Below are 1153433 nucleotides of genomic sequence, written 5' to 3'. Positions count from 1 at the left end.
CACACTAACTATACATCTCAAACTTGGGCAGCTTACAACAGACACCTCAAAACACTCGAAGGTACCAATGTACCTTTATAAGAATGTTCAACTCCAGTGGCCAGAGAAGTGGTCCAATAGCAGCACCCTCTCTCAAGTCAATATGCCCAGCACTGAGATGCTAATTACTCCACAGGGCAGCACACATCACTCATACTTAAACCAGACTGTCAAAGTAACAACTCTACTCAGAACACAGCAGGAGACAACAAAAATGCATTTGACGTCTTCAAAAAAATTGAAGAAGAAACATCCCCGCTGACTCACGGGAGTCCCTAGCCTGTGACCAACTGGACTTGAGAAGGTTCAAGTGGAGACACCCGACAAAAAGACTATATTGGGAATTTGCAGATCTGATGTCTATGCATAGTAGAAAGCGCTCAAACCTTCAAATAATTCATTCATCTCAGTCCATCTGCCCCATGTGAGGCAGAGTCTGAAAATCACACATTAGAATTATCAGTCTTCTCAGAACCCATCAAACCAACATGACAAGTCATTTTCAGTCCCAAGTTTCTGCTGAAAATCATGATTCACACATGACAACATAAAAAAATGGAGGAGAAGGCCATTTGGCTTTCAGCCCACTTTGCTATTCATTATGGTCATGGTTATCATCCAAAAGCCTGTTCCAGCTTTCCCTTGCACATCCTTTGATCCCTTAACACCATGTGCATTTCTAATTCCTGCTTGAAACCACACAATGTTTTGGCCTTGACTGCTTTTGTGGTAGTGAATTCTACAGGCTTACCACTCTCGGGGTAAATACGTTTCTTTTTATCTCAGACTTAAATGATTTACCCCATATCCTTAGACTGTGACCTAACTTGGACTCTACAGACATTGGAAACATCATTCCTGCATCTACCCTGTTTAGATCTTTCAGAATTTTAAAAGTTTCTGAGTTCTGTCCTCATTCTTCTGAACTCCAGCAACATGATCTAAATTCTACCGCTCCCCAACATCAGTCTTGCCATCCCATGAATCAATCTGAAAAATCTCCACTGAACTCCCATGATAGCAAGTAAATCCTTCCTCATAAGGAAACAAGAAATGCACACAATATTCCAAGTGTGGTGTCTCACCAGGCTCTGTATAATTGCAGCAAGACATCCCTGCTTCTGCTCTGGAATGCTCTTGTATGAAGGCTAATATACAATTTGTCTTCTTTACTGCTTGCTGTACCTGCAGGCTTACCTTCAGAATCTGCTATTTGAGAATACCCAGGTCTCACTACATTCCCATTTCTTACACCCCTTTCACTTGAATGATATAAATCTAGTTCACAAGCTAGTTCACAAAATAACTCCAAAGACACCAAATCTTCAAATTTAAGCACTGGAAGCACAGAAGAGTTCTGCAAGAGACAAAGGTCTTACCTATGCTCCACTTTCCTTTTAAGCAGCCTGCTTCAGTCGAGATTTAGAGATGCCAGTGTTGGACTGGGGTGTACAAAAGTTAAAAATCACAACACCAGATTATAGTCCAACAGGTTTAATTGGAAGCACACTAGCTTTCAGAGTGTCGCTCCTTCATCAGGTGGTACTGACACTCTGAAAGCTAGTGTGCTTCCAATTAAACCTGTTGGACTATAACCTGGTGTTGTGTGATTTTTAACTTTGCTTCAGTCGAGACAGCAAAAGGAATTGCATTATTTCCAATCTTCCTTGTCACACTGAAACAGAGGCACTATTCAAAACTTACTGGAACGGACATCTAAAACTACCAAACTCTGAAGCTTATTCAATATGCTGAGTATTAGATTCCTATTCCTTTACTACACATTTGTGTTATGTAGGTAAGCTGGTTGCAAATAAATTTCAATTGTCAATTTTAGCCTGAACATTGCAGTCTGGCAGTTTAGTATCTTCCTCACACTTTCCTGCTAAAAGCTTCCATTTCAGTTTCTGTGAGAACACTAGGTCTTGACCATCAACAGGAAAAAAAAACTCTTTGACCTTTTGATCTCAATTATTTGACTTGCATTAGTCTCCCCCCAAAGATTTACTTCTTTACTGGACCTCCTATGCTGACAAAGGGTTCCTGCCCAAAATGTCGATTTTCCTGCTCCTTGGATGCCTGCTGCACATTTCCAGCAGCACTCTAATCTCCAGCATCTGTAGTCCCCACTTTCACCTCATAAATATGCTGCTCCATTCTACAGTCACCTAATTTCTCCTCTCATCCAAGTGTGAGATACACAGTAATAAGTCTCTTTGGACTCTCCCCATGACCTTGAGACTCTTAAAGGAAGGCACCAAATTTTGTCACAACATGAGTTAACTAATTATTCTGAGAGGTTTAGCACTACCTCTATTTTGGTATGCAGTGCTTCCAATTGTAAAAATGTTTTAAGACATTTTCCCTTTATGCTAATAATTGTTTTTATACAATTCCAAAACACATCTATTCTTTTCATAAAGATCAGCTTTCTACATATCATTAAATGAAGATAAGTGTTGCAGATACTTTCTAATCAATTCTCCAGAAGTATTATAAGACATTGTTGGAGCAGGTGGGACTTGAACCAGGCCTACTGATTTTGGTTTGAATAGCTCAAAATTATTCAAGATATTATTCAGAATTACAACCCATTTATATGGACTGTTGTCATTGGAAGCATATGGCAAGATAGAGGCATATTGATAAATGTCACTAGGCAAGTAACAGAGACAAAAGTAGAAATTGCCAGAAAAGCTCAGCAGTTCTGGCAGTATCTGTGGAGAGAAATTGGAGTTAACGTTTCAGAGCAAGCAACCCTTCCTCAGAACACAACAGCACCCAGTTTTTTCAGTTTTTATTAAATAATCAAGACTGAGCCAATGACCTGGGGAATAGATTAAATCCCATCACAGCAGCTGATGGCATGTAAATTCAATTAACAATTCTGTAGTCAAAAGCTAGTCTTATGAAAACTGATGATGATCATAACAGCCATTTATGTCCTATAAGGAAACACTCCATCCCCACCTGGTCTAGCCTAAATGCGAGCCAAGCCTTAGCAACATGGTCGACTCCAAACTGCCTTATGGTTAAATCACTCAGCTCAAGGACTCAGTCAGTCAGTCACATGACAGTGCCCACCCCCTACCCTGCAATGTTGAAACAGTTTTCAATGTTGGCAAACGACGGACTGGGCGACACATATGCAAATGACAGATGTAAGACAGATGACAGATTTAAAATGTAAAGTGGGGAGATAAAGTAAAAAGCACAGGTAGGCCTTTGCTGCAGTGAAACACGTGTCAGCAGCGAGGAAAAGGGCAGAAGCGTTTTACCCCCGGAGTCAGGCCCAATGGGTGGGCAGCAACGCCAAAGCCAGCTCAGCAGGTTATTTATAACGAGCGCTCGGGTCAACTTGACTACGCCAGTGTGAGAGGGAGGCGGGGGGAGGGTGGTGACGGGAAACCATCCGGTGACAAACACCTATCGGTGAGGCCCAGCCTGACGGAGAAACCTCCAGAAGGTTGACACGGGGAGGGAGGAGAGAAAGTCCAGGGGCTAGTCAAAGCGCCTACCCCAGGTCCTCCAGTGAATCGAGGATGTCGTTCTCCATGACGCAACCCTGGCTGAGGTGTGTGCCGGCCCGTCCAGCTCCACGGCCCACACCGAGCACGGTAACCTCCCCGCCACTGCTGCCGCTCCGCGGCTTCTGCCCGGTTGGCATGTCTGGGGCCTCACTCTATACTCGGGCAGCTCCGTGCCTGACGGCCGGCTCCACAAAAAAACCACACCTTGACATTACAAGCAATAATGGCAATAAAACAGTGCTTTCATCGATCGAAACCTATCCGTGCAATTAATGAGAACAAACAATGTTGAATAAAACGCCCAGTCTTCATTCAGGCGGATGATTGGACACGAAAGCCCCTGACAGTTACTGCTGTTGCCATGGCGATTATTCAAACTTTCTTTCTGAGGGTAGGTTCTAACGGTCTTATTTTACATTTACATTTACATCCCCGTTAGTCTTTTTAACATATTCATCTGGACTTGTTTTGTTCTTGAAAATGAACTCATTTATAATTCACACATAAAAAAGATGTCTCTTTCTCTGTTTTTGTGTTTTGTCCTTGTTGGCTGCTTTTTGTGCCACTTTGAAAACCAATCCCATGACCTTAGCAACAACATGGGTGCTGGTAGAGGATGCTAAGTTGCAGGTTTGATGGCATATAATTCCAACATCACAGCTTTCCACAGAAGTTACAGTCCAGAAATTGGCCATTTGGCCAACATAACTGTTAGAAACAAAATTCAGTAAAATTTAGACAAGACCACCAAAGCTGGAAACAAGACAATTTATTCTACGATCTTACAAGAAAGGACCCCAATTGCAGAGAGCAATTGAAGTAAATTAGAACTTAGGTTAGTGTACAGTTATACCCTTTGAGCTGAGTGAGGTAATCTCTCCAAACTCCTAATTACCCAATCTCTCTTACTGTGCCAGACCACTGCCCAGCTGTGCTCCACCTTATTACTTCCTCCTTCCCCAGGTTGGCAACCTTCCTTTCTGTAAGTGCTGACACATAAATTTATTTTGTCGACAGTACATCTAGATCTGGTTTAACATTTTGTATCAATTCTGCTGGTACATTCCATCCTCGGACATTTCATTAACTTGTATCTTTTTGTATAGCTCAAGCATTTCGGCTATCTCAGCTTTTTGCTGAAAGCATAATTTTACAAAAAGAACTTTTTGTTATAGTAATTACACACCAAAGTTAGTATTTAATTAACCACAATTATACACTGAAAAGTCCCTAAATACCTGCAGGGTTAATAGTTCTCTTGCTGTACCCCTTTTCTGTATGCTTTTTCTATATCTGCAAAAACAACACTTTACCCTATTTCTAACAATAACCATGTCAGTGTTGATGTTCCGAACCATGGGTCTCCTCCCAACCACCTTCATCTAACCCTATCAACTTACCGTTCCAAAAGCTGCAGATGCTGAAATCTAAAACAAGTACATAGGATGCTGGAGAAACTCAGCAGGTCCGACAGCATCTGAAGAAATTAATAATTTTAGATTACCAGACTAATACCTGGAATGAGTATTGCCTTATGAGGAAAAGTTGGGCTAGGCTTGTGAAGAGGATGCTTCTTATGAGAGATTGTCCATTTAAAACCGAGATCAGGTGTTTATTTTTGTGTCAGTGGGTTGTGGAAGCAGAATCCTTCAGGCAAGGAGGGTGTGAAAAATTATTGGGGTAGGTGGAAATGCAAATTTGAGGTTAAAATCAGATGATCCAAGATCTTATTAAATATTTGACCAGGCTTAAGATGTTGAATGCCCTACTCTTGCTCCTAATTCTGCAAAGACTGTGTCTTTTTATTTTCCTATATTGAAATGAGAAAAGAACTGTTTTAAAACCAAGGATTGTTGAAACATTCCTACACATTTTGGAAGTAGTAACTTGACATTTATTATAAACACTGTTTACATAGCTGTACAGTTTGTTCTGCTATAATGTGTGTTTCGTCAACACAAATTCACTATAATATGATTGATGAATTGGGTACACTGTTTTTAAAGTGTGTATTGGTTATAACACAATTCGAGTCCCATTTGTTTAAATGGTGCTGCTATTACACAATTTTCTTATAACATGGAATTGCACGAAATTGGAACTACCAAGTTATAGCGGAACAGAATGTAGTTCAAATGTAGTTTACTGATGAGTTGAAGTTAAATGGTGGTATACAAATAGAGCTTTGGTTGACGACAAGTAACTGATTGGCCTGTAGAGTTCTGACCAGTTATCGATATTGAAACATTTATGATTCTTAAGGGGCTTGACAGGTAAATGCTGATAGGATATTTCCCTTCATGGTGGAGTCTAGAACCAGAGGGCATCGTCTCAGAATAAAGGGGGACTAAGTTAAGACTGAGATCAGGAGGAATTTCTTCTCTCAGATGGTTATTAGTCTTTGGAACGCGTTTCCACAGGGAGATGTGGGAGCAGAATCCTTATGTATATTTAAGGTTGAAATAGCTTCTTGACTGGTAGAGGAATCAAGGGTTATAGGAAAAAGCAGAAAAGTGAACTTGAAGAATGTCGGATCAGCCATGATTATATTGAATGGCAAAGCAGAGCTTGAAAAGCCGAACAGCCTACTTATATTCCTATTCTGTGTGGTCTTATGAAGACAAAGGCCTTCAGCCTGCCAACAGCTATGTGATTAGTTCTCAGGTAGCTAAACAGTTTGAGGTTGTGAACAAGATACAGAGAAGTCGTCAGACATCCACCACCAGGAGCTGTCTCAGCAAAACCCACTTTAAGCCTGAAGTAAACCAGTTTACTTTTTCTTCACCATTTGCTGTAAGCAATGACTTTTAATGACTAAGTCAGAGACCTACTATGAGTGTGAACCAGTCACCCCATACTTCAGGCAAACCAGCAAAAGCATTTTCAAAGTTTGGGTGAAGATTTGTAGCTCGGGTGCTCGTTGTTGTGGTTCTGTTCGCCGAGCTGGAAATTTTTGTTGCAAACGTTTCGTCCCCTGTCTAGGTGACATCCTCAGTGCTTGGGAGCCTCCTGTGAAGCGCTTCTGTGGTGTTTCCTCCAGCATTTATAGTGGCCTGTCCCTCCCGCTTCCGGTTGTCTGTTTCAGCTGTCCGCTGTAGTGGCCAGTATATTGGGTCCAGGTCGATGTGTTTGTTGATGGAGTTTGTGCATGAGTGCCATGCTTCTAGGAATTCACTGGCTGTTCTTTGTTTGGCTTGTCCTATAATGGTAGTGTTGTCCCAGTCGAATTCATGTTGCTTGTCGTCTGCGTGTGTGACAACCGGAAGCGGCAGGGACAGGCCACTATAAATGCCGGAGGAAACACCACAGAAGCGCTTCACAGGAGGCTCCCAAGCACTGAGGATGTCACCTAGACAGGGGACGAAACATTTGCAACAAAAATTTCCAGCTCGGCGAATTGAACCACAACAGCAAAAGCATTTGGAGGATGAAGACTGAGACACAGCATTCTGATCACCACAAGAATCATCTCAGCAGCCTTGTGAACAGGAAGCTCTGAACTGCTTTCTCAGTCGTGTGTGTGTATATGTATTTTGTAAGGGGGATGAAAGTTTTAACTAGTAGTGTGTTATTGAATGTTTCAAAGTTGTTTCTCTGTAGCAAGAGTTTATTTACTTGTAATACACACTAATTCTTGTTGAGTAAAAAAAATCTGGTTTGTGCTTCCTGTTAAAAGATCTAAAAGACAGGTAAATTGGGCAATTCTGAGTACTTTTTAAATTTTTTAACCTTTATGATAACTCTAAGAATAGCAAGGCTTGATTTCCAGAGTGCTACCCCAGCATGGTATAACAATTTGTACATTTATATGTATGTTTACTACCGACTCTTATTTGTTTTTAGGATGTGGATGTAGTTGGGTGAGACAGCATTTATTGCTCATTGCTAATTGCCACATGAACTGACTGGCTTGATAGTGCCACTTCAGAGGGCAGTTATGAGTCAGCCATATTATTTGGAATCACGTGTAGGCCAGACCAGGTAATGATGACAGATTTCCTTCTGTAGAGTTCATTAGTCAACGAGATGGGTTTTTACTACAGTCGTTACCTTTTGGCCATTAGGCTAGCTTTAAATACCAGATTTTCATTGATTCATACTTCACCATCTGCTATGCTAATGCTTTAGGTCGCTGGATTATCAACTCAGTCACAATGTCACCACCTCCCCGTAAACATTATGAATTATATATCCATTACACCTGTAGATAGACGTTGGTACATACTGTGCATAACACCCCTATCCTTGATCGAAAAATACAATATGTCAGATTATGGTGATGGAATTTGTGACTAAGCCTTGTTATTTAAAGATTGTTAACATTATTGGTAAAACAGTATAATTGCTGATCCTTTGTCAAGAATGTAAACATTTTGGAATTGTCTTAGAGTTAATTCTTTGGAAAGATTAAACAGGAATGAGTGTAAATATGTCTTAATTTTAAAAAATATTTTTGTTTTGGATATATGTTTGCTCACTGAAATGGACTGTTGATTTTCAGACCTTTTGTCCCCATACTAGGTAAGATCATCAGTGAGCTCCAGTGAAGCGTTGGTGTTAGTGACCCACTTTCTATTTAAGTGTTTAGGTTTCCTTGGATTGGCGATGTCATTTCCTGTGATTGTCATTTCCGGTAATGATGTCATTTCCTGTTCTTTTCTCAGAGGGTGGTAAATGTGGTCCAAGTCAATATCTTTGTTGATAGAGTTCCGGATGGAATGCCATGCTGCCAGGAATTTTTGTGCATGTCCCTGTTTGGCTTGTCCTGGGATGGATGTGTTGTCTCAGTCGAAGTGGTGTCCTTCCTCATCTGTATGTAAGGATACTAGTGAGAATGGGTCATGTCTTTTCAGGGCTAGTTGATGTTCATGTATCCTGGTGGCTAGTTTTCTGCCTGTTTGTCCAATGTAGTGTTTGTTACAGTTTTGGCAAGGTATCTTGTAAGTTATGTTAGTTTGTTTGTTATCTGTCTCGGGTCTTTCAAGTTCATTAGCTGCAGTTTTAGTGTGTAAGTGGGTTTGTGGGCTACTATGATGCCAAGAGCTCTGAGTAGTCTGGCAGTCATTTCTGAGTTGTCTTTGATGCAGGGGAGAGTGGTAGGGTTTCTGGGTGCGTTTTGTCTGCTTGTTTGTTGCTGAGAAATCAGTGGACTGTGTTCATTGGGTATCTGTTTATTTTGAATACGCTATAGGTGGTTTTCCTCTGCTCTTCATAGTTCCTCTGTGCTGCAATGTGTGGTAGCTCATTGGAAATAAATCTTCTAATGCAGCTTTGTTTGTGGGTGTTGGGATGATTACTTCTGTAGTTCAGTATTTGGTCCGTATGTGTTATTTTCCTATAGTTTGAAGTTCCCCGTTGGCTGTTTGTTTTACTGTGACATCTTGGAATAGACAATAGACAATAGGTGCAGGGGTAGGCCATTCTGCCCTTCGAGCCTGCACCACTATTCATTATGATCATGGCTGATCATCCTCAATCAGTATCCTGTTCCTGCCTTATCTCCATAACCCTTGATTCCACTATCCTTGAGAGCTCTATCCAACTCTTTCTTAAATGAATCCAGAGACTGGGCCTCCACTGCCTTTTGGGGCAGAGCATTCCACACACCCACCACTCTCTGGGTGAAGAAGTTTCTTCTCATCTCTGTCCTAAATGGCCTACCCCTTGTTTTTAAGCTGTGTCCTCTGGTTCGGGACTCACCCATCAGCGGAAACATGTTTCCTGTCTCCAGAGTGTCCAATCCTTTAATAATCTTATACGTCTCAATCAGATCCCCTCTCAGTCTTCTAAACTCAAGGGTATACAAGCCCCGTCGCCCCAATCTTTCAACATAAGATAGTCCCGCCATTCTAGGAATTGACCTCGTGAACCTACGCTGCACTCCCTCAATAGCCAGAATGTCTTTCCTCAAATTTGGAGACCAGAACTGCACACAAATTCCAGGTGCGGTCTCACCAGAGCCCTGTGCAGCTGCAGAAGAACCTCTTTGCTTCTATACTCAATCCCTCTTGTTATGAAGGCTACATGCTATTAGCTTTCTTCACTACCTGCTGTACCTGCATGCTTGCCTTCATTGACTTGTGTACAAGAAAACCCAGATCTCTTTGTACTGCCCCTTTACCTAACTTGACTCCATTTAGGTAGTAATCTGTCTTCCTGTTCTTGCCACCAAAGTGGATAACCATACACTTATCCACATTAAACTGCATCTGCCATGCATCTGTCCACTCACCTAACCTGTCCCGGTCACCCTGTAATCTCCTAACATCCTCCTCACATTTCACCCTGCCACCCAGCTTTGTATCATCAGCAAATTTGCTAATGTTACTATTAATACCATCTTCTATATCATTAATATATATTGTAAAAAGCTGCGGTCCCAGCACTGTTCCCTGCGGTACCCCACTGGTCACCGCCTGCCATTCTGAAAGAGAGCCATTTATCACTACTCTTTGTTTCCTGTCAGCCAACCAATTTTCAATCCAAGTCAGTACTTTGCCCCCAACACCATGCGCCTTAATTTTGCTCACTAACCTCCTATGTGGGACTTTATCAAAGGCTTTCTGAAAGTCCAGGTACACTACATCCACTGGATCTCCCTTGTCCATCTTCAGTGTTACATCCTCAAAAAATTCCAGAAGATTAGTCAAACATGATTTCCCCTTCATAAATCCATGCTGACTCTGACCTATCATGTTACTGCAATCCAGGTGTGTCATAATTTCATCCTTTATAATTGGCTCCAGCATCTTTCCCACCACTGAGGTCAGACTAACTGGTCTATAATTTCCTGCTTTCTCTCTCGCTCCTTTCTTAAAAAGTGGTACAACATTAGCCACGCTCCAATCCGCAGGAACTGATATCGAACTCTGGAAAATAACCACTAATGCATCCATGATTTCTAGAGCCACCTCCTTCAGTACCCTGGGATGTGGACCATCAGGCCCCGGGGACTTATCAGCCTTCAGACCTAACAGTCTCTCCAACACCAGATCCTGGCAAATATAAATTCCCTTCAGTTCAGGTCGTTCAGCCACTGTTACCTCTGGGAAATTGCTTGTGTCTTCCCTAGTGAACATAGATCTGAAGTACCAATTCAACTCTTCTGCCATTTCTTTGTTCCCCGTAATATATTCCCCTGTTTCTGTCTTCAAGGGCCCAATTCTAGTCTTAACCATTTTTTTCCCTTTACATACCTAAAAAAGCTTTCACTATCCTCCTTTATATTTTTGGCCAGTTCACCTTCGTACCTCATTCTTTTCTCTGCGTATGGCAGTTTGTTGTTTTCTTCCTCGTTAGTGAATTTTATCCCAGTAAGGGTTTCCTCTAATTTGTTTTGTTTAGTGATGACAAAGGTGTCATCCATGTCGCGGAGCCAAAATTTGGGTTGGATGGTTGGAAGAACTGTTTGTTCGAGTCTCTGCATTACTACCTCTGCTAAGAACCCTGATATTGGAGATCCCATAGGTGTTGTTTTGGCTTGTTTGTAGGTTTTGCTGTTGAAAGTGAAGTGGGTGGTAAGGCATAGGTCCATTAGCTTGATGATGTTGTCCTTGCTGAGAAGTTGGTGGTGTTTGGAGTATGTGTATTTGGTTCTCCTAATCGCATAGTCAGTGTTTCCTTGGCTAGGTTGATGGATGTAAACAGGACTGTTACATCAATGGAGACCATTATTTCATCCAGTTCTACGTTGGTGTCTTTGATGGTCTTCAGGAATTCTTGGCTGGAGTGGTGTGAGTCTTCTACCAAGTGTTTGAGTCTTTGGTGTAGCTCCTTGGCTAATCTGTACGTTGGCGTTCCAGGTAGCAAGACTATGGGTCTGGGGGGGGCTCCTGTTTTGTGAACTTCAGGTAATCCGTAGAAGCATAGTGTGTTGGATCCATCTGGTTTCATTTTTTGGAAGTCAGTCTTATTTAATTCTCCAGATTTCTGAAGATTTTTTGAGTAGGGCTGTAAAGTGGGAGATGGCACGGGTCAGGGTGACACTAGGCACACGGACACACAAAATGGCCGCTGAGCTATCAGTTGGCCACATGATACATAAGATGGCTGCCAGACCACAATATGGAGAGAGATAGCTGAGCAAATACAGACACTGCCGGGGGCCACCAGAATGCCAGCACAATGCACTCACAACCTAGTTGATTAGTTTAAGGCAGGTGGAGAAGACAATACACATGAGTAATGTACACTGCACGCCGAAGTGTCTGGGTCCAGCTAACAGCTTTACAGAAATGCTAACAGCTTGATACAGACTCAATACAGAGTACTAATAGCTAGGCCTGCAGTAATTGTCCTTCTCAGGAAGAGCGACTAGAGCCCATTACTAGAGCAATGGACTTCCGTGCAGACATTGAAACTGACAATGTCTGCACTGAAACTAACAATAACTGCGCTGAACTTAACAAAGGCTGTGCTGGAACTGACAATGACCGTATCGAAACTTTCAAAGATTCTGCAATGATTACCATAAACAAACCATATTAAAAGATAACAATCTCATCACTGACCTATTGTATCAGAATATGTATAAAAGTGTCTTGACGTGCTCTGGGTTGAGAGAAGAATCGCAGCTGACCACTGTGCTGTTGATGTCTTTCTTTCCCCGGAGCTCCGGTATTTCCTTTTGCAATAAACTCTGTCATTGAACCCCGACTCTGACTCCGAGACGCTGCGAGCAAGGTTCATATTACTGGTGTCCTGTCAAAGGCCACGATTGGGGGGGCTGGGGTCAGGACCAATTTGTACCTGCAAGCGGGAAGAGTCAGACCGGTCCAAGGGCGCAGTTTAAAAGGTATACCGATTGTAATGTCTGATGTGCTACAGTACTGAGTTAAAGATTCTTTTTAGTGCATGTCTGTGGAGAATGAGTGCTAACTGTATTAACTGCTGTAAGAACCTGCTGCTTGTGCTGAAACAGCCAGAGTACAAGGTAGTGCCTGTCTCAAAAGTCCTGCCCTAAACTGGTTGTTAAGAGGGGTAGCCCCCATACACGAAGGTTGGGATTTGAAGTGGGAATTTATGTGCTGAGGACACAAGGAGTTGTGAAGCACAAGTGGCAAAGTCAGGTAACACTGGACCCTGGAGGGGCGAACAACTCAAGAGTCCAGTTAGAGTTTAAGTTAAAAGTTGGGTGCTGTTTGTACTTGTAATTTCCAATGTGGTCACATGCTGTTGCCCTCCAGCTGAGATAGAGGCCCAGTGGGCCCCCTTCACCGACTTTAAAGAAGAAATCCAGAGGGTGCTAGGGAATGCTCCCGTGAACTGGAGCAGAATCACAACCACTAAGCAACTTAAAGGGAAAGGAGCCTCTGAATATGGGAATGATTATTTAGGGTCGATCAGGAATGCTCAGGGCAAGCAAACCCAGCTCAGGGGGACCGAGTATTTTGATAGAGAGTGTAGGCTCCCATGAGCAGGGGATAGACCAGGGAACAATGCAAAATACTGCAGCCACTGCAAAAGACCAGGACACACAGAAGCAGTATGTGGGAAAAGCATGGGGCACCCCCAAACACCACTCGGAACACCGCAAAACCGCAGGAGTCCCGAGGTCAGCAGAGCTGACAACCAGCTGCCCCCATTCGTGAGGGTAAGGGAGAGGGGAGAATTTACATATCCACAGTAATGGGAGGGAGGAAATGTGAAATGTTAGTAGACACAGGAGTGGCCGTATCACAAAGTTACCCTTACCCCACACAAATAAAATGATTCACTCAACTGGGGTAGGAGGGGATAAAACACCAGCTTACCTAAGCGAAACTACCCTTGTAGAAATAAACAATATAAATATATATCCCCATGAAATTCTATGTATGCCAAAATAACGAGGGCACCATAATAGTGTCCTCCAATGATCTCATGAAAGAATATAATATTCTAATCGATTGTGCGATAGGGAAATTGATTTGGCCTAGACAGGACGGTCGAAAGACCGAGATTGGGGAACTTACAAGTCACCTTGAAACTATTAAAGTGGCTACAGTCACCAGTAGGGACTGCAACCTCGAAAAGGGGGGATTTGGAGCCGTCTGTGCCTTTGTCCCCAGAACATGGGCAGAAACAAAGTTAGATACAGGTCTAGCTAACATAGACCCGATAAGAGTTCCCATACCGGAGCATAAGCCCCACCGGCAATACCCAATAAAACTCCAAGCAGAAAAGCAGTTGTGGAGATAGTGAAAGGACTAGTGACACAGGGAATCCTGAAAGAAACCACAAGTACAACTAATTCCCCGAGGTGCCCAGTACTAAAACCTGATGGAAGCTACATGCTCACCATTGATTGTACAGGATTAAATATGGTCACACCCAAATTGCACCCCATTGTAGCAGACCCCTCCACTATTTCAAACGGCTTAGCACCTGAGTACAAGATTTTTACTATTTTAGACATGGCCAATGGTTCCTGGTCCATCCTGTTACACTCCGAGCCCCAGAACAAATTTGCTTTTACAGTAAGGAACAGGCAGTACACGTGGACTTGCCTGCCACAAGGGTTCCACAACAGCCCCACTATTTTTCGCAGGGTGATTAGTGACATTCTGAAGAGAGTAGATTTACCAGAGGGTAGCACTGCCCTCTAATATGTAGATGATATCCTAATTGCCTCAGAGTCAGGACACCAGGAAGCTTTATGTCTAGTATTGCAGGAATTGGCAACTGCAGGGTTAAAGTCAGCCCCACAAAGACACAGATTGGAAAAACACAAGTCTTATAGCTGGGACACCTTATATCCCAGGGACTCAAAGAAATGCCCAACAACCACAAGAAAGCAATTCAACAGATGGCGCAACCTGGCACTGTCAGGGGAGTCAAAAAGGTCATGGGGCTAGTCAACTACAGACGGAGCTTTATAGCCGAGTTTGCAAAATTAGTTGAACCGATCCAGAGATTAATTAAAGAAGGCAAGCCCACCTTAGAAGCTGTAACATAGGGCATAGAACATAGAAAGGTACAGCACAGAACAGGGCTTTAGGCCCACAATGTTCTACCGAGATTTAATCCTAATGTAAAATATAGTAACTTAACCTATGCACCCCTCAACTCACTGCTATCCATGTGCATGTCCAGCAGTTGCTTAAATGTCCCCAATGACTTCTCTTCCACCACCTCAACACTCTGCATAGAGAACCTACCTCTGATGTCTTCTTCATACCTTCCTCCTAATATCTTCAAACTATGACTTCTTGTACCAATCAATCCTGCCCTGGGGAAAAGTCTCTGGCTATTGACTCTATCTATTCATCTCATTATTTTGTACACCTCGATCAGGTCTCCTCTCTTCCTCTTTCTCTCCAGAGAGAAAAGTCCAAGCTTATTCAACCTTTCTTTATACGGCAAGCCCTCCAATCCAGGCAACATCCTGGTAAACCTTCTTTGCACCCTCTCCAAAGCCTCTGTATCTTTCCTACAGTAGGGCGACCCGAACTGGACACAATATTCCAATTGTGGTCTCATGTAGAGCTGCAGCCAAACCTTGCGGCTCTGAAACTCAATTCCCCTGTTAATGAAAGCCAAAACACCATATGCTTTCTTAACAACCCTATCCACTTGGGTGGCAACTTTGAGGGATCTATGTACTTGCACACCCAGATCTCTCTGTTCCTCCACTCTGCCAAGAATCCTGTCTTTAATCCTATATTCAGCGTTCGAGTTCGACCTTCCAAAATGCATCACTTTGCATTTATCCAGGTTGAACTCCATCTGCCATTTCTTAGCCCAGCTCTGCATCCTGTCTATGTCACGCTGCAGCCTGCAGTAGCCTCGATACTATCGACGACGCCACCAACCTTTTTGTCATCTGCAAATTTACTAACCCACCCCTCAACCTCCTCATCCAAGTCATTTATAAAAACTACAAAGAGCAGAGGCCCAAGAACAGAGCCCTGCGGGACCCCACTCAACACTGTCCTCCAGGCAGAGTATTTTTCATCTACAACCACTGTCTGCCTTCTGTCAGCCAGCCAATTCTGAATCCAGATAGCCAAATCTCCCTGTATCCCATACCTCCTGACTTTATGAATGAGCCTACCATGGGGAACCCTATCAAATGCCTTGCTGAATTCCATATACACCACATCCACTGCTGTACCATCGTCAACCTGTCTTGACACCTTCTCAAAGAACTGAATAAGTTTTTGTGAGGCATGACCTGCCCCTCACAAAGCCATGCTGACTGCCTTCAATCACACCATGCTTTGCTAAATAGTAATAAATCCTATCCCTCAGAATTCTTTCCACAACTTTGCTGATCACAGACGTATGACTGACTGGTCTGTAATTGCCAGGAATTTCCCTATTACCCTTCTTGAAAAGTGGAACAACATTGTCTCCTTCCAATCCTCCGATACGACTCCCATGGAGAGTGAGGAGACAAATATCCTCACCAGCGGCTTAGCAACCTCCTTTCTCGTTTCCCGGAGCAGCCTAGGATAAATCTGGTCTGGCCCTGGGGACTCATCAATCTTAGAGTAGAAATGTACAGCATGAAAACAGACCCTTCGGTCCAACCCGTCCATGCCGACCAGATATCCCAGCCCAATCTAGTCCCACCTGCCAGCATCCAGCCCATATCCCTCCAAACCCTTCCTATTCATATACCCATCCAAATGCCTCTTAAATGTTGCAATTGTACCAGCCTCCACCACTTCCTCTGGCAGCTCATTCCATACACGTACCACCCTCTGTGTGAAAAAGTTGCCCCTTAGGTCTCTTTTATATCTTTCCCCTCTCACCCTAAACCTATGCCCTCTAATTCTGGACTCCCCGAACCCAGGAAAAAGACTTTGTGTATCTATTCTATCCATGCTGATCATAATTTTGTAAACCTCTACAAGGTCACCCCTCAGCCTCCGACGCTCTAGGGAAAACAGCCCCAGCCTGTTCAGCCTCTCCCTGTAGCTCAGATCCTCCAACCCTGGCAAAATCCTTGTAAATCTTTTCTGAACCCTTTCAAGTTTCACAACATCTTTCCGATAGGAAGGAGACCAGAATTGCACGCAATATTCCAACAGTGGCTTAACCAATGTCCTGTACAGTCGCAACATGACTTCCCAACTCCTGTACTCAATACTCTGACCAATAAAGGAAAGCATACCAAACGCCTTCTTCACTATCCTATCTACCTGCTACTCCACTTTCAAGGAGCTATGAACCTGCACTCCAAGGTCTCTTTGTTCAGCAACACTCCCTAGGACCTTACCATTAAGTGTATAAGTCCTGCTAAGATTTACTTTCCCAAAATGCAGCACCTCGCATTTATCTGAATTTAACTCCATCTGCCACTTCTCGGCTCATTGGCCCATCTGGTCCAGATCCTGTTATAATCTGAGGTAACCCTCTTCGCTGTCCACGACACCTCTAATTGTGGTGTCATCTGCAAACTTACTAACTGTACCCCTTATGTTTACATCCAAATCATTTATGTAAATGACAAAAAGTAGAGGGCCCAGCACCGATCCTTGTGGCACTCCACTGGTCACAGGCCTCCAGTCTGAAAAACAACCCTCCAGCACCACCCTCTGCTACCTTTGAGCCAGTTCTGTATCCAAATGGCTAGTTCTCCCTGTATTCCATGAGATCTAACCTTGCTAATCAGTCTCCCATGGGGAACCTTGTTGAATGTCTTACTGAAGTCCATATCGATCACATCTATCGCTCTGCCCTCATCAATCTTCTTTGTTACTTCTTCAAAAAAACTCAATCAAGTTTGTGAGACATGATTTCCCATGCACAAAGCCATGTTGACTATCCCGAATCAGTCCTTGCCTTTCCAAATACATGTAAATCCTGTATCTCAGGATTCCCTCCAACAACTTGCCCACCACTGAGGTCAGGCTCACCGATCTATAGTTCCCTGGCTTGTCCTTACTGCCCTTCTTAAACAGTGGAACCATGTTTGCCAACCTCCAATCTTCCGGCACCTTACCTGTGACTATCAATGATTCAAATATCTCAGCAAGAGGCCCAGCAATCACTTCCCTAGCTTCCCACAGAGTTCTTGGGTACACCTAATCAGGTCCTGGGGATTTATCCACTTTTAACCGTTTCAAGGCATCCAGCACTTCCTCCTCTAATCTGGACATTTTGCAATTTGTCACCATCTATTTCCCTACAGTCTATATTTTCCATATCCTTTTCCACAGTAAATACTGATGCAAAATATTCATTTAGTATCTCCCCCATTTCCTGTGGCTCCACACAAAGGCCGCTTTGCTGATCTTTGAGGGGCCCTATTCTCTCCCTAGTTACCCTTTTGTCCTAAATATATTTGTAAAAATCCTTTGGATTCTCCTTAATTCTATTTGGCAAAGCTATCTCATGTCCCTGTTTTGCCCTCCTGATTTCCCTCTTAATTATACTCCTACTTTCTTTATACTTTTCTAAGGATTCACTTGATCTATCCTAATCTTAATGTTTTCCAAAATTTCCAGCACATCAACTTCATCAATCTTGATGTGGTCAAGACTGTGTGCAGCTCCTCTAAGTTTTCATTTACAACAAGCTCCCTTTTCTTAGCGAAAACCGAAGCAAAAAACTCATTTAGGGCTTCCCCTATCTGCTCAGACTCCACACACAAGTTCCCTCCGCTATCCCTCATCGGCCCTACCTTCTTCCTGAGCATTCTCTTATTCCTCACGTATGAGTAAAACGCCTTTGGGTTCTCCCTAATTCGTCTTGCCAAGTCTTTTTCGTGCCCCCTCCTGGCTCTTCTCAGTCCATTTCTGAGCTCCTTTCTCGCAAGCCTGTAATCCTCTAAAGCTGTGTTAGATCCTTGTTTCCTCCACCTTACGTAAGCTGCCTTCTTCCTTTTGACGAGAAGTTCCTCTGTTCTCGTCGTCCAAGGTTCCTTAATCTTACCCCTTCTTACCTATCTCAGAGGAACAAATTTATGCATCACTCGCAACAACTGCTCCTTAAATAGTTTCCACATGTCTGCTGTACCCTTTCTGTGGATAAATTGCTCCCAAGCAGTACTTCCCAACTCCTATCTGATAGCGTCATAATTTCCTTTTTCCTAATTAAATATTTTCCCTCGGCAACTGCTCCTTTCACTCTCCAAGGCTATGCTAAATGTAAGGCAGTTGTGATCACTTTCACCAAAGTGCTCTCCCACCATGAGAGCTGACACCCGTCCTGGCTCGTTGCCGAGCACCAAATCCAAAATGGCCTCTCCCCTCATTGGTCTGTCTACGTACTGAGTTAGGAAACCCTCCTGAACACAGCTGACAAAAACGGCTCTATCCAAACCATTTGCACTTAGGAGGTTCCAGTCAATATTGGGAAAGTTGAAATCACCCATAACAACAACCCTGCTAATTTTGCATTTTTCCAGAATCTGCCTGCCTATGCAATCTTCAATCTCTCTATTGCTATTAGGTGGTCTGTAGAAAATGTGTTGACTGTTCCGTTGCTTTTCCTAACTTCCACCCATACTGACTCTGTAGACAAACCTTCCTCAACAACCTTCGTTTCTGTAGCTGTGATGCACTCTGATTAGCCTAGGGGCCAGAACAGGAGAAGGCACACAGTCAGCTGAAAACTCGACTCATATCAGCCCCTGGGCTAGGGCTGCCAAATCCCAGCAAGGACTTTGACATCCACTGTAATAATGCGGGAGGATTTTACTCCACAGTGGTCACCCAAGACCATGGTAATAGGAAAAGGCCCATGGGTACTGCTCAACTACAGAAGGGCCAGTAGTCACCGGGGGAGAATAAAAAATACCCCCCCAGACACAGCCGAGGAGACCCTCTTCATGGACGGGTTGCGAAAATACATAGCAGGGTTGACCCAAACAGGGTGGGCTGTGGTAAATGATAAGTTAGAAACAATTATGTCCGGAAGGATTGATGGAAGTCAGTCTGCACAGGTAGCAGAACGGGTAGCAATCACCAAAGCACTGGAACTAGCAAAAGGAAAAGCCGTGAATATGTGTTTATATATATATATATATATATATATACACACACACAATGCCTTCGGTGTAGTCCATGATCACATGGTGGCATGTGGTAAAAGAAGGGTTCACCACTGCAGGGGGAAACACCTATCAGACACCAGTTAAGAATTCAGGCACTATTGCGTGTCATTGAACAGCCAAAAGAGGCTGCAGTAATAAAAATAAAAGCACATTAAAAGGAGCCAGAAAAAGAGAGCCCAAATTGGCTAAAATTCAAAGGAAACCAGGCAGCAGACCAAGCAGCTCAGAAAGCCCTAGAACAAGAAGCCATTAATGAGACTGCAATAGCCACTACTGAATTAGCGAAAGAGGCTATCCAAATTCAGCAGCTACAGGAAGAGAGGGAGCAATGGAAACTGCAGGGGGCATTCAAAGGGGAGGATGGTGTCTAAAGGCGAGCAGACAAGGCAAGGGAACTGGAAGTCTTCCCTGAGGTCCCAGCAGCAGGAACCCGCGTCCTAGTACGAGCATTGCCTGACAAGCCAGGCTTTGCCCCAAAATGGAATTAGCCAAGAGACACGGTAATAAGTGGGGACACTTGTGCCTGCATAGATATTAAAAGAAAAGGGACATGGAAGCGCTGGACCCAACTCAAACTGTTTAAAGACTCCTGTGACCAAACTAATGTTATTGAACATTGCCCAGATGCAAACAGGAACGGTGGACAGGACAGTCATCCCGGGGGGAGTACCAAAAACCCAACAGAACAAACCACACAGAAGCCAGACTGTACTTCCTGACGAGAACAAAGACTTTGACTGATAACTTTATTTTAACTGCAAAATGTATGTATTTCACTCTGTTTAAGTGTCACAACTGTTGGGAGCATGTCAGGATTTGAGGATAACCTCTTCTATAAAACCCACCTAAGCTTGCATGGGAACCGAATTGTCTGCTACCCACTGGCGTGATCAGTGGAATCCCTACTTGTCACCGTCCTGGTGTGGACCCCTTGTGACCTGTATACAGCGGACATCTCAGGAGCACTGAAAAAAGGGCAAATACAAGTGGGGACTCCAGGGTAGATGCGTGCAGCTGGACAGGATCATGGGGCTGGGCCCCCCAGCCTAGGGAAGGGAAGACCCATTTAAAACCCGGTAATTACCCACTCTGTTTCACGGGACAGGGATGGGAATGTGTTTATGCCCTGGTTCCCAAAAATGACTTATGTGTCCAGACTTATCAGCACTGTAAGATCACTAGGGGACAGTTTATCTGCACCTGCAGTGAGCAGGCATGTTTGAATGTGACCGTGGGCAGACAGTTCATATGTGGTTAGTGCAACAGCACCCATATTCGATATTTATTAGTAAGGGGGCTCAGGGGGCGACATGGATGGACAGACAAACAGAAGGACAGGACAATGTCTGTTACTGAGTAGCGAAGGGATTTGTTTTTCTATTTAAGGGGCCTTACTCAACAAATATCCCAGACCTCTCAAACTTGTTCGTAGCAGAGACAGTTGCACCCCTTACTGTACCATGCCCCACCCAATTCACTTTCAACAACAAAATGTACAGACAAACCAACGAACCACTCATGGGATCTCCGATATCAGGGTTCTTAGCAGAGGCAATAATGCAGAGACTCGAACAAACAGCTCTGCCAACCATCCAACCCAAACATTGGGTCTGCAACATGGATGACACCTTTGTCATGACTAAACGAAACAAATTAGGGAAACCTTCAAGACCATCATAATAGCCTTTCAGGTGTAAAATTCACTAATGAGGAGGAAAACAACAATAAACTGCTATTCCTAGATGTCATGGTAGAGCAAGCAGCCAATGGGTAACTTCTAGCGTCTGTAGGAAAACAACACATACGTACCAAATACTGAACTACAGAAGTAGTCATCCCAGCATCCACAAACGAAGCTACATAGAACAGTATTTCAATGAGCCACCAGACATTTGTAGCACAGAGGAACTATGAAGAGCAGAGGAAAACCACCTATACAGCATATTCAAAATGAACAGATACCCAATGAAGACAGTCCACTGATTTCTCAGCAAAAACCCAAACAAGCAGACAAAACGCACCCAGAAACCCTAGCCACTCTCCCCTACATCAAAGACATCTCAGAAATGACTGCCAGACAACTCAAAGCTCTTGGCATCATAGTAGCCCACAAACCCACTTACATACTAAAACTGCAGCTAATAAACTTTAAAGACCCTATACAGACAACAAGCAAAACTAATGTCTTTACAAAATACCTTGCCAGAACTGTAACAACACTACATTGGACAAACAGGCAGAAACTGGCCACCAGAATACATGAACATTAACTAGCCCTAAAAAGACATGACCCACTCTCACTAGTATGCTTACATACAGATGAGGAAGGACACCACTTCGACTGAGACACATCCATCCTAGAACAAGCCAAACAGAGACACACACGAGAATTCCTGGAAGCATAGCATTCCAACTGGAGCTCTATCACAAACACCTTGACTCGGACCACACTTACCACCCTCTGAGAAAAAGAACAGGAAATGACAAAACCAACCCAAGGACACCTAAGCACATAAATAGAAAATGGGTCACTAACAACAGTGCTTCACTGGAGGCTCACTGATGATGTTACCTAGTATGGGGACAAAACATCTGAAAATGAACCTTCCAGTTCAGCGAGCAAACTTACATCCAGAACCTCAACTTGAGCTACACATTTTCTCCAAACTTGCAAATATTATTGTTTAATTCGCACTTTGCAGTAAAATGCATTTTAAAACAGCAAGTTATTTTTCTAAGGGTGAGGGTGTTTAAGTGATCTTTTATATTTAATATTTCTTGGAGGGATTAGGTTTTGAAGGCAATATGCAAACAAAATTATTTCAAATTTTGTAGAAATACCTTGAATGATTTGTGAAAAGAGATTGTTGGAAGATCACTGTGAACATTGAAAATTTTTTTAACATTGCCTTCAGGAAATCATATGACTGGTGATTACTGCATGCTTTGCTGGACCTGGTTTGGACACTGACTGTACTTTGATATCTGGAATTAGTTGGGGACAAAAGAAATACCAGGAAGCACTGCACGGCTGATATCTTCCATTTCTGGAAAAGGCCTGTTGAATTTATGGTGAAATTGATTTGTTCTTCTGAAAATGTTTGGAGAAACTTGTCTGTAAATGTAGAGCAAGCTGTGAAAGAAAGACTCCAGAGACAACCATGCATAATTAATTATTTGAACACACATGCCAGAACATCAGGGCAACAGACTTTAGAACATTCTACACTCTATTATTTTGCCTTAAAGAAGAGCGCATTGACAAAAGTTTTTTTTCAGAAAACTAATCTCTAGAAAGAAATTAATGTTTTACTCCTTTTCCTGAAGTGTGTGTGTTTTTGGGCGATATTTAAAGGGGTATGTGTTTACACTTCAAAATTACTGACTGTTTATGTTGAACACTTATTTGCATCTTCATAGAATAAATTTTGTTTTCATAATAAACTAATTTTTTTTTCAAGAAACTTCATTTTGGTCATGCTTTTTAAAACCTGTTATAGATTTTGGCCATCTTGGTAACTGGAAAAGTATTTTTCTTTTATGTTGTGATCCACGGAGTAGTGGGACTAGAACGACAGCATACTTCTCAACCTCAATCATAACAATAGGCAAAGGTTACCTTTGTTGGATGAAATTGACGATTGCCTGATATTACCTCAGCAGTTTGACATGATGTTTGATGGAGACAACTAGCTTCAGAAAGCACACCAGCTACCGATGTCCTTTAGCCCATGCAGATAATGTGTTTGTTTTCATCTGAGGAGACAACTTTCACGTAAATGAACATGAGCAATCAACTAACCAATTTATAATAAATATGTCACATAAATTATAATTGATAAGTTTAGCCTAATCCCCATTACAAGATAAGTTAACATGTTTGAGCTGGCAGTGTAAATGTGGACCAGTACATCAACAAGCAAAATGGAATTTAATCTTGAACTGTCTATCTGGAAGCAACACAGCTTGCCCATTTGTCTGTTAAGCTTAGAATTTATGGGGTATGTGAAAAATTATTCAGATTTCATTTCATTTGCACATTATATCATTGTGACTCCCCCCCCAAAAAATATGGCATTTAAACTACTAATGGAGCTGGCAGAGGTCCAGGGTAGAAAATATTTATTACTGGTTAATGAACTGTTAAAGATGCACACTGTGGCTGTAATGCAATAGAAAGTATGAAATATTGAAGCAGAATGTGCAATGGAAGAAAGCCGGACAAATCAGAGGACCACCTGCATTCTCTATCACCCAATGTGATTTGAATGCTATAGGGGAATGGGTAAGCCTCCTGTATCACACAAAAGAGTACGTGGCAAAAGGCTACACCACCAGAGATGTCATTCACAGATTATATCATCTGCTGGACACAAACTTAATGCTAAGTTGTCATTGCTGATAGAAATGTAACTGACATTAGCTGGAAAAGGTGCATGTTCACAGTGACACTGGGGGAGTTAAATGTAGTGGTTTTGAAATAGCTCAGTTGGGAGACCATTAGACTGAAGATCTGAAGGTCCTTGGTTTGATCCCAGGTTTGGGGGGAGCCCTCTTGTGGCGCAATGGTACTGTCCCTAATCCTGGATCAAGAGACCCAGGTTCAAGTTACATGTGCTCCAGAGGTGTATAATAACATCTCTAAACAGATTGATTAGAAAATAGGTTAACAATCACATTGGGAGAGCTGTATGTTGATCACTACCCTGGTAGGTGCGGGTATTCATGGCCACACTGGGTGAGGTGGGTGTTGAGGGCAACTGTTACAAGATGAGGTAAAGCCTTCTGCTAATTTGAACCAGTCCCACAGAAAAGCTCACCTCACCTCATAATCTGTTAAAGTATAAGTGACCAAGAACTACAAAAATCTTTCGATGTAAAGAAAAAATTTTTAGCAATTTATTCTTTAACTCTGAGAAACACAAGAACATTAAACAACAACTGTATACATGGTAATCATGCTTTGTTTGATCAATTTATCTACCTCCCACTCTACAACAATATACTGATCCGATATAACCTCCCGATTAAGGTGAACAACAAAACAAAAATCAAATTTCAAAACCAACTAGTTGTTGCCATTCCTTTGGTATCTTCATCTGTACTTTCCTGGGTCTTTTCTTTAGTTTTCTGCTTCACAACTTTCATATGAAAAGATACCTTTTAGAGAGAGGCTTTGCAGGACGAATCTTCATTTATTGGTGCTCTTTGCCACTCTGGCTAACTGTTCAAAATACCCGATTTTACATACCCCAGAACATCAGACTGTCTGATTGGTTTGATGTCATCAAAACATTAACATTCAAATTTGATTGGATTTTGGTATCTTGGGGCATACTTTAAATTGATTGGCCAAATTTGAATCTGTTGTGTACCATGACAACGCAGCTCCAACTATTTGTTTCACAACCAAATGTTACACTTTTAAATTCATCAGCACACTCTGTGCCTCTCTAGGTCTGTGCCAGCTTCCACACTCTCTTACAGTACATACCTACACCTTCATAATACCACATAACTAGGATTCGAAAAGTGTGGTGCTGGAAAAAGCACAGCACGTTAGGCAGCATCACAGAAGCAGAAGAGTTGATGTTTCAGGCAGAGGCCTTGATCGGGACTAGGATTGTCAACAGTGATTAAATATATTCCAGGATGTTTCATTGCATGACTTGTCCACATGCTCCAGCCATTCGTTGGCAACACATCCATCCTTGTACATCAATTGGGAAGCAAAAAGATTCATTGCCCAACTAGATAATCCTTAACAGTGAACCAAGCAGCTTTCTATCCCCCAGTTTTCAATATTTTTATATTTGAAAAGAATTCAAAGATAATTAATAACCTTTGCAAGTTTTCTCCAGGGTTGCACACAGAAGTGTCTTGAGGATTAATCCTCAATTCCATGAGGCTCCAGGCCAATTTTCAGCTTTGAGACTGCCCACCAGCCCTAAGAATTTGGCAGTGTCACCAATTTAAGCATACGTGCCTAATTAATTGTTTATAATTCGTTACCCAGGCCAGTAACCAATGCTGCTTGGACTCTAGTTTCAGTAAGCTTCTATCAGAGCTAATCGTGTGTTGAGGGTTTGTCTTTATACTTGAGATTTTCTGATGTATCCATCCTCCTCATGACTGATAATATTCTGCCCAATATGTATGTGCTTGCAAATGGTTATGGAACATATTTTCCCTTGCCACCTCTCCACTGGCTGCAAAAACATGTATTTTTTAAAGAAGTGTTGTAACCCCTTAAGCTACTACTTATTTAAAAAAGCAAGATCAAAACATTAAACACCTGAAGTGTAAACCCAACACATTCCCATTCCTCAACTACAGATACACACAGACATTAGAAAAGATGTAACATACGCTTAGATTTATTAAATTCTACATTCACTGAAGTAAAAATGGAGGTTTCTGGCTTTTCCAGCTCTGTAGTGAAAGATGTCTATACCCATTTCTGTGGTCAAAATAAGTTAGTTCCACCTCTTCACCTGAATGATTTTTAGGCAGGATTCTTTCTCTTGTTGGCCTCTGGGTCTTCTTTGTCTCCCAGATTAACTCACTTTTGGCTCTTGAAAAAATGTTATTTCTTATTGGAAGTGTTTAATTTGGTCATAAGACCAGGATGTCAGGTTTCTCCATTGCCCACAAATTTATGTCATAAGTCATTATTACACATCAACTTTCTTGTAATGAATGGTCTCCATATCTTGAAGTTTTTCCACCTTTCTAATAAATCTTGTAGGCACAAGATGTGACTATAACAGTACTGTTAACCAAACATTAGAGGACAAGTGATGACAATCAGGACTTTGGGCTGATTTTCTTAGGACCCTGAACACATGGGCAATGGTGAGTTGTTGGGAAAGTTTTGCAAGGATGGAGGAGTGATGTTCTCTCTGGTGAGAAAAAAAATCTGTGGTGACTGGAACCAGGTTGACTTCGTTGAGTACAAGATCCTTGATTGGGGTTATTAACCTGGGCTAATCAGGAAAGCCCTGGCTGACTAATATTAACAGGAGATTTAGAATTTCCATAATCCTCAAGCCAGTGTGCTGTGCACAAGTAAATAAAGGGTGACTGGCCTCTGTGCAGGTATTTCAGTGGTGACGAGAGAAAACAGTACATGCTTGAAGAACATTTACTTGCAACAGTCATCTTGGAGTTGGGGTAATCGTTTCTGGCATCATGCCTATATTGGGAAACTTGACTTGTTTGATCTGCTATCAAAGACTCTGCCCATTATGTGGAAAGTATGTAATTTCTTTTCCAGCAAATGACATTGGGAAGATGAAAAGCAATGAGTAATCCTTCTGACATCTTGCAGACTTACAGCAGTTTTGGTTATAAGGGGCTTAACTTGCCCAGAGACACCGGACACTAAAACCTTTCAAGAGATAATGGAATTGTTTAAGGGATATTATGACCCCAAACCTCCTCTAATCCTGAGATGCTATTGGTTTTATTTGACTGTTAGAGAACCAGGGGAATCAGTATTGGAATTTTTGAGAGGGTTAAGCTGACTGGCAGAAGCACGTGATTTTGAGTTAACCCTGAATGAGATGCTGAGAAACCATTTGGTATGTGGGATTAATGATGTAACCATTCAGAAGCGTCTACTAAGTGAGGCCCAACTGGACTTTAAACATGCACTACAACTGGCTTTATCATTAGAAAATGTGGCAAGTGAAACATGGGAGCTACAGGGCATCCCAATGGAAGTGGATTCCCTCACCTGTTCAACTGAGCTTGGGGCACACCACTCGAGTGTAGGCAATCGCAGGGCATATCCTGAGCAGACGGACCCTAGGCCAACCCACAGCTGAACTCACAACAAAGCCGAGCCCTGACCAAGTGGCTAATCAGTTTTTCAGGATGTGGGCTGGCAAGCCATTCTAGTTGCTGCCAGTATGCAGATTCGATACAGCAAGGGAGTCCTACAAGGCCTGACTTGAGTAAGAAAACTCGTAGGCTGGTACCAGGAGACTGCACGCCCTGGAAAGTCCACCTGCATGTGGGTTGGAGTAATTAAATTGCTTAGTGACATCCACATCAGAACCAATTTAACATTTGGCTAAATGGTCACCCAGTTCCCATGGAGCTCGATACTGGCACAGCTGTATCTGTGGTTGCAGAATCTGCCTCTAACAAGATTTGCTTGGGACTCCAATCCTTAAGTTTGTGCCACATTGAGAACATACACTTAATCTGCAATGGTTCCTCAGTGTATGACTGGTTCTGGTCTCCCATGAGAAGCAGTCAATGCAATCACCACTGATGGTAATAAAAGGTTTAGGCCCAAGTCTATTGGGATGAATTGGTTGAGAAAGATTCACCTAGGTTGGCTCAACATTTTTTGATTAGAAAATGGCTGTCTCAGTGAAGTCCTAGTGAAATACTCAAGAAATTTTCAGGAAGGGCTTGGTACTATCAAAGGGGCCAAAGCCACCTTACATGTTGACCAGGAATCAATTCCAAGATTTTTCAAGGCCTGCCCAGTGCCATTTGCCTTGCAGGCAAAAGTAGAGGCAGAAATCAAGAAGCTGATGAGTGAAGGAATCATCAAACCAGTGCATTTTGCAGGATGAGGAGCACTGGTTGTACCAATTGTGAAACCAGATGGCTCAGTTCGCCTTTGTGGGGACTTCAAGCAAAATCTTGCAGCTGGATAAATATTCGATCCTTCACATAGAGGACATGCATGTAAAGTTGGTGGTAGGGCTGTCATTTACGAAGCTGGACGTAAGCCATGCCTTCCTGCAATTACGACTGGGTGAGGAGTCCCAAATGTATACTACAGTTAATATCCTTAAGGGTTTACATCAACATACAAGACATCAGCCCGTGCCCTTTTCCAGCGAACCTCGTAGAAAATTTTACAAGGACTATCCCGGGTTGCCATTTGTCTGAATGACATACTAGTAATGGGAAAGACCAAAAACTTGGACATCGTGGTTATACATTTCTCCCGGGTGGGTATATGCCTTAAAAGGGAAATATGTGTGTTTCAGGTACCCCAAATGACCTACTTGAGTTACAGTCTCGATAAAATTGGATTACACCCATTGAAACGATCAAAGGATTCCCTACTCCCACATCTGTACCAGAGCTTAGGTCTTTCCTTGGATTAGTGAATTATTACAAAATCGTCATATGTATCCTGGCCTCCATCTTGGCATCCTTATGTCTACTATTGATAAAGAATCAGCCTTGGAAATGGTTGCATAGCTAAGAAGTAGCCTTAAGGAAAGTGAAAAAGCAGTTATCGTCATCAAAGGTGTTGGCCCATTAAGATCCGAAGCGAGAGGCAGTGCTGACATACGATGCCTCCTCGTATAACATCAGATTAGTGTTGTCTCACCGGTGGCTCAACAAAGAGGAACACATGAAAGTGGACACTTCCTGGACTTTGGCTGATGCCTAATGCAAGTATACCCAGTTAGAGAAGGAAGGTTTGGCGATCATCTTTGGTGTGAGGAAGTTCCACCAGTACTATTACAGATCGGAATTTGTCATAGTCATTGATCACAAGCCCCCAATAGGGCTCCTGAAGGAAGACAAGGCAGTGCCGTCCATAGCTTCCGATAGAATTTAGTATTGGGCTCTTATTCTCAGTGCATACAAGTACAAGTTAGAATACAGACCTGGAAGCCAAGTGGCTAATACGGATGCCTTGAACTGCCTCCCACTGGCAGATACTCCACCAGTGGTGCCTGCCCTGGAAGAGTCTGTTTTGGTTTTAAACTTCCTGGACACCTTTCCGGTCACCGCTGACAATATCTGACTGTGGGCACAAGAAGATCCTGTCCTGGCAAAACTAAAACAGCTGGTGGTATTAGGTGGAAGAAAAGGGCCATCGTAATCCGGACTGAAAACCTTTCGGGACCAAGCAAGACCAGAATATCGTGGAGCGCAACATATTACTATGGGGAGCAAGAGTGATTAACCAGAGTAAAGGTTGCCACCCAGATACTGGCTGAACTCCACTAGGGTCATCCAGGGGTTTCCAAGATGAAGATGCTGGCAATAAGCTAAGACTGGTGATCAGGGTTGGATGCTGACATAGCTACATTGTTGGGCAGTGCCAGAGTGCCCACAGGGCCAAAAGAGACAAAAATTGCCACAAGCAGCAGCACCATATTCATAGGAATGGCTGGGTAAACCCTGGGCTCAGTTGCATGTTGATTATGCCTGAACTTTCATGGGTCCAATGTTCCTGGTCATTGTGGATGCCATGCATAAAGTTTGTTGGCAACTCGGGGATAATGATTGAGAGACTGCAAGCATCATTCGTGATCCTCGGACTCCCAGAAGTATTATCACAGACAATGGAACGTTATTTACCAGCTGGGAATTTAAATATTTCCTAAAGTCAAATGGCATTCGGCACATAAGGACAGCTCCATACCATCCATCGACCAATGGTCTAGTGGAAAGAACGGTTCAAATATTATAGGCAGGCTTAAAGAAGCAGCCTACACTGTCACTTGATACCAAACTGTCCAGGTTCTACCCTGATTATAGGATCACTCTGCATGCAACCATAGGCTGCATGCAACAACGTTTCAGCAGAGTTGCTGATGGGGAGAAAACTCCGCACCAGTTTAAAGCTGATAATTCAAGACCATGAGGGAGGGTGAAATGGCAGCAGGAATGCCAATGCCAGCCACATACCTCCTCAAAGTGAGAGAGACAGTTTAATTCAGGGGCTGAATTTTGATGTTGGAACAATGAAATGGCCCTAAGTTGGGTACGAGGTGAGGATGATGCGAGGTCAGTCCCGTGATTTACAAAGTTCAAGTAGTTGATACAGTTCCTGGATGACTTGAAACACATGGATCAAACTGAAAGCTGTTACCTCACAAATGGGGCAGGAGCAATACATACCTGGCCCCTTGGAACAGCCAGAAAGCCTGTTAGAAACTGTAGGTTCTCCCTCTCTGGTTAGTGTCAAGGAAACTTCAGAGTCCAAGATGGATGCAGCCTCGATACCGTTACCACCAGAAGAAGAGGAAAAAACTCTCCCGAGATGCTCTGGATCAAGAGACGGGCTACAGTTCAGTACATGCCATCCGTGTCAGAGTCTGACTCAGAGGAACTGGATCTGGGGCAAGAATGCTACAAGAAAAACTAAAGGAGAAAGACCAGGCCCACATCCCCGGATTTAGGGAGGGATGTAGAGACTGGAACCAGACTGACTTGGTTGACTATGGAGTTTTTTATCTTATGAGACAACCTAATCAAATGCCTCCTGAAGATTCAAATACATTCCATCCACCTTTCCCCTCTATCCAGCCTACGTTTTGCCTCCTCAAAGAATTCTAGTACACTTATGAGGCATGATTTTGCTTTTTGTGATCAGAAGGTACAGAGGAGTTTCAACAGGAAGTTGCCTGTGCTGAAGCAATGAAGAAAATAGTAGGTAGGAAGAAAGTTTTCCCCTTAGTGACAGTGTCAATAACCATAGGTATAAATTTAAGAAAGTTTAGAGGGGATTTAAAGAAAATGTTTTTTACCTAGAGGGTGCTGTGTATCTAGAATTCACTACCAGAAGGGTGGTAGAAGTAGAAAATATTACAACATTCAGGAAGTACCTCGATGAATACCAGAAATGCCAGTGTATGCAAGGCAATGGACCAATTGCTGGGAAATGAGATTGAGTCAGTAGATAAGTGCTTGATGTCTGCTGTGGAGACAATGGGCTGTAGAGCCTCTTTCTGTGCTGTAATACTCTATGCTTCTATCTCCAATTCACTTACAATATTGTTTACCATTTCAATATTGTACTTTGGAGCTCATTGACACCTTTCATTTCAAAGCTGTCGGTGGGCCACTTTGTGTGCTGGAACAGGTGCCCATCTTATACATTAGAATAGGGTGCACTGCAGGGCTCTTACCTTGCTTCTTTCATGCTGTCTTGCTTACTTGGATTATTTGGCCTTCCCTTGCCTTTTTGTGTATTGCAGCCTTAGTCAAAAGCACCTTTCTGATAATAAACTGAAAAAAATCAGATTGTTAATGTTAGCCTGAATGAGGAGTTCATTAAGAGCAGCACAGTCAGGAACCCATCAGAGAACAGTTTATAAAAATGTAAAGTTGCCATAGTCCCCAGGACCATAGGCCTGTTCTGTTATTAGAAAGAGATGGCCTACAGGTCACCACATCTCAGATGAGGGGAGAGGTGGAGAAGGAGGAACCTTCATGGCAACCTCAGCTGGCACAGTAATAGAACACATGCAGTTGGGTATCACTGTGCACTGCAAACTGGACGTCCTGCTTACCGACCTCTATACAATTTCATCTGAGACTTAGCGCATGTAACGTTGCATAATTAATTAATGAGCTCAGAGTAACAGCAGCCCCTAGGTAGCAGAGGCCTCAATATGATTTGAAATTTATATTCAGTTTAAAAGGTCTAAAAACTAAACTTAAGTAGAGCACCTACATGTTTATAGTTGAATTGATCTGGGATCTAGTCTAAGGGATACATTAACAGAGAAGTGCGTCAGATATTTAAGAGGATATTTCAGAATATTCAGAATAAGTATGTTCCTACAATAAAGAAAAAAATTAGGAGGGCCCACCACCTGTGGTTAATGAGAGAAGTTAAATCATCAAACTTAAGAAAAAAGTATATACTTTGTGCAAAGATGAGTGACATATCAGATGATTGGACAGAATATAAAAAAATGGCAGAGATAGCTAAAAGATTAATCTGGAGAAAACTATTAGAGTACAAGAGGAAGCTAGCTTGAAGTATGAAAAATGAATAGCGAAGTTTCTCAGGTATTCAAAAGGTAAGAGTGAGCATAGTATGTGTTGGTCCTCTAGAGAGTGAGAATGAGGAGTTAATAGTAATAATAAAGAAATGTTGGCAGAAATGAACAAATAGCTTGTTTCTATCTTCACTATCGAGAATATAAAGGACATTTCAATAATAGCGATAGATAAGATAGTGGAAGAGAGAAGGAAACCTGATGAATGTATTATCACCAGGGAAGTGGTACTGAGCAAACTGATGGAGGTGTGAGTTGACAAGATCCCAGGACTAGATGAATTTCATTCCAGAATCTTAAAAGATAGTTTAATTAGGTGGTGGATCCATTGTCATTAATTTTCTAAAATATGCTAGGTTCCAGAAAAGTTCCAACAAACTGTAAAAGTAGCAAATCTGATTCCACTATTCAAGATGGGAAGTGGGCAGTAAACTGGAAACTATATGCCAATTTGTTTGATGTTTGTTGTGGGAAAGGTATTAAAATTGAGCTTTCAGGAGGTTATATCTGGGAACTTAGGAAAAACTCAAGTTAATCAAAAATCGTTATCATGATTTTCTGAAAGGAAAATCATGTATAAACAATTTATTTGAGTTAGTTGAAGAAGTAACATTAGTTGTGGATAAAGGGGAGTCTATTGACCTTTTGTATTACAATTCCATTTGACAAGGTGCCATGTTATTGCACAAAGTAGGAACTCATGAAGGAGCAGGTAACATCTTAGCATGATTGAAGATTGGCCAGCTGGCAGAAAACAGAAAATGTGCATGAATTGTTTTTTTTCTGATTGGCAAAATGTGATTAGTAGAGTCTTGCATGGATCTGATATAGATGCTTTAGAGGGCAAAAGGCATGTAGCTAAATTTTTCAGCAGGCACTAGGAAAGGTAAGAAAATCTCTTGCGAAGAGGACATCAGAAGGTTGCAACTGAATATAGACAGATTGAGTGAATGGACTGAACTCTGGCAGATGCACTGTAATGTGGGACAATATTAATTTGCTCACTTTGGCAGGAAGAATGAAAAGTAGAGTATTACTTAAATGGTAAATGACGGTGGAATTCTGTGCATGTGTCTCAAAAACATAATATATTGCTGTAGAAAGTAATTGAGAAAGCTAATAGAATGCCATTCTTTATTATGATAGGAATTGAACATAAATGTAAGGATGTGATACAGGGCATTAGTGAGACTGCATATGAAATTCTGCAAGCAGTTTTGGTCTCTTTATTTAAGGGAGGATGTAAATGTGTTGGATGTGGTTTAGAGGAGGTTTACTGAATGGATAACTGGAGTGTGTAGATTAGCTTACGAGGAAAGGTTCCACCGAAGCTTAGAAGAGTGATTGAAGTATAGAAAATCCTAATGATGTTGACAAGGTGGTTTTGGGAAAGATGTTTGCTCTGTGGGTGGGGCTATAAGTAGGCACCACTGTTTAATAATTAGGGGTCACCATTTGAGGACAGAGATGAGTAGAAATGTTTTCTTTCAGAGAGTTGTGCAATTTTGGAGCTCTGCCTCAGCAGGCAATGAAGGTGTGTTCATTGAATATTTTTAAGGTTTAATGTAGTTAGATTCAAATTAGGTAAGGGAATCAAAGATTATCAGGGGTTTATATGGGAATGTGGAACATAAAACAACAGTACAGCCATCACCTTGTTGTATGGTGGAGAAGGCCCGTGGGTCATTTGGTTTACTTGTGCTCCTAATTTGTATGTTTTGTTCACTGCTTTCCACTTCCAGCAGACTGCTTGCCTCCCAACTGTCACACTAGTTACTTCCCTGGACCTTCAGTTCATCCCTCTGGACACTCCTGTCTACTACCTCCTTCCTTTGACCATCCCGCTGTCTGCTTTCTGCCATTGGACTTGCTCCTTCCATCCCACTTCCAGTCATAGTCTCCCACTCTCTTGTTCCCTCACTCACAGTAAAGAACTGGAAGGGAGTTATTGAGTGGAAAGTGTTGTGAGTTCAAGGAGAGCAGTAGCATGTGAGAAAGGTGGAAGGGTCGTGCGTGGAAGGGAGCTGAAAGGTTGGAAAAGGATGGCAAACAGGAGGGAGCAGGAGTGAAGAGGTGAGCAGGTGGCTGAGGAGAAGGTGGCAAGTAGGAGCGAAGCTTAAACAGAAGTGTTTGAAAAATAACACAGTAAGCTATTATTACACCACAGTCAGTTCTTATATAACGCGATGATTGCATTCATGCTTTAGAAACAGCGCATAAAGTGTTGGCAATGTAATTGCATTATAGCCAACACGTTTTAAAAGTTCACGCTATAGAAACAGCGTCAATAATGTTATAGCGAATTCGTGTTGATGAAATGTACATTATAACAGAAACACATGTATTGCAAGTAAATTACACAATGCAAAAGTAACCAAGGAAAATATTGAAGTTATTGGGTGTTAGGATGTACTGAAATAAAAAAGCAGCTTTCAAAGACTGAAGGATCATGTAATAACTGACTGGCAGCGAAATCTGAATTGCAGACAATGTCTTCAGCTTCTTGGGGGGAACCGAACATCCGACCTGCTTCACAAAATTCAATCCGTGTTTCCTAGCTCTTTGGCACTGCAGATGCACCATTCCCTTGCCCCTTCCTTCCACACCCCTGCACCCATCCACCCAAACTCTACTCCTTCTGGCCGCTTCCTTGAGCCTGAGTCCAGAATGCCAATATCACTTTATGCACAAAATCTCACACTTACATTGCTCCGTCCTTACAAAACCCAACTCAAACTATGGTGAGGCTGACATCAGAAGACACATTTTGGGCTTATTACCACATTCAGACCAAAAGCCTCCCCCTCCTCTCTAACACAGATTTCAGGTGATTACTTAATAATGGAGAGCTAAGCATTTTCTTCTTGTCAGTAGCCAAATGTTAACACAGCAAATGGAAAAAAATCATTATAGTTTTTAAAAGGGATTTTAAAAATTAATACCAGTCGTGGAAAGGACATGGCATGGGATTAAGTGACATTTTCAGATAAACACAGCCATCACAGCAGTTTGGCTTTTTTCATTCTATAAAATCAATATTTACAGGAAATCTATTCAATTGCACATCTGGAATGCTACGGAAATCTGCGACAATATTGTAACCGTTTGGGGGAAATAGCTCTTAATTTTTATTTATGGTTTCAATAAAGTTCCAGAGTGATTTGTGGCAACATTGTAAATAATTAAAATTGCTTTACTCTTTTTAAAGCTAAAGAAAATCACATATAGAATTAGGGATTGAGTTAATACTGTAGTTTTTAATTTCATTGAGAGGCTCAGAGGCCGTCATAAACTAGGAAAGTGATGCCTGACTGCTTTATGGGCATCTACTGAATTACAGCCTCAGTGTTGTCCTCCACTATCTCCTACTTTTCTCACATTGTGCATTAATAAAATGAAAATAGGACAAAGGATCATTAAATTTACATTCAGGCGGTGTGAGGCTACAGCAAGGTCTTCACTACAGACAAGTAGCATCAGCCTATTACTAGAAGGTTAGAAAACATAGAAAAACTGATAGATAAAAGTATAGCACAAGGTTGTAATACATTGGTCTGGTTTGGACTGTATTGTAAACTATAATAGCAAGGTTCAAACAATTTACCATGGCTAGAGCCTGAGAGCTGCAGTGTGGAATGCAGTTCAATAAATATTTATTTCTCATGTGTTGTTTCTTTTTCTTTTTGTTCTTCACCTTTTCCCATAGTTTTGCATTAATTTTTGATCTTGTAGCTCTAGTAATGTGATAAAAGGTGGTGGTTTAAACACAACAGTTCTGATTTTGCACGATGACTATACAAGATCCACTAATATTGGATAAAGAAGAAGTCAGTGTGAAATGTCTTAATGAGCTTAATATGCAACATCTAAAATCACTGTATGTGAGAAATGGAGTGATGGTGAATCATGCTACAGCAAGGATTCTCAACCAGAGAACTGCGACATACTAAAGGTCTGTGGGAAGGTTTTAAGGGGCCTGTTAGTGGGTAATACTTTGCTTTGCCCTCATGAAACTGGGCAAATTCTTAAATCAGGGCACTGCCTCAGCTCTTGTGTATTTGGTAAAGTGGGGTTCCTGGGAAGCATTGCAATAGGAAGTTATCAAGAACAGCGTGATATTTGATAGAGATGTTATAACGCATTATGAGGAGGTGAAAGGTGCACAAAGCAATAGACCTAACAACTCTGTAGGGAAGAGTTTTTTGAGGAAGTAACAAAGAGGATTGATGAGGGCAGAGCAGTAGATGTGATCTATATGGACTTCAGTAAGGCATTCGACAAGGTTCCCCATGGGAAACTGATTAGCAAGTTTAGATCTAATAGAATACAGGGAGAACTAGCCATTTGGATGCAGAAGTGGCGGAAAGGTAGAAGACAGAGGGTGGTGGTGGAGGTTTGTTTTTCAGACTGGAGGCCTGTGACCAGTGGAGTGCCACAAGGATCGGTGCTGGGCCCTCTACTTTTTGTCATTTACATAAATGATTTGGATGCGAGCATAAGAGGTACAGTTAGTAAGTTTGCAGATGACACCAAAATTGGAGGTATAGTGGACAACGAAGAGGGCTACCTTAGAATACAACAGGATCTTGCCCAAATGGGCCAATGGGCTGAGAAGTGGCAGATGGAGTTTAATTCAGAGAAATGCAAGGTGCTGCATTTTGGGAAAGCAACTCTTAGCAGGACTTATACACTTAATGGTAAGGTCCTAGGGAGTGTTGCTGAACAAAGAGACCTTGGAGTGCAGGTTCATAGCTCCTTGAAAGTGGAGTCGCAGGTAGATAGGATAGTGGAGAAGGCATTTGGTATGCTTTCGTTTATTGGTCAGAGTACTGAGTACAGGAGTTGGGAGGTCATGTTGCAGCTGTACAGGACATTGGTTAGGCCAATTTTGGAATGTTGCATGCAATTCTGGTCTCCTTCCTATCGGAAAGATGTTGTGAAACACGAAAAGGTTCAGAAACAATTTACAAGGATGTTGCCAGGGTTGGAGAATTTGAACTATAGAGAGACGCTGAACAGGCTGGGGCTATTTTCCCTGGAGCGCCAGAGGCTGAGGGGTGACCTTCTGGAGGTTTACAAAATTATGAGGGGCATGGATAGGGTAACTAGGCAAAGTCTTTTCCCTGGGGTCGGGGAGTCCAGAACTAGAGGGCATAGGTTTAGGGTGAGAGGGGAAAGACATAAAAGAGACCTAAGGGGCAACTGTTTCATGCAGAGGGTGATACGTGTATGGAATGAGCTGCCAGAGGAAGTGGTGGAGGCTGGTACAATTGCAACATTTAAGAGGCATTTGGATGGGTGTATGAATAGGAAGGGTTTGGAGGGATATGGGCTGAGTGCTGGCAAGTGGTACTAGATTGAGTTGGGATATCTGGTCGGCATGGACGAGTTAGACCGAAGTGTCTGTTTCCATGCTGTACATCTCTATGACTCTATCTATGACTCTATCTAACTCTAACTTATACAGAGAAAGGCCATGACTTTTAGGCAAGTTCCAATTTCCTGGCTTGTTGGACAACCTTCTAGTGATAGGCTAATACTATTTGTCTGTAGTGAAGACCTTGCTGTAGCTTCACACAGCCTTAATGTAATTTTAATGATCCTTTGTCCTATTTTCATTTTATTAATGCACAATGTGAGAAAAGTAGGAGATAGTGGAGGATAATACTGAGGCAGTATCTGCCACAAGCTATATCTTCACCTGTCTAACTTCAAATGTATTGGTATTGTTATTGAATCATTTGGAGGTGGCTACTCTAATAACTTTTGAGGCAGGAGCCCATCACAGAGCAACCCCCTCAGCTAGGAATTAATATGACATGGGTTCACAATTCAGCATTTCCAGACATCCACCTTTTTAGGGAGGTAAAAAAGCAAATTGTTGCAATAGCTCACAAACTGGAAAAGAACAGGTCAATCAGTATTTTCAGGAACACCGAAAATGTTACTTTAAAATTTTTTTCTTAGGGGTGAGGGCACTACTGGCATTGCTCAGCCCTAATTGGACTGGAGAAGGTGGTGATGAGGCAACTTATCAAATTGCTGTGGCTCATCTGGTGCAGATACTTCCATAGTGCTGTTAGGAAGAGATTCCAGGAATTTGACCCAGCCTCAGTGAAGGAAAGGTGATACAGTTCCATTTCAGGGTGACGTGTAGCTTGAAGAGGAGTGGTGTTGTTGCCATGCATCTGCAGAAAGACTATCTTCCTATCAGATCAATATTTTTTCTGTTTCAGTGTAATAGGGCTATTTCAACAAGAACAAGATACATTACAAAGAATAGGAAAGATAACTGTAAATGCAGCAGCAGGGGATATTTAAGTGACAAAAAAAATCAAAACAAATGCGCTTTCGAGTTCAAATCTAAGTGATGTACAAAAAAAGGATGCAAAAAAATGTAAATCAATTATTAATGTCATCGAAATAACAAAGTATGACGACAGCTATTTGAGTATTAGTTTTATTTGGACTGGAATACCTCTATCCAACAGGTATTCTCCAATGAAATCTGTGATGTCCTTTGAAATAGAGATATCATATAATACATAAGGACAAGCAATGGTTCAGTGGGCGGCACGGTGGCACAGTGGTTAGCACTGCTGCCTCGCAGCGCCAGAGACCCGGGTTCAATTCCCGACTCAGGCGACTGACTGTGTGGAGTTTGCACGTTCACCCCGTGTCTGCGTGGGTTTCCTCCGGGGGCTCCGGTTTCCTCCCACAGTCCAAAGATGTGCAAGTCAGGTGAATTGGCCATGCTAAATTGCCCGTAGTATTAGGTAAAGGGGTAAATGTAGGGGTATGGGTGGGTTACGCTTTGGCGGGTCGGTGTGGACTTGTTGGGCCGAAGGGCCTGTTTCCACACTGTAAGTAATCTAATCTAATTTTGAAAACATGGACCAGAATCGGCAGGGATGCTGCATGCATTGCTGCTAACCACAGAGATCATGGTATGCTAATCTTTTTGCACACTTTTCCAGCTGAGACATCCAATTCCAGCTGAAGCAATGGGTCTATTGGGACTGAGTAGTTGGTTCAGGGTGTTCTAAGGTTGACTATTCTAGTCTGGCTTAATGTTCAGTTCAGTATGGTTGGAGGATGGTACTGTAAGTAATTAGGTTGGAGGAGTCGGTGGTCAGGATGGACCCTCGTCAGGTTGGGCGATTCAGTGGGTAGTTGAGTGAGGGGCTGGATTATGAGTGGGTGGTCAGGTTAGGAGATTAGCTCAAGAGGTCTGGCAGTGGATAGTTTAATCGATGGGGTTGTCAGGTGGAGGGGGCGTATTGGTTTAGATCAATGGAATGGTTGGGGTTATGGGAAGTTATGGGAAGTGCGAGTGGTATTGGATTAATCTCTGGCGTAACTCAGTTATTAAACTGTGTTAATAATTTTAAGGTAAATATCTGGTAAGTGGTATGCTTTTAGCACAAGTCTCTGACAATTAGATCAGTGTAAGGGATACTTAAGAATGGTTCCAGGCAGTGTGAACCTTCCCATTGGAGGTTAAACTTCTAGGGCAATTATGGTGCATGTCCTTTAGGATTTAAGGTCAGGATTTCTTCTGGGTTTCAATGCATATCAGCAATGTTAGTTCAGTACAGTGTATCACCACTCCTGATACCAGAAGATCTGATCAATGTTACAGGGTCTCTGTAACTGTAAATACATGGAGTTTAAGCTTTATACTAGACACTCACTAAGTTTTCACCATTTTGATTCGGTGTATCATTCATTATTTGAATTGAGACAGAAGGTTGATCGAAGATACCTGTGATGCCCAGGGCACTCCTACTGTCTTCTACTTTCATGCCTGTGATTTAATGACCACCTGTAAATGCAATTAAGAGCTTGGAACAGATGATGAAAAAGAAAGTTCTTTTCAGTCTAGATTTCATAGTCTCGAAGCACTGATGAAATCTGTATAACCTATCATGTTCCTGAATTCCTTCTTAGTGTATCTGATCTGATCTGCCCAGTGTGTTATCGAGCAACAGGTTTTAATTGCTCCTATATTGTAAGTGCAATATATATAGTACATGCATATATAATTGAATTTCTATAGCTATTTTTAGACCAGTTTACATAAAGGCCAATGTTAAACAGTAGATTAGAGGAGAGGTCGGTAAAGGAACTTCCTGGGGAGAAGAATTCTAGGAAGCCTTGTAGAAACAGCATACAAGGTATTTGGGAAAAGCTCTATTCGCAGCAGGTTCCTAAGGATGGGAATATTTTGACTGAAGGAATTTGTACTAATGGTAGAGCTGAGTCAGAGGAGTGAAGATTATTTATGCAGACACCAGAGCTTTTTGCTTTATTCATTTAAAGGATGTGGGCATTGTTGCTGGGCATTTTAATGCCCATCCATAATAGCCCTTGAGAATTTTGGTGGTCTGCTTCTTGTATCGCTATGGGCCATGGAGTGGAGATACACAGCTCAACCTGTGAGGTTTGCTGGGAAATTGAAAATTCTGACTGGCAATTACGGTCTGCCTGGAACTTTCTGAAAAATGACCCTAAAGTCTTGGAGGGTTCCAACTCAAATTTAATCCCAGAAAATGTTATGGGGAATTAAAACCTACTCAAACTCCAGGTAACTGTTAAATTGAACTGCCTATTCATCACTGACTACTCCCCAATCCCTGTACACTTGAACTCATCAGTCTCACTTCTCTGATGTGATCACCGTCCACAACAACATGAGCTCACTGGAACCCCCTCTGACTGAGGGTCCCCCCACCGTTGGGCCTAAACATCTCCTTAACCCAACTGCCCCAACTCCTGATATGTTTAGGCCTAACACAAAAACATTGCCCCTGCTAGACAATGAACTGGAAAACTAACTCAAGTCATTGGAGAAGAAAATCTAGTTCACATGAAAAAGGCTGTAGAGGAGTTGAGGAGGACAACAGCAAGAATGCATCACCCGTGTAGTTACAGAAGACATTTCTCATTTTGACTGAGGCTTTTATAGTATAGTACAGGAACAGAATAATAACTTCTCTAATATGGAATGAAGCAACTTATACCACAAGATATGTTAATATATGCCAGCTCCAAACACGATAGATACAGTCTGTAATATGTAAGGTAGGATGTCACAATATAGTATATATTCTTAGACGTTCTGGTATTTGCAAGGCCAATCTCAATAAAGGATTGTTACACTCATAAAGATAGATTACAGTGCTATGACTAGGTATGGAGGAGTCATAGCTCCCCTCTGTTTTTAATCCCTACTTGATCAATCACAGCAATTTGATTTATTTTTCCTTTTTTAAGTTCGCAGTAAGCACACATCACATTGTTACCAGTCCATGTTCCTCTCTCTCCTGTTTTGCTCAAAGATAGCTGTTGATATACTGGTCCTTTGCAGATTCTGATGTCTGTGCCATTGGCAAGGTATCAACAATAATATTATAGAGAACTAAGTTGTTTTGTAGAACACCAGGACCAGGTAGCCAATGATAGCATTCGACCACATGAAATGAATATGGTCTTTCAGTGTAAAGCATAAACTGATCTGTAAGGCATCCCATCTGCATTTCAACCAGAATCCAGAACTGGAGCCCTAAAATTCAACTGATAGAATTTAGTTAAGTCAAGGTTCCAAGCATCCATGTGGCTGTCTGTGCAATAGAATTCCTGTAAGAATGACTTAAATAATCCAGATCTTTTTCAATATATAATTTCAGTTACATCACACTGTAAACTTTTGCTATATATTCTGCGTCCTACAATCTTATACTCCACAACCACCTGATGAAGGAGCAGCGCTCTGAAAGCTAGTGCTTCCAAATAAACCTGTAACACTATAACCTGGTGTTGTGCGATTTTTAACTTTGTAAGAATGAATCTGTTGATAGGGCACAAGCCTCTGAGAAAAGCTGTTGATTTTTTATGTTGTCCTGTCAGGAGGCCAATTGAACTCCTCAGAAGAGATCTAACAAATTTTCTTTCATTACTTGTTCGGAGTGCTTGGATCAAAAGCAATCCATTCAACTTTAGTTTTAAGAGTTGAGAGTTTAGTAAATTTTCAGAAATCGAAGTGAACTAAAATAGAATACAATCTGTCCCTGAGATATAGTTTATGGGACTTTTCTTTCATCCTGAGAACAAATGCTAGTCACCAATGCCCTTGACAGCATACCTAGAGTCAGAAGGTTCTGTTTCTCTACGTCTGGACCACAAGGTTCAGGTTCAAGTCCTATGTACTCCAGAGGGGGTGTAATTGCACCTCTGAACAGGTTGATCAGAAAATGGCTACAGTCAGAAAATTCAATATGCACTTGGGAAAAATAGTTTTTGACTACACTGTGATAACATATTTGAGTTTTGACACACCCCAACATCTTGGGGGGTGGGGGAGGGGGGTGGTGGGGTGAAATAAAGTGAGAAATAGGATACTGTGGATTCTGGAAATTCAAAACAAAAGGACAATGCTGGAATTAATCAGTAGGTTAGGTTAACATTAAAAGAGAAACACCAAACATGCAAAGAAAAGAAAATCAAGTGAGGGGACAAAACTTAGGGTCTGAAATTATTAAACCCGATGTTGAGACATGTAGACTAAAAAGTACCTAGATGAGAGTTGGCGTGTTATTCCTCAAGCTTATGTTGAGTTTCGCTGAATCAATATGGCAGCCCTAAAGTAGAGATATCAGTGTGAGAGCAAGGTGGAGGAGTAAGATGACAAGCCACCAGAAGCTCTGAGCCTTCCCAGGGTAGAGGAGATCACATTGTAAGCAGTATAAATTTTAGATTAAACAAAAATAAGTATATGTAAATCACAGCTTCACTGAGTACAAGAGTTTGGGACCATGGATGATGAGGAGAGATGAGGTAAAACAACAGGTGTCCCATCTCTTGCATTTGTCTGGAAAGGGTTTGTGGAGAATGGAATGTGTGTTAGAGGTCACCGAGGATCATACTAGAATATCCTGGAGGGAGCAGGCCCTTTGGAATGCTGAAAGGAGATAGCAGGAAGTTTTATGATGACATCAGGCTGGAGATGGAAGAAAATACAATGGGAAATAATCTGATGAATATGGAGGCTGGTATGATGAAAGGTGTGGACAAGGGGATCCCTATCAGGTTTTGGAAAGGAGGGGAAGGGATGAGAACAGAATTGCAGGAAATATAACAGCACAATCCAGAGATCTATTATCCAAAATTGAGGGAAATCCTTGGGGAAAAAAAAAGAGATCTCAGAAACACAGGTGGGGAAGATTCCATCATCAGGACAGATGTGATGAAAACAGAATTGCTTTGCAGCATCGGGAAATGGAGCTGACGTTGCTGTGAGAGTCACTGGGCTTATGGTGATTATTAGTAATCTATTGCCAGAAATGGTGACAGGGAAATGAAGGAATGCAAAAAAGAGACAGAAAGGAACAATGTGGAACAGAGCAAAGGATGGAAATTGGAAGCAAAGTTGATGAAGTTTTCCAATTCAGTATGAAAGCAGGACACAACACTCATACAGTCATTGATGTACCAGAAAATGAGTTGAGGAACAGAGGCTAAATAGAACTGAAACAAGAATCTTTCACAAACTCCATAAAAAAACACACTTAAGTAAGATCCAATCAGGTATCCCTAAAAACATCTTTTGAGAAAGCCAGAGGAACTAAAGAAATTGTTCAATAAGCGAACAAGATTGTCAAAGGGTGAGGATGGTGATAGAAGTTAACTGATTTGACCTTCTTTTAAGGAACAAGTGGAGACCCCTGAGACTGGTCATGTGGAGTGGAGGTACGGGAGATTGGATGCCTATAGTGAAGTGGACATGGATAGGGTCAGGAAATTGGAGTCTTTTAAAGTGAGTAGCGGCCATCATAGGACTCTCAGATGTAAATAGAGAGAGATTGGATAAGGGCAAAAAAGAATTAAGTCAAGGAAGGAAGAAATCAGCTTAAAGGGGTGGGAGAAAGCTGAAATGATGGGCCAAATCTTGTGCAGCTGATGGGGATCTTAGCTATTGTCTGGAATGCCAGCAAGAATCTCTCTGTTGCCTCCCACATCTTGTACAATGAGGCTCTAATGAAGCCTGCAATACGCTCCCCAGGATCAAAGACCCTGGAGGTCAAGTTCTATCCAATGAAAGCTGCTGGCCAGTCAGAAGCTGGAGAGGTCCTGTACTCAGCAGTGCTATTAGAGAAGGTTTGACTATTGCACAACCACACACACCAGTTGCCTTTGATAGAATAGGGACCCAGGCATTTGTGAGCAATGAGGGGAGGAATTCTATTGGTAGGGCTGGGGAGAGGAAAGGTGGAGGGAGGTCAGTGATGTTAATAAGGGCAGAGTATGGCACACAGTGGTTCCCATTTTCCTAATACTGGGGCCCTCAATCAGACTTTGAATGCCTTTAAATGATGGATCCTTCCCCCTAGAAGTCTGCAAGCAAATTTGCCAAGGTTTGCTTGTCATGATCCCTGCATTATGAGCCCCCTTCCTTTGGTGGGAAGACCATCTAGAGGCATTTCCACCAGAGATTTAATTGGAAGAGAGGAAGGATGTGTTTGGGTTACTATCTCCCATCATTCCACTGATTAAATGCCTCCATCCACAAAGACCTCACAGGTAAGGACACAAGATTTCATCCAACGGAATCTTGTTTAAAGAGTTTGTTAGAGGCAAACTATTATGATGTTGTGGATCTGTCTCCAAAGTTTCCAATGTCACTGCAAGAAATTAGGACAGTGACAGTTTTTTAGAAATAATAGCTTGATGTTCAGTATTGGGGTCATGGTCCAAGGGGAGGTTGAAGGAAGTGTTGGAATGTGGGTTTTCAGCTTGGAAAGGTTGAAGTCAATTTGTCAGTCAGCTACAATACATGCTTCCCTCCGGTATAATCCTGACATTGTTATCAAACCTGCTAGAATATGATATTTCTTTATTTTATTCACTTATGAGGCATGGGCGTCACTGGCTGGCCAGCATTTATTCCAACACTTCCTCCAACATCCTCTTGGGCCATGACCCCAACACTGAACATCAAGCTATTATTTCTAAAACAGTCACTGTCGTCATTTATTGCAGTGACATTGTCGCCTTGCACCCACACTTCCCACACTTCCCACCCTCACCTCCATCCAAGGCCGCAAAGGATTCTTCCACATCGGCAGAGATTTTCCTGCACATCCAAACACCTCATCTACTGTGTCCGTTGCTCTCGATGTGGTCTTCTCTACACTGGGGAGATGGGACGCCAACTCGCGGAACATTTCAGAGAATATCTCTGGTTCACATGCACCAAACAACCTCACCATCCTGTGGCCGATCACTTCAACTTCTCCTCCCACTCTGCCAAGGACATGGAAATTCTGGGTCTCCTCCACTAGAAAATCCAAGCCACCCGATACCTGGAAGAAAAGCAGCTCACCTTCCGCCTTGGAACTTCCTCCAACCACATGGCATTAATGTTGATTTTACCAGTTTCCTCATCTTCCTTCCCCCACCTCATCCCAGATCCTACTCACCAACTCTGTAGCACCCTCTTGAACTATCCTATCCGTCCATCTTTCTTCCCACCTATCTGCTCCGACCTATCACCATCACTCACCCCCACCTGCATCTACCTATCATTCTCACAGCTACCTTCTCCCCCCAGCTCCACGTCCTCCTATTTATCTCTCAGCTCCCTTTCCCCCCTCTCCCCTACATTCCTGATGAAGGGCTTATGCCCGATACATTGATTCTCCAACTCCTTGGATGCTGCCTGACCTGCTGTGCTTTTCCAGTGCCACACTTTCCTGACTTCAATGCGACCAGCACCTGCAGTCCTCACTTTCTCCTGGCCAGCATTTATTGCCTGTCCTTAGTTGCCCTTAAAGGTGGTGGTACCTTCTTGAACCAATGTGGATCAGTGGGATCAAGAAGGAAATGCAGTGGAGAGAAATCTAGAGGGGCATTAATACCTGTGATTTGTTGGAGTTTGCACTCTTAACACCTGAAAGAAAGAGTAAACATCTTTTGTTGAAGTGTTGGATGAGTCAAAGGATGAAACAAAACTGTGGAACAGGACAGCTTTGAGAAAGAGTGAGCTGGTGCTGCTGAAAAGAGGCCAAGATTGTATATGTGACGTTGCACAGCTTTCGCTGTGAATCTCAGGATGAGGCAAGAACAGCAGTCTAAAAAATATTGAATATCCAGGAGATACTTGCATCATGTGGGTCTGAACAGTGAAGGGCGGAATCATTTGGAATAAATTGGAGCTGCAGATGTTTGCAGAGGAAGGAAATTACCATACAAGTAGATTTTTTTAGGTACTTAATCATAAAAATCAAAATGTTAAATTTGGTCTCCTCTCCTTACCCCACCTCTTCCACGTGCAAATATATTATCCTGGTGTGCTAAGATATAACGGCCACTAAAGTTTTGCTTTCTGGTCTTCATTGAATAAGTTAATCTCTTTTGAGCTGACAGCAACAATGTACATTGACTTACTTTGCCCAAAGGCAGTTTCAAACTTCATTCAGTGTAAAGTCAATTCTGAGGCATGCTGTTTGTCCTCGGATCAATGAATAAATAAAACTTCTGGTTGTACGTATATGAAATTTCTGAAACCTTTACTCCAAGAGGCAAGATGCGCTGTCTTAATAAATAAATAGGGAGAGGAAGAGGAAATCAGGAATCACAGTTTTAAAAATGAATTCATTCATGGGATGTGGTTCTGTCAAACCTTTCAGGTTTGCAAATGCTGGACAAGGTTCAGGTCTTTTGACCTACATTGCCTGACACCATTCACCAAGAATAACTTGTTTGCTGAGGTACTAAAGAGTGTAGTTTAGCATTAAACATTATGTTCAGAAACACAACTGCACAAGACATACTCTCCAACTACTTGGATGAATGCAACTCCAACATCACAAAGGAAACTCATCACTACCCAGGACAAAGCAGGCCACTTGATCAAAAACCCAATCACCACCTCAACTATTCACTCTTTCTAGCAGTGATGCAGAATGGTAGCAGGATGTACTATTGACCAGATACAGTGCAGCGGCGCAACAAGGCTCCTTCGACAGCACTTTCAAAAACTGCAAGCTGTAACACCTGGAAGGATAAAGGCAGAAGATGCAAAGAACATTACCATCTGCAATATCACCTTCTTCAAACCATACAATATCCTGATTTACTATTCATTCACTGCTGCTGTTTCTAAATTGTAGAATTGTTTCCCAATAGTACTGTAGCTGAGCTAACGTGAGATGGACTGCGGTAGTTGAAGGACACCTCTCACCACTATCCTCTGAAGGGCAATTAAAAATTAGCAAAGCTGACCTTATTGCTCTCAATGATCACATGCCAGGAAAGAATTCAAAGGAAAAGGGAGAATGAAGAAAATGTTGATGTGAAATATTTTTAAAATCAGTCACATGGCATTTATAGGGATTACATTGTTTTACTCCTCACACAAGTACCTACTAATTAAAATCTATATGAATGAACTATATATGTGGAGATACCTTAAGGAGTATTCACTTTGCAGGATTCTCTGTTGTTGTCAGGAATCTCTCTGATATTTTGAGGCTGTTCCTGGCTGCAGGAGCAACTGGGTTTCTGTCCAGTCTTTGAAAATGACAGCAATAAAAATACAATCCAATATGAATGTTACAGGAGATCTGTAGTCTTTTCAAACTAACATAGTACCTGCTGTGATACATGTTCAGGTGGAATAAATCGTGCTTAAAGTGAAAAAATTGCAACTAATGCAAGGAATCACAGTATTATTTCCTATTACAATGGATAGTCCCTGAAGACAAAATTACAAAAATGTCTTAATAGCATTCCTAATGCTAATTCAATCACAATAACAATCTAACCTGATGGAAGAGAAAGCTAATATGCTGATCATTATGGGATGCAACTTTTTTTTGAAGCCATCAGGGCCTCTGACTGACAGAAGTGAAATTGATTGGAGTTAAAACATTATTTTATCATTATTTAATAAGTTTCCTTGTGACTATGTAAATTGGGTAACCTGTGTAGCTTGTAACTGCAAATAATAGTGATTTATTTTTCTATAAAAAGGGGATGTTTGGAGAAATGCAATTGTACTTAGTGTACAGTCTGATTTGTTGTTGTCCTGTGATTTCCACCTCAATTGTGAGTTATTTTATGGAAGCAATTAAACATATATCATTTATAACATATATAAAACAATCTGAATTTGTTGGGAATGAGGAAATTTTACCAGAGACATGGTGTGCAAGGATGCTCAAAACTGCTGTCTGGAGTCACTGCAAGGCCCCCCCGCCCCATTCAAGCTGAACATCAAACCTCATCTTTAACAGATCTATGGTCCATGTTATCATTGTTCTGATTGAAGAATGTACTATATTGTATCTATGAGAAAGTGAGGACTGCAGATGCTGGATAATCAGAATCGAAAAAGGTGGCTCTGGAAAAGCAAAGCCGGTCAGGCAGCATCCAAGGAGCAGGAAAGTTGACGTTTCGGGCGTAAGTCCTTTATCAGGAAAGCCCTTCTTAATGAAGGGCTTATGTCTGAAACATCGACTTTTCCAGAGCCACCATTTTCAACTCTATATTATGTCTACAGTCATTTCAGTCAGGTTGTTGTATGATGGAGTCATCAGCGATAGTCACAGAGGGTAGTCACTGGCTTTCAGTAACCTTGTCTCGACTGCCTCCAATGCCAGTATATCTTTTTTAGATGAGGCACCCAAAACTGTTTACACTATTCCAGCTGTGGTCTGACTTGAGCCTTATATAGTTTTAGCAAATCCTCCCTACTTTTCATACCCTTTGAAAAGAAGGCCAACACTCAATTTGTTTTCTTACTACCCACTTGACTTCAATGCTAGCTTTTTGTGTTCATGCATAAGGACCACAAATTCTTGTGTGCTGTAGCTTTCTGCAGTCTTTCTCTATTTAAATTATATTCAACTCCTTATTCGTCCTCCTAAAGTGCATAACCTCACATTTTGCCACATTATATTCTACCTGCAGTATTTTGCTCTTTCACTTAACCTGTCTCTATCGCTCTGCAGACTTTTCACGTCGCCCTTGCCACTTGCCTTTGCACATAGTTTTGTGTCATCCGCAAATTTGGTGACAAACATCCCTCATCCAAGTCATTAAATTTTATTGTAAGTAATTCTAGCACCAGCACTCATCCCTGGGCACTTCACTAGTTACAGGTTGCCATCCTGAAAATTTCCTCCTTATCCCAACTCGCTGTCTTCAATTAGTTCACCAATCCTCTATTCACACTAATGTATTACTACCAATACTTTGCATTTTTATCTTATTGAGTAGCCTTACATGTGGTACCTTCAACTTGATGCTGTCCTTAACTTCCTTGGTAGATGTATCCTCTTCCTAGAATATTTCTTTCTTACAGGGATGTATTTTAGTTGTGAGTCATGAGCTACTTTTAAAAATATCTGACATCGTTTATCAACTGTCTTTTTTGGTCGACTCCTTCTACAGTCCACTCGAGCTAACTCTGCCCTCATTCCTTAGTAATTACCCTTATTTAAGTTAGCATGCTTGTTTCTGATAAATCTCTCCACCCTGGAGGCTTCCTGCCTCTATTCCTGATGAAGGGCTTTTGCCCAAAACGTTGATTTTCCTGCTCCTCGGATGCTGCCTGACTTGCTGTGCTTTTCCAGCACCACTCTGATCTAAACTCAGGGTAGATAGGAATCCCGATATATGCCCCCTCACCCTTTTACGAGGAGAAGATCTTGAATCTAATCATTTCTGTGGCTGACTGACCATGTCCAAGCCCCTGGACCATTGTCAGAAGCTGCCCTTGATTTTCTGTGCCCCCAAAACTGAAGGCTATCTCCGTTGATGTGACTCTGAACTACAGACAGCCATGACAAGTTTCCTGGCTTTATGTCAGCAAGGCAAGACAGAAGAAGTGTGAGCACAGGCTGACCACTGCCCTCCTGATGAAGGGTCTATGCCTGAAATGTTCATTCTCCTGCTCCTTGAATACTGCCTGACCTGCTGTGTCTTTCCAGCACCACACTCGCAACTGAGATGGGCACAGTGCAAAACAAGAAAGACAAAGCAATGATGCTGTGAAAATCAAGGTAGGCTCAAAGTGAGCAAGTGAACATGCCTAAGAAGCAGCTGGTTGAATAGTTAGTTGCAAGTGCAGCGGGAGCTGCAGCATTGAACTACGGGTACATCCTGCAAGTGGATCATGAAGGTTCCACGAGGCTGGCAACTGTCAGAAATCAGAGTCTGTTGATGAGGGGTGCAATGGCTTGTGACCCTGAGATGTTATTACTGGGCTTTCAAGGTGGAGGCCTAAGTGGGGAATTAGTGTTGCCAGGTATCTGCTCAGATTTTCATGTTGGGAATTGTCAAAGTCTAGTTTCCTCAAATAGGTGATAGGCAAGGAAATGGCATGGTGGCACAGTGGTTAGCACTGCTCCCTCACAGCACCAGGGACTCAGGTTCAATTCCAGCCTCAGGCAACTGTCTGTGTGGAGTTTTCCCCATGTCTGTGTAGGTTTTCTCTGGGTGTTTCCCCCCCCCCCCCATCTCCGCCACACACACAAACAGTCCAAAGATGTGCATGTTAGGTGAATTGGCCATGCTGAATTGCCCACAGTGTTCAGGGATGCCTCGAATAGGTGAATTAGTCAGGGGTAAATATAGGATAGGGGAATGGGTCTGATGGGTTACACTTTCGAAGGTCGGTGTGGACTTGTTGGGCCAAAGAGCATGTTTCCATACTGTGGGGATTCTATGGAACTTTTACATAAGACTAGAAATACCTATCCTACTCAGCAAGCAGCTTCATTGTGGTTTGTGGTGTCACTACACTGCTGGTCTCACTGCAGGTTGGCATGTTGATCCATGCCTTTCATCATCATCCATTCACCTCTTGCTCAGGAGAGTTTACTTCCAGCCTTACTTAACTTACCCCTTTCCCGTTCTGTCCTGAAAGTCCGAGATATACTCACTTAGCCTAAATCTCAATCATTTTGTCTCACTTGTAATGTGAAAAGTACTGCGCTAAACTGAATTTTCACCTTGAAGGGCCTCACATCACTGAGGTAGAAACAAAACCTGACTCCGCCCACTCTGGGTTTGGTCACAGCCATTTTACATTTCCAATACGCATTTACAAATTTCCTAAGTATGGAAGGCGATACATGTAGCACTTGGCAATGTTAGTCTTCGACTTGACTTCCATTGAGCTGGGCCCTAGAATTGCTTGTGGCCCATCCCCTTGATTGACTTTGATGGACAGATTTAACCAATAACTGATCAGACTGTAGACTGATATCTGTGCAGCTTCCCAACTGAATTACTGTGATTCCTCTGACAATTTGCATTTGCATAGTCCTGACCCCCACCTCCCAAGTGGCTAATTGACTGGTCCAAGTACCTGGATTGATATCAGATGATACCTTTGACTTACTGCACTGGGGCTCCCTGATTGAAGGCTGTGTCCCTTGACTTCACTGAGGACTCCCCTTAGAATTTGAGACATGACCATTTAGTTGAAACACATGCAGTGAGTTTGTCTCATACACTACTGGCATATGATGCAGATGAGAGATTGATGTAGCACAGTGCTGTCCAGTAACATGTCCAGCTCTTGACTGATTACTGCTGACAATCCTGATAAGTTGACTGGTTTTGTGTCTTTGTTAAATGGAGATGCAAGAAAAGCGTCCTGTGAGGCTTTAAGCTCTGTTTGAGTGCAAAGTGAAAGAGACAAGACAAGGCAAGGTAGGGATGTTTTTAGCATCCAAGCAGGTACAAAGTGAGTGAGCACTAAACCAGCAAGCAAGCAACACTCTGATCCAATCCATGAGATGGGTGTCTATCTCTGTGTGCAAATTGTTCCGGCAGAAGCATTCCAATGAAAGTGCTGATACACTCTAGAGTGCAACATTGAATTGCAGAATCATACTGTAAGTGGATTGGAGATGTGCCCTGATAACATGATAAAGCTGGTACATGACAAATGCCAACATACGTAGATGGGGTTGTTAGCTATCACTGACCCTGGAATGTGCCTTGTGACACTGGATATTGTGGTCCAAGACTGAAGGCCAGAGGAACACGCAGAACTGGAATCACCAGATAAGATCTTTGACTTTTCTGTTGGGAATTGTTGTCATCTAATAGGTGGGAGAATGGGAAACTGCAGAAAAATGAGGTTGAGATTAGGTAACAATGAGACAGCACAGTAATGGATCTCTCAGCAGTCACTTGTGAGAATCTCGTCTCACTATTCAACAGCTGGTTAGACTCAAAAAGTCATAGAGTTCTACAGCACAGAAACAGACCTGTTTGTCCAACTTGTCCATGCCGACCAGATATCCTAATTAATCTAGTTCCATTTGCCAGTAATTGGTCCATATTCCTCCAAAGCCTTCCTATTCATGCACCCATCTGGATGCCTTTTAAATGTTGTGACTGTCTCAGTCTCCACCACTTCGTCTGGTAGCTCATTCCATAAATGCATCACCCTCTGGGAAAATGTTGCCCCTTAGCTCCCTTTCATATCTTTCACCTCTCACCTTAAACCTATGACCTCTAGTTTTGGGCTCCCCTACCCTGGGAGAAGATCTTGGCTATTCACTCTATCCATGCCCCTCATTATTTTATAAATCTTTATAAGGTCACCCCTCAGCATCTGACACTCCAGGGGAAATAGCCCCAGCCTATTCAACCTCTCCCAATAGCTCAAACCCTACAACCCTGGCAACATCCTTGTAAATCCATTCTGTACCTTTCCAGTTTAACAACATTTTTCCTATAGCAGGGAGACCAGAATTGAATGCAGTGTTTCAAAAGTGGCCTCACCAATGCCCTGTATACACACAATATGACATCCCAACTCCCATACTCAATGCAATGACTTTCCAAACTTTCTCAATAAGGACTAATGTTGTTCAGTGCCCAGAAAGATTCAATTTTGTGTAAGGATGGTTCAAACATGTCTCCACACCAGGTCCTGTTTTCTCAGTTCTCAAAAGAATAGTGTTCTAGGGAAGGACAAAAGAAAAATGCTCCAACAGTCTGAAGTTTTCCTTGAAGTTCAGCAAAATTGACATTAATTAATGGGAAGACTTGTTACCAATCAATCAAAATGGCCTTGACTTTGTCCATTAGACTCCGACATGCTTTGGCTCACGACATCTTAATGGTGGACCAGAGCAGCAGCAAAGAGAAGGAAGCAAATCCTGCACTCTAGACTTTGTTACCTTGTGAGACATTCTGCTCCATGTACAACCTGCAGGTCATGAATTGACCTGTTCAATCACATGAAGACTCATTACAGAAACCTGCAACCCTGAGATGTCATATCTCCCCAAAGGATAGTGGGTATCATTGAAAGTCAATTCGATCTCATTAATTACTTTCATATTTATACTTTTTGTTAAATGCTTTTGTTGAGAGGGATGATGTAACAAGTTGATTTTCAAGCCCCTCACAAAATTGTGTATAGAATGCAATTAGAAAAAGAAAAAGTATCAGCTATCTTTCATGAGGCAACAGAATTAATCATTTATATATTCTTTTGAGCAAAGCTTTTTCAAGGCTTTAATTTTTTTTTGATGAAAGATAAGGTTGGCAGTTATATGCTGATGGATCAAGAGCTATGCATAATTATTCTATGTCTACACGTATTATTCTTTACAATGCTAAAACTCCTACATGTGAAGGGCTCTCATTTCTTTCAGTCTTACAGAAATTCCTTGCAAGAGCTTTCACTGAGCATTCTGCAATTTATGTAATAGGTACTGAGGAAAGTTCTCCTTTTCTGCATTAAGCCTGTCACTATTTGAGTTTGCTTTAGGGCAATACTCTTAGTCTAAAGTATCTCCTTGTAAAAAATGTTGTAATTTTACCAACCTCCACCACTTCCTCTGGCATGAAAAACATTGCCCCTTAGGTCCCTTTTAAATTTTTCCCCTCTCACCCTAAACCTATGCTCTCTAGTTCTGCATTCCCCACCCCAGGGAAAACTCCTCATCTATTTAGCCTATCCATACCACTCATGATTTTATAAACCTCATCCTCCAATGCTAGGGAAAACAGCCCCAGCCTATTCAGCCTCTCCCTACAGCTCAAATGCTCCAACCCTGGCAAAATCCTTGTAAATCGTTTCTGAACCCTTTCACGTTTGACAACATCTTTCTGATAGGATGGAGACCAGAATTGCACACAATATTCCAACAGTGGCCTAACTAATGTCCTGTTCAGCTGTTGAGACAAAATTGATTTGGGATGTAAAATAGTCCAAAATATCTGCTAGTAAATTTTTCAGTCTTTAATTGAAGGCCACTTTCAAATTGGCCAGATTCACCCTAACCCTAATACCATTTAGATAAAATGGAGTGACATATGGGCAGCCTGATGATGCAAGAACCCATCATTCCTATTGCATAGGCATCTGCCACACTGCCAGCCACAGCATTGCAGCACCAATATAATGGAAAAACCCAGTAACATTCAAGACACTTTAGATGCGCGGTTTCTTACAGATTGCCATTTTTAATTCAAAAATTAGGAATCTTCTTATAAGGCAAAATAAATTATAGCCAAGCCCTTTTTAAAATGGCCTTTAAACTCTGGCTGCCTTTCCAGGTCGAATCTAAGTACAAAGTTTATTTTAGGAAAAAGAGAAAATCATTCTGAAAATATTTTCCCTGTTTTGCTGTTCTATTTTTTGGTTACAAATTATTTTCCATATGAAGCACTATTTAAAACTCACAACTGTTATAATGGCATTAACATTCCCTTTGTTGTAAGCAGATGGGCAAATTAACCAAGCATTTTGAGGAGATTTGTCATTGCAGTTATGGAACTGTCAGGCAGCTTATTGGACACTGCATCTGCTGCAATGATGACCAAAGGGCTTCCATTAGCTTAGTTTAAAATCTTTATGTAAATCATAAAGAGAGTAGGAAATATCTGACATTATCACTGCATCACCAATCTTCTGATAATCAGTCTCATGAGACAACTTACTAACTAATGTCATACCTTCAAGAGGTTAAGGAACATTTTTGAAAAAATAATCACTTCTTTATAAGTATGAAGCTGCAACAGTTCTTTTGACTTACAGGAGATGGAGCCAAAACACCAATCCTGGGAGTTCATTTTTGTTTGCAGGAGGGTGGGGAGTCTATTTGAGCTCTCCTGCCACATATTGACACCAGAAGGCCACCACCAGAGAGCAACCTGGAGCTGTGATTTAATATCTTCACAGCAAAAATCAGTCATCAACTCTAGCCTTGTGGGAGTGGCAGTGCATAAACATTTATTAAATTGTTATTTTTAGATGTCATGATGCAATGAGTCAACCCAAGCAATGTGAATAAAAGCAAAGGTTATCTGCTGCCTTTCGAAGATTTAATGCATCAGACAACAGATCTTATCCAAAATGCAAATCAAATGATGGTGGGGGGGTAATGCTAGTAAGAAGGTAACATAGAACTGTGACTAACTGTAAAGTGTTTAATCAGAAAATAATCTTATGTCAAGAAATTAACAAAATGAAGGCAGCTTTATGTGCAAAAGTCTTATAGCATTTTCATTCCACAAGATAAACAACTGATCCATGAAATTCCAGAGCAAACAGATTGTGAATGAATGATAAAAGGCAATTTCACAAATGCACATCAAAAATAAATGAAATTGTTGGACGCAAAAGAGTTGATGCTATGCTCTATGATAGAAACAACATTATTGAGTTAAATTGAAATTCTTCTGACCGATTGAAAACATTTACATCCGTAAACGGGCAAAATAACTTAAGAATATTGAAAATGTTTTGTTTCTTCAATACAGATCCACGATTTCTGAAGTTCTAAGGGACTAGAAACCAAACTACCAGGTCCCCTGTCAGGTTGCTCTGTCAAAAGATCAGAGCCTGTTATGCCTAATCCTAACTTTATGCCAAGGTCTAAAGTGTCATGCCATTCTTGGTCCCAAGACCAACAATGTAAATTAAAAACAGAAAACACTGAGGAAACACTCAGCAAGCAAAGCAACATTGGCAGAGAGAACGAGATAAAGCAAACATTCAATTTGATGGTCTTTGATTAAAAAAATTTGCTGTAATTTTCTTTTGACCAACCTGTCATTGCCTCCAAAAGAAAAGCAAAAGAACTCATTCAGCAAATTACTACTTCTCAAAGTCCTGGAATAATCTTTATTCCTTTTTCATAAATTTATGTATTTACCCACAAGATCAATTCAAGTTCTGGAATTTTAATTATACTGACAATAAAAGGACTTGACAGTGTAAACAGGATTTGACTTTTGAATTGAGGACTATTGTAATGTACACAGTATTGGGTTTGTTGTAAACATTATATCGTGATTAGATATTGAGGGTGAGGAGAGATCTTACAACAGCAGAGTAAATGAAGACACTTGTAATCACTAATCCTGTATCTACTATATAGATCTTTTTTATTGCATAATAAGCATCTTAAGATATTCCATAAGAATGTCAGAAAATATCTCACCACTGTCTGAAATCTGAAAACCCAACATGCTTTTCTAGGAAGTTAACAAGTTTAGAATAATTGTTAGGATTGTTGAAACTTCAATTATAACACATCTGAAATATACTATAATCCAAAATCAATATCATTAAACTTATTAATAATAGAATGCATACTGCTCCAGACTATGCAACAGTACCTCCATTGTTATTCCGGTTTATATTTTGAGTAATTTTTATTATCAAGGCCAAAATTCCTTAGAGGTTATGCCAGTCTCCTATACTGGCATATCTTTAATCAATAAAATGGTGGAAGTTACACCACATTGCCATCATTTGAGCTCCTGGAAGTCCATCTATTACTTACACATCCATTTAAGTTAATGGTAGGAATTTCCATGATTGGAATTTGGTGGTACTAAGAGACAAGAGAAATTGAGCCTGATGTCATTGATGATAAGAGAATGGGGTATCCTCATAGGGAATGAGTCTCCAAAGGTAAGAGCAGCCCCTTACAAAAGACCTTTTTGGAGGGGGTATCATACACCTATTGCCATGTCGACCACATATTGTATTATACAAAATCTCTTGGTAAGTACTGCCAAGATTGTCCAACCAAGTGCATGCTTTTCATGGTCCTCCCGATCCCTTAAATCTCAGCAGGCACAATGTTGGCAGCTGTAGGTTCACGCATCTTAGTATTTATATGCTCTTTTATGCAGCTTCAGACCTATTGAGTTTACCAACATGCATGATGGCAATGCCAAGGAAGAAGATCCATTTTTTGTAATGGCAGTTAGGTCAACATAGCATGCTCGCTCTGTAATTGTCTTTCCCAGCACACTCCATTAAGTATGTAACAGAAAGAACAGAAACTTGACCACATCCCCTTAAGACCAAGTTCTGATGTATTTGGTGTATAACACCCCAAATACATTTCTCACCACAGAAAGAAGAGATCTTCCACTCGAGAAAATTCCATGCTCCTCACCAGGGATACTGTGGGCAGCAAGTATGCTGGGTGAAAGTACACCCATCTCTGACATGACATATCTAAGGTCCATAGAGTCACAGAGTTATAGAGATGTACAGTATGGAAACAGACCCTTCGGTCCAACCCGTCCATACTGACCAGATATCCCAACCCAATCTAGTCCCACTTGCCAGTACCTGGCCCATATCTCTCCAAACCCTTCCTATTCATATACCCATCCAGATGCCTTTTAAATGTTGCAAGTGTGCTAGCCTCCATCACTTCTTCTAGCAGCACATTCCATACATGTACTACGTGAAAAAGTTGTCCCTTAGGTCTCTTTTATATCTTTCTCCTCTCAACCTAAACCTATGCCCTCTAGTTCTGAACTCACCCACCCCAGGGAAAAGACTTTGTCTATTTATCCTATCCACGCCCCTCTTGATTTTATAAACCTCCATAAGGTCACCTCTCAGTCTCTGATACTCCAGGGAAAACAGCCCCAGCCTATTCTACCTCTCCGTAGAGCTCAAATCCTCCAACCCTGGCAACATTCTTGTAAATCTTTTCTGAACCCTTTCACGTTTCACAACATCTTTCCGATAGGAAGGAGACCAGAATTGCACGCAATATTCCAAAAGTGGCCTAACCAATATTCTGTAAAGCCGCAGCATGACCTCCTAACTCCCGTATTCAATATTCTGACCAATAAAGGAAAGCATACTAAACGCCTTCTTCACTATCCTATCTACCTCTGTCTCAACTTTCAAGGAGCTATGAGCCTGCACCCCAAGGTCTCTTTGTTCAGCAACGCGCCCTAGGACCTTACCATCAGATGTATAAGTCCTGCTAATATTTGCTTTCCCAAAATGCAGCACCTAACATTTATCTAAATTAAACTCCATCTGCCATTTCTCAGCCCATTGGCCCATCTGATCAAAATCCCATTGTTACCTGAGGTAACCTTCTTCACTGTCCCCTACACCTCCAATTTTGGTGGCATCAGCAAACTTAATAACTATACCTTTTATGCTCACATCCAAATAATTTATCCAAATAATGAAAAGTAGTGGACCCAACACTGATCCTTGTGGCATTCCACTGGTCACAGGCACCCAGTCTGAAAAACAACCCTCCACCACCATCCTCTGTCTTCTACCTTTGAGCCAGTTCTGTATCAAATGGCTAGTTCTCCCTGTATTCCATGAGATCTAACCTTGCTAGCCAGTCTCCCATGGGGAATCTTGTCAAATGCCTTACTGAAGTCCATATAGATCACATCCACCACTCTGCCCTCATCAATCCTCCTTGTTACTTCTTCCAAAAATTCAATCAAGTTTGTGAGACATGATTTTCCACGCACAAAGCCATGTTGACTATCCCTAATCAGTCCTTGTCTTTCCAAATACATGTACATCCTGTCCCTCAGGATTCCCTCCAACAACTTGCCTACCACCGATGTCAGGCTCACTGGTCTATAATTCCCTTGATTGTCCTTACCACCTTTCGTAAACAGTGGCACCATGTTATCCAACCCCCAGTCTTCCGGCACCTTACCTGTGACTATCGATAATACAAATATCTCAGCAAGAGGCCCAACAATCGCTTTCCTAGCTTCCCACAGAGTTCTCGGATACACCTGATCAGGTCCTGGGGATTTATCCACTTTCAAGACATCCAGCACTTCCTCCTCTGTAATATGGACATTTTTCAAGATGTCATCATCTATTTCCGTACATTCTATATCTTCCATATCCTTTTCCACAGTAAATACTGATGCAAAATACTCGTTTATTATTTCCCCCATCTCCGGCAGCTCTACACAAAGGCCACCTTGCTGATCTTTGAGGTGCCCTATTCTCTCCCTAGTTATCCTTCTGTCCTTAATGTATTTGCAAAAACCCTTTGGATTCTCCTTAATTCTATTTGCCAAAGCTATCTCATGTCCCCTTTTTGCCCTCCTGATTTCTCTCTTAAGTATAATCCAACTGCTTTTATACACTTCTAAGGATTCTCTCGAAGTATCCTGTCTATATCTGGCATATGCTTCCTTCTTTTTCTTAACCAAACCCTCAATTTCTTTAGTCATCCAGCATTCCTTACACCTACCAGCCTTTCTTTTCACCCTAACAGGAATATTGTTGGACTCTTGTTATCTCATTTCTGAAAGCTTCCCATTTTCCAGCCGTCCCTTTACCTGCGAACATCTGCCCTCAATCAGCTTTTGAAAGGTCTTGCCTAATACCATCAAAATTGGCCTTTCTCCAATTTAGAACTTCAACATTTAGATCTGGTCTATCTTTTTCCATCACAATTTTAAAACTAATAGAATTTTGGTCGCTGCCCCCAAAGTGCTCCCCCACTGATGCCTCAGTTACCTGCTCTGACTTATTTCCCCAAGAGTAGGTCAAGTTTTGCACTTTCTCTCGTAGGTACATCCACATACTGAATCAGAACATTTTATTGTACACACTTAACAAATTCCTTTCCATCTAAACCCTTAACACATTGGCAGTCCCAGTCTATGCTTGGAAAGTTAAAATCCCCTACCATAACCACCCTATTATGCTTACAGATAACTGAGATCTCCTTACAAATTTGTTTCTCAATTTCCCTCTGACTATTAGGAGTCTATAGTACAATCCCAAATAAGGTGATCATCCCTTTCTTATTTCTCAGTTCCACCCAAATAACTTCCCTGGATGTATTTCCAGGAATATCCTCCCTCAGTACAGCTGTAATGCTATCCCTAATCAAAAATGCCACTCCCCCTCCTCTCTTGCCTTTCTGTCCTCCTGTAGCATTTGCATCCTGGAACATTCAGCTACCAGTCCTGTCCTTCCCTGAGCCATGTTTCTGTAATTGCTATAATATCCCAGTCCCATGTTTCTACCCATGCCCTGAGTTCATCTGCCTTCTCTAGGCATCTTGCATTGAAATAAATGTAGTTTAATAATCAGTCCTACCTTGTCCCCGCCTGCCCTGACTGTTTGACTTGCCTTTGTTCTCAACTGTCCCAGTCTCAGACTGATTGCTTTCCTCATTATCTCCCTGGGTCCCACACTCCCACCTTACTAGTTTAAATCCGACCGAGCACCTCTAGCAAATCTGCCAGTATATTAGTCCCCTTCCAATCTAAGTGCAATCTGTCCTCCTTGTACAAGTCACTTTTACCCCAAAACAGCTTCCAATGATACAAAAATGTGAATCCTTCTCCCATACACCAGCTCCTCAGCCATGCATTCATCTGCTCTGTCCTCCTATTCCTGCCCTCGCTAGGTTGTAGCACCAGGAGTAATCCAGATATTACTACTCTCGAGGGCCTCCTTTTTAAATGCCTGCCTAACTCTCTATAACCTCCCTTCAGAATCTCAACCTTTTCCCTTCCTATGTCATTGGTTCCAATTTTTCAATGACTTCCTATTGGCCCCTTTCCCCCTTGAGAACATTCTGCACCCTCTCTGAAACATCTTTGATCCTGGCACCAGAGATGCAACACAGCATTCTGATGTTTCACTGCTGGCCACAGAAACATCTGTCTGTGCCTCAGACTAGAGAGTCCCCTAACACAATCGATCTCTTGGAACCCGATGTACCTCTCATTGCATTAGAGCCAGTCTCAATATCAGAAACTTGGCTGTTCATGCTATATTCCCCTGTGAATCGATCACCCCCTACATTTTCCAAAACAGCATGCTTGTTTGAAATGGGGATAGCCACAGAAGACTCCTGCACTAAATGCCTATCTCTCTGCCTATCTCTGGAGTTAACCCATCTATGTGACTGTATCTGCAACTTTTGCCCCTTCCTATAACGACCATCCATCACACCCCCTTGCTCTTGTAAGTTCCTCATTGCCTCTAACTGTCTCTCAATCCATTCTATTTGATGGTATTCGCAACAAACAGCATTTATTGCAGATATAATCCTCAGTAACCCATAAACTGTCCCTGAACTCCCACATCCAACAAGAAGAGCATATCACGCTACCAAAGGCCATTTTTGCTTCTTTCAGTCTCCAGACCCAGAAAATAGTACTATCTTATTCCTCTGTAAAACACTGCTCCAGGTTAAATGAATACTTATGACTTCTATTTTAAGTTTAATCAGGAGACATATCTCAATAAAACGTGTAATCAAGAACAAACCCACTCCACTCATTACTGCAGACTTACTGTAAGGCCACGCTTAAAATATCCACTTATCTGTTTCTGTGCTGTGACCTCTACCAAACAGGTTCCTCCAAGATCAGTTGTGAATTTCATTGTTTGTTAATTTTCCCAGACTCTCTTCAATATCCAGAAATACATAAATTAAAACAGCAAAGGCAGTAACTGTGCAGATTCACTGCTGTGTCAGTTAGCAGTGTGGGTTTCTTTCTCTCTCTCTCTCCTGCACTGACCTCACCATGTGCTTCCTTTGTCTGTTCCTCTCCCTTTTAAAAGTGCTGTTGTTTTACTTATTTTTTTCTCTGAAGTTCCAAAACAATGCAACAGTATACAAAACATTACTTGCTGCTCCTGGAATTCGAGGAAATCACCTCCAACACCTGAAATACCTCAAAAAAGGAGCAGCTATTACATCCAGAAATTTTTCCTGTCTTCCATCTTGAATTACCCACCTCGAGGGACAGGGATAGTTTGGAACCCCAAGGAATTTTGCCTGCCTTTTCCCCAGGGATAATCAATCCTTTAAAATGGCATTCATGCTGGGCTTGGTGCGGAACCCATGTGCAATCTTTATACCACAATGCCCTTTCACAGGATACATCGGAGTATTTAGGGGCTTTTCTTCACCCGTCTTCATTAAGAAGGAAATTGAAGCTCTGTCTCATGATCCCAGCCACTTGATACACTACCTACAACAGTATTAGTTCAAGACATTTTGAAATTGGTGGCTTTCTCAGGCTGCTAGACTGTATAGATTATACATTATTTCATCAAAGATTTGAAGTCTGTAGAAAATTATGTGTGCTTTTCATGAGGTATGCATGATACTTCATTTATAAAAAATGTGGCTCAGTTCTTTGAAGAAGAGGGATGAGATAGAGACTGTGTGACAAATTTCAAGTAATTAGGATTTTAAGTGAAGAATTGCTCTCCACTCTTCACAGAATGGACATTGAGAGAAGCCAGGTTGCAAGAAAGGAACATTTCTTTTGATCAAGGATCAGGTAAGACAAAAATTGCTTTAATGGCAGTGCAGTATATTTAAAATTTTAATGGATGTAACTTTGACAGATTTTTTATTTTTACTTCTGTCCATATAGGAAAAGATACTATTGCAGGCTACTTTCTCATTGTATTTATATATTGCTTCATTGCTTCATATGACTCATCTTTACACCAAAATCTCCCAGTTCCAGTTGTTAAACTTACATCTGGCAAGGGCTCACCAAGGTCCTTGTTTAATGGAAGCTCGTGTGTTCCAATAACAATATCTCTTGCTGAAAGACAAAATTTGATACTATGAAGTGTGAGATGTGTACTAAGGAGTAGCAAGGTTCACCTGCAAGATATTGAATTTATTGTGTTCCAGAAAATCATGAAATCTTTAGTAAAAAAGTGAGTACTGCTTTGTGGACTAGTTCCAGTATTTCATATAAGTATTGTGTCTCATTCCCCACTCAATTCATCTGTTCTTGAATCAGCTAATTTGTCTGTATTAAGTGATCTAATCATGAAATGTTTTGTAAGGTCAATTTATATTGGTGGACATGTAAAATGGATGACAGCAATTCATTGGCTTATTTTACAGCACTAAATCTTATGTATTTTTGCTAAATGCCAATAGCAATTAATTTTGTTGAGTTTGTTTGGTATGTGGCCTACTGCGTTTTCTCACCTTGTCTTAACAAGCTCACCTCAGTAACCACCTACTCCTTCTGGACAGCATCCCTCTCATCTGAAGCAAGCCCATCTAACCATGTACCATGCAACAACTTACCACTACCTGAAGATCCCATGATAGACTGGCATTCTTGGTGCCAGATGCTATCTTTGTGCCCCTGGAAAAGCACTGTCAGTCTTGAACTGGTCTGTATGGTTCTTGACATTCATAGCAGATGTAGCAGACAAGGGAAATTTGGCACCCTGTTTTGTGGCAGAGATCTGAAGGTTTCTCCATTCCAGGACCATCAGAGGAGGACATGAAACCAGACCATGCCAGCCTCATCCAAGGTTGCCATCCAGATCATTGCAGTCTCACCCATCTGGAGGTATGCACGGCAATATAGGAAGGAGGGCAATGACATTCTCCACTCTGCTAAAATTAAGTGTGACCATCTTCTCTCCAATTTCTCACACTTGCTCTATCTCTTCCTACTGTAACATTTTATCTCACTGAACCTCACCCATCCAATGCCTTACACCACTACATGCCCTTAGTGGTGCCCACTGGTCACCTCCCCATCTGTACCATCAGGAGCAGTTGTGCTACCCACCATCCTCTCCCTTAATACCTGCTTCTCTGTCATTCTGGGAGGAAAAGAGTAGGACAGAAAGAGGCAAGATGGTGGTGTGCTGTCCAATGTTCACCTTCTCACCATTTATCTTGTCTCTGACTGCCCAAAGCAGCTAGTTGGCTATGCTCAAGCCCCTGGACCGATGGCAGAAGTTGCCTTTGACTGCACCAGGACCCCTGACTAAAGACTATCTCCATTGACTTGACTGATGACTGCTGACAAACATGACAAATTTCCTGGTTTGGTGTCGGTGCTAAACGGCAAGGGCCTGCAGCAGCACTGTGAACTTAGTATCTCTGGCTGAAGGGTTAACGCATAAGAAGACAAGGGAAGACAATGAAAGGTTGGGAAGCTATGAGTATCCAGGTAGGCCTGGAGTGAGGTGAACACTATAACAGCACGCAAACATGCATTGTGGCCACTCACTGCACAGTGCCAACGATAGTTGCCAGTGAAGCCTCAAGTGCAAAAGGAAAATCTTAAAATGGATCAAAGTGTGGCATGAAGGCTAGCTCATATTGATGCCAATATTCATGGATGTGGATTGGTATAGGGGTGCCCATGTATAATACCTTGAGATGTTACCCAACATGGACATACTTTCACACAAGCAGTGAACTGAAGTCATTAGGTACCCATTCCGACTTCAATGCTCATATCTAGCTTGTTTAGTGCATTTGGTAAGATAGGAAGTTGAATATTAATGAAGCTAGTTGTGACAATAAGATATTTAACAAGGTGTAATCCCCCTGAACTGGTAACTTGAAGAATCACTACAGCACTCGGCAGATCCATAAAAGATGTGAGCAGTTGCTGTCAATGTTGAGGTAGACCTCATCAGATTTCTCATGTGATTCCACACAAATATCACTGCAGACTATGTCATTCAGGCTGTTATAGGACTCCACCCACTCTGTGCCATTTTACAATACATTTAGGATGAATCTTAGTCTATTTGTACCAATTGGGTCAGCAGGAGATGGAGTGGATGTGGTGTGTATTATTCAATAAACAGTATGCTATGATGGGCATCAGTTGTTAAAACTAAGCTTTGCTAAACTCAATTATATAAGAACGTAGGAGCTGGGAGCAGAAGTAGGCATGTCAGCCTCTCGAGCCAGCTCTGCCATTCAATACAACTCAGCCTCATCTCCACTTTTCTGCCCACTGTCCAAAACCTTCAACCTATTACTAATTCATATCAGTCTATTTCCTCCTTAAAGTTACTCAATGTCCCAGCATCCACCACACTCTAGGGTAGTGAATTCTACTGATTTATGACCCTTTAAGAGAAGTAATTTGTCCTTATCTTTGTTTTAAATTTGCTACCCCTTAACCTAAATTTTGTTCTAGATTGACCCACAAGAGGAAACATTCTTTCTATGTCTACTTTGTCAATCTCCCATGTGATGATGCTGCTCCTTTAACAAGGTTATGTTGTCCTTGTTTTTTTTTTCAGAGAGGTCGTAAAGACAGAGGCTCCATTTTGTTTGCGTTTATCTACATGAAGAAACTTTTAAGTTTCAAAATGAACACTTGTCACAACAATGAAAGGGGAGCGGCCAATTCTCAGAGCTCAGCTTTTCTCTGATTTAGTTTGGTTTGGGTTTCAGCAGGCTGGCTGTTCAGAGCAAGCAGTCAGTTTTGAGGTTGCTGGTCAAAGGAACAGCTACATGGAAGAAAGTGTTCCATGCTGAATCTCTCTCTGACATCTCTCCTGTAAGACCTTGTGTTTGATTTTACATTTTTTGCCAAGAGGTGTTTATGTTGCAGGAATTTGGAGCAGCATCATTAAGTTGGGATTATCTGTAGGGTTTTTGGATAGGTTAAATAATTCCATATTCTGTTCTCTTTTGTTTGTATTTCATTCAGTTATCTTGCAAATAAATTCTCTTTTGTTTTAAACTAAGTGGTTGCACCAGCTGCATCAATCCTGGAATATTCACTTTCCATCTGCCTAAAACAACTACCAAAGTGAGGGTTCAGGCTACTTCCTTGAAATGTTTTGAGGGGGTCTGGCCTGGTCCATAACACCTTATATACTTCAGGTAGATTTCCTCTTATTCTTCTAAACTCAGGAGAGTATACGCTGAAACTGCTCAATCTTTCTTCATAAGACAAACCCCTTATCTCTGGAATCAATTTAGTGAACCCCTCTTAACTGCCTCCAATGCAATTATATCACTACTCAAGTAAGGGGACCAAAACTGTATGGAATACTCCAGATGCTGTCTCTCAAAACTTTGTATAGTTGCAGCAACACGTAACCACTTTACATTAATAATAAATTTGCAATAAAACAGGGGAATGAAGTCATTTGTTAAGTTCACTGGGTACCTCTGTTTACTTAATCAAGACTACTCAAGCCACTTGTAGGAAAAGGTGATGAGGAGGGAACAAGATCAATTGGGAATACTTTGGTTTCTCAGAGATAAAGGTTTCGCCATGACTGGTGACGCCTAAATATCCACACAACCCAACAGAAAACAGATACAACATGGCAGAAGGGAATTTTAAAGGAAGAAATATTTGGTGCTTGAGAGCATATAGCTAATAGGGTGAAATTAGTCTCATACTATTAGCAGTGCAGGGCATCTCAGTAAATTGATAATTGCATATCAATAATTTGCTGCTATGTGATTGCTCCATATTGAAGCTTGAAAGCGATAAAAGGTTTCAAAACATTCATCCGATATACTCAATATTATTATTTATTGTGACATTGTTCAATAGTTATAATAATCTCCCTTTATCACATTTGTTGATGCTGTTAGAATCCATCTCTTCCACAACTTTTTCTTATTTTGGAAGATTGCACTGAAGTGCTTATCTATTTCTTTGCAAGCTGCTCTCTGACCTGTGAGATTGGGTAGGTTCCGACCTGTCATAAATTTATCAGCACTATCTCAGCATTTGAAGCTGCTATCAGATGCATTTCTGGTTCAGTGAGCATTGAATTTCCTATCTGCTTCATTTACCAAATGACATCACCTGCAGTATTAGGACTGCGATCATTTTTTTGTTGTCAAGTGCTTCATTTTCAGCTGATGAACTGTTATGTACATTTTTTACTTCATTTTCTTCATTTAACAGCATAAGTCACCACAGATTTAACAAATCTAAGATGGACGTCACAGGCACTTGCTTGGTCCCTGATTAATTGCCCTCCGTAATGCTTGTTTTCTGAATAATTCCACTCTTTCTTTAATTGTTAGAGAAGGATGTCAAAACATTTCCACATTTACTCTGTTTTTGCTCATTTTGGTTTTCACTTCTCTTCAGCCTATGAAAGAAAAGAAAGGATTTGGAATTTAATGGCACTTCATCTTAGGGCATCTAAAGATATTTTTAGCAAAAACTTTTATGGTATATGTGATGATGCTGCCACTTTAAACATGTTATTTTTTCCTGGGTTTTTGTTAGAAGAGGGGTGGTAAAGGCAGAGGTGCCTAAGTGCTGGTGGAAAACTGTCCAAGACACCAATTTAGGAGGCCTTTAGGTTTTTTTAAAAGCAGTTATAACAGTGGAAGGTGGGTGGCCAGTTCTCTCAGACCAGACTTTCTAGGTTTTTTTTTTAAAATGTTGCAGTCAGAAGCTGTTTGGTTCCCAGAAAGGTTGGAACTTCAGTAAAGGATTCCTAGCTGCTACTTTCTCTGAAATCTCTCTTAATGTTGTTTCCTCCTGGATTGAAGAAGTGCATATAAGAATTTATGTCTAAAGTTACCTTTTTGCCAAGGGGTGTGCTTATGGGATGTTACTATATTGGAACAGTTAATTAAGAATTATTTGGTTAAGTTACTCTAAATTCCTCTTTCTTTTGTTTGTATTTTAACTGCAGTGTTTAAATAAATTGTGATTTGCTTCATGTCGAGTAGTTTGACCAGTCACATCACATCTGGAAAATGCATTTAACATCTATCCTTAAAATAAAAAAAAGTGGGGTCCAGGCTACCTTTTTAAAATATTTTCTGGGGGTCTGGTCTGGTCCATAACAAATTAGAGGCTCTTGTCAGGGTAAAATTCTATAATTCCAATTTGGATTTGGAATTGTTGGACTCAAAGGCAGCGAGTGGTAGGTGTTAGTATCTTTTGTTTTGGGTGTTGAATTTGGTTGGTTTAAACAGGGTGTGCCTTGTTTAGTAATGGCTGTATCAGTCACAAAGAGTTTCCTGGGGGTGGAAGAAGTGACTTTGGGAGTTATACAAAAAGTGAGCAAGGCAAAGCTGTTGGAATTGGCAGACAAGCTTGAGTTGGGGTTTCCTTTGTTTGTGAGTAAAGGGTAGGTAATTACAGCAACAGCTCGACATTTGAATTTGCTGGAAATGCCATCAGAATCTTTGGAAATAGTTAAAATTCAATTGCAGATGAAGAAGCTTGAACATGAAAAAGAACTGTACAGCTTGAATTACGATTAAACGCAGAGGAAAGAGAAAAGGAATGGATAGTCATTGCAGAAGAAAGGGAGAAAGAGAAGAAAAATAGAAAGAAGGAGAATTTGAATTTCAGAAAATGGCAATTAGATAGGAAAGTCCACTTAAAAAGGGCGGAGTTGAAAATAGAAGGTAGACTTAGTGAGCAAGATAGTAATGGCGAGCAATCCCGTCATCGTCAAAGACCTGCGGGGAGGGGACGTCTGTTGAAGTATGTCCAAGCATTGACTAAATTTGATAAGAATGATGTAGAATCCCTATTCATTTCATTTGAGAAAGTGGCTAAACAAAAGAAGTTGCCAGTGACTAGATGTGTTTTGTTGATCTAGACAAAGCTTGTAGGTAGAGCTAGTGAGGTATTTGCATCACTATCAGAGGAGGTATCTGAGGAGTATGAGGAGGTGAAGAAAGCCATCTGAAATACAAAAGAGCTAGCATCAGAAGCCCAAAGGCAATGTTTCAGGAACCTAAAAAGGGACTCTGGTCAAACGTACATTGAGTTTGAAAAGATCAAACAAAGTAATTTTGATCGGTGGATAAGGGCATTAAGAATAGATCTTAGAGAGACGATTATTTTTGAGGAGTTCAAACATTCATTGCCTGAAGAATGTGGAAGAGCAGAGAGTTAAAACTGCAAGATTAGCAGTTGAAATGGCTGATGATTGTGAGTTAGTTCATAAATCAAAGTTTAGCTTTTGACATCAATTTAAATCTGTGTAGGATAGAAATTGGAGAAAAGAGAAATCCCCAAGTGGTAAGGGAAAAGTAGATCTCATTGAAGATAGTTTACCACAGGGTAAAAAAGAAACCCATGAAGGGGAAAGAGAAGTAAAAAATCTCAGGTGTTTTCACTACAATAAAGTAGGCCACATGAAGTCAGTATTGGTAGTTTAGGAAAAGCTTTGGGAAGTCAGATGTAGGAAAACAGGATAAGCCAGTGAATTTTGTTGAAGTGGCAAAGGAAAGCACGGTGGAGGCTAAAAAGCTGCATCAGAATGTACAACCTGGTTGGAGATTACTTGACAAAGAAGTGTCAGATCTTCTTAAATCGAGTCATAGAGATGTACAGCATGGAAACAGACCCTTTGGTCCAACCCATCCATGCCGACCAGATATCCCAACCCAATCTAGTCCCACCTGCCAGCACCCAGCCCATGTCCCTCCAAACCTTTCCTATTCATATACCCATCCCAATGCCTCTTAAATGTTGCAATTGTACCAGCCTCCACCACTTCCTCTGGTAGCTCATTCCGTACCCATACCACCCTCTGTGTGAAACGTTGCCCCTTAGGTCTCTTTTATATCTTTCTCCTCTCACCCTAAATCTATGCCCTCTAGTTCTGGACTCCCCATTTACTTGTGAGGGTAAATTTTACTCACATATACCGGGGGAGCAGGTAAAGAAATTACAATTTTAAGAGATACAGGAGTATGTCAATCTTTGATATTGAGAGATGAGGTGATACATCATTCAGTAGGACTAGTGCCAGAAAGTGTTAGTATATGGAATTCATAGTGAGACGAGAAGTGCTCCATTATATAAAGTGAGGTTGGAGTGTCCGGTGAAAAGTAGAGGAGTACTGGAAGAATTCTCGGCTTCAGGAATACAATTTGTCCTTGGTAATGTTAAAGCTGGATCACAGGTAGGAGTGCTGCCTACTTGGTTGAAAAGCCATTGGAAAGTCAGGCAACTGAGGTATTACAGGAAGTATATTCGGGGGTTTTTCCTGACTGTGAGATAACAAAGTCACAGGTTGAACCAGGAGGAGAAATCAAAGAATAAAGATAAGGAAGTTGAAGTACAATTATCAGAGACTATTTAATTGAATGGTTGAGAGAAAAAAAACAAGAACTGGTGGAAGAAAAAGTGGATATGTTTAGATTAGAAAAATTAACTGAATTACAACAGAAAGATGAAAAACAGGAAGCAGACAACAAATCAAAAATTCATAATTTTACTAATCGAGATAATGTTACTTCCAGTGATAAGTAAACTTTTAAAAACAAGGTTTAGTGGACCTTATCAAATTGAAAGAAATTGAGGGAGGTGAATTATTTGATAAGAATTCCAGATAGAAATAAATCTCAGAGTATTATGAGAATTGGCTCAAAAGAGAAGAAGAAAAGGAGAATGTATTAATGGTTACATCACAGAGTGAAGAACCAAGTTCTGAGGATTCTGAATTGGACGTTCTTCAAATTAAATTGGACAATGAGGAAGTTGTCAAAAACTGGGATAAATTATTGAGTTACCTTCCAGAGGAAAATTGAAATGACCTGAAAGAATTATTACTATCGCTTGGGGAGACGTGGGAATAAGCTGGGAAATACTGATTCAATTATGCATGATATAGGTATAGGAAATGCTGTTCCAATTAAGCAACATCCTCATAGATTTAACCCTGTAAAGTTGGCACAGGTTCAAACAGAGATCGAATGCATGCACAAAGACAACATAATCAAAGTGAGTCACAGTGATTGAAACTCACCTATAGTAATGGCGCCAAAATCAGATGGTACCCAATAATTGTGTGTGGACTAATGCAAATCAATGCAGTTACAAAGCCTGATTTATACCATATTCCACAATTGGAAGGTGGAATTGAGAACATGGGACAAGCAACTTATATTTCTAAGTTGGACTTACTCAGAGGGTACTGGCTGGTACCTTCATCTGAAAAAGCGAAGACATTTTTGGCTTTCTTGACACCGAATGGACTATACCAATTTAAAATCATGCCATTTGATATGAAAGATGCGCCAGCCACATTTCAAAGACTAACCAATAAAGTCATTTCTGGATTGCCTAATTGTGTGGTGTACATCGACAATGTGGCTCAAGTCATATACTTGGGCCATGTTATTAGACAAGGACAGATGGCCCCCAAGGAATGTGAAAACAAAGATTTTCAATGAAGACAAAGGGTTTTATCCAAAGTTCGTACTAAATTTTAGCAGTATCATTGCTCTACTAACTGACTTATTGAATAAGTGCAGAAAATTTCAGTGGATGGAAAAATGTCTGAAGGCATTTGACAGTCTGAAAGCTGTGTTAACCACTCCCCCAGTATTAGCCACAACTAATTACGCAAAGCCTTCAAGGTGGCTATTGATGCAAGTGATGTAGCTGTCGGTGCTGTACTCTCGCAAGAAGATGACAAAAATATATAAAGACCTATCGCATATTTTTTTTAAAAATGGAATACTCATCTTCAGAAATATTCCATGTTTGAGAAGCAAGTTGACCTTGGTGTTGGCGTTACAAAATTTCAACATGTATATTGCCAGTAATGTGTTTGAGACAATTGTATACACTGATCATAATCCATTAACGTTTTTGGAGAAATTTAAGGGCAAACGTTCCTGCCTGTTTAGGTGGAACTTATTATTGCAGCCATTCAATTTGAAAATTATACACATGGCAGGACGCAAAAACATAATTGCCAACACATCGTTGCGACTTTGATTGAAGAAGGATGGAGGCTTTCGGTGCCAAGGATAAACTCAAATTGACTGTAGAAGTGAATACCTGCATGGTTAGAGTAAATGTAATGTATATATATTGTGGTGCGCGAATAGAGTAAGAGTTTTAAAATGAAGTCATCTTTTATGTTGATGGTTTTTTTTAAAGAGGGGAGGTGAGACAATGCTGTGACTTTAAAAAGGTTATTTTGTCCTGGGTTTTTTTGAAGATAGGTTTTAAAGGCAGAGATGCCAAAGTGGCAACTGGCGATGGCCCAAGATACCAATTTAGGAGGCCTTTAGGTTACTGTAAAAAAACTGTCATAACAATGGAAGGGGAATGGCCAGTTCATTCAGATCAGGCTTTCTAATGTTTTTAGCTGTAGCAGTCTGAAGCTGCTTGAGTCCCAGAAGGGTTGGAGCTTCAGTAGAGGATTCCTAGTTGTTACTTTCTCTGAAATCTCTCGGAATGTTGATTCCTCCTGGACCAGAGAACTGCATACCTCCCACGCATCATCCCTTATCTTTCCCCTTTATGCCAACTCGTCTATTATCTACCATGGACATTAATCAGATGGTATCATGATTTTGTCACTACTGAAAAAAACTCATTGATGGAAAAACAAGCATCTAATACTTTAAAATTGCCTCCAGTACTCCTTTGAGAAAACAACTATTTCGTTGAAGCGTTCAATAAGTTGTGTAAACAACTATTTCACTTAAGTACTTAATACCTTATACAAACAAATATTTCTATTGAATGAGCAGTAAGACCTGTCTACCAAAGACACTCCATTTTGAAAATGGTTGTTTCGGAAGTAGTCATGCAAAATATTCTTTAATGGTCTGAATTTACCTTTTTGCTAAGGGGTGTATTTATGGAATGTTACTATATTAGCACAACTAATTAGTAATAGGTACTGTACCTATTATTCGGTTAAGGTTTCCAATAGTTTAGTTATTCTAAATTCCTCTTTCTTTTGTTCCTACTTTAACTATAGTATTTAAATAAATTGTGATTTGCTTAACGTCAAGTAGTTTGATGAGTCACATCACATCTGGAACATGCATTTCACATCTACTTTAAAACCATCCAGCACCACCCTCTGTCTTCTACCTTTGAGCCAGTTCTATATCCAAATGGCTAATTCCCCCTGTATTCTATGAGATCTAACCTTGCTAATCAGTCTCCCATGGGGAATCTCATCGAATGCCTTACTGAAGTCCATATCGATCACATCTACCGCTCTACACTCATCAATTCTCTTTGCTACTTCTTCAAAAAACTCAATCAAGTTTGTGAGACATGATTTCCCACGCACAAAGCCATGTAGACTATCCCTAATCAATCCTTGCCTTTCCAAATACATGTACATCCTGTCCCTCAAGACTCCCTCCAACAACTTGCCCACCACCGAGGTCAGGCTCACTGGTCCATAGTTCCCTGGCTTGTCCTTACCACCTTCTTAAACAGTGGCACCACGTTAGCCAACCTCCAGTCTTCTGCCACCTCACCTGTGACTATCTATGATACAAATATCTCAGCAAGAGGCCCAACAATCACTTCTCTAGCTTCCCACAGAGTTCTTGGGTACACCGGATCAGGTTCTCGGGATTTATTCACCTTTACCCATTTCAAAATCAGAAAATACCCTTCCTTTCTCACCCGTTCACTTTCTATGCTCCATTCATGCCAACATATTCTGGTCTCCACATTACAGGAAAGATATGAAGACTTTGAAGAAGGTGCAGAATAGATTTACCAGGATGCTGCCTGGATTACATGGTATGAGCTGTAAGGAGAGGTGGGATAAACTCGGGTTGTTTTCTCTGGAGCAGTGGAGGCTGAGAGGAGAGTTGATAAAAGTTTATAAAATTATAAGACAGTCAGAATCTTTTTCCCAGAGTTGAAATGTCTAATACTAGGGGGCATGCATTTTTGGTAAAAGTGGCGAAGTTGAAACGTGATATGAGGGGCAAGTGTTTTACACAGAGAGCAGTAGGTGGCTAGAATGTGCTGCCAGGGGTAGTGGGGGAGGCTTTTAAGGGGCTTTTAGATAGGCACATAAATAACAAGGAATGGAGGGATATGGACCATGGCAGGCAGAAAGGATTAATTTATTTTGGCATCATGTTCAGCACAACATCATGGGCTGAAGGGCCAGTTCCTGTGCTGTAATGTTCTATTTTCTATATGCCCCTGCACCCATTTCAATCACCCCTCATACTCTCTGTACCATGCAATGTCTATCTCGCATGACTCCTCATATCCCAAATGCCCCCAATTATCCCTGTGATCTTTTACAGTCCCTATTTAAACTCAATGCCTATTGGTATCTCCCACTCATCATCCCTTATCTTTCCCCTTTATGCCAACTCGTCTATTATCTACCATGGACATTAATCAGATGGTATCATGACAAGTCTATTGATTTTGTCACTACTGAAAACACTCATTGATACAAAACAAGCATCTAATACTTTAAAATTGCCTCAAGGACTCTTTTGAGAAAACAAATATTTAGCTTAAGTGTTCAATAACTTGTGTAAACAACTATTTCACTTAAGTACTTAATACCTTATACAAACAAATATTTCTACTGAATAAGCAGTAAGACCTGTCTATCAAAGACACTCCATTTTGAAAATGATTGTTTCGGAAGTCAGTCATGCAAAATATCCTTTAATGGTTTTATATGGATAAGCAGTCTGAAATAACTAATACTGTTTCTTATTATTTAACTCCACATTTGTTTGGACAGTTTCTTGAAAATTTTGCCAAACCACATGAGTTGTGCACTTTGTATCATGAGCATTTTCATAAACTAGAAGGTGAATCATCTCTGCAAATGACATCCCAGGGCTAGATTCAAAGGGGTACCTTACCTTTCCAAAAGGACAGAATATAAAATGTTTGTCTGTTCCTCACTCCCCAAATCTTACTCACTTTATCTCACACTCACATCAAAGTTCTCTCTAGTTCTATGTATTTGGGTGGATTTCCAAGTTCTGCACATGGTATATTTAAATCGGAGTGGAGGTCATACGTGGAGTATGATGGATTGTGTACGAGGTATCTTAGCTGCAAGCACTCATCAGATAGGAACATTGTCCCACTTAGTTGCCATGTTACACCATGCCAATACATCCCTACAGCCTCTCATATCCTTATACCAACTTAGGGTCTACTTCAACCCACATCCCTATCTCCTTTCATCTACCATGCCAACTCATTGACTATCTTGCTCCAACATGAGCAAAGAAGCTCAACATTGTTGTGGATATGTTTGCCAAGCTGAGAAATTGGTTTGCAGATGTTTTGTCCCCTTTCTAGGTGACATCCTCAGTGATGTGGAGCCTCCTGTGAAACATTGCAGTACTGTGTCAGTTGGGGTTTATTTGATTGCATTCCTGCTGCTTCCGGTTGCCGGTTTTGGTTGTTCATTGCAGTGGTTGGTATATTGGGTCTATTGATGGAGTCTGTAGATGAGTGCCATGCTTCTAGAAATTCTCTGGCTATCCTCTGTTTGGCTTGTTCTATTATTGTTGTGCCATTCCAGTCAAATTTGTGGTCCTTATCATCAACACTGTCCTGGACAAAACAGTCTCTTTGATTGGCACCCAATCTGACAACCTCAACATTGACTCCCTCCAACACTGATGCATAGTTGCAGCTGTGATTACCATCTAAAGTATGCACTGCATCAGCACACCAAGTCTCCTTCGGCAGAAAACCATGACTTCTACACACATAGAGGGAAAAGGGTAGCAGGTACATAGAAACATCACCACCTACAAGGTCCCATCCAAGCCACTCACCATCCTGACTTGAACTCCCTCGAAACGTCGACTCTCCTGTTCCTTTGATGCTGCCTGACCTGCTGCGCTTTTCCAGCAACACATTTTTAAGCTCCCTCCCTACCAGCTCTGTGTGTGTTCCTACACCTCATGAATTTCATTGGTTCAAGAAGGTAGCTCATCACCATCTTTCTGGGGTAAGTGAGGATGGACAATAAATGTTAGCCTAGCCAAGTACAAATAAAAAAAATCACAAATACCTATACACATGTGAGAAAGATATTGTTCTGCAAGTTAAATTATAGACTGTAATCGTTGAGAACACTATTCATAAATGCACAGTTTTACACCTCTGGACACTTCTCAGCTGATCCTGAACCCCACCACAAAGTGTACCAGGCATCTCTTCCCCTCCAAAAATCCTTGACCCCAACGTTCAAGATGCCCTGAGACCATACCCACCAGAATACCTCAGCTCTCCAACAGGGTATCCTGGCCACACAAACAAAGGCACTGAGAATAGACCGGCTTTTACCTGATTTAATATCCGCGCTTTGGATTCCCCATTTGGGGGCACAAAGTCTGATTCTCTTGGAGGGAGCTGATCACTTAAATAACTAGCTGCCTCTGGGATCTGTGCAGACTGTCCCCAATCTTCACTTCATCAATATGAATGATACTGGGTTTGGGGTGAGACTTGTGCCATGGTGGACACCCTCTTTGACTGGTGAAAACTGGGGTCTTTATGTCTATTTGCAAGACAATGGGGTCTTAGTTTTATGTCTTATCTGAAAGATGGAACCTCTGAATGTGCTGTGCTCCTTCAGTTCTGCAGTGGAATATCAGCTTCATGAAAGAGAGATGGCAGCAGATCAAGCATTTTTCAGTTAAGAGTTTTATAAGCAGTACACTAGTAGGATCTTAATGAAATAAAGTTGTTCATGCTGCCACTGACACAACCTAAGACAAATGTTTTTTGTGCAATTTTCTGTGGATTTGACCTGTCACAAGTTGGTTTACTACAGTCAAGTTCTGATTTGGCAAGAAGTGTTATGTTTGGAGCGTGATTTCTGTGAGCAGCAGAAACAGGCAATTTCCAAATCTTTGTACTGCAGCCATTCAATCATTTAGCCAGCAATTTAATCCATGCCCAGACCACTGAAGACATTTATTAATACAAAATTTGATCCAAATGTGATCTGTTTGTTGAAATGTGTTACCATCATGAAGTGAAACTGAGTGGGAGGGATGGACATGCACAAGGAGTTGCCTGTATTTAGCATGCTGAACACTCAGAAACAGGTAATTGGATGGTATTTTTGCTTGCATTGGGAATTACTTTTGAAGCTTGTTATGCTTGGATCAGGGGTTCTATGGCATGGGAGTAAACGAAAAGTGGTTTGCTGCATTGGAATTCTATGCTAAGATCAGAGTTATACTTGGGTTAAGTACGTGTTTAGTGGAAGCAAATGGAACTACTAAAAAGCAGTGTTTGAAACTTTGTATTTACACTTTTCAACCCACATGGCCTGAAAATCAGCAGGACATTGTCCCGAATTGCTCGAAGGGAAAGCGTTAAATGAAGAGTGAGTACTTTCAATGTAAAGGGCCCACTCAGTTTCTGTTAAGTTTCTTTTGACCAAGCTTGCAGCCAGACAGTTGGCTCCCACTACTGAGTGAGCCTATGATGTGTAAGAGAACATTGTACTGGCACCTACCTTGATGGCCAGCTGTCGGGGTGACACCCTAAGCCTGTATCTTATCAATTCTTCATGCTAAGAATCAATCACCGCAGCTTTTGTTGCACTGGATCCAGATCTTTCAAACATAACATTTGTTTTTCAATAAGGATTTTCAGCAAGGAATGAAACTTGACTATCTTAGCAAATGATGTGCTGTTTTTGCTTTGCAAAGAGGGATTGTGTTTATAAAATCTAAAATATACTTTTCTATTTCATGGTTATTTTAACTGTTATCATTCAATATTGTGCCCAGTAATTTCAAGCAGAATACTGTAAAAGGAGATGATTGTAAATGTCTTACACATTTAATGCATAGGAACATGGGAACATATTAATGCAGTGGATGTTTATGAACTTGGCTGATTCTTCTTACCTTTCTTGACCTGGTAAGCTCTTTAGAATTCATCTTGCTTGCAAGGTAGTTTGTGCGAAACATTGAATTTGCATTTGCAGCCATGGGTATCTTGTGTGACTGACTCCGAGCTCATTTCTCACCCTCCATTCCAAATGGATCCTTCTTCATTATTGCTCATAGTTTCCTGAAGGAATATTTCTACATTTACTTGAGAAAACCTGGAGCTTTAAAAAACTCTACAGCTTACACCAGACTGAGACACTCTGTGCAATAGTTCCTAGATTCATTAGCAGCTTTTTAAAATGAGCACGAGGACCACTAATGTTTGCTGCAAAATAACAGCAGTGTTAATAATCAGGCAGCTATTATTGAGTATCTTATCCAGCAATTTGTAGAGAAGAAGTGATATACCTTTAATTGTGAATCATCACAAATTCATAGACAATTTGTGTTATTCTGCTGTCGGGGTTGTGAAAATGGGAAGTCTCCTTAAATTTCCAGAAACTGCTCTATTTATGCACAATTACCAATTGAACTCACTATAATATTAGTGTTGGCATTTAGAACAGTGTAAGTACACTTTTAATGATAATTTTTTTTTGTCATAGAACAGCTGCAAAATGTTGGTGTCACTGGCTACCAATATGTACAGTCATAGAGTCATACAGCATGGAAACAGACCCTTCAGTCCAACTAGTCTATGCCAACCAAGTTTCCCAAGCTAAACAAGTTCCACTTGTCTACTTTTAGCCTATATCCCTCTCAACCTTTCCTATTTATGTATCTGTCCAAATGTCTTTTAAATGTTATAACTGTTCCTGCATCTACCACTTCCTCTGGCAGTTCATTCCACACACAAACCACCCTCTGTATGCAAAGGTTGCCCCTCAGGTCCCTTTTAAATCTTTCTCCTCTTACTTTAAAAATAGTTTTGAACTGCCCCACCCTAGGGGAAAGACCTTTGCTATTCGCTTTATTTGTGCACCTCATGAATTAATTAACCTCTAAAAGGTCATTCTTAAATCTCCTTTGCTTCAGTGAAAAAGGTCCCAGCCTATCCAGCCTATTCTTTTAACTCAAACCATCCAGACCCGGCAACATTTGGTGAATCTTTTCTGAACCCCATTCAATTTAATAACATCCTACCTATGTGTGGCCAATCCCCAACCAGAACAGGAGAACAATTGAAATTGTGAATTCTTAGTTGTGCAGGATTAAATTGTAGGCTGAAATATGGGCCCAATGCCTCACATATCAGTAGTGCAGTCGATTAATCATCATGGAGACAGCCACCAGATTGGGGATTATTAGAATGACAGACAGTCTCCCACTGCTTTAATTCCATTGGTGAAGCTGCTGAGGAAAGTCGGAAATTGAAATGGCACCTGAATGTGAAGGCACCTGTTGAGAAGTACATTTAAATTGCAGGTTCTGAGGGGCAAAAACATTAGCACTGGATGAAGATTAGGGAACGCTACGAAATGAATGTTTGGGATGTTCATGTCGTCATTCCTACCAACATCATCTACTGAGGATATGGAGCTCTTGGATCTGCTGGGTGACCTCTCTCTATTTCAGGGAGTCCACTTCCATAGTGATGGTGAGCTCGGCTCATCACAGGGTCTCCATCCTCAGCAGCAAACTGCCTTTGTGCTTATAAATACAGACCATAATCAATTCAACTGTCTGCCCATTTAGTGCTGTAAAAACAAAGTGCTGAAGAAGGTCTGCAGGTCTGGCAACATCTATGGAAAGGGAAACAGAGTTAACATTTCAATTGTAGTATTAATCTTCTTTATAAATGGAGTCATAATGGACTCAACATGTAAACTGTTTCTTTTCAAATTTTCAGGATCCACAGCATTTTGATTACATTTCAAGGACAGCTTTCCTTTAGAAATGTCCCTTTCAATAGGACTGTGTCAAGGATTCACTTCAATACAGCTCCCCACTACTTTCTGCCCAGCTCCCCAACTCCATTTACAAGCTTATTATCACAGAGCTTGGAAACTTCAACCCTTTAGTTCTCCTTCTGTACTTGATTTCATTTTGCATCACCACATTTCTTTTTCAAGAGTTCTTTTGTTTCTTTCTCTGTCATTAAATCTCCTTAAATATGGAGTTAAACTGCCGATGTTATCATTCACCAGGACCCAAGATGCTCCTTTGTTTATGCCATGCCATTCCTAGCTCACAGTTCTAGAAATTTGCAATGCAAAAAATTTCAAATTGAAGGGCAAGGGAAAACTGGGATCTGGTGGTTTACGCTCCATTTAATTTTGGACCACTATGTTCCATCCTCAAATGGTCTAGCTAATAAACAGCAGCATTTCCCATGCCAGGAGTTTCTATAAATTATGCAGATAATACTGACTCAGAAACTATGGTGGGACCAGTGCTCATATTATTTGGCTGGCAAACATTTCTGGCTGAGATTGTACCCCCATGAGAAATCTCAAATGGTTTAGGCCCTTTTGATTCAGTAGGCCCACAGGATCTAACCCCTTCTATTAAAACCCAGAATTTGTAGCCTTCTTCCTCAAACATTGGGCCTCTCTCCTCATAAGAGTTCAGTGAAAATTCTCAAAAGTGATATCTTTAAAGATTGCCTGTGATCATACAGCGTTACCAGTCTTGGTTAGAAAAATGAATGAACCATATTTTTCTGTATCTCTTTCAATACAAAGAAACATCACTAGCAAGACCAGCATTTGTTGCTAAGTACCCTTGAGAATGTACTGGTCAATCAACATCTTGAACTGTTACAGTCTATGTGATATAGATACTTCACAGTACTGTTAGGAGGGGAATTCCAAGATTTTTATCTAACAACACTAAAAGGATGACAATACAAGACAGAATGTTGTCTGTCTCAGAAGATAATTCGTAAGTTGTGGTGTTCTCGTTCTTTGACATTTTAAAGGTCACAGGTTTGGAAGTGGCTGTTGAAAAGAATTAACCTTTTGTTTTTACATGGAACTGCCATGGTGTACTGGTGGTAGAGGGAGTGAATGGTTAAGGTGGTGATTAAGGGGGTGCTGACTAAGTGAGCTTTTTTGTTGTGGATGGTGTCAAGCTTCTTGAATGTTTTTGGACCTGCACTCATCCAGGCATGCAGAGAGTTTTCTGTCACTTGGTAATAATATTAGGAAAATGTTACTTCCTGAAGCAAATGAAATTAATTGAACAACGAAATGAAAATCTAATTCCAGTTGGATTGTTATTTTAAGGATGTTATTTCATTACTGCCAAAGGACTTCGACAAACTATTTCATGAACATTATTCACAATACTGGAGCATTACAGATATATGAGAGTGATAACAAGGCAATGAAATAATGGAGCGTTCAGTTAATGTTTTAAACATTGACAACACAAGATAAGATCACAGCACTGAAATCACTCCCATGGTATCTGTCAGTTTTGTGGCAGACATTAATTTAACTTAATAGGATGGTTTTATTCAGTTTGGGTATTGTTTGTGCCAACAGCAGCTGGCAGTGTACTTTGTGTCATTGGTGTATTCACACTGCAACAATAATGATTGCATAATCATTCATGCAAGTTTATAGAGAAATAACTTGCAGCTGTTTAATATGAAATATTATGACCAAAATAAATCATAAAGCATTATTTTTCAAATAGGCAGTCTAACTGGTCACCTTCAGCTATAGTGTTTATATGTATAAAACAGCATGTTTTAAATATTAAAATAATGGTATATATCCAGCATGGCAGGTATTCAATCATATTTTGAGAGATGAGGGGATAAATTATAAATTGACAAACAAAGAACCAATCAAATAGGAACACAACAACATAAGAGATAGCAGCAGGAGGAGACCACAGTAGCAAATTGAGCCTGCTCTGCCATTCAATAAAATCATGTTTGCTCCTGAGCTTAACTCCACTTTTCCACCAGATCACTGTGTCCCACAGTTCTCTTCAGATCCTTGGATGTTTTAATGGCATTGCTTCTCAGTCTTATAAATTCCAGAGAGAGATGTACTCGCTGGTCTTTATTGGGGAGCACTCCTACTCCTTGAAGACAATCTCGTAATTCTTCATTGTACTGCCTCCAATGCAAATAGATATTTAAATATGGAGACTGAGCATGTGTATTCCAGGTGTGGTCTTACCAAGCCCTGTACAACTGTGGAGAGACTTCTTTGTTCTTGTACTCGAATCTCTTTTCAATAAAGATCAACATGCCGTTTTCCTTTCTAATTTCTTGCTGTATCTACATGTACGAGCACAGCAAAGCCTTGCTGAATATCAACATTTATATATTTCACACCTTTTAAAAATATTTTGTCTTCTATTCTTAAAACCAAAATGAATAACCTCACATTTTCCAAAATTATACTCCCATCTGCCATTGTGTTACTCACTCACTCAACATCTATATCTCTTTGCAGCATCTTGGGTCCTTCTCGCATCTTAATTTTCCAACTCGACAAATGAGGGATTCAAATATATATTTCCAAATGATGGGTCCAATCATATATTGACACATGAGGGGTCTGTAGCAATATAAATGCTTCTATTTTTAAAACCTGAATTTTAATTCTAAAAGCAGCATCTAAAATTAAAGTGACCTGTTTGATAAAAAATGTAAGGGCACTGAGTCCACGAGGCATTTTAAGAAACAAACAATTTAATTGGGAAAACCTAAATGTATGAATAGACGCAATGATAACAATACAATGAAAGGAACAATGGCATTGTCATTCCTGATCTTGCAGTTTTACTTAATGCTACATTGCTTAGTAACACCAGCTGCTGGGATTCAGGTGAAGTAATATTCATGCTACCTGAAGTCTTATTAGACAATGATTTGAATGATTAAACAGAGAATGATTCCAGCACAGAAAAAAAATAAGTAAGCCCATTATTTAAGTGCCAGCTCTCTTCAAGAGTGGTTCATTTAGTCTCATTTCATGGCCTTTCTCATAACTCTGAAAATGTTCTCTCTCTTTTTGTCATAGCATTCAAAGCCATGCGCCTAGTGTGGGAAAGTGGGACTAACATAGGTAGTAGTATATTTTTAACGGTACAGACTTGATAACTGAAGGACCTCTTCTGTACTGCATGTTTTGATGATTTTGGCCTGGATTTTCTGAAGGCCAGGCAAACATTATTCCAGCATTCATTGGAATTATGCATGAGGATCCTATGGAATACCTATTGTAGCAGACAAAATTGAAGATTTTGCAGGCAATTCCTCTATCTGGATCCTCTGAAAGTCTCTTCAGAGGATTCTAATGAAACTAAGTAAACTAGTTACACCGGATAAGTTGGGCCTGTTAGTGCAGTACCTGTTTGAACACCTGGGAAACTATTAAACAGACTTATCTCAGTCCCCAACTGCACCCCACCGTAGACCTGACCCAGCACACTCCTGGGACCTTTCCCTCATCTCCAGGACTGACCTCCAAATCTACTGCCTGACTCACCCCACCTCTGCTGATGGACTAAACTCAATCCCATCCCCTCCCATCACTGCTGAACATCCCAGACCTGATATTTACCCTCCCTATCCCCTCACCAGACCAAATTTCTCCCACCCCAACCAACAGGAAATATTGCATCCTTGACAACCTGTACCCTGGCAGCCCAACTCCTTCACAGCTGACGTCTTACCCAGTTGGTTTCCTACTTTCCTGTGTGATGATGCTACTCTTTTAACAAGGTTATGTTGTCCTTGGTTTTTTTCAAAATGGGTCGTAAAAAGCAAAGGTTCTGATTTGTCTGGGGTTAGGCTACTTTGATCATGGCTAACAAATACTGCCTAGTTTTTTTAAAACATTTGCACAATGAAAGGGGAGTGGCCAGTTCTCCCAGTTCAAGGATTTTTCTAGTTTGGTTTAGTTTTAGGTGGGGGGAAAAAAAAGAGGTTCTGTGTTTCAGCCAATGGTCTCTGGCTGATCCTCTTTGCAACTTTTCTCTCCTGTAAGAAACTGTGCTTGAATTTACCCTTTTGCCAAGGTGTGAGTTATGGGGTGTTGCAGGAAATCGGAACAATTTTTGTTAAGTTGCGGGGAATATTGTGTTGGTCGAGCTTTCAAATAGCTGTTATTTTAAATTCTGTTTTCTTTTGCTTGTGTTTCATTCAGTAGTCTGTAAATAAATTTTGTTTTGTTTAAAACTGAGTGGTTTGACCGGTTGCATTACTCCTGGAATGTCCACCTTACGTCTGTTTAAAACAATTAGAAAAGTTAGAGTCTGGGCTACCTTTTTGAAATGTTTTGAGGGGGTCTGGCCTGATCCATAATACCTGGCACCCTGGTATCCTATCCACCTGGCAACCTACTTAGCTAGCAGCCTACATGCCTATCACCATATCCCTATCTATCCGGGAGCCTCCCCCCGACTCCTCGCTCTCGCCAGCTGGCACCCTATTTACTTGTAACGCTTAGCTCTCCCCAGCTGTTAGCCTGCCTTCCCAGCACCCTAGCATCACACCTCATACACTTACTGTTTGAGTGAATGTATTAATCAATAAGCACAGGAAGAAAGAGTAACATAACACATATGCATACAGATTAGAAACAAGAGGAGATTCTAAAAAGCCAAGTTTGAAAAATATGTATAGATCGGTCTCTGAATTGTTTATAAAGTGTGGATAGTTGAATGTTATGGTCAATTCAGTGAATGTCACCAATGGGGTTGATATTCACATTTGAATAGGCAATTCTGAGATTCTTTATTTTGCAGATCAATTGAAATTCTTTGCTCTGATTCCTTTCAGAAGTGGCTGAAGGGAAGCACTCAGACTAGGAAATGATCTTGCCTCATTCTCTTAACCACAAAGCAGGGGTTTGTAAATGGCTGATCTTGATGCCGTGATATTCACAGCATAGTTCACATACACTACCATTGCAGTCCTTTACTTAATTTTTAAAAATATATTCCTGGAAGGCCAAAACACAAAAAATCTCCAAGAGTGTTTTGTGCTGAGCGCAGGGAGATAGTCAGCCTCCTCTTATCTAATCCTGTTGCATTTCTGTCTCTGAAGTTTCTTTCACATTCTAGGTGTGACATTCCTTGGGTCCTACAGGACTTTGCAAGACAGTAACTGCACATAAACCTGCTGTCATTTTTTTCTTGGTTATAGCTAGTTTTCTTTCAACAGCAAAATTTGATTTTCAAAAGTTCAAACCTATAGCGAGGCAATGGTAAGTTCATGTGATGAGGAGCCTCCAGTTGCTGGAGTGACTCCGTTTCTCATGGGAATGTGTGACAAAGAAAAAGATTTCAGAAGTGAAAGTCCTGAGTAATTTGGACTACACCAAGCTAAGTGATATTCAATGAATTGATTTTATGCAAAACACTATTGAGACTTGAGGTTCACTGGCTCTGAATCTGCACTGAATCTGGAAAGTCATATGGTCATGAAGATGAACTTTTGATCCAATGAAAATATCTAAAACATCTAACACTCAAGAGCTGAATTCAAGAGATGAGGTGAGAATGATCACCCTTAATATGAAGTCTATATATTACCATGTGTGGCATCAAAAAGCCTTAGGAAAATTGAAGCCAATGGCCATCTCTAGCATGTGAATGTAACTGGATATAGGTTTGCTCACTGAGCTGGAAGGTTCTTTTTCAGGCATTTCGTCACCATGTTAGGTAACATCATCATTGAGCCTCCCGAGGAAGCACCAGTGGTATGGCCTGCTTTCTATTTATATGTTTAAGTTTCCTTGGGTTGGTGATGTCATTTCCTGTGGTGGTGTCATTTCCTGTGGTGATGTCATTTCCTGCTCTTTTTCTCAGGGGTGGTAAATGGCATCCAAGTCAATGTGTTTATTGACAGATTTCCAGTTGGAATGCCATGCTTCGAGGAATTCTTGTGCGTCTCTGTTTGGCTTGTCCTAGGATGGATGTGTTGTTCCAGTCGAAAGTGATGTCCTTCCTCATCTTTATGAAGTTCATCAGGTTACCATCACTGATCCTCCAACATCAACATTCTGGAGGGGTTACCAATGCCAGAAAATTAACTGGGTAAGCTAATATAAATATAACAGCAGGCCAGAGGCTGGAAATTCTGTAATATGTAATTCACAACTCGACTAACCCAATACCTGTCAACTATCCACAAGGCACAGCCTCTTGTCTGGATGAATACAGCTCCAGCTATGCTCACGAAGTTCAATACCATTCAGGTGATGGTTGACACACCATTTCCCCTTGAAGCATTCATGGGAATGCTTCATCACCCGAACATAATGTCAGCTTTGAGTACCTTCCACAAGATGCACTAAAGCAAATTCTTAAGGCTTCATTAACAGCGCCTTATTCTTCATGTTTAATCTTTGGTCCTCATTTGGTAACTTACAATTAGTCACCTCAGTTATTAATATTTGATTGTTGCCATTAATTTGTTACTTTGTCTCTAATTTATCAATGTGTAATCGGACTTCATCTATACCTGCAACCATTTTTCCAAGCCTTCCGGTAATACCACCATGATAATCTTTCCACAGGTCGATTAATCTCACCACATAACAGTAAACAAAATAATTTGAATAAAGAACGGATCTGCTAATGCTTTACAAAGTTTTTAACTTAACCTGTGTTCTCTGTTCCATTAACAATCACTTGTTGCATTTTTGATATGAAAAAGATCCCAAAGATCTTTGCAGGAAGATAAGGACAAAAAGAAGCCAAAGAAGGGGACTTCAATAGAGCAACAAAAAAGCCTGAATAGAGACAAATTCTAAGTGGATTGAGGAGATAGGAAGGACGAGAGGCTTAAACAGCAAATTTGAAATATGAGACTTAAGCAGCTGAAGGCTTGGATTGCAGTGGTTGGTGAATGTGGGAGGGAGGATTTGGAGAATTTGGAGCAATGAAGGGATTTAAAAGATATGAATGAACATTCTAAGCTGGGAGCCAAAGTGGACAGGGATAATGGGTAAGAAAGACTTGATGTAGGCTACGACAAGTGTAACAGGGTTTTCGATGAGTTGAAATTTATGGAAGGTGGATGTTGGGAGGCTAGGAAATATTAGATTACTTAATTTATAATGAATAAAAGCATAGTTTTAGCACTAGATGATTTGAGAAAGTTGTGGAAGTGCCAGGAGTACTGTTAGGAAAGTGAAAGCAGGCAATTTTGATGATGGAAAGAACATGGGGTCAGAAGCTGGAATGCTGCTGTCGTAAACCATCTGGATCAGCCTAAAGCAGCCACTTTCCAGGGAGCTAGAGGATTTGTGGCAACCGTACGGCAAGATTTTGACATTCCCAATATTTAGGGGAAAAATATTGATTTATTAATTCACTGTTTACTGTGTTTTGATTTTATTAATTCCCTGATGCATGACAATGTATTGAATAGTTGATAGCTGATCATTTATCAGTTCATTAGTACAATTGTGCCCATTGCCCCTTTACATTAGTGATCCCGTACATTGTTCATTTTGCTATTAAATCATTAAAACACTGGTGCCAACTGCTCAATGTCAATGTGTTAAGACATTGTTACCACTTAATTCATTTATTTATTTGTTTGCTGATCTGCCCATTTCTGTGTTAATTTACAAATCTATTTGCTGCTCTATGAATGTACTGATTCAATAGCAGCAAATATTAGAAGAATGCCATGAGAAATCTATATAACTCTTGATGTGTAATCTATTGGCAAAATGATAGATTAAAACATGCTCATTAAAACTGTTCTCATTTGTGCAGCCTATCTGGCAAGAGATCCCAAAACGAGGATCAGGATAAAGGTTGTGTCATTTATGGGCTGAGATATGGAGAAATGTCTGCAGTTAGAAGTTTCTGAAAATTTGGATTTTCTACCCTGATGTTCAAGACTGAGATCAATAGATTTTGGATACTATAAAGGTAGAGTGGAAAAGTGAACTTGAGTTATAAGATCAGACAAGATCTTATTGGATGATGGAATTTGGTCAGCACTTGCTCCATTTTTTTGTAAAGAGGATTGGGTGAGAGACTAAAGTATACACTGAAAATGAGGAATCATTTGGCTTTCTTCATAATGTTACAAATACATAGTAACCAGAAGAAGGTGTCTCATCATGATCTTCCTACTTGTTAATGTTGCAATGGCCAACCTGTAGTCCAGACATTAGAAAGTTCAAATATTAACAATGGTTTGATTTCAATGAAAGGATGCTTCATGATGATATTACACAGTGTATACATCAAAAAAGAGACTTTTGCCACTGAGTTGTCAAACTTTACATCTGAATATCATGTGTTTTCTGGTTATGAGATTAGCTGCAGAAATTCTGGAGGATGCTTTAGGACTGCTCATTTGTAAAAGTAGAACATAATTTTTCCTTTTAAATAGTTGCCAAAGGGAATTATAAAACTAGAACAGAGGAGGATAACTCTTCCCATTTCTTGTTCTATTTACTGGGGATCTCTCCCAATCAGCAGCAAAAAAAGTTAGGGCACATTTGTTTGGGATGCTAATGGCTCTGAATCTAAGCATGCTTCTACAATTGTAGTATATATTCCAGATGTTGCCTATATATCTGTCTAAATTATTTTTAATAACCTTAATACATCAACCTTCAAATTTCTATGGAATAACAAAAGTATTGCTTTAGGCAATGCAAATTACAGATGGAAAAAAACTCAGTGGATTAGCACTTCCAAAGTTCTGATTCTATTTTTGGACCATATATAATCACCCTGACATTGTCAGTCTACTGACCACAGTGGATTGTGAATGGATTTTATCACACATCAGGGCCATCCTCAAGTCGTCAGCATTCAGTCACTGTATATCTTACTAATAGTAACATAGAAAGAGACCATAAAAATGAATACTTTCATGAGTTTGCTCTAATTTAATTAATCACTTGAGGGAAGCAGTTAAGCACAACTATCAGATTTTAGGTAATTGGGAGAAGAACCAAATGAGTGGAATCTATTTTATGCATCAAGTTGTTGCAAATAGGATTGTACTGCCTGACAGATTTCTGGAAGCAGATGCAATAGTAATTTTTGAATGTAATTGCATGTCGATTTGAAAAGGAAAGAATATTGCAGCGCTGTATGGAAAGAGCTAGGGAGTGGGATGAATATTTAAACAGCTGGCACATGCTTGATGGACAGAATAGATTCTTTATGTAATATTGACATAAATCTATAACTCCAAATAAGAAAAAAACTTAGAATTGTCTTCCAAAAACCCAAAGGGAATGAGCTAAAAGAATAGAGGAATTGCAACAGTTCTATTGTCTATTAACATTGCAGATACATTCAAAAAGAACACATTTATAGATGTGCTCAATGAAATAACCAGATCAGCCTAACTGGAATCTGCAGGTAATATTTATTTGGTCAATTGCTTTAATATTAAATTTTCCCTGCTATATAAAGTGCACTTGTTAATAAAATTTGAAAGTAATTTAAAAATACAGAACTCAAGTATTGTATGAAAAAAAAGCACATTTTGTCAAACTTTTCATATGGCACTCATTGGAATAATTCATAAGAAATACCAAAGTAAAGGGAAAACAACATTTACATTATAAAAGAGGAAAATAACAGATTGACTGGGAAGTGGACTGTATTAAGCAGAGGCATTGCAATGGAGCATGCATCAATAGATGAGGGCTGGTTACCTGCCACGCTTTGTTTAAATTTTAAACAAGGTGGGGTGACTCTGATTGGTCAAAACTTTGCTCTGAGAAATGAGGCTTTGACAAAGTGAGTCTTTTTTCAGCAATACTGAAATTTGAAATCCTGACAAATTCTTTTTTGTATGTTGTTTCTGAGGATGTATGTAATATTGGTAAGGCAACTTTTATTGTCCATCCTTAATTTCCCACAGAAAGGGGTAATAGTGCGCTTCTTTCTTTAACTGCTGCAGTGCTTATAATGATGATACTCCCATTTGGGATTAGCATGGTAATGACTGCAAAGGAATAGTGATATTTGTCCAAGTCAGAATATCATGTGACTTGGGAGGGAACTTGCGGACTCCATTGTAGAGGCAAAATCATAATTTTTACTCTTCATGGTGAATCATGGTGGGATGTGCAAGTTAGGTAGTTTAGCCATGGGAAATGCAGCATTAAAGAGATAGGGTGGGGTGGGGTGGGAGTCTGGGTTGGATGCTCTTCAAAGGGTCCATGTGGACTCGATGGGCTGAGTGGCCTGTTGCTGTACTGAAGGGATTCTATGATCTAAGAAGGATGGCACTGTGGCTTTGTGTTAGCACTGCTACCTCACAGTGCCAGGGACCTGGGTTTGATTCCAGCCTCGGGCTACTGTTTTGCAAATCCTCTCAGTGTCTGCTTGTGTTTCCTCTGAGCGCTCTAGTTTCCTTGCACCTTCCAAAGATGTGAAGGTTAGGTGGATTCACCATGGGAAGTGCATGATTACAGCAATGAAGTAAGGTGATATGATATTTGGAGGGGCATTGTAGACTTGATGTGCTGAATGGCCTGCTTCCACATTGTACGGATTCTATAATCAAATTGAAACAGACATCATCAAAAAAACTTTGAGTTGCTGAATATATCCTGTAGATATATTGCAGGCACATTACACTGGTATGAAAGGTGCTGGATACACATTACCTGTAATTTTACAATCAGAGTTCGTATGAAGCAAACTGGTTCTTTCTATATTATCCATGCCATTTATCATTTTCAATAGATATCACGTCTAATTTTTAATTTGATATTAGCAGCACCCAAATTCAATCCCGTCGGCCTTTCCTATTAAATTAGGATTTGGATTTTTGAAATCATCCTTGTCAAACATCTTTGAACTCTGTTTTCATTGCAAATAAACTTCTAACATTAATTTTCCAATCGCATGCTGCATTCAAATGCAAGTATAACCATGATTTTTACAGGATTTAGATAATCTGTTTTGATTTGCTGTCAAATATGACTGAAATCTGATTGTCCATTTAACCTTAACTAAACAGCCAAAACTATTTGAATTACTTTCTTTCATTAAGCAATTATAAACAGTGGGGAAACACATGGAAATCTATGTGTTCATGATTTAGATGAGGGAACTAAATGTAATATCTCCATGTTTACAGATGGCACATAGTTGGGTGGGAGGTGAACTACGAGGAAGATGCAAAGATGCTTCAATGTGGTTTGGACAAGTTGAGTGAGTGGGAAAATGTGTGGCAGGCGAAGTGTGATATGGATAAATGTGAGAAAACAGAAAGGCAGGAAACTACAGCCCTGTCAACTTGATATTAATAGTGGGAAAACTGATTGAGGACAGAATAAGATAAACATGCACTTAGAGAAAACTAAGTTAATACTGGACAGTCAACATGGCTTTGTCAAAGGAAGATCATGTCTGATCATTTTTGTTAAATTTTTTGATGAGGTGACACATGGATGAGGGTAGTGCTGTGGATGTTGTATAGTTGGATTTTCGGAAAGCATTTGATATAGTGTCACATGGAAGATTGGAGAGCAAATTTGAAATGTTTGGACTGATGGGTCCTTGGCAGCATGGATTAGAAATTGGCTCAGAGATAGGAAACAAAAGGTAGGTATGAATGGGCATTTTGCCAGACTGCAGATGAGTTGAAAATGGTGTTACCAGGGATTGATGCTGGGGCCCTTGTTTTTTTCTGATCAATATAAACAATTTGGAAATGGACGTTGAGGATAAAATTTCTAAATTGCAGTTGATACTAAGCTAGAGAGGATAGTGATCTGTGAGGATGAGATGCTGCTGAATGACTTCAGAGAGACATTGTTGAAACTTTATTGCTGGAACAGCACAGCAGGTCAGGCAGCATCCAGGGAACAGGAGATTCGACGTTTCGGGCACAGGCCCTTCTTCAGGAATCATTCCTGAAGAAGGGCCTGTGCCCGAAACGTCGAATCTCCTGTTCCCTGGATGCTGCCTGACCTGCTGTGCTGTTCCAGCAATAAAGTTTCAACTTTGATCTCCAGCATCTGCAGACCTCACTTTCTCCTCAGAGAGACATTGACAAGTAGGCCAAATGGGTAGAAACTTGGCAGACAAATTTCAATGCAGAGAAGTGTGAAGTCATGCATTTTAAACCCCTTGATTCAAATGCATAATTCTTTAAAATGGCCAGGCAAGTTGAGACAATTGTTAAGTTTATGGGAGATCCTTGGATTTATAAATAGTGGCATAGTGTAAAAAAGCAAGGAAATGATGCTGTACCTCTTCAAATCATTGCTCAGACCACATTTGGAGTATTGTGTTCAGTTCTGGACACCTTATTTAAATAAGGCTATTAAAACCCTCGAGAGAGAGTGCCAAAGACATTTACTAGAATGATACCAGAATTAGGGATTTTAGAGAGAAGGAAAGATTGGAGAAATTGAACATATTCTCCTTGGAGCAGAGTCGATTAAAAAGTGACCTTATTAAAATGTCCAAAATTATGAACACTTTTGACAGAGTAAAAAAGACATTCTGTTTCTACTAGCTGTTATGTAGAACTAGAGGTAACTAGGGGTCACAATTGTAAGATTGTCAGCAAGAGAGCTAAGAGTGAGATGAGGAGGAACGTCTTTACTCAGATGGCTGTTAGGATTTGGAATGTGTTGCCTAGGAGAGTGGTGGAGACAGATTCAATATGAGGTTTCAAAAGAGAGCTGGATGTATATTTGAAAGCGATGAATTTGAAGGGCTACAGAGAAAAGGCTGGAGAATGGGACTGGATGGGTAGCCCTTTTTTCTTTGTTTTTTTTGCTTTATGTGATGACATTTTCATGTGATGAAATGCTATATGTTGCAGCCAGGTCCACTGAAGCCATTGAGATGCCTTGGGTAGATTCACTGCAACCAGTCCTTATTTTTTATGTTTATCAATGGGAATGATGTTCACTGCCATCTTTGAAAGAGAAGATCTTAATTTTAATAAACAGAATTTGTTTATTACATAGTACTTAATAGCTACTTGTATAACATTGGAGGTATTTTGTAAGCCCTCAGTCTATACTTAAGACTGAGTATAGACTGAGTGTATAGTATGCTATTGAAATGGATAGCATGCTAACCCTTTCGGGTACTAAATACCTTAGACAACAATTTTCAGTTTAAAGACAGTGTAAAATTCTTGCAACCGGTTCACACACAGTTAGAGATTATGTTGTTCCAGTGGGAAAACTTCGGAGATTCAGAGAATTTGCATGTGCTTCTTGTCAAGACAGAAAAATAATTGTTTCATTCATTTATTGAAATATATAAATAAATTCCATTTGCTGCATTTTCTGCATTATTAAGTGAATATATGTACTGTCCTCACATATAATATTTGCATTAGTGAAAAACATTCTATCAAGAGTGATTCTTCACTTTTACTGAACACTTGCTTCGGTGATGAGCTTCTTTAGTTATGCCCAAGAAACATTTAAGAAAGAATGTGATGATACTATGGCTTTTAAGACGTGTAGTTTGTCCTGGTTTTCTTTCTGAAGAGAAGCCATACGTGCTGAGCTATATCCTTCAAGCCAATAAAATAAACAGTTTGTGAGGCCTTGGGTTTTCTTTAAAACTTAGAACAATAGAAGTAGCATAAATAGGTGGGGTCAGGCTCCCACAGAACTAGGGTTTTAATTTAGTTTTCAGTAGTTGTTAGGATTTTGAGGTTGGCTGTGGAAGCTGTCTCTCTCTCTCTCTCTCCCCCTTTCTCTGTCTCTTCTATACCAGAATTTGTTTTCTCTCTGCCCAAATTGCATGTAGGACAATCTATTTTACTGAATTTGTCTTTGCCAAGGGTGTGCTTATGTGATGTTACTATATTGGAATAGTTTAGTAATTAAATAATCTATTATTCTATTAAATTTTCCAATAGAATTAAATTTATACGAATTCTTCTTTCTTTTGTTTTGTAAGGTTAGAGTAAAGTGTGGTTTGCTTAAAGCCGAGTAATGTGACTAATCGATTACACCTAGAACACAGCACATTACACTCATCTTTAAGTGAGATAAAAGTTAAAGTCTAGGCTATCTCCTTGATATATTTTGAGGAGGTTTGGTCTTGTCCATAACGGAAAGAACTTGTATTTATATTGTGCCTTCATTGATTGAGGCCATCCCAAAGGGTTTACTACTCATGTGTTATGGTTTAAGTGTTGCTAATATTGCAATAATTTGAAAAGTGGCAGATATTGGCCAGGACACCAAGATGAATTTACCTGCTTTTCCTTGTAATGGAGCATGGAAGCTTTCATGAGCCTTGGTTTAATGTCTTATCCAAAAGACAATATCTATGACAGTTCTTATTATACAGGAATGTTTATAAGAAAGAATACATACATCTCTGCGGCAGAACTTGCCTGTCTGGTATTTTCAGGGGAGCTTCTCTCAATCTGCCACCATAACTTTGATAGAAATCAGCAAGGACCCAGGAAACCAACTTTTGCAGCTGGTTTTACCATTGCTCTAGGGTTTCCACTGATCTCTGTCATTTGGAAGATATTTGGACCACATTCATAGTGCGTCTACAAGAGCAGGTCAGAGGCTCAGATTTCTGCAGTCAGTAACTTATCTCCTGATTCCCCATTGCCCCCCCCAGGCTCAAATCAGAAGTGGGATGAAGTATTTTCCATTTGACTATGACAAACAGCTCCAATAACACTCAAGAAGCTCAACACCATTGGACAACCTGTTTGATTGCATCTTATCCATCACTTTAAACATTCATTCCCATTAGGCCTTATACACAGCAGCAGAGGTGCGTATGTCCACACAGTACACCTCAGCAACTCACCAAATTTCCTTCCGTAGTATCTTCAAAATCCACGACTTCTACCACTTTAGATGGATAAGCGGAGCAGATGCGTGGGAATGCCGGCACCTGCAAATCCTGCTCTAAGCTGGACACCATCCTGACTTGAAACTTTATCGCCATTTCTTTGATGTGGCTGGGTCAAATGCCCCAAATCCTGAAGCTGTTTAACCACATAAACTTCATGGTTCAAGAAGGCAGTTCCCCACCATCAAAGGGTACCTGGGGATGGGCAGCAAATGTTACACTAGTTGGCAATACTCTCATCCCATGAAAAAATAAAAGATGAATTTTAGAGTTGAAAGGGAATTTCAGTTGCTTTCTGGTAAAGCCACATAGAACTTAAGGAGTAATTTTTCTTGAAGTAACTTTTTAAAATTATGTTAAACTTGCAAATTATTATAATTGCTACTGTAGACTTCTGAGCTGGTAAAAGAACTTCTGACTTTTATTACTTGCTGGCAGCCCTTGACATTTTATTGTGGGAAGAGCAGTAGGAGGAACAAGGGCTATGGAAACTCTGTCTGCATGGAGAACAAATAGAAGGGATGGTTTGAAGGAATCCTTACCCTTCTGACAAAATTAAAGGGCCCAAAGCAACAGGCCAGATCCAGACTGGAAAACCCTCTGGATCTGCTACTTCACAATTCACAATAAAACGTGTCTTTATTTGTCAAAGTTCATTGTAGTAGATGCTTCAAAGGTGGCAACAATGGGAAATACAATGGTATTTCCTGCTGATCCAATGCCCTTTCTACATACCTGAGTAGTGAGGGAGCAGATGGAACTTCCATCTGTCTTTGCCTCTGCACCTGCCAATTTCCCCAGCAGAAATGGATAGGCTATCTTCAAAGTAGATACTTGACATTACTTGATCCCTGGGAAAAAGTGAGGACTGCTGATGCTGGAGATCAGTCAAAAAGTGTGGTGCAGGAAAAGCACAGTCGGTCAGGCAGCATTCAAGGAGCAGGAGAATCAACCTTTTGAGCATAAGCTCTTCATCAGGAATATCATTACTTGATCCCTTTTTGACAAGACATGGGAGAAACAGCGACTAAGTGCTGTAATGGAAAATAGATCAAACTTGGAGATAAAACAACATTCACATCTTTTTGGTAAGATTCAAGTATCCAGTTCAAACTATCAATTACACATTACATAGCCACAAAAAACACTGGTTCATAGCCATAACAGACATAACACATAATAGGTAACATTTCATCATCCAGTAAATGTTGCGGCTGTACAGGATGTTGGTTCGGCCACTTTTGGAACATTGTGTGCAATTCTGGTATCCTTCCTATTGGAATGCTGTCGTGAAAGTTGAAAGGGTTCAGAAGATATTTACAAGGCTGTTGCCAGGGTTGGTAGACTTGAGCTATAGCGAGAGGCTGTATAGGCTCGGGCTGTTTTCCCTGGAGTGTCGGAGGTTGAGGGGTAACCTTATAGAGGTTTATAAACTCATGAAAGGCATGGATAGGATAAATAGATAAAATCTTTTCCCTAGGAGGGGGAGTCCAGAACTAAAGGGCATAGTTTTAGGATGAGAGGGGAAAAACATAAAAAGGGACCTAAGGTGCCACTTTTTCATGCAGAGAGTGGTATGTATGGAATGAGCTGCCAGAGGAATTGGTGGAGGCTGGTACAATTGCAGTATTTAAAAGGCATCTGGATGGGTATATGTATAAGAATGGTTTAGAGGGATATGGGCCAAGTGCTGGCAAATGGGAGTAGATTGGGTTAGGATATCTGGTTGGCATGGACGAGTTGGACTGAAGGATCTGTTTCCATGCTGTACATCTCTATGACTCCATGTGATTGGCTGCAGTTGGACTTTCTCTGCAACTGAAGTCCTGAGAACCGGGCGTCAAACTGATCAAGAGGTGATAATCAATCAAAGACCAGTGGCTCCACATCCTGCCCAGGATTGAAGATGGTTATCAGGTCACAGGTGAGTAAAGGCAGAATGAAAATGTAGGAGAATGCACATCCCTCTCAATATCGGCTACAGAATGCTTGATAGGGAGGGTATCCACAGAAGTTATTGACAAACTTGACCAATTGTGTTGGATGACCTTCCAGAGGCATGTGAGAGTTGTGCAATCTCTATTTAAGTCCAGAGCCTTCAGTAAATTAAAGGGATTGAGGATAATGCATATCAATTGGTTCATTAATGAATGTCTTGTCAGCCTCTTCTGCCGTTGGACTTACTTGTGTGTGTTTCACCTTTCATCATGTGGGATATAGGTAAAGTAGTGTTACTTCTGCAATTATAATTACTTATGCAAGGTAAATGAACTCACACCAGTGTGTAATTGTTTCAACTATGAGCTGAGTCAACAAGAATGCAAACTATATGGAGGAAATACATAATTGTTTTTGTATTAGCTAAAATTGTATGCAAGAATGAAACGTGACTGCAAAACAATGGTTGATGTTACAGACAAATAGATAAGGTGCTGTGAGGGTGTAGGTTAAGCCACATATGCTTGCACAAGCAGTAGTTATAAGCATCTGTTTCCCACTTTTACAGAAACACAGGAACAAACCCCAATTAAAAGGTCATAAGGATCAGTATGGTTGGGGAAAGCACAGATGGAGGGAGTAGATAATGATGAAGAAAGGATATATCTAACAATGGGCCACAGCGGGATGTGGTCAAACGGCCTTGTTAGGCCAGAAATAAGCATTTTGTCACAGACAAGGCCGGATAAGGCAAGAGATAAACAGGAGTAATGGGCGCCGGTCTTAGAGAAGTGGAAGATGTAAACGGGGAGGAGCAATGGGATAAGAAAAAGGAACCAAAATACATAAATATCGTGTATTCGTTGAACTCAGTGTGTTTGTGTCCCTGCCTTGTAGACAGTGGACATCGCACCCTCTTGCAAGAGTGAAATAAATGACACTACTGATTCAGATCTTGTCTCGGACTGAAATTATTGAAGTGAGTGAGCTTTGTTTCTCACAATCAGGAGACTGAAGGCCCTCTTCCATGAATAAGTGAGCCTGGCCACAATGGTTCTTGCCGCAGCGAGCCACATATTTTGTAGGCCGTAGCATAGCCATTTGGGAGAGGAACTGGAGAAAGAACTAATGCATTCAACAATAACAACTTGCATTTAGATGGCACTGTAAACATTTCAGAAGCATGTTATCAGTCAGAATAAAGCTATTTAAAAAAGATCTGACATTGAATCAAATGAACAGATATCAGGACAGCTGAATGTTGGAGTTAGGTTTTAATAAATATCTTTAATGAAGTAAGAAAGGTGGTGAGATTAAAAAGGGAATCCATTTTGGGAATCTGGAGGCATGGCTGTCAATGTGGCAATGAAATCAGGCACTTACAATAGGTGTGACTTGCTGGAGCAGAGGTAACTCAGAGTTGTAGATCTGACAAAAATTACAGAAGTCTGAAGAGGTGTGGCCATGGATGGAATTGAAAAGACAGACAGAAATTTCAAAATTGGGGGATTCCTCAGAACTAAAGAAAACTAAAGAGAAAACTTTGGATGAATATCAGAAGAGAAAATAAGCTTTGCTAAAACTACATATGGTCAAATTCTGTTTAGCTTAGATTATAAAAGGAAGTCTAGTATTGAAGTGCTGGGATTCCATGATTTTTTTAGAAGTTATAACATTGTCAATGCACTTCTTGGGCAGCCAGTCCACCCACTGTATGTTGCTAACAAGCAGCTAATATGGCAGAAGTGGGTATGGAAATGCTGGAGATTAGAGTCAAGATTAGAGTGGTGCTGGAAAAGCACAGCAAGTCAGGCAGCATCCGAGGAGCAGGAAAATTGACGTTTCGGGCAAAAACCCGATGAAAGGTTTTTGCCCAAAACATCGATTTCCTGCTCCTCAGATGCCGACCAAGCAGCTAATATAGTATATGCAGGCCAATGAAGCTGCTGAACAAAGATGAAAACAGCTAAAATGTTGTATAAACATCAATTCCTTGAAACACAAAAACGTAAACTGATATTTTCCTTCCATCAAAGGTAAAAGTGGAAATTCAGATGGGGGTTCCCCATGGCAAATGCAATTTGCTCATCCAGGATATATAGTACATTTATCATGGTATGTTTTATTGTCAAGTGGGGTGACAAATTGTTGTCTCTTTGGGTTGTGTTCAATCTGGGGAAGAATATGAAAAAAAGGAGTTTGTCATTCACAGCACTTCCATAAATGACAGAATGCATTTCATACAGTGAGTGACTTTGATCTGAGTAAATCAGCAGATTGATGCAGTCCACAGATTCTGCTCCTTCATGCCTTCCTGTTAAGGATGGGGAAAGAGAAGCAGGGTTAAAGAAAATAAGTTTGCTGGAGACACTTTCAGGTTGTTTCCACTCCTGGGACAGCCTAGCCATTTCAATTAGCTCACTGACAAGCTACCATATTGGTATTGAGGTACCATCACGCTATTGTCGATGATTCACATAACACTTTTGTTATCTTGGTCATTACAAAAATGTTGAAAAATCTGTGAATTTCCTTCAGAAGCTGTATCCAAACCAAGTAACATCACTGGAGATTTTCCATCAGTTGTAAACTGAATTTTCCACCAAAGTGCATTTAAACCAAAGTTTAGGTTGTCGGTTAACTGAATTGGGTGGACATCTGGTTAGTGATTCCAGCAGTGCAGGTTCAATACACACACTGGCTGAGATTACCATTGGATATCCCACCTTCTCAACCTTGCCTCTTGCCTGAGACACTTAAGTTAAACTTACTACCAATCGTTTTTTTCCAATGCAAAAACAGCACTCTAGTTGTCTGGAACTATGGCAAAATTTTGCAGCAGAGTGGGAGTAGCCTTGAGTTAATATCTGCCCCAAACACTAAACAGAGTACATTTGATGTTGGGCATGATCTTAAAGTGGTGACCTACTTGACTGTGTGAACTCTGCCAAACCTGACAGGATGCTTTATCAAAATAGCATGCCTCTACAAAATAAAATTTTATAGCCTTAGATGACAAGAAGATATATAAGAATTGGTCAATGGGCTAATCAGTAGTGAATGGAGTTCAACCAGGATAAGTATGTGATGATGCATTTGGGCAGGACAAACAAGGCAAGGGGATACATGATGAACAGTAGGACCCTGGGAACCACTGAGGATCAGAGGGACCTTGGTGTACATTCTACCAGGAAAGACAGATAAATTGGTTAAGAAAGCATATTGCCTTTATTGGTCAAGGCATAGAGTTTGAAAGCAGAAGGTCATACTGGAACTGTATAAAAGTTGATTAAGCCACTGTTAGAGTATTATGTGCAGTTCTAAAACTCACATTACAATAGGGACGTGATTACATTGGAGAGGGAGCAGAAAAGATTTACCAGCATGTTGCCGAGTCTGGAGAGTTTTCATTACAATGAGAGATTGGACAGACTGGAATTGTTTTCTTTGGAGCAGAGGAGACTGAGGCAGCCATGACTGAGATGTATAAAATTATGACAGACAAAGATGTGTTAGACAGAAAGAAGTTTTTCCCTTTGCTGGAGGAATAAATAACCGTAGATTGAAGATAAAGGGCAAATAGTTTTGAGGGTATGTGAGGAAACATTTATTCACTTAGAGTGGTGGAAATCTGGAACTCACGGTCTGTAACTATGGTTGAGATAGAAACTCTCATAACATTTAAGCAGCATTTAGATGTGCATTTGTGATGCCAAGACATATAAGACAAGATGCAAAGTGCTAGAAAATGCAATTAGACCAGTTAGGTGCTTATTTTTGACTGGTGTGGTCTCAATGGACCGTAAAACTGTTGCTATGCTGTAAACCTCTATGTTTCTGACTGGATGTTTTCATCAACAGCTGCTCTGATGTCCTGTTTTGATTTTCATTATTATGAACATCTGCTTATAACAAAGTCTAATTATAACTAATATTTCCTTTATCCCAGGGTGACTTGTATATAATTAGTAAGGAATTTGCAATCATCCCAAGTTAAGGACTCGTTTGCATCCGTGGTAATAAGAGTCGAATGTACAGTATCTCCAATTATGTGTTTATGTACTTGAAACACTGAAAAATCTTTGAAGTACAAAAATCTGACATTTCTATCCATGGAATCAATAACAGATCCTTGTGACTCTGTCACATTTTGCACTATTGACAGTACCTCACTGTTCTCAGGAAGTACCTAGGATATGTCACTATATATGCTATATTCCCTGGGAATGTGCCAAATTATTCTGAGGCATCTGGGACTATGTCAATATCTGATATGAGCAGGAATGGATTGCAATTTAAATGAGGTCCTTTGGTAGAGTCTGCATATCTGTTGTAGGTTTCTCAGTAAACATTAAGACAATGATTTGAAAATTAGGCCGAATCTACAAAGGTAGATCGATTCACTCTGCTTAAAGACATCAACCAATCCCTTTACACATACTTTCCTGAAGAAGGGCTCCTGCCCGAAACGTCGATTATCCTGCTCCTTGGATGCTGCCTAACTATAAGTCAGAACCTTGTATGTCTGTGATAACCACCTATAGATCTGTGATTACCATATGTAGCAGTATTTAGTATTAATGTATAATAAATAGGGCTCTTTTGAAGTCTATACCTGAGGACAGTTCTAGACTTTGCTTTTTCCTTAATCAGCCTGTAAAGAACCCAGGCACATATTGTGGCATTAAACCACATGGGAAAAGACAAGCCATTAAGTATGCAATAAATATATTGCTTTCTAAATAAAGAATTTGATTTCTAAAGTTTAAACATCAACTCAAATGCCTTATAATCGAAGAGAGGAGGATTTTTTATCCAAGACCAACTTATGGTTAGGAACAATATCGATCACCCAACTCATGAACAAGTTGCAACAGGAAGTTAGGATGGAAGATCCTATTTATTTTAATTTTTTCTGTTTTTCAGCTCTCTCAGTTTCTAAAAAGAGAACAGACAAGGTAATGTTCTGCACATAAAATGTTAACATGACATGGAGATGTTATTTTCCAGTTCTTCCAGAAAATAATCATCCTCAAAATCTTAATCTGTTGTTTCTCCTTTGAGGTGAACAAACTGCTGTATGCTTCCAGCATTTTTCATTTTTGCTAGTAACATAAACTGTGATGGAGTAATGTTGTCAGTGAGTTTCATCTTATTGCCTCCCTACTTGTGTTCATAAAGGCAGGTAGAATAATGTTGTTTGCATTGACCACATACTTCTGCCTTTCATCCTTGCCCTGCTCCAACTATCATAGTACAGCAAGTTCCAAGCTTGCAAATAGGGCCTGTTGAAATGTCCAACTGGTTTATGACTTCTCATAGGAGCTTAGCCTTGGCTGCAAACTGTGTTGAAATCAAATCCATGAGATTTCATTGAGCAGACCCTGAACAACAATTGAGGTGTCTGAAAATGTCTAGATCAATGCAGGCTAAAGAATATTATTTCTGATAGTGGGTTATTGTGTGCTGCAACATTTTCTTTGTAATTGCACTAGGACACTGTTGATGATATTGAGCATTGGTATTAAAGCAGGACTGCTCAGATAATTACCAGCAATTGGATTGATTTTGAATATCTAAGGTATTTAAATGATACTAATGTATGTTAGGAGTATGGTCACTTCCCCTGGAGCACTCAAGCCAATTGGCATTGGTTTCATGGTTAGCAGTAGATTCCTAATTCCAAATTTTTAAAAAATTGAATTTAAATTTCACTATTTTCCATGGCAGGATTTGAATCTCAATCCCTGCAACATTAGCTGAGTCCTTGGATTAATAGTCTCGTGATAACATCTTCAGGCCATCTCCGCCCCAGTGTAGTTGACCCATTGTAAAATGGTTGGCTTTCCTTTCTTCATCCTACTAGAAAATGAGATACCCTGAGATTCCACCTTTACTTCCTGCCAGTAGTATTCAGCCTAAAATAGACTGGATTCATGCCCAGTAATTGGAGTATCTTTAAATTTTGTGACTGCAAAAAAAATGTCTACTGCTCCAGGAATGGGCTGTGCAACTCGTAGCAATTCAGTCAGGAACAAAATTTCTCAACAAACCTAATTTTAAAATAAAAGTATACTATGCAATTCAGGCAGTGAAGATCATTTAAATAGAAATGCCTACTATTGCTTTTCAACTTTTTCTATTTTTATTTCCAACATTTCTTTCTCGACAACATTTATTGCCACTAGTCCATCTAACCTGCCATCCAATTTCTTTTTCTCTTTGCTAAAGTAAGGCAAATTTTGATATAAAACCAAATTTAGGAATTCATTGACAAATGAATCAGTGTAGAGGGCACATCTTCCAGCTCTCTGCTATCCATCATCTCATTGTGGAGAAAGGCAGACAAAATCAAATGAAATTAAACAATAATGTCAATTGGCTTATAACTTCACTGCTTCCCAGAGGCAGTCAGCTCAGTGTGATTTGAATTATACAAGTCTTGGGAGTGAGCAGCATGGTTACAACCAGGAGCTCATCACCTATTCTGACACCTTTACAGTTGTCCACATGTCCTGGGGGGATGTCGTGGTTTCCTATTTCTGCCCTGTGCTTTAGATATTGTGAAGTCAGACTGTTCATAAGAAGGTAATTCATTGAGACTATATGTACAGGTAGATCCAAAAATATGAATAACTACAGTGAGGCAAATGTATTCTAGACACAGAGTTTTGCAAATCTATTGCGTAGACTAATCTTTTCAAGGTCAGGTCAAGGATATAATTTCTGCATTTCTTTATACCTCATTGCTCGACTCAGTACGAGACTATAGGATGATAAAACATTTTGGGAATGTTAAATGGACAGAATTGATTTGATTTCTTCAGTTTTATTTTTATTCATATAAACTAAAGAATCTCCTGTAAAATTGCTTCTCACCACAGTCTGGAGCAGATTTTACTGGTTAGAAGTTTTGTCATTTGCAACAGAACTGGATGGACATTATCAAACAAGGAGAAAGTGAGGACTGCAGATGCTGGAGATCAGAGCTGAAAATGTGTTGCTGGAAAAGCGCAGCAGGTCAGGCAGCATCAAGGAACAGGAGAATCGACATTTCGGGCATAAGCCCTTCCCTGTTCCTTGGGTGCTGCATTATCAAACAAGGTACATGTTGTACATCCCACTCAATATTTAGTTCTTGAAATTAATGGAAATAAATTTAGAAATAAAAAAATCTAGCGTTTCCTTCCTTCCACTGATATCAACATACCAATACCACCTGTTCCACACTACTTTCAAACCCCACAATGGTTAGCAGGTAACCTGACTTGTTTCTTTAAGGTTACAGGTCTGATACTGCCTGTTGGAAAGTGGTTTGAACAGGTCTGTAGATAACACTGTGGCCAATTTTCTCAATTCTATCACAAACTGAACTTAGTTTATTTTATTGACTTGTGGGACGTGGACATCGCTGGCTGGAAATAATTTATTGCCTGCCCCTAGCTGTCCTTGAACTAAGTGCTTTCTGGGCCTTTTCAGAGGACAGCTGAGAGCCAACCACATCACTGTGGAATGCAGTCACATGTAGACCAGACCAGGTGAGGATGGCAGATTTCCTTCCCTGAAGGACATTTGTGAATCCAATGGGTTTTTCCAACAATCAGCAATGATTTCATGGTTAGCAGTAGATTCTTAATTCCAGATTTAAAAAAAATCAAATTCCACCATTTTCCATGGCAGGATTTGGGACCTCAATCTTGAGAACATTAGTTAAGTCCTGGATTAATAGTCTCACAATAATACCTTCAGGCCATCACTTTCTCAGTGTAATTGACCCCATGTAAAAACTTTGGCTTTCCTCTCCTCACCCTATTAGAGCTTCACTATATAATGCAGGCTTTCAGCAGATCTCATGCCTAGATTCCATCCCACATCATCCAGCTGACTGATAAACTCTGTTTCTAATTTGGATTCGCCATAATTTCATATTTCATTTTATTTTGTATTGCCCCTCCCCATCTCTTTACAATTCTCCATTTCTACAACAACCTGTTGGAAACTCTATTCCTCTGACTGTGGTCTCTTTTGCACCATTCCTTCTCATTCACCATTGGCACCTCCATCAACCATAGGGCTAGTAAATTAATTAAGCCCTGCTTCCTTGTTATTCCCCGCTCCTCTTTTAGATCAATCCTTGTACCTTGTGTATTTTTGTTCAAGCTTTTATTCAAAGCTTTTGATATTATCTTTTGAGCATGCAGTGTCAACCACTGCCAGCATGTGGTTGGTAAATAACTGCCACCATCCTCCTTGTCTCTGGGTCTACAGATACTTGGTTTGAAGTTAGAGAATGAAACCACAAGGTAATCTAAGTGAAGAGCTCTTGTGTTAAACAAAATGTAGCAATTGAGTACAAGCATAAACATTGTTACTAAGACTTTTGAAAGACCTAGGATAACAGGTTTGTCCCCTTCAAAATCCTAAGATGTTCTGCTTACTCATCCCAGTTCTAAAGACATAATCAGATAGCAGGAGTTAGTGTAGTCTTTTAACCTTTTTGGAAGCATTATAACATATGCCCCCTTGCGTTTTTACTGTTTCGTGTATATACCAACATTCATCACTACCAAACCGTCCCCCAAATCTCTAGTTTCACAAATTCAGGTTCTCTGGAGGTTTTATGATGTAAGGTGTGTGACCTATATATAAATATGAATATCATTTAATTTAGAAATATAAACGGAAAATGATGGCAAACTCAGTAGGTCTGAATGCATCTGTGGAGAGAGAAAGAGTTAGCATTTTGAGTTTGATATGACTCTTGTTCGAAGAAGTCATATTGGACTCAAAATGTTAATCTGGTTACTCTCTTAGCAGATGCTGTGAGATTTATTGAGATTCTCCAGTATTTTCTGACTTTATTTCAGATTTTCAACATCTGCAGTATTTTGGTCTGGTTTATTTTAGTTTTAGGATTTGAACTAGTGGCAATTAGATTTTGGTCTGTGTCAGAAGTGCTTAATGATTCACTTGTAGGTATTTCTATAGCCATTGTGATTTATTTTTTAAACAAGTGATGGAGTTCCTGGTTTGTAATAGATTTTGTTTTCATTGGGAGAATTTTTTATGAGCAAATAAACAGTTGTGCATTATATTTATAGTTTAGAAGGTCTGAGATTGTTTTTTTTTGACTGGGGAAACATGCAAAACTAGCTGAAAATGTCTAAACTCTGTTGTATGAGACTCAAGGAAGAAACTGGGGAATTGAATCAACGGCTAAATCAAACCCCACTATATGATAGTGACCGAAATTCTCTGGTGTTTGATTACTGGAAAGGATTGTAGTTGGAGTTAATGGGATTGTAGTTTACTGTATGTTCCAAAGTTTTTAAACATGTATTATTTCTAAATAATTTGGTTTATTCTATTTTATCCTCATTTCTATTACACAACTAACCTCTGTCAATTGTTAACACCCATTCTGCAGTATTTTATTTATTCATTGCAAAATGTGGGCATCACTGTCTAGGCCAGCATTTATTACTGATCCCTAATTGCCCAGAGGGTAGCTAAGAGTAAACTACAATGCATAAACACACATGTGGGTCTGGAGTCACATGTAGGCCAAACTAGGTAAGGATGACAAATTTCCTTCCCTAACGCACATCAGTGAATCAGATGGATTTTTCTCTGACAATTGCCAATGGTTTTATGGTCAACATTAGACCTTTAATTCCAGAATCTTTATTGAATTCAAACTCCATCATCTGCCTTGGCATGATTTGAACTCAGATCCCCTGGAGCATTAGCTGAGTTTCTGTATTAATTGTCTAGTGATAGTACCACCAGGCCATTGCTTCCCCCTGCATAGTTGTATTTCAGTGAACAATAACATTGTTAAAAGCAAAAAAAATCTATCAAACCAGATTTAAGTCTGTTTTCTGGCTTGTTCTGGCTTCCCATCATAAGCTGGGATCATAACAATTTGACTATTCTTGCTGAACACTTTTTTTTGAACTTAGAAGATTTATAGATCTTTGGGTTGAGGGCTGTTAATCTTAATTCTGTCCTGGAGTCTGGAGGTCTGTAAAGTGTTCCTCCACTAGAGGGCATTTTCTGTCACATATGTCATTTATGGTGGATGCTACTTTTGCTGAACCAGACAATTGGTCCATGCCATCATTGGAAGATCCTTAATATCTGAATTTCATTTGCAACAGTCAGTTGCCCCATGACACCATCTGAGGAACCTTTAATCTCATGAGTTTTCTTCATGGAAGATAGCTGCTTTGTTTTTGCAAAATTGTGTATTTCTGAGCAAACAATTTCTTCTTGGAATTTCAGTGTCCAGTAGTTTTATTTCTTGAACTATCCTGAATCCATGGATATTGACCATCCCACTTTAGTGGTGGCTTCTACAGAGTCTTCTGCAGCCCATCTTCAACATGTGTAAGCAAATCTTTATTCTCAGTTTGGCAGCCAACTACGCTGAAGCATGTAGACTCTGTACTTTAACTTGTTGATTAGGTTGGATGTTTACATCCTATCTTGTAATGTGTTATTGTTTGAATAAGCTCAGTTAAAGGTTAATTAACAAACTGAAATGCATCCTGTTGCTCATTATCTATCTCATCATCAAATCTTCTCATAATTATTGCTCATTTATGTCATTTTAATTTTCTACAGTGATGATAGGAGTGGATATAACTTCTGAGAACCTCGTGCAATTGCAGATTTTCATCCTGTTGATTATGTGAAAATGTTCTTCTATGCAAATATAGGTAATCCCATGTATTCTGTCTTCTTCCTGGGTCTTGAAAGGCGAATTAAATCTTCTACTACTTGCCCTGTGATTGATTTTTCAGTAACTATTGTTCAATAACTAACATTTCCTGGATCTGTGTTTCCATAACTGGGTGTTTCTTGACTGTTGTTGCCAAATTGAAATCACTTTAACTTGGTCTGGGATTACTGACTGTCTTTTGTTCTGTTCAATAGACAATAGACAACAGGTGCAGGAGTAGGCCATTCAGCCCTTCGAGCCAGCAGTACTATTCATTATGATCAAGGCTGATCATCCATAATCAGTATCCTGTTCTTGCCTTATCCCCATAGTCCTTGATTCCACTATCTCTAAGAGCTCTATCCATTTCTTTCTTGAAAGTATTAAGAGACTTGGCCTCCCCTGCCTTCTGGTGCAGAACATTCCATATATCCACCACTCTCTGGGTGAAGAAGTTTCTTCTCAACTCTGTTCTAAGTGGCGTAACCCTTATTTTTAAACTGTGTCCTCTGCTTCTGGACTCACCCATCAGCATTAACATGCTTCCTGCCTCCAGAGTGTCCAATCCATTAATAATTTTATACGTCTCAAACAGATCCCCACTCATCCTTCTAAACTCAAGTGTAGACAAGCTCAGTCGCTCCAATCTTTCAACATATGATAATCCCGCCATTCCAGGAATTGACCTCGTGAACCTATGCTGCACTCCCTCAATAGCCAGAATGTTCTTCCTCAAATTCAATGTCTATAATAATTAGTTGAATTCCTTCTGTCATTTAAGTTGAGTTGTGATCATAGTCAGGAATGAGAACAATTGATTGTGAAGTACATATACATTGTCTAGTCTCTTATACTACTTCTTTTGCAGAGTTGCTTAGAGTAATCTCTAATCTTAAATGGTAGAGGCAAAATTGCCATAGTCCCTAAGGACTATAATGTTGCAGTCTTGTTAGACAGAGACATCTGGTGGTGAGTTTAATCTGAGGGCCACTATGCTTCAGGCAAGGGGATGAACTCGAGAAGGAGAGACCTTCATGGCAACCTGGTGATGCCAATAGCATGGGTTCTTTTCCAGCACCAATTGATGTCTTAAGTGGTAGGTCTGCTGGATCATGTAGTTGCAGGTTAAAAATCACGTATAGTCCAACAGGTTTATTTGGAAGCACAAGCTTTCGGAGCGCTGCTCCTTCACCAGGTGGTTGTGGAGTATAAGATTGTAGGACACAGAATTTATAGCAAACGTTTACAGTGTGATGTAACTGAAATTATACGTTGAAAAAGACCTGGATTGTTTGTTAAGTCTCTCAGCTTTTACAATTGGCACATTGGTTTCAGTTTTTTCATTTGTATATCCCAGAACTTTCTTAAAGTTACATTCTCACGTGAACTTTAACAATAGGTGCCATGTTGGCCCAGATAATGCATTGAAAGTGTGAGGTGCCCTGTGTGAGGCTGTCTGTGACTCAATGTTCAGACTGATTCTAATCTAAAAAAGGGGATTTACAGAATCTTACATAGATTCATGCAGTTTTTGAGCAAAATAAAATACATTACTACAAGTACAAATATAAGTTTTTGGGGTGAATGTGTGTGTGTGCATGTGGATGTATGTGTGTTGGGGGTGTTATGAGTGTCTGTGAGAGAGTGTGTGTATGTGTAGGAGTGTGAGTGTGAGTGTAAAGGGGTACAAGTCTGTGAGAGGGTGTGTGTGGTGTGCAGTGGGCTTACCTGTAGTGTGATATTAACCCAATGTTCCGGTTGAGGCCGTCCCCATGGATACTGAACTTGACTCTCAGCCACTTTGTGTTGTTGCCTGTCCCGAAGTCCGCCTTGGAGGATGATCACCTGAAGGTCCAAGGTCAAATGTCCTGGACTGCTGAAGTGTTCTCCAACTGGGTGTTTGTTGTGTGGAATCCAAATCCTCACCTTTGCAGGTTCTCAGCAATGTTTCTTCACTGGGTCAAATACAAACGTATGTACCTAGTCTGGAATCAATTATGTATCTTAAGAACTGTTTTCTCCAAGATAGTCCATTTTGAAATTAAATCTTTCTGGCAATTTAACTTCTCCTGTCAACGTTTCCAAATATGATTATTTATTCTTCTTATTTTAAAGCTTTTCAATTAATGCTCCTTTGCTCATGTTACTTTAAAGGCTTTTAATTTGGCAGTATATCAGATTTATTCTCTTTTGGTTAAAGAGTTTTATGTTTTTTTCTTGTCTTACTTGCTTTTTGCTGAACAGTATAACAAAGCTACTTCAATGCACTCCTTACTGCAGAATTTTCTCATGTTTTTGAAGTCAAAATATACCTTCTGCAGTTAGAAAGGTTGTTTCCTGGCTCTTGTGGCTACAATGGAGATTTATTGTGTACTGCAGCTAAAGTAAAGTGTTCCTACATTTGTGTGCCCAAAATAGATCATTTCCCAACTTTCTTAGCCTAATAAATAATTTTGATCTTCTTCCCCGACTTTAACAAATTTATCCTGCTGCTTTTGGCCTTAATGATGAATCCCATTCTCTAGGCAGTTTTGAAACAGTCAATTCATGGTGTCCATCATGATTCTAATATTACCTAGTGCCTTTCAATTTTAGTAAAGATTCCAGTTCAACTTTACAGCTTCCCCAAATTAATCCTGATTTTTGCAACCTTAATAAATTCTTCCTGCCTTAACTGTAATCTCAATTATGGATCTCCAACTCTGATTGTGGTCTCAATTGTCTCCTTACTTTCTTCCAGTTAGATCCTGTTGGTTTAGCCTTCAAGATGGACCCTTTATTGCTGTAATTCTGTCTTCCAGGCATTGAAATTGGTTTAAACTACTTCTACTCCCTTCTGTTCAGGACATCTCCTCTAGTCCATCAGGACCCTGATGCAATCTGTAACTTTCAAGTGTGACTAGTGTGCCAATTCCATGTAGCTTCAAGCTCACACTTGCTTCAGTGTTTCTGAACAGGTCAGAACTATACTTATGTTTGATCATATCATTTGCCTTGTAGAGGCTTGCTGCAAGTTTGTTGCTGCAGGCTGCTTGAGTATCCAACTGCTTGGGCTGTTGACTATCTGCCAAGTCACTCTTAAAATTGTAACTGGAAATTTCTTCTTGGTTTGCTGAAATTTACTCTGCACAGCTAAATTGAATTCCAATCCATACCTCTGCCTCATGTCCTATGAGCATGTAGTGCTGACTGTTGTGTGCATGTGGTTGTGTAAATAGCTGCTACCATCCTTTTCTGACGGTTCTACAGATAAAATTGGGTACAACTTTCTTAGTAAGATAGACATAGGTAGTAAGATTATTGAGAGACCTATCATAACAGATTTTCCCCTTTTGAGTTCCTAGTATAGTCTGCCTTTCCCCATCTTCATGACATCTTTCATATTGACTGAGCTTAATACAGTCTTCAGAATTATCCCTTTCAGAAGCAATCTCTTATGAATATCACCTTTAGCTCAGCACCCATTTCCTTGATTTATCCCCTGTCATGCAGACAGTTTTTTTTATAGATATTTCATTGAAAGAAATATTCTTAATAAAATTACAAGAAAATTTACAACACCAACAAACCAATAAGAGAAAAAAAAACTCCATATGTACATAGCAGCAAAGGAGAAAAATAAAACAGCAACACGACAAAACAAAATAGACAGATCAATAAAGTTAATTAATAAATAAATAAAACAGCTCAACACAACAAAACGTTAGCTCCCAACCTCCAAGAGCCCAAAGTATTACAGACAAATTTATTTGAAATTCTTCCTTCAAGGACATCGAGTACACTGGATTAGACTGTCATGGCGACGCAAAAGCCCTCATTAAAATGGCAGATAAATCTACATTCAAATAGTCCGGAGAGGGCTATCATATCCTAAAAAAATGTTCAGTTTTCCGGTGTACCATATTCGTAAAAAAAGTCCAGAGGAATATGTTCGATGATAAGCCTATGCCAACCCAACGGGCGGGGGGAGTGGTTTCAGAGATCCAACACATTAGTATGTTTTTCCTTGCACAGAAACTAAGAATATTAAAAGTTTTTTTTCCCACGAGCATCCAGAGAAGACAATTGGGTAGACCCTGGAAAAGAATGATAGGGTCCATTTTAACATTGGCCCCCATGACCCTCTCTATAACTCCTGCCACAGCACTTCAGTATGTATGGAGCCCATGGGAAGACCATAATTAATGAGTGAGAATGCCAATGCTTGTTTTACACTTAGGACATAATGAAGATACTCCCACCTTAAATTTTGAGAGACGTTCTGGGGCCAGATGGATCTATGCAAAATCTTTAGCTGCATGGCATGAGTCCTATTACAGATCGAAATCTTCCTCACATTCTTGCAAATGTCCCTCCATGCCTTCGTAGAGATCTCAACCCCTAATTCTCTCTCCCAGATCCCACAGAGCAGCTGAATGTGATAAAGAGCAGTCCATATGATAAAGAGTACAAATAGAGAGAGTACTTTTAGCATGAAGCACCCTCTTTTCCATAACAGATTTCCAGGAGTCGGTCAAAAGCATGGTCCCTTTTTGAATAAAATCCCTGACCTGAAAAAAGTACAAAAGGTCTCTGCTAGCTAAATCATATTTACAGATTTTTTTTTTTGGGCAAAGGACATCATTATTTCACCTTCAAATAAATCGCCCAAACAAGAGATTCCCCTAGCTGCCTAGAGCTTAAATCCAGATTCCATTATCCTCAACTGAAAACCCGGCATATCAGCTATAGGGGTAAGAAAGGACATTTTGGGTGTATTACTCTCCTTCTGCTGCATTTCCATCCATGCCTTAACAGATTTAATAATTATCGAATTATGGCAATATTCCGTGACCGTCTTCAATTTATCTAAAAACAGCAGGCTAATGAGGAGACATTTTGCTTGGGAGGCCTCTATATCCAGCCACATTGATGCTGGGTCTTAACTGAGATCTTTAATATCCGGGAAATCTACCACCACAAGGCAACTGTAATTTATATAGCTTGTTAAGAGGTCGCCTGCGGCGCCAAATAAAGGAACTAAACCATCCATTATGTTTCTGGAATGTTTGCCTCAGAAGAATTAAGGGGAGCATTCGTATAGGATGTAACAAATGGGGGAGAACATTAATTTTGATAAGAGCTACCCGGCCTAGCCAGGATACTGGAAGAGCTTCCCATCGCTGAAAATCTTGCTTAATCCTGTCGAGCAAATGGGCAAAATTGGCCTTAAACAACCGATCAAAGACAGGAGTAACAAAGATGCCTAAATAAAGAAAACTCTCCGGTGACCATTTAAAGGGGAACCGTGATTCACCGTCCAACTCAAATACTCTCCTAAGAACCCCACCCCCACCCAGCCCAATGGCAGAGCTTCCATTTTTGAGAAATTAATCTTATAACCTGAAAAGGAGCCAAATGAATTGATACATTGTATCAGATGGTATACAGAAACCACTGGATTTGACAGAAAAGCAAGAGCATCATCTGCATATAATGAGATCTTATGTGATATAGATCCTACTTTCGAGCTATCTATTTTAAGATCTCTATGGATCGCTTCTGCCAGTGGCTTAATCACCAATGTAAACAGTAATGGCAACCTTGCCTACTGCCTCTACAGGTATTAAAATTACTAGACCTCACACCATTGGTGAGGACCGCCGCCAGAGGATCAGCATAAAGTGCCCTCACCCATCTAATAAAAACCTTCCCAGCCCAAATCGCTCAAGGGTATAAATAGGATATGGCCACTCGACCCAATCTGGATCTAAGGAGACACTAATCCCTGAACCGACTGCTTTGACAAGCTTGAATCATAATCAGCAACCTCCTGACATTATTAGAGGATCTACGGCCTTTTATGAAATCAGTCTAGTCTGGCACGGTGGCTCAGTGGGTGGCAGTGCTGCCTCACAGCGCCAGGGACCCGGGTTCAATTCTCGCCTTGGGTGACTGTCTGTGTGGAGTTTGCACATTCTCCCTGTGTCTGCGTGGGTTTCCTCCAGGTGCTCCGGTTTCCTCCCACAGTCCAAAGATGTGCATGTTAGGTGAATTGGCTATGCTAAATTGCCCATAGTGTTAGGTGCATTAATCAGGGGTAAATGTAGGGGAATGGGTCTAGGTGGGTTGCTCTTTGGAGGATCGGTGTGGACTTGTTGAGCCGAAAGGCCTGTTTCCACACTGTAGGGTATCGTATCTAATCTAATCCTTAACAATAAAAGACAGTACAGTTTCCAATTTTAACGCAAAACCCTTAGACAACAGTTTAAAACCAGAGTTCAAAAATGAGATTGGCCTACAAGAGTCACATTCTTCTGGAGTTGTCCTTCCTGGATGTAGGTTTGCTCGCTGAGCTGGAATGTTCATTTCCAGACTTTTCGTCACCCTACTAGGTAACATCTTGAGTGGACCTCCAGGCAAAGCTTTGTTGATAATTCCTGCTTCCTATTTATATGTTTGGGTTTCTTTGGGTTGGTGCTGTCATTTCCTGTGGTGACATCATTTCCTGCTCCTTTTCTCAGGGGGTGGCAGATGGGGTCTAACTCGATGTGTTTGTTAATAGAGTTCCGGTTGGAATGCTGTGCTTCTAGGAATTCTCGTGTGTCTCTCTGTTTGGTTTGTCCTAGGATGGGTGTGTTGTCCCAGTCGAAGTGGTGTCCTTCTTCATCTGTTTGTAAAGATATTAGTGAGAGTGGGTCATGTCTTTTTGTGGCTAGTTGGTGACATGTATCCTGGTGACTAGTTTTCTGCCTGTTTATCCAATGTAGTGTTTGTTACAGTCCTTGCGTTGTATTTTGTAAATGACATTAGTTTTGCTTGTTGTCTGTATAGGGTCTTTCAAGTTCATTAGCTGCTGTTTTAGTGCATTGTTGAGTTTGTGGGCCACTATGATGCCAAGGGGTCTGAGTAGTCTGGCAGTCATTTCCGAGATGTCTTTGATGCAGGGGAGAGTGTCTAGGGTTTCAGGACGTGTTTTGTTTGCTTGTTTGGATTTGTTGCTGAGAAATCTGCGGACTGTGTTCATTGGGTACCTGTTCATTTTGAATACACTGCATAGGTGATTTTCCTCTGCTCTGCATTGTTCCTCTGTGCTGCAGTGTGTGTGGCTCGTTGGAGTAATGTTCTGATGCAGCTTCATTTGTGGATATTGGGGTGATTGCTTCTGTAGTTCAATATTCAGTCCATATGTGTTGTTTTCCTGTAGACGCTGATTTGAAGTTCCCCATTGGCTGTTCGCTCTACTGTGACATCTAGGAATGGCAGTTATCGTCGCAGAAGTGTCCAATTGCTCAGGTGAGGATCCTGTACGTTGGAACTTGTCAGAGCCTTTACCTTTTGTCATGTTTCTTTAATCAAGCAGACTTTATCACAGAATTTGTATACATTCTAAGAGTTCAAAAGCTCTTTAAATACCGAATTTTCATAGAATTAATTTAATCGTGGAGGTGAGAGTCCTACTTTGCCTGAACTGAGATGCAGACCTCTCAGATCACCGCCATCTTAGATCCCCCGAGACAGAGATGTGTTCTATGCTAGAAATGTGATTAAAAGCAGGTTGGTTTTGTCTTTCATATATGTTTACTCAACTCATTAACAATAACATCTGAGTTGTGTACTTACAGAACTCAGTATTAGCAACATTTACATTATGTACTTATTGCATCATGTATTGATAATTCAAGGCTAATATATTTACAGCACAGAACATCAATAATGCATGGGCTACGTAATTACAGAATTTGTTGTTGTGGTTCTGTTTGCCGAGCTGCAAATTTTTGTTGCAAACGTTTCGTCCCCTGTCTAGGTGTCATCCTCAGTGCTTGGGAGCCTCCTGTGAAGCGCTTCTGTGGTGTTTCCTCCGGCATTTATAGTGGCTTGTCTCTGCCGCTTCCGGTTGTCAGTTTCAGCTGTCTGCTGTAGTGGCCGGTATATTGGGTCCAGGTCGATGTGTTTGTTGATGGAGTTTGTGGATGAGTGCCATGCTTCTAGGAATTCCCTGGCTGTTTTTTGTTTGGCTTGCCCTATAATGGTAGTGTTGTCCCAGTCAAATTCATGTTGCTTGTCATCTGCGTGTGTGGCTACTAAGGATAGCTGGTCGTGGCGTTTCGTGGCTAGTTGATGTTCATGGATGTGGATCGTTAGCTGTCTTCCTGTTTGTCCTATATAGTGTTTTGTGCAGTCCTTGCATGGGATTTTGTACACTAGTGTACAAACTCCATCAACACTAGTGTACAAAATCCCATGCAAGGACTGCACTAAACACTACATAGGACAAACAGGAAGACAGCTAACGATCCGCATCCATGAACATCAACTAGCCACGAAACGCCACGACCAGCTATCCTTAGTAGCCACACACGCAGACGACAAGCAACATGAATTTGACTGGGACAACACTACCATTATAGGGCAAGCCAAACAAAAAACAGCCAGGGAATTCCTAGAAGCATGGCACTCATCCACAAACTCCATCAACAAACACATCGACCTGGACCCAATATACCGGCCACTACAGCGGACAGCTGAAACTGAAAACCGGAAGGGGCAGGGACAGGCCACTATAAATGCCGGAGGAAACACCACAGAAGCGCTTCACAGGAGGCTCCCAAGCACTGAGGATGTCACCTAGACAGGGGACGAAACGTTTGCAACAAAAATTTCCAGCTCGGCAAACAGAACCACAACAACGAGCACCCGAGCTACAAATCTTCACCCAAACTTTGAACAGAATTTGTTATCAATAGCACATGAACTATGTATCTACAGCACTCACCATCAGTCACATAATATTTATGTACTTAATAACATTTAGTTTCTGCACTTCAGTCACTCAGTTTCAGAATTTGTTTCAGATTATGCTTTGTTTCAGTAACACCATTGAAACTATGTCATATGTGAATTAGCACTTGAGCATTGAAAATGTTTCTGTGCAATTACTTTTATCACAATTTTAATGTAAAAGTAACCCATGGGATGAAAAATAGCTATTGTAGCATGGATTTTCACCACTGCTCATCCTGTTGTATGAGGTAGTTGGACTCTTGATCATCAGAAGATAAATTTGCTGCTACCATTCTCATTTTAGATTGAGATCAACTCAGCCTGGATTGTCATCAGAAATCGAGGAAAGCCACTAAGCAATCGAATGAGAGGAGTTTTTGTCTGAAACAATAAGTAGTTTATTGCATTTTAACTATTAGGTACAAGTTACATTAATCTTGTTATAACATGGGGTAAACTCTCCTGCTTAATTTAAAACCAGCAACATAGAAAAGATTTCTCCTGTGCAGTAATTTCTAAAAAATCAAGTGGCCAAGAACTATGTAAAGTAAAATTAAAAACTTTACTTCTTAAAATAGATAATAATCAACTAACCACTATTTACAATTTCTTTCTCCAACCTGTCTGTTATCTTCCCTTCCCTAATACTAGTCTGATAAAACTGCCGATTAAGATTTACAAAGCAACTCTTTTTATCTCAAAACCTGGCAGCTGTAGGTTCTTGTTTTTGTTTCCTGTGTCTTCTTTTCTCCTTGTTAGGAATTTCTGCATCACAGGTTACTGATTGAAAAGGTGCTTTTAAGGGAGAGCTGTTTTCAAGCAGTCTGTTTACATGTTGGGCTGTGGCAGTTCTCCTCTCAACTGTTCAATTTTCCCCGGTCTTATACCCCAGAGCACCGGATTGTGTCATTGGCTTTTAAGATTGTCAATATACTCAAGTCAATCTTGATTGGAATTTGATATGCTTCAGGTATAATTTAAACTGATAGGCCGAATTTGAATTTATTTTTGTCTCCAAACAACAAACTAATCGAGTGGTTCGACTCAGTATTACATTGTTACCATTTTTGAGTACACTTGGTGCTGGGTCTGGTAGTTCTGCTGCTTTTACCTCTCTTCAAGGTATATCCACATCTTCATAACACCTCCCCCGCAAAGAAAAAATGAACCATAATGTGAAAAGGTGGCTTCATTTTCTTTCTCTACTTTTTAAACACATTATCCTAACATATAGATAACTTTAATATAAGTTCACCTTAATCTCTTCCTGTGTATATATACATAAAACATTAAATGAAGACAAATCTCATCTAAATTCTATCAGTTAAATCCACGATAATGTATCTGCGATTGCATTCTTCCGACCCGCAACATGTATGATTTTTAAATTAAAAGTTTGTAACATAAGACTCCAATGAAATAGTCTCATTTTCTTATCTTTAAAACATCCTAAGACTTCTGCCAACTGTCTTCAAGGTATACCCACATCTTCATAACAATATGATCGAAATTGTTACTAAGACATGAGAAGACCTAGATCCACAGCTGTGCTCTCCCTCCCCAGGCCCATATGACATCATCAGATTGGGTGAAATTTAATGCATTCCTCAATATTAACCATTACATTACCAAATACCTAATACAACATTTGCAGTCAAGGAAGTTTATGCGAACATGTTGCACCCTTATCTTAACGTTTGTGAAGCCTAACAGCGTCATAGAGATGTATAACATGGAAACAGACCCTTGGGACCAACTGCTCCATGCTGACCAGGCATCCTAAATTAACCTAGTCCAATTTGCCAGCATGTGGCCCATTTCCCCTGAACCCTTCCTATTCATATACCCATCCATTTTAAATGTTGTAATTATACCAGCCTCCACCACTTCCTCTGACAGCTCATTGCATACAATGCACCACACTCTGCATGAAAAGGTTGCCCATTAGGTCCCTTTTAAATCTTTCCCTTCTCACCTTAAACCTATGCCCTCTAGTTTTGGACTCCATTACCCTGGGGAAAAGACCTCGGTATTCAACCAATCCATGCTCCTCATTATTTTATAAACTTCCATAAGATCACCCCTCAGGCTCCAAATTCCAGGGAAAACAGCCCCAGCCCATTCAGCCTCCCCTGATAACTCAAACTCTCCAACCCTGGCAACATCCTTGTAAATCTTTTCTGAATCCTTTCAAGTTTCACAACATCTTTCCTATAGTAGGGAAACCATAATTGCATGCAATATTGCAAAAGTGGTCTAACCAATGTACTGTAAAGCTGCAAAAAGACATCCGACCTCCTATACTCTATGCACTGACCAATAAAAGCAAGCATATCTAATGCCTTCTTCACCACTATCATAAGTAAAATTCCTACAGTGTGGAAGCAGGGCATTTGGCATATCGGGTCCACACCGTCCTTCCGAAGAGCAGCCCACCCAGACTCCCTACGCTATCCCTGTAATCCTGCACACCACAGGGCAATTGGTATGGCCAATCCACCTAACCTGCACATCTTTAGACAGAGGGAGGAAACCGGAGCACCCAAAGGATACTCACACAGACACGGAGAGCACGTGCAAATTCCAGGTAGGCAGCTGCCTGAGGCTGAAATTAAGCATGGGTCCCTGGTCCTATGATGCGGCAGTGCTAACCACTGAGCACCGTAGAACATAGAACATTACAGCACAGTACAGGCCCTTTGGCTCTCGATGTTGCGCTGACCTGTGAAACAAATCTAAAGCCCATCTAACCTACACCATTCCATTATTATCCAATGACCATTTAAATGCCCTTAATGTTGACGAGTTCACATCAGTTGCAGGCAGGGCATTCCACATCCTTACTACTCTGTGAGTAAAGAACTTACCTCTGACATCTGTTCTATATCTATCACCCCTCTATTTAAAGTTATGGTCCTTCATGCTAGCCATCACCATCCAAGGAAAAGGGTTCTTATTGTTCATCCTATCTAATCCTCTGATCATCTTGTATGCCTCTATTAAGTCACCTCTTAACCTTCTTCTAACGAAAACAGCCTCAAGTCCCTCAGCCTTTCCTCATAAGACCATCCCTCCATACCAGTTAATATCCTGGTAAATCTCCTTTGCACCCTTTCCACATCCTTCCTATAATGCGGTGACCAGAAGTGTACACACTACTCCAAGTGCAGCTGCACCAGAGTTTTATTCAGCTGCAACATGATCTCATGGCTCTGAAACTCAATCCCTATACCAATAAAAGCTAACACACCATACGCTTTCTTAACAACCCTATCAACCTAGGTAGCAACTTTCAGGGATCTATGTACATCGGCACTGAGATCTCTCTGCTCATCTACACTGCCAAGAATCTTACCATTAGCCCATGTCAGGACAAACTTATCTCGTTCACTAATGTCCTTTAGGGAAGGAAACTGCCATCCTGGTTTGGTCTACATATGACTCCAGATCCAGAACAATGCCTTCTGGGCAATGCATGTGTGACTGGAGGCCAGTGTCCAGTGGCTTACCACAGGAATCAATGTTGGGTCCCTTTATTTGTTTGTCATATATAATATAAACAATGCAGGAAAGAATGTAAGGGTTGTGGGGGACACGGAAAGGGGAGAGAGAGAGAGAAGGAAAGAGAGAGAGTGAAATGTTTGTGAATGATAAGACACAGGATTGACCTGATGGTTGACAGTGAGGAGGAAGTTCTTAGGTTACTGAAAGCTATAAACAGTTTGATCAAATGGGCATACTGATGGCAGATAGAACTTAATTGTGAAAAAGATGAGATGAGGCACTTTGGAAGAAGGAACAAGACAAGAGAGTATCCAATAAAAGGCAGGATACTAGAAAGCCCAGAGGAACAACGGGATTTCAGGGTGCTTGTCCACAAGTCCTAGAAGGCAACAGGGCAGTAGCAGTTAAGGCAGCATACACCTTCATCAGTCATGGCATAAATTATAAGAGCAGCAAGCTGTACAAATCTTTGGTTAGGCTACACCTGGAGTACTGTGTGCATGTATGGTCACTTCATTTTGATAGAGATATGACTGCACTGGCGATTCACTAGAATGCTATTTCAGATGGAGCAGATTAGCTATGGAGAGAGACTAGATAATCTTGGGCTGAGTGTTTTCTTTGGAGTAACGAAGGTCGCAAGTACACCTGATCGAGGTGTATAAGACTATGAGAGGCACGGACAGGGTGGATAGAAAACAGCTATTCTCCTTAGTTATAGGGTCATTAACAGTAGGGCATAACTTAAAGATGAAATGCAGGTCATTTAGTAGGGAGTGAGGAAAAACTTTCTCTTACTCAGGATAGTGAGGGCCTGGAATGTCTGGAACTACTTGGGAGGATATTTGAAGCAGGAAAACTCAAAGTACTTGGATGAGCACCTGACATGTTATAATATTCAAGGTCATGGGTCAAGTGCTGGAATATGGGACTAATGTAGATTTAACACAAAATTGATAGGCCAAAAGGCCTGTTTTATACTGTATGATTTTATGACTCTGCAGCAGTGGATGCACAGTCCTTGAATGTAAGTCAGAGGTGAACACATTTTTGGACATGAAGGGAATTAAATGACATGGGCAAAGGCAGAAAAATGTAGCGGAAGTGAAAAATCAGACATATTACTGTTGCAAAAGAGCTGTGGCATTTCCTTCACTCAGGCCACGCTGAGTCACAGGCGTGCGCACTGGCTTCCCAGAAATAACCTTGGATGAGCAATAAATGTTGATCTTGTTAGCTACACTCATCAGGCGAATACAAACAAAAAGGCAAAAAAAAAAAATTCTTGACTCAAGTGACAATCAATTGTTCTGGGACTTGTCAATGAACCAGGTTCCATATCCAACCTGTAAAAGATGACTGACTGAGGAAATTGCAAATAATAAATAACTAACTATCAGGCCAGCTTGAAACTAAGGTGACCAGAGGGTTCCCAATTTCCTTATTTATAAGAAAGTAATCTTTTAATTAGCTATGATCGCTTTCGGTCTTGAAAATACTGGGAACTCCCAGTATGCATGCACCTCCTAAGATTGCATTAAATCTTGAAACACCACTCTTAATATCTTTTTGTGGGTCTAGGAAGGGGGCAGGGTGTTGTTGGCAGAGAGAGTGTTAATCATTCACCAGAAACTGAATTGGACTAGCTATATAAATACTGCAATACCATTGGTATGTTGGTCTGAGATATGAATCTTATTCTCTGCGGTAAAGACTTGGGTTCAAGTCCCACTTGTTCCTGAGGTGTGTCCTAACATATCTGAAGAGGTTGATGTGTAAAAAAACCTATAAATTCTGTGGCTCCAAGTGCAAGTCAGAGGTAGGAATCCTGTAAAGAGTACCTCATCTTGAAACAATTTTTCTTGTTACAATGCAGTTTGTGTTCAGGGGGTCCCACATTGCCAACAGATTCTGTTCCTCAATCTATTCGCAAGTCGATCTGTACATAAGTTGAAATACAATACAGGACAATATAATGCAGACAATATAATCCTGTAAGTGCAGGAAATTCATATATTGGGTTAAGCTCCTGTGTAGGATCGCATTCATAAGTATGATCATTCAGAAGTTGGATGTTTGTACATCAAAATGCATTTATGTTCCCTGTTTGTGTTGATGCAGGAAGCAAATCCAGTCAGCTGGAATACTTGCTTTTGCAGAATGAAACTTTTGTTCCTCTCCTATTTATTATTGGAAGATGAATGGTTCCTATCGCTGGCCTTTAACCTTCATTATTGCACATTCCAACATCACATTGCAGTGTTCCCTGCACACATCTCCATGTTCTAAGCCATCACAAGAGCTTGAATATCAAACCAAAAAGAAACTATTTCAATAGAGCAGAGTGTACCTTTTATCCCAATATTGTATTTAAATAATTACCTCATTTCTTACAAGTGTAAACAAAAATAAACTTTTGTTTTCTCCTCTTTTCTGTACAACTGAGAATTCAGGAGAAAGTGAGGTCTGCGGATGCTGGAGATCAGAGATGGAAATGTGTTGCTGGAAAAGCGCAGCAGGTCAGGCAGCATCTAGGGAACAGAAGAATCGACGTTTCGGGCATTCCTGAAGAAGGGCTAATGCCTGAAACGTCGATTCTCCTGTTCCCTAGATGCTGCCAGACCTGCTGCGCTTTTCCAGCAACACATTTCCAACTGAGAATTCAGGGATGAGCAACCATGAGTAAATAAAACAAATACATTGTAAAAGTTGCATTCCATCCCCAAGGCACATATACATTTATTAAAAATGCAAGGTTTTATAAGAATAATATGTTTTGGATTGTCTCTATTTCAAAGCAAAATGGAAGAATGAAAATGGCCATTTAATCTGTTATAGTTCTGATTGACAGCAGGTCTTTGCTGGTTGGTTACCTAGAAGACTGGGATTCTAGGTTAAGATTACTGCGAGTGAGGTGAAATCAAAGGCAGAAGCAACTGCACTGACTCTGTATAGTCTTCCAGTCTAACAATTGTTTAGACAGAATTAGAGAGACACACACGCAGACAAAAGAAGTTATCTTTGGACATTACGACTCAGCGGAATGGGGAAATGTATTCCCATTGAAAACTGATAATAAACTGATAGAAGGTTTACTGGACCTGAGATGGTGACTCTGCTTTCTCTCCACAGATTCTGGATTAGTGGTGCTGGAAGAGCACAGCAGTTCAGGCAGCAGCGAAATCGACGTTTCGGGCAAAAGCCCTTCATCAGGAATAAAATCTCTCCACAGATGCTGCCAGACCTGCTGAGATTCTCCTGCAATTCCCATTTTTGTTTCAGAGTTCCAGCATCTGCTGTTCTTTGTTTTTATTTGCTAGCAAATATTGATTGTACCCTATAAGTATGGCAATCCTGTGAAGAGGGTATTATACTGTATAGATGTGGTGCAGAATTATCTGACATCTAGTATGTTAATAAGGATTATCATTTCTGTTGTAAACACGAAGTAACATTTCGTCAATGCTGATTTTAGTTGGTGTGCTAAATAAAAGGCTTAAAACCTGAATTCATTTTGTGCATGCTCAGCAGTTTAGTAGAAATGAGGAAGCAACAGGCCGTATGGACTGGATGAGATTGGAGAGGGATGAGATGAAATAGGAGAGAAATTAGGGATGGGGGCATTATGGAGTGTTTGATCAAATCTTGTAAATGGAAAGAGGAGACATAGCTAGGATAGCTGACTTTAGTGCTGTCTGATCCTAGCGTTGTTTTCCAAGTATCTATTGTTAAATCTTTTATAATGGCCTCTGGCATTTTGCCCACGACTGAGTCAGGCTGTCTGGTCTATAATTCCTGGTTTTCTCTCTACCTCTCTTTTCCAGTATAGGGGTTACATTAATGCATATATTATTTCTAGGCCACTTCCTTAAGTACTCTGGGATGTAGATTATCTGACCTGGGGATTTATCAGCCTTCAATTCATCAACTTCCCCAATACCATTTCGCTAGTATTACTGATTTCCTTCAGTTCTTCCCTCTCACTAAACTCTATGTTTCCCAACATTTCTGGTATGTTATTTGTGTCATCCTTTATGAACACAGAACCAAAATAGGTAATTAGTTGGTAAAGATTAGAGTGATGCTGGAAAAGCACAGCAGGTCAGGCAGCATCCAAGGAGCAGGAAAATCAATGATCAGACAAAACCCCTTCATTAGGAATGAGGCTGGGAGCATCGGGGGTGCGGCCACTTCTTTGTTCCCCATTATAGATTCTCCTATTTTCTGACATTTCTCTCCACCAATCTTTTTCTCTGCACATATCAATAACCTTGAGTCAGTTTTTATGTTCCCCGCTTGCTTAGTCTCATACTCTATTTTCCCTTTCTTAATCAATCCCTTTGTCTTCCTTTACTGAAATCTAAACTGTTCCCATTCCTTAAGTCTGGTCAATTTGAATGCCTTTTCTTTGGACCTAAAACCAGCTCTAATTTTTGTTGTAAGCCATAGTTTGGCTATCTTTCCTGTTTTACTTTTGCATGAACAATTTTTGCAATTCACCCATGTGCTCTTTAATTGTTTGCCAATTCCTTTCCACCATTATCTCTTTAAGCAATGTTCCCAAATCTATCATAGCCAACTCATACCTCATACCATCATAGTTTCCTCTGTTTAGATTCAGGACCTTAGCCTTAAAATCAACTACATTATTCTTCATCTTGAATGAAGAATTCCATCATATTATGGTCACTCATCCCCAAGGGGCTTCACACAACTAGATTGCCAATTGCTCCTTTTTCATTATACAGCACACAGACTATGAAGGCCTGTTTTCTAGTTGGTTCCTGAATGTATTGGTCCAGAAAACCATTCTATATTCACTCCAGAAATTCCTCCTCTCAGTATTGATACTAATTTGACTTGCTCAATCTATATGCAGATGAAAGTCATACATAATTAAAGATGTTCTTTTATAGCAGATATCTTAATTTGCTCTTTAATACCATTTCCAACATCATCCTTACAGTTTAGGAGTTTTATACAACCCCCACTAATGTTCTTTGCCCCTTAGCGTTTCACAGCTTTCCCTGTAGATATTTCATATCATCCAAGCTAATATCGTCACTACTGCCTTAATTTCCTCTTTAATCACCAATACAACTCCATTGCCTTTGGCTTTTTAGCTCCTTCCTAAATACAGAATATTCTTGGACATTCTATTCCCATCCTTGGTCACCCTGCAGCTATGTCTCTATATTCCTGACTTTCTGATGCCTGTTTTCATCTATTTTGTGATTAACTAATCCCTTTATTGTAAATATTCTGCACCATTATGGCACAAAACCTTAAGGCTTATGGTTTAAATTTTACTTATCCTGTTCCCATTATTTTTCACTGTGTCCCTGTTTGATCCTAGCCCTTGATTTCTTCGACTATCACTTGACTGATTCCTCTTTCTGTCTTTTGTTCTTCTCCTTGATTCCCCTTCCCCTGACTTCTTTCATAGATTCCCATCCACCTTTAATTCAGTTTCTAACCTCTCCAACCACTCGAGCAAATATGCCCCCAAAACATCCTGGCCAGGTGTGTAAACACGTTCAATTTTACTTGTTCCACCTCCCCCGGAATGAGTCCCAATGCCTCAGAAATCTGAAAGCCTTGTTCTTGCACCATCTCTTCAGCCTCATATTCATCTGATATTTCCTGTTAGTTCTACTCTGACTAGCAGTTCACATTTATAGTAATCCTGAGATCACTAACTCTGAGGTCCTACTTTTAAACTTACTGCCCAACTCCCTGTATTCAGCTTTTCGGGCCACATCCCTTTTTAAACCTATGTTGCTTGTAGCAATGTGTACCATAGCCACTGGCTGAACAACTCCTCCTTCCAGAATGTCCTTTAGCTGATTTGAGGCATCCTTGACCCTGTCACCAGGGAGGTCCTGCACCATTCTGGAATCTTGTTTACGATGCAGAGTGTTTCTAATAGCAAGGATTCAATTCCCACACTGGCTGAGGTGACCATGAAGAATTCTGCCCTTCAACCTTTCCCCTCACCTGAGGTGTGGTGACCCTCAGGTTAAACCACCACCAGTCGACTCTGTCTTATGTGGGAGTAGCTCTGCGGCCCTATAGGATTTTGGTGACTTTACTTACCATACATTTCCTCGGTAATACTTTGCATCCTTGATATCAGGATGACTTTTCTCTGATTGGTCAACCCATGGATGAATTTTTATGGGAAATTGGGGTATTTTGAGAGTTAATCCACTGACCATCCCCATATATTTTGAGTACATGGGTGGAGGAGACAGGAAAAAGGGGTTTAAGCAGATGATTTGAAGTAGATAAAAGAAGTTGGGGAGTATATTTGTATTCCAGGATGATCTTAGAATCAAGAGCAATTTTAGCAGCGATGAGGCCAGATCTGACAGTGAATGTTTAAAGCTGTTGTGGACCCATATCCTTTTGAGGCTATGCCATAACCTATGGAAATGGAGCTAAGAGGAATACCTAGGAGGAACAAACATGGTGAGTTTCATGATGTTACTAGGGACGAGTGGTGTTCAGCAAATCAGTAGCTGTACAATCATTGTGGTGATTAGAGGGCTAAAGGCTGGGCACTTGGAATAATGAAAGTGTAATTATAAGTTAATTAGTAAATAGTTTTTTTCAGGGAAAGGTAGAGTAGGGCATGGAAGGAGAGATGTGTGTGGAGATTGATATAAGGCAATGATCAGATTAAAAAGTACACACATTGATATGTAGCTACCAGTAGATTTCTAAAGCTTAACTCAATGTTCCAAAACAGTAGGAATGAGTGAAACTCAACAAAAGCGGAGAAGTAATCTGACATACTGGATCTGAGGTCTTCCTACAGTGGAGTTTTGCCTCTAGGAACTCAACTATACTGAAAACACTTTAGTCTCTGCACTGTGAGGTTGACATCTTATCCATTCTTATCCAACCCATTAAAGTAATGTATTCTGGCTGAAAATCCCTTACATGTCTGGCCCATTTGTCTCTAACTCTTTTGGGCCACTCATTGTACATTTTACTACGCTGGTGTAGCATTAGTGTCGGTTTGTTATGTGCTGTGGTGATGTGTCAACTCATAAGCAGTGCGTAGGACAAGTGGGTCATTATATAACTTTGTTCTGTGACATTTTATGGAACTTTTCTCAAAACCTTTCTGCCAGAGTACACAAGGAGTCAGTGAATGGTTATATTTGGCTGCTAGTTCAGGTATTCTATAAGCTCCAAGATTTGAATCAAGTTTGGCTCTTATGATGACAGTTCTGTCCTTGGCTTGCTCAACGAGTAAAATGTTCCAGTTTCCAATATCCTGTAAACTGATTTCTTGAAATTAAGTCTTGTGACTTGCAAAAGCTGACAAAAAAAAGTGATCTTACCTGGCTTGCAGCTTACCCAAGCAAAATGTGATATTGGATACTAAACTTTGTGCTTGAGTATCAGATCTTAAACTAGAAAAACATGCTGAAAAGCAATTTGTTCTTTTTGGAAACTTTGTGAGAATGAGGATCTGGTCTTTTCCCTCATCAATTTACTTTCTCGATATAATCTGAACCTCTGTTTGCCTATGTAGTCGTAGGCTGAAACTTATACCCCACCATTTACTTTTGATTGCCAATATATATTTAATATCCAGTGTCATTACTCAGGTGGTTATGGAACTTTAGTAACCTGATCCCTGCAACTACTTAAGAGAAATTGTACTCATGCTGTTTGTGTCCATTCACTTTCCATATAAGTCCACAATTAATTTTGACTGGCACAGACTCGATGGACTGAAGGGCCTTTTCTTGTACTACAAACCTCTATGACTCTGAGTTAGTTTAACCTTCATGTATTATGACACATTGACCTGAATTATGGGTGAGTCCAGAATCAGGGGACACTGTTTAAAAACCAGGGGTTGCCCTTTGAGGAAAGGGGGATATTTTCTGTCAGAGGGTTGTGTGACTTTGAAACTATCTGCTTATGAAAGTGGTGGAAGCAAGGTCTTTGAGTCTTTTTAAGGCAGAAGTAGATATATTCAGGAGCTAGAGAAGATTTTATTTTGCACAAACAAACTCCCACGACCAACAAAGGGATAATAACTGAGTAATCTGCTTTTATGATGTTGATTTTTAACTCTAGTATGCCCAGTGAATGGGCAAAAAATTGAAGAGTATGTTAGTTTCATATATCCCATATAGATTAATTTCCTAATAGTTCACAAAAAAATTGCTATTTCATTCAATAGCCCAGATCTTTCCATTCGACCAAAGTAGACAGGAGTTGCATGTCGGGACGATGCAAAGTTCTGATGCAGCTGACTCCTTGGAAAGTGTCTGTGTAATTGAAACTTCTGATGTGGTTTCTGACATCTGAAAGGAGAAAGGATGGTGATCTAGAACATTCCTATAGTAAATAAACAGAGGTAGTCACAGGAATAAAATGTAAATGTAGAACTGAACCGTCAACTAAACATTTTATCAAGTGATTAAAGCCAGAAATCATTGCAAACAATGCTATGTTTTTCAATATATGTGCTGGCCTGTAAAACATAAATGAAAATCATATGTTGCTTCTTGATACACTCTAAATTGTAAAGGCTTTCATGGAAAACTGTTGAGAGAACATTTTGGCTTTTGTGAAATAACAGAACTGAATACCAAACACTTATGAAGGATGACTGATCAGCCAAGGTTTGGATGTTTGACTTGGCCATACTCTCCTTGGCTGAAGCTAAATCTTTCAGGTTCCCAGAAAGACTGGCTCTCCAGTTTAGCCTGCCTTGATCATAACTTTAAAAAAATCTCTGACACTGAAAAGCCACAGCATTGAAGTTGGCACAAGATTGCACACGTTCCAAATGCTAAGCAGCCTGCCAGATCTTAACCAACAGCTCATTTGTTGACTTGGCACAGATCCCACTTGTTTCAAGTCCTGACTGTAATTTTACTTTGAAAATTGCTGACAGGTTTACACCTGGCATGATCCAAGTGTCTCCAAGTGGCTCGAGGTTTCTTTTGTAAAAGAAATTGATCTGGTGAAAATTCAAGATTTAATTCTCAAACAACTTATAGTACCTTTGATGTAATGAAATGTGCCAAGATGCTCCATAGGAGCATTATAAAACAAAGTATGACATCAAGTTTCATAAGAAGATATTAATACTGATGGCCACAAGGGTTGAAAAGGTAGTTTATAAAGGACATTTTAATGGAAGAAAGAAAAATAGAGGCCAGGAAGGAATTCCAGAACTTACAACCGTGGTAACTGAAGACAAAGCCACCAGTGGTGAGCAAGTAAAATTGGGGATTTGGAGAGGCCAGAATTAAATAAACCGAAGTTGTTTAGAGGCTTGTGGGGCTGCAGGGAATTATAACATTAGGAATGTTAGAGACAATGGAGGGATTTGAAAACAAGGATGAGAATTTTAAAATCAAGCCTTTGCTTGATGGAGCCAAGGTATGTCAGTGAGTGCAAGGATGACAGGTGAGCAGGTTTTAGTGTGAGCAATATCACAGGCAGTTGGATGACCCCAAGTTCACAGAGGCTAAAATGTGAGAAGTCAGTTCAGTAGCATTGGAATAGTCCTTGAAAATGTCTTTCAAGCCTGAGGAACTTTTGATAGGTTTGAATTAAGCTTAGCGGTTGGCATCTCCCACCCCCCTGTTGAATGATTTGGATATTTGAAACCTATTGGAATACAGAACGTACTAGATAATATGGGTTTCCTCTGTGTTACATGATTCAGTGGAGCGAGGCATTCTGCCACTCAGCTACTTAAAGGTGGCATGGTCTTTGTACTTTGGCAGAATGAGACTGGGATTTCTATGGAAGGACATTGATTTTTATGTCAGTACTCCACTGATTGTACAACTGCCTTTATGGTAATGAGATGTGCCTATTGCAATCGAATATGATCAGTCACTTGTGAATATTCCTTTTTCAGTTTAATAGAAATACAAGAAGCAACCTGCTATCTTAGGGGTTGCTTCACCTATTTCTATATCTGCATTTAAATTAAATTGCCTGTACTGATTAAAATGGTCACCTTTTTATCCCACTTCGTTTCTCCTCTATTTTCTGTTATTTGATGTCTTTCACAGGAACATTGATCCACTGGCTTTAGGGATGCTTTGACTTTTTGCCTGAGTGGCTGTTGTGACCCTTGACACATTATTGACCATTGACATATGGATGTAGGTTTACTCAGAGTTGTAAGGTTCATTTCCAGACGTTTTGTCACCCCACTAGGTAATATCTTCAGTGGGCCTCAAGCAGAGCACTGCTGATAATTCCTGCTTTCTATTTATATGTTTGGGTTTCTTTGCGTTGGTGATGTAATTTCCTGTGATGATGTCTATCAACAAACACATCGGATTAGACCCTATCTACAACCCCTGAGAAAAAGAAGAGGAAGTGACTTCACCACAGGAAATGACATCACCACAGGGAATGACATCACCAACCCAAAGAAACCCAAACATATATATAGAAAGCAGGTATTATCAGTAGTGCTTCACTTGAGGCCCACTGAAGATGTTACCTAGTAGGGTGACGAAACATCTGGAAATGAACCTTCCAGCTCAGTGAGCAAACCTACATCCAGAACCTCAACCTGAGCTACAATTCTTCTCAAAACTTTGGGAAATACTCAAAATCTCTGCTGGTAAATGATGGGCTGTTGTCTGTGAGCAATACTTCTGGGAACCACATGTATCGTAAAAGGTGCTTGCAGCTTTTCTATCATCATCTCAGTGTTTGACGAAAGAGTTTGATGCATGTCCAGCCACTTAGAATGGGGATCCACAATGATGAAGAACATTGAGTCCATGAAAGGACCGGCATAGTCAATATGTAACTGGGTCCAGGGTTTAGGAGTCCCATGAATGTGGGGGAGCTGCGGGTGGTAATTTTTGTCCTTGTTGGCACTCTGGGCACTGCCGCACCTGCAATCCTGGCCAACAGACATAATCGGTAACATCTTCATTTTGAACACTGTTGGATGACCCTGGTGGAGTTCAGCCAATATCTAGTGGTGACCTTTGTTTAGGATAATCATTCTTGCTCCCCATAATAAAATGCTATCGTCTATGGTGATATGGTCTCACTGACTCCAGAAAGGTTTCAGTTCTGGTTGTGATGGCCCTTTTGTTTACCCCATCATGACCAGCTGTTTTCATTTTGTCAGGACCAGATCTTTTTGTGTCCACAGTCACATGTTGTAGTGGTGACTAGAAGTGTCTTGAAAGTTTAAAACCACATGTACTCTTTGAGTGGTGATACCACCGGTGGTGTATCTGCCAGCGAGAGGCAGCTCAAAGCATCTGCATTTGCTACTTAGCCTCTCGGATGGTGTTCCACCTTGTAATTGCATGTATTTAGAATGAGAGCCCATTGCGGAATTCAACCTGAAGCTATGGGTGGCATGGCCTCGTCCTCTTTGAGTAGCCCACGCAGGGCTTTGTGATCTGTTATTTTTATGAATCTCTAAAGGCATTAGTGGAACTCTCTCACACCAAGGAAGTCTACATGATGACACACTATGATCTCAAGCAAGATCTGATATTGACATGCGATGCCTCCCCGCACAGCATCAAGGTAGTATTAGCATATATGTGTGGCCCAATGGAAAGGAATGCCCAATAATGTATGCATTCAGGACGTTTGCTAATGCTACATCCAGACAGCGAAGAAAGATTTGGCTGTCCTATTTGGAGTCAGGAAATTCTACCAATACATTGATGGATGTAAATTTGTAATAATAACAGACCACAGCCTGTTCACTCTGAGAGCAAGCTCTAAGAGAGCTAGATCAGTGTGAAGGACTCTCTCCAGGTAAATAAAGGGTGACTTGGTGATGGGATACTGGCCTCTGTGGAGTTATTCTAAATAGGAGCCGAGCCTAAATGCTGGGTCAGAGAGCTGATGGAGCGGGCTGGAGAAGCAGGATGATTTAGAGGGAAGATTCCTCATTATTATGATCTGACTCAAGACCCTTAACATTTGAACAAAAGTTCCTCATTTTAGCCAATAGGACTGCATCACAAGTTTCAAAGTTTTAAGCAAAAACAAACTTTTCTATATATGAAAGACTCAAACAAAACATTCATAATTAATAATATAGTTTATAACCACATATATTATGCATTCAATATGCTTCTTATTTCCTCCAAGAATTCTCTTTTACTTAAAGATATAATTATTAAATTCCTTTGGAATCACTCAAAAGTGTGCCATAGTCTTCTGGAAACATGGGACTGAATCTTACATTTTTATTTTCTGTGTCAGTTTTGTCGTGCGTAATGGAAGGTTTCTTTCTGTGAGCCCTTACTAGTTTTTCCACTTTATCTTATCAAACTTGCCTTTCTAACCACCAAACACTCTCCTGTGATGCTCTTCTGTCTAATGCTAATGCAATTCTATTACATGCCTTAACTGGAAGAACTCGCCATGCTTGCGTGTCCCAATATGAATGGACATCTCTGGTGCTGGTGCCATTTTAAGTGGCCACTGTAGGCCTGGACAACCACTCTTAGTACGGAACTGCCCTACACAGTTCTTGGTATTAACCTGGGCATGGCAGATAAAGGAAATGTGGTGTCGTGCTTTGTGAACAAACACTACAAGGTCCTGGGTTTAGATTAGAGTGGTGCTGGAAAAGCACAGCAGGTCAGGCAGCATCCGAGGAGCAGGAATATCGACGTTTCAGGCAAAAGCCCTTCATTAGGAATGAAGGTGGAGAGATAAATTGGAGGGGGTGGGGCTGGGGAGAAGGTAACAAAGAGTACAATGGGTGGATGGGAGTGGGGATGAAGGTGATAGGTCAGAGAGGAGGGTGGGAGAAGTCTCTGATTTCCAGCATCTGCAGTTCTCACTTTTGACTACAAGGTCCTGGGTAGACATGGTGGTGCAGTCAATAGATGTCCTCCTTCTCCAGGGCCAGCAGAAGAGGCCATGACATCAGACCTTGCCAACCTGGTCTGAGGTTTGCACTTGGGTCAGTGCAGTCACAGCCATTTGGAGCAGTATCCAGCAGTGTAGGAAGACGGTCCTTCTCCTTTCTGCCAGTATTGGACCATGCTGCATCTTATGGCAGCTGGGCACCTACATTGCAGTAGCATTGCAATGATAGTTTCCAATGCATCCTGAAGTCCAGCAGGCTGATGCAGACTGTAAGTAGATTGGAGATCTCCCATGATGCAAGGAGGCTGGCATTTGTTTGATGTGGATTGGATATAGATTGTATGTGCCTAATGCCTGTTAAATGTGTTCCAAAATGTTGGTGCTGGGTGTCCAAGACAGAGATGTGGAGGAGCAAATGACAAACTGAAATTGTCAAGTACCCACTCCAATTTTCACTTTGGAATCTCACCTCATTGCCCAGAACTCTGTTTAAAAATGTAATGAGTTGTGCTTGAACTCTTGCCTGATTGTCCCAGATTTTTCATCATAGTCCATATTGTTGAGGACCAATAAAAATTTCACCCATTAAAACAAGGAAATAGGAGTGGAGAGTAGGCCATTTGACACATTTGCTATTCAATATGATCATGGCTGATCCTCTATCTCAGTGCCATACTCTTGTTCTCTCCACAGTCCCTTTGATGCCTTTAATGTCTGGAAGTGTATTTCTTTTTTAAACATTTTCAATGATTCATACTTACAATCTCTGAATTAGAGAATTCCACAGGTTCACTATCCTCTGAGTGAGGCTATTTCTTCTTATCTAGATAGAGTTAATGGTAGTTGTCTTTTCTCTAGCAAGGGGATTTCAAGATTGGGGGCAGTTTTTTAAGGTGAAAGGAGAGAGATTTTAAAAAAACAAGAGTGGCAATTTTTTTTAAAAAGGAGGGTGGTTCGCATGTGGAATGAACTTCCTCAGGAAGTGGAGGATGTCAGGACAATTACAATGTTTAAAAGACTTTTGGATAAGTACATGAATAGGAAAGATTTGGAGGGATATGGGCCAGGAGCAGGTAGATGTGACTAGTTTAGTTTAGGATTATGTTTGCCATAGACTGGTTGAACTGAAGGGTCTATTTCTGTGCTGTACGACTCTATGACTCAGTCTGAAATGTCTTACAGTGTATCCTGAGACTGTGACCCTTGGTTCTGTACCCCCAGCCAAATGAATCATCATTCCTGCATCTAGTCTGATCATCCCTATTAGAATATTACATTTCAGAGAGATCCCTGTCATTGTTCTAAATTCCAACAAATACGTGGCAAACCTGCCATCCCAGGAATCCACCTGATGAACATTGTGTTCTACCTCAATGGCACACATATCTTTTCTTTGCTAAGGAGACCACAACTGCACACAATACTTTGGGTTTGGTTTTACTGAGGCCCTGTACTGCTGCAATAAGACATCCTTACTCCAGTACTCTCACCTTCCAGCAATAAAGGTCAAAATACCATTTGCCTTCTAATTGCTTGCAGCACCTGCTTGCTTTCAGTGATTGGTATACAAGGGCAACAGCTTTGAGTCGTAGAGTCATAGTGATGTACAACATGGAAACAGACCCTTCGATCCAACCTGTCCATGCCGACCAGATATCCCAACCCAATCTAGTCCCACCTGCCAGCACCTGGCCCATATCCCTCCAAACCCTTCCTATTCATATACCCATCCAAATGCATCTTAAATGTTGCAATTGTACCAGCCTCCACCACATCCTCTGGTGGCTCATTCCATACATGTACCACCCTCTGCGTGAAAATGTTGCTCCTTAGATCTCTTTTATATCTTTCACCTCTCACCCTAAACCTATGCCCTCTAGTTCTGGACTCCCTGACCCCAGGGAAAAGACTTTGTCTATTTATCCTATCCATGCCCCTCATAATTTTGTAAACCTCTATAAGGTCATCCCTCAGCCTCCGATGCTCCAGGGAAAACAGCCCCAGCCTGTTCAGCCTCTCCCTGTAGCTCAAATCCTCCAATCCTGGCAACATCCTTGTAAATCTTTTCTGAACTCTTTCAAGTTTCACAACATCTTTCCGATGGGAAGGAGACCAAAATTGCACACAATATTCCAACAGTGGCCTAACCAATGTCCTGTACAGCTGCAACATGACCTACCAACTCCTGTACTCAATACTCTGACCAATAAAGGAAAGCATACCAAACGCCTTCTTGACTATCCTATCTACCTGCGACTCCACTTTCAAGGAGCTATGAACCTGCATTCCAAGGTCTCTTTGTTCAGCAAAGATAGGACCTTATCATTAAGTGTATAAGTCCTGCTAAGATTTGTTTTCCCAAAATGCAGCACCTTGCATTTATCTGAATTAAACTCCACCTGCCACTTCTCAGCCCATTGGCCCATCTGGTCCAGATTAGATTAGATTAGATTAGATTACAGTGTGGGAACAGGCCCTTCGGCCCAACAAGTCCACACCGACCTGCCGAAGCGAAACCCACCCATACCCCTACATTTACCCCTTACCTAACACTACAGGCAATTTAGTATGGCCAATTCACCTGACCCTGCACATCTTTGGATGGTGGGAGGAAACCGGAGCACCCGGAGGAAACCCACGCAGACACAGGGAGAACGTGCAAACTCCACACACTCAGTCGCCTGAGGTGGGAATTGAATCCGGGTCTCTGGCGCTGTGAGGCAGCAGTGCTAACCACTGTGCCACCGTGCCGCCCACGATGGTATCATCTGCAAACTTACTAACTGTACCTCTTATGCTTGCATCCAAATCATTTATGTAAATGACAAAAAGTACTGGACCCAGCACCGATCCTTGTGGCACTCCACTGGTCACGGCCTCCAGTCTGAAAAACAACCCTCCACCAACACCCTCTATCTTCTACCTTTGAGCCAGTTCTGTATCCAAATGGCTAGTTCTCCCTGTATTCCATGAGATCTAACCTTGCAAATCAGTCTCCCATGGGGACCCTTGTCGAACGCCTTACTGAAGTCCATATAGATCACATCTACTGCTCTGCCCTCATCAATCTTCTATGTTACTTCTTCAAAAAACTCAATCAAGTTTGTGAGACATGATTTCCCATGCACAAAGCCATGTTGACTATCCCTAATAAGTCCTTGCCTTTCCAAATACATGTAAATCCTGTACCTCAGGATTCCCTCCAACAACTTGCCCACCACTGAGGTCAGGCTCACCGGTCTATAGTTCCCTGGCTTGTCCTTACCACCTTTCGTAAACAGTGGCATCATATTGCCAACCTCCAGTCTTCCGGCACCTCACCTGTGACTATCGATGATGCAAAATTTGGACGTCAACATTTCCCAATTTATTACTTTATGAATAATATAATGCCATACAGATTTTTAAAAACGGAAATGTATAACTTTATACTTATCTACATTATAGTACGTTCCCCCACTCATTCAACTTGCCTAAATCATCCTGAATGCCCTTTACATTCTCCTCACCACTCACAACCACACCTAGTTTTATCATCAGCAAACATGAAAATATTACATTTGGTTCCCTCATCCAAATTGTTGATATATGTTTTAAACAGCTGAGTCCCAAGCACTGACCGCTGCAGTAACCCCATAGTCACCACCTGCTAAGCAGAAGACAACCCATTTATTCCTATCCTTTGTTTCCTGTTAACTAACCAATTCTCAGTCTATGCCAGTATATTACCACCAATCCCATGTGATTTAATCTTGCATTATAACTTCTAATGTGGTAATAAATCGAAAATTTTCTGAAATCCAAATACATCACGTTCTCTCTTTCTGCCCTACCTATTCCAAAAAACTCCAGTAGGCTTGTCAAACATGATATCCCTTTCATAAATCGATGTTGACTTTGTGTAGTACTGTTGGTATTTTCTAAGTGTCCTGTTATGACTTCCTTTACAATAGAGTCTAGCAATTTTCCTATTACTAATTGTAGGCTAACTGGTTTATAATTGCCTGTTCTTCTTCCATCCTATTTGAAATAGTTAGATTACATTTGTCGCCCTCCAGTCTGCTGGGACTGTTCCAGAATAGAACATAGAACATAGAAGAATACAGCGCAGTACAGGCCCTTCGTCCCTCGATGTTGCGCCGATCCAAGCCCACCTAACCTACACTAGCCCACTATCCTCCATATGCCTATCCAATGCCCGCTTAAATGCCCATAATGAGGAAGAGTCCACCACTGCTACTGGCAGGGCATTCCATGAACTCACGACTCGCTGAGTAAAGAACCTACCCCTAACATCTGTCCTATACCTACCCCCCATTAATTTAAAGCTAAAGAATGTACAGAACTTTGGAAGATGACAATCAAAGCAGCCACTATCTCCATAGCCACCTTGTTTAATATCTTAGGATGTAGATTATCATGTCCTGGGGATTTATCAGTTTTCACTCCGTTAGTTTTTCCAGCACATTTTTTACTATCATTAATTTCTTTCGATGCTTCTTTCCTTTGCTTCCCTTGCCCTTCTGGGAGTCTAATTGTATCTTCTTTTGAAAAGACAGAACTAAAGTAATTGTTTAATTGCTCTCCATTTCCTTGCTCTCCATTTTCAATTCTCTCCTTTCAGATTCCAGTGGCCTATTTGTTTTTACCTATTTCTAGAAGAGCTTACAATCTGCTTTTATGTCCCTTAAAACTTAACCCTTGTACTGTATTTCTTAATCAAACTCTTGGACCTCCTGTTATTGAATTCTAAACTGTTCCCAGTCCTCAGCTTGGTAGCTTTTTGCACAACTTTATATGACTCCTTTTTAGTCAAATACTGTCTGTAATCTGTCACAACCAGATTATTAATTAACACTTTCTCATTGCCCAAAGCCAAATCCAGGATAGCCTATTCCTCAGGTGGTTCCTCTACATACTGGTCTAAGAAAACATCTTGTATACACACCAGGAATTAATCTGCCACAGTATTATTGCCAATGTGGTTTGACCAGTCTATTTGTATATTTATAGTCACCCGTTATTACTGTGGCACCTTTGTTACATGTGGGTGTCTCTAATTTCTTGAATCTCTAATTCTTTTTAGTTCTAGATATTCAGAGATAAGACTTTCACTTACCATCTCTTCACTATATTGTCTCAGCCCATGGTTCTGTTTGCCCTTTCAGAGCTTTCAAGTTAATCCCTTGGTGCTTCCTATTGTCATAAGACACTGTGAGGACCAATGTAATTTTCCTCCACTGGCAGGACTTATACAACTAGAAATAAAATCTTGGGTGTTGTAGAAAAGAGGGATCTAGGGGTTTAGGTACATAATTTTTTGAAGTTTTTATCACATATAGATAGATTGTTAAGAAGGCATTTAACACACTGGCCTTCGTTGCTCAGAACTTTGAGTATAGAAGTTGGGATGTTGTGTTAATGTTGAACAGGACGTTGGTAAGGCCTCTCCTAGAGTACTGTGTACAGTTCTGGTCACCCTTTTATAGGGAGGATATTATTAAGCTGGAGAGGGTTCTGATGACATTTACCAGGATGTTGCCAGAAATGAAAGGCTTGAGTAATGGGAGAATTTGGATTAGCTACTACTGAAGTTAGGAGATTGAGGGTTGGCCTTATTGAGGTTTATAAAATCATGTTGGGTATAGATAAGATGAATGGCACATATCTTTTCCCTGTGAAAGGGGATTTCAAAGCTAGGCAGCATATTTTTAAGGTTTAAAAGTACATGAGGGGCAATTTACTTACAAAGAGGATTGTTTGTGTGTGGAATGAGCTTCCAGAGGAAGTGGTGGATGTGGGTGCACTTACAATGTTTGAAAGACATTTAGATAAGTGATAAGAATCATAAATAAGAATATTTGGGCTAAGCTCATGCAGGTGGGACTAGTCTAATTTGGGCTGAAAATGTGTTGCTGGAAAAGCGCAGCAGGTCAGGCAGCATCCAGGGAACAGGAGAATCGACGTTTCGGGCATAAGCTGGGCTATTTTCAGCTCTTATCTCCAGCATCTGCAGACCTCACTTTCTAGTCTAATTTGGGATTATGATCAGCATGGACTTGTTAGACCGAAGGGCCTGTTTTCCTGCTGTGTGACTCTATGATTCTATGGTTTCAGACTTTAAACCTTTCAAATCCTGTTCTACCCTAAAATTCAAACTGGGATTAAGCAGGAACATTTGCCCTGCTTATTACAAAACCCTATTGACTATCATTTGGTTACGTTCCCTTAGTGAACTGCAAACTCCAAAGACCAGATCCAAATTGAACTAAGGCTCACAGTAAACATCCAGATGAACTAAAAGCAGGGAACCTCTCTGAGCTCCAGCAATCTCTATGATGACATAGATTGCTCTTGGATGTCCCTGAACAGAATAAGTTAATTATCCCTCATTCAAAATTCCTCCTTTGATCTGAAGAAAGAAACAGATTTTGTAATCCTTCAAAGTTTACTGAATGCTTTCAAAGTAATTTAGTTCTAATAATTTAAAAAAATTGAAATTATTATACTGTCATGTCTCCACCAAAAAGCCCACAAAAGGTCACATATTATTCAAGCTTCTCCACCTGATGTTTTATGATCTTATCTTTCTTGCTATAGATTCTAAGCTTGTTTTACTTGCATTTCACTCCATTTTCAACACATAAGATTTAATTGTGAAACTAAAAGTTCAATTCTAAAACACTGTATCTAGATATTACCAACAAAAGCATGAGGCTGGGATGGCTGAAAGCGTAGCTGCTGTGGGTAGAACAAAAAGAGATGTAAAGGATGTCAGAGGAATGCCAAGGCTGGAGTAAATTGTGGGGCAGGAGAATTGTATCTCGAAAGAGGGAGAGATGAGGAACGGTAGAGATTTAAACTTGAGACTGGAAGTTTTAAATTTGTTTTGTTGGAGAGTGGAGCTGAGCACGGTATTGATGGTTGAATGGGATTTGCTGTGAGACAAAAAGTATGGAGCAGAGTTTTGGATCGGGTAACGCTTACGGAAAATAAAGAACAGGTGGCTAACAGCATTGGAGTATTACTGAGCCTGGAGGTGACAAAATCGTTAGGGAAAATGTTAGCAGCAGGTAGACTGAAAAAGAAACAGAGATGGGTGTGTTAGAATTGGAACTAGATGTAGTCTAGTGGAAAGGATGTGAGGTTAAAAGGTCTGCTTGGGAACGGAGGAAAAAAATGACAAGTCTGGGCAACAGAGGCTAGGATGAGTACAGAATCAATGGCAAAGTTACAGAACTTGCAGCGAGTTAATTATGATGGCCTGGATCTTGATCATTTTTAACCAGAGGAAATTATGTTGCATCAAACCTGGGTGTGCTGGGCCAGCAGTCCAAAAACAGAGGGGATTTGTTATGATCAAGAGAAATAGTGAATAAGTAGAACTGGTGTAGATATAGAAGTTTCTCTATTAAACTCACCAGGCAATATTCACGAATGATTGCTCATGTTTATTCTCAGTATGCACTTTCCATTGCAATATGAAATTGCTTCATCAATGATGCCACAGGTAAAATCATTGGAATCGCTAATAACATTCAACTGGAATTGCATCAAAATCATTTCCAAGCATTTCATTCTATTCTTGATGTCCCATCCAACCTGAGTCATTCAACATTTTGAAATAATATCTGCACCAAGCCAAATTGTCTTCTCACCTCATAAATTGCTTTTATTCATTAACAGGAATGTGGGCTTTGCTGAACCAGAATTGATTGTACATCCCTAATTGCACTTGAGAAGGTAATAGGGAGCCACCTTTCGAATTGCTGCCATGCAGGTGTTATAGGAATATCTGCAGAATTGTTCCAGGGAGAAGGGAGTTCCAGCTTTTTGACACAGCAAATAAAGGAAGCAAGCTATATTTCTAACTTAGTATGGTGTGTGCCTTAGAGGCTAACTCACTCAGTGCCAGGTAAAAACGAGGACTGCAGATGCTGGAAACCCGAGTCTGGATTAGAGTGGTGCTGGAAAAGCACAGCAGGTCAGGCAGCATCCAAGGTGCAGGAAAATCAACACTTCGGGCAAAAGCCCTTCATCATCATCACTCAGTGCTGTCACTGCACTTTTACTTGCACTTCCACACATGTCATTTACTCTATCCATTGCTCCCGATACGGTCTCCTCCACACTGGGGAGACAGGACACCTACTTGTAGCGTGCTTCAGAGAACATCTCCGGACACCCGTACTAACCAACCCCACCACCCCGTGGCTGACCACTTCAACTCCCCCTTCCACTCCGCCAAGGAGATGCAGGTCCTGGGCCTCGTCCATCACCACTCCCTAACCACCCAACGCCTGGGGGAAGAACGCCTCATCTTCCGCCTCGGGGCCCTCAAACCCCACAGCATCAATGTGGAATTCACCTTTCCTCATTTCCCCTTCCCCCATCTTATCCCAGTTCCAACCTTCCAACTCAGCACCGCCCTCATGACCTGTCCTACCTGTCCATTTTCCTTCCCACTTATCTGCTCCACCCTCTTCTCCAACTACCACCATTACCCACACCTCCATCAATCTATTGCACCCTCAGCTACCTTCCCCACAGCCCCACCCTACCCCCCCTCCCATTTATCTCACCACCTCGACTTACAGCCTCATTCCTGATGAAGACCTTTTGCTCGAAACGTCAATTCTCCTGCTCCTCCAATGCTGCCTGACCTGTGTTTTTCCAGCACCACACTCTCGACTCTGATGTAACTGCTGCCCTTGTTCTTCTTGGAATTATTGATCATGGGTTTGGTAGATGATGTCTAAAGAACCTTGGGAAGTAGTTTGAATGCATCCTGTCAAAGGAATACACTGATATAACTGTGCCCTAGCGAATGGAGTGAATGTTGAAGCTGGTAAATGGAGTGCCAGTCAAGTAGGCTGTTTTGTTCTCAATAGTGTTGAGGTCTCTTCAGTGTTGTTGGAGCTGCATGCCGCCAGGCAATTGCCATGTTGAAAATGGACAAGCTTTGAGTAGTCAAGAGAGTTATTCCCCACAGAATTCCTAGCCTTTGACCTGCTCTTGTAGCCACAGTATTTATATATCTTGTTCATTTCAATATCTGACCAATGGTAACCTGCAGAATGTAGATATTAGGAGATTCAGCTATGGTAATACCATTGAATGTCAAGGTGTACTGATTAGATTTTCTCTTGTTGGGGATTGTTCATTGCCTAGCACTTGTGTGTTGCAAAAGTTATCATCAACACATCCATTCAAACTTGTTACTATCCAGGGCTTCCTGCATTTGGACATAGATTCTAGATTAGAGTGGTGCTGGAAAAGCACAGCAGTTCAAGCAGCATCTGAGGAGAATCGGCGTTTCGGGCAAAAGCCCTTCATCAGGTTTTTACCTATGCATTTGGACATACACTGCTTCACTATCTGAGGAATTGTAACTGTTGCTGAAAATTGTGCAATTGTCAAACATCCACAACTCTAACATTATGATTGGGAGAAAATCATTGATGAAGCAGCTTAAGAAGATGTTTGACCAAGGGCACTTCCAACAGTTTGTTGGGCACTTCAATAAGGAACTGCTGCAGTGACATCCAATGGCTGAGATAATGAAGTCCAAGAACAACAGGCATCTTCCTTTGAGCTAGAAATGACTTAATCCAGCAAAAGTCTTTCCCTTTGATTCCCACTGACTCCAGTTTTAATGGAGTTCTTGATAATACACTTGGTCAAAAGCTGCCTTGATGCTGAGGGAAGTCACTCTCACCTGACCTCTTAAGTTCAGCTTGCTTGTCCATGTTTGGAACGAAGTTAAAATGAGGTCAGGAGCTGAATGGGCTTGGCAGATCATCAGCAAGCAGGTATTGTTGAGGAATGATCACACTATTGAAGAAACCAACCATGGCTTTGTTGATGATTGAGAATAGACAGATGGGTTGTTCTGCTTCTTGTACACAGGATACTCCTGGAGGTTTTCACATTGTCAGGTTGATGTCAGTGTGAAACTGTATTGGAACAGCTTGGCTAGGGTTGAGGATAGTTCTGGAGTGCAGGTCTTCAGTTCTATTGCTGGAATGATGTCAGAGCACATGTGCTTTGCAGTATGCTGATCTATTTCTTGACATCATGTGGAGGGAGTCAAAATGGCTGAAGGCTGGTATCTGTGAGGTTGGGGGAAGAGACTGAGATTGACCATCACTTGGCACTTCTGGATGAATATGCTTGCAAATGCTTCATCTTTGTCTTTTTCAGTGATATGCTGGGTCCTCCCATCATTGAGGAAGGGGATGTTTGTGCACCCTCCTCCTTTAGCAAGTTATTCAATTATCTACAACTGGATGTAGCAGGACTGCAGAGCTCAGATCTGACCTGTTGATTGTGAGGTCACTTAGGATTGTCCTATTATGTGCTGCTTACACTACTTAGCACCAAAGTAATGCTGTTTTGTTGCTTCACCAGGTAAGTACCTCACTTTTCAATATATAGAGAAACCTTAATCAAGGGCGGGGATTATTTCATTCGTTAATCGAATTCCGGGTAATAGAATGCCGGATAACATTGTTTGGCCAAGCATCGGGACCTTGTGATCTTGCCGGATAATTTGATATTCAGATATCAAATGCTGGATAATCAAGGTTCCTCTGTACCTGGTGCTGCTTCTGGCAGTCACCCGAACTCTTCATTGAAACAACGTTGATCTCCTGGCTTAATGGTAATAAAAAGGGAGAAGATATACTGGGTTGTGAGATTTTGAATATAGTTCTGCTTCTTTTGGTAGCCCAGAGCATCTCATGGATATCCAGTCTTGAGTTATTGGATCTGTTTCATGTCTGTCCAATTTAACAAAGTAGTTGTGCCACATAACACGGTGAACAGTATCTTCCCTCCAAAGTCAGTACTTCAGCTCCCCAAAACTGTGCAGTGGTCACTCCGACTAATACTCTCATGGGTGGACCAATTTGCAATAGATAATTTGGTGAGGACAAGCTCAGTTAGATGTTTTCTTTTTTTTTCAGTTTCCTCACCACTCACTGTAGATACAGTTGAGCAGTTTTAGGACTCAGCCAGCTCGATCAATAGTGGTGCTACAAAGTCACTCTTGGTGAGACATTGATTTGCTCATATATAATACATTCTGTACCCTTGCTGCCCTAAGTGCTTCTTCCAAGTGCTATTCGATATGGAGGAACACTGATGGGGGGCCGGGGTGGAGATGGGTATGTGGTAATTAGCCCATTCCTTGCCATTTGTGACCTGATACCATGAAAAATAATGGGGGCAGTGTTGAGGAGTCTCAGAATAGCAATTCCCTCCCAACTGTATACCGTTGTCCACCATCTCTAGCACAGACAATGATGGTAGTGTCTGGGTTATTGCTTGTAAGGTACGATTCTGTGACTATATAAAACTATTGATTTTACTAATCTGTAAGACAACTCTCCTAATTTCAGCACAACACCCTGAATGCAAGTAAGGAGAATAATGCAAGACCATCAGTGCTGGTTTGTCATAACTGTTTTCAGTGCCTACATCAATACCAGGTAGTGTGTCTGATTTAGTCTTTTTTATTTAAGTTTTGTAATGGTTCCGAAAGAACTGAGTGGATTTTGAGATCATCCCAGAGGACAGTTAAGAGTCAAATACATTACAATGGATCTGGAGTCACATGTAGATCAGACTAGATAGGGATAATAGATTTCCTCCTCTAAAGGACTTTAGCGAACCAGATGGTTTTTATGGTTACCATTAAAATAGCTTTTAATTGCATAATTATCAATTTAATTTAAGTTTCAACATCTGCTGTGGTGGGATTCAAACCAATGTCCTCAGAGCAGGGTGTTTAGGATTAACAATATTGTGATAATACTGTATGTCATTGCCTCCCATTATAGTAGAAAGTGGTTGATTTTAATTCCCTAACAATTTTCTGATGGGAAATGTTTGGAAGCAATTAACCATGCACCAATCTGTGCAGATTGACTCCAAAGCAATTTTTATTGTCAGTCTTCATGAGCATGTGTCTGGTTTGCTTCCAACTCATTTTATTGGTTTGTTAAAAGTTGGGCATTCCTTGCCATAGGTATTACAATGGTAGACACAGGGGTTCAAGGACTCAGGGGCTTCAGAAGTCTAGGAATTGCTGGCATGGTGGAGTGGGTGTATTTATATGTCCAGAATAAGAGCATAGAATGGCAGCATGGTTACAGCACTAAAGGAGACTTTTTTGTCCATTATTTCTATGCTGGCTGTATGAAAGTTCAATTCACCTTGTGCCACTCTTTAGATTAGATTAGATTACTTACAGTATGGAAACAGGCCCTTCGGCCCAACAAGTCCACACCGCCCCGCCGAAGCGCAACCCACCCATACCCCTACATTTACCCCTTAGCTAACTCTACGGGCAATTTAGCATGGCCAATTCACCTGACCTGCACATCTTTGGACTGTGGGAGGAAACCGGAGCATCCAGAGGAAACCCACACAGACACGGGGAGAACGTGCAAACTCCACACAGTCAGTCGCCTGAGGCGGGAACTGAACCCGGGTCTCTGGCGCTGTGAGGCAGCAGTGCTAACCACTGTGCCACCGTGCCTTTTATGCCTTTTGTGCCACTTATGCCTTTTCCCGTATCCATGCAATTCTAGCAGCAGGAAGAAAACCCCAGCTTTTACCTGTAACAGAGAGAGGAATAAAAGCTTCCACATCCAGCTTCAAGAACACAGCAACTGCTGAAAGCTAAAACTAACAATCTTGGTTCTGTGGGAGTTTGACCACACCCATTCAGACTGTTTCTATTGTTCCAACTTTAAAAAAAATCTTCACAAGCTTTTTACTTTAATGGCTTTGAGCTGACTGCTCAAAACTGTGTGTCAACCTTTGTTCATAAAAAAAAGGACAAAATACACCTCTTAAAAAACCCATCACTATACAAAGTTAGCTTCATTTTAAAAACCTTTAGCTTCACACGACAATGCATAAACATTACATTGACTCTAATCATGCAAACATTCAAAATGACAATCCATTTCAGTCTTTTTTTCCTACCACTGAACACCTCCGTCTTCCTTCATCAAAGTGGCAACAACCACATTGGCAATTACTTTCTCTCGTCCTGCCATATGTATAATTTTCAAATTGAATGGCTACAATATTAAGCTCCATCTCAACAGTCTGGAATTTTTATCCTTAAAGTTTTCCAAAAGCTTTTAGGGTTATGCTCAATATATACAATTGTCTTAGACACATTACTGGAAATATAAATGTTGAAATGTTGCAACACTGACACCAAGCTCAAGGTCCCCTTCTCAATTGTGGAATATTTCCATTGATGAGTACTCAATTTTTTGGAAAAATACCCAATTGTTCTTTCTATCCACTTGTTGTCTTTTTGCAAGAGTACAGCACTGGCACCCACATCATTTGCATCAATAGCCACCTGGAATGATTTTGCGTAATTAAGTGTGGCTAACAGGTTTGGCTGCTTTCAGCCTGTCAAACACCTTCTGACATTTCTCCATCCACTGAAATTTTCTGCACTTCTTCAGCAAGTCAGTCAGTAGAGCAACCAAACTGCTAAAATTTGGTATGACCTTTCAATAAAAAATACTGAATCCCTGGAATTGTAGTACTTCCCTCTTCATCAAGATTATGGGAAACTTCCCAATTACCTTTGTTTTCACATTCCGTGGGGCCATTTGGCTATGTCCAATAACATAACCCAGGAACATTACTTGGCCTTTTTTAAACTCACTTTTTGCCAGGTTTATCACCAAGCCCATCTCCCAAAGTTGAATGAACAATTCTGCTAGATGTGTGACTAAAAATCACCAGGTCATCAATGTACACCACACAATTGGGTAATCCCAAAATGATTTGAAATATATCTGGCACATTTTTCATATCAAATGACACAACTTCATGCTGGTATGAAGCATCACAAAAGCTGAAATTTCCTTTGATCTTTCAGATAAAGGTACTTGTCAGTAGCCTCTGAGTAAGTCCAACTTAGAAATTTAAGTTGCTTGTCCCACCTTTTCAATGCAGTCTACCAAACTGGAAGAGAGAGGAATAAGATATGAATCAGATTTGGTAACCACATTGACTTTGTGATAGTCTACATAATTGTTAGGTATCATCTGGCTTTGGCACCATTACTGTGGGTCAGCTCCATTTGCTGCAACTCACTTCAATTATATTATCCTTGAGCATGCATTCAAGCTCCTTTCCAATGGTGCCAAATTTAGAGTGTTAAGTCTATAAGGATATTGCTTAATTGGAACATGATTTGCTATATTTGCATCATGTGTAATTAGATTAGTACTTCCCAGATTATTGCTACATGTCTCCACATATGATTGTAATAACTCTTTCAGGTCATTTCAATTTTCCTCTAGAAGGTAATTCAATAATTTGTGCCAATGTTTGAGAACTTCTTCACTGTCTAAATGAATTTGATGGATGTCCAATTCAGAATCATCTGAACTTGGTTCTTCATTCTGTGTTATTGCCAATAACACATTCTCCTTTTGCTGTCCTTCCCTATCAAAATACCTTTTGAGCATATTCACATGACACACACTCCATGAGATTTCCTTCTATCTAGTTGTTTCTATACTTACCTGTCCAAATGTCTTTTAAATATTGTAACTGTACCCAACTATATCCTTCCTCTGGCAACTATATCCTTCCATTTACAGATCACCCTGAAGTTTCACCTCAGGTTCCTTTGAAATTTTTCCCCTTTCACCTTAAACCTATGTCCTCTAGTTTAAGACTCTCTTACTCTGGGAAAAAGACCTTGACTATTTACTTTATCTATGCAGTTCATGATTTTATAATTCTCTACAAGGACACCCCACATCCTCCAAGGCTCCAGGTAAAAAGGTCCCAGCCTATCCAGCCTTTCCTTATAACTTAAACCTTTCAGTCTCAGTAACATCCTTGTCAATCTTTTTTGTACCCTTTACAGTTTAATAACATCCTTCCAATTGCAGGGTGACCAGAATTGTATGCAGTGTGCAGTATGTGATCATACAGTTGGAATAACTGCTCATGGGTTAAAGGCTGAAGAACAGTGGAGGATGTTTAAAGAAAAATTGAACTCAATACAGAACCAATTTACACCTCTTGAATGGAAAGATTAGATTAGATTCCCTACAGTGTGGAAACAGGCCCTTAGGCCCAACAAGTCCACACCGACCCTCTGAAGAGAAACCCACCCACACTCTTTTCCCACTGACTAAAACACCTAATGTTATTGGCAATTTAGAATGGCCAGTTCACCTGTCCTGCACATCTTTGGACTGTGGGGGGAAACTGGAGCACGCGGAGGAAACCCACGCAGACATGGGGAGAATATGCAAACTCCACACAGACAGTCACCAAAGGCTGGAATTGAACCTGGGTCCCTGGCGCTGTGAGACAGCAGTGCTAACCACTGAGCCACCGTGCCACCATTTACAGGAAAAATAGCCATGGACAACAAAACAGACAAGGGATAGCATAAAACTAAAAGAAAAGACTTAGAAAAATGTAAAAACAAAGCTCAAATCCTGCTGAAAGGACAAACATGAATAGAAAGAGTTTAGAGAGATATAGACCAAATGCTGGCAAATGGGACTAGGTCAGACTGTGAGATCTGGTTGGCCCAGACAAGTTGAACCGAAGGGTCTGTTTCCTGTTGAATGATCCTATGACTCTGTGGCACTATATAAAGACCAGCAAAGGACCATGAAGCAGCTTATACGAGCTGCTAAAAGTAGTTATAAACAGAAACTTGCAAATGACATCAAAATCAGTAAGAAGAAATGTTATAGAGGGAAAGTGAGTGGTTATTAATTCAATATTGTTCATTAAGGACTGAAAGTGGGGAATATTTCAGTATTTACAGTAGAAAAGGAGCTTACCAGAAGTCCTGAGGAAATCAATAGTGGATCAGGTCCAGCTATTGAATAAAATTGCCATAAATAAAACGTCAATGATGAAGAAGTTAATGGAACAAAAAGGTGATATATCCAGGACCTGATGGTTTCTATCTGATGGTGTTAAAGGAAGTAGCAAACACATTGCAGAATCCCTAACCATAATCTTTCAGAGTTCCCTTGATTCAGGTGTCGTCCCTCTTGTTTGGAAAATTGCACATCACTCTGCTATTTAAAAAGGGCAAAAGAGGAAAATCAGGGAACTACAGACCTGTTAGCCTAACATCTGTGGTGGGGAATTGTTGGGGTTTATAATTAAGGATGGATTTATAATAGGTAGGTCCTGTCTGACAAACCTCATTGAATGTTTTTGAAGAGGTGACTATTGTAGTGGATAGAAGATTGTCTATGGATGTTATGTATATGGACTTTGAGAAGGCATTTGATAAAGTCCAATTAAGAGATTGTGAACAGAAACCCATGGAATTGAGGTCAAATTACTGACATTGTTGGACAATTGGTTGAGTGGCAAGTGAAAGAAGGTAGGGTTAATGGGTAGATACAAAAATTAGCAGGGTGCAACGAGTGATGTCCCACAAGAATCTGTGTTAGGACCTCAATTATTCACTTTACTTTTAACAACTTGGACAATGGCACAGAAACACATATATGCAAATTTGCTAATGACGTGAAGTTAGGTGGCATTGTCGACAATGTGGATGATAGAATAAAATTTTAAAGGGATAATAATAGACTAATTGAAAGGGCAAAAATGGATTTCAGTGGCTGTAAGGTTATCCATTTTGGACTGATAAAGGATAGATCAAGTTACCTTTTAGATTGGGGATTTAAGGGATTATGTGTGTAGATGTTTAAAATGCCACACACAGGTACAGAAAATAATCAAGAATGCTGACCTTTATATCTGGGTGATAGAAGTATATAAATGAAGAGGTTATGCTGCAACTATCCAAAACACTAGTTGCTTGGAATGATACAAGAATGATACCTGTACTTCGAGGTTATGTTATGATGAGAGATTATATAAATTAGGCCAGTTTTCTCAAGAACTTAGGAAGTTAAGAGATGATATGATCAATGTCTTCAAGATACTAATATGAAAGGATAGGATAGATAAAGATAAAGTGTATCCACTAGTTGGAGATTCTAGAATTAGGGGAGATAACGTTAGGGCCAGCACATTCAGGAGAGATGTTAGGAAGCACTTCTACATATAATGGATGGTAGATATTTGAAACACTCTTTCAGAAATGATAGTTGATGCTATGTCAGTCGTTAATTTTAAATCTGAAAGAGATAAATGCTTGTGAAGCAAAAGTATTAAGGAATATGACCCAAAGACAGGTATATGGAGTTAGGCAACAGATCAGGCATGATCTCACTGAATGTCAGAATAGGCTTGAAGGGCTGAATGGCCTACTCTGCAGTTCTAGTTTTCTATTACAGATGACCCCTTCGAACCATTGAATCTGTATAGCTAAAATTATGCTAAAGTAACATTAGTTTTACTTTCCTGCACTTAGCACATAATCTTGAATGTTATAAGATTTTAAGTGCTTATCCAAGTTCTTTTTAAAGGTTGTGAGTTTACTGTACTCTACCACACTCCTAGACAGTCCATTCCAGACTCATAACACACTCTGGGTGAAAAACATTTTCCTCAACTCTCCACTAAACTGCCTGTCTTTCATCTTAAAAATGTTATTGTTATCAATCCTTCAATCAAGGGGAACAGCTGCATCCTATCCACTCTCTGCCCCTCATAATCTTATTCATCTGCATCATGTGCCCCTCAACCTTATCTGCTTCAAAGAAAACAACTCAAACTTATCCGGCCTCTCTTCATAGCTAAAGCACTCCATCCTCGACAACATTCTGGTAAGTCACCATTGCTCCATTTGCTAATTACTTTAACTTTATGCCCTCTTACCATGATCCTTCCGTCACCAGGAACAGTTTTTCCCTATCTGCTCTGTCTGGACCTCTTATGGTTTTGAATATCCTCATTAAATATACTCTCAACCTTATTTTCTCTATTTGTAATTTTGCATTGCTATTAGTGTCTTCTACCAACATGACTGATTCGAAGAAAATATGGAAATTTCTTAGACTGTATCAAGTTAGGAATTAATTTCAAGGTTAACAGTGTTCAACTCATATCATAGAGACAACAACCCCATGTGTCTATTGGCTAGTTTGAGAATGATGCTGCAGCAAAGTGCAGGTGTAACTTCTGAAGAACTGTCAGAGAGGCTCATTAAGTTAGACTCTGCCTCTGTAGAAATACAAGCCTTTTGGAAAGATTATTTTGGCAGGAAAAACAGCATATCATTGAAATATAGCTTGAGGATGGACAGAAGTATGAAGCCATATTGGCAGGCCAATAACAATTATATGCTTTAAGTGCAGCCAACACTATTACTGCGGTCAGCAAAATGCACCAAGCCAACAAAATCTGTAACAGATGCAGTTTGTTGCACCTACACGAAAGCTATCCAATTTTTTTGTGATATCTATAGATCATGAGGCACCGAGGGACTTTAGGAGCATATGTGCAGAGAATCTGGTTCCAAAGTCCAAGCCAGACCCCAGAACAATGCATAGGTGTCCAACAAGAAGCTACAATACCACAACACTGGCAACAAGGATAGATATGCAAACTCAAACTTATCAATGAGGTTCAAAGTCAACTGAGTGAAAGGCAAATTTCAAAAGGTGATCAGATTTTCCAAATTGTTAACACTATGTCGATGACTTGAAGTAATCAGAATCTTTTGCAACCATTAATATCATATGCCAAGTAAAGGCCAGATGACACTTATTAAAAGTTAAAATTGCCACAAACAGTACAGAAAATAATCAACAATGCTGACCTTTATATCTGAGTGATTGGAGTATATAGATGCAGAGGTTGTGCTGCAACTATCCAAAACACTAGTTACTTGGAATGTTGTGAGCAGATCTGGGCACCTCACCTTAGGAGGGATACATTGACTTTGGAGGGAGTACAACATAGGTTTAAAAAAAGATACCTGTACTTCAAGGGTTATGATGAGAGATTATACAAATTAGGCTTGTTTTCTCAAGAATTTAGAAAGTTAAGTGGTGCTATGATCAAAGTCTTCAAGATACTAATATGAAAGGATAAGATAGATAAAGGTAAAGTGTATCCACTAGTTGGAGATTCTAGAACTAGGGGAGATACGGTAAAAGTTAGGGCCAGCACATTCAGGAGAGATGTTAGGAAGCACTTCTACATATGATGGATGGTAGATATTTGAAACGCTCTTTCAGAAATGGTAGTTGATGCTATGTCAGTCATTAATTCTAAATCTGAAATAGACAAATGCTTGTGAAGCAAAAGTATTAGGAATATGACCCAAAGGCAGGTATATGGAATTAGGCAACAGATCAGTCTTGATCTTACCCTCTGTCAGTGCCCACTCTCTCAGCACTGACCCTCCGACAGTGCCCACTCCCTCAGCACTGACCCTCTGATAGTGCCCACTCCCTCAGCACTGACCCTCCGACAGTGCCCACTGAATGACAGAATAAGCTTGAATTTAGTGCCAACATATTGCCATTACACATCATGACAGATATGTGTCTCAGAAAGATGCAGTCTTTGTATGAGAGACTTTTACAATGTATAACAGATCAACCATTCCATGCATTGGTAGAATAGTATTGCAGTTGCAATAGGCAAGCTCATCTTGGTTTCCTGATATTGTCTCCCTGCTAGATTCTAACAGTCTAGTAGTGGCAAGACTCCCACTATATAGAAGCCTTGGTGCAATCACATTTCATGAGATTCAGATCACATCATTTATGGCAGAATAGATCATATGTGCCATAATGAAATCTGTCAATGATCTCAAATATCTTTATTCAGATGATTTGATGCAATTGGAAATTTTATGTGTGATGCAGTACTTCATCTCAAAAATGATAAAATCCCAGTCTTAATCCTCCAAGGAAGTGCAATGTGCACATTTAGAAGAAGGATTGACCAGAATTGAATGAAAGAAACAAACTGATATGGTTGAAATGGTTGACTATCACACAAATTGTGTAGCTCCATCACATGCACTGTAAAGAGGTGCTGTACGCTGACAAGATATTGCATGGCAGGTTGTTGGGTAAGTTAAATCTCATGGGATCCAGGGAAAGCTAGCCATTTAGACGCAAAATTGGCTTGATGGTAGAAGACAGGGTGGAGGTAGAGGGTTGTTTTTCAGACTGGAGGCCTGTAACCATGTGCCATGGGGATCTGTGCTGGGTCCACTGTTACTCATCATTTATACAAATGATTTGGATGAGAATTTAGGAGGTATGGTTTGTAAGTTTGTGGATGACAACAAGATTGGTGGCATAGTGGACAGTGAAGAAGGTTATCTGAGAATGCAGTGAGATCTTGGTCAACTGGGTCATTGGGCTGAGGAATGGCAGACAGGTTTTAATTTACATAAATGCAAGGAGTTGCATTTTGGTAAGGCAGACCAGGGCAGCACTTACACTGTCAATGGTAGGGCTCTGGGAAATGTTATAGAACAAAGAAATCTCGGGGTTCATATTCATTGCTCCTTGGAAATTGAGTTACGGGTTGATAGGTCTGTGAATAAAGCTTTCAGCATGCTTGCTTTCATTGGTCAGAGTGTTGAGTACAGGAGTTGCAGCTGTATAAGATGTTGGTGAGGCCACATTTGGAGTACTGCATGCAGTTCTGTTCACCCTACTATCGAAAGGATATTATTAAATTAGAAAGAGTGCAGAAAAGGTTTACGAGGATGCTACCTGGACTGGAAGGTTTGAGTTATAAGGATAGGTTAGATAGGATGGCACCTTTTCCCCTGGAGCATAGGAGACTGAGGGTTGACTTTATAAAATCATGGGAGGCATAAATAAGGTAGATAGCTGACAACTGTCCTCATGGTAGGGGAGTCTAAAACTAGAGGACATAGGTTTAAAGTGGAGGGGAAAGATTTAAAGTGGAGGGGAAAGAATCAAAAGGGTCCAGGGGCAACCTTTTCACACAGAAAGTGGTGAGTTTTTGGAACAGGCTATCAGAGATAGTGGTGGAAGCGAGTACAATTTAATCATCTAAGAAACATTTTGATAGGTATATGGATAGAATAGGTATGAGGGGTATGGAACAAATGCAAGCAAATGGAACTAATTTAAGTTGTGAAAACAGGGCATGGTCAAGTTGGGCCAAAGGGCCTGTTTCCAAGCTGTAGACCTCTATGCCTCTATGACTCGATAAAGACTGCGCCTTGGAGTATGTCTACACCTAAAGCACCTCAGTCTTTCACTTAAAAGATATTTGCACAAAATACATCACTGGAATAATTGGATCCTATATTTTCTGGAGCAATCTGCATAACGATGGTTGGCTGATTTACTGAAATGTTTGTAAGAGTCAGTAAGGGTGGGATTGTGTGGGATATCAGTGAGTAAATCATATGATGAAACCTGTGCAGTTACACAAGGCACACTAACTTATAACCACACAGTCGAAACACTCCAACAAAGGATTTGTTATCTAAAGCAAAAAAGTGTTGCTGTCTGTATTTGCTGTCCCGTGTGACAACTCAGATAGCCAGAAAAATTTTAATATCACTGTAAAAATCAAAGACAGTTCTGATGAATTTGTATTAAGTTTAATCTGCTGTCAGAACTCAGCACTCTGAGTATTTATATCAGCACTCTGATATATTTCCCTCCCCTCCCCTATCAGCTTTCCGTAGAGACCACTCCCTCCGCGACTCCCTTGTCAGATCCACACCCCCCACCGACCCAACCTCCACTCCCGGCACCTTCCCTTGCAACCGCAGGAGGTGCAACACTTGCGCCCACACCTCCCCCCTCACTTCTCTCCAAGGCCCCAAAGGAAACTTCCATATCCGCCACAGATTCACCTGCACCTCCACCCACATCATCTACTGCATCCGCTGCAGCCGGTGTGGCCTCCTCTATATTGGGGAGACAGGCCGCCTACTTGCGGAGCGATTCAGAGAGCACCTCTGGGCCACCCGGACCAACCAACCCAACCAACCTGTAGCACAGCATTTCAACTCCCCCTCCCACTCCACCGAGGATATGCAGGTCATTGGACTCATCCACCGCCAAACCACAACAACGCGACAGTCGGAGGAGGAGCGTCTTATCTTCCGACTGGGAACCCTCCAACCACAGGGGATGAACTTGGACTTCACCAGTTTCTTCATCCCCCCTCCCCCCACCTTGTCTCAGCCGGATCCCTCCAGCCCGGCACCGCCTTCCTGACCTGCAGTCTTCTTCTTGACCTCTCCGCCTCCATCCTACTCCGACCTATCACCCTCACCTTGACCTCTTTCCACCTATCACATTTCCAATGCCCCTCCTCTAAGTCCCTCCTCCCTACCTTTTATCTTCTCCTGCTGAACACTCTCTGCTCATTCCTGAAGAAGGGCCTGTGCCCGAAACGTCGAATCTCCTGTTCCCTGGATGCTGCCTGACCTGCTGTGCTGTTCCAGCAATAAAGTTTCAACTTCCATCTCCAATAAGAGACAATCTACCCATTACCCCTTGACATTCAATGGTCTGACATCACTGAATCCCCCATTATCAATACCTTGAGGGTTACTATTGACCAGAAATGCAACTGAACTCATCACATAAACACTGGCTACAAGAGCAGGTCAGAGGTTAGGATTACTGCAATGCGTAACTCATCTCCAGACTCCTCAAAGTCTGTCCACCAAGTACAAGTCACAAGTCAGGAGTGTGATGGAATAGTCCCCACTTGCAAGGTTGGGTGTAGCTCCAACAGCATCCAAGACGATTGACACCATCCACTCAGTTCACCACTGATGCTCAGTAACAGCAGTGTGTACTATCTAGAAGATGCACTGTAGAAATTCACCAAAGATCTTTAAATACCATCTTCCAAACCCATGACCACTTCCATCTAGAAGGACAAAGGCAGCAGGTAAATGAGAACACTACTACCTGCAGGTTTCCCTCCTAAGAACACTCAGTATCCTGATGTGGAAATATATCGCTGTTCCTTCACCTTTGCTAGGTCAAAATCCTGGAATTCCCTCTCTAATGGCATCGTGCATCTATCTACAGCATATGGACTGCAGCGGTTCAAGAAGTCAGTTTACCACCACCTTCTCAAGGGCAACTAGGGAGGCAATAAATGCTGGTGAGCCGGAGACACCCACTCCCATGCATGAATAAAAAATCCATAGTGTTGTTAGGAAACAAGTTGAATCATCAGGTGTAATGTTGTTCTTACAGTATCTCATCTAGGATTCAAACTGGGTACTGCCCAAAACTCACTTGATTTAAGGAAGCGAATTTTGCTTTTCTCTGTGCATAAACATACGCTGCAGGCGAACGCAGTGATCAATGACCTGCTTTAATTTATTCATAGTTTTGATATTTGGCTTGAAAACTTGTATTCATTTTCCCTTTCACAATACATTAAAGAAATTCCAACCTTGAGTGATACTCCTGTACTTGTTGGTAAACAAAATGCCACTGATAAAGCTTGGTGGATAATCCAATGTTTGAAAAACCACACGTGGAATGTGTGACTAATTGGATAGTTTCTTCACAGAGCAGGCATGGAAATAATGGCTGAAACAGCATCGTTTCTTGCTGTAACATTCTGTACATGCATGCATTTCTGGTCCCTATACAAAGCAAAACACATGTCATATGAGCAATATGTCAGGCAAGAACTTCCTTGGAACAGCAGTGGGCTGTTGGAAATGTAAATCAACTCCCTTTCATAAGAGAATGCTCTTTATGTGCAAAAGTTAGTCCTGATTCTTTTAGGTGCACAGTTTTCACATAGCAATAGATAAAGCTGGTGCTATTTCACTCCTCACAAAAGTTGTGCTGAAAAGATAAAACACTGGATGTGACAGCTTTAAAAGCTGCTCATTTGATATGAAAGCATAATTAATCATGATGTGTCAAACTATTCAGAACCTGGTTAACATCTGTGCAAGTTCAGCACAAGTGAGTACAACATGCAAGTCATTTCTCTGTGCAAAGAAAACTGAACTGAATAATTTGAGGATCCAGTATCAAAAAATTATTTTATTTAATTCTCAGTGTTTTATTTGTGCCTTCACTGAATATGGGTGTCATTGACAAGGCTAGCATTTGTTGCATGTCCCTAATTACCCTTGAGAAGTGGTGGCAAGTTGTCTTTTTGATCCACTGCAGCCCCTATCGTATAGGTTCATAGATATTGCTGTTAGGAGGAACAACTTGGTTCTTTCTCTCTCTTCCGAAGGTAGTGATTCATGATAAGGTGCATTGTTCCATGACGGGGGAATCAACAAATGGCGAATGTGTCGTTCAGAACAACACCAGCTGCACAAGTTCAATTCCTGCTTGAGCAGAGTTGGATTTAGCACCTGCAATCTTGTTCTGCCCCATGCTTGATACAGAATGGCGCCCCTGTAATGAAGAGAGGTGTCTATGGTCCCTCATGGACTTACCTTATCTATTTGATAAGTAATGCAGTTTCACCTAAGGTGCCTGCGCTCTGAGAGTGGTTGAATTTCTTTATGGTGCCCTCTGATTGACACTTTGTGAATTATACAGAAGATGCAGGGATACCCAGGGATCAAGTTATCACAACATGGTTACAAGAACTTAAAAGAAATGAAAATTAAGTCCTGTATTGGTACCATGAGTTTCTCAAGCCTAGACCATCCAAAACCTTTGAAGCGTAATCACTTCTATAAGAAATGCAGCAGCCATTTTGTTCACAATAAACTCTCACAAACAACAATGCAGTGTAAAATAGGTCATCTTTTAAGTAAGGATGGCTCAAGAAATAACTATTGACCAGGCTCCCAGAGGGAACTCCCTTGCTGTTCTTCAAAGAGTGTCACAGTATCAATATGAGAGTGTGGTGCTGGAAAAGTACAGCAGGTCAGGCAGCATCCGAGGAGCAGGAGAATCGATGTTTCGGGCATAAGCTCTTCATCAGGAATCTTTGAGAGGAGGAGAACTTCTTCAAGATAGGCATTCTTGGCAAAGGCTTCATAGCAAGGTTAAAATCAACTAGTAGAAAGTGAAGATTGCAGATGCTCTTTCCTGCTCCTCGGATGCTACCTGACCTGCTGTGCTTTTCCAACATCAGATTCTTGACTCTGACCTCCAGCATCTGCAGTCCTCATTTTCTACATAGTATCAACACATCCACTTTTGAGAGCAAATTGTGGCTAGACAGTTGTTAATTTATATTCCTCAGCACTTCACCACCTAGCATATCATTAATTGGGAGAGTCTGATTTTATGATGTGTTTGTGGTGTTAGGAGGTGAAACTTTGAAAGGATTCTTCATAAATAGATATTATGGTACTTTTTTACTGCAGAGATGCAATGAATTCCAAGCTACTAGAACATTGCCTTTTTCTAGTCGGACAATTTACTTTAATGCAAAATGTATGCAACATCTGGCCCTCGTATTGGATTCTCTGTTCCTGATGCTGAATGAAACAGGATGAACTAGAATTTCTACTTTAATTACTCACAATGTCTTAAAATGTTTTTTTTATGATTCCCTGAATGCTTTGAGAAACTTAACTAAATATGATGCCCAGACTTTTACAATTTAATACGGAACTCATTTAATTTTTTATATCTCTATATAATATATGACTTTGCTATGTTGAATGATGAGATTTGTTTTTGCCTGAGATGTGTTCACAGTCTATAAGTTAAAGTTCGTTTTATGGTTAACTTAAATTTCATGGGATTTGTGCCAAAGTCTAAGCAATCAAGGCAGCCACACATCATTCTGTCTTAAGCTATTAGTCAGAGTTAATATTCAGCACTGATAGCCTGTAAATGGCTCAGTTTGAGCAGTTAAAGTTGCTGCTCAGCACAGTTTACGTTGTCTGCGTTATCATTTAAATAGGTAATTCAGCAAATCCTCAGAGGCTCTGTCGTTTCTATGTAATCGCATTTTGTAACCATGAAAGGCCAGCAAAACAGTCAATTACTGTCAATTTGCATCCAGTTTGCTAAGGACTTCGTTGAACTAGCTGCATTACTATGCAGATCAACATTTTTTTTAGAGAACACTGTCAGGCTAGACCAAGCTGAAAGTGCTAAGAATGAATAACAAAAAGAGAAAATGCTGACAGTATACAGAGTGTCTACCAGAACCTGACCGAAGAAATGACATGACTTTGAGATGCCGGTGTTGGACTGGGGTGGACAAAGTTAAAAATCTCACAATACCAGGTCATAGTCCAACAGGTTTATTTGAAAGCACTAGCTTTCGGAACGCCACTCCATCAGGTTGACACTTCAGGCCTAGGTTGAGGCTGGAGTTTTTTTCATTTCTTTATTCACAAAATTTGTGTCCAGTAAACCAAACAGGGGAATGGGGCCAAATCACAGCAGTTAGACCAAGCACAGAAAACCATGGACATTTTGTCAAAATTGAATGAATTTTGATGGGTTGTTCATTGTTTAGTCGTGCAACCTATCATCCTGAGGAATGAAGTTCCCACTACATTTCCGTCGTGTGGCATTTTGGTCATAAGAACATTAAATAGAATTACTTCTTTCAGTACTATTTCCTCAAAGTAGTTACTAAAAATCTGTACTAGAATTATACTCCTCCTACAAAAGAAGTTGCAATTTTTTTAAGGTTATTCAGAAGTGCAAGATCAACATGTATAACTCACTCGTCCTACTCACGTCTCCTTGCTCCAAAGCCAAACATAATCTAACCGTCGCTGCCAGATTACTAATGGTGGGATATTTATCCTTTGACTGCACTTCATCTCTTCAGTATTTGGAGGTTTTGTCAGACTGTTTGCTCGGTTCAGCATGAATTACTGCTTTTTGAGGGTGGAGGGAGGGATTCTCAGCAGGAATCTCTACATTCTTAATCTATGAATAGATGGAGAATGAAACATGAAAGAAGCTAGATTGCAAGCTCTTTCACAGAAGAATCTGTTCCCTGCATTTGCATGCCTATTCACTGGGGTTTACAGACCAAGATAATTTGCTCAGACTTTTCTGACTGTCAGTAGCTCACTGAGCTTGGGCTGATGCAACTGTTTGCATCGATACAGTTTTTTGCCCTTAGTAGAATGGCAGAAGATACATTACACTGGTGTTATAAAAGAAAATTTGAGACCAAACAACAAGGAGATAATGTGGTCAGGAAAATAGATGTGCTAACCACTGGTGGAAGAACTAAAGGGCATTTCCTATCAAGAGAACATCATTTTCTGTACCAGATATGATCATCACTCAAATTCCTTTGTAACTGGCTCCATCCGGGCTGGATCACATGAGGCTTTACCAAATTTGTCAGACCTCTGCTAACCAGTACATCAAGAGGATCACAGATACTCTTTTCAGAGTGGTTGCACGATTCATACTTTTCCCAATCAAAGTGAGCTCTCCAGGTCTAGATAAAAGCATATGAGCAAGGTGCAGTTCAGGCAACACGCATGATATTGAAAGCTCCATCATACCTTCAGTTTTATGAATGGGAAAGATTTTCAATCTAGTAATGCGACGTTTGGCCATCATATCTTACAGACCAATATCAAATATACAGGAAACTTCCATGATACTGATCCCATTCAATAACCTCTACCCTAACCCTCATGACTCATAGCCATGTATCTGTAGGTAGGTTTATCTTGCACATTCATGGCTTATGCCTAAAATAAGGATTTCTTCAGAGATAGAGAAACAACAGATCTAACCAGCCCTAGTTATAAAAATTCATATGGCTGAGGAAGTTTATACTCACTTTAATATTAAGATGAACAATCCATTCGAATGATTTTGTTGATATAGTGTGAATGATTATGATGCCACCATGAATGGCTGTCTTTGGACAGGAATTCAGTACATGGGTGATGGACTGAAGCAGATGGATACAGTCACAATTTGAGCAGTTCCTCATATTCCATTCCTGAAGCAAATGGCCAATCTTCTCTGGTCCCTCCTCGAGAAGTTGTGGATTGTCCAGATTTTACCTGCAAGGTTGAAACTTGGGATTTCACTACTCAGGAGAAGGTGAGGACTGCAGATACTGGAGATTAGAGTTGAGAGTGTGGTGCTGGAAAAGCACAGCAGGTCAGGCAGCATCTGAAGAACAGGAGAATTGATGTTTCAGGCATAAGCCCTTCATCAGGAATGCTTCCTGATGAAGGGTTTATGCCCAAAACGTTGAATCATCACCTCAGGTCAGTTATCAGGTTACAGTCGGTGATATTTGAAGTTCAACTGGGAAATGGAACATTATGAGATTTTCCTTTTTTCAAAAATTCATTTGTACCATGTGAGCATCATTGGTTAAGTCAGCATTTATTGCCTATCCAAGAAAATTTGGCTAATTGGATCCACAATTCACTGAGTAGCAGGAAGCCTCTCAACTCTCCCCCAAAATTCCTGCCATTGCTGCTCCATCATCTTTCCTGCTCGGATCCCCTTCTAGTCAACTTTGACCAACCATCATGTCTTTGTAGTTATCTTTACTCAATTGTGGTACCATTTCTTCTGATTCTAGTTTCTCCCTCTCAAACTTCAGGGTGAATTCTATCATTTTATGGTCACTACCAATTAACAGTCTCCTTTGCCTTAAACTCCCAAGTCTGCCCTATTACTTAACACCAAATCCAGAATTCCCTATTCCCTCGTGAACTCTACCACATGCTGCTCAAAAAACCATTTGTATATAGTCCATGATTTCTTTTTCTCGGGACCCACTGCCAACCTGATTTGCCAAGTCCACCTACATTTTGACACCCCCCTGATTATTGTAATAGTGCCTTTCTTATTGTAATAGTGCCTTTTCCATCTCCTGATTTATTTTCTTTGCCACATACTGACTATTGCACAGAGGTCTGTTCGTAACTCCCATGAGAATCCTTTTTCCTTTGCAGTTCCTCAAATCTTCTCACACAGATTCTATGCTTGCCTACTCTATATCACATCTTGCTACCAATTTAGTTTCATTTCTTATTGAAAAGGAAATGCCTGAGCCCATCTACCTGTCCCTTCGATGGTATCCTTGCATATTTAGTTCCCAGTCCTGATTCTCTGCAGCCACGATTCTGTGATACCCATAACGTCATGCCTGCTACTTTATTGTGCGCTGCAAATTCATTTACCTTTCATGCACTGTGTACAATACCCTCAGTCCTGCATTGACTGCCCCCATTCTCCTATTGTCTCCTTATCTGCTGTGCCTAAGTTAGGATTCCTGAGCCTTTCCATACTCTTTGTTCTATTACTTGTTCTGGAAACTTTAATAGCCTCTGCTGAAAAAAGTATAAACATAGGGAAGTGATGCTGCAATTGTACAAGGCATTTAATGAGACAGTATGTGGAGTAAAGTGTACAATTTTGGTCCCCTTGATAGGGGATGCAGTTGCATTGGAGACAGTTCAGAGGAGGTTCACTAGACTGATTCCAGAGATAAAGGGTTTGTCTTATGAAGAGAGATTGAACAGTTCAGGTCAATACTCTCACAAGAATGAGAAGAGATCCATTTGAGGTATATAAGATGCTGAAGGGATTGACAAACTCGTTCTGGAGAGGATGTTTTCTCATGTGGGGCAATGTAGAATGAGAGGCCATAGTTTTAAGATGTAGGATGGCAGATTTACAACAGAGAAGTTACTTTTCTCAAGGGGTCATGAATTTGTGGAATTTATTACATCAGAGTGCAGTGAATGCAAGGAGTGTAATTAGTAATGGATTGAAGGGTATGGAAAGGGGACAGGAAAGTGGAGCAGGCTCAGGGGGCTGAATTGCCTGCTTCTGCTCCTAATGTTCTTAGATCTACAGGAAATGTGTCCTCAATGGCTTGAGATTCTTCAGCATGGAAAATCATCAGTAACTGTAAATAGTCATGACTTTGTTGAAGGGATGTTGCTGGCATATATGTTGAAGAGAATTAGTGTGAAGACTGATTCTTATGGGACACCATACTTGGTTATGTGGGGCACGGTTGCTTTGATCCTTAGGGCACACATGGTATGTTGGTTGTAGATAATGATGTTGATTACTTGTACAGGCATCATGTACTTGGCATAGATTTCTAAGATGTGGTACCAATGATCACAAATGACTTGTACAATGATTAAATTGAATCCTTTTCTGTTGATGAAGCTTGCTACATTGTGGTTCTCTCAGTGTAACATGTACATTGTCTATAGTGTCCTACACCTGGGGGAGGCCAGCCATGTTGGCTAAACCTTCTGCCTGCAGTACTGATCTCATCATGGGGAAATGAAATGAATGATGTGATCCAGCACAAATTGTATTGTTAACAGCTTTGACACATTTGTGGATGTAGGGTTGTGAGATCCCACACAGATCCCTAATGGAAGCTGCCAGTTACTTAAAGGTTTAGCGCAGCTGACGCCTTGATGAACATTGAGATAAAATGGCCATCTACCTCTTCAATGTGCAGCTGGCATGGTTCTGTGACAATGTTCTGGAACATCATCAGTCTGCAGTGAAACTCTGCCTCACTCACCTGGAGGACAGCTAGGATCTGAGGGTCTGGGCTTCCTGTACCTCCTGTGCATTGTGAGGGGTACTTTATCTGTGATTTCTTTGTGTGGAGGCTTTCCAGGTGCTGATGGAGGTTGCTGCATGTCCTGGGATTGCAGATGCATCTACTTGTTCCTCTTCTATGCACCTTCATTGCATTATAGACACTGTGACAATGTCCCCTGCAATGGGGTTCTACTTAACCTGTGCGGGAAATATCAGAAATTCCTTAATAATGTAAGCAGTCAACATTTACATCAATCACAAATGATGGTTTAACACAGTCCTTTATGCAATGGGACATTGAGGACTCCAGAAAGGAGGCATGTTGTATGTCTTTGATATAGAAAACTTATTCTGCTTTACACAAATTCTATAGGAGGTTGTGAGTGCTGCGTCATTATTGGTAGTTTGACCCCCACAGCTCCTCTCACTACCCAAAAAAGATAGCTGAAACTGTGTTGCAGGAAAAGCGCAGCAGGTCAGGCAGCATCCAAGGAGCAGGAGAATCGACGTTTCGGGCATGAGCCCTTCTTCAGGAATGAGGAAAGTGTGTCCAGCAGGCTAAGATAAAAGATAGGGAGGAGGGACTTGGGGGAGGGGCATTGGAAATGCGATAGGTGGAAGGAGGTCAAGGTGAGGGTGATAGGCCGGAGTGGGGGTGGGGGCGGAGAGGTCAGGAAGATGATTGCAGGTTAGGAAGGTGGTGCTGAGTTCGAGGGATTTGACTGAGACAAGGTGGGGGGAGGGGAAATGAGGAAACTGGAGAAATCTGAGTTCATCCCTTGTGGTTGGAGGGTTCTTAGGCGGAAGATGAGGCGCTCTTCCTCCAACCGTTGTGTTGCTATGGTCTGGCGATGGAGGAGTCCAAGGACTTGCATGTCCTTGGTGGAGTGGGAGGGGCAGTTGAAGTGTTGAGCCACGGGGTGGTTGGGTTGGTTGGTCCGGGTGTCCCAGAGGTGTTCTCTGAAATGTTCCGCAAGTAGGTGGCCTGTCTCCCCAATATAGAGGAGGCCACATCGAGTGCAGTGGATGTAGTAAATGATGTGTGTGGAGGTGCAGGTGAATTTAAGGCAGACATGGAAGGATCCCTTGGGGCCTTGGAGGGAAGTAAGGGGGGAGGTGTGGGCGCAAGTTTTGCATTTCTTGCGGTTGCAGGGGAAGGTGCCGGGAGTGGAAGTTGGGTTGGTGGGGGGTGTGGACCTGACGAGGGAGGCATGGAGGGAGTGGTCTTTTCGGAATGCTGATAGGGGAGGGGAGGGAAATATATCCCTGGTGGTGGGGTCCATTTGGAGGTGGCGGAAATGACGACGGATGATACGATGTTTATGGAGGTTGGTGGGGTGGTAGGTGAGGACCAGGGGAGTTCTGTCCTGGTGGCAATTGGAGGGGCAGGGCTCAAGGGCGGAGGAGCGGGAAGTGGAGGAGATGCGGTGGAGGGCATCGTCAATCATGTCTGGGGGGAAATTGCGTCTTTGAAGAAGGAGGCCATCTGGGTTGTACAGTATTGGAACTGGTCCTCCTGGGAGCAGATGCAGCGGAGACGAAGGAATTGGGAATATGGGATGGCGTTTTTACAGGGGGCAGGGTGGGAGGAGGTGTAGTTTAGGTAGCTGTGGGAGTCGGTCGGTTTATAGTAAATGTCCGTGTTGATTCAGTCGCCTGAGATAGAAATGAAAAGGTCTAGGAAGGGGAGGGAGGAGTCTGAGACAGTCCAGGTGAATTTGAGGTCGGGGTGAAAGGTGTTGGTAAAGTGGATGAACTGTTCAACCTTCTCGTGGGAGCACGAGGCAGCCCTGCAACCGCAAGAAATGCAAAACTTGCGCACACCTCCCCCCTTACTTCCCTCCAAGGCCCCAAGGAATCCTTCCATATCCACCATAAATTCACCTGCACCACCACACACATCATTTGCTGCATCCGCTGCACCCGATGTGGCCTCCTCTATATTGGGGAGACAGGCCGCCTACTTGAGGAACGTTTGAAGTCAGAAATAGGAAAGGTGCAGTCACCTTGTTGGGTGTTTACTATAGGCCCCCCAATAGCAGCAGAGATGTGGAGAAACAGATTGGGAAACAGATTTTGGAAAGGTGCAGAAGCCACAGGGTAGTAGTCATGGGCGATTTCAACTTCCCAAATATTGATTGGAAGCTCTTTAGATCAAGTAGATTGGATGGGGCGGTGTTTGTGCAGTGTGTCCAGGAAGCTTTTCTAACTCAGTATGTAGATTGTCTGACCAGAGGGGAGGCCATAATGGATTTGGTACTCGGTAATGAACCGGGACAAGTGATGGGCTTGTTAGTGGGTGAACATTTTGGTGATGGTGACCACAATTCTGTGATTTTCACCTTGGTTATGGAGAGAGATAGGTGTGTGCAACAGGGTAGGTTTTACAATTGGGGGAAGGGTAATTACGATGTTGTAAGACAGGATCTGAGGAGCATAAGTTGGGAGCATAGGCTGTCAGGGAAGGATGTCGTGGAAATGTGGAACTTTTTCAAGGAACAGATGCGACGTGTCCTTGATATGTATGTCAGGCAGGAAAGAGATGGTTGTGTGAGGGAACCTTGGTTGACGAGGGAGGTTGAATGTCTTGTAAAGAGGAAGAAGGGGGCTTACATAAGGTTGAGGAAACAGGGTTCAGACAGAGCAGTGGAGGGATACAGGATAGCCAGAAGGGACCTGAAGAAAGGGATTAGGAGAGCTAAGAGAGGGCATGAAAAATCTCTGGCGGATAGGATCAAGGATAACCCAAAGGCATTTTATGCGTATGTGAGAAACATGAGAATGACGAGAATGGGGGTGGGTCCGATCAAGGACAGTAGTGGGAGGCTGTGTATTGAGTCGGAAGAGATAGGAGAGGTCTTGAATGAGTACTTTTCGAACGAGAGGGACCGTATTGTTGAAGAGGAGAGTGTGAAACAGAGTGGTAAGCTAGAAGAGATACTTGTTAGGAAGGAAGATGTGATGGACATTTTGAACAACTTGAGGATAGACAAGTCCCCTGGGCCTGACGGGATATATCCTAGGATTATGTGGGAAGCAAGAGAGGAAATTGCACTACCGTTGGCAATGATCTTTTCATCTTCACTGTCAACGGGGGTGGTACCAGGGGACTGGAGAGTGGCGAATGTTGTGCCCCTGTTCAAAAAAGGGAATAGGGATAACCCCGGGAATTACAGGCCAGCAAGTCTTACTTCGGTGGTAGGCAAAGTAATGGAAAGGGTACTGAGGGATAGGATTTATGAGTATCTGGAAAGACACTGCTTGATTAGGGACAGCCAGCATGGATTTGTGAAGGGTAGGTCTTGCTTACAAGTCTGATTGAATTCTTTGAGGAGGTGACCAAGCATGTGGATGAGGGTAGAGCAGTGGATGTAGTATACATGGATTTTAGTAAGGCATTTGATAAGGTTCCCCATGGTAGGCTTATGCGGAAAGTCAGGAGGCATGGGAGAGTGGGAAATTTGGCCAATTGGACAGAAAACTGGCTAACCGGTCGAAGTCAGAGAGTAGTGGTAGATGGCAAATATTCAGCCTGGAGCCCAGTTACAAGTGGAGTTCCGCAGGGATCAGTTCTGGGTCCTCTGCTGTTTGTAATTTTTATTAATGACTTGGATGAGGGAGTCGAAGGGTGGGTCAGTAAATTTGCAGATGGTACGAAGATTGGTGGAGTTGTGGATAGTGAGGAGGGCTGCAAAGAGACTTAGATATGATGCAGAGCTGGGCTGAGGAGTGGCAGATGGAGTTCAACCCTGCCAAGTGTGAGGTTGTCCATTTTGGAAAGACAAATAAGAATGCGGAATACAGGGTTAACGGTAGGGTTCTTAGTGAGGTGGAGGAACAGAGGGATCTTGGGATCTATGTTCATAGATCTTTGAAAGTTGCCACTCAGGTGGATAGAGCTTGTAAGAAGGCCTATGATGTATTAGCGTTCATTAGCAGAGGGATTGAATTCAAGAGTCGTGAAGTGATGTTGCAACTGTACAGGACTTTGGTTAGGCCACATTTGGAGTACTGTGTGCAGTTCTGGTCGCCTCACTTTAGGAAAGATGTGGAAGCTTTGGAGAGGGTGCAGAGAAGATTTACCAGGATGTTGGCTGGAATGGAGAATAGGTCGTACGAGGATAGGTCTTTTCTCGTCGGAACGGCGAAGGATGAGGGTTGACTTGATAGAGGTTTATAAGATGATCAGAGGAATAGATAGAGTAGACAGTCAGAAACTTTTTTCCCGGGTGCAACAGAGTGTTACAAGGGGACATAAATTTAAGGTGAAGGGTGGAAGGTATAGGGGAGATGTCAGGGGTGGGTTCTTTACCCAGAGAGTGGTGGGGGCATGGAATGCGCTGCCTGTGGGAGTGGTAGAGTCAGAATCTTTGGTGACCTTTAAGCGGCAATTGGATAGGTACATGGATGGGTGTTTAAGCTAGGACAAATGTTCGGCACAACATCGTGGGCCGAAGGGCCTGTTCTGTGCTGTATTGTTCTATGTTCTATGTTCTATGTTTCAGAGAACACCTCTGGGACACCCGGACCAACCAACCCAACTACCCCGTGGCTCAACACTTCCTACTCCACCAAGGATATACAGGTCCTTGGACTCCTCCATCGCCAGACCATAGCAACACGACGGTTGGAGGAAGAGCGCCTCATCTTCCGCCTAAGAACCCTCCAACCACAAGGGATGAACTCAGATTTCTCCAGTTTCCTCATTTCCCCTCCCCCCACCTTGTCTCAGTCAAATCCCTCGAACTCAGCGCCTTCCTAACCTGCAATCTTCTTCCTGACCTCTCCGCCCCCACCCCCACTCCGGCCTATCACCCTCACCTTGACCTCCTTCCACCTATCGCATTCCCAATGCCCCTCCCCCAAGTCCCTCCTCCCTATCTTTTATCTTAGCCTGCTGGACACACTTTTCTCATTCCTGAAGAAGGGCTAATGCCCGGAACGTCGATTCTCCTGTTCCCTAGATGCTGCCTGACCTGCTGCGCTTCTCCAGCAACACATTTCCATCTCTGCTCCTTGGATGCTGTCTGACCTGCTGCGCTTTTCCAGCAACACATTTTCAGTTCTGATCTCCAGCATCTGCAGTCCTCACTTTCTACCCAAAAAAGGTAACACTACATAAAAGAGCAAGCTTGTGAACACTTATTGTTCATGGTGAGGAGAAGTCGGTTCCATGCCTCTGTATAGGCTGAGATTTTAAATTGTCTTTGTGAGTTGTAGCGCGAAGGTGAGACATCTAAGATCTCCTGTGATAACATCTGCTTCATAGAAATGGCAATGGTCAATCAATAAAGATCATTGATATAATCATGTGACTAGGATTTGTGTCCCTTGCATTTGGACACCGTATGTATTTCACACGCAGGTTACTATGACAGATGACCTCTAGTTACACTAAGTTTCTAATTAGTGCAATTGCCACTGAATAGTCTCAAATCATTCATAAGTAGAGTCTGTGTGCTCATACAGAAACGGGACATGATCCACACTCTTGGTATGGTCACAGTCACTTTCCATTTCTATTGAGCATTTTAGACTTGGAAGAGCATGAAATCAATGCAGGTCATGCTTGCCACCGTAAATGACAAGCTCATCCTGGCAATGGTCACACCACCCCTCTTACCCCGAATCTCCATGTTCCTTTCTTCCTTGTATTTCCTTTCAAGACTATCAGTGCTGAACTTTCACATGTTCCCACACACTTCTTTTGCTTACAAATTCATCTCCTAACATTACCCTTGAGATCTGGATCTACTGCTTAGTCACAGTCATAGACATGCCTACCATCATGCTGAGCTGCCCGTGTTGAAGTCAGGATATTTACCTTCCTGCAGGAACCCAGGTCCTCCTATGCAATATCCCCCACCCCTTTCACAGTTATTATCTTCCCCACATTCCAAAATGTTGCCTCCAAATTCCAGAATTGACTTCCCCAATTTCTCTACCGCTGTATCCACCTCCACACCCAATTTCCTTGATGTAAACCCGCAAGACTGACCATGGTCCAATCCTCCTGACCGACTTGGATGGATAACTCCAACTGAGGAGTATCTGGGGCCCCTGACGAATCTCTTTCAACTCCCTCATGGACTTACCATAGATTCCTGGACAGGTTGCACGAGAGCTGCAAGACTGACCCTGGCCCACTCTCCATTAGACTGAGGTTTCATTTTGTCTTATTGAAAGTTGTGGCACCGTTTCTTTTCAGCATTCAAGGGACATTACCATTGTGGGCAAGGTTGGTATTTATTGTTCATCCGTGTATGCCATTAAGAAGGTATGGAAAGCTACCTTCTCGAATCACTGAAGTCCAGTGTCATGAGAATACATTTGAATGCTGTTGGGGGGCAAGTTCCAGGAGTTTAATCCAGCAATAACGAAGGAATGGTGCTATATTTTCAAGTCAGGACAGTGTTTGGTTTGGGGGGTGGGAGGGGGCAGCTTGGAGGTAGTGGTGTTTCCAGTTGGCTATTTTTCTTGCTATTGTAGGTTCTAGAAGCTGTGAACAGGTGAGATACTGTCATAGGAGCTTCAGCAAGTTGTTGCATTGCATCTTATAGATATTTCACACTACAACCATGGTGCTACAATAATGGAGGGTGAAAATGGAAGGTTGTGAATGGGGTGCAGATCAAACAGGCTGTTTTACTCTGGATGGGGTTGATCTTCTTAAGTATTGTTGGGGCCGCATTCATATGGCAAGTGGATAGTAGTCCATTACATTCCTGACTGACACTTGTTTGATAGTGGAAAGGCTTTGGGAAAATAGGAAGTGAGTCACTAGATTCAGAATACATAGTTTCTGATCTGCTCTTGTAACCACAATATCTATGTAGCTAAAACAACAACAATTTATATTTATATCACACTATATTAGAAGAAATGTGGGATAATTTTATCCCTTTTGCATCAGTGTTCACTATGGAGAAGGACATGGAAGATATAGAATGCAGGGAAATAGGTGGTGACATCTTGAAAAATGTCCATAATTCAGAGGAGGAAGTGCTGGATGTCTTGAAACAAACAAAAGTGGATAAATCCTCAGGACCTGATCAGCTGTACTCTAGAACTCAGTGGGAAACTAGGGAAGTGTTTGCTGGGCCACTTGCTGAGATATGTGTGTCATTGATAGTCACAGGTGAGGTGCTGGAAGACTGGAGGTTGGCTAACGTGGTGCCACTATTTCAAAAAGGTGTTAAGGACAAGCCAGGGAACCATAGACTGGTGAGCCTGACATCAGTGATGGGCAAGTTGTTGGAGGGAATTCTGAGAGACAGGATGTACATGTATTTGGAAAGGCAAGGACTGACTAGGGATAGTCAACATGGCTTTGTGCTGGGAAATCTTGTCTCACAAACTTGATTCAGTTTTTTGAAGAAGTAAGGATTGATGAGGGCAGAGTGGTAGACATGATTTATATGGACTCCAGTAAGGCGTTCAATAAGGTTCCCTATGGGAGACTGGTTAGCAAGGTTAGATCTCATGGAATACAGGGAGAACTATCCATTTGCATACAGAACTGGCTCGATGGTAGAAGACAGAGGGTGCTGGTGGAGGGTTATTTTTCAGACAGGAGGCCTGTGACCAGTGGAATGCTACAAGGAAATGTGCTGGGTCCACTGCTTCTCGTCATTTATATAAATGATTTGGATGCGAATGGAGGAGGTATAGTTAGTAATTTGCAGATGACACCAAAATTGGACGTGTAGTGGACAGCGAAGAAGGTTAACTCAGAGTACAACAGAATCTTTATCAAATGGACCAATGGACTGAGGAGTGGCAGATGGAGTTTAATTTAGGTAATTGCAAGGTGCTGCATTTTGGGAAAGCAAATCAGAGCAGGACTTCTACACTTAATGATAACGTTCTAGGGAGTGTTGCTGAACAAAGGAACCTTGGAGTGCAGGTTCATAACTCCTTAAAAGTAGAGTCGCAGGTAGATAGGATTGTGAAGAAGGTGTTTGGTATGCTTTCCTTTATGGGTCAGAGTATTGCGTACAGGAGTTGGGAGGTCATGTTGCAACTGTACAGGACATTGGTTAGGCCACTGTTGGAATGTTGTGTGCAATTCTGGTCTCTTTCCTATTGGAAAGATGTTATGAAACTTGAAAGAGTTCAGAAAAGATTAACAAAGATGTTGCCAGGATTGGAAGATTTGAGCTATAGGGAGAGGTTAAATAGGCGGGGGCTGTTTTCAGTGGAGCATCAGAGGATCTCAGGTGACCTTATAGAAGTTTATAAAATCATGAAGGGCATGGATAAAATAAATAAAGTCTTTTCCCTGTGATGGGGGAGTCCAGAACGAGAGGGTATAAGTTTAGGGTGCGAGGAGCAACTATTTCACGCAGAAAGTGGTGTGTGTATGGAATGAGCTGCCAGAGGAAGTGGTAGAGGCTAGTACAATTGCAGTATTTAAAAGGCATCTGGATGGGTATATGAATAGGAAGCGTTCGGAGGGATATGGGCCGAGTGCTGGCAAGTGGGACTAGATTGGGTTGGGATATCTGGTCGGCATGGACGAGTTGGACTGAAGGGTCTGTTTCCGTGCTGTATGTCTCTATGACTCTGTGACTCCTTCCTCATGCCTTGGCAGACCACAAGAAGATGTACTTTAGAGAGTTAAAAATCACACAACACCAGGTTATAATCCAACAGGTTTAATTGGAAGCACACTACCTTTCGCAGCGATGCGCCTTCACAATCACCTGATGAAGGAGCGTCGCTCCGAAAGCTAGTGTGCTTCCAATTAAACCTGTTGGACTATAACCTGGTGTTGTGTGATTTTTAACTTTGTACACCCCAGTCCAACACCGGCATCTCCAAACCATGACTACTTTAGAGAGAAGTGTTTTAACTCCTTGAGTGCTGTGACTTTAAAGAACAGATATGATCAGGCTTTTTTAAAATAACTTTAATTCAAAAGAATGGAAAATCATTTAATTTTCACAATACTTGAAATATGAGGCAAAAATCCACTCCAAAACACATGTGCTTATACACAAGAAAAGATGATTTCTAAAGAGATAACATACACTTAAATTACTAGAAAAGTACAACAGATCACTTCCTTATGTGTTCCTTGAGATGATGGTTGAAGCATTAGAATTCACTCTTGATTCACTGAAAACAAAGAAATTAGATGTTGCTAACGTTTTGATCAGTTAAGCATCAGTAGTGAAAAAAATGAAATCTTGCAAATAAAATGATTTTGCCCCTCTTCTCTGCCTCAGATGACTTTTGAGATAGGTTCCTTTCTTTTATTGGATGAGAGATGACTTCCCTCTTATTCTCAAATCTCAGGCTGATTTACTGGTTTGCCCTTTTGGATTAACAGGCCACCGGCTCTCTCTCCATATTGTATCAGTCATGTGATGACAGTATTGATATATTCCAATGTCCAGATAATGGGTTGGAGCTGATGCCAATGCACTGTATTATAGCTATGACCATCACCTGAATATTTTTATTTGAAATCCCATTTTCATGCAGCCATTAAATCTAACAACAATTAATAATTTAGTTGTGTTCCAACAAAATGGTGAGAGGTAGTCACTTAGCACCCGAAGAGACCATAAGACCATAAGACATAGGAGTGGAAGTAAGGCCATTCGGCCCATCAAGTCCACTCCGCCATTCAATCATGAATGCGCATTTCAGCTCCACTTACCAGCGTTCTCCCCGTAGCCCTTAATTCCTCTAGACAACAAGAATCTATCAATCTCGGCCTTGAAGACATTTAGCGTCCCGGCTTCCACTGCACTCCGTGGCAATGAATTCCACAGGCCCACCACTCTCTGGCTGAAGAAATGTCTCCGCATTTCTGTTCTGAAATGACCCCCTCTAATTCTAAGGCTGTGTCCATGGGTCCTAGTCTCCTCGTCTAACTGAAACAATTTCCTAGCATCCACCTTTTCCAAGCCATGTATTATTTTGTACATCTCTATTAAGTCTCCCCTTAATCTTCTAAACTCCAACGAATACAATCCCAGTATCCTCAGCCGTTCCTCATATGTTAGACCTGTCATTCCAGGGATCATCCGTGTGAATCTCCGCTGGACACGTTCCAGTGCCAGTATGTCCTTCCTGAGGTGTGGGGACCAAAACTGGACACAGTACTCCAAATGGGGCCTAACCAGAGCTTTATAAAGTCTTAGTAGTACATCTCTGCTTTTATATTCCAACCCTCTTGAGATAAGAGACAACATTGCAATCGCTTTCTTAATCACAGACTCAACCTGCATGTTTACCTTTAGAGAATCCTCGACTAGCACTCCCAGATCCCTTTGTGCTTTGACTTTATTAATTTTCTCACCATTTAGAAAGTAGTCTATGCTTTTATTCTTTTTGCCAAAGTGCAAGACCTCGCACTTGCTCACGTTAAATTCCATCAGCCATTTCCTGGACCACTCTCCCAACCTGTCTAGATCCTTCTGTAGCCTCCCCACTTCCTCAGTACTACCTGCCTGTCCACCTAACTTCGTATCATCGGCAAACTTTGCTAGAATGCCCCCGGTTCCCTCATCCAAATCATTAATATATAATGCGAACAGCTGTGGCCCCAGCACCGAACCCTGTGGGACACCGCTCGTCACCGGCTGCCATTCTGAAAAAGAACCTTTTATCCCAACTCTCTGCCTTCTGTTAGACAGCCAATCCTCAATCCATCCCAGCAGCTCACCTCAAACACCATGGGCCCTCACCTTGCTCAGCAGCCTCCCGTGTGGCACCTTATCAAAGGCCTTTTGAAAGTCAGCCACCTCTCTCAGAACTCTAGGGTGTATCCCATCGGGGCCAGGAGATTTATCAATTTTAAGACTTTTTAACTTTTCTAGCACTATCTCTTTCGTAATGGCAACCATACTCAACTCAGCCCCGTGACACCCTTTAATTTTTGGGATATTACTCATGTCTTCCACTGTGAATACTGACGCAAAGTACTTGTTAAGTTCTCCTGCTATTTCCTTATCTCCCATCACTAGGCTTCCTGCATCAGTTTGAAGTGGCCCAATGTCTACTTTTGCCTGTCGTTTGTTTCTTATGTACTGAAAGAAATTTTTACTATTATTTCTAATATTACTGGCTAGCCTACCTTCATATTTGATCCTCTCATTTCTTATTACACTCTTTGTTATCCTCTGTTTGCTTTTGTATCCTTCCCAATCTTCTGATTTCCCACTGTTCTTAGCCACTTTATAGGATCTCTCTTTTTCTTTAATACATTTCCTGACTTCCTTTGTCAGCCAAGGTTGTCTAATCCCTCCCCGGTTAATCTTTCTTTTCTTGGGAATGAACCTCTGTACAGTGTCCTCAATTATACCTACAAACTCCTGCCATTTTTGCTCTACTGTCTTCCCGGTTAGCCTCTGCTTCCAGTCTATTTTAGTCAGTTCCTCTCTCATGCCCTCATAATTACCTTTATTCAACTGTAACACCATTACATCCGATTTTGCCTTCTCCCTTTCAAACTCCAGACTGAACTCTATCATATTATGGTCGCTGCTTCCTAAGGGTTCCCTTACTTTAAGATCTTTTATAGAGTCTGGTTCATTGCAAAGCACTAGGTCCAGAATAGCCTGCTCTCTTGTGGGCTCCATGACAAGCTGTTCCAAAAAGCCATCCTGTAAGCATTCCATGAATTCCCTTTCTTTAGATCCACTAACAACATTTACCCAGTCCACCTGCATATTGAAGTCTCCCATGATCAATGTAACCTTGCCTTTCTGACATGCCTTCTCTATTTCCCGGTACATGTTGCGTCCCTGGTCCTGACCACTGTTAGGAGGTCTATACACAACTCCAATTATGTTTTTTTTGCCTTTGTGGTTCCTCAATTCCACCCACACAGACCCACATCATCCGACGCTATGTCATTCAATACCATAGATTTAATTTTGTTCTTAACTAACAAGGCAACCCCACCCCCTCTGCCCACCTCTCTGTCTTTTCGATAAGTTGAAAAACCATGGAGGTTTAACTGCCAGTCCTGACCCCCCCTGTAACCAAGTCTCTGTGATGCCTACTACATCATAATCATTCACTATTATCTGTGCCATTAGTTCATCGGCTTTGTTATGAATGCTACGAGCATTCAGGTAAAGTGCCTTAATGCTAACTTCCTTATCATTAGAGATGTTGGAAGTCATATGTCCTAAGTTATCCTTGCTTTTTACTGCATTCTCAGTCTGCCTCAATTTTAAATCTGCCTGGAAACATGCTATCCTGCTGCTTATCTTGCCATTTACCTCCATACTCCCTGTCGCTTTCACTTTCCCTTCCCCCCAACTCAGAAGTTTAAAGTCCTACTGACCACCCTATTTATCCTCTTCGCTAGAACATTGGTACCTGATCGGTTCAGGTGGAGACCGTCCCAACGGTACAGATCCCCCCTGTTCCAAAACTGATGCCAATGCCCCATGAAGTGGAATCCCTCTTTCCCACACCAATCCCTTAGCCACGTGTTTACTTGCCTAATTTTCTTGTCCCTATGCCAATTGGCACATGGCTCGGGCAGTAATCCGGAGATTATGACCCTTGAGGACCTGTGCTTCAATTTCCTGCTTCGTAATGCCCAAACAGGTCCTCCACCCTAGTCTTGCCTATGTTGTTGGTACCAACCTGGACCACAACAACTGGATCCTCCCCCTCCCGCTCCAATATCCTTTCAAGCCGGTCGGAGATGTCTCACACCCTGGCACCGGGCAGGCAACACACCATGCGAGACTCCCGATCCGGCTTGCAAAGGATACTGTCCCCCTAATTATAGAATCCCCTATAACCACTACTTGTCTATTAGCTCCCCCCTCTTGAATGGCCTTCTGGACCATATAAGCCGCCTTCCTGACTTATATACTCACTTTTCCTTCCCGGCTGCCCCTCTGCTTGCCGTCACTTCCTCTGCTGCTCCCGCTCTTTCTGTGGAGAGAGAGTAAAAAAAAACACACCGCTGCCCGCTACAGGTAAGCAATTTTAAAACAAACTGTCTTACCTTTGCTGTAGTCTCCCGGGTTCGCTTTTACCTTCGACGCTGCTCCCACTCAAATGACCGTTGGTGTCAAGGGGTGAGTATTTATACTCACTTTTCCTTCCCGGCTGCCCCTCTGCTTGCCGTCACTTCCTCTGCTGCTCCCGCTCTTTCTGTGGAGAGAGAGTAAAAAAAAAACACACCACTTGCACTTTCAGTAACTTCCCAGGGATAGGTTCAGACGTTTCTGTCCCAGCTTGTACAGAAACTAGAAAATGTCACCGGAAACTCTGGAGTCCATTTTCTAAAGGCACAGTGTCCATATTTCAAATTGCTTTTTAAAAGTAATATTTCCTCCCCAATAGGTTTTGCAGGTATACGATGTGACCATAACAATAACACTTTGTAATGCAATAAGATGTTCAAAGGTGCTTCTTAACAGCATTATAAAACATGACACTGAGCCATATAAGGAGATATTAAAGCAGATAACCAAATGTTTACTCGAAGAGGTAGGTTTTAAAGGTTATCTTAAGGAAGGAAAGTGAGGTTGAGAGATGGAGGGTTTTAGGATGGAACATGAGAGGCTGGCCAAGAATGCACTGAAATAGTCAAGTTTAGATGTAATTAAAAGGTGCAAGACTTTCAACAACAAAATGAGCTGTGGCTGGAATGGAATTGTGGCTAATGATGTGGAGATGGAAGTAGGTAGCCATAGAGGTGGCATAGATTTATAGTTGGAATTCAGTTTTGTTGTCAAATATGACAATGTATTTGAAGAAAATCTCTTTCAGCTTCAGATAGTTGTCTGGGAATGGGATGGAGTTGCTGGTTAGGGAACAGTTAGGACTAAAGACAGTTACTTTAGTCTATCAATTTTAAATGGAGAACATTTCTGCTGATGTATCCATGACTGCGTTCACTGATCATAACATATTAATGAGAAATAGGCAGAGCCAAAATTACATCTTTAGGGAGACACCAGAGATCATGCTGTCAAAGCAAAAAGAGAAGACAATACAGGTGATTGTTTTTTGGCGATGAAAAGAAAGATATGATTGGAACCAGGTTAATAACTGCCTGGTTCACTTCAGTTTCCAATCAATGGTGACTTCAACACAATGTTATAGCCCTTTCTCTGTCTGATATCATTTGTGGTATCTTTTCTTCCTTCCTAAAGAGCCTTTTTAGTACCTCTGTGTGAATGTGTCCAGCAAACCTTACTCCTTCATCGACTTATAGATCAGGATGTGAGCCTGAGCATTCGAAATCCCTTCGTCAAGCTTTTCTCTTACATTTTGGCTCTCCACAGGCACAGCTAATGTACAGACAGAATGAAAAATATTTGCGTAGTGCTGAACATCTCACATTAAAGGTACCTCAGTTCACTTGCAAACATGGAAAATGCCAAGTGAAGCTTGATTGCTCTTGAATTTGTGTTTATTTGTCAGAAAAAAATATTTTATATTTCATTTTATGCCCTATTATGCATTTCCTTATGTTTTCTTCTTCTGTAATAGCAATGTATTCTGGCACAGCCTAACTAATCAGAAATCAGCACCTAAAAACATAAACCAGTTGCAGAACTTATTTCTCTCTGCACTGTAAGTCATTTGGTCAGCCTATTCAGCTTTTCTTTAATAGCAAGTGCAGTGTCAACAATTTTAGCCTCAATACGTAATTTTGTCAACTGTAAATGTACCTTCAAGGCCAGAAAAAGGAGGATGAGCAATAGAAACATAAAATACTTAAGAAATCTAACAGACCTGGCAGCATCTGTGGAAAGAGAAAGTCTCTTTGGACTCAAAACATTAACTCTGTTTCTGTCTCCACAGAAGCTGACACTTATCCAGTTTCTAATGTCTGTAGCTTTTTCTGTTTTTATTTCAGATCTCCAGCATCCGCAATGTTTTATGTTTGTAGAGGTGGATAAATATTAGCCCAGGGACTGATCTCAATGGTTTAGAACTTATCTCCTTTGCTCAACTCTCTTCATAAATGTCTGCTTGTTTATCTGCTGAACTAATAACCTTCCTCTGCAGTGCCGCATGGTCATCTTCCTTACAAGTTTCGTCTGAAGGAACCTGTTAATTGCCTGATGAAGGATTTGGTGGATTTCTGCTCTGTATTTGCCTACAGCAATGTGACCTCTTTGTAAAAACAAGCAATGGGTTTACAAAGAATAAATTGCAGGAAATTCTGCTCTTTCTACTGAAGCAGACGGTAACAGTGTGAACTATATTTTAAAATGACAAAGGCAACACGTGGTATTTGAACATTAAAGCTATTCTATTCAGAAGTATTTTTTTCCCATACTCTCTGCAGTAATAGATTTTAGTCACACTGCCACAAAATACTTCATTCAGTTGGAACATACCCCATCACCTATGCCTCACGGAAACATTCTTGCATAAAATTGCCTTTGAAAGCATATCCATAAGAGAGTGGTCCACACATAATATCCTCAGGGCCCTTCAAAACACAGAGGTGTTAAATTTGTTGGAAGGCTTCCTTAAAGAAAAACAGCCAAATGTAATTTGCCAGAATGTCTCATGACCAGCATAGACAAACAAGCATAAGAGGATTGCAGGAATGGTGGTGCAGTCGTTCCTCCTGCAGTCAAACCATCATATCTGAATCCCCTTAATACAGCATGATGTCCTCCAAATGATTATCACAATGACTGTCGCAGAACCTCTCTGGGGTCTGAATGTGAAACAAACTGCAATCAAAGCATATCCGTGATGCAGTGTGCAGTATGTTTTCTATGAACTTGACAATTCCAAAGCACTTTTTGTTTGTTCATTCAACAATAACAACTTTAACATAATGAATTATCAGAAGGAGCTTAGGGGATTGTCACAGGGGCATTGTCAAATAAACTATGACACAGCAACACAAGGAGAAATTAATTCAGAAGACCAAAAGCCTGGGAAAAGAGCAACGTTTTTAATCAGTGTCTTAAAGGCAGAAAGTGAGGTAAGGAAGGATGATATGTAGCTAGGTCATTTCAGAGAGTGGCCACTGAAGACATGAGCACCAATAGTGGAATAATTAATATTGGGGAATGCAAAGTAGATCTACATGAAATGAGCACATACATCAGAAGGTTTTGAGGATGAAGGAGGTAAAAAGATAGGGAGACTTTGTGAATTTTGAAAACAAGGATGAGAATTTTTAAATCATAACATTATTTAATCACAGCCAGTGTTGAACATTGGCCTGAAAGGATTAATACTGAGGACTGCCATTGGCAACATCCATGATGATAATGTCATATGTGCTTGTGGATGGAACAGCATAGAATCTTGAAGGAATGAGATGCAACATCTGGTCAATCTCAAAATCTCTGTATCACTGCCTGTAATTTGTTGCAAACATGCAATAAACTGTATCTTACTAACTATAAGGTTGATAGTTTGACCAAGAAGTCATTCTTCACTACCACACTAGACCAAGCTGGCCCTAATTACTTACACGTAAAGAAGATTGTAGTAGCAACCTTGAGCAAAGCAACAGTTCATGCACAACGACATGGGTTGACACTGGGTTGACATCTGCACACATAGCTGCTCAGTTTAGAGTGCATGGTGGTCACCACCTATTCAACTTCTCCAAAATGCAGACTGTACTTCTCTCATCAAGATCCACTTGGCAAAGTGTGCTGCTACTCAAGCCCCACTGTTCTTGAGGTCATCATGAAAGTTACGGCTTTAACAATGTACTCAGAGACATTAATTTACCTATCTGATGGACTCCGATTAACAGAAAACAATAACCAGTGTAGTGATTATAACAAGGTCAGCCAGATGGATCTCATAGAATATGAGTTCCCTGATTGAGGCTGTTAATCTGGTCAAATCAGGGAGCCTTGTGTGACAGATATAAACAGGAGTGTCAGAGGTTCTGTTCACTCTGAGAGTTGGCTCTAATGGAGCTGGATGAGAGTAAAGGACTCTCCATGTGTGAGTAAAGGTGACTTGCTGATGGGATATTGGCCTCTGTGGAGTTATTTCAATGGCGTTGGGAGAAAAGCACTCTCCTGAAGAAAGTTGCTTGCAAAAGTAGTCTTTGAGTTGGGATACACATTTCTGGCATCATGCTGTAATTTGGGAAGCTTGACTCATTTGATCTTGCCATTGATCCTGCCCAGGATGTAGAAAGAATGCCTTAATAACATTGGGGTAGATGAAAGGCAACAAGTTGTGGACCCGTACTTTTTTGAAAATTAAGTACCTAACTCTCCCTGAGGCACCAAGTACTAAAACCTTTCAAGAGTTGATGGATTTAGTTAAGGAACATTACAATTCCAATTCTGAGACACCATCAGTTTTACTCGGCAATTCAAGAACCAGAGGAATGCAAATTGAAATTTTTGACTAGGTAAAGATGGCTGGCAGAGGCATGTGACTTTAGTTTAACTCTGAATGAGATGCTGAAGTACCATTTGGTATGTGGGATTAATGATATAACCATGTAAGAGCACTTACTAGTTGAAGCCCAACTGGGCCTCAAACAGGCATTCCAACTGGCTTTATCATTGGAAAATGTGGCAAGTGGAGCATTTGAATTACAGAGTATTCCAATGGAAATGGACACCCTCACCAGTCTGACTGAGCTTTGTGAACACCAGTTGAGTAAGGACAATTGCATAGCCTGACCCAAGACAAATCCTGAGCAGAGGGACTCTTAAGTCAGCCAACAGCAAAACTCCAAAACAAAACTAAGCCTCAGTCTAATGGTTAAAAGTTTCTTCAGGATCTCGGCTGGTAAGCCATTGTTGTTGCTGCCAGTATGTGGACTCGAGAGACCAAAAGAGTCCCACAAGACCTAAACTGAGTAAGAGAACTCATAGGTTGGTGTGCAGGAAAGTGCATGCCCTGGAAAGACCACCAACATGTGGTTTGGAACAGTTAAATTACTTAGTAACATCCAAATGCAAAACAATCAAAATAAACATCTGGTTAAATGATCATCCAGTTCTACTGAAGTTCGATACTGGCACAGCCATCCAGTGATTGTAGAACTAGTCTTTAACAAAACTCACTCTGGACTCCAACCTTAAGTTTGCACAAGATCTTGGATAGACTGAGAACCTATACTGGGAAACCTTTACAGATTAAGGGTACATGCCCTCGTCAGGTCCATGCCCCCAACAACACACCCTCCCCTCCTGCCACCTTCCCCTGCCACCACAGGAATTGCAAAACTTGCGCCAACACCTCCCCCCTCACCTCTGTCCAAGACCCCAAAGGAGCCTTCCACATCCATCAAAATTTCACCTGCTCTTCCACACGCCACTTATTGTATCCGTTGCTCCCGATGCAGTCTCCTCTACACAGGAGACAGGATGCCTACTCGCAGAGCACTTCAGAGAGCATCTACGTGATACCTGCACCAATCAACCCCACTGCCCCATGGCCGAACACTTAAACTGCACCTTCCCCACAACTCTGCTAAGGACATGCAGATCCTGGGCCTCCTCTATCGCCACTCCCTTACCACCTGATGCCTGGAGGAAAAACGCCTCATCTTCAGCCTTGGAACCCTCCAATGCCATGGCACCAATGTGGATTTCACCAGTTTCCTCATTTCCCCGCTCCCCCACCTTATCCCAGTTCCAACCTGTCTATCCTTTGAATTATTGAATCATTCACTAATACTGCCTTAGTAATCTGCCTACCAGTCTCTTTCTCTTTTCCCAGAATGGCCTTGGTGTCACAGTTCTGTGATTTTTCATGGGTGATCCACCCCTGACTTAGTTGTACTGCATCTAAAATTTCATATCTGTTAGACAGCTCCAAGGAGTCCTCGACCTGCTGTCTTTTTTGTCTTTTGCGGAATAGTCACCTATGCTCTTGTCATCTCTACGTTGTGTGGTATTTATTAGTTTAGCTTTAAGTAAGTCTACTAGAGAACTTCCAGCTTCAGAATTCATATACTTCATTTTTGTTCCATTTACAGAGCAGATAACAATACCATTATAATTCCCACACTAAGGTCCAATATTCTGTCTTTCTATCAGGTATTGATTGCTTTTGATGATGGAACTCACATGCCAGCCACCTCCTGGGATGACAACCTTTGCCATATTGGTCAGGCTGCATCGCGACAAGGCTGTCCTGCAGCAGGCTTAGTCCCAGTGGCAAATAGCTGAGGCTTTTAAGTGGTCCTTAATTGATTACATTAGGGTGTCAATTGGTGGCAGGGCGAGCAGGTTGACCATGGAACTTTCCAGTAACAATTTAACTTGAGTGGAATGGGGAAAGGCTTCAGGACTTTGAATCACAAAGAAACTTGAGAGTCCTAGTTCAGATTCTCCTAAGGTTGACTGGCAGGGTTCAGTTGGATGTCAGGAAGGCAAACACAATGTTAGTATTCATTTCAAGGTGGTTAGAATACAAGAGCAGGGTTGTATTATTCAGGCTGCACAAGGCTCTGATCAGACTGTATTTGGAATATTATGAACAGTCTTGGATCCTGTACCTAAGAAAGGATTACGTGGCCTTGTTTGGGGTTCAGAGGAAGTTTACATGAATGATTCTGGACACCAGGGCTTGTCATATGAAGAGCATTTGACATTTCTGGATCAGTACAAGGTGGAGTATAGAAGGATAAGAGAGATCTGATTGAAATTTATAGAATACTGAGAGGCCTGGATGGAGTGGAAGATGTTTCCACTAGTAGGAGAGACGGGGAGCAAAAAGCACAACCTCAGAGTGAAGGGATGAGCATTTAGAACTGAAATGAGGAGGAATTGCTTCAGCTAGAATGTAGTGAATCAATGGAATTCATTGCCACAGAAAGCTGGAGAAGCCAAATCATTGAGAAGCCAAATCATTCATTTAAGACAGATAGTAAGGGGATCAAAGGTTATGGAGAGAAGGCAGAAGAATGTTCAAAAATGTATCAGCCATGATAGAATGGCGGAGCAGACTTGATAGACTGAATGGCCTAATTCTGCCTCTGGATCTTATGACCTTCTGGAGGCAGAAATATGGTGTTATTTGAGTATGCCACCATTCCATTTAATTAAGTGCCTCATCTGCCTCCAAGCTTGCCACCTCTAGCAGCAGACTATTCCATATTAAGCTTCTTCACCTCTCTACATCTATTTCCTTCCTCTAAAGTCTTGCTTAAAATTTTCTCCTTTGACCAAGCTTTTGGCTATCTGCCCAACATTATTTTAATTGAGTCAGTGTCAAGATATTGCTTGTTGATACTCCTGTGAAGGGCCTTGGGACATTTTAGATGTTAAAGCATTCATTACGAATTGTTGTTGCACTGTTTGTTGGAATATACTTTGGAAATAAACACTGACTACAGCTGAACAAACAGAGATACAGTCAGTCCAATATTGGTCCATCTTTCTGCTCTTTGTGTAATATTTCAGAGAGGCAAGGTACAGCTTATACTTCATCCTGTAGCTGGGAACTGACTACACGGCACAGAATGCACCTGCCACAAGGGGGCAAAATGTGACCAGCTCCCCCAGCATCAGGACAACTATCTGAATATATTTATTTTGCTGCAGTTCTTGTAGACTAAAGTGACTGAATCTCAACCGGCACCAATCTCACAGCTTCAGCAGTTTGAACATTTTCTCATTAATGTCTTGTTTGGTGTGGACCATTTCTGAATTTTGTAAATGTGCAATATCTGTGGGAGTGAATGATTTGGGTGCATGATTGAGTTCTGAAGCTGTGAGAGATGAATCTCATTTTCAGATATTTCCTTTAAACCAGACAGTTCATAGGTTGGTGGGAACGGCAGTACAGCGGGAGTGGGCGCAACCCAGTGAACTGTGTCAGGGCTAAACTGTTCAACTGTAACTATCTACAAGAATCTCATTTCCCTGCCCTTTCACTGCCTCCTTTTACATTCTTTCTATCAAATATTTTTTCAATTCCCCTTGAATCTACACTTTTATTTTTGTCTCAATAGCCATTTATGGTAACATTCTGTGGGGTAAAGATATTGTTCTCCCAAACTTCGAGTGATGAAATATTCCATGTTTAAAATTCCTTTCAAATTTCCTCTTCTTTATTCCTGTGACAATCTGTGCCGTCTTTGCTACCAATTCATTATTTTTTCACTATTTACTCTTGTAATTTCTTTCAGAATTTTGAACGTGTCTATTGGACACTTATAATCACCCTCATGACTACCCAATCTCACCTTAATAATAGGCAGGTTCCCATCGTATCGTTGTCGGATAGAAACTAGACACTGGGAATGCCTGACTTGAAAATCAGATCAGGTACCTGGCAACTCCAGCATCTGCGGTCCTCACTTTCTCCTACCTAGCAACTACAGCTTATCACTTGCTCTTCTGGACTTTCAACATGGAGAACAGGCACTAATGTTCCAAGGGACAATTCAGAGCAGTCATGGCATGCCACATCCACAGATGTTGGCATTCAAAACATGCCAACCTGTCCACACCATCGTGGCACATATCTAATGAAGTTACAATATGCTATGGCACTTCAATGCTGTGCTTTTGAGTGTACTGTCATTTCTTATTGAAATACTGCTGCAAGGACACAGCACGCATGGACAGGCATCCAGCTCATAGACTGGACCTGGCTGCATCTCAAAGTTGTTCATTTGCTCACTTTGCAATTATTCACATAGGCCATACCTGGATGCTCACAGTATCTCAGCTTTGCCCTGCCTTCTTTTTTCATGCTTTACCCCCCCAACCAGAGCTAACAAACTCACAGTATTGCTGTCTGAGTTTATCTTTTAGCATACACACAAGGCCAGGCATCTTGTCAGAAGTTGTCAGAAATCATTGGTCAAGGGGATGCACATGTTGCTGTATGACACCAGGCTGTATCAATCTCACACCTGCACTATGTGCCAGCAGCCTATGTGGCAAGCATGCAGTAATCAAATGACCATATCTCAAAGTCAAAGGGGAGTCAAATCAAGTGAAAGTTCCTTTTATGGGCCTATCATCACTCACCAATGAGAATCACTTTTCTGCTGGTGATATTTGCTGGTGAAAATTGTGGATCCTTCCCACCATCAAGAACTTGACTTCTCATTCAGAGCACGGACGAGCCCTCCCCGAATATTTGATATTATAGGAATATAATTGTGTTACATTTATAAAACATGATAAAGACTTCAAAACATGACTAAGTTGCCAAATCTTATACTCTTGTGTCTAGTTGCTATTTCATTTGAATATCATTGCCTTAGGCATCCTTTCATTTATATAAACCAGTAGAAATGCAGAAAATCAAATCCATTGGTCTTGGGGTAGTTTCACATGGTGCACTTTTGCTCATGGCTGAGAAACCAACTCATGGGAGTCAGTTTCTATTACAAGTACCACACAGGAGGTGGTTATTAGGTGTCATTGTGAGTTCTTGTTGGCCCCTATTGCCAAGGCACTGATCACCATGGTACTCATGCTGGCTCACAGGTAAGGTTGTCATTAGCTGGTTCTTCCAGAGAATTGGTGATTAGGGCCTTCATACCATACCTACAAACTTGCTTCTGTAGCTTTGACCAAAAATAGGGACTAATGCTCCAGCCCCCTTGAAATAAGGGTCAATATTTCATTAGTCTTTCTGATTACTTGTTGCACCAGTGTGCTAGCTTTTTGTGTTTCATGTATGAGTAGCTGCAAGTCCCTTTGTGTTGCAGCTTTTATCTATTAAATAATATTTTGTTCTTTTACTTTCCCTTCCAAAATAAGCAACATTTCATTTTCTCACATTATACTCCATTTTCCAACTACGTGTCCACTTACTTAACCCACTGCTGTGTCTCTGTAAACTGTTCAGGTGTCCCACTCGTTACCTTTTAGAGAGAAATGGACATTATTTCAGTGTCCGAGATCTACTGATAGGTTATCTGGGTTATAACATAAATAAAGATATTGCTGGAGCTACTTATAAAACCACCTCAACACAATGAATACATTTCATCACTATGCTAGACAATATATTAGCAATTTTGCTGCTGATTATTACTTTTTTGCAAGTTGTGAGAAGTCTAGAAAGAATAAATCGAGTGAAACTGATCCTTTGAAGGAAGAATCAAGAAACCAGAGGGCACAAATTTAAGGGAATTGGCAAAAGAAGTGATTGAAACAAGAGAAAAACATTTTCACCTAGCGAATGGTTAAAATCTGAAATGAACTGCCTGAGAGTGTGATGGAGGCAGAAGTGGGTACTGCAGATGCTGGAGATTAGAGTTAAGATTGGAGTGGTACTGGAAGGGCTGATGAAGGGCTTTTCCTGATGAAGGGCTTTTGCCTGAAACGTCTATTTTCCTGCTCCTTGGATGCTGCCTGACCTGCTGTGCTTTTCCAGCAGCACTCTAATCTTGAGAGTGTGATGGAGGCAGGTTCTTTTGAAACAAATTGATTAAAGGGAGAATGTATAGGGCTAGGGTGGGGAAAAGGGGCTACTGACATTAAGTACGTTGTTCCTTCAGAGAGCCATATCACCTATGACACGCTGAATAGCCTCCTTCTGTAACAAGTCTTTTGTTCTAAGATTGTACATTTCAGGTTACAGTGTTTATATCCTGGTATCCACAATGCATCACAAGAGTAAAATTAAGTATATCAAATTATATTAACATAAAAATAAATATTAAACTGATGAAGTGAATTGTTAAATAAAATGCTCAGTATCCTGAATTAGAGCACATATTTCTGCTGTGTTTTTTTTGCAATCTGTAATGCTACCTTGTATTACAGGAATGTTGTAGCGTTTAGAAGATAAACATTCACTGTATAATAGCTTGAATGTCTGGATTAGAGTCTGGCATTACTCATTATCACTGTCTGTAATTACATGCAGTTCCTTGAATTATTGTGGAAAATGTATATCTTTAAAGATATGAATGTCTGCAAGTGACACCCAAAAATTGTCTAGATCTTTTAGAATTTATTGCCCACCATGGTAATGCTCTGGTAGCCGAATGAGGTTAGGTTGAAAGACAAACATTTTGGTTTCATTTTGTTCAGAGCTAACAATATATTAGTGATTATCCTGTAATAATGGAACCATTTTACTATCCTTCTGCAATTTTAAATAAATTAAAAGTATGTTACATGCATTTGAAAAGACGAACATTTCAAAGTCTTCTCTTTTTAATACACTCCCGATCTGTAAGTTCTTCTTTATTGTAATGTATCTATAACCACCACCTCGCTGTTTTATCTCAGTAAAAGCATTCAATCTAATAATATTTTAATTTGAGAGGAAAGAAAGAAAGGGTTTATCGCGCCTGAGAAACATCTCAAAGTGCTTCCCATGCAATTCATTATATCGAAGTGTTGTGTTCATTGTTAGGTAAGGAAACACTGCAGCTATTTTTCACACAGCAAAATAACGTTAGCAACATGAAGATGAATAACCTGATGATGGATCTGATTTCTTTTCGAAGTATTGATTGAGGGACACACATTGGACAGAACAGGAAAATCCCCTAATCTTTAACAGATTGAGCCATTGAAGCTTCAATGTATCATTTGAAGGGGTACCTTGGATAATGTGGCACACCCTTAACATTGTGTGCAAACCCAATATATGTGCTCTAGGCTTTGGGTGGGACTTGAATGAAAACTAAAGGCTAAAGTGTTGTTAGTTGAACCAAGTTGATATTGTACATATGCCACTTCCATGAAACTCCCTTAAGTTCATTGAAACTGAGCTGCTTCAGGGTTTTTTGTAAATGTTGGGATAGCTTAGATGCCTAGTGAACTATGATCAATTTGTATGAGAGCTTGCAGGTGCTTTCTTGCACATGTTAGTTTTAAATTCTGAAAGCTTCTTTTCATACGTGTAGTCAACTTATTTGTGTGTTATAAGCTACGCAAAAGGGAAAATTGAAGAAGCTAACTTCAATGGACTATGTCAAGTTCATTTGGAAATACTTGACTTTTGCAAATCAATCCTAGTTTGGGCAAGGGTTGTGAACTCAATAGAAATCACAGAATCTATACAGTACTTGTTTTCAGCCGATGTAATAGTTGACAGCAAGCACATTTTTAATTTATTTGGAGCCGAGGCATTGTAGTTCTTTTCTGTGTTTTTCATTCTGGAATTTCAGGGCTGGTCATCCAAAACAGTGGAGATAGAAACATTTTGGGGGTTGGGGGAGCGGGATGGTGTGGTGCTGTGTGAAGAAGGTGGATGTTTTGGATATCTGACACTACAAAAATGAGCGTGCATTTGGTTTTTTAAGGCCATAACAGAACATTGGCTAGAGAGGTAAATGTATCTGTGTTTTGTAACAGTTGAAGATAGTACCCCCACCCCCCCCCCACACTGGTCAGTGAAATAGCATAATCCCACCCACTAAGTTTAGGATCATATGAGGTTAGCTCCCCTCCCAAACAATTTTGAATTCTCTGTATAGATTCAGCACAGGACATGATTCTCCTACTTCACGTCAGGCCATATTTTCATTCCAGATGCAGTCCAGACATTTCCCAGTTTGCTGCGCTTAGCTCAGGGAAAATTGGCACAATCCTTTTTCTGGAGAAGACTGGAGTGGCAAGAAGTCAGATCTGCTATCCCTGGATACTGATCAAAAATGGCAGCAGGGGCTGCTGAGTGCTGAGGACACCCAATGAAAATGTCCATCTCGATTCTCTGTCTGAGTTAGTTTGTTAAATATTAAGCCCTCTAGGCTTCACCCCTCATAACCCCTCGCCATCACTCCATTCAACTACCCCACGTGCCCTATCAATGCCAACTCATGACCCCACCCAAATTCACTGAGTATGTCTACATGCGTACCTCAGGATCCAAAGTAAGGGCTGAACCTTATGGTTTTTGGCTAAGTACAAGTTATGTCGAGTTTGGTGGAGTGAATCTTGCTGTGAAGCTGAGTGAAATTTTTCACCACATCTTATCAAACTTGTAACCTTTATGGAGAATGTCACATCCGATTTCAGCCCCTATCTTAGCATTTTTGTTCCTGGAGCAACTCATTACTCATTGGAGAGCCCAAATTGTCCAGTATTCATGGTGTCAGTGCTATATTTAAAATGCCATTGTACACCCAAACAAGCACTGTCAGTCCTGAGCAGTCCTGCAGAGCTCCCCACATTTGTTTTGGACATGGCAAACAGAGGGAAATTGGCATCGGCACCCTGATTTGTGGTTACAGGTCTGGATGTCCTGCTGGATGGAGTCCTACACAGGGACTTCCTGTTCTTCTGGGATCAGCATGCCGGCCTGGTCTGAGGTTGTGACCCAGATTCAAATGATTTCGGCCATCTGGAGGAATGCACAGCACTGTAGGAAGATGATCAATGTCATTCTCAATTCTGCCTGTGTAAGTGCCAACATTTTCTCTCTGACACTGAACACTCATCTCTGTTACTGGGCCCACCCCACACCAAAGCTCTACCACTCTCACTAATACACAACATCATCTCTACTTGTCCTCACTCAACCAACTTGGGACACCACTAACTCTGAACACCCTCTGAGCAGGCTACTCACTCACTTGGAAGGCCTACCCATCTGCACCAAAAGTAATGCCCATGCCACCCTCTTTTATCTTCCATAATACTGCCTTTCTCACATTCCGGGAGGAAAACAATCCACAATAGGGCTGAAAGAGTTAAGATGGTTGGTGGGCTGTCCCTCATTCAGCTCATTATCCCTTCCTATCTCTGACCATTTTGACTGGTGTCAGATGCTGTCCTTGACTTACTGAACTTTCTTGACTGGATTAAGGCCTGCTGACAACTGTGGCAAGCTTCTTGACTTTCTCTCTAAGCTAAACAGCAAGATAAGGTAGTAGAAATATGAGCCTGATATCTCTGGCCAATGCACAGTAAGGCAAAGCAAGACAATGCAAGGCAGGGATGCAGTGAGCATCCAGGTAGACTTAGAGTTGAGTGGGTGCTATGAGATCAAGCAAAGATTTCTGTGATGCAGTCTGGTCCAGTCCACGAACTGGGTGCATGTCCCTGAGCACAAAGTGCAGAATCACAATGATAGTTGCATGTGCAGTCTGCTGTGCATCATTGAAGTGCAGAAGCGTCCTCTAAATGGTCGGTAATATAATATGCAAGTTCATAGAGGGTGGCACATTTTGGTTGCCAATATCTTTTGATATGAAGTGTGTGTGACCAGTACCTATGGAATGCGCCCTGAGATGTTGGCAACCAATGTCTAACATGGAGGTCTTTGGGATAAATAGTGTGTTGAACTTGCCAAGAACCCATTTCTAGTTCCACATTGTGTTTGTATGGTGAGTCTGGTAAGTTGGTCTGTTAACAATGCAGTTAATAAGCAATAATGAGTGTCATTTTGGAACTCACTGCTGCCTAAAGAGAATTTCACCACGCTGTCTCAGAAAAGTTTACAAGATGCAGCGAGATGATCTTGATGTCGCGATGGAGCTCACAATCTTCTTACCTGATTCTACCATCATCTCACCACAGCCTATGTCACTCAGATCCTGATAGGATTCTGCTTTTAGTATTTTTATGAACAGTTCACAACCTAAAAGAATGAAGCTTCACAATTTAAGGTTTACTTTCTGGGTAAAAGAGTTTTTTTGGGTGTTATTACCAATTATTGCATCACTAAATGATGCAATAGTTTGTTACTTGAATTAAATTTCAGTGCTAAGTTTAATAGACAAATAATGTTGACATACAGATGCTTCTGTGAAATGACATTTTTATGAAGCTAAACGCACAACAATGTAGATGGTTCAACAACTTGAGGAGCTTTGCAATGCACGAGGTATATCTTTCTTGCTATGCGTTGTTGGTTGATTTTTCACATAAACACTGGGTTAAAATCTTGGCAATCCTTTCCTGTGTACCTGCTGGTCCATAGTATTTCAAGTTAGCAGCTCACCACCACATTCTCAAGGGCAATTAGGGATGTCCAGTAAATGATAGCCTTGGCAGCAGCACCTATTTCACATGAACGAATAAAATAAACAATGGCATGCATCATTGAGACGTTGCAATTTCCTCAGCAAATTCTGGCCCAATAAATTTAAACAGTGTGTTTGTTCTGTAAACACAGAACAAAAAGGGCCAGGTTTTAAAACCAAAATGAATGGTTGCTGTTCTTGATGATTGATGGTTGGCAGGTCTGCATACCGAAGGAAGTAAAGGGAGTGAGTATCGGAGACTGTAGTTAATGATTATGGTGGTCAGCATTTAGCCTGTGAGATAAAGAAATATTTGAGAGTGCATATGCCTTATGGCATCATTGGTCATTCAAAGTTATTTCTGCACCCTGGGCAAGAGATCCTGTCATAACAACCTGAAAGCTGCAAACCATACTCTTGGGCTGTAATTCATTTTATGCTTAAAACTGGAAACCTTTTCAATCATTTTGTCCATCTAATGCATCAGTTCCAAGCAGGTAATTCAGCTTAGGTGCTATAGTGAACCTGTCAGTTTCTTTTCTCTTTGGACTGTGTAAATATTTCCATTGGCAAAATACATTTGTTATGGCATGCAGAGAGCAAAATAATTGCAGCTATTAGGCAGTCTGAACACACAGGCCCACATCACCTGTTATACACTGGCAATCTTGAAGATTTCATTGCCTTTGAGTCACTGGGCTGAGTTAGAAAAGAATTTGCTTGTTCCTTTGCAAAAGAGCAACATAATGATGCTACGCTGACAATGTGACTCTTTTGCTGCCGGGGTGTGACTAGAATAGGGTTTTTACATATCAACTTTAAAGTAGGGTCGATGCAGAATGACAAACAAGGCTGCTGCAGTTTTATGACCACAGAGCCAAGTCGGGATTTGTTTTTCACTTATTTGTAAAATCTCTTACAGTTCCTCAAGGGGAATAGTGCATCACGATTTGTCTTCCATCCTCTGCCAATCCCCTTGCATGCCAAACAAGAATGAGATTGCATACTTTGGAGATATGAAGTTTTATTTAAGCAGGTTCTTCAAAGGGAGCAGATTCCATTGACTTCCAAGTGCATACCCATCCTCCATGGGTGAGTGTTAGGTTATAGACCATAAGACATAGGAGCAGAAATTAGGCCATTCAGCCCATTGAGTCTGCTTCACCATTCAATCATGGCTGATAAGTTTCTCATCCCCAATCTCTCACTTTGCCCCCATAACCCTTAATCCCCTTGATACTCAAGAACCTATCTATCTCAGTTTTAAATATACTCAATGATCTGGCCTCCACAGCCTTCTGTGGCAGTGAATTCCACAGACTCACCACTCTCTGGCTGAAAAATTCTAAAGGATCTTCCCTTTAGTCTAAGAATGCCCTTTGGGTCCTAGTGTCTCCTACTAATGGAAACATCTTCCCAATGTCTATTCATATCTGTGACATTGCTGTACCTTAATGGAAAGAGGAAAAGGCACTTACAAATGAAGCAACTAAAGTCATGGGCCCTGAAATTCTACCAGAGTTTTGTCAGTTTGAGGTGAATATCTCACTGGAAGTGTGGTCTAACTTCTCAAGAAAGATGGCTGGAGATCAGGAAAACACACATTTTCAAAAACATATAGCCTCTCAGCATCTTGGTGCAAATTACTACAGATACCGGAATCTGTACCAAAAACAATTTGAACCTGGGCCTCTTGGCTAAGAGATAGGGACACTACCACTGCAACACAAGAGACCACTGCACCACAACAGCACCTTCCAATGTCACAGATATAACAGTCAATAATTGCTCAGGTGTCAAATCAGGTGTCAAAGCTTTGCCTAAGCATATCTAGCAAGGAAATTAATTTTTGTACGCATGTTGGAAAAGTGTTAGAGCTGAGGGTTGCAATTCCTCCATCCCTCCAGTTAGAGTCTCAACAATTCAAGCTGCCTTTGTTTGACTATTCTTCCATTCATTGTTAGGACTCATAGGCAGGAGAATTAGATAGAACACTGGAACCAAATGCTTAAACAAAAGCTTTTTATCTTCAGACACACGTAGCATGTAATGCACTGTGAATCCAAAATTAGTGCAACTGTACAGTTAAATGTACGGAATATACTTCAAGCAAGTCCAGTAAAAACTGTTTCCACTTCATCACTGGATGATCTCCAGTTTCAACAGGAAAGTGAAGATTATGGTTTTGGGTGGGAAAAGATGAAAAATTGGGTATTGAAACTGGAGCTAATGGATGGAACAAACTGATCGACTGAGCCAGACTTTGTTCCCCTTGTATTCATTTAACAGAAGTTCCCCATTAAAAATGATTTTAAACAAACTGAGTAATTCTGGAAAAAAAAGTCACAGACAAGGGTAGAAATTGGATGCTCTAGTTCTTTATTGTGCCCATTTACTATATCTCTGGTTTGGATTAAAACTATAGTGAAAGTTTGAAACTATTTCAAAATCAATTCCAGTCATAATAGCCATCCATCATGAGGGAGTAGCACCTCTTTAGTTCAGTAATCCTACCATATTACCTCAAGTCACCTTGATGATGGCTGAAGAAAATGACAAAGGGTAATCAAAAGGGCCACAGTTTTTCAGAAATTTCTAATACACAGCTTTAGATCAGGACCTGTCACAACCAATCTGCAGTAATAAAACCTGGTCCGTCTGTACACCAGGCATGATAAAATAGTTGTGAATTAGTTTGATAGACATCACTGATTCTTACTTCTCAGCTCACTGAGTCCCAAAGAACTAAGTTATTTCATGCATCAAATCAAATGCTGTCATCCAGTGACACAGACATGACGAACTGGATTCATCAATTTAGAATCATATATCTCTTATCAACAAAGATTACTATCACTTGCTTGCATTCATGTATACATTTTCTACACATTATTTTTAACCATGTCAATCAGAGTAGCTATGGCAGTTTTTCCGGTTAAGCTCTTGACCTTAGCAATATTTGTACACGTTTCCAGCTAAGTCCCTTAGAAATTATGCAATAGTAATGCTTTGCGGATGTGCATGACCTATGTTACCTCTAACTGCCTGACCCAAGTTCAATACCTTTTATAACCAATGAACTAAGCTCTGTTTGCTGATTATCTTAGGATTGCCTCCAACACCCTCTATGTTCTGTCAGTTCTGTGTGCAATACTTTAGGCATTCAGCTGAACCAAAAAAATGTTCTGGAAAGGACTGTTGATCTCTACATTTCATGTGGCAATAGTTGGATCTAAGTTTTATCCAATAAGATTGGAGTTTGTTGTGTCAGTCATAGCTCAGTGGACAATACTTTTGTCACTTAATTGGAAGGTTATGTTCAAGTTCTGTTCCTGAGACCTGAGTCTTAATCCATACTGGCTTTTAAATGCAGTACTGATGAAATCCTGCTATGTTAGAACTGTCATCTTTCAAAATAAATATTAAACTCAAAAGGATATAAATCCTATAACACAATGTGAAGAAGGCCAGGAAAGCTCTCCCTGGTGTACTGGCCAATGTTAGTACCACTATCATTATTATGTAAACTGTTTAGATTAGATTCCCTACAGTATGGAAACAGGCCCTTCGGCCCAATAAGTCCACACCAGTTCTGCGAAGAGTAACCCACACAGTCCCATTCCTCTACCCTATATTTACCTCTGACTAATGCACCTAACATGGTGGGCAATTTAGCATGGCCAATTCACCTGACCTGCACATCTTTGGATTGTTGGATGAAGCCTACACAGACACAGGGAGAATGTGCAAATTCCACACAGACAGCCACCCGAGGTGGAAATGAACCCGGGTCCCTGGTGCTGCGAGGCAGCAGTGCTAACCACTGAGCCACCGAGTTGCCCTGATTGCTATGGGTTTGGAGTCAAATGTAGGTCAGTCCAGATAACCATGGTAGTTTTCTTCCCTAAAGGATGTTAATGAACAAGATGGGTTTTTCTGACAATCCACAATGAATTCATTGTCATCATTAGATTATTAATTCCAGATGTTTACTGAATTCAAATTCCACCATCTGACTTGGAATGATTTGAACCCAGGTCCCCAGAGCATTACCTGGGTCTCTGGATTAACAGTCCAGTGAAAATACCACTTGGCTGTTGCCTCCCCACATCTAATTCATGGGAGACGTATTAAAATATACATGCTTATTTTTGGTTTTAGGAATGAAACTTAACATAGAGTCATAGAGATGTACAGCATGGAAACAGACCCTTTGGTCCAACCTGTCCTTGCAGGGATAAATGCACTTGTAGTATCTTGAAATCTAATGCACTTAAAAATTAAACAATATGCCTGACAAAAGACAAGATTTCAGCTGTCATCCACTATGGCTAAAGACTGTTGGCTCAATGGTTAGTTTCGAAGTTCACATTATTAAAATCATGGTGGGGTTTATCATTACCTTTCCTGTGCCAGTGACCAACTCACGGTTTGTAATTTTCTGGCTTCCAACCCACTTTGCAGACTTGATTTTTTACCTGTTCAGCAACATCATTGCACACCTCTGAAGCAGATGGGGCCTGAACCCAGACTTCCTGGTCTAGAGGTAAGGACATTTCTACTGCACCACAAGAGAACATGCCCCTCCCCTATGTTGGAGGCTTGATTTTTTTTTCAAAAGTCTACAATGGTGGCATTTGAACCTATTTCCCCAGAATGTCAGCTTGATGTTCTAGTTTAGTGACCAAGCCAATATGCCACCACCTCCCCCTGCTGATATTTTACAAACAACCTGGTCAGAGATGTTATTGCACAACTCTGGAGTAAGTAAATCTTGAATTTAGGTGCCCTGGGCCAAAAGTGGGGATGCTATCACTGCGCTAAAAGAGACCCATCCACCCAGAACATTGATTGGAACAAAGAACAAAGAAAATTACAGCACAAGAACAAGCCCTTTGGCCCTCCAAGCCTGCGCCAATCCAGATCCTCTATCTAAGCCTGTCGCCTATTTTCTAAGGATCTGTATCTCTCTGCTCCCTGCCCATTAATGTGTCCATCCAGATACATTTCAAATGATACCCACCTCCATCACCTCCGCCGACAATACGTTCCAGGCACTCACCACCCCCTATGTAAAGAACTCTCCATGCGCATCTTCCCTAAACTTTTCCCCTCTCACCCCGAACTGTGTTGTATAGGTGCCTACTCCTGTACTCAATACCCCATCCGATGAAGGAAAGCATGCCATATGCCTTCTTGACTATCCCATAAACCTGCATTGTCACCTTCAGAGAACAATGGACCCGAACACCCAGATCTGTCTGCACATCAGCCCTCCCCAGGACCTTTCCATTTACCGTATAGTTCACACTTGAATTGGATCTTTCAAAGTGCATCACCTCTCATTTGCCTGGATTGAACTCCATCTGCCATGTCTCCACCCATCTCTCCGATCTATCCATATTCTGCTGCATTCTCTGACAGTCCCCTTCACTATCTGCTACTCCACCAATCTGAGTGTCATCTGCAAACTTGCTCATTAGACCACATATACTTTCCTCCAAATCATTTATGCAAATCACAAACAACAGTGGTTCCAACACCGGATCCCTGTGGAACACCACTGGTCACAATTCTCTATTTTGAGAAACTCCCTTCCACTACTACTTTCTGTCTCCTGCTGTCCAGCTAGATAGTACACCCTGGACCTCATGTGACTTCACTCTCTCCATTAGCCTACTATGGGGAACCTTATCAAACATGTTACTGAAATCCATGTGTTTGACATCAACAGCCCTTTCCTCAACAATCAACTTTGTCACTTTCTCAAAGAATTCTATTAAGTTGGTAAGGCATGACCTTCCTTGCACAAAACCATGTTGCCTATCACTGATAAACCCATTTTCTTCCAAATGTAAATAGATCCTATTCCTCAGTATCTTCTCCAGCAGCTTCCCTACCACTGATGTCAGGCTCACCGGTCTATAATTACTTGGATTATCCTTGCTACCCTTCTTAAACAAGGAGACAACGTTAGTAATTCTCCAGTCCTCTGGGACCTCACCTGTGTTCAAGGATGCTGCAAAGAAATCTGTTAAGGCCCCAGCTATTTCCTCACTCATTTCCCTCAGTAACCTGGGATAGATCCCCTCCAGACTTGAGGACTAGTTCACCTTAATGCCTTTTAGAATACCCAACACCTCCTCCATCCTTATGCCAACTTGACCTAGAGTAATAAAACATCTATCCCTCAACATCCATTATGTCCCTTTCCTCAGTGAATACTGATGCAAAGTACTCATTAAGAATCTCACCCATTTTCTCTGACTCCATGCATAACTTTCTTCCTTTGCCCTTAAGTGGGCCAACCATTTCATCAGTTACCCTCTTGCTCCTTATATACAAATAAAAGACTTTGGGATTTGCCTTAACCTTGTTTGCTTAAGATATTTCATGACCGTTTTAGTCCTTTTAATTCCTCATTTCAGTCTGGTCCTACTTACCCAATATTCTTCCAAAGCTTCATTTGTTTTCAGTCACCTAGACCTTATGTATGCTTTTTTTTCTCTTAGCTAGTCTCACAATTTCACCTGTCATCCATGGTTCCCTAATCTTGTCATTTCTATCCCTTATTTTCACAGGGTCACGTCTGTCCCATACTCTAATCAACCTCTCTTTAAAAGCCTCCCACATATCAAATAAGAATTTACCTTCAAACAGCTGCTCCCAATTCACCTTCCCCAGGCCCTGCTGAATTTTGCATTCACCCAGTTTAACATTCTTCCTTTAGGACCACTCTTGTCTTTGTCCATGAGTATTTCAAAACTTACGGAATTGTGATCACTATTTCCAAAATAATCTCCTACTGAAACTTCAACCACCTGGCTGGGTTTAATTTTCACTCTGCTGTTTGTGAGAACTTATTTTGTGCAAATTGGCTGAAGCAAGGCAGGATGAAAGATATGTGATAATTTGTTAGAGTTTGGATTTCAAACTAATGATGTTGGTTACTTTTGTGTAGGATTTAAAGGAGGGTGACAGAAAAGGAATCATAGTCTAATCAATTATGTCAGAGGGTAGGTGATTGTAAAGCCCCTGGAGTGTTAATGGAAGATTGTCAATACTGTTTACAATGAGGAGAGTAAATATTAAAAGAAATTAGGTTGCGTTTGGTTTAGAATAATCAGGGATTGATTTTCTCTCAGGAAGCCGAGAGACTGAAGGCTTTTAGGGCACTTTTGGAGGAGAACTAATTAGGGTCAGAAACAAATATAGTTTCTCTCATAGAAAGATGTACAGGACAGTCTGGAGGAAAGTTAGTTACCTTGTGTAAGTATTTACCTTGTGAAACTTTCAATCTAGGAGTGTTTGTTTAAAAATCTGTCGACTATTAAAAGGCTGAGAAAGTTTCAGATTTCAGTTTCCTGAGTATTCAGGTAGGAAGACTTCACAGGAGAGAGCTGAGGAGGAGAAATTGAGTCAAATTTAAAGACATGATACAGAAGGATAATTCTTTGGCATCACACCACTGTAAAGAAACAGTCATAGAGTCATAGAGTCATAGAGATGTCCAGCATGGAAACAGACCCTTCAGTCCAACCCGTCTATGCCGACCTGATATCCCAGCCCAATCTAGTCCCACCTGCCAGCACCCGGCCCATATCCCTCCAAACCCTTCCTATTCATTTACCCATCCAAATGCCTCTTAAATGTTTCAATTGTACCAGCCTCTACCACTTCCTCTGCCAGCTCATTCCATACACGTACTACCCTCTGTGTGAAAAGTTGCCCCGTAGGTCTCTTTTGTATCTTTCCTCTCTCACCCTAAACCTATGCCCTCTAGTTCTGGACTCCCTGACTCCAGGGAAAAGACTTTGCCTATTTACCCTATCTATGCCCCTCATAATTTTGTAAACCTCTATAAGGTCACCCCTCAGCCTCCAACGCTCCAGGGAAAACAGCTTCAGCCTGTTTAGCCTCTCCCCATAGCTCAATCCTCCAACCTGGCAACATCCTTGTGATTCTTTTCTGAACCCTTTCAAGTTTCACAACATCTCTCCGATAGGAAGGAGACCAGAATTGCACGTAATATTCCAACAGTGGCCTAACCAATGAGGCTTTGTTTTGCAGTGTGTTTTAAGATTTTTAAAACTGTGATCAATGTTTAAATAGCTTTGTCTTTTTCCATTTGTGTAGTAAACTTCTGTTTTATTGTTAACACAGCCTAATGTATCTACATTTCAGTGATTGTTTTTCACATTAAATGAAACAAAATATGATCGATCAAGTTAGATTTAATTTTAGGATCTGACCTAATCAGCAGGGAGGCAATGGCTTAGTGATATTATTGTTAGTCTATTAGTCCAGAGACCCATGTAATGTTCCTGGACCTGATTTTGAATCTTGTCTTGGTAGAATTTGAATTGAATAAAAATCTGGAATTGAGTCTAATGATGACCGTTTCCAATTGTTGGCGGAAGAACCTATCTGGTTCACTAATGTCCTTTAAGGAAGTAAACTGTTGTCCTAACTTGGGCTGGCCTGCATGTGACTAGAGACCCACAGCAATGTGGTTACTTCTTAACTGTTCTTTGGACAATTAGAGATGTGCAAGAAATGCTCGCTTAGCCAGTGTCACCCACATCCTGTGAATGAATTTTCAAAAATGCAATATCAGCTAGAATTGCAATAATTACCTTTAATACAGTAATCACACTTCAAATTACTCCACTGACGCAAAGTGGAAGATGTAAAAGGCACTATATCAACAAAATGCTTTTGACATTGCAACAGCATCCTCATCATTATCAGGCAACTCAATTTTAGAAGTTAAAAATCACACAACACCAGGTTATAGTCCAACAGGTTTAATTGGAAGCACACTAGCTTTCGGAGCGACGCTCCTTCATCAGGTGATTGTGGAGGGCTCGATCGTAACACAGAATTTATAGCAAAAATTTGCAGTGTGATGTAACTGAAATTATACATTGAAGAATTGATTGTCTGTTAAGCCTTTCATCTGTTAGAATACAGTGATAGTTTCACTTCTTTCATATGTAAATCACAAAACCCTTTTTTTTAAAGTTGTATTCTCGGGTTAGCTGTTAACAATGGTGGTAGCCAGACAATATGTTGAAGGTGTTAGCCCCCTGTGTTCTCTGTCTATGACCTGATGTTTAGATTGATTCCAATCTAAAAAGTGAAATAACAGAGTTTTACATAAATTCATGCAGTTTTTGAGCTCAGAGTTCGACATGAAACTACGTGGTTTTTGAGCAAAGTGCAATGTAACTCTGAAAGTACCAAAAAAATTCACCACACACAATATATATGTGTGCATGTGGGTCTTTATCTGTCTGTGTATGTGTCTGTCTGGGGTGGGGGTTGTGAGTGTGAGAAAGTGTGTGTGTGTGTGTGTAGTGAGTGCAGAGTGTCTTAAGTCTGTGAGGGGGTGCATGTGTGGGAGTCTGTGTGTCTATAAGGGTGTGTGGGTGTCTGTGTGCGCGTCTGTGTGTATCTGTGTCCGTGTGCATGTGAGAGTGTGTGTGTAGGAATATCTGTGTGTGTGTAGTGCAATGGTGATCACCTGTAATGTGACATGAACCCAAGGTCCCGGTTGAGGCCCTCCCTATGGGTACCGAACTTAGCTATCAGCCTTTGCTCAGCCACTTTCCTCTGCTGCCTGTCCCGAAGTCCACCTTGGAGGATGGTCACCCAAAGGTCCGAGGCTGAATGTCCTGGACCACTGAAGTGTTCCCCAACTGGGAGGGAACCCTCCTGTCTGTTGATTGTTGTGTGGTGCCCATTCATCTGTTGTTGTAGCCTTTGCTCAGTTTCCCCAATGTACCATGCCTCTGGGCATCCCTGCCTGCAACGTATAAGATAGACAATATTGGCTGAGTCACATGAGTACCTGCCATGTACACGGTGGGAGGTGTTCCCACGCGTAATAGTGGTATCTATGTCCACAATCTGACATGTTTTGCAGCGTCCACCGTGACAGGGTTGTATGGAGTTGTCCTGAGAGCCGGGCAGTTTGCTACGAAAGAATGATCTGTTTGAGGTTTGGCGGTTGTTTAAAGGCAAGTAGTGGAGGTGTGGGGAAGGTCTTGGTGAGGTGCTCATCTTCATTTATAATGTGTTGCAGGTCACGAAGAACATGGCGTAATTTTTCAGCCCCTGGGAAGTACTGAATAACGAAGGGTACCCTGTCAATTGCAGCCCATGTCTGTCTCCTGAGGAGGTCATTACGCTTCCTTGCTGTGGCACGTCGGAACTGGCAAACGATGAGTTGAACATTGTACCCCGTTCTTGTGAGGGCATCCTTGAGTACTTCCAGGTGTCCGTCACGTTCCTCCTCATCTGAGCAGATCCGGTGTATGCGTAGGGCTTATCCATAGGGAATGGCTGTTTTAATATGTTTTGGATGGAAGCTGGAGAAGTGTAGCATTGTGAGGTTGTCTGTGGGTTTGCGGTAGAGTGTGGTGCTGAGGTGTCCGTCCTTGATGGAAACGCACGTGTCCAAGAATGAGACAGACAGTTGAGAGTAGTCCATGGTGAGCTTGATGGTGGGATGAAAATTGTTGATGTCACTGTGTAGTTTTATCAGTGACTCCTTGCCATGGGCCCAGAGGAAGAAAATGTCATCAATGTACCTGGTGTACAATGTCGGTTGGAGATCCTGCATAGAGAAGAAATCTTGTTCGAATCTCTGCATAAAAATGTTGGCATATTGGGGTGCAAATTTGGTCCCCATGGCTGTTCCGTGTGTCTGGATGAAGAATTGGTTGTCAAAGGTGAAGACGTTATGATCGAGGATAAAGCGGATGAGTTGTAGGATGGTGTTTGGAGACTGGCAGTTGTTGGTGTTGAGTATTGAGGCTGTTGCCGCGATGCCATCATTGTGGGGGATGCTGGTGTAGAGTGCGGAAACATCCATTGTGACGAGGAATGTTCCTGGTTCGACTGGTCCATGGGTGCTGAGTTTCTTTAAGAAATCCGTAGTGTCGCGACAGAAGCTGGGGATCCCCTGTACAATAGGTTTCAAGATGCCTTCCACATAGCCAGAGAGATTCTCACATAGGGTCCCATTTCCCGACACGATGGGACGTCCCGGTGTGTTGGCTTTGTGTACCTTTGGAAGGCAGTAGAAGTCGCCTACACGAGACGTACGTGGGATGAGGGCACGTAGGGAGCTCTGAAGGACTGGATCCAAAGTTCTCATCAGTGTGTTTAATTCTCGGATATGTTCTTTGGTCGGATCAGCTGGTAGTTGCCTGTAGTGTTCCTGGTTGTTCAGTTGTCAGTACACTTCCTTGCAGTAATCTGTTCTATTCTGAATGACAACGGTTCCTCCTTTATCTGCTGGTTTGATGACAATGTTGTGATTTGTTTTGAGAGCCTGATGGCATTGCGTTGGGAACGGGTGATGTTTTGCTCTACCTTATGGGTACGGCTGATGAATCTGGCATTTATATATTTCCTGACAGTTTGAGCATACATGTCAAGCCCAGGGCAGCGGCCCTCCGGTGGGGTCCATGTTGACACCTTCTTTGGTCGCTCCTCTACAGATCCCTGTGATGACTGTTCTAGTTCATCAGTGGGCTCAGTGGGATCACTGCCGGCACCCTGAAAGAATTCCCGGAGTCTCATTCGTCTGATGAACTCCTCTGTGTCTGCTGCCAGAACCAACGGGTCCATTTTGGTGGTGGGGCAGAAGTTGAGACCCCTACTCAGGACTTCAATCTCTTCCGGTCGAAGGGTGTGGTCCGATAAGTTGACAATAGACTTCCCCGCAGTGATAATGTTGTCTACTATGGTTCCAGGGCGGGCTTTGCTATTACTGGTGAGAATGCCAAGCTTCTCCAGTTTTTTGTTCTTGGCGTGCATGTACGTGGTGTAGGTCAGTATAAGTACTTTCAATATCAAATACTGGCTCTTATCAAACTAAGTTTAAGAAGACCAATTTGGAAGAGATCCTTACTCAGAGCAATTTACTTTATAAATTTCTTCTAAGGTGCAGACACCTGCCATTTTGGGAGACTGCATATCCACTTCAGACCCTGCTGCTATATGGGAAATACCAAGTTCTATACCATCCAGTTAGTACAGTATTGAGGAATTGAACAGAAACTGATTGTCAGGTTGTCTGGCAGCTGACACAAGTTACGTTCTGCTGAGTGTAAAGACTCAAACTCATCACTTAACACTAGAAATGCATTTAACCATAGCCCTAACATTCACACTAGTCATAACCATAGCCCTAAACCAAACCTTAAGCCTAACCTTAGACCTAATTCTAGCCCTAATCCTAGCCATTGATAACCCTAATCCCAACTGTAACCCTAATCCTAATGCAATTCCAAGCCCTAACCATGTGAATAATGAGAAATAAATATTGTTTTGGATATTTCCTACACAAAAATAGTTTCCCCAAATGATTAATCTGCTCAGTAATATAGAAAAATGCTTATTCATTGAAATATTCCTCCCAGCATTCAAACCTCTGTCTTGATAATAAATTTGTACTAAATTTAGTAACCTTATTGCATCCATTGTATAAACTCTTGAGGAAGATTGTTTCTTGGTTTTGGGGTTGCGGGATGGTTGATAACATGTGGAGCTGGATAAAGCAACATCAGAAGAGTAGGAGAGTCAAAGTTTTGGGCAGGACCATTCAGCCTGCTGTGCTTTTTCCAGCTCCACATTTTATTGACTCTGTTTCATAGTTTTAGACATAATAATGTGACAAAGCATTGAAGTTGTGTAAGTGTAAGTTAGAATGTGGCACAATGCTTGTACGTTACAAAGTGTCAAAAACATTAAGCTAGCATGTGATGCTTCTTCACATGGAATTGGCTCTGTGTCCTCTGTGTTGGATAAGGATGAGGAGATACCAATTGCATTTCCTCTTGCAACTTCAATGCGCATGACTGAAATTATGCTCAGATAGATTATGAAGTATTGTTATTGACTTTTGGGGTAATATGTTTGGGGTATATGTTACAACACGGGTAAACCCCCTGCTTAATTTAAACCACCAACACAGAAAAGATTTATCCTGTGCAGTAATCTGTGAAAATTCAAGAGACCAAGAACTACTTAAAGTAAAAATTAACAACTTTATTTTTTAAAGTATAACAAAGAATAATTAACTAACAACAATTTACAACTCTTCCTCTAACCTATCTTTTACTTTCCCCTTTATAATACTAATTCAATAAAATGCCCTATTAAGATTTACTGAAAAATTCAAATTTCAAAACCAGCCAGCGGATGAATCTTCTCTTTTATATCTTCCTCTGTAGATTTGCTTTCCAGGTCAGTATTGGTTTTTCTCTGGGCAAACTCCTTCTCTAGACAAGTACTTCACAGAGAGTTCTGACTAGCAGCCTACATCTGTTGGTCTTTTGGCAGTTCTCCCCCAACTGTTCAATTTTTCCTGGTCTTATACCCCCAAAGCATCGGATTGTGCCATTGCCTTTTAATATTGTCAATATATTCAATTCAAACTTGATTCAAGTTTGTTTTTTTCAGTATAATTTAAACTGATCGGCCACATTTGAATTTGTTTTTGTCTCCAGGCAAACAGCTACACTACTAGCTGGACTGAAGGTTACATTGTATCTTATTCAGAACACTTAGTGCTGTTAGGTAGTTCTGCTATCTTTTAACTTGCTTGAAGGTACCTTCTATATATATATATATATATATATATATATATATAAATATATATACTGCAGCTCAAGTGTGGAGATGGACTCTGACTTTATCTGCTTATAAGTATGATATTTAGTACAAATGATTGGGAGAACAACTTAATGCTGATGCAATGTTTAGATTATTGTCCTCACCTACCATAGAATCCAACAGGGAGGATATACTTCTTTTCACGTGTGGATGAGTTGTCAATGACAGCAGATAACATTGGTAGAATATCTTGTAGGGACCCCAATGTGTCCATGGTTTACAGCTATGGGAATCAGATCTTTTTTTATCTGTAAAAAAGTGATGTCAGTTTATAAAAGTTGCGTTATGTGGTCAGCGAGAGCTGTAATTCTGGGAAGGTATAGATCACAGTTGCTATGTGGTCTTCATGATTGATACTTTGGGGTGAATTTGACAATGAGTTTCATTAGAATCTACCTTTGGTGGTCAAGGATTGATAATGGCCCAGAAGACATAATAAAACGACACAGAGTATATCAAACTGTAGGAAAAAAGTTGCCAGCTATACATTTGCAACCATGGAAATGACCAGCAGAATGTGAGCAGTAAGAGATATTCCTTGTGATAGATGGTCACTTGAGGGGGGTTGAGGTGTTTTCAATGCATCAAATAACAACCAGGAAATTGGAAAGGTTTTGCATAGTTTGACTTGTGGGTTCCCAGAGGAAATTACATTTAACAACAGCCCTCACTTGTTCAGAAGTGATTTCAAAGTTCATCAAAATGAACAGGTGTAAAACATTAGAGTTTCCCTCTATCATTCTGTTTCAAATGGAGTAGCAGAATACAGATTGTTAAATATATTCTAATAAATGCGAGATACAAACTGGAAGAAATTGCAGATGTCATCGAATCACAAACTGGTGAATGCTTGTTATATAATTATCATAGCATGTCTCATTCTACTACCAGTAGACTGTCAGCTGAATTTTTTTTTAGAAGACTGTCAAGAATTAGGTGTTCCATTGCTGAGCGCAGCCCATAGACAAAACCGATCCAAACAGAAAGAAGATCATGATAGGGATAGAGTGAGAGAAAGAAGTCTGAGGTTGAATCAGAACATTAAGGTGAAAGAACATAATCATAAGTGGTTGAAGTGGCTACCGGAAGAGTTGTAAAAATATATAGTCTTCTCACCTATTTTGTCAAAATATTTAGTAATTAAAAGCTTAGATTTGTTTGTGTAGATCATATTTCACATTCACAAATTAAAAAGAGAAATGTAATTGGGATAAGTCAAATGACTGATGAATTGTAGAGTTACTCAGACAGAAGTTGTCTCGATTCTGGATCTAAGTTGGAATCAGTCTGGTGTATCTTATTAAGGGGAACATTCAATTGAAGATCAAGGGCAAAAGTAGTCCTTGTTAGAGAAAATGTCTCCTCAATCTCAGGCCAAAACGGATCGAGGTCTTTCCCCAAGTTCTGGAAGTTTCGTTCAAGAAAGAGGGTATCATCTTAGGAATAGGGAACCAGTAGTTAAGTTAGATTTGTGAATAAAACAATCAGTTGTTCCTGTGGAGAAGGACATGGAATATATAGAATGTGGGGAAATAGATGGTGACATCGTGAAAAATGTCTATATCATAGAAGAGGAGGTGCTGGATGTCTTGATACACATAAAAGTGGATAAGTCCCCAGGACCTGACCAGGTGTACCATAGAACTCTGTGGGAAGCTAGGGAAGTGTACTGGGCCCCTTGCTGAGACAGTTTTATCATTGATAGTCACAGGTCAGGTGCTGGACGACTGGAGGTTGGCTAACATAGTGACACTGTTTAAGAAAAGTGGGAAGGAAAAGTTACGGAACTATAGACCAGTGAGCCTGACACCGATGGTGGGCAAGTTGTTGGAGGGAATCTTGAGAGACAGGACTTACATGTATTTGGAAAGGCAAGGACAGATTAGGGATAGTCAACATGGCTTTGTGTGTGGGAAATCATGTCTCACGAATTTGATTGAGTTTTTGGAAGAAGTAACAAAGAGGATTGAGAAGGGCAGAGTGGTGGACGTGATCTGTATGGACTTCAGTAAGGCATTCGACAAGGTTCCCCATGGGAGACTGATTAGCAAGGTTAGAATTCATGGAATACAGGGAGAAGTAGCCATTTGGATACAGAACTAGTTCGAAGATAGAATACAGAGGGTGGTGGTGGAGTGTTGCTTTTCAGACTGGAGGCCTGTCCATTGGAGTGCCACAAGGTCAGTGCTGGGTCCACTACTTTTTGTCATTTATATAAAATGTTTTAGATGTGAAGGTACGAGGGATAGTTAGTACGTTTGCAGATGGCTCCAAAATTGGAGGTGTAGTGGACAGCGAAGAAGGTTACCTCAGATTATAACGGGATCTTGGTCAGATGGACCAATGGGCTGAGGAGTGGCAGATGGAGTTTAATTTAAATAAATGTGAGGTGCTGCATTTTGGAAAAGCAAATTAGAGAAGTACTTATACACTTAATGATAAGATTCTAGGGAGTGTTGCTGAACAAAGAGACCTTGGAGTACAGGTTCATAGTTCCTTGAAAGTGGAGTCGCAGGTAGATAGGATAGTGAAGAAGGCATTTGATATGCTTTCCTTTATTGGTTAAAATATTGAGTACAGGATTTGGGAGATCACATTGTAGGTTGTGCTGGACATTGGACATTGGTTTGGCCACTTTTGGAATATTGTGTGCAATTCTGGTCTCCTTCAATTGGAAGGATGTTGTGAAACTTAAAAGGGTTTAGAAAAGATTTACAAGCATGTTGCCAGGGTTGGAGGATTTGAGCCACAGTGTGAGTTTGATTCGGCTGGGGCTGTTTTCCCTGGAGCGTTGGAGGTTGAGGGGTGACCTCATAGAGGTTTATAAAATCATGAGGGGCATAGATAGAATACAGGTCTTTTCCCTGGGGTGGTGAGTCCAGAGCTAGAGTGCATAGTTTTAGGGTGAGAGGGGAAAAATATAAAAGGGACCTGGGGGGGCAACTTTTTCACGTAGAGGGTGTTGCATATATGGAATGAGCTGCCTGGGGAAGTGGGGTTTAGTTCAAAGTGGTGCTGGAAAAGCACGGCAGGTCAGGAAGCATCCGAGGAGCAGGAATATCGACGTTTTGGGCAAAAGCCCTTCATCAGGAATGGGGGCAGGGAACCTCCAGGGTGGAGAGATAAATGGGAGGGGAGGGGGGGTGTTGCTGAGGAGAAGGTAGCAAAGAGTACAATAGGTGCATGGGTGTGGGGATGGAGGAGATAGGTCAGAGGGGAGGGTGGAGCAGATAGGTGGGAAGGGAGATTGCCAGGTGCGGCAGGTCATGAGGACAGTGCTGAGCTGGAATGTTGGAACTGGGATAAGGTGGGGGGAGGGGAAGTGAGGAAACTCGTGAAGTCCACATTGATGCCCTGGAGTTGAAAGTGTTCCGAGGCGGAAGATGAGGCGTTCTTCCTCCAGGCGTCGGGTGGTGAGGGAGCGGCAGTGGAGGAGGCCCAGGACCTGCATGTCTTCAGCAGAGGGTGAGTTGAAATGTTGGGCCATGGGGAGTTGGGGTTGATTGATGCGGACATCCCGGTGATGTTCCCTGAAGTGCTTTGCAAGGAGGCGTTCAGTCTCCCCAATGTAGAGGAGACCGCATCGGGAGCAATGGATACAATAAATGACATTGGTGGATGATGTGGAAGGCACCTTTTGGGCCTTGCATGGAGGTGAGAGAGGAGGTGTGGGCGCAGGTTTTGCAATTCCTGCGGTGGCAGGGGAGGGTGCCAGGACGGGAGCGTGGGTTGTTGGGGGGCGTGGATCTGACCAGGTAGTCTCGGAGGGAACAGTCTTTTCGGAAAGTAGAATGGAGTGGGGAGGGAAATATATCTCTGGTGGTGGGGTCCATGTGGAGGTGGCGGAAATGTCGGCGGATGATGCGGTTAATGGCCAAGGTTGGTAGGGTGGAAAGTGAGGACCAGGGGGGTTCTGTTCTTGTTACGGTTGGAGGGGTGAGGTCTGAGGGCGGAAGTACAGGGTGTGGATGAGATGCATTGGAGGGCATCTTCGACCACATGGGAAGGGAAATTGTGATCTCTAAAGAAGGAGGCCATCTGGGGTGTTCTGTGGTGGAACTGGTCCTCCTGGGAGCAGATACGGCGGAGGCGGAGGAATTGGGAATACGGGATGGCATTTTTGCAGGAGGTAGAGTGGGAAGAGATATAATCCAGGTGGCTGTGGGAGTTGGTGGATTTGTAAAAAATGTCAGTGTCAAGTCAGTCATCATTAATGGAGATGGAGAGGTCCAGGAAGGGGAGTGAGGTGTTAGAGATGATCCAGATGAATTTAAGGTCGGGGTGATATGTGTTGGTGAAGTTGATGAACTGCTCAACCTCCTCGCAGGAGCACGAGGTGGCGCCGATGCAGTCATCAATGTAGAGGAGGAAGAGGTGGGGAGTGGTGCCAGTGTAACTACGGAAGATGGACTGTTTTACATAGCCAATAAAGAGACAGACATAACTGGGGCCCATACGGGTGCCTATGGCTACCCTTTTGGTCTGGAGGAAGTGGGAAGATTTGAAGGAGAAACTGTTAAGTGTGAGGACCAGTTCAGCCAAACAAATGAGAACGTCAGTGGAAGGGTACTGATTGGGACATCGGGAGAGGAAGAAATGGAGGGCTTGGAGGCACTGGTCATGGTGGATGGAGGCCTGAGGAAGTAGTGGAGGCTGGTACAATTGTAGCATTTAAAAGGCAGCTGGATGAGTATATGAATAGGAAGGGGTAAGAGGCATATGGGCCAAGTGCTGTCAAATGGGATGAGATTGTGTTGGGATACCTGTTCGGCATGGATTAGTTGGACCAAAGGATCTGTTTCCATGCTGTACATCTCTATGAATCTATGACAAATGGAAAAACTGCGGAAACTGGTGTTTTCTGGGATTGATCCTTTCACTGATCAGAATGCTGTTTCTCGAACTGTATCCCCTGGATACTTTCACCTGTTTTGTGGGGGCACAGGGTGACTGGTTTACATATACAAAGTCTCTGACTTATTTATAAAAAGTCAAAGCTTATAGAAACTGATGGGGAGAAATTATCTAGCTAACTTCAGACTTGAGATGCTCCTTGCTGCACAGCACAAACACAGCTCCCTCCTTGCCAGAGGGAGATAGTGGAATGAGCAGAAGAGGCCATGCAACATACAATTCCTTACTTGGCTCTCTTCCTCCCTGCAGTCGCAACTATTCAAAGACCTTTTTCCCACTATCCAACAGTAATTTGATGCTGAGGACCACTCATTGCTGCCTGATTTCTCTCTTCCACCTGGTGAACCTTGCCAGACAAGAGGCAAAGACATACAATGGAAATTGGGAGGAGTTTAAAATAACTGTTGACTCACACCGAGCTATTAATCCAGGATTTTTTCCCAATCTACCATCTTGTGTTAAAATTAGGGGTGACCCTGACAGCCTGACAGACATGTAATGGTGTAGTACAGTAAACAGGGCAACACAAGTACAGGGGAAGGCAATGACCAAATGGTATTATTACTGAGCTGTTAATCCAGGGACTTAGATAATGTTCTGGGGACCTGGGTTCAAATCCTGCCATGACACTTGGAATTTGAATTCAATAAAAACAAATCTGCAATGTAGATGGCCGAATTTGAATTAAATTAAAGAAATCTAGAATTAAGAGTCTAATGATGACCATGAATCCATTGTCAAGAAAAACCCATCTTGTTCACAAATGTCCTTTTTGGAAGGAATCTGCCATCCATAAGAAATAGGAGTGGAAGTAAGACCATTTGGCCCATCGAATCCACTCTGCCATTCAATGATGGCTGATGAGCATTTCAATGTCACTTACCTGGTCTGGCCTACATATAACTCCAGATCTACAGCAATGTGGTTGACACTTAACTACTCTCTGGGCAAATAGGAATGGACAATAAATGCTGGCCTCGTTTGTGAAGCCCTCATCCCATAAATGAATTAAAAAAACAGTTGATTTTTTGACATTTCTACAAAGGGATAGTCTTATCTGAACAGGTCTGAACATATACCCAGTGTCACTCACGTGTGAATCCAACAGAAAATGGTCTGGTTGAGGCAACATTGAATCTCTACTTGCTATATTTTCTACGTACTAAATAAAATGCAATATCACAGTAACATAAGCAGATGTACAAACCAGCCAAGTGTGGTTAAAAGTACAGCCCCATTTCAACACAAATCAACCTAGTCCCATGAACTACAACCATGACCTGAACTGGTGGTAGTTTCTCAGCAGAACAAGAAGGGAAGAGAGATAGAAAGATATGATGAATGGGAGCCTCAAAGACTGGAGTAAATCAGCTCTTCCTGAAACCACATTTTAATTCAAATTATTAAGTTTTCTTTGAGAATTTGTCCTCAGTTATAATATCATTTTAAGGAGCAGCTACCTCTTTAACTTAATTCAATTTTGTTTAAATAATTTTAATTTATAAAATGAAAAGGTGCGAACTAAGGTCACTTGTGACTCAGTGGTACTATCCCTATCTCTAAGACAGAAGGCCAGGGTTCATGCTCCACCTGCTCCAGGGTGTATCATGACATGCTTGAACAGGCTAATTAAAAATATCTATGAAGGGAGACTATTTGAGGGACTGCCAGCTGCTAAATTGATTTCATTGGGTTCCATTAATTTAAAATACTGTAGTATTTAGAGAGACTGCTTTGGGCCTGGGTTGGTAGATAAGAAGCTGACATATGTAATACTGCATTCAGTGGATAACTCAGTATCAATATAAGTATTGGTATCTATTATCATACTTTACCAACTGACTTGGGATTGAGATAACAACCAGGACTGGCCCTGTTACATTTCACAACTTTGAGATTTGGAATTGCGAGTGATAGGATTTCGGGGTTTGGATTATGCAGCTGACTCTCCAACAATCTCTTCAGGTGGATTATGTTAAGTGGCTTAGGTTTTCCTGCCTGACTGATTGGATATTGCCAATCAACACAAGCAGCAATCCCATCCCGCCCCCCGCCCCCAATCTCCCCAACTTCTCGTCCTTGCTGTAATCTTTTTATTGAGGGCCAGCAGTTTGAAATGTACAGTAATCATTTTCAAAGTGTTTTTCCCCCTACCTTGCCTGCAGCAAAGGAGCAGCTTATTTGAAATGAACATTGAACTCACATCTGAGACTGGTCTTCTCTCCAAGGACTCCTGCACACTTGACTTGATAAAGGCCACACATTCAGTCCTCTGCTCGTCAAACTCGGAGAAGCACAGGCTGAGAAGTAATTAAATCTACCTGCCGGCCTAACTGAAATTTATTACTGTGGCTCCATCATAAAACACACCAGCACTAGATTTCTCAGTATGAATATTGACTGGCAGTTGCAAGAAATTCTTCTGTGTTTAGGTCTTCATCAACACTATTTTATTGGATGTTCCTATGGAATAATAAAATTATTCATGCACAGTGGAAGACAAAACATATTTCACCAGTTTTCAGAGGTCATTTTGAAGCTGTAGAGTCAACTGGTCAGGTAAATTCATCCCCATGTACAGCTGCAGCATAAAGACATTACACAAACTCTAAAGGTGAGCATGATGGTGATGTCACTGGCCTGGTTTTCCAGAGCATCATGTCAACGCCTTGGGGACATAAGTTCAAATCCCACCACAGCAGCTGGTGAAATTTGAATTCAGTTAATTAGAAGCCTGGAATTGAAAGTTATTCTTAGTAATGGTGACCATGAAACAATCGTTGATTGTCATAAAAACTCATCTGGTTCATTACTGCATTTTAGGGAGAGAGATCCGTTTTCCTTTCCTGGTCTGACTGGCATGTGACTCCAAGTCCACAGAAATGTGGAGGATTTTCTCTGCTAGCTAAAATGTCCTAGCAAACCATTCAGTTCGGTGGCAAATTAGGAATCAGTGATGTCCACATCTCATGAAAGAATAAAGTAATGCAGGAGGAAGAGTTGAGCTTCATGCCCAATTCACAAAGGATTACTTCAAATTGACATCACAGAAACAGGCCGGTCAGCCCTATACAAGTTTTGGTGCTCACCATAAGCCACTTTCCTGTCTTTCTATTACCTTATTAACATGATCATGTATTCCCTACTTCATTGTGTAGCTATTTAGCTGCCCCTTAATTGCATCTTGTCATTTACCTCAACCAGTGCATATGCTAGCAAGTTCTATCCTTGCAGAACTTTCTGAGTAAAGTTGCTTATCCTAACTTTTGTGTTTGATTTATTAGTGAGTGTATTGTCTATACTCTACCACCAGTGGGAAGGCTTTCTGTGAGGATGAACTAATGGAGAAGGGCTGGAGGTACAAGAGGATACAGGATCAGAGCTAGAAGGATAATTTTGAACAGATAAAGATTGACAGCTTGAGTAGTTAAAGGAAAGGTAGTTAAAGTCAGGATATAGGATACTTTAAGGGGCTGTTGAGGCACAGATCTTTTGTCCCTTCTTTTCATTCAGAAGGTTTGGGTTCAATTCCAACTCAATAGGCAGCCATACCTTACAGGTGTGTCCTAACATGTCTAAACAGGTTGCTTATGGATACTTAAGTAATAATTATTATTAGTCAAATGGTGTAATGAGAAGTAGACTTGACCATTCCAGTGCACAACAGACTAACATCTCACATTCTACCGTTAATAAATATAAGATCATCCAAGACTCTTTTGTTGATGTCCTTGCTCCTAATATGTTGTATTCTCACATCATTCTTGTCCTCACTGGCCAACATAGCTCATGGTCAAGCAACCCATTGATTTTATAATTCACATCAATGTTTTCAAATCCTTTCATAGACATGCCTTTCCCTACTCTATTATTTCTTCCAATCCCAGAAAACTTTGAAATATCTGCAGCCATCTAATTCTAATCTCATAAGCAACCCTAATTTTATTTCCCCATCACTGGTGGCTGTGCCTTCAGCTATCTTCTGAGCTCTGGAATTCCCTCTTTAAATCTCTTTCACTTTCTACTCTTTTCTTTAAGATACTTTGATCTGATTTGATAGAGCCTGCAGTCACCACTGTTGGATAAGGGTGTAAGGGTCTTAAAGAGTTAATATTGAGTGTGTAAAGCACCAATCATTTGATGATGTCATATGAACCTTTGAGAATAAAGATACTCAGAGGAGTAAAACACAAAGGGATAAAATACTGTTAGGATTATTTAAGATCACCATTGTAGTTTCTGTAACAATATCCGCTACAACAATATAACCTTAACTAGTTGCTAGCATGCACTAATGTATATTTTGTTCAATGCAAGACTCTTGTCTGGTTAGCCAAGAAGTGGTTTCCTCCACCACACTAGACCAAAGATACTCCAGACATGTAAAGAGGATGATGACAGCAAACTTCCATGTGGTGATGTGCAGACATTTTAGCTGTATAGCTAAGTTTAGCTGTACAAACGACATGGTGAGCAGTGGATCAGTTTTATTTAGTTGCCTCGTATGACATGGTGGCGGCGGTGAAGGTCTAAAGATTTTTCAGCCTTTTTAGACCCAACTTTGAGATACGTCTTCACTCAGACAGTCAGCAGAAGAGCTGAGCATTTAAGAACCACACACAAGAAACACTTGTTACAAGATTCCAAAAACAAGAACCTGCGATCAATAGCAAAAACATTTCAGATCTGGTAGGAGGCGTGCTGCAGCAAGAGAGTTGGGCATTCCCTGAGAGGAGAATTAGTTTTTCCAAAGCAAGTACAGACTGCATCTTATGATAGTGGTCTGCCAGAGAGTGAATAGACATTGAGGTTCCTTGACTAAAATTAAAATCCCTGGTGGGCAATGGGAAACCTTTAAAAATGATCATGACTCCAGGCTGGGAAAGTGGAAAATAAAAAAAATACTTACAACGTGGATTGAGCATTACTCCCATAGTGGGTGGGCATCATGAAGTAAAGCTACAGCAAGGGAAATCAAGGGCCATAAAAGCAATTTAAACCAAGGTCACAGACCTGAGGATGTTATAAAATGAGAATTCAAGTGACAAAGGAGCAGCTCCCAGAAGCCTAAGCAGCCCTGATCTAGTGGATAAGGAGAGTTAGGACACTTTATTATGTCTGCAGAAAGTGGGAGAAATGTCATTAAAACAATATTGAAGGTTGAAAGCATTTACTTAAAATACAGAGAACAGGAATCATCCTGAAAGTTGAGGAAGAAATGAAGGTGCAGACATGGGGATCAGTCAGAATGAAACAATAAAGTATTGGGGTTGATCTGTTCAAGCAATGATGTCAAAGCCAGAGGCATTGAGCAAAACCATGAACTGTATAAGGAGGGCATCATTTATTAAAGCTAAATAGATTTGATTTTGTCTTGCTTTGACTTATTATTGTCACACGTACCTAGGTATAGTGAAAAGTTTGGTTTTGTGGGCAGACCATACCATACAAAATGCAATAGGGTGGTAGAACAGAGTGAAGAATAAAATGTTGCAGCTGCAGAGAAGGTGCACAAAGAGCGAGATCAACATTACATTTAAAATTTGAGAGGCAGGGAAGAAGCTGTTCTTGAAACTGTTGGTTCATATGTTTAAGCTTTTGTACCTCTGCATGATTAAAGAGGTTAGAAGAGATTATAACCAGGGTGAGAGAGGTCTTTGACTACATTGGCTGGCTTTCTGAGGCAGCAAGAAGTATAGATGGAGTCAATGGATGGAAGGTTGGCTTGCATGATGGACTGGGCTGTATTCAGAACTCTCAGTAGTTTCTTACAGTCTTGGGCAGCACAGTTGCCATGATGCATCTGGATAGAATGCTTTCTATGGTACATCTTTCAAATTGTTTAGCGTCTTTATGGACACGTCAAATTTCCTGAGCCTCCTGAGGAAGTAGAGGCATTGCTATGCTTTCTTAACAATTGCATCAACATGGTGGACCAGGACAGATTATTAGGAGAAAGTGAGGATTGCAGATGCTGGAGATCAGAGTCGAGAGTGTGGTGCTGGAAAAGCACAGCAGGTCGGGTAGTATCCGTGGAGCAGGAGAATCGACGTTTCAGGCATAAGTTCTTTATCAGGAATCCTGATGAAGGGCTTATGCCTGAAACATCAATTCTCCTGCTCCTCAGATGCTGCCTGATCTGGTGTGCTTTTCCAGCACCATACTCTCAACGCAAGACAAATGTTTGGTGATCAACACTTCTAGAAAATTGACGGTCTTGACCATCTCCACCCCAGATCCATTGATTTAGATAGGGGCATGCCTTCCATCTTGCTTCCTGAAGTCAATGTCCAGTTGTTTCATTTTGTTGGCATAAAGATTGTTATCTTTACACCATGCCACCAAACACTCCATCTCTTTCCTGTATTCTGTCTTGTTATTGTTTGAGATCTGGCCTACAATGGTGGTATTGTCAGCAAATTAGTAGGTAGAGTTAGGACAAAGTTTGACCACATAGTCATGAGTGGACAGAGAATATAGTAAGGGACCGAGTATGCAGTATTGTGGGGTACCAGTATTGAGGATTGTTGTGGAGGAGGTGCTGTTGCCTAATCTCATTGATTGCAGTCTGTGGATCAGGAGGTTGAGGATCCAGTTGCAGAAGGTGGAGCAGAGACCAAGGTCTTAGACTTTGGAAACTAGCTTGGTTAGAATTATAATCTTGAAGGTGGAGCTGTAGTTAATAAGTAGGAGCCTGACAGATGTATCCTTGTTATCCAGATGTCAGGAATGATTGCAGCTGCAGATAACTAGGATCCAGTTAGTAAAGCTGTTAAGAAAATGGGAACAATTCAGTGAAGCCATGAAAAAGACAGGAATCGTTAATTCCATCTGAAAATTGTGGAAATTTGTTTTTGCCTTGAGAGGGCGGGAAAGCTCCATTTTGCTTGTAAAATGTGGAGAAACCCTCCCGTAGGGCAACACAAAACATGAACATTGCTGTTACAGCAAAATAAAAGCCTTTCAAACAAGTAAAGTAAATAAGTGCATTAGGAAGACATTGGAAATAATATTGTCAGGAAGATTTAATTTCAGAGTTGGGTCAAATAGAACATAAATTTGGACATTCTGTACAAATAATCTTAAGGTACAGAATTGTTTCTAGATTATATAATAAATCAGAAGTTGAACAAGTTATGGGACTTTTTAAATACAATTGGTACAGCTTACAGTGTTAATGTTTGTCAAGTTGTAAAAGAAACAACAAATATCTTTGAAGAAGTACCGAAAATAGGGGTCATTTATTTTTGTCAAAGGTTCAACTTGAGACTTTCTCAAGATCCTCTTATTGATTTTCAGGTACTACCTTTTGTTTTCCAAATGCTCCTTTTTCATTCTCACCAACACCTTTATTAGGTGAATTATGCGATAACATTGGCTTCTGTGTTTGTTTTGATATATAGGGGGCATTAGGCTCTGTATGAGCTTATCAGCAGCAAACAGAAGAGTGAACCAGCCTCGAATAGGATGAACAGCTTCTCAGAGATTGTAACTATTCCATTTATGTTAACAGCATTTGTTTGATTAATTGCCACCATGAATCGATTTTTGAGGTGGTTCTGGGATTTCTGGGATGGATCCACCCATTATCCTCATGAATTTTGCCTACTGATAGAAAACCTTAATATAAATGATAAAATAAGTTTCTTAAAAGAGTTCATCATCATGGGGAATCCATTAATGATTTCATTAAGGATCTCCACAGACTAGTGCTATTGTAGCATTACAATTATGATAATTTAAAATGAGAATACATAAGAGACAGAACTTTTGTGGGAATTGCTGATAAGTCTTTGTCAGATTTATTGCAATCTAAAGAAGACCTGTCTCTTGAGAAAGCCATTCACATGGTAAGTGATGCAGCTGTCTGAAAACACAACAAGCAATCCTAAGAGGAGAGATTCAATCTTGGCACAAGCGACAGCAGAGTCCATTCAATTCTTGAGGTACAAAATCACAACAAAACATGTAAGCAACTATGACAATGGTATAAGACATGCACTAGACACTAAAGATCTTCATCAGCATGGTGGAGCAAGGAGGCCTCTCAGGCACAGACAATGCCCCACTTTTCAAAGTGAATGTTTTGTCTGTCACATAATAGATGACTTTCAGAAAATGTGCGAAAGTGGGACACAGTTTCAGAAAAGTAAAAAATCAAAATAGCTATATACACAAAGAGGTTGATGAGGTAGAATAGCCTACAATAGAAGAAACCCACAAAGTGTTCCAAGAAAAACTTAGTGATCCAGACCTAATTTTTTAGCAAGCTGATACTTAGGTCAATGGTTATCTCATGAAATTTAAGTGAGACATCAGGACATATGTCGCTATATTATCAAATAGTGAACTGTAGTTGAGGAAATGCTGTCTACAGCCAGCAATGCAACTGTATGGTCCTAGAAGGCACTTGAAATTACACGTAAGTTACAAGCAACTTTCAAGTAGCGATTTGCAACACATGGCACCCCTGAGGTGATCCTTTTGAACAATGTATGCTTTAACCAGTTTTGCAGTCAATTCTGGATGTGAATATATTACAAGCTCACTGAGAGGCCTACAGTTGATCTGGGAAGCTGTGGTTGCTCATTCCAAAGAGTCATAGAGTCATAGAGTATAGAGGTGTACAGCACGGAAACAGACCCTTCTGTCCAACTCATCCATGCCGACCAGATATCCCAACCCAATCTAGTCCCACCCGCCAGTACCTGGCCCATATCCCTCCAAACCCTTCCTATTCATATACCCATCCAGATGCCTTTTAAATGTTGTAATTGTAACAGACTCCACCACTTCCTCTGGCAGCTCATTCCATACATGTACCACCCTCTGTGTGAAAACATTGCCCCTTAGATCTCTTTTATATCTTTCTCCTCTCACTCTAAACCTATTCCCTCTAGTTCTGGTCCCTCCCACCCCAGGAAAAATACTTTGTCTATTTGTCCTATCCATGCCCCTCATGATTTTGTAAACCTCTATAAGGTCACCCCTCAGCCTCTGACGCTCCAGGGAAAACAGCCCTAGCCTATTCAACCTCTCCCCATAGCTCAATCCTCCAACCCCGGCAACATCCTTGTAAATCTTTTCTGAACCCTTTCAAGTTTCACAACATCTTTCCAACAGGAAGGAGACCAGAATTACATGCAATATTCCAACAGTGGCCTAACGAATGTCCTGTACAGCCGGAACATGACCTCCCAACTCCTGTACTCAGTACTCTGACCAATAAAGGAAAGCATACCAAACGCCTTCTTCACTATCCTATCTACCTGCAACTCCACTTTCAAGGAGCTACAAACCTCCAAGGTTGCTTTGTTCACCAACACTCCCTAAGACCTTATCATTAAGTGTATAAGTCCTGCTAAGATTTGCTTTACCAAAATGCAGCACCTCACACTTACCTAAATTAATTCCATCTGCCACTTCTCAGCCCATCTGGTCAAGATCTGTTGTAATCTGAGATAACCTTCTTCACTGTCCACTACACCTCCAATGTTGGTGTCATTTGCAAACTTGCTAACTATACCTCTTATGCGCACATCCAAATCATTTATATAAATAATGAAAAGTAGTGGACCCAGCACCAATCCTTGTGTCACTCCACTGGTCACAGGCCTCCAGTCTGAAAAACAACCCTCCACCACCACCCTCTGTCTTTTACCTTTGAGACAGTTCTTTATCCAAATGGCTAGTTCTCCCTGTATTCCATGAGTTCTAACCTTGCTAACCAGTCTTCCATGGGGAACCTTGTTGAAAACCTTACTGAAGTCTATATAGATCACATCCACCGTTCTGCCCTCATCAATCCTCTTTGTTACTTCTTCAAAAAAATCAGTCAGGTTTTTGAGACATGATTTTCCATGCACAAAACCATGTTGACTGTCCCTAATCTGTCCTTGTCTTTTGGAATACATGTACATCCAGTACATCAGGATTCCCTCCAACAACTAGCCAACCATCGACGTCAGACTTACCGGTCTATAGTTTCCTGGCTTGTCCTTACCACCTTTCTTAAACAGTGGCACCACGTTAGCCAACCTCCAGTCTTCCGGCACCTCACCTGTGACTATCGATGATACAAATATCTTAGCAAGAGGCCCAGCAATTACTTCCCTAGCTTCCCACAGAGTTCTGATCAGGTCCTGGGAATTTATCCACTTTTATGCATTTCAAGACATCCAGCACTTCCTCCTCTGTAATAAGGAAATTTTTCATGATGTCACCATCAATTTCCTTACATTCTATACCTTCCATGTCCTGTTCCACACTGCACATTCATGTCGACAGGGCTGTCAAGTTATATGGACAATGAATCATGTGCAGCAGGTCATGCACTAAAGCAGGCATCATTGTGTGAGATGGTTGATACATTTGGGTTGTGGCAACAAATATGGACAAGGAACATTAATAGGAGGTGGTGCGGCAGAGGGCTGTCTGGATGATGGAGGGAAGAAAAGCACGTCGTTCAAAATAGGTGGACATCTGGGATGCTTGGGAGTGGAATGTCTTCTCTTCTGAGCAGGTGCGGTGGAGGATGAGGAATTGAGAAAATGGATGGAGTTCTTGCAGGATACTGGGTGGAAGGAGTTGCTGTCCAGATAGTTATAGGAGTCGGTAGGTTTATAGTAAACATCCAAGTGAAAGTGAGTACTGCAGATGCTGGAGATTAGAGACAAGAGTGTGTTGCTGGAAAAGCACAGCAGGTCAGGCAGCATCTGAGGAGCAGGAAAATCGACGTTTCGGGCAAAAGCCCTTCATCCGGAATGAGGCTGGGAGCCTGGGAGGGGTGGAGAGATAAATGGGCGGGGGGTGGAGCTTGGGGGAAGGTAGCTGAGAGTGCAATAGGTGGATGGAAGTGGGGATAAAAGTGATAGGTTGGAGGGGAGGGTGGAGTAGGTAGATGGGAAGGAAAATGGATAGATGGGGCAGGTCATGAGGACAGTGCTGAGCTGGCAGGTTGGAACTGGGTGAAGGTGGGGGCAGGGGAAATGAGGAAGCTGGTGAAATCCACATTGATACCCTGGGGTTGGAGGGTCCCAAAGTGGAAGCTGAGGCGTTCTTCTTCCAGACGTCGGCTGGTAAGGGAGTGGTGATGGAGGAGGCCCAGGACCTGCATGTCCTCGGCAGAGTGGGAGGGGGAGTTGAAGTGTTCGGCCACCGGGCGGTGGGGTTGGTTGGTGTGGGTGTCCCGGACATGTTCTCTGAAACGCTCTGTGAGTAGGTGTTCTGTCTCCCCATTGTAGAGGAGACCGCATTGGGAGTAACGGATGTAAACTATAGAGACTGTCACTAGAAATGGAAATGGTGAGGTCAAGAAAGGGGAGGAAGGTGACCGAGATGGACTAAGTGAATTTGAGGGCAGGTGTGGGCGAAGTTGATGAACTGCTCCAGTTCAGCTTTGGTACAGGACGTTGCATGGATGCAGTCATCAATGTGATGGTGGAAAAGTTGGGGTACTGTATAGGTACTGAAGAGGCACTGTCCGACAAAGAAGCAGGCATAGCTGGGGCCCATCCGGGTACCCATGGCCACCTCCTGGACTTGGAGGAAATAGGAAGATTAAAGGAAAAGTTATTGAGGGTGAAGACCAGTTCGGCGAGATGGAGGATGTTATTGGTGATGGGGGAACTGGATGGGTCTATTGGAGAGGAAGAAGCAGAGGGCCTGGCAGCCCTACTCCTTGAGGGGTAGAGACATGTAGAAGGATTGCATGTTCATAGTGAAGAGAAGGTGCTGTGGGCCGGGGAACTGGAAGTTGCTGAAGATATGAAAGGCGTGTTTGGTGTCGTGGATGTTGGTGAGAAGTGCCTAAACTAAGGGGGAGAGGATGGAATCAAGGTAGGATAAGATGGGTTCAGTGGGACAGGAGCATGCCGAGACAATAGGTTGGCCAGGGTAGTTAGGCTTCACAACCATCTCATCTCTCAAGTCCTCAACTACAGTTCCTCCCATTCTTTGTTGAGTTGTTCTTGGCCTTTGCTTTGCACCTCCACTCTCCAGTCACAAAACTACAGTCTGTAGCTTCACACTTGAACCAATTTTCTGTACTATCATGAAATGAAATTTCTTAAGTCCAGTCATGTCCATGACCAAGCTCAACCTTTACTTTGAATATTCCATAAACATAAGAAAACCAATATACCCAATTGTTTAGTAGATATCTTACTGTAGAATTGAATCTGTATATTAACGTTGTATTCCTTCATGTCAAATGTTATCATAGAATGAATATATGAGCAGCAAAGCCTCATAGCAGATCCAAACTGACCTGTTAATTAATCGATAATTGTAAACAAAATTAACGTAATGAAGTAGGAAACGTAAGTCTCCACTTTCTGTCAGATTCAGCACACATTTGAGACTTCCTAAGAAGAAAACCAACATCATCCATTCCAGGGAATTTCATCCCATAATAATAAGATTAAATTTTATTGTATTAAAATTTCAATTGCAGTTGATAATAATATGTGGAGAAGGTGAAATAATATTACTTCACATGGTACAACAAACAGGTATAGTGCTATTGTGGAAAGGTGGTGTTGAAGTAGATCAATCATGATCATATTGAATGGTGGAGCAGATTCAAAGCACTGAATGGCCTACCCCTATTCATATTTCTCATGTTTGTACTGAAATATTTGCTGTACTGAACTAACCTTATTGCCAGGATACCAATGTAAGCCTCTGTGTAGGGGGCAATCCGGTGCCCCTAGGGAAAAGCAGAGATTAACAAATTGCTATGGCTGATAAGGTACACACATTCAGCTGTACATCTGTTTTATACAATAGTTTGGAACAAACGCATGTCAGAATTTCTGAAGCCTGCATGTAAAGGAATTACACATGAAAATGTTTTTCTTTTCTATCTTCTTTACATAAAAATAACCAAAAAAGGAATCAGGACTTGCAGGAATGTGGTACTGCTAACAACAACATTGACGTAGCTCAGATACTATGCTTGGTATCCTCAGCATTGCACCAACAAGGCAGCAGTCCCCATTTCTAGACCCAACACAAAATAACACACTTTCCTTTCCGTACATGTTCAAGCAACACAGTTCAAATACAAAACAGCCTAAACTGTGGGGTGACTGGTAAAGGATGGACTGTCTGAGAGGTAGACTTTGGTGGGATGGTAGCCAAGCTCAACTTACATGCTTTTATTTCTTTCTAGGCATCATAAATTAGGAAAGAAACTCACCAAGTTTAGACTGTGATCTCCGTTCCTCAAGGTGCACTTAATTTTCCCTCAGCCACTCTTTTGGATGGAATGACTTTTAATAACAGGCTGCCCATCTAGAAACGTTGTTGGCATGTTGACTGTGGTTCTCAGGGGCCTGTTTCAGAACCACAGCGCCAACATTAGCCACTCTTAACCAAGTATCCATATCTCAAGTTTCTGGTTCTAAGGCCTAATTGGCACCCCTTAAACAAAATTTGACATCAAGCCACATAAGCAGACATGAGGACAGATGATCAAAATCTTGATCAAAGATTCTTCAGTTCTGGTCTCCTTGCTCGAGGAAAGATGTTGTTAAACTTGAAAGGATTTAGAAAGGTTTTAAAAGGATACTGCCAGAGTTGGAGGGTTTGAGTTATAAGGGAAGGCTGAATAGGCTGGGGCTGTTTTCCACGGAGTATCAGAGGATGAGGGCTGACCTTATAGGCGTTTATAAAATCATGAGGGGCAGGGATAGGGTGAATGTCCAAGATCTTTTCCCCGGGTTAGGAGACTCCAAAGCTAGAGGGCATAGTTTAAGGTGAGAGGGAAAAGATATATAAGAGACATAAGGGACAATGTTTTCATGCAGAGAGTATGGAATGAGCTGCCAGAGGAAGTGGTGGAGGCTGGTACAATTACAACATTTAAAAGGCATCTGGATGGGTACACAAGTAGGAAGAATTTAGAGGGATATGGGCCAAATGCTGGCAAACAGGACTAGATTAATTTAGGATATCTGGTTGGCATGGCCAAGTTGAAGCAAATGTTTCCATGGTGTAGCTCTCTATGACTCTCTGACTACATAGTATTTGAGGAGCATCTTAAAGGAGGCAAGTGAAGTAAAGATGTGGGGAGGAGTAGGGAGGCTGTAGTAGAGCTTCAGGTCTTAAAAGCAAAGGCAAAGTCACCAATTGTAAAGTGTTTAAAATAGAAGATGTACAGAAGTGCAAAATTTTTGATGGTTTTGAGATTGGAGGAAGTTTCAGAAATAAACAAGATGATGGAGGCTGAAAACAGGGATGAGAATTTTAAAATTGAGATTGCAGAGAACTGTAACACAGGATGATGGGCGATTGAAATTTATTATGAGTTAGGATACAGGGAACAGAAATTTGGATGAGCTTAAGTTCAAGGAGAATGGAAGATAGGCAATCAACTGGAGAAACTTAGAATAGTCAAGTCTGAGGGGTAACAATGGTATTGATAAGGGTCTCAGCAGCAATCAGGATAGGGTCTTTAGATGAGCATACAGTGAAGTCACGGTCCAATATACTAATTAGGCCTCAGCTAGAGCATTTAAGATAATTCTGAGGACCACATTGCAGAAAAGATATACAGTAGCGCCTCGACTTACGAAGTTAATCCGTTCCGGGACCTGGTTCGCGAACCGAAAAGTTCGCGAACTGAATCAATTTTCCCCATTGTTCGGATAGCGTAAGAATGCTTGGATGTAGCACACGCGCCAAAGACGAACTGAATGAGATCACGTGGGGCCCGAGAGCTTTTGCGTTCAATAAGCACGTAGCAAAGCAGAACAATGAAACCATGTGGTCGCACACAAGCTTTTTGCGTTCGTACCTTCGTTCATACCTTGAATTTCGTACATACGTTGAAGCAAATTTTTACGTGTAATCCTATTCGTAAACTGATTTGTTTGTGAACAGGGTCGTTCGTATATCGAGGCGCTACTGTACTAGATATGAGAAAGCATTCTTATTAGGAAAAATAGTCTATTATAAGGCTATAACAGCACAACATATAAGAACACACAATATAAGCAAAAAGAGTTAACATTGTTTCATGAAGGAAAAATTATGTCTGACAAATTTATTAGAATTTTTTGAAATAACAGGCAAGATATATAAAGGGAAAACAGTAATTGTAATATATTTAGATCTCCAAAAGATGCAGCGTAAGCTAATTAATAAGAGCTCGTTGTGTATAAGAATAAATAAAGGATTGGCTAACAGAAGACCACCTAATAAGGAAGACATTTTCAGGATGGCAAACTGTACTTAGTGGAATGCCACAGGGATCAGTGCTGGGGAAGAAAATGGAATGTTGGCATTTATTTCAAAAACAATGAGATGTAAAGAATGAGATGTTTTGCTAAAACTATGTAAGGCCCTATTTAGATAATACTTAGAGTACTTTGAACAGTTGTGGTCCCTTGCCTAAGGACTGGCAATAGAGACAATCCAGAGAAGGTTGACTAGGTAGATTCTGGATACCGGAGAAAGCGAGGACTGCAATTGCTCGAGATCAGAGTCGAAAAGTGTGGTGTTGGCAAAGTACAGACAGTCAGGCAGAATCTGAGGAGCAGGAGAGTTGACGTTTCAAGCATAAGTTCTACTGAGTGAAGAGCTTATGCTGGAAACATCAACTCTCCTGCTCCTGGGATGCTGCCTGACTGGCTATGCTTTCCCAGCACCGCACTTTTAGATTCTAAATACAGAGCAATTTTCTCATGAGGAGAGATTGAGCAGGATGAGCCTGTATGCATTGAAGTTTAGAAGAACAAGAGAAATATATGATTCTTAGGTGGCTTGACTATGTAGTTGCTGAGAGATAATTTCCCCCTTATGGCTGGTCTAGGACTAATTTTAACATCATTTAAGACATGAAAGAAGAATTTTTTTCTCTTAGAAGATAGAGAAACCAAGGATTTATTTTCTGCAGAGAACTGTAGAGATTGCATTGTTCAGTATATTAAAATCTGAGACACACAGATTTTTAATCCATAAGGGAATCAAGGGTTATATGAGGAACACAGGAAAGTGAAGTTGAGCACTATCAAATCACACATGATCTCACTGAATGGCCAAGCAGACTTGATGCACTACTTCTGCTTCTGATCTTGTGATCTTGTGGTCTTAGCTCGAGTGAAATGCCTATCAAAGGACTTCATTGTATTTAAAGTGGATCCTCAGCACACTTTCTTAAAGGCAGCTATGGATGGACAACAAATTCTAGTGAGAGAGGAAATAACTGGGGCCTTAACAGATATCCTTGCAGCACCCTTAAACACAGGTGAGGACCTGGAGGACTGGAGAATTGCTCATGTTGTCCCTTTGTTAAAGAAGTGTAGCAAGGATAATCCAGGTAACTTTAGACTGGTAAGCCTGATGTCAGTGGTAGGGGAGATACTGGAGAAGATGCTGAAGGATAGGATCTATTCCAATTTGGAAGAAAATGGGCTTGTCGGTGATAGGCAACATGGTTTTGTGCAAGGAAGGTCATGTCTTATCAACTTAATAGATTTTTTGAGGAAATGGCAAAGTTGATTGATGAGCGAAGGGCTATAGATGTCATACACATGACTTCAGTGAGGTGTTTGTTAAGGTTCCCCATAGTAGGCTGATGGAGAAAGTGAAGTTGTGTGGTGCCCAGGGTGTACTAGTTAAATGGATAAAGAACTGGCTGGGCAACACGAGACAGAGAGTAGTAGTGGAAGGGAGTTTCTCAAAAGGGAGAACTGTGACCAGTGATGTTCCACAGGGATCCGTGCTGGAACCATTGTTGTTTATGATATACATAAATGATCTGGAGGAAGGTATAAGTGGTCTAATTAGCAAGTTTGTAGATGACACTAAGATTGGAGGAGTAGCAGATAGTGAAGGGGACTGTCAGAGAATACAGCAGAATATAGATAGATTGGAGAGTTGGGCAGAGAAGTGGCAGATGGAGTACAATCTGAGCAAATACAAGGTGATGCATTTTGGAAGATCCAATTCAAGAACTAACTATACACTAAATGGAAAGGTCCTGGAAAAAGTTGATGTACTGAGTGATCTGGTTGTTTGGGTCCATTGTTCCCTGAAGGTGGCAACACAGGCCAGTAAAGTGGTCAAGAAGGCATACAGCATGCTTTCTTTCATTGGATGGGGTATTGACTACAAGAGTTGGCAGGTCTTGTTACAGTTGTATAAGACTTTGGTTCAGCCACATTTGGAATACTGTGTACAGTTCTGGTCACCATGTTGCCAAAAGATATTGATGCTTTGGAGAGGGTGCAGAGGAGGTTTCACCAGAACGTTACCTGGTATGAAGGGCACTAGTTTTGAAGAGAGGTTGAATAGATTAGGATTATTTTCATTAGAAAGACAGAGGTTGAAGGGGGACCTGATTGAGGTCTACAAAATCATGAGAGGTATAGACAGGGTGGATAGCAAGAAGCTTTTTCCCAGAATGCGGAACTCAATTACTTGGGGATCACACATTCAAAGTGGGAGTGGAAAGGTTTAGGGGAGGTATGCATGGAAAGTTCTTTACACAGAGGGTGGTGGGTGCCTGGAAATCGTTGCCAGCGGAAATGGTAGAGGTGGACATGATAGCGTAATTTAAGATGTATCTAGACAGGTGCATGAATGGGCAGGGAGCATAGGGATATAACCCTTAAAATAAAGGGAACAGGTTGCAATAGAGGATCTGCATTGGCACAGGCTTGGAGGCCAAAGGGCCTGTTCCTGTGCTGTAATTTTCTTTGTTCTTTGTTCTTTGCTAGCCTCCCCAGAGATGCCAACAGCCTGTGAATGATTAAAGTGAAAGAGGAAGCTTAATAGGATGAAACCATGACTGGAGGGCTTCAGGTATGAAAAGAGATTGGAGAAGATGTAATTGTTTTATTGGAACCCAAGTAAGATCTAACCTCACAGGTCAGCATTTCCTCAATCTTTTCCACTGTGACCCCATTTTAAAGCCTGAAAATCTTTTGCAACCTCCTCAGCCAGAACTGTGCATGTAGGGGTGGGAGAAGAGAGACCTGTGAGAGTATGACGGGAAGCAGGTGTGCTTGAGGGGTGGGGCTAAAGACAGTCTGTCAGAGTAGGGCCTGTCAGAATAGGACCATGGGTGTTGTAATTTAGCTAGGACTCCCTAGTACCTGTTACTGCCTTTCAATCTGTGGCACCAAAATGTTAACTTGCAACCTCACTTGGGGACCTGACTGAGTTTTCACTCAGAGTGATCAGGATCTGATTTGCTCCACCTGAAAAGGTGACAGACGTTGATTCCATTAGTACTTTTATAAGGGAGTTGGACAGTGACTAAGGATGAGGAAGTTACAGGATTAAGGCAAAAAATCGAGATATGGAACTAAGCATGCCTACGCTATCAAAGAGCCAGCACAGGTGCAAAGGGACAAATGGTCTTCTGTGTTTTAAATTTCTACAGGGAACCCCAGAGATCATGAAACAAATGATACAGTTACCAATTTTCACTTATTGTTGGAGCCAAGAAAAGCAGAAGTGTCTTTCAGGTTCCAAACAACAATGTGGCTCCCTTCCATTTGACTCATCCATTCCCCACTTTCGCCAAGATTTACCTGCCAACCAGTGTGGTTTAAAACATTGATTTAACTTCTGGAACTGGAACTCAAAATAAAACAGTGCTATAAACTGTAGCAAATTGTTTTTAAGCACCTAATCAATTCAAGAATTGGTTGAAGGAAGTAATATCATCACCATCACCTCAATTCACTCACATCACTAACTGAATCGCAACTTAATATTATACACTGCAACTCAGAATGGAAGAAAGGAGTTGGAAACCAAAAATCTATTACTTTACTGCTGGTTGTTTTATGCTGTTCAATGAGAGCATTGTTGAAATTTCATACTCCCACCATGATGCTTTTCAGAAACCACGGAGGTGGAATGATAATATTCAGTAATTTAACTCAATTCTAGCAGGAAGTGGTGACTTTTGTGCAGATTTGAATTACCCCTGAAAGAAGATGGAGTGCTGCTGGTGTGTACTCTTAGGGACAGGCAGCAAAATGGATTTGGGACCACAAGCATACCAGCCAGGATCTTATTGAATGCCAGGGCAGGCTTGAAGGACCAATTTGCTTGGTCCTGCTCTTCATTCACAAATATGTCTGGCCAATATTATTAACCTGGTCAACATAATCAAAACTAATTATTCACTTCATTACTGTTTCTGGGATCTTGGTCTGCACAAATTAGCTGCACACATGAAAATACTTTTAAAAGTCCCTACACTTCACAAAATTCTCAATTTTACCTGGTGTTTTTGGAGAACTTTAACAGCTATTTAATTGCAAATCTTTCCTGCTTTACGGTGTGGTGCATGTAATATTGTTGGGTTTCATTCTGCTATTGCACAATAACTCAGTTAGGTGAATAACTGCTTCAATGGGGTAGCAGGTTGGATTGGTGTGCTAACTGGTGTTTGTCTGTTCTCCATCATTTATAATTTACAATTTGTATGGGGTAAGACCAAGAGTGTTGTACCCATAACAAGAATAATCTCTAATCCAAACTAGCTCTCTTGGTTAAGAGCTTGTAGGTTGCATTTACCATAGTTGGTAAGCTGTACCCTTTGTCATTGCTCCATGTCTGGCTGAAATAATATTTATTACCCTTCTAACTCAATTTGTCCAAGACAACAAATTGTACTCAGAGCATGAGTGTGTTTGGAAGGATAGGGAGCTGTATTCTGATTGTCCTTTCGATGGGGAGTTGGAATGGTGCTGCAGCATTTTAGAATGTAGTGCAGTGATAGTTCCAAAATCACAATGAATGTTATTGTTCTTCTTTAGCAATGCTGTCAGTCTTGTTTCAGTTCCACCATTAATTTCAGGAAATCTTGATGAGCTCGTCATATGGATAAATCCATATGATACATTAATTCTTCAAAGTATTAATTGCGGTCCATTGTTTGATATGACAAGATCTGGGTTCTATGTGTTGCAAATATATCCTTCAGTGATGTAATCACTGCTCCAGACGTTTGCATTGGAGGCAACTCAGATGAAGTTTCCTCGATTGATATCTGGAATGAGGAAGTTATTTTATGAGGCATGGTTGGACAGACTATGCATGTTTCCATTGGGGTTTAGAAGAGTGAAAGGTGACTTGATTTAAGCATACTTGAAAAGGCGCAAGTGGAAGTGGAAAGAATATTTCATCTTATAGATGAGTCCAAAACTAGAGTCATTGTTTAAAAATTATGTTTGCTGTTTTAAAACAGAAACAAAGAGAATTTGTTTCTCTGAGAGGGATGTTAAACTCATGAATTCTCTGCATCAGAAGGTGTGGTCATTAGATATTTAAAACAGTGGTGAATAGATTCTAATTAAGCAAAGAAATCAGAGGTTATCAGAGGTAGATGGGAATATTGAAATTGAAACATAAACATATCAGCCAAGAACTTATTACAAGTTGGGGCAGGTTTGAGGGGCCAAATGCCTACCCAAGCTTGTAATTCATATTTTCATACGTATGTCTTCTACCTATCTAATCTAAGAATAATCTACTACAACCAATAACATCTGGGCAGCATGGTGGCTCAGTGGTTAGCACTGCTTCCACTCACAGCATCAGGGTACCAGGTGCAATTTCACCCTCAGGTGACTGTGTGGAGTTTGCATGTTCTCTCTGTGTCTGTGTAGATTTCCTCTAGGTGCTCTCGTTCCCTCCCACAGTCCAAAGATGTACAGTTTAGGTGGGGTGGTCATGCAAAATTGCCCATTGTGTGTAGGCTAGGTGGATTAGCCATGGGAAATTCAGGGATACTGGGATAGGGTAGGGGAGAGAAATGCTCTTTGGAGGGTTAGTGTGAGCTGACCTGCCTGCTTCCACATTGTAGAGATTCTATGATTCTACACCTCTGTGTTCGAAGAGGTTATTCCTAAGACATTTCCATGGACTTGCTGGAAACAAAAATGACATCAATAGTTTTCTTGTCTCCTGATGATAAACAGTAATACAGCTTGACTTCATCTCTTCCAATAACTTTGAGACATCTGTCCCCAAATATCCTTGGCACAATCATTGTAGTATGTTGAGCCTTAGAGAGATCACTCTCTCGTCATAGATGAATAAATCATTAACTACACAGAGGTATTGTCTCTGCTATAGTTCCATTGGACAGTAGGATTGTATGGAATATATGCTGGCTATCCCTTTTGCGAGTTAATCACATTCTTCATCAGGTTTTGTAAATCTCTGATTTCATTTGTTGCCAGTAACATTGATGTTCAAGTTGTTGCAAAAGATTTCTATCTCTGCAACATAGCTACATCACCTTCTTCAGGCCTTGCCACAGAGATATGAGCAAATCATCGACTGTATTATGCTGCTTGCTAGGCACATAGTCTGTCTTTGCATCATCATCCTCAGTCTGAATGGTTGTATTCATGGAAGTAATTTTGCTATCTCCTTAGAATATAAAGTGTCTCTAAGAATACGTTGTCTCTCTCTGTCTTGATATCAAGAACATACTGTCTAAACATCTCACATGACCATGTAGCAGCTAATGTCTTTTTCTCAATCACTGTGCATCTCTGTTCAGTTTCTGTCAATAAACAGGATACATAGTAAACTGATCTATGCCTCCATCTCGCTATATCTGAAAAGGTATAGTATACAATTCGGTAGAAGATGTACCTGCAACAATGATGGGAGGTAGCTCTAGTCCATATTAAGCTATTTTTTGTCAACCATTTCATGCCTATGCTTTTTCCTGCCATGCTGATTGCAGTTAATTGTGGTGCATTATGGACAATCTTCCTGCCTCCCCTGCTTTAGTATGGCTCCCTCTCTGTTGTTAAATGTAACATACTCCACAGAGTCAGTTGTTTTTGGGATATAGTTTTCTCTCTTGTCCTGAATCATCACTCACTTTTGCCTCCTGACCTCAGCTTCTCTGCTAATTTGAATTGCCTTTGATAAAGCAAAATCACCTCTCAACTGCAAGTAGTCAGACAAAGATTTGTCTAAGACTGTGACAGCATTTCTGTTTCTGATTAGTTCATTGTTTAAGCTGTCACATTCACAGTTCTCTGCAAGTCTGTGTAGATCATTTATAAATGTATCACTCTTTTCCCCATGTTAATGTAAGCACTTATTAAATTTAGCCTGTTCAAACAATGGTTTTCTTTTGCAGATTGAAGTAGGCATCAACTGTTTTATTATTTAATTGCATGTTTTTTCTTCATCAATGCCCTGCCTCGCGAAGCTATCATTTCCACAGCCATCAATTGCATAGAACAATGTACTGGTCTGCTCACTGCTTGGCTTTGCAGTGAGAACTGATGTGTGATGTGTGGTAAAGTTTTGGACCAAATCAGCCATGTTCCAGCTAGATGCAGGCCTGCAACTCAGTCAAAGCTGTTTGTAAAGGCAGAGACTTCTTATACTTTTTCATTGACTTTCCATGCCACTGTCCAATATTAATCTCATTGTGCTACTATAGAATATTTACTGAGTCTGCTGAAATGTTAAATTTACCAAAAGGAAATCTGACGGTGGCTTCATCTTGTCATGAGGTTCTACAAAAGAAAGCAAGATCATGCGACATTGCATCATTTCCTGTGATGAGGCACACTAATTGGAAGGAAGCCTTGCCTCCAAGAATTGACAGCCAATTGGATGGCCCATCAGCTTTCTTATACCGAGACAACCATCAGAGGTGGTGACCACTGCTGGACGTGGATGCAGTTCCTACCAATATTTAGCATGGAATTGGATGTTAAGGAAAATGAAGGTGTGTTGGGCAAACATGGTATTGGGATCAGACTGGCAAGTCAGTGAGAGAGTAATTGAGGGCAGGCATGGACAGGGTAAGGTAGGATGAGGGGGTACGGACCAGGGTAATGCAGAAGTATCTGTAATTTATATGGGGTGTCTCCAAATGGAACAGTGGGCCTGTAAAAGAGGCATTAACTCTTTCCTACGCAAGGCCTGGGCAGTGTTAGCTGTTGTGTTTCTAATATGTTGCCAACCGCAGCCTTTCTTCCAGTGAAATAGTGGCGGAGATGGAAGTTGCCATTAATTGCCCTGATGCCTCACCTGCAACTTAAAAAGAACAAGCTCTGAAAAAAGTTTCCATGGAATTTTATGGACTCTGCCACCTGCAAACCCATCCAAATGGGAGTGTAAACTTACATCTAAAGTAACATTTGTGTATATAGATCTAGTTTGCTGATTTGTTCTGTTTGAACTGAATAGACCTGAAAATGAGTTTGGGTTGTTTTGTTGTGATGATAGAATTTAAAAAGGTTGCAACACAGGTAGGCCCATATAGCCCATTGTATCTGTGTGAGCTAACAAACTAGTCTCACTCCACTGTCCTTACATTGGAAATCTGAAGTTGTTTCTGTTCAGATGCTTGTTCAAGTTGTTTATCCTTTTGAACACCATGATTGTACTTACTTACAATGTACACTCAGGCAGTACATTTTAGATCCTTATGCACTTTTTGTGTAAAAATGTTTATCCTCATTTTGCTGTTGGTTCTTTTGACTATCACCACAAATTTTCAGGTTCTGGTTCTCAAACCTTGAATCATTTGGAAACATTTTGCTCTATCTATTGTCCAGGCCTTCAGCATTTTGTATACTTCTATCAAAATCTCCTCTGAATTGCTTCTTCTGAAAGGAGAACAGCCCCATCTTCTCCAAACTATCCACATCACCAATGCCTCTCATGGCAAACTTCTCAGTGTTGAAGTAAAACTGCAGACTGCTGAAATACTCAGCGTCTGTCTGGAGAGAAATAGAGTTAATGTTTCAGGTCGATGATCCATTTGGTTTTCTTTCCCTTCGCAGATGTTGTTTGACTGGATAAGTGTTTCAGGCATTTTCTGTTTTTGTTCCAGAATTCCAGCATTGGCTGTTGCTTTTGTATTTATTTTTAACCCCGTTGACTAAATCCTAAATCGGAATGTGTTCTTATCAGCAACATGAATTTCGGTAAATAATTGCAAACATGGATTTAAATTTTAAATGTTGCCTCAGAGGGGCATACTTAAGTGGCCCATGTGGTTTGGACATCTCTACAGTAATGTACAAAGAATTCGATGTCAATAGGGCCACATTTTGTTTGGATATTTCAATGAAGAATGAAATGATTCAGTCCTCGAGCTATATTCAGACTCAATTCTCAGCTTTTACAACAAGCAAGGAGAACATTCTTGCTCTCAGCGTCATAAAATGCTATTAAAAACGTCCAGACAAATTATGGATCTGCACTTGTTCTTCAGATGCTGCATTCTTTCCATTCTTTGCTCACGAAAAGATTAACTATGCTTAAAGATTTATAAAAAGGCTCCATGCTTTTCAGTCCTAAGGCCCAGCAGATGACTAAGTTGGCCTGAATACAGACATGTTTGCAGGCTTTATCAGTTCCATTGTTGGATGTAATACCAATGTAATGTGGCATCAATTCTGTGTGTAATTACTGAAGTTGGTTATCAGATTTGTCGGATTTTCAGTAAAGGTACAATTCAAGATTAGATTGCAACCTTCTACAGAAAGTAGAGTGAGAGAGAGTTACAGAAATAGAATTAAAGATCAAAATGAGCATTTTTGGCTAACTGGGGTCCAAACAGTAAGCCACATCACAATGTTTCTCAATGCTCACTGAGTCCAGAAAAGAAACGAAGAAATGTACACTTGGAGAAACATACAGAAATAGATTAGATTCCTTACAGTGTGGAAACAGGCCCTTCAGCCCAACTAGTCCACACTGATCCTCCAAGGAGTAACCCACCCAGACCCTCTGACTAATGCACCTTACACTATGGACAACTTAGGATAGCCAATTCACCTAACCTGCACATCTTTGGACCGTAAGAGGAAACCCACGCAGGCACACGGAGAATGTGCAAACTCCACACAGACAGTTTCCCGAGGTTGGAATTGAACCTGGGACCCTGGTGCTATGAGGCAGCAGTGCTAACCACTGTGCCACCCCATTTATGTACGTTTTTTTAAATGAGTTCAAATGTCATTGCAAAACAAAGGAAAGTGCTCTGTGAAAGCAGTAAAGCAATATTGAATGAAAGCTTATAACAATTACTGAGAGTTACTGACAGCATATCTTTGCTTCCTTTCCAGTTTCTTTTTCCTTACCATAGGCAGTATTATTACAAATACTTAATTTCCAATTATTAAATTTTGGGAGGGGAGGTGTGATTGAGTGCATGAGCATAGGAAGAAGTAGAAATTACAGGTTGTTCTCCTATAATGCCATAGTTGCGTTCCAGCAAAACCATGCTTAATAGAAAATCGCTAAATAGAAATATCAGGGCCTGTGGGAAAAGTGGGGCTTGGGGCAGATCAGCAAAAAATATCACTCACAATTGCTCAAAAATCACCTGAAAGTCTAATGCAAATTATAGCACAGTCTGGAATCATAGTTACTAATAAAACAAAAGTAAATTTAACACAATGCATTTAAAAATGTAACAAAGCTGCTATCGAGACAGTACCTCTCACAAAAAGTTGCTCTGTCAGCTCTGACATCATGCATGTGCAGAACAACTTGAAGACCGGCACCAATATCGTGCATGCACGGACACCGGAGCATGCATGGAATGGCAAAAGCACCAGCACATGCGCAGAACTGCGTGGACATTTTGGTGTGCACATCCGCACAGGCGCAGAACAAAGTATGCGAACGAATCCCCATTGGAATTGTGTTACTGCCACTGGAGGTAAGCATTCTCCAAAATATCATTCCCTAATTCTTCAATGAGATCATAGCCAAATTGTGCTGCTGAGCCGCATGTTATACCAGAACTATCTGTACTGATGCTCTTGGTCTTAGTGGGTAAATGCCAAGTGCTTCATGGAATCATCTCCAACATTAACCCCACCCTCCCAATTGCCTTGATCCACTTCAATTCGCCTATCATCACTACAGGTTGCAATGTGCAGACATTATCTCCCTGGTTGGAACATCTGGATAACAAAGATACCTACATCAGACTCCTGTTTATTGACTTTAGCTCCACTTTCAACACTCTAATTCCAAGCAAACTCAACTCCAAATTCTGCTCCCCCCACTGCAACTGGATCTTCTGCTTCCAGACCCGCAGACTGGAAACAGTGAGGATAGGCGACAACACCTTCTCCACCATAATCCTCAACACCACCGCCCTGCAAGGTTGTGTACTCAGCCCCCTACTATATTCCTCACACACACACAACTGTGTGGCCAAATTCTGCTCTAGCTCCATTTACACGTTTGCTGATGACACCGCCGTAGTGGGTTAGATCCTAAACAACGATGAGACAGAGTGTGTGAAAGAGATAGAGAGCTTAGTGGCATGGTGTAAAGTCTACAATCGTTCCCTCACTGTCAGAAAAATGAAGGAGCTGGTTATTGACTTCAGGAAGTGAGTGAAGGACATGCCCCTATCTGTATCAATGTTGCTGAGGTAGAAATGGTCAAAAGCTTCAAGTTCCTGAGAGTAAATATCATCAACAATCTATCCTGGTCCATCCATGTTGACACTACAGACAAAAAGCACAGCAACATCTCTACTTCCTCAGAAGGCTAAGGAAATTCAACATGTCCATAATAATTCTTACCAATTTTTATACATGCACCATAGAAAGCATCCCATCCAGATACAGCTTGGTATCCCAAGACTGCAAGAAATTACAGAAAGTTGTGAACACAGCCCAGTCCATCATGAAAACCAGCCTTCCTTCCATTCCAGCCACACTTCCTGTTGCCTCAGGAAAGCAGCCAATATAATCAAATGCGACCCCCTCCCCCACCCCGGTTGTACCCGTTTCCACCCTCTTCCAATGGGCAGGAGGTATAAATGTTTAAAAATATGTACGAGCAGATTCAAGAACAGCTTCTTCCCTGGTGTTATCTGATTTTTGATCGGGCCTCTCATATATTAGAGTTGATTTTTCTCTGCACCCTTTTTCTAGCTGTAACACTACATTCTGCAATCTGTTCTACTGCCCTGATGTACTTATGCAAGGTATGATTTGCCTGGATAGCATGCAAAACAATACTTTTCAGTAGCTCAATACATGTGACAATAATAAATCAAGTCAAAAGAATTAGGGAATGGTACAGCTCTGAAAAAGGCCATTGAGCCCATGATATCTATGTCAACTCTTTGGTGGAGATATCCAATTAGTTCCATTGTTTCCCCTTGTCTCCGCAAAATTTTCTCTGAAATGTATATTTAATTCCCTTTCACAATTTATAATGAATCTGCATCCACCTTCTTTGCAGGCAGGGTTCTTTATTCTGCTCATATTTTAACACAGACATTTGTTCATTTGCAACAGATTGATTGGTTAACTTTGCAAGATTCACTCATGGTATTTAGGCGTCATCGTGGTCATAATTCATTCTCTTCCACTAACAAGGCAGAGCAACTTCAGAACCAATCATGTCCACGTGCAACCGGAGTCACCTAAACACTGACAGTCTAAAGAGAGCAGGTTTACTCACCCAAAGGACATAAGTGAACCTGTTGAACTTTTACTGCAATCCTACTGCTTCACTGTTTATTTTACTGATACCAATTTTAATCAATTGAATTCAAATATTTGACATCCTGCCAGGGTGAGATTTGTATATATGTTCCCTGCATTACTTGCCCAGAACAGAATCACCACACTACCTAAACACAGGAAGTGTTCATCCAGTCATGTCAGTTCTGGGCAACAGATATATAATAGAAATTCAGATAAAATCCATCTGGAAGAAGATTATATTGGTGGGGGAGGGTCGTGTGGTAGAAAGGTGGTTGGTGAAGGTGGGAGTAAAGCCCACTGATATTTTTGAGGATGAGATTCATGTTTTAGGATTTTTTAAATGTATTAAGTGTGCTCATATGTCGTAGTTTTCACACATTGTGATAATCTGTGGGTTTCAAGAGAACTCTTGTGATGCAATGGTACTATCCCTTTCTCTAGATCTCGCTTCAAAGCAGGCCTGCTGTGTGACCACAGCTTTGAACAGATTGATTAGAAGATGTCTAATCTGTGGGTTGCTCTTTTTGGATGATGTTGGTCTGATGAGCTACTGTAGAGGCACAAGAAAGTCTCCCATAAAAGGGGTTTAACAAGTGGAAAGGGTTACCATTTAAGCCCTTAAAGAGTGATCCTTATCTTGTGCCTGAATTGTCTTTTTTTTTGGTCTGTTGAATTAATTTATGCTGTTGAAAGAGAAAAGTAGGACTGAAAAAGCACTTGCAACCATAAAATGTTCAATTCAACCACAATATTTCTCCACTCATTTTTGAAAATGGAATAGAGAAGTAACAGACCAGAACAGCCTCAGCATTTTCAACCAATGTGTTGTCGGGTGGATGAGAGATGGAGGGACCAAGCAGAGGCATTGTGAATTCTCTTATCGAAACACATTCAAAGTAATACACTAGCAAAAACATTCCATAGACTTGAAATTCCTTATTTTTTGGTTTTTGTTCACAGGCAGCATCTTATATCTTGTGAAACAAAGGTTATAGTGAAATATTAAAGTGTGCCTTTTCCTTGCCTCTCATCAACATTACTCGCAGAGACAATACTCATTTGCTTTGTCAGTAACAGTTGCAGCTCCTGGACCTTGTGGGGCTTGCAGTCAGATTGCATCTTAGTGAGTCATGTTGATCATTCTTCACTCAACAGTCTGCTCAGAAAGAGAATGACTGTCCTCAAACATTTCGACTTTTATTTCAGACCAGTCTGAAGATGATGGATGGAAAAGATTACCCAGCTTCCATCCAAAGCAATCAGAAGATGCATCACTCACTAAAAATAAAAAGCTGGAAATGCATGGCCAGTCATCCTAGCTTAGTATTTTTATTTCGCATATATAATAATGGAGGGGGCTTTATTTATGTAATGCTCAAAACTCCATTGGTGCATGCAAGCCGGAGCCTTCCTGTTCCCTCTAGGCAATATTATCAATTCATCAATCTGACTTGACATAACCAACAGATCAAAACCTATTCAATTCCACCCTTCCCTTTCACCATCTCACTTTTTCCAATTTGGTCAATTAACCCCACCCCTCCACCAGATCTTCCATTACCCAACACTGTAGTTGTCTCTGATTAAACCAAAAAGTATAAACCAGAGATGTGACTAAATTGGGACATCTCTCTCCTCTCCAGGATATATAATGGTTCCTTCCAATTTAAAATTTGTTGAGGTTTTAATTCACAACACCTCCACAATTGCTCCTGTACAAAAGATAAAGGGAAAGAGCCAGATGACACTGGTTGGGCCAGCATTTAATGTCCATCCCTAATTGCCCAAAGGGTAATTAAGAGTCAACCACATTGCTGTGGGTTTGGAGTCACATGTAAGCCAGACCAGGTGAGGATGATAGATTTCCTTACCCTATAGGACATTTGTGAACCAGATATATATTTTTAATGACAATCAACAGTGGTTACATGGTTGCTGTTTGACTGAATTATTTTTTATTAAAGATTTTTATTAAATTCAAATTTTACCTTCTGCTATGGTGGGATTTAAACCCAGAACTCCAGAACAGTGGCCTAGGCTGGTTTACCAGGCAAAAGCGAGGACTGCAGATGCTGCAGATCAGAGACAAAATTAGAGTGGTGCTGAAAAAGCATAGCAGGTCAGGCAGCATTCGAGGAGCAGGAAAATCAACGTTTCGGGCAGGATGAAGGACTCCTGCCCGAAACATCAGTCTGACCTGCTGTGCTTTTCCAGCTCCACTCTAATCTAGGCTGGTTTACCAGTCCAGTGATATTGCCTTTACATCACCCCCTTAATGGTGATCAGGCTACTTTAGATGGTACCAGGGAGAGGTCACATGTTCAAGAAATGTGCCTAGTTTATATGTGATTCTGAAGCCACAGAAATGTGGGTGACTTTTAACTGACTTCTGAAATAGCCCAGCTTGCTACCTGTAATAATCTATATGACAACTATTGGATTACCTTCACATCGTGTGCTGTAGTGATTCAAAAAGGGAGCTCAACACCGCCTTCTCAAGTAGCAAATAGGAATGGGCAGTGTTTGCTGGCCTTGGCAGTGATGCCCACGTCCCATGAATGATTTATTTCTATTAGCTTGATGAACCTTCTCTGTTAAATTCAGAATTTTACAAATACTTCTTGGTCTAACACCTTTTTTAAAATCTTCCTCCCAATTTCTGAAAAATGTATAATTTTTAGGTTAAAATACCAACCAGTTCTCAGCTATTACCTGCCAACTTTTCATAATGAAACTTACTTTTCAAAAGCAGTAGACCCATCCATTTTCCTATAAGTATGTGTTCAATTTTTCTGCTTGTTCATACAAATCTCAGTAATATTTATTTCTTTCTTAAACAGCATATCTACCGGGTTTGACAATTCCCAATTGTAGTCTATGAAATATTATTCATTTCCAGCCATTTCCTTGGGCCCTCTTCATCATCAGAGCTCATAGTTCATTCCTTGTCAGAAGTGACTCTCCAAGTCGCTTCATGCTTGTACAACACATTCATCTTGAAGCATTACCTGCTTGTTTCCACCAATGAATCAATTGTCATTGCATTTCAGTGGGTGTTCAGGATTTAAGACAACCAAAAACTTCATACCAAAACTCAGGGATAAAAAAACTCAATATTGCATAAGATCATAATTATGATGATTGTGTTATTTAAACACTTAAAACATTTACTGTTATACTTCCAAAAGATTATTTAATCTTGAGCAAAATATGAAGCAAGAGGTAAAGCTAAATGCCTCAAACAGTTGCTTTGCAGTAAACAGGAGTGGTATTCTCCAGTAACAGGATGCTGCTGTCAACCTTCTGTGGAAGGGTCATTCAACCTGAAACCTTCACTCTCCATAGATGCTATCAGAGCTGCTGAGCTTTTCCAGCAATTTCTGTTTTTGTTTCTGATTTACAGCCTCTGTGGTTCTTTCTGTTTTGTTTTCAATAAGACATCTGCCCACTATACAAACAAATAATGCATGTGTGAGTTTCAGTGGTAGCATGATCAGGGGTAAATAAGCCTTAAGCTATCATGATTGGTGGACAATATCAAACAACATATGTCTTTAACTGTCCGTTGCAGGCACCTTGCTGAAGGTGCTGAACCAGCCTATGCTTGCAAAACCCAGTGTTCATCATTCAGTGTATTTCTGCATTAGACAGTACATACTAAATAATCCTGACTGCACTATGAGCCAGTCCAACTAACCTGCACCATTTATTCCTGCTGTATAAATTTTTGCTACCTTTCTAAAGTTATTTCTTTCTTTGGGTTTCCACTTTGATGAGTAAAAGACAAAAAAAGTTCACATCTCTTTAGTGAAATTTAAGTTCCGTACTTCCAAGGAATTAGATTACTTAATGTTTTACCAACACAATAGCTTGTCAGGAGTCTAAAACTACTGATGGATGCTTAAAGTATAGCTGCAAACAGCTGATTTGATGAATAACAAGTAGCAATCTGCAGTGCCCATGGGGTGATTGGTCATGAGTAAATGCTCAATGTCATCAACATTGTGTTTCATGCCATCTGATACCAGATATTGCCTTGCAAATGAATTAGAGAAAATTGGAATACCATCATGCCAGAGAATGGCCAATGGAGCAGAATTATTTTACAGAAGCACCATTGATACCCTGGACACAAAAGTGCCACCATAAAAAGCATTGACAGTGGGAGATCTGATGAGCCAGATAACCCTTGCTCCTGGTCTTCATCATCACCCTCAATAAAGTAACTACCAATACTAGTAGTGAGAAGATAGCCACGAGTTCTCAGATCACATCTTTTGTGAAAACACACTTATAATCATCTGATGCCAACCCAGTACTCAGCTAACATTACATTGGATAAGACGCTTTTCAGCAGAAAATGATTTTTTGGGATCCTAATGTGGAATTCAAATCCAAGCCTGAAAAACTAGAGTAAATTTTTTAAAAAGCTACAAGTGTTTAGATTCTATTGATCTTCCTTCAAGCTTATTGCTGCATTTCATCTAAATAGAGATTGATTATTTATATCTCCAAAGATTACCACATGATAGAGTACAGCTCTCAGCCAGTCAATACTTGTATTAGGAATGCCCCCCAAAAGGCTGACAGTATATCCTAGAGTAGAGAACAGATTTTCAAACCAACATCTATGAATTTGTAGAGGGGGATACCAATAAGATACAGGCTCTACTAGTAGACTAGCAACCCAGAGATCTGGATCAAAGAGAGCAAAGAACAGTACAGCAACAGAAACAGGCCCTTCAGCCCACCAAGACTGCACCAACATGTGCTTTTCTAAGATAAAAACCTTTTGTCTGTATGCAATCCATATCCCTCTGTTCCCCGCTTATTCATAAAGCTGTCAAATACTTCATAAACGTTGCTATGTATCTGCTTCCACCACCCCCTCTAGCAGTGCATTCCAGACACTTGCCTCTCAAATCTCCTTTAAACTTCACCCTTATACCTTAAGCCTATGTTCCATAGTAATTGACATTTCTAGCCTGGGAAAAGGACTCTGACTAGTCATACTATTTATGCCTTTCATAATACTGTAAACTTCTATCAGGTCGCCCACCAACCTTCAATGTTCGAGTGAAAACAAACAAAGTTTGTCCAATCTCTCCCTATAGCTAATACCCTCCAAACCAGGCAATACCATGGTAAGCCATTTCTGTACTCTCTCCAAGTTGCAACATCCTCTGGTAGTATGGCAATCAGAACTGTACACAGTATTCCCAATGTAGCCTATATAAAGTTGTATAAAACTGCAAAATGACTTGCCAATTTTTACACTCTGCCCCAGCTGATAAAGGAAAGCATGCCATATGCCTTTTTGACCGCCTTAACCACTTGTGTTTCCACTTTCAGGGAATTGTGGATCTGTTTGCCTAGATTCTACTGTTTGTTGATGCTAACCAGTAACACAGAGAACATGATTTCAAATCCCACCTGAGAATTTGGCATTTTCAGTTTGTTAATCTTAGACGAGGTTATCAAAGGATATGGAACAAAACAGACATGGGATTGAGGTGCAGATCAGCCAAGTTCTAAGTGAATGGCATGTACAGCAGGTCTGTTGAGGATCTCATCTTTTTTGTCGGTCTGTCATATCACTCGATTTCCAATCTTCCATTATTATATACTGCATTTTTTTTTACCTGGCAAAATATTTAATGTCCTTTCTGTTGCTCAAGAAGATTGCCCCATGATAGCCCTTTTAGGCAGCACTTCAATCCAAGTTGCCACCAATTGTTGGATGTATTCTTGGATATCTTCCTGAGCTTAATGATACCCTGATAAGTCAAACAACTTCAGTACCCTTCCCCACTTCAATAACTCTACAACAACTAAACAAAATTATGAAAAGAAGACAAAAAGAAAAATCACAATTTCAGTCACGCTCCAAAAGCAATTCTCCCAGCAGCACTGTCCAGGAGATTAATCTTTAATCTCTTGAGATTCCCAGGCTGTCCTATAAGAGCTGGAAGCTCTTAAATGTTTTATTAAGGGAGATACAGTTTATGTTTACTTACTCTTGGTATTGCCCTACATATTTAACATTGTGAGCCAATTCAAGTGTGAGTTCAGTGACCCTTCCCAAACTGAGTGGGAAGTTTGCCCTCACTCCCTTGAGCTTCACCACCATCAACTTTAAAAGCCACCACAGGGCATACGGAGGAACATTGTCTCAGTACTCATTTGAAGCAATGCATTTGGACATTGCACAATTGTAACTTGCTGCTGTCATATGACCTCTGCTGTAAATTGCTTTCACTTTTTATTACAGGTTACATGAAAGATAATGTTAGAAATTGTCAGCTGAAATTTTGTGAATTTTCAGAATTGTAGGAGAGTCAACTACTATAAGAACAGAAAGGAAGAATTAGAACAGCAGTCTGCAACATTGAGTTACTGGTTGAGTCAGAATGGCTATGAATGTTCCAGTCCCTGGTGCTGTGGAAATAAAGGGAGCTATGAGTGACGATTTCTTCCAGTCTTTGTGGCAAAATGATGAGACAGCTATAAAATTCAATTAGAAGCCTGAGTAAGTAAGAGTAGCAACCTTGTTATCAGTGCTGTATTGCAGCTGAAGAGCAGAAAGCCAGCCACAAAAATATTGAAGGTTTTGAAGACACTATTTGAAATCTCCATGAAGAAATATTTTCAGGACTACCAGAAAAAATACTCAATGCAAAAGTACAAGATGAAAATATTGTGGAGGACACCACAGAAAAGAAAATAGAAGCATGTCCACCATGAGAAATCAGTACTTTACCTGCAAGAAGCTGAATTACTTTATCAATACTGTTTAGCTAGAAAGAAACAAAGCAACACTATAAAAGGTGGCTGCTAGAGAGATGTCAGACAATGATTCTGATGAATCACTCTATGTCATAGAACAAGTTGGCATAATCAGGACTAAAAATGATAAATGGTTTGTGACTGTTAGAATGATGACTGCAGAGGGAGAGCATCAAGTGAACATAAAGTACCAAATGGATACCACTCCTTTGTGCAACATCATGAGCTTCACTAAATAAGTCAAGGCTGAGACCCTTGGCTATATCATGGAATGATACTCATCCCAAGAAGACAAATGATGCTGAGAGCCCACTGCAATGGGAAGAATGAAGATCTGGAGGTCCTGTCAGTAAATGTTAAGGAAAATGCACTAATCTCAGCTGACACAAGTCTAAAGCATAGACTGGAAATGTGTTGCTGGAAAAGCGCAGGAGGTCAGGCAGCATCTAGGGAACAGGAGAATCGACGTTTCGGGCATTAGCACTTCTTCAGGAATCCTAGTGCAGTGTTTCACAAGCCATGAAGTCATTGACGACCAAACAGAGCCTAGAACATTATCGAGGTATTTTTTACAGGATTTGATTGTCTTCCTGGTGAAAATCAAGTCGAAGTAGATGACGGCATGAGATCAATGTAGCATCATTTCAGGTCAATTGCAGTTGCCCGTAAATTCAGCTTGGCAGACAAGGGAGAAAAGCTAGAAAAGGAGGGAGTAATCAAGAAAAGCCAATTCCTGCAGACTAGACTTGCATCCTGATCACATTGAAAAACTGGAAGGCTATGAGTATATGCAGATCCAAAGGACCTCAAGAAAATGTTGAAGAGATCTCACTACCTCATTTGAAGAAATTTCACCACTACTTACCAACTCTTTGCTAACATTGATGGCTCTACTCGTGTTGAGGTTGGTTAGCTCAGCCTGTTGGACAGCTGGTCTGTACTGGAGAGTGAGGCCAATACTGTGGGTTTAATTCTTGTTCTGGCTGAGGTTACCATGAAGATCCTGCCTTGTCCCTTGCCTGAGGTGTGGTTACCCTTAGGTTAATTCATAACAGTTTTCTCTTTCTAATGTACTTTGGTGACTTTACCTTTACCTAGTTACTGGCAGGTGAAACTGGAAGAAGACAGCAATTTTCTAGCTATATTATGAACGTCATTTAGGAGCTATAGACGGTTGGGCATACTATCAGCATTTCCTTTGCTTTGTAAGAGTATCAATACAGACAACACGGAATAGTCAGTGATCTACTGGAGTGGAAGTTACTGTGAGTGATCTGCTAGTCATTGGTTGTGGTAGCATTATGCAAGAAGCCATTGCAAACCGCAATTGAAATAACTCCAGAGGATCTGGTATCACATGACCAAGTCACCCTTTATTTAGTTTTAAAGAGTCCTTGACACTGGTCCGGCTTCCTTAGAGCCTGCTGTTAGGGTGAACAGAACCTCTGGCACTCCTGTTTAAATCTGTTAGTCAGGGCTCCCTTATTGGACCTTATTAACATCCCCAAGCAGAGAACTCATGTTCTATAAGGTCCACCTAACTGACCTTGTCACAATCAGTACGACCATCAGACATTAGTCTGACTGTTAAAGAGAGTTTGCCAGATGAAACTGAACAAGAAAATGATGCAATGGAAGATGCCCGAAGTCATGTACTTCGATCGTGTACTGACTGTAAAAGCACTTTGCCTTTTGCAAAAATCCAACAGCTGTAAATGCAGCAATTTGCTGGATTTGTGAATTACCCAGCAGAGTTCTTGCCTTCTGTGTCATTAGAGTTTGAGCCACTATGTAAGGTCACTGCTAAGAATGTACAGTGGTTGGGCACAGAACAGGAAGCAGCTTTCACTCAATTCAAATAACAAGCAACAACAGCTCAACACACTCTGGAAATCTTCAACCCAGCAGAGACATCAAGTATCTTGCACTAATAAAGCATTCACAGTGGAAATGGCACTCCCCAGGAAAGGAAAATCATCCCAGAAATGAATTGATACCAGACAAATTACTAACACCAACTAACACACATGCTATCGCAAGACCTGAACACCTTAAAGATAATGGCTGAAATGCATGTTCAAACACTGGCATAAGTGGGACTAATTAGAGTCAACTCATTGGGCTGAATTTTACTAGAAATAAGCATGAATGCTGAGACTTTGTGTTTCAAATACACATTACCCAAGACAGGCATTGTTGCATATAAGAACGTGTTGCAGACCACTAACAATTCAAGGTGATAAGAATCAGTTCCATGACCCTCTATTTTCGTGAACGGTGACGTTTTTAAGATCATTGGTGATCTCTTCTGCTTCACAGAGGTGACATTTTCCAAACAGCATTAATATGGTCAAGATAATTTATGCCCAGCGTTTGTACTCTCGCAGTTGTACATTATGTGTATTCCATATGCATGAAGATATAATTGCATGGTCGAAACAACTGCCCCTCAAAAGGCATCCCATTGTTTAACCATCAAGCCCATGCATTGGGACAGAAAGAAAATACTGTCTGGGCGTGCTTTCTGGCTTTTCCATTTCCATTTCACACTTAGACATTAAACGGATATAGAAGGCAACACAGATTGCTTTAGGCACTGTGAGTCACAGACTCAGTTTGTAATTAGGGGCTCCCCAAAACTTCATGCCTCTTTTTACCTGACAGTCTATGGACAGCCCATCACTTCTGTCCCCTAGCTATTCACACCCACCACCTGGATTTATGACTGCAATTTTCATCCTTATCCCTGAGCCCTGTCACTATACTTTAGTCCTGCCCACCATTGTGCTGCACATTTCTCTGCTGAGGCCATGATAATGATGAACACCAATGATCCTATGTCCTCCCATGCACTACTGGCTACTCTTACATATCAAATTACCTCCCCCATCACCATCCTTGACTTCTCTGCATCCCAGGCTGTTGCCTTTAATGCTTAGAATTAAGATCCTCCATATCTCTTCCACAGCAGTGTCTCCTCGTAATCCCCCTTGACTTTCATTCTGCTGACCGCCAGTACCAACCATGACCACCCTGGAAGGACAGATCAAGTGGATAACTGACCAAATCCCCATTACTTTTCATGTAGCTCCATGATTGATAATCAGTGAGCCCTTAGATTGGTTGCACTGACTGGGGCCCACCTTAGACAGCAGTCAGGTGAATCCCTTGATCCTGACCACTCCAAGTGGATGACTGAACTTGTCCAAGCTCTTAGACTAATACTGGATGATGCCTTTGCTTGACAGTACTGGTACCAGAGCTGAAAATGTGTTGCTGGAAAAGCGCAGCAGGTCAGGCAGCATCCAGGGAACAGGAGAATCGACGTTTCGGGCATAAGCCCTTCTTCAGGAACTGGTACCACCTGACTGATGGCAGTCCCCACGTGAGGGGACTTTTAAAAATTCATTCCTAGGAGGAGGGGTCGCCAGCTAAGCCAGTAATCACTTCCCATCCCTAACTGCCCAGGAGGCAGTTAAGAGTCAACACACTGCTGTGAATTTGGAGTCACATGTAGGCCAGTCCCGGTAAGGATGGCAATTTCCTTCCTTAAGTTAGTGAACCAGATGGGTTTTTCCAATAATTGACAATGGATTCATGATCTTCATTAGATTATTAATTCCAGATCGTTTTTAAAAATTGAGTTCCAATTCCACCATCTGCCGTGGTGGGATTCGAACCAAGGTCCCTGAAACATTACCTGGGTCTCTGGATTGAGAATCCAGTAATAATACCTCATGAGACTGAGGAGGAAGTGAGGACTGCAAATGCTAGAGAGTCAGAGTCGCAAAGTGTCGCACAGCAGGTCAGGCAGCGTCCGAGGAGCAAGAGATTCAATGTGGAAGGGGGAAGAGGAATAGGGGCTGAGAGATGGGTGGGGGGTGGGGCTGAGGGGAAGGTAAGTGGGATGGAACTAGGTAGATGCAGGTGGGAGGTGAATGTGATAGGTCAGTGAGGATGGTGGAGTAGATAAGTGGGAAGGAAAATGGACAGGAGGGTCAAGTCAAGAGGGTGTTGCTGAGTTGGAGGGTTGGATCTGGGATGAGGTGGAGGATGGGGAGATTTGGAAACTGGTGAAGTCAATGTTGATGCCGTATGGTTGTAGGGTCCCAAGGCAGAAAATGTGGCGTTCTTCCTCCACTTGTTGGATGGCTTTGATTTGAAGGTGTAGTAAGGCCAGGATTTGCATTTTCTCGGATGAGTGTGAGGTGGAGTTGAAGTGGTTGGCCACAAGGCAGTGGGTTTGTTTGGTACATGCAGACCAGAGATGTTCCCTGAGCCACTCCACGGGTTGGTGCTCGATATCCCCTTGACTCCCTCATTAGGTCCACTCTCCACACCAATCTACCCTCTACACCTGGCACCTTCCCCTGCCGACACACAACATGCAAAACCTGCAGCCACACCTCCCCCTTCACCTCCATCCAAGGTCCTAAAGGATCATTTCAAACCCAGCAGAGATTTTCCTGCAAATCCTCCCATCTCATTTACTGCATCATTTGCTTTCGATTGGGTCTCCTCTACATCAGGAAGACCAAATGCCAGTTCACAGAGCAGTTCAGGGAACATCTCTGGTCTGCATACACTGAACAACCCCACTGCCTTGTAGCCAACCACTTCAACTCCCTCTCACACTGCCCCAAGGATATGCAAATGCTGGCCCTCCTCCACTGCCAAATCCAAGCCACCCGACAACTGCAGTAAGAATGCCTCATCTTCTGTCTTGGGACTCTACAATTATATGGCATCAACATTGACTTCATCAGTTTCCAAATCTTCCCTCCCCTATCTCATCCCAGATCCAACCCTCCAACTCAGCAATGCCCTCTTGACCCAATCTGCCGTCCATCTTCCTTCCCATGTATCCACTCCCTATTGACCTTTCACTATTAACTCCCACCAGCATCCACCTATTGCCATCCCACCTGTCTTAACCCCCCCCAGCCTCATCCCACTCCCCTATTTATGTCTGAGCCGCCTTCCCCCTCCACATTTCTGGTGAAGGGCTTATTCCTGAAACATCGACTCTCCTGCTCCTCAGATACTGTCTGACCTGCTGTGCTTTTTCCAGCACCACACGTTTTGACTCTCCTGAGACTGAGGACTTTGAGGTCTGGCCATTTGATGATTACACTTGACATGTGTTTGCCCTGTAAGATGCTGGCACATGCTGTAGGTATGAGATTAACATAGCATGGTGCCATTCAATAGCATGTCCACCCTCTTAACTGATCGGTGCTGATACCCAGCACAATCTGCCTGGTTTTCTGTCTGCACTAAGCAGCAAGACAAGACAGAAGTAATCTGAACCTTTACAATGTGGCAGCGGGAAAGTGCCAAAAGACAAGCCAAGGCAAGGCAATGCTGTGAATTATAGACAAAGTGAGTGAGCGATAAGAGCAACATAGCAGCCCTGAGATGCATCTGTTCCACTCCATGAGCTGGGTCCTTGTCCCTGCACACAAAGTGGCCTGGCAGCAGCACTGCAATGAAAGGTGCAGGTGCACTCCAAAGTGCAGCATTGAAGGGCAGAAATGCATTGTCAGGGGATCAGAGACATGCCCTGATGGCATGGAGAGGTTGGCACATGTTGGGTGCCAGTGGCCATGGGAGTGCCCAGAGATGCTGGTGCCAAGTGTCTTAGATAGAGTCAGAGGAGTAAGCAGTGATCTGGAGTCACCAGATAACCATTCTGACTGTCATGTCAGGATTTCTTGGCAGCTAGTTTCTATCTGGTAAGCTGTATATTAATAAGGCAAGATAAATTAATAATGCTAATAGGATTTTTGCTGCTCACTAGTGAGAATCTCGACTGAACCATCCAAAATTTGGTTGAAAAATGGGAGTTTTTGATCTTGGCATTGAGGTGAGTCTCACCGGGTAATCCTATCCAATTTTCCCAAATTTCTTGCCATGTCTCACATCATTTGGGGTCTGGAAAGATGCTATCCTTTGTTTTTGTTTATGTATTGTACTTTTCTTTTGTTGACCATATACATCAGGTAACTGGCAGCTCCAAATGATAGTGCAAACAATCTATTTTTTGTCTTGTAAAGAGGGATACTTGAAATAATGCATTTGTACATTGTCCACAGTTGTGTGACTTTTGCTGTAAGTTGCTTTCGCTTTATATGTGGTAGGCATTGAAATGCTCCACATGAAACAGTAACTAGGCCCCAGAAGGTAACGCTGTTTACCAGCGCGAGTTCGTTACAGGAACAATCCAGACGTTAAGTCATAATGAATGGTGCCAAGCAGGGAAAGGAAACATTCTTGATATCATAGCTGGGCTGTTCTCCCTAAGATTACAGAGAACAGTTCAGATAAAAAGGATTGGCTGCATGGGGAGAGAATTTGAATGATTTGCATGAGGACTTTGAAATCTGAATTCCATCTCATGTCGTACTGTAATTAATGTACTGACTTTTGATATTACCATTGAGCATCTGGTAAAATTAAAGCGGTAACAGCATGACTGCTGGAAGGAAATTTAGCAAGGACTGGATCACTCATGGCATCAGCAGTTCATTCATTTTGGTCAATTACACTTGAATGCGCAGACAAACATAATTAAGCTCCAATTAAAATAACTTTGCCACAATCCTTGATATAAAAGATTGATTAATGTTACCATCTCATTCCAAAGGCTTCCATTTCCTTTTTACAGTTTTATGTTTTTGTAGACTGGTTAACGAGTTGAGTGGTTAAGAAGCTGCAGAGCAGTAATGAAAGTCTCATAAAAATGAAAGACGAGATTCACTTCAGTGAAGTCAAAGATAGAATCCGTACAGTGTCATTGGATTGTCTAGGCAGAATATTTATGTTCAAAGGGCCATTGACGTTATCAAACCTGTAAAACTGTTCATTTCCATCTATGTAATATTGCTCGACTCTGCCTTTGCCTCAGTTCACCTGCTGCTGAAACCGTAGTGGATGCTTTTATTATCTCTGGATATGATTGTTGGATGCACCCCTACCAGCCTTTTGCATTCTATCCTCTGTAAACTTGACACCATCAGAAACTGAGCTGTCTGTGTTCTATTTACCTTTCATCCCATTCTTATTGACCCATATTGGATCACATTTAGGCAATGGCTCGATTTTAAATTTCTCATCCTTATTTTCAGATTCCTCCATGGTCTAACCCTCCCTATCTCTGTAATCTCTTCCATTCCTCTAGCCCTGTGAGGCATCTGCAATTCTCTGCTTCTGACATTTAGAATATTTTCATCGATCCACTAATGGTGGCCTTGGCTTCAGTTAACTTGACCTCAAGCTATCGTGTTATATCTCTCTGCCTCTCTTCGTCACTTTCTTATTTTTATAAACTTCTTAAAACCTACATCTAAGTTTCTGTGGTCATGTTGCAGGCCACTGTCTCAGCCTGTTTCAAGAGGGCTAACATCATCCCTGTGCCTAAGAAGGCTCATGCAGCATGTCTCAATGACTACCACCCAGTAGCCCTACCTTTGGTGGTCATGAAGTGCTTTGAAAGACTGGTCATGGCATTAATCAACTCCAGCCTCCCCATTACTCTTGACCCACTCCAATTTGCCTATCGGACCGACAGATCCACGTCAGATCACTTGCTCTTCTCTCCTCATCTTGGAACATCTTGACACCAAGAACAGTTACATAAGAATCCTACTCATTGACTACAGTTCAGCCTTCAACACTATTATACCCTCGAGACTGGTTACTAAACTTAGTGATCTCGGAATAAGCCCACTCTCTGCACCTGGTTTCTCAGTTTCCTGATTCACAGGCCACAATCCTTGAAGAATGGGGACAATATTTCATCTTCACTAACACTCAACACTGGAGCCCCAGAGGGGTGCATAGTCAGCCCCCTTCTGTACTCACTGTATACCCATGACTGCGTCGCAAATACCAGACTAATGCCATTTACAAGTTCACTGATTACACCATCATAGTCGGTCGAATCTTAGATGGCGATGAAACAGACCACAGTTGGGAGATGGAAGACCTGGAAAAATGGTGCACTGAGAACAACCTTGCTCTCAATGCCGGCAAAACCAAGGAACTCATTGTTGACTTTTGGCGGGATGTTATTCATGCATAGAGGTGAAACGAGTGGAGAGTGTCAAGCTCCTGGGAGTGGTCATCCACAACAAGCTTTCTTGGAACTCTTCATGTGGATGCACTGGTTACAAAGGCCCAACAATGTTTCTTCTTCCTCAGGCAGCTGAGGAAATTTAGCATGACAGCAAATACCCTTGCCAACTTTTATAGGTGCACCATCGAGAGCATTCTTTCTGGATGTATCACTACCTGGTATGGCAACTGTACCATTCAAGATCGGAGACGGTTACAGAGAGTGGTGCACTCGGCCCAGACAATCACACAGGCCAACCTCCCATCTATAGCATCCATCTACCAGGCCCGCTGTCAAGGAAAGGCAGCCAGCCTTCTCAAAGATCCATCCCATCCTGCCATCGGGGAGAACGTACAGAAGCCTGAATACATGCACCAGCCGTTTCGTAACAGTTTCTACCCTACTGTTGTTAGAATACTGAATGGACTCACAAACTCTTAACATTTGCCAGTACCTGCGTTTTTGTTTTTGCCGCTGTTTACCTATTATTTACTATCTATGCTACTTAAATCTGTGATCTGCCTGTATTGCTCACAAGACAAAGCTTTTCACTGTACCTCGGTACATGTGACAATAAATTCAATTCAGCTATCCTTATATCTCCTTACATCGTTTTTCCCATGCTTTGTTTTGTAATGCCCTGTGAAGTGCATTGTGATGTTTTATTATAGGGAAGGAAACATATCAATATAAGCTGGAGGTGAGGGGTTAAAAAAAAAGCTGACTGTTTTGGAATGATTTAAATTCCTTTTAAGAGGAGTGCATGATTTATTTTTAATTTATTCATAAGATGAGGACATTACTGGCTAGGCAGCATTTATTGCCTATCCCTAATTGCCCAGAGAGCAATTAAGAGTGAACCCATTTGTGTGTGGGTCTGGAGTCACATGTGGGCCAGACCCAGTAAGGATGGCAGTCTTCTTCCCTAAAGGACATTAGTGAACTAGTTAGGTTTTTCCGACAATTGGCAATGGATTCATGGTAATCATTAGACTCTTAATTCCAGATTTTTATTTCATTCAAATTCCATCATTTGCTATGGCAGGATTCACACCTGGATCCCCAGAACATTATCTGGGCCTCTGGATTGACAGTCCCGTGGGGCAGCACGGTGGCACAGTGGTTAGCACTGCTGCCTCACAGCGCCAGAGACCCGGGTTCAATTCCCGCCTCAGGCAACTGACTGTGTGGAGTTTGCACATTCTCCCCGTGTCTGCGTGGGTTTCCTCCGGGTGCTCCGGTTTCCTCCCACAGTCCAAAGATGTGCAGGTCAGGTGAATTGGCCATGCTAAATTGTCCGTAGTGTTAGGTAAAGGGTAAATGTAGGGGTATGGGTGGGTTGCGCTTCGGCGGGTCGGTGTGGACTTGTTGGGCTGAAGGGCCTGTTTCCACACTGTAATGTAATCTAATCTAATCTAATCTAAATACCACTAAACGAATATAATCAATAATATGTGAGTGCAAATGTATCACTGATCAAAAGACCCACAAAACTTCAGAGAAATTACAGCATGGAACAGACTGAGTTCCAAATTATTGCTGCTCATGCTCCATATGAACTCCCTCTAACTCTAATTCATCTAAGGATATCAACATATCCTTTTTCCATCAGCTACTTATCTAGCTTTCTATTGCAGGCAACTATATATTTTTTCATTCTTTTCATGGGATGTGAATGTCAAGACCAGCATTCATTGCTAGTCTGTACTTGCCCTTGAGAAGGCAGTGATTGTAAGCTGCCTTCTTGAACCAATACAGCCCATCTGGTAGAAAGTCACCAAAGTGGTGTTAGGAAAGGATTTCCAGAATTTTGATCTTTCAGCAGTGAATCCAATGCAAAGCATTTTCAAAGAAACTTAAAAAATGTAGGGATGTTGGAGGATTTTAGGGCTAGGGAAGGTTACAGAGATAGGGAGGACACCAGGGAAGGATTGAAAAACAAGAATGAGTAGGTTAGCAAATAGAAGATGGTGGTGAATGAAATTTGGTGTGAATAAGATAAACAACAGAGGATTGGGTGAGTTCAATTTGATGTAAGTTTTTTTTTTAAATGCACCATTTAGAATATGTAGACATCATTGGCTAGGCCAGCATTCATTGCCCATCCCTAATTGCCCAGAGTCAATCTGTACAAGTAGGCAAGAATGGAAGATTTCCTTTCTTAAAATGCATTAGTGAACCAAATGGGTTTTTAATAACCTCTTTATTTAAGGCTTGATACTGAATTCAAATTCCACCATTTGCTGTGGTAGGATTTGAACTCATGACCCCAGAGCGTTGATGTGCACTGCTAGTCCAGTGGCATTACCACTACACCACCACCTCCCCCTGAGAGGCTGTGAAAGTAGCAGGATATGGGAATCTTCACACATCAAGGTAACATATTTAATAGTAACTCTTGGATCAGGGCTCCCTCTGGATGTGTCTGTGATCGATATTTCAATCTGGACAATATAATGAATTAGTACATGAGTTTTCTCTTCTCATGAGGCAGGAAGATTAGCTAATTCACCCTGCTCTGTGAACAAAAGATTAAGGAAGAGGTGGGACGTTTCTCTCACAGGGGTCAGTCAATAATAGGGTCAAGTTAGAATCTATACGTCTCAAACCAATCCTTCCGAAGACAAATGGGAGTGTAATTTCTATGTTGCCCTTGAGCCAACGGCATCTCTTAGCACGAACGGTAATTAATCTTGTAGACATGTTGTCAGCTAAACCTTGCAATGGCCTAAAAGGCACTGGGAAAGGTCTGTAAAGCACAGCTGCATGCCTGTGGTACAGAGAGAGATTTTAGATTCAACCCCCAATAATATCTTTCTGGCCTAACAACAGGCTATGTCTTACAGTGTAATAGAAAAATACTCTAACCCAATCAGATCATCTTTATAAAGTTCTCAGGATTTCACTCTGTGCACTGCAAGCATTTCTTTATCTGGACTAATTTCTCCGATGGTTGCATAATACACACACCATTTTGTTTAATTATCTCGAGATATGAATAAAAATAATTAAAACCCAACATCTCATCAGGATCATTTATCAGATGATAATCCAGGCAATGTCACAGCACATCATCTTAGAGTGAACCAGATGTGATATGGAGGATTGGAAAAAAGAAAGATGTATATTTGTATCTAATTTCTCCTGACCACTGGACATTTCAAACTGCTTTACGAATAATGCAATAAGTTTGAAATGCCATCACTGTAATTTAGGAAAACATTGAAGCAAATTCACACAAATAGCAGTGCGATAATGATAATCAGATATTTTTGGTTTCAGTTAAGTTGATTGAAGGACAATTATTGGTCAAGATAGTGCTGTTCTTTCAAATAGAGCGTGCGATCTTTTACAATCACCTGCATAGTCAGGTGGTGCCTCAGTTTAACATCTTACCTGAAAGGCAGTATCTCTGATGGCACCATACACCCTCTGTATTGCACTAGAATGTCAGCCTTGATTTTTTGTGTTTAAATGCAGGACTTGGACTTGAATCCAGCACCTTGTAACATTTGGAGGCGTTGTCGTTTTCCTGCATCACACCCTAAAAATACTTAAATGGTGACAAAACACTTTAGGCATCATGAGGATGTGAAGGCACTTAATGAATGGATATATTTCCTTCTTTCAGCTGTTGAGATTGAGTTGCAGCATTAGAGTCGTAGAGCCATAGAGGGCATCAACAATCACCAAACGACATGAATCCCACTTAACTGCACTTGCTGTAAAGCCTGCGATGCCCTGGCATTTTAAGTACTCATAAAGATGCTTCTTAAACGTTCTGAGAATACCTATGGGTGAAAAGAAATTTCCTCAGATCTCCTCTAAACTATTTGCTCCTCACCTTAAACACATGCCTGATGAAAGGCTTATGCCCAAAACATCAACTCTCCTGCTCCTCGGATGCTGCCTGACCTGCTGTGCTTTTCCAGCACCATACTTTTCGACTCCTAACCTTAAACGAATGTCCTCTGGTCTTAGGCATGTCTGTGTATGGAAAACGGTCTTACAATCTACTCTATCTATACCCATAATGTTGTATCCCTCAATCAGATATCCCCTCAGCCTCCTCTGCTCTGGAGAAAACAAACCTAGCCTACTCTGTCTCTCCTCATGATTGAGACTTTTACACCCCTCCTGGTGACTGTCCTCTGCAACCTCTCCAGTGCAGTAATGTCCTTCCTATAGTGTGGTGACCAGAACTGCACACAGTATTCCATCTGTGGCCTAACCAATATTTTATAAGGTTGCAGCAAGACTTCCCAGCTCCGGTATTCTACATCCAGGCGAATGAAGCCTTTCTCATCACTCCACTTATCTACTTTCAGGATCTATGTCGAGAGTGTAGTGCTGGAAAAGCACAGCAGGTCAGGCAGCACGTTTCGGGCAAAGGCCCTTCATCAGGAATGGGGCTTATGGGTTGGAGCTGAGAGATAAATGGGAGGGGAGTGGGGCTGGGGGAAAGGTAGCTGAGAAAGCTATAGGTGGATGAAGGTGAGGGAAAAGGTGATAGGACATAGGTCAGAGGGGCAGTGGTGGCTGGGTCCTCATTCCTCATTTAATTAATTCCTCATTTATCCCATGCATTTGCATGGTCCCAAGGCAGAATATGATGTGTTCTTCCTCCAGGCGTCGGGTGGTAACAATTTGGCGGTGGAGGCGGCCCAGGACATGCATGTCCTTGACGGAGTGGGAGGGGGAGTTGAAGTGTTCAGCATGGGACGGTGGGGTTGGTGGGTGCAGGTGTCCCAGAGATGTTCTCTGAAACGATCCGCAAGAAGGCATCCTGTGCCCCTGATGTAGGAGAGACCACACCAGGTGTAACAAGTACAGTAGATGACATTGGTAGAGGTACAGGTAAATTTCTGACAGATGTGGAATGATCCCTTGGGGCCTTGTATGGAGGTGAGGGGAGTGGTGTGGGCACAGGTTTTATACTTCCTGCGGTGACAGGGAAAGGTGCCAGGAGTAGGGTGTGGGCTGGTGGGGGGTATGGACCCAGCGAGGTAGTCACGGAGGGAATGTTCTTTTCAGAACGCTGATAGGGGTAGGGAGAGAAATATATCTCTGGAGGTGGGGTCCATTTGGAAGTGGCGGAAGTGGCAGAGGATGATGCGTTGTATGCGGAGGTTGGTGGGGTGGAAGTGTGGACTGGGGGTTTCAGTCCTTGTTGCATTGGGAGTGGTGGGGTTCAAAGGCGGTGGTGCGTGAAGTGGAGGAGATGCACTGGAGGGTATCGTCAACCATGTGGGAAGGGAAGTTGCGATCATGGAAGAAAGAAGCCATCTGGAATTTTCTGCGGTGGAATTGGTCATCCTGGGAACAGATGCGGCATAGGTGGATGAATTGGGAATAAGGGATGGCGTTTTTATAGGAGGTAGGGTGGGAGGAGGTGTAGTCTAGGTAGCTGTGGGAGTCAGTGGGCTTGTAGTTTATGTCTGTGGTTAGTCGGTCGCCAGAGATGATGGTGGAGAGATCCAAGTAGGGGAGGGAGGTTTCGGAGATGGTCCAGGTGAATTTGAGGTCAGGGTGGAAGATGTTGGTAAAGTTGATGAACTGTTCAACCTCCTCGTGGGAGCACGAGGTGTCGCTGATACAGTCTTCAATGTAGCGGAGGAACAGGGGGGGGTATTGCTGGTGTAACCATGGAGGATGGACTGTTCCACATATCTGGCAAACAGACAGTCATAGCTGGGTCCCATGCGGGTGCCCATGGCTACACCTTTGTTTTAGAGGAAGTGGGAGGATTGGAATGAGAAGTTGTTGAGGGTGAGGACCAATTCAGCCAGGCTGATGAGGGTGTTGGTAGAAGGATACTGGTTGGGACGTTGTGAGAGGATTTGGAGACCTTCGTCGTGGCAGATTGATCTGTACAGGGACTGGATGTCCATGGTGAAGATGAGGCGTTGGGGGCCAGGGAAAAGAAAATCTTGGAGGAGGTGAAGGGTATGGGTGGTGTCAAGAACGTGCCACCTTAGTCCATGAAGCCCACACTGCCCGATTCTACCTCCTTCCTAAGATTCACAAACCTAACTGCCCCGGTCAAGCCATTGTCTCAGCCTGCTCCTGTCGCTCCAAACTCGTCTCTTCCTACCTCAACACTATCCTGTCTCCCTTAGTCCAGGAACTCCCCACCTACGTGTCATATTGTGCCTTGGGATAAATGTGGATTTCAACAGCTTCCTCATTCCCCTATCGCTTTCCCAGCTACCTTTCCCCCAACCCCATCCCCCTCCCATTTATCTCTCAGCCCCGATCCACAAGCCTCATTCCTGATGAAGGGGTTATGCTCAAAGCGTCGATTCTCCTGCTCTTCAGATGCTGCCTGACCTGCTGTGCTTTCCCAGCTCTGCACTCTCGACTCTGATCTCCAGCACCTGCAGTCCTCACTTTCTTCAGGGATTTATGGACTTCTACACTTCATTCCTCAGTACTCCCTCGGAATCTACCACTCATTGTATATATCCTTTCTATATTAGACCTCCTAAAATGCATCACCTTAGGCAGGATAAAGGCAAACTTTGACTGAAAATTAGTGACAGCACAAAAACAGAAACAAACACAGAGAATGCTGGAGAAACTTAGCAGGTCTGGCAGCACCTGCGGAGAGATATAGAGTTAACGTTTTGAGTCTGGTATGAGTTTTCTTTAGAACTGGTTCTGAAGGAGTTCTGAAGGAGAAAACATCTTCATTGATTTATCTATCTGAGCAAGCATTAAGTGCTTTTCAAATGCCTAGCATGTTTGTATGGCAATCGCCGATCCTTTATTTTCACTCGGATACTAACTCATTTACTTTAAATTACTTTTCATCTTTGCTAAAGTAAATTACATTTAACTTTGTCTGCTAATGTTGCCAGCAGCCTCTTCTTGGTGATGGTGAAGAGGAGGGTAGGTGGGTTGGGCTGATCTATCTTTTAAGCTTGGCCTGTGTTTTAAGTGTTATATGAACTGGTGGCTCTGCTCGAACGTACTGTTGGTAAAGGCCAAACTGCCCACCCGCCTGCTCCTTCAAATCTCAATTGGTGCAAAGTCATACATAAAATGTTTTGCTCTGAACATCCATATCACTGGGAAGCTTCAAAGGAAACACAAACTGTTTGAAGCCTATTAGATGTAAGGTTTGTCTACACAGGAGGCAGAACTTTCCTGTAATCGACTGCAAATGATTCCTGCTGTAATGACATTATAGAGAAGTGAAATTTCTTACTGTGATCTCAGCTGCAGTTAACTATCAACCTCCTTCACAAATCTGGGACATTAGAAGTAGCTTTTTGCTTTAATTAATTCTCCCTGAAAGTATTCATTGCTCTGGCAAGGTCAGAATTGATTTGCCAGCTCTAGTTGCTCTGAACAGTTGGTGGTGGATCTTCTCCTTGAACTGCTGCAAACCATCTGGTGAATAGTTTTGTACAAATAAGTCGTTTAACTAGACTGCAACAAGGGACAATTAAATGTGAATCATTTGATATGGGAGGGCAATAGGGAGCCAGTTAGGTTTTTGTGACAATCCAACAGCTTCATGGTCATTCTTACTGATAACCAATAGCACAAACTGCACTGTAAGGCTTCCATAACTCTATTTCCAACTTACTTTAAACTGGATTTAAATTCCCAAATTACTGTGATGGGATTTGAACTTTTCTCTGAATTACTAGACCAATAACATTGCAAGTACACCATTGTATAGTAAAAGCATAAACTGTTGAGAAAATGGAACAATTCTGAATTTCGTGCTATTACCCAGCTTTACTGTTATACCATTAGAATGTGGGGAGTACTTTCAAGGTTATAATTCAACTTTGGACCTCAGTTAGCCTCGATAAAACTTTGCTGAGAATCTCAACCTCCTAACGCCATTTTCGGCTCTCTATTTTGTCAAATTACTTGTGCTGGCAATTCTGATCAATGTCCTTGCGAAAATTTTAATAATAGTTAGAGAGTCATAGAGGTCTACAGCACAAAAAACAGGCCTTCAGCTCATCAAGTCTACACCAGTCAAAAACAACCTCTTACCTTTTCTAATCCCATATTGAAGAAGTATTTAGTTGTGCACTTGGCCCTTGATCGTCTTTGCCTTAGTTCACACCTAAATACTTCTTAAATGTTATGAGGGTTTGTGCTTACAGACCGTGAGTTTTAAATTACCACCTTTGGGTGAAACTTTTTTCCTCACATCAGCTCTAAACATACTGCCCCTTGTCTTAAAGCTATGTCCCTGGTCATTGGTTTTTCCATCAAAGGGAAAGGTTATTCCCATCTACTGTGTCTATGGCCCTCATTATTTTATACATTGTCAATCGTGTGCTCTTCAGTCTCCTCTGCTTCAAGTAAAACAGCCCCTGTCTATCTAAAATCTCTTCATAACTATAACTCTCCAGCCCAGACAACATCCTGGTAAATCTCCTCTGTAACCGCTCCAGTGCAATTACAACACTCCTATAGTGTGAATTCCAGGACTGCATACGATATTCCAGCAGTAGTCTAACCAACATTTTATACAGTTCCAGCTTCACCTCCCTACTCTTTAACTCTATGCCTCAGCTAATAAAAGCATAAGGCAAAAGTGAGGACTGCAGATGCTGGAAACCAGAGTTTAGATTAGTGTGCTGAAAAAGCACAGCTGGTCAGGCAGCATCTGAGGAGCAGGAAAATCGACATTTTGGGCAAAAGCCCTTCATCAGGAATAGCCTTCTCGACCTTAAGGGACTGGTGAACATGCACATCAAGTTCCCTCTGATCCTCGGTGCTTCCCTGTGTGATGCCATTCATCTTGTAGTCCCTTGCCTTGTTTGTTCTGCTCAAGTACCTCAACTCAACTTATCTGAATTGAATATCATTTCCCACTGATTAGCCCATCTGACCAGCCAGTCCATATCTTCCTATAGTCTAAGGCTATCTTGCTCACTATTTACCACCTCACTAATTTTTGTACCATCTAGCAGCTCACTCATCAATCCTCTTACATTCAAGTCTAACTTGTTTACATATAACTCAAACAGCAAGGGCCCCAATGTTGGTTCCCATGGAACCCCTCTGGACACAGGCTTCCAGTCATAAAAACAACCCTTGACCTTCACCCTCTTCTTCCTGCCACTCATCCAATTTTAGATTTTATTTGCCAAATTTCCTTGAATCCCATGGGCCTTTGCTATCAGTCTGCCAAGTGAGACCTTATCAAAAGCTTTGCTTAAGCCTAAATAGACTACATTGAATGCATTGCCTTCATCGATACACCTAGTGACCACTTAGAAAAATTTATTCAAGTTGATCATACATGTGCTCTCCGTCACAAAACCATGCAGACTATTCTTGATGAAACCCTAACACTCCAAGTGCAGATTAATCCTGTCCCTCATAATTGCTTCTATTAGTTTCCCTACCACTAAGGTTAGACTGACTGGCTTGTAGTTTCTTGATTAATCTCTTGCTCCCTTCATGAATAATAGTAGCAGATTGGCTGTCCTCCAGTCCTCTGGCACTTCTCCTGTGGCCAGGAAGGAAATTAACATTATTGTCAATGCCCTTGCTTTTTTGCTACTCGCTTTACTCAACAACCTGGGAAACATGTCATCTGACCCAGTAGGTTTATCTATTTTAAAGCCTGCCACACCACTCATAACTTTTCCTATGACAATGTTAATTTCTTTAAGTATATCATAGTCATTCTCCCTGATTTCTAGACCCACATCTTCCCTTTCAGTAGTGAACACTGACACAAAGTACTCATTTAGATGCTTATCACCCTTGCTCCATGTACAAATTACTGCAATGGTCCTTATCGGGTGCTACTCTTTCTCTTGTTATCTTTTTATCTTTAATTTACTTATAAAATAATTTAAGATTTCCTTTATTTTACCTTCCATTACTCTATCATGTCCCCTTTTTTGATGTCTTGATTTCCTTTTAAAGTTTCCCCTTGCATGTTCTATACTCTGATGCTTATGCACATTTTGAACCCTCAGTATGTTCAAGTCAGAAAATTGATAGGAATCTTGAGACTGACAACATAAAAACAATGGGCAATTGGAATTAATGTCGAAGTTCCACCATAATCTAGTTGAATGATGAGGAAGGCTCAATGGCCTGTAAGGTCTCTCCTTTTCCTATATCTCATTGTGGATTGATTGAATCAATTAACTCTACATTTATCTCCCCCAAAACACAATAGTTTCTGATGAGGGAACCCCAAAGTTACTTCATTATTTGATTGTTGACTCCTGAAGCTTTAGTCACATGGCTAAAACTATTCGTAGTTTTGTAGTAATTGGGATTAAGTGGACCTCAGTAACTGCGGGTCTCTTGATTGGGGTTGTTGTTAACCTGGGCCAATCAGGAAAGCCTTGGCTGACCAATATAACTGAAATTGCGACCATGTGTATATTGGGTGTGGGCGTTTGCACTCCCTTTTTGATTTTCTGAAAAACCTTCTCCTCTGTTTCTGGCTGCACTTCAGTCCCACGCTCCTGATCTTTGGGCACCCGGTACGGAGGAAGGAGGGCAGGTCTGAAGATCTCCTCGTGGTTCTGCTCCTGGGCCTGGCCAAACTGGCCATCAACAGGTCCAGGCAGCGGGCCGTGGAGGGGGTCGTTAGGGCCGACTGCCTGCCCCTCTTCCGCGGTTACGTCAGAGCCCGGGTGTCCTTGGAGAAGGAGCACGCGGTGTCCACCAACACCCTGGAGTTGTTCAGGGAGAGGTGGGCGCCGCAGGGAGTGGAGTGCATCATTTCTCCCTCCAACTCTATTTTGATTTAGTCCCTACCCTCCCCTTCACTGTTTTTGATCACACAGCACTGTCCCTTGCTGTGAAGGGCAGTGTTTGTCACTGGCCACCCGGGTGTTTTCCTATCTTCCTGGTGGTGGAAATTGAATAAAAGATTGGTGCACTTTGTGTCTTTCACTGTGTCTCACACCTGCACACACACAAAAAAAAAAAAAATAAACAGAAGCGTTAAGCACTACCGCAGTTAAGCGGTAGTGTGGGGGTTAATAAAAAAAAAAAAATTTTTAAGAAAAAAAAAGAAGAAAAAAAAAAGAAGAAAAAACAAAAAAAAATATAACTGAAATTGCTGTTATTGGATAGAAACTACCATCTGTCTATTTTCTCATGCCCTAATTTTGAGTTTTGTGTATCTAAAATGTCTACTGATCACAAAATATATATATAACTGGAAGATTAAAAGAAAAACAAAAAATATATAATAGGTAATAACTATATATAGAATCTCCTCAATTGACTCTGAGCTGGCTGGTCACAGTTCGTGTTCTGTGCACTGGTAAATAAAGGATGACGTTATTCCAGTGGCAATAGGAGAAAACAGGACGTACCGAAGGAACGTTCGCTTACAACTATCATCTTAGAGTTGTGGTAAGCATTTCTAGCATCATGTCTCTATTCAGGAAGCTTAACTCATTTAACCCTGCTGTTGAAGATTGGGCCCAGTATGCTGAGACAATGTGATATTTTTTCTGGGCAAATTACATTGGAACAGAAGAAAAAGCAATGAGTAACTCTTCTGACTGTATGTGGACCTGCAGTATTTTTGGTTATAAGGGGTTTAATTTTCCTAGAGGCACCAGACACTAAAGCCTTCCAAGAATTGACAGTGTTGGTTAAGGAATATTACTACCCCAAATCTCCTCTAATCCTGAGATGATATCAGTTTTATTTGGCTGCTAGAGAACCGGAGGTATCTGTTTTGGAATTTTTGGCGAGGTTACGATGACTGGCAGAGGCATGTGATTTTTGGTTAACCCTGAATAAGATGCTGAGGGACTATTTGGGATATGGCATTAATGATGTAACCATTCAGAAGTGCCTTCTAGCTGAGGCCCAACTGGACTTCAAACAGACATTAAAATTGGTTTTATTATTAGAAAGTGTGGCAAGTGGAGCATAGGAGATAAAGGACATCCCAATGGAAGTGGAAACTTTCACCTATCTGACCGAGCTTGTGGAACACAACGTGATTGTAGGCAACTGCAGAGCCTTGTGCATGGCATGTCATGAGCAGAGGGTTCCTAGCCAACCCATAGCAAAACCCCACAACCTCCTACGGGGTAAGGATGAAATGGCAGTAGGAACGCCAATGCTGGCCAAATGCCTCCTCTAATTGAGAGAGACCATTTAATTCAGGAGATGAAGTTTAATGCTGTAACCATGGAAATGGCCCGATATGGGCATAGGGTGAAGTTGATGCGAAGTCAGGGCCCATGACTTACAAAGTTCAGGGAGGTAATACAGTCCTAACAAACACATGGATCACCTAAAAGCTGTTACCTCACAAATAGGGTAGAAACAAAACATACTTGGCCCTCCAACTAACCAGAAGGCCCAGCTGAAACTGCAGGTGCTCCCCCACCTTCTAGTGTCAAGGAAACCTCAGATTCCAAAATGGATGCAGACTCAACACCGTTGTCACAATTCCTGACGCAAGAGATGGGCCACAGTGCGGTACACACGACCTGTGTCTGAGTCCGAGTCAGGAACTGGACCTGGGGCAAAAACATCGCAAAAGAACCTACAAGCGAAAGACCAGGCCTACACCCCCAGACTTGGGGTGTGGAGGGATGTGGTAATTGGAACCTCATTAACTGGGAGGCTCTTGATTAATCCAGGTTAACAGCCCCAATCAAAAAAGCCTTGCCTGACCAATAAGAAGTTAGAATCTCCTCAGTTGAGGACTGACTCTGAGTTGGCTGATCACAGCCTGTATACTGTGCATCAGTAAATAAAGGGAGACTTGGTGACAGGACCGTATCTCTGTGCAAGTATGAATCTGGCAGTGCAGTAGTACTGTTATAGTTGAGCAATCCAGAACCTTTGGCCAATGTTTCAGGAACATGGGTTCATATCGCATCATGATAGACGGTGGAGTTTGAATTCAGTAAAAAAATCTTTAATTAAAAGCTCGCCTAATGCGAACCATGCAACCATTATCAATTATCATAAAATCCACTATTACACTTTAAAGAAAGAAATCTGACATCCTCAGTTGATCTAGTCTACATGCAACTCCAGAGCCACAGCAATGTAGTTGACTCTCAATTGCCCTCTGATATGGCCTAACAAGCAACTAGGATTGTATCATACAGCTACAAAACCTAAAGACAGATCACCCACCAAACACCTAGATACTGGAAATGACAGTGATAAACACTGCCATATTGACTTGCAATATACATCTTACCAACATCTGGGAGCTTCTGTCAAAATTGGGAGAGCTGTCCAACAGATTAGTGAAGCAACAGTCGAACATCACCATCATCATCCCTTTATATCTCCTGTCCCATTTGCACGACTGAAGGGTTGGTTCAAAGGTGGCTCATTACCCACTTGGAAAAGTGCACTAATGCTCGAGTCTCACTTTCCCAGGGTGCACACAAATGATAATAATTTAATCAAAGTACTCAAAAACCCCAATATACCTGGCTAATGCATTTAGGTTAAGAGAAAACACTGACCAAATTCCTGTACAGAAGAAGAACTACTATTTATTATAAATGAAGAAATGCTAACCACAGGCAAAATAAATCTATAAGACTAGGGCATATTTTTAAGGTAAGAGGAGAGATTTAAAAAAAAGTGTGAGGGGCAAATCTTTTTAGAGTATGGTTTGCATGTAGCATGAACTTTCTGAGGAAGTGGGCACAATTACAATGTTTAAAAGATACTTGGATAAGTAGATGAATAGGAAAGGTTGGGTGGGATATGGGCCAGGAGCATGCAGGTGGGACAGGTCTAGTTTGGGATTATGTTCGGCATGGACCGGTTGGACTGAAGTGACTGTTGCCATGCTGTGTGACTCTATGACTCTATAACAACTGGTCGATGTTCTAAATGCCTTTAAAACTCTTGCACGTATATATAGACAAACAAACAAATAAAAAAATAAGTTGAGTTATGAGTGTAGGCAGAATGTCTCGGGAAACATTGCACCAGTCCACAGGATTTAATGAGATGTTCCTTTTGATTCCCAAGACCGTCTGATCTCTGGTCTTCCTGGATTCTATCATTTCTTCAGAAGAGACACAGAGTGATTGGTCCACTAATGGTAAGCTCTTTGGGTTACTGGTCAAAGTCAACAGCTGTCTGAAGTAGGGATATTCCTTGATGATTCCACAATATTTAGGACCATTTGTGATTGCTCAGATACTGAAACAGTCTGTGTCCTGGACAACATCCAAGTAAGTAGCAATTAACATTTGTACCACACAAGTGATAGTAATGACCAAATCCATCAAGACAAATTCTAACCAACACCCCCTGATATTCAATAGCATAACTACTGATGATTCTCTACTACCAACACCCTGGGTAATATTGACCAGAAGCTGAACTGGACCAACCATATAAATAGTGTGGCTACAAGAACAAGCTTGAGGATAGGAATCCTACAGCCAATAGCTCACCTTCTGACTCCACAAAGCCTGTCTAAATCATTTACAATGCACACATTAGGAGTGTGATGGAATACTCTCTACTTGTCTGGATGAGTGCAGTTCCAACAACATTCAAGAAACTTGACAACCTCAAAGACAAAACAGCCACTTTATGGCACTTCATCCACCATAATCAACATTTACTCCCTTCACCACCAATGCACTGAGGAAGTAGGATTTATGATCTAGAAGATGCACAGCAGAAACTCACCAAGTCTCCTCTGACAGCAGCATCCAAATCCATGACCTATATCACCCAGAAGGACAGAGGAAGCACATGGATGGAAACACCAACACTTGCACGCTTCTCTCCAAGTCGCACACCATCCTGACTTGGAAATATACTTTTTTATCTTCAGTGTCACTAAATTTAAGCCTGGAACCTCCCTTCTCATAGCTACATGTGTCCCTACTTCCCAAGAACTTCAGCATTTCAAAAAGATAGCTCATCACCACCATCTCTAGAGTAAATAAGGATTGGTAATACATGCTTGAATTTCCACATGAATGGATTAATAAACAATCTTTAAAAAAACTCTTTGATTATGCATCTTTGGCCGTTATTCATCACTTTGCTTGTAACAGTGTTTGATTAGCAGTTCTAAGTTTAGCTAAATGCCTACCTCTGATCTCACAATCTCTGAAAAGAAACTAAAATGGAGCAAATTTAATTTCATTTACTTTCCATCAGCTGTTCAACAGTGTCTGAGTTCCTTTAAAAGAGACTTCAGTGCATAACAAAGTACACCAGAACAGTCCTCACCAACATCGTCTGCAACCTCAAAATGACATCCCAACTCCTTTACTCAAAGGTCTGAGAAATGAAGGCAAGTGTGCTAAATGCCTTCTTAGCCATCTGTCTACCTCTGATGAAAATTTCAAAAAATTATATAGCCGGACCCCTAGGTCTCCCTGTTCTACAACATCACCCAGGGCCTTACCATTAATTGTATAAGTCCTGTTCTTGTTTGTATTACCAAAATGCAATGCCTCACATTTATCCAAATTAAACTCCATCTGCCACTCCTCAAACCCATTGAACTAATTGTTCAAGATTTCCTAATAATCTCAAATAACCTTCTTCTTCATTTCATCTGCAGACTTACTAACCATGCCTCCTGCATTCTCATCCAAGTAATTTATATAAATGACAAACAAACGTGGACTCGGGGCCAATTCTTGTGGAACACCACTGGTCACAGGGCTCCAGTCTGAAAAACAACTCTTTATCACCACCTTCTGCCTCCTACCATAAGACCAATTTTATATCCAATTGGCAAACTCACCTTGAATCCCATGTGATTTACCTTTACTAATTGTTCTACCATGCAGACAGAACCTTGTCAAAGGCTTTACTAAAGTCCAAGTTAACAACATTTACTGCTCTGCTCTCATCAATCATTTTGGATACTTCCTCAAAAACTCAAGTTTGTGAGACAAGACCTTCCCTGCATTAATCTATGCTGACTATCCCTAATAAACATCTCCTGAAAAGAATAAAGAGCTGAATGTGAGACAACCTTGCCTTGAATCAGCTTGGCTTGAGTCTTTCTGCCCTATTGGGGATTATTTTCCTCATGAAATGAGAGAATCGCAGACATTAAGCAGACATATTTTGCAAATTGCGGTGGAGTAGAATGCTCCAGCAGGAGTTCATCTGCTCTGCCTGCTCTTCCTTTTCTTTTCTTATTTCTCTTCTCTTTTCCTTCTTCCTAGTGTTTTACTTTTCTTCCTCTCCATTTTTTCCCCTTTAACTCTCACCCTCCAGCAACCTCTGGCAGGGACTGATGAACCCTGGCTTCTGGTGAGTCACAATTCCCAGCCTGAAGCAGTGGCCTCCCGGCATGCCATTGTGACCCTCCGGCCTCCTGCAGTGGCCACCTGGCATGGCATGGTGACCTCCTGGCCTGATGCAGCGGACTCCTGGAATGGCATGGTGACCTCACGGCCTGATGCAGCAGTTCGCAGGCATGGCATGGTGATCTCCCAGCCTGATGCAGCAGTTCCCCGGCATGGCATGGTGACCTCCTGGCCTGATGCAGCGGCCTCCTGTAGTGGCCACCTGGCGTGATGTGGACTGGAACCTAAGTGCCAGCGTGGTCTGCCATACTGAACATTTAGTTCTGTAATGCTGAACATTTTATTTCTGTTTTGTCTAAAACCTTGTAAGTAAAGAAGCTGTTCCTAGGTACTCTTGTATCTAAGTTGACGCTATAATTAGAACATATAAACTTTTCACTTTACTCATTGAATATATGTGACAATAAAGGCTCTTCTAATTCGAATTAAGGAGATGGAATTGGGTGGTACAGTTGATACTTTTGGTGCAGATGGGAAAGTGTTTCAAGTGAGTGAGTAGGTAGTACAGAGGGTTTGCAGAGTTACTGGTGTTAGGAGTTGGGGTGAGAGAGAGTGAGTGAGAACCATGTTTCAGGCAATAGTAGAGTGGTAGAGCATGAGCCTTGATGACAAGTGGGTTCATTAGCAGAGATAGAGTGACTATGATGTATCAGAGAGAAGATGGTGGCGCTCACACTGGCAGAGTAGGGAAGGTCCTAGTGTCCTACAGTGCTTGCTTTTCTTCCAGATGGCAGAGATAGCTTTAACTTGGGTTGTAACCTTGGGCCAGGCTGGCATAGCCTGGTGTTGTGTCCTCCGCCCCTGCTCTGTGAAATTTCTGCCCTGTCTTTCATGTTTAGGTAAATGTGAGGAACTGGACAAACAGGTTTGGACTAACATTGCTTGTTCAGGTGTGTAGTAGGCTTTTAAAGATAATGCTGATGTAAGGGATGCCAATGAATTCTTGGATATCCATTGAGTGGCAAGTAAATTGTGGGAGCTGCATGTGGTAAAGTGGGGCTGGAATCAGACTTGACGGATGCCATAGGTACAGGGTAGAGAGATAATCAGGCAAATTTAGTAAGGTAAAATAAGAGAGTCTGGTATAACAAGGGAGTTCACTAGGCCCCTTGCAGCAAAAAAGCCCTTCTATAAACTTGACGCAATCTATGACTTAGCCAAAAAATTCAAGATTCAGCCCAAAATCTAAATTGAACTGAATTCCTGGAAGAAGAGGTTAAAAGATGCACCTTGTGACTTAGATCAACTCCTTTCCATATTTTGCCCTATAAACACAGCTGTAAGAATTATTATTCACAAAACTTTTCCGTACAGACGGAAGCGATTCAGTATATCCTGCCTGTGCCAATTCTCAGTCTCTCACAGCCCCCCCTCTCTCTATCTCCTCATTTAGTCCCATTCTTCAGCTGTTTTATCATATCCTTTTACATTTTCCTTTTTCAAATATTTAACCTACTTCACTTTGAAAAATACTTGATACAGTTCATTTTGTGGTTTCCCAAAACAAATTTGCAAATTGACCATGAAGTTTTCTGCTTATGGGCATCCCGTTTTAATTAGGAACATCCTTGAACAAGCATAGGTATGTCTGTGTTCAGAGTTGGCTTTGTTCAATTTGTTTTTTTTAAACTGGAAATAAGTAAAATCTAACAACTCAATCAAAAGCGGGTACAAATTGGTGAAATTTACCTTTTGGATAACTTTTAGCTGTTGCAACTGATATGACCCATTTGATTTAAATACTGAACCTCAGTGACATGATTAAGGAATGAATTGGAGATGTCAACTGTGAAATCACGGAGTTGTTAATGAATCTTCACATAGCTGAAGTGACAAGATTCCCAAATTCTGCCTGAGTTATTGACTATGGGGCCCCTAGTTGGGTTGGGGGGGGGCGGTTTCAGGGCTTAACCACCTGCAGGGTCCATCCTCCCCCCAGCTATTTACCAGTTGGGATGATAAAACCTTCACTTAAGTATTTTAATTTATTGCTGGCAGTGTTCAAGCATCGACTAATGTCTGAAACAAAATACTTTCTGCTGGCATAATTCTCATGGAGAGACATCTGGTCCACTGATTTACGAAAAAAAGGCCAGAAGCAATTTTTAAAGACTGAGTTGGTAATAATTTGGGTGCTCATTGATATTATTTTAACGATTATAAAATTCCAACTGTTTATGGGGTTAAAGAAAGCAAGTAAAGGAAGTCATTTGATCCACTGTGGCTGTGCTGCCTCTCTGAAAGAGCTGCCTGATTCCCCTGCTCATTCCTTCTAGCTCTGCAATTTGTTTTTCTCCTTACAATATATTTCATATCTCCTTCAGAAAGTGACTGTTGAATTTACATCCACCATAGTTCAGACAGTGCATTCCAGATCATAACTCGCTCTCTAAAAATAATTCCCCACATGTTTCATGACCCCTGCCACACATACACCCACCCCCTACCAAGTACTTTTGCCAATTGTCTTAAATTTGTTTCCTTCAGTTTCAGTCATTTACCACCTTTTTTTTCATTTAAGAAATCTGATTGTACATGTTCAATGTTGTCAAATGCCAACTGTTACTCCCCCATTTACAGTGGCTGGCTGGAGATTTCCAGTTTGCGGACTGACCAAGACATCAAAACTGGGCCATCAGTCTGCAGGCTGAAAACAAAAGTCAGCATAGTTCCAGCAGACCATAGGTTGCTCTCTCATTAGACAGAGAGACCACTATTGGTGAGACTAACCTGCGAGTTAGCACACCTCAGGTTCAGGGAGGGGGAGGGCTACATGGCTTAATTGACCAGTTCCATAGTGGTCTCAGCCAGATAGTGGAATTGGCCTCAGTTTCTATTACCAGCCAGCCTGCCAGCCAACTGAGCTAGGTCTGGAGGGTGCCTTCTGATTGCTCCAGCAGCCTGTCTGACCATAGGCTACCCATCACAATGGAAGAACAGTTGCTGAAGCCCTTCCCAGTTTGAAACTTCCAAAACCTCAGAATAGAGGCCTTTTCTCTCTTGCCTGAAGGAACAGGCTGTAGATCCTTCTCGGCTGATTAGCTGCTGACTTATCCTCCAGCTTGGTGAGCCTGCCAGCTAACCTTACTTGGATGGTGTGTCTGCCTCTGCCCGATTTGGCAAAATTGCTGACAAGTGACTGTTTCACCCAAATGATGGAATCTTGATGATGCATCTCATCATTTGGCTGGAGAACCAATGGGAGACCTGCGCTACCTCCTCCTGAAAAAGGCCAGCCAAGCAACAAATCAATCAGGCAATGACAATGGAGACCGTTGGCATTTGCCCTAAATCAAGAGCCGGGGTGCATGGCCTGCTTAAGAAGAGCAGCTGGCCAATCAAAGAGGGTTCTAGCTGCTGCTGAAAGTGTACCCTGGAATGTTAGTAGAGGATCCAGGACAAAAGTAAGTGCTGTGGGGAGTTCTTGGCTTTCGGGTCATGGGAACAGAGTAACAGGGTGGTCAGAAGCAAGGTTCTGTATTTGTGTAGGCACCATCCTCTAAGATGTGTTTGCAGGTGGTGAGGTGGCATTTAATCAAGTGATGGGAAGAACAGTGAATGGGGTCCCTGCCAGTTTTTTTGACTCTGCACCAACTATGCCTGGAGCTGGATTCCTATGGATTTCAGTTTTTCCACGACTGCTCAATGCTATATTTGGTTAAATTCTATCTTGATGTCAGAAGCTCTCACCTTACCCCTTCAGGTCATGGTCCATGTTTAGACCAAAGGATGTATATCAGGAACCCCATGTATCTGGCAGAGCCTGACATATCAGTGAGCAATGGTTGTATAAGTGCTGCTTGATATTGCTGTCAACAGTATCTCATGTCACTTTGCTCATGTTCGAGAATAGACTGACATGGGGTAATTGGCTGATTGGATTTGCTATGTTTTTAGTGTACTGGCCATATCTAGGCAATTTTCCACGTTGTCAGGTAAATGCAGTGCTGGATCAGTTGACTAGTTCTGGAGTACAAATCTTCAGGATCCATAGCTTTTGCAGTATCCAGTGACTTCCGCCATTTCTTGATATCATGTGGAGTGAATTGGATTGGCTGAAAACTGGCATTTGAAAATGTTAGTCATCTAGTTCCATAACTGTGCCTTTGAGTGGTTTAAGAATATTTCAAAAGTGTTTCCAGTTTAGAAAGATGACTGATAGTGTGAGCTTACCATTCATTCTGCACGTCAAGCTTTGTAGTAGTAACTTCATATAGCTACCCGAACATTGCTATCAGTCAAACACGAGAAATGCTGATGATGTCGAAATAGTTTACTTCTGTTCCACTTTTCGGGCATGCTGTGAATCACACCTTGCTGCCTTTTCACAGAGCACCTGATGACTTTTCGCAGCTCATTACTGTTACTCAGTGTCAGGCAGTTGGCAGGTTGATTGTCCTTTTGAGATTTAACCTTGCCAGAGAATGCCATTCTCCATTTAAATATGGGGTTGGCAGGAAAGGAGAAGCGTTAGTTCCCACCTTTATGCTAACCAATAGAAGTGAGGCTGGGTTCATCCAGTGTCACTGTCAGAAAGGCAAATGCACAAGCCTCCCTTCAAACCAAGCAGCCCCACTGATACAATGGAAAACAACATTGAATGAAATTAAAAAGATACTGCAATTTAAACCAGAGTGATATTTTCAGTGTCTGTAAGACACTTCTTCTCATAGTGTCCTGTGATTGTGATGGAAATAATTTTTTTATTATAGTCCTGACCTCATGTCAAACCTACTGTAGATTGGCTGCTTCAATGTGGCAAAGAAAGGTTGCCTGGAACTGTAGTCTCATGGAAATCAGCAACTTCAAAAGAGGAAGTGAGACCAGTCACTCCCTTCCCTTGCAGATACATTTCTCCTAGTGCCAAATTAACTTATGTTTTAGAAGGAGAGACAAAAAGCTTGCAGATGCTAAAATCCAAAGTAGACAGGCAGGAGGATGGAAGAACACAGCAAGCCAGGTAGCATCAGGAGGTGGAGAAGTCAACATCACTGTGTTCTTCCAGCCACCTGTGTATCTACTATGTTTTAGAAGGAGCCAATTTAACCAGGCTTTCATGAATTAACAAAAAGAATTAGTAACTTTCATGAATTAACTAAATATAAGAGGAATTAGTAACATAACGCTCATGCATGCAAATTAGAAATAAGATAGATTCTGGGTAATCCAAGATGAAGTTTAGGAAAAATTTCTGGCTGTAACAGCTGCTCCTTTTTAGAGGTGATTCCAGGAATTCCAGGAATTCCTCGAATTCCAGGAGCAGCAATTACTGTTTTATATGCTGTTGCATTGTTTTGGAACTTTGGAAAAAAAAGACAAAAGGGAGAAGAATAGATAAAGGAAGAACATGGTCAGGTCAGTGCCAGAGAGAGAGAGAGAGAACCTGCACAGTTACTGCCTTTGCTGTTTGAATTCACGTATCATTGGACAGCGGAGTGCATCGGGGAAAATTAGTAAACAGTGAAATTCATAACTGATCTTGGAGGAACTGTTTGAGTAAAGTTCACAGCACAGAATCAGATAAGTTAATCGTTGTTTTAAGTGTGGCCTACAGACAATCTGCAGTAGTGAGTAGACTGGGTTCTTTCTTGATTATATGTTTTTGGAGACATGTCTCTTGATGTGGACTGGTTGGGCCGAAGGGCTTGTTTCCACACTGTAGGGAATCTAATCTAAAAAAAAACTTAAAATATAAGCCATAACTATTAATTTAACCTGGGGCAGTGTTTGTAGAGGAATAAGACGGTGTTAATTTTTGGGTCTGTAGACTGGGAAGGATCAAAAATGGCCTTTAATAGAGCGATATGTACTTCTTGTCAGATGTGGGAGTTTAAAGAGAGTTTAAAGGTTACTGTGGAATATATCTGCCATAAATGCTGTTGGCTGCGAATCTTATCAGATTGAATGGATCGGTTGGAGAGACAGTTAGAAGCAATGAGGAATTTGCAACAGCAACAGTATATGATGGATGGCAGTTATAGGAAGGGGGAAAAGTCTCAGGCACAGTCACATAGATGGGTTAACTCCAGGGAAGGTAAGAGAGATAGGCACCTAGTGCAGGAGTCTTTTGTGGATATACCCATTTCAAACAGGTATGCTGTTTTGGAAAATGTAGGGGGTGATGGATTCTCAGGGGAACGTAGCACGAACAGCCAGGTTTCTGGTATTGAGACTGGCTCTAATGCAACGAGGCTTCCAAGATATCAATCGTGTTACGGGATGCTCTAGTCAGAGGTACAGACAGACGTTTCTGTGGCCAGCAGCGAAAAAGCAGAATAGTGTGTGGCTTCCCTGGTGCCAGGATCAAGGATGTCTCAAAGAGGATGCAGAATGTTCTCACGGGGGAGTGGGGCCAGCAAGAGGTCATTGTCCATATTGGAACCAACGGCATAGGAAGGGAAAATGTTGAGATTCTGAAGGGAGATTACAGGGAGTTAGGCATAAATTTAAAAAGGAGATCCTTAAGAGTAGTAATATCTGGATTACTCTCAGTGCTACGAGCTAGTGAGGGCAGGAATAGGAGGATAAAGCAGATGAATGCATGGCTGAGGAGCTGGTGTATGGGAGAAGGATTCACATTTTTGGATCATTGGAATCTCTTTTGGGGTAGAAGTGACCTGTACAAGAAGAACGGATTGCACATAAATTGGAAGGGGACTAATATACTGGCAGGGAAATTTGTTAGAACTGCTCGGGAGGATTTAAACTAGTAAGGTCAGGTGGGGGAGGGGGGTGGCGCAGGGAGATAGTGAAGAAAGAGATCAATCTGAGACTGGTACAGTTGAGAACAGAAGCGAGTCAACAGTCAGGGCAGGCAGGGACAAGGTAGGACTAATAAATTAAACTGCATTTATTTCAATGCAGGGGAGAAAGTGAGGTCTGCAGATGCTGGAGATCAAAGTTGAAACTTTATTGCTGGAACAGCACAGCAGGTCAGGCAGCATCCAGGGAACAGGAGATTCGACGTTTCGGGCACAGTTCCTGAAGAAGGGCCTGTGCCCGAAACGTCGAATCTCAATGCAGGGGGCCTAACAGGGAAGGCAGATGAACTTAGGGCATGGTTAGGAACATGGGACTAGGATATCATAGCAATGATAGAACATGGCTCAGGGATGGGCAGGACTGGCAGCTTAATGGGAGGCAAAAGAGGAGGGGGAGTGCATTTTTGATAAGGGATAGCATTACAGCTGTGCTGAGGGAGGATATTCCTGGAAATACATCCAGGGAGGTTATTTGGGTGGAACTGAGAAATAAGAAAGGGATGATAACCTTATTGGGATTGTATTATAGACCCCTTAATAGTCAGAGGGAAATTGAGAAACAAACTTGTAAGGAGATTTCAGCGATCTGTAAGAATAATAGGGTAGTTATGGTAGGGGATTTTAACTTTCCAAACATAGACTGGGACTGCCGTAGTGTTAAGGGTTTAGATGGAGATGAATTTGATAAGTGTGTACAAGAAAATTTTCTGATTCAGTATGTGGATGTAACTACTAGAGAAGGTGCAAAACTTGACTTACTCTTGGGAAATAAGGCAGAGCAGGTGACTGAGGTGTCAGTGGGGGAGCACTTTGGGGCCAGCGACCATAGTTCTATTAGATTTAAAATAATGATGGAAAAGGATAGACCAGATCTAAAAGTTGAAGTTCTAAATTGGAGAAAGGCCAATTTTGTTGGTATTAGGCAAGAACTTTCGAAAGCTGATTGGGGGCAGGTGTTCCCAGATAAAGGGATGGCTGGAAAATGGGAAGCCTTCAAAAATGAGATAACGAACGTCCAGAGAAAGTATAATCCTGTTAGGGTTGAAACTTTATTGCTGGAACAGCACAGCAGGTCAGGCAGCATCCAGGGAACAGGAGATTCGACGTTTCGGGCACAGGCCCTTCTTCATTCCTGAAGAAGGGCCTGTGCCCGAAACGTCGAATCTCCTGTTCCCTGGATGCTGCCTGACCTGCTGTGCTGTTCCAGCAATAAAGTTTCAACTTTGATCTCCAGCATCTGCAGACCTCACTTTCTCCCCTAATCCTGTTAGGGTGAAAGGGAAGGCTGGTAAGTATAGGGAATGCTGGATGACTAAATAAATTGAGGGTTTTGTTAAGAAAAAGAAGGAAGCATATGTAAGGTATAGACAGGATAGATTGAGTGAATCCTTAGAAGAGTGTAAAAGAAGTAGGAGTATACTTAAGAGGGAAATCAGGAGGGCAGAAAGGGGACTTGAGATAGATTTGGCAAATAGAATTAAGGAGAATCCCAAGGGTTTTTACAAATACATTAAGAACAAAAGGGTAGCTAGGGAGAGAATAGGACCCCGCAAAGATCAGGCAGCATCCAAGGAGCAGGAGAATCGACATTTCGGGCATAAGCCCTTCTTCAGGAATGAGGAAGGTGTGCCAAGCAGGCTAAGATAAAAGATAGGGAGGAGGGACTTGGGGGAGGGGCATTGGGAATGCAATAGGTGGAAGGAGGTTAAGGTGAGGGTGATAGGCCGGAGAGGGAGTGGGGGCGGAGAGGTCGGGAAGAAGATTGCAGGTCAAGAAGGCGGTGCTGAGTCCGAGGGTTGGGACTGAGATAAGGTGGGGGGAGGGGAAATGAGAAAGCTGGAGAAATCTGCATTCATCCCTTGTGGTTGGAGGGTTCCCAGGCAGAAGATGAGGCATTCTTCCTCCAGGCATCGTGTTTCCATGGTTTGGCAATGGAGGAGGCCAAGGACCTGCATGTCCTTGGTGGCGTGGGAGGGGGAGTTAAAGTGTTCAGCCACGGGGTGGTTGGGTTGGTTGGTGCGGGTGTCCCAGAGGTGTTCTCTGAAACGTTCCGCAAGTAGGCGGCCTGTCTCCCCAGCGTACATTGGGGAGATAAGGTGGGGGGAGGGGAAATGAGAAAGCTGGAGAAATCTGCATTCATCCCTTGTGGTTGGAGGGTTGCAGGTCCTTGGCCTCCCCCATTGCCAGACCATGGAAACACGACGCCTGGAGGAAGAGCGCCTCATCTTCTGCTGTTGGGTTGGTTGGTGCGGGTATCCCAGAGGTGTTCTCTCCAACCACAAGGGATGAATGCAGATTTCTCCAGCTTTCTCATTTCCCCTCCCCCCACCTTATCTCAGTCCCAATCCTCGGACTCAGCACTGCCTTCTTGACCTGTAATCTTCTTCCCGACCTTTCCGCCCCCACCCCCTCTCCGGCCTATCACCCTCACCTTAACCTCCTTCCACATATCACATTCCCAATGCCTCTCCCCCAAGTCCCTCCTCCTCCCTACCTTTTATCTTGGCTTATGCCCAAAACGTTGATTCTCCTGCTCCTTGGATGCTGCCTGACCTGCTGCGCTTTTCCAGCAACACATTTTTCAGCTCTGATCTCCAGCATCTGCTGTCCTCACTTTCCCCCTCAAAGATTCACAAGGCGGCCTTTGTGTGGAGCTGCAGAAAATGGGGGAGATACTAAATGAATATTTTGCATCAGTATTTACTGTGGAAAAGAATATGGAAGATATAGACTGTAGGGAAATGGATGGTGATACCTTGCAAAATGTCCATATTACAGAGGAGGAAGTGCTGGATGTCTTGAAACGGGTAAAGGTGAATAAATCCCCAGGACCTGATCAGGTGTACCCTAGAACTCTGTGGGAAGCTAGAGAAGTGATTGCTGGGCCTCTTACTGAGATATCTGTATCATTGATAGTCACAGGTGAGGTACCGGAAGACTGGAGGTTGGCTAGCATGGTGCCACTGTTTAAGAAGGGTGGTAAGGACAAGCCAGGGAACTATAGACCAATGAGCCTGACGTCAGTGGTGGGCAAGTTATTGGAGGGAATCCTGAGGGACAGGATGTACATGTATTTGGAAAGGCAAGGACTGATTAGGGATAGTCAACATTGCTTTGTGCATGGGAAATCATGTCTTACAAACTTGATTGATTTTGTTGAGGAAGTAACAAAGAGGATTGATGAGGGCAGAATGGTAGGTGTGATCTATATTGACTTCAGTAAGGTGTTCGACAAGGTTCCCCATGGGAGACTGATTAGCAAGGTTAGATCTCACGGAATACAGGGAGAACTAACCATTTGGATACAGAACTGGCTCAAAGTTAGAAGACAGAGGGTGGTGGTGAAGGGTTGTTTTTCAGACTGGAGACCTGTGACCAGTGGAGTGCCAAAGGATCGGTGCTTGGTCCTCTACTTTTTGTTCTTTACATAAATGATTTGGGTGCGAGCATAAGAGGTACAGTTAGTAAGTTTGCAGATGACACCAAAATTGGAGGTGTAGTGGACAGTGAAGAGGGTTACCTCAGATTACAACAGGATCTTGACCAGATGGACCAATGGGCTGAGAAGTGGCAGATGGAGTTTAATTCAGATAAATGCAAGCTGTTGCATTTTGGGAAAGCAAATCTTAGCAGGACGTATACACTTAATGGTAAGGTCCTAGGGAGTGTTGCTGAACAAAGAGACCTTGGAGTGCAGGTTCATAGCTCCTTGAAAGTGGAGTCGCAGGTAGATAGAATAGTGAAGAAGGCACTTGGTATGCTTTTGTTTATTGGTCAGAGTATTGAGTACAGGAGTTGGGAGATCATGTTGCAGCTGTACAGGACATTGGTTAGGCCACTGTTGGAATATTGCATGCAATTCTGCTCTCCTTCCTATCAAAAAGATGTTGTGAAACTTGAAAGAGTTCAGAAAAGATTTACAAAGATGTTGCCAGGATTGGAGGATTGAGCTATAGGGAGAGGCTGAACATGGGTTGTTTTCCCTAGAGCTTCGGTGGCTGAGGGGTGACCTTATAAAGGTTTACAAAATTATGAGGGGCATGGATAGGGTAAATAGGCAAAGTATTTTCCCTGGGGTTGGGGAGTCCAGAACTAGAGTGCATAGGTTTAGGGTGAGAGGGGAAAGATATAAGAGAGACCTAAGGGGCAACTTTTTCACACAGAGGGTGGTACATGTATGGAATGAGCTGCCAGAGGAAGTGGTGGAGGCTGGTTCAATTGCAACATTTAAGAGACATATGGATGGGTATATGAATAGGAAGGGTTTGGAGGGATATGGGCTGGGTGCTGGCAGGTGGGACTAGATTGGGTTGGGATATCTGGTCGACATGGACGGGTTGAACCGAAGGGTCTGTTTCCATGCTGTACATCTCTATGGCTCTATGTAAATGAAAAAAGATAAGCTTAAAACAAAACACACATAAACAGATCAGCCTCTGAATTTTCTGTGAAGAGTTTTTATTTCGACATTGCAGCAGGGGTTAGCAGTAACATTGACAGGTGATCAAGCTTCATGATACTGTATTTTCCAGATTGGTTTAAATTCTATAATTTTGATGACTTTTGACTGTGATTGAATTCGGAGTGAGAGAGAGTGAGTCCTTTGTTATCTTCTTTCCATTAACTGGTTTTCAGCTCTCAGAGCGAGACAGGATCTTCCTTTGTCTGCAACACAGGGTGACTCTGAGATAGTCCTTCGACTGTGACCATGATACATACTAACATATGAATCCAGGTTGGTATACATGAGAGCACCCAGTCCCATTTGTCTTCTCTAGTAGATTGAAACTGACTTTTTAACCCCTGTCCTTGTATACTTTTGGAGGATCAAACAAATATCTCTGCAAGAGGTGCTTTCTGCCAAGAGAGAGAGATAGTCAGCCTGTCATTATCCTTTCTGATTAAATATCCCCACCCCATTTGAAGTTACCCTGATAATTTACATGTGCAACATTCTCTGGGCTTTGCATAAGGCAATGCCAGACAGTCACTGAATTTAAATCCACAGTTTTTCTGTCGCAGTTTTCCCTTTAAAAGTAACACTTCTTTGGAATGAAAAACAGGTAAGAATCAACTGGTATTAGATAAATAGAGAATTGAGTGCATGGGGCTAGAAAAATAGTGTGGAAGAAAAGAGTTTCACTTCATTTGGCACTAACACTAGTCTTGGTGAAAATGAGAGCTGTATTTTTGGGATGGCTTACACCTGAACCATGCTCTGTGTTCTGTCAAATTGTACAATCAGGGTTGTGGTGACAGCTTTAAACTAATAAGTCAATGGAAGGGATCAAGTGAGGTGAGATGTGGTAAAGGGTCAGAAAACAACAAAATAATAGAGCAGGGAAGAAATTTGCAAAGCGATTACCAGTTTGTGATAGGAAGTGACAGAATCTGGAAACATAAGAATTTGACAGCAGACGGTAAGACAACAAAAAAAGAATTTAAAGTCCTGTATCTGAATATACGCAACATTTGTAACAAAAGGAATTAATTTTTAGCATTGACACAGAAAATTTTTTATGACTTGATAACCATTACAGAAACATAGTTGAAAAGTGAGTAATGCTGGGATATGAATTTTGAAGGGTATTTGTCATGTTGGAATGACAGAAAGCTAAGAAAAAATAGTACATTAGCCCAGCTGATTGAGGATGGCATTAATACTAAGATTTGACCTTAACTTGAAAGATCAAGGTGTAGAATCAGTTTGGGTAGATGTAAGAAGTAGAGGAAGTAATAGGTCATTTTTAAGAATGGTTTTTAAGCCTCTTTCAGTAGTTACACTCTAGGACAGAGCATATAGGAACAAACAAATTGCAAGTATAAGAAAGAAACTGCAATAATCATGGGTAGCTTCACTTAATTAGGGGACACTTTAACCTACATGTAGATTGGCAGAATCAGAATAGCAAAGGTCGGTTAGAAAATTAGTTCATAGACTTTTATTTTGGACAATTTCTTGGATCAATACATATTAGAGCTAACCAAGGAGCAGGTGATCTTAGACCTGATAATGTGCAATGAGACAGAATTAATCAATAACCTCATGTGAAGGTGCTCACAACATGATAGACTTTCATGTTCAGTTTGAAAGCATCGATGACTAATACTTTAAAACTAAATAAATGAGACTGTGAGAGTATGGAAAGAGAGTTGGCCAAAGTGAACAGGAAATCAAGTTAAAAAGTATGACAGTAAAGTTGGTTAGCTAACAGGTAGCAGATATTGTGGATAAATGGATCTTATTTGGGGTTTGCAGGATCAAGGCAATGAAGTGCCACATTTATTAATGTTGGATCCTCAACAATTGGTATTTTGTATCAATGATTTTGAAGATGGAACTGAATGTGTGGTGGTTAAATTTTCTGATGATGCTCAGATAGATAGGAAAATAAGTTGTCAAGAAGAGTTAGTGATTCTGCAAAGGACTATGGGCAGGTTAAGTGAGTGGGCAAACATTTGGCAGATGCAATTTAAAATGGGTAAATGTAAATTGTCCACTTTGACAGACAGAGTAAAAAAGGAGTATAGTACTTAAATTATAGAGTTCATATTCCGGCAGTACAGGATTTGGGTGTCCTGGTACATGAATCACATTAAGTCAGCATGTAGGTAAAATAAGTAATTAGGGAAACAATGAAATGTTGTCATTTCTTGCACAGGTACTGAAGTATGAAAGTATGGTTGCACAGGACACTGGTTAGACTACATCTGAAGTACTGTGTACAGTTTTAGTCTCCTTATCTGAGAAAATATATAATTGCTTCAGAAACAGCTTAAAGATGATTCACTTGCCCATTCCTGAGAAGAACATCATTTCTTTGTCCAAAGGTGGAATAGGTTAAGTCAGTGCCAAAATGAAATTTAAGAGAATAAAAAAATCACCTTATTGAAACATATAAGATCTTGAGGGGTTAATGTAGATACTGGAGTATGTTTTCAGGTGAGACTAAAATGCAAATGTAGTTTAAGAATGAAACGTCTCCCTGTCAAGACAAGAGATGAGGACAAATGTTTTCTCATAGGGTGACATTAGTGTGTGAAATTCCCTTCCCCCGAAGATATTGGCGGCTGTAGTTTAATCAGGACTGAATTAGACAGATTTTTGATTGACAAACCATTGAGGATTTTGTGTTATAGGCAGAAAACCAGATCAGCCATGATCTATTTGAACAGTACAGCTCTCCCAAAGGGCCAAATGGCCTTTTCTTGCTCCTAGGTTTTATGTTTCTACTTTAGATATTCTAATTTCAAAAGTAAGCATGAGGCATGCAGTGTATATTCCTGATGCTAGCACTTTTCATCCTTATCAGTTGTTTAAATATTTATATTTTTGTAGCACTCAATAAGCCACACAGTAACACTGCTCTGCAGGATGGCATAAACAATGTTTACAGTATCTGCCAACATACTGTAAATAGTACAATGTCACTTTTCAATGAGGTGAATTCTAAAACATCATGTTTAGTGCTTTGCAACAAATGTAGTAACAGAGGAAATCTTCAGAGACATGTTTACATTACAAAAAACTTTACCCAAGAAATAGAGAAGAGTATCGGACCAATATTTCTCCCCAATACCGTTACATGGGCTGTAGGATCAGATGAATAGGAGTAGGCCATTCAGCCCCTCAAGCCTGTTTCATATTCAATGAGATCATGGCTGTTTTGTGGCCTAACTCCATAGGTTTTAGTCCATATCCCTTAATACCTTTTTTTAGACAAAAATTGATCCATCTCAAATTCAAAATTAACAACTGATCCAATATCCACTGCCATTTATGGAACAAAGTTTCAAGCATCTACTATCCTTTGTATGCAGAATTACTTCCTGAACAGTCTGGCCCTAATTCACAGACTGTGATCCTTAGTTCTAGAATCCCCAATCACTGGAAATCGTTCATCTTTATCCACCCTGTCTTTTCCTGTTAATAGCTTGATGACTTCAATCGGATCACTCTTAATCTTCTAAATCCTAGAGAAAATAGGCCTAATTTGTGTAATCTCTCATCATAACTCCTGCAGTCTGGGTATCATTCTTATAAACCTATGTTGTATTGCCTCCAAGGCCAATCTATCCTTCCAAGGTTTTCTGCCCTGCTAACAGTACTCCAAGTGAGGTCCAGCTATGCTTTTGTATAACTGTAGCATAACCTCTACATGCTTGTACTATAGATATAAAGGCCAGCATTCCATAAACTTCCTTAATTATTTTCTGCACCCATACATGACATTTTAAACATTTATGCACCTGAACCACCAGGTCTTTTTGGACATCCACTATATTTAACTTCATACATCTAGAAAGTACACACTTGCTTGCACTGAACTCCATCTGCCACAGTTATGCCAATTCACTTAGTCTTTCAATATCCCTTTGCAGGTTTATGCTCCAATACACCTTATTAGTCATGGGATGACAAATTAGGGAAAGATCAGTTCTGGCTGTGTGAGTAGCATTCTTACTTTTGAGTCAAACACTGCATTCAAGCTTGATACTAAAGACTTGGATATAAATCTTTAAGTTGACACTGCAACACTGCACCGTCACAACGTGAACTTTATAAAACTACTTACCCTATCTACTCTCAGTTGGACATGGAAGATCAACTGACATCATTGAGCAGAAGAGAAGGGGAGTGATTTCTGATGTTCTCTTTGAAAAAATATTTCGTGCAATGTGGACATCACTGTCAAAGCCAGCATTTACTTCTCATTGCCCCTTCAGAAGCTGCTGCTGCTGAGATCCCTTTTTGAACTCTGCAGTTTATCTGGTGTTTTCCTACTCATCGTGCTGTGAGAAAAGGAGTACCAGGATTTGAATCCAGTGACAGTGAATGGCAATGTGGTATCAATTCAGGATAGCTTGAAGGGGAATTTGCAGGTGGTATTCCTACACACCCACTTATCCTTTCTTCCTAGGCGATAGAAGGCAAATATTTGGGTGAAAACTGTAAAAAGGCAGGTTACTCCATGTGCATCTTGTAGATGATACATACCATTGTCACTATGCTTTGGCTGCTATTTATCCATCAATCATCACAAAAAGATTAAAATTAAATCAGAAAGCAGGTCTGGCAGCATCTGTGGAGAGAAGACAAAATTAATATTTCAGGTCTAGTTACCTGAAACTGGATCCAAACCATTTACCCTTCTTTCTCTCTACAGATGTTACCAGACTTACTGGTTTTTCCAGCAATTTCTGTTTTTGTTTCTGATTTCCAGCATCCGCAGTTCTTTTGATTTTTTGTTGTTTAATGACAATAGAAAGATAAGCTGGTCATCATCACTGGGGGTTTGCTGCATGTAAGTTTCCTGCCACTTTTCATACATTATGACAGGACTCCACCTCAAATCTGGCGATAAGTAAGGCAGTCCAACAGCATCCTATCATAAGCCACTTCCCCAGCACTGAAGCACTGTTATGACAACCACCTCAATTAGGAGGAACATCTCATTGCCTTCTACAATTACTTTATTCTACAATCAGTTATAGCTGAAGATCCTCAACAGAAACACTTGGAGGACATTGTCAAAGTTTCCACGAACAGGTTAAATATACCCATCAGCTCATAGAACACCCAGCGTTGTGTCTGATCTAATTGGGGACAGCTCATTTGAGAATAGTGTGTTGAACACAGTGCAAACCTTCATCAGGAATGTCCAGGTCTGAGGTGTTGGAAGGAGAGTGCAAACCTCCAAACTAGCCCATGCATCAAACCCTTCAAACACAAACTCATGGTCTGCCGATCATAAATTAGAATTATCAGCTTTTGTTTGTTTTCTTCATTCATGTGATGAGGATGTCATTGGTTAGGCTGTATACAAGTCCAGTTTCCTTCCTTCCTAAAGGACATTGTGAACCAGTTAGGTTTTGCCACCAATTGACAATGGATTCATGGTCTTCAGCAAACTCTTAATTCCAGATTTTTTGAATTAAAATGCTACCTTCTACTGTGGTGGGATTTGAACCTAGCTCCTCAGGATATTGCCTGGGTCTCTGGATTAACAGCACAGTGATAATACCATCTTATCATTGCCTCCCCCATTTCAGTGCCATTGAATCAGAGTGGAAGCAAAAAACGCCGGGATACCAAGGGACTATGAAGAAGAGAGATAGTTCAAGAGTACTTCATTTGATATCATGAGCTTTGGAATGTCCTGAGAATGTGAAAGTTGCTATGCAAATGTTAGCCTTTCTTGTTGATGCTTTGTATTTAAACAGCAGCAGCTTTGAAAAGAACAATTGGAATAAAAGCCCCATGAGAGTGATGGAGGTTGTTAAACATGAAAAGAGAATGTGAGTGGGATTTACATGAATAGCACCTTAAGTTAAATTAAAAACTTTTAATTGTAAAGAACTGGGCAGAGGTGGGGAGGTGAGGGGGCAGGACTTTTTAACAAGTTGTTTTGTTCTGAAATGCATTTCCTGAAATAATGCTGGAAACAGATTCATTACTAATTTTGTAAAAAGAAATTGAGTACAAACGTTTTGAAAGTAAAACATTAGGACTGCTCTGGGGAAGGATGAGGTGCTGAGGAACTAAATGGAAAGTTCTTTTAGAGAGCAATCCCAGGGATGATTATCTAATTTGTGTTATACGACTCTATGTGTTGAATTTTAGAATCCAAATGTGTGTGGGTTGTTGTTAGATCAAACGTGCCAATCCATCTAAAATCTGACACCAGCCGACCTCCAATTAACAACAACAACACTATATTTACATAGTGCCTTTAATGTATTAAATTGGACATGGTGCCTCACAGATGCATAATGAAATAAATTATGATCCTCAGCCACATAAAGGTGATGTTAGGTCAGGTCACTAAGAACTAGGTCATAAAGGACAAAATTGAGATGGAGATGTTTTGGCAGGGAATTCCAGAGCATGAGATACTTAGAGGATAAATGATAGTGGAACAAAGGACAATCAGTTATCTTAAATATTTTTGTGGGGTTGGTAGCCTGTGGCTCAAGTCTGGCATAGAGTGGTGCTGGAAAAGCACAGCAGGTCAGGCAGCATCCAAGGGGCAGGAAAATCGACGTCTTGGGCAAAAGCCCTTAACGTCGGTTTTCCTGCTCCTTGGATGCTGCCTGACCTTGATCTTTCTGTCTCCATTTCTGGCAATAGTCTGTCCACTATTATCCATTACAAGCCCACTGACTCCCACAGCTATCTGGACTACAGCTCTTCTCACCCTACGTACTGTAAGGACTCTATCCCTTTCTCTCAGCTCCTTCGCCTCCGCCACATTTGTTCCGATGAGACCGCTTTCCAAAGTGGTGCTCTTAATATGTGTTCCTTCTTCTCTAACCGTGGCTTCCCACCTACAGTTGTTGACAGGGCTCTCGACAGCGTGTGGTCCATCTCCTGCGCCATGACCCTCACCCCCTCTCTCCCCTCCCAGAACAAGGATAGGGTCCCTCTTGTTCTCACCTTTCACCCCACCAGCCTTCACATGCAAAGAATAATCCTTCGCCATTTTCACCAACTCCAACACGACGTCACCATTAAACACATCTTCCCTTCCCTCCCCGTGTCTGCATTCCGCAGAGATCGTTCCCTCCGAGACAACCTAGTCCACTCCTCCATCACACCTAACACCTCTCCCATCACACACGGCACCTTCCCATTCAATCGCAGAAGGTGCAACACCTGCCCCTTTACCTCTTCCATGCTAACCATCCAAGGCCCCAAACATCATTTCAGATTAAGCAGCGTTTCACTTGTACCTCTTTAAATTTGGTCTATTGCATTCATTGCTCCCAATGTGGTCTCCTCTATATCGGAGAGACAAAACGCCGACTGGGTGATCGCTTTGCTGAGTATCTTCGGTTTGTATGCAATCAGGTCCCGGACCTTCCCGTGGCTTGCCACTTCAACACACAATCCTGCTCCCATGCCCACATGTCTGTCCTTGGCCTGCTGCAATGTTCCAGTGAAGCTCAACGTAAACTGTAGGAACAGCATCTCATCTTCCGACTAGGCACGTTACAGCCTGCCGGTCTCAACATTGAATTCAACAACTTCAGATGATTATCCCATCTCGACCCCTCTGTTTTCATTCTGCTCTGTAATTTTATTTCATTTATTTTTTTAAATATTTTTTTTCACTGTTCTGTACCTCTTATTTCTTGATTGTCTCTCTTTCACTCGCTCCCCACTCTCTCATCAACTTTTTCCTCTCCTCTTCCCCGTTTGCTACCTTCTCCCCTGTTTTCCATTTTGCCTCTCCTTCACCCATTTCCCCCATCCCCCACATATTTTGTCACATTGCACTGGCTTCAGTTTGGTCATTCACAGCTCCTAATCTCTCTATAATCTCTCTACGCATTGTCATTATCATCTCTTTATTGTTACCTTTGCTTCTGGAGCCATGACTCACCTCTTTCAGCCCTATAAATACTTCCCTATTTCTCCCTCTTTTTAGCTTTGACAAAGGGTCAGCATTTTTCTCTCCTTACAGATGCTGCCAGATCCACTGAGATTTTCCAGCATTTTCTCATTTGGTTGCTGCCTGACCTGCTGTGCTTTTCCAGCACCACTCTAATCTAGATTCGGGTTTCCAGTATCTGCAGTCCTCATTTTTACCTAGCCTGTGGCTCAACCTGTTTTACATGCTTTATGGTAACAGGCAGGCTTATCTAGGTGACTCTCAACAATTTTGAGATTATATACTGTACTCCCATTGCTGATCATGGATTGGACCTACATAAGCCAATTACATGCTCCAGAATGGTCCCACCTGATTGAAAGGCAAGCCACTCATTCACACGTTCTTCAGACAGGGAACATATCAGAGTGTGGACTTGAGCATGCAGGATTTTCAAGTTTCCTGCCTGAAACTCCGACTACATACCACTCTTGTTAATACCAAGACTAATGATTCTACCCCGGTAGATTTTCCTTGGTTCATTGTGAATGAGTTTGACCTGTTTTGTCATTGTTGGAATGGCAGCAGAATCTAAAGCAGGAGTTCAGGTGCCTTGGCAGGAGCTGAAGCACAGAGCTAGCAGATCTATGTGGATTACTATCAGCTTTCTGATGGATAGTGGGCCCTTTTCATCTTCACCTGTACCCCAAACTGGAGAACTATTAGCTTTTTCTTTGGCTAGCAGCTGCCTGGGTCATCCAATCCTCCTGCGTACTAGAAGTGAATGCATCTTCATGTGAAGATCCATCTGGTTTACACTCTGAGCCTGTCTCAGCGCTGGTGACTATAAGTATTTGGTCAATTCAATTATGCTTTCTGTTCACCAATTCCCTACTCATCCTTCTGCTCAGACAAGGCTGAACCAGGAACAAAAGCAAGGAACAAGAGTTAATACTTAGAGACATGGGGAAAAAGAGACAGGTTATCATTTTCTGGAAATAACAACAGTTTGCCATCCATAACACTCAAGGGTGAGATTGAAATGAGATTGGGAACCATGGAGAGCTGTGTGTAAATGCTATAGGTGGTCTCCTGCAACCTCAGCAGACCCATCAACTAAGGTGTTGATTGGCGTTTCCTTAAGTGGAAAGTAAATGGATGAAGCCTTTTCGTCCGGTTCCTTACTCCATCTTATTACAAGTGTACTTGCCCTGCAAGAGGAGACTGTCTCAGTTCTAGAGTCATGAAACTTCTTCAGAGTAGAATCCTGTTGCTGGTCTATTGAAGATGTAAAAGGTTCAAGGTGATGAGGGAAGAAATAGTGAGGAGAGTGACTGGTGCAGAGCAGTGCAGCAAAAGATGGAGTGAAACGTGCTGGAGAGATTGTTGGGTATCAAGGAGAAGGGGTGTGAGTGCCAAGTTATGGAAAGAGGATTGAGAATATGAATTAAAAGCTAGCCTAGTATGGTCATTGAACTTTTTCATGAATTGTCTTGAGGGGTGTGTGTAAGAGTTCTGGCACTGATCCATTCTGCCACCTTTGCCTACTCATGTAAAGTACCTTGCCATAATATCTTCCTGTCACATAGTGTCAACAACGTTAATCTCCACTTCTGCCATCAATACTTCCCTTGCAATGTTTTCCACAATCATTGAGTCCAGTTTTTGTAAAATCAACAGAGCATCTCCTGTTAAACGACTCAGGTTGAATGTAAATGGCGAATGTAATGGTGATGTCACATTGGACAAGTTTCCAACAGACAAGAGCTGGCAGTTACCTCCTTTTTTAATTTAATTGGGGAGTCATTTTGGGCCCTTTAATATGTCCAAAAAAATCAGGCATCTGCTCTGGACACAGCATCCATTCTCACAAACCATTTCAAATTCACTGTAATCCTGTGAACTTTTCATTTGTTTCTATGCAGTTAGGGGGATCTTGCTGCCTTTTTCCACATAATAAGCCTGTCATTGGTAGTAATGGACTTTGAGACAGCCAGTAAGGGGCTTCATGAATCCATTTTCTTTCTGTATCATACCAAAGGAAGAATATTAACCCTTTGGAAGAACAGATATGACCAGATTATTGAATTTGAAAATTTTAATTTTGATCATAGGCCTGAACATGATGTGAATGCAATATTAGCAAACCATCGAAAGTAGTGGATGCTGCACTAGTCAAACCCTTTACTAAAAGGTTGGATAGCTATTCGGTCTGAAAGAGATTGAAAATTATAGCAGCAAGCAGAGACAATTGATCAAATATTCTGATGAAGACAAAGGTTGAAGTCCTTTTGGGATCGTGGGAATATTATCTGTGAAGTGCAGCCGGTCAGGCCTGAATTATTTATGATTTAACATTAGGCTGATATTCTGTATGTTTCACTTGACCACACGTGGCACTCACGGGAGCATTAACACGTTTTTCCTGGCCTCGCTGTTTGCCTTTTGCAACAGGTTAAATTATAGTCAAGGAGCTTTCACGGTCATGTGGACTGTATTGTGTGTGATATTGTATTGTGTATATTGGATGCAATAGTTTGGATTAGCTAAATTATCCATAATCACAATGCATGTTCGTCCATAAAGCATTCATTGCCCCAAAGTGTGAGAAACTGTGTTCAAGTGACTGCTCCCGGTTTTATGGGAAAGGAATGTATGAAATGATCAGGTTTTTGCACTGTCAGGTTTGTCAGTAAATGGCAGGCCGTGGTGTCTAGCCAATGTTGAATTCTAAACAGGCAGCTAAAACAACATAGGCAAAAGTGAGTACTGCAGATGTTGGAGATTAGAGTCAAGAGGATGGTGTTGGAAAAGCACAGCAGGTCAGACAGCATCTGAGAAGCAGGAAAATCAATGTTTCAGGCAAAAGCCCTTCATCAGAAAATACATACATTTGGGACACCACCCACGCCCTCCACATCCTCCAAGACTTCTGTTTATCTGGCCCCCAATGCCTCATCTTTACCATGGCCATCCAGTTCCTGTATACCTCCATCCGCCAATACCAGGGCCTCCCAACCCTTCATTTCTCCCTCTCCCAACGTCCCCATCAGTACCCTTCCACTGACACTCTTATTCGTTTGGCTGAACTGGTCTTCACCCTCAACAATTTCTCCTTCGAATCCTCCCACTTCCTCTAGACAAAAGGGGTATCCATGGGCATCCACATGGGCTCCAGCTAGGCCTGTCTCTTTGTTGGCTACATGGAACAGTCTATCTTCTGTAGTTACACCGGCACCACTCCCCACCTTTTCCTCCGCTAAATTGATGACTGCATTGGCACCACCTCTTGCTCCCACGAGGAGGTTGAACCGTTCATCAACTTCACCAACACATTCCACCCCGACTTTAAATTCACCTGGACCATCTCTGACACCCCTGTCCCCCTCCTGGACCTCTCCATCTCCATCAACGGTGACCGACTCAACACTGACATTTTCTACACACCCATCAACTCCCACAGCTACCTGGATTACACATTCTCCCACCCTGCCTCTGCAAAAATTCTATCTCTTATTCGCAATTCCTCCGCCTCTGCTCCCTGGAGTACCAGTTCCAGCCAAAACAACATGATTTACCATACGATAATCGATATTGAATCCATCACAACTGATCATTTGAATTAAATAAATGCAGCACAACAGATGCTAAAGAAGGAGAAAAAGGCAACTCAATTTCGAAGCTCCAATGATGTTACAAACCACATGAGAAATGTTCCTATCTTTCCTGTCAACATGAGCTGAGCCCTGGGATTGCACTAGATGTCTGCATCATTTTTAGAGGTAGCAAGCAGTAACATTTCATGCAGCACAACATAGGAATTAAATACATACTGTTTGCAACTAATATGCCTTGCTAAATTCCAAATTGGTAGCTCAATCTGTAATCAGTTGAAGCCTGCATTAGCTTTGACTTGCCAAAGCTTTGCTGGGAATGTCATATTGTTTCTTGCATTTGTACTCTAGAAGGTCAATAGGCACTCAAAATAGTTTAGGTAAAAACAATGACTGCAGATGCTGGAAACCAGAGTCTAGATTAGAGTGGTGCTGGAAAAGCACAGCAGTTTAGGCAGCATCCGAGGAGCAGTAAAATCGACGTTTCGGGGAAAAGCCCTTCATCAGGAATCCTATATTCCCGATGAAGGGCTTTTGCCCAAAACGTCGATTTTACTGCTCCTCGGATGCTGCCTGAACTGCTGTGCTTTACCAGCATCACTCTAATCTAGACTCAAAATAGTTTGGGTACCATTCTGTGAATTATATAATGGTAAACCACCTATGTCATCATGCTTGAACTAGCTTTTTGAGTTGTAGGTTTAGTCCCACTCTTTTATTCTTTCCTCCTAGCCCTGCAAATGTTTCCTTGTGCTGGTGTAGGGCCAATAGACATTGAAGAAGGGCTTATGCCCGAAACGTTGATTCTCCTGTTCCCTGGATGCTGCCTGACCTGCTGCGCTTTTCCAGCAACACATTTCCAGCTCTGATCTCCAGCATCTGCAGACCTCACTTTCTCCTCAATAGACATTGAACTCAATGTTATCCTTCATCTTCACTGTGTGCTGTGTAACTCCCAATATACATGGTAATGACATACAACCATTCAAAATATGTACCTGATACCAACAGAAAGTCAGTACATTGCAGTCAAGAGTGGGAACTGCCTTTGACATCTGCTGTCCCCAATCCAGGTGTCCTGAGGCCAATTGTTTGAGCCTACAACCATTCTGTCTGTAAAGTCTACGATTCAGGACATAGTAACTTTACACAATTTAATTCGGGCTATGATGAATTTCCTGTTTTCTAAATCCATTTCTCCTATCTATCATGCTGTGTACAGTTTGATTACACTCTATGGAGCTGTAAATTCTCTCCAACTTGTCAGAGGTTCAGAGTTACCACGACAGTAAATGTGTATATGACATAAACAAATGCGTTATATTGATGACATTATAGATAAAAGGATGTTGCCTTTTTTCTTGTTTGGCTTGACGATGAAATATTGACTATTATTCATATTATTTGCATTATGTATGGAATGAAGGAGCTACAAGGGAACTGTTAAGCCTTAGGCCAATGCAATCAAATGCTGCAACCACTATGTGCTACAAACCACAGGGGGCTGTATGGCAAGCTAAACCCTCTTCTGGTGGACAAGACTGCTGGCTGTGACACTCGCAATTCCCTGCAATAATGCCACTAGACAATTAGGGTGTAAACCAGTTAAGCAGATAAGATACCAGCTGAACTTCAAACCCTAAAATGCATCTCCACAAATGAATATAGGATACTGTCAACTGAGTTAACTAGTGCAACATTGACCGAATACTTGATCTCCTGCAGAGCCTTTGAAGGTTAAAGAGCAGCAGCTGCCAAACATAATGTACAGGGACAACTGAGCAAAGTTCCCAACTTCACTCATATTTATTTGAAAATAAAGTGCTGCTGCATTTATGGAAGTAGACAATAAAATAATCCTTCCATTTGAATTCCAAGCAAGCTTGTGCTGCTTACACAGTGCTGTACAACTTGAGATGCCAGCATTTCATTTACTCACCAGGGAGAAATGCTTCATTGCCAGGTGGATTGTAAGAGAGATTTGAAGTAATGTGCTGACAATTTGAAAGCAAAGCACTATGAAATGGACACACGTGGGAGATCTATCAATATCTGAAAATAAAGGACAAGTTCATATTTTGAGAGCAAAGCCCACTTTATCAGAACAACACATTCCCTCAAAAGAAAAGCCTTTTTCTCGATCCTGAAGGGCCCATGTGCAGTTGTAGAGCTTTGTAAGATTGTAGTCAAACCCATTGCAATTGTAGGGAAGAGTAGCTGCCTTGCTGACACTTGAATGTTTTGGCCACTTACTAATTCATATTAACAAGGCCCTCCATAGCACCCCCCCCCCCCCCGCCACCCACATTCCTATAGATTTTGTATTATATGCTACCAAATATTTTACTTTAGAAACCTCACATCACAAGGACATTGGTCGGTGAAATGTAATTCAACTAATTTATAATATTAAAATTGCCATTCTGGTCCCAAACCTGATGGAACTATTTTTCATTTTTATATCTTTTTACACCTATTTGCTGTTAAACTGTTCCAGTTCCTTTATGGATGCTACAGCTGAGTCAGTGTTTCCTGTGCTAATTGGCAGTAAATGATCCTTATTGTAAGTAAATACAAAGTATCAGCTCAGCACATTTTAAAAATTATATTCCTCTGGCTTCATTGCACTTTTTTATACTCGCAACCATTCTCATCCTCTTAGCATTGACATTGGGCAGAATTTGACGAGTCCCCTGCAACCAGCAGATTTGTAAATGTAGGGACCTGCAAAATTCCCCAGCTAGCCTTCCCACTTGCCCTCAACCTGTCTGAAATTTGAGAGAGTGGGGAGGCCTGGGGCAGTCCACTTACTGAAACTCTTAAGCAGCTAAATGAATGGCCACATCAGCCAAGGATAGGGGACAAGAGTGTTTTAGTGGTGAGGGAACTGGAGGTCACCCCTGCTTAGGCCTTGGGTGCAGGATCCCTTCCATGAATGAGGTATCTGTACCAAAGTGTCACACGTCTCCCTCACCTCCCATCACAACTGACCTTCCCTCCTGTCCTTTTCAACTCAACCTCTACCCAGTGGCTTCCTTCTGATCTGTGTCATGTGACCCTTGTGTCCTGGGCTCCTGGTTCTTCAAAACTGGGGACGAGTTGCAATCCCAGTGATGTCAGTGGGATTACGGAGCTGCCAGTGCACAGTCTTTTAGCCAACTTGATTCCCTCCACATGATATTGGGAAACAGGCTGAGCATGTTACGTACAGGTAAACCTAAGGGCCCTGACAACATCTCTCTGACTGATGATTTGTGCAACAGAACTAGCTGCACCTCTAGCTAAACATTCGGCTAATACTGCTGCGCTCATAGTTAGCTGCTAATTCTTAATATCTCTGGGTTGTGGGTGTTTACAGATACTCCATGAGGCTGTTGGCTCATTTCCCATGAGTGAGGCTCCTCCATTCCTGAGGTATTATACTGAGGAAGTTAGAAAGCCACAAAGGGATCAGTTCCATTGAATTTTCAGTTTATATTAAAGACTCTTAACAAAACTCCTACTCGATAGGAAAGAAAACTTGTGAGTTGGTCAGCTAAGTAGGATATGCATGTAATCCTGCTCAATTTCATATATACAACACTAAAATTTGAATCATTTCTTTGGCTTTGAAATCTGTTTATTCGTTCTTATTACTTCACAATACGATGTCTAGTCACTTGTTCAGTTTCTGTCTCTCATTAAATATGCTTATTACTCAATATTTTAAAACAATTTGTACTATCCTGAACTGCATTATCACAGTTAATTAATTAATTGGCAAGGCTTCATACCTTTCTACATTGTCAGTGATCTGTGTCATTGCCTCATGGTTACTTTAAAGGATGGCTGCATTGATTAATGTTCAATTGGTGACAGAAGTTATGCCAATATGAGGAAACATGGAGGTAGCAAAGCAAGTGAGGAACCATTAAGGGAAAGTGAGACTTTGTGTTCCTCATGCAAAGCACTGGCACTGAAACAAGAGGTTGAAGCTTTTCCGCGGTAGCCACTTTTATTTTTACTCGATAAGCTTGCCTAGGAGTAGGACAAATCTAATTGATAGGATTCTTTACACTACTATTTCTATTCAGTATGGAGGTAATACTTTATTGGATGTATTAATGGCATTTTAAGAAAAAGGGAACAGGAGAAACAGCATAAAGAAGCTAAAGCTGAATAAGATAAATAAGAGGGGCTAAAGCAACAAAGCTGGAGAACTTAAGCATTTCTTGGGATCCTGAGCTCAGGTGTGGCATACCAACCCTGTTTGAGGAGGGAGGGAATGATACCGAGGTAGAGGGGGAATGGGGATGCTACCCTGGTGCCTCCCGTTGAGCCCCCTATGACTCCGTCCCCGTTGCTGTACCCGAGTCCTGAGAAAACCTGTATAGCTGATCGGGTTAAGATGTGCTCTAGGAAACCAGCGGCACCCTGTTACCTTTGCACTGGAGTTCACCATCTCCATGTCACTCACCCAAAACTGTGCTCCCCATAAGACAGCTACTGAACCCCAAGGCAGATGAGGAAGACAAGCCACCAATTATCGGGATCTATGTCCCCTGGAAACCCCAAGCGATGATCATGATAATGAATCAGGCTCCAGTCGCTAAAGATAAACCTATCCAATTCACCCAATATGTCTGGCACACAATTCAAATGGACAATGCAACACCTTGGGATCTGTTTGCCCTCTGTTGTATGATCTTGTCACTAGAGAAAGTTACTAAGTGGCAGGAACAAATGGGCAAGGGTGACGGAAAGGGACCAGCCCAGACTTACGATGAATTAAACAACAGATTCAAAGAGGACACCTCGAGTGTCACGTGTATGGTATGCACATATAATATGGATTGGTCTGAGAACACCAGGACACAGATGAGGAGAGCCCTTATTTATTATTGGGATGACCAGAACAACCCCAAGTCACACAAAAACTGAGATTGTTCAGCTGCCCCATGATCACAATGCACCTTCAGCCAGTCCTGATGAATTTCATTGGGACCGAAATACCTCAGACCTGCCACTTGAACATGCGGACTTTGCTTTTTATGTGGATGGCAGCTGTTTTATTTCACCTACAGGTCAGTGATGCTCCAGATACACGATTGCGATGGATTCTGAAGTGGTTGATCCAGTGGCTTTGAGATTCCACTGTCAGGACAGAAGGCTGAATTGTTTGCCCTCACTCGGGCTTGCATCCGGGCGGAAGGGAGTTTGGCCAATATTTATACGGACTCTCATTCTGCTTTCGGTGTTGCCCACGACCATGGCGCCTTATGGGAACATAGGAGATTTTTAATCTCCATCGGGCAACCCATTAGTAACGCTGTTTTTGTGTATAATCTTTTGCAGGCCTTGCAGTTACCATCCAGCCTAGCGATGATCAAATGTTAAGCTCACACTGGTACCGCTGACAGAATCTCCAAGGGCAACATGCAAATAGATGCCGCCAGCAAGCAGGCAGCGTTACAGTCCACTTTCCTGGTTCCAATGGGCTCACAGCAACGCCTCGTTACAAAAAGTATGAGGACGGGTATGCCAGACATGGGTGAGATACTTTCTTACCAGGGGGACGCCCCTACAGAGGAACACAGACTGTGGGTTACAGATGGGGTGCACCCTTGATGTTCATAGCAAACTGTGGGACAGGTCTATGTTCCTTCTTTGCTTTGACCAATCTTGGTGGATTATGTACATAACGGTACACACCGAGGCAAGGAGGGAATGGTCAGCATTTTGCTACAAACCTGGTGGCACCCTGATTTCCAAAACAATAGCTGAGAAACAAGCCAAAGCATGATCCGCAGAAAGACTAATGCTGGAAATGGGATACCTTGCAGTTCAGGGACTACCTCCTTGCCTGGTGGGCCTTTCAATTGTCTACAACTGGATTTCATAGAATTAACCAGGGAGCAATGTTATAAGTATTGTTTTGTAATAGTAGATGTATTCAGCGGATGGACTGAGGCAATCCCAACAACAGACAACACGGCTGCAACAGTGGTAAAAATATTGTTGAGAGAAATAATTCCCCACTATGGACTCCCAGAGACAATAAGCTCAGACAATGGGCTATACTTTGTGGCTAAAATTAACCAGGGGATCTGCAGGGAACTCGCAATAAAACAACAATTCCACTGCACTCACCACCTAAAGGTGGCTGGAGTGATGGAATGAGCAAATGGTACCCCCCAAAAAAATAAGCTGGCCATACTAAAACAGGAAACAGGGAGAGGTTGGTTGAAGGTCCTACCCTTGGCCCTCTTCCACATGAGGGTTACCCCTTCAAGCAAAACCAGTCTGTCTCCTGCTGAGGTGGTTTACGGGAAATCCATGAGGACCCCATGGGATAGTCCGATCCTCCCCCCCCCCTCCCTGAGAGACCAGATATGAACACCCTGGGAGAGGAGGTCAGGGCTTACCTGCAGGGGCTAACCAATCTCTCCAAAATTTGCATTCGCAGGTATGCCAGGCTTACCGAGAGATCGGTGATCTGCCTGAAGGGGAGTACCGCGCTGCCGAGCCAGGACTTGGAATGAAAGAAGCTGGGACCAAGATGGAAAGGACTGTTTTAGGTGCTGTTGACCACCCCCATGGCTGTGAAGGTACAAAGGCAGCCCCACAGAATACATAGAACCGACTGCAAAAGAATCAGCGTGGAAACCGACTCCGATAACAACAAAGATGCCTTCCATACTTGTGACTGTGGTGACTGTGGGGACTGTGACCTTGGGAACAGATGGATTTTAAACTGACACCCCTCTGCATAAAAGCTTTTTGCACCTGGCTTCCCAGACAGCCCGTGTAATGAGGAGAGACACCCGCTGCTGGTTATGTGTCCACATGCCAACCCACTTGGTGGGGGTGGGAGTTCCTTTGTGGCCAGTACCTTTTCGCTGGCACAAAGTCGTAAATGGCTACTGTGTCGAAGCCTATCCGGTGATCTTGCTAATACCGATGATGCACGGGAATGGCAGTTGGCAGGGGATAACATGACTTTATTCAGGGGCTGGCATCAACCTAATTACAACCAACCACTTAGACCTCCCTCCACACCAACCTAATACCAACTCATGGCAACCAACAGCTTCCTTTCCCCTAACTCATCCCCCTATCCCTTTATATTCCCTATTCCAACTTATGCAACTCATCCAAACCTATGACCCACCACCACACTTTGCCCTTGTGTCTTCAATGCCAACTGACCCAATAGCAACCATGGCCTGACATGAAGTGCCATACTCAGATGAAGTAAAATAACCTTCTCCGTATCTATTGAAGCCTTCATTTTATTAAAAATATAACTCTCATTCATAAAAGAAAGTGAGGATTGCAGATGTGGGAGAGTCAGAGTCGAAAAGTGCGGCACTGGAAAAGCACAGCAGGTCAGGCAGCATCCGAGGAGCTGGAGAATCAACATTTGGCCTGATGAAGGACTTATGCCCAAAACATTGACTCTCCTGCTCCTCGGATGCTGCCTAACCTGCTGTGTTTTTCCAGTGCCTCACTTTTCAACTCTCATTGATAAAAGCCTTTTCAACATATTTAAGTCACTTCAAGTACTCATCTCTTATAACTCAAACATTTCCATGTTTTTATTCATTCATGCGACATGGACATTATGCAGGAGAATGTGACGGAAGTGACTGCCTTCCTCAAATGATGCAGTCCTTGGGCTGTAGGGACATCCACACAGCTGTTAGAAAGAGAGATCCAGGCTTTTGACCAGGCAACAATGAAGGAATGGTTCCAAATCAGGACAGTGGGTAATTTGGAGGTGAGCTTGCAAGCAGTGGTGTTCCCCTGTACTTGCTGCACTTGCCCTTCTAGGTACTTTCTTTAGAAGGTATTGTTGAAGGAGCTTTGATGAGTTACTTTGGTGAACTTGTAAATGGTACACACTGCTACCACAGTGCAATGGTGGTGGAGGGAGTGAATGCTGAAAGTTGTGGATGGTGTGCCAATCAAGGAGACTGCTTAGTTCTGGATGGTGCTGAGCTTCTTGAGTGTTGTTGGACCTGCACCCATTCATACATTGGAGAGTATTCCATCACAATTCTGATTTATGCCTTTTAGTTGGGAAGACAGGAAAATTCCTAGTCATGGATCTGCTTTTGTAGCCACAATTGCCAAATGGCTGGTCAATTGTAATACCCCAGGATAGTGATAGTGGAGAATGCAATAATGATAATATCATTGAACATCAATGCTGAAGGTTAAAGTCTCTATTGTTGGAGATAGTCATTGTCTGGCATTTGTGTGATGCAACTGTTACTTTCCATCTATCAGTCCAGCCTGGATGTTGTCCATGTCTTTCTGCATATGCACTGATTCGGTATCTGCGGAATCAGGATGATATTCGCCATTGTGCAAGCATCAGCAAAAATTCCACTTCTGACCTCAGAATGGAATGTAGGTCATTTGTGAAGCAACTATGAGGAGGTGATGGCCTAGTGGTATTATCTCTAGGCTTTTAATCCAGTGACTGTTGTGAGGACCCAGGTTTGAATCCTGCTGTGGCAGATGGTGGAATTTGAATTCAAAACATGTTTGGAATTAGAAGTCTAATGATGACCATGAAATCATTGTTGATGGTTGAAAAAGAAATCATCTGGTCCTCTAATAACCTTTAGGGAAGGAAACTGCTGTCAGTACTTGGTCGGGCCTACACATGTCTCCAGATCCACAGCAATATGGTTGACACTTAGCTCCCTCTGGGCAATTAGCTTAATAAATGCTGGCCTGGGAGTGACACCACATCCTGTAAAGGAATAGCAAAAAAAAAATAGAAAATGTTTGAGGTTAGAATACCACCCTGAAGAACTCCCCTCTCACATAGCTATTCACCAAGTATAGATAACCTCTTTTTGACTTCTCTTTGTCAAACAGTAATCATATTATGTTAGCATTCAGATTTATGTCACAAATATCTGTTGAAATTGCAGAGACTGATTTTCTTTTCAAATGCATGCTGGCTGACTTGTTCCAAAATTTAAACAGCAGGATATTTAAATAACTTGACAGGGTGACCATTCCAAAGACCTTATCTGCTTTTTTGACATTGTCATGTTTAGTCTTAACAGTACCAAAGAGATCTCTTACCTTGTCAAAGAGCTCCTGTTGGTTTACAGCTTTCCCTCAAACTTCAAAAGCCCATGGCTCATGTTTCAGAAACCTGGATGACAAACCTTGCTTCTGTTTAAAAGGTAGCTGCTCTCTGAATTGTACTGTTGCAGCTGTGAAATGCAGAAATGTCAACTACCTCCCACTCCCACCCCCTTCACACCCAATGGAAATGGTGGGTTCTGTGTTCAGACATAAGAATTCTAGATTCTGGCCTGTGCCTCTATTTTGCTTAAATCAGAGCCCTTTCGACTTTCTGAAAACTCAAGCTTTTATCTCGTTGAACTTTATCTGTCAGAGGTATACCCAGTTACTTTGTCTCTCTGTTGCCCGTTTCCAATGTTCTGCTTCCACCTTTGTTAATTACTCTACTTACTAAATTTAGATCGCTTCAAGATTGAATTTAACAAGTTGAAGAAAAATCAACATTGGGTATATAATCACTAGCACAAGAGGAAATGAGCACGACAGAACTAAGAGAGTATATTTTCCCTTGCCTTTCTCCTGAGAAAACCCAAAGATAAAGATGCAATGCAAATACTAATCCTTGCTTCTGTTTGGCACTGCAATCAGACATTATTTATAGTTTTTTTTTCCCAGTGGTTGTAATAGAAATGAGTGCACTATTATAATTTGTAGATTATTCAGTGCTGAACAGTTCTGCACACAAATTGTTATTTATTTACATTTGTTGATGGTGACAATGTGTAATGTTGTGCCATTATCCCGTCTTTTCCTCATTTGAAGCAAATTTGTGGTGCATTTTTGATTGTTACCCATACTTGGAAGTATCATTGGTGTATAATCAAACTTTCAAACTTGTGTATCACTACAGAGAAGGCATGCAAAATTCTAGATTATACCTCAAATCTTTTGCCCATGTTTGATGACAAGAAGTGCAAACTTTACAGGTTTGGATTTTATGCTCGTCTGCCAGTGAGTAAATAAAACCCAACAGGAGGCCTGTCTACTGCCAACACACCCCCTTGACTGGCGTAGAGACATATTAATGTCCAAATAAGGAGAGAAGAGACTTTGAAGCTGGAGGACATATCATAGGCTGCCAGCCTTGAAAGGAGCTACAGCTTGCAACACAGGAGAGAGTGTACTTTAAAATGGAGCCACCTTTTTAACTGAAAAATTGATTCAGCAGCCATTTAACCAGTATAGAACTGGATGGGTGGCCATGGTATTGAAGGGAAACCCACCGACTTGGTGGTCTGTGGCTGCTCCTGCACCCAGTAAGCAAGGGGGACCTCTTGGCCTGTCTGGAGCAAGTGATGCTCTCAGCCCACCCATGTACATACCCTGGCATTGGTTCCACAGCTCCAGGTACTCAAACTGCCCCCAGCAGTGAGTAAACCTCAAGGCCAATTGGAAAATAGACCTCAGTTAACTGGCAGGCAGGAAGGTGTAGCTACATTTTGTCCCTGCCAGTTTCCAATCCTCATTTCATTGAATCATAGAATCTCTACAGTGTGGAACCAGGCAATTTGGCCCATTGAGTCCACATCAATATTCTGAAGAGCGTCCCACCCAGACCCACCCTATCCCTGTGACCCCAGATTTCCCATGGCTAACTCACCTCACCTGCACATCCCTGGATCCTATGGGCAATTTAGCATGGCCAATCCACCCTGACCTTTCAGGAAGGCCTGATAATCTATCTCTAAATAAAGTTTTACACACAGCCTGAAAGAGTAGTCGAAACAGATTCAATGGTGACATCTATAAAGATCATATCCAGTAGGAGTCAGAGAACGCCATTTAGCCTATTCAAAAGGGAATTGGATTCAAACTCGAAGACGAAAGTAATTGCAGGTGTGATGATGCTGTGGCTTTAAAAGGTTTTTTTGTCTGTTTTTTTTTTAAATAGAGATTGGACCGGAGGTGCCCAGCTTTCTGTAAGAAATTAGGAACAATGAAAGCAGACTGGCTGGATGTAGCCAACTCTCACAGACCAGGCTTTCTCATTTTCTTTTAGTTTTTAGGTTTACCTTTAAGCAGTTGCTGTTGTGGCCTCGCAAATGTGGAAGGTATTTTTTTCCCCTTTCGTGGTTACAGTTGGAAACTGGGGTTTCTCTCTGCTGCTGGGTTAACTGTGAAACAAGTATATTTTTTCTGAATTTGCCATTTTACCAAGGGGTGTGTTTATGGGATGATACTATACTGGAACGGTGTGTTGGTAATAGTTGCTGTATCTATTATTCTGTTAAGTTTTCCAGTGAGTTAAGTTCTTCTAAGTTTGTCTTTCTTTAGTTGTATTTTAACTATAGTGTTTAAATAAGTTGTGTTTTGCTTAATATCAAGCATCTGGAAGATGACACTTTACATTTGCCTTTAAAATAAGAAAAAGGTGGGTCCAGGCTACCTTTTTAAAATATTTTGAAGGGGTCTGCTCTGGTCCACAACACAGGTCAGTGAGTAACATGCAAAGGCTGGAACCAATGGTTGCTCTTTTAAAGAGCCAGCACTGACATTATCGCCTGAATGGCCTTCTGAACTTGAAAATACTCAGTGCTTGAAGATGCAAGGTTTTAACCTTGTACCATTTTATTTTCATCTTCAAACTCAATATGGCTGCAACATTCTGCTATTAATTGGGCTCAGATTGTTAGGATTTGAGAAACAATCCTGCTATTATAATAAGAGATTAAATACATTACTTTGGGTGAGCAAAGGGCAAATTTGTTTTCAACCCAACCACACAAAAATAATACATGAACTAGTGAAGCAATTAACAAAACAGAAGATGTCAGATCTGTGCAAGATACTTAATCAATTAAGGGTAAAGAGAATTACCTGATGGGTCAAAGTTAATATATTCAGGTGTGAATACTAATGACCTTATTCATTGTCTTAATGGGATGTGATTAGGGAATAGTCGATGTTTTTATTCATATGATAATGTAATCAGTGTGTAATTCATCATTATACTGGAGGTGACATTTAGGCTGGGTTTCAAAATATTGAGATGTGTTTGCAATTTAACTTTAGGTTATTAATAATGAGATAAAAAAGTCCAGTAATAAATGACAACATACCCAGATAATTAATGCACAGCAAAAGCATCTTGAATGTGTTACCAACTCCCATGTCTACAATTCTGTCTCCAGTGGCAAATAGTCTATCAGATTCTTCTTTAATAATAAATGTAATGTACTATTAACAGTCTTACCAGTGTACCAAATGCATTCATTACATGTGGCCACAAAGGAGATCATTATGACATTACAGAGAAATGGATAGGTGAGTATGATTGGATAACTCACAGACCAGACATTGGCATAGTGGGCTGAATGGTCTCCTGTTCTTTTGATTCTATGATACAGAGAGAATTATTGTACTTTCATAAGGAGAGAATAAATATCAATTAAAATAAACCATTTGGCCCTTTCATTTTGCTTTGCCATTCAATAAAATCAGGATCGATCTTACCTCTCATCTCCACTTCCTGCACTATTACTATGTCTCTGAGTTTCTTTAGTATCCAAAAATCTAGTCATCTCTGTTTTGGATACATAAACTCAACAACTGAGCATCCATTGCCATCTCAGGTGCCTTCTCAGCAGAGTGGTGTAAAAGACAAAGCTGAAATGTTTGCATTCATCTTCAGTCTGAAGTGCCAAGTAGATGATCTATCTCCGCTGCCCCCAAGCTCTCTAGCATCACAGAAACTGGTCTTCAGCCAACTAGAATCATTTCCATATGTTATCAAAAATGGCTGAAGGCATTGAATATTGCAAAGGCTTGGTCTTTGACAACATTCTAGAAATAGTATTGATATCAACCAACATTGTGGAAAATTGCCAGGTATGCCCTGTCCATGAAAGATATGACAAATCTAATCTAGTTAATTACTACTCTACAGTCTGCTCTCAATCATTAGCACAGTGATGTTTTAAATAAAGGTATTACATTGGCAGTTTTCCAATCCTTTGGGACTTTTCCAGAATCTAAAGATTCTTGGAAGATTACTACCAGTACATCCACTGTCTCCGTAGCTATTTCTTTTAATATCCTAGGATGCATCCCATCAGGTCCAGGGGATTTACTAGTCCTCATTCCCAATAGTTTCTCTAGCATTACTTCTGTAGTGATAGTTAGCGTCTGCCTCTCATTAGCCCCTTGAATATGTAGTACTTTTGGAATTATATCAGTGCCTTCTACTGTGAAGACTGATGCAAAGTATTCATTCAACTTCCCTGCAATTTATTGGTTCCTCATTGTTATCTTCTTAGCTTTGTTCTCCAGGGGATGTGTTAATTTTGGGCTCTTCCTTGATTAACCATTGTTGGCTTATCCGTCTCCCAGAATGCTTCTTTCCCACTGAGATATATCTTTTTTGAGAGCCATGAAATATTTTCTAAAACATCTGCCATTTTTTCTCAATTGTCTCTACTGCTAAACTCCTTTCCTAGTCTACTCCAGCTAACTCTGTCCTCATGCCATTGTCATTAGCCTTCTTTAAGCTTTGGGCAGTTATTTCTGATCCAAGGTCCTCCCTCTGAAACTAAATGCCAAATTATATTATAATATGGTTGCTGTTGGGGCGGGGATCTTTTACTCTGGCATAATTTATTAAACTATCCCATTAGACATTATCAGATCCAAACTAGCTTAATTCCCAACATATTCTTCCAGGAAATTGTTCCAACACACTCTGTGAATTCTTCCTCTTGAATAGAATAGAAGAATAGAATAGCCTTTATTGTGACATATACTTATTAATTATAGTGAAAAATTTATATGTCGCCAATTACAGTGCTGACTTAGATACAGAAGTAACTAGCACAGCTTCTTTAGTTACAAGATTTTACACAATATAGAAATAAAATGTCCAGCATTGCAGAAATAAAAGTTCAGTACAGCAGACTATGCTGGCACCTAGCCCCCAGTCTGCACCAGACCCTGGCTCCACACTGCACCAGCAAAATGCCACACCGGGAGCTCGCTGTGCCAGGCTGAGAGGTCACCATACCATGCTACACTGAGAGGACCCTATAGGAGGAGGCTGCTGCAGCAGGCTGGAAGTCGTCGCCAGAGGCCAGGAATCATTGCTCGTTGGAGGCCGGGAATCATCCCCAGAGGCTGAGAGTCAAAGGATGGAAAGGAGAAGATGGTTATCTCAATCTAAATGATGACTAAAGTCACTCATGATTAATATACTGCCTTTTGATGGAGCCTCATTATCTCCTGTTCAATTTGCAATTCCACTGAACAACTACTGTTAGGGGGCCTAAATGTTACGTCTACCAGTATCTTCATCTCCTTGTTATTTTTGACCTCCACCCATACAGATTCTGCATCTTCTGATCCAAGATCATTTCTTGCTATAGTACTTATTCCATCCCGTACTATCAATGCCAACCCATCAGCCTTTCCTTTCTTCCTAGCCTTTCAAAAAGTCACATGCCCCTGAATATTTAGTTCCTAGGTTTGATCACCGAGTAATCATATCTGTAATAGCTATAAGATGAGATCCATTAACCTTTACTGTGTCTTTAATTCATTTATTTTGTTTCAAATACTTCGTGTATTCAAGCAAAGATTTATGAATTTTCGCTTTTTCTAGTTTTTCCCCCTTTGACCCTATGTATTGCCTAATTGCCACATGGGAAATGGTGGCGAGCTGCATTCTTGACCAGTTGTATCCTTGGGGTGTGGAGACACCCACAGTGCTGTTATGGAAGGAGTTGCAGGATTTTAACCCAATGACAGAGACAGTCAGTGGCAATATACTTCCAAATCAGAGTGGGGAGTGGCTTGGAAGTGAACGTAATGGGTGGTGTTTGGATTAATCTACTTTTTGGGGCTAGATATTGCAAGTTTAAAAGGTGCTGTCAAAGGAACTTTACTGAGTTATCACAGTGTATCTTGTAAATGACACTCATATCTACTACTGTGTATCCCCAGTGAAGAAAGTGACTGTTGATGATAGTGGATGGGATGCCAAGCTACCTGACTGCTTTAACCTGGAAGATGTTGAGCATCTTGAGTGTTGTTGGAACAGCACTCATCCATGCAAGTGGAAAGTATCCCATCACTTTTCTGATCTGTGCCTTGTAAATAATGGCCAAGCATTAAAGAATGAGTGAACGGTTACAAATTCTCTAACCTCCGAACTTCTCTTGTGGCTACAGCGTTTATATATACACTTTTTTTTATTTATTCATTTTGTGGAATGTGGCATGGCTGGCTGGCCAGCATTTATTATCCATTCTTTGAGAAGTTGGTGGTGACCTGCCTTCTTGAACTGTTGCAGTCCACCTGCAGTGGGTTGACCCACAATGCCATTTGGGAAGGAATTCCAGGATTGTGACTCATTGATAGAGAAGGAATGGTGACATATTTCCAATTCAGGATAGTGAGTGGCTTGGAGGGGAACTTAAAGGTGATGGTGTTTCCATATATCTGCTGTCCTTCTGGATGGAAGTGGTCATGGATTTGGGAGGTGCTGTTTGATGATCTTTGGTGAATTTCTGCAGTGCATCTTGTAGATAGTATACACTACTGCTAGTGAGCATTGGTGGTGGATGCTTGTGGATGCAATGTTGACTGCTTTGTCCTGATGGTGTCAAGCTTCTTGAGTGTTATTGGGACTGCATTCATCCAGGCAAGTGGAGAGTATTCCATCACACTCCTGACTTGTGCCTTGTAGATGGTGGACAGACTTTCAGGGGTCAGGAGTTGAGTTACTCGCTACAGCATTCCTAGCCTCTGACCTGTTCTTGTCGCCACTGCATTTATGTAGTTGGTCTAGTTGAGTTTCTGATCAATGATAACTCCCAGGATGTTGATTGTGGTGAATTCAGTGATGGTAAACCATTTAATGTCAAGAGGCAGTGGTTAGATTGTCTGTAGTTGGTGATGATCATAGCCTGGCATTTATGTGGGTGTGACTGTTACTTACCACTTATCTTCCCAAGTCTGGATATTGTCCAGATCTTGCTGCATTTGGACATAGACTGTTACAGTGTTGGAGGAGTCATGATGGTGCTGAACATTGTGCAATCATTGGGAACATCCCCACTTCTGACCATATGATAGAGGGAAGGTCATTGATGAAGCAGCTGAAGTTTGTTAGGTCGAGGACACTACCCTGAGGAACTCATGCAGAGATGTCCTGGAGCTGATATGACTGACCTCCAACAACCATGACCATCCTCCAATGTATGACTCCTGTATGACTCCAACCACACGAGAGATTTCCCCTGATACCCATCAATTTCAGTTTTGCTGAGGCTCCATGATGCCACACTCAGTCAAACGCAGCCTTGATGTCAAGAGCTGTCACTCTCGACTCAACTCTGGAATACTAATGCAACAAGTAAGATCACATGGGACAGAGGATTGTCTAGAATACATTGTAAAAGTAGGGAAATGTTGCTGTGACTGTAGAAAGCATCAGTGAAACTGTGTTTGAAGGCATTAAACCTTGTTCAATCATCAACAAACACTCCCAATCTTACATTATGAGGGAGGGAAGGCCATTATAAAATAGTTGAAAATGGTTGAGCTATGTATATGAGTGTGAGAAACACCTGTCATGATCACCTTGGACTGAGTGGTTTGACCACACAACCACAACTATCTTTCTTGCATGAGGGATGACTCTAACTAGTGAAGTTTTTTTTTGATTCCTATTGACTCTTTTTCTTCTCGATCAAGTGTAGCCTGATGTAAAGGGCAATCACCATCTTCTCACCTCTGGAGTTTAGCTCTTCTTTCCAGGTTCATACAAAGCCATGATGTGGTCAGGACCTGAGTAGCCATAGGGCCATAAACTCAAAGAGTCCTTCAACATGGAGATAGGCACTTTAGCCCAAACTGGTCCATGCTGACCAAAATGTCCTTCCACACTATCCCCAACTCCCTGCACTTGGCCTACATCCTTCTAAATCTTTCCTATCCATGTATTTGTCTAGATGCCTTTTAAAGTTTGTTAATATACCTACCACAACCACCTCTGCCGGCAGCACATTCCATATGCGTACACTCAAGCATTCACTCTTGCGGAAACCAGACTGATTGTTAGTGGGCAAGTTATTCCTTTATGACTATTATTTGATAGCATTGTCACTGACCCCTCCTATCACTTTATTGCAAGTATAAAAATTAGTTGGTTGCATTTTTATTTGGGGACAAACACAACATTATGTCATAAAGAATATAAACGTTAGTTTTGACTGACCTCGAAAGGTAGAAAAGGGGGAGCTGGTTCACCCCGTCTCATCTGATTGTAACAGGGTGAATAGCATTTTGGGAGGTTTGTGCACTGAATAACCACTTGAATAGATGAGTTGGGCCAAATGGACTGCCTCTGTGCAATCACATAAATTCCATAGCCAGGGTCAGAATATTGTTAAAGCTGAGATCAGCTAGCTCAGCACTGATGGGGTAATCAAGCCTGAAATCATTCCAAGCTATCATGCTTTGCAGCACACTGAACAATGTCAGTCACCGTTCGATTGAATATGCTGCTCCTGCATCTATCAGTGAAGAGTGGTTTTCCAGTATTCACTGTACAAAGCTCATCAGAAAAACTGGTCCTACCTTTTAATGATTGGGCACCTGGTAAAAGAAGTGTTTGCTTTTTCTTCTGACCTCCTTAAATGATCTATGAAACCAAAACAATTTTTAAGAAATATCTATGTTCAAAGATCTTTTGAAAAAAATCATGAAAATAATCTAATTTCTAATCTAATCCCTAGATAGACCAATACTCAGTAACCGCAGGGGAATTAGCAGCCGTGCTTATGAAGGGATCAGGTGCACTAGCACGCTCAGCCGAGATACAAGACTTCACTCTAACAAAAAGATTAATCAGGCGACTGAAGAAAGAGCAAGATCAAACATTGCGGCTTGTTTGGCATGTGTCATGCATAAGCAGAGAATGGAAAATCAATCCTGGTGGGGCTCCGGGTATTGTGTGATCGGTACAAATTGTACAGTCGGTGGAGCCCACAGCTGATGCACCATCCCTGGGGGAGGGACCTTTATATCAGAGTGTATCCTGGTTGCCTGATCGAGCTGTCAATATTTTGGCAAATTTAAAACATATGCGAAGAAAAATCCTTCAGGATAACTTTTAATTGTGTTCCAAGCTCCTCCAAGAGATGAGCAAATGCAATAGGTCCTTTATCTTGTAATGTCAGTTTACACGCTACAGGTGAGAACAATAGAAATGCAATCTGCATACATCTCAATTTGTCACCTCACAGATCACTAAGGTCTTCTTACATAAAATGATCTAATGACTGAATACATACTGGTAGCAATTTACAGAGTTTTGTCTGAGGAATGCTTGGACCAAACATAACGGATTAGTTGTAGGAACAGAAAATAATGGGAATCCACAGCAGTAACTGGAGGAGAAAGATGGGCTAGGTCACTGATTAACATAGATGGAGTGTTGTTTGTTATTTGCTATTTGTTACTGCTATTTGTTAAATGCATCTTATCTATTATTTTAATAGACACTATAAACCAATGACCTCTTTCGGGTGTAACTCTTCATCAAAACTGAAGCTGAATTCTGAAGGGCCAAGAGAAGCATCAATTTTTCATTCTCTGTAGTTAGATTTGCTCTACATTTCCAGCAATACAGTGAAAAATGCTGAATATTTTTCATCCAACTTTCAGATTTCAATATTTCACTGTTGGATTGAATCTTTTTTTATTGGGTAGGTGCAAGTTGTGTCAGAGTTTTTTGTCACAAGGCCCAACACATTTTCTCGACGTAATCTTACCAAACTTTCCTATCAACTACCTTCCCCATCCTGATGGCATCCGTCCCACCCATTGGGCCATTAACAAGGCACTTCACAAATAATAATCCCCTTTAACTGGCAGCTCGCCACTGTGGAGTGAGAAATTCATTGTGACGCTTATTAAAACAACAGAAGATGGAGTGAGATGCTCCTGGTGTTGAGATTGGCCTCTTCAGACTTCTTGTCTGATTCTGTCACAAGTCTTGCCATTGTCTTAATCACTTTGGCGCATCTTAGCTTTTTCCCATTGTCTCTGTTGACTTCCAGCATTTCAACTTTTAAAATATTATTTCTCATTTTTATTATTCATGGTGGTCCTTATCATCAAACCTTCTCCTGTTCTGCACACTTCCAATGAATACTGCGTTTTCCATTCAGCTCACCTCTTCTCTACAAAAGTTAATCATAATCCACATTTTTCATTTTCTATCACCTATCCAATCCCCAATCCACGTTTTCACGATGGTGTTCTCACTCCTTTCCTCAATCAGTGTCTGACCTGGCAGAACTTTCATCTTTTGACTACTTCAGTCTTTACCCCAACTTGTTTCGCTCTCACTCCTCTAAGTTTACCCTCTATTCAGCTCCTTTAATCTCTTCCTTCATTTAAACTCTCCTCATATTCATGACTATTCTAGTTCTGCAAAAGTCACCTCAAACTCTGTTTGTCTTTCCATAGATGCTGTCAGGCCTATTGCATTTCTCTAGAATTTACTTTTATATTTCAGGTTTTCAGCATTTGCATATTTTGTTTCTATTTGTGGCCACTCCCTTGATCTCGTCACCTCCTATATCCTATGTATTCTCACTGTCTAATTCACAGACACCTCTGAGCACCACCTTCAATCCCTTACCCTCAAACCCACCTTCCAAGTTCAATCTGCATCTGGCTCTGAAGTCACTCCCTGTCATAGAACTGTGATAGTTCTGCAGCTATGGGCTGCTAAATAACACCCCAGTGCCCACCTTTTACACTTTTGTGCATAGAAAAACCGTTATTCTTTTTTTGCCCCAGTGGTTCAACATGGCACCAGCTCCATCTTTGTTCCATGAGGCCCATGGGGTGCAGACATCAATGTTCATAGATTGCTGGGGGACATGTTAGAGAGCTCCAAAATTGTGAAAATTTTTGATTGCTGTCATGTTCGATGGGAGCATAGATCCTCTTCTGACAATTAGTCTGCTGCTAATCTGGCCTCACCCAGATCTTAGGATCATGCCTCTCCCTCCATCAACTCCCACCTCCACCAAACCCTCACCACCTTGTGAGGGGGTGATTGCTGCCAATCTGAATTGTTATAGGTAAAATACATGCCTCCCATCACCTGACAAGTGCAAGTAATACTCCATTTCTAAGTGTGGAATTTAGCACAGCCTGGTGCATGGAGTATAGATTGTTGATTTGATGCATTGTTTTGGCAGCAAGACCAGTTTCTCACCAACTGAGAGCTATTTTGATATTATACAAGATATGATAACAAAATGGCAGCCTGTCTTGCCATTTTATTGAAATAAAAATCAGGAGAGATGTACAATAGATGTTAAGTCTTTCCCACAACCGTCTAAAGTAATAACGACTCTGCTATATATTTTCAAGCTTACTGTTTAAGTCCTTGTGATCCCCCAGCACCATTAACATTAAAGATCTAACATTAGAGCTCTCTCAGAGGTAGACTCAGATTGGGAAAATTTACAATGTTCTACTTTCCAAATCGTTTGTAAATAATCCTACCATAATAAAGGATTAGCATTCAAAGGCAATATTTTTCTTTCAAATTTTAACTCAACTAAGTGGTAACATTTCCTTATGACAATAAAAATGACAATAGTTCCACCTACAAACTTAGGCCTTACAGCAGTTCAACAATTTTTCTTTCAGCTGTACAGCCAAAACTGAGTTATCTGCTAACCTGCAGTGGCACACATGTTGTGTAAAGTCTTGACTTCCACACTTTCATCACAGTTCAATGAATCAGTAATGGCAGCTGGTACAGAGGCTGAGAGGGCTAACATATTTCACGCTCTCTGAGTCCTATTTAGAAAGAAATACTGATCTGCTAAAATATATATTTTTGATAATAGCATCTTCCTTTTGAGTGGATTAAAAGCTTTCTGTGAGAGTTGCATTTCAGTTTCAGAATGGTTTTGGCCGTCCCTCGTCAACGTTGGCTACAAACATCCCGTAATCAAAGCCCAGCCAAAGGGGAAACTGATCAAACATCCTCAGTTTAGCAACTCAATGGATTTAGAAACAAAGCAAAGTAAAATGTCAGCCTTTTATATCACTGCAAATTGAAAACCAAGTTATGGAAATGCTTGAGTTGTGAAAAGTCGACGTAATCCCAACATTTGAGTAACACTAGAATTTATTGTTCATTCAAAATTGACATTGAACAGGTTATTTGTCTAAGGGGAGAAAATGAGCACTGCAGATGCTGGAGGTCAGAGTCGAAGAGTGTGGTGCTAGAAAAGCACAGTTGGTCAGGCAGCATCCAAGGAGCAGGAGAATCGACGTTTCAAGCATAAGCCCTTCATCAGGAATGAGAGGGTGGCCGAAGGGGGCTGAGAGATAAATGGAAGGGGTGTGGGGCTGGGAGGAAGGTAGCTCAGAATACAATAGATAAATGAAGGTAGGGCTGAAGATGGTATTTGTCTAATCCACTGTGCGATCTTGTAACCATTTAACCTGGAGACATGCCCACAAATAGTGGTATCACTTGTCCTGAAGAGTCACTAGACTCAAAATGTTAACTCTACTTTCTTCCCGCAGAAGTTGCCAGACCTGCTGAATTTCTCCAGTAATTCCTGTTTTTGCTTCAGATCTCAAGCATCTTCCGTTCTTTGTTTTATTTATTATTATAATCTCACATGTTTTGTGTGATTTGCTTGTGTAGCTGTTCTATTTATGCTGAATTTTAAAAGATTGTTTAAGTATTGACACTATCCATTTACAGTGGATCTGAGCAGAAATATACTTGCCAAGAATTTTAAAAACTGTCACTGATAATCATTTTGTTATGTCATGTTAGTTCCACCACAAAACAACATACAGTGACAAGATACAGGATACATGTCTGGTAACAGGACAATGCATCATCTAGCATCTTTTATCTGGAATCATGACATTTTCACTACTATTGATGTTTTGGGGTGAGTGGCAACTGATTTCCATTTACCTGTTAGATTGCTGGGATTAAAAGATGCCATGTTTTCTTTCTGGTTGATTAATTAACATGACTCACTGTTGATATAAATGCTAATATATTTTTCTTTGTAAAATTCAATGTCTGAGAATTATTCATCTTCCACATTTTCCTTTCAAGGTTATAATCACATTCTCTCTGCTACTGTCAGGCAATGGATCAGAGAAAGAGAGTAGCATTCCACATAAATGCTAATGATTCCTCATATCATTGCTTTGCTAAAGTATTTTCAAAGTTACAAGTATCAAAGGTTTCTGGGCAGTCTTTCCAGTCTGACCTTGTGTCAGATCCCTTGGAAATGTCATGATGACTGAGGGTGCTCTCATATTTAAATCCCCATCTATGCTGCCTTCAACAAACTCAACTCCAGTAACCGATGATAGAAACCCAAGCAAGTGAGTGGAAAACAAATCAGTGACAGATAATGGGGCTACTACTCCAAGCAGAATAGAGATAGTTGGGTAATCTACCCTGCGGTAATGATTCCTGGAGGCTGAACCGCTGTAAATTACTTAGGATCAATTTTTCATCTGTCATTGAATTGCGTGATTTATCCGGCGCATTTCTTGGGATGAAATAGCCAACATATTCAGAGGCTGGAAGGTGGGCAATCAAATACATTACAAGTGAAGAGATGAGAATGACAATGTTGAGTATTGTCACCAAAATTATTCAATCTGTGCACAGGGCAGATATTCAGAGCCAAGTGTACTTCCCAAGAATAAACATTACAGCCAAAAACATATCACATCTCTCAAACACTGATGAAAGAGCAGTACCCCCTGAATCAGAAGAGGCCCAATGAGATATCGATCAAACGAATCTAGACTCTTAGAATATAGATTGTGTGTGTACAGCAATAAGAGTAGTTCCAGATTTTAACAGTGGATGTGTAAGGATGGTGCAAGACAGACCATGTTTGCACCCCATGACAACGGATCTCCTGGCACAAAGAATGACAATTAGTCATAGCATATTTTCCACAATAATTTGTAAGTAATTATTATCCACTCAGTGTTTTCCTGGAGAACTGACCTGACTTTTATCAGGAGAAGGCAATGAGTTCAACTTGCTTTAATCTTGTTATAATGTAAGTATATGTGTTTTACTTTTGCTGTTTGTTAAGTAAGTAAATGTTATTTGCTGTATAATGAGCTGTTTACTCTAAGTCCATCCCACCTGTGCTGTCAATGGACACTCTGACCACAATCTTAGAGCAGTGATTTTTATACATTTCACAAGTGGGGCATAGCGAGATTCTCACTAGGCAACAGCGGGATACCAATTGACAGGATGAACACTTGCTGAATGAATTGTTAACATCGCAACTCACCTTATTAATATTCAGTGCAGACCCCACCTTACCAAACTTGGTAAACAAGCTCAACAGTGGGAAACCTCAAGAAGGAAACCAGAACAGATACCTGGCAGATTCAGCTCACTGCTTGCTCCAAATGAGATCCATGATGCAAACTGGGTACCATTATCGCATTCTGGTCACATGCACCTCACCTCTGTGGACCTTGACATTTGACATCAGCCAGCTCCTAAAAATCCTCATAGCACATCTCTGGTCCATGTACCAGTGTTTTCTGCACTTCAATGCTGTACCACAAGTTGCACCAACAGTTATCGCTGTTATGCTGCATCAAGGGCACTTTGCCTTCAGACCCAGTTCGTGGACTAGACCAGGTTGCATCTCTGGGCTCTTCACTTGCTGTTATAGATCTGGTTTACTCTGAACCTACCTGGAAGCTCACTGCATCTATTCCTTGCCTTGCCTTATTTTGTTTTGCCCGCTTAGTCAGGGATTTCAATCTCATGTTACTGCTCAATCTCATGTTACTGCTCTCTTGCCTTTCTGTTTAGCACAGGCACAAAGCCAGGAAGCTTGCCATCATTCTCAGCATGTCTCAGTCAAATCAAGTGGGATAGCCTTCACTCAGGAGGCCCCAGAAAAGTAAGACAAGGGTAGCTTGTGATACCAGCAGTCAGTGTCAGGATCTCTCTCCTAACACTGGGGTGGGGAGCTAAATGACAAGTAGCCCACCACTTACCTTGAATCTTTCGGCTATACTGTGGACTTTTTCCTCCCGGATTGAGAGAGAGGCAGGGATTATGGGAAATGAAAGTAGGTGGCACCAAATTTGTTAAATAAGCTCAACATTGGGAAAACTCAAGAAGGACACCAGAATAGGCAAATTCAGCTCACTGCTTGCTTTGAACATTCACCATAATGGAAACTGGGTTCCATTATCATGCTCCATAGGCTCTGGCCGGAAGCACCCCACGTTCATGGATTTTGGCATTTCACATTGACCAGCCCCAAAGAATCCTCTTGCTCATCTCCACTTACCAGTCTCTTCTGCATTTCACGGCTCTCTCACAGCTGTTACAGTTGGTGCCTGGAGGTGTCCCCAGTCAGTGAGTAGGTGGCACAGAGGGCATTCAGGGATAGTGGTTATGAGGGTTGGGGTGGGTGCCAGTGAGTGATAGAGAATGTTGCAGGTAATAGACAGCACGGTAGAGCATGAGCCTTGGTGGGAGTTGGGTGTAGTAGCGGTGATAGAGTGAGTTCGAGGACCTGGAGCGAAGATAGTGACACCTACCCTGGTGGAATGGAGGAGGTGATTGACCTTCTTCCTAGAGTGCAGGGCATTCTCTGAGGCAGCTGAGATTGCTTCAAACCATGTGACAACCTCACACCAAGGTCATGACCCCCAGCGCTGTTTGGAAAGGGAGAAAGTGCCTCAGTTGGTCTACCCTCATTCAGCAGGATCACCAGGGTACTGCTTTCCCCCTGTCTGCCATGTCTGGAACAAATGTCAGGAACCATGCAGGGCAGCTTTGGACTGACCTTGCTTGTCTCGCTACAAAATGGATTTATAAAGATGGCATAGGGATTGCCGATGAGTGCCAAGTTGTTCTGGAAATGGCAGGTGGTAAGATGTATGTGAATGGCATCTCAGGGGTGTGGTGAGTTGTTAATAAGGTGAATTTGGTAAAATAGGGTGAGAAATTACATTAAGCCTCATGGCTAAAAGCCCACTGATGAACTCAACATTACTCTGACTTAGTCAAAAAGAATGTAAAATTAAGCCTTTTGAAACAAATCAGCTGGGGGATGAGGTCACATTTGGATGAGTACTTAAAATGCCAGACACAAGTGCATGTAAATAGGATTAATGTAGTGTGGGGTTTGTTGGTCAGCATAGACACGGTTGACTGAAGGAACAGTTTCTATGCTGCATGAATCATAGAATCCCCACAGTATAGAAAGAGGCCATTTGGCCCATTGAGTCTACATTCACTCTCCAAAAAGCATCCCACCCAAATCCATCCCTACCCTATCCCTGTAATCCCACTTTTACCATGGCGAATCCACCTAGCTTGCACATCCTTCGACATGACAGAGCAATTTAGCATGACCAGTCCACCTAACCTGCACATCTTTGAATTGTGGAAGGAAACTAGAGCACCCGGAGGAAACACACACTGACAAGGGGAGAACGTGCAAACTCCACACAGACAGTCACCTGAGGCTGGTATCAAGCCCAGGTCCCTGGCACAGTGAGGCAGCAGTGCTAATCGCTGAGCCACTTGCCACCCATATGAGTCTATGACTGTATGGTATGGGAGTTTGGAGACAGGGTGGGGAATTCATTTTAACAGACCCCACTTGCCATGATTAAATTTGCCACTGTTTTAAACAGTGAGCTTCCAACAGTGACGCCTCTTCAAATGGACAGCTCATTGTCTGTAAACCCTGAGGTAGTCGTGTGAGGAGTGAAATGCAAGTACTTTATGAAGTTAATCAGGTCATGTGTATAATGGATGATCAGTCTGATCCCACTGAGCAGATTGGCTTAAAATTACTCCCATGTCTTGCTTCTGATGCATCTGTGCTGCGTGTGAATATTTGAAAAGAACAGGAAACATCTATCAATGTAAAAAACTCTAGGTGAAGGATGGCGAGATGGAGCGATTTTGTTTTGTTTTGAGAAGAGCAAGCACAGCAGAGAATGACCCTGATGCACTGTAGAGATTAAGGGAGATTCCCCCATCTGGGGCAAACACATCCTCAAATTCTGACAGTCTTCAGGAAAAGAAATACTCTCCTCACTTTGCACCTTTCTTCTGAATGTAAACAATCATTTTCGTCTTCAAGAAAGTCTTCCCTGTGGTGGAAGAAGTGGTCAAAGTTAATAAGAAATGAGACGGGCAGTAAAGTAAGTGAATGGAAAAATACTTGTTCATTGAGTCCTGCATCAAATGGAAAAGCAGTGCAGATTTCTTTATATTTTTACAAATAGAAGCTAATCATCAGCTAACATTCACCTGCTGCTGGTTGGTCCTGTGAGTGGTTGGGAATTTTCCACTTTGGAAAATGGTGGAAGTGGCATGTGAGCACACGGAAGGAAATGTTGGAAGCTGCAATTTGGATTGGCAGTCTCTTTGCCTTGGTGAAAGTGAGGACTGCAGATGCTGGAGATCAGAGTCAAGATTAGAGTGGTGTTGGAAAAGCACAGCAGGTCAGGCAGCATCCGAGAAGCAGGAAAATCAACGTTTCGGGCAAAAGCCCTTCATCGGGAATTGGTCACTCCATCAACTATCCATCTGCGCAGGTGCTCCAGCTACATTAGAGGGACTCCATCCTCATCAGGGACTAAAGGAGTCTGAAATACCCTTGCCATGCGCACTTTGCCCTTATGCTCTGCAATGAAACACCATCTCTAATTTTAACCCTTAAGATTCTATAGCTGGTTTGTTGGTGCGCGGAAATCCAACCAGCTTTCACACACTGGGTGTTTACCATTTTATTTTCTGCCCTCATGTTATTATTCTGTTCCAAAGGGATTGGTGCCCATCCTTGCTTAAGGCATAATTGTCATACTTTGGGTTGAAATTAATGCTCAGGTTAGACTGCATGAAGTACCTTCGAACACAGTATATCAGTCAACATTTGAAGATTTTGAGAATCCTGCTGGAAACAAGGGTCAGTTCTGTGTATATAATGTGAACTGCTGTATTGGATATGAAAGGTTGCCATTTTGAAATGCGAGAAAAACATAACACTGGCAATTCAAATTACATTGATGCGACATGGTTTATTGAATTAATGAATTGTACAAAGGTACATTTAACAATAGTGAAAACATTTTTAAAAACATCAAATTCATTGTCTTTGGCGTCTAGTGCTAAGAAGTTATTGAATTCATTCCAAGTCACTTTGGCTAATCGCATCACCATAGGGATTCCAATCTATTTAGGTTTGGTACTGTAACTATCAGAATTATTACTCCACAGCAATTCCACTCCACTGCATCCATTGCTATTTCACATTTTTTGAGCTATATGATAACATTTATTGCACCCTATTGAATCCTGTAACACCATAAATCCTATCCTCTTCTGCCCTGTTGTTCCATTAGAACTATTTCCAAATATTTTCATTCCATAGTTTTGCTGCTAGGTGTATTGAAATTCATGGGCATTTCACCCATGCTGCATTGTGACCTAACAGGCTTCTACTGCTGTCTGATGATGAATCACTGGAAACTAGTAATTTAGCATACAGGCTTTTGGTAATGTCTGAGCAATCTTGTGTCTTCTTTTGCAACATTTTTTTGCTTAAAGCACGACACTACCAACTGTCGTTTCAAAATCTTTGCTGGACCCAGGGTTTGGGTTGGCCCAATTACATGCATATATGCACAATGCCTTTCTATAGACAATGTAACCATTCTGACACTTCCAGACCCATCTTTGCTCATTACTGGCCATGCTATGTACAGTCTGCTCTGTGTGGATTTATCTTAACCTTGAACACAGGCCATGCCACTGTCTTGATCCATGTGCCACATTACAGTGTACTATAAGGAAAATATACATTTCTGTGATGAAAACTTGAACCTGATTACTAATTCAAGGGTAGCATTGATAGCTGAAAATGGAAGGACAACCTATATGCTGAGTAGATATAAAAGCATAATGTTTGACACCAAAAACATGCTGGGATTTAAAAGCTTCAATCTGTGGTTATCTCAGGTTGGTTTGTGGGGATGTCAGTTCAAGACATTTTGGTTCTGCTGTTCATTCTGACCTAACGTTCTCATTAGATAGGCATGTGACATTTACAGTGTGATATCTTGACTGTTAATATCTACATTTAGCACAAAGTCACCTTCCCCCCCCCCCCCTTCATTACAGCTTCCAGATTAGGGTTAGTGAACTGGAAGACATTGCTACATAGTTACCTGTGGTTGAGAAGTATCTCACTGTGACACTCAAGATATCAAGAGTGTATGGCTGGCTGGGTGGATGAGTTACTTTCTCACAATCTGTATGGCAGTTTAGAACATGTATATAAAGAAGATGTCTCCACATAAGTTCTCTCATTACTCTGCTGTTTTGCAACTGAGCAGAAAATCACTTTTTCCACTTCTGTTCCACTGGATTTAACACAGTATACTGTGCAATATTTCTGATTGATTTAGCCAATTGTTATGATTAATTAGACAATAATGCCATTTGTAGTTAGTCAGCCATTTTTTTGCCATCCTTTTCACCAATATTATGAAGTATGTATAAAGCAAGTTTTCTTAATATTGGATTTAGGTGAATTATAATTTGTCTTGAGATCTGAAAACTGTTATAATTTATTACCTTCATCATCATTTCCAATACGAACATTTGGTTTAAAATGACACTGACTTTTTATCAATGCCTACTATTTCTGCTATATCATCTATTGACTCAACGGTCTTATCACTCTCTCTATCAGTGGTTATCTTTTCAGGAAAAAAGTAGAGGAATATTTGAAGTAAGTGAAGATGGCAGACAAAGAGGAGGTGGAACTGATATTGAACCACTCTAAGCATCTGTCACAGGCCTAACATCATGAGCTGAATGGACCCCTACTGCTATATGCTTCTATGGTTCCCCTGTGTTTGATGTGCCTAACTAATTGGAACCATTTTAGTGAGTAATGAATTCTCGTGTCAGGTGTGCTTGAAGCCACAAGTTTTTTAAATTATTTATTCACGGGTTGTTGATATCACTGGTTAGGCCAGCATTTGTTTCCCATCCTGAATGAAGAAGGTGGTGGTGAGTTTCCTTCTTGAACAGTTGTAGTCCATTTGGTGCCAGTATACCCAAGGTGCTGTTGGGGAAGAAGTTTGACTCAGAGACACTGAAGAAATGGCAGTCTAACTCATGATCAGGATGGTGTGTAACTTGGAAGGGAATTTATAGGTGGTGCTGTCCCTCTGTATTTGCTGCCTTGGTCTTTCTAGATCACAAAATTCATGGGCTTGGAAGGTGTTGGTGAAAGAGGTTTGAGTGTTCCTGCAGTGCATAAAGTAGATGGTACATATGGATACTGATACCATGCAACAGTGCTGGAGAGAGTGAAACATGAAGATGGTGGATGGCGTACCAGGGTACAATTTGTCCTAGACATTGTGGAGCTTCTTGAGTGTTGTTGGAGCTGCACTCATCCAGGCAAGAGGACGGTATCCTCTCACCTTTCTGACTTGTGCTATATAGATAGTGGACAAGCTTTGGGGAGACAGCAGGTCAATTACTCCCAGCAGAATTCTTAGTCTCTGACCTGCTCTTATATCTACAGTATGTATATGTCAGGTCCAGTTCAATTCCTGCTCGATTGTAACCTCTAGCATTATGATTGTGTTGAATTCCGTGGTGACAATGCTTCTGCCCGGACTGATGCCACTGACCTGAACACTGCCGACAGAATCGCCATGTGTTATGCCACTTCCACCCTCGAGGATCCCACAGGCATCACCTCCAACCCCCGGGACGCCCAGAGTGATGTCACACTCAGTCTCTTGACTACCACACCCACTCCAGTAAAAGTCTCCATCCCCACTCCCAGCTCCAGCCCTGCTGAGTTTTCACTACCCCAGACCTCCCCCTCACTGAGGACAATGGATCAGTCCTCAGCAAAGGCCTTACCTTCATCCCCCTCCGCTCCAGGATCAACGAATTCAACACACGTTGCAACTGTGAACATTTCTTCCACTGCCTCCATCTCCAAGCTTACTTTTTCCATCAAGACTCCTGCCCACTTTCTGAGGACCCATTCACCCGCGTCCAACACACCCCATCCACCTGGACACCCTGTGCTAGTCTATAACTTGCCCTCGATCTCTTTATTTCAAACTGTCGCTGGGACATTGACTGCCTCAACCTGTCAACCCCCCTCACCAACTCCAACCTCTCATTCTCACAGCGTGCAGCCCTTCACTGCCTTCATTCCAAGCCCAACCTCACCATCAAACCAGCAGACAAAGCAGTGGTGGTGGTGGTGGTGGTGGGGGGAGGGGGTGGGGGAGGTTGGTGTTTAGTGGGGGCAGAGTGGTAGCTTGGTGCACTGACCTCTATACCACTGGAGCCATGCACCAACTCGAAGACCCCTCCACCTATTGCCCCCTTGACCTCACCCCGCATCACCAAACCATCATCTCCCAGACCGTGCACAACCTCATCACCTCCGGGGCTCTCCCACCTACATCTTCCAACCTCATAGTTCAGGAACCCTGTGCTGCCTGGGTTCTACCTCCAACCCAAAATCCACAAGTCTGACTACCCCAGCCAACCCATCATCTCAGCCTGGTCCTGCCCCACTGAACCCATCTCCACCTACCTCAATACTGGCCCAGAAACTCCCCATGTATGTTTGGGACACCACCCATGTTCTCCACCTCCTCCAAGACAATCATTTCCCCGGCCCCCAATGCCTCATTTTCACCATGAACATCCAGTCCCTATACATCACCATCTGCCATGACCAGAGCCTCCAACTCCTCCGTTTCTTCCTCTCTCAACCTCCCCACTGACACTCTAATGCATTTGGCTGAACTGGTCCTCATCCTCAATAATTTCTCCTTTGAATTCTCCCACTTCCTCCAGATGAAAGGGGTAGCCATGGACACTCACATGTACCCCAGCTATGCCTGTCTCTTTGTCAGTCACGTGGAACAATCGGCACCATACCAGCACCATTCCCCACCTGTTCCTCAGCTACATTGATGACTGTATCGGCGCCACTTCGTGCTCCCACGAGGAGATTGAGCAGTTCATCAACTTCACCAACACATTTCACCCCGACCTTAGATTCACCTGGACCATCACAGACAGGTCCCTCCCCTTCCTGGACCTCTCCATCTTCATCAGCGGTGACCAAATCAACATGAACATCTTTTACAAACCCACCGACTCCCACAGCTACCTGGACTACACCTCCTCCCACCCTGCCTCCTGTAAAAACGTTATCCCTTATTCACAATTACTCCACCTCCACTGCATCTGTTCCTAGGAGATCCAGTTCCACCACAGAACACAACAGATGGCCTCCATCTTCAAAGACTGCAATTTCCTATCCCATGTAGTCCATGGTGCCCTCCAGCATATCTCAATCACTTCCCACACCTCCGTCCTCACACTCTACCCCTCCAACTGCAACAAGGCCAGAACCCACCTGGTCCTCACCTTCCACCCCACCAATCTCTGTAAACATTGCACATCCTCCACCATTTATTCCACCTACGAACAGACTCCACCACCAGAGATATATTTCCCTCTCCATCCCTATTCACTTTCCGCAAAGACCATTCCCTTTGCAACTCTCTTGAGGTCCACGCCCCCCAATAACTCACTCTTCCCTCCTAGCACCTTCCCCTGCCACTGCAGGAATTGCAAAATCTGCACTCACATCTCCCCCTCACCTCCATCCAAGGCCCCAAAGGAGCCTTCCACATCCATCAGAGTTTCACCTGCACTTCCACACATGTCACTTACTGTATCTGTTGCTCCCGATGTGGTCGCCTACTTGTAGAGCGCTTCAGAGAACATCTCCGCACCAACCAATCCCACCGCCCCGTGGCTGAACACTTCAATTCCCCCTCCAACTTTGCCAAGGATGTGCAGGTCCTAAGCCTCCTCCATCGCCACTCCCCAACAACCCGACGCCTGGAGGAAGAACGCCTCATCTCCCACCTTGGGACCCTCCAACCACATGTGGATTTCAAAGGTTTCCTCATCATCCCTCCCCCATCTTATCCCAGAACCAAACTCCCAACTCAGCACTGCCCTCATGACCTGTCCTACCTGTCCATCTTCCGTCCTATCTATCCGCTCTACCCTCCTCTCCAGCCTATCACCATTTCCCCCTCCTCCATCCATCTATTTCATTCTCAGCAACCTTCCCCCCAGCCCCACCCTCTCGCATTTATGTCTCCACTCCCCAGCTCAGAGTCAGAGTCAGCATGGATTTATGAAGGGGAAATCATGCTTGACTAATCTTCTGGATTCTTTTGAGGATGGAACTCTGAAGATGGACAAGGGAGATCCAGTGGATGTAGTGTACCTGGACTTTCAGAAAGCCTTTGATAAAGTCCCACATAGGAGGTTAGTGAGCAAAATTAGGGCGCATGGTATTGGGGGCAAAGTACTGACTTGGATTGAAAATTGGTTGGCTGACAGGAAACAAAGAGTAGTGATAAACGGCTCCCTTTCGGAATGGCAGGCAGTGACCAGTGGGGTACCACAGGGATCAGTGCTGGGACCGCAGCTTTTTACAATATATATTAATGATCTAGAAGATGGTACTAATAGTAACATTAGCAAATTTGCTGATGATACAAAGCTGGGTGGCAGGGTGAAATGTGAGGAGGATGTTAGGAGATTACAGGATGACCTGGACAGGTTAGGTGAGTGGACAGATGCATGGCAGATGCAGTTTAATGTGGATAAATGTATGGTTATCCACTTTGGTGGCAAGAACAGGAAGGCAGATTACTACCTAAATGGAGTCAAGTTAGGTAAAGGGGCAGTACAAAGAGATCTGAGTGTTCTTGTACACCAGTCAATGAAGGCAAGCATGCAGGTACAGCAGGTAGTGAAGAAAGCTGATAGCATGCTGGCCTTCATAACAAGAGGGATTGAGTATAGAAGCAAAGAGATTCTTCTGCAGCTGTACAGGGCCCTGGTGAGACCGCACCTGGAATATTGTGTGCAGTTCTGGTCTCCAAATTTGAGGAAAGACATTCTGGCTATTGAGGGAGTGCAGCGTAGTTCACGAGGTCATTTCCTGGAATGGCGGGACTCTCTTATGTTGAAAGATTGGAGCGACTGGGCTTGTATACCCTTGAGTTTAGAAGACTGAGAGGGGATCTGATTGAGATGTATAAGATTATTAAAGGATTGGACACTCTGGAGGCAGGAAACATGTTTCCGCTGATGGGTGAGTCCCGAACCAGAGGACACAGCTTAAAAATAAGGGGTAGGCCATTTAGGACAGAGATGAGGAGAAACTTCTTCACCCAGAGAGTGGTGGATGTGTGGAATGCTCTGCCCCAGAGGGCAGTGGAGGCCCAGTCTCTGGATTTGTTTAAGAAAGAGTTGGATAGAGCTCTCAAGGATAGTGGAATCAAGGGTTATGGAGATAAGGCAGGAACAGGATACTTATTGAGGATGATCAGCCATGATCATAATGAATGGTGGTGCAGGCTCGAAGGGCAGAATGGCCTACTCCTGCACCTATTGTCTATTGTCTCACAAGCCTCATTCCTGATGAAGAACTTTTGCCCGAAACATCGACTCTCCTGCGTATCGCCTGCTGCCTGACCTGCTGTGCTTTTCCTGCACCACACTCTCCACTTTGAGCTCCAGCATCTTCAGTCCTCACTTTTGCCACAGTGCTACTGATGTCAAGGGAAGATGGTTAGAGTTTCTCTTGTTGGAGATGGTCATTGCCTGGCCTTGTGTGGTGTGAATGTTAATTGCCATTTTTCAGCCCAAGCTTGAATGCTATCCAGGATTTGCTGCATTCGACATGGGCTGCTTCATTATATGAAGAGTTGCATGTGGTGTTGAATGTTGTGCGATCATCAGTAAACATCTCCACTTCTGAACTTAAGGTGAAGGGAAGATCATTGACAAGACATTTGAAAATGATTGGACCTAGCCCATTACCCAGAGGAACTCCCATAATGATAGCCTCTGGGGCTGAGATGATTAACCTCCAACAAACACAACTATCATACTTGATGCTAAATGTCACTTCAACCAATGAGGACCTTTCCCCCAGTACCCATTGACTTCAAGCTGATAGACTTGACTTCAGGTTTCCTAAATGGTTTTCAATTTCTGGATGAAATGCAGTTTTATTTTCATACAAATACTCCACCTTTTTCCTGTGACTTTCTGTGCAAGTAAAGGAGACAGAACACCTACTTTATCATCTCATTGTACAAGATGTCAGACACTCTCCCAGCTCATTTTAATTCTCCAGCTCTCCCACTCTGATCGTTCTGCTCTTAGCCTCCTGCTGTGCACCAGTGACGCTCAGTGCAGTATTGAGAGGAACAACCTCCATTTTCTTCTGGGAACTATATCCAATGTTCTGAACTCAAAAGTAAAATCACCATTCTGCATCAATTTTGAATTGTTATTCTTTGCTGCTTTTAAAATTTTCTCCTATTTTTCTGGCTTTCAAATTTTAGCCATGCTGTGCCCTGGCATTCATACATCCTCCAAACACACCTTTTCTTTTCCCATTACCAGTACACTTGGCTTTTGTATCATGAAATCCTTTGTCATTTAATCTCTCCTGTATTTCACACTTTATATTCTGCTTGGTACCATTCATCCCATTCACTTGTTCAAAACCTATCACATTTCTAACTTTACCCAGTCCTGAAGAAATGTCACAAGCCTGAAATGTTAACTTTGTTTTTCTCTCCCAAAATGCTACCAACTCTGCAGTTCTAGTGTTTTGAATATAACAACTTTCTTCAACTTATAAAACTAAAATTTTCTGAACTATGTGGTAGATTTTTTCCATTTATAATGTTGAATCAGTACCTAATGATGTGAATAGACTGACTGTTTCAGGAAATACCATGACTTTCATTCTCTCGTTCATAGACATCAATGAATATGGAAATGACAGGGAGTGTGTCAACTGTGGTAACCTGCTCCTCCACTTCATCCTGCCGAGCAATGAAGACACAGATCGCTCCTGTTGGTTCCTGGCTCTCTTAGTGAACAGGCCCACATGAACAGATCTCTCCTCATTTCACCATCCTGGTGTCTACAATGGCACCTTCAACCAAGATAGAAACCTGGCCGCATCAGCAGAAAGGAAATGAAGGATGAGCAGGATGTACCATTGGAAGGTGATCATGCATGATCAGTCATCCACCTGTGTACTCTGATCCCTGAATTTCCTTGCAGTTGCAGCTACTACACTCTTGTAGAAACCTTCAAAACATTGAAGGTAGGAGCAGGAGTGGGTCTTTTGGCCCTTCGAACCTGCTCCTTCATTCACAATATTCATGGCTGATCAGCCAACACCATGCCCTGTCTCCACTTTCTCCCCATACTACTTCATCCCTTTAGCCCAATGAACTATAAAAGCTGTTGAAGCTTCAGCATAATTGCTGTGAGTATACCACTTTAGGAGTATAACAACTGGTGGTGCAGGGGCATGAAGACGGAGGGGATGCAGGTCCATCATTGGAATTTTGTTATGGAATCTGAAATTGCTACGTGCATTGCCGACTGTGAGAGTGCTAATCTGTGGGTCACCATCGACCACCACCAATGCGGGGTTGCCTGCAAACTGGAATATTGCTCATACCCATTAGCATTTTGACTATTACCTTTGAATAAATAAGCTGGCTTTGGACAGACCTGCTTCACCTTGACATTTATTTTAAGGCATTTTGTGAATTTGATATGCATATGGTGTTCCATTTAATATTGTACAAAAAACTCTTTCAACACCTTGCCCGTCCTTAATATTCGAAAGAGTATCTACTGCTGGATTGGGTCAAAGCTCAGCTTAAAGTTAATAACATCGACATATATAATTCATCATCATGTACACTTAATGTTTCCTGTCAGTGCTTTGTGGTTCAATACTTGAAATGACCTTTTAGCAGCATGTTATAGAAGTAGACACTTAGAGGAAGCTGGAGATTGCAACACTTTTGCAAAGAAATTAATTTCTGTGTTTTGCCTGACAAATGTCAGGCCATTCTCTGCATATTAGTTAAAGTAATGTACAAAGAATAAGAGAGCACCAAATGTGCTGGAAGATTCTAGAAAGTGCAACAAATGCACCAAAGTTTGAGGGGTACAGTACAGATATACAGCTTACTCTTCTTTGAGTTGAGGCATAGACTATGAGGACGGGGACGGTAATGCTAGAACTGTATAGAATACTAGTTACTCCACAAATGCATTAATGTGTACAACTCTGGTCACTGCATTACAAGAAGGGTGTGACTATACGAGAGAAGTTACAAAACAGATTTACAAGGATGTAAAGGATTTTAGCTACGAGGAAAGATTAGGTATGCTAGGTTGTTTTCTTTGGAATAGAGGTGATTATGGGAAGATTTGACTGAGTTTTCTAAAATCTTGATGGACCTGGATGGATGAGGTTAAAAGACTTAATTTATTAAGAGAAGTGATTAACCAGAAGGAGACTGTCATTTTAAAGTAATTGATGGCAAGATTGGAGGGCAGTTGAGATGATTTTTTTTTCATCCAGAGGGTAATGGGCATCTTCATCATGTTCAGAACTCGTTTGAATGTTCACTTGAAGTGCTGTAATCTACAGGGCTATGGACCACAAGCTGGAAAGTGGCATTAGGTTTTTTCCCAGACTGCACAGGGGCGGCACGGTGGCACAGTGGTTAGCACTGCTGCCTCACAGCACCAGAGACCCGGGTTCAATTCCCGCCTCAGGCGACTGACTGTGTGTGGAGTTTGCACATTCTCCCCATGTCCGGTTTCCTCCCACAGACCAAAAATGTGCAGGTTAGGTGAATTGGCCATGCTAAATTGCCCGTAGTGTTAGGTGAAGGGATAAATGTAGGGGAATGGGTCTGGGTAGGTTGCGCTTTGGCGGGTCGGTGTGGACTTGTTGGGCCGAAGGGCCACACTGTAAGTAATCTAATCTAATCTAATCTAATCATGATAGGCCAAATGGTCTCTTTAACTAATGTTTCAATGTTGCTTTGTGGCAACAATCTTTGTGATTGTTTGAACAAATTTGTACATCTGAATGAGAAATTGACCTAGGAGATCACAAAAACCTCCAGTAAAGAAATAATTCATTTTTGTAATCCATTTTGTTTGAAAGCAAAACACGCTTGACTTTCCTGTTTTCTCATATCTAATCCTTTTAGATAGTGTGACTATACGAGAGAAGTTACAAAACAGATTTACAAGGATGTAAAGGATTTTAGCTACGGGGAAAGATTAGGTATGCTAAATGTTTTGTTATAATTTGCTGTCTAGTGTTCAAATATTTAATAAAACACATGCTTTTGACAAAAGATTCAATTTAACAATGTCTACTTAAAGAATATATCTGGCTGATTGAGAGGGCTCAGCCACTGGAAGAGCTTCCATGGTGCTACAGCTTCATGGAGTCTGGATGTGGAAACCCTATGTTTGGCTGTCTACGGATTTGTTAAAGTGAAAATAAGATTTTAAGTGAAAAGTGACATACAGGAGATTTAACAAATGTGGGTGTGAGCTACAGAGCATGTTGGATTGTAGGTTCAAGTCTTTTTCAGGAAGGTTCAACCTTTTAGGGGGGCTATTCAACTGAGGCTATGCCTGCTCACTCAGCTGGTCAGTAAAAAGGAGTGTTTAGAATTAGAGCAGGGAGGTTTTCCCCTCATGAACATTGCAAGTAGGTATCTTTTAGTCATTAATCTCATTGCTGTGTGTAAATTGGCTGCCCTTCATGACAATGACACCTTCACTTCGAAAGTCATGCAAAACATTTTGGAATGTCCTGAGGTTGTTGTGAAAGGCACCAGCAAAATGCATGTTGCATCACTTTTTCCTTCAGCTGAACAATTCAATAGCTTGGATAGGTAGTTGTATTTTTTTTTCCTTTCATATGGGTGCAGTTCAAAACTGAGGAATATTGAGGGTGGGGGGGGGGGGGGGAGTTATGGGGCAAATGTTTTGTTATAATTTCCAACTGAATCCAAAGAAAGGGGAAAATGATATTTCTCCGCATTCCGCTGAGGGAGAGAGAGAGTGAGAGAGAGACTCAAGACAAAGCAATTTTTTCTAAGAACGTTTTTGAAGAAACACAGGTGAAGAACATTGGTAATTCACATAAATTATGGTGTCCCAATATCTTGGTTTTGGCAGTAGTATCTGATGTCAGCTAAATTGCTTGCTAATCTTGGCTCCCTGCCATCTGCAAGTCTCTCCATTGGAAACTGTGCGAATAAGGCCAGAAGTAAGAGAAAAAATATACAACTGGTTCAAATAAGATACTTCTCCTTCCTTCAGCATCTTCCATGTGGTACCATTACTCACTCTTTTTAAGCTATAGTAGTGCAACAGAATGAGTTTAGATTTTGCTTTCTGAATTGAAATTTATGGTAATCACAAAAATAGACTATCAATATTCACCTTTCAATATCTGTTTTAATACCTGAAATCTTCACAAACTAAAGTGATTTTGATAAAAGGACAAACGTTGACTTAAAATAGCTCATGTGATCTCCAGATTGAGGCAAGTCCAGAGAACTCACATGGAATACACTAAATTGGCTGCGCTGAAATGACAGTTTTGCCCAAATTCAGTGAAAACAAGCAACTATGTCAACATCAAGCAATTTGTTTCCTGTTTTGTTCACATTGGCATGAGTTAATGTTTTGGAAGGTGAAATGTTGCCAAGTGTATTCAACTTGGCAAAAATAATGAAGATGGGCTCTGAATACACAAATGAACTCTATTTCAGCAGCTGCTTTTGAGCAAGAGGGAGAGAAAAGGAATTAAAAATGAATTTGCTGAAAGAGCTGAAACTCATTGTCTCCTCCTGTACCTTACCATCACTCAAAAGAAGCAGTGATGTAAAAGCAACTTTGGAAAGTAACCATTTACGTAGACCTGAGAATTCTACAAATTTCACCACAAATGTGGAAATAAAATGACAGCTAAATCATTGTGGACTGACGTTTCAGTCTCATACTCAAGACCTCAAAGAACTATAAATTGTATGTGTTTTCATCTTCCTGTTTGTACGAGACATCCTCTCCTCCCACCAATCTTTTTAAATTCATAACCAATATATATGTAGTCTGGTGTCATTTTTCTTTTTATTTGGGGTAGCAGGTAACTAAATTCCTCTTTTTTTCACTCAAGAAAACTTTGGAATTGGCACCTTCAATTTAGTTTTTAAATATTATGTAATAATACTATCTTTAGTATCATATTAAAATATTAAAACTCCGTTAACTAAAGTTTATTTAAAGAGTGATAGCAACACACTGAAAAGAAAGTAAAAACAATTGTTGCAGTCAGCTGAGAGGGGTTTAACAAGAAGGGTACCAATACCTCCCTCCTCATCTGGCTGTAACTAAAACCACACATGAATAAAGGCAGTGACAACGAGTTGTCTAGTTTGGCTAACTCAGTTTCAAACAGGAATCAATGTTAACCATGTTAGCAGTCACAGTCCTGCAAATGTCCTCAGTGTCTTGAGCCAACTCCTCACCCAATATTTTTGTTCCAGACTGCCAATTAGTGACCATCACTGAAAATGGCAAATGAGCAATCCTGGTAAGATGGGGAACTGCAGAGTAGTTGTAAAACAAGTTGCAGTTGTATATGTTGTTTTCCATGTTTGCCTGGGTCTGCCAAAAACTTTCACTTGGGACATTGTGACTAAAAGATTGTTACACCCTATGTGTGAAGATTCTTCCACAGCACAGTTGGGGAGGCAGTTCTAGGAGTTTGCCCCAGTTGTCTTTAAGGTTCGCAGTGAGATTAGTGAGTGTAATTTTATTTGGACATACATCTGCTGTCGTTGTCCTTCTAAATGGAAAATGTCATTGAAGTGCCTTTGAAGAAAATGATTTATTTGCCATATATCAGTGGAGTGGGACTCCTAGAATTTGGACCCTTTCTGTTGAAGATGTTCTTTGCTTTTGAAATTTCTAGTTTAGGCAGATTGTTGACTTTGCTTGCTAAACATTCATCCTTATTGAACGCTTCCTTTAACAGTGTGTATTATTCACCGCATCTTCAGCAACCTGCTATGAATTAATCTCTTCACTGATATTTTTTCCTATCATCAAGCTGAAGACACCATTACTACATGAGCAATCAACTTAAATAATTGTAAGAATACCACTTCTATTTAGACAGTGTTTTAATGCCAGCGTGTCCCAAAGGGCTTTATGCCATGAATTACTTTCTGAAGTTCAGGGAGAGTTATTGCAGAGGCAAAGGCAGTACCAATCACATCGCATACAAAGATAACACGATTGAACCTGTCCAAAATACCACAGATGCTGGAGATCAGAAGTAAAACAGAACAAGCAGGAAATACTCAGATGGTCAGGCAACATCCATGGAAAGTGGAAAGAAGTTAAATGTTTCATCTCAGTTGGTTATTTTTTGTAAAACTAGACCTGTCAGCCTCAGAATATTCAAGAACAGACTGTGACTCAGCAAATCTGTGCTGATGTTATTCTCTGTCTGTGATATTTACTCCTCTCATTTGTTTTTGTTGCTAACTCTACAATGTTGCCTTTTATATAATCACTTACTTAAATCACAAAAAATTTTGGTCTCTGTTTCATCAATGATTGTTGACATAAAATTCCACATGTTAACCAAGTATAATTTTTTTCTAATGTTCTTAAATTTATGTTTTCATTCCATGAAAACAATTAATTCCTCTTTGTAAACCTTCCTAATTTTAAAAATCATACAACACCAGGTTATAGTCCAACAGGTTTATTTAGAAGTACACGCTTTCAGTATGCTGCTCCTTCATCAGGTAGCTAGTGGAGCAGGATCAAAGGCCACAAAGTTTATAGCAAAAGAACACAGTATCATGCAACTGATGCAATATATTGAACAAACCTAGATTGCTGTGAAGTCTTTCATCTTTTAGAATGGGTTGCAGGTTTTGATTCATTAATATGTAAATCCCAAAACTTCTATCAAGTCACATTCTCGAGATAACTGAAGGTTGTATTTAAAAAAAAACAAGATGATATCTCAGATTAGACAATGCATTAAAGGTGTGAGGTTAGAGTCTGTCTATATTCCAGTCTTGAGTTAGACTGGTTCTATTTCCAAAGTAGGAATTTATACAATGTCACTGCCTACAGATTGTGTGCTTTTTGGACAAAATATAATGTATCTGCAAATGCAATTCTGCAAATGCAAGTTCACCCCACAGACTTATATATGTGTGTGCATGCATGTGAGGGAGAGAGTGTGTTCGTGTGTGTGTGTGTGAGTTTGAGTGTGTGTGTGAGAGTGAGAGTGTGCATGTGTGCGCATGCTTGATAGAGTATGTGTGTGAGTGTGATGGGAGTAAATGCCTGTGAGAGGATGTGCGCATGGGTGTGAGTGTGGGGACTGTGTGTGTGCCTGAGAGAGAGCATGTTGTTATGGACTAGGCCAGACCACTCAAAACATTCTTGAGCAGGCAACCCAGACCATAACTTTGCAATTTGTTTCGGTAAGTGTACAGTGAGAAATACCCAGCTTACTCTGAGTAAAACAGATAGAAATGTATTCAGAAAATTAAACAATGAAACACAAAGACCAGAATAAAGAACCCGTACAGAATTCAGTCTATTCAAACTGGACTTAATTATGCTATTCCAAATATATATAATGGTCCCAATAAGCAAACCCCTTTAAAACAGAGTGGAAAAAAAAGGAACAGATGCTTACAGGTTGAAGTTAGAAGGGCAGAAAGAGAGAGAGAGTTTCCACACAGCTCACTGTTGATCTTCCAACTAGTTCAGGTCTGAACTGCTCAGCTAGAGAGCTGATTCCTTTTCATTGTACAGGTCACTTCTAAAACATGACCACTTTGAAGACTCAACTGTTTACATATAAACAAAAAGGCCTCTCTATACCCTTTAATCTCCATACCAGTGTAATCAGCGTCCGGCCTGGTTTATGACCCCTCTGAAAAATATCATGAACACAGTATCCTTGAGAAAAAGAACAGCTTTTAGAAAAAACAGGACCAGTTTTGTGACAATGTGTATGAGAGAGGGTCTGTTATTATGTAGGTGTGTGTGTGTGAGAGTGCATAGTGTAGTGGGGTCACCTGTAGTGTGACATGAATCCAAGGTCCTGGTTGAGGCCATCCTCATGCCTATCAGTCTCTGTTCAGCCATTCTGCGTTGTTGCATATTCCAAAGCCTGCCTTGGAGGACGGTCACCCAAAGATCCGAAGCTGAATGTCCCTGGCCACTGAAGTGTTCCCCAGCTGGGAGGGAACATCCCTTTCTGGCTACTGTTGCACAGTATATATTCATTCGTTGTCGTAGCATCTACTTTGTCTCATCAATGGACCATACCTCGGGGCATCCTTACCTGCAGTGTATCAGATAGACAACGTTGGCTGAGTCACATGAGTACCTGCCGCACACGTGGTGTGTAGTGTCCCCATGTGTAATGGTGGTATCTGTGTCGACACTCTGACACATCTTGCAGTGGTTGCCATGACAGGGTTGTACGGTGTTGTGGTCGATATTGTCCTGAAGGCTGGGCAGTTTGCTGTGAACAATGGTCTGTTCCACATTTGGCAGTTGTTTAAAGGCAAGAAGTGGAGGTGTAGGGAAGGTCTTGGTGAGGTGCTTATCTTCATTGATAATGTGTTGCAGGCTGCGAGGAACATAGCGTAGTTTCTCTGCTCCTAGGAAATACTGGACAATGAAGGGTACCCTATCCATTGCATCCCGTGTTGGTCTCCTGTGGTTAATAATCTTGTCCACTTCTAGCTGGTAGCCCTTTGCTGATTGTATTTGCCTTACAATCATCTGAAGAAAGTGGACATTAAGCTCATAACACTTGATCCTTTGATTCCTGATGGCTCTTAGTGCTGGATTCTCAAAAAATCCCTTCATACACACAGTACCTTTACTGAAGCGCTGAAGTAGAGCACTTTAACTGGTACTTTTCATGCAATAATTCTACGGAAGCACTTTAATGGAACATTTAAGTAGACCACTTTACAAAAGTACATGTAAAAGTTTACGAAGCACTTTTAGTAGACCACTTTAACTGAAGTGTTGATAATTAGATAGCACCCATTTGTAAGTGAAATGGCCGGGCTTTGATGCAAGGAAGGTTCTGCCTTCAGTCAGGATCCCGAGGTTTTGTTTCTTCCTGGCAATTGTTGGTGTCTGGAGTTATCGCTGAAGTGAGCTCCAAGTGTCTGACTTCTTTATATGGTTTCACTCCAATCCTCCAGAATTTACCATGACCATGTGACTTGATAGGCCCCTGGTGACTTGTGGGGCCATTGTCCGTTCTTTGTTCTTCTTATCTGTCCTTGAGCAGTTTCATTCTGCTTTATCAGCCTGACCCATTAAACTCCAGCCGCTGTGGCTCCATAGCTCTCAGGCCACAGGCAGAAGTGATTGTTGAAACTTTCCACAGCAATGGCACACTTTCCCAGCAGCCCTTTTGGGATGTTTGTTGCAACCACTCAGGCTTCAAATGTCCCTTCTGCTCAATGCCTCTTCCTGATACTGACTGTTCTGGCCAAATAATGAGCTCTCTCCTGACACTATTCATCTGACTAGATCCGCTGTTCTAAGGTCAGGGCTGTCCACAAGAAAAACATGAGGAAACCTGTGTGAGCAGTTCACCAGGGTCCATCTTTCTTCAGGGTTTTAGCTTTTAGCCATATAGCAACCTTCCATTCAAGCTGCTTAGCTCTAATCAAAAATGAGAAACCTTGCAGGTTCCTCACAGTTTAAGCTTTCCAAAGAAACTGGAAAATGTCACAGAAATGGCAAAAGGCCATTCATCCTTCGAGACAGTACTGTGCTTCCAGCAACATGAAAAATGTGGATTTTCGTACCACACTGCTCCCTAAGAATGATCCCAAAGAGAAAAGAAAAAGAAAGGCTTGCTCTGATATCGCAAATAAGTTGGTTTGGTTTTGGTTTGATTTGATGTATTTGTTGCAAAATGCAGTGAAAAGTGTTATATAATGTCACCATCTCAAAACACATAAAAATAAGCCAAAACATAGAGTACAGAGGCAGAAAAATGAAGAAATAAAGGAAAGGTGTTCAACTTTACAGTCCTTCTTCAGTGCTCACCTTGGGCCATGGGCCTGGTGGCCAAGTATGAGTACTCTTTGCCATGCTGGGTCAGCTCACCCCCACATCTCACCACGGTGAGTCCTCACTGGATCTCGCCAATGCGGCCACCACTGATGCTGCTGGGTACCAAACTTGACTCCTCCGCTGCCACGAGTCTGCTTTGGGCCCACCTCGCTGATGCAGTCTCATACTGGGCCCGAACTCACCTCCGCAGCTGCCTTCTTGAATCTGTGCTCGATGCAGATGCTGCTGACAACCCAAACTCACCTCCGCTTTAGCAGCCATCAATCAGTGCTTAGTACACCTTGCCAGAAGCTGCTGGGAACCCAACCTTACTCTGAAGCTGCTACTGTGAGTCCATGTAGCTGGGCCTATTCAAGTTCACGCTGTTGGGTGTACTTGAGTCCATGCTGCTGGGCCTACATATTGCCACTGATGGATGCCGTTGCCTTGACCAAGTTCTTTCTCAAGAGGTAAATAAAATAAAAGTGACAAAAAAGAAAAGAGAGAAAAAATAAAATAAACAGAAAGAAATTGTGCCATTGCTGTGGAAAGTTTCAACAATCACTTCTGCCTGTGGCCTGAGAGCTATGGAGCCACAGCGGCTGGAGTTTAATGGGTCAGGCTGATAAAGCAGAATGAAACTGCTCAAGGACAGATAAGAAGAACAAAGAACGGACAATGGCCCCACAAGTCACCAGGGGCCTATCAAGTCACATGGTCATGGTAAATTCTGGAGGATTGGAGTGAAACCATATAAAGAAGTCAGACACTTGGAGCTTACTTCAGCGATAACTCCAGACACCAACAATTGCCAGGAAGAAACAAAACCTTGGGATCCTGACTGAAGGCAGAACCTTCCTTGCATCAAAGCCCGGCCATTTCACTTACAAATGGGTGCTATCTAATTATCAACACTTCAGTTAAAGTGGTCTACTAAAAGTGCTTCGTAAACTTTACCTATTTCATCCCAAAGTGGTAGAATGATTCAGCCAGATGTTGTGAAAATGGAAATGTTACTCTGATAACTTACAATAAGTAGTGCATTGTAATAGTCCATAGCTCTTGTGCTTTGAACAACTCTTTTCCCTTTCTTTGAACCCATGTATTTAAACTTAGCTAGGTTCAAAAATAAATTTTCAGAAGCAGAGAGATGCAAAAGTGACTATGGTAACCTTCATTACATGTCTGCACTAAGACTGTTTCTTTGCACCATGTGTTCTCAGTCAACCAGCCCCACTGGGGGATGCTTTTCAAACTCTGAAATGACTGTTACATTCTGTGGGTGAAAGTGAGGACTGCAGATGCTGGAGATCAGAGTCAAGATTAGAATGGTGCTGGAAAAGCACAGCAGGTCAGGTAGCATCCAAGGAGCAGGAAAATCAACATTTCAGGCAAAAGCCCTTAATCCAGAATGATGTCTCATTCCCGAAACGTTGATTTTCCTGCTCCTCGGATGCTGCTTGACCTGCTGTGCTTTTCAAGCACCACTCTAATCTTGTCACATTCTGTGTTGACCTGTGATGCTTTATGTTTCTTTAGTCTTCCAAGTTGTACCATCCTGGAACTCCCTCCCATCTGTACGTTCACTTTCATAGTGAGCGAATTCAAATACAGGAACAAGAATGCCTTGCGACAATTATACAAGAGACAGAACGTTGGTGAGGCCAAACCTGGATTATTGCATGCACTTTGATCTCCTTATTTGAGGAAGGATGTTCTTGCTATTGAGGAAGTGCAACAGAGCTTTACCAAATTGATTACTGTGATGGCAGGACTAACGTATTGAGTCTGTTAGCACCTTCCACACTACAGCTGGCACACTCTCTCTAGCTTCCTTTTGAAATAGAGGGGTTATTTTAGCTACCCTCCAATCTGTAGGAACTTTTCCAGAGTCGAATGAATCTTAGAAGATGACCATCAATGCATTTACTATTTTGAGGCCTACTTCCTTTAGTACTCTATGGTGTAGATTATCAGACCCTGGGATTTATTAGCCTTCAATCCCATCAATATCTCCCAACATCATTTCTCTACGAATACAGGTTTCTTCAGTTCCTCCCTCTCATTAAATTGTGTGTTCCCCATCATTTCTGGTACATTATTCATGTCCTCCTTTGTGAAGACAAATGCAAAGTATGAATTTAGCTTGTCAGCTATTTCACTGACCCGCCGAAGCGCAACCCACCCATACCCCTACATTTACCCCTTACCTAACACTACGGGCAATTTAGCATGGCCAATTCACCTGACCCTGCACATCTTTGGACTGTGGGAGGAAACCGGAGCACCCGGAGGAAACCCACGCAGACACGGGGAGAACGTGCACATGAGATCTCCACATGAGATCTGTTGTATTTTCTTGCAAATTTGTGAGCCTCCTATTTGCATCCAATACTATCTCTAACTTCCATCAAATGCCATGATTTGGCCACAGAAATAAACAGTTTTTGTAGGTCACCCATTCGATCTTTGAATGTTTGCTATTGCCTATCCACTATTCCTTTCAGTAACATTTCCCAATCCATCATGGCTAGCTCCCTGGTCATTTCATTGTAATTTCTCTCATTAAGATTCTGGTCACTAATTTTGGAATCAACTACCTTTCTCTCCACCTTGATGAAGAATTTTATTATATGATGGTTCCTCATTCCCAACTAGTCTCTGACAACTATATTTGAGAGAAAGTGAGGGCTGCAGATGCTGGAGATCAGAGCTGAAAATGTGTTGCTGGAAAAGCGCAGCAGGTCAGGCAGCATCCAAGGAGCAGGAGAATCGACGTTTCGGGCATAAGCCCTTCTTCAGGAATGAGGAAAGTGTGTCCAGCAGGCTAAGATAAAAGGTAGGGAGGAGGGACTTGGGGGATGGGCTTTGGAAATGCAATAGGTGGAGGGAAGTCTACGTGAGGGTGATAGGCCGGAGTGGGGTGGGGGCGGAGAGGTCAGGAAGATGATTGCAGGTTAGGAAGGCGGTGCTGAGTTCGAGGGATTTGACTGAGACAAGGTGGGGGAGGGGAAATGAGGAAACTGGAGAAATCTGAGTTCATCCCTTGTGGCAGGAGGGTTCCCAGGCAGAAGATGAGGCGCTCTACCTCCAACCGTCGTGTTGCCATGATCTGGCGATGGAGGAGTCCAAGGACCTGCATGTCCTTGGTGGAGTGGGAGGGGGAGTTGAAGTGTTGAGTCACTGGGTGGTTGGGTTGGTTGGTCCGGGTGTCCCAGAGGTGTTCTCTGAAACGTTCCGCAAGTAGGCGGCCTGTCTCCCCAATATAGAGGAGGCCACATCGGGTGCAGCGGATGCAATAGATGATGTGTGTGGAGGTGCAGGTGAATTTGTGGCGGATATGGAAGTGTCCCTTGGGGTCTTGGAGGGAAGTAAGGGGGGAGGTGTGGGCGCAAGTTTTGCATTTCTTGCGGTTGCAGGGGAAGGTGCCGGGAGTGGAGGTTGGGTTGGTGGGGAGTGTGGACCTGACGAGGGAGTCACGGAGGGAGTGGTCTTTTCAGAACGCTGATAGGGGAGGGGAGGGAAATATATCACTGGTGGCGGGGTCCGTTTGGAGGTGGCGGAAATGACGGCGGATGATACGTTGTACATGGAGGTTGGTGGGGTGGTAGGTGAGGACCAGGGGAGTTCTGTCCTGGTGGCGGTCACCCGAGATCGACACGGACATCTACTATAAACCGACCGACTCCCACAGCTACCTAGACTACATCTCCTCCCACCCTGCCTCCTGTAAAAACGCCATCCCATATTCCCAATTCCTTCGTCTCCGCTGCATCTGCTCCCAGGAGGACCAGTTCCAAAACCGTACAACCCAGATGGCCTCCTTCTTCAAGGACGGCAATTTCCCGCCAGACGTAGTTGACAATACCCTCCACCGCATCTCTTCCACTTCCCGCTCCTCCGCCCTTGAGCCCCGCCCCTCCAACCGCCACCAGAACAGAAGCCCACTGGTCCTCACCTACCACCCCACCAACCTCAATGTACAACGTATCATCCGCCGTCATTTCCGCCACCTCCAAACAGACCCCACCACCAGGGATATATTTCCCTCCCCTCCCCTATCAGCGTTCCGAAAAGACCACTCCCTCCGTGTCTCTCTCGTCAGGTCCACACCCCCCACCAACCCAACCTCCACGGCACCTTCCCCTGCAACCGCAAGAAATGCAAAGCTTGCGCCCACACCTCCCCCCTTACTTCCCTCCAAGGCCCCAAGGGACACTTCCATATCTGCCACAAATTCACCTGCACCTCCACGCCCATCATCTATTGCATCCGCTGCACCCGATTGGCCTCCTCTATATTGGGGAGACAGGCCGCCTACTTGCGGAACGTTTCAGAGAACACCTCTGGGACACCCGGACCAACCAACCCAACCACCCCGTAGCCCAACACTTTAACTTCCCCCTCCCACTCCACCAAGGACATGCAGGTCCTTGGACTCCTCCATCGCCAGACCATGGCAACACGACGGTTGGAGGAAGAGCGCCTCATCTTCTGCCTGGGAACCCTCCTGCCACAAGGGATGAACTCAGATTTCTCCAGTTTCCTCATTTCCCCTCCCCCCACCTTGTCTCAGTCAAATCCCTCAAACTCAGCACCGCCTTCCTAATCTGCAATCATCTTCCTGACCTCTCCGCCCCCACCCCACTCCGGCCTATCACCCTCACGTTGACTTCCCTCCACCTATCGCATTTCCAAAGCCCCTCCCCCAAGTCCCTCCTCCCTACCTTTTATCTTAGCCTGCTGGACACACTTTCCTCATTCCTGAAGAAGGGCTTATGCCCGAAACGTCGATTCTCCTGCTCCTTGGATGCTGCCTGACCTGCTGCACTTTTCCAGCAACACATTTTCAGCTCTGACAACAATTACCAATTATTCTTTTCTCATTGCATAATACCAGTCTGAGATGGCCTGTTCCTCAATGTATTGTTCCAGAAAATCATCCTGTGTACACTCTAGGAATTACTCCACTATGGTATTATGACTACTTTGAATCACCCAATCGATATGCAAATTATTGTCACCCATAATTATACATGCATCTCTGATTTCCTGTTTAATGCTATTTCAAACAGGACCACAACAGTTTGATGGACTATATGCCAGCCCCAACAATGTCTTTTTGCCTCTTGTATTTTTCAATTCTACCCACAAAAGATTTGACATTGTCTGAATGGATGTCTTTCCTCGATATTGCGTATACTGTATATGCACTTTAACTGGTAATGCAACTCCACCTCCTTTTTTATTTTTGTCTGTCCATGAGTAATGCTTGAGTTCTGAAGGCACGATAAAAATACAATAAGGGAGTCATTCTTAAAATTAAGTTGGTTTAATGTCTAAAATCTAGTTAACAGACATCTGTCTGCAACATTGCATTCACTTGAGGAAGAAGATATTGTCCTTAGATGAGGTACAGCATAAATATGCTGGTGTAATTCTCTGACTAAATAGGTTACATTAAGAAGCCTGACTTATATTTTCTTGAATGAAGAAGGTTAAAGATGATCTGGTGGAGATATGTTGAACAACAAAAGGGCTTGATAGAGTAGATCGAGAGAAATTATTTCATCTGCTGAGGGAGTCCAGGTGAAGGGGGCAAAATTGTAAAATTAGAGCTAGGGTATGCAGGGATGGATGAGAAAGATATTTTCACGGAAAGTCAAGTACAATGTTTCGAACAATCTGTCTCCCCCTACATACCTCATGTTACAAAGGGTAGTTGAGTACTGGCCAATTGATCAATTCCAGACTTATAGTTTTTTATATAATATATTTTTATTAAGAAAAAATAGATTTTTAAATATTACAACAAATACAAAACAATGCAATTCAAAATAGTACAAAAATAGTACAAAACTAAACACAAATAATAAAAAACATTCCCCAACCCACCCTCCTATACGCATGTATAAACATATATAGAGAAGTATAAAATTTAAAAAAAACCTAAACTAGCTATTTAACTAACTAAATAAATACCTAACAACAAACAAATAAATAGTAATAACTCAGCCCAGCCAAACAAAACACTCATACATTCACAGTTCCTCCTCCCTGGATATTGGACTCAAGAAACACAATCGTTACGGCTATATAAAAGCCCTTGTTAGTGTAGCAGATAAATCTGTGTCCAGGTATTTCAAAAAGGGTTGCCATGTCTTGTAAAAATTCTCAGTTTTGTAGTGTATCATATTTGTGAGAAAATCCAGGGGAATATGCTCCATAACAATCTTCCGCCAACCCGACAGGCCTGGGGTTTTTTCTGATATCCAACCTAGCAAGATATTCTTCCTTGCACAGAATGTAAGAATATTGAAAAGTTTTGCCTTATGCGAGTCTGCAGGAAATAAATGGGTAGGCCCAAAAGGAGCGAAATAGGGTCCTTCTCCCCCCACACCTAAAATCCTCTCCATTGCACCCACCACAGCGCTCCAATATGTTTGAAGCCTGTCACAAGACCAAAGACAATGGGTAAGAGTACCCGTACAGACCTTGCACTTGGGACATGCCGAAGATACCCCTGGTTTAAATTTTGACAAACGGTCTGGGGCTAAGTGGACCCTGTGGAGAATCTTCAACTGTAAAGCATGGGTCCTATTGCAAATTGATATCTTCCTTGCATTCTCCCAAATATCCTCCCTGCCTCTGAAGAAACTTCAACACCCAGCTCACTTTCCCACATCTTGCAGAGTCGATCAGACTCATCTGAGGTGGCACCCCCCAATTGGTGATATAGATTACTGACAGAAAGTGTACTCTTACCCCTTAGTACCGCTCTTTCTATGTCAGATTCGTAGGGATCAGTCAAATGTGTGGTCTTTTTTTGAATAAAATCCCTAACTTGAAAAATATGAAAGAGGTCTCTATTAGGTAACTCGTACTTCCATACTAACTGATCGAAGGACATCATTACATCTCCCTCAAATAAATCACCCATGCAAGATATACCCCGAGCTGCCCAACGTTTAAATCCTGAATCTATCATACCCGGTTGAAAACTCGGCATACCCACTAAAGGTGTAAACAAAGATGTTTTGCCAATATTACCTTCCCTCCCCGAATTGCCCTCCATGCTTTAACAGTATTGATGACTATTGGGTTATGGCAATATTCCCTAACTGTCTTCATCTTGTCCAAAAACAGCAAACTGGTAAGGGGGCACCTTGCCTGGGAGACTTCGATATCTAGCCATATTGAAAGAGGGTCCCCAATCACTTACGTAGGTCAAAAGCGAGCTTAATTGGTAATTTTTAATGTCCGGAAGGTCTACTCCCCCCAATCTGTGAGGCAACTGCAGTTTGGCTAATTTAATGAGGGGCCATTTACGGTGCGAGATAAAGGAGCTGAACCAACTGTTCAGTCTCCTGAGTGTTTGTTTATTGAAAATCAGGGGGAGCATCCGTATAGGGTAGAGCAAACGAGGGAGAATATTCATCTTAATAAGCGCTATCTGACCCAACCATGAGACTGGAAGTGCCTCCCATCTTTGGAGATCTTGTTTAATTTTTTCAAATAATTGAGTAAAATTGGCTTTGAACAGCCAATCCAGAACTGGAGTAAAGAATATGCCCAAATACACAAAACCCCTCTGTGACCACCTAAATGGGAATCTATAGTCACTCTCAAGAGCCAACTCTTTCATAAGACCACCCAGAGACATAGCCTCTGATTTAGCAAAATTAATCTTATACCCTGAAAAGCGCGAAACGCGTGAATGCATTGTATCAGGCAAGGCACTGAAACTGCTGGATTTGTCAAGAAAATTAGATCATCGTCTGCATACAGCGAGTTCTTATGTAATTTTGACCCCACTTCTGGAGCTGATATATTGAGATCCCCACGAATGGCCTCTGCCAACGGTTCAATCACCAACGTAAAAAGTAATGGCGAAAGGGGACAGCCCTGCCGGCTGCCCCTAGAAATATTAAAATTGCTTGATCGTACCCCATTGGTAATGACCGCAGCGAGAGGGACACTGTAGAGAACCTTTATCCATCTTATGAAAACTTCTCCCAGACCAAACCGGTCTAGAGTATAGAAAAGGTACAGCCACTCAACTCGGTCAAATGCCTTCTCTGCATCTTAAGAAATCAACAATCCCTGTATTGACTGCTATTGGTATGCTTGAATTACATTAAGCAGCCTCCTAACGTTATTGGAGGATCTGCGACCCTTTATGAAGCCCATCTGATCCTCTTTAATAATAGATGGTAATACAGTCTCCAGCCTTAATGCAAGAGCCTTAGAGAGGATCTTAAAGTCCACATTTAAGAGTGAGATGGGCCTGTATGAAGCACATTCTTCTGGATCCTTCCCTTTTTTAAGGATAAGTGAAATATTGGCTTCTCTCAGAGATGGTGAGAGACAAACATGACTGTATGAATCATTAAACATATTCAGCATCGGGCCTGATAGTATACTTATAAATTCCGTATAGAATTCACTGGGAAGTCCATCAGGACCGGGCACCTTTCCACTCTGAAGCTGCCTCACAGCTTCCTGCACTTCTTGCTCTGATAAGGGGCATTGAGAAAGGACTGTTGTTCGGGAGTCACACCCGGAAGCTTCAGATCTCTAAAAAAGGATTTCATTTTGGCCTGCCCTTCCTCACAATTCTCAGACTGATATAACTTAGAGTAGAATCTCTGGAACGCCACATTAATCTTTTTAGAATCACATGTTAGGTTCCCAGACCCTTCCCTAATCGCTGTAATGGTTTGTGGGGCACTTCTCTTTCTGGCAAGGTATGCTAAGTATTTGCCTGGCTTGTCACCATGCTCATATAACCTTTGCTCTGCAAAAGCCAGCTCCTTCTTTGCCGTCTGCGTGAGCACAGAATTTAGTGCAGACCACAGTGCCGTAATCCTCTGTAGTTTGACCAACGAGGGTCTGTCAAAATAGGCCTTCTCGGCTGCCTTCAACCATGCTTCAAGGAGACATTGCTGCTCACCCTTCTGCCGCTTCCTACTTGTGGAATATGAAATAACTAACCCTCTGGCATTAGCTTTGGCAGTTTCACAAAGAACAGATGAGCTATCAACCGAGCCTATGTTGATGTCTAGGAATGCCCAAAATTCCCTAGAAATACTCCACAAACTTGCTGTCCATGAGAATAAAGGAGTCCATTCGCCAGTACCTTGAATCCACTGTAACATCCTTAATTTTAACCATGAGGTACACTGGAGCATGATCAGAGATGCCAATATTACCAATCGGGTAAAAACAATGATTGCAGATGCTGGAAACCAGATTCTGGATCAGTGGTGCTGGAAGAGCACAGCAATTCAGGCAGCATCCGACGAGCAGCAAAATCGACGTTTCGGGCAAAAGGTCCTGATGAAGGGCTTTTGCCCGAAACGTCGATTTTGCTGCTTGTCGGATGCTGCCTGAATTGCTGTGCTCTTCCAGCACCACTGATCCAGAATATTATCAATCGTACAGGATGCCACCAGATCCAGGGTTACTGCAGGGGTCAGAAAAAAATCAATCCTCGTGTGACATCTATGCGGATTGGAGAAAAACATGAAATCCCTACCTGTAGGGTGGAGACACCTCCAGACGTCCACCAACCCTAATTCCCCACACAAACCCAATAACTGTTTAGTTTGTGCAGAGGGTGTTGAGGGACCTTTAGGCAACCTGTGTACTGTGGCGTCCATGAGGCAGTTAAAATCTCCCCCTATAATGATGTGGCGAGACTTGAGACTTATCAGTTTAGAAAAAGCATCTAACAAGAATTTAAGAGGATGAGCTGGGGGACAATAAACATTTAAAATGCCATATTCTTCCCCATTTATCAAGGCTTTATGAATTACAAACCTCCCGTATGTGTCTTTAACACATTCCAACAATTTAAATGAGAGATTTTTCCTAACCAATATAGCCACTCCCCTACTTCTGGTATTAAATGATGAAAGATAAACTCGGTCAAAGCCATTCTGCTGTAATTTCAGATGCTACTTGTCATCCAAATGTGTCTCCTGTAACAAAACAATATCCACCTTCTCCTTTCTAAGACTCAAGAGTACCTCTTCCTCTCAATTGGTGAGTAACTTCCCTTGATACTCCAGGTACACCATTTAATCAAATCATTAGCCATAATCTTCTGCAATTACATTTAAATTCCAGAGAGGAGGAACCAGAACCACAAATTGCTGAGCCTTAGTGTCGCATGATCCACCAAATATAAAAACTACATAAACTAAAATCACTACATTTAACAAACATATAAAATTATTAAAAATAAAAAACAACAAAAAACAGAAAACAAGCCAACATATAAAGCGCCAATAGCGCTGAGTAGGGGAACTCACCCCCTGCCCGGAGGGGGCAACTACCCAACCCGAACTGCCCATAAATAGGCATCTAACCATCTCAACCACCTTCACTTCTCCCAGCTAGAGCCGCATCGCAAGCACAAGCTAAAAAGAATGAACACCCCATAGAACATCAATATGAATAAAAAAAACATTCTTTTATAAAAAAAAGGAATAAATACCCCACCCATCCTTTGGTATGTCCTAACTTAGAAATTTAAAATGTACATCTTAACCACCGCCAGACATAGTTTGAACCAAATTATTATCAAGATAGGTTAAAAAAAAGGGGAAAAACAAAGCTCCAACGGATTTCCTCCATTTCTTTTACAGAATGATAAACGCATACCCAAGCAACAATATTTATACATACTACAATTGTTTAAATTAGGTTAGTTTGTCCACAAAGTCTCTTGCCTTCTCCGATGTGTCAAAGAGATGTATAGATCCATCTAAGGTGATCCGAAGCATTGCCAGATATCTCGGGGAGTACTGAATCCCAAGCTCCTTCAATCTTCTCTTGACACCATCATACAATTTTCGTTTCTGGATCACCGCCACTGAAAAGTCCTGAAAAAACATGATCTTAGACCCCTCATAAATTAGGGCCTTTGGATCCTTTCCCTGGAGTCTGGAAGCCTCCATGACTCTCTCCTTATCCGGGTAATGATGGAACCGTGCCAGGAAAGGACGAGGGCGTTGACCCAGACCCGACCTCCGTGCTGCAACCCGGTGAGCCCTCTCTATCTTCAATCCTCTCATGCCAGTCTCCAAGTCAAGGAATTTCAGAAGCCAATCTTCAACAAATTCCACAGGCCGCTCACCTTCCTTACCCTCGGGCAGACCGATGATCCGAATGTTTTTTCTCCTGCCCCTATTTTCAAGATCATCCACTTGGTCACGCAAATTACGAACCCGCGTCTTCAGGGCTTGGATCTCTTCCTTGAATGAACTGGCATCAGCTTCCACCACTGTGACCCTGTGCTCCACCTCATCCATCCGCTTCTCCAGGTCTCCCAGGTGCTGCTCATGCTTCTACAGCATGAGAGAGACTGGAGCCAGCTTATCTTCAATCTGTTTCCCCAACATCTCACGAGATTTCGAGAGCTGGTTCACCAGGTCCTGGAGAGTAATTGGCTCCGAGGCTGCTGCAGGCTGAGCTGCAGGCCCGGCCTCAAATGCTGCTCCTCCCTTTTTAGGCATTTCTGGACTGCTGAAAATACAGGTAAGTCAATTTTTAAATGTTTCTTGGGGCTCCACAATCTTTCCAACACCCCAAGAAATCGTGATGACCTGGGTTGGGCGGGTTAAAGGACCGTCCTGCTCCTGCTGCGATGCGAAACTCTGCAGTGTGATCTTCTCAGATCACCGCCATCTTAGATCCCCAATTCAAGACTTATTGATAGACGGCTATGATGGATTACAGGGCCAAGGTGAATAGTTGGAGTTGAGATGCCTATCATCCATATCTAATTCAATAATGATTCAGGTTCAAGAGGATATGAGGCCTTCTCCTACTCTTGCGTTGCTGACTTGTTAATATGGTTCTTGTCTATGGTTCTGGCATAAACTGACTACATTGCCATGGTGACGAGCAAGGTATCTAACAGCTCTATCCTTGTGCTCTTTTGAATGTTTAGACTTTGTTATGGATTCCGTGAGACAAAACATGTTGATAGGCCTAGGTACAGACCAGTGCATTCCTCACACTAAAGTGACCATCTGGTGCAGCAGAGCTTGATATAATATTCTTGACCATCGGCTTGTGTGAGCATTCAGGGAAGAGTTGTTTTTCTCCCCCAAGGTAAATTATCTCAACTTTAAATGAGGTATAAATGTTTCATATGTTTTTCCCCTTGAGGTAATAATCGACTATTCGAGCTGCTTGTGGTTGTCATGGCAACAGCAAGTTAATCAGTCAACACACTCCACTCTGCACTGATTTGTTGGTAGACCAGTTACACAGAGCATTGAAAATAATCTTTCAATTCAGATGAATATGAAAAAAATTTGCTAATGTATCTCTAATTATTTTGAATATTTTTAAACACTTGTCATTCTGCCCATTCAGTTATTTCTTCAATGCTGGACCTATCCTGGTGCATAGATATAAAAGGATATTTTGATAACGTACGGTGATTATAGAAAGTAAGACATCTTTATATGGCACCTTTCACAGCCTCTAAACACTCTAAAGTTGAAATTTAATCACTGTTGTCATTGAGAAAATTCAGTCATATTGCACACCACAAACATCCACAATGAGCAATGATCAGATAATCAGTAGTTTAAAAAGATGCTGAATGAGAAATCTCTTGTACTTTTTCAAAATGGTGCCATGGATATTTTAAATCCATCTGAAACAGTAGAAGTGTCATCGGTGTCCAGGCAAAGTGCCAGACCACTGCTTGTACAGCTATCATTTGTTCTCCTTCAGAAGTCTATGTTCAACCTAAAACTTGGTCCTTAAAGGGTTGGTGCTAAGCTGATTGATCCATGAACTCAGGGGCTTTGTTTGACCTCTCCATCCCCAGAGCTCCCATTTTTGGGCATGCTCATATTTCCTGGTGACAGCGTGGACCATAATCAGCTCTACCATCTTTTCTGAGCTTTGTTGCCAGTAACCTTGGTTTTGAACTCAAATCGATTTGAAGTCTCAATCTCAGGATCTAGATTGGCCTTCTGGTGCAATATAGAGGGGAGCTGAATTGACGGAGTTTGCCATCTTGAGGTGAGATGCACAACCAAGGTGCTGTCAGCCTCACTTGAGAAATCATTCCAAATCCCATGGCATTAATACAAGATGAGCAGAAAAGCTCCCCCAGTGTTCTGGCCCATGTTAGTCTCTCAATCAGCACCACAAATAACAACAGAATTGGTCTCATCAGATGTTGTGGAATCTTGCTGTATATAAAATCATGGCTAAGTTTCTCTATAAATCAACAATTTGGTCACACTTTGGAGTAGCTCAAGAAATATGCAGAATATATGAGTGGATTCTGATAGATATATATATATAAAGTGTTTTGTAACTGTATTTCTTTTATAATTTTTCTCTTGCAGAGCTGCTATCTTTATTGTCACATGTATTGTTTTGCTGCTTTGACCAAAATGGAGGTCAGCTGCACAGTGAGAACCTGCTCTACAAAGATATACAGTAGATAGAATTAAATTGTAATTTGGGTTAGATTTCACCCACATTACTGGCCAGTCATCTGGCAGAAAGGATCACTGGTGCCTTTATGGAAACCAGACCCCTCCGCTGAAGTTTAATGGTTAGGTCAGCTCTATAACAGGCCTGTTCTGTAAGGGATCGATTCTAAAATGTGAGGATTCTGGCATATGTGGGTCTACAAGTCACAAATTCTATGAGGTACACAGATGAATTGAAATAAGAGACACATTTATAATGTGTGGTTTCTATAAGGGACAGGTTCTGTAACAAAATCTAAAACAGGAGGGTGGGGGAGACTGTGGCATTGAGGTAACGTCACTGGGCTTGTAATCCTGAGACCCAGGCAAATTCCCTGGGATCATGGATTCAAATTGTCCCAAAGGCAATTGTAGAAGTTAAATGCAATTAATTAGTACAATTCAGTTAATGAACTCTGCAATTGAAAGTGATCTCAGTGATAGAACTGTAAGTAACTTTGGGACAGCAGCAGCAGAACTGTACTTAACCACAATCTGTAACCACGTTGCCCAACATATCCCCCACATTACCATTACCATCAAGCTGAGGGATTAATCCTGATCCAGAAGTCATGCCCGAAACAGCAACAGCAACAGGCATACCTAAAAATAACATAAAAACCCAATGAAGCTACATCACAGCAGAAACGGCCTATGAGAGTCAGGGCTAAGTGATACTGCCACCAGTGGATCTGATTTAAACTGTTGTGAATGGTGGTAGACAATTAAGCAACTCACCGAGAAGACCTCATAAATATCTGTCTCTACAATAACTGGGGAGTGCAGAACATCAGTGCAAAAGGTAAGCTGAAGCATTTCCATCTTGTATGGATAGACACCCCTCCAGAGATCACCAACATCACAGATGCCAATCTTCAGTGAATTTGGTTCACTTATATGAAATCAAGAAACAGTTGAATCCACTGTAACCTGCAAATGCTATGTGCTGTTACAACGTTCTGCCAATAGAACTGAAGACTTGTATGTCGTAATTAATTACTCCATTGGACTAACTGTTCTTGTATAGCTACAAATCTAGCATCTATCTAACAATACGGAAAATTATCCAGGTGTATCCTGTCCACAAAAAGTAGGACAAATTTAACCCAATCAATGACTGCCTCAGCAACTTCCACTTAAACATTACACACTTCTTTTGAATTTGTGTTTGATTAGATTAGATTAGATTCCCTACAGTGCGGAAACAGGCCCTTCGGCCCAATAAATCTACACCGACCCATTTCCCCCATATAAATGCACCTAATGCTATGGGCAATTTAGTATGGCCAATTCACCTAACTTGTACATCTTTTGGAATGTGGAAGGAAACTAGAGCACCCGGAGGACACCCACGCAGACACAGGGAGAATGTACAAACACCACACAGACAGTCGCCCGAGTCGCTAGGCTACTTCAGAGGACAGTTAAGAGTCAATCACATTATAGTGGACCCGGAGTCACACATATACAGAATAAGGACAATAGATTCCCTCCCCTTCAAGGCACTAGTGAATTAGCTAGGTATTTTTCCCTTGGTAAGATTTGTTTCCATGTCCCCAAATCATTAGCCTGGGCCTTTTGACTACTTATTCAGTGATATTACTGTCACACCCACTACCTTCCCCAATGCTCTGCGGTGGCACTTGAAAAGCAATTACTTGCTAAATGATCGAGTTGGTCTCCAAGAGGGACATCTAGCTCCTGACCTCATTATGACCTTGTCCAAACATGGGAAAACGTATTGAATGCCAAAGGTGACAGCAATTGCCCTTGAGATCAAAGGAGTACTTGACTGAGTGTGACATCAAGGCATTCTGGCCAAATTGAAGTCAATGAGAACCAGGGGAAAACTGGCCATACGCTTCAGTCATACTTTACACTAAGGAAGATAGCTGTTGGATACCAATCATCTCAATCTTGTTACATTACTGTAGACTTCTTCAGGCAAGTATCCTAGACCAAACCAAGTTCAGCTGCTTCATCAATGCCTTTCTGTCCATCAAAGGCCAGAAGTAGTGATGTGAACTAATTTTTGCATTATAGTCAGCCATATTTCTGACTCCTCAGATACTAAATCAAATACTAAACAGTCTCTATATTGTTCTCTATATGTTTGCTCTCTAAACAGCAAAACATGGACAACATCCAGTTTTGGGTTGATAAGTGACAAGTAACATTTGCGCCACACAAGTGCTGGGCAATGACCATCTTCCATAAAAGAGAATCAAATCAACCCCCCCTTGATGTTCAATGGCAATTCTGGCACTAAATCTCCCATTGTCAACATACTGAGGGTTACCATTGACCAGAAACTATCTGGACCATGGGTCGAAGGGCCCATTCCTGTGCTGTACTGTTATATGTTCTATAAGTACTATGGTTAGAAGAACAGCTCAGAGGTTGGATTCTGTGGTGAGTAACTGAACTCCAGACTCCCCAAAATCTGTTCATCATGGACAGGGCACAAGCCAGAAGAATGATGTCTGGATGAGTGAGGCTCCAAAAACAGTCAAGTAACTTGTTACCGTCCAGCACACAGTATTTGCAATATTATCCACGAACCTAAACATTCACTTCCTCTATGACAGCAATCTCTCATTCATGCAGCACTCTTGCACATCACTGAAAAGAATCACAAAACATTTTGCAGAGATAAGCTACCTCAGAATAAATTTAGAGGTGTTCAGGTAACCTGCAAGGTCATCGTAGTGGCAGCAGTATTCACAAATTAAAATGCATCACAGCTATTCCTTAAGTCTCTTTCAGCAGCACTTTCCAAATCCATGAATTTCATCACTCATCAGAATAAGGCATCACTCAAACATGGGAATGCTACCCCAAGCAAGTTCCCCTTCCAAACCACATACCATCCTGACTTGGATGTACATCGCCTGCTGTTCCTTCAGCATGTCTGGGTCAAAATCCTAGGACTCTGTTTCTCACTGTATCTTGAGTGTTCCTACACCATATGGATTGCAGCAGTTCGAGAATGGGATGTTCTTCCAACTTCTCAAGGCAATTAGTGATGAGTAATAAATAGTGGCCTTGACAGTAACACCAACTTCCCATGGAAGTCGAAAATAAAGCAGGTGGATTCTATAATTGGGCAGTTCCTACAAGTAGGAATTTCAATAAAAGGTCAGTTCTATATCAGGCAGGTTTGCTACAAGGTGGATTCTGTAATCCATAGGATCTGCAACTTGCCATTTCTGTAACCAGCAATTTCTACCACAGTGGTGTTCCTGACTGGTTGGACTGCACCGGCTTGTCCCCCACTCAGTGAAGTGAAAATGTAGCAAATCAATATCTTTGTAGTCCTTTTACTAGCCTTGACCTTCCGTAGACAGCTACAAACTGCCTCAACATCAAAAACACAGAGCAACGAAGTATCGGCCAAGTAATACTAAAGCAAAAGGTAACTGCAGATGCTGGAAATCTGAAATAAAAACAGAAAGTGCTGGAGATGTATTCAATCAGGCAGCATCTGCAACATTCCTGAAATGTTAACACTGGTTTTTCTCCAGAAATGCTGCCAGACCAAGTGAGCAGTTCCAACATTTTCTAATGTCTTCCTAACTAGCTCAGACAGAAATTGTTTTCTTGTTACTGGGATTGGCGAGACTCCGTATCAGTTCAGTGGGTTGCCAGTCATGCGTGCTGGGAAACTGCTTATTGCTTCTCTGCCACTGATTGATATGTTTGACCTTAAAGTGTCCCATTTGGAAGCCTCAGAGAAGAAAGAAGTACAATTTCAAACCTGTCCACCTATCTGCTAATGATTGGGGAATGTAGGGTAAAAAGAAACAACTTGCTTAGCTTTGCTATTGCTGAACAACCTATTCATGGAGCCAGTTAACTCGAAAGCCTTTTAATAGAATGTAACAAGTGGTGCTTTTTCAGAGGAAAAGCAGTTAATGCTCCACATTTATATTTGTAGCAGAGTTGCAGGAAATCCTGAAAGATGTCAGAGTGATAAAGCACCTAACTACCCACCAGATAGAACTAATCATTATGATAGCAATATTTCATTCATACAGCACTTTTGCACATTGCTGAAAAAAATCTCAAAACATTTAACAGAAATGAGTTACCTCAGAATAAACATGCATGTGGTTAGATAACCTTCAAGGTCATTACCTCCCCATTCACATCTATTTCAATAAATTTTACATTTTAGTGTTAAATTATATCTCAAAAAGTTGCCCTCCAAAATTATTTTAGGAACTTTAAGATCAGTAAAAAGACCGAAGAATAATTCTTTGTAGGCTCAAGGGGCAGGCTAAAGGTCAGACAATTTGCCTTCTTAAAACATTAATATCCATGCGAAGGTATGGTTAGCCTAGACTGCAGTGAACATCTATCCTAGTTCACCAAATCTTGAGCTGTGTTGTCTTTGTGAACTATATGTGGCCATATGAAAATAGCAACATATTCACAAACACTCACTATCGCCACCACCAACACATCAGCAGTAGTGTGTACTATCTACAAGATGCACTGTCGAAATTCACCTAAGAACCTTAGACAGCACCTTCCATATCCATGACCACTTCCATTTAGATGAACAAGGGCAGCAGGTACATGGGAACATCACTACCTCCAAACCCTCACTATTCTGACTTAGAAATGCATTGTCACTCCTTCTGTGTCGCTGTGTCAAAGTCCTAGAAATCCTTCCCTAGTTGCGTTGTGGGTGCACGAACACTAAATGGATTACAGCAGTTTAGGAAGGTTCACCGGCATCTTCTGAAGGGCAATTAAGGATGGACAATAAATGTTTGCCCAGCAAGTGACATTCACATTCCATGTGTGAATAAAAATAGTGGAATTCCTATGCCAATGTCCTGTCAAAGATTAATGAATTATTCAAATTAATTTCAATTCTAACATATTGAGATGGTAAGATTCAAAATATAAAAGGTCATTGACCAAATAAATGCCAGATCATGAGTAAAAAGCAAAGGGAGCAGCAGTGCAGTCTCTTTAATCTGCTCAATCTTTCCATTAGATCATAGCTTAACTTCTGTACCAATTCCAGATTCCTGTCTATCCCCATATCCCTTTATTTCCTGAAGAGCATTGCCTTATAAACTCACAGCTGGGTAGCCAAACTGTAGTAGAAGTGTTCAAAAGTATTGTATTCTGACTGGGATGATAGAAAATATTCAACTAAATTATGCTGAACTTAAAATTAGCTTCTTCAGTAAGGTAATGAATAAGTTTCGTGCCCATAATTTGCAATCGTCAGATTGTCATTTATAGAAGGGAATATGATTGAATAAAAGGAAAGCTGAAATAACTGCAGAGAGGCCGGTATCTCATCACCAATTCACCCTTCACCCTGCCTAGTACTTGACACTGATTTGGCTTCCTTAGAGCCAGCTCTTAGACTGAACAGAACCTCTGACACTCCTGTTTATACGTCCAGTCAGGGCTCCCTGATTAGACCACGTTAACAGCTCCAGTCAGGAAACTCATATTCTATGGGGTCCACCTGGCTGGCCTTGTTACAATTATTACATCCCAACCCTTCAAAACCCAGGGACGTAGGCCTATTCTTTTCCTTGTAGCCTCTCCTGAGGCGTGTTCTCATCGGATCCAGTTCCTCCAACTCAACCTCGGTCACAGGTAGCATGTACCAGACCATAGCCTGTCTCTTGCATCCAGTGCATCTCAGAAGAGATTCATCTTCTTCTTCAGGTGATAAATTTGTCAAGGCAGTGACATCCACTGTGTCCATCTCAGACTCCAAGATTTCTTTGATGTTAAATGGAGGGGGAGAACACATGGGTTCCGACAGCTGTTCTGAGGGGCCGAGCATGTTGTGCTCCTGCCTTTGCAGGAGGTCCATGTGCTTGTTTAGGATTGCCTCATCTACCTGAACTTTGTACATCATGGCAAATACTCTCGCATGGGTAATGCCTCTTACCCTTGCAGGGCCATTTCCATGGTTGCAGCACCAAACATGATCCCTGAACTAAACTGTCTCTCTCGTTTAGAGGAGTCTTGTGTTCTGCATTGCATTTGTGATGCTGCTTCACCCTCTTCTCCCCAGGGCCAGGAAAATCAACTTTAACCTGGTCTGCGGTCTTTTCCCCATTAGCAACTCTGTTGGAGCTAACCCTGTAGTTGCGTTAAGGTGGTCCAAGAATCAAATAGGAAATGGAGCAATTTGGTCTTGAGTGAAGTTTTAGACGGTTTCTTTAAGCTTACCTTCAAAGTTTGGACTATTCTTTCTGCTAGACCTTTGGATGATGGATGAAATGAGACTATCCTTATCTGCCGAATACCATTCAACTTTCGGAAACACTCAAATTCCCTGCTGATAAATGATGGCCCACTGTCTGTGACCAACACTTCTGAATAGAAAATTCTGACCAACACTTTAAAAATAGAAAATTGCTGGAAAAGCTCAGCAGGTCTGGCAGCATCTGTGATGAAAAATTAGAGTTAATGTTTCAGGTCTGGTGACCCTTCCTCAGATATAATGGTGGCTAGGAAAATGTTGGTCTATATCTATGCCTGATTTCTCTGCACAGATGCTGCCAGACCTGCTGAACTTTTCCAGTAACATCTGTTTATGGTTCTGATTTACAACATCTGCAGATCTTTTGGTGTTTATTTTGATTAGTTCTGATTTACATGTTGCTAAGCACTTAGCACATTACACTGGCTGTGGCCAGCCAGTTTGGAGTCAGTCCCTGAAGGGAGGACGTTCTGAATCCCCTGTTTATTCTTTTATTCCTCCCCCACATTATCACTCCACAGCAGTACTGTTAATTTCTCCCCATGGTTGTTTGTGCAGTAACTCGGTAAAAAAAGACACCATTGTGCAAATAACTTTATTCCATATTTCCACCACCTGGAAACACCCATGTGACCAGTGAAAGAATAGCAAGCAAAGCCCAATAAGGGCAATGCATGTGTGAAAAAGGTGCCAGGGGAGGGTGGGGATTAAATCAAATAGAATTGGAGGAAGAAATAAAGCACCCCCCCACCAACCCGTGGTACCCACCCCTCACTACAAAGGCAATGAATTCATTTGAGCACAGTTTTTACACAAACAAATATGCATTCTTTGACTCCAGTTAAATTTTAGGTTTGCTGGCAAGGGACTGGTGATGATGGAAATGAAACTGATAATGATTAACATGTGAAACCAAGTGGTGGATAATCAGTAGGCTTTATTTCTTTTGAGCTTTTCAGTCATCTATGGACTAGCTCATCAGAACTTTGTTCTGAAGCTATAGGTACACATCAAAACAATGTTAGAAAATGCATCAGTAAATTTCTCATCAGAGCAAGCATTCGACTTAATCATAGCCAATATGGCAACCTGGGGAATTTCATAGCAGAAATTTTCAATAAAGAAAATTGATTCATAAAAATATTTGAGTTTGCTTTTGAATCTTATATAAAGGAACATGGAAAGAAAATCATTAAACCCGTCAGATCGACCTGAGTTTTGCAAACTGTATTTGAAAACTTGTCGTTAAGTAACTAATTTAGTAAGAAGTATTATATGTAGTTGAAAATACATATTGGATACAAATGGTATGTTTTAAATTAGTATTTTGAACATTTTTATACTAGGTTGGAATGTTAAGTTCAAAGTAAAAAACACAAACTGTTAATTTAAGTTGCTTCAAAAAATATATATTTGTGGCCAAACTTGACACAGGTGAACTATCACTATAGTTGGATGATTGATTAAAATCTAAGCAAGTGCCAAAACCTTCTGGGAATTTAGGAGGGGAATGAATCTGCCATGTTTTAGATTTTGTTTTAATCTATTTGGTGTGAAAAGAATTTTACTTTAATTATTTTTCTGCTGTGAAGTTGGCTTCAGATTGCAAGGTGAATCCTCAGAGCACACACGCACCTTTCTGACTTGATGGGAAATAGTCTGAAGCTGCTGAACAATAGATTGCAAGGAATTCTGATTCTCTCCCCCGGGGAGAAGCCAATCACTCCACAGAACTATTACATGCATTGGTTTCAGGTGCCAGGATGTGCAATTGATACTCACATTGTTCAGGGTACCAGCAAGGGCCTTATGAGAAAACGTGTTTACCATATCTTTCACAGGATAGTGGATGGCAGGGTTGGGGGGTGGAGGGGAGTGGGAGAATTCAAATTCTAGATGGTATCATTGAGTGCCAACTCAGCAAGCCAATACAGAGAACTCAGGACAGTGGTCAGGTATCAAGCCTTAGCTCGCATTCTTTCCAGCTGAATGGAAATGGCAAACTTGTTCAATTTAAATTTGGTTTGTTCTGTTGTCTGTTTGCAGGAGATTCATACCTTTGATCCTCAAGCCTATAATTCCATTTATGTAAACACTAATTCATATTTTTCCACATCCTGTATAATTGATTCAGGAATCCAGTTTAATAAAAAACAATTAAAGCTCTAGACCATTGTAAAAACATCTTTCTAAATGTGTTCCTACCTTCATTTGAATTTACTATTAGAGTCACAGCACGGAATGTGAAAAGTTCAATCAAAATGCTCTTTGTAGTGTTGTGGAAGATGTCCATCATTATTGTGTACTTACTTTAAAACAAACATGTTTATTCACTTCAACTCTATCACTAGTAAGAAAATACAGTGTGCTTTTCCACTTATTGAATACTTTCTGAAGAAAGTAATAATGGGAACTGGCAGCCATTTAGCCCTCTGTTTTGTTATTCAGGGAGATCACATTAGAGTCATAGAGATGTACAGCATGGAAATAGACCCTTCAGTCCAACTCGTTTATGCCGATCAGATATCCTAACTCAATCTAGTCCCACCTGCCAGTGCCTTTCCATATCCCTCCAAACCCTTCCTATTCATATACCCATCCAGATCCCTTTTAAATGGTTCAATTGTACTAGCCTCCACCACTTCCTCTCACAGCTCATTCCATACATGTACCACCCTCTACGTGAATAAATTGTCCATTAGGTCTCTTTTATATCTTTCCCCTCTCACCCTAAACCTATGTCCTCTGATTCTGGACTCCCCCACCCCAGGGAAAATACTTTGTCTATTTACCCCATCCATGATTTTATAAACCTCTATAAGGTCACCCCCTCAGCCTCTGATGCTCCAGGGAAAACAGCCCCAGCCCCAGGGAAAACAGCCCCCAACAAACAGCCCCAGCCTGTTCAGCCTCTCCTTATGGCTCAAATCCTCCAACCTTGGCAACATCCTTGTAAATCTTTTCTGAACCCTTTCAAGTTTCACAACATCCTTCCAATAGGAAAGAGACCAGAATTGCATGCAATATTCTAAAAGTAGTCTAACCAATGTCCTGTACAGCCACAACATGACTTCCCAACTCCTGTACTCAATACTCTGATCAATAAAGGAAAGCATAGCAAATGTCTTCTTCACTATCCTATCCACCTGCGACTCCACTTTCAAGGAACTATGAACCTGCACTCCAAGGTTTCTTTGTTCAGCAACACACCCCAGGACCTTACCATTAAGTGTATAAGTCCTACTAAGATTTGCTTTGCCAAAATGCAGCACCTCGCATTTATCTAAATTAAACTCCAACTGCCACTTCTCAGCCCATTGGCCCATCTGATAAAGATCCCATTGTATTCTGAGGTAACCTTCTTCGCTGTCCACTACACCTCCAATTTTGGTGTCATCTGCAAACTTACTAACTGTACCTCTTATGCTCACATCCAAATCATTTATATAAATGACAAAAAGTAGAGGACCCAGCACCGATCCTTGTGGCACTCCACTGGTCACAGGCCTCCAGTCTGAAAAACAACCCTCCACCAGCACCCTCTGTCTTCTACCTTTAAGCCAGTTCTGCATCCAAATGGCTAGTTCTCCCTGTATTCCGTGAGATCTAATCTTGCTAACCAGCCTCCCATGGGGAACATTGTCAAACGCCTTACTGAAGTCCATATAGATCATGTCCACCATTCTGTTCTCATCAATCCTCTTTGTTACTTCTTCAAAAAACTCAATCAAGTTTGTGAGACATGTTTTCCATGCACAAAGCCATGTTGACTATCCCTAAACAGTCCTTGCCTTTCCAAAAGCATATACATCCTGTCCCTCAGGATTCTCTTCAACAACTTGCCCACCACTGACATCAGGCTCACTAGTCTATAGTTCCCTGGTTTGTCCTTACCACCCTTCTTAAACAGTGGCACCACATTAGCCAACCTCCAGTCTTCTGGCACCTCACCTGTGACTTTCGGTGATATAAATATCTCAGTAAGAGGCCCAGCAATCACTTCTCTAACTTCCCACAGAGTTTTGGGGTACACCTGACCAGGTACTAGGGATTTATCCACTTTTATGTGTTTCAAGACATCCAGCACTTCCTCTTCTGTAATATGGACATTTTTTAAGATATTTCCACATATTTCCCTACATTCTATATCTTCCACATTCTTTTCCACAGTAAATGTTGATGCAAAATACCCGTTTATATCTCCCCCATCTCATGTGGCTCCACAAAGGCTGCCTTGTTGATCTTTGAGGGGCCGTATTCTCTTCCTAGTTACCCTTTTGTCCTTCATGTATTTGTAAAAACCCTTTAGATTCTCCTTAACTTGATTTGCCAAAGCTATCTCATGTCCCCTTTTTGCCCTCCTGATTTCCCTCTTAAGTATACTCCTACTGCCTTTACACTCTTCTGCAGATTCATTCGATCTATCTTGTCTGTACCTGACATATGCTTCCTTCTTACAGTCATAGAGTCCTGTGGTACTTTAGCTCATGGTGATAATTGATGTTTGATCTGCAATCTAACTTTATACACCCACTTTTGCATTGCATCTCTAATAGTCTCAGTCTTAAAATATACAATTGTTCCAACATCAAATGTCACTTGTGGAAGAGAATTCCAAACTTGTACCACCTTTGATGCAGCAGTGAGTTTTCCAATGGTGGGATTTCCATTTGGCAACAGAAAGTTTGGCCACACACAAAAATGCAGTGGCCAGACATTCAAATACAAACTGTTGAGGGTCTTGGCCAATGACGTGATTATTGGCAGGAAATAAATTGCCAATCTTTCCATTACTCCATGGGCCTGAAGGTCCATGTTCCATACCTGGCATTCAGATGGCAGTCACTCCCTACTATCCTAACAGTATTAGATTAGATTAGATTAGATTAGATTAGATTACTTTACAGTGTGGAAACAGGCCCTTCGGCCCAACAAGTCCACACCGACCCGCCGAAGCGCAACCCACCCAGACCCATTCCCCTACATTTACCCCTGCACCTAACACTACGGGCACTTTAGTATGGCCAATTCACCTAACCTGCACATTTTTGGACTGTGGGAGGAAACCGGAGCACCCGGAGGAAACCCACGCAGACACGGGGAGAATGTGCAAACTCCAGACAGTCAGTCGCCTGAGGCGGGAATTGAACCCGGGTCTCTGGCGCTGTGAGGCAGCAGTGCTAACCACTGTGCCACCGTGCCGCCCATAATTATTCTGCCTTTCCCAGATACAGGCTTTGATATCGAGCTGCTGCCAAGCCCTCCCTACCTCTGTGTCCAACCATCAGTTGGGCCCCCATTCAAAACTGGGCACACATCTTGTCACAGAGAATGAGTGGCCCCTTGGTTTAGTGAGCCCTTCCCCCTGCAGGTTCTCCTCCAGGCCATCTGGGAATGGCAGGACATCCTATGTCCCACTGATGGCAGCATAAGGCCCTCTTGCCTGCCCAGGGTGGCCTGGCCAGAGATTACAATGGACATTAGCAGCCAGAAACAAAACTGGTTATAATGCCACACAGGGAACAATAACCTGCTGCCCTCTTCAAGGGTAGGTGATATGGCAGAGTCTCTGTAAAAATAACACTGACAAGGGCATCAACCTTTGTAAATATGTGAGTCAAGAAGTATGACAGGCAGGAATTTCTACGTAAGGCCTCAGCAATCAATGGAACAAATGAACTGAATGTTTGGGAGCCTGTTCATGCTGAGAATGTTGTACCAATTGTAGAAGAATATGCGTGTTGGATACTTACTAAGGAGGTGAGATTAGCTCACTTAAGCCTTCATGTTGGGAAAGGGGTTTGCTGTCCATTGAGATGATAGTGAATCCTTCCATTTGCCTGTGAAATAAAACTCAGGGAGCTCTCAAAAAGTGATGATGTGTTGCTGGCGTTGGCATATTAACCCCTGCAGAGGGAAAAGCGCTCAGAGTTGCTGGAGAGAAGGGGCACTTCAGTTGTTGACAGTGACCCCAGACTGTCAACACAACAGAGTAAAGATGTCTCTGACCTGATGTCAAAAGCCTGGCATACTAAAGGAGACACTGCACTGGTTACAGGGATCAAGCTAATTCTTATGCTCTCCACCATAGGTCCTGCAGTCTGGAAGGCCATTGTCCACAGTCTGCATCAAGCCAGAGGATCACTTTTGAGGAGAATGATATGGAATTCTGCACATTCTCCATCATAACAGAGACAGGCCACTTGCAGTTGGCTTAAATCCAGTACTGGTGGGATGAGGCCCTGAATTCACCCCTAATTCATCCCTTCAGAGTCTCAATTACTGGCAGGGCAGAAAATCAACCCGTGCATTTTCCTGCTCAGATTTAATTCTGCTGGAGACAGGAATGTGGTGGGGTTCAGATATGACATCACCCCATCTAGTTAAATGTCTCTCCTGTTCCAAACTCTCCACCACTAAGAGCAGAAGGTTCTGCCCTGTTTTATCACCTTTTTCAAGGCTGAAGGAAGCTCCTATTAACTTTTGAAGTATGGTTTGTGTTGTGGTGTAATAAATTCAAAACTGAACTACTCCTTCACGTCATTATCAGGTTATCCATCACATTTTGCACAAATTTTCACTTCAGTGGGGGAAAAAAATAGATCGAACACAATCACAGATTGAATTGAATGTGGACGATTCACACATTTCAACTATTTCTCTGTGTCACAAAGAGGCGAACATCGTAGTTTGAGTAGTAAGGTTACTGATAAATGGTTTTATTATTGGGGAGTAATCTTAAAATTAAATCTGGAACCATTTTGGAGTGAATTCATGAATCAATTTCTCTTTCAAAAGTAACAGAAATATGGAATGCTGTCCCCAAAACGTTGTGGATGGTGGACCAATTGATTTTTTTTAACACTGAGATTGATAAAACTTTGTTCAATAGAAATATCAAGGACTATGAAGCAAAGACTTATTAGCATTGAAGTACAGCTTATTCATAATCTGCTATACGGCCCAACAGACATGAGGGACTGAATAGTCTATTTATGTCTCTATATTCTTCATATTTTGCTATCTATAAATGCGAAGCCACCGCATGGAATCTTCCATTGATACCCTTTGTCAAAGATCACACTGATCCTATCAAGGTAATCCAAGTATGATGCAGCAATTAAATCATTACATGTTTCAGGCCATGTGACAAATAATCAGAATGTTCACTGCACAGATGGAGTCTATTCAACTGATCCTGTCTGTGCTTATTTCTGCAAAAGAAACTCAGCTAGTCCCACTCCCCACCCCTTCTTACCTGAAAATGTTTTTCTCTTCAGGTAATTATTATTTTCTCTTTTGAAAGCCACAATTGAATCTGCCACCACCACACTTTCAGACAGGGCAGTCTACATCCTAACCTCTTGCAAAAAAAAACCCTTCCTAATGTTGCCACTCCTTATTTTGTCTGAAATCAGTGTCCTCTGTTTCTTGACCTTTGTATCAATGGGAAACAGTCCATCTACTCTGTGCAGATTCCTCATGATTTCAAACACCTCTATCAAATTTCCTGTTAACTCCTCTGAAGAACAGCCCCAGCTTCTCCAAACTGTCCATGGAACTGAGGTCCCACATTCCTGAAGTCATGATGGTAAATCTAAACTCAAGGGCCTGAATCCCTCTTCGAGTTATAGAGTCTAGATATTGCCTGGTCTCACCTGGGGAGAAGGGGAATGGGTGAAGGCATGTAGTATAAGGAGGATGGGTTGCCCACCAACTTCCAAGTTCAACCCCCTAATACAGACTGTGGTTGGGTTAGTGCCAAAATCAGCAGCATCCTGGATACCTGTAAAAAATCACTAAAGGTCAATTGAGCTTGTTAATAGCTCAATTGACTCTGTAATTTTGCTGCTCAGTCCTTATGCAGTTGGTATGCGCAATCCTGTGGAAGTGGGATTAACAACTTTTTCTTGAAGCGGTTAAAACCATACGAAGGAAAGAAGGTAGCGAGCATTGAAGAGTGTCCTTGTCTGTTGGGCATATCATCTTCCTTCCTACCCACATATTCTTTAAAACCCACTCCCCAACCAACCTCCCTGAGTTCCCAGAAGTAACCTAGTTCAAAGGCTCAAGAAATACACGCATCTGTGATTCAAAGGGCTTCCAGTGTAAGCCTGCACACAGTCTCAACAGCACTCCCTTCACTGCTGGGGTGCTGGCTAATCAGATTGGACAGGAGCATGAGAGGGGAGTTGGCTTCCAGCTGTCTTTTCTTCAGGGTGAGTGGAATTGTATGGCCAAGACATCCATCTCACCCACATAACTTTCTGCCCATTCTGTCTTTTTAGTACAGAAGGAAGCCATTCAACACTTGCAGGCTCTGCTGACCTTCTGCAAATCAATCAAATGAATACCATTCCCTTGCTTCCTCTCCATATTTCTGCAAGATGATCTCTTTCAATTGCCTTTGCAACTCCCTTTTGAAATCAGTAATGTTTTTGCAAGGTTTGTGATGTGTTTTCTCAGGTGGGTAATAAGTTCCACATCATTCCCACTCACTGCCCAAAGAAGTCCTTCTTCACACACCCACTGCATCTCTTGGCCAAGATCTTAAATCTGTGGGTCCTTTAGTCCTGGAATCATCAACTAATGGTAAGAGTTTTCCTTGTCTGCTGTGTCTGTTTTCAAATTTATTCCTTTACACAGGATGTGGTTCAGTTAGCATTCATTATCCATCCCTTACTACGCTTGAGAAATTAGTGATGATTTGCCTTCTTGAACCATCCTAGTGCTTGGGGTGTAGTGATACCCACCATGATGCCAGGAAGGGGATTCTAAGACTTTGCCTCAGTGAAGGAATGGCAACGAACTTCCAAGTCAGGATAGTATGTAGCTTATTAGGAATTCATGAATTCTCCTTCTGCATTACAACTATGTTTTGCGATGAGACCTCTTTATTTCCTCGATATGCAAATTCAAATCAGATTAAACAATTCACCATCTGTCTTTCTTGCATTAGCAGTGCTGGATGTTTATAACCCTAGCTTTCAAATGTTTAACACCACTGTGAGGCCTACAACAGAAACCAACATTTAAAGATCCAATGGAGTGTCAATACTAAAATAAAAGTTCTTTCCACTTTATGGTACTCAGAACTTCTTTTAGGCTATTGAAATCTTATTGCTGAATTCCTAATCAAATCCTACTGGGAACCTGTCAGAATCATTTAACGTAGATTGATCCAAGGGAGTTCACAAGGCTAGGTTGAGTGTCAGTTAGCCTCATCAATGCAAAATCTGAACTCATTAATTTAGTGAGAACTGAAATAAAACTAACAAATCTATTCGTTTGTGGTCTACCCCTGTTTTCTGTGTCTTGAAGAGAGAGGAGTATCACACCTTCTAGTCCTCTGGCACAATAATCATTAGAAAAGAAGCCCACTGTGTTTCTTCCTGAGCTTCACTTGGGACCATCAGACTTGAAGTACAACATTCCCAACAATTTGTCCAGCTGGTGTTAGGAGTAATTGCTCTCTCTCTTTTCGTAGTCATCTCTGTATAACAGTAATCCAATACCTGTAGCATACTCATGCCTACAGTGGTTCATCTCTATATTCACCCTGTCTGCAAAGGCTGAAGCTAACTGCATTTAAAGTATCTCTGGTATGATATCCTGGCATAACTGGACAAAGCAATGGAGCGGAATAGTCAGCATTTCTAGGTCAGGTGTAACTGTATGCAATTACTCAAGTATTGCCTTAACTTGAATAAGTCTAATAATAGCACTATCAGTCTTCCTCAGTGTACCAAGAGAAATTGGTTTAGCTTAATCGTCATTGAAGATATATATTCGAGAGTCATTGATTAGTTTAAACCTATTTCAATACATTGTCAATTCTAAACATCATGTGACATTGACCTGTCCATCAGCTACAGTTAATGTGTTTAGTTCTTCCTCTGCCTTTGTAAGCTGGTGGGACTTCAAACTCTTCATTTATAGGTAGCTCTTCCATCAAGAATGTTAGTGATTGTGCAGGTTTCTTCCAGAGAAGGGAGTGGATCATTCAAAAAGAAAAGGCCTTTAATGACAGCAGAGCAGTTTAGCAGTGTTCATAACATTTAGGGCAAAAGAAAAAAAATCTTGAGTGGCTTGCAAGTTTGGAAGAGTAACAGAATGAGAAGGCTTTAAGGTATAAGAGAAGAAGACATTCTCCAGGCAATTGAATGCATGTGTTTGCATTAAGTAGTAAGTGAGCTGTGTAGCAATTTACTTAAGAGTCTCAGGAGAGGACATTAACAAAAAAAAAGCATTGGATGGATGCAGAGGTTTTCAGAAGAAACTAAGTACAACCAAGCCCACTAAATAAGGAATATTAAAGTGAAAATAGATGACCTTCCACTGAGGTTTGCGGTTCTGAAAGGTTGTTGTTGAGAGTCAAAGGAATGAGTCTTCATTTCTGATATCTGTAATAAGATTATTTTAACTTGTTCCTGTGCTGTACAGTTCTATGTTCTATGTTTGTTATTGTATCGTGTAATAGTTAGCAATTTCCTTTGTGCTGTGGGGTGTAAACTTTGATGTCCCTTTGTTAAAAGTACATTGGCAGCCTCTTGTGACGATATTCAATGACTGACCAGCATGGCAAAAAAAACATACTATCAATCAAACCAGTTTTAATTGTGAAATCTGATTTGTCAAATATTACCATCAGCTGGAATCATAACGAATGCTATGTAAATGGAAGGTATTGACCTGCATGGTGAAGCTAATGCTTGCCCATTGAATAATTCAACCTTTCTCTTCTTCAGTTCTCTGTTCAAAGGCAGATCCTTGGTGGTTATACACTGAACCATAGTTGATTTTATTTTAGGGTTAGGAGATCAGGAATTGTGAGTTACATCAGCCAGGGTCAAGCCCTGTGCCATTAGTCTGAGCCACATGTTAAGCATCCAGATAAATGGCCTCCCAGTTAAACCTCACAGTCAAGAAAACTCCAAACTCGGATCGCTTCCCTGTGCTTATTATCAGCCATTCATATCTGGCAGGGCAGGAGAAGCTGAGCTTGTTAGGGAATTGATTCTGGGATAATCACAAAAAGATCAGAAAGCTTTTTCTTCCATGGCATTGAGTGACCTGTCATCGATCAAGATTTCTTTTAAAGAAACACAAAATGATGATAGCTTCAAATAGATCAGTCCACATGCATGGAGAGAACAGAATAAAAGATTTCAGTTCTGGATACCTTGTAGATGTTACCAATGATTAGCATATAAAAAGATCTGGAACAAAGGAAGTTTTTTTTTCATTTGTTCGTGGGATGTGGACATCATTAGGTCAATGAGGTAAAAACAATGACTGCAGACGCTGGAAACCAGATTCTGGATTAGTGGTGCTGGAAGAGCACAGCAGTTCAGGCAGCATCCAAGGAGCTTCGAAATCGAAAGGGCTTTTGCCCGAAACGTCGATTTCGAAGCTCCTTGGATGCTGCCTGAACTGCTGTGCTCTTCCAGCACCACTAATCCAGAATCATTAGGCCAATATTTATTCCCCATCTCTAAATGACCAGAGGGCAGTTAAGAGGCTATCACATTGCTGTGGGTCTGGAGTCATGTGTAGACCAGACCAGGACAATAGGCTTCTTTCGTTAAAGGGCATTAGTGAACCAAATGGGCTTTTGCAACAATATTTACATGGCCGCTATTAGATTTTTATTGAATTTCAAACTTCACCAGCTGCCGTGGTGGAGATTTGAACTCAGATTCCCAGAACATTAGCCTGAAGTTCTGGATTATTAGGTCCTGTGACACTACCTCTATGATACCATCTCCCACCTAAGTGGGAGGGAGAAACACAGGCAAGAGACAATATTCACACAGGCACTCACCAGAAAGCAAGAACTGATGAGAGAGGAGGCAGTTAAAAGGTTCTCAGTTATATTTTCGCTGCTCTTCCCCATTCGGTTCTTGTTTTTTGCCTCATGATTAATTTGTATAATTTGCCCCACAAAAGATTTACAAGAATGTTGATGGAGTTGGAGGCGTTAAGCTATAGGGAGAGGCTGAGTGGTTTGGGCCTATTTTCCCTGGAGCATCAGAGGCTAAAGTTTGTAAAATCATGTGGACCATGGACAGGGTGAATAGTCAAGGTCTTTTTCCCAGGGTAGGGGAATCCAAGATGAGATGACATAGGTTTAAGATGAGAGGGGAAAGATATAAAAGAGACTTAAGGGGTATTTATTCACACAGAGGATGGTGCGTGTATGGAATGAGTTGCCAGACAAGGTTGTGGAGGGGAGTATAATAATAAAATTTAAAAGGCATCTGAATGGATAGATGACTAGGAAGGGTTAGAGTGATGTAGGCCAAAATCTGGCAAATGGGAATAGATTCATTTAGAATATCTGGTCAACATGGACAAGTCATAGAGTCATAGAGATGTACAGCATGGAAACAGACCCTTCGGTCCAACCCGTCCATGCCAACCAGATATCCCAACCCAATCTAGTCCCACCTGCCAGCACCCGGCCCATATCCCTCCAAACCCTTCCTATTCATGTATCCATCCAAATGCCTCTTAAATGTTGCAATCCTACCAGCCTCCACCACTTTCTCTGGCAGCTCATTCCATACATGTACTACCCTCTGTGTGAAAAAGTTGCCCCGTAGGTCTCTTTTATTGATACATGAACTCAAACAGCAAAGGCAGTAACTGTGCAGGTTCTCTCTCTCTCTCTCTTTCTCCAGCAATGACCTCACCATGTGCTTCCTTGTCTGTTCATCTCTCTTTAAAACTGCTGTTGTTTTCACTTTTTTTTCCCAAAGTTCCAAAACAATGCAACAGCATATAAAACAGTAATTGCTGCTCCTGGAATTCGAGGAAATCACCTCCAACACCTAAAATACCTCAAAAAAGGAACAGCTGTTACAGCCAGAAATTTTTCCTGTCCTTCATCTTGGATTACCCAGAATCCTGCAAGTTGGACTAAAAAGATCTGGTTCCATGCTATACATTTCTATGATTCTAATTCTCTAAACTGTCAATATCTATATTTCTAATATGAGTACTCAATAGCTAGTAACTTTAAACTATTATCTAAATCACAACAGCTACCAATCTGTTTCTTAAGTTTCTTGAGTGAGTTATCTTCAGTGCCAGATTCTTTCTTTCTTTCAGTTTTCAAAGCAATTCAATCTTCTCTTGCAATCTCTTTATTGCATCAGAGAGGTATATTTCTAACAGCCTTTTGCCTCGATGACTCAATGACAATGAAGTAATTACTGCCTCAATTGTTTTTGATTTTTATAATGACATTGACACAGTTCCTTGTAATCCTTAAAAATAAAATCAAAATTCATGCATTTCTGGCCCACTTCTAAATTGGTTTTCTTCATGTCCTAAAGCTCAAAACCAAGTGAACTAATCAATTATGTCTGATCCATTTAACTGTCTGCTATCGACCAAGTCTTTGCGAAAGAATCCTATTTTGTATCTGTTTGGTATTAAAAGGGAAAGTGTTTTTTATTTGGATTTCTTCATGTTTCCCCAAATTGGTTGGAAAAATTTTCAAACGAATCCATATTGATCAAACAAATAATGGAGTAAAATTAGAACTTAATGCTTAAACATGCCAGGTAATTTGAGCTAGGAGTAGACATTGGTTATGGCTGATATTTTAGACAATCTGAATTCTCACATCCTCCCTTTAAACTGAAGGCCCAACAGGAACAAACTTTTCTCTTTGATAGAGGGATCAATAACAAAGGGGCATAGGTTTAAGATAAGGGGCAGATGATTTAGACTGGATGTGAGCAAGTTTTTCGCTGAGAGGATGGTGGGAATCTGGAACTCACTATGTGTAAGGGTGGTAGAGACAGAAACTCTTAAGAATTTTAAATTTAAATTTTAAATTTAAGACTCTTAAATTTAAGAATTATTTAGGTGTGCACTTGTGAATGTCAAGCCAAACTAGGCTCTAGGCTAAGTGCTGGAAAATGGGATGAGAATAATTAGGTGCTTGTATTGACCAGTACAGACTTGATGGGCCCAAATGCCTTTTTCTTTCAATCCATGCACTCCCTCCAAATTAGGCCTCTATTCTGATTTTCAACATTTGGCTGTTCAGTATCTGGAAGGATTTTCATAAACTCCAATTACTAGTGGGCAACAATTCTTAGGATTTCCGTTGGGGAGGAGGGGCTCTCCTGCTCCTATCCTGACTTCACAAGAACATTTTTCAAATAACCTTTATCACATATGTGATGTGCCACACGGAGTGATTCTGGTCAACACAGGCCTGAAGCCTAAAGCTTGCTCTGCTAATCATTGACCAATTTAATGTCTTCATGTCATGTGAAATGTCTAATTCTTGTTTCCAACAGTTGCCTAATCAGTCCACTAAGCCAGCCTTGGTCAGCATAATCCATAGCTGGCACTATGTATAGAACCCAATTCCACAAACTTGCTTCACTTGCATCCTCATTACATTCATTACACAGATGCAGGCTTCCACACCCATGCACACCAACCCCCTTCCAATCCCACCCCATCACTCCTGCATTTACTTTTCAATACTTTTAAATGTATTTGCATTTTAAACAAGAAAGGTTTGCTCCTACCATCCATTCAGACAATGAGTTCCAGGGCCTTATCCCTTCTGAGCTTAAAAATGTTTCTTCATCTCCGTCCACCAGTACTTCTACCAAGTTCTTTAAATTGATAGCCCCTTTCTTGACTGCCATGTAAAGATAAATATGTAAATATTTTGTCTATCTAAGTCCCTTAAATGAGCTTCAATACATCACTCTTCAGCCTCCTCAGTTGCCCATTGCTCTGGTGTTGATTGTCATGTTGTACCTATTTGGTAAACCCTCCTCTGAACACGAAGGGTGTGGGCTCAAATCATAAATCTAATTGAATGTCAAAGCTAGTGTTTTAGTTTGGATGGACCATTTAATCAAATCTCTGCCTGCCTGCTAGTTCTGATGCTTCTGGTGAATATTAAAGAGTGTCTGGCCAACACTCTTCCTTCAACCAACGTCACTCCAAAAACATTAACAGGTCATTTCTCTTGTTGACATCGTTGGCTACTCCTGCACATGAAAACTTAATTGTAGATCTCCTTGGCACTTAGGAGAAATGTGATAAATTTAATGCTAAACAAAAAGTTTAATCAAACTGGTATCAATTTCTAATGACCCATCACTACTTCAGCATGTTGTAATCTAAGATGTAGCTGATTTCATATGAATGGTAAATAATGTATAAAAATGTTAAATAATAAATATGATAAATAATTAATAGAAGTGTGCAGAGAGTGTTGAACATAGAATTGGTCCTCATCCAGCATATGAAACATTATGATTCTTCTTTAAGTCAGTTCTTCTGTTAAATTTGGTATTACATTTGGCTTGCAGGTTATGTATTTAACTCGTAGGCTTCAGAAATGACCTTAACCTACCATGGAGAAACCCATTATATAACCTCTAATGCCAATTATACATGTGCATAGATATATGTTAATAAGAGTGTAAGACCTTGACTCTGACACAGATCCCCACTTAGCTAACCCTCTTTCATCTTAAGTGTTATTAAACCGACAAGTTCTTCATGTACAAATCAGCTAGTAATTGGTAAATGAGGCTGAATTGAAAGGAGATTGTCCACCTCCACACAAACCTACTACTGTGTCACTATCTCAACCTCTGTAATCACGTCTTAGGAACCTGGCCTTCATCATTCTGCGTCAAAACGTTTTCCTACATCATGACATGTCTCATTAGTCATTGATAAACTGATGCCTTGTTCCTGCTCCACTTATGAAAGATCCACTCACTTTCTCACCCACAATCAGGTGTCATTTCTTCAAATGACAAAGATCATTTTGTCTTGTTGTCAATGTCAGCTGAAGTTAACTTCTCATCCTGTTGTCCATGGTGAACTTTGCTCCTTTCTCGATTAAAAGGAATTCTTTTGAGGGACAGGCAAATTAAACATGCTTCAAGCTCTCCAATCCCCTAGGTATTTTTGGAAGAGATTTCTGGGGCTAAGGTAAGTTTAACTGATCCCATCCCACTCATAGAATCCCTACAGAATGGAAGCAGGTCATTCAGCCCATTGAGTTCACCCTCCAAAGAGCATCCCGTCCAGACACAGCCACGCTAAATTGCCTGTAGTTTTAGGTGCAGGGGTAAATGTAGGGGAATGGGTCTGGGTGGGTGCGCTTCGGCAGGTCAGTGTGGACTTGTTGGGCCGAAGGGCCTGTTTCCACACTGTAAGTAATCTAATATAGTAAGTAATCTAATCTACCTTATCCCTGTAACCCTGCATTTCCCATGGCTATTCTATCTAGCCTGCACATCCCTTGACAGTACGGGCAAGTTAGAGGGACCAATCCACCTAAACTGCACATCTTCAGACTGTGGGAGGAAACTGAAGCACCCAGAGGAAACACACACAGACACGGGGAGAATGTGCAAACTCCATAAAGGCAGTCACTCGAGATTGGAATTGAACTTGGGTTATTGGTGCTGTGAGGCAGCAGTGCTAACCATTGAGTCACCGTGCTATCCCACTCCTCTCAAGTTGTGTCACAAATCTGGTCTTCCTCTTCCTGATGAGGTACCTCCAGTCTTACTACAGTTCCTCTCCCTATCCTCCCCAACCTCTTCTCTTCCTTTACTTTCCTCTCCCCTTTTCTCCATCGCCCCATCTCCTCTCCCTGATTTTGTTGACAGAGTTCATCTTAGTGATCTACAGCTGAAACATGAAATATTATGTTAATGGTTTTCACATGTTAGAAGTAATCTCATTTTACATTTGGAAAGGTTAGAGCTGTCTAAGGGACAAGGCTGCTTAGGGAGAAGACTGCCTTGGGATGGTATCCTATCATATACCCCTTGTTGTGTTATGCCTCATGCATAATATTCCAGCTTACCTTGGGGGCGGCACGGTGGCACAGTGGTTAGCACTGCTGCCTCACAGCGCCAGAGACCCGGGTTCAATTCCCGCCTCAGGCAACTGTCTGTGTGGAGTTTGCACATTCTCCCCGTGTTTGCGTGGGTTTCCTCCGGGTGCTCCGGTTTCCTCCCACAGTCCAAAAATGTGCAGGTTAGGTGAATTGGCCATGCTAAATTGCCCGTAGTGTTAGGTGAAGGGGTAAATGTAGGGGAATGGGTCTGGGTGGGTTGCTCTTCGGAGGGTCGGTGTGGACTTGTTGGACCGAAGGGTCTGTTTCCACACTGTAAGTAATCTAACCTTCAAGAGACAGGCTCATATATCATTGGTGTATCATAACATGTGACCTGAGAGTATAAAGGGTGTCATCTCACTTGGAATCACTTGAAACATGGCAGGAGTAGCATGCTCTTCACACTGCAACGGAATAGTCTTATACTATCCTAAACACATCTCTGAATAGAAATAATTGCAATAAACACACAGGAAAAGCTTGGTTAAGGGAGCAGCAAGGTTTGAGGACAGATTGCATCTGAATTGGAAGGGGACTAATATATTGACAAGGAGATTTGCTAAAGCTGCTCGGGAGGATTTTAAACTAGTAAGGTGGGGGAGTGAGACCCAGGGAAATAGTGATGGAAGAGATCGATCTGAGAGTGGTACAGTTGGGAAAAGGAGCAAGTCAAATAGTCAGGGCAGGAAGGAAAAAAGCAGAGAACAAGGTACGACTAATAAGTTGAACTGCATTTACTTCAATGCAAGAGGCCTAACAGGAAAGGCAGATGAACTCAGGACATGGTGAGGAACATGGGACTGGGATATCACAGCAATTACAGAAACGTGGTTCAGGGCTGGCAGCTTAATATTCCAGGATACAAATGCTACAGGAAGGATAGAAAGGGGGGCAAGAGAGGAGGGGCAGTGGTGTTTTTGATGAGGGATAGCATTACAGGAGGGCATAAAGGGGATTTGAGATAAGTTTGGCAAAAAAGGTTTTTTACAAATATATTAAGGAGAAAAGGGTAACTAGGGAGAGAATAGGGCCCCTCAAAGATCAGCAAGGCAGCTTATGTGTGGAGCTGCAGGAGATGGGGGAGATACTAAACAAGTATTTTGCATCAGTGTTTACTGTGTAGAAGGACATGGAAGATACAGATTGTGGGGAAATAGATGGTGACATCTTGAAAAATGACCATATTACAGAGAAGGAAGTACTGGAGATCTTGAAACGCATAAAAGTGGATAAAGTCCTCAGGATCTGATCAGGTATACCCTAGAATTCTGTGGGAAGCTAGAAAAGTGATTGCTGGGCCTCTTACTGAGATATTTGTACATTGATGGTCACAGGTGAGGTGCCGGAAGACTGGAGGTTGGCTAAAGTGGTGCCACTATTTAAGAAAGGTGGTAAGGACAAGCCAGGGAACTATAGACCAGTGAGCTGATGATGGTGGTGGGCAGGCTGTTGGAAGGAATCCTGAGGGACAGGATGTACATGTATTTGGAAAGGCAAGGACTGATTAGGCAGCATGGCTTTGTGCGTGGAAAATCATGTCTCATGAACTTAATTGAGTTTTTTGAAGAAGTAACACAGAGGATTGATGAGGTCAGAGTGTGGAAGTGATCTATATGACTTCAGTAAGGCGTTCGACAAGGTTCCTCATGGAGACTAGTTAGCAAGGTTAGATCTAATGGAATACAGGCAGAACTCGCCATTTGGATACAGAACTGGCTTGAAAGTAAAAGACAGAGAGTGATGGTGGAGGGTTGCTTTTCTGACTGAAGACCTGTGACCACTGGAGTACCACAAGGATCGGTGCTGGGTCCTCTACTTTTCGTCATTTATATAAATTATTTGGATGTGAATATAGGAGGTATAGTTAGTAAGTTTGCAGTTGACACCAACATTGGTGGTGCAGTGGACAGCAAAGAAGGTTACCTTAGAGTACAACGGGATCTTGATCAGATGGGCCAATTGGCTGAGGAGTGGCAGATGGAGTTTAATTTAGATAAATGCAAGGTGCTGCATTTTGGAAAAACAAATCAGAGCAGGACTTATACACTTAATAGTAAAGTCCTAGGGAGTGTTGCTGAACAAAGAGATTTTGGAGTGCAGGTTCATAGTTCCTTGAAAGTCGCAGGTAGATAGGATAGTTAAGGCGTTTGGTATGTTTTCCTTTATTGGTCAGAGTATTGAGTAGAGGAGTATAGGAGTTGCGGCTGTACAGAACATTGGTTGGGCCGCTTTGGAATATTGCGTGCAATGCTGGTCTCCTTCCTATCGGAAGGATGTTGTGAAACTTGAAAGGATTCAGAAAAGATTTACAAGGATGTTGCCAGGGTTGGAGGATTTGAGCTATAGGGAGAAGTTGAATAGGTTGGGCTGTTTTCCCTGGACCGTTGGTGGCTGAGGGGTAACCTTATAGAGGTTTATAAAATTATGTGGAGCATGGATAGGATAAATAGACAAGGTCTTTTCCCTGGGGTGGGGGAGTCCACAACTAGAGGGCATAGATTTAGGGTGAGAGGGGAAAGATATAAAAGGGGCAACTTTTTCATGCAGAGGGTGGTATGTGTATGGAATGAGCTGCCAGAGGGAGTGGTGGAGACTGGTACAATTGCAACATTTAAAAGGCATCTGGATAGATATATGAATAGGTAGGTTTTAGAAAGATTTGAGCCAAGTGCTGACAAATGGGACTAGAATAGATTAGGATATCTACTCAGCATGGGCACATTGGACTGAAGGGTGTCTTTCAGTGCTGTACATCTCTACGATTCTCTGACTCATTACTTGCATTGGATAAGATACCTTGATGGAGTCAAAGCCTACTTCTTCAATGCAGCCATGAGTGCGGTCCACCTCCGGAACATTTACACATAACACATGCTCTCCTGGTGAATTATTTCCTAGCTCTGTACAGACAATACAGCAATGTATTACAGCGAGATTCAGAAATCAAGTGTCTATGTACAAGAAGGGTGAAGAGTGCAGAGAGGGAGAAAGATAGTGAGGAAGTCAGACAGAAATAAAGATCTTAATCAAGTGCCATTCCTACATAATGACACCAAGCACCTTACAGCCAGTTAATTACCTTTAATTTGCCATCACTGCTATAATGTCAGGAAATGTGGCATTTGTATAATGTTCTACAAATGCCAATAAGATAAGTGACCAGATATTCTGTTTTAATGATGTTATTTGCCGCATACTGGCTTGGATTGCAGAAATATTGGAATATTTTCTATTCCTCTTTGGTGAGAAGGAATAACTCGGCCAAGTATTTTCTTACTGTTGTGCACGTTGGAGTACAGTTAATAAAAAAACAGATTAAAATGTCCAATTTGCCCCCATAATATGCTATTTGATTTTAAGTTTAAACAGAAGAGACTGCCAGTAGTCAGGAATTTGGGAGGATGAATCATTATTGGAACCATTCTGCAAAGTAGCTTCCAAATGGAGGAGTTGTGCCTGACTCTCCAGGAGTTAACAGGGCTGTCAACATTTGGAAATGTTAGGAGTCCAGATAATGACACAGCTTCATTCAAATACATACAATTAAGAGTCCCTATTTTCAGTCTCTGTGTACAATATCTCAAAGAAACCAATCAGAATGTTCCAAGAATGACCAAGCAGAAAATCCGTAAACAAATTTCCATTGCTTGCTTTTTTTTTAAGACTTGATAGGTCAGTTGAACAGGTGGGAGGTGGAATAAGCGCATTAACAAAACACTGGAGAACCAAAAAAAGAGTCAACAATCCCATTGCTGCCTCAATCATTCTTCCTTTAGGTGGCAAATAATTAGTGTCAGTGTGGAAAACCTATTCTGTTTGGCACCACATGTTCAAGAGGGGAGGATGGGAAAGATAATTGTAAGCTGTTATGGACAAAGTAGGAATGAAGTGAATTCAAAATTTGATTTCTTTTTTCCTCTTAAGCCCAATGCAGTGAGGGGTTGTTTAATTTCTGCCTTTCTTTTTTACCCTTATCCTTTACTGAAGCTGGCCAAAAAAGTGTCTTCAAACTCTAGTTTTCAGATTCCAATTTTTGAAATAAACCTGCATCGATAGGGCTTATTGACATAAATATCCAAAAACGCACAACCCAGATGGCTCCTTCTTCAACGACCGCAATTTCCCCCCCGACGTGGTCGACGATGCCCTCCACCGCATCTCTTCCACTTCCCGCTCCTCCGCCCTTGAACCCCGCCCCTCCAACCGCCACCAGGACAGAACCCCACTGGTCCTCACCTACCACCCCACCAATCTCCATGTACAGCACATCATCCGCCGTCATTTCCGCTACCTCCAAACGGACCCCACCACCAAGGATATATTTCCCTCCCCTCCACTATCAGCATTCCGTAAAGACCACTCCCTCCGTGACTCCCTCGTCAGATCCACACCCCCCACCAACCCAACCTCCACTCCCGGCACCTTCCCCTGCAACCGCAGGAGGTGCAAGACTTGCGCCCACACCTCCCCCCTCACCTCCCTCCAAGGCCCCAAAGGAAACTTCCATATCCACCACAGATTCACCTGCACCTCCACACATATCATCTATTGCATCCTCTGCACCCGATGTGGCCTCCTCTATATTGGGGAGACAGGCCGGCTACTTGCGGAGCGTTTCAGAGAACACCTCTGGGACACCCGGACCAACCAACCCAACCACCCTGTAGCTCAACATTTCAATTCCCCCTCCCACTCCACCAAGGATATGCAGGTCTTTGGACTCCTCCATCGTCAGACCACAACAAAACGACGGTTGGAGGAAGAACGCCTCATCTTCCGGCTAGGAACCCTCCAACCACAAGGGATGAACTCGGATTTCACCAGTTTCCTCATTTCCCCTCCCCCCACCCTGTCTCAGTCAAATCCATCAAATTCAGCACCGCCTTCCTAACTTGAGATCTTCTTCCCGACCTCTCCGCCCCCACCCCAGTCTGACCTATCACCCTCACCTTGACCTCTTTCCACCTATCACATTTCCGACGCCCCTCTCCCAAGTCCCTCCTCCCTACCTTTTATCTTAGCCTGCTGGACAAACTTTCCCCATTCCTGAAGAAGGGCTTATGCCCGAAACGTCGATTCTCCTGTTCCCTGGATGCTGCCTGACCTGCTGCGCTTTTCCAGCAACACATTTCCAGCTCTGATCTCCAGCATCTGCAGACCTCACTTTCTCCCCATAAATATTCAAAATGCAGGAAAATTGCATCCCTGCTCCATTAACACACTCAAATACTCAGGAAATTAAAGAAACAAGGACAGTGGAAGAGATAGGTTACAAAGTATAAGTTTTGATAAATCCAGCGTACTAAAATTCAGCTCTTGAGAGTTAGGGGACCAGCGCTCAATAATAAGTACCTCGTTGAGCTGAGCCTGGCAGTTTTCCTTCTTGCAGGCAAAGTCTAGGCTTCTTTCCATTCAGTAACCTGGCAACAGAGATGGTGTGTTAACTCCGCCTGCAGTCCTTTCCTTCCTCTGGAGGTCAAACAGCAACTGACCCAGAATCTCAGAATTGTATATTTAAGCAATTGAGCAAACTCTGATTTCAGTCATGTGATGAAGTCAGTCATTTTAGATGGTCATGACCCATCTTAGTGCACTACTTTGGAAGGTTGTTAGGGTAACAGTATAGCTTTACCTCCCCATCCGAGCTTCTATTATGAGGTGATGAGGTGACTGCATAAGCACTCATGCTAACTTTAGTGTAATGGGGTTTTGATGATTTTCTTTGTCCGCAGCTGTTTGGAAGCAGACAGCTCATCTGCAATCCTTTGTGTCAGCTTTCACTGCAACGTCTATACAATGTAACATGTTCAGAAGCTTCTAGAAATATGAACATGTGATCAGTCTGTCATTTTATGAGTCCAGCAAAGTAGTCCACTTTTGAAAGATACAGAACTTAAATGCAAAACTATACAAGAGAAGACAGTTTCCTTTGGAATTTTTCTTTACGCATCTGACAATGATAAGGAAAAAAAGAAGTTTGACTATTTCTCAGCTGTACATAAATGATGCTGGGGCACTATTTTCAGAGAAGTAGGATTGTCCATAAATTCATAAGACCATAAGACATAGGAGCAGAAATTAGGCCATTCAGCCCATCGAGTCTGCTCCAACATTCAAACATGGCTGATAAGTTTCTGAACCCCTGCTTTCTCCCCATAACCCTCAATGCCTTTTACAAGAACCAATCTATCTCCATCTTAAATATATTCAATGACCTGGACTCCACAGCCTTCTGTGGCAGTGCATTCCATAGATTCACCACTCTCTGGCTGAACAAGTTTCTCCTTAATGGTGGTGCATAGTGTCTTGCCAACTTATCCCGCAGTGAATGCTACTGAACAAAGACTATCTGTTTATTATCACATTGCTGTTTTGGGGATTTTGCAGTGTGGAAATGGCTGCTGCTTTTCCAACGTTACAAGAGCGAGCACATTTCAAAAGTTCCTCATTGGCTTCAAACTTCTTTTGAACTTTCTGTCTCAGGGACGCAGAATCCTATCAATGGATGGTGAAGGAGTTAGTGGTGTGAACATAGTAAGTCAGAAAATAGGAGCAGGAGTAAGATATCTTGCTGGAGGCAAAACCTACTTCTTCAGTGCAGCCATGAGTGCAGTCCACCTCCGGAACATTTACACATAACATATGCTCTCCTGGTGAATTATTTCCTAGCTCTTTACAGACAATACAGCAATGTATTACAGAGAGTTTCAGAAATCAAATGTCTATGTACAAGAAGGGTGAAGAGTGCAGAGAGGGAGAAAGACAGTGAGTAAGTCAGACAGAAATAAAGATCTTAATCAAGTGCCATTCCTACATAATGACACCAAGCACCTTACATCCAGTTAATTACCTTTAATTTGCCATCACTGCTGTAATGTTAGGAAATGTGGCATTTGTATAATGTTCTACAAACGGCAATTAAGTAAATGCCCAGATATTCTGTTTTAATGATGTTAGTTGCCAGATGTTAGCTTGGATTGCAGAAATATTAGAATATTTTTTAATCCTCTTTGGTGAGAAGGAATAATTCGGCCAAGTGTTTTCCTACTGTTGTGCACATTGGAGTACAGTTAATAAAAAGCCAGATTAAAATGTCCAATTTACCTCCATAATATGTTATTTGATTTTAAATTTGAACAGAAGAGACTGCCAGTAGTCAGGAATTTGGGAGGATGACTTATTATTGGAACCATTCTGCAAAGTAGTTTCCAAATGGAGGAGTTGTGCCTGACTCTCCAGGAGTTAACAGGGCTGTCAACATTCGGAAATGTTAGGAGTCCAGATTATGACACAACTTCATTCAAATACATACAATTAAGGATTCCTCTTTTCAGCTCTTTGGCCCTTTTTAGCCTGCTCCACCATTCAATGTGATCAAGATTAATCAGCCAACTCTATAACCTGTTCCTGCTTTTCCCCATCCCCTTTGTTCTCTTTTGTCCAAGTACTATATCCAACTCCTTAACGTCGTACAATGTTTTAGCCTTGATGGCTTTCTGTTGTGGTAGTGATGTTTTGAAAGATCATGTAGAGATTGGGTCAGCATTCTGATTTAAACCCAAAGCCTGCAAAATCCATGTTGCCTACACTATCTCTGAAGTAGGTAATAAAGCGTGCAGTAAAAAGTTTTCACAATCAAACTCTGGAGTTGAACCAAATAATTTAGCAGGGAGTGTGCTACCAACTAAGCCACACTGACATTAGGCTGCAGCTAATGACGCCCTAAAGCTGACAACTCTGTATTCACTGGTAAATCTTGCTTATTGTGGCACAATTTTAATATAGTGTAAAAATTCAGACAAAGAGTAGTGGATAACCATTAATGTTCTTTATTTTTCTATCGTTCGCTCTCTTTATTATTCCCTTTCTCACTTTTTCTCTTAATATGCATTCTTTACAAATTTATTCTAGTTTGAAGGAGGTGAACAGAAATAGAAAATGGGTTAGAAATTACGATGAAAAATAGGCATTTAAATTATTTTCAAAAGAAAAGAGAAAATTATGGCCTGTGGTGCCAACACTTCAAGAAAGAGTCTTAAACTATAACTTTCTGTGAATGTTTGATGAAATCAGATGAGTTCACATAATGACACGCTTCTTCACAAGCCTTGCTAATATAGCTTTCAATATGTCAAAGGTTCCCATTGCTCCTGCACATGTGCCCAGTAATTAAAGGTTTATGGTGCAGCCTTTGAAGTCTTGAATTTGGATCATGAGATGCCGATTTGATTTCAAAGCCATACTTATTCACAGAGGTGTACGTGACGATTTCTGATCTGTGATGCTTTTCTTTACACCTATTATGCTGCAGCTCGCAATGAGTGGAATTCTGTTTTGCATTACAGTCTCCGAGCGGATTGATGCTTCTGAATCTGCTTGATTCATGCTCTAACAAATAGATAGTGGACTAATTATCACCAGTTTGGTGTTGAATATTCCATCACTACAATAGGACTCCACAACAATGCCCAGCAGCAATCAACCTTTCATGTGCAATCAGAAATCCTGATAAACCTTCGCCACCACACCCTTCCCTATTCCCCTGCCATCATTCTAGGGTGGATAGGCCACAATATCTGATTTCCCTGATGAAAAGGAACACTTATAACATCACTGATTCTTGAATTTATTTCATCTGGTCTTTAAACCAGTTTGTGGTGCCTTGATCCAGGAGCCTTGATCTATCATTTAGTTTCCTAATTAATGCCTCTATTTGAACTCATACATGCAGACATCAGGTAAGTACAGGGCAAGGTGAGCAGGACGTGACAATGAAGTTGTTAGCATGAGGCTTGGGCTATTTTCATAAATTTCCAGTATCCATTTGAGTAATCAGCTCCTCCTTCGATTACACTGCAAATCGAATACGTCATGGTCAGAATTTCCAGCAAAATCTCAAACCTCAACAAACAGTAAGAATCCATGGCTCATCAGGGCCACATGCATCAGGAAGTTTTATTTGAGTGTGACTACCTTTGTACCTTTCTTTTTTCACCTCAGCAAGTATTCATATTTGCAATTCTCAAGCAATTGATGTCTATCTGCTAGGTGAAACTGATTTGACCCTCACTCTGCATCCTTTTAGGCTGCACAATGTCAGTGCAGAAGAGGACCTGAGCGCAATCAAATGTTTTATCATTCAAGGCTTCAGCTCAGACTATGATATATAATCCAAAAGGTTTAGATATTGTAACAGGAATGTCTGCATGTGGTAAAATAACCAGCACACCTGAGCAACAGCAGCTACTGGTGGCAGAGATTATCCAGGAAAATCCTCACTGGAGGGCAAGCTCTTCTTATAAATCTGCTGAACAGGACATTGATGAGGGCTTCATGACTATACAGCCACAAAAAAGAAATGGGTGGCCTCACACCAGCACTAGTACCAGAAAAATCAATAAATAGCCAAGGAATCTCAGTGCCATGGCAATGGTGGTGGCGCGGTCTGTCTGGTATCACCTTGTATGGCATTAAACATTCCATAGTCTGTACTAGAGACTGTTGTCACCTCCAGGTCCAGATTTTCTCACCAAGAGTCAATGTGGCCAATTTTTGCTTCTGAGTGTTCCTTTTTGTATAGCTGTCTCCACTGTCCTATCAGGAGAGTTTTATTTTAAGAACGAGCCTTAATTCTCTGGAATTTCGAAGAATGATAGGTGGTGGTGGAATAGCAATAGGGTTGATTGGTGTCACTTTTGATCCCAAAGTAACTACTTATTTGTTCAATCATTAAGACCCCCATTTCCATCTCTGTAATATCACCTGACTTGACCCTGCCTCAGTTTATCTGCTACTGATATTCTCATTCATCCCTTCATTACCTCAGAGGTTGACTATTCCAAGGTTCTCCTATCTCAATTCCCACATTCTACCAGCTGGAAACTTGAGATCCCACAAAACTCTGTTGCCCATGCCTGAGGTTGCAGCAGTCCCACCTCCACTAGACTCACTGATCTATATTGTCTTCTGGTCAAAGCAGCATTGTGATTTTAAAATTCTGACTCTGGTTTTCAAATCCTTGCATAATCTTGTCTCCACAGCTCTGTAATTTACTCCAGTACCTCAACCATCTGCAACATCTGACAGACCTGCTTCCCAACTTTTAATTGTTCCAAGAATGTGGCTGTGCCTTCAACTGCTACCCTTCCACCTTGATGTCCTCCGATAAGGAACTCTTTCAAACCTCTCAGCCCAAACCTTTGCTCATCTGATCTCATATTGACTTATGTAACTCTATCCTATTTTGTTTTATAATGTTCCTGCAAAGTGCCTTGGGTATTCTATAATATTGAAAGCACTACATAAATACAATTTATTGTTGTAGATACTGTAAGATAATTTCCCTTGGGTGGAGAGTAGAGAACTAAGGGGAAAATTATTTTGTGCTCAGAAGGTTGTGAATCATTTGAATTCTGTGTCCCATTGATTTCCTTTATTCTTACATGGACTGTGAGCACTGCTGGCAAGACCAGGTTTTGTTGCCCATCCCAATTACCCTTGAATTGATGGGCTTTATAGGCCTATTCATTATGTGTCAACTTGATTTCTGTGGTTCTGGAGTCTTGTGTAAGCCAGATCAGGTCAGGATGCCAAATTTCCTATTCAAAAGGATATGAGTGAACCAAATGGCAATCAACATGTCTTTCAATCAGAACAACATTTTTAAAATTGCTGGTTTTATTGAATTTCACTTCCTGCCAGGGTGAACCCATTAACCCCTGAACATTAGTCTGTACCTCTGGATTACCAATCCACTGATATTATCATTATGCCACAGGATGTTCCGTCATTGAGTACATTCAAGATTGAGACTGATAGACTTTTGACACTAAGGGAACCGAGGGCTTGTGTATAAAAGTGAGATAACAGATCAGCCGTGACCACAGAGGACAGCTGCATGCTTAAGAAACTACATGATCTATTCCAGTTCCCAATTCTTATGTTTACAAGTCCTTATATTAATGGTCCTGAGAACGCCCAATCCCGCTCAGACTCGATTGCTATTTCTATTCAAAAATGTCCTACTTGACTGTGGTAGCCCCCATCAAAGTTCCCCTCACTGTACAATAAGTACAAAATCTGTATGTGAGAATCCTTTGTTCTTGCACAAAATTGCTACATCCACAGCATTTTCTGATCTGCATTGAGCATTGAACAAAAAGACACATGTGGCTTTTCTAAGTATGAAAAGACTTTGTTGAAACACATCCCACATAAAGATTATTAGCATTAAGATGAACATCTAAGGGACGACAATGTGCTCTAATTTCATGTGTTATATTCAGTGTAAGCTTCAGTGAGTGGACTGAGCAAGCAATGAACAAAGAGAGTGAATTAAACTGGGAGGTACATGAAAACCCTTTCATTTGCTTAAAAAGCAATATCAGACACTCTGGGGAATGCATTGTACCAGGAGCAGATGGGTTTAACCCTGCAGTGATAACTGAATAAAATTGGAGGCTTACATACTTTGAAAAATGTATTTTGTTGCAGATTCCTTATGAGATCACTTAGCTATTCTTGCAAGATGTTATAAATTTGAAGTGACATTTTTACTTCCTGAAAGCACATGGGATGCTTTCCCATGAACAATGTCTTGTACTCCAAGCAATTTGAAGCAAACATTTCTGTCCTCGCTCATCTTAGCCAAGTGACAGTTTCTTCTGTGAAAAGCTTACCACTTATTAGATTCCTAAGTTCTGAGTACAGATATTTCAGCACTTTCACCTCCTTGCTCATTTTCGGTTTCAATCTACGGGCTATGATACTTGCTTTGGCAAATGTTCAGCAAGGCCCATGACATACTGACCTACCTTCTCAAGTAAATGTCCATCAGCTATCCAATACTTTGCTTCCGCTTTGCTATTCTCAGTCGTTATCAGCGAAACAAGGTCACTGTAGAAGAGACCTTGAGAATATATCATCAGGTGCATCATCCTCCCCAGAGATAGCTCAGATATTGACATTCCGCATGTTCAAATAGACTCTGCACATTGTCAAATATCCAGCATAATTAAGCAGTGACAGAAGCTGCTACTGGTGGCAGGAATTATCCAGGAGAAAGCTTGCTAGTGAGGGCATTCTCAGAGTGTTCTTCATTGAGTCCGTTGTTTCTCTCTGCTGCTTCTTGCTTCCTCAAGGAGATTATATGGCTGGATGAGGCATGGTGTTTTGTTGTGAGTTTGGGGTGGATCAGAGAGAGAGAGAGAGAGAGAGAGAGAGGAGTAGGGGAAAGAGGAACTGTTTGGCTGTCATGGTGTCTGCAGAAGGGATGATGGACCAGCCCACCAAATTTTCCTGCTCACCAAATTTGCATGTACATATGAATTCTCAAATATGTGGAACCAGGCCTTAAGTAAAACAGATATCATACTCGGACTGAACAGATCCTTACAAATGTTTTCAGTTTTGAATTAGAGTCATAGAGGTGTACAGCACAGAAACAGATCCTTCAGTCCAACTCGTCCATGCCAACCAGATATCCCAACCTAATCTAGTCCCATTCGCCAGCACTTGGCCCATAATCCTCCAGACTTTTCCTATTCATATACCCATCCAGATGCCTTTTAAATGTTGCAATTGTACCAGCCTCCATCACTTCCTCTGGCAACTCATTCCATGCACGCACCACCCTCTGCGTGAAAAAGTTGTCCCTTAGGTCCCTTTCTCCTCTCACCCTAAACCTATGCCCTCGTTTTGGTCTTCCCCACCCCAGGGAAAATACTTTGTCTATTTATCCTATCCATGTCCCTCATGGTATTATAAACCTCTATAAGGTCACCCTTCAGCCTCCGACTATCCAGGGAAAACAGCCCCAGCCAATTCAGGCTCTCCCATTAGCTCAAATCCTCCATCCTTGTAAATCTTTTCTGAACCCTTTCAAGTTTCACAACATCCTTCCAACAGGAAGGAGACCAGAATTGCATGCAATATTCCAAAATTAGTCTAACCAACATCCTATATAGTCACAACCTGACTTCCCAACTCCTGTACTCAATACTCTGACCAAAAAAGGAAAGCATAGCAAATGCCTTCTTTACTATCCTATCTACCTGCGACTCTACTTTCGAGGAACTATAAACCTGTACTCCAAGGTCTCTTTGTTCAGCAACACCCCCTAGGACTTTACCATTAAATATATAAGTCCTGCTCTGAGTTGCTTTTCCAAAATGCAGCACCTCACATTTATCTAAGTTAGATTCCATCTGCCACTCCTCAGCCCATTTGCCCATCTGATCAGATCCTATTGTAATCTGAGATAACCTTTTTTCCTATCCACTATTCCTCCAATTTTGGTGTCATCTACAAACTTACTAACTATACCTCTTATGCTCACATTCAAATCATTTATATAAATGCTGAAAAGTATTGGACCCAGCGCCGATCCTTGTGGTACTCCACTGGTCACAGGCCTCTGTAAAACAACCCTCCACCACTACCCTCTGTCTTCTACCTTTGTGCCAGTTCTGTATCCAAATGGATAGTTCTCTCTATATTCCATGAGATCTAACCTTGCTAACCAGTCTCTCATGGGGAATCTTGTCAAATGCCTTACTGAAGTCATTATAGATCACATCCACAACTCTGCCCTCATCAATCCTCTCTGTTACTTTTTCAGAAAACTCAATCAAGTTCATTAGACATGATTTCCCATGCACAAAGCCATGTTGGCTATTCTAAGCAGTCCTCGCCTTTCCAAATACATGTACGTCCTGTCCCTCAGGATTCCCTCCACCACCGACATCAGGCTCAATGATCTGTACTTCCCTGGCTTGTCCTTACCACCTTTATTAAATAATGGTACCACGTTGGCCGATCTCCAGTCTTCTGGCACCTCATCTGTGACTATCTCAGACTATCACAAGTATCTCAGCAAGGGGGCCAGCAATCACTTCCCTAGCTTCCCACAGAATTCTAGGGTACACCTGATCATATCCTGGGGATTTATCCACCTTTATGTGTTTCAAGACATCTAGCACTTCCTCCTTTTTAATATGGACATTTCTCAAAATGTCACCATCTATTTCCCTACATTCTATGTCTTTCTTCTCCTTTTTCACAGTAAACACTGATGCAAAATTCTTGTTTACTGTCTCCCCCATCTCCTACAGCTTCACACAAAGACCGCCTTGCTGATCTTTGAGGGGGCCTATTCTCTCCCTAGTTATCCTTTTGTCCTTAATGTATTTGTAAAAACCCTTTGGATTCTCCTTAGCCCTATTTGCCAAAGCTATCCCATGTCCCGTTTTTGCCCTCCAGATTTCCCTGTTAAGTGTACTCCTACTGGCTTTATACTCCTGTCTCTCCTGTCTATAACTGACATATGCTTCCTTCTTTTTCTTAACCAAACCCTCAATTTCTTTAGTCATCTAGCAATCCTACACCTACCAGCCTTTCCTTTCACCTTAACAGGAATATACTTTCTCTGGACTTCTGTTATCTCATTTTTGAAGGCTTCCCATTTTCCAGCCATCCCTTTACCTATGAACATTTGCCCCCAATCAGCTTTTGAAAGTTTGCCAGTACAGTCAAAATTGGCCTTCCTCTAATTTAGAACTTCAACTTTTAGATTCAGTCTATCCTTTTCCATCACTATTTTAAAACTAATGGAATTATGGTTGCAGACCCCAAAGTGCTCCCCCACTGACACCTCAGTCACCTGCCCTGCCTTATTTCCCAAGAGTAGGTCAAGTTTTGCACCTTCTCTGGTAGGTACTTGCCCATACTGAATCAGAAAATTTTCTTGTACACACTTAACAAATTCCTCTCCATCTAAACCCTTAATACAATGACAGTCCCAGTGTATGTTTGGAAAGTTAAAATCCTCTACCATAACCACCCCATTATTTTTACAGATAACTGAAATCTCCTTACAAATTCCTTTCTCAATTTCCCTCTGACTATTTGGGGGTCTATAATACAATACCATTAAGGTGACCATCCCTTTCTTATTCTCAGTTCCACCCAAATAACTTCCCTGGATGTATTTCCAGGACTATCCTCCCCCAGTACAGCTGTAATATCAAAAAGGCCACTTCCCCTCCTCTCTTGTCTCCCTTTCTATCCTTCCTGTAACATTTGTATCCTGGAACATTAAGCTGCCAGTCCTGTCCATCCCTTAGCCATGTTTGTGTAATTGCTATGATATCCCAGTCCCATGTTCCTAACCATGCCCTGAGTTCATCTGCCTTTCCTGTCCGGCCTCTTGCACTGAAATAATGCAGTTTAATTTATCAGTCCTGCTTTGTTCTCTGCTTTGTCAGTGACTGTGCTGATTGTTTGACTCACTTCTTTTCTCAACTGTACCAGTCTCAGATTGATCTCTTTCCTCAGTGTACCCCTGCCCCCCCACCCACCCCCGCACCTTACTACTTTAAATCCTCCCTAGCAGCTTAAGCAAATTTCCCTGACACTATATTAGACCCCTTCCAATTCAGGTGCAATCAGTCCTCTTTGTACAAGTCACTTGTACCCCAGAAGACATTCCAATGATCGAAAAATGTGAATCCTTCTCCCATACACCAGCTCCTCAGCCACGCATTCATCTGCTCTATCCTCCTATTCCTACCCTCACTAGCTCACAGCACCGGGAGTAATCCAGATATTGCTACTCTCGAGGTCCTCCTTTTTAAATTCCTGCCTAACGTTCGATATTCTCCCTTCAGAATCTCAACCTTTTCCCTTCCTATGTCGTTGGTACCAATGTGTACAATGACCTCCTGCTGGTCCCTCGCCCCTTTGAGAACGGTCTGCACCCTCTCTGAGACATCCTTGATCCTGGCACCAGGGAGGCAACACATCATTCAGATTTTTTGCTGCTGGCCGCAGAAATGTTTGTCCATGCCTCTGACTAGAGAATCCCCTAATACAATTGATCGCTTGGAGCCCGACATGCCCTTCATTACATTAGAGGAGAAAGTGAGGTCTGCAGATGCTGGAGATCAGAGCTGAAAATGTGTTGCTGGAAAAGCGCAGCAGGTCAGGCAGCATCCAGGGAACAGGAGAATCGACGTTTCGGGCATAAGCCCTTCTTCAGGCTTATGCCCAAAACGTCGATTCTCCTGTTCCCTGGATGCTGCCTGACCTGCTGCGCTTTTCCAGCAACACATTTTCAGCTTCATTACATTAGAGCCTGCCTTGATACCAGAAACTTGGCTGGTCAAGCTACATTCCTCTGAAAGTCCATCACCCCCAACATTTTCCAAAATAGCACACTTGTTTGAAATGGGGATAGCCACAGAAGACTCCTGTACTAACTGCCTACCTCTCCTATCCTTCTTAGAGTTAACCTATCTACCTGACTGTATCTGCAGTTTTTTCCCTTCCTATAACTGCCATCCATCTCACCCTCTAGCCCTTGTAAATTTGTTATTGCCTCTAATTGTCACTCCAATGGATCCATTCGATCTGACAGGTTTCGCAACCAATGACATTTATTGCAGATTCAATCCTCAGTAACCCAAAAACTCTCTCGAAATTCCTATATCTAACAAGAAGAGCACATCACTCTACTAAAGGTAATTTTGCTCCTTCCAATCTACAGTCCCAGAAAATAGCATCATCTTACTGCTCTACAAAACTCTGCTCTAGGCTAACTTAATACTTATGGCTTATATTTTTAAAATTTAACCAAGTGACAGATCCCAGTAAAAACATAAAATCAAGAAAGAACCCATTATACTCCCTATTGTAGATTTACAGCAACGCTACACTTAAAACTCTTCACTTACCTGTTTCTGTGCTGTGACGTCTCCCAAACAGCTTCCTCCAAGATCAGTTGTGAATTTCATTGTTTGTGAATTTTTCCTAGACACACTCTGATGCCCAGCGATATATGAATTCAAACAGCAAAGGCAGTAACTGTGCAGATTCACTGCGGTGTCAGTTGGCAGTGTAGGTTTCTATCTCTCTCCCCCTTACAGACCAAGTGCTCATTGTCTTTGTCTGTCTTTCTCCCTTTTAAAAGTGTAATTGTTTTGACTTCAGGGGGACCTGATTGAGGTCTACAAAACCATGAGAGATATAGACAGGGTGGATAGCAAAAAGCTTTTTCCCAGAGTGGGGTACTCAATTACTAGGGGTCACAAATTCAAGATGAGAAAGGGAAAGTTTAAGGGAGATATGCATGGAAAGTTTTTTACGCAGAGGGTGCTGGCTGCCTGGGACATGGTACCAGCGGAGGTGCTAGAGGCAAGCATGATAGCATCATTTAAGATGTATCTAGGCAGATACATGAATGGGCAGGGAGCAAAGGGATACAGATCCTTAGAAAATATGTGACAGGTTTAGATAGAGGATCTGGATCGGCTTGGGTTGGAGGGCCAAATGGCCGATTCCTGTGTTGTAATTCTCTTTGTGTTCTTTGTGCTCGTTGTGATTCGAAAGGCTTTACTCATCACGCTGGTGATAGTGAATGCTGACCTTCCACTTTTCATGGAACAATAGGCTCCCCTATTGTGCAGACTTATGAGCCAATGTCTGGTTCTTTGGTCCTAAATCATAGGGAGGCACCTTCCTCAATTGTTTGGTTTAAATTACAAAGTTCTTGTTCAACAAATTAGAGAGAGAGGAGTGGAAATCTCAGTCCTAGAAAATTGTGACCAAATTGTCAATGCATTGATGGACCATATCACAAAAGTGTCATAGAATCTAAAAACCAATTAGGCCCATCAAATCAAAGCTGGTTCACTGTAGAGCAATCCATTCAGTCCCATTACCTTGTCAAATAAACTGGAATCATAGAATCCCTATAGTGCAGGAAAATGCTATTTGGCCCATCGGGTCTGTACCAACCCTTCGAAGAGCATCCTGCCCAGACCCAGCCTATCTTTGTAACCTTGCATTCTACATGGTTAACCCACTTAACCTGCACATCCCTGCTCACTATGGGGAAATTTAGCATGGCCAGTCTATCTAACCAGCACATCCCTGGACACTATGGGGCACTTTAGTATGGCCAATCTACCTAACCAGTATATCTCTGGACAACTATGGGAAAATTTAGCCTTGCATACTCTGGACTGTGGGAGGAAACTGGAGCACCCAGTGAAAACCCACACAGACATGAGGAGACCATGCAAAATCCACACAGTCACCTGAGGGTGGAATCAAACCTGGGTCTCTGGGACCATGAGGCAGCTGTGTTAACCACTGAGCCATTGTGCCATGCCTTACTTTTGAGCTTGTGCTACTGGTTATTTTGATCTGGGAAAAAAAGTCCCCTGCAAGGGTATTACCTTGAAGTGCCTATCAAATTATCTTTGGAAATCTTTGATTGTCTTAATTTCAGCCATTGTCATAGGCTTCAAGTTCCAGACCACAACGAATTGCTGCATAGAAAGTTCTTCCTCACATTTCTCCTCCATCTCTTGTCCAACATCTGAAATTTGTGTTCCTTAATCTTTTACCATGAGCTACTGGGGAGAGTTTTTTCTTTGTCTACTTATCTAAACCTGTCACCATTTGTTAACTTCTGCTATATCTCTCTTCATTCTCTTTTGTTCCGAGGAAAATAACCACTATTTCTCCAAAATAACCAGGTAACTAAAAACCTCATTCTTGCACTTCCATTTTGTTTGGTCTCTTCAATTTGTTGCATTACTTTTCCTTTTTTTGTCGGAGCGAATCTTTCTTTAAATAAGTCAGGAGTTACTTCACTTATCGATTGAATGACTATCAGATCAAATGTTTTTCTAAAGGATTTCTGTTCAAGTGGAGATGAATATAAATAACCTAGTTAGGGTAGACGATCAGGGGCTGGATCTTGACTATAAGTGGTAGTAGTGAGTAGTATAAGCAGGCAATAGTGAGTCAGCTGTATCTTGTTTCAAAACTCTCCTGATGTTTATTCCCAATGGAGAGAGATGTGAACATCAAGAGAGGTGCGGAATTGGTATGAGTCCTTTTACACAGTTATGCCAAGTGAAAGTATTGCATTTTCCTGGCACATGGAGATGGGTTTGGGGCTCGATAAAGGGGGAAAGCAAAGGAAATATCACTGTGAGATTTTCCCTGGGAAATACAGGACTTTCACTCCCACTTTATCCAAGTAATAGATTTCATGAGCTTTGCAGTGAGCCATTGAATTGCAATTCAATTTAAGGTCTTCATTTATTTATGTAGAGCAATTCACAAAGTAGACTTCGCCCCAGGTAACAATTATGCCCTTACTGTCACTTCATGGAACCCGATACCTCCACTAACACTTGCCTGGCTGCAATAGCAGACGCTTCCTTGCCACTGAAGGTACTGTGTGTTTCTGCCATTCCTTCTGATGGTCAGGCATTGTCCACAGTGCCAGAGTGGTTGGGTGACTGTTTTCATTGGTTGCAATGAACACCACATGTCATGACTCCGGAACTTGCCGTTGTTCTGTACGAGATTTCCCCGGCCCACCCCACTCACTTATTCAGGTTACCATCAAGTAAACCACCCCAATGTCGAGATTGGGCATTGCTACCAAAATTCACCCAAGCCAATCTCTCCATGGATTAGGAGTGAAGAATAATTGCTCTGTGGGTTCCTTCACCCAGCGAGTGGTGAGTCTGTGGAATACTTGGCCACAGAAAATGATTGAGGTAGAACAGAAAGTGACTGTCATTTCTGCTTTCTTACTTAATGCAGGTTTCCATGCTATCACAACCAAAATTTAGGTCTGGATATTTGATGATTTGGAAAGACTTCAGAGGCCATTAAAGATAATGGACAGGTCCCAATTCCAGGCCACCTTCCAAGGTTTCTCAATTTTGAGGAGTGTCTTTTAAGTGTATAAGTTGGTATGTCCTCACTTGACATTCCTGATTTGGTCAGCTCAATTGCAGAGATTGAGATGACTTACTCTTATGCAATTTTTATGGAGTTGGACCAGGTTTTTCAAGAGCAAAATTTCACAGCAATTCAAAGATGTCATGCACCATCGTCTATGTGAAGGAGCCTTTTGAAAGTTAAGTTCTAAAGTTCATCTCCATGTTTCCTTGCTGAGCAATGTCTCTTCTCCATTATGGTCCATTATTCCCTCATGCCAAGGTATGACCCTCCCATCCCCATCAGCCCTCATGCTGCTGTACACTCCTTCTCCCCACACCTCATGGTTGCTCTTGGCCTCCTGTGCAAAGGTATGCTCCTTCTCCCACTTCTCCCATGGTCCATCATGTCACCCAAACCAATGTATGCCCCATGTCTCTCACCCTTATGACACCCTATGCCAAGGTATGACACTTTCACGCCATTTACTTTCTATACACTACATGGAAACAATGAGCCCTGTAGTGAATGTTGGTGTGTCAAAGTAACATTCAACAATATTAACTCACTGATAAATTTCCATTACATTAGAATTCTTTGGCCAAAGTTTCCATAATACAGGTTGTTTAAAGTTTTGAAAACTGAAACTGCGTGCATTACATTCATTTAACCTTATTCAAATCAATACCGTAAAATTTACAGGAGCGGTTAGAGAGCCAAAGCAGAGATTCATGTATTTCAAAGGAATAATGGATGTCAAAGAGTCACAGGGTTCAACAGCACAAAAAAGGGCATACGGCCTATCAATTCAGCACCAGTTAAAAACAAGCACCGAACTATTCTAAACCCATTTTTCCCAGAACTTGACTCATAGTCTTGTATGTCTTGGCATTGCAAAGCACATGTAAATAATTCTAAATGTTATGAGGGTTTTTGTCACTATCACCCTTACAGGCAGTGAGTTCCAGATTCCCACCGCCCCAAGGCAGGTGGGTCAATCCAAATAATTTCCCAGCTTCCATTACCTGTCTCAAAGATGAAAATCTGACCCTGAAGGTACTGTGGTGTGGAGATATGTAAAATCTCATGGCCCATGATACTTTACAATGGTAACCTCATGGCCACCAGCCATGAGTGTGGCAGCTACAAGACTAATCTATTGCATTTGTGTGTTCATGTTGATATTTTTATCTGAATATTCTAGAGAATTCCAACTTCTCCTTTCATACAATGATATTTATGTGCAGTGATGCTGAGCAAGGTTCCTCCAAGGTCCAAAAGCCCTTCTACAGATAATGTATTTTAATAGATGTAAAATAATGTCTGGCATTCTATAATTTTGTCATATCCATTTTCAATGTGCATCAAGCATCTAACGGTAGATATTCTGACATTGCATATTCTGAATAATGCAATGGTGCCCAAGCTTTTAAAACAAAGCAGAATCCCTGACACCTTCTCAATGTAACAAAACAAAACTCCAATGGCCACACTTTAGCTACCTTAACAATGAGTAAGCAAATTTGTTGATTGATTAGTTTGAGCTTCATGTTGTTTATAGACAGATTAATAAGTAAGTGATTATGTTTAATTTGGGGTTAACAGAAAGAAAGCTATTTCAGTGCAGACAATAATTATTTTTCATTTCCATGCTCTTAAGAAAGAAGAACGGAAGGTGATTTGGTCCATCATGTTACTTGGTCCTTCTACAATATGCCAGAAGCATCACATCATTGACTCTCTTCAATCCATTTACTTTACTGAGAAAATGTTCGTCAAAGGTCTTTGCTGTACCATCCCCAAAGCGTCAAACCGTGCTAGAGTAGCATACTGTAAACCAAGCTTCACTATTCCTGGAGTAGTCTCAAAGTTAAAGTCTTTATCAAAGTATGCAAAGACTTCAACCTGTCTATATATACCCTGATGAAGGGAAAACATCAACCACATTTCTGTACTTATGAAGCATGACTACTTATTATAAATAAATAGGTTCTATCTCAGGTAAACAAGTATGAAATATGTTGACAAGTGTTTCTTCTAATTAAAATTTTAACACCTTATAAAACTCCTCCTACACATTCATACAAACAGATACAAATTATTGGTTTTATGGGTGGAGGAACTGGGGAAACAGATCAATGGTACCAGTTCACAGGGTTTTTGGGGTGTTCCTTTAGTTTCCCAAGCCCTTCAGAGCTGTCCGTCCTTCAAAAGAGGCTTCACATATTATGAAGTCTCTCAAATATTGGTTTAAAGCCACACCTTACAACAACTGGTAGGAGAAAATAATTGTCTTTCTTCAGACTTTAGGTGTTTTCTACTGTAGAGGGACACACCATCTCCCTTTTTAGGGTCCAAGAAAATAGTCACATAGTTGTGACAAACTGATGGCTTTTTGTCACCGACAACTGATCACCATCACACATAACCAATCAGCTGCTTGTTGCCACTTGAATCATAATTTGTGCACACCCCCTGTTGACATCCCTTTTGCAACCAATGCCTCCCCAACCACCCTCACTGTGTGGACAAAGCAGCAGTGTAAACATCACTTCCAATGAGTTTCAGTGATTTGCTTTTTAAAAATGTTATCGCTTCCAGAATTTTATTTTTAGAAGAAGATTTATTTTCCTATTTCAGTCCACCTTCAAAATGTAGAAGATTTTTTTAAAGAAGCACAGTTGTTACAAGGAATAATACAATTGAAATTTCATTCATAATATTTTAGTATTTAAATCATTGTCATTTCTTTTCCAATCATGGTTACCTTGAAGAAATTCTACACTTATCTCCAACTGAAACTACATTTATCACTTTTACCTTGTTCACTTTCATTGCTTCTACCTTCTCTTCTCATTATTGATCTCATACCATCCTTTTTGATCTTTCCTCCACCCAGTCCCCTTCCACTGAAAAGCTATTACATCTTTCAATAATTGCAGATAAAGGACACCAACCTGATATGTTAGTATGATTTCTTTCTCCACAGATGCTGCCAGACCTGCTGAGTATTTCCAGTATTTTCTGACTCTATTTCAGAATACCTATTTTTTTATCCATCAGCAATTGCCTTGACATTTCTTTGGTCTCAGTAGTCTCCTGGGCTCAGCAATTATCCTGTTTACAGACAGTCAATTATCTCCTTCAGTATATACAACACTTAATCCCTTTTCTAACTAATTATTCATCATGCTTCTTTTCTTTCTAAAACTGCATCAACATTAATTGCTACAACAGGAAGTCTATTCCATTTATGGAAGGAATGGATTTGATACGAAATTGTACCTTGTGAATATTTATTTCATGGATTGTAAGAAAACGGCCCATTGCACAATTAGACAGTCTAAGCTGTCAGCTATTAATAGTTATGGAAACTTGCAGAAGAACCCAGAAACAGATTGGTATTCACACTATACCTAATCCAGCCAATTAAATAGAAATGGATGCATGTAGTCGATTATATTTCACTCTTGCTGTGTCTGATCTTTATAATTGTTGTTCACAACTCGCATAGCATCAGAAAAATGTGATTAAAACACGCTCCGAGCTGGTATCCCACATCCTACCTCTGTAAACCTAAAGCCATCCAAAACTCCCTGTTACTCACATCTTCATCCACAGCACATTCCACACATCCCAGCTACCTATGTGTTCACTGATCTCCACACAATATCTATTTAATCTCTTCCAGTCTCACACTCTCCGTGACAGAACATTTAGAACATAGGAAAGACTGAAAGAACTGCAGATGCTGGAAATCAGAAACAAAAATAGAAAATACTGGAAAGACTTAGCAGGTCTGGCAACATCTCTGGAGAGAAATCAGAGTTAAGGTTTTGGGTCCAGTGACCCTCCCTTAGAACAAATATAGAACATAAATCAGTACAGCACAGGTACAGACCCCACATTACTTTTGTTCTGGCTTCGTGTGCATCCCCAATTTCAATTGCTCCATCGTTGCTGGCCATGCCTTTGGCTGCTCAGACCCAAGGTTGGAGTTCCTTGTCTTCACCCCTCTTTGCCTCTCTATGTTGCCTTCCTCTTTTAAAACACACGTTAATACCTGCTTCTTGGCTAAGCTTTTGGTCATCTGACCTAAAATCTCCTCATCTGGCTTGACATTATACTTTGTTCTGTAATGTTCCTGTGATGCACCTTAGGATGTTTCCTTATATTAAAAGCACTAGACAAATATGAGCACAAGCAGCAAGGCCAATGTCCTACCAAGTAGCTAATCAGAATTCTTCAGTACTTCAATCAATTAGCATATATCTAACCAGTATAAAATGAAAGGACCCAGTGGTGGGGCATATGTGCAGAATCGTTTGTGAAGTGATTGATATCTATAAGGCTTACTTCACGACCTGAAGTTCCACATTTTTTCTAGGCTGTACAATGGAGTTACTTAGGACAACAGTGAGACATGAGAGCATGGAGTTGCTGAAGAGAGTCTGGATCCATTTCTGAGCAGGACTGGTGAGAGATCTACAGGAAACTACATGAGACAAAAACATTTTATCATTGTAATTTTAGAAAATCATCAGTTAATGGTTGACATTATTGAACAAATGACTCACATGTTCAATTGAGTAAAATACTTGACATGCATGTTCATGCCCACAATTTTGCTGCTTACTAGCTAAATGTTTGCTGTGTTTGCAATGTTACTCAAAAGACCAAGATTATGGATAGATGTCTGTCAGTAGACAAGGCTATCTGCTGCAGCCCATGATGGCTTTGCTCCACTGAAGTGTTGTGATACAGAAGGAGGCCATTTGGCCCATTTTGTCTGCACTTGCTCAAGGATAAAAAATGAAGATGATTCAAATAGGTGTATACGGCTGCTGGGGTTTTGATGGAGTATACCATAAGCATCTGAAGCTTTCTACGTTCCCATCACTTCACACACTCACTTTCTTCAGCTACATGCTAAAGCTCCTTTGTTTTGAAGTCTGCACCAGGACAAAATGAAGAAGCTATGCCTCTTTTCTCAAGAAAAGAGAAGGTTGGTTATAAAATGGTTTGATAGAATAGACTTAGAAAAAAATGTTTCAACTTGTGAGAAAACAGAAAGTAGTTACATCAATAAATGACAGTTACAAATCAAATAAATTTAAGGAAAAAGTCTTTAACCCAAGAGTAGCTCAATAAAGGCTAGGTTAAGGTGAATAGACTAGCTGCTGATGGGAAGTTCAATAGTTGAGTGTAGGTAGAGTAAGGCTTCAGTTATTTCCTTAATGAAGTTGTACATGGGAAAATACCTTATTCCTGTCAACTTTACTGTAGCGTAACAGTTCAGTGACTTTTACTGTGACTTATGTGACCCTTGATACTTCTTCACCCAGAGATGCTTGGAATTGGTTCATCTGTGTGTATAACAGAAAACATTCCACCAATAGGTCCAGACCCTGCCTTTATGCTGATAACTATCATCTGACTTGAAAATTTTTTATAACCTTTGCCTCATTCCAAACTTCCATGTTTTGAAATTCTGTGTATGCTTTAGTGATTTAATAAGGCAAATTAAACAGCTTTTATTACTTTTCATTTCCCTTTTTGGGTAGGAGAATGCATGAAAGCAACTCTAAGTAGAGGTCAATAATTGTGCTTTCACTTCTATTGCTATCCATTTACACACATCTATAATTTTAATAGAATTATTAAATCGAGGAAAGGAAGGATGGAAGGGAAAATAAACTGGCTGATTATACTCTGATAAATATATTAATGAGGGAAATTGTCACGATGTTTAATATATTGACTTAAATACGGTGAAAATTCAACAGTCAGTAAAATGCATGATTAAGTTGCCCAGCTGTTCCTATTTCAGCATTGTGAAGAGACCAGTCCCTTCTGATGCAAACCTCAGTCACCCCAACATCCTGTCTACTTGCCATGACATGTTTCTATGGCAGCACAGGAGATGTAACACCTGTCTTTTTGCCTCTTCTTTGCTCATCATCCCTCCCTCCAAACAAAACAGTGATTTATTTGTACTTCTTTCAATTTAAAGCACTGTATTCCCTGTCCAGGATCAAAGAAAGTCTGGGTAATAACTTTACAGAACATTCATTTAATCTGTAAGTGTCTTTTCAAGATTCTTGCAGCTTATACTGCTATTGTGGAGTAAGTCTGGAAGAGGTTAGGAGCCCAGCATCACTTCAAACAGATTGTTGGAGTTGAAGGTGCTTCCAATATAATTGTTTATTCATACGTTGTTTCACAGAATCCCTACAGTGTGATAGCAAGCCATTCAGCCCATTGATTCCACACCAATCCTCTGAACAGAATCCCCCCCCATCCCCGTAACCCTGCATTTCCCATGGCTAATCCACCTAACCTACACATCCCTGGATACTACGGCAATTTGACATGGCCAATCTACCTAACCTGCATATCTTTGGTCTGTGGGAGGAAACCCACACAGACATTGGGGGAATGCACAAACTCCACACAGATAGTCACCTGAGGGCAGAATTGAACCTGGGTCCCTGGTGCTGTGAGGCAACAATGCTAACCACTGAGCCACTGCACTGCTCAACAATGTATGATTATTTAGATGCCTTAATGAGGTTGTATTTCTTTTCAAAATCTTTTATTTTGACATTATTTATTACATCACTGCTGGCTTAACTTATTAATAACATATTCAAGTATCAACCCTTTACACTGCACGTGTCATAGAATAGAGAACATAACACAAGAACAGGCCATTTGGCTCACCATTTCTGTGCTAACCATGATGCCATTCTAAACTAATTCCATCTGCATGCACAGGTTCTGTTTTCATCTATATGTTGCCTGTTCATGCAACTGTCTAAATGCCTCTACTATCTCCCATGGCACTGTGTTTCAGGCACCTACCAGCCTCTATGAAAAATACTTTCTTCACACATCTTCTTTAAGCTTTTTCCTTCTCGCTTAAAACCTATGCCCCCTCTTTTTTGACATTTCCATTCTGGGAAAAAGGTTCTGACTATTCACCGTATTCATGCCTCTCATAATTTTATATATTTCTATCATGGCACACCTTAGCCTCCAATGCTGTAGCGAAAACAATCCAAGTTTGTCTAACCTTTCCTTCTCGCTACACTCCAATCCAGGCAACATCCTGGTGAACCCCTTTTGCACCCTCTCCAGGGCCTCCACATCCTTCCTATAGTGTAGCAACCCAGAGATGCACACACTACTCCACATTTGACCTAACTAAAATCTTAGCTGCAACATGACTTGCCAACTTTTATACTCAGTGTCCTGATCACTGAAAGCTAGAATGCCGTATACATTCTTTACCGCCTTATCCACGTGTGTTGCCACTTTCAGGGAGCTATGGGCTTACACCCCAAGATCCCTCTGTATCAATATCCTAAAGGTCCTGCCATTTAATGTATACTGTATATTTTACCCTTGCAGTTAACCTCCCAAAATGCATCACATTACACTTGTCTAGATTACACTCCATTTGCCATTTCTCCACCCAACTTTCCAAATGATCAATATTCTGTAACCCTTGACAACCTTCCTCACTATCCTCAGCACTACCAGTTTTTGTGTCATCTGCAAACTTACTAGTCTGACCACCTGCATTTTCATCCAAATCCTTTTTATATATTGCAAACAACAGAGGTCCCAGCATTGATCCTTGTCGAGTACCGCTGGTCACAGACTTGCAGTCAAAAATTACCCCTCCATAATTACCTCTGTCTTCAAAGACCAAGCTAATTTTGTACCCAATTTACCAAGTCACCAGGGATTCCATGTGACTTAATCTTCTGGGCCAGCCTACCATGAGGGACCATGTCAAATGCTTTAACAAAGTCATTGAGGTCAACATACACTGCCCTACCCTCATCAATCATCTTCATCACTTTCTAAAAACATGAATCAAATTTGTGACACAAGACCTCCCCCATATAAAGCCATGCTGACTACCCCTAATAATTCCATTCGTTTCCAAATATGAGTAAATCCTGTCCCTGAGAATCTTCTCCAACGATTTCTGTACCACTTACTTGCCTCTAATTTTCTGGATTATCCCTTCTTTAACAAAGGAACAACATTGGCTATCCTGTAGGCTTCTGGGACGTTGCCTGTGATTAAAGAGAATACAAAGATCTCTGTCAAGACCCCAGCAAACTCCTCCTTCACCTCCTTTAGTATCCTGGGATAGATCCCATCAGGCCCTGGAGGCTTACCTACCTTAATGAATTTCAAGACACCCTGCATTTAACAAAGGAACAACATTGGCTATCCTGTAGGCGTCTGGGATGTTGCCTGTGATTAAAGAGAAGAGATCCTACCACCAAGGATATATTTCCCTCCCCTCCCCTATCAGCATTCCGGAAAGACCACTCCCACCGCGACACCCTCGTCAGGTCCACACACCCCACCAACCCAACCTCCACTCCCGGCACCTTCCCCTGCTACCGCAAGAAATGCAAAACTTGCGCCCACACCTCCCCCCTCACTTCCCTCCAAGGCCCCAAGGGATCCTTCCATATCCATCACAAATTCCCCTGCACCTCCACACACATCATTTACTGCATCCGCTGCACCCGATGTGGCCTCCTCTACACTGGGGAGATAGGCCGCCTACTTGCGGAACGTTTCAGAGAACACCTCTGGGACACCCGCACCAACCAACCCAACTGCCCCGTGTCTGAACACTTTAACTCCCCCTCCCACTCCGCCAAGGACATGCAGGTCCTTGGACTCCTACATCGCCAGACCATGACAACATGACGTCTGGAGGAAGAGCGCCTCCTCTTCCACCTAGGAACCCTCCAACCACAAGGGATGAATGCAGATTTCTCCAGCTTCCTCATTTCCCCTTCCCCCACCTTATCTCAGTCCCAACCCTTGGACTCAGCACCACCTTCTTGAACTGCAATCTTCTTCCCGACCTCTCCGCACCCACCCCCTCTCCGGCCTATGACCCTCACCTTAACCTCCTTCCACCTATCGCATTCCCAACGCCCCTCCCCCAAGTCCCTCCTCCCTACCTTTTATCTTTGCCTGCTTGGCACACCCTCTTTATTCTTGAAGAAGAGCTTATGCCCGAAACGTCGATTCTCCTGCTCCTTGGATGCTGCCTGACCTGCTGCGCTTTTCCAGCAACACATTTTTCAGCTGTGATTAAAGAGAATACAAAGATCTCTGCCAAGACGCCAGCAAACTCCCCGTTCGCTTTCTTTAGTATCCTGGGATAGATCCCATCAGGCCCTGGGGACTTACCTACCTTAATGTATTTCAAGACATCCTGCATCCCCACTTCTTGACATCAATATGCTCTGGAATATTAAGATATCCCTCCCTAATCCAACCATCATCTGTGTCCTTCTCCTTGAAAAATACTGATGCAAAGTACTCATTGAGGACCTTGCCCACTTCCTTTGGCTCCATGCAGAAATTCCCTCCTTTGTCCTTAAGTGGCCCTACCTTTTTCCCAGCTACCCTTTTCTTCTAATATATGTATAAAATGACTTGGGATTCTCTTGATCCTACTGACCAAGAATATTTCAAGGTCCCCTTTAGCCTTGCTGTTTCCTTGTTTAAATTCTTTTCTGTTCCCTTTATAGTCCTCAAGATCCTTGTCTGATTCAGTTTCCTGAATCTTATATATGCTTCCTTTCTCTTTTTGACTAAACTTTCAATATCTTTTGTTATCCAGAGTTCCTGAATCTTGCCATTCCTTAACTTTCATCCTCACAGGAACATACTGGTCCTGAACTCTGATCATCTATCCTTTAAGAGAGTTCTACATGTTGGATGTAGATTTGTCCTCAAGTTGCTACCCTCCAAATCCAATTTATTCAGTTCCTGCCTAATACTGTTGTAAGTAGCCTTCTATAAATTTCACACTTTCACCCAAGTACCAGTTTTATCCTTATCCATATCTATTTTAAAACTCACAGAATAATGATGACTGTTCTCAAAATGTTCGCTCACTGAAATTTTGATTATCTGGCCAGGCTTATTCCCTAATACAAGGTCTAGTATCGCCCATTCCCTTGTTGGACAATTGACATATTGTTTCAAGAAACCCTCCTGGATGAATCTAATAAATTCTGCCCTATCCAAGCCGCTTATATTAATTCTCTATTCTCCACTCCTGTCTGTCTATTACTTGTTGCAATGTTCCAATGAGGGTCAAAACAGACTGGAGGAACAACACTTACACACTTAGACTTATATTCCAGTCCGCACTTTACAACTTTCCAGACTCAATGTTGAGTTCAACAACTTCAGACCTTGAACACTCTCCCCCATTTTATTTCATACTTTTGTTTTGCCAATTGCCACTCTGTGTCTTGTTTTCATGACTTTGCTTAATTCAGACAGCTGTCCTTTATTCTGTAGCTCAGTTATTCTATGCAATGTCTTGATTTAATCAATGTCTTGATTCTTTACCACAACGATTACATTTTGTTCAATTACATCATTGTCATTTAATCTCTCCCACCACTCACCCTATTCCTGACCTTTGCATTTCATGCATTTGACTTTCCCCCTTTGTCAATAGTATAAAACCTATCCCATCTCTATTTTCCTTTAGTTCCAAAGCAGAGTCATATTTGACCTGATCATTAGATGCTTTTCTCTCTCCACAAATAATGTCAGACTAGCAAAGATTTTCTGGTATTTTCTGTTTTATTACATAACATGTTGATAGCTGTATTATAGCATTTGTGTTTAGAATTTAAGCACAAGGCTCAATCAATCCGTTTTTATCTCCAGTAATTACAAGACAACAAAACAAAAAGCCAGAACTGCTTTTGACTATATCAAATAGACATTGTAATTTGGTGCAATGGGAGATGCTCCAGAGTGAGATGAAATATCATGTACTTGTAATTATTCATTCAGAAGTTACCATTTTGAAGTAAAAGAGCACACAACTATCTGGCAAGGCTCAGATCGTCATGCTTCATTTGCATCTTTTCCATTTCAAAGACTGTTGAATCACCTTGAAAGATGTTAACACAATATTAACAAGTAGCAGTGTTCTGGAAAAGCTAGCCTCTTAATGGCAAATATATCCAAAATGTCTTAACACACAATGAGTAGTTTATGTCATTCTTACATTGAGACTTTCTCTATTGGTTGCTGTTCAAAACTGGATCAAAAATATTGCTACAGCCTCTTCCAGTCTCTACTATATGATGCCCCACTACTCATCCATTATAGATATTACATTTCTAACTTTTTCTGTGGCTTGTTACTAGCACATTTTCCAGTATAACAGAAGGTTTGGGTTCAAGACTCAATCTTGAGCACAAATGGCTAGGCTGTAACTTCACTACAGTACTGAAGGAGTGTTGTATTATCAGAGGGTGCTGTCTTTTCAGTGGATCATTGAATGGCACTCCTGACATCCTCTTAAATTGTTGGGAAAGTCTCATGACACTATTTCAAAGAAGAATAGGGATGGTGTTCTGATCAGTATAGTCAACATTACAAAAACAGACAGTTGTTATTGCATCATTGTTTTTGGGGAGTTTTCTGTATGCAAAATGTTTGCCATTTTTCTTACGTTAGAGGAGTAATTATATTTCAGAAGTACTTTATCGGCTGTAAAATGTGTTGAGATGACCTGAGGTTTTGAAAGGTGATGTATTATGACGATACTGTGCCTTTAAGATTAGATTAGATTCTCTACAGTGTGGAAACAGGCCCTTCAGCCCAACCAGTCCACATTGACCCTCCAAAGAGTAACCCACCCAGACCCATTTCCCTCTGACTAATGCACCAAACACTATGGGCAATTTAGCATGGATAATTCACCTGACCTGTACATCTTCGGACTGTGGGAGGAAACTGGAGCACCTGGAGGAAATCCATGAACGCACAGGGAGAATGTGCAAACTCCACACAGATAGTCGCCCGAGACTGGAATCCAACCTGGGAGTCTGGTGCTCTGAGGCAGCAGTGCTAACCACTGAGCCACCATGCTGCCCTCAAAGAGGTGTGTTTTAACCTGGTTTCTTTTCAAGAGAGATTGGAAGACAGGTGGTGACCCATCTATGAGAAGATAAACAACTGTGAAACCTTAGTGTTTTTTTAAAGTTGGAACAATAGAAGCAACCTGAATGGGTGTGGTCAAGCTCTCACCCACAGAACCAGGACTTTTAGTTTTTTCCAGCAGCAGTTGCTGTTAGGGTCTTGAGGAGTTGGAAGCTATTTTCTGTCTTTTGCTCAGTTACAGCCAAAAGCTGGGGGTTCTCTGCCTGCTATGGAAGTCATGTTTGAGACAATCTGTTTTCTGAATTTGTCTTTTGCCAAGGGTGTGCTTATGGGATGTTTCTATATTAGAACAATTAATTAGTAATAGTTATTGTATCTTTTATTCTGTTAAATTTTCCAGTAGAGTCAAGTTATTCTAATTCCTTCTTTCTTTTGTTGGATTTTAATTACAGTGTTTGAATAAGTTGTGTTTTGCTTAACATTGAATAGTTTGACCATCGAATTGCATGTGGATCACAACACCTCACATTACCATTAAAATAAGGAAAAGTTAAGGTCTAGGCTACCTTCTTAATATTGTTTGAGGGGCCTGACCTGATCCATAACCATATGAATGCACACCTTTCTTCTTTTGTAAAATACCTGGTGATTTGGGGCCTTCCCCTCCAGTAGCTTCCTAAATATGATTTCAATTGCTGAGGAATTTTTGTTCATGTAGCTTCATTTCTCAGTTCTGTTACCATTGTGGTTTTTCCATCAATGATATAATGAAGATCCATTATCACCCTGATCATGACTTGGTTGGAGTAGAATTTCCTGCTGTTGTGAAAAAAACCATCTCTGTCTAAAATGCCTGGCACAGTGCTGCATCTGAATAATAGCTCTGTAAATAAATTATGGAAACTAGGGAGAAAGAATGAGAGCAGCAAAAAAACTGAAAATATTTGTTTTGTTAGCATCTGTCAGTGTATAGCTATTTAGATGTAACTATTCTTCTGTAATACTGGCTTAGCTCAGATCGGTGTTATTTCTCTACCAGATACAATGCACAACATGTTTCACAACGAATTGCAAAATGCCCAGGGGTAGGCTGGTAATGTGATGAACTGTGCTTTCATGTGCCCAGTTATCTTCATGCCACCTCTGCAACCTTTTAATCACTCTGCTGGTGTGAGGGTTCACAGTGGACAATGATCTCCTCAGTCAGTCTCCTCACTTCTTGCCTTGAGGCCCTCTTTTTGTTGCTTCATTCTTTGTGTGGAATGTAGGTGTTACTGCAAGGCCAGCATTTGTTCCCTCCCTAATTGCCCTTGAACTAAGTGGTCATTTCAGAGGAAAGTTAAGATCGAATCCCATTGCCTGAAGTCACATATAGGCCAGATTGGGCATAAACGATAGACTGACTTCAATCAAGAACATTAGAGACACCCAGATCTTCAGTAGTCGTTCTCCATTTACCTAATACTCTACTTTTCCAATCTCTCCTACCAAAGTAAATGACCTCACACTTTCTCAGATTATATTTCAAATGTTTGCCTACACACTTAATTTCCCAATGTGCCTTTGCAGGTTGTTTGTTCTGAGTTTTCTCGCCGATGGTCAGGTCTCACCAGCAGGGTCAAAAGCAAGAGCAAAGACTGCAGCTCTTGGAGGATGGCCCCTTGTTTGTGAGATACTCTTAATGGGCAATTCAGAGCTAGAGGGGCAAGCCTCAGCAACCAGGAAAGGTGGATGGCTATTGCCACTGGGGGTGCCATTCCGTGGGTCATTGTGTAGCGATCAAGGGGTGCCATTCATTTGTAACCAACTGGGAGGCAGAGTTCTCTCTCTGCATGGTAGTACAATGTGGGGGCAGGAAGTGTGTCATTAGTTGGAGGTGTATTTGCACTTTATCAATCCTATGCATAAAATGGATAAATGGAAAGTAATCCACTTTGATAGCAAAAACAGGAAGACAGATTATTATCTGAATGGTGATAGATTGGGAAAGCCAAGACCTAGCTGTTCTTGTATAATAGTTGTTGAAAATAAGCACGCTGGTACAGCCGACAATGAAGACAAATGGCATGCTGGCCTTCATAGGGAGAGGATTTGTGTACAGGAGCAAGGATGTCTTGCTGCAATTGTACAACGCCTTGGTAAGACCACACCTGGAGTATTGTATGTAGTTTTCATCTCCTAATCTGAGAAAGGATATTCTGATTATGGAAGGAATACAGCAAGGTTTTGCAGGCTGATTCCTGTGATGACATGACTGACATATGAAGGAAGACTGGATGGATTCAGAGTTTATTCACTTGAAAGTAGAACTACGGGCGTGTGTGGAATCTCATAGAAAGCTATAAACTTTTATCAGAACTAGACAGGGTAAATGCAGGAAGGATGTTCCCAAAGGCTGGGGAGTCCAGATTGGGGGTCACAGTCTAATGCTACGAGATAGGCCATTTAGGACTGAGATGAGGAGAAGCTTGTTCACCCAAAGAATGGTAAGCCCATGGAATTCTCTGCAAACTAAAGAGATTGAGACCAAACATTGAATATTTTCAGGAAAGAGATATATATAGTTCATAGGGAAGCAGGAACAGGATACTGAGTTGGATGATCCCCCAGGATCATACCGAATGATGAAGCAAGCTTGAAGAGCTGAATGGCGTACTCCTGTTCCAATTTTGCTTCTATCATCAGGGACCTTTTCATAGTCTCGGATAATGCTATAATCCTTAAAAATTTTACACTTTCTTCAGTGGCTCTATATTGAAGCTGGGGACAGAATAGTAGGTTGGGGGAGCATGCAGTATTAAACATGTTAAAAGTTCTCATAAGCTCAGACACTGGGTCTTGTGAAAACCTTAGCTTTATGCTTCACATCAACATTGGAGTTCCTCGATTGAAACAATAACCTTGTCAGTTTCTGTCACCTTTCATTTACCTTCTTTGTTTGCACAAATGCTGTCTTATGAATCAAATGGCATCATTTGCATTAAATGTTTATGAAAATAGCTTTATGTAATATATTGTTGATCTATCTGCCTAATGAGTCATACAGTCCTTGCAATGATCTCCAAATTAGAATGATCTGACACAACCGAAAAGGCTACGAGTTGAAAAGTAGAGATTTTAACCTCACAATGATTAAACAAGGTTTAATAGCACCAGATCAAACAGGAGTGTCAATGTTCAGATAAAGCAAATGCTAAATGATTTGCAAATAGTAGCTGCCTTCAGATCGAAAGTCACTGGAAAATGTAAAGGAATTATTAAATGACTAAAAGCAGGGATCAGATTAATATAAGCACTGAAGTAGAAAGATTAATAAAATCATATCACAAAGACTGATGTCGTGCTGTGATCAGATGAAATTAGAGAGGTTGTTTGACTCGTGTACCTTAGAGAAGTATTATAAAGCTTTCCTGTGCAATTATGTACCTTTTATCAATAAGGGAAAAGAGTCACAATCAGCACTTATTGAAGAAATGATTATTTTTCAGACTTCAAGTCTCCAAATTGTTGGGGGGTTGCAACAGATCCTGTCCAACGAACACATCTGGATTATTACAAGCAAAGCAGTAAATCCAATTTGATAAAAATTGGAACCATCTTCTGTCACCTTGAAGGGAGTGCGAAATGAAAACACCCCATGTTCAGTCTTATGAAACAAAAAGCAAGAATAAAATAGCTTTCCACTTGTTTGACAGATAAGATGAACAGGGTATTTACCAGGTCTGTTACACACTGACATTTTCTTTGTTGCTGCATACGTCAGTGTCAGACAGCACTAAGATTTTTGACACACCTTAGCTCACGGTAGCGGCACCATGGCACTAGCCTTGTCATTGATACATCTGCTGTCAGAATATACATTGGAGTATTTGCCGTGAGATGTTCAAATAAAAAGGACACATACATATGCAACCTTCCAAACACACTGAAAGGCAAAACACAAGCAAATTGGCTTTGGTGGTTTATTATCATGCAAATGGTACTTTTGCAGTTCCACAGTTAATATATTGAGGTTAGAAAAGGCCAGCTTCAGTTACCCAATTGGATTGGGAAGCAAGTCTCTTGCTTTTTTGACTCCCCTAATTGCCTTGTCTTTTTAATCTGATTTTACATCATCTTCAAGAATTACATGGCTTCTGGAAAGGAAGTGATATGCATGACATAAGACCATAATGTGGAGGTGCTGGTATTGGACCGGGAGGGACCAAGTTAAAATCACACAACACAAGGTTATAGTCCAATAGGTTTATTTGGAACTACAGTACAAGCTTTCAGAGCACTGCTCCTTTGTCAAGACATCGGAGCAGAAGTAGGTCATTCAGTCCATTGTGTTTGCTGTACAATTTAATGAGCTCCTGCCATTTCAGCATTCCCCATTATTGTTTTTCCAGTCTCATTCTCGAAGTGGTCTATGTTCATTTTGGGTTCTCTCTTCCTTTTTATATATTTGAAGATGCTCTTCCTGTCCTTCTTGATACTACATGCAAGTTTACCCTCAGTGTTTATTTTCTCCTTTTTTTTTTGGCTGTCTGTTTTTGGTTTCTAAAACTTTCCCGATCCTCTAGCTTACCAGTAATCTCTGATGGGTTGTATGTTTTTCTTTCAAGCTGACACTGAAAGGGTTCAGAAAAGATTTACAAGGATGTTGCCAGGTTTGGAGGATTTGAGCTACAGGGAGAGGTTGAATAGGTTGGGGCTGTTTTCCCTGGAGCGTTGGAGGCTGAGGGGTGACCTTACAGCAGTTTATAAAATCATGAGGGGCATGGATAGGGTAAATAGACAAGGTCTTTTCCCTGGGGTGGGGGAGTCCAGAACTATAGGGCATAGGTTTAGGGTGAGGGGGGGAAGGATATAAAAGGATATGAAAACATGCAGAGGGTGGTATGTGTATGGAATGAACTGCCAGAGGAAGTGGTGGAGGCTGGTACAATTGCAATATTTAAAAGGCATCTTCATGGGTATAAGAACAGGAAGGGTTTGGAGGGATATGGGCCGGGTGCTGGCAGGTGGGACTAGATTGGGTTGGGATATCTGGTCGGCATGGACAAGTTGGACCAAAGGATCTGTTGCTGAAAAATGTGTTGCTGGAAAAGCACAGCAGGTCAGGCAGCATCCAAGGAGCAGGAGAATCGATGTTTCGGGCATAAGCCCTTCTTCAGGAATGAGGAAGGTGTGCCAAGCAAGCTAAGATAAAAGGTAGGGAGGAGGGACTTGGGGGAGGGGCGTTGGGAATGCAATAGGTGGAAGGAGGTTAAGGTGAGGGTGATAGGCCGGAGAGGGGGTTGGGGCGGAGAGGTCGGGAAGAAGATTACAGGTCAAGAAGGTGGTGCTGAGTCCGAGGGTTGGGACTGAGATAAGGTAGGGGAAGGGAAAATGAGGAAGCTGGAGAAATCTGCATTCATCCCTTGTGGTTGGAGGGTTCCTAGGTGGAAGAGGAGGCGCTCTTCCTCCAGGCGTCGTGTTGTCATGGTCTGGCAATGGAGGAGGCCAAGGACCTGCATGTCCTTGGTGGAGTGGGAGGGAGAGTTAAAGTGTTCAGCCACGGGGCGGTTGGGTTGGTTGGTCCGGGTGTCCCAGAGGTGTTCTCTGAAATGTTCCGCAAGTAGGCGGCCTATCTCCCCAATGTAGAGGAGGCCACATCGGGTGCAGCGGATGCAGTAAATGATGTGTGTGGAGGTGCAGGTGAATTTGTGGTGGATATGGAAGGATCCCTTGGGGCCTTGGAGGGAAGTGAGGGGGAGGTGTGGGCGCAAGTTTTGCATTTCTTGCGGTTGCAGGGGAAGGTGCCGGGAGTGGAGGTTGGGTTGGTGGGGGGTGTGGACTTGACGAAGGAGTCGCGGTGGGAGTGGTCTTTCCGGAACACTGATAGGGGAGGGGAGGGAAATATATCCTTGGTGGTGGGGTCTGTTTGGAGGTGGCGGAAATGACGAAGGATGATACGATGTATATGGAGGTTGGTGGGGCGGTAGGTGAGGACCAGTGGGGTTCTGTCCTGGTGGCGATTGCAGGGGCGGGGCTCAAGGGCGGAGGAGCGGGAAGTGGAGGAGATGCGGTGGAGGGCATCGTCGACCACGGCTGGGGGAAATTGCGGTCTTTGAAGAAGGAGGCCATCTGGGTCACCCAGACTGATAGGGGAGGGGAGGGAAATATATCCTTGGTGGTGGGGTCCGTTTGGAGGTGGCAGAAATGACGACGGATGATAAGATGTATATGGAGGTTGGTGGGGTGGTAGGTGAGGACCAGTGGGGTTCTGTCCTGGTGGCGATTGGAGGAGCGGGGTTCAAGGGCGGAGGAGCGGGAAGTGGAGGAGATGCAGTGGAGAGCATCATCAACCACATCTGAGAAGAAATTGCGTTCTTTGAAGAAGGAGGCCATCTGGGTTGTGTGGTATTGGAATTGGTCCTCCTGGGAGCAGATGCGGCGGAGGCAAAGAAATTGGGAATATGGGATGGCGTTCAAAGGATCTGTTTCCATGCTGTACATTTCTATGACTCTATCCTTAACTTCCCTGGAAAACCATGGTTGGTTTATCCTCTTCCTGGAATCCTTCTTCCTCACTGGAATATGATTTGCCACCAGTCCTGAAATATTCTCTTCAATATCTGCCACTGATCCTCAGCTAGTTTTGCTGGTGAACTCCTTCCTCAGTCCGCTTCAGTCAGCTCTGCCCTCATTACATCTGCATTGGGCTGATTGATTATTTAGATTTAGATTACTTAGATTAGATTACTTAGATTACTTACAGTGTGGAAACAGGCCCTTCGGCTTATTAAGTCCACACTGATCCGCTGAAGCGCAACCCACCCAGACCCATTCCCCTTCATTTACCCCTTCACCTAACACTACGGGCAATTTAGCATGGTTAATTCACCTAACCTGCACATTTTTGGACTGGGGATGTAGGAAATTGAAGCAGGAGCAAAGCATTTAATTTCTGGAGCCTGCTCTGCCATTCGGCTAGATCATAGCTGATTTTCCATCTCAACGCCATTTTTACCACACTATGCCCGTAACCCTTGATGTGACTAGTACAGCAAACATTTTATTTTCTAGCACCAATGGGACCAAGAGTATGCCAATTGATCAAATATTTCTGTTGATCAAGAGGTCCACATCATCAATATAAAACACACACACCAAGTAATAGAAACATAATGTAGGGGTGTAGACATCACTGTTATACTTTATTTACAGCATAATCAATTAAATAATAAATGCAACTTTGCCTTAAATAAAACTTATCAGCAGAGTAAGTTTTCTCACTCGCACCATCAAATGATTGCATCACAATAGATTGTGTATTTGAGGGGAAAATCATTCGAAATTGAATCAACCGTTGATATTTTGTGTGGCCATTTGATCGAACATCAAGTACATTTACATTGAGGTAAATAAATTAAGAACTATAATAATTGGATGGAATAATACAGTAAACATCATGGTATTTGCATTGTATATCTTTTGCCGGATTAGCAAGACTGGCAAATTCATAAGGTGCTGATTAAAACAAAGTTTACTGTTTACTCATAAGAAATTTATTGACCTTTCAGTTGAATATTCTCAATGACTGATCCACCATAAACCTATGTGGTAAAGCATTAGAAAGATTCATCATTCTCTGCATGAAAAAATTCACTCCAGAATTAAATCTCAATTTGCCAGCCTCTTATTTTCAGGCTGTGCCCATTGATTGTAGACTTCCCACTCCCTGCCAGTGCAACATCCTTCTTGCAGCTACTCCATTGAACCATGTAAGAATTTTGGATCAGAGGTGTTGGTAAAGCACAGCAGGTCAGGCAGCTGATGAGGGGCTTTTGCCTGAAACGTCGATTTTCCTACTCCTCAGATGCTGCCTGACCTGCTGTGCTTTTCCAGCACCACTCTGATCTAAACTCTGGTTTCCAGCATCTGCAGTCCTCACTTTTGCCATGTAAGAATTTTGCCTGCTTTAATGAGATTACCTCTCAGTCTTCTAATCCCATGAGAAGACAGGGGCAGTCTCCTTAGATTTTTCTCACAGGTTAATCCCAGCATCTCATGCAGCAATCCGGTAAACCTTTGTTGTAGTGTACCTGTATTTAGGTTTCTTCCTGTCTGTCAGATTCTGTGCGCTCATAATGTTGTAGAAAAAAATCCTAAATTGATCTTCCAAGAGCAAAATTCGGCATATGTAGGAAATGTAAAATAAAAACAGAAAATGCAGGAAATGCATAACTGATTAAGCAATATCTGTGGAGAGAAATAAATGGAGTTCATATTTCAGCCTGTGATCCTTCATCAAAACTAAAGTTCATCAATTCATGATGATGGATCATAAAGCCGAAAACATCAACCTTGCTTTTCTCTTCCCCAATGCCTTTTGACCTGCTAAATTGATCTTGCAATTGTTGCCAATTCACTGATGAGTGGAAATTATATCATACCGTTTTCTCTTCAAAAATTTTCAGAACTTTGAGCACTATTTATTCTTTTCTGCTCCAAAGAATACAGTTCTAATTTTCAAACTACTTGTAGCTGCATCCTTTCACTTCTGGTTATCGTATGAATAAATCTGTCTTGTCTTTGAAAAGGAAAATAAAAGCTTACATTTATACAGTGCCTTTCATATTTCAGTAATGCAAAGCATTCCAGAGCCAATGAAATACATTTGGAATTGTTGTCATTGTTCTAATGTAGACAGTGGATTTGCCTATTTGGACACAATAAAGGCTTGATGTTCTGTTATAGTAATTTTGGTTGACAAGTAAGTATTAATTAAGAGAGAATTTCCCTCCTTCGAATGGTTTCAGGGATCTTTGATTTTGTTGGTTGCAATCTTTGATCCACAATGAGAAAAAACCTTGTATTGATTCATTGTTGCCATTTTGCTTTTGACATCAATGGAAAGGAAAATCGAAACATTTATATTCAAATGGCATTAAAATAGATTTTTCTTTCTTTATTTGTTCATGGAAAATGGGCAGCTATGGCTTGGCTAGCATTTTTACCCATACCTAACTACCCTAAAGCTAATTACCCTGGAGCTAATTACCCACACCTAATTACTCTGGAGCTAATTACTCTGGAGCTAATTACCCTGGAGCTAATTACCCATACCTAACTACCCTAAAGCTAATTACCCTGGAGCTAATTACCCACACCTAATTACCCTGGAGCTAATTACCCATGCCTAATTACCCTGGAGCTAATTACTCTGGAGCTAATTACCCTGGAGCTAATTCCCTGGGCGGCCATAGTGCAGCTAAAAGGAAGTTCCAGAATTTTAACCCATTGACAGTGAAGGAACGACAGTACAGTTCCAAGTCAGGATGGTATTTGGTTTGAAGAAGAATTGCAGATGAAGGTGCATCGTTTGCCCTTGTTCTTCTCGGTGGTGGAGGTCATGTGTTGAGGAGGTGCTGTTGAAGGGCCATGAAGAATCTTGTACTCACCAGGGCCCATGCAAGAGCGTCAAATTTCAAACAATCACCATGTTATTTTACAAACGGCAAGGAGACTAATTGATTGGCAAGTCAACTCTGATTGATCAAGGTGTTGCTACTGTGAAAGTAACAGGGAATAGCAGGCTCTTCAAGCTTCAGGGTATTTTCAAAAATAGTACAAGGCTTGAACAGATTCCTTTTGCTTGCAGAGAAAAGGTTCTTGTGCATGAATGTATGTCACTTCTAACAAACATAAAGGAATCACGTTATGAGCTCAATTTATTACCTTAAATCTGTCGGTATGACTTTGCAAACTTGGATGACAGCAATTTGTTCATGAACCAGTTGTTCTCTGATTGGCTTTTCTTTGATTTTTAAAATTTAATTCATGGGGTTAGGACATCATTGGCGAGGTCAGAATTTACTGCCCCAGAGAAGGTGGTAATGAACCTCTGCAGCCTTGGGGTGTCGAGATATCCACAGTGCTGTTATAAAGGGAGTTCTGGGATTTGACCAGAAGACCATAAGACATAACAGCAGAAATTAGGCCATTCAACCCATCATGGCTGATAAGTTTCTCAAACCCATTCTCCCGCTTTGTCCCTGTAACCCTTGATCCCCTTGATACTCATGAAACTAACTATCTCAGTCTTAAGTATACTCAATGACATGGCCTCCACAGCCTTCTGTGGCAGTGAATTCATAGATTCACCATTGTCTGGCTGAAGACGTTTCTCCTTACCTCCATTCTAAAAGGCTATGTCTCTCAGGTCCTAGTGTCTCCTACTAATGGAAACATCTTCCCAACATCTACTCTGTCCAGGCCATTCAGTATTCTGTAAGTTTCAGTTAGATTATCCCTCTCCATCCTCTAAACTCCATCAAGTATAAACCCACAGTCCTCAAACGTTCCTCATATGTTAAGCTTTTCACTCCAGAGACCATTCTCATGAACCTCCTCTGAACACACTCTATGGCCAGTACATCCTTCCTGAGATATGGGCCCCGAAACTGCGCACAATACTCCAAATGTGGTCTGGCCTGAGCCTTACAGAATATCAGAAGTACATACCTGTTTTTATATTCAAGTTTTCTCAAAATAAATGCAATTATTGTATTTATCTTCCTAACTACTGACTCAACCTGAAAATTTACCTTGAGAGAATCCTGGACGAGAATTCCCATGTCTCTGCACTTCAGACTTCTGAATTTTCTCCCCATTTAGAAAATAGTCCATGCCCCTATTCTTCCTGCCAAAGTGCATGACCTCATAGTTTCCCATGTTGTACTCCATCTTCTACTTCTTTGCCCACTCTCCTAACCTGTCCAAATCCTTCTGCAGCCTCTCCACCTCCTCAATGCTACCTGTCCCTCTACTTATCTTTGTATTGTCTGAAAACATAGCCAGAATGTCCTCAGTTCTTTCATCTAGATCATTAATGTATAAAATGAAATGTTGTGATACCAACACTGTGTCTTGTGGAACACCATATGTCACCAGCTGCCATCTTGAGCAGGACCCTTTTATCCCCACTCTATGCTTTCTGCCAGACAACCAAGCTTCTATTGATGCTAGCTCCTTGCCTCTGACATCATGGGCCCTTATCTTACTCAGTAGCCTCCTGTGCAGCACCTTGTCAAAGGCCTTCTTGAACTCCAGGTCGATAAACATCCATTGGTTCTCCTTGGTCTAACCTGCTCATTACATTCTAGAAGATTTGTCAGGCATGACCTCCCCTCGATGAAATCATGCTGAGTTTGCCCTATTCCATACATTTCCATGTATTTAGAAATCGCATCCTTCACAATGGATTCCAGGATCTTACTCACGACTGAGCTTAGGCCAATTGGATTGTAATTTTCTGTCTTTTGCCTTACTCCCTTTTGAAACAGGGATAAAACGTTAATGATTTTCCAGTCCTTTGGGATCCTACCTGATTTTAGTGATTCCTAAAAGATCACCACTAATACCTCCACTATCTCTTCAGCTATCTCCTTGGCGGTGGCCAATATGCTCAGCTCTGCCCCTCACTCTCTTAATTTTTGGGATATTACTCATGTTTTTCACTGTGAGGAGTGCTGCGAAGTAATTACTCAGTTCCTCAGTCATTTCCTTGTTCCCCACTACTATCTCTCCAGTGGCATTTTCCAGCAGCCCAACGTCCACTTTTGACTCACTTTTGCCCTTTATGTATCTAAAGAAAATCCTGATGAAGGGCTTATGCCCGAAACGTCGATTCTCCTGTTCCCTGGATGCTGTCTCGCCTGCTGCGCTTTTCCAGCAACACATTTTCAGCTCCTTTATATTACTGGCTAGCTTACCCTCATATTTAATCTTCTCCCTCCTTATTTCTTTATTTGTTGCCCCCTGTTGTAAGCTTCCCAATCCTCTGGTTTCCCATTGCCCTTTGCAACGTCATATGCTTTTCTCTTTTGTTTTTATGCTATCCCTGACATCCGTATGGGTGGCACGCTAGCTCAGTGGTTAGCACTGCTTTGTAACAGTGTCAGGGACCTGGGTTCAATTCCCGCCTTGGGCCATTGTCTGTGACATGTTTGCACGTTCAGACTGTGTCCGTGTGGGTTTCCTCTGGGTGCTCTGGCTTCGCCCCACAGTCCAAAGATGTGCAGAGCAGGTGAATTGGCCATGCTAAATTGCTCATAGTGTTATTCCATTCGTCAGGGGTAAATGGTGGGGAATGGGTCTGCGTGAGTTACTCTTTGGAGGGTTGGTGTGGACTGTTTGGGCCAAATGACCTGTTTCCACACTGTAGGTAATCTAATCCTAGTCAGCTGTAGTTGCCTCATCCTCTCTATACCATGCTTCTTTTTCCTCAGGATGAGCCTCTGCTGTGTCTCCTGAATTACTCCCGGAAACTCCTGCCATAGCTGATCCACTGTCTTTCCTGCTGGGTTTCTCTCCCAGGTAAAAACAATGACTGCAGATGCTGGAAACCAGATTCTGGAGTAGAGCGGTGCTGGAAAAGCACAGCAGTTCAGGCAGCATCCGAGGAGCAGTAAAATCGACGTTTCGGGCAAATGTCCTTCATCAGGAATACAAGCAGAGTGCCTGAAGGTGGAGAGATAAATGAGAGGAGAGTGGGAGTGGGGAAAAAGTAGCATATTACGGTTTCTCTCCCAGTCAATTCTATCCAGCTTCTCCTTCATCCCTCTGTAGTTGTCTTTATTCAGCTGTCTGATTCTATCTTCTCTGTCTCAAATTGCAGAGTAAATTCAATCGTATTATGATCACTGCTTCCTAAGGGTTCCTTCACCTTAAGTTCCCTTATCAAGTCTGCCTCATTGCACAACACTAAACCCAGTATTACCTGTTCCCTAGTGGGTTCTATCACAAGATGCTCCAAAAGGCCATCTCATAGATATTCCACAAATTCCTTTTCTTGTAATCCACTACCAACTTGATTTTCTCAGTTCACCTGCATATTGAAATCCCCCATGATCATGCAACTATGCCTTTCCTACACATCTTTTCCATCTTGCACCCCAGCTTCTGACTATTATTTGGATACCTGTTATGTAACTCCAACTATGTTTTTTTTTTAACCTTTGTGGTTCCTCAATTCTACCCACACAGATTTTACACTATCTGACCCCACTTTGTTTCTTACTATTGATTTAATTTCATTTCTTACTAATAAGGCAATCCCACCCCTTCTGCCCACCTGCCTACCTTTTTGATGGGATGTATATCCTTGAAAATTCAGCTTCCAATCCTGATTTCCTTGTAGCCACATCTCTATAATGCCCACCACGTTGTACCTGCCAATTTTGATCTGCACCACAAGCTCATTTACCTTATTCTTTATGCTATACACATTCAGGTATAACACCTTCAGCCTTGTAATAACTGTCCCTCTTCTCATTGTCATTCGTTTGTCCAGCGTGCTTGAAGTTTGAATGCTAACCCTTTCCATACATTCTGTGCTATTTTCATTTGTGCTGGAGATTTTAATGACTTCTCTGAAATCTGCACTAATACCTCCTCCTTTAATTTGGCTTTTTTAATTTCCCCAATAACTGAATGCTCCGCTTCCCCCAGCATTTAGTTTAAAGCCCTGTTTACAGCTCTAGTTATGTGATTCACTAGGACTCTGGTCCCAGCACAGTTCAGGTGAAGATTGTCGTATCGGAGTAGGGTCCCTTCTTCCCTAGTACAGTGCCCATATCCCATGAATTCAAACTCATTTCTCCCACACTAATCTTTGAGTCACGCATTTATCTGCTTAATCTTATTGACTCTGTGCCAATTAGCTCGCGGCTCAAGTAGTAATCCAGAGATTATCACCTTTTTGGTCCTGCTTTTTAATTAGCTCCTAGTTGTTCATATTCCTTTAGCAGAACATCTGCCCTAGCTTTATCTATGTCATTGGTACCTATGTGGACCACGATCATTGGATCGTTACCCTCCCGCTCCAAGTTCCTCTACAGCCAGATGAGATATCCCGAACCTGAACACCAAGCAGGCAACACAATCTTTGGGACTCTCGATCCTGGTCATAGAGAACCGTGTCTGTGCCCCTAACTATCCCCAATTACAATAGCATTTAGATTAGATTCCCTACAGTGTGGAAACAGGGCCCTCGACCCAACCAGTCCACACCGACCCTCCGAAAAGTAACCCACCCAGACCTATTTCCCTCTGACTAATGCACCTAACACTATGGGCAATTTAGCATGGCCAATTTACCTGGGCTGCATATCTTTGGACTGTTGGAGGAACCCAGAGCTCCCAGAGGAAACCCACACAGACACGGGGAGAATGTGAAAACTCCACACAGACCGTCGCTCGAGGTTGGAACCGAACCTGGGACCCTGCTGCTGTGAGGCAGCAGCGCTAACCACTGAGCCACCGTGCTGCCCCACACCCCTCTTCTCTCTTCCCACTTGAATGGCTCCCTGCACCACAGTGCTGCAGTCAGTCAGCTCATCCACCCTGCAGTCCCCATTCTTGTCCACACAGGGAGCAAAACTCTTGAGCCTGTTGGACAAGGACAAGAGCTGAGGCTCCTGCAACTCTCCCTCCTGGATCCCTCTACCCGCCCCACTCATAGCCACATACTACTGCCCCTGACCACTGGCTGAATTCGAGTTAGTTAGTCTAAGGGGTGTGACTGTCTCCTGATACACAACATCTTGGTAACTCTCCGTTGCCCTCGCCCTCACCCTTGCCCCTGCCCACTTCCCCTCCCCCTCCCTGATGTGTTGCTTTGTTTGAAGCTCAGAATCCAGCTCATTGACTCTGAGCTAGAACTCTTTCAGTAACTAACATTTACCACAGACATGGTCACTGGGAACCACAATGGCGTCCACCAGCTCCCATATCATGCAGAAACTACACATCGCCTGACCCTCCATCCTTATTTTATTTAATTAGTTTTGAATTCATTTTTTTAAGTTTTGAACTGTTTTTGTATCCCTGCTTATGCAAGTTGTAACCAATAAATAAGTTGTAACCATAAATTAACAAGATTCAATTTAATACAGATTCAAATTTAGCAGACCACTTATTAGCCAATCAAATCACAGCCCTCCTGTGATGTCACTTTTCAGATTCCTCCTCCGAATCAGAATCTCTTACCTTCCCAGGCTGTTCTCCATTAGCTCCTGCTCAACTCCTGTCCTGAAGTGCAGGACACGAAGCTGCGAGTTAAGTTTTTATAATTTCTTACCTTCCCAGGGTGCTCTTCATTCGCTCCCGGTCAGCTCTGGCCCTGAACTTCTTCCTCTGCTACCAATAAATTTTGCAGTAGCCCACATCCCAAACACCCTCTTTTTTTTTGCTTAGAGGAGGAGGGAAGGAGGGGATCAAGCACTCCTTGATACCAGGTCCACGACAATCCACTCTTCAGTGCCAGTGACTGCTTCCAAATGTAATGTATGTGCCAAAGTGATGCCTCTCCCTTTCAGTCACCCTCTGCATGAAGGAACAATGACGTTGTTCCAATCCAAGATTGTCTTTTGCTTGGAGGCGATTTTGCAAATAGTGATGTTCCCATGGATCTACTGCCCTTGTCCTTCTAGATCATGTATTTGGGAGATAATGTCTGATAATTTAGCAACATTGAGAGTTGAGAATGATGGTGGTGAGGTAGTGCTGATGGTTGTCAATATACATTTAAAAATTAGCGTTGTGTATTGGGGTGATTCTAGTGAGTGGCAGCATGTAAATGATAAATAGAAAGAGTCAATGGATAAATCCTGAGGAAAAACAAGAGGTAACAATAAATGATTGAAAAGGGACACTATTGCAAATGCTTTGAATATGATTAAATAGGTTAAAATGGTACCAGGAGACAGCAGTTCTAACTAGCTGGTTGATGACAGAGACATTGGAGGAGAGTGTGGTCAACCCAGTCAAGAAGAGAAGGGGTAGCTTTCCTTTGTCACAGTCACGTAGGATGTCTTTTCCAACTGTTATAAGGCTGTTGACAGGCTGGGAAATGGAGCAAAGGGAAAGATAGACATCAATTTAAGAGGGGTAAACATGCCATGACCTTCAGAGAAGAACAGGGGAATGGAAACAGGGTGTTGTTTGTAAGGATGGCGGGAGTCATGAGTTGTTTTATTCAAGAGAGGAATATGATGACAGGTTGATCAGAAAAGGGGACAACATCTGATGAGACAGAAACAAGAACAAGATCGACTAACTAAAGCTACCAAGGACATTTGAGTGGATAATAGTTTAGTAACGAAAGAAGCAGGAGGTTTGTGGACAAGGTGTTCTTGAAGAGGGCATGGGTGATTTAGGAGAGAAACTAGAAAATGTTGCATGTTCAGGATTAGGACAAGAGCAACCATTAAAGAAAGTTTGACTTGATAGGTTAGGGGAAGGGGGAGGTTACTTAATGGAATATTTCAATTTTAGTGTCAAAGATGTCCATGAGTCTCTTGAATCTATTTTTGGAGGTAATGAAGGAGACAGGAGAAAAGAAATGGGATTTTTTTTCCTAATGTTCTGGAATTATCATAGAATAATGAACAGTTTGAGTAAATGAGAGCAGATTCCAGGATGGTCCAGTCAGATCTGATAGTGGATGGCTAAACCTGGTGTACATCTTTATCATTGAAATCTGCATTCCTTACATCTGACAGAGCAGAGATGAGGGCTGTATTGGAGAGAAGTCCAAGATGAGAGAAAGTAATGATTTTATTCAGACAAGGATATTTGACGTTTAATGTCTTTTGCAAAAGATGGCCATTCTGATACCTCTGAATCCTTCATAAGAGTGTCTGCTCAGATTTTATGTAAAATGTCTGGAGCTATGAACCAGTAGTGTATTCCCATTGTCAAGATGTGAGGTTACAATATTCCTTCTCACTCTCCATGATGCCCTGCATTGTTGGCAAGGCCTTGCAAATTTAGGATGGATGCCTCCATCCTCCATTCTTTTTCCCATAATGTACAACTTCATAACTATCGTCACCAAGAATTTGTTTCTGACACCTTTCTAACCAGGGTTTTGCAATCTTCCTCACAATTTGCCATGTTCCCTGGTTTTACGACATCAGAAATTGTTTATACTACTCCCTTTATGTCTCAATGTCCAAATCATTTATGTGTTTGGAAAAGAAAGCTATCAACAGAGATCCCCAAGGTCCATCACTAGCTGCACATGGCCAATTTTAAAAACATCCATCTAATCTTGTTTCTGCTTCCTCTGCTTCATCAACAATAGCATTTTAACATTTCTTTTGACAATCCAAGCATGCACGATTCCTTTATGTATACACTTGCAATTTCACTGAAATATTTGATCAGTTAAGCATGATCTATGTTTTACAAATCTATGTTGACTTTTCCATGCTCCTCAACTGTTGAGCAATACTATCCCTCATTGTGATGTGATGAACATTCATGTTGTATTGTTACTACTATTATTTGGAAATGTTGGCTCTAAAGCAGATCAAGTCATGTATTTGAAAATGTGTTGCTGGAAAAGCGCAGCAGGTCAGGCAGCATCCAAGGAGCAGGAGAATTGATGTTTCAGGCATAAGCCCTTCTTCAGGAATGAGGAGAGTGTGCCAAGCAGGCTAAGATAAAAGGTAGGGAGGAGGGACTTGGGGGAGGGGCGTTGGAAATGCGATAGGTGGAAGGAGGTTAAGGTGAGGGTGATAGGCTGGAGTGGCGGTGGGGGCGGAGAGGTCAGGAAGAAGATTGCAGGTTAGGAAGGTGGTGCTGAGTTCAAGGGTTGGGACTGAGACAAGGTGGGGGGAGGGGAAATGAGGAAACTGGAGAACTCTGCATTGGAGTGGGAGGGGGAGTTGAAGTGTTGAGCCACAGGGTGGTTGGGTTGGTTGGTGCTGGTGTCCCAGAGGTGTTCTCTAAAACGTTCCGCAAGTAGGCGGCCTGTCTCTCCAATATAGAGGAGGCCACATCGGGTGCAGCGGATGCAGTAAATGTTTTGCATTTCTTACGGTTGCAGGGGAAGGTGCCCGGGAGTGAAGCTTGGGTTGGTGGGGGGTGTGGACCTGACGAGGGAGTCACGGAGGGAGTGGTCTTTTCAGAATGCTGATAGGGGAGGGGAGGGAAATATATCCCTGGTGGTGGGGTCCGTTTGGAGGTGGCGGAAATGACGACAGATGATAAGATGTATATGGAGGTTGGTGGGGTAGTAGGTGAGGACCAGTGGGGTTCTGTCCTGGTGGTGAGTGGAGGGGCGGGGCTCAAGGGCGGAGGAGAGGGAAGTGGAGGAGATACAGTGGAGAGCATTGTCGATCACGTCTGGGTGGAAATTGCGGTCTTTGAAGAAGGAGGCCATCTGGGTTGTTCGGTATTGGAACTGGTCCTCCTGGGAGCAGATGCAGTGGAAACGAAGGAATTGGGAATATGGGATGGCATTTTTACAGGGGGCAGGGTGGGAGGGGGGGAAGTCTAGGTAGCTGTGAGAGTCGGTCGGTTTATAGTAAATGTCCGTGTTGATTCGGTCGCCCGAGATAGAAATGGAGAGGTCTAGGAAGGGGAGGGAGGAGTCTGAGATGGTCCAGGTAAATTTGAGGTGGGGGTGTAAGGTGTTGGTAAAGTGGATGAACTGTTCAACCTCCTTGTGGGAGCACGAGGCAGCGACACAGACATTTACTATAAACCGACCGACTCCCACAGCTACCTAGACTACACCTCCTCCCACCCTGCCCCCTGTAAAAACGCCATCCCATATTCCCAATTCCTTCGTCTCCCCCGCATCTGCTCCCAGGAGGACCAGTTCCAATACCGAACAACCCAGATAGCCTCCTTCTTCAAAGACCACAATTTTCCCCCAGACGTGATCGACGATGCCCTCCACCGCATCTCCTCCACTTCCCGCTCCTCCGCCCTTGAGCCCCGCCCCTCCAATCGCCACCAGGACAGAACCCCACTGGTCCTCACCTACCACCCCACCAACCTCCATATACATCTTATCATCCGTCGTCATTTCTGCCACCTCCAAACGGACCCCACCACCAGGGATATATTTCCCTCCCACCCTTATCAGCGTTCCAAAAAGATCACTCCCTCCGTGACTCCCTTGTCAGATCCACACCCCCCATCAATCCAACCTCCACTCCCAACACCTTCCCCTGCGACCGTAAGAAATGCAAAACGTGTGCCCACACCTCCCCCCTTACTTCCCTCCAAGGCCCCAAGGGATCCTTCCATATCCACCACAAATTCACCTGCACCTCCACACACATCATTTACTGCATCCGCTGCATCCGATGTGGCCTCCTCTATATTGGGGAGATAGGCCGTCTATTTGCGGAACGTTTCAGGGAACACCTCTGGGACACCCGGACCAACCAACCCAACCACCCCGTGGCTCAAAACTTCAACTCCCCCTCCCACTCCACCAAGGACATGCAGGTCCTTGGCCTCCTCCATCGCCAGACCATAGCAACACGACGGCTGGAGGAAGAGCGCCTCATCTTCCGCCTAGGAACCCTCCAACCACAAGGGATGAACTCAGATTTCTCCAGTTTCCTCATTTCCCCTCCCCCCACCTTGTCTCAGTCCCAACCCTCGAACTCAGCACCACCTTCCTAACCTGCAATCTTCTTCCTGACCTCTCCGCCCCCACCCCCACTCTGGCCTATCACCCTCACCTTAACCTCCTTCCACCTATCGCATTTCCAATGCCCCTCCCCCAAGTCCCTCCTCCCTATCTTTTATCTTAGCCTGCTTGGCACACTCTCCTCATTCCTGTAGAAGGGCTCATGCCCAAAACATCGATTTTCCTGCTCCTTGGATGCTGCCTGACCTGCTGCGCTTTTCCAGCAACACAGTATTTCTATACTATGTGTGATAAGTAGGGAAGGATATGGTTTAAAAAAAAGCAGAAAATTGTAGAGAAACACAAAACGTCTGGCAGCATCTGTGGTTAGAAAAACAGAGTTAAATGATTTACGTCCAGTCTGATTATTCTTTAGAACTGGAATCAGATCTAAGCAGAGTCAAAGTGGACTCAAAATGTCAACTCTCCTCTCTCCACAGATGCTGCCAGACATGTTGATTTTCTCCAGCATTCTCTGGGTTTGCTTCAGATTTCCAACATGAAACCTCAAGTGTTCAGAAAAGATTTACAAGGATGTTGCCAGAGTTGGAAGGTTTGAGCTATAGGGAGAGGCTGAACAGGTTAGTTCAGTTTTCCCTGGAGCATTGAAGGCTGGAGGGTGACCATATAGAAGTTTATAAAATCATGAGGTGCATGGCTAGGATGAATAATCAAGGTCTTTTCTCCAGGGTAGTGGAGTCCAAAACTAGAGGGCATAGATTTAAGGTGAGAGCGGAAAGATTTAAAAGAGACCTAAGGAGCAATTTTTTTCACGCAGAGGATGGTGCATGTATCGAATTAATTGCCAGAGGAAGTGATGGAGGCTAGTACATTTACAAGATTTAAAAGGCATCTGGATGGGTAGATGAATAGGAAGGGTTTAGAGAGATATGGGCTAAATGCTTGCAAATGGGACTGGATTAATTTAAGATATCTGGTCGTCATGAACGAGTTGGACCAAAGGGTCTATTTCCATGCGATACATTTCTAAAACACTATGATTCTATCTGTGTATTTTGTTTTTTTGTTAAGGACATAGCTTGAGTTTCATTTTTGATTTCTGGGAGTGAAAATGCATTGTCCAGAAATTTGTTTTCATGCATTTAAATGAGTCTTTTAAAATCCCTTGAGGTGAATAGTTCAGTGCCTTAGAAACAAAGATAGAAGAGAGATAAAAGAAAAGCTAAGGCTTGATAACAGGTGTCCTATGACAACCAGCCAGAACATGTGAGAGTGTGCAGGTTTCTTTCAGAGAGGTGAGCAGGTCATTCAGAGTGTGAAAGGGCTCTTACAGCAGCTGAATAGTTTAGTTCTCTTCAAAACAGCCACAGCAGAAGTAAAGATGTCCTCAGTGTCTTAATGTCAACTAGAGAAAAGCTCCAGAAATAGACTGTGCAAGAGCAGTTTAAGGAAGTCATGTTAAGAAATAAGTGAGCTGCGTTAGTAGTTTGTACAAGTGAAGAGGCACTAACTAAAGAAATAGTCTCAAGTGAATGTAGATGTTTGCCAATTACAGCAGTGCCCATTGAATAAGGAACATTAAAATGGCTGAAGCTTTACTGAGGGTCATATCAAGTTGGTGTTGAAGGTAAAAAAGTTGAATGTCTATTTCTGACACTTGTAATAGATAATTTAAAACAAGGTTTTGTATAGTGAAATACAGTTCAGTTTTTTTTGTCCTTTTGAATGTTTTTTTAATGTTAAAAGTGCATTGGTAATTTCTTGTGGTAGTGTTCAGCAACTGACCACCATTCTGAGCAAATTCCAAAAATAAAACCTATTGTGTATTAAGCTAGGCTTCACTTTGGATTCTGGCTTGTTCAATATTATCAACAGCTGGGATCTTAACAGTAATGTTTGGCTAACACTGAGGTTAACCAGCCTATAGTTACCTGATTGATTTTCCTTCCATATTTTTGAACAGAGTGATAACCTTTGTCTCATTTGACACAATCTTGTTAGTGAAATATTTTAGAGACTAAGGACCATTGGTTCTGTTATTTTATCACTAATCTTCCTCAAGATCAGAAGATTATATGTTCAACTGTCAGTGCAGGTGCGAAAGCTACGTTAAAACATTTCCTAACAAAAGCACAATTGACTAAAGCGTTTTAGAATATCCTGAGCTTGTCATAGATTCAGTACAAGTACAAGTTGTCCTTTCTTGTATTCATGTTTGAGAATGCCAATCATTGAGCTCTTGGTGATTCATTGACTTAATTTTGCATTAATCCCTTTTAGTACCAATTTCTTTTGAATATTTATGTATCACTGAGATGATGCTCCACCTTTGCCTCTGGCATTCTTCCAGTCCCTTTCCCTCCCTGCTGGAAACACTTATTAAGCAGATCTGTTATTCCTCCAGTCTCTATGATATGATAATGTTCTTAGTCACTTTGTTAGTCCCTTGCCTTTAATATACTTCAAGTGAATCACTAGTATTTTTGTACACTGACTTAGTTCTCCAAATCTCTTTTCTTACTTGCCCTTTGATTTCATTTTGTTCAAAAACATTTCTATTTATATTATGTAACTACATCTAATTCTCCCTGCCAACCATCATTTAAGACATGTGCATTAGCTACAACCCTTGATCAAAAATGACTTGGATGAAGGAATGGAGGTTAACACATGAAAGTTTTCTGATGACACTATGGTAGATGATGCAGAAAGTCATGCTGATAGGAGTAGAAAGCTACAAAGGGACATTGATCCATTGAATGACCAAATCTATGACAGGTAACTTTGAAGTAGGGAGACGATGATCCTAAGAAAGATAAATCAGTGTAGCTTGTAAATAGTGAGAATCTAGGAACTGTGGTGGAATAGAGAGGGACTCAGGGCTTCATATACGAAAATTACCATAAACCAGTCAATAGGTAGAAAAGATAACTTAAAAGAACATTTGATCATTAGGTTACAACTCAAGATATCTCGGAAACAAAGGTGAAAGTTGAAGTATCATTGCATAAATTATAGTTAGATTGCCTCTGGAATGCAGTGATCAATTCTGGGCAGTGAGAGATTGAACAGGCTGGGGCTGTTTTCCCTGGAGCGTCAGAAGCTGAGGGGTGACCTTATAGAGGTTTATAAAATCATGAGGGGCTTGGGTAGGATAAATAGACAAAGTTTTTTCCCTGGGGTGGAGGAGTCCAGAACAAAACGGCATAGGTTTAGGGTGTGAGAGGAAAGATATAAAAGAGACCTAAGGGGCAATTTATTCACACAGAGGGTGGGGCATGTGTGGAATGGTCTGCCAGAGGAAGTGGTGGAGGCTAATACAATTGCAATATTTAAAAGGCATCTGGATGGGTATATGAATAGGAAGGGTTTGGAGAGATAGGAACGGTTGCTGGCAGGTGGATCTAGATTGGAATGGAATATCTGGTCGACATGGATGAGTTGCACTGTAGGGTCTGTTTCCGTGCTGTACATCTCTATGACTCTATGACTCAGTGTTGTTAAAAAGTATAGACAATGAGTGCAGTACAGGTTCAACAGAATGACAAAGGTTTTAATTTTGAGAACATGTTTCACAGACTGGATGTTATTCTCTTGTATATAAAATTGAAGTGTTTTAAGATGATTAAAGCATTTGATTGGTTAACTAAACACAAATGATTGCCTCTGGTAAAGTTAGCTTAAAGTTGGAGCAATGTAATGGGATTAAATGGACACCTTCTTCAGAATGTACAATCGCCAAAAATCCTCCTAGTTGTAAAATTCTTTGCAATTTTGATTGGTGCTCCTCAATCTATTTGTAAATTTATCCCATGCATTATTAGCCATGGTTTTCTTTTTGAATTGGTATTCTTGCAAAATGTCCTGATGAGTCAAGAGGAAAACATGGACAAATGTGTCATTTTTCAGCAATAAATAAGGTGGACAAAAATGAATTGTTCTCATTTGCTGATGGTATAAGGAACCAGACTTAAGATTTTGGGCAATAGCTAAAATGTGAATGTGAGGAAGAACATTTTTACCCAGTGATTGGTAATGGTCTGGAACTTGATCTCTATGATGGTTGTGGATACAGAGTGAATTAATGATTTCAAAAAGATATTGGACATGCATTTGAGGGAAATAAAATTGCAGAGCTATGGGCTTTGATTAGTTGAAGAGGACTGACAGATTGCTGTGCAGATAAGTAGCATATATCCGATATAACAAATGGCCATAATGTGCTTCTGTGCCATAATGTCTACATGATGGTTCCATCATTTGGTTCATCAAAGGCAATAATAGAGATACTTTACATTTGTCTAAAGTTAATAATTAATCATTTTGAAGACATGCAGCTTTTAAAAATGCAATCACAGTTTTGCTATCCACTCTTTAATCATATAAAGCACATTGATGAAAGAACCGATCAGCAGGAGAAAAATTGCACAGAATATTATAGGATGCTGCATAGAGGGTCTGTGGTGGGAAATTTAGGCAAATCATGTGTGAAGTCAAGCATCAGGAGAAACCAATTGGATTTTTCCAACAGGGTCTTGAGATTCTTGCTAGGGAGTGGCAAGATGCCTGATAACAGGGATTATTACTCATTATCATCCTAACACTGAATCTCACCATATTAATATGCATCTTCCTATTGTAGCACAGGATGGGTAGAAACTAGATGCAGAAACTAAGCCAGGCGGCTTGCCATGTTTGACAGTGGTAATCAGGGCAAAGGCTGAGCATCTTACTATAGAGCTCAGTGCAGCATCAATCTACAGTATGTGCCAGCATTTGTCTGGCAAACGCACTGCATGTGCTTCGGTAAAGGTGAATAACAGCATTGAGCAGGAGGAACTTCACTTTGTGTATGACAGAGTGCAACTGCATTGGGGGTACTACAAACCAGACAGGATTTAATGGACTCCTAGTTCCAGTAGATGACAGCTGGCTGCAATGATCCTTCATTCACTGTAAAATGGTCTTTATTCAAGGTGCAAGCAGTTTGTTTACATTCTGGGAGAGAAACCTGGCTTTTTCTGTTTGTTTGCTTTCTGTCTGCTTTTGTTATTTACAAAGGCTGTAAGTTTAATGGAGACTTGAGAGGCAAGTTGTTTACACAGAGGGTGATAAGTGCCTGGAATTGTGCTGCCAGATGAGATGGTGGAGGTGGATACAATTGTAGCATTTAAGAGGCATCTTGACAGATATATGAATAGGTAGGGAATAGAGGGATATGTAGAGGCAAATGGTCTTTAGTTTAGAAAGGAACTATACATCAGCACAGTATGCTGGATCAAAGGGCCTGTTCCTGTGCTGTACTATTCTTTCTTCTCTGTTCTGCTTCATTTAAAGGCTTACCCGTTTGTGATGGTCCCTACTGGACAGTGGTCAGATGCTAGTCCCCACTGGACAATGGTAGGATGTTGGTTTACATTGGATATTGGTGAAGGAGTGCTGGTGATTAGAGAGGATGATAAATATGATGTGGCTAAGGACAGGTGAGCTGTGTGACCTGGCAGTTAAACAGTGACTGGGCTAAGAAAATAGCATTATAAATGCAAGGGCATGTTGGCATGCCACTATGTGGCATGAGCAGTGTTGGTTTCTGGCTGCAGTGCCAGTACGTTGCTGGTGAATGGAAATTCTGAACTGCCAACAGTTGGCTGGATGTACAGCTGGGGTTCCAGCATAATGCTGGCACCAGAATGTTGGCGTATTTTGGGTGATCTCAGACATAGCCAAAATATGCCCTTTATGTTCTTGGCCATTTCCTACCATATCGCCGCCAATGTAAGTGTAGATTATGTGTCTAAGCAAAACTAATTCTTCAAGTTTTATGTTTTAAAATTTGGGCCATGTAATTCTAATGAAGGAAAAAAGGTCCAAATGTTAAAGGTTTTTAAAAACAGGGAAAAATAAAAACATAAGAGAATGGTGTAGTCATTAAGAAAGATTTATTTTCATGACATGATGCTTATTGCTTAATGCTGTGAATAACCATTCCAATAAATTCCGAGGCTGCATCGCAAATGTAAGCAAATGGCTGCCATTTATCATTTCCGAGTCACAAGACTTGATAGGCTTATCTGCAATTTAATTTCATTTCATTTGCAAGGTAAATGCTGTTTAATTAAGGCTGATGACTATAATTTCATGACATCACTGAATGTCTGCAGAAATATAGATATATTTCGGAAGATTCTTAGGCCTGGATTGTGCCCCTTTTCCTTCATCTTAGGAAATGTTAGATTTTTTTTCATTGATCAAAGTTTGTTGTCAGTGTGGTCTGGCGTTTCACCTCAGCAGGTGTTTGTAGTATTTTTTTTTGGCAGTAAATTAGCCACTAAGTTGCTGATTTATCTGCCTGTTCAACCTACTCGGCTTTCACTATAAAGGTAATATTTGCCATCTACTAAAATATATACTGAATCCTTGCAAATTGAGCATCCAAACAACTGAGAAAAGAGATATTGGAGCATTTGTGATGAATATGTCTTTGGCACTAAAGTTTGGAAAAGTTTAGGAGGGAAGTCCAATTGAAATGTGTTTTCTTTAGAGGCTACTGTGCTTCTTCTTGCCAGAGAAGCTATGAATATGACCAATGTGTGCAATGTCCCAATTGTGTCTACACACTGCTTCCTGTCACAAGAGCATAGGAGAGACAATGGACAGGAAAACAATCAGTGCATTGACTGTAGGAGTTGTGATGTCAAGTTGCGGCTGTACAGAACATTGGTTAGGCCAAATATTGCATTCAGTTCTGGTCTCCCAGCTGTAGGAAAGATGCTGTTAAACCTGGAAGAGTGCAAAAAGAAAGATTTACAAGACTGTTGCCGGGGTGGGGTTTGAGCAATAGGGAGAGGCTGAATAGGCTGGGGCTATTTTCCCTGAAGGGTTGCAGATTGAGGGGTGACCTTGTAGAGGTTTATAAAATCATGAGGGGTATGGATAGGGTGAATACACAAGATCTTTTTACTCTGGGTGTGGAAATTCAAAACCTAGAGGGCATGGATTAAAGGTGAGAGGGGAAAGATTTAAAAGGGATCTAAGGGACTTTTTTTTATGCAGAGGGTGATGATGTCAGAGAAAGTGGAGGCTGGTACAATTATAATGTTTAAATTACATCTGGAGGGTGTACATGATTGGAAGGGTTTAGATAGATATGACCCAAACGCTGGCAAATGGCACAATTAAGTTAAGATACCTGGTCAATGTAGACGAATTAAACTGAGGGGTCTGTTTCTGTGCTGTACCTCCCTGTGACTCTTTGAAAAAAATTACTCACCCATCTAGCCAATCTTATATAGTTATGAAATCTAAATTATCACAGTATATATGCTTACTGCATCTAATCAAACTTACCTTTCACTTTCTTTGTATTCTGTGCATCCTGTTCATTTTGGTATGTGGCATCTTTAAATTATCTTAAAAGGGGCAACATCTGATGATCTCTATAATCCCTTCAGGGTGACTGTAGTCTCTGCATACACAGAGCATCAAAGGAACATTGCACCCCACTCCACCCAGAGCACTACTGCATTTGGAAGTTGTGGAAAATGGGATCTAAGCACCTGCCAATTAGGAGGGAAAATATTGAGGGAACTTTATCTGTAATCCCATTTGACAATTGTAAACATCCACCAAACTATCCAGTACCTGGTTAACGTTACATACTATTCATTCACCTCTAGGTCATCTGCTCAGGTCTAAAGGAACTCAGATTCTCAGCACAATAGCTAGCACCATGCACTAAACACTATTCCTGGATCTATTCAGAAATGTTGGGAATTCGTGTGAGCTTTCAGACCTGTGAGACCAAGTTCACACTTGCTGAGATACTGACTTGGTGTGGCTTATCTCTAGAAGGCAGCCTCCTCATTGGCTGCCTCAATGCTCACTGTCTTATTAAGGCCATAAATGGGCTTCTAATGTTTCTTCCTCAATGCTAGGATCAGAATGGAGGTATCCACAGATGGATAAATTTAATCTAAATGTTCAAAAGGACAAAGGAGACAGGGCCATCGGAGTGCAGGGGAAAGCTCCCTCAATGCACCAATTAGGCCATGGTTTGGCCTGTCTTGGTCACTTCCAGCTATATTGTGATGATACTGCACCTTTAACAAGGTTATGCGGCCCTTGGTTTGTTTTTTTCAGAGAAATTGTAAAAGCAGCAATTCTAAAAGGTCTAGGTTTGAAGTGTTTTAGGGCCAGTTTGATTATAGCTAACATATCCTGCCTCAGGACAAAGGCTTTCAAGTTTTAAGAAAAACATTTGTATAACGAAAGGGGTGTGGCCAGTTTTCCCAGCTCAGCTTTTCTCTGGTTTGATTTGATTTGGTTTTTAGCAGTCTGGCTGTTCACTGAAAGTAGTCAGTTTTGAGACTACTGGTCCAACAAACAGCTCCATGGAAGAGGGTCTCCTTTGCTGAATCTCACTGCCATCTCTCTCTCTCTCCTGTAAGACCCTGTATTTGATTTTACCTTTTGTGCCAAGGAGTGTTTATGGGGATTGTTGCAAGTACAGAACATCCTCGGTTATCCAAACCTCAATTATCCGAATTTGGATTATCTGAACAAGATCTCAAGGACCCGTAAAAGCGTTACATCAAAGAGATAACTGAATTTGGATTACCTGTACTGAACAACATGTGAAAATGCTGGCAAAAACAAAGAAACACAAGCGCTTCAAGCAACAGCGACTGGATATTTTTTCCGTAAGGGTTAGTTAGATAGCCCTTTGCAAAAGTAAGTGCTTTATTCCCATCACTTTACCAGCCGTTCATAAAAACAATGACAGAGAAAGTAATTGCATGCACAGGGCGGTTCTTCTGTCTTTCTATCACGGCACTGATTCAGCGGAAACTGACAAATGCTCTTGTGATTGTAGAAGATGTTCAGGACCTTGTTTAATGCTGGGATTTCCATATTTATGTGTTGGTAAGAGTTTAGTCCTTCTCAGTTTAACCTGCAGTTTGCAGAATGTAAAGATTAGTTCATTTAAATAGCAGATTCTTCAAAATTATAGATTTAAACAAACTCTCTGGTAGAGCACAACATTAGATCAGTATGGCTTCCTTTGTTTACGATCAGATCAGTTATCCAAACAATCAGTTATCTGAACAATCAGTTATCCAAACAAAATACTCCCTGCCCATCTCGTTTGGATAATCAAGGTTGTTCTGTATTTGGAACAGCCTCATTAAGTTGGGATAATCTGTTGGGTTTTCTGATAAGATAAATTATTCTGTTCTCTTTCGTTTGAGTTTTGATTTGTAATATTGTAAATGTATTCAGTTTTGTTTAAAACTAAGTGGTTGGGCCAGCTGCATCCATCCTGGAATATTCACTCTACACCTGCTTAAAACAACAAGTAAAGTTAGGGTCTGGGCTACTTACTTGAAATGCTTTGAGGGGGTCTGGCCTGGTCCATAACAATATGAGGCATAACGATTTGTGATTCATCCTTAGTTTTGGAAGTCAGTAGATCTAAGTTCTATTGGACAGAACATTGAAATTATCATCTGGTTCTATAAAGCAGTTGTGAGTCTAGACATTTTGTCAGCCTTTTATTTCCAAAATAATCAAACATTGGGCTAAATGTGGCAAAACAATGGCACTCATTGCTGACCTCAAAGCAAGTTGCCCAGGAAGTCTGGGAAATCTACACACTTTGACGTTCCTCAATCCCAGTGATAGTTTAAATTTGGTTCTACATCAAGAAGAACACCAGACCTGCAGCAATAGTGGTGTCAGCAAGTTTGTAGCCAATCACATTGAAGTATTCTCACATACATTAAATTGATTAAAAGCCCTGATTATCCTTCAATATTCAGGTAGCAAATAACAAATGATTATGATTTGATTTAATTAAATAACAGCTGATTTTTTAAAAAAAATTGAGAATACATGGATTTTTTAATCAAAATGGTACAGTTTAACATTTCATAAATGTAGCATTAGCTTTTCAGGCCCAGAGAGATTGTTCAAAGTAGTTTTGAATTTAGTTCACCAATAAGAAAAGAAATTACACACCATTTAACCAGTTGCAATCTTTTCAAAGATGCTTATGTAACGGCATCAAAGTGGAAATTGTTGTGTATTGACTAAGTGATCTGGGTTTGCAATCTGGGAATGACTCTATGCTGCACCCCCTTGGAGATGGTAAGAATTTATCACAGCAATATTTTGGATTGTTGGGTTACTCGGCATATATGCAGACTCTCAAATTTGCTGTCAGTTCCAGTGCAGTAACAACAGAGAACGCTGACAATTTTATCATTATTACTGTAGTGATTGTAATGAGGTCAGCCAAGAGGACCTCATAGAATATGTGTTCTCCAAATGGGACTGTTAAGCTGGTCCAATCAGCGAGCCCTGGTTGACAGATAAGAACAGGAGTGTTAGACATCCTGTTCACCAGGAGAGAGCTGGCTCTGAGAGAGCTGGATCAGTGTTAAAGACTCTCCATGTGTAAATAAAAGGTGATTTGGTGATGGGGTACTGGCCTCTATGGGGTTATTTTAGTGGGAATGAGAGAAAAGCACGTTCCTGAAGATATTTGCTTGCACCAGTCATCTTTGAGTTAGGGTAAATATTTCTGGCATCATTCTGTTATTTGGGAAGCTTAACTTGTTCAATCCTTCCATCAAAGACTGGGCCCATTATGTGGAAAGAATTTGTAATTTTTCCAGGCAACACTGAGGCAGATGCAAAGCAATAAGTAATCATCCTGACAACTTGTGGACCCATAGCTTTGATGGTTATTAGAAGGTTAACTTTCTCTGATGCATCAAATGCTAAAACCTTACAAGAATTGATGGATTTAGTTAAGTAATATTATGACCCCAAGCCTCCTCTAATTCTGAGATAATATCAGTTTTACACGGCAATTCAAGAACTAGGAGAATCCCTATCAGGGCTTTTGACTAGGTTAAGACGACTGGCAGAGACATGAGACTTAGGTTTGACCCTTAATGAGATGCTGAGAGACCATTTGCATTTGTGGCATTAGTGATGTAACCATGCAAAAGCACCTCCTAGCTGAATCCCGACTGATCTTCAAACAGGCACTAGAACTGGCTTAATCATTGGTGAATGGGGCGAGAGGAGTATATGAATTACAAGGTATACCAATGGAAGTGGACACCCTAGCTAGGTCAAATGAGCTTGGAGAACACCACTTGACTGAAGGTAATTGCATAGCCTCACTCAGAACATATCCTGAACAGTGGGAATTTAGGTGAGCCCACAGCAAAACCCCAAAACAAAGCCAAGCCTTGGCCAAAGGGTTAAAATTTTCTTCAGGATCCAGGCTGGCAAGCCTTTGTATTTGCTGTTGGGCTCAAAACAGCAAAAGCATCCTTCTAGATCTAAATTGAGTAAGAGAACTCATACGCTGGTATTCAGGAGAGTACACTGCCTGAAAAGTCCACGTACATGTGGTTTTGATTTGGAGATGCCGGTGTTGGACTGCGGTGTACAAAGTTAAAAATACACAACACCAGGATATAGTCCAACAGGTTTAATTGGAAGCACATTAGCTTTCGGAGCGATGCTCCTTCATCAGGTGGTAGTGGAGGGCTCAACCCTAACACACAGAATTTATAGCAAAAATTTACAGTGTGATGTAACTGAAATTATACATTGAAAAATTGATTGTCTGTGAAGCCTTTCATCTGTTAGAATACCATGACAGTTTCACTTCTTTCATGTGTAAATCACAAAACCTTTTTTTAAAAACATTGTATTCTCAGGTTAGCTGCTAACAATGGTGATAGCTAGACAATATGTTGAAGGTGTTGACCCCCTGTGTTCTCTGTCTATGCCATGATGTTTAGATTGATTCTAATCTAAAAAGTGAGATAACGGAGTTTTACATGAATTCATGAAGTTTTTGAGCAAAGTACAATGTAACCCTGCAAGTACAAACTCACCCCACAAAATATGTGTGTGCATGTGGGTCTTTGTCTGTGTGTGTGTGTGTGTGTCTGGGTTGGGGGTTGCGAGTGTGAGAAAGTGTATGTGTGTGTGTAGTGAGTGCAGAGTGTCTTAAGTCTGTGAGGGGGTGCATGTGTGAGTGTGGGAGTGTGTGTGTCTGTGAGGGTGTGTGTGGGTGTCTGCGTGCATGTCTGTGTATATGTGTGTCCGTGTGTACATGTGTATAGGAGTGCCTGTGTGTGTGAGAGAGTGTGTATATAGAAGTATCTGTGTGTGTGTAGTGCAGTGGTGGTCACCTGTAATGTGACATGAACCCAAGGTCCCAGTTGAGGCCCTCCCTATGGGTACCGAACTTAGCTATCAGCCTCTGCTCGGCCACTTTTCGCTGCTGCCTGTCCCGAAGTCCACCTTGGAGGATGGTCACCCGAAGGTCCGAGGTCGAATGTCCTGGACCATTGGAGTGTTCCCCAACTGGGAGAGAACAGTCCTGTCTGTTGATTGTTGTGTGGTGCCCATTCATCCGTTGTCGTAGCTTTTGCTCGGTTTCCCCAATGTACCATGCCTCCGGGCATCCTGGCCTGCAACGTATAAGGTAGACAACATTGGTTGAGTCACATGAGTGCCTGCCATGTAAACGGTGGGAGATGTCCCCACGCGTAATGGTGGTATCTATGTCCACACTCTGACACGTCTCGTAGCGCCTACCGAGACAGGATTGTATGGAGTTGTCCTGAGAACTGGGCAGCTTGCTACGAACAATGATCTGTTTGAGGTTTGACGGTTGTTTAAAGGCAAGTAGTGGAGGTGTGGGGAGGGTCTTGGTGAGGTGCTCATCCTCATTGATAATGTGTTGCAGGTCACGAAGAACACGGCGTAGGTTTTCAGCTCCTGCGAAATACTGAACAACGAAGGGTACCCTGTCAGTTGCAGCACGTGTCTGTCTCCTGAGGAGGTCATTACGGTTCCTTGTTGTGGCACGTCAGAATTGGCGGTCGATGAGTTGGGCATTGTACCCTGTTCTTGTGAGGGCATCGCTGAGTACTTCCAGGTGTCCATCACGTTCCTCCTCATCTGAGCAGATCCGGTGTATGCATAGGACTTGTCCATAGGGGATGGCTGTTTTAATATGTTTTGGGTGGAAACTGGAGAAGTGTAGCGTTGTGAGGTTGTCTGTGGTGCTGAGGTGTCCATCCTTGATGGAGATGCATGTGTCCAAGAATGAGACAGATAGTTGAGAGTAGTCCATGGTGAGCTTGATGGTGGGATGAAACTTGTTGATGTCACTGTGTAGTTTTATTAGTGACTCCTCGTCATGGGTCCAGAGGAAGAAAATTTCGTCAATGTACCTGGTGTATAATGTTGGTTGGAGATCCTGCATAGAGAAGAAGTCTTGTTCAAACCTGTGCACACAGGCACTCCTGTACACACATATACACAGACGCGCACACAGACACCCACACACGCCCTTACAGACACGCACACTCCCACACTCACACATGCACCCCCTCACAGACTTAAGACACTCTGCACTCACTACACACACATACACTTTCTCAAACTCACAACCCCCAACCCAGACAGACACACACAGACAGACAAAGACCCACATGCACACATATATTTTGTGTGGTGAGTTTGTACTTGCAGGGTTACATTGTACTTTGCTCAAAAACTTCATGAATTCATGTAAAACTCCGTTATCTCACTTTTTAGATTAGAATCAATCTAAACATCATGGCATTGACAGAGAACACAGGGGGCCAACACCTTCAACATATTGTCCATTGTTAGCAGCTAACCTGAGAATGCAACTTTTTAAAAAAAAGGTTTTGTGATTTACACATGAAAGAAGTGAAACTGTCATGGTGTTCTAACAGATGAAAGGCTTAACAGACAATCAATTTTTCAATGTATAATTTCAGTTACATCAGACTGTAAATTTTTGCTATAAATTCTGTGTTAGGATTGAGCTGTCCACTACCACGTGATGAAGGACAATAGACAATAGACAATAGGTGCAGGAGTAGACCATTCTGCCCTTCGAGCCTGCACCACCATTCAATATGATCATGGCTGATCATCCTTAATCAGTATCCTGATGAAGGAATGATGCTCCGAAAGCTAGTGTGCTTCCAATTAAACCTGTTGGACTATAAACTGGTGTTGCATGATTTTTAACTTTGTACAAGTGGTTTGGAACAGTTAAATTGTTTAGCAACATTCAAATTGAAACCAGTCACGATAAACATCTAGTTCAGGGGTGGGGAACCTGCGGCCTTAAGGCTGCATGCGGCCTTCTAAGCCATTGTGTGTGGCCTTTTGAATGGATCCAAATTTTGCAGAACAAATCTTTTATCTTTTATTGATATGCTTTCTTTCATCATATATTATTTTTATTTTAATCTTAAAATGAATGTATTTAAAATACCAGAGAGTAAAAGAAAATTCAACGAAATAATCCCCACTTATTGCTGCAAATCTACATTCTCCTACTTAACCAAAATCAAGACAGATGATGCATACCCATCTAGAAGATCAGCTAAAACTGCAGACCTCCATGCTGCAACAAAATATTCAAATGGTTTCCTACAAAAAGCAGTCACAACAAAGTATTAAAAGGTTAGCTATCTTTAGAATTAACATTTTTTTCATTTTCTTTAGTTAGTTAGTATATAGTAGTTAGATTTTTACAAAATAATGTGAATTTTGAAGAATATATCATTGAAGTTTCTTGGATGCAGCCATATTAGATTACAACTAACATAATGCAGCCTTCCAACATGAAAAGGTTCCCCACCTCTGGTCTAGTTAAATGATTATCCAGTTCTAATTGAGGTCGATACCTATATGGCCACAGAACGAGTGATCACAGAACGAGTCTTTTACAAAATTTACTCTGGAATCTAACCCTGAAGTTTGTGCAAGATCTCAGCTAGATGAGAACCTATACTAGGGAACTTTACAGGTTAAAGGTACAACTTTAGTTCTAGTCTCTTATGAGAAGCAACTTGTTCAGTTACCACTGTTTGTAGTAAAAGACTCGGGGCCCAAGCCTGATGAAGTGAAATTGGTTGAGAAAGATTCACCAAGATTGGTTCAACACTTTTTTTGATTGGAAAATGGCTGCCTGAGTGAAATACTGATACCTGGAGGTTTTCAGGAAGGTCCAGGGACTATCAAAGGAGCCAAGGCCAACTTGTATGTTGACCAGGAAGCAATTCCATGATTTTGCAAGGCCCACCCAGTGCCATTTGCCTTACGTGCAAAAGTAGAGGCAGAAATCAAAAGGCTGAAAGTGAAGGAATCATCAAAATAGTCCAGTTTGCAGAATGGGCAGCATTATTTGTACCAGTGTGAAAATGCCAGAAATACTTATCCCAACTGAAAGATGACTGTGGCGAATACATTTCTTCAGGAGCATGCTTTTCACTCGTTGCCACTGAAATAACTATACAGAGGCAAGGTTTGGATGTAGACAGAGCTGCATTGATGGGGCAGTGTCCAGTGCCAACCAGGTCAGAATTTGCCACCAGCATGGGAATGGTTGGATAAACACTGGGCTCGGTTACACGTTGACTATACAGATTCTTCCATGGGCTCAAGATTCTTAGTCATTGAGGACGCCCACTGAAAATGGCTGGACATGCATAGAGTTCATTTGTCAAACCCAGTGATGATGATAGAAAATCTGCACGCATCCTTTGCAATACACAGGCTCTCGGAAGTGTTGGTCACAGATTGTGGATCATGGTTTACCAGCAGGATATTTGAGTATTACCTATAGTCGAATGGTATTCGGGAAATAAGATCAGCTCCATGCCATCCATCATCCAATGGTCTGGCAGAAAGAACAGGCCAAACTTTGAAGGCAGGCTTAAAGAAACAGCCAGGAGAAAGTGAGGACTGCAGATGCTGGCGATCAGAGTCAAGAGTGTGGTGTTGGAAAAGCACAGCAGATCAGGCAGCATCCGAGGAGCAAGGTAATCAATGTTTCGGGCATAAGCCCTTCATCAGGAATGAAGCTCTTCATCCTGATGAAGGGCTTATGCCTGAAAGATCGATTTCCCAGCTCCTCAGATGCTGCCTGACCTGCTGTGCTTTTCCAGCACCACACTCATTAAAGAAATAGCCTACAGCTTCCCTAAATACTGAACTGTCCCAATTCCTATTTGATTATAGAACTATTCCTCATGCAAATACAGGCATAGCTCCAGCAGAGTTGCTAATGGGGAGAAGATTCCATACCAGGTTCTTGGACTTGGACTTAGTGGGGAGGATGAAAAAGCAACAGGAACACCAATGCTAGACTCGAGACTCTGTTAAGCAAGAGAGACAGTTTACTTTATGGGACAAAGTTTGGTGTAGGAATTGCAGGAATGACGCTGCATAGGTAAAAGGCATGCACAACGCATATAGATCCAGCAATGTATAAAGTTCGAATAGATGTGACGGTCATGAACAAGCATGTGGACCATATGAAAGCTGCAAGTTCACAAATGGTGCAGGCAAAAAAATACCGAGCTCCTTGACTGCCTTTCCGACTGTTCAGGAACCTGTGGGTTCTCCCTCTCCATCAAACCTTGAAGGTGCCTCAGAATCTGAGATGGACACAGCAGATGTCACTGCCACAATGCCTTTGCCGCCTGAAGAAAAGAATCAATTCCTTCTGAGATGCTCTGGGTGCAAGAGGCAAGCTATTGTGCATTACATCCCACTCATATCAGAGGCAGAGTTGGAGGAACCTGACCGAGTGCTCAAATGCCCCAGGAGGAGCTGCTAAAAAAAACAGCCTATGTCCTGTGTCAGAGGAGGAGGAGGAATGTAGTGATTGTAATGAGATCAGCCAGCAAGGTTGACCTCTTAAAATTAATTTCCTGATTAGGGCTGTTAACCCGGTCCAATCAACAGAGCCCTGGCTGACAGATATAAACAGCAGTATCAGAGATCCTGTTCCCTCTGAGAACTGGCTCTGAGGAAGCTGGGTTAGTGTGAAGGACTCTCCATGTGTAAGTACAGGGTGACTTGGTGGTGGGAAACCTGCCTCTGTGGAGTTATTTCAATTATGATTGTGAAATCTGGGCCATTAATTTTATCATTTCTACCAGGAATGGCACACACTGACTCGAACCTAATAAAAGCAAGTACTTGCATTCAAGCTTAGTTAATAACCTCTCGTGTATCATAGTCTGTGGGAAAGGGTTTGGCAACTGAAGAAAATGCCCTTTGGTACCAACGTGAAGAATGTATACTTTAACTGGGCATGTGCAGAGAAAAGCTTAAAAAATGTTGCTGGAAAAGCGCAGCAGGTCAGGCAGCATCAAAGGAACAGGAGAATCGATGTTTCGGGCATAAGCCCTTCTTCAGGAATGAGGAGGGAAAGCAGAGAAAACAAATGATCTTCCCATTCTACAACAATAATAATCATTCGGATAGCAAATAAACACAGTGCAACTGCTGAAAATTGGAACAAAAAGGTCATAGAGAAATAGCTGCCAAAGTATTTTTTTTTCCTTAAAATAACCGCTCCTGAGAGATTTACAATACACAGGATAGCCTGAAATGGCATAGAAAAGGTGTTCATGCCCCACTCAAGCCTCCTCCTATGTATTCCCATCCACCAGCATAATCCCTTATTTATTTGTCCCTCATATATTTGCCTATGTTTCCCAAATATGCATCAGCCATTCGCTGAGCAAGTTCCACATTCTCACCACACTTTGGGTAAACAGGTTTCTCCTGAATTGAATTTCTTGGTAACTATCTCAAAATCTTGCTCTTCTCCTCAAATAGAAACATTTTCTCTGCATCCATCCCAACCCTAGCCCTAGTCTTAACATCCTCTGTTAAGTGATTCCTTACTCTTCTTTGGACATGAGATGCAGCCTATTTATCATTTCCTGGTTGCTGGAGGGCATTACTAAGTCAGGAGGGATATTTTACCCCCATCCTTTTAAACACCTCTTGGTATATTTAAAAGAAAGTGAAGTTGTATTCTGTATTGAACCCAAGAAAAATAAGAAAAATCAACATCAAACATAGCCGCACAAACACAAGAAATAAGTTTACAAAGACAAAGGGACAGGTGTTTAGTATGGGCAAGAAAGCAAAGGCAAATACAGTTGAAAGTTTTTAGACTCCTTCAGTTGTGAGTGAAATCTGAATCCTAACAGTTTAGCTGCAGTCCTTATTCCTCGACAGAGGCAACATTTGTGGATATCCTTCAGCTCTTACTGCAGTGTTGTTGTTTCAAGTCATTTCTTTTCATTGGGCATTGACTTTTAAATTGATAACAGAAATAGAACAGGTGTTTTCCAGCTTTTATTTACATATCAATATTTTGTTGTCTCTGCCTTGATGCTCACAACAAATTGTTGGCGAAGTTCACTTTTATATTCCTGAATCTTTTATTTATTTTTCCAAGCTGTATATTCCACAGATAAACTTTCACCATATGGAGTAGGTTGCAGATCTGAGTTTCAGTGCCCATTTATAATTTCCACTCAGGCTGATCCCTGTACTCTGACGGTCTCATGAGGTTGAGTGATCAAGTGATCAGAGCAACCATTTACTTCAAATCCATTTTTAGTCCATGCACGTTCCTAGTATTACAACCACTTATAGAGGCTGAGTATTGTTAGTATATTTTTATTATGATTGTAAAATGGGTTATAGATCACTCAAGAGTTCCATATTTTAATAAAACAATGCATTTTTACATGCATGCTGTTGTCTGAAGCTGTGGATAATGATGGTAGAGGTTCCACCGTTCTTTCCAGCACATGGATAAGAATCTCTCCACAATGATTTGGAGATGCCGGTGATGGACTGGTGTGTACAAAGTTAAAAATCACACAACACCAGGTTATAGCCTGACAGGTTTAATTGGGAGCACTAGCTTTCGAAGTGCTGCTCCTTCATCAGGTGGTCCCTTCTCTGCCTGCCATTGATGTTTGTTAGAAGGATTTGCAAGTTGATATCACAATCTGTTTGTCCTTGTTTTTAATGCCTCTTCCTTTGGTCATACTGTCCTCATGTGGAACTGAAGCCCAGAGTTTCTGGCTCAAAAGCAAAGATAATAACCAACTTACGACGATATCTCTTTTTCAAATCTATCCCTCTAGAAAGAAAGCCTAGTCCTGGTTTGAAGTTTTTTTTAATGATTTATGGACATGTAACACAATGTTTAATGATTGGTGTATTTGTGTATGAGATCCCTATGTTTCTCTACTTCAATTTGACTTGTTCTTTCCAAATAATAAGGAACCTCCCTATTCTACCTCCCAAAATATTCCACCTCACATCTGTGGTGCGCTTCATTTGATAATTATTTGTCCATCAGCAAGTTTTAATAATATTTGCCTAGAATTTGTTATAGTTGTCCTCACTATTGACTTCTCCACTCAATCACACCCCCCCCGACCAATTTAGTCTCCTATTTAAATTTAGAAATTGTTTTGATCCCAAAGTCCAATTGTTCATGCAAATTGTGATCCTTGGGAAACACCAATTCCCAAATTCTGCTACTTTGAACAACTACACTCTGTCTAGAAATCCATTCTTCCACTTGAAACAGGATTTCATAATATCTGACCTAATTCATGAAATTATAATGGACATCTTATCAAAGGCCTTTTGAAAATCCAAATTAATTACATTAGTTTCATTGCCATTGTTTAAATATCTGTGTTACCTCCTTGGTCCAATAAGATGGGTCAAGCAAATATTCCTCTGACTCCAGAAAAATAATGACCAGCTCCACCCACCACCATCCTGCAGCCTGCTCAGCTCCCCATGCTGCCATCCCTAAATCTCTCCGATAATGAAACCTGCGTCCCAAGAATGAGTCTCATCACTTGGGTGAGCTAACTGTGAAGATGTGCCCAACAGTGCCAAGTATGCCAATTAAATGTTACCTCAAAGCATTTCCATTGAGGCCTGCACAAGCTGATGAGAGGGCTCCTGGAGCCAAATTTGACAACCAAATACCTGGAACCAGGGAAGGTTTCAGTAACAAAAAACCAACGTCATCCATTCTAATAAGCACAATAATTCATTTAAAAAGCTCATGAGGGGATTCTAAGTTAAAAGTCACCCAACACCAGGCTATATTCCAACAGGTATAATTGGAAGCACTAGCTTTTGGAGCACCCCTCCTTTATCAGGTCCAACACCGGCATCTCTAAATCAAGAGGTGATTCTAGGCATGAATTGTGTGTTTGCGCAGAACCTAGGGCAGCACGATGGCTCAGTGGTTACCACTGCTGCCTCACAGAGTCATGGACCCAGGTTCGATTCAACCCTTAGACATCTGTGAGAAGTTTGCACCTTCTTTGTGTGTGCGTGGATTTCCTCCTGGTGCTCTGGTTTCTTCCCACCGTCCAAAGTTGTGCAGGTTCCATGGATTGGCAATGTTAAATTGCCCGTAATGTCCAGGGATGAGCAGGCTAGATGGATTTTCCATGAGAAATGCAGGGATAGGGTAGGGAGGTGGGTCTGTGTGGGATGCTCTTCAGAGGAGCGCTGTGGACTTGAGGGGCCAAATTACCTATTTCCACATTGCAGGGATTCTATGATTTCTTAGCATTCTGTGAATATCAAATAACGCAATGCCAAGTGTGATAATGTTGTTCAAATTGTTTGAAACAGGCAAATACTCTGGAGGCAAGTGGGCCATTGTTCCATGATTGGGCATCAAAGGCCTATATGGATATTGGAAGGTGAGCAGGCCTCTGTTAGGTGAATGGATTCCTGTTACATGTATCCACATTCCCGTTCTATTTAAATATACCCCAGCTTCTTGCGCGGACCTCTATCTCCTGGAAGTTTCCTTAAATCTCAATCCCTGAATCTTCAGTTAGATTCAGAGGTACATTAATAATATTTCCGTGTTCATATTTAAAGTACATGAAACCAAACTAATTTCGGTTGAGTGGTTAGGTTTCACACCTGAGGGGTTGAATAATTCTGCGAATTTGCCTCACTGTGACTCCAAACCTCTCCACTGATTGGCCACATTGATAATTAAGAAAGTATCTCTCTCTCTGACAGTGTGAAGAATATTAATGATCGATACATGGTGCAAGACGCATATAATTACCAAGTACCTTATTAAGTATTAATAGGCAGAAACTGCGGTTTGTTGAGCTGGGACCCACCAGTCATGATTTATTTTTCAATTGACTTTACATAAACATAATTCCTCCTGAGTCCAATCCCATTGGTAATCAGCCTCTTATCTTTTCAGTTTTGATTCAAGCGAAGTTAAGGCAGGTGAATTGACTTATGAAAGTGGAAGGTTAATGTTTTAGACAGTCAAGACATTTATTTTAAGTTAGGTGCTGGCTGATCTGCTAAGGTTTTTTTGCATTCTTCCATTACCAGTAATTTTTCTTTCCATTCTCATTTAATTGATCGCTGTGGGTATCCTGATCCATCCCTCAGGTTAAGGAAGGTGAGCAGAACCTCCAAATGTTAAATCAGGAGATGGATCATGTTGCATTCTTCTTATTATAAATGTACTGATTGTGCAAGAAGAGTTGTAATGATTTGCTCATGAGTCCTGTGTTGTTTGAATAATCACTCTTCAATCTGCAAGGAAAACAAACTCTATTTGAATGAATTCTGCAAGCTATTGAGACCGGAGAAAGCCCCAGCTAAGACTACCCCTGACCCTAATTCAGCGCATGCCTGTCATGTAGAGTAGTGCTGATGTTTTTGACCAAAATTGTCATGCAGAGCTTTAATTCCTAGCTGTTATATGCAACAATGTAGCTGAAAAACCATTACACAATGAATAACAGGTAAAACAATAATGTGGGTTCTCTATTTGAAGATAAAATAGAGAACTGTGTGGAGACTGACTGTGTGGAGTTTGCACGTTCTCCCCGTGTCTGCGTGGGTTTCCTCCGGGTGCTCCGGTTTCCTCCCACAGTCCAAAGATGTGCAGGTTAGGTGAATTGGCCATGCTAAATTGCCCGTAGTGTTAGGTTAGGGGTATGGGTGGGTTGCGCTTCGGCGGGGCGGTGTGGGCTTGTTGGGCCGAAGGGCCTGTTTCCACACTGTAAGTAATCTAATCTAATCTAAAAAACTATATGCAACAATTGTAATGGGATACTGTGCAGACTGTTGGAAAATTACTTTTTCCATGAAGTTATAGGTTTATATGTCAAATCGTTGATCAGACCACATTTGGAGTATTGTATTCCACCCTGGGCACCTTCCTTGAGGAAGGATACTAAAGCCCTGGAGACGGTGCAAAGCAGATTTATTAGAAAGATACCAGGAATAAGGGATTTTAGATACAAAGAAAGATTACAGCAATTGGGCTTCTTCTCTTTGAGCAGAGAAGATTAAGAGATGACCTCACTGAGGTGTTCAAAATTATGAACAATTTTGACAATTCAAAGAAGGATATTTTGTTTCCACTATTGGTATGTCATTAACTAGATTGTTGGCAAGAGCTCAGAGTGAAATGAGAAGAAACTTCTTTAGTCAGAAAGTTGTTAGGATTTGGGATGCACTGTCTGGGAGAGGTAGATTCCATGAGAGGCTTCAAAAGACAGCTGGATATATATTTGAAAATGATGAATTGAGAGGGCTGTGGAGATAGGGCTGGAGAATGAGACTAGGTAGGTAGCTCTTTCAGGAGCCAGTACAGACACAATGGATCGAAAGGCCTCCTGTACTGTAACTTTCTGTGATTCTATCCTGTTCTCGTGGTGGATAGTGAAGGACAGCAGTTCCAGATACACCTCACCAGCTGTATGTTTGAAAATGTATAATGGGTAAAGATGAAATTTTTCAAAAATGAATCTGATATGCAGTAAGTTTCAGGATGGATGTTATGAGAATTTCTGCTCCTTCACTCCAGCATTGCCATACAGAGTGGGGTACTCTCTTGTAAATATTGCTGATGCACTCATACTGGTGTGGTCATTCTGGCAGAGTGGTGCTTTAATGGGACGTTTGGTGGGATGGATGGAGGGACAGACACATACACACACTCTCTCTCTCTCTCTATACACACCATCCCCCACTCCCGCAACGGGAGCATATTGATTCCTCATATAATCAGGTGTTGTAGTGAAGATCTTGTTTATTCAGGGCTTCCATTGCAACTACGCTGCAGTTAAACTTGTGGAGTGGAAATTTCAGGCTTTAAACCATGTCCTTTGTTAAACTCTGGTAATATTGGAACAGACTGCACTGCTTAAACAGTTTTACTATGCTGGACGCTTTTTCCCCAACACAGACCAGACAGAATAATGTTTTATAATACATCACGCTGTGCACCTGTTAGTCTTTTTGTTTTTCAAATGCTGCCAGGCTTACTTTTTAATTGAATTTTCAGAAGCCCAGAGGCCTCCTAATTTGTGCACAAGGGTCAGACTCCTCAGAATGCTGGAAATGCTCCGAATATGGCTCTATTGCAGTCCGAGTGCCAAATCAGGAGATGGGGGATCAAAGCTCTTGAATTCCAGTTTTCTTATTCCATTACAATGACAGAAAAGGATCCAAACAGCGTGCTTCGTGATGGCTGATTACTAAGGGGTCAGATGTAGGCACCATCGTGTATATCTTAAGGCTCTGAGATTGGCTCCAGCAGCTCATGTTCAAAAAATAAAATAACAGAAAAATGGGATATCAAGAAAAACGTGCCAGCTTAAGCTTGTTCCCCTAAAATTTTCTCATTCTTAAAAATCACACAATACCAGGTTATAGTCCAACAGGTCTATTTGGAATCATTAGCTTTTGGCGTGCCGAAGACTAATGCTTTCAATTAAACCTGTTGGACTATAACCTGGTGTTGTGTGATTTTTAACTTTGTACACCCCAGTCCAACACCGGCATCTCCGAATCATGACTTTCCTCATTCTGGTTTTCCTTTTGGGGAACAGAAACTTCTAGGGGTCTAAAAGTAGATCACAAAGGGTTTGTGACAGCACAGCCACAATGGGAAAGGTGCCAAATATTGTCAATGATGCAAAACACATAATATCCAAGTAATCGTGAAGTGAACAAAGATTAAAAGTTGAAATTTTATGGTCTCACATTTATTGAAATTTAGCAAAAATAATTTCCATCAAAAAAGGGAATGACCCATTCCCACTGCAGCCATATTGCCAATCCTTACAGTCTCTCTCATCTAAGGCTTTATAAATATGTCCACCTGAGCCCTTTTAATGTTTAAATTGAGGATTTCATGATGTACACAATACCCACTGCCATTTAAGGATGGCATTTAGTGGTGTATGACCTCTAACCTGTGGGTGTCCAGCTCCAGCAGGTAAATTTCACTTCAATTATTTTGGGGAATGGGGGTAAGGTGTATGAGGAGTAAGAGCAAAACCAGCATGGGCTCCTGGGATTCCATTTCTCATTTTCCGTACCCTACCCCTCCCCAAAGATTGTTCAGCCCCTCAAGAACATCTTGGCCGACAGGCTGTTGCAGAGATTCAGAGTAGGTGAGCAGTGGTGGAACTCTTTCTCTTTGTCTGTATCTCACTAACTGAATGCTAATGAGCCTTGTCCATCCCCTTACCACGCCCCCCTCCAATCCCCCTCCATTTAACCTACTCTTGGAGCTAAGTCTGACCCAGAGTGAATTCCTGTTCTTTAAACCAACACTTTGTGTTAAGTAATCAAGCTCACACTAAACCAATTGAAGTTAAGGTCAATACAAATAAAGTAGTGGAATGCAGAAAATAAAACACTTTGATGTTCAGTTGCTGTCACACAGTGTCAGGCAATCAAAGCTTGCTGCTTACCTAATCTCCGACTGTAACAGCACAGTGAGAAATGGAAGATTTCCACGGGGTTTGAGTATTAATGACCCTTTAGAGCTCAACTCTGTTTTCACCACAACTACAACATTACCTCAGCAGTGAACACAAAATCCAGTCCACATCGATGACACCAAAAACTCCACTGATGCAATGAATGGTCATTACAGATTGACTGATTCTTGTTGCTGGAGAAAGTGAGGTCTGCAGATGCTGGAGATCAAAGTTGAAACTTTATTGCTGGAACAGCACAGCAGGTCAGGCAGCATCCAGGGAACAGGAGATTCGACGTTTCGGGCACAGGCCCTTCTTCAGGAATGAGCAGAGAGTGTTCAGCAGGAGAAGATAAAAGGTAGGGAGGAGGGACTTGGAGGAGGGGCGTTGGAAATGTGATAGGTGGAAAGAGGTCAAGGTGAGGGTGATAGGTCGGAGTAGGATGGAGGCGGAGAGGTCAAGAAGAAGACTGCAGGTCAGGAAGGCGGTGCCGGGCTGGAGGGATTCGGCTGAGACAAGGTGGGGGGAGGGGGGGGATGAAGAAACTGGTGAAGTCCAAGTTCATCCCCTGTGGTTGGAGGGTTCCCAGTCGGAAGATAAGACGCTCCTCCTCCGACTGTCGCGTTGTTGTGGTTTGGCGGTGGATGAGTCCAATGACCTGCATATCCTCGGTGGAGTGGGAGAGGGAGTTGAAATGCTGTGCTACAGGGTGGTTGGGATGGTTCGTCCGGGTGGCCCAGAGGTGCTCTCTGAATCGCTCCGCAAGTAGGCGGCCTGTCTCCCCAATATAGAGGAGGCCACACCGGCTGCAGCGGATGCAGTAGATGATGTGGGTGGAGGTGCAGGTGAATCTGTGGCGGATATGGAAGTTTCCTTTGGGGCCTTGGAGAGAAGTGAGGGGGGAGGTGTGGGCGCAAGTGTTGCACCTCCTACGGTTGCAAGGGAAGGTGCCGGGAGTGGAGGTTGGGTCGGTGGGGGGTGTGGATCTGACAAGGGAGTCGCGGAGTGAGTGGTCTCTACGGAAAGCTGATAGGGGAGGGGAGGGAAATATATCCTTGGTGCTGGGGTCTGTTTGGAGGTGGCGGAAGTGACGGCGGATGATGCGCTGTACATGGAGATTGGTGGGGTGGTAGGTGAGGACCAGTGGGGTTCTGTCCTGGTGGCGGTTGGAGGGGCGGAGCTCAAGGGCGGAGGAGCGGGAAGTGGAGGAGATGCGGTGGAGGGGTGTGATACACGGAGTGACATCGAACAATTCTTCTGCCGCCTTCGCCTCCGTGCCTTCTTCTTCAATCAAGACTCTCGCCCACCCTCTGACGACCCCTTCTCCCACCTCCAACACACCCCGTCCACCTGGACACCCCGTGCTGGCCTCCTACCCGCCCTCGACCTCTTCATAGCCAACTGCCGCCGCGGTATTAACCGCTACCTGAACTTCCACACCCCTCCCACCCACTCCAACCTCTCACCCTCGGAACGCGCAGCCCTCCACTCCCTCCGTTCCAACCCCAACCTCACCATCAAACCAGCTGACAAGGGAGGCGCAGTAGTAGTTTGGCGCACTGACCTTTACACCGCTGAGGCCAAACGCCAGCTCGCAGATACCTCCTCCTACCGTCCCCTTGACCATGACCCCACCACCAAACCATCATCTCCCAGACCATCCATAACCTCATCACCTCAGGGGACCTCCCATCCACCGCCTCCAACCTCATAGTCCCACAACCCCGCACCGCCCGTTTCTACCTCCTGCCCAAAATCCACAAACCTGACTGCCCCGGACGACCCATCGTCTCAGCCTGCTCCTGCCCAACCGAACTCATCTCGGCATACCTCGACACGGTCCTGTCTCCATTAGTCCAAGAACTCCCCACCTACGTTGGTGACACCACCCACGCCCTCCACCTCCTCCAGGATTTCCGCTTCCCCGGTCCCCAACGCCTCATCTTCACCATGGACATCCAGTCCCTGTACACCTCCATCCCCCATCACGAAGGACTCAAAGCACTCCGCTTCTTCCTTTCCCGCCGTACCACCCAGTACCCTTCCACCGATACCCTCCTTCGACTGACCGAACTGGTCCTCACCCTGAACAACTTTTCTTTCCAATCCTCCCACTTTCTCCAAACAAAAGGAGTAGCCATGGGCACCCGCATGGGCCCCAGCTATGCCTGCCTCTTCGTAGGGTATGTGGAACAATCCATCTTCCGCAACTACACTGGCCCCACCCCCCATCTTTTCCTTCGCTACATTGATGACTGTATCGGCGCTACCTCGTGCTCCCACGAGGAGGTTGAACAGTTCATCCACTACACTAACACCTTCCACCCCGACCTCAAATTCACCTGGACAGTCTCGGACTCCTCCCTCCTCTTCCTAGACCTTTCTGTTTCTATCTCAGGCGACCGAATCAACACGGACATCTACTACAAACCAACCGACTCCCACAGCTACCTGGACTACACCTCCTCCCACCCCGCCCCCTGTAAAAACGCCATCCCATTCTCCCAATTCCTTCGTCTCCGCCGCATCTGCTCCCAGGAGGACCAGTTCAAAATACGTACAACACAGATGGCCTCCTTCTTCAAGGACCGCAATTTCCCCCCCGACGTGGTCGACGGTGCCCTCCACCGCATCTCCTCCACTTCCCGCTCCTCCGCCCTTGAGCCCCGCCCCTCCAACCGCCACCAGGACAGAACCCCACTGGTCCTCACCTACCACCCCACCAATCTCCATGTACAGCGCATCATCCGCCGTCACTTCCGCCACCTCCAAACAGACCCCAGCACCAAGGATATATTTCCCTCCCCTCCCCTATCAGCTTTCCGTAGAGACCACTCCCTCTGCGACTCCCTTGTCAGATCCACACCCCCCACCGACCCAACCTCCACTCCCGGCACCTTCCCTTGCAACCGTAGGAGGTGCAACACTTGCGCCCACACCTCCCCCCTCACTTCTCTCCAAGGCCCCAAAGGAAACTTCCATATCCGCCACAGATTCATCTGCACCTCCACCCACATCATCTACTGCATCCGCTGCAGCCGGTGTGGCCTCCTCTATATTGGGGAGACAGGCCGCCTACTTGCGGAGCGATTCAGAGAGCACCTCTGGGCCACCCGGACGAACCAACCCAACCACCCTGTAGCACAGCATTTCAACTCCCCCTTCCACTCCACCGAGGATATGCAGGTCATGGACTCATCCACCGCCAAACCACAACAACGCGACGGTCGGAGGAGGAGCGTCTTATCTTCCGACTGGGAACCCTCCAACCACAGGGGATGAACTTGGACTTCACCAGTTTCTTCATCCCCCCTCCCCCCACCTTGTCTCAGCCGAATCCCTCCAGCCCGGCACCGCCTTCCTGACCTGCAGTCTTCTTCTTGACCTCTCCGCCTCCATCCTACTCCGACCTATCACCCTCACCTTGACCTCTTTCCACCTATCACATTTCCAACGCCCCTCCTCCAAGTCCCTCCTCCCTACCTTTTATCTTCTCCTGCTGAACACTCTCTGCTCATTCCTGAAGAAGGGCCTGTGCCCGAAACGTCGAATCTCCTGTTCCCTGGATGCTGCCTGACCTGCTGTGCTGTTCCAGCAATAAAATTTCAACCTGATTCTTGTTGCTGCATTGTTCTAATTGTTTTTTGATGCCAGTTGTGTACTTTGGTTTCAGGTCCAGCCATTGTTCGCCTAGTCTGCAACAACCAGCAAGTCCACATTAGAAATTTTATCTATTATGAATGGAGTCAACACTGAACTATCCTGGCCAGACTATCATCCCATTACATGGTAAACCGTGCAGTGTCAAATGATGCACATTTTCTTGAAACTCACAACTGCTTGGTTCACCACCCAACTCAAAGATAGTCAGAATTGCTGATCCATTTTATTATGTGAGTCACCAGGTTAACATTATATAAAATTGATGCACTCCCGCCTTTTACTTAAGACATTTTCTGCCCTGTCCCCAATGCATTCAATTTAAAATTGTCACATACTCACCATCAAAGTTCTCCTTAATCTCATCCACTTGCTTGTAAGTGTTCCCTCAGAATTTTGTTTGGCCCCAGTGCCTTTTTCACCTCATGCATTCATCTGGGAATTACTGTTTGAGCTATTTATAACTGATTATGCACTCCTGGTTGGTCTCCCACATTCTACATTCTATAAATTTCAGGTCACCCAAACTATTTTGCAGCTGTGTTGTTCACCAATGACTCCATGCTCATTGATTCAGGATAAACAACGCCTTGCTTTAACATTCGCATCCTTGCTTTCAAAAGTGTTCCTGTCCCCATCTTCCCATCTCAAATAATGCTCAAAAAAACCCTCAAAAATGATTTGTGCTCCTATCTATAACCTCCGTCAGTTCTGAAGACTTATGTGATTTTAAGGTTCCTCCAATTCTCTTGATTATCCACCATATTAATCTTTCTACCATTGATAATGCAATGAAATGTGTGAGATTTATGACATTTTTGAAGTTGAAGGTATGAATATTCCAATTCGAATATATTTGGGACAGGGTAGCAATCTTCAACTGCCTAGGAACCAAATGTTGGAATTCCCTACTTAAACTCCTCCATTTCTTTACCTCCCTTTCCTCCTTTAAGCTGTTCCTAACATAAAGAGAAACCATAAATTATTTTAAACATTACACCTATTTGTTTAGTTTTTAAATGAACTTTGTTGGACAAAGTTATGGCCACCTCTGATCAGATGATGCAATTTTTGGCAAATTATAAATAGGACAGAGTTTAGACCATCATGTAGGCATTTCAGTCAAATTGCCCAAAGAAATAGCTGACTTTGTCTCCCCACCAGAACCAGAACAAAGGAGTGCTATTGAAACCTATCATGTCTGAAGTGGCACTAATGGATCATCATTTGTCTCATGCAATGAACAGTGGGCCTTGGCATAGCACTTATTCTAATTATAAGTGTGGATGTGCTAATAGCCACATTTACCTTCTGAAATGAATACTGAACCTTTGCCTAAAGGGATGGGATTCAATTGTTAAATTGAAAACTGACTCAGTTAGGAAGAGTCAAAAGCCAAAAACCTTTTCCTGGCCTTTGCAGAAGTTAGCTGTAATCCCAAGACAACATTGTTTCAGTCTGGCAAGAATCTAGTTATTGTTAACATCAAGCTGCTAAGAATGTAAGACCAGCTCAACAAGCCAGACTCTAGGCTGAACTAAGACTGCCTCAAGACTCAATCTCTGTGAAACCTTGTTTCTAAGATGAATCTTATATTGATCTAAAAAGTGGATCAACCTCATGTTGTGATTTCTTCAAACGCTGTTAAAAAGTGTCACAGAATCCTGCCTTCAGTCAACTACACCTGTCTGCATTCACATTCCAACAAAACAAAACCTCATTGGACATCACCTTTCTGGAATCAGACATAAAACAAATTAATTAATGTCTACATCTTTGATTTTTAAGTAATTCATCATTTTAAACTTTTTTTTCCCCCCTTTTTTCCTTACGTATTTGTGTACATGTGTGTGTTGTGACAATTGTTCCCTTGGGTTGAATGCATGAATAAACCGTACTTCTGCTTTAACGTCTGCAAGCCATTTTAAAATTGGACTCAGTTTGGTTGGGGAGTTGGGATCACACCACAGCTTCTTTCAAAAGGGAAAATAAATAAGAACAAACAAGAATAAACCTACTTACAGACAAAGGTTGGAAACAAAACAATTCAATTTATCTCTTTCTCCTGTCTATAACACTCTATTATACTTACCTCTTTGACCAAACATTTATCACTGCCCCAATATCTCCTTATGTGGCTTAATCTCACATTTTCTTTCAAAACACTCCTGTGAAACTCCTTGGGTCATTTAACTATATTAAGGACTCTGTATAAACTCAAACTGTTATTGTATGGCATTCCTTTGTTCACAATTTTAATGTAGACATTATCCTCTTTGTTTTAAATGAGTTAAAATAGCTACACAAAGGAATGTCTGATGAATGAATGCTAAACCCTTGACCATTAATAATGTGAACATTATTTCTAGACTGCAGTATTATCTGTAGGAAATACAAAGACTTATTAACCACCACAATTTGCTTACTTAATCTGTGTGATAACTACATCATGGACTCGCTTTGCTAACTGAACTTTGGAATATGCTCTGTAAGATGTGATCGTTGCATGAGAACCTTTTTTGGCAACACCAGTCCAGTCTATAACTAAATAAGGAATGCTTCCAATTCTGAGAAGGTTGCTCCTCTGTCTCCATTCAGTACAATATGCCTCTCATATTATGCATGAGCTACTGTATTACTGTCACATACCAGTGATGTTCCAGGCCACTGTGCTGTTTGTTAATCTCTTACTGATTTAGTGGAGATCTACAAGTGGAGTGGTCAATCTCCAGGTAATCCTGTACAGTGCCTATAGGTGCCAATAAGTTACCCAGGTATTATGCCAGCTGCTGCTTTTGCTTGATATTTTCCTATATATGAACTTACAAGGGAAAAAAATACAGCTGATTCTAATTGGATCTGACTACAATATTGGACGGAATTCAGGTTTTTTCAGACTACTTGGATTTTGATCCAATTTGTAGCATTTGGACTTAGATTTTAGATTTGGCACCTGGCCTTGCATTTTAAGACATTACAATTTACTATTCATCGATTGCCCAGCATCAATTGCAATGACAAAATTTGCACCACAGTTCTAAGACTTACAATTTTGATTGCTTTCCCTTTTTTTCAAAGAGTTGTTTGTTATACCATGTCTTGCAACATCAAAGATAAAGAATATACATGTTTTGTCACCAGGTTAATGTTGGTATCAGTTGGTGTTATCAAAGAAATCCAGTAAACTGCATTCATAGGTAACTGGAGAAATTTTATGAAAGCATCCATCCATACTTTGCAGTTGAATATTCCTCCAGCTCAGTAGGAATAACAGCGGATAGGAAGCAGTTTTGTTAGATTTTTAAATTTTTGTTTTGCTGCTTGGGGACTCTATTAATATTGGATATGCAGCTCATTTTTTCTCTCCAAATCATTGTAAAGAAATTAATAAACCAATTGCATTTGACTCATGTGCCAGGCATACCAGGTCGGGATGGTAATTACAATTTTATTACAATTTTCCAGCAATCTCCAACAATAATTTTAATCAAAACCACTTGCAGTGTCTACATGCCTGGTGTTTCTCACCTTCACACTTTAGTTTGGTGCCATTATGTGATGCACCCTGTCAAAGATTCATTTGATACTTCTTATGACCTCAAGGTTGGCAGAGGTGTGGAATGTATTTGGCTGAAGTCTTTCAATCCAGGACATGAAGAGATATTAGTCCAACCCCACCGAATTTATACAAAGAACCTCCTCCAGCTGTGCAACTCTTGTCGGGCACTTGGATTGTCTTATCAAAAAGCATTTGGCACACTTGCATTCATTGCTCAGTAGAGAAGTTGGGAATTCATGTTGAGGTTGTACAGGACATTGGTGAGGCCTCTTCTGGAATACTGTGTCCAGTTCTGGTTGCCCTGTTATCAAGCTGGAGAGGGTTCAGAAAAGATTTACCAAGATGTTGCTGGGTATGGAAGGTTTGAGTTATTAAAAGAGGTTGGATAGGCTGAAACCTTTTCTCTGGAGCTTAGGAGATTGAGAGGTGACCTTATAGAAGTTTATAAAACAATGAGGGGGGGGGTATAGATAGAGTTAATGAAAGTTGTCTTTTCCTAGGATGTGGAAATTCAATATTGGGGGCACATTTTTAAGATGAGAGATGTTTAAAAAAGACATGAGGGGCAATTTTTTTACACAGAGAATGGTTTGCGTGTGGAATGAACTTCCTGAGGAAATGGTTGATGTGGATACAATTACAGTGTTTAAAATACATTTGGATAAGTTTGAATAGGAAAGGTTTTGGTTTAGTTTGAGATTATGTTCGGCATGGACTGGTTGGATCTAAAGTTCTGTTTCTGTGCTGTATGACTCTATAAACACTAGCTAGCAAGAGGCTCTCCTGTACTGTGACCCTGAGAAATTAGAATTAGAACCAGAATCCCTACGGTTTGGGAACAGGCCCTTTGGTCCAACAAGTCCACACCAACCCTCCGAACAGTAACCCACCCAGACCCATTCCCATACTCTATATTTGCCCCTGACTAATGCACCTAACCTATACATCACTACGGGCAATTTAGCGTGGCCAATTGACCTAACCTGCACATCTTCGGACTGTGGGAGGAAACCGAAGCACCTGGAGGAATCCCATGCAGATACAGGAAGAACGCGCAAACTCCACACAGACAGTCGCCTGAGGCTGGCATTGAACCCAGGTCCCTAGCGCTGTGAACCACTAAGCCACTGTGCTGCCCATTTTTTCCTAACATAAAACATAGAACTTTACAGCACAGCATCAACTGTGTGTCCACTGTGGCTCAGTAGATAGTATTCAAGCTTGTGGTTCTAGGTTCATTTCACAGCCTAGGACTTGAGCACACACATCAAACCTGATGTTCCAGTGCAGCAATAAGGTTATGCTGTACTGGTAGAGGTGCAATCTGTTTGATGAGGTGTTCATCTAAGGCCCTGGACGTATGACTATTTTAGTGGAATGTCAAAGACCTGAGACAAGTTCTCAGGAAGACAAATAGAATGATCAACAGCATCAGTTACTGACCCGTTCCAGTGTCCCTCAATATATTTATTGGTTTGCCTTCTTGTTCAGAAACATACCAAAATATGCTTTCCTTTGAGATAAAATGGTCAGTGCCTGCAGTGATCTGTTTATTTTTAGCAATATTCAAGACAAAATTAGTTTAAACTGTTGTGAGTTGTCTCTTTCTTCTTATTAAGTTCCAAGGGAACATGCTTTGCCTGTACCACAGCTATAGTTTTCATATTGATTTCTATTCCTGATGCATGCCTTAGGTGTTCCTATGACTGCAGTTGGTGTCTCATTTAGCTTCCAGCAATTAGCTTAGTAAATCCAGTCTTGCAAGCATATTATATATCACTTTTAGGTTCTGGACTTAAATGTTTTCCCAATTATTTGCTAAAACTAATATCTTCTTCATCCCCTATTCCTCTAATTTCCTTGTTAAGTTGAATATGACCATTCCTCCACATGTAACAGTATGCATCAGGTATCATCGTTTTCTGCTAGAATCACTGATTCTCCAACTTTTAATAGCTGCTGTTCATCTAAGTCGGTCTTCAGGTTTCCTGAGTATCCCCTAAGGTGTAACACCTGCCCGTTTACTTCCTCCTACTTCACAATCCAAGGTCTCAACACATCTTCCAGAAGAAGCAGTGCCTTATCTGCACTTCACACAATCTAGCCTTCTGCATTCACTGCTCACAATGTGGTCTGCTCTACATCAGCGAAACTAAGTGCAAACTGGGTAACCACTTCGCAGAGCACCTATATCTGTCCGCAGAAAGGACCCTAAGCTTCCACTTGCTTGCCAGTTCAACACACCATTACGTTTTCTGACCAACATCACTGTCCCAGGCTTGCTGCAGTGCTCTAGTGAAGTTCAGTGCAAGCTGGAAGAACAGCATCTCATTATCAATTTGGGAACTGTGCAGCCTTTTGGATTCAATACTGAGCTCAATAATTAGGGCTTGAGCAACTTTTCTCACGCCTTCTCCCAACTCCAGATGCCAGGCCTTATCATTACATGGGTTATTACCACATACTACCCATTGTCAGCTACTAATGCTCCCCATTAGCAGTTATTCATTTCTCCAGACAGCGCACCCCCCCCCCCCCCACACTGCATCCCCAAATAAAAACGATCTTTTTCCTAGCTTTCATCAGTTCTGAAGAAGGGTAAATGGATTCTCTCCACAGATGTTGCTGACATTTTCCAGCCAATTGGTTTTGTTCCTGAGGTATTGATATATTTATTTTATGACTCTTGGAATCCCCAGAGATGACAAAGGTAGCTTTACATTATATGGCCCCTATCCCTCGTGGATGTTTCTAGCCAAGATTCTGAGTCAGTCATGTCTCAACTCAGTCCATTACACAAAACCAGGGAGACAAAAAGCATTCAGCTGAGGTGTAGGGTTATGTGCAAAGACACACTTCTTTTTGCAAAACTTACTGATATATTTTGGGAGTTAAGTGTCCAGGGCATATTGACAGTTGAAGGACATAAGTGCACAACGTAAATGAGGAGATTTCAGGTATGTAAGGGAGTAGTGTGACAGGTGGGTATATAAGCCTTGTGGGTGAGGTTGTTAGGTAGCAGGTGGGTGAAGGGGGTTTGAGTGCTAGATGGGCCCAGTACCATGTGGATAAGGGGGGGGTTGGGTAGCAGGTGCATGAACGGGGTTGTGTGCCTGGTGGGTACAGTGCATTGTGGGCAAGGGGGCTAGGTAGCAAGTGGGTGAAGGGGGTTTAAGTGCAAGGTGGGTCCTGAGGAAGAGCCAGGGATGCAGATTGGGTGACATCTGGAGGTGCAATTTTGAGTCCAACCAGACTGGATTGGGTTGGTTTAGTCTAGTGGCGTCACCTCCAGCAAGGCTTTCCTGGGGTGCTATCAACTCCAGCAGGATCTGTAGTGGGGGAAGGTGTGGGGGTGTCAGTTCCAGCTCGGCTGGACAAGGGTCATGTGAGGTTCATGGTCTTACTCCAGGCAGTGTGGGGAATGAGATGCAGTTAAGGGAAGAATCAATGATGAGTCAGTGGGTCAGTTTAATAGTTATCTAGGAGCTAGATTAGGTGTATAACATTTCTCGTATAACTATTCAATGTAAGTGAGTCAGAACTCTCCAAATTATCTGACTTTAATATATATTATGGAGGGTTCCAGAAGCAGGGAAAATTCAACAGAGAAGTCCCAGGGAATCAGTCGCATCAGGGACCTGATACACAACCCCAATCTACGCTGTTCCAATAACTCTTTGGCAATCAGAATATTTGGCCACTATTTTGGAATTCTTCTGTAATCATCATTTCCCTCAGTTCTCAAAAATATTTCTCTAACTTCAGTGATCAAAACCACTGATCACGTAACATTCCTTTTTGTTTTGCAAAGTCTGCAATTGTTTGATCTTAAAGTCATGAATTTTAATTAATAAGCTGCGGGAAAAAGCTCGTGAGCGTTGAATATTGCTTTTTTAAAACTGTTTCATAGTCTGTAGATTGCTCTGCTAACAAACTGACACACAGATTCATAGCTACATTTGTCAAAACACTCTATAACATTAAGGCCCGAACACCTTTCAACCACTTTGTCTTCTCAGCTACCTTTTCAAATGAGGTGAGATATCTTTCCACTCCATCCATCCTTTGTACATTTAGGCATTCAATGTACATTTCTAGTTAATTCAAATGCTGCATTGGAATCAGAACTATCCACAGAAATACTCTCCCTGCTTTCTTTCTTTACTCTAAGCTTTTCCCTCGTCTGATTTCAGGTTTTTAAAATTCAATTTCTTTCTCTTTCTCTCTCACACTCCTCATTCTCCAACTCAGACTTTCATTTTCCAAGTTCTCTTTTCCCTACTTTTTACAATATTTATTTTTGTAAAAATACACATGACAGTAAATCGTTATTTTATCTTAGCCAGTGGCTTTGGGCCTAAAACACATACATGTACAGGTTAGGAGCAGGTGTATAGGCCATTTGGTCCCTCTAGCCTGCTTCACCATTCAGTCTTTCGATTGTGGTCATCACCCATTTTCTAAGTATTGCCTTTGACTCTCTTCTTGGTGAAGAATCTACCCACATCTGCCTTTAAACTATTCAATGACCTCACTCACTCTGCTCTCTGTGAACAAGGATTCCTCTTCAGTCAATTTAAATACAATGGCAGGCACAATAAGAGGTCTATAAGGGAACTGAGGCAAATGTCTCAACAGGCAGCAGCAGCTTCTGACCCCAGTAGGCGAGAGAATTCTTTGAATACTAAACTTGAGAGAATACATTGGTGATGTTAAAACATTTGCACAGCATTCTATTAAGACAGACCTAAATTGTCACTGGGAAGAATACTCTTGATGATAATTCCAAGCTGGCAGGCAGCCTGTGAAGGTTACATTTGTTTTGGAATTTTAATTTGTGTCAGTTGGAGAAATAGAGAGGCAGCATTAAGTGATAATATCACACTGAAGTACAGCTCATCTGTGTTTTGCTGGAGAGAGAGAAAGACACCCAGCTGTTAAACAGATGGACGCAAAAGAAAAGTTATTTAAATTATCAGCACCAATGCATGGATTTCTAATGAAAATGATGGCTTTGAACTGCAGTGTAATCAATACAACAAAATTAATTGGATAGAATCGAGCACGCAGGGCGCTGCCCAGATAAAGACATGCAATGATTTCTACCAAACACTTCTTTATCATTTTAGGTTGAATAAATATACTTGAAGATTAAGGCAAGAGACAGGTAATTGTGATAACATTGCACTATGAATAATGGAAGGAAAATAACCAGCAGGGTCAAATCACACATCCCACTGTCATTTGTTCTTTTTATCACTTCTGCTCAAAGCCAGGAATTCCAGAATGTAAACAGACCTTCCCCTCAAACACTCCCCAGTGATGGCCAGGAATTCATATAAAGCCACTGGGTCTTTAATATTTGCCTTAGTGACTGGGTGTTGTTCTGGCACGGTTGCATCCTTGCAGCATTCTCACTGCTTGATAACATGTGGGACAAATGCAAAGGGTTTATATTTTTCATTTTTGCCTTTAATAACCTGCTTCATTCTTGACATTTATTTCAGCAGCATCATGAATTTGGGGAAATTCATCACCTTGCTCAAAAGAATAATAGAGATTAACTACTACTGCTTGCAAAGGAAAAAGGTCAGGGTAAGCATAAAGCAGAAAAAACCCACATAATACTCACCTCAAGCTTTCCAAAGGGGGAAATTATATCCAACAACATTATAATAAAGTCCTGAGCAAACCTCTTCCCTTTCTTTACAAGTATCTAGCATTAATGAATACTCAGTTCATTTGAGTGGGTTGAGGTGATATGGCTAAGTCTCCTGTCCAATGATTGAATTATTCTGTGTTTGATTACATGAGTCTGTTTATATTTAATGCTCATTATGCTCGATTGATTAAACCTGAGTGTAGATTCAGAGTAAAACAAACCAACCCATGGGGTGGACCGAGAACCGGAAGGTGGGTAGGGGCGGGCTGCCTTAGTGGTCGGAAGGTGGGAGGGGCGGGGGCTTGCTGGGTCTGTATTGTCTGCACTTTTGTATGTAACGGTATTGTCGAATGTACAAATGTCATTGTCACTGTCTTATATGTGGAACTGGGATTTGAGGTTTGTCCTCCTCTCCCTGTAAAATGGTTGAACGGTAGGGTTCGGGGCCTAGCTTTGCTGCTCCTCTCCCTTGTAAAACTGCTGTCTTTTGTGTACAGCTGTCAATGTTTTTTGTAAACTGTTTTGTAACTTGTTTAATAAAATTAAAAAAAAATAAAACAAACCAACCATGGAAAGAGGGAAAAGTCAGAGCTAGAGCTGGAGCATGGAGCAAATACTTTAAAAATTGTGAACCAAACCTGGTGCATACACAGAAATTATGGTAATCTCTGCATCAGTTGAGCTATAAAATATGTGATATTAAGTGGGAAAAATGATTTTAAAATTGCTGACTTACATCATAGACTGCATATGTTCACCCCACAAGTAAATAGGTGTTCCTCTCAACGTAAAGTCTGGTCAAATGATCAAATTCTATTGAGGTTTGTCCAATTTTACACCAACTTAAAGACTAAAACAAAGCATGAGGCATCATGGTGGCTCTGTGCTTAGCACTGCTGCCTCATAGTGCCAGGGACCTGTGTTTAATTTCACTCTCTGGTGATTATCTGTGTAGAGTTTGCAAGCTCTCCCTGTGTCTGCATGGATTTCCTCTGGGTGCTCCAGTTTCCTCCCACAGTCCGAAGGTGTGCAGGATAGGTGAATTGACCATGCTAAATTGCCCATCGTGCCCACGGATGTGGAGGCTAGGTGGGTTAGCCATGGGGAATGCAGGGCTATTGAGATAGGGTGCGTATGAGTGGAAGGCTCTTCAGAGGGTTGGTATAGACTCAATGGGCCAAATGATCTGCTTCCACACTGTAGGGATTCAATTATTCTAAAGTAGGATTGATTGATCAGGAAATATATTGGAGAGTGAACTTCAGACTATTGCTTCTTCCTGTATGGCTGACTCAGAGTACAAATGGCTGAGACCTGACCATAGTCTGGCTGCCTCATCACATCTCATTTTCTGCTTGGGGACCCTGCAAGTTTTTGGACTCAATATCAAGTTCAATACTTTTAGCACCTTCTCTCATGTCCTTAATCCCGCACATCAGGACTTGTCATCACATGGGCTGCTACTACAAAAAAAAATGAATGTCAGCCACTAATGGTTCTCATTAACAGCTACTGATTCTCCCAGGCTGACCCATATCCATGTCTGCCCAAACACTGTTCTCTCTGGGCTCTATCTCCATTTATTGTTTACTCCTCCCCCTCCCCTCACCTCATCGTCAACATATACTGTATATCACAAACCTTTCTTAGCTACAATCAAATCTGAAAAAGGGTCAGTACCCAAGTCATTAACTCTGCTTTCTCTCTACAGATTTTGCCAGACCTGTTGAGTTTTTCCAGTAACTTCTGCTTTTGTCCCTCATCACCTACTTGCCTGCCACAATCAGACTGTGATCGAATAAGAACTGGATAACTGGGAAGACCTTGGAGAGATTTAAACATTTTCTTTGTAAATCCAACAAGTAGAATGCCAGTTTATTGCACAAATGGTCCCCAGATCCACAGAAGCAGGTCAGTTCTGCAGCACAGTTAGTAGAATTATTAGCAGTAATTTGAAGCTGGCCTGTGAGACCCAGTATCACATGGATATCTGCTGGAGTTACTATTAATAACCATGATTTTTTTTGTCGAAATGTCAGCACTTACATCACATCAATGCAGTATTTTTCTTCCAAAAAATACAATTTTCTGGAAGTTCTGAATTGTGAGAGCTCTTACCTCTGTAACGGAGAGGCAGGGGATGCTGATCATAATCTGCAAATACTTTCCAAAATGTAGTGATCAAGAGGCATCATTTGGCTTTGCTAAAGATGCTGAAACAGATCAATTTGAGTTATAGAGTCATACAGCATGGAAACAGACCCTTTGGTCCAACTCACCCGTGCTGACCAAATTTGCCAAATTAAACTAGTCCCATTTACCTGCGTTTGACCCATATCCTTCTAATCCATTCCTATTCATGTACTTGTCCAAATGTCTTTTAAATGTTGTGATGTTCCTCCACTTCCTCTGGCAGTTCATTCCATAAGTGAACCACTCTTTATGTGAACAAGTTGCTCCTCAGATCCCTTTTAAATCTTTCTCCTCTCACCTTAAAAATATGCTCTCTAGTTTTGAACTCCTCCACCCCAGAGAAAGCATCTTTGCTATTCACTCTATCCATGCCCCTCGTGATTTTACAAACCTCTATAAAGTCACCCCCTCTGAATCTCCAATGCTCTAGTGGCAGAAGTCCCAGCTGATCCTTGATAACTCAAACCCTCCAGTTCTGGCAACATCCTGGTAAATCTTTTCTGAACCGTCTCAAATTTTATAACACCCTTCCTATAGCTGGATGACCAGAACTGTAAACAGTACTCCAGAAGAGGCCTACCAATGTCCTGTTCAACGTCACCATGACATCCCAGCTCCTATACTCAGTGGTCTGTGCAATGAAGCAAATGTGCTAACTGCCTTCTCAACCACCCTGTCTACCTCTAACTTTCAAAGAACTATGTATCTGAAACCCTAGTTCTCTCATTTTGACAACCCTCCCCAGGGCCCTACCATTAACTGTATAGGTATGGCATCGAGTTCATTTCTGCCTTTGTTTTCTTACTTCACTCTCAGTTCTTTGTTTAAGGACAGTATGTGTGCACGTGTATACACAAAACAGATGCCAGTTGATGGGAATCACTATCAGTAGCTGATCTTTTGAACTCTATTTCCCAGGTCAGAATGGGAAATAAAATCCTTCTCCACCGGGGAATGACTGTAAACAGCCAGGACCCACATGACTTTCTGCAGCACGGCAGTAACCTTCTGTCACAAAGCTGGTCTCTTTTTTCCTAAAATGCTGATACTTTTCTCAAGGATACCGTGTCTTTGATCTTTTTCAGAGGGGTCATAAAACCCTCCTGGCTCCGAGGTGGCTTTTTTGGTACAGAAATGAAAGAGGATTTTGAGAGTCCTTTTGTTTATATGTAAACATGAGACTTCAGGCCAAAGTGGTCATGTTTTAGAAGTGACCTGTACAATGAAAGGGGAGTGGTCCACTCTCTAGCTGAGCAGTTCAGTCCTGAACTAATTAGGTGTTCAGCTGCTTGACTCTCTCTCCTTCTGCTCTTCAAACTTCAACCTGTAAGCTTTTGTTTCATTTTTACTGTGTTTCAGGTGTTTGCTTATTGGGATTGTTGTGCATATTCAGAACAGCGTAATTAAGTTTAGTTTGGACAGACTGAGTTCTGTAGGGGTTCTTTATTCTGTTCTTTGTGTTTAATTGTGTAATTTTGTAAATAAGCTTTTGCCTGTTTAAAATCTGATAGTCAACCTAGTAAGCTTACTCTGGGTAATTTTCACTGTACACTTACCAAAACAAACTGCAAAGTTATGGTCTGGCTGCCTGCTTAAGAATGTTTTGAGTGGTCTGGTGAGAAATCCATGATGAGAAATCCTTCCCTATTGACCAGATCCCACAAGTGAATAAATTTTTCCCCAGCCCATTTTATTCTCAGGATTTATCTCAGGGAGCTCAGGATCCCAACATCAGGCCTAATTGGAGGTCAGAGCCCCGCACAGTCATTCATGCGACTTTCCCCTAAATTCCTGATGAAATGTTTATGCCCGAAATGTCACATCTCCTGCTCCTCAGACGCTGCCCAACCTGCTGTACTTTTTCCAGCATCACTCTTTTCAACTCTGACTCTCCAGCATCTGCAGTCTTCACTTTCTCCCTCTTTCCCCTAAATTGACCAATTAGTGGCCAGAGAACAGTGAAGGAGCAGGTGCCTTCATTTTAAACCAAAGTTTTGCCTTCCTATTGACCTTTTCACATCTCCATCTTACAACCCAGCATAACTACTTACTGTGTGCAATTTTCTGCTCATTCCTAATAGTCACTCTAATAATCATTCCTAATCAAGCATCTGAAAGGGTTAATACAGATGACTGCCTTAAGCATCACATATTATGATAATAGAGTATAGATTTGTAAGCAGAACACTTAGAGACATAGAAACTGGGAGCAGCAGGAGGCCATTTAGCCCTTCAAGCCTGCCTGGCTATTCAATATAATTATGTCTGATCCTCTATTTCAATGTCATATTCTCGCTTTTTCCTGATAAATTTCTAGGTTTTAAAGACAATAAGGGTTATCTATCTCTTCCTTGAATTAGCCTCCACAGCCTTCTGTGGTAGAGAATTCCACAGGTTCACTACACTTTGAGTGAAGAAAACTTGCTTCATCTCAATCCTAAATGGTCTACCCCATATCTTGAGATTGTATCTGCTGGTTCTAGACTCCCCACCTACAGAAAACATTCTCCCTGCATCTAATCAGTCCAGCCTGTTAGAATTTTTTACATTACATTTAGATTCCCTCACATCCTTCTGAGCTCTACTAGATACAGACCAAGTCAAACCAATCTCTTCTTGTTGAACTGTCCTGACATCCCTAATATTAGCCCAGTGCATGTTTGCTGCACTCTTTCTATGGCAAGTATATCCTTTCTTAGATAGGGAGACCAAACATTGCAGACAATACTCCAGGTGTGGCCTCAATAAGGCCCTGTATAACTTCAGAAAGACATCCCTATGTCTGAACTCAAGGACCTCAAAGGATTAAGACCTAACATCCAGATCTTCTCAAAAGCTTTCTAACAACGCTCATACAATGTTGGCCCTTATTTCAAGGGGGTTGGAGTATAAGAGTAGGGAAATCTTACTGCAGCTGTACAAGGTGCTGGAGACCACTTCTGGATGACTGTGAGCAGTTTTATCCTATAATTTAAGGAGAGATGTTATTTTGTTAGATTCAGTTCAGAGAACATTCACCGGGAAGACCCTGGTATGGAAGGATTGCCTTTTGAGCAAAGGCTGAACAAGTTGTGATTCTAATCATTGGACTCTACTCAAGAGTGAGAGGTAATCTTACTGAAACATATACAATTCTTATCTAACTTGTCAGGGTAAATGCTAAGAGGATGTTTCCCCTCATGGGAGAGTCTAGGACCAGAGGGCATAGTCTCAGAATAAAGGGATGCCCATTTAAGACAGAGAAAAGGAGAATTTCTTCTCTCTTGCCACAGAGCACTGAGGGAGCAGAAACCTTGCATACATTTAATGGTAAGATAGATAGATTCAATAGGGCAATCAAGAGTTACAGGGGAAATGCAGGAAAGCGGACATGAGGAATATCAGATCTGTCATGACCTTATTGAATGGTGGAGCAGTCTTGAGAGGCAGAATGGCCTACTCCTGTTCATATCTCTGATGGCCTTATGGTCTTGTCATATTAATGTTATCTGTAACTAGTTGCTCACATGAAGCTCATAAAGGTCTGGACAAGGCTATGGCGAGATATGTGACAGTATCACTCAAGGTGTCCAGCGAGGCCATTGCAACATCATAATCATCTTGCTACATCTTTTATGCTTTCGACAAGAGGCATGGAGAGTTTCTTGCTAGGCAATGGTGAATTAAAGCCTCTTAAATGTCTTGTTAGCAGCCCTCCTCATCTCAGTAAGCTTCCAATCTTACCAAATGCTCCAAACTAACTAGACAGTAACAAATTATTATTTGTAATGAGGGCACCCAATGACCTCAGCTTGCTACTTGCTCCAAGGGACCTCCAGGTTCAATATTGGCACTAACATCTCAGGGAATGTTCTATGGACACTAGCCATGTGCAACCAAATTCCAAGGACATTGGCATCCGACATGTGCCAACTTCCAAGAAACCTCATGGCAAGTCTCTAATCTATAGTGATTGTAATGAGGTCGGCAAGTGGACCTCATGGAAATGAGTTTCCTGACTGGGGCTGTTAATCTGGCCCAAACAGGCAGCCCTGGCTGACAGATATAAACAGGAGGGTCAGAAGTTTTGTTCCTCTGAAAACTGGCTCTGAGGGAACTGGATCAGTGTCAAGGACTCTCCACGTGTAAAGAAAGGATGACTTGGTGACGGGATACTGGCCTCTGTGGAGTTATTTCAAATCCACTTGCAGGAAGCTTCTACACTTCAAAGCTTCATGTTGGAATGCACTAGCAACTACCATTGTAATGCTGCAGCAAGGGCACTGTGCACTTATGGGCCAGACCAGGCTGCAATTCCAAATGATTCGCTTGCTGTCATAGTGCTCGCTCACTCTGTGCTTACCTGGATGTTTACAGCATCTCTGCCTTGCATTTATGTTATTGCATTTTGCCCCTCAGACAGAGCTGCCAGGCTCGTATTACTGCTGCACCAAACAAAAACAGAAATTGCTGGAGAAACTCTGCAGGTCTGGCAGCATCTGTGGAGAGAAAGCACAGTTAATGTTTTGACTAATCCATGGTCCATCCTTCACCACAAACTACTAGAATGCACAGGATTGGTGGTACGTCTTGATGTGAGGTACCCAGGTCTTACCATCATTATTATTGCATGATGAGCAGTAATGTGGGTTTGAACAACACCACAAAGAGACCAGTGGTAAGAAGAATCTGAAAGGAGAGGAACAGAGAAATTTCTGCAAAAGTATGAGTTACTAGAGTACGTGCATACACCTTTAAGAAAGGAGAAGCTACTCAGTAAGCAATTGAAAGTGTTTAAATGGACATCAGTGAGCACAGGAACATGTAACAGCTGGCAGCTGCACTCTGAAGCAAAACAGCAGCCAGTCCTGGGATGAGAACCCAGTTTCTGTTAGGAATAGTCACACCTGGGCAGTAAAAGTGCAGATCTGAGTCCCAATCTTGCAGAGAAGCTGATGATGTTGGACTCCAGCTCTAAGCTAAGTCTCTTAGGGAAAGGGTAGAGAACAATGATGGAATCCTGGGCTGAAATTTAACATAAGGGAGAAAGAAAGTACTTAACATTAAAAAGAATATTGTTACCACTGTAAATGATGCTAGAACAAGCAACAGAAAACTTCTTAACCATGGTGCCATAACATAAAATCTTATTGAAAGTGGCAGTATTAGATTTGAGAAGATTTAAACCAAACAAGTGATTTTGAAGAATTGTTTTTTTACAAAAATGAAAGATAGAACATGTAGTGCAAAAAAGAATGTGTGATGCCAGCAAAAGAGAAACGCTCCATTTTGTTCAAAATGGTTGGAATCTTACCAGGAAGAAGCAAAAGGTGAGATTCCTAGAATCTGGAAGATTATTCTAATTGACCAGAACAAAGTATTTAATAGGCTTTACAAACTTTGAAACACTTACAGGAGTCTTAAAAGTTTTATTAAAAGGATATTGCAACAGATAGTAATTTAAGGCTCTAAACAATTCTCAAAACACAGGTGCTTTCCAAGAAAAAGAATATGCTGGAATCAGTAAATTAATATAGAACAACAAGTAAATACAATTTATTAGAAAAATGTATCATAGTTCAACAGTGGGACAGAATTAACAAAGACTGCTTTTAGAAATAAAATGGAAATGAAAGTTTGAGTAGGTTGGGCCTGTACTTGTTGGCTTTGAAGAATGACAGGTGACCTTAATGAAACCTGTGAGATTCTTAGGGGACATGACAGAATGGATGCTGAGAGGTTGTTTCTTCTATGGGACCTCCTAGAACTAGAGGGTATAATCTCAGAGTAAGATGAGGGGGAATTACTTCCTTTAGAGGGTAGTAAATCTGTGGAATTCTTTACATTGGAGGGCTACACCATTGCATATATTCAAAGCTGGCATGGATAGATGTTTAATGGGTAAGGGAATTGTGGAGTATGGAGAAAAGGCAGGAAAATGAAGTTGAAGATTATCAGATAAATTATGATTTCACCAAATGGCAGAGCAGACTCAATGGCCTGAATAGCCTACTTCTGCTCCTATGCCTTATTGACTGAACTTTTTTAGACTAATGAACACCTTACTCAGTTAAATTTGATACGGGGTGAGTATAACTGCCTTATTGAATTGGAAACCTTATCTAAAACACATAAAGTTCCAGCCTATGAAGTTGTAGGTACAGTCGCGCAGGCGAAAAGCTCCTCAGATTAAAGAAATGAGGGGAGTTTCACTCCAGCAAATAGAATACCAGGGCTTTGAGAATGTATATGTCATCTAGAGCCAACAGAGCTAACTGGTGAGTAATGATGTGTGCTTTGCCCTCCACAACCCGCAATTCATTGATGTCATTCAACCACTTCATAAAAAGCAATCATCAATAGTCCTGGGAAATCACAACCAGGGGATGATTCCATAGGCTCTCCAAGACTAATAGCTGAACCTGAAAAGAAGACTGAACCTTCAGAAATCAATTATGTTGTTTCAAGCAGCAGAAATGCTTATCAGTTTCACACAATCAGTATGGAAGAAACCATTGATTTCACAGGGCTACAGAAAATGTTTCCCATCCCTCAAGCCACTGAATAATTCTCAGGGGATAAATGTCAACAAAACCTGAGAGATGACAGCCAACCTGTGTTGCTAGAATTAAGCATTGCAGTCCAGTTGAGACTATTGAAGAACATTTAATTACATAAGACTTGACATCCCAACAATCTGCTATACATGGTGCTGATAAAGAACAGTCAATACCACTGAAGAAGGGCTTATGCCCGAAATGTTGATTCTCCTGCTCCTTGGATGCTGCCTGACCTGCTGCGCTTTTCCAGCAACATATTTTTCAGCTCTGATCTCCAGCATCTGCAGTCCTCACTTTCTCCCACTGAAGACACGAATGCAAAAGAAATCTTCTATACCAGGCAAAAAAACACAGACCATGATAGAGAATGTCAATAGCACCAGTCTCTTGAGAGGGACCAGTCTGGTACATGGTATTGAAGCTAAAAGCACTTCTTTCATCCATACAATTGTCTTCCATGAAGGACATTGATGAGATCAAACATCCTCCAGATAAGGTAGTAGACTGCCGGCAGCAACATCAACAATCAACCAACTCCTTAATGAAAGAGATTCATGTGATAACGATTCTCCAAGGCAGGAATAAAAGAATGATCAACATCTTCCAGCCAATGACCTACTGGTCTTTCATGTCCAAAATGAACACATTCTGAAAGAACAGTCAGCTAAGTAAGGATGTTGTGCTTCAGTTATACAGAGCCACTTCATCGAAAGGAGAGGATGTGGAGAACAGTCATGAGGATATTGCCTGCGATGGAAAGTCTCAGTTATGGCAGAGGCTGGGTTTGTGTCGTTTAGAGTAGAGGAGGCTGAGAGGGGATCTAATTGAGGTATACGAAATTATGAGAGGCAAAGATAGGGGACATTGTGAGAATCTGATCCGCGTGACAGATGTGTGTAAGACCAGAGGACGTGAGTTTAAGGTGAGGAGTAAATGGGTTAGGAGGAGATTTGGGGGTTTCTTTTATCCATGAGGTGGTAGAAATACGGCATGTGTTGCCAGAGAGAGTGGTGGAGGCACATACTCTCACAACATTTAAGAAGCATCTGGGTGAGCACTTAAAATGCAAGGGCAATAAGTAGACTATGGACCAAGTGCAGGTAAATGTGATTAGTGTGGACTGGTGTTTGTTGGTTGGCAAAGACAGAGGCGCTAAACGGCCTGTTTCAATGCTCTATGACTCAATGGTGAGATGCCTTTTCAAACACTATGTGCAGTTTTGGTCTTCTTATTTAAGGAAGGATGTAATTCTATTGGATGTAGTTCAGAAGAAGTTTCCCAGATTGATGCCTAGAGTGAATCGGTTGTATTTTGGGGAAAGATTTTACAAGCTAGGAATGAGTCCACTAGATGTTAGAAAAGCAAAGGTCACTTGATTGAACTGCACAGGATCTTGAATGGTATTGACATTGGGACATGGAAAGGGTGCTCCCCATTTGGATCAGTTCAGAACTAGGGGCCACTGTATGAAAATTTAAGCGTGGCCCTTTCAAGTCTGTAATGTGGATTTTGTTTTCTCTCAAAAGGTTGTGCGAACTTGGAATTCTCTGCCTCAGAAGACAATGGAGGCAAGCAGGATCATTAAATATTTTGAAGGTTGATAGATTCTCATTAGATAAAGGTATTAAAGGCTATCAGGGATACATAGGAATGTGGAATATGAGTCATAAACAGATTAGCCATGATCTCAGGGAATAGCCAAGTATCCTTGAGGGGCTGAATAGTTTACTTCTGTTCTTATTTGCTATGTTTGTATGGTCTTAGGACCATTGACACAAAATGGATGGGTGAGGGGGTGGGGATGTACTTTTGATAGTAGTCATGTCTATTGTGTAGACCAACAAAGAGCCATTCGTGCAAAGAAAAACCAGCAACAAGATGAATGACAAAATTAACTTTTCTATTAGTGGAGGACTCAATGCAATGCTTCCTTATTCTTGATGTTTCAATTTAAATTATAGAAACAAAAACTCAAAGAACTGAGGATGTTGCAACAATTGCAACATTTAAAAGGCATCTGGATGGGGATATGAATAGGAAGGGTTTGGAGGGATATGGGCCAGGTGCTGGTAGGTGGGACTAGATTGGGTTGGGATATCTGGTCGGCATGGATGGGTTGAACTGAAGGGGATGTTCCCTTGCTGTACATCTCTATGACTCTATGTTAGAAATCAGAAACAAAAACACGTTGTGGGAAAAATTTAGCAGGTCTGGCAGCATCTGTCGAGAGTTTACATTTCGGGTGACCTTTCTTCAGGATGGGTTTTCTAGCTATTTCCATGTAAATTATAAGTTTTTAATGGATCTTGAATGTACAGCTCTCTGGAGTCTTGGAGTAGAATTTGGTCAACTAAGCCAAATTGGTAGCTAATTGCAAGTGAAAATCTTCAATATATAAAAATGGTGCCAATACAAGTAGTAACCAGAGAAAATCTTGCATCCTAAACTGAACATTTTTTCAATGTGAACACTGACTGTGTGTTGAAGTAAATTTGTACAAGCATTTGTTTGCTTTCAGTTACCCTGTTGTAGCAGCTTCAAGCAGATGACTTTGCTCCATTAGTAATCATTTCTCATTTTCATTAATCTTCACGTCACTGTCGCTTACGTGAGATGACTAGATTGGGTGCCAAAATCATACTTGGTTGGCATCAGATTGACAATGTCAAAGTCTGATTCACTTTGAGACCTTGACAGGAGTCAGTGAGAGGAATCCTTTACCTCTGTGATTCAAACTTTTGCAAATGCAATTGAGACTCAAAAGCACAGGCAGTCACTTCATTAAAGCAAGACTCAAGTTCTTATGATGCTGATGCATTCATGCACAGGAATTCAGAACAACTGATGAGTTATTGCCTTAACAGACTGAGCCTGACAACATGTTTCATAACGGCTGTTACGCAACAACAGAAGAGCCTTCATAAAGCCTCAGAAGCTGAGCACAGTTTGGACACAGACACGCACTCCATCATTTACTAAAGAAATTGAGTTTGCACATCCTCTGACTTCAAAAGCTATCCTGTCTTTGATGCCAGAAATATTGATTCTTTTTATGAACTTGAGCACAAGAAATTTGGAGCATTTGTCAAAGATTTAACTAAAGTTGCAGAGGACATCATTTTTTCTGCAGCCCATCATATCTCTTGAAAATGTCACAAAGCATTTCACCCATGATGAATTATTCTGATATGTAGTGATATGCACAAATATACAGTAGTGATACTGAAGCTATGTCTTAGTGTCTTTCTTCATTAAGTTAATAGTTGACTAATATTCATTGAATGTATCACTTGAATCTTAGAGTATTCAACTTCTGACCTTAACTAATGCTACCTTTGTGCCTGTACCTGCTATTCACAGAAGCTTTTATAAAATCACTTCTGGTTTTCCAACTTCACTACATGATCTTTGCACCAAACCCTTTTCAATCCTGACTACTATAAAAATGAAACCATTTTAAAGACTGCCTTGTCCTTGTACTTATTCTGCAACCATTACCCACTTCCTCCCTGCCTCTTTCAATTGACTCACCAACCTTACCATCCCAGTACTTTTTAATTTAATTCTTTAAATGAGGTGGTAGTATTACTCATATGGCCACTATTTGTTGCCCATCCCTAACTGCCCTGAAGGAAATGTGGGAGAGATGCCCTCTTGATGTGCTTTGATTTATCTCTAAAGCCATTTGATATAACTAATGGCTGTCTGGGCCATTCACAGGAGGTAGTTCAGAGTCAACCATATTGCCTGGAGTCACAAGTAAGTCAGGTCAGATAAGGATAGCAGATTTCTTTCTCCAGAAAAGACACTGGCGGACTAGATTGATTTAATTAATGACTGTTTCAATTACTCAAATCAAAATAAGAAAAGTCTCATTTTCCCATTAGAGACAGATGACTGTTGGTGAGTTATATCTGAGGGTCACCACACCTCAGATGAGGGGCCAGGTTGGGAAGACAGTACTTTCATGATAATCTCAGTCAGTATGAGAATTGTCTCTGTCACTCTGCATTGTAAACCAGCTATCCAGCCAAATGAACTAACTGACCCCCAGTTCAAATCAAAGAATGTTGTTTTACCCTATGGCTTTATGACATGATGCACCTCAGTCTCCAAGGTGCTCAACAATTTCCAAAGGCCTATCATCTTTTGTAGTCTTTTCTGAAAAGAACTTTAACAGGTTAAGCAGTTCTGTTGGGGTACTTACAGAAACAAAATCAAACAGTTATTGGAAACTTACACACTTGGAACAGAATTGTGTTGATCTAAAGTCTGGAGTGATGATGCACTCCAACCTAACTATCCCGTCTAGATATTTTCTAATAAACTTATGGAGCGGGTGGAACTTGAACCTAGGCCTCCTGGCCCAGATATTGGGGCACTACCACTGTGCCACAACAACCTTAATCTTTCTTTCCATGCTGAGTCGAAGGGCCTATCTAATTAGAGGACAGGCATGCATTGAGTCTTAATGTGAAAAGGCACGCAGCTTACATAACAAGATACATTTTCTTGCATGATAGCAATAGATAAAAGTTACATTGGCTCGTGAGGCACAATGACAAAAACTGTCTGGAGTCAATGATGAGACATCTTTCTCCATCTTCCCTGAAAGACTGTGTGATGTTTCAGATAGGATGGAGCTTAATGCAGCTTCAAAATTAACTCTTTCAGAACCATTGCCTTATAAAGCATCTCACCTTATTTATCATACAGAAAATCTCACATTTAAGCCAACTCCCTGTTTATGTTTAGCCAGCTGCCAATCTTCTATCCATACCAGAATGGTACTCCAATGCCACAAGCTTTTATTTTCTAGAATTACCTTTGACCTATCACCTTAACAAATCCTGACTTGAAATCTAAGCACAGTACCTTTACTGATTTCCCTTTAGTCACAGCACATAACTTCCTCAAAGAACTCCAATTAATTGGTTAAACACCATTACCCTTTCACAAAAACAAGTTCACTCTGCCTGACTTCCATGAATATTTTATGTGCCCTGCCATAATAACTTTGATAATAGAGGCTTTCAAAATAGCTTCTAACATTTTTCTTATGACAAATGTTAAGCCAAGGAGCCTGCAGTTTCAATCTCTCTGTCTGATTTTCTCTTTGAATAAAGGAATTTTATTTGCTACTTCCCAATCTAATGGACCCTGATCTAAATCCAGGGCATTTTCGAAAATTAAAACCAATGCATCAATTATCTCACTAGCCACTTATTTTAAGAAGTTAGGCTGCCATCCATCAGGACCTACCAACTTGTCAAGTTGCAGTTCCAACAATTTAGTCAGTTCCACTTCCTGGTCATTGTAATCTTCTTGCATTTGTCCCTCCCTGATTTATGGCTATTACTGAGATATTACTTGTACCCTTTCCAGTAACAATTCAAACAAAATACCTGTTCAATTCTTCAGACATCTCCTTATTTTCCATTATTAATTTCCCAGGACTGAATCCTGTGTTTTTATTGGCGAAATTAGAGTTGCGCATGTTTTTCGGAGAGTTTCTCATTATCAGGCTCAGTAGGTTTTGTTGCTCTGTTTTATCAAACCTCTTACATTCATTGCCCCACCTTGCTCCATGGAATCTCTCATATTTGAATTCCCTGTCAAATCCTGATTGAAAACCTAAGCACAGTACATTCACTGATTTCCTCCTTAGCCACACCACATGTTATTTCCTCAAAGAACTCCAACTAATTGGTTAAACATGATTTCCCTTTCACATAAACATTTTCACTCTGCGTAATTTCCATAAATTGTTTTTCTGCCCTGCTATAATGTCTTTGATAATAGAAGCTTTAAGAACAGCTTCTAACATTTTCCCTATGGCAGATGTGAAGTCTTTTCCACAACAATTTGCCACTCAGTGGGTATGTTTTTCCACACTTTGCTGACATATCATACTCACTCTATCTCTGCTACTGTACCCACCTCCCATTAAGGCTCTTGCTGTACCACTCTCATTATTGCCTGCGACACCTTCCATCACTGTCTGTCACCCACTTCAATTCTTGGCACCACTAGCCTTGTATTCCCTCTACATTGCCTAGTCACCTCTCTACCTGCACCAACAGTAGCATTTGTGCCACCCATTTCATTTCCCATAATCCCTGCCTCTCTCTTATCCCATGCTTACAATAGGAAGAAACACTCAGGGTGAATGGTGGGCTGCCCGCCATTTGACTCCTCACCTCTTCGAAGGTGAGGATCCTAATTCTGACCACCTCAAACAAAGCCTGGATGGGCATCAGAGACTGTCCTGACTTACTGTGCTAGGAACCTCTGAGTGAATGCTATTCCCCTTAACTTAGCTGAAACCTGTTGTCAGCTGCAACAGGTGTGCTGACTTTATGTCTGTGCAAAATGGCAAGGCAAGACAGCAGTAAATGATATCTCTCACTGAAGGGACAACATACATAAAGACAAGGCAATGCAAGGCAAGGATGCTGTGAGCATCTAGGTGGGCTCAGAGTGAGTGAGCACTATGACAGCAAGTGATACAACCTTGTCCAATCCATGACTGGGTCTTTGCCCCTGAGCACAGAGTTTCTTTGCAACAGTGTTGCAGTGCTAGTTATTGGTACAGCCTGTGGTACAGCACTGATTGGCAGAAGCATCTAATTAGTAAATTGGAAATGTGTCAGGAGGGTTGTTAGAGCTAGCTTGTGTCAGATCCCAATGTCTGTAGCTGTGAGGTGTGTGTGTATGGCTGATGTCCATGGTGAATGCTGTGAGGTTTTGATGCTCTGTGTCCAATAGGGACAATATTGGAGCAGGCGGTGAGCTGAGTCTGCCTGATGCTCACTCCGGTTTCCTTGTTGGGTCTTCCTGATGTCTAGCATATTTGGCAACTTTGGAAAGATGTAAGTCTGAATATTGATAAGGTGAGTTGTGGCATTAACAAAGTATTTGAAAATCAGTAATACCGCCAATTGTCATCTTGTAGCTGCTTAGCAAGAATCTCGCCACACTGCTTGTGAAAAGCTTAAAAGATGGACTGAGATGATCTTGATGTCAAGAATGGGTCTCACCGTGGTTGTTGACTGTTTCTGCCACACATCTCACAATAGCCCATGTCACCCAAAACCACTTTTCAGTTAAAAATCAGTGATTGTGGGTATTCCCATTAGAATTTTCCTTTATCATGGTAATGTCTATATTCGGTGTATTCTGAAAACATCATCTTAAATGCTTGTCCCTACATCTCTATTGACCTATTCCTTAACCTAGTTTTCCAAATCACTTTAGTTAGCTCTACTTTCATGCCAAAATAATTGTCCTTAATTAAGTTTAAAATATTTGACTTTGGCTCACTCTTCTCTCCCTCAAACACATCTTCCCAAATTTGATCACTTATTCCCACTATGACTCTATTAATTCTATTAGAAACATCACCTTATAGATTATGTTGATCAGTTGGGTCCATGGGATGAAGAATTGCAGATGGAGTTTTATTTGGATAAATGCAAGGTATTGCATTTTGATAAAACAAGCAAAGGCATGACTTATACAATTACAAGCAGGACCTTGGGTAGTGTTATAAAACAGAAGAACCTGGGTTTCAAGTATGTAATTCTTTGAAGTTTGTGTCAATGTAGATCGGGTGGTTAAGAAGACTTTTAGCATGCTTGCCTTCATTGCTCAGACCTTTGGGGAGAGAAATTGGGACATTATATTGAGGTCGTACAGGATGTTGGTGAGGCCTCTTCTGGAATATTGTGTCTAATTTTGGTCACCCTGTTGTAGGGTTTGAGTTATAAGGAGAGGCTGTAATGGCTGTGACATTTTTCACTGGAGTGAAGGAGGTTGAGGGATGATCTTATAGAGGTTTATAAAATTACAAGGGGTATAGATAAGGTGAATGGCAGGTGTCCTTTCCCTAGGGTGGGGACTTCAAGACAAGGGGGCATGTTTTTAAGGTAAGAAAATTTTTTTTAAAACATGGGGACAATTTTTTTTTACACAGTTGTTCATGTATTGAATTAACTTCCAGAGGGAGTGGTGGATGCAGGTACAGTTACAATATTTAAAAGATATTTAGATAAGTATATGCATAAGAAATGTTTGGAGGGATATGGCCTAAGTGCAGGTGGGTGGGACTAGTTTAGTTTGATATTATGGTCAGCATGACTGGTGGGACCAAAGGGTCTGTTTCCATGCTGTATGATGCTATGATGCTAATATCTCCCATGAAGCTTTTCTCACAGGAGCTAACATTTATATATTCAGATGTGTAACTGCATTTACACTGATCACGACCCCATTTCCCCAAAATCTCTGACTTAACATTTCAGGTTTCATTGTTCTTCCAAAAGGTGTTATTTTCAGAATTAGAGGACTAATGGGTTTGAACTTAAGGACTGTTGACTTTGATTCTAACCAATTGTAAACTATTTATCTGCTGGAAGATCTTTTATCTTAGATCAGGACCTAATAGGTGAGGAACTGAGGACCCAGGGTAAAGAGGGAGTGAGACTGAGCATGAGGGTAAAGATGCCCTTCAAAAGGTATATTGTGTAGCGCTCACATGAAGAGGTGTTGACCACCCCAGGATATGTTAAACCCTTATGTCCCCCCACCCCTCCCCCACCAATCCATCATCACATTCACCTTGACCTTGATCACTGGCTTTTCACACTGCCAATTCTCATAGCCAGACAATTGTTTCCCATCGATGTGCCAACCACTTTGGCTAAGAAGTAAGACAGCAGCATGCTAATAATCCTGCCTGAGGTAGACCCTCCTTAATCCACTTTCCCAGCTGAGAAACTAAAGTTCCTCTCAGTGTCGTGACGACATTAACCATGTCACGTCAAGGCTGTGTTTTCAAGATTTTCCAAAGAAAACATTGCCTTTGAATAGAATGCCCAATTTGAAAAGGCAGCCATGGTTCAATCCAGAGACTCTCCATTAAATTTATCCTTGACATCAATCATTCATAGCTGAGAAACTTATGAAAAATAATTGTTCCTGAAGTGGAAGATGGCACGGTGCCCGGTGACACTAGGCACACGGACATACAAGGTGGCCACTGAGTCATAAGTTGGCCACTTGACACACAAGAAGGGTGTCGGACCACAATATACAGAGAGACAGCAGAGCAAACACAGACACTGCCTGGGGCCACCAGAATGCCAGCGCAATGCACTCACAACCTAGTTGATTAGTTTGAGGCAGGTGGGGGAGACAATACCAATGAGTAATGTATATTGCCCACCATCTGGATCCAGCCAACACCTTTGATAGAAATGCTAACAGTTTGATACGGACTCAACACAGAGTGCTAATAGCCAGGGCTGCAGTAATTGTCCTTCTCAGGAAGAGCGATTAGAGCCCATTACTACAGTAATGAAACTGACTCGCAGCTGACCACTGTGCCGTTGGTGTCTTTCTCTCCCCGGAGCTCCAGTATTTCATTGCACAATAAACTCTGTCATTGAACCCCGACTCTGACTCCAAGGCTGGTGATTTTCCCAGAACAGATACCAAAGGAAGGGATGAAGCAAATCAGTTTAATTTAGTCAGATGATTTTCTTGAAATGCATTTAATCAACCTGATCCTCTCTTAGTGGATTGAACATGTAACATATCAAACCAAATACTTGAACACATAATCTTGATTACTCAATTATCAACATTTCTGACACCACTTATGCCAAGTATCATGGGCTCAGTGCTGACAATCACTGGGGAATATGTTTGCAAAAGGTAATCATTTCTGTGCCACACATGTTTTGGTTCAGCATTTGCTATTGTTTACAATTCAGGTTGAATTGCTGAATGAAAGATAAAATGGGCTGTGGTACAAGTACTTTGAAAATTGGCTATTTTTAATCCAATCCAAGCAGAACATTTTCTTTTTGGCAAGCTACAGATTCATTTGTCAGTCCTAAATTGCGTAAGAAACAAAAACACAGCAAGTTCCATTGAAAATGTATTCCTAGTCATGAAACCTTAGATGTCTGTATGTATTTGTGAGTATATGCAGGTATATAAGGAGTGAGATGGTGTAAATCCTTAAATTGGCAAGGATCTTTGCTGTCAGGCTTCATTTGAGAATTCCACAGTTTCTTCATATCTCTACAATGAAGCATTTGGAAGCAGCTCTTGCTTTGTTAAGACTATGTATACAATAAAGATGAAAATACACTTGCATTTATATATTGTCTTATTAGATATTTCAATTATCCCAATTTGCCCTTCATTCAACACAGTCCTTTTGAAGTATGTTAATGATATGCAGGCAAACATACAGCAAGATCTCACAAACCAATGCGGTTATAATGGATGATTTAATTTCTCTCTCCCTCCCACTCAAAAGTTACTCCAGATAATTGCTTTGATTATTGCACTCAGTAACAAAGCGAGACTTTAGAGTCTGCAGTTGTGCAAATCTGTTTTGTCATTGTCTTTGAAAATGAGTGCCATGCTAGTTTTCAATTCAATCCAACATGACCTGTTCAGCATTCTGCAGTTCATTCATTCTTACAGAGTTTACAACTCAGAAACAGATCATTCAGCATTTTATTTTATAGGAATACTACATCATAATTGCCATTCAATAAAAGTAAGCATTGCAAGTATCCAATTGATGTTTACTTTCCACATGAGCCTCCTCCCACCTTGCCTTATCCAATCCTATAGCATATCCTTCAATTCCTGCATTTCTCTGTTTATCAACACCTCACAAAACCCACCCCTCATTTTCCATAGTATGACAGGGATCAGAAGGAATCATTTTGGAGGACAGACAGGGCGGAAATATACTTTTGTTGAGAAAGAACTTGATGTGTCAAACAAAAATAAACAAACTGAAGCATCTATGATTTGTAAATTGGATTTTAGGTTACCAATTTATCAAGATAGACCTCAGTGGCTTATAATAATCCGTGGAATGTAACTTATTTCAGTAAATGGTTCCTCGCATTTCAGAAAACAATTATAATTCACTGTTAAGCTATGGTAAACATTTTCAAAGAAAATGTGGTGAAGCAGGTATAAAGCTGAAAATATATCTAGTGACTTAGTACTGCATGGAGATTCCACTAAGTTATTCTGGGATAGTAATTTAATATTTATTGGACAACGATTTTGCAGCATGTTCTTGGTCACCACAAAAAACAAATGCAAGCTGCCCTGTATCCTTTAATACCCCTGGCTCATGCATAGCAATCTAGGTATAGTCTGAGCAAAGCCATATACAATGTTAGCAAGAAGATTCTTAATTCTTGTACTCTAACCCTCTCGCAAGAAAAAAAACATGCCATTTGCCTTCTTAATGTTGTGCCCACATGTCTACTTTGGTACCTGCATGTTTAAATATCAACATGCCTTTCCAAAAACTTTTTTTCTATTCTTACAATCAAAATCAATAACCTCAGATTGTGTTACCATTATATTCTGTTTTCAACTTGCTGTTCACACATTTAACTTCTCTGTATCTCATTGCGGTTTCTTTATGTCCTCCTCACAACTTATGTTTGTACCTGGTTTTGTTTCATCAGTGAACTTTAACGCTTTAATCTTGCTCATTTCATTTATGTCTTTATGTAATTTAAAATTACATGTTAATCTTTTAATGGCACCTTACTGAAAGCCTTTTTGGAATCCAAGCACACTACATCCACTGGCTGCCCTTACTAATGAAGTGGAGGTGCCATTGTTGGACAGGGGTGGACAAGGTCAGATGTCACCTAACAAAGGAACAGCGCTCCAAAAGATGGTGATTCCAAATAAACCCATTGGACTATAACCTGGTGTTGTCTGACTTATAACTTTGTTAATGAAAGCGAAATACAGGGAATGCTGGAAGTCTGAAAATACAAACAGAGCTGAAAAGTTTCAGCAGGTCTAAGTCTTTGAGTATTAACTGGAGAATGAGATTGGAAAGGTGCATGCCTTTGTTACATGCTCCTCTTGACTTTGATTTTTCCACAGGGGTGGAATTTTCCTTCCCAGCAAGAGGTAAGGTCTGTAGAATTGACAATCAGGTTTCAGGCCCATCAAGGAAAAAACTTGCAAAGACCCATGGGAAAGTTGTGGCTACCTCAGCAACAATTAAGTAAAATTAAATTTGAGTTAAAACATTGATGAGAAACAAGAAATGGTCAAAGTGTTTGGGTTGACATTGTGACTATTGATAGATTCATAAAATCCATATCTACATCCTGGGAAAGTCTTCTTGCTGTAGGTGATTAGTAAAAATATGTCTCAGGATCCATACATAAATGAACATTTCCAATGTATAAATATGTTTGATAATGGTCACAACAATACAGAAGGAGGCCATTCAGTCCATCATATAGGCTTTCGGCGAGAGCAACTCGGCTAGTATCACTCCTGACCTTTTCCTTATCATCCTGCGAATCTCCACAAACAATTATCAAACTCTCTTCTGAAAGCCTTGATTCAATCTGCCTTCACTACATACTCAGGTAGTTTATTTCTGATCCTAACCACTTCCATTTAAAAAGGTTTTACATCATGTCACCTCTGGTTCTTTCGTCAACTACTATAAAAAGATGAATTAAATCAGTGCTTTCTCAGTCTAAACAAAAATGTCAAAGAACTGCAGTTGCTGGAAATCAGACACAAAACCAAAAATTGCTGGAAAAGCTCAGCAGGTCTGGCAGCATCTGTGGAGAGAAAGCAGAGTCAATGTTTCAGGTCCAGTGATCTTTCTTCAGAACTGTCTCAGTGTACCCGACCATTAATGGGAACAGTTTCTTCCCAACTAGATTTCTGATAGACAGTCACCAGACTTGAAACATTAACGCTGCTTTCTCTCCACAGATGCTTCTAGACTAGCTGAGTTTCTAGCTGAGCTGTTTTTGTTTCAGATCTCCAGCACCCATAGTTCTTTGTTCTATTCTCCCTAACTATTTTATCCAGCCCCTCAAGGCTTTAAATGTCTTTATTTAATCAAATAATAAAAAGCCCTTGAAAACCTTCTGTGTAAAGAATTCTACAGATTCATTACCTTCTCAGAGAATACATTTCTCCTCATTTCTGTCTTAAATGGTTGACCTCTTACTCTGAAAATAAGATGATAGAAACAATCAAACACTATTAAATCTTATTTCAAAATGAAATATAAAAGAATATTTGAACATTAACACAACGTGTGTGTAGAGCAAAGAGCAGTTATCAAAATCTAATATGAGAGAAACAGTGAGGTAGGTGGGTATCCTATCTATAGTAATAGTTTGTATCAAATAATTTTCCACACTGTTTACAATTCTTACTTTATTAGATGGCAATTATGATGTAGTATTCCTATAAAGTTAAGCCTTCATAATATATGTATTGTACCAAATTCACTATTCAAAACCAACAATTTTTTTTGTATGTGCTTTTGGGGATTAAGAGTGCATTGTTCACTCTGAGGAAACTATTGAGCATGTACATCTCATTTTGAGCATCAGCCCATGCATTAAATATTAAAAAGACAGATAAAGCAAACTTCAAATATCATTTTAAAGTAATTCAGGATAATAATGTCTTATGTCATATATATAAATGATTGAAAATTAATTTAGAACACATAATAGGAAGAACTTTGCTATCAAAGGGTGATAGATCTTTGCAATCATCTGCCTGGCAGAGTAGAGGGAACTATAGTTTTGGATTGAATCAAACACAGTTGAACGCTAGACTGAACATGTCTAATACTCACTCAAGTTCCTGTCCTTTCACATTTAATAGAAGAAAACTTGAAACTTTACATTGTCAGATTACATCCCTCAGAAATATCTTAAAATGCTTCCCTTGTCAAAGCATTTCAAATGCAAGTGAAGTGTGGTGACTGTTATGTTGTTCCCACAAAAAAACAGCAATAAGGCGAATGACCACATAGTCTGTTTCCCTGGGGAGTGCTCAGTTGAAGAAGGAAAGCTGGTTTAATATCTCCTCTAGGGGAAAGCAGCTCTGACAATACAACATCCCTCAATTCCTCAATGGAGTGTCACCCTTGATTATGGGCAGAAATCTCTGGAATGGGACTTGAACCCATAATTTCCTGACTCTGAAACATAAATATCAGTTCACTCAAATTGTCAGGGAATGTCATTAAAGTGTGAATCACAAAATAAATAGAAGGTTTTCTTTAACTCAATTTTTGTAAAACTTTTCATTGGCTTCTCCAGCAAATATGTTTGAATTTTATGAATCTATTATAAGTACAGCCACATATTTTATGTAAATCATTAAATGTTAAGAGTTTTCAATGTATGCAGTTGATCTGACATGATGAACTCCAGCACATACTCACAGGTTTAACTACCCGTATGCTGTCTTCTCACTGTGAGTCCTCCTGCCCACAAGATGTCAGCATTATACATAGTAAAATGTAGAAGTCCTTTATCTCTCATGGCGGCTCTTTTTTTCTCTCTTCTTTTGTTGCAGGAGTATCAAGAATTCTGAGGAAAGTAAACCACTAATTAGGGGTGAATAGGCTGTGACCCACTGTTCAGTGCCCCAATAGATAGAAGAGATTTTGATCTAGTCAGCCTAGAATCTGTTTGGTCATTAATGACATCCTACAGGTAAAAAATCAATGTACTTACTCTAGCTTTATATACCAGGTTCTTCCTCATCAGAAAGAGGAGGCATTTAGACATTTATCTATGTCAAGATGAAACCTTAGTTCCTGAACAGGAAACATACTATGTTTACATTATATTACTCATTAGACATATGAAAGGAGACTTTAAGTGATCAGACTTCATCTGTTGGCCTCAATCTTTGAAATGATCCATGAAGTAGACAAAGGAATTATGCAAGAGGCAATCCTATACAGTGCAGCCTGATGCATGATGCCCTTACAGCACTCTTACAAACGATGCTTCTACCCAGTGTACTCTTACATGATTGTTGTAAAAACCTATCCTGTTCACAAATGTCCTTTTGGGGACACTTTGTCTGGCTTACATGTGACTCCAGACCCTGCCCTCTGCAGTGTCCGAGCAAGGTATTCAGTTGTACCAAACCACAGAAAGGACTCAAATGGGAATGGACTGACCAAATCACCTGGGCATTGACCTAGGCCCTGGAAGTGACAATGGCAAACTCAGTCTGCAAACTCCTCCTTATCTGAGAGCCATTGGCAAAATTGGGAGAGCTGCCTCACAGACTAGTTGAGCATCAGCCCAATATAGTCACACTCGTCTTTCAGATTCACATTTCTCAGTGTCCCAGTCAACACCATCACCGTTCCTAGATATGTCCTGTTCCACTGATAGGACAGACCCCAGTAGAGGTGGCAGTACATTAGTACACAGTTGGGAGGGTTGTCCTTGGAGTTCACAACATTGACTCCAGACTCCTTGAAGTCTCACAACATCAGAATAAATATAGGCAAGGAAACCTTGTGCTGATTGCCATGTGCTGCAAAATACCCTCACCCACCCAGTCCATCCCTCCATTCCACCCCTATGCCTCTGCAATACCCTCCCCCAACACTTTAGTTGATGAATTATTGTTTGTTTGTATCAAACAGCACTTGGAGGAAGCACTGAGTGTGGCAAAGGTTCAGACTGGGTGGAGGACTTCACTGTCCATCTTGTGATGATGCTGTGCCTTTTAAGAGGTATGTTCTGTCCTGGTTTCTCTTGCAGAGAGGTGTTGTCACAGTGATGCTGAGGTGTCTCCTCCCAGCAGGCGGTTTATAAATAGCTTTGGGTTTCTCCCTGGGTGTGTTTTTAGGGTAAGGCAAAAGAATAATTTGTGGCCAGATTCAGGCTCACACAGATCCAGAGCACTTTGGTTTTGCTTTCAGGTTTTTTTCAGGTCCGCTGAAGTGGACAGCAAGAGTTCTCTCAGTTGCTAGTTTGAAGACTAAGACAGAAAGCTTTTCTTTTAGAAATCAGATGGGCAGATTGTTTCTTTCAGTGTTGCTATCTACTGGACAGGAGAGAGACAGCATTTGAGAATAATAGCTGTTTTGCTGCGTTGGATTTTTGCTAAAGGGTGTGCTTATGGAATGCTGCCTATTTTGGAACAGTTAAAGATTAGTGGTTAAATAATATATTGTCTTGTTAAGTATGTCAATAGTGTAAAATTATACCTATTCTTCATTTTGTTGCATATTAATTTCATTATAGGTATGAAGTATGGTTTGATTAAAGCTTAGTGGTGGACCAATGAAAACATTTCTGTAACACAGCACCTTATACTTGTCTTTAAAATGAAATAACAGTTGGGATCCTGGCTTTCTCCATAATATATTTTGGGGGAGGCTGGTCCTTCTCTAACAATAACTAACAGTAGCTAAGTCCTAAATTCACAGCTTGCATAGTACCAAAAACACAGCTCATACAATGTTCACACCAGAGCCCCTAGCGATAACACCTCAATAGGTTTAAATTACTTGTGCTTTCAATGTTTGCACTGGAATCGAAGATAGCTTCTTCCTGAAGCTGCATGCACCTAAATGTAAATGCACTCAACTTTCATAACTTCTTCAGAATTTTATCCCAACACTTTTGATCTAGGACTAAAACTACCTCTTTACCCCACAGTAACGTAGTTTGCTATATATATTTCCTTTCTAAGAAGCACCACTCTATAAAGGCCACCTATTCCAAGGACTTCACAGGACTGCTGCAAACTCAAAATAAGAATCAAAAAGAAATCTGCCTGTCTAAGCTATGCATGTTTTCCTTAAGCATAAAAAAGAAAATGGGACGGAACACCAGCGCTTCATTGGAGGCTCACTGCTGATGTTATGTAGCATGGTGACTGAACGTCTGAGAACAAATCTTCCAGCTCAGTGAGCAAACTTACAACCTGAACCACAATCTGAGCTATAAATCTTCACAAAAATCACAAAAAATGTATTATGCTCAAACTAGCCCAAAGATGGGAAACCATCGCCATCCGACTGAGCACCACCCGCGAACAACTACACTTCCTACACGAATGCCTCAGGAAACAGGTATTACCACAATGTGTCAAATACAAACCAGCTCTCAACACTGCACAAGCCAGGAGAATAGCAGAATACAACAGCTGCAGAATGCTACGAGCAATGATAACTGATGCCCACAACCGACTCCATAAATATGAACAGGAAACTTGGAGCCAAAAAACTCTGTACACCAACGCGACTGACCAAGAATGGACAAGTACTCAGAGTGAACCATCAACACTAAACAACAGCAGACCAAGACAAAGAAAGGTCTAGCCCTACAAGAAAAACTGGACAAGCCACACACATCAATAACACAGACAATTCAGAAGCTTAGCGAAAGAACCTGTCGGACTGACCACTCAGACATGGGAAAAGTCATCCTAGTACAAGGGATGAACTTCAACTACAGGACCACAAACAAAAAGGACTTCCTAATAGCACTGAAATCAACCCTGAAAGACAACGGACTTACTGAAGAAATCCAGCAGGCCATCAGACAGACAGTAGCACCAACTCTGAGCTGAAGGAAAAAAGGGAACACCCTCAAAACACAGGAAAGTAAGGCCCTTAAAAAAGAGACAAATATTGTAATCATACTGGCAGACAAAGGGCATATGATTGTCATCCTGAACAGAATGCAATACATTGAAAAAGCAAACACACTACTCGCAGATACTAACACCTACCAACAGGTGGCGATTGTCCCGACTCCACAGCTAGAAAACCATAGTACAACTGAAAAAACTCCACAAGATAGGTGAAATTAATAAAGCTGACCTCCAAAAAATGAAACCTGAAGGATCTAACACACCCCGTTTTTACAGATTACCAAAGGTGCACAAACCAGGGTCCCCCCTCAGACCCATAGTCTCACTTCCCAGCACACTGATATACAGACTAGCAAAGGAATGTCAATGCCAACTGAAATACCTAGTAGAAGACTCAACCCACTCCATAAACTTCACCCAGGAATTCCTGAACATCATAAAAATTAGCAAGATAGAGGATGATGAGGTCATGGTTTCCTTTGGTGTGACGGCCCTATTCACATCAATAAACATTACCTTGGCCAAAGAAACTCTGGCTGCACTACTAGACAAATCAAGGACACAAACACCAGACAGCACCAACTCCATCAGTAAGGACAGCATCCTCAAATGAGTAGATCTGTGCCTCACAACCCACTTCACCTTCAACGACAAGACCTACGAGCAAATCAACAGGACACCATGGGATCACCAACATCTGGATTCTGGGCAGAAGTAGTTAGGCAGAGGTTGGAATAAACAGCCCTCCCCACGTTCCAGCCCAAACTTTGGATCTGCTATGTGGATGACACCTTTGTCATCATGAAATGGAACAAATTAGAAGAAACCCACAACCACATAAAGAGCATCATTACTGGTATAAAGTTCCCCTTTCTGGATGTCACAGTAGATTGGAAAGCCAATGGATAACTGTGGACCAGCGTCTACAGGAAAACAATACATACAGACCATACACTCAACTACAGGCGCAATCATCTCAACACCCATAAACAGAGATGCTTCAGGACATTATTTAAACAAGCCACAACACACTGCAGCACCAGGAACTATGAGATGCCGAACAGAAAACCCATACAATATACTCAAGAACAACAGGTATCCGATAAGCACAGTCCTCCAATTCTTACACAACAAACCTAAACAAGAAGAAATGACATGCCCAGAGACTCTTGCCACACTACCATACATTAAAGACAGCTCAGAGATGATTATCAGACTACTCCAGCTCCTTGGCATCATGGTAGCCCTCAAACCTACCAACACACTGAAACTGCTCTTGATGAATCTAAAGGACCCTGTGCTAACAACCAGCATGACTAACGTCATATACATAAAACCCTGCAAATATAATTCTGTTATTAATATAATACCATTCCTGAAGAAGGGCTTATGCCCAAAACGTCGATTCTCCTGCTCCTTTGATGCTGCCTGACCTGCTGCACTTTTCCAGCAACACATTTTTCAGCATAATACCCTGCAAGGATTGCAACAAACATTACATCAGACAGATTGGTAGGTAACTAGCCACCAGGATACACAAGCACCAAGTAACCACCAAAAGACATGACCAACTATCACTAGTATCCTTACACACAGACGATGAGGGACACCAGTTCGACTGGGACAATCTATCCATCCTGGGACAGGCTAAAAAAATACACGCATAGAAATTCCTTGACGCCTGGCATTCAAACCAGAACTCCATCAACAAATACATAGATTTGGACCTCATTTACCAACCTCTCAGAAAAAGAACCAGAAGTGAAATCACCCACCACAGTAGACCAAAACACATAAATAGAAAGTGGGTCACTAACACCAGCACTTCAACAGAGGCTCACTGATTATATTACCTAGCATGGTGACAAAATGTCTGAGAACAAATCTTTCAGCTCAATGAGCAAACTTACCACATAAAAAGATCAAGTTCCAGAGGATGATAACAAGTCTTAAGGCCCCATTATTTACTTTGCCAGGTAGCAAAGCAATTAAAATAACCAAGCGTCCATTTGTGGCTCACACAAACGCGTTCACTTTAAAACCATGCCTCAGAATTGATTTTAAAAGAAATTACCATGGATACAGAAATACTTACAAGTTAATTATTATTATTCAGACACATAAAAACACTCTTACTAATATATAATTCTGTTATTAATATAATTCATTCATTAATATAGGTGCCAGAATATGACAACGTAAACACTTTTCACTGTATTTTTCATAAAAATACAAGTGACAATAAATTACTATTCTATTAGAAAAAAGATATACATTAGAAAGCCAAAACCCAAGAACTCAAGCTTGCAACAACTATTATTAAAACATAAGATATGTAAAAATCCGACCAGTTTAATCACAATTGCACAATGTTCAGCTTCATTTCTGACTCCTCAGATACTGAAGCAGCCATGTAAAATACAGCAGAATCTAGACAATATCAAGGTTTGAACTGACAAGTGACAAGTAACAAGTAATGTTCCACACCATACATGTACCAGAAATTTACAATTCTCAATAAGAGTGATTCTAACCATTGCCTGTTGACTTTCAATTACATTCTCATCATCTTTTAATCCCCAACTATCAACACCCATAGAGTAGCCATTGATCAGAAATTAAACTGCACTCCTCATATAAATATTGTGGCTACAAGAGCAGGTCAGAGGTTAGGAATTGAATAGCTCACCTCCTGACTTTTCAAGCCAATCCACCATCTACAAGGCCCAAGTTAGGAATGTGATGGAATACTCCCCACTTGCCTTGATCAGTGCAGCTCCAATAACACTCAAAAGGTCTAGCCTATTTGAGTGACACCACATCCATAAACATCCACTCCCTCCAGCACCAACACTCAGGAGCAGCTGTATATATCATGTATAATTTGCATTGAGGAAATTTATCAAGATTTGTTAGGTAACAGCTTCTAAACCTACAACCAATACAAACTAGAAGTACAAAGGCAACACATACATGGGAATGCCATCTTTTGCAAGTCCCCTTCCAAGCCACTCACCATCCTGTCTTGGAAATAGACCATTCTTCCTTCAGTGTTGCTGCATCAACAGCATTGTGGGTGTACCTACAACTCGTGAACTGCACAGTACCAGAAGGCAGCTCACCATCACCTTCCCAAGGGCAACTTGGATGGACAATAAGTGCTGACTTAGCCAGTAAAGCCCACATCCCATAAATGAATAAAGAAAGCAAGTCAAGATTGGAAATAAGAATAGGGTTCTATTTAACAGAGTACTCCTACACACGGCAATGCAATACACAGCAATCTTGCACATGGCTTTTTTGCATGGTGCTCTTACAGGTGACACTCTTATACACGACACATGATCTTTGACACACAATTGCCTCGGCCCTGGTGGATAGATTAAAATGGACCTGGTGATTTATCTAATCAAAATAGTCTTCGTCTACTGCAATCTCGATGCGCTAGCAAGCAGGCATTTTCCAAATGCCCTGAAAATCAGTCTGCACCCTTGACATTACCTAAAATGTTTTAAAGGAGAGATCTCTACAGGCAGCCCACCAATTGAAAAGATTGTAAGAGTCTGGGTACACCAGTTAAGTATCAGTGTGGATGCAAGGCTCTTCAAAAATGCACATGTTTCCACTTTATAAGGACTGTATGAAAAAGACTGATATTTCAGAGAGGAGGAATGAGATGGGGTCAAAGGTGGCATATTTATAGGCCATGATGTTATAATAAGATGCCATTTACTGGACTCTATGTCCCTATAACAAGCCCCTTAGGATCCATGCATTTTGAATGTTTTAACAGGTTGCTGCTCCATGAATTATCTTTTTAAAATTCACTCATTTTAATGCTACATGAAATTATAAAGTCGTTCCCATTACAATAGCGGAAATCCTAATTTCAAAGGTTCCTGGTTCTCAATGCTATTGAAAGTGACTGACTCAGTCAATAAAGTAAGAAGTTATGAGTATTTGGCCATTGCATTTGTTTATTCTTTTTAGAGAAATCTGCCCATTTAAACGAACTCAGTGGGCAGCAGGGTGGCACAGTGGTTAGCACTGCTGCCTCACAATGCCAGAGACCCGGGTTCAATTCCCACCTCAGGCAACTGTCTGTGTGGAGTTTGCACATTCTTCCCGTGTCTGCGTGGGTTTCCTCCGGGTGCTCCGGTTTCCTCCCGCAGTCCAAAAATGTGCAGGTTAAATTGCCCATAGTGTTAGGTGAAGGGATAAATGTTGGGGAATGGGTCTGGGTGGGTTTCTCTTCAGAGGGTCAGTGTGGACTTGTTGGGCCGAAGGGCCTTTTTCCACACTGTAAGTAATCTAATAGATCATCTAATAGAATCCATCTCAACGCATTTACAATGGCTGGACTGGGACAGAATAAACTGTTTGGATTAAAACAATAAAGAAAGAAAAACTTGCATTTACATAACACCTCTCACATCGTTAACATGCTCCAAAATCCAAATTCAGCCACTTTGGAGTGTAGTCACTGTTGTCGTGTAGGGAACACATCAATCAATAATGCACACAGCTACCTCCCATGAGGGGCACTGTGATAATGGTCAAATAATCTGCTTTGCAGTGATGTTGCTTAAAGAGTCCACATTGGCAATGACACCAGGGCAATTTTGCTAGCCCTTGTCAGAATTATGCAATGACAATATGAGAGACATAGATAAGATGAATAACAGAGGTCTTTTCCCCAGAATCGAACAGTCCAAACTACAGGGCATGGTTTTAAGGTGAGAGGGGGAAGATTTAAAAAGAATGTGAGTGGGAAACCTTTTCACCGAGAGGATGGTTCAAACGTGGAACGAGCTGCCAGAGGAAGTGGTAGAGGTGAGTACAATTCCAACATTTACAAAACATTTGGACAGGTACATGGATAGGAGGGATATGGGCCAAACTTAGGCAAATGAGACTGAACAGTTGGCGTGGATGAGTTGGGCCAAAGGGTCTGTTTCCGTGCTGTACGACTCTATATCTGCTTGATATCTCAATTGGAAAAATGGCGCCATGTAGTATTCTGGTCGTGTATTATGCTAGATTAAACATGGGTCAGGATATAGCCTTCTGACTGGAAGAGATGAGTGGTTGGCTCACAGCTAAAATATCTACAGCTGTCTCGCAATGGCCACAAGTAGTTCACTGCGCATTATATTTAATTGCCAAATAAATCTGAGGGTTTGTCATGGAAATTCTTACCTTTCTTCAGGAAACAGGCTGGAGAGCACTACCCTGTCTGTATCATGGTTCTGAGGTGGAGATGGTCGACAGTGTCAAGTTCCTGGGAGTGATGACCACCAACAATCTGTCCTGGTCCACCCATCTCAATGTGACAGTCAAGGAAGTGCAACAAGGTCTCTACTTCCTCAGCAGGCTAAGGAAATTTGGCATGTCCACAAAGACTCTTACCAATTTTTATAGATGCATCGTAGAAAGCGTCCTATCTGGATGCATCATAGTGTGTACAGCAACTACTCTTCCCAAGACTGCAAGAAACTACAGAGAGTTATGAACATAGCTCAGTCCATCAGGTAAACCAGCCTCCCATCCACTAACCCCATCTATACTTCTCACTGCCTTGGGAAAACAACCAACATAATCAAAGACCCCTCCCACATTGTTTATACTCTCTTCAACCGTCTTTCATTGGGAAGAAGGTATAGAAGTTTGAATATGCGTATGAATAGATTCAAGAACAGCTTCTTCCCTGCTGTTATCAGCCTTTTGAACAGGCCTCTCAAATGTTAATTCTGATCTCTGTCTGGACCTTCTCTGTGGCTGTAACATTCTGCACTCTGTTCTGCTATCCTGGCACACTTTGCATGGCACAATCTGCCTTGTATAGTATGCAAAACAAAACTTTTCACTGTGTCTCAGCACATGTGCCAACAATAAATCAACTCAAACCCTAACATCATGATTGTTTTAACACTGTAAGACCTATCCTTGGCCCTTCAGTGGGAACATTCAGAATATTTTGATTTCCTGAACACCCTGCTGGGAATACTTTAGTTTCAATTCTGCTCCGAAATGTGCTCTTTACTTTCAAGGCCATGCTAAATAATGCTTCTGGAAAGAAAATGGATGGTACATTTTTTCTAAACTTGAGGGATCATAAAAAGACCGAATTAATTGGTTAAAGCAGGCTGCTAATCCAAACGATAAGCTTTAATAGCTTGAGTTTCTTTACACGGTTTCAATGGTATCAGTTCCTTTTTATAATTGTTAGGGCTTTACTTGAGTCAATTTTAAAATGTAAAACAAGTGATGCTGCAGGGCGATAGAATAAACCTGAACAAAACAAATTAGAAGTGGTTTTTTAATTAGCTGTGCAGACAGAATTGCTGCTGTCAGCTGTTCCCATCCTTAGTTCAAGGATGGTGTTTACTTAAGGGTGCATGTTTCTGCCCTGGGTCTTTATGTGACATCACAGGCTGATTTTCCACACCCCCTCCAGATCTTTGGGCACCTGGTGCAGGAGCTCCCATTGGGTGTGGCAAGCAGAGAGCACAATTTGCTTCCTTACCTTTCCTTCTTTGTTGCCATGCTGGCTAGCGATACTGTGCTTTGACACTTCACTGAAGTATGGTCAATTTTCATAGACATACCTCACTATCAATACCACTAAATGTGTATCTCTGCCCACGCTAACCAACTTTTAGGCTGCTGTGTGCATGAGAAAGTAGGGATTCAAGCCAAACCACAGAAAACTACACTGGGAGTGCACTCAGCAAACAGGCAGGGAGAGCTCCGGAGAGAACACTTGCATTTGCATAACACCTTTTACTACCTCAGGACATCCTAAAAGCCCCTTACAATCAGTTAAGTAATTTTGAGATAGCCACAGGCACCGTGTTTCCAATGTAGAAAATTATGACAAGACAGAGAGACATTGACCCTCATGCTAACAGCAGCAACTCATAGGAATATCCCTGTAATAATTATCCTGAGGTCATTGAGGTGGACCTCATTGAATATGAGTCCCCTGTTTGGGGTTGTTTATCTAGCCCAATCAGGGAGCCCTGACTGACAGATACAAACAGGAGTGTCAGAGGTTCTGTTCACTGAGAGCTGGCTCTGAGGAGGCTAGACCAATGTCACGTACTGCACATATGAATAAAGGGTGTCTTCATAGAACCCCTACAGCATGAAAGCAGGCTATTCAGTCCATCAAGTCCACAGCGACCCTCCAAAAAGCATCCCATCCAAACCCACCTCCCCGGCCACCCCCCACTTGCATCCCAGTAACTCACATTCCCTGTGGCTAACCCATCTTGCCTGCATATCCCTGAACACTATGAGCAATTTAGTATGGCCAATCCACCTACCTGCACATCTTTCGACTGTGGGAGGAAACCCATGCAGACATAGGGAGAATGCACAAACGCCACAAAAAGAGACCCCGAGGGTGGAATCAAACCCAGTCGCTGGTGCTGTGAGGCCCCAGTGCTCAGCACTGAGCCACTTTACTGACTTGGTGATGGGATACTGACCACTGTGGAGTTCTTCCAGTTCCCATTTTATATTTAATTGACCTTGAGTGCCTCTGGCAGGGCTGAACACAGCAAGTACCACAACAGTTAAGTAGGAATGAAAACATTAACTGTGGCCTTATGTACATGAGGAAACAGGTGTTTGGCTCTGAAATGGGGCCTGCAGTTCCACTTGAAGTCAGTATGAATCACCCTCCGGTGTGAATCAGATTTTTTATTTAACGAACTTATTCCCTCAAAGCAGACAGAAATCTTTTCCTGTCCTGATTAGGGCTGGCCTTATGTCAACAAGTACAAAGGAAATGAGCCAGCCCTAATCATTTTCCTGTAAAAATCTGTCTTTTAAAAAAAACAAAACACAGATTTGTGTAGGAGTTCTTGGAATGATCTTTTGTTCAGACACAATAATACTCATTGAATTACTCTCTGCCATTGGACACAAACACAATTCATTCACTCTTTCATTTAATTTGTTGGCCTTGGAAGACCCTGGACATGGTCTCTGTTACTTTGATGGAGAACAAGCTGTTGAAAATCCTCAGGTTTTCCAGTCACACTTACAGGAGCCTGAAGGTCTGGTGAACACTACTGCCTCCAGTGGTTGTGTCACTGAAGGTATCGTCCTGCTGCCAACAACTTTGGTGAAGTGACATTGTCATTATTTGGCAGGGATGAGTGAGACCAAGTAGAATAAGGAAATAGGCGATAACTTTGCATTAAATAACAGATAATTGGGCGAGAAAGGAATATGTGTAAACCAGAAATAAACCAGAAAGAAGTATATGACTGTGTAGCGTGCATTTAAAACCCCTTGTATTTAACAGGCACATCCATATACACAGCCACTTCATGCCAACCACACAGATGCAAAGACTCTTCATGGTCCAATCAAATAATTTACTATTATTCAAGAAACTGTTTTAATTAATTTTCAATATTCTTAGAATAATCAACAGGTATGATAAAGAAATAAAAGTAAGTTCAATTTCTTTGATGAATGACTTGACGTCTCTTTAGGGTTTTAGCTCACACAAGGAGATGAACCTTCAATTTGAAGCTCCAATTTGATATGTTTCGTGCTTGGCTGAAGTGATGAATTCAGGAGGAAGCCCACTGAATTATCTCCAAACTGTGATAATTCCACATGAAGAGAGCATTGTCCTCCTGATACAAAGTGCACCATCTTTTCAGATAGGGATGGATTGCTTAGTTGAGTCGAGGGAATGTAATTGTAGATTGGTGCAGGTCAAGAATTAAAGACTTCACACAATCACAAAATTGTTAAACAACAGAGACAGTTGGCCTATCTTGTCTGTACTGCCTTTCTAAATGAACAAAGAATAAAGTGAACAAAGAAAATTTACAGCCCAGGAACAGGCCCTTCAGCCCTACAAGCCTGAGCCGATCCAAATCCACTGTTTAAACCTATCGCCCAATTCTTAAGCATCTGTGTCCCTCCCACCTACTCATGCATCTGCACAGACGCACCTTAAATGAGTCTACCGTGCCTGCCTCTACTACCTCTGCTGGCAATGCGTTCCAGCACCTACACCTCTGTGTAAAGTACTTCCCGCATGTATCCCCCTTAAATTTTCACCTCTCACCTTAAACGCCTTTCGCTATTGAATCCCTCACCCTGGGAAAAAGCTTATCTCTATCTACCCTGTCTAGACCCTTCATGATTTTGTGGACCTTAATCAGGTCCCTCCTCAATCTCCTTTTTTCTAATGAAAATAATCCTAACCTACTCAACCTCTCTTCATAGCTAGTACCTTCCATACCAGGCAACATCCTCGTAAATCTCTGCACCTTCTCCAAAGTGTTCACATCCTTTTGGTAATGTGGCGACCAGAACTATACACAGTATTCTAAATGCAGCCGAACCAATGTCTTGTACAATTTTAATAATGACATGCTAGCTCTTATAATCAATATCCCAGCCGATGAAGGCAAGCATACCATATGCCTTCTTGACCATTCTATCCACCTGTGTAGCCACCTTCAGGGTACAATGGACCTGAACTCTCAGATCTCTCTGCTCATCAACTTTTCCCAAGGCTCTTCTGTCTACAGTATAGTTCACTCTAGAATTAGATTTCCCAAAATGCATAACCTCACATTTGTTTGGATTGAACTCCATAAGCCACTTCTCTGCCCAACTCTCCAGTCAATCTATATTCTCCTATATTCTTTGACAGTCCCCTATGCTTTCTGCTACTCCACCAATCTTCGTGTCATTTGCAAATTTATTGATTAGACCAACAATGTCCTCTTCCTGATCATTTATGTATATCACAAACAACAATAGCCCCAGCACTGATCCTTGTGGAACACCACTGGTCACCTTTCTCCATTTCAAGAAACTCTCTTCAACTACTACTCTCTGTCTCCTGTTGCTCAACCAGTTCTTTATCCACCTAGCTAGAACACCCTGCACACCATGTGACTTCATTTTCTCCATTAGTTTGCCATGGGGAACGCCTTACTAAAGTCCATATATATGACATCTACAGCCGTTTCTTCATCTGTCAACTTGGTCACTTCCTCAAGCTCCTGAAGAAGGGCTTATGCCCGAAACATCGATTCTCCTGTTCCCTGGATGCTGCCTGACCTGCTGCACTGTTCCAGCAACACATTTTCAGCTCTGATCTCCAGCATCTGCAGACCTCACTTTCTCCTCACTTCCTCAAATAACTTTGTTAAATTGGTAAGGCACGATCTCCCCAGCACAAAACCATGTTGTCTATCACAGATAAACTCATTTTTTTCTAAATATGAATAGATTTTATCCCTCAGTCCCTTCTCCAGCAACTTTACCACCACTTGACGTCAGGCTCACTGGTCTGGAGTTACTGGAATATCCTTACTACCCTTCTTGTACAGGGGGACAACATGAGCAACCCTCCAGTCCTCAAACATCTCATTTGATTGAAAAAAGTCAAGATTTTCAGCATCAAGAAAACTGTTTTCTTTCAAGCTGTCAGTGGAGATGTCAGAATCTCACCATCAAGTGATGACTACTTTATTTGCATGTACTTGCATCTTATTAAAACCCAAACTCACCTTATTTATACGCCACTTACAATTCTCCTCTCCTTCCCCCCAGATTTGAATAGTGCAAATCCTGTCATGAAAATCATGGTGGGTAACTGGAGGTTGCAGCTCATCAAAATCTAATCCACTTGTCATACAACAGCTTCTTTGCAACAAAATTCCTGTCTGCTCCATGACCACCACCCTCTTTGACCCTCCGTCCACTCATGTTTGCATCAGCAATCCACCAGACTGACAGTGCCATCGTGCCAGCTCACAGATCAACTCTGACAACACTCCACCCCTTCAACAAAGTTCTCTCTAACTCATCATCTTACTCCCCAGTGCCTGTCCACCATCTGCATGGCAAATCATTGAATATTGTCCATCTGCCTGGATGGGTGCAGGTCCAATAACGCTCAAGAAGCTCAGCCCATCCAGGATAAAACAGCTTGTTTGATTGGCATCCCACCTACAATCTTGAATACCCACTGTTCCTACCAACAAGGCACAGTTGCAGGAGTGCACAGTATCTATGTAACCATCTCTCGACATGGCACTTCATGCCGTGGTCTTGATGCTACCTCCTTTCCGCATTAATGCCAACTATCAACTCCTTTCATTTACTGCTCTTCTAAGGGTGATTAGTCTGGTGTCAAGTCAATGGGAACCAACTGAGCATTGAGACACTCAATCATTCTCCAACTACTCTATTCAGCTCAAGGCAGGAGTCTATAAGATGAAAGCCCCAGCCTGAACTCAGCTAATGACTACTTGTGGGCGTATATTAGCAGAATCGCCAAGCAATGAGCAGAGGTTCTCCACTACTTCAAGTGATATTGAGGCCAGTTCCCATGTTTACTCTGGTTGAAGCATGGGAACCGGGGTAGGCCATTCAGCCCGCTTCATTATTCAAATAGCTGACTGTTGATTATGAGAAATGATGGCACCGAATTAGGAGAAATCAAATCTTAAAGTTTCCTGTGCTCTCTAGTTGTGAACACAGACCCAGTTAAGGAAAGACTTTGTTTATGCAGTGCCATTCACCATCCCAGAATTACATAAAGTCAATGAAGTACTTTGGAAGTATAGCTATCTCTCTAATGTAGTCTGCTTGCATCCATATCATTAGAAAATCAATCTTCTGGTAACTATGTGCCTGAGCTGACTGAGATTCCTAACAGTTACAACACACACTGTTATAAAATCCTTGTATTATGTACATGATGCTGATTCTCCAGCAATGAATGACAATCACTGGAACGGGTTATCTGACCTTTTACTGCACTGCTGTTTCTATCAGCTTGCTGTGCGCAAAATGGATGTCGCATTTCTCACAATGCAGCAGAACAAACTGATTCATTGGTGGGAATTGCGTTGGGAGACATTCTGAGATCACGAAAGGTCAAATTGTTTTATCCTTCATGGAAAATATTTCCCACCATTATGGAGGCTTAGCTTCTGCTTTATTTTCCTAAGGGCTGGATCCTCAAGACAAATTCTCCTTCCTGACTGTGGCTTCCACCTGGCTGACATCAAGAGGAACATACATGAGTATCCAGCATTTAATAAAAAAAACTTAGTGTGGAGAGGAGACTGCCAACCTTCTGTATCACTGCTACTTGGATGCACCTCAGTATTCATTCACCAGAAATATCTGAAACACAAGTCTAATTCTTTCTCTCCTCCTTTAGGATGTACCTCCACAGCACTGCTATATGTTCTGCCTTGTGTTGCCCTGAGGCATCAGTCTGCAAGCTTTGTATTGCCAGGGAAATATTAATAAGCTCATTTAAATAGGTTTTTGCTGCTTTTGCAGACGCAGAACCCTGGAGTGCTGTCTAGAAAGAAATAGCTTGGTAGGGCGTTACGCAAATGTCACTGCAAAAAATTTCCTCGCCTGGAGGCTCATTCTTTTTTGCATGAAGCACGCACTAAAAAAAAAATGATCCTGTTGTAAAAGCGAAAAATTAAATATTTTCGAAAGGGAGCGGAAGTGCTTTTGTTTGGTGTTAAAATGTGTTTCACATCAGGTGACTAATGTGCACTGCAGGGGAACCGTAACCTTCCATTCAATGTGGATTATCAGACAATTTACCTCCTGCCACCTTATTCTCCTGGGGGCAATTTACACATAAATCTAGATAGTTGGCCTGAGATTTGGAAGGTAGGGAGTTGAGGGAAGAGTTTTCCAATACACGTGTCAGTTTTAGTGAAACAAAGTCTCCTAGCTTTAAATTTAAAGATCAGATATTGAAAGGTGGGGACCTTCATAATCTAACTTGATATTTTCCACTGCAGAAAGCTACAAGTCTGCAACTTTTCAGCAGCAGTTAATATTTTCCCCCTTCTGTCACCAGGGACTCTTGTGAGACCTTCAGCCTGCCATCCCACATGCTGCTCCTTCCCAACCCCAAACAACTTTAGCCGAAGGGTTTCCAACCCTCAAGGATGGTCCTGGAATCTGCAGCAATTGAATGAAGATCCATCTCCACCACCCTGCCATGTCAATGCAGGAGAAAAACCGTAGAGACATTAAAAAAAATTATTTATTTTAAATTTTTCTTTCAACGTTTCTGCTTATTAGTTGTAAAAAGGTTGAAAACGGGAAAGAAAGTCAGTTTCACTAGCAGTCAAGCTTCATTTAATTGGGTAATGAGTCTTGCTGCTTTCCAATTGCTGTACAAAGGCAATGCATTACAAAGATGGATGTGTTTGCTGATTAATGGCTGGAGTGTAGGGCAAGACATTTGATAAAGCCTTCACGAATACGCTTGATCTCCTCAGTTGGCCTGTGTCTCAGCTGCCTTGGCTGAGATGGGCGTCAAGATTAGAGTGATGCTGGAAATGCACAACAGGTCAGGCAGCATCCGAGGAACAGGAAAATCGACGTTTCGGGCAGGAGCCTTTCATCAGGAATGCGTCTGGAAACCTCGGGGGTGGAGAGATAAATAGGAGGGGGTGGGGCTGGGAAGAAGGTAGCTGGGAGTGCAATAGGTGGATGGAGGAGGGGGTAAAGGTGATAGGTTGGAGGGGAGCGTGGAGCGGAGTGCTTCAGGGAACATTTCCGTGACACCCACACCAATCAACCCCACCTCCCCATGGCTGAACATTTCAACTCTCCCTCCCACTCTGCCAAGGACTTGCAGGTCCTGGGCCTCCTCCACAGCCACTCCCTCACCACCCAACACCTGGATGAAGAACACCTCATCTTCCGCCTCAGAACCCTTCAACCCCAGGGCATCAATGTGGACTTCACCAATTTCCTCATTTCCCCTCCTCCACCTTACCCCAATTCCAAACTTCCAGCTCAGCACCATCCTCATGACCTGTCCCACCTGTCAATCTTCCTTCCCACCTATCCACTCTGCCCTCCTCTCTAACCTATCACCATTACCCCCACCTCCATCCACCTATTGCACTCCCAGCTACCTTCTCCCCAGCCTAACCACTCCCATTTATCTCTCCACCCCCGAGGCTCCCAGCCTCATTCCTGATGAAAGGCTCCTGCCCGAAACATTGATTTTCCTGCTCCTTGGATGCTGCCTGACCTGCTGTGCTTTTCCAGCACCACTCTAATCTCCAGCATCTGCAGTCCTCACTTTCGCCTTGGCTGAGATGACCTGCAGCTCAGTCAATGACAAACTCTCCAATCTTTTTGCATAAGTTAGCCTAGTAAAAGGGTAAAGGTCAGGACCCTCCTCAATGGTAAAGCCAGGTTTAGCATTGGGGAAGGTGGACACTCTGAAGATATGGAGCTGATCATTCAGGCGAAAAGGAAAAATTATTTCACTCAAAGTGTTGTGAGTCTTTGGAATCCTGTAGCCCACGGGATAAGGCTGCATTGTTAAATATATTTTAGGTTGGGTAGACAATTCTTTGGACCATCAAGTGAATATCTAAGAAATGGTGGGAAAGTGGATTTGAAGCCAAAGATCGGCCATGATCGTATTGAATGAAAGAGCAAGCTCAGTGAGCCGTGTGGTCTTCTTTTGCTCCTATTTATTGTGTTCTTATTTCTGTCACATTACAGCTTGCAGTATTTAAATGATGCCATTAATCTGAAAGCGTTTCCTAATAGTTTGCTTGATTGGTGCTTCAGCCAATCTGTGCTAATGCACTGCTCCCAATCGAGGAAGCTTTGGACATGCAGTAATTTACATTAATGCATCAAGCACTACTGTGGTTTCTTAGGCATGGTTCAGTCAGGCTAATGCAATCGGGTGAGCTGAGCGTGAATTTAGTCACCATCTGTCACTGAGCCTCCAAGAACAGAGACTACATAAATAGGACTAACGTATCAATCTAAACAGATTTTCTTTTACTTGTGTACTCTCTAATGAAATGAGGTGCACAAGGCACTGCTGTAAATCAAATCACTTTGCTGACTATAGTCAAACACTCATCCCTTGCTTTATTTGAAAGTAAGTACTGTTCATCTTGTACACAAATGGGCTAACATCAGTAGTCAGTAGAAAGGTTTACATATGGTCTGAGCTGTTCAGTTGACACGCACTACCTCAGGATTAATGGCACTTTAAATGCAGTCTGTATATATAATTGACTAAGCAGGCACTCAATTACATTTGCACCACATTGCCAGGGTGAAGTTCTCATGACATTCAACATTGAGCTCACCATGGATTCTGCTGATTCCTTTTCTTTCAGATTGCTTTGACAGTGCTGTCAGCAACAGTTCTCTGTCATCCTGCTCCTCTGCCAGGATCCAATCTGATCTTCCACCTTGCCAGAACTTGCTGTGATTTCCTCCATGCTCCTACCTCCGACTCCTCCATTCTAGCTTTGAATTCCTGTCACTGTATATGCCCATTTAAATGTCTCCCTTTACTGCTGTCCTGTGCATTAGGATAGTAGTGACTTATGCCTCTTCATTTAATCCCAGCCTATCACAAATATTATCCGCTCTGTCAACAAGTCTTGCTCATACCAGAATCTGTTGATATGTTTGTGGAGTATTAATAGATGGGCTGTCAGTTGGGGGACCCATTTGCCTGTTCAACACTCAAAGAACAAGAAATTAAAAAAAAACAAGTCTTGCTTGTCAACATTAATTGGATCTAATTGGCTCAGTGTATAGAAACTAGTGATACAAGAGGATAGATGTACCTCTTTCTACGAAAACAGAAAGTACTGGACACGCTCAGCAGATCTGGCAGAATCCATAGATAAAAAAACATAATGTTTTGATATGACTCTTCTTCATAACTGGAGTCCTGCTGAGTTTCTCCAGCATTTTCTGTTTGTATTTCAGATTTCCCGCATCTGCGGCATCATACTTTTGTTTCTGTACCTTTGCACGCCACTTCTCAGAACTCTTCCAAACAACGATGGAGAGACTTGAAGTGCGGTTGCTTTCAGAGTGTACAAAATGAATTATTGATCACTGCAGCTGATCCTGGACTGTGTTCTCGGATCTCTGAAGGAACATGGAATAGTTTCACACGGCACAGTGCTATGCATGCTGGTTAGCACTGGTGCATTGGAAGATCTGTGGGACACAAGATGCCACATGGTGCATGTGCCAAGACCCTGTACACAAGCAGATTCCACAGGACATTCCAATGGACATGTTAGTGCTGAAAGAGGGGTTTGGAAATAGGCCAGAATTAGACAGCACTTACAACTGGTACAAGCATGAAGAGGTGAATAGCTGCACGTTCTGTAGGATTTCTATGACTCCATATCACTGAATTCATCCAGTGCAAAAAGAGGCCATTCAACCCATTGAGTCTACATCAACTCTCTGAAGAGCTTTTTGCACAGACCTAGTCCTGATCCTATTACTGTAACTCTGCATTTACCATGGACAATCCACCTAACCTGCACAAGGGAGGAAACCAGGGTACCTAGTGGAAACCCACATAAACATGGAGAGAATGTGCAAACTCCACGCAGTTACCCAAGGATGGAATTGAACCCCGGTCCCTTGGCACTGTGAGGCATCAGTGCTAACTACTATGCTGCCAGAATATATATTGAGGTTGAGATTCTCACTGTGATTACCTGTGCCCTGTGTTTTTTAAAGGTGCCTCTTGGTTAAACAATGGCAATATACATCAAGGACAAGTGCAGCAAATGTTACATCCAACCATGTGCTCAAAGTTTGAGTCAAGGTTTTTTCTCAAGCTTTCAATCATGCTTATGTGACAAATGTACAGTGCTCTATTTGGAATCAGCACAGGTTGGCTTACTGCCTACATAAATGCAGAAAATTCTTTGGCTGCCAAGTGGGAACAGCTAGGGGGATTTTTCAGTGGGAAATCACTGATTTTAATTGACTGCCCAACACTATATCTATTGTGAGGAAAAGGGGACAGTGCAGTGCGACATGGCTACAGAGAACCATTGTTGCTCCTCCTGGTGTTGGGACAATGAGGTCTACATTCCAGGGAAGATCAAGCATTGTTTTTGATACTCTGGTAAAATGGTTGTGAAGGAGCAGGTCACGGTTTCTCCAACATGTGAGGATGGCAGCTCCTGCAGGGAGATAACTGACTACAGTCAGGAATAGTCCTGCATCCAGGAAAATGAATGTAAAAGCACAGGAAGCAAGCTAATAGCATTCATAGCTCTCCCAGTCTCTGCTCACGGTCAGTCTCAGAGCAGTTACAAACATTAACCAGAATACAGATAAACTCAGCAAATTACCAGAGAACCGTAGCACTGCTGTCTCATTAGAGAGAGTGTCATCACATCTTGGGCGAGGGGCAAGATTGAGAAGGTGAGATCTTCATGGTAACCTAGGATACACTCCACCCTACATTCTAGATAGAATGGCCCTCGATCATATAGTAATAGGGGGCAGTTTTTGACTTAGTGCTAAATGGGCGGTCACAGGTGAGCTTCCTGCCTTGCATCCCCAAACCACAACACCCCTTCAGCCCCCATCTATTTTTATTGATGTCAGTGAGAATTAGGGACAGGTATCCTCTGCTTGCATCAGCTCAGTTATACCATCACACTACATTAAAGAAATACCCCTCTTCCCACCCTTCATTGACTATGAAACTCCTAACATCAGAGAATGCTAGACATTTCCAGCACAAAGGGGCATTGAGCTGATCATGTCCCTGCTGGCCCATATGTAGCCAGGTCCCATTTTTCAGTTCTTTGTCTGAGTCTCGGTGAGTTAAGGCACCTCAATCACACACCCCCGAGAAACAGTGACAAAAGCAGTTAGTGAATTTTATAAAGTTTACAGCAGATTTCTCATCTGGTGACATTACTTTCCCCCACAGCAATATCACCAAAATAGATGATCCGTTCCTTACTACAGTGATATTTGTGGCAACTTGTTGTGCACTAATTGGCCCCCATAACAGCAGCCATTAGACTTAAAAATTACATTTTATTAACTGTAAAAATACTTTGATGTCTTGCGATAATGAAAGTACATTGCTATATAAATGCAAATTCTTTACTACCCTTAGTCTGCTCCTAACGTGGTCAGATTAGATTCCCTACAGTGTGGAACAAGTCCACACCGACCCTCCAAAGAGTAATCCACCCTGACCTATTTTCCTCCGACTAATGCACCTAACACTGTGGGCAATTTAGCATGGCCAATTCACCTGATCTGCACATCTTTGGACTGTGGGAAGAAACCCACAGAGACACAGGGAGAATGTGCAAACTCCACACATACAGTCGCCCAAGGCTGGAATTGAAGCTGGGACGCAGCTGTGAGGCTGTGAGACAGCAGTGCTAACCACTGAGCCACTGTGCCACCCCTCAGTAGCCTGGTCCATTCAGTATTTTGAGCAAAGATATCTGGCATACTATAGTATGCTGAACTGTGATTTATTTAAACTGATACAGCACCAGCTACCTCCAAGACAAGGTTGAGTAATCTGAGTATATTTTCTACAAACGAGCACAAAGTTGGATGATGCATAGTCATGGTTGAGTAGAGATTGGGGTTTGTATGGACAGCAGCACTTGCAAACACTAGAACAATTTCAGATAAAAACAGCAGTCCCTTCTTACACATCACTGTATTAAAAAATTACTATAGCTGAAAGAAAAAAGTCTTCAGTAATGCCTGTAAATGGCCTTTATGTACCAAATAAAGTTACACAGAATAATACTACTAGCCAGCAAGATCACAGCACTGTATACTTTGATACTTGTTGCTCTGGTTTATCCATCATAAGCAACAAGTGGGCGGCACGGTGGCACAGTGGTTAGCACTGCTGCCTCGCAGCGCCAGAGACCCGGGTTCAATTCCCGCCTCAGGCGACTGACTGTGTGGAGTTTGCACGTTCTCCCCGTGTCTGCGTGGGTTTCCTCCGGGGGCTCCGGTTTCCTCCCACAGTCCAAAGATGTGCAAGTCAGGTGAATTGGCCATGCTAAATTGCCCGTAGTGTTAGGTAAAGGGGTAAATGTAGGGGTATGGGTGGGTTACGCTTCGGCGGGTCGGTGTGGACTTGTTGGGCCGAAGGGCCTGTTTCCACACTGTAACGTAATCTAATCTAATCAACCTTGGAAGTGCCTGAAACACCACAGAATTCCCCATAAAATATTTTAGAGCAAAGCAGGTTGCTAGGCAACTGTTGATGGAGGAATAAAATCAACAATGGTTCTCAATCTTTCACATTGTTCTCCCATTATGGCAACAGGAAAGTCAGAGTAATTTCATAGGACTAGTATTCAAATGCTATCATGACAGTTGGTAATACTTAAATTAAATTAATTAATTTGAAAAATCTGAAACTGAAACCTTGTCTCAGGTGACTATGAAACTATGATTATAATCTACTTTCATAAAACCCCAATTTGGATTACTGAGATCATTTAAGGATGATAATCTGCTGTCCTTATCCAATCTGGCCTACATGTGATTCCAGACCCACACTCACATGGCTGACTCACAGAGCTGTGCTCTGAAATGGCTGAGTTGTTGCAATTAGAGATGAACTGCAGAAGCTGGCCTTGACAGTGACATTCACATCCCATGAAAAGAATAAAAAAACTCAACTGAATGATGTTGAATCTTACCTCCATTGTGTGCTAAGGAAGTGATTCTCAAGCTGTGGTTCACTGAATGGTCCACAGATTGTTCCAACACACAACCCATTGAAGTTGGTATTCAGCATGGATACTTTCACTTAACTTTGGCCCCATGTACAATCCTGGAATGAGCAATGCAGCTCTGAAGCACTACTATCATTCCCAATATCATAGAATAGAGGGATTGGCTTTTCAATACTTGTGAGGTTGCAAACAGAAAAGAGGAACTGACTGAATGTGAAGCCTGATAGAAGAATGAATATCACCAGCTTGGGACCAGACCTCACCTCATTGGCACTGTATCGAAAATGGCATCAGTGATTCTGATGAGTATTTTTGAGGTGCCAAGTGAGAGCAGGTTGAGGTAGAGCCGGGGGGGCGTGTGCTACTTCAGTGATTTGTGGGTGGAAATGTTTGAGAAGCACCAAGGGATTAACTTTGTTATCTCTGTGTTAGGGGGAACCTGGTGTGCTCAGAAGACCTACTTTGTTAACATTAAGGCATTAGAGCTGTTCTCAATAATATGTAAAAATGCAGACATGTGATTTATTTTGATACATCTCTCCAAGTAATAGCATGGGTCTGCTGTGCTAAGTGCAGAGAAACACAAAGAGCACTTCCCTGGAGAATAGCTCTGGGAGTTGTCATGTCTCAGAATATTGTAGGGAAGGTGTATTTCTGTAGACATCACGCTGTGCTAACTGTTATGCTGGATGGCCCCTGAGAAGGCTTTGGAATTCACTCAGGATTACACCGAGGACACTGTTGTGTAAACACATCAAAACTAAGTATCACATCATGTTGTCTCTGTGAATGGTTATCTCAGTTGAAGAACTAAATTGTTGCTATATTTATGGTCCTGCACATAGCATGATAATACCAATAACAGATTCAATATAATTCAATTCAAATACAATTCAAAAGACAATTGGAGAAATATGTGAAAAAATTACAGAACTTTGGGGACAGGGCAGGACAATAGGATTAGTTTAATAGCTCCATCAAATCACTAGTGCAGGCACATTGGGCTGAATGGCCTCCAACTGTGCTGTAATGTTCTATAATTACTTGCCTATCCCACTTTCTACTTATTGGAAGTATTTGTTAAAAATGATCCAGCAAACATCCAGTTGGTTTTACAACAACAATGAGTTGCATTTTAACAGCTCATTTGTCATGCAATAAAGTCCCAAATCACTTCGCAGGAATGTTATCAAGCAGACCTTAATCCTGAGGTATGTAAGGACAGATCTGAAAATGTGTTTGCTGGAAAAGCACAGAAGGTCAGGCAGCATCCAAGGAGCAGGAGAATCGACGTTTTGGGCATGAGCTCTTCTTCCTGAAGAAGGGCTCATGCCCGAAACATCGATTCTCCTGCTCCTTGGATGCTGCTTGACCTGCTGTGCTTTTCCAGCAACACATTTTCAGCTCTGATCTTCAGCATCTGCAGTCCTCACTTTCTCCTATGTAAGGACAGAGCAGCACACTTGATTGAAACAAAAGCAGAAGTTGCTGGAAAAGCTCAGCAGGTCTGGCAGTATCCATGAAGAGAAATCAGAGTTAATATTGCGGGTCTGGTGATCCTTCCTCAGAATTTCACATATGTTGTCAGACCTGCCGAGCTTTTGCAGCAACTCCTGATTTTGTTTCTGATTTACAGCATCTGCAATTCATTTGATTTTTACACTTGATTGAAAGCTTGGCTGAAACTAGGAACACCCTAACAGAAAAGAGAGTAGATAAGGTGGGAGATTTGGGAAGGAATTTCAGAACTTCGGAACAAAGCAACTGAAGGCATCTTTACCATTGGCAGAACCGATTAAAGCTAGAGAAACGTAAAAGGCTGTAATTGGAAGAGTGCAGGCTTCTTTAAGGATCAGAGGCCTGGAGGAGATTGTGCAAAATTGGGAGTGACAAGGCCACAGCAGGAGTTGATCATAGGGATGACAACTTTAACTTTGAGCAGGCAGATGGAACCAATTTAATTTGGCAACATGGTCAGTATGGGCTGGTTGGGCTGAAAGGTCTGTTTCCATGTTGTATGATTCTATGACTCTACAACTATGACTCTATGAGTTAGTATTTGATTAGGAGCCAATGCAGATAAGCAATACAAAAATGATAAGTGAGTGGGCTGTGGTGTAGTCCAGGATACAGGCATCAGGGGGATGAGCGGAGGCAACACATATGAGTCCGGCCAAGAAAGCATTTGAATATCTGAGTCTGAATGTAAATGAGGGCTTTGGTCTATAAAGCTATTAGTTGGGCCTTTCCTTGTGTGGCAGACAGTGATTCGTGAGGTACCACAAGGACCCCAGCTATTCATAATATATATAAATGTTTGGACAATGGAACCAGATGCAATTTACCCAGATGCAACTTTGCTAACGACACAGAACGGAGTGGGATTGTGAGTTGTGAAGAGGATGTAAGGAGGCTTCAAGGTGACTCAGCCCAGGTTAAGTGAATGGGCAAATACATGGAAAATGCAGTACAGCATGGCTACATATGAAGTTATTATTTAGAATGAAATCTGACAGTTGCTGAAATAAATTAGTGAGTTAGTCATTATTCCTTAGACTCTAGGGCCTGGCTTAAACCAACCCAAATGATGAAAGTCTCCTTGATTTGATGTTTGCCTAAGCTGACACCCCCCCCCCCCCCCATAACCCTACACACCCCAACCCCACTCTACCCACCACTTTTACTCCAAGAGATCATTTTTGATCGTCTGTGACCCAGCTCCTGGTCCAACTAGATCCATTACCAACGCTGGCACTAAATTAATGGCCAGACTCAGACAGCGCTGAAGAGACATGGAGTCATTTTCATTTCGTCCCAGGACCTAAAGTGGGTTTTTAGAGCAAAAAAAAGGAAGCTTCACTGAGCAGCCAGCTGTGTTACACCTGATCCCAGAATGCCAAGAATGACAAATTACAAACTGGCATCTGCTTTCTTAAATGTGCACGTAAATTCATAAAATTAAAAACAACAAGCATGAAATGCCACCGGTCAACAATTTAATGATTAGGCAGGAATATCGGAGAACTATTTTATGTAGCTGAAGATCAACTCCAATGACTAAAGGATTTCTCAACTAAGGAAGACATGATTCTATCTTTCCTGTTACAGTATCAGGAATGAAATGCCTGCTTAGAACACACTTACATACCCAGTCAAGAGTAAATGTGGATCAGCTCTCTCCCAAGTGCATCATTTGTTTCACCATCAACCAGATGAGCACAGCAGCTTCTTTCCCACAGGACCCAAATATTAAAGCAGGAGAATGGGTCTAATTTAATAAAGTAATCACAAAGATGATGGGCCAAGTGGCCTCCATCTGTGATATATTATTCTATGTTTCTATGACATGGGGCATGTAAAAATACACAAACTTCTGAAACCCCATGAGGCAACACATTCATGTCCAAGACAAGAGACGAGGACCTAAGCAGAAGATCCTACAGGACCGTGTGGTGTTCAATATGACTGAACAACCAGAATAAAATAGTTGAGACATAAACATTAGGCAGCCTTGATCACTATGAAATGACTGGCACAATGAACAATTCTTAATGAGGGGTCAATTCAAAGAAATCTAAATTAACCACCATTTCTACAACCACAATTGTTTTAGGTTGCCAGTTGGGCCATTGACCCTTTAACATACTGATAAATAGAGATTAGAGACCATGAATTCTCCAACAACACTCACATGACAGCATGAAGGCTGAGTGGCTGGTGTAGGTTGGGCGTAAGGACCACTGCATTAAAATGCTTTGTCAGAGTTGTGCCTCTGGAACTTGTACATCATAATAGAGGAGGACTTTCAGGTGTGGAGGGTCGTAGGAGCTTATTGACTTCTTCTAAATCCACTATTGATATAGAATAGTGAATAGTCATGATCCCAACACTGACCCCTGATGACTGGTGGATTTCCACAAAGATCAGTGTTGAGAATACATATCTTCATTCACACCATATTTTAACAATTAGGATGAAGGAACTGAGGGCCTTGTTGCTAGGTTTTGATATGGCACAAAGATAGGTGAAAGGATATGTTGTGTTAGGAGACTACAGAAGGCTTGGACAGACTGGGAGAATGGGCAAAGAAGTGGCAGATGGAATACAGTGTGGCTATGTGTGAGATTTTGCACTTTGGGGGGAAGAATAAAGACAAAGACTACTTTTTAAATGGGGAAACGCTTCAGAAATCTGAAGCACAAAGGGACTTAGGAGTCCTAGTTCAGGATGCTCTGAAGGTTAACATCCAGGTTCCATTGGCAATTAGGAAGGCAATTGCAATGGAAGCATTCATTTCAAGAAGACGAGGATACAAGAGTGGGAATGTTCTGCTGAGGCTGCATAAAGCTCTGGTCAGACTGTATTTGGAATACCAAGAGCAGTTTTGGGCCCACATCTAAGGAAGAATGTGCTGATGTTGGAGGGAATCCAGAAGAGATTTACAAGAATGACCACGGGGATGAAGGGCTTGTCACATGAGGAGCATTTGAGGACCTTAATTATGGAGTTTATAAGATTGGGGGGCATCTTATTGAAACTTACAGAATACTGAGAGGCCTGGATAGTGGACATAAAGATGTCTCCACTAGTAGGAGAGACTAGGACCCAAGGGTACAGCCTCCAAATGAAGAAACAAACCATTAGAACTGAGATGAAAAGGAATTTCTTCAGCCAAAGGGTGGTAATTTCCACAGAGGGCTGTGGAAGCCAAGTCATTGTGTGTATTTAAGACAGAGATGGATAGGTTCTTGCTTAGAAAGGGGATCTAGGGTTACAGAGAAAAGGCAGGAGAATGGGATTGAGAAGACAATCACACATGATTGAATGGTGGAGCAGACTTGATGGGCCAAATCATTTACCATTTACTTCTGTTCATATTTCTCATGGTCTTATGACATTATGGTTATCTTATGGTTCCTTCCAGTGACATTACAATGTACCATTGTCTGAAAATACTAATTGGTCAAAATCACCAAGGTTTTCCCAAAATAAAGCAATGCAATATTCTGGGCTTGATGATGGAGACATCGTTGACTTTGAGTATTTTGACTTCACTATGGAAGGCTGCAGTCAGGGCAGTGGCTTCCTGGTGGAAAGCAGAATTTTAAAAATAAAATATGAATAATTCCATAATGTGATCACTTGAGAGGGTGGGATAGGAACCTTCCAGAACATACATTTCCTTTATTAGTCTTGAGTGATTTTTTTTCTGTCTTTGTTTTGCGTCCTTCAGAGGTTTGCACATCTGTGTGTGGGTAAAGGGAGAGGGAGTGGTTGGGTAGAGGGAGGGAGAAATGATTTCATTGTGATGGTGAAGGGGAGAGCCCTTAGTTTTCGTGATTTAGTTGGTCTTCAATTTAATATGTTCAGATTTTCCTACATTATACCTCATTTACCACTCACTTAACATATCTATATTCCTTTGTTGACTCCTGATATCCTCTTCACAACCTACTTTCCTACCTATCTTTGTGATATGAGTAAATTTAGCTCCCTTTGATCCCTTTAGCCAAATTTTTTGTCCAAGTTATAAAGGGTTGAGGCCTAGCACTGACCCCTGTGGCATGCCAATGTAAATATGTCTTGTTGTAGTAAATCAATAATTTTGTGGTTTACTGAAGAAACTTAGTTGATGGAACTTTTTATTCACAACCTAGTATAGACATTGTATATCATTGGTTATATCAGTAACTAGGTAAAACTAGGGCTTGGAGGAGAAATTGCAGGCAGTGGTGTTCCCATGTATCTGCTGTCCTTGTCCTTCTAGATGAAAGTGGTTGGGGGTTTGGAAGGTGCTGTCTAAGAATCTCTGGTGATTTTCAGCAGTGCATCTTGTAGTAAGTACAAACTGCTACTAATGAACATCAGTGATGGAGAGAGTGAAGGCTTATGGATGTGGTGGCAATCAAGTGAGCTACATTGTCCTGGATGGTGTCAAGTTTCTTGAATGTTGGATCTGCATCCATCCAAGCAGGTGGGGAGTGTTCCATCACACTCCTGATTTGTGTCTTGTAGATAGTAGACAAGCTTTAGGGAGTCAGGAGGTGAGTTACTCACCGCAGAATTCCTCGTCTCTGATTGGCTTTTATAGCCATTGTATTTATATGGCAAGTCCAATTCAGTTTCTGGTCAATGATAACCTCCAGGATGTTGATAGTGGGGGTTTCAGTGATGCCATTACCACTGACTATAAGGAGCGCTGATTAGATTGTATTATTGGAAATGACCATTCACCATCTATTGCGTGGCCTGAATGTCATTTGCCATTTCTCAGTACAAAACTGAATATTGCCAAGATCTTGTTGTATTTAGGCATGTTTCTGTAATGAGGAGTCAAGAATGGTGCTGAATATTATGCAATCATTGGTGAACATCCCTATGTCTGACATAATAATGGTGGCAAGATCATCCATGAAGTAGCTGAAGATGTTAGCCTGCAGATATTACCCTGAAGACCTCCTGAGAGATGTCCTGAAGCTGAGATGACCGATGTCCAACAACCACAGCCATCTTCCTACACATCAGGTATGGCTCCAAACATCATAGATTTTTCCCTGATATCCATTGACTCCAGATTTGCTAGGGCTCCTTTATGCAACACTCGGTCAAGTCATAGAGTCATAGAGATGTACAGCATGGAAACAGACCCTTCAGTCCAACGGGTCCATGCCAACCAGATATCCCAACCCAATCTAGTCCCACCTGCCAGCACCCGGTACATATCCCTCCAAACCCTTCCTATTCATATACCCATCCAGATGCCTCTTAAATGTTGCAATTGCACCAGCCTCCACCACTTCCTCTGGCAGCTCATTCCGTACCATCCTCTGTGTGAAAATGTTGCCACTTAGATCTCTTTTAGATCTTTCCCCTCTCACCATAAACCTAGGCTCTCTAGTTCTGAACTCCCTGACCCCAGGGAAAATACTTTGTTTATTTACCCTATCCATGCCCCTCATAATTTTATAAACATCTATAAGGTCACCCCTCAGCCTCCAACGCTTCAGAGAAAACAGCCCCAGCCTGTTCAACCTCTCCCTATAGCTCAGATCCTCCAACATCCTTGTAAATCTTTTCTGAACTCTTTCATATTTCACAACATCTTTCCGATAGGAAGGAGACCAAAATTGCATGCAATATTCCAACAGTGGCCTAACCAATGTCCTGTACAATCGCAACATGACCTCCCAACTCCTGTACTCAATACTCTGACCAGTAAAGGAAAGCATACCAAACGCCTTCTTCACTATCCTATCTACCTGTGACTCCACTTACAAGGAGCTATGAACCTGCACTCCAAGGTCTCTTTGTTCAGCAACACTCTCTAAGACCTTACCATTAAGTGTGTAAGTCCTGCCAAGATTTGCTTTCCCAAAATTGCAGCACCTCGCATTTATCTGAATTAAACTCCATCTGCCACTGCTCAGCCCATTGGCCCATCTGGTCAAGCTCCTGTTGTAATCTGAGGTAACCCTCTTCGCTGTCCACTATACCTCCAATTTTGGTGTCATCTGCAAACTTACTAACTGTACCTCTTATGCTTGCATCCAAATCATTTATGTAAATGACAAAAAGTCGGAGACCCAGCGCCGATCCTTGTGGCACTCCACTGGTCACAGGCCTCCAGTTTGAAAAACACCCCTCCACCACCACCGTCTGTCTTCTACCTTTGAGCCAAATGGCTAGTTCTCCCTGTATTCCATGAGATCTAACCTTGCTAATCAGCCTCCCATGGGGAACCTTGTCGAACGCCTTACTGAAGTCCATATAGATCACATCTGCCGCTCTGTCCGCATCAATCCTCTTTGTTACTTCATCAAAAAACTCAATCAAGTTTGTGAGACATGATTTCCCACGCACGATAGTCCCATGTTGACTATCCCTAATCAGTCCTTGCCTTTCCAAATACATGTACATCCTGTCCCTCTGGATTCCCTCCAACAACTTGCCCACCACTGACATCAGACTCACTGATCTATAGTTCCCCAGCTTGTCTTTACCACCCTTCTTAAACAGTGGCACCACGTTAGCCAACCCCCAGTCTTCCAGCACTACTCCTGTGACTATCGATGATACAAATATCTCAGCAAGAGGCCCAGCAATCACTTCTCTAGCTTTCCACAGAGTTCTAGGGTACACCTGATCAGGTCCTGGGGATCTATCCACCTTTATGCTTTTCAAGACATCCAGCACTTCCTCCTCTGTAATATGGACATTTTTCAAGATGCCACCATCTATTTCCCTACAGTCTATATCTTCCATATCCTTTTCCACAGTAAATACTGATGCAAAATACTCATTTAGTATCTTCCCCATTTTCTGCAGCTCCACACAAAGACCGCCATGCTGATCGTTGAGGGGTCCTATTCTCTCCCTAGTTACCCTTTTGTCCTTAATATATTTGTAAAAACTCTTTGGATTCTCCTTAATTCTATTTGCCAAAGCTATCTCATGTCCCTGTTTTGCCCTCTTGATTTCCCTCTTAAGTATACTCCTACTTCATTTATACTTTTCTAAGGATTCACTCGATCTATCCTGTCTATACCTTACGTATGCTTCCTTCTTTTTCTTAACCAATCCCTCAATTTCTTTAGTCATCCAGCATTCCCTATACCTACCAGCCTTTCCTTTCACCCTAACAGGAATATACTTTCTCTGGATTCTCTTGATCTAATTTCTGAAGGCTTCGCATTTTCCAGCCGTCCCTTTACCTGTGAACATCTGCCCCCAATCAGCTTTCTAAAGTTTTTTTTTGATTAGATTACTTACAGTGTGGAAACGGTCCCTTCGGCCCAACAAGTCCACACTGACCCGCCGAAGCGCAACCCACCCAGACCCATTCCCCTACATTTACCCCTTCACCTAACACTACGGGCAATTTAGCATGGCTAATTCACCTAACCTGCACATTTTTGGACTGTGGGAGGAAACCGGAGCACCCAGAGGAAACCCACGCAGAAACGGGGAGAATGTGCAATCTCCACACAGTCAGTCGCCTGAGGCGGGAATTGAATCCGGGTCTCTGGCACTGTGAGGCAGTAGTGCTAACCACTGTGCCACCGTGCTGCCCAAATTCTTGCCTAATACCGTCAAAATTGGCCTTCCTCCAATTTAGAACTTCAACTTTTAGTGAAGTCTTAATGGCAAGGGCTGTCACTGTCACCTCATCCCTCACATTTAGCTGTGCAGTGCATTAGGTTATGCAAACTCTAGAACAGGAATCACAGTCCATTAAAATAAAATCTCATAACATCTCCAGATAATGTCACCACTACAAGATCTGGATATTTCACCAAATTACATATACATTCGTTATAGAGCTTCATAGGTTCACTTATAATTGTGATTAGTAAAACTTATTTTTGAAAGAAGGAAGCAGTTGTATGTGTACCATGTCTTTAAGAGAATTAACCTTTAAGGACTGCATGCAGTGTGTGTATATAATGTTGTAACTCTGCCAATAGCCTGATTGGGGTTTGCAAGTACACAAGGAAACAAAAGTTGGTGTGCTGTATAGCTGCATCTTAACTGAAGAAGGGCTTATGCCCGAAACGTCGATTCTCCTGTTCCTTTGATGCTGCCTGATCTGCTGTGCTTTTCCAGCAACACATTTTTAAGCTCTGATCTCCAGCATCTGCAGTCCTCACTTTCTCCTCCTTGCATCTTAACTGTAATGTACTTTAGTGTTTTAATTAAAACAGAATAAGTCAGTCCCTGGCTGAACTACTTTTGATTATTAGAACCATTATCAAGGCAAAGATCAAGTCACCATAGTCTTACCAGATCTTAGACTGCTCTGTCATTATAGAGAGATGACTTGGGGTGGTTTAACATGAGACTGTTCAGTTCTCAGGTGAGGGGACAGATTGTGAAGATCAGTCCTTCACTGTCAGCTCAGCTAGTGCAAGAATTGAAGCCACATTATTGGAGTCACTATGCACTGCAAACTAGCCATTTATATGACAGACACTGTGTATGGTTTTAGAGAGATTCTACATGAAATACCATGTTGTGCAGTAGTCCATGAACTTGAACTATCTGGTCCAAGGTGCAGAAGGATGGATTTTGTGTGGCATAACAGATGTTAACAGAATAGATGAACTTGCTGGAGATGGTTGTTGGCATGTGTATATACCACAGCTAGTCTTCATCATACAGTTCTCCCTTTCCCAAGGTGGATTCTGAATCATCTGATCTAAGAAATGGTTTGATAATTTCCCTGACCCAGGTTTGAAGGACTTTGGACAGCTTTTGGAGCTGGCTATTGTACCAAACTGTTTCATAAGGAGCTATACAATGAGGTTCAGTGTCACTGTGCCTACCTTCAGGTTATTTTGGAAGCCAACTTTTGAGGTAGATAGAGGATGCAAGTATTTGAAAATATATGCTGCAACCCTTATGGAAACAAGCTTTTCTTTATGCCTGGAGACAAATTACCATTTAAAAACTTCTAAATATTAACAATTGTAAATATTAAAAGTATTTAATTTACTCAGAACTGACTATTCTACGAATTATACCAATAAATAGTTCCCTATGGTTTCTTAAAGTTACATTCAATGATTTAAAATTAGTTCATTCACAAACAGAAGACAACACACTATTTAAAAAATGTGTATTTTTTTGTGACAGAAAATGTTTTTTCACTGTGCTGATACAGTGCTACAAAGAATTATTTTTAAACATTTCAATGCAGGATTTTTAAAAAGAATTATGTCAAAAGATAATTGCACTGGTTCATGGGATTTGACATTTTACTAAATAAAATACATTTAAGTAAAAATCTATGAAGAGCTTCAAATTTTGAAAATTAACAATGTTTGGAGAGGCGTTTGTGCCCAGATTGTCAATTGTGCCCAAACCAGAACCCTTTGACCTTTGTGCCTTTATGCATTTCTTACTGTCACAAGATTTTTTTTCACCATTGCAAATTCCTTTGTACAGATTTTTAATAGAAATTGTCACACTATAATTACATCCTCCTGACAGTGGTGGCAGCATAATGCAACAATTTTACATTTCCATCTCATCAGCCTGCATTTCATGGCCTTAGAACTTTCAAGTTCCAGTTCTGTAACTTTCCATTAACCGATTGATTTATTCCAAGAGGGGATGTTTAACCTGATTAATGTTTTATTTGTAAAGATTTAAAACTCCAAGGAATGCCTTCAGCTTCCTTGCTCTGAACGCAGTGGTTTTTCTGGCGTGTGCAGGTTTATGGCCTAGATTGCGCCACCTGCCATATTTGTAGAGGAGCAGGGGTTGACTGTAGGAGTCCACCTCAGGAGCATTTCAAGCCCAGAGTAATTTAATTGAGGTTAAGGTTCAGTATGCTTGCAGGACATATTCACCATTTTCCAACACTCTGAAATCTTTCATGAGAGACAGGCATCACTGGTAACATCAGGCTTTGTTACCTATCCTCAATTATCCATGGGAAGGCGGTAGGCAATTAGCTCCTTGAATCACAGCAGTTCATCCAGTTCAACATGACTGTAGAGGATTGGTGCAACTACGTGGCTTTCTAAAGCATTACAAAGGACAATTAAGAGGAGAAAGTGAGTCAAAAAGTGTGGCGCTGGAAAAGCACAGCTGGTCAGGCATCACCCGAGGAACAGGAAAATCGATGTTTTGAGCATGAGTCCTTCATCAGGAATGTGGGACCCCCACGCCCAAATTCCTGATGAAGAGCTTATGCTCAAAAAAACAACTCTCTTGCTCCTCAGATGATGCATGAACAGCTGTGCTTTTCCAGAGCCACAGTTTTTGACTCTGTAAGAAAAGTTAAGAGACAACCAACTTGTGCTGAGTCTGGGTTAACATGTAGGCTAGACTATTTAAGGAGGGTAGTTCTCCTTCCTTCAAAGATATCAGTGAACCAGGTAATCAATAGTTTCTTTAAAGTTTTTTTTATCACCACCACTAAGGTTGAACCAATTGAATTTAAATTCCACTGTTTGCCAGGGCGGGTTTTAAATTCAGATCCTAAGATTTTTGGATACTCTTTGTCACTCCCCCACCATGACCTTGTTTCACTCAGCACCAACTTGGTAATAACTGATAGGGCTCTCTCACGTGTACTATTTATAAGGACCGTGTAATCCTTCTGTTTTGGTTGTGTTTGCATCACAGTTTAACATCTGTATTCCAACAGCATTTTTATAAATGTAGATAACATTGCGATAAGATCATCTGTTTGCTTTTGTGATGTTGATTGAGAGATGGATATTGGCTAGATTCTCCTGGGATAACCCTCCTAGGATTACCCTCCTGCACCTCTTTGAAATAGTGATAAGGAATCTTCTGTAGCCACCTGAGCAAGCAGATGGGATATGCCATGCAATGACCATGTGAGCTTCATCCTTTCTAATCACCTCAGGTGGCTGAAGCAAAAAAATTAAATTATGTTCAGCATGCAACTAATTCACAGCTCAATTAAAACACAGTATGAGATGTTATGGAAGAACCAATTGCAACGTTTACTTGAGGGGAAAAAAGAGAGGAATCTTTTTATTTCCTAACTCCAAAAAAATACTACATTGAACATCCACGTACACACACACACGCATAATATTTAATGTACATTTAGTACAAAAGGAAGCTCAAGAATATGTAGTTTAGATAAAGTCAAGAGCCCTTGAGGTGATTTTTAAGCTGAAACCATGATTGTTTAATGGATTCTTATATCTTCAATAGTGACAAAATTGGTAAATATCTGTGGGTTCTTGATGAATAAATATTTCTCCTAATTGCTTTATCATGGGGCATTTTTTTTTGAGAGGTTGAGGAAACTAAGAGGCAGAGAGAGAGAGACCCTATGGAAGAAGGGTCACTGGACTCAAAACATTAACTCTGCTTGAGTTCCTCCTGCACTTTCGGGTTTTTGTGTGAGAGTGACTAAAGTTGTGACATACAGTTTTTCTTCTTTGCTCTGCTGAGAAGCTGTTTCTTCAAACTACAATTCTGCTGTGGGATTCCCATGACTGGCTTGTGTTTTTTCACAGTGGATATTCTATGGGCAGCTTATCCAATACGTGAAATTTCTAAAAAGCTGTAAATCAAAATAGGAAATGAAGGTTTTTTTCACGCAATATTAAGTTGCTTACTGATTTTCAAAGATGGACCATAGAAAGCATCCCATCTGAATGCATCACAACTTGGTATGGCAACTGCTCTGCCCAAGACCACAAGAAATTGCAGAGTTGTGAATGCAGCCCAGTCCATTACGAAAACCAGCCGCCTTCTCTTGATTCTGTCTGCACTTTTTGCTACCTCAGGAAAACAGCTAAGATAATCAAAGACCTCTCCCACACCAGTTATATACTCTACCGCCCTCTTCCATTGGGCAAAAGATACAAAAGTTTAAAAACACATACCAACAGATTTAAGAACAGCTTCTTCCCTGCTGTTATCAGACTTATGAACAGACATCTTGCGCATTAGTTGATCTTTCTCTGCAGCTGTACCACTATATCCTGCATTCTGTTTTATTATGTTGTACTTATGTGAGGTATGATTTATCTGGATAGCAAGCAAAACAAATACTTCTCAGTTTCTCAATGCATGTGACAATAATAAATCAAATCAAAAGTTTCAGTGCCTTTTGATACAATGTTAATTTTGACTCTGACTTGTTTGTTTCAATTGGTTTAATGAATTTGGCTCAATCTGTGGTCAGGTGATTTAGATCCATGTTACGGCATGGTGGCTCAGTGGTTAGCACTGCTGCCTCATAGTGCCAGAGACCTGGGTTCAATTCCAGCCTTGGGTGACTGTCTGTGTGGAATTTGCACATTCTCCCTGTGTCTGTGTGGGTTTCCTCCCACAATCCATGCATGTTAAGTGAATTGGCCAAGCTAAATTGTCCATATTATTCAGGGATGTGTAGGTGAGGTGCATCGTTCAGGGGAAAACATAGGGTCTGGGTAGGATACTGTTCAGAAGGTTGGTGTGGACTTTTTGGGCTGAAGGGCCTGTTTCCACACTGTAGGGATTCTAATTCTAAAAAATCATTTTTTTAAAGCCATTTCAAATCGTAATGGTGGTATGTATTAAAATCAGATGATACAAGTTATTACTGTATACTTTGCAACTCTCATGAAAGGTTTTAACATCACCCCTGAAATGGGACACCCCGACACTGCAGCACACTCTTTCATGACTGCACTGGAATAACAACCTTGATTTTGTACCCAAGCCCTGGTGGAGGACTTGAGTGCAGCATCTTGTGATTCAGAAACATGAGTTCTGACAACGATTCATGACTAATATTTACAGGTCAGTTGTTAGTTTATCATATCATTCTGCTTCTTAAATTATAGATGTGTTTTGCTTGCATGTTCTAGCACGGAGGAATGTTCTAAACAGAGGAAGATCTTGCTGGACCTATGATGCTGCTGTCTGCCTCAGAAATGGACTGTCTACAGGCATGGGAAGCTAATAGACACCTGGAGGACGCAAGGAGAGAAGACATTGCATAATATATTAGCTAGGAAACTTAGGAACTATAAAGCCAGCATGAGTGGCAAATCTCCACACCTTGCTGCCTTATTGTTACAAACAAATGAACATCACTTTTTAGCCTCCCTATTTTTCCTAATGACTTTCTGGATTTGCACAGTAATTGGCCATTAAACTCACCACGGAAAGTTTGAGCTCATAATTAGCAACTAAATAACTCTTTTAACAATGCACTAATTGTTAATGTAATATCAATCAGTCTCACTGATCCAAAAAGGAAACAAGTTAACCTGTTGAATTTCATTCCTGCATGCAGCGATTCTTTTTAAAGATTTAAAACATTACAAATTTAAAATGTTAATCTTTCCCTTGCTTCCATGTTCCAGTCAGTAGCATTCTCCTCTGAGTCACAAAGTTTAGGTTTAAGTCTCACTCCAGAGCTTGAACACAAAAACTAAGTGTAACACTGATTTTTACTGAGTGCTGCATTATTGGATGAGATATTAAGTTAAGGTCCCATCTGCTCAAATGAAAGTAAAGATCCAATGGCGTTAAGAAGAGCAGAGGGGTTGTTTCTGGTGTCATGGCCAATATTCATCCCTCAATGAACATGGCAAAACAGATTGCAAGAGTGCTGACTGGAAAAGTGCTTGAGATATTCTGTAACCTTTTATCCATTTTCCTGTTTTCTTTTCGCTCTTCTCACCATCCAATCTCCCTTTTCCTCACGTTTCATACCTGAGTTGCCACTGATTTCCAACCAACTAATTTACCCTTTTTCTTCAGCTGCTTCCAATTTTATTTTTCTCAATCGTTAAATCTGATCATTTAAGGAGATACACCTTTGATCCAGCCACTCACTTAAGTCTCAGACCCAATTGTCCTCAACACTGTTATGAGCTCACTAATGCAACAGCTTTGGGTGCAACTCTATTCAACCTTGGATCTTTATGCTTTGCTTGAAATTGATTAAGTCCTTATGTTTGAGATTACTGTGTATCCAAACACCGTGAATAGAAACAGTTTTTAAATATCAACGTATTCCACATTCCATATTAACCTTAAAGCACAAGTAAACTGAGAAATAGAAAGTGAAATTTCAATAAATTGTATTTTTCAGTAATTATGATGTAAAGTTTCTCAGTTTAACATGTATACTACAAATAGGTAACCCCATTTTGGAACACTGGAAATTACAGGGATAATGTATCAAAATAATATGCTAGTAAAATCCAATTTACATAATTGACAGAGGCTTCATTAACAAAAAGATTTCTCCCTATAATTTAAAAATCTAAACAGCCATCTTTAGATTGCTTGGAGGGTATATTTGTTATGCCCCAAGATCTAGCTTAATAATACGTTACGCTAGTTGGGTGAACTTTACATATACAAATTAGTTAAATTATAAAACCAACTTTTTCTACAACTCGGATAGTTTGAAATATCTTTCCTTACTTGGAGGCCATGTTTTGTTCCCTGTAACAGGACGTTAATGAATAATGCTAATTAGATTAATTTACATATAAATTGGGCTAATTAGAAAATTGACTTTCAAATGTAATTTAAATACTATAAATGCCTATTGCACAGATAAAGGACCACGCTATTCATTAATTTTAAATGTGTTTGTTCTACTGTTAAGAATTTGATTTTCTTTAGGTTCTGAGTGATTGTAAAACTGAATCTAAAAGCAGACTTCCGAACCTTTGGCAGAATATTTACAATGTGGACTGCAACAGTAAAATGGCCTATTTCTTTAAAACTATTTCTCATCAAGGATCACCCAGGCTGACTGATTTAAGGCTTTCACTGAGAGCAGAATCCTGAAAAGCAATTCCTCTGAACAAGGAGCAATTTTAGACACTCATGAATTAAAAGTGAAGTTTAAATGGTTCAGTCTTATAAATCAGTAGCTCTTGTTGATAAACAAAGCAACCGAGGAATGCGATCGATGCAAAACATTGGTAAACATCCCAGAATTCTATGTCATAAAAATGGAATTTTACTTCATCATTCACCGAAAATCAGCAATTCTGAAGATGTGCTGCATTTTCACAGGGCTTTTAGATAGGCTTTGAAACCAAAGCACCTTTTGGCCTCTCGTGTGGACTTAAAATTCCCATTTTTTGCAGGCACAGGGGGACTCCTGGCCAATGATTATCCTTCAATCAATATCTGACCAATGTTTTATTGCTCCTTAATGTTTGTCAATTGGGTGAGGTGTTTCCTGCATTAAGATGATGCTGCCCTTCAAATGCCCTTCACTGGCTGTGAAAGTCTTTACAATGGCTTCAAGACATGAAGGTGTTGGTTTAAAGTCAGTTCTTCATGGACTTGCACCTGAAAACAGCACAATATGGACCCCATAACATTCTTCAGACTTGAGTTCAGTGCCTGCAAGTTCACTGTCTGGTTGATACATTTCAGATGTTGGCATTTCCTCCTTATCAACTCCAAATCTTAATCCTAGTATTGTTCCCTCTGGCACTCTCAATCCCCGTGTGCCATACCTCTTTCAAATCTTGAACTGCTGACTAACAATCCTGCAGGTTTTCAGCTCCACTCTGCCTTAATTCATCTAGTCATGATTTGGAGATGCCGGTGTTGGACTGGGGTGTACAAAGTTGAAAATCACACAACACCAGGTTATAGTCCAACAGGTTTAATTGGAAGCACACTAGCTTTCGGAGCGACGCTCCTTCATCAGGTGGTTGTGAAGGCACATCGCTCCGAAAGCTAGTGTGCTTCCAATTAAACCTGTTGGATTATAACCTGGTGTTGTGTGATTTTTAACTTAATCCATCTAGACCTCACTCTCTGGAATTACAAAACCAACCTTTGTCATCTCTTTATCAAACTTCTCCTTTCAGCTGCTCCGTAAAACCTACTTTTTGACCAAGATTCAGGCCACCCCTCCTGGTATCCTCCATACAATTTCAGTCAGTTGTTTGCCAATAACTCTCTCATGAAGTGTCTTGCACCTTTTGACAACACAAAAGCCAGTATATTAATACAAGTCAGTGTTGCTGTGGATTCTGGGCAAGAGACAAAAGTTCCTGTGTGCAGCAGAGCTAAGCATGAAAGTGGATGCAGCCCTACGTAAGGATACTGTAACAACCTGCAGAATAGACCAAAAGCACCTGCTCTTCCAAACTTCAAAAGGCCACAGCTATCCTTGTCAAAGATAGCAAATAGCCGAGGGGTGAATGAAAAGCTATGATAAGATGAAGATGCTGAAAGCCCATGGTGGTTGTTATTGACAGACAGCGCATGTTATTATTTCTCTTCTAAACTAATTAAGTTATTTCTGGATAACAAAGAACACAATGTATCTTTAAATAAAGAAAGCAAACGTAGTTTGTTCAAATGTCCAATTTGTTTCACAGTTCAAGTAAGAAGGTAACTGTTCACAGGTTCTTTCTGAAATATTAAGCCTTTTTCTGTTAATCCAGGGGACCTGGGTTTCAGTGGCTGGACTATCCCAAATGTTGTGCCGAACATTTGTCCGAGCTTAAGCACCCATCCATGTACCTATCCAATTGCCACTTAAAGTTTGCCAATGATTCTGACTCTGCCACTCCCACAAGCAGCGCATTCCATGCCCCCACCACTCTCTGGGTAAAGAACCTACCCCTGACATCTCCCCTATACCTTCCACCCTTCACCTTAAATTTATGTCCCCTTGTAACACTCTGTTGTACCCGGGGAAGAAGTTTCTGATTGTCTACTCTATCTATTCCCCTGATCATCTTATACACCTCTATCAAGTCACCCCTCATCCTTCTCCGTTCCAATGAGAAAAGGCCTAGCACGCTCAACCTATCCTCGTACGACCTATTCTCCATTCCAGGCAACATCCTGGTAACTCTTCTCTGCACCCTCTCCAAAGCTTCCACATCTTTCCTAAAGTGAGGCGACCAGAAGTGCACACAGTACTCTAAATGTGGCCTAACCAAAGTCCTGTACAGCTGTAACATCACTTCACGACTCTTGAATTCAATCCCTCTGCTAATGAACGCTCATACACCATAGGCCTTCTTACAAGCTCTATCCACCTGAGTGGCAACTTTCAAAGATCTATGAACATAGACCCCAAGATCCCTCTGCTCCTCCACCTTACTAAGAACCCTACCGTTAACCCTGTATTCTGCATTCTTATTTGTCCTTCCAAAATGGACAACCTCACACTTGACAGGGTTGAACTCCATCTGCCACTCCTCAGCCCAGCTTTGCATCATATCTAAGTCCCTTTGCAGTCGACAACAGCCCTCCTCACTATCCACAACTCCACCAATCTTCGTATCATCTGCAAATTTACTGACCCACCCTTCGACTCCCTCTTCCAAGTCATTAATAAAAATTACAAACAGCAGAGGACCCAGAACTGATCCCTGCGGAACTCCACTTGTAACTGGGCTCCAGGCTGAATATTTACCATCTACCACCACTCTCTGACTTCAACCGGTTAGCCAGTTTTCTATCCAGTTGGCCAAATTTCCCACTATCCCATGCCTCCTGACTTTCCGCATAAGCCTACCATGGGGAACCTTATCAAATGCCTTACTAAAATCCATGTATACTACATCCACTGCTCTACCCTCATCCACATGCTTGGTCACCTCCTCAAAGAATTCAATAAGACTTGTAAGGCAAGACCTACCCTTCACAAATCTGTGCTGGCTGTCCCTAATCAAGCAGTGTCTTTCCAGATACTCATAAATCCTATCCCTCAGTACCCTTTCCATTACTTTGCCTACCACCGAAGTAAGACTAACTGGCCTGTAATTCCCGGGGTTATCCCTATTCCCTTTTTTGAACAGGGGCACAACATTCACCACTCTCCAGTCCCCTGGTACCACCCCTGTTGACAGTGAAAACGAAAAGATCATTGCCAACGGCTCTGCAATTTCCTCTCTTGCTTCCCACATAATTCTAGGATATATCCCGTCAGGCCCGGGGGACTTGTCTATCCTCAAGTTATTCAAAATGTCCAGCACATCTTCCTTCCTAACAAGTATCTCCTCTAGCTTACCAGTCCATTTCACACTCTCCTCTTCAACAATACAGTCCCTATCTTTTGTAAATACTGAAGAAAAGTACTCATTCAAGACCTCACTTATCTCTTCCGACTCAATACACAGTCTCCCACTACTGTCCTTGATCGGACCTACCCTCGTTCTCGTCATTCTCATGTTTCTCACCTACGCCTAAAATGCCTTGGGGTTATCCTTGATCCTATTCGCCAAAGATTTTTCATGCCCTCTCTTAGCTCTCCTAATCCCTTTCTTCAGCTCGCTTCTAGCAATCCTGTATCCCTCCAATGCTCTGTCTGAACCTTGTTTCCTCAACCTTATGTAAGCCCCCTTCTTCCTCTTTACAAGACATTCAACCTCCCTCGTCAACCAAGGTTCCCTCACACAACCATCTCTTTCCTGCCTGACATACATATCAAGGACACGTCGTATCTGTTCCTTGAAAAAGTTCCACATTTCCACGACATCCTTCCCTGACAGCCTATCTCCCAACGTATGTTCCTCAGATCCTGTCTTACAGCATCGTATTTACCCTTCCCCCAATTGTAAAACCTACCCTGTTGCACGCACCTATCTCTCTCCATAACCAAGGTGAAAGTCACAGAATTGTGGTCACCATCACCAAAATGTTCACCCACTAACAAGCCCATCACTTGTCCCGTTTCGTTATGGCAGTCTGTGTGCTGTAAGTACAGCGATGATGCTGTTCGAGAGGGAGTTCCAGTTATGACCTGATGAGAATGAAGGAACAATGATATATTTCTGAGGCAGGATGATGAGAAGCTGGGACAGCAACTTGCAGATGGTGGTTTTACCATATATCTGCTGCTCTTATCCTTCTAGATGCTAGTGGTCATGGGTTTGGAAGGCACTGACTAAGGAATTTGGTGAATTTCTGCAGTACATTTCATAGATGGTGTGTACTGCTGCTACTGAGCATCAGTGATAAAGAGAGTGACTGTTTGTTGTTATACAATACATAATTGAGTCCTCGAATATTTTTAAGGTAGAGATAGATAGATTCTTGTCAAGAAACAGAATGGAAGGTTGTTGGGATAGGCAGGAATGAGAATTTGAGATTGCAAGATGATAAACCATGAAATTACCAAGTGATGGAGCAGACTTAAGGGACTGAATTGCCTCTTCGTACTCGTTGTTAGTTAAAAGTCTTTCTGTTGGGAGAGATTCCCCTCCACCCTGCACAATAGATTGGGGGTGGGTAGAGGGGTGGTGGTGGGGGAGATCAGACAATCTTTAGGAAATTCAGACATTGCAGCATATTGCCACCTCATGACCCTGACCAGAAACTTCCTTGCCCACACCCATGGCTATTTCCGCCAGCCACAGAATAAATGTAAAATGACTGAAGGAGCAGGTGTGCCAATCCCTGGCAGATATTACATTCCACTATTCTCTGGAGACTTTCTGGAATTGCTTATCAGGAATTCACCAATGAACATCCAACAATTATTTTGGCAAATTTTCCATGCGTTGTGAATCATCACCTATTGCTGGGAGTTTCCTGTTCCACCAATATATTGCCAAACACGATGAGGCACCTTCAATTTCCATTTGAGTATCAAAGAATTGCTGTGTTCATTGCCAACCAAACCTGCCACAAAAAGCATGTGTCTTCTTGTGAGGGAGACGACAAATAAGATGCGTCCCATTTAAGATAGAGTTGAGGAGAATTACTTGTGACAAAGGGTCTTTAAACTGTGGACTTCTTTTCCTGAAAAAGCAGCAGAAGCTGGGTTATTGAACATATTCAAGGCAGAACAAAATTGATTTCAATAGATAAGCACATTGGTACAGTGGTTAGCACTGCTGCCTCAAAGCACCAGGGACCTGGGCTCAATTCCACCTGAGGGTGACTGTCAGTGTGATGCTTGCACATTCTCCCTGTGTCTGCGTGGGTTGGGTCCAGTTTTCTCTCACATACCACAGATGTGCAGGTTAGGTGGATTGATGGTGGTAAATTGCCCATTAGCAGCCAGGGGTGTGCGGGCTAGGTAGATTAGTAATGGTAAATGCAAGGATAGGGTAAGAGAGTTGGATCTGAGTAGGATGCTCTTTAGAGAGTTGCTGTGGACTTGATGGGCTGGATGTAGGGTTTCTATAAAGGGAGTGAATGATTACGTGGGGAATGTGAAGTTGAGACCACAATCAGATCACTCATGATTTTCATGACTGGTAGAAGGAACTCGAAGGGCTAAATACACTGCTTTTGCTCCCAGGTCCTCGTCAAATGAATTAGGGCTGGTTCTAACAGCAGAAGGAGCATTTTGCTTATATTCCGACAACGTTACTTATTCCATCTTTTCCCTTACAGCACGTGCAGCAGGACAAGACATCTCAGCAGATTTCACTGAATGAGCAATTTCGGGCAGAAAAGAGTGTAGTTCAATGGGGGAGTTAGGAGGTGTGCAGAGGTAGGGGTGGCCAGAGGTGGAAATAGCCTGTGATTGTAGTCTGCCACTTAAGCATCCCCTCCTTATGTTAGCCTGTAAATTACGGACCTGCCCCCATCTTCTCACTGGTGTCTGCCAGCCAGGCCTCATCAAAATGCTGGATTGTCTGAAGTTGGGAATTGATCACTCTTCTTCCTGCGCTGTCTGTAATCCCAGTAGTGGCTACTACTTGATTCTGGATTGACACAGCTCCCGGCAAATGAGGTTGCCTAGCAGCTCTATAGCAGGACTTGCTTCCAGATTTGGGGGGACGTCTCACTCTAAATCAAGTCAGGTCCATGACCCCACCAACCCACCCTCCCCTCTCGGCACCTTCCCCTGCCACTGCAGAAATTGCAAAACCTATGCCCACACCTCCCCTCTCATCTTGATTCAAGGCCCCAAAGGAGCCTTCCACATCCATCAGAATTTTACCTACACTTCCACACATGTCATTTACTGTATCCGTTGCTCCTGATGCGGTCTCCTCTACACTGGGGAGACTGGACACTTGCAGATCGTTTCACAGAACATCTCCAGGACACCCGCACCAACTAACCCCACCACCCCGTGGCCAAACACTTCAACTCCCCCTCCCACTCTGTCAAGGATATGCAAGTCCTGGGCCTCCTCCATCGCCACTCCCTGACCAACCGTGCCTGGAGGAAGAACGCTTCATCTTCCACTTTGGGACTCTCATTCTTGATGAAGGGCTTTTACCCGAAACGTCGATTCCCCTGTTCCTTGGATGCTGCATGACCTTCTGTGCTTTTCCAGCACCCCATTCTCAACTCTGATCTCCAGCATCTGCATTCTTCACTTTCTCCTAAATCAAGTGAGACCCTGTGTATTATCAAAGCAGAGGTAGACAGCTTTCTGGTTGATAGGGAGCTGGCAGATTGTTAAGTTGATAGGGACAGTTCATCTGTCCTCCCATAAAATCCACCCTCTGACAATATAGAGGATTATGTGTGTGTATACACAGTGTATATATATTATGTGTGTGTGTATATATATATGCAGCAGGCTAGATGTTGGTGTGTGGTTAAAGACACAGCATGGGTTTGGTTCCCATTCCAGCTGAGGTAGATTTGGAACCTGTCTATTTGCCCCCCCAAAGGAAAAGTGTCATGGACAAAATCAACAAAATTAAGTATCAGCAGACAATGAGTCATGAATCTGTCTTCAAGCAGACTACACAAAATGAAAGGGAAGAAGGAAGGATTTACAATTTTCCACAATTTCCAACCCAACATGTGTAAGCTAAATGGTACACTTCTGTTCCTAATCTGGATGTTTCCATATTCACAAAGCAGTGACACCACTGGATATGTGCCTAGAAGTGACAGTGATACTACCATGTGTTGAATTTGCTTGACAGCCCTTTGCTATTTTGAGGCAAATGTGAGGCATTTTATTTCAAGATATATACAGAAAAGTTTCAGGCATTCATCTATTAATGACGACAGTAATTTCTATGTGTTAATTATTAATCCAGGGTGGGTGGCAAGGGAAAGATTGAAAGTTTCAACAAACTTTGAATTTCAATTACAAGTTGTTAATTCACTTCCGTCAAAACCACACCACATTCTGTCAGCTTTGTCAGCACTTCAGACGAACTTCAGAGAATAATTAGTAGAGTCAAGCAGGAAGGAACTCTAAGTAGGATCAGAGACATTTAAAATTTGATAAGACAGACCTCCCCCACCCCCTTCTACAGGCATGAAGGCATTCAAGATGATTGTAAAAATGATTTTCCAACCTATTTTGTTTCAATCAGCTTTGTATTGCTTTTTAATACTTGATTTTATGGACATGGTACAAAATTTAAGACATTTGGAACAGGCTTTGGGATTGACATAAATTTGCATTTTCTAAATCCCTGGATTATAGAGTTTAGTTCCCCTCCCTGGACATCGGTGCAGTGCCATGATGCAGCAACAAAGATGCTAAGCTCAGGGGTGATATGGCCCAATAGTTCAATGCCCAAGGATTGTATCTTAGTACAGAATGGACGTTTATGTCCTCATCTATTCAGATGCAGGATGTTTGAGTCAAGAATGAAGGAGTCTCTCTGTTGGGGTATGCATTCTGCAGTGTGGGAAAGACTTCAGTCGCAACTTGGAAAGGAATTTCTAAGGAGACATTCTTCTGTAGACCGTCTTAACCCTCAGAGGCCAGAATGAGGCTGCATTCTAAAATGCCTTACATTTTCATTTGTTCCAATGTGAGCTTCCACATTGCCTTATCTGGCATGCAGATTAACATCAGAACTCACAACGAAAGGCACGATGAGGGATTTCGATCAAGTAAATTGGGAGAGAATGTTCCCACTGGCAGGCAGGTCACTGACCAGGGGATGTAAGTTTGATGTTTTTGGCAAAACAAACAGAGGCAAGAGGAAGAGATATTTTTTCTTATATGGCATGTTGTTGTGATTCGGAATGCATTGCCTAAAAATATATTCAATAAATACCTTTCACAAGGGGAAGGATAAATACTTAATGGAGGAGGCTTGTATGAGAAGAAGGAGGGGAGTGGGACTAATGGGATAGCTCTTCCAGAGGCATGCTGAGCTGCATGGCCTCCTTCTGTCGTGGTGATTCTGGGCGTCTGAGAAGTCTGACCGCTCAGAAGGAGGTACTAATTCGCTGTTATTTCTCACTATGATGATTGCATCTATATCACTGAAGTGCATAAAATTTACAGTACAGAAATGGGCCATGTGGCACAACTGTTCAATGCACTTCATATGAGCTTCCCCTCACCCTTCTTCATTTAATCCTATCAGCATAACTTTCAATCCTTTTTCTCTGTCTTGTACCTATCTAACCTCCCCTGACAGAAGCCCAATGCCATTCAGCTCCCCTGCTTCCTTTTGTTACCAAGTTACACATTCTGTCATTCTCATGGTAAAAGTAGTTACCATCATTTTATATCTTAGATCTATTCTCACCACCTGCATAAATCCTGCTTTTGTTTCCAGCTGCATATAAAATCTGATAAATTCAAAGCTGCCAGAATCACTTTGACGAAAACAAGGTAACGAAAGAGGTCAGCTGTACTGAAAATCTGAGATTGAAAGAGAAAAATGCTGCTTATTTACAGAAGTTGAGTTAAGATTTCATATTGGACATTTTGTCACTATCGATTTTCGGTTTAAATTTTTCATTGACCAATTCCACATCTGTGGGTGGCAAAGTAGTTAGCACTGCTGCCTCACAGCGTCAGAGACCCGGGTTCAATTCCTGCCTCAGGCGACTCTCTGTGTGGAGTTTGCACGTTCTCCCTGTGTCTGCGTGGGTTTCCTCCGGATGCTCCGGTTTCCTCCCACAGACCAAAAATGTGCAGGTTAGGTGAATTGGCCATTCTAAATTGCCCCTAGTGTTAGATGAAGGGGTAAATGTAGGGGAATGGGTCTGGGTGGGTTGCGCTTTGGCGGGTCGGTGTGGACATGTTGGGCCGAAGGGCCTATTTCCACACTGTAAGTAATCTAATCTATTTTCCCAGATTGGGGAATTTAGTGCACATGCTCTGGTGGTTCCAGGGTGTCAAGAAAAAGCTTGAATACAAACAATTCCTTTCTGATCTTAAAGACATCTCAATATATTTCACCTCTATGGCACAGTCATTTCTACTTCTGCAGAGAATGAAACAGTGGATTTGCACATAGCATGATCCCACAGAGACTGGCTGCTCTGTTGACTTTACTTCCGTGCTGGTGGTGGGTAATGGGGGGGTTGGTAGCCAGCTTTATCCAGATAGTCCAGAAAATTATCAGCCAAAGCATTGGCAGCATATTCCTGTTCCTCAACCAAGTAGCACCCTGGAGTCTCTGACTTGAGCAGGACAATGGGAGCATTGTTTTGACAGATGCTTCCTCCCGCACTGCAGCATTCCCTCAGTATTGCATAAATTCTCTGTGTAAATTACCTGCACATGGAGCTTGAACCCATGGCTTTCTGGGTTGAGGTGAATAGTGCTACCCTCTGAATTATAACACATACACTGGATCAGGATGAACAAATCTGTGTGACTGATCAAGTGAAGCTGTGAGATGACATTACAGACTAGATACAAAATTGAAAAGGCAAAATAGCTAAAGTCACCAAAATTGTTTTATAATAGGCATAAAGAATTGGGTCAGATGTGGAGACACGTGAAAGCTTTTCATTCCTGACATCAACCTCAATGGCAGATGAATGTACGGTAGTGTTTTTGAAAGGCATAGATTAGGATAGGATTAGTGGTGCTGGAAGAGCACAGCAGTTCAGGCAGCATCCAAGGAGCAGTGAAATCGACATTTCGGGCAAAAGCCCTTCATCAGGAATAACAGATTAGGATAGGAAGATAACTGAAGAGGTTTGAGGTAAAATAATATCATTTAAATGGCTGATAGAATGCTCCTTCTCTCTGAGGGCTTGAATGCAAAGGAGTCAAAATTTTGTGACAGCTATACAAAGCTCTGACTAGACCGCAATTCGAGTGTTGTGTTCAATACTGTGCAAATTCAACAGAGTGATAGTTAGACTAAAAGGGGAGACAATGGTAATTTATTAGATTAGAAATCCAGAAATCAGACCAATGGCCTGAAGGCACAAGTTCAGATTCCACCATGCCTACTGAATTTATATTCAAAAATAAACATAGAATTGAAAGCTAGTCCCAATAATGTTGACCTCATTCACTAACGCCTTTATGGGAAAAAAAGTCTGCCATCAGTCTGACTGACATGTGACTCCTGACTCTCAACACTGTGTTTGGCTCTTAACTGCGCTGTGAAATGTCTGGGCAAGCCAATCAGTTCAAGATCAATTTGCAATGATCAACAAATGATGGCCTCTCCAGCGATCCCATGAGAGAAAAATGGATTAGATTATGAGAGCAGGTTGCATAAACTAGATTTATAATTCTTTTAACATGGAAAATTGAAGTACTTAAGATGAACAAAGGAAATGATAGGAGTGAAGCTATTTCCTCTGATGAATGGGTTCCAGAACAAAGTAGGGACATAAGTCTTAAGAGTAGAGATCAGCTAGTCAGGGGAGATATCAGAAAGTACATCTTCACACAAAGGGCTCTGGAAATCTGCAACCCTCAGCCTTAAAATGCTGTTGGGATTGTGAGGAGTGGTGTCTTTTAAAATTGTGATTGCTAGTTTTTTGCTAAGCAAGGGTGTTAAGGATGACAAGATCATGACGAGTAAGGAATTAAGAAACATATTGCTCAATTAAAGCCAATAATCAGACTGAAAGGTTAAATAGCCTACTCCTGTATCTAGCCTCTGGGGCATCTATGAGTAGAGATAACTAATGATAAAGGGAAACCTAACAGTTATCTGGAAACTACTACTGACCATTGGCACAATCTAAACAGGACGCAGTTTGGGGAAATCTTGTTACAACTGCATTGGATGTTTCTGAGACTGTACCTGTAAATCTAATGCAGCTTTGGTGTAGTGGAAAAAGCTAATCATTAGCAGAGGCTCTTTGCTGCAATGCATCATTTATATGAGAGATGAAATATTTTTGTCATAATGGCATTTAAACTGGAATGTGAATAATGTGTTTATGGTGGGAAGCTTTTAATAAGGGCATCTATATGACTAGTCCCAGAAATAGTTCACAGCTTCAGGCACCTAGCCTATTGAAAAACAATTTCTTTTGTTAATATTTCACCATCTGGCACAGTTTTTCTTTTGTTTGTTGTAAAACTTGCTGGCTGCTGTTAATCTCTGATTGCATGAAGACATTGTATCATAAGGACATTGGCCTGAGACATTATTTATTCCATATCTAGAGTCATATCATTGTGCAGAAAATTCCTGCATTGCTGGTTACCTACATTGGAATTAGTAATAGACTCAGATGATCGTCATGTCCTGTTGAAGGACCATTCACCAATAGGAACACAGGAACAGGAGTAGGCCATTCAGCCTCTCAAGCCTGCTATGCCATTCTTGATCATGGCTGATCATCCGTCTTTGTATCAATTGCCTGTGCTAACCCTATATCCTTCTCCACCATTAGTAGCTGACTAATAGGGAGATGTGCATAAAGATCACTAATTTCCCATTGTAAGTACATTCAAGATAATAGCTACAACTGGAGAAAAAGAACAATTAATTCAGGGTGATTGTAATAATAGACTCTAGCAATTTTTAGCACCATATGAGTTCTGAACTGCAAAGACATTGTTACTGTTTACTTTTCACAGATAATATGCAGAATGCACTCCATTGACAAAAACTACAGGTCAAATCATTGGGATGAAAGGGCAGGGGCATAAATTAGGTAGGGTCACATTTGCTAACTATTGTGTAGCACACCTAACACTCAGTTCTATTAAAGAAGATGGATAAAGTCCTGCTTTTGTCCAACTTCAATGACACCCTCTCCATCTCAAGCTATTCTCATTTAACGGTCAAATATTGATTAAAAGAATTTTTTAATATGATTCCCAACCAGCCTGAAAACAGAGATTGCTCATTAGTGCATTATGCATCAGCAATGAAAGAGATAAGTGAGATCTCAGGTGTGAGGTGATGGAAATAAAGTGAAAGTAAAGAATGTGGTGGTGTGTTTTCTATTAAGTGCTGTCTCTGAGTCTGATTGTTGTGTGAGTAGGGGAGATGTTGAAGATAGTGCCAAAGGCTACACACCTAAGCTGAGAAGGCAGTTTGGGGAACCTTATGAAAACTTTCAAGACTCCACAGGGAGACAGATACAGAATAAGTGAACTCCACGAAATAGTTTGATACAGGCTCTGCAAATGGGGAGGAGGGTGGATCACAGTATTGAACCCAGAGAGGTGTGCTGAACGATAGGTTCAGATTTAGTTATTTCATGGAAATGTTAAATGTTGAGAACAGTCAGCAGGTAAGAATGGGCTTTTAAAAGAAGCAGTTGGGGGAAATGGAGAATAAGTGTAGCATTTGATCCTTTAGGACAGATGGAATGGTCCACACAATTTTATTCCAATCCTAAGCGGTTTCATATTCTAAGACGGAAACCAAAAGTGCTGGAAATGCTCAGCAGTTCAGGCTATATTTAGGGAAATTTCATTATATAAACTACTAAGGGTTAACTTTGTCAACCACGCGCTGCCATTCATTAAACTTAATATTGTTAAGTAACACTTCTCATTTGGCAATGTTCACTGGCAGCAAGATGATTTACAATCTTATAACTATAAAGGTGTTCGGTATAACAAATATCACATTTGAAATGGCAGAATAAACAAATCTGTTTTTATTAAATGGTAATCTGGGCTTTTCACTGATACTGAGAAATGAATCCCAAAACTCCCTCTATTATTCTGCAACACTCATAACTGAATGACCTTTAAACATGTATGTAGGCATGTGTGTTTTTCTGTGAGACTGTGTGCATTTGTGAGAGTGTGCGCACAAATCTGTTTGTCAATGTGATATGTATCAGCGTGTGTTTTTGTGTCATTTTATTCTCACCAGTTTTAAAGTAAGTAATGCAGTAACTGGTATGTGACAGCAGTGGGTAAAGGAAGTTAGGTATCTGTGAGGTTTACTGTTATGGCAAAGAGAGGAACAGTCACAGTTCACCTTTTTTAACATCCTCACGGCCAGTTGCAGAAAATGTTTGTATTTCTTTTTTCTCCTTCTTATGATCCCAGATGATGGTAACACACAGACAGAGGAAATCCTGGCTAGAAAGACCAAAAGTTTTATTTTCTTTGTCTTTTCCAATGGAGATGATAGAACATATTCACAAGAGGCGTCTTTTCGATAAAAAAAGCTCTGCATTAAAAAAACATGAGCTGTATTGTACTACATGAGAACTGTTGTAACAATCTCATTATATATGTCAGAAAGAAAAGTTTACAACAGCAATAAGCTTTCCAATACACAAACCTCAGGGAAGAGTCAACACTTCCTTCACACTAAAGCATCTTGCTCAATTGGTATGGCTGTAACTGATTTAACTTTGGCAAATTTCTGCATATTCTGTCAATGTTATTTTCTTCAATTAATGTCTCTCCCCAAGACCCTTAAAACAAACTGTTAATTCAGCTCACTTAACATCGGTGTCCATAACATCCTGTCTTAAACAGGATATCTTCTCTGACACCTCCAGAGCCATCTTCAGCTGTTATGGATCTCTTTTCTCTGTATGAACATGCTTCTGGCCCCCTCTTTCTCTCTCAGGAGGTTATAAAACTTAAGTCATTAAATAGCTTCGGAATTATTTCCCAAAGTGGCTTGCTAGTCATTTAACTGAAATCAGTGTTCAAAGTAACTTACTGACCGCTAAAAGAAACAAGTCAAACCTTCCCATAATTCCTAAATCTAAAATCATTTTTCACCCACCTTAAAACTAAAGTTCTCAAATAATAATAATAAGGTAGATCACTAGTACAGAACTATAGCATTACTGCAAAAAAATTATACATTTTGTCAAAGCTTTTCATCTTACACTCAACAGGACACTTTGCAAGAGTATCAAATTAATAGGGAAACCAACATTTATACTTAATGAGAGGAGAGTGTTGATTGGTAGGTGGACTCTAATCGATAGAGACATTGTCATGGAGAATTCATCCAATAATAATGATTGATGGTTAACTGCCAGGTGTTTAAATTTTAAACCTGGAACGTTAACACAGATTTGTCAGGGCATTGTCCTTAGAATTGAACTATCAATTCTCTATCACTTATGTTGTTAAGTTGAAATGGGCACAATGCGGTAATGGTACTTTACACGTACATAGGATTATCCATTAAATGCCTATAACACAAATAGTCATGTGGTTTAGAACATATAGAACATAGAACATTACAGCGCAGTACAGGCCCTTCAGCCCTCGATGTTGCACTGACTTGTCATACCAATCTGAAGACCATCTAACCTACACTATTCCATGTATGTCCATATGCTTGTCCAATTACGACTTAAATGTACTTAAAGTTAGCGAATCTACTACCATTGCAGGCAAAGCATTCCATACACTTACTACTCTCTGAGTAAAGAAACTACCTCTGACATCTGTCCTATATCTATCACCCCTTAATTTAAAGCTATGCCCCCTCGTGCTCACCGTCACCATACTTGGAAAAAGGCTCTCCCTGTCCACCCTATCTAACCCTCTGATTATCTTAAATGTCTCTATTAAGTCACCTCTCAACCTTCTTCTCTCTAATGAAAACAGCCTCAAGTCCCTCAGCCTTTCCTCATAAGACCTTCCCTCCATACCAGGCAACATCCTAGTAAATCTCCTCTGCACCCTTTCCAAAGCTTCCACGTCCTTCTTATAATGCGGTGACCAGAACTGTACATAATACTCCAAGTGCGGCCGCACCAGAGTTTTGTACAGCTGTAGTATAACCTCATGGTTCCAGAACTCGATCCCTCTATTAATAAAAGCTAAAATACTGTATACCTTCTTAACAACCCTGTCAAACTGGGTGGCAACTTTCAAGGATCTGTGTACCTGGACACCGAGATCTCTCTGCTCATCTACACTACCAAGGTTTATGAATGTCAGTGTCAATGTGATGCTAGGTATGCATGATAGTGTAGCAAATTGTATCAAACAGCATATCATTCAGCTATTCGTAAGAAGCATGGTACTAACTGTACCCAACTAGCCCCCACTTTCAGTGCAATGTCCACTGTTTCTGCAACTGAACATCTGTGTGAGTGTATGAAGAACTTATACTGGCAACCACAGTGGCTCAGTGGTTAGTACTGCTGCTTCAGAGTGCCAGGGACCTGGGTTCGATTCTACCTTCAGGCAGCTGTCTGTGTGGAGTTTGCACATTCTCTCCTGCAGGTGATCCAGTTTCTTCCCACAGTCCAAAAGTGTGCCGGTTAGGTGGATTGGCTATGCTAAATTGCCCATAATTGCAGGTTATGTCTACTGGCCATGGGAAATGCAGAGTTACAAGGATAGGGAAGGGTGGTGAAGGGTGGTGGGTCTGTGTGAGATGCTATTCGCAGGGTTGGTGTGGACTTTATGGCCTGCTTTCACACTGTAGGGATTCTATTCTATAACCAATCAAGGATTGTCAGTTGAACTCAGTGTGACGCACTTGCATGTACCCGAAGCTACATATTTTAATATCTATGGCCTGTTCTTTGAAGAGAGATAGAACATGTATATGAGTCTGTATCAATTATAGAGTCAGAGAGCTGTACAGTATGGAGACAGACCCTTCAGTCTAACTCATCCATGCCAACCAGATACCCTAAATTAATCTAGTCCCATTTGCCAGCATTTCACCCATATCCCTTCAAACCCTTCCTATTCATATATCACTCCAGATACCTTTTAAATGTCATAATTATCCCAGCCTACACCATTTATTGTGGCAGCTCATTCCATCCACGCACCACCCTCTGTGTGAAAAAGTTGCCCCTTATGTTCATTTTAAATCTTTTCCATCTCACCTTAAACCTATGCCCTCTAGTTTTGGACTCCCCTACTTTGAGAAAAAGCATTCTTTCATGCCCCTCATGATTATATAAACCTCTATAAGGTCACCCCTCAGCCTCCGATGCTGCAGGGAAAATGGCCTCAGCCTATACAGCCTTTTCCCATCGCTTAAACTCTTCAACCCTGCAAAGTCCTTGTAAATCTTTTCTGAATGCTTTCAAGTTTCGCAGCGTCTTTCTGGAGACCAGAATTGAACACAGTATTCCAAAAGTGGCCTAACCAATGTCCTCTACAGACGCAACATGACCTCCCAACTCCTATACTCAATGCACTGACTAATAAAGGCAAGTGTACCAAATACCTTCTTCACCACGCGGTCTGCCTGTGACTCCACTTTCAAGGAACAATGAACCTGCAGCCCAGGGTCTTTTTTTTTGGAAGTATTGCCAAACTCAACAAAATAGTGGTAGATTCAATCGGAGTCAACCCGCAAGATTTGAAGTCTAAACAGAACCTACCAGTTAATTGTCAATCAGAGCATTCTCCGTGACAACTTGTCCACCACAGTCCACTTGCTAACCAAACAGCACTTTCCTCACTTTTGTATAAATATTACTTCTCTCAGTGATTTGGTATTCTTGTGACTTTTGCTGATGTGTTTAAAATGAAAATCTTTGACAAAATGTTCCATTTTTCAGCTGTGATAATATATTATGAACCTTCAAAACTCTTTTAGCACATAGTTATCACACTTCAATTAACATTAGATAAACAAATGAAAATGAAGGAAAGCTAATTCCAAGGCTTTCTACAGTGAAAGAGAGTGGAGTTGAATGACAAGCACAGATGCAAAATACTGGTAATGAGCTTACAAAGAAGGTGTGGGAAGGTGGGATCTCCAGTAAAGACAGTTGCAGTTTACAATTCTAAGAGCCTTTCACTTATGAAAGTGAAAAATGAGTCCCAGTTGCTTAGCTGTTGTTGTCCTTCCTCAGGAGTGGCAGAACTTTCAGATACTCATGATCTCTCAGCCACCAGAGGACCATTATTTTCCCCAAACTGTTTCTTTTCACCAGCGATGGCTTGCTGAGACTGAGATTAAGAAAGAGGAGCTCGCTGTGCCCTTGTGTTCAGTCCATGTTGCATTCTCTTTCCTTTGGTATTCAAAGCAACCTGCGGATTTGTATTTTAAAAAATCTAGCTGCATTGTCTTTTCCAAACTGAGCATTCGGCAAGTAACCTTTCATCTTCAATATGTAAAGTTACCACACGAGTGTCAGTAAAACAAGAGATGCAAATTTGTTCACACCTCACTGAGTTTCCATGCTTCCTGATTAAAATGGTAATTCTGAGGCAGCCACTTGTATACGTGGATTGTCTGGGCTTGTCAGATGTTTACAGCAGTTGCTTTAGGTATTTTTTTAAATAAAAATTCCATGGAAGTCTCAGGTTTTAAAACAAATGGTGGAAGTTGAATATTGATAGTTCATTTCCAATATGATTGTAACATTCAGACTCCAGTGCTTTAGCAGATTAGCAGGCTGGGGGCGGGGTGATGCATTTGAGATTTGGCAGAAGGAAAGACAGCAAGCTTTGGGAGAACCTAGGGTTGTACATCACTTGGGTTTCGTCTGTAGGGATGAGTGTTCTTGAGCTATCACTATCAAAGGTGGGACGTGGAATTTGATAGTATGGGATGGAGTTGGGGATTGGTGGATAGAATGCTTATGGATGTGAAATTAAGGATTTGGTCAACATGTTCAGAGTAGGTTGTTGACATGTGCTAAGCTTCTAGAGGCTCATGAGACAATGTCATGTCAGTCAGTGGCCTTCGGATAATCTTCTGGTTGGGGTGATTCTTGTGAGGATCAGGAAAGTGGAAGCAGGGTGGATCGGCAAGTCCACTTAACAGGCTAGGGGGGGATTGCAGTGAAAATCATTATGAAGCTCTATTCAAGTTAGATTGAATTGGGAGTTGGATCGATGTGTGCAGCTACCAGTCTGCCATTATCAACTCCTCCTCTCAGCACCCAAGACTTATAAACAGGTGGCAAAAGTGGGGTTTCTGTGGGAAATGCAGCAGGTCCTCACAACTGGCTTGTGGTTACTAATATGAGACTCGGGGGCCAAATTTGGGAAATTTTTGTTCTGGACTGAACCTGGAATGTCACATTTGCATGAGGGAAATTCAATGTCTTTTTCTAGCAGCATTAATTTTTGCAGGATTCTTCCAGGCCAAAGCAAGCATCATGCATGAAAAAGCACAGCATCTTCATATGTTATTCCTGTCCTTACATTTGCAGGTTATTAAGATGAAGTCATTTCATTAGCGACTGCAGCTTTATCTATGAAGGTGAGTTATATGCATAGCATTGCTGGGGCAATTACCTGACATTTCTATAATAATCATTTTCCATACTGAAGGCTATTGTGTAAGTAATCTTTGTAGATTAATGAGCTGCAACATTTTCAACCTCCTGTTTAATTATTGTAATCCTACACAGCAAAATAGCAAACCAGTTTTTTTTGCATCAGTGCTTTACATACACAAACAAACAGAAAACAGAGAGAGCAAACGTGAAGAAAATGCCAGATAAAAAGTTGGATAGAGAAATGTATTTCCTGGGATGTCACCAAGCTTTAGTTGCTTTTGAAGTTTGTTAATGATGTGGACTTGAATATACCAGGCAGAGACAATGTGTTTCTGGATTAGTGGTGCTGGAAGAGCACAGCAGTTCAGGCAGCATCTGAGGAGCAGTAAAATCTCTGCCTGTATTCCTGATGAAGGGCTTTTGTCCGAAACATCGATTTTACTGCTCCTCGGATGCTGCCTGAACTGCTGTGCTTTTCCAGCACCACTAATCCAGAATCTGGTTTCCAGCATCTACAGTCATTGTTTTTACCTAGAGACCAATGTGTTTGCAGATGGAAGAAAACTTGGAAATGTAGTAAACGTTGAGGAGAATAGTAAAAGACAATGAGGACATACAGAGACTGACTTGGAAAAGAGACAGATGTGTGAAAGATGAAGTTTTATTAACACAGAGAAATGTATGCATATTCATGGGAATAAGGAGGAGAGGAAAGATGGTACTATTTTAAGAGGAATGCTGCAACTGAAATACCAAGATGTATGAAGTTGGCACCTCATATTGGAAAGGCTGTTTAAAACATGTCATATGGGTCCTTTTAGTACAACAGCAAGGAAGATATTCAGAAACCTGTATAAAACACTAGCAAGGCCTCAGCAGAATTGTTGTGTCCAGTTCTGTATTTCACACTCAAGGAAGGATACTCAGCCAAGAGACAAGTTTCAGTGGACATCAACTAGAAAGGTGCTAGGGTTAAGGCATTTAATTATGTTGAGAGACTGGAGAAACTGGGTCTGTTATCCTTAGAACAGAGAAGGTTAAGAGAACATTTGATAGAGATCTTCAAAAATATGATACTGCAACTAGAGAGAAACTGTTAACAGTGAATCAAGGGGCAGTAACTGAGAGGAACAGGTCTGAGAGTGCACAAGTGGAAACGTTGCAGTACACAGTGATCTGAAATGCACTGCTTGGAAGGATGGTGAAAGTCGATTCAATGCTAACATTCAAACGAGAGTTAAGTAACTAGTTGGAAGGGAAAGAAATTAGAGCTATAGGAAATAAATAAGGCAATGTGATCTATTGAATAGCTCTACCGAAACACCATTGCAGATCCAATGGCTCAAACCATTTGCTCACCTTGCAGATTTAGCAGAAAACTAGAGCATGTCAAAGCTATCGTGCGGGACAATGGCTATCCTGTCAGATCATTATTCACTCTGCATCACACAAACTCACAAACGAGCCACAGACGCAGTTTACTGCAAGTTATCTTGGACAGGCAAAAAATCTCAACAGCAGCTTGGGGAATGCACTGGATATGTGAGTGGTGTTTCTCAATAGCAGGACGTTACTGTCAGTTTACAAAGACTTATTACACAATTGAGCAACACTGCACATGAATTTCAGTGCCAGTATGATGCCAGCTACATAAAACTTACATCCCAGCAATTGGCTGAATGAATCAATCAGCATTTTACAGTAGAATCTCAATTATCCGAATGAGATGGGCAGGGAGTATTTTGTTCAGATAATTGATTGTTCGGATAATCAACCTGACCGTAAGTGACCGGTAGTTTATGAGTGCCGGTATTCCGAACATTTCTCGGTTATCCGGCAATGCACGCCATAATGCTGTTTAACTGATAACTGAATGCTGGGTTGCTGTTTTTATGACACCTTGAGATCTTGTTCAGATAATCCGAAATTTGGATAATTGACGTTCAGATGTTTCTTTGGAGCAAAGTACAGGCCATACTCAAGTTGCATGTGCCTGTAAAATACACAACAAAATGACTGCTATTAGATGTGATTCATTGATGAGGCTGCACTTGTTGAACAATAGCGATTGTGCTAATAGCTACAATGACAACCAATGTAAAATAATCTGTTTATCTCATAATGTGGTACATTTATCCTAGCTAGAAGTGATGCAGAGGATCCAGGCTCTTCAAACAATAGGAACATGTTTAAGCCTTGTGTTTTTTTTAATATCCCAGAGCTTGGGGAACTTATAGTTGGCTTTGACTATGCCAATTCCTTGGCTAATCAGAATTAACTTGCCAATTCACCTGCCTCCTTTTCTCCATTAGAATGAATTGTTGTGGTTGTTTGAAATTTGACATTTGTGCATTGTTGTCCTGATGTGTACAAGATGAATAGGTTTAGCAATGTATCTCTCTATTCAACAACATGTTCTGCATTGGTAAGTGACTAGTTATGAGATTCTATGAAAGAAAGACCTTTCACAGAGTCCCTTTGGTACGGAAACAGGCCATTTGGCCCTCCAAATATCATCCCACCCAGGCCCATTATGTATCCCTGCATCTCCCATGGCTAATCCAACTACTGGGCAATTTAGCATGGCCAATCCAGCAAATGTGCTCATCTTTGAACTGTGGGAGGAAACTGGAGCACCCAGAGGAAACCCACCCAGACAAGGGGAGAGTGTGCAAATCTCCAAACAGACAGTCGTTTGAGTATGGAATCAAATCTGGGTCACTGGCGCTGTGAGGCAGGAATGTTAGCCACTAAGTCACCGTGCTGCCCCCTTACACGTATAGAACAGTTTTCACACCTTCAGAACATTGCAGTATGCTTTACAGTCAATGAAATAGCTTTGAAGTTTAACTTGTGTCTTTTCATGGTCCTTTATTGACCAAGATTGTTGGAAATATGATCAGTTTGTAGATGGTACAAAAATGCTTTAAAGATTAAAACAATGAAGCAGTACAACAAAATGCAAGAACCTTTATATTCTAGTGGGCTAAGGAATGACAAATACCTTCGCTTGTTGGTCGGGCCAACAGAAAATACATTTTTCATTTGCAAGAGCCAAATTGAAGGAGGTGGAGAGAGAGGAAAGACATAGCTGCTACCGTGTAAGAACAGCTGAAAGTAGAGTGTCTAGCTAAGTACAGCAGAACATTATGATGTTTTAATAGAACTATTCTATCTGAAGCAAATAACACTATTTTGTCCTTCTAGATATTTTTAAGCCACCTGTTCAGACATGTTATGACACATCCCTGGGGCAATTCAGATTTGAACCCAAACTATCTCACCCAGATGTAGGATCACCACCAATACACCACAGACCCTTTTCCATTTTGTCACTATGCAGTTTGCTGAACACTTTACATCGAGAAATTGAGCTCAGTCTGGTCATCCTACATATATAGATGAATAATGATCTTGGAAAACCACAGCAGTAATTTAATGATCATTGGTTACTTAGAGAGTTTGATCTATTTATCTTGGAGCAATGGAGATTTAGAAACAACCTGATAGGAGGTCTGGATAGTTTTAGAAATGATTAATCGATCACTTAAGTTCCACTCCAGAACTGGAGGGCTGTTGGGCAGGGTGAGTTTCATTGAATTGAGTAGTATGGTGGCAGTACCATACCTATCAACTACCTGCCACCTCTGGGATTTTAACCATGGCAAGGGAGGTATTGGGTGGCTCCTTCTTGCGTGGTCCATTTGATGCCATTGAGTGCTCAACTACTGGCCACTTAAGGGTCTCTGCGTACTGCTGCTGGGATTGGATGTATGGCAGTGGTGCTTTCTTTCCAAGGGAGCCCCAATAAATTCTTCCTTCTCAAGCCATTGCATGCCCAGCATTCTATCAAAGTTTACTGAGGACCAGAGGATTGATTTGCAGGACGGCTGGTTTGCAATGATTAGATTACTTACAGTGTGGAAACAGGCCCTTCGGCCCAACAAGTCCACACCGACCCGCCGAAGCGGAACCCACCCATACCCCGACATTTACCCCTTTACCTAACACTACGGGCAATCTAGCATGGCCAATTCACCTGACTTGCACATCTTTGGAGTGTGGGAGGAAACCGGAGCACCCGGAGGAAACCCACGCAGACACGGGGAGAATGTGCAAACTCCACACAGTCAGTCGCCTGAGGCGGGAATTGAACCCGGGTCTCTGGCGTTGCGAGGCAGCAGTGCTAACCACTGTGCCACCGTGCCGCCCACAAATGCAGAGCCTGGGTTCAGTTCAATACCTAAACCCTGGTTAGACACCACTTGGAGTACTGTGATCAGATCTGGGCCCACAATTTAGGAAGAATAGATTGGCTTTGGGTGGAGTACAACCTAAGTTTACAATAATGACAATAAGATATCTGGGACTTCCTGAGGAGACACTATAGAAATAAGGCCTGTTTTCAATGGAATTTAGAAGTATAAAGGGTGATCTGATCAAATTCTTCAAGATAGCAATAGGAAAAGTCAGGGTAGATAAAAATAAACTATTTCAACCAGTTGGGAATTCTAGAATAGGGACATAGTCTTAGAATTAGTGACAGGCCATTCAGGAATGATGTAAGGCCTTTTCTTTCATACATAGCAGTTGATGTTGGATGAGTTGTTAATTTTAAATCTGAAATTGATAAAGTTTTGTTAAGCAAAGGTATTTGGAAATGGAGTTATAGATCAGCCATGATCTCAATGAATGGTGGAACAGGCTTAAGGGATTAAATGGCCTATTCTTGTTCTTATGCTCCTACATTCCTAAGTCCCAATTCCCATATTGATCGAGGTTACAATGAAGGACTCTCCTTCTCAACCTCTGCCCTCACCTGAGTCACGGTGACCCTCAGGTTAAACCACCACCAGTCAACTCTCTCTCTCTAATGAGTATCCAGCACTATGGTCCTCTGTGACTATGGCAACTGGACCTTTACCTTTTACAAAGGAGTATCAAATTAGTTTCTATACTCAAAATTCTGCAGTGTAACTTGTAACTCATAGATGAGAGTGCTATGTACTGAACCATAACTGATTACCAATGCTGATCACAGTAAGGTAGATTTTCCAGACACCGGTGCCTAGTACAGCCAGGATTATCAGTGCCACATTCTGAGAACGTCAACATTACAATTTGGGATATCTGTACCTGTGCATGTTACTTCAATAAACATTTGTTCCTACTAAAATATTTCAACTCCACTGATAAACATTCACCTTTATGTATCCTTTCTTTACTGGAAATAATTACAGATTTCACATCTGGATTGGCAGGTTGACAGGAATGAGATGACTTCATTTGGCTGCAAGAATGGGGGGGGGGGGGAGTCTGCTTTATTTACATTTGTTATTTCACAGTGTTGCATTCTGTCCTTTTGTTTGACCTTACATCATGCCTGTTGTGTTTTTCTCTCTCTCTCTCGTCCTTTCAAATGCTCCATAAAATCCACTTTGTTGATCAAGCTTTTGCTTATTTGTCCTGATATTTCCTTCTGCGGCTCAGTGTTGAAAATGTGACCGCACTCTTTAACGCACCTTCGGACGTTTTGCTCTGTTAAGGAAACTATATAAATGCAAGCTGCTATGAAGCCATTCAGAATCCAGTGAGATACAAGCAGGTTCTATTTTTTCATCTCAATCTTACCAGATTCTCTTTGAGCAAGTACGTCATTTCTAGTAGTGTTTATTTTGTTTTCAGGGTACAGATTAATATGGCAGCGTCAAAGATTGGACTCAGTCCTATGACACAGAAGGTCTGCATCTAAATGTGATTATGGTCTGCTGATTTCTGATGTGATCTAACAGCCCCATCAGTATGTGTTTTTATACAATCAGAGATTTACCCTCCTGTGAGTAGTACCCGTGGATTATTTCACTCAATTTTTATTGAATTAACATCGACTGCTGTTTGAGGAAGAGAGTTCCAAATCTCCACTATTTTTTGTGTGTAGATATGAAGGTCACCATGGTGGCATAGTAGCTCAGTGATTAGCATTGCTGCCTAAGAATGCCCAGGACCTAGGTTCAATTCCAGCCTTGGGAAATTGTCTGTGTGGAGTTTGCACACTCTCCCCTTGTCTGTGTGGGTTTCCTCTCACAGTCCAAAGGTGTGCGGGTCAGGTGGATTGGCAGTGCTAAATCGGCCAGTGTCCATTGATGTGTAGGTTAGGTGCGCTAACCTGGGGGAAATGTCGGGTGATAAGGTAGGAGATCAGTCTGGGTGGGATCCTCTTTGGAGAGCTGATGTGGACTTGTTGGGTCAAGTGGCTTGTTTCCATACTGTAGTGATTCTATGAATATTCCATTTGCTTTCTGGACTATATACTTTACCTGTTTATGGCATCTTAAAGAGCTATACATCGATCCCCAAATTATATTGGATACCATTTGTATTTAACTTTGTGCATTCTAAAAGACTACCCTGATCTATTTTTTTTTAGTCCAAAATGAGTAACCTTACACTTGCTAATATTGAACACCATCTGCCACAGCTTTGCCCATTCAACTAATCTATCAATATCCTGTTGTAATTTTATGCTGTCATCAACACTGTTTCCAATGCTGCCCAATTTTGTGTCATCAGCAAATTGCATATTTGACCTTTCAATGCCATTATCCAAGTCATAGAGCCATAGAGTCATAGAGATGTACAGCATGGAAACAGACCCTTTGGTCCAACCTGTCCATACCGACCAGATATCCCAACCCAATCTAGTCCCACCTGCCAGCACCCGGCCCATATCCCTCCAAACCCTTCCTATTCATATACCCATCCAAATGCCTCTTAAATGTTGCAATTGTACCAGCCTCCACCACTTCCTCTGGCAGCTCATTCCATACCCGTATCACCCTCTGTGTGAAAAAGTTGCCCCTTAGGTCTCTTTTATATCTTTCCCCTCTCACCCTTAACCCATGCCCTCTAGTTCTGGACTCCCCAACCCCAGGGAAAATACTTTGCCTATTTACCCTATCCATGCCCCTCATAATTTTGTAAACCTCTATCTATAAGGTCACCCCTGAGCCTCCGACGCTCCAGGGAAAACAGCCCCAGCCTGTTCAGCCTCTCCCTGTAGCTCAAATCCTCCAACCCGAGCAACATCCTTGTAAATCTTTTCTGAACCCTTTCAAGTTTCACAACATCTTTCTGATAGGAAGGAGACCAAAATTGCATGCAATATTCCAACAGTGGCCTAACCAATGTCCTGTACAGCTGCAACATGACATCCCAACTCCTATACTCAATACTCTGACCAATAAAGGAAAGCATACCAAACACCTTCTTCACTATCCTATCTACCTGCGACTCCACTTTCAAGGAGCTATGAACCTGCACTCTAAAGTCTCTTAGTTCAGCAACACTCCCTAGGACCTTACCATTACGTGTATAAGTCCTGCTAAGATTTGCTTTCCCAAAATGCAGTACCTCGCATTTATCTGAATTAAACTCCATCTGCCACTGCTCAGCCCATTGGCCCATCTGGTCAAGCTCCTGTTGTAATCTGAGGTAACCCTCTTCGCTGTCCACTACACCTCCAATTTTGGTGTCATCTGCAAACTTACTAACTGTACCTCTTATGCTCGTATCCGAATCATTTATGTAAATGACAAAAAGTAGAGGACCCAGCGCCGATCCTTGTGGCACTCCACTGGTCACAGGCCTCCAGTCTGAAAAACAACCCTCCACCACCACCCTCTGTCTTCTACCTTTGAGCCAGTTCTGTATCCAAATGGCTAGTTCTCCCTGTATTCCGTGAGATCTAACCTTGCTAATCAGTCTCCCATGGGGAACCTTGTCGAACGCCTTTCTGAAGTCAATATAGATCACATCTACCACTCTGCCCTCATCAATCGTCTTTGTTACTTCTTCAAAAAACTTAATGAAGTTTGTGAGACATGATTTCCCACACACAAAACCATGTTGACAATCCCTAATCAATCCTTGCCTTTTCAAATATATGTACATCCTGTCCCTCTGGATTCCCTCCAACAACTTGCCCACCACCGAGGTCAGGCTCAATGATGAATATTGTGAATAATTGAGGCCCCCAGACAGATTTCTGTAGGACACTACTGATCACATCCTGCCAATCTTCCCTTTCACATTCAAAGAGGTCCCATTGTCTCTGGATGGTAAGTCAAATATTGGGTAAGATTGGGAGGTCCCTTGTCAATTTATATAGCACATTTAACAACCGTACAATACTGAAGAGTAGTTTATGGCCAACTGCAGTAGTCTAGTTGCTGTTGTTATGTGGGAATCACAGCAGAACATTTCCATTGAGTAAACTCCCACTACCACCAATGCACTAATGACTACATACTCTGCTTTTTCAGTGACATTGTTTCAGGGATGGCCAGGACATCATGAGAAATCCACTGCTATTCTTCAAACTAGCGTTGTGGAATCTAAAGCCAGCACCTCTAACATTGTTGCACTCCCTCAGTACTGCCAGAAAGTGTGAGCCTGGATATGTTCACAAGTACCTTTGTAAAATTTGAACTCACCTTCCACCTCAGAGGCAAGCAGCCATGAAGATGATAGTAAGCATTTGTCACTCGGGTCTATGTATTTGGGTCCTGGTATGGAGTCCATATAACTTTTAATGCTGTCTCTACCTCTAGAAGTTATACCTAACAGAAATGCCTGACAAGACTGCAAGTAAAACAATGTGTGATCTTTGAAACTGAGTGATCCAATCTTTCACATCTTCCTCACCGATAGGCTATAATCCCAATTACCAATCTCTATCTGATTCCTCAGAAAACTATCATCACAACTCTTCTGTCATCACTTTTTATGAAATCAAAATTTTCTTTGCCCATGCTCTGAATCCAGACGTCAAAATAGGAAGAGCTATTGTTCAAGGCTATATACAAAAAGCCAAAAAGTTATTTAAACTAAATCAATAAACCCTGGAACCCTGACAAATTCTCGATAGTGCGAGTGTTAATGTGAAGCCAGTACATCTAATGGCCACTGCCTCCCACTATCTATTGAGCTGTCAAAAACTGCAGCGAAATCTAAATCTGAAGCATTAACTGATAGTGAGATAAGAGGGTACAATTTAAAGTGATTATGGGTGAATGCTAGACTGACATGAGGACAAACTTTTTCATAGAAAGCGTAATCTTTACTTGGAATAGAATCTGGGAAAGAGCAGTAACAGCAAAAACCTTATCATTAATGGGCCAGATGGATGTTTTGATAGGGGAATTGTAAATTCTTTCTGAATGCATGAGTTGAACTGGATTGTATGTATGTCTGTTTCTTCCTTGGGATCTTTGATCTGATAGATGAGTTCAGCGACAATCACAATTATTTGACACTATACAATGAATGGTGGGAAGAGTACTGCAATGTTTATGATATCAAGTGAGTAATCCAGAGGCCTAGAGTAATAACAATTCAGAGATCACAGTGGCTGGTTAAATTGGCTCCTTTTAAACCTAAAAACATTTAGATTCAGAAGAACTTTCCACAAGGGAAGAGATTCTTTTTAGCTTACCCTTGTTGCGACCATCCATGAGAGGGGTTTAATTAAGAAGGTGAGTCAGTTTGTTTTTCCTAACCCAAGAGCATAACCATTGTAATGCACTGGGGACGTGGTGCAGAGACTAATCGAAACAGCAACCTGTTTCTATGCTTGGGTAACACATGATAAATACCACAAATAGATGAGCTGATGGAGAGATTTGGTGCCATAATGCTGCAGACCATCTGCCAATTCATCGCTCTGGATGTTCCTCATGTTTAACTCAAGACAGTGAAAGCCAACAGTACTGCAGATAAACAACAGATGAGTCACCGTTGGCAATACATTTATTGCATTGCATCTGCTTGTCACCGAATAGCATTTTTGCACCAGGAATAATGGCAAAATTGACAGAACTCAGTCCAGCCTGGATTCATTCCCAAACTACCGACTGAAAACTATTGTGTTTGTTTTGTAGTTAGCATCCAAATTCTGTTTGCAAGGTTTGATCATTCCTAGCTGAATCCTGTTCTCTGCTGAATGAGCTCACAGTGGCAAATTCCCAGTGGGGCTTCACACTTCTATCAAGGTTCCAACTGCCTAGGCTGCTGCTCTCTCCATAATGCTCAGTGCAGTCCTGGCTCTGTGATTGTCACATGAACAGATGAAATAGAAACAGAAGTAAACCATTTGACCTCTCAAGGCTCCTCTGCCATCCAATAATATCATGGCTGATCTGCTTTCATTTTGAATTCCATATTCTCATCTGTCCCCAATAACTCTTGATTCCCCTGTCTTGCAAGACTCTATCGACCTCTTTCTTAAAAATATTTAATGACCGCCACCTTCTGAGTTAGAGAATTCCAGTGTCATGAATGACTTTGAGAGATAAAATTTCTCCTCACCACCGATGTGAGAGGGCAACCCCTAATCTTACAACTATTGCTCTGGACTGGCCCATAAGAGGGAACATCCTTTGCATATCCGCTTTCTCAAGAATATTCTTACACGCTTAAATCAAGTAACCCTCACTCATCTAAACTCCATTGGAAACTAACCCAGTCTGTCCAATCTACCCTCATAAGGCAATCCACTCATTTCAAGAATCAATCCAGTAAAGCTCCTCTGAACCGCCCCAATACATTTACATCCCTCCTTAAACAGGGAGATCAAAACTGCAGAGTATTCAGAATGTGATCTCACCAATGCCTTGTATAACTGAAGCATAGCATCTTTTCTATTATGTTCAATTACTCTCATAATAAAGGATAACATCTTATTTGTCTTTTTATTTGCTGTACTTGCATATTAAGTTTTTGTGACTCACATTTCAGAACGACTAAATCCCTCTGTACCTGAGATTTCTGCGGTTGTTCTCCCTTTAAGTATTACAATTTTTTTGTTGTTTTTGTCAAAATTAACAATTTTACATTTTTCTACATCTTACTCCATCTGTAAAATTGTACATATTTGTTCAATCTATCTAAACCAATCTATGTGCGGGTTAGGTGGATTGGCCATGCTAAATTGCCCATAGTGTTCAGGGATGTGCAGGCTAGGTGGGTTAGAACATGGGAAATGCAGGGTTACATGGATAGCATAGTGGGGTGGATCTGGGTGGGATGCTGTTCGGAGGGTCAGTTTGGACCCGTTGGGCAGAATGGCCAGTTTCCACACTGTGGGGATTCTATGATAAACTGGTCTGCAATTTCTGTATGATGTATCACAACATTCTTTCCTGCCTATCTTGGTGCATTTAGCCCAAAGTTCTGGAGATGGCCTTGAAGCCAAGTGAGTGACCTTAATCTAAATAAGGGTCCTTGATTTGCTGTCGTGGGCGACACACAAGGAACATGCTTGTGTGGCATTCCTCATGTGTTGGCCAAGCACAGTAAATTGCTACTGACTACTGAAACTGAGAGCATGAGAGTGAAGCTTGATTCATAATCTCATCCAATGTTGACACTTCTGAACAGAAAGAATTTTAGCTTTCTTTCAGAGTTGGTTAATATTAGCAAACAGACCAGGAATCTGAGGTGAGAAATTAGTTACTTCTGACAATGACAATGGCACAAGAATCATCAAACTGGGAAGGGGAGCAGTTGGCCCATTATGACCGTTCTGGCTCACTTAATAAAATTTCCCTGCTCTCTCCCCTCCCACCTCCCAGGGCTGCAAGTTTTCAAGTATATATCCAGTTCCCTGTGAACGTTGAATCTGCTTCTGCCTCCACCCTTTTCAGGCAATGCATTCCATGTCCTAATAAATCGTTGCTTAAATAAATGTTGCCTCCCCTTGTCAATCAAGTGACATTGTTCAGCTTAACATTTTAATGAATGGTGCATCAACACAGAAACCTATGTTCTGTAATGTCCAATCTCATGTTTGCTCCTTATGAAAGTCTAAACCGTGCACCACCACAGCACAAAACCTCAGGAGAAACTGGGTTTAGGGAAACAGCTTTACCCCCAGTACAGTTCTAGAGAAAATAGCTTTACCCCGCCCTCCCGTACAGTTCTAGAAAAAACAGCTTTACCCCTCCAGTGCTGTTCTAGAAAAATCAGCTTTACCCCCAGTACAGTTCTAGAACAATCAGCTTTATCCCCAGTACAGTTCTAGAAATAACAGTTTTACCCCCCAGTGCAGTTCTAGAAAAACAACTTTACCCCCCAGTACAGTTCTAGAAAAACAACTTTACCCCCCAGTACAGTTCTAGAAAAACAACTTTACCCCCCCAGTGCATTTCTATAAAAACGATCACAGGCAAAATAACAACAACCTATCTGTCTCTAAGCTGCAGCCAAGCTTGCTGTGTGGTTTCTTTCTCACCTCACATTTCCACTATTCACAGAAATTCCTTGGACTGTGTGTGTTTTGCTTTCTCACTCACTGCCGAACCTGTTAGCCACAAGATTATGTCTAGAAGTAATTTATCTAATGGGACCAACTGGCAACAATATGAAAGTAACCTTATTTTAATTCATTCAGAGTATGTGGGCGCTGCTGGCACTTTATTGCCAATTCTTAACTGCATTTCTGTAGGTGCCAATGAGCTGGTTTCTTCAACTCCACAATGCTGTTAGAGAGGGAGTTCCAGGAGTTTGAACCAGCAACACAGAAGATTTCCAAAGTTTCCAAGTTGGAAATGAACTTGGAGGTGTTCCCAAGTGTCTGATGCTCTCATCCTTCTCGATGGTAGTGGTTGTGGCTTTGGAAGATGCTGTTGAAAGAACCTTGTTGAATTTTTATATAAATCAGGGTAACTATTAAGTGGCAGGGTAGTTTTTATGGATCGAAGCCAGTATGGTGTACATTTGATGTGCAACTTGAATCCTGTAATTTGTTTGTTTTGTGTCACTACCTCTGTCTACAATCCTGTTTCAGTCTCAGCTTTCTCTCAGTTTAGGATGAAACAAAATAACCGTTTTGTAGATGGTTGCCTTTTGCGTTTTCGTTTAAATACAGATGTGGGTTTGCAATGGGAACATGCCAGCAGAATATAGATTGCACAGAACTTCACTTGGGTGTTGAGTTGCCAGAACATTTGGGATTGCCCTGCAGCCTTCTGGAATTAATCACTGCCAGTAACTAGAAAGAGAAATCGTAAGGGTGATAAAACATTGTGTGCTTTTCCTGTTTAGAACACTTCTGTTTATTAGAATAAGAATTAGATTTTATTGACACATGTACTCAAGTATAGGAATACATGAGTACAATGAAAAGTGTATAAAGTCACCAGTCTCAGGCACCATCTTGTTACAAACTAGAATTTTAAAACAAAACAACAGCAAAAATATAAGGAAGTCAAATGGTAAGAAAAATGTCCTGATCTTAAAGTCAAATGAAGTTTAAGTTTTATCTCCATAGAGGTGTTTGGAACTCTTCATGCAGACATCCGGGCCTAGCCAAGGCCTAGGGTTAGTCCCAGGCCTGGAGTCTCAGTCAGCATCTGGGTCTCACATCAATCACCGGGAGGAGCCACGTTTTCGCTGCCACTGCTGTCGTCACTGGCCACAGACACTGGGAGCATGACCTTGCTGCTGTCGCTGTCTCCAATTGCCACCAAAGCCACGTCCACCACCAACAACCAGGAGGCTGCCGCTATTCTGCTCACGGCCTCATTGGCTGCTGATGTTGTGTTGACACCATCTTCAATCAATGAGAGATGCCCCACCCACACCAAAAGTAACAACTGTGCCACCCACTTTCAATTCTCTTATTATCTACTTTGCCCTCTCATTCCAGGAGGAAAACACCCCAAATAGGGCAGAAAGTGTCAAGATGGGTGTTGGGTTACCCGACATTCAGCTCCTCAGGCTTTTCAGTGTTTAACATGCTATAATTCCCATTAATTGGCAACTTACCAATTCCTAATGAGAAACGCACCTTGCTGCGTTATAAATGCACAAACAACATTGCAGGTTACTCATGACATTGCAGGAGGCCTTGAGTGACTTTTGATGTGATTCTGCCTTGGATTTCACCTTAGCCTGTCTTTTTCAGGCCCTTATAAGATTCCACACATTACATACTAGGTGGGCCTTTTGCCTGTCCTCGGATGCTGCCTGAATTGCTGTGCTCTTCCAGCACCACTAATCCAGGGCCTTGGCCATTGTCAGCTGTTTCATCAATGAGCTTCCTTCCATAAATGAAGTTAGAAGTGGGAATGTCCATTGATGATTGTGCAATGCTCAGCACCATTTGCAACTCCTCAGACGCTGGCACAATATGGCAGCACTCCCTCAGTCCTGCCCCAAAGCGTACATCTAGATACTGTGCTCGTGTTCCTCCATGAAATTTGAACCTCCAACCTTGTGGCTTGGAAGCAAACAGCTACAAAGTAGACAGTCAACATTTGTCCCTCAAGTTTAGGGATTGGTGTTTTGGAATGGATTCCTTGCATCTTTTTAATAGTCTCACTCTAAACTTAACACATAACAGAAATAACTCACAAGGCGTATCCTGCTGCAGGTAAAACAGGTGATGATCTTGGGAAGCGAGTGATCAAAACTTTCTCATCTTCCTCACCGATGGACTCTAAACCTGTTTCCTAACCTCTACAAAGTTCTTCAGAAAACCAGCATCACAACTCTTTCGTTCTCATCTTTTCTGAGGACACAAATTTTGGTTTCTTTGTCAACTGCTCTGAATCCAGTTGTCAAAATAGGAAGAACTATTCTGCGAGGCTATGTACACAGAGCCAAATGTTATTTCAACTATGTCAATAAACCCTGGAACCTTGACAAATTCCTAAAAGTATGGATGTCAATGTGAAGCCAGTACATCTAATGGTCACTGCCTCCCACTATCTATTGAGCTGTCAAAAGCTGCAGCAAAATCTAAATCTGAAACATTAGCTGATAGTGAGATAAGAGGGTACAGTTTAAAGTGGTTATGTGTGAATGTTAGACTGACATGAGGACAAAACTTTTCATAGAAAGAGTAATCTATACGTGGAATAGAATCTGGGAATGAATGATAGCAGTGAAGAATGAGTCAGATGGATATTTTGATGAGGGAACCATTGGCATTCCATCCACCACCTTAAATATTCAGTCCCTCCCCCACCCAATGCTCAATGGCAGCTATATATACCATTTGCAAAATGCACTCCAGCAAGTTATTAAGTCTCCTTTAACAGGACTGTCCAAACCTATGAGCTTTAACATCCAGAAGGTGGGCAGCAGATTCAAGGAGCACCATCCCCTTCACATCCTGACTTGTGACTGTATCTCCATGCATTCACTGTTGTCGGTTCTCCCTGTCTAACAGACCTATGTGTGCCACATACATTTCAGCAGTTCAAGGGGTGGCACGGTTGTTCAGTGGTTAGCACTGCTGCATTATAATGCCAGGGACTTGGGTTCCAATCCCAGCCTTGAGTGACTGTCTGTGTGGAGTTTGCACAGTCTCCCTCTGTCTACATGGGCTTTCTCTGAGTGCTCTGGTTTCCTCCCTCAGTTCAAAGATGTGTAGGTCAGGTGGATTATCCATGGGAAATGCAGGGTTACAGAGATAGGGTAGGGCGTGAGTCTGGGTGGGATGTTCTTTAGAGAGTTGGTATGGACTTATTGGGCCGAATGGCCTGTTTCCACACTGTGGGTATTCTAATCTAAGGAGGTAGTTCGCCACCACATTTCCGGAGCTAATTTGGAATGGACAAGAATAATTCTCTAGCCAGCAGCATCCACATCCTTTGAAAAAAATATTGAAAATCTGTCAATATTTCAACACAATTTTGAGGGAGTGCTGTATTGCTTCATTGGAACATAAGAACTAGGAGCAGGAGTAAGCTGTCTGGCCCTTCGAGCCCGTCCCACCATTGAATATGATCATGGCTGATCTTTTCATTGCCTCATCCCCCTCACCAGTAATTCCTTTACTGTTCAAAACCGTATCTATTTTAGTTTTAAAATTATTTACTGAGGAAGCCTCACTTCAAATCTAAATCTGCTCCCCCTCTTGTCCTAGTTTCACCTGCCAGTGGAAGCATCCTCTCTACTTCTATTTTATCTACTCACTTCATAATTATATATGTTTCTATAAAATCCCCCTTCAATCTTCTAAATTTCAATGATTATAATCCCAGTCTACTCTGTCTCTTCTCATAAACCAACCTCCTCAACTCTGGAATGAACCTTGTGAACCTCCTCTGTGCTCCTTCTAGTGCCAATACATCCTTTCTCAAGTAAGGAGACCAAACCTGCACACAGTACTCCAGGTGTGGTGCCACCAGCAGCCTCCCTGCTCTTAAATTCAATCTCTTTAACAATGAAGGACAACACTCCATTTGCCTTCTTAATTACCAGCTGTACCTGCAAACCAACCTTCTGTGATTCATGCACAAGGACACCCAGGTCCCTCTGCACAGCAGCATGCTGCAATTTCTTACCATTCAAGTAACAGTCCTTTTCACTGTTATTCCTACTGCAATGGATGACTTCATATTGTATTCCATCTACCAGACCTTTGCTCACTCACTTAAAGTATCTATGTTCCTCTGCAAAGTTTCTCAGTCCTCTGGACGCTTTGCTCTACTGATCATCTTAGTGTCATCTGCAAACTTTGACATAGTACATATGGTCCCCAATTCCAAATCATCGATATAAATTGTGAATAATTGCAGTCCCAACACTGATCCCTGAGGCACACCACTTATCACAGATTGCCAACCAGACTAACACTCATTTATCCCCACTCTTTGCTTCCTGTTGATTAACCAATCCCCTATCCATACTAATACATTGCCCATAATGCCTTGCATCTTTATTTTATGCAGCAGCCTTTTGTGCAGCACCTTGGTGAATGTCTTTTGGAAATCTAGATAAACAGAATCAAAAACGTTGAATCCCTACAGTGTGAAAACAGACCATTCAGCCTAACAAGTCCACACCAACCCTCCAAAGAGTAACCCACCCAGACCCATTCCCCTACCCTATTACTCTTCATTTATCCCTGACTAATGCTCCTAACCTACACATCGCTGAACACTGTGGGCAATTGAGCATGGCCAATTCACCTAACCTGCACATCTTTGGATCATGGGTGGAAACCACAGCAGCCAGAGGAAACCCAGGAGACACGAGGAGAATGTGCAAACTCCACACAGAGAGTTGCCCGAGGCTGGAATCAAACCTGGATCCCTGGCACTGTGAGGCAGCTGTGCTAACCACTGAGCAACTGTGCTGCCCATCCTTGTTGTTCACTGTATTTTGGTTGCCATATTTCTGTATTAGATATTAAACTGAGGTCCCGCCTGCCCTTTCAGATGATTATAAAAGAAGAGCAGGAAAGTTTTCTGATCAGCTGCTGTGTTCACATCATCCTGTCTGGCTGTCCTTACTGAAGAAACAGTTTCTCCAACTCTGTCTATGTGCATGCAGTTTTTATGGTATTTCTGGTCACTCACTTGCACCATGTATGATCGAGTTAACAACTGCTCTGTACAGGTCACAAATCACTACTTGAGCTGACTCTTGTTGAGAATGTTGAAGGTTTGTACCCTGACTGGTTGTCCAATGTTCAGTTCTGGTTAGTTTAACGGTTTGGTCAAAATGAAATTTAACCTTCTGTCATTTTACCTTCCTATTGATAATAATTCTGACTTGAGTTGTTTTACTGTTAATGGAACAATAGTTTTGATGACGAGACTCTGTACTGGACTATGTTCCATTCTTTCAGTAGGTAATTTCTCTACTTAAGGTTTACTTTATGTATATCTTTGCTGTATTTTCTCAATGTCTTTTTGATTCCTTTGACCGTAACAGGGAATTCAAAACAGCCTTTTCAAGAAAGCACGTGACCTAACTTAAATGACTAGCAATCTATTTGATGAGATAGTGAACACCGCAGAAACTAAGTAGAATTTTTTACAAACTTTTACAGAAAAAATATAGATATCTGTGAATCACAAGCAAGTTGAGTTCAGAAGAAAATATCTATTCCAGCTAAAGGGCAATTTTACTTTTCAATTTGTGGAGATTGTCACGTCATAGGAGCTGAAAATAATTCTTAAGTTTTTTTTAGCAGCAGTTCAGTGAATTAGTCTGTGTCCTTATGCCTTGGGGAGAGACAAAGTCACTTCTAGTGATTTATGTAGAAAGTCACTGAATGGAATTGTTTACTACTTTGTCAGTTGCATTAGAAATTTTAAAACAAAGATGGGAATGTCACTTTTCTATGGTTGAATGTCCACAAAAAATATTGCTGGTAAAAAGGGTAGTTTTTTTTTCTGTTTATGATAAGATTGTTCAAACATGTCATTCCATGTACTTCATTTTTTTTCTCTTTTTATCTAGTAAACCTCTGTGCTTTTGTTAAAAGTACATTGACAGCCTCGTGTGACTCAGTGATTCAGTGATTGAGCACCACAGTAATCAAATTGCAAAAATTAAACTTATGATCTGTCAAGCTGGGCTTTGCTCTGGAATCTGACTTGTCCAATATTACCATTAGCTGCAATCAGGATTGTAGGAACCTGAGAGAAATCAGAACTCGATGCAGAGGGAACTTGATATCCTGATTTATAAATCACAAAACACAACAGATGGTGGAACTTGAATTCAATAAAAATCTAGGATAAAGAGTCTAATAATGACCAGGAATCCATTGTCAATTGTTGGAAGATCCCATCTTGCTCACTGATGTCCTTTAGAGAAAGAAATCCTTACCTGGTCCAGTCTATATGTGACTCCAGATCTACAACAACATAGTTGACTCTTAAATGTCCTCTGGGTAATTAGAAATGGTTAAAAATGCTGACTGCTCCAGGGACACCCTTATTCCATGAATTGTTTAAAAAAAAGTACCAAAAAGGTATCAATAAGCATGTTCACAAGAAAAGACAATGACCAGCTATACTTTCCTGATCTGATTGTATCATTATATCATTTGCATTAATGCTGTGGGTGCAAATGCAAGCAGTTGTTCTCGTTTCAATAGGACTGCAGCAAGACCTAGCACATTGGCATCATGCTGCTGAGTGTCTTCATCATTAGTATCACTGTAAATGTTTGACTTTAGTAAATGTTACTTCCTGTTCCATGCCCAATACCAGTGCATTTCCTTGGGAGTGAGTTGGCAGAATGGTTCACACTCCAACAACAAATTAAGCATGAGTTTTGCTGGACAGTTGACAAATCCAACAAATCATTACACTCCGTTTTGGGATCCAGGCAAAGACTTTTTGTTATCAATACAACTGACTTCAGGCATTTTTAAGTGTAATCTTTTCTATTTCAGATTCAGATACATCTGGTGAACTCTTGTTTAATAGGCACATCAGATTTTGGCTGTTGTCAGCAATTCCTTTGTTTTGCTGCACATATGGGCTATTGAATCATCTGCTATGGCTTCCACTCCCAGAAAATCACTAAATATCTGATACTGTCTATGTTCATAATCTCTGGAGCCATGGAAATGCCAAAGACATATACAACCATCTGTATTTTCCAAATGTTGACGAGAACATAGTGAGAAATCTGTTACTTTCATGCAGCTTCACTTGCCAGTAACCAACCTTCATATCTTGGCTAATGAGGACTGTTGCCCTTGCAAGTTGTAGCAAATTTCTTTTGATAGTTGGCATAAGGTGGTGCGTTTTACTTACAATAGAGCTTTATTTAGATGCTGAATTTCATCCTCTGCACTGGAGCAATTATGCCATTCTGTGATCCTGCAATCTTTTGTGGTTGAACTCGATTGTCACATTTTCTCTTACAAGTAGGCATCGATAAGAATATTTACGAACAAAGGTGATGGCAAGGCATTTTATCTCAATTTGTGTTACCAAAGCAGGAATTGCTGGAGAAACTCAGCAGATCTGGCAGAAACTGTGGAGAGAATGCAGAGCATTTTGTTTTCCCCTCATCAAATCACCTGTGTTTTTTTTTAATCTATTAGCCATCCCCAAAAAGCATTAATGTTATCCAATGGAATAATTTATATGCAAAGCCCGTTAAGGGCAATACAAACTATGAGCAGTGAGGGAGAGATATGATGGAGGGTCAATTTGAATTTACGTATCTTCCTAATTAACCAGCTCAAAGTTGCTATGACACACCCCTGGAGGAGGTGTGTCTTGAACTCAGGCCCCCTGGCTCAAAGGTGGGGACCCTACCATTGCCACACAAGAGCCCCAGGAGTCAGCCTGAGCAGATCCAGGGTTGGCTGAGAGCAGGCATTACACACTAGACTTCTACATTAACTGTTTAATTTGTAAAATTGGTAATTTGGTATTTTCTTTGGAGAAAGTGCTGGGTTCTTCTCCATACTGCCTCTGTTTTTGTTGCTGTGGGCAGAGCTTAATTTTCCAAAAGGTGGGTTTTCTAAAACATAAAAAAGCTTTTGGACAGGGAAAAGGTTCAGAAGGGGAAGATAGAAACTGGTGTTTGTGCTAAACTATAGATTTACAATAAAACCCTACTATTATGATTCCCAGCTGATGTGACTACCGAACAAATCAGATCCCAAAATGAAGTCTGGCTCGAAAGATGTTTAAAAAATTTAATGATGCAGTGTTTCACTAACATAGCTAGAAAAAGCTGCAGATTTGGTAAAAGTTTTTTACACACAAAAAATAAAATTAAACTAAAACAGAGCAAGTTATTAAAATATAAGAATTTTAAAGATTACAAAATTAATGGCAAAACAAAATTCTGTGTACACTCCAACACTCTTACTTTATAGTTAATCAGAATCTGGAGAAATTTTCCTTCCGTATCAAATCTGTAGGTTTGGCTTAGCTGCTTCTTTTCAGTTCCAGTCTTGTGAATTCCTGAGGCCACCCCCCTTGGCCATCACCCAACTGAGAATTTAGACTTCCTCAGTCTTAATCAGTTTTCTCAGTAATAATCTGACAAACATTCCTGGCCTGGAAATTTGCAAGAATAAACAATTTTATGTGTGGTAACTTATTTCCTCAAATACTTGAACAATCTCCTTTTCTCGTAGTATCTAAACTTGCTTCTGACTCCTGTCAAAAAAAATTTTCAACTAAATTAAAACAAAACTTGCTCATTCTGGTTTCTGCTAAGCTAATGGCTTAAAGCTCTCCCTCTCTCTGGTTCTAAACACTCATAGTATGTAAATAAACTTTCCTTAACACCAAAGTATTGCATGATTTTTTAAATTCTTCCACGGGCTGTGGGTGTCATCAGCTGGGCCAGCATTTATTTCCATATCTTGTCGCTCTTGAGAAGGTGGAGTTGATCTATCTTCTTCAACTACAGTAGTCCATTTGGTATAGGTCCACCCAAAATGCTGTTAGAGGGATAGTTCCAGGAAATTTATCCAGCAACACTGAAGAAGTGGCAATATATTTCCAAATCAAGATGGTGAGTGGCTAGAAAGAAACAGAGCTGGAAATGGGTTGCTGGAAAAGCGCAGCAGGTCAGGCAGCATCCAGGGAACAGGAGAATCGACGTTTTGGGCATAAGCCCTTCTTCAGGAAGAAGGGCTTAAGCCCGAAACGTCGATTCTCCTGTTCCCTGGATGCTGCCTGACCTGCTGCGCTTTTCCAGCAACACATTTCCAGCTCTGATCTCCAGCATCTGCAGACCTCACTTCCTCCGCTAGAAAGAAACATGCAGGGGGTGGTGTTCCCATGTATCTGCTGACCTTGTCCTGTGTAGTGTTATCTCTCCAATGGCCCTCTGTACTTACTTGATGTGCTTTTCTCTAGATAGACATGTGTATGCAAAATTATTCTGTTTCTCAGTAAGAACACTGCTATCCCCATTTTGGTCATGCCTGCCTTTCCTTTTTATGATGTCCTGTGCATATTTGCATCTTGCCTTTTGTCGTAAATTTTTTTGCTGTTTGAAACTGGAATGTCTATCAGCATAATGCAAGGGTCAGTGTGTTCTGCATGAATATGCTCCTGATTAACAACCTCTGAGCTTCTGGCTATGTTGACCCCTACCCTGGGAGGGAGTTTCTGTTCTCTCAGTGGATTTGCTCTCACTGTAAGACTTCTTATGTTAAATATAAACTTGGTTTAAGTAGATCATCTTTTAGTTGAGCAAATTCACAGGATTCTGCAACCTTTATTAATGCAGTCAGACATTGATTCTGTTTCTCTTTTACCTCTTTTTCACCTTGGAGCAACAAATTGTTCATAAGTTACATTCACTTGGGTTTCAAAACATGCTTTGAAGGCTTTTAAAATTACTGCAATTTTTCTGTCTTGGTAAGTTGAGGATGCAGTGCTCTTTATATCAGTTTCTCTCCAATAGTTGTAAAAGTGTAGCTATTTGTAGCTTCTCTGGCCTGATCATTCAATCTATCACAATTCCTTAATTTTGCCAATGTGAATGGAAAATAACTACACTTCTGTTTCATATAACCTTCTATTTCAATAGGCGCTAGGACAAGAAAGATTATAGCCATTGTGTGGTTAAGCCAGTGCTTTTAGCTGCGTTGTGCTTCTTTATTCTTTTTCTGTGGCTTCCAGTAGTTTTCAGTAGCTCTAAATATTACTGTCTTTCTCTTTTAGTAGGTGTGCTTTTTTCAGTCCTTCCATATTCAACCTTAGCTCCACTCCAAAACCATGTTGTCTTGTGTGCATCATGCCCATTTTTTGAATTGCCTTAAGATGGATATTTTCTGTGAGTGCCTCATGGTAAAGAACACACGACTACAGCAAACCAGGAGGCACATCAGTTCAGGGTTAGATTTCGATCTCAAAAACGGAGAATTAGGCATTCCTCTGCCTGATGAGTCTGAATTTAAATGCGTTTGTGTGTGTTTGCAATCAAGTGAGATTCAGTGCCAAGGCAGAGCAAGTTAGATTAAAGGGAGGTGGGGCAAAGAACCAGAGGAGTAACTATTTGAGGTCTTTAATTAGGTTGTAGTTGACAAGATCATTTTTTTTCTCTATAAGTTCTGTGTAGTTTTGCTTCGGTAATGGGACAACATTTAAAGGCGGGCAATGTATCACACTGTCACTGGTTTAAATGCAACATGAACGTCTTCACAATTCCCCCAGCACAGGAGCAATATTAATTTGTTGCTTTCAGCAATAATTAACACTGGTCTTCACTCCAGTTGATTACTTAGGCTAATGAGCTAGTGCCTGGTTTCCCTATGAGACCAAATAAGGTGCAAGGCTAAACCTTTACTGTCAGCACACTGTTGGTTATAAAGGTTTGAATGATCTTGTCTTGTGTTACGCTTGAAGTATTTATATTTATGAGAACTATCAGAGTGAAATTAGTGCTCACCAAGTCATTTTCTGTGTCACACTCAGACAGCAGGAGAAGGAAAACCTGGAATAGAAAGAAGAAAGAAGCCAAAATCAAATGATTTTTTTTACTGTTTAATTTAAAATTGAATATGCCAATGTAGCACTGCTGCTGTTGGGAAAGTAGCGATGTGCAACAAATTTTCAAAATAGGAAAGGAGGGAGAAACAGTTAGATTTGTAAAACCCCTTTTATCATCTCAAGGAAAACCCATCCATCACCCCTCAGCTCACATCTTGCTGCCTGTCCCCCTTCCAAAGCACTTTATTGTCTAACCATTCATCAGAAATGCAGCACCCCTGACAATACCAACATGATCCAAAATGCTGGCACTGGCTGGATAGTCAGCGTTAGGACTTATGGGCCCATTTGCTTCATGCCAGCCACTTTCTCCCTTCTTTCCTTATCCTTGTTGTCTTCTTTCTTGTTCTTTTACTTTTCCTTCATCTTTTTCCTGCCGGTGGCAGTAGAGAAGATGACATCGTGGAGGAGGGCAGCCAGAGCAGGGCTCTGAGAGAGGTAACGGCCTGGCCTGGAGCAGAGCCAGGGACTCCAGGTTGTGGTAGACCTTCGTGGGGACTCCAGGTCTCAGCGAGGCAGAGGCTGACCTGGCAGTGGTGTGGTATGGGTTAGAGTGGTGCTGGAAATGCACAGCAGGTCAGGCAGCATCCAAGGAGCAGGAAAATCGACATTTTGGGCAAAAGCCTTTCATCAGGAATGGGCTGCCAGCCGTGGGGATTCCAGGCAGTGGCGGTAGCAAAGTCAGCAGCTCCTGGTTGTGGTAGGCCCAGAGCAGCGTCTCCTGATTATCAGGGAGGCGGTGTTGGCAGCTGAGCCAGGGGTCTCCTGTTTGCGAGCCAAGTGTGGATGGAGCCCTGGACCCTCAGCAGCTTGTCAGGAAGGTGGGCCTGGTGACAAACAGATGGCACCTGAAGAGTGGCAACTCCAGCATTGGGAGGGGTGGTGGCACAGGTGTCTTTGGTGAGCCAGCTCAGATCTCATGGTGGAGGCGATGGAGCGGAGATGGAGTTCTGAGGAAGGGTTACTCAACCTAAAACGTTAACCATGATTTATCCCACAGATGCTGCCAGCCCTGTTAAGCTTTTCCAACAACATCTATTTTTGTTTCTGATTTACAGCATCCATGGTTTATTTTCATTTTTCTCTTTTAGTTATATCTTTTTTGTTCTTAAACTTTTCAAAGTGGTGCTGGATTGTAGAGGCAGTTGAAGCTTTTCACTGTATTTTACTGTGTTGCTCATTGTAGAGTACGAGTGACAATAAATCATCATTCATTCATCATTCATCAATACCAGTTTTGAGCACAAGCCTTTCTGGAGTGATTGAACCCATCTTTGAGACAGTAACAGGAGTCCTATCATTGAGCTACAGCTGATTGCACAACAATATTCAAATCATAAATGGTTAGGGGTGATAACAATGCTTGTAGTGTCGCACTAATGAGGATGTGCTTGTCCATAGTCTATTGATGAAACTGTAGGGCACCGACATGCTTCATTACACTTTAATAGAAATCACAGGTTACAACTATCAGTAATGTTGCTAGTGACACAACTGACAGCACAGTTACTCAGTAACGGTTTAAAATTCTTGTTTACTGATAATTCATCACATGTGTCCCAGCTTTTAACACATTGTACTTGATGCTAGATCACCTCTGTCAACATCGTCCTGCCTGAAGATCTGGAGAAACATGGTCTGGACTGAGTTTGCCAATCAACCTGAAGTATCAGGTAGCAAGTGGCAACCATCCCCTCACTGAGAGGCTCTTACGGGAGAGAACTGAACAAGGAGCAAGAAATCAGCTTGCAATGTTACAATGTGCAGTAACAGATGGTGCTGGTTGCGATTCAAAGGTGTACATGGTCCCAAATTAGTTTTGGCACTGTTCACGAACATACTTAGTACAGGGCCCGAAGCTTGCTTCTTCATCTCTTGGACATCTGTTATTCTTTTATATGAATGTGCTGCATGTTTTTTCACTTACCATACTCACTTTCAAGAACTGGCCAGCACCTTGCTATGCTACAAACGACCACAGGTGCATTGACACATTTATAGGGGGCAGCAGCAGAAATAAAGGCTAAGTTTAAATGGATTTGTAACAGTAATACGCAGAAACAAAAGACCGCTCTCCACTCTATTCTGTGGCAGTTTTCTATTACATGTGATGATACCTTTCTCCATTATTGTCAACTCTGTGATGAGCATCGCAGAGTCTGACTCAGGGCCCCCACTCTGGTCAGAAGCCCCTCTCTGGTACAGCTGCCTGGACAGAGAAAGACAGCAGACCCAGAAGGTGCGTAGTTCATTGGCCTTTTCCAATGACTTTCCAAAGCACTCAGCCACGTTGTCACCATCAGTAACTGGGTAAAAACAATGACTGCAGATGCTGGAAACCAGATTCTGGATTAGTGGTGCTGGAAGAGCACAGCAGTTCAGGCAGCATCCAAGGAGCAGTAAAATCGACGTTTCGGGCAAAAGCCCTTCCTGATGAAGGGCTTTTGCCCGAAATGTCGATTTTACTGCCCCTTGGATGCTGCCTGAACTGCTATGCTCTTCCGGCACCACTAATCTAGAACCATCAGTAACTGTCCTCCAGCTGTCATTGTCAACATCCACATTGTCAGTTTTCACTTACACATTTTCTCCCAGGATGTCATTGTCTAGTGGCCACAACGTCTTTGGATATGTGGTCTGCCAATGCAGATATGACTAGCTGATGGAATTAGTACCTTCCAGGATCTCCAACATGGTGACATTGTCCTGTCAAGAGAGTTCAAGGATAGAGTCAGAGACAGCAAAGGCAGACCTTTCTATTTTCTCTGGCATAATTATATACTGTCCTGGTCTCACCACCGCAGACTTGACAATTTAGCATTTTCCAGTCAGATTGTTGCTGCTCCACACCTTCACGCAGCTTGGGCTACAAAAACTTTGCTAATATTGCAACATGAAAATAATTGATATATTTAAAAAAGGAATATACATAGGTATAGAATAGAATAGAATCCCTACAGGGTGGAAACAGGCATTTGGCCCAACAAGTCCACACCGACTATCTGAAGAGTAACCCACCCAGACCCTCTCCCCTATCCTATTACTCTACATTTCCTCTGATTAATGGACCTAACCTATACATCCCTGAACACTATGGAAATTTAGCATGTCCAATTCACCTCGCCTGCATATCTTTGGACAATGAGAGGAAACCGGAGCACCCGGAGGAAACTCACACAAGCACGGGGAGAATGTGCAAACTCCACACAGACAGCTGAGGCTGGAATTGAACCTGGGTTTCTGGAGCTGTGAGCCAATGAGATCCATCATCAATTCTACAGATGAAGTTTTTTTTTTATTCACTCACGGGATGTGTGCTTCTCTGGCTAGGCCAGCATTTATTGCCCGTCCCTAGTTGCTTTTGGGAAGGTGGTGGTGAGCTGCCTTCTTGAATTGTTGCTGCAATCCACATGCTGTGGATAGACCCACAATGCACACAGAGAGGTTTAGGACAACTTTGTGTTGCTAATTTTAACTTTCTTCATTCATACAATGGTTAAAATCTTCAAGTATCCAATTCAGCAGCATCGCGATCACACAGAATTGAAAAGGCTGTTTGACACGGGTATATTTTCTGGCTTCTGAATCCAATGCTAGTGACTGTCATTCACTAACCATTCGAAGCAAACAATTCCCAGGACTATCTCAGCTATTATAGGGCTGCTGCAAGAAAGTGATATACTAATAAAGTGTTTTTACTGCAGCAATCACCAAGATTTCTTGCACAGCACGTTCCAAAACTGTGACCCCTGTCATCTGGGGCAGCAGACATATAGAACTGCTGCTAACTGCAAGGTTCCTTCTAAACTACTCACCGTCCTGACTTCAAACTATACCACTATTCTTCATTGTCATTGAGTAATCAGGAAACTTGCTCCCTAACCGCACTGCGTGTTTACCTGCACCACATGGACTGCAGTGGTTCAAGAAGGCAGCTCACCATTACCTTCTCGAGGGCAACTAGGGATGGGCAATAAATGCTGGCCCAGCCAGTTACACCAATATCCCTTAAAGCAATAAAAGCAATCTGTATTCGGGTGTTGTAACTCATGAAATTGTGACCAGCTCTAAGCCAAAGGTGAAGAATAATCTGTCGGGAGAATAATAAAGTGCAGACTGGATGCAATTGTTTAAAATGTTTGGTCTAATCACCCCTCCGACTTGATTGCCAGTATCTACTAAAGTGGAACACGTATTTTGTTGCTTAATTTGTCTCTTTACCTCTTCTTCTTGGAGTGTGGATGAATGTTTGGGGGACAGCAAGCACACTACAGGAAAGCAAGCCAATTGTTGCACACAGTGTCAGTGCACCCCCAGATCAGCTTTATGCTACTTTCTGCTCACATCAGTTCATAAAATTCCTACAGTATGGAAGCAAGTTATTTGACCGATCGCCAACCATCTGAAGAGCATCCCAGCCAGACTCACCCATTACCTCAACCGTGTAATCCTGCATTTCCCATGGTCAATCCACCCAAACTGCACATCTTTGGACTGTGGGAGGAAATTGGAGCACCTGAAGAAAACCCAAGGGGACAGCGGGGGGACATGCAAAATCCACACAGACATTTGCCCAAGGCTGGAATTGAACCCTGGTCCCGTGAGGCAGCAGTGCTAACCACTGAGCCACCATGCTACACTAGCGTTAGGCAATTAGCTCAAAAAGAAATAGCTAGTCCTTTCTCACTGTCCTACACTTTCCCATCTCCTCTAACATTCCTGTATGATTCAGAAATTACATAACTTCCCATTCAAAACAATTTCTGGAATCTGCATCAATGCTGATTAGTTGCAGGGAATTCCACATCCTGTAAAAACAATTCTTTTGAATCTCATGTGTGTGACCAGGTGCGTATTACATGCAGGTGTCCAGATATCCGGCAAACATGTCTCTTATAACTTGAAAAAGTGCATTGATGCGAATGTGGGCAAGTGAATGCTCAATCTCATGCACACCTCTAGAAAAACAATTAAAGATCAAGGAGAAAGAGAGAGATTTGAATAGTCCATTGCATACATTTCTAACTGTACAACAATGCTGAGAGGGGATGGCTAAAGGAAATATATATGAGCCATGCCACAATGGATAACATTTTAGCATGGATAGAAGATAGGCTGGCTGTCGGAAAACAGAATTTGTATAAATGGGTCTTTATCTGTTCATCAAGATGTGACAGGGGTCGATACTGGAACCACAGTCTTTACATATATATGTTCCAGATGAGAAAAGCAAAGGCATATCGGTTAAATGTGTAGACAACTCGAAGATAGGTATGAAAGTCTGCTGTGAAGAGGATAGAAGGAAGTAATGTATGTAGATAAATAGGTTGAGTAAGTGGGCGAAAGTCTGGCACATGGAGTATAGTGTGGGAAAATGTGAAATTGTTCACCTTGGTAGGAAGAATAAAGCAAAGATCACTGTGGCACAATGGTTAGCACTGCTGCCTCACAGCGCCAGAGACCCGGGTTCAATTCCCACCTTGGGCGACTGTCTGTATGGAGCTTGCACATTCTCCCCACATCTGTGTGCTCCGGTTTCCTCCCACAGTCTAAAGATGTGCAGGTCAGGTGAATTGGCCATGCTAAATTGCCCATAGTGTTAGGTGCATTAGTCAGAGGGAAATGGGTCTGGTTGGGTTACTCTTTGGCGGGTCGGTGTGGACTGGTTGGACAGAAGGGCCTGTTCCCAAACTGTAAGGAATCTAATCTAATCATTACCTAAATGGGAGAAAGACTGCAGACTTCTGAGGTGCAGAGGGTGCTGATGTACCACTGTAGATATGTTACTGCATGAGTCACAAAGGTTAGAATGCAGTTATAGCAAGCAGTTAAGAAGGCAAATGGGATGCTATCATTGTTTGTGAGGAATGCAACTTGTTTAGGTCTCAGTTGGAATACTGTGTCAGTTTTGGTTTCCTCACACATTGGAAAGGGTGTAGACAAGGGCCACTAGTCTAATATACAGCAGAAAGCTGGATGGGTAGCATGGTGCTTCAGTGGTTAGCATGGCTGCCTCACAGCACTAGGGACCTGGGTTCAATTCCAGCCTTGGGCAACTATCTGTGTGGAGTTTGCACATTCTCCCCGTGTCTACGTGGGTTTCCTTCAGGTGCTCTGGTTTCCTCCCACAGTCTGAAGATGTGCAGGTTAGGTGAATTGGCCATGCTGAAATTCCCATAATGTTCATGGATGTGTGGGTTAGGGGTAAATGTAGAATAACAGGATAGGAGAATGGATCTGGGTGGGTGTGGACTTGTTGGGTTAAATGGCCTATTTCTGCACTGTAGGGATTCTAAGCTGTATAGTTATTAAATCAGACTGAAAATTTGAGACATTTCACTCAGTGAAGCATAGATTTGTGGTGATCAGCTTGAGGCTTACAAGTTGATGAAGTTAATTGATTGTAGTTCAGTTAATGATTTGCTCCATTTAATGGCTTAAGAAGGACCAGGGGTCCCAATTTTAAGTTGTATAAGACCAATTCTAGGTTATTTGTCAAGAGATAGTTTCTCCTCCCAGAGAATAGTTAATTGTTGGAAGCTACCAACTCATGTAATGAATTCCAGTTTAGTGAACTTCACCAGAGCTGAACCTGTTTCTGGGTGGGATGAACCTCACTGATAATTATACAGTAATTGTTGTTAGTTGTACACTGATATTAACAAAAACCAAAGAACTGCAGATTATGGAAATCGGAAATCAAAACAGAAACAGCTAGAGAAACTCAGTAGGTCTGGCAGCATCTGTGGACAGAAAGCAGGGTTAATATTTTGGGTCCAGTGACTCTTCTTCTTCAGAACATTGAGTTCTGAAAAAGTGTCACTAGACCTGAAATGTTGACCCTGTTTTCTCTGCACAGATGTTGTCAGACCTGCTGAGTTGTTAAAGCAATTTCTGTTTTTCTCACTGATATTAACTATTGATTCACTTAATTCTTTTCTAAATTGAGTCTGTTTAAAACTGTAGTTGTTGGATTCGGAGGTGTGTGCTTATATTGTATAACTTTGTAAATACATAAAATATTGCGTAAAGATTAGCTCCAATTTGACACTTAACTGACTGCTTTCAGATAGCATCATCATCTTTAATAAGAGCACTGAGTGCCAGAGTGATCTCCACTTGCTCAGTTTGGAGAGAAATAGTGCAGGTTTTACTTTGCTACAAATCAGTTTGGATTTGTATTTGGGTCTTAGAATCATCATAGAATGCCAACAGTGTGAAAGCAGGCCATTCAGCCCATTATCGTTACATTGACTCTTTGAAGAGCATCCCACCCAGACCCCGATCTTATCCCTGTAACTCTGCATTTCCCAGGGCTCATCCATCTAACCTCCACATCTCTGGACACTATGGGAATTTAGCATGATCAATCTACGTAACCTGCACATCTTTGGACTGTGAGAGGAAACTGGAGCACCCAGAGGAAACCCACGCAGACATGGGGTGAATGTGCAAACTCCACACAGACAGTCACCTGAGGCTGGAATTGAACCCTGGTTGCTGGTGCTGTGAAACAGCAGTACTAACCATGGAGCCACCATGCCACCATCTTCATTTCCCCCAGAGGATTGTATGGTTTAGGGAGGGATGGGGTTCATATCTGATGATACAAGTGGTATCACAATTCTGTGGGAGAGGCTGGATGGAAGAGAAGATCTGCCCTTCATTGACATGGTTTAGTGTTTGCATGTGCCAAATTCTAATTTAATGTCATTTTTGCCACTAATGCTCAACCATACCAAAAATCCAAAGCTGACATTTGAGATTTCTAAGTTCTCCGTCACACTGGCCCAGATTCCTGAAGAACTGACACACTGTTTGTACTTAATGTCCTTCAGCTGTTGTAGACATTGTTGGAAACAATTTAATTGAAGAAGATCAAAGTAACAGTGCACACGCTGGCAGCCGTTTCTTTATGAACTCATAAAAGCTAAAGTGTTGCATGGAGCTGAGGGTTTTAAAGAAAACACCTGGAACTTTCTCATTGTAATGGGTGAAATATGTTAAAACGTGCGTGGTGTTGATTTAATGATGATAGCTTTGAATTCTAGCCTCAGCCATCAAAAAGGAATGCTACCTTTTATGAAGCATTTTTTCTACTCCCTCACGCAGACTGCAGCATGGGATCAAGCAGAGCATCACACCACACACCAAAAAAAAGGCCACTTTAAGGATCTCGGCACCTGTTAAAGGCAGCATTGTGCCCCTCACATTCTGCATTTGTCAGAAGTAAAGTTCCCAACTCCTGAACTGCTCCATTTAGCTGTAAAGCATCATAAATTAAGGAGCGATTATATTCTTGTTGAGTAAATAATCTCTGCGTTTAAATTCAGTGCCCTTTCTCTGACCCACTTTCCCTTAACTGTGGAATCACTGAACTTATCTTACATTGACAGTGCTTGCCATTGGATTTGTAACAGTTACATTTGGAAGTGTTTTTCTTTTTGGGGTCTAACTTAACTTTTCTTCTCATCCTGGGTCATAGTTCCCAATGATCTGGTTACATTCTGGTATGTTGTTGTACTCTGGGTAATGATGGTAGAGTCTTGAATTTCTTTCCAGTTTCTTTCCAGAAATCTCTCCCACTCTGACCACCTACTACTGAAGTTGTAGGTGTTGGAAGTGTTTATATATTGATATTCACCCTGTTTGGCCACAATCTTCCTTGGACAACAGGCCCTCACTGGGACTCAAACATAGATCTTCTGACTTAGAGGCAGGATGATAACACCTGCAACACAAGGCTTCCAGAAAACAATTACAGCATTAAAATTAATGGAGATAGCTATGCCTCCTGCTAATACATTCTGCACCCAGGGTTCAACTCTGGTACCAGACACCAGTGAGCCACTTGCTGCACACACTGAGATCATGTTGAAACAGTTAAATGCTTTACAAACAATCTTCTGAGCCATTAAGCCCCCTAGAGTTTGTGCCCAAGTTCCTAGAATGTGCTTCTAGCACCTCTAACATCCAACTCCTCCACAAAGTGACATTTGTGAAGGATTGGAGGCATGTTCCTGCACAAAGCACTGATTTGTGTTTTGTAATGTATTAGCATTTTCTCATGATCCCTCTTGCTGGTTAGGTATTGCTTGCTTATACCCAGGCAATTCCAACGATTAATGTCCCAGTTTAAAACAATTTCCTACATACTATTGAAGTATAAATATTGGGTCTGGTTTTCCATATTTGCCTTGGCAACAAATCACTTCTGCTGCAAGATCATTGCCACAAATGGTACTGCTAGTTTTAAAAATATTTTCAGGCTGGTGCTTGTGGAGGAGGTGGAAGAAAGAAATGGATTATTTTTCAAGGTTGGCAGATCCCATGGCCACAATTTTCCCTTTCTGAGGCTAAATGTGGGTGCGGGCATGTTAGGTGTTAAGTTGCTGCCCCCAGTGGCCTGAGGAAACATGACTGATTATGTGCCAATCAGCTGTTTGAAGCTGACTAGCATTACTCAGTTAGTATCTCGGCCTATCTCAGACCTCAGCAATGGCCTCCCACTGCCCTGACAAGTCATGGCCTACTCCTCAAAGGAGGCAGCGGTGAGGATGTAGGTCTTGCTCTTTTGTTTCTTGTGGATTGGGGATCATGTGGAGAGGGGGTTAAGAGATGTCTGGCTTTTAAAGGATTCCTCATTGCTTCCCCAATCCATGCCTTTGATTTCCCTGCATATTGAAAGGATAGGAAGGATATTATTACAGAAAGGATATTATTATAGGAAGGATATTATCAAGCTGGAGAGAGTTCAGAAGAGATTTACCAGGGTGTTGTCGGGAATGGAGGGTTTGAGTTATAAGGAGAGGCTGGATAGACTGGAACCTTTTTCACTGGAGCATAGGAGATTAAAGGTGACCTTATAGAGGTTTATAAATCACATTGGGCATAGATAATGGCTGGTGTCTTTTCCCTAGGGTGGGGGAATTTCAAGACCAGGGACATTTTTAACGGCAATAGGAGAAAAGTTTTTAAAAAGACATGAGGGGTAATATTTTTTATACATAGAGTGGTTTGTGTTTGGAATTAACTTCCAGAGGAAGTGGTGGTTAGGGGTACAGTTACAATGTTGAAAAGACATTTAGATATGTACATGAATAAGAAACATTTGGAGGGAAATGGTCAAGCGCAGGCAGGTGGGATTAGTTTGATCTGTGATTATGGTCGGCATGGATTGAAGGGGCTGTTTCCGTGCTGTATGACTCTGCGACTCTAAATAGATCCCTTCCCTAACCTGGTTGACAGGTCAGTCTGGTCACTTGGTCAGGAAACTAGGCACAGTTTCCCCCTGCCAGGAAAAGCAGGTAAATGGGAGATGGCACATTGAGGGCCTTAAGTGGCCATTAATATACCAATTAACAACATTGCTTAATTACTTTTGAGTGGAGACTTCCTAATCCAGAATTTAATTGATGAGGTGGTGAGAGATAAGTGAGTATCTCTCCAGGACTAACTTGCCCAAATATTTCCCCTTCTCGCAGCCCCTCTTGTCACCTCCATGGAGAGGAAAATTCCATCCTATGTATTTACTAATCCAAGGGAAGAAACCTGCTCTTCAGATAAGATTCTGCCTGAAATAGAAAGGATTAACTTAGCCTTTTGAAAATGTAACCATGGGAAACCTGAGTGCTGCCTAATATTTTAAAGAGTCCAGTTTTATATTGTTAAGGAGGTTTGGTAAAGTATGATCCTTTACACCCATGTAGTAGGCTGTCTTAAAAGTGCAGAATCAAAGCAGATTGAAGGCTGTGTATGGCAATAATATGCCATGTGCCAGCTGGGTTTCAGTGGTAGTATTATTGTCTTTGAGTCAGAAAATCATACATACAAGTATAAGAAATAGGAGCAGGAGTATGAGCCTGCCTCATCATTCGGTACAATCATGATAAGATAAAGACTGATCTGAATGTAGCCTTAACTCCACTTTTATCCCAATGCTCTTGAATCTCAATTCCCTTGTCAATTAAAACTCTCACTAACTCAGCCTTAAATATGTTGAATGAGCCAAACACCACTGCTAGTTAGGAAGTGAATTTCAAGCATTCCAACTGAGACATCAAATTCATTCTCATCTTACTCCTACTGCTGACCTGCTCCTGCTTCTAATTCAAATGTTTGGAGATGCAGATGTTCATAACCTCACCTTAACTGGAATATCCCTTATTTTTAAACTGTATCCTTCATTCTCAATTCTTCCAATAGGGGAAATATCCTCTCAGCATCTACCCTGCCAAACCCCTGCACAATCCTGTATGTTTCAATCAGATTACTTCCCTTTCTTTCAAAACTCCAATGAGCATAACGTCAATCATCTTTTGTTTTTATAGCAACTGCTGGTAGCTTGTGTCTGAGTAGAGTGCTGTCACCTATCGTCCTTTCTAGGTAGTTTCTAGATGACCTGTTCAGAGATGTTATTACATATGTCTAGAGAAGGCAGGACTTGAACCCAGGCCTCCTGGCTCAGAAGGAGGGAAACTACCACCATGCCACAAGAGCTTCTATGATATGCAGACCTTCTGAGCCATCAAGTCCTGAGGATCAAGGACTTGAACCCAGCACTTTTGGCTTAGAGGCAGGTACACTGCCTACTGTGCCACACAAACTCCCTCAAGGATTTGTAAACAGCCAGTTCAGAGATGTTATTACATGGCTGTGGAGCAGGTAGAACTGAAACCAGTTCTCCTGCCTCAGAGGGATTGACACTACCACTACACCGCAAGGATCCTGCAATCCTCCTTTCTATTTCCTTACACACCAACCTGTTCAACATTTCTGCATACGGCAAGCCCCTTATTCCAGACATCATAGTCTGGTTATCAGTTGTGTTTTGTCTCACTGCTAGTATATCCTTTAGAGACATGTTCATTATATCATCACTATATTGTAGCAGATGATTCAATGGTGTAAAGATCTCAGGCTCCATCTTTACTGGAGTCACATGAAGCATGTAACACTGATAGAGGTGTGCTACAGTATGTGACTGAATAACTTAATAATAGCCCAGACATTGAATTGCTTGTGTGCATACATCAGAAACTGGAGTAAAAGCTTGCTGAATCCTTTAGTGCGACATCACTCACATCTAGTTCTTACATTATAGGAGCTAATGTAAGTGTTGCTGCATCAGTTGTGTACACTCTACTGGAGGAAATGTGTACATCATGGTGGAATGAGGTGGTTCCCTGCTGAGATAGTAAACATCAGTGGCCCTTTATAAAAGAATCAATGTTCTTAGTGGTTGACACTTGGAAGCATTCTTGAAGATCAGGTAGACAATACGCTTCAAATTCAAACTATTCTGAAAACTAACAGCACCTCTTTCTGTGAGTAATGTTTTGCAAGTTAAACAACCAGGAGGCTTTCTGCTTAAAATCTACGTTCTGTCAAGTGAGAAGCTCTGTCTCTCCTTTCTTAAAAGAAACAAATTGTCATCCTGATTTTAAAGTGAAAGAAAAGCCAAGCAGATTTATGAACCTGTGGCGACAATAGAATCCAGGCTTAAAAACAGTATTAAACATGTCTGGATAAAAGATGTTCAAGGTGTCCAGATAGGGATAGAAAGGAGTGGCAGGAGCTATTAAGGGAAATATTATATTGCTGAAATTGAAGAGATGTCCAAGAGGGGTCAAGGATAGAATCTGTTTCGTGAGAAAAGAAAGACCTGGAGTAACATTGCTGGGTGTATTTTATTAGCCACAGACTGGTGGGAAAGATATAATGGAACAAAATAAAATAATGTCAGCGAGGTGAATATACTGTATGGTATTTAGAATAGGTACTAATGCAGACTCAGTGCTAATACAGACTCAATCTGTATAATCCAGTATATGTACTAGCATGTTTCAATGTATGTACTAATCCAGACTGGGATAACAATATTGTAAAAGACGCAGAGCTAAAGAATTTCCCACATGAGTATGTTCAGTAAAGAAGCTCTGTAGAAGACTCAGATATGAAATAAAAGCTGAAAGAATTGCAGGTGCTCAGTTCTGAGGAAGGATCACAGGACGCGAAATGTTAACTCTGATTTCTCACCACAGATGCTGCCAGACCTGCTGAAGTTTTTCAGCAATTTCAGTTTTTATTTCTGATTCGTCTGCAGTTCTTTGGTTACTTTTTCACAAGGTGATACCTGATCACTGTGCAGCATTATGGAGGAACAGAATCCAGCTCAGCCATGCCAATCATTGATGAACATAGTGAGGAAGAAAACACTGACAATGATGATTATGTGGTTGCTGTTGAATAACAGCAGTCAGCAGCAAGATCAGAAATAATTGTCAATCGAGAACAATTGCACACAACAAATACCTCTCAAGATAGGTATGGAAGTATCAATCAGGATGACTTGCGAAACCTCCAAAGTATTATTTTGCTGTTTGAAGTGTTAATCTTGTAAACTCTGTTTCCTCTATCTGTATAATGATCGAATTGACAATATGTGACTATACATAACCATATATATTTCTCTGCGATGTTTTAAAACGTCTTTGGTTAAAGAAGGATGCTGTGCTATGTCTCACAGTTTCAGTGGCTCAGTGGTTAGCACTGCTGCCTCACAGCACCAGGTCCCAGGTTCAATTCTAGCCACAGGCAACTGTCGGTGTGGAGTTTTCACATTCTCCCAGTGTCTGCATGGGTTTCCTCCACAGTCCAAAGATGTGCAGGTCAGGTAAATTGGCCATGCTAAATTACCCACAGTGTTAGGTGCATTAGTCAAGGGAAATGGGTCTGGGTAGGTCAGTCTTCGGAGGGTCGGTGTGGATTGGTTGGGTTGAAGGGCCTGTTTCCACACTGTAGAGAATCTAATCTAATACTGTATAATTAAAGACGCATGCTCACAATATCATTACCATGTTATAGCATGCAATTTAATGATATCAAAATCTCAGATCCTACCTTAACTGAGGCCATTTGAAGCATGACATGCAGATAGAGGCATTGAACTGTTTTATCAGCCCACCATTGAAAGGCCTGTGACACTCAATGCATGTATACATGAGAAGCTGTAATAATTGTTGTTGAATCTTTCAGCACACATTACCCATATCTAGTTTTTATGTTATGGGGGTGGGGGGAGGGCAAACATAAGTATTGTCACATCAGAAATAAACACCTTGCTCGAAGCAAACTTTGTACCTTGGTGACAGATCAACCCATACAGGGACTTAAAACCTATAAACTGTGACATTTCTCTTGGATTTTCTGCAAATGTTGTGCTAGGGTCTTTAGGTCAGGAAGGAAGTGGGGTTCTGGTTTGACACCATCCTGTGTAACTCAGTTCACTTCCCACCTTCAGGCCTGCTGCTACCAGATCCGAAAGATCACATCCCAATGCCTGATAATTTTTTTTTAGACTGATTTGTTGTACTGATGGCATTCAGTTCCAGAAACAAACAAATCATGATTGTCCTTGAAGAATCTGATCATGTTAGTCTTTAGGACCAGTCCATTCCTGACTCAGTACCTGCTGAGTTCTTCTTTCAAAGAAATGTTGTCGAGTGTTCTAGTGCTTTGGCCTGTTAGCTTACCCCATTTCTGACAGTTCTGGCCCTGAATCCTACTCACATTAGCTGCTTTTGCAGTCACATTGCTTATCTTCACTTGTCCAGTCTCCCACTTCCTCCCACACTTCATCACTTTCCGACTTGGTCACCCTTACAGCATTCTTATGATATCTCCAACAGATGATTCATAAATTCCAAAGCTGTGATTCACTGATCATGTGGGTTGCAACTCAGCGACATCACCTCTAACCCTTCAGAAAGTAAGGTGCTGGGAAAACAGTGGAACTAAAGAATTCTAATTATCAGTGGGTTTTGGTGATCTCACTCTCGACTGCAATTATTTGATGATCTCACTTGTTGTAATTGACCCATTACTTCCTGACAATAGTTCAGCCAATTCCATTTGCATTCTGACTACTTTATGAGATTTGTTTGGATCTTGAACTCCCATAATTTGTGATTAATACCACTGCATTATAACTCCAATATTTGAAGTTATTCCTGTGGGTGGCATTTCCAAACAGAGGTGTGAAGACTGCAAAAAAAATCTGAATTACTGAATTATACCTCATACTTGAGTGTTGAATGGATACATAAGTAAGTGCTGTTATAGATAGTTGGCGACTCACCAAAACTTCTTCACTGGTGCTTTCTAACATCCTCTTATTAATTCCATCTAAATATTCAGGAACATCTGCAGAGCAGAGTGTGCAGTGCATGCGGTCTTAATCTAAGCCAATGGCTTTGGCACTGATCAGCTTCTGGCGATGAAAGAGATCAGACTGGAGGGGAGCAGTCAGTCCATTTATTGACTTAGAGTGTTACTTAATGCTGCGCTTTGTAAATGCATCAGATTCACTGTAGTGATTGCTGTAAAGTTTGATATCTTTAGTTCCATGCCGATAATGCTTTAGTTCCATGCCGATTTATTAGACAGGAAGAATAACACAGTCAGGCTTCCTGCTCCTGTAACCCACTGTGCCCAGGAGCATGTCGATCTCTGACTTTCTCTTCTCATACCTGCATAAATGTGGACTCTTCTTCCAAATGTACAATTTCAGAGGTAGAAAGTGAGGTCTGCAGATGCTGGAGATCAGAGCTGGAAATGTGTTGCTGGAAAAGCGCAGCAGGTCAGGCAGCATCCAGGGAACAGGAGAATCGACGTTTCGGGCATAAGCCCTTCTTCAGGAAGCCTTTTCAGACTATATTCCCCAGCGAATTATTTCAGCATCAGTAGAACCCTTTAAACAGGTTAACTAATGCCTGTTTGTAAGTGATACACAAATCAATGTAAATCAAAGACCCATCATTTAACAGCAACTGTGAATTCTTCTTTGTCACCACCACTACAGGTCAAATGCAGAATAAATGTTGCAGTCCTCACTTTCTCCTAGTATCCTCTCTATCGCCAGCCTTAATTTCAATCTTCAAAGCAGATAGCCCCTTCCTCCATCTGGGCCTCCCTGAAGGGCCTTTTGATTGAGTTTGCCCCTCTCTGAAATGGCAGACTCCTGTTTTGTATTCTGGAACCCCTTCTTGTTCATTGTTAACAGGATAATGCCAATTAAGTTTTATATCAACTGTTGCTTTGGTCACACTTTCAGACGGTTGTGGTTTTGAGTTCCAATACAAGCTTCAACCACAAAAGCCCAAGCTGATTGTCCAGTGTGGTACTGGCAGAGTGCTGCACTGAGAGAGGTGCTGTCCTTGGATGAGACCTTCCAATGTACCTTCTTGGTTGGTTGTGAACAACACAATTCACACTCTGGATGCTTCTGTCAGATAAGGACTGGAAACCATTCTAGTGTAAATAATAGAATTCCTCCAGTGTGGAAACACGCCATTTGGCCCAACAAGTCCACACTGACCCTCCTTACAGTAACCCACCCTGACCCATTCCCCCACCCTATTACTCTACATTTCCCCTGACTAATGCACCTAACCTACACATCTTTGGGCTGTGGAAAGAAACCCACTCAGACATGGGGAGAATATGCAAATTCCACACGGACAGTCGCCCGAGGCTGTAATTGAACCAGGGTCCCTGGTGCTGTGAGGCAGCAATGTTAACGAGTGTGCTGCCCTTAAGTGAACCTTAATGGATTGTTTCTGCTACTTAGAGAGGCCAAGTCCAGCAGCAATCATTTAGAAACCCCTTCCCTCAGGTTTCAGTTCCACTTGTGCTGAGATCATCTGACATCATTGATGATGCACTTGAGGTATTAGCATAGCAGCAATTAATTCCTCATACTACACCTCTCCCCAAGACATTTATTCGAAGCAGGAACTATTTGCATCAACGTATTTCCATTTTTATTCTTCTCTCCACACCAACACCACCCCCCCACCTCCTTCACCCCCCCCCCCCCCCTCCCCCCACCGCAACCATCCAATTATCATGCTGTAGTGGTTTAATGGATCTGCCTCCCTGTGTTCTCATTGCTCATGGAGGATGGGGTAGGAATTTGTGCATCTGGTGGAGGACAAAGTGTACAGTTCCCTGAGGTGATCTGTGTTCCTTTCCACTCATCTGGGCAATAGAAGGCTGCTTGCTGTTAGACAGTGGCACCAATCTGTTGCATTTAAGTAAGGACAAGAGTAAACCAAAGGAGTCGAAGCTCGGTCAAATCAGTTCTGATGCTTGGTCTAGATAGATTCCCAAGATGGAGAGCTGACACTTGCTGTGCCACACAGGCAGTGATTGAAGTCATCAGCCTAGTTTATATGACAGTGGTCATCATTGCCTGACTTTAACCAAATCAGCCTCTGTCATACCTGCTCCATACAGTATACAGAAGTCTTGGATTAAGCAATCTGTATGTGTCACACCTCCGAGTCAGGGCTGGGACCCAGATCAGAGTTGAGAGTGGGGCGCTAGAAAAGCGCAGTGGGTCAGGCAGCATTTGAGGAACACGAGAATACATGTTTTGGACAAGAGCCCTTCATCAGGAATGAGGCTTGTGAGTCAAGGGGGTGGAGAGATAAATGGGAGGGGGTGGGAAGGTAGCTGAGAGTGCAATAGGTGGATAGAGGATAATGGTGATAGGTGGGGATAATGGTGATATGTCAGAGAGGAGTTTGGAGCGGATAGGTGGGAAGGAAGATGGACAGGTAAGATAGGTCATGAGGGCGGTGCGCAAATCAGCTGACCCAATGGTAGGGACTCTACCATTGTATACAAGACCCTCAACAGAATAAGTATTTTGAATCAACTCAATTTCTGGCACAACTAGAACTTAAACCTGGACCTTCTGGCCCAGAAGCATGAATGTTAGACACTGTATCTCTTTATTTTTCTCTAGTTGTGACTGTGGGCCAAACTGAAAACAAAGTCTGTTTTTAATACCAAGCAATTGCAAAAGGTTACTGAACTTATTAAAAACAAATTACCTGATGCTCATTGTAACTGTTGCTGAAACTGCTGTTTATTCAAACAGTGAAGACTCCAGGCAAGCTGGAGTCAGGGGGTGGATGAAGAGAGATGGAACCGACAGCATGTAGCTGATTAGTCTATCCAGTGGTGATCAGTTGTCAAATACAAAGGCCTTCTGCCTGTCAGCAATTTTGTGTTTGGCTCCCAGGTAGCCGTACAACTTGTGGGTTTAAATGTTTGGTCAGAAGCCCTTGAATCTTTGGAAGAGCAGGAGGCGTCTGCAGTAAAAACACCTGCAGGAAGTCAGTTTATTTCCCCTCACCAGCTAGAAAATAAGTCAGAGACTGTCTAAATTGTGAAACAGTCACTCTGTGCATCCTGCAAGTGAAAGTGCCTGAAGAAGGAAGATTGAGCAGTGGCAAGTCCTGACAAGTCAAAAGGGTCATCTCCGTGGAGCATGTAGATAGGGACAATCAACTGTCTTCCCAGTCTTTCTTTCCACCCATAACACCCATGTTCTTTTTGTGTCTGTGTATGTCTGTGCTCTGAGAGTTTAATAATGGGTTAGAGTTTCACCAAGTATATGTCAGCGGTTTTTACTGTTTATCTGTGGATAAAATCTGTTTGTAATCAATAGTAATTCTTGTTAAGTAGAGGAACTTGGTCATTGCTTTCTGTCAAACTGAGTCAGAAAGAAAAGGAAGTTGGGGAACTTTGCATAGTTTGAGAAAATCTTTCACACTTGTGACGACTCTGGGAATAGTAGCGGTTGACTTACCCCAGTGGGATGTAACTGGACGCTACCACTGTGCCACAAAAGTCCGTCAAAGCATTTCATCTTCCTCTGTGACCTCACGGCAGGATGTTTGGATAAGCACGTTTTGTTTCCCCACAGGCAATTCCAGCTTCTAAAGGAAGACATATGTCTTCAGGACATGCGTTTTTTAAAAAATCCAGCTGTTTGGAGCTCGTCATCGTACACATCTATGGAAAGTGGGACTTGAATCCACACATAGGGATACTACCGCTGTACCAAAACAGCCCCCTACATGAATATTGGAGCCAATTTATAACTTCCTAACAATTCCAAACACTAAACGATTCAGGTTATTAGAAACAAAAGTAGATTTGTACTCAAATACAAAAGTACCTGGACACAGTGAAAAGTGTACAAGGTCACCATTCCTGGCACTATATTAGATCCAAAGGTACCTAGGTGTAAAATCTTAGGTACAAAGTTGAAAAATAAAGAAACAACATCAAATGTTAATCATCACAGTCCTTCTTAGTATAAAGTAAAAATAAAGAATTAACATGAAAAGTTCAACAGTCTTTCTTAATTGCTGAGTCATGCTGGGCTCACACTTCCTGTAAGGCCTTGATCTCCTCCACTTTGGCCTGCTCTCCAGGAGACCTGGGGCTGCCTGCTCTCACCACCGCACCAGATGCCGGGGGACCTCCTTCACCACTGCATTGGGCTCGACCTCCGAGAGTCAAAGTCCTGATCCAGACCTCCAGCCGCATTTTGAAGACGTAGACCCACTGCAATGAAATTGTCTCTTAATCAATCCCTGAAATGGCTCAGCAAGACCCTAAACATAATTGGACAACTGCTAAGAAAGAACCCTGTATGTACTTGCACTGCACGAAAGCTGTGGTCCAAAATGATGGCACACCATAAACCTCTGAAAGGCAATTCACAATGGGCAATAAATATTGGTCGTGCCGGTGACAGTCATGCATCAGGAATGAATAAATGAAAAAAGTCTGCTCTCAACTAAGCTCTTTTTTTTGCCTGTCTGCAGAGTTACATCAGTACCAGCCTGCAATAATGTTGTTCATCCACCCTCTTGTGTAATGGGATCCTTAATTCACCTTAAGGACAGGAGAAACAAACCACATACAGAAAGGTCAGGGTGGAGAGAAAACCAATTCAAAAATATATTTTAAACTATACAATCTGGTGTGAGTTTTGGTTTAAAGTTTTATATTTTCTATGGTTGCAGCACTTGGTATCTTTTGAGATGTTTGCTGTTTAACTTAAAAGTGCTTCTGAAATAAAAAAGAATAAACAATGTAAACAAAAATCAGGAATTCTTTGGCTGATGTAAAGGTCAAGAGGTTGGTATGAAGATGACTAATGTCTCAATTAAAGGTTGTTAAAGGAGCTGGGCAATAATTCACCTTTATTATGCAGCTGCGACATTTACAATGGACCCTGACAGAATCAATATGTCATGCATGTGATGATATTATTGATACCAGGATCTCTTTGCATGTACAAAGACAAAAATAAAATGATTTCAACACATCTTATTAGGCAATGAAAACTAGTGACAGTGGAGTCCTAACTTTTCCACCATTTGTGGGCTGTGCTGCACTTTCTCAAGCAATGTACCAATGTTTTGCTGCCTTAATAATCATCAGAATGAGTTTAAACCCTTTGGCTCACATGAGGCCACTGCTAGACTTATCCTTCAATGATATTATGCACATTCCAACTCTTTCCTGGTAAGCCTCATGGTTTCTTACTGACCCAGAACAAACCTTCTCTGGAGGGTTTCCTTCTTGTATGTGGATCGAGGTTGTCCATATCTGTCACACTTTAACCTCGATTTTCAGCATCAGCCAGTTTTGACCGCTCCATGTCATTCCCTGCAGTCAGGTATATGAGCTGGACACATAGTTAAGTGAGAATCAAAAGTGGTGCACCTTCGGTTGTATTGTCCTTTTCCTTTCCTGTTGCTACTGAGCCCTGACTGCACCCCAAACCTGGAAAGTCTAGTTAGTAAATAAAAGGTGATGGTAAGTCACAAGCAAGTCGTTACTAAGTATGGACTCTGACTGTGCGGCAGATTGTGTGTGGAGGGGTGAGGTCAAGTTGGTGTGGCTCTGTGTAATTTAGTCATAAATGGAAGGTATGGTTAGAAGTCCAAAAATATCATTGCATGTAACAATCCGCCTCATCATCTACCATTGCTCAGGTTCGCATGCTGGTAAAGATATACAAGGCTTTCTCTTCTGTCAATGGGAAAACTTACCATAAGGATGTAGGAGCAAGAATAAGCCATTCAGCCCATAGGACCTACTCTACCATTCAGTAAGATGATGTCTGATCATATGTCTCAGCTACTATTTCCAACATTATCTCCATTTCCCTTGAATCTCTTAGTATATGAAAATCTACAGACTCAGCAATTATGCATTCATAACCCTCTGATGCACAAATGTTTTAGAGAATAAATATGTTTCCTCATCTCAGTCTTAAATGGCTTTATTCTGAGCCTCAGACTATTAATTCTCCATGTCCCCAGCCTAGGAAATTAACCTCTTACCATCCATCCTGCCAAAAATCTATTTTTGAGAGATTTCCACTCGTTCTGCGAAACACTGGAGAATCCAGGCCTAGTCTATCCAGTGCGTCCTCACAGGACAGTTGCCCCACTGTGGGAATCATTTGTTGAACCTCTACTGCACTCTCTCTAATGCAATCATGTTTTTCCTTAGGTGAGGAGACCAAAATTGCATATGCCACTCGAGACTCTAGACCAAGACTCTATACAATTGCAGGTAAAACTTACTTCCTTTTATGTTCTGAAAGACAGCATGATCACTTCACTATCTCTCCTCACTCTGGAATTGTGCACAAATCTGCCCTGGAAAAAGGGAGGAGGCACGCCGGGAAAAAGGTATACTGAAGGCGTGTTGAGAACATTAGTGTTTAGTCTGAAATGTTTTGGATGACATGATGGAAAAGCTTCAGATGTGTGCAAGAGGGAGAACAGTAATGACTAGAGTAGGATTAGTGAAGTGTATGGTCATTGAATCAGGAGACAAGATTGCTTAGGGGTTTCCTGTGATTGAGTGTGAAGACAGTGAAGTGGGGGCCATGAACTAGTCTTTGCAGCTTCCAGGGCGCTGTTGATAATAATGGAGCTGTGAGTGGAAGTCTAACCTCAACAGCTCATGTCAGATCATTGAATCTGTTTGTGTGCTTGCGCAAAGGATAAGAGTCTGGACTGTCATAGTCTGGCACTTTGGACTTTTACTGTGTGATGGACTGATCTCCCACCCACCAGGAAAAGGTTCATGCTCCAAGTCCCTTCCGGGATTGAAGGCTCCGAGACACTGTCTAATACAAAGGTACTCCTGAGTTCACACTTCCTTCCAATTTATACAAAATGTAGCATCTTCAGGCAAGCTTCACAACTTACATGATCCCTCTCTTTTAAGAAGTGCAGTTTGGCCAAAATCCGTGCAACCTCGCACAATTAATCACCTCCCCCCCAACAAGTTCTCCATCTATCTACATGATTTTTACTGATGGCTCATTCACCATATTGAAATAATGTCTGTACCCTCTCACAGAGAAAGGATTTGATTTTATGTTGCACCTTTCATGACCTTAGGGTGTTTTGAAGAACTTTGCAGTCGATAAAATACTTCTGAAGTGTAGCCTCTGCTGTAATATAGAAGAGGTGAAAGTGAGGACTGCAGATACTGGAGATCGGAGTCGAGAGTGTGGTGCTGGAAAAGCACAACAGGTCAGGCAGCAGCCCAGGAGCAAGAGAATCGATGTTTTGGGATTGCCCTGCTCCACGGATGCTGCCTGACCTGCTATGCTTTTCCAGCACCACAGTCTCGACTATAATATAGAAGATACAGCAGCCAATTTGTACTCATCCATCTCCCACAAACAGCAATACAATAAATGCCCAGATAATCTGTTTCAGTGATGATGCTTGTGGATCAACATCAGCCAGGACACCAAACAGAGCCTTCCTCATTTTCTAAAAAATAATAGCTTTTATGTCTACTTGAGAGAGCAGGTCGTTTATATTCTCCAGAGAGACAAAATGGTATCTGATTTATCATTCAATACAAAAAGAGTCATCTTCAACAGCACTGCACATCCTCGGTATTGCACTGGTGTGCCAATCTTGACTTTGTACTCACATCCCTGGCATAAGGCTTGAACCCACCAGCTTCTCACTCAGGCCTGTGTGTGTAACACATTGAGGTTGATGACCCGTCATCCCGCTGGTGGTCAGTCAGCTGCCCCACACACTTTAGCACTCCCCAACCATAAGGTATCTTTGACTGTGTGCTTTGGAATGCCATCGATTGCTAAGGCAGAGTAACCCTCTGTGTAACTCTGAGAGCTGCTTCAACTTGAAGGAAGCATATGGGCAGCTATTAGTATTCTTACTTCATTCTTTCTAATTGAAAAGTTATAGAACCCTATTTTCATAAAAAAAAATTACTTGCAACGGCCTAAAAGAGATAATTTTACTTAGTCAGGCTCAGTTCATGGAGCCAACCAGGACCACAACATGAAAGCGCAACAAGGAAGACAGCATCTAAAAGAGAGGGGTTGATTGTAAAAGTGGAGCCCCATTGTCAGCGTCTCAGGTCATTGTTTAAAAGGCTGATTGACCAGATTGACTGGACGATAGATCCCAGTCACCACCAGACATGCTTTATCAATGCAATGTTATGTCAGTTTGGAACAAAATAAATACACCAGCAACAGCCCAATGCTTAACCCATTATGTCATTAAAGGTCTGTGGAACTGTATTGTTTGCATCAACGATTTGGATATTTTAAGCCAAACTTGGGAAGAATAATTAACCATTTGACTGGAGTGTTTGGCCAGCATTGTAAATCTGCCCAAAAGTTAATTAAAGGAGTGGCAGTTTTGCTCAATGGTCAGCTCTGTGGCCTCACAGCACCAGGGACACTGGTTTGATTCCAGCCAGTATATTCTCCCTGTGTCTGCGTGGGTTTCCTCTGGGTGCTCCAGTTTCCTCTCACAGTCTAAAGACATGAAGGTTAGGTGGATTGGCCATGCTAACTTGCCCACTGTACCCAGTGATGTGCATGCTAGGTGAATAAGCCATGGGAAATGTGGGGTTATAGGGATAGGATGGAAGGGGTGGGTCTGCATGAGATACTTTTCAGAGCGTTGGTGCGAACATGCTGGGCCAAGTGGTCTGCTTCCAACAGTAGAGGTTCTATGATTTAATGATGACTCATTTGAGCCACATTGGGTTTTTTTTTGGGGGGGGGGGAGGGGTGGAGGTGCAATGACAAGCGGCATTACTCAAGTAAGAGTAGGGGTTATTTTGGAATTTCCCAAGCCTAGGGTGAACATGAAATTTTGTATTATGCTGGCATGAGTAGATTTGGAACTTCAGCACTATTGTTGCATCTTTAACAAATTTGATGAAGAAAGGCAGGAATTTGAGTGGACACCAGTGTGTTGATGTGCCTTTGAAAACTTGAAAGCTGTGCCAAAAAATGGACTGGTTTTACCTGCACCTAATTACGAGAGGCCATTCAAACAAGCAATTGAAACCAGAGATATCCACTGCAAGATGATGAGATAGGGATTGAATGATGATGTCATAGGGATTGATGATGACATTGGGATTGAATGGGCTGTCATTCATTTTTCCAAAGAAATTAACCACATGTCACCAAAGTATTCACCTTTTGGAAAAAGAGACATTGAGTCTTGTCTTAGGTCTACATCTGCAAGAAATACATCAGCAACAACACGGAAGAAACTGATTTACTTGTAACATAAGCCTACGATTTACTTCATAAAATTTCAGGTCACGACATATGATTATTTCAGTGAAGTTGAATTCTCCAGCTGCGCAATTTGAACATTGTTCATATGCCTGGAAACAAATGTTATAATGGAAGTTATCAAGAATGCAAGAGAAGAACATTGATGTGGATGCCTGTTATGGACCAGACCAGGCTTCCTCAAAATATCTTAAATGATAGCTTAGACCGTAACTTTTTCTTATCTTGAAGACAAAGTGCTGTGCTCAGATACCATTCGACTGGTCAAACTGCTTGACGTGAAACAAAATACAATTTTTTCAAACACTAGAGTTAAAATACAACAAAAGAAAGAAGGACTTAGAATAAGTTAATTTTATTGGAAAACTTAACAAAAACTGCTGCCTCACAGTGCCAGAGACCCGGGTTCAATTCCCGCCTCAGGCGACTGACTGTGTGGAGTTTGCACATTCTCCCCGTGTCTGCGTGGGTTTCCTCCGGGTGCTCCGGTTTCCTCCCACAGTCCAAAAATGTGCAGGTCAGGTGAATTGGCCAGGCTAAATTGCCCATAGTGTTAGGTGAAGGGGGAAGTGTAGGGGAACGGGTCTGGGTGGGTTGCTCTTCGGCGGGTCGGTGTGGACTTGTTGGGCCAAAGGGCCTCTTTCCACACTGTAAGTAATCGAATCTAATCGAAATCCAATCTAATCAAAATAACAGATACAGTAACTAATTCTTGTAATGGAAAATTATCCATTTACTGTGAAATTAATTATCCATTTACTGTGAAATTTGAAAGAGAATGCTTTTCTTTAACTTAATGCTGTATAAGTTAAACAATACTTTGATGAAGGCCTGTAGTCAGCTTATCTCTGTTTGAATTCGATAAACATTCAACTCGACCTTGCAATAGTCGAACTCAGCGAAAGCTAAAGAACTGTTATGTCTAAGACTAGGAGGTTTTCCCTTGAAAGCATGATAAGAAACAGAATAAAGCAAGTGTCTGTACCATGTTAAGGCACTCCTTTACATGAAGGCATCTAGCATTTGTGTACTGGAGTCACTTCTGCAGAGGTAACAATTAAAGCTCCTTTCTTTGCTCTTGCTAATAGTTGAGTCAAGTCGATTTAATTTCCACGACACTCTCCAATATGGTATCATCCAATAAACAAGCCACTTCGCAAACAAGGCAAATTCAGAAATCAGATTTTCTCACATGCAATGCCTTAGCAGGAAGAGGAACCCTAGCTTCTTGCTGTAACCAAGAGAGGGGAAAATATAACTTCTACTTCTTCAAGACTCCAGCGATTTTTGGCCTGGTTCCAACTGTAGGCTAAACAGAAGTAGAAATCCTGGTCTGTGAGAGCTAGTCACACCCATAAGACCATAAGACCATAAGACATAGGAGTGGAAGTAAGACCATTTGGCCCATCGACACCACTCCGCCATTCAATCATGGTTGATGAGCATTTCAACTCCACTTACCCGCATTCTCCCCGTAGCCCTTAATTCCTTGTGACATCAAGAATTTATCAATTTCTGCCTTGAAGACATTTAGCGTCCCAGCCTCCACTGCACTCTGCGGCAATGAATTCCACAGGCCCACCACTCTCTGGCTGAAGAAATGTCTCCACATTTCTGTGCTGAATTTACCCCCTCTAATTCTAAGGCTGTGTCCACGGGTCCTCGTCTCCTCGCCTAACAGAAACAATTTCCTAGCGTCCACCCTCTCCAAGCCATGTATTATCTTGTAAGTTTCTATTAGATCTCCCCTTAATCTTCTAAACTCCAATGAACACAATCCCAGGATCCTCAGCCGTTCCATCCTGGCTGCTTCTATTGTTCCAACTTTTAAAAAATACCCAAGGCCTCACAAGCTGTTTACTTTGCAACAGACTGCCCGACACCTGTTATTCAATCTCTTAAAAGAAACCAGGACAAAATTAACTTCTTAAAACCACGGCATCATCTCATGTCCATGGGACTTATGTAAAGCATGGTTACTGTGTAACTCATGTATATTTAACGGAAATATGTTATGACTGTTAGCGTGACTTAACAATAGTGTTAAGATCACTTGTGATGAGTAATGAAAATGCTTCTCCAGGATATATTTCCATTATTCTTTGGGGAAGAGGGTCGTGCGACATAAAATGTCTGACTCTATATTTTAATATCATTTGTTTTGGAGTTTCGGTTTTGAACTAATGACACATATTCTGTGGCATTGCACACATGTGTTCCAATGAAAGATTTGCTTTGTTAAAATGAAAGAAAAAGAGAAAACAATATGTGATCTATCAAATCAGATTTCAATTTGAGATTTCACTCGAACAGTAATACCATCAGCTGGGACCATATCACCCAGGCAATACTTATTCCTAATGCAATGTCACTACTATTTAAATTAGGAATAAGGAGTAGGCCAATCAGATCCACTAGCCTAGATCCCCATTTGATAAGATCATGGCCTCAACTCCACATTCTCACCTCCTCCCAACAGCCAGTATGAACTAATATAAATAAATTCCCTGATAATTATTGTAGTTTTTTTTGTTTGACTAGACTGCCAAAATTGGATACATTTTATATACAGTATCCCTACAGTGTGGACACAAGCCCTTTGACCCAACAAGACCACACTTACACTCAAAAGAAAACCCCACCCAACCTACACATCTCTGAACACTATGGACAATTTAGCATAGCCAATTCACCTTTGGCTTGCAGAAGGAAACCAGAGCACCCAGAGGAAACTCACACAGACAATGTGTAAACTCCACACAGTCACCCAAGGCTGGAATTGAACCAAGGTCCCTGGAGCTGTGAAAAAGCAGTGCTAACTGCTGAGCCACCATACCACTCTATTTAAGGCTGCTAACTGCAATTCAATTTAATCCTAGAGGTTTCATCACCTGAGTTGCCCAGCACTCCAGCTATTAGTCAGCCAAACATTGCCTTCCAATACCATTTGGGAAATAAAAAGACTCATTACCAGTTTGAAGGATGCCTGGCTGCAAGCAAAACAGTATTTTCCCCCATTTGGGACATTTTTGCATGTGGTGAAGAGAAATGTTGAAACAAAACGACAAGCAAAAACTTTTGAAAATGTCCGAGAGACTGTCTCCACTGCACATAGTAGTGCCTCGGAGATTGATTTCAATTCCCTGGGTTTCCAGGCCAATCTTGGAGCACTGACAACCCTCACTGCCATGTCTCCTATATTACAACAGTAACTACGATTCAAAGGTACTTTTAATTGGCCATAAAGTGGTTTGGAGTGACCTCAGGCCAGGAAAGGTGCTACACGATTGCAAGTCTTTCTTGACCTGAATTGATCAGTGGATTGTCAGGCCAATATTCTGCGACTGGTGCTTCCTTGACTTTCAATATCTGACCGTGCTCTTTTAATATTAGACTTCCAAATGTAACCTTCTGAATAAATGTGCATGTTTTCTCTTTAGTATTCAAGATCGCTCAGCTGAAGCTAACAAGCTACCTGCTGACAGGCTCATAACTTAAATGTGCAGTGACAGGCAAAGCACTAAAGTCTTCATAAACCAGCTAAATTGTTTCCCAGAGCCTATACGAAATCTGAATTCCTACAATGGACAAACAAATAGTAATTGGAGTTTATGTGTGTATTTCAGGCCCTTACTTATTTCATCGTGGTTACAGATATAATTGGAAACATATTTTTTTTTGCTTTCAATTCCCCAGATTCCTGAGCTGTTGCAAAATTTCCTCAATGGTCCTCTTAAGTGAATAAAGTGCCTTAACATGACAGATAAAATCTGAAACAAATAAAGCACTAAAACTGGTTTTCATTTGGCATTAACAAAGGATTATCATTCACAGAGGTAAGCAGGCCATAAAATAGCACAATTTTAATCAGGATCACATTGATTCGTGCATCTCAGGAGAAATAAAATGACAAAACAGCAGCGGGCAGTAAATGAAGGGAAGTGACAGTGCAACTAGCCATCTGTGACTTTACAAACTGCGTGCCATTTTATCTCTTTAAGTGAACTGATTCCAACACCCTGAGATGAGCTGGAAAGCTGTGTGTGCCTTGTGCTCATTTTTTGCCTAGCCAAGTACCATGGCCTATGTGAACTGAAAAAAACACAATGCGCCAAACATATTGCTCAGGTGGAAAGTTTAAAGCTGCTACATTATTGGGATTGACACGATATTGTAAGCTATTTCTGACAACATTTGCAGCCCTGGAACATATTGTAGCATTTTGAAAATGTCATTACAATAACAGAAGACGTAAGAAATTGGGTCATGGGTGGACTGTACGCTCCCTCAAGCCTGTTCTGCCATTCAACAAGGTCATACAACGTCCACACCCCAGAAATTGCTAGGGTTTTGTGGGTACCTTTATTTGAGGTCACAAATAATTGACGGTGACATGATATGTTGAGAAGATAGCCTCAGAGGTTTGTCAGGTTTTGGACTTTGCAAATTGAGCCATATCTTTATAAAACACTAGTCTGGCCTTAACTGCAGTACCTTATCCAAATGTGGGCAAAACACTTTCAGGTTAAAAAAAGGTTTTTCTTTATTCACTCATGGGATGCGGTCGTCGCTGGCCAAGCCAGTTTTTATTGCCCATCTGTAATTGCCCAGAGAACAGTTACAAGTCAACCACATTCCAGCGGGTTTTTTAAAAGTTATTTTGTGGAATGTGGGTGTCTCCGGTGGCCCAGCAGTTTTTTACTGCCAGTCCCTAGTTGCCCTTGAGAAGGTGGTGGTGAGCTGCCTTTGACCCAGCGACAGTGAAAGAATGGTAATATATTTCCAAGTGGACTGCTTTGTCTCAGATGGTGTAGGTTTCTTAAGTGTTGTTGGAGCTAAACCCATCCAGGCAAATGGGGAATATTCCATCACACTCCTGACTTGTGCCTTGTAGATGATGGACAGGCTTTGAGGAGTCAGGAGGTGAGTTACTCGTTACAGTATTCCTAGCTCTGACCAGCTCTGTGGTGACTCCAATTGAGTTTCTGGTCAATGGTGACCCTCAGGATATTGATAGTTGGCGACTCATTAACACCATTGAATGTCATAGGGGTGTGGTTAAATTGCCTCTTATTGGTGATCGTCACAGCCTGGCATTTATGTGGCGTGAATGTTAATTACCGCTTGTCAACCCAAGCCTGGATATTGTCCAGATCTTGCTGCATTGAAACATGGACTGCTTCAGTGTCTGAGAAGTTGTGAATAGTGCTGAAATGTGTGCAATCATCAGTGAGAATCCCCATTTCTTACCTTATGATGGAGAGGAGGTCATTGATGAAGCAGCTGAAAATGGTTCAGGCTGGGACACTACCCTGAGGAACTCCTGCAGAGATGTCTTGAAAAAGAGATGGCTGACCTCCAACAACTGGTGGCAACAGATACAGTAAACGCTTTCATAAGGGAGTTGGATAAGCATATGTTGGGAATAAAATTGCTATGTGGAAAGGAGTGGTGCAGTGGGATCAGCAAAATTGTTCTTGCAGAGAATCAACATGGAGTCAAGGTAATGAATGGCCTCATTCTCATTTTATAATACTATAACATGATTAACTTCCTGTGATTCATATACAAGAACTCTTAATGAAAATCTACTGATTGTTATTTGCCTACCCTGTTAATTGCACCCTCAAAAATCTTTTACAAATTTGTCAAACACGATTTCCCTTTCAAAAAGATTTTGATTTTGCCCAATCAAATCGGGCCCAGGCAGGATAGAGCACCTTGGTGTTACAAACGCTCAAACGGGTTGTCTTACTGAGAGTGCACCGCTCCCATCCAAATTTTCCCATCTCATTTGACCTTTGACCCTTGCCCTGATGACTTTCAAAACCTAAATTTGATGTCACCTCAACTCTGATTTGGAGGTGCCTGGTGTTGGACTGGGATGGACAAGGTCAGAAATCTGACTTCACCCGATAAAGGAACAGTGCTCTGAAAGCTTGCAATTTCACATAAATCTGTTAGACTATAACCTCGTGTCGTGTGTCTTCTGACCTCAACTCTGCTCCTTGATGTAGCACCTCCTGTTTCCTCTAGTTTTTAATCTTGGTGGACCTCTGTCCCTTACCTGGGGTTTTCCATAAAAAAAATCAATACAGCTTTCAGTTTACACAAACAATTTTATTGTAGTGGGGAGGCAATTGCTTGGGCATCACACATGTGGGGAAATAACGATGTTACTGGCGGAAATGCGAATTCTAAAAAGTGAAGAGTAATTAGCAATCGGCTGTGAAACATTTAATGTGGTGCTGGCATTCATTTAGCTGATTATAATCCATTCTGAACAAAGGCATTGCTGGGTAATCAACAGCAAATGATCTCTTGATAGACTCCACATAATGACTCCAGGACCCTTAATCCTGCCGTGTGAACGTCACCATAACCAGTCACCAGAAGCATAAGGCACACAAAGTGAAAGCAATTACCTTGCTCCTTTACAAGCAGCAGACACAATATTCTGTACAGTCTCCAAACACTTAAAGGAAGCACTCAGGTCTCGTTTCCACAATTTATCATTCCACCAGAAACACTTGCCCTGTTGACTGTATTTTATCACGCTCAAGAATGTTGAACTATCAGTGCAAAGGGACACCTAGCTACCAATACATAGCGCTGAACTTCCTGAGTCCTGTTGAGCTGTTATACTGGGGGTGGGCAAATGGCCAAAATCCAGGATATTTCACATCAGAGTGGCTCCGCACTGCCTTCCCATCTCTGACCCCTCGACCTGAAGGTAGGCTATTGGTGGTAGTGGTTAACTGCATGGCAGCTTCAAGGAGATAATGAAGCCACTTGAGACGGTGAAATAATTCTTCAAAGGCAAGCATCCTATCATCAATCTCTTTTTATTTACAAATGCCTTGGACAATAGCATTGCTTCTCTGAGTCAGGCATTCGGGGGGAGGGCAATATCACTGATATTCATCTGTTTGTGTCAGCCAGGGTTCCCTGGTTGGAGCAGGTAAACAGCCCCAATGTATACTCTATGAGGTCCAGCTGGCTGATCTCACTGCACATGACAGGTGCAGATTTTGCCAGTAGTGGGCAATATAACCCCACTGAACCCAGTCTCCAGTAACTGGTAAGAGGAGGCAGCTTCACAGTGGAGGTCAGAGCCTCTCACCAGCTAAAGGCTGGTGAAAGAGCTCACTGACAGTAATAGCATCAGCCCAGACAGCAAGCTGTTGGAGCGGAAATGGATGCTTTCTGACGTCAATGGCCATTCACCTTCTAGCTGCCCCACAGGTACTAATAGTGGCTGCACGTGCCTCCCTGTTGCTGCATTGGGCCAACCCTCAGCAACTGGAGCTGTGAATCTGTATCGTAGAGGGTTCCACTGATGCCCTCAGGAACTTGCCATCTCTGATAGGACAGTGGGTAGGACAGAGGCTGCCTGCTAACCTGATGCTTTCCAAAATACAAGGCCATCAGGAACACAGAGTCAGGATCTAGAAATGATGGGATGCTACTGTTCACTCACTCCAAGTGTCTGTGGCTGGTGAGAGGCTCTGACATCCCTTCTGAAACTGGTCAGCTATGTAATGGTCAGCCTACTTGCGGAGCGTTTCAGAGAACACCTCTGGGACACCCGGACCAACCAACCCAACCACCCAGTGGCTCAACACTTCAACTCCCCCTCCCACTCCACCAAGGATATGCAGGTCTTTGGACTCCTCCATCGCCAGACCACAACAACACGACGGTTGGAGGAAGAGTGCCTCATCTTCCGCCTAGGAACCCTCCAACCACAAGGGATGAACTCGGATTTCACCAGTTTCCTCATTTCCCCTCCCCCCACCTTGTCTCAGTCAAATCCCTCGAACTCAGCACCGCCTTCCTAACCTGCAATCTTCTTCCTGACCTCTCCGCCCCCACCCCACTTTGACCTATCACCTTCACCTTGACCTCTTTCCACCTATCGCATTTCCAACGCCCCTCCCCCAAGTCCCTCCTCCCTACCTTTTATCTTAGCCTGCTGGACATACTTTCCTCATTCCTGAAGAAGGGCTTATGCCCGAAATGTCGATTCTCCTGTTCCCTGGATGCTGCCTGACCTGCTGCGCTGTTCCAGCAACACATTTTCAGCTATGTAATGGAAGAGGTTCCATCACTTTTTCCATCATATACATGACCAGGTATTCCCCATGTTCTTACTGCCACAAAACTTCTCTAGTAGCTCTAGGAATGAGCCCATGTAAACATGCAGACTACAGATATGACTTCTGATCTTAAAATTAAACTCAATGGGACAGTGTGAAATTGTGTAACACAGATTAACAGCAAGTCAACTGCCAGTTCTCCCCTGGTTTCTCTTTCTAGGAAGTAGACAGTCAAGATCCGGACACAATGACAAAATAAGGGTTAATTCCCACAATACACAGAAATATCACATGCTGCAGCTATTCCTGTTTGGTAAAGAGGGCACTTTATATTCTCTGTACTACTCTGCAGTGACAGACACAGGGCACACAAGCCTTGTATCCACTGCAGACAAATGCATGATGTTCTCTGGGAGAGGAGGAGCTATGGACATAGTGAGCAACAAATGTCAATTGCTTCATTGCCAAATGTTGCAACAAAAGTTACAAGTTGTTATTAATTTAACTTAAAGTCCTCAAATTCTCAATGTTGCGTGATTCAAACTGATTTATTCACAGTTTCATAGACTCCCTACAATGTGGAAACAGGCCATTCAGCCCATACCGACCCACCGTACAGCTTCCCATCCTTTACCCTATTCCTGTAACCCTGCAGCTCCCATGGCTAACCCACCTAACCTGAACATCACTGGAAAATTTAGCATGGCCAATCCAGCTAGCCTGCGCAATTTTAGACTGTGGAAGGAAACCAAAGCACCTGGTGGAAATACACATGGAGAACATGCAAAGCCCATACAGACATTTGCCAAAGGCTGGGATTGAACTGAGATCCCTAGTGCTGTGAGGCAGCAGTTCTAACCAGTGAGGTACTGCGCCACTCACTTTGATTTTGATTTATTGGTCCAAGTGGTGGGGAGGCGATGGCGTAATGGTATTATCCCTTGACTCTTAACAGCCCTCTGGGCAGTCAAGGATGGATAATAAATGCTGCCTAACCAGTGACATCCATGTCCCATGAATAAGTAAACAAGAAAAAAATTGGAAACCTAAATGCAAACCAGAAATGTTGAGTAAAGTATTTGAGACAGAAGGGAAATATAAACAGTGAAAGGAAAAGGCAATGAAGACTAAAGTGAAAAGGCTGAATTACAAAGACACCTGAAAAGTTCAGAAACTTTAACTGTAACATGAGGTGAATAAGAAAGAGTCCTTAAAATATTCATAATTAAATTGAGCAGTCATTTATTGTGATCACAAAAACAGCAAGCATCGACAGAAACATTTATTGCAAAGATTAAAGTCTAAGGATATCCTGCCATTGCAAATCAAGGCGCTGGAACCTATGAATAACCCCATTGGCACCTCGGAATGGTTGATATAAAATGTATGTTGTGAATATAATCTGTAACTGTAAGTATGGTGAGGGACCTCAGTGCCATGTACTGTATTGAAAGAACTGATCTGTACAGCAATTTAAGTAATAAAGCCTCCTTTCATGAATATTTAAGTTCTGGTCCCAGTGTTTTTGAGAAGTATGTTCTCTTGCATGAATATTTCCCTATTTAAAATAAGTCAAGTCAATATCTTATAAAGTTGTTCCTATTTCAGATAACTATTACGTGTATATGTTTTCACTTGAGCATACCTGTTGTGAATAATAAGAATTGTATATAAGATATTTGTTATGTTAATAAATTGCATTTATATATTATTTAATGATTCGCAGAAGTACTTTTGAAGTACAGTAACTATTATAAAGTAAGAAATGGAGGCATCAATTTGGAAACAGAAAATTCTCGCAAACAGCAATGTGATGACGACCAGATATTCTATTTTGAAGCGTAAGTATTAGCCAGAGACACCAGGGTCAACTCCCTGTTCTTCCTCAGATTAGTTCCATGGGATCTATGTCTTTCTGAGAGCACAGATGAGGTCTTGGTTTAACATTTCACCTCTGCCTATGCAACATTCCCTGAGAATTAGTACATTAGACAGTGTGTTCAGGTGTTAATCAGAAGATTGGTGGCTTGAGACTATCTATCTGCTGTTATTCCAACTGTCTCAACTGATGTGTACAGTCTGTGGTGTACTGTATAATGCTACCACACTGATGATTAATCCAGGTTTATATACTGGAGGACCTGAGTTTAAATTTCACCAGGGCAACCGGTGGTGGTGTCTGAATTCAAGTTCAATATTGTATAACCTTGTTTCCATTTGGGATCTGGGATAGAGAGAGTTGCAAGAGTCCCAAGTAATCACTGAATAAATAAGTGGTTTTTGTGGCCTGGAAAAAACTGTTTTCCATATTAATGTTGATTGTTTACATTTGCAGCTCATCGCTTGCTATCTGAAGGGGCTGCTTCTCAATATTTGGTTGCATCAACCCGACACTATTGACTTACAGACACCCTGTGTTGGGAGTGGTGAGCGAGTCAGAGGGCCTTCTCCTCGGGTCTGCTCCCAGGCCTGGTTAAAGTCCAGGCAGTGGGCAATGGAGGGTCATTGTACCTGACAATCTTCCCCTCTTTCACGGTTACATCCAAACTTGGATCTCTCAAGAGGGGGCACATAATGTCCACTGGCATGAAAGAGGCCTTTTGAGACCCATGGGCACTGTAAGGGCAGGAGTGTATCATTACTCTGGGCAATGTTATTTGGATTTGATCGGTCTCTGTTCCCTTCTAGAAGTTTCTGATTGCCGTTATCTTGTATTTTTGTTATAAAAAGCCATCATTTGCCCCAAAACAATTTTAGCTTGTTTTAAAAGAGTAGAAAAATCAGACTAGATTAGGTGTGAGGAACTTTATTTCTGGTATTATGACTCAATCGTCATGATAAGAAAGTTGCAAACTCAAATTTTTAGTGTTTCCAATGGTTCTGTTTCTCATCAATTATATTTCTAGTTGGTGGCTGATTGTTTTTCTTTGATGAACTGTTTTCAGATGTCCTTCATAATTCTCCTTTGGTAGCTGTTGCACCCTCTTATTTTGTTTTGGACAATACCTCCTTTATGAATAGCTGTTGCTTTATGAAGAAGAATAGGAGTTGACCAGGTATAACACACAAGGTTATATGCATAAATAGCATAACTTTAGCATGACAGGTGAACTAGATACAATGCTTTTATATTCTGAGATACCAGCCAGTTATTCAACTGGGATCCCATAGATCCATCCAAATTATGTTAAATTGTGGTATTGACTCTGCCTTGGATGATTAGTCATATAGCTTGATCTAACACTGCATTTTTCATATGCAGCCTAGTCTGAAAAGGGGCTGCCTTTATGTCTAACTCAGACTGACATTAGCTCTGAAGCAGAAAATGCTGTCCAGTTTGTGAAGGACGTAGATCATCGTCTCAAATCTTTAAACGTGACTGTTCTATTTTGCAATAGGTGTTACTCTGACATTTAATCCATCCATTTTGGCCAGCTGCCAATCATTATATAAAACCAATGATGTCGTGAATACAGATCAAGCAGTTTCATTTTTATTTATAAGTGGTCATTCTTTTCTCTGTCCTGTTCAAGAGAAATTTGGATTTTATTACAGTCATGCATACAATACCGAATCAGATTCCATTGTGCTGTCTGAACAAAGGGATACATTGGAGAATCTTCAGTGGCAAACACACACAAGTGAACTCAGAAATACATGTATGCACACAACCAATTACACTAGATATAAATGCCCTGTCTTATGTAATACTGTAATATGCCAGAAAGGTTAAAATAAAACAGTGCTAACCCGAAAGTAATACAGACAGAAAAGTTGGAGTGAAGATTGAAGTGGATGGTGTCAATTGGAACACCTATAAGATGCTTCACACTATTCACATTATTTTTGCCTCAGATGCCTGGGCATTAAGTAAAGATCTGTGAAAGACAATTGAGGCCTTTGAAATGTGGATGCTGAAACATATACAAAACATTCCACACACAGACCCATAAGACGTGTCAGAGGTACATACAAGAGCAAAAAGAACCAAAAAAAGTCATTATTTCAGCCAGTTGATCAGAGCTGAAAAGTTATAATGATCTTTATTAGAGAAACTAGAAGGAGGAGGCCAGTGTAGACGTATCTGGATAATGGAAGTCGGAGAGCATTTGCTAATGACTAAGGTGGGTGTGTAAAGATGTTGACGAAAATGTGGACAGTTGCTATGAAAACAATGATGGTCACTGGAGTTGACAATTTGCGATACAAAAATAAATGCACAGAGAAAAGCTCTGGAATGGGATATGTAACAAAATTTATCAAATTTATTACAAGACAGAGAAGCCTGCTATACTATGACAGCAGATCTGGTAAGAGTGCCTACAAGCAGCAGTGGCAATACTTTGCATTGTGTAATGTAACAAATCTTATATAGAATGATGCAGGGTATGTTTCATGTTACCATGTCCCTTGTTACTTAATAACTGATGGTGACTAGAATTTTGAAACCCTCCCTCCACTCCCCCAAAATGGAGGCTAGCAGTCTAATTGTTATGGGAGGGGGACCATGCATTTTACCAGTTGCCAAGAGAGGAAATGAGCAGGTTGTTTGCCTGCCTTTGGGCCAGTTGAGGCCCTTAAGTGATCAATTAATGACTTGAATCATTGCTCTAATGCCATTAGCTTAGGCCTCTGGATTATCATCCCTGTGACACCAACACTGTGATACTATAATATAGCATCAGTTAAAGTCCTGAATATTGTTCCATAATAATCACCTTTACACTCAGCGCACTGATTTATATCTTAAATAAAGCTGAAAGAATTATTGATTCCCCTTTACTTAGGGCACCTTTATTCGCCACACTTCTTTGGAGGTTAGATGCATTATAATCAATGCACTATTAAACAGTCTCTAAGAATGCAATGATGCTATTTAATCATCCATGAACTCCCACAAGCACCATATGTCAGTCCAGCCATGAGATGTGTTTCAGGAAGCAAGGGGTAACACGATTCCCTTCAAAGCAGCAAGAAAAAGCAAATTGCCCTGTAGCAGCCTGCAGGATGGGAAATGGGAGAAGCAAGTGCTGTCTACCTTTTCAAGAAGGTCCTAGTGGTGATAGATAGTACTGGAGCCTGTCTTTATTCAGTCAGACATTTATTTACAAGTACACAGCTCCTATCTTGAATGTGTTCCAGTTTCAATCAATGCTTTTGTATATCTGTTCCCGTGACACTCCAATTAATGTCAGGTGCCTCCATATAATTAAACTTGGTTGAAATACAATTGACAGTGATGTCCACCCCTGTAAATGTTTGCAGGGGAATGTGTCCACTTTAAATTTAAAAAAAAACAAGATTACCAATCAGTTGAACTTCCAATTAACCTGTATCTATATATTATCTTCCCGTGCCACGTATGGGTTTTAGAACTGCTCCTCATGATTATCTAAGCAAGTTGAACCTGTCAGCCTTGACTGTTTCATTAGCTTCACCAAGACAGTGGTACGTGAAAGAAAGGAAATGAGAGACCATTCTAGACGTATTCCGATGCTTTGGGCATGCTAGTCGAATTGGTCAGATGGGTAGAGCGTGCTGCTAATAATGCTAAGATCACAGATTCAATCCCCATACTGACCAGGTCTGTAGGCTTCCAATCATGTGCTTGGGGCAGCAGGGTGGCTTGGTGGTTAGAACTGCGACCTCACAATGCCAAGGACCGGGTTCGATTCCACCCTTGGGCGACTGTCTGTGTGGAATTTGCACATTCTCCCTGTGTCTGTGTGGGTTTGCTCTGGGTACTCTAGTTTCCGCCCACAGTCCAAAGATGTACAGGTTAGGTGGACTAGTCATGAGAAATTGCCCATAGTGTCCAATGATGTGCAGGCTAGATGGATTGGTCATGGGAAATGCAGGGTTACAGCGATGTGGTGGGTCTAAGTGAGATGCTCTTATGAGGGGTTGGTATGGACTCAATGGGCTAAATGGCCTGCTTCTGCACTGTAGGGATTCTATGTTTCTATGTAACACACTGCAGAGGTCTTTGTTCACTTTCACAAGTCAAACAATGTATCTCAAAACAATCACTCTGTAAAATCGAGCTAAAGCATTGTAGTTGAGACCTGGCTAAGTTCTTGAAGAAGCTTTGGCCACCTCACTTTCCAATTACACTCTTTATTTTTTGATTACACATCTGCAGCACTTTGGCATATTCCCTCGGTCAAAAATACTATATAGACTAGTGCACTATTGATAAGATAAATTACTTCTAATTTTATATTGAATTATTGAATCTACGTAGCCTGGCATCCCTTCATTTTGCCTCTGGCTTCACAACATCTTGAGCTGCTTCCGTGGACTTTACATGATAACTGGTCTGCAGGTGGATGCTAGTAACCCTATACATGCCTGTCTACTGTTATCAGATGAATTCATCATGCAATGTGCACCCATGTTGACAGCTGCTCAACCATCTTGCAAAGTGAGCACCAAAGAGTGGTCTGTGAGGCTGTGAAGTGCTTAGCCGAAATCCCAATTGAATGATATTCCATAACACAGTCAAGGCCATAGCTGGAAACAGGCCAAAGCCCTCATCCCCATCATTTACATGATGTCACAGAGCCACATGAGGTCCTGTGCACATGGCACAGGTTTCAGAAGTGTGTGAGAGACAGCTGTGTAGTTATACAGGGCCAGATTTAGGTTCTTGGTGATTTTGGTTAATTAATGCAGATCATAGAACCATAGAATTTTGCAGTCCAGAAGGAGATCATTTGATCTTTCATTTCTGTAACAGATCCTGAAAGAGCTACCCAGCTAGTCCCATTCTCAGCCCTATCTCCGTAGCCCTCCAAATTAATTACTTGCAAATATATATCCAGCTCTCTTTGAACCTCCCATGGAATCCATCTCCACCACTCTCCCAGACAGTGCATTCCAAATCCCAACAATCTCTGAGTGAGGAAGTTTCTCTTCATCTCACTCCTAGGTCTCCTGCTGGCAATCTCGAAATTGTGACCCCTAGTTGCTGACATAGCAGCGATTGGAAAAATGATATAGTTTTTTACACTGTCAAAGATGGTTATAATATTGAACACCTCAATAACATCACATCTAAATCCTCTCAGTTCCAAGGGAGTCCAATTTCTCTAATATTTACTTTTCTCTAAAATCCCCCATTCCTGGCATCATTTTAGTAACTCTCCTTTGCACTCCCTGCAGGGCTTTAACATCTTTCCTCAAATATGGTGCTTAGAGTCATAGAGTCATAGAGATCTACAGCATAGAAACAGACCCTTCGATCCAACCCGTCCATGCTGACCAGATATCCCAATCCAATCTAGTCCCACCTGCCAGCACCCGGCCCATATCCCTCCAAACCCTTCCTATTCATATACCCATCCAAATGCCTCTTAAATGTTGCAATTGTACCAGCCTCCACCACTTCCTCTGGCAACTCATTCCATACACGTACCACCCTCTGCGTGAAAAAGTTGCCCCTTAGGTCTCTTTTATATCTTTCCCCTCTCACCCTAAACCTATTCCCTCTAGTTCTGGACTCCCCGACCCCAGGGAAGAGACTTTGTCTATTTATCCTACCCATGCCCCTCATAATTTTGTAAACCTCTATAAGGTCTCCCCTCAGCCTCTGACACTCTAGGGAAAACAGCCCCAGCCTGTTCAGCCTCTCCCTATTGCTCAAGTCGTCCAACCCTGGCAACATCCTTGTAAATCTTTTCTGACCCCTTTCAAGTTTCACAACATCTTTCCGATAGGAAGGAGACCAGAATTGCATGCAATATTCTAACCGTTGTTGTGGTTCTGTTCGCCGAGCTGGCAATTTTTGTTGCAAACGTTTTGTCCCCTGTCTAGGTGACATCCTCAGTGCTAGGGAATCTCCTGTGAAGCGCTTCTATGGTGTTTCCTCCGGCATTTATAGTGGCCTGTCCCTGCCGCTTCCGGTTGTCAGTTTCAGCTGTCCGCTGTAGTGGCCAGTATATTGGGTCCAGGTCGATGTGTTTGTTGATGGAGTTTGTGGATGAGTGCCATGCTTCTAGGAATTCCCTGGCTGTTCTTTGTTTGGCTTGTCCTATAATGGTAGTGTTGTCCCAGTCGAATTCATGTTGCTATTCGTCTGCATGGCACTATATCAAATGCTTTCTGAAAGTCCAAATATGCAACATCCACAGCACTACCCTCATCTATTGCCTATGTCACCTCATCAAAGAACTCAATTCAATTTATCAGATATGACCTCCCCTTGACAAAGCCATGTTGATTGACTAGTTTTAACTCATTTTTCTCTAAGTATATATTTACCTAATGCTGTATTACGGTCTCCATCAGTTTTCCCACTATTGAAGTCAAGCTGACAGGCCTGTAGTTTCCTGGATCATCATTTCACCCTTTTCTTAAATAACAGTATTATATTTGCAATCCTCCAGTCCCCCAGGACTAATCCTGTCTTCAGAGATGCCTGGAAAAATGTAAAAGATGTAAAATAAATATTAATTTCTCAGAAGATTATTGTGACAATTACAGAACACATATTAGAATGTTGCAAATAAATGTGTTTTCACTGTAATTAATATGTGTAGTATGAAAATGTTTAAGCTGTTGTTAATTAAAAATATAATGCACACTAATGTATTACATTCCGGATAAGGTTTTAATTTGTGGTGGTGGGTCAAAGTGAGTGATGGAATCAGCAGGTAGCCTGTTTCTCCCTACCTAGAGTGATTCATCACTGAAAGTATTTGAAAATCACTGGGCTAGTAAAGCAGCAGTAAAAAGACAAACTTCCCACTTTCCAAGCAGCCAGAGAGATCAGTGAACAGCAACAAAAAGTGTAAATGTTCCTATTTAAAATGAAAGGTGATAAATGCCTCACAAACCTCAAACAGGAGCTATTTCACTGCATCTCACTCAAAGTGGTTTATACACCTATACACGTGTGACAACTGATCTTCAAAATAAAAACAGCTGCATTCATTTATTCATTCACTCATGGCAAACTGAATTGATTCAGCTTAAAGGCAGCTGTGAGAAGACACGGTGTTTTGTTGCTGCAGAACCAGCCTGCTTCTTAGGAGGACATTAGAGGGGGGTTGGAAGGCTCTTCTCATCATCCACTATTTCTCCAAGTTTTCCACAGATTTCCAGCTGAAGCATCCAGGGAAAGATTCCTCCCTTGGAATCTTAACCACATTGTTATCCAGCAACTTCCTTGTTGACCAATAGCCTGTTGGGAGATGGACATAGATCAGTTGTGATGCCTCCATCGTGGGGTAACCAGCCTTATTTATTCCTGGGTTGAGATGATTGCCCCATGCGGCAAAATTGTCTAGAATAAGCCTTTATCCTCAGAAGAATGGGATGCGATCACATTGAAACCTATGAAATTGCTTGACTGAGAGGATGCTAAAATGAGACAACATGCTCTCGGGATACAGTGCTAGCCATTTGGACAGAGAATGAGGAGGAATTTCCTCATTCTGGGGATTGGGAGTCTTTGGAATTGCTTACCTCAGTGAGCTGGAGGTGCCTGGCTGTTGCAATGATTGACATGAATAGATTTTTGGGAATCAGGAATCTGGGGCTTTTATGGCCAAAATAGAAGATCAGCCATCATCTTGCTGAATTCCAAAAAATGTTTGAGGGACCATATGACCAACCCTCACTCCTACTTCTTAGGCTGTTATGAAGACAGGGTTACCAAGAGTCTTATCAAAATGACTGATCTGGTGGACAATGTACTAAAAGTGTCGCTCTATATTTTAGGCATTGGATTGTATGAATGTAGATTTGAACATTCTCTTGAAAGTGTGAAATATTTTAAAGTATTTCTGGGGAGATGGTGTTTGCAAAAACAACTTGCATTACTATAGTAGCTTTAACACATCAAGGACATTATCAGTTATGTGACATTGAGGCATGTAGTGAGATCTTGGAACAGATGGCCAAAAGCTTGGTCAAAGAGATGCAGTTTTAAAGAGAATCTTAAAGGAAGAAAGAAGGAAAGGCAGTATGGTTAAGGAGGGAATTCAAGACCACAATGTCACCAATGGAGTGATGGAAAGACTCCCTGCATGATGGATTAATGATTAGAAAACCCGGTTTAGCATTTAGATACATAAAGATGGGATACTGAGATCTGTATCCACCTCTCTGGTTAAAAGGTTAAAAGGTTGTGTCCGGCCCATTCCTACTCAAACTCTGGGAACAGCATTAATTGGTCAGGATGGGACTGCACCTCCACTTCAGCAATAATTCCTGCCTGAGAGAATTGAAGATTAATCAATTGCGTGAAAGGTCTTTTTTCCTGACAGTGTCATTGAGAGAGGTGGTTACTTCTTGGACAGCAACAATCTGCAATGTTAAGTTGCCAAATTCAGAGTGAAGTATAAGGGGTGTGAAGGGGGCATTGTGCGAGTGGGAATATTATCATTGAGGTTACAGTAGATGCCGCTGATGAGATAGGTAGGGGAGGGGTCAGACAAGAAATAGAGTAGATAGACCAAGAGGAGGGGAATTGATGGGGAAGGAGAGATTAGGGGGAGCACCTAAGTGTCACAGAGTCATAGAGTAACACAGTGTGGAAATAGGCCCTTGGGTCCAACTCATCCATGGACTCTAAAGGCTACATCTTTTTGGAATATAAGCCAGGAGAAGTTAACGTCTGTACACCAATGTGTTACGGAAAACATGCCAAGTATGTTTTTCACAGTTTAAAGGTAACTACAGTATAACTACTGTTCGCTTAATGGTTACACTCGATCATGGAACTTTTGGAGAAACTGGGTTCGATACTTTGTGAGGCATGCTGGAAACAGGTGATTTTAAGTGGAAAGCTGCCTAGTACAAATCTTTTGAATTTTTAAGAAGCATTTTGTCATAGCATAGAGATTGGGCTTTTGCACTCAGACTTCCAGAAGTCCTACAGGTAAAGACAAATCTCTCTCTTTTTCACTTTCTTTCTCTCCTTCTGGAAGAAATCAACAATCAAAAATTCTGTACTGAGAAACTTCTAACTCAAACAAAGACCAAGGTCCAACTGACTAGCTATTGAATTGAGTTTGTTCTATCACTCTGCAGTCAAGTGCAATATCACATCATGACTACACAATAGAGAAACTGTAAGAAAGCCACCTCATTCCACTCTTCAGTTTGGATACTTGCTCCACAGAACGTATGTCTTTTTGCTTATGTTTTCTAACAATGATATTTCTGTTGGGCTGTGTGTTTTGTCTTGGTTTTGCATTAGTACGTGCGTATTTGGATTTGATGGAGATATGATTTATGTTTGCACCTTGTATTTTGCTATTTGACAAACAATAAATTTGTTTATTATAAGTTTGTTTGATCATTGACAAAATCTGCTGTGTTTTCTTTTGCCCTGAATATAGCCAAAGTCAGGAAAATCAACCGTCTTAATGATTCATGTGGCCATTTCTACGTTTGTGAAGGCTGGTAGCGTACTGGAACTTAATTACCAGTAAGCACCCTTGTCTGAACAGAGATAAGAATGGGAATTCCTAGAGGGCTGGCATTCAAACTGGGACTCCATCAATAAACACATCGATTTAGATCCCATTTACCAGCCTCTGAAAAAATGAACCAGAAATGCTTCCACCCACCTCAACAGACCAAGACACATAAATAGAAAGGGGGCAGAACACCAGTGCTTCAACAGTGGTTCACTGTTGATGTTACCTAGGATGGTAATGAAATGCCTGAGTACAAATCTACCAGCTCAGTGAGCAAACTTACAACATGACCCTCAACTTGAGCTACAAATCTTCTTAAAAATCGCAAACCCTTGTCCTATTAGGTTCTTGACAGCACCTAGGGAACCACTAAGTAGACATCAACCTGTTGCCAGGGCACACAGTGAGAGCTGCTCAGTGTAAGGGTGTCTCCTGCCACAGGTGACATGTTAGCAGAGGCAGGGAAAGGCCTTTAAATAGTCATCAATTTACCAATTAAGAGCTTCACTTAGCACATGGATAGTGAGGTCTGCTGGTTTCTCCCTGTTTGCTGATAAAATTCCAGCATGGGCAGGCTTTGTGAGATTTTACAGATCCTCTCACTCCTTTCCATTTGGATGGATATGGTTGCAATTTCGCTCCGAGATTAGGAATGTTCTAGAATCTATGTTGGTAATGTTTCTCAGTTGGGGCGGTACAAGTGGCACAACTGACGTTTGAGCCAAATGGGGAAATAGTCCTCCAAGACTTGTACTTGTTGTTTTCCAATAGCCCTGCATCAGCACCAAGGTGTAAGTCAATGCTTTAGGAAGAGGGGTGTGGAGTTGCTGGGGATCAGTCACACCTGCAAAAATTACAATCACAAGTCTCTGCACGGAGGCAAAAACATAGCAGTGAGGATTGCAGAAGAAATCACAAATGCTGTCGGAATTCTGAGAATTTGCTTGAATAACTTGCTTAGAAACATAGGGTCTGGATGAAGATTCTGTTGAGATTGTAACTCCTGGTGAGGCGAAATGTGAATTGCCAGTTTGACAAATGCTCGCAGCACACTGGCTAGCTCATCACTCATGTGGCAATTCAATTTAAACAAAAACAACTCCAGAACTGAGGGAAAACAGATTTCAGACAGTGGCTTATTCCAGAAAGGTGCTGTTGTGTGTAAATGACATTTGGCAGCAAAGTGACAGAATATTAAAAATCGAAGCAGAGTAATATGAAACATGTCATTGCTGGATCACGGTATTTGTTTGAAATATTTACACTTGGTTTGGGAATTCTTAGCAAAGGGGGAGTGACATATGTAGAGATTTCCCCATCAGTAAAAGATAAAAAAAATGTTTTTTTTGTTTCAACCAGCTTTCAACATAAGCTTAATTGAAAATTAAAATAAAGTGTCAACTGTTTCTTGGTGCTCTCTCCGCTAAGTCTGAAAGTTGTTGCCTTGCACATGCTAAGAGTTACACATAAGTTCCTAGCCTGACTACCTTGTGCAGTACTGAGGGAGTGCTGTTATTTGCATGAAACATTCCGTGAGACCATGTCCACTCAGACAGCTGCAAAAGATTACAATGATGCTATTTCTAAGAACCGCAGGGAAGTTGACTGTCTCAATATTTAATCCTCAATCAGCGTCATAACATTATCTGAAAATTTTCACATTGCATTTGCAGGAGTTCACACAAATCGACAGTTGCATTTCCAATATTACAACAGTGACTACACTTAAAAAACATGTAGAGGGTTTTGGGATATCCAGTGGTTGTAAAGACCTATTTGCAAATCTACTCCTTTCATTTTCTTCCCTTAACAAAATTCAACATGGACAATTACACTAGGTGCCAAAGCCTCAGTTTTGAACCCAAGCTGATGGAATCATTGCCACTCTATCTTTTAGAGAGCAGATTTTTCCAAGTTTGCCTCCTGCAAAGTACTTCATTGGAGCAGATTGTGTCTGACAAGTCTGTGATCTGCCATTAAGTATCAAAGCCATTAGGCAAATTCTCTATGAACTAACCAAACACATTAACTCCATCTCTTGTCCATCAGACATGTCCATCAGACTGCTGCCAAACATGCAACCAAAAACTAATCATTAAAGCTGTTTAAAAGTAGGACACTCCTGATTGGATGTGATTTACACCAGATGGCACAAACTGGGCAGTAGATTGTTTTGACTGCTCAAGACATACTTCTGCTGATACTTTGCTTGATTTGGTTCCATGGATCATAATATCGGGTTGGGGACATAATATACACTTTGTATTAAGAGGTGTTGGAGGCAAGTACTTTCACAACATTTAACAAGCACCTGGATGAGCACCTAAAATACAAGGGCATCATAGGTTATGGATCAAGTGCAGGTAAATGTTATTTGTGTAGTTTTGGTGTTTGTTAGTTGATATCGATATGGTGAGCTGAAAGGCCTGTTTCTTTGCAGAATGACGCTATGACTTTGAGAACTTTGAAGTCCTGTTCAATTGAAGTAGAATGATTTGGGAGGACCCAATTTTTTTTTGTGTATCAGATCCTTTCCACCAGCAGTCCTGTGTGGATAACTCAATAACCCTTGGATATAAGCAATCCTTCTGTCAAGCACAAACATTGCAAAACAGGGCACCTAAAATCAGCTGGAGTAATGCAAAAGCTGCCACCATTAATATCCTGAGAGTCAGCTACTACAGATCTTAATTAAGTACCTCATTGGCCATAAAGAGCTTTGGGGCATCAGAGGTTGTGGAAGTTGCAACATAAATGCAAGTCTTTCCATCTCTCCCATGACCCATATCAGTGTTGATAGTCAATATCAATGTGGGTGATGATGGCAGATTCTCTACTGCATGTTCTAAGCCTGCTCAAGAGCATTTAGATTCTCTATGTTCTGTGCAGGTCAATAATGACACACAGCAAACAAATTCACTCATTCATCAATTCCAACTCTGCATTGGTCTGTCATTATTACTATGGCCTGGAAATCTTTAATTTGCAAATAAGTATGCTTTCATTTCTGGACTGAAAGTCTCAGAGCTTCAAAGTTTGAACTGCGCAGTCCCATGGGATTGTCTTCCCAGAGATCAGTGGCCTATGATGTTAGGCATCCTCGTTCTGCCTGCCTTACTTTGAAATAAAAAGAGGATACAGTATTAGTGAGAGAAATTTGCTTCCTGCAATTCAGTCTGTCTCCTTTGGTACAACAACCAATCTACCATCCCATCAAGTGATCAATAAAGCATTGTCTAGAGACAAGATTGTAGCACTGATTCTATAACCCTTAAATCCCTGGAGCATAGATTCCTCAGGCATATGTATTTATCTATATCCATTCCATAGAATTCCTACCGTGTGTAATCAGGCCATTTGGATCAATAAGTCCACACTGACCCTCTCAACCCAGATCCATCGCCCACCCCTATCCCTGCATTTCCCACAGATAACACACCTAACCTACTCATCCCTTCACACTATGGAAAGTTGGCATGGCCAATCCACCTAGCTTGCACATCTTTGGACTGTGGGAGGATACTAGAGCACCCAACAGAAACCCATGCAGACATGGGGAGAATGTACAAACTCCACACAGACAGTTGCCGGAGGGTGAAGTCAAACCCTAGTCCCTGGTTCTGTGAGGCAGCACTGCTCACCACTGAGCCACCATGACACCCACTTTATAATATTGTACAGCTATGTCTATGTCAGTTATACTATGTCTTCCATACCATACAGCAATAACAATAATGTTTCTAAGTAATCTATTGGTAGTACGGAATTTGAGTATTGCTGAAAAAAGCACATTTTTGTGAAGCTTCCCATCTTCACTCCTGAGGAAATTTACAAGAATACTGATTCAAGAGGAAAACCAACATTTACTGTGAGTGCTGTTTAGTTGGCAAGAGGGCTCCAGTTGAGGTGTTGCCATGGAGAATGCACCAATCCATGATAAATAGCAGTTAACTGCCAGGTTTAAGTTTAAAAGGCAGCTTGATTCTAATTGGTTAGTGTATTGTCCAAAGAAATGAACTGACGAGTGGCTGTCACCTATTTTGTTAAGTCGAAATTGGGGAGTATGTGCATGCGTTCTTTCTCTCAGCAAAGAACAGGGCCCTGTATATTAATATATGTAGTTTCCAATATAGGTATTGCATCATAGTGTGAACTTGACTGAAAGGTCTGCGTTGGTTATCCAATTGCAGAAGCACATCTAATTTTAGACACTGTTTTACAACCTTTTGCAAGTTTGGCTTGGTGGAGTATGGTCAGCTTTTTGCTTGTTATAAACATTTGGAGGGATGTACTATCCGATTGGATCCACCAGCTACTGGGACATACTGCCTGGGGCCCTGGCATCTCACTGACATTGAAATTCACATCCAACGTTACTCACTGATGTGATTATTAGAATGTCTTTTTGAGTTTATGTGGAGGTGCTGCTGTTGGACTGGGGTGGACAAAGTTAAAAATCATACAACACCAGGTTATGGTCCAATAGGTTTATTTGGAAGCACTAACTTTCCAGCGCTGCTCCACAGCTACCTAATGAAGAAGCAGCACTCCAACAGCTACTGCTTCCATGTGAACCTGTTGGACTATAACCTGATGGGTGATTATTAACTTTTTGGCTTGCGAGAAATATCATGTTATTGGCTTTCTAGTAGTTAGTGGCGAAGGATGAACCACAAATAGGTTTCAACAGGAGAGGCACTTACTGAGGTAATAAGGTAAGGTTTATTACACAATCGCTTTGAGATACAGAAATTCATTCAGACTTTCCGCATACCATTCTGCATTAAACCTTCCTGGAGATTGTGTTTGAGAGCACCTGGTGTCAGGTCAGTCATGGTGCTTTGGTGATGACTTGAGTTTGTTTATGATTGTTGCTTTGTTCCAAAGACAGGATCAGACTGTCTTATATTCTCTAAGTTCACTCATGAGAAATGGTCTCTTAGGTATGGCATTGGAGGGCAATCTCACCAGCAGTAAAGTACTAGCATCCAAGGAAGTAACTTAATAGGAGTCTCTGCATTCAGGAGAGAAAGCAACGTTACTGCAACATAATTAATATAATGGCTGGAATTAATATACAGCCTTTTACAATGGGTCATTGTCAAAGATAACCACTTTTTAAAAAAACTATTGACTTTTCTGACATGCAAATTGGACAACAACACCTCAGCATTACAAAATTGCTCTCCCAACAAGTCAACATGCAATTACCCTGGTTGAAATGACCCAGAACAACTGTGAATCATTCTCTATCCTATGACCATACTTTATAATCAGAGTAAAATTAAGATTTCTGGTTAATCTGCTCTCTCGCTCCGACCAGGAACACCAAGTTCAAACACGATGACCCACGGTCACCCAGAGGCTGCTTAATGCTTTCCACATAAATTGAGGCTGCTCCTTGTCTTTATGGCTCAGCGCCAGATGGTACACGGGCAGGAGGAGGCCAATTATAATGCTTGTCATGTAAATCTGAGTCTGGCCAAGCTTTAAGGCCGGTGTAACAGGCTATGTTAGTGTCAGAGCTTTAAGTCACAGTGATAGCAATCCTGACAAGCCACTGTGTGCTTGGATTCTAAACTCCACTTATTCCTGTGTTTGGAGGTCAGTGCAGATGCAGTAAACACTGTGTTCTGAATCTGAATTAGCAGTGGAGCTACCAGTTTGCAAATGGACTTGGATATGCTACAAAACTTATAAGTTCACAGGACTAATTTGGAGTGAATCAATTTATCAATTTACACATCAATGCAGTTTCTACTTTGAATGCTGTACTATACAGAAGAGGAAAGACTGAAGTTACGTCTCCAGTCTGAGGTGAGATGGTCAAGAATTAGAAGAAAATTGGAAGGTTTACTTCTTCCTCAAAAATAAAAAGCCATTCCTATTTTTGATCAAAGATTAAGTGATTCGTTGACAATTTTTTGCTGCCTTGATTTGCATTTTCCTTTTCACTTTCTCCATTTCATTGAAGAATGATCCTCATCTTAGTCCTGAAGTGCAATCAATAATCTCATTACCTCCACTGCCAATATACTGCTGATGGACTTCACAATCGATTGCTACAAGGAAATCAAATGATTTTCACTTCATAGAGAAAAATAAATTATCTCAGTGGTATTTGGCTTAAGTGGCAGAAGGAGTCAAAGAATTCACATTCCGCACACACGCGACAGGTAGGCACCTTCCAGCCACCAACTTGATGGTGCAAAGCCTTCCCTTTGCAAATTAGTCTTCCATTGCTCCATTTTCAAGTGTGCAAAAGGTTTCAAAAGGTGACCCCACCTGCCCACCTCAAAAGCTTTCATTTAATGCAACACCAACCAATTCATAATGAGGAATCATTTGGTCAGACTTGATAAGTTGAAAATGCAGCATTCAGAACTATTTAAGGGCAGTAGGACTCGCTGCATTTGATCAAATAAAATGTAAAGAATGAGTTGGTGAAGATGGTAATGGGAGAAGAGTGCACTACGTCACAATGGAATTTATCCCAGCGCTTACAGACCTGCTGAGGAACACTAGCAACAGTGATATAGTTAATGACGTGATTGGCAGGAGATCATATAAGAGAATCGTCCCTGATCTGTGGCAGAACTGACACCATGAAATTTGCTTGCCCGCAACACTTTAACCGTACTTACCTCACTAATTTTGAAAGGGGTACTGCTAACAGGGAAGAAGGAGCAAAGGAGCAGGTAGCAGTGATAGCATGGACATATCTGTGCAGACACTGTTGGAAGTCTTTTGACAATAGTTGTTTTGGGTTTTGACAGCCTTTCTCACATTCTGATACTAGCTTGGCTTGGGTTCCATCCCCATTAGGGATAGTTGTCCTTGTGGATGTTTGTGACTCATTAAGGTTTCCATGCTCCTACAACAGTCTGTTCTGATATAATGTGATAGTTCTGTTCCCATGTGATCCCACTTCATAAGTAAATCGCATAGTAGCAGCACTATTTAAACCAATGGGACCGGAATCACATTATAGCCAATAAGGGTAAGGAAAGTTCACATTCTACAAATAATGGTCTAAATTTTTCAATCGCGTTATCGCCAATTGGTGTTCAAGAAACACTCGTTATAGCAGAACTGGCTGTACAGGAGAATATGCAAACCATCATCATCACACGCCAATCCAGCTCCAGCTGTCAGAGGTAGGTTTGACTGGTTCTGAATGAGGGACTGTATTTGACAACATTTTTTTTCATATGATGTTGTATCACTGTCAAGACCAGCATTTGTTGCTCACTCCAAATTGCTCTCGAATGGAGTGGTTTGCTATCACCATTTCAGAGGCACTCAAGAGTTAACCATATTGTTGTGGGTGTGGAATTATATGTAGATCAGACCAAGTAACAATAACAGCCTTCTTTCCCCCATGCTAAAGTAAACCAACAGGGTATTAGTGAGCCACATGAATTTTTATGATAATTGCCAATTACTATATTTCTGAAAAAGGGTCCCTGTATTTGAAACGTTAACTTTGCTTTCTCTCCCCAAACGTCACCAGACCTGCTCAGTTTCTCAAACAATTTCTATTTCAGATCTTCAGTTCTATTTTAATATAATTTCAAAATCAGAAACTGTCTGTTCTATTCGAGATTTATTAGTTGTATTTACATTTCTCCAGCTGCTGTAATGGGCTTTCATCCCATACCTTCAATGCATTAGCTGGATTACTAGTCCAGTGGCATTATCACTACAACACCATTGCCTTTGTGCAGTGCTTATGAATTCTATAGCACTTACAATTTATTAAGACATTTGAAGCCAGGTCATGGGAAATGTCAGGAAACAGATTATTTCAATGAGCCAAAAAAGATGGTGCGAAGGTAAATAGCGTCACAGAGTCATAGAGACGTGCAGCATGGAAACAAACCCTTTGGTCCAACTCATCCCTGCTGACCAGGTATCCCAACCCAATCTAGTCCCACCTGCCAGCACCTGGCCAATATTCCTCCAAACCCTTCCTATTCATATACCCATCCAGATGCCTCTTAAATGTTGCAATCGTATTAGCCTCCACCACATCCTCTGGCAGCTCATTCCATACTCACACCGCCCTCTGCATGAAAAAGGTTGCCCCTTAGGTCTCTTTTATATCTTTCCCCTCTCACCCTAAACCTATGCCCTCTAGTTCTGGACACCCCCACCCCAGGGAACAGACTTTGTCTATTTATCCTATCCATGCCCCTCATGTACATCCTGTCCCTCAGGATTCCATCCAACAACTTGCCCACCACTGATGTCTGGCTCAATGGTCTATAGTTCCCTGGCTTGTCCTTATCACCTTTCTTAAACAGTGGCACCACGTTAGTAAACCTCCAGTCTTCCGGCACCTCGCCTGTGACTATCGATGATACAAATATTTAGCAAGAAGCCCAGCAATCACTTCTCTAGCTTCCCACAGAGTTCTCAGGTATATCTGATCAGGTCCTGGGTATTTATCCACCCTGATGCGTTTCAAGATATCCAGCACTTCATCCTCTGTAATATGGACATTTTTCAAGATGTCACCATCTATTTCCCTATATTCTATATCTTGCATGTCGTTTTCCACAGTAAATACTGATGCGAAATACTCGTTTAGTGTCTCCCCCATTTTCTACAGCTCCACACAAAGGCCGCCTTGCAGATCTTTGAGGGGCCCTATTCTCTCCCTAGTTACCCTCTTGTCTTTAATGTATTTGTAAAACCCCTTTGGATTCTCCTTAACTCTATTTGCCAAAGCTTTCTCATGTTCCCTTTCTGCCCTCCTGAATTCCTTTTTAAGTATACTCCTACTGCCTTTACACTCTTAATTCGATCTATCTTGTCTATACCTGACATATACTTCCTTCTTTTTCTTAACCAAACCCTCAATTTCTTTAGCTATCCAGCATTCCCTATACCTACCAGCCTTTCCTTACACCCTAATAGGAATATACTTTCTCTGGATTCTCATTATCTCATTTCTGAAGGCTTCAGATTTTCCAGCTGTCCCTTTACATGTGAACATCTGCCCCCAATCAGCTTTTGAAAGTTCTTGCTTAACACCGTCAAAATTAGCCTTCCTCTAATTTAGAACTTCAACTTTTAGATCTGGCCTATCCTTCTCCATAACTATTTTAAACCTAATAGAATTATGGTCACTGGCCCCAAAGTGCTCCCCCACTGACACCTCAGTCACCTGCCCTGCCTTATTTCCCAAGAGTAGGTCAAGTTTTGCCCCTTCTCTAGTAGGTACATCCACATATTGAATCAGAAAATTTTCCTGTACACACTTAACAAATTCCTCTCCATCTAAACCCTTAACACTATGGCAGTCCCAGTCTATGTTAGGAAAGTTAAAATCCCCTACCGTAACTACCCTATTATTCATTACAGATACCTGAGATCTCTTTACAAATCTGTTTCACAATTTCCCTCTGACCATTAGGAGGGTCTACAATACAATACAATAAGGTGATCATCCCTTTCTTATTCTCAGTTCAACCCAAGTAACTTCCCTGGACTTATTTCCAGAAATATCCTCCCTCAGGACAGTTGTAATGCAATCCCTTATCTAAAATGCCCCTCCCCCTTCTCTCTTGCCTCCCTATCTCTCCTTCCTCTATGGTTTGTATCCTGGAACATTAAGCTGCATGTCCTGTCCATCCCTGAGACATGTTTCTGTAATTGCTATGATATCCCAGTCTCATGTTCCTAACCGTGCCCTACGTTCATCTGCTTTCCCTGTTCGGCCTGTTACATTGAAATAAATGAAGTTTAATTTATCAATCCTACCTTGTTCTCTGCTTTGTTCCTGCCTGCCCTGACTGTTTGACTCACTTCTTTTATCAAATGTACCAAGAGGTTGATTTCTTTCCTCACTATCTCCCTGGGTCCCACACTCCCACCTTACTAGTTTAAATCTTCCTGGGCAGCTCTAGCAAATCTCCCTGCCAGTATATTAGTCCCCTTCCAATTCAGGTGCAATCCATCCTTCTTGTACAGGTCACTTCGACACCAGATGAGATTCCAATGATTCAAAAATGTGAATCCTTCTCCCATGCACCAGCTCCTCAGCTATACATTCATTTGCTCTATCCTCCTTTTCCTCCCCTCACTAGCTTGCAGCACCAGGAGTAATCCAGATATTACTACTCTCAAGGATGTCCTTTTTAAATTCCTGCCTAACTCTCTATATTCTCCCTTCAGAATTTCATCCTTTTCCCTTCCTATGTCATTGGTTCCAATGTGTACAATGACCTCCTGCTGGGATCTCTCCCCCATGAGATCATTCTGCACCCACTCTGAGACATCCTTGATCCTGGCACCAGGGAAGCAACACACCACTATGCTTTTTCACTGCTGGCCACAGAAACGTCTGTCTGTGCCTCAGACAAAAGAGTCCTCAATTTCTTGGAACCTGACGTACCCCTCATTGCATTAGAGCCAGTCTCAACAACAGAAACTTGGCTGTTCTTGCTACATTCCCCTGAGAATCCATCACCCCCTCCATTTTCCAAAACAGCATACTTGTTTGAAATGGGGTAGCCACAGAAGACTCCTGCACTACCTGCCTACTTACCTTTCCTGGAGTTAACCCATCTATATGACTGCATCTGTGACTTTTCTCCCTTCCTATAACTGCCATCCATCACACCCCCTTGCTCTTGTAAATTCCTCATTGCCTCTCCAACCGATCCATTTGATTTGGTAGGATTCGCAACCAATGGCATTGATTGCAGATATAATCCTCAGTAACCCTTAAACTCTCCCTAAACTTCCACAAGAAGAGCATATCACTCTACTCAAGGCCAGTTTTGCTTCTTCCAATTTACAAACCCAGAAAACATCACTGTCTTATTCCTCCACAAAACACTGCTTCAGGCTAACTTAATACTTATGACTTGTATTTTTAAGTTTAATCAACAGACATATCTCAATAAAACATATAATCAAGAAAGAACCTGCTCTACTCACTACTGCAGACTTACTGTAAGGCTACTCTTAAAAATATTCACTTATCTATTTCTGTGCTGTGACCTCTCCCAAACAGATTCCCCCAACATTAGTTGTGAATTTCAGTGCTTGCTAATTTTCCCAGATGCACTCCGATGTCCAGTGATACATGAATTCAAACAGCAAAGGCAGTAGGTCTTTCTCCGTCTTTCTCTCTTTCTCTCTCTTGCACTGACCTCACCATGTGCTGCCTTTTGTCTGCTCTTCTCCCTTTTAAAACTGCTGTTGTTCTGACTTTTTTTTCTCTGAAGTTCCAAACCAATGCAACAGCATATAAAACAGTAATTGCTGCTCCTGGAATTCGAGGAAATCACCTCCAACACCAAAAATACCTCAAAAAAGGAGCAGCCTGTTACAGCCAGAAGTTTTTACTGTCCTCCATCTTGGATTAACCCAGTCAATGAGATAGGTTTTAAAAACCTATCTTCAAGGAGCAGCAAGAGAGAGGAAAAGAATGTAAGGTGAAGATTCTCGGGTTTGGTGCCAATCATCAGAAAGCATGGTGGAGTGATTAAAATTGGAGATGCTCAGGAAGCCAGAATTAGAGGAATACAGATATCTTTGAGTGTTATGGGGCTGGAAGAGACTACAGAGTTTGGGAATGGTGAGTCGACAATTTTCAAAACAAGATAAGAATTTTAGAATTGAGATGTATAAGTATCCCTCACAGTATACAGGATGTAGATGCAGACTACCTTCCTCCATTAAATAATTAAGCACCTCTCAAAGTCTAAGCTGATGAATAGAAAATTAAGGACAAACGAGACAAATGGTTCCACAGGAGAATGAGCCAGGCTGTTCCTTCAATAGATCATGGCTAATCTGTGCCCTAGCTTCAGTCATTCACCTTGAGTTGAGTGAAGGTGCGTAGTGATTTATCCATCCACGCTCAAAATACTAACCCATGCTTTTACCACTGTGAAGCTCACTTCCTCAATGCTAAACTCACTGATTTGATGTTGAACTTACAAAAGCTATCAAGGCAGTGTTGGGGACAGCAAGATCAGAACTACAGCTGGAACATCATGGGTAAAAGCAGATGAAAAACGTACATTAAAGGAAAGGCACTATAAAGGAGATAGTGATAAAATTATTCCAAAAGGTGAAAACAGCAGGCCTGCAGAAGTAGGTTTCACCGTGAAGTGGCACCAGTCCAGCCCATTAACATTTCACAGCTTCAGTGAGAAGAGACTTTTATTTCATCTGTCTGTGTTAAATGTAAAAGGAAATCCAGAGAGCCTGATCTTATTATTTTCCTGCTGGCATCATTGTTTCAATTACATTAATGTCAGTGTTCCTGAATGATGCAGATGGAATGCCCAACAACATTCTGAACAGATGGATTTGATTTGATTTGATTCAAATAGCAGCTCAGATTCACTACAATGCAATGTAAAGCAGTTTCTTTTTAAAAACAGCTATGGGTAAATTCAGACAATTATAGGTAATATGCAAGTAAGCCTCTCATTAATGTGTTATGTTAATATCATTTTCAGTTTGTCAACTCTCCATCAATGCTTGAATGGATGCTACAAATGCTGTGCTCTACACACCAGATATAGCCCTTGCTGGACCCAGCAGCAAGTTTCTTGAGGGTCTTAATGAACATTCTTCATTAAATGATGACCCTGCTGCTTCAAGGACCAGTGTTTCACAATGGGGTGGGTCTGATGTGGAGCTGAGCTAAGATGAATGCTATCCTCCACTCAATGATTATTACCTTCTACCAAATCGAAACCAACAGTGGAGACGTGATGGAACAGCTGACTTTGCCAAGAAGGATATGCCTTCTCTGAACCTCAGGCATCTGGCTTCGCAACCCTCTTCTCAAGTTTCAGACATTTTAATGGCTTTGAATATCCAATCAATGGATAATTGTGATTGAACAGTTCTAAGTGTGATGCATTTTCTCTAAAGAAGATTGCAGTACATCCCTCTGCAGTCCAGGGTTTTCACTTCTTTTTAGAGGGGAATGATATTCCTATCATTAAATCCCTCTTGTTTTCTGACTCATTATATAGGAGACCAAAACCAGGGACAAGCAGAAAATCCGCTATTGTGGCTTTGGAGTATTGAGGGAAGGTGTACCTCTTGGGTATGATGGTACACCAAAGCCCCACCAACCTTGCAGGTGAACACAAAATGTCTAATAACACCAGTTAAAAGATAAGTGTTCACGCAGAGGTTTTGACCAGTACTTTACCCTCTGCTAACGTCACTTATAGATGATTAACTGTGTTATATGTTTTAAGGGGTGATCTAAAGTTTCTGTGTAGGATGTGATGTATTAACTCATGGAGGCATTGGGCACTCAATACGTGTTATCCAGCCTGGTATATTAACTAGACTCTTAGATATTGTCATGTAGAGTTTCATTGCTTCCACGTGTTCTAGTTACTTATCCCCACTGTGTGGTTAGTTTGCTTGTGTGTTGGGTAGAAATTTATGGGAATGTTTTGTGTGTTGCCTTTCTTACAATACAATGATGATTGAAATACAGTTTGACTATAAATCACACTGAGACGTCATGAGGTGGTGAAAACTCTTGCATAAATGCAAACATCTTTCCCTCCTTTGCACATAATCCAATATCATCAACTTGAGTATAATTCTGGATGCACAATATGTCATCCATGAACACAGGAATATCATCTGATAGCCAGGTCTCACTCTATACGCCCCAGGAGAAAAGAAAAGCTCATTTCAGGTCAGTAAGAATCAACACCATTTACTAGTTCCAGATGCCAGCACGTCTGGCATCAACAGTTGACAAGGTCAGTATCGTGCTCCTCACTCCCTGAGCTGTAAATTAGATGAAGGAAACTTTCAAGGACTTATGCAAATATACAAAGCCAAGTCAACATTATGAACAGCTATGGAGAGTGACACCATCTACATCATCCAATTGCCATCACAATATCACTGACAAACTCTCAAATCAGGAGAAAACTCATCAAACCTAAATCATTAACTCTGATTTCTCTCCACAGATGCTGCGTTTTTCCAGCAATTCCTATTTTTGTCTCTGATTTACAGTATCCACGGTTCTTTTGGTTTTCATCATTTTAGTCTATAAGACCATAAGACATAGAGGCAGGCCATTCAGCCCATCGATTCTGCTCTCCCATTCAATTATGGTTGATAGGTTTTTCAACCCATTTTCCTGCTTTCTCCCTGTAACCATTGATCCCTTGGAAATCAAGAACTTATCTATCTCTATTTTAAATATACTCAATGACCTGGCCTCCACAACCTTCTGTGGCAATGAATTCCACAGATTCACCACTCTCTGGCTAAAGAAGATTCTCCTGCCTCCATTCTAAAGTGTCTTCCCTTTACTCTAAGGCTGTGCCCTCGGATCCTCGTCTCCTCTGCCAAGGGAAACATCTTCCCGACATCCATTCTGTCCAGGCCGTTCAGTATTCTGTATTCAGTATTCAGTAGTCTGTCTGTTATCCATTGTTGACAAAGGACCATAGGCATCTCTCTCTCTCCATTAGAGAGGAAATTCCTTACATATAGGTTGAGGGGCATCACACCATATTAAGTGGAGGGCAGGGTAAGGAAGCAGGTCTCCAAGAACTGGTACAGTCAGGATGAGGATATGCAATGTTGGTATTACAGTGCACCATATTCTAGGCAACTCAATACGTTTGCAAGATTATTCAATGAAGGTTAGCAGTATTTTGGAAATGGAATGGGAAAGTTGCAGTGGGTGAGAGTGATGTGCACATTTTACTGCTCATGCCTTTCGTTGGAATGGTGTGATGAACTGGCAGACCATCTGCATGGTACGGTGCTGTAATGTATGAGTGGCATGTTACCCCAGCAACTTGTGTTCTCCTTGACTCATCCATGCAGGTGGAAGAGCTGCACCTGCATATTTTGTTTTATCTGCCCCTTCTGTGAAATCTAGCTAAGAGATCAATAGATATAACAACAATTAAAAAGAACCATTTGGAGGTACAGCAGATAGAGTCCCACAATTATATCAATCAAATGCCAGTAACAATAAAAAAAAGACAGAAATACATTTCAACAAGGTTTTAAAGATCTTCACAAAAAGGCACTAATTGAATGAAACCCTTTGACAAGTGTGATGTGAATAAAAATTTGCCGGGTTCTTAATGAACTGCCTGCACCTCAAGAGCCAGAGGGTTCAGATTCCCAGTTGAGGTTAATAAGAAGTGGTAGTTTAGTGGTAGTTTAGTGGTAGTTGGGAGATTACCCTTTTGTCTATTTGTTATTTTTGTAACCAAATTCCATTAAAACATCAAATAAATCAACACCAACCATCAATTGCTTTTAGGCTATTAGAATGTAAACTGCCATTGTTGCTGTTCAGCATCTGACAAAACCACAGCCATAAATTTGGGAAATACTCAGCTCATGTGTTTTGTTTTGGAGATGCCAGTGTTGAACTTGGGGGGACAAAGTCAAAAATCACACCACACCAGGTTATAGTCCAGCAGGTTTATTTGGAAGCAATAGCTTTTGGAACGCTGCTCCTTCATCAGGTGGTTGTGGAGTATAAGATCGTAAAACACAGAATTTATAGCAAAAGTTTACAGTGTGATGTAACCTGGAAGTGGTCAAGGATGCCCACATAAGAACAGTGTACGATGCTCAACACATCAATTGCCAGTTCCGACGTGCTACAGCGAGAAACCGTAATGCCCTCCTCAGGAGACAGACACAAGCTGCAACCGAGAGGGTACCCTTCGTTGTCCAGTACCTCCCAGGAGCTGAAAAACTACACCAGGTTGTTCGTGGCCTGCAACACGTTATCGATGAGGATGAGCTCCTCTCCTTTAAGTAACAACCAAACCTCAAAGAGATCATTGTTCGTAGCAAGCTGCCTGGCTTTCAGGACAACCTTGTCACGGTAAACGCTGCAAGACGTGTTCAGAGTGTCGACACGGATACAACCATTACGCATGGTGACACCTCCCACCATGTACGTGGCAGGTTCTCAAGTGACTTAACCAACATTGCTTATCTCATACGCTGCAGGCAAGGATGCCCCAAGGCATGGTACATTGGCAAGACCGAGTAGAGGCTACGGAAACGGATGAATGGACACCGCACCACAATCAACAGACAGGAGTGTTCCCTCCCAATCAGAGAACACTTCTGTAGTCCGGGACGTTTGATCTTGGACCTTCAGATGACTGTCCTTCAGGATAGGCAACAATGCAAAGTGGCCAAGCAGACGCTGACAGCTAAGTTCAGTACCCATGGGGATGGCCTCAACTGGGACCTTGGGCTCATGTCACACTACAGGTGACTCCACTCACTACACACACAAACACACACACAGACACACAAAACACAGACACACACACACACACACTCATGCAGACTTTTTCTCTTACATGCACACACATACTCTCTCACAGATTTATACCCCACATTTACACTCACATACATACACACAATCTCTCACAGACACTTATAACCTCCCCCTCTCCATGCACACACCCACATATAAGTTTGTGGGTGAATTTGTGCTTGCAGAATTACATGTTATTTTGCTCAAAAACTGCATGAATTCATGTAAGATTCTGTAAATCTGTTTTTCAGATTAGAATCAGTTTGAACATTATGGCACAGACAGTCTCACACAGGGCACCTCACACCTTCAATGCATTATCTGGGCTGACATGACATCAATTGTTAAAGTTCACTTGAGAATGTAACAAAAAAGTTCTGCGATTTACATATGAAAGAACTGAAACCAACATGTTCATTCTATAGGATGAAAGACTTAACAAACAATCCAGGCCTTTTCAATATATAATTTCAGTTACACCACATGTAAACTTTTGCTATAAATTCTGTCTTATGATCTTATACTCCATAACCACCTGATGTACGAGCAGCTAGTGCTTCCAAATTAACCTCTTGGCCTATAACCTGGTGTCATGTGTTTTGTGGTAGCTTCATAGAAAGTTGGCAGGAGAATGGAAAATAAGATTCTTTTCTTCTTTGAAGACTGCTATGGAATTGTCAATTAACAATGGATCAAATAAACAGGAGAGCTGTTCCATGCTTCAACTTAAGGGTGACTCCAACAGGGCAGTATCCCTTTGCCTGGGGTGTTCCTCTGGCTGATGATATCAAACACATAGAGAAGGAAAGAAGCATGCTATTTTGTGAGTTTGAGTCATGAGTGCTGTCACGAAGGTACACTGACAAGGGAATGCAGTTGAAACATCAATATCATGTTAAATAATTTACGATATCAATTGTAACCACTAGATGCACTTTGGAATTACAAGAACCTCTTTAACGGCATAGTACAAATAATAGCACTCCTCCTAACACCAATTGCTTTCGTCCCTCTGAACAATTTTGCTAATTTGATGTCACATTATAGTGATTTGTATCAGGAACATACAAATGAATGTCGAACATTGAACTCAAGCCTGCTCTGACAGAACGCCCCTGGTGCTCACCTTCCACCCTACCAACCTTCGCATAAACCAAATCATCCGCCGACATTTCCGCCACCTCCAAACAGACCCCACCACCAGGGATATATTTCCCTCCCCACCCCTTTCCGCCTTCCGCAAAGACCGTTCCCTCCGTGACTACCTGGTCAGGTCCACGCCCCCCTACGACCCACCCTCCCATCCTGGCACTTTCCCCTGCCACCGCAGGAACTGTAAAACCTGCACCCACACCTCCTCCCTCACCTCTATCCAAGGCCCCAAAGGAGCTTTCCACATCCATCAAAGTTTTACCTGCACATCCACTAATATCATCTATTGTATCCGTTGCTCCCGATGCGGTCTCCTCTACATTGGGGAGACTGGGCGCCTCCTAGCAGAGCGCTTTAGGGAACATCTCCGAGACACCCGCACCAATCAACCAAATCGCCCAGTGGCTCAACATTTCAACTCCCCCTCCCACTCTGCCGAGGATATGGAGGTGCTGGGCCTCCTCCACCGCCGCTCCCTCACCACCAGACGCCTGGAGGAAGAACGCCTCATCTTCCGCCTCAGAACACTTCAACCCCAGGGCATCAATGTGGATTTCAACAGTTTCCTCATTTCCCCTTCCCCCACCTCATCCTAGCTTCTAACCTCCAGCAACTCGATCCCCTGACCTGTCCGGACTTGTCCGACCTGCCCAGCTCCTTTTCCACCTATCCACTCCACCCTCTCCTCCCTGACCTATCACCTTCATCTCCTTCCCCACTGACCTATTGTACTCTATGCCACTCTCTCCCCACCCCCACCCTCCTCTAGCTTATCTCTCCACGCTTCAGGCTCTCTGCCTTTATTCCTGATGAAGGGCTTTTGCCCGAAACGTCGATTTTGCCTGTCTTCGGATGCTGCCTGAATTGCTGTGCTCTTCCAGCACCACTGATCCTGCTCTGATATCCCATTGGAGTGTGGTAAATCTGTTACTTAACCCTATTTTATCTGTTTTGCTTTGAAATCCCCTCAAATTCTTATCTAACCAAAGTCACTCAATCCCAGTCTTGTCATTTTCAATTGATTTGGCCTCCACACCTTGTTGGGGATCAAGGTTGAGATTTCCACTACCCCTGTTTAAAGATGGTGCTGGGACAATGGTGACAGAGCGGTTATATGACAGGAAATATAAAAGTGAGATAACTAGAGTTCAAGGTCTATATGTTCCTGTGAGGGTGAAAGGCAAGATTGACAGGAATAGGGAACCCTGGGTGAGAAGAGATATTGAGGCTTTGACCAGAAAAAAGGAGGAATGGCCCAGGTACAGGCAGCTGGGATCAAGGGAATCCCTGGAGAGACATAGGGGATACAGGAGTTTACTGAGGAAGGAAATCAGGAAAGAGAAAAGAGGGCATGAGATAGCCTTGGCTGAGAAGATTAGGGTGAATCAAAAAAGGTCCTTTAAGTATATTAAAGGAAAAAGAATAACTAAAAGAGAGAATAGGACCCCTCAAGGGGTCATGTATGTGCAGAAATGCAGGAGATGGGCGAGGTCCACAATGAATATTTCTCTTCTGTGTTTACCGTGGACAAAGATCTGAAGACTTGGGAACTTGGGGAAGTTAGTGATTGCATCTTCAGAACAGTCCATATTACAGTAGAGGAGGTATTGGATGTATTTGAATGATGTCCTGGTCCTGACCAGATATATCCAAGGGCACTGCAAGAGGCTAGAGAAGAAATTGGGGTGGGGGTGGGGGGGGGGGGGCCCTGGCTTATATTTTTGCATCATTGTTAGCCACGGGTGAGGTCCCAGAAGACTGTTGTTCCCTTATTCAAGAAGGGCGGCAAAGAAAACCTGGGAACTATAGGCCAGTAAGCTGAATACATTACTTGTGAAGATTCTGAGGGATAAGATATACATGTATTTGGAAAGATAAGGTTTGATTAGGAGTAGTCAGCATGGCTTTGTGCGTGGGAGATCATGCCTCACAAATTTGTTAGAGCTCTTTGATGAAATGACCAGGAGGGTTGATAAGAGCAGGGTGGTAAATGTAGTCGATATGGATTTCAGTAAGGCCTTTGATAACGTTCCACATGGCAGGCTGCTTTAGACAGTTATATTGCATTGAATCCAGGGGGAACTGGCAAATTGGGTACACAATTGGCTTGATGGTAGGAAGCAGAGGGTAATAGTGGAAGGATGCTTGTCGGACTGGAGGCCTGTGACGAGTGGAGTGCCTCAGGGGTCAGCGCTGGGCCCATTGCTGTTTGTTATTTAAATCAATGATTTGGATGAGAATGTACGAGGCATGATTAGTAAGTTACAGATAGGCGGTATAGTGGACAGTGAGGAAGGTTATCAGAAATTGCAGCAGGACCTTGATCAGCTGGGGAAGTGGTCTGAGAAATGGCAAATGGAATTTAATATAGATAAGCGTGAGGTCTTGCATTTTGGAAAGTCAAATCAAAGTAGGAATTTCAGGCTGAATGGTAGGATTCTAAGGAGTGTAGTGGAACAGAGAGACCTTGTAGTTCATGTGCCTGGTTCTCTGAAAGTGGAGTCAGAGGTAGATAGGGCAGTGAAGAAGGCTTTTGGCACACTGGTCTTCAGTCAGGGCACTGAGTATAGAAATTGGGGAGTTATGTTGAAATTGTACAGGACATTGGTGAGGCCGCACTTAGAGTATTGTGTTCAGTTTTGGTCACCTTGCTATAGGAAAGATGTTATTAAACTGGAAAGAATATCAAAGAAATTTACAAGGATGTTGCCAGGATTAAACAGTTTGAGTTATAGGGAGAGGTTGGACCAACTAGGACTTCTTTCTTTAGAGTGTAGGAGACTGAGGGGGAATCTTATAGAATTGTATAACATCATGAGAGGCATGGATAGGATGAATGCACTCAGCCTTTTTCCCAGGGTTGGGCAGTCAAGGACTAGAGGGCATCATAGAGTTATAGAGTCATAGAGATGTACAGCATGGAAACAGACTCTTCAGTCCAACTCGTACATGCCGGACCAGATATCCCAACCCAATCTAGTCCCACCTGCCAGCACCCGGCCCATATCCCTCCACCCCCTTCCTATTCGTATATCCATCCAGATGCCTTTTAAATGTTGCAATTGTACCAGCCTCCACCACTTCCTCTGGCAGCTCATTCCATACACGCACCACCCTCAGTTTAAGGTTAGAGGGGAAAGAATAAAAGGAAACCTGAGGGATAACCTTTTTACACAGAAAGTCGTACGTATATGGAATAAGCTGCCAGCGGAAGTTGTTGAAGCAGGTACATTAACAACATTTAAAGGGCATTTGGACAAATACATGAATAGGAAAGGTCTAGAAGGATAGGGGCCAAGTGCAGGAAAATGGGGTTAGCATTTTGGTTGGCATGGACCAGTCTGGGCCAAAGGGCCTGTCTCCATGCTGTCAGATTCTATGAGAATACCCAGAGGTCTAGCTTAATGCTGTGGTGACCCAAACTCAAATCCCATCACAACAGCAGGTTGAATTTAAATGCGACTAATAAATTTGGAATGTGAAAGTTCATCTCGATAATGACAACCAGGTTAAAAATCCCAGACTGATGTAAAAATCCATCTGGTTCACTGACGCTCTTGTGAGATGGAAATCTGCCACCTTTACCTCATGTGGCCTACAGGTAATTCAAACTCACAGTAATGTGGGTGGCTCTTCAATGTCCTCTGAAATTAACTACAAAGACTATTAGTTCAAGGGCAATTAGGAATGGACAACAAATTCCAGTCTTTCCAGCAACACCTACATTCCATGAATGAATACATTTTTTAAAAGTACTGCTAGACATCTCCTGTGCATGAGCAAGCATGCCTTTTTAAGGTTATATCCTCCTTTTCTGGATGAAATAGTTCTTTTCCATCTATCCTATTGCAAACTTAAACCACCTTAAGTCCCTGAATATTTAACCCTTTAATATTTCATACTTGCGAAAAAACAAGCGTAGACTATGCATCCCTGTCTGCAAGGAAGAATACTTTCAGACACAATTTGACCCTGTTATAAACCCCACACCCATTTAGAAGTAGCTGATCAAACATACTGATTTATTTATGACAAAATGTGTAGATTTTTGTCTTTAAGGACAATATAGTGCTCAACTAAGGAAGGCATGACAGAAAATATCATTCCTGATGAAGGGCTCTGGCCTGAAAGGTCAATTCTCCTGCTCTTTGGATGCTGCCTGACCTGCTGTGCTTTTCCAGCAACATGCTCTTGACTTTGATCTCCAGCACCTGCAGACCTCACTTTCTCCCTTGGAAATATCAACACGCTATCCCTCTTTAGAAAGGAAAAATACTTTACATTTTCCAGTTTCAAATTTATTGCTGAATAAAGTTTGAGTTTTTTTGACTACTAAGATGGGAAGACAGGCCAAGAAGTTAGTAAAATTACATCAGTTCTGAGGAAGGGTCACTCAACCTGAAATGTTAACTCTGATTTCTCTCCACAGATGCTGCCAGATCTACTGAGTTTTTCCAGCAATTTATGGCTTTGTTTCTGGTTTACAGCATCCACGTTTCTTTCAGTTTTTATTGTGGAAACAATAATGTTTTCTATCTTCTGAGTCCAGGGATAATTGCAGGCATACTACATTGCAACAATACAAGAGAAAATATTAATAAAAACAAATGTGCTAGGAATACTCAGTAGTTCTCAGCTGGTCCTGCAGTATGTGCTGAGAGAAAAAGCCTACCATTTTTCAAGTTGTGATAGGAGACAGGTGAAGAACAAAAGGGATGGTCTGAGACAGGATAGGAAGGGAGGGAGGTAAAAATGTGGTGAAACAGAAGGCAAGGCGAGTGGTAATAGGTTTAATAAAGAAATGTAGCATTTGTCCAGAGAGAATGTACATGCCAGGATAACGAACCGCTCTGTCTGAAAACAAAACATGAAAAACAAAGTGAAAACCACCAAGTAGTAAAAGAGATAATCAAAATGGGACACTGAGTTATGGTCTAAAATTGCTGAGCTCAGTGCTATGTCCAGAAGGTGCTTAATTGGAAGGTGAGGTGCTGCTCCTCAAGCTGCTGTTCATCTACCCTCCAGCAGGTCAAGGACAGAAAGAAGAGCATGGGATTAGAGCTGTAAATTATAATGGCAAGCAACTGAAAGCTCGGGATCATTTCACAGTGCTAATCCTGGGCATCCTTTCTTATTGCTGAAAATGTGTTGCTGGAAAAGTGCAGCAGGTCAGGCAGCATCCAAGGAACAGGAGAATCGACGTTTCGGGCATAAGCCCTTCTTCAGGAATGAGGAAAGTGTGTCCAGCAGGCTAAGATAAAAGGTAGGGAGGAGGGACTTGGGGGAGGGGCATCCTTACTTATTCACAATATAGTACATTGATGTAGATTTCATACTACATGGAGTCTATTCTGTTCAGACAAGCTGTTGTTTTTGCTGTGTAGAGACCCCGCATGATCTCTACTACCTAGAAAGGACAAGGTAGCATGGGGACACCACTTGCAAGTTGCCCTCCAAGTCACAAAACATCACAACTAGGAAATAGTTGTGCTGTTCCTTTACTATTGCTGGGTCAGAAAGCTGGAATTCTCTCTCTGTGTCTATACGATGTGGATTGCAGCAGTTCAAGAAGACCAGCCACTACCCCCTGAACTATAACTACCAATAGACAACAAATATTGGTCCAGGCAATAACACTAACATCCAATGAACAAATACAATGACATCTTCCTTTCGATCTCTTCACATCGTTAATTATTGGTGGCAATGCATTCCATATTCCACAAGCTCTGCCCAAAAACAAACAAATCTTAAGGAGGTAGAATCATAGAATCTCTACAGTGTGGAAGCAGGCCAGTCATCCCATTCATTCCACACTGACCCTCTGAAAAACATCTCCCCCAGACCCACCCAGCCCCCCCATGGCTAATCCACCTAACCTACACATACCTGGACCCAATGGGCAATTTAACATGGCCAATGCACCTACCCTGCACATCTTTGGACTGTGGGAGGAAACTGATGCACCCAGAGAAAACCCACACAGACATGGAGAGAAGGTGCAAACTCCACACAGTCACCCGAGGGTGGAATTGAACCTGGGTCCCTGGCGCTGTGAGGTAGCAATGTTAACTATTGAGCCACCGTGCGTAACAGGTAGTGATATTATTTCCTTATACTAGCCCAGGGTGCATGACTGAATCTGCAAAAAAGGCTGAGGATTGGCATTTCACTGAGGAAGAGGAGAGCCTTACACTGATTTTCCCATGAATCTGTTTGGTTGATACCCCAAGGGCAAGATGCTGGTTGAAAGGTTGACGCTAAAGCTTGCAACAACATCTTAGGTTGATTACAAGCTCCATTCTTGATTGTTACTGATGACACAGATATTATTCTTGCTACTGAGGGGACTGGCATTGTTGTACCTTTGTTCTTTTCAGGAGGATTTGAGTGTAGCTGGCAAGGCCAGCATGTTCTGCCCATCTCTGATTGTCCTTTAACTAGATACCTTGCTGGATCATTTCAGAGGGAACTTTAAAAATCGACCACACTATTGTGGAGTCTGGAGTCACATGGAGACTGGAATGGGTAAGGATGGAAGATTTCCCTCCTTAAAGGTTGTTAGTGAACCAGTTGGAATTTTAGGACTAGGACAGTCACTATCACTAATTCCAGGCTTTATTTATTAAATTTCCAATCTGCCAACTGGCCTGGTGGGATTTCTGCAGATATTTCCAGGATATTAGAATGGGTTTCAGGATTACATTGGCGAAAGTGAGGACTGCAGATGCTGGAGATCAGAGTCAAAAAGTGTGGTGCTGAAAAAGCACAGCAGGTCAGGCAGCATCCGAGGAGCAGGAGAGTCAATATTGAAGAGCTTATGCTTGAAACATCGACTCTCCTGCTCCTCGGATGCTGCCTGACCTGCTGTGCTTTTCCAGCACCACTCTAATCTTCAGGATTACATTGTTAGCACAGTGATACTACCATTCCTCGCACACTTGGTATCTGTTAATGTTGGTGATAGCATTAATATTCAAAAAATCATCTACCAGACAGCAGACAAGATGGCCACTCAGTCAACTTCCTTCCTCCTGGCTCTTTAGAAGACCAAAAAAGTTAATCATTTGCCCCAGAATCCTCCAATATGTAATACCTTTATTTTCTGGTTTGAATTGTACTGCATCTATTCTTACAACCTTCTCATGGAGTTTACTCCAGCTCATAACAATTCCCTGCTCAAAATAAATCTCCTAATCTTCTCCCTGATCTTTTTTGGTAATTACATTTGAGTCTTTTGGTTACTGGACCTCCTGCCAGTGGAAACTACTTCCCTTTATTTACTGAAGCAGAGCCTGACATAGCTGAATATATCTGCTCAATCTCCCCGAACCTATGAGAAAGATCTTACATTCCTAGTCTCTTTATACAATTGAAGCTATATGCTCACAATCATTCTCTTTCTCCTCTCTAACGCATTGGCAGCTTCACTGAAGTGCTCTTATCCCTTATACTCTCCTTATAATGCACAGGAACTCATTTTTTGTAACAGCCTTATCAATAGAGTTTTCTCTGTCATCTGTAGGTGAACTCTCCTATGTCTTTCTGCTGCTGCATCATCTTTGAAATTGCACAGTTTGGTTTCTGTGTAAGATTGGACCTTCAGTATTTCTAAAGCCATATAATTAAGACATGGCTATTGTGGTCATACTCATGGAATTTTATCTTAAAATATCCCAAATTTAACCATTAGCATCCCTGGATATGTCCTGTCCCACCATCAGAATATAGCCATCAGAGGTGAAGATGCAGTGGTTCATGGTTGGGAGGGAGTTACACTTGATGCTCTCAATATTGACCCAGCTGCCTATGTAACCTTGTGGCATCTGAGTCAAAATATGTAGCGCTGGAAAAGCACAGCCGGTCAGGCAGCATCCGAGGAGCAGGAGAGTCGATGTTTCGAGCATAAGCTCTTCAACGTTGACTCTCCTGCTCCTTGGATGCTGCCTGACCTGCTGTGCTTTTTCAGCACCACACATTTTGACTCTGATCTCCAGCAGCTGCAGTCCTCACTTTTGCCTTGTCGCATCTGGTCAAACAAAGTTAAGGAAATCTGCTACTGATTATCTCCTCCCAATGGTAATTGTAAATTGTAACTCAGATGCCTGAACAGTCATTCAGTGCCATTACATTAGATGATGAAACAATAATTGTCTGTGGATCCATTGGTGACGGTCATGGTTTGCATGCTGCTGTGCGGCAGGTAGAAGACGGTGACAAGTTTATGTTGGCAGCCCATGGTTAGCACTGCTACCTTACAGCACCAGGGACCCGGGTTCGATTCCAGCCTTGGGTGACTATCTGTGTGGAGTTTGCACGTTCTCCTCGTGTCTGCTTGGGTTTCCTCCGGGTGCTCCGGTTTCCTCACACAGTCCAAAGATGTGCAGGTCATGTGAATTGGCCATTCTAAATTGCCCATAGTGTTAGGTGCATTAGTCAGAGGGAAATAGGTCTGGGTGGGTTACTCCTCAGAGGCTCGGTGTGGACTTGTTGGGTCGAAGGGCCTGTTTCCACACTGTAGGGAATCTAATCTAATCTAATCTAATTGAGGAAGACACTCCATAACCTTTCCCAGTTAGTAGCATCAAAGTCCTTTCTGAGGCCAAAGGTGGTCATGCAAATTGGTTGCTGCTGCTCTCTGTATTTTTCTGAGACTTGTCCATTCTGGATTTTGCTGAATGGAATCGGCAGTAAAACTCTGCAAGGAGCTCTTCAGCATCTTGAAGGAGGAGAATGAGGAACATTCTTGTAATGACCTTCCCAGGTCATCAGGGGCAACTCACTGTAGTTACCACAACTGGTCTTGTCTCCTTTCTTGAAAATAGTCAAAATTATAGCATTTCAGAGCTTCCTTCTAGATGAGGAAGATAAGTTTGTGTATTTGAACTTTAGAGTGTATCTCCACTGTATTCCATTGGCATCAGCAGCTGTTGGCTAGTCTTTTCAACCTCTGGCCAGGCTGTATTTTGTACGGAGATGATTGCGGGTAGCATGCTGTGGGATGTGGTTGACGATATAGACATCAAGGACCGAGTCTTGGCTGAGGATATCCTCGAAGGGATCGCTCACTGCCTCTCTATAGCTGGAATGTCACTGAGACAGTCAACTAGTCTGTTTCTATTGGCAAAGCCAAACCCATAGAGTCAACATTCCTCGTCTGATTCAGCCATGTAGAAGAAGGTGTATCTGTTACTTTGTTCTTTGAGTTTACTTCCTCCTGCCTGACATGTCTCATTCAGGGAAGCAGTGCCCATGTCATAGCACCATAGTGCAATCTTCCGGTCTATCGCTGCTGTGGTTGTCTGGGGGACTCCTGTTGTACCAGCTCCTGAAACTCTTTTTAAGGAGGTGAAAAATGCTCAGCCATTGGTTCTTTTAACCTGAGGTGACTGCGGCCCACTGACTACCAAACCTTTCATCCCTTCCCGTCTTGACTTCTTCAAGTAGTACTTGAAGTTCCTTGAGGAAGATCATCCTAATCCACCAGAATAGCCTCATACAGTGTCCCGGTATGAAAACATGGGACTTCTTCAGCATAATTCTAAATCATGGTCTTAAATCTTGGGTGGGTCTGTGGGATATACTGCATTCTATCCCAGGAAGTTACTGAGTGCTGTGACTAGAGGTTTTCAGCTTCTGTTCCTAATGTCTGCTGGGTTCAGAGGCATTGATTAAGCTACCTGTGAGAAAATTAAGATATGGCCTTGTTGTCTCAGAGATCAAAAAATCCATGAGGGTTCATTCTGTTGATCAAAGTTATTGAAAACTAATGTCATATTAGATTGTGATCAACCCAGGCAGTCGAATCATGGCCCAATGCTCACTGAATAGTCTCACACAAGGAGTGACTATTTTATTAAGATGGCTGCCAGATTTACAATCACATTAACAACTTGCATTTACAGGGTACCCTTACCACAATAAAAACAACGAGGAATTATTTTTGAAAATGACCAAGTCATTAAAAAGCATTGAGACGGGTGGCCAGGGGATTTGTGAAACAAGTAGTCTTTAAGGTGCAGTCTGAAAGGAGCAGAAAAAGAAGCAAGCAGAGGGATTTGGAGGAAATATTTGAGAGTTTACGGTCTATGGACAACGCACCGAGGCAGAAACTCTGGGGAGGAGAAAACCTGGGGAGAAGACTGATAAAATACTAATTTTAAATAAGTCCATTGATATTTGGCTGGTAGTTGAAGTTCAGAAACTGGCTTTTATCAGGGCCTGAGGAACAAGCTTTGACAAGTGACAGTAGGACCAATCCAGCTGTTAGCGCTGGAAGCAGTACAGTCTGATGGTGCTTTGTCTAACTGCCCAGTGGATAAGGGTATCCTCCATTCAGCCTCACCCTCTCAGTGGCCTGCATTGTCTTCTGTGTTTAAACTTTAATTGCCACATGCTGGCACATGGAGACAGAGGCTGTGATGGCTGCCTGCCTTTCCACACAGAATTTAATCAATTCTCTGGAGAAATGGCTAACGATTTTCTATTTCACACAGACAGTCTGCTCGAGTGCTCAGATAGGTCTGACCTCCTTCGCTCAGACCCAGTCTCGGCAAATGCCATAAGTGACTATAAACCTTTCACTTGCTGCCTGCTGAAGACAGGAGCTCAGTAAGACTGAATCTCTATTGTTCAGACAGACAACTTCAAACACATAGCCACATCGTGTTTCCCTTTCACTTAGGCGTAACTGCATCCATTCTATTGATTAAACATTGATCAAACTGCTAAGAGGAACTCAGCTGCAATAGAGAATAGACACTATTCATAATTTGTTTATTAGGTGATTATAAATGCATTAAAGATAGTGCTCACATTAATCATCATTACCAAAGGGACAAAGAGGCAACATAATTGATCAGGATGGATTCATCCCATTCTGGAAAGCAACATCTGTACGCTTTGAAGTTCGATGTAATGGAGCACAGGCTTTAACAGCTCAGCTTTGTACAATGCCTGACCTAAGCTGTCCCTCATTGCAAGGTTGTTATTACGGCTCACTTGTCAACAGTGGCAGGTCAGCACTGGTGCTGTCTGTAGATGCTACTAAAATTACTGCAGTATGAGTGACAGTGTGGAGTAAGTCATGCTGTGTCTCAGATGACACACTGTAGTACCCACCAGTCCAGGCATAACTCCATGACATTGACATTGACTCATACAGAGTCAGCCATTCTGGTGCTATGGCGATTTATATGCAGCCTTTGATATAATTAACATGTCCTGCGCCACTTTCAGGCAGTATCTGTCATTGAGTAAACAAGAGGAGATATTAAGACAGATGACTAAAAGCACAAAGTATTTGGTTTTATGAAGCATTTTAAAAGCGTAGAGATACTTGGACAGCATTAAGGAGGGAGTTGTTGATGATGGGCCAAAATGTCTCATTTAGATACATTTTGTGTTGCTCTCCTCACCCCACTGCTGAACTGTACTGATAACATCTTTATGTTCCTGGCTTCTGGACTGCTCCTTGCTGCTTTCAATGGTGCTAAGTCAAGAACTTGTACTCTGACATCTACCCTGGAGGGATAGGCTACAACTTTTCTGCATCCCATGGTTACGGTGGATGCTATGATTAACAGCAATGTTCAGACACCTGAGGCAAGTGGGCATCACATTAGTTGGCAACGTTACACTGTGTGTACCTAATGGTGCAAATTATCCTCTGCTTTCGCTATCGTACAATCCTGTACATTTTTCATGCCAGTAGTAATCATTACAACCTCCTCAAAATGGCCCTGCTCCATGGTAAATGATCATCAGTCAGCACCTGCTATTGAATGCCATCCTGTCGTGTAAGGTAAAGAGTGATAATACATGGTGCACTGACATATTAACTTGTAGTATTTTCTCTCTGCTCCTGTGGTTATACAAGATAGCTTTTGTAACCTTCAAACAGCCTTCTGAGGTTTTTATACCTAAAGATGCCACTGTCTTTGGTTGGCATCTTGACTGTATATTTTAACTTCTTCTCATGGCTAGGTATAGTAATTCTGAAATGTCACTTTAACGTTCATTCGATATTTTCTGTTTATTTATCCTGAGAACCTGAAGCAGATTGGCATTTATTGCCCCTCTTTGGTTTTCTGAAAAGGTGATGGTTTCCCTGCTTCTTGGATGGTTCTGATGTTGGGTGTCTCATAATGGCTGGATAGAGAATTGCAGAATGTTAACAGAGCAATAATGAAGGAACAATACATTCACATCCCCAGACACCACTCTGTTAATCATCCTTACACAACTAATCAATCTCAAATTTGTTGTCAGGATCTTCCTTAAATGGCCTGTTTCAATACTTCTCATACCATTCCCGAAAATGAAATAGGGCCTATTCGATACTCCTACATTAATTTCAGTGTTGACCTTTCTTTAATGTCACACAGCATTTTCCCTGCTTGAACCCAAGTGCTTGTTTACAGTAAGACTGACTTTACAACGGAGCGCACTAACCTTCTCAGCATGTCTTCCCACCATCGCTAATGCCACCTTGTTTCACTTTCATAACTATCACTTGACTCTGGTTCAAACACATCTCATCAAAGACCTTCATTCATACCTTTAATACCTCAACTATTCCAACGTACCAACCTCCTATTCTACCCTATATAGACTTGAAGTCATCTTGAATTGTCCTACTCATTTCCTAACCCACACCCAGTCCTACTCATTGATTACTCCTGTACCTGTTGGCCTACACTGTTGTTCGAACCACAACTCAATTTTACAATTCTCATCCTTGTTTACAGATTCTTCCATGCCCTCCCTATCACTTAAATCTCCACCAGCCATCCTACCCTTGGGATATCTGCTCTCCCCTAATTGTGAGCTTTTGTGCTTCCCCAATATACAACAATTGTTGGCCACATCTTTATTTGCCTGAGCCTTAAACGCTGGAATTGCATCTCTCAATGGCTCTGTTGCTGTTCTATCTCTCTTTCCTCTTTACACCTTAAACCCTGTTTCTTTGACTGAGCTTTGGTTATTCAGCCTGACATCCCTTTACATGTCTCAAATTTTGCTTCGTAATGCTCCTATGAAGTACCTTGGGATGTTTTACTCATTAAAGGTAGAATGTAAATACAGCTTTCTGTTGTTCAAAATGTTTCATTCCTACCAGTTCATCACAATGCAAAGAAAGAAATTGTTTGGCTACACGTTTTATAGTGAAGAAAGGAATTGTGACACATAATGGTTTGAAATTCCTGAACAGGGATCAGTTTCCTTCAGTTGACATATGCTTGTTCTGACTTCCTTTGTGCCTCATTTTTATGCTGCTTTTAGAATAAACACTTTAAAAACTGTACTAAAAAACTGTACAAAGGAACTGTATGTAAGTGGGTTAATGAGTACCCTACAAGAGGAAACTAAACACCAGTATGTAACATTAATCCCATGGTTGCAGTTATAGTGAGTAAATGAATTTGCCTTTTGGGAGAAATGTGATGCAAGGAAGAACTCCCATCCAGAAGATTTTGAAAGAGATGTTGGACCTTGAGAAACACTCAATAGCTGTATTCCTTTGTGCCTCTTACATTGGTATTCATTGCTGAAGGAAGTAAGGACTATCACGGTGACATTGCCCCTTTTGACTAAACCAATGCTCCTTTTGCACATTCTGTGGTGAAATGGGGGCAGTGAGTGTACCTGGACTTTCAAAGCTGGATTAGTACCCAGATTTCAATATAAAACTCACTCATTAAGACTGCTCTTGATCATAAAGAAATTGAATTTCGACCGCTGAGTTTTCCTCTTCCCCTCACTGCATTGTTTGACTTGTCTTCCGTCTGTCATTCACCTCCATGGCATTGATTTACTCGGGTTCCAGAACATCTCCATGCAATGACCCCCTCATTCACATAATCTTTCTCTTTATCCTCAGCTGCTGACTTCCAATGTCCTGGTTCTCAGCCTCCTTCATTATAGAATTCCATGTTTGGGATTATTCTCCACCTATTCCGAACCTATATGATGCTATAATTGAAATTCCAAGGATGTCAAGAACCTTGCCTTGCCTCCCACCCTTCCCTTGGTCCCTCCAGGGCCGTGCCTGCAAGTGCCTGCCAATGCTGGCACTAGAAAAGTTTATGTGGTATTCAGCCAGGTGACCACTCTTGATACCTTGTGGTTTTTGCCAGCTCTATCACCATTTGTTCTTGAGGAAGGATTGTTTCAGGTAGTTCATTGCCAACAATTTTCAAATGTCTTTACTTTATCTTGGTTCTATCTAATAACCAGTGGCAAAGAATGCACACCATAGCTTATGTACAGAAGAGGAACTGTTCTTAAATGACACAAGTTATCAGAGAACTGGGTAGCTTGTAAATCAATGGTATAATGTTGGGTTCCATGACTTCATCTCTGCCCATCTCAATCCATGAGACCCTAGACTTTAGATTTCCTCCAGTTTCACCTGTAGTTTTTCAACATGATTAAACAGTTTAACTTTTGTCATTTCTTTCAAAATTTAATCTCTAACTCCATTGAATATCTTAAGAACACAATTCCCAACACCATTACATCGCAATGAATTTGGATGATTTAAGGAGCAATATGCCATTAAAATGTCTTTGAATGAGTGTCTCTATCAAATTCCACTGAAAATCACATTTGTTATGGAGTTTCTGTCACCTCTTTACCATTACTGAACTTGATCAGGTTTAAACAGCAAAGATGTTTTTTTGAGCAGTGTTAATCAAATTCTCTGTCTTTTCTCGTATGCTAAAAATGTGCAATTTAAATCAGTGCCATTTAAGGTGTGAAAATTGTTAATTTCTCAAAAGAGGTGTCAGTTAATAGATTATAAGATAAAAGCCAGCACTGTAATTGGACAAAAATGATCACAACAGGAGCACACATTTATAAAAGTATCCATAAACAATTAATATTAAATATAAACATTGCATTCTTTTTTTAGCTTACCTTTAGGTCTCTTGAAAGAGTACTGAAAGATGTTCAGAGAGGTGGAGGAATTAAGAGGGGTACTCTTTGCTGTGGCCTGGTGAGATCTTTGAACATACACTGAAGCCAGTTCAAAGAGGGAATGCTGTTGCCCTTGACCCTTTCAGCCATACCTGTCTGCTCCCTTGCTTCAGTGGGAGGGCTCATACTCCCTCACACTCAACATATCCCCCTCCACAGAGGCAGCAGGAAAGGATGAACGTACTGCCTCACTGCTTCTCAATGCTGCCTGGAAGGGTTTTCAAACAGTGCCTGTGAACGAACCAGGATGTCATCTTTTCTTTAAGAACACCCACCTGCTTTAAGTCCATTCAGGGACCGTGGGGTAAATTGCTCGTGGGAGCTAAAGGCCGGCAGCTCAATTGCGGGCAGCAGGCAATGAGGAAAACTGCATATCCATGGCATTGTGAAGAGGTCTAGGAGTTACAAAGGCCCAAGCTGGCATCAAGCCCCTCCCCGACTGTGACTTCCTGCCTGGTGCTAATTAACACTGAGGCTTAGACTTTTGTCCAAAGAGACTTCCACCCTGACAATATATGCAGCAGATGAGATGGTAGGGGAAACAGGCTGTTGGCCTCACTTCTTCGATAGTCCATATGGATTGAGGCTGGCTTGTTTCCACTCCACTTCAATTGATTTTGTTGTGACTGATAAATTCAAGGCAGGACCTGCAGAATCCCCCATGCACAGTGCCTGAAGGTCGGGTAGATCATTTGTAGCACACGCTCTCCAACACCTCATCTTCTTCTCTCAATGATCTCTCTCAATGAGCGCAATGCCTTCCTGATTTATTTATTTAATTTAATTTAATATTGTCACATATACCGAAACATAGGGAAAAGTATTATCTTGCCTGCTAACGGGGCAAATCATACATTATGTAAGCGCATCAGGGTTATGGAACAGAATACAGTGTTACAGCTACAGAGAAGATGCAGAGAAAGATGAACTCTAATAGATGAGAGATCCGTTCATAAGTCCAATAACAGCAGGGAAGAAATTGTTCTTAAATCCCTTTGGTAGCTGTTTTCAAGCTTCTGTATCTTCTGCCCAATGGAAGAGGATGAGAGGCAGTATTCATGTAGCCCGGTCTCTGTCGGACCAGATCCAATCAGGGAGGGGTGTCTAGTTTGTTCCTGAAGGTCAAAGGATTGCCAGATCTGAAAGTAGATTTGAGAGAACATTGTTAGTAATTCTGACAGACGTACAATTGAGATTTGAAAGAATAGAGCGATTATAATACATGTGAGGAAAGGATCAGCTGGATCTAATGATCAATCATAAGCTAGGGTCTCCTATGATTCAGTGGAGATGTTTGATCACTTCAGGGATGCTTTGAGGAGATCTTTAGAGTGTTTCCAATTTGCTCCTGGGAATCTCCTGCTGAGATTAAGTTCTATGTACTTGCTGTATTGCTGTACTTGCTATGTTCTATGTACAGCGGTTGGTATGGGAGTCTGGTGTCAGGCACATATACAACATTGCCTACTTTACAGAGATGATTTTGACTGATTAGTGTCTCAGTGCTCGACAGAACCATTTCAATTCCCTTAGACACTAAGATTCACAGAAAGAGCTATCAATATTGACTGTGCCTGTGCCATTTCACAACACTGGTCTTCGGTTAAGGAAGCGCTCACAGAGGAAGGCATCAGGACACAGCAGACATCCTTTAGCAAGTACAGAAATATATAATTCCAACGGGAAGTAAATTTTAACTTACCTTAAAGTGACCCAGTAAGAACAGAGAAAATGGTAAAAGAGGGGGTGGTGTGGCACTGTTAGTCAAGGACAATATTACGGTTGCAGAAAGGACATCTGAGGGCTCGTCTACTGAGGTAGTATGGGCTGAGATTAGAAACAGGAAAGGAGAGATTACTCTGTTGGGAGTTTTCTATAAGCCTTCAAATAGTTCCAGAAATATAGAGGAAAGGATAGCAAAGATGATCCTCGATAGGAGCGAGAGTGACAGGGTAGTTGTTATGGGGAACTTTACCTTTCCAAATATTGACTGGGAATACTATAGTTCAAGTACTTTAGATGGGTCAGTTTTTGTCCAATGTGTGCAGGAGAGTTTCTTGACACAGTATGTAGACAGGCCAACAAGGGGCGAGGTCACATTAGATTTGGTACTGGGCAATGAACCCTGCCCGATGTTAGATTTGGAGGTAGATGAACACTTTGGTGATAGTGACCACAATTCAGCTATATTTACTTTAGTAATGGAAAGGGATAGGTATATACAACAGGGCAAGAGTATCAGCTGGGGGAAAGGCAATTATGATGTGATTAGGCAAGATTTAGGATGCATAGGATGGGGCAGGAAACTACAAGGGATGGGCACAATTGAAATGTGGAGCTTATTCAAGGAACAGCTATTGCAGGTCCTTGATAAGTATGTACCGGTCAGGCAGGGAAGAAGCTGTTCAGCGTGGGGGCCGTGGTTTACTAAGCAAGTTGAATCTCTCTTCAAGAGGAAGGAGAAAGTTTATGTTAAGATGAGATGTAATGGCTCAGTTAGAGTGCTGGAGAGTTACAGGTTGACCAGGAAAGACCTAAAGAGAGAGCTTAGAAGAGTTAGGTGGGGACATGAGAAGTCATTGGCAGATAGGATCAAGGAAAACCCTAAGGTTTTCTATAGGTAAATCAGGAATAAAAGAATGACTAGAGTAAGATTAGGGCCAATCTAACATGGTAGTGGGAAGTTGTGTGTGGAGTCAGAGGAGATAGGGGAAGCGCTAAATGAATACTTTTTGTCAGTATTCACACTAGAAAAAGACAATGTGATCGAGGAGAATATTGAGATACAGGCTACTCGACCAGATGGGATTGAGGTCCATAAGGTGGAGGTGTTAGCAATTCTGGAAAGATTAAAAATAGACAGGTCCACTGGGCCAGAGGGGATTTATCCTAGGATTCTCTGGGAAGCCAGGGAGAAGATTGCTGAGTCTTTGGCTTTGATCTTTATGTTGTCATTGTCTACAGGAATAGTGCAAGAAGACAGGAGGATAGCAAATGTTGTTCCCATGTTCAATAAGGAGAGTAGAGACAACCCTAAAAATTACAGATCAGTGAGCCTTACTTTGGTTGTAGGTAAAAGTGTTGGAAAAAGGTTATAAGAGATAGCATTTATAATCATCTAGAGAGGAATAAGTTGATTAGGGATAGTCAACACAATTTTGTGAAGGGTAGGTCATGCCTCCCAAACCTTATTGAGTTCTTTGAGAAGGTGGCCAAACAGGCGGATGAGAGTATAACAGTTGGTGTGGTGTACAGAGGAACCGTAACTATCCAAATGAGATGGACGGGCACCATTTCGTTCGGATAATTGATTGTTCGGTCAATCAATAAAATGCCTTTCCTCTGGGGCTCAGAGTTTTTTAAGTCTGCTCCCTGTTCAGACTTGGCAGCATCACACTGCGCGCGCGAGCCCGAGCCCCCGCCCCCATCCAACGCCACCCCCCTTCCACCGCAGCCCCCCCAACACTGCCCCCCCGTCCGCCCCCAACCCCGTCCAACACCACCCACCGCCTGCTCCCCATCCCCGCCCCATCCTCCGCCCTTGTCCAACACCGCACCTATTTCCGCCCCAACCCCCTCCAACACCGCCCCACCGCCCACCCCTGATCCGTCTAACACCACCCCCCGCCTGCCCGGCTCCCGTCCAACACCGACCCCCCCACACCCCCTCCCCCTCACCCAGTCCAACATTGCCCCCGCCTGACCCCTCCTCCCATCCACCCCCTCCACCTCTCCGGGGCAGCCGGACTGGACGTCAACAACAAGACTGCTGCTGCTGCTGCCTTTGAGGGGGGTGAGTCTCCAAATAGCACGTGTGTGTACACACACACACTTTATTTGCTGCAACCTTTTGACAGATTCCATCTTTGCTCTGTACTGGACAATGTTGGAGAGATTATCTGGGGAAGGCGGTTTAGGGTTCACCGCTGTGTAGAACTCCAGGAAAAGTATGGGGGGGGCAGGGGGAGAGAGAGAGAGAGAGAGAGAGAGAGAGAAGGCAGGAGGTCAGTCATCTGGAGACAGTGCCTGTTTAATCACTGTAAACAAACAACGCGATCACTGATAGAAACATGCTTTGATGTAATGTTACTATCAGGACATCGAGATCTCCTTCGGATAATCCAATATTCGGAAAACTGATATTTGGATAATCAAGGTTCGTCTGTATATGAATTTCAGTTAGGCGTTTGATAAGGTTGCCATGGTAGGCTATTGCACAAAATGCGGAGGCATGGGATTGAGGATGATTTAGCAGTTTGGATCAGAAATTGGCTAGCTGAAAGATGACAAAGGGTGGTGGTTGATGGGAAATATTCATCCTGGAGTTCATTTACAAGTGGTGTATTGCAAGGATCTGTTTTGGGTCCACTGCTGTTTATCATTTTTACAAATGACCTGGATGAGGGCATAGAAGGATGAGTTAGTAAATTTGTGGATGACACTAAGGTTGGTAGAGTTGCAGATAGTGACTAAGGATGTTGTAGGTTACAGAGAGATATAGATAAGCTGTAGAGCTGGGCTGAGAGGTGGCAAATGGATTTTAATGTGGAAAAGTGTGAGGTGATTCACTTTGGAAGGAGTAACAGGAATGCAGAGTATTGGGCTAATGGTTAAGATTCTTAGTAGTGTAGATGAATAGATAGATTTCGGTGTCCGGTACATAGATTCTTGAAAGTTACCACCCAAGTTGATAGGGTTATTAAGAAGGCATACGGTGTGTTAGCTTTCATTGGTAGAGAGATTGAGTTCAGAACCATGAGGTCATGCTGCAGCTGTATAAAACTCAGGTGCAGCCACATTTGGAATATTATGTACAGTTCTGGTCACCGTATTATAGGAAGGACGTGGAAGCTTTGGAAAGGGTTCAGAGGAGATTTACTAGGATGTTGCCTGGTATGGAGGGAAGATCTTACGAGGAAAGGCTGAGGGACTTGAGGCTGTTTTTGTTAGAGGGAAGAAGGTTGAGAGGTGACTTAATTGAGACATATAAGATAATCAGAGGGTTAGATAGGGTAGACAGTGAGAGCCTTTTTCCTTGGATGGCAATGGCTAGCACGAGGGGGCATAGTTTTAAATTGGGGGGGGGGGGGGGGGGGGGTGATAGATTTAGGTCAGATGTCGGAGGTAGTTTCTTTACTCAGGGACTAGTAGGGGTATGGAATGCCCTGCCTGCAACAGTAGTAGACTTGCCAACTTTAAGGGCATTTAAATGGTCATTGGATAAGCATATGGACATCGAGGACCGAAGGGCCTGCACTGTGCTGTAATGTTCTATGTTCGAGATCCTGTATGTGATGTTTGAAAGTCTTCAGTACAGTGTCCCTTTAAGAGATACATGGCTCTAGTTTTCACAAACTGAACTGTTTGTTTTGATTGGTAATTCTGTTCTGGTAGCACGCTCTGCTCAATTATGTGTGTTAATACTGGCATGTGAGTAGGTAGACTTCTGTTTCATTGTGTTTAATTGTAATGGATCGATTAATGTTGGACAAATTAAAACTCATTTTTTAATTTATTTCCAAGCACCCTCATGATTTTTAAACAGTTACAACACAGATGTAATTTCCAATTTCATGTGAAAAACAAAGTAAAAATCCCTGCAGAATTTCCAGATGCTTCCAGCTGTAATTCCACAGGTAGAAATATGGGTTGGATCATCCGAGGGGTGGGGATTAGTATTGAATTGCCTCCCTACTTGATCTGTCCCTTTCCTTAACTCTTCTGCACATTTCCTGTCTGGTCTTCTGAGGCTTCTTCTCCAGAAATGTGGAGCAGAGGTTTCCTCAGAGAACTAACTCTGTTACAGCACAGGAGAATTGGGGTGCGGTGGGGAGACTGAATGTTACCAACAACCAGAAATCTAACTAAAGAAATCTACCATCACCAAGAGACCTGACCCTTATACTACAACTTAAGTAACTGTATTTATGTAGCATCTTTTCCACAGTGAAACCTCTCAAGACGTTTTCAATTCTGCAAACAGAATTTGATACCAAGGGTCATAAGGAGATTGTAGGACCAGCAACCAAATTGTTGATCAAAGACAGTGTGTCTTAAGGGAGAAGAGAGAGAGAGATGGACAGTCGGAAGGGTTTGATCAGGAGCTTATGTCCTAACAGCTGAAAGCACTTTTGGTTCTACTGAGGGTAGAGCAATGAAAATGGGGGAATAGGAGATTCCCAAGTTGCCAGGCCAGAACACAGCACCCAATTACGTGTTGTAGTTTCTGACCTACACAGCCTTGAATCCAAGTGCTAAAGCAGGTGATCACTTGAACTGAAATAACGGTAATTTGATCCTATTTTTGTTGGTTGACCCTTTAGTACATTTAGGGTCCATTAGCCTTTACGTTAGTCATCATTTTGCAGCTCTGGTGAGGGAATTTCATGGAGTATTTTGTTTGGACCGCTGGCATGTTTTTGTATGTGGAGCTATGTGAGGATGTACCTTTTTATTTTCATTGACAGTTAAGACTGGCTTATTATTGAAATTTTATTTTTAAGGAAGGTTGTAATGTGCAAGCTCCTCTTCCCCATTTGTTTCAAAACACCAAATAATTTACATTGAATATTAGAACCAGGCTTGTCATAAGACCCACTGCCAGTTTGCCCAACCATTTCCCCCTTGCTGCTCTTCCCATTCAGAATTCTGTCTCTTAATCTGATTATCTCAGCTTTGTAAAGGGCTGTTTGTAATTGTGCAAGGTATGATAGCAGATTTATAATTGCAATATGGTATTCTCAGTTGTAACTCATTCCATCCCATCTCTTCCATGCTGTTCCACTATAACAAGCTGGTCCCCAAATAGACAGTGTCACCTGTATTCTCACTATTCACCAACTTTATCCTCCTGACACACCCCAACCAACTCCCGTTCAACTCTCCACCACCACCAACCCCATCGTGTCCCTATGTCCTCTACTGGCTGGCTGGCTTCTATGTGATGAACTTGTCCTGGATTAAAGCAGTCTATATCAGCTTCAGTCCATATCAGCTTCAATCCATAATAGCTTCAGTCGATTTCAGCTTTAGTCCACAGTGTCAAATTGCCAACGATTTTGCATCGACTCCCAGCACATTTGGAATGTTACTCATGAAAACGTCAAGGACAAGTTCATCTGAGAAATTAGAAAGAAATAGTACATCAGTGATGTTGTTTTAATTATTCATGGAATTAGACCATATGACCAGAAAGTATATGAGCCAAATTAGGTCATTCAACCCATCAAGTCTGCTCCACCATTTAATCATGACTCATATGTTTCTCAACCCCATTCGTCTGCCTTCCCCCCGCAATCACCTTACTCATCAAGAACCTATCTATCTCTATTTTAGAGACATTCAATAACTTGGTCTCTTCAGCCTTCTGCAGCAATGAGTTCCACAGATTCACCACCCTCTGGCTGAAGAAATCCCTCCTTACTTCAGTTCGAAAGGGATGTCTCTTCACTCTAAGGCTATATCCTTGGGTCCTAGTCTCTCCTACTAGTGGAAGCATCTTCTCCACTGAGACAGATCCATATCTATGTCCAGTCCCTAGTTACTTTGAAAAGCTGCAACTGGGGAAGGAATAGCATGGTCTCTTCCTTGAGATAAGGTGGGTTTTTCATGACAAACCAATAGCTTTCTCATTTGTTTTCTTGCTGATACTTTAGCACATGCCAACATATTCATTTTTTAAGCACATATTTGGTTTGATTATGACTTGATAATCTTTGGGTCTTTTACCCAGTGCTGCAACCTTTCCCCTGCTGTGGAGATAATCTGAGGATCAGTCTAAGGTGCAAGCTTGATGACAACAAGAAGGAGTTAAAAAAAAAAGGATGCATGGGACTTTGGGAAAGAGGAGGCATGCAGGTCTACTTGGATGGCTGTCACAAACTATTGGCAAGAGTATGATGGGCCAAATGGCTTCTTTCTGTACTGGCATCACGCTATGATTCTAATATAAAGTGTGCTACTCGGCATGTAACTCATGCTTCAAAAACCAAGATCATTCTGCTGTGCTTTGGTGTGTAGGTTTGCTGCTCGTCATAGGCTGAATTGATGAAAGTCGGTGGAACCCTCCCAAACATTCTGAGCTCCAGCTCTGCCCATCCATCACCACAGCAGGTACTTGGCAGGCTGCCTTTCTCTTTTTAGTGCAATGTGAATTGATTTTATTTGGAACAGAGACTTTACAAGTTCCATTGGCTTGCACCCACACCTTCCTTGCAGTATTTCTTGATAATTAAATATTAATATTAACTTAGTATCAATTATTTATCAATTTATCAATATATAAATTATTTACTTGTCACACGTGTGCACCCTCAATGTTGCGCAGTGCAATGAGTGCCTGGATGCATTTTAATTTTATCAATCAATATTTTGCTAAAGGACCTAAAGGACATTGATTACATTGTGGGAGTCATATTTGAAAAAGGCAGCAATAACCATAATTTGATTTTACACAGTATGCTAGTTTTATTTGCTAATTAACTGGCATTAGTCAAAACACCTCCTTACATGCATAAATTTACAATGTCAAGACCCAGGGAATAAATAACATTCTCTATCTACCACTAAATGAATTACCTTGAAGTGTGGTTCCACAGGGTCAGCTGCCATCTAGTAACTTATGCAAATAGTCATTTTGTTATGAGCAATTCCGGATGGAGAGTAGAGAAGATCATTCAACAGTGGAGGACTTAAAACCAATTACTCTTACATGCTGCCTGAACGATCCATAACAGGCAGCTTCAGATGAGATATCAAACCATGCAGCTCTAGCAGATGGATGTAAAATGTCCAATGACCCTATTCAAAGACGGACAGGGGTGTTCCCGGGTCAGTATTTATATCTCAAACATTAAAAGCAAAAGGCCTAGTCATTATCTTATTGTGGGAACAGAAGGAGCTATGGATTCTGAGGAAGAGTCATCAGACCCGAAATGTTAATTCTGATGTCTCTTCACAGATGCTTGCAGACCTGCTGAGCTTTTCCAGTAACTTCTGTTTTTGTATCATATTGTAGGAGCTTACTTTACAAACAATAACTAGCCATCAGAATGACTTTATTGGCCCTTAGCTTTGGATGTGGTGAGGTCAGGAGAGTTGCAATCTCAATGAAAACCATATTTGTTCTTTCAAAGGATGCCCTAGAAAGATTGATTTTCCTTCACCTATTCTCCTACTTCGGAAATACAAGAGTCACCTCTAGCACCTTCGTCACTATTCAAATTGAGAGCAACCAAGAATTGAAAGTGCGACCTCTCTGGTATGTTGTTTTCAGACCCACATCACTCACTGAAATGAATAATAAAGACACAACTTTGTGTATGCTTTGTTCATGACCCTAATATTCCTAATTTTTAATGGTTGGAAAATGTTAGAGGGGACTTGATACTCAAGTATTAGCAATATTTCCAGTAGTAAGATGTATACATCTTCATAAAAGGTCCGCACCCAGTGTTGAGTCTTACATTTCTAATATTTCCAAACAAAATAAATTCCACCATATCTGTACTGGTATTGGGTGTGTCACTCCTTAATGGTTTTCTTGAATGCATTCAGTGGGAGTGCTTTGAACTGTCTAACATTAGGTGACTGCTGAGGTCTTGCCCACATTCGTTGTCCTGACACCTTGCCAAAGGTGAAATGATTGTAACTTGCTAGCAAGTGCTGTACCACTAACTCCTAATTTTTTTGTCCTAACAAGAAACCCTTTAGCAGGACATCTGAGATTAATGGGATTGTCTTAAATTGGTTACAATCCAATTGTCCGAGCCTGATGACATACACTGTGACTGGCAAAGATAAACATGTTAGTAATCAGTAAACTAATTACAATTTAGTAATCAGAGGTTAATGCTCGTGGTATTCAATTTACTTGGGTTATGGTTACCCTGAGTACATTTATATCACTCAATATATTGTGGGAATGATCCAGTGGATAAGTGTATTTGAGTTTGGACAGAGTAAGGTCAGAGTAAGAAAATTCATGTTAGAGAATAACCTCATTATCAGAAAGGACAATCATTGATGTAGAATACAAAGTAACAAGGTTTATTTGACAACAAAGATTAAGACTTCACATTCTACTGATACGTTCAATGCTGGTCAGTCAGTTTTTTCAATGGATCCTGGGATTACTGGGATCTTCACTTGTCAGTGCCTTGAAGCTGGTCTCATGGACTCATGTCATCCTTCAAAATGTAAACTTTGATGGAAGTGAGGACTGCAGGTGCTGGAGATTAGAGTCTAGACTAGAGTGGTGCTGGAAAAGCACAGCAGGTCAGGCAGCATCCGAGGAGCAGGAAAATCAACGTTTTGGGCAAAAGCCCTTCATCAGGAAAATGTAAAATCTGTCAACTTTACTCGACCATAAGTACAAAACTCCTTTATAACTTGAAGACTTTGATTCTAATTTGGTACGGTGGCTCAGTGGTTAGCACTGTTGCCTCACAGCACCAGGGACCCAGATCCAATTTCCGCCTTGCGCGACTATGTGGAACTTGCGCGTTCTCCCCGTATCTGTATTGGTTTCCTTCGGGTGCTCCGGTTTCCTCCCACAGTCCAAAGGTGTACAGGTCAGGCAAATTGGCCATGTTTAATTGCCCATAGTGTTAGGTACATTAGTCAGGGACAAATATAGGGTAGGGGAATGGTCTGGGTGGGTTACTCTTCAGAGGGTCAGTGTGGACTTGTTGGGCTAAAGGGCCTGTTTCCACACTGAAGGGAATCTAATCTAATCTAATTTTCTAGTTCACCTCAGCTATCTGGTGAATGCTTTGCTCTCTCTCTCTCAAGCTGTACGTTTTCCTGCTGAGTGCTTACTACTGAAAACAGCTTCTTAACAAAGTTTCCTAACACTGCATCTTAAAACAATTACCTTTTGCCCTAATACTGATTCTAATGCTAGTCTGGATTTCTTACCTCAAATCCCAAACCAATCACAATCACTTTGGTTACCTCTGGATTTAAAAACAATTTCTAATCATATGCCATCAACTGGCATTTCCCCAGAAAGTGCTAACGTATACAGTCAAAGAGATATACAGCACGGAAACAGACCTTTCAGTCCAACTTGGCCATGCCAACCAGATATCCTACATTAATTTAGTCCCATTTGCCAGCATTTTGCCCATGTCCTTTTAAACCCTTCCTATTCACATACCCATCCAATGCCTTTTAAATGCTGTAATTGTACTAGCCTTCACCATTTCCTTCTGGCAGCTCATTCCATACATGCAACACCCTCTGCATGAAAAAGCTGTTCCTCAGGTCCCTTTTAAATCTTTCCCCTCTCACATTAAACCTATGCCATCCAGTTTTGGACTCCTCCATCCTTACCCATCATGATTTTATAAACCTCTAGAAGGTTACCCCTCAGCCTCCGATGCTCCAGGGAAAACAGCCTCAGCCTATTCAGCCTCTCCCTATAGCTCAAATCTTCCAACCCTGGCAGCATCCTAGTAAATCTTTTCTGAACCCTTTGCAGTTTCACAACAGCTTTCCTGTGCTTGACTGCTAATTCCTAAGTTTCTATCTCCTGGCAAATGCCCCATTAACTGCGATAAATATGGCCACAAGTAAGTGCAATGATCCCTGGCAAGTGTCCTATTAACAGACCCTTAACACAGGCCACCTTTTGCAACATTCAACCCCCATCTGAGCACACATGTCAATGCAACCACCCTATGGATTTTACCCAAATGTGTGCAATTCTTCACAAATTGGAAGAGTGCTAATGGCTTCCCTGTAACAACCAAACTTAATTAGTACCTTATATTTACAATTTTACCTCTCAGTCCATTCTTCTAGCTAGTCAGTTCCTCATGGTGGCTTTTATTTACTATTAATGCCAGATGCCCTAGAGTCTAAATGCAAAATGTGTCCCAACTACAACCTCAATTCACTCCTGCAATAAAGTTGTACAGCAGCATTTAACACTTAAAAGAAATGACAATACAAAGACTTCTTAATGATATCACAGTAATGCTTCCAACTTAAGACTGTTCATCATGAAGATTATCTCCAGCACAGTTTGATAACTTAAGCTTATTAAATGTACAAACCTGTCAATGAGATGAAGTCTGACCAATGAATGCCGATAGCCATGCTGGTCAGATTCATTGCAGTTGCTGCTTATTTCAGCAAAAGTTTGAAAGAGGCTAATATATTAGAATTTTCGGGAGGTCACTCTGCTTTGAGCTAATATCACCATACATTCTGCGTAAAACCCCATTCTGTGAAATGTCTAGGATTTTCCTGGAAGTTTGAGCTATTGACGTTATTCCATTTTTAAAATTCACTCAAGAGATGTGGGTGCCATTGTCCAGTGGGCAGTCAAGATTCATCCACATTGCTGTGAGTCTGGAGTTACATATGGAAACAGACCAGGAAAGGATGACAGATTCCCTTCCCTAAAGAGCATTAGTGAACCAGATGGGTTTCTTTCCCCCCTGACAGTTGTTTCATGGTCATCATTCGACTCCTAATTCCAGATTCTTTATTGAATCAAATTCCACCATCTGCCATGGCAGGATTTGAACCTGTATTCTAAGAGCATTAGATGAGTATCTGGATTCTAGCAATCATACCACTCAGCCATCACCTCTCCTGTGGCCGTAGTGTGCTAGAATACGCTGACAGCTTGGAAATATTAGGAACAGGGATAGCTTGAGCCTGTTCCAAGTTTCAAGGAGATCACAGATGCCTTTTTTTAAGCTTGGTTTTCTAATGCTGAATAACCTTGCCTAACAAAATTCTAGCAACCTCAGTTTTGAAACTTTCAATGAATTTTGTGGGGAAAAGGACCCTAGATTTTCACAATCCCTTTTGCCCCTCAGTAGTTTCTTTTGAGACCACCCACAACTCCACCCCCCCCCACCCCATCCTAAACTCTGTGCACTTACATGCGATGAGATGTCACTGAGCTGTCAGAGTCCAGGAGGTGACATCATCCGTGCCCTCTGGAAGTCCCCTCCCACCCCGAACAAACATCTGCAAAGGAGAGGAGAAAGAAGAGGGTGGAAAAAAAATCACAGAATAGAAAGCGAATGAGAGATTTGCATCTACAATCTTGTATTAATCTACAGTGCATGCCTGAAGGCATTTAATCAGTGACTGTTTGACTGACTGACACAGGGTGCTGTGGCATAATCCACGTTCATTACCGCTTTAACTCTATGAGTGTGGGCATTCAGCCCTATCAATGTAATTTGTAAAGTCATTACATTTTAGTCAGCTTAGTGTAACCAGCATTGATCAAAGAGCTGATGAAACTCAACTCAGATGACGACATTCCTTCTGTGACCAGTGTACATCTCATGGAGTGAGATATGTAAAGGACAGCATTGTTATTATTTTGTGGTTATTAGATTCTTTTTCTCTAATGACTTAGTTATAATTAGTTATACCCCCTCAAGTGTAGGTTTATTTATTTGTTTTAGTATTGAGACTGGGACAATGCATGTCTCCATATCAGTTATTGATAGAAGGCATCCCTCTAAGATGCTCTCTCAAATCCAAATCCCTGAAGTCCAGCTAAGTCCAACAATCATGCTCATTTGATTGATCACTTCTCATTTTAAGCAAGCTGCACTGACTTTGTAGTTTGTATCACATATAGACATGGTGGTTAAAGATGCATTTAGCACACTTGCCTTCATTGTTCACCCCTTTGAGTAAAGTTGGCAAGTCATGTTGAGGTTGTATAGGACATTGATGACTCCTCATCTGGAACACTGTATCCACTTTGGTCGCCCAGTTATAGGAAGGATAACCCTCTGCAGAGGGTTCAAGAGATTTTCTAGGATATTACTGGGTATGGAAGGTTTGCGTTATAAAGTGAGGCTGAGTAAGCTGGGATGTTTTCTCTGGAGTGCAGGAAGTTAAGAGGCAATCTTATAGAAGTTTATAAAATAATGAGGGGTATAGATAGAGTTAATGGTAGTTGTCTTTTCCCTAGGATGGGGGATTTCAAGACTAAGGGTCATATATTTAAGGTGAGAGGAGAGAGATTTAAAAAATACATGAGGGGCAAATGTTTTATACAGAGGGTGGTTCGTGTGTGGAATGATCTTCCTGAGGAAGTGATGGATGCAAGTACAGTTACAACATTTAAAAGACATTTGGATAGGTACATGAATAGGAAAGGTTTGGAGGGATATGGGCCAGGAGCAGGCAGGTGGGACTAGTTTAGTTTGGGATTATGGTCAATGCAGACTGGTTGGACCGAAGGGTCTGTTTCTGTGCTGTATCACTCTTTGACTCAATGACCAGCCTTCCTCCCACCACCCTTCATCCTATCCCATCAACATATTCTTCTATTGTTTTCCTCATTCATCTGGTTATTTGACTTGGTTTACAATCTGTTGTATGAATCTGTCTCATGCTGTAATGGATACCACATTCTCACCTCTTATTCAGTGAAATAAATTCCCCGGAGTTCTGTATTGAGTTTCTAAATGGCCTGTAGCTCCAGTTTATCCCATAGCTGGACACATCTTCTCTGCAAATCACATTATCACACTCTTTCACCATCTTCAAGTAGGTCACACATCAACCTTTTCTTTCTGAGTTAACAATCCAAGTCTGTTTGGCCTTTTCAAATTGTTAAGATAACATCTCTTCTTTAATTTTATCAATGTTTCATTTGCCCTTTCCCTTGTTTCCCTGCATCACTATTTCTCTATTTACAAGAATGGGAAAACAAACATGGATTAAGAAGAAAAAAGGTTTATGGTAGAATTCTAGCGAAACTACTTCGGATATGTCTGAATCTATCACCTCAATCTGGAACTAACATTGAGTTAACCATGTATTCAAACTCCTCATGAAAATATAGCAAGAAAAAAATATGGCGATACAATAAATTAGCTTCACACATGGGCCATCTTTTCTTTCTTTTCTCTTGTACTCTTCATTCATGTTTCTTTAACAATTTAATGCATTTCCATAGATACCAGTATCTTACATCAGTAATTTATCTGCCGTGTCCTCCATTTCAAACCCACACTTTTAAACTCCATTTAAATCAAAGATTAAAGGTTGAGAATGATTTGCAGCTCTCTCTGTGATGTAATGCATATAGATATATGCAATGATTTTATGAAATGGTTTAAGTATTTCTCCAGTCCATGAACCAGTAACACAAGGGTGCTTGCAAAATACGTAGAATGCCAAAGTCTGTTAGGATGACTAACTTTGAGTTCTTTATTGTGTATCAGTCAAGGTCAGATAGAATTGACCCACACATGCTTATAGTTAGGAGAACAATCAAATGTTTTGTTATCTTTTTTCTGAAACTCTCATTGGCCCATTATAAGACATCAAAATAAAACATTATCATAATAAAATCTACTTTTATTAAGATTACTAATTTTATTTCTTTGGAGCAAATATTCTGAAAACAAAATCTTTTGCCAAGTAGATTTGTGGGAAAGAACATGGGGATGAATAAAAAGGGTCGGAAAGCTGAGGCCAGGATATATCATTGGCAGAATGTCACTCACATGTTAATGTTGTGCAGTGCCCAGGTAGTGAAAACTAATTGTTACAACATTGGCAATGAACTTATGTGTAAAACTCAGGGAAAAATTCCTTTCTCTCCAGTTGGTTAGTGACAGCATCATTGACAGGGTAAACTTTCCTGATGAAGGGCTTTTGCTCAAAACATCGACTCTCCTGCTCCTCAAATGCTGCCTGACCTGCTGTGCTTTTCCAGTGCCACACTCTCGACTCTAAACCTTTCAAGACTTTACGTTCCAAGAAGAAAATCACAAATTGGCCAGAACAAATAGCAACAAAACTGAGAGCTGGGAGCAATTTAGAATTCAGGGAAGGAAGACAAAATTATTGATTAAGAAAGGGAAAATGGAGTATGAGAATAAGCTTGTAGGGACCATAAAAACTGACTGTAAAAGCTTCTACAGGTATGTGAAGAGAAAAAGATTGATGGAGGCAAATAGAGATCCCTTATAGCCAGAAACAGGAGAATTTATAATGAAGAATGAAGAAATGGTTGATCAACTACATACATAGTTTGGGATTGTGCTCACAAAGAAGGATGCACATAACTGACTACAAATGTCAGGTTTTAGTGAGAGGGAGGAACTGAAGGAAATTAATAATTGCAGGGAAGTGATGTAGGAATATTGATGGGATTGAAGGCCAATACATCCCCTGGCCCTGATAGTCTACTTCTCACAGTACTTAAGGAACTGGCCCTAGAAACAGCATCAACGGTCATTCAAAGATTCCATAGACTCTGGAAGGGTTCCTACAGATTGGAGGATAGTTAATGTAACACCTCTATTTAAGATGGGTGGCAAAGAGAAACCCAAGAATTAGAGACCAGGGAGACTGACAAAGAATTAATAGCTGAGCATTTGGAAAGCAGTGGCATGATGGGACAGAGTCACCTTGGATTTATGAAAGGGAGACCATGTTTGACAAATCTACTAGAATTCTTTGAGGATGTAATTAGTGAAGTTGATGAAAGAGAGCACTTGGATATGGTTTATTTGGACTTTCAGAAGGTTTTTGATAAAGTCCCACATTAGAGACTAGCGTGTAAAATTATTGCACATGGGCCAGGGATGGGGGGATGTGCAATGGAAGGGGGTGAGATGGTAGTGTACTGACATAGATAGAAAACTGGTTGGGTGACAGGAAACAAAGAATGGGAATAAACGGGTTCTTTTCCAAAAGCCAAGCAATGAATAGTGGAATACTGCAGGGATCAGCGCTAAAACCCCAGATATTCACAATTCATATTCATGATTTGGAAGAAGGAACTAAATGCTATTTGTCAAATTTTCAGATGACACAAAACTGGGTGGGAGAGTGAGCTGTGAGGAGGATGCAGAGATTTGGACAGGCTGAGTGAATGGGCAAATACATGGCAGATGCAGTATATTGTGGATAAATATGAGATTATCCACCTTGGGAGTAAAAGCAGGAAGGCAGAGTACTATCTGAATGTCTATACATTGAGAGAGGGGAATGTGCAACAAGACCTGACTGTCCTTGTACATCAGTCGGTGAAGGTAAGCATGCAGCTGCAGCAGGCAGTACAGAAGGCAAATGATATATTGGCCTTCATAATGAGAGAATTCAAGTACAGGAGGAGGATGTCTTGCTGCATTTTCACCTGGAATATCGTGTGCAGTTTTGGTCTCCTAATCTGAGAAACGATGTTCTTGCTATAGAGGGAGTGCAGTGAAGGTTTACCAGACTGAGACCTGGGATGGCAGGACTGACATATGAGGAGAGGTTAAATCATTGAGGGTTCTAATCACTGGAGTTCAGAAAAATGAAGTGGGATCTCATCGAAAATTCTAACGGGATTGGGCAGGGTAGATATAGGAAGGAATCTCCAGACTAGGCCCCAGTCTTCAGCTACACAGCAAACCATGTAGGACTGAGATGAGGAGAAACTTCTTCATCCAGAGAGTGATGAATCTGTGGAATTCACTGCCACAAAAAGTGGTTGAGGCTAAAACATTGGATGATTTCAAGAAAGAGTAGGGTATAGCATCTAAGGTTAAAGGGATTAAAGGATAAGGGAAAAAAAGCAGGAACAGACTTCTGACTTGGATCATCAGCCATGCTAATAATGAATGGTGAAACAGGTAGAGGGCTGAATGGCCTACTTCTGCTCTGATTTGCTAAGTTTCTATGTCCATATGTGCAGCTGTCCTGCAATGAAGAAATATCACAATTGTGCCACATTTTCTTGGATTTGCAATTACTAATTTTTAAAATTGCAAATGCTAAGTCTTTCCCAGGTTCGACTCAATTGCACTAATTTGGGTATACAGCAAATGGAATGACAGCCTGGGATAGAGTGGTTGCTCCATATCGGGGGCCAGAGGCATTGTGTGCTGCCATAGCAGCAGCAGTGTAAAATGTCCATGTGACTTTGTATTAGCAGATGCTGTCTGAAAAGCTGGGCCAAAGTAGTCTTTGTTTGTCCACTTTGCCCACGTTGTCTGCCCACTGCCTTGAGGAATTGGCACAAACAGAATGATCAGAGCAAAGAGGCTGTTGTGTGCCCATTGACAGATCCTTCAACAATAGGGTGTTGCATCAGGAAAACTTCTCAGGCCAGCTCATTAGCTCTGAGGAAGTTGGAAGAAGCAAAGTAGAGTTTTGGTATTCCACGTCAGTTTACTGGTTTTACTGCTGTGGGAACTGATGCCCATTTGGCAGGACAAACCAGAGAGTTGACCCACTGAAACTGCAAAACAATTACCTACAGCATCTTTGAAATCACTATCATTTAAATGCTAACACACCAATATTATTTCAATCAGTAAAACTCAGGAGCATTGTACATGGCAGGAAGCAGTGATGCTTTAAGCCATTCTGGCAAAGAATAATAAAGACTCAGGCTTTACTGCATCATTTCATAATCAGCTGCCAATTGGAAGCTTACCCATTGACAAATTTGAAGGCCATCATTTTCTCAGGTTGCTCCCTGACACCGAGCAGATTGTTTCAGAGCAACAACTGGCAGAAGCTGAGGAACAGGTTGCCCATTTCATTCCTTTGCGTGGCTTGGTGCATTCAGAGATGGGACAGAGAAGCAAACTTCAAGCAACAGGAAAGGTTAGTGGCTGCATTCATGCAATCCCATCTTGGCTATGTTTGTGTCAATTTCTGGCTGGAATAGGAGAAGGAGCAGGAACTCAGCTGCAGTCAGTATTGCTGTTGAGTGCCCAATAATGCTCTCTGGCAAGTGCGCATTCAATGTTTTTTGGTTCTATGAACACCAGCTGCCCATTTCTTTTTGTAAAGGCTGCAGCTTCAAGATGCTTTCTGCCATTCAGTGACAAGACTTCAATTTGAAGAGTGACCGTTTTGGCATGCAATTTGAAGAGTGACATGCAACAGGCAAGCCAGAGAACTACAACTCTGCCATCTGCAGAGGTGGGAGTGGGGTCAGTTACAAGAAGGAGATTATGCTTGTCTTGGTTGCTGCAATGATGAATTCTCACAAAGCTTACACTGCCAGTTGTGACAGGTTACCACAGACCAAGTTGCCCCTTGCCTTCAAATCAGATGGTTGCAGATTCAGGCACACTCCAGGAATGTGAGGACAAAGTCTAAGTTAACTCCAGCACAGTACTGAAGGGGAACCTGTTGGAAATGCCAGGTTTCAGAGAAATGTTAAACCTTGGCCCATCTGTTCTCTCAGTTGGGGGGAAGCTATAAAAGATCTGTTCGTTGTCATATTTCTGTCTTTTGAACATTAGGTGTCTGTTATTAGAACTGGAATTCCACACGTCAGCTGGTGGAAGTCAAATTCAACCCAGAATGTCAGAATGTACAGCTAGCTCTATTAATGGCCATGAAGTCATCATTAATTCCAGTAAAAACCCATTAAATACAAGGAAATGGGGCTAGTTTAGTTCAGGAAACTTGGTGAGCATGGACCAGTTGGACTGAGGGATCTGTTTCTGTGCGGTCTGACTCCATGACTCTGAGTCTATAAGTGTCTTTTAGGGAAGTATATCACATATCCAGGTCTATTCTTTGTGTGACTCCAGACCCACAGTTATGTAGTTGACTCTTAACTATTCTCCGATATAGCCTCACAACTTAGACCAAGTACAATTTGGGATGGGCAAGAAATGCTGGACTTGTCAATGATGCCCACATCCCATCAAACAATTCATTAAAAAAATTATCTGGAAGTACATTACTATATTTTCATGAGGCCGTTTACGACTGCAAACCAATTGCATTGCTGCCAGAATTGAACCCAAGCTCTTCAACTGAACTATGGAAACATTTCAATGTCAGCAATCCCTCAGAGCCTCAGAGTACCAAGGCTAAATAGTCTAAAGCACCAACACCCTGCACCTTTAACACAGAGCTGACTGGCCTCTAAAAAAGGAACCTGCACTGCAAAGTAACACGTCAGCAAATCACGATAGAATAAATGACAAGGCTCAGTAATCTCAGGCAGTCTATTACTGCAGGCACTAACAAGGATTCTAACAGAGAGACTGACAGCTCTAAATGCCTTTGCGTTAAACATAACCATTACCATTATATTTGGTTGAAAAGTTCTGCTATTTCTGCAGTCACATTAGAGGGTATAAAACTCTGCTGGAGCAACTTTCACATCGGCAAATACAAAGCAAATTAAATTTAAAGAAGGCATGTCTGTTGGATAATTACCCTTTTGCTAAAGTATACTGAATGAGGTGGGAGAGATGATCTACTAAACTTTTAAGCCTATACTGCACAGAAGAGAAATGCAATTTCAATTCCTTTGCGATAGGCTTGATTATTGAATCAAATAAGTGATACTTTATCACTTCCAGGCTCAGTGTCCCCTTCTCAGTGACATGCTAACTCTTTATTCTCTCTCATGTATAACAGTCACAGTTTATGTGTACCTACAGTGTTCTTTTATCTTCCTTCTGTTAGCATCATTATGCAGAAGGTGGCTTGTGCCTGGACCTTTAGATTAAATTTGCTTGTTGCATATCAATGTTGCAAATGCAAACTGTACTTCAGAAACATTAAGGATACAGATGCAATTGATTTAATGCAAATTGGTCCGACCTCAGCAACTGAGAAGGAGGCTTGCGTTTATATTCTTCAGTATCCGGCCAAATCTCAGAAGCGTTTCAAAAGAGGTCACGATGTAAATTTTTCAAATAAAAGCAAAATACTGTGGGTGCCGGAAATTTGGAATGAAAATGGAAAGTGCTGGAGAAGCTCATCATGTCTGGCAGCACCTGAGGAGAGAGAAAAACAGAGTTAGTGTTTCCATAAGACCATAAGACACAGGAACAGAATTCCGGCCTATGAAGTTTGCTCTGCCATTCTATAATGGCTGATATATTTCTCAACCCCACTCTCCTGCCTTCTCCCCATAATTGTTGGTCCCTATCTAGAATCCTTACAGTGTGGAAGCTGGCCATTCAGCCCATCAAGTCCACAACGACCTTCTGAAGAGCATCCCACCCAGACCCACCCTCTGCTTTATCCCAGTAACCCTGCACGTATCATGGCTAACCCACCTTATTTGCACATCCCTGGATGCTATGGGCAATTTAGCATGGTCAATCTACTTAACCTGCACATCTTTGGATTGCAGAAGAAAAACAGTGCAACTGGAGGAAACCTGCATAGATACAGGGAGAATGTTCAAACTTCACACAGTCACCTGAAGGTAGAATCAAACCTATGTCTTTGGCACTCTGACGTGACAGTGGTAATCACTGTGCCACCATGCCACTTCAGATCTATCTCTGTCTTAAACACACTCAATGACTTGGCCTCCACAGCCTTCTGCAGAAATGAGTTCCACAGATTAACCACCCTCCGGCTGAATAAATTTCTTATCTCAGTTTTAAAGGGTAGTCCCTTCAATGTGAGGCTGTGCCATCAGGTGCTAGTAGCTCCTACTATTGGAACCATCTTCTCCATGTCCACTTTACACAGACCTCTCAGTGTTCTGTTAGTTTCAATTAGAATTTCTCTCATCCTTCTAAACTCCATCGAGTACAGACCCAGAGTCCTCAATCGTTTCGCTTCATCCCTGTGATCATTCTTGTAAGCTTCTTCTAGACTCCCTCCAAGGCCAGCACATTCTTCCTTAGATATGGGGCCCAAAACTGCTCATAATATTCCAAATGCAGACTGACTAGAGCCTTATACAACCTCAGCAGTACAGCTCTGCTCTTTGATTCTGGCTTTCTTGAAATAAATGCAAACATTGCATTTACCTTTCTATCTGACAACTGAACCTGCATGTTAACCTTAAGAGGATCCTGAACCAGGACTTCCAAGTGTCTTTGTGCTTCAAATTTTCAAAGACTTGCCCCATTTAGAAAATAGTCTAAGTCTCTATACATCCTACCAAAGTACATAACCCACACTTACCCACACTGTATTCCACCTACTACATTTTTGTTTGTTCTCCTAGTCTGTCCAAATCTTTCTGCAGCTTCCCCACTTTCACAACTCTACCTGTCCCTCCACTTATCTTTGTATCATCTGAAAAATGAACAACAATGCCCTCAATTCCTTTGTTCAGATCATTAATTTGTTACATGAACAGTGTGATCCCAACACTGACTCCTGCGGAACTCGATTAGTCACTGTGGCTGCTATCCTGAAAAAGACTCCTCTATCTCCACTTTCTGCCTTCTGCCAGTCAGCCAATTCTCTATTCATAGCAACAGCCTACCCCTAAAACCATGGGCTCTTATCTACGTAGCAGCCTCCTGTGTGGCACCTTGTCGAAGGCCTCCTGGAAATCCAAATAGATCATGTCTATTGGTTCTCCTTAGCCTAACTTTCTCGTTAGCTCCTCAAAGAATTCTAACGGATTTGTCAGACATGACTGCCCCTTGGCAAAGCTCTGCTGTTTTACCCCTACTTTATCATGCACTTCCAAGTAATCTGCAACTTCATCATTAATTATGGACCATAAAATCTTACCAATGACCAAGGTCAGGTTAACTGGCCTGTAGTTTCTTGTTTCTGCCTTGCTCCCTTCTTAAACAGGCATGTCGTATAAGCCATTTTCCAGTTTGAGTCCAATATGAATCTTCTTTGGAACCCTTCAGCGCCTGACCTACTGAGTTTCTCCAGCCCTTTCTGTTATTTTTAATTTCACACAGTAATTGTTTGAAGTGTGTTGAAGAGACTATCAGATTCTCAATATAGGGAATTGAAGCCACAGTTAAATTAAGTCCTGAAGCTGAAAAAGAGCAGGAAATTCTCTCTGGTAAGAAAAGGAGTGTTGTTAGGATTAATGGAATTATATTTTACCATATGTCCTCAAAATATTTAAATTTGTGTTATATGTAAGTAGTTTAGTTTATTCTATTTTAACTTTATCTCTTTTGTGTAATACACTTCTGTTTAAATGGTAAATCAGATTCTACAGCATTGTATGTTTGTGTTTCAAAGAGAGACCACCTCGTGACAAACCATAAGGGAACAAACTATTATCTATCAGGCCAGGTCCCAGGCTGGGATTTTATTGTTTAGTAACAACATTAACTTGGATCGTTACAGCTGGGGACACTTGGCAGGATTTTAGTATTCAATGGATTTAAGAGGATATGCCATTCTTTTAAAGTGCAGGACATATTAACAAAATGAACTGCATCTCAAATACAAGCCAATAAGGATTAGGTAATGGTCCATCAAGTGGTAGTTCCATCTGAGTATTGTAATAAAATTGTTCGAGTGACTCAAAATGGTAGTGGCATGTCACATCAATATTAGGAAAACAAAGGCCAAAGAATGAAATCATTTTGATTGACAAGTTTTACATAAAGATGTAGACAACTTTTCCCAAGCATGATATTCATGGATGTAGGTTTGCTTGCTCATTTTCAGATGTTTCGTCACCATTCTAGGTAACATCTTCAGTGAGCCTCCAGACGAAACACTGCTGATGATTCCTGTTTTTTATTTATATATTTGGGTTGGTGATGTCATGTCCTGTGGTGTTGTCATTTCCTGTTCTTTTTCTCAGGGAGTGATAAATCGGGTCCAAGTCAATGTATTTGTTGATAGAGTTCTGGTTAGAATGCCATGCATCTAGGAATTCTCATGCATGTCTCCGTTTGGCTTGTACAAGGATGGATGTGTTGTCCTAGTCGAAGTGGTGTCCTTTATCATCTGTATGTAAGCATACCGACTTACATACAGATAAAGAAGGACACCATTTTGACTGGGATAACACCATTCATCTTAGGACAAGCCAAACAGAGACACACACGAGAATTCCTAGAAGCATGGCATTCTAACCAGAACTCTATCAACAAACACATTGACTTGGACCCGATTTATCACTCCCTGAGAAAAAGAACAGGAAATGACATCACCACAGGAGATGTACTGGAAATGAGATGAGATGACTGTCCTCCAACAACCATAACCACTTCCTACGTACCAGGAATGACTTGAACTAGTGGAGATTATTCCCCTGATGCACATTGACTCCAGCTTTGCAAGGGCTCCTTAATACCACACTCAGTCAAATGGGGCCTTGATTTCAAAAATTGTCACTCTCACATTGTCTCTTGAATTCATATTTGAACCAAAGCTGCAATAAAGTCAGGAGCAGGTTAGCAAGCAAGAGTTGCCGAAGAGCACTATTGATAACACTTTCCATCATTTTACTGGTGACTGAGAGAAAACTGACAAATATGGAGGACCAACAAGGGTGCATTCAGAGAGTTAAGTCTGAAGGTACAAAAAAAGGCACGGATAAGACCATAAGACCAAAAGACATCGGAGCAGAAATTAGGCCATTCAGCCCATCAAGTCTGTTCCACCATTCAACTGTGGCTGATAAGTTTCTCATCCCCATCCTTTTGCTTTCTCCCTGTAACCCTTGATCCCTTTGATACTCAGTCTTATACTCAATGACTTGGTCTCCACAACCTTCTAAGGCAATGAATTCCATAGATTCACCACTCTCTGGCTAATGAAGTTTCTCTTATCTCCATTCTAAAAGGCCATCCCTTTACTCTCGGGTCCTAGTCTCTTCTACTAATGGAAACATTTTCCCAACATCTACTCTGTCCAGGGCAGTCAGTACTCTGTATGTTTCAATTAGGTCCCCCCTCATCCATTGAGTAAAAACCCAGAACCCTCAAACGTTCCTCATATGGTAAGCTTTTCATTCTCGTGAAACTCCTCTGAACCCGCATCCTTCCTGAGATACAGGGCCTGGAACTGCGCACAATACTCCAAATGTGGTCTGACCGCACACTTATAGAGCCTCAGAAGTACATCCCTGTTTTTATATTCAAGTCCTGTCAAAACAAACACCATCATTGCATTTGCCTTTCGAACTACTGACTCAACCTGCAAGTTTACCTTGGGAGAATCCCAGACTAGAACTCCCAAGTCTCTTTACACTTCAGACTTCTGAATCTTCTCCCCATTTAGGAAAAGTCTTTGCCTTTATTCACCCTTAACAATTTCTCCTTCCAATCCTCCCACTTAATCCAAACCAAGGTGGCAGCCATGGGCACTCACATGGTTACCCAGCTATGACTGCCTGTTAGTCGGATATGTGGAACAGTCCATCTTCCGCAGTTACACTGGCAACAACACCCACCTGGTCCTCCGTTACATCGATGACTGTATCGGTGCTGCCTCGTGCTCCCACGAGGAGGTTGAACAGTTCATCAACTTTACCAACACCTTCCACCCTGACCTCAAATTCACCTGGACCATCTTTGAAACCTCCGTCCCCTACCTGGACCTCTCCATCACTGTCTCTGGCAACTGACTAACCACAGACATAAACCACAAGCCCACCGACTCCCACAGCTACCTAGACTACACCTCCTCCCATCCTACCTCCTATAAAAACACCATCCCTTATTCCCAATTCATCCACCTATGCCGCCTCTGTTCCCAGGATGACCAATTCCACCTCAGAAAGTTCCAGATGGCCTCCTTCTTCCATGATCGCAACTTCCCTTCCCACGTGGTTGACGATACCCTCCAGCATATCTCCTCCACTTCACACACCACCACCTTTGAACCCCACCCCTCCCAATGCAACAAGGACTGAAACCTCCAGTCCACACTTCCACCCCACCAACCTCCGCATACAACGCATCATCCTCTGCCACTTCCGCCACCTCCAAATGGACCCCACCTCCAGAGATATATTTCTCTCCCTACCCCTATCAGCGTTCTGAAAAGAACATTCCCTCCACGACTACCTCGTCAGGTCCACACCCCTCACCAGCCCACACCCCACTCCTGGCACCTTTCCCTGCCACCGGAGGAAGTATAAAACCTGCGCCCACACCACTCCCCTCACCTCCGTTCAAGGCCCCAAGGGATCATTCCACATCTGTCAGAAACTTATCTGTACTTCTACCAATATCATCCGTTGTGTCTGATGTGGTCTCCCGTACATTGGCGAGATAGGACCCCTCCTTTCAGAGAACATCTCTGGGACACCCGCACCCACCAACCCCACCGCCCCATGCCTGAACACTTCAACTTCCCCTCCCATTCCATCAAGGACATGCAGGTCCTGGGCCTCCTCCACCACCAAACTGTTACCACCCGAAGCCTGGGGGAGGAACGCCTCATATTCTGCCTTGGGACTCTGCAACCACACGGGATAAATGTGGATTTCAACAGCTTCCTCATTTCACCGCCCCTCCCCCCCCCCCTACAGTATCCCAGTCCCAAGCCTCCAGACCTGTCCATCACTCCCCCTTCTTCCTATCATCTTCTTCCTCCCTTTCATAGACTATCGCTTTCCCCACTACCTTCCCCAAAACTCCACCCCCTCCCATTTATTTCTCAGTCCGGACCCACAAGCCTCATTCCTGAAGGGCTTATGCCTTAAACGTCAATTCTCCTGCTCCTCAGATGCTGCCTGACCTGCTGAGCTTTTCCAGCACTACACTCTCGACTCTGACCTCCAGCATCTGCAGTCCTCATTTTCTCCATGCGTCTATTCTTCCTACCAAAGTGCATGACTTCACACTTTCTCACGTTGTACTCCATCTGCCACTTCTTTGCCCACTGTCCTAACCTGTCTAAATGCTTCTGCAGCCTCCCTGCCTCCTCAATGCTACCTGTCCCTCTACTTATCTTTGTATCATCTGCAAACTTAGCCAGAATGCCTTCAGTTCCTTCATTTAGATCGTTAATTTATAAAGTGAAAAGTTGTGGTCCCAACACTGAGCCTTGTGGAACACCACTTGTCACTGGCTGCCATTCTGAGAAGGACCCTTTCACCACCACTCTCTGCTTTCTGCCAGACAGCCAAGCTTCTATCCATACTAGCACTTTGCCTCTGACACTATGGGCCCTTATCTTACTCAGTAGGCTCCTGTGCAGCACTGTGTCAAAGACCTTCTTGAAGTCCAGGTAGATAATAGCTATTGGCTCTCCTTGGTTTAACTTGCTCGTTACTTCCGCAACGAATTCTAATAGATTTGCCAGGCATGACCTCCCTGTTTCAGAGCCATATCCATCTTATTTCACAATCTGGAAAACTTGGTATCTGTCCTTTTACCTCTTGCCAATTAATCCTACATCATATCCAATCTCACACTGTCCACATCAAAAAAGTCCCACACTCAGCCCCCAAACTTTGTTATCATCCTGATAGGGAGAGTGCACTGGAAATGAACAAATGTGAAAACGACCAACTTACTCACTTGGATAGTAAATACCTGACTGTTACTCTAAGATAAGTGAAACTCACATCATGTATCAGACATGAACAAGAAACCGAAAACTTATTTGTTATAACAAACTTATCCTTCAATGAGGCAAAATGAGTGACCAACTATAAATGTACAAAGTAAAACTATACTTCCTATAAAGCTGAAAGCTTTCACATCCATTCACAAATAGGATGGGCAAAGCAGATGAAAGAAGCAAGAACATCATGAAATACACAGCTAAAAGGGATCAAAGTCTGTAAATTCATGATGAGTCAGATCTTTTTTTCAGTTTGAATTGCAACGATGCAGATGGCTGCAGTGATACAGCTAAGGAATGATAGGGGAATCTAACTGTCCCAAATTCAAGCTGAATAATGCTCAAGATCAATTGAGTCTTTTAGATTTTAGCTGGAAATGAAGATACAGGATCCTGCTATCTTCATCAAAATTTAAAATCAAGTTAGTTATTAAAACGTCGAAGAACTTCAGAGAAATTCCTTAGCTTCTCAATGTGTAATACTGTGTACTGTTTGGGAATATGAAGTAGGAGTTTTCTTGGCAGGAATTTATTTGAACGAATGCTATGAGTAACATTGGGAAGCACCAAAATGATACAAAGCCTGACAGTGCCCATTGCTAACATCACCGGGCTTTGTCAACACAACATGCCAAAACACAGTTGGAGCAGGAAATCCTGGATTGTAGGCACCAGTTTACTAGACAGGAGTCTAGTAAACGGCACGGTGGCACAGTGGTTAGCACTGCTGCCTCACAGCGCCAGAGACCCGGGTTCAATTCCTGCCTCAGGCGACTCACTGTGTGGAGTTTGCATATTCTCCCCATGTCTGCGTGGGTTTCCTCCGGGTGCTCCGGTTTCCTCCCACAGTCCAAAGATGTGCAGGTCAGGTGAATTGGCCATGCTAAATTGCCCGTAGTGTTAGGTAAGGGGTAAATGTAGGGGTATGGGTGGGTTATGCTTCGGTGGGTCGGTGTGGACTTGTTGGGCCGAAGGGCCTGTTTCCACACTGTAATATAATCTAATCTAATCTATAATCTAATAATCTAATCTAAGTAACTTTCAAATCCAGTCAGGCATTCACTTCTGCACCGTTCATGCCTCGCTCGACATAAACCGATGTTAAATCCTTTCAAACACTTAAAGAATTATAGTCAATATTCTCTATGGCTTTTAATAAGAGCAATTAACGTTTAACGCTGATGTGCAGATTACAATACAAATCCATGCCAGTATTATTGCTGCGCCTGTCAACCTTAAATGCACCTGTATTTATAAACAATACAGAAAGAGTAAAGTTAACTGCTTCCAGGATAGATGTTGGCACGGTGGAGCTGCGCCAGGGTCATGAACGCTACGTGAGTTCCCGGTCCTTGGAAGTTAGGGGAGGATGTTGTATACAGCCATGGTGCAGGATTTTATGCTGTACTTTGTTGTGAGACTGAGCACTGGGAGGGCAAACAGACCATTTGGCCCAACAGATCTACACCGACCCTTCACACACTCATTCCAATATCCCTATTAACATATATTTCCCCTGACTAATGCACCTGACCTATACATCCCTGAACACTATGGGCAATTTAGCAAGGTCAATCCACTTGACCTGCACAGCTTTGGATTGTGGGAGGAAACCCATGCTAACACTGGGAGAATATGCAAACTCCATCCAGGCAGTCACCTGAGGCTGGAATCAAACCCGGGTCCCTGCTGCTGTGAGGCAGCCATGGTAACCACTGAGCCACTGTGCTCCCTCCACCACTGAGCGACCGTGCTGTCCCATCACTGAGCCAATGTGCTCCCCCCATCACTGAGCCACCATGCCCCCCCATCACTGAGCCACCGTGCCCCCCCATCACTGAGCCACTGTGCCCCCCCATCACTGAGCCACCACGCCACCCCACCACTGAGCCACTGTGCTCCCTCCACCACTGAGTGACCGTGCTGTCCCATCACTGAGCTACTGTGCCTCCCCATCACTGAGCCACCGTGATCCCCATCACTGAGCCACTGTGCCCCCCCCATCACTGAGCCACTGTGCCCCCCATCACTGAGCCACCATGACCCCCATCACTGAGCCACTGTGCCCCCCATCACTGACTCACCGTGCCCCCCCATCACTGAGCCACCGTGCCCCCACATCACTGAGCCACCGTGCCCCCCCATCACTGAGCCACCGTGCCCCCCCATCACTGAGCCACCACGCCACCCCACCACTGAGTGACCGTGCTGCCCCACCACTGAGCCACCCTGCTGCCCCACTACTGAGCCACCCTGCCTCCCTGTTTGTTATGTTCGTTGCTCGAGGCCTGCAGAGCATGTACCTGCTTCACCTCCTGTCAAGGCCTTCCACTTAGACCTATCATTCATTTTCCCTCCCTTTCTTTTATTTTTGCTCTTTCTTTTCTCTTTTTTTCCTTGCCTTTTCCTTTCTTTTTAGCAGCACGTGGGCAGTGGGTGGAGCGGTCCCATGCTGGAGAGTGGGCAGTGGGGTGAACAGCCCCTTCCCGGACAGTGGGCAGTGGGGTGAACAGCCCTTCCTGGACAGTGGGCAGTGGGGTGAACAGCCCTTCCCGGACAGTGGGCAGTGGGGTGAACAGCCACTTCCCGGACAGGGGGCAGTGGGGTGAACAGCCCCTTCCCGGACAGTGGGCAGTGGGTGGAGCGGTCCCATGCTGGAGAGTGGGCAGTGGGGTGAACAGCCCCTTCCCGGACAGTGGGCAGTGGGGTGAACAGCCCCTTCGCGGACAGTGGGCAGTGGGGTGAACAGCCCCTTCCCGGACAGGGGGCAGTGGGGTGAACAGCTCTTCCTGGACAGTGGGCAGTGGGGTGAACAGCCCCTTCCCGGACAGGGGGCAGTGGGGTGAACAGCCCTTCCTGGACAGTGGGCAGTGGGGTGAACAGCCCCTTCCCGGACAGGGGGCAGTGGGGTGAACAGCCCTTCCTGGACAGTGGGCAGTGGGGTGAACAGCCCCTTCCCGGACAGGGGGCAGTGGGGTGAACAGCCCTTCCTGGACAGTGGGCAGTGGGGTGAACAGCCCTTCCTGGACAGTGGGCAGTGGGGTGAACAGCCCCTTCACGGACAGTGGGCAGTGGGGTGAACAGCCCTTCCTGGACAGTGGGCAGTGGGGTGAACAGCCCCTTCCCGGACAGGGGGCAGTGGGGTGAACAGCCCTTCCTGGACAGTGGGCAGTGGGGTGAACAGCCCTTCCTGGACAGTGGGCAGTGGGGTGAACAGCCCCTTCCCGGACAGTGGGCAGTGGGGTGAACAGCCCCTTCCCGGACAGGGGGCAGTGGGGTGAACAGCCCCTTCCCGGACAGTGGGCAGTGGGGTGAACAGCCCCTTCCCGGACAGTGGGCAGTGGGGTGAACAGCCCCTTCCCGGACAGTGGGCAGTGGGGTGAACAGCCCCTTCCCGGACAGGGGGCAGTGGGGTGAACAGCCCTTCCTGGACAGTGGGCAGTGGGGTGAACAGCCCCTTCCCGGACAGTGGGCAGTGGGGTGAACAGCCCTTCCTGGACAGTGGGCAGTGGGGTGAACAGCCCTTCCCGGACAGTGGGCAGTGGGTGGAGCGGTCCCATGCTGGAGAGTGGGCAGTGGGGTGAACAGCCCCTTCCCGGACAGTGGGCAGTGGGGTGAACAGCCCCTTCCCGGACAGTGGGCAGTGGGGTGAACAACCCTTCCTGGACAGGGGACAGTGGGGTGAACAGCCCTTCCCGGACAGGGGGCAGTGGGGTGAACAGCCCCTTCCCGGACAGTGGGCAGTGGGGTGAACAACCCTTCCTGGACAGGGGACAGTGGGGTGAACAGCCCTTCCCGGACAGGGGGCAGTGGGGTGAACAGCCCCTTCCCGGACAGGGGGCAGTGGGGTGAACAGCCCCTTCCCGGACAGTGGGCAGTGGGGTGAACAGCCCCTTCCCGGACAGGGGGCAGTGGGGTGAACAGCCCCTTCCCGGACAGTGGGCAGTGGGGTGAACAGCCCCTTCCCGGACAGGGGGCAGTGGGGTGAACAACCCCTTCCCGGACAGGGGGCAGTGGGGGGATCAGCCCCTTCCCGTACAGAGGGCAGTGGGGGTACAGCCCCTTGCCAGATAGTGGGCAGTGAGGGGAACAGCTCCTTCCTGGACAGTGGGCTGTGGGGGGAACAGACCCTTCCCAGACAGTGGGCTGTGGGGGTAACAGCCCCTTCCTGGACAGTGGGAAGTGGGTGGAGTGGTCCCTTGCTGGAGAGTAGGCAGTGGGGGGAACAGCCCCTTCACAGAGTGTGGGCAGCAGGTGGGAACGGTCCCTTCCTGAATTGGGGGCAGCGGGGGTGAATGGTCCCTTCCCGGTGTGTGGGCAGCGGGGGGGAATGGGCCCTTCCCAGTGTGTGGGCAGCGGGGGGGAAATGGTCCCTTCCTGGATTGTGGGCAGTGGGGGGATATGGGCCCTTCCCGGTGTGTGGGCAGCAGGGGGAATGGGCCCTTCCCAGTGTGTGGGCAGCAGGGGGAATGGGCCCTTCCCAGTGTGTGGGCAGCGGGGATGAATGGGCCCTTCCCAGTGTGTGGGCAGCGGGGGGAATGGGCCCTTCCCAGTGTGTGGGCAGCGGGGATGAATGGGTCCTTCCCAGTGTGTGGGCAGCAGGGGGGAATGGTCCCTTCACGGTGTGTGGGCAGCGGGGGGGAATGGTCCCTTCCCAGTGTGTGGGCAGCGGGGAGGAATGGTCCCTTCCCAGTGTGTGGGCAGTGGGGGGAATGGGCCCTTCCCAGTGTGTGGGCAGCGGGGATGAATGGGCCCTTCCCAGTGTGTGGGCAGCAGGGGGGAATGGTCCCTTCACGGTGTGTGGGCAGCGGGGGGGAATGGTCCCTTCCCAGTGTGTGGGCAGCGGGGAGGAATGGTCCCTTCCCGGTGTCTGGGCAGTGGGGGGGAACGGTCCCTTCCTGGATTTTGGGCAGTGGGGGGAAATGGTCCCTTCCTGGATTGTGGGCAGCAGGGGGGAATGGTCACTTCCCAGTGTGTGGGCAGCGGGGATGAATGGGCCCTTCCCAGTTTGTGGGCAGCAGGGGTGAATGGGCCCTTCCCAGTGTGTGGGCAGCGGGGGTGAATGGGCCCTTCCCAGTGTGTGGGCAGCGGGGGTGAATGGGCCCTTCCCAGTGTGTGGGCAGCGGGGGTGAATGGGCCCTTCCCAGTGTGTGGGTAGAGGGGGGGAATGGTCCCTTCCTGGTGTGTGGGCAGCAGGGTGGAATGGTCCCTTCCTGGATTTTGGGCAGCGGGGGGGAATTGTCCCTTCCCAGTGTGTGGGCAGCGGGGAGGAATGGTCCCTTCCCGGTGTGTGGGCAGCAGGGGGGAATGGTCCCTTCCCGGTGTGTGGGCAGTGGGGGGGGGAATGGTCCCTTCCTGGATTTTGGGCAGTGGGGGGAAATGGTCCCTTCCCAGTGTGTGGGCTGTGGGGGGGGGAATGGTCCCTTCCTGGATTATGGGCAGGGGGGGGAATGGTCACTCCCCAGTGTGTGGGCAGCGGGGGGAATGGTCCCTTCACGGTGTGTGGGCAGCTAGGGTGAATGGTCCCTTCACGGTGTGTAGGCAGCGGGGGGGGAATGGTCCCTTCCTGGATTGTGGGCAGCGGGGGGGAATGGTCCCTTCCTGGATTGTGGGCAGTGGGGGGGGAATGGTCCCTTCCCAGTGTGTGGGCAGCGGGTGGGAATGGTCCCTTCCCGGTGTGTGGGCAGCCGGGGGGGAATTGGTCCCTTCCTGGATTGTGGGCAGCGGGGGGGAATGGGCCCTTCCCAGTGTGTGGGCAGCAGCGGAGGGAATGGTCCCTTCGTGGATTGTGGGCAGCGGGGGGGGAATGGTCCCTTCCCAGTGTGTGGGCAGCGGGGGGGGGGGGGGGGGGGAATGGTCCCTTCCCAGTGTGTGGGCAGCAGGGTAATGGTCCCTTCCTGGATTGTGGGCAGTGGGGGGAATGGTCCCTCCCTGGATTGTGGGCAGCGGGGGGGAATGGACCCTTCCTGGATTGTGGGCAGCGGAGAGGAATGCTCCCTTCCCAGTATGTGGGCAGCAGGGGGGAATGGTCCCTTCCTGGATTGTGGGCAGCAGGGGGGAATGGTCCCTTCCTGGATTGTGGGCAGTGGGGGGGGAATGGTCCCTTCCCAGTGTGTGGGCAGCGGGTGGGAATGGTCCCTTCCCGGTGTGTGGGCAGCCGGGGGGGAATTGGTCCCTTCCTGGATTGTGGGCAGCGGGGGGGAATGGGCCCTTCCCAGTGTGTGGGCAGCAGCGGAGGGAATGGTCCCTTCGTGGATTGTGGGCAGCGGGGGGGGAATGGTCCCTTCCCAGTGTGTGGGCAGCGGGGGGGGGGGGGGAATGGTCCCTTCCTGGACTGTGGGCAGCGGGGTAATGGTCCCTTCCTGGATTGTGGGCAGTGGGGGGAATGGTCCCTCCCTGGATTGTGGGCAGCGGGGGGGAATGGACCCTTCCTGGATTGTGGGCAGCGGAGGGGAATGCTCCCTTCCCAGTGTGTGGGCAGCAGGGGGGAATGGTCCCTTCCTGGATTGTGGGCAGCAGGGGGGAATGGTCCCTTCCCAGTGTGTGGGCAGCGGAGGGAGCAGTCCCTTCCCGGAGTGTGGGCAGTGGGTGGAGACTTTCCTTCCCGGAGTGTGGACACTGGAAGAGGAGCCTTTCCTTCCTAGCATTGAGTTGGAGCCCATTTTGGGACCCAGCAGCTCTAGCAGTGGCTGCATTGCTGAGACCAGTCCAACACGATCTCATGGTGGTGACATTGGGGTGGAAGAATGGTGCTGAAGAATGGTGACAAGGTTGGCATGGCCCTAGGAGATGGGTGGGCCCCGGGGACCTGATAGTGGAGACGGTGGTGCACTGGCTGCATTGGTGTGGGGGCTTGGGCACCTGACTGTTCGCAGACCAAGGGATGGATTTTGTGGCTTTGTTCTGCTGATGGTGAGGACTCATGGTGGAGTTGGGGGAGTGGTCTGGACATTTAATTTCTTTTGGCATTGCTTTTATTTCTGCTTCTGTTTTTAATCCTGTCTTTAGTAGTCCAAGATGGTGCTGAGGAGAAAGTGAGGTCTGCAGACGCTGGAGATCAAAGCTGAAACTTTATTGCTGGAACAGCACAGCAGGTCAGGCAGCATCTAGGGAACAGAAGATTCGACGTTTCGGGCACATGCCCTTCTTCAAGATGGTGCTGAGACTGGCAACTTTGTACACTTTTCATTGCACTCCTGTATTCCTGTACTCAAGTACATGTGACAGCAAAATCTAATCTAAATCTAGATGGGCATTTCATGCCCACTTAAGGTCTTCCTTCCAGGTTTGCTGGTTTTACCCAGTGATGGATGCAAGACTCACCATGCTGGGAGTGAGACTAGCACTTTCAAGTTCTATGGAGATGCCCGGATTAGTTTTTAAACAGGGGTCACTGAAAGGTCAGTTTGTACATTGGATTTTTTTCCCTTTAAGAACTAACCATGTCTTTTCTTCTTTCATAGAAAAATTGCAGAGTGAAATTGATGATCTTGTCCCTTTAGCTGCTATATCTATGTGTTTTGAGGGGCTAAAATTTATACTTTCATGTTATGATCGGTGAGTGTTAACCACTTAGGCATCATTGTCAAATAAATTTTAATTTATAATAAATTAATAATTTTGCGTTTATTAAAGAAATGTGCTTGATGGATCTTTTTTATTCTAAGTCTAATATAGGGACAGCATACAATGGGTAGTTACATCAGGAACTTGGTGAAACAATTGAAAATATGTTGGTGCAGTTCTGTTGTGGATCGAAAGAGGGACAGAGCACTCCTACTTCTGTAATACCACATGCCATCCTGTAGATGGCATATGCTGCTGCTGCTCTGCATTGGTTATTAAGGGAATGAACATTCAATGGTGGATGTGGTGGCAATTAAACAGGCTCCTTTGTCCTGAATGATATTCAGCATCTTGGCTGGCAAGTGAGGAGAATTTCCATGACAAGGTCAACTTGTGCCTTGTAGATGGTTGGCAGGCATTGGCGAGGTTGGGAGTGAGTTAGCAGCTGCATTTTTCCTACGCTTTAATCTGCTCTTGCAGCCATAATATTTCTATGGCTGGTCAAATTCAGTTCCTTGTCAGTAGTAACCTCCAGAATGTTGACAATGAAGGATTCAGCGATGGCAATGCTATTGAATGTCAGGGCAAATGGTTAGATTCTCTCTTGTTGGAGATAATCATTGCCTGTCAATTACCTAGTGTGTATGTCACTTGATGCTGGAAACACAAGCCTGGATGTTATTTAGGACTCACTGCGATTGGGCATGGTATGCTTCAGGACCTCAGGAGTTACAAATGATGCTCAACATTGGACAATCATTAACGAACAATCTCAGTTCTGACATTATGATGGAGGGAAGGTCATTGACAAAGCAACTGAAGATGGTAGGGCCAAGGTTTCTACCTTGAGGAACTCCTGCAGAGTTGTCCTGGAGCTGAGATGACTGACCTTCAACAACCACAACCATCTTCTTTGGTGTTTGGTGCCAGTGGAGAGACTCTTCCCCACCCACCCCCACCCTGCTCCCTGGATCTCCATTGATTCTAACTTTGCTCAGCCTCCTTGATGCCACACTCAGATCAATGCTATCTAATTTCAAGATCAGTGACTTGCCTCATGTTCATTCAATTAAGCATCAGGATGGGGAAAGTCATTGGCTCCAATATTTTTGGGGTAAGTAGGGAGAGAGTGAATAGGTCAGCTTTTCATTCAGGAACGCAGAAGTACACCTTTCCCTCAGGTCTGGCCTATTTTACCAGTAAGTTCCTAATTGACATTATTATTTTGTTCCCATTTTCCACTCAAAACTTGTTGAAGACGGACTGTTGAAATTTGATAGACTTTTGGCGCTAATCTGTAACTGGAGAGAAGAGTGAGAGAGGAATTAAAAAGGACCAGATGTTGTGATAGAGATTGAAGGTTAGTGTCAAGCTAGCTTGGAGATTGGTATTAAGGGAAACTAAAGGCTGGTGATAGGGAAGATTGGAGACTGGTATCATGGAAGATCAGAGGCTGGATTTGGAGGATACCAGAGGCTGGTGTTGTTATGGAGGCCGGATAATTTATTTTATTCACTCATAGGACATGGGCATCGCTGGCTGGCCAGCATTTATTGCCCATCCCTAGTTGCCCTTGAGAAGGTGGTGGTGATCTGCCTTCTTGAACCATTGCAGTGCATATGTTGTAAGTTGACCCACAACATCATTAGGAAGGGAATTCTAGGATTTTGACCCAGCGACAATGAAGGAATGGTGAAATATTTCACCTGACGAAAGGGCAGCCCTGGAATTCCCTCCCTAAGGGCATCGTGGATGTTATTACAGATTGCAATGGTTCAAGAAGGCAGCTCACTAACAACTTCTCTGGGGCAATTAGGGATGTGTTATAAATGCTGGCCAAGGGAGTGATGCCCTCATCTCATGAATAAAGTAGGTTCAGTCAGGAGTAAGTGATGGCTAAACAGTTAGACAACACATAGGTTTGGGAGAGTTTGAAGAAGGAATGATGCAGTTTGAATGAAGGAATGACACCAATGGTTCAATGCCGTGCTTAGAGGTGGCTAATGAGGAATGTAGCAGTGATCTGGCCAAAGTCACATCCTCTGCTCATTCTTCCCATGTTCACCTTTAATTAGCAATAAAATGGAAAAGAATATGTGAATTGACTTGCTGTTGCCTTCATCATGCATACTTAAAGGAAACACAAGTCCTCTTCCTGAAGGATATTCCTATAAACAGCTGCTCTCCCTTAACGGTCTAGCTATTCCATCGTTATTGAAAAATCATAAGTTTCACTGTTGGCCATGCACCAGAGGCTGAGGGGTAGAAGTTTATAAGATCATGGAGGACATGGATTGGTAAATAGACAAGGTCTTTTCCCTGGGTTGGGGGGAGTCCAGGACTAGACAGCATAGGTTTAGGGTGAGAGGGGAAAGATATAAATGGGACCTAAGGGGCAACTTTTTCACACAGAGGGCGGTGTGTGTATGAAATGAGCTGCCAGAGGAAGAGGTGGAGACTTCTACAATTACAGCATTTAAAAGGCATCTGGATGGGTATATGAAGAGGAAGGGTTTAGACAGATATGGGCCAAGTGCTGGCAAATAAGACTAGATTAGGTTAGGATATCTGGTTGGCATGGCAGAGTTGGTCCAAAGAGTTTGTTTCCATGTTGCAAATCTCTATGATGCTATGACTCTAAGATAAATAGTTATACCCTTATCATTAAACTCCCTTAGAAATTATAAAAACTTGTTCAAAATGCAAAAATCTGAAATAAATTATGTTGAAATACATACAAATCGCAGACCTTAAATCACATTTCCAAAAAGAAAAATGAAAATATATCTTTGTAAGACAATTACATTAGTTATCAAATATTATCTTCATACAACTTCTATGTCACACTTACCACAATAATATATTGACAGTAAACTCAGAATGCATTGCAACTATATTTTACATAAGTAGATGGGCACCTCATCATTCAGTGTCCTTCAAAAGTGTTTTTGACAAGACATCCACTATAACATTTTCTTTTCCAGACACATGAATGATTTTCAAATTATACGGTTGGAGAATTTAGCACCATCGACGCAATCATAAATTCTTGTCCCAAAAGTTTTCCAAGAAAGTCAAAGGATTGAGATCCATATAAATAACAGTTTCCTGCACATTGTTGCTGATATAAATGAGTGGATGATGTGGAGTGATCAGAAAGCAGCCTGAACCTGAATGAGGTGGATTTTGGTGAGATTGGAATCATATAAGAAGTCTGTCAAGGTCTAGCTCAACACTGGGAGCAACTTGTTGTAATTTGTAAGCTTTCGCCGAACCGCATGTCGAGTTTATTGAGGTTAATATTCAGTTTTCTATCCTACCAAATGTGCTACACAAGCTAGACATTGGGATTTGTTGACATCCGAAGTCAGATTGAGACTTCCGCTCACTGTTTGCTCCATTGCACTATGGGTACCAATACATGTATACCACATCCATGGGCACTGGCATATCGGAGGAGTTGTAGGCAGTGAGGAAGGATGTGGCAGGTTACAGCGGGATATAGATAAGCTGCAGAACTGGGCAGAAAGGTGGCAAATGGAGTTCAATGTAGCTAAGTGTGAGGTGATTCACTTTGGTAAGAGTAATAAAAAGATGGGGTACTGGGCTAACGGTCGGATACTTGGTAGTGTGGATGAGCAGAGGGATCTTGGTGTCCATGTACACAAATCTTTGAAAGTTGCCACCCAGGTAAATAGTGCGGTGAAGAAGGCATAAGGCATATCAGCTATTACAAGGGGGCATAGCTTTACATTAAGGGGGGGTAGGTATAGGACAGATGTTAGGGGTAGGTTCTTTACTCAGCAAGTCGTGAGTTCATGGAATGCCCTGCCAGTAGCAGTGGTGGACTCTCCCTCATTATGGGCATTTAAGCGGGCATTGGATAGGCATATGGAGGATAGTGGGCTAGTGTAGGTTAGGTGGGCTTGGATCGGCGCAACATCGAGAGCCGAAGGGCCTGTACTGCGCTGTATTCTTCTATGTTCTATGTTCTATATGACATCTGCCAGCCTCTCAGAGCCCTCCTGGCACATCTCTGATTCACTCACAGTACACTTCCTCACTTTTGCATCTCAGCCAGCATTGACAACCCTCACTGTAATGCTGCACCCAGCCCTTGTCCAGCCTGTTCACTTCTTGTCATAGCACTCACTCACTCTGAGCCTACCTGGATGCTCACAGTATCTCTGCTTTACATTGCCTTTCTACACATTTCCCCCTCAGGCAGAGATACCAGGCAGAGAGTACTTCTGAGTTGCCTCGCTCATGGTTGTCAGTAGTTTTCAGTCAAGTCAATGAGATAGTCTTTGCCCAGGGACATTTGATGGGAGGTGGGTGCAGAGGCAGAGATATGGTGAGTGTGAGGCATCGGAATGGAGATGACGGAATTAATGCTGGCAGAAGGGAGGAGGTCACTGGCCTTCCGACAGTGTTGTGCATTTCTCCACACAGCCAAGACTGCATTCACCTGGATGGTATCCTCAGGCCAGGCTGGTATGGTCTGATATAGTGGCCTCGTCTGCTGGCCCTGGGGAAAGAGACCCTGCTTCTGCACCATCTCATCCAGCTGGAGCTCCGGGTTTCTGTCACCAAGCAAGGTGGTAAAGGGCCCCTTATCTGCCACATCGAAGGCAAATGTTACTAACTGTGGACAGCAGGTGCAGATTGGTGGCATCTGTGCTGGTTCACAACATCCTATTAAAGATGGCACCAATGCCTGGAATGCTGGTCATTTCCAGGACATCCGGGAAGTAGTGTGTTGCTTTGAAAACAGTGAGTGACAAAAATAGGATTCAAGTGGACAGAAGTGTCACTAGAGGGTTAGGGTAAGTTGTCAATGTGATATGTTTGGCAAGATACAACCGGTCTTGTTAGCCCTCAGAACATAAAACTGGCCAAAAATTTTAACGCAGTTGGAAATTTACCAAAAAAAAATTCAGCCCATAATCACCTTTTCTACTGGAGAATATTATTGCTGATGTGTGGTCTGTTTCTTCGAAAAATAACTGACCGGCCATTCAATTCTCACATCGTCATCCAGTACAACAATCCCCATACTAGTGTCACTTGCATCAAGACCTTAATGGAATCGAGTTTCATAATTAGTTTCAAGTAAAACCAGTGTCACTGTAAGCCTAGCTTCAAGTTATTAAAAGTACTTTGGCATATTCAAATTTTCAATCATTATTTTAAAGCTACAACAAAAGTATTGAAGTTCAGAACAAACTTACAATTGAATCTATATGTGACAACATAATGCAAAATTTCACACAGTATCATCAGCACAGGAGAACCTAAAATAGCCCCGACTTTCACTTAATTAGTGTTATTTGGTCTTGTCTCAAACTACAATCCAAGTAAATCACATTTGCTTTGACACACCTAGATTCACACCTAGTTAGATTTCTGTTGAGATTAGCTTTTTGAAACCAATCAAAGAGTTCAGTCATTTGGTGTAAATGTCTTTCCTTGTTCTGGTTAAAAACACCAAAATATTGATTAAAAGTAATTACTTAGTCCATCGGTAACTTTGTTGTTATATTTTTCTTTCCAAATGGCATGACTTTGTATTGATACATTCAATGTGCTGTTACAAAAGCTGCTATTTATTTGGGTCTATCAGTCAATGGAACTTGCCACTATTCTTACAGCAATTCTATTTTCTTGACAAACCATATGTGTCCAATTTGTTCAATGCGGTCTTCCAGTCTAGGATTAGGATGCGAGTCCACTTTTGTTGACATATTGACGATGTAATAATCAACACAGTATTTTGTGACCAATGCAGTTTTGGCATATAATGCTTCTTGAACTCCAGCTATAATGACTCAATAATGTCAATGTTCAGCAAGAACTTAATCTCACTCATTTGATCTCAATTCTGGATTGAGTCTGTACAGGTGTTATTTTATAGGCAATGCATTGTCTAGATTAAAATAATGAAGTGCCAAAACTGTTTTTCTAGGCCAGTTCTCACAGATTGATCTATAATTCTGTGACAGCTTCATCAGTCATCTCAATTGTTTTCTAGAAGATAAAGCATTATGTTATTTTAACTTTTTAAGGACCTCCATGTTTTCTAATCTAATTGTTGGAGGATCAACTTTTAAATTTTAAATTTCTGATTCATTTTCTAATTGTTCTGATATTTCTGATTCACATGCTACATCTTACACGACTGTATGCACACTTTCCCCATCTATTGGCCTTGTCATTTTAAAACATCACACTCATTGATTCATCTTCAGTCTGGAGAAGATCATTGAGTTTCTTTTTGATTTATTAAGTTCAATTGAAACTTGCTTTTAACTCTTCCCAAGAGACAGATAACAGCAATAATGTCCCTGTCTCAGAAATTTTTAAAAAATGAACTTTGGCCTTTTTATGGACTCAAGTTTTCATTGTTTGTTGTGTATTCTTCCACTGCTTTTCATTAATTCACAGGCATTGACCCTGAAAGTCAAAACTTAGGCTGAAAACATAGATTCTGGGCTTTGGTTTATCAATTTCTCCACAATTAATTTATGTCTTCCCTCACCATGTTACTATATATTATTTCAAAAGCACTAAATTCAATGGATTCATTAGGAGCATCCCTAATGACTAATATCAACAAATGAATTCCCTTATCATTAGGACATAGGTGTTAGGTCATTCTTGGCAATAAACTGTGATTATGGTGTTCACAGTTTGATACCATCTTTCCAATGTACCTTCACATTGTTGATGATAAATAGAAAATGTGAATCATTTTATTTTCCATCATTTCTTTGAATATTTTCATCATAAAGTTTGAGCCTTGATCCAACTGTATTTCTTTGTGTAATCCACATCTTGCAAAATATTGAATTTTTCCACTAGAAATTTTGCATTCATTTTCTCTGAAGGCACTGCTTCAGAAATTCTTGTACAAACATCCATGATTGTTAAAAGGTATTGGTTTCTAATCCTAGCTTCAGATGGGAAGCCAGCACTATCTATTGTAACCCTCGTAAATAATTCTTCAAAAGCAGACTAGTAATAAAGGGTGTAAGTTTCATTGAGATTTGGGGTTTCTGCACTATTCAACATGAATAGCATGTTAACGAGTTTTGAGAAGATTTGTAGCTCAGGTTAAGGTTATGGATGTAGGTTTGGTCGCTGAGCTGGAAGGTTCATTTTCAGATGTTTCATCACCACACTAGGTAACATCTTCAGTGAGCCTTTGGACAAAGCACTGCTGATGATTCTTGCTTTCTATTTGTTTCTTTGGGTTGGTGATTTCATCTCCTGTGGTGATGCCATTTCCTATGGTGATATCATTTCCTGTTCTTTTTCTCAGGGAGTGATAAATCGGGTCCAAATCAATGTGTTTGTTGATAGAGTTCTGGTTAGAATGCCAAGCTCCTAGGAATTCTCATGCATGTCTCTGTTTGGCTTGTCCTAAGATGAATGGTGTTATCCCAGTCAAAATGGTGTCCTTCTTTATCTGTATGTAAGTCAGTATGCTTACATACAGATGATGAAGGACACCACTTTGACTAGGACAACACATCCATCCAGGACAAGCCAAACAGAGACATGCATGAGAATTCCTAGATGCATGACATTTTAACCAGAACTCTATCAACAAATACATTGACTTGGACCCGATTTATCACTCCCTGAGAAAAAGAACAGGAAATGACATCACCACAGGACATGACATCACCAACCCAAAGAAACCCAAATATATAAATAGAAAACAGGAATCATCAGCAGTGTTTCATCTGGAGGCTCACTGAAGATGTTACCTAGAATGGTAATGAAACATCTGAAAATGAACCTTCCAGCTAAGCAAGCAAACCTACATCCATGAATAGCATGCTTGGGAAAAGTTGTCTACATCTTTATGTAAAACTTGTCAATCAAAATGATTTCATTCTTTGGCCTTTGCTTTCCTAATATTGATGTGACATGCCACTACAATTTTGAGTCACTCGAACAATTTTATTACAATACTCAGATGGAACTACCACTTGATGGACCATTAACTAATCCTTATTGGCTTGTATTTGAGATGCTCTTCACTTTGTTAATATGTCCTGCACTTTAAAAGAATGGCATATCCTCTTAAATCCATTGAATACTAAAATCCTGCCAAGTGTCCCCAGCTGTAACGATCCAAGTTAATGTTGTTACTAAACAATAAAATCCCAGCCTGGGACCTGGCCTGATAGATGATAGTTTGTTCCCTTATGGTTTGTCACGAGGTGGTCTCTCTTTGAAACACAAACATACAATGCTGTAGAATCTGATTTACCATTTAAACAGAAGTGTATTACACAAAAGAGATAAAGTTAAAATAGAATAAACTAAACTACTTACATATAACACAAATTTAATTATTTTGAGCACATGGTAAAATATAATTCCATTAATCCTAACAATACTCCTTTTCTTACCAGAGAGAATTTCCTGCTCTTTTTCAGCTTCAGGACTTAATTTAACTGTGGCTTCAATTCCCTATATTGAGAATCTAATAGTCTCTTCCTGGAATTTTTATACAACTAAGCTTAGACTTTCTCAGCTTCAAATAAAACCTTCAGGGCTGTAACAAAACACATCTGGTCTGGAACATTTAAACTAAACTCCTTACTTTAAGGTAACATCTTTCTTAACAGTCCTGGAGACCTCTCTTTTTCTGGAGGAACTATTTTACAGAGCTAGTCACAGATATGAATTCTGCTTATTGCCCCCAAACTTTTTCAAGCTATCGATGTTTCCCCAAGCCAAAAAGAACTATTCTAGAATTTTCTATCTGCAGTGGACTGTTTACTTTGTTCACTTTTAAACTCTCCCACTGTAAACAAAATCAAGGAAATCTTTCACTAATACTGTATCTCAAAATATACCAACATGGCTACAGAAATATTTACAAGCTTGATCATTAAGCCACTTCAGGCATACTGAAGTCCCATATGCTACCATTTCATAATTCAACCATTCAAAATAAACTATATTAAAATATATATATAATCACACACACTACATCACAACAGACACAGAAATGTTTATAGTCTTTTTCACCAAATCAACTTGAATGCAAGATGCTAGTTTATAAAAGCTTGGAAAACAGTCACAATTCAAATAAAGGTGGCCCTATTTTCAGCAATAATGTAGTGTCTGGGGAATATTATCTTTCAATGATATGGGTCATACTAAAGCAATGTACACTTAAATAAGAGGCTGTAGCTTAGATGGTGGGCGCTGTATCTGGGAATATCTGTACAGGTAACCGGTTGCAGACAATGGCAGAGGGCAGAAGACAAGAATGATGTCCAAAAATATCTCGATCAAATTTGGTCATGCTGTCAGACTATTTGATTCATACACATACATACATAGCTAGTAATTTGTCCAATATAGGAGCTATTGCTTTGTCAATCAATGAAAGCGACATTTGCAGAGCCAACCTGACCTTCTCAGTATCTCCGTATACCCGAAGAGCAGAATATAGAAGCTCTATTAGAGTAGTTTAACGTTGTTCAACCACTACATTACAGAGAGCCCTACAGGGCATTATATTTTATTGCTGCTGTGCTGTTTGATGGATGACAAGTTCCTGTTGCTTTGCCCTGTTGCGCTAGCATAATTGACAAATATCTTTTTTTGAAAAACTATAATGCTTTACAATCAATTCTAACATTAAGTATAAAGGGGACTGTAACCCTGTAAAGTTATAAAGCAGCTGACAGCATATGAAAGGCATTGCAGAAATCAATACATATTTAATAAGGCCAAGCCCTCAGAACTAGACATGGGAATTTAGAAGGTAAGAACAGGAAAACCTTTTTCTATTTCAGCAAGAACACTGTTCTCTTTTTCCATCTTTATTTGTCTTTCTCAATGTGTCTGGATGTCTCTCATTGTATTTATTTCATTCTCCCTGACCCGTCTCTTGTTTATTTTATAGGTATCTCTTTTGTTTTCACTCTCTTGTTTACTCTTTTGCTGCTTTCCTTGTTCCATTCTTTCTTGATCACTCTGGTTTCTCTGTCTTTCTGCCTCAACTCCATCATTCACTCTCCTTTCCTCTTGTCATTGCTTGTTCCAATTTTGCTCAGCATTTTGGCTGAGGTTAACACACTTGTTCATAATTATACTAATCCACGGTCAATGAGCTGTGCTGTTTAATGATTTGGAGGTTCAATCAAAAGCAGTTTAATGAATACTTCTACTCTTATTTTTGTGTGGATTTAACAAAATTCTTATGGTACTAGAGCAAAGTGGACAACATCTTTTTCATGTTCTGTGGCTGCACTCATGTATAACTTGTACCATATGTTCCAAATAGATTTGTTTCCCTCAGTAGTTTTATTTGTTAATTAAATTTAACTAAGTGTCAGGTAAGAAACTCCATTGCACAGAGATTTCAAAATAGCATTTAACTCATTCCACACTTAGAACACATCATACAGCACTGACATGCATCTGTTTTGTAGTACACACATCATATTACACACACACAGACCACATGCACATGAAAGAACTCCACAGAGGCTGGTATCCCGCCACCAAGTTATCCTTTATTTATGAATGGGCAGTCCTTGACTTTACAACTGACTCTTCAGAGTCAGCTAGCAGATTGTCATTATCTCTGACATTCCACTTTTTCTTTTTTCTTTTGTTCATATTATTAAACAATGCAGTTTACAAAACAATTAACATGAACAGCTGTACGCAGAGAAACAATAATTTACAAGGAAGAGGAGCAGCAAAGCCAGGCCCCAAGCCCTAACGTTCAACTAGTTTTCAGGGAAATGAGGACATACCTTAAATTCCAGTTTCACTCATTACAAAACAGAAACAATGACATTTGTACATAAAAGACTGTCCAATTACATAAAAAAGGTGCATAAAATACAGACCCCCCCAGAAGCCCAGCAAGCTCCCCCCCCCATCCCCCATCCCTCCCACCTTCCAGCCACTCTAAGGCAGCCCACCCCACGCTCCTTCTGGCTCTTGGTCCACCCCATGCCCCTTCCAGTTCTTGGTCCGCCCTGACATACCTTCCGACCACCTCTAGGACAGCCCGTGCTGCTGCTCCACTTCTTTTTTTTAACCCCCATACTACCGCCTAACTGTGGTAGTGCTTTTTTTTTCCCCAGCACCATATTGTGTGTGTGCAGGTGTGAGACACAGTGAGAGACACAAGGTGCATGAATCTTTATTCAGTTTCCACCACCAGGAAGAAAGGAAATACCCGAGTGGCCAGTGACAAGCAGTGCCCTTCACATCAAAGGGCAATGCTGTGTGATCAAACAGTGAAAGGGAGGGCACCCTGATTGGATCAGATTAACAGCGCCAGTCAGGGAACTGCCATTCTATGAGGTCCAGGCTGCTGACCTCATTCCAGTCACACAGCACACAGTTCATGCACCATAAAATACATGCATACAAATGCAAGGAGCACACCATACACATGCACACAGGACATGCACAAAGTTCACACATGATAAAATGCATGATACATAGACACAGAGTGTATCGTATACATGCACACAGTACACACACCATTTCACATATACACACATGCAGAGCACATTATATAGATGTATACAACATGTACACACAATATCACACACAACATTATCATATATGCACACACACACAATGCATTGGTACAAAACATATAGAACATAGAACATAGAACAATACAGCGCAGTACAGGCCCTTCGGCCCTCGATGTTGCGCCGATCCAAGCCCACCTAACCTACACTAGCCCACTATCCTCCATATGCCTATCCAATGCCCGCTTAAATGCCCATAATGAGGGAGAGTCCACCACTGCTACTGGAAGGGCATTCCATGAACTCACGACTCGCTGAGTAAAGAACCTACCCCTAACATCTGTCCTATACCTACCCCCCATTTAATTTAAAGCTATGCCCCCTTGTAATATGTACACAGTGTATTTACAAAGAGCACATCCGCATGATACACATGTATAACATACTCAACACAACCCGCGCAAAACATATGCAAACAAAGTACTTATATAGAGCACACAAAAATACAGAATACACAACTCAAGCCCTCAACTCCTTGTTATCTCAAATATCTGTCAATCTCCTCTTGAATTATTTTCAGTGGTTTGTCAGATCAAGAATTCCAGGCACTCACTACAGTCAGAGAAGAGATTCTTTCACAATGAGTGCCACCTTATTTTGTAATTATGTCCCCTAGTTTGAGATTATTCCACCAGTGGAAAACCTTCGCAACATCTACACTTTCAAGCCTCCTCATTGGCTTGTATGTTTCGATAAGATTGCCCCTCACTCTCCTAACCCGTAATCAATAAAGGCTTAACTTGTTTGGCTGCTCTTTATAAGTCAACATCTTATCCCACAAAGCAATTTATTAAATCTCTTTCAAACTGCCTCCAAAGCTATTTGGAAGCACCAGCTTTATGAGCACTACTCCAGTGTGATGCAACGAAATTATTTATTGAAAAAAGACCTGGAATGTTTGTTAAGTCTCTCATCTTTTAGATTGACCATGTTGGTTTCAGTTCTTTCATATGTAAATCCCAGAATGCTTTTTTAAAGTTACATTCTCAAGTGAACTTTAACAATAGGTGCCATGTCAGCTCAGATAATGCATTGAAGGTGTGAGGTGCCCTGTATGAGGCTGCCTGTGCCCCAATGTTCAGACTGAAATGTATTTCTGAAAAAAGGATGTAACAGAATCTTACATGGATTCATGCAGTTTTTAAGCAAAATAAAATGTAATTCTGCAAGTACGAATTCACCCCACAAACTTATGTGTGTGTGTGTGTGTGTGTGTGTGTGGTGCAGTGGGGTTACCTGTAGTGTGATATGAGCCCAAGATCCCAGTTGAGACCAACCCCATGGGTACCGAACTTGGCTATCAGCCTCTGTTCAGCCACTATGCGTTGTTGCCTGTCCTGAAGTCTGTTTTGGAGAACAGTCACCCGAAGGTCCAAGGTTGAATGTCCCGGACCACTGAAGTGTTCCCCGACTGGGAGGGAACACGCTTGGCTGATGATTGTTGTGCAATGTCCATTCATAGCCATGTTGTCGTAGCCTCTGCTCGGTCTTGCCAATATACCAACGGACTCCCTCTTATTCTTGTATCATCAGCAAATCTATTAGATTCCCGACATTGTGGAAACAGGCCCTTCAGCCCAACAAGTCCACACCAACCCTCCGAAGAGTAACCCACCCATACCCACCTCCCTCTGACTAATGCACCCTAACACTATGCAAGGATGCCTTCCTTGAAGAAGCTCTCTTCCTCCCTCTACAAGGATTTCAGTGGGTCCCTCTCTCACTGCACACCCCAGGTCATCTCCTCTGCCCAGAAGCTCTTCAGCCACATTCTCAAACAGACTCGCTACCACAGCCATATCTCCTTCCTCAGCACCTGCCTACAGAATCGACTGACCCCGCACGGACTCCGGACTACGTTCAGACCAACAAAATTTGGACCCAACCAGGACAACCAGTACCTACAACAAATCCAAAGCCTCCAGCAACAGACTTCCCTCCGGATCCTTCGCTCCACACTTGCAGCCATGCGCCGCTACCTACATTCCCTACAATTAGCCCTACCCCAGCTCAGGACAACACTGATTAGATTAGATTACGTTACATTACAGTGTGGAAACAGGCCCTTCCGCCCAACAAGTCCACACCGACCCGCCGAAGCGCAACCCACCCATACCCCTACATTTGCCCCTTACCTAAGACTACAGGCAATTTAGCTTGGCCAATTCACCTGACCTGCACATCTTTGGATTGTGGGAGGAAATCGGAGCACCCAGAGGAAACCTACGCAGACACGGGGAGAACGTGCAAATGCCACACAGTCAGTCGCCTGAGGCAGGAATTGAACCCGGGTCTCTGGCGCTGCAAGGCAGCAGTGCTAACCACTGTGCCACCATGCCGCCCACTCTCACAGACCTGCAAAGGACCTCGACTGTTCTTCATCCACAGAAGAATCCATACACTAAACAAACAGTTCTTCCTAGCCATATCGGAAATTAAAGACAGTAAGTACCAAAAACTTTCATGTACTTACTCCCACACTTTGGGTTCCTCAACTGTTCCAGAATCTTCCATCGGCCTCCGAAATCGGGCGCCATTAACCACGCGGCCGTGCAGCACCCAACGCTGCAACCGCCGCCGCGAACCATGACGTCACTTCCGCCCCCACCAACCTCGCAGCCTCCGCGATCGCCACCCAGACAACCGCCTCCACGATCGCTAGGAAGACCATCGCCAACAGATTCGCGGCCTCCGCGGGGTCCACGGCTATCGGGAATAACACCGTTTCTGTCGTCGCCACAGTCACTTCCGCCCCCTGGGTTGCCGTCGCCGTAGCCACTTCTGCCCCCAGTGACATCACTAACCTGCACAACGACCAGGGCGCATGCCTCTCCGCCCCCACACCGATCTCCGTCACCACGCCTAACTCCACCCCCACGCCGATCTACGTCACCAGGCTTAACCCCGCCCCACGCCCATCTCCATCCCCGCCCCCAAGCCCAACCCCACCCCCACTCCCAGCTCCAGCCCCACACCAGGTCCTAACTCCCAGCCCTGCCATGTTTTCACCATCCCTCCAGAACTACCCCTCTCTGAGGATGAAAGATCAGTCCTCAGCAGAGGCCTCACTTTCATTCCCTTACGCTCTCGGATTAACAAGTTCAACACGTGGCGAGACGTCGAACAATTCTTCCGCCGCCTACACCTCTGCGCCTACTTCTTCAACCAGGATTCTCGCCCACCCTCTGCCGACCTCTTCTCCCGCCTCCAACACACCCCATCCACCTGGACACCCCGTGCTGGCCTCTTACCTGCCCTCGATCTCTTCATAGCCAACTGCCGCCATGACATTAACCGCCTCAACCTCTCCACCCCTCTCACCCACTCCAACCTCTCACCCTCAGAACGTGCAGCCCTCCACTCCCTCTGTTCCAACCCCAACCTCACTATCAAACCAGCAGACAAGGGAGGCGCAGTCGTAGTTTGGCGCACCGACCTTTGCACCGCTGAGGCTAAACGCCAGCTCGCGGATACCTCCTCCTACTGCCCCCTTGACCATGACCCAACCTCCCACCACCAAACCATCATCTCCCAGACCATCCATAACCTCATCACCTCAGGGGATCTCCCATCCACCGTCTCCAACCTCATAGTACCACAACCCCGCACCGCTCGTTTCTACCTCCTGCCCAAAATCCACAAACCTGACTGCCCCGGCCGAAAAAAGAAGAAGGGCTCATGCCCGAAACGTCGATTCTCCTGCTCCTTGGATGCTGCCTGATCTGCTGCACTTTTCCAGCAACACATTTTCAACCCTAACATTATGGGCAATTTAGCGTGGCCAATTCACCTAACCTGCACATTTTTGGACTGTGGGTGGAAACCAGAGCACCCGGAGGAAACCCATACAGACACAGAGAGAATGTGCAAAATCCACTCAGATAGTCACCCAAGGCTGTAATTGAACCTGGGACCCTGGTGCTGTGAGGCAGCAGTGCTAACCACTGAGCCACCGTGCTGCCCTAGATGCATTATATTCTCCCTCCAAGTTATTCATGTAGATGGCAAATAATTGGGGCCTTAAGGATCATCCTTTGTGGCAATCCACCTTTCCAAAGGTGAAAAAAATCATTAAACTCAATTCTCTGTATCCTGTGTTTTAATCAGCCCTCAAACCATGCTGACATATTGCTCCAATACTGTGAGCTCCTATCTTTTGCAATACCCTTTTATTTGGCACCGTGGAGAATGCCTTTTAGAAATCCAAATACATTACATCAACCCTTTCCCTTTTATCAACTCTACTTATGATATCCTCAAAGAACTACTGCAAATTTTCATGCATGATTTCAATTTCACAAAACTGACATTGGTTCTGTTTGATAGCATCAAAACTTTTCTAACTGTACTGCTATTGCCTCTTTAATAGTTAGACCCAGATATTTCTCAATGACAAATATTATGCTGACTGGTCTGTTTTATGTCTCCCTCCTTTCTTGTATGGGGGCATCAAATTAGAAGTTTTCCAAATGACTGGAGTCCTCCCAGTAAGCTCTGGAGTATTTTGACTAATACCTGTGGAGCCACTTCCTTTCAAACTGTTGGATGCAATCCATCAGGTACTGGCAACTTATCCACCTTCAGTCCCAGCAGTTTTTTAAATACTTTGTCCCTCGTGATAGAGACTGTTACAAGCTATTTTCTCCCATTAGCATGAGCTTGCTTGATATCTTTGGAATGTTTACAGTGTCCACCACAATGAAAATTGATGCGACATATTGATTTAAATAATTTGCCATTTCCCTGTTCATGACTATCAATTCCCAGTTGCATTCTCCAAAGATCCTACACTCACTTTAGCTAATCTCCTCCATTTTATCTTGCTGTTTGTTTGCATATTTCTTGTCAATTTAATTTCATAATAAATCTTATCCTTTTTATTAACTTTCTAATCACCCATTGCTAGTTCCTAAACAAAACTCAATCCTCGGACCAATTTGGCTATCAAACTCTGAAGAAGGAAGGGCATTTTGATAGGATGGTGATCCCAGCCTGAGGGTCTGTACCAGGCTAACTGTTTCCTCCTTTTTTGTTCACATATAAAAACATGCACCTGCATTTGAATGGAAATTGGGGTCTTCTTGGCCTCTGGCAATCAGGTGACATTGTCTTAGCAAAGGGCACAGTACAGCACAACCCCACACCATCTCCTTGTTCTAAGGCCTTTTGTTTAGCTTATATTAAAAGAGAATGTTTGAAACATAACCATCCTTTAAAAAACATTAAGTGGTCATAACAATGCACTTCCTAGCTCTTTTTCCCATTAATTTTGATCTCTCTTGCATTTGCTTCTTTGTCTGAAGGTTAGCCATATGGTGCAGTGCTCCATAAGCAGTTGAAATCTTATAACATCTTTCTTTACTGACCATCCTTCAAGTGCATACAGGGGTAGTGTGTATTGGCAAGGTATTGGACTAGGGAAGGAATCCTAGCTTAATCTAATTGGTCACGTCCAAAATAAACACTTGCTTTCAATATGTATTTTTTGAATTAGTTTAAGAAGTGTCCGGCAGTCTGGTCTTCCATCCCTTAGCAAGTTGATATGGTACAAGCAACCTGATTGAGATGAATCAATTCAGCATTTACCAGTGATATAATCCAGACTGACCTATTACCCTATTGCCACATCCTTTACCATAGGAATCCAATGAAACTTGTTTTTGAAGAGGTTATTTCAAATGCTATCAATTTAATTTAATTTAATTTATTTGTTCAGCATTAGTATTGCTTACTCCCGTGGGCAAAACTAAAATATTGGGACTAGTTATGTTAAGGAAATCTGGCCGATCTATATGAGTTGGGCCAGAGAGCCTGTTTCTTTGCTGTTTGACTCAATTTAACATTGAGACTCATTTCAGGTATTCCAGATTTTCATATACATAAGGAGTTACCGAAAGAAACAAAAATGATATGAAGTGACTTTTTTTCACACAACAAATTTGAAAAATGTGGTGGAGGCAGGTTCAATGTAAGCATTTAAACAGGGCTCAGCCAGTTATTTAAAAAGGAAAAGTGTGCAAGGATACGGGAAAAGGGCAAGAGAATGACACAAAGTGGGATTCATTCAAAGAGGTAGCATAGACATGACAGGCCAAATTGCCTCCTTCTGGACTGAGCCAGTCCTGAGACCCTGAGCAAATCTTATGAAGTGGGGCAGGATCTTGCAAAACATACCGATTGCCTGCAAAGGAGAGGAGGAGATTAATGAAGAATTATTTTAGTGGACAGGAAAGAGAATGATAACTATGGCGGCTCTGAGCTGACCTACACGATGATGAAATGGAATGTTGTCTTTAAAATGATCAATTCCAATGTCAGGAGTTAAGCAGGACTCCTGGTGTTATAGAAGAGAGGCCAGACACCATCTAATATTTAATAGTTTCTCTGAGATGATAGAAACATAAAAGAAAGGGAAACATTTGAACTTCAGTGACTGCAACTGCATTAGATTTGATTCTGTGAATCAAAGATGTGTGGGAGACAATAAAAAGAAACATAAGATCTCAGGAAAGCTCATTATAGAATGCTGAAATCAGAGAAAGGAATTTAATAGAGTGGGAGACGCACTGAACAAAAACGTAACAGCATTCAGGTTATAGAAGAGTGGCTGTAGATGGAATCTAAACTATAAAGAGCAGGAAGCTATTGAAACTGCAGGCCAAGATGATTAAAATATTATAGAAGAACTTCACAGTGATTGGAAAACATAGGGAACAAAAATTTAAACTGGCGAAAGCATTCCCAAAAAGCAAGAAATGATTACAATGAATTGCATGAGTTTTTTTTAGATTAGAAAGATTAGCTGAGGTCAGCTGAGGAAAGCCAAAGTGCTACAAGATAAAGCAGAAGGGTCATTAACTGTAACATACAGAAAGGGAAGCAGAAGGAAGCAGGCACTTATTGATATTGGAAAGATTGTCTTTACATCAAAATTTATTGTGGAAAGCATGATACAATTCACATTATCAAGATGTAATCATACAAAAATAATGGGTGAACCGAGAAAGCGGAGGTGTCCAAAGCTTGGCATGTTATAAGCAGGGTCATTTACCAGCAGACAGGGACGGAGAGGTGGAGAATTTTAAACATTCCAGACCATGAGACCTAGGTTGCCAAGGTTACTGTGACCAATTTTAGAGCAGAGGAATAGAGAGTTCAGAAAGCAGTTGAAAGATTGTCTAAAAAAGGAGGGCTTCAATATAAGGATGATGTAACTAATTGACCTGCCACAGGATCAAAGCAATGCACCAAATCCATGGGTCATGATCCTTTGACATATCCATGCTTGAGGAGAGATACGTGAGCCGGAAGGAGCAATTTGCATTTAGTCAAATTCAACATGTTAAATCCATGGTCTGGTAATTAATTGGGCAAATGGGATTTCCAATTCAGTCCTGAGAAGGCATCCAAATAAACAATATTCTTCTATATAGTCACTCAGGTCAAGGGGATAGCCTGCTCCAACTCAAGAGCTCAAATAGACAGTTGATAAATCAGTAAGTTATTGCAGGATTAATAGATACTATAATTAGTGAACTGCAATAAAACCTATCTCTCCATGTGTCCAATGTATTGACAAGAACATCACTACCCTCAACTTGATATCAAGATCAATTAGCATAACTTTATTTCTTCCCAATTATCCATTACAACTTTTGAGACAGATAGGAATTATTGCACATTTTGTTCACTAGGTAATGATATGTTTCAGGTGTACTGAGTGCCTGTTTTCCTGGTACCTGGTCATAGTGTATGGTCTTTCACTTGCCAACTCTGTTCCTCAGGAGATGTATAAAGTAAGTTGGGTGGGAGAGCCTAACATCTGTGAAAAAGCAACTGCACAACCTTTTCCTGGGCTGCTCACTCCTACATGTGTACGTATACGTCACAGATCTGGCTGCTTTGGCCTGTATGAGTTAATGGACAACAAGAGGCAGCAGGTAATAAATCACTGAGCTGGAAGTGAAAAGGTTGTATATGTTCTCCAGGAGGCACAGTTGGAACGTAACTTAAGCCATTGATTATTCCACCTCATGTGACCTATTTCAGATCTGTTAGCCAGCCCATACAGTTTTGAAGTGAATGTGGAGGATTTATGTCAATAACATGTAACTTATGTTGTCAAGCTACATGGGTAGAGGACATTATTTAAGTAAGTACACAGAGTACTTGTAAAGGGAGACATTTGTATGTTGAGCAAATAGGAGGCAGAAATATGTAAAACTGAATTCTATAAATAAAGAAACTATTAAGAAAAACATTTAAGTCTGATTTCATGTTCCCCCATTGTTATGAAGATATTTCATATTTAATATTTCTTGGAGGAATTAAATTTTGGAAACTTTGGAAAAATTGATTTATTTCAAGTGTTGTGGAAATATCTGGAACGGTTTCATTAAAAGGTCATTATAAACATTAGAGTATATTTTAACCATGTTTTCTAGAAATCACACGACTGCTGATAACAGCTTGTTCTGCTATAGAGTTTTACTCAGGTTATTTAAACAGTGACTGAATAGAGAGGGCTTTCGTATTTGAAATTAATTAGGGTCAAGAAGCCAATGAGGATGGGTTGCCATGCTGATCTTTCCCATTTCTGTAACAAACCCTCTTGTTCAGTTTAAGGTGAATCCTGTTTGTTCTTCTGGGAGAGTGATTGCAGGAATTTCTCAATATTGTATTTCCTGAGCAAGCTGTGTCTGCCAAAATGCCAGAAATAACCATGCACAACCAGTGACTTGACCGCACAGGCCAGAACATCAGAACAACACTCTTTAGAACATATTACACTTTATCCTTTTGGTCTTCAAGAATAAGCATCATGGGCAGAAAATTTTTGTTTTAAAGTGTGAACCTCTTGTGGAGAAAAATCTGTTTAATTTTCTCTCATCGTAAAATGTGTGTGTGTGTGATTTGGGTTATTCAGGTGAATAAACATTTATATTTCCATATTATTAAGCTTTATTTTAATAATAAATCAATAACTGCACATATTAAAGAAACCCAAATGTCGGAACATTTTTATTTAAAGCCTAATTTAGATAGCTTTTTCTCATTGGCCATCTTAATACAGGAGACCCCACTGTGTCAACATATGACCTATGAATGTTCATATCTATGAACACAATACCATACAGGAGTGTGTTAATGTTAATTTTAAAGATTCAATATATGAACATTTCCTTATACTTATGAACTGCTATTTTATATTGACCTGCATTGTCTTCTGACTTGCATACAAATTGACTTGCAAATGGGCTTGACAATGGAAACCATTTGCACCCTGGGGGACTGTCTGCAGTGGGGAGAAGTATTATTGTAACTAGACAACAGCACATTACTCCATTCTTAGTGGTAACATCATTTGGTTTGGGATCTGTTTATTTTCCATATCTGTGCATTACCAGCTACTCAAGCTGCAGGGCACCACAGAGTACTTGCCTACTCCAAGATGTTTTACAACAGGCACCCGTGTTGAAATCCTAAACCCAAGAATGAAGAGAATTGCTTTCACTCAGAGAGTTGTTGGAACCTAGAACTCTCAGCCTTCAAAAGGTATTGGCAGATGATTGCATTAATAATTTTAGTGGATGGGAAAAAATATATGGATATTTATATAGCATCTTTCAAAACATCAGGATGTCCTGAACAATTTGACAGTCAACGAAAACCCCTTAAAGTGTCACAACTGTCATACTGGAGGAAATGCAGCAATCTGTTTGCACGTAATAAGATCCCATAGGCAACCGGTTAATGTGTTTATAACCAGTTTGTGTTTTGGAGATGCTGATTGGGTGTCAAATGCCAGTCAGGACACCAAAGACATCCATTTTCACACCCGCCATTCCACACGTGGCCCAATCTCACTGCCGTGCCAATGCCGCCAATAACCCCACCGCAAAAGGCTTTAAAGGAGAGAAAATTTTTTAAAAAAGGAAAAAAAATGAAAAAGAGCAAACTTAAAATAAAAAGGCAGAAAAGCATGTTGAAGCAGGCAAGTCCCAGGTTCAGGAACCCAAACAGAGCCCTACTACTCCGCTGCAACCTTGGACCTGTCAGGAAACAAGGAGATGGATCTGGAACTTGGGGATGAAAAACCTACAAGTTCAAGTTTTAAAACTGGGAGTAAGGAATGAAGCCTGACAATTCTTTTAAAAAATCTACACATAGTATGATAGAATCAACATGAGGACATTAAAAGTCAACCATTTGATGCATAAATTAGATTGACATATGGATCTCACAGGGTTAATTTGACTGAAAGATTTAGTGAATTTTGAGGATGACCCTGAATTCATTGAATTAAAATTCCCAGTTTATGGTAAGCATTGAATGCATTGCTTTTTTCTAGCACAGAGCCATTGCACTACTGTGACCATCAATATAACCTGCTACACAACTCAACAACACAACTTCAAGATAAGGACTCCTGAACTTTTTGAAGACTTCAGTAAACACTTGAATGAACATCACAAAGCAAACCTGATTAAGAACCGTTTCTAGAACAGCCTCCAAATAAATTTCTGTTTAACTACAGCCGGGTATGAAATCACATAATATCTAGTAGTGTAGAGAAAGACTAATAGAGAAATAGTTGATGGTCATGTTTCAAAATGTGTTCAGACTGACTGTATAGCCAGAGAAAGCAGCATAATAAGTGTATAATCTCTCAGAGTCAACCAAGCTCTACTTAAGTTGGGAAAAGCCAAAGGTGTTCTTCTTCATCAAAATTAAATCTTAATTCTGGAACATTCTCTGTTAAAATTATTTGCTCTGCTTGCATTACTCATTGCACAGTTTTAGCAATCTCCTTTCAGCCCTCAGTTTCAAACTCCTTCCAGAGCATTTGTGTCAATGGATTTGGAGGGATCCCAAGGTCTGGTGTGCCAGATGGATGATACTCCAATATCCTTGTCGGGATACAATGAGATCTCAGCGCTATGGGCCAGGAAAGGCAAAGAAAGGGATGAATTCATGTTAAATGGATAAGCGAAAATTGCCAAATGGCAGAATCAGATTTCTGGAACATATAATTGACTCCACAGGGGCTGCAGGGAACACTGACAGAAACCTGTGATGAGTTTGATTGGTAAGTTAATTCATTCTGTATCCTAATGAACAATGCCATGTAACAAAAAAAAGATGCACACCATAAAAAGAATGTTAGTTTCACTAAATTAATACATTTAAATGAAATGGTTTTCAATTAGTCGGCTTTCTGTCTCCCTGGGTGATGTTGTGCCTGAAGCTGTCTATTCAAGTTACTCTTCTTGCATTTCATTGCTATTTCTTCAGTAATTTGCAGCTCTAATCCTTTCTGCAGTGTTGGTATGAGTTTAATAGCTCATTCAATAGGTGCCACCGGAGCAATGAAGACATCTCCATTTCGTTTTGTTTCAGGCCCTAACTAGCCTTTTGATTTTCCATGCAGATCTGTAAATGCTCCTCAGCTCCAAACCATTGATTTTGTTTAATAGATAAGAGCCATGGTTTCTGATCTTTGATGCCAACTATAGTCCTCAAATAATTTAGGGTGGCACAGTAGCGCCAGGGTCCCAGGTTCGATTCCAGCCTCTGGCGACTGTCTGTGTGGAGTTTGCACATTCTCCTCATGTCTGTGTGGGTTTCCTCCGGGTGCTCCGGTTTCCTCCCACTGCCCAAAGATGTGCCAGTGAATTGGCCATGTTAAATTGCCCATAATGTTATGGTGCATTAGTCAGAGGGAAATGGGTCTGGGTGGGTTACTCTTCGGAGGGTCAGTGTGGACTGGTTGGGCTGAAGGGCCTGTTTCCACACTGTAGGGAATCTAATCTAATCAGGTGAAATAAGACAATAGTGAGTTTTGAGAAGATTCGTAGCTAAGGTTGAGGTTTTGGATGTAGGTTTGCTCACTGAGTTAGAAAGAAGAGAATTTCAGGAATCAAACCAATCAAACATAATTCCTGGACATAGAGGTTCAGGAAGGGCTCCATGGAAAACTGGATAGCGATGGGTAGATATCTCTGACTGGAGACCTCACTATGGACTTCATACATCCAAAGCAGCTTCTGAAGAACGGTCTTTGGACTCCACATGGTCTGAGTTTCTCCAGTATTTTCTGTTTTTCTGTGAAGGTATCTGGATTGGTTTGGGGACACCCCCACTTCCTGATCATGTGCAGGCTTGTACTTGGTGGCCACACAAAGAGCAGGTGCAATGAAAAGGCAAAGCTTTCTATGTCCCTTGAGGTCTGAGTCAGCAAGAATGACATGGCTAAGGAACTGTATCATTGATGGGAATACTTTCTTTAGCCTCTTCAGGTATTTCTAATCATTAAAGTGGCTATATCTGTTCTAAACCTTGCTTATAGTTAGAGCTATCAAATCTGAGGTTCACTGATATACACTGCCTTGGCTGCTCATGGTTTCCTGATTTATACATGATATGAAGTATGGTTGATAGTCCAGTGTGTATCTGTACACAGGGAGAAAGTAAGGACTGCAGATGCTGGAGATCAGAGTCGAGAGTGTGGTACTGGAAAAGCACAGCAGGTCAGGCAACATCTGAGGAGCAGGAGAATCGACATTTCGGGTAAGAGCCCTTCATCAGGATTGTGTCTGTATAAGATCATGTGCTGGAATGGGAAAGGGTGCAACTTTATTAATATTCAGTATTATGTGCTAACTGGCAGTTTCCATAATGCCATCTTCTCCAGTTCCTGATTCAAGAAATTCAAGAATTGAATGGCTGATAGTTACGGGTCCCAAATTGTCCATATGCTGAGATGGGTGATGCTCCTGTGGTTGAGGAACAGAGGAACAGGAGTAGCCATTAATCCCCTTATGCCTGCTCCACCATTCAATGAGAACTACTTTGGCAATTTTCAATATCACTTTGCCTTACCTACTAACATAAAAACTTTTCCTATTGGTGATAAGATTGAGGGCCAAAAGTCACTACCACTGAGAACGGATACAATCATGGCTTCCAAAAGGTAATTGTGCAAGCATCTGATAAAAAAATACATCAACTCGCCCTTGGAAACCAAAAACAAAATGGCTACTGTAGAATTTGATTCAACAATTGAACATAGCTTGCTGAACAATCCAGTGTGTGCTAACAGTTAGATTTACAACAAATTTAAGATAATTAGCCAAACCCGTAACATGGTTCATTTACACTTACCAGTAACAACCCACATTCATTCCAAAGGGCAATTTTATTGAAACAAATGGATTATGTTAAGGCTTTGCACCCCTTTCAAATTACCAAGGATCTTGAGAACTGTAGTGTCCCATTGCTCTCTCCATGGTCATGCCACAGACAATTAGCTTCACCTTGCTAACTAAACAGTACTGTATCCTTTTTTTCCTGTGGTGTAAGTTATCTTAAATTTGCATTCTTGTACTTATCCTGATGAGTGCAAGATGAAAAGCTTTGGAAATATGCTTCACTGTTCAAAAATATTAAAAATAAATGTGCAGGGATATTATGAAAGAGCAAGGAAATTGGACTATCATTGGTTTGGAAGTAACTGGCACAGTCAGGATAGGTTAAGATATCTGCTCCTGTGTTATAACAATTCTGCATTTCTATGTTCTCATTACTCCACATTCTTTAATAGCTGTGCGAGTGCCCCAATATCCAAGCACAGTGACCCCTCAGCGACCTTCTGAAACATTCAAAGATAGCATTTTAAATTTAATGCAACCACAAAAGCCTTCTACCTGGGCAATTCACTTTAAAAATGACCTGCTGGCTGAAATAGTTCTCTGAAGCTCTCCAGTATGTTTCTCTACATGTTTTCCCAGATAACCATTCCTGACACCTTGTGGTGTTTGCCACCCCGACTGATATGTGGTACTAGGTGAGGGAAATTTTCTGCCTTTTTGGCTTTATGTTGGGCTCATCTAGTGATTAGTGCTAAATACATCATCCGCTATACAGAGGATGCTCTTAGATATCAAGAAGGTTCATTGCAAGACAGTAATTACAACTACATTTGGACAGGCATAACTATTATGATCTCAAATACATCTACTCCCTCTAAAAGCAAGATTACAACTCCTAGTCTTCACTCAGACTGTGTGTGACATCAGGAGAATGGATGGAGCCAATGTAACATGAACACTAACCCCTTCAGAAACAATAATTTTCAAGATATTAAACTTGTATCAGTTATTGTGCTTCCAGTTGAAGAGGGCAGAAATCTGTCTGGGGGGTCAGTAGTGAAAAACAGCTGGCATTGATAGTCATTGCCTCTAATGTGCCTTGTCTGATACTCAATTCCATTCAAGTATTTAGTCAAGTCATATAACAGGTGGCTCTCCCAAACACTTTGGATACACCAGCCGCGTAAGTAGCTAAAAGCTTGCACCCATACAGAAATTTCCTGTATCTCATAACTGTATCCAAATTTTAGGGGCAGTGGCAGTCCGTGGCATTTAAATTAACCATAATGGAAAATCAAGGTGCAGGCCTTTTGGTTGCATGCAGAGCACGTGTCTGGTTATAGTGTTGAGCTCTCCAGCATGGGCTGCAGGAAGGCAAAACTTGCATTGTCAACACATTCAGAGTCCAGCATCCTTTCACAGAACATAGAACATAGAACAGTACAGCACAGAACAGGCCCTCCAGCCCATGATGTTGTGCCGACCATTGATCCTCATGTAAGGTAAACCTAATGTATGAACCCTCAAATTTCTGTGACCATATGCATGTCCAGTAGTCTCTTAAATATCCCCAATGACCTCCTTCCACAACTGCTGCTGGCAACGTATTCCATGCTCTCACAACTCTCTGTGTAAAGAACCCGCTTCTGACATTCCCTCTATACTTTCCGTCAAACAGCTTAAAACTATGACCCCTCGTGTTAACAATTTCTGCCCTGCGAAAAACTCTCTGGCTATCAACTCTATCTATGCCTGTCATTATCTTGTACACCTCAATTAGGTCCCCTCTCTTCCTTATTTTTTCCAATGAAAAATGTCCGAGCTCAGTCAACCTCTCTTTGTAAGATAAGTCCTCCAGTCCAGGCAGCATCCTGGTAAACCTCCTCTGAACCCTCACCAAAGCATCCACATCTTTCCTATAATAGGGCGACCAGAACTGGACACTGTATTCCAAGTGAGGTCCAACCAAAGTTTTATAGAGCTGCAACAAAATCTCACGGCTCTTAAACTCTATCCCCCTGTTAATGAAAGCTAAAACAACATATGCTTTCTTAACAACCCCGTCCACTTGGGTGGCAATTTTAAGGGATCTATGTACCTGCACACCAAGATCCCGCTGTTCCTCCAGACTGCCAAGAATCCTATCCTTAATCCTGTACTCAGCTTTCAAGTTCGACCTTCCAAAATGCATCACTTCGCACTTATCCAGGTTGAACTCCATCTGCCACCTCTCAGCCCATCTCTGCATCCTGTCAATGTCACACTGCAGCCTACAACAGTCCTTTATACTGTCAACGACACCTCCAACCTTTGTGTCATCTGCAAACTTGCTAACCCATCCTTCAATCTCCTCATCCAAGTCATTAATAAAAATTACAAAAATTTCAAACTGATATCCAGGTGTGGATTTTTAGGTGATGTATTTCTGAATGTGTATAGTTTGGAAAATCTGTCCCATAGAGTTCCTGTGTTCTTGGCAGTTTCTTTTCATTACTTGGGAGAAGGTGCACCAAGCAGAAAAAAAAATATCGACACACTTTGAAAACCTGGTGTACACAATTGAATATCGTGGTTTGCATTATTGACAGCCTTTACTAATGAAGTCAAATAGTGCCACAAAGCACTTAACCCTTCACTTACTCTGCTTGCCAAGTAAGTCAAAATACAGCACTTGACCTCTACATTATCTTATCCGAGTGTGTGTACTAGTGTTAAATCGCAACTAGCTTTGGTGCTTATCACATTCCTCCTCAGCAACAATCACATGATTCTCCAAACAGCCAGAAATTTGACAGACATCCTGCCATGGTCTAGTTCAGGTAATACATAACTCGAAAAGTGATTCTCAGTGGTTAGTTCAGTTGGCTGGAGAGTAGTTTGTGATGCAAAGTGAAGCCAACATTGTGGGCTCAACTCCTGCACCATGAAGGACTCCCATTCTCAATCTCTCCCCTCACCTGAGGCATGGTGGCTGCTAGATTAAATGACCACCGGTCATCTCTCTCTAAAGGAAGAGCAGCCCGATGGCTAGAGAGGACTATAGTGACTCAGTGATGGTGACCCTGTAACTACAAGAACACTGTTTTTTACTGTCTAGTTCACTATGATAGTTTAAGGAAGAAATTAAACCACCCAATATCTGATCTGGTCGATTTATTCTTCCTAACCACACATCAAATTGGTTTGAGTCTTCACTGCCCCTTTGAACTGGCTCAATGAGCACATCAGTTGTTGAGGGGTATGCTGGCTCTTTACCATCTTCTCAAGGACAGTCAGCCATACTTGGTAAATATTGGTCTTTTCAATGATCTTCACAAGCCTTGAAGACTCATAGCACTCTGTGTTTTTGGGGAGCCCCAAAATCATATGAGCACATTGTATTTGCACTACATTTATCTGGAAAAGTAGTAGACTGGTTTTAAGACACGGATGAGGAGAAATCCTTTCTCGTAAAATGTCATTGGAGTGTGACATTCTCATCCCCAGAAGCTGGGGTTTTAAATGAATTCAAAGCTCAGTTAGATCAATCTTTGACAGATATGAGCATTAAGGGTTAATTGGGAGATGGGGTCTGGGGGGAAGTGCAGAGGGCGCACAAAATTGGAGCTTGGACCACAAAAAGCTGTCATTTTGTTGAATGGTGCAGCAGGCATGAAGGGTCGAATGGCCTAGTCATGTTTTAATGCTTTTTATTATGGTGACTTTCAATGCTCGCTCCCACGCAGTAAACACAGGCAGGAAATTGGGCCAAGGATTAATTATCTTCCAGAGCCTGGCAGAAATTGAGTAGAGTTTAGTGAGAACTGAAAAATAGCTCCAATGTGTAACATAAAGTGTTACAGATGACTGTGTAATATGGTAATGTGTTACAGTTTACACAGGAACTGTCATCACAGGAACTGATACAATGTCACATGATCTTGCTCTCTCTTGCAACCTCATGGCAAGAAGCCAGAGTAAGGTGCTTCTAAAATAAAGTCAATCTTTTCTTTATCTCAACAGACTCTGCAGCTATTCTTTAACAACACAACGGGACCAAGAATATTATATATGTTCCAGACATGCCTTCCAAATTGATGCTATTAATTACCAAGCACTAACTTTATCAAAAACATGTATGTTGCTTCCTGGTCAAGTCATGGTGAAGAGTGGGCAGATGTATGAATTATGCCTGGCAATCTATTATTTTAATGTTTTCCCTTTTTGTAATCCTGAGCATTTGTGTGAGGAGTGATGCTACTCTAGAGTGGACCACATCACACACAGAGGAGATCAGTGTGAACAGAAAGTATTCCAGCACAATCAGATGCAAGGAAATATTCCTGCTCTGCTTTCTGTCACCTTAGGATGTCAACGGAACATCATGTGTGCAAGATAGTTCATATAATCAGCAGAGTGAATAATTCAGGCTGGATCCTCACCCGGGGATTCTGTGATGAGTCACGATGGCTCATCCAAACCCCTGTGATCCTTCAAATCCCTCTAACACTAAGAACTCTTAACTCTACTGCCCACCTGATGGTTCCATAATACACTTGCCAAACAAACATTTATCAATCTGAGTTTTGAAATTTTCAATTCAACCTCGGTCTTAATGGCCTTTTTGGGGGACGGAGTTCCAGATTTCCACTGCTCTGTTTGGGCCATTTGTTTTCTTAGTGACCAAAGTGGAATTAAATTAGATTACTTACAGTGTGGAAACAGGCCATTCAGCCCAACAAGTCCACACCGACCCTCCGAAGAGCAACCCACCCAGACCCATTCCCCTACATTTACCCCTTCACCTAACACTATGGGCAGTTTAGCATGGCCAGTTCACCTAACCTGCACATCTTTAGACTGTGGGAGGAAACCGGAGCACCCGGGGGAAACCCATGCAGACATGGGGAGAATGTGCAAACTCCACACAGAAAGTTGCCCGAGGCGGGATATGAACCCGGGTCTCTGGCGCTGTGAGGCAGCAGTGCTAACCACTCTGCCACCGTGCCGCCTGTCTTATACTTAGCTTTCAAATCTCAATTTTAGCAGCTGCAAACCTAAGACCCACATTTTATCTGATTGCTCCTGCCTGGTTAATGCATCTCAGTATTGTAATAATCAGCATGGATGTCGATACCACAATGATGAATTGGCCACTGATTACATTAATATACGGTCAGAGAATGAAGCACCCCAAATCATCATACAGCAAATGGTAGGACAGAATCAACAATTAATTTTGAGGAGGAAACATTCAACAGGACTCTACAACATATTGGAGCAGTTACATTGTCATTGTGAATGATTCATCACAGCAGTAATTCGGTTATCATGACAAAACGGATGTAGATTTGCCTCCCTATTATGAATGTACTCCATGAAACACATTGGTCAGAATCACATTGAGGTGATATGGTTTCTTCAGCTTGCTGGAGACCTAATTAGAGACCCATGCTGTCTTTTCCAAGAAACAGCTGCCAAATCACACATTCATCAGGCAGCGCCAAGTCCACCAGTGTGTTTTTGCTTGGACTGAAGACCTTTGGAGCAAAGAGCCCTCCCATTGTGAACCAAAAGACAATCTAACCGAATTAGTGCTGTGATGAATCATTCACAATGACAATGTAACTGCTCCAATAGCCCCTCTGTTTAGCAGTATCACCAAGGACACGCTGCGAGGTCTAGTGTAGTGGAGGATCCAGGAATTGGTAAGGGATTTGGTATGGTTCACAGTTTTAGGGAACAATGACAGTGGTGTGACTCCCAGCAGGAAACCTGGTACACCCAATGTCTTTCAATGGCATTATCCATTGCTATATCCTTCTATAGCAACATCCTTGGGGGGGTTATCAGAAACGGAACTAGCCTGACCATATAACTACAGTGACTACAAGAACGGGTCATCTGCTAGGAATGTTACAGCGAGGAATTCTCTCCCCAGTGTCTCTCCAACATTCATAAGGTACAAGTCAGGAGTGTGATGGAATACTCCCATGTGCAGGAAGCTCAATAACATCCAGGTCAAAACAGCCTACTTGACTGTGTCCACATGCATCACCTGCAAAATTCTCATCCTTTGTCAGGGATGCACAGTGCAAACTATCTTTAAGAAGCACTGCAGCAACTCACCCAATTTCTCATTGATAGCATCTTCCACCTAGAAGAACAGGGACAGCCAGTACATAGGAACATCACTCACCTGCAAAGTCCCCTCCGAGGCACCCAAAATCAATCTTCATTCCTTCGCCGTCCCTGGGTCAAAATGCTGGAACCTCCTTCTCAACAGCACTTGTTTAAGTCCCTAAAGATTGCAATGGTTCAAGAATAAAGCTCACCACCAGTTTCTCCAGGGCAATTAGGGGCTCAAAATAAATGCTGGCCCAGCCAGCGATGTCCACATCCCATGAATATGAATAACAAAAGATTTTATTTACTTCGACGATTAAAAAACCGACAAGGCGGAACACAAACGAATAATGTAAGAACGAATGACTGCAAAAGGCCAATCAGGGATCATGCTTGAATTTTAAACTGAGGGAGGCAAAACCCAGGGAAAGTGTACAATTCCAGTTTTAAGGTTGGAGGAAACAAATTAGAGAAGGAGACTGTGCAAGATATATTGATCGGAGTTCATGAAGGATGCCGAGTAAAAACCTTCTTGAAGCTTCAAAGGAACAATAAAAGAACGTCTTAAGAATCATTAATCATAGTCTGACCAATGCAATTGAAGCAGATAAGAAAGGTTGTGATGACAAGTGAGAATTTAACAGCCAGAGGTGGAAGGATAGAAAAAGAGAGATTATCTTTCAGACAACAAGATTTGTCTTCTATTTGCTGCAAGGTAAGAGCAGCTCAGATTTAGAAACAGTATTCAAATCTTGGATGAACCTAAGGTTTACACAATGTTACAAAGGAACATACAAAGTCAAAGCTAGTGTAGGCCATTTTGTCCCTCAAGCCTGCCCCACCATTGCATAAACTCATGGTTAATCTGAGTATGTCTTCAAAGCCATTTTCCTGCCCACCCCACTAATCTTTCAATCCCCTGTGAGTCAAGAATCTTTGTTGGTCATCAATCTATCCACACTCCCTTAAAAATGTTCAGGGATCCTCTCAGGAGAAGAGAATCCCACCAATTCTGATTCAAAGAAAAGTCCTCCACATCGCTATCTAAAATGGGACACCCCTGATTTTTAAACAATGCCCTATCATTCTCGGGGGTTAGCACTACTGCCTTACAATTTCAGGGACCCGAGTTCAATTCCAGCCTCGGGCAACTGTCTGTGTGGAATTTGCATATTCTCCCCATGTCTGCAAGCATTTCAACCAGGTGCTCCAGTTTCTTCCCATAGTCCAAGAATGTGCAGGTTAGGTGGACTGGCCATGCTAAATTGGCCATTGTGCCTTGAGATCTGTACTGAAAATGTGTTGCTGGAAAAGCGCAGCAGGTCAGGCAGCATCCAAGGAACAGGAGAATCGACGTTTCGGGCATAAGCCCTTCTTCAGCCCTGAAGAAGGGCTTATGCCCGAAACGTCGATTCTCCTGTTCCTTGGATGCTGCCTGACCTGCTGCGCTTTTCCAGCAACACATTTTCAGCTCTGATCTCCAGCATCTGCAGTCCTCACTTTCTCCTTGAGATCTGTAGGCTAGCTGAATTAGCCATAGGAAATGCATGGTTGTGGTGGCGGGGGTCTGGTTGGGATGCTCTCCAGAGGTTCGGTGGCCTGCTTCCACACTGTAGGGATTCTATAATTCTAATCTCTCTCACAAGGGAGACATTGCATGTCTCAATAAGATCATTAATGGGTCATCTCAATGGATACAGGCCCAACCAGTCCAACATTTCTTCAGAAGTGAACACCCACCACTGATATCAGTGCAATTATGTCCTTCTTTAAATAAAGAAGCCAATACATACATCATACTCTAGATGTGGTACCATCAATATCTTGTCCAACTATGGCAAAACATTCCTGTTTTTATGTACCACTTTCCTTACAATAAACAACAACATTCCATTTATTTTTCCTAATCACTTGCTGAATGTCCAAACAACATGATTTTTATGATTTCTGCCAAGACACTCAGATCCTCTTGTAACTCAAAGTTCTGCAGTCTCTCAATATTGACATAATATACTACTCTTCAATTCTTCCTGCCAAATTGCATAAGGTCGCATTTTCCTATTCATCAGCCATCTTTTCTCCTAGACATCTAACCAATCCCTATCTCTTTACAGACCCATTAAGTTCACTTTGGCAATGTTGACAACTCCATTGAATGCCGAGGGAAGATGGTTTGTTGTTGGAGCCTGGACATGATAGACATCGACAAGTTCTGCTGAGAAGGTTCTCTGGATCATGTGTCAATCAGCTTATTAAGAGCTGACTGCCAAGCAACGTCAGAAGCTGCTGACAGCTTTCGGGGCCCACAGAGGTCAAAGCCTACTCATCAACAGAGCAAAGGTAGATCTCTTTCCTTTGCTTTCCATAGAGTAGGTGTTGCAGGGAAAGGGTGATCAAAAGGGTGAGAGGCAAGGGCATAGGCAACTTCCTTGGATCCCAATCTGTGCCTACAGTTGACCCCCCTCCCCCCCACCCTGAATGGTGCAAATGGAGGCTTCATACAACACTTGTGTTGCCTTCTGGGAAGACAGGAAATCAGACAGAGGACAACTTGTGCCTATTATGTGGCTGTTCAGTCTAGGGTTGGCATTAGGGTTAGAATCAGGGTTAGAGTTGGGGTTAAAGCATAGAAAGAGGCTATTTAATTCTCTAGAGGAAGCATAGTGAAGATAAAATGATTCCTGAGATGGCAGGGCTGACATACGAGGAGAGGTTGAGTCAGTTAGGATTATTTTCACTAGGTGAAAATGAGTACTGCAGATGCTGGAGATTAGAGTCAAGAGTGTGGTGCTGGAAAAGCACAGCAGGTCAGACAGCATCCAGCCATGATCGGCATGATCATATTGAATAGTGGAGCAAGCTCAAAGGATTGAATGGCTTACTCTAGTTTCTGTTCAGCCCATCTTATCTGGACTGGCCGATTGACTGCACAATTGCCTTAATTAATGGTGAGTCGAGAAAGTCCCATGTTGATCCTCTTGCCCAGTGCTGAATTAATGATGTGCATAGAAGAGGCTGAGTATCTCACCAAGGTTAACCGCCCAATTATTTCCTATCCTCATCAATTCTCTCACTAACTTTCAGGGAGGAAAATTTGAGCCTTAATGTATGTTAATGCTATTTTCCATTTGAGGGTTCACTCATATTTGTAGTTCTTGTTTCACTGACACTGGGCCAAACGTAGATGAATAACACAGATCTCCAACAATAAAACAAGCTACTGCCTCTCCGATGGGATAACTTAACAAAGGGAAGGAAGGTACCTGATGGTATTCATTACTTAATCAGGGGCTGCTAGAAAGTCTTAATTGCAAATCAGGTCTTTAATTTTCCCAAGACATAATAGCAACATAGAATCCCTCTAGAGCAGGCAGTGAATATTTGAGTCTGCACCAACTCTACAAAGAGCATCCCAACACATCCCCATCATCCCATATAGCTAATCCACCCAGCTTGCACATCTTTGTACAGGCGATTTAGCACAGCCAAACCACCTAAGCTGCACAACTGTGGGAGGAGACCAGAGCATCCGATGGCAACCCACACAGACACAGGGAGAATGTGCAAACTCCAAACAGAGATTCGTCCAAGGATGGAATCAAACGCGCGTCCCTGGTGCTGTGAGGCAGCAGCACTAACCGCTGACCCACCATGCCATGCAAGCATAGTTGCCAATTGTGGATCAGTAGAAAGTGCTCTCACCCAAAGGCAGAAGGTTGTAGTTTGTATCCTTTTCCAGGGTTCCAGCACAAAACTTTAGGCAGACACATGAGCGCTATACTTGGTGACTGCTCTGCTGTCCAAGTGTGATCTTCCAGCTGATACATTGAACCAAGCTCCTGTCTGCCCATCAGATGGATGGAAATGACCCTACAATGCAACTTCAAAGAGCAGGGGTGTAATCCACAGTGCCCTGACCAATACTAAATGGCAAATAACAGGGTTATTTGGGTTATTCTCGCATTGCTGTTAGTGAGAGTTTACAGAGTGCAAATTGGTTGCCACATCTCCTACGTACCAACAGTAATCACATATTTCATAAAAAAGTAATTTATTAGTTGTAAAAATCTTTGAGGTCAAGAATGGTGCTACATAAACGCAAAACCCTCTTGTCTTTCTGGAGGAGAAAGGCATGACGACAGTTATTCACAGCACAGCCAGCCAACAGCTTTCAAAAGGAACTGTCTGTAATTTTGAAAAATTGTTTATGTCAGGAACATCAGACAAGGCAGACTTGTAAGAACATTGCCTGTGAGACCAAGTCTCAATGTAAATCAAATGTCTCTGTTAGTCTCCAACTTGCAGATTACCATATTCCATACAAACACTTTAAGAGGTTGCACCTTAAAGCTGTTAGATTCGTTCCACCTGCCATCGGGATGTGAATTTGGGCCACGGAGTGGAGATTAAAACATGTTTCTGTTTGTGAGTGATCAGAAGGAATACGAAGTCTGTCAGTCCAGTGAATGTGAATCTACAAACTTAAATCTGCCACTCAATTTGAAACAGAGACTGGAAATGCTGGTATGTCAGAAGAAATGGTGCGGCTCAGTGACAGGATTTAGAAGGGATATAGAGAAACTTGGCATCTCAGCCAATGATCAGCTAAATCTCAATGAAAATGGCACAGCTCTTCTGGTTTAATAGAACACTGAACATAGAGCAATGCAGCATAGGAACAGGTCTTTGGCCCATGATGTAATACCGAACATGACACACAATTAAACTAATCCCTTCTGCCCGCTCTTGGTCCATATCCCTCCATTCCTTGCACAATCATGTGCTTATCTAAAGTCCCCTAAACACCCTTATTGTATCTGTCTCCATCACCACCCCTTGCAGCACGTTCCAGACACTGACAACTCTCTGTGTAAAGAATACTTGCCCTTCACAACTCCTTTGAGCTCACCATGCTCATCTTAAGTTCATGCCCCCTAATTTTAAACATATCAACTCTGGGAAAAATATTTTGACTGTCAGCCCTATCTGTGCATCTCATACTTTTATAGACTTCGATCATGTCTCCCCTCAGCCTCCGCTGCTCCAGGGAAAACAGCCTGAGTTTTGCCAGCCTCTCCTTATAGCTCATACCCCCTAATTCAGGTAGAATCCTGGTAAACCTCTTCTGCGCCCTCTCCAAAGCCTCCACATCCTTCCTGTAATGTGGTGACCAGAATTGAACACGATTCTCTAAGCATGGCCTCACCAAAGTCTTATAAAACTGCAACATGACAGCCTGACTCTTGTACTCAATTCCCCAACCAATAAAGGCAAGAATGCCAAGATACGCCTTCTCTATCATCGCTGTCTACTTGTGTGGCCACTTTCAGGGAGCTATGGACTTAAACCCAAACATCCTTCTGTACATCAATGCTGTTCAAGGTCCTGCCATTAACTGTATACTTTTCCTTAACATTTGATCTCCCAAAATGCAGCACTTCACACTTTCTGTTGTTGCAACTAGATGTGTCCCACAACCAGAGTGGGCTCAGAGATCCAGTGAAATAGGGTAGGGAATTATCTGATCTGTGCAAGAGTACAATTAGAATGCGGAGACCAGCTTTAGAATTAGAGCATCAGTTCAGGCTCTTTCCTAATGCAATCCTAAACAAACCTGACTGCCCTACTCCACATTCCTCTTTGTAAAATCCAACTTGGTTTTGCTCTTTTGATGGCTGACATTGCCACTGCTTTCACAATGCAAAAGTAATCTGCCATAAATGTGGCTCACACCTCAAACCAAAGGTTGTCTGACAGTACATCACAGCTGCAAACCATGAGGCACCAAAGAACACTGTGCATTCTGGAGCAGCAAGTAGCCACTAGAACAAGATGCTGGTGACCAAAAAGCCAGTAAGACACCACAAACTTAACCCGAATGAAAGTATTAAAAAGATGCACAAGTTTAAAAATATCAGTGAAGCCTACAGACAACATAGTGAAAAGTAAACCCCAGAAGAACTTCTTATATTTTCAACCTCACACACCATGTCAATGGTGTAAGAACACACAGCATTCAGGATGCCATTTGGGTGCTATCATTCCTGACAGTTACTATTTGTGCTATCAGAGAGCCAAAATGTATTCAAACATCCCAAGGGTAGGATTATGGAGAATGTACAAAAAGAACAATCTTGACCTACCGATGGCTACAGGGCAATGCCATGGATCAGTATTCAACAGCACCAAGAACCAGGTCAACCTCAGCCAGATACATTTCCTTCGGTCCATTCACTGGACTCATGCAGTCTGTCCTGACCCAGGCAATATCGAGGATATAAAACCAAAGTTTACCCCACAAGATTAGGAGGATCTGTGACATAATCTCAAATGTTTCAACTTGCTCTCAAGAACGTCATCTCCTACATATGGCAAGATGGCTAACAACATATCTATGATTATAAATTATGGCAACAAAGTTTCACTGCAACACAATGACTCCCAGGAAGATACAACTACAGAATTAGATATATTACAAAAAAGTCCAGGCTCCAGTATTTTGCAAGATGAAAAATCTATTGCCTTTGGTTCTAAAGTCCTGCCATCTGCACAAGCCAACTGTTGTATTCTAGAATGTGAGACATTAGCTCTGGTATTTAGTCTCATGTGGTTTCACTCCTACTTATCCAGCAAGAAATCCATCATCAAATCAGACAAGAAGCCATGAGAAATGATCTGTCATAAGCTACTAATGAACGCATTGCCACTTTTGCAGTGTCTACTTGTCAAGGGGCAAAGAATAACTTTCAAGTCAGTTATAAGCTAAGTATCAGGATTGTTCCATCTACCACACTAAGCAAGTTACCCAATCCACACAAAGACTAAGACGTTCCTCTTAATGTGCGTGTAGATGGAATTGAAGTTCTCAAGATAAATCTGTTACACTTTGGCCAGCATCAGTGTAAACAATTGCAAATCGCAACTCCTGAAGATGGTCAAACACATGACTTTCAGAAGTCTATTATCCAAGGATGGCCTGACAGTATTATGGAAGTTCCTGGGAACATTCATTCATATTGACCATACAAAGATGAGCTTGTACATCATGGCAAGACATTTTCAAGGGCAAACGAGTCCTAACACCAAAATTAGGATTCTGAGAAATCAAGACTATGTTACATCAGGGTCATATGGGTATTGAAGGCTTGCACATGAATTTGTGTCTGAGACAGAGATGAATGAGAAAATGCAATGAATTGTTAATGTTTGTGAGGCAAGTCAAATGTACTAACTCCAGCAACAGAGGAAGCCTCTACATCAATGCACTGTTTACAATCTTTTGACATGAATAGCAACTTACCAACTCACAGTGACTGGGAAAGATTATAGCCTTTTGATAGATCACTTTTCCAAATATCCCATTGTTCGATGACTTAGCAGCACATGAGTGCAACCACCATCGAAACAATGACCATTTTTAGCTTATTTGGCCAAGTCAAGGACACTAAATGAGGAGAAATTCATATCACGTCATCAGCCATTATCCTTAATCAAAACAGTCTAGTAAAATGTACATTGCTTACCATTAAATCCATGTTCATCACGTGTCAAGCAACCAAGCAAGATTTTCATATTGCATTGCTATATTTTTGTGTAACACCAATGGAGAAGGAACAATCATTCTCCAGCAAAACTTACATTTGGAAGGTAAGTGTGAATGACCTTGCTCAGAAACTAGTTGTCTAAGGACATTCTTCTTCATCGTGAAAGAAGATTGAAAGTGATGCACAACCAAGGAACAGATGGAGAACTATCCCAACTGCACAGAAACAGACAGTGCGAGTCAGAAATCCATTCACAAATACCTGTTTACCAGCAAAGGTTTCTAAAATATACAAGCAGCCAAATTGCATGAAGCCATTACTGATCATGATGTTACATTGCAAAGGAACAGAAGCCGCTCAGAAAATATGTAGCATGCTGTTTATGCACATGGTGAATGAGGAAGAAAATGCCAATGATGATTGGACGATGGTGCTGAGTAACAGCTACTGACAGCTAGACAACTAAGTTGTCAGCCGGGAGTAACCAAAAATGACATGATCACCAGATCAGGACGTTAACCTTTTTTTTCAGTTTGAATTATTAACATCATTAATTCTATTTTACTTGTTTGCATAATTATCAGTTATGGACATTCATGCATATTTGTATGTGATTTATTTTTCTTTGGAAAAAAAGGGATTGATGTGTCATGGCTCAGCCCTAGTACACAATATATCTTTAAGAGATATCCAAGTGCTATCCTCACTTTACCATAACATGTGACTGGATGGTATATAGTTCTCAGTCTCCATCTTTAGGTTCTCTTGCAGCGTGACACACTAAGGGAAGTATGCTGTAGTTTATATCTGGGATGTTCTATTGGAGTCCTAATACATAAGTTCCTGTGGTTACCAGAAGCTGCAGTAAAAGCCAGTTGAATATTTCAGTATTGTGTTACCCTTATCTTATTCTTATATTACAGGAGCCAGCATAATTATCACCTCATGAGAAGCAAATATTCTGTGAAGGTGAAACGTCAATCATTGTATCAACAACAGATCAGCGTTTACAGCGATGGCCATCTTGGAAAAAATATGACATCAAGATCCTAGATACCACACTATACTGCACCACAATGGCAGCAGACCGCAATTATCACATCAGTGCCCTTGAATATCTTTACTGCTACTCTGCCATTCGATAAGCTCGTGACTGATCAATTTGCATCCCTGATAACCTTTCATTCATCTCACCTAATATCAATCTAACAAGAATCAATCTATCTACACTTTAAATTTATTCAATGATCCCGCCTTCACCATCTCTGAGGCAGGAAGTTCCAAAGTCACAACTCTCTGAGATAAAAAAGGGATGCACACACTGGTGGCAATGATAGTATTTATTGCCCATCCCAGAGGGGAGTTAAAAGTCAACCACATTGTTGTGGTCTGGAGTTACATGGAAACCAGACCAGGTGAGGATAGTTGTTTCTTTCCCCTAGCACTCTCGATTCCAGCTTTTTTAATTGAATACAAATTCCACCATTTGCCATGGTGGGATTCGAACCTGAATCCCCAGAACATGACCTGGTCTCTGGATTAACAGTCTAGTGATAAGGCCTCATTCCTGTCCTAAAAGCATGGTCGTTAATTTTAAAACAGTTCAGGACTCACTCGCAAGAGTAAACTTCCTTACCCCATCCACCTTAACAAGACCATTGGAGGGACACGGTGGCTCAGTGGTTAGCATGGCTGCCTCATAGTTCTAGGGACCCGGGTTCGATTCCACCCTTGGGCTACCCTGTGGGGAGTTTGCACATTCTCCCCGTGTCTACGTGGGTTTCTTCCGGGTGGTCTGGTTTCTTCCCACAATCCAAAGGTGTGCAGGCCAGGTGAATTGACCATGCTAAATTGCCCATGGTGATAGGTGCATTAGTCAGGGGTAAATATAGGGTAGGGGAATGGTTCTGGGTGGTGTGGATTTGTTGGGCCAAAGGGCCTGTTTCGTTACTGTAGGGAATCTAATCTTACAAATCTCAATCTAATAAGCCCTCATCCTTCTGAACCCCAGTGCAAACAGACCCAGCCAGTCCAACCTTCCCTCATAAGACAGTCTGCTCATTCCAGTTATCAATCTAGTGAACTGTCTCTGTACTGCATCCTGCTATGATTGTAACAAGGTCAGCGAGGTGAACATCATAGAGTATGAGTTCCCTGATTGGGGCTGTTAACCTGGTCCAAACAGGGAGCCCTGGCTGACAGATATAAACAGGAGAGTCAGAGATTCTGTGCACTCTGAGAGCTGGCTCTGAGGAAGCCAGATCAGTGTCAAGGACTCTCCATGGGTAAATACAGGGTATCTTGGTGACAGGATACCAGCCTCTGTGGAGTTATTTCACATCCAATTCATTTACATTCTTCCTTAAATAAGGAGACCAAAACAGCAGACAGTATTTGAGATGTGGTCTTACCAATGGCACACATTGCTGAATTGCAACATGTTTACTTTAATATTTGATTCCTCCCACATTAAAGGGTAATTTGGAATGGGCAACAAATACTGGCCAAGCCAGTGATACTCATGACCTGTGAAAGATTAAGCACAAGTGACCCGATTGCAATTTAACCCCAAGGTCCCTTCTTACAGAGTCATTCAGTCAGTAGGAGTGAGTTAGTGCATTTACACAAGGAATCAAGATTTTGGCATAATCACTGAACAGTGGAAGGCTGTATTGTGAATTGCTCCCAGATGTAAAGCATTACCACCCAAGTAGAAAAGCACCAGTTTTCGTAAAAAAAAGAGCACCAGTTAAACTAATAATTATGGATGAATTGGACTAAATTAAACACAGTCTGATTGCATATCACTTTGGAAAGCACTAAATGACTGTAACTGAGTCACCCCAAATCTATAAAAAATATGTTACTCTTACTCTGCTGCTTTCCTTGAGCAAACTCTGTAAATGCAATGATTTATTAAACTATCGCCAATCGTTAACAATTGCGATAATACATTCTGAAAGACCTACCATAGATAATGACGGTTTTTCTTGTATAATTCCAACGAAGATGCATAGGGCACTCACTGGCAATTAAAAATAAGACAATCTGAAAAGCACTGGTTGGTGTAGCCTTGCAGGCTCTATTTTTGTTTCCTCGCTATTGAGACTATTTCTAGACATTGAAAGTATCAAGGGTGATGGGAATGGTGCAGGAAAATAGCTTTGAGGTAAATGATCAGCCATGAATAGGAAGGATTCAGCAGGATATGGGCTAAGTGCTGGCAAATGGGACGAGATTAATTTAGGATTTCGGGTTGGCATGGATGAGTTGGACCGAAGGGTCTGTTTCCATGCTATACATCTCTCTGAACTCTATTCAATAAAAGAGGAAGATACTTCTTGCAAACAAAGAGAATGCGAACAGAGATGGCTGCAGTTTTTTTAAAAAAATCCTGTTCACTGGTGATTATTGTCAGTTGTACACAATATTGTCTTTTCCTAGAACAGGAAGAGCAAAAGAAGACAGACCCAAACCAGATGACAATTACTTGACAAAACATTTTAACTAGCTCCTGACCAAGTGACCATGGCTTGGTATGGGGCCAGTGCAGCAGAAACACCTATCCTGCAAAAATAAAGCATCAGCCATCTCTCTCCAGGTCTAGGTACCAGCTATGCCTGCTTCTTTGATGTGACGTCAAACAGTCCCTCTTCAGTACCTAGGTTGAAAAGTGTGGTGCTGGAAAAACACAGTAGGTCAGGCAGCATCCGAGGAGCAGGAGAAATGATGTTTTGGGCATAAGCCCTTCTTCAGGAATGAGGCTGGTGTGCCAAGCGGGCTGAGATAAAAGGTAAAGGGGAGGGAACTCTGGTCTCCAGCATCTGCAGTCCTCACTTTCTCCTCTTCAGTATATACACAGGTACTGTGCCCCAATTCTACCACCATTACATCGATGACTGCATCAGTGCACCCAGGCTGAACTGGAGCAGTTCATCGACTTCGCCCACAACTTCCACCCCGCCCTCAAATTCACTTGGTCCATCTAGAACACCACCCTCCCCTTTCCCAACCTCTCCATTTCCATCTCCGGCAACAGTCTCCAGAACGGATGTTTAGTATTAACCCACAAACTCTCAAAACTACCTGGACTACACCTCCTCCCCGCCTAGTATCCTGTAAGAACTCCAGCCCATTCTCCCAATTCCTCCGCCTCTGATTCATCTGCTTGGACGAGGAGACATTTCAATCCCAAGTATCCCAGATGTACATCTATTTTGAACAACGTGCTTTTCCTCCCTCTGTCATCCAGCCAGCCCTTCACCACACCACATCCATTCCCCATTCAACTGCTCTAAACCACCCCCCAAATGCAATAAAGACAGGATCCCCTTTATCCTCACCTACCACCACACCAGTCTTCGCATCCAACGTATCATCCTTAAACATTTCTGTCAACTCCAACTAGACCCCACCTCCAAGGATATCTTCCTGCCCTCACCCATCTCTGCCTTCCACAAGGACCTTTCCTTTTGCCAATCCTTGGTTCATGCCACTCTTCCCACCAACCCCCTCAACCCCTCAGGTACCTTCCCCTGCAAGTGGAAAAGATGCAAACCTGTTGGCACACCAACCTCCTCACCTCCATCCAGGGCTCCAGACCTTCCAGGTGATACAGAGGGTCACCTGTCTCTCCTCCAACCTAATGTACTGTATCTGGTGCTCCAGATGTGGTCTTCTCTACATCAGGGAGACCAAACGTAGTCTAAGGGAATGGTTCACCGAGCATCTCAGCCCGGCCCTCAAGGGCTGACCTGACCTTCCAGTCACCACCCATTTTAATTCCTTTTCCCACTCCCTTTCCGACATGACCATCCTTGGCCTCCTCCTTTGCCACAAAGAACCACACCGTAAATTGGAAGAGCAGCAGCCTGGCCAGCCTACAGCCCAGAGGACTCAACATTGAGTTCTCCAATTTCAAACAACCTCCCTTCCCATCCCCCGACTCCTTTCCCAGCCCCTCTCTCTCCCTTCCATTCCTCTCACTGACCCTTCCTTCTGGCTACCAACCAGATTCATTCCGCCCATTGACCAACCAGGTCGTACCCTCTACCTGTGATCACCTATCCCCACCTCACCACCCTGATGCCCCACCCCCTTTATTTGCAGCTCCCCTTCCACCCACCCCCCAGTCCTGAAGAAGGGTTACAGCCAAAACCTTGACTTCTCCACCTCCTGATGCTGCCTGGCTCGCTGTGTTCTTCCAGCCTCTTGCCAGTCTATTTTGGATTCCACCACTGCAGTTTTTTTTGTCTCTAATCATGATTTAGTTGAATGACAGAGCAGGTTTGAAGGGCTGAATGGTCTATTTCTACTCCTAATTCTTGAGCTTCTATTTATGAATGATCTGGAACCAACAATTTCCAGTCACTTACTGTAGGTATTAAGTGGTTTTAACTTTGTTTTTTGTATAAAGAAGGATTACATTTCCCAGAGGCTTATGAGGCTTTAGAATTCTCAACTCCACGGAGCGATGGTTGATCAGTCATTGAAAATAATCAAGACTCAGTTAAACAGACGTTATACTGGCATCAGAGCCCAGAGAATGTCTACGAGGCTGATACCTGATCCAAAGGGATTGTCTTACAAGGAGAGGGTGAGTAGATTGGGCTTGTGTTTGTTTGAATATGGAAAATAAGAGGTGACTTTATTAAAATATACATGACTCTTAGGGAACTTGACAGAAAGGTTGCTTCCCCTTGGAAGGGAGTTTAGGACCATACAGGATAATTTTGGAATAAGACACATTTAAGACAGAGATAAGGATGAATTTCTGCTCTCAAAGGATACTGAATCTTTGGACCTCTTCATCACAGAGGGCTGTTGACATTGGGTCATTAAATATATTCAAAGCTGAGAGAGACATCAGTAATGGAATCAAGGGTTATGGGGAAAAGACAGAAAAGTTGAGTTAAAATCATCAGATGACCCAAGATCTCTTTGAATGGCACAGCAGACTTGATGGGCCAAATGGCTTACTTCTGCTTCTACACCTTATGGTTTCATGGACACTGAGGGAAAGTGGAATTGAGTTAGAAGACTAGCCATGACAGTGGCACAGGTTCAAGGGGAGTCTCTTACACTGGAGTCTTTCTTTCAATCATTGAGAATTCACCCCTTCTGTATTTGACTGTACTTTGTTACTCCTTCACAGGAAGGTGAGTGGAACTCAGCTTTGTGTTACCAGACACTTTCTGTTATCTACAGAGAGAGACCTGGAGAGAGATGTTTGATGCTTTCTTTTTATAGGATAGGTGTTTCTGCTGCACTGGCCCCATACAAGCCATGGTCAGTTGGTCAGGAGCCAATCAAAATGTTGTTGTCAAGTAATTGTCTTCTTATTCGGGTCTATGTTTTGTTCTCACTGTTTTAGGAAAAAACAGTATTTTGTACAACTGACAATAGTCATCAGTAAACAGGATTTAAAAATTGCTGCCATCTCTGTTCATGGTCTTTTTGTTTGAAAGGAGTATCTTCCTCTTTTATTTCGCAGTCCTAGAGTAATAGAGTTATGCAGCACGGAAACAGACCCTTCGGTCCAACTTTTCCATGCTGACCAGATATCTTAAATTAATCTAGTCCCATTTGCCAGCATTTGACCCATCCCCCTCTAAACCCTTCCTATTCATATACCCATCCAGATGTCTTTTAAATCTTGTAATTGTACCAGCCTCCACCACGTCCTCTGGCAGATCATTCCATACATGTACCACCCTCTGCATGAAAACGTTGCCCCTTAGGTCCCTTTTAAATCTTTCACGTCTCACCCAGACGTATGCTCTCTAGTTCTGGACTCCCCGACCCCAGGGAAAAGACCTTGTCTATTTACCCTATCCATGCCTCTTGTGATTTTATAAACCTCTATAATGTCACCCCCTCAGCCTCCGACACTCCAGGGAAAACAGCCCCAGCCTATTCAGCTTCTCCCTATAGCTCAAATCATCCAGCCCTGGCAACATCCTTGTAAATCTTTTTGAACCCTTTCAAGTTTCACAACATCCTTCCTATAGCAGGGAGGCCAAAATTGAAGACAGGATTCCAAAAGCAGTCTAACCAATGTCCTGTACAGCCACAACATGACCTCCCAACTTCTATACTCAATACTCTGACCAAAACAAAAAGCATACCAACTGCCTTCATTACTATCCTATCTACCTGCAACTCTACTTTCAAGAAACTATGAACTTGCACTCCGAGATCTTTTTGCTCAGCAACACTCCCCAGGACCTTACCACTAAGTGTGTAAGTCCTGCTCTGATTTGCCTGTCCCAAATAAAGGGAAAAAGATGCGGTCTTTATTGAGTGCAGAATACATTGGTCATCCTGCTGCATTTCTAGACATCTTTTTTTAATAGATGACACACAGCACTGGCCTGTGTTGCAATTTCTGTTCAGATTTAGATGGGAATGTGGAGTCATCAGAGCAGCCATGATCTTATTGAACAGAAGAGCAGTGTAATCTTGCTCCTAATTCATATATACATACACTTTTTGATTAGTTCATTGTAAATAAAATCTTGTTTGAACATGTCTCTTCTAATTTAAAAAAAATCCTTGTATTTCGTGACTTCCGGGCACTCCAAAGCTTAGAGGTCATAAAGTACTTCCGAGATGTGGTCACTATTGTAAAATAGGACACATGGTAGGCAATTTGTTCACAAGAAGCTCTCACTAACATTCTGGGTCTTTTTGTGGCCTTATTTGGCAGTCAGTAGGAAAAAGGACTCCTCTGCAGAGGCCTTTCCTGGAAATGGGGGAAACAATGCCAGGGTCAAACAGCACAGTTAGGGAGGTGGGTTTGGCTTACAATGTTTGAAACGGTATTACACTTTATATAGAATCCCAACAGTGGGGAATATAGGCCATTCGGCCCATTGTGTCTGTACCAACCCTCTGAAGAGCATCCCACCTTGACACTCACCTCTCTCCCACCCCCACCATGGCTAATCCACCTAGCCTGCACACTACAGAGCAAATTAGCATGGCCAATCCAACTAACTGCACATTTTTGGACTGGGGAGGAAACCAGAGCACACCCAAGCAGACATGGGGAAATATGCAAACTCCATATTGGCAGTCACCTGAGGCTGGAATCAAACTCAGGCCCTGGTGCTTTGAGACAGCAATGCTAACCTCTGTGCCACCATGCCATCCACTATGGGCTTTATATATGGTGCCAGAGACATGAAAGTTGGAAGACCCCATATTGATGCACACTGTGACCTCTATGGCTATGCAATTCCCTGAGAACAGCAACAACAGATCAGTTGACTAATTAATGAGGAAAAAAATAGGAGATTGCATGAGAAAGTTCATCTTGGCCTAAGGCAAACTGGACATCTTGAAACTCACACACTACCACACTAACTGCAAGTGGGAACATTTGCAAACAATAACCATAGTGCCATGAATATGGCTTCACCAAGTCACCCCAGCGCATAAAGTTTCAAAGTCAGAGAACTGGAGGCCTCTTCAAAACCACTTTACTAAGGGCTTTCACAATTTCCTTTTGGATAAAGCGTAAGGTACAGGACAAATGATTCACAGCTCAGCTCTTGATGTTGTAAGACTGGGTTTCAGAATCTTCTTTTATTTTCTTTAGGAACGGAAATCTATCAGAGACATTAGAATTATTCAGGAAGCAGATAAAAATCAAAGTTTGGAAGTTCTTTATTGCAAATATGTTAAACAGAAATAAAATGTTCTTTCTTTTCTCACAGAATGCAGCTGATTACACACCTAAACTCTAATAGGCAAAGAAGTAATTCTGCCAAGGAAGGATCTAACTGAATTAGAATTAATCTTGGCTCAATCTTTCTAGAAAAGTTGCTGATTTGTAGATTGCTAAACCACAACCTATTAACTAATAAGTTCAGCAATTTTAGACAGAATATACATTCTTTTTCACAGTTATGGTGCAACCACCAATACCTTAGCATTCTGACTGCTATCCAAAACCCTGAGCTTAAAGATTGGATAATTAAGGAATATTTCACACCAAAATCAGGATTTTGCACTTAATAGTGTGCTCTGACCAAATATTGCTGTCAACAAGAACAAAGAGATAGTGATCTTCAAATTGGACGCACAGTTGTGAAGTATGTTTGGATTAGGTAAATCCTTACTGGATCAATTGTAAATGGGATAAAGTCACCCTAGTGTGGTGAAAGATAAAGCTGGATATTCACTCAAGGAAAAGAGCTTGACAGATTTTTGGCAAAGATGAAAATGCTTAAGATCAGAGTAGCTGGATGCACAGTTGAGAGAGGAACAGTGTGCTTCTGTAATGAAGCTGAGAATGACAAGAGATAACAACGGTGTCGGTCAATTTGTTTCATTTGGAGGGTTGGCTTAAAGTGGGATGAGGAGAAAGTGAGGACTGCAGACGCTGGAGATCAGAGCTGAAAATGTGTTGCTGGAAAAATGCAACAGGTCAGGCAGCATCCAAGGAACAGAAGAATTGTAGAGGGAGGAAGAGAGCTTTAAAGTGGGATGAGCTTGGTAAATCAACTTGCTCTTTCCTCTTTGCCTCTTCTGTATCTTATGTAGGTGTAAGTAATATAAGTGTGAATCTCCAAACATGATATAGAGACAAGGTTGCAAAACCTCAGTGACTGTGCCAGAGTGTTTAGAAATTAAAGATCCATCTTCAGGACATTGCTGCAGGCAGACAAGGAGGAAAATTATTGAGACATTTAAAAAAAACTAAATTGCACTTTTGATTCATTTTCGTTGAATGCTTGTTAGCTGTAAAAGGGACCTTTTCACCAGATGACAATAATTCAGCCAAGTAGAGTCTTTTCACTTCTCAATTGGCTTAGGAAAAAAATGCACTGTGAGAACAGATGTAATGGTGGAGGTGAGACAGTGGGAACTGAGACGTCACATAATGAAACCTCTTGGGAAGTGTTCAAAGAAGAGTTGGCGATCCCAATTTGTACAGCAGAATGTAGTGGGAGAAGGCAACAGAGCTTTAACACTAAGAAGGCAAAAATAACATAGCTGAAAGCATATGGAAATAACAAAAAAAAAGGATAATGTAATGAACCAAGGAAGCTAATAGTAAAGAAACAGTGGTGTGCAAAATGATTACAAAGTATTTACAATACAGAATTAAATAATTTGATCCAACAATTCCATGCTGTGTTAACGCTTCCCATGAGCCTCTTCCCACCCCTTTTCATCTAACCCAATCAACCAAATCTAGAGAAATGTGTTAGCAAACTTTCCTAGTCCTTGTTGTAGCTCCAAATGGAAAAAAAGACTCTGCTTTTGAGAGTTACAGAAGTTAAGCACCTGCTGTCCCCTACTGTTTGAAAAGCTTCAAAATGGAGAGGGCACAGTCTTTGCTTTCCAATTTGAGTTTCTTGTAGTTGCAAGCTTTTAACAGCTGGGCCTATTAGGAATATTTGGCTGAGGCCTAAACTGTGCAGTTTTTAATCTGTCAAGTTCTTTTCCTGAAGTGAATATCCAACTTTATGCAACTGTTCGGGAGAGTCATTGGTAGTTTATAAGGTTATAGTCACTTCTCTGTTGCTGACACGGTTTGATCCAAATGGCCATTTCAAGGATTAACTTTCTTTCAATGGTGTACATTTGTTTTTGCAGTATTCTGGACAGACTTGAATGGAAGTATTACTACATTATCAAATGTTTTCATTTACATGAATAATAGCATTTAGGATAATTTCCCTTGCTATTGAATTGTTTTTAAGAAGTGTGCATCATGCATATTGGGTGAGTGGCTATAGTCAGTACAATGATGCAGCATGAAGAGGGCATGATGGATCTATAGAACATAGAACATTACAGCGCAGTATAGATCCTTCAGCCCTCAATGTGCATCAACCTGTGGAATCAACCTTAAGCCCATCTAACCTACACTATTCCACAATCATCCATATGTTTATCCATTGACTATTCAAAATGCCTTTAAATTTGGTGAGTCTACTACTGTTGCAGGCAGGGAATTCCATGCCCTAATTACTCTCTGAGTAAAGAACCTAGCTCTGACATCAGTCATATATCTATCACCCCTCAATTTAAAGCTATGTCCCCTCATGCTATCCATCACCATTTGAGGGAAAAGGCTCTCACTGTCCACCCTATCTAATCGTCTGATCATCTTGTACGTCATATGTGATATCTGGGACATATATGATCTGAGATGATATGGAGTGAGATGGGGGTGTGAGGGTGTATGGATTGGTACAAGAGCTTTTGAAAATGCCCACCTTATTATCCTCATTGCTCCCAAACCCTTTGCAGCACACAAGCTGCTGTGCATGAGAAAACCGAAACCCTGGGTAAGATCACACATGGGTCTCAGAGTGAAGCTCAGAAGCTACAAAAGTGCGCAAGCCACGGCTTCCTGAACTCACACAACAATCTCAGCTGATGTCTCCTGATTCTCCAGCCCCAAAATATCTCGAACCATGTATATCATCATGTGAGTGGCACAGTGGCTAGCACTGCAGTCTCACAGTGCCAGGGACCTGAGTTCAATTCCAGCCTTGGGCGACAGTCTGTATGGAGTTTGCACATTCTCCCCATGTCTGTGTAGGTTTCCTCCCACAGTCCAAAGATGTGCAGGTCAAGTGGATTAGCCATGCTAAATTTCCCACATTGTTAGGTGCATTAGTCAGAGGGAAGTGGGTCGGGGGGGTTGCTCTTCAGAGGGTTGGTGTGGGTTTGTTGGGCCAAAGGGTCTGTTTCCTCATTGTAGGGTAACTAAACTGATCTAATCTTTTGTCCTACCTTTTAAGAATTTTTTAAACATTTCGCTGAGATCAATTCTTATGCTGAGTCTATATTTATGAACCCAACTGTTCCACTATATCCCATATCATAACATATCTCTGCTCCAAAGCCTTATCTAATTTTCCCCTTAAAAATGTAATGGTCTCTGTCTAAACTGTTGTAGAAAATGTCTCAACAATCCTCTGTGTAAATAATTTTCTCTTAGAAGGTCTTTTTCCTCTCTTAGTGACATTGCACCTTGTCACTTTTGGGGCGACACGGTGGCTCAGTGCTTAGACTTCACAGCACCAGGGACCTGGGTTTGATTCCAGCCTTGGGCGACTGACTATGTGGGTTTCCTCCGGGTGCTCCGGTTTCCTCCCACAATCCAAAGATGTACAGGCCAGGTGAATTGGCCATGTTAAATTCAAGCTATTAACTTGACGTAGGTTAGAAATGGACCAAAGAGTAGCTCAGAATCATTTAACCATTGTTCTTCCTAACTCCCCCTCCCATCTGACAAGAAGAAAATTCTACTTGTCTGAAAAACAGCGACATCACTTCCCAATATAATTCACGGAAGCTTAAACATATTGAGAGATCCTGAGGATGTTACTGGATGTTGCTATGCTCATGCAAACATTTGTGCTTACACAGAGGTGGACAGTGTGACCAAGTGACCTATGACCTGATACTTTCTCATGAGCATTGATAAAAAACTCAAAATGTGGAAGCCCAGTTTAAACCCAGCCAAGCACTGCAGTTTGCAAACTGCAGAGCTGGAACAGATGGTTTTCATTCAGCCACACCTTAGACAATTATCCTCCCATTGAAGCCACACAGGCTTGGAACTGCCTGATCAGCTGCTCATGGCCACATTGCTTCAGAACGAACTGTTGTTTATCCCTGCAGTGGACCTGCTTTGTAAGAAGAATGCCACCGCTACTTAGTGGTGCCCAGCTGAGTCGGAAGCCAGTGACGCAGCATGACAAGTGAATGTCCTGCAACCTTCAAAAATGGAAAATAGTCACCTCATTGGATCTTCCAGCCCCTGCCTGAGGTAGGTATTGGACAACAGGCCATGGAAGTTTTGAGAAGGGCATGAAGAGGGGGCTTAAAGGGGCAATCTGGAGCCCAGCTCTCTCTCTGCCTTTGCATCTTCTTCAATGGCTTCACCAGTGAGCGTCTTCAAGTGGCAGCTGAGCTGCACTGCATTTTCAGATCCTGGCACCACGTGGTGAGCATCATCAGACAGACCACATCCTGAAAGATCACCTCGGTAAGATGACCTGAAAGCCTGAACCAATGCACACCAAGACGGGAAACCCAAATGGACGGCTGCAGATCCTGAAACAACAGCGAATTTTAAAGACCAAGGAACAGGATATCCTAGTCTTATTGAATGGGTATTATCAATCCTTTCAGACAAACAGATCAAATATAATAGTAGGATTTGGCAGATAGGGTGTAGCGATTCCTCGGCAGTGCATGTCAGAAGTAGATAGCTCATGTAGACTTGAGAATGTTTACTTCGAGATTTAAGAGTGTTTATAGAAGATTCCTGTGAAGCGATTGACAGAGCTTAATAGAATAAAGTGCAGTGGCAGAATCTGATAAATATTGTTTTTTCTGATAAGGTATTCAGTAAAGTTTTGTTGGAACTTACACTGGCTCTTGTTCCATTTGTCTATCTCATCGCTGAATGCACCTGAGATAAAAAGGATTAAAGCAAACTGGTCAAGGTTAGTCAGGACACATTTACCACCTTTCGCTTTACAACAACCAATGTGCCCAAACCCACTTCTGAGAGGTTACTGGGTGTGGCAGTATCACATCACTAATCAAAAAGCTTGTATAGATGTTGAAAGAAAATGGGGTAAAGGGATTATGAATTTACCAGGATGTTGGGTAGGGAGGGAAGGTTGAGGTGATTTCCTCGAACTCCAGGAGCAGCAATTACAGTTTTATATGCTGTTGCATTGTTTTGGAACTTTGGGAAAGAAAAGTCAAAACCAGAGCAGTTTTAAAAGGGAGAAGAACAGACAAAGGAAGCACATGGTGAGGTCAGTGCAGGAAAGAGAGAAAGAAACTGACTCAGCAGTGAACCTGCACTTACTGCCATTGCTGTTTGAATTCATGTATCGCTGGACATCGGAGTGCGTCTGGGAAAATTAACAAACAGTGAAATTCATAACTGATCTTGGAGGAACTGTTTGGGCGAAGTTCACAGCACAGAATCAGATAATAGTATTGTTTTTAAGTGTGACCTACAGAAAGTCTGCAGTAGTGAGTAGAGTGGATTCTTTCTTGATTATATGTTTATGGAGATATGTCTCTTGATTAAACTTAAAATATAAGCCAAAACTATTAATTTAACCCGGGGTAGTGTTTTGTAGAGGAATAAGACGGTGTTATTCTCTGGGTCTGTAGATTGTGAAGGAGCAAAAATTGCCTTTAGTAGAGTGATATGCGCTTCTTGTCAGATCTGGAAGTTTAAAGAGAGTTTAAGGGTTACTGCGGATTGTACCTGCAATAAATGCTGTTGGTTGCAAATCTTATCGGATCGAATGGATCGGTTGGAGAGACAGTTAGAAGCAATGATGAATTTGCAACAGCAACAGTATGTGATGGATGGCAGTTATAGGAAGGGGGGAAGTCTCAGATACAGTCACATAGATAGGTTAACTCCAGGAAAGGTAAGAGAGATAGGCACAAGGGGCACGGAGGCTCAGTGGTTAGCACAGCTGCCTCATAGCACCAGGGTGTCAGGTTCAATTCCAGCCACGGGTGACTGTCTGTGTCTGCGTGGGTTTCCTCCCACAGTCCAAAAATGTGCAGGTCAGGTGAATTGGCCATGCTAAATTGCCCATAGTGTTAGGTGCATTAGTCAGAGGGAAATGGGTCTGGGTGGGTTACTCTTCGGAGGGTCAGTGTGGACTTGTCGGGCTGAAGGGCCTGTTTCCACACTGTAGGGAATCTAATCTAATTTCTCAAGGCAGCTAGTGCAGGACCCTTCTGTGGCTACACCCATTTCAAACAAGTATGCTGTTTTGGAAAATGTAGGGGGTGATGGATTCTCAGGGGAACGTAGCACGAACAGCCAAGTTTCGGGCATGGAGACTGCTTCAAATGCAATGAGGGGTACGTCGGGTTCCAAGCCATCAACTGTATTAGGGGACTCTCTAGTCCAAGGTACAGGTAGACGTTTCTGTGGCCAACAGCGATAAAACAGAATGGTGTGTTGCTTCCCTGGTGCCAGGATCAAGGATGTCTCAGAGTGGGTGCAGAATATTCTCACAGGGGAGAGGAGCCAGCAAGAGGTCATTGTCCATGTTGGAACCAATGACATAGGAAGGGAAAAGGTTGAGATTCTGAAGGGAGATTACAGAGAGTTAGGCAGAAATTTAAAAAGGAGGTCCTCGAGAGTAGTAATATCTGGATTACTCTCAGTGCTACGAGCTAGTGAGGGCAGGAACAGGAGGATAGAGCAGATAAATGCATGGCTGAGGAGCTGGTATATGGGGGAAGGATTCACATTTTTGGACCATTGGAATCTCTTTTGGCGTAGAAGTGACCTGTATAAGGACGATGGTTTGCACCTATACTGGAAGGGGGATTTGCTAGAGTTGCTTGGGAGGATTTAAACTAGTAAGGTGGGGGGATGGGGGGGTGGGGGTGGAACCCAGGGAGATAGTGAGGAAAGAGTTCAATCTGAGACTGATACAGTTGAGAACAGAAGCGAGTCAAACAGTCAGGGCAGGCAGGGACAAGGTAGGACGAATAAATTGGGGCGGCACGATGGCACAGTGGTTAGCACTGCTGCCTCACAGCGCCAGAGACCCGGGTTCAATTCCCGCCTCAGGCGACTGACTGCGTGGAGTTTGCACGTTCTCCCCGTGTCTGCGTGGGTTTCCTCCAGGTGCTCCGGTTTCCTCCCACATCACAAAGATGTGCAGGGTCAGGTGAATTGGCCATACTAAATTGCCCGTAGTGCTAGGTAAGGGGTAAATGTAGGGGTATGGGTGGGTTTCGCTTTGGCGGGTCGGTGTGGACTTGTTGGGCCGAAGGGCCTGTTTCCACACTGTAATCTAATCTAATCTAATCTAAAAAATTAAACTCCATTTATTTCAATACAAGGGGCCTAACAGGAAAAGCAGATGAACTCAGGGTATGGTTAGGAACATGGGACTGGGTTATCATAGCAATGACAGAAACATGGTTCAGGGATGGGCAGGACTGGCAGCTTAATGTTCCAGGATACAAATGCTACAGGAAGGATAGAAAGGGAGGCAAGAGAGGAAGGGGAGTGAAGTTTTTGATAAGGGATAGCATTACAGCTGTGCTGAGGGAGGATATTCCTGGAAATACATCCAGGGAAGTTATTTGGGTGGAACTGAGAAATAAGAAAGGGATGATCACCTTATTGGGATTGTATTATAGACCCCCTAATAGTCAGAGGGAAATTGAGAATCAAACTTGGAAGGAGATCTCAGCTATCTGTAAGAATAATAGGGTGGTTATGGTAGGGGATTTTTAACTTTCCAAACATAGACTGGGACTGCCATAGTGTTAAGGGTTTAGATGGAGAGGAATTTGTTAAGTGTGTAAGTCTGATTCAGTATGTGTATGTACCTACTAGAGAAGGTACAAAACTTGACCTACTCTTGGGAAATAAGGCAGGGCAGGTGACTGAGGTGTCAGTGGGGGAGCACTTTGGGGCCAGCAACCATAATTCAATTAGATTTAACATAGTAATGGAAAAGGATAGACCAGATCTAAAAGTTGAAGTTCTAAATTGGAGAAAGGCCAATTTTGACGGTATTAGGGAAAAACTTTCAAAAGCTGATTGGAGGCAGATGTTCGCAGGTAAAGGGACGGCTGGAAAATGGGAAGCCTTCAGAAATGAGATAATGAGAATCCAGAGAAAGTATATTCCTGTTCGGGTGAAAGGGAAGGCTGGTAGTTATAGGGAATGCTGGATGACTAAAGAAATTGAGGGTTTGGTTCAGAAAAAGAAGGAAACGTATGTAAGATACAGACAGGATAGATCGAGTAAATCCTTAGAAGAGTACAAAGGCAGTAGGACTATACTTAAGACGGAAATCAGGAGGGCAAAAAGGGGACATGAGATAGATTTGGCAAATAGAATTAAGGAGAATCCAAAGGGTTTTTACAACTACATTAAGGACAAAAGGATAACTAGGAAGAGAATAGGGCCCCTCAAAGACCAGCAAGGCAGCCTTTGTGTGGAACCGCAAAAAATGGGGGAGATACGAAACGAGTATTTTGCATCAGTATTTACTGTGGAAAAGGATATGGAAGATATAGAAAGTAATGAAATAGATGGTGACACCTTGCAAAATGTCCATATTACAGAGGAGGAAGTGCTGGATGTCTTGAAATGCATAAAAGAGGATTATTCCTCAGGATCTGATCAGGTATACCCTAGAACTCTGTGGAAAGCTAGAGAAGTGATTGCTGGACCTTTTGCTGAGATATTTGTATCATCGATAGTCACAGGTGAGGTGCCGGAAGACTGGAGGTTGGCTAACGTGGTGCCACTGTTTAAGAAGGGTGGTAAGGAGAAGCCAGGGAACTATAGACCAGTGAGCCTGACCTCAGTGGTGGGCAAGTTGTTGGAGGGAATCCTGAGGGACAGGATGTACATGTATTTGGAAAAGCAAGGACTGATTAGAGATAGTCAACATGGCTTTGTGTGTGAGAAATCATGTCTCACAAACTTCATTGAGTTTTTTGAAGAAGTAACAAGGAGGATTGATGAGGGCAGAGCAGTAGATGTGATCTATATGGACTTCAGTGAGACTTTTGACAAGGTTCCCCATGGGAGACTAGTTAGCAAAGTTCGAGCTAATGGAATACAGGGAGAACTAGCCATTTGGATACAGAACTGGCTCAAAGGTAGAAGACAGAGGGTGGTGGTGGAGGGTTGTTTTTCAGACTGGAGGCCTGTGACCAGTGGAGTGCCACAAGGATCGGTGCTGAGCCCTCTACTCTTTGCAATTTACATAAATGATTTGGATGCGAGCATAAGAGGTACAGTTAGTAAGTTTGCAGATTACACCAAAATTGGAGGTGTAGTGGACAGCAAAGAAGGTTACCTCAGAATACAACAGGATCTGGACCAGATGGACCAATGGGCTGAGAAGTGGCAGATGGAGTTTAGTTCAGATAAATGCGAGGTGCTGCATTTTGGGAAAGCAAATCTTAGCAGGACTTATACACTTAATGGTAAGGTCCTAGGGAGTGTTGCTGAACAAAGAGACCTTGGAGTGCAGGTTCATAGCTCCTTGAAAGTGGAGTGGCAGGTAGATAGGATAGTGAAGAAGGCATTTGATATGCTTCCTTTTATTGGTCAGAGTATCGAGTATAGGAGTTGGGCTTTACAACGTCATGTTGCGGCTTTACAGGACATTGGTTAGGCCACTGGTGGAATATTGCATGCAATTCTGGTCTCCTTCCTATTGGAAAGATGTTGTGAAACATGAAAGGGTTCAGAAAGAGTTACAAGGATGTTGCCAGGGTTGGATGATTTGAGCTATAGGGAGAGGCTGAACAGGCTGGGGCTGTTTTCCCTGGAGTGTTGGAGGCTGAGGGGTGACCTTATAGAGGTTTACAAAATTTTGAGTAGCATAGATAGGAGAAATAGACAAAGTCTTTTCCCTGGGGTGGGGGAGTCCAGAACTAGAGGGCATCGGTTTAGGGTGAGAAAGGAAAGATATAAAAGAGACCTAAGGGGCAACGTTTTCACGCAGAGGGTGGTACAGGTATGAAATGAGCTGCCAGAGGAAGTGGTGGAGGCTGGTACAATTGCAACATTTAAAAGGCATTTGGATGGGTATATGAATAAGAAGGGTTTGGGGGGATACGGGCCGGGAGCTGGCAGGTGGGACTAGATTGGGTTGGGATATCTGGTTGGCATGGACAGGTTAGACCGAAGTGTCTGTTTCCATGCTATACATCTCTATGACTCTATGACTATGACTTGAGGATGTTTTTTGTGAGAGAGAAGAAGGTTGAGAGGTGACTTAATTGAGACATTTAAGTTAATCAGAGGGTTAGATAGAATGGATAGTAAGAGCGTTTTTCCTTGGATGGTGATGGCTAGCATGAGGCGACATAGCTTTAAATTGAGAAGTGATAGATATTGGACAGATGTCAGAGGTAGTTTCTTTATTCAGAGAGTAGTAGGGGCATGGAACATCCTACCTGCAACAGTAGTAGACTTGCCAACTTTAAGAGCATTTAAATGATCATTGGATAAGCATATAGATGAAAATGGAATAGTGTAGGAGAGCAGGGCTTCAGATTGGTTCCACAGGACCATGAAACATCAAGGGCCAAAGGGCCTGTGCTGCATCGTAATGTTCTATGTTTAATGTTCGAACTGAGTGGGATTAAGACTATCTGCATTCTTGGAGTGTAATCATTGACATTGATTGGATAGGCTGTGTGGTCTAATCTCTGGTCTAATGTCTATGGGCAGAATGTTATAGGGTAAAAACAATGACTGCAGATGCTGGAAACCAGATTCTAGATTAGAGTGGTGCTGGAAAAGTACAGCAGTTCAAGCAGCATCCGAAGAGCAGGAAAATCGACGTTTTGGGCGAAAGCCTTTCATCAGGAATAGAGGCAGAGTGCTTGCAGGATGGAGAGATAAATGAGAGGAGGTTGGGCGTGGGGAGAAAGTAGCATAGATTACAATAGGTGAATGGGGGTATGGATGGAGGTGATAGGTCAGGGAGGAGGGTGGGGGAAGGTAACAAAGAATACAATGGGTGAATGGGGGTGGGGATGAAGGTGATAGGTCGGGGGGGTGGAGTGGATAGGTGGAAAGGAAGATAGGCAGGAAGGACAAGTCATGGGAACAGTGCTGAGCTGGAAGTTTGGAACTGAGGTGAGGTGGGGGAAGGGGAAATGAGGAAACTGGTGAAACCCACATTGATGCCCTATGGTTGAAGTGTTCCGAGGCAGAAGATGAGGCGTTCTTCCTCTAGACGTCAGGTGGTGAGGGAGCGGCAGTGAAGGAGGCCCAGGACCTCCATGTCCTCGGCTGAGTGGGAGGGGGAGTTGAAATGATAGGCCACAGGGAAGTGTGGTTGATTGGTGCTGGTGTCCCAGAGATGTTCCCTAAAGCGCTCTGCGAAGAGGCGCCCAGTCTCCCCAATGTAGAGGAGACTGCATCGGGAGCAACGGATACAATAAATGATATTCAGATCAGATCAGATCAGATCAGATCAGATTAGATTACTTACAGTGTGTGGAAACAGGCCCTTCGGCCCAACAAGTCCACACCGACCCGCCGAAGCGCAACCCACCCAGACCCATTCCCCTACATTTACCCCTGCACCTAACACTATGGGCAATTTAGCATGGCCAATTCACCTGACCTGCACATTTTTGGACTGTGGGAGGAAACCGGAGCACCCGGAGGAAACCCCCGTTTGGAGGTGGCGGAAATGTCGACGGATGATTTGGTTTATGCGGAGGTTGGTAGAGTGAAAAGAGCACCGGGGGGGTTCTGTCCTTGTTACGGTGGGAGGGGTGGGGTCTGAGGGTGGAGGTGCAGGATGTGAATGAGGATGCGTTGGAGGGCATCTTTAACCACGTGGGAAGGGAAATTACGGTCTCTAAAGAAGGAGGCCATCTGGTGTGTTCTGTGGTGGAACTGGTCCTCCTGGGAGCAGATACGGCGGAGGCGGAGAAATTGGGAATTTGGGATGGCATTTATGCAGGAGGTGGAGTGGGAAGAGGTGTAATCCAGGTAGCTGTGGGAGTCGGTGGGTTTGTAAAAAATGTCGGTGTCAGGTTGGTCATCATTAATGGAGATGGAGAGGTCCAGGAAGGAGAGGGAGGTGTCAGAGATGGTCCAGGTAAATTTAAGGTCAGGGTGGAATGTGTTGGTGAAGTTGATGAATTGCTCAACCTCTTCGCGGGAGCACGAGGTGGCACCAATGCAGTCATCATTGTAGCGGAGGAAGAGGTGGGGAGTGGTGCCGGTGTAATTATGGAAGATGGACTGTTCTACGTAGCCAACAAAGAGACAGGCATAGCTGGGGCCTATACGGGTGCCCATGGCTACCCCTTTGGGTTGGAAGAAGTGGGAAGATTCGAAGGATAAATTGTTAAGGGTGAGGACCAGTTCAGCCAAACGAATGAGAGTGTCAATGGAAGGGTACTGGTGGGGACGTCAGGAGAGGAAGAAATGGAGGGCTTGGAGGCCCTGGTCATGGCGGATGGAGGTGTAGAGGGATTGGATATCCATGGTGAAGATGAGGCGTTGGGGGCTGTGGAAATGGAAGTCTTGGAGGAGGTGGAGGGCATGGATGGTGTCTCAAATGTATGTGGGGAGTTCCTGGACTAGGGGGTAGGACAGTGTCAAGGTAGGTGGAGATGAGTTCAGTGGGGCAGGAGCATGCTGGGACAATGGGTCGGCCAGGGTGGTCAGGCTTGTGGATCTTGGGAAGGAGGTAGAACTGGGCAGTGCGGGGTTCCCTAACTATGAAGTTGGAAGCTGTTGGAGGGAGATCTCCTGAGGTGATGAGGTTCTGTATGGTCTGGGTGATGACGGTTTGGTGATGGGGGGTGGGGTCATGGTCAAGGGGGCAGTAGGAAGAGGTGTCTTCGAGTTAGCGTCTGATTTGAGCGGTGTAGAGGTCAGTGCGCCAAACTACCACTGTAACCCCTTTATCTGCGAGTTTAATGGTGAGGTTGAGACTGGAGCAGAGGGAGTGGAGGGCTGCACGTTGTGAGGGTGAGAGGTTGGAGTGGGGGAGGGGGGTAAATAGGTTGAGTCAGTTAATGTCTCGGCGGCAGTTGGAAATGAAGAGATCGAGGGCGGGTAATAGGCCAGCACGGGGTGTCCAGGTGGAAATGTTATCGGGGCCTGAACAATGTGGGCTACAACAGGAAATGTGGCAGAGTCACATGAGAAGTCCATCAAGGAATATATTGTCATCAGAAGCAATGCACATATCTTTCAACCAAATCCCAAGGTCAAGACAAGGTTGCAGCTAGGAAACAGTGAGTTGCCTATTAAAACAGATTATTGCTTGTTCCAACCTTATTAATTGCACAACTCATCTCATTAACTTGCAGCTCCCTATTGTATCAAATCCAGTGAATAAATGTAGATGCAGTGAATGTTGGACATGGAGGTAATAGCAGCTACCTCGCAGCTTCAGCTTGCTGCTTGCTCCGATGGACCTCTACATTGGACACAGGGCACCAACATCTCAGGGCACTTTCTCCGTGGATACCAGCAGATGCACCCAATGTCCATGAACATAGGCATCAGACATGTATCAGTCACCAAGAACCTTCATGGTACATCTCCAATCCACTTACAGGAAGATTCTGTACTTCAATGCTGCATCTCAGAGCAACTATTATTGTAATGCCACTGCAAAAATTCAGATCAGGGCTATGCAGCCAGCTCAGGAACTGGACCAGGCTGTGTCTGTGGGCTCTTTGCTCAGTGTTGTAGTGCACACTCACACCACTTGGATGCTCAAAGTATTCCTGCCTTGCCCCTCTCCAGACGAACCAGGGTCACCATACCACTGTGTTCTTGTGCCATTTAATGTGCACACAAAGCCAGGCAACTGGTCAATGGTTGCCAGCAGGCCTCAGACAAGTCAGGGGAGATAGCCTTTGCTCGAGGGTCCTATCTCATTAAGTCAAGGGCAGCATCTAATGCCGGTCCAGGGGCTTGGACATGGCCAGAAACAGGACCCACTCCTCTTCCAATTTGAGGTACCCATTTCTGGGCAGCTCACCACAATCTTTACTCTTTCTGCCCCTATTGGGGTCTGTTTCCCTCCGTGAATGAATGGGGATGAAAGTAGATGGCTCAACTATTACTATTGGTGCATGGGGGTGGTGTCCTCAGTCAGTGAGTAGGCAGTTCAGTGGGCATGCAGGGTTTGTGCTGTTGGGAGAACTGGGTTGGGGAGGAGGGGGTGTTCTGGTGAGTGACAATGAATGAGGCAATAGTGAGAGCTGTAAAGTGTGAGCTTTGATAAAGGAGCTGAGATGGAGTGAGTGTGAGATGTTGGAGAGAAGATGGTGGGCCTAATGCTGACCTGCTTCTGACAGTACAGTTCATTCCTCCAGTGTGTCATTGTAGCCTTTACTGCTGGACCTGGGGAAGACATTGTCCTATCTCTGCATCACCCCATCCATCAGCATCTCCAGTTCTCTGCCCGGTAAGGATGTGCCAACTTTCTCTTGTTTGGCATGTCCGGAGCAAATCTCAGGATAGAGCACAGGGCGGCTCCAGACGAGCGGCACTTGTCCTGGTGTACAAACCTGTTAAAGATGGCACAAGCACCAGTGATGCCAGTCATTCCCAGGACACCTGGGCAGCGGTGAGTCTTTCTGTCAATGGTGTGTGATAGGGTTAGGCTAGGATCGGATAGAGGGACGCGATAGGAATGGGTTAGGTAGTTAACAGGGCAAGTTTGGTAAGATACGGCCAGAAATCTCACCGTAAAGCAGCCAGAAATCCTTCAAAAATCCCGAAGAAACTGACACTTAGCCAAAAACATCTAAGATTCAATGTTATGTATTTTACAGAGGGTTATTAATAGGCGGGAAGATAAGGCTTCCAGCTGAGCAGATGGGGCTGATTTGAACCCAGTTCCAAATGTGCTCAAATGGACAATTTAACTTAAATTCCACAGCAAACCCTTAATAACAGGCAAACAGTCTGTAAACAAACAGATTTGTATGTGCTACTTCAAAAGATTTAGAATTAATTTATTCCCGACATGAGTCTAGTAATTTAATTGAGATTGTATCACAACTACAATTTATGTGTACATCTTTCAAAATGGCAGAAATAAACAACAGTACAGTATAGAGACAGATAAAGTGTGAAGCCTTTTCTCTCTGTTCACAATGTTGTGTTATCCCTGGGAAAAGGACATGACCTAAACAGCTGTAAGGGTAAACCAAAAGATGCAACAAATTTGTTTTCGAGGTATAACAAATGGATTCGCATCTTTTCCATTTATTCCATCTCTGCAAGATGTTGTAAAGCAGCAGTCAGTCAGCTTATTAAACCATAGATTAATTTTAGTGTGCACGACAGGTAGTTTCATCCTGAGAGGCATTTACTGCCTGGTCAAATCCCTTTGGAGGAATAATATGAGGTCAGTATGTTGTAACATGGGAATCTGATGTATTCCTTTCTACCTGGCTGCCCATCTGGATGCTTGATCAAATATATACATTTGTATGTGCCCCCAGACACTATAGACAGGTGACTCGACTAGATTGAAGTGTGTCTGACAGGATAGACATTTCCTTTAACCACCTGTAGATGGGAATAGGTGATTAGAGTTGAATATGTCATTACCAAATTTCAAAGTGAAGACTGGAGGCAAGCTACCAATGTGGAATTAAGCAAGACTGACTGATTTAATCATTAGCCACATGGAATTCTAAAACCTTTCAGTGCAGGTAAGTATCAGTGTTTCACAGTTTGTGTATTTTCACTACGTAGTCAAAATTCACTTTCCTGGATAGGTTCCATTCACATTAATATTTGTACAGTGGGTACCCCTACTCAAAACAGACTGTGGCAATTCAAGAAGGCAGTTCAATATTGCCTTCGCTTGAGCAGGTAGGGATAGAAAATAAATTCCAAGCCAGCCAACATCCCACGCATGACTTTTTTTTAAAATACAAATTACTCCTTTCTGTTTGAAAAAAAGGAAAACAATTTAATTTCAACAACTGACTTGTAGTAGAGAATTCCACAATCTAACCACATTCTGAGTGAAAGTCCCCTTTCATTCGTTTTGTGGTTACTGTGTATTGTTTCCTGCTTGTTAATATCTCACCAACCACTAAAAGCAATCAATCACTTACCATAGGGTAAGACCTCCTTCAGAGCATGCTTAAGCTCCTCATCTCCCATGTGCAAACATCTCAGACCTCCTCAGCAGTAATTCCTTATCTCCAGTAGCATTCCAACAAATCTATGCTACATTTTTCCAGCGTTGCTCTCACCTTTCCTGTAACAGGATGCATAAAGCTATGCTCAATGCTGTAACTGTAGCCTTTCGATTCACAAAGTCTCAATTAATGTGTGAAAACTGTTCTTCTACAGTGAGCACAAAGGAAAGAGGACTTGCATTTATGTAGCACCACTGATGATCACAGGTCATGGTCAAAGTACTCTACAGCCAATAAGGTATTTTGAAGTAGTCACTGTTGGAATATTGGACTCATGACAGCCAATGTGTGCGCAGTAATTGATCACAAACAGCAACATGATGATGACCAAATAATCCGTTTCAGTTCCGCTGATTGAGGGGTAAACGTTAGCCAGTGCAGATCGCACCCCTGCTTTTCTTCAAATTACTGCCATCTCATCACTTACACCCAGCTGAAAAGGTAAGGGGCTTTCATCCTTACTGCATCTCCAACAGCACAGTACCCCCCTCTGTGAATTGGTTTAGCTCAGTTGGCTGGATTGGTGGTTTACAGAAGCAGTGTGATAACAACAGTGTGGGTTCAATTCCCATCACTGGTTTGAGGTTACCATGAAGGACTCCTTCTCCACCTATTCTCTCGCCTGTGAGCTGGTGGCCCTCAGGTTAAATCACGACCAGTTGCTTCTCTGTAATGAGAGAGCAGCCCCAATAGTCTGGTGAGACCATGGTAACACAACAACCTTCTGTACTGCATTGTAGCATCAATATTAATGTCCTTGAGATTCTGACAACAAAAGACTATAAAGTACAAGAGCAGAAGTGAACCATTTGGCCCATCACATCTGCTCCAGCATTCAATCATGGCTAATATGTTTCTCAATCCCATTCTCCTGCTTTCTCCCATAACCTTGATCCCCTTACCAAACAAGAGCCTATCTATTCCTAATGAACAGCTGCTCCTCGGATGCTGCCTGACCTGCTGTGCTTTTCCAGCACCACTCTGATCTCCAGCATCTGCAGTCCTCACATTCTCCAAGACCTTATCAATCTCTGTCTTAAATACATTCAACAACCTGGCCTCCACAGCCCTCTTTGGCAATGAGTTCCACGGATTAACCACCCTCTAGCTGAAGAAATTTCTCCTTATTTCAGTCCTAAAGGGTCATCCTTTCACTTTGAGGCTGTGCGATCAGATCCTAGTCTATCCTACCAGTGGAAACATCATCTCCTTGTCCACTCTCTCCAGGCCTCTCGGTATTCTGTACGTTTTAATCAGATGCCCACTCAACCTTCTAACATCCATCAAGTACAGAGGCAGAGTCCTCAACCAATCCTCATATGACGAATCTTCAACCTCAGGATCATTCTTTCAAACCTCCTCTGGAACCCCACCAAGACCAGCACATTCTTCCTTAGATATGGGGCCCAAAACTGCTCACAATATTCCAAATGCAGTCTGACCTGACCTTCACACAACCTCAGCAGTACATCTCTGCTCTTATATCATGTCCATCTTGAAATGAATGTTAACCTTGCACTTGCTTTTCTAACTGCCAACTGAACCTGCATGTTAACCTTAAGAGAATCCTGAACTAGGATTCCCAAATCCTTTTATGTTTAAGATTTCTGAAGCCTTTCCCTGTTTAGAAAATAGACTACATCACTACTCTCCCTACCTAAATGCATAACCTCACGCTTTCCCACATTGTATTCTATTTGCCACTTCTTTGCCCATTCTTTTAACATGCCCAAGTCCTTCTGCAGCCTCTCCGTTTTCACAACTCTACCTGTCCCTTCAACTATTTTTCTGTCACCTGCAAACATAACAACGACGCCCTCGTTTCATTCATCCAGAATGTGTAACGTGAATAGTTGTGGTCCCAACACTGATCCCTGCAGAAATCCACTAGTCACTGGCTGCCATCCAGAAAAAAAACCCTTTGTCTCCATTCTCTGCTCTCTGCCAGCTAGCTAATCCTCTAACCATGCCAGTGTCATGCCCCTTATTTTATTTACCAGCCTCTTGTGTGGTACTTTGTCAAAGGGCTTCTGGAAGTCCAAATAGCTTAAGCGCTCTGGCTCTCCTTTGTCTAACTTGCTCATTACCTTCTCAAGAAATGTTAGGCATGACTGCCCCTTGACAAAGCCTTGCTGACTCCGCCATATTTTACCATTCACTTCCAAATATTCTGCAATCTCAATGGACTCTAAAATCATAGGAACGGCCGAGATCAGGCTAACTGGTGCATAGATTCCTGTTTCTCCCTGCCTCCTTAAACAGGGATGTTGCATTAGCCATTTTCTAGTCCTCTGGGACCCCTCCTGACTCCAGTGATTCCTGAAAGATCACCACCAATGCCTCAACAATCTCCTCAGCTATCTCCATTAGAACACTGGGGTGTAGATCATCTGGTCTGGTGATTTACCTATCTTCAGATTTTTCAGCTTCCCTAACACTTCCTCCTTAGCGCTGACCACTGCACTCACCTCTGCCCCCTGACTCTCTTGGAATGCTTTTTCAGTGTCTTTCACTGTGAAAACTGACATAAAATACCTATGCAGTTCATCTGTCATTCCTTTGTTCCCCATTACTACTTCTACAGCCTCAGTTTCCAGCAGTCCAATGTCCTTTCTTGCCTCTCTCCTTTTTTTCAAAGTATCTAAAAAAAAACTCTTACATCTTCTTTTATATTACCAGCTGGACCTCATATTTCATCTTCTCCCCACTTATTATCCTCCTCTAGTTAAAATGAGTGGGATTTGAACCCGAAACCTTCTGATTCAGCATTAAGAGTGTGAGCAGTTGAGGCACAGTTGACACTAACAAACCAAAGGACTTGAATAGATAGCCCAACCTATAATATCGACGTTCATCATTAATTGCTGACATGAGTGCAATAGGGATGATTCCACCATCCTGCAGTTCAATCAGTGGGGAATCACAGATAACGAGTTATGGTGGTTGTGGGTATGTTCACTGAGCTGGGAAGTTGATTTGCAGACATTTTGTCCCCTGTCTAGGTGACAGCTTCAGTGCTTTGGAGCCTCCTGTGAAGTGCTGCTGTACTGTGTCTCCTGGAGTGTATTTGGTTCTGTTCCTGCTGCTTCGGTTGCTACTTCCAGTTGTTTGTTGTAGCGTCCGGTGTATTGGGTCTAGGTCAATGAACATAGCCACAACCACAACAACTGGCACCTGAGCTACATATCTTTACACAAATCCTGAAAATGAGTTATGAGATGGGAATTCAACATTGTAACATCAATTCCATAACCTCCACTCTCTGTGTACCATGATGTGGAGGAGCCAGTGTTGGACTGGGGTGGACAAAGTTAAAAATCACACAACACCAGATTATAGTCCAACAGGTTTACTTGGAAGCACTAGCTTTCAGAGCGCTGCTCATTCATCAGCTACTTCATGAAGCGTTGTACAACACAGATACAGATCCTTTGGTCCAACACATCCATCCCAACTGAATTAATCTAGTCCCATATACCAGCGTTTGGCTCATACCCCTCTAAATCCTTTCTCTTCTTTTTTAATCACTACTGTGTGGAAGCAGGCCATTTGACCCATTGAGTCCACACCACCCCTCCAAAGAGTTTCGCCCCCTACCCTATCCCTGTAATACTGCATTTTGCATGGTTAATCCACCTAACCTGCACATCCTTGGAATATGGAAGGAAACCAGAGCACCTGGAAGAAACCCACACAGACATGGGGAGAACGTACAAACTTTATCCAGATAGTTGCCTAAGGCTGCTCGCTCGTGCTAGGAGGCAGCAGTGCTAACCACTGAGCCACCTTGCCACCCAACTTGGAGCACAGGATCCTCGACTCACCTCTTATCGTATTTGTTGAACTTAATGGGTGCGAAAGGGTTAATGCTTCACCCATGTCATGCAGTTTGTGGGTGAAAACAAGGAGTTCTACTTCAGTTTTGAGGGGGACAAATGCATCTGTTCCACATCCCTAAGTTCCAAGTAATTATGCCTGACTAAATGTAGTTGTACTTATTGCTAACATTGAATAAAACCTTCTTGTTATCCTAGAGCAGTGAATCCACTGTCTCTAATCACTAGCTAGGCCGAAGACCACACAAATCAAAACATTATTGGCAGCGAACGACCTCAAAACAACAGAACAAAAGTGGTAAATCCCACACGGCACCAGAGGTGGCCATCCAGGAAAATATGACAAATATAAAGCAGATAAACTGCTCTAAAGTGGTTCAAGTTGTTGAAAGTTTTAGTGGAGACTCATTTGGTTGCTACCAACCATCAAGCAGCAAGAGGGAGTCAATGTGTTAACTGTCAATCTGTAAAGCTTACAAAACATCTAACAAGCAACCAGTAACTGTCAACATTGTGCCCTCATCCAAAGGCTTAAATTATTTAAATTAATGGATAGAGCATGCATTAGGCAAAAAAAGAAGAACGCAATCTCCCCTTTGTGCAAAGCAACAAAGATTCAGGGCATCCAATGGCACTAGGTTAGAGATAATCACACTAAGATCAAGGTCTATATTATGTTAAAATTTGTGCAGCAATGACAGAAATTAACTGGGGTATTTAAATTGCCCACAGATAAGATATTTGGAAAAGTCAAGGCGACAAATAAGTGCAGAACACTCTGACAACAGAGCAGAAATTCAGTCCTTAATTTTGCAATCTGAATACCAAAAAGAGGTTTCAACGAATTGCCTTCTTTTTTATGAGAGTGAACAAAGCTAGGCAATATTAATGGATAAATATCTACTTTTCCAAATAGCCTTGGGTTTTCATTCAATTAAAGCTGTGTAGCCTCTGATCCAAGAGGGTTTAATGTTTCTTTAAGAATGTGCACCTTAATTCCACAACAGATAGCATTGTTGTTTGATGTACAGCACATCAAACGATGTCAGGTACAGTATCTGTGATATCATATACAGTTTAAAAAAAAGGACCCCTCTATTTCAATGCAGCTAGGTTGATTTCTTTCCTTATAACTTTCCTCTACAGCTCTTTCAAGATGTAGAACTGCAGCTGCCAACAATCTCATAACCATTATTATCTACCAGACATTCCTGAAGATTGCAGTGACAAAATGAATGAGTTATAACTAAATTGTGCAGACCACAACAGTGGTGATGCTCTTAGAATCTCAAAGCATCTGCGTATCCAACGAGTGAAGCCTTGTCTTTTTTCTAACTGAAGGCTATAACTCAGTCCTGGGGTATGTATTCCACGTGTGGGACCAATTATGCCAAAGGCCCTCGGTAACCCTACCAATATTATAAATGCTTTGCTGCATTTGCTCTTCGTCTGTCTGGGTCCGCAAGGTAATGTTCAGCACAACCTGCCTGATTGATCTATGCAGCAGTAACCTGACTAACACAATTACACACAGTAGGCTGGCTGATGTCAGGAAGGCTGAATTGTATCTGCGACAGAGCGGATAAGTCCAACTGTCAGATTCATTCTGAACAGCAAAGCTTCACTCATATTTGGTTAATTCTCCAAATCCACGTGTAGAAGTCTAGAATCCAAACACATTTAACTGAGAACAATTCCTTACGACTTCCACCATTCTCGCTCCTCTTGCCTACGTATTTGTAGAATGACACAAAGACATGAAATGTAAAATAGTGCTGAGGATCAAATTAAAATGCCACCACCATAATGGTGATTGATTCAAATGTTTCTTCTTTGCTCCTCCTGCAATATGGATGAAGTCACTTCTTCAATAATATCTGAATTGTTTTGAAGGCTGTAGCAATCATTTTGTTTAAGAAATGCAGTATTTCCTACCTTCTGGCAGAGGGGCTCAGCGGTTAGCACTGCTGCCTCGCAGCGGCAGGGACCCGGGTTTGATTCCAGCCTCGGGTGACTGTCTGTGTGGTGTTTGTACATTCTCCCTGTGTCTGTGTGGGTTTCCTCCAGGTGCACTGGTTTCCTCCCACAATCCAAAGATGTACAGATTGGGGGAATTGTCCATGCTAATGTTATGGACTAGGCCAGACTACTCAAAACATTCTTAAGCAGGCAACCCAGACCATAACTTTACAATGTGTTTCAGTAAGTGTGCAGTGAAAATTACCTGTAATAAGTTAGCTAGGTTGACTACTAGGTTTTAAAACTAATAGAAATTTATTCATAAAATTCACAATGAAACACAAAGAACAGAATAAAGAACCTCTACAGAACTCAATCTATCCAAACTAGACTTTATAATGCTATTCCAAATATGCACAACAGTGCCAATAAGCAAACCCCTTTAAAACACAGTAAAGAAAATTGGAGCAGATACTTACAGGTTGAAATTAGAAGGGCAGAAAGAGAGAGCAAGAGAGAGAGAGAGTCTGTTTTCACACAGCTCACTGTTGAACTCCCAACTAGTTCTGGACATGATACAGGTCACTTCTAGAACATGACCACTTTGGCCTGAGTTAAACAGATAAACAAAAAGGCCTCTCTATACCCTTTAATCTCTGCACCAAACTAGTCTAATTGGCACCCGGCCTGGTGTATGAAAAAAAAAACAAGGACACAGTATCCTTGAGAAAAGGAGCAGCTTTCAGAAAAAAAGGAACCAGCTTATTGACACTTCACCCCTTAAACAAAAAGGAATCATCAATATCAAAAGATGGCTTAATTTTTAAAACCCTTCAAAAACAGACTGGTTGGAAGTCTAAAACACACATATACTCTATACTAACTATAAACACGCAAACATGCACAACCACATGTAAATTCAGGCTGTGGCACACCAGCCACCGAACGCCCCCGTGCCTCATTCGAATCTCGATAAGCATTGGCAATCACATTTTCGCAACCTGCCACCTGCACAATTGTTAAATTGAATGGTTGCAACAACAAGCTCCATCTAAACATCTGGCATTTTTGTTCTTAATTTTTTCCACAAACGTAAATGGGTTATGACCAGTATATACAATTGTCTCAGATCTATTGCTGGTAACATAAACAATGAAATGTTGCAATACCAACACCAAGCTTGAAGTCTCTTTCTCCACTGTTGAATATTTCTGTTGATGAATGTTCAACTTCTTGGAAAAATACCCAATGGGTCTTTCTATTCCCTCGTCATCCTCCTGCAGCAGCATCACACCGACACCCACATCACTGGCAGCGATAGCCACTTTGAAAGGCTTCATGTAATCTGGTGTGGCTAATACTGGGGCAGTGGTTAACACAGTTTTCAGGCTGTCAAATGCCTTTTGGCAGTCTGCTATCCACCGAAACTTCATGCCCTTTTTTGAAACAATTCGGTGAATGGAGCAGCTATACTACTAAAGTTCGGCACAAATTTTCAGTAAAATCCACTCAACCCCAGGAACCGTAGTACTGATTTTTTTTGACAGCAATGTGGGAAATTCCCCAATTACTTTTGTTTTTGTATCCCATGGGGCCATTTGTCCATGTCCAATAACGTGGTCCTGGAAGGTGACCTGAGCTTTGGCAAATTCACTTTTAGCTAGTTTTCCACCAAGCCTGCCTTCCAAAGTCAATCGAACAAGTCCGATAAATGCTGTAAGTGTTCCTTCCGTGAGTGACTAAAAATCACCAGGTCATCAATATACACTACACAGTTGTGTAATCCAGAAATGGCTTTATTAGTCAATCTCTGAAATGGGGCTGGAGTGTTTTCATACCAAATGGCATGGCTTTGAACAGACATAGACCATTAGGCATTACGAGAGCCAAAATTGCCTTTGCTCTCTCTGACAGAGGTACTTGACAGTAACCTCTGAGCAAGTCTAACTTAAAAATATAAGTTGCTTGTCCCACTTTTTTGACACAGTCCTCCAATTGTGGAATTGGATATGCATCAGTCTCTGTAACGGTGTTGACTTTGCGATAGTCCACACATAATTGTTGAGTGCCATCTGACTTTGGCACCATGATTGTGGGTGAGCTCCAGTCACTGTAACTCACTTCAATTATGCCATCTTGGAGCGTGCGCTCTATCACCTTCTGAACCTGTGCCAACTTTAGAGGGTTACCCCTATAAAGGTGTTGCTTAATCAGAACAGCATCTCCTACATCTACATTATGCACAATTAGGTTAGTACGTCCCAGTTTATTTCTGCATATCTCCCCATGTGATATCAATAACTCTTTCAGGTCATTTCGATTTTCTTGTGCAAGGTAACTCAACAAATTATCCCAATTTTTGACAACTTCCTTATTGTCCAATTTGACTTGAGGAATATCCAATTCAGAATGCTCTGAACTTGATTCTTCCTTCTGTGTGTAATCATTAACATTTTCTCCACCTGCTTTCCTTCCCTATCAAAATACCTTTTGAGCATATTCACATGATACACTCTGTGAGATTTCTTCCTGTCTGGAGTCCTTATCAAATAGCCCTTCCTGAAGAAGGGCTTATGCCTGAAACGTCGATTCTCCTGTTCCCTGGATGCTGCCTGACCTGCTGCGCTTTTCCAGCAACACATTTCCAGTCCTTATCAAATAGTTCACCGCACTCAATTTCCTCTCAATTTGATATGGTCCACTAAAGCTTGCTTTTAAAGGCTCACCTGTTACTGGAAGTAACACCAATACCTTATCCCCCATTGCAAAATTGTGAATTTGTGATTTCTTATCCACTTCCTGTTTCATTGTATGCTGTGATACTTTTAAATGCTGTCTAGCCAACTCTCCAGCTCTATTTAATTGTTCTCTAAGATCACGGGGGAGAGGGGCCAGCAAGAGGTCATTGTCCACATTGGAACCAATGACATAGGAAGGGAAAAGGTTGAGATTCTGAAGAGAGATTACAAAGAGTTAGGCAGAAATTTAAAAAGGAGGTCCTCGAGGGTTGTAATATCTGGATTACTCCTGGTGCTATGAGCTAGTGAGGGCAGGAATAGGAGGATAGAGCAGATGAATGCATGGCTGAGGAGATGGTATATGGGAGAAGGATTCACATTTTTGGATCATTGGAATCTCTTTTGGGGTAGAAGTGACCTGTACAAGAAGGACGGATTGCACCGAAATTGGAAGGGGCCTAATATACTGGCAGGGAAATTTACAAGAGCTGCTCAGGAGGATTTAAACTAATAAGGTGGTGGTGGTGGTGGTGGGGGGGGGGGAGGAGGGGAGACCCAGGGAGAAAGTGCGGAAAGAGAACAATCTGAGACTGATACAGTTGAGAACAGGAGCGAGTCAAACAGTCAGGACAGGCAGGGACAAGGTAGGACTAATAAATTAAACTGCATTTATTTCAATGCAAGTGGCCTAACAGGGAAGGCAGATGAACTCAGGGCATGGTTAGGAACATGGGACTGGGATATCATAACAATTACAGAAACATGGCTCAGGGATGGGCAGGACTGGCAGCTTAATGTTCCAGGGTACAAATGCTACAGGAAGGATAGAAAGGGAGGCAAGAGATGAGGGGGGGGTGGCATTTTTGATAAGGGATAGCATTACAGCTGTGCTGAGGGAGGATATTCCTGGAAATACATCCAGGGAAGTTATTTGGGCGGAACTGAGAAATAAGAAAGGGATAATTACCTTATTGGAATTGTATTATTGACCCCCCAATAGTCAGAGGGAAATTGAGAAACAAACTTGCAAGGAGATCTCAGCTATCTGTAAGAATAATAGGGTGGTTATGGAAGGGGATTTTAACTTTCCAAACATAGACTGAGACTACCACAGTGTTAAAGGTTTAGATGGAGAGGAATTTGTCAAGTGTGTACAAGACAGGTTTCTGATTCAGTATGTGGATGTACCTACCAGAGCAGGTGCAAAACTTGACCTACTCTTGTGAAATAAGGCAGGGCAGATGACTGAGGTGTCAGTGGGGGAGCACTTTGGGGCCAGTGACCATAATTCTATTAGATTCAAAATAGTGATGGAAAAGGATAGACCAGATCTAAAAGTTGAAGTTCTAAATTGGAGAAAGGCCAATTTTGATGGTATTAGGCAAGAACTTTCGAAAGCTGATTGGAGGCAGAAGTTCGCAGGTAAAGGAATAGCTGGAAAAATGTGAAGCTTTCAGAAATGAGATCACGAGAATCCAGAGAAAGTGTATTCCTGTCAGGGTGAAAAGGAAGGCTGGTATGTATAGGGAATGCTGGATGACTAAAGAAATTGAGGGTTTGGTTAAGAAAAAGATGGAAGCATATGTAAAGTATAGACAGGATAGATCGAGTGAATCCTTAGAAGAGTATAAAGGAAGTAGGATTATACTTAAGAGGGAAATCAGGAAGGCAAAAAGGGGACATGAGATAGCTTTGGCAAATAGAATTAAGGAGAACCCAAAAAGTTTTTACAAATATATTAAGGACAAAAGGGTAATTAGGGAGAGAATAGGGACCCTCAAAGATTAGCAAGGCGGCCTTTGTGTGGAGTCGCAGAAAATGGGGAAGTTACAAAATGAGTATTTTGCATCAGTATTTACTGTGGAAAAAGAAATGGGAGCTATGTACTGTAGGGGAATAGATGATGACATCTTGAAAGCTGTCCATAATACAGAGGAGGAAGTGCTGGATGTCTTGAAACGCATAAAAATGGATAAATCCCCAAGACTTAATCAGGTGTACCCTAGAGCTCTGTGGGAAGCTAGAGAAGTGATTGCTGAGCCTCTTGCTGAGATATATATATCATCGATAGTCACAGGTGAGGTGCCGGAAGACTGGAGGTTGGCTAACATGATGCCACTGTTTAAGAAGGATGGTAAGGACAAGCCAGGGAACTATAGACCAGTGAGCCTGACATCAGTGGTGGGCAAGTTGTTGGAGGGAAACCTGAGGGACAGGATGTACATGTATTTGGAAAGGCAAGGACTGATTAGGGATAGTCAACATGTCTTTGTGCATGGGAAATCATGTCTCACAAACTTTATTGAGTTTTCTGAAGAAGTAACAAAGAGGATTGATGAGGGTAGAGCAGTAGATGTGATCTATATGGACTTCAGTAAGGCGTTCAACAAGGTTCCCCATGGGAGACTGATTAGCAAGGTTAGATCTCATGGAATACAGGGAGAACTAGCCATTTAGATACAGAACTGGCTCAAAGGTAGAAGACAGAGGGTGGTGGTGAAGGGTTGTTTTTCAGACTGGAGGCCTGTGACCAGTGGAGTGCCACAAGGATCGGTGCTGGGTCCTCTACTTTCTGTCATTTACATAAATGATTTGGATACGAGCATAAGAGGTAGAGTTAGTAAGTTTGCAGATGACACCAAAATTGGAGGTCGTGGACAGTGAAGATGGTTACCTCAGATTACAACAGGATCTGGACCAGATGGGCCAATGGGCTGAGAAGTGGCAGATGGAGTTTAATTCAGATAAATGCGAGGTGCTGCATTTTGGGAAAGCAAATCTTAGCAGGACTTATACACTTAATTGTAAGGTCCTTGGGAGTGTGATGAAGGGCTTTTGCCCGAAACGTCGATTTTGCCTGTCCTCGGATGCTGCCTGAATTGCTGTGCTCTTCCAGCACCACTAATCCAGAACCTTGGGAGTGTTGCTGAAGAAAGAGACCTTGAAGTGCAGGTTCATATCTCCTTGAAAGTGGAGTTGCAGGTAGATAGGATAGTGAAGAAGGCATTGGGTATGCTTTCCTTTATTGGTCAGAGTATTGAGTGCAGGTGTAGGAGGTCATGTTGCAGCTGTACAGGACATTGGTTAGGCCACTGTTGGAATATTGCATGCAATTCTGGTCTCCTTCCTATCTGAAAGATGTTGTGTAACTTGAAAGGGTTCAAAAAAGATTTACAAGGATGTTGCCAAGGTTGGAGGATTTGAGCTGTAGAGAGAGGCTGAACAGGCTGGGGCTGTTGTCCCTAGAGTGTTGGAGGCTGAGGGGTGACCTTATAGAGGTTTACAAAATTATGAGGGGCATGGATAGGGTAAATAAGCAAAGTCTTTTCCCTAGGTGGGGGAGTCCAGAACTAGAGGACATAGGTTTAGGGTGAGAGGGAAAAGACATAAAAGAGACATACGGGGCAACTTTTTCACACAGAGGGTGTTATATATATGGAATGAGCTGCCAGAGGAAGTGGTGGAGGCTGGTACAATTGCAACATTTCAGAGGCATCTGGATGGGTATATAAATAGGAAGGGTTTGGAGGGATATGGGCTGGGTGCTGGCAGGTGGGACTAGATTGGGTTGGGATATCTGGTCCGGCATGGATGGGTTGGACCAAATGTTCTGTTTCCATGCTGTACATCTCTATGACTCTATGACTCTATTTGACAAATAGTCCATTTGGGTGGTCTCTGAATTCTGATGTATTATTTCCTCCTTAATCAATTTTAACGGTCCTCTTACTTCATGCCCCAAAATTAATTCAAATGGACTGAATTTGGTGGATTTATTTGGTACATCCCTGATCACAAAAAGTACAAATGGAACTCCCTTATCCCAATCATCTGGATAACCCTGACCATAAGCCTGCAAACATGAGCTTTAGTGTTTGATGCCATCTCTCTAGGACTCCCTGCAATTCTGGATGGTACACTGTAGATTTGAATTGCTTTATTCACAAATTATCCATAACGTCTTTGAAATGTTTGGATGTGAAGTTTGATCTTTGATCTGACTGGATATCTATTGGCAATCCATATCGAGTTTAAAAATTTAAGTAATTCTTCAACAACCCTTTTAGTTGTGATGTGTAATGGGTTTGCCTCTGAAAATCTAGTCGACACATCCATTATTGTTAATAAATACTTATTCCCACTTTTTGTTTGAGGTAGGGGACTTACACAATTAATCAAGACTCTTGTGAAAGGTTCCTCAAATTCTGGATTAGGTATTAAAGGTGCAAGCTTTATTACTGCCGGGGGTTTTCTGATTAGCTGTTATGTATGACACATCTGGCAAAATTCAACTACATCCTTGTGTAGTCCAGGCCAGCAAAAATGTCTTTGTATTTCAGCTTGTGTTTTCTCACTCCTAAATGACCTCCAAGTGGCAGGTCATGAGCCACTTGCAGCACCTCTTTTCTATACCCTACTGGCAAAACAATTTGATGAATCTCTGCCCATTTCTCATCCACTTGAATATGCGATGGTCTCCATTACCTCATTAAGACATCATTTGTTAAGTAATAATACACAGGGATGCATTCATTCTCCTTCTCTGTAAATGCCTTTTGATATAACTGTTTTAAGTTCCCATCTTTCTGTTGTAATTCAATCAGCTTTGCAGAGCTAAAGATACTTGCATATTTACCTATTTGGTCTGCTCTGTCCCACTTATCTGATCAAAAAGTCTTGGATAAAGTTATATCAGTTTCAGTATTTGTGCCTTTTGATCCCTCCTGCTTAAACTTGTGCTTCTGTGATCTTGTGATCACACAATCAGGAAACATTCCTGGATAAACATCTTTCATGTCTTCAGTTGCCTGCATCTCCACAGGCTTTTCTACTAGAATAGGCAGCACGCCTACCAAGGAATCAGTTGTACCATTTTCAAGGTCAAATTGTATTTCCGGAGCTGAGAGTTTGTCCAGTACGCCTACCACAAATTCTCCACTCTTCTCTGGACTTTCTCGCCTCAATTTACGTAATTGAGTGCTTTTTGTCTCACCATTAATTCCTGTTACCAATATCTTCTCTGGCAATAGTCCCTCAAGAGTACATATCTCCTCATCCTTCAGCATTACAGACTGAGAGGATCCTGTGTCCCTTAATATCGTAACCTCTTTACCTGCTACTCCTAGCCTATGTGAATAAACTTGACCCTTGTATGTATTTTTTTTAAGCAGATCTGGCACTTCCTCCTTCATCGACCTCTGATCATCTTGTACACTCTGAGTCTGACTTCCCTTGTGCTTTTTGTTACTAGTCCAACAAAACTTTCAGGCTTGTCTGGTTTTCCTACATCTGGCTTTCTTCTAGCCCACCAACACTGAAATTTCATGTAGCCCACTTTATTACCGTGAAAACACTGGAGCTTTTTAACTTCTTTGTCCCCCTCAAGGGTTTCTTTTTTACCCTGTGGTAAAATATCCTTATGATCTTCACTGAGATCTACCTTTCCCTTTCCACGTGAGGATGTTTCTTTGCCCCAGTTTCTATCTCTGATGGACTGAAATTGATTCTGGAAGACAAACCTGGTTTTATGGACCAGCTCAAGCTGAGCTATCATCAGCCCCTTCAGCTGCTGACTTTGGTGTTTTAACTCTCTGCTCTTCCATATGAGTTCACACTACTTCAGGCAATGAATTTTTTAATTCCTCTGAAATAATTACCTCTCTAAGGGCATCTTAGGTTTGCTTGATTTTTAAAGCTCTTATCCATCTATCGAAATTACTGTGTTTGATCCTTTCAAACTCAATGTAGTTTTGACCAGGTCCCTCCTTAGATTCCTGAAACATTGTCTATAGGCTTCTGGTACAAGCTCATATGCACTTAAAATGGCTTTTCTCACCTCCTCATATCCCCCAGATACCTCCTCTGATAGTGACGCAAATACCTCACTAGCCCTTCCCACAAGTTTTGTTTGGATTAACAAAACCCACATTGCCACTGGCCATTGTATTTGTTTAGCCACCTTTTGAAATAAGATGAAAAAGGCTTCAAATTCTCATCAAATTTAGGCAATGCTTGAACATACTTAAACAGTTTCTCACTAGGCTTCTGACTACCAGGGACTTGATCCTCCTCAATCTCTTCCTCACTGAGCCTACCCTCAGCCTTAATCTCCAGCCTTTTAAGCTGACTTCCCTTTTTTTTAAGTGTCAGTTTTTGAAGTTCAAAGGCTCTCTCTTTTTCTTTCCCCTCTTTTCCCCCTCTTCTGTTGTTCTCTCCTTTTCTCTCTGTTCTGCTGCTCTCTCTTTTTCTATCTCTTCTGCTTTTAATTGTAACTCAAACTGTTTCATTTCTGCTGCCCTTTCCTTATCTTTCGCCTCTAACTCAAGCTTCTTCATTTGCACTTGAACTCTATCAATTCTAATGGTTCCTCCGGCAAGTTTAAGTGCTGAGCTACTGCTGTAATTATCTCTCCTTTCCTCACAGAAGCAGGCAGGTCCAACCACAGCTTCTCTGCTAACTCCTGCAGCTTGGTCTTATTCACTTTTTGCAAAACTTCCAAAGTCACTGCATCCACTTCCAGAAAACTTTTGGCGACTGAAAGAGCCATTACCATCCCAAGCTTTGTCTACCCATCCAAATCAACACCCGAAATAAAGACATTAGCACCTACCACTTGCTGTTTAAAATCCCGCAAAGAGCCTCCAATCTGTTATGGACTAGGCCAGATCACTCAAAGCATTCTTAGCAGGCAACCCAGACCATAACTTTGTAATTTGTTTCAGTAAGTATACAGTGAAAATTACCCGGTGTAAGCTAGCTAGGTTGACTACTAGGTTTTAAAACAGACAAAAATTTATTCACAAAATTATACAATGAAACACAAAGAGCAGAATAAAGAGCTCTATAGAACTCAGTCTATCCAAACTAGACTTAATTATTCTGATTTGAATATATACAATAAGTAAACCCCCTAAAAACACAGTAACAAAAAGGAACAGATGCTTACAGGTTAAAGTTAGAAGGGCAGGAAGAGAGAGAAAGAGTCTGTTTTCACACAACTCACTGTTGAACTCCCAACTAGTTCTGGACTGAATTGAACTGCTCAGCTAGAGAGCTGAGCCTACCCCTTTCATTATACAGGTCACTTCTAAAACATGACCACTTTGGCCTGAAGTCATATCTGTTTACATATAAACAAAAAGGTCTCTCAATACCCTTTAATCTCTGTACCAAACCAGTCAAATCAGCACCAGGAGCATTTACTACCCCTCGAAAAAAAAGGACATAGTATTCTTGAGAAAAGGAACAGATTTTAGAAAAAAGGAACTAGCTTTGTGACAGTAAACTGCCCATTGGTCAGGGGTAAGGAATGGGTCTGTATGGGTTACTCCTTGGAGGGTCTGTGTGAACTTGTTGGGCCGAAGGGCCTGTTTCCACACTGGTGGGATTCTATGAAGCTCAAAGGTGAAATTTGCTGATTGTGAACAATGAATACATTTCATATCTCTTATGTGAATTGTATTGTTGCGTAACCTGCAGCATTCCTGTGCTTTTGGCAGGTATTCCTGATGTACTATGACGTCTTACCTCTGTAGATTGTAATTGTTGTTTCTTCAGCCATGGTGACTGGTCTAATAGGACGTACATGTGTTCCTGTATCAAACACAAAATCAACAGGATGTCCATCAATGTAGACACGTTCAGTTTCTTCTGGCTCCCAAGGATCCCTCAGATACCTTCTCCAATGGAGCTACCTCATCAAATCTCTTCTCATGAGGCTGGGCATTCTACAGTGTAGATCACTTTCCCTTTGTGGCCACTTTCTATCATTTTGAAACTGAGTCTTACTTCTACCCATCTTTAAGAATTGACCGACAGGTTTACAAATGTAGCATTTCTTAATGATGGCTGGGTATTGTCTAAGCCCATGATTTATTGTAATCCTGTAGCACTGGTGCTGTTTCTTTTCTGCCCAAATGTGTCTGATGTGTAGGCTTGTCATATGCCTCTTTAGAGTGTCCATCCCTTAACAAGTGAACAGATCTATTGACAGCTTGAGGTTGTGTTGTTCTTCTCCTCTCAGGGTCTGTCTTTGAGTCTTTTTGGTGTCTGCTTCCATTATAATTTAAATAGTTTTCTCCAAAGTTAAATCTTTTTTGGACTGTCAGAAACCTGACAAAGTTCCATTAACAATTCCAACAACAATTCCATCTTTTATGAATTCTGTATTCAGTTTTACAGTTACTTGTAGAGGGTATTAATGGAGTTGTCTATGGAATCTCCTGAAAGCTGAACACTTCTGTATAATCCTGCTTTGTCAAGCAATGTATTTGTTCTTATTGTGAAGTAATTATCTCATCAAAATAATCTGAATTCTCTTTGACATTTTGCCTGTTAGTCACATCATCCATATATTGACCAACTGAATAAAATGGTTTGTTCGCTTGCTCAGATTCAGTCATAGAAGCATAGCAGCGTATACCACAGGAAAAGACGCTTCGGCCCAACTCATCCATGCTGACCAGGTGTTCCTAAACTGAAATAGTCCCATTTACCTGTGTTTGGCACATATCCCTTTGAACTTTTATAAAAGACATTGGAGTACTATGTACAATTCTGGTCGCCCTGCTATAGGAATGATGCTATAAAACTGGAAAGGGTGCAAAAACGATTAGCAAGGTTTGAGTTGTAGGGCTGGACAGGCTGGAACTTTCTCTCCTGGTTTAGAAGTTTATAAAATCATAAGAGGAACAGATAAACTGAAAGTCAAAGTATTTTCACCAAAGTAGGGGAGTCTGAAACCAGACCTTATAGAGGTATGAGGTGAAAGGGAACTGAGGGGTAGTTTTTTCACACAGAGGGTAGTGCATTCATGGAACGAGCTGCCAGAGGAGGTGGTATGGGCAGGTACAATTACAATATTTAAAATGTATTATGTACATAAATAGGAGAGGTTTAGGGGGGTGCTATCTTTAGAACTAGTGCCTTTATAAAGCCCAATCTTGCATTCTGTATGGCCTTTCTCTGACTTTGAACCAGCCAGGAGGTACTCTATCCTCTTCCATTTCTTTTCAATGAGCTGGTTAGTCTCATTAATGTAAAGGCATTTTATATCTGCATCATTTAAATATTACTTTAGATCTGCTGTTCTTTCAATGTCTTTTCTTATATTTACCAATGCTGTTTTAAATCGAATGTCAGTGCTTCTTAAACTTTCTCGTAGCAATATATTCCCTTTATTTGCTAGATTTTTCAATTCTGTGTTTCTGTAGTTCTGTACTGATCTTTTCAATAAAGCTTTAAGTTATACTCCAGACTCATCTGTAGTCCTTTACTGTTTTGAAGATTTTTAAACTTGTTTCTTTGTAATACTGTAACTATAAGCAGCTCATTGGGAATCCCACCTTTTTCAGCATTTTCGTACAGTTTCAAACAATCAAATGCTGGCTAATCACCTCTCCATGGTTCCTCCACCTTCTATGGCAAAGTGAAGTTTATACACTCCTTCCCAAGTAAAGGTGATGTTTACCTTTTGTTCATGATCACCAACACCCAGCACTTTCTTTGACACAAATTTTTATCTCAAATTATTCGGCTGCAGACTTTATAAATCTTACTATAAACATTGCAGCTTAATTTCTGAGTCCTGTTTTTTAAGAAACTCATTCATATTTTCTGATTCTTCCACTGGATTTCTTTATATTTTCTCATTTATAACTTAAATAAAGATTAGATTAGATTACTGACAGTGTGGAAACAGGTCCTTCGGCCCAACAAGTCCACACCGACCCTCCGAAGAGCAACCGACCCAGACCCATTCCCCTACTTTTACCCCTTCGCCTAACACGACGGGCAATTTAGCATGGCCAATTCACCTAACCTGTGGGAGGAAAGCGGAGGAAACCCACGCAGACACAGGGAGAATGTGCAAACTCCACACAGACAGTTGCCTGAGGTAGGAATTGAACCCAGGTCTCTGGTGGTGTGAGGCAGCAGTGCTAACCACTGAGCCACTGTGCCACCAAAATCCAAGGCCCTCCTAATTCTGCAGCCCAATTGTAAATTTCTTTTCTGGCCCTTTTGGTGTTCCTTGCAGCTGTACCCTATGACCCCTAATGTGATTTAGAAGCAATACTAATTGTGAGATGTAAGAATTATCTTATATCTTATTTCATTGGCCTTCGTTTTTTTTCTGACGTTAACCCCTTTTCTCTTTGGGATATTTAACCTTCCTCCTGGAGCCTTCTTTTTTTTTTTACAGATCCTCTGCACTAACCTCTTTCTTTTAGGTGTGTCTGGCTCTTTCACTCTTTTCTCAGTTCATACCTTTTCCCATAACACCAAAAGACCATAAGAAATAAGAGCAAGAATAGGCCATTCAACCCCTTGAGCCTCCTCCACCATTCAATAGGATCATGGCTGAGTTAGATTCATAGAAGCTCTACAGTGTGGAAACAGGCCCTTCGGCCCAACAAGTCCACACCAACCCTCTGAACAGTAACCTACCCATGAGTTGACGTCCCTCGCTTCCACCTTCCTGTATTTTTCCAGCAACCCTTCAGTTCCCTTACTGATTGAGAATCTACCAATCTCAGCCTTTCCCTGTGTCCCTTAATATCTTCTCAGGGAAGGATCATCGTTGGAGTACTGACCTCGTCTGGTCGCTGCTTTCATGTCTGCTGCAGTATCTCTCACCCAGGGATCGTGTTTCAGAAGAAAATTGGCACAAAAGCAAATGTTGGAAGCATGAGAGGAAGTTTTAGTTAATAGAAATGCATACTTCATCAGTGGCAGTCAAAGCATTTAAGAATAAATGAGCAATAACCTGCCCAACAGAGAGTAACAACAGCGATTAGTGCAAAGATAATGTAAAAGATTACAAATGCAAATTACAGGAAATTGAAAATTACACAGGTATAACGCTGGATAACTATAGGGAAATAACATTGTAGTGCTGGAACTATTGAATGGTGCTAAGCCATATATGATAGCACTGAGACCAAACAGCAAACTTAGGGACTGCGCAATGTTATCACCATGAATATAGAGAATGCTGATTTTAGTCTTTTGGTGAGACCATACATTCAAATTGAGGATGAGAATGAGGGCTGATGACAAGTTCCTTGACCACTTTAGAAGGTAAGAGATGATATGAGATGTGAAACTGCTAATGGATGGCAATCAACTAATGGTTTGCAACATGGTGTTCATAAGCTGGCCTTGCCAAAAACATTTTATGCTGAACTAGTGACAGAGAATGAACATTTCTCCCACAAGAAAGCATGTACCAACACATGCTTCATGGCTGTATCTCGTCATCTTTAAAACCTTTGTGCAATTGAAAGGTCAATATATCCAGAGATGGTCTGGGGTTATGATCCATGGTCATGACATAGTACTCCAGGTACAGCCTCACCAAAGTCCTATATCATTGCAGCAGGACAGACATATTTGCAAGCATGTGCAATAAATCATACCAATGGCCTTCACAATTACTTTTTGGAACTTAAGAACATAGAAAATAGGTGCAGGAGTGGGCCATTCAGCCCTTGAAGCCTGCACCACCATTCAATGTGATCATGATTGATCGTGCAATCTCAGTATCTCTCCTTAGCCCTTGGTCCCTTTAGCAGCAAGGGCCACGTCCAACTCCCTCTTGAATATATCTAACAAACTGGTCCCAACAGATTCCTGTGGGAGAGAATTCCACAGGTTCTCAACTCTCTGGGTGAAGAAATTCTTCCTAATTCTGCAGCCCAATTGTAAATTTCTTTTCTGGCCCTTTTGGTGTTCCTTGCAGCTGTACCCTATGGCCCCTAATCTTCCTGAATGACTTACCCCTTATCCCTGTAGCTGGATATTAACATTCTATTATTTATTTATTTATTCTGTTTTCTGTTTTTCATGAAATCTTAAGTCCATGATATGCAATCCACAATCCAGGATACCATTTTACCCCCAAGCTCTTGAGCCCTTTACAGAACTCACACCCATACTGTACAAGCGGCCAGCTGGCTGTCAAGTTAGTAACAGAGCTGCGTCAACCTACGCCTCTCCCAGAGTGTCAGAAGTTACCATTGTTATGGACCAGACCTGACCCTCTTCAAATATCAGGGAAACAGCCCAGACTCTAACTTTTATCTTAGTTAAAGGCTTCTGTGTTCCAAGTGTAATTTGATTAGTCACATTAGTTGGCTTTAAGTAAAACACAATTCATTCTTATACCCAGTTAAAATACAAACAAAAGAAAGAAGAATTAGTACAACTTTAACTCTATTGGAAAACTTAACAGGCTAATAGATTATTTAATTTCTAAACAGTTCCAATATAGTCACATCCCCTGAACATACCCTTGGCAAAGGCAAATTCAGTAAAATAGATTGTCTCCAGCCCAAGAGAAAAGAACACAAAGAGAAAATCCTGCAGAGAGAGTGTTCTGGTGTTTTGGCTGTGGCTGAGACAAATATGTAGCAGCTTCCACAACTAGCTTCAAAACACCAACAACTGAAGGCTAAACTAAATTCCTGGTTCTGTGGGAGCCTGACTCCAGCCATTCAGGCTGCTTCTGTTGCTCCAGCTTTTCAAAGTCTCTCAAGCTGCTTACTTTATTGGCTTAGAAGAGACAGCCCATCATTTCTGTCTCAAAACCTCCTGTCAAAAAAAAAAACAGGACAACACACATCTCTTAAAGCCATTGTATCGTCACATCATGTGCTCATCCCCCCACCACCACCTCCTCACCACCCCCCACCCACCCCGCACCACCCCCATTCCAAGCACACATCAGGCTATCACCTCCCCAAGAATGTTGTGTTGTGATCTTTCAGACGGTCAGCACATCCATGCCTTCACTGTCAGTTTCTTAGAATCAGTATGCATAATTAATTAACTCACATTAATTATGAAGGCAGGAGGGGAATGTTCCCATTGAGGTTTTCACTGCATGTGCTGTGATATAAAGATAAAGATCTTTCTAATAAAGATTCATCTTTATTAGAAAGTCAATACATCATTTAGTGCATCCATCAGAAAGGCACATAACGGGATGAGAGCCAATTCTGAACTGTTGGTAGAAGTGTTGCACGGGACCTCATCATACAGCTCTCTACATTCCTTGGTAGGGGGGAGACCAGAGATAAACAATTACTACCAAGTCACCCTCCTTCATAGGAATGCCCTCCACTGTTTCCTGGAGCACAGAAAACACACTAATGAGAGGGACACAAATCCTTAAGGACCATGGACAAATACACGTGATAATTTTGGGAATCAGAGAGAGTGCATGGTTAAATAATTCATGCGTGCAAGTCAATTAGTGTTGGATGTTGTTGAGTGATTTCATGCATTCCATAAATACATGTTTCTTAACCTCGTGAACTACCAATGTACTGGTCTGTAAAGAATAGGGACAGAAATTGTCTCACGCATATAAGACTTGACTTGCATTATGAATGCTATTAATACAACTTTTCACTAACACAATTTTTTAAAACTATGGCTCTCAAGGTTAGAAGATGTGACATGATAGACACCCACAAGGATGTCACCAAGGCACAGGGCTTGCCCACTGCTCTGCCAAAGGCCAAAGACATGTTATTTCTGTTCAATGGAAATATCCAGGAGAAAACCTGCTCTAAGTATCTGACTATCACTCAGAGGGTCTTTCCAATTGTGGTCAGAGTCCTCTGCATGTTTGAAGGAAGGTTAGTGGAACAGTTTGCTGATATTCATAGCAAGTAGCCTCTTTTACAACATCTATTACATATTTGGCTTTGTACTGTAGCACAGCGTGGAATACAATACACCAGTATTCACTTCTACCTGAAGGCTGGTAGATCTGCAGCACACATTTTCTCTTGTATAGGACCTCTTGAAAGGGAGAGCTCAACCTCTGATCACACTACCCTTAACACAGAAACTATCTCAAAAGCAAGCCCTCTGTGGGGTTCAGAGTCACAATAAAGAAGGTGCACCAAATGGATCACATAAAATAAACAGTGCAAAAAGTGCCCTCTTAAAGATACACTCTGATAATCTCATTCCACTGCCATTTTCAAATAGACTTTGGCATTTTAATACATATTACTTTTCAAATGTTTGCCCACATCCCATTTAAAAGCTCTGATTAATCCTGCTTCCACCCTGGTTTCTGATAGAGTTCCATACTTGGCTAACACTTTTTCTGAGCCATAGTTTCCTCAAGCACTGACCTTCTGTCTCTGCCTCACACTGGAGCTTAAAGGAACCCCTTTTATTCACTCTGACCTTCTTAGTTCGATTTCACTCGTCAAAAAAAATGTTATCTTTATCCTCCAGCCATTCAATTTGATCACATCACAGGCAACTTCCATCTGTATTTGGATGGCAGTTAACATTGTCTTTAGTAATTAAGACAGCTCTATCTACAGTAGCAAGTCACAAAACTGCAAAAGATAAAGCCAGCATTCAGAGAAATGTAAAAAGCTGCAGGAATTGGCTGAAGGGTCACTCATTCGCTACTGAATACAAACAAGATATGTGCCAAGAATCTCTTTGGAACTGCATTCTGCTCCACTGAGGAATTGTGAGGGAGGACATTGAAAATGCTGGCCATTAGTTTGGCCAGCACAAATACAGGCTGCTGAACCCAAAACACTGCCAAGAGGTTGCCTGCACTAATCTCACGGTTTGCCATCAGGAACCACATCCGGATTTTACTCAACACTCCTTTTGTGAAACATTGTTGAAAGCAAGCCCACAGCTGCTGGCTAAAATCAAGCAGAAATAAATGAGCATTATTTTCCTTGCATCCACCCCCACGGCAACCCTTTGGATCATAACGCTGACCGAAAGACAAAGGAGCAGAAGTAAACCATTCTGCCCACCAAATCTGCTCTGCCATTCATTGAGATCACTGCTAATCTGATAATCCTCAACTCCAATGCCCTGTGTTATCCCCATAACCATTGATTCTCTTACTAATTAAAAACCTGTCTATCTCAGCCTCGAATATACTTAATGACCCAGTCTCAACAGCCCTCTGCAGTAAAGAATTTCACAAGTTAACTTTCTACTCTCTGAGAGAAGAAATCCCTCCTCATCTCTGTCTTAAAAGGCCCTGATTCTGACGAGACCCTCTAGTCACAAACTCTCCCACAAGTGGCAAACATCTGCCCTGTCAAGTCCTCTAAGAATTTTGTTTGTATCAATAATGTCACCTCTCATTCTTCTAAACTCAAATGAATACAGGCCCAACCTACTCAAGCACTCCTCATAAGACAGTACGTTTATTTCTGGGATCAGCTGAGTGCACCTTCTCTGAACAGCCTCCAACGCCGGCATACCTTTCCTTAGATAAGGAGACTAAACTGTCCACAATATTCCAGCATTGTCTGACTCGTGTTTTGTATACTTTCAGTGAGACTTCCTTCTTTTTATGTTCTCGTCTCTGAAATAAAGGCTATTTGCCCTCCCAGTTACCTGTTGGACTTGTATGCTAGCTTTTTGAGATTTATGGCATCCTTTTAAATTGAGTTTGGCAAAGGTCTCTAAACTTCAAAGTATTGATTACAATTCATGTGATGAGTTTGGATATCTACTTGTTTATCATCCGTGACAAAGGTGGGTCCACATGTTAGTGGCCTGATTTCATCCTTCTTAAGGCTCACTAATTTCAAATTTGTTACTTCAACCGGGATTCATGAGGTGATGCTCTACTGCTCTGAATCCAATGTACAGAATCTGAATTGGACAGTTGTTTTAATAATAATTTATCGGCTTTATTCACAGACCCACCAACTATATTGGATAGCAAACTCCAAAAAAAATGGGTCATATTCAAAGCCATCATGTTGTGTTTCCAAGACTTTGGTCAGTCCTTGCGAGATCTGCAGTTTTCAACCCTTTCCCCTATCCTTCTCCTTCTCCAAAACCATCATGCTTTAAATTCAGCATGTTAGGAAAAACAGCTTTAAAACATTTAGGATATCTTAAAGGAAACCATGTCTTGAAGTGGTTTCCCATTAAAGATGAAAGCTATAGTTTTCCATCCTGCAACCACCAGCAACCCCCTCCACCCTTACCCTGCCACCTCCCCTCCACCAGCCAGTATTCCAGGCTGAATTAGACTATCTGCATCTCATTTGTGCTAAATTCTTGAACTGTTGTTCTTCCTGTTGTTAAGATCATGAGTGATTACCTCTCTAATATTCCCACCTCAGTTTGTCCCTCAACCCCCTCTTGCTGCTGAAGTCCTCACTCATGTTTCAGTTACCTCAAGACTGAACTACTCCACTATTCTCATCACCAGCTTCTCATCCCACTTCCTCCATAAACTTCAGCTCTTCCCAATTCTTGTGCTAAATATCACTAAGCCAGTTCATCCATTACCCTAATAATAATCGTTGACATTCATTTGCTCCTGTTCTATTACTCCTATAATTTTAAAATTTTCAATCTCGTCCTTTTCCATTTCTGTAACATCTTTCAGTACCACAAACCTCCAAAAGCTCTAAGTCCCTCCAGTTCTGACTACTTTTCAGAGCCACTAAATCATCCAGAGAGAGCAGGAAATGATGGTGTACATTAATATTCTCATTATAAAACTAGGAAGTAAATAGGGAATGAGTTACAAACAATATTGACGGTGGCAGTGAAGTCATAACTAATGAGATATCCTGTATAATGACAGATTATGTGGAATATAATTTTAACATCACATTGTGATATTGGATTATAAATTCCCGCTAATCTCCCTGTCTGTCTCAGTGTTCGTATGGCTTGTCGTTTGGGGATGGGAAAGATTTGGCGCCAAGAGATCGACCGCTTACTTGCAAACATTGGTATCGTAATTTAGGAAGTGCATAGGCCTGAGTAAAGCACGAATGGGGAGTCAGTTAAACAAGAAAGTCACAGACAGCAGCAGTGAAGTTACAACTACTGAGATCTTCGGTGATTGCAGATAAAAAATGAGGGCAGCACAGTGGCTCAGTGGTTAGCACTGCTGCCTCACAGCACTAGGGTCCCAAGTTCGATTCCAGCCACGGGCGGCTGTCTGTGTGGAGTTTGCACATTCTCCCTGTGTCTGCTCCGGTTTCCTCCCACAGTCCAAAGATGTGCAGGTCAGGTGAATTGGCCATGCTAAATTGTCCATAGTGTTAGGTGCATCAGTCAGAGGGAAATGGGTTTGGGTGGGTTACTCTTCGGAGGGTCGGTGTGGACTAGTTGGGCCGAAGGGCCTGTTTCCACACTGTAGGTAATCTAATCTACTTTGGCATCCCTAACTACTTGTCTCTACCATTAGTTCTAGTAATCCCTCCTTAAATGAGTCTGTCTCTCACCTTTTAAAATGTTCCTCAAAAACTATCTCTTTAATCAAGCTTTCAGACACCTTACCTCATGACTCCTCTTTTGCCTCCTTTGTTTGATCATGCTAGAGTGACATTCTTTTGGTTTTACTATATTCAGAGTGTTCTACAAATGCAAGATGAAGTAGATGACCCCTTTGAGGCATCTTCTGACAAAGGACTCATAGTCACCAGCAATTCATCACCATCTCCAATGTCTCAGCTCAGCCTTCAGCCAACTGACGAAAAGAGTATTTGAGGATCAGCATCCCAAACTAAGACTAAAGACCTGATTTACTGGGCAGTGGAGACTTGTATGCTCCTTTGTGCTTCAGAGAATTGGACAACCTATAGCAGGCTCTTCAAATCAAAGAAGAATCATTAGTGGTGCCTTCAAGATCCTGGGGGTCCTTGATCGGGTAAATGTGAAAAGGATGTTTCTGCTTGAGGGACAATCTAGAATTTGGGGTCTATAGATCAAAAATAAAGGGCTGTCCATTTAAAACAAGATGAGGAAACTTTTTTTTCTTATGATGATTGTGTGCCTTTGGAAATCCTTTCCTCAAAAAGTAGTCGATGCAGAATCTTTAAATATTTTTAAGGAGGAGGAGATCAATTCTTGGGGATTAAAGATTATCGGGGATATATAGGTATGCAGAGCTGAGACTGAAATCAGATCAGCCATGAGTTTATTGAATGGCAGAGCCAGCTCGATGGGCTGAATGATCTTCTCTTGTTCCTTGTTCATCTGCTCATATGTTCATAAGATCCTCCAAATCTAGTTGCAAGTGAAACAGTCAAAAAGCAGAATCCTTTTCCAAGCCAAATTACCTAGAACCAAAGTTCTCATCAAGACTAACTCTACTGGGCAGGAAATACTGTTTGGATTGACTCATGAACCAACTGTTCCATGGGAACTCGATTGAGACCGGACAATCCCAGAAGGACAATGAGAGAGCTGTAGAGATACTCTCATGACATTTCTGAAACCATCAACCATACTTTTTATGGGTTGGGAGCCTCTACAAGGTTTATCTAGGGAGGCACAGAACACATTGAGAGACTTCATCCAGGCCATGCAGAGGTGAAGTCTGAGATACAGGAGGGAACACACAAACCAAATAACCCCTCTAACCCACGTTTTCAAGCACCACATGCATCCAAACCCCTCACAGAGTCTGCAGGTGGCAGTCTACCTGGCAGAGTCTGCAGGTCACACATTGTTTCAATAAGATTTGAAATGGCAAACTAGTCCAGAGGTCTAGCTACCAACCAGATTCATTCTTTCCATCGACCAACCAGATTGTACCCTCTACCTGTGTTCACCTATCCCCACCTCATCACCCTGCCCCCACGACCCCCTTTATCTGCAGCTCCCCTAACACCCACCCACAGTCCTGAAGAAGGGTTATACCTGTTCTGAAGGTGTAGAGGTGTACTATACCTTTAAGAGAGAGAGGAAGCTGGCAATGACTGACTGAAAGTACAGAGTGTCCTGAACAAGATAAAAATGTAGCACTTGGTTAAAACAAATTGCTGGAATTGTATTGCCAGGGAACAAATATAAATTCAAATTCAGCCAATCAGTTTAAATTATGCCCCAAATACCAAAATCCAATCGAATTTGAATTTAGTGTTTTGATGACATCAAACATTTTAAAATAATCCAATGTTTTGGGGTATAAACAGTTAGGGGGAGAACTGCCAAGAACACCAACAAGTATGGACTGCTAACCGAATAGCTCTCTGAAAGGTACCTGTCCATAAGAAATTTGTGCAGCAGAACACTGAAGTTGATGCAGAGAAAAATCTACAGGGTCAAAGCTACAAAGGAGAATCGACAAAGCTGACTGGCTTTGAAACATGATTACTCTTTTTGTAAATCTTAATCAGTGTTTTTTATCGGACTAGTATTGTAGAGTGGGATGTAAAAGATAGGTTTAAGAGAAAGGAGTTGGAAATAATTGATTAATGTTCTCTTTTGGACTTAAAGAATGAAATTGTTGATTTTTACTTTCAATAGTGACCTCTGGGATAGTTCTCTGCTTCTCGATATTTAACAGATTATGGCACAGGGTGAGCTTCTCTGTGTGTCGGGTTTAAATTAACAAGGGATTTATTCCGAGTCGTAACAAACCCGAGACTTTGACTTCTCCACCTCCTGATGCTGCCTGGCTTGCTGTGTTCTTCCAGTCAATCCTGAGGGGCTGCCTAAGCAAAAGATAGAGGAATCTGACTTCTTTAATTAAAGACTTTCAAGAACATCTGACTTCTATGTTACATTTTCCAGAAGCACATTAAAGTAAACGTGTTTAGCTGGTGATATAGTATTGATGAAAAGTAATCCATTACGATGCAAAAATAATGAGGAGGATATCCTGAGATTACAGGATATAGACAGCCTGGTCAGATGGGCTATTCAATGGCAAATGGAATTCAGTCTGGATAATGTGGGAGGTGATGCATTTGAACAGGACAAACAAGGCAACAGAATACATGATGAATGACAAGTTCCTGGGAAGCGCTGAGGATGGACCTTGGTTGACTCTTACTGCCCTCTGGGCAATTAGGATTGGGCAATAAATGTTGTCCTAGCCAGAGGCTCTCACATCCCAAGAGGGAATTAAAAATAAAATATTGGTGTTGAAACTGTATTTGAGTGGTAGGCTGAGTGAGCTGGCGTGCTAAGAGATGACTTGAAATATTGGATTTTACTTGTTATTAATATTTACCTGGAAATCTGCCAGGGTATTGCTGATGCTAAGTCAAAGGATAATGAGTTTTTTTTGAAACCTGCAGTTCTGTACTAAGTAATGTGCAATTGCTGGGTCCCATTAAAAAGTTCTTTTTGTCCCACACCCATCCTATTTATCAGTACGACTAGGTAAGCAGGAACATGCACGTGTTTATAAACATCTAAATGAGCTTTAATTTGATTGTTAAGCAGGGCTTGGAATAGCTGATGATAACTACCAACCCTGTTACCTAATTAACAGGGTTCCAAGTACACATTAATGAGCTCCATGTAATTTTGTATACTGACCAGGTTGAATATATACCCTTTGAAACTGAGCTTTAAACCACTGTGTCTTTAAGGACCCACTCTAGATTGCCTCCAAAAAGAAACAATTTCTCTCTGTGACTGTAAAACCATGAGCACTCCTATTGGTTGCCTTCGTACCTGCCACGGTCATCCAGCTGCCCTCAGATAGCCCCTCCTCCTTCGAAAGGAATCTTTCTGTACGTGTCACAGATGAGTAGTCAGATTTCCTGTTCCCCAATTATCAAGCTTTGTTTAATGCTGGCAGCTCGCCTCATAATAAAATAAAGTACAAACTTCAAAACCCCACCAACACCACCACACAAATCAAGTTGAGCTGTCCAATGATCAGCAAACACCTAAAGGTACCCTGTTGTTGGGTAAATACAAGAAAGATCGAACAGAGTTTAATTGCAGTGCTGGATAAACTTTGCTTAATTCAAGCCCAAATCTGAATGTCACAGCCACCATTCTCTTTAATTCTCAATAATTTTGTTTCTGCAAAGAAGTGTTACTGGGTATTTGACATTTAGCATGAGAAATATCTGCTGGATGTCTAGCAACTATTTGATACTTATCGTTGACTCTCATCCTGACCTTGGCATAGCTAACATTGATAAAATAAAACAAGTGTCTTCCGAATATTACTTCTGAGAAATGTCATTTATGATTAATAGGCAATTTTATGTGATAGCCAAAATTTCTGACCTCACTGGTAATATTCTTTTTTTGATCAGCACAAGAAAATATCACAAGCGTAACAGACAGCTTAAACTTATGGAACAGAGTTGGTTGTCATCACAATCCATGCTGGCATTTTTCTAACTGCTTATGACAGAAACTTACAATCCAATTCACACATAGAGTCATAGAGATGTACAGCATGGAAACAGACCCTTCGGTCCAACCCGTCCATGCTGACCAGATATCCCAACCCAATCTAGTCCCACCTGCCAGCACCCGGTCCAAATCCCTCCAAACTCTTCCTATTCATATACCCATCCAAATGCCTCTTAAATGTTGCAATTGTACCAGCCTCCACCACATCCTCTGGCAGCTCATTCCATACACGTACCACCCTCTGCGTGAAAAAGTTGCCTCTTAGGTCTCTTTTATATCTTTCCCCTCTCACCCTAAACCTATGCCCTCTAGTTCCGGACTCCCCGACCCCAGGGAAAATACTTTGTCTATTTATCCTGTCCATGCCCCTCATAATTTTGTAAACCTCTATAAGGTCACCCCTCAGCCTCCGACGGTCCAGGGAAAACAGCACCAGCCTGTTCAGCCTCTCCCTGTAGCTCAGATCCGCCAACCCTGGCAACATCCTTGTAAATCTTTCTGAACCCTTTCAAGTTTCACAACATCTTTCCGATAGGAAGGAGACCAGAATTGCACGCAATATTCCATTGGCCTAACCAATGTCCTGCATAGCTGCAACATGATCTCCCAACTCCTGTACTCAATACTCTGACCAATAAAGGAAAGCATACCAAACACCTTCTTCACTATCCTATCTACCTGCGATTCCACTTTCAAGGAGCTATGAACCTGCACTCCAAGGTCTCTTTGTTCAGCAACTCTCCCTAGCACCTTACCATTAAGTGTATAAGTCCTGCTAAGATTTGCTTTCCCAAAATGCAGCACCTCGCATTTATCTAAATTAAACTCCATCTGCCACTTCTCAGCCCATTGGCTCATCTGGTCCAGAACCTGTTGATCTGAGATAACCCTCTTCACTGTCCACTACACCTCCAATTTTGGTGTCATCTGCAAACTTACTAACTGTACCTCTTATGCTCACATCCTTTGTCTCAAAGTACTGTGGCTCAAAATGAATACTTAACATGTGAGCCTCACAACTCTCCAAGATCATTGCATCCCTGCAATTCTGCCATCTTGCCCAGTTTGAATTGCTCCACCATTTTCAAATGTGCCTTCAGTTGCCCTAAGCCAGGCCATCCTGAACTAACTTCCGACGCATCCCTACTTTAACACTTGATAATTAACATAGACCTAGACATCTCAAAAACAAAACAGCAAGAAAGTGACATAACAATATTTAATACATTATCATAGATCAACATGTATATAAAAACACTTGTTCTTTAAGTATTTTGCAAATATTTTATGTACTCACCAGTAGTTTCAGTCTCATGAATGGAAGCTATACAGAGATAGGCACATATTGGTACCCAACAAAAGATTTTGAATCCAAGATGAATCTACACTCTGGCACTACAGTGTAATTGTGTCATTGCATGGAACTGTTGGACTGATAGAATGGCTTTACCCCTTTGGAAGATTATGTCCATCTTCCAACAAAGGAGTGACTGGAATGGCTCTTTCTCTTGCCCAGATATCTTTCTTGAAGTTTTTGATCAGTGCGGGGGATCTCCAATTCAATTAGGAATTCGAATTTCCAATTTCTGCAGTGCTTCTTTGGAGAAATCATACTCATATCCTTTGCTGCAGTAACTAGCGACAAAACCATCACGAGACTCCTGGGGTTTCTGTTGATATGGTGTTTTTTATAAACCAGCCATTCAGACATGCCTCTTCATCATAACTGTAAGGGGGATCGATTAAGCCATCATGGGAGAATAGTTCTCTGGTATTCCAAAACTCCAGCTGTGTGGCAGCCTGCTGTATTTTAAATGTTCCTGCCTCTATCATTATGCCTGGCAGATTATTATCACTCACTGAGTGATATTAATATTTATTTTGAAACTATTCCTCACAAATCCAAATTTATATCTAATTGGACCCTCCCTCATAGTTTAATTTTAAGTAATATCCTGGGCTTAATACGTCTTTACCATTTAATATTTTCATCCTTATTGAATCTCCCTGCAGGGCTTTGTGTCTGCAAACAGATGTTGGCAGAAATATTCATTAGACATTCACTGTAAGGGTCTTTGGCAGCAATGCCTCCGTGTAACAAAGAGGAATGTCATTGAAATCCAGTCAATCTGCATATCGAATATGGGTGACATTTAGCAAGGTACTCAATTCTTATCAGTATCGCAAGTAAAGTCAGCAAGCTCCAATATCAAAAAGCATCTCAAAAAATAAATATTGCAAGGTTCGGTGTTTAACCTGTTCATGCAGTCCTCCCACAGGGAAGGAGATTGGAAAAGGTAACCTCTATGACATTATCAGCCAAACCACAGGGGTAATGATCACGTCAGACAGATATGATGGAATTAAACCAGCTGGCTCTCCCTGAAGCGTTAATCATGTCTGATATTTTGCTCATATTGACAGCAGTCAAGGGCAACAGCCAAAGACATGAAAGAGAAAGGAACAGAGGGTAATGCTGATGCGGTTCGATGGTGAGGTCTGTGCAGAGTAGTATAGAATGGATGGATTGAATGGTCTGTTCCAATCCTGTAATTCTTTTCGGCAGCGCTTTGGAAAACCATGATCCCTTCATCGTCAGGAAGGACGAGAACAGCTGATGCACCTGCAAGTTCCCCTCCAAGCCGCACACCAGTCTGACTTGGAACCATCTTGCCATTCCCTCAGTGTTACTGGTCAAAATCAGGGAACAGCATGGTGGGTGTAACCCAACCCTCATGGTCTACAGTGGTTCAAAATAGGCTGCTGACCACTGCCTTCTACATGGCAATGGGGTGGGCACTAAATGTGAAGAGAGCAAATGAAATAATAGGTTTAAACTAGATCATTATTTGTCTTAGTATAGATTAATACAAAGGTGAATTAATTGGGAACACTGTTTGATGTACAGAAACCATGATCCATAAAAACATTGCAAACAGGAGCAGGAGTAAGCCACCTGTCCCTTTGACCCCACTCCACCATTCAATATGATCATGGCTGATCATCCAGCTCAGCACCTTGTTCCTGCGTTCACCCATACACTTTGTTGAGACAGCACCTCTGGCACAACATTAGGAACGAGAGTATTCTGGCTTACATTCCTGTCCCTATTCAGTGTAATATCTTTAAGAATTTTGGTCGGCTTAGATGAGAAATCGTTTTTTATCAGCTAGTTCTGGGGAATTCTGTGAAATTTATGGCAGCTTCTCTATCCATTTGGAATCCAATCTTAAGAAATAAAGTATTTCACTCAATGTTTCCTTAAGTTTGCTAGATAATTGGCAACTACTACAACTTGTAAAATTGAAGTTGGCACTTATTTGCTCTCAGTTTATTCATAGTGTTCTGAGGAACGTCAGAAAGTGGATTGTTTATATTCTTTGAGTCATTTAACATTGCATTGTCTCATAGGTAATATGTTATATACCTGTAAGGAATGTTCTCATGATATCATTGCTGAGTCATAACATGTGACCTCATGGGATAAATGGCTCCACTTGCAGTACAACAGACTGAGGGAAGTATGCTACATTTTCTAAGCATATTGTTCAGTACAAGCCCAGACACTGCAATGCCTGTGATTATCTTTATAAACGTACCTAGAGCTGTAGTGAACCCACCAATCAATCTTCCAGTACAATGTGACTCAATGTTAGTTCTCATGTCAGCACATTGCCCTATTTAAAATTGACCTATAACAGTAACCAAGTTTCTAATGGACCTAAAACTGAAATTGGCAGTGAAAAGCTACTGTTAGTTCAAACCTAGAGCCCTCTCATTCAAAAATAAAGGCTTGTTCCAAAAATATATAATGGTTTTCTGAAGTGGAGAAGCTTACCTAAAAGTAGGGGTTGGTTGTCTCTGATTTTTCTTTACCAGTTCGACATCAATGCATCACTCTGTGTTTAGCATGAAATCCCTCCAGTAAGTGGAATCTATCACTACAAGTCTTCATTTGTTAAGGACACATTTCCACAACCATCAATGCTTGTTAAAGTGTCTACAACACTGAAAAATAAGGCAATAAATAATCAAAAGAAGGATAAATAAAAGGACAGAATGACACACTAATTAAAATAAGAGACCAAACTAGCCCTGTGTTCCACTATAACAAAACAAAAGGAAGGTAAACATTTAAGCATGGATTGGGGATCAAGTAAAGTTTTCACTGAATTACAGCTATTTAAGCAACATTTAGATCTGAAAGATCAGAAAGGAGCTGATATTACAGGTCTAAAAGTTCAACTGGAGCCGTTTGGAAATTGCATTTTGGTGGATAAAACAGTGGATGTTAAAGAAGACTTTCAAAAGAGAGATGAGTAGGGTGCAAGTAAGGCACATACCCATGAGAAAGAAATATGAGCTATCAAAGCTAGGCTCCCCTGGATGACTAAGGATATTGATGAGAAAATGAGAAATAAAAAGGAGGCACATGATGCATACTAAAGTAGTAACAGCAATAGAAATCAGGAAGTGTATCTTATATGTAGGAGAGGGGCTAAGGCTGGAATAAGGAAGGCTAAGAGGAAGCATGGTGCAACTTTGAAGGGAGTATAGGAGCAGAAGAACCTCTGGTTCAAATGCATACTTCTCTGAAAGTGGCAGACTGCACTAAAACAAGTAGCAAAGTGTTCTTCAAGCATATGTACAGTAAAAGATTAGTGAAGGATAGAGTGGGGCTATAAGGAACAAGCAGGGTATGCTGCTCACTGAAGCAAAGGGTATGGCAGAGCTACTATATGAGTATTTTGCTTCTGCCTTCACCAAATGAGAAAATACTGACAATACCCCAGTTGTAGATGTGGGTGTTGAGCACCTGAGCAGCATAGTTATAGATAAAGAAGAGCTGTTAAAAATCCGGCAGCACTCCAGGTAGAGCAGTTGCCGGACCTGGTCGGGATACCGCCTAACTTGCTGAGAGAGGTAAGTGAGCAAATCACAGAGTCATTTACAGAAATTTTCCAGGCCTCTCAAAACACAGATTTAGTCCCAGGTTACTGGAGGATTGCACGTGTAATGCTATTGTTTAAAAAAGGGGCAAATGGTAATCCAGGAAACTACAAACCAGTCAGCTTGACATCAATAGTGGGAAAACTGATGGAGGCCATAATTGGGGATAAGGTAAATATACACGTAGAGGAAAATAAGTTAATACTACAAGGTCAACATGGTTTTGTCAAAGGAAGGCCATGTCAGACAAATTTAATTGAGTTCTTTGATGAGATAATCTACAGGCAGTGAATGAAGTTAAGGCTGTGGATGTTGTATAATTGGTCTTTGACAAAGCATTTGATATGGTGTCACATGGCAGATTGGTTAGTTAATTAGAAATATTGGTATTGGTGGGTCTTTGGCAGCATGGATAGACAGGTATAGATGGGCATTTCTCAGACTGGAGACAAATTGAAAGTGGTGTTCACTCAGGGTCAGTGTTAATTCTTCTAATTTATATTAGGGCAAAATCTTTGAATCCGCAGATGATATTAAGCGAGAGAGAATAGTGAATTGTGAGGGTGATGCTGAGTGACTTCAGAGATGCATTGACAAGTTGGCCAAATGGTCAAATATCTGACAGATAAATTGCTATTCAGAGAAATATAAGGGAATGCATCTTAAATCAAAAAAACAAAGAGAGACAGGTACAGTCTCAATGGTACAGCTTTGAGGGGAGTACAGGAGCAGTGGGACCTTGGGTTCAAATGCATAATTCCCTGAGGGTGGCCAGGAAAGCTGAAACAGTTGTTAAGAAGGCTTATAGGATCCTTGGGTTTATCAATAGAGGCATAGAGTGTAAAAGCAAGGAAATTATGCTACACCTCTACAAATCATTGGTCAGACCACATTTGGAGTATTGTGTCCAGTTCTGGGCACCTAACTTAAGGAAGGATGTTAAAGCCCTGGAAATAATGCAAAGGAGATTTACTAGAATGATAGCAGAAATGAGGGATTTTAGATAAAAGGAAAGATTAGAGAAATTGGGCTTATTGTCCTTTAAGCAGAGAAGATTAAGAGGCGACCTTATTGAAGCATTCAGAATTAGGAAAAATTTTGACAGGGTAAAGACGTTGGTCTTTAGTTGGTCTGTCAGCAACTAGGGGTCACAATTTCAAGACTTTCAGCAAGAAAGCTAGAAGTGAGATGAGGAGAAACTCTTTTACTCAGAGAGTTGTTAGAATTTGGAATGCACTGGCTGGGAGAGTGGTGGAGGCAGTTTCAGTAGGAGGTTTCAAAAGAGAGCTGGATAAGTATTTGCAAGTGATGACTATAGAGGGATACTGAGATAGGGCTAGAGCATGGGCCTGGCTGGGTGGGTCTTTCAACTGTCGGTACAGACATGATGGGTCGAATGGCCTTCTTCTGTACTGTAAAATTCTACGATTCAATATGCAGTTTTACATATTCATATGCCAACCAGCAAAAGCAGCTGCTGGTATCGAAAGGCCTCAGTGATCCCACCATCAATGCATCAGATCTAACAAAAACAGAAATTGCTGGAAAAACTCTGGAGTTAAGAAAGTTTGTGGATAATTAGACAAATAATTGGAAGATCCACAAATATTCCCACCCTCTATAATGGAGGAGCCCAGTATATCAGTGCCAAACATGAAACTGAAGCATGTGAATCCATTTTGAACGCAAGTGCTGAGCAGATGATCAATCTCGACCTCTTCCTAACATCCCCAGCATCATAGACACAAGCTTTCAGCCAATTCACTTCACTCTACTCGATACCAAGAAAAGGCACTGGACACTACAAAGGTAAGGGTCCAGCCAATATTCCATCAATATTTCTGAAGACTTGTGCTCCAGGACTAGCCAAATCCATTGGAAGGTTATTCCAGTCCTATAATAACACTGGCATCTACTCAGAAATATGGAAAATACCCCAGGTATGTCCTGTTCATAAAAAAGCAGGAAAAATCCAACCTTGTTAATTGTCTTCTCTCAATCATCAGCAAAATGATGGCAGATATCATCAACAGTCAAGCAGCCCCTGCTCAGCAATAACCTGCTCTGTGATGCCCAGTTTGGGTTCCGCCAGGACCACTCAGCTCCTGACCTCATTACAGCCTTGGTTCAAACATGGACAAAAGACCTGGATTCCAGAGATGGTGTGAGAGTGACAGCCCTTGGCATCATTTGGGCATTTGACTGAGTTTGACATTAGTGTTACCCTGAGCAAAACTGGAGTCAATGGGCATTAGAGGGGAACACTTCACAGATTGGAGTCACATCTACCACAAAGGAAAATGATTGTATTTGTTGGGAGATCAATCATCTCAGAGGTTGGATACTTTCTAATCAACTTATTACACATTCTGGGGCACGATATTTGAACCCCGGCTTCCTGCCTCAGAAATAGGGACACTACCACAGAGCTACAAAAGCCCTCAGGGTAGATGGTCAAACCATATTTCCCTCCATCCTATGATCAGGAGTGTGACTGATTGCTGATGATTACACAATTCCCTTGCGATTCCTCAGATACTGAAGCAGATCATTTAAATGCAGCAAGGTCTGGAAAACATCTAGTCATGGTGACAAATGGCAAGTAACATGTATACCTCACAAATGCCAGGAAATTACCATCTCAAATTGAGAGAATCTAACCATCTCACCTTGATATTGAGTGGAAATACCATCGTTGAAATTTTTTGTTGTTCATTCATGGAATGAGGGTATCGCTGATTAGACCCATATTCCTTACACATCCCTAGTAATCCAGAGGGTAGTTAAGTGTCAACCATAATGCTGTGGGTCTGGAGTCACCTGTGAGCCAGACTAGGTAAAGATGGCGCTTTCCTTCCCTAAGGGACATTAGTGAACCAGACGGTTTTTTTTCCCAACAATGACAAACGTTTTATGGTCACCATTACACCCTTAATTCCTGATTTTATTGAATTCAAATTCCACAATGTGGCAAAGCAGGATTTCAACTTGGGTCCTCAGAACAATATTAGGGTATCTGAATTAACAGTCCATGACAATACCACCAGACTATCACCTCTCCTTTCAACATCCTGGGGGTTACAATTGACTAGAAACTGAAATGGACTAGCCATGTAAAATACTATGAACCCCTGACTCTCAAAAGTTTTCCATCACCAACAGGGCACAATTCAGGAGTGTGATGGAATTCTTCCCACTTTCCTGAATGGGTACAGTTTTGAGAATGCTTAAGTAAAAGCACTAAGTAGCCTGTTTGGCACTTCATTCACCATCTTCAATATCCACTTCTTTCACCAGCAATAAACAGTGGTATCTGTAAGAAGTACCAGAGTAACTCACCAAGACTCCACTGACAGCACCTTCCAAACCCAGACCTCTAACAGCTAGAATGACAAGGGCAAAGGAACACCACCATCTGCAAGTTCTCCTTCAAATCCGTATACCATCTGAGTCAGAACTCACCATTCTCAGTGCCATGGGAAAAAAATTCTCAAATTGTCTCACTCATGGTATCCCTGACACCCCAAGGACTTCGCTAGGGCAAACAAGATTGGTCAATCATATCTGACATAGCCAGTGGTGCCTGCATCTGATAATGAAATTAAAAAATACTGTATTTAATGGCTTTGAGTTATGATTTGAATAAGAAAATATTTTGCTGTAAATAACCCTTTAACTACAGCACAGTTGTAGATTATGCCTTGGTTCAAGAAACAGGTCGTTATGTTTGTGGCCATAACTGATTCTAACAAAGTGAGGCAATATATTATTCAGAATATCCTATCAGAAAGTTTCTTCTTACGACGAGAATCAATAACCAAAATATAATCTTACCTCTATATATCATAATTTAAAACATGTTCTAATCACTTTACTGGCAAAACCACCATTAAAAAATTGCACTACCTTATAACTAAGTTCATTATAATTTGGAACATTTTTAACAATGCGTAAAATGAATGCATTTGGCTAATTTATAAAAGCAAATTGCAGATACACTTGTCACATCATAAAATATTTGGTTGAGAAACAAGTTATCATCCTCTGGCATGGATTACATTTCCTTATCTTTCAGTTTCAGGTGCTGGCTGACCTGCTGGACGTCTCACATGAATTTCTGGGATAATTTACTTTTGAAAGCTGTTCTTTGTAATTTAGTTCACTTTGCGCTAGTTGGTAAACATTGAAACTTCATTTTATGTGCTAGAATTTTCACCCACGACCAATGTAACTGATCATCACACAGCTGAAAGGAAACTGTGGGTGAAGAAGATGATGGAGATTTTAACAATAAGCTAATTGATTGGGACAGCAGGTTCAAGGGGTTAAAAAGCCAATAATGAGAAGGGGAGGAGTCTGCAACATTTCAGTATCACTGCGAAGCAGACTGGGAAGAGTGTGCAGTGGGTCAGTATCACTGTGAAGCAGACTGGGAAGAGTGTGCACTGAGTCAGCATTGCTGTGAAGCAGACTGGGAGGAGTGTGCAGTGGGTCAGTGTCGCTGGGAAGCAGACTGGGAGGAGTGTGCAGTGGGTCAGTGTCACGGTAAAGCAGACTGGGAGGAGTGTGCAGTTGGTCAGTGTCACGGTAAAGCAGACTGGGAGGAGTGTGCAGTGGGTCAGCGTCGCTGTGAAGCAGAATGGGAGGAGTGTGCAGTGGGTCAGCTTGCTGTGAAGCAGACGGAGAGGAGTGTGCAGTGGACCAGCATCATGATGAAGCAGACTGGGAGGAGTGTGCAGTGGATCAGCATCATGATGAAGCAGACTGGGAGGAGTGTGCAGTGGATCAGCATCATGATGAAGCAGACTGGGAGGTGTATGCAGTGGGTCAGTGTCGCTGTGAAGAAGACTGGGAGGAGTCTGCAGTGGGTCAGTGTCTCGGTGAAGCAGACTAGGAGGAGTGTGCAGTGGGTCAGTGTTGCTGTAAAGCAGAATGGGAGGAGTGTGCAGTGGGTCAGTGTTGCGGTGAAGCAGACTGGGAGGAGTGTGCAGTGGGTCAGCGTCGCTGTGAAGCAGACTGGGAGGAGTGTGCAGTGGGTCAGTGTAGCTGTGAAGCAGACTGGGAGGAGTGTGCAGTGGGTCAGCATCATGGAGAAACAGACTGGGAGGGGTGTGCAATGGGTCAGTGATGCGGTGAAGCAGACTGGGAGGAATTGCAGTGGGTCAGCATCATGATGAAGCAGACTGGGAGGAGTGTGCAGTGGGTCAGCATCATGGAGAAGCAGACTGGGAGGAGTGTGCAGTGGGTCAGTGTCGCTGTGAAGCAGACTGGGAGGTGTGTGCAGTGAATGTCAGTGCAGTCAGTGTTGCAGTGAAGCAGACTGGGAGGAGTGTGCAGTGGGTCAGCGTCGCTGTGAAGCAGACTGGGAGGAGTGTGCAGTGGGTCAGTGTTGCTGTAAAGCAGAATGGGAGGAGTGTGCAGTGGGTCAGTGTTGCGGTGAAGCAGACTGGGAGGAGTGTGCAGTGGGTCAGCGTCGCTGTGAAGCAGACTGGGAGGAGTGTGCAGTGGGTCAGTGTAGATGTGAAGCACACTGGGAGGAGTGTGCAGTGGGTCAGCATCATGGAGAAACAGACTGGGAGGGGTGTGCAACGGGTCAGTGATGCTGTGAAGCAGACTGGGTTGGTGTGCAGTGGGTAAGCATCATGGAGAAGCAGACTGGGAGGTGTGTGCAGTGCGTCAGTGTTGCTGTGATGCAGACTGGGAGGAGTGTGCAGTGAGTCAGCGTTGCTGTGAAGCAGACTGGTTGGAGTGTGCAGTGGGTCCGCGTTGCTGTGAAGCAGATTGGGGGGGGTGTGCAGTGGGTGAGAACGCTGTGAAGCAGACTGGGAGGAGTGTGCAGTGGGTCAGCATTGCTGTGAAGCAGACTGGGAGGAGTGTGCAGTGGGTCAGCATCTTGATGAAGCAGACTGGGAGGAGTGTGTAGTGGGTCAGCATCATGGCAAAGCAGACTGGGAGGTGTGTGCAGTGGGTCAGTGTTGCTGTGAAGCAGATTGGGAGGAGTGTGCAGTGGGTCAGCGTTGCTGTGAAGCAGACTGGGAGGAGTGTGCAGTGGGTCAGCATCATGGAGAAGCAGACTGGGAGGTGGATGCAGTGGATCAGTGTCGCGGTGATGCAGACTGGGAGGAGTGTGCAGAGGGTCAGTGTCGCTGTGAAGTAGACTGGGAGGTGTGTGCAGTGAAGTCAGTGCAGTCAGTGTTGCAGTGAAGCAGACTGGGAGGTGTGTGCAGTGGGTCAGCGTCGCTGTGAAGCAGACTGGGAAGATTGTGCAGTGGTCAGCATCACTGTGAGTAAGACTGGGAGGAGTGTGCAGTGGGTCAGCATCATGGAGAAGCAGACAGGGAGGAGTGTGCAGTGGGTCAGCGTCACTGTGAAGCAGACTGGGAGGAATGTGCAGTGGGTCAGCATCATGGCAAAGCAGACTGGGAGGTGTGTGCCGTGGGTCAGTGTCGCTGTGAAGCAGACTGGGAAGATTGTGCAGTGGTCAGCATCACTGTGAGTAAGACTGGGAGGAGTGTGCAGTGGGTCAGCATCATGGAGAAGCAGACTGGGAGGTGGATGCAGTGGATCAGTGTCACTGTGATGCAGACTGGGAGGAGTGTGCAGAGGGTCAGTGTCGCTGTGAAGTAGACTGGGAGGTGTGTGCAGTGAAGTCAGTGCAGTCAGTGTTGCAGTGAAGCAGACTGGGAGGAGTGTGCAGTGGGTCAGCGTCGCTGTGAAGCAGACTGGGAGGATTGTGCAGTGGTCAGCATCACTGTGAGTAAGAATGGGAGGAGTGTGCAGTGGGTCAGCATCATGGAGAAACAGACAGGGAGGAGTGTGCAGTGGGTCAGCGTCACTGTGAAGCAGACTGGGAGGAGTGTGCAGTGGGTCAGCGTCGCTGTGAAGCAGACTGGGAGGATAGTGCAGGGGTCAGCATCACTGTGAGTAAGACTGGGAGGAGTGTGCAGTGGGTCAGCATCATGGAGAAGTAGACAGGGATGAGTGTGCAGTGGGTCAGCGTCACTGTGAAGCAGACTGGGAGGAGTGTGCAGTGGGTCAGCGTCGCTGTGAAGCAGACTGGGAGGATTGTGCAGGGGTCAGCATCACTGTGAGTAAGACTGGGAGGAGTGTGCAATGGGTCAGCATCACGGCGAAGCAGACTGGGAGATGTGTGCAGTGGGTTAGTGTTGCTGTGAAGCAGACTGGGAGGAGTGTGCAGTGGGTCAGTGTCGCTGTGAAGCAGACTGGGAGGAGTGTGCAGTGGGTCAGCATCTTGATGAAGCAGACTGGGAGGAGTGTGCAGTGGGTCAGCATCAGGTAGAAGCTGACTGGGAGGTGTGTGCAGTGGGTCAGTGTCGCTGTGAAGCAGACTGGGAGGAGTGTGCAGTGGGTCAGCATCATGGCGAAGCAGACTGGGAGATGTGTGCAGTGGGTCAATGTTGCTGTGAAGCAGACTGGGAGGAGTGTGCAGTGGGTCAGTGTCGCTGTGAAGCAGATTGGGGGGAGTGTGCAGTGGGTCAGCGTCGCTGTGAAGCAGACTGGGAGCAGTGTGCAGTGGATCAGCATCATGATGAAGCAGACTGGGAGGGGTGTGCAGTGGGTCAGTGTTGCTGTGAAGCAGACTGGGAGGAATGTGCAGTGGGTCAGTGTCGCTGTGAAGCAGATTGGGGGGAGTGTGCAGTGGATCAGCATCATGATGAAACAGACTGGGAGGAGTGTGCAGTGGGTCAGTGTTGCGGTGAAGCAGACTGGGAGGAATTGCAGTGGGTCAGCATCATGGAGAAGCAGACTGGGAGGACTGTGCAGTGGGTCAGTTTTGCGGTGAAGCAGACTGGGAGGAGTGTGCAGTGGGTCCGCATCATGATGAAGCAGACTGGGAGGAGTGTGCAGTGGGTCAGCATCATGGAGAAGCAGACTGGGAGGACTGTGCAGTGGGTCAGTGTTGCGGTGAAGCAGACTGGGAGGAATTGCAGTGGGTCAGCATCATGGAGAAGCAGACTGGGAGGACTGTGCAGTGGGTCAGTTTTGCGGTGAAGCAGACTGGGAGGAGTGTGCAGTGGGTCCGCATCATGATGAAGCAGACTGGGAGGAGTGTGCAGTGGGTCAGCATCATGGAGAAGCAGATTGGAAGGTGGATGCAGTGGGTCAGTGTTGGTGTGAAGCAGACTGGGAGGTGTGTGCAGTGAAGTCAGTGCAGTCAGTGTTGCAGTGAAGCAGACTGGGAGGTGTGTGCAGTGGGTCAGCGTCGCTGTGAAGCAGACTGGGAAGATTGTGCAGTGGTCAGCATCACTGTGAGTAAGACTGGGAGGAGTGTGCAGTGGGTCAGCATCATGGAGAAGCAGACAGGGAGGAGTGTGCAGTTGGTCAGCGTCACTGTGAAGCAGACTGGGAGGAATGTGCAGTGGGTCAGCATCATGGCAAAGCAGACTGGGAGGTGTGTGCCGTGGGTCAGTGTTGCTGTGAAGCAGACTGGGAGGAGTGTGCAGTGGGTCAGCGTTGCTGTGAAGCAGACTGGGAGGAGTGTGCAGTGGGTCAGCGTCACTGTGAAGCAGACTGGGAGGAGTGTGCAGTGGGTCAGCGTCGCTGTGAAGCAGACTGGGAGGATTGTGCAGGGGTCAGCATCACTGTGAGTAAGACTGGGAGGAGTGTGCAGTGGGTCAGCATCATGGAGAAGCAGACAGGGATGAGTGTGCAGTGGATCAGCATCTTGATGAAGCCGACTAGGAGGAGTGTGCAGTGGGTCAGCATCTTGATGAAGCAGACTGGGAGGTGTGTGCAGTGGGTCAGTGTTGCTGTGAAGAAGAGTGGGAGGAGTGTGCAGTGGGTCAGTGTTGCTGAGAAGCAGACTGGGAGGTGCGTGCAGCGGGTCAGTGTTGCTGTGACGCAGACTGGGAGGAGTGTGCAATGGGTCAGCATCACGGCGAAGCAGACTGGGAGATGTGTGCAGTGGGTCAGTGTTGCTGTGAAGCAGACTGGGAGGAGTGTGCAGTGGGTCAGCGTCGCTGTGAAGCTGACTGGAAGGAGTGTGCAGTGGGTCAGCATCTTGATGAAGCAGACTGGGAGGAGTGTGCAGTGGGTCAGCATCAGGTAGAAGCTAACTGGGAGGTGTGTGCAGTGGGTCAGTGTCGCTGTGAAGCAGACTGGGAGGAGTGTGCAGTGGGTCAGCATCATGGCGAAGCAGACTGGGAGATGTGTGCAGTGGGTCAATGTTGCTGTGAAGCAGACTGGGAGGAGTGTGCAGTGGGTCAGTGTCGCTGTGAAGCAGATTGGGGGGAGTGTGCAGTGGGTCAGCGTCGCTGTGAAGCAGACTGGGAGCAGTGTGCAGTGGATCAGCATCATGATGAAGCAGACTGGGAGGAGTAAGCAGTGGATCAGCATCATGATGAAGCAGACTGGGAGGGGTGTGCAGTGGGTCAGTGTTGCTGTGAAGCAGACTGGGAAGAATGTGCAGTGGGTCAGTGTCGCTGTGAAGCAGATTGGGAGGAGTGTGCAGTGGATCAGCATCATGATGAAACAGACTGGGAGGAGTGTGCAGTGGGTCAGTGTCGCGGTGAAGCAGACTGGGAGGAGTGTGCAGTGGGTCAGTGTTGCGGTGAAGCAGACTGGGAGGAATTGCAGTGGGTCAGCATCATGGAGAAGCAGACTGGGAGGACTGTGCAGTGGGTCAGTTTTGCGGTGAAGCAGACTGGGAGGAGTGTGCAGTGGGTCCGCATCATGATGAAGCAGACTGGGAGGAGTGTGCAGTGGGTCAGCATCATGGAGAAGCAGATTGGAAGGTGAATGCAGTGGGTCAGTGTTGCTGTGAAGCAGACTGGGAGGAGTGTGCAGCGGGTTAGTGTCGCTGTGAAGCAGACTGGGAGGAGTGTGCAGTGGATCAGTGTCGCGGTGAAGCAGACTGGGAATAGTGTGTAGTGTGTCAGTGTCGCTGTGAAGCAGACTGGGAGGAGTGTGCAGTGCAGTCAGTGTCGCGGTAAAGCAGACTGGGAGGAGTGTGCAGTTGGTCAGTGTCGCGGTAAAGCAGACTGGGAGGAGTGTGCAGTGGGTCACCGTCGCTGTGAAGCAGAATGGGAGGAGTGTGCAGTGGGTCAGCGTCGCTGTGAAGCAGAATGGGAGGAGTGTGCAGTGTATCAGCATCATGATGAAGCAGACTGGGAGGAGTGTGCAGTGGATCAGCATCATGATGAAGCAGACTGGGAGGAGTGTGCAGTGGATCAGCATCATGATGAAGCAGATGGGAGGTGTCTGCAGTGGGTCAGTGTCGCTCTGAAGAAGACTGGGAGGCGTCTGCAGTGGGTCAGTGTCGCGGTGAAGCAGACTGGGAGGAGTGTGCAGTGGGTCAGTGTTGCTGTGAAGCAGACTGGGAGGAATTGCAGTGGGTCAGCATCATGGAGAAGCAGACTGGGAGGACTGTGCAGTGGGTCAGTGTTGCGGTGGAGCAGACTGGGAGGAGTGTGCAGTGGGTCCGCATCACGATGAAGCAGACTGGGAGGAGTGTGCAGTGGGTCAGCAACTTGGAGAAGCAGATTGGGAAGTGGATGCAGTGGTTCAGTGTTGCTGTGAAGCAGACTGGGAGGTGTGTGCAGTGGGTCAGCGTCGCTGTGAAGCAGACTGGGAGGAGTGTGCAGTGGGTCAGTGTTGCGGTGAAGCAGACTGGGAGGAATTGCAGTGGATCAGCATCATGGAGAAGCAGACTGGGAGGACTGTGCAGTGGGTCAGTGTCGCGGTGAAGCAGACTGGGAGGAGTGTGCAGTGGGTCAGTGTTGCGGTGAAGCAGACTGGGAGGAATTGCAGTGGGTCAGCATCATGGAGAAGCAGACTGGGAGGACTGTGCAGTGGGTCAGTTTTGCGGTGAAGCAGACTGGGAGGAGTGTGCAGTGGGTCCGCATCATGATGAAGCAGACTGGGAGGAGTGTGCAGTGGGTCAGCATCATGGAGAAGCAGATTGGAAGGTGGATGCAGTGGGTCAGTGTTGCTGTGAAGCAGACTGGGAGGAGTGTGCAGCGGGTTAGTGTCGCTGTGAAGCAGACTGGGAGGAGTGTGCAGTGGATCAGTGTCGCGGTGAAGCAGACTGGGAATAGTGTGTAGTGTGTCAGTGTCGCTGTGAAGCAGACTGGGAGGAGTGTGCAGTGCAGTCAGTGTCGCGGTAAAGCAGACTGGGAGGAGTGTGCAGTTGGTCAGTGTCGCGGTAAAGCAGACTGGGAGGAGTGTGCAGTGGGTCACCGTCGCTGTGAAGCAGAATGGGAGGAGTGTGCAGTGGGTCAGCGTCGCTGTGAAGCAGAATGGGAGGAGTGTGCAGTGTATCAGCATCATGATGAAGCAGACTGGGAGGAGTGTGCAGTGGATCAGCATCATGATGAAGCAGACTGGGAGGAGTGTGCAGTGGATCAGCATCATGATGAAGCAGATGGGAGGTGTGTGCAGTGGGTCAGTGTCGCTCTGAAGAAGACTGGGAGGCGTCTGCAGTGGGTCAGTGTCGCGGTGAAGCAGACTGGGAGGAGTGTGCAGTGGGTCAGTGTTGCTGTGAAGCAGACTGGGAGGAATTGCAGTGGGTCAGCATCATAGAGAAGCAGACTGGGAGGACTGTGCAGTGGGTCAGTGTTGCGGTGAAGCAGACTGGGAGGAGTGTGCAGTGGGTCCGCATCACGATGAAGCAGACTGGGAGGAGTGTGCAGTGGGTCAGCAACTTGGAGAAGCAGATTGGGAAGTGGATGCAGTGGTTCAGTGTTGCTGTGAAGCAGACTGGGAGGTGTGTGCAGTGAAGTCAGTGCAGTCAGTGTTGCAGTGAAGCAGACTTGGAGGAGTGTGCAGTGGGTCAGCGTCGCTGTGAAGCAGACTGGGAGGAGTGTGCAGTGGGTCAGTGTTGCGGTGAAGCAGACTGGGAGGAATTGCAGTGGATCAGCATCATGGAGAAGCAGACTGGGAGGACTGTGCAGTGGGTCAGTGTAGCTGTGAAGCAGACTGGGAGGAGTGTGCAGTGGGTCAGCATCATGGAGAAGCAGACTGGGAGGGGTGTGCAGTGGGTCAGTGTTGCTGTGAGGCAGACTGGGTTGGTGTGCAGTGGGTCAGCATCATGGAGAAGCAGACTAGGAGGTGTGTGCAGTGGATCAGTGTTGCTGTGACGCAGACTGGGAGGAGTGTGCAGTGGGTCAGCGTTGCTGTGAAGCAGACTGGGAGGAGTGTGCAGTGGGTCCGCGTTGCTGTGAAGCAGATTGGGAGGAGTGTGCAGAGGGTCAGTGTCGCTGTGAAGCAGAGTGGGAGGTGTGTGCAGTGAAGTCAGTGCAGTCAGTGTTGCTGCGAAGCAGACTGGGAGGAGTGTGCAGTGGGTCAGCATTTTGATGAAGCAGACTGGGAGGAGTGTGCAGTGGGTCAGCATCATGGCAAAGCAGACTGGGAGGTGTGTGCAGTGGGTCAGTGTTGCTGTGAAGCAGACTGGGAGGAGTGTGCAGTGGGTCAGCGTTGCTGTGAAGCAGACTGGGAGGAGTGTGCAGTAGGTCTGCATCATGGAGAAGCAGACTGGGAGGTGGATGCAGTGGATCAGTGTCGCTGTGATGCAGATTGGTAGGAGTGTGCAGAGGGTCAGTGTCACTGTGAAGCAGACTGGGAGGTGTGTGCAGTGAAGTCAGTGCAGTCAGTGTTGCAGTGAAGCAGACTGGGAGGAGTGTGCAGTGGGTCAGCGTCGCTGTGAAGCAGACTGGGAGGATTGTGCAGTGGGTCAGCATCACTGTGAGTAAGACTGGGAGGAGTGTGCAGTGGGTCAGCATCATGGAGAAGCAGACAGGGAGGAGTGTGCAGTGGGTCAGCGTCACTGTGAAGCAGACTGGGAGGAGTGTGCAGTGGGTCAGCGTTGCTGTGAAGCAGACTGGCAGGATTGTGCAGTGGTCAGTGTCACTGTGCGTAAGACTGGGAGGAGTGTGCAGTGGGTCAGCATCATGGAGAAGCAGACAGGGAGGAGTGTGCAGTGGGTCAGCGTCGCTGTGAAGCAGACTGGGAGGAGTGTGCAGTGGGTCAGCGTCGCAGTAAAGCAGACTGGGATGAGTGTGCAGTGGATCAGCATCTTGATGAAGCCGACTAGGAGGAGTGTGCAGTGGGTCAGCATCTTGATGAAGCAGACTGGGAGGAGAAAGCAGAGGGTCAGCATCATGGAGAAGCAGACTGGGAGGTGTGTGCAGTGGGTCAGTGTCGCTGTGAAGAAGACTGGGAGGAGTGTGCAGTGGGTCAGTGTTGCTGAGAAGCAGACTGGGAGGTGTGTGCAGCAGGTCAGTGTTGCTGTGACGCAGACTGGGAGGAGTGTGCAATGGGTCAGCATCACGGCGAAGCAGACTGGGAGATGTGTGCAGTGGGTCAGTGCTGCTGTGAAGCAGACTGGGAGGAGTGTGCAGTGGGTCAGAGTCGCTGTAAAGCAGATTGGGGGGAGTGTGCAGTGGGTCAGCGTCGCTGTGAAGCAGACTGGGAGGAGTGTGCAGTGGGTCAGCATCTTGATGAAGCAGACTGGGAGGAGTGTGCAGTGGGTCAGCATCATGTAGAAGCTGACTGGGAGGTGTGTGCAGTGGTTTAGTGTCGCTGTGAAGCAGACCGGGAGGAGCGTGCAGTGGGTCAGTGTTGCTGAGAAGCAGACTGGGAGGTGTGTGCAGCGGGTCAGTGTTGCTGTGAAGCAGACTGGGAGGAGTGTGCAGTGGGTCAGCATCATGGCGAAGCAGACTGGGAGATGTGTGCAGTGGGTCAGTGTTGCTGTGAAGCAGACTGGGAGGAGTGTGCAGTGGGTCAGTGTCGCTGTGAAGCAGATTGGGGGTAGTGTGCAGTGGTCAGCATCACTGTGAGTAAGACTGGGAGGAGTGTGCAGTGGGTCAGCATCATGGAGAAGCAGACAGGGAGGAGTGTGCAGTGGGTCAGCGTCACTGTGAAGCAGACTGGGAGGAGTGTGCAGTGGGTCAGCGTTGCTGTGAAGCTGACTGGGAGGATTGTGCAGTGGTCAGCGTCACTGTGCGTAAGACTGGGAGGAGTGTGCAGTGGGTCAGCATCATGGAAAAGCAGACAGGGAGGAGTGTGCAGTGGGTCAGCGTCGCTGTGAAGCAGACTAGGAGGAGTGTGCAGTGGGTCAGCGTTGCAGTAAAGCAGCCTGGGATGAGTGTGCAGTGGATCAGCATCATGATGAAGCCGACTAGGAGGAGTGTGCATTGGGTCAGCATCTTGATGAAGCAGACTGGGAGGAGTGTGCAGAGGGTCAGCATCATGGAGAAGCAGACTGGGAGGTGTGTGCAGTGGGTCAGTGTCGCTGTGAAGATGACTGGGAGGAGTGTGCAGTGGGTCAGTGTTGCTGTGAAGCAGACTGGGAAGAGTGTGCAGTGGGTCAGCATCATGGAAAAGCCGACTGGGAGGTGTGTGCAGTGGGTCAGTGTCGCTGTGAAGCAGACAGGGAGGAGCGTGCAGTAGGTCAGTGTTGCTGAGAAGCAGACTGGGAGGTGTGTGCAGCGGGTCAGTGTAGCTGTGACGCAGACTGGGAGGAGTGTGCAATGGATCAGCATCACGGCGAAGCAGACTGGGAGATGTGTGCAGTGGGTCAGTGTTGCTGTGAAGCAGACTGGGAGGAGTGTGCAGTGGGTCAGAGTCGCTGTGAAGCAGATTGGGAGGAGTGTGCAGTGGGTCAGCATTGCTGTGAAGCAGACTGGGAGGAGTGTGCAGTGGATCAGCATCTTGATGAAGCAGAATGGGAGTGTGCAGTGGGTCAGCATTATGGAGAAGCAAACTGAGAGGTGTGTGCAGTGGGTCAGCATCATGGAAAAGCAGACTCGGAGGTGTGTGCAGTGAAGTCAGCATCATAGAGAAGCAGACGGAGAGGTGTGTGCAGTGGGTCAGCGTTGCTGTGAAGCAGGCTGGGTGGTATGTGCAGTGGGTCAGCATCATGTAGAAGCAGATTGGGAGGTGTGTGCAGTGGGTCAGTATTGCTGTGAAGCAGACTGGGAGGTGTGTGCAGTGGGTCAGCATCATGGTGAAGCAGACTGCGAGATGAGTGCAGTGGGTCAGTGTTGCTGTGAAGCAGACTGGGAGGAGTGTGCAGTGGGTCCGCATCATGATGAAGCAGACTGGGAGGAGTGTGCAGTGGATCAGCATCATGGAGAAGCAGACTGGGAGGTGGATGCAGTGGATCAGTGTCGCTGTGATGCAGACTGGGAGGAGTGTGCAGAGGAGCGTGCAGTGGGTCAGTATTGCTGAGAAGCAGACTGGGAGGTGTGTGCAGCAGGTCAGTCTTGCTGTGAAGCAGACGGGGAGGAGTGTGCAGTGGGTCAGCATCATGGTGAAGCAGACTGCGAGATGAGTGCAGTGGGTCAGTGTTGCTGTGAAGCAGACTGGGAGGAGTGTGCAGTGGGTCAGTGTCACTGTGAAGCAGATTGGGGGGAGTGTGCAGTGGGTCAGCGTCGCTGTGAAGCAGACTGGGAGGAGTGTGCAGTGGGTGAGTGTTGCTGTGAAGCAGACGGGGAGGAGTGTGCAGTGGATCAGCATCATGATGAAGCAGACTGGAGGAGTGTACAGTGTTTCAGCATCATGATGAAGCAGACTGGGAGGAGTGTGCAGTGGATCAGCATCATGATGAAGCAGACTGGGAGCTGTGTGCAGTGGGTCAGTGTCGCTGTGAAGCAGACTGGGAGGAGTGTGCAGTGGGTCAGCGTCGCTGTGAAGCAGACTGGGAGGAGTGTGCAGTGGGTCAGTGTCGCTGTGAAGAAGACTGGGAGGAGTGTGCAGTGGGTCAGTGTCGCTGTGAAGAAGACTGGGAGGAGTGTGCAGTGGGTCAGTGTCGCTGTGAAGAAGACTGGGAGGAGTGTGCAGTGGGTCAGTGTCGCGGTGAAGCAGACTGGGAGGAGTGTGCAGTGGGTCAGTGTCGCTGTGAAGAAGACTGGGAGGAGTGTGCAGTGGGTCAGTGTCGCGGTGAAGCAGACTGGGAGGAGAGTGCAGTGGGTCAGTGACGCGGTCAAGAAGACTGGGAGGAGTGTGCAGTGGGTCAGTGTCGCGGTGAAGCAGACTGGGAGGTGTGTGCAGTGGGTCAGTGTCGCTCTGAAGAAGACTGGGAGGAGTCTGCAGTGGGTCAGTGTCGCGGTGAAGCAGACTGGGAGGAGTGTGCAGTGGGTCAGTGTCACGGTGAAGCAGACTGGGAGGAATTGCATTGGGTCAGCATCATGGAGAAGCAGACTGGGAGGAGTGTGCAGTGGGTCAGTGTAGCTGTGAAGCAGACTGGGAGGAGTGTGCAGTGGGTCAGCATCATTGAGAAGCAGACTGGGAGATGAGTGCAGTGGGTCAGTGTTGCTGTGACGCAGACTAAGAGGAGTGTGCAGTGGGTCAGCGATGCTGTGAAGCAGACTGGGAGGAGTGTGCAATGGGTCCGCGTTGCTGTGAAGCAGGTTGGAGGGGGTGTGCAGTGGGTCAGCGTCGCTGTGAAGCAGACTGGGAGGAGTGTGCAGTGGGTCAGCGTTGCTGTGAAGCAGACTGGGAGGAGTGTGCAGTGGGTCAGCATCATGGAGAAGCAGACTGGGAGGTGTGTGCAGTGGGTCAGTGTTGCTGTGAAGCCGACTGGGAGGACTGTGCAGTGGGTCAGCGTTGCTGTGAAGCAGACTGGGAGGTGTGTGCAGTGGGTCAGCATCATGGAGAAGCAGACTGGGAGGTGGATGCAGTGGATCAGTGTCGCTGTGATGCGGACTGGGAGGAGTGTGCAGAGGGTCAGTGTCGCTGTGAAGCAGACTGGGAGGTGTGTGCAGTGAAGTCAGTGCAGTCAGTGTTGCAGTAAAGCAGACTGGGAGGAGTGTGCAGTGGGTCAGCGTCGCTGTGAAGCAGACTGGGAATATTGTGCAGTGGTCAGCATCACTGTGAGTAAGACTGGGAGGAGTGTGCAGTGGGTCAGCATCATGGAGAAGCAGACAGGGAGGAGTGTGCAGTGGGTCAGCGTCGCTGTGAAGCAGACTGGGAGGAGTGTGCAGTGGGTCAGCGTCACAGTAAAGCAGCCTGGGATGAGTGTGCAGTGGATCAGCATCATGATGAAGCCGACTAGGAGGAGTGTGCAGTGGGTCAGCATCTTGATGAAGCAGACTGGGAGGAGTGTGCAGAGGGTCAGCATCATGGAGAAGCAGACTGGGAGGTGTGTGCAATGGGTCAGTGTCGCTGTGAAGATGACTGGGAGGAGTGTGCAGTGGGTCAGCGTTGCTGTGAAGCAGACTGGGAGGTGTGTGCAGCGGGTCAGTGTTGCTGTGAAGCAGACTGGGAGGTGTGTGCAATGAAGTCAGTGCAGTCAGTGTTGCAGTGAAGCAGACTGGGAGGAGTGTGCAGTGGGTCAGCGTCGCTGTGAAGCAGACTGGGAAAATTGTGCAGTGGTCAGCATCACTGTGAGTAAGACTGGGAGGAGTGTGCAGTGGGTCAGCATCATGGAGAAGCAGACAGGGAGGAGTGTGCAGTGGGTCAGCGTCACTGTGAAGCAGACTGGGAGGAGTGTGCAGTGGGTCAGCGTTGCTGTGAAGCTGACTGGGAGGATTGTGCAGTGGTCAGCGTCACTGTGCGTAAGACTGGGAGGAGTGTGCAGTGGGTCAGCATCATGGAAAAGCAGACAGGGAGGTGTGTGCAGTGGGTCAGCGTCGCTGTGAAGATGACTGGGAGGAGTGTGCAGTGGGTCAGTGTTGCTGAGAAGCCGACTCGGAGGAGCATGCAGTGGGTCAGTGTTGCTGAGAAGCAGACTGGGAGGTGTGTGCAGCGGGTCAGTGTAGCTGTGACGCAGACTGGGAGGAGTGTGCAGTGGGTCAGAGTCGCTGTGAAGCAGATTGGGGGGAGTGTGCAGTGGGTCAGCGTCGCTGTGAAGCAGACTGGGAGGAGTGTGCAGTGGGTCAGCATATTGATGAAGCAGACTGGGAGGAGTGTGCAGTGGGTCAGCATCATGTAGAAGCTGACTGGGAGGTGTGTGCAGTGTCAGTGTCGCTGTGAAGCAGACTGGGAGGAGCGTGCAGTGGGTCACTGTTGCTGAGAAGCAGACTGGGAGGTGTGTGCAGCGGGTCAGTGTTGCTGTGAAGCAGACTGGGAGGAGTGTGCAGTGGGTCAGCATCATGGCGAAGCAGACTGGGAGATGTGTGCAGTGGGTCAGCGTCGCTGTGAAGCAGACTGGGAGGAGTGTGCAGTGAATCAGCATCATGATGAAGCAGATGGGAGGTGTGTGCAGTGGGTCAGTGTCGCTCTGAAGAAGACTGGGAGGCGTCTGCAGTGGGTCAGTGTCGCGGTGAAGCAGACTGGGAGGAGTGTGCAGTGGGTCAGTGTTGCTGTGAAGCAGACTGGGAGGAATTGCAGTGGGTCAGCATCATAGAGAAGCAGACTGGGAGGACTGTGCAGTGGGTCAGTGTTGCGGTGAAGCAGACTGGGAGGAGTGTGCAGTGGGTCCGCATCACGATGAAGCAGACTGGGAGGAGTGTGCAGTGGGTCAGCAACTTGGAGAAGCAGATTGGGAAGTGGATGCAGTGGTTCAGTGTTGCTGTGAAGCAGACTGGGAGGTGTGTGCAGTGAAGTCAGTGCAGTCAGTGTTGCAGTGAAGCAGACTTGGAGGAGTGTGCAGTGGGTCAGCGTCGCTGTGAAGCAGACTGGGAGGAGTGTGCAGTGGGTCAGTGTTGCGGTGAAGCAGACTGGGAGGAATTGCAGTGGATCAGCATCATGGAGAAGCAGACTGGGAGGACTGTGCAGTGGGTCAGTGTAGCTGTGAAGCAGACTGGGAGGAGTGTGCAGTGGGTCAGCATCATGGAGAAGCAGACTGGGAGGGGTGTGCAGTGGGTCAGTGTTGCTGTGAGGCAGACTGGGTTGGTGTGCAGTGGGTCAGCATCATGGAGAAGCAGACTAGGAGGTGTGTGCAGTGGATCAGTGTTGCTGTGACGCAGACTGGGAGGAGTGTGCAGTGGGTCAGCGTTGCTGTGAAGCAGACTGGGAGGAGTGTGCAGTGGGTCCGCGTTGCTGTGAAGCAGATTGGGAGGAGTGTGCAGAGGGTCAGTGTCGCTGTGAAGCAGAGTGGGAGGTGTGTGCAGTGAAGTCAGTGCAGTCAGTGTTGCTGCGAAGCAGACTGGGAGGAGTGTGCAGTGGGTCAGCATTTTGATGAAGCAGACTGGGAGGAGTGTGCAGTGGGTCAGCATCATGGCAAAGCAGACTGGGAGGTGTGTGCAGTGGGTCAGTGTTGCTGTGAAGCAGACTGGGAGGAGTGTGCAGTGGGTCAGCGTTGCTGTGAAGCAGACTGGGAGGAGTGTGCAGTAGGTCTGCATCATGGAGAAGCAGACTGGGAGGTGGATGCAGTGGATCAGTGTCGCTGTGATGCAGATTGGTAGGAGTGTGCAGAGGGTCAGTGTCACTGTGAAGCAGACTGGGAGGTGTGTGCAGTGAAGTCAGTGCAGTCAGTGTTGCAGTGAAGCAGACTGGGAGGAGTGTGCAGTGGGTCAGCGTCGCTGTGAAGCAGACTGGGAGGATTGTGCAGTGGGTCAGCATCACTGTGAGTAAGACTGGGAGGAGTGTGCAGTGGGTCAGCATCATGGAGAAGCAGACAGGGAGGAGTGTGCAGTGGGTCAGCGTCACTGTGAAGCAGACTGGGAGGAGTGTGCAGTGGGTCAGCGTTGCTGTGAAGCAGACTGGCAGGATTGTGCAGTGGTCAGTGTCACTGTGCGTAAGACTGGGAGGAGTGTGCAGTGGGTCAGCATCATGGAGAAGCAGACAGGGAGGAGTGTGCAGTGGGTCAGCGTCGCTGTGAAGCAGACTGGGAGGAGTGTGCAGTGGGTCAGCGTCGCAGTAAAGCAGACTGGGATGAGTGTGCAGTGGATCAGCATCTTGATGAAGCCGACTAGGAGGAGTGTGCAGTGGGTCAGCATCTTGATGAAGCAGACTGGGAGGAGAAAGCAGAGGGTCAGCATCATGGAGAAGCAGACTGGGAGGTGTGTGCAGTGGGTCAGTGTCGCTGTGAAGAAGACTGGGAGGAGTGTGCAGTGGGTCAGTGTTGCTGAGAAGCAGACTGGGAGGTGTGTGCAGCAGGTCAGTGTTGCTGTGACGCAGACTGGGAGGAGTGTGCAATGGGTCAGCATCACGGCGAAGCAGACTGGGAGATGTGTGCAGTGGGTCAGTGCTGCTGTGAAGCAGACTGGGAGGAGTGTGCAGTGGGTCAGAGTCGCTGTAAAGCAGATTGGGGGGAGTGTGCAGTGGGTCAGCGTCGCTGTGAAGCAGACTGGGAGGAGTGTGCAGTGGGTCAGCATCTTGATGAAGCAGACTGGGAGGAGTGTGCAGTGGGTCAGCATCATGTAGAAGCTGACTGGGAGGTGTGTGCAGTGGTTTAGTGTCGCTGTGAAGCAGACTGGGAGGAGCGTGCAGTGGGTCAGTGTTGCTGAGAAGCAGACTGGGAGGTGTGTGCAGCGGGTCAGTGTTGCTGTGAAGCAGACTGGGAGGAGTGTGCAGTGGGTCAGCATCATGGCGAAGCAGACTGGGAGATGTGTGCAGTGGGTCAGTGTTGCTGTGAAGCAGACTGGGAGGAGTGTGCAGTGGGTCAGTGTCGCTGTGAAGCAGATTGGGGGTAGTGTGCAGTGGGTCAGCGTCGCTGTGAAGCAGACTGGGAGGAGTGTGCAGTGGATCAGCATCATGATGAAGCAGACTGGGAGGAGTGTGCAGTGGGTCAGCATCAGGATGAAGCAGACTGGGAGGAGTCTTCAGTGGGTCAGTGTCGCGGTGAAGCAGACTGGGAGGAGTGTGCAGTGGATCAGCATCATGATGAAGCAGACTGGGAGGAGTGTGCAGTGGATCAGCATCATGATGAAGCAGACTGGAAGGAGTGTGCAGTGGATCAGCATTATGATGAAGCAGACTAGGAGGAGTGTGCATTGGGTCAGCATCATGGAGAAGCAGATTGGAAGGTGGATGCAGTGGGTCAGTGTTGCTGTGAAGCAGACTGGGAGGAGTGTGCAGTGGGTCAGTGTCGCTGTGAAGCAGACTGGGAGGTGTGTGCAGTGAAGTCAGTGCAGTCTGTGTTGCAGTGAAGCAGACTGGGAGGAGTGTGCAGTGGGTCAGCGTCGCTGTGAAGCAGACTGGAAGGAGTGTGCAGTGGACCGGTGTTGCTGTAAAGCAGAATGGGAGGAGTGTGCAGTGGGTCAGCATTGCTGTGAAGCAGACTGGGAGGAGTGTGCAGTGGATCAGCATCTTGATGAAGCAGAATGGGAGTGTGCAGTGGGTCAGCATTATGGAGAAGCAAACTGAGAGGTGTGTGCAGTGGGTCAGCATCATGGAAAAGCAGACTCGGAGGTGTGTGCAGTGAAGTCAGCATCATGGAGAAGCAGACTGAGAGGTGTGTGCAGTGGGTCAGCGTTGCTGTGAAGCAGGCTGGGTGGTATGTGCAGTGGGTCAGCATCATGTAGAAGCAGATTGGGAGGTGTGTGCAGTGGGTCAGTGTTGCTGAGAAGCAGACTGGGAGGTGTGTGCAGCAGGTCAGTCTTGCTGTGAAGCAGACGGGGAGGAGTGTGCAGTGGGTCAGCATCATGGTGAAGCAGACTGCGAGATGAGTGCAGTGGGTCAGTGTTGCTGTGAAGCAGACTGGGAGGAGTGTGCAGTGGGTCCGCATCATGATGAAGCAGACTGGGAGGAGTGTGCAGTGGGTCAGCATCATGGAGAAGCAGACTGGGAGGTGGATGCAGTGGATCAGTGTCGCTGTGATGCAGACTGGGAGGAGTGTGCAGAGGAGCGTGCAGTGGGTCAGTGTTGCTGAGAAGCAGACTGGGAGGTGTGTGCAGCAGGTCAGTCTTGCTGTGAAGCAGACGGGGAGGAGTGTGCAGTGGGTCAGCATCATGGTGAAGCAGACTGCAAGATGAGTGTAGTGGGTCAGTGTTGCTGTGAAGCAGACTGGGAGGAGTGTGCAGTGGGTCAGTGTCACTGTGAAGCAGATTGGGGGGAGTGTGCAGTGGGTCAGCGTCGCTGTGAAGCAGACTGGGAGGAGTGTGCAGTGGGTGAGTGTTGCTGTGAAGCAGACGGGGAGGAGTGTGCAGTGGATCAGCATCATGATGAAGCAGACTGGGAGGAGTGTGCAGTGGATCAGCATCATGATGAAGCAGACAGGGAGCTGTGTGCAGTGGGTCAGTGTCGCTGTGAAGTAGACTGGGAGGAGTGTGCAGTGGGTCAGTGTCGCTGTGAAGAAGACTGGGAGGAGTGTGCAGTGGGTCAGTGTCGCGGTGAAGCAGACTGGGAGGAGAGTGCAGTGGGTCAGTGACGCGGTCAAGAAGACTGGGAGGAGTGTGCAGTGGGTCAGTGTCGCGGTGAAGCAGACTGGGAGGTGTGTGCAGTGGGTCAGTGTCGCTCTGAAGAAGACTGGGAGGAGTCTGCAGTGGGTCAGTGTCGCGGTGAAGCAGACTGGGAGGAGTGTGCAGTGGGTCAGTGTCACGGTGAAGCAGACTGGGAGGAATTGCATTGGGTCAGCATCATGGAGAAGCAGACTGGGAGGAGTGTGCAGTGGGTCAGTGTAGCTGTGAAGCAGACTGGGAGGAATGTGCAGTGGGTCAGCATCATGGAGAAGCAGACTGGGAGATGAGTGCAGTGGGTCAGTGTTGCTGTGACGCAGACTAAGAGGAGTGTGCAGTGGGTCAGCGATGCTGTGAAGCAGACTGGGAGGAGTGTGCAATGGGTCCGCGTTGCTGTGAAGCAGATTGGAGGGGGTGTGCAGTGGGTCAGCGTCGCTGTGAAGCAGACTGGGAGGAGTGTGCAGTGGGTCAGCGTTGCTGTGAAGCAGACTGGGAGGACTGTGCAGTGGGTCAGCATCATGGAGAAGCAGACTGGGAGGTGTGTGCAGTGGGTCAGTGTTGCTGTGAAGCAGACTGGGAGGACTGTGCAGTGGGTCAGCGTTGCTGTGAAGCAGACTGGGAGGTGTGTGCAGTGGGTCAGCATCATGGAGAAGCAGACTGGGAGGTGGATGCAGTGGATCAGTGTCGCTGTGATGCGGACTGGGAGGAGTGTGCAGAGGGTCAGTGTCGCTGTGAAGCAGACTGGGAGGTGTGTGCAGTGAAGTCAGTGCAGTCAGTGTTGCAGTAAAGCAGACTGGGAGGAGTGTGCAGTGGGTCAGCGTCGCTGTGAAGCAGACTGGGAATATTGTGCAGTGGTCAGCATCACTGTGAGTAAGACTGGGAGGAGTGTGCAGTGGGTCAGCATCATGGAGAAGCAGACAGGGAGGAGTGTGCAGTGGGTCAGCGTCACTGTGAAGCAGACTGGGAGGAGTGTGCAGTGGGTCAGCGTTGCTGTGAAGCTGACTGGGAGGATTGTGCAGTGGTCAGCGTCACTGTGCGTAAGACTGGGAGGAGTGTGCAGTGGGTCAGCATCATGGAAAAGCAGACAGGGAGGAGTGTGCAGTGGGTCAGCGTCGCTGTGAAGCAGACTAGGAGGAGTGTGCAGTGGGTCAGCGTTGCAGTAAAGCAGCCTGGGATGAGTGTGCAGTGGATCAGCATCATGATGAAGCCGACTAGGAGGAGTGTGCATTGGGTCAGCATCTTGATGAAGCAGACTGGGAGGAGTGTGCAGAGGGTCAGCATCATGGAGAAGCAGACTGGGAGGTGTGTGCAGTGGGTCAGTGTCGCTGTGAAGATGACTGGGAGGAGTGTGCAGTGGGTCAGTGTTGCTGTGAAGCAGACTGGGAAGAGTGTGCAGTGGGTCAGCATCATGGAAAAGCCGACTGGGAGGTGTGTGCAGTGGGTCAGTGTCGCTGTGAAGCAGACAGGGAGGAGCGTGCAGTAGGTCAGTGTTGCTGAGAAGCAGACTGGGAGGTGTGTGCAGCGGGTCAGTGTAGCTGTGACGCAGACTGGGAGGAGTGTGCAATGGATCAGCATCACGGCGAAGCAGACTGGGAGATGTGTGCAGTGGGTCAGTGTTGCTGTGAAGCAGACTGGGAGGAGTGTGCAGTGGGTCAGAGTCGCTGTGAAGCAGATTGGGAGGAGTGTGCAGTGGGTCAGCATTGCTGTGAAGCAGACTGGGAGGAGTGTGCAGTGGATCAGCATCTTGATGAAGCAGAATGGGAGTGTGCAGTGGGTCAGCATTATGGAGAAGCAAACTGAGAGGTGTGTGCAGTGGGTCAGCATCATGGAAAAGCAGACTCGGAGGTGTGTGCAGTGAAGTCAGCATCATAGAGAAGCAGACGGAGAGGTGTGTGCAGTGGGTCAGCGTTGCTGTGAAGCAGGCTGGGTGGTATGTGCAGTGGGTCAGCATCATGTAGAAGCAGATTGGGAGGTGTGTGCAGTGGGTCAGTATTGCTGTGAAGCAGACTGGGAGGTGTGTGCAGTGGGTCAGCATCATGGTGAAGCAGACTGCGAGATGAGTGCAGTGGGTCAGTGTTGCTGTGAAGCAGACTGGGAGGAGTGTGCAGTGGGTCCGCATCATGATGAAGCAGACTGGGAGGAGTGTGCAGTGGATCAGCATCATGGAGAAGCAGACTGGGAGGTGGATGCAGTGGATCAGTGTCGCTGTGATGCAGACTGGGAGGAGTGTGCAGAGGAGCGTGCAGTGGGTCAGTATTGCTGAGAAGCAGACTGGGAGGTGTGTGCAGCAGGTCAGTCTTGCTGTGAAGCAGACGGGGAGGAGTGTGCAGTGGGTCAGCATCATGGTGAAGCAGACTGCGAGATGAGTGCAGTGGGTCAGTGTTGCTGTGAAGCAGACTGGGAGGAGTGTGCAGTGGGTCAGTGTCACTGTGAAGCAGATTGGGGGGAGTGTGCAGTGGGTCAGCGTCGCTGTGAAGCAGACTGGGAGGAGTGTGCAGTGGGTGAGTGTTGCTGTGAAGCAGACGGGGAGGAGTGTGCAGTGGATCAGCATCATGATGAAGCAGACTGGAGGAGTGTACAGTGTTTCAGCATCATGATGAAGCAGACTGGGAGGAGTGTGCAGTGGATCAGCATCATGATGAAGCAGACTGGGAGCTGTGTGCAGTGGGTCAGTGTCGCTGTGAAGCAGACTGGGAGGAGTGTGCAGTGGGTCAGCGTCGCTGTGAAGCAGACTGGGAGGAGTGTGCAGTGGGTCAGTGTCGCTGTGAAGAAGACTGGGAGGAGTGTGCAGTGGGTCAGTGTCGCTGTGAAGAAGACTGGGAGGAGTGTGCAGTGGGTCAGTGTCGCTGTGAAGAAGACTGGGAGGAGTGTGCAGTGGGTCAGTGTCGCGGTGAAGCAGACTGGGAGGAGTGTGCAGTGGGTCAGTGTCGCTGTGAAGAAGACTGGGAGGAGTGTGCAGTGGGTCAGTGTCGCGGTGAAGCAGACTGGGAGGAGAGTGCAGTGGGTCAGTGACGCGGTCAAGAAGACTGGGAGGAGTGTGCAGTGGGTCAGTGTCGCGGTGAAGCAGACTGGGAGGTGTGTGCAGTGGGTCAGTGTCGCTCTGAAGAAGACTGGGAGGAGTCTGCAGTGGGTCAGTGTCGCGGTGAAGCAGACTGGGAGGAGTGTGCAGTGGGTCAGTGTCACGGTGAAGCAGACTGGGAGGAATTGCATTGGGTCAGCATCATGGAGAAGCAGACTGGGAGGAGTGTGCAGTGGGTCAGTGTAGCTGTGAAGCAGACTGGGAGGAGTGTGCAGTGGGTCAGCATCATTGAGAAGCAGACTGGGAGATGAGTGCAGTGGGTCAGTGTTGCTGTGACGCAGACTAAGAGGAGTGTGCAGTGGGTCAGCGATGCTGTGAAGCAGACTGGGAGGAGTGTGCAATGGGTCCGCGTTGCTGTGAAGCAGGTTGGAGGGGGTGTGCAGTGGGTCAGCGTCGCTGTGAAGCAGACTGGGAGGAGTGTGCAGTGGGTCAGCGTTGCTGTGAAGCAGACTGGGAGGAGTGTGCAGTGGGTCAGCATCATGGAGAAGCAGACTGGGAGGTGTGTGCAGTGGGTCAGTGTTGCTGTGAAGCCGACTGGGAGGACTGTGCAGTGGGTCAGCGTTGCTGTGAAGCAGACTGGGAGGTGTGTGCAGTGGGTCAGCATCATGGAGAAGCAGACTGGGAGGTGGATGCAGTGGATCAGTGTCGCTGTGATGCGGACTGGGAGGAGTGTGCAGAGGGTCAGTGTCGCTGTGAAGCAGACTGGGAGGTGTGTGCAGTGAAGTCAGTGCAGTCAGTGTTGCAGTAAAGCAGACTGGGAGGAGTGTGCAGTGGGTCAGCGTCGCTGTGAAGCAGACTGGGAATATTGTGCAGTGGTCAGCATCACTGTGAGTAAGACTGGGAGGAGTGTGCAGTGGGTCAGCATCATGGAGAAGCAGACAGGGAGGAGTGTGCAGTGGGTCAGCGTCGCTGTGAAGCAGACTGGGAGGAGTGTGCAGTGGGTCAGCGTCACAGTAAAGCAGCCTGGGATGAGTGTGCAGTGGATCAGCATCATGATGAAGCCGACTAGGAGGAGTGTGCAGTGGGTCAGCATCTTGATGAAGCAGACTGGGAGGAGTGTGCAGAGGGTCAGCATCATGGAGAAGCAGACTGGGAGGTGTGTGCAATGGGTCAGTGTCGCTGTGAAGATGACTGGGAGGAGTGTGCAGTGGGTCAGCGTTGCTGTGAAGCAGACTGGGAGGTGTGTGCAGCGGGTCAGTGTTGCTGTGAAGCAGACTGGGAGGTGTGTGCAATGAAGTCAGTGCAGTCAGTGTTGCAGTGAAGCAGACTGGGAGGAGTGTGCAGTGGGTCAGCGTCGCTGTGAAGCAGACTGGGAAAATTGTGCAGTGGTCAGCATCACTGTGAGTAAGACTGGGAGGAGTGTGCAGTGGGTCAGCATCATGGAGAAGCAGACAGGGAGGAGTGTGCAGTGGGTCAGCGTCACTGTGAAGCAGACTGGGAGGAGTGTGCAGTGGGTCAGCGTTGCTGTGAAGCTGACTGGGAGGATTGTGCAGTGGTCAGCGTCACTGTGCGTAAGACTGGGAGGAGTGTGCAGTGGGTCAGCATCATGGAAAAGCAGACAGGGAGGTGTGTGCAGTGGGTCAGCGTCGCTGTGAAGATGACTGGGAGGAGTGTGCAGTGGGTCAGTGTTGCTGAGAAGCCGACTCGGAGGAGCATGCAGTGGGTCAGTGTTGCTGAGAAGCAGACTGGGAGGTGTGTGCAGCGGGTCAGTGTAGCTGTGACGCAGACTGGGAGGAGTGTGCAGTGGGTCAGAGTCGCTGTGAAGCAGATTGGGGGGAGTGTGCAGTGGGTCAGCGTCGCTGTGAAGCAGACTGGGAGGAGTGTGCAGTGGGTCAGCATATTGATGAAGCAGACTGGGAGGAGTGTGCAGTGGGTCAGCATCATGTAGAAGCTGACTGGGAGGTGTGTGCAGTGTCAGTGTCGCTGTGAAGCAGACTGGGAGGAGCGTGCAGTGGGTCACTGTTGCTGAGAAGCAGACTGGGAGGTGTGTGCAGCGGGTCAGTGTTGCTGTGAAGCAGACTGGGAGGAGTGTGCAGTGGGTCAGCATCATGGCGAAGCAGACTGGGAGATGTGTGCAGTGGGTCAGCGTCGCTGTGAAGCAGACTGGGAGGAGTGTGCAGTGAATCAGCATCATGATGAAGCAGACTGGCAGGAGTGTGCAGTGGATCAGCATCATGATGAAGCAGACTGGGAGGGGTGTGCAGTGGCTCAGTGTTGCTGTGAAGCAGACTGGGACCAGAGTGCAGTGGGTCAGCATCATGGAGAAGCAGACAGGGAGGAGTGTGCAGTGGGTCAGCGTTGCTGTGAAGCAGACAGGGAGGAGTGTGCAGTGGATCAGCATCATGATGAAGCAGACTGGGAGGAGTGTACAGTGGATCAGCATCATGATGAAGCAGACTGGGAGGAGTGTGCAGTGCATCAGCATCATGATGAAGCAGACTGGGAGGAGTGTGCAGTGGTCAGCATCATGGAGAAGCAGACTGGGATGTTTGTGCAGTGGGTCAGTGTCACTGTGAAGAAGACTGGGAGGAGTGTGCAGTGGGTCAGTGTTGCAGTGAAGCAGACTGGGAGGAATTGCTGTGGGTCAGCGTCATGGAGAAGCAGACTGGGAGGACTGCGCAGTTGGTCCGTGTTGCTGTGAAGCAGACTGGGAGGAGTGTGCAGTGGGTCAGCATCATGGAGAAGCAGACTGGGAGGGGTGTGCAGTCGGTCAGTGTCGCTGTGAAGCAGACTGGGAGGGGTGTGCAGTCGGTCAGTGTCGCTGTGAAGCAGACTGGGAATATTGTGCAGTGGTCAGCATCACTGTGAGTAAGACTGGGAGGAGTGTGCAGTGGGTCAGCATCATGGAGAAGCAGACACGGAGGAGTGTGCAGTGGGTCAGCGTCACTGTGAAGCAGACTGGGAGGAGTGTGCAGTGGGTCAGCGTTGCTGTGAAGCAGACTGGGAGGATTGTGCAGTGGTCAACGTCACTGTGCGTAAGACTGGGAGGAGTGTGCAGTGGGTCAGCGTCGCAGTAAAGCAGCCTGGGATGAGTGTGCAGTGGATCAGCATCATGATGAAGCCGATTAGGAGGAGTGTGCAGTGGGTCAGCATCTTGATGAAGCAGACTGGGAGGAGTGTGCAGAGGGTCAGCATCATGGAGAAGCAGACTGGGAGGTGTGTGCAGTGGGTCAGTGTCTCTGTGAAGAAGACTGGGAGGAGTGTGCAGTGGGTCAGTGTTGCTGAGAAGCCGACTCGGAGGTGTGTGCAGCGGGTTAGTGTTGCTGTGAAGCAGACTGGGAGGAGTGTGCAGTGGGTCCGCGTTGCTGTGAAGCAGATTGGGAGGAGTGTGCAGTGGGTCAGCATCTTGATGAAGCAGACTGGGAGGAGTGTGCAGTGGGTCAGCATCATGGCAAAGCAGACTGGGAGGATTGTGCAGTGGGTCAGCATCATGGCAAAGCAGACTGGGAGGTGTGTGCAGTGGGTCAGTGTTGCTGTGAAGCAGACTGGGAGGAGTGTGCAGTGGGTCAGCGTCGCTGTGAAGCAGACTGGGAGGAGTGTGCAGTGGGTCAGCATCTTGATGAAGCAGACTGGGAGGAGTGTGCAGTGGGTCACCATCATGTAGAAGCTGACTGGGAGGTGTGTGCAGTGGGTCAGTGTCGCTGTGAAGCAGACTGGGAGGAGCGTGCAGTGGGTCAGTGTTGCTGAGAAGCAGACTGGGAGGTGTGTGCAGCGGGTCAGTGTTGCTGAGAAGCAGACTGGGAGGAGTGTGCAGTGGGTCAGTGTCGCTGTGAAGCAGATTGGGGGAAGTGTGCAGTGGGTCAGCGTCGCTGTGAAGCAGACTGGGAGGAGTGTGCAGTGGATCAGCATCATGATGAAGCAGACTGGGAGGGGTGTGCAGTGGGTAAGCATCATGATGAAGCAGACTGGGAGGAGTGTGCTGTGGGTCAGCATCATGGAGAAGCAGATTGGAAGGTAGATGCAGTGGGTCAGTGTGCAGTGGGTCAGTGTCGCGGTGAAGCAGACTGGGAGGAGTGTGCAGTGGGTCAGTGTTGCGGTGAAGCAGACTGGCAGGAATTGCAGTGGGTCAGCATCATGGAGAAGCAGACTGGGCGGACTGTGCAGTGGGTCAGTGTTGCGGTGTAGCAGACTGGGAGGAGTGTGCAGTGGGTCCGCCTCATGATGAAGCAGACTGGGAGGAGTGTGCTGTGGGTCAGCATCATGGAGAAGCAGATTGGAAGGTAGATGCAGTGGGTCAGTGTTGCTGTGAAGCAGACTGGGAGGAGTGTGCAGTGGGTCAGTGTCGCTGTGAAGCAGACTGGGAGGTGTGTGCAGTTAAGTCAGTGCAGTCAGTGTTGCAGTGAAGCAGACTGGGAGGAGTGTGCAGTGGGTCAGTGTCACGGTGAAGCAGACTGGAAGGAGTGTGCAGTGGGTCAATGTTGCTGTAAAGCAGAATGGGAGGAGTGTGCAGTGGGTCAGCGTCGCTGTGAAGCAGACTGGGAGGAGTGTGCAGTGAGTCAGCATCTTGATGAAGCAGACTGGGAGGAGTGTGCAGTGGGTCTGCATCATGTAGAAGCTGACTGGGAGATGTGTGCAGTGGGTCAGTGTTGCTGTGAAGCAGTCTGGGACCAGTGTGCAGTGGGTCAGCATCATGGAGAAGTAGACTGGGAGGAGTGTGCAGTGGGTCAGCATCATGGAGAAGCAGACAGGGAGGAGTGTGTAGTGGGTCAGCGTTGCTGTGAAGCAGACGGGGAGGAGTGTGCAGTGGATCAGCATCATGATAAAGCAGACTGGGAGGAGTGTGCAGTGGATCAGCATCATGATGAAGCAGACTGGGAGGAGTGTGCAGTGGATCAGCATCATGATGAAGCAGGCTGGGATGAGGGTGCAGTGCATCAGCATCATGATGAAGCAGACTGGGTGGAGTGTGCAGTGGTCAGCATCATGGAGAAGCAGACTGGGATGTTTGTGCAGTGGGTCAATGTCACTGTGAAGAAGACTGGGAGGAGTGTGCAGTGGGTCAGTGTCGCGGTGAAGCAGACTGGGAGAAATTGCAGTGGGTCAGCATCATTGAGAAGCAGACTGGGAGGACTGTGCAGTGGGTCCGTGTTGCTGTGAAGCAGACTGGGAGGAGTGTGCAGTGGGTCAGCATCATGGAGAAGCAGACTGGGAGGGGTGTGCAGTGGGTCAGTGTCGCTGTGAAGCAGACTGGGAGGTGTGTGCAATGAAGTCAGTGCAGTCAGTGTTGCAGTGAAGCAGGCTGGGAGGAGTGTGCAGTGGGTCAGCGTCGCTGTGAAGCAGACTGGGAATATTGTGCAGTGGTCAGCATCACTGTGAGTAAGACTGGGAGGAGTGTGCAGTGGGTCAGCATCATGGAGAAGCAGACAGGGAGGAGTGTGCAGTGGGTCAGCGTCACTGTGAAGCAGACTGGGAGGAGTGTGCAGTGGGTCAGCGTTGCTGTGAAGCTGACTGGGAGGATTGTGCAGTGGTCAGCGTCACTGTGCGTAAGACTGGGAGGAGTGTGCAGTGGGTCAGCATCATGGAAAAGCAGACAGGGAGGTGTGTGCAGTGGGTCAGTGTCGCTGTGAAGATGACTGGGAGGAGTGTGCAGTGGGTCAGTGTTGCTGTGAAGCAGACTGGGAAGAGTGTGCAGTGGGTCAGCATCATGGAAAAGCCGACTGGGAGGTGTGTGCAGTGGGTCAGTGTCGCTGTGAAGCAGACAGGGAGGAGCGTGCAGTGGGTCAGTGTTGCTGAGAAGCAGACTGGGAGGTGTGTGCAGCGGGTCAGTGTCGCTGTGAAGCAGACTGGGAATATTGTGCAGTGGTCAGCATCACTGTGAGTAAGACTGGGAGGAGTGTGCAGTGGGTCAGCATCATGGAGAAGCAGACAGGGAGGAGTGTGCAGTGGGTCAGCGTCACTGTGAAGCAGACTGGGAGGAGTGTGCAGTGGGTCAGCGTTGCTGTGAAGCAGACTGGGAGGATTGTGCAGTGGTCAACGTCACTGTGCGTAAGACTGGGAGGAGTGTGCAGTGGGTCAGCATCATGGAAAAGCAGACAGGGAGGAGTGTGCTGTGGGTCAGCGTCGCTGTGAAGCAGACTGGGAGGAGTGTGCAGTGGGTCAGCGTCGCAGTAAAGCAGCCTGGGATGAGTGTGCAGTGGATCAGCATCATGATGAAGCCGATTAGGAGGAGTGTGCCGTGGGTCAGCATCTTGATGAAGCAGACTGGGAGGAGTGTGCAGAGGGTCAGCATCATGGAGAAGCAGACTGGGAGGTGTGTGCAGTGGGTCAGTGTCTCTGTGAAGAAGACTGGGAGGAGTGTGCAGTGGGTCAGTGTTGCTGAGAAGCCGACTCGGAGGTGTGTGCAGCGGGTTAGTGTTGCTGTGAAGCAGACTGGGAGGTGTGTGCAGCGGGTTAGTGTTGCTGTGAAGCAGACTGGGAAGAGTGTGCAATGGGTCAGCATCATGGAGAAGCCGACTGGGAGATGTGTGCAGTGGGTCAGTGTCGCTGTGAAGAAGACTGGGAGGAGCGTGCAGTGGGTCAGTGTTGCTGTGACGCAGACTGGGAGGAGTGTGCAATGGGGCAGCATCACGGCGATGCAGATTGGGAGATGTGTGCAGTGGGTCAGTGTTGCTGTGAAGCAGACTGGGAGGAGTGTGCAGTGGGTCCGCGTTGCTGTGAAGCAGATTGGGAGGAGTGTGCAGTGGGTCAGCATCTTGATGAAGCAGACTGGGAGGAGTGTGCAGTGGGTCAGTATCATGGCAAAGCAGACTGGGAGGTGTGTGCAGTGGGTCAGCACCTTGTTGAAGCAGACTGGGAGGAGTGTGCAGTGGGTCAGCATCATGGCAAAGCAGACTGGGAGGATTGTGCAGTGGGTCAGCATCATGGCAAAGCAGACTGGGAGGTGTGTGCAGTGGGTCAGTGTTGCTGTGAAGCAGACTGGGAGGAGTGTGCAGTGGGTCAGCGTTGCTATGAAGCAGACTGGGAGGAGTGTGCAGTGGGTCAGCATCATGGCAAAGCAGACTGGGAGGTGTGTGCAGTGGGTCAGTGTTGCTGAGAAGCAGACTGGGAGGAGTGTGCAGTGGGTCAACATGGCTGTGAAGCAGACTGGGAGGTGTGTGCAGTGAAGTCAGTGCAGTCAGTGTTGCTGTGAAGCAGACTGGGAGGAGTGTGCAGTAGGTCAGCATCTTGATGAAGCAGACGGGGAGGAGTGTGCAGTGGGTCAGCGTTGCTGTGAAGCAGACTGGGAGGATTGTGCAGTGGTCAGTGTCACTGTGCGTAAGACTGGGAGTAGTGTGCAGTGGGTCAGCATCATGGAGAAGCAGACAGGGAGGAGTGTGCAGTGGGTCAGCGTCGCTGTGAAGCAGACTGGGAGGAGAGTGCAGTGGGTCAGCGTCGCAGTAAAGCAGACTGGGATGAGTGTGCAGTGGATCAGCATCATGATGTAGCCGACTAGGAGGAGTGTGCAGTGGGTCAGCATCTTGATGAAGAAGACTGGGAGGAGTGAGCAGAGGGTCAGCATCATGGAGAAGCAGACTGGGAGGTGTGTGCAGTGGGTCAGTGTTGCTGTGAAGCAGTCTGGGACCAGTGTGCAGTGGGTCAGCATCATGGAGAAGCAGACTGGGAGGAGTGTGCAGAGGGTCAGCATCATGGAGAAGCAGACTGGGAGGTGTGTGCAGTGGGTCAGTGTCTCTGTGAAGAAGACTGGGAGGAGTGTGCAGTGGGTCAGTGTTGCTGAGAAGCCGACTCGGAGGTGTGTGCAGCGGGTTAGTGTTGCTGTGAAGCAGACTGGGAGGTGTGTGCAGCGGGTTAGTGTTGCTGTGAAGCAGACTGGGAAGAGTGTGCAATGGGTCAGCATCATGGAGAAGCCGACTGGGAGATGTGTGCAGTGGGTCAGTGTCGCTGTGAAGAAGACTGGGAGGAGCGTGCAGTGGGTCAGTGTTGCTGTGACGCAGACTGGGAGGAGTGTGCAATGGGGCAGCATCACGGCGATGCAGATTGGGAGATGTGTGCAGTGGGTCAGTGTTGCTGTGAAGCAGACTGGGAGGAGTGTGCAGTGGGTCCGCGTTGCTGTGAAGCAGATTGGGAGGAGTGTGCAGTGGGTCAGCATCTTGATGAAGCAGACTGGGAGGAGTGTGCAGTGGGTCAGTATCATGGCAAAGCAGACTGGGAGGTGTGTGCAGTGGGTCAGCACCTTGTTGAAGCAGACTGGGAGGAGTGTGCAGTGGGTCAGCATCATGGCAAAGCAGACTGGGAGGATTGTGCAGTGGGTCAGCATCATGGCAAAGCAGACTGGGAGGTGTGTGCAGTGGGTCAGTGTTGCTGTGAAGCAGACTGGGAGGAGTGTGCAGTGGGTCAGCGTTGCTATGAAGCAGACTGGGAGGAGTGTGCAGTGGGTCAGCATCATGGCAAAGCAGACTGGGAGGTGTGTGCAGTGGGTCAGTGTTGCTGAGAAGCAGACTGGGAGGAGTGTGCAGTGGGTCAACATGGCTGTGAAGCAGACTGGGAGGTGTGTGCAGTGAAGTCAGTGCAGTCAGTGTTGCTGCGAAGCAGACTGGGAGGAGTGTGCAGTAGGTCAGCATCTTGATGAAGCAGACGGGGAGTGTGCAGTGGGTCAGCGTTGCTGTGAAGCAGACTGGGAGGATTGTGCAGTGGTCAGTGTCACTGTGCGTAAGACTGGGAGTAGTGTGCAGTGGGTCAGCATCATGGAGAAGCAGACAGGGAGGAGTGTGCAGTGGGTCAGCGTCGCTGTGAAGCAGACTGGGAGGAGAGTGCAGTGGGTCAGCGTCGCAGTAAAGCAGACTGGGATGAGTGTGCAGTGGATCAGCATCATGATGTAGCCGACTAGGAGGAGTGTGCAGTGGGTCAGCATCTTGATGAAGAAGACTGGGAGGAGTGAGCAGAGGGTCAGCATCATGGAGAAGCAGACTGGGAGGTGTGTGCAGTGGGTCAGTGTTGCTGTGAAGCAGTCTGGGACCAGTGTGCAGTGGGTCAGCATCATGGAGAAGCAGACTGGGAGGAGTGTGCAGTGGGTCAGCATCATGGAGAAGCAGACAGGGAGGAGTGTGCAGTGGGTCAGCGTCACTGTGAAGCAGACTGGGAGGAGTGTGCAGTGGGTCAGCGTTGCTGTGAAGCAGACTGGGAGGATTGTGCAGTGGTCAACGTCACTGTGCGTAAGACTGGGAGGAGTGTGCAGTGGGTCAGCATCATGGAAAAGCAGACAGGGAGGAGTGTGCAGTGGGTCAGCGTCACTGTGAAGCAGACTGGGAGGAGTGTGCAGTGGGTCAGCGTCGCAGTAAAGCAGCCTGGGATGAGTGTGCAGTGGATCAGCATCATGATGAAGCCGATTAGGAGGAGTGTGCAGTGGGTCAGCATCTTGATGAAGCAGACTGGGAGGAGTGTGCAGAGGGTCAGCATCATGGAGAAGCAGACTGGGAGGTGTGTGCAGTGGGTCAGTGTCTCTGTGAAGAAGACTGGGAGGTGTGTGCAGCGGGTTAGTGTTGCTGTGAAGCAGACTGGGAAGAGTGTGCAATGGGTCAGCATCATGGAGAAGCCGACTGGGAGATGTGTGCAGTGGGTCAGTGTCGCTGTGAAGAAGACTGGGAGGAGCGTGCAGTGGGTCAGTGTTGCTGTGACGCAGACTGGGAGGAGTGTGCAATGGGGCAGCATCACGGCGAAGCAGATTGGGAGATGTGTGCAGTGGGTCAGTGTTGCTGTGAAGCAGACTGGGAGGAGTGTGCAGTGGGTCCGCGTTGCTGTGAAGCAGATTGGGAGGAGTGTGCAGTGGGTCAGCATCTTGATGAAGCAGACTGGGAGGAGTGTGCAGTGGGTCAGCATCATGGCAAAGCAGACTGGGAGGATTGTGCAGTGGGTCAGCATCATGGCAAAGCAGACTGGGAGGTGTGTGCAGTGGGTCAGTGTTGCTGTGAAGCAGACTGGGAGGAGTGTGCAGTGGGTCAGCGTTGCTGTGAAGCAGACTGGGAGGAGTGTGCAGTGGGTCAGCATCATGGCAAAGCAGACTGGGAGGTGTGTGCAGTGGGTCAGTGTTGCTAGGAAGCAGACTGGGAGGAGTGTGCAGTGGGTCAACATGGCTGTGAAGCAGACTGGGAGGTGTGTGCAGTGAAGTCAGTGCAGTCAGTGTTGCTGCGAAGCAGACTGGGAGGAGTGTGCAGTAGGTCAGCATCTTGATGAAGCAGACTGGGAGGAGTGTGCAGTGGGTCAGCGTTGCTGTGAAGCAGACTGGGAGGATTGTGCAGTGGTCAGTGTCACTGTGCGTAAGACTGGGAGTAGTGTGCAGTGGGTCAGCATCATGGAGAAGCAGACAGGGAGGAGTGTGCAGTGGGTCAGCGTCGCTGTGAAGCAGACTGGGAGGAGAGTGCAGTGGGTCAGCGTCGCAGTAAAGCAGACTGGGATGAGTGTGCAGTGGATCAGCATCATGATGTAGCCGACTAGGAGGAGTGTGCAGTGGGTCAGCATCTTGATGAAGAAGACTGGGAGGAGTGAGCAGAGGGTCAGCATCATGGAGAAGCAGACTGGGAGGTGTGTGCAGTGGGTCAGTGTTGCTGTGAAGCAGTCTGGGACCAGTGTGCAGTGGGTCAGCATCATGGAGAAGCAGACTGGGAGGAGTGTGCCGTGGGTCAGCATCATGGAGAAGCAGACAGGGAGGAGTGTGCAGTGGGTCAGCGTTGCTGTGAAGCAGAGGGGGAGGAGTGTGCAGTGGATCAGCATCATGATGAAGCAGACTGGGAGGAGTGTACAGTGGATCAGCATCATGATGAAGCAGACTGGGATGAGTGTGCAGTGCATCAGCATCATGATGAAGCAGACTGGGAGGAGTGTGCAGTGGGTCAGTGTTGCTGAGAAGCAGACGGGGAGGTGTGTGCAGCGGGTCAGTGTTGCTGTGACGCAGACTGGGAGGAGTGTGCAGTGGGTCAGAGTCGCTGTAAAGCAGATTGGGGGGAGTGTGCAGTGGGTCAGCGTCGCTGTGAAGCAGACTGGGAGGAGTGTGCAGTGGGTCAGCATCTTGATGAAGCAGACTGGGAGGAGTGTGCAGTGGGTCACCATCATGTAGAAGCTGACTGGGAGGTGTGTGCAGTGGGTCAGTGTCGCTGTGAAGCAGACTGGGAGGAGCGTGCAGTGGGTCAGTGTTGCTGAGAAGCAGACTGGGAGGTGTGTGCAGCGGGTCAGTGTTGCTGAGAAGCAGACTGGGAGGAGTGTGCAGTGGGTCAGTGTCGCTGTGAAGCAGATTGGGGGAAGTGTGCAGTGGGTCACCGTCGCTGTGAAGCAGACTGGGAGGAGTGTGCAGTGGATCAGCATCATGATGAAGCAGACTGGGAGGAGTGGGCAGTGGGTAAGCATCATGATGAAGCAGACTGGGAGGAGTCTGCAGTGGGTCAGTGTCGCGGTGAAGCAGACTGGGAGGAGTGTGCAGTGGGTCAGTGTTGCGGTGAAGCAGACTGGCAGGAATTGCAGTGGGTCAGCATCATGGAGAAGCAGACTGGGAGGACTGTGCAGTGGGTCAGTGTTGCGGTGTAGCAGACTGGGAGGAGTGTGCAGTGGGTCCGCCTCATGATGAAGCAGACTGGGAGGAGTGTGCTGTGGGTCAGCATCATGGAGAAGCAGATTGGAAGGTAGATGCAGTGGGTCAGTGTTGCTGTGAAGCAGACTGGGAGGAGTGTGCAGTGGGTCAGTGTCGCTGTGAAGCAGACTGGGAGGTGTGTGCAGTTACGTCAGTGCAGTCAGTGTTGCAGTGAAGCAGACTGGGAGGAGTGTGCAGTGGGTCAGTGTCACGGTGAAGCAGACTGGAAGGAGTGTGCAGTGGGTCAGTGTTGCTGTAAAGCAGAATGGGAGGAGTGTGCAGTGGGTCAGCGTCGCTGTGAAGCAGACTGGGAGGAGTGTGCAGTGAGTCAGCATCTTGATGAAGCAGACTGGGAGGAGTGTGCAGTGGGTCTGCATCATGTAGAAGCTGACTGGGAGGTGTGTGCAGTGGGTCAGTGTTGCTGTGAAGCAGTCTGGGACCAGTGTGCATTGGGTCAGCATCATGGAGAAGTAGACTGGGAGGAGTGTGCAGTGGGTCAGCATCATGGAGAAGCAGACAGGGAGGAGTGTGTAGTGGGTCAGCGTTGCTGTGAAGCAGACGGGGAGGAGTGTGCAGTGGATCAGCATCATGATAAAGCAGACTGGGAGGAGTGTGCAGTGGATCATCATCATGATGAAGCAGACTGGGAGGAGTGTGCAGTGGATCAGCATCATGATGAAGCAGGCTGGGATGAGGGTGCAGTGCATCAGCATCATGATGAAGCAGACTGGGTGGAGTGTGCAGTGGTCAGCATCATGGAGAAGCAGACTGGGATGTTTGTGCAGTGGGTCAATGTCACTGTGAAGAAGACTGGGAGGAGTGTGCAGTGGGTCAGTGTCGCGGTGAAGCAGACTGGGAGAAATTGCAGTGGGTCAGCATCATTGAGAAGCAGACTGGGAGGACTGTGCAGTGGGTCCGTGTTGCTGTGAAGCAGACTGGGAGGAGTGTGCAGTGGGTCAGCATCATGGAGAAGCAGACTGGGAGGGGTGTGCAGTGGGTCAGTGTCGCTGTGAAGCAGACTGGGAGGTGTGTGCAATGAAGTCAGTGCAGTCAGTGTTGCAGTGAAGCAGACTGGGAGGAGTGTGCAGTGGGTCAGCGTCGCTGTGAAGCAGACTGGGAATATTGTGCAGTGGTCAGCATCACTGTGAGTAAGACTGCGAGGAGTGTGCAGTGGGTCAGCATCATGGAGAAGCAGACAGGGAGGAGTGTGCAGTGGGTCAGCGTCACTGTGAAGCAGACTGGGAGGAGTGTGCAGTGGGTCAGCGTTGCTGTGAAGCTGACTGGGAGGATTGTGCAGTGGTCAGCGTCACTGTGCGTAAGACTGGGAGGAGTGTGCAGTGGGTCAGCATCATGGAAAAGCAGACAGGGAGGAGTGTGCAGTGGGTCAGCGTCGCTGTGAAGCAGACTGGGAGGAGTGTGCAGTGGGTCAGCGTCGCAGTAAAGCAGCCTGGGATGAGAGTGCAGTGGATCAGCATCATGATGAAGCCGACTAGGAGGAGTGTGCAGTGGGTCAGCATCTTGATGAAGCAGACTGGGAGGAGTGTGCAGAGGGTCAGCATCATGGAGAAGCAGACTAGGAGGTGTGTGCAGTGGGTCAGTGTACCTGTGAAGCAGACTGGGAGGAGTGTACAGTGGGCCAGCGTCGCTGTGAAGCAGACTGGGAGGAGTGTGCAGTGGGTCAGTGTCGCTGTGAAGCAGATTGGGGGGAGTTTGCAGTGGGTCACCGTTGCTGTGAAGCAGACTGGCAGGAATGTGCAGTGGGTCAGCATCTTGAAGAAGCAGACTGGGAGGAGTGTGCAGTGGGTCAGCATCATGGCAAAGCAGACAGGGAGATGTGTGCAGTGGTTAGTGTCGCTGTGATGCAGATTGAGGGGAGTGTGCAGTGGGTCCGCATCATGATGAAGCAGACTGGGAGGAGTTTGCAGTGTGTCAGCATCATGGAGAAGCAGGTTGGGAGGTGGATGCAGTGGGTCAGTGTCGCTGTGAAGCAGACTGGGAGGAGTGTGCAGTGGGTCAGCGTCGCTGTGAAGCAGACTGGGAGGAGTGTGCAGGGGGTCAGTGTTGCTGTAAAGCAGACTGGGAGGATTGTGCAGTGGTCAGCGTCACTGTGAGTAAGACTGGGAGGAGTGTGCAGTGGGTCAACATCATGGAGAAGCAGACAGGGAGGAGTGTGCAGTGGGTCAGCGTCGCTGTGAAGCAGACTGGGAGGAGTGTGCAGTGGGTCAGCGTCGCTGTGAAGCAGACTGGGAGGAGTGTGCAGGGGGTCAGTGTTGCTGTAAAGCAGACTGGGAGGATTGTGCAGTGGTCAGCGTCACTGTGAGTAAGACTGGGAGGAGTGTGCAGTGGGTCAACATCATGGAGAAGCAGACAGGGAGGAGTGTGCAGTGGGTCAGCGTCGCTGTGAAGCAGACTGGGAGGAGTGTGCAGTGGGTCAGCGTCGCTGTGAAGCAGACTGGGAGGAGTGTGCAGTGGGTCAGCGTCGCAGTGAAGCTGCCTGGGATGAGTGTGCAGTGGATCAGCATCTTGATGACGCAGACTGGGAGGAGTGTGCAGTAGGTCAGCATCATGGAGAAGCAGACTGGGAGGTGTGTGCAGTGGGTCATGTCGCTGTGAAGCAGACTGGGAGGAGCGTGCAGTGGGTCAGTGTTGCTGAGAAGCCGACTGGGAGTGTGTGTGCAGCGGGTCAGTGTTGCTGTGAAGCAGACTGGGAGGAGTGTGCAGTAGGTCAGCATCATGGAGAGGCAGACTGGGAGGTGTGTGCAGTGGGTCAGTGTCGCTGTGAAGCAGACTGGGAGTAGCGTGCAGTGGGTCAGTGTTGCTGAGAAGCAGATTGGGGGGAGTGTGCAGTGGGTCAGTGTTGCTGAGAAGCAGATTGGGGGGAGTGTGCAGTGGGTCAGTGTTGCTGTGAAGCAGATTGGGGGGAGTGTGCAGTGGGTCAGCGTCGCTGTGAAGCAGACTGGGAGGAGTCTGCAGTAGGTCAGCGTTGCTGTGAAGCAGACGGGGAGGAGTGTGCAGTGGGTCAGTGTTGCTGTGAAGCAGATTGGGGGGAGTGTGCAGTGGGTCAGCGTCGCTGTGAAGCAGACTGGGAGGAGTCTGCAGTGGGTCAGCGTTGCTGTGAAGCAGACTGGGAGGAGTGTGCAGTGGGTCAGTGTTGCTGTGAAGCAGACTGGGAGGAGTGTGCAGTGGGTCAGTGTTGCTGTGAAGCAGACTGGGAGGAGTGTGCAGTGGGTAAGCATCATGGAGAAGCAGACTGGGAGGTGTGTGCAGTGGGTCAGTGTCGCTGTGAATCAGACTGGGAGGCGTGTGCAGTGGGTCAGCATCATGGAGAAGCAGATTGGGAGGTGTGTGCAGTGGGTCAGTGTCGCTGTGAAGCAGACTGGGAGTAGCGTGCAGTGGGTCAGTGTTGCTGAGAAGCAGATTGGGGGGAGTGTGCAGTGGGTCAGTGTTGCTGAGAAGCAGATTGGGGGGAGTGTGCAGTGGGTCAGTGTTGCTGTGAAGCAGATTGGGGGGAGTGTGCAGTGGGTCAGCGTCGCTGTGAAGCAGACTGGGAGGAGTCTGCAGTGGGTCAGCGTTGCTGTGAAGCAGACGGGGAGGAGTGTGCAGTGGGTCAGTGTTGCTGTGAAGCAGATTGGGGGGAGTGTGCAGTGGGTCAGCGTCGCTGTGAAGCAGACTGGGAGGAGTCTGCAGTGGGTCAGCGTTGCTGTGAAGCAGACTGGGAGGAGTGTGCAGTGGGTCAGTGTTGCTGTGAAGCAGACTGGGAGGAGTGTGCAGTGGGTAAGCATCATGGAGAAGCAGACTGGTAGGTGTGTGCAGTGGGTCAGTGTCGCTGTGAATCAGACTGGGAGGAGTGTGCAGTGGGTCAGTGTTGCTGAGAAGCAGACTGGGAGGTGTGTGCAGTGGGTCAGTGTTGCTGTGAAGCAGACTGGGAGGAGTGTGCAGTGGGTCAGCGTTGCTGTGAAGCAGACTGGGAGGAGTGTGCCGTGGGCCAGCGTCGCTGTGAAGCAGACTGGGAGGAGTGTGCAGTGGGTCAGTGTTGCTGTGAAGCAGACTGGGAGGAGTGTGCCGTGGGTCAGTGTTGCTGTGAAGCAGACTGGGAGGAGTGTGCAGTGGGTCAGTGTTGCTGTGAAGCAGACTGGGAGGAGTGTGCAGTGGGTCAGCATCATGGAGAAGCAGACTGGGAGGTGTGTGCAGTGGGTCAGAGTCGCTGTGAAGCAGACTGGGAGGAGTGTGCAGTGGGTCAGTGTCACGGTGAAGCAGATTGGGGGGAGTGTGCAGTGGGTCAGCATCGTGGAGAAGAAGAATGAGAGGTGTGTGCAGTGGGTTAGTGTTGCAGTGAAGCAGACAGGGAGGAGTGTGCAGTGTGTCAGTGTCACGGTGAAGCAGACTGGGAGCAGTGCACAGTGGGTCAGTGTTGCTGTGAAGCAGACTGGGAGGAGTGTGCAGTGGGTCAGTGTCACGGTGAAGCAGGCTGGGAAGAGTGTGCAGTGGGTCAGCATCATGGAGAACCAGATGGGAAGTATGTGCAGTGCGTCAGTGTTGCGGTGAAGCAGCTGGGAAGAGTGTGCAGTGGGTCAGCATCATGGAGAACCAGACTGGGAGGTATGTGCAGTGGGTCAGTGTTGCTGTGAAGTAGACGGGGAGGAGTGTGCAGTGGGTCAGCATCATGGAGAAGCAGACTGGGAGGTGTGTGCAGTGTGTCAGTGTCACTGTGAAGCAGACTGGGAGGAGTGTGCAGTGGGTCAGTATTGCGGTGAAGCAGGCTGGGAAGAGTGTGCAGTGGGTCAGCATTATGGAGAACCAGACTGGGAGGTATGTGCAGTGGGTCAGTGTTGCTGTGAAGTAGACGGGGAGGAGTGTGCAGTGGGTCAGCATCATGGAGAAGCAGACTGGGAGGAGTGTGCAGTGTATCAGTGTTACTGTGAAGCAGACTGGGAGGAGTGTGCAGTGGGTCAGTGTTGCGGTGAAGCAGTCTGGGAGGAGTGTGCAGTGGGTCAGTGTCGCTGTGAAGCAGACTCCGAGGTGTGTGCAGTGAGTCAGTGTTGCTGTGAAGCAGACTGGGAGGAGTGTGCAGTGGGTCATGTCGCTGTGAAGCAGACTGGGAGGAGCGTGCAGTGGGTCGGTGTTGCTGAGAAGCCGACTGGGAGTGTGTGTGCAGCGGGTCAGTGTTGCTGTGAAGCAGACTGGGAGGAGTGTGCAGTAGGTCAGCATCATGGAGAAGCAGACTGGGAGGTGTGTGCAGTGGGTCAGTGTCGCTGTGAAGCAGACTGGGAGGAGCGTGCAGTGGGTCAGTGTTGCTGTGAAGCAGATTGGGGGGAGTGTGCAGTGGGTCAGCGTCGCTGTGAAGCAGACTGGGAGGAGTCAGCTGTGGGTCAGCGTTGCTGTGAAGCAGACGGGGAGGAGTGTGCAGTGGGTCAGTGTAGCTGTGAAGCAGATTGGGGGGAGTGTGCAGTGGGTCAGCGTCGCTGTGAAGCAGACTGGGAGGAGTCTTCAGTGGGTCAGCGTTGCTGTGAAGCAGACTGGGAAGAGTGTGCAGTGGGTCAGTGTTGCTGTGAAGCAGACTGGGAGGAGTGTGCCGTGGGTCAGTGTTGCTGTGAAGCAGACTAGGAGAAGTGTGCAGTGGGTAAGCATCATGGAGAAGCAGACTGGGAGGTGTGTGCAGTGGGTCAGTGTTGCTGAGAAGCAGACTGGGAGGTGTGTGCAGTGGGTCAGTGTTGCTGTGAAGCAGACTGGGAGGAGTGTGCAGTGGGTCAGCTTTGCTGTGAAGCAGACTGGGAGGAGTGTGCCGTGGGCCAGCGTCGCTGTGAAGCAGACTGGGAGGAGTGTGCAGTGGGTCAGTGTTGCTGTGAAGCAGACTGGGAGGAGTGTGCCGTGGGTCAGTGTTGCTGTGAAGCAGACTGGGAGGAGTGTGCAGTGGGTCAGTGTTGCTGTGAAGCCGACTGGGAGGAGTGTGCAGTGGGTCAGCATCATGGAGAAGCAGACTGGGAGGTGTGTGCAGTGGGTCAGTGTTGCTGTGAAGCAGACTGGGAGGAGTGTGCAGTGGGTCAGTGTCACGGTGAAGCAGATTGGGGGGAGTGTGCAGTGGGTCAGCATCGTGGAGAAGAAGAATGAGATTTGTGTGCAGTGGGTTAGTGTTGCAGTGAAGCAGACAGGGAGGAGTGTGCAGTGTGTCAGTGTCACGGTGAAGCAGACTGGGAGCAGTGCACAGTGGGTCAGTATCATGGAGAAGCAGACTCAGAGGTGTGTGCAGTGGGTGAGCATCATGGAGAAGCAGACTGGGAGAAGTGTGCAGTGGGTCAGTGTCACGGTGAAGCAGACTGGGAGCAGTGTGCAGTGGGTCAGTGTTGCTGTGAAGCAGACTGGGAGGAGTGTGCAGTGGGTCAGTGTCACGGTGAAGCAGACTGGGAGGAGTGTACAGTGGGTCAGTGTCACGGTGAAGCAGACTGGGAGGAGTGTACAGTGGGTGAGCATCATGGAGAAGCAGACTCAGAGGTGTGTGCAGTGGGTCAGTGTCGCTGTGATGCAGACTGGGAGGAATGAGCAATGGGTCAGTGTCGCTGTGAGTAAGACTGGGAGGCGTGTGCAGTGGGTCAGCATCATAGAGAAGCAGACTGGGAGGTGTGTGCAGTGGGTCAGTGTTGCTGTGAAGTAGACGGGGAGGAGTGTGCAGTGGGTCAGCATCATGGAGAAGCAGACTGGGAGGAGTGAGCTGTGGGTCAGAGTTGCTGTGAAGCAGACTGGGAGGAGTGTGCAGTGGGTCAGTGTCACGGTGAAGCAGGCTGGGAAGAGTGTGCAGTGGGTCAGCATCATGGAGAACCAGACTGGGAGGTATGTGCAGTGGGTCAGTGTTGCGGTGAAGCAGGCTGGGCAGAGTGGGCAGTGGGTCAGCATCATGGAGAACCAGACTGGGAGGTATGTGCAGTGGGTCAGTGTTACTGTGAAGTAGACGGGGAGGAGTGTGCAGTGGGTCAGCATCATGGAGAAGCAGACTGGGAGGAGTCTGCAGTGGGTCAGTGTCACTGTAAAGCAGACTGGGAGGAGTGTGCAGTGGGTCAGTGTTGCGGTGAAGCAGTCTGGGAGGAGTGTGCAGTGGGTCAGTGTCGCTGTGAAGCAGACTGGGAGGAGCGTGCAGTGGGTCACTGTTTCTGTGAAGCAGACTGGGAGGCGTGTGCAGTGGGTCAGTGTCACTGTGAAGCAGACTGGGAGGTGTGTTCAGTGGGTCAGTGTTGCTGTGAAGCAGACTGGGAGGAGTGTGCAGTGGGTCAGTGTTGCTGTGAAGCAGACTGGGAGGAGTGTGCAGTGGGTCAGTGTTGCTGTGAAGCAGACTGGGAGGAGTGTTCTGTGGGTCAGCATTATGGAGAAGCAGACTGGGAGGTGTGTGCAGTGGGTCAGCATCGCTGTTAAGCAGACTGGGAGGAGTGTGCAGTGGGTCAGCGTCGCTGTGATGCAGACTGGGAGGAGTATGCAGTGGGTCAGTGTTGCTGTGAAGCAGAATCGGAGGAGTGTGCAGTGGGTCAGTGTCACTGTGAAGCAGACTGGGAGGAGTGTGCAGTGGGTCAGTGTCACTGTGAAGCAGACTGGGAGGAGTGTGCAGTGGGTCAGCATCATGATGAAGCAGACTGGGAGGAGTGTGCAGTGGGTCAGCATCATGGAGAGGAAGACTGGGAGGTAAATGCATTGGGTCAGTGTCGCTGTGCAGCAGGCTGGGAGATGTGTGCAGTGGGTCAGTGTTGCTGTGAAGCAGACTGGGAGGTGTGTGCAGTGGGTCAGTGTTGCAGTGAAGCAGACTGGGAGGAGTGTGCAGTGGGTCAGTGTTGCTGTGGAGCAGACTGGGAGGAGTGTTCTGTGGGTCAGCATTATGGAGAAGCAGACTGGGAGGTGTGTGCAGTGGGTCAGCATCGCTGTTAAGCAGACTGGGAGGAGTGTGCAGTGGGTCAGTGTCGCTGTGAAGCAGACTCCGAGGTGTGTACAGTGAGTCAGTGTTGCTGAAAAGCAGACTGGGAGGAGTGTGCAGTGGGTCAGTGTTGCTGTGAAGCAGACTGGGAGGAGTGTTCTGGGTCAGCATTATGGAGAAGCAGACTGGGAAGTGTGTGCAGTGGGTCAGCATCGCTGTTAAGCAGACTGGGAGGAGTGTGCAGTGGGTCAGCGTCACTGTGATGCAGACTGGGAGGAGTATGCAGTGGGTCAGTGTTGCTGTGAAGCAGACTGGGAGGAGTGTGCAGTGGGTCAGTGTCACTGTGAAGCAGACTGGGAGGAGTGTGCAGTGGGTCAGCATCATGATGAAGCAGACTGGGAGGAGTGTGCAGTGGGTCAGCATCATGGAGAAGCAGACTGGGAGGTAAATGCATTGGGTCAGTGGCGCTGTGCAGCAGGCTGGGAGATGTGTGCAGTGGGTCAGTGTTGCTGTGAAGCAGACTGGGAGGTGTGTGCAGTGGGTCAGTGTTGCTGTGAAGCAGACTGGGAGGAGTGTGCAGTGGGTCAGAGTCGCTGTGAAGCAGACTGGGAGGAGTGTGCAGTGGGTCAGTGTTGCGGTGAAGCAGACTGGGAGGAGTGTGCAGTGGGTCTGCCTCATATAGAAGCAGACTGGGAGGTGTATGCAGTGGGTCAGTGTTGCTGTGAAGCAGACTGGGAGGAGTGTGCAGTGGGTCAGAGTCGCTGTGACACAGACTGGGAGGTGTGTGCAGTGTGTCAGCTTTGCTGTGAAGCAGACTGTGAGGTGTGTGCAGTGGGTCAGTGTCACTGTGAAGCAGACTGGGAGGTGTGTTCAGTGGGTCAGTGTTGCTGTGAAGCAGACTGGGAGGAGTGTGCAGTGGGTCAGTGTTGCTGTGAAGCAGACTGGGAGGAGTGTGCAGTGGGTCAGTGTTGCTGTGAAGCAGACTGGGAGGAGTGTTCTGTGGGTCAGCATTATGGAGAAGCAGACTGGGAGGTGTGTGCAGTGGGTCAGCATCGCTGTTAAGCAGACTGGGAGGAGTGTGCAGTGGGTCAGCGTCGCTGTGATGCAGACTGGGAGGAGTATGCAGTGGGTCAGTGTTGCTGTGAAGCAGAATCGGAGGAGTGTGCAGTGGGTCAGTGTCACTGTGAAGCAGACTGGGAGGAGTGTGCAGTGGGTCAGTGTCACTGTGAAGCAGACTGGGAGGAGTGTGCAGTGGGTCAGCATCATGATGAAGCAGACTGGGAGGAGTGTGCAGTGGGTCAGCATCATGGAGAGGAAGACTGGGAGGTAAATGCATTGGGTCAGTGTCGCTGTGCAGCAGGCTGGGAGATGTGTGCAGTGGGTCAGTGTTGCTGTGAAGCAGACTGGGAGGTGTGTGCAGTGGGTCAGTGTTGCAGTGAAGCAGACTGGGAGGAGTGTGCAGTGGGTCAGTGTTGCTGTGGAGCAGACTGGGAGGAGTGTTCTGTGGGTCAGCATTATGGAGAAGCAGACTGGGAGGTGTGTGCAGTGGGTCAGCATCGCTGTTAAGCAGACTGGGAGGAGTGTGCAGTGGGTCAGTGTCGCTGTGAAGCAGACTCCGAGGTGTGTACAGTGAGTCAGTGTTGCTGAAAAGCAGACTGGGAGGAGTGTGCAGTGGGTCAGTGTTGCTGTGAAGCAGACTGGGAGGAGTGTTCTGGGTCAGCATTATGGAGAAGCAGACTGGGAAGTGTGTGCAGTGGGTCAGCATCGCTGTTAAGCAGACTGGGAGGAGTGTGCAGTGGGTCAGCGTCACTGTGATGCAGACTGGGAGGAGTATGCAGTGGGTCAGTGTTGCTGTGAAGCAGACTGGGAGGAGTGTGCAGTGGGTCAGTGTCACTGTGAAGCAGACTGGGAGGAGTGTGCAGTGGGTCAGCATCATGATGAAGCAGACTGGGAGGAGTGTGCAGTGGGTCAGCATCATGGAGAAGCAGACTGGGAGGTAAATGCATTGGGTCAGTGGCGCTGTGCAGCAGGCTGGGAGATGTGTGCAGTGGGTCAGTGTTGCTGTGAAGCAGACTGGGAGGTGTGTGCAGTGGGTCAGTGTTGCTGTGAAGCAGACTGGGAGGAGTGTGCAGTGGGTCAGAGTCGCTGTGAAGCAGACTGGGAGGAGTGTGCAGTGGGTCAGTGTTGCGGTGAAGCAGACTGGGAGGAGTGTGCAGTGGGTCTGCCTCATATAGAAGCAGACTGGGAGGTGTATGCAGTGGGTCAGTGTTGCAGTGAAGCAGACTGGGAGGAGTGTGCAGTGGGTCAGAGTCGCTGTGACACAGACTGGGAGGTGTGTGCAGTGTGTCAGCTTTGCTGTGAAGCAGACTGTGAGGTGTGTGCAGTTGGACAACGTCGCTGTGAAGCAGACTGGGAGGTGTGTGCAGTGGGTCAGCGTTGCTGTGAAGCAGACTGGGAGGTGTGTGCAGTAGGTCAGTGTTGCTGTGAAGCAGACTGGGAGGTGTGTGCAGTGGGTCAGTATTACTGTGAAGCAGACTGGGAGGTGTATGCAGTGGTCAGCATCATGGAGAAGCAGACAGGGAGGAGTGTGCAGTTGGTCAGCGTCACTGTGACACAGACTGGGAGGAGTGTGCAGTGGGTCAGCATCATGGAGAAGCAGAGTGGGAGGTGTGTGCAGTGGGTCAGCGTCGCTGTGAAGCAGACTGGGAGGAGTGTGCAGTTGGTCAGCGTCACTGTGACACAGACTGGGAGGTGTGTGCAGTGGGTCCGCGTTGCTGTGAAGCAGACTGGGAGGTGTGTGCAGTGGGTCATTGTTGCTGTGAAGCAGTCTGGGAGGTGTGTGCAGTGGATCAGTGTTGCTGTGAAGCAGACTGGGAGGTGTGCGCAGTGGGTCAGTGTCGCTGTGAAGCAGACTGGGAGGAGTGTGCAGTGGGTCAGTATCGCTGTGAAGCAGACTGGGAGGAGTGTGCAGTGGGTCAGCATCATGGAGAAGCAGACTGGGAGGAGTGTGCAGTGGGTCTGTGTTGCTGTGAAGCAGACTGGGAGGAGTGTGCAGTGGGTCAGTGTCGCGGTGAAGCAGACTGGGAGTAGTGTGCAGTGGGTCAGCATCATGGAGAAGCAGATTGGGAGGAGTGTGCAGTGGGTCAGTGTCGCTGTGAAGCAGACTGGGAGGAGTGTGCAGTGGGTAGGTGTTGCTGTGAAGCAGACTGGGAGGAGTGTGCAGTGGGTCACTGTCGCTGTGAAGCAGACTGGGAGGTGTGTGCAGTGAGTCAGTATTGCTGAGAAGCAGATTGGGAGAAGTGTGCAGTGGGTCAGCGTCACTGTGAAGCAGACTGCGAGGAGTGTGCAGTGGGTCACTGTCACTGTGAAGCAGACTGGGAGGTGTGTGCAGTGAGTCAGTATTGCTGAGAAGCAGATTGGGAGGAGTGTGCAGTGGGTCAGCGTCACTGTGAAGCAGATTGGGAGGAGTGCGCAGTGGGTCAGTGTTGCTGTGAAGCATACTGGGAGGTGTGTTCAGTGGGTCAATGTTGCTGTGAAGCAGACTGGGAGGAGTGTGCAGTGGGTCAGTGTCGCTGTGAAGCAGACTCCGAGGTGTGTACAGTGAGTCAGTGTTGCTGAGAAGCAGACTGGGAGGAGTGTGCAGTGGGTCAGTGTTGCTGTGAAGCAGACTGGGAGGAGTGTTCTGTGGGTCAGCATTATGGAGAAGCAGACTGGGAGGTGTGTGCAGTGGGTCAGCATCGCTGTGAAGCAGACTGGGAGGAGTGTGCAGTGGGTCAGCGTCGCTGTGATGCAGACTGGGAGGAGTATGCAGTGGGTCAGTGTTGCTGTGAAGCAGAATCGGAGGAGTATGCAGTGGGTCAGTGTCACTGTGAAGCAGACTGGGAGGAGTGTGCAGTGGGTCAGTGTCACTGTGAAGCAGACTGGGAGGAGTGTGCAGTGGGTCAGCATCATGGAGAAGCAGACTGGGAGGTAAATGCATTGGGTCAGTGGCGCTGTGCAGCAGGCTGGGAGATGTGTGCAGTGGGTCAGTGTTGCTGTGAAGCAGACTGGGAGGTGTGTGCAGTGGGTCAGTGTTGCTGTGAAGCAGACTGGGAGGAGTGTGCAGTGGGTCAGAGTCGCTGTGAAGCAGACTGGGAGGAGTGTGCAGTGGGTCAGTGTTGCGGTGAAGCAGACTGGGAGGAGTGTGCAGTGGGTCTGCATCATATAGAAGCAGACTGGGAGGTGTATGCAGTGGGTCAGTGTTGCTGTGAAGCAGACTGGGAGGAGTGTGCAGTGGGTCAGAGTCGCTGTGACACAGACTGGGAGGTGTGTGCAGTGTGTCAGCTTTGCTGTGAAGCAGACTGGGAGGTGTGTGCAGTGGGTCAGCATTGCTGTGAAGCAGACTGGGAGGTGTGTGCAGTAGGTCAGTGTTGCTGTGAAGCAGACTGGGAGGTGTGTGCAGTGGGTCAGTATTACTGTGAAGCAGACTGGGAGGTGTATGCAGTGGTCAGCATTATGGAGAAGCAGACAGGGAGGAGTGTGCAGTTGGTCAGCGTCACTGTGACACAGACTGGGAGGAGTGTGCAGTGGGTCAGCATCATGGAGAAGCAGAGTGGGAGGTGTGTGCAGTGGGTCAGCGTCGCTGTGAAGCAGACTGGGAGGAGTGTGCAGTTGGTCAGCGTCGCTGTGACACAGACTGGGAGGTGTGTGCAGTGGGTCCGCGTTGCTGTGAAGCAGACTGGGAGGTGTGTGCAGTGGATCAGTGTTGCTGTGAAGCAGACTGGGAGGTGTGCGCAGTGGGTCAGTGTCGCTGTGAAGCAGACTGGGAGGAGTGTGCAGTGGGTCAGTATCGCTGTGAAGCAGACTGGGAGGAGTGTGCAGTGGGTCAGCATCATGGAGAAGCAGACTGGGAGGAGTGTGCAGTGGGTCTGTGTTGCTGTGAAGCAGACTGGGAGGAGTGTGCAGTGGGTCAGTGTCGCGGTGAAGCAGACTGGGAGTAGTGTGCAGTGGGTCAGCATCATGGAGAAGCAGATTGGGAGGAGTGTGCAGTGGGTCAGTGTCGCTGTGAAGCAGACTGGGAGGAGTGTGCAGTGGGTAGGTGTTGCTGTGAAGCAGACTGGGAGGAGTGTGCAGTGGGTCACTGTCGCTGTGAAGCAGACTGGGAGGTGTGTGCAGTGAGTCAGTATTGCTGAGAAGCAGATTGGGAGGAGTGTGCAGTGGGTCAGCGTCACTGTGAAGCAGACTGGAAGGAGTGCGCAGTGGGTCAGTGTTGCTGTGAAGCAGACCGGGAGGAGTGTGCAGTGGGTCAGTGTTGCTGTAAAGCAGAATGGGAGGAGTGTGCAGTAGGTCAACATTGCTGTGAAACAGACTGGGAGGAGGGTGCAGTGGTCAGCATCGCTGTGAGTAAGACTGGGACGAGTGTGCAGTGGGTCAGCATCATGGAGAAGCAGACAGGGAGGAGTGTGCTGTGGGTCAGCGTTGCTGTGAAGCAGACTGGGAGGAGTGTGCAGTGGGCCAGCGTCGCTGTGAAGCAGACTGGGAGGACTGTGCAGTGGGTCAGTGTCGCTGTGAAGCAGACTGGGAGGAGTGTGCAGTGGGTCAGCATCATGATGAAGCAGACTGGGATGTGAGTGCAGTGGGTCAGTGTTGCTGTGGAGCAGACTGGGAGGTGTGTGCAGTGAGTCAGCGTCGCTGTGAAGCAGACTGGGAGGTGTATGCGGTGGGTCAGTGTCGCTGTGAAGCAGACTGGGAGGAGCGTGCAGTGGGTCAGTGTTGCTGAGAAGCAGATTGGGAGGAGTGTGCAGTGGGTCAGCGTCGCTGTGAAGCAGACTGGGAGGAGTCAGCTATGGGTCAGCGTTGCTGTGAAGCAGACGGGGAGGAGTGTGCAGTGGGTCAGTGTAGCTGTGAAGCAGATTGGGGGGAGTGTGCAGTGGGTCAGCGTCGCTGTGAAGCAGACTGGGTGGAGTCTTCAGTGGGTCAGCGTTGCTGTGAAGCAGACTGGGAGGAGTGTGCAGTGGGTCAGTGTTGCTGTGAAGCAGACTGGGAGGAGTGTGCCGTGGGTCAGTGTTGCTGTGAAGCAGACTGGGAGGAGTGTGCAGTGGGTCAGTGTTGCTTTGAAGCAGACTGGGAGGAGTGTGCCGTGGGTCAGTGTTGCTGTGAAGCAGACTGGGAGGAGTGTGCAGTGGGTCAGTGTTGCTGTGAAGCAGACTGGGAGGAGTGTGCCGTGGGTCAGTGTTGCTGTGAAGCAGACTGGGAGGAGTGTGCAGTGGGTCAGTGTTGCTTTGAAGCAGACTAGGAGAAGTGTGCAGTGGGTAAGCATCATGGAGAAGCAGACTGGGAGGTGTGTGCAGTGGGTCAGTGTCGCTGTGAATCAGACTGGGAGGAGCGTGCAGTGGGTCAGTGTTGCTGAGAAGCAGACTGGGAGGTGTGTGCAGTGGGTCAGTGTTGCTGTGAAGCAGACTGGGAGGAGTGTGCAGTGGGTCAGCTTTGCTGTGAAGCAGACTGGGAGGAGTGTGCCGTGGGCCAGCGTCGCTGTGAAGCAGACTGGGAGGAGTGTGCAGTGGGTCAGTGTTGCTGTGAAGCAGACTGGGAGGAGTGTGCCGTGGGTCAGTGTTGCTGTGAAGCAGACTGGGAGGAGTGTGCAGTGGGTCAGTGTTGCTGTGAAGCCGACTGGGAGGAGTGTGCAGTGGGTCAGTGTCACGGTGAAGCAGATTGGGGGGAGTGTGCAGTGGGTCAGCATCGTGGAGAAAAAGAATGAGAGTTGTGTGCAGTGGGTTAGTGTTGCAGTGAAGCAGACAGGGAGGAGTGTGCAGTGTGTCAGTGTCACGGTGAAGCAGACTGGGAGCAGTGCACAGTGGGTCAGTATCATGGAGAAGCAGACTCAGAGGTGTGTGCAGTGGGTGAGCATCATGGAGAAGCAGACTGGGAGAAGTGTGCAGTGGGTCAGTGTCACGGTGAAGCAGACTGGGAGCAGTGTGCAGTGGGTCAGTGTTGCTGTGAAGCAGACTGGGAGGAGTGTGCAGTGGGTCAGTGTCACGGTGAAGCAGACTGGGAGGAGTGTACAGTGGGTCAGTGTCACGGTGAAGCAGACTGGGAGGAGTGTACAGTGGGTGAGCATCATGGAGAAGCAGACTCAGAGGTGTGTGCAGTGGGTCAGTGTCGCTGTGATGCAGACTGGGAGGAATGAGCAATGGGTCAGTGTCGCTGTGAGTAAGACTGGGAGGCGTGTGCAGTGGGTCAGCATCATTGAGAAGCAGACTGGGAGGTGTGTGCAGTGGGTCAGTGTTGCTGTGAAGTAGACGGGGAGGAGTGTGCAGTGGGTCAGCATCATGGAGAAGCAGACTGGGAGGAGTGAGCTGTGGGTCAGAGTTGCTGTGAAGCAGACTGGGAGGAGTGTGCAGTGGGTCAGTGTTGCTGTGAAGTAGACGGGGAGGAGTGTGCAGTGGGTCAGCATCATGGAGTAGCAGACTGGGAGGAGTCTGCAGCGGGTCAGTGTCACTGTAAAGCAGACTGGGAGGAGTGTGCAATGGGTCAGTGTTGCGGTGAAGCAGTCTGGGAGGAGTGTGCAGTGGGTCAGTGTCGCTGTGAAGCAGACTGGGAGGAGCGTGCAGTGGGTCACTGTTTCTGTGAAGCAGACTGGGAGGAGCGTGCAGTGGGTCACTGTTTCTGTGAAGCAGACTGGGAGGTGTGTTCAGTGGGTCAGTGTTGCTGTGAAGCAGACTGGGAGGAGTGTTCTGTGGGTCAGCATTATGGAGAAGCAGACTGGGAGGTGTGTGCAGTGGGTCAGCATCGCTGTTAAGCAGACTCCGAGGTGTGTACAGTGAGTCAGTGTTGCTGAGAAGCAGACTGGGAGGAGTGTGCAGTGGGTCAGTGTTGCTGTGAAGCAGACTGGGAGGAGTGTTCTGTGGGTCAGCATTATGGAGAAGCAGACTGGGAGGTGTGTGCAGTGGGTCAGCATCGCTGTTAAGCAGACTGGGAGGAGTGTGCAGTGGGTCAGCGTCGCTGTGATGCAGATTGGGAGGAGGATGCAGTGGGTCAGTGTTGCTGTGAAGCAGAATGGGAGGAGTGTGCAGTGGGTCAGTGTCACTGTGAAGCAGACTGGGAGGAGTGTGCAGTGGGTCAGTGTCACTGTGAAGCAGACTGGGAGGAGTGTGCAGTGGGTCAGCATCATGATGAAGCAGACTGGGAGGAGTGTGCAGTGGGTCAGCATCATGGAGAAGCAGACTGGGAGGTAAATGCATTGGGTCAGTGTCGCTGTGCAGCAGGCTGGGAGATGTGTGCAGTGGGTCAGTGTTGCTGTGAAGCAGACTGGGAGGTGTGTGCAGTGGGTCAGTGTTGCAGTGAAGCAGACTGGGAGGAGTGTCCAGTGGGTCAGTGTTGCTGTGAAGCAGACTGGGAGGAGTGTGCAGTGGGTCAGTGTTGCTGTGAAGCAGACTGGGAGGAGTGTTCTGTGGGTCAGCATTATGGAGAAGCAGACTGGGAGGTGTGTGCAGTGGGTCAGCATCGCTGTTAAGCAGACTGGGAGGAGTGTGCAGTGGGTCAGTGTCGCTGTGAAGCAGACTCCGAGGTGTGTACAGTGAGTCAGTGTTGCTGAGAAGCAGACTGGGAGAAGTGTGCAGTGGGTCAGTGTTGCTGTGAAGCAGACTGGGAGGAGTGTTCTGTGGGTCAGCATTATGGAGAAGCAGACTGGGAGGTGTGTGCAGTGGGTCAGCATCTCTGTGAAGCAGACTGGGAGGAGTGTGCAGTGGGTCAGCGTCGCTGTGATGCAGACTGGGAGGAGTATGCAGTGGGTCAGTGTTGCTGTGAAGCAGAATCGGAGGAGTGTGCAGTGGGTCAGTGTCACTGTGAAGCAGACTGGGAGGAGTGTGCAGTGGGTCAGTGTCACTGTGAAGCAGACTGGGAGGAGTGTGCAGTGGGTCAGCATCATGGAGAAGCAGACTGGGAGGTAAATGCATTGGGTCAGTGTCGCTGTGCAGCAGGCTGGGAGATGTGTGCAGTGGGTCAGTGTTGCTGTGAAGCAGACTGGGAGGTGTGTGCAGTGGGTCAGTGTTGCTGTGAAGCAGACTGGGAGGAGTGTGCAGTGGGTCAGAGTCGCTGTGAAGCAGACTGGGAGGAGTGTGCAGTGGGTCAGTGTTGCTGTGAAGCAGACTGGGAGGAGTGTTCTGTGGGTCAGCATTATGGAGAAGCAGACTGGGAGGTGTATGCAGTGGGTCAGTGTTGCAGTGAAGCAGACTGGGAGGAGTGTGCAGTGGGTCAGAGTCGCTGTGACACAGACTGGGAGGTGTGTGCAGTGTGTCAGCTTTGCTGTGAAGCAGACTGGGAGGTGTGTGCAGTGGGTCAGCATTGCTGTGAAGCAGACTGGGAGGTGTGTGCAGTAGGTCAGTGTTGCTGTGAAGCAGACTGGGAGGTGTGTGCAGTGGGTCAGTATTACTGTGAAGCAGACTGGGAGGTGTATGCAGTGGTCAGCATCATGGAGAAGCAGACAGGGAGGAGTGTGCAGTTGGTCAGCGTCACTGTGACACAGACTGGGAGGAGTGTGCAGTGGGTCAGCATCATGGAGAAGCAGAGTGGGAGGTGTGTGCAGTGGGTCAGCGTCGCTGTGAAGCAGACTGGGAGGAGTGTGCAGTTGGTCAGCGTCGCTGTGACACAGACTGGGAGGTGTGTGCAGTGGGTCCGCGTTGCTGTGAAGCAGACTGGGAGGTGTGTGCAGTGGGTCAGTGTTGCTGTGAAGCAGTCTGTGAGGTGTGTGCAGTGGATCAGTGTTGCTGTGAAGCAGACTGGGAGGTGTGCGCAGTGGGTCAGTGTCGCTGTGAAGCAGACTGGGAGGAGTGTGCAGTGGGTCAGTGTCGCTGTGAAGCAGACTGGGAGGAGTGTGCAGTGGGTCAGCATCATGGAGAAGCAGACTGGGAGGAGTGTGCAGTGGGTCTGTGTTGCTGTGAAGCAGACTGGGAGGAGTGTGCAGTGGGTCAGTGTCGCGGTGAAGCAGACTGGGAGTAGTGTGCAGTGGGTCAGCATCATGGAGAAGCAGATTGGGAGGAGTGTGCAGTGGGTCAGTGTCGCTGTGAAGCAGACTGGGAGGAGTGTGCAGTGGGTAGGTGTTGCTGTGAAGCAGACTGGGAGGAGTGTGCAGTGGGTCACTGTCGCTGTGAAGCAGACTGGGAGGTGTGTGCAGTGAGTCAGTATTGCTGAGAAGCAGATTGGGAGGAGTGTGCAGTGGGTCAGCGTCGCTGTGAAGCAGACTGGGAGGAGTCAGCTATGGGTCAGCGTTGCTGTGAAGCAGACGGGGAGGAGTGTGCAGTGGGTCAGTGTAGCTGTGAAGCAGATTGGGGGGAGTGTGCAGTGGGTCAGCGTCGCTGTGAAGCAGACTGGGTGGAGTCTTCAGTGGGTCAGCGTTGCTGTGAAGCAGACTGGGAGGAGTGTGCAGTGGGTCAGTGTTGCTGTGAAGCAGACTGGGAGGAGTGTGCCGTGGGTCAGTGTTGCTGTGAAGCAGACTGGGAGGAGTGTGCAGTGGGTCAGTGTTGCTTTGAAGCAGACTGGGAGGAGTGTGCCGTGGGTCAGTGTTGCTGTGAAGCAGACTGGGAGGAGTGTGCAGTGGGTCAGTGTTGCTGTGAAGCAGACTGGGAGGAGTGTGCCGTGGGTCAGTGTTGCTGTGAAGCAGACTGGGAGGAGTGTGCAGTGGGTCAGTGTTGCTTTGAAGCAGACTAGGAGAAGTGTGCAGTGGGTAAGCATCATGGAGAAGCAGACTGGGAGGTGTGTGCAGTGGGTCAGTGTCGCTGTGAATCAGACTGGGAGGAGCGTGCAGTGGGTCAGTGTTGCTGAGAAGCAGACTGGGAGGTGTGTGCAGTGGGTCAGTGTTGCTGTGAAGCAGACTGGGAGGAGTGTGCAGTGGGTCAGCTTTGCTGTGAAGCAGACTGGGAGGAGTGTGCCGTGGGCCAGCGTCGCTGTGAAGCAGACTGGGAGGAGTGTGCAGTGGGTCAGTGTTGCTGTGAAGCAGACTGGGAGGAGTGTGCCGTGGGTCAGTGTTGCTGTGAAGCAGACTGGGAGGAGTGTGCAGTGGGTCAGTGTTGCTGTGAAGCCGACTGGGAGGAGTGTGCAGTGGGTCAGTGTCACGGTGAAGCAGATTGGGGGGAGTGTGCAGTGGGTCAGCATCGTGGAGAAAAAGAATGAGAGTTGTGTGCAGTGGGTTAGTGTTGCAGTGAAGCAGACAGGGAGGAGTGTGCAGTGTGTCAGTGTCACGGTGAAGCAGACTGGGAGCAGTGCACAGTGGGTCAGTATCATGGAGAAGCAGACTCAGAGGTGTGTGCAGTGGGTGAGCATCATGGAGAAGCAGACTGGGAGAAGTGTGCAGTGGGTCAGTGTCACGGTGAAGCAGACTGGGAGCAGTGTGCAGTGGGTCAGTGTTGCTGTGAAGCAGACTGGGAGGAGTGTGCAGTGGGTCAGTGTCACGGTGAAGCAGACTGGGAGGAGTGTACAGTGGGTCAGTGTCACGGTGAAGCAGACTGGGAGGAGTGTACAGTGGGTGAGCATCATGGAGAAGCAGACTCAGAGGTGTGTGCAGTGGGTCAGTGTCGCTGTGATGCAGACTGGGAGGAATGAGCAATGGGTCAGTGTCGCTGTGAGTAAGACTGGGAGGCGTGTGCAGTGGGTCAGCATCATTGAGAAGCAGACTGGGAGGTGTGTGCAGTGGGTCAGTGTTGCTGTGAAGTAGACGGGGAGGAGTGTGCAGTGGGTCAGCATCATGGAGAAGCAGACTGGGAGGAGTGAGCTGTGGGTCAGAGTTGCTGTGAAGCAGACTGGGAGGAGTGTGCAGTGGGTCAGTGTTGCTGTGAAGTAGACGGGGAGGAGTGTGCAGTGGGTCAGCATCATGGAGTAGCAGACTGGGAGGAGTCTGCAGCGGGTCAGTGTCACTGTAAAGCAGACTGGGAGGAGTGTGCAATGGGTCAGTGTTGCGGTGAAGCAGTCTGGGAGGAGTGTGCAGTGGGTCAGTGTCGCTGTGAAGCAGACTGGGAGGAGCGTGCAGTGGGTCACTGTTTCTGTGAAGCAGACTGGGAGGAGCGTGCAGTGGGTCACTGTTTCTGTGAAGCAGACTGGGAGGTGTGTTCAGTGGGTCAGTGTTGCTGTGAAGCAGACTGGGAGGAGTGTTCTGTGGGTCAGCATTATGGAGAAGCAGACTGGGAGGTGTGTGCAGTGGGTCAGCATCGCTGTTAAGCAGACTCCGAGGTGTGTACAGTGAGTCAGTGTTGCTGAGAAGCAGACTGGGAGGAGTGTGCAGTGGGTCAGTGTTGCTGTGAAGCAGACTGGGAGGAGTGTTCTGTGGGTCAGCATTATGGAGAAGCAGACTGGGAGGTGTGTGCAGTGGGTCAGCATCGCTGTTAAGCAGACTGGGAGGAGTGTGCAGTGGGTCAGCGTCGCTGTGATGCAGATTGGGAGGAGGATGCAGTGGGTCAGTGTTGCTGTGAAGCAGAATGGGAGGAGTGTGCAGTGGGTCAGTGTCACTGTGAAGCAGACTGGGAGGAGTGTGCAGTGGGTCAGTGTCACTGTGAAGCAGACTGGGAGGAGTGTGCAGTGGGTCAGCATCATGATGAAGCAGACTGGGAGGAGTGTGCAGTGGGTCAGCATCATGGAGAAGCAGACTGGGAGGTAAATGCATTGGGTCAGTGTCGCTGTGCAGCAGGCTGGGAGATGTGTGCAGTGGGTCAGTGTTGCTGTGAAGCAGACTGGGAGGTGTGTGCAGTGGGTCAGTGTTGCAGTGAAGCAGACTGGGAGGAGTGTCCAGTGGGTCAGTGTTGCTGTGAAGCAGACTGGGAGGAGTGTGCAGTAGGTCAGTGTTGCTGTGAAGCAGACTGGGAGGTGTGTGCAGTGGGTCAGTATTACTGTGAAGCAGACTGGGAGGTGTATGCAGTGGTCAGCATCATGGAGAAGCAGACAGGGAGGAGTGTGCAGTTGGTCAGCGTCACTGTGACACAGACTGGGAGGAGTGTGCAGTGGGTCAGCATCATGGAGAAGCAGAGTGGGAGGTGTGTGCAGTGGGTCAGCGTCGCTGTGAAGCAGACTGGGAGGAGTGTGCAGTTGGTCAGCGTCGCTGTGACACAGACTGGGAGGTGTGTGCAGTGGGTCCGCGTTGCTGTGAAGCAGACTGGGAGGTGTGTGCAGTGGGTCAGTGTTGCTGTGAAGCAGTCTGTGAGGTGTGTGCAGTGGATCAGTGTTGCTGTGAAGCAGACTGGGAGGTGTGCGCAGTGGGTCAGTGTCGCTGTGAAGCAGACTGGGAGGAGTGTGCAGTGGGTCAGTGTCGCTGTGAAGCAGACTGGGAGGAGTGTGCAGTGGGTCAGCATCATGGAGAAGCAGACTGGGAGGAGTGTGCAGTGGGTCTGTGTTGCTGTGAAGCAGACTGGGAGGAGTGTGCAGTGGGTCAGTGTCGCGGTGAAGCAGACTGGGAGTAGTGTGCAGTGGGTCAGCATCATGGAGAAGCAGATTGGGAGGAGTGTGCAGTGGGTCAGTGTCGCTGTGAAGCAGACTGGGAGGAGTGTGCAGTGGGTAGGTGTTGCTGTGAAGCAGACTGGGAGGAGTGTGCAGTGGGTCACTGTCGCTGTGAAGCAGACTGGGAGGTGTGTGCAGTGAGTCAGTATTGCTGAGAAGCAGATTGGGAGGAGTGTGCAGTGGGTCAGCGTCGCTGTGAAGCAGACTGGGAGGAGTCAGCTATGGGTCAGCGTTGCTGTGAAGCAGACGGGGAGGAGTGTGCAGTGGGTCAGTGTAGCTGTGAAGCAGATTGGGGGGAGTGTGCAGTGGGTCAGCGTCGCTGTGAAGCAGACTGGGTGGAGTCTTCAGTGGGTCAGCGTTGCTGTGAAGCAGACTGGGAGGAGTGTGCAGTGGGTCAGTGTTGCTGTGAAGCAGACTGGGAGGAGTGTGCCGTGGGTCAGTGTTGCTGTGAAGCAGACTGGGAGGAGTGTGCAGTGGGTCAGTGTTGCTTTGAAGCAGACTGGGAGGAGTGTGCCGTGGGTCAGTGTTGCTGTGAAGCAGACTGGGAGGAGTGTGCAGTGGGTCAGTGTTGCTGTGAAGCAGACTGGGAGGAGTGTGCCGTGGGTCAGTGTTGCTGTGAAGCAGACTGGGAGGAGTGTGCAGTGGGTCAGTGTTGCTTTGAAGCAGACTAGGAGAAGTGTGCAGTGGGTAAGCATCATGGAGAAGCAGACTGGGAGGTGTGTGCAGTGGGTCAGTGTCGCTGTGAATCAGACTGGGAGGAGCGTGCAGTGGGTCAGTGTTGCTGAGAAGCAGACTGGGAGGTGTGTGCAGTGGGTCAGTGTTGCTGTGAAGCAGACTGGGAGGAGTGTGCAGTGGGTCAGCTTTGCTGTGAAGCAGACTGGGAGGAGTGTGCCGTGGGCCAGCGTCGCTGTGAAGCAGACTGGGAGGAGTGTGCAGTGGGTCAGTGTTGCTGTGAAGCAGACTGGGAGGAGTGTGCCGTGGGTCAGTGTTGCTGTGAAGCAGACTGGGAGGAGTGTGCAGTGGGTCAGTGTTGCTGTGAAGCCGACTGGGAGGAGTGTGCAGTGGGTCAGTGTCACGGTGAAGCAGATTGGGGGGAGTGTGCAGTGGGTCAGCATCGTGGAGAAAAAGAATGAGAGTTGTGTGCAGTGGGTTAGTGTTGCAGTGAAGCAGACAGGGAGGAGTGTGCAGTGTGTCAGTGTCACGGTGAAGCAGACTGGGAGCAGTGCACAGTGGGTCAGTATCATGGAGAAGCAGACTCAGAGGTGTGTGCAGTGGGTGAGCATCATGGAGAAGCAGACTGGGAGAAGTGTGCAGTGGGTCAGTGTCACGGTGAAGCAGACTGGGAGCAGTGTGCAGTGGGTCAGTGTTGCTGTGAAGCAGACTGGGAGGAGTGTGCAGTGGGTCAGTGTCACGGTGAAGCAGACTGGGAGGAGTGTACAGTGGGTCAGTGTCACGGTGAAGCAGACTGGGAGGAGTGTACAGTGGGTGAGCATCATGGAGAAGCAGACTCAGAGGTGTGTGCAGTGGGTCAGTGTCGCTGTGATGCAGACTGGGAGGAATGAGCAATGGGTCAGTGTCGCTGTGAGTAAGACTGGGAGGCGTGTGCAGTGGGTCAGCATCATTGAGAAGCAGACTGGGAGGTGTGTGCAGTGGGTCAGTGTTGCTGTGAAGTAGACGGGGAGGAGTGTGCAGTGGGTCAGCATCATGGAGAAGCAGACTGGGAGGAGTGAGCTGTGGGTCAGAGTTGCTGTGAAGCAGACTGGGAGGAGTGTGCAGTGGGTCAGTGTTGCTGTGAAGTAGACGGGGAGGAGTGTGCAGTGGGTCAGCATCATGGAGTAGCAGACTGGGAGGAGTCTGCAGCGGGTCAGTGTCACTGTAAAGCAGACTGGGAGGAGTGTGCAATGGGTCAGTGTTGCGGTGAAGCAGTCTGGGAGGAGTGTGCAGTGGGTCAGTGTCGCTGTGAAGCAGACTGGGAGGAGCGTGCAGTGGGTCACTGTTTCTGTGAAGCAGACTGGGAGGAGCGTGCAGTGGGTCACTGTTTCTGTGAAGCAGACTGGGAGGTGTGTTCAGTGGGTCAGTGTTGCTGTGAAGCAGACTGGGAGGAGTGTTCTGTGGGTCAGCATTATGGAGAAGCAGACTGGGAGGTGTGTGCAGTGGGTCAGCATCGCTGTTAAGCAGACTCCGAGGTGTGTACAGTGAGTCAGTGTTGCTGAGAAGCAGACTGGGAGGAGTGTGCAGTGGGTCAGTGTTGCTGTGAAGCAGACTGGGAGGAGTGTTCTGTGGGTCAGCATTATGGAGAAGCAGACTGGGAGGTGTGTGCAGTGGGTCAGCATCGCTGTTAAGCAGACTGGGAGGAGTGTGCAGTGGGTCAGCGTCGCTGTGATGCAGATTGGGAGGAGGATGCAGTGGGTCAGTGTTGCTGTGAAGCAGAATGGGAGGAGTGTGCAGTGGGTCAGTGTCACTGTGAAGCAGACTGGGAGGAGTGTGCAGTGGGTCAGTGTCACTGTGAAGCAGACTGGGAGGAGTGTGCAGTGGGTCAGCATCATGATGAAGCAGACTGGGAGGAGTGTGCAGTGGGTCAGCATCATGGAGAAGCAGACTGGGAGGTAAATGCATTGGGTCAGTGTCGCTGTGCAGCAGGCTGGGAGATGTGTGCAGTGGGTCAGTGTTGCTGTGAAGCAGACTGGGAGGTGTGTGCAGTGGGTCAGTGTTGCAGTGAAGCAGACTGGGAGGAGTGTCCAGTGGGTCAGTGTTGCTGTGAAGCAGACTGGGAGGAGTGTGCAGTGGGTCAGTGTTGCTGTGAAGCAGACTGGGAGGAGTGTTCTGTGGGTCAGCATTATGGAGAAGCAGACTGGGAGGTGTGTGCAGTGGGTCAGCATCGCTGTTAAGCAGACTGGGAGGAGTGTGCAGTGGGTCAGTGTCGCTGTGAAGCAGACTCCGAGGTGTGTACAGTGAGTCAGTGTTGCTGAGAAGCAGACTGGGAGAAGTGTGCAGTGGGTCAGTGTTGCTGTGAAGCAGACTGGGAGGAGTGTTCTGTGGGTCAGCATTATGGAGAAGCAGACTGGGAGGTGTGTGCAGTGGGTCAGCATCGCTGTGAAGCAGACTGGGAGGAGTGTGCAGTGGGTCAGCGTCACTGTGATGCAGACTGGGAGGAGTATGCAGTGGGTCAGTGTTGCTGTGAAGCAGAATCGGAGGAGTGTGCAGTGGGTCAGTGTCACTGTGAAGCAGACTGGGAGGAGTGTGCAGTGGGTCAGTGTCACTGTGAAGCAGACTGGGAGGAGTGTGCAGTGGGTCAGCATCATGGAGAAGCAGACTGGGAGGTAAATGCATTGGGTCAGTGTCGCTGTGCAGCAGGCTGGGAGATGTGTGCAGTGGGTCAGTGTTGCTGTGAAGCAGACTGGGAGGTGTGTGCAGTGGGTCAGTGTTGCTGTGAAGCAGACTGGGAGGAGTGTGCAGTGGGTCAGAGTCGCTGTGAAGCAGACTGGGAGGAGTGTGCAGTGGGTCAGTGTTGCTGTGAAGCAGACTGGGAGGAGTGTTCTGTGGGTCAGCATTATGGAGAAGCAGACTGGGAGGTGTATGCAGTGGGTCAGTGTTGCAGTGAAGCAGACTGGGAGGAGTGTGCAGTGGGTCAGAGTCGCTGTGACACAGACTGGGAGGTGTGTGCAGTGTGTCAGCTTTGCTGTGAAGCAGACTGGGAGGTGTGTGCAGTGGGTCAGCATTGCTGTGAAGCAGACTGGGAGGTGTGTGCAGTAGGTCAGTGTTGCTGTGAAGCAGACTGGGAGGTGTGTGCAGTGGGTCATTATTACTGTGAAGCAGACTGGGAGGTGTATGCAGTGGTCAGCATCATGGAGAAGCAGACAGGGAGGAGTGTGCAGTTGGTCAGCGTCACTGTGACACAGACTGGGAGGAGTGTGCAGTGGGTCAGCATCATGGAGAAGCAGAGTGGGAGGTGTGTGCAGTGGGTCAGCGTCGCTGTGAAGCAGACTGGGAGGAGTGTGCAGTTGGTCAGCGTCGCTGCGACACAGACTGGGAGGTGTGTGCAGTGGGTCCGCGTTGCTGTGAAGCAGACTGGGAGGTGTGTGCAGTGGGTCAGTGTTGCTGTGAAGCAGTCTGTGAGGTGTGTGCAGTGGATCAGTGTTGCTGTGAAGCAGACTGGGAGGTGTGCGCAGTGGGTCAGTGTCGCTGTGAAGCAGACTGGGAGGAGTGTGCAGTGGGTCAGTGTCGCTGTGAAGCAGACTGGGAGGAGTGTGCAGTGGGTCAGCATCATGGAGAAGCAGACTGGGAGGAGTGTGCAGTGGGTCTGTGTTGCTGTGAAGCAGACTGGGAGGAGTGTGCAGTGGGTCAGTGTCGCGGTGAAGCAGACTGGGAGTGGTGTGCAGTGGGTCAGCATCATGGAGAAGCAGATTGGGAGGAGTGTGCAGTGGGTCAGTGTCGCTGTGAAGCAGACTGGGAGGAGTGTGCAGTGGGTAGGTGTTGCTGTGAAGCAGACTGGGAGGAGTGTGCAGTGGGTCACTGTCGCTGTGAAGCAGACTGGGAGGTGTGTGCAGTGAGTCAGTATTGCTGAGAAGCAGATTGGGAGGAGTGTGCAGTGGGTCAGCGTCACTGTGAAGCAGACTGGAAGGAGTGCGCAGTGGGTCAGTGTTGCTGTGAAGCAGACCGGGAGGAGTGTGCAGTGGGTCAGTGTTGCTGTAAAGCAGAATGGGAGGAGTGTGCAGTAGGTCAGCATTGCTGTGAAACAGACTGGGAGGAGGGTGCAGTGGTCAGCATCGCTGTGAGTAAGACTGGGACGAGTGTGCAGTGGGTCAGCATCATGGAGAAGCAGACAGGGAGGAGTGTGCTGTGGGTCAGCGTTGCTGTGAAGCAGACTGGGAGGAGTGTGCAGTGGGCCAGCGTCGCTGTGAAGCAGACTGGGAGGACTGTGCAGTGGGTCAGTGTCGCTGTGAAGCAGACTGGGAGGAGTGTGCAGTGGATCAGAATCATGATGAAGCAGACTGGGAGGAGTGTGCAGTGGGTCAGCATCATGATGAAGCAGACTGGGATGTGAGTGCAGTGGGTCAGTGTTGCTGTGGAGCAGACTGGGAGGTGTGTGCAGTGAGTCAGCGTCGCTGTGAAGCAGACTGGGAGGTGTGTGCGGTGGGTCAGTGTCGCTGTGAAGCAGACTGGGAGGAGCGTGCAGTGGGTCAGTGTTGCTGAGAAGCAGATTGGGAGGAGTGTGCAGTGGGTCAGTGTTGCTGTGAAGCAGATTGGGGGGAGTGTGCAGTGGGTCAGCGTCGCTGTGAAGCAGACTGGGAGGAGTCAGCTATGGGTCAGCGTTGCTGTGAAGCAGACGGGGAGGAGTGTGCAGTGGGTCAGTGTAGCTGTGAAGCAGATTGGGGGGAGTGTGCAGTGGGTCAGCGTCGCTGTGAAGCAGACTGGGTGGAGTGTTCAGTGGGTCAGCGTTGCTGTGAAGCAGACTGGGAGGAGTGTGCAGTGGGTCAGTGTTGCTGTGAAGCAGACTGGGAGGAGTGTGCAGTGGGTCAGTGTTGCTTTGAAGCAGACTAGGAGAAGTGTGCAGTGGGTAAGCATCATGGAGAAGCAGACTGGGAGGTGTGTGCAGTGGGTCAGTGTCGCTGTGAATCAGACTGGGAGGAGCGTGCAGTGGGTCAGTGTTGCTGAGAAGCAGACTGGGAGGTGTGTGCAGTGGGTCAGTGTTGCTGTGAAGCAGACTGGGAGGAGTGTGCAGTGGGTCAGCTTTGCTGTGAAGCAGACTGGGAGGAGTGTGCCGTGGGCCAGCGTCGCTGTGAAGCAGACTGGGAGGAGTGTGCAGTGGGTCAGTGTTGCTGTGAAGCAGACTGGGAGGAGTGTGCCGTGGGTCAGTGTTGCTGTGAAGCAGACTGGGAGGAGTGTGCAGTGGGTCAGTGTTGCTGTGAAGCCGACTGGGAGGAGTGTGCAGTGGGTCAGCATCATGGAGAAGCAGACTGGGAGGTGTGTGCAGTGGGTCAGTGTTGCTGTGAAGCAGACTGGGAGGAGTGTGCAGTGGGTCAGTGTCACGGTGAAGCAGATTGGGGGGAGTGTGCAGTGGGTCAGCATCGTGGAGAAAAAGAATGAGAGTTGTGTGCAGTGGGTTAGTGTTGCAGTGAAGCAGACAGGGAGGAGTGTGCAGTGTGTCAGTGTCACGGTGAAGCAGACTGGGAGCAGTGCACAGTGGGTCAGTATCATGGAGAAGCAGACTCAGAGGTGTGTGCAGTGGGTGAGCATCATGGAGAAGCAGACTGGGAGAAGTGTGCAGTGGGTCAGTGTCACGGTGATGCAGACTGGGAGCAGTGTGCAGTGGGTCAGTGTTGCTGTGAAGCAGACTGGGAGGAGTGTGCAGTGGGTCAGTGTCACGGTGAAGCAGACTGGGAGGAGTGTACAGTGGGTCAGTGTCACGGTGAAGCAGACTGGGAGGAGTGTACAGTGGGTGAGCATCATGGAGAAGCAGACTCAGAGGTGTGTGCAGTGGGTCAATGTCGCTGTGATGCAGATTGGGAGGAATGAGCAATGGGTCAGTGTCGCTGTGAGTAAGACTGGGAGGCGTGTGCAGTGGGTCAGCATCATTGAGAAGCAGACTGGGAGGTGTGTGCAGTGGGTCAGTGTTGCTGTGAAGTAGACGGGGAGGAGTGTGCAGTGGGTCAGCATCATGGAGAAGCAGACTGGGAGGAGTGAGCTGTGGGTCAGAGTTGCTGTGAAGCAGACTGGGAGGAGTGTGCAGTGGGTCAGTGTTGCTGTGAAGTAGACGGGGAGGAGTGTGCAGTGGGTCAGCATCATGGAGTAGCAGACTGGGAGGAGTCTGCAGCGGGTCAGTGTCACTGTAAAGCAGACTGGGAGGAGTGTGCAATGGGTCAGTGTTGCGGTGAAGCAGTCTGGGAGGAGTGTGCAGTGGGTCAGTGTCGCTGTGAAGCAGACTGGGAGGAGCGTGCAGTGGGTCACTGTTTCTGTGAAGCAGACTGGGAGGAGCGTGCAGTGGGTCACTGTGTCTGTGAAGCAGACTGGGAGGTGTGCTCAGTGGGTCAGTGTTGCTGTGAAGCAGACTGGGAGGAGTGTTCTGTGGGTCAGCATTATGGAGAAGCAGACTGGGAGGTGTGTGCAGTGGGTCAGCATCGCTGTTAAGCAGACTCCGAGGTGTGTACAGTGAGTCAGTGTTGCTGAGAAGCAGACTGGGAGGAGTGTGCAGTGGGTCAGTGTTGCTGTGAAGCAGACTGGGAGGAGTGTTCTGTGGGTCAGCATTATGGAGAAGCAGACTGGGAGGTGTGTGCAGTGGGTCAGCATCGCTGTTAAGCAGACTGGGAGGAGTGTGCAGTGTGTCAGCGTCGCTGTGATGCAGATTGGGAGGAGGATGCAGTGGGTCAGTGTTGCTGTGAAGCAGAATGGGAGGAGTGTGCAGTGGGTCAGCATCATGATGAAGCAGACTGGGAGGAGTGTGCAGTGGGTCAGCATCATGGAGAAGCAGACTGGGAGGTAAATGCATTGGGTCAGTGTCGCTGTGCAGCAGGCTGGGAGATGTGTGCAGTGGGTCAGTGTTGCTGTGAAGCAGACTGGGAGGTGTGTGCAGTGGGTCAGTGTTGCAGTGAAGCAGACTGGGAGGAGTGTGCAGTGGGTCAGTGTTGCTGTGAAGCAGACTGGGAGGAGTGTGCAGTGGGTCAGTGTTGCTGTGAAGCAGACTGGGAGGAGTGTTCTGTGGGTCAGCATTATGGAGAAGCAGACTGGGAGGTGTGTGCAGTGGGTCAGCATCGCTGTTAAGCAGACTGGGAGGAGTGTGCAGTGGGTCAGTGTCGCTGTGAAGCAGACTCCGAGGTGTGTACAGTGAGTCAGTGTTGCTGAGAAGCAGACTGGGAGGAGTGTGCAGTGGGTCAGTGTTGCTGTGAAGCAGACTGGGAGGAGTGTTCTGTGGGTCAGCATTATGGAGAAGCAGACTGGGAGGTGTGTGCAGTGGGTCAGCATCGCTGTTAAGCAGACTGGGAGGAGTGTGCAGTGGGTCAGCGTCGCTGTGATGCAGACTGGGAGGTGTATGCAGTGGGTCAGTGTTGCTGTGAAGCAGAATCGGAGGAGTGTGCAGTGGGTCAGTGTCACTGTGAAGCAGACTGGGAGGAGTGTGCAGTGGGTCAGTGTCACTGTGAAGCAGACTGGGAGGAGTGTGCAGTGGGTCAGCATCATGATGAAGCAGACTGGGAGGAGTGTGCAGTGGGTCAGCATCATGGAGAAGCAGACTGGGAGGTAAATGCATTGGGTCAGTGTCGCTGTGCAGCAGGCTGGGAGATGTGTGCAGTGGGTCAGTGTTGCTGTGAAGCAGACTGGGAGGTGTGTGCAGTGGGTCAGTGTTGCTGTGAAGCAGACTGGGAGGAGTGTGCAGTGGGTCAGAGTCGCTGTGAAGCAGACTGGGAGGAGTGTACAGTGGGTCAGTGTTGCGGTGAAGCAGACTGGGAGGAGTGTGCAGTGGGTCTGCCTCATATAGAAGCAGACTGGGAGGTGTATGCAGTGGGTCAGTGTTGCAGTGAAGCAGACTGGGAGGAGTGTGCAGTGGGTCAGAGTCGCTGTGACACAGACTGGGAGGTGTGTGCAGTGTGTCAGCGTTGCTGTGAAGCAGACTGTGAGGTGTGTGCAGTTGGACAACGTCGCTGTGAAGCAGACTGGGAGGTGTGTGCAGTGGGTCAGTATTACTGTGAAGCAGACTGGGAGGTGTATGCAGTGGTCAGCATCATGGAGAAGCAGACAGGGAGGAGTGTGCAGTTGGTCAGCGTCACTGTGACACAGACTGGGAGGAGTGTGCAGTGGGTCAGCATCATGGAGAAGCAGAGTGGGAGGTGTGTGCAGTGGGTCAGCGTCGCTGTGAAGCAGACTGGGAGGAGTGTGCAGTTGGTCAGCGTCACTGTGACACAGACTGGGAGGTGTGTGCAGTGGGTCCGCGTTGCTGTGAAGCAGACTGGGAGGTGTGTGCAGTGGGTCATTGTTGCTGTGAAGCAGTCTGGGAGGTGTGTGCAGTGGATCAGTGTTGCTGTGAAGCAGACTGGGAGGTGTGCGCAGTGGGTCAGTGTCGCTGTGAAGCAGACTGGGAGGAGTGTGCAGTGGGTCAGTATCGCTGTGAAGCAGACTGGGAGGAGTGTGCAGTGGGTCAGCATCATGGAGAAGCAGACTGGGAGGAGTGTGCAGTGGGTCTGTGTTGCTGTGAAGCAGACTGGGAGGAGTGTGCAGTGGGTCAGTGTCGCGGTGAAGCAGACTGGGAGTAGTGTGCAGTGGGTCAGCATCATGGAGAAGCAGATTGGGAGGAGTGTGCAGTGGGTCAGTGTCGCTGTGAAGCAGACTGGGAGGAGTGTGCAGTGGGTAGGTGTTGCTGTGAAGCAGACTGGGAGGAGTGTGCAGTGGGTCACTGTCGCTGTGAAGCAGACTGGGAGGTGTGTGCAGTGAGTCAGTATTGCTGAGAAGCAGATTGGGAGAAGTGTGCAGTGGGTCAGCGTCACTGTGAAGCAGACTGCGAGGAGTGTGCAGTGGGTCACTGTCACTGTGAAGCAGACTGGGAGGTGTGTGCAGTGAGTCAGTATTGCTGAGAAGCAGATTGGGAGGAGTGTGCAGTGGGTCAGCGTCACTGTGAAGCAGATTGGGAGGAGTGCGCAGTGGGTCAGTGTTGCTGTGAAGCAGACTCCGAGGTGTGTACAGTGAGTCAGTGTTGCTGAGAAGCAGACTGGGAGGAGTGTGCAGTGGGTCAGTGTCGCTGTGAAGCAGACTCCGAGGTGTGTACAGTGAGTCAGTGTTGCTGAGAAGCAGACTGGGAGGAGTGTGCAGTGGGTCAGTGTTGCTGTGAAGCAGACTGGGAGGAGTGTTCTGTGGGTCAGCATTATGGAGAAGCAGACTGGGAGGTGTGTGCAGTGGGTCAGTGTCGCTGTGAAGCAGACTGGGAGGAGTGTGCAGTGGGTAGGTGTTGCTGTGAAGCAGACTGGGAGGAGTGTGCAGTGGGTCACTGTCGCTGTGAAGCAGACTGGGAGGTGTGTGCAGTGAGTCAGTATTGCTGAGAAGCAGATTGGGAGGAGTGTGCAGTGGGTCAGCGTCACTGTGAAGCAGACTGGGAGGAGTGTTCTGTGGGTCAGCATTATGGAGAAACAGACTGGGAGGTGTGTGCAGTGGGTCAGCATCGCTGTGAAGCAGACTGGGAGGAGTGTGCAGTGGGTCAGCGTCGCTGTGATGCAGACTGGGAGGAGTATGCAGTGGGTCAGTGTTGCTGTGAAGCAGAATCGGAGGAGTGTGCAGTGGGTCAGTGTCACTGTGAAGCAGACTGGGAGGAGTGTGCAGTGGGTCAGTGTCACTGTGAAGCAGACTGGGAGGAGTGTGCAGTGGGTCAGCATCATGATGAAGCAGACTGGGAGGAGTGTGCACTGGGTCAGCATCATGGAGAAGCAGACTGGGAGGTAAATGCATTGGGTCAGTGTCGCTGTGCAGCAGGCTGGGAGATGTGTGCAGTGGGTCAGTGTTGCTGTGAAGCAGACTGGGAGGTGTGTGCAGTGGGTCAGTGTTGCTGTGAAGCAGACTGGGAGGAGTGTGCAGTGGGTCAGAGTCGCTGTGAAGCAGACTGGGAGGAGTGTGCAGTGGGTCAGTGTTGCGGTGAAGCAGACTGGGAGGAGTGTGCAGTGGGTCAGTGTTGCGGTGAAGCAGACTGGGAGGAGTGTGCAGTGGGTCTGCATCATATAGAAGCAGACTGGGAGGTGTGTGCAGTGGGTCAGTGTTGCAGTGAAGCAGACTGGGAGGAGTGTGCAGTGGGTCAGAGTCGCTGTGACACAGACTGGGAGGTGTGTGCAGTGTGTCAGCTTTGCTGTGAAGCAGACTGGGAGGTGTGTGCAGTGGGTCAGCGTTGCTGTGAAGCAGACTGGGAGGTGTGTGCAGTAGGTCAGTGTTGCTGTGAAGCAGACTGGGAGGTGTGTGCAGTGGGTCAGTATTACTGTGAAGCAGACTGGGAGGTGTATGCAGTGGTCAGCATCATGGAGAAGCAGACAGGGAGGAGTGTGCAGTTGGTCAGCGTCACTGTGACACAGACTGGGAGGAGTGTGCAGTGGGTCAGCATCATGGAGAAGCAGAGTGGGAGGTGTGTGCAGTGGGTCAGCATTATGGAGAAGCAGAGTGGGAGGTGTGTGCATTGGGTCAGCATCGCTGTGAAGCAGACTGGGAGGAGTGTGCAGTTGGTCAGCGTCGCTGTGACACAGACTGGGAGGTGTGTGCAGTGGGTCCGCGTTGCTGTGAAGCAGACTGGGAGGTGTGTGCAGTGGGTCAGTGTTGCTGTGAAGCAGTCTGTGAGGTGTGTGCAGTGGATCAGTGTTGCTGTGAAGCAGACTGGGAGGTGTGCGCAGTGGGTCAGTGTCGCTGTGAAGCAGACTGGGAGGAGTGTGCAGTGGGTCAGTGTCGCTGTGAAGCAGACTGGGAGGAGTGTGCAGTGGGTCAGCATCATGGAGAAGCAGACTGGGAGGAGTGTGCAGTGGGTCTGTGTTGCTGTGAAGCAGACTGGGAGGAGTGTGCAGTGGGTCAGTGTCGCGGTGAAGCAGACTGGGAGTAGTGTGCAGTGGGTCAGCATCATGGAGAAGCAGATTGGGAGGAGTGTGCAGTGGGTCAGTGTCGCTGTGAAGCAGACTGGGAGGAGTGTGCAGTGGGTAGGTGTTGCTGTGAAGCAGACTGGGAGGAGTGTGCAGTGGGTCACTGTCGCTGTGAAGCAGACTGGGAGGTGTGTGCAGTGAGTCAGTATTGCTGAGAAGCAGATTGGGAGGAGTGTGCAGTGGGTCAGCGTCACTGTGAAGCAGACTGGAAGGAGTGCGCAGTGGGTCAGTGTTGCTGTGAAGCAGACGGGGAGGAGTGTGCAGTGGGTCAGCGTTGCTGTAAAGCAGAATGGGAGGAGTGTGCAGTAGGTCAGCATTGCTGTGAAACAGACTGGGAGGAGTGTGCAGTGGGTCAGCATCATGGAGAAGCAGACTGGGAGGAGTGTGCAGTGGGTCTGTGTTGCTGTGAAGCAGACTGGGAGGAGTGTGCAGTGGGTCAGTGTCGCGGTGAAGCAGACTGGGAGTAGTGTGCAGTGGGTCAGCATCTTGGAGAAGCAGATTGGGAGGAGTGTGCAGTGGGTCAGCGTCGCTGTGATGCAGACTGGGAGGAGTATGCAGTGGGTCAGTGTTGCTGTGAAGCAGAATCGGAGGAGTGTGCAGTGGGTCAGTGTCACTGTGAAGCAGACTGGGAGGAGTGTGTAGTGGGTCAGTATCACTGTGAAGCAGACTGGGAGGAGTGTGCAATGGGTCAGCATCGTGATGAAGCAGATTGGGAGGAGTGTGCAGTGGGTCAGCATCATGGAGAAGCAGACTGGGAGGTAAATGCATTGGGTCAGTGTCGCTGTGCAGCAGGCTGGGAGATGTGTGCAGTGGGTCAGTGTTGCTGTGAAGCAGACTGGGAGGTGTGTGCAGTGGGTCAGTGTTGCTGTGAAGCAGACTGGGAGGAGTGTGCAGTGGGTCAGAGTCGCTGTGAAGCAGACTGGGAGGAGTGTGCAGTGGGTCAGTGTTGCTGTGAAGCAGAATCGGAGGAGTGTGCAGTGGGTCAGTGTCACTGTGAAGCAGACTGGGAGGAGTGTGCAGTGGGTCAGCGTCGCTGTGATGCAGACTGGGAGGTGTATGCAGTGGGTCAGTGTTGCTGTGAAGCAGAATCGGAGGAGTGTGCAGTGGGTCAGTGTCACTGTGAAGCAGACTGGGAGGAGTGTGCAGTGGGTCAGTGTCACTGTGAAGCAGACTGGGAGGAGTGTGCAGTGGGTCAGCATCATGATGAAGCAGACTGGGAGGAGTGTGCAGTGGGTCAGCATCATGGAGAAGCAGACTGGGAGGTAAATGCATTGGGTCAGTGTCGCTGTGCAGCAGGCTGGGAGATGTGTGCAGTGGGTCAGTGTTGCTGTGAAGCAGACTGGGAGGTGTGTGCAGTGGGTCAGTGTTGCTGTGAAGCAGACTGGGAGGAGTGTGCAGTGGGTCAGAGTCGCTGTGAAGCAGACTGGGAGGAGTGTACAGTGGGTCAGTGTTGCGGTGAAGCAGACTGGGAGGAGTGTGCAGTGGGTCTGCCTCATATAGAAGCAGACTGGGAGGTGTATGCAGTGGGTCAGTGTTGCAGTGAAGCAGACTGGGAGGAGTGTGCAGTGGGTCAGAGTCGCTGTGACACAGACTGGGAGGTGTGTGCAGTGTGTCAGCGTTGCTGTGAAGCAGACTGTGAGGTGTGTGCAGTTGGACAACGTCGCTGTGAAGCAGACTGGGAGGTGTGTGCAGTGGGTCAGTATTACTGTGAAGCAGACTGGGAGGTGTATGCAGTGGTCAGCATCATGGAGAAGCAGACAGGGAGGAGTGTGCAGTTGGTCAGCGTCACTGTGACACAGACTGGGAGGAGTGTGCAGTGGGTCAGCATCATGGAGAAGCAGAGTGGGAGGTGTGTGCAGTGGGTCAGCGTCGCTGTGAAGCAGACTGGGAGGAGTGTGCAGGTGGTCAGCGTCGCTGTGACACAGACTGGGAGGTGTGTGCAGTGGGTCCGCGTTGCTGTGAAGCAGACTGGGAGGTGTGTGCAGTGGGTCAGTGTTGCTGTGAAGCAGTCTGGGAGGTGTGTGCAGTGGATCAGTGTTGCTGTGTAGCAGACTGGGAGGTGTGCGCAGTGGGTCAGTGTCGCTGTGAAGCAGACTGGGAGGAGTGTGCAGTGGGTCAGTGTCGCTGTGAAGCAGACTGGGAGGAGTGTGCAGTGGGTCAGCATCATGGAGAAGCAGACTGGGAGGAGTGTGCAGTGGGTCTGTGTTGCTGTGAAGCAGACTGGGAGGAGTGTGCAGTGGGTCAGTGTCGCGGTGAAGCAGACTGGGAGTAGTGTGCAGTGGGTCAGCATCATGGAGAAGCAGATTGGGAGGAGTGTGCAATGGGTCAGTGTCGCTGTGAAGCAGACTGGGAGGAGTGTGCAGTGGGTAGGTGTTGCTGTGAAGCAGACTGGGAGGAGTGTGCAGTGGGTCACTGTCGCTGTGAAGCAGACTGGGAGGTGTGTGCAGTGAGTCAGTATTGCTGAGAAGCAGATTGGGAGGAGTGTGCAGTGGGTCAGCGTCACTGTGAAGCAGACTGGGAGGAGTGTGCAGTGGGTCAGTGTTGCTGTGAAGCAGACTGGGAGGTGTGTTCAGTGGGTCAGTGTTGCTGTGAAGCAGACTGGGAGGAGTGTGCAGTGGGTCAGTGTCGCTGTGAAGCAGACTCCGAGGTGTGTACAGTGAGTCAGTGTTGCTGAGAAGCAGACTGGGAGAAGTGTGCAGTGGGTCAGTGTTGCTGTGAAGCAGACTGGGAGGAGTGTTCTGTGGGTCAGCATTATGGAGAAGCAGACTGGGAGGTGTGTGCAGTGGGTCAGCATCGCTGTGAAGCAGACTGGGAGGAGTGTGCAGTGGGTCAGCGTCGCTGTGATGCAGACTGGGAGGAGTATGCAGTGGGTCAGTGTTGCTGTGAAGCAGAATCGGAGGAGTGTGCAGTGGGTCAGTGTCACTGTGAAGCAGACTGGGAGGAGTGTGCAGTGGGTCAGTGTCACTGTGAAGCAGACTGGGAGGAGTGTGCAGTGGGTCAGCATCATGATGAAGCAGACTGGGAGGAGTGTGCAGTGGGTCAGCATCATGGAGAAGCAGACTGGGAGGTAAATGCATTGGGTCAGTGTCGCTGTGCAGCAGGCTGGGAGATGTGTGCAGTGGGTCAGTGTTGCTGTGAAGCAGACTGGGAGGTGTGTGCAGTGGGTCAGTGTTGCTGTGAAGCAGACTGGGAGGAGTGTGCAGTGGGTCAGTGTTGCGGTGAAGCAGACTGGGAGGAGTGTGCAGTGGGTCTGCATCATATAGAAGCAGACTGGGAGGAGTGTGCAGTGGGTCAGAGTCGCTGTGACACAGACTGGGAGGTGTGTGCAGTGTGTCAGCTTTGCTGTGAAGCAGACTGGGAGGTGTGTGCAGTGGGTCAGCGTTGCTGTGAAGCAGACTGGGAGGTGTGTGCAGTAGGTCAGTGTTGCTGTGAAGCAGACTGGGAGGTGTGTGCAGTGGGTCAGTATTACTGTGAAGCAGACTGGGAGGTGTATGCAGTGGTCAGCATCATGGAGAAGCAGACAGGGAGGAGTGTGCAGTTGGTCAGCGTCACTGTGACACAGACTGGGAGGAGTGTGCAGTGGGTCAGCATCATGGAGAAGCAGAGTGGGAGGTGTGTGCAGTGGGTCAGCGTCGCTGTGAAGCAGACTGGGAGGAGTGTGCAGTTGGTCAGCGTCGCTGTGACACAGACTGGGAGGTGTGTGCAGTGGGTCCGCGTTGCTGTGAAGCAGACTGGGAGGTGTGTGCAGTGGGTCAGTGTTGCTGTGAAGCAGTCTGGGAGGTGTGTGCAGTGGATCAGTGTTGCTGTGAAGCAGACTGGGAGGTGTGCGCAGTGGGTCAGTGTCGCTGTGAAGCAGACTGGGAGGAGTGTGCAGTGGGTCAGTGTCGCTGTGAAGCAGACTGGGAGGAGTGTGCAGTGGGTCAGCATCATGGAGAAGCAGACTGGGAGGAGTGTGCAGTGGGTCTGTGTTGCTGTGAAGCAGACTGGGAGGAGTGTGCAGTGGGTCAGTGTCGCGGTGAAGCAGACTGGGAGTAGTGTGCAGTGGGTCAGCATCATGGAGAAGCAGATTGGGAGGAGTGTGCAGTGGGTCAGTGTCGCTGTGAAGCGGACTGGGAGGAGTGTGCAGTGGGTAGGTGTTGCTGTGAAGCAGACTGGGAGGAGTGTGCAGTGGGTCACTGTCGCTGTGAAGCAGACTGGGAGGTGTGTACAGTGAGTCAGTATTGCTGAGAAGCAGATTGGGAGGAGTGTGCAGTGGGTCAGCGTCACTGTGAAGCAGACTGGAAGGAGTGCGCAGTGGGTCAGTGTTGCTGTGAAGCAGACGGGGAGGAGTGTGCAGTGGGTCAGCGTTGCTGTAAAGCAGAATGGGAGGAGTGTGCAGTAGGTCAGCATTGCTGTGAAACAGACTGGGAGGAGTGTGCAGTGGGTCAGCATCATGGAGAAGCAGACTGGGAGGAGTGTGCAGTGGGTCTGTGTTGCTGTGAAGCAGACTGGGAGGAGTGTGCAGTGGGTCAGTGTCGCGGTGAAGCAGACTGGGAGTAGTGTGCAGTGGGTCAGCATCTAGGAGAAGCAGATTGGGAGGAGTGTGCAGTGGGTCAGCGTCGCTGTGATGCAGACTGGGAGGAGGATGCAGTGGGTCAGTGTTGCTGTGAAGCAGAATCGGAGGAGTGTGCAGTGGGTCAGTGTCACTGTGAAGCAGACTGGGAGGAGTGTGTAGTGGGTCAGTGTCACTGTGAAGCAGACTGGGAGGAGTGTGCAGTGGGTCAGTGTCGCTGTGAAGCAGACTGGGAGGAGTGTGCAGTGGGTAGGTGTTGCTGTGAAGCAGACTGGGAGGAGTGTGCAGTGGGTCACTGTCGCTGTGAAGCAGACTGGGAGGTGTGTGCAGTGAGTCAGTATTGCTGAGAAGCAGATTGGGAGGAGTGTGCAGTGGGTCAGCGTCACTGTGAAGCAGACTGGGAGGAGTGTGCAGTGGGTCAGTGTTGCTGTGAAGCAGACTGGGAGGTGTGTTCAGTGGGTCAGTGTTGCTGTGAAGCAGACTCCGAGGTGTGTACAGTGAGTCAGTGTTGCTGAGAAGCAGACTGGGAGAAGTGTGCAGTGGGTCAGTGTTGCTGTGAAGCAGACTGGGAGGAGTGTTCTGTGGGTCAGCATTATGGAGAAGCAGACTGGGAGGTGTGTGCAGTGGGTCAGCATCGCTGTGAAGCAGACTGGGCGGAGTGTGCAGTGGGTCAGCGTCGCTGTGATGCAGACTGGGAGGAGTATGCAGTGGGTCAGTGTTGCTGTGAAGCAGAATCGGAGGAGTGTGCAGTGGGTCAGTGTCACTGTGAAGCAGACTGGGAGGAGTGTGCAGTGGGTCAGCATCATGGAGAAGCAGACTGGGAGGTAAATGCATTGGGTCAGTGTCGCTGTGCAGCAGGCTGGGAGATGTGTGCAGTGGGTCAGTGTTGCTGTGAAGCAGACTGGGAGGTGTGTGCAGTGGGTCAGTGTTGCTGTGAAGCAGACTGGGAGGAGTGTGCAGTGGGTCAGAGTCGCTGTGAAGCAGACTGGAAGGAGTGTGCAGTGGGTCAGTGTTGCGGTGAAGCAGACTGGGAGGAGTGTGCAGTGGGTCTGCATCATATAGAAGCAGACTGGGAGGAGTGTGCAGTGGGTCAGAGTCGCTGTGACACAGACTGGGAGGTGTGTGCAGTGTGTCAGCTTTGCTGTGAAGCAGACTGGGAGGTGTGTGCAGTGGGTCAGCGTTGCTGTGAAGCAGACTGGGAGGTGTGTGCAGTAGGTCAGTGTTGCTGTGAAGCAGACTGGGAGGTGTGTGCAGTGGGTCAGTATTACTGTGAAGCAGACTGGGAGGTGTATGCAGTGGTCAGCATCATGGAGAAGCAGACAGGGAGGAGTGTGCAGTTGGTCAGCGTCACTGTGACACAGACTGGGAGGAGTGTGCAGTGGGTCAGCATCATGGAGAAGCAGAGTGGGAGGTGTGTGCAGTGGGTCAGCGTCGCTGTGAAGCAGACTGGGAGGAGTGTGCAGTTGGTCAGCGTCGCTGTGACACAGACTGGGAGGTGTGTGCAGTGGGTCCGCGTTGCTGTGAAGCAGACTGGGAGGTGTGTGCAGTGGGTCAGTGTTGCTGTGAAGCAGTCTGGGAGGTGTGTGCAGTGGATCAGTGTTGCTGTGAAGCAGACTGGGAGGTGTGCGCAGTGGGTCAGTGTCGCTGTGAAGCAGACTGGGAGGAGTGTGCAGTGGGTCAGTGTCGCTGTGAAGCAGACTGGGAGGAGTGTGCAGTGGGTCAGCATCATGGAGAAGCAGACTGGGAGGAGTGTGCAGTGGGTCTGTGTTGCTGTGAAGCAGACTGGGAGGAGTGTGCAGTGGGTCAGTGTCGCGGTGAAGCAGACTGGGAGTAGTGTGCAGTGGGTCAGCATCATGGAGAAGCAGATTGGGAGGAGTGTGCAGTGGGTCAGTGTCGCTGTGAAGCAGACTGGGAGGAGTGTGCAGTGGGTAGGTGTTGCTGTGAAGCAGACTGGGAGGAGTGTGCAGTGGGTCACTGTCGCTGTGAAGCAGACTGGGAGGTGTGTGCAGTGAGTCAGTATTGCTGAGAAGCAGATTGGGAGGAGTGTGCAGTGGGTCAGCGTCACTGTGAAGCAGACTGGAAAGAGTGCGCAGTGGGTCAGTGTTGCTGTGAAGCAGACGGGGAGGAGTGTGCAGTGGGTCAGCGTTGCTGTAAAGCAGAATGGGAGGAGTGTGCAGTAGGTCAGCATTGCTGTGAAACAGACTGGGAGGAGTGTGCAGTGGGTCAGCATCATGGAGAAGCAGACTGGGAGGAGTGTGCAGTGGGTCTGTGTTGCTGTGAAGCAGACTGGGAGGAGTGTGCAGTGGGTCAGTGTCGCGGTGAAGCAGACTGGGAGTAGTGTGCAGTGGGTCAGCATCTAGGAGAAGCAGATTGGGAGGAGTGTGCAGTGGGTCAGCGTCGCTGTGATGCAGACTGGGAGGAGTATGCAGTGGGTCAGTGTTGCTGTGAAGCAGAATCGGAGGAGTGTGCAGTGGGTCAGTGTCACTGTGAAGCAGACTGGGAGGAGTGTGTAGTGGGTCAGTGTCACTGTGAAGCAGACTGGGAGGAGTGTGCAGTGGGTCAGCATCATGATGAAGCAGATTGGGAGGAGTGTGCAGTGGGTCAGCATCATGGAGAAGCAGACTGGGAGGTAAATGCATTGGGTCAGTGTCGCTGTGCAGCAGGCTGGGAGATGTGTGCAGTGGGTCAGTGTTGCTGTGAAGCAGACTGGGAGGTGTGTGCAGTGGGTCAGTGTTGCTGTGAAGCAGACTGGGAGGAGTGTGCAGTGGGTCAGAGTCGCTGTGAAGCAGACTGGGAGGAGTGTGCAGTGGGTCAGTGTTGCTGTGAAGCAGAATCGGAGGAGTGTGCAGTGGGTCAGTGTCACTGTGAAGCAGACTGGGAGGAGTGTGCAGTGGGTCAGTGTCACTGTGAAGCAGACTGGGAGGAGTGTGCAGTGGGTCAGCATCATGATGAAGCAGACTGGGAGGAGTGTGCAGTGGGTCAGCATCATGGAGAAGCACACTGGGAGGTAAATGCATTGGGTCAGTGTCGCTGTGCAGCAGGCTGGGAGATGTGTGCAGTGGGTCAGTGTTGCTGTGAAGCAGACTGGGAGGTGTGTGCAGTGGGTCAGTGTTGCTGTGAAGCAGACTGGGAGGAGTGTGCAGTGGGTCAGAGTCGCTGTGAAGCAGACTGGGAGGAGTGTGCAGTGGGTCAGTGTTGCGGTGAAGCAGACTGGGAGGAGTGTGCAGTGGGTCTGCATCATATAGAAGCAGACTGGGAGGTGTATGCAGTGGGTCAGTGTTGCAGTGAAGCAGACTGGGAGGAGTGTGCAGTGGGTCAGAGTCGCTGTGACACAGACTGGGAGGTGTGTGCAGTGTGTCAGCTTTGCTGTGAAGCAGACTGGGAGGTGTGTGCAGTGGGTCAGCGTTGCTGTGAAGCAGACTGGGAGGTGTGTGCAGTAGGTCAGTGTTGCTGTGAAGCAGACTGGGAGGTGTGTGCAGTGGGTCAGTATTACTGTGAAGCAGACTGGGAGGTGTATGCAGTGGTCAGCATCATGGAGAAGCAGACAGGGAGGAGTGTGCAGTTGGTCAGCGTCACTGTGACACAGACTGGGAGGAGTGTGCAGTGGGTCAGCATCATGGAGAAGCAGAGTGGGAGGTGTGTGCAGTGGGTCAGCGTCGCTGTGAAGCAGATTGGGAGGAGTGTGCAGTTGGTCAGCGTCGCTGTGACACAGACTGGGAGGTGTGTGCAGTGGGTCCGCGTTGCTGTGAAGCAGACTGGGAGGTGTGTGCAGTGGGTCAGTGTTGCTGTGAAGCAGTCTGTGAGGTGTGTGCAGTGGATCAGTGTTGCTGTGAAGCAGACTGGGAGGTGTGCGCAGTGGGTCAGTGTCGCTGTGAAGCAGACTGGGAGGAGTGTGCAGTGGGTCAGTGTCGCTGTGAAGCAGACTGGGAGGAGTGTGCAGTGGGTCAGCATCATGGAGAAGCAGACTGGGAGGAGTGTGCAGTGGGTCAGTGTCGCGGTGAAGCAGACTGGGAGTAGTGTGCAGTGGGTCAGCATCATGGAGAAGCAGATTGGGAGGAGTGTGCAGTGGGTCAGTGTCGCTGTGAAGCAGACTGGGAGGAGTGTGCAGTGGGTAGGTGTTGCTGTGAAGCAGACTGGGAGGAGTGTGCAGTGAGTCAGTATTGCTGAGAAGCAGATTGGGAGGAGTGTGCAGTGGGTCAGCGTCACTGTGAAGCAGACTGGAAGGAGTGCGCAGTGGGTCAGTGTTGCTGTGTAGCAGACGGGGAGGAGTGTGCAGTGGGTCAGCGTTGCTGTAAAGCAGAATGGGAGGAGTGTGCAGTAGGTCAGCATTGCTGTGAAACAGACTGGGAGGAGTGTGCAGTGGGTCAGCATCATGGAGAAGCAGACTGGGAGGAGTGTGCAGTGGGTCTGTGTTGCTGTGAAGCAGATTGGGAGGAGTGTGCAGTGGGTCAGCGTCGCTGTGATGCAGACTGGGAGGAGTATGCAGTGGGTCAGTGTTGCTGTGAAGCAGAATCGGAGGAGTGTGCAGTGGGTCAGTGTCACTGTGAAGCAGACTGGGAGGAGTGTGTAGTGGGTCAGTGTCACTGTGAAGCAGACTGGGAGGAGTGTGCAGTGGGTCAGCATCATGATGAAGCAGATTGGAAGGAGTGTGCAGTGGGTCAGCATCATGGAGAAGCAGACTGGGAGGTAAATGCATTGGGTCAGTGTCGCTGTGCAGCAGGCTGGGAGATGTGTGCAGTGGGTCAGTGTTGCTGTGAAGCAGACTGGGAGGTGTGTGCAGTGGGTCAGTGTTGCTGTGAAGCAGACTGGGAGGAGTGTGCAGTGGGTCAGAGTCGCTGTGAAGCAGACTGGGAGGAGTGTGCAGTGGGTCAGTGTTGCTGTGAAGCAGAATCGGAGGAGTGTGCAGTGGGTCAGTGTCACTGTGAAGCAGATTGGGAGGAGTGTGCAGTGGGTCAGTGTCACTGTGAAGCAGACTGGGAGGAGTGTGCAGTGGGTCAGCATCATGATGAAGCAGACTGGGAGGAGTGTGCAGTGGGTCAGCATCTTGGAGAAGCAGATTGGGAGGAGTGTGCAGTGGGTCAGCGTCGCTGTGATGCAGACTGGGAGGAGTATGCAGTGGGTCAGTGTTGCTGTGAAGCAGAATCGGAGGAGTGTGCAGTGGGTCAGTGTCACTGTGAAGCAGACTGGGAGGAGTGTGTAGTGGGTCAGTGTCACTGTGAAGCAGACTGGGAGGAGTGTGCAGTGGGTCAGCATCATGGAGAAGCAGATTGGGAGGAGTGTGCAGTGGGTCAGTGTCGCTGTGAAGCAGACTGGGAGGAGTGTGCAGTGGGTAGGTGTTGCTGTGAAGCAGACTGGGAGGAGTTTGCAGTGGGTAACTGTCGCTGTGAAGCAGACTGGGAGGTGTGTGCAGTGAGTCAGTATTGCTGAGAAGCAGATTGGGAGGAGTGTGCAGTGGGTCAGCATCACTGTGAAGCAGACTGGAAGGAGTGCGCAGTGGGTCAGTGTTGCTGTGAAGCAGACGGGGAGGAGTGTGCAGTGGGTCAGTGTTGCTGTAAAGCAGAATGGGAGGAGTGTGCAGTAGGTCAGCATTGCTGTGAAACAGACTGGGAGGAGTGTGCAGTGGTCAGCATCGCTGTGAGTAAGACTGGGACGAGTGTGCAGTGGGTCAGCATCATGGAGAAGCAGACAGGGAGGAGTGTGCTGTGGGTCAGCGTTGCTGTGAAGCAGACTGGGAGGAGTGTGCAGTGGGCCAGCGTCGCTGTGAAGCAGACTTGGAGGACTGTGCTGTGGGTCAGTGTCGCTGTGAAGCAGACTGGGAGGAGTGTGCAGTGGATCAGAATCATGATGAAGCAGACTGGGAGGAGTGTGCAGTGGGTCAGCATCATGATGAAGCAGACTGGGATGTGAGTGCAGTGGGTCAGTGTTGCTGTGGAACAGACTGGGAGGTGTGTGCAGTGAGTCAGCGTCGCTGTGAAGCAGACTGGGAGGAGTGTGCAGTTGGTCAGCGTCGCCGAGAAGCAGACTGGGAGATGTGTGCAGTGGGTCAGTGTCGCTGTGGAGCAGACGGGGAGGTGTGTGCAGTGGGTCAGAGTCGCTGTGAAGCAGACTGGGAGGAGTGTGCAGTGGGTCAGTGTTGCGGTGAAGCAGACTGGGCGGAGTGTGCAGTGGGTCAGCATCATGGAGAAGCAGACTAGGTGGAGTGTGCAGTGGGTCAGTGTTGCTGTGAAGCAGACTGGGAGGAGTGTACAGTGGGTCAGCATCATGGAGAAGCCGACTGGGAGGAGTGTGCAGTGGGTCCGTGTTGCGGTGAAGTAGACTGGGCGGAGTGTGCAGTGGGTCAGCATCATGGAGAAGCAGACTGGGAGGAGTGTGCAGTGGGTCAGCATCATGGAGAAGCAGACTGGGAGGTGTGTGCAGTGGGTCAGTGTTGCTGTGAAGCAGACTGGGAGGAGTGTGCAGTGGGTCAGTGTCATGGTGAAGCAGACTGGGAGGAGTGTGCAGTGGGTCAGCATCATGGAGAAGCAGACTGAGTGGTGTGTGCAGTGGGTCAGTGTTACTGTGAAGCAGACTGGGAGGAGTGTGCAGTGGGTCAGTGTCACTGTGAAGCAGACTGGGAGGAGTGTGCAGTGGGTCAGCATCATGGAGAAGCAGACTGGGAGGTGTGTGCAGTGGGTCAGTGTTGCTGTGAAGCAGACTGGGAGGAGTGTCCAGTGGGTCAGTGTTGCTGTGAAGCAGACTGGGAGGAGTGTGCAGTGGGTCAGCATCATGGAGAAGCAGACTGGGAGGAGCGTGCAGTGGGTCAGCATCATGGAGAAGCAGACTGAGTGGTGTGTGCAGTGGGTCAGTGTTACTGTGAAGCAGACTGGGAGGAGTGTGCAGTGGGTCAGCATCATGGAGAAGCAGAGTGGGAGGTGTGTGCAGTGGGTCAGCGTCGCTGTGAAGCAGACTGGGAGGAGTGTGCAGTTGGTCAGCGTCGCTGTGACACAGACTGGGAGGTGTGTGCAGTGGGTCCGCGTTGCTGTGAAGCAGACTGGGAGGTGTGTGCAGTGGGTCAGTGTTGCTGTGAAGAAGACTGGGAGGTGTGTGCAGTGGGTCAGTATTACTGTGAAGCAGACTGGGAGGTGTATGCAGTGGTCAGCATCATGGAGAAGCAGACTGAGTGGTGTGTGCAGTGGGTCAGTGTTACTGTGAAGCAGACTGGGAGGAGTGTGCAGTGGGTCAGTGTCACGGTGAAGCAGACTGGGAGGAGTGTGCAGTGGGTCAGCATCATGGAGAAGCAGACTGAGCGGTGTGTGCAGTGGGTCAGCGTTGCTGTGAAGCAGGCTGGGAGGTATGTGCAGTGGGTCAGCGTCGCTATCAAGCAGACTGTGAGGTGTGTGCAGTTGGACAACGTCGCTGTGAAGCAGACTGGGAGGTGTGTGTAGTGGGTCAGCGTTGCTGTGAAGCAGACTGGGAGGTGTGTGCAGTAGGTCAGTGTTGCTGTGAAGCAGACTGGGAGGTGTGTGCAGTGGATCAGTGTTACTGTGAAGCAGACTGGGAGGAGTGTGCAGTGGGTCAGTGTCACGGTGGAACAGACTGGGAGGAGTGTGCAGTGGGTCAGCATCATGGAGAAGCAGACTGAGAGGTGTGTGCAGTGGGTCAGTGTCGCTGTGAAGCAGACTGGGAGGAGTGTGCAGTGGGTCAGCATCATGGAGAAGCAGACTGGGAGGTGTGTGCAGTGGGTCAGTGTTGCTGTGAAGCAGACTGGGAGGAGTGTGCAGTGGGTCAGTGTTGCTGTGAAGCAGACTGGGAGGAGTGTGCAGTGGGTCAGCATCATGGAGAAGCAGACTGGGAGGAGCATGCAGTGGGTCAGCATCATGGAGAAGCAGACTGAGTGGTGTGTGCAGTGGGTCAGTGTTACTGTGAAGCAGACTGGGAGGAGTGTGCAGTGGGTCAGTGTCACGGTGAAGCAGACTGGGAGGAGTGTGCAGTGGGTCAGCATCATGGAGAAGCAGACTGAGAGGTGTGTGCAGTGGGTCAGCGTTGCTGTGAAGCAGGCTGGGAGGTATGTGCAGTGGGTCAGCGTCGCTATCAAGCAGACTGTGAGGTGTGTGCAGTTGGACAACGTCGCTGTGAAGCAGACTGGGAGGTGTGTGCAGTGGGTCAGCGTTGCTGTGAAGTAGACTGGGAGGTGTGTGCAGTAGGTCAGTGTTGCTGTGAAGCAGACTGGGAGGTGTGTGCAGTGGGTCAGTATTACTGTGAAGCAGACTGGGAGGTGTATGCAGTGGTCAGCATCATGGAGAAGCAGACAGGGAGGAGTGTGCAGTTGGTCAGCTTCACTGTGACTCAGACTGGGAGGAGTGTGCAGTGGGTCAGCATCATGGAGAAGCAGAGTGGGAGGTGTGTGCAGTGGGTCAGCGTCGCTGTGAAGCAGACTGGGAGGAGTGTGCAGTTGGTCAGCGTCGCTGTGACACAGACTGGGAGGTGTGTGCAGTGGGTCCGCGTTGCTGTGAAGCAGACTGGGAGGTGTGTGCAGTGGGTCAGTGTTGCTGTGAAGCAGTCTGTGAGGTGTGTGCAGTGGATCAGTGTTGCTGTGAAGCAGACTGGGAGGTGTGCGCAGTGGGTCAGTGTCGCTGTGAAGCAGACTGGGAGGAGTGTGCAGTGGGTCAGTGTCGCTGTGAAGCAGACTGGGAGGAGTGTGCAGTGGGTCAGCATCATGGAGAAGCAGACTGGGAGGAGTGTGCAGTGGGTCTGTGTTGCTGTGAAGCAGACTGGGAGGAGTGTGCAGTGGGTCAGTGTCGCGGTGAAGCAGACTGGGAGTAGTGTGCAGTGGGTCAGCATCATGGAGAAGCAGATTGGGAGGAGTGTGCAGTGGGTCAGTGTCGCTGTGAAGCAGACTGGGAGGAGTGTGCAGTGGGTAGGTGTTGCTGTGAAGCAGACTGGGAGGAGTGTGCAGTGGGTCACTGTCGCTGTGAAGCAGACTGGGAGGTGTGTGCAGTGAGTCAGTATTGCTGAGAAGCAGATTGGGAGGAGTGTGCAGTGGGTCAGCGTCACTGTGAAGCAGACTGGAAGGAGTGCGCAGTGGGTCAGTGTTGCTGTGAAGCAGACGGGGAGGAGTGTGCAGTGGGTCAGTGTTGCTGTAAAGCAGAATGGGAGGAGTGTGCAGTAGGTCAGCATTGCTGTGAAACAGACTGGGAGGAGTGTGCAGTGGTCAGCATCGCTGTAAGACTGGGACGAGTGTGCAGTGGGTCAGCATCATGGAGAAGCAGACAGGGAGGAGTGTGCTGTGGGTCAGCATTGCTGTGAAGCAGACTGGGAGGAGTGTGCAGTGGGCCAGCGTCGCTTTGAAGCAGACTGGGAGGACTGTGCAGTGGGTCAGTGTCGCTGTGAAGCAGACTGGGAGGAGTGTGCAGTGGATCAGAATCATGATGAAGCAGACTGGGAGGAGTGTGCAGTGGGTCAGCATCATGATGAAGCAGACTGGGATGTGAGTGCAGTGGGTCAGTGTTGCTGTGGAGCAGACTGGGAGGTGTGTGCAGTGAGTCAGCGTCGCTGTGAAGCAGACTGGGAGGAGTGTGCAGTTGGTCAGCGTCGCCGAGAAGCAGACTGGGAGATGTGTGCAGTGGGTCAGTGTCGCTGTGGAGCAGACGGGGAGGTGTGTGCAGTGGGTCAGCGTCGCTGTGAAGCAGACTGGGAGGAGTGTGCAGTGGGTCAGTGTTGCTGTGAAGCAGACTGGGAGGTGTGTGCAGTGGGTCAGTGTTGCTGTGAAGCAGACTGGGAGGTGTGTGCAGTGGGTCAGTGTCGCTGTGAAGCAGACTGGGAGGAGCGTGCAGTGGGTCAGCATTTTGGAGAAGCAGACTAGGAGGTGTGTGCAGTGGGTCAGTGTCGCTGTGAAGCAGACTGGGAGGTATGTGCAGTGGGTCCGCATTGCTGTGAAGCAGACTGGAGAATTTGGAGAGCGACAACATCTTTATCTGCAACGCAGGGTTAAGTAAATGTTTCTTTTCCAACTGCAAATCCTAGCATTAACATGCTTGAACCTCGCCAGCAACATGCTCACTATGTGAATGGATTAAAAAGAAAATCCATGCTGCTACACACGAGAATATGGAGTCTCACTAGTACGCTCCAGTCGCGTTGAAACTGGTTTTTTAAACTATGTCCTTGTGTAGTCTTCAAAAAGTAGTCCACAAAAAATCATGCAGTTTGGGACACAATCTTCAGGGGCTGGCTTACTGGTGTGGGCGGGGGTGCGGTCATCAGCCCTTCATTATCTTTGTAATCACAAGAGATCACCGTCCCACCTTTTTTGACTTGTCTTTTCTTCCATTTGAAAGGCTCTTGTCTGAAGTTGCCTTCATGCATATAAGTGTGACATTCTGTGGGTCCCTTCCTCCCGACAGGCACTTAGTTTACATCCACAGCTGCATCTGTCCTCGTTGAAGAAAACATGTTTTGGAATTACGAGTTAAAAACGCCCACAGTACTTTGGGATTCTGACTCGGATTCATTGCAAAATGCCATTTTTTTGCCAAAATTATCTGGGCTCCTGGCTCAGGATAAATGGGTGCAAGTCACTTCATGCAACCCATCCAATATAAATCGTACCAGATCACTGCTATTGCTGTCCTTTTATTGAACAACAAAGCAGATGGTGCTGAGGTAGGATGGTGATGGGTGTTGTTTAGAGAGACCATTAGGACCAGGACACTGCACAGAATCTCTGAAAGAGTCATCCAATTCGTCCTGCAAATTAGCACTTCTCTGCAAGCATTTCCTTTTGTGGTGTCCACCTAATTCCTTTATAGATCATAACGACTCATTGCAAAAAAGAATTTTTCTTCAGCTCCCACCCCGTTTTTGGATTTTTGATGCACGTGCTGTGCTTTTATAATTTTTTTATTATTTTATCATGGACAGAGAGGACGATAAAAATAAAATCCAAAATATAGACTGCTGCTTACTTTAAATATGGAAAACCAATTACATCTGCTTGCAGTATGATTATCTGGCAGTTCTGGAGAGGAACTGGGAGATGCTTCCAGTACATACTGATTAGCTGACTGGCAGGCAATGCTATGCAGAATGGATGAATGTGCCCTACTATTACCTCTGAATTCCTTGTGTGGTGATGCTGGGAGGTTATTTTTGACAATAAACGTATTCTCCCTTTTATCTAATTACTGTCACATACTGAATCAAAATCAGACCGAAAGGTTTAACATATAAGGTCAGAAATGCCAATCACTCATACTAATTACGAGGGGTACGTCGGCTTCCAAGTGATCAATTGTGTTAGGGGATTCTGTAGCCAGAGGTACAGACAGACGTTTTTACGTCCAGCAGAGAAAAAGCAGAATGTTGTGTTGTTTCCCTGGTGCCAGAATCAAGGATGTCTCAGAGGGTGCAGAATTTTCTCACGGGGAGAGGGGCCAGCACGTTGGAACCAATGACATAGGAAGGGAAAAGGTTGAGATTCTGAAGGGAGATTACAGAGAGTTAGGCAGAAATTTAAAAAGCAGGTTCTCAAGGGTAGTAATATCTGGATTATTCCCAGTGCTACGTGAGTGAGGGCAGGAATAGGAGGATAGAGCAGATGAATGCATGGCTGAGGAGCTGGTGTATGGGAGAAGGATTCACATTTTTGGATCATTGGAATCGCTCTTGGGGTAGAAGTGACCTGTACAAGAAGGACGGATTGCACCTAAATTGGAAGGGGACTAAGAAACTGGCAGGGAGATTTGCTAGAGCTGCTCGGGAGGATTTAAACTAGTAAGGTGAGGGGTAGGACCCAGGGAGATAGTGAGGAAAGAGATCGATCTGAGATGGGTACAGTTGAGAACAGAAGTGAGTCAAACAGTCAGGGCAGGCAGGGACAAGGTAGGACTAATAAATTAAACTGCATTTATTTCAATGTAAGGGGCCGAACAAGGAAGGCAGATGAACTCAGGGCATGGTTAGGAACATGGGACTGGGATATCATAGCAATTACGGAAACATAGAACATAGAACAATACAGCACAGAACAGGCCCTTCGGCCCACGATGTTGTGCCGAACATTTGTCCTAGCTTAAGCACCTATCCATGTACCTATCCAATTGCCGCTTAAAGGTCACCAATGATTCTGACTCTGCCACTCCCACAGGCAGCACATTCCATGCCCCCACCACTCTCTGGGTAAAGAACCTACCCCTGACATCCCTCCTATACCTTCCACCTTTCACCTTAAATTTATTTCCCCTTGTAACACTCTGTTGTACCCAGGGAAAAAGTCTCTGACTGTCTACTCTATCTATTCCCCTGATCATCTTATACACCTCTATCAAGTCACCCCTCATCCTTCGCCGTTCCAATGAGCAAAGGCCTAGCACTCTCAACCTATCCTCGTACGACCTATTCTCCTTTCCAGGCAACATCCTGGTAAATCTCCTCTGCACCCTCTCCAAAGCTTTCACATCTTTCCTAAAGTGAGGCGACCAGAACTGCACACAGTACTCCAAATGTGGCCTTACCAAGGTCCTGTACAGCTGCAACATCACCTCACGACTCTTGAATTCAATCCCTCTACTAATGAACGCTAATACACCACAGGCCTTCTTACAAGCTCTATCCACCTGAGTGGCAACTTTCAAAGACCTATGAACATAGACCCCAAGATCCCTCTGCTCCTCCACCTTACTAAGAACCCTACCGTTACCCCTGTATTCCGCATTCTTATTTGTCCTTCCAAAATGGACAACCTCACACTTGACAGGGTTGAACTCCATCTGCCAGTCCTCAGCCCAGCTCTGCATCATACCTAAGTCCCTTTGCAGCCGACAACAGCTCTCCTCACTATCCACAACTCCACCAATCTTCGTATCGTCTGCAAATTTACTTACCCACCCTTCGACTCCCTCTTCCAAGTCATTAATAAAAATTACAAACAGCAGAGGACCCAGAACTGATCCCTGCAGAACTCCACTTGTAACTGGGCTCAGGGATGGGCAGCACTGGCAGCTTAATGTTCCAGGATATAAATGCCTGCCTCCCTTTCTATCCTTCCTGTAGCAAGAGAGGAGGGGGAGTGGAGTTTTTGATAAGGGATAGCATTAAAGCTGTGCTGAGGGAGGATATTCCCAGAAATACATCCAGGGAAGTTATTGGGTGGAACTGAGAAATAAGAAGGGAATGATCACCTTATTGGGATTGTATTATTGACAGAAATTGAGAAACAAATTTGTAACGAGATCTCAGCTATCCACTAAGAATAATAGGGTAGTTATGGTAGGGGATTTTAACTTTCCAAATATCGACTGGGACTGCCATAGTGTTAAAGGTTTAGATGGAGAGAGATTTCTTAAGTGTGTACAAGACAATTTTCTGATTCAGTATGTGTATGTACCTACTAGAGAAGGTACAAAACTTGACCTACTCTTGGGAAATAAGGCAGGTGACTGAGGTGTCAGTGGGGGAGCACTTTGGGACCAGTGACCATAATTCTATTCATTTTAAAATAGTGATGGAAAAGGATAGACCAGATCTAAAAAGTTGAAGTTCTAAATTGGAGAAAGGCCAATTTTGACGGTATTAGGCAAGAACTTTTGAAAGCTGATTGGAGGCAGATGTTCGCAGGTAAAGGGACGGCTGGAAAATGGGAAGCCTTCAAAAATGAGATAACCAGAATCCAGAGAAAGTATATTCCTGTTAGGGTGAAAGGGAAGGCTGGTAGGTCTAGGGAATGCTGGATGACTAAGGAAATTGAGCGTTTGGTTAAGAAAAAGAAGGAAGCATATGTAAGGTACAGACAGGATAGATCGAGTGAATCCTTAGTGTATAAAGGAAGTAGGAGTATACTTAAGAGGGAAATCAGGAGGGCAAAAAGGGGACATGAGATAGCTTTGGCAACTAGAATTAAGGAGAATCCAAAGGGTTTTTACAAATATATTAAGGACAAAAGGGTAATTAGGGAGAGAATAGGGCCCCTCAAAGATCAGCAAGGTGGCCTTTGTGTGGAGCCACAGAAAATGGGGGAGATATTAAATGAATACTTTGCATCAGTATTTACTGTGGAAAAGGATATGGAAAATATAGACTGTAGGGAAATAGATGGTGACATCTTGCAAAATGTCCAGAGGAGAAAGTGCTGGATGTCTTGAAACGGTTAAAGGTGGATAAATCCCCAGGACCTGATCAGGTGTACCCGAGAACTCTGTGGGAAGCTAGAGAAGTGATTGCTGGGCCTCTTGCTGAGATATTTGTATCATCGATAGTCACAGGTGAGGTGCCGGAAGACTGGAGGTTGGCAAACGTAGTGCCACTGTTTAAGAAGGAAGGTAAAGACAAGCCAGGGAACTATAGACCAGTGAGCCTGACCTTGTTGGTGGGCAAGTTGTTGGAGGGAACCCTGAGGGACAGGATGTACATGTATTTGAAAAGGAAAGGACTGATTCGGGATAATCAACATGGCTTTGTGCACGGGAAATCATGTCTCACAAACTTGATTGAGTTTTTTTGAGGAAGTAACAAAGAAGATTGGCAGAGCAGTAGATGTGATCTATATGGACTTCAGAAAGGCATTTGACAAGGATCCCCATGGGACACTGGTTAGCAAGGTTAGATCTCAAGGAATACAAGGAGAACTAGCTATTTGGATACTGAAATGGCTCAAAGGTAGAAGACAGAGCGTGGTGGTGGTGGAGGGTTGTTTTTCAGACTGGAGGCCTGTGACCAGTGGAGTGCCATAAGGATCGGTGCTGGGTCCTCTACTTTTTGTCATTTACATAAATGATTTGGATGTGAGCATAAGAGTACAGTTAGTAAGTTTGCAGATGACACCAAAATTGGAGGTGTAGTGGACAGCGAAGAGGGTTACCTCAGATTACAGCAGGATCTGGACCAGATGGGCCAATGGGCTGAGAAGTGGCAGATGGAGTTTAATTCAGATAAATGCGAGGTGCTGCATTTTGGGAAAGCAAATCTTATGAGGGCTTTCCCACTTAATGGTAAGGTGCTAGGGAGTGTTGCTGAACAAAGAGACCTTGGAGTGCAGGTTCATAGCTCCTTGAATGTGGAGTCACGGGTAGATAGGATAGTGAAGAAGGCATTTGGTATGCTTTCCTTTATTGGTCAGAGTATTGAGTACAGGAGTTGGGAGGTCATGTTGCAGGTGTAAAGGACATTGGTTAGGCCACTGTTGAAATATTGCATGCAATTCTGGTCTCCTTCCTATCCGTAAGATGTTGTGAAACTTGAAAGGGTTCAGAAAAGATTTACAAGGATGTTGCCAAGGTTGGAGGATGTGAGCTATAGGGAGAGTCTGAACAGGCTGGGGCTGTTTTTCCTGGAGCGTCAGAGGCTGAGGGGTGACCTTATAGAGGTTTACAAAATTGAGGGGCATGGATAGGATAAATAGGCAAAGTCTTTTCCCTGGGGTTGGGGAGTCCAGAAATAAAGGGCATAGGTTTAGGGTGAGAGGGGATAGTTATAAAAGAGACCTAAGAGGCAACTTTTCACACAGAGGGTGGTACATGTATGGAATGAGCTGCCAGAGGATGTGGTGGAGGCTGGTACAATTGCAGCATTTAAGAGGCATTTGGATGGGTATATGAATAGGAAGGGTTTGGAGGGATATGGGTCGGGTGCTGGTACGTGGAACTAGATTGGGTTGGGATATCTGGTCGGCATGAACGGGTTGGACCGAAGGGTCTGTTTCCATGCTGTACATCTCTATGACTCTCTGACTCTAAATAAGGTGTGGATTCGAGAAACGTGAACAAAACGCCACCATCCATTTTCACTTCTAGTCCCTCTTTGGAATCTTTCAAATGCAAAAACTGGCAACAGGGAAGACCAAAGTTCTTCTTCAAACAGATAGTCTTCACTCCTGCTTCCCTCCTGCTCAAGAGATGCAGAAGTTGAATTTTTTTTCTGACTGCGTCCTGAGGCAGCAATGCTACCCTCAGAAAGCAGGAGAGAGTCCATTGTGCCCAATGCTTTACTGCATGGACCTATCATGCCCAAGCCTTAAAAAAATAATCTTTTTACTTTTGAAGAAACAGCTTGCATCCACATGGCGCCTAACTTAGTCTCTCTAACTGTCCTGTAGCCAAATGATTGTACTTTTCGAAATGGAGTTACTGCTGTAATGTCACAGCTTGCACCTTCCACAAAGAGGTAAGTTACTAGCCAGACCTGTGTATGTATGAAAGATGATCATTTTAGGGATAGTGATTGTCTAAGGCACTGCGAGAACTCTCTTGCTATTTTCTGCAGGAGGTGCCAGAGTTGTGATCATATTCATGAGCATGCTCACCTTCAGCCTGGCACATAGATACTGTAGGCGAAACCTGGAGTATGACATGTAGTTTTGATCTGCCTCCAATAGAAGGCATATCCTGGAGGGAGGGCAACAGAGTTTCACTAGTTCCTGGGAGGAAAGGCTTATTTTGTGAGGGACTGACTACATTAGACTGTTTTTCCTTGAGGTGCTGGAGAGTCAGAGTTAAAAAGTGTGGCGCTGAAAATGCCCAGCAAGTCAGGCAGTATCCAAGGAGCAGGAGAATTGATGTTTCAGGTTCCTAATGAAGGGGTTATGCCCAAAATGTTGATGCTCCTGCTCCTCAGATGCTGCCTGACCGGCTGGGCTTTTCTAGCACCACATGTTTGACTTTTATTCCCCATTCAGTTCAATGAAGTCTAATTTTGATTTGAGAGTGAAACAAGGGGGAGCAGTTTATTCTCACTCAGTTAGTAGTGTTAAAATTGAGTTCAATCATGTTTCAGCTTGAAGACCTATCGTAAGTTGCTGTTTAAAAGTGGGGAGACAATGTTATTATCATTGGACTGTTAATCCAGAGAGGCAGAAGTGGAGATTAGAGTCAAGATTAGAGTGGTGCTGGAAAAACACAGCAGATCAGGCAGCATCCCATTCCTGGTGAAGAGCTTTTGCCTGAAACGTCGATTTCCCGCTCCCTGGATGCTGCCTGACCTGCTGTTCTTTTCCAGCACCACTCTACCCCTTTTTAATCCAATGACCCTGATAATGTTCTGGGGACCTGAGTTTGTATCCTGTTGTGGCAGATGGTGGAATTTGAATACAATCATTAAAAAAAATGGAATGAAGAGTCGAAGCCAAGAGTGATTGTTGGGGGAATTCCCACCTACTTATTAATGCCCTTCAGGGAAGAAAACTGTCCTCCTTACCTGATCTGGCCTACATATGACTCTACACTGAAGGGGAGATGTGTTTTACTCTTCACTGCCCTCTGGGCAATTAGGACTGGGCAATAAATGCTGGCCTAGCCAGTGACACTCGCATCCCATGAATGAATTAAAAAAAATAGATATTGCAGCCCAACTACCTCCTTCATTGGTCTCTAGAAGAGTTGCAATCACATATAATGTGTTAGAGTAATGAGATGGAACAATGGTGGGAGATTGCAGAAGAAAAGGCTGGGTAGGGGACTAACCAGTATCAAAAAGAATGGGGGAGGTGCACAACTCTTTCATCCACAACTCTCCTGTCACCCCAGCACTGACCAATACTTGTTCCTGTGGTTAGAAAATGCCTTCTTCAAAAATGGTTTGTTTAGAACTAAATGGACAGAAAGATCATTGGAAATGCGGCCCTCAATTAATTGGTTTAAGCACCCTACAGGGCAACACAATGAGAGCTGGAGTTTGGCAAATCAATCCTTGACGTTTGTTGTTCATTTTTACAGCTGGCCCAAGATGTTGTTTCATAAGTGCATGCTGGACCGTTGCACAAACAAGACATATCTCCTCACCCCCAGTGACCCCTTCGCCATGTCACCATGGAAACCGAGCTTCCACGTGGTAAACTTCAGAGGCTGACAGTTAGTCTTCCAGGTGATTGAACAAGAAAAGGAGATCTGACAAAGTGAGAAATGAAGAGAAAATATTGCTCCTTACAATTTTGTTTCAACAATCAGCGATATGGATTAATGTAATGCAACTGGAAAGGAGGTAGATGTCTCCCTGTGTTTCCTGAGCTGTATTGTAGACTAAGAGGCTGCAGATAATACTAATGCATTTAAACTGGCTGATTGGGGCTACAGATGCATAACAAAGTAGGGAGATTTAATTTTCAGTGAAAATGTAAAGAAGCAAATGCATTGAAACTGACTTGTTTCCAGTCCATTATCATTGCATTTGTAATGCCCTTGAAATAAAGATCAAGCTGTTTCTGTGAAACAACTTTGTGTCCAGGCAACAGGTTGAAAATCTATCACATAATGTTTGTAAAAAGAAAATCTTTCCACAAAAACGCCTTTCAACAACTTACAATCTTGCTCCCATTAAAGCATACGTATATTCTGAATGGTCCCCAGCATTTACATCACACTGCACTCTTCCAGCTTACCTGCCAAATGCTATTATTTAGCTCATTTCCCTAGCTCTTCGAAATCCTTTTACAGAAGATTATACTCCTATACAGTCATAGGACTAGCACACATTTTCATATCATATGCAAACTTTTTGGCAAAACTTTGAGGCCAAGCAGGGCTTCAAGTTAATGTCTTATCTGAAAGGTGCCACCTCTAACAGTGACACAATCCTTGGAGTGCGCCATTGAACCTGGGGCAGGTATAAGTGTACTATGCCTGTTGCCATAGCATCTGACTCAACGTAGGGTAATTTATCAGATCTGCAGCTCTGTTTCATACTGGAGAGAGGTGAACAAGATAAGTCAGGTATCAAGAAATCAAACTGCTACTTGTTTAAAAACCTGCCTTAAACAACTGGTCTTTCTACGTGAATAGCTTTTGCCTCTGAGGAGTATCTGTTTACTTTCAATCTAGCTTTAATCAAGGGGACCAGGAGCATGTGATCCAGTCCAAGAGTTCCTCAATACCCTTTTTCCTGAACTATTGGCAGAGCGAGGCTGAGGGTTCTCCACGGATTTTCGTTCAAACATTGAGGAAGAAAAATTCACAATTGCTTAGCACGATATAACATCCCAAAGCACTTCACAAGGAAATGAAATGCCTGTAGGGTACTGTCAGTATTTTTGAGTCCGTAAATTAACCAAGCAACTTGTCTCAAAGCTCTTAGAAAGACACTTGGAATCAGTGACCAGTTTATCTATCTTTGGTAGTTGTGATAAAGATGTTGGCCAGAATGTGATATTTTTGTGGCGATCTTTTTTATAGGTAAAGGGATCAAAGGTTATCAAGCGTAGACAGGAATGTGGAATTCCAGATCCAAGCCATTGGATCTTATTGAATGGTGCAGCAGGTTCAGTTGGCTGAACAGTCGACTTCTGCTCCTATTTATGTTCTCATATTATTTGTCCATTTAAGTTGAGGTCACCATTTTTTTTTATGGGTTTACTTGTTGTCTGTATAAATATTTCAACATTAAATTCTGCTTACCCTGCTTGCTGCAATGACTGTTGTTATGTCTGAACATTCCCTTGACTTTACATCTGATTCAAACTGCTGTTGGAGAAAGCAAAGGGAGTGATTACGAGATATTTCAGGGCCACTTCCTTTGAGCTAGCGGCAAGCCCTGCTGCTTCTCCATTAGCTGCAAAATCCAGCCCAATAAATCTGGGTAAGTCACTGTCTAGCCAGATGCTATTCTGCCATCTTCCATTATTGAGGAAGGCTACGTAATTGCAAGTGATAAATCCAGTGCAGTGTAACAACCGATGAGAGTTCTGCCTTCAATCCTTAGGCAAGGTGTACATTTATCCTGTGACTGCAGGCACTGTCAAAGAAATATTATAGATTGTTCTGAAAGGGTCTAAAAAGGTTAATACTTTATTGAGAGCAATGAACACCAGCCACTGTGATGATGTCAAGGAGACTTGGTCAGAGTAAAGAAGGAGCATCTCGGAGTCAGGCCTGAGGCTACTGTGCTCCTCACATCTGTGTTAATGTAGGTCATACGCATGTGATCTGTAAATGGGGTGATGAATTCCCTTTTTGTTGCTGTTGTATCCATTTGATCTGTGAAACAAGCAATTGAGAAAATAGGAGCAGGAGTAGGCCATTCGACTCTTCAAGCCTGCTTCACCGTTCAATATGATCACGGCTGCTCATCAGCTTAGTCCCCTGTTCCTGCTTTCTCCCCCATATCCTTTGAGAGGCTGAGAGATGACCTTATAGAAGTTTATAAGATCATGATGGACATGGATGGGATGAATAGCTAAGGTCTCTTCCCCAGGGTAGGGGAGTCCAAAACTAGAGGGCATAGGTTTAAGATGAGAGGGGAAAGATTTAAAAGGGACCTAAGGGCCAACTTTTTCACCCAAAGGGTGGTGCGTGAATGGAATGTGCTCCCAGAGGAAGTGAAGGAGACTACAATTGCAACATTTAAAGGGCATGTGTGAATGATTAGAAAAGGTTGAGAGGGACATGGACCAAATGCTGGCAAATGGCACTAGATTAACTTAGGATATCTGATCAGCGTGGATGAGTTGGACTGAAGGGTCTGTTTCCATTAATCTATTACTAACGTCGTCTTGAAAATATTCAGTGTGTTGGCCTCAACCACTTTCTGTGCTAGTGAATTCCACAGGCTTACCACTCTGTGGGTGAAGATGTTGCTTCTCATCTTTGTCCTAAATGGTCTACCCTACATCCTTAAACAGCCAAAATTCTGTGAAGTGTAACATTCAGTAAACAGACTGTCCCAATGCTTTTCTCCATTTGACTTTTGGGCTGCTAAGTTCAATCCTGCCTCGCAATAGGGGCAGAGCTTGCTGTGAGATTTTCAAAAAGTTGCTCCAAACAGTTCTAATGTTACTGAAGAGTCAAACCTAGGCAGTTGGACAAAGGCATTTGGAGAAGAATAGTGTTGCCTTCAGCTTGCTAGTCAGTCAGCTACTTAGGAAAATGCAAAGAAATGTCAACCCAAAAATGTGCTTCTGCAGCAGATTCTGACAATTAAAAACAGACAAGTCTAGAAAGGCAGGAGATGCAGCAAAATGTTAGGGATATGGCTCAGAAAAAGTGTTTAGAGCTCTAGGGACTGAGAAGAAACTGTGTACAGTTAATACTGTAGATAAGTACAGCTGAGAACGAGGGTCAAGGAAGCATGCAAGCAACATTTGCCATATGTAGCTGTGTGAAATTAGAGCCTGTGGAAAGAGCAGAGGCAGTACTAGTTTGGTTAAGTTAGTTGTCTGCAGAAAAGCTGAAATTGTGCCTGTGTTGGATTGCAATTTCCAAGTTAGGAAAGTGAACAACCAGAATGAGAATAGTCTTAGAGGTAGTCCATGGTGGTATGATTTGGACTGCCTCTAAGACTATTCTCATTCAAGTTCCATGATTTGTTGTTTGAAAGAAAAGAATTGGAATCCGTTGTAAAGTTTGAATGAGATCTGATGATCCATGGTGTCTCTAACCATTTAGGAGGTTACTGAGAAATCTGTGCAATCTGTCTTGACTGCATTTCAATTTGATATGTTCTGGGCTTGTGAGGGAAGGCTAGTGGTTTAACCAGTTTGTCTATTATACATATTTACATTAGGTAAATTCTGGATGTTAATGTGTAAGTTGTGTGCATATAGCAGATCGTTTTACTGTTTTAAACTTCTGTGGTAAAACTTACGGCTATTTGTCTAAAACAGTGGAATCTCGTGGCCTTATTTTCTTAGTAAGTAACTGGACTTCACACTACTTTAAAAAAAAATTACTGGCCCATAAGAATCATAGTAATTGTTGCAGTAATGCAATAAACTTTCTATTGTACAAGTAACAAGACTATTCTAGCTATGAAGTCAGAGTCATAGAGATGTACAGCATGGAAACAGACTCTTCAGTCCAACTGTTTGAAGGTGCACTCAACATAGTGAGCATTGGCAACATAGTGAGCAACACACTGGGTCCCTGAGTGGTCACGACCAGCGCTATTTCTAAAATGCTGCCAAAGGAGAAATTAGACTCCCGGCTTTCAACAAAAACAGCCAAAAGCATTAGCAACCCCTAATAGCTTCAAGACAATCAATTGATGTTAATACTGAGCTGTCCCACATCTTCCAAACCTTGTGGCAACACTCAACACAGAGGGATGTTTCAGGGAATGACAGCAAAATGCATTTCAGACCTGACAGAAGACACATATGAAGAATAGAAATCTACAGCTTCAAGGCAGTGGGCCAGCTGTGATATGAGGCAGTGGTCTGTGGGAGAGGTCCTGAATCTGAGTGAACCTGCTGAGCTGACTAGACATCAAGGAACTAAAGTCAAAAATTCCTTGTACATTACGGGAAGCCTCAGTAGATGCATTCAGATTGAAAAGACCGTAACTTTATAAAGTAGTTGCCACTTTAATCAGGCATCATCACCATAGCTAACAGATACTAGAAGGCTGGACTATAAAATGCTAAGACAGCCACATCAGAAAAACAGAAATATCCTGGGGACAGAGAGCTGTGGAAATTGTTAACCAAGCCACATTACCCTCCATTACAGCCACAAGGCATGAAATATATCCATTATAGTCACAAAAGGCAGTAAAATCTCCATTCCAGATAGAAAGTATGAAAAACCCTCTACTGCAGCAACAAACCAGCACTCCATACATACAGCCATAGTATCATACAGCATGGAAACCGAGCTTTCAGTCCAACTAGTCCATGCCGGCATAATCCAGCATAAACTAGTCCCATCTGTCTGCTCTTGGCCCATGTCCCTCCAAACATGTCTTTTAAATATAGCAACTGTACCCCCATCCACCACTTTCTCTGGAACTACATTCCACATATGAACTACTCTCCGAGAAAAAAATTGCCCCTCGTGTCTTTTATCAATCATTCTCCTCTCACCTTAAAAATATGCCCCCAGTCTTGAAATGCACTAGGGAAAAGTCATGTGCCATTCACCTCATCAATACCCCTTACGTTTTATAAACCTGTGTAAGGTCACCCCTCAACCCCCTAAGCTCCAGTGAAAAAGTCCCAGCCTATCCAGCCTCTCCTTACAACCCAAACCCTCCATTCCTGGCAACATCCTGTTAAATGTCTTCTGAACCCTCTCCAATTTAATAATTTCCTTCCTTTAAAAGGGTGACCAAAACTGGAAACAGAACTGCAAATGAGGTCTCACCAACATCCTGTACAACCTCAACATGACATCCCAACTCCTCTACTCAAAAGACTAAGCAATGAAGGCAAGTGTGCTAAACGCTTTCTTAACCATGAAGTATGTAAATATCTCCATCGGCACAAAGCTTGGGAAATCGTCCATTACAACTTCAAAGCATGGGTAAACCTCTATTATACAACTACAATTACTCTAAAATTATCATTTTAGAGAAAATAAAATACTAATCACATTAGGATGTAATTGGCAGGAAGATTTAATTTTGGAGACAAGCCAAACAGAATACAAAATTGGACAACTTGAAGAAATCAGTTCTTGAGATATATAATAGCTTCTAGTTGGATAGTAAAACAGAAGATTAACAAATAAATATATTTATGTGCACAATTGGAAGTGTAGCAGATGACATTATTCCTCACCAAAGGAGAAATGAAACATCTGACAAAGCAAACTATACAGTAAATGGAAAAGCCCTGGGGAACATTGATGTAAGAGAGATCTGGGTGTTCAGGTCCATTACTCCCTAAAGTTGGTAACGTAGGTCGATAGAGTGGTCAAGAAGGCATACGGCATGCTTTCCTTCATCGGACGGGGTATTAAGTACAAGAGTTGCCAGGTCATGCTGCAGTTGTATAACACTTTGGTTTGGCCACATTTGGAATACTGCATACAGTTCTGGTCACCGCGTTACCAAAAGGATGTGGATGTTTTGGAGAGGATGCAGAGGAGGTTCACCAGGATGTTGCCTGGTATGGAGAGTGCTAGCTATGAAGAGAGGTCGAGTAGATTAGGATTATTTTCATTAGAAAGACCGAGGTTGAGGCGGACCTGATTGAGGTCTACAAAATCATGAGAGGTGTAGACAGGGTGGATAGTAAGAAGCTTTTTCCCAGAGTGCAGAACCCAATTACTAGGGCTCATAAGTTCAAAGTGAGAGGGGAAAAGTTTAGAGGAGATATAGGTGGAATGTTCTTTATGCAGAGGATGGTGGGTGCCTGGAACGCGTTGCCAGAGGAGGTGGAAGGGGCGGGAACGACAGCGTCATTTAAGATTTATCTAGCCAGATACATGAATGGGCAGGGAGCAAAGGGATACAGACCCTTAAAAGTTAGACAATAGGTTTAGACAGAGGATCTGGATCGGCAAAGGCTTGGAGGGCCGAAGGGCCGAAGGACCTGTTCCTATGCTGTAATTTTCTTTGTTCTTTGTTTTTTTTTGAAGAGACATTGAAAGCCTTAGAACATACAAAATTTGTGAAAGGACACAATTGAACAAAGGAGTGCAATATCTGGGTGCAAGCAGAGAGGCAGAAATTGAAATGCTGACACCATCTGGGTGTATAGTGATTGACAAACAATGAAAACATCAGCAACTGAAGTGAAATAGATTGCCACACAGCACAGTACAGTGAACAACTATCAACTCCAAATTCAAATCTGCTTTTACAGGCTGAAGTAATTAGGAGGAGACAAGGTTAAGTAAAATATCTGACTTTCCCACTGTAGTGATTGGAATGGGGTTAGCCAGGTGGACCTCACAGAATATGTGTTCCCTGATTGAGGCTGTTAACCTAGTCTAATTAGGGAGCCCTGGCTGACAGGTATAATTCGGAGTGTCAGGGGTTCTGTTCATTCTAGGATCTGGCTCTGTGGGAGCTGGGTAAGTGTCTTGTACCATGCATGTGTAAATAAAGGGTGACTCACTGACAGGATACCACACTTACTGGAGTTATTTCACCCACTTTTCACAGAAATGATGAAGAGTATTTTATCACATGAGAATAAATATCCAGGTGTCATAATTGAGGAAATGAACAGGCTAGTTTCACCAATAATGTCATTTCTAGTAAGAAAGGAGAAAGCCCAAAATATTCAAGAAGTTGTACCATTATACCTGTCTGTTTCAGCACAGACCTACAGACAGAATGAGAATCAAACCCCACTGGTGTAAAGTGAAGATGTGTACAGCTCCACAGAGGGCACCACTAAGAAGGGACAAGCAATGTGCAAAGATCCAAGATACAGCAAAGACATTAATTGTCTACTAGAGCAGGAACAACACTGACAGCAATAAAGAAAATCTGTGCTTCAACAAAGTCCTCCATGAAAGAAATGCAAGTGGTCAAAGACCCTTCTGTTCAAAAGATAGATTTCAGACTGTCAGGAAGACAGTTTACATCAATTAACTTCAATTCAACAGGAACATTCAGGGATAATAGTCTTACTATTACAGTTGATGTTATTAAACAAATCAGATCTCAGACTGGTTTGATAAATTATAATATTTTTGTTTGTTTTTAATGAAGTGGTCTTTCATATACATCAAACATACAATGTGTCAAAATCAGATTTTACAATCAAACAAAGGCTTATTGTACAAAAGAACTAAAGATGAAATAGAATAAACTGAACTATTTAAATGTAACACAAATATAAAGATTTCAAAATGCTTTGTAAAGTACAATTTCGTTAAACCCAAAACACTCCCTTACTGTAGTCACAACAGAAAGAATTCTCTTCTCTTCCAGAACTATAGCACTTAATATAACTGTGGCTTCAACTCCTAAACAGCGTCAGCCAGTTGAGAATTACTGATCAAGGACAGTAAGTAGAAGATTTCATAGGGCTCCTTAGACTCATTACAGAACCTGAACCCAAAAATGGAATCCAGTGAGATTAGCTATGTTGGCAAAAGAAATGCACTTAAAATTGTCATTGAACATATGACTGTACTGGTTTGGCAAAATGTTTTCCACTGCTATCAACAACAACAAGCCTTCAGAGTGCAAGAGCTAGCAAAGTTTGGAAAGACAATCAATAACGAGATAGTCAATGAACAAGATACTTGACTCAAGCTACTTGATGCATCTATAATTGATACAATAATGTCAATTACAAAACGTAGGAACAAAGTAGGTCATTGAGTCTGCACTGCTGCTCAATGAAATCGTGGCTGCTACGATTATCTTCAATCGACTTTCCTGCCGTTTTTCCATAGCCCTTGATTGCCTAATTGATAAAAAAAATCTACCTCAGTCCTGAATACACTTAATAACTCAGCCTCGACAGCCCTCTGCGCTGAAGAATCCCACCAATTAACTCAGAGTGCAACCCAACTGGGTGAGCAAATAGCTATGACAAATTCAAGTCGAGAGTGTGGTGCTGGAAAAGCACAGCAGGTCAGGCAGCATCCGAGGAGCAGGAGAGTCAATGTTTCGGGCAAAAGCCCTTCATCAGGACAAATTCAAGTCTGCTGTTAGATGCTGAGGTGACTTGGAAGCAGCAGGTTTCAGCAGAATATTTGACTACCCCATCTCTTTCAGTAACAGTGACAGAGATCACATCAAGCCAGAAGCAATCCTCCAATTGCAGAGCTTAGGAAGGGAACATATTGGTTTCGCCAACAATCAATTGCTGAAGATGAATGAGAGAGTCCAAATCAATCAACATGATGAAGTGAAAAGTTCATACTGCAAAAGAGAAATTGCCTGTTCAACAGGGAAGACGTCCTCTGCAAAAGAAATTGAAAAGATGAAAAGCCCTTAAGTTTAAAAGGGCTTAAAGACCTCACACTCTTGGTAGAATATAAAAGTCAACAATCATTCACTCAGGAAACTACCAGTCTTCCAAGTCCAAAGGGAACGCAGTCTGGGTGAATAATGAAACCTCCAGATTGCCTGAATTTATAAAGTTCAAGAATTAGAGGGAGACAGGGTAGCGGTAAATGCAATTAACTGTATAACATTAACAAAGAGATAAAGAAGAGCTTGAAGTGAGATATTGTTTGTGGATCCGATTGGGATAATACTGAGGAGGGACATAAGCGCTACCCACTATGATGATTTCATCTGGACTTATGGGGAGAACAGTTTACAATCTCACAGCAGTGAGACATAATGCGGGTCCTCCTCAAAGTCTCTGTGACACTGCTTATTATAACAATGTAACCTGCAACTAATTGGTAACATCTAGTAAGCTACATCTTGTTAACTTTGAGAATGCTTCTAGTTAGTTTAGGAAGGGATTTTTCTCTACTACACCAAACTATCTGGTCCTGGAGTTTCCTGTATTTTAATCAGATGGTGTCATCATGAGCAATAGTTGATACGGGGTAGTGAATTGGCATATCCACAGAACAAAGTCTGTCGTTATGTAGACCATATTTCAGTATGCAACAAAATTCCTATTGTACATTCAACAAGATTCTTCTAGCAAGACCAGAAAGTTAAGTCTCCTCATTCGTACTTGACCATTTTGAGCTTAAAGGGACATACACCCAAAAGGAACGAAAAATGGCAAGGAATCTAAAAAATATCTTATCCTGCGGACACTACTGTAATAAAGAAGTACACCCATGGAACTATACAAAGTCATGTGCTCTACCTGAAACCCTGCAACGAAAATAAACAGAACTTATCCATAGAGCCAAGTTGAAAGAGGTGCCATTCTGACATGTGGCGCAAAATTAGATGAATACTGTGATCATGAATTGCATTGTGTTGTTTTCAACTAAAAATAGAAGATGAGCAATCTTGTGTCTGTATTCCATTCATCGGATTAATCCATTTTGTTATGTCAGTCTCTTAATACACACCACTAATTAGTTCAGATCCTCAAATGTAATGTCTGTTCAGGCTTAATGGAAAGATCAGGAAAGTGTATAGTGCACCATTCCCAATTTTTAAAAAGGCCCATTGTTCATTCTGTGCTCTTGTGAACCAAATTATTTCACAATTTACCTCATGTTTTGGATTTGTATTGAAGCAGAAAGAGTCTGAATCGCACGTCACTCAAAGATGTTTTTCAGTGTGAATCATTTATAGGTGTGGCCCTCCCATGGGATTGGTGAGATAGTTCCTGCATTCGCCTGTATCCATCTCAAACTTGGAAATGTTCCTGTTTTAATACTGTTTTATCAATTCTCAGTCACATGTTAAAAATAATATCAGGGTATGGAACCTCTGCTCTCTAAACAATTGTCCCATGTTTCACTGCTAAAAAACTATGTGTGGTTAGCACATATTTGCCTTTAAACTCATAAACAGGATGAACTAATCACATGTTTGTTGGCAGTATTATGTTAAGTACATGTCTGAACAGTTGTGGTTTTGTGGGAGAGAAAGGAATGAATTATTATTTCCTGGGTGGCATGGGGGAAGGTGAGATTTAAGGTCTGATTGCTGCAGTGGAATTTAATTGTCTGAATACCTTGTTCCTTGGGGTCTTTTGAAGTTACTTCGCCCCAATTCCTACTCCAGCCCCACACCCACGCTCGAATCCAACCACAGAAAACTAATCTGAATGCCCATTACAGTGGGAAGGAAAGCATTTCATTTTGATAGTTGCTGCCAGTCTATCTGAATTAAAATATGCTCTTAGCCGGGAATATGGAAAAGGAAGGGACTCAAAGAAAGGGAAAGGAAAAGGAAAAATAGAGGGAAGAAAGGGAAGGAAGGAGAGGAAAGAAAAGCAGGAAGGAGGAAAGAAGGAACTTGCTTTAGAGGATCTTAGGAAACCCAAAGCACTTTAATGCTCCTGAAGTGCTTGTGAAGCATAGTCACCACAGTAACATAAGAAAAGCATCAGTTAATTGTGCACAGCAAGCACCCACAAAGCAATGTGATACTGATGCCAATAAACTGTTGTAGTAATGTTGGTTGATATTAACCAGGACACCAGGGAGAACTACCCTCTGGCTATTTGCAGCAGTGACAGGGAATCACTTATATCTGCCGAAAGGAGATTAGAACAGACTGCTGAGATGAATAAGGACTTGAATCCATAACTGTCTGATGAAAGGTTTGATTTCTCCACATTTAGCACTGGTTCATATAATCGAGCTTTTTTTCTTCTTCTGTGCAGCAGAATGCTCAACATTGTTTTCTTTATCCTCCTCATAGTCTTCACATTGGAGTACGTTGTAGATCTAAATGTCAGGTGATCTCTCAGATTCACAGATTCTTACCTTCCTTACATATTGAGAAAAGAATTAGGGCCAAAAATGACACAATAATTAGTTAAGGTGGAGGATTCAACTGAAAGGTTTGATGCTTCCATTTAAAAGGAGCACATTACTTTCATTACTTCAGCTGCAATCTTGGTTACAGAGTATAATTCCTGTGCAATGATACAGTAACATTGGGTGGCCTTGAAATGATAATAGCAGACTGCTGACAGCCCAAGCTGAAATCACTGTCTCTGCTTCCATTCTCAGTCAATTCCTGCAAGTTCACTCGGCTTTCAACGGATAGCACTTCCATCTCAGCTAGACTGATCTGCCAACAGTCACTCTTCGTGATTGACGTCCCCCTCTATACAATGGTTGTCACCTTGAAAACTGAGTGCCTCCACCCCCCACCCCCATGAGATCTTTGTGTGAGTTGCCAGTCTATGTTCCCACCTACTCACCATCAAACCCACACATCACATATCCCCTGCATTGACAGCTATGGGGAGAGGTTGTGAAAGCTGGTTTGGTTTACAATATACGTGCTTACACACTGAACGTAAGCAGTGCCCTTTGATACTGTCTTTATGCCCCAAAGGTAGGAGATGCGGGGATGTGATCAGTGTACATAAAAACGTTGTTGCATTTACATTCGCTCCTTTACCTTCCATACGTCTTGAGAAAAAGGCGGGCCGGAATCTATGCAAGAATTAGTCAAGGTGAAGAGTTCAACAAAAAGGTGTTACCCTCATTTAAAATGGAACACATCACTTCCATTACATCAGCTGCAATTTACATTTACATAGTGCTTTTCACAGAACACCTCAAGGCTCATTTTTATAATCCCATAGCATTTTGGCCCATCATGACTGTGCTGGTTCTTTGAAAGACCAGATCATGCAAACATATGGATTTGGAGAAGTAGGCCATTCGGCCCTTCAAGCCTGCCCGGCCACTCAATAAGCACATGACTGATTTACTTGTACTCCAAATTTTACTTTTCTATCTACTCCTGATAATCTTTCATGTCCTTGCCAAGCAAAATTCCAGCTAGCTCTGCCGTGAAACTATTTAATTACCCCACCTCCTTCATCTAATTTTAAAACAGTACCCTGTTTTAAAACAACTTGCCCACTACTGACATCAGGCTCACTGGTCTATAGTTCCCTGGCTTGTCCTTACCACTTTTCTTAAACAGTGGCACCACGTTAGCCAACCCCCAGTCTTCCAGCACCTTATCTATGACTATCAATGACACAAGTATCTTAGTAAGAGAACCAGCAATCACTTCCCTAGCTTCCCACAGAGTTCTAGTGTACACCTGATCAGGGCCTGGGGATTTATCGACTTTTATGCATTTCAAGACATCCAGCACTTCCTCCTCTGTGATATGAACATTTTTGTTCTGTTCCTCTCAGCATAGAGGTCAGCATTTCAACAACTTTCTGAATTACTTGCTGTCCCAACATGCTAAAGTTTTATGACTCATGTGCTAGACACCCATATTCCTCTATGCCTCAGAATTAAATAGAATTAAGGAGAATCCAACGAGATTAAAGGCAAAAGAGTAACTAAAGAGAGAATAGAGTCCCTTTAAGATCAAAGTAGCCATCTATGTATGGAATCACAGGAGATGGGTGAAATATTAAAAAATTATTTCACGTCATTATTTACTGTGAGAAGGATATAGCAGATGAGAAGTTGGGAAATAAATAGTGATGTCTTGAAAAACAGTTCATTATACAGAAGGGGAAGTGTTGGAGGTCTTAAAACACTCAAAGGTAAATAAATCTTCGGGACCTGATCAGGTGTTTCCCCACAAACTAGCTAGAGCTAGTGAAGAGATTGATGTGCCCCTTGTCAAGATATCATCCACAGCAATGGGTGAGGTACCAGAAGCCTGGAGGTTGTAAAATCCAGGGACCTACAGGTTGGTGAGCCTAAAGTCAGAGGTGGGTAAATTGTTGGACAGGATTCTGAAGGACAGGATTTGCAGGCATTTGGAAAGGCAAGGACTGATTAGGGATAGTCAACATGGCTTTGTGCATGGAATATCATATCTCACCAACTTGACTGGGTTTTTTGAAGAGGTGACAAAGAAATTTGATGAAGGTAGAGTGGTAGATGTTGTCTATAATGGGCTTCAGCAAGGTATTCAATGAGGCTCTGTGTGGTAGACTGATTAGTAAGATTAGATCACATGGGATCTAGGGAGAACTGGCCATTTGTAAACAACTTGGCTTGAAAGTAGGAGACAGAGAGTTGGAGGGTCAGTTTTTGGACTGGAGGCCTTTGACCAGCAGAGTGCCATAAGGGTTGGTGCTAGATCCATTGCTTTTTTGTGATTTATACAAATGATTTGGCTGTGAGTCTAGGAGGTGCAGTTAGTAAGCTTAGACATGACACCAAAATAGGTGGTGCAGTGGACTGTGAAGAAGATTATCTCAGAGTATAGCAAGATTTTAATCAGTTCAACCAATGGGCGGAGGAATGGCAGATGGAGTTTAATTTAAATAAATGTGAGGTTTTGCATGTTTGTAACTCAAACCAGGGCAGGATTTATACAGTTCATGGTACGGCCCTGGAGAATGTTGCTAAACACAGAAATGTAGGGGTGCAGGTACATAGTTCCTTGAAAGTGGAGTTGCATGTATTCAGGGTAGTGAAGAAGGCTTTTGGCACACTTCCCTTCATTGGTCAGAACATTGACTATACGAGTTGTGATGGTATGTTGAGGCTGTACGAGAAAACTTGAGAGCATGCAGAAAATAATTACAAAGATATTGCAAGGATTGGAGGATTTGAGTTATAGCCAAAGACTGAGGGGTGACCTTTATAAAATCATGAGGGTCGTGGATCATATGAATAACCAAGATCTTTTTCCTATAGTGGGGGAGTCCAAAGGTAGAGGGCATAGGTTTAAGGGGAAAGATTTATAAAGGACCTAAGGGGTAACCTTTTCATGCAGACACTGGTGCATGTATGGAACGAGCTGCCAGAGGAAAGGGTGGAGGCTGTTACAATTACAACATTTAATAAATCTGGACAGATATATGAATAGGAAGGATTAAGAGGGTGATGGGCCAAATGCTGGCAAATGAGACTAGGTCAAATTGGCATGGACGAGTTGGACCAAAGGGTCTTTATGACTCTATAAGTGATTGGAGCCTCTTTGATAGAATCTCCTCCCAGGCAACAGCAGGACGTCTGGAGTGGAACTTCAACATAGAACGAACTCGTTCAAGAGAAAGGAGTGCAGTACCCACTGAGGCTTGGTTAGCACGAAGATAATAACAAAACACAGTGTAGTCAGTGGTAATGATACTGGGCTAGCAATTTAGAAGCCAAGGCTCTGAAAATACAGGTTCAAATCTCACCATGACAAACTAAATTAAAAAGTGTGAAATATAAAGCCAGTCTCAGTAATAGTGACTGCAAAACTATCAAAAGATGTTGTAAAAACCCATCACCTTCATCCTTGAATGAAAGAAATGTGCCATCTGCACCCATTCTGACCAACATAGTCAATGTGATGATACTTATGTGCACTTTGAAATGGCCTGGTAAACCATTCAGTTCAAGGGCAATTATGAATGGGCATTAGGGGCTGATCTGGTCAGCAAAAATCCATAAACTGAACAAGGAAAGTCAATCCAGGCCATCATACACACATTTCCTCTACAGTCTGTATCTAGCCTGGAGCAAAATGAATTTAGCATCTCAGCCCAGCCTTTTGCCCCCCTAACCAAAGTCTCAGAATTTATTGTGGAGGCATCTTTCTCGGGCAGATCCTGCAGCCAGTGATGCCCACCAGGGGTGAGTTATGCCACAGCCTCTCAAAAAGATGCTGTCCTACAGCAATGGCTCCAGCAGGCAGCTTGAAGCTCAGTGAGCAAAGAAGCAACTTTCTTTAAGACCTTAGGCAGTGGTATAGCATGACAAAAATCCAGAAGTTCGAAAGCTGGAGCAAAGGGTGGGAGAACTTGTGACACCAGGGCACCAACTGGGCTGGATATTTCACTAAACAATATTAAAATGAATCTCAGGCCCCAGTAATTTGACAATATTTTAAAATGAAACGATGCCAACAGGGCACTGTTAAATGAGGACTCTTTTGAGTTCCCATAGTTCCCAAAGGCATTGATGCTCATGTTGCATTGGCTCCAGCCTTCCTGTTGATGTCACAGAGGTGGAGGCAAGGAATTCTACTAAATTGTTCAGGGTGAGCAGCTGCATCCATATCTATTCCCTAAGGTCCAAGTAATTATTTCCAACCAAACGTAGTTGTACTAACTGCTATCATGAAATAAACATTCATGTTATCTAAGAACAGTGTCTCTTTATAGATACCGCACAGTGGATCACCCTCAACCACTAATGATCAGATAGGTCTGAGATGGAGCAAAGACAAAGGAGGATTGGTGACAGTGAGCTACCTCAAACAAGTCTTAAACAGTACCACATACTGGTATCAAATACCACAGGGTACCAGGAGTAGTCATCTGGGAAAATACCACACATTCCACAGTGTATTGTGCAACTACCAGCTGGTCCATTGGGAAACATACTCAGACACTTTTTTTCTCTCATAAAAGGGTGTTAATTAACATAGCATCAATTACTTTAGCTGAAAAGAATTTCTCACTTGATTATTTTGCCAATAGGTTACAAACCCTGAGAGAAACTTACGGCCCATTTAAAGGTGAAACACAACTATGCTGTATGACTCTTTGATTCTATGACCCTTTTTCAACCCCTTCTTCAGGCCGTTCTTCAGAACTGAAGAAGTGTCACTGGACCCGAAACATTTAGTCTGCTTTCCCTCCACAGCTGCCGCCAGACTTGCTGAGTTTTTCCAGCAATTTCTGATTTTGTTCCTGGGCCTGCTGTCATTTTGGCCTAGAATCAGTGAACCAGGCAGTGGTTGAGAATGGAAGTTGGGATCTTCTGTTCTTTTTGGTCTGGCCGTTCACCAAGCCATAAAGGAACTTGCAAAAAATAGAACACGAGGCCATCAGACATAAGAAACAGGAGCAGGAGCAAGCCATAAATCATTCAATGAAGTCAGGTTTCATTTGCTGCCTCAGATCACTTTTCCATCCTATAGACTTTCTCTTCATATACAAATTGGAATGAACTCAGTCTTCAATATACTCAAAACTGAATATCCACAGGGGTAGAGCCTCCTAAAGATTCACAATTATCCAACTGATTGCCCCAACACAGTCCAAACCAGCCAAAAGCTTATCCTGAGACCAAAAACTGTCAATCTTGACTCTCCAGCTAAGGCAATAGCCTCTCTCTGCATCTATCCTATCTAGTCCTCAAAAATGTTATATATTTTACTGAGGCCACCTCCTATTCATCCAAATGCCAGAGAATATAGGTCAGTTTCACTTGTAGGTTAATTCCTTTACTCGCAAGCAATCGGATTTATTACCATGTCCAGCAGAATAGCAATTCAAAATGATACAAAACTTTGCAACCATTTCTCTTTAACTGCCTTTTCACACACAATTGTATTCAAAAGGTTTGGTCAGATTATTACTCAGCACTCACAGACAAGGTCAAAGCAGGAAATGTGACTCTTGTATTAAGTATGTTTTTATTTCTTTGCCTTGGCAGGGAAGTTTGTGCTATAATTTATATTCTGTGACACACATTAGCAATACCCAGGTCCCAGACACAGTCACTTATTAAAATTCATTAACGGCCATTATAAGTATTGAGAAAAGGAACAGAAACTATCCCATGTTGAGTCACTGGTATCGAGGCATTGTAATAAATCTGATACCTTAAACAAGAATGACAGAGTACATCTCCAGGCACTCTGGCAGAACAATATATCTTTATATAACATAAAGCCCAGTACACAACCAGCGTGCTGTTGATTATTGCACATTCCTCACTGTAATTTAAAAGCAGAAAATTATAGTCCATGCCTGGACATTGTATAACCAGCTTTACTTCGTTTGTCAGCCTATAAAACACAGTCTGTGGGATAAATGTGTATCTTGTAAAAATGTGCACTGTGGAACTTCCTTGCCTTGACAATTAGTGGGACTTTATTAATCCCACCATAATTAACAATGATTAAACTGGCGCCTGAGCAATTTGATTTTATGTCAGTAAATAAAATGCTCTAAATCTATACACACTGCAATAAAAAATAATTTCAGCGATAACAGCTCCTGAAAGCTGTAAAAGAGATCATTTGCACCTCCCCCCTTTCTCCATTAGCTGCAGTCAGCAAGATAGAGGAGGATTCAGGGTTTGATTTGCTCCTGTATTGACAATCTATGTAATCCGTAACACACCCTCTCCTTGACACTCATGTTGAAATCTAGTGTAGTTGGCACTTCAGAATCACAGAATCAGACAACATTAATAGAGATCATTTGGCCCAGTGTGCCTGAGCCAGTTGTTTGAAAGTTATCCAATTAGCCCCATGCACTACGGTGCTGTTAGTGTCTCATTCTCCAATACTTAACCAATTCCTTTGTGAAAATTACAATTAAACCCCTTCATGCAGTCCAATCCAGATCAGAACAACTGAGTTAAAGGAAATTCTCCCCCGATTCTTGGCCACTTTCCTTAGATCCATGTGCCCCTCTGGTTACAAACCATCCCACAGTGGAGATGCTTTTATTGATGCCAATATTTTCTGTCAGACTTATTTCTGTTCCTTTTCCTGCCAACAATGCTACTCCTGCAGCTCTGCCAATTGCAGCAAGTTTAAACAATATTGGCAAAGATATGTGCCCACTGGTTTCCAAAACCTAGGAATTCTGATATGAAATCCAATTACTGTTAAGTGTCTCTCCCCATTGTTATTAAATGATGGAAGGAGCCATCCAGGTGACTAGTTACTGGAAGGTAAGCAATACTGAATCAAAAATGTTCTTGATCTGAATGCAACTTGTCATTGTGCTTACATCATGATCGATTGTTTTGCAGAAGGGGAGAAAGACTAATGATTACTATGGTCTGGAAATATAAGTTGCCACATTGTACTGATTTTAATGAAGTGTGCTGAAGTCTGAAGGGGTCTTCATAGAATATGGGTTCCCTAATTGGGGCTGTTAACCTGGTTCAATCAGGGAGCCCTGGCTAACAGATATAAACAGGAGTGACAGATATCCTCTGAGAGAGGTAAATCAGTGTCAAGGACTCTCCACTTGTAAATGAAGGGTGATTTGGTGATGGGACACGAGTCTCTATGGAGTTAGTTCAGTGGCAACAAGAGAAAAGCATTCTCTTGAACAAATTCATTTGCAGCAGCCATCTTTGAGTTTTGGAAAACCTTTCTGGAATCATGCCTTTATTGACTCCTTCGATCCTGCCATCAAAGACTGGACACAATATGTGGAAAAAATGCATTTTTTTTCCAGGCAAATGACATTGGACTAGATGAAAAGCAACAAGTAATTTTCCTGACAGCTTGTGGACACACAACATTTTTGATTATTACAAGTTTAATTTTCTCTGAGGCACCAGATGCTAAAATCTTTCAAGCGTTGATGGATTTGGTTCAGGAAAATTATGACCCCCAAACCTCCTCTAATTATGAGATACCATGATCTTTACTTGGTAATTTGAGAACCAGGGGGATCTGTATCGGGATTTTTGACTAGGTCAAGACAACTGGCACAGGTATGTGATTTAATGAGATGCTGAGACACTGTTTGGTATGTGGGATTAATGATGTAAACATGCAAAAGCACCTACTATCTGAAGCCCAACTGGATTTTAAGCAACACCACAACTGGCTGTATCATTGGAAAATGCAGCAAATGAAGCTTATGGGTTGCAGGGTACTCCAATGGAAATGGATATGCCCACCAGTCTGACTGAGCTTAGGGAACACCAGTTGAGTGAAGGCAATTGTATCATTTCACTCAGGACATATCATGATCAGAGGGACTCTAGGTCCATCCACAGCAAAACCCTAAATAAAAGCCAAGCCTTGGCGAAATGGTTAAAGATTTCTTCAGGATCCAGGCCAGCAAGCCATTGTAGTTGTTCTCTGTATGTGGACTCAAGACAGCAAGAGTCTCACTAGACCTAAATTGAGAATTCATAGACTGGTATGCAAGAGATTGCACACTCTGGAACGTCCACCTATATCAGGTTTGGAACAGTTAATTTGTATAGCAACATCCAAATCAGAACCAATCAAAATTCATTAAATGGTTGCCCAGTTCTAAAGGAGGTCAATACTAGTGTGGCTGTTTCAGTGATCACAGAACCAGCATTTAACAAAATTCAACCTCTAAGTTTGCACAAGACCTTGGCTAGATTGAGAACCTATACTGGGGGACCTTTATAGAGTAGGGGTACAACTTCAGTTTCAGTCTCTTATGAGAAGCAGCTGATTCAGTTACAAATGATTGTAATAAAAGACTTGGACCTGGGCTTGATTGGTGTGAAATTGATTGAGAAAGCTTCACCTAGATTGGCTCAACATTTTTCAAATAGAAAATGGTTGCCTGAGTCCTAACAAAATACCTGGAGGTTTTTCAGGAAGGTCCAAGGATAATCAACGGAGCCCAGGTCATCTTGCATGTTGACCAGGAAGCAATTCCCTGGTTCTGCAATGCTTGCTCAATGTCATTTGTTTTATGGGCAAAAGTAAAAGCAGAAATCAGAAAGCAGGAAAGTGAAGGAATCATCAAACCAGTCCAGTTTATAGAATGGGCAGCACAGGTCACACCAACTGTGAAGCCTGATGGGGTTGGTTTGCCTTTGTAGGGATTTTAACCAAATGGTAGACCATTTTTTGCAGCTGCATAAATACCCAATCCCTCGCATAGAGGATTTATAGAGCTGTCCTTCACGAAGCTGGACGTGAGACACATGTACTTACAATTGTGGTTAGATGAGGATTCCCAGTAGTATGCTACAAATGTTCCCCAGTTTACGAGACTGCCATTTGGGGTATTGTTAGCCTGTGCAACTTTTCAGTGGACGATGGAGAACATTTTACAGGATCAACCCCAGGTTGTTATTTATCGAGATGATGTGCTAATAACAGGGAAGACAGATAACGAGCACTTAGAGAACTTGGACACAGTCCTCAGATGCTTCTCCAAAGCGGGCATATATTTTAGAAGGAAAAAAATGTGTGTTCCAGACACGACAAGTGACCTATTTGGATTATAGAGTCAACAAGACTGGGTTACACCGTCGGAAGGCAAAGTGAGGGAGATCAAAGGTGCCCCATCTCACACATCTATCCTGGAGCTTGGGTCTTTCCTTGGGCTGGTGAATTATTACGGGAAAGTTCATATATAGCCTGGAGTCTATCCTGGCACCTTTGCACCAACTCTTTAAAAAAGGGTCACCCAAGGAAATGGTCGCATAGCCATACCATAGCTTTCAGGGAAGTAAAGAAATAGCTATCATTACCTCAGGTGTTGGCACAGTGTGATCCCAAGCGAGATCAGGTGTTGACATGTGATACCTCCCCGTATGGCATCAGGCTAATATAGCTCATAGGTGACCCATAGGAGAGGAACACCCAGTAGTGTATGCATCCAGGACTTTGGTTAAAGCAGAATGAAGATATACCCAGACAGAGAAGGAAGGTTTGGTGATCATATTTGGAGTCAGGAAGTTCCACCAATACCTTTACATTTATAATAATGACAGACCACAACCCCCTGCTTTGTCAACTTATAGACCACAAGGCAGTGCTGCCCGTAGCTTCAAGCCAAATTCAGCGGTGAGCTCTCACACTAAGTGTGTATAATTACAAGCTGGAACACTGTGTGGGAGGCCAAGTGGCAAATATGAATGCACTGAGCAGGCTCCCACTGGCGGATACACCACTGGTGGTACTGCCACTGGAAAAGCCTGTAGTGGTTTTAAATTTTCTGGACACACTTCCAGTCACAGCTGACAATATCAGAATTTGGATGCCAAAGGATCCAGTCATGGCAAAAACTGAAACAGCTGGAGGTAATTGGGGAAACCAAAGAGCCATCACAACCAGAACTGAAACTATTTTGGACCTAGAGAGACCAGATCACAGTTGAGGATGATACATTATTATGGGGAACTAGAGTGATTGTCCCGAGCAAAGGTCACCTCCAGATGCTGGCTGAAATCCACCAGGATCATCCAGGGGTTCTCAAAATGAGGATGGTGATGAGAAGTTATGTCTGGTGGCCAGGATTGAATGCCAACACATTGGTGAGGCAGTGACCAGCATGCCAACAAGGACAAAGATTCCCACCAACATCTCCTCCACATTTGTGGGAATGGCTGGGTAAATCTTGGACTCGGTTACATATTGATTATGCATGTTCTTTCACAGGCTCAAGATTCTTAGTCATTGTGGATGCTTACTCAAAGTGACTGGATGTGCACAGAGTTCATTTGTCAAACACAGGGGAGACAATATGTGCACATCTTTTACAATACACAGACTCACAGAAATAGAGGCAGATGACTTTGGTTTTACTTCTGTGAAGATAACTGTTCTTTTTGAGATCAGAAAGTCATTTGGGAAAGATACCAAATTACATAATTTCCAAGAAAGCAGGTGAGTTAGTAAGTGTCGAGCAGGATACTTGTGGTGTCTATTGATGAAGCATTTACAATGAGGAACTTCTGTGACATGAAGAGACTTTTTTTGTTTGAGTTCAGTTCAGAATGTTCAGGAGGATAGTGTCATACTACAACAAGGGATTTAGTTTGTGAAATTTCCAAGTTGTGAGAGTTTGTGACAAAGTCACAAGTAGGGGAAAAAAGAGTATCGTGAGCATCAAAACCGGAATTAGTCAGTTTAATAAGAAATGACGGAGTTAAAATAAGAATATACCTTATTGGCATTGAATATCTGGATAGGATATAGTTATTTTTGCTACTGCTAGTGAGATCTCTCTAAACTATATTGTATATAGCTTTGTTTGTTTTTTTTAGTTTCATTTATGTTCTTTTATTAAAGAACATTGGCAGCCTCGAATGAATATGTTCACTGACTGACTACTACAGCGAGCAATTACAAAAATTAAATCAAACCAGGTTTCAATGTGGGATCTGATCTGTCCAGTATCACTATCAGCTGGGATCATAAAACATTTCATGGCAGTTTTCCTTTTGCAGAAGAGACAATAAAACAAGCAATACTATCTAAAATGGAAGGAATCAAACAGAAAGACAAGTTAAGACTGTTTACTTTCAGGACAGCATATTTTCCCCACTAATCCTGACACTATTCACTGCCAGTTCATGGGATGTTTCATTATTTGCATTCTTTAATCTCCATGAAAAATTAGCACTTCGTAACTAAACACTGGAAATCAATGCTGGGTTTTCAAAACATTAGTAGTGAATGTTAACTGGTATAACATCAGCTCATGTTGTACAACATCAACTAATGCATTCCTGAGAAGGAGCAGAGGGGTTACAACTATCAGAAAAATTCAGAATTGACTGGGACACTTCCCTGAGAAAAAAATTGAATGATTCATAAAATTGGAATATTTTTTAAATTGTGAAGGAATGTTTACACTCATGGGAAAATCCAAAACGAGGAGCCTTAAAAATAAGATAGTTTATTAAATCCTAGAGCAAATTCAAGGAAAAACTCCTTTATCTGGAAAATAGTTATAATGTAGAACATGTAAACATATGGAAAAGTTGAGACAAATACTATGGATTCAGTTAAAGGGAAACTCAAGATGTGTATGTGAGAGAAAGTGATGAGGAAATGTTGGTTGGGGGTGAGATGAAGAGGGAGATGATGCAGTTTACGCACAGTGTAACTACTGATATAGTTGAGAAAAAAGGGCCTGTCTCTAGCATGTAGAACTGGTAAAATTAAAGATAATGTTAAAGATAATTTTTTTTTAAAGAAACACAAATTCTGAAAATCAGAAATAAAACTGAAAATAAAATAGTCGAGCAGGTCCATCTGCCTCTGTGAGATGGGTTGGTGTGACGATGATTTGCTGACCATTTCCACCACTTCATACTTTACCACAGAACACTGGCCCTTACATAATATTTGCGCCACACTTTAGATTAAGCTCAGGACCAGGAATGTGTTCCTGTTCGCTGGCATACACACCAATGTATCAGCTTCTCTGTCTCAATGATCCATAGCTGGAAAGACGTAGAGTAAAACCACCATCACATCCTCCTGAGCCCTCCCCTTGCCCCCTCCCCTACTCACTCCCCCCCCCCCACCTCCCAATAATACCTCATCACTGTCACTTCATAAAACACAGTCTGATTCTCAGCCCCTCGGGCCCATGCAAAGCCAGAGAGGAATGTTTATCCGCAGCAGTGACATCATCTGATCGCTGAACACATACTTTGTCAGAAATAAACAGTGCTCTGTGGACCTGATAAATTGTTCCATTAACACAAAATGCCTCTGCTGCTCTGCACAGATGGGGCTGGGGGACTGAGCGACTCGGTGCTTTAGCCGAGACTCGACATTGCCTGTCCCGTGGGTCTGCGGCACTTCCAATTTTCCCATTTTGACAGTGCTTTTCTGAGGAAAAGCAATATTCAGCTGCCTCGCTTAGGTTATTTACTATTTTAAGTTGGCTATTTTCTTGCTTATTGGATCTCCTAGACAAAATTATAGTACAGGTGCCTTGTTGTACATGACTTATGCACCAGAGCAAATCAGCTTTTAGTTGCTGCCCGTGGAAGAGCAGAATTGCACAGATCATTTCCTTGCCTGACAACAGTCCAATTCCCACAGGCTTCAGAGGCCCTAACAGTACAAGTATAATCAGAACACTTAACTGCAGCATTGAGGGGATGGGTAAGGGACTGGGGGCTAGAGAGGTGCAGGTTGCCAGGAGAAATCAAGGCCTAAAGGGTGCAGTAAATCCTCAGTAATCACACACCACTCAAGGCCCCTTCCTGTAATTTTAACAATTGGTGTTGAGTTTTCAGCCAGTCCCTGTGATTTTCACACATTCCCAGAGGAATTTCAAATGGACAAGGAAAGAAGAAACCCATTACCAGAGCTTTCAATACATAGGGCCTGTTTCATGCCCATAATACTCAATCTATTGCCTTACTATATCAGTAATATCAGCATTGCAGTTTCAATCTAGATTTATTGGACCAGAGATTCATTGCTGAGAAAAAATTGGGAGTCAAAGGATTTTCCAAAGTTATAATTGGACCTCCTATCCAGCAGTGCCTGCCACCATTATTTTCATCCAGGAGCAAGGTATTGTGGGGCTAACCACCTCTGACAATAAGCCCAAAGTAGATTCATGGAAGGCCAATGCCTGGGCAGCAGAGTAAAAGGGCTTCATCCATTCCATGAGACATTGGCCCTGTTCTGGAAATGAGTATGAGAACTCCCTAATTCTCATTATGTACAGCCCCATATCTCAGTCATCCTCCTCCACCCCCATAACGCACATCACAACCATATGTCTCTCACGCCACCGTAACCCCTTGACCCACTTAATGAGTAGTTACCGTAAACAGAATAATGACTTTTGCAAGCCTTTGAAAAGCTTTAAAACTGCTAAATAGATGGCTGAGCTGAAAACTCAGGGAGAAACTAAAGCAGTGGGGAAACCTCACATAATTATATCTAGATTTATGGACACACAAACATATGAATTAGGGGCAGAGTAGGCTATTTTCCCTTCAAACCTGCTCTGGCATTTAACTGATCTGTTCAGAATTCAACATTCCCACTACCCTGGATAATCTTTGAATCCCTTGCCTAACAAGAATCTATTTACTTCCAACTTAAAAATATTCAATGTCCTACCTCCTTCACAGACAAAGCATTCCAAAGATGCACAACCCTCTCAAAGATAGAATTTCCTCTCATGTCTCTTAAAATGTTGCTTCCTAATTTTAAATAAGTGTTCCTTACTTTTGGCATCAAGTAAGAGTACAAAAAAACATAAATATCCTTTTCATATTGTCAACGTCATTCAGGATCTTATAAACTTCAAACAAACCATCCCTCACTCTTGCGAGGCAAAAGTGAGGACTGCAGATGCTGGAGATCAGAGTTGAGAGTGTGTTGCTGGGAAAGCACATCAGGTCAGGCAGCATCTGAGGAGCAGGAGAATCGACGTTTAGGGCAAAAACCGTTGAGTGGGAATGAGGCTGAGAGCCAAGGGGGTGGTGAGATAAATGGGAAGGGGGGAGGTGAGGCTGGGGGGGAGGCAACTGAGAGTTCAGTAGGAAGATGGAGGTGGGGGAAATGGTGCAAGGTAGGAGAGGAGGGCGGAACGTATAGGTGGGAAGGAAGATGGACAGGTAGGACAGGTCATGAGGGCGGTGCCGAATTGGAAGTTTGGAACTGGGATTAGGTGGGTGGAGGGGACTCCACCAGTTTCCTCATTTCCCCTACCCCACCTTCTAAACTCCAGGGAAAGTAAGCCCATCCCTAATCAACCGATTCCCTTAAAACAATCTGCTCATTCCAGCTATCAACCTCACTAATTATCTCTAATGCATGTGTATCTTACTTTATGCAAACATGCCAAAACATGTCAATAGTGTGCAGTGCAGAGTAGCACTTTATCCTGTACACTATCACATAGGAATGCATTCCCAGTTTCCCAATGATGTCCTTCCTCTTGAGAGTTTGTCAGTTACCTGAATTAGCAATCTGGCAACCAGATTATTTAATAATCATTTAACTTTTGAATCAAAACACGGGGATTAATCTCAGTAAAAGACACATCACTTGAGTCCCACATTTCAGTATGACATACGAATTATACAATATTTTCCATTTGGTTCTTGCCTTAAAGCCATGATTCACCCAGGGGTCATGCACCTCTGTACCCAGGAAAGCCAGCCCTCCCTCATCAAAGTTCCGGATGGTTGGGAAATCTTCACTTTTGCAATGGCACCGACAACTTTATAGAGACAGCACGTGGGTTCCTGAAATGCCTCCTTATCTCACCCTGATGAACATTGCTGAAGACCGGAGTCTCAGATGTGGGTACCTGAAAGCCATCTTCAAAGCCCATCTTATCCACATGGGCCCCACACTGACATGGGAAAATCCTGCCCATTGTCTCAACTCTATAGTCAAATTTGCAGATGATTCAAGAATATGTGGAAAAGTAAGTGGCAATGAAGGAAAAGGAAATTTTTAAATGGATATGGACAGATTGGTTGAATGGCCAAAATTTACCTGATTAAGTTTAATGCTGTTAAATCTGAGGTTATCCATTTTAGTCAGAGGAATAAAAAGCTAACTTATCACCAAAATAGAGACAAACTTCAGAGTGCTTCAGTACAGGGGATTCTTGATGTCCTTATACAAGAATAGCAGAAACGAGTATGCAGGTACAGCAGGTAATGAGGAAGGTAAGTAGAATGTTAGCACGTGAAAGGAATACAGTACAAAAGCAGGGAAGTGTTACTCCAACTGTACAAGATAATACCTGGAGTATTTCATACAGTTTGGTCCCCTTACTTGAGGAAAGATACTGTTGCATTGGGGACAGTTCAGATCAGGTTCACTAGACTGATTCCAGAGATGGCGGGTTGTCTTTATGAAGAGAGGTTGAGCAGTTTAGTCCTGGAGCTTAGAAGAAAAAGAGGAGATCCAACTGAGGTATATAAGATATAAGGTATATAAGGCAACTGACAAAACAAATAGTAGAAAGGATGTTTCCTCATGTGGGACAATCTAGAACAAAATGTTATAGTTTTAGGAGAAGGGGTGTTAGATTTTAAACAGATATAAGGAGAAATTGCTTCTGTCAAAGCATTGTGAATCTGTGGAATTCCAACCACAGAATGCAGTGGATACAACTTTTCAAAACATTGTTTCAGCCATAGACAGAATAATGTGTGTAGCTCTGTTCGCCACACTATCAGTTAGGCATCATATTTGTACCACCACAAATACACTACCTCCTACAGTAATCTCACTTTCCTGCACTAGACTCATAGTCTTGAATGTTATGACATTTCACATGTTCATGAAAGTAATTTTTAAAGGTGGTAGGTCTCCCTCCTCAACTACCCTCCCAGGCAGTACATTCCAGACGCCTACCACACGCTCAGTGAAAACCCTTTTCTTCAAATCCCCTCTAAACCTCCTGCCATTCACTTTAAAAGTGTGCCCCTTGATCTTGACGCTTCCACTATGGGAATAGCTGCTTTCTGTTCACCCTGTCCACACTCCTCATAATCTCTGTCAGGTTCTCTCCTCTGCTCCAGACAAAACAACCCAAGCTTATCCAGCCTCTCTTCAGAGCTGAGATGTTCCATCCCAGGCAACATCCTGGTGAACCTCCTCTGCATGCCCTCTACATTTCTAATAATACTTTCAGCTAAAACATCTTTACAGTAGTGTGAACAAGTCAAAGGTCTGATGAATGTAAAAACATCAGAGTATGAGAACTGGGGCTGTTCAGCCCCTCCATCTGCTCCACATTTGATACGATCATGGCTGATCTCATATCAGCCTCAACTCTTTCCCTGCCCACTCTCCATAGCCCTTGAATTCATTACGAATTAAACATCTGTCTATCTCCTCCTAATTTACTCAATGACTATGCTGAGTCATACAGCATAGAAACAGTGCCTTTGGTCAACTCTGTCTATGCCAACCAACAAAAATCAAAATACATTAATCCCACTTACCTGCACTTGGTCCATAGCCTACTACACCCTGAATGAATGTATTCATTCAGATGCTTAGACTAGATCATAGAATTCTTACAGTGTGGAAATAAGCCTTTCAACCTAACAAGTCCACACTGACTCCCCAAAGAACATCCACTCAGACCAACCTCTCCCTTATTTCCCCTGGCTAATCCACACAGCCTGCACATGTCTGGACACTACGGGCGATTTAGCATAGCCAATCCAACTAACCTGCACATCTTTGGAATGTGGGAGGAAACCGGAGCACCCGGAGGAAACCCATGCAGACACTTGAGAGAATGTGCAAACTCCACACATACACTCACCCGAGAGTGGAATCGAACCCGGGTCACTGGAGCTGTGAGGCAGCAGTGCTAACCACTGAGCCACTGTGTCACCCCAATCCTCAATCAGATACCCATCAGCCTCCTCTGCTCCAAGGAAAACAAGCCCAGCCAATCCAATCTCAATTCAAGATGAACTCTTGCTGGCCTGGAAGGCAGTGTAGGTCTGTGAGCACAGGCATGTGGGTGGATGGGACTTGGTGCATAGCAAGATGCAAACAATAGAGTTTTAGATGAGCTCAAGTTTATGTGGAGGGTTACAGAGGGATGGAGATTCAATGCCGGGGGGGGGATGTGTGCTGGTGTGTGATGGAGCACAATGGAAATGTGTTGTAATGCTTGCATTTGGAGATTTCATAGAGTCATAAAATCATGCAGAACAGTACGAGCTTTATATCACCATCTCCATTAGATCCAGGATCCCAAGATTATCAAGCTCAGGCCGTAATTTTCAAACACACATACTTTCTCAACAAATGAAAAAACACTTTAAATCACTTGCTTCAAAATTACGGAGCAATTTTGTCCCCACTTCCGACATGCCCCTGTCTGTAACAATAGTGCTGAAGAGAAAATGGTCAAGAGCTTCAAGTACCTTGGAGTAAATATTGCCAATGACCCATCTTGATCCATCCACATTGACATTACAGTCAAGAAAACACATCTGCTTCATCAGCAGGTGAAGGAAATTCGACATGTCCGCAACGACGCTTAACAATTTTTACAGATGCACCACAGAAAACATCCTATCCGGATGCATCACAGTGTGGTATGGCAACTACTCTGCCCAAGACTGAAAGAAAGTACAGGGAGATGTGAATATAGCTCAGTCTATCATGCACACCAGTCTCCCATTCAGTGACGTCACGTAAAACATGCAACAACAGATTTAAGAACAGCTTCTTCCCCACTGTTATCAGACTTACGAACAAACCTCTCACGGATTTGAGTTGATCTTTTTCTACACCATCTCTGTGGCTGTAACACTACATTCTGTATTCTGTTATATTACCCTGATTTTGTTGTGTAAGGAAAGATAAACAGGCCCTTTGGCCTAAAAGTCCACATCTTCCAAAGAGTAACCCATCCAGACCCATTCCCCTACCCTATTATCCTATATTTACCCCTGACTAATGCACCTAACCTACACATCCTTGAAAACTATGGGCAATTTAACATGGCCAATTCACCTAACCTGCACGTCTTTGGATTATGGGAGGAAACCGGAGCACACCCACGCAGACACAGGGAGAATGTGCAAACTCCACTTAGATAGTTCCCTGATGCTGGAATCGAACCCGGGTCCCTGGTGCTGTGAGGCAACAGTGCTAACCACTGAGCCACTATGCTGCTCTTTTTTTTACTAGAAAATAATTTAATTTGTGAAGCTTCAGTTTTGAATTTACATAGTATGAAGTAAATTAATTTCGCTTTCATTCTTTAGTTATTAAGAGTGCTTTTCCTCAGATTTGTCGGGTTAGCACACAAAACAATACTTTTCATTGTATCTCGGTACATGTGGCAATAATAAATCAAATCAAATGTTCAGTAATTACAAAATTAGAAAGAAAATTCCAAATTTGAGGATGGGTGGATCTGAGTGTAAAAGCTGAGAAGTAACATTCTGCATCTTCTACGAAGGCACGATAAAAGAACAGAACTGTGGATTATCTTTACTCAAAGAATAGTTGCTGAACATGTGTCTGAGGAGCTGTGTCACAGTAATCACATAGAGTTGGAACATCCATATACAGTGATGTTCTTTCTTACCAGCCCGAGCTGAGCTGGAAGGTTCATTTTCAGATGCTTCGTCACCATACTAGGTAACATCTTCGGTGAGCTGCCGGATGAAGCACTGGTGGTGTAGTCTGCTTTCTATTTATATGTTTGGGTTTCCTTGGGTTGGTTATGTTATTTCCGGTGGTGATGTCATTTGTTATGGTGATGTCATTTCCTGTTCTTTCTTTCAGGGGATGGTAAATGGGATAGAGTTCTGGTTGGAATGCTATACTTCTAGGAATTCTCACGCATGGATGGATGTGTTGTCCCAGTCGAAACATCTGAAAATGAACCTTCCAGCTCAGCAAGCAAACCTACATCCAGAACCTCAACTTGAGCCACAAATCTTCTCAACACTCGCCAGTTTACACTTCTGTTTAATGAAACCTTTTAATTCTGACTTACGGGTGTAGGCCTGATTTTACTACATGGTGGCAGCAGTATCCAGACGATTGGAACCAGAGACAAGTAACAAAGAACACCTGAAGTGTAGGCCACTGGCAGTACACTGCTCTGAATGAAGCATGGTGTCAATCAAGTGACCAAAGCATAGAAGTGGAATAAAACCTGAAGGCTAGGCCAGCGGCATTAGAGTGCTGCTAGTGAAAGAATTCAAAGTCCACCATGGCACCAGAACACAGAGCCAAAACTCCCACACAACACAGGCAAAGTGCAGCAAAACCCCATAGCAGGGAAGATGGCAAGGGTCAGGAAAGCCAGTCACCCGCTGTGAGTAATGCTTTATTGAAGATTCAAGGTCTTTACAAAAATGGAAATTGCACAACGTAGGCAACCTGGCAATCTTGAGAAAGGTAGAGGAAAGGGAAAGCTTTCCTTCACCGTAGCCCAATTAGCAAATACATAGACCCTCCACACGGTGGGCATTGACCAGACCATGTATAACTGAGGCCAAAGGTTTAGCAGAGATTTCATTGTCTCAGGCCTCAATAGGAAGCCTGACAATTACTAAGCCAATGCACTACTTTATGACATTCTCATCAGGCAAGACATGGAAGAAGAAACTGCAAAGTATGGTGTTGCGACTCCCATTTCAGTTTAAAGTGAAACATAATTGTGGACCTTGCAAAGTTTAATTGTTACAACTAAGAGCCAGTGGAAATTTTTGGTTCTTTTATAAATGATTTGAGCCAGCCCACAGGTAACTACCAAGATGGAACTTTGTAAGACAAACTCAAATGGGATGCATCAAAGAAAGGGTGCTGGATGAAACTCCGTTGGAACATTTGCTGCCTGCAGAAGAATTTACATTACCAAAAGCAGGGCACCTCTCCAGACAGCCTGAATTTTGCAAACAGGACTGACATCTGATTTGAGGAGATAGGAAATTCTTATGGGGTCAGAACACTGACTCTCACTCAATCTAGTTTGATAACCAGAGGGGTTAGTAAGGGAGAAGCCACAGTAGGAAGAGGGCGCTACTCCCACTTTTGCCTCTTGTCCATGTTGTGGTAGGAAAGCTCTCATATCAATGCCAACCATGCCCAACCAACAATGCTGAATGTCAGCACATGACATAAGATAAGCTACTTTAGGATGACTGTTCAAAACAGCAATTGGAGACTTCTGTCTATAGGATGAAAGTTGAACAGTAGATAATTCCAAATAAACTAAATACTACAAGAACTTATTGGGAAAAATGGCAAATATCAGGGTTAGTAGAAAGAGTTTAACATGGATAAGGGGGCATATACATCGATTTTTTTCCATTCAAAACTATGTTTGAAACCTAAATTTGTCCACTAAATATCTTCCATCAACCTTCAAAGTGCAGGAAAAACTACAACAAGACTACAAAGTCAGATTCACTGTAATGGGACAAAGCTACACATCCAGCTCTGTTGAGTAAACAATGTTATTTTTATCCAATATATCATTCCTAACTAGTACTGATCTTTATTTAGCAGAGGCCTATGTGTAAACACCTTTACTCATCAACTGCAGTAGAGATTGAAGTCGATTCAATTCTCAATAAATCAGACTTTATTGATGAAACATTATCACAGAAGGATGATGTGGATCTTTCACTTCTTTTCAAAGAAGGGTTAAAGAAATTGGAACAGAATATACTGAGGATGACAGCGATTATCTGCAAGATGAAGTTCTGTGCCTTAATAGTAGAAGGTAATGACACAACTAATGATGATCTATTTGATGAAGAGGACTGGGATCTTTCGTCAGCCTTTGACTCAAAAAATAATGTAGGTGAGCATTCTGATATTTTCTTAAGAAGCATTTTTTCGTTGCAGGAGGTAACAAAGAGATACGTTTGTTTATTTCAGTGGCTTGGCGCAATAATTGAAAGCAGATTGTGAAAAACCATCCAGGGAGGAAGAGAACCCTTAACTCTAAACTGGAAGAAGCCAATATTGAACAGTTAGAGATTATTAATCCACAAGAAGCTAACTGAAGTATAAAGTTGAGTCCCATTACTTGGCCATGGAAGCACTCAAGATTGCTTAAGAAGCAAGCATTGAGCTTCTTGAACTGAGGGGTACTTTAAAGTCCAACATATGGAGGACTTTGAACATAGCAACATTAAATTTGCATTGGAAAATTCCAACTACCTAAGAAGGGCTGCTGTATTAAAAGCTCTAGCTCTTAGTAGTCAGTACAATCCAGCCTCTGAGCAATTGTCTGAAGGCACTCCACCTGCAGCTGTTTATCACTTTGCCAAAAAGGCTCTTGTCATGAAAATGCTACGACTGCACAGAAACGTCCCAAGCCCGATATCAGTTTTGTTTGGGACACTTTTGAAGAAGAGTGATATTAGATTTGAAATGTTAACTCTGTTAATCACCTACAGAAAGGAAACACCCTCCCATATGAGCATTTGACAAATCTGCATTTTGTCCTGTCCTCTGATCTTCAGAATGTTCTTCATTTTTTTCTTTCATCCACCAGGATCCTTCTCTCATTCCCTCACATTCCTTGCCTTTTGTCAAATGCTGGGGATTCTCCTCTCAAACCGGATGGCAGCTGAGCAGGAAGTGGAGTGAAACAGAAATGCCCTGGTCCTTAAACTCAAAAGGCCATCCGTCTTCCTGGTCTTTCCAAGTTTTCCTGAGACATGCAGCCCCCACACACTCCCACACCCTTTCCCTCACCGCTTCCCTGTAAAAATCTGAACCTGTGATGTTTTTGCTCTAATCTTTCAACAATTAATGCTCTCCACTGTCCTTCAACCTTGCTCAAATCACTGTTATATTTATTCACTGTGCATCTCTTGCTTCAATGCACTTATGTAAAGACAGACTGCAGCAGATGTGAGTATGCTGAAGGTTCTGTTTGGCAGCAGTTATAGCACTTCCGATCACGTAGACACGCAGAACATGATGGACAGAACTGATGGTACATGAACAAGAACAAAAGGTTACAATGAGCTCCTATTTGATGGACCCTCAAAGGAATCAGAAATGATACCAAGAGCAACACAACATTTCACCTCGACAGTAGAGAGGACTGGTGTCCTATGTGGACTTCATTCACACCCTATTGGCATTCTGCCAGCGAAGCAAGGGGAGCTGTCTAGGGAAAGACGCAACAACCTTTTAAACCTGAAGATCCTTATTAACAAACTGCCGAAGAACTATCGAGAGCCTCAAGGATAAAATTTGCCATTTCTGAACCAAATACTTGGCAAATTGTCACGCGTGCCTGATGGAATGGTTAATATGTCCCAATTGTAAATAAGCACATTGGTTGAATTAATGTATTAATTGAAAAGAAAATCTGCAACTCAAAATAGACCTATGTCTGGACTGGGTTTTTAAAAATTGTTTCTCAACTGTAATTTTGTCAATAATGTCAACTTTAATCCAAACTTTTACTCAAGATGTTTGGAACTAAAGTTGTATTTTCAGCTATTGATTCTCATGATAACAAAGAGCTTGTATAAAGCACATGCAAAATGATTTATGGTCTCAGCTATTTTAGAGGCAGTAATGATCACAATCATGAAGGCTGTCCCTTGAACAAAAGGCTTTATCTGTAACTATGGTGTAGTTATACCGCTCAAACTGGGTTACTTCGAGCACAATGATGTTTTCAGTTAAAATAATCATTTGAAACTGTAAAGTACAGCGTAATGATTAACCTTTATTCCCACAACAAAAACACAGCTATTACTTTTCTTTACTTAGTATTTTTAGGAGTTTTTCATGTTAATGCGATCCAAATGGAAATATTTGGCAGCCGTAAATGAGATATTAAAGAGCAGCGTGAGTCTCTTGAGCTGCACATTGTACAGCCTTGATCTAGGAAACGAAAAGACCGTACATTTCTTTTTTTTTGTATTTTGTATTGTGGACTAAAATGGGAAAAAGACTGGCGGCAATACTAAGGATCGTTGAATGATTACTGCACTTCGTAAGAGCAGATTACCTGACACTCATTGTAAGTGCTATTCACACAGTTGTTTGTACAAGCAGTGGGACAAGCCAAGATCCAGATGAGCTGATGCCAGGGAGCTGTGTACAATAGGAGATTAGCGAGTTTTGAGAAGACTTAGGAGATTTGGCCACCAGTAGGTAGCTGATTGGTCTGTGGACTAGTGACCAGTTATGGATGGCAAAGGCCTCCTGGCTGCAACTAAATGATTGGCTCCCAGGTAGATGAACAGCTTGGGAGTGTGAATGCTTGGGTCAGAAACCATTGGATCTCTGGAAGGGAAGCTGCTCCTGTTCTGAATTAAAAAAAATCTCAAGCCTGAAGATAGCCAGTCTGTTTCACCTCATCAGTTGTTGTAAGTTATAACTTTTTATTATTAATTCTGAGACCTTTCTGAGTGTGATCCAGTCACCCTGTGCCTCACGCAAATGATTGAAAACATTCAGAGAAGGAAAATCGAGAAGCAGCATTCTAATCAGCTAAAGGATCATCTCATCAAATGCTGTGCACACAAAGGACCACTGATCTGCCTTTCCAGTTTTTCCCTCTATCCATATCACCTATGCATCTGTCTGTGTAGAAGGGGTTGGTGGGGGTTCATAAGTGGATTGGTAAAGATATGTGTTGACAATTCACTATCTCAGTGGTTAGAATCAATTTATTTGTAATAAATAGGATTCTTGTTGAATCTCGTCCATGCTTTCTGTCAATCTTTGTCTAAAACACAGCTATATGGGGAATTCTGTAAACTTTTAAACATCTTTAATAACCCTGGGAAAACTGGGCTTGATTTTCAAGTGCACAATCCCAGTGAAGCATTGGGAAACAATCAAATCCTGTAGACTGTTTCCCATTGGAATTACAATGGAAATCTCTGCCTGAACTTTGTGTATGGCCTTGACTTCTCTTAGAATAACTTTGAAGTGTGACAATCCTTGACAACTTTTCTCACAGAGCTAGCACAAAACGCAATGGACACAATAGACTCACTGGGTGCTGGGAGTATCCATGATTAGATCCCAAACAATCCATGCTGATCTTTTCTTCTGGAGTTGATGAGCTGATTTGATTTGAATTGACTTGATTTATTATTGCCATGTGTACCTAAGTATGGTGAAAAGTTTTGTTTTGTGTTCATTACAGGCAGATCATACCATTCAAACATCAGAGGGTGATAGAATAGAGCAAGGAATACATAGTTATGGCAGCAAAGAAGATGCACAAAAATCAAGATGAACACTAGATTTTAAATTTGAGGGGTCCATTCAGAAGTTTAAAGGCAGCAGGGAAGAAGCTGTTCTTGAACCTGATGGTTTGTGAGTTTAAGCGTCTGTGTCTTCTGCCTGATGGAAGAGCTTGGACGTGGGTGGGAGGGTTCTTTGACGATGCTGGCTGCTTTTCCAATGCTGCAAGAAGTGTAGATGGAGTCAATGGATAGAAGGTTAGAAGGTTGATGTGCGTCTACCTACAGAGCATGAACTGGAACTGTTCAAGAATGCAACTCACATCTTCTCACGGGCAACTAGAGAGGGGCAAGAAATGCTGGCCCAGCCAGCAATTCCCCTGTGCCTTGAGTGAATAAAATGTTAATGAGAAGGCACCTGCTGTTCTCGCCCTGACCTGAGAATGGACCCTTGCTGTCTCTTTAATGTGGAGGATCTTTCTCCAAATTTTACAGTCCACCTTAACTGAAGGGTGAGCCTAGCCTCTGAACACTAATTGGTCAATCTATAGTAATCACTGTCAGGTGACTTCCCACCACTCAGGACCAGGCTGTGACCCTCCACCATCAGCTAACCTTACATCATGTTCCCAACCTGAAGAGCAAGTCCATGCTTTAAAGGCCTGTTCCTTTTTATTTGTAGCTCAACATTATACATCACTTTCTGGATTAGAAGAGCACAGCAGTTCAGGCAGCATCCAAGGAGCTTCGAAATTGACGTTTTGGGCAAAAGCCCTTCATCAGGAATAAAGGCAGTGAGCCTGAAGCGTGGAGAAATAAGCGAGAGGAGGGTGGGGGTGGGGAGAAAGTAGCATAGAGTACAATGGGGATGTGGGAGAGGGGATGAAGGTGATAGGCCAGGGAGGAGAGGGTGGAGTGGATAGGTGGAAAAGGAGATAGGCAGGTAGGACAAGTCCGGACAAGTCATGGGTACAGTGCTGAACTGGAAGTTCATCACTGTTGACTATTTTGGGTATTACATCTCTTCAAAGCTAATGTTTCATTTTGTTCTCTCCCTTGAAGAACTGTAAAGAAGGAAACGAGTGAGCTTGCATTTATGTAGCATCTTTCATTAGATTCCAAACCACATTACAACAGAAAAAGTACTTGTCGAAGTGTAGTCATTGATGTCAAATGGGATCATTGGTTCCCTCAAAACATGCATTTTAGAAAATAATCTGTGTCATAGTTAATCAAATAGTGAAAGAGGAACAAACAAAATCTATATTTATGTGGTGTCTTGAACATGGGAAAAGATTGCAAGGAATTTCAGACCAAAGACAAAAACAGATAGTGTTTGCTGAGAAGTTAAGGAAGTTTACAGAAGGTTTGATCAATGAGTTGGGATTGAAGGATTGAAGGAGGTAAGTGAGGAGAGAGTGAGGGGTAAGGGAGGGAATTTAGAGAGGTATCTTGATTGAAGTGCCTTATGTAAGGGAATTTAGTCAAGCTCTCAAAAGTAGGTTTAGCTTTTGGGATGGGGCCTTTTATTAGGGTTTTGCTGCCATACTTTGAGTTGGATCGAAGACAAATTGGTCGAGGGGAGCTCAGGTCAACAAGTACCATCTTGCAACATTAATCTTTCATTGTATAGTCCAGCCTCCTCTCTGTGCTCTTTAGAGTCTTCTAAAAGATTGCCAACTCTCTCACTCCAACAGACATCTACACCTGGTTCTGCTTCACTGTCTCCATCCAAACTCACTTATCAATAACTGCTCTGCAGTAGTTGTACAAAGCTGCTCTTAAGGGGATAAACAGCATCAATTCATTCCAAATCCACCAGGAAGGTGACCTCGCCTGCTGTATGTAATGTTTAAACAGTTGTGAATCTAAAGCTACATGTTTCTCATTCATTGATCACTTGTTTTGTACATTCATTCATGGAACGTGAGTGTCACTGGCTGGCTAGCGTTTATTGCCTGCCCTATAATTGGAAAGTTCTACTTAACCTGGGGATGAGATATCTTTCAAGGAGTCTTCATGATGGTGCTAATACATTGAAAACAGATTGTATATCCTGAAGCTTGATCCACCACAAATCCAATTCTATTGTTTCATCTCACCTTCAGGATTAAAGTAATGTGCAAACAAAGCAAAGGCGCTATGAGTAAATGTCTTTTGGCACAGCGAGTAGTTAGGGTGTGGAATGCACCAGCTTAAAATACAGGCAGGTTCAGTTGAAGCATTCCAGAGGGCACTGGATGGTTATTTAGGGAGAAATGGTGTGCAGGGATATGGGGAAAAGGCAGAAGATTGGCACTGGGTACCGGAACTGGTGCAGGATCAATGGGCAGAATGCACTGTATCAATTCAGTGATTATGTGATTCAACTGAATCTTGGACTCCTGTCCAATCAAATGCTGTCAAACGTCTTGTATTCAGTGAGAGTTCAAATCATTGTGACAGTAACATGTTAAAAGTATAACTGGACAGGTCTGAGATAATCTGGAGGTGGAAGATTATCCCCTGGAGGCTGTTGCATCAGATGGTGCTGTTAATCAGGTTCTGGCCACTCCAGCTGAATCACTCAGCCTCCATTTCATCCCCTTGACCTCACCAGCCATCTCCCTGCAGATCACCTTGCAATGAATCACACACCCATTCCCTCACTCCAGCCGCTGCCCCGATCAGACACCCATTCCAGCAGCCACCCCTCAAATGAGTATTGTGACAATGGGGTCCACAGACTGAAAATGTCTCCATCATCCAGACATGACATGAGGAAATCAGCCCAAGTTCTCTGTCACAAAAGTGGTGTGGGGTTGGAGGAAATTGGAGGTGAGTGGTGTGAGAGGCCCAAGGAAGGGACTTAAGGTAGAAGCAAATCATAAAGCGTAGTGTGTGAGACAAGGCTATGAGAACATTTCTGGATGAAGAGAGTTTTTTGATTTGACCTGTTCAACCACCGAGAACCATGTGAGTCTTGTGAGGATGGTGAATTTTGTGAAAGGTATCTTGATGTTTTGGCTGGCTAGGCGTCCATGAGGGACAAGGGTCAGGCACTCAGTCACAAGAGTGATGGAGATGAAATTGGGAGATGATAAGGTATACGATATGGGTTTTGGCAGCTTTGGGCCAAAGTTCCTCCAACAATTGAACATCAGGTGTACAAGTGAGAAGAAGCTGTGAATCTTCACATTCATTCCTGCTTGGCAAGTAAATCAGGAGAGCAAAGGTGAGAGTTCTGCATTATCTTGTTCAGGTGTATTTAATCACGAGGAAAAGTTTAGGAGTGTTGACAAAATTTAGTGCTCACTGAATCAATGGCAAATCAGTAAATTAATTGTCCTTAACACGTAATTAGTCTGCACAATAATTCTAACATGCTAATTAATAAAATCCTGTGTGAGCGAAAGGGTGTTTGAACCGTGATTGACTATTAACCAGAAAACCAAGCAAAGAACAAATAATGGGGTTCATTTTTAATTCATTCACTTGCAAGGCCAACATTTAATACTCATCGCTAAAAGTCCTTGCGAGTGTACCCTCTCGAACCTCTGTAGTCCATACAACCATACAGAGGGAACATTGCTTACAATGCCAATAGGGAGAGGGTTTTGACCCAGGATTTTGACCCAGTGACACTGAAGGGACAGCAATGTATTTCCAAGTCAGGATGGTGTGTAGATGCAGAATCTGCAGGTATCCATGTATCATTTGTATTTGTCCACCTGGTTGGCAGAAGTATTGGCTTTGGTTGGTGCTGTCTAAGGAGTCTTGGTAGTCGTTGCAGTGCATCTTGAAGGTGAGACTATTGTCTCCGTGCATTGGTGAAAGAAATGAATATTGAAGGTGATGAATGGGATGCTAATCTAGCAGCTGCTTTGTCCTGGATGTCAAATATTGCACAATCAGCAAACATCCCCACTTTGGACCTGATGATGTAGGGAAGATAATTGATGAAACAGGTGAAAATGGTTGGGCCTAAGGTACTATCCTGAGGATCTAAGGGCTCTTGTGACACAGCGGTAAGGACCCTACCTCTGAAGTAGGAGGCAAGGGTTCAAGTCCCACCTGCTCAGGAGATGTACAATAACATCTCTGTACAGATTGATTAGTAAAATATCTACCCTGAAGCCCTCCTGCAGACTTGTCCTGGGACTGAGATGATTGAGCTCCATCAAGCACACCAGCTAAGAGTGGCTCCAACCAGCAAAGAGAGTGTTCTCCCGATTCTCATTGACTCCTGTTTTGGTAGGTGCTACACACGGTCTGGTTCTGTCTTGAAGTAAAAGCTAGCAACCTTCACTTCTCCGTTTCAGTAAAACCCTTTTATTCATATTTGAGGTCAGGAGTTGAGTGGCCCCTGGTTGAACCCAGGCTGAGCTTCATTGACCAGGTAATTGCTAAGCCATTTGACAACACTGTTGATGACACCTTCCATCACTTTATTAGTGATTGAGAGTTAACTGATCGGCAGTAATTCGCTGGCTTGAATTTCTTCTACCTTTTGGGAAAGGACATAGTTAGGCAATTTTTCTCACTGTTGGGTAAAAGTCAGCATTAGAACTCTATTGGACTTAGCTATGGACAGGACTATGAGTCTTCAGTCACATTGTCAATGTCAGGATCCATTGCCTTTGGAGTGTCCCTTGCCTCCAGCTATTTCTTGATATCATATGGAGATATCAAGAATTAGCTGAAGGCTAGATCTGCTCTGTGCTGCTGGAGGAGATTGAGATGAATCATCCACTCGTCATTTCTATCTGGAGATTGTCTCTTGCACTGATTCACTGATCTCTCCCATCATTCAGAATGAGGATATTTGTGGAGCCTTCTCCTCCTGTGCGTTGTTTTATCATTCAACACCACACAGTCATGAATGTGTTAGGATTGTGGAGCTTAGATTTGATCTATTGGTTGTGGAATTACTTGACTCTCCGTTGCATGCTGCTTTTGCTGCTGGACATGCAAGTGGACCTGTGTTATACCTTCACCAAGTTGGCACCTTAATTTTCGGCAGGCCTGGTGTTGCACTTGGAGTGCTCTCCTGCACGCTTCATTGACCAACGTTGATATCCTTTTTGCAAGGTGATGCTGCTACAAAACATGATGAAGGGTATCTTCAATGTGTAGATAGGATATCACTTCCACAAAGACTGAGAGGCCTTGACTCCTATCCTATATTGTCATGGACAGATGCATCTGTTACAGGAAGAAAGTGAGTATGAGGTCAAGTATGGCTCCCTTGCCAATTGCCACATCCCCAGTCTGGTGGTTATGTCCTTTCGGATTGAGCCAGCTCAGTCAGTAGTGCTGCTACTGAGAAATTGTAATGATGGACATTGAAGTTTCCCATTCAGAGTTAATGCGGTCTCCTTGTCACCCTCAGTGTATCTTCCTTGTGATGTTTATCATACAAACATATGATTTGGAAGAGGAGCCACTCTTCTGCCATTTAATAAGAACATGGCTGATGTGATTGTGACCCCAACTCCACTGTGCAGTCTATCCCCAATACCCTTTGACTCTCCTGTCAATCTAGAATCTCTCCACCTCAATTTTAAAAAGTATTCAATGACTCTGCTTTCACTGTTCTCCCAGAGACAGAGTTCCATAGGACACCAACCATTAGGAATAACAAATTCCTCTCATCACTCTTAATTGAGACATTTCTTGTTATTGTTCTTGTTCTAGTCCATCCTACAAATGGAAATCTACTCTCAGCATTCAGCTCTTCTCAGGATCCTATATGCATCAACAAGATCCCTCTCATTTTTCATACAAACCCAACATGTCCAACGTTTCCTCATATAGTAATTCCTTCAAGCTGACTGAGGGACTAAATCAGACAACTCCTCAAAGAGCCAGCATAGGGACAATAGGCCATTGAATCATACAACACATTGACTGTATAGAAAACAGAGCTAAGTCATAGAGTCATAGAGCCATAGAGATGTACAGCATGGAAACAGACCCTTTGGTCCAACCCGTCCCTGCTGACAAGATATCCAAACCCAATCTAGTCCCACCTGCCAGCACCCAGCCCATATCCCTCCAAATCCTTCCTATTCATATACCCATCCAAATGCCTCTTAAATGTTGCAATTGTACCAGCCTCGACCACTTCCTCTGGCAGCTCATTCCAGACACGTACCACCCTCTGCGTGAAAAGTTCTCTTTTATATCTTTCCCCTCTCACCCTAAACCTATGCCATCGAGTACTGGACTACCCCACCACAGGGAAATGACTTTGCCTATTTACCCTATCCATGCCCCTCATAATTTTGTAAACCTCTATAAGGTCACTCCTCAGCCTCCGGCAGGGAAAACAGCCCCAGCCTGTTCAGCCTCTCCCTAAAGCTCAAATCCTCCAACCCTGGCAACATCCTTGTAAATCTTTTCTGAACCCTTTCAAGTTTCGCATCATCTTTCCGATAGGAAGGAGACCAGAATTGTACACAGTATTCCAAAAGTGGCCTAACCAATGTCCTGTACAGCCGCAACATGACCTCCCAACTCCTGTACTCAATAGTCTAACCAATCAAAGAAAGCATACCAAATGTCTTCTTCACTATCCTATCTACCTGTCATACAGTGCCACTTAGATTAGACACTATTACCTTTGATGGGGTGGAATACAAAAGTTCACAGTTTAAAATTAGATCTCGGCCAATCAGTGCTGATTTCAGGAAGCATTCCTTCACACAGAGGAGAGTGGGAATGTGGAACTCTATCCCCCAGAAAGCTGTGTGGAAGATTGAGCGCCCTTGGAGGTTTCAAGACTTGAATTAAATGTACATTACCAACCAGATGGTGGAAAATGTGCTTCATTAGGTTAAAATTAAAATGGAAATACTCATGAATACTCAGCAGATCTGGCCACATCTGTTCAAAATGAAAGAAAGTAGAGCCAAAGGTTGAAGTCATTAACTCTATTTCTCTCTCCTCAGATGCTGCTTGATCAAAGTACTTTCAGTATTTAAACAAAACAAAGAACTGCAGACATACGATCTGAAACGAAAACAGGAATTGCTGAAGAAACTCAACAGGTCTGGCAGCATCTGTGGGGAGAGAAACCATTCTCATTTTGAGTCCAGTTTAAGGGACTGAGATGGTTACCAGACTCAAAACAGTGACTCTGCTTTCTCTCCACAGGTGCTGCCAGACCTGCTGAGTTTCTCCAGCAATTTCTGCTGTTGTTATCTTCATCATTTGCTGTTTTGGTTTTGGATTTGCAGTATAAGCTGTGTTTTGCTTATACTGATAGTGCAAAATTCACTCCCCTTTGCTCAGAAACAAAATCAATGTGTTTCTATTGTGACAAAAATCGAAATCAAGATGCCATCACGCATTATAGGAAAAATTTGAGAGGTAGCTATCAGGAGAGGCTATGGTTGTGTTGGTGAAGTTTGCTCAGGTATTTCCACACTCTGCAGCATTAAGACTGAACGATAAACTTGTCGGAGGAGGCAGGACGTGGGGCCAAGCAAAATACAATTCAGTAACCCATGAGAATACATGCTTTGTTTTTATCTATCTTCCCACAGCCATGACAGACTGGGAGAACTAATGAATGAATGATTTCATTGTCATGTGTAATTTACAGTAAGAATACAATAAACTACAGTGGGATAGCTTTCATTTGTTGCCAAGATTTGGCACCAGTTTGAATAATTTAAGAATAAGGGGGGAGAAACATAACAATATAGCTTAAAGAGAGTCCATCAATTCTGAGCCAGCTCATCACCATCAATGACGCCTGCACTGTTACCCCTTTTCCAGCACTTCACCATCTACACTGGACCCAACTAATGAAGTTGCTGATCTTCAGGTGCCATCTTTTGCCGCTGGGCCGATTCTCCTCTGCCAACGCACCAACCATAGTCACCTCTAACACCTCTGGCCAACTTCAATGTCACTATGATGCCCTTCTGCCACCACTTCGCCGCTATCTACACCGGACCCAACAAACGTCGAAGTTGCCAACGCTTATGCCCCATCATCCGCCACTCAGCCTACCTCCTCGACATTGCCTCCGCCGATCCCAATGTCAAGTTCTGCACTCACCTCAGAAACGTAGTTAAGGGCCCACTCAAGTTCCGTGCTGGGCCTGCTCAACGTCCGTGCACTGGGTCTGCTCTGGGTTCTCACCGCTGGTAGTACTGTCCGAGCTCAGGACAAGAGCTAACTAACGGTATAGAGAGAAAAATAAAGAAGAGAGAAATGAAAAGAAAAATGGTCGGAGCAGATGAGGTCTGGCTCAGGAGCTACACTCCGATGCCATCTTATTCATCATGTTCGAGAAAACCTGCTTTGGAAAATGTTCTCAGTTTTCCCGAAAATTTCGCAATCCAAGTCTTCTCAGTTTCAGAAAATATTAACTAGCTGTGGGTCAGTGGAGGCAGTGGCAGTACCAACTGTCTTATTGCTAATTAACCAAAGCATCTACCACAGAAATGCAGTTTCCCTGTACCAATTACATTACTAAACTCTCTTCTAGATAAATATCAGTTTATCCAGACGATTGTGAGAAGCGTGGGATTGCAGGGTGTCATAAGATCAAACATGATGCAGGAGAAAAGGCAAAATCCTGAGGAAGCTGGAAATCTGAAACAAATAGGGTGAATGCTGGAGAAGCTCAGCAGGTCTGGCAGCGTCTATGGGGAAAGAAAGAAAATTAATGTTTTGAGTTTAACATGACTCCACTTCAGATCTTTCTTCTTATTCCGTTCTGAAGACTATAACTCTGTTTCTCTCTCTGCAGATGCTGCCTGACTTACTGAGCTTCTCCAGCATTTTCTGTGCCTGCCTCATTAACTTTGGAAGAATGATTGGCCATAAAAGTGTGTGACAATTCTTCGAGAATGGGGAATGGAGTGACATGTTCAACATGGAGGACTACTGAGGAGCAGGGAGCAGTAGGAGGCAAATAGAAGGAGGTTTCTTTGCCCATGTTTAACCTGATGCTATGAGACTTAATGGGATCAGGAGGCAATGTTGAGGACTCTTAGGACAAGTTCCTCCCAACAATTGTAAACCATTGTGCCATCACCTCTGCTGGGTCTGTCCTGCTGGTGGGAGAGGATATATCCAGAACTGGGTGATTGTGGCATCTGGGACATTGTAAGGTCTGATTCAGTCAGTATAACTACATCACGCTGTTGCTTGACTAGTCTGAGAGTTCGTCTCCCAATTTTCACTCTAGCCCCCAGATGTTCGTAAAGATGATTTTGCAGGGTCAACAGGGCTCTGTTTGCTGTTGGCACGTTCAGTGTTTTGATTAATGCTTAGTGGTCGATCTGATAATTCCTTTTATCAGACTTTGCAGCAATTTGATTCAAATAAGTGGCTTGTTAGGCTGATTCAGAGGGCAGTTAAAAGTCAACCACATTGTTGAGTGTCGGGACCCAGGTAAGGACAGAAAATTTTCCTTTTCTAAAGGACATTAGTGAAGCAGTCCCATGGTCACCATTAAGGTAGCTTTCAATTCTCAATTTTATTGAACTCAGCTTCCACCATCTGACATTGTGAGATTCAAACTGATATCACAAACATTACCTTGGCTTCTCTTGGTTACAGCTCTAGTGACTATGTCACTGCTTCCCCATGCAGACTGCAGGGTACAGAGATGAGTGAAAAGTACAAGCTCTGAGAACAAATACAAAGACTTCGATACCAACAAAGGTTTCTGAAAAATGCAGCCAGCCCAGATCGTATTAACTGGCTACTAATGACAGTGCCACATTGTGAAGGAACCAAGGCCAGAGCAACATATAGCACACCAGTCATGCATCAAGAGGGTTAGGAAGTACATCGAAAATACATGCACGAGCAGGCATTCAAGCCTGAACTACCATTCAATATGATCATGGCTGATCATGCAATGTCACTATCCCACTCCCGCTTTCTCTCTTCACTCCTTGATCCTTTTAGCTGCCAGGGCCATGCCCAGTTCCGGTATTATCCAACATGGATAGTGATTGTGTAATATTGTTGAATGATGGTAATCAGCAGAAAGTCAACTGAGTGCAACAAGAAAACAACAGATACCTCTCCAGATGGATATATGATCACCAGATCAGGATGAGTTGTCGGACTTCCAAAGCGTGACATTGAAAATTGGATTGTTAATCTTGTAAACTGTTTTACCTATTCATTAAGTTTCAAATTGACAGCATCCTCTATGTACAACTATTTATATTTGCTTGGGGTAGTATTTTATCTTTAGAAAAAGTGGGACTTTGTGTTTTGTCTCAGTGTGTTTTTCAAAGACACATTTTATTTTGAATACATAATAATCACCTGAAAAACATGTTAGCAAAGGTGTTTAACACAACTAAGGTCAACCGCAGACATAGGAATCCAGAATCCAATAGATAGAACCAAGAGGTTCATTGGAAACCTCTCTCTTTAACTTGAATGTCAGACACAAAAACAGGGACTACTATTTAGCGATAAGGCTGTTGGATTTATTAATGTAATGTTGGGAGCCTGCACATGGAAGCCTGGTCTCCCAGAATCAGAACATAAATCATTCCAATAGAATACCATTGCATGCCATCAAAAAGCCTCCACACCATGATCCTGCATTGTTCTGTCAGTGCATGAACAGTACTTTATTTCTGGCTGGTTACTAGCTTTAGATAATCAGTGAATGTCAGAGTGAGATAGCACCAAGAAACCAGATGGGCAGAGCTGCATCTCAGCCACTAACTAGCAGCCAATAGCTTGGCAGGTCGGCAGAGCCAAACTCACAGGGAGCTCAATGCTACAATGACACTCCACTATATTTTGCTCCTCTTGTCGCTGAGATGCTAATTATGGTGACGTTTTTTATCCCTGTTTTATGGTGGCTGCCAGAAAGGAAAGTCATAGAATCTCTACAGTGTGGAAGCAGGCCATTTGGCCCATCGGGTCTGCACCGACTCTCTGAACAGAACTACCTAGACCCCAGCTCCACCCACTCACTCACCCCCTGATCTGTAATCCTGCATTTCCTATGGCTAATCCACATTACCTACATATCCCTGGACACTAGGGACAATTTACATGGCCAATCCATCTAACCTGTACATGTTTGGACTGTGAGAGGAAACCAGAGCACCTGGCAGAAACCCACACAAACAAGGGGTGAATGTGCAAACTACACAGAGACAAGTACTTGAGGCTGGGTTTGAAGTTGGGTTCCTGGTGCTGTGTGGCAGCAGTGCTAACCATTAAGCTACCCAGTCTATCAATTAACAATAAACACAAGATGAGAACAAGGGATGAAAGCTCCTTAAGTCAGTAAGGTGTACATAAAGGTCAAAGCTACAGTCAGGGTTTCCTTAATGAAAAGCCAGCCCAGTTAAAGTCCCATTGCTCCTTCAGCAAATCGTTGACAGCAACAGGAAGCAGAAAGCAGCAGAGGAAGGACAGAGCTGAGGAAAGGGAATTTCCACGACTTTCTCTGTTTTGCTACATATAAAGTGCACTCCTTCCCGACCCTCCCTTGAGACGCCTCAACTCAGGGAATTAAGAAGAACGTTCAGCAGTGAGAATACCCACAGAATGGTGAAGCAAATAGTATTGACTGATTAAAAGGGAAGATGGAGAGAAAGGAGGATTACAATGGTAGATGTGGATGGAGGAAGAGGCTTGAGGTGTGTGACAGCACCAGCAGGGACTGGCTGAGTCTATGGCCTACTCTCTATGCCCTCTCTCCAATGTAATCCCACAATGATCCCAACATGGCAAACGAAAGCTGATCTTCTGAACGCAAAAATTTTCCTCTTTAAGTAGACAGGCTTCAACTTTAACTCTTGACCTGCAAGGGAAAACTGCCATGACTTATCCTCCAGGACCATCCTTTGGGTTAGGACAGTCGTAGGTAACAGGCCCAAAGAGGAAAGAGGGTATTTTTTTCTGTCTGGACCCAGGAGTGCAATTACACGCAATCTTCTTGGTTCATTGACTGCCCAACACTCTCTGATTGCTGTAAAATTGCATCCCCATTATAAAAAAATGAGACACGTAACCTGTCTAGCACAGTCCCACTCTGACAGATTAAATATTATGCTAAATGACCATTAAGGCAGGATTTATGACAGCAAATAATTTTAGTCAGACAAAGAATCAAACTTGGCTCGAATCTATAATTCATTTCTGTCACAAGAAGCTGTGTGCCAACAATTTTAAATTGTAACATTTAATTCAGTAAGGGTAACACTAACCCTATCAACGCAGTGTACTTTTCTCATTCATTCATCGATTGTTGGTATTAATTCCTAGGCCCCATTGCCCTTGAGAAAGTAGTGAGCAGTGAGCTGTCTCCCTGAATACAACTGAGTGGCTTACTCATTTCACGGAGCATTAAAGAGTCACATATTGGCCAGGCAGAGGTAAGGCCAGCTGATTTGCTTGTTGAATGTAAACCCAATGGGTTTATCACGGACAATCTGACATGGCCACAATTGCTGAGATGAGTTTAACATTCAGCACTTCAATTAATTATTGAATTTAAATTTACTGTAGTGTAAAGGGTTAATTGTGTTAGGTCTAGTTATTAAGCATGTGCAAATGGAGCTATGCCATAGTGACATTGATCAAATGGAAATGGAGGCCGAGTTTGTAAGGCTTCATTGATAAATCTTCCCTTACCCTACCGTGTAAATTGTTATTTGTTATAAAACCTGCTAACATTCATGGGGAAAGTGATGGTCTAGTGATATGAACATTGGACTGTTAATCCAGAGACCTCGGTAATGTTCTAGGGACCTGGGTTTGATTCCCACCATGGTGGCATTTGAATTCAATAAAAATCTGAAATTAAGAGTTTAATAATGACCAAGAAACTGTTGTCAATCTGTTTCACTAATGCCTTTTAGGGAAGGAAATCTGTCCTCTTTACTTGGTCTGTGACTCTTGATCCACAGCAATGTGGTTGACCCACAACTGGCCAATTAGGGATATTCCTGATGAAGGGCTTTTGCCCGAAACGTCGGATTTTCCTGCTCCTTGGATGCTACCTGAACTGCTGTGCTTTTCCAGCACCACTCTACTCCAGAATCTGGTTTCCAGCATCTGCAGTCATTGTTTTTACCCAATAAATGCCAGCCTAGCCAGAGATGCCCACATCCCTTATTGAATAAAAGAAACTCACAAGTATGTAGATATCATATTTTTACATAGTATGATCAGTGACTGGACACATGGAACTAGAGACAAGAGGTATTAAGAATTCCTGGTGAATTCCTGTGACAATATTACCTGGTAAGTCAGAAGACCAGCCTAGCCAACCCCAAAATGGGGCAAATACCAGAAGAGAAGCTCAGTGGCAACAGGGAGTGAAGAATGACAGAAGTCAGGACCCATCTGGGCACCAAGCAAGGTAGAGAGAAGGCCTGTGCATCAGATGAAAAGGTGCAGGGGTAGGCAAACAGCAGAAAACACAGCAAGTAACAAGAAAAATTAAACTGGCCGCAATTCCTTTGGATCAGAAAGTGATAACCATGTAAGAGATGTGAAGAGGGCAATGAATCACAGACTGAAAACAGCCTGCATAAAATCTGATAAAGCACAGGTGACTACAGAAACAAACATTCTCTTTGCATTAGACTACAAATCAAATACACTGATAATTGAGAAAACATTATCTTTACCAGACCCTATGGAGAATGTGGAAGGCCCTAAATAAGCCATGTAATGGTTACAAAGGAGATGATGTTTTAACAGATGCAGTACTGCTTCATTCCTCAAATGCAAAGCCAGACAAAGTTGAAGCCTTGTTACATATGCAACCGGCAATAGTCCTGGTATCATTCTCGCCTGACGTGGTATAGCGAAACAAACTACCATGATGAAGGGTGTGAGATTTATATATATTAATACAATTATTTCTGGGGTTTAGATTTTAAATTAATGGCATATGGATTTGAGTGAAACAGTTTAATAATTAACAAAGCCAGTTTCTTCAGAATGGTAATTTTAAACCAGGATGCGTCATTGCAAAGATGATCGAAGGCTTTTTGGCTAATTAATGGAAGTCTATTTGTATCATGGGGCTTTACAACAGAAGAACAAAACAAATAAACCATTTGCTTAGCAGAAGATACAGTGAGCAAGTTTTTTTAAAAAATTTGGTTAAAAGCCATTGAATTCAGTTCATAGGAGACCTGGTTAAAATCAGATGTAAGAATATTTTTTCCTAGAAAAAGTTGCTTGTTCTGAATAGTTAAGGAAGTAAGTTAAAAAGTTCAGAGTTGTAGTTTGTGAAAACTTCCAGATCAGGAGTGCTTGGTTGGCACTCAGCAGACTGTCAAAGGACTCCGTGTAATCTCTCAGTGGGTGAGTAGTCAAAGGGATTGCTCAGGGAATCAGAACTGAGAACAAGCAGATTGGACAGGGAAGGAAAGATTTTCTGGAAATCATTGCAACTGTAAAGTAATAGGTTTGGGAAATAGCTGGGATTTTGTTTTGCCACCTGTTTGACCTGCCTTATATGTAGATAGCCCTTTTTTTGGTTTCTCTCTTTTGCATGAACTCCTGTGTTTTTACTAAAACCAAATTTGAAAAATAATGATATAGGTAAAGTCACTGTAGTCCTACCCTCTCATTAGGGAGACAACTGTTTGTAGTTTAACCTGAGGGTCACCGCAACTCAGGTGAAGGGACAGATTGAAAAGAGGGACCTCTGCTTAATTCAGACAGCACAGGAATTGAACCAATGTTGCTGATGTTACTCTGTACTGTAGGCTAGCCATCTGGTTACTGAACTAACCAACTCAAGCATTTCGTAAAGCTCTCTCAAACTTTCCTTCAGCAAAGAACAAAATTACCAGACTATAGAACTTCTAGAGGAACAGAAGGCTTTGACAAAAATTGAACATAAAAAAGAGCTCAAATGGATGCAAAGTGAACAAGAGTTGGAGTGGTCGAACTCAAAGAGACAAAACAGACCTAAAAACCCAACTACTCAGAGGTGCATTGTGAGATCAGGTCTAGGAGACTGAAAAACAACAGGTTAAAATAGATTTCCAGAAATCCTTTATCCACAGACAGCCAATGATCTAACAGAACTGCTATAACAAAAGGAGAGGCAAGGATGGAGCAAGTAAAGGTGTTTGTTTCACAAAGATGTTTCGTCACAGAGAACTATTAACTGAGGAAAACTTTCAAATCCATTTAAAAGTGAGTGATAATCTCTGCTTAAAACAAGACACTATCGATGAAGAGAACAAAAATCCTCCTTTAAATTTACAGAAGTCCATCATGGAAAAGCAAGCCCTTCATACAGATGGAGACCACCTGCAGAATGAAGATCATCTTTGGAAAAAAGGTTTAGAAATACAAGAGGCAGTGTTTCAAGGCAATGTCTTATAGATCCTGGTCCAAAAGGCAATTTCCTCACTGACAATGGTCCACTTTTACTTTCTGACGATGTTCCAGAGATATTCTTGTCATCCTTCTACCTCCCAGACACTGACAAGGGAGCCCTGGCATCTTACATATCCATGAAATAGTTAAGAATTCTGTTGCAGTCAAATGTCTCAAAGCAAAGAGATGTGGGACTAAGATGCTAAATGGTTATGATTAAATATTAATTATTAAATTAAGTACCATAAAAGGGCTTGAGGGAGATACTCAGGTAGGCCCTTCCATCTCTCCCTACCTCCCCTTCAATTATGATGGTTTGCGTTGGCCATATGAAAATAGTGAATTGGCTACACGGACGTTTTACTGGAAGTGGATAATAGTCCAAAAACATGGTGATTTTGGTGGTGGGAAGGTCACTCATTTGTGCACAATAGCATTTCAGTGTAGCATGGAAAAAAGAAAACCAGAGCAGACCCCAATTTCAAATTGGCTACACGGATGATTTACTGGTGGTGGTTAACGTGAAAACAAGAGAAAAGGTCCAGGTGATTTGGTGGTGGGAAAGTCATTCCGTTGCACGTGATATAAAAAAAGCAGACTCAGTGACTGTAGGATTGTCTGACCCAGGCTGGAAATAACCTTTGTATGCCTTGAGTAGTGGCTATATTTTGGCAATCAACAATAAACCATGTTCCCTTCCAGTCAGGCTTCCTAACTTTATTACAGGTTCAATGTCTTTTTATTGTAAGAGCAGCATTGTGAGCAGCGAATTTGAGTAAATCACTGGAAGGGGTGAGTGGGGCCTTTACAATGAGGAGAGAAGCACTAAAAGGGTGTGTTTTCCTGTGATTGCCATGTAAGGAGAATGAAGCGTTGAGACTGATCGAAAAATGGACCAGATTGTCAAAGCAGGAACAGTCCCTTCAGAATGCTGACCAGAGAGGGGAACATGGTGGTGGCACCCTGCTGAAGGAGATGAAAATGACGGAGCATAGTCCTTTGAATACAGATAATGTTGGGGTAGAAAGTGAGGAACCTGAACTTAGTTCTGTGGGGGAGGGGAAGGGGTGAGGCCAAAGACTGCGGGAAATGGGTAGGAGTTTGTCCATCACTGAGCAGCGATTCATCCTTCATTCGTCCACTGAAAATTAAGCTGACAATACCCTAAATGGCAGTTTTGTATATTGGTACAATTCCTTATGGGTATTAATTATTCAAAGTTTGTGCGAAGATTTGTAGCTCGGGTGCTCGTTGTTGTGGTTCTGTTCGCCGAGCTGGAAGTTTTTGTTGCAAACGTTTCGTCCCCTGGCTAGGCGACATCATCAGTGCTTGGGAGCCTCCTGCGAAGCGCTTCTTTGATGTTTCCTCCGGTGTTTATAGTGGTCTGTCCCTACCGCTTCCGGTTGTCAGTTTCAGCTGTCCACTGTAGTGTTTGGTATATTGGGTCCAGGTCGATGTGTTTATTGATGGAGTTTGTGGATGAATGCCATGCCTCTAGGAATTCCCTGGCTGTTCTCTGTCTGGCTTGCCCTATGATAGTAGTGTTGTCCCAGTCGAATTCATGTTGCTTGTTGTCTGCGTGTGTGGCTACTAAGGATAGCTGGTCGTGTCGTTTCGTGGCTAGTTGATGTTCATGTATGCGGATTGTTAGCTGTCTTCCTGTTTGTCCTATACAGTGTTTTGTGCAGTCCTTGCATGGTATTTTGTACACTACATTAGTTTTGCTCATGTTGGGTATCGGGTCCTTCGTTCTGGTGAACGAAGGTGAACACTATATAGGACAAACAGGAAGACAGCTAACAATCCGCATACATGAACATCAACTAGCCACGAAACGACACGACCAGCTATCCTTAATAGCCACACACGCAGACAACAAGCAACATGAACTCGACTGGGACAACACTACTATCATAGGGCAAGCCAGACAGAGAACAGCCAGGGAATTCCTAGAGGCATGGCATTCATCCACAAACTCCATCAACAAACACATCGACCTGAGTCAGGCTATGCAATTGGCTTCACTCAAGTGGTATTTCCCAACTTCCTTCTGATGAAGGGCTCTGGTCCGAAATGTTGATTTTCCTGCTCCTCGGATGCTTTTCCAGCAACACACTCTCAACAATGGTATTCCCCAAATTCAGTCAGACTGGCGAGGATGTCCACTTCCATTGGCATATCCTGTAACTGCTATGTTCCATGTGCTGCACCTTCTAATGACAAAGCCAGTTCTAGTGCCTGTTTGAAATTCAGTTGGGCTGCAGCTAGATTAGTGTTTTTGTATGGTTACATCATTAATCCCACGTACCAAACAGTCTCACAGCATCTCATTATAGGTCAAACCAATGTCACATGCCTCTGCCAGTCATCTTAACCTCTTCAAAATTCCCAATATAGATTCTCCTGGTCCTCAAATTGCTGAGTAAAACCAATAGCGTCTCAGAAGTAGAGGAGGCTTGAGGTCATAATATTACTTAACTAATCTTGAAAGGTTTTAGTATCTGGTGCCTCAGAAAATACGGCGCTCCTGATAACCAAAAAGGCTGTGAGTCCACAAGCTGTCGGGAGAATTACTCATTGCTTTTCATCTGCCTGAAGTCATTTACCTGGGGAAAATAACAATTTTTTTCTACAAACTGGGCCTAATCTTCAATGTCAGGGTCAAACGAGTCAAGCTTCCTAAATAACAGCATGATGCCAGACATGCTTACCCCAAATCAAAGATGACTGTTGTGAGTGAATTTCTTCAGGACTTTTTTTGCCACTGAAATCTCTCCATAGAGGCTGGTAATCTGTACCAAGTCAACCTTTATTTATATGTCTATGGTACTTAACAATGAGCCAGCTCTCAGAGTGAGCAGAGCCCCTGATTCTCTAGTTTACATATGTCCCTGATTGGACCATATTAACAGCCACAATCAGGGAACTCATATTCTGTAAGGTTCACCTGGCTGACCTTGTTATAGTCACAATGAGGGAATGTAAGTGAGCAGCTCAGACAGGCCATGTGAGTGTGACAGGGAGTGTTAGTGAGCAGCTCAGACAGGCCATGTGAGTGTGACAGGGAGTGTTAGTGAACAGCTCAGACAGGCATGTGAGTGTGACAGGGAGTGTTAGTGAACAGCTCAGACAGACCTTGTGAGTGTGACAGGGAGTGTTAGTGAACAGTTCAGACAGGCTGTGTGAGTGTGACAGGGAATGTTAGTGAACAGCTCAGACAGGCATCTGAGTGTGACAGGGAGTGTTAGTGAACAGCTCAGACAGACCTTGTGAGTGTGACAGGGAGTGTTAGTGAACAGCTCAGACAGGCTCTGTGAGTGTGACAGGAAGTGTTAGTGAACAAGACCAGACAGGGCCTGTGAGAGTGACAGGGAGCGTTAGTGAACAGCTCAGACAGGCAGTGTGAATGTGACAGGGAGTGTTAGTGAACAGGCTCAGACAGACCCTGTGAGTATGACAGGGAGTGTTAGTGAACAGCTCAGACAGATCCTGTGAGTGTGACAGGGAGTGTTAGTGAACAGGCTCAGACAGACCCTGTGAGTGTGACAGGGAGTGTTAGTGAACAGCTCAGACAGATCATGTGAGTGTGACATGGAGTGTTAGTGAACAGGCTCAGACAGACCCTGTGAGTGTGACAGGGAGTGTTAGTGAACAGCTCAGACAGGGCCTGTGAGTGTGACAGCAAGTGTTAGTGAACAGGCTCAGACAGTCTGAGTGTGACAGGAAGTGTAAGTGAACATGCTCAGACAGACCGTGTGAGTGTGACAGCAAGTGTTAGTGAACAGGCTCAGACAGACCATGTGAGTGTGACAGGGAGTGTTAGTGAAAAGCACAGACAGGCCGTGTGAGTGTGACAGGGAGTGTTAGTGAACAGCTCAGACAGGGCCTGTGCGTGTGACAGGGAGTGTTAGTGAACAGCTCAGACAGGCCGTCTGTGTGTGACAAGGAGTGTTAGTGAACAGCTCAGACGGGCCATCTGAGTGTGACAGGGACTGTTAGTGAACAGGATCCTGAGTGTTTCCATCACATCACAGCTTGACCTGGAATCTTTGGCGTTTTGTTTTTTGGCAATTCCAGGAAAAACAAATTACAAAGATCTGTGTTTCGACAGTGCGATTAAATCACTCTCAGTATAAATCACTGTCTTCATGCATTAGTAACAACATAGTTACAAGCAAATTGTTGGTCTGGAATTCAACTGGTTCCTCAGGGAACAGTTTGCAGTTCCTGCAATATATGATCTCAGTGCTGGTAAATAGGCTGCATAACATTCCTTCTCATCATTTTACCGAATTATTGAGACATGTTACTGCATTAACGTGGTGTTTAACATATTTCTTTCTTGTTAAATAAATTTCGCCGTGCGGTTAATGAGAACCAGTCCCGGTTATGAATGATGACTGTAGGTTACTGGGCAACAAAACCGTCACATGTACTTTCCAGAGCTAATAAATTGCCTTCCCCTCTCTCTTTCCCTCCTCCTTTAACAACGGATTTTATTTCTAATTTTTATTGTACGCGCCTCTTGTTTCGAAGAAATGCTCATATGTTTCAGTTAGGAAGTTCATTGCCTGCAATCAGTACCAAAAGGAATTAAAAGAAAGCCATCTCACTGAGGCCATTGTTAATTCATCTGTTTCCATAAGCAGCAAGGTCTTGTATTAGCTATTTACATGGGGATGAAAGCCTGTGGCCCCAGTTCTAATCATTCGCAGGCCAACCCATTTGGGAAAGGTGAAGTTGCGTTTGAATCAAGGATCTTGTGGTACCAGGGATGAGGGATTTATGTTACGGAGAGAACAAAAGAACACAAGTACCAACATAGGAACAGGCCTTTCAGCCCTCCAAGCCTGTGCCGAATATCCTGCCCTAACTAAACCAAAAAACAAACGTTCTGCTCATATTCGGTCCATATCCTTGTATTCCCTCCCTATTCATGTAACCATCCAGATGCCTCTTAAATGTTGCCAAAGTATCTGCTTCCACCACCTCTTCTGGCTGTGCGTTCTAGGCTCCCACCATTCTCTGCGTAAAAAAAATTGCCCCTCACATTGAGCTGGTGCCCCTTGTAATTGAAACGTCAACCCTGTGAAAATTGAGAAATTGGGATTGTGCTGCTCAGTGCAGTGAAGGTATAAAGGAAATGGAATGTGGGTGCTCAAAATTGTAAGGGGTCCTGATGAAGCAAGGAAGGAGCAATAGAGTGTCCACAGTGTAGAAAGCAGTCATTCAGCCTGCCCCAATCCTCTAATGGGCACCCTACCAAGATCCCCATCTCCTATGGCTAATCCACCTAGCCTGAACACTATGGGGCAATTTAACACGACCAATCCCCCTAACCTAGACATCTTTGGACCATGGGGGAAACCAGAGCATCCAGAGAAAACCCACACAGACACAAGAGAATGTGCTAACTTCACACAGTCACCCAAGGCTGGAATCAAACCTGGGTTCCTAGTGCTGTGAGGCAGCAGTGCTAACCACTGAGTCATCACATCACCCGCTAACTTAACAGAGAATTCAGATTTAATACAATTGACAGAAGAACCAGAGAGAAACCGAGATGACTTTTCATTTTTTTCACAGAGCATGTTGTCATGATCTGGAAAACACAGCCTGATAGGGAGCATGCGAGCAAATCTCTCAAAAGGCAATTAATTACATGAGTATTTGAAAGAATAAAATATTGCAGGGTTACGGAAAGAACGACAGGATATGGGACTATTGGGGATAGCTCTTTGAAAGAGGTGACAAGGGTACTAATGGCCTCTTTCTGTGCCACGAGAATTTATAATTCGAGAGTATAGAGTCATAGAGATGTACTGCACGGAAACAGACCCTTCGGTCTAACCCGTCCATGCCGGACCAGATATCCCAACCCAATCTAGTCCCACCTGCCAGCACCCGGCCCATATCCCTCCAAACCCTTCCTATTCATATACCCATCCAAATGCCTCTTAAATGTTGCAATTGTTCCAGCCTCCACCACTTTCTCTGGCAGCTCATTCCATACACGTACCACCCTCTGTGTGAAAAAGTTGCCCCTTAGGTCTCTTTTATATCTTTCCCCGTTCACCCTAAACCTAAGCCCTTTAGTTCTGGATGCCACGACCCCAGGGAAAAGACTTTGTCTATTTATCCTATCCATGCCCCTCATAATTTTGTAAACCTCTATAAGGTCACCCCTCAGCCTCCGACGCTCCAGGGAAAACAGCCCCAGCCTGTTCAGCCTCTCCCAATAACTCAAATCCTCCAACCCTGGCAACATCCTTGTAAATCTTTTCTGAACCCTTTCAAGTTTCACAACATCTTTCCAATAGGAAGGAGACCAGAATTGCACGCAATATTCCACCAGTGGCCTAACCAATGTACAGCCGCAACATGACCTCCCAACTCCTGTACTCAATTCACTGACCAATAAAGGAAAGCATACCAAACGCCTTCTTCACTATCCTATCTACCTTACGGCAGTCTGTTTTGACCAGTTAGGATCAGGCTTATTTGCCATACAGAGCCCAGCTCTGCCACCACAATACGACCTGCTATATCACAGCAAGAAGGATTCATCAATCTGTTGCAGGTGCTCCATTAATTACACCACTCCAATCTAACAGAAGCAGAATTGACCACTTTTGTACTTTAGATCTGGAGGAATGCTTTGGGTAACACTAAGACGGTTAAAGCATTATTTAGTCCTGTGCCTTTAAGATCTCCACTGGTCCAATCATTATCTGAGCTGGAGGGGCAATTCCAATCAACATTTAATACAAAACAATATATTAACTTTTATTTCAGCCATGTTCATTCTGTCTATTGAGAGTTCAACTCTCCAGCTACTTTTCCATCCCCATTTCCCAAACCTCTTAAGCGCCTCCTTCCTAGTGTTTTTAACCTCCTGCTTCCCAATTCTCTTAAACATCAGTAGACAGTGGCTGGATGGAAGAATATGTTATCAGACTTCACCCTTTTAGTCTTTGAATAATTGTAGCATCCTACACTATTCGTCTCCTGGCATGCCCTGACGGAGGTGAGCTACTTTGTTGTAAGCGGTTAGGTCCTGACAGTATTGTTGCCTTAATAACGTGGTTAAGTTGTCCATTTAACTATGCGGCAAGCTTCATCACCAGGCGGCACAGTCTAAGGATACAGGGTAGGCTGTCATTTGGATGAGAAGAGATGACTTCACCTGGAGACTGGTGAGCCAATGGAATTCTCCACCCCACAAAATGGTTGAAGATAAAATATTGAATGTTTTCAAGAAGGAATTTGATATCATTCTTCGGGCGAAAGGGTTCAAAAGGAGAATGTAGAAACAGGATGCTGAGTTGGATGATCAGCCATGATCATATTAATTGGCCTTGAATTTTCTATGGTTCTATAAACAGCTCATAATTGTTACTTTTCTTAACTACGCTATCTTTTCTTATGAGTGCCAGTAATTATTTCTGTTCCTGCTGCAATGGAGAAGTCTCTAAGTAGGTTTATTTTGGTGTCAGATTGTGCAGATGTTTGGCTAGAAGTACACTTCAATTCAAAGAGCACAGCATTCATGAAAATAAATTGTCCTGGTGAATCGTGTATTGTTTGTAAGCAAACACAGACGTGTCAGGATTTCCATTCCCACAAGGAGCAAGCACAGGATGAGGTTTCCAGGTGTTGGAGTGGGTGCCCGTTGCTTGAGGCAAGCTCTGAGGAACAACTCACAACCCCCAGACCCCCACCCTGCCCTTCCCCAGCCCCACCCCCATTCCCACTCCCATTACTGCCACCAACACCAAATGGCACCAACATGGTAGCAGCTGCCACTGGGCGCACGCAGCCCCTTCCACAATGGTGGCTCAACTACTGAAGGTACTTTCTCCGTTTATAAAGTTAGCGAGAGGGCACCTCGAAGCGGAGGCTCTTTCTCTCTCTCTCTTTTTCTCTTACTCTCTCATTCCTGTAGGCTGCTGTTCTATTGACATTGTAGCTTTGAGTGTCTCCACCCTTTGCCCCCACCAACCCTGACTCTGCCCTTAATCTGTGCCCTCCCTCTGGCACACAATTAGCCAAGAAACCTCCAAACCAAGCTTGAGGTTTCACCCTGACATTAGGGTTTCACCCATGACTAACAGCCTGTCATCAAGGCCAACATCCCTGAGGTATGGTAGATACAAGTAACCTCCCCATCACAGCACAGCATGATGCTTGGAGTGACCTGTGGCAATGTGACACCACCCTCTCACCATTACCATGATGGCCGTTGGCTATGGGATACAGAGCAGCACTGACAGCCTGCACTGAGCGCACCTGCCTTCACAGAATCATTGGGCATGATCCTCATGCCTGTTGACTGGAAACCACCCAAACATGAGGCTTAGCTCTCGTGAACCACCATCACTCCCACAGCCTGCTGCAGCTCACTTTCTCAGGCTTGTGGGTCTGTGGAAGGACAATCATCACCTCATGGGGATCAGAGCACATATACACATTACACAGGCCTGCCCTCCCCCAAGGTGACAAGGGGTGAACTCATTGTAACAGGTAGGTAATAATACACTGTCATTTCTTGACACACTGGCCAATTCTTCCTATTTTTCCTTCCTTACACCTCCTCCTCTGTAGGTGGTTACTCCTATTTGTATTGCCTGGCGAAAACCAGCTTCAAGATAGAGTAGCAAAGTGCTTAGAAACCAGTAATCCAGAGGTCCAGGGCTTATGATAGTAAGACTGAGTTCAAACCCCACCATAGCAACTGGGGCAATTCAAATGTAATTATAATCTGGACTAAGAAGTTTATATCAGTAAAGGTGACCATGCCTTTCATCAAAGGAGATGTGCTGTCCTTACTCAATCCTGCCTACATGTGGTTGTAAAACAACAGCAATATGATTGAAACAGATGCAGAGAATACTGGAGAAACTCAACAGGTCTGGCAGCATCTGTGGAGAGTTAACATTTCATGACTAAAGAGATTGCTCTTCCAGTCCCACTGCAATTGAGATCTGCCAATGCAACTTTACTTACATTGGAGAGATTGAAGAAGCTGGAATTGGTTTCCTTTGAGATGAGAGGCTGAGGGAGAGAGCTAATAAAGGAACTCAGAATTATGAGCCATTCCTTGGGAAGCGTGGCTATTCAAAGGAACCTGGGCTGAGCTTTGGTGAGATCTCACGTGCAGTACTATGTACAGTTTTGGTCTCTTTATCTAAGGCAGGATATGCTTTCAAAAGAGGGAGTGCAGTAGAGACTCACCAAATCAATCCCTGGGATGGCAGGATCATATCATGAGGAGAGATTGACGAAACTAGGCTTGTGTTCACCAGAGTTTCAAAGAATGAGGCGTAACCTCATTGAAACTTACAATATTTTTAAAAGGGCATGACTAAGTGGATGTAGGTCAGATGTTTGCCCTGCTGGCCAGTCTAGGACAAAGAAATGTAATGTCAAGATAAGGAATAGGCTAGGAGGAAGAATTTCTTCATTTAGAGGGTGGTGAAGATTAGATTAGATTACATTACAGTGTGGAAACAGGCCCTTCGGCCCAACAAGTCCACACCGACCCGCCGAAGCGCAACCCACCCGTACCCCTACATTTATCCCTTACCTAACACTATGGGCAATTTAGCATGGTCAATTCACCTGACCTGCACATCTTTGGACTGTGGGAGGAAACCGGAGCACCCGGAGGAAACCCACGCAGACACGGGGAGAACGTGCAAACTCCACACAGTTAGTCGCCTGAGACGGGAAGTTTTGGAATTCTCTACTCTAGATGCTCAATCATTAATCATGTCTGACACAGAAGCTCAGTTGATTTCTGCAGAATAATGGCATGAAGGGACATGCAGTTAGTGCAGGAAAGTGTCTGTTGAGGTAGATGATCATCCATGATCTAATTGAATGGTGGAACAGGCTGGATGAGCTGAATGAGCTGCTCCTGTTCCTCATTTTAGATGGAGTAAGGAGAAACTTCACTCCAATTAGTCAAGGTGGTTGGTAACCATGAAGAGCCAATACAGGCAGAAGGAGCCAAACACCGATCTCCCATGTTGCAAGATTCTCTGAAGACAGCACAGCAGCACAGCAGCACAGACCGGTGTTTGAAGCTGAGATCTTATTTTTTAAAATTTATTTTATGAGATATGGGTGTTGCTGGCTGGCCAGCATTTATTGTCCATCCCTAGTTGCCCCTTGAGAAGGTGGTGGTGAGCTGCCTTCTTGACCTCCTGCAGTCCACCTGCTGTGAGTTGACCCACAATTCCATTAGGGAGGGAATTCCAGGATTTTGACCCAGCGACAGTGAAGGAGCAGCAATATATTTCCAAGTCAGGATGGTGAGTGGGTTGGAGGGGAACTTGAAGGTGGTAGTGTTCCTATATATCTGCTGCCTTTGTCTTCTAGATAGAAGTGGTCATGGTCTTGGAAGGTGCTATTTGAGGATCTTTGGCGAGTTTCTGCTGTGCATCCTGTAGATGGTACATGCTGCTGTGACAGAGTTTGGCAGCAGAGGCAGTGGATGCTTATGGTGCCAATCAAGCAGTCTGCTTTGTCCTGGGCAGGGTCAAGCTTTTTGAATATTTTTGGAGCTGCACCCATCCAGGCAAGTGAATAGTGTTCCATCACACTCCTGACTTGTGCCTTGTGGATGGTGGACACGGTTTGGGGGTTAGGAGGTAAGTTATTCCCCTCAGTAGTCCTAGCCTCCGACCTGCTTTTGCAGCTGCTGTGTTCATGTGTCAAGTCCAGTTGAGTTTCTGGTCAATGATAACCCCTAGGATGTTGATGGTGGAGGATTTAGTAATGGTAACACCATTGAATGACAAGGGGTGGTGGTTAGATTGTCTCTTATAGGTGATGGTTATTGCCCGGCATTTGTATGACATGAATGTTATCTGCCACTAAGGCAAAAGTGAGGACAGCAGATGCTGGAAACCAAAGTTTAGATCAGAGTGGTGCTGGAAAAGCACAGCAAGTCAGACAGCATTTGAGAAGCAGGAAAATCGACGTTTCAGGCAAAACCCTTCCCCGATACGCCGATTTTCCTGGTCCTCGGATGCCGCCTGACCTGCTGTGCTTTTCCAGCACCACTCTGATCTAAACACTGTTATTTGCCACTTGTCAGCCCAAGCCTGGATTGTTTATTTTCATTGGTCAGAGTCACAATGACTGAGATGATTAACCTCTGGGAGCTATATCACATGATCCATCTTTACTCTCACATCATTGGTTAGCCAACACATTCATCCATGTGACTTACCAAGTCAATCAGGGAGCGAGTAGAGTCTTTATGGTCCATTTAGATAATGTTTGATTGTGGCCTGGAGTTTTAGCATAGGAGCAATCCCAGCCCCTGAGCGTGGCCTTCCAGCCAATGAAAGACCCATTCCAGGGGAAGCACAAGGGCCCAAGATGGTCAGGTGCCCAGACAGCGTGCACCAGGGATGGGAAGCTTTACTTCATCAATCCCTTCTCTTCCTCCCCAGAGTGGTGACATCAGCACTACACACACACATGGTCACTTCCTGCCACAGTCAGCTGACACCACAAACACATCTGCACATGTGTAAAAATTCTTTTTGGCAGTACAGATAATCACTCCAAATGTTTTAATATGCATTGTAAACTTCTCTATATTCATAAAATCCCCATTTATTCTACACATATTCCTTCAACTAACTAAATCATTATAACTACAAATATTTAACTCATAAGCCAAGTGCATGACCGCTTGTAACATCAAACATTGGAATTCATATCCCTATGATGAGGAGAGTATATCCACTTGTAATTATCAATCACACTATGAAATGGAAAGCACCCTGCTGTGAGAATGGTTGGTTGTGAAATCACTCTTGCTACTCTAACTCCAGTAGTATTGGAGAACCTCAAACATATGTTAAAAGCCAACATGAACTACCAAGCATTCATTTTTTTAAACACGGTCGACACATCCATGTAGTGCTTAAAGGGCAGGACTTTTAAATTCCTGGATAAGATTGCAAGCTCCCTTTGACATGTACTTCTGATTATGACCAGTCTGCTGACAATTTCAATCAACTTGATCAGGAAAGCGTTTACACATCTTTTAACACACATTTATGCCTACTTCTGATAATTCCAATGGGTACGTTTGCTCACCCAAATTGGCACTTCATTTCCACCAGATGGCACTTTACTTTTCCCAAAGATGTCCTGGGGTCAGATTCAAAAGGCCTTCCCCAAAGAGTTCTCCTGGTTATCCAAACAAATCTGCAAATACCAGACCTGTTCACACACCAAGGTTACCACATATCGGGCCTCAGCTGCTGATTTAAATGGCCAAGTGGCTCCATTGAACATTCATGTGTGAAGTGCACCTAATCTTTGAAATAAAGGGAACCTCCTTGTTTGGAATTGGTGGCCAGTGGTTGAGGAGGAGTTATTGAGACTTATAATTTTTGGACACTTCACCCATTTATATCACAACACAACAAGCTCATAAAAGGAACAAAAACAAAAAGGGCATAGATTTGAAATGATGTGCAAAAGAAGCAAAGGTAATGTGAGAAAACAATAATTTTCACCCAATGAGTGCTTTTTTGTTTCTTATGTATTTACAGGATGAGGGTATCTCTGGCTAGACCAGCATTTATTGCCCATCCCTAATTACCCAGAGGGCAATTAAGAGTCAATCATATCACTGCATGTCTGTTTTCACATGTAGACCAGACCAGGTAAAGCTGGCAGTTCCCTCCCTAAAGAATATTAGCAAACCAAATGGGTTTTTCGCCAACAATCGATTGATGTTCATCATTAGATTCTTAATTTGAGATTTTTCTTTCATTACTGAATTCAATCCCACCAGCTACCGTGGCAGGATTTGAACCCAGGTCCCAGAACATTGCCTGTGTCTCTGGAATAATAGCCCAGTGATAATGCCACTAGGCCATCACCTCCCTCACATGTTATGTGATGGAGTGCACTGTCTGGGTAAGGTGGTGGAGGCAGGTTCAGTTGAGGCATTCAAGAAGGCATTGGATAATTATTGGGCTAGAAATGGTGTGTGGCGATATGCGGCAAAAGCCGGACACTGGCATGAGATAATAAAATGGTGCAGGCAAGATGGACTGAATGGTCTCCTTGTGCACCACAATGATTCGGTGATAACAAAATCAATTAGAAGCATTAGACAAAAGATGGATGAGCTTGAGGCTCTTTTGGAAATTGGCAGATACGATATTGTGGGGATAACTGAGACGTGGCTTCAAGTGGACAGGGCCTGGGAAATGAATATTCAAGGCTACACGTGCTATCGTAAGGACAGACTGACGGGCAGAGGGGGTGGGGTTGCCTTGTTGGTAAGGGAGGATATTCAGTCCCTTGCGCGGGGCGACCTAGAGTCAGGGGATGTAGAGTCAGTGTAGATAGAGCTACGAAATACTAAGGGTAAAAAGACCTCTTGGGAGTCATCTACAGGCCCCCAAACAGTCGTCTGGATGTCGGATGTAAGTTGAATCAGGAGCTGAAATTGGCCTGTCGCAAAGATGTTACTACAGTCGTTATGGGGGATTTTAACATGCAGGTAGATTGGGAGAGTCAGGATGGTATTGGACCTCAAGAAAGAGACTTTGTGGAGTGCCTCAGAGATGGATTCTTAGAGCAGCTGGTGGTGGAGCCGACCAGGGAGAAGGCAATTCTGGATCTGGTATTGTGTAACGAACCAGAATTGGTCAGAAGTGAAGGAGCCATTGGGAAGTAGTGACCATAATACATTAAGCTTCAATCTGCAATTTAAGAGGGATAGGGTACAGTCGGAAGTGACAGTACTTCTGTTGAATAAAGGGAACTATGGAGCTATGAGGGAGGAGCTGGCCAAAGTTCAATCGTGCAATACCTTAGCAGGGATTACTGTGGAGGCATAATGGCGGATATTTCTGTGTATAATGCAGAAGTTGCAGGATCAGTTCATTCCTAAAAGGAAGAAAAATCCCAGGAGGAGGCTTGGGCAGCCGTTGCTGACGAGGGAAGTTAAGAAACATATAAAGTTAAAAGAGAAAAATTATAACATAGCAAAGATAAGTGGGAAAACTGAGGACTGGGAAGCTTTTAAAGAGCAACAGAGGATTACTAAGAAGGAAATACGCAGAGGAAAAATGAGGTACGAAGGTAAACTGGCCAATATTATAAAGAAGGATAGTAAAAGCTTTTTTAAGTATGTGCAAGGCAAAAAAATGGTTAGGACTATAATTGGGCCCTTGAAGACAGAAACAGGGGAATATATTATGGGGAACAAAGAAATGGCAGAAGAATTAAATGGGTACTTCAGATCTGTGTTCACTGGGGAAGACACAAGCAATCTCCCAGAGGTAACAGTGGCTGAAGGACCTGAACTTAAGGGAATTTATATTTGCCAGGATTTGGTGTTGGAGAGACTGTTAGGTCTGAAGGGTGATAAGTCTCCGGGGCCTCATGGTCTACATCCCAGGGTACTGAAGGAGGTGGCTCGGGAAATCGTGGATACGTTGGTGATTATTTTCCAGAGTTCGATAGATTCGGGGTCGGTTCCTGAGGATTGGAGGGTGGTTAATGTTATACCACTTTTTAAGAAAGGTGGGAGAGAGAAAGCAGGAAATTATAGACCAGTTAGTCTGACCTCAGTGGTGGGAAAGATGCTGGAGTCTATTATAAAGGATGAAATTACGGCACATCTGGATAGTAGTAACAGGATTAGTCAGCATGGATTTATGAAGGGGAAATCATGCTTGACTAATCTTCTTGAATTTTTTGAGGATGTAACTCTGAAGATGGACGAGGGAGATCCAGTAGATGTAGTGTACCTGGACTTTCAGAAAGCTTTTGATAAGGTCCCACACAGGAGGTTAGTGAGTAAAATTAGGGCGCATGGTATTGGGGGCAAAGTACTAGATTGGATTGAAAATTGGTTGGCTGATAGGAAACAAAGGGTAGTGATAAACGGCTCCATTTCGGAATGGCAGGCAGTGACCAGTGGGGTACTGCAGGGATCCGTGCTGGGAACGCAGCTTTTTACAATATATGTTAATGATATAGAAGATGGTATCAGCAATAACATTAGCAAATTTGCTGATGATACAAAGCTGGGTGGCAGGGTGAAATGTGATGAGGATGTTAGGAGATTACAGGGTGACCTGGACAAGTTAGGTGAGTGGGCAGATGCATGTCAACTGCAGTTTAATGTGGATAAATGTATGGTTATCCACTTTGGTGGCAAGAATAGGAAGGCAGATTACTACCTCAATGGAATCAATTTAGGTAAACGGGCAGTACAGAGAGATCTGGGTGTTCTTGTATACCAGTCAATGAAGGCAAACATGCAGGTACAGCAGGTAGTGAAGAAGGCTAATAGCATGCTGGCCTTCATAACAAGAGGAATTGATTATAGAAACAAAGAGGTGCTTCTGCAGCTGTACAGGGTCCTGGTGAGACCACACCTGGAGTACCGTGTGCAGTTCTGGTCTCCAAGTTTGAGGAAAGACATTCTGGCTATTGAGGGAGTGCAGCGTAGGTTCACGAGGTCAATTCCTGGAATGGCGGGATTACCTTACACTGAAAGACTGAAGCGACTGGGCTTGTATATCCTTGAGTTTAGAAGACTGAGAGGAGATCTGATTGAGACATATAAGATTATGAAAGGATTGGACACTCTGGCAGCAGGAAACATGTTTCCGCTGATGGGTGAGTCCCGAACCAGAGGACACAGCTTAAAAATAGACCATTTAGGACAGAGATGAGGAGAAACTTCTTCACCCAGAGAGTGGTGGCTGTGTGGAATGCTCTGCCCCAGAGGGCAGTGGAGGCCCAGTCTCTGGATTCATTTAAGAAAGAGTTGGATAGAGCTCTCAAAGATAGTGGAATCAAGGGTTATGGAGATAAGGCAGGAAGAGGATACTGATTAGAAATGATCAGCCATGATCATATTGAATGGCGGTGCAGGCTCGAAGGGCTGAATGGCCTACTCCTGCACCTATTGTCTATTGTCTATTGTCTATAATTCCCACCAGGACAAAACACTTGGTTGTTTCCTTCATCACCAATGTTTTTAAAACTGGTGTTTAACAAAAGGAATCGAAGACAGTTTTTGACGCCTATGTAATTTTCAACGAGGCATTATCTCTCAGCAGTGCCCTGGAAATTAATTCTCAATTTGTGAAAGGTTAGTAACCTTAGCTGAGGACTGACACATCTCACTCAGGCACGGACTGTATCGATGGGTCACTCAAACAACAATGTACATAGCTACAGAACTCTCCGCCAATGTTGGAGCCCAAGGAGTGATTTTTGTTTCTCTCTGAGACAATTAAATAAACAGTGCAAGGCGAGTATGAATGGAAAGTAGCAGCAGCTGGTGGCTCAAACACAAGCAGAAAATGCAATCCAACATCGAGGTTAACAAACAGATTAAAGTCCTCATCCTTCACAATGACATGCCGTTCTTCAATTCCCCAGCGTAATGCAACTGCTCATCCATTATTACTTAATTTAATCAGACGCTAAAGGTTTCCACATTTGAGTTCATTAGGAGACTCTCGTGTGAGAACACATTTGCAGTCTGACCTTCCTTCTCTTCCAGAAGTCAGTAGATACATTTTATTGCCTTTACCTTATTACAAGGAATATATTGTCTCTTCAAATGAATTTGTGTGGCTGCATACTGGGTATTCCATACCTGTGGGGCTACTCAGCACTACACACACACACACACACACACACACAAATACACGTGCACGCACACATACAAGCACGCACACACACATACGCGTGCACACATACACACACACGGACACACATGTGTGCACGAATACACGCACACACAGACACACAACCATATGCGTGCACGCATGCGCATGCACACACACGTACACGCACACATGTACGCGTGCTCGCACACTCACATATACGCGTGCATGCATGCACACACAGACACAGTCAAATATGCGTACATGCACACACACATATACACACGCATACACACACGGACACACAAACAGACACACAAACACACGTGTTCGCACGCACACAGACACAGACAAATACGCGTGCATGCACACACACATAGACAGATACAGACAAATACACGTGCATGCGCATACACAAAGAGACACATACATGTGTGCGCACACACATACGCGTGCACACATACACACACACACATATACAGACACACGCACAGACACAGACACCCACACACATGTGCAGCATTCCATAATATGTCCTGAACTACACAGCCCTTGTTCCTCAACTCTTGCTAAGCTTATGTGTGTTAATAACATTTTTAAGGGCAACTTTAACTCTCCCCAGTCAGTGAGAAAGGAGCAGCATATCTGTTAAATTAAAGACTTGCCTTTATACAAGACTTTTCACAAACTGAAGCTAACTCAAACCGCAGCACATGAGATACTGTTTGAATGTCGAAGATGCAGTAATCAATATGTTCACAGCATACCTTGACAATGAAATATTGATCATGTAATCTGCTTTATTGATATTGGTGAACAGTTAAATATTACAAGCATGTTAATTTGAAATAGATTCCTAATCATAGGAATGTACAAATTATGAACAGAAGTAGGCCATTTGGCCTCTCCAGTATTTTCCATCTTTCAATATCTCATGCTTAGTAATATTGCTGAGGTCTAGAAGAGAACGTCATGACTCTGACCCCCATAATAGTGTTGTGGGCTCTTTTAGGAGCAGCTGAAAAGACAGTTGTGGACTCCTATTTCAGATTCCATCCAAACAGCTGGACATCCAACCGGGTAACTCTCCCTGAGTACTGCACCAGGAGTGTTGGCTTAAATATTATACTCAAGTCTCTAATGTTAAGCTAAGAGCTGCTGGCTTTGGACTCAGAAGTGTAGATTCAATCAGCAGAAACATAGCTAAAAGGAGGCGGGGGGGGGGGGAACAATTCTGAGGAAGCCAAGAGGAGTTACACAACATTGGAGGAGGTTTTACACTTGGGGTTCGAGGGCTTTACCATCAAGTCTTCTGAATGGGCAGACTTGGATTTTTTAAAATTGGTCATGTTTCCTAATTACACCCATGTCTTCTAATATAGAGATTTAGATGTTTCAGCAATTATATCTGCAATGAATTAGCACTATAAGGCAATCTTCAGATTTTCCACCCACTATCCCATCCGTTTCCTTCTCTCCGTCCAGCTTTTGGACAAAAGGTGGAAACCTCTGTGTGGGATCGGTGAATCCGTGCCAAGTCGCCCAGATGTTTTACACTCAAGACACATGTGGAGACTCTCTCAGCTTTGAAGACAGAGAATGTTTCAATTGTCTATTGGGCTCGGCTCAAAACCAAAGGTGAAAGGAGAGGAGATAGTGATACACACGCTGTCATTGCTAATATTGACAGTGCCTGGACACACCCACTCATCCATCCCCTCCTATCCAGGCTAAAGAATGCACCATAACTGTGCCCTCGAGGACCATTAATACAATTATTCTCTCGTCAGTGCAAGCCATCTGCTTTGAGTTGCTTCCACACCCTTTCCCCGTAAGGTTTTTTTGAAGATCTCCACAGGATGTAAGCCAGAGCTAGCCCAGCCCCCAGTCAGCCAATTAGAAATGTACAAGTCATCAATGTTGTTAGTGTGACATCGGGTTCAGTGCAGTTGCCTCAGTATGCGATGTACCTCCTCCAGCCCAGCAGAACAGAATCGGTGCAAGCTGACAGAACATAACATCTTACATCTGATTGGATGGTGTGATTTCCAAGTAAGATCCGAGCTGCTGTTCGAGAAAAATCAGAATACATTTGAGATATTCTTATCCTTAAACATTTTGACCACAGCCAGCTCCATGCTTATCTCTAATGACATTCCCATTTCAATTGCCTTTTCCGATATCACTTCAACCCCTGTGACTGTGGTGCATTTTCCCTTCTCATCCTCCTTGACATCTCCACCGCATACCTTATCCTCACTCTGAACAACTTCTCTTTCCAATCCTCCCACTTCCTCCAAACCAAAGGAGTAGCCATGGACACCCGCATGGGCCCCAGCTACGCCTGCCTCTTCGTAGGATATGTGGAACAGTCCATCTTCCGCAGCTACACTGGCACCACCCCCCACCTTTTCCTCCGCTACATCGGTGACTTTATCTGCACTGCCTCATACTCCCATGAGGAGGTTGAACAGTTCATCCACTTTACCAACACCTTCCACCCCAACCTCAAATTTACCTGGACCGTCTCAGACTCATCCCTCTCCTTCCTAGACCTCTCCATTTCTATCTCGGGCGACCGAATCAACACGGACACTTACTATCAACCGACCAACTCCCACAGCTACCTAGACTACACCTCCTCCCACCCTGCCCCCTGTAAAAACGCCATCCCATATTCCCAATTCCTTCGTCTCCGCCGCATCGGCTCCTAGGAGGACCAGTTCTAATACCGTACAACCCAGATGGCCTCCTTCTTCAAAGACCGCAATTTCCCCCCAGACGTGATCGACGATGCTCTCGACCGCATCTCCTCCACTTCCCGCTCCTCCGACCTGAGCCCCGCCCCTCCAATCGCCACCAGGACAGAACCCCACTGGTCCTCACCTACTACCCCACCAACCTCCATATACATCATATCATCCGTCGTAATTTCCGCCACCTCCAAACAGACCCCACCACCAGGAATATATTTCCCTCCCCTCCCCTATTAGCGTTCCAAAAAGACCACTCCCTCCGTGACTCCCTTGTCAGGTCCACACCCCCCACCAACCCAACCTCCACTCCCGGCACCTTCCCCTGCAACTGCAAGAAATGCAAAACTTGCGCCCACACCTCCCCCCTTACTTCCCTCCAAGGGGGCCTTCCATATCCGCCACAAATTCACCTGCACCTCCACACAGATCATTTACTACATCCGCTGCACCCTCTGTATTGGGGAGACAGGCCGCCTACTTGCGGAACGTTTCAGAGAACACCTCTGGGACACCCGGACCAACCAACCCAACCACCCCGTGGCTCAACACTTCAACTCCCCCTCCCACTCCACCAAGGACATGCAGGTCCTTGGACTCCTCCATTGCCAGACCATAGCAACACGACGGCTGGAGGAAGAGCGCCTCATCTTTTGCCTAGGAACCCTCCAACCACAAGGGATGAACTTAGATTTCTCCAGTTTCCTCATTTCCCCTTCCCCCACCTTGTCTCAGTCCCAACCCTCGAACTCAGCACCGCCTTCCTAACCTGCAATCTTCTTCCTGACTTCTCCGCCCCCACTCCCACTCCAGCCTATCACCCTCACCTTAACCTCCTTCCACCTATCGCATTTCCAACGCCCCTCCCCCAAGTCCCTCCTTCCTACCTTTTATCTTAGCCTGCTTGGCACACTCTCCTCATTCCTGAAGAAGGGCTCATGCCCGAAGCGTTGATTCTCCTGCTCCTTGGATGCTGCCTGACCTGCTGCACTTTTCCAGCAACACATTTTCAGCTCTGATCTCCAGCACCTGCAGTCCTTACTTTCTCCTATACCTTATGATTATCCTTGACTCTTGTGTCCAACTATGGAAGGGGGAGCAGGGGGACTAGACTAGTAACCCAGAGCTCTGTGGTTGGGGTTTCACCATTCAGTGGTGAAATTTGAATTCAATAAATGTCTGGAATGAAAAGTCAGGCAATGATGTATCTACTGTTGTTAAAAACACATCCGGTTCACCGATCTCCTTCAAGCTCACCCAGTCTGGCCTACAGTAATGTAGTTGATTATTTCACTGGTCTTTGTAAGGACCAAAGAAGCAACTCAGTTACAACAAGCCACTGTAAAATTAGAAAACAGGATGAAACTGCAAAGACCACTGTAGTGGTTACGGAAACAGCTGGGGAGCTTTCCAATGATCTAGCCAAGCCATAGCATGACAGTCATACTCACAGAATCAGAACTTGCAATATCCCAATCACCACCAGCGTCATTCCAGAGTATACAGTCAGGAAGGGATTTCCCTGGACACATGATGTCCCTGGGTACAGAACTCTTTTATAGATAGCCATTCATTGCACCCTATTGGTGGGTGAATCAAAATATTTCCACATTGAGCACCACTTTGAGAAAGCACTGTTTGTGACGTGGACACAGAATGTATTCTGGGTGGCGACTTCAAAACTCTTTAGAAAGAATGACTTGGTAGCACCACTACTGACCAAGCTGACTGGATCCTAAAGGATACAGCTGCTTGACCATGTCTGATGGGATCAACAAGAGGACCCTAATCTCCACAATCTACCTGACGCAGATGCATCTGTCCATGACAGTATTGGTGGGTGTGAGTACTCTACAGTCACTATGGAGACAACGTCCTGTCTTCACTTAATGTTTGTGTTGTAGGGTATTACCACCGTGCTAAATGGATCAAACATCAAACAGATCTAGAAACATAAACCTTGGTCTCCATGAGGCTCTTTCTGACATCAGCAGCAAAATTATATTCAACCACAATCTGGCAGCTCAAGGTCTGGCATATCCCCCACTCTACTATTACCTCGAAGCTGGAAATTTAATCCTAGTTCAATGGAAAGTGATAAGAAAGCATGCCAGGGGTAACATCAGAACTAACCATGCTCCTAACCAAGCTGTTCCAGTACAGTTACCTGGTAATGTGAAAATTGTAGTATTTACAAAAAGCAGGATGAATACAGCCCCATTAATTACCACCCCATCAGTACACACTGCATAATTAGCAAAAGGATGGAAACAGTTGTTGACAGTGCTACCAAACAGTAGTTGCTCAGCAAACACCTGCTCACTAACCCTCAGATTGGATTCTGTCAGGACCTCACAGCTCCTCACCTCTTCATAGCTCAGTTCCAAACACAGACTGAATTCCACAGTAAGGTGAGTGTCATTGCCCTGCTTATCAAGGCCGCATTAACCAAGAATGATTTGGAGACACTGGTGTTGGCCTGGGGTGTACAAAGTTAAAAATCACACAACACTAAGTTATAGTCCAACAGGTTTAATTGGAAGCACACTAGCTTTCGGAGCGCCACTCCACAACGAAGGAGCAGCACTCTGAAAGCGAGTGCTTCCAATTAAACCTGTTGGACTATAACCTGGTGTTGTATGATTTTTAACTTTAACCATTCTGATCCATCTCTGGAACATTACCTGCTGCTGCTTTTATGTTTTGTCTCTTCTCTGGAATTAATTCCTTTAATGTTCTCCATGACAGTTTCATATCTTTTCTTTTACATACGTAAGAAAACTCAGCAACTCAAATTTTATCAGACTAATCCCATTTTCCCATCACTTGTGCATTCACTATCAGCACTTTCTGTTCTTTTGTCCCAGGGCATTGATTTAAAATTCTCATCCTCTTCTTCTGGAATTCACAATTCAAACCCCTCTGCCTCACCATATTTCTCTCACTTTCAAAAATGTTCTCACGGCAATCATTTCAACTGAAATTCCGGTCATCCCTCTTTAGGTTCACTGGACAAATATGCTCCCATCTCTAAAAACTGCATTGGTCACTCTACATTGCAAAGGCATGATACTATAAAGGCAAGTAATTGATAGTGTGACTGGAGCATGTAGAGGTGGTAGGAGGTGCCAATCCTGCTGGACAGATGATGAACAGACAGGTGCCATCTAAGATGCCCTGCAATCATAGACAGCCTGTCGCTTGGAAAAAGTCCTGATCCTCATCAAACCAATGGCTCCTGTGCACATAGGAAAGGAATCAGCTTGTCATTTCTTGCTTAGGAAGTCCCTGTCAGGTTGTCTTAATACAAGTGGACAGCTGGCACATGTAGCTCATGCTGCCAACACTGGCTGCAAGTTGTTTCCAGGTCAGTATCCAGGGGATGGCATAACTATCTGCCACAGACATCTCTGTGCCACCATGTCACAAAAGGAAGAATCACTGTCAATGAGTGCAGGTTCAGGATTAAAGCATTTGTGTGGCAACTGCACAAAATGTTCTTTTCTCTCAATACCTCCCTCTAATTCCTGGCTGGTGAATGGACTCCACCAATTTCATGCATGCCATTTCTCCTGCCCAATACGGTAGCCAGCAGCTCCCAACAACCCCCCATTGTGCAGCCTCTGTTTCAATGAACCATCTCAAAGAGAGAGACTGTGACACACTGTCCTCAGGGAACTCTGCATCTTTAACCTTATAATGAGGAAAACCAAGAAAGCCAGTCACTGCAACACGAGGTAGAAGAGAATTCTATCAGCATTTGAGTACATCAATAGGACACTGAGGAAAAATATGAAGTCAGGTTAATTTCTTTAATTGTACAACCACCAGAGAATAGAACATTCAATCTGACCACTCCTGCCTTAAAGTGGTTTAATCCCTGTTGAAGCATTAAGACTGCAAATAGCACATATTGAGTAAATACAGCTGTGAAGCAGGAGAAACTAAACTGCAGACAATGCCTTACAGATTACAGTCAGTGCCGTGGAAAAAAAAAGCAATGTTTTATGAATCTGACAAGTATCTGAAAAATAAACCAGCAAACATGGGAGCCATTCATGCCAGAATTAATATGCACCTTGCACCCACACTATGTGAAATATGAAGAAAAAGAGAGGATTTTAATTAAATGTTTCAAAGTAAGAAGGATAGTTGTCAATTATCTTACACAACGTGTCTCTGAGTCATAGTTATCTTAATTAACAATATTAAAGGTCTGAAAGACAATTACGTTGCCCAGAAATACATGACTGTGTTTTGCTCCTTATCATGCATTTTGCAATGGGCAGAAGAAAGAGCTGATATTGCTGTTGCCTCTTTCCTAACTTCAGAATGCCCCAAATTACTTCACAGCTAACAAACTCATTTTTGAAGTGCACTGACTGCTGGAAAGCAGAGCCTAGGAAATGCAGTAGTCAGTATGGATATCGCAGGATCACACAAACAGCAGCTCGATAATGAGCGGAGAAACCTTTTCGATGAGTTTGGCCGATATTGGTTTTGCACACCTTTCTCTGTGGATATGAATGGAGGAAGCCATTGTTTAATGATCACTTTTAATATTAGCTAGCCAAATTCAGATAGTTGATTGCGATATTGAAGAGGAAGAATCCTAGGCCATAAATTTCAAATTACAAGTGATCCAACTTGTGTTTCTTTTTAAACTCATAACTTACAACACTCAAAGTACACAGCACTGAACAGAGGGGGTGCAGTATCTGCGGCTATCAATTCTTAAAGGACTGCTGGTCACCTCGAAATTTGTAATGAAACTGCAAGAGGGGCTATGTGGGAAATGGCTGCAGCAAGACTAGAACAATAATCCCTTATGTAAAACTTTTTAAGTCCTACTTCAAGTGAATACTGAACCACCATGAATTAAACCTGCAATGGTTGGTATCCATTACCAAGTCCCCCTTTATTTACACATGGAGAGTCATTGACCTGATGCAGCTCCCTCAGAGCCAGCTCTCTGAGTGAACAGAACCTCTGACACTCCTGTTCATATCTGTCAGCCAGGACACCTTGATTGGACAAGATTAATGTCTTGGATGTCTCTGGATGTCTTGAAATAGGTAAAGGTGGATAAATCCCCAGGACCTGATCAGGTATACCCGAGGACTCTGTGGGAGGTTAGAGAGGTGATTGCTGGGCCTCTTGCTGAGATATTTGTATCATCGACAGTCACAGGTGAGGTGCCGGAAGACTGGAGGTTGGCTAACGTGGTGCTACTGTTTAAGAAGGGTGGTAAGGACAAGTCAGGGAACTATAGACCAGTGAGTCTGACCTCGGTGGTGGGCAAGTGTTTGGAGGGATCCTGAGGGACAGGATGTACATGTATTTGGAAAGGCAAGGACTGATTAGGGATAGTCAACATGGCTTTGTGTGTGGGAAATCATGAGGATTGATGAGCACAGAGCAGTAGATGTGGTCTCCCCATGGGAGACTGGTTTGCAAGGCTAGATGTCATGGAATACAGGGAGAACTAGCCATTTGGATACAGAACTGGCTCAAAGGTAGAAGGCAGGGGGTGGTGGTGGAGGGTTGCTTTTCAGATTGGAGGCCTGTGACCAGTGGAGTGCCACAAGGATCGGTGCTGGGTCCTGTACTTTTTGTCAATTATATAAATGATTTGGATGCGAGCATAAGAGGTACAATTAGTAAGTTTGCAGATGACACCAAAATTGGAGGTATAATGGACAGCGAAGAGGGTTATCTCAGATTACAACAAGATCTGGAACAGATGGGCAAATGGGCTGAGAAGTGGCAGACAGAGTTTAATTCAGATAAATGCGAGGTGCTGCATTTTGGGAAAGCAAATCTTAGCAGGACTTATACACTTAATGGTAAGGTCCTAGGGAATGTTACTGAACAAAGAGACCTTACAGTGCAGGTTCATAGCTCCTTGAAAGTGGAGTCACAGGTAGATAGGATAGTGAAGAAGACGTTTGGTATTCTTTCCTTTATTGGTCAGAGTATTGAGTACAGGGGTTGGGAGGTCATGTTGCCGTTGTACAGGACATTGGTTAGGCCACTGTTGGAATATTGCGTGCAATTCTGGTCTCCTTCCTATCGGAAAGATGTTGTGAAACTTGAAAGAGTTCAGAAAAGATTTACAAGGATGTTGCCAGGGTTGGAGGATTTGAGCTATAGGGAGAGGCTGAACAGGCTGGGGCTGTTTTCCCTGGAGTGTCAGAGGCTGAGGGGTGATCTTATAGAGGTTTACAAAATTATGAGGGGCATGGATAGGGTAAATAGGCAAAGTCTTTTCCCTGGGGTTGGGGAGTCCAGAACTAGAGGTCATAGGTTTAGGGTGAGAGGGGAAAGATATAAAAGAGACCTAAGGGCAACTTTTTCACACAAAGGGTGGTATGTGTATGGAATGAGCTGCCAGAGGATGTGGTGGAGGCTGGTACAATTGCAACATTTAAAAGGCATTTGGATGGGTATATGAATAGGAAGTGTTTGGAGGGAAATAGGCCAGGTGCTGGCAGGTGGGACTAGATTGGGTTGGGATATCTGGTCAGCATGGACGGGTTGGACTAAAGGCTCTGTTTCCATGCTCTACATCTCTATGACTCTATGACACTAATAGCACCAATCAGAGAATCTATATTCAAAGCTGACTTTGTTGCAGTCACTTTATCTCTCTTTCTCTGAATTCGAGTAAATGGGCCATTTTTTTTCTTCTAGGTTCTCCTGGGTTGTTTAAGATTGGATCAGGTTCCTCCAACACTGCCTCTGACATGAGCAGCGAGAAACACACAGTAACCCGTCTCTTGTGCCCAGAGCTTTTCAGAAAAAATTCATTCCCCTCTTCAGATGGCAAAGGCATCAAGGTGGCGACATTCACCATACCCATTTCAGATTCCAAGGTATCTTCAATGTTTAAAGGAGAGGGAGAGCGTATGGGTTCCATAATAGTCAGAAAGGCAGTCAAGGAGCCGGGCACATTTTGTTCTTGCACTATTTGTGAGTTTTCACCTTTCATATGGTCTATGTGCATGTTCAGGAGTGTTACACCTATGTCACCGGACCTGACCTCGCATCGACAATGACTCTTATCCATGCAGGGCCATTTCTCTGGTTTTAGTACCAAACTTCATCCCCTGAAGTAAACTGTCTCTCTCACTTAGGGGAGTCTTGAGTCTGGCATTGACATTCCTGATGCTTTTTCACCCTCCCTCTGCTTCGGGATGATCAGATTTAACCTGGTTCAGTATCTTAGAAAGTCTGCTGGAGCTATCCCTGTAGTTGCATGAGGTTCCTATAATCAAATAGAAACCAGGACAGTTCAGTATCTAGGGAACCTGAAGGCTGTTTCTTTAAGCCTGCCTTCAAAGTTTGGACTGCTCTTTCTGCCAGACCATATGATGATGGATGGCAAGGAGCTGTCTTTATATGTCGACTTTAGGAAATACTTGAATTCCTTGCTGGTAAATGATGGGCTGTTATCTGTTACCAATACTTCCAGGAATCCCTGTATGGTAAAAGATGCTCACAGTTTTTTTATCATCATCCCCACGTTTGACAAATAAACTCGATACATCCAGCCATTTTGAGTGAGTGTCCACCATGACTAAGAACATTGAACCCACAGAAAGACCTGCATTGTCGACGTGTAACCAAGTCCAGGCTTTATCCAGCCATTCCCACGAATATGGGGGAGCTGCTGGCAGTAATTGTTGCTGTTTCTAGCATTCTGGGCACTGCCCCACCAATGCAGCTACGTCAGCATCCAACCCTGGCCAACAAATTTAACATCTCACCAACATCTTCATTTTGGAAACTCCTGGATGACCCTGGTGGAGTTCAGCCAGTATCTAGCAATGATCTTTACCCGGGACAAATTATGCATTCATTCCACAAACTGAGCCCAGTCTTTGATGGCAGGATCAAAGAAGTCAGGTTTCCTAAATAACAGCATGATGCCAGAGATGCTTGCTCTGACTCAAAGACGAGTGTTGCATGCGAATGTCTTCAGGATTGTGCTTTTCATTCATCACCACTCCACAGAAGCCAGTATCCCATCACCAAGTCACCCTTTATTTACACATGTATAGTAGTTGACACTGATCCAGCTCTCAGAGTGAACAGAACCCGTAACACTCCTTTTTTATATCTGTCAGCCAGGGCTCCCTGATTGGACCAGGTTAACAGCCCCAATCAGGGAACTCATACTCCACGAGGTTCACCTGGCTGAACTTATTACAATCACTACACACAGAGCACTCTTGTTTCTTGTTTGGAGTTGAGGAATATGTCTTACAGAAGGACAAGAGCCTGGATGGAAATGGCAATTCTGTCTCTTCTGTTATCAAAATATAAATTGAAGCAGAACACAAGTAATTGATCTCAAGACAGTCGACAAGGTAACCGTGCTCACATGTTGTTTGTTTAATTTTTAATGTCTCCTTACAAGGATTGCAATGGCACTTCAAGGTAAGCTCAGTTGAGTATCACAGACAGGAATGCCAAACAGACTGCCAGCTGTTCAATCCCTTTCTAAATGAACAAGTGTGCCCCTGTTTCAGTTCTGCACTCAGTGACATTTGACAAGCAGTCACCCACAGAGTACCCAGAGGTTACATATGGTCCCAGACATATCCAAGGTAACTCATAGCTGAGATCCTCTTCATTCTCACCACTTCAGACAGATGTTCAACTGTTCTTTATCGGATGGGATTCTGCAAGGGCACATCAAGTAACTTACTTCTTGTTAGGAACCTAGGCTGGCCCATATTGTACGTCTGTTCTGAAGTTGCCTTGCGCCTCCACAGCCAGAGATGAAGTGGGTCAGCCATCAATGATGGTATTGATTGGTACTACTGAGAGAGAGCAGAAAATGATTAGTTCATACCCACAGGTGGCTTTCTTTGAGAAAGAATGTGAATAGCTTCAGAAATGAATCCCAAGGATCAAACAAAATAAACTACATTCTGTGGGCCAGTGTGTGGGAACTGGAGATAACAAGATTGAACCGGCCAAGCCTACAGCGCCCCATCCTAAATATGTCACTGAACTCCAGCTACCCTGCCCAGAACTGAAAACATTTCATAAGGTAGAGACCTCATTGGATATTTTTGAAGTGTTAATGAGGCTGGTGTTACACTTGGAATGGTATGGATGCTGATGTCAGACATCACTGGCCCTGGACGCTCTCATGCAATGTATGCTGTTGTCTCCTTTTGCAGAGCAGAGCAGTAGACAACAGGTACACTAACCAGTGAAGGATTCGCAAAATACTTTCTCACCTTTCACCATATCATTCAGTTTAAGAGATTACACAGTCTTGGTGATGGAGAGGTTTGTACCCAATTCAGATATTAAACGTTTCTGCTAACCAATAAGGAAAAAAGACAGTGAGATGTACTAATGACACAAGTTGACCTGACTCTTTGAATATGTTTTAGAATGGAGCTCCAGTGCGACCATTACATTCATTTTCAAATATCACAATGCATTTGGATCTATGAATCTATGAATTACTGGTTTATCTCTCTGGAAAGTTTGCTCATTGTGTCAATGCTCATCACTTTAACCATATTAGAAGGTTCTTTCTGCGCAATTATGTGAATCCTCTTACTACAACAACAATGCATTTTTCTGCTCCCGGATATTGTGGCCTCCTTAGGTAAGGAAGGATGTAATTGTTTTGATGTGGTTCCGAGAGGTTTAGGAGATTTGATGTCTGAATGAATGGATTGCTTTTGAAGAAAAGTTGGACAGACTGTGTTTGTTCGATTGGAGTTCAGCTAAGTGATGGATGATTTCATTGCAGTGTACAAATCTGAATTGTCTTGACAAGGTGGGTGGGGAAAGGATGCTTCATCTTGTGGGTCAGTCCAGGACTAGAAGGCAGTCTGTAAAAATTGGGGGGTTTTCCTTTTAGGGCAGAAATGAAGATAATTGTTTTTCGCGTGGAAGGTTGTACAACTTTGGAATTCTCTGTCACAGAAGTGGGTGGAGGCAAGGTCATTGAATAGTTTTAACGCAGATGTAGCTGGATTCTTTTACAGAAGCCAAAGCAGATGCTAGAATTCTGAAATAAACACAGAAAATGCTGGAGGAATTCAGCAGGTCTGGCACCATCTGAGGAGAGAGAAACAAATTTAACATCTCAAATCCAATGTAGTCCTTCTTCAGAACTCAAGCTTAAGAGATCAAAAGAAGAATCATACTGAACTTGAAAAAAATACTCCATTTGTCTCTGTCCACAGATTCTTCCAGACCTGCCGAGTTTCTAGAACATAGAACAATACAGCACAGAACAGGCCCTTCGGCCCACGATGTTGTGCCGAACATTTGTCCTAGCTTAAGCACCCATCCATGTACCTATCCAATTGCCACTTAAAGTTCACCAATGATTCTGACTCTGCCACTCCCACAGGCAGCGCATTCCATGCCCCCACCACTCTCTGGGTAAAGAACCTACCCTGATATCTCCCATATACCTTCCACCCTTCACCTTAAATTTATGTCCCCTTGTAACACTCTGTTGTACCCGGGGAAAAATTTTCTGATTGTCTACTCTATCTATTCCCCTGATCATCTTATACACCTCTATCAAGTCACCCCTCATCCTTCTCCGTTCCAATGAGCAAAGGCCTAGCACGCTCAACCTATCCTCGTACGACCTATTCTCCATTCCAGGCAACATCCTGGTAAATCTTCTCTGCACCCTCTCCAAAGCTTTCACATCTTTCCTAAAATGAGGCGACCAGAACTGCACACAGTACTCCAAATGTGGCCTAACCAAAGTCCTGTACAGCTGTAACATCACTTCACGACTCTTGAATTCAAACCCTCTGTTAATGAACGCTAATACACCATAGGCCTTCTTACAAGCTCTATCCACCTGAGTGGCAACTTTCAAAGATCTATGAACATAGACCCCAAGATCCCCAGCTCCTCCACCTTACTAAGAATCCTACCGTTAACCCTGTATTCCGTATTCTTATTTGTCCTTCCAAAATGGACAACCTCACACTTGGCAGGGTTGAACTCCATCTGCCACTCCTCAGCCCAGCTCTGCATCATATCTAAGTCCCTTTGCAGCCGACAACAGCCCTCCTCACTATCCACAACTCCACCAATCTTCGTATCATCTGCAAATTTACTGACCCACCCTTCGACTCCCTCATCCAAGTCATTAATAAAAATTACAAACAGCAGAGGACCCAGAACTGATCCCTGCGGAACTCCACTTGTAACTGGGCTCCAGGCTGAATATTTACCATCTACCACCACTCTCTGACTTCGACCGGTTAGCCAGTTTTATATCGAACTGGCCAAATTTCCCTCTATCCCATGCCTCCTGACTTTCCGCATAAGCCTTATCAAATGCCTTACTAAAATCCATGTACACTACATCCACTGCTCTACCCTCATCCACATGCTTGATCACCTCCTCAAAGAATTCAATAAGACTTGTAAGGCAAGACCTACCCTTCACAAATCCGTGCTGGCTGTCCCTAATCAAGCAGTGTCTTTCCAGATACTCATAAATCCTATCCCTCAGTACCCTTTCCATTACTTTGCCTACCACCGAAGTAAGACTAACTGGCCTGTAATTCCCGGGGTTATCCCTATTCCCTTTTTTGAACAGGGGTACAACATTCGCCACTCACCAGTCCCCTGGTACCACCCCTGTTGACAGTGAAGACGAAAAGATCATTGCCAACGGCTCTGCAATTTCCTCTCTTGCTTCCCACATAATCCTAGGATATATCCCGTCAGGCCCGGGGGACTTGTCTATCCTCAAGTTATTCAAAATGTCCAACACATCTTCCTTCCTAACAAGTATCTCCTCTAGCTTACCAGTCCATTTCACACTCTCCTCTTCAACAATACTTTTGTAAATACTGAAGAAAAGTACTCATTCAAGACCTCACTTATCTCTTCCGACTCAATACACAGTCTCCCACTACTGTCCTTGATCGGACCTACCCTCGTTCTCGTCATTCTCATGTTTCTCACATACGCATAAAATGCCTTGGGGTTATCCTTGATCCTATCTGCCAAAGATTTTTCATGCTCTCTCTTAGCTCTCCTAATTCCTTTCTTCAGCTCCCTTCTGGCAATCCTGTATCCCTCCAATGCTCTGTCTGAACCTTGTTTCCTCAACCTTATGTAAGCCCCCTTCTTCCTCTTTACAAGACATTCAACCTCCCTCATCAACCAAGGTTCCCTCACACGACCATCTCTTTCCTGCCTGACAGGTACATACATATCAAGGACACGTCGTATCTGTTCCTTGAAAAAGTTCCACATTTCCACAACATCCTTCCCTGACAGCCTATGCTCCCAACTTATGCTCCTCAGATCCTGTCTTACAGCATCGTATTTACCCTTCCCTCAATTGTAAAACCTGCCCTGTTGCACGCACCTACCTCTCTCCATTACCAAGGTGAAAGTCACAGAATTGTGGTCACCATCACCAAAATGTTCACCCACTAACAAGCCCATCACTTGTCCCGGTTCTCTTGCAATGTTTGTTTAAATTTTGATTTTCCAGCATCCACAGTTCTTTGAATTATCTTTGAAGATTTGGACAGACATGGTGGGGTGGGAATGTGGGGAAATTCAAAGCTGACGGAATGAGTTAGCAAAATGCAAATGTGCACATTTGGAAGGTTCACTCAGGGTAAGAGGCTGAGCTTGAGGCTTACAATTTTTCTAGTGCCTGCACTGATGTTTGCACCATGGGTCTTTTACAAGATTGTCGTATGCATGCACATCTTAAAGGGAATGAGGGCAGTGTGATGCCTGTTTGGTGTATGGCATAGTGTATTCTGCAGTTCTATATGGCCTTGAACCTGTGCAGCCCTGATGGAGCACTGGACACAGACACTCTTCTGCTACATTCACTTCCTTCCCTTTCAATGGTTGGTGACCAACTACTGCTATTCCAAAAATCAATCATTGCACCTTCAAAATTCAATGAAAAGAAGTATTTGAGAAAAGGAGATTAATCTTCAGTCAGAGCAGCCCAACAAAGCAACAAACAAAATCGGTCCAATTAACCATTTTGCACAGTTTGTTTACTATGTGGACACTGATGTAAATGTCACTTGGATTTGTAAAATTTGGTTTTGATGGTTTCTCAAGCATGGAAGAGTTAATTCACTAATTGAACTTCCAACAGAGGTGCAAAGATATCCCCAACCCCACCTCTAAAACCCTACAAACATTCTCAGCGACGCCTACCTATATTTGCATACCCTGCAGTCCCAAGTAACGTCTGTAACTCTGGACACCTTCTAAGGTCCCCTTCTTCAGTAATGACACACTACCATTTTTTGTTTATCCTGCTCTAACTTCTAAAAGATCACCATCTACTAAGTGGGCGGCACAGTGGTTAGCACTGCTGCCTCACAGCGCCAGAGACCTGGGTTCAATTCCCGCCTCAGGCAACTGACTGTGTGGAGGTTGCACGTTCTCCCCGTGTCTGCGTGGGTTTCCTCTGGGTGCTCCGGTTTCCTCCCACAGTCCAAAGATGTGCAGGTCAGGTGAATTGGCCATGCTAAATTGCCTGTAGTCTTAAGTAAGTGGTAAATGTAGGGGTATGGGTGGGTTGCGCTTCAGCGGGTCGTTGTGGACTTGTTGGGCCGAAGGGCCTGTTTCCACACTGTAATGTAATCTGTAAATCTGTAATCTACTCTGCAAAGTGAAGCAGCATTATCAATCCAGAAAGCCTTTCTTTTATTCATAAGCAATAAATGAATTAATGGGCCAGTGAGTTAAGAAATACAAAAATGGAATGACACAACTTCAGAAGTCTGATGACCACAGAGGCTCTCTAGGGACCAGATTGGTCTTATTTACATATTAAGAGCAAGGCACAATTATCATAATTGATTTCTTCTGATTTGATTAAGTCCTCTCCAATTTGAAACTGCATGTTTTCTTTCTGAATTATTGATGAAAATGTGTAAACCTTTGCTGACTTTTAGCACCACAAGCCAAGTTAGTGGGAGTTAAAAATTTCACTTGGTCAGTGTTTGCAATGACTTTGCATGAAATTGCTTCATCTCCTGTTTTGCTGAATACCATTTGAAAGTGTTAAAGAATTCCTTTTCATGTCAGCCTCTAGAAGAACTATTTTCACTCTAACCACTGGGTGGAACCTGATTGGCAAGTTACCATTAGGCAAGAGGCTCACATCCTATCCTTTCCCCACCATCAGCAATTTGAGCCTGCTGTTCTCAGCACATGACATGGAGATCTTGCTTGATGCTAGTTGATTCCATTTATAAAATGGGCAGCTCCGGGTTCAGTCATCTCATTAGACCTGGCTGTAATTTTAACAGCACCAATGGGGCAATCTGAGGATCGAGTACCATTGTAACCTTTTTACCTGATGAAGATGGTGTGAAATGGTTTTGTATTGTCCTGAAGTGTGTGCTGCACAAATAGAAGATCTTCCTTTCTCTCTACTTCTGCAGTATTCTTAAAGTGTTGTTGGAATCTGCTTAGTGAACACTGCTCCAAGTATTATTGTCTGTTGCCAGGGAAAATGCATTCAACAGAATCTATAAATATGCATTTTCCTTAACATTGTGACACCAAGGTGAAAAGTCACAGCCCACTGGACCCTTTACAACCAATGCTGAAAGGAGCAGTAAATGAAGCAATATTTATTTAAATAATCAAGAGCCTTCCAATCTTCTCCTTTAGTCCATTGGCTTGGTGTCCAATTTGCATTAAGGAAGAATCTAACTTTGCATCAGGTGTGCACAGGTCAGCAATCACCTCAGAGTTCCTGCGGCTACCAAAACCATTAACTCGGCAACAATGCCTCATTAACCTGATGGGCAAAGGCTGAGCTGTCATCCCATTAATTTCCATCAGAGCTCAGCTCTTTGCTTCATTGATCAATTTTTCCTGACTCTCGGGTTCCATCTATCCACAGGACTGACAGTGCAGGAAAGTGCTGGTGAAATGCATGGGCCAATTCTCACCTACGGAAGAGCTCATATTGACTCGACGGTAGTGGTAGGAAGATTGGCTTTGCAGCTGTTTGTCCCATTTATTATGCGTTTTGTCTGTCATTCAGGAATATTAATAACAACAAAACCCTTCGCCATGGAATATGGGTAATTGGAGAGTTAATGACCACAGACAGTGCGCAACTCAAATATTTATACAGCATTTTTCACAATTCCGATCACCCTGACCTTTTCAACTGCCAGTGCTCGAACCCAAATGAATGGTAATATAAGGCTTATTGTAGTTGAATATTAATGAACGTGACAGGTCTGTCAGCGAAAAGCATGAGAAGTTGCCTAGTTTAGTAACAATGTCTGCACTTAACTGTACAATGAATGAATTAGCAGTGTTTGCAATTTTATATATATATATATATTTATGTAAAGCAATAAGTCTGCATATTAGAGTTGGAATACAAAGTGATACTAGATTCAAGAGCAAACATATAAATCAGTGTTGGGGAGTGGAGGGGAGAGCTGCCTTTCAAAGGTAAGATTGACAACCTCCATTGTTAGAGCCTGTGAGATTGCTCAGTGCTACGGCTGAGACGCCAGGTTAATCATCAGCCCTTAGTGATCCAGAACAGGGTATGCACTGACAAGCCCAAGCCTTTTCCTCTACCTCAGCAACTATGGGAGGAATGTGGCAGAATGCCACAGCCCGACCTCCCTGCTTTGACTGTGCCATCCCTGCACCTGACATTCAGTTTGATCCACTGAGCGTGCAGGCCCTTTCCCAGGAAGTGGCTCAGAGGTCTTCAGCAGGGGGTGGTGCCTTGCTTTAGCAGCAAGGTGTGGAATGCGAACTATCTTGCACTTAATACCAGGCCTGAGCTGGATTCTCAATTTGCAGGAAAGAAAGTGCTTCCTGAAGTGAAGCCGTTGTCATGATGTAGGACACGCAGCAACCAATCTGTGCACAGCAAGATCCCACAAACAGCCACATTGTCATTCAGGGATAACCTGTTTGATAATATTAACTGACGGATAAATACTGGCCAGGACCCTGGGGAGTGGGATCTCGTGTTCCTCAGTTCCACCCTACCTGCTGCTCTTTTGCAGGACAAAGAGCAGGATTTTTAAAAGATCCATTTGGGTGGGCCAACAGGACGTCAGTTTCACATCATATCTGAAAGACAGTACCTCTGATCAATGTAGCACTCCCTCAGTGCGAACCTACATTTTTCTGTTGAAGTGTCTAGAATGGAAAATGATTTTACAACTTTCCAATTCAATGTGAACATGTTGCTTATTGAGCCACAGCTTTACTCACTGTTAGTGCAGCATGAAATCACGAAATTCGAAAACACTGCGCAATACGTCACATAGAAGTTCCACTTTGGAGCATCTTAACAGTATGGGAGACACTATGCATAGAAACATAGAAAATAGATGCAGGAGTAGGCCATTCAGCCCTTCAGACTTGCATCACCATTCAATATGATTATGGCTGACCATGCAATCTCAGTATCCCACTCCGGCTTTCTCCCCATATTCCTTGGTTCCTTTAGCCTCAAGGGCCATGTCCAGCTCCCTCTTGAATTCTTCTAACAAACTAGTCCCAACAGCTTCCTGTGGGAGAGAATTCCACAGGTTCCCAACTCTCTGAGTGAAGACATTCTTCCTCATGGTGGAAGTGAGGACTGCAGATGCTGGAGATCAGAGTCTAGATTAGAGTGGCGCTGGAAAAGCGCAGTAACCGAGGAGCAGGAAAATCGGTGTTTTGGGCAAAAGCCCTTCATCAGGAATCCTCATCTCAGTCCTGAATGGTTTACCCTTATTCTTACACTTCAAACTTCTAAAGTGAGGTACTCATAAATTTTGCGTGAAGTATTTAGTTTCAAAACCGAGATTGGAAAATGCTGGAGAAACTCAGCAGGTCAGGCAGGTCTGTAGAGAGAAAAATGGAGTTAACATTTCATGTCCCACAAGTCTCTATTTCAGAACTATTCATTTTGATTCCGCTGAAAAACGCTATTATTTAACTCCACAACAAAACTGAACTTAAATTTAATGATTAATGGCAGCTCCAGATAATGCCAGCTGTTTTGCCACGGTCCAGCTGGTTCTGAGCAACTAAGAAGCTGGTAAGAGGTGAATGGCCTATCTGCGATAAGATTACTGAACCCTAATGGCTGGTTTAGTCCCTAAACTATGGACAAAATCAGAAGCTGGAGGAACAGGAAATAGCTCACTTCAGAAAAATGTGAAATACAGAGAAAGGGATTTAGCAACAGAATTGTGAAGCATACTGACCGTTGCAGGATACTCAGATCACTTCCAACTTAAATGGGATTGTCCCTGCCCATGAAGGGAGGGTGGTTTGAAAGAGCAGACTGTTTCATCCTCCAATGTTAGAAAGTGTATCGCCATCTCTGAACAATTACTTGACGTGGAGACTCAGGATATTTCAGTGCTCACGTCCCTCGCAGTTATAGTATCACAGTAATGAGCCTTGCATGAATCACAGGCATGAATTAATTTATTGCTAATGAAGAAATATTCCCAGTTTTTGAATGCTAGAATTATTTAGAGACAGTGGGCTTGGAAGGTACTGTCGAAGGATCTTTGCCGAATTTCTACGTGCATCTTGTACATGCTACTGCTACTGAACATCGATGTTAGAGGGAGTGGATGCTTGTGGATATAGTGCCAATCAAGTGGGTCATTCTAACCTGGATGGTGTCAAACTTCTTATGTGCTGTTGGAGTTGCACTCATCCAGGCAAGTTGGAAACATTTTATCACATTCCTTGAGCCTTGTAGATGGTGGACTGGTTTTGGGGAATCAGTATTCCCAGCCTTTGACCTGCTCCAGTCTGTTTATATGGTGAGTCCAGTTGAGTTTCCTGTCAATGGTAACCTCCAGGATGTTGAGAGTGGGGATTCAGTGATGATAGCACCATTGAATGTCAAGGGGCGCTGATCAGATATCTCTTACTAGAGATGGTCATTGCCTGACATTTATGTGATTTGTAGCATTATCTGTAAACTGAGGCCCATAATAGCACATAGATCTTGGCTGAATCCCTAAATTCACAGGTCAGTGTTTTAATCAGATTGGTGAGTGGTGGTGCAGTTGTCCCTGGTATGATATTGCGGGCATAACAGATGGTGGATACTGATCTAAATTTTGTCCTGCTCTATAACATAAGGAGCATTTATATCAGGTGAGACTGCAAGACCATTCTCTCCATTTCAAACACACAGAAATATTCACTGGCATCACTTGTTAAGATTTCCTCAATGAGCTGAGCTGAATGTGAAACACCCACAGCATAAGTTATTACTTTGAGGGAAGGACATCAGTAATACTTTGTTTCAGTTTAGTTGAAATAGTAGAGGTGACCAGAGAACTGGTTTTAAGGAAAGATTACATATTTGAGCAAAGACAGACTTACCTGTGTAAGTGTAGATTTATTGAGACGCGTGATAGAACCGTGAGTTCAGTTATAGCATTGTCTTCAAGCACGGACTTATTTGGACATCTGTATGAAACTGTTAAGTTGACACATACAATAAGATTAAGTGCCCTAGACCGGGTATTGTTCTGTCTCCAAAGCTAATGAATTCTGCACTAACACAAAGGAGTTGCAGCAATGATTAGATAAACAAATGTACTAGAGGCTGGATTTTGTACTCTTTTAACATTGCGTTGGAAGCCATTCCTGTGATACTGAAGCAATCCATGTTTAAATATAACAAGATCTGGACAATATCCAGGCTTCAGCTGACAAGTGGCAAGTAACATTCATGTCATACAAATGCCTGGCTATGACCATCACCAATAAGAGACAATCTAACCACTGCCCCTTGACATTAAATGGTGTTACCATCACTGAATCCCCTAGTGTCAACATCCTGGGGGCTATCATTGATGAGAAACTTAACTGGACTAATCACATACAAGAGCAGATCAGAGGCTAGGAATACTGCAGCGAGTAACACACATCCTGACTCCCCAAAGCCACCATCGACAAAGCACAACCAGGAATCTGATGGAATATTCTCCACTTACCTGGATGAGTGCGGCTCCAAAAGCACTCAAACAACTTGCACCATCCAGGACAAAGCAGCCCAGTTGATTGGCATCACATCAACAAGCATCCACTCCCTCTGCCACCAGCGCTCAGTAGCAGCAAAGATCCTCAGACTACGCCTTCCAAACCTACGGCCACTTCTATCTTGAAGGACAAGGGCAGCAGATACATGGGATCATCACCAACTGCCAGTTCCCCTCCAAGCAATTTAATATCCTGACATGGAAATATATCACCATTCCTTCACTGTCACTTGGTCAAAATCCTGGGATTCACTCCCAAATGGCATTGTGGGTCAACCCACAGTGAGCTGCAGTGGTTCAAGAAGGCAGATCACCACCATCTTCTCAAGGGCAACTAGGGATTGGGCAAGAATTTCTGGACAGTCATCAAAGCCCACATCCCACAAGTGAATTAAAATAAAAATGCATGCTAATTAAACAAGTGTGCAGCCCTCTGTCCAGGTCATGGGATGAGTCATGGAAAACAGGTGGTTATGAGGTGAATGGGTTACTATAGATCATATTGTTTCATGGTGCAAGGGTTATGAAGTTCACTTCTATTCCTGTCCTTCTGATAATAATGAATTAATGGTGTTGACTATTTAGTAGGTGGTTCTCTGTACACTCAGTTGCAGTGAGTTTTTGTTGGATTGTAGTTATTATTGGAATACTAACTCATCACATTGGAGATCAGTTTTTACTTCCTCAGGAGTGACTTACTTTCTCCTCATACAATGAATGAGAATCTAAAGGTTAAAATGGATCACGGCTTCTGTGAACAGTAAGATGTGAAAAGCATTATAGAAACAGTTTTAGGCTCTAGAGTAGACAGGTTGAGTTTCATTGTTAAATTCAAACCTCTACCAACAAACAAATGTATTTCATTCCTTTTCTATCTTGTATCCACTGTAGTTAAAAAAGAAACAGAAAACTAAGTGATAACTCAAAATAAAATTTTCCAATCAGTCTTTTGGGAATTCACACAAACTTTGGAGATTACACAATTAGAAATGTTATTTGTGATTCAATTTATGTTTCCACCAAGATTAGCTCTCAGAGATAATAAATGAAGAAGTTAATCAGCCAAATACTTTCCGTTCAAGTCCAAGTTGAGAAAAGGTGCTCATTCCTATTTCTCTGTCAAAGTTCGACCTGTACCTCAAACCACTTCCACAGCGTGTTTGTAATCGAGCTCTGCTCTTTAACTAAGTGCAAGAGCAAGAGCTCCTCCCTCTAGGTTTCAGCTATGGATGGAGGCTAATTCCATTCGCTTGACCCAAGTCATTACATAGTTCAAGCCTAACAGGTCTTACAGCTGAATTTCCATTTCAGGAGCAGGGAACCTGAGCCAGGATTATTTCTAGATCCTGATATATTTTGATTCCCCATCAGCTGCATGTTCAAAAATGTAAGTTAAAATATACAGAAAGCAAAGAAACCATCACTGTAGAGGCAGGTGGAATCCCTCTGCAAAGCACCCATACCCAGGCCAGGAAGAAAGGCCTCCCCATCCCTCCACCCTCACCTATCACCCTTATAGGCCAGCGACCAATTGAGTTACATACCCCCAGCCTCACCACAGTGGGCGGCACGGTGGCACAGTGGTTAGCACTGCTGCCTCACAGCGCCTGAGACCCGGGTTCAATTCCCGCCTCAGGCGACTGACTGTGTGGAGTTTGCACGTTCTCCCCGTGTCCGCGTGGGTTTCCTCCGGGTGCTCCGGTTTCCTCCCACAGTCCAAAAGATGTGCAGGGTCAGGTGAATTGGCCATGCTAAATTGCCCGTAGTGTTAGGTAAGGGGTAAATATAGGGGTATGGGTGGATTTCGCTTCGGCGGGTCGGTGTGGACTTGTTGGGCCGAAGGGCCTGTTTCCACACTGTAATGTAATCTAATCTAATCTAATTATGAAGTAAGTCCTGCCCATCAGCATGAAATGGGTTGTTCCTAGGAGGAGCATGCCTGTGTTCCAGTTACATGTCTGTTGCTGAGCTCTATTTTGATAGCATTATAACTCCAAAATTGGTGATGTAATGGACAGTGAAGAAGGTTACCTCAGAGTACAACAGGACCTTGATCAGATGGGTCAATAGGCCAAGGAGTGGCAGATGGAATTTAATCTAGATAAATGTGAGATGCTGCATTTTGGAAAGGCAAATCAGGACAGGACTTATACACTTACCGATAAGGTCCTGGGGAGTGTTGCTAAATGAAGGGATCTTGGAGTGAAGATTCATCGTTCCTTGAAAGTGGAGTCACAGGTAGACAGGATAATGAAGAAGGTGGTTGATATGCTTGCCTTTATTGATCACTGCACTGAGTACACGGCATTGGTTGGGCCACTTTTGGAATACTGCATGCAATTCTGATCTCCTTGAGCTCAATCTGAGTTGGGGAACTGGCCTGTCCCTCTTTGACCAAGTCAAAACAAGGGTCTGGCTCAGATCTAAGTCTTAAACAGAGCACTATTTGTAAAGATTCCCTGTCACAATGGTTTCCTTGCCTACATTATGAACTGGTGCATGGCTTTCATTCCATATTCCAAAACCTGGGTTGTGTTTCCCTTGTCCATGCTACCAGTGAACACTGGAAGCCTTCCAGTGTCTATCCTGATCGAAAACAACAAATGCTGGAGATCACAGTGGGTCATCTGTGGAGAGAGAGCAAGCTAACTTTTCGAGTGTAGATGACTGTTCATCAGAGCTCATCAGCATGTTAGCATGGTCTCTCTCCATGGATACTGTCTGACCCACTGTGATCTCCAGCATGTTGTTTTCAGTACAGATTCCAGCATCTGCAGTAATTTGCTCCATCCAGTTCCTATTCTCTAATTTCAACAGAAAACAAGTGTAGCTCAAAGACAATCACTGACAGATGTATGTATTCATTTATATTGAACATTCAAATGACCTCACAGCACTCATTTACAATCAGTGCCGTCATTATTACGATGCAACAAAGATGGCAGATGGTACATGCCCAGCAATGTCCCACAGTAAGATAACAAACCAGCTCATCTGTTTTTGTGAGGATGGTTGAAGGGTAAATACTGACCAGGATACCAGAGGCAACTCCCAATTCTTCGTTAAACAGTGCCCTGGGATTGTTTGCACCCAGCCTTGTGAACAGCATGGCTTGACCACCAGACGAAACCAAGACTACCCTCCTCACAAACACCAACTGGCAATGGAAACCTAACAATATGTTCAAAGGATTCCCAGTTTAAGGTGCAAAAGGGCCTATACAGGAAGAGTTTCTGTTTGCCTACTCCAGAGTGCCTAATCCTTAGTAAATTATAGAGTCATAGAGCTATGCAGTATGATCCTTCAGGCCAACATGTCCATGCTGACCAGATACCTTAAATTAATCTAATCCAATTTACCAGCACTTGACCCATATTCCTCTAAACCCTTTCTATTCACAACCCATCCAGATGCCTTTTAAATGTTGTAATTGTACCAGCTCCACCACTTCTTCTGGCAGCTCCTTCCATACATGCACCACCCTCTGCGTGAAAAAGTTGCCCCTTAGGTCCCTTTTAAATCTTTCCCCTCTCACCCTAAAGTTTTGCCCTCTAGTTCTGGGCTCCCTGACCCCAGGGAAAAGATCTTGTCTATTTATCCTATGATGCCTCTTATGATTTTATAAACCTCTATAACGTCACCCCTCAACCTCCGACGCTCCAGGGAAGAAAAATCCTCAGCTTATTCAGCCTCTCCCTATAGCTCTAACCCTCCAACCCTGGTAACATCCTTGTAAATCTTTTCTGGACCTTTTCAAATTTCACAATATTGTTTTGATGAGAAGGAGACCAGAATTGCACACTTCCCTCTGTTCTGTAACAGCTCTGTGATTTGTTGTCTTTGCTGCGTCCGTCCAGCCTGAAGGGAGTGAATAAAAATGCAGTTTCAGTTTTTCGCGATGTCAACAACAACAATATGCATTTATATCCCACCTTCGATGTGTACAGCACCTCACAGGGGTACAATTAGACTAAAGCTGATAACTATAGGAATGGAAATATGACTAACAGGTAGGTGAAGCAGCTAATTTGTTTTCCTTTCTAACTTGCTTGTTAAATATTTCAGTTACATTTTGTTTCCAGTACCTTATCCAAATTACCTGTATCCTAAAATAAGTAGACAGAATGCTGCCGAATGCCGGCAGCATGTGTGGAGAGAGGAACACGGTTAACATTTCAAATACAGCATGATTCTTCTTCGGAACTGAAAAGGACCGAAAATAATAATTTTATCTTGTCCACCATTATTTTACACGGCTTCCATGTTCAAGAAGAGTCATTCAGACTCGAAATATTACCTCTGTTTTTCTCTCTCCAAACATACTGCCAGACCTGCTGAGTTTCTCCAACATTCTCTGTGTTTGTTTCAGATCTCCAGCATCTGAAGAATTTTGCTTTTACTTTACTGTGAGGCCTTGATATTCCACAGAGATTTCCACTGGTCTCCTGGCTCTGTAACTGCAGACCTCCTGCCATCAACACCCACCCTATCCCCAATGCCACCCTATCCTCAACATCACCCAATGCCATCCTACTCCCAATGCCACCCCACCCCAAATACCACCCTATCCCCCAAAACCACCTTACACTCAATGCCACCCTATTCCTAACACCACCCAACCCCAATGCCATCAAAATCCCAAAGCCACCCTATCCCCAACACCACCCTAGTCTCAACTCTACCCTATCCCCCAATACCACCCTACTCCCAATGCCACCCTATACCCAATGCCACCCTATACCCAACACCACATCTATCCCCAAGACCACCCTACTCCCAATGCCACCATATCCATAACACTAACCTACCCCCAACACCACACTAACCCCAATGTCATCATAGACCCCAATGCCACCCTATTCCCAATGCCACCCTATCCCCAACACCACCCTATTCCCAATGCCACTGTACTACCAACGCCACACCTATCCCCAAAACCACCCTAGCCCCAGCATCAACCTACTCCCAACGCCACCATATCTATAACACCGCCCTACCCCCAACACCACCCTATCCCCCAATGCCACCCTATCCTCCAACACTATCCTACCCCAACGCCACCCTACCCCCAACATCACCCCATCCCCAATGCCACCCTACCCCCAATACCATCCTAACCGCAACACCACCCTATCCCCCAATGCAACCCTATGCCCAAACTACCCTACCCCCAACATCACCCTATCTCCAATACCATTCTACTCCCAATGCCACCCTATCTTCCAACACTACCCTACCCCCAATATCACCCTATTTCCAATACCACTCTACTCCCAATGCCACCCTATCCTCCAACACTACCCTACCCCCAACACCCTATCCCCAATACCAACCTAATCCCAACGCCACCCTATCCCCAACACCATCCTCAGCCCAACGCAACCCTACCCCCAACACCACCCCATCCCCCAATGCCACCCTACCCCCAATGCCATCCTAACCCCAACACCAACCTATCCCCCAATGCCACCCTATCCCCAACACTACCCTACCCCCAACATCACCCTATCTCCAATACCACTCTACTCCCAATGCCACCCTATCCTCCAACACTACCCTACCCCCAACATCACCCTATCCCCAATACCAACCCAATCCCAACACCACTCTACCCCCTACGCCACCTTATCCCCAATGCCACCCAATACCAATGCCATATCTGCACCCAAAACCACCCTATCCCCAACACCACCCCACTCCCAATGCCACCCTATCCCCAACGCCACCCTACTCCCAACGCCAGCCTATCCCCAATGTCACCCTATCCCCCAACACCACCATACTACCAACACCACATCTATCCCCAAAACCACCCTAGCCCCAATGTCACCCTACTCCCAACGCCACCACATGCATAACATCACCCTATTCCCCCAATGCCACCCTATCCCATCCCCCCACCCCATACCAATCTACTCCTAATGCCATCCTCACCCCAATGCCACCCCATTCCCAATGCCACCCCATTCCCAATGCCACCCTACCCCCAATGACATCCTACCCCCAACGTCACCCTATCCCCAATACCACTGTACTCCCAAAGCCACCCTACTCCCAACACCACCCTATCCCCCGACGCCACCCTACCCCCAACACTGCCGTACTATCAATGCCACCCTATCCCCAATGCCACCCTATCCCGCCATGCCACACTATCCCCAATGCTACCCTACCCCCAATGCCACCCTACCCCCAACACTGCCATACTACCAATGCCACCCTATCCCCAATGCCACCCTATCCCCAATGCCACCCTATCCCCATGGCCAATAGAAAGCAAGAATCATCAGCAGTGCTTCATTCAGAGGCTCACTGAAGATGTTATCTACTATGGTGATGAAATGTCTGAAAATGAACCTTCCAGCTCAGTGAACAAACCTATATCAAGAACCTCAACCTGACCTACAAATGTTCTCAAAACTCACTAATCCTCCTTTGTTTTGGACCCAGGTAGAGGTTAGGCTACAACACACCATCTTTAAGTAGCTACTGAAGACACGCTGGTCTTAGACAGCACCAAGATTTATTGCACGATAGCAACAAATACAACGAATTGATAATTGGTCAGACATAAATACTGGACCATTAAAGGGGCTGGTACAGATACATCTACTCCTTCCAAAAGATAGACTTTTAAAAATTTTAGACTTTATTGTCACGTGTACTCAAGTACAAAACTACACGCACAGAGTGAAAAGTTATCAATGCCACCACACATCTTAGGTACAAATACATAGGTACAAAGAAATAAGAAACAAAGTTAAAAGCTAAACAATTCAGTCACTCTTCATGTAGCATTAACAAAAAAGGAAATAAAGAAATAAGAGTGGACCACCTTGTCTCCTCTCTCAGACCATGTGTGATATCCATCGATTCAGTGAATCCAAGATAACATAAGCATTACCCCCTTCACAACGATTACCTTAAACAACAAAAGAGGAAAGAAGTGGTATTGAGAGGTTGGGAGGTGAAGGGGGAGTAGTTGAAGGAGATCTTAGCCAGTTTAATTCAAAGTTCTCAGGACAGCAACTTGCAATGGATGTGATAAACTTGATGAACATTAATAAAAAAAATGTGAATTCTGGGAATGACAAATGTATTCAAGGTAACTCTCAAAGGGTTAAAAATAGCCACTGTTTTTCCCCTCTTTCTCCCTCCCCAGTTCCAAGTATTTCTCAACGTGTGTCTCAACAAGTCTCTGATCCTCAGTCTGCAGAGAGTGAAGTCATGCTTGCTTTTCAGACTTTTTTAATTCATTAAGCCAGTCATTACACGCCACACAATCTTCTCACTCCACCTACTAGATGCTTGAAATATTATAAACATTCCTCTGGTTGGAGCCTTGGCAACCAAGTAGGCTTTCGGCTGCCTTTGAGCAATGCTGGTCATGCGGGGGCAAACAGAAAACTCTGTATCAAATTAGTGTAAATTAAAATACCATTCTGTTTTCGATCAAAGTGCCATATCACTTTCTGAAAGCAAGTGGCTGCAGCCCTATGTGTCGAAATAACCCTGTGATTAAAGTGCAGGACGTGGAGGAAAAGAGATAGACAGCTCCCTTCAACTGTTTCAAAACATGCTCTCGAATGTGCTAACTGTAAAAAACAATTATGGGAAAGTGATGTGGTTCCTGTAAACTCTAATGTTACAATTATAATAGTTAAGAATACAACTCAGGAACTGGCAATCTTCCACCTGACATTCTTGTAGCATTCCTTTACATGTTGATTACTCTGCACTCGTGCTGGTTAACCGTTTGAGATCTTTTGGTAAATAAAGGAGCTCTCGGAGAATAATGAGCAACGTAACAGCTCCTGCTCTCCTTAGGTGAGATTAGATTCCCTAAAGTATGGAAACAGGCCCTTCGGCCCAACAAGTCCAACCGACCCTCCGGAGAGTAACCCACCCAGACCCATTCCTCATATTCACCCCTGACTATGGGCAATTTAGCATGACCAATTCATCTAACCTGCACATCTTCAGATTGTGGGAGGAAACCGGAGCACCTGGAGGATACCCACGCAGAAATGGGGAGAATGTGCAAACTCCACACAGACATTGGAAAGAAGAAGGCTAAGAGGGGATTTGATAGAGGCATACAAGATGATCAGAGGATGAGATAGGGTAGACAGTGAAAGTCTTTTTCCTAGAATGATGACGTCAGCTTGTACGAAGGGGCGTAACTACAAATTGAGGGGTGATAGATTTAAGACAGATGTCAGAGGTAGGTTCTTTACACAGAGAGTGGTAAGGGTGTGGAATGCCCTCCCTGCTAATGTAGTCAACTCAGCCATATTAGGGAGATATAAACAATCCTTAGATAAGCACATGGATGATGATGGATAGTGTAGGGGGTCGAGCTGAGAAATAGTTCACAGGTCGGCGCAACATCGAGGGTCGAAGGGCCTGTTCTGCACTGTATCGTTCTATGTTCTATATTCTCTGACAGGCACCCAAGGCAGGAATCAAACCTGGGTCCCTGGCACTGTGAGGCAGCAGTGCTAACCACTGTGCCACCATGCTGCCCCTCTGGTGGTTCAGAGATTTAAAAAAAAAATTGCTTTACAGGATGTGAATGTCACTGGCAAGGCTAGCATTTGGTGGCCACCCCTCGGGAAGCTGATGGCAAAACTTGAACAGAGTGGCATTTCAAATGGCACACAAAGGGCAGCTGCTGTGCGTCTGGAGTCAGATTGTGAGCCAGTTCAGCAGAAGAGTTCCTGCCCTACCAAGGATTAGTAAACCAGATAATCTATTTTACAATTGAGGACAGTTCCATGCTCACCATTACTAAAATGAGCTTTCAATTTCAAATTAGTTCACCGAGTTGGAAATCTACCAATGAACTTGTGCTCCAGGGAATTAGACGACACGTTGGGATTGCAGGTGCAGTGACATTACCTCTACTCCACCATCTCCTAATGGTCCATTTATGTCAGTTTCAGTCAGTTTACAGCTGTTCCCTTGGAGGAAATTAGTTTTTTTTTTAAAAGTGTAATTTCAGAAACAATTTCCAACAGAATAGCTGTTCTGCACAACCATATTGTATTTGTTAACTGATGAGAACATTTCAGCATGAGAATAGGAGCAGCACATTCAGGGCATCAGTCAACCTGATCAGACTCAAATCATACCTCAATAATACACAGGAAACAGAAAATTGCAGATTATGGAGATCTGAAACAAAGACAGAAATTGTTGGCCAAACCCATCAACGGTCCTGATGAAGAGTCACTGGACTCGAAACCTGACCTCTCCCCACATATGCTGCCAGACCTGCTGAGTGTTGCCAGCAATTAGATTCGCTACAATGTGGAAACAGGCCCTTCGGCCCAATAAGTCCACACCGCCCTCCAAAGAGAAACCCATCCCCTATCCTATACTTACCCCTGACTAACGCACCTAACATTGTGGGCAATTTAGCAAGGCCAATTCACCTGACCCGCATATCTTTGGATTGTGGGAGGAAACCGGAGCACCTGGAGGAAACCCACACAGAGACAGGGAGAATGTGCAAATTCCACACAGACTGGTGGGAGTCGAACCCAGCACCCTGGTGCTGTGAGGCAGCAGTGCTAATCACAATTGCTGCTATTTTTTGAACTAAACATTAATTAAGTTTACCCACCTCAGCTCCCTTATCCAGCAAAAGTTTGTCAATCTGATTTGAAAACTCCAAACGCTCCAAAATCCATAGCGTTTGGAGGGAGAAAATTCCAGCTCACTAATACCAGCTGCAGAAAGGGAAAACAAAATCTTTATCTTCAGCGCCCAGAAAATGGAGAACAAACGTTAAGAGGGTGAAAGCAATGTGAGAGCAACACTATTTGGAGATTCTGTTCATGAAGCCACATTCATAGGCTCAGCCTGAATTAAAGAGTAACTAAAATTAAGTTTTGTAGGTAATACAGGTCTTGCCTTCCATTGCAAGTGAAGATTAACAGTCCCTCTGCCACTGGTCAAAGTTGACCAGAGGAATTCTTCCAATGTCTTGACCTTAATCAACAGCAGTTATGTCAGTTATTTACTCACTGCTGTCTATGGGGACCTGCTGTGTGTTTCCCTGTGACTACAACAGTGCTTTAAAAAATACTGCTATGGGATAACTTGAGGTCATGAAAGGTGCTATATAAATGTAATTTCTTCCTTCCTGCTTTTCTCATGTTACACTACCTTCCCATCTGCACAGGGAACCCATATAAGGATGCGTGCTGACCAGGGTGGCTTTATTGTCAAGCAATCACACCTTCACACTTTCTCAATGAACCCAGAGCTTTGTTTGGAAGACTTGTTCTGAGTTATCCTGAAGGTTGCAATGGAGCCAAATCTGACTGACTGCACTTTACAGACCCCTGCGATGTTTGAGCAATCACTTCAAATCTGTTTTATTCTTGCAGGCTGCTTGTACATAAGAGGTTCTCAGTTCAGATGGCACCACAGCAGTTTCCACTAATCCTGTCACACATCATAGATAGTTTCTAACCAAACTGTTCAGTGATATTACTACACACCTCTGGAGGTGTTAGGGCTTGAACCTGGTTCTCTTAGTCCAGAAGTAGGGACACTACGATTGCAACATGAGAGCACTCAAAAAACTATCTTCTAATCAATCTATTCAGTGAGGTTATTGCACACCTCCGGAACAGATGGGGCTTGAACCTCCTGGCTCAAAGACAGGGATACTACCACTGCACCACAAAAGCCCTAAAGGAGAACCCTTAGCTGTCACACATTATATGCTTTGCAGGTGCAGCTGTGAAATGTTTCCCACCGAAACACTCATACCTAATACTTGAGTTCCCAGTTCTAATATAGAACAATAGGTGCAACAATATCTAACAATCGGAGAGAGGATACCTCTGCCTTAGGACATTCTCTCCCTCCTTCTGTACCTGAAGAGGCAGCTTGCTACTTCTCCTGAGGAAGGCCCCTGGAAAATCATATTTTATCCGACATAAGTGAGGTCTCCTGACATTTAATTAATGGTGGCAGCAAGGTTCTGATTTCCATGTCCACGTCTTTGATGCTTCGTCCTTCAGGTAATGCTCAACTTCCAAACAACTTATAACGTAAAGCATGTCTTCGACAGCTGGGTCACCGTTTGTGGACAGTAGGCCATGAGAAGCCTTCAGCAAGTTGAATTTGTGACTTGCTGCTTGTGGTAATGGGAAACCTGCCAAGCCTTCACTCTGACGCTGGGAAAATGGCACAAGGGCAGTGGCATTGTGTCAAAATATAGCCAGTGGCATCAGTTGGTCACTGGTCACCTCCATGTTTGTCATTTTCAGAGTCTAAGACTTCAACCCAGGGGTTTGCCCAATGTGCAGGCAACCTTTCTCATTCTCAACAAATACAACAAAATCAATCAGAACTAGTCAGCTTTCTTCATTACCCTGCAGCATGACGAACTTTCTCTCAGACACGAGGATAAAATGGCTGCTTGGCTTGCTCGCTTAGCAACAATCACCACACTTTGATTGACTTAATTGTATGTGAGAAAATTAGAGAACTTTCTGAGAGCTATGATAAGCTGTTACATAAATGTGTGTGCAAATCTTTGCATATTCATTAGACAACACAGATGCAACTTGCGTCAGAGTCCTGTAACCAAAAAAAGGAACAACTTCAATGCGAAATAAATGGTGTCATCACCTACTCCCACGCTTACTTTTAGTTTTATACCAGTCACTTGTCAGCCATGCTATCTCCCTCTGGCATGATATTCTGGGCCTTCTTTGACTGGTGAAAGCAGCCCTTTGCATGCCTGTGGTAGTCATGAGTTATGGCTGTTTCACTTCCATCAAAGGAAGGTCATAACTCACCCACTCCTGAGAGACCGGTCCTGTTTACATTATGCCCCAGACTGGCATTTTTCCTACATGACGCAGCACTGATTCATATAGGGGAAGTTACAATTATTTCTCACACATGGGCAAGATCAGGCTTTTTTGCACAGAGTGTGATAATAGCCAGCGGCACTTTCCAACTGTTTTGGCCATGATAACAGCTTACAGTTTAAAACAAGAGTGTTGTGTCTGCCCTGTTTAGTTTACTGTCACGGATGCCTTGGGCATATGCTAAGTGATGAACAGGAGAGAGATTAATTGCTCGCTCCTTTGACACATGGCAAGGAGCTCGTGAAGAGGTAACCTGGCGAACACAGCTTTATTATGTGTGAATTCCAAAGACAAGAGACTTATGAACAATCTGTGCAGTTGAACAGGAAGGTGAATCTGGGGATAAACACTGACAAATGGTCAGAAGTTGCCTCTGAACCATAGAAATTACTCAGCAATATCTCTGAGGAAGTCCAACAAGGCTTCTCTTGACTGACTTCCTAAACAATCCCCCTAGTATTGACACCAGTGATAGGAAGCAGATAGACTTGCAGAGGCTCCTTTGACAGAGGTTCTGCTACACGAGTCCCACTGTGCCCACTGCCCCCACATATTCACACTGCACTCAATCTGACGTTAGTAACATTAGAAAGCTGCCTGTGCAGATTTGCCAGGACGTTACACAGGGAAAGCGGTGGCAATTGTCGAGAGATCTGAGAAGCGAGTGGTCCATTTTTCTTCATTCGAACCGAGAAGACAAATGGCTGACCTGCCAGGCTCCTTTACGTGTCTGAAGAGTTATGGCAGGGGTGTGAGCGCACCCATCAATCAGGAGGTAACAGGAGGCCACAGATTGGAAAATCACAAGAAAGAATTCAAGGGAGATTTTTTTTTTCCCTCAAACATTCTTTATGCAGCAGGTGGTCAGGATGTAGAATTCTCTGCCATAAACTTGTCTAAGCAGAGTCCATAAATTCCTTTCAAGGGGAATTAAATAGCTGCTCAGAGAGGAGAACAATGATTAACAGTATACGGGAGAAAACAGGACCGCAAAATGCAGCTCAATTGCACCTAGTTGGTTGGCGCCAAGAATTTCATGCCAAAGAAGTATTGGCTGCACATTCACTCCTGATCCGGGCCATGTTGGGACCATTTCATCAACGTGGCTACAGCCAGACGCCACCCCCGGTGAGGTTCTCCAATTTGTTACAGTGCCAGACAAAATACCCCAAAATCGCAATGGCAGATGTTTAAGAAAATAGCTCATGACTTGCAAGAAAGGAAATAAATACAACTATCACTGGAGAACAAGTACAATGGAAACAAATGGGGTTAAAGGCTTGTAAGTCCCCTGGACCTGTTGTGTTGCAGTCTCGGATAATAAATGAAGTAGCTACAGAATTAATGGATTCACTGGTAATAATCTTCCATGAATCCCTAGATTCCGGAAATATCCCAGAGGATTGGAAAGTAGTTAATGTAACTCGTAAAGGAAGGAATACGGGGGCAAACAGGCTCCCTTCCTTAAATCACCCTCAAATTCCCACCCTGATAGGTCACAGCAAGGTTAACTTTGAAAGGATCCTGTCCCCTGTTGGCATCTTTCTCCCAGAGCTAAATAAACCTGTGTTTTAGTAGGAACCGATTAAGCAGGATTTCTTGAATTAAAAAATGCATGGGTTTGTTAATGACTGAACGCAAGAAGTATTACGCAGCACACATCCAGGCAGATTAAAAATGAGAAGAGAGTCTAAACAGATTTTAAAAAAAGAGAGAAAGGATCTGCTTCTGATTTGTTTACGAAGAGCAACAAAGACAATCATGATCATTATTGGGCAGCACTGATAGCGTTAAGGCTGAACAGTTGATTTCAAGGTTCCTGGTTTTGCAGGTCAGCAGAAATTTTGTTGTCTTGATTCCTTTTGATATTGACTGGATTTTCGCATTCAGTCCTTTACCTGCCCTGCACGGGTGTTTAAAATGACTGTCCTCAAAGCTGTGGCCCTCACAGCCCTCTGATCCACATACTGGGCTGTCCAGCCACATGCAGATTAGACCAAAAGTGTTCACAGTATTTATTGGTATTTTGTAAAATTTTAGCAAGATCCTCCTATTTTTATACACTATTCCTTTTGAAATGAAGATAAGCTTTCCAATGGCCTTCCTTGTTACCTGATAGGAGGCTAGTTTTTATATCATTCATGCATGAGGACCCCCCAAATTCCTGTGTGCTGCTGCTTTTTACAGTCTTTTTCAGTTTAAACAATGTTCAGCTCCTCTACACTTCCAGTTGAAGTGCATAACCTCAAATATTCCCACATTAGATTCCATCCGACAAGATTTTTTCCCCACTCTCTTTACCTTTCCGTATACCTCTGCAGGTGCTTTATGTCATTCTCACCACTCGCCTTCCCACTTATCTTTGTGTAGTCTGAAAATTTTGGCTTTCCTCGTCCATGACATTAATATACATTGTAAATAATTTTGGCCCCAGCACTGATTCCTGGGCACTCCACTAGTTTCAGGTTGCCAGCCTGAAATGTCCCTCTTATTCCAACTCTCCATCTTCTATTAATTAACAATCCTCACAGGACAGAGGGGAAAAGCACCAACCATTGTTTTTATGGTTACCTCATGAAGTTCTTTATCAATATGGGAGAACTTGAAAAGGGAGAGAGATGAATAAAGTGACTAAGCAGCCAACATTCTCTTTCTAAAAGGGAAGCTTGAAACCATCTACAAATACTCGCCCCTGTAACATTGGCACAGAAGGTTAGATGAAGTTGAAGTCTTCATAGAATCTTATTTGCTTGATAGACATAGTGCAGTCAATATTTCCAAAAGACTGCAACAACTGATCAATGCTGGTTCCAGTGATGTTCTGCATCATGTGTAACAATGCTGAAAATAGGAACCCAACTACAGGAATCAATGTAAGTTTTTCTATGCACCTTGTCTCTGTAGGTCATACTCACGCAGCAAGCAGAATTTAATCCATCAGTTAGTAGTGAAATGACTAAAACCAGCGCAAAAGACTTTAGGCCATTATTGGCAGTCGTAACTATAGTAGGAAATAAACACACACACACAGCTAAAATTGCTTCATTCCACTTTGAATGTACTGGGACTTGTTAGTGAACACAACAGTTCAATCGGATGCAATGCTGACTGATGACATTATGGCACAGCCAGCAGATTGAAAGGAACTGGAGACTTGTACGACTGTACAGCCAGTCACTTTCAACCTCAGTTCATATGAGAAGCATAGGGAGAAGCAAGTGAGACTATCTTTCGATTATTCAGTGACCTCAAGGTTGGCAGCTCAATTTACAAAGTGGATAAAAACACAGGCCTGGGGATGGGGCTGGAGAGCGCCTGGATTGCCTTCCTATGCCTTCAAAAAGAGGCTGGACAAGTGGTGCAGAGCCTTCACAGATTAGCAGAAATGTCCACAGCTGAAAGGGGAATTAGGTGCTTTGCATGTGCAATTAATGGGTCACTGCCTCTTTGAGACCCCCACTGAACGTTTGCATTGCCCTGAGGAAGCTGGCACTAATTACTTGCAGCAAAAGCTTGGCTCAAATGTACATGGTCAGAGAGTTAAAGAGATTGCCACAAAGCAGGTATACATTTTAAAGTCCACATACCTGAATGTGAAACCTGATGGAAGAGTTATGCTCCACATCCTGACATTTTCTTTTATCTCTATCTCCGACACTCCCAAAACCTCAACACCAGCACTGCCTGAGCCAATTGGCAATGCCCCACCCTTCCACCAGCGAGCTCAAAACCGATTTGAAACATTAACTGTTACTCTCACCACAGTTCCTGCCAGACCTATTGTTCTCCCTGACACCTCCTACTTTATCACCAGCGAGATGTATGTCCCTCCCTGCAGCTCACAGGCTCAACGGCAAAGAGACCTAGGAGCCAATATGGTGGATAAATCTGGTTTCATTATTCAAGTGGACAGAAACATTCTTGTCTGTCTTCACTATCACTCTCCACCTCCTCCACATATCCAATAATGAGATGCCCAAATTTCTAATTTGCAAAATTTATCAGAGGTCACACGACACCTGGTTATAGTCCAACAGGTTTATTTGTAATCACAAGCTTTCGGAGCACTGCTCTTTTGTCGGGTGAGGTGACTTCACCTGATGAAGGAACAGCACTCTGAAAGCTAGTGATTTCGAATAAACCTGTTGAACTATAATCAGGTGTCATGTGACTTCTAACTTTGTCCACCCCAGTGCAACATCAGCATCACCAATATCATGCCAAAATTTTATCAATTTGGTCCAGGAGGACTTAACATAAGAACATACGAACTAGGAGCAGGAGCAGGCAATTCAGCCCCTCAAACCTGCTCTGCCATTTGATACAATCATGGCTGATCTCAACTTGACTCCATTTCCTGCCTGTTCTCCATAACCCTTCAATTCAATACTCATTAAAAATCTATCTCCTCCTTAAATGAACTCAATACCCTGGCAACTCTGAGGTTGTGAATTTACTAGACCCCCTCAAAATATTTAAGGTAGCCTCGACCCTAACATTTTCTTATTTGAAACGTAGATGTGAAGTGTGTGTTCCAGATATTGTGCGACTTGTCAAACTACTTAACATTAAGCAAAGCACAATTTATTTGAACACTGCAGTTAAAATACAAACAAAAGAAAGAGAAATTTAGAATGGCTTAATTATTGGAAAACTTAACCGATTAATTGATACAGTAACTATTACTAATTAATTATTCCAGTACAGTAACATCCCATAAACACACCCCTTGGCAAAAAGGTAAATTCAGACGGATTCTTACACATAGTTCTCCAATCCGGGGGGAAACGACATTCCAAGGGATTTCAGAGAAAGTAACATAGAACATAGAACAATACAGCGCAGTACAGGCCCTTTGGCCCTCGATGTTGCGCCGATCCAAGCCCACCTAACCTACACTAGCCCACTATCCTCCATATGCCTATCCAATGCCCGCTTAAATGCCCATAATGAGGGAGAGTCCACCACTGCTACTGGCAGGGCATTCCATGAACTCACGACTCGCTGAGTAAAGAACCTACCCCTAACATTTGTCCTATACCTACCCCCCTTAATTTAAAGCTATGCCCCCTTGTAATAGCTGACTCCATATGTGGAAAAAGATTCTCACTGTCGACCCTATCTAAACCCCTAATCATCTCGTACACCTCTATCAAGTCACCCCTAAACCTTCTTTTATCCAATGAAAACAACCCCAAGTGCCTCAGCCTTTCCTCATACGATCTTCCTACCATACCAGGCAACATCCTGGTAAACCTCCTCTGCACCCGTTCCAGTGCCTCCACATCCTTCCTATAGTATGGCGACCAAAACTGCACACAATACTCCAGATGTGGCCGCACCAGAGTCTTATACAACTGCAACATGACCTCAGGACTCCGGAACTCAATTCCTCTACCAATAAAAGCCAGTACGCCATATGCCTTCTTCACCGCACTATTTACCTGGGTGGCAACTTTCAAAGATCTGTGTACATGGACACCAAGATCCCTCTGCTCATCCACACTACCAAGTAACAGCTAGGAATTCTTTATTGAAGCTTCTGAGACCCAAACAGCTTCTGACTGCTACAGTTAAAAACAGCTAGAAAGCCAGGCCGCTCCCCTTCCATTGTTTCAACTTTTTTAAAAAAATACGTTATAGGCCTCCTAAATTGTTGACTCGAGCCATGTCCAGTAGCCACTTCGGCACCTCTACTTTTACAACCCCTCTTCAAAAAAACCCAGGACAAAATAATCTTTTTAAAGTGACAGCATCATCACAAATTCCTCAGATTCATGTTTCTTTGGTCCTTTGAGAGACTTCTAACAGCTAAGCAAATATTTCTATTGTCCAGGCCTGATCTGCTCCAATTGCTGGTTTCTGAGACCCACAACTGAAAGCTTTAGAACATTAGAAGCTGTGACGAAGGGCTATGGGGCTCACTAACAACAGTTTCATTCCATTTGTTAAAGCCTTCCTCATGGACGGAGCCATACATAGTTAGTAGGCTCAACCCTGTGCCACCTTTGCAACAGGTCAGATCTTGGTTTTTCCTGATCTATTATTGACCTCTGTATTACAAGATGGAGGAAAAAAGTGAGTTAGGTATGGTTCATATTCCCAATAATACCTTCCAAACCCATGACTATGACTATGTGGAAGTACAAAAGGGAGCTCAAAACCAATTTGAAACATTAACTCTGTTTCTCTCTCCACAAATCCTGCCAGACCCGTTGTTTTCTCCAGCACTTTCTGCTTTGATTATTACCAGTGAGATGTCAAACACTTGGAAACATCAATTTCCTCCCCAAGTTACACACCTTCTAGTCCTGCAAATAATATTGCTATTCCTTCACTTATCATGGAATCGTAGAATATGGAAACAGGCCCTTCAACCCAACAAGTCCATACCGACCCTCCGAAGAGTATCCCACCCAAACCCATTTCCCTACCCTATTACTTGACATTTACCATTGACTAATACACCTAACCTACACATCCCTGAAAACTATGGGTTAATTTAGCATGGCCAACTCACCTAACCTACACATCTTTGGACTGTGGGAGGAAACTGGAGGACCCAGAGGAAACACATGCAGACACAAGGAGAATGTGCAAGCTCCACACAGACAGTCACCCGACACTGGAATCAAACCCGAGTCCCTGACGCTGTGAGGCAGCAGTGCTAACCACTGAGCCCCTTTGGGTTTGAAACACTGGAACAGTCTCCCTCTGGGCGTACTTACATCATAAGCTCTATAGCAGTTCAAATTAGCTTACTACGACCTTCTGGAAGGTATTTAGGGAAGGGAAATGAATGCTAGTCTTGCCAGCAGCAGCTGTAGACAAATAATTGCCCAGAATGTTTAATAATGCATTGGTCAATATCAGGCAGGTTGCAGTGAGCTCCCCTTATCCAATAGCTTGCCAATGGTCATGATCTCTGATATGAAAGGGAAACTAGAAAGCCTCAATATGGCTTCTGGAAAAGAAGGTCCTGTCTCTCCAACTTGCATGGGATATATCGAAGGAACTCACAAAGCAGGGGAATGATGGAACCCAGCTGACATTGTGCATGGGTGTCAAAACTATTCGATGAAATATCATGGAAAGAGTTGGTAAATAAAGCTGTAACTTTAGCAGATTGTTATTGGGTTGGAGAAGGAATGGATTCTGTTCTCGTACCCTACAGGCAGTAATCAATGGTGGTGGTCCTGTGGATACTAGCTAATGATTAACTGCCAGCACCAATAGAATGAGGTGGACATTTGAAGGAAGACGACCCAAATGTTTGGACTAAAATGCGCCATTGTGCAAACCGAAGGAAGAATGAGCATGAGGTTATTCTGATTCCCATGTTTGTCACTGCAACAAACAACTTGGCTTCCCAATACCCTACACCGTTCCCTTCCCCCATACCACAAACCCATTGGATTACTGGGAGGAAGTTAACTCCCAATACCCTACACTGTTCCCTTCCCCCATACCACAAACCCATTGGATTACTGGGAGGAAGTTAATTTTTTGTTTTGTTATCAATATCATTGAAGACTTTGAAGTGGCCACCTGAGTGAGTGATCCTACATCCTGCCATCAAGTGTTGATTCACTGTAAGATTCACCACTGTCTGCTGAGATGGATGCTCTTTGAGCTATTTTATATTTCATCACCTTGTCCTCAGTATCCCTATGTTGATGTACTATCCTGATTTTTTTTTAAACTCTGGCACAGAAACCCTCAAACCAGTCTCTGGGAACCACAAAGCAGCAGCCACAGTGTCTACCTCGTTCAGTGTCCCTCCCAGACTCTGACTACACGGGTGAATGCCTGGAACATTCAACATGCCTTTGGCATTTCCTGGCAATTAAAAGGACATTGCTAAGAATGGGGAGAAGATAAGGGATCTTGAGGAGTCAAACATCATCCACCCAGGAAGTTGTAGAATGGTCCCGGAAGAATTGAGAACAGAACATTATGCTTCAAGTAAATTAGAAAGAAAACCATCAGCTCACTTTAGCGACCTAAAACATGAACACTGTTTCAATCTCCCTTCAGAGGCTGCCAGAGTTGCTGAATATTTCAGGCATGATCTGCTTTTATTTCAGATTGTTTTGACTTTGTGGTTAAAGTGCCATGTCTACCTGATTGGCAGAAAGCAGCTACATTACCCATAGACAACAAGCAGGAGTAAAGGGGAGAGCAGAGGTCAGGAAGAACAAGCAATGAATAGTCAATTGGTTTGACATTTTAACTGTCCCCTTTCATTGCAATGATGATCGCTTTTGTTCCTCGATACTGACTATAAATGAGCATTTTCTTGGCCAGTCATTGCCAATTAATATCAGCTAATGTGAATTGAAAGGTCCAACTGCACACTTTCTATTTATAAAACAAGAATGGGAGAGTTTCTTTTTCTCTTTGTGTAAAGCAAGAAGCTGTACTGCTATTGATATTTTAAGGTTGTTGTTTTACAGACTGACTTGAACTGATTACTTTTGGTTCAGGATCACTGGGTTGGAAGACATATAAATTAAAGACTCCAAGGCTGCAATTCCTCACCACTAGAAAGTGGATGGGGCAGAATTTGGACAAGGACGCAGTAAAATCCAACTGACTACTCTGCACAGTCCCAACAGGCAATCCTCTGATCCCCACACATTAAATGCCTACATTCACTAACTGGACTGTTTAGTGATATTGCTCTCGAAAATATCTCAGTTAAATTGGATACTCAAAATACAAGGTTGTGCGAAGGCTTAGAAAGAACTTGGACCATATCAAAGCTTATACATAAGCTGTGTCTCATGTAGTAAACTGCACTGATCATAAAACCTGCTGTTTTTTTGAAATGCATTCACAGGATGACGGCATCACTGGCTAGGCCAACATTTATTGCCCATACCTAATTTCCCAGAGGGCAGTTAAATATCAACCACATTGCTGTGGTTCCGCAGTCACATGCAGGCCAGACCAGTAAGGATGACAGTTTCCTTCCCAAAAGGACATTAGTGAACCAGATGGGTCTTTCCTGACAATCGACAACAGATTTGTGGTCATCAGTAGACTGCCATGGCTGGATTTGAACCCGGATCGCTAACATTGCATGGATCTCTGGATTAACAGGCCACTGATAATACCACTAGACCATCACTTTCCCCATGTTATTGACGAACATATTGTACAATGGTGAATCTCCAGTTCTATTTTCAGGCATCCATGAGACTAAGAACACCAGTTATTGGCTTTGCATTACAAATACAATTTGTTTCACTCCAGGTATTTTCTAATCAATCCATTCTACAACTGAAATAAGTGGGACTTGAACCCACTTATTGGCTTAGAGGCAGGACACTACCTCTTGTCCCATAAAGAGACCAGACAATGAGAATAGATTATGATTACATATGAAACATGGCACAAGTCAGGAGTGTGATGGAATACTCCCTACTTGCCTGGATGAGTGCAATACTCAAGAAGTTTAACACCATCCAGGACAAAGCTGCCTACTTGACTACTGCTACATCCACAAGCATCCACTCCCCCCATCACTGATGCTCAGTAGCAGCAGTGTGTATTATCTGTAAGATGCACTGCAGAAATTCACCAAAGATCCTCAGACAGTACATTCCAAACCCACGACCATTTCCATCTAGAAGGACAAGGGAAGCAGCAATGTGGGAATACCACCAATTTTACGTTCTGCTTCAAGCCACTCACCATCCTGACTTGGAAATATACTGCCGTTCTTTCACTGTCGCTGGATCAAAATTCTCGAATTCACTCCCTAAGGGCATTGTGGGTCAACCCATGGCAAGTGTGCTGCAGTGGTTCATGAAGACAGCTCACCCCCACTTTCTCAAGGGGCAACTAAGGACAGGCAATAAATGCTGGCCAGCTAACGATGCACAAATCCCACAAATGAATAATAATAAAAAAAAAATTTCAGTGGTATTATCAATGGACTGTTTATTTATTGGTGCAGTGATTTTCAAAATGGGCAATCCAAAATACAAGTCACTGAAGTCAGTATTCAGCTAAAAATGTTTGATGCACTTTTGATTCCCCACATCAGGCAATTAGTAATAAAAACAGGTGTGGGACCTTTGACCCCTCAAGTCTGCTCTACCACTTCATACGTGCATGGTCAATCTGAATATGCTCTTAATAGCACTTTCTTGCCTATCGCTCAGAACATTTAATCAAACGAGGTAAAACAATGACTGCAGATGCTGGAAACCAGATTCTGGATTAGTGGTGCTGGAAGAGCACAGCAGTTCAGGCAGCATCCAAGGAGCTTCGAAATCGATGTTTCGGGCAAAAGCCCTTCATCAGGAATAAAGGCAGTGAGCCTGGAGCGTGGAGAGATAAGCTAGAGGAGGGCGGGGTGGGGAGAAAGTAGCATAGAGTACAATGGGTGAGTGAGGGAGGGGATGAAGGTGATAGGTCAGGGAGGAGAGGATGGAGTGGATAGGTGGAAAAGGAGCTAGGCAGGTAGGACAAGTCCGGACAAGTCATGGGGACAGTGCTGAGCTGGAAGTTTAGAACTAGGGTGAGGTGGGGGAAGGGGAAATGAGGAAACTGTTGAAGTCCACATTGATGCCCTGGGGTTGAATTGTTCCGAAGCAGAAGATGAGGCGTTCTTCCTCCAGGCGTCTGGTGGTGAGGGAGCAGCGGTGAAGGAGGCCCAGGACCTCCATGTCCTCGGCAGAGTGGGAGGGGGAGTTGAAATGTTGGGCCACAGGGCGGTGTGGTTGATTGGTGCGGGTGTCCCGGAGATGTTCCCTAAAGCGCTCTGCTAGGAGGCGCCCGGTCTCCCCAATGTAGAGGAGACCACATCGGGAGCAACGGATACAATAAATGATATTCATGGATGTGCAAGTAAAACTTTGATGGATGTGGAAGGCTCCTTTAGGGCCTTGGATAGAGGTGAGAGAGGAGGTGTGGGCGCAGGTTTTACAGTTCCTGCAGTGGCAGGGGAAAGTGCCAGGATGGGAGGGTGGGTTGTAGGGGGGCGTGGACCTGACCAGGTAGTCACGGAGGGAACGGTCTTTGCAGAAGGTGGAAAGGGGTGGGGAGGGAAATATATCCCTGGTGGTGGGGTCTGTTTGGAGATGGCGGAAATGTCGGCGGATGATTTGGTTTATGCGAAGGTTGGTAGGGTGGAAGGTGAGCACCAGGGGCGTCCTGTCCTTGTTACGGTTGGAGGGGTGGGGTCTGAGGGCGGAGGTGCAGGATGTAGACAAGATGCGTTGGAGGGCATCTTTAACCACGTGGGAAGGGAAATTGCGGTCTCTAAAGAAGGAGGCCATCTGGTGTGTTCTGTGGTGGAACTGGTCCTCCTGGGAGCAGATCTGGCGGAGGCAGAGGAATTGGGAATACGGGATGGCATTTTTGCAAGAGATAGGGTGGAAAGAGGTGTAATCCAGGTAGCTGTGGGAGTCGGTGGGTTTGTAAAAAATGTCAGTGTCAAGTCGGTCGTCACTAATGGAGATGGAGAGGTCCAGGAAGGGGAGGGAGGTGTCAGAGATGGTCCAGGTAAATTTAAGGTCAGGGTGGAATGTGTTGGTGAAGTTGATGAATTGCTCAACCTCCTCGCGGGAGCACGAGGTGGCGCCAATGCAGTCATCAATGTAGCGGAGGAAGAGGTGGGGAGTGGTGCCGGTATAATTACGGAAGATCAACTGCTCTATGTAGCCAACAAAGAGACAGGCATAGCTGGGACCCATACGTGTGCCCATGGCTACCCCTTTGGTCTGGAGGAAGTGGGAGGATTCAAAAGAGAAATTGTTAAGGGTGAGGACCAGTTCGGCCAAACGAATGAGAGTGTCAGTGGAAGGGTACTGTTGGGGACGTCTGGAGAAGAAAACATGCAGGGCTTGGAGGCCCTGGTCATGGCGGATGGAGGTGTAGAGGGATTGGATATCCATGGTGAAGATAACGCGTTGGGGACCGGGGAAACGGAAGTCTTGGAGGAGGTGGAGGGCGTGGGTGGTGTCTCGAACGTATGTGGGGAGTTCCTGCACTAGGGGTGATAGGACTGTGTCGAGGTAGGTAGAGATGAGTTCAGTGAGGCAGGAGCATGCTGAGACAATGGGTCGGCCAGAGTGGTCAGGCTTGTGGATCTTGGTAAGGAGGTAGAACTGGGCAGTGCGGGGTTCCCGGACTATGAGGTTGGAAGCTGTGGGTGAGAGATCTCCTGAAGTGATGAGGTTCTGTATGGTCTGGGAGATGATGGTTTGGTGATGGGGGGTGGGGTCATGGTCGAGGGGGCAGTAGGAAGAGGTGTCCTCGAGTTGACATTTGGCTTCAGGGGTGTAGAGATCAGTGCGCCAGACTACCACTGCGCCCCATTTATCCGCTGGCATGATGGTGAGGTTGGGATTGGAGCAGAGGGATTGGAGGGCTGCACATTGTGAGGGTGAGAGGTTGGAGTGGGGAAGGGAGGTAGACAGGTTGAGGCGGTTAATGTCCCGGCAGCAGTTGGAAATGAAGAGGTCGAGGGCAGGTAATAGGCCAGCGCGGGGTATCCAGGTGGATGCAGTGTGTTGGAGGTGGGTGAAGGGGTTCTTGGAAGGTGGGCGGGAGTCCTGATTGTGAAAGTAAGCTCGGAGGCGGAGGCGACGGAAGAAGTGTTCGATGTCACGGCGTGTATTAAATTCATTGATGCGTGGACGGAGGGGGATGAAGGTGAGTCCTTTGCTGAGGACTGATCGTTCGTCCTCAGTGAAGGGGAGGTCTGCGGGGATGGTGAAAACTCGGCAGGGCTGGGAGCTGGTGTGTGTGTAGAGCTGGGAGTGGGGGCGGAACCTGTAACTGGAGTGGGTGTGATGGTGGGGGGAATGGGGGTGGAGTCATGAGCAGGGGTAGTGTTCCCCTCGGGGTTCTGGGGGGTGGGGGTAGTGACAGTGGGGTCTGTGGGGGGTATGTCAGCAGAAAGCAGGTGAGTGGCGCTGGTGGGGGCGGAAGTGGTGGTGACAACGGCAGTCGGGGTGGCGGAAGTCACTGAGCGTGTGGCATCAGCGATGATGTGAGGGACGGAAGTGATGTCACGTGTGGTGCATGAGGAATTGTGAGGGGTGGAAGTGGTTGTGGGAGTGGCCATGATGGGGGGTCGGATCATCAATCAGCGTGGGGGTGGCAGCTGCATCAGCCACATGGTTAATGGCGGAATAGGTTCCGAGGCCAGGGGAATCTTATGGAATGTTTGAGGAGCGCTGGTTATGGAGGTGGGTGGATAAATGTTTGTTGTACTTACAGTTTTTGATGTTTGAGATGGAATTGAAACAAACGTCTGTCTAACCAAGCCTTGAATCCTCAGTATCCTGGAGTTGACAATGCAGCTGTGAAGCACATGCGGCCATTCTCAACAAAATGCAGTTATGCGATCAAATTTTCAACAGTTATGGAGCTGGGAGCAAAGAATAGAAACTGGCTTAGAACATTAGTCTGATAACAGCACAAAAGCAACATCTTTTTTCCTTTAATTCTGAGAGATGTGCTGCCAAGTGAAGGTAAGTGGGGTAGGCCTTCTGCAGGGTCCATTGTCTCAGCATTGTCCATAGACAAATAATTTGTGAACACTGTAAGGTGCATGGAGAAGGTCAATGTAACATATAAATGCGAAGATTAAATTATATGATTAATATTGCAAACGTTTCGTCCCCTGGCTAGGCGACATCATAAGTGCTTGGGAGCCTCCTGCGAAGCGCTTCTTTGATGTTTCCTCCAGTGTTTATAGTGGTCTATCCCTGCCGCTTCCGGTTGTCAGTTTCAGCTGTCCGCTGTAGTGGTTGGTATATTGGGTCCAGGTCGATGTGTTTGTTGATGGAGTTTGTGGATGAATGCCATGCCTCTAGGAATTCCCTGGCTGTTCTCTGTCTGGCTTGCCCTATGATAGTAGTGTTGTCCCAGTCGAATTCATGTTGCTTGTTGCGGACGAAACGTTTGCAACAAAAACTTCCAGCTCGGCGAACAGAACCACAACAACGAGCACCCGAGCTACAAATCTTCGCACAAACTTTGAATATGATTAATATGGCACATAACTTTAATTAATTTGCTTCCTCCTATCTCTTTCGGACCAGCACGTTCCAAAATCTCTCACCCATACAGTGCTTCCAATATTTTATCAACAATGCTTAATAACATGCAGTGGAAATTAAGGCAGATTGATTTGTTTGGATCAATCCAAATACTTTTCTTTGGTACATCCAATTTTCCAACACGGCTGTGAATCCTGTTATTTAAATAACTGCTATTGAACTTAGAGTCATAGAGATGTACAGCAGGGAAACAGACCCTTCAGTCCAACCCGTCCATGCCGACCAGATATCCCAACCCAATCTAGTCCCAACTGCCAGCACCTGGCCCATATCCCTCCAAACCCTTCCTATTCATATACCCATCTAAATGCCTCTTAAATGTTGCAATTGTACCAGCCTCCACCACTTCCTCTGGCAGCTCATTCAATACACATACCACCCTCTGCGTGAAAAAGTTGCCCCTTATATCTTTCCCCTCTCACCCTAAACCTATGCCCTCTAGTTCTGGACTCCCCCACCCCAGGGAAAAGACTTTGTCTATTTACCCTATCCATGCCCCTCATAATTTTGTAAACCTCTATAAGAACACCCCTCAGCCTCCGACGCTCCAGGGAAAATAGCCCCAGCCTGTTCAGCCTCTTCCTACAGCTCAAATCCTCCAATCCTGGCAACATCCTTGTAAATCTTTTCTGAACCCTTTCAAGTTTCACAACATCTTTCTGATAGGAAGGAGACCAGAATTGCACGCATATTCCAATAGTGGCCTGACCAATGTCCTGTACAGCCGCAACATGACCTCCCAACTCCTGTACTCAATACTCTGACCAATAAAGGAAAGCATACCAAACGCCTTCTTCACTATCCTATCTACACGCAACACCACTTTCAAGGAGCTATGAACCTGCACTCCAAGGTCTCTTTCTTCAGCAACACCTCTAGGACCTTACCATTAAGTGTATAAGTCCTGCTAAGATTTGCTTTCCCAAAATGCAGCACCTCACATTTATCTGAATTAAACTCCATCTGCCACTTCTCAGCCCATTGGCCCATCTGGTCCAGATCCTGTTGTAATCTGAGGTAACCCTCTTCGCTGTCCACTACACCTCCAATTTTGGTGTCATCTGCAAACTTATTAACTGTACCTCTTACGCTCGCATCCAAATCATTTATGCAAATGACAAAAAGTAGAGGACCCAGCACCGATCCTTGTGGCCTCCAGTCTGAAAAACAACCCTCCGCCACCACCCTCTGTCTTCTACCTTTGAACCAGTTCTGTATCCCAATGGCTAGTTTTCCCTGTATTCCATGAGATCTAACCTTGCTAATCAGTCTCCCATGGGGAATCTTGTCGAACGCCTTACTGAAGTCCATGTAGATCACATCTACTGCTCTGCCCTCATCAATCTTCTTTGTTACTTCTTCAAAAAAACTTAATCAAGTTTGTGAGACATGATTTCCCACGCACAAAGCCATGTTGACTATCCCTAATCAGTCCTTGCCTTTCCAAATACATGTACATCCTGTCCCTCAGGATTCCCTCCAACAACTTGCCCACCACCGAGGACAGGTGCACCGGTCTATAGTTCCCTGGCTTGTCTTTACCACCCTTCTTAAACAGTGGCACCACGTTTGACAACCTCCAGTCTTCCGGCACCTCACCTGTGACTATCGATGATACAAATATCTCAGCAAGAGGCCCAGCAATCACTTCTCTAGCTTCCCACAGAGTTCTCGGGTACGCCTGATCAGGTCCTGGGGATTTATCCACCTTTATGCGGTTCAAGACATCCAGCACTTCCTTCTCTGTAATCTGGACATTTTGCAAGATGTCACCATCTATTTCCCTACAGTCTATATCTTCCATATCCTTTTCCACAGTAAATACTGATGCAAAATATTCATTTAGTATCTCCCCCATTCTCTGTGGCTCCACACAAAGGCCACCTTGCAGATCTTTGAGGGGCCCTATTCTCTCCCTAGTTACCCTTTTGTCCTTAACATATTTGTAAAAACCCTTTGGATTCTCCTTAATTCTATTTTACAAAGCTATCTCATGTCCCCGTTTTGCCCTCCTGATTTCCCTCTTAAGTATACTCCTACTTCCTTTATACTCTTCTAAGGATTCACTCGATCTATCCTGTCTGTACCTGACATATGCTTCCTTCTTTTTCTTAACCAAACCCTCAATTTCCTTAGTCATCCAGCATTCCCTTTCACCCTGACAGGAATATACTTTCTCTGGATTCTTGTTATCTCGTTTCTGAAGGCTTCCCATTTTCCAGCCTTTACCTGTGAACATCTGCCTCCAATCAGCTTTCGAAATTTCTTGCCTAATACCGTTAAAATTGGCCTTTCTCCAATTTAGAACTTCAACTTTTACATCTGGTCTATCCTTTTCCATCACTATTTTAAAATGAATAGAATTATGGTCGCAGGCCCCAAAGTGCTCCCCCACTGACACCTCAGTCACCTGCCCTGCCTTATTTCCCAAGAGTAGGTCAAGTTTTGCACCTTCTCTAGTAGGTACATCCACATACTGAATCAACTTCTATTAGACACATGCGACGATTGTAGACATGTAGTGTTTTTGCATATCCCTTTTGACATTACTACTTTTGCCTCATTGTTATTTGAATAGGGCTGGAACTTTAAAGTTCATTCCTTAAAATAACACCTCATTTAAAATATCAGATCACAGCTGACCAATATCTCAATTTCACTTATCCACTTTTGCTCTTGATCTGTTATTACTCTTACCTCAAAAAAAATCTGTTGATCTCAGGCTTGCACATTTTTGAGGAGCTAGAATCTGTGGACGTTCAGAGAATTTCAGAATCCTCTTCACTTTATTTAAAAAAAGAATAGTTCCTTACAGCCTCAATGTGCATATGGGATTCTGCCTGACTTAATCCATCCTCTGAGAGTGGTAAGGGTGTGGAATGCCCTGCCTGCCAATGTAGTTAACTCAGCCACATTAGGGAGATTTAAACAATCCTTGGATAAGCACATGGATGATGGTGGGATGGGGGATGGCTTAGATTGGTTCACAGGTCCATGCAACATCGAGGGCCGAAGGGCCTGTTCTGCGCAGTATTGTTCTATGTTCATTCTATCAAATTCCTTGTCAGTAATTTTACTTAAGTTTGGAGACCAGGAGTTCTGACTGATGCAACCTCACACTAAATCAAACATCTTAATTGAGAATTTTAAAAACAGTTTTAATTCAGTCACACTGTTACCCCCCAGATGGCTAATCTGAGCTGATGTAGGATTAATCCTTGACTGAGATCTCCTGCTTGATTCATAGAGACTTTTGTCATGAATCAGCATCTTCTTTCTTTATTTGATCCTCCCCTTCCATTGTCTTCTCTAATAAGATAGCAAATGTTGAGAAATTCAGGAGGTCTGGCAGCATCCATGGAGAGAAATGGACAGAGAGCAGTTAGAGTGAAACCTACTGAGTTCAGGAGATAAGGAGAAATTGCTTCACCCAGAGAGCCGTGATACAATAGAATTCTCTGCCAAACAAAGTGATTGAGAGGAAAACATTAAAGGTTTTCAGGAAGGATTTGGTTCTAGTTCTTTGGGCTAAAGTGATCAAAGGGTATGGGAAGAAAAGAACGTGGTACTGATCAGCCATGATCATAGTGCTAGATGGCCTACTCCTGTTCCCCTAAGCATTCCCCAATATTCTTCCATTTCTAGCATTCTTTTAGATTAGATTAGATTCCCTACAGTGTGGAAACAGGCTCTTCAGCCCAACAAGTCCACACTGACCCTCCGAAGAGTAACCCACCCAGAGCCACTTCCATCTGACTAGTGGGCAACTTAGCATGCCCAATCCGTCTGACCTGCACATCTTTGGATTGTGGGAGGAAACCGGAGCACCCGAAGGAAACCCACGCAGACACGGAGAGAATGTGCAAACTCCACACAGTCGCCCGAGGCTGGAATCGAACCTGGGTCCCTGGCACTGTGAGGCTACAGTGCTAACCACTGAGCCACCTTGCCAACCTTTTGCTTTTAGTTGATTAATACAAGCCTTCTGGATTCTTTCTAGAGAGCAACTTTGTGGGACTTGCTCAGGGTTCATACTCTCAGAATGGTGTCTTCAAAAGAGCTTGTGCCCAATTCTCTTCTCGACGCAGATTGATTCAGTGGTTATATAAACAGCTGTTATATTCCATTGGTTTAGCCAAAAAATGACTTCTTCCCACTCTGCCATTTAAAAGTCATTTTTCTAATCATCCTGTTCAGACATGATGATTAGAAAAATACACTTCCAGAGCAGGTAGATCTAATCCAAAGATAGAAAAGACTACCAGAAAAGCGCTCTTCATGCCCTATCATGATAACCCACCTACTTTCAATCAGCCTCTACTAATTTTTGTCAGTCTGCTCAATTCAATTCAAATTGTTCTGTTCAATTCAGCAGGATCCCTGCAATTAACAAGTGTTGATATCATTAGCAAATATTGCACCCATCCAGTTTTAAATAGCAAACAGCATCCTGCCAAAACATTAACTCTTTATTTTATACAGCACAATTAGATCATCATTAAATCTCTAAAGTCAAGGGAGTACATACCAAAGCAATGTAACCAATTTTCATAATTTAGTATTTTCAATCCTGAGACCATTCTCATGAATTTGTACTGTACCCTTTTTGCAAGGCTAATAGATCTTTCCAAACCTTTGGTGCTTACAACATTCCAGACAAGATCCAACTAAGGCTCTGCCCAATGTAAGCATCACTTTCTCAATTTGGAAATCCACTCTCCTCAAGATAAAAGCCACTGGCTTCATGAACGGAAATCATGCCTGACCAATTTATTAGCATTCTTAGGTAAGGTAACCAGTGGAAGAAATGGGTGTAATATATTTGGATTTTTAGAAGGCAGATAAAACAAAGATGAGGAGGAATGTCTTCACTAAAAGAATAGTGAATATGTGGAATTCTTTCCCACAGAGGCTACTTCATTAAATATATCCAGGGTTGAGATAAAGATATTGTTTATTTGTAAGGGAATCAAAGGTTATGGGAAAAAGCAAGAAAGTGGAGTTGATAATTATCAGATCAGGCCTAACACCATTGAAGCAGATTTGATGGGCTGAATGGCCTACTTCTGCTCCCACTTCTTATGGCTTACATCTCATTCGATATTTTGATTACTTTTTGGTGTCTATGCTGTTAGCTTTCACTGTATAATCGGCTATTAAAACAGCTTAGCTCTTCCACAGCTGCAGGTCACTCACTCATAAGGTTGCAACACAGGGTAAACCCTCCGATTTAATTTAAACTAGCAACACAGAAAAGATCTAACCAGTGCAGTAATCTGTGAAGATTCAAGAGGTCAAGAACTATTTAAAATAAAAATTAACAACGTCATTTCTTAAAGTATAACATAGAAATATTAACTAACAACCATTTACAACTCCTTCCTCTAACCTATCCTTTACTTTCCCTTCTAGAATACTAGTCTGATAAAACCCCCAATTAAGACTTACTGAAAAATTCAAATTTCATAACCAGCCAGCTGTCAAATCTTCCCTTTGCAGGTTTGCTCTCCAGATCAGTGTCAATATTTTTCTCTGCGCAACCTCCTTCTCTAGACAGCTACCTCTCAGACAGTTCTGACTAACAGCCTACATTTGTTAGCCTTGTGGCAGTCTTCCTCCCAACAGTTCAATTTTCCCCAGTCTTATACCCGCAAAGCATCAGATTGTTGTGTCATCGGCTTTTAATATTGTCACTGTACTAAATTCAAACTTGATTGGAGTTTGGTATTTTTTGGGGTATAATTTAAACTGATTGGCCTAATTCAAATCAGCTTTGTCATTTCCAGGCAACCCAGCTGATCCAGCTTTCGATCAAGTGTTACATTGTTACCTTATTGAGAACACTTGGTGCTGTCAGGTAGTTCTGCTAGCTTTTAACTCTCTTAGTGGTACAGTACACCCAAATCTTCATCACATGAGGAAAATATTCCAATTTGTTGATTAGATTAGATTCCCTATAATGTGGAAACAGGCCCTTCAGCCGAACAAGTCCACACTGACCCTCCGAAGTGTAATTTGTGTTTCTCAGATCCAATGTGAATAACATTACATATCCATTCAGTGAACTCCATCTGTTATAGCTTTTTTCCACTCACTGACGATAATATTGAACACAATCAAAATGAAAATTTGGGGAAACGTGGCACACCTAACTTCATGTCATTCATTCTATGTGATCATCCAAAGTCAATGTTACTTCCATTTAATCTACGAATGTACCTTTGTAATTTATCACTTCCATCCACATACATGACTGAGGTACCTAATTCAGTGGTGCCTGCAAACTTGATTTATAACGCTATAGTGGAAGCAAAAGAGAAAGTGCTGCAAAAACGCAGCATATCTGCTGGAGAGAGGAGCAGAGTTAACATTTCTGGTCCAATGACTCTTCTTCAGAAATACTTCTGCTTATATTTTAGTTTACAAAGATGTTGTTTCATCCAAGTAACTGATGTATATGATGGTAAAGTGAAGATCCAGTTCAGAAACATCACTGAAAATGTTATGGCATTGGAACAGTCCATTTAGCCATCTAACCTACACTAGTATTCCACCCCACCCATGAGGGTAGTCATGTTTTGCATCTCTGTGAAATATTTTGCAGTTCCATTGGTGGTCTAGATGGCTCTTCCATCGTGAGACTTAACATGAGTTGCAAATCCCCATCACCGCTTTTGAGCTTGTCCAGCAATTTTGCTATGCAATTGGAATTTAACTCCATTTTAAATGAATGAGGAGGAAATGACTTATCAGCTGCTTCTGAAGACTGAAATGATCATTATCCTAACAGTGGTGCTCAGAAACCCTCATGCATCTCCCTGATTTCATTGACATTTTCTTAAGCATAACATTTACTCATTTCCTTTGATCGGAGGAATGTCAACACATTTGGCTTGCTGCTACCATGATGAGTCCTTCTCAACAAAATATAAATAAGCAAATCAATTGATTACTTAAACCTATGCATTTGAGTAGAACCTGCCATCCTGTAGTGTGTGAAAGGCATTTCCAAAACTCTACAGTCTATCTTTAAGGGAATTAATTCACTGGTAGACAAAATGTCAAAATATTTGTATTAGTTCATGGATGCAAAGTGCAGTCACGAAAGCTTACAATACATTAATGGCATAAGATCTAGACAGAATGTAGAAATGCTCAGAACATTTTATTTACAAACTGATGTCTTTTTTGAACAAGACAGATGGTATTCAAGCTGATGGTTAAGAGCGGAACCAGTGCAGAATATACAAATGCATTTGGGAATGCACAGCGAAAGATTGCATATGTGCATGTCAGTGTGTGGAAAAGATGTATCCCTGAGCATCGAGACTGAGGATAGAATATCACAGAAGGGTATTCATATAGAGACATGTAAATTCTGTAATCATGGTGGTAATCTTGGAAGAGTTTGGGTGCTTTACATTACTTGAGGGAAGTTTCTAGTGTTAAAGTATTTTATGCAATAGTGTGGTTTACTCTTAACTGTCCTTTGGGCAATTAGGGATGGACACTAAATGCTGGCCTAATCAGTGATGCCCCCATTCCATGAATGAATAAAAAAAATTCTACAAACTGTTCACACTCACAGACAGCCTACACAGTTGTGGCTCACTTCAGTGCTTGTCTGTTGTGTTGTCTCCTACAACCCCACTGACGTAGTTTACTGTTTATATATTTACGTATTAACCATTTAGTCAACAGCAATGTGCAATGAATCTGTATCTCTATGTCTGTATACATAGGCAACCAACACCACTGTCAATTCTTTATACAATGAATAAGGCCCATCTCACAGCTTCAAAAGAAAGGCAATCACTGTCGCTCCAAACTTTAAGTCATTTTTATGCTCAGACTTCTATAATTCCGAGCACACAATCTACATAGAAGCAAACAAATTGCTTTCCAGATCATGTTCATTTTGTAAAACAAATATATTTCCTCAATCAGTTAATAGAACACTGGGGGGAGGAATCCATTATATTAACAATTACATACTAAGTCATTTAAAATTGCATTTCATAGAATCACAGTATACATGAGGTGGCCACATGATCTGTGAACTAACTCACCAAAAACAGTTATCTATTTTCCCTGCCCTTTCTCCGTATTGTTTTACATTCTGCTTCTGTGAAATACTTAGCAAATTTCCCTGTAAGTGAGATTGCAGTGTGTGCCTCAATTTGCTAAAACACCTGTGGCAAAGTTTCTCATGTCTTAATAACAAACAAAAATTCTTCAAGCTCCCCAATTCATTCTTTTAGGGAAAATGCTGACCTAATGCCTCTTAACCAAGCAACAATAACCTCTATTTATCCTCACAAAGCCAGAGGTAATTTTGATAGCTTCTATTTGATCATCGTTTTGTATTCTGAACTATTCCGAAGGTAATATTAGGAAGCACAGAAAGAGCAGTTGATATCTGAAATCTGGATTGATTTTTTCTGTTAGGTAGGTGTTAGGGAGTGAAGACAGGCTGTTGATGATTGACACAGACTAGCCATGATCTAATTGAATGTCAGAACAGGCTGGAGGGCTAAAAGACTTACTTAGACCTTATGATCCTGCATCAATAAAAACAAACTTCATATCTTTCATACCTTTCTTCATACCTCAATGTTCTTGTTTCTGGTCATTGTTTCCAGTCAGTTTATCATGCACTCTTTCCATTGCACCAATCATTTTTGTGTCATGTCCATAACTACAGAAAAACAGGCTCTTGTGGTGCACTGGTAGTGTCACTACCTCTAATCCAGGAAGGTTAGATTCAAGTCCCACCTGCTCCAGAAGAGTGTAATAAATCTCTGAGAAAGTAATTTAGGAAAAACATATCAAGAATATATTTTGGTTTCGTGTCGTGTTAATGGCACCGGTAGATTTTGCACAGCTTATAGCAACTTAAATGTGAATCTGCCCTGAGTCATTAGGGACTATTAACTGGGAAGATTACACCCTGGCTTCAATGAATCCATCATGTCTACACTGAGTTATTATTGGCTGAATGATATCCAGCCTCCCCTTCACGTGTTCACAGCAGCACTAATCTGGTAAGGAAGTAAAATGAAAACAATGTAATAGATTGCATGGGACAAGAACACGGCTATGTCTAATTGAATCGTCCATTCGTTGTCACTGGAGCCTCAGTGGGACTGATGGCATGTTGTGCTTCTTCCCTACCTTTCGTAAAACCTCTCTTCGTCCACATCCCAAAGTTATCGACTCAATTGGTGTCTTCTTCCTTTTGTGTTCTTACCCGTACTCGTTGTAAGGAAAAGGCTACTGGATCTTAATCTTTCTCCTTCGAATTGCACTTAGCAAGTCATTTGATCTCAGAACCTCTCCTTTTGCTCTAACCCACTCATTTGTCTTTCTGTCGGGAACTAGGATTTTCTCAAATTTCGTGTTCAAATTCATGATGGGAGTGAGCCACCGCATTCCAGAAGGTTCTGTAGCTGAAGCAGCTGTAAAGGGAAAAGAGGTCTGTTTTTTTCAAGAGGCACAGCTGAAGTTAGTTTAACCTAAGCTTTTGCAATTAAGATGGTGGGAGTAGGTTTCTTCAAACAGCTGAACAACATTTATTGAAAACAACTGAGGTTTCGGCCAGATACAACCAATAACCCAAACTCATCCACTAGGGAGACAAGCTGCATTTTCAGTTGGCTTCAACCTGGCGTTAAATCCTACAATCTGAAACACTCTTGGTTTTGATATAATTCTCTATTCCATGCCGGGCTGCAACAGCCCAAACTCACATGGGCACAATTTTCCTGTCCCTGGAAGTAGGTGAAAGATCAGGTAAATAGAGTCATACAGCATGGAAACAGACAGTCCAAGTAGATCATGTTCCCAAGCTGAACTAGTCCCACCTGCCCGCATTTGGCTCATATCACTCCAAACCTTTCCGATTCAGGAACTTATTCAATTAAGTCTTCACTCAAGGCTCCATTCTTTAACAGAAAAATGTTGAGCCAATCTAGGCCTGACCATTTCACCACAATCAGTGGTAACTGAACCAGCTGCTTTTCATAACAGGCCAGAACCAAAGTTGTACCCTTAATCTGTAAAGGTTCTCCAGTAAAGGTTCTCCAGTATAGCTTCTCCAGTAAAGGTTCTCCAGTAAAGGTTCTCCAGTAAAGGTTCTCCAGTATAGCTTCTCCAGTAAAGGTTCTCCAGTATAGCTTCTCCAGTAAAGGTTCTCCAGTAAAGGTTCTCCAGTAAAGGTTCTCCAGTATAGCTTCTCCAGTATAGCTTCTCCAGTATAGCTTCTCCAGTAAAGGTTCTCCAGTAAAGGTTCTCCAGTAAAGGTTCTCCAGTATAGCTTCTCCAGTATAGCTTCTCCAGTATAGCTTCTCCAGTAAAGGTTCTCCAGTAAAGGTTCTCCAGTAAAGGTTCTCCAGTAAAGGTTCTCCAGTAAAGGTTCTCCAGTATAGCTTCTCCAGTAAAGGTTCTCCAGTAAAGGTTCTCCAGTATAGCTTCTCCAGTAAAGGTTCTCCAGTAAAGGTTCTCCAGTATAGCTTCTCCAGTAAAGGTTCTCCAGTAAAGGTTCTCCAGTATAGCTTCTCCAGTAAAGGTTCTCCAGTATAGCTTCTCCAGTAAAGGTTCTCCAGTAAAGGTTCTCCAGTATAGCTTCTCCAGTATAGCTTCTCCAGTATAGCTTCTCCAGTAAAGGTTCTCCAGTATAGCTTCTCCAGTATAGCTTCTCCAGTATAGCTTCTCCAGTATAGCTTCTCCAGTATAGCTTCTCCAGTAAAGGTTCTCCAGTAAAGGTTCTCCAGTATAGCTTCTCCAGTATAGCTTCTCCAGTAAAGGTTCTCCAGTAAAGGTTCTCCAGTAAAGGTTCTCCAGTATAGCTTCTCCAGTAAAGGTTCTCCAGTAAAGGTTCTCCAGTAAAGGTTCTCCAGTATAGCTTCTCCAGTATAGCTTCTCCAGTAAAGGTTCTCCAGTAAAGGTTCTCCAGTATAGCTTCTCCAGTATAGCTTCTCCAGTAAAGGTTCTCCAGTAAAGGTTCTCCAGTATAGCTTCTCCAGTATAGCTTCTCCAGTAAAGGTTCTCCAGTAAAGGTTCTCCAGTAAAGGTTCTCCAGTAAAGGTTCTCCAGTATAGCTTCTCCAGTATAGCTTCTCCAGTATAGCTTCTCCAGTAAAGGTTCTCCAGTAAAGGTTCTCCAGTATAGCTTCTCCAGTAAAGGTTCTCCAGTAAAGGTTCTCCAGTATAGCTTCTCCAGTAAAGGTTCTCCAGTAAAGGTTCTCCAGTAAAGGTTCTCCAGTAAAGGTTCTCCAGTAAAGGTTCTCCAGTAAAGGTTCTCCAGTATAGCTTCTCCAGTAAAGCTTCTCCAGTAAAGGTTCTCCAGTAAAGGTTCTCCAGTATAGCTTCTCCAGTATAGCTTCTCCAGTAAAGGTTCTCCAGTAAAGGTTCTCCAGTATAGCTTCTCCAGTATAGCTTCTCCAGTAAAGGTTCTCCAGTAAAGGTTCTCCAGTAAAGGTTCTCCAGTAAAGGTTCTCCAGTATAGCTTCTCCAGTAAAGGTTCTCCAGTAAAGGTTCTCCAGTAAAGGTTCTCCAGTATAGCTTCTCCAGTATAGCTTCTCCAGTAAAGGTTCTCCAGTAAAGGTTCTCCAGTAAAGGTTCTCCAGTAAAGGTTCTCCAGTATAGCTTCTCCAGTAAAGGTTCTCCAGTAGAGGTTCTCCAGTATAGCTTCTCCAGTAAAGGTTCTCCAGTAAAGGTTCTCCAGTATAGCTTCTCCAGTAAAGGTTCTCCAGTAAAGGTTCTCCAGTAAAGGTTCTCCAGTATAGCTTCTCCAGTAAAGGTTCTCCAGTAAAGGTTCTCCAGTAAAGGTTCTCCAGTAAAGGTTCTCCAGTATAGCTTCTCCAGTAAAGGTTCTCCAGTAAAGGTTCTCCAGTAAAGGTTCTCCAGTAAAGGTTCTCCAGTAAAGGTTCTCCAGTATAGCTTCTCCAGTAAAGCTTCTCCAGTAAAGGTTCTCCAGTAAAGCTTCTCCAGTAAAGGTTCTCCAGTATAGCTTCTCCAGTAAAGGTTCTCCAGTAAAGGTTCTCCAGTATAGCTTCTCCAGTATAGCTTCTCCAGTATAGCTTCTCCAGTATAGCTTCTCCAGTATAGCTTCTCCAGTAAAGGTTCTCCAGTAAAGGTTCTCCAGTATAGCTTCTCCAGTAAAGGTTCTCCAGTATAGCTTCTCCAGTATAGCTTCTCCAGTATAGCTTCTCCAGTAAAGGTTCTCCAGTAAAGGTTCTCCAGTAAAGCTTCTCCAGTATAGCTTCTCCAGTAAAGGTTCTCCAGTAAAGGTTCTCCAGTAAAGGTTCTCCAGTAAAGGTTCTCCAGTAAAGGTTCTCCAGTATAGCTTCTCCAGTAAAGGTTCTCCAGTAAAGGTTCTCCAGTAAAGGTTCTCCAGTAAAGGTTCTCCAGTAAAGGTTCTCCAGTATAGCTTCTCCAGTAAAGGTTCTCCAGTAAAGGTTCTCCAGTATAGCTTCTCCAGTAAAGGTTCTCCAGTAAAGGTTCTCCAGTATAGCTTCTCCAGTAAAGGTTCTCCAGTAAAGGTTCTCCAGTAAAGGTTCTCCAGTATAGCTTCTCCAGTAAAGGTTCTCCAGTAAAGGTTCTCCAGTAAAGGTTCTCCAGTATAGCTTCTCCAGTATAGCTTCTCCAGTAAAGGTTCTCCAGTAAAGGTTCTCCAGTAAAGGTTCTCCAGTAAAGGTTCTCCAGTAAAGGTTCTCCAGTATAGCTTCTCCAGTATAGCTTCTCCAGTAAAGGTTCTCCAGTATAGTTTCTCCAGTCAAGGTTCTCCAGTAAAGGTTCTCCAGTATAGGTTCTCCAGTATAGCTTCTCCAGTAAAGGTTCTCCAGTAAAGGTTCTCCAGTAAAGGTTCTCCAGTAAAGGTTCTCCAGTATAGCTTCTCCAGTATAGCTTCTCCAGTATAGCTTCTCCAGTAAAGGTTCTCCAGTAAAGGTTCTCCAGTAAAGGTTCTCCAGTAAAGCTTCTCCAGTAAAGGTTCTCCAGTAAAGGTTCTCCAGTATAGCTTCTCCAGTAAAGGTTCTCCAGTAAAGGTTCTCCAGTATAGCTTCTCCAGTAAAGGTTCTCCAGTAAAGGTTCTCCAGTATAGCTTCTCCAGTAAAGGTTCTCCAGTAAAGGTTCTCCAGTAAAGGTTCTCCAGTAAAGGTTCTCCAGTATAGCTTCTCCAGTAAAGGTTCTCCAGTAAAGGTTCTCCAGTAAAGGTTCTCCAGTAAAGGTTCTCCAGTAAAGGTTCTCCAGTAAAGGTTCTCCAGTAAAGGTTCTCCAGTATAGCTTCTCCAGTAAAGGTTCTCCAGTAAAGCTTCTCCAGTAAAGCTTCTCCAGTATAGCTTCTCCAGTATAGCTTCTCCAGTATAGCTTCTCCAGTATAGCTTCTCCAGTAAAGGTTCTCCAGTAAAGGTTCTCCAGTATAGCTTCTCCAGTAAAGGTTCTCCAGTAAAGGTTCTCCAGTAAAGGTTCTCCAGTAAAGGTTCTCCAGTAAAGGTTCTCCAGTATAGCTTCTCCAGTATAGCTTCTCCAGTAAAGGTTCTCCAGTATAGCTTCTCCAGTATAGCTTCTCCAGTATAGCTTCTCCAGTAAAGGTTCTCCAGTAAAGGTTCTCCAGTATAGCTTCTCCAGTATAGCTTCTCCAGTATAGCTTCTCCAGTATAGCTTCTCCAGTATAGCTTCTCCAGTATAGCTTCTCCAGTAAAGGTTCTCCAGTATAGCTTCTCCAGTAAAGGTTCTCCAGTATAGCTTCTCCAGTATAGCTTCTCCAGTATAGCTTCTCCAGTAAAGGTTCTCCAGTATAGCTTCTCCAGTATAGCTTCTCCAGTATAGCTTCTCCAGTATAGCTTCTCCAGTAAAGGTTCTCCAGTATAGCTTCTCCAGTATAGCTTCTCCAGTATAGCTTCTCCAGTAAAGGTTCTCCAGTAAAGGTTCTCCAGTATAGCTTCTCCAGTATAGCTTCTCCAGTATAGCTTCTCCAGTATAGCTTCTCCAGTAAAGGTTCTCCAGTATAGCTTCTCCAGTATAGCTTCTCCAGTAAAGGTTCTCCAGTATAGCTTCTCCAGTATATCTTCTCCAGTAAAGGTTCTCCAGTATAGCTTCTCCAGTATAGCTTCTCCAGTATAGCTTCTCCAGTATAGCTTCTCCAGTATAGCTTCTCCAGTAAAGGTTCTCCAGTATAGCTTCTCCAGTATAGCTTCTCCAGTATAGCTTCTCCAGTAAAGGTTCTCCAGTAAAGGTTCTCCAGTAAAGGTTCTCCAGTAAAGGTTCTCCAGTATAGCTTCTCCAGTAAAGGTTCTCCAGTAAAGGTTCTCCAGTATAGCTTCTCCAGTATAGCTTCTCCAGTATAGCTTCTCCAGTATAGCTTCTCAGCCTGGCTGAGGTTTTGTGCAAAGTTAAGGGCTGGAGTCCGAAGCGAATTTTGTTAAAGATTGGTTCTGCGATCACTGATAGAGCCACACAGGTATTGACCTCCATTAAAATTGGGTGACCATTTAACTGGAACCTTAACTTGACTGGTTCTGATTTTAATGTTGTTAAATGAGTTAACTGTTCCAAACCAGATGTAGGTGGACTTTACAGGGTTTGAACTCTTCTGGATACCAGTCTATGAATTATCTTACTCAATTTAGGTTTAGTAGGATGTTTTTGCTGTCTTGAGTCCTCACATATCTGCAGCAACTACAATGGCTTGTCAGCTAAGGTCCTGAAGATAATTTTAACTGTTTGGCTGAGGCTTAGCTTTGCTTTGGGGTTTTGCTGTGGGTTGACCTGGAGTCCCTCTGTTCAGGATATGTCCTGAATCAGGCTATGCAATTGTTTTCATTCAAGTTGTGTCTCCCTAGTTAGTCAGACTGATGAGGGTGTCCACTTCTATTGGTATACTCTATAACTTGTGTGTTTCGTTTACTCTATTTTCCAATGATAAAGCCAGTTGTAGTGCCTGTTTAAAATCTAGTTGGGCTTCAGCTTGTAGGTGTTTTTGCATAGTTACACCATTGATCCCACATACCAAATGGTCTATCAGCATCTCATTAAGGGATAAACCAAATTCACAGGATTCTGCCAGTCATCTTAACCTGGTCAAAAATTAATAAATTGGGTGTGTTCACCCTGGAAAGATTCCCACAGCCCCCATTTCCATCATCTCAGCACTTAGGTTTTGGGTGCTAAACTTAATGGACGGTTTCTCAATCCATCACCAATTAAGGCCCTCAAGTGGTCAATTCACAGCCTGTTAGGGGCCTGCACATCATCTCCTCAATTAGTGCATCATGGCAAGCAGGTGAATACGTGGTGTATTCTCAGCAGAGAAATCAGGGCGACCAGTCTGCCAGGTTGGGAAGTGTCCTCCATTCACCCCAATCCAAAAGCAATTCAGGTCAAAGTGGGTGGCTGCTGAAAACTATTCTTACCTCCAACCCCATCATCACCTTTCTCTCTGTGTGGGACCTCACCTGATGACTCTCACCCCCGCCCAGAGAAACAAGGCCTACCTATCATAAGCTACAGCCCTTCATGGTCACACATCTCCGTGACATTCTCCTGCCCCCAGTAATCGCCATCCTCTGATTGGTCCATTAGCTCTGGCAGGACAGGACGTCAGTGACAAGATTTCTGATTGGATGAGAAACTGCCTGGGCAGTGTGGATGATGCTTGATCCAGTGAGTTTTAATGGTGGTGGGGAATGATGGGGACATGGGGTAAATAAGGGAAATGGGGGATATGGCTGATATGGGGATGGTATGTTAGTTGTCCTGAGGTTACCTGCCCCAGCACCTAGTGCAAAGACACTAAATCTCAGTCAATATCCCTCCACAGTGTTTACTTCTAATAATGGCACAATTTCATGTCCATGGTACTTGGAGCCCTGTGCACCTGAAAGGTCCATTTTTTTCATGCTGCTGGGGCAAGGGCTGAGTGGGCCCAACACCCCAGGACAGCCTACAGGCATTTGCCTACACTTGGAAGAATATAACTGAAGAAAATAACAGATAAACCTTTGCACCTGGAAGCAAGGCACAACATCATATCAAAGCAACTCAGTGTATTAGGGAACAGACTTAAACAATTCACTATATTAACATAATGAACTTCCAAAGCATAAACACTATCCTCCTAAGCTTAAAATACATACATAAAGGTGAGGATTATCTCTCCTTCTCTTATACAAATAACAATTCTTTGTTGTTTGTTTTTCTGACATCAATCTCTTTATGATGTTTTTCAAGCTGGTTTTCCGGATTTGATGAGCATCGGGAAAAAGAACTTCCATTTATATAGTGCCTTTCACACTCTCAGGGGTAGCCAGAATTCCCCACCACTACCAGAATACCTTTAAAGAGAATTGGAATTTGGAAATGTAACAGCCAGTTGGTAAACTGCAAGACTCGTGGAGAAAGTGAGGTCTGCAGATGCTGGAGATCAAAGTTGAAACTTTATTGCTGGAACAGCACAGCAGGTCAGGCAGCATCCAGGGAACAGGAGATTCGACGTTTCGGGCACGTTTCTGGATGTTTCTGGAAGAAGGGCCTGTGCCCGAAACGTCGAATCTCCTGTTCCCTGGATGCTGCCTGACCTGCTGTGCTGTTCCAGCAATAAAGTTTCAACTGCAAGACTCCACTAACAACAAACACCAAAATATGTGTGTTTGGGTGATTCCATTGAGAGCTGAATTTTAGCCAGAACATTGAGAGACTTTTCTCAGTTTTGAATACTGCCGTGGACTGATTTGATATTCACATCGGAAGGTCTCATCTTAAAACTTCATCTAAAACACAGATGAACTTTTAAACTAATGCCCACCTTCCTTCAGTTGGGCATGTGAGTTAAATGATAGTTTAAGGCACACATTATCGTAAATGATTTATTGAACACTATGGATCCACTGGGAATCCCAATCCAGGGTCTGAACTTCAAAGCTGGGGGCAATGTGAGGTGTGAGGCAGATGCAAAGAGGCTTGAGGACAATCTAGACAAATTGAGCAGACAAACACATGGCACATATGGCACAACCTGACTAAATGTGAAATTCTGCATTTCAGTGTGAAAAACAGAAAGGAAGAGCATCATTTAAATGCTGATACTTTGGGAAATGTGGTTATGTAAAGGGATCGGGGTATTCTTGCACACAGATCAATGGAAGTATACAGGCCGGTGCAGCAAGCAATTCGGAAGGCGGATGGTATACTGATAGAATCATAGAGTCACGGAGCATGGAAACAGACCCTTTGGTCCAACCAGTCCATGCCGACCATAAACCCCAAACTCAGCTAGTCCCACCAGCCTGCTCTTGGCCCATATTCCTTCAAACCTTTCCTATTCATGCCCTTTTCTAAATGTCTTTTAAGCATTGTAATTGTACCCACATCCACCATTTCCTCAAGAGTTCATTCCACACACAACTAACCCTCTGTGTAAAAACATTGTCTCTTATGTCTTTTTCAAATCTCTCTCCTCTCACCTTAAAAATGTGCCCCCTAGTCTCAAAATCCCACATCCTTGGAAAAAGACAACTACCACTAACTCTATCTATACCTCTTTTATTACTTTATAAACTTCTCTCAGGTAGGCTCTCACCTCCTACACTCCAGTGAGAAAAGTCCCAGCTTATCCAGCCTTTCTTTATGACTCAAACCTTCCAACACGCTGGTAAATCTCTTCTGAACCCTCTCCAGCTTAATAATATATTTCATATAACTGGGTGACCAGAACTGCACACAGTATTCCAGAAGAGACCTCACCAATGTCCTGTACAACCTCAACATAACTTCCTAACTCCTCTACTTAAAGGACTGAGCAATGTGGTGCTGAGATGGATGATCTGCCATGATTATATTGAATGTCTGAGCAGGTTGAATGGTCTATTCCTGCTCCTAGTTTCTATGTTTATTAACCATGGAAAGTGTATTCCTAATATGATGCAACAGGATGCTTCCAGCTGTAAGTCCTTTCAACACTCCTATGGCAGGCAGGAAGAGAGGGCACGTTTCCTGGTAAGCTATGTATTGGTTCCCACCCCCCGATAAATAAGGAAGTTCAGACAGGAGGTGCATCCATCTGTAAAACTGGATGCTAAATCTAAAATCGCTGACTGACTGTAAGGTGATGAACCTATATTGTGGTGATCCCACGTAACATGGAAAAAACTCAAAGAAATAACATTGAATCCTTTGGCTTTACTTTATTTCCTTCCCCTCCAACACCAGTGATCCTTTTTGAAACTGGAGTCTCCCATGTTAAGCTGGCATCTGTGAGCTGTCCCCCGTCCCTCAGCAATGGCCACCCACATGACCAGCAGCTGAGCTGCAATATTATATGCATAACCCTTCGGGTAACCCCAGGTGACCTCAGACACCAGTAGGTGAAGCTTCTCAGTCCCCCTGCATTGCACAGCTCTGAGATACTGTGTTTACTAAAAAAAAACCAAAGAAGTGCAGATACTGGGGATCTGAAACAAGCATAAGCAAAAATTGCTGGAGAAACCCACCAGGTCTGGCAACACCTGTGGAGACAAAACAGAGTTAACATTTCGAGTTCATTGACTCGAACTATCTGACAAAGGGTCACTGGACTCGAAACATTCCTCTCCATAGATACTGTCAGACCTGTTGAGTTTCTCCAGCCATTTCTGGTTTGCCTTATTTATTAATGGCACTTAATGACTATAATTCTGAATGTCACATAGTGAAACTCAACAAAGTAGCAAATGAGCAGTAGTGCATTCACTTGTGAGGTTTGCAGGGACGGGAAGTGAGTAACCTATGGGTAAAGATCTCAATAGGAGCTCCTTTATCAAGACAACGGTTAGAATGTGATAATAACATCCACAAGGAGTAGTGAGGCATCCCTACAATGTATATCGAGGCCATTCTGTCTACTGAGTCTGTGCCGACCCTACAAAGAGCATCCCATCCAAACTCACTCCCCTCCCCCACTTTCCCCCCTAACCCTGCACTTATCATGGCTAGCCTGCACATCGCTGAATACTATGGGCAATTTAGCATGGCCCATAACCCGCAAATCTTTGGACTGTGGGAGAAAACTGGAGCACCCAGAGGAAACCCTCGCAGACACGGGGAGAATGTGCAAACTCCACACAGACACCACACAGACACCTGAGGTTAGACCCAAAACTGGGTCTCTAGTGCTGTGAGGCAGCAGTGCTAACCTAATATCAGAATGCATTTTAGGCGTGGCTACATAAGCAGGTGAGGGGTCAAGCAATTGGCAGATATACAAACAAACCTACCTGAAGAATGAAGGCAGCATGGAACTCAGAAACCCCAGTGATGACCTTCAGTGCTGAAATACCTGTTACTGTGAGCTCCTCAGAGACATAGGAACATTTGGGGCGGCACGGTGGCACAGTGGTTAGCACTGCTGCCTCACAGCACCAGAGACCCGGGTTCAATTCCCGCCTCGGGCGACTGACTGTGTGGAGTTTGCACATTCTCCCCGTGTCTGCGTGGGTTTCCTCCGGGTGCTCCGGTTTCCTCCCACAGTCCAAAGATGTGCAGGTCAGGCGAATTGGCCATGCTAAATTGCCCGTAGTGTTAGGAAAGGGTAAATGTGGGATATGGGTGGGTTGCGCTTCGGCGGGTCGGTGTGGACTTGTTGGGCCGAAGGGCCTGTTTCCACACTGTAAGTAATCTAATCTAATCTAAAAAAGATGGTTGTTAGTTTAATATTTGACTGTTACCATTAATGAGAAATCAAAGTGAGCAATTTGGGGCAGCACAGTGGCTCAGTGGTTAGCACTGCTGCCTCACAGCGCCAGGGCCCCGGGTTAGATTCCACTCTCCGGCAACTGTCTGTGTGGAGTTTGCACATTTGCCCTGTGTCTGTATGGGTTTCCTCTGGTTTCCTCCCACAGTCAAAGATGTGTAAGTTACGTAGATTGGCCATTCTATATTCCCCATTATATGTAGGTTAGTTACATTAGCCATGGGAAATGCAGGGTTACAGGGACAGGAGAGGGGAAGAGTCTGAGTGTGATGCTCTTCAAAGGGTCAGTGTGGGCTCAAAGGGCTGAATGGCCAGCTTCCACAGTTTAGTGATTCTATGATTCAATGATGGCAGACTACAGAACCATGGGTGCCAAGAACTTGTGGGCCTGAAATTTCCTATCAGCTGTAAATCTGTCTCACACCAAATCTGGTTAAAGGCGACAAGCTGACAAGCCACAAATGTGCTTTAATTGTTATTCGCTGTCCTGTTATAATGTTGAAGGTCATCCAGGTTTTCAGTTATTATCCGAGTGATCGCGTGGTGTTTCCTCAGGCTGGTAGGATGCAGCAGGTTGAAGCAACCACCCGTCACATATCCACTGGAAAGAGAATCCAACCTCGAGAAGGCTGGCCGCTCACTCTAATGTAGGAACAGCTGGCGTAAAAACCTTGCCAACTATCGACAAGCGTCTCAATTGAGAAGAACATTTTGAAACGCGCTCAATTGTTGAATTTTTAAGAATTGGCAAGTGCTGCTCCCAACTTTCCCAAACTAAAATCGAAACTGCTGGTGAGAGTTTGGTTAGTCAAAGAGCACATATAAATTGCAGAATCAAGTGGGGAGCCCCCTTCTCTGACTCCAAAACATCAAATCAATTGGCTGCTAGGACCCAAGTTAGGCAGCATCCAAGAAGCAGGAGAATCGACGTTTTGGGCATAAGCTGTTCATCAGGGATGAGACTTGCGGGGCGGGTCTGAGAGATAAATGGGGGAGGGGGGTTGGGGTTTGGGGAGAAAGCAATAGATGGATGAAGGTGATGGAGAAGGTGATAGGTCAGAGGGGGAGTGATGGACAGGACCTGATGAGGGAGTTGTGGAGGGAATGGTCTTTTTGGAATGGTGATAGGGGTGGGGATGGAAATATATCTTTGGTGGTGGGGTCAGAATGCAGGGAGTTTGCTCCTGATCACTGGGGTGTCCAGAACTGGGTCACAGTTTAAGGATACAGGATAGGCCCTTTAGGACTGAGTTGAGGAGAAATGTCTTCCTCCAGAGAGTGGTGAGCCTGTGGAATTCACCACCTGAGAAAGCCATTGAAAACAAACCATTGAATGTTTTCAAGAAGGAGTTGGGGCTAAAGGGCTCAAAGGGTATGGGGAGAAAGGAGGAACAGGGGTATTGAGCTGGACAATCAGCCATGGCAGAGGAGACTTGGTGGGCTGAATGGTCTACTCCTGATCCTATTTTTCTATGTTTCTGTATGTCAGGCAATAGTGCATTCCAATCTCACGCTATCCAGACCCCAAGCTCACTCTGGGTTTAACATCAACCCTCTGGACTCTGAAGGTACAGACCAGTTACTCATATCACAGTCTACTCTCCAAATAGTCAAACTGCAGTGACAAGTGTGTCCCGAGTGTTGATATGTAACTCATTATGGCGCATTACTGTAGTGTGAGTGTGAACACACTCGCCCATTACATGCACTTTCACACACACACATATAAAACAATGTGACAGATGTTTGATTTAGTAACGGAATTAAATATGCTGTCCTTCTGCGTTCTCATCCAATTCATCTTGAATACATTAGTCGTTAGATAAAATTCTATTAATTTCTTTGTCGACATTTTATCAAACACATTTATTGTTATTTCTGCATCATTAGTCTTGCTATTATAACAGCGTAGCGACTGCTTCCTGAACTATATGTTTGTCGAGTGCAAAGAATGATGTGCCAGCAGGAATGAGCTGACATGAGAGTTAATACATATTTGATCATATCGAGGGACAAACTCCCAGTCAGATTGGCCCCAAGTCATCTTTCCACATTTAATTGAATTTACAGGCCATAGCAGGCTTAACATTTACAAGCCTCCAGCAAGAGGAGAGGTCAGGAGGAACATTCTTTCGCTTTGCAGAGTATGAGATGCAACTCCCAGAAAGGACAGTTAAGGCTGACACATGTAACCCCACTTAAAGATAAATATTTCTGTGGAGTGGAAATGAGAGTACGTAAATTTGCACAGTGACAGGACAGATGTAAATTTATACTCCCACTTTTCAAATTATTCTTTATGATAAAATGTTCAAAAATACATGATCCTATGTGTTGTGTTTAACAATCTCCTTCTTATAGCAAGACAACCAGTTTTGCACGCAATATTCTAATGGTGGCCTCACCAATGCCATGTACAGCTGCAACATGACGTCCCAACTCCTAAACTCAAAGCTTTGATCAATGAAGGCAAGTGTGCCTTCTCCACTACCCTGTCTACCTGTGCTGCCACTTTCAAGGAACTATGAACTTGCATCCCTAGGTCCCTCTGTTCAACAACATTTCCCAGAGCACTACAGTACTAGTACTCTGTGAGGTATGTACTGCTGTGATATGAACTCACTGAATTATGTGTACCGATAATTTGTGAGCTATGTACCACTGTGATGTGTTTTCCCTGAATTATGTGTTTTAGTATTCTGTAAGCTTAAAATGCATGAAGGTAGATAAATCCCCAGGACCTGATCAAATGTATCCCAGAACACTAGGAAGCTCAGGAGGAGATTTCAGGCCCCCTTTCCAAGATATTTGTGTCATCGATAGCTGGAAGACTGGAGAGTGGCTAATGTTGTGCCATTGTTTAAGAAAGGCTGCAAGGAAAATCCAGAGAATTATAGACTGGTGGGCAAATTGTTGGAGGGGATTCTGCACATGCCTGTGGAAAGCTAAGGACTGATTAGAGACAGTCAGCATGGTTCTGTGCAAGGGAAATCATGTCTCACAAATTTGATTGAGTTTTTTTTTAAATGTTACCAGGAAGATAGATGAAGGCAGAGTGGTAGACATTGTCTACATGGATTTTAGCAAAGCCTTCGACAATGGTAGGATGGTTAGACCATATGGGATCCAAGGAGGGATAGCCAATTGGATACAAAATTGGCTCAATGGTAGAAGATAGAGAAGATCACAGGCCTCCAGTCTACTTTTCAGACTGGAGGCCTGTGATCAGTGGCTGTGCCACAAGGATTGGTTCTGGGTCCACTGTTGTTCATAATTTATATAAATGATTTGGATGAGAATTTAGGAGGTATGGTCAGTAAGTTTGAGGATGGCACCAAAATTGGTGGCATTTTGGTAAGGCAAATCAGAGCAGGACTTATATAGTTAATAGTAGGGCACTGGGAAGTGCTGTTGAACAGAGGGACTGAGAGATGCAGGTTCATAGTTCCTTGAAAGTGGCATTATAAGTAGACAGGGTGGTGAAGAAAACATTTGGCACGCTTGCTTTCATTGATCAGAAAAGTGAGTACAGAAATTGGGGGGTCATGTTGCAACTGTACAGGGCATTGGTGAGGCCACTTTTAGAATACTGTGATCAATTCTAGTCACCATGCTATAGGAAGGAGATTGTTAAACTAGAAACGGTGCAGAAAAAAATTACAAGAATGTTGTCAGGCCTGGAGGGTTTGAGCTAAAGGGAGAGCTGAATAAACTGAGACTTCTCTTCCTGGATTGTTGGAGGCTGAAGAATGACCATACACAGGTTTATAAAATCATGAGGGACATGGATAGGGTGAATAGTCCAGGTCTTTTTCCAGGGGTAGGAGAGCCCAAAATGAGAGGGAATAGTTTAAGGTGTGAAGGGAGAGATTTAGAAGGGACCTAAGGGGCAACCTTTTGACATTTTTTGGGATGCTTCATGTATGGAATGAGCTGCCAGAGGAAGTGGTGGAGGTCGATACAATTTCAATATTTAAAAGACATTTGCAAAGGTGCATAAATAGAAAAGGTTTAGAGGGTTATGGAGAAAACGCAGGCAAATGTGATTAGTTCAGCTCAGAAACCTGGTCAGCAGGGATGTTTCTGTGCTGTATTACTCATTCCTGATGAAGGGCTTTTGCCCAAAACGTCAAATTTCCTGGTCCTTGGATGTTGCCTGACCTGCTGTGCTTTTCCAGCACCACTCTAATCTTGTCTATAAGTCTATGTACCATTACAATGTGTTCTCCGGATGCTGCATGTACCCACGTTCATTTCACTATGAAAGAAAGAATGTATCTTTGAAGGCTGGTATTACGATGACTGAATTATCATCGTCAGTACCAAATACAATGGCCTCACAAAAGATCACTGAATATAAATTCCAGACTTTGGCATTCATTCCTCATATGTTTGTTGAAGTGAGTGTTTAGCAAGGAAGAACAATCCCGCTATCTGGTGACTTGTTAAGCAGTTCGTGAAGCATTGACATTCTGACCCTTCTGCGTTTTCTGTTACCTGCGTGCGAACTCAATATATTGCTTTGAGCAGTTTTGAGAGATGGCTACAATCCAGCATTGTGGTGCTGTGTCTGAACTCTTGCAGCTTGCATGACCTGACACGCAGTGTGAAAACTTGGCTGGGAAGACTGATGGCAGCCGAGAAGAGCCAAAACAAGTTGATAATTTGTCAGGTTAGGCTGACGGCATCAGATTGTGCCTCTGCCTGTCTCATGGAAAATTTGAGAAGCTTGAAGCAACTCGGGAGATGGGGACGGGGTGGTGGGGTGATGTGCTTGTTGTGAGTGAGTTCTCCCCTGACCCCTCCCCCTCGCCCCTCCCTCCTGAATATCCAGCGCAGCTTCCAAAGTACACTGGATGGCAACTACAGAAGGAATCTGCCATTCAATTGAATTGCAAGTGGAAATGCAGAGACTGAATGTGTACAGTAGACATGAGTTTGCAGACCTTTTAATGAACATTTTTATCTGGGCTTTCCTGATCTTCCATCCATCGAGAATACAGCTGTCTGTCATTAACTGGATCCACAGCCAGATAAAATGTATCCCAAGCTATTGAGTGAGGCAAGGGAGGAAACAGCAGGGACACTGGCAATAATTTTCAATTCCTCTCTGGTCATAGGAGAGATGCCCAAGGACTGGAGACAGCCAAAGTTGTATCGTTATTAAAGAACAGTCGAAGGGATAAACCAGGAAACAACAGACCAGTCAGTCTAATCTCAGTGATGGGGAAACTCCTGGAAGCAATTCTGAGGGATTTAATTAACCTTGGCTTGGGGACTCAGGGATTCCTCAAGTATAGTCCGCACAGTTTTGTTAAGGGAAGGTCACGTCTGACCAACTTGATTGAATTTTAAGAGATAGTCAGGTATGCGGATGAGGGCGAAAGCAGTCTACTTAGACTTCAAAGAGGTTTTTAATGAGGTTCCACATGAGAGACTAGTAGTGAAGGTAAGAGTCCATGAGATCCAAGGAAATTTGGCAAATCGGATCTGGAATTGGCTGAGTTGCATGGGGAAGAGGGTGATGGTTGAAGGCTGTTTTTGTGACTGGAAGCCTGTGTCTATTTGAGTTTTGCAGAAATCAGCATTGGACCCTTTTTGTTTGAATTATACATAAATAATTTAGACTTGAATGTAGAAAGGTTGATCAGTAAGTTCGCAATGAAACAAAATTGGTTGGGTGGTCTTCAGTGAGGAGGATAGCCTTAGATTAAGGAAGGGTATAGGCAGGCTGGTGAGATGAGTTAATCAGTGGTGAATAGAGTTCAATCTGGATAAGTGTGAGGTGATGCTGTTATGCAGAACAAACAGGGCAAGGGCACTCATGATGTTAACCGTAGGACCCTGGGTAGCACTGAGGATCAGAGGGACCTTGGTGTGCCTGTCCATTAGTCCCTTAAGGTAGTGGGACAGGTAGATAAAATAGTTAAGAAGGATAAGAAATACTGGCCTTTATTAGTCAAGGTGTAGAGTTTAAGAGCCAGGAGGTGAAGCTGGAACTTTATCAAACATTGGTTAAGCCATTGCTGGAATATTACGTGTTAGTAGTGGAATCCACAAAATTGGTGGTGTAGTGGTCAATAAGGAAAGTTGTTTCAGAGTACAGTAGGACTGGTTGGGCCAGTGGGCCAAGGAGTGGCAGACAGAGTTTAATTTAGATAAACGTGAGGTGTTATGAGGAGAGACAAATCAGGGCAGAACATATATACTTATTGGTAAGGTCTTGGGGAGTCTTGCTGAACAAAGAGACCTTGGGATGTAGGTTCATAGTTTCTTGAAGGTGGAGTGGCAGGTAGACAGAGTAGTGAAGAAGTCCTTTGTTACGCTTGCCTTATTGGTCGGTGCATTGAGTATAGAAGTTGGGAGGTCATGTTGCGGCTGTACAGGACATTAATTAGGCCACTATTGGAATACTGTGTTTTTTTCTGGTCTCCCTGCTACAAGAAAGATGTACTTAAATTTGAAAGGGTCCAGAAAAAAATTACAAAGATGTTGCCAGGGTTGGAGGGTTTGAAATGTAGGGAGAGACTGAATAGGCTGTGGCTTTTTTCCCTGGAGGCTGAGGGGTGACCTAATAGAGAGTTGTAAAATCATGGATAGGGTAAATAGCCAAGGTCTTTTTCCCAGGGTGGGGGAGTCCAAAACTAGTGGGCATAGGTTTAAGGTGAGAGGGGAAGAATTTAAAAGGGACCTGGGGGCAGCCTTTTCACACAGAGTGTGTATGGAATGACCTGCCAGAGGAAGTGGTGGAAGCTTGGACAACTATAACATTTAAAAGGCATCTGGATGGAAGAGTTCAGTGGGATATGGGCCAAACGCGGACAAATGGAACTAGATTAATTTAGAATATCTGGTCAGCATGGACGAGTTGGACCCAAGGATCTGTTTCTGCGCTGTACATCTCTATGACTCAATGACTCTGTTTGAATTGAGAGTTTATTTTATATTTGCATTCCATAGATCTTTGCCTATTATGATTTTTTGAAAGAGGAGGGTGAGGGGGCACAAATTTATTTTTACAGTTGCCTAGCGACTCATTTTGCAATCTCACACAACAGTCTCCATGCCCTCGAGTTTTATCCAAAACTGTCTTTTGACTTTCAAGATAATTTTCAGTTTTCTAACAAGCTGGAGCCGAGTGGGGAATTTTCAGTATGAGTCAAGTCTGGCTGGGGCAGAGCTCATACTTCCCGAACCTTAATTTGCAATGAAGTAGCACTTTTAACAGAATTTTAAAAAGGGACTAAGAGAGAGATCGTTAAAAAAAAGTTGATGCACAAAGCCATAGATCAGGCCAAATGACCAAAAACTTGGTCAAAGCGGTGCATGTACTGTCAAGGAACACCTTAAGCAGGAGAAAGAAAGAGAGAGAGAGAGAGAGAGAGAGGTGGAGGGAAGGAATTCCAATTCTTAGGTGCAGGTATCTGGCTGCCAATGCTGAGCTATTAATACACACACGAGATCTCATAGGCCCGTAGGATTAGAGGAGGTTTCAAGGATAGATAGAGGCTTGTAAACAGGGCTGACAGTCTCAAAATTGAGACATATAAAAATTGCAGATCTATTTGAAACTTACGTAGAAACTTGGAAAGCCCGGTTATGCTGGTCTTGAGCTAGTTAACCTAACCTACAATTGTTTTTGTAAACCTCAGGCCAAAAACTGAAACAGGCTGCATCCTGGAAGCACAATTAAGCAAATGAGGAAAAGGGTCATGTCGGACTAATGCCTTGTTGTCCTCCCCAGTTAGATCAATAACCAGTCATCTAGACTGATGATGGCAGCTGTCTCTGATCTCTTTGCTACTTTTACCATTTGCATCTCATTTGCATCATCTGTCGTTTTGTAACTTGACCCAGGACTACCCCCTTTTGACTTGTACCATCATCCTTTGTGATATTGGACATACCACTGCTCTCTCCACCACCCTATCCCCTTAAAACCTTTCTCTACTACTAAAAACCTGCTTCAATTCTATCACTTTCCATTTCTGTAGAAAGGTCTTTCACCTTAAAAATTCATTCTTTCTTGTATCAACAAACACAGCTGGAGTTTGTCCAGCATATTGCTTGAGTAGGTTTTGACGAACAAGGTGGAGATGAATTGCCAACTTGAGTTGAACACTCAACACAATCTTCAAGAGAGCAAGAGTTAAGAAACAGAATGGAGGAAGTAAAGGACAAGCAATATTATCTCTTTTGAAGAAAATGTACACTTACTTCAAACAGCCTGCATTATTTAGCAGAGTACCTTTCCATCATTCTCTTTGATGCGTTCTCTTCACCTCAGCTCACTGTTGCTGTAAAGTGTGTCAAAAGATAAATCAACAAAAGGACAAGAAATAGTTCACTGATCACTGACTTCACAATTACACCTTCTGTTGGCATTAGAGAGAAGGAACGTTTTCTTCCCTTAAAACAGTAAGCTCTTGGCCAATGTTACCAATTTCAACCTTTCACGCACACCACAGGGATTTCACTGGTCTACATTCCTCACTTACAAACCTGTATCCAAGGTATGTCTGCTTATACTAACTGACGGAAAGGGCTTCCACTTAACCACTCCAATCAACTTCTGTCTTTTTCTTAAAACCCAAGCAACCATCGCCCACAGCAAGATCCCCCGTCTGGAGTCTTTTAATGTGTCCCACACCATTCTGGCTGCACTGGAAATTTGCCTGCTCTTAATATCTGACATCGGTTATTGGGAGGATATGCAGATAACCACTCAACGCCTTGAGGAAGAACGCCTCATCTTCCACTTTGAGACCCTCCAACCACACGGTATTAATGTGGATTTCACCAGTTTCTTCATTTCCCCTCCTCCCACCTTATCCCACTTCCAGCCTTCTAACTCTGCACCGCCCTCATGACCTGTCCATCTTCCTTCCCACCAATCCATCCACCCTCTTCTCCGACCTATTACCTTCTCCCCACTTCCATCCACCTATTGCAGTCTCATCTACCTTCCCCCCAGCCCCACACCCTCCAATTTATCTCACCATCCCTCCCGGCTCACAGCCTCATTTCTGATGAAGGGCTTTTGCCTGAAACATCGATTCTCCTACTCCTCGGATGCTGCCTGACCTGCTGTGCTTTTCCAGCATCTCACTCTCAACTCTAATCTCCAGCACTTGCAGTCCTCACTTTTGCCTAATTGAGCTGTTTGGTCATGTCATCATGACCATCAGGCCCTGAGGTAGGACTTTAACCCAGATTTCCTGGCCAAAAGGTAAGGATGCTCCCTACTGCGCCATGAACCCTATTACAGTACTTCAACTAAATTAAGCTGTAAATTACTGTTGTGCTCTGCACCTTTTTCACAGTTACTACATAATTAGGCTCACGACTCAGATCGGAAGATGTGGAGTCTTGGGACAAGTAACAGAGTGAATAGCAAATGGACTACTCTGCAGAAAATAGAACAGGAGCGATTAGGGGGAACTACTCAAACTGGCAGAAGGAAGAGAATTGTTCACGGATTGGTGCGGGGAACCCTTCTGCTCCCTGTTTGGGTTGGCAATGTGGATTTGGGATTGGATGAGCAATTTCAGAATTTGCAGTGTTGAAAGAATTAGTGCACCAATGTTTGTTTAATCACCTTGATTTGAAAGTGAGGGGATATGGGCTTTGGGGATTTGCTAAATGTCATGCTGATTCTCTGAAGGGTTGCTTGGTATGGGAGCAGAAGTTGTTGTTCATGTTGTTACGGTGTGTGCTGGAGGGTTGCAGGTACCATCAGAACTGTCCCCAGCATGAATCAAATCCAGAGGAATAACATTCATCCTGGAACGATGCTGCCCAAAATTCCAGTAAGGGCCTTTTAACTTCATTTTGCTGATGACCTCCTGGTGTCAGCGTCTGTCTTAGCCCACACCGTGGCGAATCCAATGATACACATCCCTCTGCAGAAACTGCTGCAAGTTTCCATGCAGTGTTCCTTTAAATCTCCTCCACCCTAGACTTGCTCTAATCTCTCTCTCTGTCATTCTCTGCATCAAAGGCTTGCTGTTCATGATCAATTCCTCACAGCACTCTGTGAAACGACCCTCTTGCTTCACTTCTGCATATCAGGGGCTTTCCAAAGTGCTTTTCCCTTGCAGGCAGGATATCTGCCTTCTGTAGTGTCAGGGCATATGCAATGTAGCCCATTCAACATCGTCATATTGGAATGAGAATACCACATTTGTAATTAATAATTAATTTAATTTACTTTTTTGTTTGCATTTACATCTTATTAATTGATTTTAAAATGCAACTGGGAACCATCGAAGTTCAGTTCAGTTCAGTTCTCACAGAAACATTAAGTCTGAGGGTTTTTCACCTCTTTACAGTGCTGAGAATTAAAATGCCCAGAGTTTTATATCATTGTTTGGCTTATAATATTTTGCAATAAGAGATAAAATTCCAGAGTAATTGGGATCTTGACTCATTCTTTTCTGAAAAGACTGGCATTATTTCTAAGTCTCTTTATTGAATTACAATAAATGGCTTGCTCAGTCACCTCAAAGTGGTATTAAAGATGCCCCTACATAGTGCAAGGGAACATATTAAGTAGGCATGGCAATTTCCTTCATCTGAAGGAGGGTGTGAACTGTTGGGCTGGTGGCTTCCATTGTCATGTTATTTATTTTTAACTTGGATTGCTAGAGGCTCCAAAGGCAGTACTCTTCAAATTTCTCTGTGCAGGGGTATGTTTTGTTTGCAAGAATATTTTTAAACATTCCATCTGCCAGTCAGTGATTCCAACTGAAACAGGTGTACATGCTGAAAGTGAAAATTGACGTTGGTTTGTGGTCGATGGCGCCAATAATAAGATGCGCAAAAACTGAAAGTAAAATTGGAAGAAATAGTGGGAATGCTATTTGACTTGGACAGCATCACAAAACAGGATCATAGAATTCCTACAGAATGGAAGCAGATCATTCAGCCCATCAAATCTATGCTGACATTCAGAAAAGTATCCCACCACCACCTGTAACCCTGCATTTCCCATGGCCAATTTGCCTAGCCTAAACACTCCTGGACACTATGGGCAACTTAGTAAGGTCAATCTACCTAACCAGCACAACTTTGGACTGTGGGAGGAAACCCACACAGACATGGGGAGAACGTGCAAACACCACACGGTCTCCTGAGGGTGGAACCGAACCCAGGCTCCTGCCACTATGAGGTGGCAGCGCTAATCACTGAGCCACCGTGCTGCCCTGCAGAGTTATCACATTTGTCACCAGTTATAGGCCTTGTCTCATTATAACATGGAATAACAGGAACCGTCAGTCTGCATTTTTGTCCGTTTCAAATATTACATTTCACATTTTCCATTTCACATTTCAAACTCGGTTTGTTGGTCCTCAAGCATTTAGCTGGCCTATGGTGTCATTTTAATGTGGTTGGCAGCCATCTTGAGATAGTCAAATAAATACTAGCCAGAGTGTTTCCTCACCTTTTCTAAAATTGTACAACACAGAGTACTGCATCAACTTTGCAAGCTCTGTTCACGATGTGAATGACCAGGAAGTAGCATCTGTTCAGAACCAGTGCTGCCCAGAAATACCTTGCCAATTTAGCCCTTATCATTGAAAAATCTTGTCACCTCTTCTACACAGATGGTAGTTACCAGATGCACATGTTATAATTTATTTTTAATTTTTCACAGGATGTGGGCATGAAGAGGAGGTTTGATGGAGGTGTTTAAAATCCTGAGTGGAGGGTCAAGGCAGACTAGTTAAGGAGAAATTGTTCCTATTGGTGAAAGTATCAACAACCAAAGGATGTTACATTTTTTTAAATTCCTCTATGGGATCTGGGTGTCATTGTCTAAGCCAGTATTTATTGCCCATCCTTAGATGCCCTGTAAAAGGTGATAATGAACTGCCTTCTTAAACTCCTGCGGTCCATGTAGTGTAGGGAAACCCACAATGTTGTTAGGGAGAGAGTTCAAGGATTTTGACACTGAAGGAACAGTGATACCTTTCCAAGTCAGGATGGTGACTGTATTGCAGGGGAACTTAGAATCATAGAGTCATATTGTATGGAAAAAGACCCTTTGGTCCAACCAGTCCATACAGACCATGTTCCCAAACTAAAATAATCCCACTTGCCTGAGCTTAGTCCATATCCCTCTAAACCTTTGTTATTCAGGAACGTATCCAAGTGACTTTTAAATGTTGTAACTGAACCTGCATTCAACACTTTCTCTTGCAATTCATTCCACACACAAACCACTCTGTGTGAAAAACGGTTTCCCCATGTCTTTTTAAAATCTTTTTCCTCTCAGATTAAAAAATTGCCCCATTGTTTTGAACTCTCCACCCTAGGCAAAAGACCGTTGTCACCTTATCGATGTCCCTCATGATTTTATAAACTTCCATAAGATCACCTCTCAACCTCCTACACTCCACCAAGAAAAGTCCCAGCCTTTCCAGTCTATTTTTATATCTCTAACTCTCCATTCCCAGCAACATGCTGGTAAATCTTTTCTGAACCCTCTCCAATTTAATAATATCCTTCTGACAGCAGGGCGACCAGAACTGGACACAATACTCCAGAAGGGGCCTCACCAACATCCTGTACAACCTCAACATGTTGTCCCAACTCCTATACTCAAAGGCAAGATTAGAGTGGTGTTGGAAAAGCAGAGCAGGTCAGGCAGAGGAGCAGAAAAATCGAAGTTTCGGGCAAAAGCCCTTCGTCAGCCTCTTATACTCAAAGGTCTGAGCGATGAAGGCTAAATGCCTTCCTAACCATTGTGGTAAAAACAATGACTGCAGATGCTGGAAACCAGATTCTGGATTAGTGGTGCTGGAAGAGCACAGCAGTTCAGGCAGCATCCAAGGAGCAGCGAAATTGACGTTTCAGGCAAAAGCCCTTCATCAGGAATAAAGGCAGAGAGCCTGAAGCATGGAGAGATGAGCTAGAGGAGGGTGGGGGTGGGGAGAAAGTAGCATAGAGTACAATAGGTGAGTGTGTCTACCTGTGATGAAAGTTTCAAAGAATTATGTAACGGAACTACTAGGTCACTCTGTTCTACAACGCTACCCATGGTGTCAAGCTCCTTGTGTACTGGTGGAGCTGTAGTAATGGAATGAGTGTATGTAAATCGACCTTAATGTAGACAAATATCCCAAGGTGCTTCATGGGAGTATTGTGAAACAATGTTTTAATACTGAGGCAGGGAAGGACATATTAGGTCAGATAGATAAAAGCTTGATCAAAGAGATAGGTTTAAAGGAGTGTCTTCAAGGAGAAAAGGAATGTAAAGAGATTTTGGGAGGAAATTTTATAAACTGGGAGCAGGTGACTGAAGGCATGATTGCTAATAAAAAAATACGAAGTGAAAGAGCACAGAGATGAGAAAAGGTTGTGGGGCTGGAGGAGATTTCAGAATTCAGATAGTGAGAGGAAAGCAACTGGGGAATTTGAAAAGGTAGCAGAAACCTATGACCTGCATGTTTGCCCTCATTAGCAGGTAGCTGAGTGAACATGCTGTGTTATAGCCACCAAATAGTCACACACAGAAAAGATCGACAGACTTTTAAATGGTCAGGCCTTTTGTGACCATATCTTTACTTTTTTTCATTGCTGGACAACAATTTGTATTGGAAATCTTCCTTAGCTCCTAGACCTTTCTCCATCCTCTCCATTCCACTCATGCTTGCTAATAATACACTATTTTATGTAATATCTTATATTTATCTGTGTTTTCATTTTTGTTTGTCCTCTGACCAATTGCAGAGCTAACCTAACCTCACCTATGATTCAATAACCAACAATTTCATACAAGATTACACTTGGTTTTTGTATCCAGGTCATTAATATACTGTCTCCCACACCTTAGCAAATTGGCCAAACCCCCTGAACTGATATGTTGTCCAAGAAAAATATTTGAGCATAAAAAGCCATTTAATTCCTTCATCAAACCCACCTCACAATGTTAAAAGTCACATAACACCAGGTTATGGTCCAACAGGTTTAATTACTTTAATCTACTTTAATCCTTACCTGTTCAAAACTCTTCCCCCATATCTAACTTGTACTAAGTCAATCCCTCATTCCTCAGTGAATTGGTTTCATATTTTGGTCGTTATCACATTCCCCTTGCCATTGCCTCATCACCTTCCTGACTTCTGCAATATCCTCCAGCCCTACTTGCCAGTGTTTATCCTCCTTCTTTCTGACCCTGCTGTCTTTCCAGCCCTCTTCATCTCTTCATTCCAAGACATAGAATCGTAGAATCCCTACAGTGTAGAAGCAGGTCATTCAGTCCATCAAGTCCACAATGCCCCTCCAAAGAGCATCGCACCCTGACCCATCCCACCCTGCATTTCTCATGACTAATCTACCTAGCCTGCACATCCCTGGATACAATGGACAATTGAGCATGGCCAATCCACCTAACCTGCACATCTTTGAAAAAAAATTTTTAAAATAGTAGCCTTCATTCTGGAATTGGAGATGCCGGTGTTGGACTGGGGCGTACAAAGTTAAAAATCACACAACACCAGGTTATAGTCCAACAGGTTTAAATGGAAGCATTAAACCTGTTGGCCTATAACCTGGTGTTGTGTGATGTTTAACTTCATTCTGAAACACTCTCTAATCTTTTTCACCTTGCTTATTCCCATCCTGTCTTAAAAGGTTTCCACAAAGCCTACGTCTTCAGCCATGTCCTTAGACACTCTCTTTAAGAAAAGGACAACTTGAGCTGGTTGAAATGGATGTCACCTTCCGGTTGCTCTTACTTCTTCTCCTGGTGATAATCGTGACTCTTCACCCTTCGTGGTCCTTGAAGTTGTGTGCCAAACTTGTAACCATTCTGTTCTAATGCTGTCGATGGTTTTCTTCCTTCACCTTCCCACTGTTCTGCTTCCTGCAGTTTGACCAGTCACTATTGGATGTTCTGGTTTCCTTCTCCGAAGTACGTCTCAGCAAAACGTCGTTGCTTCTTAGTGACCAGCTCCAAACGTTTTGTTTTCCTGCTTTCCTCAGTTGTGAATCTTGCCCAACTAATCCTATGTACACTATGGTTGAGTCAGGGAAAGAAGGTCAGACTTTTGATAGAGGGTCAGTCATTCCATTTGTGTTGAAATATAGCAACAATAACTCTGTACAGGTCAGGTCTTCTCTGCTGCCATGAGACTATCAGAGAGAACCACCTTCTCTAGGTTGTCTGACATCACTAAATAATTTTATTTATGTATTCACATTAACCCTTTACACTACATGCTTAATTTGTCTCGAAAGCCATATCTCTGTTGTCTATCATTTGTCTTTCGTTATCTTGTCAACATTCCAACATTTCAATCCACTTGGCAACATGGACCAGATGTAACATTTTTCTAATGTCATCCTCCTTTCCATAGAGATTTCCATATTACAAAGAGATCTGGGAATTTATTTTGAATGTTTGTTTAGTGAGTGTTGTCACATTCCTGATGTTTTCATCACTTTTCCCATCTGATGTTACTGGGCTACCCAAAGGGGAAAATTATTCATATTTGCTCATTGGAAACATTTGTTATTCATGACTGCAGCATAAATGCAAGCTTCTGCTTTCCCTTGCTGCCCCTGAATTTCACAACAAAAACCACCCCTTTAACTGCTTCATGTGGGATATCAGCTGTGGCTCACTTGGTAGCACTGGGCAGAATCTGTGCCTTCCCTGTGATGGGTTTGACAGTGGGAGGGAATCTTTCATGACATGGGAGGATCTGTGGTGAATTGGCCCAACTAGACCCCACCAATTGAAGCCCTTAAGTGACCAATTACCGCCCGCTTAAAGAGTCAATCCCACCTGCATTGCAGCCTCACCAAGAGAGGATGCTTTGTTGTACCTACTGGAAGGTTTTTAGATTTGTAGGAATTCTGGGCATGGGGGCACAGGGTTCAAAAGAATGTTGTACCTGATTGAGGGACTCAACATCAGGAAAGGGGGTGTGTTGAAAGCCATCTGTTCTTCTGACACCCGCCCCACAATTCCAAGGCCACCATCAGCCATCTGTGGCGTTGGGCCTCCTCAACCTAAAAGCTGCGGTAAATGACATCCAGCCACCTGATAGGATGATGTTAAAAACAGATGTAGAGCCCTTCCCCTGATAGGCCAGAAGCTCTCTGCAGGGCCACGGTCCTTGCTTCTGTAGGGGAAGGCCTGCTAATGGCCTGTCCAAGGCTTGAATGCAAGGTGCAAGTGTGCATTCTGAAGTAAAAGTGACATGGGTATCTCGCTGACTCCACAGCTGATGGCCTATGCCAGTATTAGGAGGTTCCAGATTTGCTTCAGAAAGTTGTGCATTCAAGTCCAACTCCAGAGACTTGAATGCGAACTGCAGGATGTGACCTAATATTGAGGAACAGCTGCAATATCTTCTTCCATTGTGATGTTAAACTGAGTCTCTGACTGCCCTCCTAAGTGGACATGAAAGAACCTGAGAGTAGCAGAATTCTCCCTAGTGTGCAGGTCAATTATTTATACCTCAGCTAATATCTCTTAAAAACAGATGATCGGGTCATTATTGTCTGAGGATCTTGCTGTACTCAAATTTGCATTTTCTATGTTACAACAGCAATGACACTTCAAAAGTACTTCACTGTGCTATGAAGTATCAGGGATGTCCAGAGGTCATGAAAAGCAAGTCTATATAAATGCAAGTCTTTCTTTTATTGCTTATTACCTTGTCAGCATTGAGTCAGGTCACATCTTGCTGATTTAGACTTTATCCTTGTGCTCTGAATTACAATTAGCTGAAATCTGTCACCGGCTGTGGAGATGATTGGTCCTAATGAATTGCGCAAAGCTCAGCTCTACACAAGCTGGCTGGGTCGAATCTCCCTCCCTAGACCCACGCCTTGTCGGATGTTAGTGGCTATTAAATCATCGTTTGTGAATGACAATGACGGAATCCTACTGTACAATTCACTTCAGACAGGGCCATCTCTGCTGACCCAGCTCGTTGCTATTCAGAACACAAGGTTACAGCCTGCATCAGCCCGATGTGACCTGAATCCCTGGTCAGTTGGTAAATTGGCTCTTAGCAGAGTGGGGAGCTAGTTTGCTGGCTGCGAAATCCAGATGGAATGATGAGAACAAAGAGGCTTTCTGCACCAACAGTTTAGCTGCCCAGACGAAGGTCATTTTGATGCAAGCTGACAGATTCCTGTTGGCTCCCTGTTATATCTCTCACCACACAGCCAGCCTGCCAAGAGACACTGACGCTGTATCAGACAAGATCCTGCACCCACTGCACAATCTGGCTCCTTCCAGCAAACATGTGCAGAGATCAAAGGAGCAGAGTGGGAGTGCAGAGATTTAAAAAATCACAGACCAGAAACAGGCTGTTCAGCCCAATTAATTCATGCTGGAACCTCCTCCCATCCTCATTATCTAATTCCATCAGTCTAACCCCTTTGTCCCTTCTCCCTCAGATACTCATCTATCTTCTCCTTAAATATATCAATTCTAGTAACCTCAAGCACTCCTGTCATCATGAGTTCCATACAATCACCACTCACTAAATAACTTGCCATTGGGTTCTTAGTGACTAGTGTATATTGTGTCTCTAAGTTCAGCTCTTGTCCACAAATTGTAGTATTTCCTCTGTACTCTATGAAATATCCAGGGATGGGCTGACTAGGGGCAAGTAACATTCTTCCCCACAGGTATCAGATAATGACCATCTCCAACAAATGAGAATTCAACAATTACCCATTGATATTCTTTGGAATTGCCATCAATGAATCCCCCACTGTCAACATCCAGGGAGTTACCATTGACCAGAAACTGAAATGGATTAGCCATGGAAATACAAGAGTGACAAGAAAAGGTCAGAGGCTAGAAACCCTGCAGTGAGGTACTCACTTCCTAACTCCCCAAAATCTGTAAACCGTCTCCATGGAACAAGTCAGGAGTTTGATGGAATACTCCCCACTTGCTTGAAATGAGGGTAACTTCAACAGCATTCAAGAAGATCGACACCACCCAGGACATCTGTGAACATCTGTTCCCTCCACCATCAATGCTCAGTAGCAGTAGTGTGTACTACCTACAAGATATGCTACAGAAATTCACCAACATAGCATCTTCCAAACATATGAGAAGGGCAAGGGCAGCAAATGCATGGAAACTCCACCACCAACAAGTTCCCTTCCAAGCCACTCACCATCCTGACTTGGAAATATACTGCCATTCCTCAGTATCACTGGATCAAAATCCTGGAATCCCTCCCTAACAGCCTTGTGGATGTATCTACAGCACACGGACTGCAGTGGTTCAAGAAGACAGCTCTTCACCACCTTTTGAAGGGCAACAAGAGATGGTCAATAAATGCTGACCCAACTGGGACATCCAAATCCCATGAATGAAGAAAAAAAGGTTCATAATTTCTGCTCAGTCATCAGCCTTCTTTTGTGGAAGAGGAAATCTAGATTAATTAGCTTGTGCTGATAGACATAACCTCACAGTTCTGATGGGTGTCTATAAAATATTTTGAAACATCTCTATATTCTCGATATTTTCATAATATTGGAAAAATAACAATGTAATTTTCCAAGTGTGGGCTAACCAAGGTTTGGTACGTATTTAATTTGGCCGTACACATTTCACATAACACTGGGAGCAACTCGGGTTATTTAAATCAGGTTATGTTCACATTGTTTGAGATCTTAAATAAAGACAAAAGGTGCTGGAGAAACTCAATAGCTCCACAGAGAGGGAAACAGTGTGAACAATTTGAATCCAACATGACTCCTCTTTGGAGTCTAAAAAGCATATATCTGTTCCAACAATACCTTGTCATGGGATGTGATGTGACTGAACAAGGTGATTCTCAGTCCGTAGATCCTCAGTCATATGGGGCAGTTTATCCTATGAGTGGTGGGATACAGGGGACAGGGCTTGTTTCCTCACCTTCCCTTCCCTGACATCACTCTGCCTTACCATGAAGGCATTTGGACTCAAAGCATGATACAGCTTGATGGACAGGTTGTCACTATTTTGAACAATTAGGAGCAAGCTCCTCCCACTCATTAATGCCAAAGTTGTGGCATAGAGCTTCTGTACATTTCTGTAGCATTGAGGGAGAGATACTCGAAATAGTCTCCAGTCCATCGTAGTTGATTTTGCAAGAGTTTTGTCTAGATGTTTGTAAAATTGACTTCAAGGGGCATTTGTTTGATGGTCTTCCCATTGAACCTGGGAAAACCTCAGCTTTCTATAAACTATGCCAGCAAGTATTTGAGAGCAGAGCTCTGCAGTGAACTGAGCAGTTTTGGTTGCCAATCATCTTTGACCATGAGACATCGTGTAACACAATGTATACCCTCAATCTTATAGTTGCAAGTAGATAGACGTTTGCTCATATGGCCAATGATGAAGAATGAGCATATATTTCTAAATGGATTTACATTAAAGTTTCACCCTCTGTTGTTCGATGGCTTTTTGCAGTTAAGAGTTTCATGAAGCACAGATCGCAATGGCTTAGTGCTTAAATTAGGAGGTCTTTTCTCAGATGGAGAGAACAGATAGATAAATCCATGTGCAGTAGGAAAGGAAAAGGAGCAAGAAGACTTGACTGAAATCACATGATGCAATGGGTTCCAGCATTAAGAAAATTGAAAGGTGATTAAGAACATAAGGACACAACCATCTTGTTGTTTCATTTTTATACAATCAGCACTAAGTTTAAAACATTGACAGACCCAAAGTCCTGTTTAAGTGAACTTCATAAAAGAATGTTTGGAATAGGAAAAGTCTATTTAGGATAATAATTCCACCTCTGCTTGATTCTGCTCAAGGCAATCTTCTCGCTATATCCTCCTCAATCTCTTCTAGCTCCAGAATCACAGCTAATTGTCTCATTAGGCCATTTTTATTGCCTGGTTCAGTGGTCATTGCCTCAGAGTATCTTCCATCACACTTTGCATAGAGTGAAAATTATACACTGCAGTGAATGTTTTCTTTGGCTGTTGGGGAGATGAACACCAGGAAGCAGAGAGCAGTACACATTAAAGTAATTTCTAATGAGAGGATTTACACACTACCCAGCTGGAATCTTGTCACACTGAGGGTAGGACACCACGCTATAATCAAACTGCCGTGGCAGTAAATGATGATGTATATTTTTCATTTATAGAGAAAATTCATTCTTTTGTTGTTTTACCGGTAGATTTGGAAATGTTGATAACCAGTTCTTTAGGTAGGGCATCGCATCAGTTGTGTAGACCTGTAAATCACCAGGCTTTGGGCTTAGATACTTAAAGCTTGAGTGGATCTGCCTCAGGAGTTAGTCCTTCTACATTGTGAATAATTAATTAGCTGTTGGCATCCAATGATTGCATGCTGATCTGAGCTCACCGCCACTGTGAGACAGTCTCTCTAAAGGTTTCAGTAATCTGTCTACGTGGTCTCTCTGCAGTTGACTAAAAAATAACGCTATTTTATCCAGTTCCATTGTCTCCACACACAGATGGTGTCAGTAGCTGTTTCTTCGGTTTTCTTGGGTATCCTTGACCAATACTGATTCCTTGAAATGCTAGGAAGCTGAGAAAGCATGGATAGGTGTAAAGTCATCCTTCCCCCTCCCCCAAACATCATTTCAATTCAAATCTTACAGACATGTCAAAATAATTTGGATGTTTGAAATGTAATACAATGCCAATATGAAGCATTCCCACGGACCTGGTGTTGTTCAGGTCTCTGCTTCCATTAAACCAAACAGTGGGCCTTGACCACTGTGCAGGAGTGACATTCTCTCATCCAATAAATCCTTAAAGTAATAAAATATCTGAAGAAGCTTCAGAGAACCATAAGCAAACAAATTATATAAGAGTGTCAGTTGTTACTCAATTGGCAACATGTTCACCTATTCCTGAAGAAGGGCTCATGCCCGAAACATCGATTCTCCTGCTCCTTGGATGCTGCCTGACCTGCTGCACTTTTCCAGCAACACATTTTCACCTCTGCATTACAAGGTCTGAGTCTGGTATAGTGAAATTCATGAAAATCATTGTAATATAATTGATCACTTGGTTCTGATATTAGTAAGAGAGAAAATACCAGGCTAGAACAGGCATGTGAAGAAAAAGGTTTTGAATGCTATACAGAGAGCAGTATTTGAGAACCTAATGTATACAGACATAAGTTAAGGAGTGTTACAGTCCATAAGGAGTTCAAGAGCCCTATTTAGAGAAAGGATTGAAACAAGCCAAAACAGACTATAGACCATTACAGTGAAGATACAAGGGTTTGAAACAGAAATTAAACTTGATGTGAAAGCAGTTTTTCTTCAATATTTGCAGAAAGTTTGCCACGATCAAAGTCTGTGAGACTTTAGCCAGTTAACATAAAACTCCAAGGTTCAGGGGACACAGGTCTTCAGGTAAATCACAACAAAGCTTGCTCACAGAGGACGATATGTCGGTGTTATATAGCAGGGAATCAGAATACCTCATTATTAAACATGCAATTTTCTCAGCCTCCTGGAAAGAGCGAATATAGTATTCCAGATTGAACACAGGAGAGAATTTTAGCAAGAATTTCTAAAGTTATTTAAAAGTTTAAGCAAATTGAATGAGGAGTATCACATGACTCTCCAAGAAGTTGCCAAACTCATCTGTTTATACACCTCCAAGAAAATTCCTTTTCTTTTGATGACAAAAGTAAAATCTCTGGTAGATAGCAAAATTAAAAGTGGGGTCATATCACCATTGACAGAACCAACTAAAATCTTCAGTTGTCTGTCACGTTCCTCTTCATCTGAGCAGATCCTATGTATATGCAGGACTTGTCCATTAGGGATGGCTGCTTTAATATATTTAGAATGGAAGCTACAGAAGTGCAGCATCGTGAGGGTATCTCTGGGCTTGCAGTAGAATGAGGTACTGAGGTGTCTGTCCTTGATGGAGATGCATATGTCCAAGAGTGAGACTGATTCTGAAGAGTAGTCCATGGTATGTCTGATGGTGGGCTGAAACATATTGATATCACTATGTAGTCATTTCAGTGATTCCTCAGCATGGGTCCAAAGGAAGAAAATTTCGTCCATGTATCTGGTGTATAACATTAGTAGGAGGTCCTGTGTAGCAAGAAGACTTGCTTGAATGTGTGCATGAAAATGTTGGCATATTGGGGTGCTAATTTGGTCCTATTGGCTCTTCTGTGCGTCAGGACAAAGAACTGACTGTTGAAGGTGCAGACATTGTGGTCAAGGATGAAGCAGATGATTTGTAGGATGGTGTCTGGAGATTGGCACTTATTGGTGTTGAGTACTGAGGCTGTTGCAGTGATGCTGTCATTGAGGGGGATGCTGGTGTAGAGTGCCGAAGCATCTATTATGACAAGGGTTGTTCCTGGTTCATGGGTGTGAGGTTCTTTAAGAAATCTGTAGTGTCACAACAAGCTGGGGGTTCCTTGTACAACTGGTTTCAAGATGTCCTCAACATAGCCAAAGAGGTTCTCTCACAGGGTCCCACAGCCTGATATTTTGGGACATCCAGGTGTATTGGCTTTGTGAACCTTTGGAAGGCAGTCGAAGTCCCCTACGTGAGACGTATGGGGGACGAGAGTGCATAGAAAGCTCTGAAGGACTGGATCAAAGGCCTTCATCAGTCTGTTCAGTTGATAGATGTGTTATTTGGCTGGAATGATAGTTTGTTGTCTTTAGTGTTTCTAGTTGTTCCGTTGTTGGTACACTTCTTTGCAGTAGACTGTTCTATTCTATATGACAATTGCTCCTCATTTGACTGCTGGTTTGATGACAATGTTGTGATTGATCTTGAGAGCCTGGATGGCATTACATTGCACATAGAACATAGAACATTACAGCACAATACAGGCCCTTCCGCTCAATATTGTGCCATCCTGTGAAACCAATCGGAAGCCCATCTATCCTGCACTATTCCATTTTCATCCATATGCCTATCTAATGCCCATTTAAATACCCTTAAAGTTGGCAAGTCTGCTACTGTTGCAGGCAGTGAGTTCCACACCCCTACTACTCTCTGAATAAAGAAACTACCTCTGGCATCTGTCCTATAACTATCACCCCTCAATTTAAAGCTATGTCCCCTCGTGCTAGCCATCGCCATCCGAGGAAAAAGGCTCTCACTGTCCACCCTATCTAACCTTTTGATTATCTTACATGTTCTCAACTAAGTTACCTCTCAACTTCTTCTCTAACTAAAACAGCCTCAAATCCCTCAGCCTTTCATCATAAGACCTTCCCTCCATACCAGGCAACATCCTAGTAAATCTCCTATGAAACCTTCCACATCCTTCCTATAATGTTGTGACCAGAACTGTACACAATACTCCCAATGCAGCCGCACCAGAGTTTTGTACAGCTGCAGCATGAACTCACTGTTCTGAAACTCAAGCCCTCTACCAATGAAAGCTAACACACTGTATGCCCTCTTAGCAACCCTATCAACCTGGGTGACAACTTTCAAGGATCTATGTACATGGACACTGAGATCCCTCTGCTCATCTACACTACCAAGAATCTTACCATTCACCCAGTACTCTACATTCCAGTTGCTCCTTTCAAAGTGAATCACTTTACACTTTTTCGCATTAAACTCCATTTGACATCTTTCAGCCCAGCTCTGCAGCTTATCTATGTCTGTCTGTAACATACAACATCCTTCTGCACTATCCACAACTCTACCGACCTTAATCCACAAATTTACACACCCATCCTTCTACGCCCTCATCCAGGTCATTTATAAAAATGATAAACAGCAGTGAACCCAAAACAGATCCTTGCGGTATAACACTCATAAGTGAACTCCAGGATGAACATTTCCTATCAACCACCACCCTCTGTCTTCTTTCAGCTAGCCAATTTCTGATCCAAACCACTAAATCACTCTCAATCCTTTGCCTCTATATTTTGTGCAATAGCCTACCACGGGGAACCTTATCAAATGCTTTCTTGAAATCCATATACACCATTGTTTTACCCTCATCCACCTGTTTGGTCACCTGCTCAAAGAACTCAATAAGGTTTGTGAGGCACAACTTACCCTTCACAAAGCTTTGTTGACTTTCCCTAATCAACTTATTCCTTTCTAGATGATTATAAATCCTATAATTAGTGGGCGGCACGGTGGCCCAGTGGTTAGCACTGCTGCCTCACAGCGCCAGAGACCCGGGTTCAATCCCCGCCTCAGGCGACTGACTGTGTGGAGTTTGCACGTTCTCCCCGTGTCTGCGTGGGTTTCCTCCGGGTGCTCCGGTTTCCTCCCACAGTCCAAAGATGTGCAGGTCAGGTGAATTGGCCAGGCTAAATTGCCCGTTGTGTTAGGTAAGGGAAGGATGTAGGGGTAGGGGTATGGGTGGGTTGCGCTTCGGCGGGGCGGTGTGGACTTGTTGGGCCGAAGGGCCTGTTTCCACACTGTATGTAATCTAATCTCTTATAACCTTTTCTAACACTTCACCCACAACCTAAGTAAGGCTCACTGGTATACAATTACCAGGGTTGTCTCTACTCCCCTTCTTGGAAAGTATTCATTTAGCACTTCCCCTATCCCCTCTAACTCCGCGCACAACTTCCCACTACTATTGTTGATTGGCCCTGATGTTACTCTAGTCTTTCTTTTATTCCTGATATACCGAAAGAAGGCCTTAGGGCTTTCCTTGATCCTATCTGCCAACAATTTCTCATGTCTCCTCCTGGCTCTTCTTAACTCTTTCTTTAGGTCTTTCCTGGCTAACTTGTAACTCTGAAGCGCCCTAACTGAACCTTCACATCTCATCCTAACTTAAGCCTTCTTCTTCCTCTTGACAAGAAATTCAACTTTCTTAGTAAACCACAGCTCAACAACTTCCTCCCTGCCTGAATGGTACATACTTATCAAGGATCTGTAGTAGCTGTTCCTTGAATAAGCTTCACATTTCAATTGTGCACAACCCCTGCAGTTTCCTTCCCCATCCTATACATCCTAAATCTTGCCTAATCACATCATAATTGCCTTTTTCCCAGCTATGACTCTTGCCCTGTGGTATATACCTATCCCTTTCCATCGCTAAAGTAAACGTAACCAAATTGTGGTCACTATTACTAAAGTGCTCACCTACCTCCAAATATAACACTTGTCCGGGTTCATTACCCGATACCAAATCCAATGTGGCCTTGCCCCTTGTTGGCCTGTCCACATTCTCTGTCAAGAAACCTTCCTGCACATAGTGAACAAAAACTGACCCACCTAAACTACTTGAATTATAGTATTCCCAGTCAATATTTGGAAAGTTAAACACCCCCATAACAAGTACCCTGTCACTCTCAGTCCTATCGAGAATCACCTTTGCTATCCTTTCATCTACATCTCTGAAACTATTCAGAGGCCTGTAGAAAACTCCCCAGAGGGCGACCTCTCCTTTCCTGTTTCTAACCTCAGCCCATTCTACCTCAGTAGATGAGTCCTCATACATCCTTTCTGCAGCAGTAATACTGTCCTTGACTAATAATGCCACATCCTCCCACAACCTTTTAACATCTTCTCTGATCTTACTGCTTGGGTGATGTTCTGCACTATGTTGTGAGTGTGGCTGATGAATCTGGAATTAACACATCTCCTGATGGCTTCAGCATATGTGTCAAGCTGGGGTAGCGTCCTTCCAGAGGGGTCCAATTTGACTCTTTCTTCTTTGGTCGCTGCACCACGGATCTCTCGGTCAAGTGTTCCATTTCATTGGTTGTCTCATTGGGCTCGCTGCTGACATCTTGGGGTGTGTGAAATAATTCCTAGAGCCTCATTCGCCTGATGAATTCCTCTCTGTCTGCCGCCAGACCAATGGGGTCCATTTTGGTAGTGGGGCAGAAATTGATCACTCGGCTGAGAACTTGGATTTCGTCCGGTTAAAGAGTGTGGCCAGACAAATTGATGATGGATTTCTCTGTGGCAACACCGCTTTCTATCATGGTACCAGGGTACTAGTGGTGATACCAACTGTCTCCAGTTTCTTGTTCTTGGTGTGCATGTAAGTGGTGTAGTTGCCCCAAAACCAAGATGTCAGCAGTGAGCCCAATGAGACAATCAATGAACCAGAACAATCGACCAAGAGATCAGTGGTACACAGACCAAAGAAGAAACAGTCAAATTGGACCACTCTGGAAGGCCACTGCCCACGATCGAGACATATGCTCAAGTCGTCAGGAGATGCATTAACGCTAGATTCTTCAGCCGTATTCTTATCCCACATATGTCTCATGCAGGAGACTTCTAATGCCTTCTGAAGATACACAAAGCCAATACACCTGGACATCCCATTGTATCAGGCAATGGGGCCCTGTGTGAGAACCCCTCTGGCAATGTTGAGGGCTTCTTCAATTATACATGGAAGCCCCATCTTCTGTCATGACACTAGTTTCTTACAGAACCTCAGCACCATGGACCAGTCAAACCAGGAATATTCCTCGTCACAATAGATGTTTCGGCAGTCTACACCAGCATCCTCCATGATGATGGCATTGCCACAACAGCCTCAGTACTCCACACCAACAACTGCCAATATCCAAGCACCGTCCTACAATACATCCACTTCATCCTCGCCTCGACCACAATGTCTTCACCTTCGAAAATCAATTCTTTTCCAGACACACCAGGGCCATACTTGCATCCCTATATGCCATCATTTTCATGCACAGGTTCAAGCAAGACTTCTTCATTTCACAGGAACTCTGACCAATGCTGTACACCACATACATCGACAACATTTTCTTCCTTTGGATCCATGGTGAGGAATCACTGAAATGACTACATAGCGATGTCAACAAGTTTCACCCCACCATCAAACTTACCATGGACTACTCTTCAGCATCAGTCTCACTCTTGGACACATCCATCTTCATCAAGGATGCACATCTCAGCACCTCACTCTACCACATGCCCAGAGAAAATTTCATGATGCTACGGTTCTCTAACTTCCAGCCTGAACATATTAAAGAAGCCATTCCCTATGGACAAGCCCTGCACTTACACAGGATCTGCTCAGATGAGGAGGAACACAACAGACAGCTAAAGATTTTGAATGATGCCCTCATACAAACAGGATACGGTGCTCAACTCATCGATCGCCAGTTCCAGCGTGCCATAATGAAAAACCACAAGGACTTCCTCAAAAGACCGACACAGGATACGAGCGACAGAGTACCCTTCATCATCCAGTACTTCCCCAGTGCAGAGAGACTACACCATGTTCTTCGCAGCCTTCAACACATAATTGATGATGATGAGCATCTCACCAAGATCATTCCTACACCTCCACTTCTCGCCTTCAAACAACCACCAAACCTTAACCAGACCATTGTTCGTAGCAAACTACCCAGCCTTCAGGACAATATCAACCACAACACCACACAACCGTGCCATGGCAACCTCTACAAGTCATGTCAGATCATTGACATGGATACTGCCATCACACATGGGAACACTACCCACTACTTATACAGCAAATAGTCATGTGACTCAGCTAATGTTGTCTATCTCATATATTTAAGGATGCTGCAAGTCATGGTACATTGGTGAGACTGTGCAGATGCTATGACAACTGATGAATCACCAGACAGGAATGTTCCCTCCCAGTCGTGGAAATCTTCAACGGTCAAAGGCATTCAGCCTCCGATCTTTGGGTAAGTGTGCTCCAAGGTGGCCTTCGTGGTGCACAACAACACAGAATCACTGAGCAGAGACTGATAGCCAAGTTTCGTACCCATGAAGATGGCCTCAACTGTGATCTTGGGTTCATGTCACACTACATGTAACCCCACCACACTGTTCTGTATCTGTAAAAACTTGCTTATTCCTCTGTTTTGAAATGGTCACCTTGATGTATTGGTATGATCTCTCTACCTTAATTAATATGTACAGTTTTGGATTATTTATTACTTTGGTTAGATCCTTCGCATGCAACTCTTGTCCCTATCATGTTATTCCAGTCATTTAACTTGTCTCCAGCACCACCTTAGTTTTAATTTTTTTGTAGTTGTCTCTCTGCCTCATTTAATCAGATTATAGATCATCCCTTCACTTGTTATTCAGCTGTTGACACTTTACTCACACCACCTAACACTTCGGATCACCTGCAGAGACTTACAATTCACACCATTTGTATAGTCTTTTGATCTCTCAGTCCTTGATCTCTGTCTGCCCATAAATTCTTTGTCTGTTTGCTTCTCTCTCACTTCATCTGCTGAAAGGGCTATGCTCCGAAAACTTGTGATTTCAAATAAAGCTGTTGGACTATAATCTGATGTCATGTGACTTCTGACTTTTTCTTGAGATAAGGAGACGTAAAACTGCATACAGTACTCCAGGTTCCTGAAGCAAGACTTCACTACTCATGTACTCAAACATAAGAGCTCGAGTCCTGCTTAGAGATAAGCAGGACATGGTGGATAAGCTGGGCGGCACGGTGGCTCAGTGGTTAGCACTGATGCCTCACAGCACCAGAGACCCCGGTTCAATTCCAGCCTCGAGCAACAGTCAGTGTGGAGTTTGCACGTTCTCCCTGTGTCTGTGCGGGTTTCCTCCAGGTGCTCCAGTTTCCTCTCACAATCCAAAGATGTGCAGGTTTGGTGAATTGACCATGCTAAATTGCCCATTAGTCGGGTTAAATGTAGAGCAATAGGTTTGGGGAACGGGTCTGGGTGGGTTACCCTCCAGAGGATCAGTGTCGACTTGTTGGGCCAAAGGGCCTGTTTCCATACTTAGGGATTCTGAAAAAAATGGACAAAGCAGGTAAAAACCGATGAGCAGCAAAATTGACGTTTCGGGCAAAAGACCTTCATCAGGATTCCTGATGAAGGGCTTTTGCCCGAAACGTCGATTTTGCTGCTCGTCGGATGCTGCCTGAATTGCTGTGCTCTTCCAGCACCACTGATCCAGAATCTAGTTTCCAGCATCTGCAGTCATTGTTTTTACCCCAAAGCAGGTAAAAAGACTGTGTCAGGGTAGACATCTCCAGATGTATAAGATTACGAAAGGATTGGACACTCTGGCAGCAGGAAACATGTTTCCGCTGATGGGTGAGTGCCGAACCAGAGGACACGGCTTAAAAATACGGTGTAGACCATTTAGAACAGAGATGAGGAGAAACTTCTTCACCCAGAGAGTGGTGGCTGTGTGGAATGCTCTGCCCCAGAGGGCAGTGGAGGCCCAGTCTCTGGATTCATTTAAGAAAGAGTTGGATAGAGCTCTCAAAGATAGTGGAATTAAGGGTTATGGAGATAAGGCAGGAACAGGATACTGATTAGGAATGATCAGCCATGATCATGTTGAATGGCGGTGCAGGCTTGAGGGGCTGAATGGCCTACTCCTGCACCTATTGTCTATTGTCTATTGTCAGTGATATTCCAGACTGATATCTCAGTGTGGCAGTAGTAGTTTGAAACACAAGATAAAGAACATTGGCAGCAAGCAAAAAAAAAATCGTCAGAGCCAGGATCCGAAGTTGAAAGGACATGACAGATAAAGGGAAGACTCTAAAGGTAGGACAGAACCTCAGACACTTCAAAGATAGAGCTGACAGAAAGAAAAATGGGAGGATTTGGAAAGCTGGCCAAGACCTCAAGATATTTCATTCAACATAAAGCACTTCAATACATTGAGTGGCTGTCAAAAAACCTTTCTTTTTTTCAGGAGATATCAGAATAACTGACTAAATCTTGGTTAAAGAAGTAGGTTTATTGAGAATCTTCAAGGACGACAAGTAGAGAGATTTTGAGAGGAAATTCTCGAGTTTAGGTGATTCGGCACTGAAGACAAAACAAAGCTCAACAATTTCCTGCATTAACTTAACATTTTCAAACCATGAATGAGACTGTGGGATCAGTCCTTGTGGGTGGTGTGTGTATGGAATGAGCTGCTAGATGAAGGGGTGGAGGCTGGTACAATTACAACATTTAAAAGGCCTCTGGATGGGTATATGAATAGGAAGGGTTTAGAGGGAGATGGGCCAAGTGCCGACAAATGGGACTAGATTAATTTAGGATATCTGGTCAGCATGGACGAATTGCACAGAAGGGTCTGTTTCATTCTGTACATCTGATTTTATGACTTCACGGAGCAGCAGATTTACACCAAATAACTGTTGAACAAGATAAAGCCCAGACAGTCAATCAACAACAGCTCTTGACTGTCCTGCCCTTCAATTCCAACCAGCTGCAGAGGTGAACAGAAAGTGTTGCTCTGACTTACTTTTTTTGGACTTGTAACATGCTTAGCTAAATGCTGCTTCATGTTTCTATTTATCTGGGATTCTCTGATGGACATGGGGTCACATTTCGAAGAAATAAAATGTGTTGTGCGACAGGTTTGGTGATTTGATCTGGCTGAAGTGTTGGCTGCACTCAAACAGGATCCCCTCTGAGGAAACACATCTATGAATGTCAAAAGAATTAAATTAATTTCTACAAATTACAAGTTTAATCAGTTTGCAGGGTAGGTGCTGGCTGGAAGTTTCACCTTATGGGAGACATTAGAATTTTGGAGACAATTTCAAAATAAGAGATGAGGAGATATTTTTGCTCTCTCAGGTGGTTGTTAGTCTAAGGAAATCTCATCCCAAAGAGCAGTGGAGGCTGGGTCATTGAATATATTTAAGAGGTTCTAGACAGCCAAGGGATGCCAAAGACCAGAGAGGTAGCCAGGAAAGTAGAGGTCATAACTAGATGAACCATCATCTTATCAAGTGATAGACCAGGCTAGAGGGGCAGAACAGCCTTCGCTTGCTCCTAATTCACATGATTCTGTTTTGCCAGATCAATATATATGGGTTCTGTAACCAAAGAAATAGCAAATGATGGGGGTTCATAGTTTCTTGAAAATGGCATCACAGGTAGACAAGTAGGCGAATAAGGTGTTTGGCACGCTAGCCTTCCTTGGTCAGCGCATTGAGTATAGGAGTTGAGACATAATGTTGCAGCTGTACGGGACATAGATGAGGCCACTTTTAGAATACTGCATACAATTCGGGTCACCCTGCTGTAGGAAGGATGTTATTAAACTTTTAAAGATACAGAAAAAAAATGACAAAGATGTTGCTGGAGAAGTTAAAAATCACACAACACCAGGTTATAGTCCCACAGGTTTATTTGGAAGCACTAGCTTTCAGAGTGCTGTTCCTTCATCAGGGGGTTCTGGAGTATAAGATCATAAGATACAGATGTTACAACAAAAGTTTACAGTGTGACACAACTGAAATGATATAGTGAAAAAGACCTGGATTGTTTGTTAAGTCTATCATCTTTTAGAATGACCATGTTGGTTTCAATTCTTTCATTTGTAAATCCCAGAACATTTTTTAAAAGTTACATTCTCAAGTGAACTTTAACAATATGTGCCATGTCAACTCAGATAATGCATTGAAGGTGTGAGGCTAAAGTCTGTCTGTCTGTGCCCCAATGTTCAGACTGATTCTATTTCTAAAAAAAGGATTTAATAGAATCTTAAATGGATTCATGCAGTTTTTGAGCAAAATAAAATGTAATTCTGCAAGTACAAATTCACCCCACAAACTTATATGTTTGTGTTCATGTGGGTCAGTCTGTGTGTGGGGGGGAAGGGGTATGAGTGTCTATGAGACTGTGTGTGTACGTGTATATGTGAGTGTAAAGGGCTATAAGTCTGTGAGAGGGTGTATGTGGGTGTGAGTGTGGGGGATATGTATGTGTAAGCGTATGAGAGAGAGCTTGTATATGAAAGAAGGTCTGTGTGAGTGATGGTCTGTAGGAGTGTGTGTGTGTGTGTATGTATAGTGCAATGAGGTCACCTTAGTCTGACATGAACCCAAGATCCCGGTTGAGACCATCCCCTTGGGTACCAAGCTTGGCTATCAGCCTCTGCTCGGCCATTTTGCATTGTTCCCTGTCCTGAAGTCTGCCTTAGAGGATGGTCATTCAAAGGTCCAAGGCCGAATGTCCCAGACCGCTGAAATGTTCTCCAACTGGGAGGGAACACTCCTGTCTGTTGATTGTTGTGCGGTGTCCAATCTTCTGTTGCCATAGCCTCTGCTCGGTCTGACCAATATACCATGCCTCAGGGCATCCTTGCCTGCAGCGTATAAGATAGACAATGTTGGCTGAGTCACATGAGTACCTGCCATGTACACAGTGGGAGGTGTCCCCATGTGTAATGGTGCTATCCGTGTCCACACTCTGACACGTCTTGCAGCGTCTAAGTGACAAGCTTGTATGGTGTTGTCCTGAAAATTGGGCAGTTTGCTACGAACAATGATCTGTTTGAGGTTTGGTGGTTATTTAAAAGCGAGAGGTGAAGGTCTTGGTGAAGTGTTCATCCTCATTGCTAATGATTTGCAGTCTGCGAAGAACATGGCAGTTTTTCAGCTCCTGGGAAGTACTGGACAACGAAGGGCACCCTGTTGATTGCAATTCGTGTCTGTCTCCTGAGGAGGTCTTTACGGTTCCTCGCTGTGGCATGTCGGAACTGGTGGTCGATGAGTTGAGCATAGAACCCTATTCTTATGAGGGCATCCCTGAGTACTTCCAAGTGTCTGTCACGTTCCTCCTCATCTAAACAAATCCTGTGTTTGCATAGGGTTTGTCCACAGGAAATGGCTGTTTTAATATGTTTATGGTGAAAACTGGAGAAGTGTAGCATCGTGAGGTTATCCGTGGGTTTGCGGTAGAGTGAGATGCTGGGACTAGAGGTTTTGATTTATAAGGAGAGGCTGGAAAGATGAGACATTTTTCGCTGGAACATCGGAGGCTGCGAGTTGATCTTATAGAGGTTTATAAAATCATGAGGGGCATAGATAAGGTAAATAGCCAAGGTCTTTTTTCTGAGGGTAAGAGAGTCCAAAATTAGAGGGCATAAGTTTAAGGTGAGAGGGGAAAAATGTAAAAGGGACCTGAGAGGCAACGTTTTCACGCAGAGGGTGATACATGTATGGAATGAGCTGCCAGAGGAAGTGGCAGAGATGGGTACAATTGCAACATTTAAAAGTGGGACCATCTGCTCCTTACAGTTTGGCAGTTAGACACACCATTCTCACATTCGGATCATTTAATCTGCACTGCCAGCACTCACTCTCCATAGGCACTTCACGACCACCCCGCACCCAACCAATGCATAAATGCTGCCCCCTCCACACTTCATGTCAACGCTGATGAAGAGTCATCTAGACTCAAAACATTAGCTTGCTCTGTCTCCATGGATGCTGCCTGACCTGCTGTGCTTTCCAGGAAGCTGGAAGAACACAGAAAGCCAGGCAGCATCAGGAGGTGGAGAAGGCGGCATTTATTTAGGACTACATGACTCAGGACTGAAGAAGGGTTATACCCAAAACGTCAACTTCTCCACCTCCTGATGCTGCCTACCTTGCTGTGTTCTTCCAGAATCCTGCCTGTCTACTTTGGATTTCCAGCATTTTCGTTTTCAGTACAGATTTCAGGAGCTGAAGTAATTTGCAGTAATACATTTAAAAGATATTTGGAGAGGTACATGAATAGAAAAGGTTTAAAGGGCTATGGAGCAAACACAGGTGAATGGGAGTGGTTCAGTTTAGGTAACATGATTGGCATGGATGAGTTGGACTGAAGAGGTCTGTTTCTGTGCTGCATGACTCTGTCAGTCTGTATTACAGTGCCTTCTCCATAATAGAAGATGTTTGTAGGACAACCCAGACGCAGCCTGGATAACAGGATTCCAATAATTATTACTAAACTGTCAGCTCATCAATGATCCCGATACAGTCATAAACTGTGAGAATAAACATCTGAACACAACAGTAAAGCTGCAGCTTATAATCATTAGGTATGATTTTTATAATGTTGACAGCTATTGATTGCTAATATGCAATACTCCAAGGGACCAATTTTCCCAAGTATGTGTTCTGATGTCAAATCTGTGGTTGATATGTTTCCATCCTTGAGGAGAAAGTGAGGACTGCAGATGCTGGAGATCAGAGCTGAAAATGTGTTGCTGGAAAAGCGCAGCAGGTCAGGCAGCATCCAAGGAACAGGAGTATCAACGTTTCGGGCATAAGCCCTTCTTCAGGAATGAGGAAAGTGTGTCCAGCAGGCTGAGATAAAAGGTAGGGAGGAGGGACTTGGGGGAGGGGCTTTGGAAATGCGATAGGTGGAAGGAGGTCAAGGTGAGGGTGGGGGCGGAGAGGTCAGGAAGAAGATTGCAGGTTAGGAAGGTGGTGCTGAGTTCGAGGGATTTGACTGAGACAAGGTGGGGGGAGGGGAAATGAGGAAACTGGAGAAATCTGAGTTCATCCCTTGTGGTTGGAGGGTTCCTAGGCGGAAGATGAGGCGCTCTTCCTCCAACCGTCGTGTTGCTATGGTCTGGTGATGGAGGAGTCCAAGGACCTGCATGTCCTTGGTAGAGTGGGAGGGGGAGTTGAAGTGTTGGGCCACAGGGTGGTTGGGTTGGTTGGTCCGGGTGTCCCAGAGGTGTTCTCTGAAACGTTCCACAAGTAGGCGGCCTGTCTCCCCAATATAGAGGGGACCACATCCCCCAAGTCCCTCCTCCCTACCTTTTATCTTAGCCTGCTGGACACACTTTCCTCATTCCTGAAGAAGGGCTTATGCCCGAAACGTCGATTCTCCTGCTCCTTGGATGCTGCCTGACCTGCTGCGCTTTTCCAGCAACACATTTTCAGCTCATGTCTCCATCCTTGGCCTGAAGCTTCCAGGGAAAGAAGATTACTCTCCGGGATAGGAGCTAAACCAGGAGAAAAACTGCCACTGCGTTAAAAAGGACGTAACTTGCTTGGATTTCTTTTCATTAATATTGTTTCTTTCCATTGTTCGTCTTGAAAATATTCGCAAATGGGGAAATGAGACAGTTTGTCTTGGTGTGAAAAATTGCCAGGAAAAGAAAAGGTGTTTGCACCTTTCTGAGTTGTTGTGGATGGCGTGGGATGGTGGGACAGCATGAGGATGCATATGGCAGGCAATCAATGGTGGGAGTGTTGCCGTTCTCAATGCTGAGTGTTTACATGAGAAATTTGCTTCATATGAAATGCAAACCTTTGACTATATTGAATTGGTACAATGTTTTGCCATCACCACTGAAAAATATTCAGACTGCAAGAGCCAACAATGTGTGTGAGAACGAACAAGAAATGCGATAGCCAATGAACAGCATACACCCCACCTGGGGAGAACATGACAAATCTATAACTCAGAGTGCGATACAAGTTGGTGACCCAATAGCTGTGACTAATTCAGCTCAGCCGTTAGATGCTGAAGGGACTTGGAAGAGACAAGTTCAAGCACAATATTCTTCTACCTTATTTTCCAGGAAGAGTCATCAGTAACTATGATTGAGATTGTATCAAGTCAGAAACAAACCTCAAGTGGCAGAACTGTTGAAATGAAGGTGTTGGTTTCACCAATAATCAATCACTGAACGTGAATGAAAGAGTCCAAACCAATCAACATAGAGTCATAGAGTCATAGAGATGTACAGCACGGAAAGAGACCCTTTGGTCCAATTCATCCATGGCGACCAGATATCCCAACCCAATCTAGTCCCAACAGCCAGCACCTGGATCATATCCCTCCAAACCCTTCCTATTCATATACCCATCCAAATGCCTTTTAAATGTTGCAATTGTACCAGCCTCCACCACTTCCTCTGGCAGCTCATTCCATACACGTCCAACTCTCTGAGTGAAAAAGTTGGCCCTTTAGGTCTCTTTTATATCTTTCCCCTCTCACCCTAAACCTATGCCCTCTAGTTTTGGATTCCCCCACCGCAGGGAAAAGACTTTGTCTATTTACCCTATCCATGCCCCTCATGATTTTATAAATCTCTATAAGGTCACCCCTCAGCCTCCGACGCTCCAGGGAAAATAGCCCCAGCCTGTTCAGCCTCTCCCCAAAGCTCAAATCCTCCAACCCTGGCAACATCCTTGTAAATCTTTTCTGAACCCTTTCAAGTTTCACAACAACTTTCCAATAGGAAGGAGACCCGAATTGTATGCAATATTCCAAAAGTGGCCTAACCAATGTCCTGTACAGGCGCAACATGACCTCCCAACACAGGGAAGGTGTCCTCCATGAGGGAGAGTGTGTTCGATTAAAGGTTTTCCAGACCTCAGACTATCAGAAAGTCAGCAAAGCACCAGTCTTCCAAATCTGAAGAGAACCCACTCTGGGTAATAATGAAACCTCCAGTTCATCTGAATTTGTAAACTGGGTAACTTGGGGATGATGGAGTCGTGGTGAGTGTAATTATCTGAAAATTCTATAAAATGAAGAATGGAAGAAAAGTTTGAAGGGGGGACATGTTGTAGATGGGTCTGAAAGGGTTAATATGGAGAATTCATTGTGGGTGGCGTTTGCCTGAGCTATATCCACCACAAGTTCTTTGGTATTGCTCCTCTGAGTTAGTTCATTTCACAATTGCTCACTGCGCCCCTGAACTCAGGGTTTGGGTAAAGACACCTGTGTTTCATCGTCCTGATCGCAGTGTAACAAGTGCACATATGTTGGATAGTCAGCTTTGTTGTAGTACTCTGCTCCCACCCCAGTTAAATGGCCTGCACATACTCACATCCCTAGACTGCTGTATAAAGTATAATGGCACTGTAATAGAGGACAAACACCAGTTGAGGTGTTGGAAAACAGGAGGAAATATTTCCAAAAAGTTTTGAGCTCTTGTCAGTTTCAAAGGGGCTTCAACTCCTACATTTTATAAATTTGCTTCTAGGATATCGGCAGCTCTTGTCAAGCTGCATTCATTACACGTCCCTAACTGCCCTTGAGAGGATGGTGGGAAGCCACCTTCTTAGACCATTACAGCCCACAGGGTTCAGGTAACCCCGCAGTGTAGTTCGGAGGGGAGTTCCAGGACCTTGACCCAGGAACAACGAAGAAATAGCAATAATGCTCCAAATTAACACAATGTGTGGTTTGGAGGGGAACTTGTAGGTGATGTTGTCCTTCTGGGTAGCAGAGGTCATGGGTATGAACAATGCTGTTGAAGAAACCACAGTAATTTGTTACAGAGCATATGGTACACAGTGCTATCATTGTGCACCAGTAATGGAGGCAGTGAACATTTAAGGTGCTGGGTGGGGTGTCAATCAATTCAGCTGCTTTGTTTTGGATTGTGTCAAGCTTTTCGAATGATATTGAGCCACACTCATCCATAAGACTATCAGACCATAAGACATAGGAGGAGAAGCAGGCCATTCAACCCATCGAGTCTGCTCTGTTATTTATTGAGACCATGGATGATCTCAAAATCCTCAACTCTACTTACTTGCCTTTTCTCTGTAACCCTTAATTCCCTTAGTGATTGGATGTCTATCTATCTCTGGCTTAAATATATTGAATTACCCAGTCTCTCTAGCCTTCTGTGGTAAAGATTTCTGTAAATTAACTGCCTTCCAAAAGAAGAAATTCCTCCTCATAATAAAACCAAAAGAACCACAGATGGTGGAAATAAGAAACAAAACCAGAAATTTCTGGAAAACTCAACAGGTCTGGCAGCATCCGTGGAAAGAAATCAGAGTTAACCTTTCAGGTCCTGTGACCTTTCTTCAGAACTGTTTTGAAGAAGAGTCACTGGACTCGAAACATTAACTCAAATTCTTCCTCATCTTTGTCTTAAATGTATGACACATTATTTGCAATTTTGCCTCTAGTTCTACAAGAGGAAACAACTTTTCAGTGTGTACCATGTCAGATCCTCTACAAACCCTGCATGTTTCAATGAGCTCACCTCTAATTCTTTTAAATTCCATTGAGTAAAGGCCCAATTATTCAACATCTCTTCACAGGACAGTCCCTCTATACCTGGTATCAGTCTTGTAAACCTCTGGACTGCCTCCAATGCCAATCTCTCTTTTCTTAGATAAGGGACCCAAAACTGTACATAGCATTCCAACTGTGGTCTGACTAGTGCCTTGTAAAGTTTTAGAAAACCCTCTTTACTTTTATAATCCAATTCCTTTGAAATAAAGACCAACATTCCATTTGCCTTCCCTACTACCTGCTGAACTTGAATGTTTTTTCTGTTTCATGGACAAAGACTCTCAGGTCCCTCTGTTCTGTAGCTTTTTACAGTTTTTCTCCATTTAACTAATATCCGTCTCCTCTTTTCTTCCTGCCAAGGTGCAGAAACTCACATTTTCCCACAGAATATTCCACCTGCCAAGTTTTTATCCAGTCACTTATTCTATCCGTATATCCATCCAGAGACTCTTTGTGTCACCTTCACCACTTGCTTATTTTTGTGTCTTCTGCAAATTTGGTTATACATTCACTTTCCTCGTCCAAGTTTTTAACATATGTTGTAAAAAATTCCAGCCCTAGCACTAATCGCTGTTGCACTTGTTACAGGTTGTCATCCTGAAAATGTCCCTTCATCCCAACTTTGTGTCTTCTATGAATTAGTCAATCCTATATCCATGCTAATGTACTACCTCCAACACCATGGGCTCTTATCTTATTAAATAACTTAATATGTGGTAGTTTAATTCAAATAAATGCGAGGTGCTGCATTTTGGGAAAGCAAATCTTAGCAGGACTTATACACTTAATGGTAAGGTCCCAGGGAGTGTTGCTGAACAAAGAGACCTTGGAGTGCAGGTTCATAGCACCTTGTAAGTGGAGTTGCAGGTAGATAGGATAGTGAAGAAGGTGTTTGGTATGCTTTCCTTTATTTGTCAGAGTATTGAGTACAGGAGTTGGGAGGTCATGTTGCGGCTGGACAGGACATTGATTAGGCCACTGTTGGAATATTGCATGTAATTCTGGTCTCCTTCCTATCAGAAAGTTGTTGTGAAACTTGAAAGGGTTCAGAAAAGATTTACAAGGATGTTGCCAGGGTTGGAGGATTTGAGCTACAGGGAGAGGCTGAACAAGCTGGGGCTGTTTTCCCTGGAGCATCAGAGGCTGAGGGGTGACCTTATAGAGGTTTACAAAATTATGAGGGGCATGGATAGGGTAAATAGGCAAAGTCTTTCCCTCGGGTCAGGGAGTCCAGAACTAGAGGGCATTGGTTTAGGGTGAGAGGGGAAAGATATAAAAGAGACCTACGGGGCAACTTTTTCACACAGAGGGTGGTATGTGTATGGAATGAGCTGCCAGAGGAAGTGGTAGAGGTTAGTACAATTGCAACATTTAAGAGGCATTTGGATGGGTATATGACTAGGAAGGGTTTGGAGGGATATGGGCCGGGTGCTGGCAGGTGGGACTAGATTGGGTTGGGATATCTGGTCGGCATGGATGAATTGGACCGAAGGGTCTGTTTCGATGCTGTACATCTCTATGACTCTATTATCAAACATCTTCCGAAAATCCAAAAGTGTTACCTCCACTACTTCCCCTTATCTATTCTGCTTGATACCTCCTCAAAGAATTCTAATAAATTTGACAGGTATAATATCCCCATTGTGAAGCTGCACTGATTCAGCTTGACCATATGGTATATTTCTAAATGCTCCACTATTTCATCCTCTATAATAGATTCTAGCATTTCCTAATAACAAATGTTAAGCTAAGGTGGACTATAGTTTCTTGAAAGATTACTACCAGAGCATTCACTATCTATGTTATCTTTTCCTTCAATATCCTAGAACGCACCCTTGATAGTCTAGTAGCTTTTAGAATGCTACTATTGTTTTCTACTAGAAAGACTGAAGCAAAATATCTTCTGCCATTTGCTGTTTCCTCATTATTATACCCCCGGCCTCAAACTCTAAGGAGCCTGTTAACTTTGGCCTCTCTTTTCATTTTTATATATTTGAAAACATTCTTGCTGCCCATTTTTATTTAGTTACAAGTTTACCCTCAAGACTTATCTTCTCCCTCTATATTTTTGGTTTTAAAACAGTCCTAATTCTCTGGCTAACCACTAATCTTTGCCACATTGTATGGTTTCTTGCAATGTGAAGCTATCTTTAACTTCCATGGTTAACTTACCCTCTCCCTAGAATCCTTCTTCCTCACTTGGATCTGTTTCTGCTGTCAGCCATGAACTATTTTTTGATTAGATTCTCTCCAGTGTGGAAACAGGCACTTCGGCCCAACAAGTCCACACTGACCCATTCTCCTACATTTACCCCTTCACCTAACACTAACCAATTAACCTAACCTGCACATTTTTGGACAGTGGGAGGAAACTGGAGAACCCGGAGGAAACCCACGAGAATGTGCAAACTCCACACAGACAGTCGCCTGAGGTGGGAATTGAACCCGAGTCTCTGGCGCTGTGAGGCAGCAGTGCTAACCACTGTGCCGCCCAAATTAAATTCTCTGCAGTGTGGAAACAGGCCCTTTGGCCCAACAAGTCCACACCGACCCTCCGAAAAGTGACCCACCCAGACCCATTTCCAGCTGACCAATCTAGCACAGACAATTCACCTGATCTGCACATCTTTGAACTGTGGGAGGAAACCCACGCAGACACGGAGAGAATGTGCAAACTCCACACAGACAGTCGCCCAAGGCTGGAATCGAACTTGGGACCCTGGTGCTGTGAGGCAGCAGTGCTAACCACTGAGCCACCTTGCCACCTATTTTCTTAAACATCTGCTCTCGTCCCTTTGCTGTTAAGCTCCTTTCCCATTCCATTCCAGCCATCTCTGCCCTCAGTCATTTATAATTACCTTTATTCAAACTTAGCACAGTTGCTTTTAAACCAAGTTCCTCATCTTAAAATGAATGCTAAATTCTAGCATATTATAGTCACTGTTTCTTCAGGGATCTTTTACTCTGACATCATTTACAAACTTGTCATTACACATCATAAGATCCAAAAAAGCCTGATCCCTAGTTAGATCCATAACATATTGTTGGAGGAGACTGTCCAGAAGACTCTATAATACTTCCTCATGATTATCTCTGGCAATCTGACTACCCCGATCTACATGAAGAATAAAGTAATCTATGAATAATGTTCAGAACAACCTTGATTATCCGAACGAGTTAGGCGAGGAATATTTTGTTTGGATAACTGAGTGTTCGGATAACTAATTATTTGAATAATAGATAACATTTTTACGGGACCTTGAGATCTTGTTCGGATAATCCAAAATTCAGATAATTGATGTTCGGATAACCGAGGTTGTTCTGTACTGCCTTTACCACATGCCCTCATTATCTCCTGATTTATTCTTTGTTCATCATATTGCTATTATTAGGGGACCTATTGATTACATCTACTGATGCATTTTTCTTTTTTCACTCCTTACCTTCACCTATATGGATTCTACATCTTCCAATTCAAGATTATACCTTGCTATCATAGTTATTCCATCCCATACCAACACAGCTATCCTACTATCCTTTCTTTCTGGTCTGTCCTTTCAAAATGTCATGTCTTTGTCTTTGCTCTCCCTGTAACCATGTCTTTGTAACGGCTGTAAGATCATACCCATTTACCTGGATTTAGAAACCATAGAAACGATATAAAGGGAACCACTTGGCCCATCTTGTCCATGCCAACCTAAAGATACGCAGATATTCTTTCGAATATCATCTTCCTGCATATAGCCCATAGCCCTGTAGCTTACAACACATAAGGTGCAGAAACAGGTATCTTTTTGAAGAGCTCAGGGGGCCATATTTGCATTTGTGCTGTTATTCCATCCCCTTTGCTCTAAATACGATATATATTCAAATAAAACGCCTATAGTTCTGCCCTTTTACCATCTTGCCTCCACCTTTCTCCCCTTTTCACCTCTTTTTTTCTAGTTTGCATATTCCATCCCTTCCTGTTCTACTCTGGTTATCATTATCTGCCCTGTAATGCTGCCATATCCTCTTGTTTTGTTCGCCTCCATATCTCTTCTCCCAAAGATTTGAGCAAAATCGAGACTACCTCGGTACAATATTGAGGGGGTTCCTGTACTGTCAGAGGTGCTGTGTTTTGGATGAGACCTTAAAATTGAGGGCACATCTGTGTTTTCAGGTAAATGTGAAGATTCCCTGGCACAATTAGGGAATATCCGGGTATCCTCCTGGGTGTGCTGGCCTACATTACTTCTTCCACTAACATAATTACATAGCTTTTTGTGGGAACTTGTGCTATTTGTATGTCAATTGCCTACTATGCTCCCGACATTGCTACAATGGCCACATTCAAAAGGATTTCATTATTGCAGAGTGCTTTGGAACATCCTGAGGCCATGAATAGCATTGTATAAATGCAAGTTCTATCTTTTCTACATCACTCTGGAGCAAGCCAGGAACAATGCAGGGGAACAGAACCAATCCTGCACTAATGCAAAATCTTCCCTGAATTGGCACAAGCATTACTTGATACAATCCATTCTTGATCCAGGATCTGAAGGAAAATTACATGTTTCAAAGTAATGATAGTCTGAAAACAATCACAGGCAAGGATTGGAGTAAATCTGCAAACAAATACAGCTTGGCTAGAATAAGATGAAGGAGGCAGCTTTTGCTACAACAGAGAGGACAAAGGGTGGTCTTTTTTAAAAAGTAAGCAGCCACTCTCAATCCAAGTGACACCATCAGTCTAAAGGGACATGTTCATGCTCCAAGATACTGGCCTTGGTGAATAGCTACGCTGCAATAGGTTTCCCCCCATAACCACCGAGGACTGGCACAAACATGAGCAAATAAAAAGCTATCTCAGTCCTGCTGTGGGTCTCGAGGTTTCAGTCTAATTTGGGCTTGACCAGTTTTGACACATCGGTAGTGTATTTGTTGAATGGTGTGTGAATGGGTGGAACAAGCTGGCATGTTAGAAGGCATGCCTTGTTAAGCTGCTAAGGCAAACCGCCAGACAGACGGTCACACAAATCCTTGTAAGAATAACCGAATAGCAGAGCGGAACGGGGCTCACGCTTCTTTTAAAACTTCCCTCGGCTATTACTAAATGTACTGGGCTTTGACATTGCTTGGCTAACAGCCATCCAGTAGCAGGGACCATCTTCATCTGGATCAGCAACTGGTAGCAGTTCCTGACCCAGAGGGAAAAACCCATATTGGACCAGTATGAAACCCGTATGAATCCAGATCAAGATTTACTGGCGTCCCCTAGTTTTGACCTAGTCAGACCTGGATTTGTACTGGAGAGGATCACAATGCCAATCATTCTGTCATTCTGAAATCTAGCACCAGTAGTATTCATGGTATTTTGGCACAGACTCAGATTACTCCACACTTAAACTCTATTCTGTCTCTCTGCATCATTCATTTGAGTGTTATATCCATCATCTCATTTTTAGACAGCTCATGTTTTTTTTTTAGATTAGATTACTTACAGTGTGGAAACAGGCCCTTCAGCCCAACAAGTCCATACCGACCCGCTGAAGCGCACCCACTCAGACCTATTCCCCTACATTTACCCTTGCACCTAACACTATGGGCAATTTAGCATGGCCAATTCACCTAACCTGCACATTTTTGGATTGTGGGAGGAAACCGGAGCACCCGGAGGAAACCCACACAGACACTGGGAGAATGTGCAAACATGTTCCACATCAACCTCTATATTTTTTCTCTTTAAGATTGTAGTGACAAACACAAAATAAAAACACATTAGAACCATCGGTTTACTTGGGTTCTTTCATGTTATTACAGGATGAATTGTTGAGGAATCACACATAAGTGACAACTCATGTTTCCATGCATGGAAGGGGAAGGTGTCAAAAGGTATATTTCGTATCTGCAGTGAGAACTGTCCTTTTGGAGTCTCAGGTAAGAAAACAAACCATCTCTGTAGAAATCTGGTCTTTGTTGTGCCTTGGTGGACTGGTATAAATAGATGAAAGTGACGATTGTAGATGCTGGAGATTAGCATCGAGAGTGTAGTGCAGGAAAAGTACAGCAGGTCAGGAAGCATCAAAAGAGCAGGATAATCGACGTTTTGGGTAAAAGTCATTCACCAGGAATTCCTGATGAAGGGATTTTGCCCGAAAAGTCGATTCTCCTACTCCTTGGGTGCTGCCTGACCTGGTGCAAATAGAATCATACAGCATGGAAACAGAGCCTTCGATCCAACACGTCCACACTGACCAGACATCCCAATCTGACTTAGTCCCATTTGCCAGCAATTTGGCCCATATCCCTCTAAACCTTTCCTATTCATATACCATCCAGATAGCCTTTCAAATGTTGTAATTTTACCTGCCTCCACCACTTCTCCTGGCAGCTCGTTCCATAGACGCACCACCCTCTACTTGAAAAAGTTACCCCTCATGTCCTTTTTAAATCTTTCCCCTCTCACCATAAACCTATGCCCTCTAGTTTTGGACTCCCCCACCCTAGAATATTTCCTCTCTTTCCTATCTTTCTGTCTCTGGTTTCTGGAGTGCACTTCATACTGGCCAGAACCTGGCTAAATGATAGAATAAGCCAGGGATCATAACAGAGTCCTATCTACTTGTATGCCAGCTACTGGAATTCATCACATGAATTCTCCTCCTTACAGTCGATAGTCTGGATAATCAGGTTTCAAACTAATAAACGGTTTCATGCATGGTAAATGGATGAATTAACAATATCTAGCTTGGCACAAGGACAATATATTTTCCCCTGCACTGCTTGCTTGGTCTTTGAAAAGAAATAAAAACTCAGTGGCTCAACAGGGATCACAAAATTCACAAAATAGCCTGTCAGATGGGTTCTTGTCAGAATTAGTCAGTTTTTATTTAACTACAACCCACCTTGTGACTCAAGGCTGCAAATTTCATTTGCCTCAGGTGCCTATTCTTTACACTTGAGAATTTGTACTGGCACAGGGTGTTAACCCTTTACATACTGACTCTGGCAGTGTACAGAATACAATGTTCAAAATAAAAATTCATCCTGGGCAAAGATCCATTTTAGCCTGAGGCATGTAAACACAGGTTAGTTTTAAATTAAATTAGTTTACCAATCTATAAAGAACATGATTGTTGTTCTCTCAAACCTTCTATTGCAGCTACGTGTTTCATGGTCAGTGTACATCTAACAATTACTTGGGCAGCACAGTCTCACCATATTATCCACAGCAACAGCAAATGGTCTCACATTCCCAAAGCTCACTCTCATTGAAAAAGTGACACAAATCAAAATGCAGGAAGATAAACTAATTGGCCATATAGGTTTTATTGATTGACTTCTCTTTCCCTCCTGAGGATTTTTTGAATCCTTTAGCCTTGACAATTACAAATTACTTTTTGTACATCGTTTTAAAGATTCATTGGCAATGGACTGGATGGTGCTTCAGTATGGACAAACTGCAGGGACCTACAGAGATGGGAAGGCCATAAGACTGTAGTGCAATGGAGAAGCATGAACTATGTCTGCAATCATGAGAGAAAAGCAGTTCATTAATATTCACCTTCTACATAATTTTGCACTCAGGACCATTATGCTATTACACAGCTGTTCCTTCAGTGTTGCTGGCATGCACCTACATCAAAAACACTCAATATTGCACTCTCGAGCTTCCTAAACAAATGATACTGGTTACCTGACGATTCGTAAGGAAAAAACAATGACTGCAGATGCTGGAAACCAAATTCTGGATTAGAGTGGTGCCAGAAAGGCACAGCAGTTCAGGCAGCATCCGAGGAGCAGGAAAATCGATGTTTCGGGCAAAAGCCCTTCATCAGGAATCCAGGCAGAGTGCCTGAAGGATGGAGAGATAAATGAGAGGAGGGTGGGGTGGGGAGAAAGTAGCATAGAGTACAATTGGTGAGTGGGGGTGGGGATGAAGGTGATAGGTCAGGGTGGAGGGTGGGGGAAGGTAGCTAAGAGTACAATGGGTGGATGGGGGTGGGATGAAGGTGATAGGTCAGAGAGGAGGGTGGAGTGGATAGGTGGGAAGGAAGATAGGCAGGTAGGACAAGTCATGGGGACAGTGCTGAGCTGGAAGTTTGGACCTGGGGTGAGGTGGGGGAAGGGGAAATGAAGAAACTGGTGAATTGATGCCCTGGGGTTGAAGTGTTCTGAGGCAGAATATAAGGCGTACTTCCTCCAGGCGTCAGGTGGTGAGGGAGTGGCGGTGAAAGAGGCCCAGGACCTCCATGTCCTCGGCAGAGTGGGAGGGGGAGTTGAAATGTTGGGCCACGGGGCGGTTTGGTTGATTGGTGCGGGTGTCTCGGAGATGTTCCCTAAAGCGCTCTGCTAGGAGGCATCCAGTCTCCCCAATGTAGAGGAGACCGCATCGGGAGCAACGGATACAATGTTGGTAGATGTGCAGGTGAAACTTTGATGGATGTGGAAGGCTCCTTTGGGGCCTTGGATGGAGGTGAGGGAGGATGTGTGGGCGCAGGTTTTGCAATTCCTGCGGTGGCAGGGGAAGGTGCCAGGACGGGAGGGTGGGTTGTTGGGGGACGTGGACCTGACCAGGTAGTAGAGCGCTTTAGGGAACATCTCTGGGACACCCGCACCAATCAACCACACTGCCCTGTGGCCCAACATTTCAACTCCCCCTGCCACTCTGCCGAGGACATGCAGGTCCTGGGCCTCCTTCATCGCCGCTCCCTCACCACTCGACGCCTGGAGGAAGAACGCCTCATCTTCCGCCTCGGAACACTTCAACCCCAGGGCATCAATGTGGACTTCAACAGTTTCCTCATTTCCCCTTCCCCCACCTCACCCCAGGTCCAAACTTCCAGCACAGCACTGTCCCCATGACTTGTCCTACCTGCCTATCTTCTTTTCCACCTATCCACTCCACCCTCCTCCCTGACCTATCACCTTCATCCCACCCCCATCCACCCATTGTACTCTTTGCTACCTTCCCCCACTCTCCTCCCTGACCTATCACCTCGATCCCCACCCCCATTCACCTATTGTACTGAATGCTACTTTCTCCCCACCCCACCCTCCTCTCATTTATCTCTCCACCCTGCAGGCACTCTGCCTGTATTTCTGGTGAAGGGCTTTTGCCCGAAACGTCGATTTTCCTGCTCCTCGGATGCTGCCTGAACTGCTGTGCTTTTCCGGCACCACTCTGATCCAGTACCTGACGATTAGGACAAGGGATTTGGTGTGGCACAATGTTAATAACACAGATCCACTTCATTACTACGTGTGCGACATCCTTATAAATCACGTTGCTAAGAAATACTATTCAGCTCATAGATGGTGTTACTTGGCCTGTGGTTGAAACAGCAGTTTACACGTATTTGCATTGTTTTACGTTCAAGAACAGGTCACTCAGCCCAACTAGTCTGACCAGATGCTTACGGTCCACATGAACTTTGTCCCACATTCCTTCAGCTATCCCTAGCTGAATCAACTTCTATTCATTTCACTCATCTGCTTAACCTGCTTTCCCTTAAATGTCCCTCTGCTCTGGAATGCATATTTGCAAATGTTGATGTATGTTTTCACTTTGGCCACATGTGCATAAAACTACAGAGATGTAAACATTTTCTGGCCAAGGATTCCAAGTTGGCAAACTATGCAGTTCCAATGTGTTTGAGCTATTGTGCATTTATCTCAAGCCATGAAGCGGTAGGTTCAAGTCCCACCTACCCTGGACTTGTGTTATAGAACATGGAACATAGAAGAATACAGCACAGTACAGGCCCTTTGGCCCTCGATGTTGCGCCGATCCAAGCCCACCTAACCTACACTAGCCCACTATCCTCCATATGCCTAGCCAATGCCCGCTTAAATGCCCATAAAGAGGGAGAGTCCACCACTGCTACTGGCAGGGCATTCCATGAACCAATGATTATGATCTGCTTACGTTGATTTTAGCAAAAAGAAATTCTGGCCTGTTCAATAAGATAATATGGTGGCTCAGTTGTGGCTGGCACAGTGACAAAGAGGTTAGTACTGCTGCCTCTCAGGACATTTATATAAATGGTTTGGATGTGAGCATAAGAGTAAGTTTGCAGATGACATCAGAATTGGAGGTGTAGGTGACAGCAAAGAAGGTTATCTCAGATTACATCGGGATCTTGATCAGATGGGCCAGTGGGCTGAGAAGTAGCAGATGGAGTTTAATTCAGATAAATGCGAGGTGCTGCATATGGGAAAGCAAATCTTAGCAGGACTTATACACTTAATGGTAAGGTCCTAGGGAGTGTTGCTGAACAAAGAGACCTTGGAATGCAGGTTCATAGCTCCTTGAAAGTGGAGTTGCAGGTCGATAGGATAGTGAAGAAGGTGTTTGGCATGCTTTCTTTATTGGTCAGAGTATTGAGTACAGGGTTGGGAGGTCATGTTGCGGCTGTACAGGACATTGGTTAGGCCACTGTTGGAATATTGTATACAACTCTAGTCTCCTTCCTATCAGAAAGTTGTTGTGAAACTTGAAAGGGTTCAGAAAAGATTTATAAGGCTGTTGCCAGGGTTGGAAGATCTGAGCTATAGGGAGAGGCTGAACAGGCTGGTGCTGTTTTCCCTGGAGTGTCGGAGGCTGAGGGGTGACCTTATAGAGGTTTACAAAATTATGAGGGGCATGGATAAGGTAAATAGGGAAAGTCTTTTCCTTGGGATTGGGGAGTCCAGAACTAGAGGGCATAGGTTTAGGGTGAGAGGGGAAAGATATAAAAGAGACCTAAGGGGCAACTTTTTCATGCAGAGGGTGATATGTGTATGGAATGAGCTGCCAGAGGAAGTGGTGGAGGCTGGTACAATTGCAACATTTAAGAGGCATTTGGATGGGTATATGAATAGGAAGGTTTGGAGGGATATGGGCCGGGTGCTGGCAGGTGGGACTAGATTGGGTTGGGATAGCTGGTCCGGCATGGACGGGTTGGACCGAAGGGTCCGTTTCCATGCTGTACATCTCTATGACTCTGTGAGTCTATGACCAGGGACCTGTGTTCGATTCCAGCCTTGGGTGACTATTTGTGCAGAGTTTGCACATTCTCCCCACATCTGTGTGGGCTTCTTTCAGGTGTTCCGGTTTCCTCCCACGGTTCACAGATGAGCAGATTCGGTGGATTGGCCATGCTAAATTGCCCATAGTGTTGAAGGATGTGGAGATTGGATGGAATAAGCAACAGAAATGCAGGGTTATAGGAATAGCATAGAGAGTGGGTCTTGAAGGGAGGTCTGAATATCCTATTTCCATTCAGAGCGATTTTACAAGCTGCACTGAGGTAAGTGTCCAGGTCATCGGATCTTTGATGGAAGATTAGACAGACCATAAACACCCTGCTCATGTTCAGATTGAGAAGATTTTAAGTTGAAACTTTATTGCTGGAACAGCACAGCAGGTCAGGCAGCATCCAGGGAACAGGAGATTCGACGTTTCGGGCACAGGCCCTTCTTCAGGAATGAGCAGAGAGTGTTCAGCAGGAGAAGATAAAAGGTAGGGAGGAGGGACTTGGAGGAGGGGCATTGGAAATGTGATAGGTGGAAAGAGGTCAAGGTGAGGGTGATAGGTCGGAGTAGGATGGAGGCGGAGAGGTCAAGAAGAAGACTGCAGGTCAGGAAGGCGGTGCCGGGCTGGAGGGATCCGGCTGAGACAAGGTGGGGGGAGGGGGAATGAAGAAACTGGTGAAGTCCAAGTTCATCCCCTGTGGTTGGAGGGTTCCCAGTCGGAAGATAAGACGCTCCTCCTCCGACCGTCGGGTTGTTGTGGTTTGGCGGTGGATGAGTCCAATGACCTGCATATCCTCGGTGGAGTGGGAGGGGGAGTTGAAATGCTGTGCTACAGGTTGGTTGGGTTGGTTCGTCCGGGTGGCCCAGAGGTGCTCTCTGAATCGCTCCGCAAGTAGGCGGCCTGTCTCCCCAATATAGAGGAGGCCACACCGGCTGCAGCGGATGCAGTAGATGATGTGGGTGGAGGTGCAGGTGAATCTGTGGCGGATATGGAAGTTTCCTTTGGGGCCTTGGAGAGAAGTGAGGGGGGAGGTGTGGGCGCAAGTGTTGCACCTCCTGCGGTTGCAAGGGAAGGTGCCGGGAGTGGAGGTTGGGTCGGTGGGGGGTGTGGATCTGACAAGGGAGTCGCGGAGGGAGTGGTCTCTACGGAAAGCTGATAGGGGAGGGGAGGGAAATATATCCTTGGTGCTGGGGTCTGTTTGGAGGTGGCGGAAGTGACGGCGGATGATGCGCTGTACATGGAGATTGGTGGGGTGGTAGGTGAGGACCAGTGGGGTTCTGTCCTGGTAGCGGTTGGAGGGGTGGGGCTCAAGGGCGGAGGAGCGGGAAGTGGAGGAGATGCGGTGGAGGGCACCGTCGACCACGTCGGGGGGGAAATTGCGGTCCGTGAAGAAGGAGGCCATCTGTGTTGTACGTATTTTGAACTGGTCCTCCTGGGAGCAGATGCGGCGGAGACGAAGGAATTGGGAGAATGGGATGGCGTTTTTACAGGGGGCAGGATGGGAGGAGGTGTAGTCCAGGTAGCTGTGGGAGTCGGTTGGTTTGTAGTAGATGTCCGTGTTGATTCGGTCGCCTGAGATAGAAACAGAAAGGTCTAGGAAGGGGAGGGAGGAGTCCGAGACTGTCCAGGTGAATTTGAGGTTGGGGTGGAAGGTGTTCTCCTCGAAGATTTTAAGTTGACCTGAGAGCACTGAGGGGTCCTCATCTGAAGATCTCATCAGAACACACCACCCCTAACAGTGTAGCACTCACCAAATGCTACGCTGAAAGATTGTTAATCTGTGATAGGACTCAAATTCTGCAGTGCCATAAGTGAACACCTTCACTCTCACTGTCCCAATAACATTACCTACTGAACAATCTGAGCTCTTCATATGCCATATCAGGTTTACCCACTCCCTCAGAATGAGACTGCCAATTCACAATTAAATGATGGGCTCTCCTTAGGTCCTAGGGCCGCTGCAAGCGATTGGGTTTGTCCACATTTATTTCTAAATTGTAAATAAGGCCATTAAAACCCATTGCAAAAAGTTTCATTCTCCACCCGCCTCCCCGAACTGACTGATTTCAGGCTGCCGCTTTCTCCTTACAGAGAAAAGACAAGTTGGCTGAGTTCTGCGTTCTCAAAACATTCACATGCCTTTCTTTCCTTCTATTGTACATTTCTAGCAGTTTCTGCTTTCAGTTCAGATTGTCTTCAGAAGTCAGCTGTGTTTCAATTTGTTAAACCAGTGATGCATATTTTCAAAATCAGCAAACAATGAAGTTATAGCTTTTTCAAAACAAAGAAACTCTTGGATCATCATCCTTTTGTTATTGCTGCAGCTACAGATTTAATATTTAATAAACGTTTTATATCTCTCCATGCAGCCTACTCGAATTTCATTTGAAGGTTTACAGCAGCCAGGTTAAGGTAAACAGCCATTAAAATGATTAATGCCCACTTTCTCAGAGAGAGAGACATTAGAAAGGATACTTTGCTAAAAGAAGAAAGAAAAATTAAAGGAGAGTTCACATTCTATACGAAGAAAGAGGATGAAATAAAAGGCAGAAAGAGCTAATGTTCTTGGATGTGGCATTAAACAAAGAGCTTAACGAGGAGCCCTTGTGTACATCAAAGATCCCATGGGACTCCATTGAAGAACAAGAGAATACTCCCTGATGGCCTGGTCAATATTTATTCCTCAAATAACTTCACGAAAGAGTCATTATCTGGTCTTTCATTTCAGTGCTGTCTGTAGAAACTTGTTGTAAAGAAAGGGGAAAAAAAAGACCTGCATTTATGTAGCATCTTTGAATTTAAATGAAACCAACCCATTGGTGACTCAAAATGCTTCACAACCAATGGAGTGTGTTTTAGTTGTAGTCACTGTTACAATGTAGAAAGCACTGAAGTTAATTTGCATTAACTCAAAAACAGCCTGTGAACAGAACAGCTGATTTTTGTGATGTTAACTGCCCAATAAATATTGTCAGGAAACTGGGAATATCTCCACTGTTTTTCTTTGGAATGTTGCCATGGGATCTTCTACCATTCACCAGCTCAATGGGGCCTCAGTTAAACATCTTAACCAAAAGACAACACCCCCCGCATTCCCTCAACACTGCACTGGAGTGCAGGCCTAGAGTGTTTACTACAGCCCTCAAGTGGGACTTGAATCCAGAATCCCTTCAGTGAGGAAGTAGGCCATTCAGCCCATTGAATCAACACAGATCCTCCAAGGAACATCCACCCAGACTCAACACCCCTAGCCTATCCCTATAACTCAGCATTTCCCATGGCAAATCTACCTAACCTGCGCATCCCTGGACACTATGGGCAATGTAGCATGGCCAATCCACCTTACCTGCACATCTTTGGACTGTGGGAGGAAACCAGAGCACCTGGAGGAAACCCACACAGACACATGGAGAACATGCAAAGTCCACACAGACAGTCGCCCAAGGCTAGAATCAAACCCTGGTGCTGTGAGGCAACAACACTACCCATCTGCCATCTTGTGAATCAAGAGTGGTGAGCTACCAACCAGAACCCATTGGTACACAGTGCATATTAATACCTATTTTTCTTATATGATGCCAAGAAGTGCCCAATAATTACCAATCCAGAAGCTTGGGTTGATTGATTAACGCAGCTTGCCAATCTTATACGGATAAAGCCTGAGACCCAATTCCTGCAGTCCCCATGGTGCCATCCTGATGAGAAGGCTATTTTCCTGCACGTCCCATTCTCCACCATCCACCCACCCAAAAATCTGGTGAACTCCAAAGGCATCAGCAATTCTGTACCTAATACCTATTGATACTTCCACAAGTCAAGTCTCTGAAATGTAATTCTGATTTATTTCCTGAATTGTGGCAGCCCCTCAGGGCAGCAACATACTGCAGCATCATGTAAAGAAGCGACTCAATGCAAACAGAGTGAGATGGTGATACCCAGTTAGATTAGATTAGATTAGATTAGATTACAGTGTGGAAACAGGCCCTTCGGCCCAACAAGTCCACACCAACCCACCGAAGCGCAAACCACCCATTCCCCTACATTTACCCCTTACCTAACACTACGGACAATTTTGCATGGCCAATTCACCTGACCCTGCACATCTTTGTGACTGTGGGAGGAAACCGGAGGAAACCCACGCAGACACGGGGAGAATGTACAAACTCCACACAGTCAGTCGCCTGAGGCGGGAATTGAACCCGGGTCTCTGGCACTGTGAGGCAGCAGTGCTAACCACTGTGCCACCGTGCGTTTTCCAGAATTTTTCATAAATATTAAAGGAATCAAAGTGTCATAAACAACACTGAAGGTGTGCTAAACTGAACCGCATTCAACACTTGCAGTGATTAGCTGGTAATAATTATGAATCAGTACAAATTACTCCATGAATCCAGGTTATGAGAACTGAACAATTTATAAAGGAGATTTGAGGCCAGGGCTTCATTGATATTTGAGACCATCACAGGGTTTGTTTTTACCTGATTACGACTGCACGGCATGTTTTAATAGCTTGGTTTTATTCAAATTCACATTAGTTTTATTTTGGGCTGCAATTATCTGTCAGTCTCAAAATGACTGTTAGCCTGTTGGAGTTGTTGATGGTCACACTGAATGTGTTACTAATCAGCATAACAATCCTGCAAGGATTGCACTGTTGATAAGGTTACATCATGACTGTTGACAAGTAGAGAGAGAATTACCTGCAGCTCCTGCAATGCACAAACAGGATGAAGTTAAGAGTCTTAACTGTGTGACAACAGTCTGACATCTTGCTTGTATTATCAATGCAAAATGCAAAGCTAACCCTTGTTTCAGCATACATAAGCAGTAAAGCTAAAGAAATAGGTGCTGCTTGATTTTCTTGCGTTTTTTTTGAAATACAGAAATTATACAACATAAGCACAATCACACAAGTCCCAATTGCACAAGACGATCATTCGCACACCCTGACTTAGCATAAATTGTTCATTTACAGCAGAGTTCTGTTGCATGACAAAAAAAATGCAAACACATCTTTCTTTTATTAATATGCTATTTTTAGGAGACAACTTCAAATAAAGTTAATGGGTTGGAAATTGAACACATCAGTGTTAGTGTTTTGGGCGCTATTAGTGCCCTGTCATGAGTGCATCTCCAAAATAGAATCTGCAGCCTCACACAACACACCTCTGGAGTGAATAGTGCTGGATGCTAGTTTGGTAAAGGGTTAGCATGGGATCAGTGAATGGACACTGGAAGGATGCAGAAGCAGGTGGATCAATCTTCAGCTGTTGCCCTGACTTAGCCTCATCCAGCTGACAATATGCTCCGCATTAAGAAGGACCCACATCCATCACTGCTGTTTAAAGGGATAATGAACTTTTTACAGGATTAGTGCTGTTTGATTTCCTGGGGCTGTTGCTCTCATTCTACAAATGTGGAGTGCTTTCTGTCATTGTTTAAAATGGTCTCGCATCCCCAAACCACACCCATCAGTTACTTCTTTCCTTACCACCACCCGAAAACATTCTCTATGGGAACAGAAGGAAGCCACTGAGCCCATCAGTCCTGTCCTGCCATTCAATTAGATCATGATTGATCTTCTGACTAAATGGTCACTTTCCTGCACAATCTCTATATCCCTCGATGTCATTAGCTTCCAGAAGTGTATAGATTTCTGAACTCAACCTTCTCAATAGTTGCACTTCTACATCTCTCTCAGTTGGAGCATTCCCAAACCTCACTGTCCTCTGAGTGAAGAAGTTATACCCCAGCCCAATCCTAAGTGGTTTTTCACTTGTCCTGAGATTATGTCCCTGGTTCAAGAGTCACCGGTCAGTGAAAATATTTTATCTCCATTGACCCTGTAAGAATTGGGTAAGTTTTAATGAGATCACTCATTCTTTGAAACTCTAGGAAATACAGACAGTCATAGAATCCCTACAGTGCGGAAAGAGGCCATTCAGCCCTTGGAGTCTGCACCCAACCCTCTGAAGAGCATTCCAGAGACCCAGCCCCATACCCTATCCCCATAACCCTGCATGGCTAATCTACCTAGCCTGCATATCCTCACACACTACAGGGCAATTTAGTATGGCTGATCCACCTAACCTGCAAATCTTTGGACATAGTCTTCTCAATTCCTCCTCATAGACAATCTTGCCATCCCTCAAGGATTAATCTGGTGAACCTCCATTGCACACCCTCCAGGACAAGTATATGCTTCTCTTGAAATGGAGAAAAACTGTACAAAATACTCCAGGTGAAATCAAAAGAGAAAATGCTGGAAAATCTCAGCAGGTCTGGCGGCATCTGTAAGGAGAGAAAAGAGCTGACGTTTCGAGTCTAACTGACCCTTTGTCCCAGGTGAAATTGGATCCAGGTGCTATACAAATGCAGCATGATATCATTACTCTTGCCTTCAAATCCCCTTGAACTGAAGATCACTACTGTCTTTGGGGGGGATAGGAGGGAAAAACAGAGGTAGGGCAGCTGAGTTAATAAAAATTTGATATCAATGCAGTAGTGAGAAATGATTTGAACCCAAAGGATGAAAATGTTTTTCAGAATATCATTTTTAAAAATTCTTTCCTGACCTTCCAAACTATCAAATACCTTTAAGCATTCAGGTCCCAGCTGTAATCACATTAATCCTGTCTCTCTGTAATGGCTATATTTCATTATTTCTATTGTGTTCTTAATTCATCCAGCCATTTACAAATATTTGACATGTTCAGACAAAGACCCTTAATTCTAAATATTTTAGCCACACCCTGACCACTGCCTCCTCTGATCTTTGTTGTTGCTCTCTCCTGCTTGTACTCTCTGTCCCTTCCTGCCACTCTCCAGTTCCCTTTACCTTTATCGCTACACTGCAGTATTGCGTTATCTTTTCACTTCAACTTTCCAAATCTCCTCTGACATGAACTGTCTCCCTCACTACCGTATTTAGTTTAAAACATTCTCTACAGTCCTAGTTGTACAATTCACCAGGACACTGAGCCCAGGGTAGTTCAGGGAAAGGTCATCTCAATGATGGAGTTCCCACTTTCCCCAGAATTGGTGCCAGCTCCCCATGAATTGAAACCCACTTTTCCTGCACTAATCTCTAAGGCCTACATTCAACTCCATAATCTGATGTACCCTATGGTATTACCTTGTGGCTCAGGTAATAATCCAAAGATTGTTACCTTTGTGTTGCTACTTTTTAACTTATTCCCAAGATGCATGTAGTCTCTCAGGAGAAAGTCTTTCTAACTCCTAACTGTAACGTTAGTATCCACACCAACCACAATAATTGGATCATCCCCTTCCCACTCCAGGTTCCTCTGCAGCCTGAAGGCGATGTCTTTAACCTGACATTGTCAGGCAATTGACCAGAGGACATGAATTTAAAGTGAGGAGTAAGTGGTTTGGAGAAGATCTGAGAAAGAAATGTGATAGAGAAATGAAAAGTGCCGCCGAAGAGGGTGATGGAGGCAGATAGTCCCACATTATTTAAGAAGCATCTGGGTGAACACTTCAAATGCCAAGGTATAGCAGGCTATGGACCAACTGCAGGGAAATAGGATCAGTGTAGTTGAGTGTTTGTTGGTCAGCATAGACACGATGGGTTGAAAGGCCTGTTTCTATGCTGTATGACTCTATGATTTCTAAATTCAACTTTGCAGACTCTTGGCTGCTAGAGAACATTGTCAGGATTAGAGTGGTGCTGGAAAAGCACAGCAGGTCAGGATGAAGGACTTTTGCTCGATGGTGGTGATTTTCCTGCTCCTGGGATGCTGCCTGACCTGCTGTACATTTCCAGCACCACTCTAATTCTGATTCTGATCTCCAACATCTGCAGTCTTCACTTTTGCCCTGCTAGAGAACAATATCTAACTCACACACTATACAGTCCCATAGTGCCATGGCTTTCTGGCACAACATGCAAACTCTGCCCGACCTCAGAGCAGAAATTACACTCCCTTAGCTTGCTGCTGGTGTGACCATAGATAGTGAGTGCTGGAGATCAGAACTGTTTGTGTCCCTGCAGTACTCGCTGAGCAGGTGTGAAGATTAGACAGCCTCACTCCATGACCCTGGCCACCAGCTACCTGGTGAGTAACATGAAGAGCAGACACGGAGGTAGGAGGGGGAAGATTTGGAAGAAGCTGAGAGGAGACAACGTACACATTCAGTCAAGCTTCCCAATATTCCATGTAGTGTATCATGCACACTCATCAGCTTGAAGATAAAGACAGGGGTTTGTGATCTGTGGGTCACAAACTCAGCCGCAGCAAATGGCAGGAAGACTCTGACAGAGACATGGTTTGTATTTCCCAAGAGATTCATCAATGGGACATTGCTTCATTGCCTTGATCGACCAATCTTACAACTCCCTGCTTCAGACTGAGTTTCGTGCTCTGACTGGCTAATCAGAGACTGCCAAGGGTGTATACAAGATGGAGGAGGTACTTTGAGTTCATGCAGTCCCAGCATGCAAGCAAGCATAGCCCCAGGATCAGTGTGGAGGGTTGCTGCATGTGAGCTCATGATTCTTAGCTCTGAGCTCCCATCAGAATCTTCAAAACTGTTGCAAATGGAACCATTTACAATCCCCCTGGCTCCCTCCTTTAACCCCCACACTCTCACGCTGGGAAATCTCCAAGCATTCAAACACCAGTAAACACGAGTGGAAAGCACTTAGTGTTGAGATAAAACAGCCATTTCATGCACTACCATCCATCCTTTTAATCCTTTAGTAGATTTAGACACCACTGATTGGTTGTGCCAATATCAGTGCTCAGGATTGAAATGAGCAGGCAGCACCAAGTTGGCAGGAAATGCTGGATTATCTCATATCGTCTTGGTGACCTGTCAAACTCAGCCGCCCAATATCTCAACAGGAGGATTAAGCAGCTCAAACCAAATTCTAAGCCTGTAACTAAAAGTGGTGGACCTTGCTGATGGATGGGCTGCTTCAAGTCTCAGTTTGCAGAGGGAACGGAACTTGAGAAAAGGCTTTGAGGAGCTAATCTGCTCGTGTGACCTTTATGAATAGAAGTCTCCAGGCCTGTTTGATTATTTCATTACCTATGTGGGTTGTCCTTAATATAAGTCATTTTTGCCAGCTTTATTTTTGTGATTTATCACAGTGGACCATATCAGTGCTGAGGAATCAATGTTTTCTCAGATTAAGCTTTGCTTTCAAAGTCAGGTCACCGGCCAACTTCCAAGAGAGAGTCCTCCAATATCTGCTTTTTGAACTTTTCTTTTCATTTCCTGGTCCTTTTCATCCTTTCCTCTGAATGTGAGTGATAATTGCTGCTGCACTCCAGGCAATTTGAGTCAGGCAACTTGTGCTCTGTGGGGACTGGAATGTTACCTGCTTAAGCTCACTTCAAACTGCCCTGTTCTGAAAAAAAGCTATTCTGTCCATCAGTTTGAGAGCCGGATTCAAACTGAGATCCTCCAGATGACTGAGCAGTGTGTTGACCCACTCCCATACCCATTCTTCTGAGACATTGTGTCTCTCATACATGACACAGAAGACTTCGTCTAAGGCCTCACCTACAGTAAGGCCACATTAAGTCACTATTTATGGGAGAGGTGCGTAGTGTAGCCAGAGGCCAGCCAATAAGAAGGAGGGAAAGACCAGGTGACCAGGAGGCAAGCACCAAGAAAAGGCTCTCATAGTGTAGCAGCTCCAGGTTTGTGGAATTGGGATTGGGCAATTGGAGATTGTGCTGTAAGGTAGGTGGCTTGTCTATTAGTGAGGCGGAGCCAGGGTAATTGAGGGACAGAATTGCCTAATGGAACCTGAAGCAGAACGTTCGCTCTGCCTGGCCTTTCTTGACTTCCAACAGCCTAGACAACACTTACAATGCCTTTCTGATCCCCTAGGAATCACACAATGCCAAGGTGTATTTGTTAATCAGGCCCCAGCTCATCCATCAGCAGAACCAACTGTGTTAATGAGGAGAATCAGTGGGAAGTGGAGACTCTATATTGACTGCTCTATCACTCCTTCTTGTTGATAGGGGAGATCGAAAATTCCTTTACTACCATCAATTTGAAAACTTAATGAAGTAAAATACGACATATATTCATAAATTAGTAAATATTCCAGTTGTAAAGGAGAAAATTGATTTTGTTGACCTGTCTCACTATCACTGTGGATAGGAAACATAAGTGGGCTGTAACTGTGCATTATCGGCCATTACCAGTCTAGTCTCACTCCATTAATGGTGTGTAGTTTAGTAAATGGGGGGAAAGTGAAGCGATAAGTGATTTCTTGCCACCCATGTGGGTGTGAAGTCCTTGAGTGACACTGGCTTCTACAAGCTTAAAAGAAACAGAGCAAAAAAATGTCCTGACTGATTTGAGGTTAGCATGTACTGTCTTATGTATGTGGCTTCCCACAGAAAAACATCACAAATTTAAGAAACTGTCCTTTTTTAAAATTTTTGATTTGATTTATTATTGTCTCACGTACAGCGATACAGTGAAAGGTATTGTTTGGCGTGCTAACCAGACAAATCATACCATACATAAGTACATCAGGGTCATAGGACAGAATCCAGAATATAGTGTTATAGCTACAGAGAAAGTGCAGAGGAAGATTCACTTGAATATATGAGAGTTCCCTTCATGAGTCTGATAACATCAGGGAAGAAACTATACTTGAATCTGTTGGTACGTGTTTTCAAACTTTTCTATCTTCTGCATGACAGAAGAGGGTGGAAGAGGGTATCATCGGGCTGAGAGGGATCTTCGATTATGTTTGGTTTAGCTCTAGGCTAATCTGGACCAGAAGGCTCCATGGTTCATCTCTTATCCGCACCAGCTAAGGTGATCAAATTGAAACATTCTCTGGGCTGGTTCAGAACTCCTGGGTTTGGCAAGCGGGAGAATCACCCAGAGTTTCTGCTACAGATCATCAATGACTTCTGCTGTAAACAAATCCCATTTTGTTTCTTTATTCTTTCATGAGATCAGGGCATCAGTGGTATGGGAAGTAGAGTCCTTCATAGTAACCTCAGCCAGTGGGGGATTTGAGCACATGCTGTTTCTGTCTCTAGTTTTGAGGTCGAGATGGTGCTGCCTTTGTGACTGCTGCTGTTTGGTTTTCGATTAGTTGTTTGTAAACTGACTGGCTTCTCCCTGGTTTTTGGGATAATAGAATTAATAATATTAATTATCCATGGTCACATTCAGTTGCATGACCCCCCTGGTCAGTTCCTCACCTTAAATGAAGTTTGAGGCCGCGCAATGGGGAATGGATGGTGGCCATTCACACCTTTTGTATGATCTACCTGGTTTCTCTTTATCAACTTTGAAGCTCAGAGACTCTATAGATCTTAAACTCCATGGATTTTGAGGGTTGGGTAAGTCCACAATTGAAAGGAGATAAGAATTCCACATAAGGTTTTGCCTTGGCATGTCCATTCAATGGAGACACTCCTCCTATGGGCCTACAATCACAAACTTTCCAGAAATTTGAGGCAAATCTGAGTCAATTGGAAAGGTCATCTGACTATCAGCCGCCATCTTAGTTGCCTTTTAATGCCCATTCTTAAAAGTAAGGGCAGTTCTGAAAGATTCTATACTGAATACAGTCCCTGTTGAAAGATATAAATGCGATATGCCTTTACTGAATATAACTGTGGTCTTTTAACAATGGTGGTTGGCAAAATGCAGGGAGGGCACAAAATATCCCCAACTCTCTCCTTCAATGTAAATGGGAGTTGGAAAACTTGGCTAACCACACGTGCGTTAGTAGATGGTTTGCTTTGGCAGAATTGAGAAGATCGAGAATGGCATACAAATGGAGTGGAACAGTCACAGACCATGTATATCCACGGTGGTCCATTTAGTTTTGACACAGAGGCAACTCAGCTGTTAAAGACGTTTCCAACTTAAAGGTATTTAACACTGACACCAGGGGATAGTTGACCTGTAGTGGACTGTCAGGTAGATTGTAATTAGGTGGCAGTGAGTGGGCAAGATACTTGCAAGGAGTCAATGTTCATGATCCACAGCCTCTGTTCACATTCTGTACTTTGCTACTGAATTTTAAATAAGCTGTTTTCTTTGTTCAGGGTGGGGTACATTTTTAATCTGTATTTATGGAAATGGATGCTTCAGAGAACTCTTCAGTCAATATTGAGCAGAAATCTTAACAGATGACAAGTGAGATGGCAGAGTCAATAGCACTCAGTCAGAACAGAGGAATCTAGATTCAGTGGCGACAGAATTGTCCAAGAGCAGATCAAACTGCAAAAGAAATAAAATGTCTTAGGCCTAATAATCTATGGACAAAGCTACTATCACAGACAGGAAGGCAAAATGTTAGTTTGTACAACTTCAACCACTTACAATACCTCTGTCTGGGAGGAAAGCATTTTACTGTTTTAAAACATGGAAATCCAATTTATCCTCACCTTACCACACCACATCTAAGAAAGAATGATTGTTTATTTCCAATTATACAGTCTTTTCAAAACTCGCATTAGTGACTCTATTCTTTCCATTAAAATGGAAAGAAGCCAGTAATAAAACCTCCAAAAAAAATCTCCACGACCTCAAAGTCTTTGGTCCGACATTTCTGGCATTTATTAATGTCAAGGAAAACTCTCCCAAAATAATTTTCCATCCATCAATGCAGAGAGAAGAATAGAATTCTCCGCATCCATTACCATTTCTTGGCAAGAACTTCAGGCTGCCTTTGTGAAAAATTGCATTCTATTCATCTATTAAATTCAATTCGATTAGAACCACCCAGTCACTGCTGTGAAGGTGCACAGTTGGAACAAGACTAGATTTTTTTTTTGTTGGACAGGTTCCTTGAGATAGATTGGCTTGTAAGTCCCATTGCTGTGAATCTGAGGCAAATGCAAATCAGTGTACAAGGAGTCTGGGTCCACAAATACTCTATAGCTCTGGAAGCAGAGTTATAGAGTCACAGATAAAGGCTGTTCAGCCCATCAAGTCTGACCCACTCAAAATTAATCATCTAACTGTTCTAATCCCATTTTTCAGCATTTGATCTTTAGCCTTGTATGCCTTGGCACCCTTGAATATTCTTAAGGTAGATGTAGATAGGTTCTTGATAAACAAGAGGTAGAAAGATTATTCTAGGGTAAGTAGCATTCAACACTCCCTCGAATTTGTTTCTCAGTGCACCGACCTCCAAGGTCTATCCCTGGCATTAACTTCCAAAACCGGAGATGAATTAATTGTCAGGCTAATTGGCATGCTCTGAACCTCAGAGTGACTGAGCAGGTCCATAGCTTAGAAGAAATGTTGTTGTGATTGGGGAGTGACCAAATGAGCCGTGATCTTACTGAATGACAGAGCAGGTTCAAGGGGATGAGTGGCCTAGTCAAACTTTTAATCCAGTTATCATTTGCACACCTTTAGGCCTTTTATTAGGCCATTGAATTGAGGAGGAATTTCTTCATCCAGAGCGTGGTGAGTTTGTGGAATTTACTACAGAAAGTGATCGAAACCAAAACATGGCATGGTTTCAAGAAAGAGTTGGATATCGTCACTTGGGGCTAAAGAGATCAAAGGTTATGGGGGGAAGCAAGAACAAGTTATTGAGTTGGACGATCAACCATGATCATAATGAATGGTGCAGCAGACTCAAATGTCCGAATGGATGATTCCTGCTCCTAAATTCTATGTTTCTATTACTTTCTTTATCCAATTCACCTCCTTGCATTTTCTTGCCATGGTCTCACCCACTGGAATATCAACAGGCAGAGATCTATCACTCCATCGCGGGTCCAACACATGGATTGAAATAGTGTTGGATGGAGATAGCTCAGTATCACCTCAGTCACATCGTACTGTTCACACCCTCTGACTTGAGATTTGATGGGCAGGATTTTTCTGACAGTAGAGATTCTTGCATCGCAACCTGAAGAGTGGGCAGGGTGCCCATCCTTGCCGATACAAATTGTCCCACAGTCATTTAATGGTCAGTGAGGTATTAATTGGTAAAGGCTGAGATTCACAGGCCAAGCCAGAGACCAAATTCCCCTAATCCGATTGGCAGGCAGCAGTGCAGTCCCAGCAGCGCCAGGTGCGAACAGTGGCCGCTGTTGGAACTACAGCCAGCCCCAACGCAAAGGAGGTGGTGGTAGCTGGAATTGAGATAATTCCAGGATATTGGTTGACAGGCCGCATTGATGAATTGTGGAATGCTGTGATTGAGAGGCGAGTGACAGTGAGTTAAAGATGATAGTGGGTGATGCCTCCAAATAGGCACAAGGGTCCTTCAGAGGAGATTTCCCACCTACCACCCACACTAGTGCACAATGTTACAGCCACTGGCCTACCTATTTGGTGGGGCCTCCCCTGTTTGCAGGTAAGTTAGTGATGGAGTAGGATAAGACACTTAAGAAACCACATAGAGGTCTCAATAGGATCAAGGACAGATGTACCTGATGCCTCCAACTATCCCCATAAAGGAGGTTACATAGTTCATAAGAATTCAGAAGCAGGAGTAGGCCATTCAGTCCCTCAAGCCTGCTGTTCACTCAATATGGCCATGGCTGAGCTCATCTCAACCTCAACTCCACTTTCCTGCCAGCTCTCCAGAACCCTTCAACCTGTTACTGATTAAAAATCTTGACTACCTCCTCCTTAAATTTATTCAATGACTTGGTGTCCACCATACTCTGGGGTAGTGTATCCCACAGATTCCTGATCCTTTCTGAGAAGTAATTTATCCTCATTTCTGCTTTAAATCTGCCACCCTGATCCAAAATCTATGACCTCTAATTCTAGATCGCCCCACCCTGCTCTACATCTACTCTGTCAATCTCCTTTAGAACCTCAATTAGACCTCCTCGTATTCTTCTAAACTCAAGTGAGTCTAGGCCTAAATTGTTCAATTTCTCCTCATAAGACAAGACAGTCACTTCTGGTATTAATCCAATAAAACTTCTGCTTCCAATGCAATTACATCCTTCCTCAAATAAGGGGACCAATACCCTTATTAAGCAGTATCCCAGATATGGTCTCACTGAAGCCTTGTTCGATTGCAACAACACTTCCCTCCTTTAAAATTCCATTCCTTTAGCAATTGATGCCAAAGTTTCATTTGCATCCAGCTCATTTGGCTAGACAGCCGGCTTGTGCTACAGACTGATAACAACATCATGGATTCAATTCCCACATGCGCTAAAGTCTCCCACTTTCCCAACTTTGCCCCTAACCTGAGGTATGGCGACCCTCAGGTCACATCCACATGCAGTTATCTCTGTAATGAGAGAGCAGTCTATGGAACTAAGGTGACTTTCAGTTCACCCAGTATGGTCGAACAGGCCATTTGTTAGCCTAACTCACGACCTTCAAACTCCCTGGCAACACAGTTCTGCCCAAAGCAATGAAATCTCGGAAATGTGATGTGCTTTTTTATTAGACAAAGTCCATGAGCAGCAAAAAAAATAATCTGTTTGATGAGGCCCAATAATGGATTGAGGTATGAGCAGAATTCATCTGTTTGTCTTAAAAATATACTGATGGGGTATTTTATGTTCACTTGAGAGGGAAGACAAGTCCTCAATTTAACATCGCAGGCAAAACACTGAGAGTGTGGCACTCCCTCCATACCACACTGGCCAACACTGGTATTTTTACAATTATATCTGCAGACCTGATGCACAAACCCATTAATTTCTGACTCAAAGGCAAAGGCACTGAGCCAAAGCTGCCATTCAAATCTTTTCCAAACGAAAACTTGTAAATAGAGACAGAACTATGTAACTGAGTATTTGACTCAGAGGTTTATTTATGCAAATTATATTTCCATTTATACAATTTGTCACTCAGCCAACTTTTTAAAGAATCATGTTCCATTTAAAATGTCATTAGCCGAACACATTTTATTAAGGAATCTTTTTTTCCCCTTAATTTATTAAGGAATTGCCATGGGGAACACATTACAGAGCTCAGTCCATCAGTTCATTTAACACACATTAAGATGAAACAGCACTCAATAAATCTACCAATAAAATGTTGCAATGAACAAAAATGAGCAGTTTCAGGCAGATATGGTTGTCTGGGAAAACAAAAATCGGTAACCTTGCACTTGGAGTACTTTTTAATAATGAATTGCTATTGAACAATCACACATGGCAAGTTATGTCCCTCATAGGCTTTCTCACTTAGTCAATGGAATCAATTTTCCAGTAAAGAATGTCATTTAGTTCTCAGCTGGTGTTACTTACACTGGAGAAGAAACAGCAGCTGATGTAGAATTAGTCTTTTGCAGTGCATAATCAAACTGCTCAACTCACCTGAGTTATACCCTCAGGAGCTTTCTCTTCTTATTTACTGTCAGCCTCTTAGTAAATCCTTCTTTACTTTAATTGCCCCCTTGCACCATCACTCAGCTTGCTGTTAAATGCTGATCACCTCAAGTGGTGTCTATGGGTCTCTGTCCTCTCCAGGAACCTGTGTGTGGGAGGAATTTTGTGGATGAAGTTTGTCCAGTGGTTTCCATTCCTCACCTCCTCCCCTACTTCGTGTAACTCTGTGGCTAGAGTCTAACCCAGGCCACAGCGAGCAGTTCCATTGGTTGGAGAGCACTCTTCGAGCGAAGGTCCACTCTATTAAGGGCCCTGGGGGTGGAAATCCTGCCCCACCCATGATCTGTCATCCTCTGATAGCTGGTGTCACACTGATTGTAACGAGGTCAGCCAGATGGCTCTCATAGAATATGAGGTCCCTGATTGGGGCTGTTTCTTAGTCCAATCAGGGAGCCCTGGCTGACTGATAGAAACAGGAGTGTCAGAGATTCTGTTCACTCTGGGAGTGTCCAGGACTCTCCATGCATAAATAAAGGCTGTCTTGGTGACAGGATGCCGCCCTCTGTGGTGTTATTTCAGGTGATACCAGCTAAGTACCCACTACAGGCTCATAGCCTGCGATTCCAGTCACACATTAGTGGGGACAGGGTGGAGGTCATGGTGAAGGGGAAGGTTGCTGGCTACTGGGGAGGCTGGGTGGGTGACAAGGGATAGGTGGATTGATGGTCTGGAGCATCCCCTTCCTGATGCCAGGTGCCCTGATCCGGCAATAAATATCCAACAATGGGCATCACCACACCCCCATCACCACCCTCACCCAACTCCAACCAGCTCCCCGTGAGTCCCAAACAAACACAACAGTGTCTTCCTCTTGAACACAGCCCCCACATGCCTCTGGTTGGTGAGGCCCCTTTGTGGATATTAATTGCACATCTAAGGCTCACTTGGCAATAGAAGAAAGCCATACACAGAGATGGCATGGTGGCTCAGTGGTAGGCACTGCTAACTCATGGCACCAGAGACCTGGGTTCGATTCTAGCCTCGGGTGCCTGACTGTGTGGAGTTTACGTGGGTTTCCTCCAGGTGCTTTGGTTTCCTCTCACAGCCCAAAACTGTGCAGGTGAAGGTGGATTGGCCATGTGAAATTGCCGTGTAGTATCCAGGGATGTGCAGGCCAGGAGGATTGGTATGGAATTGATTGGCCATCCGGCCTCTTTCTGCACTGTAGAGATTTTGCATGTAAGTTTGCTCACTGAGCTGGAATCTTCTCAAAACTCACTGTAGCAATTTTTAAGCCAGAAGTGGCAAGATCATGGCATCCCATTCCTATGGCATCCCGTTCCTATGCCCAAAAAGCACAATTAAATGCCCCCCAGCCTCCAAGCTTACCTCACGGAAGAGCATTAAAGTCTCCAGAGTTTGGCCCACAGCATGGAACTGGAAAGTACCAACAGGCTCAAAAGCAGAGGTTTCTGGAACACATTTCAAGTCTGATGACCTTTCCTCAGAACATTAACTCTGATTTCTCCACACAGATGGTGCCAGACCTGCTGAGCTTTTCTAGTAGCTTCTGTTTTTGTTTCTGATTTACAGCATCTGCAGTTCTTTCGATAAGAAATTATCGGCACAAATCATCATGAATGAATATGATTTAGTAGCCATTACAGAGACATGGTGACAGGGTGGTCACGACAGGGAATGAAATGTCCAGTGCTATCAGACTGTTCAGAAGGACAGACAGGAAGGTAAGGGAGGTGGTGTAGCTCTGATATTCAAGGGTGACATCAGGGTGCTGCTGAGAGATGATATAGGTTCGATGGAGAATAAAGTCAAATCCATTTGGGTGGAAATTAGAAATTCTAAGAAGAAAAAGTCACTGATAGACGAAGTCTATAGGCCACCAAATAATAATATCACATTCGGGCAGGTAATAAACAAGGAAATAACTAATTCCTGCAAAATGGTACAACTATTATCATGGGGGATTTTAATCTGCATGTAGATTGGTCGAACCAGCTCGGTCAGGGTAGCCTTGAGGAGGAGTTCGTTGAGTGTATCAGTGATAGTTTTCTTGAACAGTATGTAATGGAACCGACAAGGAAGCAAGCTATCCTAGACCTGGTTCTGTGTAATGAGCCGGAATAATTAATGACCTCATAGTTCGGGATCCTATTGGAAGGGCGATCACAGTATGGTTGAATTTAGAATACAGGTGGAGAGTGTGAAGATAAAATCCCATACCAGGGTCCTGTGCTTGAACAAGGGGGAACAATGATAGAATGAGGGAGGACCTGGCTGAAGTAGACTGGAAACAAATATTTTATGCTGAGACAGTTGCGAGCAGTGGAGGACTTTCAAAGCAATTTTTCTAAGTGCTCAGCCAAAGTATATTCCAGTGAAAAGGAAGGACTGTAAGAAAAGGGGTAATCTGCATGGGGGTCGAAAGAAATAGGGGAGGCTATCAAATTGAAAGAGAAGGCATACGAAGTGGCCAAAAACAGCATGAGACCAGAAGAAAACTTTAAAGGTCAACAGAAAGCCACAAAAAAGAGCTATGAAGAAAAGTAACATGGAATATGAGATAAAACTAGCTCAGAATATAAAAAACAGATAGCAAAAGTTTCTATAAATATTTAAAATGAAAAAGAGTGGCTAAGGTAACCATTGGTCTTTTAGAGGATGAGAAGGGGCATTTAGTTCTGGGATATGATGAAGTGGCTGAGGCATTGAGCAGGTATTTGGCATCGGTGTTCACAGTGGAGGACATTAATAACATGGCAGTAATTGACAAAGAGACAAAGGTAGATGAGGACCTGGAAACAATCATTATTATGGCAGAGGTAGTGTTGGGCAAGCTAATGGACTAGGGGTAGACAAGTCTCCTGGCCCTGATGGAATGCATCCCAGGGTACTAAGAGAGGTGGCGGGAGAAATAGCAAATGCACTGGTGGTAATTTTCCAAAATTTGCTGGACTCTGGGGCAGTTCCCGCAGATTGGAAAACAGCAAATGTGACACTACTGTTTAAAAAGGGAGATAGACAAAAGATGGAGAATTATAGACCCATTAGCTTTGCCTCTGCAGTGGGGAGGATGCTTGAGTCTATTATCAAGGAAGAAATAGCAAGGCATCTTGATAAAACTTGTCCCGTTGGGCAGATGCAGCATGGGTTCATGAAGGACAGGTCATGCTTAATAAATTTTTAAATTCGATGAAGACATTATGAGCAAGGTGGACAATGGGGACCCAGTAGATGTGGTGTACCTAGATTTCCAAAAGGCCTTTGACAAGGTGCTGCTCAAGAGATTGCTGCATAAGATAAGGATGCATGGAATTATGGGTAAAGTATTAACATGGATAGAGGATTGGTTGACTAACACGAAGCAAAGAGCAGGGATAAATGAGTGCTATTCTGGCTGGCAATCAGTGACTAGTGGTGTGTCTCAGGGATCGGAGTTGGGACCACAATTATTTACAATTTATACAGATGATTTGGAGTTGGAGACCACACATAGTATGTCAATGTTTGCAGATGACACTAAGATGAGTGGCAGAGCAAAGTGTGCAGAGGGTTGTGAAACTTTGCCGAGGAACATAGATACTTTGAGTGGGTGGGCAAAGGTCAGGCAGATGGAATACAATGTTAATAAATATGAAGTCATCTATTTCAATAGGAGTAACAGTAATAAGAACTATTACTTGAATGGTAAAAAGTTGCATCATGCTGCGATGCAGAGGGCCCTGCGTGCCCTTGTGCATGAATCGCAGAGGGTTGGTCTGCAGGTACAACAAGTAATTAGGAAGGCAAACAAAATTTTGTCCTTCATTGCTAAAGGGATTGAGTTTGAAAGCAGGGAGGTTATGCTGTAGCTGTACAGGGTGGTGGTGAGGCCACACCTGGGAGTATTGTGTGCAGATTTGAGAAAGGATGTACTGGCACTGGAGGGGATGCAGAGGAACTTCACTGGGTTGATTCTGGAGTTGAGGGGGTTGGCTTTTGAGGAGAGACTGTGTAGACTGTCATTACTTTCACTGGAATTTAGAAGAATGAGGAGGGATCCTGTAGAAACTTATAAAATTATGAAGGCAATAGATAAGATAGATGTAGAGAGGATGTTTCCACTGGCAGGTGAAACTAGGACAGGAGGGCGTAGCCTCAAGTTTAAGGGCAGCAGATTTAGGACTGAATTGAGAAGGAACTTCATCACCCGGAGGGTTGTGAATCTGTGGAATTCCCTACCTAGTGAAACAGTTGACGTTACTTCAGTAAACATTTTTAAAGCTAAGATAGATTTTTTTTTGAACAGTAAAGGAATTAAGGGATATGGTGAGAGTGAGGGTAAGTGGATCTGAGTCCACAAAAAGATTAGCCATGACCTTACTGACTGGCGGAACAGGATCAGGACCAGATGGCCAACTCCTACTCCTAGTTCTTCTGTGATTTTGGTTTTTATTAAGTTTCAGCAAACTGTCCTGTTGGGGCAGCATTTTTGGAGTTTACTGGGGATTTCATTGAAACAGACAAGATAGTGAAGTGCATTGACAGGGCAAACAGTGAGAGGCTGGGAAATCTAAAACGCACAGATACAGTCAGTCAGTGAGATGAGGAGACCTTCCTACATTTAAGGGATTTGCGAATCCTGGGAATCATCTGCCCTAGAGGGATGCAGATGCTCCATCACTGAACCTATTTGGTAACTTGGGGATGAAAGGGTGAATTTGGAACAGTTATGTTGGTAGCTTTCTCCCTTCTCACATCCATGACACCTTTGCTCTGCTATCTGTCATTGTAATGTGAAATCTAGGCTGACACTTCAGTCGGGTCTTCTCGGCCCTTTAGTTCAGAACGTGCAGTTCCTGTTCTTGTCAGTTCATTTTCTGATATGTAATTTATCTGGGAACCATATACTAAACAGATTGAGGGAGAGCAGTGCTGGTGGGAGTGATGTATCGGTGGGAGTGATGTGTCAGTGGGAGTGATGTGTCAGTGGGAGTGATGTGTCAGTGGGAGTGATGTGTCGGTGGGAGGGATGTGTCGGTGGGAGGGATGTGCCGGTGAGAGTGCTGGGTTGGTGGGAGTGATGTGACAGGGGGAGTGTTGTGCCAGTGGGAGTAATGTGTACCCGGTGGGAGTGCTGGGTCGGTGGGAGTGATGTGTCAGGGGGAGTGGTGTGTCAGTGGGAGTGATGGGCCGGTGGGAGTGCAGTGTCAGTTGGAGGGATGTGCCAATGGGAGTGGTGTGTCAGTGGGAGTGATGTGCCGGTGGGAGGAATGTACTGGTGGGAGTGATGTGTCAGGGGGAGTGGTGTGTCAGTGGGAGGGATGTGCCGGTAGGAGTGATGTGCCGGTGGGAGTGATGTGACGGTTGGAGGGATTTGCAGGTGGGAGTGATGTGTCAGTGGGAGTGATGTGTCGGTGGTAGTGAGGGGTCGGTGGGAGTGAGGGGTCAGTGGGAATGATGTGCCGGTGGGAGTGATGTGTCGGTGGGAGTGATGTGTCGGTGGGAGTGATGTGTCGGTGGGAGGGATGTGCCGGTGGGAGTGATGTGCTGATGGGAGTGATGTGCCGGTGGGAGTGATGTGCTGATGGGAGTGATGTTCCGGTGGGAGTGATGTGCTGATGGGAGTGATGTGCCGGTGGGAGTGATGTGCCGGTGGGAGTGATGTGTCGGTGGGAGTGATGTGCCGGTGGGAGTGATGTGCCGGTGGGAGAGATGTGTCGGTGGGAGTGATGTGCTGATGGGAGTGATGTGTCGGCGGGAGTGATGTGCCGGTGGGAGTGATGTGCCGGTGGGATTGATGTGTCAGAGGGAGTGATGTGTCAGAGAGAGTGATGTGTCGGTGGGAGTGATGTGCCGGCGGGAGTGATGTGTTAGAGGGAGTGATGTGTCAGAGGGAGTGATGTGTCGGTGGGAGTGATGTGCCGGCGGGAGTGATGTGCCGGTGGGAGTGATGTGTCGGCGGGAGTGATGTGTTGGTGGGATTGATGTGTCAGAGGGAGTGGTGTCGGTGGGAGGAATGTGCTGGTGGGATTGATGTGTCAGAGGGAGTGATGTGTCAGAGGGAGTGATGTGTCGGTGGGAGTGATGTGCCGGCGGGAGTGATGTGCCGGTGGGAGTGATGTGTCGGCGGGAGTGATGTGTCGGTGGGAGTGAAGGGTCAGTGGGAGTGATGTGTCGTTGGGAATGATGTGCCGGTGGGATTGATGTGTCAGAGGGAGTGATGTGTCAGAGGGAGTGATGTGTCGGTGGGAGTGATGTGCCGGCGGGAGTGATGTGCCGGTGGGAGTGATGTGTCGGTGGGAGTGATGTGTCGGTGGGATTGATGTGTCAGAGGGAGTGATGTGTCGGTGGGAGTGATGTGTCGGTGGGAGTGAGGGGTCAGTGGGAGTGATGTGCCGGTGGGAGTGATGTGTCGGCGGGAGTGCAGTGTCAGTTGGAGGGATGTGCCAGTGGGAGTGATATGCCAGTGGGAGTGATGTGTTGGTGGGACTGTAATGTCAGTGGGAAGGATGTGCCGGTGGGAGTGGTTTGCCGGTAGGAGTGATATGTCGGTGGGAGTGATGTGCCGGTGGGAGTGCTGTGTCGGTGGGAGTGATCTGCCGGTGAGAGGGATGTGCCAGTGGGATTGATGTGCCAGTGGGAGGGATGTGCCGGTGGGAGGAATGTGCTGGTGGGAATGATGTGCTGGTGGGAGTGATGTGTCGGTGGGAGGGATGTGCCGGTGAGAGTGAAGTGTCAGTGGGAGTGATGTGACGGTTGGAGGGATTTGCAGGTGGGAGTGATGAAACGGTGGTAATGATGTGCCGGTGGGAATGATGTGCCGTTAGGAGTGATGTGTCGGTGGGAGTGCTGTGTCAGTAGGAGGGATGTGTCAGTGGGAGTGCTGTGCTGCTGGGAGTGCAGTGTCGGTCAGAATGATGTGCCGGTAGGAGTGATGTGTCAGTGGGAGGGATGAAACGGTGGGAGTGATGTGACGGTTGGAGAGGTTTGCAGGTGGGAGTGATGTGTCGGTGGGAATGATGTGCCATTAGGAGTGATGTGCCGGTGGGAGTGCTATGTCAATGGGAGGGATGTGTCAGTGGGAGTGCTGTATCGGTGGGAGTGATGTGCCAGTGGGAGAGATGTGTCGGTCAGAGGATGTGCCAGTGGGAGTGATGTGCTGTTGGGAGTGATGTGTCGGTGGGAGTGATGTGCCGGTGGGAGTGGTGTGCTGATGGGAGGGATGTGCTAGTGGGAGTAATGTACCGGTGGGACTGCTGTGTCGGTGGGAGTGATGTGCCGGTGGGAGTGCTGTGCCAATGAGAGTGGTGTGTTGGTTGGGCTGATGTGTCGGTGGGAGTGCTGTGCCAATGAGAGTGGTGTGTTGGTTGGGCTGATGTGTCGGTGAGAGTGATGTGTCTGTGGGAGTGATGTGTCGGTGGGAGGGACATGCTGATGAGAGTGATGTGTTGGTCGGTGAGATGTCTTGGTGGGAGTGCTGTGTTGGTGGAAGTGCTGACTATTGGACTAGAAGTTAAAGCAAGGGTTTCCCTACATTTGTGTATAAAAGATCGCATGGTGCTATTCAAAGGACAGAGTGAAGATCTTCCCCGGTCATTGGCCTACATTTGCCCCTCAATCAATATCTAGAGCAAATGATCTGGCCAATTGCAGCAGTGAATGAGGAATGTATTTAACGTCCCATCCCCCTTATCCCAGGAGGAAGGCTGGCAGGAGGACAGCCCATTCTCTGCAAGCTTGTTCTTTAACAGCATCAACATGCTGCTGATCGGCAAGGGGGCTACATTTGATTGAAGGTGGGACTGCCATTGCTCTCAGGGGCTGATGTACAATCGAGGTGCCTAACTGCTCCATCGTTCCTAGCAGCACCAGAGCTTAGTACCAGGCACTGCCAAGACAACAGGAAGAAGTTCAAAGAGAAGAATGACTGCCCTGGAAAGAATTTGAGGATGGCAAGGGATACTGGTGTGATGATACAATGGCTTTAAGATGTGTTTTTTGCTCCTTTTTTAATGGAGAAAGATTGAGTCAGAGGTGCCGAGCACCTCTCCAAAACTGATAATGTAAACAGCTTGTGAGGCTATCAGGCTTTTTTTTTAAGTTGGAACAATAGAAGCAGCCTGAATGGGTGGGATCAAACACCCACAGAACCAGGATTTTTTTTAGTTTAAGCTTCGTAGCAGTTGCTGGGGTCTTGAAGCTGTGTGGGGAAGCTATTATTCCCCTCTCTGTTACAGCTAAAAGCTGGGGTTCTCTTCCTGCTGCCTGAATTGCATGCAAGACAATCTATTTTACTGAATTTGCCTTTGGGTTTATAGCATGGGTTTATAGCATGTTACTATATCTGAACAAATGCTTATTGGTGATTCATGTTCTTCCAGCCTTCTTTCAGAGAGGCAATTATCAACAGCCAGCCCAGTTCTCCCCACTAGTCCACAGTAACCAAATCCTGGCGCTGTTAGCTGAGTCTTCAGGTTAACAGGAATGCCCACAAGCCTAAATGATTCTTAGTTATTTATTTAAATATGACGGGCTGTTCATTTTGTGTGTTTTATGGGGGTTAGCTTGGGGCTAGCCGATGAAATAACCTCAGTCCCTGTGCTGAACGTTTGAATTGATTCCGTCTCAATTTGTTTTTGCAGGAAGAGAGCCCCTGATTTCATTCTTAGGTCCAAGCCACAAATGGCATAGTCGAGGGCTCCTGCCCGAAACGTCGATTTTCCTGCCCCTCAGATGCTGCCTGACCTGCTGTGCATTTCCAGCACCACTCTAGTCTTGACTCTAATCTCCAGCATCTGCAGTACCCACTTTCGCACGGTCCTTTCTTTGACTGGAAGAGCCGACTATTTATTTTAATTATTTTGTGAATTTGGGAAATTCACACTGACTGCTGTTCCAACAACAAAATGGATAGGTCAGGGGGAATGGGTCTATGTGGGTTACTCTTCGGAGAGTCGGTGTGGACTTGTTGGGCCGAAGGGCCTGTTTGCACACCGTCAGGATTCTATGATTCTATGAACGTGGATCTCTGCTTACATCAGCATCTGTTATGCAAGCAAGTAGCATGAGCCAAAGAACACTGCTTTACTGCATCCCTCAGAAACACTCTATAACATATAATTATTTAGACATAGAATTGCCTATTATCATTGAATCAAAAAATTTAACAGTATCGGAGACCATTCAGTCTAATGCACTTGTCACAGCTTCTCTGAAAGAGTAATTCATTTAATTGAATTTGCATTTCTACTTCACCTTTTTATGTTTTATTGTTTGAATATTTATCCTTTTTGTTAAAAATGGGTTATGGATTCGGTGTCCATCAATGCTTTTAGCAAAGTACTCCTTGCCCCCTCTGAGTGTAAAAAAAACCTCCTAATTTCTCCTTTCACTATTATAACACTGTTTTTAAAGTTATGCCTCCAGCTGCATGTTTTTAATCAGTATTGTGTTAAAGAGTGCTCTGCTTCATTGCATCTCTCATCGTGATACCTTAAAGTGCTACATATAAGATGAATTACTTTGAGGTGGAAATGATTCTTCTCTTACACAAAAAAAAAGCAGCAGCCAATTTTACATACCTTGCAATACCACAGAAAACAATTGGAGGGATAACAAATTAATCACTTTCTCGTAGAGTTAATTGAGAGAGGAATATCTGCCAGAAGACGGAGAGAACAATCTGTTCCTCTTTAACATCCATCGGACCTGACAGAGCTGATAAGAACCTCAGCTCTAAGTAATCTTAACATCCCACACTGGGAAATTGGTTTAGGTTAACAATATTAATTTCAGAAGCAGAATTTGAATTGAGAACTTTTGTTTCCGAGCAGGAGTATGAGAAACTGAGCTCAATTGGCATTCGTTATATGAGCATCCATGTCACTTTCAGACCTGCCAACAGGAAATATTGTCCATGAGATATTTTACATTGCATTCAGGCCCAAGAATGCTGAATGCCACTGTTTTGAGAAATGAAAGTTTTGTCATTTATTTAAATGATTTGAATGTGAATTAAGGAGGTAGGGTGAGTAAGTTTGTCGATGACATCAAAATTGGTTGCGTTGTGGATAGTGAAGAAGGTTACCTCGGAGTGGGACAGGACCTTGATCAGATGGCCCAATGGGCTGAGGAGGGCAGATGGAATTTAATTTAGATAAACGTGAGGTGTTGCATATTGGTACAGCAAACCAGGGTACGACACATTCATGTAGTGATAGGATCCTGGGGAGTGTTGCCGAACAAAGAGACCTTGGAGTGCGGGTTCATAGTTCCTTGACAGTGGAGTCATACATAGACAGGATAATGAAGAAGGTGTTTGGCATGCTTGCCTTTATTTGTCAGTGCATTGAGTACAGGAGTTGGGAGGTCATGTTGCAGCTGTACAGGATATTGGTTAGGCCATTTTTGGAATACTGCATTCAATTCTGGTCTCTGTGCTACAGGAAAGATGCCATTAAACTTGAAAGCATTCAGAAAAGATTTACAAGAATGTTGCTGGGTTGGAAATTTTGAGCTATAGGGAGAGGCTGAACAGGCTGCAGCTAATTTCCCAGGAGCGTTGGAGGCTGAGGGGTGACGTTATAGAGGTTTATAAGATCATGAGAAGTATGGATGGAGTGAATAGCCAAGGTCTTTTTCCCAGGGTAGGGCAGTCCAAAACTCGAGGACATAGGTTTAACTTGAGAGGGGAAAAATTTAAAAGGGACCTAAGGGGCAATGTTTTCACACAGAGGATGGTGCATGTATGGAATGAGCTACCAGAGGAAGTGGTGGAGGCTGGTCCAATTACACCATTTAAAAGGCATCTGGAGTCATAGAGTCATAGAGATGTACAACATGGAAACAGACCTTTCGGCCCAATTCATCCATGCCGACCAGATATCCCAACCCAATCTAGTCCCACCTGCCAGCACCCAGCCCATATCCCTCCAAACCCTTCCTATTCACATACCCATCCAAATGCAGTTGTACCAGTCTCCACCACTTCTTCTGGCAGCTCATTCCATACACGTACCACCCTCTGTGTGAAAAAGTTGCTTCAGAAGTTCCTTTTATATATTTCCCCTCCCATCCTAAACCTATGCCCTCTAGTTCTGGACTCCCCGATCCCAAGGAAAAGACTTTCCCTATTTACCTTATCCATGCCCCTCATAATTTTGTAAACCTCTATAAGGTCACCCCTCAGCCTCCGACGCTCCAGGGAAAACAGCCCCAGCCTGTTCAGCCTCTCCCTATAGCTCAAATCCTCCAACCCTGGCAACATCCTTGTAAATCTTCTCTGAACCCTGTCAAGTTTCACAACATCTTTCTGATAGGAAGGAGACCAGGATTGCATGCAATATTCCAACAGTGGCCTAACCAATGTCCTGTAGAGCCGCAATATGACCTCCCAACTCCTGTAATCAATACTCTGACCAATAAAGGAAAGCATGCAAAACACCTTCTTCACTATCCTATCTACCTGCGACTCCACTTTCAAGGAGCTATGAACCTGCACTCCAAGGTCTCTTTGTTCACCAACACTCCCTAGGACCTTGCCATTAAGTGTATAAGTTTTGCTAAGAATTGGCTTTTTCAAAATGCAGCACCTCACATTTATCTGAATTAAACTCCATCTGCCACTTCTCAGCTCAATGGCCCATCTGGTCCAGATCCTGTTGTAATCTGAGGTAACCCTCTTCGCTGTCCACTACACCTCCAATTTTGGTGTTATCTGCAAACTTACTAACTGTACCTCTTATGCTCGCATCCAAATCATTTATGTAAATGACAAAAAGTAGAGAACCCAGCACCGATCCTTGTGGCACTCCACTGGTCACAGGCCTTCAAATCTAAAAAACTGCCCTCCACCACCACCCTCTGTCTTCTACCTTTGTGTCAGTTCTGCGTCCAAATGGCTAGTTCTCCCTGTATTCCATGAGATCTAACCTTGCTAATCAGACTCCCATGGGGAATCTTGTTGAACGTCTTACTGAAGTCCATATAGATCACATCTGCACTCATCAATGTTCTTTGTTACTTCTTCAAAAAACTCAATCAAGTTTGTGAGACATGATTTCCCACGCACAAAGCCATGTTGACTATCCCTAATCAGTCCTTGCCTTTCCAAATACATGTACATCCTGTCCCTCAGGATTCCCTCCAACAACTTGCCCACCACCAACGTCTGACTCACTGGTCTATAATTCCCTGGCTTGTCCTTACCACCCTTCCTAAACAGTGGCACCACATTAACCAACCTTCAGTCTTCTGGCACCTCACCTGTGACTATCGATGATACAAATATCTCAGCAAGAGGCACAGCAATCACTTCCCTAGCTTCCCACGGAGTTGTAGGTACACCTGATTAGGTCCTGGGGATTTATCCACTTTTATGCGTTTCAAGACATCCAGCACTTCCTCCTCTGTAATCTGGACATTTTGCAAGATGTCACCATCTATTTCCCTCCAGTCTATATCTTCCATATCCTTTTCCACAGTAAACACTGATGCAAATTACTCATTTAGTATCTTCCCCATTTTCTGCGGCTCCACACAAAGGCCGCCTTGCTGATCTTTGAGGGGTCCTATTCTCTCCCTGATTACCCTTTTCTCCTTAATATATTTGTAAAAATATATTTTTAGAGGGATATGGGCCAAATGCTGGCAAATGGAATTAGTTTAATTTAGGATATCTGGTCAGCATAGACAGGTTGGACCAAAGAGTCTGTTTCATGCTGGACAACTGTATGATTCTGAAACTATTTGCTATTATTTTTCCCACACATCAGTATAGTATTTATTGAACAATGTTTGGTGGAAGGAAATTGTTTCTTTTCCAATAAAATCCTGGATTAATATACTAAGGTTACAATACTTTACAGGTTTGGAAAGGACAACTCCGCCTTAATTATTAGTTCCTGACAGTCAGCTTTTTGCAGTAATGGAAACCATCTGGCTTGAAATGTAAAACTAATGTATACTTTTACATCCACAGGACTTTCGTATTGGTTACACACAATCAATTTTGTAACATGCACAAGTTGATGCTAGATCCCTGCATATATTTCCAATCTTTGCAGCAACCCAGAAAAAACGCATTTGTGTATTTCATTTGTTACCATATTCAAATCAAAGCACGAGTTTTAAAAAAATGTTCTCTTCAGTATTCTACATGTCGTTCTGCTATAACGCAACAGTGGTGTTGTTCTGCAACCTCGCACTATGGAAAATCACGCTACGAAAACTGTTATAGGAAATTGCGCTGTATAGAAAGATCGCTAGTCGAAAATCACTGTACCCGTTCGATAGAAAGTTTGTGTTATCCAAACAAGGTCTACAACTCATCAATCGCGTATTAGCTAATTTGCAATGATAAAACACATACTCGAGCAGAACGACCTGTACAGAAAACGGCAGCATTCACATTGTTATTGGTTTACTCGTGTTTTCAAAAACATTATCATTTTCATTTATTCATATGTTCAATCATCCTTTTTCTAGATGTAAGACACAATAATCAAAAAAAAAATCCTAGGTTCCATTCCAGACAAGTGCAGAGATAATCTAATACTGTTGGGGTTTACCTGGGAAAAAAGTCCAAAGTGTGACACAATATCTCTTCCTTTTTGTCTTATTCACGCACGTATGTCTCACATGATCTATGACTAGCATAGCATGCTTTGGAGACATGGCAGAATTTGGATGTCCAAAACTTTCCCTGGAGGGATTTTTATTCCTAACATCATGTTGCAAACTCACTGTTAGTGACTGAGTATTGTGAGTGGCTTTGTAAAGTACTGAAAGGTATCTGAGATAGACCTCAGTCTTTATGTTCCTATTATGTTTCTAACAATTACAAAGTAGAAAGTAGAAACTGTTTTTCCATTTACAGAATCCTTTACTTAGAAACGCTATGGGTAGTTTTATTGTATATAAATCTGTTTCAGAATTTTAATATAAGTGAATTATGTTTCCTCATGCTCCAAGTGAAGCCAAGTTTCAACTGTGGAGATCAAAAGCCATTAAGTACTCTTGTATGTGTATTTTTATGTGTCTGAATAAGCAAAGCTGCTGATAATGAAATTTGCTGAAGCCCTGTGCAGTGAAATTCGATTCTAAGCGGCCCAGCATGAACACTGCTGTTTTTCAGCTAAGGTGACATCCGCTGCATTTCTGCTGTGACCTGCGCCAGCCAGTATTTTGGTGAAGCTGTTAGCATGTGTGAGGGAGCACCAGGCTGATTGGGTAGACCATAAACCCATCAGGGCAAAAGTGAGGTCCGCAGATGCTGAAAACCAGAGTCGAGATCAGAGTGGTGCTGGAAAAAGCACAGCAGGTCAGGCAGCATCCGAGGAGTAGGAAAATCAACGTTTCAGGCAAAAACCCTTCATCGGGAATAGAGGCAGGAAGCCTCCAGGGTGGAAAAATAAATGGGGGGGGGGGGAGTGAGATGGCGCTGGGGAGAAGGTAGCAAAGAGTACAATAGGTGAATGGGGGTGCGTGTCCACATTGAAACCCTGGGGCTGAAGTGGGGTTGAAGTAAACCCATGAGCATACATCACTAATTTTACATGAACAGTGCCATTTTTCTCAGAGTTTAAGCTTCCTGCAACACCCTCTCCTACATTTGTTAAGCAGTACAAAAACTCCATTCACTGCAACACCAATATTATTTAAAAAGATCATCATCTCTTTTCAAGTAAGTCGTTGATTCCCACCAGGTCTCACAGTGTCTTTAGGGGTATTTTGTGTTTTCCAGATTTCTTTTAAAGTTGTTGAAATTTTTGGGGAGGGTGATGTAGAAAAAGCCAAAGGGCTTGTCCTGGGCTTCAAAGGCTGTCCACAAAATGACTAATTCCTCATAGATGGTGCAGCGTGATGCAAAAAGGCAGAATAAGGATAGGTGACACAAAGCAGAGCAAGTTGCTGGGAGGAAGAGGAGAAAGTGGTAGATCCAGTTAAGAAGTACTCTCAGTAAGAGGCCATTCAAGGTGTTTGAAGGGGCTGCCTTCACCTTCACACAGCGTATCAAATATCTTCTTTTCAGGAAAGATATTCTGCCTGAAATCTGCCACTTGCTGGTGAGGATGACATAGCATGAATCTGGGAGGGTTTTGCTGTCCCAAGTTGGAGCAGGCAATATTTGCCATAGCAGCAAATTTGTTATCCAATGTTGTCGAAGGTAATGCTATGAAGCTTTGTATTCCCAAAGAATGGAATATATTTAATTCTCTGTTGTTTTGTCTGAGTGAGCATCTAATTCAGCATTATGCTTGTACGTGTCAACCAGACTGCCCCTGCGTGATCAGCCACTGTGCCTGTACATGTCAACCAGACTGCCCCGCATGACCAGCCACTGCGCCTGTACACGTCAACTAGACTGCCCCTGTGTGACCAGCCACTGCGCTGTACTTATCAACCAGACTGCCCCTGCGTGACCAGCCACTGTGCCGGTACACATCAACCAGACTGCCCCTGTGTGACCAGCCACTGCGCTGTACTTATCAACCAGACTGCCCCCGTGTGACCAGCCACTGCGCCGGTACACATCAACCAGACTGCCCCTGTGTGACCAGCCATTACGCCTGTACACGTCAACCAGACTGCCCCTGCGTGACCAGCCACTGCGCTGTACTTCTCAACCAGGCTGCCCTTGCGTGACCAGCCACTGCGCCTGTACACATCAACCAGACTGCCCCTGTGTGACCAGCCACTGCGCCTGTACACATCAACCAGACTGCCCCTGTGTGACCAGCCACTGCGCCTGTACACATCAACCAGACTGCCCCTGTGTGACCAGCCACTGCGCCTGTACACGTCAACCAGACTGCCCCTGCGTGACCAGCCACTGCGCCTGTACACGACAACCAGACTGCCCCTGTGCGACCAGGCAGTGCACCTGTACATGTCAACCAGACTGTCCCTGCGTGACCAAGCACTGCGCCTGTATACATCAACCACACTGTCCCTGCTTTAAAAGCAAGTTCGCCTGTACACATTAACCACACTGTCCATTGGTAGAGGATGCCATTGCCTGCATGCAAATCAGTTTGAGGTATTATATGTCAATATAATGAAAACCCAAAAGGAATTCTACTCCCAAATGTCTAGCTGATGTGCAACCATACGAAGTGGACTATCAGGAAATGCCTGGTATCCTGGCAGCAGTTATATATCTCCATTCTGCAGCAGTTCATTGTAGCACCTTGTTTTTGGGCTTCTACAACAAACCAGACCTTGCCTAATTGTGTGACAAGGGTTTTGTTTCATGACTCCAGTGTGTAACCACACATATATGGGAGACAAGCAAATAATTAAACTTATGTGGCCAAATGAACTGTTCTAAAACAGGACTTTATCATTTGATTCCAGCCTCAGGCGACTGTCTGTGTAGAGTTTGTGTACTTGAGTTTCCTTCAAATGCTGCAGTTTCCTCCCACAGTCCAAAGATGTACAAGTTAGGTGGGTTAGCCATGCTAAATTGCCCATCGTGTCCAGGGATGTGCAGGCTAGGTGGAATAACCATGGGAATTGCAGGGTTACAGGAGTAGGGTTGGGGAGAGGGTCTGGGTAAGATGCTCTTCAGAGGGTTAGTGTGGGCTCAGTCAGCTGAATGACTGATTCCACACTGTAGGGATTCTATGATTCTATAATACTATGATTTGGTGGACTGAGCGGATAGGTGGCAGATAAGGTTCCACGCAGACAAATGTAAGGCGATAGATCTAGTAGTAAGAAAATTGAAAGACAAGAAAACTATACAAGACAATTCTACATGGGGTACAGGAGTAGAAGACCGGGTGCATATGTGCACAGATCTTTGAAGTTGGCAATAAAGATGGAAAGAGCAGTTAATAAAGCATACAGTATTCTCAACTTTATTAACAAGGGCATCAAATACAAATGCAAAGGGGTGATGTTGAACCTGTATGAATCAGTTGTTAGACCTCACCTGGAGTATTGTGCAATTGTGCAGAAGCAATTTGCAAGAATGGTTTTAGGAAATGAGAAATTTCAGATATTACGATACATTGAATATGTTGGAAATGTTCTCACTGGACAGAAGAAGGCTGAGAGGAAGGTTTGATAGAGGTTTTCAAAATCAGGACCAGGCTGGATACAAAAGCTAGGAAGAAGCTGTTCCCCTTGTAAAAGTAATAAGATGAGAGGGGATAGATCTACATAGATGTGCAAAAGGAGCAAGAGTGTTGGATTAGATTCCCTACAGTGTGGAAACAGGCCCTTCGGCCCAACCAGTCCACACCGACCCTCCAAAGAGTAACCCACCCAGACCTATTTCCCTCTGACTAATGCATCTAACACTATGGGCAATTTGGAATGGCCCATTCACCTGACCAGCACATCTTTGGACTGTGGGAGGAAACCAGAGCACCCAGAGGAAACCCACGCAGACACGGGGAGAATGTGCAAACTCCACGCAGACTGTTGCCTCAGGCTGGAATTGAATCTGGGATCCTGGTGCTGTGAGGCAGCAATGCTAACCACTGAGCTACCGTGCCGCCCCAAATGAATTGTCACAGTAAGACTGAACTGCCTGGAAATGTGCTGGAGGCAGGTTCAATTAAGGCATTTAAGAGGGCATTGGATGATTACTTGGATAGACATTGTGTGCAGGAATATAGGGAAAAGGCAGGAGTTTGACAATAGGTAGTGATGCTCATTTGAAGAGTCAGTACAAGCACAATGGGCCATATGGCCTCCTTCAGTGTCATAACTTTAGTTCTATGATATCAGCTGCTTCAGAGACAAGTCCACTGAAATCCTAAGTTCTTCTTGCTTGACTCTCCTCCACCTAACCACCAAAGCTCATGCAAGTATCCTGGATTTACAGGATGAATGAGCTACCAAAGATTTATGCTCATACACTATTCCTGTCTATGTTTATTCCTGTAACCTGCTCAGAACATAGTTGGAATGGTCTTTCCAATGGATATACCTATACCTCAGCAATTTTGAGAAGATTTGTATCTCAGGTTGATGATAAGTATGTAAGTTAGCTTGCTGAGCTTGAGGGTTTATTTTCAAATGTTTCGTCACCGTACTAGGTAAGAGTCAGTGAGAGTCTCCAGTGAAGCGCTGGTGGTATTTCTCACCTCTCTATTTATAGGTCTTGGTTTCTTAAAATGGGAGATGTCTTCTGGTTCTAGTTTTTCGAGGGAAGGTAGATAGGATCTAAATTGATGTGTTTATTGATGGAGTTCTGGTTAGAACTGTACCTATACCTGTGTAATAAGGGAAAAGACAGAACAAGCAGAAGCAAGGAAATTGAGATGATTTGATTCGATTTATTGTAGTCACGTATACCTAAGTACAGTGAAAAGCTTTGTTTTATGCACAGTACAGACAGATCATAGCAAACAAGGACATACAGATCACAGGGTGCTGAGACAGAGCGAGGCGTACAGGGTACACTGCACAGGTGGGGCACGAAGCAAGATCAACGTTATTTGAAGTTAGAGAGTCCATTCAGCATTCTGATAACAGCAAGGAAGAAGCTGTCGGTGCGTGTGTTCGAGCTTCTGCGTCTTCTACCTGATGGAAGAGGTTGGAAGATAGCATTACTTGTGGTGAAAGAGGTCTGTGATGTGTAAATGGCGTAGATGGATGGGAGGTTGGCTTCCGTGATGGACAGGGCTGTGTACATAATCTTCTGTCATGCGACAGTAAAAGACAGCAATGCAAATGCAACCAAGCCTATTAGTGAGTAATGTGACACTTAAGCGTAACCCATGCCTTTTAATTTATTTTTGCCACATCAAAATTGTGCCACGGATAATTTTGCCGTTACTTCAACACTGAAATTACCATAATTTCTGACCAAAGTCTTGCATCAGTGTGATGCAGGAAATTCTGGGTCATTAACCTGAGTGGCTGCAACATATTTTTTACTTCAAAAAAGTCAAAAAGTCATAGAGGTGTACAGCACGGAAACAAACCCTTCAGTCCAACTTGTCTATGCCGATCAGATATCCTAACCTAATCTAGTCCCAATTGCCAGCATGTGGATCATATCCCTCTTAAACCTTTCCTATTTATATACCCATCCAAATGCCTTTTACATGAACTCAAACAGCAAGGACAATAACTGTGTAGATGCACTCCTGTGTCAGTTTCTTTCTCTCTCCCCCTCACTGACCATGTGCTCGCTACCTTTTGTCTGACATGCTTTTAAAAGTGCTGTTGTTTTGATCTTTTTTCTCCAAAGTTCCAAAACAATGCAACAGTAATTGCCGCTTCTGAAATTTGAGGAACTCACCTCCAACACCTAAAATACTTCAAAAAAGGAGCAGCTCTTAAAGCCACAACTTTTTTCCCATCCACCATCTTAGATTACCCAGAATCCTTTGTCACAAGGGAACTTCCTTTGTATAACTCTGTTAGTAACTGGCCTCCTCTTGATGTACAAGTAAATTACAAAGTTTAACATATCAGCAATTTGAATAGTCAACCACACACTAGGTTGTATATTTGGGATAAATATTTTTCCTTTTTCTTCCAGGGATTCTATTCCTGTAACCTGCTCAAATGTCAGCATGTGATCATTAGTCTCTTGGAATTTTGACCTCACATTAGGATTATAAATTGCTAATATGTTCAGTAATTTATTACAATTGACTTACACCCTTGTGCAATCAACTTATTTCACTTTTTTTTTGTAAGTGGTGACAAGAATTGAAATGAATTACCTGTCTTTAATTATGCAGCTACCTTAATCTTCCTTCCTTACCTGTATGTCACCAATCCCTCCCTGATTATTCTCAATTAATTTATAAATATTTCAAGTCTACTTGGGATTTTAATGCACCATAGTATACTGCAATTACCTTTTCCTACAGGTTAAACAATCTTGATTTCAATGTAATTATTTCAGATGATTATTAATAAAGTTTAAGATTAGGAGTGAATGTTGGCCTAAATGTATATAAAATATGTATTCCTTAACTATATTAAAACCAATAATCTGTCATTTTAAAATCCATGAAATGATAAAAACAAATTACTGCTATATCATCAATTCTGAATTAAAGCTAGTGGGTTAGGATCAATGGGCCAAATGGCCTTCTTTTGTATTGTAAGGTTGAATTATTCTATGGTACAACTTTTCCCATTAGCACCACACACAAAGACAATTCAGAAGGCTATTCTTCATTGGGTTGAAACATTGCAATTCTTATTCTCTGACAATTGATGATCTGAAGATGTTTGATTTGATTTATTGTTGTCAGATATACCTAAGTACAGTGAAAAGTTTTGTATTGTGAGCAGTACAGGCAGACTATAATACACAAGGTCATACAGATCATTGAGAGTTTAGACAAAGTAGGGGATACAAAGTTACAGCAACACAGGAGGTACACAATTGCGAGATCAACATTAGGTTTGAAATTACAGAGGTCCATTCAACAGTCTAATAACGGCATGGGAGAAGCTGTTGTTGAATCTGTTGGCACATGTTCAAACTTCTATATCTTCTGCCTGACAGAAGTGGTTGGAAGAGAATATTACCGGATGATATTGGCAGCCTTTCTGCTGCAATGAAAAGTGGGGATGGAGTCAATGGATGAGAGGTTCACTTTCGTGATGATCTGGGATGTGTTCACAACTTTCTGTAGTTTCGTCTGGTCTTAGCCAGAGCAGTTGCTGTACCAATCAGTGAAGCAGCCAGAAAGAATGCTTTCTGTGGTCCATCTGTAAAAGTTGGTGAGGGTCCTTATGGACATGTTGAATTTCCTAAGCTTCCTGAGAAAGAAGAGGCATTGTTGTCTTCTTGATCATCGCATCTACTTGGGAGGACCAGGGCAGAGGTCCTCATTTCACTGATCCACCTGCAAAGCAAAGGAGAAAGAAATAAAATATTAGATTGTGATCTACATAAGACAGGAGAATACTCTACCTTACTGTGTTATCTAATGTAGGGGTGCAAATAAACAGTTCACATGTTAAAAACCTTTCATGAATTATTGTCAAGTCAGCTATTCATGGCAAGCACATCAACAAGGGCAAATACAGTCTCATATCCAAAAACCATGTTGGCTTGCTGTTCGTAATTATAATCTAATGCTGTTTGCTGCAAAGTGGATTATTCAACATTGAGTGAAGATAAGATTGGGCACACACCATGCTGGTGCCAACAGTTAAAACAAAACTGCCTTGGTTCACACATAAAGAAGTCCACTTGAGATAAAGTATTGATAAAGGAAAACTGGCATCAAGCAGAAGCCAGTTTTAGAATAATGCAGTCTCGATTTTGCTTCAAAAATGTTTCAACTCAATCTCAAAGTAGCAGCTTTACAGCAGCAGTGTGCAAGGTATAGTTCTTACACTAATCGCATCATAGTCCTCTCCAGTGAAATTGCCACTTTAGCATCCATCAGAGCTCAATTATGGCCTACATCTTCTGTGGAATCACATTTAGATGACCGAGAAAAACCTTCCGTGTTTGTCTTAATACATTCAGCATGTTATAGAACCTGACACACATGCATTCATTGTAATGAAAATAATACTGAATTCTTCTAGACAGCATTCGTTTTTTTTTTAAGATACTGACAACTCAGATAGTGACGATTCTTGAACTTTCACTGTTCTGACAAGAATGAAAAGATTGGAACACTGTCAAATTATCAGCATGGTTTACATTTTTCTTTAAAAGAGTAACATGGTGGCTCAGTGGTTAGCACTGCTGCCTCACACTACCAGGTCCCAGGTTCAATTCTACCCTCTTGTGACTGTCTGTGTGGAGTTTGCACATTTTTCCCTGTGTCTCTGTGGATTTCCTCCAGGTGCTCCAGTTTCTTCCCACAGCCAAAAGATGTGCAGGTTAGGTGAATTGGTAGTGTTAAATTTCCCAGTAGTGTCCAGGGATGTGCAGGTTAGATGGATTAGCTATGTGAAATACAGGGTTACAGGGATTGGGTCTGGTGGGATGCTCTTCGTAACGGTGTAGACTCAAATGGGCTGAATGGCCTGTTTCCACACTATAGGGATTCTATGAGTTAAGGTTGATTGTACATCTATACAATAGTCAGAATATAAAAATTTGACAAAAATGTTTCACAGTCTCTCAAGCAATGATGAAATTACATAATTGTTTTGTAGTGCATAACTTATTATTTATGCAGGGTCTGCAGGTATGAATTTTATCATTTCATTGAAAAAAACTTACTGCCTCGCCTTACTGTAAAATACTTCATTTGTAATGAATTGTAAATAGTTGTAGACATATGCAGCTACATAAAGGACAGAGTCATCATCAAATGATTGTTAAAATCTGCTGAAGTAGTTATGTTTGGAGTTGGTGATGGTTGGGATCTGTGTGAAAGAACGACACCATGAAGAATCCAAGGTGCAATGGAAGGAGCAAGACACAAGTTCTTCTTCCCCTCCCTGTGACATACTTCTTGCTGTACTGAGGAGAGAAATCAAGGCGCCTGGGCCCAACTCTCTTGCTGATGTCATTCCACAGCCAGGATGTGCAAGCATGTGGTCTAGGGAAATACTGTCTGCACAGAATCAGAAACTACTGCTCTCAAAACCTCTGTCCAACCCCAGGGCTCAAATCAGAATGTCACCAAGTTGGGAAAATCAGTCCCATATTATGGCTCCTCAAATGTCCAAGGCAACATGCCAGGAACAACCCAATGGAAAAGATGATACAACAAATTTCACAATTGAAGAAACAACGAAACTATTCAATATAATCCAGTTACAAGGTTGAAGTAAGCTCAAAGCTTTGGCTGTTCCATTTTCTATAATTTTGTATTATTTTGAATTGGATGGCTAGAGGAAATATAATACTCCTCAGAGTAACACTGGGCCAGAAGTTACTGTAGCATAGCAGGTGCCATGAGTTAGATTTGCTCCTGCTCCTTCCTGCAAGTAAAATCAGCACATCTGGGGCCTGATGGGACAGACTCTCTCCTTATCCAATAACATGTAAGGATTTAACAAATAAACCACAAGAGAGGTCAGTAGCCATGTAGGTTTCATTTCAGGTGAATGGTAAAATAAAAACCAGAGGTGTCATGAGGAAAAACATCAAGTGGTGAGGTTCTGTGATACACTCCTAAGTGTGTGGAACGGTCAAATTCAATTATGGTTTCAGATAATTATCTGAAAAGGAAAGGTGTGCAGGACTATGGGGTATAAGGTAAGTTGGTCTATCTAAATAACTGTCCTAGAATCCCCACAATGCAGAAACAGGCCATTTGGTCCAATGAGTCTGCACCAACCCTCTGAAATATATCCCACCTAGACCGTAACCTAGCTAATTATTTTATATAGTTATAGACAAAGGTTCAGACGTGAGGGGCTGAATGGTCTCGTTCAGTGCAGAAGCTGTCATGTTATACAATAAAAAGACTAAAAGGGAAAAAGTTATATATAGCGACTTGTTTTTTTGATGCCTCGCCAAGCATATGGTATGGAGTCTATTCTTGCTTTCAGTCCATGCAACCTGTATTTCCAGATTATGAATAAAGTGGCCAAGGACCAATTCTCTCAAAACTTCCCATTACGGGGCCTGAGGGAAAACATGAGCAGTCAGTGAAGCATTTCCTTCTGCTTAGCGCATGTTTGAAACAAAACAAAATTCGCACAATTTTGTCTGTGCTTCAAAAGCATTTGGAACTTATTTTTAATGTGGTTATTTACAATCACCTTTCATCAGTGGTTTCGCACGATGCGCCAGGCCAGATTCTTTAGTGAAAGTAGCTTTTTACGAACACATTTGAAAGTAACTGGGGATCAAGTAGTCACTTCTGCACTGAGTCTATTGCAACAGAAGACAAGAATGTCACTAAGGAAAGTTGGAAGATTCTCAAGATGAACACTGGACTCGAAACATAAACTCTGCAGCTCTCTCTACAGACTTGCTAGATCTGTTGAGCTTCCCCAGTGCTTTGACTTTTTTTTTCAGATTTTCAGCATCTGTAGCATTTTGCTTTCAAAGGAAAACTTGTATTTACAAACCATTTCAATGAGAATAGACATCTCAAAATCCTTTATAGTCAATGAAGGACTTCTTAAAGTATGATCATTAGTGCAATGTAGAAAATGCATGATCATTTCTATAGTTTGTATATAAATTAATGTGGATAGCAACTGAATCTGTAAGATTCAATACATTGGTTATTTTATTCACTCAGAAGATGTAGGCAGTTGACAGGGAGAGGTTATGGATAGTAAACAATAGGTTTTCTTGCCTACATGTAACCTGATGCCATGATTCATTGGGTCCAGAGACAATGTTGAACACTCCAAGGCAACTCCCTCCTGACAGTGTAGCATAGTACCACTCACCTCTACTCATTCTCCCAGTGGGACTGGGACATTGTAAAATACGATTCTTTGAGATGACAACATAGCTAATCTATGGGACATCTCTCCTTATTTTGGTCATGATGTGGAGATGCCAGCGTTGAACTGGGGTAGACAAAGTTAAAAAATAAATCACAACAGTAAATTATAGTCCAACACTTATTTGAAAGTACAAACTTTTGGAGCACTGCTCCCTCATCAAGGAGTTGGTGTTGTGTGATTTTTTTAAAATCCTTATTTAGGCACAGGCCACCTGCTGTTAAGAACCATAGAATCATCATAGAATGCCTAGTGTGGAAGGAGGCCATTCAGTCCTTCGAGGCCATCTCAATCTTCCAAAGAGTACCACACCCAGACTCACCCTATCCCTGTGGCTGAGCATTTCCCACAGCTAACCCACCTAGCCTGCACATCCCTGGACACTATGGGTAATTTAGCATGGCCAATCCACTTAACCTGCACATCTTTGACTGTGGAAGGAAACCAGTGCACCCAGAGGAAACCCATGCAGAAACGGGAAAGAATATGCAAACTCCATACAGACAGTTGCCCGAGGGTTGAATCGAATCCTGGTCCCTAATGCGGTGAGGCAGCAGTGGTAACCACTGAGCCACTGTGCTACATGCACAGAGAGCCTCCATGGTAGTGAAGAAGTTGCAAAATTGATACCATATGTTTGCCATTATTATTTCTAGTCAATGTTGAGCGGTCCATCTGTTTTCGCTCCTTTCTTTCGGCTTTGTAATAGATATACCTGAGTACTTGTGATGCGTTCCAGACAGAAGGCAAGAGTCAGTGACAATGTTTGTGATATATATGTAGGCCAGACCATATAATGATGGCAGATTCCCTTCCCTAAAGGGCTTTAATGTACCAGATGAGTTTTTTTTTAAAAAATCAAATTTGGGCGGCACGGTGGCACAGTGGTTAGCACTGCTGCCTCACAGCACCAGAGACCTGGGTTCAATTCCTGCCTCAGGCGACTGTGTGGAGTTTGCACATTCTCCCAGTGTCTGCGTGGGTTTCCTCTGGGTGCTCCAGTTTCCTCCCACAGTCCAAAAATGTGCAGGTTAGGTGAATTGGCCACGCTAAATTGCCCGTAGTGTTAGGTGAGGGGGTAAATGTAGGGAATGGGTCTGGGTGGGTTGTGCTTCGTCGGGTCGGTGTGGACTTGTTGGGCCGAAGGGCCTGTTTCCACACTGTCAGTAATCTAATCTAATCTAAAACAATTGACTATAGTTTCATGGTGACCATCAAACTAGCTTTAATTTCAGATATTTTCAATTAATTGAATTCAAAGTTCTGCTATGGTGAGATTCCACCCTATGCCCTTCGCAACAGTGGTTTTGATCTGTACAATGGATGCACCGCTACTCCACTGCTTCCTGCCACTGTTCTCTAGCTGGTATAGGTCACAGCAGGAGAAAGTGAGGACTGCAGATGCTGAAGATCAGAGCTGAAAATGTGTTGCTGGACAAGCGCAGCAGGTCAAGCAGCATCCAAGGAACAGGAGAATCGATGTTTCGGGCATAAGCCCTTCTTCAGGGCTTATAGGTCACAGCAAGCAATGACAGCAACTTTGCTTCACCAAAGTCTCAGTATGAAATGCAGCGCTCTCCCTACAATGAGCCTGGCATCTTGGGGGCATTTAAACAAGGGCGAAGAGGCAGGTTCATAAACCTTCCAGTCTCTGCCCTGATAAATTCCAGGGCGAGAAGGCCACAAAGTGATGTGATTAAGTGGGTAATTAATACTAAGTAATCTTGTCTCATTAATGCTTCTGTACAACCAGCAGAGACACTTGCTTTGCACCAAGACTGGAAAGTAAACCCTTTTGGCATCACCACTTCTAGGTGCACTCCCTCTTCAAACTCACTCATTAGCTGGTCAAGGGATGTGGCAGCAGGAGAGGAAGGAACTGCAAGGAGCCACTCTCTGTCCTGGCTGCTGTCCACTGCACACCTCTCTTCCCACCTATGTCAGCAGCCATGAGCAACCCCAGGCTTTGGAGAGATGTAGTACCAGCAGCAGCCACAGTCTTCCAGGTGCCATAGCTGAGCAATAAGGAGTTGCAAACCTCCAAGTGGATGAAGGTTCTCCATTCCACAGGTCTTTGATCCTGGGTTCAACCAGCTGCTACACAGATAAGAATATCTAACTGGAATTTAATTTAGTGGACCTTCTGAGAAAGATGGGATTCAGAGCTCCTCCGCATCTGGCCCATGTATACTGGCATCAGGCAGCAAAAATGACGACATTTGGGGAAGCCCAAAACAAAACTGAACACAGGCAGAGCCTGACCTTTTTGTTTTATCCATTCACAGACTGTGTGGGTGTCACTGGCTGTGTCAGCATACATGGCTCATCCCCAGTTCCTTTGCGACAGAACTATAAAATTTTACAGTATCAGAGGTCTTTGACCCATTGTGTCTGGACCAGCTCCTGAAAGAGGTACCCAGCTAGTCCCATTCTCCAGTCCTATTTCCGTAGCACTCTACATTAATCATTTTCAAATATGCATCAAGCTGTCTTTTTAAACCTCCAATGGACTCCACCTCTCTCCCTGACAGCACATTCCAAATTCTAAACAACTCTGAGTAAAGAGGCTTCCCCTCATCTCATTCCATGACAACCTTGAAATGATGACCCACAGTTATTTTTCCATTCATGGATATGTCAAGAACTTTTTTTTTACCCTATCAAAATTGTTCAAAATTTCAATTTTGCACACCGCAACAGGGCCATCTCAATCTTCTCTTTTCCAGAGAGAATAAGCCCAATTTCTCTGATCTTCCCTTGTATCTAAAATCCCTAATTCTTGGTGTTCCAGTAAATCTCTTTTGCACTCTCTCTAGGACTTTAACATTCTCCCTTAAGGTAGGTGCCCAGAACTGAACACAATATTCCAAATGTGGTCTGACAAATAATTTGTAGAGCTGTGGTATCAATTCCTTGCCTTTATACTCTATGCCTCTATTTATAAACTCAAGGATCCTTATAACCCTTCTTAACAACTGTTTCAGCTTGATAGTGGTGTCTTCTTGAACAGCTGCAATTCAACACTATTGTTTAAAACATATTTATTCATAGAATGTGCACATCACTGGGCTATGCAGCATTTATTGCCCATTCTGGCTACCCTTGAACAGAGTGGGTTGCCAGGTCATTTCACAACGCAAGCAAGAGTCAACCACATTGCTGTGAAGTTGGAGATAAACATACCAGACATGGTAAGGATGACAGATTTCTTTCCCTAAAGAGCTTTGGATATTTCAAGATGAGAGTTGAGCAAGAGAAAAACAGGTAGAGAAAGTACATTGATTTATAGTCGGTCAATCAAGATATTTATTTATAAAATGAATTATGGGCAGCACGGTGGCACAGTGGTTAGAACTGGCACAGCGCCAGAGACCCGGTTCATTTCCCGCCTCAGGCGACTGACTATGTGGAGTTTGCACATTCTCCCAGTGTTTGCGTGGGTTTCCTCCGGGTGCTCCGGTTTCCTCCCACAGTCCAAAAAGAATGTGCAGGTTAGGTGAATTGGCCATGCTAAATTGCCCGTAGTGTTAGGTGAAGGGGTGAAATGTAAGGGAATGGGTCTGGGTTGGTTGCGCTTCGGCCTGTTTCCACACTAAGTAATCTAATCTAAAGTCAACAATAATCCAGGTTTAATCTTCTTGCTTTTGATAAATACTCCCTGTTAAACAACAAATCTCAAGTAGCATCAGAGGTACTGGCTTGAAAAAGTTAATGAGACTGCCAACATGTCAAAAAATTATATTGTTGATATCGAAAAAGCATTTTGACTAACACATTTTTTTGGAGATTCACCTCCAGCTCACCATCTAACTAATTCATTACCTCATTTCTGTTCATGTCTGTGATTTAAGGTGAAGGATTTAAATACATTTCAGGTTAGTATTTACTTTGAAGGCGAGACTCTTAAAATTCATTACAAAAATGATCAGAGTAGGGCATAGGTATGACTCTCTACAGAACATCTGATTCTAGATAAATGAATATTTTCGTTTGAAAGATTCCATCACACATCTCATGGCAGTTCCCAAAATGCAAACACACGACAGTACTGCCTCTATTGTCCTGATAATCTCTACTACAGATGACCCAGTCACTATCATGTGACTGTCTATGGCAGTTTTCTGTGAACAAGCAGGCTAAGGCATTTGGCCCGTCAATATCACGTTACGTCAGTGACTACAAAAAAGAAAGAAGGGAGTTTATGTACCTTCCACGATCACTGTACATCTCAAAATGCTTTAAAGCCAGTGAAGTAATTTTCACTGTTGCAATATAGGAAACATAGCAGAAAACTTGCACACAGAAAGCTCCCACAAAGTAATAACAATCGGAGACAATCTGTTTCCCTGTCATCCTTCTTTGCAATACTATCATGTGACCTTTCCTGTTCACCCAAGGAGGCACCTGAAAGGCAGCACCTTCCACAGAGTGTCAGTCCGGACCTTTGTACTCAAATCCTGGAATGGGACTTGAACCCATATTTGACTCCAAAATGAGCCACAGTTGAAAGACTTTTGCGAGACACTGTGGTTACGAAAGGCATTTTATGAATACACATCTTTCTTTCTTTTTTTTTTTGCGACTTGACATCTTGCCCAAGGAAACGAGAAGAATGATTGAAGTGGAGAGTAGAAAAATTACTTTCACAAAGTGGATTGAGGCACATGGCAGGGAGATTAAATCCTGCAGTTGATCAACTAACCTGTAAGTATTCAGTATTGGCAGTGTGATTGAACTGTCAAAAGTGTTCCTTTCCCACATGGACTGCTTTCACTTGAAATTCAGATGATTTCACCCAATTGTTTTTGTTTTTATTAAATACAAGTTTTGTGAAAGGTATTGTATACACAAAGATCAAATGAGTCACTTTCCTGTTGGTTAGTGTTACAATGGTTTTTCAATTAGCAGGCTGCATAACTTATGCATCAGTGCGAAAAAGTTTCAAAAGTAAATATTATGCATTACTTAACTAACAAGCCATTTTCCCACTCCAAACAATCCTCTTCACATCCCTCTAGCCTTTAAATAACAACATGTAGATATTTCTCAAACAAAGGTAGACAGTTGTGATTGGTTCCCTACTAACCCTAAAAAATTAGGTCAACGAGGCTTAAATCCTAAAATATAATTAACAAAAACATTCAACTTTTCTTTTCCCAAAACGTGGAGTTTAGCGAATCGCAGAATCCCTACAGTGCAGAAGCAGGCCGTTCGGTCCATTGACTCCACACCATCCCTCTGAAGGGCATCCTATCCAGATTCACTTGCCCACCCTATCTCTGTAACCCCAAAATTTCCCAAAGTCAATCCATCCAACCTACACATCCCTGGACACTTTGGGAAATTTAGCATGGTCAATCTACCTAATCTACACATCTTTGGACTGTGGGAGGAAACCAGGGCCCCTGGAGAAAACTCACCGACACAGGGAGAATGCGCAAACTCTACGCAGACAGTCGCCCAAGGGTGGTATCTAACCTGGGTCCCTAATGCCATGAAGCAATACTAACCACTGCGTCACTGTGCTGCCCTCAGAATAGACAATTGCCCCAAGTTGCGAATCCTTCTATAGATCCCAGGAGTTTAATTGTTTCAAGAGATTGGCAGAGTAATTGCTTTAATATGAATAAATTACACATCCGGTCTAGTTAAGTTGTGTTCATCAGCGTTGTGGTTTAGAACCAGTTGCTACCAGATTCTGTCACTGCTTAGCAAAGATGAGGACAAAATGCAAGATCATTTCTCTGCTTCTATTCCACAAATTGAATGCTTGGAACCATTGCTGAAAATGTGTTGCTGGAAAAGCGCAGCAGGTCAGGCAGCATCCAAGGAACAGGAGAATCGACGTTTCGGGCATAAGCCCTTCTTCAGGAAATCCTGCTAGGAACCATTGCCAGCTTACATGGGGATCAACATGGCACTTCCATAGAAGGACAGAGGTAAAATAGGCTTTGCTTTTTGCACAGGGAGGGAATGAAAAGGGGCAGTAATTGCATCAATTTCTGCCATCCTTGCATATGAAAGTGATTGGAGAAAACAGGGTAAGAGTGGATGTAAATTAATGAGTGTTTGAGAGAATACGAAATTGATTTTTCATTAGAGATTGCAGTGATGACATTTTGTAGACATCCTAATGCCATGTATTGTAGCCCACAATGCAGTAATAAGTGCTCTGGCCATTGTCATTTCCAATAATACCTCTTTCTCTACCCACATAGTAGTGTATAATTAGAGAATCTTGAAACTATACAACACATCACTGCCAAAAGCAACTTCCTAAGGAGTGTGTAATTTGTGCTGTCAATGTTGTGGTTAATTACACCTCAGTTTCGCTTTGGCATTTTATCACTGCACTGTGGAATTAAGGACATTTCTTGTGGCAGATGTAGTAACCCAGGCAGGATTTATTGTGATTTTAAAAGGAGTTCTATTTTAGTGTAACGTTTAAAAAAAAATTGTTTGTTCGGTCATCTAGATCTAGGTAGCCAACATTCACTGAAGTATGCAATAATGAGAATTTCCATATTGTGCATGATGTTCCCAAGGTTTCTGCACTCTGAACTTCTTGAAGTTTAATGAGCCTGCTCCCAGAACTGTACTATTAGTGCCCTGCAGACGGATGAATACAGGCCATTTTTTTTAGCCAGTACATGCCAGTTCATAATCAACATACAATCCTCAACATTAAACTACTCAGTTCCCCTTTTCCCTTCACCTGATCAAACGTGGTTGTGAACCCTGACTTAGTGGGCTAGTTTCCTCCGGACTTCATGTGCTCCACTGCAGTAACTTTGCTGGGGTTTCAGCAGAAATTGAACACACACACACACACACACACGCAATCTGGGCTCTGCCAAGGTTGCAATGATCTTGCAAGGAAAGCTAGAGTGAAATTTGCCACAGCAGCCTTTCCCTCAAAAAGTGAGTTCCACAGCCTGCCGACTCAGTGTGAAGAACTGTTCATTGCTGTCTCTACACTTTGTATCCCACAGCCCCTCATGATAAACTGCACAAATACTGCAAATAATCTGCTTGTGTCCTGTCCTTTAAACACTGACATAATATTATCTCAATTTTCATTGTTCTAATGAAAAAAAGCACATTGTGTCAAGCTCCTAAATACACACATTTTAAAAATCTTACACCCAACTGAAGTAAATTTCTAGTGTTTCAATCAATCAGCTATACTAGGACAGGTAGAAGTCAATAATGACTAAATTTAAAGCACATTTATTTTACTTCTGGAAATAAAAATGCAGCTGGAAAAATATCTTTATTTTTACAAACAGACAAGCTGATCTGAGGGCATCTTGGAATGTCAACAGATGGTATAAATCTATTCACCTAAAGCTACACAAAAGCACATAAGGTCCAACATTAATTGAATTTCTCTTATCACACTGTCAACACATTTTAACATTTTGTTGCACGCTTCTTACGAAGCATCCTCTTCCCGCAGGCCCCCACCACTTCAAAATAATAAAACAGTGCAAAGCTGCTGAGCTCCACTGATTAGTGAGCGAGAAGATTTGTCTGGTTGCCAAATCAGTTTTCTGCAAAAAAAAAAAAAAATTGAATGCTGCCTTGGGCAAAGAATTCTCTTTTATTTTTGCAGTGTCAGGACAAATGCATTCTCGTTTGCGCTGCCACGTTTGTATGAATAGGTCATAAAGGTGTCTCTCAAAAATTGTATCAGCACCATGTAACTTTATCGTGAACTCAAATAGTACATCCCAGGAGATTTACTAGTGGAAGAAAATGCCAAGAGGTCTCAGTGCTTTATTGCTATATGAATGGGACCAAATTGAATGACCAGGTTTGGTCATCATTTTTGGCCATTAGTTCATGTACATACTTTGCTCTGAGAGGGGGCAAGGAAGCACAAAAACATAGAATAGGGGACAAAGGGCATCTTGAGGAGATAAAGCAAATTAATTTAAGAAAATAAAGCTGGAGTGGGATGTTTATAATACAATTAAACCTTTTATAAGTTTAGTGAAATTGAAAGCACTATTGAGGGCTTCAGAATTTGCTTACGCAAGGAAGAGTCAAGTAGAACTATCTTTGAGCAAAGTGGTCTGTCCTGTAGCATAATCTGCTTCTGTGCATAGTGTACAGGTCTGTTAGGAAGGGTTACTATTCAACTGAATCTAGTAAATACCATCCATTGTGGTGATGTCACAAGGACTTGGGCAGAGACAGACATTTAGGCTAATGAGCTCCTAACATTATCTGTCATCATGCAGATCAAATTGATATAATCTGTAAGCAGTTGCAGCAATGCTATAAACTGTTTGCAGTTTATTGTTTACTCAAGATGGTTTGTTCAAGGCTCTCATAGACCAGAAAGATGGCTGTGCTAATCCATGCTAGATTACTTTGGACTTGAGGGAAATTACACATACAGCAAAGTCAGCTGTGAAAAATTACAAAATTTTGAACCAGATAATGAACCCTGTTATATATTTTCTTTGATAAAATTACAATGCATACATGTACACGACAGTCAGAAATGGAGAAAAGCACTGGTGAGCAATGGGTGAGGATGGTGGTAAATATTCAGAGACTATACAGACCATGGAAGCGTGGAGGATGAGAATGCAAATATCAATTCGTAGGCCAAAACAAAATGGCCTGAGGTCTGTTTCCGTGCTGTACATCTATGACTCTAGGACTATAAGTGCAGCTTGGCACAAACTGGTTGAATAGTCATATGGGACTGTGCACAAAGCGGGTTTTCTTTAAATTATATGTCAGTTGAGAAGAGTGGCCTAGGATAGTGGAGGATTACGGAAACCTGTTTGAGAAGTAATGAAAATATTGATTGAGCAGGACAGAGGCTGGGACACAGGTTCACAATGGCCTCGTGACAGGAAAGTGCAACTCTGGTGACTAGCCAGATGTGAAATTAAAAGAACAGAACAGAGTTGCAGAATGTTAAGTCCGCACAACATCTGGTTCAGCTTGCATGGAATTAGAGTTAGATGTGGGAACAGAAAATCATGACTTTGATTTTCCTACTGTTGTGCTCAAGGTAACTGGAGTTCATCATGTCAAGTAACCAATTAGTAATAGATGTGAACCTTTACTCACTTCTGAGTCAGGGGCCTTGGACTAACGCCCACTTTAGCTTTTTGAGTGCATAATCTGGTTTGACACATCAGCGCTGTATTGAGGAAATGTCAGAGGTGCCATATTACAGGTGAACTAAGAGATTCCATCTACCCTCCCCACAGACTTCAGTTTAATGGTCCATCCAAGAAACAGAGCCATCAATAGTTCAGCATTTAATATTTTTAATGTTACTTGAAATATTATAGATTTTAGCAAGTGCTGAATCTGAAATATATTGGGTTTACTTAGCATGCCAGACAATTTAATAAAATATAAATAAAATTACTTTGCCATTAGAAGCACAACCAGTTTGGCAGCCAAGATTAAAGAAAATGCAGAACTACTTCTATTTTGTTCTCATAATAAGTAAAGGAAAATAAAATAAGTCAATTTAACTTAATGTTTGTGGGGGTCTCTATTGACCAAAACCTTGACTGGATTTGCTTATTTACATATAGTGGCCACCAAAAGATAATTAAAAGCTGGAAACTATACATTGAATGGAAATTGCTTCAAGATTTCCCCAGAGCTCATCCATCATCTACGTAGCACAGATCAGGAATGTGATGGAATAAATTCCATCTGCCAAACTGAGTTCAGCTCCAAGAAAACTCAAGCAGTTCAATACCATCCTGGACAAAGCGTTCTGCATGATTGGCACCATACCCACTGCCTTAAGCAGCCACTTCTTTTGCAATGGCTACAGGATGTACCATCTACAATCTGCAGAAATTCACTGCAGTAACTCACCAAGGTTCCTTCTAGAACACTTTCCAGACCCTATGATTCCCATCACCTGGAAGAATAAGGGCAGATGCTCGGGATCACCACCTCCTGCAAGGTCCCCGAGACTTCACACAACATACCGATTGGAAACTATATGGTCATTCTTTCACTCTGGCCAAGTTGGAATCCGACAGCTTACTTCTTAACAGCACTGTGGCTGTACCTACAATGGATGGACTGCAATTGTTCATCACTCGCCTCCTTCTCCAGAGCATTTAGAGACAGGCAACAATGCTGGTCTTGCTCATGATGCTTATATCGTGTGGATTATATATTTTTTAAATTAAATGAACAGAAAATATTTCTGTAATTATGTGGGTTAGCCTTGGAAGAGGTGGGTGTTCTACTGAAGACAGGTTGCTAGAGACTCAGATTTTCAATGTACATGATTAATCACATTCTATGAACTATATACACAGACTTCACACATCTACAATGTTGCATCTCTCTTCAGAACTTTTGCATTATCATAGGATGTCTCATATCAGAGTAATTTACAAAACAAAAATAGTAAATAAAATTCAGAGAGACAACCAGAGAAAAATGCAAAGAAATGGAGAGAAACATCTCCTCCAATCACAGGCTGGTTGTCTCCCATGCTGGCTACTGATAGGTTTATTTGCAAACCTATTAGGAGCGAGCATGGGAGAGAACCAGCCTATAATTGGAGGAGCAGTGAACAAACTAAATAAATGCCAGCAGTAACAGAGCAAGTAATGGAGAGCCATCTTTTTGTTGATGTTCCGACTGCACCAGATCCAGGGAAAATGGGGGCAGATGGGAGGTCTGATAGACATGATTTTGGGGGTGGGGTGGTGAGAGAGATAGGAGGACCATTGGTACTGTGGAGAGACGGTAGAATTTGAGAGAGATGGAACAGCTGAGAAGGCTCCCAACAGCACAGCAAAGATGGGAAGGTTGTAAGTGGATTGGGTAATGATGAATCTGTAAGATTGTGAAAGATATGTAAAAGTATGCGTCAATTATTTTGAAAAATAAATTTGCTAACGTATCTTTGTCTTATACAAATTTAAATACTGTGGATTCCAAGACATTACTGCTCTCATCGAGTTGTGGCTTTAACGTTTAATGGGGTTGATAATTATTCAGGATATTGTTGAATTCTTCTAATTCTGCCTATGCACTACCAAATACCCACTACAATCAACAAAAGCATCACCTAATAAAAGTTAGTGAGAACAACAAAAAAGCTAGAAGGGCCCCTCAAAAAAATTGAATGCCACGGCTATTTATTCAAATATTACTCCTTCACACTTCCCTACTGGCAAGCCCACCAGGATGAACACTCCCTGTTCCTTTTCAAACTAATATAATACCATAGTTTTCCTCCCACTAAGGAGACAGATGTCTCAAGAGTATGTCCACACCTTTGATTGTGCAGCATTCCAAGACTACTCTATTGGATGAATCCTAAATTTTATGGGGTGAAATCTGAATCCAAGACCTTCTAATTCAGAGACGAGAACGTTGCCTACGTCACCATGACTGAAATCTGGTCAGTCTCACCAGAGTGAGTCATTCCATTCAGAGGTCCCAGTTTTATCCCTACAGGCATTCACTCAAAATAAATTACCGGCAATATGAAAAATGTCCCATTGCCAGTTACCAAACTACATTCATGAATTTGATACATCAGTTTTGTTTCTCTCTTTCTAGATACCAAACAAGCACTGCTGTCTCACAGCACCAGGGACCTGGATTCAATTCTGCCCTAGGGGGACTGTCTATGCACACGCCACGCATTCTCCCTTTGCCTGTGTGCGTTTCTTCTGGGTACTCCACTTTCCTCCCACAGTCCAAAGATGTGCAGGTAAGGTGGCTTGGCCATAATAAATTGTCCATATTGTTCAGGGATGGCGGGTTTGGAAGATCAGTCATCTGAAATGCAGGGTTACAGGGTTTGGGAAGGGATGCAGTTGGGTTGGTTTGAGTGGAATGTTGTTCAGAGGTCTGGTGTGGACTCGACGGGCTGAATGGAGTACTTACACACTGTAGGAATTCTGTTTGTTAATTCATGTTGTCTCTTCAAAATGCACAACAGTGACATCTTTTTATCTACATGGTACCTTTAACATCCCAAGGTACTTTACAGTTGCATTAACGGTAAAGCAAAGCAAGCAAATAATAGAACAAATTGCCAAAATCTCAGTCAAAGTTTTAAGTGTCTTAAAGGATGAAAGCAAGGTAGAGAAGCAGAAGGATAGGTTATTCAAGAGTATGGTGTTGAGGTGATAATGGTGCAGCAATTACACTTCGGAATACACAAGAGGTCAGAATGAAGGAGCACAGGTTTCTCAGAAGGTGGGAGAAAAGAAGAGGGGCAACAACACGGAGGCATTTGAAAAACAAGGATGAGAATTTTAACATCAAAATATTCCTTGACTGGGAATCAGTAAAGTAATATGGGATGGGATTTGTTGGCGGTTAAGACAACACAGGCATCTGAGTTTTTAATGATCTTAAGTTTATAGAGGGTACGACATGGGAGTCTAGCCTGCAGTTTATTGAAACGATCAAATCTAGAGTTCATGAGGGTCTGGCTGAGGGGGTCAACAGCAAAGCAGCAGCTAATGCACATCGACCATGCAAACATAACAACCAATGCTGGTTGGTTAACTGCGGGGAAAATTACAAGCTGATCTCAAGTCCGGTCTCATTCACAACCAAAACACCAGTTTAGCACTCTCCCAGTTCTGGCAGAAATCAACTAACCCAGCACAGGCTAAGTACTGAACCCCAACACCTCTTTGTTCAATACTGTGCAATCACTGTTTAAACCAGAGGCCATCACATAAATCATTCCTGTTTAATTGAATGAACGTGATTAAAAATAGTCCAAATTATAATTGGACACAAGGTTATAACCTAGCACAATCACATAGCATGAGGAAATAAAGATTTTCTACAAAACAACGTTCTCAGTATTTATCCTGTAAAGCAATCAGGTATTGCCGAAGGAGAGAAAACAATTTAGAATTTTGTGCACATTTATGACACATCAGCATTTTTAGCGGTCACTGTTCATTATCCAGACAGCATTGCTATGCCTTTGTGCCATTGTAAAATTGGGTAGCCAAGCTAACAAAACAGAATTGATGAGAAAAAGAGAGACAGAATATGCTGCAACCATTTCTACCTCAACTTCATACAAACAGGAGATCATGACATCATTAAAAACAAAATCAGAATATCAAGTTAAGCTCACCAAACTGTGTGCATGAATTTACAGTCAAAGAATATTCCAACCCCATTATTACTGTCAAATTTTGTTTCATAAAATTCCTGTAAAATGCCTCAGGATGTTTTACTATATTAATTTAATGAGATAAATGGACATGGTATTGTTATTGACATAAGCCATGAATTTCCACCCATCTTCTCTGATCGAGATCTATAGCATTCCCAGTCATTTTGCAAACATCCAGTCTTCTCTTCTTAGGTAGCCCCTTGGGATCAAGGGTGACTGGCCTCCACTCTAGTTCAGTGGCTTGAGATGGCAGATTATTCCAAAATGTGAAATCAACAAAATAATGCCACAAGGGGCTGGAGCTTGAAGGGCCAAGCAGATGAGTTGTTTTGAGGATTGTGCACGGTCTCTGACACCTCAACTATACCTTGAATTGCTCCTGACAATTTCTCTCAATATATATGTGTACAGCCTTCTTGAATAAACCTTCTCCATTTTAGTTGGTCCCAAGTCAGAAACTGGATCAGTGTACAAACATTTGACGTCTTCAGGTGGTGCTTTGAGGGCATCCCTAAAAGTATTTCTGCTGTTGTCCTGGGAATCTCCTGTGACCAAGTTCCAAATAGGGCAGTTGCTTCAAGAGTCTGGTGCCAGGCATATAAACATCCTTCTGAGTGGATTTGGTTTGACATAATTTGCACTTCAATGTTGGGAACATTGGTTTAAGAAGAAGACCACTGCTGTTGAACTGCCTTTCATGCTACCAGATCTGGAGGACCTCATGAATACATTCTTGATAGTCTTTGTCCAGCATTTGGAAGCAGCAGGCACTTCTGAAGCTCAAAGATCATTACTGCTTGTCAAATATAGTGTTAGTTGAGACTTGAGATTCTAGTCCTTAAATATTCTTCCTCAGTTGGTCCAATGCTAAACCGGCATGTTGAGATTTATTGTTCATCAAGAGGAGGATCCCAAGGTATGGAAAAAGCTCTATTTTTCAGGAAGTCACTGATCTTAAATTGATAGGAGGAAGTGTTACTCTCTAGGAGATAGTTGGAAGGTGATCCCAATCTTCACTGAAATATATGTGCTGTGGTTATCCCAACAGAAAGAATCATGTCTTGCACCTCATTGTGAAGTAGGTATAAGATGGTTGTACATTTCTGAATGATGATAAATTTGAGGAACATACTCCATAAACTTTTTTTTTTTAAAGTTGATAATATCAAACGCTGAAAAACAGTTGAAGCCTGAAGCATTTGGAAACCCTAGTGAAATTCTGAAACACAGTGGAGATACATTCCTGACGTGGCTGCACAACTTCTGCAAGTTCATATTTCTCTCAGGAAGAGAAGTTTGTGCTGGGATCATGTCAGAGGTGGTCTGATCATGACTAATCACAAAAAGAGAGAAGTATGATTGCAGTAACTACAGTGCAGTCTACCTGCTGGCTACAGAGGGAAGATCACCACAAGAGACCCTCCCGTCCCCTCTTCCTAATGGCTGGGGAGCTCCTTTAGAGTCTCAGTGCAGTTTTCATCCATCAAGAGATGCTACAGTCATAAATACCACTGCCCAAGAAATTCAATAAAAATGCAAGGAACATCACCAACCTTAGGTGACCTCATAAAACTACCCACCATCCCATTTTAAATCAGTGTTGCTACTACAGTATACAGAAATTATTGAATACTAGAGTTAATCCTGTGCTTAATTCACAAACTGCAGTTTTGCTCAAGTTGTCTCTGGAAAGGATGTTGTGAAACTTGAAAGGGTTCAGAAAAGATTTACAAGGATGTTGCTCGGGTTAGAGGATTTGAGCTATAGGGAAATGCTGAATGGGCTGGGGCTGTTTTCTCTGGAGCATCAGAGGCTGAGTGTTTATAAAATCATGAGGGGCATGGATAAAATAAACAGACCAAGTATTTTTCCCTGGGATGGTGGAGTCCAGAACTAGAAGGTATAGGTTTAGGGCGAGAGGGGAAAGATATAAAAGGAACCCAAGGGATAACCTTTTTAACGAAGGGTGATGCATTTATGGAATGAGCTGCCAGAGGAAATGGTAGAGGCTGGTAATTACAACATTTAAAAGGCATCTGAATAGGTGTATAAATAGAAAAGGTTTAGAAGGATATGGGCCAAGTACTGGCAAATGGGACTAGGTTAGTTTCGGATATCTTTTCGGCATGAACAAGTTGAAGGATCGGTTTCTGTGCTGTGCAGCTCTATGACCATGGTATCTAATCCCTACCAACCAGGAAGGAAGTTTACAAAAGATATTACAGATGCTATAGATCAAACACAAGGATTAATCAAAACAAAGATGGCTAAAAGTGGAAATTGGTATACGTGAAAACATCATTAATAACACAAAGGGAGTAGGAATTGCACAGAGGAGGAAAACAAACAATTTATCAAAGATTATTATCCGTGTTATTTGTGCAAGATGTTTCAATCACATCAGATTATAATCATACATTGTTCCAAAACATCCTTATAGATATCACCGAAGGACACTTTTTGAAATCACCTACATCCTTCGCACATGTAGTGTCTTCTTACAATGTTTTTCCACTGTTTTGACTGAAAGTGTCAATTGATGTGGAAACTCACTGAACTATTTAAAGAAAGAGCAGAAACATCTTGATTGATCAATCAGGTTGCAGTCCTACAATTGGTTTCAAAAGGACAAAAAACAAATCACAAATCACAATCTCTGATTCCATGATAAACCAAGTATGCCAAGTACAACACAGCAACAGGGCTCTCATGTAATGAATTCTGGTGTTTAGAGTCCACAGAAGCAACGTTCACCCACCAGACCACAGATTCAAAAACACCAGCAACGGTTCTCCTTCAAGATCCTTCACTCCACACTCGCAGCTATGCGGCAGCACCTAATCTCTCTACAGTCAGTCCTGCCACATCAGAGGGCCCCACACACTCAGAACTGCAAAGGACCCCTTCTATATTATATTCAGGAGAATTCATACTATCAACAAACAATATTTCAACACCATCTCAAACAAAAGCTAAGTACAACAAACTGTTTATCTACCCACCTCCACAACCAGCATTCCTCAAACATTCCAGAAGATTCCCCCGGGCTCTGGAACTGCTCGGATGCCATTAGCCATGCAGTTGCTGCAGCCACCATCCCCACGGTGATGGATGACGTCACTTCCGCCCCCATCATGGCCACTTCCATAGCACTTGCGCCCCTCAATTCCTCATGCACCACATGTGACATCACTTCCACCCCTCACATCATCGCTGATGTCACACACACTGACTCTCCCCGTCCCCACTGCCGAGTTTGCCACCACTTCCACTCCCAATGCCCCTCACCTGCATTCTGCTAACATGTGCCCACGCAGGTCCCACTGTCACCATCCCTGCCATCCTGAACCCTGAAGGGAACACTAGCCCTGCTCATGTCTCCACCCATATTTCCACTAACACCACGCCCACTCCAGTTACAGGCTCTGCCCCCACTTCACACCTACACCAGGTCCTAGCTCCCAGCCCTGCCGGGTTTTCACCATTCCCCCTGACATCCCCCTCACTGAGGAGAGACGATCAGTCCTCAGCAAAGGCCTCACCTTTATCCCACTCCATCCACATATCAATGAATTTAATACATGCAGTGACGTTGAACACTTCTTCCGCTGCCTCCGTGCTTACTTTTACAATCAAGACTCCCGCCCACCTTCCGAGGACCCCTTTGCCCACCTCCAACACACTCCATTCACCTGGACACCCGGTGCTGGCCTATTACCCGCCCTCGATCTCCATTTCCAACTGCTGCCGAGATATTAACCGCCTCAACCTGTCTACCCCCCTCCCCCAACCCCTCACCGCGCAACCCTCCACTCCCTCTGCTCCAATCCAAACCACACCATCAAACCAGCAGATAAAGGGGGTGCAGTGGTAGTTTGGCACACTGACCTCTACACTGCTGAAGCCAGACGCCAACCCTTAGACACCTCCTCCTACCATAACCCCATTCCCCCCCCCCCATCACCAAACCGTCATCACCCAGACCATACAGAACCTCATCACCTCAGGAGATCTCCCACCCACAGCTTCCAACCTCAGTCTGGGAACCCCGCACTGCCCGATTCTACCTCCTTCCCAAGATCCACAAGCCTGACCACCCTGGCCGACCCATTGTCCCTCCCTCACTTCCTGGCACCCTCCCCTGCCACCGCAGGAATTGCAAAACCTGCGCCCATACCTCCTCCCTCACCTCCATCCAAGGCCCAAAAGGAGCCTTCCACATCCAAAGTTTTACCTGCACATCCACCAATATCATTTATTGTATCCGTTGCTCCCGATGCGGTCTCCTGTACATTGGGGAGACTGGACGCCTCCTTGCAAAGCACTTTAGGGAACATTTCCGGGACACCCGCACCAATCAACCCCACCGCCCTGTGGCCCAACATTTCAACTCCCCCCTCCCACTACCTCCCACTCTGCCGAGGACATGCAGGTCCTGGGCCTCCTCCACCGCCGCACCCTCACCACCCAATGCCTGGAGAAAGAACGCTTCATCTTTCGCCTCGGAACACTTCAATCCCAGGGCATCAATGTGGATTTCACCAGTTTCCTCATTTCCCCTTCCCCCACCTCATCCCAGCTCCAACCTTCCAGCTCAGCACCACCCTCATGACCTGTCCTACCTGCTTATCTTCCTTCCCACCTATCCACTCCAACCTCCTCTCTGACCTAGCACCTTCATTCCCACCCCCATTCACTCATTGTACTTTTTGCTACCTTCCCCCAGTCCCACCCCACCTCTCATTTCTCTCTCCACTCTGCAGCCACCGTGCCTCTATTCCCGATTCCTGTTTCGGGCCATTTTCCTGCTCCTCAGATGCTGCCTGAGCTGCTATGCTTTTCCTGCATCACTCTAATCGAGACTCTGGTTTCCAGCATCTGCAGTCCTTTTTACCTACCTTGAGGGTTTACCTGCTCTAATAGAAGATTCATTGTCTAAAAACACAAGGGAAATGGCTTAAATTCTTTGTTCTGTCTCGTCACAACACATAGCATACACTTGATCAGAAACATACACAACAGGAGACATGTTCAACATTTCACCACCTCAGCTTAATGTAACAATTTGTATACTCAAAGTGTGGGGTTTTCTTCTCCCTCGCAAGCCAGAGGACCAAAATCATCCCGAATTTCAAAATAAGGTAAATAAATTGTTTCTAGCAAGCTGGCTAAATGTTAGAAAAGAAGTGTAACACCAAAAAGGCAGATTCCAAACATTTCTTGAGAATTAGATAAAGCTATCACAATCTCGAGTCAGGATACTCCTGAGATGACACACACACACACACACACACACACACACACACACACACACACACACACGAGCTGTAACCTAACATAGTTCTGTTTATAAGGAGTTTGGAAAGAAAGTTTAAAAAAAAAAAGAGTGCTGGGAGAATCAGCAGGTCTGACAGCATCTTTGGAGAGAAATATAGAGTCCACGTATCAAATCAAAGACCTTCCATTCTCTCCAGATAAAAAGTCATTAGATTGCAGCATCAACTCAGACTCTCTCTCCAGACACGGTGCCAAATCTGTTGAGCATTTCTACCATTTTCTGGCTTTTATTTCACACGTCATAAATGGCACTGTCTATTTTGTTTTTGTGTTGAATAAAATGTAACATTGAGCACAGTGGACAAGTAGGATCAGTCAGTCCCCCAACTTTGATTAAATTTCAACTACACATTCCAGACAAATTAGTCATTCTCAGTTATAATAAGAGCAAGAGAAAGCTGGAAAACACTCAGCAGGTCAGGCAGCATCTGCGCAGAGAGAAAGAAAGAGTGTAAATGTTTTGGCTGGGTAACCTTTCATTAGAACCAAGTGAAATTATTTCAGGTTTCCACCATCTCCAGGACTTTGCTTTTGCATTCTCGATTGCAAATGGGGACTATGCAGTTTTCCTTAAAAATCTCCACGACATCGTAAATACTGTATTACAATTTTACCCATTCCTAACAGCTGGCTAAATGTTATGACACCTTGTAAGCCATGAGCTGGAGCAATGAATGAGGTTGCCAAAAAAAAAAAAAAGGACTCCTAAAGGACTTGCAAAGTGTCAAAACAATGAGGACAGAGGTTGCCTTGGGTTAGGCTGGGGGCCAGGGTGCTTTACAGGACAAGCAGAATTCTGAGCGACTCCTTTAAAGATTACCAATGTTTTTGGACATTGTAAATTTGAACTAAATTAGCTATATATCCCATTATTTAGCTATCCATAAGATAATATTGAATGAGAAATCTATTTGAGCCATTGACCCCATTATTTTCAATATACAACTAAATTTGAGAAATCAACTATTTCAGTCTTAATTAATCTCAAGAGAACAGAAGACAAAAAGGATAAACCAGTGGCTCCCCAGTAATCTAATGAAAAATCCTAGGATATCAAAGTAACATTATAACCTGAATTATTTAACCTGTTGTATTACACAGATGACAAGCCAATGGTCCTAATAGCACAGACATCAGATTTTTAAAGCATTTGATCATCAACTTCTATTTTTATACTAGGATCTTTTAATCTGATTCTTCACTAGGTATTACATGGGGAGGCGACAGCCTAGTGATATTATTGCTGGACTGTTAATCCAGAGGCCCAGGCAATGTTCTGGGGCCCTGGGTTCGAATCCCACCATGGGTCATGGTGGAATTTGAATTAAATAAAAATCTGGAATTAAGAGACTAATTATGACAACAAATCCATTATCAAATGTCACGAAAAACCCATCTAGTTCACAAATCACCGTCAGGGAGGGAAATCTGCACACCCACACTACATGTGAATCCACACCCACAGTGCAGTTGACTCTTAATTGCCTTCTGCAATGGCCCGTCAGAGGCCAACAGTTCTTCTCTAACCAACAGCCTCACCAGCAAGAGGCTGTGTCGTGCAGTGTCATGCACTGAGAATTCAGAGGACCAACCCAGGTGCAAACACGTGACAGTAGGAAGGGTAATCAGAGGGAGGTGGGAATTCGACAACGAAGGCAGTGATGACAATATAAATCAAAGTTAACAAGGGTTACTATAATGAGTGTCTAATTATCTGAAAGCAAGGCTCAAGGGAAATAAAAATACGTAGCATATTAGGAGTGGGCTTGAGAGGGGAAGTGATGGGATGTTTAGGGGTGTTAAATTGGGTGATATGATGGCGCACTGTTCCAGTCACCTTTCTGCCTCCTTGGTACTTTGCCAGCAGAGAAGATTTCACACAACCGACATGCTTTTGGTCAAGTGCCCGATAATGAGGATTTCAGAGTCTTTTCCCATCACCAGTGTTTGGCCTATCACAGGGCATGCTCCCTGACTTCCCAAACCCAGGGTCAATTCCCACTTCCCTTCACCTGTTCCTTAACTGACCCCAGCAAAAGTTCCCTGCTTCCCTGGGTGTCAATTCCACAACTGAACACCATTGGGAACTGGATGTAGTAGCAAGACCAGAACTGAACATCTACTCAGACAGAGTTGGAAATCTCAAAGTCTGGACTAATTAACAGTCTGACACCTGTGAAATTGCCTCAGGTCTACCCAGCCAAGTGGAGATAGGCTTCACTCCAACTTTTAAGCTGGACAGTGAGGTTTCTGCACAAAATCCTAACCTATGCAAATGGAATTGACTGTTTCTACCAGGGGTTCAAGTATGTTTACACCTAAACAAGCAAGCAAGCAAGCAATGTTCAAGAGTAAAACAAAAAGAGGAATTAGAAAATGCAAGAATAAAAGAATATCCAAAAAGAAATGACAATAACGTTATTCGATGCAAGAAAAAAATTGAAAAAGTGAGAGAGAACATACTTGACAGTATATCTTCAGTCAGATGAAAAGGGAACTAGCCCTAGTTAAATCAGAAACAACGACATGAACAATCAGACAATTGTCAAACAATAGAAAACGTTCAAAACTGGAGATGATTAAGGAACATAATAGGCCCATTCCCACAGGCAGGAAAGAGGCACTTCAACACAAAAATATTAAAGCAGATGACAAATTTGAAATTCATTGTATTTTCTGTACTCTGGCTTTTTTTTCCCTGTCTATGAAGAGACAATAAAGAGATTTAAAATGCCAACACAACAATAAAAACAAGTCACATGCAATGTAACAAAAATAGTGATAACAAAAAAAAGTTAAAAATTAAGCTGAGGGGAGAGAAACAAAAGCAGAAATTGTTGAAGAAACTCAGCAGGTCTGGCAGCGTGTGGGGAGAGAAAATAGAGTTAACATTTCAAGTGCCGTTGCTTCAGATAGAGGATTATTTGAAACATTGAACTCTGCTTTCTCTCAACAAATGATACTAGACTTGCTGAGTGTCTCCAAAAATGTGTTTGTTTCAGATTTCTGTATCTGCAGTTCTTTGTTTTATGTCAGAGAGAAAAACAGGACATTTTTCAAAGGAGGATGAAAAATTAAATAACTGGTTTGTTGCTTTTGTTTTTACTGAAGATTGGGAAAATATATGGATAGAAGATGAACAGGAACAGCTAACTCAACAAGATAGCTAGATGCAGTTTTCAGGTCTTCAGAATTACAATCTAACATCAGGTAGGGTAAGCATCTACAAGCTATTAATGGGAATAAAGTTACTGGAATAGAAATCTTAAATGTTGTTAAGGACATCCCAGCATAGACTTGTAAAACACATAGCACAGGTGGATACCTAACCAGCACTTCTGTTTTATTTTAGATCTCCAGCACCTACTCTATATATTTTTTTTAATTTTACTGTTTCTTTCAACTTTGTTTTTCTTATTTCATCAGGAAGAGTTATTCACAATTTAGATACACAGATGCACACAGAGGAAACTCATGAAAACAACTGGCTACTTACTGTACAAGAATCAATAGAATCACTTGGAAGCCAGCCATCACAATGAAGCTAAATCCAGGAAATGATGTGAGTGTTTGGGGATAGAGTGCATCAAATACAGTTGTCCCAATTATAACACAGATTGTTTCGATAGAAGCCATGCAAGAAAACATTGCACCTATTAATAATTAAAAAAACACAACCATATGAAATATTAAAGCTTTGGTCACAGAACTGGTATTCAGTAACAAATAAATAAAGCAGCTGAAAAAGCACCATCTTTTAGACTCTGTGGGGATAGTGAGCAATTAAAATTAAAATTCATAACAACAGAACACAACATTCTGCAACAAAGATTGAATAATAAAATTTTGGCAAAATTCCAGAAACTGGTTCATCATTGATGCACAAGTATCAAAAGTCCATCAGTTCCATACAATAAAGTAGCTTTTTATTTCTGAAAGAGGTAGTGGCAATGGTGGTGGTAATGTCATGGGGCTAGTAATATGGAACCCAAGACTCATGTGCCATAGGTGGCACATGGCGGAGTCTGAATTCAAACAAAATCTGGAATTCAAAAAAAAATCACGCTGAATGACGGCCCCTACAATTGTTGTGCAAAGCCATCTAGCTCCCTTTATCTGGTCTGACATATACGTGACATGTATCATACCACATCAAATTCTAAAACAAGGGAATGAGAAAGGCGGTACCATAGGCAATGATCTAGACATCAGAGATGACAATGACGAACATACATTGCAGGTACACAAAGTCCTCCTGACAAACATTTGGGGATTTTGAACCAAAATTCAGATAGCAATTCTTCAGACTAGTCAAGCCTGACCTAGTCACTCATGCAATCATGCCTTACCCAGTCCCACATACCACAATCTCCAACACTGGACATGGTATGGGGTAACATACAGTGAGGAAGGAGTTGAGCTGAGAGCTCTCAATATTAAATTTGGACCTCAAATTCATAAGGCATCAGGACAAACAAATTTCCTGTTGATTAACATTTATTGCTGTCTCCTCAAACACACAGGTCACATCATTAGGACTCATCAGCTAGCTCAGTTAATAGCTTCTAGATTGGTTGGTTTCCTCAGCATATGCTACAGGGAAACTTATTCTACCCCATTCTCACAAATCTACTGTCTATGTGTTATAATAGGACAAGGGATGGTCAGCCCAAATGGCACGGGATGATTCGAGACAAACTCATCTTCACATTAAGAATACTCTCCATGTAGTGGAGTCTTACCTTTTTTTGCCTAAAAGTGAGAGTCATGTCAGGTATAAAGGAGTGAAACTGCCAAAAGGCCAGACAAGTTTTCTCACCATACCTTACCAAACTCGTCGCTTTAATTGCCATTGCCAACCTAGAGTATCATGTCATACATCCATCCTATCTTACCATGTACCATTCCCAGAAAAACTTACCACTCACCAGACATAGACCAAGAACAGCATCCCTTGTGGCCATGCAATTGTCAAAAGCTTTCAATACGTATCATAGCAAATTTCACACAAGGTAGCGGAAAATTACCAATTGAGGATTACATTTTGTTAAAGGCCTTGTTAACAGCCCAATTTACTCATTAACATGCAACTTCTTATCTTACCAGAACCAGGGGTCGTAGTCTAAAGGATAAGGGGTAAGCCATTTAGTACCAATGAGAAGCAACATCTTCACCCAGAGAAGTGGTGAACCTGTGGAATTCTCTATTACATTAAAATGATTCAGGCCAAGATAGTGAATGTTTTCAAGGAGTTAGATATAGTTCTTATAGGGCTAAAGGGCATGGTGAGAAAGCAGGAATGAGATAGAGTTGGATGATCCACAGAAGATCCAAAATCAGGCAGCCCATCACCCATGTAGACTTTTTCTGCCCCTTTTGTAGGCTGATTTCCTGGTGTAAATGAGGACTGCAGATGCTGGAGATCAGAGTCAAAACATGTGGTGCTGGAAAAAACACAGCCGGTCAGGCAGCATCCAAGGAACAGAAGAATCAATGTGTGATTCATCATTCCTGAAGAGCTCATGCTCAACATCGACTCTCCTGCTCCTCAGATGCTGCCTGACTGGCTGTCTCTTTCCAGCACCACACATTTTCATTAATTTCCTGGAGTAGTGAGAATGGGAGGGAAATCAGAAGAAGATGAAAGTAGGTGGCACAGTTCTTACTTTTGAAGCAGGTGGGAAGCTATCCCCAAGAAAGTGATTGGGCAGAGGACATTCAGGCTTAGTGGCAAAATGGATTTCAGTGGATGAGAGAGTGAGTGAGGGAAGATGTTGCAGGCAATAGTGAACGTGTTAGGGTGGAGACACTTGGTGGGAGGTGTATACAGTAGCAGAGATAGGGAGTGAGGGGTATGGAAAGAAAGTGACACGTACGTTGGTAGAGTAGAAGTGGTCATTGACTTTTTTCCTTCAATGCTGTACATTCTCCAGATAAACTGTTTTAACATGGGTAGCAATCTTAAACCAGGGCTGGCATAGTCTCATGCTATGACTTCTACTGTTGGTCCTGAGAGAGATCACTCTGTCCAGCAGGACGTCCCTGTTCCTCCATGGAAAGGGAGTTGACAATTTACCCTTTCTACTATGCCTGGGACAAATATCAAGAACCAAAAGAGGAAAGCTCTTTGTTAACAGTGCATATCTGGGTGCACAATGGGTTTTAAAGATGGCATGTACAAGGGATGCTGGTGAATTCCAGGATATCTGCTGAGTGATGAGTTGTCCTAAGAACAATGTGGGGCTGGTATCCCCTTGAAAAATACCATAGTGACTTGAAGGAGAGAGTTTGGTAAGGTATAGTGCGAAAACTCATAAGCCTTGCAATAGGAGTCCCAGCAAAAACTCAATGTAATTTGGACTTAAAATAAAAAGCTTCAGCCACAGCTTTATTTTCCAGAGTTATTCATGGAATTCAGATTTTACCAGATCCCATAATGGGATTTGAACCCATGCTCAGAGAGCATTAGTTTGATCCTCTGGATTGCTAATTAAGTGGCATCACCAGAATACAACTCCACCCTTACAAATCTTCAAAACTTGCAACCTCTAATATCCAAAAGGACGACAGTAACAGATACATGGGATCACCATCAAATACATGTTCCTCCCCAAGTTACAATTTGCAACTAAGATCACCATTCCCTTAACCTTGTTGGGTCAAAATAGTGAAATTCTCTTCCCAATAGCACAATGATTGACCTCCAAAGGACTGCAGATCAAAAAAGATAGCTCACCAACATTTTCTCCAGGACTATTGGGGATCAGCAATAAATGCTAACTCAGCCTGTCATGCCCACATCCTATGAACCATTTTTATTTTAAAGTGGCAAAGCAAATGGCTATACAGTTGAATGGGAATTAGTGTTTTAAATGACGCGTTGACCAAGACCATCGCAGTCCATGACATCAAAGATAAAATACTAGAACAAGAATGAGGCAAAGTACAAAACAACATGGGAGGGAAAAAAGCCATGTAAATAGATGATGTAACATGCCAATTCCAGTTGAATTGGAAGTTTATCCCTAGTTTGATGAAAGAAGTCGGCCAACTTTATTTAAATAGTGAAACCAGAATTGTAGGGCCTGTGTTTGTAAATGGGCATTAGTTTTCTAATGGAGAGATCAATGTAAAAGGCCCTCCTCTCAAAAAGTTCTTGATCTTCTTTGTGTCATATTTGTAGAAATGTAGATATGGCTACATTGCCACTTCTCTATATCACAACAGGAAGGAATTACCTTTGTCTCTGCCAGAGTTAGTTTATAAAAGCGTTATAAGGAAGTATTGACTAACCATGAAAGCTTGAGTGCTTTAATATTAAAGTGAGATTAAGATCACATTCTAACCCATTTATAATGAATGCAAGTCAAACTGAATTATCACAAAATCATTAAATTTAATTTCACAAGCAAACCTGCAACATTGACCTTGTTCATTTCGTTCTACGATACTAGATGCCACAGACTGAAGCACAGTTCCAGTGAATCCAGAAAGACTGTTCATTACCGCACCTGGAAGATTAATATTTGAAACGCATGATCAATTTTCTTTTCCTAATTTGAGAAGACAAATAATTTCATATAGATCCATTCAGGTGAGTATGAGTGGGAGTTGTAATGGACCATATAGAAAAAACAAAAAAAAAGATATATTTTTATAAATTAAGACAGTACCCACAAAGTGTCTTTTTTTGACTTCAGGACATTTCAAAGTATTTTACACAATCCCTTTTGAAATGTGACCCGTTTTAGTAATGATTTGGAAGTACCAGTGTTGTACTGGGGTGTACAAACCTGCGTGATTTTCAACCATTTTAGTAATATTAATTACGGGGTAAGTATCAAAATGGAACTTCAGGAACTCCCCCATTTCTTTGATTAGTGTCAGAGAATCTTTTACACAAGGAAAGAAAAACTCTCAGTTTAATATTTAATTTGAAAAGGTGCACTTCCAACAGTGTAGCATTCTCTCAGTATAACACTGAATTATCAAAAATTGATCATTTGCTAAAGTCTCAGACTAGCTGTTGAATGTATGAACTTCTGACCTTTTGACAAAGTGTCAAAACTACCTAATATTTCACAAATTTTAACACAAGGAACTAGATTAATTTTTAGCTATGTCTTTGATATATTGTCAGATTCAAAGAGTTAGTTCTGAGGGACAAACAAGCCATTTGGATTGTTCCTCAGGAGAATTCTGGGATGGGATATGAGACAAGGCATCCACCACAGACATCTATTGTTTGCTTCTACAGGTTACATCAGGAGAAGATTAAGAGCTTATCATATCACCTGTCTTTATTATGCTGCAGTTTTCATTTCTTAAGGCCAGCAGGACACTTTAATTAAGAGACATGCTGGATGAGATTTTAGCTCCACCTGCTCAGGTGTAACAAAATTAAAATGGAGGTGCTAGATTTACCACGTCACTAACTCCCCTGCCATTTTTCCCTCAGTACCTTCCACTGAATAACCTTCTGAATCTAGTGGCAGTCGCGTCAATCTCAGCAAGTCAAGGTGCAAAGAAGTCCCTCGTACTCCAACTATCTACCTCAGTTAAACTTCTTTAGTTGCAAGGTCGTGTTCATAAAATTAGTTCTACAATTACAGGGACCATGGGGAACAGGAGTGAGTGCCAATTTACTAAGTGCAATGCGCCCTCAAAATGGACTAGACCTCCAGCTGACACTACTGGGTAATCACTGGCATACTCCACCCAATCGTTAAATCTATCCGATTAGTTCCACATGAAAGAGTAGCTTTTCATTCCTAACAATTTTACTCAGCAGTTCAGCACACCAAGACTCAGCAAGTAGAATTAATATCCAAGGACACTCCGCAATAAACACATGATCAGAATATGCCAAAGACAAATAAATACACCAGATAACTGGTAGTCGGTATGACTATTTTTCTTAACAAAGCTGCTGAGTAACTGAAGGGCAGGTAGTGAGTTTAGCATGCAACTGCGCCAAGCGTTGTCTATTTTGTTACTCTATAGTATAAAGAGCAATAGAAAAACTGAACATTGTGGTGAAAATCATATTGTATATTCTCATTTTTGGCATAAATTAAAGTGGGTTTATAATTAGTGTCTCACCTGAGTGAAGACAAGTGAATTCACTCAAGATCTAACGTGTGTATACCAACCCTGGCAACAAGAGGGCTATTTAATAGTCACCCAATGTCACGCTTTTAATGAACTAGAAATCAGGTAATAAAAATTACTACTGATTAGAACAAGATCCATTGATGTGAATGACGGGACACAATGAGCGAGAGCTTCTACTATACCAACATTTTTAAAGCCAAAGAATCAAATATTTTGGAACAACTTTAAACATATATCCTGCTGATCCCATTGTAAACTACTAGAAAGTAATTGCTTCTAATGGATAATAAAGGGGAGGCTGTTAATTTTCTCTAAAGGAAGGTTGAATTATTGTCAAGAATTTTTAGCTCATTAAGTCCCTACATGAAGATTTAGGTATTTGCAACATGAAGGCGGATTAATTGCTTCATTATACAATGCAATATTTTAGATTTTACTAGCCAAGAATTCTTGGTAATGCTACATCAATTTTATTGCACAGCACATGGACTAGTTTAGCCATTGAACCCATTCCTGTAATATAATTATTAGATTTACAGATACATTCCTTTTTTTGAGCTCATAAGGGGCCTGTAACCATCTGCACCACAGCACACATTTGACCTTCCATCTCAGAAGAAGTAGACAGAGCATTTTATTGGTCATGGTCCCTGTGAAACCTCAACTTTTTCTTACTTTATTCTCTGCCTGTGCCAAATCAAAGTGTAACTTTGTGCGTCTCAGTTTTAAGCATCCGCAAGCTTGCCTTTCCTTAACATTCATTGCACCAAGATAAATTTACTCCATGCCAACAGACTTCTAGTGAACACTGTTATATAACAGACTTGACTGGAAAAGAGTTTGTGTTTACATTCCAATATATCTCATGCCTACCAGATAGAACGTTGGTGAACAAGTAACATTACATAGGAAAATCAGATTTGTCGATGACATAGCTTCAGCATCAACCTTCAGTTTCAACGTCAGGCCATCTTGGACCAAAAATCTGATTTGTACATGTTATGCAATGCTAATGCAAGGAATTACAAACTGTGAACATCTCTACACTCCAGTCTAGCTTCTTGCAACACCAGCATCCCCAAATCATGTTCCACCAGTAATGCCTTCGGCTGCTTAATCCCTAACCGCTAGGATTTCCTCAAAACCATTCTACCCGTCTGTCCTCCTTTAAGATGATCCGTAAAGCCTCCCACTTTTACAAAAACTTTTAGGGATTCCTCCTCTATATCGCCTTGTGTAGTATAGCATCACATTTTTGATTAATGATGCTTTTGTGAATGGCACTAGAATACTGTGTTATGCTAAACATGTGACATAAATGTATGGTGTTGTCATCTACACCTGGATAGGATCTGACCTAGAATTATCTAGGAAAACAAGCAAAAATTAATAGCTACAGGAAATGTTCTAGGGAATAGAAAATATCCAAATTAAATAGGAATTGAGGCATGATTGAGAAAATAAATAAGTTTGCTGCAACATTCATAGTTGTGAAAAAAATATTAATACTGTCAATATTCCTAAAGAAAGCAACAGCTTTCAGGTATTGATTAAGAGACAAATATTGATTAGGTCACCAAATCTCCAAAACTTTTTAATATTGACATTCTGCCATCATATACAAATATAAACTACCATTTAAACTGTCATACAAAAAGTAGCACCTCTGGCAATGCAACCCTTCCTTAACACTACAGAAAAGTGTAAACTGGCAGTGCAGGCCTGTGTGTGTGAGGACTATAAAGTACATAGTTTTATATCTAACATCTCAGTGGAATAGATACAACATCAGACCAAGTTATAATGTTACCCCAGCCCCCAGGGAAAATCAACATTCCATCCTCGAGGTCCACCACTGTCAAATCTAAAAAGTCAGAGTCAGAGATATAAAGCACAGAAACAGATCCTTTGGTCCAATGCTGACCATATATCCTAACCTAACCTAATCTAATCCCATTTGCCAGCACTTGGTCTAAACCCTTCCTAGATGCCTTTTAAATGCTGTAATTGTACCAGCCTCCACCACTTCCTCTGGCAGTCCATTCCACACATGCACCACCTTCTGCATGAAAATATTGCCCCTTAGGTCCTTATATCTTTCCCCTCTCGTCCTAAACATATACCCTCTAGTTCTGGAATCCCCCACCCAAGGAGAAAAGACCTTATGTTGTTACCATATCCATGCCCCTCATGATTTTATCAACCTCTACAAAGGTCACCCCTCAGCCTCTGATGCTACAAGGAAAACAGCTCCAGCCTATTCAGCCTCTCCCTATAGCTCAAATCCTCCAATCCTGGCAACATTCTCGTAAAGCTTTTCTGAGCCCTTTCAAGTTACATAACATCCTTCCAATAGGAAGGAGACCAGAACCACACACGATATTCCAAAAGTGGCCTAACCAATGTCCTATACATCCGCAACATTACTTCCCAACTCCTACACACAATGCTCTGACCAATAAAGGAAAGCATAGCAAATACCTTCTTCACTATCCTATCTACTTATGTCTCCACTTTAGAGGAGCTATGAACCTGCACTCCAAGGTCTTTTTGTTCAGCAACACTCCCCAGGACCTTACCATTAAGTGTTTAAGTCCTGCCCTGATTTGCTTTTCCAAAATGCAGCACCTCATTTATCTAAATTAATCTCCATCTATCACACCTCGACCCACTGGCCCATCTGGTCAAGATCCTGTTGTAATCTGAGGTAACCCTCTTCGCTGTCCAGTATACCTCCAATTTTGGTGTCATCTGCAAACTTACTAACTATACCTCTTATGCTCACATCCAAATGGTTTTATAAAAATGACAAAAAAAAAAAAAAAGGGTGTTCTAACTAAAATCCTGGCTCTCTCAAGATTAAGAGACAGATCCTCTTTCCTGACCCAGAAGCTGAGCGATTTGGAGGTAACCCGTCTTGAACTATAGCAAATTAGGAACCTTGTCTGTGTCATAAAAGTTAATTTAAAAAGCTTAGATTAATGGGCAAATTAATGAGAAATAACAGATATATTACAGACTGTTTATTTCAGGACTCCCAGTTTGCACATATCCTTTAAGTTACTGATATTTCACCGCTCCTCTTCAGAACGAAATGGCTTTAAAGATTTAGGAAAATAAATGTAATAACGCTTTATGTTCCAATTGCACAACAGGGGAAAAATTCTGATAGAGTTCTAAATTGTTCGACCAAGTTTATATCTGGAGGTTGACTGCAATGATGCCAAGAATGCGCAAAATAAATCTGAGCTTGTGCAAACAATTGTTTGCACATTCAACTGCTCTAATCCCTTGATGTAAAATATCACTGCCCCCCCATAACTTAATCAGCTGGAACTGGGATGCTATTTTTAAAGGAGAAACACATCTGCTAATTCAAAAGAATGAAATAAAAAGCAAACTTACTGGAGGAGGAAGCACTACAGAAGGAAGGTCTAGGACAGAAAAATACTCAATGTTCCATTTGTAGTGGAATGAGTTTTAAGATGGAATGCTCATTCCCATCCTTATAGGTACTCTAGAATATAAGTATGAGGGTAACTGATGATTTCTGTATATGACATTATTAGCTTTGATTTTACAGAAGCATTGACACACTGCTGTTAGCACCATTCCCACTTTTCCTTGATTACTTTCACTCCCAATGCAACTTTAATAGGAATAAGATGGAAGGGAGGTGGTTTTTCTCCCCCCACTATCAGAGCATTGTTAGTTGAATTTTCTTCCCCTGAAAGTAGCGAAGGGATGAGATTGAATTTATTCAGGGTTGAATTGATGTTTGATGTACAAGACAAGACAGTCAGGGGATACTGGAGCACCAGCAGGTGAATGAGTTCAGGACAAAGTCAGATCAACACCTTATCAGTGTTCCTATCCAGTCCTTCAAGATGCTGTTAGCATTTTTTTATTTATGCAGTATTTAATAAATAACCATCAACCTTTCCCAGCAAACGTTCAAACCTAGTTTTAAGCAGAGGAAATCATTGATTCCTAATTGTTCCACAAAGAGTTTGAGGGGAAACAACATAGCAATGTTCTGATACAGCATTATATGGGGTGGCACGGTGGTTAGCACTGCTGCCTCACAGCACCAGGGACCCGGGTTCGATTCCTGCCTCTGTGTAGAGTTTGCGCATTCTCCCAGTGTCTGCTTGGGTTTCCTCCGGGCGCTCCGGTTTCCTCCACAGTCCAAAGATGCGCAGGTCAGGTGAATTGGCCATAGTATTAGGTGCATTAGTCAGGGGTAAATATAGGTTAGGGGAATGGGTCTGGGTGGGTTACTCTTTGGAGGTTCGGTGTGGATATGTTGGACCAAATGGCCTGTTTCCATAGTGGGGTATCTAATCTATACAAACCTGGGAACATTTAGGTTTAGCTCCAGCTCCAGGTCTGTTCTGTGTTAATTGATTTCAAACAGAGTGGGAATCATGGGCTACAACTAGGAAACTACAGAAAAGGAAAAAGAAATTAGTGACCGTAAGTTCCAAATCCTCCTCCTATTCAGTTCTTTCTGAAAAGGGGACATCAGAATAGACTACAATGGATGGACAAACTAATTTGTCGGTCTTCGCCCACCAGTCAATTAAAGTAGACAGACAGGTGCAGCAAGCAATTAAGATAACAATTGGTACATTGGCCTTCATTTCAAAAGGGTGAGCTCAGAAGGAGCAATGTCTTACTGTAGTTATACAGGGTTTTGCTGAGACATCACTTGGAGTACAACATGCAGTTTTCTGTCTCCTGATTTGAGGGAGTGCAGCAAAGGTTCACTAGAGCTGATGTCAGGTCTATGTGAGAAGACATTGATTCAACTGGTCTTATATTCATGAGACTTTGGAAGGATGAGAAGGGACCTGATCAAAATGTATCAAATTCTAACAAGGCTTAACTGACTAGATACAGGGAGGAAGTTTTCCCCGGCTAAGTCAGTCCAGAACCAGGGGATGGAGTGTCAGGATATGGGGTGAGGCATGCAAACCTGGGATTCTCTACTGCAGAAAGCTGTAGATGCCAAGTCACCGAACATATTCGAGGAAAAGATTTTTTTTTTAATTTTAAAGGCATCCAGCAATATGGGAAGGAAGTGGTAACCTTGAGAGAGAGGATCAGCCACACAATCATTAAATGGCAGAATAGGTTTGAAGGACCAAATGGCCCACTCCTGCTCCTAAATTCTATTCATGTTTTTAGGATGGTATCATAAGACCATAAGACATAGGAAGAGAAATAGGCCATTCAGCCCAACGCTCCACCATTCAAACGCCATAATTCCAAACAAAATCATCTCTAAACTCACCTCAACTTCCTGACCAACAAATGCAGTTAGTAAGGAGAGGCGACAACACCTCCTCCACTATAATCCTCAATACCTGTGCCCTGCAGGGCTGCGTACTCAGCCCTCTACAATACTCCTTATACACAGATGAAAGTGTGGCCAAATTCCACACCAACTCCATAGTGCTGAGGCAAAGATGAACAAAAGCGTCAAGTTCCTCAGAGTGATCACCACCAATCTGTCCTGGTCCACCAATATTGACACTATGGTCACGAAAGCACAACAATGCCTCTACCTCAGGAATCAAAATAAATTGAGCATGTCCATAAGGATTCTTACAATTCTTTTATAATTGCACCATCTAAAGTATACTGTCTGCTCACATGACAACGTGGTATGGCAACTGGTCTCCCAAGACCATAAAGAAACTACAGAGTTGTGAACATTGCTCAGTCCATCACATATAGCAGCCTCCCATACATGGACTTCATCTATACTTCCCCCTGCTTTGGAAAGCAACCAATATAAACAAAGACCCCTTCCACCAGGTTACACTCTCTTCCATCATCTTCCATTGAGCAGAAAATATACAAGTTGGAATACTGGGTGATTTAATCAGAGGGGAGATACAGATGTCTTTTGACGAGTGGACTCAAAAATATGAATTGCCCAATAGGGACCTCTCATTTCTTTCAATTAGTAACTTCATACAGAAAGTGACCACACTTCTAACCGATCTTTATAGGTCCATATGGAGAAGAGAGAGTGTTGATTGCTGTGGGTGCATTATCTGTTAGCTACACTCATCATCTATTGGGAGGGGCCCCTCGGATGAGACCGAACGGCTTCATAGGTTATGGGAGAGGGACTTGGACGTTGAGATCTCTTTTGAAATATGGGGGGGGGGGGGGGGGAAGGAGAGAGAATGTCTGAGAAAATGCAAGAAGGATCTCTATTTGCAACAGGACCCATGCCTTGCAATTTCACATTTTCTGAAGGGTCTAACAGCCCCAGACCACCTTGTTAAATTTAAAGCAGGAGCATCTTCAATGTGTCCTAAATATAAACTGAGCATGGGCACGCTTAGTCATAGTCTTTGGTCCTGCCACAGACTGCGGGCATACTAGAGTGCTGTGGCAGGCAAAATAGAGAAAGTCTTGTGGGTGGTGGAGGAGATGGACCCGCTCTTTCATTAGATGCGCACAAGAAAAACCTTTTCAGTATCCTCACTTTGTGCCAGAAAGAACATTCTATTGGGTTGGGTGTTGGACAATCCCCGGGGCTGGTGTAAACTAGTCATGGAGCACATCTCCTTTGATTTTCTGACGAGTATGGTGCAACATAAAACGGAGAATGTCTATAAGACGTGGCGCTGAAAATGTGTTGCTGGCAAAGCACAGCAGGTCAGGCAGCATCCAAGGAGCAGGAGAATCGACGTTTCAGGCATGAACCCTTCTTCAGGGCTCATGCCCGAAATGTCGATTCTCCTGCTCCTTGGATGCTGCCTGACCTGCTGCGCTTTTCCAGCAACACATTTTCAGCTCTGATCTCCAGCATCTGCAGTCCTCACTTTCTCCTATAAGACGTGGTGGCCCTTTTCGGATTATCTGGGTACAGATTTGTCTGCCGTACTAATAAGTGCTTTTATATAGCCATGGCAATTCTAACTAATGGGTTTGGTATCCAGAGGAGAGAAGCTACGAACATATGAATAAGTATAAATGCAAGTGCTTGATGGTCAAGGGCTATCACTTTGTTTTGCTGAGCTGTGTTATGGCTGTTATCATTATTATTATTGTCAAAATTTTCCTTTTGTAGCTTGGTTATTAGTTAGTATTAATGAAATTAGCATTTTTTAAAATATTGGGTTGAATTGTTTGGTTTTGTATTTGTTGTAATATTCAAAAGAAAAAATTTCTTTAAAATAAAAATACGTTTTTAAAAGTTGGAATACACATATGAACAGATTCAAGAACAGCTTCTTCCTCATTGTTATCAGACTTTTGAATGGACCTGTTAAATGTTAATGTAGACCTTTCTCTGCACCTTTTCTGCAGCTGCATCTATCCTGTACTCTGTCCTGTTACCCTAATGCACTTGTCTAGTATGATCTGCCTGCAAAGCAGGCAAGATAACACTTTTCACTGTACCTCAGTACATGTGACAGTAATAAATCAAATCAAAACAATACAACCATGGCTGATCTGATCATGTTCAATTCCAAAATTTCTTCATGTGTCTTAAATGTATGATTCTTTACACTGAGATTATGCCCTCTAGCCAGAGACTCTCCCACAAGGGAAACAAACTATCCATAGCTACCCTGTCAAAGCCCATTAAAAATCTTGCGTTTCAATTAGGTTGCCTCTCATTCTTCCAAATTCCAATGAGTACAGGCCCAACTAGCAACCTGCACTCAAAAGAAAGACTTACATACAAGGTCTCAGCCTACTGTACCTTCTCTGGACTGCCTCCAATGCCAGCATATCTTTTAGATAATTATTCACTTACCCTTTAAAGTTATTTCTGTTCTCCCCTAATGCCATTACTGTATTCTTATAGTTTTAAATGCCCAGTACTAAACAAGCTTAGTTCTCCCACTTTCCATCTCAGACACCCATGCTTCCTTAACCACACATATCACCGAAGGTCTTTGCTCGTTTCATGTTGCTATCTTGTACAATCTCAAAACGGATGCACACTGATCAGCTGCAGTCCACTACACTGGGCATTATTCCAAAGTGCTGTATTCCAGTTACTTGGGTAAACCCTTCTCCTGAATTACCTGGAGGATGGTGGGGTGCACATTCTGCAAAAGCAAATGAATGAAATTTAAAAGAATCTATGAAAACAATTTACCTTTATTCTCCATATCTGTATCTCTCTTTAACAGGAGAAAAGTAATATGCAAGGCTAATCTGCAATTTATCCTGTTTAAAAAAAAATCTCACACCAGATTTGAGTTATTGGAACAGACAAGCAAAGCCAACTTATTAGTGAGACAGCCATTAACATTTCTCTACGCTTAATAACCATTTGTACAGAGGGATTTTATAAAGGGAAATCCCAGGATTCCAAAGCACTTCTATTTAATGCATGACACTACCTCAATACAATTAGCCAACCTCTATTTGGTTTTAAATTTGCAGTGTCAAATTAGGCTTTAAAAGTAAAGACTTTTCATATGTGAGGAATAAGCTGTCTTTCCAACTATTCCCCACTGTCTAGTTCTTTAACATTGCTGAAGCCTTCACCCACTGAATACATCAAAAATGCTGCTTGCTCATTAGGGTGAAGGTTCACAGACAGCAAATGAATAATGGAACATCTTTCACTTTTGCGCTTTTGAAATCAAGGGGAGGATCGGCAATAACATTCAACACATCAACAGACAGATCAACAAAATGAACAGGTAACTGACCTTAAATGGATCAGTTGGTATTAACTTTTACAATGGTGATATAGGTTTGTATAATTAGGAATAAAAAGGAAATCTAACAAATTGTGCAAAAACAATTTTAACGTTTAAAAGCAGTTAACATTTCCAGTAGCTACATTTCAATCGGTTTCAATTTTTGCAAATGGGTCATTTGCAATAACAAATATCAAATATGTCAGATATTGCTAACAGAGGTTACTGTCTACAAGTACAATTTAAGCATGGCAATCCAAATTCTGAAAATACACTGGACAATATTATTGTCATGAATGTTTAATGCGTTAATCAAATTGCTTTGCCTGCCACTTTAGCATGGAAGACTGTAAAGTGAAATTCAAAAGCATCAATTGTTCAGTCAGAATAATGAGGACAGAGGAATTTGGCACAAATATGTCAATATGATTGTATAGCACACAATAATTTCCAGACTTTGGCTTTAGAATGTTTACTTACTCAGAAATACCATCCAAGCTTGTGTGGAAAAGCCCAGCAGCACAAGGGAAGCTAATCTCACCAACACACCCACTTTGGCTAATGTCATTTCTTTGACGCAGTGCAACATGAATGGAAAGAGACCAATTAAAGTAGCTCCCTGTGGAGAGAGTAGGTTTTTAAGAGTAATGCTTAGATTTTAGAACCTCAATATTATCTTGAAACGTACATTTTGTAAAAATTAAGCAGCTTTCAACAACACTTACACCACTCATTGCGATGCAATAATCAGTATCATATTTTAAAAGTAGGGGGTTGGTTATTTCAGTTGACCAGATGGATGGTTTCTAAAGCAGAGTCATGCCACAGCATGGTTTCCATTCTCTCATCAGCTGAGCATACTATGAAGGACTCCCCTTCTCAACCTTTTCTTTCACCTCAGATATGATGACCCTCAGGTTAAATCACCACCACCAATCATCTCGCCAGTGGGAAAGCAGCCCTATGGTGCAGTGGGGCTGTGGTGACTTGACCTTCATTTTACAAGTGGTCCTGCCTTGAAGGGAACAGAAGCCTCAAAAAAAAAGTTTAAGTTGATGTAGAGGTGGGAAATGGAAACTTTGTCAGAAATAATCTGCATCAAGGTAAAAAGCCAAGTTTTCTTGACTGAGGCAGTTAGCTCAAGTTGGGATCCTTTCCAACTCAGTGGAGCAGCCTTGACATAAAAAGGGCCCAGTCTCATTTCAGGGAGGCAGGAGCAAGTTCAGGATTGGAGGTTTGGTGAGCAGTTACCTCTGGTTAAGGAACTAAAGGCTGCTCTAATTATTTTCTTGCAAGTTTTGATACAAGCTCCCAGGAAATTGCAGTCTGCCAAATGTAATTACCAACTGTACCAAGGCTCTAGTTTACATGGTGTTGTCATCGGAGCATGCACAAAAATCAATGAGAAATGATTGATCAGTAAGTTTCAGACCATCTGTAAAGTTTCTCATTAGCTCCAAAATATATCTTCCAGTTTCCCCATCCCCTGGTGATGGGCAGCTAATTTTATTAGCATATTTCAAATTTAAATTCATAGTTTATACTTTTATGCTTCATAAAGGGAAGCTCAGGAATTACCCAAGAGGTATGGCCATAATCTGCATTTTGTATGCATTGTGAATTCCAGAATGATTGTTTCATAACCATGTAACTTATACACACCTTGTATGAAGCTCACTTTTCTACAAGGCAAGGAGCTCCCAAAACAGCTCAGTGTCAGGCTCCTCACCTGTACATCAACAAACTGCTGATATTCCACTCATGGGAGGAGAAAGCAAGCAAGCTTTGGATGTAGGTTTGCTCACTGAGTTGAAAAGGTTCATTTCCAGACGTTTCATTACCTTACTAGGCAGCATCTTCAGTGGACCTCATGTGAAACAATGCTGAAAATTCCTGCTTTCTATTTATATGTTTGGATTTCTTTGAGTTGGTGAGGTCACTTCCTGTGAAGTCACTTCCTGTTCCTTTTCTCAAGGGGTGTAGATGGGGGTCTAACTCTTTGTTGATAGAGTTCCAGTTGGAATGCCATGCATGTCTTGGTTTGGCTTGTCCTAGGATGGACGTATTGTCCCAGTCAAAGTGGTGTCCTTCCTCATCTGTATCGGAGGATACTAGTGAGAGAGGGTCATGTCTTTGTGGCTAGTTGGTGTTCATGTATCCTGGTGGCTAGTTTTCTGCCTGTTTGTCCAATGTAGTGTTTGATACAGTCCTTGCACAGTATTTTGTAAATGACATTAGTTTTGCTCATTGCCTGTATTGGGTCTTTCAAGTTCATTAGCTGTTGTTTTGTGTGTTGGTGGGTTTGTGGGCTACCATGATGCCAAAGGGTCTGACTAGTCTGGCAGCCATTTCAGAGATGTCTGATGTAGGGGAGAGTGGCTAGGCTTTCTGTAGCTATCGGAACTCTATCAACAAACACCGAGTTAGACCCCATCTACCACCCCCTGAGAAAAGGAATAAGAAGTGACTTCACCACAGGAAAAGACATCACCAACCCAAAAGAAACCCAAACATATAAATAGAAAGCAGAAATTTTCAGCATTACTTAGCAGGAGGTCCACTGAAGAGGTTACCTAGTAAGGTAACGAAACGTCTGGAATTGAACCTTTCAACTCTGAGCAAACCTACGTCCAAAACCGCAACCTGAGCTACAAATCTTAAAACTCGCTAAGAAAGCAAGCTTTTGGAAAAAGACAATAAAAGAAGAGGGGGAGATAAGTAGGCTCTCTGTGCTGCTGGAGAGGTCTCAGATGTAACTCACCTTTGAGTGGAGATTCAGCACCAAGTCAAACCAGGCAGGTCTACAGGACTGTTGATGATTGGGCAGCCCCCCAGAAAACTGCAGGCCAACCAGAGAGATCCCTGTCACGGAGTTACCAATTCAGTATGTACTCCAGTTTGGATGGTCTGACAAGGGGTAAATAGAAAAATGGACAAAAAATAGAACACAGTGGTAAATAGAGAAAGAAACCCCTTTCCCATTCAACTCAAGGTGCTCCTGCAAATGATTGCTCTACAAAAGATAGAGGGGGTCAGCTAGGTAACTAGCAGACAGCAATTGCACAACTCTCAACTCATCGCTGTCCTGGCTGAAAGGATCACTTCACATGGAGTCATTTAGGCACTAAACCAACCAAAGCTCTTATCTATCCACACGATCCTGCAATAGGTGTATGCCTGTGCTGACATGAATACCATATGGCTCTCCTGGAGCAACAAATGAATCACTTATATCAAAACACAGCACTTCAAACATGGCAAAATGTCCCAAGGCTTTCACAGGAGTTATCAAAGAAAATTGAACACAGTTGTATAAGGAGATATTGGGGCTGTTCATCAAATGCTTTATCTAAGTGGGAAGGAATTTAAGGATTTTTTTTTAAAAAAAAAAAGAGAGCGAGGTGTTCACAGCAAGGGAAGGGCGTGGTGGGTGCAGGGGGCACCAGGGGTGACGGAGGCTGAAGCCATGTCCACCTTCAGAGAAGTGAAGCAAATCAGGGATGCAAAACATGTCAGAATGGAAGGAGCACGGAAATCTGAAAGATAGTGGATCAGAAGAATTTACACAGCATAGATAGATAGAGAGACTCTATAACAAGGATGAGAAGCTTTTAAGAAAATGGCTAAAGAAAGAACAAGGCTTTGCCAGACTAAGAGCTGAAAATGTGTTGCTGGAAAAGCGCAGCAGGTTAGGCAGCATCCAAGGAGGAGGAGAATCGACGTTTCGGGCAGGAGCCCTTCTTCAGGAAGGGTCCTTCTTCAGGAAGGGCCCTTTGCCAGACTAAGGGTCCAACGAGCACTGGAGTTATGGATGAACCCATCACATCAATCTGTTTGTTTCACCAAACGAATTCAAATTAAAACTGGAGCATGAAATTTTGAGAGACAAAGTTTAACAAAGTGTTAACGACATTGTTTATACCAAAGAATAAAGATTCCAACAAAGTGATGACAGGACCAGATTTCCTTTCACTATGGGTGGCAAGTTGAACGCCACTAAAACCTGAATAGTGTTTTATAGAAAGCTGGAGCATAACTAGGTTCAACCTAATGAAGTGGAGGTGCCAGTGTTGGACTGGATTGGACAAAGTTGAAACTCACAACATCAGGTTATAGACTAACAGGTTTATTTGGAAGTACAAGCTTTCAAAGCACTGCTCCTTCATCAGGTAGCTACTGGGGCAGGATCATAGGATACAGATTTTACATAACAAACCTCTTCTGGACTGCCTCCAGTATCAAAGCATCTTTCCTTATATAAGGGGACCGAAACAGCTCATGATGCTCCAGCTATAGTCTCACTAGTTCTTGGCTTAGTTTTACCAAGACCTCCTTATTATTGTACTCCATGTCTTTCAACATAAAGGTCAACATTCCTTCTGCTTTCCCTATTACCTGTTGAACTTGGATGCCAGCTTTGAGAGATTATTTCATGGGTACCCCCAAATCCCTGTACTGCAGCTTTCTGCAGTCTTCATTCATTTAAACAATGTTCATCTCCTCTTTACTTCCTGTCAAAGTACATAACCTCACACTTTCCCTCATTATATTCTATCCACCAAATTTTCCCCATTCTCTTAACCCGTCTATATCCCTCCATTAACTCTCATAGGGTTATACCTATATATAGCTATGGTAAGAAATGTGGGAGAGTTACATGATAAGTGCAGCAAGGTCTATATCACCACCAGGGATGAGAATGAAAGAGAGGCAGGGATTACTGGAAATGCATTTGGGTGGCATAGCTGTTTCTTTTGGTGCACATGGGGAGGTGACCTGAGTTAGAGAACAGACAGTGCAGAGGCCATGCAGTATTAGCAGTTGTTGGATTTGGAGTGGGTACTAGTGAGCAAGGGAAGATGTTGCAGGCAATAATGAGAATAGGAGAACAAAAGCCTTGGTGGGAGGTGGGTACAGTATCACAAATAGAGTTGGTGTAAGATAGCTGAAAGAAGATGGTGGCACTTAGCCTGATGATCATTGACCTTCTTCCCACAGTGCTGGGTTTTCCTCCCGACAGCTGGGATGGAACTGGCCTGGGTAGCAACCCCAGACCAGGCCTGGTTCTGGGGGAGCAAGTCATCCTGCCTCAGCACCACCTCATGCACTGGTCCCTTCCTAAAAGGCAGAGCATCAATTTTTCCTCATCTGTCAGGTCATAGAGTTATAGAGATATACAGCATGGAAACAGACCCTTTGGTCCAACCCGTATATGCCAACCAGATATCCCAATCCAATCTAGTCCCACCTGCCAGCACCCAGCACATATCCCTCCAAACCCTTCCTATTCATATACCCATCCAAATGAGTCCTAAATATTGCAATTGTACCAGCCTCCACCACTTCCTCTGGCAGCTCATTCCATACACATACCACCCTCTGCATTTAAAAAGTTGCCCCTCAAGTCCCTTTCCCCTCTCACCCTAAGCCTATGTCCTCTAGTTCTGGACTCCCTGACCCCAGGGAAAAGACTGTCTATTTACCGTATCCATGCCCTTCAATATTGTAAACCTCTATAAGGTCACCCCTCAGTCTCCGACGCTCCAGGGAAAACAGCCCCAGCCTGTTCAACCTCTCCGAAAGCTCAGATCCTCCAAACCTGGCAACATCCTTGTAAATCTTTTCTGAACCCTTTCAAGTCTCACAACATCCTTCCGATAGAAAGGAGACCAGAATTGCACACAATATTCCAATAGTGGCCTAACCAATGTCCTGTACAGCTGCAACATGACCTCCCAACTCCTGTACTCCATACTCTGACGAATAAAGGAAAGCATACCAAATGCCTTCTTCACTATCCTATCTACATGCAACACCACTTTCAAGGAGCTATGAACCTGCACTCCAAGGTCTCTTTGTACAGCAACAATCCCTAGGATCTTACCATTAAGTGTATAAGTCCTGCTAAGATTTGCTTTCCCAAAATGCAGCACCTCACATTTATCTAAATTAAACTCCATCTGCCACTTCTCAACCCATTGGCCCATCTGGTCCAAATCCTGTTGTAATTTGAGGTAACCCTTTTCACTGTCCACTACACCTCCAATTTTGGTGTCATCTGCAAACTTATTAACTGTACCTCTTATGCTCGCATCCAAATCATTTAAGTGACAAAAAGTAGAGGGCCCAGCACCAATCCTTGTGGCACTCCACTGGTCACAGGCCTCCAGTCTGAAAAATAACCCTCCACCACCACTCTCTGTCTTCTACCTTTGAGCCAATTCTGTATCCAAATGGCTAGTACTCCCTGTATTCCATGAGATCTAACCTTGCTAATCAGTCTCCCATGGGGGACCTTGTTGAACGCCTTACTGAAGTCCATATAGATCACATCTACTGCTCTACCCTCAATCCTCTTTGTTACTTCCTCAAAAAACTCAAACAAGTTTGTGAGACATTATTTCCCACACAAAGCCATGTTGACTATCCCGATTCAGTCCTTTCCAAATACATGTACATCCAGTCCCTCAGGATTCCCTCCAACAACTTGCCCATCACTGACGTCAGGCTCACTGGTCTACAGTTCCCTGGCTTGTCCTTACCACCCTTCTTAAACAGTGGCACCACGTTAGCCAACCTCCAGTCTTCCAGCACCTCACCTGTGACTACCGATGATGCAAATCTCTCAACAAGAGGCCCAGCAATCACTTCTCTAGCTTCCCACAGAGTTCTCGGGTACACCTGATCAGGTCCTGGGGATTTATCCACCTTTATGCGTTTCAAGACATCAAGCACTTCCTCCTCTGTAATATGGACATTTTGCAAGATGTCACCATCTATTTCCCTACAGTCTATATCTTCCATATCCTTTTCCACAGTAAATATTGATGCAAAATATTCATTTAGTATCTCCCCCATTTTCTGCAGCTCCACACAAAGGCTGCCTTGCTGATCTTTGAGGGGCCCTATTCTCTCCCTAGTTACGCTTTTGTCCTGAATGTATTTGTAAAAACCCTTTGGATTCTCCTTAATTCTATTTGCCAAAGCTAACTCCTGTCCCCTTTGTGCCCTCCTGATTTCCCTCTTAAGTATACTCCCACTGCCTTTATACTCTGAGGATTCACTCGATCTATCCTGTCTATACTTTACATATGTTTCCTTCTTTTTCTTAAGCAAACTCTCAATTTCTTTAGTCAACCAGTATTCCCTATACCGATCAGCCTTTCTTTTCACCCTGACAGGAATATACTTTCTCTGGATTCTTGTTATCTCATTTCTAAAGGCTTCCCATTTTCCAGCCGTCCCTTTACCTGCGAACATCTGCCTCCAATCAGCTTTCAAAAGTTCTTGTCTAATACCGTCAAAATTGGCCTCTCTCATATTTAGAACTTCAACTTTTAGATCTGGTCTATCCTTTTCCATCATTATTTTAAATCTAATAGAATTATGGTCGCTGGTCCCAAAGTGCTCCCCCACTGACACCTCAGTCACCTGCCCTGCCTTATTTCCCAAGAGTAGGTCAAGTTTTGCACCTTTTCTAGTAGGTACATCCACATACTGAATCAGAAAATTGTCTTGTACACACTGCCACAAAATGTCAGGATCCACGCAGGATAGCTCGAGACAGAGTGCTTGTCCAGAGCACAACAGCCTTCTAAAACTAGTGCAGGCACAAGATGCCAGTCCATTCTGGGATATCTTGGCAATGGAAAGTTGTTCCAAGAACAGCAAGTGGTACAATGAGACTGGAGTCAGATGAGAGGGATACCACAGGATCAAGGATACAACAGGGAAAATTACCTCACACTAAGAGAAACCCTCCATGAAACCTAGAAAAACAGATACAGCCAATAAACCACAAGATTCAGACTTGGAGTTATCCTCAACATTTGCTTTCTCACCTACTACTTTGTCAGGCACAGACTTGGTTATAGTACATTTAGTTCCTTCATCAAGTCAGTAATACGTAACAAATCATGGCCCAAGTACTGATACCTGCAGCCACCATGAGTTGCAAATTGATATTCCGAAAATGTTCCGTTATTCCAACTTTGTCTTCTATGAGTTAGTTAATCCTCTGTCTAGACTAATAGATGACCTTCAACGCCATGGGCTTTTATATTCTAAAGCAGCCTTCTCTGCATTACCTCTTCAAATGCCTTTTGGAAATCTCATTGACCAGGACACTGATGATGACTCACCTGCTGCTCATTGAAATAATGCCATAGAATCTTCACAATCAAGCAGGTGGCTGAACCACAATCCAAAAAAAATGCAATGTAAAGCTCCCTCAGTACTGTACTGACAGTTCAGCCTTGCTTTTTGTGCTGGACCTGAACTCAAAATCTTGTGGTTCAAAGGCAAATGCTCTACCAAGTAAGACATAGCTGAGATGGAGGAAACATTAGAGAAAAAAAACCTGCAGATCCTGGAATCCAATGTAGACAGCCAGGAAGCTGGAAAAAACAGCCAGCCAGGCAACATCAGGAGGTGGATAAGTCAATGTTTTGGGTATAACCCTTCTTCAGGACTGGGGGTGGGTGTAGGTGGAGTTGCACATAAAAGGGGCTGGCGGGGCAGGGTGGTGAAGTGGGGATAAGTGAAGACAGGCAGAGGGTACAACCTGGTTGGTCAATGGAAGGACTGAATCCGGTTGGTGGCAGGGAAGGGTGGAAAAGAAGGGGCTGGGAAAGGAGGCTATTTGAAATTGGAGAATTCAATGTTGAGTCCTTTGGGCTGTAGACTGCCCAGGGGGAGGATGAGGTGCTGTTCCTCCAGTTTGGTTCATTGTGGCAATGGAGGCGGCTAAGGATGGCCATGTCAGAAAGCAAGTGGTTAGAAGAATTAAAATGGGTGGTGACTAGGAGGTCTGGTCAGACACTATGGACCTGGCTGCAATGTTCAGTGAATTGTTCCTTAAGTTTATATTTGGTTTCCCTGATGTACAGAAGACCATAATCGGGAGCACCTGATGTAGTAAACTAGGTTGGAAGAGAGGCAGATGAACCTCTGTCAACAATGGTGCTGGAGAATCCTTGGTTGAGGAAGGTGAACCTTTCGGAGGCTCCCTTGTCACATCTTTTCTGATGATGCCAACTTTGACGGAGACGGAGGAATGGGAAAATCAATTGGAATCTTTACATGAAGCAGACTGTGGGAGTCGGTGGGTTTATAATGGATTTTGGTGGCCAAGCTATCCCCAGAAATTAAAGCAAAGATGTTGAGGAAGGGAAGGTATGAGTCAGAGATGGGCCAGGTGAAGGGGAGTGTGGGATGGACATGGGAAGTAAAATTGATGAAAGTTGCCAAATGGGATCAAATGAATCTTTTAAAAAGAGTATAAAGGGTGTAGGGGCATTCTTAACAGGGAAATCAGGAGGGCAATATGGGGATCAGACAGCTTTGCCAGATAAGATTAAGGATAATCCAAAGACTCTACAAACATGTTAAAAGCAAAAGAGCAATGAGGGAGAGAACACAGCCTCTTAAAAATCAACCAGGTCATATGTTGAGCCTTAGAGATGGGAGAGATACTAAACAAATATTTCAGATCAGTTTTTACTGTGGAGAAAGAAATGGAGATTAGAGAACAAGGAAATTAATACTGGTGCTTTGAAAACAGTTCACATTAAGAACTCCAGCACTCCCTCTTCTGTAAAGAACAAAAGGTGGATAAATCTCCAGGTCCTGGTCAAGTGAATCCCAGGACGTTGTGGGAAGTTAGGGAAGAAATTGCGGAGCCCCTAATGATATTTGTATCATTTGTAACTATGGGTGAGGTGCCAAAGGTCGAGAGGATGGCTGATGTGGTGTCTTTATTTAAGGCAGGCTATAAGGAGAAGCCTAACTGTAGACCAGAGAGTCTGATCAGTGGTGCATAAGTTGGAGGTGATTCTGAAAGATAGGATTTACAAACATTTGGAGAGGCAAAGACTGATTAAGAATAGTTAACAGTTTTGTGCAAGGAAAATAGTGGCTCACAAACTTGAATTGCATTTGTTTTTGAAGAAATAACCAAAAAGATTGATAAGGGTAGAGCAGTAGATGTTGTTTACATGGACATTAATAAAACCTTTAGCAAGGTTCCACATGGTAGACTAATTGGTAAAGTTATATCATAAGACCATAAGACATAGGAGTGGAAGGAAGGCCATTCGGCCCATCGAATCCACTCCGTCATTCAATCATTGCTGATGGGCATTTTAACTCCACTTACCCGCATTCTCCCCGTAGCCCTTAATTCCTTGTGACATCAAGAATTTATCAACCTCTGCCTTGAAGACATTTAGCATCCCGGCCTCCACTGCACTCTGTGGCAATGAATTCCACAGGCACACCACACTCTGGCTGAAGAAATGCCTCCGCATTTTTGTTCTGAATTTACCCCCTCTAATTTTAAGGCTGTGTCCACAGGTCCTAGTCTCCTCGCCTAACGGAAACAATTTCCTAGTGTCCACCCTTTCCAAGCCATGTATTATCTTGTAAGTTTCTATTAGATCCCCCCTTAAATCTTCTAAACTCCAATGAATACAATCCCAGGATCCTCAGTCGTTCCTCGTATGTTAGGCCTACCATTCCAGGGATCATCCGTGTGAATCTCTGCTGGACACGCTCCAGTGCCAGTATGTCTTTCCTGAGGTGTAGGGACCAAAAGACTGGACACAGTACTCCAAATGGGGCCTAACCAGAGCTTTATAAAGTCTCAGTAGCACAACGGTGCTTTTATATTCCAACCCTCTTGAGATAAATGACAACATTGCATTCGCTTTCTTCATCACGCACTCAAACTGCATGTTTACCTTTAGAGAATCCTAGACTAGCACTCCCAGATCCCTTTATACTTTGGCTTTATAGAAAGTAGTCCATGCTTGTATTCTTTTTTCCAAAGTGCAAGACCTCGCATTTGCTCACATTGAACTTCATCAGCCATTTCCTGGACCACTCTCCCAAACAGTCTAGATCCTTCTGCAGCCTCCCCACTTCCTCAGTCCTACCTGCCTGTCCACCTAACTTTGTATCATCGGCAAACTTCGCTAGAATGCCCCCAGTCCCTTCATCCAGATCATTAATATATAACGTGAACAGCTGCGGCCCCAACACTGAATCCTGTGGGACACCGTTTGTCACCGGCTGCCATTCCGAAAAAGAACCTCTTATCCCAACTTTCTGCCTTCTGTCAGACAGCCAATCCTCAATCCATGCCAGTAGCTCACCTTGAACACCATGGGCCCTCACCTTGCTCAGCAGCCTGTGTGGCACCTTATCAAAGGCCTTTTGGAAGTCTAGGTAGACCACATCCACTGGATTTCCCTGGTTAACCTACTTGTCACCTCTTCAAAAGAATTCTAACAGGTTTGTCAGGCACGACCTCCCCTTACTAAATCCACGTTGATTTGTTCTAATCCGACCCTGCTCTTCCAAGAATTTAGAAACCTCATCCTTAAATGATGGGTTCTAGAATTTTACCAACAACCGAGGTTAGGCGAATTGGCCTATAATTTTCCATCTTTTGTCTTGATCCTTTCTTGAACAAGGGGGTTACAACAGCAATCTTCCAATCATCCGGGACTTTCCCTGACTCCAGTGACTTTTGAAAGATCTCAACCAATGCCTCCGAATCACATGGGATTCAGGAACAGCTTGCCAATTGGACACAAAATTGACTTGATGGTAGGAGACAGAGGGTGATGGTGGAGGGTTGTTTTACAAACTTTAGGCCTGTGACCAGTGGTGTTCCGTAGGTATCAGTACTGGGTCCGCTTTTGTCACCTGTATAAATGACTTGGAATGACAACTTAGTAAGTTTTTAAGTTTGCGAATGCCACCAAGATTGGTGTACAGTGAACAGTCAGGGTGGTAATCAAAGATTACAAAGAGATCTTGATAAATAGGCTGGAGTGGCAGATGGAGTTTAATTTAGACAATTGCAAGGTAATGCATTTTGGTAATACAAGGGCAGGACTTCTACAAGTAATGTTAGGGTCCTGCGTAATGTTGTAAAACAGAGACCTAGGGGTTCTTTGAAATTTTCATCATACGTAGTCAGGATAGTTACGGAAGCATTTAGCACACATGCCTTCATTGCTTAGACCTTTGAGTTGAGGAGTTGGGACATCATGTTAAGGTTGTACAGGATGTTATGCCCAGTTCTGGTCATCCTACTAAAGGAAGGATATTATTAAAAGGGAACAAGATCAGAAAAGATTTACCAGGATGTTGGTATGGAAGGTTTGAGTTATAAAGATAAGCTGGAACCATTTTCACTGAGAGGTTGAGGGATAACCTTATAAAAAGGTTTATAAAATCATGATGAGCACAGATAAGGTGAATAGCAAGGGCCTTTTCCCAAAGGGAGGGGAATTCAAAACTAGGGGCATATTTTTAAAAGTGAGAAAGATTTAAAAAAAGGACAAGAAGAATTTCCAGCATGGAATGAGCTGCCACAGGAAGTGATAGATGCAGGTACAGTTACAATATTTGGATAAGGACATGAACAGAAAATGGTTGGATGGATTTAGGCCAAACAAGCAATTAGGACTAGTTTGATTTGGGAACATGGTCTGTGTGGGCTAATTGGGCCAAAGGGTCTGTTTCTGTGCTGTATAGCTCTATGACTATGACTCACTTAAAAACAACAGGCAGCACTTGGATGCACAAGTCCCACACCTATTTCCAACAAATCCAATAGTTCCCGGCAGGTCAGGGAAAGGGGTCAGAATGTGATTTCCACAAGGAGGAACTCAGCAGTTCTATATCAACTTACAGCCAAGTTCAAAACAGACCCCATTTTGACTGTTCCAAGGCCCTTAACTCAGTTTTGGAGTTACAAATTAGACAGTGTAAATGTAAAATTTCTTGAAGGCAAGATGAATTCAGTTTAAGTGTGATAATCTGAATTATTTTTGACGAATTCCTTCCTCTTTGAACTGCTCTAAGGGAGGCTTAAGTTGTAAGGATTAAAAAGAAACAACTTCCACTGAACAGATTGGAGTTTCAAAATCTAAATTTCCTCAGTGAGGGTTTCTGAGTTCACTGTCAGACTGACTTATAAAAGATGATATTAAAGGATTTTTGATGCTTGCAAAATTTGTAAGCACCAGGAATGGGTGTGGTGGTGGCAGCAATGCCCACCATTCTTAAATCAGCCCAACTTTGCAGAAACAGCCTGTGGTCTCACAAGCCCAGTAGTAATTATTTTACTAGTTCTTATTTATTTCTGTATTGCAGCCATCATGCAATAAACACCATTGTAATCGAGGGACACTGGAACATTTGGCATAAGGCATTGAGGAGGCGGCAATTTAACTGGAACAAAAACAAACTAAATCAAATTGAATGTAAAAACCTATCCAAATGTCCTCTGGATCCTCTTATTCTACACAATGTAATATGATCCTGATTGCATTTTTTTTTCCAAGTAACACAAACGGAAAAATGAGGAGCAAACAAAAAAAAACAGGAAGGGAAAAAAAAAAAATCAATTCCACTCTTGCACACCTCCCAGTATCCAGTAAAGACCTGCATTGGCAATAATCTAGAAACTGGTTAAACACTGGATGATGCTGAGGGATCACTTGAACAGCAGGACACTTTGTAAAGTTATTTCTATTTTAAAAATCACCAAAACCTCAAGTTTAGAAACAAAAGTTCTTTCAATACATCATAGATGTTGCTGCTTAATTTGCAATTCACTTGATGAATATACTGTGGGTGATATTAGAAAACACACAATAGTATGGGGTAAACATTAAAGAGACTTTGATCCATTAGACAATTTTTGGGTTGTATAACTTGTGCAGCAGAGTACCTTTTAAGTCAAAAAGGATATTGTACAACATTATGTCTGAGCCTTGATTACATGACAGAAGAATCAATGAAAATATTTATCTATCGTTTGTACCAGTTCTTTGAACTCTTGGGGAAACAGAAAATGATAAATTTTGATGAAAGTTTAATTTCCTAATCCTATTTAGCATATTTCACTAAACCATTAAGAAAGTCATACATGTCTATATAGTTTTGCCTGCACTTTTAACTTGGACTTTATTCAAAATTGTATTAAACTTTTACAAAAAAAAAGTTTTTAGAACTCAGCAGATTAATGACCGAAACAATGGATTTTCAATTGTGCAAAAATATATAGCATTAAAGTTGGTCACTCTTTCACTTCATTACTAAAGAAAAGGCGATAACTAATTTATACAAGCGTAATTCCATCTTGTGTCATGTTCTTCATCTCTAAGAATTTGACTAGGTCAGCTGATTTAGATGCAAAAATGAACTAAACAGGAATGTTAGAATGATTGACCATCTCCTGTGCTCTTTCAGCTCATATTACATTACACCAGCTCTTTGATACAGTTTCCAATTACTCCCATACCACTTTCCCCGATAGCCCTGTAATGCTTCAAATATTTTTCAATTCCCTTTTGAAAATATTGATATACCATGATGGATCGGAAATGGTTACTGTTAGAGAATGTACTAAGATGATGGCATACAGTTTTGAAGAGAGGGAGAGGGGAGTCTAAGTCAAGATCCCAATTTGGGCAAGTGAATCACATCTTCTAATAGTTTGAGTTCCCGGCCAGGATATTACCATAGCCAGATAGTTTTTGCAGAAGTACAGACTGGAGTTGCACATCAGTATCCCGGACCAACTGAATAAAGGGATTTGCCTGGGGAGATTGAAAATTCTGATTGGAAGGTTAAAGAAATGAGAATTACCAAAACAAACCAAAAAAAAATCAATTTTTTTTCAGAGTTCTGACTCAGATAAGTTTAAAAAGTTGCCTAGGAGAAATTAGAAATTTAGCAACATACTCCAACTCCTGAGTAACTATTAAACCTAATCACCAAGTACACCCTTAAATCCGTGGCACTCCTCTCCCTCCCTGACCCGACAGCTTTGTACCTTCAAGCTCTCCCACCCAATGTTCCCTTCCCACCAGAGCCACTACAACTTACCCCCACATTCCTGCCAAACAAAACATGCCCATCCCCCAACACCCTTTGACATGACACCAACACCTGACCCACCCTTGGCGTCCCCTGCCCCAAACAAACACGCACCACCTCCCAACCCCAATCGCCAACTTGACTGATCATAAACCTTCATCCACTCACCTGCCACTCTAACCTCCTCACCCACCTGGCACCCTCCCCCCATTCCCCTCAGCCTACCCTGCAATATTATCTTGCAGACAAGTCTCTACACAATAGCAGTTGAATTGGCATGTGGATGTTTTAAAATCCCAGGATACAGCATACTGCTGCAAAACCAGACAGGGTTTCAATGATTATGGCTGTTGGGATTGCTGGACAGTTCATCCAATTATAAAAGAAAGCTTCCGTTGAAATCATATAAACATTTTTGTCTGATCAGGGTTGGAAATATGATTTACAACCAGATAGAAATTTCTGAAAGATTGTGCCTGACCCAACCAGCATAACTTGTACCTATTGCTCAACAAACTACATCTTGTCAACACAAGAACCTCTTCTTGTGAAGACTGACTAGTGGTTTATCCTCTGTCACTATCAACCAAACAGGCCTTGTACAGTAGTCCTCCCCATACCCACAGGGGATAGATTCCAAGACCTGCTGTGGAAACCTGAAACTGCAGATAGAAGCAAACCCATTCATTTCAGTGGGAAATTTACCTTCCCGGCAGCCCCCAGTCCCTGGTGCTCAAACATTCCCTATGTGTTTGAGCCGCAGTAAATCACGGGTAACTGAAATTGCGAAAAACAATTCCCACATATACGGCAGTCAGCCTGTACCTTGAATAGGAGTAGGATTGGTTCGGAGGAAGGGTCACTTGACCTGAGAACATTAACTGGTTTCTCTCTGCTGAGTTTTTCAGGCAATTTCTGTTTTTGTTGTGGAAGATTGTTACCAGCTCTCTACCCCAACCATTAGCTGGCTGTAGTCAACTCTACAACACATATAATGGAAGTTACTACCACATCTGCTTTTACTGCCTTTTCAAGAAAAACATTAAAGATTGCAACAATTTGTTAAGCCCAATTTCATGTCAACTCTGGTTCTTTTGCCCTATTCCTCTTAAAGTGGTGTCCTCTGCATACCAACCACTGCAACATTGACAGAGGAATAAGGAGAAACAAAATTCATGATATATTAAACCTTTATCAACTCATCTTTTAAATTCATTTGCTGCAAATAGAACAATGCCAGTTTCTCCAATCTCTCCCCATTTCTTGTCCCTGGTATTATTTGATTAAACATCCTCTGCACTCTCAGATCCTGACACTCTTCCCAAGGCATGGTACCTAATATTGAATACTCCAGTTGATACTTAAGCAGTAACTTGGCAGCACAGTGGCTCAGTGGTTAGCACTACTGCCTCACAGCACCAGGGTCCCAGGTTCAATTCCAGCCTCGGGCCACTGTCTGTGTGGAGTTTGCACATTCTCCCTATGTCTGCATGAGTTTCCTCCCACATCCAAAGAGGTGCAGGTCAGGTAAATTGGCCATGCTAAATTGCCCATAGGTCAGGTAAATTAGTCAGAGGGAAATGGGTCTGGGTGGGTTACTCTTCGGAGGGTCGGTGTGGACCGAAGGGCCTTTTTCCACACTGTAGGGAATCTAATCTAATCTTGCATATTTACCTCAATTATCTACCTTTCTTTAATCAAAAAAATACCAAATACCTCCCATATGCTTTTTAAACAGCCTTCCATACCTATCCTGCAGCATGGTGTAAATGGCAAGTCTGTTCTTTTTAAAATAACACCTCTTTAACATTGTCTCTCCTCAATCATACCAAAATGCATCACCTTACAAATCTTATTTCACTGGTTTCTATAAATTTTCTTTTAAAGCAAAAGTAATATGCAACCTAGCATAATTACTAGGCCTTGTAAGTATACCAATATTCCAGGTGGTCAATTTAACACACCTGAAAACATAGAAGAACATGCGGTTCTAGCAGATTTCTAGGCTACGTGTCTTAGGATTCTAATTGGAAACATACATGGCAAGTGGGAACGTGTTACTTTCTTTGCATGCAAGTCACTGAAAGCTAACATGCAGATGCTGGGGCAATTAGGAAGGCAAATGGTATGTTAGCATTTATTGCCAGGGGATTTGAGTGCAGGAATAATGACAGCTTGATTCAATTCTGTAGAACCTTGGTTAGAAAACACCTGAAGCACCGCATGCAGTTTTGGGCACCTCATCCAAGGAAGAATAGATGATACAACGAACATAATGAATGGATAGACAGCAGTGCCTTGATTTGATTTTCATTCTTGCAGCTTACAGCAGGAGTCAGGAAAACTTCCAGCTCAGTACATTGACCTTAGCAGATAGTGAAAATCCTAACCTTGTGGACACTGTCTGATGAAAAGGAGCTTCAATTGGGCCAGCCATGTTGGGAAAAACTTCACAAGTAGTCACAAAGAATCTACTTGAATGATGTTTGTGGCTCACTGAAGTTTGCTGTCTAGTTCATTAGACAAGGTTAAAAAGGTTCAAATGCTTGCAGTTCCAGCTAATTGCATTTTAAAAGGGTCTGGATGACTAACAGTTCAACTAATAAATGAAAAAAGAAATGAATGACTTACTTTTATAAAGTTTTTTTAAAATTCGTCAGTCATGAATGCATGACTATATACTCAAAAATGCATCACCTCACATTTGTCTGCATTGACCTTCATCTACTACAAGCTACCACATTTTCTAAGTCTTCCAGGGTTCAACATTATCCTCCTCACAGTTTACAATGCTTTCAAGTTCTGTATCATCTACAAATTTCAAAAGTATACCTTGAACACATTATTAGGACATAGCTTCCCCTGATATAATGATACTGGAGGAACTCCATTACAAACCTTCCTACACTGGCCACTACTCATTGGTTCCTACTACGCAGCCAATTTTGTATCCATGTTGTTACCCTGTACATCTCATTCACTGAGCTACAATGTTGCACTACATCAATTGCCTTTTGAAAGGCCATGTGCATCACAACAACAGCATTACCCCCTCATCAACTCTTATTTCAGTAAGTTAATCAAACTGAATTTCCCTATTGGAATCCACAGGGCAACTAATCCTATCCTGAATCATCATTTCTGGAAGCTTTCCCAGCATTGAATTTAAACTGACTGGACAATAATTTCTGGGCTGCTCCTTATAATCTTAAATGAACAGGAGCATTATTTTTGTAATTCCCAGTCCCCTTTCCTCTCTAGGACAAGCTGAAAGATTATAGTCAGTGGCCTCCTGCAATTTCCACACTCACTGGCCTCAATATTCTTGGATGAGCTTCCTCCAGTCCTAGTCACCGGAATTTTGTTATGAAGGTGTATATTGTACCTTTAAAGCGTGAGTGAATGCTGTTCTGCACCAAGAGCTTACAAGCACCTGTGATATGAATAGATACCAGTCTTAGAGCGTACTGGAGAATTGAAAGTATGTAATAGTTGGCTGTGAAATGGATACCTGAGTTGGTTGCTGTTTTGACAATAATTTGAATTTAATTAGTTTAAATTATGCCCCAGGATACTAAAACCCAATTGAGTTTGAATTTATTGTTTTGTCAACATTGGATTATCTCATTGATTCAATGTTGGGATATAAAAAAGGCAGGCATCTTGAAAACTGGACAGAGCAATTGCCATCAACACAGATCTGAGAAATTAGGAAACACTTTCTATCAAAAGGTACCTTTTCATATGAAACATATTTGCAGTAAGAAAGATGGTGATTCAGGGAAACCTTCAGCCGGAAGAGGACAGACAAAGACGACTGCCACTGTATGGTTTTGAAATTAAGTCGAAGCAATTTTAATAACTTTTGTTGGAACAGTATATTGTTATATCATTGGAGGCAGATAATAAGCAGTTTAGAGAAAAGGGGCTTAAAGCCGTGAATAGTGTGTGTAATGTCCACTTTTATATAGAGTTAAAACAAAAAGTGATGTTAAATCCTTTAAATAGTGGAATTTGGGTCACTCATACTTTTAACAGATTACGAGGCAATGTGAGCTTTTCTGGGAGTTTAGTTTAATTAACAGAAGTGCTGTAACAATTTTAAGTATTGATAGCTTATCCAATTCTTCCTACTTATCAGTTTTTAATCCTTTGAGCTTCATCCTGTCATCATTGCCAAGGTTACATCTACTTTCTCAGTAAGACACATGCAAAGTACTAATTTAACACTACTGTCATACCTCTGTCCCCATGTGTAAATCCCTTTTGATCCCTAACTGGCCCTATTCCTTTTATCATCCTTTTACTATTGATGTGCCTATAGAAGACTTTGGGACTCCCATTCACATTAGCTTCTAATCTCCTCAAACCCTCTCCTACGCTTTTCCATCTCCTCTCTGAACCTTCTGTATGCCTCTTGATTCTTAATTGCATTTTCCACCAGAAACCTGTCACAAGCATGCTTTTCTTTAATGGATGAAAAGGAAATAGGGCCAACAAATCCAGAGCTCATTGCCTATCTTTCCCTTTGAAGGGAATATACCTTCACTGTACCATGAACATCTTTCTTTGTGAGGGGCAGGAAGGTGTAGCCTAGTATGAGGGCACTTGGGCATGAGGAGTTGATTGTTTGAGGGTGGTGGGGGGAGAAGAAAAAGAGCGCGATGTCAGTTTCACACAAGGCGGTGGTGTTTTTGAACTTACCTTTCAGAAAAAGGTTTCTCACGCTGGCTATAACATGAACGTGACTCTTTAAAAACATGGCGTGACTCCATGAAAATTTCAGAGAACTAGGACATGCCTATTTCCACGCACCCTTCACCCAGCAGGAGAGAGTGTCAGGTGTTATGGATCTGACCAGAACCCCTCAAAACATTTCAGTAAGTAGTCCAGACCCTAGCTTTGCTAGTTGTTTTAAGCACAGTGTAGAGTGGATACTCCAAGAGATAAGCTACTGGTCAAGCCAAGTAGTTTCAAACAAAAAAAAACTTTTTTTTAAAAAAACAAGATTACCAAATGAAACAAACTGAAAACTGAAAACGTAACCTATCTGAAAACACAAAGATCAAAGCTAAATGATGCTATTCCATTTACTTGCAACAATTCCCATAAACACCCCTTGGCACAAAAGGAAAAAAAATCAAAAACAAAAACAGTCCTACAAGAGAGATGTCAGAGAGAGAGAGGACCATCAGCCTGGACCTGTTCTTTGGGTCCAGCCACTTTCACAACTGCCTGACTGCTTTCCTTGAATAACCATACTGCCAAGAAAAAAAAACAAATCAATTCATAGAAAAGCTGAGTTGAGAGAACTAGCTACTCCCCTTTCATCGCACAAATGTTTTTGTTTAAAAACTCAAAAGCATTTTGGCTGAAGCAGTATCTGTTAACTATAACCAAATTGGCCCTAAAGCCCAAGCAAACCCAGACTTTTGGGAACCTCTGTTTTTACAACCTTCTTTTAAAAAAAAAACAACAATTTTGTTAAAGGAGCAGTATCATCACATGGGCGCAAGCTCACCTCCAACACCTTAAATTGGAAACAGCAAGATTGGATACTAGAATAGGGACTCTCCCAAAATTTTGTAAACAGTTCCTATATCACAACTCATTGAAAACCAAAGCCTTTGCTTTAGCATTCTGCAGTACAATGCAATTCTGAAAATATAGTCTGATGTCAACCAAAGGTCTATCTTCTGACATATCAGGTTGGCTTGAATTACCTCCCTTTTCTTTCATCAGAAGCATTAGTTAATTTATTTCATTCAGACTAGCAGCTTGAAGTGTGGAAAGCAGTTTCAGAGAGGAGTGCAAAGAGATTTACACATGATACACCATGTGACAGTCAGGTAGAAAGACATACTTGCGGATCCCCATCACGTCAATTGTTTATTGCTGCAATATTCTTTGAAAAATGAAGTGCAACGTGACTGCTCAAAATCTATCCAGTATCTTCAAGGCTTAGCTAAGAAGCATGATGCAAAACTCACTCATCTAAATGAGGAAAACTGCAATACTCAAGAAGTTCGGCACAATCCTAAGAACTCAGTCTATTAAACAGGCAACTTGAACAGATCTTCACGGAGAAGATCTACTGGCCTACTATCCACTATGTACTTTTCCTACAGTACATAGCATCTATACGCTACTGAACTACAATATTATCATTACTGCACAGGAATATTTTGATATGATGCTATTAATTTACAATTCACAAATAACTTCCACACAACTTTGGAAAAGTTTGACAGAAATAGAAAGTCCGATGGGCATGAAACATCAACTCCAAAATATTGATCAACCTGATGAGTTTCTTCAGCACTTTCTATTTTAATTTCAAATCTCCAATAGCAACATTGTGATTTGTGGAAGAAATGTGGTAGATTCTCTATAAGGTTTGTGCAGATATTGCTCCAACTGACTGTTGGATTTTCCAGATTGGATTAATCTGGACAGGTCTTTTGGAGTTGCCTTCTCCATTATGAAAATGCCATACTTCTAGTTTTGAGTAAGTTGTCCACATACATAGTGAGCATTTCCTTCACATTCGTGAAATTCATACAGGACTGGCTAATTCAGTAGCAATGCAATTTTCATGTGCTCATTTAATATTGATAATCCACTAACCAAAGTGCCACTCAAGGAAACCTTCGACATTTGTGCTGCACCACTATATCATGATTGGACTGTCATAATTGTGCGAATCATTTTTCATTGAACTTATGAAGTCATCAAATCATGAAGTTCAATTTTAACAACATCACATTAACCCAAATAGATGGTGAGCAGGAAATCCCTGCTAGGCGGAGTTCCTGCAAACATCTTTGTTAATTTCCATGAGAAACACTTCTTTAATTAAATTGAACTGAATTGTCTCATTCGTGCACATTTCCACAATGCAGATGCTACATTTGAATCTGTAACTGCATATAAGAACTTAATTTCACATTCGAAACAGTTTCTATCCTGTGCTCAAATTTGTTTTCAAAATGGAGCAGACAAATTAGTTACTTTACCTCAAAGCCCCAATTGAGAAATTAACCAGGGAATTCTCTACTACTCTATCACAAACCAACCTTCACTAGTCAATATATGCATGGAGTTTCTTATACTTTGTGCTAGAATATTGGCCCTAGCATTCACCTTGTAAATTGGGCTCAAAGTTATTTGATAACCATGCAAGTTCAATGGTGAAATAGAGAACATCAAAGCCATACTTCAAAAATAATGACATCACTGATCAAATCATTTCTCACTATAATCAAAACAGGTGGACAGGTCTAAGGGTGTTACATTTGATCCTGAAACATATCCAGTCTACCTCAGATGGGCATCAGGTGGAGTTAGCTGTTTTACGCTGGTAATATGCAGTGGCAGAACAAGTGGTGCTTGCTATAACAGGATGCTGCTGTCAAGCCAAAGAGAGGTTCTGCCTCTCTCACAAATTAATATTGTGATGCTAGGTATAGAAGCACATTGCAAAGACTGGCAGATTATATCAAACAGCATACCCCTTCAGCTGGTCACAACAAGCATCCAAACAGTCTACATTTGCAAAATTCACAATTCCAACATTTGATGTGAATCTGCAATCAGACAACAATTTACAAAACATCAGTCTGTGACAAATTACACAGACAACTAACTTAGGATTGTCCATCAGCCTCAACATGGTACACTCACATTTACTGGAAGCCACTGGTATTAAGACACAGGATCCTGTTCCTTTCAGACATAAATAACGTACACACACTGTACCTGTTTCAACTCTGCAAAATAGGTGACACACCATTCTCAGGGCAATGCCTTAAATCAACCAGATGTGGAGGTGCCAGTGTTGGACTAAGGTAGACATAGTTAAAAACCACACATCAAGTTAGTATCCAACAGGTATATTCGAAAGTAGCTACCTGATGAAGGAGGAGCACTCCAAAAGCTTGCAATTTCAAATAAATCTGCTGGATCATAACTTGGTGTTGTGAGATTTTTACCTATGATTAACCACCTTGTTTAAAAGTTAAACAAACCTTGACAGTTAACAATCAATAATCATTAACTGATGTATTTTCCTCAGCAACACTTAACAAATCTGAGTCTACTTGTCAATCAATAAGCACTCATCACATACATAAAAACGTCATTTTCCTTTTGTATACTCTGGTATTTCTTGCGAATTGGCCTGATGAGTGCAAGATGAAAAGCTACAGCAATTTTTTTTTCAGAAATGTAAATATCTTGTAATTTTGTGTTACACTTAAAGTGCTACCTACCTTGTGCATTGGTAAATGCAGATGATTGATTCTTTAATCCTAACATCCAAATTGTTAATGAATAATGAACCCATTGAAAGATACTGCTGGTCACATCCTGCCAATTACAATATCTACCCATTGTCAAGAATCTTTAGCTCAATAGTTGCAAACAGTCGTCTTTTAACCAGATCAATAATGTGCCTTCAATCCTAAGGCTTTAGCTAACAATCTCTTATAAAAGGAGAGTTATCAAACACCTTCTGTAAGAACAAATAAATACCATCCATAGACATTTTGCTGTTCATTATTTAGTCACCTCTTCAAAAGAATCACATCAAGTTCAACAATATTAATTTACCTTTGCAACTTCATTTAGCGTTAGCTTCTCTCCAATCAGCTGAAAAATGTCAAGGTGCTTGGTCATTCCATCTTGTTATGGGCTAGGCCATACCCCCTCAAAACATTTCAAGTAGCCTAGACTCTAACTTTGCTAGTTGTTTTAAGCAGGTGTAAAGTGGATATTCCAGGAGGGATGCAGCTGGCCCAACAACTCAGTTTTACATGAAACAGAATTTAAGATAACTGAATGAAATACAAAGGAAAGAAAACAGAATAACGTAACCTACAAGAAAACCCACCAGATTGGCCCAATGTAATGATGCTGTTGCATAAACATCCATTTGGCACAAAAAGGAAAAATGAGAGAGAGCGAGACACCGATATGGTAGTGAGCTTTAGCATGGAAGACTTCCTTTCATGCAGCTGTTTCTTGGACCAGCAGCCTCAAAACTGACTGCCTGCTTTCAGTGAACAGTCAGACTGCTAAAAACCAAACCAGAGAAAAGCTGGGGTGGGAGAACTGGCCATTCCCGTTTCATTGCACAAGTGTTTTTTTAAACTTGAAAGCCTTATGCCGGAGTCAGTATCTGTTAACTGTAATCAAATTGGCCCTAAAACCCATCTAAGCCAAACGTTTCAGAATCACTGCTTTTACAACCTCTCCAAAGAAAACAAGGACAACATAACCTTGTTAAAGGAGCAGCATCATCACAATATTTGTGAGATATGCATAATTTTCAACAACAAACATTAGATGAGCTGGTTTCACATTCATACCATTCTTAAATAGTGGAGCAATAAAGCAGTGTAAACAAATTTTCAATCTAAAGGAATGGTTCCTGAACCAAAAGAATTGTGAACTAACACAAGACATTTGCAAAGTTCTTGCCTTCTTCCATTAAAAAGCTGAGATGAAAATCATCTTGTCCTGGGGATTTATCACCCGAAAGCCTCAAAGCTCAAGAAAGACATTGCATTGAGAAAAATAGAAACATTCCCCATCTATCCTGACCAATATTTATCCTTCAGCAAATACCATTAAAAGAGATTGTTTGATTATTTATTTTACTGATGGTTATGAGATCTTGCTGACCATATGTTCCTTTAATGTAGGAAAACCTACACTTCAGAGGATATTCCATTGACCCTGAAAAACCGAATAGCATTTGCATGTCATAGAAGATAATGTATAACCATAATATCATGATAAATGGGTAGGAATGCCAGCATGCTCAGCTTTTGTCTCCCACTCTCAATGCTGCTAATATCTATAGAAGCACAGTTTCTAGAGTTGGGTCTCTTGCAGGCAACTTGGATACTAAGGTTTGCCAAGTTCTATGACCATGAACAAATGCATAAAATGCAAGAAAAAGTCTAAGGAATAAATATCTGGTTGGTTCTCAACCTTCAGGACAGCACTAGATGGGCAATAAGTAAAGCATAGACACTTTCCCACAACACAAACTGTGGTAAATATACCCCCAAACATTTCTTTGGAGCCAGGAGTTTGGAGTGATGTGAACTGGGAAGGCTGGTAGAGGGACAAACGATCTTCCTTTTCTGGTAAAGTGCTGCAGCACCCCAGACACCACTGGAAGGGGGGGGGGGGGGGGGGGGGGGGAAGAGGGGGCAATGTTTGATTGGCTAAGGCCATTTTGTTACTTTAAAATATTAAAAATTGGAGAGACAATGCCATCATCCAGGGGAGGCATCTCAGTGCAGGCTTCTGGCACCCACGCGAGCTGACAGCTGGAGTTCAGAAACTCACTGGAAAAACTCCTAACCAATTACAGGTTTTGCTGAAAGGTTCCCTGCATTATCCAAGTCACTTGAAGTCTCAGAAGCCAAGTGTTCCCACCATCTACAGATTGTACATCAATTTAATCTTTACCTGTAGTCTTCTTTTAACATGGATAGATGGGAGGGTCTGGCATGCCTCGTGCGACTACTGCTCCTTATGTCCATATCACTTCTGACAGGCATTTCTCACAGTGGCTCACAATATCCATTAGGTTTCCATCAGCGATTTCCAGAGCTATCTCTGTTCTGCAGCTTTGCATACATCACAGCTATTTGCTTCACACTATGCATCTCTTCCAGAGTAATTCCTTTTACAAGCGCAAATTACCATCACAACTTTGCAGATACGAGCTTGACAAAGTGCTAACATGACAGGAGCTCACTGCAGCCACTCCTTTCTTCTTGAAAGCACAACTTACTAAATATTCATGCCAAGTTTAAAAAAAAGCTCTGCCTACAGATGCGGTTCCATACTATGTTATGTATGCATTTCAATGAGGAATTTATTGTGCAGAAAAAGATAAAGAATAGAATTTAGCAGAGCCCACTCCAGTGGGCATGACGACAAAAAGGCCCATGTCCAACTCTCAACTACAGAAAGTTACCCTGAAATGCATGTAGATGGTGTACCTGATGGGGGAATTGTTGCAAAACTCTGGTCATTAACAGGTCACTTGAGATTAATTATGGAAGTCCAAAGGGATTTAATAGTGACTCCTGTGTCTTCCATTCCTTTCAAAAGCCATAAAACACATCCTCCAGAGCCTCTTGGCCAGGGTGGGGTGGTGGGAGGTATTGTCCTCATTTCACAGGCAGTGTCTGATTAAGGGTCTCAAAATCAAGAACTAGGGACATGGATAAGAGCCATCCCCTAGCCTTTGTACTTAACCCCTCCCTCAATCTCACCCAATTTTACAGCCAAACTTTTCCCTGTGAGCACCATCTCACCCCATGCTGATCTCCATGAAGGCCTCAGTGTTACCACTGACAACTCCCTACAGCCAGTAGCACCAGCCTCTGACTGGCCATCCAAAGACACAAGCTAATGTACCAGGAACAAGGGTTCAAATCTCACCTTTGCAGTTGGTGAAAATTGCATTCGATGAGAATATGGAATTTTTTAAAAAATTAATCTAGTAGCAGCCATATAACAACTGGCAGTTTTCATATTTAAAAAAAGACAGCTGATTTACTATTGTGCTTGAGGGAAGTAAATCGGATCCTTACTTTGTCTGACCCCCATGTAACTCCAGACCCAAAACTTTCTGGTTGACCTTTTTAAAAAGATTAGTGTGGAAACAGGCCCTTCGGCCCAATAAGTTCAAACCGACCCTCCGAAGAACAACCCACCCAGACCTATTCCCCTACATTCACCCTTCACCTAACACTACAGGCAATTTAGCATGGCCAACTCACCTAACCTGCACACCTTTGGACTGTGGGAAGAAACGGGAGCACCCGGAGGAAACCGACGCAGACACGGGGAGAACGTGCGGAGAAACTCCACACAGACAGTTGCCTGAGGCGGGAATTGAACTCAGGTCTCTGGCCCTGAGGCAGCAGTGCTAATGACTGTGCCACCGTGCCACCCACTGGGCAATTAGGGATGGGCAATAAATCCTGGCCTAGCCAACACCACTGATTTCCCATGAAAAGGTTGTTTAAAAAAAGGACAGTAAACATGGTGTGAAGTAGTGGGGAAAAAAACATTTGAGTTCATTTTCAAGTTACCAAAAGGCAAAGTCAAATAATTCTGTATTTAATCAGTTTGCAGTAAGCTACTGATGAGCAATATCATCTTAAGACTTACAAATTTTTGGGGGGTTTGGCAAAGAGAAAATTCAGAATGCTCAGATTTTGAAAAGAGCATTTAATAGAACCTTTTATATCTAACAATATACAAAAGAAACATCACAGCTAATTACATATTTTTGAGAAAAAAAGTTAATGGAAGTCAGTTTTCATATTCCACAATCCCATAA

General features: G+C 43.2%; 2 protein-coding genes, 1 long non-coding RNA gene and 2 pseudogenes across 7 annotated transcripts in view; 1 reads left to right on the top strand and 4 right to left on the bottom strand.

Moving 5' to 3' along the window:
* Window positions 1–3775, bottom strand: part of tslig3a (tRNA splicing ligase complex subunit 3A) — a 35959-nt gene extending 32184 nt beyond the window's left edge. The window contains exon 1 of the mRNA XM_087991209.1: window positions 3558–3775. Within this exon, the coding sequence (XP_087847335.1) occupies window positions 3558–3706 (149 nt within the window). The 5' untranslated portion in view covers window positions 3707–3775. The remainder of the gene's footprint in view (window positions 1–3557) is intronic.
* Window positions 3776–435158: 431383 nt separating this feature from the next.
* LOC148148921 (uncharacterized) lies at window positions 435159–1025585 on the bottom strand (annotated as a pseudogene).
* LOC122553209 (uncharacterized) lies at window positions 444256–482995 on the bottom strand. The gene is made up of 3 exons (XR_015758274.1): window positions 482940–482995; window positions 482244–482298; window positions 444256–444454 (listed from the first exon to the last, which is right to left on the bottom strand). It is a non-coding gene; the product is annotated as an uncharacterized LOC122553209 (long non-coding RNA).
* Window positions 1025586–1027385: 1800 nt separating the features above from the next.
* LOC148148920 (uncharacterized) lies at window positions 1027386–1028242 on the top strand (annotated as a pseudogene).
* A 55521-nt stretch (window positions 1028243–1083763) lies between these two features.
* LOC122552666 (proton-coupled folate transporter) overlaps window positions 1083764–1153433 on the bottom strand; it is a 97975-nt gene continuing 28305 nt past the window's right edge. For 2 of the 5 annotated variants that reach the window (XM_043695493.2, XM_043695497.2), the window contains 4 exons: window positions 1126643–1126781; window positions 1115789–1115872; window positions 1111858–1112014; window positions 1083764–1086324 (listed from right to left, as the gene is read on the bottom strand). In XM_043695493.2, coding sequence (XP_043551428.1) covers window positions 1086210–1086324; window positions 1111858–1112014; window positions 1115789–1115872; window positions 1126643–1126781 — 495 coding nt within the window. In that variant the 3' untranslated portion in view covers window positions 1083764–1086209. Of the gene's footprint in view, window positions 1086325–1111857; window positions 1112015–1115775; window positions 1115873–1126642; window positions 1126782–1153433 lie in introns of all 5 variants that reach the window. The other 3 variants (XR_015758366.1, XM_087991208.1, XM_087991207.1) reach the window with 3 other exon arrangements.

This window comes from Chiloscyllium plagiosum, unplaced genomic scaffold, assembly GCF_037043375.1.
Source record: "Chiloscyllium plagiosum isolate Xiang-an unplaced genomic scaffold, Cpla_swu_hap1 HiC_scaffold_10, whole genome shotgun sequence".
NCBI classification, from domain to species: domain Eukaryota; kingdom Metazoa; phylum Chordata; class Chondrichthyes; order Orectolobiformes; family Hemiscylliidae; genus Chiloscyllium; species Chiloscyllium plagiosum.
The sequence above is the reverse complement of the archived record's forward strand: the minus strand, read 5'-3'. Positions and strand labels throughout refer to the sequence as shown.